The 950,391-nt window shown below is 42.1% G+C and overlaps 8 protein-coding genes, 3 long non-coding RNA genes and 3 pseudogenes across 42 annotated transcripts in view, besides 2 other annotated features; 8 read left to right on the top strand and 6 right to left on the bottom strand.

Annotated features, from left to right (window-relative positions):
• Samd8 (sterile alpha motif domain containing 8) overlaps positions 1 to 4,174 on the bottom strand; it is a 48,196-nt gene extending 44,022 nt beyond the window's left edge. The window contains exon 1 of one of the 3 annotated variants that reach the window (NM_001359954.1): positions 3,869 to 4,174. In NM_001359954.1, the coding sequence (NP_001346883.1) occupies positions 3,869 to 3,904 (36 nt within the window). In that variant the 5' untranslated portion in view covers positions 3,905 to 4,174. Of the gene's footprint in view, positions 1 to 3,100; positions 3,154 to 3,868 lie in introns of those variants that run through there. The other 2 variants (NM_026283.3, NM_001359953.1) reach the window with 2 other exon arrangements.
• Positions 4,175 to 6,053: 1,879 nt separating this feature from the next.
• Dusp13 (dual specificity phosphatase 13) lies at positions 6,054 to 21,310 on the top strand. Of its 7 annotated transcripts, NM_001007268.1 has the most exons (8): positions 6,083 to 6,259; positions 7,067 to 7,284; positions 8,188 to 8,395; positions 9,763 to 9,957; positions 11,176 to 11,270; positions 14,428 to 14,601; positions 19,589 to 19,809; positions 20,854 to 21,310. In NM_001007268.1, exons 1-3 carry the CDS (start codon positions 6,111 to 6,113, stop codon positions 8,385 to 8,387), a joined length of 567 nt encoding a protein of 188 aa, NP_001007269.1. In that variant the 5' UTR covers positions 6,083 to 6,110; the 3' UTR covers positions 8,388 to 8,395; positions 9,763 to 9,957; positions 11,176 to 11,270; positions 14,428 to 14,601; positions 19,589 to 19,809; positions 20,854 to 21,310. The 7 variants fall into 7 exon arrangements, with proteins under 7 accessions (XP_017171528.1, NP_001007269.1, NP_038877.2 ...); XM_017316039.2 differs by lacking the exons at positions 9,763 to 9,957; positions 11,176 to 11,270; positions 19,589 to 19,809; positions 20,854 to 21,310 and having other exon boundaries at positions 6,054 to 6,259; positions 14,428 to 14,509; NM_013849.3 differs by lacking the exons at positions 6,083 to 6,259; positions 7,067 to 7,284; positions 8,188 to 8,395; positions 9,763 to 9,957; positions 11,176 to 11,270 and adding an exon at positions 11,826 to 12,043.
• Positions 21,311 to 40,128: 18,818 nt separating this feature from the next.
• Dupd1 (dual specificity phosphatase and pro isomerase domain containing 1) lies at positions 40,129 to 78,140 on the top strand. Of its 2 annotated transcripts, none has more exons than NM_001013826.2 (4): positions 40,129 to 40,196; positions 51,601 to 51,825; positions 67,870 to 68,090; positions 77,545 to 78,133. In NM_001013826.2, exons 2-4 carry the CDS (start codon positions 51,629 to 51,631, stop codon positions 77,772 to 77,774), a joined length of 648 nt encoding a protein of 215 aa, NP_001013848.1. In that variant the 5' UTR covers positions 40,129 to 40,196; positions 51,601 to 51,628; the 3' UTR covers positions 77,775 to 78,133. The 2 variants fall into 2 exon arrangements, with proteins under 2 accessions (NP_001013848.1, XP_006519280.1); XM_006519217.4 differs by lacking the exon at positions 40,129 to 40,196 and adding an exon at positions 51,348 to 51,480 and having other exon boundaries at positions 77,545 to 78,140.
• Positions 79,005 to 81,265: an enhancer, noted in NCBI's record as "VISTA enhancer mm1600". NCBI's record gives its function as "enhancer in: tail[3/6]" and the evidence as "EXISTENCE:transgenic organism evidence [ECO:0001131][PMID:17130149]".
• Positions 82,227 to 255,489, bottom strand: Kat6b (K(lysine) acetyltransferase 6B). Of its 12 annotated transcripts, none has more exons than XM_006519265.4 (17): positions 255,059 to 255,489; positions 237,207 to 238,079; positions 144,843 to 144,951; positions 135,699 to 135,814; positions 135,406 to 135,487; positions 132,618 to 132,750; positions 128,944 to 129,872; positions 127,865 to 127,986; positions 125,777 to 125,892; positions 123,242 to 123,383; positions 120,068 to 120,229; positions 117,065 to 117,158; positions 93,731 to 93,962; positions 93,118 to 93,277; positions 92,239 to 92,547; positions 89,957 to 90,248; positions 82,227 to 86,374 (listed from the first exon to the last, which is right to left on the bottom strand). In XM_006519265.4, exons 2-17 carry the CDS (start codon positions 237,828 to 237,830, stop codon positions 83,832 to 83,834), a joined length of 6,165 nt encoding a protein of 2,054 aa, XP_006519328.1. In that variant the 5' UTR covers positions 237,831 to 238,079; positions 255,059 to 255,489; the 3' UTR covers positions 82,227 to 83,831. The 12 variants fall into 12 exon arrangements, with proteins under 12 accessions (XP_006519328.1, XP_006519327.1, NP_001192170.1 ...); XM_006519264.4 differs by lacking the exon at positions 255,059 to 255,489 and adding an exon at positions 254,745 to 254,978; NM_001205241.1 differs by lacking the exon at positions 255,059 to 255,489 and adding an exon at positions 254,884 to 254,935 and having other exon boundaries at positions 129,817 to 129,872.
• A 15,595-nt stretch (positions 255,490 to 271,084) lies between these two features.
• On the top strand, positions 271,085 to 304,756 carry Gm30363. The gene is made up of 3 exons (XR_874393.3): positions 271,085 to 271,173; positions 300,714 to 301,264; positions 304,495 to 304,756. It is a non-coding gene; the product is annotated as a predicted gene, 30363 (long non-coding RNA).
• A 1,379-nt stretch (positions 304,757 to 306,135) lies between these two features.
• Adk (adenosine kinase) lies at positions 306,136 to 702,131 on the bottom strand. 6 transcript variants are annotated; one of them, NM_134079.4, is made up of 11 exons: positions 702,005 to 702,131; positions 662,264 to 662,338; positions 650,832 to 650,885; positions 584,827 to 584,905; positions 519,700 to 519,872; positions 514,134 to 514,242; positions 436,522 to 436,692; positions 385,599 to 385,634; positions 373,088 to 373,202; positions 331,116 to 331,202; positions 306,136 to 306,891 (listed from the first exon to the last, which is right to left on the bottom strand). In NM_134079.4, the coding sequence occupies exons 1-11, from the start codon at positions 702,064 to 702,066 to the stop codon at positions 306,767 to 306,769; spliced, it is 1,086 nt and encodes a 361-aa protein (NP_598840.1). In that variant the 5' UTR covers positions 702,067 to 702,131; the 3' UTR covers positions 306,136 to 306,766. The 6 variants fall into 6 exon arrangements, with proteins under 6 accessions (NP_598840.1, NP_001229970.1, XP_006518503.1 ...); NM_001243041.1 differs by lacking the exon at positions 702,005 to 702,131 and adding an exon at positions 678,384 to 678,553; XM_006518440.4 differs by lacking the exons at positions 306,136 to 306,891; positions 331,116 to 331,202; positions 373,088 to 373,202; positions 385,599 to 385,634 and adding an exon at positions 427,912 to 428,113 and having other exon boundaries at positions 702,005 to 702,129.
• On the top strand, positions 336,023 to 344,495 carry Gm52152. Its single transcript, XR_003951242.1, has 3 exons — positions 336,023 to 336,198; positions 338,208 to 338,273; positions 344,235 to 344,495. It is a non-coding gene; the product is annotated as a predicted gene, 52152 (long non-coding RNA).
• Positions 394,322 to 395,846: an enhancer, noted in NCBI's record as "VISTA enhancer mm1738". NCBI's record gives its function as "enhancer in: forebrain[3/7]" and the evidence as "EXISTENCE:transgenic organism evidence [ECO:0001131][PMID:17130149]".
• A 20-nt stretch (positions 702,132 to 702,151) lies between the features above and the next one.
• Positions 702,152 to 721,599, top strand: Ap3m1 (adaptor-related protein complex 3, mu 1 subunit). 4 transcript variants are annotated; one of them, XM_006519292.2, is made up of 9 exons: positions 702,152 to 702,250; positions 708,942 to 709,217; positions 709,881 to 710,052; positions 713,615 to 713,752; positions 714,568 to 714,653; positions 715,444 to 715,577; positions 716,520 to 716,727; positions 717,448 to 717,592; positions 718,002 to 721,599. In XM_006519292.2, exons 2-9 carry the CDS (start codon positions 708,945 to 708,947, stop codon positions 718,100 to 718,102), a joined length of 1,257 nt encoding a protein of 418 aa, XP_006519355.1. In that variant the 5' UTR covers positions 702,152 to 702,250; positions 708,942 to 708,944; the 3' UTR covers positions 718,103 to 721,599. The 4 variants fall into 4 exon arrangements, 3 of the variants coding, with proteins under 3 accessions (XP_006519355.1, XP_006519356.1, NP_061299.3); XM_006519293.2 differs by lacking the exon at positions 702,152 to 702,250 and adding an exon at positions 702,257 to 702,809; NM_018829.4 differs by lacking the exon at positions 702,152 to 702,250 and adding an exon at positions 702,263 to 702,565 and having other exon boundaries at positions 718,002 to 720,963.
• Positions 721,029 to 825,322, bottom strand: Vcl (vinculin). Of its 2 annotated transcripts, XM_006518922.2 has the most exons (22): positions 825,017 to 825,322; positions 787,097 to 787,167; positions 771,981 to 772,131; positions 771,229 to 771,337; positions 768,956 to 769,078; positions 767,587 to 767,747; positions 759,603 to 759,693; positions 758,713 to 758,860; positions 753,421 to 753,574; positions 751,435 to 751,610; positions 747,401 to 747,591; positions 745,645 to 745,844; positions 744,539 to 744,667; positions 739,645 to 739,794; positions 735,317 to 735,425; positions 733,924 to 734,226; positions 732,578 to 732,702; positions 730,414 to 730,599; positions 727,419 to 727,622; positions 725,326 to 725,529; positions 724,819 to 724,923; positions 721,029 to 723,118 (listed from the first exon to the last, which is right to left on the bottom strand). In XM_006518922.2, the coding sequence occupies exons 1-22, from the start codon at positions 825,182 to 825,184 to the stop codon at positions 722,972 to 722,974; spliced, it is 3,405 nt and encodes a 1,134-aa protein (XP_006518985.1). In that variant the 5' UTR covers positions 825,185 to 825,322; the 3' UTR covers positions 721,029 to 722,971. The 2 variants fall into 2 exon arrangements, with proteins under 2 accessions (XP_006518985.1, NP_033528.3); NM_009502.5 differs by lacking the exon at positions 727,419 to 727,622 and having other exon boundaries at positions 825,017 to 825,307.
• On the top strand, positions 743,361 to 743,757 carry Gm30274 (predicted gene, 30274; annotated as a pseudogene).
• Gm52168 lies at positions 773,987 to 774,094 on the top strand (annotated as a pseudogene).
• Positions 825,323 to 836,732: 11,410 nt separating the features above from the next.
• Gm30212 lies at positions 836,733 to 866,262 on the bottom strand. 2 transcript variants are annotated; one of them, XR_874392.1, is made up of 3 exons: positions 866,194 to 866,262; positions 861,539 to 861,680; positions 836,733 to 836,912 (listed from the first exon to the last, which is right to left on the bottom strand). It is a non-coding gene; the product is annotated as a predicted gene, 30212 (long non-coding RNA). The 2 variants fall into 2 exon arrangements; XR_383236.3 differs by lacking the exon at positions 866,194 to 866,262 and adding an exon at positions 862,872 to 863,018.
• Positions 898,211 to 899,198, top strand: Gm6128 (predicted pseudogene 6128; annotated as a pseudogene).
• Plau (plasminogen activator, urokinase) lies at positions 911,317 to 918,043 on the bottom strand. 2 transcript variants are annotated; one of them, NM_008873.3, is made up of 11 exons: positions 917,971 to 918,043; positions 917,570 to 917,656; positions 917,065 to 917,095; positions 916,820 to 916,927; positions 916,018 to 916,192; positions 915,518 to 915,609; positions 915,151 to 915,373; positions 914,782 to 914,930; positions 914,067 to 914,207; positions 913,611 to 913,759; positions 911,317 to 912,431 (listed from the first exon to the last, which is right to left on the bottom strand). In NM_008873.3, exons 2-11 carry the CDS (start codon positions 917,624 to 917,626, stop codon positions 912,255 to 912,257), a joined length of 1,302 nt encoding a protein of 433 aa, NP_032899.1. In that variant the 5' UTR covers positions 917,627 to 917,656; positions 917,971 to 918,043; the 3' UTR covers positions 911,317 to 912,254. The 2 variants fall into 2 exon arrangements, with proteins under 2 accessions (NP_032899.1, XP_017171408.1); XM_017315919.2 differs by lacking the exon at positions 917,971 to 918,043 and adding an exon at positions 917,773 to 917,948 and having other exon boundaries at positions 911,535 to 912,431.
• Positions 918,044 to 950,391: the final 32,348 nt, after the last annotated feature.

Raw genomic sequence — 950,391 nt, 5'->3', positions numbered from 1 at the left:
AGGTTCAATGGGCAAAGGTGGCAAATCTGACAACCGTGTTTAGGACCCACACAGTGGACGGAGAGAACGGATCATTCAAATTGCCTTTTGACCTCCACACCCGGGCCATGGCTCGCCTGGCACTCCCTCCCAAAATAAATCAATAAGTAAGTAAATATAAGGAAATAAATAGTATTTTTAAAAACCACACTCAGGACAAACTAAGCCCAACTCCAATTTAACCTAATATAGCCTATGTAATATGCACACAACAAACACAAATTATAACAATTATTAGATTCATAAACAAAAGCAAAAACCATAAACCATACCACACTTTGGGCATTTCTATCTAAATTTCATGATTAACAACTCTGTAACAGTAATTTGGTTCTCCAGCTTTTCTCTATTCCATTTGAAATATGTAAAACTCTAAATAATAACATTTTCGGTGAGCAAATAAAAACTTTCTAAATTTATCCAAAGAAATCTTACTTTTCTTAGCGAGCCGAGGATGTCTTTTTCTGAACTACTTCATAGGAAGGAACTCAGCAGTGTAAAACAGCTGCAGAGAGTCCGAAGCAATTCCTACCTCCAGCACTCCGGCCTTAGCGTACCTGAATACCACCTCCGACCAGGCGACAGCGGGGACCTGCACCTGCTCCCTGCCTTTCGTCAGCACCCTCTTGGCTGAACCTCAATTCTGAGACTGTTGTTTGCTGTCCTAAGCATGCACTAGCATACTCAAGAGTTCTCGTGTATATTAAAGAAACATAAGTCTTGTCTGGCTTCATCAGACCTTTAAATCAGAGCTACTACTACTGAGTTGTACCTAGTTCTATCCACATAGAGAAGGAGAAAATGTGACAGACAACAGTGGCAAATTTAGAGCCTTGGCTACACGAAAAGTTTGATAGCAATCAAAAGCTCGTGGGAAACTTAGTGCAATATTCCTGACCTAAAACACACTGGTAACAGCACACAGGTAAGTAAGCTGAATCTACAAAACCTTGATTCTTAGTCGGGCTGGTAGTTTGACATATTGACACGTCTTTTATTTTTATTTTTTACTGTCAATTGAACTCAGAGTTCGAGCACACTAGAAAAAAACTATCAACTGACTTCCCTCCCCCTCTTTTTGAGATAGGGATGAGTTTGGCTGGCCTTGACTCCTGATCCTCTCAGTTTGTCCTGAGTGCCAGGATTAAGTGTAATAAACCATAGTGCCCAGATTAAAATCTTTATTTTTGTAAGCTCTCTCCCCAAAGCTAGTCAATGTAACAGAATATTCTGAACCAAAACTTCATAATCTAGTACATACCATGAAAACGTAATAGTTAACCTTTAAAATTAAATTAGAAGACAGAAAAGACATCTTTTAAGTAAACAGCCACGCTAGTCACAACTACTAATAAATGGCAAATATTACATCAGGCTTCTAAGAAGATTTTTTAACAAGCTAATGAATATGGTTCTCCTCCTCCAACTACTTGGGATTGAACCCAGAACCTCCTGAATGCTATGTAAACACTCTACACTTAGTTACAGCCTAATACGGCATTTTTTCTAAGACAAAATAATAACAACATCCATTAAAACATCTAGATTTAACAAGTTTCCCAAAAACTGTTCAACCTTAGATCTGAGAAGAGTCAGGACAATGTCTAGGTCAGCTAGCAAAGTTTTAAAATACTGAAGACTTGACACCAAAACCAAGGCATTTACAGGCAGCAGTGTAGCAGGACCAGCAGCCCTGCAGAATGAGGAGCATGCTACTGAAGTGTTTCTCTAATTGCACCTGCCAATTCTGCAGCTGCAGCTGGGAAGGCACTTTCTGCCTTACAGTATCTGCTTTACAGTAAAACTCATTTTCTTTACAGTTAGGTGGCTGTGAGAACTGACAAACGGAAATGAAAACACAGCCATCATTAGGTATAATTTTATTACCATTACCCATTAATTTTGTAACTCCAACAGTTTCTCTCCTTAATCTCATAATATTAGGCAGAATTTTTGTATTCCAGTTCAGTAAACTTTCATCCATCAAAATTTTTACTCAGCTAAATTTGGCTGGGTGAGGTAGGTCATGTCTGTAGTCCAAACTCTCAGGAAGCTAACTCAGGAAAACCCTGAGTTAAAGGTTAGCCTGTGTTACACATCAAGACTGCTTCAAAAAAAAAAAAAAATGAGCGCTAATACAAAAACAAGTTCTTTTGAAGGTTCCCAGTATGTCAGGGAAAACAAACAGCAACGCTACATAAAAATTCTTCATCGAAAGATCATCTTTACTAAAGAACCCTACCTTCTGACAGCCTCAGAAGAGCAAAAGAATTTCCTATTCTTTGAGGAAATTATTATCCACTGAGCTTTTGCCAGTCTGATATTAAGGTCCCATTCACAGAAAGCAATTTAAAAGCTTGTTGCAGCCACAGTAGATGGTCATCTTGTGAGGATGGAGCAGTAGAGGCTTGTTGAAAGTAGAAAATAATTAAAAGTTGGTTTTGAAATGCCCAACAACATAGCCAAACCTATCTGATAAGCTGCAAGGAGCCTTAATGAGCCTCAGTTAGAAGTCAAAGGAGTCACGATACCATTTCTTATTTATATGAACTCAAAAAGTTTTGGGATCAATATTTTTCTGGCAGAGTTACAGCTTTGGTACTACATCTTCCAGAAAAAGCACCTGTGTGCTTACACATTTCTTTTGTCAGCTGCCAACTATAACCTCCCTTTGCTACCTTTAGGTTTCTTGATCACGATAGAAAAAAAATTCCATTCATGTGGAAAAAATCTGCTAAATAGCAAGAGAATACTGATCCTGAAAAAGCTGTTAAAATCACCTTTCAAATTTTGTACGAGGTAACTCCAATCCTCGAGTTACCAATGGGGACGATCTTGTAGGATTCTGGACTATGGGTGGCTTCACTTCTTGTCGTAAATGACCTCTTAAACCCAAGAATTTCCACGGACCATATTTCCACCCTGTGGCCAATATGCGGGCCAACTCAAGCTGTATTCAAGTGTTAACAATTCGCACTGAATTATCTGTAAAATCCAAACGTCCAAATTCCCCTTGCAGATTTAATTTTTTTAATTTAAAGGTAATGTACTAAAGACTTACACTTGCCTGACATCTGAACCTTCTTAAAAACGAAGCACAGAGGAGAAGAAACCACTCGCGTCAGAAGAAATCTGAGTGACATCTTTATTTTCACAAATCACTACCCTCTACGAACATCACTTCCTCTCTCCGATCGCCTCCCCCAGTCCCTGTACGAGAATCAGCGATGCATACCCGCCCCTCGCAATCTAGCTTCTTAAAGGGATCACAAACAGGCAAGCCCCAAAGCCGTCATCCACTACCCAGAGATTTTTGACACCTTGAAAGACACTTACCTGTAAAAAAGCCAAGGCCCTAAATTAGATCCCCAAGGGCTCCTTTTTTTCCCCTGGACTTTTCCTCTCTAACCTTTAGGCCAAGCTCCTTCCCACCCGACAGCACCTCCCTCTTTCCAGGCAACCCTAACTCCCGCCCTGCGAAACCAGCCACCATTCCCACCGAGTCAGGTGGCTGTCAGTCCCCACCCGGCTGCCTCGCCCTCATGCGGGTTACGGGTTACAGGAGGCCCGGGGCCAGCTCTCCCTATCCCTCATCTCTATGGCTACAACCCAGGGCACCTCCTCCTCCAGGTCTGGATTCCGGGGACCCCTCTTGCACGTTCCTTCTCCCCTAGCCGGGTAGCAAGGACCCAGCCCCTGCGCCTCGTCCCTTGTTGCCCGCGGGTCAGCTCAACCCCCTGATTTTCTCCGGATTCCATTCCAGAGCGGCCTCCCCTGGCTTCCCCAACCGTCTCCCCGCGGCCCTTGGCGCCCCCGACTCTCCACTCACCCTTGGTTGCAGGCGCCCCCCAATCTCCCCTCTCATCAGCCTCGGCGCCCGCTCACCTCCGCGGTGGGAGCCGGGCTGCCGGGACCCAGCTCGGAGCCGGTGTCTAAGTCGCCGTTGGAGTCGGGGGTCCTCGGCGCGTAGGCGGGGCGCAGCGCCTTGAGAGTCAGACGCGAAGGCCGGGGGAGGGAGCCGGAGCGCAGGCGGGAGCCGGCTCGGCTACCAGCGGGCATCGCTCCGGCCCCTTTGGAGCCGTGCCGCCAGCAGCGGCCAGCCGAACCGGAACTGCTTCGGGAGGCGGGGCGCTACGGGGAGGGGGCGGGTCCAAAACCGGAAGAGGAGGGGAAACCCAAGGGGGAGGGGGAGAGCGCTTGCGTCATGCCCAAGCATAATTCATCAAAGGGTTTTAATGAAGATAGGAGAAGGCTTGTGGGTTGTTGACTGGGGTTGGAGCCTAGGAAGAGGCTATTATCCTGAGCCCTTTGAAGGGGCAAACCCCTTCTCAGTCAGTCCTCAAGTTGCATCATTTATTTGTTTTTCCACCTTTGGTGTTTTCGAGACAAGGTTCCTCTGTGTGTAGCTTCAGCTGTCCTGGACATCACTCTGTAGACCAGGCTGGCCTCAAACTCACAGAGATCCACCTGCCTCTTCCTCCCAAGTGCTGAGATTAAAGGCGAGTGCCACCACTGCCCAGCCCCGTTTATTGCCCCTTGATTTTGTACTGTGCTAGAGACTATACTTCAAATCATTGTTTCAACTCTGTAGATCTCATAGAAAGGTCAAGAAACATTGTAGCCTGACGTAGCACAGTTAATCCAAGCTGGTACCCAAGCCCAAGCTAACCTCAGACAGAACCTGGGTTCTTTCCTGCTACTACCATACCCCACCTTAACGGAATATCCCCTTCTAAAGCAAGCCTAACATTGGCAGAATCCACGTCTGAAGCCATCTGCAGCTTGAAATCTCAGCCCTCTTTGACTCTACTTTCTTGAACAATGCAGGACCGGCTTTGGTAGTTCTGAGGGAGAAGGGGGCAGATTCTAAGATGGACAGGAGGAGAACAGGGGCAGCCAGGAATCTGCCTAGTATGCTCAGAACCTTCAAGGGCTCCATGACACTGCAAAACATCTCATCTCCTGCAGCCCTTGTAGGCAGAGAACTCTCTTGTCCCCGTGCTTCTATAGGGGTAGAGGTGTTGCTCAGTGGTTAGAGCACTTGCTGCTCTTGCTGGAGACTCAGGTTTAATACCCTTTCACCTCAATGCCTCAAGTTCAATGCCACATGCCACCTCACAACCATCTAGAACTCTAATTCCAGGAGACCCACCCCCCACCCCCACTTTCTGGATACAGCAGGCATGGGATGCATGTGGCCCACATACATATTTGTAGGCACTCAAACATAATTTTAAAACTTATTTTATATGTATAAATGTTTGCCTGCATGTATTATCTGTGTTCTTAACCACTGAGCCATCTCTCCAGTACCAATAAAATATTTTTAATTATAAAAATAATGTTTAAAAAGTGGTTCTAGTGTCCAAAGATTCTCAGAGCCTTATTCTCAGAGCCTTGGGCAATGATCACCTCTCTGACATAAAAGGATCCATCAGCTTTCTCTTAAAAAAAAAAAAAATCTGCTATCTTCATTATAGAACCACCGTTCTGTGTGAACCCTACAGCACACGTCAGATGCTTTCCTCCCTGTGTGCCTAAGTTTCTGTGACTCCACAACTCTGACAAGGTCCCCTGTGTTCCACAATCCAAAGGCTCCAATGCAGCCGATATCGGTGTCCCCCCCTGTTTGTGGCCCACTTAGACCTGCAAGAGTCTTTTCTGACATTCAAGCCTCAGTGCTTTTCTCTGCTTTAACTCTTGTCATTGGAACCCGTCTATGCAGGCTCTAAACCTACGAATGAACCTATTTCAAAGCACTTGCCCTATGTTAGACGCAGTGAACCTTTAGTTTAACCCTTGCAACAACTCCCCAGGACAGGCAAACCCTTAACTTTACAGAAGGAACTGACAGAGGTGGAGAGAGATCGTGACTTGTAGGAGTCCAACTCCATGTTCTCGGAGACTTTAGGGATGGGAGTCAGCTCAAGGGAAATAGGTCTTGCAGCGTTCAGAGGCCCTTGGGACTTGCTGAGTCACTTTGTCCCACCTGTCAATGCCAATCTCTGGCAAGGAGAAATAGCACAGGAGAGCAGACCTGACCGCAGGCAGAGGGGTAGGCAGGCTGGCCCATGGCTGATGCCTCCATCCCAAAACCTGGGGAAGAAAAAGAAGCCACACCTTGCCCCAGTATCCTGCAGCTAGAGGAGCTCCTGAGGGCCGGGAGAGCCTCTTGTAGTAGAGTGGATGAAGTCTGGCCCAACCTTTTCATCGGAGATGCGTGAGTGGCTGCTGACAGGGTTGTAGGAGTCGGGCAAGACGTGGCAATCCTTGAAATCTTTACCTGAGGAGGTGGCTAGAGCAACAGAACTAGTTGCTTCTAACCTGCCCCAGGCCAGGAATTTTCTCCTGACTCCTAAGTTCCAGGAGCGATTTGGTGACGAGTTTCTAACACTAGGGGGAGCCCGAGCGTTTTTGGTTTTTGGTTTTTGGTTTTTTTTTTTTTTGGAGGGGTGTCGGGGGCGGGTCTGAGAGACTTCCTGGCTGGGGTCTTCAGGCACATCTTAAGACAACTAACCAGACAGTCTGTAAACCAACAACGTTTGGAATATAAAATGGTGTAGACATAGATCATACTTTCTGGTCCCAGCTTGCCACCAGTGGACACTGAATGGGTGGTGAAGCCTGACTTAGGATGACTCAGAAAAGGTGTCACTGCTAAATATTTGTAGATTGGTAGACGTGGTGACTAAGTGATCTAGATGATATTTATGAGTAGTAGGACACGAGGCACGAAGGGAGGGGCAGCTAGTTCTCAGGACTGAAGCAATCTCTTCCTTCTTTCCTTTGCTGGGGGCAGGCTGCCTGAGACAACAAAAGAGGTCAAAAATGTCCCTTGCAGCACCAACTATACCAACAGAACTCCCTGAGGCTGGGACGGAGAGCTTTGCAGACTCCGCTCAGTAATGATGGTTTCTAGCTCCGCCTTTACCCTTATGGTTTCACCCTTCCCAAAGCAGAGTCAAACAAGCCTCCTTCAGGACCCAGAGACTCAGCCCAAATCCAGCCCCCTTTCTGCCCTTCTCAGGGCCACGGCAAATAACCGATTTGAGCTGTGGAAGTTGGGGATCACCCATGTGCTGAATGCCGCCCACGGAGGACTCTACTGTCAGGGGGGTCCTGACTTCTACGGCAGCAGTGTGTGCTACCTGGGGATCCCAGCCCACGACCTCCCTGATTTCAATATCAGCCCCTACTTCTCCTCAGCAGCTGACTTCATCCACCGAGCCCTCACCGTACCTGGAGGTAGGACCCAAGATGCAATAGGTCTGGAGAGGCTGGAGCCCTTGTCTTGGGAAACAGCCGTGCCCCTTGGCTCTGTGACCCTGGACAAGCCAGTGTGTCTTTCTCTGGGTTTCTGTTTCCTCTGATGTTTTTATGATGAGGAATTTGGTAAGGCTCACGTTGCTTTGTAATAGCCAAAGCACTTTGACAGTTTTTTTTTTTCCTTCATCCATTCATCTGTCACCTGGTCATTATTCACCCCATGTCAAGGAAAGAACTCAGTTCTAAGAAGCCAGCCTTGACTAAGCCAGGGCATCTACTCTTGTAGGGCTTGCTAATCAAACAGTGATGTATTCTGAATGTTACTGCTATGAGAGAGCAGACATGAAGAGCTCCACAAACACTCAAGCCAGAGGACCGTGGTGTTGGGGATTTCCCTCCACAACAATTTCCTTGGGACACACGCAGAAAGGGCCAATGGCTTTGTGATTCCAGTGACACCCTCAGTAGTGGGGAGAGCTGGTAGAGGAAGCCATGTCTGAGATGAGACTGGCTGGATGAGTAAAGGCTAGTCAGGCCAAGATCAGGGGGAAGGGTCAGAGGTCATGGCAATGCCAAGGAACTGCAAGTCAGCCTGTGTTCCTAGGGCTGAGGGCTGAGGTAGGCTCTGGCTGAGGTAAGGTGCAGGACGATGAATGGCTAGGTCTCAAAGGGTTCTGTAAGTCATGCTGAGGGTTTGGACTGAAGACTTTAGCAAAACAGATGTGAGTACCCATTTGAAAGATCAGGACACTGAGGCCCATAAGAGATTGAGGAACTTGCCCCAGGCATGATACACCATGATACACCCAACACAGGTTCGGGAATGGACCTTGGGTGGGCTGGCTAGTAGAGAGGAGTCCTTCATCTGAGTGTCTTCCTCAGCTAAGGTGCTGGTGCACTGCGTGGTGGGTGTGAGCCGATCTGCCACACTGGTCCTGGCTTACCTCATGCTCCACCAGCAGCTGTCCTTGCAGCAGGCCATAATCACTGTGAGGGAGCGCCGATGGATCTTCCCCAATCGTGGCTTCCTCCGACAGCTCTGCCAGCTGGACCAGCAACTTCGGGGTGCAGGTCAGAGCTAAGGAGCCAGGTAAGGCAGGTCAAGGAAGCAAAGCTGAGTGTGGTTGGGAGCAAGATGTCAGTTGAGGGCCTGGACAGGGGACCTGAGATGAAACTGATTAGCAGGGCTGTGTGTGCCTGAAGTAGCAAGGTGCTGGTCTCCCCTTGTCCATCCAAGATTTCACCCGAGCCAGGCAGGCAAGCTTCCCACCTGGATTCATTAGATCTCCAGAGAATCGAGAGAGATAGAAGAGCTCAGCAGATACGGCGCTTGCCACACAAGTATGGGAGCCTGAGTCTGAATCTCCAAGCTCGAATACAGCTGGACCTGTAGTGGGATGAGAGGGAGACACAGAAGAGTCCCTGGGAGTTAGTGGACCTGACATATGAAATGGAAGACAAAAAAACAAGATAACCTATTTCAAACATGGTATAAGGCAAAGACATACACACACACAGATGTGGGGGTAGGGTGGATAAAAGAGAAAGACGAGGAAGGAAAAGTTAGTGGAAGTCTTATGTGATATATGCACATTTTATATATATATATATATATGTATGTATATGATATACTATATATGATATCTAATATATCATGTATACCATATACTAGATAGATAGATAGATGGTATGTATATGTTGATATATATATTATATGTGATATATGATATATAATTATATATATAGTGTGTATATGTATATGTATATGTATATGTATATGTATATGTATACTTGCTTTTGAGTGCTGCCCAGTATCTCCTGAGAGCCTATAGGACTTACCAAATTCCCAGAGAGCACAGAACCAGGCTGCATTGTCGCACACTTCCTATGAAATGTGCTGGTGTTAGTGACCAAGGATGTGTTCCCCATGTAGATGGCACATTCACAGCCTGCTCTCCCCCGCCCCCAGACAGGAATGAGACACGTGACAGAGCAGCAGATTTTACAGCATGCCCTGTCATGCTGCTCCCTTAGCCTGGGATATCAGACACCCTGACTTCTGACCTCAGTGTCTTGCCCATCAGACAGCTGCTTTGGGGGAAGTGGGTTGAGCAGGGCTGCAACATTGCACAATTTGTCATGATATCCACAGAATCGTCCGTGTCATGAGGGCCCTCAGAGATTTGCAGTACACAGGCTGTGCAACTGTACCCAGCAACCCCATGGCTGAGGCCCTGAAGTGAGGGGGCTGTGAAGTGGGGTTATCTCTCTCCATAAGCCAGGGATAGCAAGCCAACCCTCACAGTTTCTCCTTGTACGTGTACCCATTCAGCCTGGCAGAGAACGGAGAGGTGACAGATACAGGGTTAGGTAACAGCCCTTGCTCCTGTCCTAAAGTGCCAGCCAGCCTAGGCCTTCATTTACCTGCCTGTAGTGTGAAGGTTCTCTCTCCTCCAGAGCCAGTCCTTCCGCTCTGCCGCCAGGCTCTGCCAGTTTGCTACTCTTGCCCTGGCCCTGATGGCAGCCTTAGCCCAAGTGGACGCCCAGAAGATGAAAAGGGCCCAGCGTGGCGCTCACCGTCGAACCCGCCACTCCAACAGCCTCCTCCAGCATTCCACGTGCCCTCTCAGCCACTGTCTTCAGTTTCCACAGGTGGGAGTGGGCTGTCTGTCAACTAGTCTTTGAGGCTCTTGTGACAGGGTCCCCAAGTCCTCTGATAGGGTCAGGGAGAATGGTTCTCAGTGTTCTCCCCGGCTCTCCCTGAGGCTCAAGGAGTTCAGTGGACATAAGGCTGAGGGTGTGTGTGTGTGTGTATCTGGTAGTGCTAGAGAGCATTATTGTATGGGTATATGATTAGAGCATCTGGATTAAAAAGGATACTTTTTAATCTCAAATCCAGTGGCCTCTCACTAGGCAGACCCCTGGGGCACCTGTCTTTGAGGGAGAGACAGAGGGCAGTGGAGGGAGAGCTGCTCCTGGATAAAAGCCACTGAGTGCACAGACCTGCTCCATAGTCCCTTGACAGCTGTGTCTGTCTATGCTCTGTCTGTCTGTCTGTCTGTCTGTGCCTGACCGGAACCTGCCAGATGGTGAGCTTGCACTTCTCACCCTGAAATAGAGGCTCCTAGACCTATGCTCTGATGTCCTTCTAGTATGTGCTTTGACATAGTCTCATCTGTGTCTTCCAGCATAGATCCCATCAGCTCTTTATCTCTGCCCTAGTTTTGAGTAACCTCTGAAAGCCAAGGGATTTGGGGGTTGGGAGGTATTTGGGGCAAGCTGGAATGGTACTCAGGGTCTCAACCACACTAGATAAGTGCACTACCATTGAACACCACCACCCAGTCCTAGAGAGGTGGTTTTCTGTTTTGTTGTATTGTGTTTTAGACAAAGTCTTACTGTGACTGTCTAAAACATCTGGCTGGCCTAGAACTCACTATGTAGACCAGGCTGGCCTTGAACTCAGAGGTCTGCCTGTCTCTGCCCCTGCCTCTGCCTCCTGAGTGATGAGATTAAAGGTGTACGCCACCATTCAGGCTCTAAGGGGAATTTTTAAGGTGGTTTGCTTGCTTTTCCTTTTCCCCACCCAGCTACCCAAATACACTCATCCCACACACCGCAGGCAACCCTCTGAGCTTCCTGTATCCTGAACATTAAGGATACATGTACAAGGAGAAAGGGTGAGGATAGGTTTGGGCCTCAGCCATGGGGTTGCTGGGTACAGTTGCACAGCCTGGGTTTAAGGAGGAAGTACCTGGCTGAGCCTAGGGCTGACCAGGCCATGGGACCAATGGACAAGTTGGGAGTGGCAAGGAAAGGCAAAAGGGAGACGACAGCATGCTTTATAATTAAACTCAAATAAAAAAATAGAAACAGCATCAGGTGTGCGGAGCCAGGCGGCTAGAATCCAGCGGCACAAGCTGTGGGTCGGAGAAGACTACAGCCCGGTCAGGATCTCCCCACAGGTGGGTGAACGACCCTAAGCAGAGACCCCTGAGAATACTGGGTACTGGGGCCCAGGGCATCTATGCCTGCTTGTGTGGGCAACTGTGAGGACTGGGTTGGGGGACTCCAAATGGGTCAGAGGTAGAGGCACAGAACCCTGCCTCTCGCCACCGTGTGACCTTGGGCAAACTGCTTTTATCTCTCTGAGGCTTGATTTTTCTCATCTGGAAAGTGGGGATGTTGATACTGCCTGCTTCGTGAGAGAACAGGGTGGACTCAGCGTGAAGACACGAGTCCTGGGCTCTGTCTGGTCTGTAACGTACTTCCTCAAGCTGGGAATATAATTACGAAACACAGAGATCCAGGTGAAAACTCCACAGGCCATAGCAATCTACCCTCTATAGGTCTTGGCTGAGCCCCGAAAGGATGAGACTGATTGGAGCAATGTCCATAACGTGATGCCTCATTTATGTGGCACCTGCCCTGATGCAGGGCCTCTGGGAGGTGCATCTCACTTATGATGTCATGAGAGTCTCCCAGCAGCTCCTGGTGAAGACTCAGGCTCACAGACTCCCACACAGGTCTGTCTCCCTCCAGGGATGCAGGCTGGGCAGAGACCACTGCAGTCTGCCCTTGGCATTTACCTGCCAAAGTCTCTTTCCCAGACACCTCGATGTCCTTCTGTGAGAACGCTAGCCCCACTTGGTCTGTGCTCCCTAAGAGAAGAGGGGAGACAGAGAGGGAACAGCAGAGGAGACCAGGAGAAATGTGTTCTGAGGTTACAGCTAAAGAGGTAGGTGGCAAACAGCTGCCACGTCCCAGGCTGCTGAGCAAGGCCCGAGGTATGCAGGGTGGTATTCTAGAAGGCTATCCTGGGACAAACTGAAAGACAGACAACAGAGAGCAAGCTAGAGATGCTACTAGTGCCAACAAAAGGTAAGTATGTGTAGCTCTGTATACAGAGGCAGTGTGGGCAAGAAAGCCACTGTTGACAGAAGCAACTTCTCTGCTGAAGTTTCAGGGAAGTAGAAGCCAGGTAGCACTAGAGAGCCACGGGAGGACTATCATGAATGTGAACAGGGGCCTGATCCTACAAGACATTCAGCCATGGCTCCTTCTGACATAGCTGGGCCCTCCCTACACCAGGGGGTAGCAGAATCCCTGGGCTTTCTTTTGGGGGGGGTGCCTAAAGCTTAAGGAATGGCTCACTGAGTGAGCTGCTGGGCCTGGCTCTGATAGGTGAAAGGAACCCTCAGTGGACCAGAGCAGATAGCTGGGCTACATATAGCCCTAAGTAGGACCTGACCAGGAAACCCTAAGTCTAAGAAAAATCTTTCCTACAGGTCTGAGTTAGACCAGGGAAGTTAAGGACATCCCCTAATCCCCACCACCGAGCTCCTGGGACACAGTTGGGCTGCCTAGCAGCCACTGGCCACTAGAGGGCAGACTTACCCCATGCCAAATTGAGCAGGCCTGTGAGGGGCCTACGGTTTCCCGAAATCCCTGTCTAGTTCCACTCATAGCTGGAGGAGTCTAGCTGGTGGCCTCAGGCCAGAGTGGCTATTGGACTTCCCTGGATTCAGAGATCCTCCACCCTAATATTCCTTTCCCTGGTGTTACTTCATATAGCGTCATTCCCTTCTCTTGCAGCCAGCAGAATACCAGAGAGCAGAGAAAAGAAACTAAGGCCCAGATAGGAATGAAAACTTGCCTAGGTCCCAGGATATATCCTTGTCAAATTTTAAGGGGAGTCTGTTCCCTAGGCATCTCTTCAGGTGGTCCCCATCTTCAGGACAAGTGTTTTCAATAGCAGAGACACCAGGGAGAGATGTTAGGCCACTGCTCCTGTCCCCGCAGCTCAGGTCTGTCTTCATCTTGCCCCACATCCCCATTGGCTCACATGCATGGACCTGGAATTCTAGGCGCATAACAGCATTTGTGTTCTGGATGGAACCTGCTTTAGGACTGTTCCACTCAGCCTGCCCCTGCACCTAGTCCCCCATTCCTGGCCCCAGACCATGCCCTAGGTAGGTGGCAGGCCACTCAGCCTGCCAGAGAGGTCACAGAGGGGGATGAGGGAGAAAGGCCGGCCCTCTCTTCCACCCAGCTCATCATCCACTGGCTGGGTGAGTGTGGCCAAGCCAGTGGCCTCCTGGGTGCCCATCTCTTTTTCTGGTTTTGGCAGTGCCTGCCAGAGGGAAAAGGCATTCTACCCAGTCTGTACCTACTCGAGTTACTCTTTGAGGGGACCAGGGGTAGTTGACCAAGGTAGGTTCCCCTTCCCTCTAAGGTACCAGGCTCAGGTTCTGGTGCCTCTGACACCTCAGCTCTGCAAGGGCCCAGATGGACTAAGCCAGATGACTCCAGACATAACCCACTCCTTCCGGGTGAGGCCTGTACAGGTGTACTGGCCTGAACCACAAGGGTAAGGAGGAAAAAAGCCCGGGGCCTGTAAGTGGATGTGTAGCTCATCCCTGACAGCTCCCTAGAGGAGACACATCAGTTGGTGACCACCCTCTGGCAACTGGAAGGCTTGGGGAATGAACTGAAGGCACACACTGGATATCAAGCTCAGGGTAGTCTTTAGCCATTTGTCATTTGTCATTGGTGTCAGTGTGAAACATGGAACACAGCACAAGGGATACAGCCTGCTTATGAGCGACACCAGCTCACTTGGTGTGAACAAGCTGACTAATGCCCACTTGTGGCTGGACTGTAACCCTGGACAGTGCTTTGACCTCCTCTAGCATCAGCCTTAGAAACAGCCAGGGTGGGAGCTACAGATGAGCTGCCTGGCTTTGGAGGGACATCCTAGGTCCTCTCCAAGAGCCTCCGCCAGCTGGGGTTTCCAGTGACTAAAGGGGTACGGTCTGCACAGATTAGCCCTACAGAGATTCCCCACGGTCCCTAAGACCAACATTTCTAACATCCGTTGCCTCAGGAAAGGTACGCTTAGCGCCATGGAATTGACAAGAGAGTTCTAGTTCTCCTTGTTCCCAGGGAAAAGGTTCTAGGTTCCAGGCCAGCTGAGCCGGGTAATAGCCTCATTCAGCATAGCTGAGGCTGGCCCCCACAGCATCCCACTGGCTCCTGGTACTGCAACACAGGTCTCCCTGTCCACTGGACCCACGCTTGGGGAGCCTGTTCCAGCTACTGTCCTGTTTACTCTGTTCCCAGAATGGACTCGCTACAGAAGCAGGAACTTCGGAGGCCAAAGATTCATGGGGCAGTCCAGGTGTCCCCCTACCAGCCACCCACACTGGCCTCTCTGCAGCGATTGCTGTGGGTCCGTCGGACTGCCACACTGACCCACATCAATGAGGTCTGGCCCAACCTTTTCTTGGGAGATGCGTAAGTAAGACCCATGTAGGGGTTTAGGGTGGCTGATGGGTGGGAGTACCAGGATAAGCCTCCTCCAGATGGCCCACAGTGCTTCTCACCGCTGCCTGCATTTGCCTTTCTCATGTTTGTTTGGAAACATACAGTTTCATCTTTCAGGCCATGGAATAGAGAATTCCTTGTATCCTAGAAGTGACCTGTTTTAGTGGATAAACCACACTTCAAGAGACAAAGCTCTCTCTCTTCTCTTCTTTTCTTTTGTACCCCTGGTTGGCTCGAATTCCCTATGTAGCTGAGGATACCTTGAGTTTCTGATCCTCCAGCCTTCACCTCCAAAGAGCTGGTTTTACAAGTGTGCATTGCCACCATGCCTGTTTTATGCTGGTGATCACACCCAGGGCTTTGCACGTACTAGGCAGGCGCTCTGCAAATTGAGCTGTGAACCTAGCCTACCTGAAACCATCATCGTCCTCATTGACTCAGTCCCACTGGATGTCCTGGAACTCACTAGGTAGAATAGGCTGGCCTCAAACTCATAAAGATCCTCCTGCTTCTGCCTTCTAAGTGTATGCTACCATGCATCTCTCATTTCTATTGGTGTATATTCATTGTATATTGGGATGGGTTTAGCAGATTTTTCAAGCTTTACTGTGTATTTGATCTTATTCACCTCCCTATTCTCTCCCCCATTTTCTTTCTTTCTTTTTTTTTTAAGATTTATTTGTTTATTATATGTAAGTACACTGTAGCTGTCTTCAGACACCTCAGAAGAGGGCATCAGATCTCATTACAGATGGTTGTGAGCCACCATGTGGTTGCTGGGCTTTGAACTCAGGACCTTTGGAAGAGCAGTCAGTGCTCTTAAATGCTGAGCCATCTCTCCAGCGCCCCCCCCCCCAATTTCTTTTAAATTTGAGACTGGGTCTCACTGCAGCTAACTTGTAATTGTCTAGGAAGACTAGGTTAGCCTTGACCTTACAGAGACCCACCTTCCTCTGCCTGCAGAGCTAGAATTCAAGTCGTGTACTGCTGTGCCCACCCCCACCCCCCCACATGCCCTCCTTTTTTCTCTTTCTCACTCACTAGTTTGGTTCCTTCCACCAGATAATCTTGCTTCAGCTTTAGTGTCATATGTATGTAGTACATATGTGATTTTATGTAGCTATATAGCTATATAAAACCTAGGAGCTACTCAGATTAGCAAATGCATGCTATGTTCTGGGTCTGTGCTATTTCATTTGATATGACCACCATTTGCACCCAATTCAAAAGCAGCATTTATTTTTCTTTCTAGTTTTGCCTTAAATACTTCAGATATGCCTTTTGCCAGCCTTCTAAAGTTAGAGCAAAAAATATTTAAAATTTACCTTGTGGTTAAGGCAATGGCTCAGCAGTTAAGAGCACTGACTGCTCTCGCAAAGGGTCTGGGTTTGGGTCCCAGCACCTGCACGGCAGCTCACAACTGCCTGCAACTGCAGTTCCAGGGAATCTGATGCCTTCTGGCTTCCACAGGCTCCTGCATGCACATGGTGGACACATATACACATACATTTAAAAAAATATTTTGGACCCTGGAAAGATGGCTCAGTGGTTAAGAGCACTGGGTGCCAGCTGTCGAGATGGCTCAGCGAGTAAGGGCTCTTCCAAAGGTCCTGAGTTCAAATCCCAGCCACCACATGGTGGCTCACAACTATCTGTAATGAGATTAGATGCCCTTTTCTGGTGTGTCTGAAGACAGCTACAGTGTACTCACATTAGATATCTAGATAGATAGATAGATAGATAGATAGATGATAGATAGATAGATAGATAGATGATAGATAGATAGATAGATAGATGATAGATAGATAGATAGATAGATAGATAGATAGATAGATAGATAGATAGATAGATAGATAGATAGATTTTTTTTAAAAAATCTTTTGGGGCTGGGGATGTGGCTAAGCTTGTAAAGCATTTGCCTAGCAAGCACAGATCCACGTGTTCAGTCCCCAGCATGGCATAAGGACTGAGGATGATGGTACACAGCTGTCAAAGGCGGATCTGGGCGTGGTGTCCGCAGCTGCATTGGGAGTTCTAGGCCAGCACATGCTCCATGAGATCCTGCCTCAAAACAAAACCAAAACCAAAACTTTTTCTTTGTGTGTGTAAAATAAACGCATATGTTTTTGTGTGTGAACACAGGTGAATATGTGCCACAGGGCACGTGTGGCGGGCACGGAGCACATCCGCTGCCTCACTGTCCACAGCTGGACATGCCAGACTAGATGGCCCATCAGCTACCGGGAATGTTCCTGTCTCTGCCACCAATCTCATTGCAGGAGCAGTGGCAGATTACAGGTGCTCACTACTGCATCTGGTGTTTATGTGGATGCTAAGAATCTGAGCTCAGGTCTCCACACTTGTGTGGCAAATAGCCTATCTGTGTGTACTTCGTGGACAGCATCAGTTGCTTAAAATTGTGCAACACAATGTACTATGTAGCTGCAGCTCAATTTTAGTATTGTATAATCTACTGTGTGATGGTATCATGAATAGTCCATTAGCACGGATCCCATTTTTAACTACTATCACGATCCTAGGAGTGGTTAGTACAGGTATGCTGGGAAAATATATAAAGTTTCCAAGGTTTCTCTGATAGGGGCAGGAGAGATGGCTCGGAGATTTAGAGCACTGGCTGTTCTTTCAGAGGACCTGGATTCCATTCCCAGCACCCACACAGCAGCTCACAACTGTCTGTAACTCCAATTCTAGAGGATCCTGTACACTTACACAGACATACATGCAAACAAAATACCACTGAACATAAACATATTCTAATTTTTTAAAGAAAATATAGACTAAATATATAGAAAAAACTAATTTTTTTCTTTGTATTTAAAATTCATTGGGCTAGGGAGATGGCTCAACAACTGAGAGCCCTGGCTGCTCCTCCAGAGGTCCAAAGTTCAATTCCCAGCACTCACATAGCCACTCACAACCATCTATAACTGCTCCCATGGGGTCCAAAGCCATCTTCTGGTGTGCAGATATACACGCAGACAAAACACCCATCTATATACATGAATGAACTTAATCAGAATTAAATTAAAGCATAGATTAATATCTAGCTAACAGTAGTTCTCTTTTTTCACAGAGATAAAAATCCTTGTAGACTTTTAAAAAGTGCACGTGTGCTTTTTCACAATGCTATTTTTGGTAAAACTGCCATCGCTTTGCAATACTGCTTTTGAGACGTGCTTTATATAGAAAGCTTTTAAAATTAATCACACTACATATTTAAAAAGTCCTATAACATTCTGTTTTATATCCTGTATCTTCACAGGTTCTCGATAAAACATAAACATCCTCCCCTGTTTACCTGCATTTACCACATTGTAGTGATTTGTGGCATTTCATAATTTAGATGCACAGGAACTTGTTTTGCCTGAGGGGTTTGTTCCGTGTTCCCCTGTGGATATCAAACTGAAACCGGTGCCAAAAGCTCATAATATATGCTGCGGCTTCCCCTACTAATGTATACCTTTGAAAAGTTTAATTTGTAAGTTAGATTAAGTAACACTAATAATAACAAAATGGAGTAATTACTATATTAAGTGAGGGCTAATTGAACACAGGCCTTCCCGTGATACCATGTTAGTCTCATAACTGCGATAGCCAGTAATTAACAGGTAAAGTAGCATATGGTGTGTGTATCCACTGGCCAAAAGGCTTGTCCTTGTTCTAGTGTGCTTTCTGTCACTGTGAAAAACATCGACAACAAAACCAACTTGGGTGGAAGATTTTATTGGATTACAGTTAGAGTTGATCATCAGGAGAAGCCAAGGCAGGAGCTTGAAGCAGGAACCATGAGGGAATGCACCCTCCTAACTTGCCTCCGCCGGCTTGCGTAGCTACTGTTCTCATACAGTGCAGGCCCACCTGCTAGGAATGACACTAACCACCCTGGGCTGCATCCTCCTACGTCAACTAAAAAATACCCCGGAAACATGTCCATAGCCAGCCCAGTGGTAGCAACTTCTCAGTTAAGGTTTCATCTACATAGACCTGTAAAGTTGATTATTACTGCTAGCTAAGACAGCCTTGGGTACATCATAGCAGGACAGTACAAAATTTAAATTCTATTAGTTTACCTATAGAACTTAGATTTTTTTTTTTAATTGAAGTCATAGTTGGGAGTAAATGAAACTGTAAAAAGTAAAACCATAGATAAAAAAGGATTACTGTACTATACTTAAGGGTTTTTTTCTGTCAAAAAATGTTTTTTTCTGCCAGGCAGTGGTGGTGCATGCCTTTATTCCCAGCACTTGGGAGGCAGAAGCAGGTAGATTTCTGAGTTCAAGGCCAGCCTGGTCTACAGAGTGAGCTCCAGGACAGCCAGAGCTACACAGAGAAACCCTGTCTCAAAAACAAACAACCAAACAAACCAAAAAAGAAAAAAAGAAAAATGTTTCTTTCTCTAATATTTTGGTTTTCAATATTATTAAATTTGGCTTATATAATGTCTGTCAGCACATTTAAAATTCTTCCCTTTAATCTGTTCCTAGAAAAAAGTGTTTATATAAAGCATAGACGCTTTTCTAAGGTTTTTGATGCATGTAGCTAAACTTCTATCCAGGAAGTCCCCCCCCCCACCAGGGGGGGGGAGGTTCAGAGCAGTGGCTCTCCAACTGTGGATCACGACCCGTTTGACAAACCTCAATCTCCAAAAACATTCACATTGCAGTTCACAGCAGTAGAAAAATTACAGTTATGAAGTCGCAGTGAAAATAATTCTATGGTTGGGGAGGGTCACCATAATATGAGGAACTGTATTAAAGGGTCGTGGTGTCTGGAAGGCTGAGAAGCACTGCTCTGGAGGATCGCTTTTATCACCAGGGCAGTTCACTGTTTCGTCTTGACACTTGCAGGAGAACAGAGGGTGAGGGGTAAGTTCCAATGCAGTGAGATCCACCCCCCCACACACACTACCCTAACTTGCCACGTGCCCTTCCCTCAGGTATGCTGCCAGAGACAAGGGTCGTCTAATCCAGCTGGGCATTACCCATGTTGTGAATGTGGCTGCGGGCAAGTTCCAGGTGGACACAGGTGCCAAGTTCTACCGTGGAACACCTCTGGAGTACTATGGCATTGAGGCTGATGACAACCCCTTCTTTGACCTCAGCGTCCACTTTCTGCCTGTTGCTCGTTACATCAGAGATGCCCTCAATATTCCCCGAAGTAAGCTGCTGCGGAAGGGGTTGGGTTGGGGTCAGGGCGGGATGAGGAACTATTTCTCCAGGAGTCTTGATGGGTAGGGAGCCCACGGCACCAACTCCATCAGAGGCCCTCCCACTTTAAGGACCAGATGGCTATTACCAGTCAATGATTGGTACATTATGGAAACCAGTGATTTCAGATATAACTAAGATTCAGCATGGGGGTTGGCGAGATGGCTCAGTTAGGCATGAGGATGGCATGTGCAGGCATGAGGATCTGGGTTCAATCCCTGGAACCCACATGGAAAAGGCAGGCATAGTAATGAGTGACTGAAACTGATGCAAATAGGGAATCTGAGGCTCACTGTCAGGGCAGTGACTCACAGTATGTCCAGGCCAGTGAGAGACCCCAGCTCAAAAAATGAAAAGTGGACAGAGCCTGAGGAGAAACACCCAGAGCTGACTTCTGGCCTTCATATATGCATGTGCACACACGCATGCACACCTGTACTCTCATGTGTACCACCACACCACCACCACCACCACCACCACACACACACACACACACACACACACACACACACACACACCACATGCTCACACCATCCACTGTGATCACTGGGATAACCATACCCTTTAGAAAGAAGCCAGACACTATGCAGAAATCACAAGACCTTGCAAAGACTCTTGGGTAAGCACCCCGGAGAGGAGACATAAGTGAAAGGCTTTATGGGCAAGAGGGAGCAAGCAGGACCCAGGGGAAAGAAAGAGGATATTCCCTGTGATGTAAATCCAAGGGGTTTCAGAAGTTTGGTGACCCTCACCTAGAGTTGCAATGGCTATCAGAGAAAGCCCCTCTGGAGCAGAGAAGGGGTCCAGCTGCTCACTTTACCCTTATACTAAGTTGTCGTGTGACCTTGAGCTTCCATTGCCCTATCTGACAGTGAAGACAGTATCAGTTTTCCAGTGTTGAGATAGGTGGATGGAAGGGATGACCAGAGATGTCCCTTCTTCCCAAAGGTGAGATGGGTACAAGTGGCCAACGCTAGCTTGGGTCTTCCTACAGGCCGAGTGCTGGTCCACTGCGCTATGGGGGTGAGTCGCTCTGCCACAATTGTCTTGGCCTTCCTCATGATCTTCGAGAACATGACACTGGTAGATGCCATCCAGACGGTGCAGGCCCACCGAGATATCTGTCCCAACTCAGGCTTCCTCCGACAGCTCCAGGTTCTGGACAACAGGCTGAGGCGGGAAACAGGAAGACTCTGAATTAGGGAGCACCTGAGGCCCTGACCCCTCCATCCAGCGTGGCCTAACCTGACCTACCTGGCCCTGGGAATGGTAGCCTCTGCTGTTTCCAGAGATCCTGAGATGGCACCAGCAAGTCAGGGCTCCGCTGAGGCAGAGGCAGGGTGGGCTGGGTGGCACCCCTCAGCAAGTGGAGTCCCCTGACACAGTACAGAAACTCTTTATACAGAAGAAATTTCAGACTGTCTCTATAATAAAAGGTTCATCATAATAAAGCTGGTTTGTATGACAGTGACTTTATTCTCACGAAGGCCACAAGCCTCAGGATGGCTTGCCAGCTCTGACTCAGTAGCCTGGAGGAGGAGGGAGCCTGCCGACAGAGCGAGGCCAACTGAGGACAGTGAGTAGGTGGGGATCAGTTAGAAATAATGTTCTGGGTTCAAAAGAAGGTTTGGTGCAGGGCTGCGGACCAGGCAACTAATTCCTCATCTTGTGTTTGTCACACCCTCACCCAAGGCTGAGGTTGTCTGTTTTTGTTTGTTTGTTTTGTTTTTTTAAAGTTCCAAGTGTCATATCCTCTCTGGACCACAATCAAAACTCAAAATTAGAGTGCAAGCCCTGGCAACCTGAGCTCATCTTTTGCCTTCTAAAGATGAAGAGAAAGAATGGAGGCCAGGAGTGCGGAATGACTTCCACACTCGTGCCAGGGCACATACACACACGCTAATTCATCATGCCTGTGCACAGTAGTAATAAATAAAATCAAGCTTATTTTTAAAAGTAAATTGATGCCAAGTGAGAGATAGCTGGACAGGTTAAAGGTATATGCTGCCAAACCCAGTGACCTGAGTTCAATCCCTGAGACCCATCCAAATTCCACAAATTATCCTCTCACCCCCGTACGCTTACTGTGACATGAATGCATCACCCCAAAGAATCCATAAATGAGTAATAGCAAAAAAGAACAGTCTCAAACAGTAATTTAAAAACTGAGTGTTGGTGCTGGGGGTATAGGGCAGGGATGGAGCACTGGGATGGAGCACTGGCCTAGTGTATGTAAACCTCCGGGTGTGATCCATGGCACTGTAAACAACACAACAGCAAGGCACAGCAGCTTATACCTGTAAACCTAGCATTGGGGCTGGAGAGCTGAGCAGATTCAAGGCAAGCCTAGACATAGTAAATTCCAGGCCAGGGGCTGGGGAAGTCCTCAGTTGGTAGAGTGTTTCCCTAGTGCACATAGGGCTCTAGGCTTGATCCCCAGTGTCTTAGGGTTTCTCTTGCCGTGAAGAGACACCATGACCATGGCCACTCTTACACAGAAAAACATTCATTTGGGGCTGGCTTTCGGATTAAGCAGTTATATCCACTACCATCATGGTGAAAAGCACGGTGGCAGGCAGCTAGACATGATGCTGGAGAAGAAACTGAGTGTTCTACATCTGGATCACCAGGCAGCAGGGAGAGAGAATGACACAGGGCTTGGTTTGAGCAACTGAAATCTCAAAGCCCGCCTTCACAGTGACACACTTCCTGCAACAAAGCCACACCCATTCCAACAAGGCCACACCTCCTAATAATGCCACTTCCTATGAGCATATAAATTTTCATTCCAATTACCTCGCCCAGCATGATATAAACCTGTGTGCCCGTGTATCACAGCCCTTGGGAGGTAGAGGCAGGGTTAGAAAGTTCGAAGTCATCCGCAGGACATAGTGAGTGTGACGCTGGCCTGGGCTACATGAGAAAAGGAAGAAAAAAAACAGTATAGAAGGGCTGGAGAGATGGCTCAGTGGTTAAGAGTACTAACTGCTCTACCAGAGGTCCTGAGTTCAATTCCCAGCAACGACATGGTGGCTCACAACCATCTGTAATGGGTTCTGATGCCCTCTTCTGGTGTTTCTGAAGAGAGCTACAGTGTACTCACATAAACAAAATAAATAAATGTTAAAAAGAGAAAGAAAGAAAGGAAGGAAGAAAGAAAGAAAGAAAGAAAGAAGAAAGAAAGAGAGAGAGAGAGAGAGAGAGAGAGAGAGAGAAAGAAAGAAAGAAAGGAAGGAAGGAAGGAAGGAAAGAAGGAAGGAAGGAAGAAGAAAGAAAGAAGAAAGAAAGAAAGAAAGAAAGAAAGAAAGAAGAAAGGAAGAAGAAAGAAAGGAAGAAAGAAAGAAGAAAGAAAGAAGAAAGGAAGAAAGAAGAAAGGAAGAAAGGAAGAAAAGAAAGGAAAGGAAAGGAAAGAAAAGAAAAGAAAAGAAAAGAAAAAAGAAAAGAAAAGAAAAGAAGAAAGAGAAGAAAGAAAAAACAGTACAGAAGTCCCCCTGGGGTTCCTCACTGCAAACAGCACAACCCAGTCATGGTTTTTAGGGTGAAATGATTGGCTTTCCCCCTTCTTCTCTGGATGGCCCCATTTATCTTCTGCCTCCTCTGACTGACTCTAGAATATGAAGGTTTTTCTGGGTTCTGTCTTCTTGCATCTTATCTCCCTGGTGCTCCTACTTTTCTGGATGAGCCTTGGCTCTCACCGCCTCAGAGAATATGGCTTAGCTCTCCCTCCTGCGCTCCTAACCTGGGCATCCCACTAGCCACCTTCATTTGCATAGTTACTAGCCTCAGCTGAACTTTTCATAATCCTCTGCCCCACCCCTAGACCCTCTCTTCTAGCGTGTTCCCTACTTTTCAGAAGAGTTTCCCGGCCACTGTTCCTATACCAACAACAGGTATTTTATTTGATTTTTCTTACCACTGTTACAAGGTATCTGAGAGAAGCCACTTAAAGGAAGACATCACTATTTTGGCTCTCAGTTTCTGAGGAAATTCAAAGTTGCTCCATTTGTGGCAGCAGGAATGTAAAGCCACTCACACCGTAGGAACCAGAGACCTCAGTGTGGTGGATTGAATGAGAATGGCCCACATAGACTCCTATGTTTGAATGCTTAGTTCCCATTCAGTGGAACTGTTTGGGAAGGATTAGAAGGTGTGGTCTTGTTGGAGGAGGTGTGTTACTGGAGGTGGGCTTTGAGGTTTCAAAAGCCTACACTAGGTGCAGTCTCCCTGTCTATCTGTCTCTGTCTGTCTGTCCATCCATCTGTCTCTGTCTGTCTGTCTCTCTGTGTGTCTCTCTCTCTGTCTGCTGCCTTAGATCAGGATGTAAAGCTGTCAGTTACTGCACCGGCACTGTGCATGTCTGTTTCCTGCCATGATGATGATGGGCTAACCTTCCAAAACCAAACCCCCAGTTAAATGCTTTTTTTTTTTAATTTTTTTTTATAAGAGCTGCCTTAGCCATGGTATCTTTCCATGGCAACAGAGTAGTGACTAAGGCATCAGGCCAGATGCAGAGATCTCAGGCTGGGATCAGAAAAAAGTAGAGCTTTCAGAATGTCTATCTATTTCCACATCCCAAAGGCTCCAAAACCACCTAGACGTCACCACCAGCTGGGAACCAAGCATTCAAACCTAAAGGGAGCAGTTGAGACTCAAACCAGAAGAGCTGTCAGCCTTGACATAGCCCCAGCAAGCCCTCCAGGTACAGCTCTGAGGGTCTACGGGCCATCAGCCATGGAGTCACATCACTACTACTTGGCCCTGTTACAAAGGCCATGAAGGAGACCAGATTCTGGCATGTCCTGGGACTGGGTGGTCTCTCTGCTCCTGCTGCGCCGCATGCAACATCTCTCATCCAGTCACCTAACACCCTCTCCCAACATACATCACTCATAAGCCTCTTAAACTCTCCAGAGTTCTCACCAAGACTGTAGAGCCATCTCTGGCTTCTCGAGGCCGGGGAGTAGGGGTTGGGAGGAGAACATCCCCTTTCTCTTCTATTCCTGGAGGGTGATGCTTTTCCTCGGTGCAAATTGGAAAAGGTTATCCCATCCAAGCAAATCACATTTATGGGCAGAAGCCCTCTTGAGCACCGAGCTGCATGTCCCTTCCTCCCAGTAGACAGTGTCCTGACTCAGGGTACATGGCTGGATCTTAGCTTCTCTTTATTCTATTCACAATTCATAATCTACTTGAAAGTACTCTGGCTTGGTAGGTTCACACCCCCATTTTATATACAAGCCAACTGAGGCTCCGAGGAAGAAAATAGAACAGAATGTGGGTTCAGGCTGTAGGACAAGTGCTGCCAGCTGGCTCTGTCACATCTCTGTGGAACAATTCTGAAAGCTGTGCTGCTAGGCCCAGTTTCATCCCATAATCTAGGCCCTACCTTGTACGGCTGCTCCACCTCTAGGGAGATAGCTTTTCTGAGTTCAACCTGGAGCTGATGGGGACTGGAATTATCCAGATTCCACATAGTCTTAGTTAACAGCCCAACCTACTTACCCCCAACCCCCAAAGGTTTTTCTGCTCCTGATAACTCAGACCTTGTTGCTATTTCCTGCTCAGCCACTGTCAGCAGCACCCAAAATAGTGGCCCCCAGAGGCCAGTGTCTAAGTCATCATCCTGGCCTGGGCATGTAGGCAGCCTGCCCCTGTCGCCTGGGCCGGGGTGCCTACAGGCTGGGACAGAACCTTCCCTTTGGCCTGGAGCTCAGGTTTCAGCAGGTCACATCCTGGGACTCCGTGGATGGAGTTCAGAATCTGGGGCTGCCGTGGGAAAAGGTAGAGAAGCTCTAAGCACCCAGGGGGTAGAGATGCCAGACTTTCCCCAGCCCACAGGCCGGCCTGGGAAAGGTAGAGCAAGCTGACTCGTGTTTCACCACAACTGCACCTCAGCTGGTAAGACATAAGTGGAGTTATTGCAAGAACTTCACAGAAGTCTCTTTCAAAGGAAAAGATGTGCTAGCCAGACATGACTCCACTTATCTCTAAACCCAGAACTTGGGAGGCAGAGGCAGGCAGATAGCTATAAATTTAAGACCAGCCTGGTCTACAGAGTGAGCTCCAGCCCAGCCAGGCACATGTAGCAAGACTCTATTTAAAAAAGGATGGGGTTGGGGAAGATGGCTCAGTGGGTAGAGTATTTGTTGCACCGTGAAGACTTGAGTTCATATCCCCAGCACCCACAGAAAAGCCAGGCCTGAGGAAGGCATCTGCACACCCATCATTGGAGTCTAGAGACAGGCAGGTCCTCGAACTCACTGACCACCCAGTGGTTATCACTATCTAACATCGAGCTCCAGGTTCAGAGAGAGAGAGAGACCCTGAGTTGGAGAGCGAAGGAGAATGGCCCTGGCATGCGTGGACTCCTGGTGCTCTGGGGAGGGAGAGTGGGATTCTGGGGCTCCATCTCAGTTCTGGGCACCCCCTGCCTCCACATTTCCTTTACATGAAACAGAAACTTTTTTTTAAAAAAAAAACATTGTTTAAAATTAGATATTTTCTTTATATACATTTCAAATGCTATCCCAAAAGTCCCCTATACCCTCCCGCAGCCCTGCTCCCCTACCCACCCACTCCCACTTTTTGGCCCTGGCGTTCCCCTGTACTGGGGCATATAAAGTTTGTGTGTCCAATGGGCCTCTCTTCCCAGTGATGGCCGACTGGGCCATCTTCTGCTACATATGCAGCTAGAGACATGAGCTCTGGGGTTACTGGTTAGTTCATAATGTTGTTCCACCTATAGGGTTTCAGCTCCTTGGGTGCTTTCTCTAGCTTCTCCACTGGTGGCCCTGTATTCCATCTTATAGATGACTGTGAGCATCCACTTCTGTATTTGCCAGGCACTGGCATAGCCTCGAAGATATGGGCACAGGGGGGAAAATTCCTAAACAGAACAGCAATGGCTTGTGCTGTAAGATCACGAATTGACAAATGTGGGGTTGGAGAGATGGCTCAGCGGTTAAGAGCACTGACTGCTTTTCTAAAGGTCCTGAGTTCAAATCCCAGCAACCACATGGTGGCTCACAACCATCCGTAATGAGATCTGATGCCCTCTTCTGGTGTATGTGAAGAAAGCTACACTGTACATATCATAAAATAAATCTTAAAAAAAAAAAAAAAAGAATTGACAAATGGGACCTCATAAAATTGCAAAGCTTCTGTAAGGCAAAAGACACTGTCAATAAGACAAAAAGGCCACCAACAGATTGGGAAAGGATTTTTACCAATCCTAAATCTGATAGGGGACAATATATACAAAGAACTCAAGAAGCTGGACTCCAGAAATTCAAATAACCCCATTAAAAATGGGGTACAGAGCTAAACAAAGAATTCTCAACTGAGGAATACCAAATGGCTGAGAAGCACCTGAAAAAGTGTTCAACATCCTAAATCATTAGGGAAATGCAAATCAAAACAACCTTGAGATTCCACACCAGTCAGAATGGCTAAGATCAAAAATTCAGGTGACAGCAGATGCTGAAGAGGATGTGGAGAAAGAGGAACACTCCTCCATTGCTGGTGGGATTGCAAGCTGATACAACCACTCTGGAAGTCAGTCTGGAGGTTCCTCAGAAAATTGGACATAATACTACCGGAAGATCTAGCAATTCCTCTCCTGGGCATATACCCAGAAGAAGTTCCAACTGGTAATAAGAACATATGCTACACTATGTTCATAGCAACCTTATTTATAATAGCCAGAAGCTGGAAAGAACCCAGATGTTCCTCAACAGAAGAATGGATACAGAAAATGTGACACATTTACACAATGGAGTACTACTCAGCTATTAAAAACAATGAATTTATGAAATTCTTGGACAAATGGATGTATGTGGAGGATATCATCCTTAGTGAGGTAACCCAGTCACAATAGAAGTCATTAGATATGCACTCATTGATAAGTGGATATTAGCCCAGAAACATAGAACAACCAAGATACAATTTGCAAAACACAAGACAATCAAGAAGAGGGAAGACCAACAGGTGGATAGTTCATTCCTCCTTAGAACAGGGAACAAAATACATATGAAAGGAGTTACAGAGACAAAGTTTGGAGCTAAGACTAAAGGATGGACCATCCAGAGACTACCCCACCTGGGGATCCATCTCATAATCAGCCACCAAACCCAGACACTATTGCATATGCCAGCAAGATTTTGCTGAAGGGACCCTGGTATAGCTGTCTCATATGAACAGAAACTTTTATTTTAAAGATTTATTTTATGTATATGAGTACACACTGTAGCTGCACAGATAGTTGTGAGCCTTCATCTGGTTGTTGGGAATTGAATTTGGGACCTCTGCTTGCACCAGTCAGCCCCACTTGCTTGGGTCAACCTGCTCACTCTGGCTCAAAGATTTATTTATTATTATAAATAAGTACACTGTAGCTGTCTTCAGATGCACTAGAAGAGGGCATCAGATCTCATTACAGGTGGTTGTGAGCCACCATGTGGTTGCTGGGATTTGAACTCAGGACCTCTGAGAGAGCAGTCAGTGCTCTTAACCACTGAGTCATCTCTCCAGCCCCAAAGATTTATTTATTTATTTTATTTATATTAGTACACGGTAGCTGTCTTTAGACACACCAGAAGAGGGCATCAGATCCCATTATAGATGGTTGTAAGCCACCATGTGGTTGCTGGGAATTGAATTCAGGACCTCTGGGAGAGCAGTCAGTGTTCTTACCCGCTGAGCCATCTCACCAGCCAGAAACTTTTTTTTAAATGTGATTTTTGCCTGCATGTATATCTAGTCAACACAAGGGTCATCAGAGCCTCTGGAACTGGAGTTACAGACTCAGTCGCTGTCATGTGATTGCTGGGAACCAAGCAACACTGAGCCTTCTCTCCAGCCCCAGAAATCTCTCTCTTGTTTACATCACCAGTTTTGAAGTCTTTGCTACTTCTTATCATCTTTGGCCTTATCTACTGTAAGTTCTGATCTACAAGTTGCCCAGGGCAGGTTGGAGTCACTCTAATACAAGAGATGTCATTCATTGGTGGAGGCTCATTGCTGAGTGGGGAATGCCAGCTTGATAGACTCTCTCTGGGATGTGGGTTCTGGGAATGAACCAGAGTCAAAGATCATAGGTCATAGAGGTCTATGTGGAGAGAGAGGTGCAAAGCAGGAACCATGAGGCAGCAGGAGTCAGGAGTGGAGGAGCCAGAAGGGTCAGCTGGTGACGACACCATCACAGGCAAAGCATGAAGGAGTTGAGTCCGTGTTCAGCCAGATCCCAGGAAAATGCTCTAGCCTATACCCAACGATTGTCAACATTAGAGCTGCCATTTAAGTCATGGATGCTTCCTAAGACACAGTTCTGTTTTCCACAACAATCTTGGCTTTCTTCTTCGGCTTATTTTTGTTGGCTTATTTCCAAACGGGATCTCAGGGGCTGCCTTTGACATTGCTTACGTAGCCCTTGAACTTCTGCTCCTCCTGCCTCTTCCTCCTGACTGCTGGGATTACAGGTATGTGAGGCCTGTATGCCTGCTTTACAGTTTTGGGGACCAAGCGCAGGGCTTCCAGAATGCCCGGCAAGCACTCTACCAACTGAGCTACAATCTCTGCTAGAGTATTGGATTTCCCAAAGAGATTCTCACAATGCATCCCCCGAGGTCACCTGAATGCACCTCATCCATTCACACACTTGAGTGAGATGGCAGACAGCGCCTGACCAGGCTGATTACCGACCTTTGAGAGACAGTGGGTCAGCACATTCAGACTGGAGCCAAGCTCCCCTTTCTTCTCTTTCCTGTGATAGGATCTTACTCTGGAGCCCTGGCTGCCCTGAACTTCAAGCTCTTCGTCCAGCCTCTTCAGAACCCTGAGTGGAAGGATCACAGGCACGACCTACTGTGCTCAGACCTACTGTGCCCAGCTCCCCTCTTAGCGTATGCTTTTGTTGTTGCTTCATTTATTGTTATTTGTGTGCATGCCACAGTGACCTGGAGGTCACATGTCACCTGTGAGAGTGGCTTCTGCTCTTCCATCATGAAGAGTCCCAGGGTCCCAGGGCTTGAACTAGGACTGGGGCTTAGTGGTCTCTTCACCTGTTGAGTCACCTCTCTGGTCCTGATCTGTTTCCTTAAGATAGCTTTTCAAATAGGTGAATCTGACCTCGAACTTGCTATGTGGCTGAGGATAATCTTGAATTCTTTTAGTTTTGCTTTTCTAGAAGGGGTTTCTTTTCGTAGCTCTGGCTGTCCTCAAACGCAGAGATCTGATGTCCACCTCTGTCTCCGAGTGCTGGGGTTAAAAGCACCACCACCACCTTGCTAACCTTGAACTGTTGATCCTATCACAGCCTCCTCCCAAGTGCTTTAGCTGCAGGTGTGCACATGCACACTATTGTCCTTGCTCCACTTCTGTTCCTCCAGAGAAGCACCAATACTCTGGACAAAGATGCTTATTATAGACCTGACTATCCACATGGCCAGCTGACTACCCACGTCACCACCAGCTCTCCAACTGAGCTAAGAGGCTGCCTGAGGTGATAAAATAATCATATTTACATCGCTGTGATAAAGCACTCTGACAAGAAGCAGGTTAAGGAAGGAAAACTGTATTTTGGCTTATGTAGCCAGAGGGGCTACAGTCCATCACAGTGGGAAGGCTTAACAGGGGTGTGAGGCCAGCCTGGAAATCATTTTCATGCACACCCAGGAAGCAGAGAGGGAGGGTGGGGAGTAAGGGCGGGCCTTAAACCTCAAGGTCTGCCCTGATGATGTCCTTCCTCCTTCACCTCCTAAAGTTTCCATAGTTTCCCAAACGGTACCACCAAATAGAGATCAAGGGTTCAGATAAGAGACCCCAGGGGGGATTGTGGTTTGAATAAGAAATGTCCCCATAGGGTCTATTATTTGAACACTTGGTCCCCGGTTGGTGTTGTTTGGGGAGATTTAGGTGGCACAGGCTTGGAAGGAAGGAAGTCCCTGGCAAAGGGCTTTCAAAGTGAAAATCCTTCCACTACGTCCAGTCCAGTCTCTGCTTCTCTACTGAGGATGCGAGCTCTTGGCTTCCTGTTCCTTCAGCCATGCCCGCGGCTTACTGCCATGGTTCTCCACCTTGATGGACTCATCCTTTTGGAACTCAAAACAAGCTCAAACTCTTTTTTTCTATAAGTTGCCTTGGTTATAGTATTTATTCACAGCAACAGAAAAGTGACTAAAGGTGGGAGACATTTGCCACTCAAGCCACCACAGGCTGGAATGGTGCAGCAGGAGCTGGATATGCAGGGACTGAGGTTTCTGTTCCGGTGTCATCCTTGGAGCAGTTGCAGGAGCCAGCAGATGTGCGCGCCTATGAACCCCAAGTTCCTCAAGCATTAACTGCACTATAGGTCTGCTGTGAATGTGCCAATCAACAAGCAGATCCAAGCGTAGCACATCCTGCTGGCAGCACAGAGCTGAGGAACTGTGCCCCTCGTGGCTGACTGGACTAGAAAATGGAAGGGACCAGAGTGCTGGTGTTTTCCCCCAAAGACAGCCTCTCCATAACCTAACTTCCTCCCCATCTTAAAGGTTTAACCACCTGCCAACAGTATCACAGGCTGTGCCCACAAATAGTGCCCCAGGCTATGCCCACCAAAAGTACCATACCAAGATTCTAACACATGGCCCTTTAGTAGACATTCTAGTTCTCAGCTTCAACAGTCAATGGTTGAAGGCAGCTGGACTAGGAGAGAAGGTGGCCAGCCAAGAGGATCACTGGTAGTGTCCACTCTTCCCTAAGACAGTGCTCCGGGTGTAGGTAGGGGTGTCATGGAGACTGGGGGGAATGGGGAGGTTTTTTTCTTTAGCTGGTTATGTTTCCAGAGGAGGCAATTTGGCAGCCAACACAGGTAAATCCAGGGCCTCACATGGTCAAGGCTCCTCCCACCTTACCAATTACAATCAGCACTGAAGTATATTCAACAGTCTATCCTGGTGAAGAATGGGGGATCCTGGGAGCTTAATCTTTTAACCAAGAAGAGGCTGCAGGATTACCATTTGTTAGTTAAGTGTCCTCAATTCCAGTAGGGTGATTGATGCACGGCTAGCTTTCTGCTACCCCTCAGTGCAGACAACAGCAGAGTGCGTGCTCAGTGTCGTGCTATTTCTTTCACCCCCCCCTCCATTTCTACAATACTCTGTAACTTGTTTGAGGTACTCTGCCATTATTTGCTGTGCGCAGGGAGATGGGCAGAACACACTCACCTGTTGGACAGCAGCAGTGAGGGGCTCTCCAGGTCCTGGGCCAGGCTTGCTGCCATCCCTCCCTCCTGAGACTAGCCTCAGGGACAGTTTGAGAGGCATGGTAAAAGCCACCAAAGTAGTGAGCTGTTTCCTTAATCCAATTCACAGGCATTTTATGGCAGATTAGACACAGCGTCAGCGTCGGGCATCCTTTAGAACAGAACAGTGATAGCCTCAGGCCTCTTGAGCGCTTTGTATTTTTCATTGATTCCAGAACCCCGCAGAGCCAAATTAAGCAAGCAGTCCTTTATAAACTACCAACAAAATGATGTCTAGACTTTGACCGGTTTCTCCTCTCTGATCCTTGCTGCTGCCATGCACCCTTGACTAAGGTTGAAGGCCTATAATAGGCCTGAGCATGCCAAACAGCATGCCAGTAGGTTACATTCCTAAAGCCCCCAAGGTCAACTCCCTAGCTTGGCTACTGACTCATTCATTCCTGAGACAAAACACCAAGGTCCAAAAATCAAAATGCATTATCAGGATTTACCAACTCACCCACCCTAGCATGGGCGCTCCTTTTTTCTTCTTAAGAACTCCTGCAAAAAGTACCTGCTTGCTGCTTGCTGCTTGCTGCTGCTGTCTGCCTTTGCAGCTCACCCCTCTGCCATGCTTGCCCCTCCTGGGAAATATCCTTGGTGCTGAGAATTTGGTGTTTGCACAAGGGGACCCTCCCTCCCTTACAAAGGTGACAGTGCCTCTCACCTGGACATCCTCCTCGCTGGTCTCCCAGACCCTAACTGTAATTTTGCTATATTCCACTCTCGACCCATAAGCTGTTCTTTTAAGAATGCAAATCAGCCAGGTGTGGGGCCATGCTCATGAGGTAAGGCAGGTGGATCTCAGTTAGAGGCCAGGTTAGTCCACATAGTGAGTTCCAGACCAGCTAGGGCTACATAGTGAGAGCCTGTCTCAAACAAACAAGGCCACAACATACTCTTCCATACCATACCATTCCAATCATGCAACCAAACTCTCTAGAATAAAATCTCAACTCTTTCCCATGACCTACAAAGCCCTCTGAGTTTCAACCCTCACCTGCTACTTTGCCCATCAACTACTCTATTGTCAGTTGAGTTGGCCTGTGAGCACATTAGGGTATGGTAGGCTCCTGCCACAGAAACTCTAGAACACAGTCTAAGCAGTTGCTGATTCTCTCTCTCTCTCTCTCTCTCTCTCTCTCTCTCTCTCTCTCTCTCTCTCTCTCTCTCTCTCTCTCCCTCTCTCTCTTTCTCCATGAAACAGAAGCAGACTGGCAGTCCAGACACGTGAGGAGACAAGGCTCCCTGAGCTCATTCAGGGACCCAGGTTCCTTCCATGTTTTTGCTCTGCCCTGCCTGAGAAGGCAACCTTCATTTGCTATGACAACAGTCTCGTTCATATCACATGACTTTTCACAGTTGCTGGTTCCTGGGCATTTCAGCATCCTGTTTGTCCCTGGAAGATGGTCACCCTGCTATATTCCAGCATTCTGCTTAATGGTTCAGTTCAAACCTTCCCTGATGAACTTCTGACCCAAACAAGTTTTGCTACATACTGCACATTCCTTCCTAAAACCAGCCTCAGAACATCCCGTGACCATTTCCCCACCCCCACCCCAGGCCAAATATTTAAGTTAATTATTGTGGTATTGCAGATAGAACTCAGACCTTACAACATGCCAGGCAAAGGCTCTACTGCTGAGCTGCATTTCCAGGCCAAAGCCCCTGAGATTTGACGGGGATTGACTCGAGGCCCTGGGCATAACTCAACTATTGTGGGTTGGCTAATTCTTATCCCAGAACCAAAATATCTGTGGTGACTTGGAAGAGTACCACTGTCTGTGTGACAAGTGTTTGCTTTGTCCTACAGGGCTCAAGGGCAATCAGCCTATCAGATGACAGTTTCAATTAGTCCTCCCTTGGTCTCAGTGTCGGCCTCTTTCAAAAACTCTCCTTTGAGTGTATTGGCTCTTCTGGGCAGCCCTTTCTCATAGAGGGGCCATTTCTCCACTGGATAGTGAGCTCACCAGAGACATCCTATCTCACTGCATGCCTGAGCAGGGACTGGACACAGGTCTCATGTGTGGGAATGCTGGCTGTGTTCCCAGGCAGAGTCCAGCCCCAACAGACTTCATTTTCCATAGATATTTCTTAATCTGTCCAATAAGCTAAGATAGTTAACTGGAATCTAAAGAGGATCGGGAAAGAATAGCAGTGGCTACCATGTCTTCAAGCTAAGAGCTCCGGATGTGTTATCTTATTTAAGCCACAACAAGTGCCTCCCATTACTATGTCCAGTCTACAGAGGAGAAGATTGCTTGAAGTCAGGGCACCAGGACCAGCTCAGAGCTAAGTGGCAAGGGCAAGAACTGAACCCATTTCCTTATGTTTGGAGAGCACGTGCCCGTGCCCTTTACTCCCGTACTCTCCAGGCTGTGCTCCGCAAACAAGCTGTCCTGTCAAGCCTCATCAATGTCACTGTGGTGCACTAACGGGCTGTGAAGACAAACAGCCATCTATGTGTAAAATAAACAAGCCCCGACATGAGGACGAAGGTGCTAATGGAGACACAAGTGACCGATTTGCTTGCGGTAACTGACAGGCTGGAGAGGGAGCTCAAAGGGCTTTGGTCCTTTGGGAGATGGCGTAGTTAAGAAGGGCTCCTGTGCATAGCCCAGGACCTAGACCCCAAGGGCTCAACAGGAAGCGCCCAGCAGGCAGTCCCAGTGTTTTGACAGTCAGGTGATAAACAGAAGTATCGATTTCAGAGAAACATCCCCGGTCTTTAGGCCTTCTTTCCAAACACATGTCCTCACATAGCTCAGCCATCAAAGTCAAAAGTGACAGCTCCTGAGCAGATGAGTGCTGGCCAGCCGCCAGCCAACTCCCAGGCAGGCCACAGAAACTCCAAAGGCACTGGCACAGTGGGCTTGAGGGGCTGGGATCTGCAGGCGTTGGGGAGAAGGGAAGGGCCGGTCCACGAGAAGTGTGCTTCTCGGGGAGGGGGATGCAGGCTGAGGGGCTTGAGCAGAGGAACAAATAGACGCTCCAAGCCTATGTTCCAGTCACCGCGCTGAGGTGTCTGTCCTGTTCTCAGAAATCTAGACCAGCCCCACGGGGCTATTGAGCTCTTGAAACATACTGTTCTAAATTGAGATGGGCTGTAACACTCAGACTTTTATAATATACTTCAAAGGCTTACTGTGGGGAAAAAAAATCAGTGGTGCCAAATAATTGCTCTAATAAATTTTCAGTTCTGATTACATGTTGAAACGATAATATCTAGGATGTATTTTGTTAAATAAAATATCCCCATTAATTCCACCTGTTTCTTTTTACTGGTTTTAAAAATGTGGCTCCTAAAAAATCAAAAATGAGAAGCATGGCTTGCGTTATGTTTCTGTTGGACAATGCTGCTCTAATGGATCCAAAGTAAAATGATCCACTGGATCCCAAGTGGAAAACACGTGCACACAGCTCTTAACAAAATACAAATGAATAAAATCAACAAAGGGTGGGTTTATTTCACCCTGTGTTTTCTTGCGTTTCTTCTTTCTTCTCCCCTCTTCCTCCTCCTCTTTGTTCTTTCTTTCCCTCCCTCCCTCCCTCCCTCCCTCCCTCCCTCCCTCCCTCCCTCCCTCCCTCCCTCCCTCCTTCCCTCTCTCCCTTCCTCCCTTCCTTCCTTTCTTTGAGGTGGTTTCTTTGTATACTCTTGTCCAGGAACTCACTCTGTAGACCAGGCTGGCTGAAAACTCAGAGCTCTGCCTGCCTTTGCCTCCCAAGTGTTAGAATGAGAGATGTGCTCCTTCATGTCCTGCTTGCTATGTATTTTCGAAAGAGTTCTTTTTAAAATTGTCTATTTTATTATTGTGTGTGTGCATGGTGGTATGTATGGGGGGCATGGATGCCAGATGTGGGTGTGGCAGTCAGGGACAACCTTTTGGCATCTGTTCTCTCTTTTCACCTTTATGTAGGTTCTGGGGATCAAACTCAGGCCACCAGGCCAGCACTTGGGTGAGTACCTTTGCTCACTGAGCCCTTTCACTGGCCCTCAAGCAAACTCTTTCTCTTTAAAATAGTTTCCATGACCAAAAAGGAAGAATCATTGGATAATAAATGACTTAAATTAACCTAAAAATTTTAACTCGTATTATAGAAAAAAATGTTAATGCATGAGATATTGTTATAAAAATAAAATGATTTAACAGGGCATGCCTTTAATCCCAGTACTTGGAGGCAGAGACAGGTGGATATCTGTGAGTTTGAGGCCAGACTCATCTATGTAGTGAGATCCTAGACAGTTGGGACTATGGAGAGAGAGAGAGAGAGAGAGAGAGAGAGAGAGAGAGAGAATCTTGACTCAAAAAACAAACCAACAAATCAACCAACCAACCAAATAAATAGTTTACAAATCTAGTAGCCAATGAAAAGAAAGATCATGATTGGAATATAATTATTACACACAGACGTCTGTGTGTAGTATTTTTAAAAGTGAAGATGAGGCAGGAGAATAACTCAGTCAATAAAGTTCTTGCTTCAAAATAGCGAGGGTCTGAGTATCATCCACAGAATCCACGTAAGAACGCCAGGCACTGAGCAACACTGAGTCTATAGCCCAGCACCGAGGAGGCAAAGCATGCGGACCCCCGGGCTCACCAGACAGGTGCTCCATCCTAATTTCTGAGCTCTAGGCCAATAACAGACCTGGTTGCAATGGAAACAAGGTGCCCTGGTGTGCACCTATAATCCCAGCACTTAGGAGGCGATGCAGGATGACTGAGAGCTCAAGGCTACTCTAGGGCATATGGAGAAACTCTGTCTCAAAGGAAAAATGGTGGAGGGCTGGCTGTTCAGGGGTTAGTGCATGTACTGCTTTCCAGAGGACCGGAGTTTGGCTAACAATCACCTGTAATTCCAGCTCCGTGCATCTGACACCTTCTTCTGACCTCTGCAGGCACCCATACACCAGTGGCATACACACACACACACACACACACACACACACACACACACACACACACACAGAGAGAGAGAGAGAGAGAGAGAGAGAGAGAGAGAGAGAGAGAGAATGAGAGAGAAAACAGGGAGGAGAGAGAGAAACACATATTCACACAAAATAAAAATAAATAAAACCACACCAAAAAAATGAGACTATTTTGAGGCCAGGCACTGCATTCAACAGCAGCATGTAGGAAGCTGAGGTAAGAGGATCAGAAGTTCAAGGTTAGGCTGGGATACATCACGAAGTTTTATCTCAAAAAAATTAACGATATGTGTATATATGTGTATGTATGTACACGCACACATGTAATCCTGTTTTCTGGAATTCCAGGCTCATTCTAGAACACTCCAGAACTGTTAGGCAGAACCAATAAAACAGCCACCCAGTACTGTCATGCTCTGTAAACCATCTTGGTATCCAGACATGACAGATAGAATCAGTCATGTCTTCCACTGAGGCACCTCCACATACTCTCATACTCCAGGGCCGTGTCTGCTTCCAACCCCACTCCCCAGAATTCAGACTCTGCCCTCCCATCCCCCACCACCTTTGTTCTGAGGACACTGAACTAAAGAGCAAAAGCTGCCTGGCCTGGAAGATGTATGTCCGAAAACTAGGGTTACAGGTCCTGCTTGACCAGCACTGACAGCCTGGTCCCAAGCAACCACAGCACCAACAAGTCCCAGTGAGGGGAAAACCAAGATGTCAGCCGGAGGCTGCCTCCTCCTCAGCTGTCCTAGGGGAGAACCCACTTCCTGTCTTACTAAGCTTCCAGAGGCTGTCTCCCAGTTTGGGATCCTTCTAGTCTTCAAAGCCAGCAGTAAGTGGTTAGTTCTACCCTTTCACATCATCTCATACTCTCTTCCTCCTCTTCCTCCCTCCCCCACTTTAAGAAGTTTGTGGAGATGGTGGGTCCACTCGGAAGATGAGGTCGACCACCCTACTTTAAGGCCAGATATGAATGGTCTTGATCCCTGGGCCCTTAATTCATTGTTTGCCATGTTACAATGCACTACTCCCAGGCCTCAGGGATTAGGAAGTGGATATCATTAGAATCATTAGACAATTCTGCCCCTCACGCTTTGATTTGAGCCAAATTGAGAGAAAGTGGGAGAGGGCAGTGTCAACCAGTCTCCGCATTCGGAGAAAGAAAACTGGTTAAAATGGGGGGTAGGGGGCTGGAGAGATGGCTCAGCCATTAAAGGCTAGGCTCACAACCAAAAAGAAAAGGGGGGGTGGTTAGGGGGAGGACCCGGGGGAGAAAGGGTTTGCTAATGAAAACCACATGGGTTGGGGATGAAGTGTTTGTACCCATGTCAAAGACGACCACAGTATTACAAGTTCACAGCATTACAACTCCTCGAGAAGCTACATGAACACAACAGTGCTTGCAGAAGCAAGCTGCGGGTACATCTCCATACCCTGGGGGAACCTTCCAAGGGTTGGGACTGGCTGGATCCTTCTAGGTCAGGCTGATGGGTTGCCTGACCTGTGCCCAGCTAGACAACGTGGAGTTTGTTTCACCCACACGAGGAGGTACAGGGGCGTCCTCCCCCTGCATGGTGTTAGTCCTGTATCAGAGTTATGCAGAGAATGGTCTATGCATCGCAGACTAGCCTTTTTTTTTTTTGACTTCTAGAAGACAGACCAGGTGTCCCTAAAAATGCTACCATTCTTCTCTAACACAGTCTCCCCACGGATTCCTAGGGCCCTTGATGGAAAAGGTTAGGATGCTCCCCTATCCTGTTGTTCTACCCAGAGAGATTCTCCTGCCTCTGCCTCTTGAGTGCTGGGATTAAAGATGTGAGCCACTATGTCTAGCAAAATATAATGTATGAAGGACTGAGAGAGTGGAGAAGCCCGCCATTTGTCTAGTTCACCGCTTAGGGTCTTGCTCACGGAGGTGATAATCAACAGTCCCTCTATATCCGATGCTTTTCTCATCCTGACACCTTAAACGGTTTGCTTTTGCTCACAGTTGGGGGGATATGGTCTACCAAGGTGGGGACGGGATGGTTTGCTGGCAGCTCATGATAGATGGGAAACAGAGTGCTCCATCTGAGTTAGATATGGCATACCCGTCAGACCATCACCACACCCTACCCCTCCTTGCCCAGTGACTCTCACTTTCTCCAGCCTCGGCCCTACCTCTTAAAGATTCCACAATTTCTCAAAACAGTTCCACCAGCCTATGAAAAACATTTCATACTCAAATCATAACAGTCCTCAAATTCTTCTCTTGGCTCCATTTGACTTTACTACATCTTTCGTCTTAGATGCTAAGAAATGTTTCTCTCATTGGTCTATCGTCAATCCATCTACATAGTATCTGGCTATCTTAAACAACTCTCTCTCTCTCTCTCTCTCTCTCTCTGTGTGTGTGTGTGTGTGTGTGTGTGTGTGTGTGTGTGTGTGTGTGGTGCACAGGCTCATAATTACATAAGAGGGTAGAATTGTGAGCACTGTCCTCACTGAACTCCAGAAAAGCTGGGGACTTGGGGGTTGTTTTGCAGGAAGTGCTACCTGCACAGTGTTTGCCCACAGGGACTCTTTCTCAGGGATTCATCGATCATTCTTCGTGATGCGATGTCCATTCCATCCATCCCCAAGAGATAGCTCTCCAAACTCTCAGAGAGAGCTGCGGTAGAGGGCAGAGATCTTCATGCTGTGAACCCTGAGGCCTCCTATGGCTCTGTGTCAGCAGGCAACCCTCCCATCCCCGGCCCCCAGCCCGGTCATCATTCTGAGACAGAGCCCTTAGAGGGCCTGCAGACACCTCGCTTCATCCAGTGTAAGAAAACAAAGCTGGGGAATTACCCATCTGTCGCCATCCTGGCGGCCACATGTCCTGTATCTGTGGCTGAGCCAGAGACAAACATGTGGCCTCCAGGTACAGGACTGCTTGAGTCAAGGGTTTCAGGTCACACTGGGGAATCATTTTGCAAACAAATGCCACGGGTCTCCTCTCACACTGGACAGCATGCAAGGTCAGTGTCAGCAGATCTGACCCTAAAAATAGGCCCTCTGAGCTGCTCTGGAGGGTTAGTGTAAGGCTGCCACACACCCTTCGGACTGGTACCTCTTAGCCCAGCCAGGCACTTGGGGCACACAGGTAAGGCCCTTGAATGGGAAGACTATTGCCTACGGGGTGTAGCCAAGCGTTCTTTAAGAAAATGGCTGTGGGGATTGGAAATCTTACTTCCACAGTTTCTGAAGCTGTAGAGAACATCCTTTTAGTACGAAAGGCTCCTTGCTATCCCAGCATTCAATAGAGGCAACACTGAATTGCTTTCTCGTTTCTTGTCTCTAAATTATGAGTTCCTGTGATGATTTCTAAGGGATAACCTAATGGGTTAAAGCTCTTGGGTCCCGTCTGAGCCTTTGGATGCTCTGTATGGTATTCATATCATGGAGCAGGGGAAATAGAGGCATCAGATTCCCTCGGATCATGTGTAGGGCAGCACAAATTACAAACGCTACTCAAGGCTCCAGTGTCCTGGCAATCTTAAGCCTCATTCAAAGTAAGATACTCTTTAAAGAATTTTCCAATCCTGAGGGGAACATGGGCTGGGGATGGAAGCACCCCAGTGGAGATGAGGAGGCTGGGTGATGGAGAGATGGAGCTATTCGCCTATGACAGCACCATATGAGGTAGGAAGGGAGAGGATAACCCGTACCTCAGACCAGGCTCTCCCATTAGATCCAGTGCTCTTGTCCCGTGGCCCCAGTAGTCACTGGTAGGCTTGGAATTCAATAGCTGTTGGGACTACAAGGCACTGACAGTTCAGAAGCTGAAAGTACCCTGAGAAGGGGACATGAGGGTCGAGTGTGAAGAGGCCACCAGCCCCTGGGGGACCCTCACGTGTCACATTCTTTGTGCTGCTTTGCTATTTCCCCGGTGGCCCCTCCTTGTTCTCACTGTATGGGTCCTATGGACAATTTGGAAGACTCTGACATTTAGTGGCAGCAGGACTGGAGGGGCTTCTGAGGGAGTACTCTGGGCATGGAGAAGGTAGGAGGTCAGAGGAGAATTAGGGAAGGCCAGGCAGCACGGAAGCTACCTCAGGAGCTAAGGCAGGTCTGCTAAGGAACAGAGGAGAGGCAATGGTCTCTCACCATCAGTGGGCCAGATGTCTTGGCTGAGGGTGTTTCAGGCCTGGGGTAACAGCTGGACTGGAGATAGCACTGGGGTCCGTGTGAAGGTAGACTTCGTGTGCCTGACTACTTTCTATCCCATGATAAAGAGCAGAGGGCTGTGCTAAGGCCCAAGGCTGGACTTTGGGCTTCGATTTGTTTGCTTTCTTCCTAAACTACGAGACTTAGCAGCTTGCACTTGGGGACAGGACGGGGCTCCTTTCAGCAGCCACAGGACTTTTGCAAGTGTTTCCTTGTGCCCAGTACCCTACTGTTGTTGTTGTCTGTTTTTGATTTGAGGTTTTTGAGACAGTGTCTCTCACGCTGTAGCCCAAGCTGACCTGGAACTCACTATGTAGTCCAGGCTAGCCTCAAACCCATGACAGTCATCTTGCCTCAGCCTCCCTAGTGCTGGGATTATAGGCAGATACCACCATACCTGCCTCCCAGAACAGTTTCGTGAGCTTTCCTTTTAAGGATTAATACACTTCCTTCCCCCTTTTCAGATGGGGAAACTGAGGCATAGGTGAATTAGGTCACAGGGCTTAGGCAGTGGTGGAGACTGGAACCCAGTGTGCCTCAGAGCCTGACGGTAACAACTTTGGGGCCTGGTACCCTGAAGGCTTAGGCAGCAGCTGGGGCCTCTCACTTGGCTGTTCTGTTCTGAGCCCTACCCAGGGATGTGTGGGCCACACCCAGGGATGTGTGGGCCTGGAAAGAGCAGGAGCTAGGCTAGGGGATGCTACCACATTTGTCTCCTACTTGACTCCAGAGCAGATGATGTTTAATTTCTGTTCGAGTGACTCTTGATGGTCCCGTGCCTTCCGTGTCCACAGTAAAGAGCTGGTGAGGGCTTCTGGAAGCCTGGTAAGTCTGGCAAAAATAAACTGTCTCAGAAAACCTCACTTGCACTTCACGTAGGAACCGATGAATCCTGCCACCCACAGGCAGATGCGGAGACCTGTCGGTGCCTGTATCTTCTTCTGTAACTGCCCCATATCAACTTCTGCCCAGGCCACACCTCCCTACTCTGTCTCTCCTTGGCTTAGAACACCACTCACCTCCCTTCTTCACCCAAGTCCCTGCTCTGTGGAATGTTCTTCACGTTGATATGGTAGGAGCTAAGATGACCTCATTTAAATCCCCGTCCTGATACATTGTCCCCATTTACATGTGAGGATGCCAGGTACTAGGTGCATAAGACTCCCAGGCCCGAGAGCACGTGGCAAACTTTTTACAATACCAGGAGAGGAGCACAGAGAATGGAAAGGCAGGTTTGAGGAGATGACTCAGTGGATAAAGTTCTCGCTGCACAACATGAAGACCAGGGTTCAAATCCCAGCTGCCTGTAATCCCAGCACTAGGGAGGCAGAGACAGGGGATCCTGAGAGCAGGCTGGCTGGCTAGACTAGCTGCAATTCATGAGCTCTGGCTTGGCAAGAGACCCTGACTCAGAAAATAAATAGAAAGTGATCAGAGATGGCCAGTGTGATTTTGGGCTGCCACACTGATGCACGTGTACATGTACCTGAACACATGTGTGCCCACGTGCACACATATGTTTAAAAAAAAACAAAACAAAATAAGATGCTCAGGCTTAGCCACATGAGCTCATGCTCTGACCAGGAACATGGCATCCTCTCTGCTTGCTGAACCAAGTCCCCGTTGTACCCTACTTGGTAACCTGCCGGCATCTTTCTTTCTTTTCCTTCTTTTCTTTCCTTCTTTTTTCTTTTCTTTTGTGTGTGTGTGTTTTTTTTTGTTTTTTTTTGTTTTTTTGTTTTTTTGAGATAGGGTTTCTCTGGGTAGCCCTGGCTGTCCTCACAGAGATCTGCCTGCTTCTGCCTCCAAGTGCTGGGATTTAAAGGCATGGGACACCAGACCTAGCTAGTATCATTTTTCCTAACTTCACTGTCCCTCATTTTTCTTCGTGTGTAATGTGGTGCACTTGTGTCTCATGCAGGAGGTTTTAAGAGCAGACATTCCCTGAGAATACAATAAATGAAACCCTCTGTATATTTATTCCTTGGAGTCTGGCCAGGTCTGTTATTTCTCTGAGGACTTAAGTGGTGGTTTTAGGAGACATCAGCCTTGGCCCTGAGCCTTGCTAAGGTCCTTAGCCTTCCCAGTGTGGCATTTGAAAAGCAGACCTAGTGAGAAAAAAAAGTCTGGATGGGAAATAGAGGGAGCTCACATTGTAGGCTACAACCTCCCCCCCAGCACAAACCGCCCTTTACCCTTTTCCACATAAGGCTTGTTCTAGGGTGACACTCTGTGGGAAATGATTCTTGAAACAGTTTGCCATGCTGGGAAACTGCCTGCAGCATTCCCACACATCTCAAGAGGAGGCAGAGGCCCAGCTACTCAGGAGTTAGGAACCACAACTGGTCTGGTGAGGTGTCTGTGAGCGTCATGGACCCTGTCTCCCTCGACAGAGCTCCCCCTCTGTCATTGGGCAATGTCCTTCCAGGCTGTCTCTCTTGTCTGAGAGGGAAGCTGAGCGTGGGCCTTCAGCCCTCTCACAACTCCAGGAGGTCTACCTCTGCCAGGCCAAGATTGGGAAAATCAATTAGGAGCCCCTAAATTCCCACCCAAAGCACTTGGAACCATTCGAAGAGTTAATCAAATGAGTTCATGACATTAACACCATCGGAGAAGTAATATTAAATTTCCTCTTAAACGAAGGCTTCTCTGTTTTTTTTTAATAAAAGGATTTTATATTATTTCACATAATTACCTCCTGTTAACATACTTGCCAGAATCCAAAAGGAAAAAAGAGTCTGTTAAATTTGGATTACCTCTGGTACATTATGAAGTAAATTATAGGCAACAACAACAACAATTCCTGGGTTGTCTTGTCCAAGTTTTAATTTAAAAAAAAAAAAAACCCACAGATTTTATGTTGTGGTTGGGCTCATTTTGGTAGATTTAACATGCATAAAGACAAGCAATGACTTGAGGCAAATTGAAAATATGTATATACTTATGTATGGACACTCGTGCCAAGTCCCAAATCCAGCAGTAGGCATTGTTCAGCTAACAGAGTCATTATGTGACAGTGTTCCCACTCCCTCCACTCAGAGAACATTCTAGACCCAACTTGGATAGGGCTGAGGAAGAACTGTGCTGTACATTGCATTTAACTTTCCCCCTGAACACAAATATCCGCAGGTTTCTCTGAAAAGAGGGCAGAAGGTTTTCAAAAAAGTGTGTGCATATATATGTGTGTGTGTGTGTGTGTGTGTGTGTGTGTGTGCATGAGCACACATGCGTGCATGCTGGCTCTCCTGCGCTATCACTCTTCCCCTCGGTCCTCTGAGACATGGTCTCTTATTGACCTGGAGCTGGGCCTGTAGCCAGCCAGCTCCAGCAATCCTCCTGTCTCTGCCCTCCCACAGCGCTGGGGTGACAAGCTCACCCATACAGTCATACGGTCATACTCAGCTTTGTACATGGGGCCTGAAAAAACTCACGGTTTTTTCAGCAGAACTAATTTTCTCCCATCCCAAGAGCAGGTTAAAAAAAAAATCATAAGCCAAATTAGGTCAAAGATTTCTAAGATGCCAGAGATGTTTGTGTCCTGGCCTGTCCAGCCCATGCCCAGTCCTCTCTCACGCTGGCCTGGCAGGCCTTGCCCTGTCTTTGATATATGACACATATGTAACTTGAAAGGTTAAGTCACAGAGAAAATGGTGCTGCTTTCCCTCACTGATGACCCCAGAGTGTCCTTGAGGTCACTGGCTCAGCCTGAGCCAAGTCCAGGTTGAAGGGAAGTGCAGGGCCCTTGCTCTGCCACTAGGGGTGGGTGTGGGAGGGGGCTGCCCTCTGCCCCTGCAGACAGAGGAGGAAGGAAATTCCCTCAGGATGCTTTTACCCTAAGCATCAGAGCTACACCCCTGCACAGCCTCTTACAAGGTCTTGTGCTTGCTCACCGGACTTCCTTTGTCCTAAAGACACTATGCCAGCTTTGGGGCTCCTACAGACCGGAACCCCATGGCTTCCCAGCAAGCACAGGGATTAGAATGATTCCACAGAAGCTAGGCCTGACTGCTGCCCTGGAGGCCTGTAGGGTAGATAACACACAGCTGCTCCAGGGCCCCCAGGAAGGCAGTCCTCGGTTTCGGGGTGAGCAGCTTCTACATACATGATGGCCCTAAAGCAGACTTGGGGGGATGTCCCCCTCTGTGTGCTGATGTCACGCACACATATCAGAGACACCGAGAAGATGGTTGTTTACAAAGAAAACAGAACCAGACATAATTTCATTGTGCTACAACAAGCACACAGCCAGTGTCAATCATATATCTTTCTAGAAACACAGAATCACCATGTACATATTGCTTTATAACCTTCTGCTCTCTTCTCTTCAACGACCTCCCCCATGCCCACCACCATCACCTCCTCCTCCTCCTCCCTCCTGAGGTGGGGTCCCACCCTAGACACCGAGGTAGCCTGAAGCTTGCTATGTAGACCAGGCTGGTCTCAAACTCTCAGAGATCCTCCTGCTTCTGCCTCCCATGTGCTGGGATTAAGTGAACCATGATGTGTTCTTTTCTCTTTAATTTCCTCAAGCCAGCACAAACATGTCTGTAAGGCTGGGTCATGAAAGAGCTAACATAACTAGCTACAGGGTTCTCCAAGGTGACATCGGGAACCCTCGATCTCAGTGGTACATGGATGTCTCTAGCTTGGAAAATCTTTACATGTTAGCTTGAGGCCCCAGGCCTTTCCCTACCTATCCACCAGTGGGCCACAACTCTGCTTAAGAGCACATTGGCTCTTGTTGCTCCGCACCGCCATTTTCAGGGTGGGGTACCTGCATTTGGTTTCTTGTGCTGCAGGAGAAAACTGCAGCAAAAGAACTTCAGGTTTTGATCTGATTTCAAAACTGTAACTTTAACCCTGTCATAGCGTCTTATACCGGCAATCCCAGCACTTGGGAGGCTGAGGCAGGGGGACTGCTCAAAGTTTAAAGCTTGTCTAGTCTATATAGTGACTTCTAGGCCAATCAGGTCTATATATTGATGTCCTGTCTCAAAAACAAAACAAAGCCAATAGTTTCCAAGCATGTGCTGGCTCTCTGGCTAGATGACCTAGCAGGTAAAAGCACTCGCTGGCAAACCCAGGGACCTGAACCTCATCCCCCAGGACCCACATGCTGTCCTCTGACAACACAAGCACACATCCATGCAATCTTGCACGTACACATATGCACACACACACATGTACACATACACACACATATCCATGCAGGTGTGTGCATGCAGGATGCAGGTGTGCTCATACACATGCACACACATACACACTCAAGTGCACACATGTACATATCCATGCAGATATACACATACATACACCAGTACATGCACTCATGCATGTAATAAAAACATTTTCTGATATATTAAGAAACAGCAAGATGGCTCAGTAGGCAAAAATACTTGCTGCCAAGTTCGAGTTCAGTCACCAGAACCCAAATGGTGCAAGGGAACCAACTTCTACTATTTGTCCTCTGACCTTTACACGTGTGCTGTGCGTACTAAGGACACATGTACTATGAAATGCACCCCCCAAAGTAAATAAAATTTGAAAACATATATATCTCTAAACAATATTTTAAAAATCTGGATTGCATTTGCACACGGAATGACAGTTTGCTGCCCAAATCAGAGGGGGCACTGGCTCTATTTAATGTGCCACAGTCCCCACTACTCCCTAATGTTTCTTCCTTACCACTAGTAGTCAAGCTATTGTTTGTTCTTTAGTATCCAACTACTTCCTTCCACTATGCTAGTTATGTCATCAGCCTGTCCCCTTTGTGAAGGAGCCGGAGTTGGCTTCTGTTTCTCTGAGAAGGATGCTCTCCCAGGCCAAGAGCCTTCAGAGCTGGTGTTTGATTCCTCGGGTCCAAATCTTTAAGGATGAAGCTGTAACAGGATTCTGGAAGCCTGTCTTGACAGCCTGCCCAGATCTCATTATGACATTTAGCCTGTGATTGATATGGTGTGTCATGGAGACCTTGGCAGTTAATCTCTGGGTTGAATCTATGGAAACCAAACAGAGCAGATCTGTCTTCCCCTTTTGGCTGTGATCTGGGACACAGATTCTCCCTGCCTCTGGGAGAACAAGAGATTTGGGAGCTGTGTGGGTGGGGTTTGGGGGTGCACAGGCCGTCTTCAGCATTTGGAAAGATTACAGGCCTGTGGTTTCTGGACAGCCCTGTGCTTTGTTCTCTTTCCTGCATCGCGCTGGAAGATAATAGATCCCAGAGCCCCTTCTAAATGCCAAGTCGCTCTGGGTACACAACACCACTTCCTCTTCTGTCTGGAAACTCAGCCAAAGCTATAATGCAGGGCCAGGCCAGGGTTGGTTCCCTCCACAGCTTAACGAGGGGAAAGAGGCCCCACCAAGGGCGCAGTCAGCTTCAGTGGTCAGAGAAGGCAGACTGGAGGATCCACAGCGGAACAGACTCCAGCATCTCCCTAAAATCGCATCTCTCCAAGTCCCCTTAGCAACAAGCAGGACTCAAAGGGATTTAAGCCATAGTATTTAGGAATATGATGCCAGACTTAGAAATAAGATGAGTGGGTGCCATGGGGGTGCACTGAACAGCACGTCTTTGTAATTGAGGCTGCTGTGGTCCTAAAGGGAAGTTGTAACTACGGTCTTAGGAGACGGAGGAGTCGGGGCTGGTTCCTACAAGGGAAGCTCCAGCCAAGCCTTGCAATATGGCTACCCCGCCTCCCCGAAACCCCAGCAGGCAGGCCCTGGAGTCAAGTGCAGGTCTCACCAACCACCCTAGGGAGGAGACAGCGTCCACCCTGAGTCCCCTCTGCACTTTCTTCCCCTGTTCCGAGTCAGGTCAGCAGAGCCTCAACCCTGCTTCCAAAGCCCTAGTTGAGTTCCCAGCCAGGCCGCACAGGCCTTTGCCATTCATTTCTCTCATTCATCCGTTCATCCATTCACCCCTCAATCCATCCATTTACTTTAGAGATCAAGGAGACCTAGGAAGCCTGCATCCAAGTGGTCCAAGCCCTTCCTCTCCCAGGCCTGGATCTGCATCAGGAACCAATACCCTGTTCCTATATCAGCGAGAAGACAGAAGGTGTTTGTGGTATCCTTACAACCCTTCTCTTGACTCTTCAGTCACATGGCAGTCAATCATGATTATCAGCAAGCATAGACTCTCCTGGGATCTTGTTAAAATGTTGGCTTTCAGGCCCTGCCTTGGCCCAGTGTATAATCCCAGAATCTGTATTTTCAGCTGCTACTCTAGGAGAGCTGGCCTTTACAAACAGACTGGCAGGTTCCAAAGCAGGGTCCCTCTGCCTGACGAGGTTCTCACTCCAGGAATCAGTCTATCACAAGGAAGAAATCCCAGAGCCTGGCCTCCCCCATCCCCATGGCAGACACTGTTAGCTACTGATCTTTTCATGCACCTCTTGTGAACTTGGGAGAACTGAATCCCTGACACCATGGGTTTGGTCTTTTCATTGCCCTTAAAATTTATTAAATTTTTCTTAAGAGATTGGGGTCTCATTCTGAACTCCTAGATTCCTGGTCTGAAACATCCTCCCAGAATATATTGGACCATAGGCATGTACCCGTGAGCCCAGAACTTTTGGAAACTGAATCACAGTTAATGCCAAACGCACAGAAAGAGAAACAGTAGCTATGTTGTATCCATCGTCCAGACTCAGTCACCCCCCAGCCAATCCTGCTTCACACACACCCCCATCAGCACCCCTAGCCTCCAGTACTGCATTTTTTTTGCATTTATCCAACTATATTTTGAAATTTTTACTTTATATGTGCACATACCACAGTGAATGTATGCAAGCCAGAGACAACCCTTTACAGTCTGTTTCCTTCCTCTTTCATGTGGCTCTGGGGATTGAACTCAGGTCTCTGGGTTTATACAGCAAGGACTTTATTATCTGCTGAGGCATCTTGCTGGCCTTCCAACTATGTTTATGATGCAAATTCTATCTGTTAGTATGTTAGTATTTTAGTGTTTTACCTTTTTTTTTTTTTTTTTTTTTTTTGAGACGGGGTTTCTCTGTGTAGCCCTTGCTGTCCTAGAACACACTTTGTAGACCAGGTTGGCCTCAAACTCAGAGATCTGCCTGCCTCTGCCTCCCGAGTGCTGGGATTATCTGTCAGTATATCCAGCTTAAAGATTTATTTATTTATTTATTTTGGTTTTTTTCGAGACAGGGTTTCTCTGTATCACCCTGGCTGTCCTGGAACTCACTCTGTAGAACAGGCTGGCCTCGAACTCAGACACACAGAACACCACAGCCGCACGTGGTGGCACATGCCTTTAATCCCAGCACTTGGGAGGGAGAGGCAAGCGGATTTCTGAGTTCAAGGCCAGCCTGGTCTACAAAGTGAGTTCCAGGACAGCCAGGGCTATACAGAGAAACCCTGTCTCGAAAACAAAACAAAACAAAACAAAACAAAAAACCAACCCCCCCAAAAGATTTATTTTTAATCGTGTGTGTGTGTGCATTTGTGTATGTGTGTGTGTTGTATGTGTGTAGAATGCACATAAGAGCAGGTGCTAACAACATCTAGGAGAGAGGGTAATAGATACCTTTGGAACTCAAGTCATAGCCACTTGTGCACCACCTGACATGTGGGTACCTGGAACTAAACTTAGGTTCTCTGAAGGAGCCGCACAGGCTCTGAACTGCTGAGCCACCTTTCTAGACTGTGAGCTTGTTTCAAGTATAATCACCATGTAAGCATTTAATTGTTCGAGTCCACTGGAGCTAGTTTTAGTACCTATGTCCAGAATGTCCTTTCCTGAGGCGCTCGAGCCTCCCAAATTGTATTCCGAGTAGTGCTTGAGCCTGGTGTTCTCCGAGGCTCCCAGACTTTCTGATTTTTTTTTTTTCATTTCTCCCATCACAATGTCATCTCCACCACCTTCCCTCTCAGCAGGCGGGTGCTGCATGTGCCAAACATCTTTATCATTTCTCTCATATGTAACAGGGCAACTTTCAGAGAGTTAAGACTGAGTTAGTGACTTTAAGGACATTGGAAGAATGGCACCTGTCTCAAAACAAGTGTTATGTAAATATGATCGATCCTCCTTCAGGACCCACGGAGCAGAGGTTCCAGGCCCTCAGGGTACCAAAGTCCATGGATGGTCAAGCCCCTCCTATAAGGTGGCACAGCTGGGGTGGAGAAGCAGCTAGGTTGGGTGAGAGCTTGCCTACCATGCACAGAGCCCTGGGTTTGATCCTCATCACCCTATAAACTGGGCATGGTGGTGCAGGCCTTAAACGTCAGCACTGTGGATGGAGGTGGAGGCAAAAGATGAGAACTCAGAACCATCTTTCCATAATGATCTCAAGGTTGGGGAGAGTGTGAGCTACAAGACACCCTATCGCAAAAGGGGGTGGGGCACACACAATATTTACATATGAACTCCACACATCCTCCTGGGGACTTTAAATCATCTCCGGGTTACTTGTAATACCAGATATAGTATTTGTAGTGTGTGAACAATAGTTAATTAGGGAGTAATGTCAAGAGAGAAAGATCTGTGCAGGTTCAGCTAAGGCACTCATTTGAGTATTTTGATCCTTGGTTGGTTGAATCTTTGGACCTGGAGCTGTGCGGATGAGCAGCTACCAAGGTCTGATTTACTTGTCAAATCAACAAGATTCCCCAGGGACAGTGGAAACATATTTTTCCATATCCCACCAGTACTGTCTGTAAAGTTTTCAATCTGCAGACACAGCTGTCTAGCAGGGACATCCCTTTTGACCCCCTGAGAGGATAAGGTAGCCACAGCCAGACTTCAAGCATGAGAGCTATGACTATGACCCCAAGTCTCCTAGTATGGCTTACCCTCACACAGACAACTTCCTTTCCACGCCAAGGCTTCAGAAGTCCTGCTTCTGTGTGAAGCTGTCAGAACCAAACAACACCCACTCTAGACTCAGCCATGTGCCCTTTCTGCAGGACAGCTGCTTCCTGCAGACTTCGAGAGAGCCAGAGCCCTATTCAAGCTCAAAATGTTCCAAGATAGCAAGTTCCTGTCAGATAAAGAAAAAAGCAGGCAGCAGAGAAATCGGACCTAATAAAAATAAAACAACAAGGAGTGTGGGTGGACTGACTGCCTAGACTCAAGCTGCTCTTGGCTTTGCTGTATATCTGCTTACGCTTCCTGAGGGTTTGCTGTGTGAACACTGGAATGTTGGGGAGTGTCGATTAACTGTCATCCTGGCCTTTCTCACTTACCCGTGTGTCTTGAGGTGAGCAAGAAGGGGGCATAGCAGGCAAGGGCACACTCACCAAATTAAGCTTCGCTTATCATCTCCTCTATAATGCCCACCATTCTCCCCCTCACCCCATTCTGCCCCTCTCTCATGCAGAAAGGAAAGAACCTCCCTTGGCTCCAAAATGGCATCAGGAGATACAAAGACAAGCGTCAAACATGCCCACCTCTGTGCTGAGAGGCTGTCCGTGCGGGAGGAGGAGGGAGATGCTGAGGACTACTGTACCCCTGGAGCCTTCGAGCTGGAGCGTCTCTTCTGGAAGGGCAGTCCCCAGTATACACACGTCAATGAGGTCTGGCCTCGGCTCCACATTGGTGATGAGTAAGTTCCAGGCTCAGCCTTCCATTGCTGTTGCCCCAGGGAATTCAGTGTCTCTCCATCACTCTCTACGAATGCCTAATGACAGGCCTGGTCAGCTGTTCTAGTGTTCATCTCCACTTTACAGAAAACCCAGAAAAAAGCCTTAAGCAAGGCAGGCTGATTTTTCTCTTGTGCATAAGTCCAAAGGAGGCTAGCATGGTGACTGCGAGGATCCAGAGACAAGGGCTTCTGTGTGGTGTTTCGCCATCATGAGGGTCTAGCATCTTCTTCAAGGTTGTTCAGGACCCAGAATGTTCACAGAGCTCTGCTATGACCAATAGGACCCAGACAATAGGGGGTTAGGGGAAAGGAAGTAAAAAAAAAAAAAAACAGCTTTCCAAGGGGAAGCCTAGCCTAAGACTTCCCCTGCACCTAGCTGCAAGAGAAGCTGGAAAATGTAATCTTATGTTTTACCCATTAACAACAGTAGGAATTAGAGCTTGCCGTGTAAGTACCCTAGAATATGTGTCTGAAAAACAGTAAGTCAAAAACTCAACTCACCACCCCTTTTATAGGACTTACAGTCTCTTTCCCCACTTCACACAGAGGTGAGAAATGTCTGTGGTAGGTGATGATTATGGCCACCATTTAGGGAACACTGTATGGTAGGCACAATGTTAAGCAACCTGCAAACATGACCTCATGTTTGGTTTTCATGATAACCCAATGAAAGAGAATATCTCAAGGTAAGGAAACTGAGTCACAAAGCTATTTAGTAAGCACCTTATATCCTAAACCTTGGTGAGAGAGAGCTGAGGTTCATGACTTCTACTTCAATCCACCCCCATCCCTCTGAAGTAGAACCTGCTCTCTGCCTGTTCTCGGAGCAGATGGGCAGGATCCCTGTGCACGTGATCTTACCCAAATGGATGCTCAGAAAAACAAAGGTAAACTATTTAGCATGGGCAGCAGCCCTTGTCTTATTTTTTCCCCTTAATCTTTTATTTCTAAGGTAAAGGAAGTTGGAAAAATTTGCATGCTGTTTCCTACTAAAGTAAACTAAGTAGAGGGTCAGAAAAACAAACTGCAAGCCAAACATGGCACTGTATGCCTAGAATCCTAGCACTTCAGAGGTAGAGTCGGGAAGATTAGGAGTTCAAGGTCAATCTGGGCTATCCAGTGAATTCAAGGCTACTCTGGGCCTTACGAGATGCTGTCTCAAACAAAACAAACATACAGTCTCTCTTTTTCCACTCTTAATTCTGCCAATAACAAGTACTAAGTTTGGGTTGTTTTAAAAAGCATTTTCACTGTGTATGTATGTATGTATGTATGTATGTATGTATGTGCATACATGTGTAAACCACAATGTATGCATGGAGGTCAGAGGACAATTAGCTGGCGTTGGTTCTGTCTCCACCATGTGGGAACCAGAGATTCTGAACTCAGGCCATCTGTCTTTGCAGCAAGCACCTTTACCCACTGAACCATCTTGCTAGCCCACCTATGTTAAGTTCATGTGCTATGTTTCCTTTCTTGTGCTATTTCAAAGGTTAAAAAACCATCATACATGCATACACACATATACAAGGCACTTGCATTTCCTTTAATAGATTGATTTTTCTAAAGAAGTTATTTCATTATGTATACACATGTATGCCTTCAGGGAGGGGTGTATCTAAGCGCAAGTGCTCTGCCTCCCAGCCTCTGCTGGGCCAGGGCATCAGAGATCTCAGACCCCCTGGAGCTGTCGTTGTGGGCAGTCGTAAGCGGTCTAAGATGGGTGCTGTGAACTATAGAGGTCCTCCGAAAGAGCAGTATGAACACAACACTGAGGCATCTCTTTAGCTCAGAACACAAATGGGTGTTTTGTTGTGTTTGTTGAGACAGGATCTCAGGAGCTCAGGCTTAAATGGTTTCTTCTTTAAAAAACAATTTCTACCATGGATGCTGTTCTGCATTTTTAATGCTCCACAGTACAGCTATGGTACAATTTGTCCTGTCGTTCCCCATCGAGGACATTAGGGAAACTTAGGCGAGGGGTGCCCAGAACTGGATGTTCCGCTTTCTCTTAGAATCCAGCTCTACTGGGATATAATTTATGTGCCATAAACCCCATCCTCTTAAACTGTACAATCCAATGATTTTATGAGATTCTCCAAGTCGTGCAACCACGGCTGCACATCTAACTGCAGAACATTTTTATCACCTCAGGAGAAAACTAGGATCCATTAAGCCACCACTTCTTCCTCCCATCTTCCTCAGGCCCCCTGCAGCCACCAGGCCACCTTCTGTTCTTATACATTTGCCTAATCTGGACATTGCACATCAATGGAGTCCTTCGATCTGGTGGGCTTTCGTGCTTGTTTTCCCTCCGCATACTCTTCATGGTTCATCCACACTGTAGCATGTGTCATCGCTCTATTCTCTCTCTCTCTCTCTCTCTCTCTCTCTCTCTCTCTCTCTCTCTCTCTTGGTTTTTCGAGACAGGGTTTTTCTGTATAGCTCTGGTTGTCCTGGAACTCACTTTGTAGAATTCACTGGCCTCGAACTCAGAAATCCTCCTACCTCTGTCTCCCGAGCTCTGGGATTAAAGGTGTGTGCACCACGCCCGGCTGCTCTATTCTCTTTTATTGCCAAACAACCTCTGTGTTTTATTTGTGAATCTTCCCTCAGTCAAATTTATCTGTCATCAAGGAGTGCATACATTCTGACCTCAAATATCACTTTAGGAAAGGTGACTCGCAGGTCCAGGTATCAATACATAAGGATGTGAGCTCAGTAATACTTATTCAGAAGACTGACAGAAAACAATGAGACCCTTGGGAACATGGGTGGTAGAAAGCACACCTTCAGAGGTCTGGGATTAATCCAAATTCTACCACTATGCAGTCATCTTAGACTTAGTGAAACAGGCCACTCCCGCATCTCAGCTGCCTTCAACACAGCAGCGTATTTCTCAGTGTTACAATCCATGGTGGGCCTACCTCTCACTCATGTGTTTCATGTTCCATGGTGACTGGGGTACTGCTGCGATACTTTCTTTCTTTTTTTTCTCTTTTTGGTTTTTTGAGACAGGGTTTCTGTGTATAGCCCTGGTTGTCCTGGAACTCACTTCGTAGACCAGGCTGGCCCCGAACTCAGAAATCCGCCTGCCTCTGCCTCCCCAGTGCTGGGATTAAAGGCATGCGCCACCACGCCCGGCTGATCCTTTTCTCTTGCAGCAGAAAGAAAAGAGAGGAATGGTTAAACCGTGACCTGACCTGGACGTGGTGCATGTCACATTTTGTTTTATTTTTGTTTACAAGAGAGGCTCAGTCTGGCTTCCCAATTCCTAATCTTCCTTGACTTTCCATCCCAAGTGCTGAGGTCACAGGCATGTGCCCCCAGTTCCCATCTGACGCGTGACATTTTTATCCATATTTCATTGGGCCAAGTAAGCCTACATCGAAACATCCTGTCCCAGTTAGATGCCTTAGTGGGTGAAAGTGCTTGTCCTACTCAGTGGTGGTACACACCTTTAATCCTAGCACTTAGGAGGCAGAGGCAGGCAGATTTCTGAGTTCAAGGCCATCTTGGTCTACAAAGTGAGTTCTAGGACAGCCAGGGCTACACAGAGAAACCTTGTCTCAAAAAAACAAAAACCCCATTCTGTTGACAGGAAAACAGGAGGGGAGGGATGACAACATTCTAAAAAACAGTACAGCCTAACGCTGCCTCCTGGAATGATGTGGTGGCTTTGGAACAGGGTCTTCTGCCTTTCTGGACCTACATCCTCACTTCTAAAACAGTTGCTGAAAAGCTTCAAAGCTTAGAAGAAAGCATTTTAGGTATAATAAATTGACAGACAAACTCAAACATCATTGTTACTGCTGTTAGTGAAACATCCAAAACTGTAGGTAGAGGAGGCCAGCCTGGAGGAGGCTGACTGCCAGGGAAGGAGGGAGTGCTTTCAGGGAAGCACTGTGAGGGACTGAGAAGAGACGCAGTCTGCTGTGCCAGACAATGGCAGATGCTTGTTTCCTTGACCTCTGAATAGAATCTTGCTGCTTTCAACCAAGACAATGTCACCGCCCTTTCAATACAATCCAACTATGTTTAATCAAGCCCCAACACACACACACACATACACACATATACACACATGCACACGTACACACACATATACACATGTGCACACGTGCACACACTCACACACATATACACATATGCACACACATATACACACATGTGCACACGTGCACACACTCACACACATATACACACATGTGCACACATGCACACACTCACACACATATACACACATGTACACACATATGCACAAACATATACACGTATACTCACACATGCACTATATATAGTCACTTACTAACCAGGCAGCTTCAAGTCAGTTGTATGTGATCTGACCACAGCACAGAATAGAATAGAAGTCAGCTCAGCCTCATGCTGGACCCTGATCCTGGACTCAGTATGATGCCCACCTCTCAAGCTTCACAGACTCCAAAGGGTCATGGATTTCATGCCCAAGCAGCCAGGTGAGGCTCTAACCCCAGCTGCAGGAGGCCAGGAAAGCCTGAGTTTCTTGGTCTCCCTGGAGGTATTGTCCAAAGCCCAAAGCTGGCTCCACAGGCATAAAGCCTCAGCTTCATTTAACATGAGTCCCCGCGCACCCATAAATCACCTGAGATTTTGAAAGCCAGGTGCCAGACTCTGGAGGACAGTGTGGGAGGCAATCCCGACTCAGGAGTAAGAATAGATGGGTATTCTTGGACACCGAAGGCATCCACTAGCTATTGCTGGAGCCTAGGCCAGTGGCTCCTGGGCCAGGTTATTCCCAAGCAGTTGTTCGTTCTTTCCTTTATGGGGACCTGTGGATGGCTGAGTTTCCAGTGTGAGCTCTTGGTGTCAGGTCTCTGTAGGGCTTCAGCCTGGCTGTCAAGCTCTCTGAGCTTCCGTTTCTTCATCTATTAGATTTAGGATTTAAGACGTTAAGACATACAAGAGCTTATTGCAATGCCTAGCGCACTCAAGTATGAACCACTACCAACAAGATGGGGTCTAGAAATTGAACAGAATGTGGAGAAAATACAGGTTAAGCACAAGATTTTGTTGCAAGAGGAGAGTCCTCCTAGCCCAAGCGAGGACAGCCTGGAGATAGAAACCAACTCACACCAGCCACCTCCCAGGACATCCTATGTGAGCCCAGCAGGATGTGGAAAGAAGGCCCCACCAGCACTGCCCCAGGCACTCTCCCGGCTTTCCAGCCTAAGGTTTGCCTTCTGAGGAATGCCTAAGAACCTGTGGGTTTCAGGATTTCTAGCAGATGCTCAGTTCCAGGTTGTCTTAAGGGTTTCAGCCCCATTGGGATGCCTAAACCCCTCAAATCCCCGACTGGTGCATGGGCCAGAAGCCAACTAGCAGATGTCCCCGTGTGGAATTCATTCTCACTCACCACCCACTTCCCATGTCTTCGTGGGGGACTGAGAGTGTCCCCGTGGGAAGCACAGGCTCCCAGAGTGTGGAGAAAAGGCCCCCCTTCCATACACAGGGTACAGAGTTCAAGTTCCCATTGTGTGTGGCCACTGTCTGGCCTTTGGCAAAACATTTTATTGTTCCAGGACTCGGTTTCTTAATTATTAAATAAAGGATGATTTCAAAAGTCCCTGTCTGGCTGTAATATACAGTTCTTTTAAAATCATCCTATTTAATAAATTAGGCTTTATTAGGTTCAAGCACATACTTGTGTTATTACTCTTAAGTCATTTAAATTAGATTCAAATTAGGTTAACCAAGTGTTGCCCTCCAGAGAGCTGGGGACTAGAAGATAAGAATAATCCATAGCCTCTTATCAATCAGCAGCCCCTAAATGGGGCTTCAAGAACCGCTTGAGCACGCTTGAAAAGCACTGCACTTCTGTAATTTAAATACTCTCACTTTACTCTCCTCCACATCTTTCATTTGCTTAGCAAAACCTTTCTTTCCTTTTTCTCTCCACATAGTCAGCAAGAAAGGCAGTGTCTTACCACCATGAAGGGACCTCACAAATCCTGGGCAGGGCAGCAGCTGATAACCATGAGCTGACATGGAGTAATTGAGAAATTTCTTTCCTCACAGTGGTGTCCCTTCGCTCTTAAACTATGCTGGATGTAGAATTGCTGGGGCCCAAGACAACTCCACTAAAGCCTCGTTTCAGGGAACCATCAACAACCCAAAACCCTTCTCTAAGAGTCAGGTCCCTCACAGGCAAATGCTGGCCCAGCTGATTCCTTTGCTCCCCAACATCTAGTAATCTCAAAAGCCAGAGGCACCTATCTCCTGGGCCTGCCACTGGGGAAACTGGGAAAGGCGGAGGGGGCCTTCCTTAGATGTGTCTGGAAGGCTGAGAACCTCTTCCCACACATAGACACAAAATTGTTATGGCCTCAAAGTACCAAGCAAAGCTGACCCTTGCCCTGCTACTCCAAGGAGAAGCGAGGCCAGGGTAGGATGCAGCAAAATATGCCAGCGTTAACAATTCTGCAAGCTGCACTTTTCCCAAAAGAACCAGAAAACCTGAACTTTGAACCTTCCAACTATTGCAAGTGGACACCAGTCACAGATAGCCTGAGAAAGAGGCCTGAAGCCTTGGTCAGGGCGTCTCAAGCTAGATTAAGCTTTCTCTGGCAAGGTTTGAACAATGTGAAAGACTTTCATTGTATGGTGAGGCGACAGCCTACTTTAATGACCAATACATTAAATTTCAAACATGGGCTTCCAGCCTTTACTCTCGTTCCTTTCTTGGAGTAAAGCAGCCTGGGAAAAGGTTTCAAGGTTTTTTTTTTTTTTGAGACAAAGTTTCTCTGTGTAGTCCTGGCTGTCCTGGAACTCACTCTGTAGACCAGGCTGGCCTTGAATTTAGAGTTCTACCTCTGTCTCCTGAGTGCTGGGATTAAAGGTGGTCACCACCACACCTGGCTCAAGTTTCTGTTTTCTAACAAAAGGTATTGTTGTATAACCTTTCCTCTTGCCTCAGTATTCCCAGGGGTAGGGAATGACAGGCCAGCCTCACCATGGCCAGTGGGAAGAGATTTCTAACAGGAATTAAATAAAAATCCAAAGGAATTAAAAATCTACCCCACAACTCTGTAATAGCTTGTCTCTCTGGAGTACTAAGGAAATAATATCAATAAAATCATAGTACACAATTATATAGTAAATGAATGTAGGATGCTCATTACTGAATTAAAAAAAAAATAGACTAAAAGAAAAAAATCAGAATTCCCTATAATGCCATTCAACAAAGATAAACATTCTGATGTAAAATTTCCCATTTCTCCCCCATGGAATTTCTTTAATCTGGCGAAGAAGTTTGAGCAGAGCACAGCTCAACTTCACAAGCCCTGTAAAGAAATCACTATCTGTGTAATTGGGCCGATTTGGCCAGCAAAGAAACTGGAGGTCCTAGAGGCTTTAGTTTAGAGGTTTTCGTTCAAGCAGCAGTTTAAGCTGTTGCCCTGAATGGCCTCAACGTGTCCAAGACCAGCAGGTCAGTGAGCCGGTGAGCTGGTGAGCAGGTGAGCTGGTGACTTAATGAGACCAGGAGCTAGGAATACCTACTGCTCCAAAATCCATCTGGGAAGAATGCACTCAGCCCAGACTCCATGGGAGGACAATGACATCAAGGCCACACCCAGGAAATGACACACGATCACTACAGTGTTACAGACAGTAGATTTAAAAGGATGCATGACATAGACCATAAGCAAACATGCACTTGAGACCAGATGCTCAGACCAGACGCAGGCTGACGATGACCTATGGAGTTTGAAACAAGCTTTCAGGGGGCGACTCTAGAGGAACTGGCAAGATGTTGGGACAAGGATGAGAAGGAGGAAAGGAAGGAAGGTCTCTGACTGACTGAGAAAACCAGACCATGTGAGAAGGAGTTTTGCTGCAGTTAGAAGCCAGATCTTGGCCAGGGGTTTGCAGGGAAGGAACAAAGAAGACTAGTCAAACAAAGGATCCACGAGGTTCTCAGAATAAACTGCATGGGCCAGGGACAGTGGCACTTGCCAGGGAGCCCAGCACTTGGAAGGCTAAGGCAGGATGAACACAGGTCCAAGCGCAAACTGAGCTACGTACAGAGACTCCCTCAATAACAACCAAATAGAGCAAACCACAGGAGCCTACCAGGCTCATGTGCAAAAGAAAGAGCCTACCAGGCTCACATACAACCAAAGGAGCCTTCCAGGCTCATGTGTGAAAGAATGTCCCACCTCGTTCCTAAGGCAAATTAATGAAAATGAGACACCTTTTCTTTGCCTATGAGATTCACAAATAATAAAAATTGGAGGGGGCTAGAAAGATTGCTCAGTGGTTAAGAGCACTGACTGCTCTTCCAGAAGACCTGGGTTCAAATCCCAGCACCCACATGGCAGCTCACAACTGTCTGTAACTCCAAGATCTGGCACCTTCCCACAGACATGCATGCAGGCAAAACACCAATGCACGTAAAATGGAAATAAATTATTAAAAAGATAAATAAATAAAAATTGTATTGTAGGGGACGGACGAGGTGGTTCAGTGGTTCAGAATACTTGTTGCTCTTACAGAGGACCTGGGTTTGAGTCTCAGCACCCACCCACCCAGCATCTCACAACCATCCTTATCGCCATTTATTTGGAACACTGACATACACAAAACACCCATACACAATACATAGAAAGTTTAAAACATTTTCCTGTTAATTGGAATGTAAATCTGAGCCAAGTTTTCTTAAGGGCCGCTTCCCACTCAAGAATGAATATCAGATACAGCTTACCTAATTATGATGCATGTGTATGCCGTGTGTGTGGGAGGGGCATGCGGTACATGTACAGCCCTACGTACAGGGAACAACTCTGTAGACTCAGCTCTCCCCTTCCCCCTCTATGTGGGTCCCAGGGATCTGCATCAGCCTGCCAAGTCTATGCAGCACGTGACCTTACCACTGAGCCATCTCACCAACTCTCAGGTAGATTTCAAATTGCCCGTCCCCCTGGACAGGATCATTCTGCTTTAAAAGGCTCTTGTGCATGTGGTGGCACATGCCTTTGATGCCAGCACTTGGGAGGCAAAGGCAAGTGGATCTTTGAGGTCTGAGGCCAGCCTGGTCTACTGAGAGAGTTCCAGGTTAGCTGGGGCTACAGGGAGAAACCTTGTCTCAAAACAAAACAAAACAAAACAAAACAAAACAAAACAAAACAAAATAAAACAAAACAAAAAAAAAAACAAATAAACTGAAGTCTCTCACAGTGACAGAATCAGGTGTGCCCATAAGTCCAGGCTGAGGAGGCAGTGGCAGTGTGTGCCTGCTGAAGGCCATGAGTTGACATCAGCTGCTCACAGTACACTGCCATGAGGTGACTTCATCTGATGGCCACAGCACTCTGCCATGTCAAGGTGTTTGAATGGTGTGTACAGATGTCCCTTGGTGGCACCTCTAGCTCCAACTACCACAATAAATATCAATATTAAGCAATTTCTTTGAATTCTTTGGTCTCTAGCACATCTATTTACACTCTGCCATATCTGGTGTGCTCATGATCCACCCCCCCTTTGAGAATATTTCAATTTTATTTTTATTTATTGTATATGGTGTTTTGCCTGCATGCATATGTGTGTGCTACATGTGTGTAGTGCCCTCACAGACCAGAAGAGGGAGCCAGATCCTCTGGAACTGAAGTTACAGGCAGGTGTGAGCTGCCATATGGGTGCTGGGAACCGAACCCAGGTCCTCTAGAGGAGCAGCTAATGCTCTTAACCACTGAGCCACCCCATCAGTCCCACTGCTCAGCCTTCTGACACTCAACAATGTCATCTTGAGAACTGTGCAATCAAGTTATAAACAAACAAAAGCATGTTTTAAGTAAATCTATAGTTCTGTGTTGGATATTCATGGTTGTCCCTGGTGATATACAGCTATAGGTCAGGCACACCCACTAGTCTAATCAGCGTTAGCATTATATAGGACAATGTATATCTTTCAGTTCATTTTTGCTTAAAAAATGCTACCTGCCATCTGAGCTGCTGGGAAAATGGATTTAGCTTACTGTGGTGTTGCGAGGTGCCTCAAACTATAAAATAAAATAAAATAAAATAATAAAATGTAGCATCAGAGAATAGCTCAGTGGTAGATAGGACATTTGCTTGGCTTCTTGTTGGGGGACTTGGGTTCAATACACACACACACACACACACACACATATGCACACACACACATGTACAAGCACACACATGTATAAACACACACATACATGCATACACATGCACACAAGCATACATACATACACACAGGCACAAGCACACACACATGCATATGTACATACATACATACATACATACATACAAACATGAGTGTACAGGCATACATATGTACATGCATAGGCTCACACACATAAACATAGACACATGTGTGCACACAAACAGGCACACACACATATAATCTTTGAAGGACAATAAGACAGGCACAATAAAACAAGGTATAGATCAGGCCTGAATGGTTCAGGTCTGTAATCCCAGGTCCTCAGGAGGCTGAGGCAGGAGGATCACAAGTTCAATAACTTCCTGGGCTACAGAGTTTATAAGACCCCGTCTCTAAATCAGAACTAAAAAGAGGGTCAAGGAGATCCCTTAGAGGCGGAGCACACATGTAGCATGAATGAGACCTTAGGTTTCATCTCTAATATTGAAAATAAAAATAAGAAGTATGCCTGTATGGTATTATATAAAAAAAACGTGCCTCTATAAAAAACACCCCTATGCATAGAAAACAGCTGGAAGATCCTACTTTGAAAGACTAATCATATAATCTTTATCTTTAGTGGGGTAGAAAGACTGGTGAATTTTTGTGTGGGTTTTACTTTCCACATCCTTGCTGAGCATGCTATTTCTGGAAACAGATGACATGTGACTTAAACACACACACACACACACACACACACACACACACATTGCTTAGAACTAGGATTTTTCAGAAAATACCCAGACAGTAGGCTGCTTTATCATCTAAGTTATTTTGTGTGTGAACATGTTCATGCCTGTGCATGAACGTGTTCACGTATATGTACGTGTGCACATGTCGGAGGGTGAAAGTAATACTCTTGTGTGCACACGTGGAGGCCACACAGATAGCACATGTCTTGCTCTATCTCGTCCACTTTGGTCTTGAGCCTGGGTCTCTCCCTGACCCAGCAGCTGCACTAGCTGGTCAGCATGACCCAGCGGTCCTCCTCCTGACTTACCTTCTCAGTGTTGGGTCTGCACACCACTGAGCTGGGCTTTCATGCGGGCGCTGACTTGGTCCTCCTGTGTCCCGGGCAAGCACTTTCCTGACTGAGACTCAGTCCCTCCTCGTCCAGTGTCTAGACGTAAATTCCTGAATCCATTTGTTGTTGGTTCCCTGAAATCTTTCCCCATGATCAGAGGAGGCCCAGAAGAGAGACACTAGGCCTTTCCTCTGTTCCCATCACTTCAAAACATCCCTGGATTTCTCTGTTCCTTTCTCATATAACTTATCTGAGCCAATTATTTATCTGGCTCTCAAACAACAACAAAACACAATACAGTGCCAGACATAACCCTCCACCCACACTCCAATTTCAGTAACCGCTGAGCTGGGCATCCCGCCCAATGGGGACCTGGACACAGGATGTTTAATGTCTAGGAAGCATTAGTTTTTATTTGTAAATTTCCCATTCTGCTGTAAGTGTTCTTTCAAAAATCTCAACCTGACTCCCAGCTAAGGGAACCTGCCCCTGTAGTGGTCTATGAGGACACCGTGCTCACACACCCACACACCCACACACACCCCACACCACCCCACCCCCTACCCAGCTCAGGGGACATAGAGCCTTGAGAACTAATGGATCTTAGATACACTATCAGCTCTAAAGCTCTGTTGGGCCCTTTCTTCCTAGACACAAAGGCAGTTGGGTGGGGTGAGTGGAGTGGTGTCATATGCTAGTGTGCTACCCACTCTTGATCCTTGACCCCCCAGACATCAAAGTGCAAACTGCAATTCATTCAGACCGCCATGGGATTCTGTGGAGACTGTTGGCAACCACAGAAGGAGCAGTGTTTCTGGTGGGTTAGAGCCTCCTGTCAAGGACAGTTAATTTTAATTCTTCCACTGAGCTCAGCCTCAAAGTGAAGCTGACTGCCACTCAGCAAGACAGGCCAACTTATTGGAGGCTTTAATTGAGTGCAGATCTGTGTCCCCAAAGCGTAACCTTTGTTGTATATATATTTGGGGACAAGAAGAAAGATGAAAACAACAAGCCTTTCAAAGGAAAATGATGGAAGTTGAATGTGCTCTACAGCCAGGATGCCAGCACCAAGGGCCATCTTGGGGAGGGGGATTATGGGATCTCAACTCCCCATGTGGCCTTCTATTTTGGGAACAGGATCCCACTATGCAGTCCTAGCTGATCTGGAACTCACTATTTTAGACCAGGCTGGCTGGTTTCAAAATCACAAAGATCCACCCACCTCTGCCTCCTAAACACTGGTATTAAAGATGCGCGCCACCAAACTGCCCCCATCCATTTTTGTGGTTTGTTTCAGACAGGGCCTCACTCTGGTCCAGGCTGGCCTGGAACTTGTAACAGTCCCCCGTCTCAGTCTCCCAAGAGCTGGGATTAAAGGCATGAGCTACCACCTCTGGTTGTACACACAGACAGCTCCTATAGGCTCTGAAAAATCTTTCTACCAGTCCAGTGCCTGTGCTTAACTCTTTTCAAGCTCTAGACTCCATTGCTGCTCCTCTCTGGGGAATAAGGACACTAAGGAGGGATGGAGGCTTGTTGGCAGAGGACTTGGTGTAAGTTGCTGATGTGAGGCTCCTTCTGGCCCAGAGTGCTGGTCCTTACTCCTGTCCAATATGATTACATCGTTTACCAGTGGCCTTATCATGTGTAATGGCTAATCTTGGTTGTGAACTTGACACAGGAAAAAGGACTCCCAATTGAGGTTTCACCTCCATTAGCCTGGCCTGTGGGAATGTCTGTGGTAGCATTTTCCTGATGGCTAACTGATGGGGGTGGGAGGACCATTGTGGGTGGTGCCATCACTAGGCTGAAAGGCATCCCAGACTTGTGAGCTGGGATTCCTCCTTGGTCTCTGCTTTAGTTCCTGCCTCAGATTCCTGTTTTAAGGTCTTGCTCTGGCTTCCCTTGATGACAGACTCTAACCTGTAAACTCGATTCAACCCTTTCCTCACCGAGTTGCTCTTGATAATTGTACTTATCACAGCCACGGATCAATGCAGAATAGTGTGGATCCTCAAAGGGAGCATACTGTGTTCTGGTGTTACGATCTGACACCTTGTTAGCCTTCCTTGAGCAGTAGGCTGGCCTTTTCTTGACTTTTCTTTTAAAGATTTATTTATTTTATTTTTGAGTTCACTGTAGCTGTCAGACACACTAGAAGAGGGCATGAGATCCCATCACAGATGGTTGTGAGCCACCATGTGGTTGCTGGGAATTGAACTCAGGACCTCTGGAAGAGCAGTCGGTGCTCTTAACCACTAAGCCATGTCTCCAGCCCAAACATGGCTTCTTCAAGCCAAACCCTACACACTCTTAAAACACTGACTATAGTTCTCTTTGACCCCCCCATACTGATCCTGACATCCAAGTTGTTCTAAGACCAAAATTATATTCCCTTCAAATCTCCCTCTCCTTTCCTCCTCTCTCCTCCCCATCACACAGCCGGTCCCCTCCTCCTCTCCCCATTCCCAGGCATTATCCCATGCCATGCTTCCCTCTCTTGCTTATATAGACCAACAGCCACAAACAGACTCTTCTTGCTTCTGTTTCTCATCCTCTCACATCCATCGCCACAGGTCAACCAGACTGGCCCCTCCCCCTTTTATTGGATATTTTCTTTATTTACATTTCAAATGTTATCCCCTTTCCAGGTCTCCCCTCTGGGAAAATCCTATCCCATCCCCCCCCCCTGCTTCTATGAGGGTGCTTTCCCACCCACACATACTCTCCTGTCTTCCTGCCCTGGCATTCCCCTACACTGGGGCATTGAACCCCCACAGGACTAAGGTCCACTCCTCCCACTGATGGCCATCCTCTGCCACCTATTTGGCTAGAGCCATAGGTCCCTCCATGTGTATTCTTTGGTTGGTGGTCTAGTCTCTGGGAGCTCGTGGGAGTCTGGTTGGTTGATACTGTTGCTCCCCCCACAGGGCTGCAGACCCCATCAGCTCCTTCAGTCCCTTCTCCAACTCTTCCATCTGGAACCCCAAGCTCAGTCCAATGGTTTGTCTGTGAGCTTCTTCCTCTGTATTTGTCAGGCTCTGGCAGAGCCACCAGGAGACAGCCATATCAGGCTCCTGTCAGCAAGAACTTTCTGGCATCCTCAATACCGTCCAGGTTTTGTGACTGTATATGGGATGGCTCCCCAGGTGGGGCAGTCTCTACATGGCATTTCCTTCAGTCTCTGCTCCACACTTTTGTCTCCATATTTCTTCCTGTGAGTATTTTGTCCCCGCTTCTAAGAAGCACTGAAGCATCCACACTTTGGTCTTCCTTCCTTTTGAGCTTCATGTGCTCTGTGAATTGTATCTTGGGTGTTCTGAGCTTTTTGCTAATATCCACTTATCATTGAATGCATGCCGTGTGTGTTCTTTTGTGACTGGGTTACTTCACTCAGGATGATATTTTCAAGTTTCATCCATTTGCCTGCGACAGACTGATCAAATGAAATGCTCACCCCTTTCTTAGACTAACTCTGGCCTGCAGGACCCCACCTGCCCCTCATCCCTTCAGCTGCACTGGTAGCCTACCCATTCTTAACACGTGTCGTTCCTTCAGCCTGGATGAAACACTCTTGCTTCAGTTTGCTTCTTTCCTTACTCCAATACCGCCTCCTCAAAGAGCCCTCTGCTACACACCTTCAAAACTGTCTGTCCCATGGCTTTGCTGTGTCGTGCCCACAGTGTGGCCTTAGTTTCCTCACAGCTCTCATTTGTTCATTTGTTATTTCTAGGCCCATTAGAACTGAAGTCCACCCCCCCCCCCACACACACACACCTTGGCTTGATCAACCTGTTCCCTTCTGTTACCATCAGAACATCATAGAATCGATATCATTATGGGGATAAATGATCGACTACAGACCGTGAGGTTTCCTCCATCACCTCACACCTTCATTTGTGGTATTTCCTTGACACGGCCTGCCTCACCCGCCATCTTCTCCTCATTAAATGTTGACCCTTGTAGTGAACAAATGCTCACCCTTGTAGCAGGGCAGATTTAAAGGTGTCTATCCACCAAGAACCCCCAACACTTCCTCCAGGAATAACTGCTCCATCTGATACTCTAGCCAATGGCCTCTTACGCTGGGAAGAGGACTCAGGACCTCCGCAGGAAGAGCAGTCATTGCTCTTAGACTCTGAACCATCTCTCCATCCCCAGCAACCTTATTTTTGTTCCTAGAAATCCTGTTGAAAACTAAGACTCTCACCTGGCTTAGAAGTAGCTCCTTAGAACAATGAAAGCACAGCTAGGCACAGGGTTCAACAAAGCAATCAGACCCCATTCATAGTGTGTCCTCCAATCCTGTCAGCATCAATTCAAGAATTCTATCTAATCCCAACAAAATCCTCTGAAACACCGATTTGAAGCATTTTCCCCAGCTATGACCTCCAAACCCATTAATGTTTGGAAGCTACAGAACAGGGGCCTCTTTTAAAGGTTCTCCCAGGGGCTCTGTGAAGCAGGCTCAGAGGAACAGATTGTGTTTCAGTTGCCTTTGGGGAGATCTGACAGGTCCACCTCCAGGACCTGCAGCGTAAGGTGAATGATCCAAAGGGAAAGGGCAAATGCCCAGACTGCGCCTACCCAGGGCTGGGCAGATGGTAGCTTTCTTATAGTCATGAAACCAAACGGTGCCCAGTGGCCTGGGGCTCGGGAAGAGCGCTGCTTTGGGTCTTTGCCTGTAATCTCCCTGCGATTACTGGGTCCAGCGTTGAAAGCCGTGCACCACCCAAAGCGCGGCGTCCACCAACCGACCGACCCTTCTCCCTGCGCCCAGGGCCACGGCGCTGGACCGCTATGGGCTGCAGAAGGCGGGTTTCACGCACGTGCTGAACGCGGCGCACGGCCGCTGGAATGTGGACACCGGGCCGGACTACTACCGAGACATGGCCATCGAGTACCACGGCGTCGAGGCCGACGACGTGCCCACCTTCGACCTCAGCATCTTTTTCTACTCCGCTGCGGCCTTCATCGACTCGGCACTCCGAGATGACCACAGTAAGTGACCCTCTCCAACTCTGCCCTGACAAGGCCCCGCCCCCAGGCTGAAAACCCACCCATCAGGTCCCGCTCCCAGACATAAAACACGCCCCCCCTCCCCGCCAGCCGAGGCACCACCCCTCCCGCCCACAGTGTGCTTTCCCCCTGCTAGGTCATGCCCCAAGGCATGCTATCCTCTCCCCTCTGGGGAGAGGTCCTGCCCTCATATTCCCTCCCCAGGATCTTCCAACCCGGCCCTGCCCCAGTGGATCAGAAGCAGGATCTACAAGAAAGTGATTCTCAAACCTGGTGTACCGGGGCTGAGGATTGAAGGCAGGGATTGGCTGAGCTAACTGCCTGGCCATGTGTGTTGCTGGTGGGGTTCGGGCTTGATATACAGTGTTGAGATAGGAAAGGGGGAGGCTTAGAGGAGGCTTGTGGCTGAGTCTCCATCTCATGAGGAACAAGCACCCCTAAAAAGACCAGGGTGAGCCGGGGTGGATCATGGGGAAGCCCTCAAAACTGAACTGTAGCCAAAACGCTAATTGCACTTGGACTCAAACTTGATAGAGCCAAAGGCTTCAATGCTGGAAAGTGTTTAAGGAACCGGCTGTGTGAGAATCCATGTACAGACTTAAGATACTTCTGCTAACCAAACACACCCACAGACTACTCTCTAAGATACCCACCTTGTAAAAGTCAAGGGCCCAATATAAACTTTACTAGAGAGTGTGGGCTTTGCACCCACAGAGTCCCAGCCTCCCCATGCCACTGATCCATCTGTTAAGTCAAGGCCCTCATCCTGCCCACTAAATGCAGTTTTGACTGCTCTCATGCCGAGACAGCTACAAGGCTATTTTGGAGAAAAGGGCACAGCTTTGGCATGCACCATGGGGAAGAGCAAGTCATTGCTGTTTGCTGGGTATACTTCAGCACATCCCACGGAGGCCAAAGGGACTTCACCTCCCCAATCTGTGCTCTGACCTCAGCCTCTTGTCATGCCCCTTTCTGAATCACCACTTGGCTTGGGGGATCCAGTTACCAGAAGCCTTTCTTGCCACAAGAGGTTGGGATTACAAGGCTCACTGACCGACTGACCTGCTTCAAGAACTTGTAACCTGGGGCTAGGCCTACGCCAAGTCAGCCAGACGTAGACCTTGACGGCTGCGGTGGCTCCTTGGCTCCTTGACCAGCCATAGCCACCCACAAACCTTGGCATCATTCTGGTTCAGAGGACACTAGGGCAATGGAAGCCACCCATAGAGCTGAATGCTTGAGAGAGGATGTATCATTTTTGACCTGTCCTTTAATGATTCTATTGATGGACCATCTTTTGTATCCTGTACATTCTGAGTTTCCATACAGGATCAAAAGAAAAAAAAAAAAAAAAAAAAAAAAAAGCAACCAGACTCTGATTCATCTCCATGAGGTAAAATTCACCTCATTGTATTTGAAGTTAACTGAAAGCATATTGTGTGTGTGTGTGTGTGTGTGTGTGTGTGTGTGTGTGTGTGTGATGTTGTGCAGCAGTACAGTCCTTCAGTATCTGTTTCATGTGCTCGGTTGCCATTTTTATGTCTTAGAACTCCCTCTTAATGGAAGGGGCCTGGCAGGCCTTGAGGAAGACAAGGCCGGGTTTAGCCTCTCATCACAAAGCTCAGTAATGATGTGATTCCTCCAGCGATGAAAATATTTACCGTGTGCAGCTGTAATGAGGATCAGCGGCCGAAAACACAAAGCACTTGGCATGGGACCTGCAGTGCAGGAGGCCCACGGATGCACTTGACAGAGAGGCTGCGCACTGCGGAGCGTGTAACTATGCCAGCATGTGCACCTCATCACCGTAAAGTTTCCGATCCTAAAAGAAAAAAGAGAGGAAGAAAAAAGACATTCCGACTTTGAACTTGTACGATATACTCACATGAAAGCTTGTCTTAGGATCCTGGCCAAGTCGGCAAAGATTCGGGCTCTGGAGTCGGGTGTTCAAGGCCTGCTGGGCAGGATCACAATATCAGTAAGAAAGTATCAGGCTGGTGGGAGACCGGGTGCGAGAAAGCTCGAGGTAAAGGGTGGGCCAAGAGGGAAGAAGTCAGTGAGTGCGCAGGAAACAGGACAGATGGGTCAAGTGTGCAGCCAGCAGGGATTAGGACACTGACAACCACACTGGCTGATGGGGTGGGAGAGCAGGGATTGGGCTCCATTCTCAGTGACCTTTGAATCTGGCATGTCTAAAGACTTCCCCAAGCTAGGGCCTGAAATGCCAGCCCTTAAGAGCCCAGCATCCTATGAATGAATGGCGCCGGTTGCTTGTGAGGCAGTGGGATTCAGGTTTGGGGGGAAGACAGCCTGGTATCTCCTTTGGGGGCAGCCACTGCTTGTTCATTCCCGCCAGCGTTTCTGGTGAGAATCGATGCCAGTGTGGCAGTATGTCTGATTTTTCAGGGAAAATCTCCAATCTGAATTGTACTGTCAGACTGCTCATGTTTTTAGTGCTGTCAGAGGGCGGACAAGAGTGGCAGGGTCATCTGCTTGTCATTGGTGCCCTGAGTGGGCAGAGGAACAAAAGAGAATGCTGGTTAGCTCAGCTCCAGCATTGCCACAGACTCCAGGAGACATGGGTGACAGGTGTTTGGCCTGCCGGCCACATGCAGGGGGTGGCCTGATCCTTGTCTAGTCATGCACTGGGGAACCAAGGGACACTGCTGTGGAATTTCTGAGCCAGACATGATCGCATGTTTCCTATCATACTCCTGACATAAGAGGTGTTGATAGACAGTCTGGCCCAAAGGCAGGCCTTCCATTCTTCCCTCTTGCCTTCTTTCTTGCCCTATGTTGGCAAGTTCTAACTAAAAATAACCATCTATTCCCTGTCCCTCACTGCCAGCTCCTTTTGAATTTAATTTTTATCTTATTTTTTTATTTTTGGTAACACTGGGAATTGAACTCGGGGCCCTACATCTCCTGTGTGGTTTTCTTTCTTTCTTTCTTCCTTCCTTTCTTTCTTTCTTTCTTTCTTTCTTTCTTTCTTTCTTTCTTTCTTTCTTTCTCCCTTTCTTTCTCCCTTTCTTTCTTTCTTTCTTTCTTTCTTTCTTTCTTTCTTTCTCCCTTTCTTTCTTTCTTTCTTTCTTTTTTCTTTCTTTCTTTCTTTTTTCTTTCTTTCCTTCCTTCCTTCCTTCCTTCCTTCCTTCCTTCCTTCCTTCCTTTTTCGTTTGTTATTTTGTTTGTTTGACATAGGGTCTCTTTAAGTAGCTCCGGCTATTCTAGAGTTCAGGGTTCTGCTGCCTCTGCCCGGGGGGGGGGGGCGGCTGGGGTTGGGATTAAAGGTTTATTATACCACTACACTCAGTTTCTTGCTGCTGCAGTGCTGTGGAGTTAAACTCGCAGCTTGTCATCAGCCTCTGGGATCCACTCCTATCCCCACTCTGTGCCAATTTGACCTTTCCAAAGAACTAGGAAACCTCCATCATGATGGAGAGATTGGTTCCGTAACTCAGCCTGTTATCTTGCCTGGTAGCTGAGAAAACAGGCTGTGCAAAGCCAGGTGGTGTGCCCAGGGTCACAGAACTAACCACGGGCAACACTCACAAGCCCCGCCCTTCCCTGGCCTCACAGGAGCGTCTTAGCCCCGCCCTCCCCTGGCCTCACAGGAGCGTCTTAGCCCCGCCCTCCCCCTGGCCTCACAGGAGCGTCTTTTGTCCTTAATGTCAGTGTCTCTTTGGTGACTGTACTATTTAAGAGGTCACCGAATATCATGGAAGGGGAGAGAAAGCCAGCTGGCTCTAGGATCTGACACAAGTGAACTCATCCTTCTTCACTGGGGAGAGAACTGACAGAATGTTGTCCCAGAGGGGGCATGGATCTCACAGGAGCTTGGGAACATCCAGTTTAATGAAATCTCCTAGGAAACGCCAGGCACCAGGGGCTTGGAAGATCAGGTTTCAGTATCACAGCCTGCCTGTCAGTCATTCTTTGTCCTCTTTTTTTCCTCTCTCTCTCTCTCTCTCTCTCTCTCTCTCTCTCTCTCTCTCTCTCTCTCTCTCTCTCCCTCCCTCCCTCCCGCTCTCTCTCTCTCTCTCTCTCTCTCTCTCTCTCTGTAGTTTTTGGAGACAGGATTTCTCTGTGACACAGCCCTGGCTATCCTGGAATTGGGTCTATAGACCAGGCTGGCCTCGAACTCAGAGATTCATTTGTCTCTGCCTCCCAAGTACCGGGATTAAAGGCGTGCGCCACCCCCCACCCCCCAGAGTCCATTCTTTATCTTAAACAGGACCCAGCCTGCTTCTGAAGCCATCATAAAATCTCTTACAGAGACCGCAGATGTTGCTCAATGGTATGACATTTTCTTAGCACTGGTTTGGATTCTCAGCACTCTCGGGAACAAAGAAGGAAGAGGCAGAAGCTCTGAGTTTGGGGCCAGCCTGGTATACACAGCAAGGTCCAGGCCAGCCACAGCTACATAGTGAGACCCGATCCCAGGATAAATAAATAGTCATTTTATACAATAAATTTTAGGCTGTGAAGATAGCTCAGCTGGAATAGTGCTTGCAGCAAAAGCATGAGGATGTCAGATCATGTGAGACCCCACGTGAACAAACAAACAACAACCAGATGAGGGAATGAATGTGCCCTGTGATGTCAGGGCTGGGAGTGGGAAGACAGGCTAATCCCCAGTGTTTGCAGCCAGCCTAGCCTACTAGCAGGGTCCAAGCCAATGAGAGACCTTGTTACAAAAAACAAGGTGAACAGTACCTGAGGTTATCCTCTGGCCTACACACACATGTGCGTGCACACACAGACACACACACATACACAGACACACACACACAGACACACACTCACAGACACACACACACAGACACACACACACACACACACACACACACACACACACACACATGCCAGACCAAGTGGGTATGATTATATAGATGAAATCATCTTTCTGGCAGGTATTTGGTTCTCTGGGGCATCTAAGCTTCAGCCAGGCCAGGTTGTCCCCAAGTGTTTGTTTTAAGGTCCCCTTCCTTTCTGTTGGACTCACACCTTGTCCTCATTCTCTGAGGACCTCTACATGCCCGCATCTGTCTAGGATGGAGCAGGACCTCACCCTCCCTGTATGCATTGCTGAGAAAAGCAACTTCCAAGGCAGTGAGTGCAAAGTCGGCAAGGGCAGTGCCTAAAACCAGGGAAAGACAATGGCACTTCTAAAGGCACACATTAGGCCTGGACAGCAGGTAGGTCTGTGGGTCACAGGCTTGGGCAAGTATGTCTTTCTGATGATGATGATGATGAAGAGGAGGAAGAAGAGAAGGAGGAGGAGGAAGAAGAGGATGTTGCTGTGTGATGTGTGCATAGAAGTGCGTGCACACCTGTAGAAGTCAGAGGACAGCTCTCGGGAGTTGATTCTCTCCTTCTTCCAAGTGGGTTCTGGGGATGGGACTCAGGTCATTAGCTTGCCCAGTAAGCAGTTTTCCCCAGGGAACCATCCCACAGGCTCCTGATATATCTGATTTGAGTGATAGAAGCTCACCTTTTGGTCACCGCTGAAAACAAGTAGTTGGATGAGGTAGAGTTTTTGAAAGTTTATTTTGAGATAAGGTTTTATTTTGTAAACCAAGCTGGCCTCAAACCTTGAATTCATGATAGCCCTGATACCTCTGCCTTATAGTTATGAACTACCATGCTCAGGTAGGTACATTAGAAATCTTGAATTTAAACTTTTTTTTCATACAATTATGGCATCTTTCCTTCTGGTAAATATTTTTCTGAAGCCAGCATTTTTCAGACATAGACTGCAACCTTATCAGTGGGTCATAAAAGCAAAATGGTGGATGTGCCCACTGTTCCTTTTCTGCTTTTTTAATTGAATAGAAAGAATAGAAAATAATAGCACAAATTGCGTGTAGCAGAGGTACATATTATGTGTAAAACCTTTATCTGGCTCACACAAGGGCAGCAAGCACAGGGAAGTTCCGGGCTTCGATGTCACACTGCCTGGGCTTGGATCGAGGTCTGCCATTCACTGGCCGTGCAACTGGGACGAGCCACTTCTCCGTATCTCCTTCCACGACCTCATCTGTAGAATGGTGATGACAGTTTGACTGAAGCCACTGGGTAGTTTCAAGAATTGACTACAATAAAATGTATGAAGTAAGTGCATGGGCACTAGGTACCCTGGTGCAAACCCGAGACTCCAGCCATCCAGGGAGGCAGAAGCAGGACGATTAAGAGTTCAAGGCCAGGCCTCAGAGATGCTGCAGGACCCTGTCTCAAAAGCACACAAACAAACAACCCATAAATTACCCAGAAGATTGCCCAGGGTAACTGAGGTTACCCAGGAGTCAGCTGTGAACTGAACCAGAAAACAGTCCCAACAGCTCTCCCTTACCTCAGGACCCTGCAGAGAGGCTGGTGTCAGGGTCACAGGCCTCTGGGTTTCTTGAAGTTCAGACAAGGACTGAGAACAGGCCTCCCTCACTACCCCTGTTTTCTGCCACCAACACTGGGCCTCAACAGTGGGACTTGGCAGAGCCCCAGAGCCAAGAGGGAACAGGACTCCGAGGTTCTGGTGACAGGAAATTGGTGGGGCCCAGGGGCACCTGAGACCTCCAGAGAACAACCCACTCTTGCCCTGGGGTAGTGGGCCTCTTTCTCCAGGCTGACAGCATTAATGAGAACCACATTTGGCTCTAAGAGTTCCGTCAGAGCTGAGAGCCCCCTTCTCTCCTTCCCCCCCCCATCTTCCTTCCCCGTCTTCTTCCTCTCTGCTTTCTCTCCACAGACTTTAGGTTCCCCAAAGCTTAATAGGTTACAGCTTTCATCTGTTACAAGTGCTTAGCTGTGACAGGAGAGGAAGGAGCACATCGGTTGTCAGCAGAGCTGGCCAGGGGCCAGGCAGCATCTGTCTGGAACACTCTATTGGGATTAGAACGCCAGAGGTAGATGCTCATCTGCGTGGATGGTCACGCTGGATGAAAATGTGGACCAGCGCCCCCTTAATGACACAGGGGGTTGCGGCCTGCCCTCCTTGCTGGCTGGGGTAGACAGAGAAAGGCACTAATTGTGAGGAGGTGGAGAGCACCTCTGTGCCAGCCCCCAGCACATCAGTGGTCCTTGCAGCTGGTCATGGTGCCTAGGACTTCCCATCCCACTTGGAGTGAGAAAAGTAGAACTAACTGTGTGTGGATTCTTTCTTCCTTCCTTCCTTCCTTTCTTTCTTTCTTTCTTTTTTTTTAAGATTTGTTTATTTATTATATGTAAGTATACTGTAGCTGTCTTCAGACACACCAGAAGAGGGCATCAGATTTCATCATGGATGGTAGTGAGGTATCATGTGGTTACTGGGATTTGAACTCAGGACCTTCAGAAGAGTAGTCAGTGCTCTTAACCGCTGAGCCATCTCTCCAGCCCCTGATTCTTTCATTTCTTATGTTGTCTTGGCTTCTTTCCCTTGTCTGGGCTTGGTCCCACGAAGAAGGGAGAGCTAAAAAGGTCAGAGAGCCATGCCCATGAAGAAACTGTCCACAGGCAACTTCCTGTTTATCTCTCCAGCTATCAGGCTGAGAAGCAGAAAGTCAGGGCATCACTTTGGTCACACAGCCACAGATAGCCCAGCCAGCTAGATGAATATCAGTAGAGAGTCACTCAGCCATGGGAAACAGTGGGGGTGGGGAGAGAGAGAGAGAGAGAGAGAGAGAGAGAGAGAGAGAGAGAGAGAGAGAGAGCGCCGAGAGCCAAACCTCAGAGCACAGTGGCACAGAAAGGGCCTCCAACACAGTTTTGCATTAAGATACTTCTGGCATTAGTATTGTGGGTGACCTCTGGCAAGAAATTGAAATTGCACCTCCTGAACCTGTCTCTCCATCTGCAAGGCAGGGACAATGATAACAAGGTTTAAGTCAAAGCTGAAATGAGACAGGGCCAACGGGTGTCCTGGGTGGGCTCTAGAGCGCCACCAAGTGGAGGCCTGAGGGACCTGGTTGCTTGTACATCATTTTTAAGGGAATCAATCGCCTGCCCCCTCCCCAGTGTAAGCAATGATTATTTGTATATTTGATGCATGTGACATTGTTCATACTAAGGCACCATTGTCTTTGTGTATGTGACAAGGACTAAGTCAGATTGTATCCTAACACTGTCAAAAGAGTCAATTGCTTACAGGTTCTACTAGCAGGGTGTGGTGATGCATTCTGTTTAAATTGTTTAATCCTGGCACTTGAGGGACTAAGGCAGGAGGATGTTGAGATGAGTTTGAGAACATCCTGGGTTACACAGGGAAACTCTGTCCATGTACACACACACACACACACACACACACACACACACACACACACCAGTAGTTTCAAAATATATACTTTCAAGGGCCAGGGGTCTAGGTCAGTGAAATAATGGGTATTGAGCACATACAAGGCCTTGGATTTGGTTCCCCAGCATCAAAAAGAAATAAAAGGAAGGCATATGCTTTGAAAATAATTTCTTGCTGGGGATGTATCTTGAGGATGTGTTTGCCATCCATGTGTAAGGTCTTGGGTTTTATTCCCAGCATGGGGTGGGAGGATGCTTAAGAAAGAAAGAAAAGAGAACTATTTATATTCTGAGGTGTAGAGACCTCAAATGTAAACTGTTAATGAAATAAACAAGATATAGAAATGGGTTTTGAAAGGCTGCGAGTGTAGTTCAGTGCCTGTCTGGCAGGGGTGAGACCCTGGTTTCTATCCACAGTAGAAGCAAAAGGGAGGGAGGGGGAGAGAGGGAGGACAGGGGAGGGTAGGAGGCCGGCATGAAGTACAGTAAATGGGAGACTCTTCTAGGCAGAGTCTTCTCTGGAAGAGGAGATGAAGGGTTGGGGACACCTGTTGCTCTTGAGGGTCAAGGAACCCGGTGGGAGGGATGTGTGTGTGTCACCCAGTCAGTCTCCTGGGGTATGCTTTGACATTTGAACCCTGCTAAACATGACTGAATAAACATTAAAACCATCAGTCAATCGCTTCCAGGAGGCCACTCTCTGAGGCATGGAGTTGGGCCATCTCACAGATGTTTTAATGCCTTCTCTTACCAAGCAAGAGTTGTAGCGTCTGCCTGCTACCAATCCTATCACGTGATCATCAGCAAACAAGTGCGGTGTACAGAAACTGCCTTCCCAACACGCCTATGAAAGAGCCAAGAGAGCTGGCGTGGTGGCACAAGCCTTTAATCCCAGCACTCGGGAGGCAGGCGGATTTCTGAGTTGGAGGCCAGCCTGGTCTACAAAGTGAGTTCCAGGACAGCCAGGGCTATACAGAGAAACCCTGTCTCAAAAACAAAAACAAACAAACAAAAGAAAAAGAAAAAGAAAGAAAGAGCCAAGAAACTGTGTCCCCATTTTGCTGATGGGGAGCTGTGGCCCAAGTCATACTGTGGGTGACAGAGTAAATGTGGGTTGAGGAACCCCATCCCGTTCAGCACTGGCTTTCTTTCCTGTCTCCTCCACCTGCAGGTAAGATCCTGGTTCACTGTGCCATGGGCCGAAGTCGGTCAGCAACTCTGGTCCTGGCCTACCTGATGATCCACAAGAACATGACTTTGGTGGACGCCATTCAACAAGTGGCTAAGAACCGCTGTGTCCTGCCCAACCGGGGCTTCTTGAAGCAACTCCGAGAGCTGGACAAGCAGCTGGTGAAGCAGCGGCGACAGGCCGGGCCAGGGGACAGTGACCTAGGGCTGTAGGGGGCCTCCTCAGAGAGGATCAGAGACCCTGGCACCCAGAGCAGAAGGCTGAAGCACGTCTGCAAGGAGGCTTTGGTGGGCAGGGAGATGAGACAGTGAAACCAAAGGCTGGGCGCAGCAGGGAGGATGCCCGCTGTCTCCTCCAGTCTAGTTCTTTGCCTCATGGTAGGCCAAGTCAGCTGCAGGGGGATCTGGGTAAGGAAAAGGTACCGCTCTCCACAATCTCCTGTCTTTAAGTTGGAAGCAAAAAAAGGTTTCCTTTGTTTGGGCTGTTTTTTGTTTTGTTTTAATGTGTGGGTACTGTGTTGTGATTAAATGCTTGGCTCTGAAAGGGAAAAATCATGTTATTATAAAAAGATAAAAAAATAGAGCTTGATTTTTTTTTTCAACCACAGAAATTTGCCTGGTAAGCTGTGTTACAGGACAGGCCTTAGGACTTGGGAGGAAGCCTGGACAGAATCACATTTCTTATTCAGTGCAGTCCATGTACATGTGCGCAGGCACCTGGCAGGGGTAGGCATGGTGTCCTGAGCCTCTGAACAGAAATGCCTTTCCTTGCATCGCCATAGCCAGAGCTGCCAGCATCCAAGTGGGTTGTGGTAAATTTAGACAGGGAAGAGTGTAACCTCACAATTTGGGAGAAAAGGAGAGGCAGGGCACTTAGTTTTAGGGGACCAGAATACTCCTTTGCCTTCAGTAAGGGTAGCAGGGAGGTTTGTTTTTTTTTACTCACACCGCAGATGTGTGGTTTGCATGGAACGGGGGGGGGGGGGGGGGGGAGGGGGGAAGCAGCCAGATGAGCTGAGTTAAGCTGGCACCTGATGGTCATTCTTCACTCTTGAGAAAGCAGCAGCAGCAGCAGCAGCAGCACAACCCCGCATGTGGGCTTCCAGAACCAGCAGCCCTGAGAAGATGGAACCTAGAGAGAGGCTGCTGAGAGAGGACACCAGCAGTGGAGCATCATGAACGACAGCGTCCTGGAGAAAGTGTGTGTGTGTGTGTGTCTAATGCCTGCTGGAGAAGGATAGGAAGGGCCCATGTCTTCAGTGTGAACTAAAAAATCCAAGACATGTTCTTACTGTAGGGTGCTGGAGTCCAGGGCAGCTGGGTAAAGTCATCCAGGTCACTGTGACTCCTGGGGAAGCTGTTTTACTTTCATGCCACCTGTAGCTTGGGACCTTGTGGACAGGTTGGTTTCCAGGAATTCTGAGGATGCTCTGGGTGCCCTTAGTTCAGGAGAAGGCTGGGTCCTCTCTTAACATAGGTAAGGGAGATTACCAGAGACTCACTTAACAGTTACAATATTGGTTTCCTAATAAGTTTAAAAAACCAAAACATTGCCACAACGTTGCGAAGGCAACAGGCAAAGCTGTACCGCCAACACACCGAGTCACCTGCTCTTGTCAGGCAGCAAGACTGGAGACAGTGCTCATTGGGCCAGGTGCTTGGCTGGACAAAGCAGGGCTCTCATGGTTCTGAGGGAGAGAACACTGGAGTGGTAGAGGCCAGCAGATGGACTCCATGATGACCCACACTTGGTGTCCTATGAGCCAAGGGCTCCTGGGGTAGGAACCCAGGGTCAAAGTCGTTCCTACTTAGGCGTTTCATCAGAGCATCCTGCTGGCTCCTTTTGACCTCAGCTCTGTTGGTCTCATCTATTCAGTATCCAGACAAGTCAGCATTTCTATTTTCATGACATACTCGCTGAAGGTGAACGCACATGTAGGATAGAACATACATAGTCCCACTCAGGATTTTCTGGAGCCACTGTCCCCGTACCTCATACCACATCCCCCCTTTCCCTGGAGTGGAGTCCTTTTGAAGCAGAGAACCTAGTGTTAGCTGTCTGGTCCTGCTGACTCCTGGAATTTAGAAGTAGGAGAATGGAGGAACAGAAAGTTTAGTGTTTAAAGACTTCATAAGCAACGTTTTCGTTTGGTTAAAAAGCATTATTGAGATTTATAGTACATTCTAAAACCGATTAAGCAAATTACAAAGTGCAGATGGTAATAAAATGCAGTGTGGGATACGGGAGATGAAATGGTGGGGAGAGGCCACCTCAGACAAGTTAGTGGGGTGTTGGGAAGGAACCTGCTTTCTCTTGTGCTCTCAAATAAACTCGAAGTTAACCGGGGAAGGCCACTTCTTACTGTAAAATAAGGCGTGCTCAAGCCAAATGGGGCTGGTAAGCACACAGAGGGCCAAGCTGGCCTGCCTTTTATCCTTAACGCAAGGGGGAGCTTGGCTGCTCCACTGGCTGAGGTTCAAAATCTCACAGTCTACCCTAGCCTGGCTAATTTGGAAAGCATAGAGAAGGAAATGAAGGAAAGAGGAAACCGGCAAGAGCCAAGGCCTTTACTTCAAAGTTTTACAGAGCAGGGGAGATGAAAAGATTTGAAAAAAAGTTTTACAAGGTGGGGGTGACCTAGGGAATATTGGCTCTTGGTGGGTTAGCCACCTTTGATAGAAAAAAAATCCCAAGCAGCTCATTTCTCACTGAGAAACCTTTATTGCTAGGAGGGTCTGAGAAAGCCTCTCACTGCCTGAGCAGCCCAGGCTGGTTTTGAATTCCTGACCTATGCTGGAGAGTTGACTCAGTGGTGAAGAACACCCAGGTTTGGTTCCCAGCACACACACGGTGGCTCACAACTGCCTGCAACTCCAGTTCCAGGGGACCCAAAGTCTCTTCTGGCTTCCATGGGTACCAGGGACACACATACAGTGCAGGCAAAACACTCCTATACTTAATATAAAAACAAAACCTTTAAGAAATAATCCATAGCTCTCTTCCTCAGTAGGAAAGAGGGAACCTGAGAACACACGGGGGAGCTGGCACTTGGTGCACACAGCCTTGAGGGGGCAGAAGATTCTAGAAATTTGACTTGGAATCTTGAGGCGGAAGAAATGCTCAAGACCAGAGGGAAATAACGTTCTGGGTATCAGTGGGTAAAGGAGGAAGACACAGGAAAGCCACCCCAGAAAGATGGCAGGAGGCTGCATCTGGGTTCGAGTCCTCCAACAAAGGATCCCGCATTCACTGAGCAGTACAGATTTTATGGCAGAGACGTGACAAGTTCGGGCCATTTCAGACTCGTGTTTAGGAGAGCTGATTCCGGTCATCTGGATAGATTGCAGCTTTACAATTTGTAGCTGGGTGAGTTGGGGGCAATTAACTTTGTTGTGTTCCTCCCACTCCTGGGCAGTGTGTGTAGTTTATGGGGGCGGAGTGCTGACAAAGGCAGTCTGGGTCACTATTTCTAACAGTATGTTGGCAAGCAAGGCCTGCATACCTGGGTAGGCACCATGTGAGCTATTTAAGTGCCGTTGGCATCAGATGATCACTCTTACAAAGGAGAGAACATATTGCTGGTTTTAAAGATGAGGGCTATCAGAGGATTCCAGTCTAAAAGCAGTCATGTCCAGTTATGACAGATCTAAGCCATCTCCCAGTGTCACAAGGAACCACTGTGCTGATCTGGCAGGTGTGGAACAGCTACTAGCACTTGATCCATAAGCTCCCTTGGACTGTGAAACAAGCAAGAGGGCAAAGGTCTGATTGATTGACAGGCTACTGTCAAAGGGAAATGGGAGTGCCTATACCCCCAAAGACACAAGATACTAAATTAGCACATAAAAAGTGGAGGAGGGGGTTTCAGTAGGGTTCCTAGACACACAACAGCTTCCTGCCAGATGTGCAGCGCTGGGACCCTCAGCCACTCCCATCTGCTCTAGCAATCAATCCAGACAAACGGCACAGCATCATCTGCTGCTCAGAAGACGGACAGCATGCTTTCTTTCTCTCAAAATTACATTTTGCTCTCGCTTTGCCTTCTTTGAAGCCTCCCTCATCCATTTGAGAGATTACTCCACTGGCTTGTTGGGAGCAGATGGCTCAAAGGTAAAATGTGGATGTTAACCCCACCGTACACTCATAGAAAGCAAGCAAGGGCAAGAGCACCGGGGTGGCCTTTTGCGCTGGTGTGGATGCACTGCTCTGCCTGCTTGAGGCCAAGTTATGGACGGTTTGACCTGCAGAGTTTCAAGCGCCTGCTTAGATGCCTTGCAAACTTAGTGAGCCAAACGCATACAGGTAACAAGCCAAGAATTTACTTCTAAATTTGTTGCTCAAGTAAGCAAATATTTTAACTCACAGTCAAAACTTTCTCTGAATGCCATGGAATGTGTATAAGCATTCATGTTGTGTGTGTTACTATAAACACTAAAGAAAACATACAATCATTCACAACAGAGTAAAACCTCCACACTTTGGAAAAGACTTGAATCTTGAGACATACCACCATGAGTCAGAAGCTTGTGACTTGTCTTTAAAAAAAAAAAAGCAAGCAGCTTGCTAGTGTGGTACCAGGCCTCTGGGGCTTTACACGTGCTTGGCACAAAGGAAGCAAATGGATTATCTATGTGGGAGCTCTGGGCAAAATGAAGATCAAAGTCAAAAAGAAAAAACCAAACTCACTTTATTTAAAGACAATGATTGGCATACAGAAGGTATGCACCAGCATAAAGTCAACTTTCATGGAAAAGCATTAAAATCCATTATAAATTAATTTATTAAATAGGTATTTGGTATAGGTGATGGTTTTATTAGATAGTACTCATTCATACTTATTGCCAACCCCTCCCCCAAAGTCAAAACAAATCAGAAAAAAAAAATCTCATAACTTCAATTTACACTAAATAATTTATTTCCCCCATCGTGTATGTGTTCTGAAATGTGACACATGACACAGCTCAGCTGGTCATTCTCCATCAATCATAACATGACAGGACACGAGAGGCTAGAAATGGCTCATCATAATTTATTTTATGTTAAAATGTACAGCTTTTGTTTTTTTGTTTTTGCTTTTTCTTTTTTTTGAAGTAACTGACTAAAAAGAGAACAGGTAGATACAAGAGTCCCGCTGGCTCCTATTTTATACAAGGCCGCGCCCGCCTCTCCTGCTTGGCCCTTACTGTCACCTGTCCAGGTACAAAGGCTAAAAAAGGACGCAATAGAAACAGACACAAATAACTTTTCTGCTTTTTTACATGCGATTTGTAAGCTTAGTTTGAGCTATTCACAAGCTACTTTTCTATTTTTCCTTAAAAAATAACTCCAATATTTTATAAAGATAGAAAAATCTACAGATGGAATGAAAATGTAAAGTTAGAGGCATTTCCATAAAATAGCAACTTTACACCAAATTCACTATTTTTTTTTAAATCCTGCCAAGTATTTGGACATATATGAAATGCTTCAAAACCTGACAGATAAACACTGAGATATGCTTCATTCAATAAACAGAAGTGTGCATTTATAAAACAGAAAGCTGCCTCCCCCCAAAGGAGCCTGCCACCAAAATGGAAAAAGGTCTTCTCAACTTTACACCAAACATTTAGCGATAAACCCCCTTCACTAACCAGACGGGGATAGCTCTGTAGCTCTTTACAGTTTTATAATTAACAAAAATAGAGCTTTGTTTTGTTTTGTTTTTTTTAACCCTCAAATTAGGGTACCCTAATCAAGGCAAAAAACTTAAGAAATGGCTTACCGTTAGCACAACACTTGTACAGTACTACAAAATGCACTGTCACTAACAAAGACATTAGCGGCATGCTGAAGGGTCACCTTAAACAAAATATACAGTAATTGAAATGCTAAAGGCATTTCCATGGAGTAGACAGGAAGGAGAAAAGCTGGAGGTTCAGTATTAAAACAGGTGATTTGGGGAGGGGCTTGTATCCACACTGTTTAATGGAAGCAGGCACGACGTGTGGCCGCTGCCAACTAGAGTCCTAAGAGAGGCCTTCCTTTGCAGAGAATTTTATATAAAAGTAACAGAAATAAAGGTACCAAAAAAGAAAAAAAGGAAAAAAGAAAAACAACTTGTATAAGGCTTTCTTTCTGCTGCATACAGCTTTTTTTTTTTTAAATAAATGGTGCCAACAAATGTTTTTGCATTCACACCAATGCTGGTTTTGAAATCGTACTCTTCAAAGGTATTTGTGCAGATCAATCCAATAGTGGGGCCCAGTGGGCTGGGTGGGCTGCCAGGCTGTCTACCTTCTCATGTAGGACCCATTGAGAGACTGTTTGGACATGCCTGTGTTCATGTAGCCGTGGTGTCCGGGGGCCGTGTACATCATGTTAGCGTGGGGTGGGGTCTGCATTGGCTGCTGGGCGTATGGCTGGCTTCCCATCATGCCCATCTGCATCTGCATAGGGTACTGGGGGGTTTGATTCATATAGCCGTGGTTGCTGTGGTAACCACTGTTCATCATCGGCTGGGACATGCTATACCCATTCATGGCATTCAGAGTGTTCATGTTCATGTTCACCGAGTTGACATTGTAGGCTGGCGCTGGCATCAAGTTCACACTCATGTTCATGCCTCTTTGCATCGTTAAAGTCCGTGCAGGACCCTGCATGGCTACAGTCTGGGAACGCCCATAGATTTGTGACTGATGGGTGGCGGCAGCTGGTGACAGAGATGCCGCCTTGGTTCTCATGGAGACGTGGCCCTTGCTGGCAATCTGAGTTTGCAGTCTTTGGCTGTGGGAGATGCCAATATTTGATGCAGCCATGTTCCGCTGCAGGAGAGGTGGTGGCAGATTCATGGGAGGAGGAGTCAGGTTAGGGGGTGGGGTCATGGTAGCTTGTGCTTGGGGCCCTCCAGGGACAGAGTGTGGAGACTGCGAAAGCTGAACAAGCCCTGTGTTACTTAATGGTGTGGACAAAGAGGCACTGTTTGCATAGGAGGTCACAGCAGCGGAATGGCTGTAAGGCAATGAATGATCAATAAGTGTATTAGTTAACTGCTGCAGTTTGGCAAGGCTGAAGGTGGCAGATGGCTGTGGGTAGTGCCCAGCCCCAAAATCACTTTGACCCATTCGCTCATATAAGCCAATGTTGGCATTGCTGGTCTCGGGGATGTCAGCCAGCTGCATGGGTGGGGTGAAATTGGCGGCCATGCTGCACTGAGCCAGCTGCTGGCTGCTACTGGGAGGCCTCTCCACCACACAGCCTTGGGGAGACTTGACGCTGCAGGTTGGAGGGGAGCTGATGCTGGTCTGCTGCAGCATGCTGCAGCTCCCACTGATGTTGGACATCTGCTGGGTGACAGCACAGCTGTTCTGTGTCAGATTGCTAGAGGTGAGACTGCTGTAGGAGCAGCTGTTCTGGGAAGAGCCGTTTCCACAGATACTGCCTCCCATGGTTGAGTCATAGCTGCTTGGGTTCTCATAGTTCTCTGTTGTGCTCTCAATACTGCCCAGGTCACTGAATCCGCTGTCAACGACCTGCTGTGAGTGATCTGACACTGACGGGACGTCCATCATTGGACTGGTCTCCATGTTCTGCAGAGGTGGCACTGTGATGGCAGTCTGATCGGGGCTGATTTGGGCATAGCTATTCTCTAGGGCAGGGACACTGGGGCTATTGACAGAACGAACTGACTGGCCAGGATGGGAATGGACAGATGAAACTGGGCTACTGTGGTCTGACTGTTGGCACTCGTCCAGCGTGGTGGCAATTTGAGGACTTTGGTCTGTGTGTGTATAGTTCTGCAGGCTTCTACAGGCCTCTTGAGTCTCAGCACAATCTGGAAAGGTGTCATCGTGCTCCCTGTTTTCTTGGGTCAAAGACTGAACAGCCTGGGCGGTCTCGGAGTCAATTTCCACAGCGGCTGGGCCTCCCTCTTCGAGCTCAGCATCCACACCATCGCTGTTCTTTTGGTCCTGCTTCTGTGTCTGTTCTTCCGGGGGCTCCGCGTCAGACTCAGGTGCAGTTCCAGTGTCCCCAGCAAGCTCCTTTGGCTCACTGTTACAGGACATTGTGAGATCAACACCGCAGTTCATCAAGACTTCAGGGTTCGAGTGACTCGGCTGAATGCTCAGGTCTAAAAAAGCCTCCTGGCCCTCTAGTGCGTCTTTGAAGGTTTCTCTTGGGAGGTCTCCCCTCTCCATGTTGGCAGCCTCCATGTGGCCATCATCTTCATCATCTGCATCATGGTCCTCATTGTGAGATGGCTCTTCCTCCTCATCCTCGTCCTCTTCATGGTCACCCAGATGCACAGGGTCTTCCTTTTCCATGGAGATCTCAGGCTCCGGGTTCTCTTTACTTTTAGCACCATCTAGGTCTTTTTCTGTAGTTACTTCTTCTTCCTCTTCCTGTTCTTCTCGTTCTCCCTCCTCCTCTCCCTCTTCCTCTCCCTCCTCCTCACCTCTGATGAGGTCCTCCTCATCTACCTTTCCACCTGGTGATTTATGTGGACTCACGGGTATGCCTGTCTCTTCCCTTCTGCTCCCCTCCTGAGGCAGCAAGGCATCCACGGTCTCTGTCACCTCCCGTTCCATCCCCACGGGGCTGCCCTTGTCCTCTGAAAGCTCCTTCTGCTCTTCGATCGTCACCTGGTCCTCTGGCTCCATGGGTGTCTCTGGTGGGGTGTACAGGTTCAGCTTGAAGCCCGTCTTCCTCTCCTTGCTTTGCTTCCACTTGGAGAGCCCTCGCTTCGCTCCTTTTGGCCACACTTGTCTGCACTTTAGAGGCTCAGGATTGTCTTTGCTGCCTTCTTTCAAGTGTTCTGCATCATCATCTACATCTTCTTAATGAGGAGACAAAAAGACAGAAAAACACACATTTTAGGAAGGAAAACCAGAGACAACTTAACACACCCTTTTAAATAAGCAAGCACTGCTTTACTTTAGCACTTTAAGAGTTGATGAGAGAGGTAACTAGGAATATTGTGGAATAAGCCAACCCGAGTAACCTAGGCCTAGGAAGTCAAAGACATTCTAAGATGCAAAAACTGGGAGCTCCACAATACTAAAAAAGTAAAACAATCAATTTCAACATCAACAAATCTGAAAATACCACAGGACAGGATTAATGTTAGGTCATACCCAAACCATCACTGCACTCAAAGGGTTAATCTGGTACCATCCGGAGGAAAGGACCTCCTCTCTGTGAACATTTGCTAGATTTAGATGATCCCAGCTGACATAACTTTGTTCTTATTATTTATTGTTCATTTTATTTTATGTGTGTGGGTGTTTTGCTTGCATGTATGCATGTCTATGTACCATACACATGCCTGATATGAAGGCCAGAAGAGGGCATCAGATCCCCTGGAACTGGAGTTATAGATGGCTGTCTACCACTATGTGCGTGCTGGGGATGGAGCTTGGGTCCTCTGGAAGAGCAGCCACTGCTCTTACCACCAAAGCATCTCTCCAGCCCAGACATTACTTACTGTGTACCTCTGAACTGCATGAGTGACTACACAGAACAGCGCAGTTGTAATCACTGTCATTGTTAGCATCACAATTTATCAATGACACAAGCTAAAATACAATTACCATAATATTACTGAATATTTAAAACACAGGGGTTTTTGTTGTTGTTGTTTTTAAATATTTATTTGATGCATGTGAGTATACCATCGCTGTCTTCAGACACACCAGAAAAGGGCATCAGAACCCATTACAGATGGTTGTGAGCCACCATGTGGTTGCCAGGACATGAACTCAGGACCTCTGGAAGAGCAGTCAGTACTCTTACCCGCTGAGCTAGCTCTCCAGCCCCCATTGTTGTTTTAAATCAGGGATTCTGTTCATGGTATATTAGGGATCAGTCTGCTGTTCAAATATAAGATCTGATTTAGAATGACAATCAGCAACCAGATGGAAGTGAACATTTTCTTACAAGTCTAAAACCTATTCTTCTGGACCTCTATGTACACAGAAATAAGAATGTTTGTTTCAAAGGCTCTCTATACCAGTTGCCCTGTACAGGCAGACAACTGCTTCAGGGTTTTCTCTCACCCAAACTCCACCTTATAAAATTCTGAGAGGAATAAACAAAACAAAACAAAACAAAACAAAACGAATGTTTGCTACTAAAAATACAGCAAACAAATAGACATATTCATGAATAAGTATGTAGACATAAAACACTGGGGCCTTAAGACATTTCTTATTAAAACACTATTTTTGCTGGGTGGTGGTGCCTGGTCTATACAGTGAGTTCTAGGACAGCTTCTGTCTGCAAGCAAGCAAGCAAGCAAGCAAGCAAGCAAGCAAGCAAGCAAGCAAGCAAGCAAACAAACAAACAAACAAACAAACAAACAGTATTTTAGAGGATAATAAAAGCAAAGTCACAAAGTTGATGCCAGAATGGCTGGAGTCCAGCAAGATCAGCTCATTTATATAATAAAGTGAGGGCACATAAACTTCCCTACAGACATCGAGCTCACCACTAGCTGACAGCATGTACTTGATTTAGAGAGGACTCTGTACAAGCTCCAGAGCTTGGCCACTTCCCCAAGGATACTCACACCACTTCCTTTCATTCACAATGGCAGGAATCAGCCATCTCAATGTCTCTTAGCGCCCCTCCTCACCCCTTTTGGTGACAGTTTCTTTGTGTAGCTGTGGCTGTCCTAGAAACAGCACTGTAGACCAGGCTGGCCTTGAACTCAGAGATCTGCTTGCCTCTGTCTCTGCCTGAGTATTGGGATTGAAGACGAGCATCACCAACTTGAAGGAACTGGTTTCCTCTTGCTACCATGTGAGTTTTTGGGATCAAAATCAGGCTGTCAGGCTTGGTAGCAAGTGCCTTTACCCACGTTTATTCTATGAGTCACTGGCCATACAGTTTCTATAGGAATACATCCCTAGATGAGAAGATGAGTTTTCTAATAATCTCCTTTAAGGAGAGGATCGTGAAAGAAATATGGTGGAATGTGACCATCAAAGGTAAAGAGAACAAAGCCAAGGTGAGAGGCAGCAGCAGCAGCTCATCTGCAGGCTTCCGAGCCGACACCTCCAAGTGAGAGTCAGGCTCAGCGTCCACATCTGCAGAGGGAGCTCTCCATGAGCCTCACATGTACACAGGAGTCTGGGGAGAAGGCGCAGTGGGTGCAGTGTAAGAGCTTGCCACACAGTGCTGAAGGCTTGCATTCAGATTCCTCATACACACATACGGGCAATGTGGGCTGTCTTATGCCCGGAACCAGTACTGAGGGGGCAGAGGAAAACTGACAGGTCTTGGGGGCTCACCAGGTACAAGACCGGCACAAACAGGTTGAATTCTAAGTAAAACTGGAGAGGGAGGGAGGGAGGGGGAGGGGGAGAGGGAGAGAGAGAGAGAGAGAGAGAGAGAGAGATAGAGACAGAGAGAGACACACAGAGACAGAGAGAGACAGAGACAGAGAGAGACAGAGACAGAGACAGACAAGAAGAGAGGGATAGAGAGTGAGATGAAAAGAGGAGAGAAGGAGAGGGAGAATGGGTCAGGTATGCTGGTCAATCCCAGCACCTGAAGGGCAGGGAAAGGCTGACCTCAGAGCTTGAGGCCAGTGTGTCTATATAGTGAGTTCCAGGCCAGCTGGGGCTACATAGTGAGAGCCTGTCTTTAAAAAAGGAAAGGATAAAATTTTAAAAAATGAAACAGGAGATAGCAAATATTCACTAAGGAGTCAGGGAAGTGCTGGCTTATGCTTTGAAAAAGAGACATAGACAGCAATTCCTGTGGTTCCCAGAGAAAGGAGGCGAGTTGTTCCCTAGGCTGCAGCAAGTTTTAGACAGAGTCATTTCAGCCTTCCAGCTACCAGGAGCTGTCCTACAGCTCCTCACCGTCCATCTTGGAGTACCTGTGCTAGCAGAGTAAGGGATACGTGCTTTAAAACAGGGCATCAGAGACAATTCACTTGAGTCTGGTATGTTTGTAGAAGAGGGTATCCCTGTCAACTTCAAAAGAAAGTCTGTCTTTGGGATTTCTGTATCATCCCATATTACCAACGCTGATATTGAGGGTGTTTGAAGTTCAGGTGCTTCTGGATCACACAGAGGAATATTAGGATACACCCTGATGCACTGAGAAGTTGTTTTCAAGGAAAACAGAAGTGCACACTGGTAACAAATACCCTGATGTCCAAAAATGCTAACTAGGTAGATCACAGAGCAGTATCAGGGAACGTGTGCTGTGTTTCTTACTAGCCTTCAGAGTTTAGGGTGAGGCAATTTCTACAGAGTAAGAAGAAACCACCTACAGGATTATTCTGATTTAGAAACAAAGTACCCCATTGCAAGGAAAAAGGGGCGAGACGCTGGGAATGAGAAAGGATGGGCTGGCATGTGTCTCAGGTGCACTGGCACACCCTGCGGCGAACTAACCCTCCACTTACTTCTACAAAGGGCAGCGGTCTTGAAGAAATGATTGTCTTCCCCTTCCTCTTCCTCTGTCTGCCTTTTCTTCCCTGGCTGATGTGGGAATGCTTTCCTCAGAACTGGCTTCCTGCCGCCCTCCTCCACTGGGATCTCACAGGTAGGCTCCAGCTGCGGCATTGGCCTCTCCTCATCCGAGTTGTCGAAGGGCTCATTGAGCACTTCTGTCGTCTCGGAAATGGTCTCGGTGGTGACACTGCTGTTGATCCTCCTGCGTTTACGACCCCTTTTCTTCTTTACTACAAAAGGCCTCTGAAATTAATTCAAAACATAATACATAAGTGCTCCTGAGGAATTAAACAGCTGAGGTGATACGCAGTAAACGTGTACTGACGTGCGCCCGAGACTCTTACATGTCAGGACTTCTTCAATGCCTTTGTACTTAACCTTCCATTTGATGTTGAACATCCCTCTTGGGTGCCAAGAACACAGGCATATGTTTTCCAAATAAAACACTTGTTTACTCAAGCAGATGCTTTGAGAGAGAACATCCTAGCAACTCAACTGCAGATTTTAAAAGCTGAGCATTGCTTTTCCAGCACCTATTTTTTAAGTGGCACTCACCAGCTTCAGTATCTGGCATATCACAGATGATTCTAGAAACGCTTTTATAAATGTTGCAACAATCGGCTATCAGGTCAGTCATTTATTACCTTGTAACTGCTCTGGAGATGCCCACGGCATGATAGGCACTATGAGAAACATGGTGGGGCTGAAGGTGAACTTCCTTGTCCCCAAAATGAAAAGGTGCTTGAATAATTACTGGCTAGAAAACTGCAGAGTTAGAGAGTCTTGGCTACTGGGATGTGGGCAGTTAAAAATTTTATAGACTATTTTGATATGGAAGATACCTTAAAAAGTAACGCAGTCTCTGAATAAGATAATGGCACAAATGACTTCCCGTGGTTGCAACAATAAGCTATTTTCCCAAGGGGGGGGGACACCCATCTAATATACAAAATTTAAATAAAGGAACAGGTAGATTCAATGTTAAGATATGTGTCAATGAACCATGAAATTGGCAGAATGCTGCTCTGTGAGGGCTCAGTATGTCTACGTGAATGTCAGCTTCGGGCCAGGGCCAGGGTGTAGCTCACTAGCAGAGCACTTACCTCTCATGCAAAAGGCACTGGGCTCCCCTCCCAGCATGGTGGGGGTGGGGGGGGCACTATTTCCAGATAAACAGTACTGAAGAATTCCTGCATCTTACACTTTTAATGCTTTCAATGTTCTTAAAGAGCACATACAGGCCTATTAACATTCTAAAATCTAACCGTATTAGTCATTTAACACTTGCTGTTATCTGCTCCCTAAGCCCCCACACCTTTCCCCCAAACGCAAGTGCAGCCAATATAAAGAGCTGGTTTCCTTCAGGTGAATCCATACGGAGAGCTGTGGCCCACACCATGACTGGAATGACTCTGTTTATAGATCTCCTTCCTCTCATTCTACCCATAACACAAGACTGACTTCTCTGTATAAGAAGTTAAAATGCTGAGTAGCCACAAGTGCACTTCACGGGGTGCTCCCTCTGCTAACTCCAACTGTGAGGTCAGAAGAAAGAACCTAGTTGGGAGTTAGACTAGCAAACTGCCTGGAAAATACTTCTTAGGACAGCCCCTGGGAAGAGCTTTCATTTCTACCGTGTTATCCCTCCTTGTCAAGGCTGTATTAATAATATCTGCCCTGCTGTATGTCACAGATAGAAACTGCAGACAAAGATAGCAGATGTGGAAGAACATTTACCCCCACCCCCACACAAACCAATGTTGCGCTTTCTATCCCACTGGGCAGGAACTGGCGCTGTCTGAGGAGACTACCTGGTACCCAGGATATGAAGAGTTTTACTTCCGTGTCACTGGCCACACAAGCAGAACACCAGCAGCAAACTAAAGGGTGCGGAATACCTAAGAACCCTATGTGAGAATAAGGGACACTAATGCAGGAACGCTGGACTTGGAGCTCTGAGGTGTGGCTGGCCCTCTAGTGAGTCATGTGACCTGGTCTGGTCTGACCCCCCCAGGCCTCTGAGGTGTCCTGCAGACCAGCAGGTGGCAGTGAACACCAGACTAGGGTGGTTAGCATGCTGCACACGTTAGCAGTAAGCAGAACCACAAGTGTAAGATAAACGATTGTGACACTGGACCACTGAGATGTAAACTACAGGGAAACTACAGAGAGTGAAACAAAAACTGTGAAGAGAAGCCAGACAGACCAGAAAACAGCTTATCTGCATACACACCTTTCTTTTAATGGAAACTGACTGTGGCTTAGTCAACCGAGGGGGAGATGTCTGAATGCTCTCCTCCTCTTCCTCCTCCTCCTCTTCCTCATCATCTTCCTCCTCCTCCTCCTCCTCTTCCTCACTGCTCTCTTTGGACAGCTCTAACAACTGTCCTCGCTCCCCGGCCACTGGCCGCCTCTCTGGGGAGTGCAGGTACTTATTCTTTGATTGTACTTTTGCAGACGATTGCCTACTGCTAACTCTGGACGACAGGATCTCTTGCTCCTCCTTCTCCCAGCAGCTGGCTTGTTCCATTAGTCGTTCAGCCTGGGGTGGGGAGCAAAATGGTCATCGGTGAGGTCAGTTACACGGCTGGAGCCTCCAGGATCAATGAAAAAGGATCTCTCTCTAAGTGAGTTCTGACCAGCTGGTCAAGCACATTCCAGCTGTATCAGTTAGGAGAGCAGACCTAAGACGGCTGGGTTTCATGGGATAGTAAGTGGTGTTACGGCTGGGTTTCATGGGATAGTAAGTGGTGTTAACGATGCAGTGAATTGATTCAAGCTCTTTATCACTACATTACATGCTCACTGGCATGGAGCACTCTACGCAAGTTTATAAACACAAAGAATCGATTAACATGGCAGCACTGCAGCCCAGCACCAAGTCTGATCTGATTACATACTGTCAGTGCTGAGTGCCTCGGTGTGATCAATGATAAATGTCTCATTTTTCATACTTAATTCAATAAAATTATCATGTCTTAATCGGTTAGGATAAATTAGCGCTGTATCGTTTCATAAGCGTTATAACTGAGCTTTCACAATGACGCAAATGACTCTCTTAGCTTAAGCAACTACAAGACAAAAGTCACCACTCAGGATGACTCGTCATCACCTCCTTCTCAGCTTCTCGCTCTTCCTCAGAAACCACAGCATTAGAAATTAACATTGGGGTCCATCTTAGACTCTCCGGATCAAGTTCATTGGGTCGGGAACAGTTCTTCAGCTTTTCCATGTGGCCCAATATCAACTTTTCCCTTCTAATGATGACAAACCTGTAATATAGGGAGACAAGACAAAGTGAGATTAAAAAAACTGAGAGCTAGTGGGGTGTGGTTGCATACACCTTTAACCTTAGCACTTGGGGGAGGCAGAGGCAGGAGACTCTCTGTGAGTTCAAGGCCAGCCTGGTCTAACAAACTGAGATGGAGGGATGCCAGGGCTATACAGTGAGGCCCTGTCTAGAAAACCAAACCAAACCAAACCAAACCAAACCAAACCAACTCAAGATTAAATGGTGGACATGCTGGTGCATACCTGTAATCCAGAACTGAGGCAGGAGGATCGCATGAGTTTGAAGGTTACCTGGGCTACTGTTTTAAAAGAACAAAGTCCCTGGCCAATCCAGATTCCTTTGACCCAGGTTATGAAAATGGAAAACCAGCAAAAGCAACAACAACAGGCTTGATCCTGCTGTGGATCAAGAAAGCAGAAAGCAGGGCACTCACCTGCCATCCCTCCTGTCAATCATGTGGAGGTGCTGCAGAGTGGTGGCGATGTCATGTGGGCACATGCCTGTGGCTCTGCTAATGGCCTTGATGCTGATGTGCCTCTCGTGGTGGCGGTAGAGGTATTCCAAGATGACACTTTTCCAGTAGGCCAGGTAGGAGAGCCGGCCCAGGTCAGAGAGCGGCTTTTCGGGAGACCCTGCTTGGCCTTCTCTTCGAGAAAGCAAATAGCCTAGGCAGGAAAAGCAAAACTGCACTCAGCTTGGTTGTCAGAGCTAGGGCCAGGACTAGGAACAATGTCATCAGCCACAAGGTAAAAGCATCACACAGGTCAAGTGTGTCCTGTCAAGCTCGTCACCTCTCTCAATTACAGTGATGTCACCTCGTCAAATTTCTGCTTGTCAACTTTTGTGGTGACACTGTAAGCGAATTCACACAGCTGGTGGCAGCTAACATACATGGTGTTGTGTGTCACGGAGGTTGAAAGCTAAGACTAAAGAGACTTCTGGGGAATCTCCACACATAAATCCCCTGCAAGCCTGAAATTCTCTCGGATACTCAATGTCAGGATCTCTCGGATCCTGGGGAGGGACCACCCCGACATTAATGGGCAGGTTGTTTTCCACAGAGGACCCGATGACCCTTTGACAGCTGGGGCTTAGTGAAGGGGCTTCGGCTGACACAGCCTGCACTGCCTGTTCCGTTTAACCAGCGGCTGATTTGAAGCTGTTTTAGTATTAATAAAACACTGGCTTTCACGCCTATGGTGGCAAACGCAAATCTACGATGCTAGCTCTATTTTTACCCTTCTCATAAAAACTAAGCCAACCTGAGAATGTGGCTCCTACAATTACAAATAAAATACACGAGCACATGAAGCTCGAACCGCACAGCTTTTCTGGCAAAGAAACTCTGAAATGAGAAGACTTTAAGCCCACTTAGAGGAAATGAACGGAAGCTGGTGGCTGTCTCGGTAATTAAGAGGCAGTAATGGAGGAGAGAAGAATTGACTGTCAAGTAGTGATGGCTTCTTTGCTCTAATTGTTTCAACAGCCTCACCTCCCTGAGGTTCACCTCCGTGAACCTCCTGCGTGTAAACAAACATCAGCACAGACAGTAGGTGGCAGCACTCACCAAACCAGGCCACTCTACACCAACCCAGACATCAGCGTTCCTCCCCTTCATCTACAGTTCCAAAATGGCTGCACTTGCAAGAATTTTCTGTTTTAGTTTTTCTGTTGTTGTTACAAAGAGAAATCAATGCCTTGGATCCATTTTCTTCCTGTTTCTCAAAACCACTTGCAAATAATGCAGAAATCTAGAAAAAGACACTCTACCTCAACAGCATGCTGCATCTTGACAGCTTTTATTTGAATGTCATCATACAGAATAGAAATAAAATAAGCATCGTGTTTTGCCTAAGATTTTTGGTTTAACTCCTCTCGTCCTGTTTAAGTATTGAATGCAAACAAACACCAGACTTTAACAGCCAAGCCACTGTCGGCGCGTGCCGCTCTGCCACACTGAGGTTTTCAACAGCGGTGTCAGGAATGCTAACGTGGACAGCTGCTGTGCTGCAGCCAGCCCATATCGTGTCCTGTCAACATGGAGAGTGCTGCGTTGCCAGAGCAGTGGAGGAAGCCCAAACCTCAGCACAGAAAACTGGCGTATCCCGTCACCTGCTCCCTAAGTGCTTGGCATAGCCTGAGAAATTTACTTAGTCAGCTGGGAGCCCCAGCTCTGTACTTCTGCCGGGGGTGGGGGGGTGAGGCGCAGGTATAGAACCATGGATGATAACTGTTCCCTTTGTCCACAAGATCCCACAATTAAAAGTTCCCTGCAGTGACTAACTATGGAAGTCCCCAGGCCCTCACTGATTCATGTGAATCCCACTGTTGAAGGCAGAAATTTGGCCTACAAGCAGTTCCCCCTCCCACCTACGCTCACCACTACACAGAACTACCTTACCCTGGAGGCACGGTTTTTATTATGTCTCTATGTTCCCACACTTTGACCTAAGAGGGAAGCATTCCCACCCTCCCTTTCAATTTTACCTAGCTGTTCTTGTACCCCGAGTCTAAAAAGCATGCGGTAATTTAGGCGAGCCAGCAAGCTGAGCCCCTGGGGAGCACTGGAGTACAAACCTTTCAGTACCCTCCACTCCTGCAGTGTCAAAAGGCTGACTCCTGACAATTCCTTGGCCTTTTGACTGCAGCGCAGGACTGCTGCCCCATAGGTGGAAGGTAACACGCTCTATGTGTCATGGACATTGAGCCCACTGGTCTCTCCCAGCAAAGCACCCTCCTGTTGTGTGTGCACTCAGAGGCTGTGAAGAGGCAGGGACTCTGCAAGCACTTGTTGGGAGGGATACTTTTCAGGGTGCCGAGAATATGACTGGAAACCCAATGTTTAGTCAGAACCTCCTGCACACATCCCAGGGATGATGAGCACCAAACACCACCCAAAGCCAATGCCCTGAGGTGCCTGGCCCTGCTTGTAGTGTGTCTCCTCCTCCTCTGGGAATCCAGAGACCCTCAAAGAAGTTGCAGCCAGGAAGAAAATGGCACTTTTGCCGAGAACTATTTGGAATCTCCCCATGACGGAGGATGCTCTGATGTTAAACAGAATCCACCAGGAACAGTAAAAATGACCATGAACACATGTCTTATTTCTTACTAGTTGACTGAAATGGCATGCAGAATGACAATCTGTGCTGTTTGGAAAGGTGCTGTGCCTCCTGGTTGTGCACTGACGACAGAAGAGCGGCTGGCTATAAATGTCATCTGCGGCAGGCGCTTGCCTGGAAGGAGCTGAGCTGCTGATGCTGACCTATGCTGTCCTTCGCGACATGGGTGTTAAGTGAGGGGCTTCTTGCCACCTTCTGTCCCTTCCTACTTTCTCTCAGCTCCTCAAAGCACAGTTACAATATAAAGCAGACACAGTAAATTTTGGTAAGAACATTTGACTTATTAATTACAGAGATGTGATGGTTTAAGCTCTTAAGTTTAACTTACCAAAAAGATTCCAAATAATTGATCTAAGATGCAGGGAAATAAAAAGCACTTATCTTGGAAGCCGGTGTATTGTCCTGAAGCATCTGAAACAAGTACAATACACCCCTGGTGAATAGATCCCCACGGCGTGCTCACACCTCTCCTTAACGCAGGACACTTTCAATCAGAAAACTTCAACTACCCCTGGGGAAACCTACTGTTTCAGACGAAAAGTGACGTGTGGAAGACAAGTCCCAGGAGCTTCAGGATAATTAACTGCTGGTGCGAATATTCCCTTGAACTTGTCGGTGAGCCAAAGATTCAGGCAACGAGCACTCAGTCATGAGTGAGAACCTCGTAATGGAAACGGAGTAGCCCACACACCATCCCCTGCATTAACCACCCCAAACTAGCATGATCCACTTCCTCCTCTGCGTCACTGGAACTGCATACCAGGGGAAAGGTGAGGTCGAAGGGGCAGCGGAAGTCTCTCATGCTTGACTCAGAGATGATCCTCTTGCAGGGAAAAAAGCATTTCCAAGCAGAGCATACAGGCCACCTGGCCTCCATTGAGGACGGCCTAAAGTATCAGTTCTCGCTGCCTGGTCCTGACCAGAGACTGAATGGCTAACTGCCTCTAGGAAAGCAGGGTAGACCCACTTTATGGAGGTAACTATTTGATGAGGTCAAAGTTTGTTTTGGCAGTCATGAATAAATCAAAATCAATTTGATCCCAACTCTCATTTATTTGGAACTTCCCTCGTTTTGAACAAGTGCTATGCAGGATGATATAGTGGAGCAAGAGTAAAAAGAGGCAAGGGTGTGACAGAGATCTTCACAAGTGTCCCCCCTCATCCGTGTACACTTCCATCTGTCATTGTCTGCTTCCAAACCATCTGAACCTCCTCAGACACACAGCATAAACTTTGGCTTGCTACTCAGTTCCAGCTCCCATCTGTCTGGATTATGTGAATTCAAAGCTTTCAGTTGCTTTAGGGGAGATAATCTCCAAGGATTATATACCTTTCACCAACACCTGCTGAGCTCAGCAGACGCCAATGGAAGACCCACAACAGAACACAGCCTGGGCTTTGCAGGCCTGGGGATTGACACCAGCCATGGGCTCATGTTAACTTAGGAGGTAAGCCAATGCCTTTAGCCATGGAGTTCCTTGGAGGTGGCAGTTCACTGGGCCATGTGGTCTGTTATTCGTTTCCTGGGCTAGCAGCACTGTGACCATGTAGACGGTTAGCAGTTTCATTACCAGAGTGGATTTGAGGGGCCGTCTTTTGTTTAAATTCAGTGCTGATCCTGAAGTTAGTATCTTTAAGAGAGCCCTGTTCCAAATGACCTGTGATGTGTCTGAAAGATGACCTTACCAAAAGATTGAGAATGTCTCTCAAAGTAGACATTTTGAAACAGACTGGATTTGAAACTGGAAGTTTGAGACACTCTTTACCATAATTCTTTGGGCCCAGTGTAATTACATAGCAACTAGACTAATCGCCGAGCAACCTGCACTCTCACAGACCCTAAAGGTGACTCAAGGTCAGGGCCCTTGAGGACCTGCTCTGGAGCTGCTAGGCAAACAGGCTTGTGTGGGAGAGACACTGAATGTACAATGGGATAAGTCAGGTCCCATCAGTTCCTTACTGGGAGAGAATAGAATAGATGGATTTCCTAAAGCCCTATCAGGCTATGTGGGTTAGCTAGAGTCAATGAGTGGCTGATTGCTCTGTTCTATGCCTGGATGTCACTACAAAAGAATTCTGGCTACAACATGAATTACAACTTAGAAGGTAGAGAGAGGCCTGAGAGCATGCATCTCTAACCAGGGCTCATGTCACTATACCTGCTGAGATACACTGGTGGGGTTCTAAGACATCTTGGCTTCAGAACTTTGTAGTTTAAACACTTATTTAAGACTCCAAAGAGCTTTTGTTTATAAAGGCTGTATCTGTTGATTTTTACAGAGAAGTGACATTGATTAATTTTAAAACAGCAACGAACCTAGTGTTACTCTAATTTTCGATAATTTAAAAAAAGCCTTCCCTGCATTTTTAAAAATATAAACAAACTAGAGAGGAGAAAGCTTGCTTTACATTTTACACTCCAGTCAATATCTACTTTGGTCCCTCATCTGTTGTGTCATGACATTTCTGGAAAATTCCACTTTACTGTCACGAATGAAAAAGAGTTAAAGAGGAAAGTAGCATTACTTTGGAATACTTATGGAATACCTCAGACTGCCTGAACTGTACTCAGACTATCTGTATATATGAATAATACAAACGTTGAGAAGCAGGGCAATGAGACCATAAGAACCTCAGAACTGTCATATATTGCGACAGCTCACAGGAGGCTAGGAGCACAGGCTGTGGAGCCACAAGCTGTGTGGCAGAATTCAGGACCTACCATGTAACAGCTATGTAACCCAAGGCACTTCTTTAATCTCTGTGTATGTCTGAATCCTCATTTAGACCACACAGTTAATAATCACACTTATCTTTTCAAGTTACTGGAAGCATTACATGGGTTAATAAAAACACAGAATAATGCTTGGCTTAAAGATTAGCTATTAAGGGTTATATCTATAGGCGTTCATTTAGATGACTAAAAACTCCTAATGTAGGGGAAATTAAGAGAATGTGGAGAGGAAGAAGTCAAAGAGCTCTTTGGCGTCGGACTGAGATGAGCCTCCTTCCTATTCCTACGTTTGCTTGAGCTACCTCAAGACCATTCTACTGCCTCAGAAGTTTCCTACCACCCAAATATAAATTTAATTAAAGGAAAAGCCCCTTCTCCTTTGGCCTCAGGAATAGTCAAGAAATTAACTACTGAAAATTCCCAGCAAACATAATTGGCTCCCAAATTCCTTTTGGCTGTCAAGTATTTATTTCAATGACTACCCTGAATGAACAACTAGCCCATCAACCCACAAACACAGTGGCTGCCCGAGGCTTCAGCAGACCCACAAGCTCCCAGAGAAATATAACAAAGACTCGCAGATTCTAGAAGACTCAAGTGTGTCCTGGGAAAACCGGCCTGAAAACCCAGGGACATGCTGTCTTTGGGAAAGTTCTGTTGGCTGAGTCACATCTCAGCCGTAGACATCTTGAAGATGCACTAGCTTCCTGAAGAGCACTCCACTGCTAAGCTCTCCCTCAGTTATGTGGAACAAAGTCACTAGTGTTCCTTACTGAATATCCCCACTACCCGACGCCTACTCCAGAGAAGAATGGTCTGCATGTTCCTCCCAAAGGGAGGCCTGCACTAGAGACATGGCCCTGTACTGGCACATGTGCCCAAGCCTACAGAGCACGTGGGGGTTTGCCAAACAATTTTGATGGCTCCCTGGTGGCTGTGGATGCTCTAGTAGTTGATCTGCATCAGATACCAAGGGGAGATGAGATGTAGGGTGTTGAGATGTAGACTCGAAGTTAGGACTTTCCTCCTCCTCCTGCTATGCCTGTCACAGAGGGTGCTGCACATCTGTGACATGCTGCTGAGCTTGGTGACCGGGGCAGCATCTGCTCCATGGGAGCAGTCTGAGGGCCAGACACACATCCCCAAGACACTACTGAGTCCATGGTGTCTTTATAACCGACCACCCGCTTTAGTGGGAGCTCTCCCCAGCTTCCTTCCCTGTGCTTGGGTCTAGCTACGGTTCTCATCCATAGCTGCACGTTAGAATCACTTCCTGACCTTCATGTCCGTCTCATTAAATCTCAACTCTTTCCCCCACGAGAGTTTGGTTTCAGATACAGTATTAAGCAAAAGTCTTGAGGAGTGCCTTTAACCCAGAACTTTAAAGGGTGGGCCTGACGTGTAGGAAGAGCCTGGGCAGAAGGTAAAGTTTTAGTAAAGAGGGTGTGGCATGCACTGCACAGAGGTTTCTCTCAGTCAAACAGAACCGGGGACTGAGTGTGCTCCAGTTTCCTCTTCTGTGGCTGGGAAGAAACCACTCTGATCAAAAGCTGCTTGGGGGAGGAGCTTATTTGGCTTACAGACTAAGAAGAGGTTCATTTGAGGTAAGTCAGGACAGGACCTGAAGCTGAAATCACTGCTGAAGTACTGTTTGCTGATTCCTGTTCAGCTAGCCTTCCTTTCTATGTAGTCTCCCAATGTAGTCCTGGCTGCCATAGAGGTCACTATGTAGACCAGGCTGGTTTTGAACTCACAGAGAGATCCTCCTGCCTGTCTCTCTAGTGCTGGGCTTAAAGGTATGTGCCACCATGCCAGGCTGTTAGTTTAGCTTTCTTAGAAAGCCTGCAGAGGGGCAGCCCTGCCCACACTGGGCCCTCCCACATGGATAATTAAGACAATCTCTCAGAGACCTAGCCATAGGCCAATCGGATCTGAGTAATCCCTCAATGAAGACTTCCTGGGATGGCTTTAGCTATGTCAAGTGATGGCTGAAGCCAACAGGTGCAGTCTGCTAGGGTAAGGTATGTCAATGCAAACTACACTCAGCCTTTTTGTTTTGGTTTTTCAAGACAGTTTTTCTGTGTAATAGTCCTGGCTGGCCTCAAACTCACAGAGATCTGCCTGCCTCTGCCTCCTGAGTGCTGAATTCTTTTCCTGAGTAGATGATCAACTGTTGAATTCAATCCATAACTTCCTTGTTAGGGAAATAAGGTCCTGGGGTATAGGAGAAGATGTTGTAGAATGAGAGAGGAATACTCTACCAATGACACATATAACCAAGCTAAAAGCATTTAAAAATTTTTTAAATTAAATGATTTTTTAAAAATGTTTTCATAAATATATTTCAGAAGGAATCACATTGTTCACAAAGCCAACTACTATTCCCAAATATCAGTCAAGCCGGTTTGTTCCCAGAGGCAACTTCACTGGGAGATGGTAGAGTACTAGGAGCCACTGTTTTTGATGAGACAGAAATGGAGACAGGATGCTGTTAACTTCTGATAGCCTTAGCAGGTAAAGGCTGTTGCTGATGAGCTGAATCCCTGAGCACCACACAGCAGGCGAACTCACTTCCACAAGTTGTCCTCTGGTCCCCACATGTGCACTGTGGCACACACACACACATTTAAATGCAATAGCAGTATTTTAAATTCTAGGATATTTTAGGAAGAGCACAGGTTTACAAAAGAGAAAACTTAAGAAGTAATTTGGTATTTAAAACTAATTTCTTCTTTTAGAAAAAATTTTCTTCACACTAAAGACTGCTTGAAAAAATATTCTAAAAAATAACACCTATCAGCAAAAAGGCACCCTAAATTGCTATCCAAGTTGAAACCTTGAATAAAATTCTACATACAAGTACAAAATCCTCACAAGACTTTCCTATTGAAAAGCTACATGATTTCAAAATTCTCACAAAACTCATAGACCAAGCACACTTTCATCAAATGGCATGAAACTGCCCTGGCGCCAAGATCCCACAACCGAGTGAACTGGAAGGGCTTCACTTCTAGCCACTGGAGGGGCAGCCCAGTTAGCTGAGCCCAGTAAATGCACAGCTCAGCTAGCCCAACAAAGCTGTGTGTGTGTGTGCGTGCGTGTGAGAGAGAGTCTGCGTGTGCGAGCGAGTATGAGTGTGTGTGTGTGTGTGTGTGTGTGTGTGTGTGTGTGTGTGTATGTATGTGTTTGTGTTTATCGGGGAGGGCAGTTGTTTATACTACTGTGGATGCTGCCACTGCTCCTGAATCAGGCTCAGAAGCCATCTTGGTAGCACAGTATCTATATTCTAGCTACTCAGGAAGTTATGGGAGGATTAATTGTTCGAGGCCAGCCTGGGCAACTCATTGCTATCAACAGTTAAAAGGGATGTGATGTGGTTCGTGGTAAAGTGTGTACCTAGCACGTGTGAGGTAGGTTCAAAGCCGAATACTACTAAGACAAGACTCAGGCTCTAGAAGACAGGGCGGTTACAAGTTACACGTGTAAGTCCATTGTAAGTCCATTTCTGTTTCCCTCTCCCCATCCCAGGCCATTCTCTTACCTTTTACAGCTCTACAAATATTGTCTGCCTGCCCGTCTCTCTGTCTGGTGTACACACACACACACACACACACACACACACACACACACACACACACACCAGCACCCAGGGCTAGAAACTGAGCGCTCACCTAGCAGACACAGACTGTGTAAAGCATGGCATCAGGAAAAGTGGAAGAACAAATCTCTTTCCATTTTCCCTTTGTTTTCAAACAAAGTACATCTCAAGCGGGAGTTGTCAGTCTTTGAGACAACTTTCTAAAATCAAAGCCCAGCCCGTCCTCTGATCTGCTCAAGGCTCAGAAGCATCTTTAGTATCCCCAAGTTAGCGAGACAAATGCTCGCACCCCTCCCGCATGCACATGCTACATGCTTTTGAACACACTCTGAGGCACAAAGCTTCTGGAAATAGATAGCTGTGTCAGGGCAGTGGCTCAGCCACTGCCAATAGGACAGTGTGTGCTGGGTGTGGGAACTAGGGGTGGGTGGGACACGTACTTCAGTGGTTGGCTGACTTGCCAGTAGCTTTGGTCATAGAACTCAAACATTTAGTCTGGCTATGTTAGATGTTTCTGTGAGAGAAACAAGAATATATGCTGTATCATACAAGCAGGGTTTTCAGAAGCAATAACAAGGGTTTATTATAATTATCATTGCTTTTGAGACAAGGTATCACTTTGTAGTCCTGGCTGGCCTGGAACTTGTGCTGTAGACCAGGCTGGCCTCCAGCTCACAATTCTCCTGACTCGATCTCCTTACGGGCAAGCACCACCACACACATCTTGGATTTTTTTTTAAAAGATTTAATTTATTTATGTATATGAGTTCACCATTGCTCTCTTCAGAAACACTAGAAGAGGGCATCAGATTCTATTACAGATGGTTGTGAGCCACCATGTGGTTGCTGGGAATTGAACTCAGGACCTCTGGAAGAGCAGTCAGTGCTCTTAACCACTGAGCCATCTCTCCAGCCCCTTGGAATTATTTTTTAAAGACAGAATCTTGCTATGGCGTGGCCTTGAACTAATGATCTACCAGCCTTAGCCTCCAGTGCACTGGCATTACAGATGTGTGCCTTTGTGCCCAACTTATTACAAACAGTATTAAAAGACATCATTGCCTTTTGAGCTTGCAGACAGTACATTTCTCTGAGTTCCTTGCACAAGGTACAATTCTGCTGCTGTTCAGACTGACTCTAACACTGGATGCAGCTAGAGTTGAGCCATCAGTAACAATATATTAATATGAGCACGGCATTATCCATAATATCACAGTTATCATTCCCACGAGTCTTTCTATTGTGTGGACATTGTTAATCACCAAATCACCAACTTTGAAGGTTCTTGAATGTACAGGGAAGGAAGGTTTCAGTGGTTGAATCTCTACTGCGGGCACACTAGTCACTATTCTGGTTAGGGTGCCCAGGACTATTTAGCTAGAGACAAATCGCAGGGAGTTTAATTTGTTCATTACCAGGCAACTTAAATCTAAGAGCCACTAATCACATAAATAACAGGAATTCACACATACACAGTAATAGCTGAAGTTCATTACTGATAACTCAATTCAATGCTGCACTGCAAGAGATCATATGGTAATCATTTACAAATAAAAGGACAGGGCACACACAGGAGGGTCTGCACGCCAAGGTGGAGGTGTGTGATTATGGACAAGTACACTCAACTGTAAATTATGGAACCATCTCTTGTAATTACCCTGCTGCAGACAGGAACAAACTTCCTGTGCAATCTGCAGAGAAAGAGGCTGAGACACACAATTACTTTTTCCTTGGTTTTAACCCTTTAGCATTATGTGTGATGAGGTCAAAGAAAGTTAATTTATGGAGATGTGGCAGGAAGGTATTTCAGAGAAAATTCTCTGAAAAGTTCCCAGTAGTGATGAAAGCTAGTGACTTTTCTTCAGGGAAGAGTTTTCTAAACTGTATTCTAAATGGTGTTTAAAACAGTTCACAAGCACCATTCATTTTATCTCTTCTCTAAAAGTACTTGCTATGGTCTGTAAGTTTTTAACTGGAAGCAAATGAAAATCTGCAGGGTGCAAGGCAGGCTGGCACAGAGTCCTCTGATGTACCTTCTACTGTGGTACAGAAAATAAAATTAACTTCCTTGAATTCAAGAGGAAAGATCCTGTATTGGACAAAGCAAAGGGCAGGAAGAACAGAAAGCCATCTTGTGGTTGGCACACACACCCCCCCACCCCCCACTGTGGTGTGTATGTATGTGTGTGTTAGAGAGAGGAAGAGGGAGAAAGTGGGGGGGGGAGAGAGAAGAGAGGGAGGAGGGGGAGAGATGGGGGGGGAGAGGGGGAGAGAGGGAGGGGGAGAGAGAAGAGAGGGAGGAGGGGGAGAGATGGGGAGAGAGAGGGGACAGAGAGGGAGAAGCCACAGATAACTCTAGGTGTCTTCCTTAATCTCACCTAGCACAGCTTCATTCTGGCAACCTAAGCCTTTTCGTTCCCATTTTCTCTTCTGTAAGCACTGTTTTTTAAATATCCAAATTTCACAAGTGCATTAGCCCTGGAAGGAGAGGGCATCCCACTCCCACTTGCAGTGTCTGACAGAACTATATTCGTTCACTCTGGAGTGTAATCAACAGTAGGAGAACAAAGCATGAGTGCCCAGGCTGGAATGTCTCGTCTCGGCTTCACCTCTGACTTTCCACCTCACGGCAGAAACATTTCTTTCTTAGTATTTAAAAATTTTAAGGCTATTTTATATTTCTTATGAGTATGAATATTTTGCCCACATGCAATGTCTGTGCACCTCGTGGGGGTGCCTGGTGTCTATCTATGGAGGCCAAAAGAGAAAACTGGATCCCCGGAAACTGGAGTCAGACTGTCGCGAGATGCATGTGGGTTCTGGGAATTAAACCTGGGTCCTGTGAGAGAAGCCAGTACTTTTAACTGCTAAGCCACCTCTCAAGTCCCAGACAAGTATTTCTTACCTGAATCTTCCATTTCATCACCCTTCAGTCTTCAATCATGTTTAACAGTGGAAGCAGAAGTTACAGGAAGGCCGTTCTCTAAGAGATTCAACACTTGAGGGCCTCAGTCTCAGTGATGTTTGGTGCAATTGCTTCACATAAAAACAGCTTTGCAAAGGCTGACAGGAAGCTGGTGCCAAGCACCAAGCACTTATGCACTTAATGTTTCTTATGTAGAGCAGTAAAGGTGAAGAACTCTCTCTCTCTTTACAACACCACTGATGTAATACCACCAATAAATAAAAAAAGGCTGTTTTGAGAGTTTTAAGGGTTACAGCCATAAAACAAATGCCATAGGGTATATGACCTCCCACTTTAAAACAAAACACGCCTCCAACGAACACAGACAACCACATACAATGTATAGCTTAGTGGATTACCAAAAGGCAACTGCCCTTGGGACTATCACTTAGGATTTTGCTGATCACCACCAAGCAATCTTCTGTTTGGCCCAGGCAATACCTCCTTCCCCTTCTCTCATCAATAACTACTGAAAGCCTTTTCCTAGCAATCAGGGATAGGTTTTTATTATTCTTACTATTTTTAGATTTATTGCTTTTGTTTTCTCTGTGTAGCTCTGGCTGTCCTGGAGCTGGATCTGTAGACCAGATGGGCTCCAAATTTACAGAGATCAGCCTGCCTCTGCCTCCCAAACACTGGGATTAAAGGTGTGTGCCACCACCTCCTGGGTTAGCTTTGTTTATTTTATGAATGGTTGCCTGCAAGTATTGGTGTATTATGTGCATGCCTGGTGCTCAGAGGCTAAGGAGGGCACTGGATCCTTTGGAACTGGAGTTACAAATGTTTGTAGGCTATCATGCAGATGCTGGGAATTGAACCTGTGTCCTCTGGAAGAGTGGTCAGTGCTATTAACCACTGACTGACACATCTCTCAGGCTCTATTGCTATTGTTATGCCTTTACCACCACAATATCAAGGTGCCAATGCAGTTGTGTCCATTTAAGACAAAGACTTAACTTTCTTTTAATGTGTGGATTTCTCCTTCTACCCCATATTCTTTCTTTCCTATCGGTTCCTGATCTTGGGGCTTTCTCGTGGTGTGCTTGTATTATCGTTCACCATGTTCTTCTATGTCTTTTCCAGCAAGACAGAATAGAAGTTTGATCATGTCTGTTTGCTCCTCTTTGTGCAATTTGCAGCTATTTGATGTTCAATGTACGGATCCATTAATTCATGGGAAGAGATTGCTTTTCTCAAGCACCACTTGGTCACCTAGTGGTACAGCTCAGACAGGGGAAACAGGATAAATGCTTCATTCACCAGCTTTAAGACAATGAACTGGTTCTTTTCATTGTTCAGATTAGTTTTTAGTATCATTCCCCCTATTCCAGAACAATCCATTTTCACATAAGGAACCCTACTTAGTTCCCAGGTACATGGGCATCACAATTTTAGCAACCTTATCTTTGGTTCCTGCTACAGTATAACTATGTTGCGCATTTGTTTCAATATGGACAACATATTGCTATATAAATAATAAAATTATTTAATTCACTCAATTACTTTTATGTACTTTAAAAATATTAATTAAAACAATTTTGTTGAAGAAAAGGTCTTCTTTAATGTTAATCCAAAGCAAGATGCAACATAAATAATTATAAAACTTAAGTTTTTATGTTATTAAACACAACAGTGTAGTATGATATAGTGTAAAACTGTATTTCTCTAATATAACTCTAAGCAAATAAAGAAAAACATATTTTCTCCCAAAGCAAAATTAAAGGAGCAAACAAGAAAATGTAACCATTTTCTGACCCAGTCATCTGCATTATCAAAATTATCCTGAAGAGGTAAGCAAACTGGAGACAGGGTTTCTCTGTGTAGCTCTGGCTGTCCTGAAACTCACACTGTAGACCAGGCTGGCTTCGAACTCAGAAATCCACCTGCCTCTGCCTCCCAAGTGCTGGGATTAAAGGCGTGCGCCACCATTGCCCTGCAAGCAAACTTTTATAGTAGATTGTTTTTCACTTAAAACATTAAGCCCATTGCTTCTTTTATCAGCTGGAAAACAGATTTAAAGGTAATAGTCTCCTTGGAACCAAAATCAGGAAAGCACTAGTTTCAAGCACTAAGAACAAAGCTTGTGTGATCTTGCTCTGCCTTACAAATACCATAACGGGGCCAGTGAAAGCGAGTTGGAAGCACTTCCCACTGCGAAGCCTCAGTATACCCTCACACCTAAGACCGCAGAGATGAGTTATGAACCCTGTGTCTGACACCCCACAACAAGGCCTGGATCATGTACCCTCTTGGCTGCGTCACCGAGGCCACGCTGGCCAAAGTCCGTCCAAAGCATGTCTGCAGAAGGAAGAATAAAGGTGTACATGTGACAAGACAGAAGGCCATGAGAAAATCTCAGATCAAGAGCTAATTCTGTCAGAAGCTGGCTGTGTGTACTTGGAGGTACTCCCAGTAGTACAAAGAGCAGAGTCAGACACTCATTTCTTCCCTTAACGGTTGTTTATTGCATGCCCATTATGTGACAAGCACTGCATGCCCATTATGTGACTGACAAGCACTGTGCTTATGGCTGGGCATTCAACCCGGCAAAAGTCCCTGTCTTCAGGATGCCACTGCCAACTGATGCTTATTGGTTATCGGAATGGAATTTGCCCAGTAGTGGGTTCCAACACTACTCGCTGCATATGCCCACTGGGTAGCAATCTGAACAAAGGTTACACGGCAACAACATCCACCTGTGTGCCAAACCCTGGAAAAGCCTGAGGTATGTAAAGCAAGTAAGTGGTGTTCAGAAAAGAATGAGATGGCAGACCCCATGTTTCATAGTCATGTTTTCACTGAAGCAATGATACACACTAGTCTATACAAACTATTTATTTGTTCTTATTTATGATAAACCTAGTTTATTTGAAAAAAAAGATACATAAAAACATTGGCTGCACTGCCTCATGCAATGCATGTCTATGTATTCAGTAGCAGTCAACCTCTGAATAAATCACCACAGACTCAATTTTCCACCTCCATATTATCTTTAGCATATTAAAATGTATCACAGATCAGCTCCGTGTACTAAAACAGTAGTGGCAAAGGCTTTTGGAGAAACTTATTACAATGAGGAAATAAGGAAAGATGTTCACTTTCCTTATTCTATTATAGACTAGACTCTATTAAAATATGTCATCATCAAACTTAATTGCACAGATCAAAACAAGCCTTCCAGTGACAGTGGCTGGCCCGAGCTCTTCCAAGTGTCAAGGGAGAGGTCTCTATCCGAGAGCTGGAAGGACCTCAACGCCACTTCACAAGGACATCTTGTTTCTCTTTAATGATTGCCTTGGTTGCACTGACTGGGAGAAGAGTGGCAGAGAAAGGGAGCGGACAGAGCTGACTGTTTCTGAGGTCTAACACTGGAACCTTCCTTCTAAAATAAATGTGCCAAGAAATGAACTACCTGTCAAGAGGAAGGGAAAGAGAAACATCTCTTCAACCAACTTAGTCTCTTCTCTCTGCCCAAGATTGGCAGTTGAGAACAACGATCCTTCCTGTTGCAACTTAAGTAAGTGAACTCAAGAAACAGCCTTCATTCCAATGACAACCTCAGACGGGAGGAAGACCAGCAACACTGGGTGCCACACACAGCTAGGGGCTGGGACAGTGGCTTTGTTTGTTTGTTCTTTTTTTTTTAATGGTCAGGACCACTTTAAAAAGGTAAGAAAGAAAAACTGCAGTGAGTAGGTAGCATAGGTGAACTGTGCAATACCACCACTCAACCCCTCAACGACCTTACTGCTTCTGCCTTCTGAGTACTGGGATTAAAGACCGGTTATCACCAGACTCAGCAAGCAGACTCTTCTTTTTCTTTCCCCTCCTGTATTATTATTTTATATGTATGAGTGTTTGGCCTGCATGCATGACTATTCACCATGTAGATGCCTAGTGCCACAGCGGCCAGAAGAGGGGGTTGGTGTCCTGGAACTGGAGTTACAGAAGGTTGTTAAGAGGCCATGTGGACGCTGAGAACTGAGCCTGGGGCCTCTGGAAGAGAAGAATATGGTTATAACCACAGGTCTATCTCAGCAGCCCTGAAGCAGCCCATGTGTAAACAAAATATTTTTAATTAAAAATGTTCTCTATCACCATCTTCATGTAGATGCCAGACTATATATAGAGGTCAGAAGGTAACTTTCAGGACTTGGTTCCCCTCTTTACCCTCTGGGTTCCTGGGACTGAACTCAGGTCACCAGAGTCACACAGCAAGCACGTATACCCACTGAGCTGGTTATCTTGCTGACTCTAGAATCTATAGTTCTAGTTAGTGAGTTTTTAGTCTTTTAGCTAGGAAAGTGCAACTAATTTCACTAAATGCCTTTCGTTTATGACTTTGTAATGAAAACTGCACCTGGGCATTACTTTTGTTTTTACTTCAATCTTTCTCATCAGTGTTCCCTAACACATTTGTACATACGCGCGCGCGTGCACGCACACACATACACACACACACACACACACACACACACAGACACACAGACACCCACACACTCTCGAATCCAGTGTCCTAGTCTTTACAGTATAAAAACAACCCCACCATGTTGCCCCCAGCTCTGGAAAGTCAAGCTTTCTGAACCACCCTTCTCCCTGCTCTGTGTTTTGTTGAGACAGGGTCTCATTTTGTAGTCCAAGCAGGCCTAGAACCCATGGCAATCCTCTGCCATAACCGAGAATAACAGACGTGGGCCATCATTCTTGGGTAAATCCACTTCTTTATAACATTCCCCTTGTTGTGTGTGGGCTGTGTTTGTACATGAAAGTTAGTGGAAACCCTTCTGGACTCAGATCTTCACTCCCCCCATGGACTGCATTCCAGAAATCAAACTCATGTTGTCAGGCTCATACAGCAAGTGCTTTTAATCCCAGCCCCAGATTCATGTTTTTAAAATTCCACTTAGGCCACAGTCCTCCAGGTATACTGCTTACACCTTTTCCTTTGGGACACTGAGGATCTATGACTGTTTTTTTGTGTCACTTTCCCCATAGTTATCTGTGAGAATTGGGCTCACATGTGCAATTCAGGTGACACACAGAAAGAATTTCACAAATCCCAGCTGTGCTAGGATCAGTCAGTGCTGAAACACTCATCTCCTTTGTTTTCTGGAATCTCAAAGCCACGTTCCCCAGCCTCATGGACCCCTTGGCTGTTCTTACTCCAGCTGTTATCTAGCATGCCCACTAACTTCTACTAGCTTTTTTTAATGCAGACCCTTTGCTGAGCACAAGACTCCTTGAGTCTTTAATCTGCCTGTAGTATGTGAAACATCTAACATGCATGCTCATGAAGGCATGTTCTGGGGCATGTCAGTTCCCTGAGCTTGGAGTTCAACCTTCAGCCTGGCTTGTTAGCTCTGAATACACGCTACACAGATATGCTGCATACGCTACACAGATAATGCTGCTGCATACAGCCACTGTTGGCTGACAAGTCAACAGAGACATCAGCAAGAGCATTTAACCTAGTCACTGGTATTCAAGTATTCACTGGAGTGTACCTCAGGCATCCCAATCACTAAGGCTTGAGACAGTGAGCCAAGCATGGCCCAGGTTTTTTTTTTTTTTTTTTTTTTTTTTTTTTTAAAGATTTATTTATTGATTATATGTAAGTACACTGTAGCTGTCTTCAGACACTCCAGAAGAGGGAGTCAGATCTCATTACGGATGGTTGTGAGCCACCATGTGGTTGCTGGGATTTGAACTCTGGACCTTCGGAAGAGCAGTCGGGTGCTCTTACCCACTGAGCCATCTCACCAGCCCCTGGCCCAGGTTTTAAGAATGCATATTTTACTTCCCAAGGACCGTCCAGCACCTATGTGGGGCATCTCACAATCTCCTGTAACTCCAGCTGGGGGTGGTGGTGGTGAAATATCTCTGAGGGAACCCATACTTACTTACATACACACACACACACACACACACACACACACACACACGTAATTAAAAATAAAATAAAATAAATCTTAAGGTCTCTGGCCTCCATGTGTTCTGGGTATGTGATACTTATGCACCTATGGGCACACACACACACACTCACGTGTGTGCAGAGAGCAGAATACTAGAGATAACTCATATGTACATAGGGATGGGTGAAATCAACTGTGTATATAGCCACAGGATGTGCATCAAGAGAATCTTTTCTTTACATTAAGTGATTTCTGGTACAGACTAAAAAATGCAAAAGAACAGAATCCAAAAGGCTATAGTGTAATATGTTTTATGCAAAGAGGAGGAGGAGGAAGAAGAAGAGGAAGAGGAGGAGGAGGAAGGAGAAGAAGAAGAAGAAGTAGTAGTAGTAGTAGTAGTAGTAGTAGAAGTAGAAGTAGTAGAAGTAGTAGTAGTAGTAGAAGTAGTAGTAGTAGTAGTAGTAGTAGTAGTAAGAAAGGGCACACCTACATGCTCATCAGTACAAAACGGAGAGGAGGGAGCACCTAGAGATGAGTGTAGCCGGTGACCTACGGAAAAGGGAGGAGCACAGCTCTGCTATCTATCTATCTATCTATCTATCTATCTATCTATCTATCTATCTATCTATCTATCTATCTATCTATCTATCCATCCATCCATCCATCCATCCATCCATCCATCATTTTTATGTGGATGGCTCTTGTGCCTGCAGGAACATTTGTCTGTGTACCATGGAAGCACTGGTGCCCACAGAAGCCAGAAGAGAGCCCAGATCCCCGTGGAACTAGAGTCACACACAGATGTGAGGTACTACGTGAGTTCTGGGAACTGAACGGATCTTTGGTCAACAGCAGCCAGTGCTTTTAACTGCTAACCCATCTCTCCAGCCCTCGTGAAAATCATTCTTTAGGTTGGGCAGATACACACCTGTCATCCTAAACTCAGGAGGTGAGGGAAGGAGTGTCAGAAGTCAAAGGACAGCCTAGGTTATGTGAGGCTCTGCCTCCAAACACCAAATTAAAAAAAAAAAATCCCATCAATGAAACTAGGAGGAAAAGATGGGAGAAATGGTATTTACATAACCTCAAGGTATCTTCTTACCAGACACTATTACAATGACTTGGCAGGTACCACCGCATAACATGGTCAGCACATTTTGTATGCCAAGGAGGAGGAACCTTAGTTTCTCTAGTACTTCTCCCCAAAGCTTACCACCCAAATCTAATATCAGAGAAGCCCCAATGGGAAGGCAGGTACTGTACAGAATAGGTCCCCGCACACTTTACAATGTCCAAGGAACTAAAATCAAGACAAACCCACCAATACCCCTGATCTTGGGAAATTTAAGAGACCCAGTGACTGAATGTGGTGAGAAATAAACCCACACTGAGAGGTATTTCCCCCAAAAGGACAGCAGGAAGCACTGGCAAGACGAAACCTGAATCTAGCACACTCACTCATACAGAGTGCCTGCTGATAGGGATATTTTGGTTCTGAGAGTTTGTGGGATACACAGCAGAGGATCTTTAAAGATGGACTAACACACGCGGTTCATCCTCATCACAATTCAGGAAAGAGACGTATGAGAGAGAAGAAGGAGAATAAAAGAACAGACACTATACATGCCAACGCCCAGGGGATCCAGGTAAAGAATTCATGGAAATTCTAGGCACAATATTGTAACTTTTCTCTCAAGTCTGAATTTTCTTTCAAAATAAAGAAACAGTGAAATATATAAGGCATTGCTGGGCAGCTCTAACAGCAGGAGCAGGCCAGGGCTCAGGAAGGAACATTCTAGCTCCCCAGTGCCTAGCTGTTCCCCGTGGGAAGAGCAGCTATTTTCCTTGTCCGTGGGAGGCAAAAAGTAGCAGAAGTTTTGTGGGAAGTGGGCTTCTTTGAAGTCTTGACATGTCTAGTGAGGGTGGAGAGTTGTCTGTGTGTGTGTAGGAGGGCTTTAAAGTTTTTGACTAAGGGAGAGGAAATCTCAGAATCCAGGAGAAGAGACCCCTGCAGCCTGTGTCCATCGCTTCTTGAGCAGTCATGAACCCTGAGTCTGTCTATGAGCAGGCTGTCTCTGAGATGCTGGCACCTTTTACTCACTCTGGCCAAGATGTGCAAACAGCCTCCTGAGAGACCTCACTCTGACAAGTGCCAGATAAGCTGTCCCAGAAGCAAGAGACAGCTTCTTGGAAGGGTAGCATTTGGGCCTGTGGACAACCCCATCAGTTCTCTTACTGTACCGGACAACAGTGCCAAAATCTTGTGCATGCATTTTTCAGACAGACAGACAAACAGACACACGCACTCAAGAGCGTATACACACACACACACACACACACACACACACACACACACACACACACACACTCTATTGGAACATATATAAAAGTCCAGGTGCAGTATGCTGTTTTCCTTTGCTAAATTACAATCATTATTGACAAGGACTTCCCTACTTTACAGTTGCTCTGACTAACTGAAAATACAACCTTAATCAACAGGTCCCAGCCTTACACAACAGAACCCAAACCATTATTAAGAGGTCCTTTTAATGGAACAGAACATATTTTAGAAATCTTACAAGTCCTGCTCATCTTTCTTACCCAGAGCACTGACCTGTGAGGAAAAACTGATGAGAGGTTATGTGCTCCCCCCCCACCCCCCTCTGTGAATGCCTGGATCCAAATGGTTCTGGAAAGATATTTACCTACTAATATTTTAAGTGACTACCAAGGAGATGCTATTAATTTTTCAACAGCATACCCTGTCTTCTTTACAATGGTTGGTCAAGGAATAATTCTGTTTTTAAAGTGAATTTTTATTGGGCTTACACTCGGTCCCGTTTTCTTGTGAGTACTGTAAAACAATACCAATTCCCTTCAAACTATTCCCCACCCCACCTTTCAACTATACTAAAATCTTTCATCATGGTGCTTAAGCACTCTAGTGGAGAGACAAGGCCAAGGGTTCTACAAGACTGTCAGGACTACTAAACCCAGTCACATCCGGAGGATGGCATTCATAATGACCGCAAATGTCCCCAAAAGTATTCCAGTGTGTCCTGTATTTCATGTCTGAAATTACAGGGTGGTGGTTAGGAATGGTGCTGCACACCTCAGATCTTAGTACATGGGAGGCAGAGACAGGCAGATCTCTGGAAGATGAAGACCAGCCTGGTCTGCAAAGTGAATTCCAAGTCAGCCAGAAGTATAAAATGAGACCTGGTCTCAAAGGAAAGAAAAGTTCAAGTCCACCTTGTTTTTTCATGTCTGAAGTTTTAAAATAGTTTTAGCACTTAAAGGGAACCCTGGGTTATCCATACATGTACATTCATGTATGTCCCCTGTAATTATATCACTGTATTTAGAGCTTGACTTTTTTACCTGGTGGTACCAGTTCCTTTATAATCTAGGCATCACTTTAGATAGCTTCATTATCACTTCATATCAGCAAAACGACATCTAATACAAATTGTTATAGGAACTATGCTGATCCAAAAAAGTTTCCAAGGAGATCACGGTAACTCAGAAGCACGATATACTGATGTTTAGCACAAAAGGACAAACACGGTCTAAGCATGCTCGTATAGAACATAGCTGGGACGGTATAAGATAGAACTTACAAAGACAGCATTAGAGATAAGAGGTTCTTGAGTTGTTACCAAATGAGCATGGTTTTGAACAGGCAAGAGGAAGGGGCCATGTCAGGAAAGGCCATGCACAGAAAAAGAACTCAGAGAAGCAAACTGTTGAGTCAAAAAGCTTAAAAGGTAGCCTGGAGCTGTCTCCTGGAACGTCCTTTTAGTCTAGAGACACGAGAACACTGTCAGCAAGCTTAGACCTGCATGGTTGTGATGTATCCCAGAAAGTGTAGTTATAGATGAGCGCCTCATACATGATGACTGTAAAATATTCCATAAAGAGTCAGCTAATTCTGCCTTTCCAAATAGCTGTAGCAGGGATTTAACTCGAATGTAACTGTACATTTACTTATCCAATATAAACAAGAAGAACCCCCCCCCCTTAAAAAAAACCTCATGTAATGATGGTCTTCACATGTGTACCCACTCCTACACCACCAGGAACTAAAGCCACATACATGGACTTGGTCAAACCCAGAGGGACATAGATAAAAAGACATGAATACAAGAAAGAGATTAAGTAGCAAACAAGGGGGTGAGGGATGAGGGAGGGAAGAGGGAGGGCAGGAGAGGAGCAATCAGTGCATTAGGTACAAGTATGGAAGGCTCAGGGAACAGTGATTTAAAACATGGAAAACTAAAGAAGAAAAAGAGTCTGATTACAGCGAGGATGTGGAAAGGAACGACAGTGAGCTAGTATATAGCCCTCCTTGGACAATTAGTCTCCTGGATAACTAGGCCAAAACAGTAAGACTAGGAAAACAAATTAATAATTGGAAATACTATCTGAAGGTATAAAAATAATCAACCCAAAATCCTTTTTAATTTTATATTTTTTTGGTCAGGAAATTATACAAAATCAGTCTAAAATTTATCTGCAGACTTCAACATTTCAGAATCTAATGATAGAGACTTATAGAGTCAACATACTTCCTTATGGACCCTCACAGCATACCTACATGCAAGGCCTTGCATTTCCTGCACATATATTCAAATTTCCTTTATCCAGCTAACAACCTACGAATTCACGTGCACTAAGTGACAGACTGTCATATAGCTAGAGAGTCCTATCATCACAGGGTAAGGGGCTCACAGGCTACTATCTCTCTAAATGCAGCTTGAGCCTTAGTATGAAATAAGCAAGAAGAGAGACAGCGGCTAAGAAAGAAGCACAGCCGCTGCATTGTTGCAAGCATCCAGCCGCTGCATTGTTGCAAGCATCCAGCCGCTGCATTGTTGCAAGCATCCAGCCGCTGCACTGTTGCAAGCATCCAGCTTTAACCAGAGAGGCTCAGGGCTACAAGTGCATATGAAGCCAGCAGCTCCTGAGAAACCTCGTTACCAACAGCTTCTGCAACAGTGAGAGGGAAGTAACTAGAGCCTCCTCAGGTGAACAGGCTCTCTTTACCCCTGCTCTCCTCTGCTCCACAAAGACTACTGGGCAAAATCTGAGAAAGCGAAAACTCCTTGTAACTAACAATCGCTTGTGCTTATTCCCAATAATTACCTAATGGTATAGTGAGCACAGTGCCACAGAACTCTACCAGCTCATTGCAGGTAATGGCTTTCTGAGGCAAGGGCACTGTGGTGAGATCTAGTCTCATTTTCCCTGAGTGTAAGTGGGTGTCAGGGAAACTGTCACGTGAGGAAGATCTTCTAACTCAGGTGGTTATAAACAGAAGACCCACTATGTACGATTACAAAAAGAAAACAGCACAGCAGGTTAAATAAAGCTTTATGCGGTACAGTTTCCTGAAACAGCCGGCAGCTACTCTGGAAGGAAGTAATGTATTTCACTTACTGAAATCAATGAGAAAGCGTCCAAATCCTTGCCTTTGGTGCTGGGGCATGATCATTATGCAGGACACATTATACTTCTGCTGGCAGAGCTTTTCCTATGGGAAAAAGAAGCATAGTAAGTATGTCAGAGCTCTGCTGCAGTGGGCAAGTCCCAGTACCTGCCACCGTCCTTGTAAAGCTATCCGCTAAGGTCAAACAGTGGCTTGGGTCAGGACCAATCAGAGTAATCCTACCATGCTGATCAAGTAAGTAACAACAAAGCACCCTCTCTGGCTATGCTTCTCAGATGTATCTGCATTCTACAAAGTTAGGAGCATAAAATCCGTATAGGGAATCTAGGAAATGTGTGCAGGGTGAAAGAACCGCCACAGGAGGGAACGACGCTCTCCTTGCTCACACAACTGCAGAAACGGAGAAAACACCACCTAGTCCACCCAGTGGAGTAAACTGGGCTTTGGCGGGCAGCCCTACTGCGTGATAATCTACAACTCGACAATGGCAAGCTGGCCTCTGCCTCTGAGTAAATCCCCCAGTGGCACTGGAATGGCAGACACGTGAGTGGACACACAAACAAATGTGTCTCCTGTGAGTCAGAAGGCCAAGTAGAAATAATTAAAGTCGGCACCTCAAACCAGGAAAATCAAACAACAACAAAGACACCAAGAAACCCCAAAGCCTCTGAACAACAGTGAGACGGAAATCCTATCAACAGGCTAAAGCCAGGAGGGGGTCTGAGTAGAGCTCTGGACAGCTCTAAGAACTAAGGGTTCACAATCGCAATATCGAATTCACAGTACACAGACACCACCAAAACCTACACAGAGAAGATCTGGAAAAGGCTTCTGAGGCCGTGAGTGCTGTGGCCAAATATAAACCACAAATGAGGCTGCTCACAAATAGAACCACATCACAAGATCACTTCAGAACACTCAGATCTTTAACGAACCAGTTTCAAAGACCACAGGAAACAACTGTGGAAAAAAGTCTAAAGGGCAAAAATGAAAGAAGATGAGCCCCACTTTTGTGTACTTGTAGCTGTCTGTGGCATCTCTAAGCCTTGAGAAGTAACAACGAGACTCTAGGAGATAAATTGCCCATCCCTGGATGTGCATGCCAATAGTAAAGGCTCAAATAATTAATTTTACTGTGCAAAGTAAGATAAATGGGTCACTCTATCTAAAAAGAGATGTACTCTGGGCAAAGAGGATTTATATCCTTGATGCCAGCCCTTTCTCTGTCCAGAACTGTTCTCAGCCATGAGAGTTCACTGAAATATAATCCAACAGCAATCCACTTCCTTTTCTTAATAGATGGACCTAGCCCAGTAAGTAAGTAAAAAGCCTGCTGTGCCGGTGTGAGCCTCCAGGAGCACGAGGCTTAAATCCACATTGAACAGAAGGGCTGCCAGACTTGGTGGTGTACCTTCTAATCCCAGCACTCGGGACGCAGAGGCAGAGGCAGGTATTTCTTGGTAAGTTCCAGGACAGCCTGGTCTACAGAGAGAGTTCCAGTAAAGCCAGGGCTGTTGCACAGAGAAACACTGTCTGGAGTGGGTGGGGAGTGGATGTTCAGGAGGCAGAAGACAGGCAGATCTCTGAATTCTAGCATAGCCAGAGCTAAATAGTGTGATTCTGTTCAAAAAACAAAAACAAATAAACAATGAAGAAAGAAAGAAAGAAAGAGAGAGAGAGAGGGAGAGAGAGAGAGAGAGAGAGAGAGAGAGAGAGAGAGAAAGAAAGAAAGAAAGAAAGAAAGAAGGAAAGAGAGTCAGTCAAAATAGCTGCACACAGGGATGAGACAGGAGGACCTCTGGATGGTTCATGTGTCTGGAGGGAGAGAACACTGAGGGACATGGACAGTCTTGCCATGCCGTCTTGGCTGACCACAAACTGGTGATCCCTTGTCTTAGCCCTCTGAGTATTTATATTAGCAGCATATGCCAACACACCGGGAAGATAGTCTAGCTTCTTATTTCCTGTGAAAACAGCACTTCTATGGAGTGTTTCATCATGAACATTAAAGAAAAGCAGATCCAATAAAGTCACTCATCTGCTGAGCGTCTGGATAATTACCATCTCTGTTTCTGTAACCATTCTTGGGTGCATACCCAGGGAAAGTTCAACACCTGGCAAACACATTCCAAACCAGCTCTCTTTCAAGGTGCATGACTTAGCAACAGCAGTTTCTGAGCAGTTTCTTCTGGAGAAGAGCTCTGAACCAGTGAAAAGACGAGCCACTGTGCCTTAGTATGCAAGTTCTTCCCCATGTTGACTGCTAGAGACAGGTAGGTTTCCTACAGGCAAGACTCCCTTAGAACTTAAAAACCACAGCACAGATCATGAGAGGCAGCGGTGGAAAACCAGCCACCTATCAACTAGGCCATCAATTGCCAGTGGTGTTTTTGTTTTTGTTTTAATTACATGTATTCCTTGGTGTGTGTGGGGTGGGAGGCAGGGCAGGGTAGGGTGCATGCGGACAACTTCTGGGAGTCAGTTCTCTCCTACCAAGCAGGTCCTGGACGTTTCTCAGGAGCCATCTCAGCAGCCCACACCAATGCTCTAACACTGGATACTGCTGACCACGAGGTAGGAAATGAGCCAGAGAGGCTGAGGTCTTAAGTGCTCCATCACAGAAAGCTTCATGTGCACACCACTTAAAAGAAGAAAGAAGCTCAACATTTGGAAATCAAAGCTGCGAGGCAGTCTACAAGGTGGTAATGAAATGTCGCATGGTCACTGTCAGCACAGCACAGGGTTCTGGGGTCCTTTACACACTTCCTAGGCACCTTTTGTTGTTATTTGTTTTGTTTCTTGTTTGTGTCCTTTCAAATGAGCTTTAAACAAAAAGCTGAGGTTTTCAGAAACATGAGCCACTTACTCAAATTATTGTCATAAAAATACAAAAACAAGAGAAAACAAAACAAAAAAACCCTGTTCAAAGACCTGAGCTCCACTAAAAACATTTGCAAGCAAGCGAGAGAAGGCCATGCTGGCTCGTGGTTTACCTTGGAGAAGTATCCAACCAGATGACAGCCTTTTTCATCATTTTTTGTAAGGACATAAAAAAGGAATGGCTCAACATCATAATACAATGTTTTGTGGTCCAGGAAGAGCTTGGCTAACAAGCAAAGGTTTTGGCAATAAATTTTACTCATATTCCCATCAACCTAGAAAAAGAGAAACAGACAACATTATTTAACATAAAAGTATCATCAGAATATAAACTTGCTTCTTCTGTATATCATTTTAAAAAGTATATAATTTTATTTCTAAATCCTACACTCTAAGATTAAAATACTCCATTAAACAAAGACAGTGTTAACCAGGGAACAGCTGTTACTTGCAGAGCCAGAATCCCATCTTTCCTCTTGTTAAGGTAAATTCAAGACAGCTAACGTCTCCTCCTTAAGCTCGTTCAAGAAACAGCAACGTTAGCAAAGTCACTTTCACTTGCAATTTATTATGAGTTAAAATTTATCAGGCATGCCCTCTTACTTTTAAATTGGAGCCAAGTAAATCTGAAAATTAAAAAAACAAATAAAAATTTCATCATGCATGCCAAACTTTTGTTATTTTCAAAAGGACTTCAAATAAAAATAATATAAATGAACCGCCTGAGTTATTCTGATTCTTCAAAAGTGTGGATTAAACAGCAGAGGCATCCATTTTAGTTTTATCCCAAGTATCATTTTAATATAACTGGAGAATATACAATCTCTGTGTTGGGAATAATTACAGAGAGAGTCAGGTGAATTTAAACCTACAGTAAGTGTAATGATTATAGTCTACTTCTCTTCAAAATAAAAGACTCAAGCTGGGACACCGAGGCCTCCACAGGAGCTAAGGCACAGAAACCAATGTCTTTGATCAAATGTAGTGACTTGCTGAAACAGAGAGCCAAACAGACCCCACACTCTTCTTAGGGGAGTCAGGTTTTGCTAACCCGAGCTCTTTGACAATGAACTTGACCATTCCCAGGTCTCCTGTGGACCATACTGGTTCTTATACTGCACAAATTATTTTTAGATTTCATATAACTATTTCCCTTGGACAGAACCTTAGTCCCACACATAGCAACATAATCAAATACAGGCAACTGGCACTGAGGATACAATTCTCTCTTTAATTAAAGGACGTTTTGATGTATTTGGGAGTATGGTCCTTTTGGAAACAGTGCCGTACACAAGAACTAATGGCGATGTACATCTGTGCATCAGAAACAGAAATGAAAACACTGAAACAATCTCCGATCAATCAGAAGTCTAGGAAAAGAGACAGGTACAGAAGAGACTCACAAAACCAAAATCACAGATACGGTTTACTTCTTTCTAAATCACAGAAAAGATCCGAAAGTTTCCTTTCCAAAGCTGATACCTTCAATCAAGATGCTAGAATAGGGCCTTAGGGTTTCCTCCACACCCTCAGTGTAGGAATGAACTACACTCCTGGGCGACTTTCATCTCTGTGCTTTCAAACACATGTCTAACAAGACTGATTATCCTGCCCAGATGACTTCCTGATAGATTAGAGCGTCCACACACAGCCTTACTCATGATGATTTATTCAATAATTACTTAAGGCAAACAATGTGTTTTGCTGTCTGGGAAAAGATGAACAGTCGTTTCAATTTTCTTTCGGTTGGAGGAAAAGCATCCAGGGCACGAGGAAAGGACCAAACAGTAAAGCTGGCACAACGCAAAGGCTCCCTGAGACCAACTCTCTCCCCTGCCTTCTTGGGGCTGCCTGAGTGGCAGCCCGACAGTACATCAAGTGGGGTAACCTGTACTTGGTATCCTTCACCTCCCACCCTCTTTCTGCTCAGATATGTGGCTGCTGAGGCATTTTTGGTTGTCACGAATGGACAGGAGGCACCAGCAGCAGCAGCCAGGAGGTAGACGGCAGGATGCTGCTAAACACCTTAAAAAGTATACTACAGTTCCTATGCAATATATTATTCAGCTTGAAATGCCAGTAGTACTCAGGCTGAGCAGCCTGTGCTTGGCCTTTAATAAGAAGTAATAGCGCAGCCTCACAAAGAATTCCACTTGCCCTTCAAGCTCACTAGAAAGAGCAGGAAGGTGCTTAAAAAACACCACAGCAGTAGGTACCTGACCAGTCTAGAGAGGGAAAGCCCTGCCTGAGAAGCCTCTTAGACACATGGGAAACTGATGACCCTCCCTTATTATAATGGAGGGACACTGGAGGCCAGAGCAAACGGCAGCTGTGCAGCAGAATGATACACAGCAACATGAGCACTGGAAAGAGAAAGGACACTGGTTTTCAGAAAAAGAAGACATCATGTCTGCCGTAGGAGGAAGGCTTGATCTGAGACCCTGAAGAGTAAACAACACACCAGGATGGTAACAAAGAGGCCAATACAGCAAAGCACAGAAATGTGCAGCTACAGTGAGGAGGATTAATGCCGAGAACGGACAGTGACCCTCTGAACAGACAGGACCACCAAAGGAGAGCCTGGAGTCCTCAGTATACAGCTGATCAGCTAAGCTAGATCCCCGAGCCTGGCAGCAGAAGCCTGGCTAAACAATGAAAATAAAGCAGAGACTTTCTGCTACTACGTCTGCTCTGAAAACACAAAATATCTTCAAGAAACCTACAATGAGACCCAGGAACACAGGGCTTCCTGGGAACGGCAAGGTTCTCTAGGGTAGCTGTCCACAGAGACTGGGGAAGAGTCCCAACATCTGCTGGGATCTCGCCCAGAGGATTTATCCACCCTGGCAAGAACTGGACAGAAGCACAGGTGTTTGTGTGCTAAGCAGATACGTACAGCTGCTCAATTCCCTGGAAGAGGGAGTACCTGCCAGACACTGGCTGGAGCTGCTAAACAAAGCTAATTCCTCCTGCCAAAGAATGTGGAATTTACAAAGAGCCAAGGAGACCACTAATTCACTGGTGCATACTGTGCTGTAGAAAGGGATTTTAAAAAGCCCCAAAAAAGTTGATGTGATGAAGTAAGAATTCTTCATCAGTCTAAATGGTTGCTTAATGTAGTCAGATAAATATGCTAAACCATGGCGCTATCTTAAAGAGCAGTGTGAATTCCGATGCTAAGATTGAATACACACTGTGCTATCTATACACAAACCATCCAAGCACACAGTCAACAGTTAGGAATATTAGGGTTCAAAAAGACCATGTTTTTGTTTATACTTGCTTACCTCGAATACTGAAAGGTCTTTCCTTCGGTAAATCTCATTGGCCGGAGGATGAAACCATCCACACTTCTTTGAGTGTCTTAGCAAAATATTTTTACTCTTCATATATTTAAGACAGAATTCACACAGGTAAAGCTTTGGTAATCTGTCAAAGTTTAAAAATCAGAAAGTCTATTAGAGTGACTATACTGTTCAAGAGAGAAAAGCTAAACATTGTTCAATGTTTTCTAGACATAAAATGGCTATAAAATCTTTTGAAAACATTTTCAAAAAGGGAAAAAGAAGCCAGGTATAGTGGCATATAGCCTCAACCCCAACAGTCGGTCTCAGAGGCAGGAGGGAAGGGTCTCTGTGAGCTTTAGGCCAGCTTGGTCTACACAGCTAATTCCTGACCAGCCAGAGCTACACAGTAAGAGCCTGTCTCAACACAACACAATACAACACAACAAAACAAAACAAAACGGCAGGGGGCGGGGTGTGGAGAATCCAGTAATAAAGAAATATAAAGACCTTAAAATATTTTAAATAAAGCTTATAATAATGTGTTCTTATTTTACTCTATGACCTACCATCAGGTTTTTCAGGCCTGAAAAATCAACAATTCAGAATGCTATTCTTTAGTGTGACCAAGTATATTTTTAAAAATTCAGATTTAATGCTGTATTTTTAAATATTCTTAATGCAGACTGCTGTACCTAGAGTAATATTTTATTTATAAGTGAATTTATTATCTTTAAAATGATATGGATATCTATGAGGCAGAGGTCCTAAAAGGTGGCTTTTATTTCTGCCTCTGGATGAGGAAGCTATATAATGTAATAGTCTAAAGTAGTGGACGCAAGTCCGACAGTCAAAAGCTCACATTTGTTTCCTACCAATTCCACTGCTGCTTTAATTCTTAAATTAAGAAGTGTTTTGGGTTTTTGTCTGCAGTGTTATATTCTTAACTCAGTTATCTGCACTCAGTGCTACAGAATCACTAAGCACACGCTCTTTAATCTTCAGAAAGTAACAGAACTGTTTACATAGCACCAACAAAGGGCTGAGGCATGCTAACACCCATTTTATAGACATCCACTTCAGTGATCCGGCCATTAAATCTTTCCAGACACTTTAAGCTATATGCACATATTACACAGATATGTAAACTATGCACACACACATACGTTTATGTACATACGTGGTATCAAGTGTTAGGTAATAGGTATATTTGTGAGGTAGACACAGTCCTTACTCTCCTATCGACCTCATTTTTATTCATGAAATCTCAGCTAAGCTGGTCTTCCACTGAGACTTAGAATAATCATCTTCTTCTTCTTCTTCTTCTTCTTCTTCTTCTTCTTCTTCTTCTTCTTCTTCTTCTTCTTCTTCTTCTTCTTCTTCCTTCGCCTTCTCCTTCTCCTTCTCCTTCTCCTTCTCCTTCTTCTTTAACAAAACCATTTTTGAGATGTAATCTCACTTTGTAGTTTTGGTTGGGAGGGTAAAGCCCCAAGATTCTACTAATACCATGTGACTTGATGTGGGCATCAGAAGAAAAGAAATGTTGGGTGATATAGTTGGTTGCTAAGACACTCTAATCTTAGTTCAAGAAAAGCAGGAAACTGACAACAATTTCTGTTATTTTTAGAATGTTGGCTGTAAATGGCTTTGAGTGACTTGGGAAGGGTCTCTGAAAGTTACCTGCCACCTACTACTTCCTCCTACTTTTTCTATTTTGCTTAATTTCTGGGAGAAGAACCACGAAAAAAACAAGGGATGAGAAATTATTGATAAAACCTATATCCTTAACTAAAAGACAGCCAGTGTAGTGAATATATCAAGCACCTCTAACCGACCGTTGTTTTCTCTGATTTGTTCTATATAAAACCAGCAATTGTCCTACTAACCGAACAAAAACAGGATGGCCTCAAAAGTCAAAGAAAAGTTTATTTATCTCTGTTTTTTGTTTGTTTTTTCTGGAGACAAGCGTTTTTTTGTGTAGTCCTGGCTGTTCTGGAACTAGATCTGTAGACCTGGCTAGCCTTGAACTCAGAGATCTGCCTGCCTCTGCCTCTGCCTCCTTGAGTGCTGGGATTAAAGGTGAGTGCCACTACCTCCTGGCTCAAAGAGAAATTTACAGTACCCGTGGTTCTTACGAGTTAAGGAATATACACAAACAGTACAAACACACTACAAAAGTACGCTAATGGCAAAGACTTCTGCCTGACTACCAAAATTTATGTTTGTTTATTCACTCACTCACTCACTACTTTTTGGAGACAAGTTCATGGCTATCAACAGAATATATACTGACAAAATGGCCTTCAACCTCTGACCTTCCGCCTTAACTCCAAGGCGCTCACGAATAGGTGCTCACACCATGACCTGTTTTCCGTGGGGCATGGTGATGGAAGCCAGGCATACTCAGCAAGCACTCTCCCAGCTGAGCAGCATCCCTGTACCCAAGTGTACTTCTCCTCTCTCCTCAAAGCATTTCACTTCTGCTGTAGAACAGAGCTCCCCAGGCCTTCCCACACAGCCGCCAGGCTCCGCCCCTACCTTGCATATTCCTGTGGGTAAGGCGAGGAGTACCAGGTTTGGATCTCGTATTTCCCGAACTCTATTACTGAGGGGTACCGACCACAGTCTTCCACTCCACTTTCACACTCTATTTTCTGATAAACAACAACAACAACAACAACAACAAATCATGATAAAATACAAATTCCAAGAAAAGAGAGTATTTCATTTACATGGTTTCTTCTTTTTCATTTGAAGCTACCCAAACATGCCATTGATCTTAATTAGTTAATTTTTATATTGTTAAGACAGATAACATTAAGCACCTTTGTACAAAATCTGTATGCACGAAAATAATATCCAACAAATATGACAAATGGGTTATAAGTGTGTGATGCAAGTAAATTCCAAAGTCTATAGACCTGGGTATAACAACAAACTGCAATGCATCCGACTGCAAGTAGGAGATGGCGCAGCTGCTGCTCCATCCCTTGCCGGTCCCTGCTCCGACAGGAAGCTGTATGTCAGCTCCTGCGAGTGATCACGAGTGGAGAAGCCCTGTTACTTCTCCTTCTGCCATGAAGCAAGCTACATGAGATGAGGCTGTGCAGTCACGGTGGCAGCCTCAGTGTCTACCATACTGTCTGGCAGATATAAAAGGACATACATCTTGAATACAACCCCTAGCTTTGGAGCTGGCAAGATGGCTTAGGTGAGGTGTTTGCTGCCAAGATGGATAACCTGCTCTCTAGAACCCAGATGAAAGAAAGAGAATTCATTCCTGTAAACTGTCCTCTGACCTCCATGCCTGTACCAAGGCACTGGTAATGCAGGCCCCATCTCCCCTGACAAAGAGATTAATGCAATTTTTAAAAATAAGCTTTGTTATGTTATAAAGGGCTTTAGGGTTGCATTATCATCCAGATAGTGACTATTGTCCCTTACTTTTCTATATGAATATCCTCACTCCATACACAAAGAAAAATGTTAAAGAGAGAAATCTGACATTTGCTATAGCTGCAGGAGAACAAACACAAAGTGTCTGTCAAGGGCAGAATAAGGAATGACAATCCATAATCCATACTATTTCTTCAGATCAATGGTACCACAAGTCTTCAGCATGACTGGGTGCTGCTAAAAACAAAGCTAGAAACCCAGGCAGACAGGGTGACTGAAAGGGACGGAGGGGGACCGCTGGCCACACACCACTTACTGTCTACTGATGGTAAGACAGTGTGATTACTGTATGCCTTTGAGACGCCTATAGCCTTACTTCTTCACGTCTGCTGAGAGTAACCCAAGTGGACCTGACATGGTAAGCGGAACCATTTAGAGAAATTACTAGACAGTAAAAATGAAGATGACTTCAATTGATTATAAAAGACGACAGTGCGCTCATCAATGCCAGAAAGCTAAAAATGGACACATTTTCATATGGCAAGCCATCTGCGTCAGGACCACTGGTAAACTGAGAAGGGATGTGCTTTTTGGTTACAATTTGAAATTGCTATTTTCCAAATGTGGACAAAAATTATTAGAAACCGTTTTAGAAGCTTTATCTTATTCTTTATTCTGTGTTTGAGAGAATGCATGCTTGTGTGGACCTCTGCGCTGTGCTGAGCTTCAGAGAACAACTTTTGGGAGCTGGCTCTTTCCACCATACCTGTGTTTTGAACTCGGCTGTCAGGTTTGCAAAGCAAATGCCTTTACCCACAAAGCCATCTTTCTGCCATTACTATTAATTTTTTGGTTTTTCTCTATGTAGCCCCTGCTGTCCTGAAATTCGATCTGTAGACCAGGCTGGCCTTGAATTCAGAGCTAGGCCTGCACCCGTCTCTGGAATGTTGGGATTGAAGACGTGTGCCACCACAGCCAGTTAATTATTATTCTATAATTCTTGTTCTATCTGTATAACTAGTACTGCTTTGGTCTGCTTTGTGAGATCAGTCAAGTCTTCTTCTATTTTGAGAAGAATAGATAATCTACATTTATTGCCATAGCTAAAAAATAAAGAAAGAAACAAAAACCCGCATAAGCATTAAAGAGCCACAAAGGACTCTACAGCCTCACTGCAAAGGTTAGAAGTCCCACAGATCTCATTACTGCTGTGTTGGGTCTGGGCCTTACCTCCCAAGACAGTTCCTGGGCCTGCTTAAAAACGTCCAGATCCTCTTCAGTCACGAGCTCCTTGTTTCCCACCAGACTCACATCTGCACTTTCTTGTTTGATGCTTATTTTAATATCAGTATCTGTCATTTGAAACCAGAAGAAAGGGTGTTCAGTGATTTGAAGCATGGGTGACCAGTGCACATTACCAACAACAGTACCGAATCCGCACAGTGGGCAATGGGATCTCTTTCTGCATTGAGCGGTATAAGCTTATATAGCTAACCCTGCTCACAGATCCAGCAGTAACTCTTTCCCTACTACATACATCACTGTCATCTTTCTATAACAAATACGAGGGAACGTAAGAACAATACAAAGCAAAACATATTCTTCAACCAAGATAAGAAGTGATGTCTAGTTACAACATTACCATCATTAGTTTTGAGCTCACAAAATCTACCTATTCCTCCACATGACATATTTTGGCTTTTTGTTGGATAAAGGGTAACAAATGTAATGGGCCAACTTGTTCACTGAACTTTTGAAATCGGTCTCCTTCCTAAGGTGAATGGGTAAACATGCAAACACACTCAAATCCAATGCACACTCCACAGAAGCACAGATCAGGCTCTGCTGAGACGGACGCAGGATGAACTTTGCCATGAGAAAGCAATGGAGCGGAGGGAGAGGCAGAGCTGAAACCTGGCTGGAAGCATTGCCAGCACACAACAAGGCAGCACTGGCTACTTGAGGCGGCACAGGAGAGAGCACGGCAGAAGCATGGTGGTGGCTACTCATGCGGACTACAAAGCTGGGAGCAACGCTATGAAGGTATCTGGAGGGGGAAGTGCCTAGTGCCACTACGAATGGAAATAAATAATAGGAGGCTGGAGATATTAGTTGAAAAAACACTTTTTTGGAGGTTTAGACAGAATTAGAAAAAGGTCAAAGTCTCACTGCATGTGTGTCAAAGTGAGGAGCAGAGAGAGAGAGCGAGCGAGCCAGAGCCTATGTCCCGGGCAGAGCTGATTTCCTGGCTCTTTGGGGTGGGAGAGGGGCGGGCAGAGGTTGGGCTGGAGCTTTCACCTTTTGCTTACCATTATCCTGATCAGGGTTAATCCTTCCGTCTGCCAAGCTCCCCTTCCCTGATGACGGGGTCCCCATCTGAGGGGTCACTTTATATTTTAATCTGCCTAGCATCCTGTGCTTTTTAAGAAAAGTTGTTCGCTTGAAGTGAGCAATGGCTTTAAAAATATGTCCTCTAGTCATCCCCCAGCTACAGGAGGAGTGAGAGAGAAGCCTGCTCCTAAAATCTCGTTTTCCAAAGAAACGGGCTTTAGCCTTTGCCGTGGAAGAGAATTCAGTTTTACGACGCATGCGTTTGGGTGGTGCATAGCTTGGGTGTCCCTTTTTTCGAGACTGTCCCTGAGTGGTATAGATATGAGAAAGTCCATCAAAGAGAGCCTTCAGCTGGCTGTTGTTAGTAAGACTGCTAAAGGAGGGCTCACCGGACTGGCTGGAAGAGCTCTGGGTAGAGGTAGAGGAGGTGGAAGAGCTGGACTTTTGTGAACTGGGGCTCTGACCAGAGATGGGGGCAGGGGGCAGAAGTGCAGAAGGTGCAGGTTTTAGCTTTTGTGTGGTACCTGTAGCCAACACATGAGAAGTGCATGACTGTTTCTGAGAGACCTTTTTCCTTGGACGATAGTGCTTTGAAAAGTCTATTATTTCACCTCGGGATCTGCGACCATCAGGTGATGGTGTAAAAAACTTAGTAAGGCCATCAATGAGCCCTTTGGTTTTCTTGTTAACTTTAAGTGTAGAGGCAGAAATGTAGGTGGAGGAGGTGGTGGTTTTGGTGGTGGCACCAGGCCGGGTGGGGTCTGTAACAGCCAATCTGCTGCTTGAGTGCTTCCCAGACGCAGCATGACCAGATGAAGGTGTGGTACTGACTTTAGTCTTTTGACCCCTACCAGGTGACCCCCTTCCTGTGAATGCACTCATGGATCCTTCATCACTGGTTACAGACCTAGGCAAGAATTTAGAGAATAGTATCAGCATTAAATAACAGAACTATAAAGGCATCTAATAACAAATCTATAGAAACTAGATGCATAGTCAATGTACTTGAACTTGAGACGATTCACTGCAACTTTAAGACTGGGTTTCTGTGGGTGCCACCACCTATGTGTTTCTTGGCTGGAAAACAGATTCTATTTGTGTGTCAGGCTCCTACCAGGGCCTGTCAACAGGTACTAAGAGAATCCACATGGACTCGAGGACAGTACAAGGAAGAAGAATTTTGCAGATACTAAAAACACCCAATGCTTTCGGTATAATTAGACAAAAAATAAGTAATCCCCAGTGTTGTTACAAGTAATTATGATTTCCTGAAATGTCCTTTAAGAACCCTTAGAGGAAGTAGGCCGTATGTCTGATCCAAAGTAGAAGAATATACTCATTTCTAGGTAGAAGTAATTTTTCACTTAGTTTGAAAAACTACAGCAGTACAATTTGGGTATGTCTATAAATTTGTACTGAAAAATAAAATAAAGGTTTACTCTTCTAGTTTATGCTTAGCATGATAAACAGCCAATAATACTAGGAGAAAAGACAATTACAGCATAAAATATTGCTGAAAAAAGGACAATTGCAAAAAAAAAAAAACAGAAAAACAAAAACAAAAAAACTGAAGAAATGATTAAAGAGAAGCTGCAGCAGGTCGGACATGGAGTGGGAAGTCTGGCGGAGAAGCAGCACATTTACCATGGTCATTACCAGACACTTGGCCCAAGGACCCCTGCCTCCTACTGGGACTGACATCGCACTTTGTGGGATGTTGGGTTCTGGCCATACTGCTGTAGGAGGTCACTCCACAAACACAGCTGCCCACAGGAACAGGACTGGCCACCTGCACCCGCCCTTGGGCAGGCTTGGGAAGCTACCCACATTGCAGGAGGAATTTAGGCAACAGAACCATTTGCATATGATCATGACAATGCTGAGGCTCAAAGTTACTCATTTAGCTGAAAGCTAATGGAGAAATGGAAGCCTGAGAATGGTATGATAACAAATTACCAGAACACCTTAAATAATTACAAATCGACCACGTTTTAGTGCCTATCTTGTACACAAAGATTTAATGAACCAATTTCTGTAAGGTTCATCTGAGGTGGCTCAACTGCCAGGAACTTCACCTGGCACCACTATTTCAGCCACATCAGGTGAACACTGGAGATCTCTGGGGTCACTAGAAGACACAGTGAGGGTTAGCGACAAACAACTCATCCAGGCTAAAATGTCTGCGTTATAAAGCTGCATCTGGACTGGATCTGGAGTAGATTGGCCAGAAAGGATAATAGGCTTATAAAACATGTGAAAGAAAATCTCCCCAGACTGTCTTAAAAATTCCTGAGCTCAAAGGACAATTCTGGACAAATGAGAAGTTAGGATCCGTGCCAGGTACAATTTTCAGCTGTGTCCTTTGTTTAGAAAGTTTATATTCTAATTTAGATTTTATAAACAGACCTTGAGGATATGGTCCCTTTTCAAGAACAATGCCTACATGGGAAAAATGAGAGAGAAAAAACCATAATTTCTACTTCAAATGACACTAAAATAAAAAATTTTATTCATAAATGTTTTATATTTGTTTCTAGAAATTAACAACTAAAAATCCATTTTAAAATGTCTACCATTTCAGTTAAAGGGCTTTCATTAAATTTCACTAAAAAAACACCCAACAACAATAACAACAAAAAAACCCTCTGGGAAGGGGTTTGTACTTTCTACTTCTCCTTTGGAAGATGAAGCGCAGACGAGCTTCCGTACAGTGAAAGAAGGGGGAAAAGAGATACAAGGAAAATTCACAGTGGGTTTTCAAGGCAGGTAGAATATCTTTTTGTATATAAAACACAGGGCCTCTGTCCTTAAGCCCCCAAGACAGCCTGAGCTGTCCAGTAAACTCACTCTGTAGTCCAAGATGGCCTAAAACTCTTTTCCTCTCACGTGCTTGGGTTAAAGGCCTACACTACCATGCTCAGCCCTGTGTATGTGTTTCTTAATACTGACAGCTGAATCTATATTCTATAGAGGTTAAAAAATGCATTCTCTTCATCTTTTTTTCAACTAACCTTTAATGACAATTAGACAACAGAAAGAAGTTGGAAATGGGACTATCATAGCAGACTTGGGGGTTACTGCAAAATATTTTATCTGCACTTGCCGAATGGACCCATCTAACTTTTTACAGGACAATCATTTATAGGTTTCTCAGAAGCTACTATTTTGGAGAAGAAATCTAAAAAAAAAAAAAAAAAAAAAAAAAGTGGTAATATTACATTAGCATCAGAAGGGAGATTTATTTTTTTTAATGCTATCTAGAATGATAATGAAACTCTCTAAAGACATGAACAAAATACTTTTTGGTTTAAAAAAAATTCCTGTGAAAATATTTATAAAATTAAGCTGTTTTAATGCTCAGCCAATAAAAAAGGCTGAGGAAGTTTGCAGTTCTTACAACACTTCCATCTTTGCTGCTTGAAACATGTCACTCGGTATCAAAGCTACTGCCAAGAGAAGACCCCAAAATACCAAGTGTAGCTACAAATGCTATTTTTGAGGGGAAAATCCCACAGCTTATGCAAAAGGAAAATACTTATTGAATTTAGAAAAATTATGCTAAAAAAATCTGACAAAATTCGAGGGGATTACAATTACCTACATTTTTTAAAGCACAACATAAAAGATTTCTTTTAATAAGATCTCAACCTACAACAATCGTTGCTTTAATTTATTTTTCGGTCGTCCAATGGGTTTTGCATATCGCCGTTTTATTTGTGCAGCTTTCTCATGAAGTAGTTTTCTTCCCTTTTTCTTTGGTCTGCAGACTTGGCAAATCCACATCCCTGAATTAATATATATATGAAAAAAAAATTTAATGTTTCACTTAAGTTGAAGATATTAAATATAAACCTGTAGTTGTAATCTGACCAAGGATGTCTGTATGCAGCTCTTTCTCTAGGAAAGTGGGTCACTCCCTGTTGCTCTCTTTAGAAAAGACACTGCTGAAGGTCAAAGACCCCAGGTCAAGGTGTTGAGAGCAGAAGCTGGACCTGGCTTACCACTCTTCCCTAAAGCTGTTCCCCATTAAGCCACCCAACACCCCATACTCACCCAGGGAAACCTGTGTGTGTGTGTGTGTGTGTGTGTGTGTGTGTGTGTGCGCGCGCGTGCGTGCGTATGTGTGTCTGTGAATGTCCGTCTGCCTGTCTGTCTGTGTGTGAATGAATGCCATGTGTACATGCCCACGGAGGTCAGAGAAGGCACTGGATCCCCTGGAACTGTTATATGCAGTTGCGCACTGCCTGGTCCTCTGGGAAAACAGCACATGTCCCTAACCACGGAGCCATCTCTCCAGCCCAAGCCATAAGCTATTTATCTTTTATTTCTTTCTTATCACTTGGGAGAAAGTTTTTAAGTCAATCAATCAGACTTTTGAACTTTCATAGGAGAAAAAAAAATTGTTTGTTTTATCAATCGCTTTGGGAAATTTCCAACACTAAAATGGTTATGAGTTTAAGTATTTTAAAATTAAAACTTAACAATTTTAGGTCTCTGGCACTATAATAATTGAAGTTACATGTCTAGAATATTAAAAAAACAAACGATGTGACTATTATAGACAAGTTTAGTAGATCAAAAAGCTCCAATTCAAATCAGTGGGGAAATGAGGAAACAATTCGCTGAACTCCCTGGAAGGAGAAGAGCTACTTCCTATTCTTCACGAGGACGATTCAGTCCTCTCCCTTCCCCTCCCCTCTGCATTAGAGAAGGTCTCAAGTAGCCCAGGCTGGACTTGAACTCTAGACCCTCCTGCCTCAGTCTCCCAAGTGCTGGGATCATAGGTGTGAGTTACCACAACCTGTTACAAAAAGTTTATACACTAACTAGAAAAGAAATTAAAAATGATAACTCATTGCACAAACATCTCTCTACTAAAATGTAATTTCCACGGGGTGGGGACAGAAATCACATAAACTGAGGCAAAGAATCCTACATGAAAAATAAAATGTGGCAAACACCAGGAATCTAAACTGATTAATATTTCTGTAAAGCTGAAGGTGTAAGTACTTGAACCTCAATGGAAAAATGATTATAGTATAAAACAGGTATTCACAATGATGCGAATAAATAATCAAATACAGAAGTTCGGTGTCCTCAACTAAAAAAAGGGAAAAGAAGTCATGATTTTTTTCCTTACTATCAAACTGATTTAAAATATTAAGACTATAGTTTTATCAAATCTAAGATATTACTCATATGATAAAAATTATTTTAAAGATGTTAAAAGGTAAAAAAGGAAGTATGTCTTTGGCTCAGTGGTTCTATTAGCTTTGTCATGAGGATAATTCCTCATACACTGGTGGTCGGTATAAAAACTGACAGCCTTTCAAGTAAGTGGCCTCTAGTTAGAGAATTCCTCTCTACGAATTTATCTTCAGGTGTAAGGGAAACACTTGAAGTATCTACTGTAGAGAATTGGTTAATTAAATCAATTATGGTTCATTTATACCTGAGGCTGCAAAATCAAATACCTTCAGGAAGCACCTCGACTGCATGTGACTAAAGCAAATTAGAACACGTGACAATAGGGAGCAGTGACAGGGTGACAAATCAAAGCATGCATGCCCCATTGAGACAACTCAAGGTAAAATTGAAAAGGATCGTGCCAACAAAGCTTATTCATGGCCCACAAGCAGGTCTGGAAGCCCTGCTCCGTGTTATGGTGCTCAACATGACTTGTGTAAAATCATGTTTAGGAGGGCGAGCAATGGCATGAGGATGCTTACCATCTATTATTGGGAAGAGGAAAACTCAAGGTTACGCACACATTTGCAGAACGCTCCCTTGAAAAGGGCGAGTAGAAGCAAGAACCTCTTGGTAACTAACTGTTTGTCCCCCAGCCTTTATATTTCTTTTATGTTTGTATTCTCTATACCTTCTACAATGTCAATATATACATACTATTAATAAAAGGGCAAGCTCATTCTTAAATGTTTACCATATTATAAACATGAGGGCAGGTACATGGCTGACTCACACAAACAGAGAAGAGAACTCCATATTACACCAGATACAGAGAATTCCCATGTTCGTGCATTTAAACATCAACCAACAGCCAGACCCTGGTGCTGGCTTCCTGTTTTAGTACTCTGAAGTCATCACTGTCATCGTGAATTTTATAAATACAAAATTCACTGCCTTTACTGGCTAATACAGACAGGGTCATGACTCCTGACAAGAGAGTCCTCTTCCTCCCAAGGTCTGAATTCTTGTGTTGTTCCCCTGACCAAATGACTTTACAATACTCTTCTATTGAAGCCTGCAACAACATGGGGTGGGGAGCGGTATCTCCACACTTCACAAGCAGGTTAGCAGGTAAGGACTTTGCCTGTTTGCTTCACAGTGCTGGGAATTCCACCAGGCCTCACACAGCTAGGCACGTGCTCTACCACGCACCTGCACTCCCAGCTCATTTTTAATATGGTTGGAAAGTTCACCTTTTGGCATTCTGGAAAGTGGTGGGTCACAGCACTCCATATGGAATCCTCTATCACAGGAATCACAAAAAAGCATGTTATCCTGTAATACAACAGATTAGAGACTAGTTGAGACTAAGACCAGCTGAAGAACATCAACACCCAAGTTACCAGGTTAACTAAGATGTAATAAAGGAGCCACAGTTTCCCAGTGTGGTGCGCCATTACCAATGTTTAAACACTGCAACATTGTGTTGGAGGAAGAGCCCCCCTCCATCACCGCCCTGGCGCTGGGATGTGAGGCGCGTACTCACTGCATTTTTGCCCTGGACTCGACATGCGCTGCACGTCTTGCACTCGATGCACTGCCACCTCAAGGCCTTCACATTTGCGGTTAACTCAGGACAAAACTTCAGACAGGATGGGTGTCCTGCAATACAAAGCAATTGCTCTGTCAATAAATAGTGCCTTAGTTTATAAAACCCTCATTGCCTTCATTCAATGGATGCCACTGAGGCCGACCAGTGAGCCTTAGGAACTCGAGAACAAAACCAGCTGTAGCTGCACGGGCTTACTTTCTCTTCTTTGTCTCTGACTTCTTTCCCTGCGTATATGAAGTGACTGTATGAGACTTTCCCTGAGGTAACCCTGAACCTTATCTCAGTTTCAGCTATCAGTCTCATAGGACTTGAAGGGAGTGAGAGGGAGTGAGAGATAGATAGATAGATAGATAGATAGATAGATAGATAGATAGATAGATAGATAGATAGATAGATAGAAAGAAAAAGAGAGAAAGAAAGAGAAAGAGAGAAAGAAAGAGAGAGAGGAAGAGAGGAAGAAAGGAAGAAAGGAAGAAAGGAAGAAAGGAAGAGAGAAAGAGAGAAAGAGAGAAAGAGAGAAAGAGAGAAAGAGAGAAAGAGAGAAAGAGAGAAAGAAAGAGAGAGGGATGGGGGAAGAAGAAGAAGGATAGGAGGAGGAGGAGAACGAGAAAAAGAAGAAGAAGAAGAAGAAGAAGTAGTAGTAGCAGCAGCAGCAGCAGCAGCAGCAGCAGCAGTAGCCTGGCCTGTCATCGTCACTAACCTCCACGTGCCCACAGCCATTGAGGATGCTGTGCTGTATAGTGGTAACCATGTCCAAACAACTGATCTCTGTGTGGTGAAATCATATAAAATTAAAAAAGATGGCTAAACAAAAAACTGGTTGAGCTTAGTATGGTGGATGCACACCTGTAATAACATGATTCAGGGGTCGGTCTGTACAAAGCAAGATCCTGCCTTAACAAAGAGCTGAGACTGTTTGGAATGCTACAACTCCAAGTGGCTTGATGAATTCACTCATTACATAGCACACAAAGAACATTTACTACTAGGACAGATGAAGAACATCCACTGCCATCCAGTTCCTGGGTCACTGAGTTTCAATTCTAAAAGCAGGGGAACAAGCATGGAGTTTGGGAGCTGAAGGAGAGACTCAGGCAGGACGTTAGGAAGCCACCCTGGGCAGGTTCCCTCGGCTTGCTTGAACAATGTGTTGCTCCACACAACCCTGGGCACTTTTTTTTTTTTTTACCCAGCAACATTCTGCACGTCCAGTTTGCAGAAAGCCCCAGAGGAACAAGACCAGGATTCCATGAGTGAGGGGACAGTGTGAGCTGAGGCTCTGGAAAGCAGCTCCATTTCAAAACTAATGGCCCTTTTTCACACAACCCCAAGGAGATCTCCAAACTTGATTATTATTTCTTTTTTTAAAATCTGGTCTTTAAATAGCAAGAACATTAGAAAATCCCATGTGAGAGAACTTATAACCAAGCTGCAAAGGGAAGCCCGAGGGGTAATAAAGAAAGCAGATTCTGTAATTTCAAAACTGTTTTATAATTTCCTGACTTTGGCAGCTTCATTGTTTAAATATGTATTTTGGGTTCCTGCCAAAAAGGTTCTCCTCCCTAAAGCTTAACAGGTGCTTCATAAAATTCCACTCACCAGGAGAGTTGCCTTTTTGAAGTAAGAACATTCAATATCAATCATCAATACCATTAATAAAAGTACACAATTCCTACTCTTTAAAGAAAAAAAAAAATCAAAACATCTGTATTGAAGATGTTGAAAAAAATCAAATGCTGCCAACTGGCTCCAGCTTCAGGCTTGGAGAGACACCCAGGCACGTGCGGTTGACCTCCAGTCTCTTCTAAGGGAGAAGAAGGGTCTCTATCCAAAAAGAGCATCAATACCCCACCCCTCAGAAACCGCAAACAAGCACTGGTCACTTGTTAGCTAGAAGAGTATGGTTGGAAGGGAGAGGTTAGAAGCTACTTTGATCATCTCACCCCCTCCCCATGTTGAGTGGACTAAAAACTCAACTTTTAAAGAAGAGCAATTTAAATTCCTCCCTTAAAATGGATCCTATCAGCTTAAAAATACACCATTTACTCCTCCCCCTTTATTACTCCCTGTAAGTCATACATCACCAGCACAGACGACCTCAATTTCATGCACTGAGTATTTCTCTACCTTAGACTCTCTTTTTGTGCTTTGTAGCTTAGTCTTCAGTAACTAAGGTAATTCATATCATATTAGAGCTTACTATTTATTCCTGCAGATATCCTACAATAGAGACTTTTAAAAATAATTTTGCATTTTCAAAAGTAATAGACTCCGGCCATTTTCAATCAAAAGCAAGGAACATTTTTCCTCTTAATGCTTTCCTCCACCTTAAGCAATAGCAGCTGAGATTACTACTATGTAAGCTGCCCTACCGAATTCCAAACTCTTTAGCCCATCTTTTTTAGGAAGCAATCTTCCCTTTATTTAGCTTTAAGGAAACGATTATAGATTCTTCCAGCTTGACAATTCTATGGTTCTGTAAAAGATGCCAAGCAGTGGAAAGACATTTCCATTTGCTTTCCTCACATTAACTTTAAAAAATAAAACAAAAGATTGTAACTCAGTCTTGGTGTATTGCTGTACAATAGATAGTAATGAGCTACTAGAAATCAATGGTATTGATAATATAACCCCTAACCTCCTACTGAGCCACCCCATAAACTTAAGTCATTTCTCTAAAATCCTCGCTCTCTCTGCTGAGAGAATTCATGAGGATTTGTCTTTCTGGAGATGGTTTTATAACTGTGGATTTTGAGAACCACATTAAATCTTCTTTCACTTATTCATTAAGCACATAAGTAGTTATAATTTACAATAGTTTTATCTAGTAAAACCAAAGAAGAGTGGCTTAAAATTAGGGAAGTACCAAAGGAGCCACAAACCAGGAAGTCCTTGAGAAGAAAACCCATGTATAGTAAATACAGTGATGGTCCAACACCCCAATTCTCATGCCATGTAGACAAAGCAACTCTACAAGCATGGGTCTGACTGAGGGCCTGACGTCCGTCATGAGGAGAAAGGCAGAGACACTGGGAGCATGCAACAGTCTGCACTTGTCACAGCAGATTCTGAAGATGGAGGAAGGAAAGCTGGAAGCCAAACACTGACACTCATTCCCCCTGGGAAGGGGATTCACCTGACAGCAAGGCAAGGGCTCGGCAAACAATCGAGCAAATCCTACTACAACCAATGGACAAGGATGTGGATCCAGACAGCACCCCAACCTGCTGACACCTTGACTGTAATTTGCTGAGTCCTACACTGCACTTCTGTCCTACAGCTGTAAAATAAAAAGTATGGTGTCTTAACCTACTAAATCTGTGGCATCAATAGAAAAATAACCCAGGGCCAGGGATGTAGTTCCCACCTAGCATGCTCTGAATTCCAATGAAGGTGGGAGAGACGGCAGAGAAAAGAATCAGGTGTCCGGCTCCTCAGGCTGGTTATTTAGCTTTCAGTATATGTAAGTACTCCTTCTCCAAATGACATTTAATTAGCATTAGAAATAGTAGAAAGAGAGATGATTCCTAACCTTTCAGGTCACGTGATGTAGCAGAAAGACAAGTACTAATGCACTCTAGAAGCAGAGACAGAAGAAACTGAATGTTCAAGAAGACCAGCCTGGGATACACAGCAAAACCTTACCTGCGACAATGCTTGTCCACCATGCACAAAGCCTTGAGCTCAATCCTCAGTACCACAAATTAAAAGGCTATGGAAAACACCAGTCATACATCGTAACAAAGGGATCCCTTCCTGCCCTTGGAGCAAGTGCTATATACTGTGGCACTCAGTTACAGAAAGAGAAGGCAGGCATCCCCCGCCCTAGTCTCCCAATAAGTAGCATGTCTAACCCAAGCCTGCACACTAACAGATCTATGTATCTCCATTCTGCATACACAGATTTGCTGTTATAACAAACTAAAGTTCATCTTCACCAAAGTTCACATCAATTAATCCATGGCAGCCTAAGTTACCTTTCTAAATTTAAAAATCTGATCATGGAATTTTTCTGTGGCTACCAAATTGACATAGGAAAAAATGTAAATTCTCCCATACTGGTTGCAAAACCCATCTAAATTGGACCCCTGTTAACTCTGCCCCAAACCATAATCTTTTGATTCTGCACTGATACCGACTGGTTCCTCTCTCCAAGTCCATGGAGTTCTTCTCCACCTCTGTGTACTCCACCTTCCTCAGCCTGCTCTCCTGGATCCATTCCATGGACCCACTTTGATTAAGGAGGCCCTTCTCAGCCAGGTGGTGGTGGCACACACTTTTAATTCCAGTCCACAGGAGGCAGAGACAAGTGGACTTCTGAGTTCAAGGCCAACCTGATCCACAGAGAGAAAGCCTGTAATGAACAAACAAATGGAGACCATTCTCTGTTCTCCAAGTCCAGGGGCCACACTGTGCATTGTTCTTGATCTTGACACTATCACCAGGTAAACAGGCTTCTGATGTTGTGATGTTCAGCCTTACTTCAGGGCCAATGGAGCAATGGAGCTAGCTGACCACTGACTAAAACCTTCCAAACTATGGTCCAAAATAGACTTGCCTTTCACTGTGATGACTCAGTGACACTGTGGCTTCTTGAGGGCCGGGGCTCCCCTTCCTCTTCTGAGGTGAGGCTTTCATTCCTTGTCTTTCTATGTATTCCTCTTGGAATTCCTTCTGGTCACGGCCTCCGCTTTCCAACCCAATGATCCAATGTGTTTCTAGTCACTGTGAAACTAGATGACTAACCAACTGCTCCCTGAGGCATTCATACATAGCAACTCTAAGAAACCAGTGCTAACTGCCGCCCCCCACCCCCAAAACCATACATACGGCCAAAGGCTGCACCTTTCCCTCCCAGCTCCCCCAGCACGGGTAGGTTCCCCAGGCTCGCGAGGGAGGCTGACCTTCTACCTACAGATCCTGCTCATGTTCTGCAGAGAGGTTCTGTCCCTCTCCCAGCTGCGCCTCACAGCCTCTCTGCTGCCTCCTGTTTCAATGAGCTTCCACTTAGTGCGATGCTGTAATTTTGAACTGTACACTTATCTTAGATTTGCTAATTTGAAAACACACATGCACACAACTCATCTGTAAGTAAGATTTAACCACCCAGCAATCTGAGCAGCAGACACAAAATTTCATTTGGCATAATATCTAATACTTATGTGAAGCTAATTAAAGATAATTTGGCCTTAATGAGGCAAGGAGAATAGAACAGTGTTAATTTCAAAGTAGGCCGACCCATGAAAGTCAAGTAAAATCACTCCCCAGTCTCAGCATTTCCTCAGACCTGACTGAGGACTGTCTCAGTTTTATGAGTGGCTAGGACAATCTCCGGATGTGTCACGTGGCTGATCATGCAAGCCCCGTGGATCTAGAGGACAGACTTACTATTTTCCATTGTACAGAATAAGCAAATGTCTGTTGCAGCCAGCAGGAAGGGGAGTGGGGCATGGGGTTGGAGACACTACATTCGGGGCGGCTTTCTGTACCTCACTTCACATGTTTACTGCCCTTGACTTGAGCAGTTTTTTTTTTAAAATGGGACTTTTAGCAAGGAAAAAATGGAGTTCTGATCATTTGTTATACAGTCATCTTTAAAGCAGAGGAAGTCCAGTGATCTCACTTCATGTGGAAGCAGAAGGAAACAGTTACACTCATGTCTGTGGAAGCTCAGCGCAGTACAATCGTCATCACAGCAATGGGGCTTCAGAGAGAGGTGACTAAGAGCGTCGAGCACATATGGGAAGCACATTGAATAATCATCATCCTCCTGATGGCTGCATCTGGACTTCCTTCTTCTGGTTGTCTATTACTCATGGACATTTTTCTTTTTTAACAAAAATATCTTATGTTCAGAATTCCTTTGATCCTTACAAACAGTCCCGATTCCATCCTGCAGTCGGTGGGTCCTTCTGTGGATGGGAAGGCAGCAGGCTCTACAAGGCCACCTGGAGGACCAACCTTTAGTTCCCCTGGAGCTGCAGGACTGGACTGTGCCAGCATGGCTCCCATCCTGACAAGGCACTGCAGAAGCATGTGGCCCATCATGGTCTTCCTCATGAAAACCATGGTGTTAGAAACCACATGTACTCCAACGCCTCCTAAGATTAACCACATTTTACTTTGATGCTTCATTAAAAAAAAAAAAAAAAAAAAAAGATTTATTTTTATTTTGTGTGCATTGGTGTTTTGCCTGAAGTGACTGTATCAGATATCCTGAAACTGGAGTTACAGACACTTACAAACTGCCATGTGGGTCCTAGGAATTGAACCCAGGTCCTCTGGAAGAGTAGCCAATGCCCTTAACCCCTGAGCCATCTCTTCAGCCCCTGATGCTTCTTTTTTCTTAAGTTTTTCGAGACAGGGTTTCTCTGTGTAGTCTTGGCTGTCCTGGAACTCACTCTGTAGACCAGGCTGGCCTCGAACTCAGAAATCCGCCTGCCTCTGCCTCCGGAGTGCTGGGATTAAAGGTGTGCGCCACCACGCCCAGCGATGCTTAATTTTAGGAGGAAAAAGGAATATAGTTTTTTTCCTAATTGACCAGAGGGCGTACATGTCTACACAGTATTCCATAATTGGGATCTTCTCCCAGCCCCTGAAGTAGTCAAATCCAAGCTGATACACTCACAGATGGTTAAGGAACTGCCAGAGCACTGCTCTACTTTAGAGCCCAGAGAGGCACCTTCAGGCATCCTCTGTGCTCTACAGAATACACTATGCCCCAAGGTTTGCATTTCTGCCAGTAACAGGTAGATGTATGTGATCCAGGGACAGAGAACCTGACCCTTCTCTACTTGCTAGAAAAGAAGGGTACTTTTGAGGGCAGAAAGGACAAGCCTGGGAAGCAAGGATGGAGAAGTGGGAAGCTTCAGAGAAAAGACATTTCAGCCACTTTTGTGCAGAGGGGGCCAGACCTCCCTCTGCTGGGTCTTCAATCTGGGAAGACTAGGGGAGCTTGATGGTATTATAAAGTCTAAGATCAACCTGGGTAGAATTACACCTTGATACCCTATAAGGAAGGCCTTGAAGTTATGATAAAATCCCAGATTCGCAACAACTCAGCAGGGCCGGGTGTGTCATCAGCAATGAGGAATATATGAAGAGAATCTTTCTTCCCACTTGCGAAATCTGTCTGCGTGCCCCATGAATAGATATTAAAACAAGATGATAGAGGGCATTTTAACATACAGCTTAAAATTCACAGATAAACACCAGATGTCTGGACACCACAGAACTCATCAGGCAGTGACACAAAAAAATAATTCATTTGAAATGAGCCTTGTGAAAAGACCTACAAGGTAAGTAGAGGCAGACTGATGAGTGAGGCACTGCCTGCCCAGGGGAGCAGGGGACTCATAGGTTGAAATAAATTAACCTGAACACACAGACAATGTTTCTGTGCTCTTCTGTCACTAACCCAGGATACCATGGCCAAGTGAGAGAATGCTAATGCATCCATAAAGCCCATCACCGAGACAGCAGAAGACATCTTTTAGGCAGTGCTTGACATGTCATATCGTGAAGGCTCTTTCCAGCTAGTCAGGTCCTGGAGGCTGCTGACCACAAATGGCCTATCAAGTTGAACTTCTGAATAACCAACTAAGAACCATTCCACAACATAATCATTCCTCAGTATGACATATTTCCTCTATCCAACCATTAAGCAGCTGTCCTACGTGGTGACAAATTTTAAGTTACTCACAGCAATCAAGTGGGACAGCACGAGAGTGTGGAAAACCATAAGAATGGGTGCCACTTCCAGTTCTCAGGAGAGCCCACGCAGACTCTGGACTGGGCTGTTTAGTCCCTCTAAGTGTAGAGGTAAGCACCAGCATTACTAATGAGGACAGCACCTTGTGGAATGATTAGGTGTCTGGCTGGAAGGAAAGGCAGTGGTGTATGAGAGCATGCTATAGGTTCTGCAGAGCTGTTTTGCTTCCTTCCTTCTGCTTGCTGGGATTGAACCTAGGGTCTTAGACAAGTGCTTTACCACAGAAATAAAACTCCAGCTGTTAGCCAGGAGTTTTAAACTAACATTGAGGGAAAAAATATCTCAGTATCTGAGAGAAAAAGAGAAGACCAACACAGAAAGATTAACATTTAAAAGCCTTACAGCTGGGGCTGCAACTCAGCAGCAGGGTTTGCTTAGCATGGGTAAGGCCTTCAGGTTGGTACTCAATGGGAAAATAACAAAACAACAACAACAACAGAAGTACTCATAGGGGGGCCCAGTATTACCATTTCATATGCAGGAAACTATGTGTATGTGCATGTAACCTGAGTGGCTTTTATGTGCCGAATCAAAAAGAACAGCCAGTAAAAGAAAACCTTTAAAAACATAAACACAATTTGCATTTATATCTCTGAATAAAATTGGAGGCATAATCTTAAAATCAAATGGTAAGAGCAGAGAAGACACACTCCTCGAATCTCATGGTCTGTCCCTTTTCTTCAGTTAACATGGAGCTGGATTGAATTACTACATTTCACCAGTAGGTGTCGTAACCTGAAACAATACAGACTTCACTGGAGTCTCTCTGAGACTGGGGAGAACAGAAGGGGTATACTGTGTTTAGCTTAAATCCTTTGCTATGAGCTAGGCGTGGCAATGATTGGATTTGGGAAGGTGAGGCAGGAGACTGACTGACTGAGGTCAGGATTTAAGAGTTTGGTCCAGGCAATATACTGAGCATCTCAAAAGGCTCAGGGACAAGTAAAAGGAGTTTGATGCCAGCCTGGGCTACATGGAGAGACAGTTCAAGAAACAGTCAAACAAACAAAATCTCTACTGTGACTTTACTTACTGCATGCACTGCAGTCTAACACTGAATTAGCCACATAGATCTGAAACTGGAGCTTGGTTACAAATACTACTGAACAGAATCATATAAACATGTAACATAGGCTGGTATTGGTACATTCATATTTCACCCTTGACCTGTATAATGTTCTTATATTTCAAACCTATTCTATCACCAAACGATGTCTTTGAACATGTTCTGGGAGGTTTCGCTACAGATCGAGAGCATGAAGCTCTGACAGTGGACACCATGTAGAACGCACACAAACCAAACTCACCACTACTGCCACAATCTGCACAAGACAGGAGTTCTTCTGGTTTCTTTTCACGATTTGACTCTTTAGTCCCCAAACAGAAGCTACATATTGGAATGGGATCGGCACGGGGCTATGAGAAAGAGAAACAAAAACAAAAACCAAAACATAGTGTTAGCCTTCCTTTCAAAATTTAAAACAAATTATTAAATTCAAAGCGTCTTACATATTTCTTAAGGAAACCCTGATAAATTAAACAATCAAAAAGAAAATCAACATTTTCTAATAAAAATCATCATAAGTTATGTGGTAGCAAAGCCGTATCTGAATACATTTAAATGTAGTCATTAGATCCAGAAGTAACTTTTATGAATTCAGTGAATCCTAAGACCTTCAACTATCACAGAGCCTTCAGCAGGAACATTAAGGATTCATCTGTGTTCCCAAGTGTTCCCATAATCTGTATGTACAATAAACTGTTCATCTACTCAGCAACAAAGACTATGGACCTCATCTAGTTAATTAGTGAGATTATTTAACTCAGCTTTATCAAGTGTTGTGATTATTCACCTATTAAATACCGGACATGAAATGCGTGCTTCAGAGAGCCCATGAACAGAGAACGAGCAGGAGCTAAAATTCTGTCGGACTTGAGAAGATCAAAAGACTATTAACAAGACCTCTCTGGCACCAAGGGCTTCAAAGGGAAACCAGGGCACACAGAAGAGATAAACCCTCCATCTCTGACATTCACACTTTATAAAAGAAACAACAAAACATTTGTCTACCCCCTGGCACCCTTTAACTCTCTATGGCAATTGCTTTTAACAATGTGTAAATCTACATACATTCTGCGTCTCCTCGGTTGATTATTACTGCCAGCAGGGCAGACATTTCCAACCATATGAATGCAGTTCACTGTGCCTACAGAGCTACATTATCTTGAACAGCCAAAACTGTATAAAAACTAAAATTTTATTGCACATTCCAAGCCTTCTCACATGTTGTCTGCTAGTTCTTCTCTGAAGCCTTTATATGGAATGTCATGAATCAAAAATTCAGGGCAAGAAAACTCAACATAATCACAAATGTTTTTATATGTAAATCACAAACAAGATTGTGTTAGATCTAATTCTCTAAGTCGACAGCAGCACAGAATAAACCTCGTTTGGGCAACCATTCAATCCCAAATGCCTAATACGTAGCCTGGTTCACAGTAGGCTCTCAAAATATGTTTACTGGTTGAATAAATAAAGAAGCAACTGCCAGTTAAAAAGAAAAATCAGCCACTTCTTTAAGATAATATTTTGGATGGTTATAATGATTCCACAAATGTCTTGGTTCCCTCTAACAACATGCCATGAAAGTCAAGAATTCATCTTATGACCTAGCATTCACAAACAACAATTAATATGACTGTGACTTTCATCTTACAATATGAGTGTTCATTATCCTGCCCTTATTTTCAGCCGAATTTGTTCTATTAATATATGCACAGGCTTCACTTTCTGAGGGAGCTTTACAAATGGATTGTTGTAGCTCTGTTAAAAAGGCTCAGTGTGGAATATTCTGCACCAGAGAAACCAAGAGGACAAGCTACAACAAATTGGTCAGTGACTCCAGCCACAGTTTCTGAAAGGCCAGATAATCAGCACTGCGTAATTATGGATCCATAGTTATTACTTGCAACTGCTCGGCTGCAGTACCTTGGGAACACTTTTGTTCCTTTAAATAGCAATTAAAAGAACAATCTGGTTTTAAAGTGACAACGTTCCCCTGATAGATTCTGGCTAAAGCACAGTCTTTGTACTAATGGGATCCTTGCTTTCATTTGATAGAACAATGTTCAAGCCACTGCCACCACCCTAACAGTGATAAATAATTTACAAAATGTCACATATCATTCACGAAACGAAATAAATCCAAATCTGTAGCTCCATGTTTCTTTCCAGATGGATTTTTAGCTGAAAGAGAGCCATGGCCATCAGCCAGCATTCACGCTCATTTTCCATTTGTAACTAAAGGTAACACAAAGGACAAAGGTTGCTAGTAGTTCATGGCCAGAAAGACTGATGTCCCGCACACTGCCCAATAATAGAAGCAGAGATGCTATCACATTCAAGTGAACCCCACCATGCTGATGTATGCTCACAACCATTTATTTTAAGGATAACTATCTCACAATACTCTATAAAACCACTGCATTATACAGAAACGTCTGCCCTGCTGAATTATTGATAATTCAAAGCACTTTTTGCTAACCTCAGTGTAGCCGAGTCTAATTAACTTTAAAAAATTGTCACTTGTATGAAATGAAACTTGTACAGTAATGCATGTAAATGGGTCACAGAATTATTTTGATTCACTATCTTCAGATGACATATAAACTGGTTTTGTTTGTTTGTTTGTCTGTCTTGGCTTTTAAAAAATAATCCCTTAAAGTAAAATGGATTCTAGTCAGAATGAGGTCTGGTTAAATAGCAATTTGATTCCGCACAAATCTATTAACGACAAGTGATATTTAAGAACTTTGAAAACAGAAGCCCAAGGTGATCATGGCGGCACACACCTGTAATCCTACAATTTAAGAATTACAGGCAGAGAGCTGGGCGTGGTGGCGCACGCCTTTAATCCCAGCACTCGGGAGGCAGAGGCAGGCGGATTTCTGAGTTCGAGGCTAGCCTGGTCTACAAAGTGAGTTTCAGGACAGCCAGGGCTATACCTGTCTCAAAAAACAAAACAAAACAAACAAACAAAAAGAATCAGAGGTAGAAAGACTGAAATGACTTCAAAGTTAGCTTTAGTTTCAAGGCTAGCCTGTGCTACACAGTAAAGCACACGCAATAGTTCCCTTAAAAGAAAACCAAAACCAAATCCAAACCACCTAACTTTTTTTGGAAATTCTTTTTCGAGACAGGGTTTCTCTGTGTAGTCTTGGCTGTCCTGGGACTCACTCTGTAGACCAGGCTGGCCTCGAACTCAGAAATCCGCCTGCCTCTGCCTCCTGAGTGCTGGGATTAAAGGCGTGCGCCACCACTCCCGGCTTTAATTCCTTTCTTTGCTCTCTGGGGCGGGGTGGAGGGTTGCTGGCAGCAACATAGCCATCTTGGTGGGTAAAGTGGCTACACAAGCAGAACAACTCTAGTTCCGTCCTGGGAGCCCACACAAATAGACAGAAAGGGAAAGTGACTCGAGTATTATTTTCTGACCTCTAGGGTGCATAAACAATAGAGTAATAAATATTTGAAAGAAAAAAGCAAAAGGAATCTCATAATGGCATCTAACTTGTTGGTCAAATTTTCTATGATGTTTGGTTCTGCTGAACTCATGTTAAGCCTAAAACAACATTCAGGGAGTGGTGATGGTAAGTAATGAGCTGGCTCTGTTCTGTAAGCCCCTTTCCTGCCTCGGCCAAGCAGTGGCACTTAGGCAGCAGGGAAGCCCCTCCTCCCACCACCTCAGTTACTCACCAAGCGGGTATGCCACATTATCCCTACTTTACCTAGGAACCTGAGGGTGTGAGTGGTTAGGGAAATTCTGTAAACTTGCACGGGTCCCAGTGCAGTTCTGAATCACTCCAAGTCTGTGTCCCTAGGGCCAAGTGCTCAACCTCACATTTCCCTCCATGACTCTCTCAGAAAAACAGAGGACTGAAATTTATCTTTCTATCAGGAGCAACACATTTATTGATGTGTTTAGCACCTCTTCAATCCACTTTCTTCCACCACCAATAGGATGTTCTGAAAGTACTTAAAAGGAAATCTATAATGCTATATTGTTACTAGTCACAATGGGATTACTTCTGTAACCAATATGGGACTAAGACCATGTGCCTCCAAGTGGTTCCATAAAGCGCTTAGGACAGCCATGCCATTCTTGGTGAATCTACTAGTAAGAGAACAATTAACGCAACTTTAAATTGAAGAATTCTTTATTAAACAATGTCCCTGGTCTCTTCAAAAGATATACATGGAGACTAAATATAACCCATGATCCTTGGTTGGATTAGTGGTTTTAAAAAGAGATTGATTTATTTATGTGTATGAGGGTTTGTCTGCATGTATGTATGTGTAACGTGTGTGTTTGGTGTTTTAAGGCTGGAAGAGGGTGCTGGGTGCCCTGCAACTACAGCTACAGGAAGCCGTGAGGCAGCACATTACTGCTGAGTACCAGACCTGAGCCCTCAGCAAGTACTCTTAACTGTGAGGCATTTATCTAGCACCCTAATTCTTGAGTCACAATAAAGGATTTTTCTGGGATAATTAGGTAACGTGCACTAAATACAGAGTAATACATAAGCCAGATGTCAACTTAAGTGAACATATTATGATCATGTTGAGCCATGGCCAACAAGCACCGTTTTAGAGATATGAGCAAATACTTAAAAAGTGTCATGGTATGTCCGTAACTCTCAAATGACTCTGAAAACACCACTACACCTAAATCCAGTAAGGTGTCTGGCTATGCAGCAAAGTGCCCGGCTGGCCATCAACATGAAAGGCACACACACACATTCCACATCACTCTGTCCATTTCCTGCCATTTCCAACATTTTCAAGTCTAGAATCATCAACATCTTCACGTATGGGGGTGGGGAGTATTCCACTCTCAAAAGAAGTCCATTGCAAAGTATTAACCACATGGGTTATAAGCATCAGAGAATAGAGTACTATAACAATCCAGTCACTGATTCACAGGAAGTGTTGAGGACAGACAACCGTACTCATTTAAAGAGAGAGAAGATAGTACCAAAATCACAGTGGATAAATGATCCACTTTCTTCAAAATTAAATTAACAGGGGGCAGAGGAAGCAGGTGAGCAAGACTTGGAACTTAGAAGACTGAAAGAAAAACCAGGCAACTGTAATGTGTAAGCTCCATATGTCAGACTGTCCTTAAACTCTGTATATAGCTCAGGTTGGCACCAAACTAACTATCCTCCTGCCTTGACCTCCAGAGTGCTAAATATGTACCACCCTTTGACCTTATGCCTTGCTCTTGATCATGACTTTAACTGTAAATATTGTTTTTAAAAGTTAGCTGGGTATGGTGGGGCCTGATTTAATCCTGGCCCTAAGGAAGCATAGACAGTTGGATCTCTGTGAGTTCCAGGCCAGCCTGTTCAACATAAGAAGTTTCAGGACAGCCAGGGAAGGAACTGAGGTGTATACTCTAACTTTGGGAGGTGGCAAGCTGGGTATTTTCTTGCAGGTAGAAGGTTAGACTCAGTGGCTCCTGGGCACAAAGCACAGACCCCAAAGCAGAATAGAAAAATGTTACAGCTGTGCTCTCTAGCAAAAAGACTCACAATTGCTCTCCCTGTCGTTAACACACTTCTTGAGATTATGGTGCAAAAAAAGTAACCTAAGGTTTAGGGAGATGGCTCAGTGGGTAAGCTGCTTGCTATGCACTTTTGAACACCCCAGTTTAAATCCCTAGAAGCCATGTAAAACCGAGATGCTGACAGTCCTTGCTAAGATGGGAGGCGGAATGAAGAGAATCCTTAAAAGCTTGCAGGCCACTCACAGTTCATACATCAGAGAGAACCTAGGGCTAGTGAACTAGCCCAGCGTGTCAAAGCACTCATTGCCAAGCTTGCTAACCTGAATGCAGTCCCAGAAAGCCACATGGTGGACAGAGAAAACTGACTGTTACAAGTTGGTCTCTGACTTTCACACACCCATCATGGCACACAACTGCACGCACACACAAACACACAGACACACACACACCACAGAATGATAATGAATGACTAACATCCAAGGCTGTCCTCTGACTACCACATGCAGCCTGTGGCATGTGCTCACTGCATGCACATGCATATATACACACAAAGATAAATACATACACAACCATATGCATAACATAAATTTTATCAGTTTAACCAATTTTAAGGTGCCTTCATTGGCAACAGTCATAATTTTGTAGAAACATCACTACATCTATTTGTATAGTATTTTCTATCTATCAAACTGATATTCTACACATATCAAACTCTGTTATATTCCTCTTTTTCTTTTCACTACTGTATTTGTCTTTATTTCTAACTTTATTAATGCTTTACCCAATTTTCCTACATTCACTTTATATCCTTATCTCTGCCACCCTCCCAACCCCCTCCTCCACTCCCCAGGAGTCTCCCCTCCCTAGCACATCAAGTCCCTATAGGACTAGGCACATCCTTTCCCACTAATGTCAGACAAGGCAGCCCAGGTAGAGGAACAGATTTCACAGACAGGCAACAGTTTTAGGGACAGCCCCTGTTCCAGTTGTTGGGGGACCCACATGAAGACCGAGCTGCCAGCCACAAGTGTCCAAGCTAACTGACTCTGCTGGTCGTCCTGTGGAGTTCCCGTCCCCTTCAGTCGGGCCCTATGGATGACCACGGAGGCCTTTCTCCACTGCAATTTTTTTTTTTTTTTGAAACTATCATACTCAAGGCATTTGAGCATCTTTGGGACCTCTGAGCTAAAAAAATAAAATAGCTCTCTTCCTAGGAAACGCTCTTAAAACCCAGGACCATGATGTAAGAAGTGTCATTACTCTTGTTAGTTTAAGATACTGTACAAAAAGAAATCCAAGACTGTACACTAGAGCAGAATCAGAGGTACCCGTGCTCACATCCTCTTCCTGACAATGTCAAATTAGGGTGTGTGTGTGAGAGAGAGATAAGCTATTTCTATAGCCTATGTACACAATCAGGATATATGTCAAGGGCTCTCTTTCTGTAAGCCGTGTGGATCTGAGCCTTCTCTGATGTCCTTTAAACTACTAGAAAACACTCTCGGTGATCCGAATCTTACAGATGAAAGGTCCCATACTCTGTGTGTATTTACTCAGACTTGCATGACTGGAAAGACTGGAAAGAGATTTCAGTATGTTCCTTGAAGCTCTGAGTTTGTAAAAGCATACAATGTGTGCAGGTTGTCCAGTTCTAGGATGGCTCAGAGGTAAACGGCGATTGAGTATGGAAAGTACTATAAGGCTGACTTAAATATTGCCTTATTTATTACCCAATTCACTCTGGTTATAAAGACTTAACAGCTTCAAGCCTTTTATCAATATTAGCACAAATCAATTGCTATGAAATTTTAATAATTATTTTAAATTATTCTAGAAAAGAATTTGATTCTCTCAGTCCCTGTGATGAGTATTAATTTTACAGGACTTCTTTTAAAAGAATCGCCTTAACCAGTGATCATATGAACAAGGTAGGAAGCACCTCAACCAAAAACGCAAGTTTTTAAAAGCTATTTAATAAAGGAAAACTCAGAAGAAAAAAAAATACTAGCAGAAGGGAACAAATATACGGAATATATGAACCAACTTAAAAAATCTTAAATGAAAAACACTTAGCCCAAGCACCTTTTCCCGGCCACTAACTGGAGAACAGTTTGTAATTGGAGAGTGTCTGTACTTAAGCCAGGTGATTCAACCGGTTCTCTAAATCTCCCCGTTCATCCAAGATCCCTCCACAATGCTTTCTCTGGCCCTGCTCCAGCCGCGCTGATCTCTGGAGTTGGGTCCTGCTTTACTGCTTACCATAAAGTTCTGCGCATGTGCGCCTCTGGCCTCAACCATGCTCAGTCTGTTTCCCGGGGAAAGTCAATGCCACGAAAACTATCATCCAAGAATTCTGGTCAGACAGCTCCGAGCCCTCCCTGACATGGTCAGTCCTGTGTGGCATATGGAGTTGGATTTAGGTGTCACGGTACCAGACGACCTGCACTGACTGCCCACTGTCTCTAAAGCTATTCACTGGCCTGGCGTAGAACCTTCCTCACCTTGCTTTGCTGCACTGTTGAGCACGCATCTCTAGGCAGTGCCTGACTGGTTCTGCTTCTATCCCTAAAGCTAAAGCTTAAGCTTCTTCACGCGGAAGGCCCACTTGATGACAGCGCGGCCACGGGGTGTTTGGTGAACCACTGAGCGAGCACAGCTGCGACTGGGAACTGTTCCTCCTTCTCAGGTTCCTGACCACCAGTGCCTGCTTTCAAATATCTTTAATGACTACAAGCACTTTGAGTAAGGCAAGCAGCAGTGGTGAGGTGTGTTCATCATTTATTGAAGGTGTTTATTTACCATCACACATATAATAAATGATACTTATGTTTACCTGGGCATATACTTCCCTAGGCATAATCTGACAAGACAAGGTTTAAAGTTTTAAAGCCACCCGAAGAAAATTTACCCTCCTATCATCATGAATATTAACTTTTAGGAATCACCCAATTAAAACCCTGTGCTGTTTTTATATTATGCCAATTTGGACATGGGGGAGTACTGGGGAGACCCAGAGAGAATGGGTTAAATATGATCAACATACATTGCATTCATGCAATGAAAAACATACAAAATAAGTACATATATAGTGCACACACGCTATGGAGCCAGGTCTGATGGCCAGTCTACAGTGGTGAAGCATCCCTCTCCAACATGAGGGCCAGGAAGGAGAAAAGCTGAGCCGCTGAGAGAGATGGAAGCAGCAGTGTCAGCAGCAGGCAGACCCTAGAGTACAATCCCTCCATCTTTTCTTGTTTTTGTGGCCACATGGTATATCTTAGGCTGGCCTTCATCTCCTGATCCTCCTGCCTCTAACTGCTAGAATCATATCAATCATCAATCAATCAATCAATCAAATCAATCAATTTATTTATTTAGCGAGACAGGGTCTCACTGTGTAGACCAGGTTACTCAGAGATAGGTCTGCCTCTACCTCCCAAGTACTTGGATTAAAGATGTACTCACTGGCTCAATCTATTTTAAAAGTACTTTATATACATATTTTAAACCCACATCGGTTTAAATACATACATCGGTGCTTTGTGACTGATAATGTGTTACTGTCAAAACTTTATACCTGTCAGTGCAGTGACAACACAGGTTGACAATGCTCCTCTTGTCAACTTAACATTTTTCTGCCACTTCAGTACTGGGTGTGACATTTATCTAATAAAGAACTAAGCTTCATTTCTTATCACTTAGCCACTTACTCAACTGATGTCTGTTGTAATAGATTGAGCTCAGCCCTGCACACTTGGGACTTCCCTCTGAAGTAATATGCCTAACACAGTCTTTGGGAACACACAAACTCTGAAAGACTTCTTGTGATGACCTGAAGCGTCTTCTTTCTTCTGAGCTGCTCACACTGCCATGGGTCAGCAGCTGTGGTCAGTGCAGCCATGGGTCAGCAAGCAGGTTTGGAGGCCAGCACCCATTAAAGCAGCAGGGGCTACTTCAAACCCTTCTGGGCAGAACAGAACTGTTCATAACATGCATGTTGTATTTTCTCCCTGTTCATATACCCTTTGTTAAAGTGGAAGTCTTTCCTCGAGATTCATGAATTTGAACCTGAATAGATGCTAAGTAATTTTTCCCGGGAGGTAATTGGAGACACACTCACTACAAGATGTTCCACGGGAAACAGTTTCATCTTAATTTTACTCTCGCTCTATGGATTTCCACTGTCTCACCTCTCCTGCTCATTATGCTTCTCGGTGGGTAATTGGTTCTGTGAGAGAGCAGTGTATCATCCCCCCAGCTCTGTGGATTGGCCTTCTTCATCACTCTGAGCACAAGGATTTATGGTTGGTAATGTACAGAGATCTTGAATGTGATGGTTGTATTTTAGCTCCTTGTCACAGTGATGAGCATTCTCAGTATTTAAAAGCAGCAGCAACAACAACAAACCCTAAGCCTAGTAAAACAAGCATTTGAAGTATTTCTGCATATATGCATAAAATATTATCCCTTTCCCCCTTCATTTAGAAGCAAACTCGTATCAATGACCACATACTACGGGGGATGCCTTGGATCAAGGGAGCTTCAGAAGCAAGACACAATAGGAGCTCAGCCACAAAGGAGCGAGAAGTGAGGGGCAGTCTAAGAACATCAGCCCGCTCACCAACTGTGTGCAGCTAATTGAAATGCTCACACTGTATCCTGGAGTCTAGAACTTGTTCTAATTAGGCAGGTGTACCATTTATAAGCATGCTGATTAAGGAGAGTGATTCTACTGGAAGAAAACAAATCTAATCCTGCACACTGAGCTTAACAAAAACCTCTCACTGTAAGATGAAGCCGACACATTTTGAAAAAATGACAACGAAATAATTAGTTTCCCCGGGGCCTTCAATTTCTTATCTGGACAGGGCCTTGGCTTTTAAGATTGCATCTGAACAGCTCTCTTCCACCCCTGCCATTAGAAACTGCAGATATTGCATTTATCTTCCTAAGAGGGATCAAAGTCTGATTCAACACAGCTGGAAATTCAACATACGGTTACAGGAAGACTGTTGAAGATTTACAAACTGTTCTCGTTGGCAGGCACATCACAACATTAGAACTATAAACTCCACATTTATATTATATTAGCACTATAATTTGAGATTTAGAAAAACAGAAAGTTCAAATAAACTTACAATGAAGTATCACAAGTCCTTAGTTTTTGCTAAAAAAAAAAAATTAATTAATTAATTAAACACGTCTCCCAAGTGACTGCCAGTCTCAGTGGTTAAAGAGATTGGCAAAAGCAAAATCTAGACTTTGAAACCATTGTTTCTTTAAAAATAAGAAAACTGACAGGAGGTGGGGCCTGGTGACTCCTGCCTGCCACCCCCACTTTAAGAGCACTGCCAAAAGTCTGAGTCTAGACTGGGCTAAAGAGTGAGGGTCAATCTCAAGGCAAACCAAAACAGGCAACAAAGAAGAAGAAATCCTGTCCTAAAGAGGAACTAGGGGCGTCAGCAAAGCACTGTGCAAGAACACGTTTGATTTGCAGCCCCTCATAAAAATGAAGTGGGTTCTGGTGGCCTCAGCTTGTAATCTTAGGGCTAGGGAGGTGGAGACAGTTGTTGGAGTGTGCTGGTCAGCCAGTCTAGCCTAATTTGTAAGCACCAAACAGTCAAAGACTGTCTCAAAGGAAGTGGACGACATTTCTGAGGATGACACCTGAGGTTATCCTCTAGTACATATGCGTGTGCGAGAACACACGCGTGTGCGCGCGCACACACACACCCATACCCACACAGGGGACACAAAAAAGTAAAAACACTGCTACTGGGGCAGGGGAGATAAAAAAGTACTAACTTTTGAAAACTTTTCCTAAGCAAGGCCAGTGCACAGTAGCAGTGGAGAAATGAAAAGACAGCCATACTGCACATCAGAAAAGTATGCGATGGCTACCATGTTGTCGATGGAGTTGCCTATCTGCCAGAGAAAAGGATGGCTTCTGCAATTCCCACTTCGATATAAGTATGGCCCTCAACCTTGCATAGATGTACTCTGCTGCAAAGAAAAACGTGAACCAACTGCTAGAGGTTGGCACAGGCAATATTATTTATACCCAATAAATAATACCCAAAGCTGGAAACAGAATCCAGAGGTGACATACCGAACATTCTCCTATAGCAACACCACCCTCAACAGTTCTTCACATTCGGAGACCCGGAGGCAGGGAGACACAGTGCGGTTTACTGCGGATCCACAGTCACCTGGCACAGTGGAACTAACTGACGCTCTAAGGGTTTGCCCTCCCAGAAGAACTAAGAGTAGCATAATTCTATCACCACACTTATATCTCAGCCACCCTCTGCGCACACAAACCATCCAGCAGTCTGCGTTTCTAAGTCTCTGCCTATTTTGCTTTTGTTTTCCTTGTTTCCTCTGCCCTTTCAATTCCAGTATTCATCATAAGCAGGGAGACTAGAGTTGCTTGGATAATTACTACCCAAATGTCAGAGCTCAGACCTTGTTTGTGTGTGCAGCAGCTTCACCCCTAGATCATTGTTGTGGTGTCAAAGTTCCAGATCCACTAATGCTTTGGGCCACACATTGTTCTGGGACCAAAGCATCACTGCCAGGAGTCAGAAGAGCCACACAAGCCCATCACCCTTCTCTACGAAGCTACAGCATAGCTAGCGGTCATCCTCAGAAATGTGTCCACTTCCCTTGAAACAGACTTTCATTGGTTTGGCGCTCACCAGTTAGACTAGACTGGCTGAGGAATAGATGGGTCACACAGGACAAGCTTCCCTGCCAGGTCAGGGATTTTCCAAGCTCAACTTCCTGGAGCATATACAAGGCCACCAAAACAATAGGAAGAAGAAATAAGTAAAATTTCTGATATTCTGTAGTAAGACCAATACTTACTACACTCCGCCTCCCCCAGGATTACAGCAGGACTACACTGCCCACCAGGGCACATAATTACTTCTAAGTTCATATGTCACTGGAACTTGGGATGTTCATACTGCTGCACACACAAAGGTGCATTTTATATATGACAATAACATGTAGAACAAAGTTTTGCTTCAATGAAGGTTCATCACCCATCTCCCCTCAGGCTTCCTGCTTCTCACCCACGTTCGTGCCCCTCCTCACTATCAGCCTCTACTTTCATCTCTATTATCATCTGTTAATTTGGTACATTTTATATAATGGAGCCTGAGAATTGCTGTGTATAGGGTTCCTTCCCACTTCTATGCTTTTGAGATTGAGATTCTCATAGACTATTGTTATTAGCATCCACAATTATTCCACCTCTGAGTAGTCTTTATTGGTAAAGGCTACTGGAATCTTCCTTAATATAAAGGCTGTGTTGTCAGTCTCACAGAGGTGACTTAGTCTCTCTAAAGTAGATTGGCATTTCTTTCTAGTTAACAGTTAAAACAAAACTGTTAAAATTCCTCTTCCCCCTCCTTTTCCATTTTGTTATTTTTTTTTGAGACAGGGTTTCTCTGTGTAACCCTGGCTGTCGTGGAACTCACTTTGTAGACCACGCTGGCCTCAAACTGACAGAGTTCCACCCGCCTCTGCCTCCTAAATGCTAGGGAAAGGTGTGTGCTACCACAGCCTTGCCATCTTTCTGAGATTATTTTTTATTATCAGCAGACAAGGTGACATTACGTAGTTGAGACTGGCCTACAAGCCATAATCCCCCTGCCTCGGTCTCCTGAGTGCTGGGATTACAGGCATGTGTGGGGAGCGGGTGTGGCGGCAGTCCCAAAGGCGCCAGGGACTGCAGCTAAGTCATATGACTTGCACCTGACTTCCTCATATAAGCCACAAACATCTTGAGAGCTGCGCAGGTGTACCAGGATACTGGTGAATCCATTTTGATGGAGATATGCCCCTGCTGCCCTGATTAGCTGAAGCTGCGTGCCTGGTGAAGTGGCGTGGCCTGCTGTGTGTGGATGGGAACTGAGAGTATAAAAGAGTGAGAGGCCCAGGGTTCAGGGGAGATATAAAAACAAGGGAGATATAAAAACAAGGGAGATATAAACAAGGGAGAGATATAAACAAGGGAGATATAAACAAGGGAAATATAGAGAAAGAAGAAACAGGACTGAATAAACGTGTGCAGAAGGATCCTGTAGCAGCGTCGTTCTTCCTGGCCAGTTGAGCGCGTGCAACAGTTGGTGCCGAAACCCGGGAAAAGAAACATCTTCAGGCAAGAGCGAAGACCCCCTGCTACAGGGAGGATTCAGAACTGCATCACTGGGAAGGAGCGGTTAATAAAGTGTTCCCGTAAAACAGACTGTTGAGAAGGATCCGGCGTGGATTCAGAACTCTTCAGCTGGGGAACGGTACTGATGAAGAGAAAGAAGAAAGATGAGGACGGAATAAACTGCTGTTAGAAGGACTGGTGGTCGCGTCGTTCTTGCTGGTCGAGAGCAGGCGCGACAATTGGTGGCCCGTACGGGGAACCGACTCCCCCACCGAGTTCAGAACTTTCAGCAGTCAGTGGTTGCCGGCAGGGTAAGTTCACGGTGAGTGAAACTTGTGACCCCAGGAGTTTGGGAAGGACCTCGATAAAATAGAGGTGAGCATAAAGTTGCCAGGAAGTAGGCACAAAGTAACCCAGGAGTTTGGGAAGGACCTCGGATAAAATAGAGGCAAGCATAAAGTTGCCAGGAAGCAGGCACAAGGTAACGAAAGGTTCCCGGCTTTGGGACAAGTTAAGGTTCCCGGCTTTGGGACAAGTTAAGGTTCCCTGTTTGGGGACAAGTTAAGGAACTATGATAACCTCAGTGTAGTGATCAATAGATCCTCGCTGAGTAGTTATGCTTTTTTCTCCCGTTGACCCTTTGTGGGTAGGTCTGATAGTTTTGGTCTTGTTTGTTCTGATATATGGACTCTGTTACTGTTTGAAACTGTGTGTAGAGGCAGTCAAGACAGGTCAGAAAATCCTTATAGAGCAACAAGAAAGTATGTTGGAAGAGAAGGGCTTAAAAAGAAAAAGGAAAAAGAAAGGAGACGCAGTGTTATCAGGTGGACAGAAAGGACAAAATAAAAGAGCTGAGGCGGAGGAGGAAGGCGAATTAGCTTCTGCGTCCTCTCCCTATGCCTCCTCAGCAGCCACCTATAGGTGGACCTTCTGTCCAGAGATTTGGCGTATTGACTCCCCAGATGGACACACAGGTGATTGAGGTTATGGTCTCATTACCACGAGGTATTGTGTCCATCTCCCCTGGGGATCGACCAGATCAGGTGTTGATGTGGGCGAGAGGGTCTGTTTGTGTGTTTCCACAGGACCAGACAGAACCTCTTTGGGTACTGGAGAGATTGGTGAGACGCTGCAAGAATGAGGCTCCTGATCCAGTTGCCCCTGTGGATGTGGTGGATGATCCCACAAGCACAAACGATGGAGCCGAGATGAGAGATCCTTTCGGTGTTCCAGAAGCCGATACCAGCTCGACATGACATTCAAATTTTTCCATGCCTTTTTGATCCCTGAATTCCCCTTAAAGAGATAGCCCCTCTGGCTATCTATCCCTTGCTTCAGGGAAGATGAGCGGGGATGAGAGCCCTGGGATGTATGCTTGTTATAGTGTGTGTGTGTTTTGTGTTTGGCACATGTGTTAGGTGCAGAGTGTGCGGCCCGCACTTTCGCCATGGTAGCGTAGGCTTTTGCTGCAGTGGAGGCGGGACAATCTCCTCAGATTCGGTTTGCCGCTCTAAAAGAAATTATGCTGCGTTATGCCATGGGGTGCAAGGCTAAGCACTGCACAGAGGATAGCTTGCTGTTGGCATCCTGTGGAAGGCACGTCTGATTGCATGAAGGTTCAGTGTCCTAGTTCCCTTCCCCCAGGAAAAACGACACGGGAGCTGGCCAAGACCTCTCTGGGTGATGAGCCTAAGGGATGGTTTTGTGTAGGGCCCCTATGCTTGCACACTGGGGATCAGACCTCTACCTTCACCCATGAGGCTTGCTTGCAGCAATTAAGATCTGGCCATAGATTAATCAACATCCTGGCCTTTTGATGCACCTGCCACAAGCAAAACACAATCTCCCCAGGAGTGGCTTGGCATGATTGAGAGGTAGTCAGTGATAAGACTCCCTGGGCATGTCACCAACCTAAGACAGGGATCAAACCAATGCTGTTTGTCACCCAAGAACGGGTAAGGGGCATGACTACGGGGGGCTATCTACAGACATTCTCTCTGCCAAAAAAGAAAAAAGGGGGAATTGTGGGGAGCGGGTGTGGCGGCAGTCCCAAAGGCGCCAGGGACTGCAGCTAAGTCATATGACTTGCACCTGACTTCCTCATATAAGCCACAAACATCTTGAGAGCTGCGCAGGTGTACCAGGATACTGGTGAATCCATTTTGATGGAGATATGCCCCTGCTGCCCTGATTAGCTGAAGCTGCGTGCCTGGTGAAGTGGCGTGGCCTGCTGTGTGTGGATGGGAACTGAGAGTATAAAAGAGTGAGAGGCCCAGGGTTCAGGGGAGATATAAAAACAAGGGAGATATAAAAACAAGGGAGATATAAACAAGGGAGAGATATAAACAAGGGAGATATAAACAAGGGAAATATAGAGAAAGAAGAAACAGGACTGAATAAACGTGTGCAGAAGGATCCTGTAGCAGCGTCGTTCTTCCTGGCCAGTTGAGCGCGCAACAGGCATGTGCATTTTTATACTAGTATTTTTACAGTCATACAAAAATGCATTTTTATTTTTACAGATTATTTAATCTGCATAATGTAGAACTGCTAACTTAACAGGATAAAGGTTTAACATACCAGAATTGCCTTACTAGATTGGTTGATAAAGGGGAGGAAATGGCCAATACACAGTGGGCGGAGATAGTTTGTACTAGGAAGCACAGTATGTTATCTCAGAAACCTAACAGTAGAGATGCCACGAGATTAGGAATAATGAAGGGGGCGTGGGTTCTCTGCACACTCAGTTCAGAACCAATGTAGGTGGTTGACTAGAGGTATGGACACAAAGACCCAACTGCACTGTTGAATGCCCTGGTTTTTGAGGTTGACACCCTAGGAGACATCTTTAAAGGCTTTCTTGGATGGCTGTTGGAAAGTCCAGTAAAGCAAACAAATAGAGCAGTGTAGCCGTTCAGTTAAGGTCAAGGTCGGGACTAGGACATGACAGTTCTGACAATCCACCCTTGCAAGACCTAGAAAGGACATAGTCTCTGAAGCTATTAGGATGATCGTCAGGATGCTTCTAGCCTCTTGGCTTTATTTGTTAACTAAGGTGTGACAGAGTGGAACTGATTGCTTTTGAAGTTATGCTAAGTCTGACCTTGGTTACAATATGAATTCCAGCACACTTGGCTTGGAAGCAACATTTTCTGCTTTTTCAGAGACCAAGCTAAACATACATTTCTCAGTCAAAAGGCCCGGTAGGTAATCCGATCTGAGCAGGGATACTTTAACCCACGGTCAAATAAAAAGCATGATTGCCTTTTTCCACACACAGCCTAGGCTAGGCCAATTACTCATGAATATAACTTTTCAGACATTACATAATTTCACACAGACTTGCTTCTGGTGCCTGCCAAAGAAAACAGCCATTTGCATCACTAGGAATAAATCTACACTTGATGAGAGATGAAAGTTACAAACATGAGACAGCAAAACTCTGCCCTCCTCTTTCATGCCACCCTCCTGTATGATGTTACTAATAATTTTAATTTTTAAAAATCAACATTAGTGAGACAGAATGACATGAGCTGTAAAATCACATGAGCCAAGGGAAAATGAGGTAAATTCAAATGTGTATGCCCCAAGAAGGGTGGCAGCCTCGAAGACATGACCAATGACACAAGGAAGCAGAAAAACCAAGCCTTACTTAACCACAGGACATAGGCGCTCGCGCTCAAGTGCCGCCCCCCCCCCCCATCTCTAGGCACTGGTGTGCTACACCATAGTCCTATTTTTTAAAGTATCTTTTTAACTTGGGAGATTTTTCATATAGCTCAGGCTGGTCTCAAACTTGCTACACAGCCAGAACTGTTTTGAAGTCTAGATCCTCCTGTCTCCATCTCCTCCCATCTCCACCCTACAAGGGCTAGATAGAATTAGGGTATGCACCTTCATCCCCAGGTTATTAGTACTGTTTTTAAAAGATTCTGTCCTCCTAATCTAAAACTCTAAAACTTATTGAGGCCAAAAACTGACTTGACAGCTAAGAGCACACATTCCCCTTACAACAGACCTGCACTTGGTTCCCAGCACTCCGGTTTCTTGGCTTACAACCACTTCAGCTCCAGGAAGGATCTGCTGCCCTCTTCTGGGCACTGTGGGTACTGGGAAGCATATGTGGGCATGTATTCTCACACACATTTATATACATAAATAAACAAAAATAAATCTTAATTTAAAAAATGCTTAGCTGATATATCCCTGGTAAATGAGAATTAATTTATTTGAAATTAATTCATGAATATCCACATTTAATATTTTTAAATACAAGTAACAACACTAGCCTGTTATACTATTTTAACAATGAACTAGTTGGCTTAGATTGTCATCAGCAAGAACAAGCAATAGAATACTTATATGTCATAAAAATAAGAAAACATGCAATAAGCCATTCCAACTAATAACTGAAGCTATGGGATTCCACAGGCATATGTATAAACTCACATCTTGTTTGCAGGCCCATTCCACAGTCATTTTTAGGATGTCCTTTTAATAATAGATTTTTCTTCAACTTACTTGAAACTGGCTGTATGAATGGCTGCTTTTGAAATTTCCCCAAGGAAAATATATTACCACCACCACCACCCAAAAGCATGCAAGTGCCTGTGCACTTGCATACAGCATTCTTGTGCTTTTCAAAAGATCAGACCACGGATACTAGACTGGAATAGTGGGCAAAAACAAGTGCCTCACTACTTTTGGGCAAACACTAGTCTTGATGCTAAGTGTTCAAATTTATTTCGTGTTTCATATTTGATATAGGTTTTTTTTTTCATTTTCTAAAAAGAGGTATATTTTATAATTCTGGATGATAACCACAGAAGGTTGTGTATGCATTTATATGTAACTTATATACATGTATATTAAGAATAATGTGGGGGGGGCTTGCTTTGCTCTCTTTCTCAATAATAAAAATAATATCTAATGTTTATTGCATGTCCATCCTGTGGCATTAGAGGTTAAATTATTTTAAAACTACAACAGTGATAGATGTTCCTATAGCCTTAGTCTTTCTGAAGAGAGCCTGAGCACAGGAGGGCCCTCGGGCATGGAGGAGCCAGAAGAGGTAAGGTCTAGGGGATGTGTAGCATCTAGGTGACCAACAACAATCATCCTGAAGTGGAAAGATGCTTATCAGGGGAAGAAACTAAAGGTGTGGAGGACGTCGTCAATGCAGTAGACAGGGCTTAAGAAAATGATGTTGTGTTGTTGGGGAGGCTCAGAATCTAGCTACAGAGAAAAGGTGGAGCCTGCACAGGTGTTGGAGATGAGAGGAGCCAGGGGTGGCTGCTGACAACCTCACACAAGGTGAAGCTCCTGGGAGAGCAAGAAAGGGCGTAAGGCTTAGAGTTCATGCAGGCATTCTAGGAGCTTAAAGAAGGCAAGCAGCAGGCAAAGCAGGGAGGCCTGCTCCCTGAAGCTACAGAGCTTGGGAACTTCTAGGAATCCTAGAGAGTGATATTATCCAGAGGAAGTCAGCCTGCTCACTTGGAGAGGTACTCTACAGTGTTCAGAAAAAGTACCCTGGTAGGAAGCTTGCTTGCTTCTCACTCAGTGCAGAGAATTGCTCAGTAATTGCTGCTCATGATCACCACAGAGACTGTAGACATTTTAACACTGTGGGGATCTATGTCTTGAAATTTTTATTAGTATTTAGATAGGCTCTAAGCAAAGTTCTCTACCCATGTCATCAGAATAAAGATGATAATTTTCCAAAGAAATCCTGTTATTATCTCCACTAAGCCAGTTTTCTTCTATTAGGATGTACATGTAAATAATTGATAGTTATCTAGAATGGTTAACACATGAATTGTCCTAAAGACATAGCTAGTTTTCTTAACAGTGCAGATCATAATATTCCTAACAGCTTTTCTCATGTAGAAAAAGGAATAAAATACCAAGATTTATAGATAAGTCCGACTTTAGCCGTTTATTGATTTAGCTTTAGGAGCCTTTCACAACAGAGTCCTTTTAACTGCATACAGCCAGGGCATGTGTCTAATCAATACTGAACATCTACCTTGCAGTTGGGGTTCATGAATTAATCAACAACTGCTCAAACTCAAAACCATCAGGCAAAACCCAGCAGTGACCTACATCTCTGAACACACTGAAACCAATGAAACAATGTTATCACCTGTAACAACAAGTCCGATCGCTCTCAAGGGCTAAAACTGAAACTAACTGGAAGTCTCTCCACAGGAGTTATTTATGTCATGCTATCTCTTTCTAGAAAGGACCATAAGCTAGCACTAGGGTCCTTCCAAATGGTCTATCCTGTGTGGCTGAATATAGCCTTATCCTGTAATGCTATAAACTAAGGGATTACAGCAAACGTGGTGTGCGAGGATAACATGGCTTTCCAACCTCTATTCCACACTCAAATGACTGGGTCCACTAAGCATTCCCACTTCCTCAAGAAAAAAAAATGGTGGGTAAACAGAAATCTGTCCAGGAGAGCTGCAGACTGTATAAGAAGGCTGTGGTTCTAGTAATGGTCATTTGATGGTGATTACAGACACTTTGAGAAGAGCCTCCTTGTTCTCCATGGTGTGAGCAACTCACTGACTCAGGCCATGAAGCCAGCAGCCAAGTGGCAGTGGCGTGGATCCAACGGTTCCTAGAGGAGAACAGATGGACAGCCATCCTTAAAAAAGAGTTCCCTGATGTCACCCAGCAATGAGATGTGAGGGCTCAAAACATGCACCCCCTCCCTCAGGAGGCACGTGCGAGAAGATGTCCCTGTGTTCTTCTTTCTCTCTCTCCAGCAAGGCCTGCCGGCCGGAGGCTCCCCAGCCACTCTATCGAAAGACTCTGTTGAAAATACACTTGTGTTTGGTTAAAGGAAAGTTCATATTTCTTCTTTGTATGAGAACTTATTGAAAGACTCTAGAAGATCACTGACCCACACACAGCCTGGTGAAGGAATGAAAAGGCACAAAATCTGGAACCAGACTCACTGGCGGGATTCAAGCATCTGAGTACTTTAACTTTTTGCTTCTATATCTATAAAATGTGAGTTAACAATCACCGGAATGAGAAAAGTGTGTGTATGTGTGTCCCCCCCACAAACCATGCGCTTAATACAACCCTACACACTATACATATACTTAATTTAAGATATGCATAGCTTTTGGTAACTACTCAAAAACATGCATAATAAGAAAAAGAGTGGCTTTTCTATCTGCTATGGTACAAAAGAGTCAAAGAGTAAGAACATGTGACCCATGCTTTGCAGAATTCACAAATGATACAGAGAGATCAGACACATATAAAGAACTTAAGACAATATAATCCCCATATCATATTTCTTGCATTTTTTAACACAATATTTTGTGAAAAGTTGGCAAGTTACGCAGGCTCTGGTCAACTGCTAGAGTGCTTGCCTAGCATGCACGAGGTCCCAAGTTCTACTCTGTCAGTCTCAGAACCTCCTACAAAATTGGGCATAATCCATGTTGGGACCAAGCTGGCTCAGATTCACCTGCCTACCTAAGGCAGGGATGAAAGCATGGACCATGTCAGTCTGCACCGCAGGTTATTAATCACAATTGCAAACAATTTCCTCCACTGAGAGTCCCCTGGTTTTGTTTTGACATGACCACATCACAGGTAATCAGACAGTGGCACCAACTGAGACCCTGTTAAGAGTGTATCCTATACATTATGATACATACCCTGGCAGCATCAGGACCATGTTAGAATGTATCCTACACATGATCATATATACCCCGGCAGCATTCAGTCAATAATACTGCCACTCATGTATTTGTAAGTACTTTATATTAACTGAAAATGTTTATCATAACATTTCACTGTATAGAAAAGCATATGCAAGCTAATGTGGAAACAGAATGTTTTCAAAACAGTGTGTGCCTGGAAACATTAGCCAGATAACAGGCAGACCAGATATATAAACCATACACACATACGCACATACACACACACACACACACACACACACACACACACACACACACACGCCAGAACACAGGCAGACCAGATATATAAATATGTTCTTTGCAGATACATAAAGTAGATCAGATATTTTGGTTAGAAAACTAAAGCCCCAGCATAAGTAGAAGAAACTAATTTCATTCAAGATAAATGACTACTTTCTTACTCTGAATAGGAAAATAATCTCTGGTAAATCGAGGCATACTGGCATGAAAGATATAAGTGCTGAGGCCCAAGCCACTCCCTCTGAGTATCTGCAACATTTCCTAGGCTAGAGCCCAGAAAGCTCTGCAAATCTTTATGTGACTAATGATCCACTAAACAACTCCAGACAAGAGAGACTCAGCTCTAAGTTCTACCTCTTACAGCAGTGAGAAATACTCAACTCAGGAAAACAAAAGTTCCTGGCTACAAGCTCACTCACCATCTTGTACTTATCAAAGTCATCCCACAGACATTAATCCGGGGTTATTTTACTATTGTCTAAAGGCTGAAGAATGCACATGTCATAAATATTTACTGGCTTGATATCTTAATTTTGCAGGAAACAGTTATAAAACTTTTAATGTTTTACCAGCCGTGTAAAACAAAATCCCTTTTCTCAAAAAGTTACAGACATACAGCAAATGATTTAAGTGAGCAAAGAATTTTAAGGTGCAGAACTGGGCAGGTAGCACATACCTTTAATTCTGCAAGTTGGAAGACAGAGACAGTAGGATATATGTGAGTTCCAGACCAGCCTGGTCTACAGCTAGTGATCTAGTGAGCTCCAGGGACAGCCAGGGATACATAGAGATACTATCTCTAAAAACAACAAAACAAAACAAAACAAAACAGCTGTAAAAATAATTTTTAGGGACAACAACAACAAATAAACAAACAATCAGAGCCAGGTGTGACCCACCACACCATACCTGTAATTCCAATATTTGGGAGGCTACAGCAAGGTTGCCCTGGGCTCCATGTTATGTTTTAGGACAGCCTAAACTACAGGGAAGAACACATATTTGGAGATCAACCGACCAAAGCCTTCCATTACCATCTAAAATAACCCTGGGCAGCAAGATGCACTTGACTGCCACACCTGGTGACTGCAGGTTGATTCCTGGGACCCATATGGTAGAAGGAAAAAACACACTACCCCAAGTTCTATTCTAGACTTTACACTCAGGGCCGGCAAACACACACACACACACACACACACACACACACACACACACACACACACACACCAAATCAACATAAGAAAGAAACTATACAAAGGTAAAGTGCTTGGCCAACAGCCTGAGGCTTCTCTCCCTGCCCCCATCAACAGCTCACCCACTGCTGGTTTGCTACTTGCTGAGACATAGTCAGAAAAGATTTTATAAATTATTTGAGGTTTTCTCCTATCTTCTCCACCACCCCCCACTCCTCCTTCTCCCCAACTCCTCTCTTTTCCTTAGAAATTTCTGATTTTCCCGGTCTGTGAGGGGTGGGTTTTATAGAGAGGCCTCCAGCTGAGTTGTGGCATTCCCTAGCTGGGTTGTCTGAATTGCTCTTCCCGGGAGAGGTTTCCTACAGCCACACAGAAAGGCCAGTTTACTCCACAGGGATCTGCTTGAGCTGGTCCTCCACCAGTTGACAGCTAAGAGTCCTAATTTATTGGCAGCCTTTACTATGGAGTGGGAGAGTAAGTTTGTCAAGCACCTGTTCTTGGGTCAACAAGTTAATTACCAGAGAACTTCCATTTGGGGGAAGGTATTCACAACAGTAGCATAGAGCTGCCTGTCACGACACTGCTGCCTTGCACTGAATGAATATACTTCAGTCTTACCTTAGCTGATCCTGAGATAAGTATTGCAAAATAAAGAAACTGGACACAGAACTAACTTGACTAAAAGTCACTGGCTCCTAGGAATGCCCCTGGTGTCTACTGAGCAAGAAGCTAAACAATGATTCATTCCGTGAAGAAAGAGTGTCCCATTCCACAAGCTCTATGTATGTAGCCTGTTCTGTGCCCCACTGAGAATAGTAATAATACAATGGCACACTGGGCGGGTCTTAAAAGGTGGACACACATTACTCAGAAAGCATATGAATAGTGAAACAGAACTAAGAAAGAGTTTAGGTAAGTTATTAAAATCAGCCATGGGCTGGAGAGATAGCTCAGCAGTTAAAAGCATTTGTTGCTCTTGGAGAGGACTTGGGTTCAGTTCCCATTACCAACATGGTGGATAATAACAATCTGAAACCCTAGTTCCAGGGAGTCTGAGCAGCTCTTCTGGACTCCATGGACACTGCATGCACATATATGCACACACACACACATATGCAGAAAGAACAGTGATACACATAAAATGAAAAGAAATAAATCTTTAAGAGCCAGTCAGTCCAACAGGCGTGTTTACACATGCCAGTAATTCCGGCACTTGAGAGGTAGAGGAAAGATTGCTTTCCTGGCACGTGTAAGGCTGCAGGTCTGCTCCCTACACTGACAGGATAGGATAATTAAAATAAGCATCTTGCATTTTCTGCTGTAGGCAATGTAAGTACAATAGTTGGTTTTTACTAGTCTAAACCTAATGCCTACCTGGTTTCAAAGCTCAATTCAACAATTATTCATTGACTATTCTAACATACACATTAATACAAACAGTGTAGATCCTTATTTGTGTCTACCCAGGATGCACTCAGAATGCCCCCACTTGTCTACAGTGTGAATGTGATTATTTGCTTATATTTGCTTCCTGGTTCCCTTACCCTCCACTAGCTCTGAGTACAGCCACACAGACGGAACCTGTTTGCCTGCTGCTCTGGCTCCTGCCCCCTCTACCTGCCAGATACAGAGCCTCTGATTAATCCTTCCACGGCGCTGTGCCCAGCAGAATGACGCCTAAAGTTAACATTCGGACCTCAGAAAGAGTCTGATTTCTTTAAAAAGCTTAGAAAATACAGGAAAAGGAAATAATCTTGTCCACATATCTTCTAACACATCAGCCTGTAGTAGACAGTTTCTATCTCTTACTAGCTTGCTTTTAAAATAAACACCCCTCCAAACAGAACCTCTATCTGTGAGGAAAACCCAAACAGAAGTGACTCCATTTCCAGGTCTGTCCACCACGTGTCCTTTAGTGACTCTGGATGGAAATGTTACTATAAAGAAAGGTTAGAAGACCAGACTTCTTGAATCAAGCTGGGCAGAGATTGGGGGGTACAGCAGAGGGAGGAGAAAGCTGCTCCTACAGTAAAAAAGCCTTCATTTTAGTTTGGCCATGAAATCTCTTCAACCATTCCATAAATTCCAATATTAGACCTTTGAGCTTTCAGATGTTAAGAAATAGTTTATTCTCTAAAGGGCAATTAGAATGAAGTTGGAAAAAAGAAAAAAATCCAATAGAGCAAACTGGCTGGTTCCACCATCTGAGCTCATCACAGAGCCCCAGGCAGCCTTTAACTGGCCCATGGGGAGATAAAAGGGCTTTTCTTGGCTAGAAGTCACAAAACCAAGCTTTCCTTTTGTTGAACAGAAGAATGCCCAGTCAACAATCAGGAAGCAAGCCACAAACTTTCAAGTCTTAAAAGCTTAAGAAATGCTGTTTTAGGAGCTGAGATCCATCTCATTTGGCAGAGGGCTTGCCTAGCATGCACAAGGCACCCCCAACACTGCACTGCCCATCCGTCAAAACGTCGGAGAGACTCAGAAGTTAAAGGTCATTGTTGAATATACAGCATCCCCAAGGCCAGCCAGGGCTACCTAAGACTCTGTCCAAAACACCATACACAGGGTGAGAAAGCTGGTTCATCAGGTAAAGGCGCTTGGCCCCAAGCCTGACAAGCTGCGTTTAATCTCCAGAGCGCCCCCTACAGGAGAGAACTAACTTTCATTAGTGTCTACAACCTCCACTTGCAAATGCTCCCACACTCTCCCCCCATATATAAGCACAACAGAAACAATAAAATAATTCTCAAAGAATAAAAATACTTGTTAAGTAGTTCACTATGAAAAGAGATAAACTATTTTTTTTTCAAATGAATAATGTTTTGAGCTGTGCCTAATGATAAAGGCCTAAAATTCAAACATTTATGAGGCTGAAGCCAGACTGCAGAATAAGGCCAGTCTGGGAAGTTTAGTAGTCCCTGTTTGAAAGTAAAAAGTTAAACTGGTAGCTCAGTGGTGAAACACTCACCTAGCAGCATATCCACGCCTACACAATAGCCTGAGGATGACAAAACAACAACATGCTTTGGTGACAAAGTTTATACTTTAAACCCAACAGTGAATATGAAAGAAGCACTCAACCAAAACAGTTCTTTGCGAGGGTGGCAATGTCCCCTCCTCCCAGGTCAGGCTCTTTAGTAGCCACGTGTCTTGTAATATCATGGCTTTTAGCTATCTCATTCTTTGAATCTTTGCCTAATACAGCTCTTATCTGGGTATACCACTCGCACGGGTGTTTATAAGTTTGCTTTGCTTATAACCCAACTATAAACTTATAACCCAACTAGTCAAACTGGCAGCCAGCCTCTACTGCTATCTCGAAGCCAATGGTTCATGAAAGAAGTTAAAAACAAAGCAAAATAGACAAACAAAAAAACCTGAACCAAATGAGCTATATTATGACCATTTTATTTAAAAACATATCTACAGTAAAAATTCAAAGTAAATTCAGGTACCAGGTCTTGGGTACATGGAGCCTGAGTGGAATTTATTCTTACTAACAAGGTTGCAGTTTTAGGAAGCAGTATCTTTCCTATCACGTGTTCCACCCTCTTTACTCACATACTAATTTTTGTCCATTTCAATAAATAACTGCACTCTCCTAGTTATCAAAGCCAACAACCCTGAAAGCTTTAGGCTTCCTAACACTTTCACCAAGTCTGTATAATTACTGCTCATCTCAACTTCCAAAACCTTATGTCTTTGTATCGCCTGTCTGATTTGCAGCAATACCTCCCTGGCTGCTTCCTAGCTGCCACCTTGTAGCTTGTAGCATGGCAGCTGAAACATGTTATTAAAATGTCTAAGTGTTTCTCCCTAAGATGAATGAGGCACTCAATCCCCAGAACAGGGGTAGGGGGTGTAAGACTCAACCAGACTCTGCTCAGAAGGTTCCCACCCAGAGTCAGCAGGGGCCTTATGATGGCTGGAAACCACAATGCTTGTGCCAGGGTCTCTGCGATCCTATCTTCCTCCCTGTTCTCACTCCAAGCCAGATGCCCAGCCTCCTACGTCCTACGTCCAGACTCAGCGCACATGACGTCAGGGCCTTGCATGTGCTATTCCTAGCATCCAGAATGACACACTCATGTCCTTTACAAGTTGGAGTAATTGTCATTTAATCAAACTACTTAAAATAGAAATGCTGCATTCCTGCCCTTGCCACTCCATACCTCTCTTCCACTGCTTTTTTCCCACCGCAGTTATTGCCAGCTGATATATGATATAATTACTTGTTATTATCTGTCTCGTCTCATTTGAATGTAAATGAATTTCATGAGGGCACAGATTTGTGTGTTCTGCTCTTTGATCAATCCCCCAGTGTCTGAGACTGCCTGACATTGAAGACAGAGACCCTGTCTCCAACCCCCCCCCCCCGCAGCCCCCCAAAAAGACCATGCTTCAACTGGAGGATGGCTCAGCACTTCTTCCTGAGGACTGGGTTCGATTCCTACAACCCACCTGGTAGGTAACTCACAAGAACCATCCTTAACTCCTGTTCCGAGGGAATGACAGGCTTTTCTGGCCTCCATGGGCACTTCACACATGTAGTGCACAAAAACGCACACAGACAAAATACTCATACATATAAAATGAAGTAAGTCTTTTTAAAATAGTAAATAGTAAAAAAAAAAAAAAAACCCAAAAAACAAAACCTATTATAGTTGAAATCAAAAGCTTAAGACAGTAATATTTCTCTTCTAGCACACATGAAGTGAAAGCAGAACTATGTAAAGAACGGGTCCACCCCCAGCACATACAGCATCCTGGGCTTCACTATTGGTCTAGAAAGATTCCCCAGAGGACACAAGGACATGTCTTTAAGAGTGCTCGCTCTCGCTCCCTTCCTCCCTCCCACCCCCTCTTTTTTAGCCATGTAAATTAACAATGCAAGTCACATCAGATGAGAGCTCATACCTGTACTCTCAACATTTGAGAAGCAGGACTGCTATGAGTCCTACCTAGAATGTCTGGGTAAAGACTAAGACTCATACCCTCTCCCCCCCCCCCCGCCATGTCCCCCTAAAATCCCTGCAAGTGACAATAGAACCAGAATATTTACTAGCTTGAAAGTCATCATAAGAGATCATTTGATCAACACTGAAATGGGAAATAATTCAAATCTGTTGAATTGTTTGTAAATTATTACAAATAATGCTTTCATAAATAACTGCCTAGAAAATCACGTACACACCCTTCTTAAAAGGAGGTTCGCTTGGACTGGTTGGAAAAGAGGGGCTGGAAGGGATTTCCTAAACTTGGCAGGCTTCTTCATAGTATGCACTCTGCAGGAGTCCCACCCTCCACTTAGGCTTTCTCAATTTTAACTTCTAAGAGCTAGGAGATGGCTCTGGAGTGGCTAAGGTACTTCTCCTTCAGATGACATGAGTTTGCTTCCCAGCACACATATGGGGAAGCACAGAACTGTCAGTCCAGATCCATGTCCGGCATGCACATACATACATACATACATACATACATACATACATACATAAAATAAGAAACAAATTAATATAAAAATATGGACTGATATGAAACAATGTTTTAGTTACAAACTAAAAGCCATCTTTACATTGAAACATGCTTTAAGACGTGAGCTGTATTCTAAACTTCCCTCAGACAACCCATGCAATCATGAGTCAAGGAAGACTCAGTCCAACACAGCTATATACACTTATGTTCTGTTCTTCCAATGAAGAGGTTACTGACCTACAGTAGGAGTAGTCTTTGTTGTTCTTATCTTTGCTTGCCTGCTCAGACCCCATAATGAGCCACAGCACACGTGCAGGACAGCTGGCAGGGGAAATCAGGCTCTGTGGCCATGGGCCAGAGGAAAGCTTAAGCAGAGGTCCGACCTATGACCCACACCTCATTAGCACCTCACTCTAAGGAACAGAGCTGCCACAAAAATCAACACTGGCTTAAGCATTTTGTTTATAAGTGAAACAAATCCGGTCAGTTGGACAACCAACTGTTCAAAGCACTCCTAGAAAATTGCCAAAGCACCAATAGTGTGCAAGAGTTCTGAGGAACTAGCTGGACAGGTTGCTGGCTTGTCCACTCGAACAAAGCAGAGCTCAGTTGAACAGATGAGAATGTAGGAGACACACCCACCTCTAGCACATCAGGGATTCAATGCATATTCACTGAAGGAAAAAGAAATGTTAGGGGGGCACAGCCAGCCACTTGAGTGACAGCATTGTTACTCCAGGATTAGACTTGCCTCCAAAGTGCAAAAAAGGAGGAAGGGACAATTTTTCTTAGAAATCGTAAGGCTAGAAACCCTATACTCCAAAAATATTTATTCCAGCAATCTATGTATATTAGAAATCCATTTGGTACCAAGGCATAATGAAGGGAATTAAAAATCTAAGGGAAATTAAGCCACAAATTTTTTATATCAATCTTTCTCTCAGCAAATAGGAGGTCTGAGCCCCCTCCCCCCCCCCAGAATGCACCAGAGATCGGGGAAGTGAGAGACTCTCAGGACTCAAAGTGAGGGACCTTAAGTGAAAAGCCCAACAGTAGGGAGAGGGAACTTACAGAGCACACCTCCAGCAGGAAGACAGGACATCAAGTGAGGGGTGGGGTTACCATGCCACAGTCATACCTCTAACCCCATAATTGTTCCTGTCTGAAAGAATTACAGGGATGGAAGTGGAGATGAGCCTGAGAAAAAGAAGGTCCAGTGACAGGCCCAAAGTGGGATCCAGCTCAAGGGGAGGTCCCATTGCCTGAGACTATTGCTGAGGCTATGGGGTGCTCACAAAAAGGGACCTAGCATGACTGCCTTCCAAAAGACCCAACAAGCAACTGAAAGAGTCAGATGCAGATATTTGCACCCAACCAATGGACAGAAGCAGCTGACCCCTGTTGTTGAGTTGAGGAGAAGGGCGATCCTGTAGGAACAGCAGTCTCAATTACTCTGGACCCCCAAGATTTATCAAACACTAGACCACCAAACAGACAGCATATCACTGGACCAGCTGGTATGAAGCCCCCCAACAGACACAGTAGATAGAGGAGTTCTGGGTCTGTGTTCATTCAGAGATGATGCACCTAACCCTCAAGAGACTGGAGGCTTCAGGGAGTTTAGAGGTGGGGGTTGGGGGTGCGGGCATCCATAAAGAGACGGGGTGGGGTAAGGAAGAGGTGTGGGACGTGGAGCAGTCAGATGGTGGATGGGGGTTGGAGAATGGAATATGGTGTGTAAAAAAATGAATTAAAAATTAAAAAAAAAAACATTTCGGCTGGGCAGTGGTGGCACACGCCTTTAATCCCAGCACTTGGGAGGTAGAGGCAGGCAGATTTCTGAGTTTGAGGCAATTCAAAGCACACTCAGCAACAAAGTCTTCCATATTCCTACTATGATGGACCAGTAAGCCCCACTTAAAGCATTCCACTGCCTTCAAAATCCAAAGTCCCAAAATACACATTCTTCCAGGCAAAACCATGGTCAAGCCCTATTACAGCAATACAGTTGGTCCCTGGTACCAACTTCTGTCTTACTTAGGGTTCTACTGCTGTTAACAGACACTATAGCCAGGCATATAATCCCACATTTGGGAGGCAGAGGCAGGCGGATTTCTGAGTTTGAGGCCAGCCTGGTCTACAGAGTGAGTTCCAGGACAGCCAGGGCTACACAGAGAAACCCTGTCTTGAAAAACAAACAAACAAAAAGCAGACACTATGACTAATGTAAGTCTTATAAAGGACAACGTTTCATTGGGGCTGGCTTACAGGTTCAGTTCATTATCATCAAGGCAGGAGCATGGAGCATGGCAGTGTCTAGGCAGGCACAGTACCGAAGGATCTGAGAGTTCTACATCTTCATCTGAAGGCTGCTAGCAGAATACTCACTTCCAGGCAGCTAGAACTAGGGTCTTAAAGCCACGCCTAGTGACATACCTACTCCAACAATAGTGTCCTTCTCTACCTTCTAATAGTGTCCACTCCCTAGCCGAAGCATATACAATCCATCACACTCACTAGAGAGTTAACAGAAAACAGGTACTGCAGCAGGCAAACAGAAATAACACTACATTCAAAAAGATAAAACTGAGTGTGACCACGTGCTCTGTGCTGAGGATGCAGCTCAGTTATTGACGAGCATGCTCAAGTCCTTGGGTGTGATGCCAAGCAACACCAAAGGAAACAAAGCAGCAGCAAGCTGACAAAGCTGAAAATCCCACATTCTGATCAAATACACAACAGATTAAGTCAGGAACCCCTTACTGAGTTGAATGGAAGATAACAAAGCTGCAGAGAGGATTAATAAAGTACAACTGAGAACTTATCTGAAGGACTGTTTGGAGAAGAGCTGCTACAAGGCATACCAAATTTTATTTATTTATTTATTTGAGACAGGGTATCTTTGTAAAGCCCTGGCTATCCTCCACTGCCTTGTAGACCAGCCTGGCCTTTCTGTGTAGACTAGGCTGAAAGGGAACTTGGGAGGCCTGCCTCTGCCTCCCAAGGACTGGGTTAAAGACATGCGCCACCATACCTAGCTCTCTACTAACTTTTTAACTAGATACCCCTCCCCCAAAAAAAGTTAAGCAAAGAGTAATAAAGGAAAAAATAGCTGAAGAAACAAATCAGTCCCCCTCCCCCAGATCCCTAGCAGAATAAACTAAAACCTATATTAAGGGCATATTGTAGAAAATTTTCCCCCCAAAAAAGGGAAGGGTGCTGGGAGGTTTAAAGTATTTAGAAAACAGGCAGTTCCCTTTGTCCCCATTGTTTCTCCAAGAGGACAATAAAGATCTAAATGTACATCCTAAAACTAGAGGCAGTGATTACAAATAAATGCTTATATGTACAGCTAACTGGGATATGAAAACTTTCCCAAAATATACTCCACAGGAATGAAGACACATTTATTGTTATACTAATGGGGGTAAAGAGGGTAGCTTGTATCTTTGTATCTCTGGAAGACTCCTATACGCTCTGCTCTGCTGCCAGCAAACACTGCAGTTTACAAATGCACCAGTCTTCATGCTCATAACATGCAGTCACTTCTACCCTAATGCCCTCTCTTCCAGGCGGAGAGGGGCTCGGTGGTTAAGAGCACTCCCTGCTCTTCTGGGGACCTGGGTTCGATTCCCAGCTCAGAACTGCCTGTTAACTCCAGTTCCAGGAAATCCGACACTCTTGCACAGATCCACAGGCAGGCAAAACATTAATGCATATAAAAATAAATAAATCTTTTTTTAAAAATTTTAAAGCCCTTCTCATTTTTCCCAGTTCCCCACAGCAGTCCTTCCCTGCTCTTTAAGGCCCAGATCACCCCATGCTATCTCTTCTGAAAGCTCTCAACACTATTACCCGATCCAAAATTGTTTGCTAAGATTGGGAAAAATAAATAAATAAAGAGGAACTATACCAAATAGGAGGAGACAGAAAAGAAATCGAACTAAAGAGATGGTAAGGATCCTGGATTGGACCTTGAAGTGACAGATGCAAAGACAAATAGGAGGGCCTTGAGACATTGTTCAGCAGTAAAGGGGTTTGCTGTCTGATGTCTAGATCACTCTCTGAAACCCACATGGGGAGAAGAGAACTAACTCCCACAAGGTACACTCTGAATACCACGTGTGTGTGTGTGTGTGTGTGTGTGTGTGTGTGTGTGTGTTCATATATAAACAAAAATCGCTAAATAACAAAACAAACAAACAACCCAAGAGTTGTAGTTTAGTTAATAGTATCGCATCAAAAACTTTCCCAGTAATGTTTTGGAATTTCTACTGCAGTTTATATGTAAGAGTTAACTTCAGAGGAAAGCTCTAAAAGGACATCATAAACACAACGCTCAATGTGGAGGCAGGTGATCAGGAGGCTCAAACCCATCCTTAGATACAGACAGTTCAGGTCTGCCTGTGCCAAAAACCAAAAGAACAAAAATCACAATGCTATTTTTGCAACTTTCCAATAATTTAAAATTATTTCAAAATGCTTTCTTTTACAAGATTTATTTGAAGGCTTAAGTTAAATCCTTACAGACATCACAACAAATGTCCATTTTCAATACTAAGTTTCCAAGTAACATGACAAGTCGGCTCAGAAGAGGTTTAGTGAATCACCGCCACATCTATACTTTGAGATTTGACCAGGGCTAAATTCATGTACACACATGTCAAGTATAATTAAGAAAAAGCCAAGTAACGAACTGTGAGAAATAGAAAGCAAATGGACTAAGCCTGCAAACAGTTCTGTAGCGGGTACAGTCAATAAAATGAGCTGACGTCTGCCAGCACTGGAAGTGTTCTCTGGGTATCACGGACTCAGTGAAACCACACTCTATAAAGTCCTGCAGAATACCACAGACCAAGAAAAACAAACGAGGGGAGTCAGCATCAACTAGAAACACTGTGGCAAGAAAGATGGTTCAACAGCTACGAGCATTTGCTGCTCTTGCACAGGATCTGGGTGCCATGCCCAGCGCTCTCAAGTCAGATCCCAACTATCTGTAATCCAGGCAAGGGGATTCAAAGCCCTCGGCTGGCCTCTGCTGGCGTTAGGTATACACATGAAACATATACGTACTTACAGGCAAAATACACACACACACACACACACACACACACACACACACACACACCAAACAAAAGGTGAATCATCACAAGACATCACTTCAAACATTTGGACTATGATATACTCGAAAGCACCAAGGTTGTGTGCATGTTATCAGTAAATAAGGCACCACAGTATCTCAGGGTCACATCAGTGGTAACATTCATGAAAAAATATAGGCTCTAATTACTTCACAGGCAGGGTGACTTTTATAGCACTTTCAGGACAGTGACAGTGAGCAGCAATATTAGATCAATAATCCAAATAGATCCACCAGTGTAGGTAACCTTTCGAAAATGTTTCAATTTAAGACAAAGCAGAAAATTACTTATCTAAATACTAATTTTGAAGGAAGGACATAGGCTTTAATCTACAGATATTCCTGTCTTGCTGGGGATTACAAAGACAGACAGACAGACAGACAGACAGACAGACACTGAAGCTGATCTGAGTTACACTCACACAAATGGAAGAGTGGCTTTGCTGGCTGTGGCTGGGGGAGTAATCTTCACAATGCCACACCTTCAAGAACACATTCAAGGCAGTAAAGAACTCAGCGCCAGACTGTGCAGTACAGGAGGAAGCACAATGCCTCCAAGCACTCCTCAGAGGCCAGCATGGTGGGGAAATACAGGCCCATGGATGCGTGGAACCACTACTTCTCTTGAGCTACATACATTGATACTTTGTCATTAGGATGACTGTGGAAATAAACTTACATGTTCACCAAAGAGCATGTGGTAATAAGAACCGGAGTTCTTAAAAAGTTGGGGATTTGTTTGTTTGTTTGTTTGTTTTAAGAAAGCATAAAAGTCATCTTTGAGCCGAGTGGTGATGGCACGTTACCTTTAATCCCAGTGCTCAGGAGGCAGAGGCAGAGGCAGGTGGATCTCTAGGAGTTCAGGGCCAGCCTGGTCTACAGAGCAAGTTCCAGGACAGCCAGGGCTACACAGAGAAACAAAGCAGAGTGTGCCAAAACAAAACCCCATCTGTATAGCAGGTATTCTAGAACCACATCCCAACTACACAGTTTCAAAACTGTGAATTAAGAGGAAGTGAAGATGCTCATTAATACAAAAGCCCCTAAATTCTTCAACTGCTTCAGAAAGTCACCAATTTTGGCTTAAGTCTCCAATCCATAAGTCCCTAAAATTTTCCAAGAGAAATAAATTGCTTTTAACCCCTACAATAAATAATCTAACGTGATAAATACTGAGCTAACTAAACTTAAATTAGTTCTAAGCATCTCATATTGAAAAATTATGTTGAAAACTACCCACATAATTTTTCAATTTAAAAACAATTCATTTATATAATAAATAAGGTTAATCTTTATTTTTCATTCCATTAGAATAGCATCTGCTTATGTCATAGGACTTTTAATTTCAGGATTAACTAACTTCATTTTGAAACAGCAATAAAACACTATCACGCTGTGTGGACAAATAACCATGGTTCTAGGCTTAAGCACAGACAAGTACAGTGCTGTGTTACAAATGGGCTACACAGTTGATGCGACACTCTGCAGAGAGCTATCTAGCACTAGTTTCTTGTACGTCAGCTTGCTTCCTATTTCTAGAGGCCCAGTGTAATTTGGATGTGGTTTTAAAGAATGTCCCTCAAGCTCCTGTGTTATAAGATTGCCCACCCCCACCCCCAGCTTAGCGATGTTACAAAGTCACAGGCTTTAGGAGGTAGGTCATCCTGGAGGTGCTGGCTTTGGAATAGACTTGTGTTGGTCTACCATACCCTAGTTTCTCTCTGGCGCTCCTCCTCACGTGTGGCAGCTCCCTCTTGCACAAGCTCCGGTTGTGATATCATCCACTATTAGAGAGAGGCTCTTACCAGAGACTAAACAAATCACTGTGTGATCCAAGCTGTGAGCTAGCTAACTTTTCTTTACAAGCTTCTATGTAATAGCATTTCATTACTCAACACAAAACACCCTCAGACATGGGCCTCAAACTTACAAGCTTTCTCCAAGTCGTGTGCACTCTCTTCACAGAAAGCAGCAACACTTGTTGCTGGAGAGTCAAATCAAGGTGCTTCTACCACAAGAGCCAAGCTTAACTCCATGCTTATAAAAAAACAATTAACACAGAATAGATTTTTAACTCATTCCAAAGTTTACCAGGAAAATTTGTAACTCCAAATATCTCTAAGGAAAGACATATACAACTACCTAACTACACATTAGCTATATTGAATATCTGGCTATATATTAAACCTCTCCCACTTTTTAATTCCCAAATTCAATACTTGACACTTATTTGTCTATAGGATTTTCATAGCTCTCACTTAATGTTAGATTCACTTTTTATCCACAAGTGACTGCACAATCTAATCTATAGCAGCAAGGACACTCTACTTTCAGATATCAACAAATTTTCTAAGCTCCTGGCTTCCCTGGGGCTGCTGCTGGGCGAACTGGGTCAGAGAATGCTTACCAGGCCAGTGCCATCAGTTCGCTCCATCACAGGGGCAGTGAATATAAGACAAAATCTACATGGGCCATTAGCTGAGCTTGTAATGAAATAGTTCCACAGAATAAGAAATGGACAGCCGGGCATGGTGGCGCACGCCTTTAATCCCAGCACTCGGGAGGCAGAGGCAGGTGGATTTCTGAGTTCGAGGCCAGCCTGGTCTACAGAGTGAGTTCCAGGACAGCCAGGGCTATACAGAGAAACCCTGTCTCGAAAAACCAAAATTAAAAAAGAAAAAGAAATGGAGGAAAGTGTCAGTAAAGAACACCAGTCCACGTACCATCTCAAAACAGATGTGGTGCCTCTATTACTGACTGCATTCTCCACTGTTCCAAGTGATGTTAACGGAAAAGGGGAAACAAGAAACAAAATACTCACATAATAAAGAACTCTTTCGACACAAACTAAAGAAATAGCACTAAACCATAGACTCTGCTTTATAATTCAGCCACAGTCACTGCACTCTCTCTGATCTGAACTATGAGCAATGCCCAGTCATTCTAGAAAAATATTTCAAAACATTACTTTAAAAGAAGTAAGCAGAAATGGAGACATGAATTGAAACCTTACAACATTTTCAAGTAATAATTCAAAATTATGATGAGAGGAGAGGCAGTGAAGGTGTAGGAGAACTTTCCAGCATCATGCCTGCTAGCAAGGAGCTGGAAAAACAACATTGTGATAAGAGCAGGAGCCCTTGTAGACTTAGAACTGTGTTGGCGATATGATTCAATGATAGATGAAGCCCACCAAAGCCCTGGGTTTGATGTCCACAGTCACAAGAAATGATAAATTAGTAAGTTGGTTAATTTAAAAGTTGGGCATGGTGGTGCATGCCTATATGCGCAGTACTCAGGTGGCTGAGATAGGATGGGCCAAAGTTCTAGGTCTACTTGGGCTACAGAGTAAGACCCTGTCTTAATACACAACAAGCAATAATGTTTGTTAGAGGTGTCAGCTCAGTGGTGGCATGGCTACCTTACACATATGAAACCTGGGGTTTGATTCCCCAGCATAGGAGCCATAAACACACACACACACACAGATTTTAGGAGGAAAATCCCATGTGACATCCTCATGAGTCAATGAGAGGGATCTTGAAATGGCACCAGTGCCCTAGATGAGACAAACATGTCCAGCTCGGGATCAAGGAGGGAGCATGAGAGCACACAGCTCCTGCGTGTGCGCCCCACGACGTCACAGGGGCAGTGGTCCTAGTTCTGTGGCTGCTCAAGTTTGCAAGCCTAGACCTCCTCCCAATCCCGAGCAGACTCAAGGGAGGCCAGTGAGAAGGGAAGAGAGGCCAGGGAGGGAATATAGGTAAGACCCTCTATTAAAACAAAAGGAGGCAAAGAACTAGCAAGATGGCTCAGTGGGTTAAAAAAAGGAAGAAAAAAAAAAGTAAAGCAAAAAAAAATCTTAAAAATTAATATTAAAAAAATACTATGCTTGTTTCAGCAGAACTTTAAATAGCTCCTATTACTTGAGTACACAGAGGTGGTAAGAGAACTTCAAAAACCAGAATGCTGTTACTAAGCCCCCCCAAATTAAGCTCATTTCTTCTGATAAAATCATCTGCATGGACAGGCTGGAGGGGGCAGAGGTAACAAAGTCCTCATGTCGTGCCATACACTTGATATCTCAGCATTCAGCAGGCACTTAACATGACCACAGGTTAAAGGTCAGCCAGGCCTACACAGGGAGAACCTGTGTCAAAACACCAATGATGACCGATGGCAGGGACAGACAGATGGTCTGACAGATGATGGACAGACAGGGTTAATTGACTGACTGATTGACTGATTGCCTACCTCTTTTCATGCTATAATTACAGAAACAAATAACTTAGTTTAAAGATAGCTGGGTGCGGCCTATCAGAGCAGACTAGTAACAGCAATGACAGCAAGATCCTTCCTGTGCCACATCCTATCCAGTGCATGCTTGGCCTCAATGCAATGGAAGAGACTGCAAATGCTTGGAGAGAGCCCTTCGAGAGCTCTAGGAGCTAAAAAAGGAGAGCTCAGAAGCTGGGCACTGAAGGCCCTAGAAACACTACAACTCTACGAAATGTCCTCTGAGACAAAGGTTCAAAATCAGAGTGTGCTATTTATTCACAAGATGCCTAGGGCAGGAAAGGAAGGCTTGCTGTAGAAAGCATTAGTCACCATGTCACCGGATTCTAATCCAGAAGGCCAATACCCAGACAGAAGGAGGAGTGAAGGGAAAGCCCTGCACAGATTGGGGCAGAGGAGATAGGTAGGGAGCACCAACCAGGAAGACTATCCAAGTTCCCACAGAGCTACCCAAATCTGAGTCCTCCCACTGTCCTCTCACTGTGCGTGAGAAGCTGGGTCGGGAGCAGTTCTGTGTGACTGAGGAGTGTGGACGAGAACTCGTGTCTACAAAGACTGACTGATAAGAACTGCAGGACTGTGGAGTGGTTCAGAGACTATTACTTTATCTTAGGCTAGGTCTTCAGAACAGGCAGCCAGGGCTGGAGAGATGGCTCAGTGGTTAAGAGCACTGACTGCTCTTCTGAAGGTCACAAGTTCAAATCCCAGCAACAACATGGTGGCTCACAACCATCTGTAATGGGATCTGATGCCCTCTTCTGCTGTGTCTGAAGACAGCTACAATGTACTTACATATAATAATAAATAAATCTTTAAAAAAAAAAAGAAAGAAAAGAAAATCAGCTTTAAAAAAAAAATTAAAAAACAGGCAGCCATACCTTGTTCACCCCTGCGTCTGAACTAACATCTTGTGATTAATATATAAAGGCCTTTTAGAATCTATTAACTTAACAAACGACAAGATTCCACCAACACATAAACTAAGAATGCCATCAGATAGCCTCTTAGCCCCCCATCCTGTATAACTGCTTCTCTGATGTACCCACCAGTTTATTCTAAACTTGTTTTGATTTATGCCTTCTTTGTTCTGTAGAACTATGGAACTCCGTGAAACTGCTTCCATGTTGAAATATAGAATCTGGGGTACCTAACTCCTGTTCCCAGGCTATGTCACTCAAAATTGTTCCAGAAAAATCTATCTCTTCTTCCCTTTGAGATGAAAGCTGCTAATAAGGCCAGGGTGCCACCTCCTGCCTCTGTTTCTCAGATATCCTGTCTCCATTACTCTCCTTTCAGACTCTTCACATAAAGACATATATGTTGTGATTAAGCAACTTTTAGAGCCTGGCAATTGTGGTGCACACCTTTAATCCCAGCACTGGGTAGGCAGAGGCAGGTGGATCTTTGAGTTCTGGGCCAGCCTGATCTACATAATGACTTCCATCACAGCCAGGGCTACACAGAGAAACCCTGTCTACACAGAGAAACCCTGTCTTGCTTTGGAGTTGGGGATGATTCACAGTACTTATATACTTATGTATAGGATAAAAAAAACCTCAGATAAACCACAAGAGTATTTAGGCTAGAAAAGGAGAGGATCAGGAAAGATATATGAGGTCTGTCTGCATGAAGCTGCCATTTTTATGGTCAAAAATAGTCAAATATCAATAAGTTTACAAAGTGCAAATGAGTGACTAAGGGAGCATATTTTATATTTGGAAAGCCGTCCTGAAGCAGATGACTCTGCGGCTGCACTGGAAAGCGCCAGAAGAAACAAGGTTCAGAATCAAGGCAAGGATGCCCTGTGCCAAGCAGGGCAGTCACAGTGGGAGGCAGAGATGTGCAAATGCCTCGCCCCTCCAAAGACGGTCCCTTTCCAGAATGTTCTATAAGCTCTTGTCCACTGAATCAAAGCACGTACTGGTGAGGTGGGTTGGTTTTGTCTGTCACAATAGAAAAGACAGGGTAGATGTGAATGGGGTCTGTTCTGAAAGAGGACAGGGCCAGACAAATTCTGGATGGCAAAGAAATATCTCCAGCCCACCCTCTGTAGAACCCAGATGTGCCTTGGCCATAGCCAAAGCCAACAAACATCTGCAAGCAGGAATCGGGAGCTCTGCAAGCAACTGTTCAGTCCCATGTGCTGCAGGATGGAAGCACTTACTGCACCACTGACAGGCTGCACGGGTGACCATGGGTAGGCAGTTTAGGGCAGCAGTGAGTGAGGAATAGGGGGCTCTGAAGACGGAAGCACCATGGCCACTGAGCTTGGCTCATCTGGGATTGTTCACAGGAGAGTTAAGGGATAGAGGAAGGTGGAAGGAGACTGAATGATAATCGAGGGGTGGCAGGAAGGCAGGGCGCTCACTTTCCTGACTCTCAATTTCTCCTCTCTTCCTTCTTCCTACCTTGCTGCCTGTCTTCTCCGCTCTCCACTGAGGCGGTACCAACCAGAACTACCATTTGGCTTAGACTAAATGGGAAGGCATTGTGAACATGTCTGAAATACCATACCCAGACCCCCTCAAAAACATATACATATATTGTCACTTCTTCTTTTTTACTTCTTAGACAAGGTAATGGATTATAACCCACATTAAAAAAAATGTCTCGTTAGTTTTATTAAAACTCAGCTTTCACCATGGTCCTCTCCCTCAACACTGTTAGAAAACATCAATGTGGCTTTGTTCTCTCTATAAAGAAAACCCCCTTGGCTCCTATGTGCGCAGGGCAACAGGAGGGTGTGTGTAAAAAGAGCTGAGGTGTGGGACTGTGGCATTTCAATGAGTGGGGAGGAATGATCCACCCAGGGTGCCAGCAATGCGATGTGATGGCGCGATGTGATACAGCAAGGACCGGCCGGAGAGGATTTTAAAATAGTGACAATGAAGTGTCTGCTTTTTCTTATTACCCTACACCTGCAGTTCTAAACAATTATGACTCCTGCTACTGAGGCTGACGGCTGGAACATGAGATAGGGTCCGTGGCCCACCACTAATGCTTAGCTGCCATATTAAACACTTTTAACCCTCACTACAACCAAAAGCAGAAGCTTGGGGAGATTAAGTTGAACGAGGAAATGGGGGTCTATTCTGGGTACCTGATTCCCAAGTCTGTATGTTTACCCCGCAAGTAACACCCTCTCAAGGAAAGTAAGCAGAAGGCAGGAGAGGCCCTGGGATGCTGAGCTGGGATGTCATCTTCCATTAGCCTACTTTCTTCCCTTCTCCATCAGTCAATCAGCACCTGACTGACTACAGCTCTGAGAACATTCTTTTACATTACTAATTTAAGGCCTATTTCTTGACAGTTTCCCTAGAGCGCAGGCAGGTTAACTCTGTCACACAGACAGTCACTGTGGCCTGAGGCGATCATCTCTCACCGTAGACAGGAACTGTGAAAACGCAGCTCGGGAAAACAGTTTGGAGTCCTGGGTGTTCATTTTAATGGGCAAGGACATCTTTGTCTTCATGTACCGTCAAAATTCCCACGATGGAACATTTATTTTTCTTAATTGCTTTAATTTTAGGCTAGCTATGCTTTTTACTGGAAGCCACCATACTGAGAAAATGCAGAATGTAGCTGAGAAAGAATACATTCCTTCATTTGCTAATATTTTACAACTGTGTAAATCTTATTTCCTCTCCCCAGTGTCTCCATGTAGGAAGTAGAATTTTAAGTCAGAACCTTCAAACTCTGGTGAGGACTGAATTCCTCTAATAATATACAATTCTCAGACTACAAAAGTCTCAACAGAAAGCTTGGCTATGAGGCACTTGGGGACTAGAATAAAGTCTCTGCCTACCTCTGAAAAGAGAAGAGATTAGCACAATAAAATTAACTTCGCAGAGTTACCATCTGAAGCAAACATGCCATGGAGGAGGAGGACAGGTGCAGAGGTGCACAGCTCTGTTCCCTTCCACATGTGAAACTTGTCTAGGCCTGAGCTTTCCAAAACTGGACATCCTGGCAGATACACTGGCGAAACGCAAGAATCAGACAGCGAGGTAGGCAGGCAGTAAGCAAGGGATTCCCAGAGGAAGCCCGGAAGCCAGGAGTCTTGTCCGTGGCAGGGAGACCTTGGTCAACCCCTGTCCCCTCCAGCAAGAGCAGGGTCAGGCTTTTGAAGTCAGAAGGCTGTGGCTGGGGCAGTAAAGGTATCCTGCCAACAAACCTGATGACCTGAGACCTCAGGAATCCACACGGAAGACGGAGAGAGAACCTGGGCAGGTGTGGTGGAAGGCGACAAGGGCAGGTGGATCTCCGTGAGTACTAGGCCAGCCTTAGCTACATCGGAAGACTCTGTCTTTAAAGAGAGGGTGAAAGAATGTTGACAAGCTGTTCCCTGAACTATGAATTGTCACATACAAAATAATGAAATGTAATTTCAAAAAATATTTTAAGGGGAAGGTGGTTAGAAACTGATGCCTTTATTACAACTCATAAAGGTTATAAGTTCTTGAAAGTTACAGTTCTTGAGGAGGCGAAATGACCTCATAAGAGGCCCCCTAGGAGCAAAGACCCACAGTTCTTTAGTAATACGCCAGAGAATTGTGCCAATTGTCAATGAGCTTGGACCTTGAACTTCCAATGAGACTGCAGTGCTAGCTTATATTCTGACTTACAAAAGGAACACAGTAAACCAGTGCTTAGACTCACATAAATAACCACATTTTGCATCGTGGTTATTTCCTATGCACCAACTGAAAGCTAACACTGTGAACTCTAGATGAGCTGGTAGCGGGGCACTTTCACTCTCTAGTACTGCAGCGTACTGAATATGCTTGGCCCATCAGAAGTGGAATTATTAGGAAATGTGGCCATGTTGGAATAGGTGTGGCTTTGTTGGAGGAAGTATGCCACTGTATAGGCAGGCTCTGAGTGCTCCTTGTCCTTAAGCTCCAGTGTGGAAATGAGTCTCTTCTGGCTGCCTGCAGGAAGACAGTCCCCATCTGCTGCCAGTGGATCAAGATATAGGACTCTTGGCTCCTGTAGTATCATGTCTGCCTGCACGCTGCCCTACTTCCCACCATGACGATAATGGACTAAACCTCTGTAACTGTAAGCCAGACCCAATTACAACTGTCTTGGTGATGGTGTCTCTTCACAGCAATGGAAACTCTAAGACACGGTGCAAGATTAAAAGCTGTTCTTCTCACTCCTTTTGGATGCCAGGATCACTAATAGGCCTGACTTCCACACAGTTCTGCCGTGTCTGGGTACATGCTAACTGAGTATCCCAGTGCCGAGAACAAAGATGTCCCCGGTATTAAACCAAAATGCACTTAACTCCTGACCCAAACGCCAGGTTCTCTAGCTCAGCTAGCATGAGCCTGTGGCTTAGCAAGAACTCTGCCCTTCACATCCAGACAATATTAGACTGAGATTGGACAAAGCTACAAATTAGCCAGTCCTTATTCTTTTTTTTTTTTTTTTTTTTTTTTTTTTTTTTTTTTTTTTTTTGGTTTTTTTCAAGACAGGGTTTCTCTGTGTAGACTAGGCTGTCCTGGCACTCACTTCGTAGACCAGGCTGGCCTTGAACTCAGAAATCCACCTGCCTCTGCCTCCCAAGTGCTGGGATTAAAGGCGTGCTCCACCACTGCCTGGCTCTTTCTTTTTTTGGGGTTTTTGGTTTTTTTTTTTTTTTTTTTTTTTTGGTTTTTCGAGACAGGGTTTTCTCTGTGGAACCCTGGCTATCCTGGAACTCACTTTGTAGATCAGGCTGGCCTTGAACTCAGAAATCCACCTGCCTCTGCCTGGGATTAAAGGCGTGCGCCACCACACCCAGCGCCAGTCCTTATTCTGTGTTGCTTTTCTACTGACACTGTCAGTAAGGAAAACAAACAAACACACAAACAATAAAACAACAACAAAAAATTTACTTGGGGCTGAAGAGATGGTTCAGCTGTTAAGAATCCTAGGGCTCGTCAGGAGGACCCAGGTTCAATCCCTAGCCCCCACATGGTGACTCAACCACCTGTAACTCCAGTACCAGGGATTCGGATGCTCTCTTCAGTCCCCTGTAAGCACTGCATGTATGAAGCATATGATACGCATACATGCATGCAAGCAACACACTAGTACACATAAAATTAAGAAGTTACAAAAATAAAAACTCCATTCATCAGCTTGCAGTTCCACATATCAAAAATCTAGGCAGCTCCTTGGGTCTCTGCCTGATGTGTCAGCCACCACAGTGAATGTCTGGAAGCTCCTGAGAAGAATGCACGCTTTTGGGTTCATTAAGTTGCTAGCGGTTTCAGTTCCTAGCAGTTGCAGGACTGGGGGCTTCACTTCTTCACTGGCTGTCAGTTGGAGGCCATGTGCAGTTTTTGGAAGCTCCATCTGCTCCATCTTCAGACACTAACCCTTTACTGAGCTGCACTGTATGTGTGCAGTTCTACTGCTTCCAGTTCAAAGCCAGTCTGGGCTCCAGACCATGTCATAAAAGCAAAATGGACTGGGGGCCTGGGGAGGGACTACAATGTACCCCTAGAAAAATCTCCCATTTGCCAAATGGGATAATATAATCACGGGGTGGTGACACGTCTGTAGCTCACCCACACTCAAGAAAGAGATATTACACAAACAGAAGAGCTTTAGGACTCAGTCGGAATTCTGCCAAGTACACTGAACCACGGGAAATTCAACACTGGCATGACTGGAGAACTCCGGAAGCCTTCACACGCCACATGCACATCGCTGTAGCTGCTTTGCAGCAAGTGAGGTTTGCAGCAAGTGAGGTAGTCTCTTAGCTCCTTTTCCTTCAACTGAACTTGAACCTTATCAATGCATTCCTCACAGTTCCAAAAACTGAGTTTCTTCAAAGCCAGTAAAATTACATTTAAAATTTTAACTAGCCGGGCATGGTGGCACACACCTTTAATCCTAGCATTTGGGAGGCAGAAGCAGGTGAATTTCTGAGTTTGAGGCCAGCCTGGTCTACAGAATGAGTTCCAGGACAGCCAGGGCTACACAGAGAAACCCTGTTTGGGTGAGTGGGTAAGCAAAGAAAATATAAAATTACAGAGAAGAAAGAAAGAAAGAAAGAAAGAAAGAAAGAAAGAAAGAAAGAAAGAAAGAAAGAAAGAAAGAAAGAAAGAAAGAAAGAAAGAAAGAGAGAGAGAGAGGGGGAGGGGAAGGAAGGGTTTATTTCATCTTACACCACTAGGAAACTTCTGAGGGAAGTCAGGGCAGGAACCTGGAGGCAGGAACTGAAGCGGAGGCCATGGAGGAGCAGTGCTTTCTGGCTTGCTCAGCCTGCTGTCTTTATTCAACCCAAGAATGACAGCCCTGGGAAGGTACTATGCAAAATAGCTTGCCCCCCCCCTCCCCCCGCCCCAATCAACATTAATCAAGACAGTACCCTACAGACTAGCTAGCCTAAGGCTTATCGCACAGAGGCTTTTTTTCAACTAAGAGTCCCTCTTCCCAGACAGGTCTTCACCTGTGTCAAACTGATGACAACAACAACAAAACAAACAAACAACAACAACAACCAGTATATCATTTTTACCAAATAAATTTGGGCAACTCACGATACCTGACCCAACCAATTTTCCTTTTAAGTTCAAACTTCCTGTTAGGTTTCATACTCTAGAAAACACAAATTGTTTTAAAGCACAGAGGGTTTGGATATGATAGGAGGAGGGAAAGAGGAAGAGGAGGAGAGGAGGGGGGAGGGGGAAGGACAGGGGGAGGGGGAGGGGAGGGGAGGGGGAGGGAGAGAGGGAGAGGGAGAAGGAATGGGGGAGAGGAGAGGAGAGGAGAGGGAAGAGAGAAGGGGGGGAGGGAGAGAGGGAGAGGGAGAGCCCCTTTCGAAGAATCTGAACAAAGAGGCAAACTTGCTAATAGCAGTGACTACAGCTGGAAGATACCAGAATTCAAACTAATAAAGGCGTGTGGGAGAGATGGCAGGGCAAGCTGTTCACAGAGGTGGCAAAAGCAGAGACCAGAGGGAAGGAGGTGGGCAGGCAGGTGGAAGGACAGACAGAAGGACATGGTAACCAAAGCAATTGACCCTCCACCTCTTCCTTTGGTATTTTGATATCCAAGAACATTCCATTCTCCTTTTAAAAACCAGTAATTTTCTACTCTTTTCAACCAAAATGAGCCCAACTGAGGTTTCATTTAAAGATTAAACATTAAACTTCCAACAAAATAAAAACAAGTTTTTAAAAGATCTTCTAAAATACAATTTCTTACTATATATAGTCACACACACACACACACAACTTCTACAAACCCTAGTGCCCAGCTAAAGCTGTGCGCTTCCCCACCCCAGCGCCCACATAGAACAATCCCAGGCAGAAAGGATTTGCCCATTAGCTACACTATCTCCACCAAGACAGCAGCCTTATTAAATTACAACTGTTTGAACAAGGTCAAGCCCTCAGAGTTTAATTCAAAGTGTTTCCAGGTATAATGCTGTCAGGTCAACTTAAACAAGCCAACAGAGGCTTTGAGCCTGATTAAATATTAAAACAGAATCTTTCACATCTGTTTTTACCCAAGGATGAAATTACTGTACATCACTTCAGCCAGCTCATTAATACACCACACACACACATCTTGCTCAAAGGTTACAGGAATATCAACACTTCAGAGGCCTGCCGTGAGACTGCCCACACAGCCAGAGTGAGGTCACTGAATACTTTATTGGACATCAATATTTCTTTACAAAATGTGAGATAATCAGTTAGACAGACACATTTTAAATTAAAGGATGAAAAAACGGCCATGAAGATAAGCCAGTTGCTTTTGATCTGAACCTTCTAATCACCCAGTCAGTTGGCATCGGTAGGTAACTTGATAGCTCGCATTGAGTAAACATTTTGATTCAACAGTAATTACTTTATAAAATGGAGGGTTGTTGCATTCAGAAATCTCATTCTTCAATTTGGAAAAGAGCAAATTAGGCATGATGGAGGGTAGGGAATACATGCCTTTAATCTGGCACCCAGGGGGCAGACAGGCAGAACTCTTGTGAGTTCAAGACCAGCCTACTCCACGCCGAGTGAGTCCTAGAGCTACAAAGTGAAGCTCTGTCTTTAAAAAAGAAAAAAGCCAAACAAGGAGAAAAGTATAAATATAAAATACAAGAGGTCCATATAAACATTTCAAACCATTTGAAAGTACTTACAACACTGAACATATATCCTGCAATTAGACTAGGGGAAAACAGGTCAGGATCCGGTGCCGTCTAGACGGCCTATCAGAACCTTGCCTAACAAACATTCCAAGACTCCTCCCATTTCATGTTCAACACTCACTACCAGCCCTTCCACTGCAGGGGTGATGGTGTGCCCATGACTAGGATAACAGCCAGTCGGGGCTCCTCTGCATGTCTCCTATCCCTTCCCGCTTCTGGTACATGGAGCCCACTTTCAGCTGGGGAACCCAAGGGTTGTTGACAGCTGTCAAGCCTTTGCACCCTAGTCACCTGGGTGAACGCATCCTTCAAACCACAGTCCCCCTGCCTCTGCTGATGGTGGACAGTGCCAGAGGCAGGACCTGCCTGAGCAAGCTGTTTTCCTCCAGGCCTGGTGCTCCCTTGGAAGGACAAATGGCAGTCATCTTCCCATTCTCAAGGGCAAAACTAAAATGCAAACGATGCTGCTGTGCTGTGCAGAGGAAGCAAAGCACGAGAGGGAGGCAGAGCCGCAGCCAGCGCGGCTAACACCTCCACAGTGGTAGGAATGTTATCTGTCTTTAGATATCTGCCATTAGGTGGTGTGCAAATTGTCTATGTTTAAATATTAGCAATAAAGCAATTAAAAGAACACTTACTCTATCAAAGTAGAACATTATTCACATTTTTCTCTAGAGAATTCTATTGGCTCCTGTGCCATGGTGGGGCACGCCTTTAATCCTAGCACTTAGGGAGGCAGAGGCAGGTGGATCTCTATGTTCGAGGCCAGCCTGGTCTACAGAGTGAGTTCCAGAACAGCCAGGCTGCATGGAGAAACCCTGTCTTGAAAAACCAAGCCAGGCATGGTGGCGCAGGCCTTTAATCCCAGCACTTGGGAGGCAGAGACAGGCGGATTTCTGAGTTCGAGGCCAGCCTGGTCTACAGAGTGAGCTGAGGACAGCCAAGGCTATACAGAGAAACCTTGTCTCGAAAAACCAGAAAGGAAAGGAAAGGAAAGGAAAGGAAAGGAAAGGAAAGGAAAGGAAAGGAAAGGAAAGGAAAGGAAAGGAAAGGAAAGGAAAGGAAAGGAAAGGAAAACCAAAGAATACTACCAGTCTCTCTCTTTTCCTAAGTTCTTCAAAACTTGAATGCTACACACCGCAACTCAGAGATTTACATCCACACTGTTTTCTTACTGTTTCATATGCCTGAATCTCATAATCTGTTTGCTACATATTAAGGAAAAACAAGCTACGGAAGGGTAAAACATTTTAATTACTTCAATATTGACTAAGATGACAAATCCTAGCTCTGACATGCAACTGAAGACAGCAATGCTAGTACTGATACTCACTGAGACTCACTCACTCACTGAGACTCACTCACTCACTGAGACTCACTCACTCACTCACTGAGACTCACTCACTGAGACTTTTACTTACTGATACTTGCTTCCCTGTAATACTGCTTTTTTATTAATTTTTTTAAGGCGTTCACTATGTAGTTGTGGCTAGCCTTGAACTTCCATGTTGACCAGGCTGGCTTCAAACTCACAAAGATTTGCCTCTCAAGTGCTAGGTTTAAAGAACTCTGTGGCCGTCATGACTAGATGTTTTCCTTTATCTTATCTGTGTGTGTGCACAGCTGTATGCAGCATGTCCTGAAGCTGGAGTCACAGGCAGTTCTAAGCAGTCGGCCACGAGGACTGAGAACTGAACTGGGGTTCTCTGCAAGAACAGTGCGTGCTCTCAACTACGAGATGGTCACGAGATGGTCACTTATTTAGAATTGTAGGTCAAACACCCAAAAAAAAAAGGGTGATTACTGTCCCCAAACCAAAAGTGGTAAATCTTCACACTTCAACTTAAGCTCTCACAGACTAAGGAAAAAACATCCAAGACTCATTTGTTATAGAAAGAACAATTCTTTCTTCAGATTTACCAACTACATATTGGACTTGGGAGGTGAAAAACCAAAGGTTCAACTTGTTTCAAACTTTGAGAAGCAACTATACTTGAAAATCTGACTAGGAGCAGAGAACCAACTGCTTTATGATTTCTTTTTCTCTTCCTGCCTCAACACAGCACTCAACGACATTGCTGTGGGGACATGGATCCAGGAGAGCCAGGCTGGCGTTCTTACGCTATCTGACCCTGTGACGACAAGAGAGACAAAGCGCCTGCTTTCTCGGTTGCCCACTGGAACACTGCATACCACTCCACCACAGAAGAGGGCTGTAAGGCTCACTGAGGTGATGTTAAAGGGAGAGAGGCCATGTTTACAAAAAAAAAAAAAAAAAAAAAACCCAGGCGTGGTGACTCATGACTTTAACCCTGGCAAATCTCTGAGTTCCATACTAGTCTGGTTTACAAAGGTAATTCCAGGCCAGCCAAGGCTACATAGTAAGAACTTATCTCCAGAAATTAATAGAGGTTGGGAAGCCTGGAGAGATGGCTCAGCAGATAAGAGCTTCACTTCTCTTTTGGAGGATCTGAGTTTATGCCCAAGCACCCTTGTCAGGCGAGGCATAGCCACCTGCATTTCTGGCTCCGGAGGACCTAAGAGCCTCCTTCAGAACTCTGTTGGCACCTGCACTCACGCATGCACAGACCCATACACAGAAACATAAGTGCTCCAAGAGGTTAGATCTAACGTGTACAAAATCAGCCCAGAGAGGCAGACCAGACATTTCTGATCTGTTAATAAGACAAAATTTCAGGGGTTGGGAAGATAACTTAGCTAGCAAAGTGTCTGTCCTCCGGTCCCACACACACATAAAAAGCTGGGCAGTAGTTTGATGTCTGTAATGCCAACACTTACAGGGAGAGGGGAAGGAAGGGAAGAAGAACAGCATAGTCAAAGAGCATGCTAGCCACCGAGGTGGCAAGATGGCTCAGGGGATAGTGGCACTTCTTATAGTGGCACTTGTTACCAGGCCTGAAGGCAAGAGGACTCTCCGATACCCACATGCTGGTGGAGAGAACCCACTCCTGAATACTTACTATTCTCCAAACTCCACACACGCACACACACATACACAACCTCCACACACAGACACATGCGCACACACACATACACGCACACACACATACACAACCTCCACACACACGCACACATACACATACACACTGTTTTTTAAAAGTGAAGAACAAGACCATGGCTGGCATAAACCTCTAACCCCAGCAACTCCCCCAATCTATAGGTACTTTGTTATTCTTTATTTACTAAACATAGACTCAGTGCCCACAAAGAAAAGGCACAGCCTATAGAGTTTTGTTGTCTGCTATCTCTGCTATGTTTTTTTTTTAAATCTCTAAATTAACATGTAAGAAACAAGTAAAAATGAATTTCTGTTAATTTCTAGGTGGGAAATTAATTAAATGAATTTTCATGTTCTCAGAAACAAAACTGTCTCTATACTTTGAATTGTTAGAGCAAAAATCAACAGGTCTGTATGTACAGGTTCCCAGGACCTATGTTCTGATGGCTGGCTACACTTTTACTAACTAGAAACTGAAATCAAGTCCAGGTTGGATGAAGTCCACTGATTACTTAAGATACAACTTAGAAGCCGGGCCGTGGTCCAGGCGCACACCTTTAATCCCAGCGCCCGGGAGGTGGGGCAAGTGGACCTCTGAGCTCAGACGCTGACTTGAGTTTCTGTGGTTTGTAGAACACAGCCACATGAGTGTTTCTAGGAGGCAGAGGAAGGAATGGGGGAGGGTCTAGGCCCTGGACCACTGTCCTAGATACATGGGTGAGTCTTCCGCAGTCAGTGAACAGCACTTCCCTGGGTTCTGCCTACGCTTGTCTGGGCAGAAAACAATTTGGGGAAGCTGGTTTAGGCTCAAGATTATAAGAATCGCTTTTAAGTACACTTAAAAATGAGACACTACAAAATTTTTAAGCATTACATCTAAACACCAATAGTTAATAAAACAGCAGTGTTTTTAACAGAAAACAGAATTCCAACATAGCAGTCCTCTACCGCACACACAAACGCACAGTTGAATGATATAATCAAGTAGAGTAAACCATGCTAAATGTAAAGTCAATAAATCCCTTTTAGATGTTGACCCACACGCACCAAAGCAAAGACTGAAAGGGGAAACAGAGGAGATTAATCATCGTGATGCTCTGGTTCAATACTGAGCCACAGTGAGACAGTGTGCAGCAGCACAGTTTACTTGAAGTAAGAGTGGACGCGGCACGGTCAGAAGTGGCATTCATTAAACAGCCTCTCAAAAGATCATTTCCTCTAATTATTGCTTTTGTAACACAAGACAAAGACAGCCCAATGTAAGTCTGGAAAATCTACAGTTAGCTGCCAAGGTCTTGCCAGATAAGATTAGATGAGATGCAATTTTAGAAACACAACTGGGGGAAAAAAAAAAACCACAGCCCTGTTACCTCTTCCAAAATGGCACCGCTCTGTCTCTGCCCACAGTCACTGGAAGTGACAGGCGGGTAACATGGGCTGGATCTTAGGGCATGGCGGTGAGCTGGGAAAAGAAAGAGGAGACACTGAGCTGGGGATTCCAGGAGCTCACAGTGCTGGGGTGTGGTGAGGGAGGGTTATAAAACGCCTTGCAATACTTCCAGACAAGGGTTCTGGCCAGGCTGTACATACGACACTGCAGAAGAAAGCAGCTGGCTGGTCGACTGGAAAATCTTCATGTCTGAGCTGTCTCTGGAGGAAGAGAAGTATTTTAAAAAAATAAAAAGGCAAGAGGGAAAGGATAGCATTCCATCTTTCAAGCACAGCCTCATGAAAGGGACAACTGGCTCAGCAGGTACACTTTCACAAAGCAAAGCCTTCCACAGGAGAGGGAGGAAGGACCACGAGGGAAATGATATTGGAGGACATCAAAGCTAGCAGGTTGGTGAGTTCAAGTCTATGGAAGGAAAGGAAAGAGGCTTAGAAGAATGACTGCACTGTTGCAAGTTTTCTGCGTTCTGCAGATGCTGGGAGGACAGCTACAGCCTGTAGAACTCAGCATTCAAAACTGAATTAATATTTCAACTACAAAAATATAATTACAGCGAAAAGGTAACCTACAGAGCTACATGTGACACTAACCTGCAATCCTGGTGGTGGGGAGGAAGAAGTAAGAAAAGAGTGAACCTGAGCCATCCAAGCTACAGACAGAACCTGTGCGTGAGCAACACACACACACACACACACGAGCAACACACACACACACACACACACACACACACACACACACACACACACACACACACACACACACAGAGGGTGGGCAGGGAAGAAGAGAAAATTACTATCCAGGATACAGAACTACAATGTAATGTCAAAACAATCCAATTTAGATGTAAAAAGCAAACAGGGAGATAGAGGCTGTTCTAGAGAAGACTTGGACTGAGTTCCCAGCACCCATGTGGCAGCTCACAACCAACTACATGGTTCCTATGCCCTCTAACGGCCTCCACAGGCACTGAATGTGTGTAGTGTACTTACATACAGGCAAAACACTCACACACATAAAATAAGAATGAATACAACTGGGCACAGCGATACACCCCTGGAATCCAAGTGCTAGAGAAGCCAAGGCAAGAGGGCTAAGAGTTCAAGGCCAGCCTGGACTAAAGTCCTATCTCTACATGTGTGTGTGTGTGTGTGGTGTGTGAAAAGAAAAAAAAAAAAAAAAATATATATATATATATAAAATCAGAAAGTAGTACAAGGGGACAACTGTGCACAGAAATTGCAAAGCCTGTGCAGTACTGGTAGACTGAAACGTGTAGGACTATGAAATGTAGCTATAGTGCTAGAGACTAAAACCCAGGACTCTCACAAGCATTCTACCAGTAGGTTATGTTTCCAACACAGTAGATTTTATTTTACAATTCTATCATGATAAACAAACCAATAAACCCAAAACTAACAATGTCAAAAGAAATACAATTAAAGACAGTGAGTTTTCAGCTAATCCCTAAGGGGTCCCCTAATGCCTACATGAGGTCACAAAGTTTATTATTAGTTGTCTACTAAGTTAGTATACTTACAGTGCTCGGGTTATTATGAAATTCAAAATTTTACTAACACAGAAATTGCTAGTAAGCTAGAAGCTTGAAACTGCAGGGTACAAAGCAGGTGGGAGTGCAGTAAATTACGAAAGCCAGCTCCCATGTGCAGCGCTGAGACTGACTGCCTTCATTTCAGGGTTCAGTAACGTAGCAGATCTACCAACTTCTAGTCATCCTTTTAAAAAGAAAATAGTCTTCTCTGTAAATAAAGCCAAACTTCGGGTATTAAAAAGTCCAATCTAGTCTATAATGAAACTAATTTTGATGTTATCCAATGTAGAGTTCCTTCTCTCAAACTAGCAGTGAGGAAAAGGACATCGGTCCACTGCCTTATGGCCCAGCCCCCTAAAGATCTTGCTAAATAAACCTACATGCTAATGCTAGCTCTTCTATCTAGTGGGAGCACGTTGGCTGGACCTCCAGGCTGTCTGGTACAGGCAACTATATTCTTCTAGCTCAGCTCTCAGCCTCCATTCTACTTCTATACCCATAATCTTCTTCCTTGGGGAGAGGGGGAGTCCTACCTCTGGCAGACAGCCAACTGCCCTCTGGGCAGACCACCTGGTCTGTCAGGCATTACCGCTGCCCTCTTTACACTTGGTCCCAGTCACACTGCCACTTTCAGATGGGAGGAAGACACCAGCCTTGGTATTCACATCCCCAGGCCAACCTCCCTCTCCTAAAAACACTCTGGAAATTCCATTCTAAGCTCAGAGCATCAACTACCTGATACTTAACCCTACAGCTGGTAAAACTTATCTACCCTAGTGTCTAAACTCTAAAGGCCCTCTGAATGGAGGGAGGGCAGAGAGAGTGGAAAGTTCCAAAGAATAATAATAACACCCTACTCCTAGAGTTAAATGCACAGACTCCACCTCTAGGGTTCTCTTACAAGGGCTGGGTTATGGGTGATGGAGGTATAGCTTGAATGTGGTACTGCAAACAAGTGCTTTAGGATGTCTTTTCAGATGGTGTGGCTATTTACCTCCTACTATCTGCAGCTTTAGAACCTGGGTCCTAAATTTGAGACAGTGGGAAAATGCACTTTAACATCCTGCCACATATAAAAAACATTTAGTGACAAGGCAGACAAATAAAATAATTAGACAGTAGCCTGCTAAAGCCCAAGCTGAGATAGTGGACTACAGACACCAAAGGAACCTCCAGCAAGTCGAAGACTCCACAGAGGCTCAGTCTGAAAGAAACGCAATGCCATTAAATGTTCAAGTCCCCGTGCAATCCAGCATTGCTGCACAGGGTGGGATGGCGCTCAGAGTTCTCATTAGAAGCACGCATGGTAGCTCAGGCTATCAGTATTCTCAAACTCATAAATGAAAACCGCCTGTACCTGCGGTCACACTTGTGTGTGCTATCAGAAAAGAAACCTTGAGTATGTCAGTAACCTATTGACACTGTCCTGAGACTGTCCAGGTTCAAGCTCCAGGCTAGCCCTCACCAGCACTCAGGAGGCCAGAACAGCAAATGCTGCCACAGCTCACCAGTGAGCACTTAGGTAAACTATCCATAGGCAGTCCTTAGGTTCCCTCTTAAAGAACTCAATGCACATGCATGCACGCACACGCACGTACACACGCACGTGCACACACACACACACACACACACACACACACCCAAATGCCACTGGTGATGATAAACAAGGCTGTTTCTGTCAGTTCACATTATATGCCAATAACAGTGTGGACTTTCAGTCACAGTCAGCAGAAATTAAAGCCCCAGAGGCTGGAATCTTCCATGCAAGGCTGATGGCAAAGATGGCAGGAAATTCTCTAATTTTTTAATGTCAAATCATGTTGTCTATGTTTGAATTTGCAAATTGCTGCCTATTAAAATATCCATTTACTAAAATGACAAATACATGCTGTGACACTTATGAAAGTGTTATTTTTAAAACATCGCAGACATAAATGAGTAACCCCTTGTACTACTTAGGGTGGAAAAACAACAAACCAAGATCTAAGAACTTACAGTAATGGCAAAACAAGCACAAGATTGCCACATTTCTGTCTGACTCCCCAAGGTTCAGATGCCTAAGGTCAGCTCAGCTTAGCACGGCACCTGCAGAGCCCAAACCCAAATGCAGGAAGGAGCTAGAGGCTTCTTACCACGGTAGCACTAAACAGTAAGACCAGCAAGAACCAGGGACAAGAGGACCAGGGAATGCTATTAAATGTTCAAGTCACCATACAATCCAGCCCCACTGCACAAGAACAGCATCGATCCTGTTCCAAACTGCACTACATGGGGTGTATGTGTGTGTGTGTGTGGCTCATGGCTCAGAGCTCGCCTATGTTCGTGTCAACATTCAATTTCACCTCCTCATAAAACGTTCAGTTCTGCCGGGTGGTGGCGCACGCCTTTAATCCCAGCACTCGGGAGGCAGAGGGAGGCGGATTTCTGAGTTCGAGACCAGCCTGGTCTACAGAGTGAGTTCCAGGACAGCCAAAGTACACAGAGAAACCCTGTCTCGAAAAAACAAAAAACAAAACAAAAAAAAAAAACAAACCACACACAAACAAACAAACAAACAATGTTCAGTTCTGTGCTTTTTTAGTGAATGGAATAACAAAGATGGCCTCTGAAAGTGAGGTGGCTGTTTGCAGGGACTGTTAGACAGAGAGACTGAAAACAAAGTTTGTGTCACACACATAATTTTGAAATCCAACCATTTATACATGGAAGTACAAAACAAGCACGCCTCGTACTTTTAACACTGGGCTTAGCCACATATTCTAAAGCTCTTATAAGGTGAGCTAGAGTGACATTTTTAACTGGTGGTACCAAAATCTATATTAGCCTAGAGATTAGAGGGAACAAATGAGCCAGCACCTCCATCCTCAGCTCTTGGCCATCTGGCCCGGCCGGTCTAACCTCCCTGTCAGCTGCCAGCCCTGCTTCCTTGCTTGTACACTTCTTCTCTACATCAGCCAGTCTCCTCACCGCTCCCCATCGCCTCCTTCGTGCCTATGAGCAGCACTGAGTCCTTGCTCCTCTGAGTCCTTCCTTGGAAATCAGTCTCTGCCTTCCACCAGTGACGGCACAAATAACCTCTTGTCAGGTTTCCCCGGATCCCCCTGGCAGACAAAGTCCTTCCTCCGCCTCCCAAGCCCTGGGTGTCTCACCAGAGCCTTTCTAAGTAGTCATCTCTGACTCAAGACCTCTGGGAGTTACAACGCCACTAAGTCAGATGGCTCTCTCCCATTAGGGCTGTGCTCTAGCTAGAAAATGGCACTGGATAACTAAGGATCCTTGATTCCACCTGTCTCCTGCCTCACCATACAATTCCCTATCCCAACAATGGAAGCCCACATGACTAGTTACGCCTGCATGCAGTCAGCGGCCCTGGCTCTAGAGTCTACTCCTCCGGAGTCTTGGAAGTCAGTGTTCAGTTCTCTTACCACCTGAATCTTCAGTTACTTAACTTAATGGAGCTGAAAATTCTCTTGGCTAAGAGCAGCATCTAGGCATGAAAAGTTCTCCAGGGTAGCTAAGTATCAGGTCTAACTGTCACAGCACACAACTGGCTCGGAAGACACAGGCATCCAGGCAAGAGTTATCTTCTAACAGACATATACTCTCACATTTTTCATTATGTAATTATTGAATATATTTGCACTGTAAGAAGAATTTAAATATAGATAAAATGCAAATGACGCCAAGCCTCTGTGGACACCTCCTCAGCCTCATCCTGTCCCTTCCTTCGCCAGTTATCAGTGTATTTCCATATAACCTTTCATCAAGCCAAGCTCTTCATTTCTCATGTGCATTATGCTCCACTCACTACATGCCAGCAATTGTCAGGGATGTGCTGGGATTTCACTCATTCTAAAAAGCCTGTATTAGAATCCATGAAATCTGATCGTGAGAAACGATCTCTTTTTTCAGCAATGGCTAAGGCAGCAATTCCATAAATCTCTTCCTCCTTGTGAAACTCTCGCATCTGCTGTTTACCCAACTCTCCCTACTTCCCTACCAGACATTCCTGAGACGTCTGTCACATGACTGGAGAGCTCCTGCCAATGAGGTGAGGCACAGTCTCCACCTGCATCGGCACTTGTGGCCCACTGCGCTTGCTCAGCAGGCTCCTCCTGCTCCCTCTGCAGAATATTGCTGTGCCCGGGGTCCTTTCCCTTCATGCACGTCTCTGTGCAGCATTGAGAAAATTCTTTCCTAACATAACAGAATCTGAATGAATTTATCTTATATATACATTTACAATGCCATCCATGATACATTTATAACTAGATCTAGTTTTAAGAAATTTACTTTGCATAAATGTGACCCTTTTAGAATTTTGCCCCACTAAAAATTTATGAGTTTCCACAAAAAGTTCTCTCACAAAGATCTACACTACAGTTTTTAGGAGCTACGTAAGGTTCCATGTGATGGCTGTACCATTGTATGGTGACCATTCCAGGACTTAACCATTCATTTATGCTAAAATGAGCAAAATTACCAGATCGAGGTATGTGACGTTATTGATACAGCTGCTCCAGCACTGTCTAAAAGGTCTGAACAATTTACATGCTCACACTATACAAGTGTATTCATTTCTCAATCACTGTTGCCAATAAAGAATTAATATTCCTTTTAACGTTTGTCAACCTCATGGCAAAAAAACATCTGATTGCTTTAATGTATGATCCCCATCACTAATAAGTGATTACTAATAATGATAAACATCTCTTGGTAATTACTGGCTGCTCTTATTTTTTTCTACAAAATGCATTTTTATCGGTTTTACCAATTTAAATAGTTACTCCTATTTGCAAAAGGTTCTTTACATCTTTCATATTTACCCTGTCTCCTATACATAACCAACTGCTCTTCTAGGTTATTGTTGGTCTTTATCTGGGGATGTCCTTGGTGACAGACACTTCAAACCTTCAAGCAGATGTACTCAATTCTTATCTATGCCGAGATTGCTTCCACAGAGGTAGGATTATTCTTCTAATATAAAGCCTATTCTTTACAAACTTGTGATTTCTGGCCAGGCAATGCTTTGTGCCAACTATCCTGATCCCATCTCTCAAAAGAACAAGTACTGGACAGCACTGTGCCAGCCAGGCTTGTGTGTCATTTCAGGAGGGTGTAGCCAGGTTCAGTTCCCTTCTAAATATCTTGGGCAGAAGCAACTTACTTAAATGTGCCAACCTAGTCAGCCTGACACTAGTTCAGACCAAAGACTAAAAGATGGGACTTTACCAACCATGGCTAAATTCCCGAACCAGCATCACCCCATTCTCTGTTGGAAGCCTGCTAACTCTGCCTCTATTCCCTCACATTCAGATGTGATGTGTGCCCTTCAGAACTGCATACCGGACTGGGGGAGGGGGGGTGCGCGTGCTCATGATCATGTGCGGGAGGGAGGGGCTAGCTATCAGTCTCAGATGCCATGTTTTGTTGAAATAGTCTCTTAACTGTATTTCAACTTAACATTATGGAACTCCTAACTGTGGAACATTGGCTGTGCTGGCATCAGACGGCCCGGGGATCAGCCTCTCCAGTGTTGGGGTTACACGTGTGTACACCAGACTGAGCTTTTTAAATGGGTTTTGGAGATCAAACTCAAGTCCTCATGCTTGCCAGGCAAGCACTTTACCAACAGAACTATCTCCCCAGCTCAACCTGCATCATCTTTTTAAAAAGTTTTTGTATCTCACAATACTGTTCATTGTTTACTCTTAACCAGCCCAAACTTTCAACACGCCCCCTCAAAAACAAAACAAAAAACAAAACCTGAGAGCCTCAGGATGTCATTATTCTTTATTTGTTCTGTCTGTTGACCATGAGACTAATAGATATTTTAACAAAAACTAAAACATTAGTCTCTTGGTTTCACAAGTCGTTACACTTGGTGGCTACTAAATTGAGGGATGCAAAAACTCAGAGAGAACAATTGCTTTGTCAGAATTCCTTTGAATAGCACCGTTCTGGATGCATCATAAATCCTGAGAAAATATCCTTACTCCCAGCCAGTATCAGATCATCAAAATGTCATAATTAATTTTTAAACCGTTCGTTTAATTAAAACAACAGAAAGAAACACTCTTGCAGATGAGAAGAGCTTTTATAATAATGTATGTCTCCTCGCAATGAAAAATTGGAGCACAGCTCAAGTTCATTTATCTCTGAGCTGCCAAAATTAATATAGTATGCAGAGGGCAATGCATTCTTGGAGTTGCATGAATCCTCTCTCCTGACAGATAAAATGTCTAGCTAATGGTCATTTAGAAAACTAATCTTTATTTAATTCTTAATGTCTTGGATTAAGCATAATATGCAAACTCCTAGGGAAAAAAGTCTATTTCTGGGTTTTAGTGTGCATAAAAGCCAAAATATGCAGCTCTTCAAAGATTAGAGAATTTGATGCTAAGCAAAAAGTAGCCAAGAAAATGTTATGTAAGAATGCAGGGGCGGGAAAGACGGATGGCTCGGTGGTTAGGAGTGCATGCTGCTCTTCCAAACGGCCCGCATTTGATTCCCAGTGCCTAAACAGCGGTTCACAACTATCTGTTAACTCTAACTGTACGGGTTCTGGTGCCTTCTTCTGACTTCATCTTAAGGATATGACACCAGGCATACATATGGTACACAGACATATATTTAGGCAAAACACTCACAGATAAAATAAAAATATAGTAACTTTTAAAAAGAGAAAGAATGTAAAATAGAACAGAGCAAACCCAAAATCTCTGTAGGATGTTGTCTCTGTCTCTTCTATCCACTAACAACATTCTTTAACATATAAAATACATAAGTAAGAACTGAAGAGAGTAGTGCTGGCAAGGCGGCTCAGCAGGTAAAGGTGCCTGCCAAGCCTGATACCATCTGAGTCCCACACCTGAACTAACATGGTAGAAGGGAAGAACTGCTCCTTGAGTGATTCTCCAGCCTGTGTCTATCCACACACATACACACAAAATAAACAAATGGATTCAAAATTTTTGTTAAAAGAAAAAAGATCGGCCGGGTGTGATAGTATACGCCTTTAATTCCAGCACTCAGCAGGCAGATGGAGGCCACCCCAGACTCTGTGTGTGTGTGTGTGTGTGTGTGTGTGTGTGTGTTTTCATTCCAGGCCAGCCAGGAGTAGAGTCAATAAAAACCTGGGATCTCAGAGATGTCCACTTTACTTATCACTTTGCCTTTCCCCCTTCAAACCAAACAAACACACAAGAGAAACCATGTACTCTTTGTATGGACATGTAGAAACACCATGACTCATTCAACAAGGGCAAAAAAGTTCCGGACGGTGACACCTCAACACCTCAATGTAAGAACTTTCCTATTTACAGTGACGCAATGAGAGAAACAGTAAACAGTGGACAACTGTAGCAATGAATTAGTTAAGCCTTTGGCTCCTGGCAGGTCTTATGCATGCTACGCATGCGCCCAAGAGCTCTCTAGATTCTCGAATGAAAGATACCACACTCACACACACACACACACACACACACACACACACACCAGCTAATTTTGATATGCCTTGAGTAGCTCATTGGCTGGGCACTTCTAAATTTCCCTGTGGCTAGCAAACAACCCCCACCTCTGAAATTCCTGTGGTAACATCTTTTAAAATCTGTATTTCATCTCTGCTACCCCAGACCCAACAGGGGAAGCAGCATCTTTCTCCTTCCCTGTCAAGGAAATTCTTCCTCTTTTCTGGCCCCTCGCCCTTGAAATCTGAAAGTCTTATCTCTGTCCTTCTGCCCAGCCATTGGCTGTATGGCAATTCTTTATTATCAGTCAAATCCAGCTGGGGCCAGGGACCTCAGGTCTGGAAACTTGGCTTTTTTGGAATCGAAATAAGATAAAACATTAGAACCAATCCTCAACATGCAGACAATTTTTAACAAAACAGCATTGGATGACAGGCATATGAGTAGTAGAAGAAACAATAAATAATTGAATAGTCTCAAGATATAAAATACAGTCTCATTCTACAGTTCTCTGAGGTGTTTGTGATGGTCCCACTGGGCTGGCCACAGCATCACACCATAACAGAGTTGAAATCTGAGATCATGCCCAGCTTCTTAATGGGGTATGCTCTATCTGAAGGATTCACGAGGGCCTACCCCGTCTGTCCTTCTGCAAGATTCTTAGACTGCTGACTTGCGTTAAGAAGCGGTCAAAGGAAATACATCCCTAAAATACTGCCAGGAGGGCAGGGAGATCTTGGGCAGCCAAGACTTGGCATCATTTTGCCCTTTCCCCCTCCTTCAAATCTCTCAGTCCTAAGGCTGATAATCCTTTGTACTTGACACTATTTGTCTTTGAACATCCTAAAAACAAACTACTTTTTCCTTTGGGAGGATCTATGCTCTATGACAAAGCAAAAAATAATATAAGGGGGCTTAGGGCTGGCTACTTTGCCCCTCAACCTCAGGGTCCTGGGGTCCTAAACCCTGAGGACATGGCACAAGCCGTTCCAGGGAGTTCAGGTGTTGACCTTGGTCTGAGGAGAACAAATGGAGGAGCAGCAAGCACTAGCTTCATCTCACACATGCATCCTTATCCCACTGCCTTCATCTCGCACATGCATCCTTATCCCACTGCAATTTCTCTGTAAACTCTCAGGAGCTCAAGAGGAAAAAAAAAAAAAAAAGCACTATCTCACATGTGTGCTATCATTCATGTACATATTCTTTAGCTGGTCTTAATAAAGAAAACCCATATGGTCACCAAGAGTGTACTATAGGCACATTACTAAATCTGATCTGAATTTCTTAAAATTTAGAAAAATTATGTGAACCAAGCAAGCCCTTAGAAAAGATGCCTAGAAGGCAAAACAAAATGTTTTAGTTAGTATTTTCAGGTCTCTTAAATACTAAAGAATTTTTTTACTCTGGCATTAGGGACAAAATTAACTTTTAAACAAAGATAATTTTTTTAAAAGTAAGCAATCTCACATGTTTATTTATTTAACAGGATCTGGGTGTGCTGGCTGGAGCATCTCCACTGACATACCTCAAAAACCACAAATGACTAACTATGAAATAGGCCTGGAAATATGCGGCCTGTGGAGGAAAAGTCTTTAACAAAGAAAGGCTTCTTCTAAGTTGCATTAGTATTCAGAGAGTAACAACTCATTACAGATGCACAGTTCTAGTCGAATACCGAGTAATACCTTTGCTAATAAGAGAATATATCTGAATGTCACACTTCTTTTTCACAAAACTTAATTACAAGAGGTGAGAATTGAGAAGCACAGACCTGAGTTCCAGAGTTATCGGATAAGAGAAGAATGAAATTAATGTCAAACATTAGCCAAAAAGGCAAATACGTATCAGACACTTAGGATGGTGTTAAGGAAGAGGCGGTGGGACAGACTAAAAAGAGAAAAAAGAAATTTAAAAAGGGGGACTCTGGGCAGAAAGGGTGGGAGGCAGGGGTCATCCTGAAGAAGGGCAAAGGGGTTAAAAAGATGGAATCCCTGCAGCCTGGGCAGACACAGCCCCTATAGGCCTCAGCTTCAGGTAAAGACTAGGAGGGAGACATTTCCTCTGAGACCCTATCTCTCCATCCTGTGTCACCCACCAGAGACTTGGTGTATGGCTGTTCTCAAGCCCAATCAGAAGTCAGCCGGATGTGAAAGAAAAGCCCTGGAGTCTGAAATGCCACAGACGCACGTGTGTTGCCTTGCAACAGAGTTTAACGTGTCATGTTACAATACACAACTGTTTTCAGTGTAATGAAAACTTGAGTGAAATGAGCCCATAGCGGTGGCTCTAGCACTCAGAAGCAAAGACAGGAAGATCTGGTCTGAAGCCAGTGGACTACGTAGCGAAACCACCTTTAAAAAGTCCAAACAAAGGAGAAAGTATCTGTGAGTAAGAGATTAGATCCTTGTATTTTGACAGGGTGAGGATTAAATGGTGGTGCAGAGGAGGCATGGGGTGTTGACAGCAGGCAAAAGCAAGAGGCTTGAGGCCATAGCATCAACTCACTACATAATCATCTCAGTTGGGTCCCACAGAATCCCAGCAGCAGAGGATCAACTAGAGACAGCTCTGATGTTTATAAGCCTCACATCTTGGAGAAATGATTCACTCAAGTGAGATTCAAACTTTAAAGCTAATAGGGACTATCAAAGCTACCCCTCCAGGTTAGGGATATCCCTAGACTCCCCAACCTAGAAAAGGGAGGCACAGTGTGATGTGACCGAAGATCCAGCTATTTCACTCGTGGTTCACATGCAGGGGAAAGAAAAGTGTGCGCTCACAGAGAAGCTTGCAGAAGATGAGGAACAGTGGGACACATCTGCAATCCTAACGTTCAGGCATCTAAGCTGGAAGGGTCACAAGTTTTGAGACTCACTGGGCTACAGTGAGTCCCTAGTTGTGCACAATGATTACAGCAGCACTGTTCATAAATAGCTAAAACCTTTCAAGCAGCGAATGGATAAACAAAATGTGGGATTGATGTACAGTAAAGAGGAATGAAGTACTGATCTGTGCTATGATCCAGATGAACTTGAAAACGGTATGCTTAGTGAAAGATGCCAGCCACAAAAGGCCAGTCACTACATGACTCTTTATGTTAAATGTCTATAATAAGCAAATCCATAGAGACACAAAGTAGATTAGTGGTTGCCAGGGGCTGAGGGAAGCAGGGAATGGGCAGTGACTGCTAATGAGTGTGAGGTTTCACTCTGGGGTAATCAAAGTGTTCTGGAATTAGAAAACGGTGATGGTTACATGACTCTGTGGGTATACGAAACCACTGAGTTGAACACTAAAGGCATAAATTCATGATGTGAATTATACCTCAGTAACAACAATAAAAACATATGGTACAAATCCACAAGAGTGTAGACAGCATGGGGGGGGGGGGTGAGGGGGAGGCAAAGAATGTCCAGAGGACATTACTTCTTTGTTGGCAAAAGACTAGGAAAGCAAGTTTGATCCCATTAGAAAGGCTCCTGTGAGCAAGCATGAAACTCAGGCTGCTGCCAGAAAGAGTCCCTGAATTTGGGGACAAGATAGCCCTCAGATCTCTTATGAGTATCTCCTAAGCACTAAGCAATTCCCACAGAGTCCTGCCTCGGGCTTTCTCCCTTTCCACTTACTTCTCACAGCAAATGATTTACCTACTCTTCAGTCTCTCTTGGTTGTTCCTGCCTTAAAAGATAACTCCCTTCCATATTTTAAGGACATGGAGGATCAAGGGACAGACCAAACACCAAACCATGCTGGTTTCCTTACAACTAACTAACTGTTCAGCTACAGAAATACCGTGGCCCTAGGCAAACAGGGTGCCCCTGGATACGACTATGAACTTGTAACTACATCATAATGCTGTAGTTTCAACTAAGGTGCATTTTGAATGACACAAACCATCCCCAGCACCTGTGCCCTTTAGTTTTTAACCAGAGACTGAGAAGCCAGATCCCTGACACAGAGATACTGGCCAAGCCCCACCTCATGCCAGGGATGCCACATGATGCAGCTCTAGCCAACGAAACACAGACGAGGCAGCCTCTGGGGACAGCATCAGTTCTGGAGAACACAGCTCATGCTGTTGCCCTTGGACCTTTCCCCTTTCTCCTATGGGACAGAAAGGCAGAGCCTGTGCATGAAGAAGCTACCCTGGGCGAAGTGTGGTATGAGGGAAACTTCTCTGCAAAAGACAGTGAAGCAGGAAGCTGCAGAGATGCTGGGTCTCGAAGGCATAAAGCCACTGTGGGCAGCTGGCTCTAACAGCAGTGGGCCACTGCCTACAACTGCTGCCTCCAAGGGACAAAGAAGCCCTACTTGTCTAATATCCCACTTAAAAAGCTGAGTTGAACACATGCCTAACTAAAGCATCTGAGATGCTTCCTAAGAAAGAGCCAGCAGTCACTCAGGCTTAAAAGTCGTCACGGAAAACAGCTGGAATGGTACATTAGTCTCATACTTTTAACCATAGCAGGTTCAGCTTGGTTCAGGCTTTTTTTTTTTTTTTTTTTTAATAAATGAAAAAATTCAAAGGCCTCATTAAAATGCCACATACCTTTCTGAGAGATATTGTATTTTAAAACAACAAAAAGTTTTTCCTCAACGTTCCCATGAACATTAGAGTTTGCACAACAGGTCTGAGGAAACTGAGGCACAGGGATGATGTGGAAGAACCAGATACACAGAGTTGGAAACAAAGCACCAGAATCCAAACCACGGCCAAGCCCACGGGCACACTCTGCCTCTACCTCAGGGATGTGAAGAAGCCACAAGCAGTTTAACACAATTGTCCCTCTCCAGAACTAGGTAAGAGCAAGGGCACGGATATGACATAGAGAAACACAAGCCAGGCATGATGACACACATGCAGTCTCAGCACCGGGGTAAAGGTCCCTACTGCCAAGCCTGATGATCAGAGTTGCTGTTTGACTCCACACCTGTACTGTGGTACTCAGAATGTACACACATATGTACATGATGATAAATAAATACATGTGAAGAAAATTAAGCCAAACCAAACAAACAAACCAACAAAAAACCAAAGATTTCTTTTTAAGTTCGAGATAGCAAGGTAGTATATACATTTGTATATAAAAATATTTTTAAGTTATTTGCTAAGAATCTCCTCTCCTTTGCAGCCATCATCCTTCAACCCACACAACTTAGTGCTTATACTTTAGTATATCATCAATTTATCCACTGTACTCTTCCCTCAATCAGCAGACTGCCTCTCTCTCTCCCCCAAGGTCAACACCCCAGTGATGAAACTCACACTCAGACCTTCGCTTTCCTGCCTCAAGCCTGCACAAACTCTTTACACTTTTTACTTTTGAAACACACAGTTCAGTACAACACAGACTAATCTCAAGTTCTCCATTCCCCTGCCTCAGGCTCCTGAGGACTGAGACCATGTACCATCCCTGGGTAACCACTCAATATGGCTCACAGCTTCATTCCCTAGCACACAGAATCACACACGCGCTGGTCAAGTACTGCTTACCATCGCCCAAACCTATATCCACGGCAGGACTCCCAGTCTTTCATCTTCCTATTTCCTCTACCTAGAACCTTATCCATAAGTTACCTTTCTCTGTAAAGCTTTCCATAGACAACAAATTCGCCTCGTTCCTTTGCACTCCAAGGTGTTCTGTACAGCACCAACATCAGTTGTGTACACTGGCTGAGTGTAAGCTGAGTCTTCCTGGCTGACCACTGTGTACGACAGTGTATCAGTAAATCGTTACATGTGATCAAGCCCTAGCCTCACACGTGAGACAAATATTCCACCTCTCCTCTGAGCTACATCTTTATCCTAATCCCAACTGAATACACATTCGCTTCTTGAAGGGGTACAGAGTGAATCGGATAACCCCATTACTCTCTGAGGTTCTTAAACAGGGATGCCTGCCGTATATACCTACTACAGACAATCTGAGGCGCCCAGTGCTCGCTAAGCTCAGTAGCACTACAGCTCCTGACAGAAATGTTTCTACTGAGCTGTGGTTTGAAAGGGATGAAGCATGAGAGGCATCTACTCGGGGGTTATATTATATATATTAGCATTCAAGACTTGATTTCAATACATGCTTCCCTACCTTGTTTACAGTTTTCCTTTTTCAGTAGCACCATATTTTATTATATATTTATATATAATTATTATATATGATTGGTGTGTCCCTTTAATTGGAAGCAGAAAGCAGCATGGGAGAAAAAAAAGGCTGCAACGCTACCACTCAGTGTTGCCTATACAGGATCAGAATCCAAAATAGACCCTATATTCAGAGAGAAAAAGAAAAAGGAAACAATTTTCTCTGCTTCACCTTCTCTGCGTCCTGACCTAACAACAGGAATTGTATAAGCCACCATCTTCCTTCCTCCTCAGCATCTAGAATGTTTACAAATTAATTATTCATTCTAGACATTGGGCTTATCTGTTCTTGCATCTTAATTATTTTTGAGGTTTTGAAAAAGCTTAGCTTATTAAACATATTTTAATAACCCAAGCAACCCAGCCTTAAAGTCCTTGTGGAGCTGCATACAGGGCACAATCACCATTCACGGTAAATGAATGAAAACAAACAAAAGTGCCTCCCGCAGCCCCAGCAAGTACAGGAAGCTGCACAATCACACAGCTTCCCTCTCCCCCCCACCCTCACCACACCCCCGCCCCCCACCCCCGCTTCAGTTATCCCAATATATTTAAGCAAACTTTTTCTGGAACCAGTTGGGACTTTTCGTTCACCATTTTTCCCCCTTGGTAAGTAAGGAAGGGTATTAAAACGACGCTTCACACAAGTCAGGCAGCCTCAAGCTCTTTACATAGATGAAATGAGGCTGTCAACGCCTGATCCTCTTGACTCCAATCTTCTAAGTCTCACGATGACAGCCATGTACCACCACACCCAGATTTGTGTTTTGTTTTACTAGGACAGGGTTTAGTTTTGAATATTCACAGGTGGCCTGGAACTGGCTATGTAGACCAGGTTGGCCTTAAACTCACAGAAATCCTTTTATGTGTCTCATGTATATGAATACAGTATGAGTGCTGTGTCCATATGGGTGTACACACGTCTTCATACATACACATACACATACACATACACACATACACACACACACACACACTGTATACCTGTAGGTGTACATACATTTTCATACACACTCTGTCCACGAGGGTGTGTGTTCACGTGGGTGTGTGCACCTCTTCACACACACAGAAGCCAGAGAAGGATGTGAGATGACCTCTTCTTTCACTCTGCCTCATTTCTTTGAGGCAGGGTCTCTCCCAGATCACATTTTTCCTGCCAGGCTGGCAGTCAGCAAGATCCCCACCTCTGAGGTTATAGGCACACTTACAGGCCCAGGGCAGCTTGTTACAAAGGGGCTAGAATCCAAAGACAAATGCTCACACACATTCCAAGTGTTCTTACCCACTGAGCCACTTCATAGCTCCCAAGCTCACACATTTTGTCTTTAAAGTCATCTTTTGTCACATTGTCCTCACAGACACAAAAATTTCATCACTTAATCAAAATTAAGTGCTTGACTTAATTTTGCCTTGGAACAAAAGATCTGTCAGAACAAAAAAATTATTCTTTATGATAACTACTATAGCAGCTAACCCCTAAAAACAAACATGTTCTAGAGCTTAAGAAACAGATCAGTGAGCCGGGCATGGTGGCACACACCTTTAATCCCAGCACTCGGGAAGCAGAGGCAGGTGGATTTCTGAGTTCGAGGACAGCCTGGTCTACAAAGTGAGTTCGAAGACAGCCAGGTCTATACAGAGAAACCCTGTCTCGAAAAACCAAAAAAAAAAAAAAAAAAGAGAGAGAGATCAGTGATTAAGACCATATACTGTTATTGTTCAGATCCCAACCTAACTAATGGTTGCTAGGAGAAGAGAAATATTTTTTCAGAAGTATAACAACTAGTACGTTCCTGTAACTACTAACTCTAATCAAAACCACTGGTTCACAAAAAATACATACATACATCATATATACATACATCAAAGTAGAAGAATGTTTAGGAGTGGAGAGAGAGGGAATCAATGGGAATGGGAAGAGTATAAGAAAGGACTTGGTGTGGGGGTGAGGGGACATACACACACACACGCACATACATACTCGCATGTGTACACACATACACTCTTCCAGAGGTCCCAGGGTTGGTTCCCAGCACCCACATGGTGATCTATAGTTCCAGTTTCAGGGAATCCAGCACCATCTTCTGGCCTCTACAGGCACCAACCATGCACAGGGTGCACAGACAATACACCCATACACACACACATTTAAAAAACAAATTTTAATTAATAAGAAAAGGAAACTTAGTAGTTTGGAAACAAGTCTATGTGACAAGTGTATCCACCCACAGAGAAAGAAGCTGCATGTCCCTTCCCATTCCCTATGGGAATCTCACAAGAGAGATGACCCAAGGACTAGGAGGTTGGAGCCTGATTAACTCCTACCAGATTTAAGGAGGGAGGTGGGTTCATTGACAGTTTCTCAGCGTTTCTAATAGTGGGTAATGCTGACATGAAACTACCAGGGTAAATATTTGTTCCATTTTTGGCTTATAAATTTCATGATGATAAAATTCTGTATATAGAGCCGTTAATTAAAAAGGAGTCTATTTGCCTTGTAAGAAGTTTGAGGCTGTGTGTTTATTCTACATGAATAAAACGGTACACACTAGGAAGGAATAGGAATTAGAGATCTGAACGTGGTTGCTTTGGTATGACAAGTTCCTCTTGGGAATGAAAAGGTTTCATTTGTTAAGTCTAAGTGTGGCCTTTCCGGGAAGCATCTGCATGAAGATGCAGCAGTACAGTACAGTACAGTACAGTACAGTACAGTACGAGTTGCCATGACCCCACCTCAAAAGGAAAGGCCAAGAAACAGCAAGTCAAATGTCCAAGGAGATTTATTTTAGAGTCACTTTGCAATGCCATGGTAAATTACTTAAGAGGTGGTCTCACTGGCCCAGGCTATTTTGATAAGTCCTCCCAGGACTAGCCAAACAAAGCTGACGAGCAGCCAGCTGTGCTATCTACTTCTGTATGACTGGGAATCCACAGCCTGGGGCTGACTGGTGCCTTGCCTCGGCACCACCAAACTCTTGCTGTGCATAAGGGATGTTCACAAAGCAGAGGTCTCCTTGGTGGTGCTGTATTGTATACAAGGTCACATTGTGTAGGCCTCGATGACCTCAACCTCTCAGTCTTACTACCTCAGCCCCTTGAGAGATCAGATTACAGATGTGTGTCACCATATCCAGCTTGTGTTATATTTGCTTATCCAACATTTATCTCTGTGAAATACATACTGGCATTTACAATTTAACATACAAAATTTTAAGTAACTGAAACAATTTTAACTCCTATCTACAGAACATACAGCACCAAACTGAAGACTAAGGGCAACTCTGAACTTCAGGTGTTACTGATGTCTCCAGTTTGGCTCCCCAGTAACAAACCAATCACTCTGGTACAAGTGCTGTAATAGGGGAGGCAGTACACTCGACAGGTAGGAGGTATGTGTGGGAAAAATCTGTCCTTTCTAATAAATTCTAATGAGCCTGAATACTATTCTAAACAAGACTGATGTAAAATAATGCACAAACAATATATATTTTGCACAGAGAAGTGACCTCTCCATTCGCTATTTGCTGATTACAAAACCGACACAGAGTAATTGAGAAAAATCACTGAAAGACAACACAGTCAACAGCAGTCACCCACCCCAGCTATCTTGTCATTTACTTCCTTAGGGCTGCAGGATATGACAACAGAGATTTCTTCTATGATAAACCTGTATGTGGCTTTCCAATTTTAGAAGGCAACTTAAAGAGGACGTAACTCACTTGGGAGAGTGCTTACTTAGCACACATGATGTCTTGGGTTTGTTTGATACCTAGTATCCCACAAACAAGGTTTGGTAGTACATGGCTGTAATTCATGATTATGGAAGCTAAGAAAGACCAAAACAGAGGACCCTAAGTTTGCAGTCAAGCCCTACCTCAAAAATAGCAAAAAGCTTTATTTAGGAAAAAGTTGAAACGTAAAAAGTTGCAAGTCTACTGTGATAATTATCTATGCTCCTGGCTTGTCCCCTCTACCTCTCTCCCATCCTGCCCTACCTTCCATTTGAGATTAAGTTGCAGATACTCTTTTTTTTTTCCTGTTTTTTTTGTTTTGTTTTGTTTTTTTTGTTTTTTTTTTGAGACAGGGTTTCTCTGTATAGCTCTGGCTGTCCTGGAACTCACTTTGTAGACCAGGCTGGCCTCAGAAATCCGCCTGCCTCTGCCATCCGAGTGCTGGGATTAAAGGCAAGCACTACCACGCCCGGCAAGTTGCAAATACTCTTGTCTTAATTAACACCTCTTAAAAATAAGATCAGATACCACTTAGTTGTCCAGTGCTAAATAACCCTGGAAATATACATACAAGTAACATTATATGGATTTAACAGGTTATATTTGGGAATATATGTATACACAAATACATATATCCATGCAATATCAACCAATGAAAAGAGGCCATGAATTTAAAAAAGAGAGGGAAAAGGGTGTGGGAAGGTTCAGAGGAAGGAAAAGGATAAATGTTGTAATTAAAATATAATCTCAAAAAAACAAAAAAAAGACAAAACAAACAAACAAACAAAAAACCAAATAAGTTTTTAAAAAAATGGGTCATCAAGCTTGGGGCATCAAATATCCATTCCATAAATGGAATACATTATGAATCTTCCAAAAATTCACAATTTCCCCCACTACAGAGTGAATACTTGCTGCAGAGGAAATGCATGGTCCCAGGAGTTTTCAAACTTACTAGCTGTTGTTTGTTTTCTTGTTTGGGGAAAGGGTTGGAATATTTGTATAAATCCTACCAGTTTACTTTTAGATTTTGAAGCATTTCCAATTTTGAGTCTTCAGATTAGGGAAACTCAACCTGTACTACTGTTTATACACAGCCTACCCGACCCCATCACCAATTCTATTTAGCTGCCATGCCTCTCTGTGATTTTAAAAATACAAAGCCACTCATCTTGTGCCTGATCTTAATCAACTTGCCACTGTACTGCTCTGGTCCACTCTGGCATGGCCACATCAGCTCAAACGCTAACCAGGCCCTTTCCACCTCGACCCTGCAAACCTCTCAAGTCTTCCTCCAGAAGGGTTCCCCTGGGTGGGACTTTCCAGCACATACAACAAAGCCTCATTCTTGCCACCATTGATTTCCTTCATGCTACCACCTATCATATCCTGAATGTGAATTCTGTGAAATCACATGGTTCAGAGTAGAAGCTCATCATGCCTAAATGAGGAAGGATAAAATGAAGGGGCAGGGAGTGGGGAGGGCCACTGAAGGACTTCGTTCTAGAGATTCCACACTGGCAGATGTAGTCGGTGATCTCCCTTTTCCACAGGACAGGACAGTATGGGCACACATCAAGTCTCACACTCACTCTCAAGTAAGTGCTATGGGAGATGCCAAGATTAATAAGAGCATTTCTTAGCATGCTGTAATAAAGAACTTCAGAATGCTGGGAACCCCAAAGAGAAAGCCTAGAGTTAAACAGAAAGGCTAGATCTGGTGTCAGACACAATTTGACTCTGACCTGTATGTGTGTATGGCCTTGACTGCCTCCAGGACTCAATTTCCCCTTAGCTCAGTGGGGATAATGCCAACCCACCCAGTACCTTGGCTCATTTGAGAGGACAGGATGTCTTAACAGTCAGTGGGTGGCAGTTCTTTTAGCAAGAAAGGACAACAAATTCTTGAATCGATGTGGCTGTAAGGAGGAGGTAAAGCAGGTGCTCAGATAAGCATTAGGAAATAGTCCTCTGTAACACCAACCACGTGACAAGTGCAGATGGTGCCCCTCGCCATTCTCCATCAGCTAGTGTGGACTCAAACCAACACCCCAGTCATCTCTAAACACAGCATGTGCTGCTTTGGGGGCACAGGAGCTCCACCCTGGCTCTTGGACACAGGCTACATGGCCAGTTGTGGGAATTCCTCACAAAGCACAGATAGACATCACATGACCTTGGGGGCCTTTCTTTTCAACCCTGCAAGTTACTTTTAAAAACCCGAATGCGTTCCAGGACAGCCAGGGCTACACAGAGAAACCCTGTCTCAAAAAAGAAAAAAGAAAGAAAGAAAGAAAGAAAGAAAGAAAGAAAGAAAGGAAGGAAGGAAGGAAGGAAGGAAGGAAGAAAGAAAGAAAGCAAGCTGGAGAGATGACTCAGCAGTTAAGAGCACTTACTGCTCTTTATTCAAGAAGGCCAGCGTTCGGGTTACCAGCACCTATCTTAAAGGTTAAGGACTGCCTATAACAGCAGCTTCAAGACATCAGATGCTTGGATACCTTCTTCTGACATCCTTGGGCACCAGGCACATATGTGGTGTGTGTATATGTGTGTATATATTTATATGTATATGCATATATGTATGTGGGCAAAACACTCATACAGAAGATAAAATGAAACTTTTTTTTAAAAATTGAATTAAATATGTTTCATGTACCCACAGAACATATTGGTAGGCAATTCGGATAACAGTTTTTCTAGTGCCATGGAAAAACCATGCCTAGAAAGCCAAGGCCCACTAAACTGGACTAATGAGCAAGTATAGACCAATAAAGAACACGATGCTCAGAGAAGCTGGAATTCTGGGAGGCTTGGAGACTTCCAAAAATAACATCCAAAGTTTTGCTAGGACATGAAGGTCATGTGCTGCATGGCCTGAGGACTGCAGCCCTCGCTAACTTTAGTGTCAGCTTCTCTACAACAGTGTGCTTGGTGCAGACCATTTATTGGCAACTGCAGCATGGCTTGCTTACTTGCAGCACAGGTTCCAGAACATGGAGTTACTTGCAAACACTTTGCTGTATGGAGCATTACATGGGTTAGTACACGCGAGGGAAGAATAAAGAGGCTCTATGGGAGAAGAGAACGGTGGGGCCCTGAGAAGGAACAACGAGAGGACTGCGCACAGAGCAAGTCTGAACAAGCAAACAGGAGCAGGAGTGGGAGACGATCAAAATGATCTCCATAAGAAAAGGACAAATAAACCTGGTGGTGGTGGCGCACACCTTTAATCCCAGCACTGGGAGGCGGATTTCTGAGTTTGAAGCCAGCCTAATCTACAAAGTGAGTTCCAAGACATCCAGGGCTACACAGAGAAACCCTGTCTTGAAAAAAACCAAGGGGAAAAAAAAAAAAAAAGAAAGAAAAGAAATAGCAGCTGAAATGATCTCTTTCAACAAACAATTGATCTTCAACAAAACTATCAAATGGATCAATTTACAAGTGGCTGTTATCAGATGGGGAGACAGCACTGAGCATCCAAAGACTCTGCCACTCACCCTAATTAAGACGTGGAGAAGACAAATTGAAACATCACCAATTCTAACACGCAAACCAAATTCTGCCCTTGGGAATTTCAATTTCAGGCCTGTGCTTAAAATCTATGTGCATTAACTCTGACAGCATATCAGAAAACATGACACATGTCTCCTGATCACCCTAAATACAACCTCCAAAAACCATTCAAGTTTGAAAAATATGTGTCAAGCTGTTTCTAAATAAACCAGCAACTAACACAACAACTTGCATTCATGCAAGTTCTTTTCTTCATGGGGGAAGGGGTTTGAGTGGCAAAATAATCAGAGACATGGTATGTAAGGGCAGACTATATATAGTATGTTGCTAGCCTTATTAACAGAACCTGATGCCTTTTGGAGAGCTCCTCCTTATTCTCAGATGCGGCTAAAAGAACTAAGAGTTTCAAAAATTCAAGGTCAGAATGGGCTACACGAGAACCTACATCCAAAGACAAGAAAAAGACTTTAAAAATTTTTTTATTGTATGTGAATAGATGGTTTGCCAGCATGTATATCTGTGCACCACATGTATGTTTGGTGCCAGTGGGGGCTACAAGAGGGCATCAGAGACCCTGGAACTATAATTATAGGTGCTTATGAGCCTCCGCATGGGTGCTTGGAATTGGACTCAGGTCCCCTGGAAAAGCATCCAGTACTCTTAACCACGGAGTCATTTCTCCAGCCCAAAAAATAATTAAAATAGAAAATAATTATAAAGTGCCATAGTAACTTATTTATTTTATTTACATGAGTATACTGTAGCTGTCTTCAGACACACTGGAAGAGGGCATCAGATCCCATTACAGATAGCTGTGAGCCACCATGTGGTTGCTGGAATTGAACTCAGGACCTCTGGAAGAGGAGTAAGTGCTCTTAACCTCTAAGCCATCTCTCCAGTTCACCATGGTAATTTCTGCACAAAACACATAATGCTCATTAGCTCATGTATTCTTTGACTATAAGTAGTTATGCAAAGAACATGTGTGTAGAAAAATATGTAAAAGGATAGGTAACAATAAAAATATTTGCGCTATAAAAAAATTCATCAGGGCTTTGGAGATGGCTCAGTAGATAAAAGATTTGTGGTACAAGCAAGAAGATTTGCATTTGGATCCCCCAAAACCCACGGAAAGCGGGCATGGTAATGCTTACTTAGCATGTGGCTAGCACCTCCAGGCTCCTACAATGAAGTGAGATGGAAGGAAGAGATTCAAGACTACCCAGGGCTTGTCAGCTAGGGATCCTGGCATACAAAGCAATTAACACAAGAGAGTGTCTCCAACAAATCAGAAGGTATAGACCAACACCTGAGACCGCCTCTGACCTCCGTATGCCCACCATGCATGCATGCACACACATTCATGTGCATACGTATATGCTATATTGTTTTCACCATCATCAATAAGATTAGCATGGACACAGATTCTGAAGCCCTGAAGGAGAGCTTAGTTTGATTCCAAGAGTATGGTCTGGTAACGGGGCTGATGCTAACACAGCAGCAGGGCAGTGCGACATATAAGCCTTGCACTCTGAGAGCCCGGAACTCCATATGCCCAGCCCTAATTAGCATGTGATACCCGGCAGCTTCTGAACCACCCTAGGGAGATGTTTTCTTGTCTTTAACACAGAGCTAATAAGACCTACCTCATATGCAAATGAGGCCAAGTCCACGGCCCAGAAGAGTGTATGCTTAGTAACTATGTGCAGACAGGATCATTAGTAGCACATACATCTGAAGGAAAAAGTACACTTACAAGTCAAAGGACGATCCTAAGGCACAAGAAATGGCCACACTGTAATAGATGGATGTTCGTCTTCCACCACCACAGAATGATTCCTCTCTGACAACAAGCAGGCCATCCCATTCTCTGTGTGGTCACCTATACTGTGCTATAAAGAACCAAAAGGATCCATCCCAAAAACATTCTCCTAGAAGGGGAAAAAGCCATACAGTTTCAGCAACAGCAAGACCTTGTTTCAAAAAGGAAGAGGAGGAACGGCAGCGGCAGCAATAGCAGGCTCCTGCAGTGGTTTCAGACTGAGCAGACTCCAGATAGAAGTGACAGACTAAAACCAAAACAAGCCAAGCCCAGAGTTATACAGCTAGGATCTGCAGACAGATGGCAACAGTAAGGCAAGCTTTGAGTTTCTAGAATGGTTGATAATAAACTCAAAATAAAAACAATCCTGTTATTCCACCATGATCTTCAGACACAGACTGCCATAAAATCAGGATGCTTCTGGCATCAAATATTATGAAAGCATATTGTTTTCAGCTTCCTATGTTAGGTAAAAAGTAGTTTTCTACGAGTTGTCAAAATAATAAATCAGTTTTAATCATTCTGTATAATTGAGCAAAAGTTTAAAAAAAATGTTGTTCACTCCCTTCTATGGGAACATAAACAGTGTCAGAAGAAGAAAACTCTCGGCGCTGCTTTCTTAGATACCTGGATTAGAATGATCACCCTTTGAGATGTCTTTGTGTTCCTCAAATCCCCAAACCAAGCCACCCCGAGCAGCTGCTCACTGGCCAACTGGTCTGCAGATTTCAGTGGACAACAAAAGGTTACCTTAATTCAATAAGATAATCAGCACACAGTTCCCCACCACCCAGAGTCTTACCATCTGCAAGGCGGCAGAGCCAAATGCCTATAAAACAACTGGCAGCATGCAGACAGGTCCTTGTGTCTCTTGTGTCAGTGAAACTTCTCTTAGCAACAGCTAAAAAGAAACTGAACTTAAGAGAGAAAGAGGGGGAAAAAGAAAGAGGGGGAGAGGGAGAGAGAGAGAGAGAGAGAGAACGGACGGAAAACCTTAAGCCATCACGATCCAAAAAGTTGTTATTCTAAGGCCACTAAGGTTCACCAGCCAGATGGGTAATATGTTTTATTCAATTACATCTTGTATGAGGATAACAAAGCTCAAGGCAGACATGATCTGGATCTTGTCTTTGTTCAAGAACCTTCCAAGTTACAACAGGCATTCAGTGTGTACATATAAGTTTGTATGTGTGACTGTTTGTGAGTGTGTGTCTGTATGTAAGTATATGTGTGTGTATGTTAGAAAGATAATCGAAGACCTAATCACAAGAGCAACTTCAAAGCCAGAGACTAGTATCAATTTAGGCTGCAACATGACATCTCTACACCAACCAGGTACTAAACTCCTCTCCAAGCTTGGTAACAAGTGCCTTTTTACCTGCAGCCACGTATTCTAGTTACATCTGCTTCCCAGTGTGCAGGAAAACTGTCAACCCTACAGAACTTAGCTGTAGTATACATAGGAAACACTATTATACCCCTCACTATGATCACTGGTTTTTCACATTTCTGCCTCTTTTCTATCTTATGCTCACACCCATCACTTATTCGTGTTGTGATGTTTGCTGAACCACCCGACAGTGCGCTCAGACACCCTGGCACGTCAGCATGAAACCCTTTAGGAGGACTCTCCTAACTCACAGGGATAAAGACTCACATGACAAACATCATTACCACACTGAAGAGCACACACCATTGATGCCATTAACCTCTGGCCCAACCTCCCATACACACATTTATCACCTAAACGTTGTTTATACGTTGTATATACATGGCTCAGTGGTTAAGGGTACATGTGTAAGGTACCCCAGCTCAGCCACCAGTGCCCAAGTAACAATGCCTGGAACCCTAGCTCTATGAGATCCTGTGCTTCTGTTCTTTGCAGGCACTGTTACTCAAAATATGCGCACACTATACACACTCACATACACTTAATTAAAACCAAATAAATTTAGCCATGCACGCTACACGTGCCTTTAATCCCAGCATTTGGAAGGCAGGCAGGAGGCTCTCTGTGAGCAAGGCCAGTCTGGTCTACATTAAGAGTTCCAGGTCTTCCAGGGCTACATAGTAAGACCTTATCTAAAAACTTAAATAATTAAAATAAAATAAACATTTTAAAGCCCCTAGGAAAATGAGAGTGGGGTGGAAAGGAAATAGAAGATCTGACTTATCTAAGATCTTTTGGAACAATGGGGAAAATAAACAAGTATAATTATTCATGAAGACTGAAAAACCTAATAAAGGAGCCTGGCCTACTTAGCAGGTAATAAAACACATTCTGAAGCTACAGTAGCTAAAACCCTGTGGTGAAGGTGCATGCACTGACAGTTCAGGGCGCTAAACCACAGAGCCTCAAAAGAAACTCAAACACACAGGTTTAGTTTAGGAGAAAGATGGAATTTCATATACAGAAGAATAAAGAGATTACTCAACGAATGGTAACGGGACAGCTGGGCTGCCATCTGAAAAGATAATAAAGTAAAATTGGATTCCTACCTCATTCCTTAGAGTAAAATAAACTCCAGATGGATCAAAAGCTCAATAATAAAAAGTGAAAACAGAAAAACATTGGAAGAAAACACATGGATTTTGTTTTTCTCGTCATCTTGCGGAAGAACAGGCCTATGCACAAAATGAACCTCAGAGGCCATAAAAGAGATGGGATTGCTTTTCAGCCGATAAACAAGACTACAGTTAAACTGTGTACGCCCTCTAACCTGGCTACTGACATCAGGGTATGTGAAGGATTCATCAATATTCACAAAAGGACAGAAGGAGGCTTCAGATCTCCAGAGTCTATCACTGACTAAAAAGAACATACATTGCTTTATGATCTAGTCTGGCCTCTAATAGCACATGCTCCATTACGCACACATGAAAAGCTATCTTTTATTTTTTTAAAGAAAAAAGCCACAGGTGTATGGAGTATCTTTGGAAAATGATGACAGGCTGTCTATGAGGCTAAGGTGCTTGCTTCTCAGTATCCATCTATCCATCAGTCACTAACAGTTAGTGGAGGTTTTGTTTCCACCAGACTCTCTCTGTGTAACCCTGCTTGTCCTGCAATGTGTTCTTTAGACCAGGCTGGCCTCAAACTCAGAGATTTTGCCTGCCTCAGCTTCCTGAGTGCTGGGATTAGAGACACCACCATCTGGCTTCCATTGATGGTTCTTAAAATGCACCCAGTGATGGGAAGGTATATGCCATGCAGGGAAGGAATAAATCCTAAGGTGACATGATAAGGAGGCTCTCTAAGCTATTTATACTCAGGTGCCTCAGAAGAAAAACTGGAAGCATCAATTTATTTTAAAGAATGAAAAAAAGAGCTGGGTATGGTGTTTTACACCTGTTATCCCAGAACTTAGGAGGTAGACAGGACCGGGAATTCAAGGTCAGCCTCAGCTATATGAAGTCAGCCTGGGCAACATTAGACCCTTTCTCAAAATAACTGAAAAACTACTAAAAATAACAATAGAAAGAAAAAAACTAATGAAAGTATTAAACTTTGCTAAACTTTCCAATTGTAACATTTTTTTTGAATTATGAGCAAGTAATTATTAACTTTCTAAACTCATATTCCTTTCCTTTGTCTAGGGTGTGGGGGGCAATAGCACACCATGATTGAGGTGTGGGTGGGTGGGTAAGGGTGAGAGAGGGTGAGAGAGGGTGAGAGGGAGAGAAAGAGAAACCCCAAATCTTGACAAAAATCTCAGGCTAGAGAAATGGTTTACTGTCTAAAAGCACTTCCTGCTCTTTCAAAGTTCAATTCTCAGGCTTCCCAGGCACTGGCTCATAATCACCTCCATTATATACCTCCATAAGGATCCAACTCCTCTAGCTCCTGTGGGTAGCTACACACACACACACACACACACACACAAATAATTAAAATAAATATTTTGGAGAAAGGGTTCTCAATAAGTTTCCCAGGCTGGACTTGAATTTGATATCCCCTGCCTCAGCCCCCTTAAGTAGCTAAGACTTCAGGCCTATAACACATAGCACAACTATAACTCAGATTTTTGTTTACAAATTCATTTTTATGTATGAATATTTTGCCTGCATATGTATATGTGTGTATATGTATATATATACATATACACACATACACACATATACATACATACATACACCACACCCCATGCACTTGCCTGGTGCCGGCAGAAGTCAGAAGAGAGTGTCGGATCCCCGGGAACTGGAATTACTGATGTCTGTCAGCCATCTGTAGCCAAATAGGTGCTAGGAGCCAAACCCAGGTTATCTACAAGAGCAATACTGTAACTCAGATTTTTTTGTTTGTTTGTTTGTTTGTTTGTCTGTTTTTTTGGTTTTGGTTTTTTCGAGACAGGGTTTCTCTGTATAACCCTGGCTGTCCTGGAACTCACTTTGTAAACTAGGCTGGCCTCGAACTCAGAAATCCGCCTGCCTCTGCCTCCTGAGTGCTGGGATTAAAGGCATGTGCCACTAAGCCCAGCTTGTAACTCAGATTTTTAAAACAGGATTTTGAAGCAAATAAGGCCCAGTTTATTGGGTCTTTTATTTTTATTTTAACAAGGTTTCATTTAGCCCATGCTAGTATAAACCTACTGTATAAGAGATACTGGCCTTATCACCCTTATCATCCTGCCTCTACCTCCCTCTACATGGTATTAAAGCCACAAAAATTTAGAACCAGCAGACAGACAGTCTTATCCATCACCTCCTTAAAATACAGTGAGAGTGGCATTTAGCCTCCATCATCCTGGGCCTCAGCTCTCTTCACTGTTGTTTACAGTGTGCCCACCAATCCACAGATGCCCTGTTGCAGGACGCCTATATTGATTTTAAACAACACCTAACCCTAATTAATAACAGCCTAAACATGGACTAGAGAGAAGACCCAGCTTGCTGCTCTTTCAGAAAACCCAAATTCAACTCCCAGCAGCCTGCTATCAGGAGGTTCACAACTGCTTGTAGCTCCAGCTCAAGAGCTCCAATAGGGGGACAGCTCAAGCGTTAAGAACACACGCTGCCCTTGTAGAGGTCCTGGAATCAGTTCCTAGCACAAGGCAGATTACAAACATCTGTAATTCGAGTTCCATGGATCTGATGCTCTCTTTCAGCCTCTATGGGCACGCAGGCGGTACACTTACATATGCAAGCAAAACATTAATAAACTTAAAATAAAAATAAAATAAATGTAAAAAAAAGTAAGGCTAATGAGATTGCCCAGCAGATAAGAAGTATTTGCCATGCAAGCCTAATGACCTGAGTTTGAGCCCCAGAACCTACAGGAGAGCACTAACCCCTAAAAGTTATACTCTGACCTCTATGTATGCACTGTAGCATGCATGTACCAGCACATACGTCATCTTCACACATAACACTAATAGATAAAAATTGAAAATAAAAAAATTTCAATCACTCTGAAAATGAAGGGGTCCCAGCTGTGATCTTGACAGGTTTCTACTAGCTGTTTAAATTACCATTCCAACATGGCTTCTCTTTGAAATTCCCACAGGGCCCGGCACAGGTTTTGCACATTATGAGAACAGACTTGTGTTGATTTGACCCAAATGAAGAGATTGGGGCAGAATGTGGGCAAACGCACCCCAGGCAGCCTGAATCCCAAGAGTCCTGTGCCCGCTCCAGCACCGCCCATGGAGGTCCCCCTCTTCTTTGGCCCATGTGTTTTCCTGTAAGATTTACCTGCTTAGCAGCTCTCACAGACACTCAGGATTCATGTAAAATTATTTTGTAAGCTAGCTAGCTTGCTTCCTTCCTTCCTTGTTTGTTTGTTTTTCATGACAGGGTATTTTCTGTGTAGCCCTGGCTGTCCCAGGTACTAGCATGCACTACCACAGCCAGCTCTACTTTCAATCATAAGAACATTACAATGTGTTTAAATGAGTATCCTCGTATATAGTTTTCTATGATCTTCAAACACAACGTAAACTACCAAGCATATACATGTTATAGGCACAAACACATTTGTTTTCAATCATGCCTGTTTGCTTTCATTGAATGCCACAGACTTGATAGGAAAATTAAAAATGGTCCCCAAAACAAACTATGAACTTCGGGAGGACTGAGAATTTTCTCACAGGATATACACAAGAGTACTTTAAAAAAAAAAAAAAAGTGGTGCTCTCAGTCATAACTATTTATTTCATTTTGCTCTGAATTTCTGAAATGCTTGCAAAATACATACAATTTGCACCTGATCAGTGTTCTCCAAGCTGCCTGCAGGCTTGTGTTCATACATTAGCAAGATTTATTGCTAACCAACATACCATGCTAAATTGAAATCAAGATACTACACAATTTTCCAATACAGAGGTGATTTTATAAGTTGGCACAAACGCTTTGGGGGGGATGTAATTGTTGGTATCGTGTTATACTCAGTAGCTGTGGAAAATGAGATAAACTGGAAGGTTTCAGAAGGTCAGAGCTCATCAGATGGAAAGATCGCAGCTTTTATCAGCTCTGGAAAGCACACTGATGATAGGCTAATAACTAAATAGTTGTTATTCTTCACCAACTGGCAACATTCGGTATTTCCAAAGCACTTCAGTTAAGGGCAACACCCGGGGAGATGCAGCCTCACTGTGAAGGGGAAGGAATCTATAGCCCCCTCCCCAAGGCCAGCCTGTGATTGCTGCTTGCTTCTCTGAATTTTTCTCAAAACAACAACATCATCAAAAGACACCTGTGTGATTTCTCTTCCAACTGTCCAGGGTCCTTAACTGAGGCTTGAGGTTGAAGCAGACATAAAATGCTTCCAAGATTGCTGAGTCTCTGAAGCACCGAACAGGACCGGTGACACACACACCTTTGATCCCAGCACTCTGAAGACAGTGGCAGGTGGATCTCTGGGAGTTCCAGGCCAGCCTGATGAACATACCTGGTCTACACAGGGAGTTCCAGGCCAGTCAGAGCCAACAGTGAGACACTACCTCAAAAATGAAGCTCTGGGACTCTGAGACTGCTCATGTGAAAACCTGAGTTTGATCCCTGGATTTCACCATGCAGAGAACCAAGCTATTCTTCGATTTATGTGCATGCCACACTTACACGTGCACAATAATTAAAATCTTTTGTTTCTAAAATTCATTTTTTATATGTAAGTGTTTACTGTGGAATGTGAGGGTCACACTGGGGCGTGTGTGGAGGTGAGAGGACAGCAGGCAGCAATCAGCCCCTTCCTACCCTGTGAGCTCCCGGGATTGAACTCCAGTCATGAGGCTCGGAGGCAAGTGCCTTCACATACTGAGACACGTCACTGGACTGTGATCTGTTTTTTTTTTTAATGTACTCTGTGGGCATTTAGCTTAAAAAAAATCTTTCTCTACAACTTTAAACGTGTTTCTCAAAAAATATTTTTTAAAGATTTATTTTATGTATATGGGTACACTGTAGCTGTCTTCAGACACACCAGAAGAAGCCTTTAGATTCCATTACAGGTGGTTGTGAGCCACCATGTGCTTGCTGGGAATTGAACTCAGGATCTCTGAAAGAGCAGTCAGTGCTCTTAACCCGCTGAGCCATTTCTCCAGCCCTCAGAAAATATTGTAAATCACAATCTAAGTCATGCCTTTAACATGAATACAACCTATCTCAAAAAAAAAAAAAAAAAAAAAATCTAAACATGAGGACCTGAGTTTCCAGAACCAGAGGTAAAAACCCAGAAGCAGGATCTAGCACAAGTGTACTCTCCGGATGCCAAAAGCTAAGATAGGAAAGAGTGTGAGTTCGAGGCCAGCCTAGGCTGCTACAGGTTCCTGGCCAGCCTAAATTTGCAGAGTAAGACACTGTCTCAAACCCTACTCCAGCCCCACAAACTTTCTAAACTATCCTGGTAAATTCATTTGTTAGTAAAGGGACACCGTCAAGCAGAGACAAAAGGCAGGCCCTGCTCCCCACCCTTAGAAATAATCAGGTCCTAGAACTCAGACAAGCAGACTCTAACCTGTGGCCAGCATCACATCCACAGAATGACCCATTCTCCCATAAGCATACACTGACTTATTATAAAATCTGAGTTGGGTAAAGCACTGTGCACCAAGGCAACACACGATGGCCACTCCCCCCCCAACCCCCCCAGCATCCTTACTTAAGGCCCAGGGCCTGTTTCATCTTTGTCCATGTAGTAACCTGGCAAATAGGAAAAAGGACTTACGTACTTTGTTTTGGTTTTTAATTTTTAAAGGAGTAGGTTTTATCTCTTCATTGTTTTGCTTTGCTTTTTGAGACAGGGTCTCAAGTATAGAGCCCAAGCTGGCCCTGAATTTGAATAAATCAGGCTTTGGCCTCCTGACAGCTGGGATTATAGTTATGCCCCGCCACTCCCAGGTAAGGAGGCTGGTTTGAAAAGTTAACTAATATTGACCATCTACACCAAAAGTAATCTATGCATCCTTTGAAGCCAGGCACCTATAGAGGAATGATCAGAGATGCCGCATTGCTGGTATTAAAGACAGGACAGGAACCAAGGGCAAACCAAGCAAACAGCCTAGGAGCTGGGAACAGAAGCGAGGAAACGAGGCTCAGCTAGAAAGTCATGCTGCTGTCATCCTCTACCGTGGTAAGAACTGTGTTAGACTTCCTAACCACAGAACCAAAGAATGACTGCAAGGCTTTAAATGCTAAGTGGATGTGAACAAAGCAGCAATGGAAAATTCAAACACACTGAACCAAAGGTTAGTCACATGGCCTCAAGCCTGCACTGAGCACTTACTAGTCACAAAGGGGAGAAGGGCTTCGTCTACAAAGGAAGATCTGGAAGCTGAAAATGTACCTCTGTGGTGTAAGGCTTGTATAGCATTCAGGAAGCCCTGTGTCCAAATCTCCAGGGAAAGTATCAGCTCCAGATATCCTACAGGACAACTCTTCAAAACTGGCAATGTCTCCAGAAATAGCAAAAAGGTTGTTCTCTGCTAAGAGTCATTATGACCAAATGCCACTTGTGAACTTTGCTGAGTCCTAAATCAAGTTATAAATAACATTAAGACTCGTTTGAGAAAATACAACTCTTGGTAAACCCTCTGGCTTCACTTTTGAAGTGTTTACGTGAGTGATGGTGCTGATCTATACAGGAGGTCGTTTTCTTTTTCTTTTTTTTTTAAAGATTTATTTATTTAATATATATAAGTACACTGTAGCTGTCTTCAGACACTCCAGAAGAGGGAGTCAGATCTTGTTACAGATGGTTGTGAGCCACCATGTGGTTGCTGGGATTTGAACTCAGGACCTCTGGAAGAGCAGTCGGTGCTCTTAACCACTGAGCCATCTCTCCAGCCCAGGAGGTCGTTTTCATTCCTCGCTAAATATTTAAGAATGTAACATAATGATGTCTGCCATTTATATTCCAATAATTCATCCAAACTTATCTTCTGTTTGACTTCTTTGTTATTGTTTTGTCTTAAAACAGAGTCTTTCTCTATAAAACTCTGCAGTCCTGAACTCATGTCTGTAAATCAGGCTGGCCTTGAAGGCAGATCCACCCTCCTCTGCCTCCCAAGTACCAGAAATTAAGGGTTTGAGCTACCAAACTAAGCTCAAAAATTATACATATACACATTCATTTATTCATTTTCTCTTTCTTTCTAGAAGAGAAAGAAAAGGTATAGTACTAACAGTTGTTGAAAGAATGTGGCATGTATCATTCAGACAGTACAACTTTTTAAATTACAAAGGTAAGGAAGAAGGCGTGCCCTGGATCCCTCCACTACCCACCTTTCTTCCCAGGTCCCTTACATACTGCCCAGGGTGCAATGAACAGCTGGTGTTCTTCAGCTGGCCTCCACACTTCCACAAGCACATACTATTTGCTGCGGGTTTACTCACAATTCAAGCTCAATAGCTAAAATCTGATTTTGTTATAAGAGAGAAACACATGACTAAAATTCCAGAAAAACAGGTCAACCATGAGGACAGAGTCATCTTTGACGACCTTATTACAGGGATTAGTTTGTGCCTTCTTCTCTTCTGCCATTTCTCTTGTTCCATATAATCTTTACATTCTTATTTTGAGCTTCATCCTTTCTATTTATGCCTGGAGAGAGAGTCACAAGCACGGCAGGAAACTGGACAAAAAACAGGACTGGTGGCATCAGGAGCTACTACAGAAACCACACCGCCTTTGGCTCCCAGCCCTAGTACTGGGAAGATCACAGGCAGCCTGGACCCAGGCTCTCCTCCTTCTCCCTGCACTCCATATGGCAGCTGTCTGACATCAAAGAAGGTGGGAGAGATTCTCTACATTCTCCAGACTGTTCCCACTCCTTCCCTTGAATTGTGGAAGAATCCATGATGTCTCAATCAGCCCTTCCGCAATCCCTCCTTTCCTGAATGCTAAGAATGCTTAACCCCAAGTGAAGGGCTGCAGAGCAGAGGAGCAGCAGCAAGGAGGACTAACAGCAGGCCTCCCCGAGGAGGGAGAACACCAGCTAAATGTCACATGCCTTCCAGAATAGCACCAAGGAATAAAAACTGAACTTGTAAATGAAATTAGGTTGCTCTTTTGAACTGCCAGTCTAGCTAGACAGGAAAAGGCCCAGCATGGTTTCTATGAGTGCCTATGCTGTTCTTAATAGGGAGGACACAATCAAGCCAAAGCAAACATCTGTTAACCAGTCAAGTCTGTTAATGAAACAATACTGCAGCTGGTTTATCAAAGATCAAAAGTGGAGCAAATTAGGAAAGGGATGTTTGAACAAAGATGGTTTCTGAAGAATAGCAGCTCAAGAATTTTAAACCCACTTGTCAAATTAACACAGTTCCCTCCTGGATCCCCTCGGAGCACTGATCAGGGTTTGCCCTGACCTCTGTAGAGACCAGCTTCGGTTTAATCCAACGTTGTTTCATCTAATACTTCTTTCTGTCTCATTCCACACTCTCAAAAACATAACCTTTCATAAACAAAATACAATGTACGCTGTGCACTACATCACAGCCTACTAATTACGATGTTTACTTTTATAAAGATCAACAACAATAGGCAGTTTCCCAGTCCTGGCAACTTCGCAGCAAAGTGTTTCCTACCCACGCAGAAGCATCAGTGCACGGCAAGGCCACCCCTTCCTCTGAGGCACATGGACCAACTTCCTGCCACTGCCTGGAAGCAGCAAGAGCACCCACATGCAAACACGCACGCACTTTCCTCCCGGTCTTGCAGACAGAGTGCCATCAGCAGATTACATGGCTGGCTCATTTGCTAACTCTTATCTGGTAAGCTAATTGCTGTTTATGTGAAATATTAATGGATAGGAGAGATGAAAGGCCCGAGAAGATTTCAGATTCCTATTTTAAATCTTGGTGTGACTGGAAAACAATTTTACCAAATCTACTCTAGTTTAATGTTCAAGACTTAAAAAATGAAGCATAGAAACACAACAAAATCATGGATTTTTACAAGCAAAATTGTCATCTCAATGATAAAAACAATTATATCTCCCATGTGTTAGTGATAACATACAAAGATAAAATAGATTTAAAAAAAAAACACAACAACTCAGACTTCCATTTTGAGAACATTTAAAGTGTATCATCTGCTGAAGTCTGGAGGAAAAAAATAAAAATAAAATCTTTGCCATTCAAGATAAAATCAGAATAAATCAGCAAACAACACATAACTGTTAAAATAACCTCAAAGCTAAAAATACTGACTTTCTTGGTACTAAAAGTATCACAGCGTAGGAACAAGGCTCCGTAGGAGTTTTTGCCTAATGAGCATAAGGTCTTCTATTCTATTCCCAGCAACACACACGCGCGCAGTTATAAAGTCATGTAGGTACAGAGAGTACAAGTATCAATTCCTCAAAGTTGGTGCTCCTCAGGACAGGATTAGTGTTGTGGGAAAGGCATCAAAAACATCAAGCACACCTAAGATCTAAAGAGTTACAGGAATGTCCACCACGCCCTCTACAATCAAACCTTCCGACACGACGCTGTTGCTCTCCAGAAGCTACTTCAAGAAGCCTAGACAAGTTCTATCTTGATAACAGTTCAAAAGTAGAACAAGCTGCCATGCTTCAAGTGCAATAGAAAGACCCAGTCACTCACTTCATCTTCCGCTTGACCTGGCTGCCTAGCTGGAGAAGTCCAAGAGCTCCGCGGTGACTGGACCGGTACTGCCCAACGGCAAAGGCTGCCCTGGCGCACTGCACCCTTCTAAAGAACTTCTCGAGCTTAATTACAGGAACAACAGGATCCACAAGCTTGCTTCCCTGACCTTGGAACTGTGAGCATTGATCCACCTGATCTTTTACACTGTAATAGGTTTCACCATTCTAAAACCGACTTTTTATCCATGTCAATGCCAAAATTCAGAGAATTTTGAAAAGCATATTTCATAATATTTAAGGCTGTATATTCAACTTCCAGTTGGATACATATAGCTAAATATTCTTTGAGAACAACGAGTCTTTGATACAAAGCACATGAACTGAAGTCAACATAAAAAGACACTGACTGGGACTCTAATTGAGACCCTTCACAAAGTACCAACTAAAAAATTCCCAGAGGCAAGATGAGGGATAAGGGGTTAGAGAAAAGAAAGCAGCAAAAACAATGTAAAATGTAAAATCTGTGGTCTGGTGACTGAATCTGACATAGGATGGGACTGTGTCTCTTTTCTTTTCTCTTTCTTTCTTTCTTTCTTTCTTTCTTTCTTTCTTTCTTTCTTTCTTTCTTTCTTTTTTTGAGACAAGTTTTCTCTGTGTAGCCCTGGCTGTCCTGGAACTCACTCTGTAGACCAGGCTGGCCTCAAATTCAGAAATCCACCTGCCTCTGCCTTCCCAGTGCTGGGATTAAAGGCGTGGCCACCATGCCCGGTGGGACTGTCTCTCTGCACAGGAATCCTTCACAAGGTCACACCGCCCTGCCCACAGTGCCCAAACACATTTCGGGGGGGGGGGGGGGGGGGGCATGACAGTGTCACATGATCTTAGCACTTGGGAGGCTGAGGCAGAAGAATTAGGCCAGCCTGGGCTACATAATATATCTGGAGTTCCCCTACTTTACAGTGCACTGGAAATACACAAAGATTTGACCTTCAATAAATTTTAGGATGATACTCTCAACAAAGTGAAATACTAAGGAATCTGCTTAAAATTGAACTAAACTGACTTTATAAAAATGCTAAAGCCCAGATGTGCAAATGGAATCTTACTGCTACAAAGTGTGATAACTGAAGTCTCTCAGAATATTTGACTTTCCAAAGTCCTCATAATCTGACCTAATTGAGCTTTACCACTTTTAATGAGAAACATTAATACTATCCTTTAGGAGTTCCCGTGCCCAGTCAAAGATAAAGTTTTATCTTCAGTGGTTTAATTCATTTTCCTATCATCTCAGCAGAGAAAGGTTTCTTAAATAAATATCAAGACTTTCATGCTAAGAAGGGAGAATAGTGATCCCTGATTAGAATTCCAGAGTCTCAGAAGAGCTGACGTACATGCCAGGAAGCCGAGGCCTCCTATGTTAGCTTCCACTGTGCCCCTCCTGCACAGGAGTGAGGATGCTGTTAAATCTAATGAGGCACAGACTTCCCTGCTGCATTTCCAGTTTGATGATATTATAAACCGCACTTGCTTGGGGAAAAAAAAAAAAAGTAAGAAGCCCATCCCAACTACCAGATTTCAAATGCTGGCAGTCTATTTGCTGGAGGAAAACTGTTTCTGACCTACTGAAGAACTGCAAGAGAGACCTCCACCATTCATGAATAGCCCCGGGGCTGACTAAGATACCGCCCAGAACAAATGAGCCCTGGACTCAGGACTATCTGGGTGGACTCTCAGCCTGACTGTTCACCAGTTCTACTGACCTTGAACAAAAAGCGTCCGCTTTGCTCTGCAGTTTTTCCATCTGCAAAAAGTAGGGCACCGATCTACCTCTCTTCCAGTAACTATGAGTCAGGAGCTAAGTGCGAACTACTTGGAAGACACCAGCATTTACGCTTACAATACATTAGCTGCTATTTTTATTTTCTCTTTTACAATGACATTCAACTTCTCAAAGGTAATCACAATAACAGCTTCTTTAAAAGACTATTTTATCAAACTATAGTTAAGACTGCACCATCCTGGAACAGTCTCCATTCACATCCTAAATTCTGCCAAGCACGCAGACATACCTGAAATTCCAGCTCTATTGAGGCTAAGGTAAAAGGACCAAAATTCAAAGCCAGCCTGGGAAACTAAGTGAAACCTTGTCCCAATATTTTTTTTTTTTTAAATGAAATCGGGGATGGAGCGATGGTGCAGTGGGTATAGTACTCACCTCACAAGCACGAGAATCTGAGTTCAGATCCCCAGCACTCAAGAAAACAAGGCTGGCTACAGTGGGTGCCCGTCTGGAATCCTATCTCTGAGAAGGTGGGTATATTACTTGGCAGCCCATATAGCCAGTGACAAATCCTATCTCAAAAATTACAGTGGAGAGCAATAGAGGAAGACATCCAACATTTAAAAAGAAAGCCAGGGATGGTGGTGCACACCTTTAATGCCAGCACTCAGGAGGCAGAAGCAGGAAGATTTCTGTAAGTTGAGGCCAGCATGATCTGCATAAAGCATTCAGGGCCAGCCATCACTACTGTAGAGTGAGATCCTGTCTCAAAAAGGGGGAGGGGGCTCTCTGCTAACTACAGAGTTCCAAGACAGTCTGCGCTACACACATAATGAGATTTTATCTAAAAAATAACATGTTTGTATGTATGTGTGCATGCATATTAATATTAGGTTGAGGCTAGATTGCTCACTAATAAAATACCATCAAAATCTTATTATGATTACTTGATACAATTAATCCCCAAATTTTATCAACTAAATATTCTGGAGCATGTTTTCTCAATTTTCCTTGTTAAATAACGATGCTAACTGGACAGCTAAAAGATCTACATCCTAGAAAAAGCAACTGCAATTGCATGCTAAGCAATAAATGTCTCAGTTCTCTCTCCTAGACTCTTTCAAACATGAATTTTGCCTTTAGACTAAAAATAGTTCTGTACAGATGCTGCCTGAAGAGAAAAGATAAGGCTAGCAAGAAATGATGAGCAAGGTTGCAGAGAAGGAGGGGAGCTTTGGAGAACCTGTCCTGCCCGCTCCAGACCCAGAAAATGCCTCCCTCCAGAGTCTACAATTATTCATAAAGACACAAAACTGGCCACAGTGCCTGAATGGAGACCATGTCCCTGATAATTATGCAACTTTGCCATGGCCGAGGATAAAAAATAAAGATAATCAAGCTTATGAAGGAATGGCTCTGGATTCCCTTAAAGAATTCCACCTCAGCACTCAGAAGCAAAAGCAGGAGAGTCTGTGTTTGAGGCCAGCCTGGGCTAAATTCAGAGCTCCAGAACAGCCAGGTATCTCTAAAGAATTCAGTAAAGATTTAAACTGTTTTTAATTTTAAAAAAAAGATTCAAGGAGAAACAGGTATCTAAATGGCTGTGTTCAGGAATTCAAATAAGTCATTTTCTGTAATTTTTTAAAAGTATAGAATAGTTTATCTAGGGCATGGGGACGGGAGTTAAGAGGGTAGCAGAGGCAGAGAAAGGCAGAGAGAAGGAGAGAGGGGGAGGGGAATGGGGAGCAAGGGGGGGGGGCAAGAGTAAGAGAGAGGCAAGAGCTAAGAGCCTGTCGTTTTTTAAAGGACAGTTATGAAGAAAATTTCATAGTTTACTTCATTTTTGATACATCCACAATCAATGAATAAATAAATGTTGTGGGAGACCAAGAAGGTATGAACACAGCTAAGAAATCCATTCTAGACTTCAGATACCTGTGTGAAGGGTCTTCCTTAGTTCAGAGGTAGGCCCCTACTAGGTAAGCAAAAAAGGGAAACGGCCCATTTCATGAGTTCTTTGTACCAGAAGAACAGAAGCAAACCAGTTTTGCTAATACTTGGGTCTCATAGGAGCTGAGACAAAATGAAGGCCTCGTCATGGGAACAGGCAGACACCCTTCCCACAGAGCCTGACACCTGGCTTTCAATACTTCTCAGCAAGCAGCTTACAGGCACAGTCGCTTCCTATTCACGATGCTCAATGTCATCCTATCGATGAGTGCACTTGACCAAAAGTTGGGAAAGGAATACAAAACCTGGAGGACCTGACTTGCAATCTGCTGTTCTACTTCAGCATGACTTTGGGAAATTAATTCAGTAAGTTTAAAATAAAACAAAGAAAATCACACCCAACTGAAGACTTAAAAATCTCAGCAGAAACAAAACTCTGTCACACACTTACAATGCTATAAAACTAACATAAAGCCTTGGGCCATCAATCAACACAGCTCAGTGGTAAAGTTGCTGCCTATCAACCTGAGTTTGATCTCCAGGACCTACCGAGTGGAAGGAAAGAACACCTGCAACTGTCCCCAGACCTCCTCATGTGCACTAGGGCTCGCAGGTATGTGTGCACACAAACACAAAAATAGACAAATACACCAAACACACACTGACCACTGACAATAAATGGCTTTAAACAGAAGGGATTTAGGTCACACATTATGCAAAGATTCTCAGTATTAAAATAAGTATGGAGGTTTTTCTCTCTACAATTAAGGGAAGAAAAACTCCCACACTTTCCTTTCTTGGGCTTGAAGAAGGTAGATTCAAGTTTACCTGGTAGTTACAACATAAAGCAAGTCAGGTGAGTATTATGTTAACTATTAGCCACTGAAGAAACCCTCAATGTGTCATAAAATGATGTTTAAACAATCATGCTATGAAACATCCTAATATAAATTATAAAAACCAGCTTCAAGGCACAAACAACTGATCTTTTCAAACTCCATTCAGATCTTCCGTCCACATCGGTAGTTCTCAGCCTCCTAATGCTGGGACCGTTTAATACAGCCAACTATAAAATTATTCTTTATATACTATAATTTTGCTACTGTTATGAATTGTAATGTAACTATTTGGGGAGATAGATGTTTGCCGAAAGGGTTGGGACCCACAGGCTGAGCACGCCTAAGTGGAAGCGAAAGGTAAAACAGTAATATCTCCAGGGCGTCGATACCGCCGGGCTCACTCACCTGGTCTTTCTCATGGGGTAGAAGGCTGACGGGCGGGAGTGAGGACGGAAAAGCACTGGGGTACTGGGGCGCCCCTTTGCCATCTGAGCTCCCACTATTGACCCTGTACTGTGGTCCTTCCTTCAGTAACCTCCCATTGTTCACAGCACGCTTGGCCCCTAGCCGCAACCTCTGCTGAAAGGCTGGATGGTTGGTGGTGCCTGTAAGATCACTCTGGCTTCTCAGATACTTCTCAATGTTCTTCAAGGAGGAGCCGTTTGGCTCCTCAAGGCCTTCGATTGCTCTCTTTAAAAGTTTATTCCAATCCACATTGCGTAGATCATTACACGGCGGTCCTTTGGACCCCTTGGTTGGCTTGGGGAAAGTGCCCGGTTTAACCGATGAAAAACGCCCAGGATTGTCTGGGTCCTTATATGAAGCAAGGCCTTTGTTGGTGACTTTGAGAACGGAGCCATCCTGAACACTAAGTTCCAGCTGTTCCGAGACTGTTTTCTTGTCCAACCCATGGGACGTGCTGACCGCATGGCAGATCCTCTCTTCTGAGGGCCGCTGCTTCTGCTTCTTGATTTTCTGCACTGCTTCAAGAATCCACTCTGTGTAAAGTGGGTTTGCAAGTTTTACCATGGTTGACAAATGGCTTCTCCAACACAGACGTTACCCATAGAGATTCGCCTTGTACTTAACACAACCTGCACATTCCAAAGTCACAATTCAACACAAGGGCAGAGGATCCCAGCCCATGTGAAGCAACAGCATAGGGACAACCATCCTTAAAGAGAGGACTGACTGCCAGGCAACGTGGAGAGTTGTCTTAGTTCACCAATGGGAAGGACTGCACTCTTCAAGTGAAAGACATCTTTAGGAAACCAAGACCTTAAAGGATAAAAAGAGAGAGAGAGAGAAAAGACTCTTAATAATGAAACTTGTAAAAATAAAGATTTCTCAGCATTATTCTTTATCAGGTACAAAACTAACACACTGAAAGGCAGGTACTGTGCAATCCAGCCACAGGACAACTCTGTGCAACCAGGCACTAGGTGCACTCTGTGCACGACTTTGTTTTTAGGATTTTATTTACACATAATAACTTAAGAGACCACATCTGTCAAACAGGCTTGAGATGACTCAGTGGTAAAGGCACCTGCTCCACCTGAGTTCAACCCCTAGAACCCACACAGTGAAAGGAAAGACCTCTCCCCCCAAACTCGTCTGCCCTCTATGCACACACTGTGGGATATGCTGCCCCAAACCTCTCAAAGTACAAAACAAGTTAAAACATGGAAAATCTGAGTCCTGTTATCAAAATTATAATCATGTGAAAGCAGTCTAAGGTACATGTCTACCAGAGATATAAAATAAATATAAAAAAGGAACAATAGTGCACGCCTTTAATTCCAGCACCCAGAAGGCTGAGACAGGAACATCTTTGTTTGAAGAAGACCGTGGTCTACAAGGGAGTCTAAAGCCAGTGGAGAGCTACACAGTGAAACTGTATCCAAACAAAAAGAACTTAAGACAAGACACAGTAAAGCTGAGCTGAGCTAGGTCACAGAGGGAAATTTCCAACCTCGCCATCTGTATGGGATCAGGGCACTCTGGTGCTCTGCTCTGCGTAGCATCTGTGTATGGCACAGGCTGGCAAACTGAAATGAATACAAGTAAATACCCCTTCACCTTTTAATAACGCAGTATTCTACTTATCTTAACACCTGTTCCAGCTCATCCCACAGCTCAACAGAAAGACAATCCCTACAAACCTGACTCCAGCTGGCCAGGGCAGCAGTGCGCTCAGACTTCTGCTCTCCAATCTGGTACTGATACAATACCGGCCCAGGAACTGGGCCAGACCTACTGCTCTCCAGTAATGTCTCCATCTCAGCCCACTCTATCCAGATGACAGCGTGTTCATACATAGCACCATTTTGCTAGGTGTAATATAATAGCATAAGCATGGGATCTTAGCATTTAAGAGGTTGCAGGAAGACTGAGAGTTTGAGGCCAGTCTCAGCTACATAAAACTGTCTTTTTATCCAAATAAACAACCACCACCCAAAAACATCATGTAATCGCCAGCATAACTATAAATGTAAGTGGCTTGAGAGGATGTAGCAATGAACAGCTCAAGGGACATCATTTTGGAATCTGAGCCCAATCCAGTTCTCACCTGTGCCTTAGCCGCCTGCTTCAGCTAGTTCTGCCTCTGCAGAGACACTGATAAGGCTCTGGTCCCCAGCCCTATTACTACCTCGTGGAGAAGTACAAGACCTAAGCTTGAGTCGCTTTCCCTACAGGCAGCATACAGACAGTATTCCTACTTACCAATGGGGAAAGTTCCAAGACCACCAGCAGAGGCCTAGATCAGAGATACTGTACCTGATACATATTGTACTACCTTGCTTTAGTTTTTTCTTGTACACACACAATAACGATACTTTAATTTACAAATCAGGTACAACAGAAATGAACAACAATAAAATAAAAAATGCTAACAATATACCATAATAAAGGTAATTTAAAAATTACAAAGAAAAAAATATTGTTCACTTCCCAAGTTTTGTGGGGTCAGCTGATGGTAACTAAAAGCATAGTTAAGAATGGCACTTACTATTTAAAACACAGTTCCAACTATTATCATAGATGTCTACTAAGTTCAGTGTCTACAGATCTTGAAGGGGGTCTCACAAAACACAAAACCAAAGTCTTATGGTTGCTAATTTAGGGATTTACCCAAAGATAGAAATTTCAAATTCTGCCAGGCGTGGTGGCGCACACCTTTACTCCCAGCACTCAGGAGGCAGAGGCAGGCGGATTTCTGAGTTCGAGGCCAGTCTGGTCTACAGAGTGAGTTCCAGGACAGCCAGGGCTACATAGAAAAACCCTGTAAAAAACAAACAAACAAAAAAAACAAACAAAAAAGAAAAGAAATTTCAAATTCTTTAGATAGACACTAAAGAACAACATTAGTACTCAGAGCCCGGAGCTCCTGCAAGAGTGGCCCACGCAGCTCCTGAGCACGGCCTGAAAGGGCCTTCTCAGCACATCACCAGTCAGCTCGCCACGTTTCCCTGAGATTCAGAAATGGGAAGCTGATGAGACTTAGCAGTCATCCAGTCCACTTCTCAGCTGCCCAGTACAAGATCTTTGGCCAATCTCCCTAACAGCCCACCAAATCTTTGGAGGCAGCTCAATGCACCACTGAAAGGAAGCTGGAGACATAATTAATTTGCTCACAGAAGCAAGCCTCCACCTTCCTATGATTCTGACACACAAGTTGAGTTCCCCAGGAATAATCCCAAGATTTCTTCAATATGACAGGCCCTCAAATACTTGAAAATAATTATCTTTTAAAAACCACTATCAATCTCCCCCACCTCTACCCCTCCCTAAATAAACACTGCTATCCTAGCTCCTTCAACCTTTTACATCCTAGATCTCTAACCACAGCCATCTGTCTGCTGCACATTACTGCTAACATCCACTTTAACCACACACCCCCAGGAGTTACTCAGGTCAAAGTGTAACTCAAAGTCACAGGAACCCCACACACACAGACAGACACACACACACACACACACACACACACACATAGCCATGCTGACCATGCTGAGCACATGCCCAGATCTTTCTCCAAAAATGTTGTCCAACTAAACCTTTCCAGCCCTTCCTTAAAAAATTAAAATGCTGGATTTTTGTTGTTATTCTTGTGGCTTATTTCCTTTTGCTGTTTGTTTTTTAACACAAGGTCTTGCTAGCCTGGTACTCATTACATAGCTCATGCTAACCTTGAACTCAGGGCAAACCTTCTGGCTCAGCTTCCCAAATGCTGAGTTCACAGGCAAGTACCACCACCCTTGGCTTTTTAAATCGTGGTATTCAAAGCTGATTTGGACTATCTTCTAACCTGCCAAAGACTGTCTGAATCTTGACTGTCATCTGCAGATCTATTAAGTTCTCCATCTTGTGCCATGACATAAATCACTGACAGACCTTAGAGCTGGAGCACCGTGCTTGGGATAAAACTGCTGAAGCATCTCCCCCTGTCAGAGCGTGCACAACAGCAAACGTATCTTTTCAAAGTGAAATCACTTACAGCAAAATTTCATTAGGAGCTATTTCATTGGAGCCAAGTATTATCTCATCCTTCATCATTTATTCAGGAGGACCCACAACTACCTTGATCTGACTGTACAAAGCATACCTGAGGGAAGCAGGTGAGAAGATGTCACAACAAAGTGCCCATAATAAATACCAAGTTGCTTTTAGGCATCTTAGATACATAAGCAAAAGAGCATCAGGAAGAAAACTGTGTAAGTCTGTGATTGCATAAAGACGGCCCAGAGGCCACACTCATCTCCAAGTCTCTCTAGCTCTGGTAGATATGAGCTATGCAATTGAGCACAATCTCTAAATTTAAAACTAGGTTTGTGACAGCCTCTTAAAAAGAATCCCCTCACAGGGTGTGGTGGCGCACACCTTTAATCCCAGCACTCAGGAGGCAGAGGCAGGCGGATTTCTGAGTTCGAGGCCAGCCTGGTCTACAAAGTGAGTTCCAGGACAGCCAGGGCTACACAGAGAAACCCTGTCTCGGAAAAAAAAAAAAAAAAAAGAATTCCTCTCATGAAAACACCACCAACTGACTAGTCCTGAACACTAACTTTCCCAGGCAGCAATCACTATTTGTTCCCAAATCCGTCTAGCATTGATTGACATACTGGTAAGGAAGAGAAAGGCACAATATCAACACAAGCCTCAATTTAGGGCACGGTGATCATTTTCACTTCAAAGACCAAAAAAAAAAAAAAAAAAAAAAAAGAAAGAAGTCATAAATACCCGTATCTTAAATCCTTCTTCTCCACCCGCCACCAGCCCCCAGCACAAGCCCCTCTCCTCAATTTAATCTCAAAATGAGATCCCATCCAACAAACCATCCAACAAGAGTTAATTAGGCAGAAGCCGATGTAATTTCAGCAGCTCTCTGCTACAAGCTGAATCGAATGTTTAAAAAACATATACAGTTAGGAAAGGAGGGAAATCAGAAGTCTCTTACCTGTAAGCCAATCCTCGGATAAATACATGCACAGTATCTACTTTGTACATTATCCACTGCAATTTTGTTTTTAATCTGGGGCTGATTTGTCTGACACCCCACGGTCCCACCTTAAATTGGTACAAGCTAAGAGAATACACTGAAAAGCAGTTTCATTTCAGTCCAAGCAGTATCTAGACAGACAGATCTACAGGGGGAAAAATGCATAATTCATTCGAAAGTCACATAAAAATGATTTTCCCCCTGACTCAAAATTACCTGCCCCCCACCACTTCTCTTTTGCAGAGTCCACTTGCTGTGTTTGTGGACAGGGCCACTAGTCACGACTAAAACTCAAATCATTATTCTCTTGCCTTTTTTTCCCTTTTAAAAACTTAACAGCTAGCCGGGTGTGGTGGCACACTCCTTTAATCCCAGCACTTGGGAGGCAGAGGCAGGCGGATTTCTGAGTTTGAGGCCAGCCTGGTCTACAGAGTGAGTTCCAGGACAGCCAGGGGTATTCAGAGAAACCCTGTCTCAGAAAAACCAAAAAAAAAACAAAAAAAACAAAAAACCTTAACAGTTAAAGGCTACCAAAAGGAGTAAGTCAACCCAAATTAATTCAGAAGATTCATGCTGCATCAAATGATCCCTTTCTATTGCCTATGGTTGTGAAACGTTTTAACTTTGGCTAAAAAAACATGGGCAAATTACATTGTTGTACCTTGCAGCCTTAGAACCCCATTTGCAGCACTCGTTACAAGCTATTCTACACATCCAGGAAAACGCTTGGTCCAACGCTGAGCTTTAAGCCTCACTGGCATTACATAAATATCAACACTCCAGAAATATTCAGGGCAGCATAAGGAGAATCGAAATATCCCACTCAGAAGAGGCCTCCTTACGCTTGCAGGAAAGCCTGTGTCATCTCAAAATTAGTGTCACAACATTGGAGCCATGAGATTACAGATGTGCCAAAAACACTGGTAGAAAAACAAAAGGTTAATAATAGAGTATATTATCTTACCATCCTAGGTTTGGCTTGCTATTTTCAGCTCTCTTACTTTTATAAGCTCCAGGACTTTTGTTTTCAAAGATGGTTGTATAAACTGAGTGGGCATCAACAAATGCTAACAAGATCTTCCACAATACAGCATACACTGACAATATCTTCCACAATACAGCACACACTGGAAGAAACCATGACTTCTTTCCTCCATTACTGCCCACCACACCCAAATGGCACAATGGCTTAAAATAGCATCCTTGGTTCACAACCATCTACTGTCTGACATCAAATATCACTTACTTGGTGATGCTTGGTACCATACAAGCCCTAAATCCATCTACTTCCCTGAAAAACATGCTTGCACCCAATATGTGTAAACTGGGAGTTGAGGTTCTGAATACTAGTCAAAGAAAATGAATACTCAGTGGCACTAAGTCCCTGCCCTACACACGGTCTTATGGCACATGGCATGGGAAAGGCAAAGCAGAGCCAGAGCCAGAGCCAGGACACGCAGGAATCAACTAAGAAGTGACAAAGGACTGCTTGGTGAGATTACCATGATCCCACAGGCCTATTTCACACCATACACTTGAAAACACTGAGCATAGCTTCTCCAACAGATACAGACAAAACATGGTCACAACAGCAGTGTTCACAATACTCAAAGGTACAAACAGCCCAAATATCCACTTACAGTAGAACAGATAAAATGTGGTAAAACAGCTGGGCGTGGTGGCGCACGCCTGTAATCCCAGCACTTGGGAGGCAGAGGCAGGGGGATTTCTGAGTTCGAGGCCAGCCTGGTCTACAGAGTGACTTCCAGGACAGCCAGGGATACACAGAGAAACCCTGTCTCGAGAAAACAAAAAACAAAAAAAGTGATAAAATAGATCAGACACACACACACACACACACACACAGAGAGAGAGAGAGAGAGAGAGAGGGAGAGAGAGAGAGAGAGAGAGAGGATGAGAATAAAGGACTAATATATACTATTACAGTATGGATGAACACTGAAACATATTATACTGTAAAAGAAACTAGACACAAAGGTCAGATATCCTATAACTGCATTTCTATAAAACATCCATATATAACTTATAAACAAAGCATGCATTGCTAGGACCTCAGTGTGGAGAGAAACTGTTTTATAAGTATGAGACTTTATTTGAAAACAATGAGAGGTGAGAAAGAGGTGAGGTCAAACAACAATGTGAATGTACTGAAATGCAACTGAGTTAACCACTTTAAAATAATTCATCAGCAGGGTAGTGGTTCACACCCAAAAGCCTAACATTTGGTCAAGAGTTCAAGACCAGCCTGGACTATACAGTGCATTTCAGGGTAGCCTGAGCTACACAGATCTTACCTCAAAAACAATATGAATTACATGGATTTTAAATCCGTAAATTATTAAACAATATTTTTAGAAACTAAAACAAAGCCAGGCATAGTGACACACACCTTTAATTTCAGTACTCCAAGTTTGAGGCCAACGTGGTCTACACACTGAGTTCCAGGGCAGCTAGAGCTATATAATGGGACCCTGTCACTAAATACAACAAAGCACAACACCACAGCCAAAGAAACTAAAAAGAACTAGGGACTAGAGAATGTAGCATCGTTGGTAGAGCATTTGCTTGGCATGCACAAAGCCCCAAGTTAAATCCCCAAACACTGCATAAAGCCAAGCTTGCTAACACAAACCTGTAATCCTAGCACTCAAGAGACAGAAGAGCCAAAAGTTCAAGGTCATCCTTGGATACACAGGAAGTTTAAAGTCAACCTCGGTTACATGAGATCTTGCCTCAGATCAAACAAACCAGGCATGATGGCACATGCCTTAATAATTTCAGTGGCGTGAAGACTCCAGCAACCCTGGAGTCCCCACAAAGGCTTCTTCAAGCAATATGTTCCTCTGATTAGAGACCAGTCTGCAGCAACTGAGCCTTGCTGAAACCCAGGGTAGGACACCCATTGTGCAGGGTACTTCATTTGAACCTGGGAAAACAGTGTTGATCTTCTGACATCCCCTATAATCACACCTAGATCCCAGGCAGCCAGAAAGATTGAAAGTTCCAAGCCAGTATGGGCTACATAGCAAGAGTCTGTCTTGAAAGAAAAATAAGTAAGTAGAAACCTAGATAGCTGCCAAGTCAAATTTTCCATGGGTCAGTGCAGCCAACACCCACCCATCTGACAAATGCTACACACCTCTGCTTAGCTGGACATGTCTAGCTTTCTTACTGCTTTCCAACCATTTTGAAATTCATGTCCTTTTTATATTTTGCTCATTTGGAACTGACCAATTATATAATTCTTAGGAACTGTCTTAATTACTTTTTAATTGTTGTGACTAAAACACCATGACCTAAGCAATTTATAAAAGAAGGCATTTATGTTGGGTATTGTGGCACACACCTTTAATCACTGCACATGGGAGACAGAGCAGACAGATCTCTGTAAGTTTGAGGCCAGCCTCAACAAATAGTTACAGGATAGCCAGAAATACACACTGAGAACCTATCTCGGAATGAATGAATGAAAAAAAGCTGGGTGGCAGAAAAGTACGCCTTTAATCCCAACACTCAAGAGGCAGAGGCAGGCAAATTTCTAATTATGAGGCTAGCCTGGTCTACAGAATAAGTACCAGGACAACCAGTGCTACACAGAGAAACCCTGTCTCAAAACCCACTCCTATAACCCCACCCCGTAAAAAAAGGAAAGAAAGAAAATAGGAACAAAAAAAAAAAAAAAAAGAAAGAAAGAAAGCATTTAATGTGGGGCTCGTGGTTCATCGTGTTAAGGAGTATGGCACTGGAGCAGTAGCTGAGCGCTTACATCCTTACCAGCAAGCAGGAGGCAGAGAGAAATGCCTGGTAATGAGGTGGGTTTCAGAAACTGAAAGACTGCCCCCAGTGACACACCTCCTCCAACAAGACCATGCCTCCTAGTCCTTCCCAACTGGTTCCACCAACCATACCGCTCATTCAAACACAGGAGCCTATGGGGGCCATTCTTACAACCACAGGACCAGATCTCACATTTGATTCATTTCTATGTGCTCCACTTTCTGGGGCTACAACTGGATCAAAAGAGGGAAACAATGCCTGTTTGGGGGTTTCTTTATTTGGTTTGGGTTGGGGTTTTTTTTTTTGTTTTTTGTTTGTTTGTTTGTTTGTTTTTTACAGTATCCGACACTAAAGTCTAGAGTGTAGAGGAACTCACTATATAGGCTGGTCTTGAACTCATGGTGTAGTGGCTGACACCTATAAGCATTCAGTGGGCTAAGACAAGAGGAGCATCTCAACTTCAACTCAAGCCTAGACTACACAAGGAACTGGGAGGCAGAGACAGGAAGATCTCAGGTTGAGTCCTGTTGAGTTACACAGCAAAGACAACACAAATCAAAGGGTGGAGGGGGGATGAGAGTGAGAAAAAGAGAAAGAAGATGAGAAGAGGAAAAGCTGTGACTAACTATGGGAGTGGCATGTAAATGTGACATATCAAATAAGTAAGTCAAGAACACATGACACCAAAAGCAAAGTACACATATACAGTGCTGGCGTGCACTCACACACTCACACACAATCATGTTAAATATTTGAAGCATTTTGGCAACATCTAGTCACTACAATGGAGGAGCAACAAAGGAACCAGAGCAAGCAGTATTTCATCCTTCCAAACATCAATCTAGTTTAGATTAAATTTATGAGGGTAACGCAGTCGATGCATGCTAGCTGGACTGAATGTCTAATTTCCAGTCTTTTTAGAGGAATACTAAATTCTTTCCCACTACTCATTAACATAGAGTTTTCAATTCATAAGCTAATAATGTTTTCTAAGGGTTTCTAAGAGGCTAAATCACCATGAAAATGATCATTTCAACTAATACATATTATATGAATTGTAAGTTTAAGTTTTCATGTCATGCTCTCCTAGTTGACAATACCCTTGTTATGTCATTAAACTATAATTGTGTAAATCTGCTTCAACAAACAATAACTGAACCATCAATAAACTATTACGGCTTCCATAATCCCTAGCAAAGATTAGTTTCAACATCATCATCATAAATTAGTAGGGACAGGTCCCAAGCCTCCTGGTTGAAGCCATGAATTAGGTTTGCACAGTCATTCCTGCATCTGAGTGCTCAATAGTTTCCGTCTCTAAAGTTTAATCACACTGTTAGAAACATCACAGGAAATCTGATCCCTTGTAATAGGGAGGATGTGACGAAACATGAAGAAGTCAGCTCGGGTCGGTGGGCCTTTGAAGCCAGCACTGATTAGTAATTACAACCACTAAGCATTTCCACTTAAAAAATAATCAACTACATTTAGAGTGTTTCTAGCATTAACATTTTTCTATTCAAACCTAAGTTTCTCTCTAATTGCAAGTTAGCTTTATTTGGCTTTTGTTTTGGGGTTTTTGGGGGGTTTTTGTTTTTGTTTTTTTTCAAGACAGGGTTTCTCCGTATAGCCCTGGCTGTCCTGGAACTCACTCTGTAGACCAGGCTGGCCTCGAACTCAGAAATCGGCCTGTCTCTGCCTCCCACGTGTTGAGATTAAAGGCGTGCACCACCACCGCCCAGCCTTATTTGGTTTTTAATGACAGAGAACGATGTATTAAGAAATAATTTGCTGGGCGTTTTGCAAGCCTGTAATCCCAGCATTTGAGAAGTGGAAGGCACAAGCATCACTTCAAGGCCAAGTTACATGACAGCCTGTCTCTAAAAATTAAGCCATCTGAATTTTAAAGATGATTCTGAAGGCTGAGATCAGATAGAGCACTTGTCCCATGCCCCAGAGTCCACACAAAAAGCATGTGGGCATAGCGGCCCATAGCCTTATCAAGTGAGCTCTCTTTGTTCAGTTAAGAGACCCTACCTCAATATATAAGGTAGAGAGTGATGCAGGAGACCACCACACCGTCAACACCAAGCCTCCCGCAATGATAAACACATGTGCACACACACACATGCACACACTCTCCAAGAGAAAGAGGTTCTTCTTATCAGCCAGGCAGTGGTGATGTACTTGGGAGGCAGAGGCAGGTGGATCTCTGAAATTCATGGCCAGCCTGATCTACAGAGTGATTTTCAGGACAGCCAGGACTACAATGAAACCCTGTCTCGAAAACAAACAAACAGGGCTGGAGAGATGGCTCAGCAGGTAAGAGCACCCGACTGCTCTTCCAAAGGTCCTGAGTTCAAATCCCAGCAACCACATGGTGGCTCACAACCATCCACAACAAGATCTGACGCCCTCTTCTGGTGTGTCTGAAGACAGCTACAGTGTACTCACACATAATCAATAAGTAAATCTTTAAAAAACAAACAAACAAGTCTCCTTTTGAAAAGGAACACATGTCACGGTGGTACAGAAACAACTGAACCATGCCTGGCCCTCCTGCCTCAGGCTCTCAAGCTGGAATCAGTGTGCCAGCCTCTAACTCATCCTTAAGCCACATGAAGCTGGAATCAGTGTGCCAGCCTCTAACTCATCCTTAAGCCACATGAAGCCTGCTGGTCTACTGACATAAAGATGCACTCTATCCACGCTCACAATATACAGCTCTATGTACCTTAGCTAGACAGGTTACAATAAGAATACAGAAGTTAGGGGACAGGCATGATGGTCACTCCTGTAAGCTGGTTAGGAATGAGGGTGTAACTCTGTAATCAAATATTTACCTGGCATGTAAAAGAAAGGCCCTGAGACACTCACCACCACCAAAAACAAAATTAAAAGTACATAAAAAGGTAAAGAAGGAAGTCTCTCTGGTTATAAAGTTTTTAAAATAGGCTTCAGAAATCTTATTCAACAAGTTGGGCATAGTGTCTTTAACTCTCAGCACGTGGGAGCAGAAGCAGGTGGATCTGTGAACTCAAAACCAGCCTGGTCTACAGAGTGAGCTCCAGGACAGCCAGGGCTACACAGAGAAACCCTGTCTCAAAACAAAACAAAAAAGTTTTTTTAAAAAGAAAGTTTATAGGAAGTTGGGTCCGGTTTCCACTTTGCTACCTACCTAAACTGTGGGACACTGGGCATATTAGTAAATCAATTTAAGTCTCAAGTTCTCGTGTGTAAAAATGAGAATACAAGCTTGTTTTACAGAACTATTAAGAGGAATGACTGAGATAAGAGAGAGAGATGAAGGAAGCAAGGACAGTGGCAGGCGCACAATAAAATGCTAGCTCGTAAAAGTGAGAGGGTAATAGAGTCAGCTGGAGGCCTGTAAAGTCTAATCTGGCTGAGCTTCCGTCTACATGACCACTTCTCCTCAGAGACTAGGGAAGCAGCACCTGGCCTTAGCTGTAGCTTTAGACAAGTATAAATTCAAGACAGAGAACAGAAAAAAACCTGAAGGTTTGCAGTGGCAAGGCTGGGGGCTGGGGGGGGAGGTGGGGGAGGGGGCAGGAAGAGTGTGGGGTACTCAGTTACACAACTTACAAAGTCAGGAAAGCTTTCAGGAGATAATACTCCATACTCAACTTTTTGACCACAGGGTAGGGAAATAGTCTTTAAAATAAAACACACAAAAGGCACTGCCCATAAAGAAAAGACCAATAAATCAGACTCCATTAAAATTAAGAACTTCAGTTCACTGAAAGACATCATAAAGAGAATGAAAAGGAAAGCCGGAGGGTAGAAAATGTATTTGTAACATACACACAGGACAGAGAGCTTGTAGTCACAGTAGCTTCCAGGTCAACATGGTGGCAAAGCATTAAAGGTACTTGCCATCAAACCTGCTAAACTTGAGTTCCATCCCAGGGACCTATACTGTGGAGGGAAAAGTTGTCCTCTGACTTTCACCCAAGTCTTGGTGCATGAGCCCACACACATGCATACACACACACACACACACACACACACACACACGGTGTAAACAAATGGTTAAAGAACAGCATTTTTAAAAAAAGAACTTCTAGCCGGACGTGGTGGCGCACGCCTTTAATCCCAGCGCTTGGGAAGCAGAGGCAGTTGGATTTCTGAGTTCGAGGCCAGCCTGATCTACAAAATAAGTTCCAGGACAGCCAGGGCTACACAGAGAAACCCTGTCTCGAAAACAAACAAACAAACAAACTTCTAAGTAGTAATAAAAGACTCAGTTCCAAATGAAAAGATGGGACAGAGGGGGAACTTTACCATCGAGAAAAGCTGAATGACAAATACATGAAGAGCTTCTCAACCTGCTTACTACTCAAAATTTAGACAGGCTAAAATTTTAAGTTAACAAGTCTGAGAGTTGGAAAGGAAAGAGAAGCAATAGGAGCGAGTGTTCTTGGGAAAGTTTAACCAGTGAGCAGTACGACAAATACACACTCTAGTGCTCTAGCAAGGGTAACCACACAGCTCTTCATTCAAAGCCAAAAAGGTTGATTATGCTGAGACAACAGATATAGAGCAGAGCATGAGGCGGCCCTGCCTATAAACCAACAATGCAACTCTACGTTCAAGAAATGTGTACACATGTGCATCACGATATGTATGTTGAGATGCTTCAAGCAAACCAAAAACAACTAAAATACTCAGCAACAACAGAAGAGACCATGAAAATTATGTCCCTCTGCCCTAAATCTTCTATCGAAAGTTTACTATTCTTACTACAACCCACCTTCCTACGTCTCCCCAAACCAACTGACTTTTCTAGATACAAATGTAGCTATTGCTCTGTATGTGGAAATCAAAGGCCAATTACTCACAAAACTAGCTTAGAAACTACAAGCCAGACACTTGGTTAAAACTTTTCTAACAGGGAAATGAAATGTCTAAGAAAGGTGCAGTGACAGGGCTCACATAAGTAAATGCACTTAGTGATAAATCTGAGTTTGATACCTTGGAACCCACGTGGTGAAGAAATCAGAACTCCAAAGTTGCACCAGTGCACATGTGTGTGGGCATTCATACAAGCACACACATGAACATATACACACACGAGCATATGCACGCACACACACTCAATAACTGTTAAAAAAGAAAAAAGTAATGTTATAATCATTTGTTAGAGCCCAGCGGTGGTGGCACACACCTTTAATCCCAGCATTGAGGAGGAAGAGGCAATCAATCTCTGTGAGTTGGTCAGACTGTTCAGGACTGTAAAGCTACTGAGAAAGAAGCCCTGTCTATAAATAAATAGATAAATAAGTGTCATATCTGCTTCACCCATCCTGTTTACTTTCTATTCACAGGTCTTACCTCTGATAGCGTCCACCTGTTTCCACAAGTAGTTCATTAGTCCTTAACACAACACAATCATCAGCATCCACCCAGAGGCCCAGGTACAGCCGAAAGGTCAAAGTTCAGCTGACCCTGTCACCTAAATTCTTCCTTTAAGTTAAAACTTTCCTTCCTCAGTTTTTCTTCGCTTACTTAAACACAGGGTTTTAACTACTACCTAGGCTGACCTCAAAAGCCAAAGATGACCAAGGATTACAGGCTCCTTACCCATTACTCCTTAAAAACAACAGCTCACATTCACTCTGCTACATGTATAATAAATTTCTAATAAGCAAGCAGTCAAGTGTATTTTAGAGTTGCATCAGGAAATGAAGGGTATACTAGTATGAGGAAGAATGTACTTTCTACAAACACCCACTTCGCTGGGGCTGGAGAGATAGAGGGCTTGGCGGGCACAGCATGGAAAGCAGGAGGTCCTGCGTTTGGATCTCCAGCACCCAGGTGAACGCTGAGCGTGGTTTAGACTGCCTGGAGTCCCAGCAAGAGCAGGTGAAGACAGGCAGCCTCCAGGAGCTCGACAGCAGACCGGCCAGCCTAGCAAAAATGGCCAACTACCACTTCGTAAGAGACTTTATGTCAAGGCAATATGGCAGGGAGAGATAGAGGAAGACATTCTATGTCGTGCCCTGGCCTCTGGATGTGCACACTTGTATGCATCAAATGCACAAAATGTGTTTGCATACATCTGCATGTATGTGTGTGCACAAGCACACACTACTGGAGTACAAAGAACTAACACAACTAAAGTCCCATGCGCTACTTCTACCTCTTGCCCATACAAATCTGTGCATACTCTTTCCCTTGAATTTCCTGGTATCTCCACCCCAAGTTCACTGGGTCTCTAGCTATTGCTGACAACTGTAATTCCTTATCACTGCTCCTTCATAACTTCCACTACTCTCACATGAACATTCTTTCTCCCAACTGCAATTGTTCAAACTCCTCCATGGTGCAGGTCACTAATTTGCCCTTCTTCTGCCTTTACCCTGCCAGGTCCCATTACTCCCTGCACTGTGCCCAAACCAAAGTCCTACCAAACTCAAAAATACCAAATGTTCTTGCCCAAGGTAGCAAGCATCCATGTCTCTTCCTAGGGACACTCTATGCTCTCCCTGTTCCTGCCACACCTTCAAGACTAGGCTTGAAGTTTACTCCAAACAACCCCAGCCATCAAAATTAAAGTCTCCATAACCTTTCTTGGCTCAATGAAGACTGGGGGCACAGTCCATCAAATTATAGCACCCAGACCTATTGCTCAGTGCTGCCCTCGTTCACAGCCACAGCCTTCCCCTAACTTTGAATCACCTGTCCTGATGAGATGTTCTAATATACTGCTGCAAATTACAAGCAGCCTCTCTCCATTCCCTGCTCATTAAAGTCTCTTCTGCTACCTTAGAAAATCTCCCAAACTTAACTAATCCATCCTTCCTTCTGTTTTCTTAATGTTTCATTTACCATGGGCCAGCAAACCACTATCCTATGCCAACATGAGGATTCAGCCTGATTCTTCCACCAAAGAAACTGTACCCGCCTCATGAACCCATCCCCAAGACGAACCAACACCAACTCAGCAATACTCTCTCATTTACCACACCCAAATTCATCCTTAGTGTGTCCCCAGTTAACGGCAATCTCGCCAGTCTGCAGCACTTCACCAGCCCTCACACAGTCCTAGGTACCCTTCCCACTTCCACCAAAATTTCGCCCCTCCCTACACCCCCTTCTACACCTGTTTCTACACCTCCCGTTTCCCATCTCATCTCCCGTTCTTTTAATCTTGCCCACGCCCTCGTCCGACCCCTCCATCCATCCTACCAGTTCACTCTTGCACAGAAATCCCCTCCCAGCCCAAGCCTTAGAATCCCTCTGCCCCGCCCCTCCCGACTTTGCCCCGCCCTTCCATTCCTGAGCCCCGCCCCTTGCCCCGTAGGCTCGGCCAGGGGCGGAGCTTATTCCTCCTCCCTCCTCTCCCCCGCCCCCTACCGTCACGCTCAGGGGCAGCCTGACCCCGAGCGGCCCCGCGGTGACCCTCGCGCAGGGGCCTGTGGGAGGGGCGTCGAGGGTCCCAGGCCACCCCCCCGTCGGTCCCCCGCCCGCCTAGTCTCCTCCCCCTGGGAACGCGCGGGGTGGGTGACAGACCTGGCCGCGCGCCACCACCACCGCGCCTGCCGGGGGCGCTGAATCTGCCTGAGAAAGAAGCTACGGCTGCCGCCTGGAGGAGGTGCCGTAGCGCCCGCCACCGCTGCCGCCGCCGCCAGGGGTAGGAGCTAAGCCGCCGCCATTTTGTGTCCCCCTGTTGTTGTCGTTGACATGAATCCGACATGACACTGATTACAGCCCAATGGAGTCTCATTAAACCCAAGACGCGGCCCCGCCCCGGCGCCGTTCCATTGGACGAGAGCACGAACACTTAGGGCCAACCGTTGGCCTACGGGTCTGTCCGTCACCCGCTCGCTAAACACTCTGCCCCCCATTGGGGCAAGTTCCTGCCGGTCATCTCGCCTCCACATAGACACACCTCTCGACCCATCATTTCCCCCCCCCCACCTCCGGCACCACCCCGAGGGAGGGTCGACTGCCAGTACCAATCAACAGACCGCGGGGCCCGCCTTTTCCGGGCACCTATTGGTCCAGCCCTTTTTCTCTCTCACAGACACCGCGCCACCTCTACTTCCACCTACCCGCCCCCTCTACCTCTAGAAATGGATTGGATCTAGGCGCAGGAGAGGCGCTTGGCCTTATTGGCTGTACACGACGCCAATCAGAAGCCTTTTTTCCTCTCCCCTCCCCCACTCAACCCCAAAGCCCCTAGCCCGCAGCTAAAGTTTGTGTGAGAGCTGATCGCTGGCGGCGGCCGCAGGATTTAGGGGTGGGCGCAGGCGGGCGCGCGCGGGCGGGCACGCGAAGTTAAAATTCGAGGTTCTCAGTCGCCTGCTCCCGCCGAGGAGCGCGCGGACGGGCGCGCCGCCCGGAGCGTTCCATCCAGCCCCCTCCTCCACCCTCTCTCCTGTCCTGTCCCGGGCGACTACTCGCCCGCCCCCTGGCTTGCACCCTACCCCCTTCACATACCCCCTACCCTGCCAGCCTCAGGCCGGGTGCAGGCGGAACGATCTCACTGCAGCCTCTTCGCCATCCCATACGGAGGGGGAGCAAGCCCCCTACCCACCGGGTGTGCACCCCCGGCTCCGCACTCGCCCGTGTCTGCAAGCACGTGCACTATTCGCCGCTGCCTCCGGCCACCCCGGTCCCCGGCTAACCTCGCCTCCAGCCCGGCCAATCGCTTGCTGCCCTTTGTTGCTGCAGACCGGGTCTCCCCGCTGCCTTCCTCAGCCTCCGCCTCGTCCTTTGCCAGCCGCCCGGGTCCGCAGCGCCGCGCTCCCCCCGCCCGGGACCCACCGCCGCCGCCTCCTTCTCCTCCTCCGCCTCCTCCTCCTCGGCTCCGGGCTGCAGCGCACAGAGCCCGAGGCAGCGCCGCCCAGCCCCGCTCCCCCCGCGCCGCCCGCTAGCCCGCCTGGCCCGGCCGGGGGCGCAGCCCGGACCCCGCCCGCCCCAGTCTCCGCCCCGGGGGTACCTGCCTCCGCCCCGGGGGGCTCCGCTCACCGCCCTCAGGGGAGGGCGGGGATGCCGGTGTCCGAAAGGATGGGGACGCCTGGGCTGTTTTGGGGTGGGGAGTGTGTCCGCCAGGTCTGGGACTGAGGTGCGGTCTTCTTAAACGCGCCCCCCCTCCCGCCGCCGTGGGCCCCAAACTTCGTCCTTCTCCCGGGTCTTGTACCCTCGGGCGACCGCGGCAGTTTTGGGGTGGGGGATGCCTCAGGAGCTGTCTCTACCCTGATCAGGAGGAAGAGGGAGCAGTGACATTCAGCGACTGCGGACAGGCATCCTCGGGTGGGAGTGGGGATGTCAGACGCAGGCTGGAGAGGGAAGCTGCCCCTCAGGATGCCCTCTCCCGGCCTGCGGGAGAGGCTGGCGAGCTCGGAGCTGCGTTCTGGGTGCTTCCTGGACTGTGCAGCTGGATAACATTGGGGTTGGGCGGGGGGCGACCGCTGGGGGGCCCTTCCCTCGTCTCCAACCAGCGCTGTAAGGAAAGCTGATGGCGAAGTTCGGTTTTCCAGGCTTCCCCTGGGCCCCCGGAGTTCCTGAGGCCCATACGAGGGAGGCTGGGGGATCCTCTGGCCGCCCAGGCAAGGCTACTCTAAAGGTGCCCACATGCCTTGCAGCGCCCTCCGGACTCTGGAGAAAACGTCCTGCTCTTCCCAGAGTTGGGTGGGATGCTGGTAAGAGATACTTGAGAGTATGAGAAAGGTAGACTTGAGAAAAGGCTCCTCCTAACAGAGTTTGAACAGTTTCTCTTCCCAGACCTTTGGGAAGAAGGGAAACAAACCTATGTCCCTGGGAAAGCCAAGTTTCCCCGTGTGGTGGCCGGGGTGAAAAACCACCTGTTGCCTGAAGTTCTGTCCTTGAATCAGGACGTTCTTGGGGCCCCTGATGAGGAGATGTAGGATGTCAAAGAGCAGGAATTTCAGTCTCCCTGCCCTGAATGACTCATTTTCATGCCACTGCCACTCCTGCAGCAGAGTTCAACTCCCCGTTAGAAACTACTGTTCAACTATGTAGGTACTTTGTTAGACCCAATAATCTCAGTTCTTATCTTAGCAGCAGCAGCAGCCCTGTCACATGCAGACAGAAATGCACAAAGGCTACTCTGGTGTGCGAGCTTCCTCTGCTTCTGAGCTTGGCAGCAAGGTGAGGAAGAAGCCAGGACAAAAGGCAGAGGTGAATGAAAGATTAAAAAAAAAAGAGGGGAGAGCAGATTAAAAAAAAAAAAAGAGGGGAGAGCAGAAGACTTGTAACACTACACTCAGAACTGTCACCAGTTCCATTATAAACCTCTTTTATAGGTGTTTTATTACTTGGTTGTTAGTTTTTAAAACACAAACCTCTTTAGGTTAAATCCGGACACTCTCAGACTCAGCCCAAGGAAACGAAACAAGGTAAACTCAGCCACTGATCGGCTTGGCAACTTTTGAATTACATTACTGATGAAGCAAATGCCGCCCCCAACCCCACCCTCGTTGGGTTTTCTAAGTCTCTTCCTGTCTGTTTCAGTTAGGATCTTCAATAACTTGCTCAAGGAGAGTTTTCACAAGCCATTAGTCCATAACTCAGTCCTGTTCATTTAGATTGTTTCCAAGAAGGGCATTTATAAGGTGTGCTTTTCCCCCCATAATACACATGCTAGGTAGGAATTTTCTCCAAGAAGTTACAAAGTAAATTTAAGGATACTGGCTGACTCATTAGCCCTTCTGTTTTGCTTTGTTGCATTTCTGATAGTCTGCCCAGATGCACTTTATTTTTTAAGTTACATTTTGGTCCCTTGGGGTGACATTTATTTTCTTGAGACAAGGTCTTGCTCTGTAGACCATTTGGCCTCAAACTCACAGCAGTCCTCCTACCCAGTCTCCCAATTGATAGAATTTCAGATAGTAAACCACCACGCCCAACCCTCAGACTGCATTTTATCTGGAGCAATAAAATAAACCATGTCTTAAAAACAAGGTTTAAAACTCTAGATCTCTATATTCGAACCAAGTATGTTAAAGATGCAACTAAAACCAGTAAGTCAAGTCTACGATGGCCAGCCTTCACTCATCCCTTTTGCCACTAAAAGGAAGGCCTGACACTTAGAGCTGTCACAGTGCTAAGGATGAAACCCAGGCCCTTGGGCTCACTGTGCACAAGAATTTCCAGAGCATCACAGTAATCAGACTCTTTAAAGAACTTGCTTAATGCTCATGGTTCAAGCCCCAGCCACCCTGAGAGCAAGGGAGACAGCAAAAAAATAGATTGACATTTGTCTAAATCTTTGTTGATGTAGAAAACTCGGAAAGCAGAAATATAGTGTAATGTCTTTTCCTAACAAAATTATCCAACGGGTGTGGCAAGAAAGGGGAACAGTTTTCCCACTGCTATTCCCCTGGAGGGTTACTTGTCCTTTGATAAATCTGCCTCTTCAGATAAGTAGGACTGAGAGGATAACAGAGACGCAGCCAGATAGATACTCACTGCTCCCTCTTAAACCTCTTTCTTATCTGTGGTATCTCAAGTCTCTGCTGAGTGAAATAGCTCAATTAAGTTAACCTAGGAATAGCGAGAATTGAAAACCAAGCATAGCACACATTCTGCACCATCATAAACCAGCATCTTATCTCACCTGTTCACCACCACCGGAAAACAGCTAGCCTCTGCCAGAACTATTGACAGCTATTTGTGCTGTTTAGTGCAGTCCACAGATCACTGGAATCGGAATGATCTGGGATGCTTCCCAGATAGCATCCTTGGCCCAACCCACCTTCTGATTCAGTAGCTCTGGAATGGGTTGCCAGATCTACAACTGTTAGCTCAAGACTTGTATTGAAATTCTCAGTTTTTTGAATTTGAGAACTGTTAGCCTAGGCTGAATTCTTCCCCCTCAACAGAAATAATTCCATGATTTTCTTAGCCAGAATTAGGACTGGAATGATTCCGAGGTGTGACCCATGTGTCCTTGAGCTTTAACAACAACAAAACAAAAAAAGGGCAGAGTAGGTGGGGAAGGAGCCAAAGGGAACTACAGGAGTTTTGATCTTTGGGGCTTGTTTACTTGCTCTAAGACAAGTCAGATAAGAAGAGGCCAGCCTGGTCTACAAAGTGAGTTCCATGACAGCCAGGGCTACACAGAGAAACCCTGTCTCAAAAAACAAAAAAAAAGTTCCAGGTACACTCACACTGATTTGGGGGAAAGTGGGTAAGGAAGCAGCAGACATAAAGACCTTGAACTTTCTTATCCAGGACCGAGGCTGTGAGGAATTCTATGTACCTTTAGTTATTAGGCCCTTAGAAAGCATTAGCTCAGGACTACAGAGAGTACTATCTGCTCTTTAGAGGACCCAAGTTCAGTCCCTAGCACACACATAGCAGCTTACAACTATCTAACAACAGTTCCAGGGGAGCCAACACCCTCACATGAGCATAAGAGCATGCAAATGACCAATGCACAAGAAAAACAATCATTTAAAAAAAAAAAGTATTAGCCTATGCAAACCTTCAAACTGCCAAGGCTAATTAGGAATGGGTAGCCACAGAGTTCTAACATCTGATTTCAATAGTCATGAACAGACAAGGTTATCGGTCAATCGTTAAATGATTTAATAACCTCAAGCTCTGTAAAGGAACACCCCAAGTTAACCTCAGATGGTATCACCCCACACCTCATATGTGCCTTCCTGCTTTGTGATTGATTGGTTGCTTGCTTCTGTTTTGTTGAAGCGGGCTAGCATGGAACTCATTGCATCTCTCTCTGGCTGACCTCCAATTCTGAAAGCTTCCTGCCTCAGCCTCCAGAAGCTGAGCTGTAAGCTTCACCTCTATAACTTCAAATCCTTTAAATGCATTCTGGATCAAATCTGAAACCAGTGAGCCAATGCAGGACTACACCCAACACTATTCTTTCTCTCCGACTTGTGGCCAGCTCCCTCGTTCTCTCTGTGCAGTGCCCTCCCTCCCTACTGTATCTGACAGAGACCTTGAAGGGCTCTTGGACTTCTAGGCTCTGCTGCTGCTTCCTGTCAAGTTTTCCTGGCCTGTGCAGGGGCCCACAGCATTCTGGTCCCTACTGTAGCCCTGGTCTGTATAAAGTTTAGAGTTTGTTGAAGGACCAAATAAATAAAAGCATTTATCCAATCCTATGATCACAGGCTTTCCTAATTAATCTTTCTATTGTACAGACCACCAGCCTGCTCATTGGAATAACTGCCCTTTATCTATGAAGCAATTCATATGTGACTCTTGCTTTAGCCATATTTAGAATCATCTGTGTTAGCCTAACCTTTCTTTGCCCTAGGTCTCACATGAGACTAATTAAATTAGAATATTTGGAGGTAGGGTCTGCTATTATTTGTTTGGGGTTTTTCATTTTCTCTTGTTTTGTTTTGTTTTTTAGTATAGAATGGAGTTTATTCAGGGCATGGGGAAGAGAGTTAAGAGGCAGAGAAAGGCGGAGAGAGAGAAAGAGAGAGAGAAAAGAGAGAGAAGTAGAGACCAGCCATGAGTACATGGAAGGGGGCTGGGAGAAAGGAATGGGGAGAGGGCGGGAGCAAGAAGGGAAGAGCAAGAGCAAGAGAGGAGCAAGCTCTCTTGTTTTTAATAAGGGAGAACTGGAGCTGGAAAGATGGCTCAGAAGTTAAAAGAATTTGTTCTTGCAGAACCCAGGTTCAGTTCCTAGCATCCACATTGGGCACAGCCACCTTTAACTCCAGTCCCAGACAATCCAGCTCTCTCTTCTGGCCTTTGTGGGTACCTGTGGGCATGTGATATACTTACATATACATACATTCACACTAGAAACTTTAATTTTTGTGTAAATAAGACTGAGCCTTACATAACCCAGGCTGGCCTAAAACTTGCTGCCCTTCAGTCTAATTTGTGAGCCTTCTGCTCTCACCTCCTAAGTGCAGAAGACAGGTGCATCCCCAGCCCAAGTTTATTTACTTAGTGCTGGAGGAAGAAACCCGGGTTTCAGACTTGCTAGGTAAGTACTCTACCATATTATACTAAGTCCCCAGTCCTCATCAGCATCTTTTCAAAACACCCTGTGCAAACTTACATACTTACATAAGACTCTGTATAGGAAATCTTCAGGCTTATGAAGTTTGCTGTCTAATATGTATTTAAGAGATAGCATTTAGATTAATAGATCTATATTTAACCAACCAAGCTGACCAGTTGTAGTGGCTCTCCTATAATTCCAGCACTCACAAGTCTGGGATTCTATCAGGCAAAACTGAGGACAGTTGTAGGCAGTCTAGGTGAATCCAGGCCCGCTGCACTAAAGAAGAGCCTTGAAGGCATTTGTAATTCTTTTACCCTTATTTTTTGGTGTGGTGTTGGGGATTGAAGCTAGAAGCTAGGACCTGTTGTATGCTAGGTGAATACTCTATCGGCTGAGCCATACCTCCACTCCCTGTGGAATTCTGTATCTGAGCTTGTTATATGAAAGCTTAAGTATGTCTTTCACAAGAGAGTTTCTGAGTTAGCAGGATGGCTCAACAGTCTCATCCATTGGCCTTCCTTGGGATGGGACTGAAAAGATGAACTTGCAACATGAAGTTCGGTGTAGAAGTTGTCAGTTTAAATTATGTGATGCTTGGCTACACGAGTATCATATGGCTGAGAAGGAAAACTTAGAGCCTGTGTCATCAACTCTGTTGAGAAAATGGGACATTTCCAGATATAGAGTGCTTAGGATACATGAGCACTGTCTGAGAAGATTGGCCTCTAATGCAACAGTTGTATAGACAACAGAATATTAGTATCTAGATTATATGTGAAAAGAACTTATAAAAGTCAACTTTGTGTTGTTTCTTGGTTTTTTAGATTGGTGTTTATACTATAGCCCAGACTGATCTCCAACACAAGGCACTCTTCTTGCCTTAAATTTGAGAATTATAAACATGAACTACCAATACCAATTTTAAAAACTCTTGCCAGGCATGGTGGTGTACACCTTTAATCCCAGCACTCGGGAGGCAGAGGCAGGTGGATTTCTCAGTTCGAGGCCAGCCTGGTCTACAAAGTGAGTTCCAGGACAGCCAGGGCTATACAGAGAAACCCTGTCTCGAACCCCCCCCCTCCCAAAATATAAACAAACAAACAAAAAACCTCTCTTGGTTAAATGCATTCATTTATTTAGCAAATACTTATCAAGCATCTATCATATGCTAGGACCTGTGCCAATCTGAGAGTATGTTGCTGCCCACATAAGACTTACTGCCTCACAGAAAACAAGGGTTGATTGTCTTATTTCTAAGATTTATTTTTATTTTATATGTATGAGTGTTTTGTCTAAATTTATGTCATGTACTGAATTCATGCCTGGTGTCTGAAAAGCCAGAAGAGGGCACTGAACTCCCTGAAACTGGAGCTACAGATAGTTGTGAGCCTCCATATGGGTGCCAGGAACTAAACTCAGACCTCTGCGAAAAGCTGCAAGTGCATTTAACCACGGTTCCTCTTTCTAGCCCTCAGTTATTGCCATTGTTTTTTAAACATGTGTTTTCCCTTTACGTTGTCTGTGGTATTGAGTACTGCATAAGAGTACAGGCGCTTGGAGGCCAGAAGGCATCTGATCCTCTGGAGCTGGATGTGAGGTGCTGTGAGCCACTCACTTTGATGCTGGGAATTCTGCTCCTCCATAAGAGCAATACACAACACACACTTAACCCCTGAGCCATTTCTCCAACCCATAGGGGTTTTAATTTTCATTTTTACTGGTACTGAAAATTGAAAGTATGCCCTCATCTATGCTAGCAAATGTGGCACTGCTCCAAGCGCTTTGTTTTCATTATCAGTGTCCTTTTTGAGACAAGGTCTAGGTTGGCCTTAGAATTGTGGTTCTTCTGCTTCAGTGCCCCATGTGACTGGGATTACAGCCTTGTCCCAGCAGTGTTAGCTGAGACTCATGCCTGTCATCTCAGCACTTGGTAGGCTACAGATCTCTGTAAATGTGAGACTAGTCTGCTGTACATATTGAATTCCTGGCCAGCCAGAGCTACTCAGCAAGACCTTGTCTCAAGTAAAAAAAAAAAAAAAAAAAATTACACACAGGCACACACACACACATAACCAAAAGGGCACTAATATCTAAACATTATATACAGTGTATATATGATTATTGCTATTTTTCTTCTATGGTATGAGTGAGTATATACAGCAGCCATCTCAGCTTTTCCCTTTGAAAGATACAAGGGATACGTCTTGAGTAGCTCCTGTCCACTACAGTTATTCCAGCTGCCCCTTTTGGAGTTTGCTGCCTATTAGTCTGCTTCACGTGCCTGGCCTTGGTGGTTGATAGGACTTGGTGAACGAGTAACTGGGACTAGTAACTGGGACTAGTAACTGGGACTAGTAACTGGGACTGAGCTCTTGTTCCTTCCCATTCTTGTGCTATATCCAGTGATTGCCCTAGTAAAGAGTCCATAATAAGCCCTAGAGCTTGCTTCCTGAACTAACAACATCAAACCTAGATTACCTGGAGTCCACAGTATCCATCCTTGTGACAACTAGACTACTGTTCCCCAGTTCTTCTCCATGTTCCCTCATGGATCAATGCTTTCCTTTCCATTAGGGCAGGCCATGGGTTCAATCCTCACTGGGGATGAAAATGAGAAGCAATGCATCTTATTTTTGGAGTCTTGTTTGTATGTTTGTTTTATTACATATAAGTACACTGTAGCTGTCTTCAGACACACCAGAAGAGGGCATTAGATCCCATTACAGATGGTTGTGAGCCACCATGTGGTTGCAGGGAATTGAACTCAGGACCTCTGGAAGAGCAATCAGTGCTCTTAATCACTGGGCCATCTCTCCAGCCCTGGTCAAGAGTTTAAAAACAAGGGCACGGTAACACATATCTATAATCCCAGCACTTAAAGGCTGAAACAGGAGGGTTGTAAATTGGAGGCCAGGCTGGTTACATAGTAAGAAAATGTGGAACTGGGGAGATGGCTCAGTGGATAAGAGTGCGTCCTGTACAAGAAAGAGAATCCACCTTTTCACCCCTGTGAAAATAAAGCAGCATGACATGGCATTAGGCACCCGAGCCACAGCACTGCTTGGGGGGACACAGGGGGATACCTGGGACTTGCTGGCCACCAGCCTAGCTCCCAGTCCAGTGAGAGACCTTGTTTCCAAGGATTAAGGTTGAAAGTAGTGATAGAGCAAGACATTCAGTGTCCTCCCCTGGCCTCCGAGGGTACACACTGCACACACATATACTCCACATTGATTGATCGATCACAGAGGCTCACACAGAAGAGAAAGAATTAGAGTGACCCATTCTCCATCTCTTCTCTTCCTTATCGTCAGTAACATCTCAGAAGACATGGGCTCCACAGGATGAGCAACAGGTTGGCCTAACTCTGTTTAGATTAGACTCCCGAGTAACTTAATACAGGTGATTCCTTCCACGGTTCTAACTTGTTACAAGGAGAACAAACTTCGCTGTGTTAAGCTGCACAGAAAATGAAGTTTATCTAATACAGCAAGCAGGTGGTGTTGTTCACACAAACTCCTGAATGCAACCCCTCACAAGTACATCTCTAGCCCTGACCTTAACCAAAACACTGAGAAGCAATACACATACTTTTTTGCTTGTTTGTTTTTGGTAGTTTTTGAGACAAGATTTCTCTGTATAGCCCTGGATGTCCTGGAACTGGCTCTATAAACCAGGCTGGCCTCAAACTAGAGATTTGCCTGCCTCTCCCTCCCAAATGCTGAAATTAAAGGTGTGTGCCACCAACTTGAGGTTTCCAAACCATTTTTAAAGAAACCTTTGTGCCCTTCAGTACCTAAAATGTTTGGTCCTTACAGATCACAGTTTCTATTTTTGTTTTGACACGTAGAACATGTGTCCCAGGCTAGTCTCAAAACAGCCTCTGCCTCTTAGGTATACCACTCAGCTTAGTCCCAGATATCTGCCACAGCACTGCAAAATGAACTATCACAGAAACTGGCTTCCTGACTTCAAAGTAACTGTTTTCTCATTGCTGTGAATGGAGCTTTTGGAGATACGGATGTTGCTTGGGGATAGGCCTGCATCTCAAGGGAGAGAGAAATAAATTCTGCCTTGAATCTGTTCAAAACTCTCTTGGCAGCGTCTAGGTCTAGTCTTAGAGCTCTAAGACATGGCTAATGACCTAGGAGCTGCTTTACACGACAGCTAAGAGAAGCACGATTTATTCTCATCAATTAAAGGAGTTGGGGAATGACGCTGACATGGTGTTGTGCAATTCTGTGGCTCCACTCAAAACCTTGGAGGATAAACAGTGTGAGAACTTGGGCTGCTGAAGTGGACTCCAGGAGCACATTTGCTGAACATGGCTTTAAAAGTGTCTGGTGTAACAATGTTGTTAATAATAGCTAACACTCATGGAGTACTTACAAAGCTAAGTGATTTCCCTGAATTGGCTCATTTGGTCCTCACAACAATCTAGTTTAAATACTGCTATTATCCCCTGTTCTACAGACAAGGAAACTGTGACCCTGAGGTGCAGAGTACTTGGTGGGAGGTCAGTATTCCTAGCCAGGCTTTTTACCATTACATTCTGCTTGCCCCTCCGGGAGGCTGAACTACAGAACCTGGCTGGCTGAAGCCATTCCTCCAGAAGAGTGGCCTTCTCTAGGTATTCAGGAGTTCAGGACTGCACTTTTTTTTTTCTTTTTTTGGTTTTTTGAGACAGGGTTTCTATGTGTAGCCCTGGCTGTCCTGGAACTCACTTCGTAGACCAGGCTGGCCTTGAACTCAGAAATCTGCCTGCCTCTGCCTCCCGAGTGCTGGGATTAAAGGCATGTACAACCACGCCCAGCTTAGGACTGCACTTTTGAGAGCAGCAGATTATTGACAGATGCAGATCTGAGGAGCCCATGATCTTACTACACTATAGGCCATCAGTGGGAGAGGAAACTGGCACCAGGAAATCAGATATCAGAGCCCAGGGAGGGTGAACTGATACTAGGGATAGAAGGAAGGAGTCCTGAAACACAATGCATAAAAAAGAAGGTGTTACTGGTAGTCACCAAGACAACAGTCATAGGTCAGGTATGGATAGGTCTGGAGACATGGACAGACAGGCAGACAGGCACACAACCAACTGAAAGGATATGGGAATTACCACTTTCTTTGGACGACAAAAGCCTTACACTTAATTGATGCGAGGATTGTTTTACAAAGAGGGTGGAGTGAACGGCCAGAACTGCTGTGCCTTGGGCAGCAGCAGCTGCCTAAGTAGGGGCTCATAGGAGGCCTAGGCAAAACCAGCCATGTACCCGCCCCCACCATCCAGTGCCATCCCCAACTACCAAGCTGCCTGTTCTTTGTACCTTTATCATTCTCCAGCCCACAGTGCCAGCTAAGTCACTCAGCTGTCACAATGAGGCCTTGAGCTGCAGGATACAATATAACTCCTGGGAGACCTCCCTCAGGCTGAGGCCTGAAGGCTGAGGCCAGCCTTTCTGGTGCCCAGGGAGCAGCAGCTGCATCTCCCAAGTTGCTAAATTAGCAGGACTCTTGTTTTGCTTTTAATTTTTTTGTGTGAACTCAAGAATAGGTGGCGGATGTCTTGGCAGAATGTGAATGAGAGCCTTACTGAAAGAATTCACCTTGCTAAAGGGTGGCTGTCAGGCACACAAAACCCAAGTGAAGCAGGCTTTTGCTCCAGCCTCTTGCTCACCCTCCCAGGCAGTAATCAGCCTCCCTTCCCAGGATCCCTCGACAAGCCTGCCTCCTGGCCAGGCAGACCCCAGAGCAAAGGCCTGCAGGAAGAGGCAGACAAGGCCAAAGTTTCTACAAACTAATAGACTTGCTTCTGACAAGGATCCTAGCTGGCAGGCCAGCATTATTGCCATACTGGCTTAAGAATGGCCCGTGTAGCTGAAGCATCACTCCAAGAATGGTGACCCTAGACCATCGGTGCTCGTGCAGAAATTGCAGAAGTGCTGCTTTTGTCTAAGCATCCCTTTCAGCCCTCTTTGATGCAGTGCACAGTGCCCCCAGAGCTCTCTACTGCAGAGTGCCAGATGACGCTGAGGCCCTGGGAGCCCAGCACCCTTCAGTGCTGCACCCACCGACGCCTTGGTTCACAGCAATCTGTATCTTTGTGAGACAAACGATAAACAGAAGAACTGACTTTTTGTTTGTTTGTTTGTGAGACAGGGTTTCATATAGCCCAGGTAAGCCTTGAACTTGGTATGTTGCTTATGTTAACCCTGAACTACTGATTCTCCTGCCTCAATCAGATTATAGGCATATGCCACTTTAAAATATACATTTGTGTCTTATTTGATATTTGTCTGTATGCAGGCAGACCCCAGAGCAAAGGCCTGCAGGAAGAGGCAGACAAGGCCAAAGTTTCTACAAACTAATAGACTTGCTTCTGACAAGGATCCTAGCTGGCAGGCCAGCATTATTGCCATACTGGCTTAAGAATGGCCCGTGTAGCTGAAGCATCACTCCAAGAATGGTGACCCTAGACCATCGGTGCTCGTGCAGAAATTGCAGAAGTGCTGCTTTTGTCTAAGCATCCCTTTCAGCCCTCTTTGATGCATACTTGGCCATGGATGCCACAGTGGCAAGTGTAGGTCAGGGGACAATTCAGGGTTTGATTTTTGCCTACCATGTAGGTCCCAAGGACCCAACAGGGATCATCAGGCTTGGGGGAGTGGTAAGCACCCTTACTCCCTGAGCCGTCTGGCTAGGCATATGTTACATTTTAACAGTATTTTAGTTTTTGATTTTTCATATGTAGTTCAGGTATGGTTGAGCCCTTGAAAGACCCACAACGTGAGGACTCCCCCACATTCTGACTCAGGAGAGGCGACATCCCAAAATCACCAACAAGAAACAGTCTTGCTGCAAATTGCAAGAGGATTTTTATTCAAGAGCGCTCTCTGGCCCACGGTCATACACCACGCAGGGGTAGAGGACTGTGGCATGCCGAGTAGCTGAGTAAGGGGGTATTTAAAGGAAGGAACCACAACTCAAGGAGGTGGGAAGGGCGTTGTTGGAAAATACCAAAAATACCAGTTAAGAGTCACAAGGAAGTACAAAGTTACAAGTGTCAGGTTATCTCTCAAGACAGTTTCTAAGAGCCCCTAACAATCTAAGAGCCCCTAGCAATAGCACCTTTGCATAGTGGGTTCCAGCAATGGTCAGGGTGGGTCAGGGTGACTTTCTTTGAATGAACACTCTTTGAACCCAGGAAGCGGGTGGGTGGAGGAAGGAATCTGGTTTATGATGAGCATACCTTGGAGCACTGAGTTTACTACTCTTTCACCCTCATAGTCCCAGCAGCTGGAAGGCCAAGGAGGAAGATCACTTGAGTCACAAGTTCAAGCCCAGCCTGGGTAACATATAACATAGTGAGGCCCTGCCCCTCTCAAAATAAATATTTAAATGCAGCTGAACACACAATTCAACATGAGCAACTCACAAAAGTAGTACTAGCCAATACACATACAGAGTGTTTGGAATGACTAGGCACTAAGTCCACGGTGGTCATGAGACTTCTTCCTTTCTAGATTAATAAACATTAAAAATATTGTCAATGCTTTTTTTAGAAATACATTTATCTTCAGCGATGAGTATCATTCATTGAATTACAAACACCCTACTATCAGAATGTCTTTTTAAAATGTATTTTGGGGCTGGAGAGATGGTCCAGCAGTTAAGAGCACTGACTGCTTTGCCAGAGGTCCTGAGTTCAAATCCCAGCAACCATACAGTGCCTCACAACCATCTGTAATGAGATCTGATGCCCTCTTCTGGGGTGTCTGAAAACAGCAACAGTATATATATATATATATATATATATATATATATATATATATATATATATAAACACACAAATATAATAAATAATGTATTTTGATGGCTAAAGTGATGATTCCGCAGTTGAGATGCCCCGAGTACAATCCCCAGCACCCACACGGCAGTTCACACCTTTCTGTGACTCACTTCCAGGGCTTCTGACACCCTCACATGCACACGTGCAGCAAAACACCAATGAAATAAAAATAAATGACACGTTTTTAAAAATGTAGGGGCCAGCTATAAAAGCCCATATGTACTTGAACTCTCGACCCATCTGCCTCAACCCGCTGAAGGCTGATACCAGAAATCTGTAGCACCCACTCAGCTTACAGTTTTGAATTTTAAAGTAAAAGTCAGCAGGTGGGTCTAGACTTGCCTCAGAGGGAGTTTTGAGAACAGCACCAGCTATCAGCCAAAGGTTCTGTACCACCCAACAGGAGATATCCCATCAAAATTCAATTTGCATTTCTTTGACTAGAACTTGGGTGTTCCTTTTCATGCGTTTAAAAGGCATTTGTATTTCCTTTTCTTTGAACCCCCATACTGGGTTCCTGGCAGCCATTAGAGTTTTTTTAATAAAAAAAAAATGTTAGGTCAGGTATAGTGGCTCATGTCTATAACTGCATTTAGGAAGCAGGAAAGTCAAGATGACAAGGTCAAGGAACCAGACAGATGGCTTAGTAAAGATCAGTATTGCTTGCTCCCGCAGAGGACCAACAGTACAGTTCCCAGCACCCATCGCAGGGGGCTCAGAACCACCTGGAACTCCAGCTCCAGGCTATCTGAAACCACTGACCTCCTCAGGAGCTACCTACACCTGTGCACCTACACACACACACACACACACACACACACACACACACACACACACGTAATTAATTTTAAAATAAAAATATGCCGGGCGGCGGCGGCACACGCCTTTAATCCCAGCACTTGGGAGGCAGAGGCAGGCGGATTTCTGAGTTCGAGGCTAGCATGGTCTACAAAGTGAGCTCCAGGACAGCCAGGGCTATACAGAGAAACCCTGTCTCGAAAAAACCAAATAAATAAATAAATTCAAGGTCAGATTAAGGTTAGCTAGCAAGTTTGAAACCAGCCTGGGCAACACAATGTCTTGCCTCAAAAAAAAAAAAAAACAAAAAAACAAAAAACAAAAAAAACCCTACAATCTGCCTAGGTGCTCTGCAATTGCTTTTTCTGTTGCTATGAGACACTGCACTGTTGAAATCCACTAATTCATATTTTCCTGGGCTTCTGGAAGGCCAGGGCCATGGCTGTCCAGTTCACCATCTGAAGCCCACGTGGGCAGCCAAGAGACAGATACCTTTCAGGGCTGTGACTCTGCTTAAGTGGCAAGTAGACAGGTGACTCCTTCTAAGGAGTCTAAAAGGAGAAAGCTAGCTGGAGCTCTACCAGCCTTCTTCAATTGTGACAAAATGAGATTTCTAAAACATTACCCCAGCTCAGACAGCAGCCTCCACAGTCTAGAACAGATAAATACAGACAGGTTCATCCCAGCCTCTGCCCATAAGTCCCCATGCCAGCCCCAGCCAGGGTCCCTGCAGAGTTCCACACTCACTGACTCCCAGCATCCCCTGGGCCAGAGCAGCTCCAGAAGCCTGTAGTCTTCCAAGACCAAGGGTGGCCTAGACTGGGTTATGAAAGTGATTAACTCTAATCCAAGGACCCTTGAAGAGACCCTGTCTATACCTGGAAGAACCAAGTAATGAGAAGGTGGAGAAGAACCAACACTGGAGCGGGCCCTCTTGGCACCTGTGCTCTCTCCCAGAACTGACACCCAGCACCTATGCTACCCCCAGGTTGCCCGCTCCCATGCCCTCTGCCCTGAATACTGTTGCCCCACCTCCTATGCTATCCGACCTTACCCAACCCCACCCAGCTGTACAGTGCCTATCCCCACCCTCCCGCACATGCTGTCCCGGGTGCGCGCGCGTGTGTGTGTGTGTGTGTGTGTGTGTGTGGCTCATTGTCCATGGGCAGAAGTACAAAGTGAACTTTGTTACCTCAGACTGATTTCATTTTGGCTCTTAGCCATCGGTGCCATAATGCAAGAGACACATTCTATAAGCTAAGAACATCAATGTCACTCAGGACTTCCAAGAGCAAGGGGACACGATACATGGCAAGGAGGACTGTAGTTGCTTTCCTTGCATGACTGACCCTCTCCCCAGAGCCTGAGGCACCCACTCTAACCATCACTCACTCCATCAAGATCATCTTCAGCCATATCATGAGTTTTTGACTGCATGAGACCCTGACTCAAAAACATCATAAAACAAAAGACCTTTTCAATCTTGCATCAGAAGAACTCATGTGATATGATGGTCAAAGAGCAGCTGCAAAATCACTTAAACAAACTCCTATGCGCTCAACCAGACTCCGTGGACAGAGGTTTGCCCATTCTCTTTATAACCCCCTACTGTGTATACTATTATCTCTGCAATGCTCTGTGATTGAGAGTAGACTTAAGACTTTTACCCCTTAAATAGGTCCAGCTTTCACTAACATCAAGGACACCCTTTTAAATGATCACATAATTATCAAATTCAGAAAATGTGGCTTTGTTAAATTGCTGTTATCAAACCTGGAATTCATATTCAAATATCACTAAGTGTCCCAATAAAGGCTTTTATAGCTTTTTCTTTCTTAGACCAGGAGCCAAACCTAGATCTGATGTTTCATTTAACTGTCTCTCCGGTGCAGATCAGTGCCTCCACTTTTGTAACAATTTTAGTGGCCCGGTTCCTTTGGATCTGCCCAGTGTTGCCTGAGTTAAAGTTTAGGGTGTTAGCTAAGTTTTGTTTCTGTGACCTCAGGAGCACCCCTCCTTCTGCTCCCTCCCAGGGCCCCTACACTCCAGTTGCCCTCACTTGCTTTGGTTCTGTCTCCTTTTAATAACTTACATTTGTTGCTGGTTTTGGGGTTGGTTTGAATGGGGTTGATTTGGGTATAACAGACAGGGTTTGTGTACCCTGACCTAGAACTCACCCTGTAGACCAGGCTAGCCTCCAATTCAGAGATCTATCTGCCTCTGCCTCCTGAGTACTGGGATTTAAATATGGGATTTTAATGTGCCCAGCAGTTTTGTTGATGTTAATTAGGAAAAAAATACATGTTTCTTAAAATTTACCATTTTCATTTTTGTTTGTTTCAAGAAAGGGTCTCATTACATTATTCTGACTGGCTGGGACTCACTGTGTAGACCAGATCTGAGAGATCTCCAAGTGCTGGATGAATGGTGTGCGCCACTTCACATGGCATGGGTGAGTTTTAATATGTAACATTCTTTTTGGTTTTTCAAGACAGGGTTTCTCTGTATAGCCCTGGCTGTCCTGGAACTCACTCTGTAGACCAAGCTGGCCTCGAACTCAGAAATCTGCCTGCCTCTGCCTCCCAAGTGCTGGGAATAAATGTGTGCGCCACCAGACCCCCACAATACATAACATTATTTACTGCTTTTATTTACAACTGGTATTGCTTAAGGATATATAATTTCTAATTCAAAAATATGTGTGTCTGTATTTCTGTGTGTGTTTTGAGACAAGGTCTCAAGAAGCTTAGCCTAGGTTCATACAATATGCAGCTGAGGATAGCCTTAAACTCTTCTTTCAAGTGCTTGAGATTACAAGTATGTCCCACCATTCCAGTGTGGTTTAGAGATTGAAGCCATGGCTTCCTACATGCTAGGGCAAGAATTTTACTAGCTTCGTTACATCCCTATAGCCTTACAGTGTTAATGGTGGAGTGTGGGGGTGTACATGTTTATGTGTGTGGGTGCGCTTGTGGAATCCAGAGGTCAACCTCCAGTGTCCTTCCTCAGGTGCCATCCACCTGGATTTTGTTTGAGACAGGGCCCCTCATTAGAGTGCACCCAATAGATTCTGCTGGGTCCTCCTATGTCCTGGGCACGCTCTTGTTACAAGCTTAAGTCACTAAGTCAGGTTGAGTTCTAGGCACCAAACCCAGGCCGTTATGCTCACAAAGCAAGTACCTTGCAGACTAAGCTCTTGTCTCAGCCCCCATAACATTAATTACTTAGAACAGAAAAGGTGCTTGCCTCAAAAGACTGGTGACCCATGCTCAATTCCCCAAACATACTTAAAGGTGGAAGAAGAGAGCCAACTCCATAAAACTGTCCTCTGACCTCCACATGTGCACTCTGGCATATGTGTCACCAATCATCATCATCATCATCATAACAGAAAGAGGAGGCAGAGAAGGGAAGGAAGGTTTGCCTACTGAGAGTTCGTTGGAAGTATTCACAGCACAGGAGAAACAGCTTATAGAAGCTTCGCTGAAAGCCTGGCTCACTTTAGGGAGGGGACTTAGGAGGTGGCCCGGGCTGCCCCTGGGGCTAAGGCTCCCTAGGGAAAACTTTCGAATAACAAGTTTCCTTCTTCAGAACTGAGAAAGTACAGCAGCTTCTCTGATACAGGCCCTGCAGCCACCTCACCTGAGCACTGGGCAGCTCTTTCCCCCACTTGCCCCCACACAGGGTTTCTCTGTGTAGCCCTAGCTATCCTTAAACTCACTCTGTGGACCAGGCTGGCCTCGAACTCCCAAGTGCTGGGATTAAAGGTGTGTACCATCACTGCCCGGTGCACTGGGCATTTCTATGGGGAAAATATGGTGGGGAAAATGGTCAGAGAAAAATACAGCCTTTGCAAGTCAACGAAAATCCACCATTTACTCCCAAGGGCCGAGATTAAAGTGTATCGGCACTGCCCCACTGTGCTCTGTTAATTTAGAGTTGGGATAGACCCAGGTCGCTAAACATGCTAAGCACATGTTTTATGATTTGGTCACACCAGGTCACATTGGCATAGGTGATTGTTCAATTTTCAGTACTGGTGCTTGAGCCTAGAGCCTTGAGCATAAGCAAGCAGGCAAGGGTTCTCTCACTGAGCTATGCGCTGTATTGTATCTCCAGCCCCTTTTATTTTTGTTGATTTTGTTTGTTTGTTTTTTGAAAATGGTCTCACACTGCCCTGTAACTCATTAAGTACCCATGGCTGGACTCTATTCTTGTTTACCTGGGTTTTAAAAAAAAGCGGGGCGTTATGGAGTATGCTTAAGACAGTCCCAAAGTCCACATTCTTCCCAACAAAAGCATGGTCAGGCCTAGCAATACCTCAGTCCCTGCTATCAATTTCTGTCTCAGTTTGGGTTTCTTTTGCGGTGAAGAGACACCATGACCATGCCAACTCTTAAAAAGGAAACATTTAATTGGGGCTAGCTTACAGTTTCAGAGGCTTAGTCCATGATCCTCATAGTGGGAAGCACGTCGGCATGCAGGCAGACATGGTGCTGGAGAAAGAGCTGAGAGTCACATCTGGATCCGCAGGCGGCCGGAAGTGAACTGACTGACTTCCTCCAAGAAGACCATACCTATTCCAACAAAGCCACACCTCCTTTGCCCACAGGCTTATGGGAGACATTTTATTCAAACTGCCACAGCCCTATTGCTAGCTCAGGTTCTCCTCTCTTTAGGATCTTTTGCAGTTCTTATGTTCTCTGCCTCGCCCTCTCTTTCCTTCCATTCCTCCCTCTTGCTCCCTCTCACCAAGCCGTTGAGGCTAGTCTTGAACACATGATCCTCCTGCGAAGCCTTTCAGTACTGAAATTACCTTGCCCAGTTTTTTGGTTAATCTTGTTCATAAATGTATCCATTTGCCTATTTTCTGCTTTACATGGTCTTTTGGTATGATTTTAAACTGATTTTTTTGCAAGGCACACTACTATTGATGTAGATCTAGCCCTTTCAGGTTTGGTTTGTTTGGTTTTCTAGTACCTTTGAGAATTGAATTTAGGGCCTCACACAAGCTAAGCAAATACTCTCCCACTAAGCTAAGTCCCAGTTTTTTGGTTTTTGGCTTTTGTTTGTTTGTTTGTTTGTGTTGGGTTTGGTTTTTTGGTTTTGGTTTTGGTTTTTTCGAGACAGGGTTTCCGCCTGCTTCTGCCTCCCAATTACTGGGATTAAAGGCGTGTGCCACCACCTCCTGGCTTGTTTTTGTTTTTTTAGTCTAGCCTGATACTCACAGCCCTTCTCCTGCCTCAGCTCCTGAGTTCTGAGGGATTACAGGTATTAACTACCACACCAGGTTTTTGGGAGGTCCTCTGTCCTTTTTGATACTGCTTTGTGCACTTCTTTTCTGTGAACAATGTGCACCACATACACACATTGCCCTCAGAGGTGGAAGAAGGCATTGGATCACCCAGAGCTGGAGTTACAGGCTGCTGGGAGCCAAATCTGGGCCTCCCAGAAGTGCAGCAAGTGCTCCTAATGCTGAGTTGCTCTTGGGAAGCCCTGAGGGCTGAGTTACTCTCTGGTTACAGGTTTGCTCAGATTGTTGTAGGTATTTTTTTGTTTTGATTTGATTTGTTCTGTTGAGAGAGACGCTCAGGCTTGCCTCGAACTCCTCACTTAGCAGACACTGACCTTGAACTCCTGACACCCTACTCCACCTTCCAAGGACCAGGCTTACACCCAGAAGCTGCCATCGTTTGGTTTTTACTGGGGTCTGTCTTTTGTTTTTAAGAATTATTTTTACACCGGGCAGTGATGGCGCATGCCTTTAATCCCAGCACTTGGAAGGCAGAGGCAGGCGAATTTCTGAGTTCGAGGCCAGCCTGGTCTACAGAGGGAGTTCCAGGACAGCCAAGGCCATACAGAGAAACCCTGTCTCAAAAAACAAACAAAAAAAAAAAGAAGAATTTGTGCTTGTGGGGCTCAGTGTGCATGCACTTGTGAGTGAGGCCAGAAAACAGTGCCCTCTCCGTGGAGCTCCAGCTGGAGGCAGAAGAAAGCTGGGCCATGCTGGCTCTGGGAGCCAACCCTGAGTCCTGTGGAAGCAGGATGCGCTCTTAACTTCTGAGCTGTCTTTCGGACCCTAAAGATCGGTGTATTTATTTTCATGTGTCCTAGTGTTTTGCCCATCTGTGTGCACGGGTACTACTTATGTGCTTGGCACCCACAGAGGCCAGAAGAGGGCACCAGATGCCCTCGACCTGGAGTTAAACAGGTGATTGAGTATGAGTGTGAGTGCTGGAAACTGAACCTCAGTCCTCTGCTTTCCTGAGGCAAGTTCAAGGGCTCTGCCAGAGCAGGGAGTGCGCTTCACCCCCGAGCAGCTCTCTTGCTAACTCCTGGTTACTAAAATCTTTTTTATGCAGGCTCTTACAGGGTACATTCTCCCTCAGGCACCGCTCTTTCTGTGTTCCAAGGGGGGGGGGCTTGTTGGATTTTTCACTTTATTCATCTGAAAATGTTTTCCAATTTCCCTGCTGTTATCTTTGACCCTCTGGCTGTATAATTTCCACATATTTCTGATTTGCTTCTGCTATAGAACACAACATTCATTTCATTGTGATCAGAGGCAGATTACATGATTTTAATCCTTTTAAATGTATTGAAAACCCTTTGTATGGCCCAGTGTAAGATGTATCCTGTAGCATGTCCCACCTACACGAGAGAGGTAAGGGTGTCCTGCTTTTGTGAGGGTGCCCAGTAGGTGCCTCTTATTTGCTTTATAGTGGTGTTGTTTGAGAGAGTAAGAGATGGAAAGAGATAGGACTCACCAGCCCAATTTCCCAATCCTCCTGTCTCAGTGTCCTGCATGTCCAGGTGTCTGTAGTGCTGTTGACTTCCAGCCACTGTGGATTGGATCCTGCACCATCATTCTTGCCATCAGAAGGCAGAGGGCCTGGACCTCTGTGGCTGGGAGGAGGGGTCCTCTAGTTTTCCTTTCGCTCTGCTTGTTTCATGCACTGTGCCACTCTGTGTTCATGTGACTATAGCTGGCCCTGGGTAGCCACAGGTCTGGAACCCTTCTCATTCTCACACCTGAGATGCTCAAGTCCCTTATATAAAATGGTATTGTGTGTGTGTGTGTGTGTGTGTGTGTAAAGCATGCGCAGCCTCCTGCGTGCATTCTTCCTTTCTTTCTTCTCTCCCTTATTTTTCTTCTTCCTTTCTTTTTCAAAACAGGGCATCACTATGTAGCTGTAGTTGGTTTCAAACTCAGGGATCCACCTGCCTCATGAGTGCTGGGATTAAAGGTGCCATCCATCCAGCTTTTGTCTCCACACCACCTCCTTGCCTCTTCTCTTGACCCAGAGTCTCATGCAGTCCAGACTGTTCTCAAGCTCACTATAACATCTAGGATGGGGCTAGAGAGATGGCTCAGCGGTTAATAGCACTGACCGCTCTACTGAAGGTCCTGAGTTCAAATCCTAGCAACCACATGGTGGCTCACAACCATCCATAATGAGATCTGATGCCCTCTTCTGGGGTGTCTGAAGACAGCTACAATGAACTTATGTATAATAATAAATAAATCCTTAAAAAAATCTAGGATGACTGTGATCTGTATATCCTTGGACCAGGGAGTGGCACCATCTGGAGGTGTGGCCTTGTTGGAATAGGTGTGACCTGGTTGGAATGGGTGTGTCACTGTGGGTGTGGGTATAAGATCCTCACCCTAGTTGCGTGGAAGTCAGTCTTCCAGTAGCAGCCTTTGGATGAAGCATAGAACTCTCAGCTCTGCCTGCGCCATTCCTGCCTGAATGCTGCCAGCACCTTAATGATAATGGACTGAACCTCTAAAACTGTAAGCCAGCCCCAATTAAATGTTGTTTTTTATAAGACTTGCCTTGGTCATGGTGTCTGTTCACAGCATTAAAACCCTAACTAATACAATAACCTTGAACTTCTGATCCTCTGCCTCTACCTTCTGAGTGTTCCGGTTACAGGCACACTGAGGGAATGAGCCCAGGGCTTTCATGTATGTGTAGTCTTATAAACTAAGCTTCACCCCAGCCCCTCTTCCTTCCTTCCTTCCTTCCTTCCTTCCTTCCTTCCTTCCTTTCCTTTCCTTCCTTCTCTCTCTCTCAATCTCTCTCTCTCTCTCTCTCTCTCTCTCTCTCCTTGCTTTAATTATCTATTTAGAAACTCTAGGACAATCTTATTCGAGTTTAAAAGAAAAAGGAAACAAAGCTGGGTGGTAGTGGTGCACGTCTTTAATCCCAGCACTTGGGAGGCAGAGGCAGGCGGATTTCTGAGTTCAAGGCCAGCCTGTTCTACAAAGTGAGTTCCAGGATAGCCAGGGCTATACAGGGAAACCCTGTCTCGAAAAAACCAAAAACCAAAAACCAAAAAAAAAAAAAAAAAAAAAAAGAAAAGAAAAAGTAAAAATAAACAAAAGAAAAGAACAGGATAAACAATCTGTAAGTCTGAGCATCTGCCTGGAGGAGGAGAGTAGAAGAAAGAAGGGAAACCATGCATGGTATTGAGTTATTACTTTGGAAGTCAACTACAAGCTGGGCAGCCATGGGGCAGCAGGCAACTAGCTAGTCAGAGGGCAGCAGGCAGCTAGCCAGAGGGCAGCAGGCAGCTAGTCAGAGGGCAGCAGGCAGCTAGCCAGAGGGCAGCAGGCAGCTAGTCAGAAGGCAGCAGGCAGCTAGCCAGAGGGCAGCAGGCAGCTAGTCACAGAGCAGCAGAGTGGAGTGGATTGTCTTTGTTTGGATGTGGTTCCACTCTATCCCAGGCTAGTCTTACACTTGTGGTCATTTTCCTGCCTCAGCCTAGTACTCAGCATGAACCATCGTCCCCGGGCTCTCCTGCATCCCACAGGCACTTGCACATCATTTCTAACACAGCAGAAGTGAAGCTCCATGCTGATTGCAGCTCTTTTGCATTATTTAGAGGGTAATAAGTGATTTAACCTCTGTGTTGTGTCTAGGTAACTGCACATGCCCAGGTGCCATGGAGGCCAGGAGAAGGCATTGAATCCCTTGGAGCTGAGAGTCAGTCATCTGATTCGAGTGCTAGAACAGAATCCATGCTCCACAGAACAGTACACATCTGAACCACTGGACCATCTCCCCATGCCCCAGAGTGTACTCTTAGCCACTGAGCATCTCTCTTCGTCCTAGAAACAATGATTTTTAAAAGTCTGCAGTACAGAGGAAATTTCCCTAAGATATTTCAGTCCATGTTAGTTGATTCCATAGGCACAGAGTCCACAGATATGAAGGGTTGACAGCATTCATGATTATAAGCCTTCCTGATACACTGAACATTTTACAGCTATGAAATCTTCATTCCTTCTCTGCCTGGTGCTTAGGTAGGCATTTCTGTTCTCTTTTGGTTACTGTTTACATGGTATGTTTTTTTTTCTTTGTTTCTTTTTGGGGGTTAGGGGTGGGTTTTGGTATTTGGTTTTTTGAGACAGGATTTCTCTGTGTAGCCCTGGCTGTCCTGGACTCACTCTGCAGTCCATGCTGGCCTCAAATTCATAGAGACCTACCTGCCTCTGTCTTCCTAGTGCTGGGGTTAAAGGCATGTGCTAGTACTACCTGGCACATGGCATGTCTTTTTATCTCTTTTTGCCTATTTGTGTCTTTGGTTCTTGGATAGATGTCATATAGTTCCATTTATTTACTTACTACATTATGGTATGCATATGTGTGTTTGTTTGTTTATGGGTGGTAAGACAGACTCTCTCAGGCTGGCCTTGAACTCCTGTGTACCTAAGGCTGGACTTATTTATACACCTCATTCCTCTGCTTCAGCCTCCCAAGTGCTGGAATTACAGGCATGCAGCACCATGTCCAGCTCTACAATGCCTTCATTGTTGAAAATAAACCCACACCAATAAAGTGGCAGTTCCTCTCTAGTTACAGAAGCTCTGGAGCAGCGAGAGACCACAGTTCTTTTCTCTTTATATTTTCCTGCGATGAACAATTCCATGTTTCCAGTGTGTGGGTGTGTACCAGCCCACATGCACTTAAACAGAGCAGGTTATTTTTCAACAGGGCCCATCTCAGGAGCACTGGCACCTTCTCACCTGCTGTCCACTTCCCCATTCTTCCTCTCTCTCCATCCCCTGATTTGTCCTCCTCTCTCTTTCTCTTCCTACATCTGCTCTAGTAGGTAACATGACCTAGTGGATAGGCAAATGCTAAGGTTTTGGCACCAAGAACACCTGAGTTTAAATCTCAAATGGCAGCTTGTTTACCTGTAAAATAGATAATTGTTTTGAGGTGGGGGTCATATGTAGTCCAGGCTGGTCACAAACTTATTGTGTGGCTAAAGATGATCTTAGTCTCCTGATCTGCTTGCCTCCACCTCACACTTGATATTACAAGTATGTGTTCCCACACCTGTCAGCCACACATCAAAAATAAATCTTTTCTTCTTTTTTTGTTTTATATTTATTTACACTCCAAATTTTATTCCCTGCCCCAACTCCACCTTCTGACTTTTCCAAAACTCATACCTCCTCCCCACCCCTCTATCTTGACAAAGATGTCCCCACCCCCACCCTCTATCCAACCAGACCTCTTAACTCCCTGGGGCTCCCACTCTCTTGAGGGTTAGGTGCATCATCTCTGATTGATCCCAGACCTGGCAGTCCTCTGCTGTATATGTGTTGGGGGCCTCACATCAGCTGGTGTATGCTGCCTGGTTGGTGATCCAGTGTTTGAGAGATCTTGGGGGTCCAGGTTAATTGAGACTGCTGGTCCTCCTCAGCTTCTTCCAGCTTTTCCCTAATTCAACCACGGGGTCAGCAGCTTCTGTCCATTGGTTGGGTGCAAATATCCACACCTGACTCTTCCATCTGCTTATTGGGTGTTCTGGAAGGCAGTCATAATAGGTCTCTTTTTGTGAGTGCTCCATAGCCTCAGTAATAGTGTCAGGCCTTGGGACCTCCCCTTGAGCTGGATCCCACTTTGGGCCTGTTGCTGGACCTTCTTTTCCTCAGGCTCCCCTCCATTCCATCCTTGAGGTTCTTTCAGACAGGAACAATTATAGATCAGTGTGGAGAGCCTTTGGGGGTTATGCTTGGCAGGAATCTGACATTGGCCAAGGACAAGGAAATGGGCTTCTGGCGGGAATCTGACTTTGGCCATGACAAGGAAGTAAGCTCAGGCAGGAATCTGACATTGGCCAAGGACAAGGCAGTAAGAATCTGGTTTTAGGGTAGAACAAAGAAGTAGGCTCAGATATCTTGATCATCCTTAGAAACAGCAATCACCGGAGTGACCCTGGGGCTTTGTGTTTATTGCTTGATCCCTCATTGTACTACTTGCCCTGAATACTTGCATGTAATTAAAATGGTATAAAAAGTGGATTGGGGGTGGGGGTGGCGCACGCCTTTAATCCCAGCACTCAGGAGGCAGAGGCTGGTGGATTTCTGAGTTCAAGGCCAGCCTGGTCTACAAAGTGAGTTCCAGGACAGCCAGGGCTACACAGAGAAACCCTGTCTCGAAAAACAGAACAAACAAACAAACAAACAAACAAAAAAGTGGATTGAGAAAATTAAATTTGCTTTCAGTCTCAGAATTAACTGGGGTCATGCTACAATGTTGTCTAACTGTCTTTTTTTTTTTTAACCCTCACTCCTGAGCTTGAGAACCTGATGACTGACTGGGCCGGCTTGGTCAGGTCAGAGTTGTGACTGTGGGATGGCAACCCCCTCCCTCACTTCCCTGTCTCCCTACTGGAGGTGGCCTCTATAAGTTGGTGAAACTGTTTGGTTTGGAGATATGGCCTTGTTTTGGAAGAGGTTTGTCACTGTGATGGGCTTTGAAGTTTCAAAAACCTACATCATTGCCAGTTAGCTCTTTCTGCCTCCAACTTTTGGATCAGAATTTAAGCTCTTAGCTGCTGCTCCAACACCATGCCTGCCTACCTGCCGCCTTGCTCTCTGCCATGATGACCATGGACGTTAACCTTCTGGAGCTCCCAAGCTAAATAGTTTCTTTCATAAATTGCTTTGACCATGGTGTCTTGTTATAGCAATAGAAAAACAATTGAGGCAACACCCATACACATAAAATTAATGAATACATAAATAAACCATTTTAAAGAATTTACAGTCTCAAGAACCTGTGTGTGAATTTTTATTCTTTCTAGAGACATGGTTTCTCTGTGCAGCCTGGGCTGCCCTGGAACTCACTCTGTAGACCAGGCTGGCTTTGAACTCACAGAGATCCATCTGCCGCTGGCTTCTGAGTACTGGGATTAAAGGCATTCACAACTATCTCCTGGCTTTAACACACACACACACACACACACACACACACACACACACAAGGCTCAGGATTATAACCTGGTTGTTAGAATGATTGCCTAACATGCATGAACTCCCAGATTTGATTCCCAGGACTATATAAACCAGATGTGGTGGTATATATCTGCAATCCCATCATTCTGAAGTTGAAGGGCTAAAAACCAGAAATTGAAAGTCATTCTTGGCTACATAGTGAGTTCCAGATCATCCTGGGATATAAAAGACCCTGCTAAAGCCGTTCCAGTCTCTAGGGGTTTAATTTTTTCATTTAGTTTATATTTATGTGTACCTGCTTGTCTGTATATGTGCCATATATGTGCACTGCTCTTAGAGGCCAGAAGAGTTGGACCCCCTTGAATTGGAGGTTGCTGCGGGCCACCTGATGAGGGTGTTTGAAACCAAACTCAGGTCCTCTGAAGAGCAGTACAGGCTCTTAACTACTGAGCTGTCTCCAGCTCTGCAGTCGCTATTTTTACTTTGGTGTTTGTTTGTTTGTTTGTAGAACAGGCTGGCCTCTAACTCGATCCTCCTGCTTCTTCTTCTCCAGTCCTGGGATTAAAGGCAAGTACTACCAGAGCCTGGCTTGCCAGTCACTGTTTTGAAGGCTAAATATTGAAAATTCCTCCAGACTCTGAAAGAATACTAGTCAAAAGTGTCTCTCTAGGTCCAGGGAAGTCAGGGATAAGGTGGTTTTCTGCCTCCACCCTTTGACGTCTTTTGCTTACATTTATCCTATAGAAAATTTCTGTTGCTTGGTGACAGCAGGTCTGTCTATGCCAGGGGTGGCAGTGACTCTGCCCTGTGTCTGAGTCATTTCCACAGTTTCACACAGTTAGGATTATGATGGAGAAGGAAGGATCACACTGCTGTCCACACAGGGCTCTCTCTCTGCCTTCCTCACACCCCAGACTTCAAGTTCTGGGTGCTAGGTGGTTGCAACTTCCTGTGGGGGGTGGACCCTCTCCTCGTTCTATCTCACCATTAGGATAGCGTTCCTGTTTCCTCTGGCAGGTCCCCAAAGCCACTCATTCACACTACCTTGCCTTCTTTCTCAGCTTTAGATATCATGGCACTTTTTATGCCTTTCTCCAAGACCTCTTTTGGTGACAGAAGGGACCTGGGTGGCTTAGCACATCTATTCCTAGGCTTCCGGAACCCTGAATAAAGGACTGGTGCTATCTTCTACCCTCTATGCCTCCAGAGTACTAAGTGTGGGTTTGGTTTCAGAGAAATTTTATCCATCTTTGCTTGGCTTCCTTTTTCTCCCACTCTCCTTCTCTCTTCCTCCTCCTCCTCCTCACTTCCTCCTCCTTTCTTTCTTTTCTTTCTTCTTGACAGCTTTTTTTTTTTTTAAATATAGATGACCTGGAGCTCTATGCAGACCAGCGTAGCTTCTAACTCATAGAAATTCTCCTGCCTATGCCTTCCTAGAGATGGAAGGTAAAGAGTATACCACCACACCCAACTATCTTTGCCTGGAATTTGCTATATAGATGAGGCTGACCTTGAACTTCTGACCCTCTTGATTTCTTCCCCCCCTCCTCCACCTACCCTGCCCAGGCTGTCCTGTGCTAAGGATGAAACCCAGGGCCTCATGCTTGCTAAGCACAAATCCTACCAGCTGGGCTGCATTTCTAACCTCTCTCCCTCTTTGAATCAGTGAACAATTATGGAGTGCTGCTCAAGTCTGAGGTCCTGGACTGGGCACCAGGGAGGGCCTGGTGGACAAAACAGCCCGACATGCCAAGAAGGCCACAGTTCTTACTGACTGAGACGGGTCAGCTATGTCCAGATTAACTACAGGGCTGGTGAGTCTTAGCTTTGAGTTCTAGGTGCACCCTCTGCTTGGACACACAAATCTACCAGGTACCCTCCAGGTCTGTGCCCCCGCTTAGAGTTATTACCTCTCAGCTTTCAGGATTCCTGCCCTCCTGCCCATCCTGGCAGTGGGAAGTCTCAGGTTGCGTGCCAGAGACTCTCTCCTGAATAAGCCAGGAGACAGCTGCTATGCTTTTGTCTCTTTACAACCGGATAGTCTGCCTTTGTCATCTTCTCTCCCACTTAGAGGTGTCTTTGTGACAGGCTCAAGCATACTGCTTTATTGTGTTCCCCCATTTGTAGGTAGCTGTGTCTACCATGCTGTACCAGAAAGTACATTACTTCTCAGGGACAGTGTGACAATGGCATGGACATGCTGTGTGCTGAGTTCTGATTGGCTGGTTTGTTTGCTGTTGTCTTCAGCCAGTGAGCTCTGGAGGGTTAGGATATTGTCAGAAGTGGTTTTCCTACTAAGATTCAACTAGCTTTGAGAGAAAAAAAAATTGAAACCAAAATGCATGTCTATTAGCCCAATGCAGTTCAACTATTGACAAAGAAGTAATCTAAAAAATGACATAGGGCTGGAGAGATGCCTCAGCAAGAAAAGGCAGTGGTCCTTAAGCCAACAACCTGAGCTTGATCCTGGGACCACATAGAGAGAACTGACTCCTGCAAGTTGTGCTCTGGCTTCCATACTTGTGTGCACGTAAGTAAATACTAAAGGTAATGAAATGTTTTTAATGCTCTGAAGCATACAGGAGGAGGCTCATGGGTTCTCTGCAGTGACTATCCACGGGAGTCCTGGCATCAGACCCCCACTGTCACTTGAGGACAACTGTAGTGTCTGTGTCCATGCTGAAGCATTTCAGTGTGCTAGCAAGAAGCTCCCAAGGTCTCCTTCCCTTTGTCAGGACAACTGGCTGTGTTTTTGATGGCAGCTGCTTCCCCAGCCCGGGTCCTATAATGATGAGCAGTGTCACTGCAGTCTTAGCCAATTCTGATACACAGAATGAGAAACCCAGCCTGAGCCCCTCCTGCTGGGAAGCTCACCCCAGAGCATTTTACATTTCAAGTTCCAGTGGGGAAAGTGTGCTCAATGGCTTTTTCCAGAACTTTGGAAACAAAGTGCCTAGAAGCAGTGGACTTCTCTTTTAACAGTGGTTGAAAATAGATGCTAGCCATTGCTCCTTCCCTCGCCTGCTAGCCTGTGTGGTCCATACTGACTGAGTTGGAAAGCTAGGCTTGTTTAAGAAGCCATAGTTCCTGTCTGTTTGCTTTCCCTGCCAGCTGCATGTGTCTGCACCTGGTCATGCGTCAGTTGCCTCTAGAATTGGTGGCCTCTCAGGCTCTTTGTCTTTGTGGCTGGTGATTTGTTGAAGTTACCCCTCTGATTGATCTTTGGTTTTCATCTCTATACCAACCTGTCACCTGGGTTTCAAGTGAGAAGAGCCTCCAGTGGACTCTGTGGGAGTCGGGTCTCTCCTTTTACCCTTTGGTTCCCGGGGACCGCCCTCAGGACATTAGGTTTGCCTGCCAGCACCTTTACCTGCTCAGGCACCTTGCTGGCCTGTGCACAGATGTGGGCTTGGGCCCGTGCATGCATGGTCAGTTGACTACCTTGTCCCATTAAAGCCAAATATCACTGTGCCTCCTATATTTCCCTCTTTTTTTTTAAAGATATATTTATTTATTTAATGTATATGAGTACACTATAGCTATCTTCTCACACACCAGAAGAGGGCGTCAGATCTCATTACAGATGGTTGTGAGCCACCATGTGGTTGCTGGGATTTGAACTCAGGACCTCTGGAAGAGCAGTCGGTGCTCTTAACCACTGAGCCATCTCTCCAGCCCCCTATATTTCCCTCTTGACGGGAACTGTGCCTCAGACTACACGCACACAGAGTGTGCAGAGCAGTCCCCATGACGGGCATCGGGCCTGTTTTGATATTGATTCCTGTATGTTTTGTTCTGGCATTGATAACCTAGTCAGAGATTGTGTTTTATATTTCAATTTTGTTCTCTCTAAGCTCAAAATTCATGCTCCAGCAATGCTAGTCACTTGTTGAATCTGTTACACAGCAAAAGAAAACAATTTTCCTCTGGTATTAAAATGTCAGCAGTCAGTAGACTTTTAAATTAGACTGAAACTATGCCGTTTCTAAGTCTAAATAATTTTTGCACTTAGTTGTAAGTTAAAAAATAATTTAGTCTCATTTATAGTTGGGTAAACACTTTTAACCTGTCAGTTGGATCATAACTATGTCAGAGTCTGTTGCCTTTTAAATGACTCCAGTCATGTGTCAGACTCTCTCAACATATAAGCACCTTTTGTAAATCTAACAAATTAAACATGTAAACGTGGTAAACCTAATTACTCTTACATGTTTCAAGTGTTTATAAACTTAGAAAGATTTTTACTGAAAAATCACAAATCTAAATAGGTTACTTGGCTGGTTTTTTTTTTTTCATTAATTCATTTATTGATTCACTTTACATTCCAATTGAAGCCCCCTTCCTCCTCTCCTCTCAGTCCCACCCTCCTATTCCCCTTCTCCTATTTCTCCATCCCCTTAGAGAAGGGGAGGCACCCCATTCCTGGGTACCAACCTGCCCTGTCACATAAAGTCTCACCAGGACTAAACACATCCTCTCTCACTGAGGCCAGACAGGTCAGCCCTGCTAGAGGAAAGGGATTCAAAGACAGGTAACAGAGTCAGGGATTGTCCCCATCCAATTTTGGGGGGATCCACATGAAGACCAAACTGCATATCTGCTACATATGTGTAGCAGGGACTCTGGATTTTGATACATACATTTACAGAAAAATTGGTATTATATACATGGACTGATCATGACTCAGTGTTTGCTTAGCATGTGGGAAGCCTTAGATTTGGTACCCAGCACCAAATAAACTGGGCATAGTGTCACATGCCCTTAATCCTACTGAGATTTAGAAGCAGGAAGCTCATAATTTAAAGGTTGTCCTTGGATACATAGAGTATTTGAGGCTAGCCTTGCCTATATAAGATCCTGTCCCCCCAAAAGAAAACAAATACAATACAAAGCTGTTTTTAGCTGACAGTAGATTGCTGCCCGATGCTCACTTGCCTCTGGATGTTTCTCTGTGTGTTGCCTACACCCAGGGACATCGTGCACAACCACAGCACAGCCTCTCAGCCCAGGAGACACACTGATGTGCTGGCACATACCACCATGGCCTTGCCTGTGTCCCTTACAGCACACAGGTCCAGTTCAGAATTGCTGGCTGCCTCCATTGCCGAGTCTCTTTTACTCTCTCTATAGAATAGTTCTTCAGCCTTGATATTTTTTAAAATATTAACTAAAGCAATTAATATTTCACAGCCTATTATTTTGGAGCATATTCCTTTATGATTAGACTCGAGTAATGCATCTTGGCAGATTACAGAATTGGTGCTGTCATTTCTCCTTCTCAAGTTCTTGGTTTTGTTTTGATTTTTCTCCCCTTGATAGCGAGGGGTATGAAGCAACCTAAAGAGGAAAGGTGTTTTTGTCTCGTGGTTTTAGTCGATGGTCACTTGGTCCTGTTGCTTTGGGCATGTGGTGGTCCAGCACATCATGGCTGGAGCATAAGACAGAGAATGCATGGCCAGCTGGTAACCAAGCAGTATCTCCTCTAAGGACACATCCACCAGAGAGAGAACTTCCTTCCACTAGGCTCACCCCTTAAAGGCATCCACTCTCAGGAGCACTGAGTCTTCCATTCATGGGCCTTTGGAGGACACTCCTGAGCCACAGCAATCACCTAATAACTTTCAGGATGGCAGGCAAGAAAAGAGAAAGGGAAAGATGGAGGACAAGTATCACTTCATATTTGGGAGATGTCACAGGGCTGAGATGCTGTACAGATTCTTTGAAGCATCATACATACTTAATGCCCCAGTTACTCAGCAACAACAATGAAAATGCATCTATGCTTTAGGCTTTCTTTCTCCTTTTTATTTCTTCCTTTGAGACAAGGTTTCTTTATGTAGTGCAGGCTGACTTTAAACTTATAGACATCCTCCTGCCAATGCCTCCCAATTGCTGGGATCTAAGGTTGTGTCACCAAGCCCAACTTGGACCTTCTTTTAAGTATTTCTGTGCTTCAGGCTAAAGAGATGGCTCAGCTGTTAAGAGCAATTGCTGCTCTTTCAGAAGACCCATGTTCAGTTCTTGTCAGGCAGCTCACAATTGTCCACAATAACTATAGCTCCAGGAAATCTGATACCCTCTTCTGGCCTCCACAGAGGTACACACACACACACACACACACACACACAAATAAAAATAAATCTTAAATGTTAACTTCAAGTGTTTTGTGTTCTGTTTTGTTTGTTTTGGTTTTTTTGGTGCGCGTGTATGGTGTTGGGAGTTGTAGTGATTAGTTTTGTTAACTTGACAGGATCTGGAATGACCTTAGAGGCAAGCCTCCAGACACACCTGTGAGGGATTATCTTGAGTACATTAACTGAGATTGGAAGGCTAACATCCACAGTGGGCAGTACCATTCCCTAGACTCTGCTCCTACACTAGATAAAAGGAGACAGTGAGCTGAGCAAAGGTACTCACTGCTTTCTTCTTGACTGTCTTGTAATGTAACCAGCTGCCTCAAGATCCTGCTTTCCCACCATGACAGATTGTACCCTGAAACAAACCCTTGCCCTCTTTTCTTTTTCTTTTTTTTTTTCTGAGACTGGGTTTCTCTGTGTAGTCCTGGCTGTCCTGGAACTCACTCAGTAGACCAGGCTGGCCTTGAACTTAGATCTGTTTGCCTCTGCCTCCTGAGTGCTGGGAATAAAGTCATGTGCCACTACCACCTGAAAAACCTTAGCCTCTTCAGTTGTTTTTGTCAGGGTCATCAAAGCAATGGGAAAGGATCAAACTGAGAGCCTTATACTGGAGCTGTAAGTATTTCAAGCTAGATACTCAGTGCCAAGCATGCTGGGCTGGCTGGAGATCTTTTCCACTAGTAGAGCACTGGGCTAGCATGAGTGGGGCTCTGGGTCTGATTTTCAGCACTGAAGAAGAGATGAAACTCAAGAATAGTGTTTATGGTGGTTTAAACGAGAATGGCTTATGGGCTCATAGGTTTGAATGCTTGGATCTCATTTGGTGGAACTGTTTGTGAAGGATTAGGTAGTGTGGCCTTGTTGGAGGAGATGTGTATGGGTAAGCTTTGAGGTTTCAAAAGTCTATGCTATTCCTAGTTATCCTTCTCTCTGGTGGTTTGAATGAAACCACCTATAGCCTCCATAGACTTATATTGAATGACATTATTGGAGGTGTGGCATTATTGGAGGAAGTGTGTGACTGGGGGATGAGCTTTGGGGTTTCAGAAGCTCAAGCCAGCTGGGCAGTGGTGGCGCATGCCTTTAATCCCAGCACTTGGGAAGCAGAGGCAGGTGGATTTCTGAGTTTGAGGCCAGCCTGGTCTACAGAGTGAGTTCCAGGACAGCCAGGGCTACACAGAGAAACCCTGTCTCAAAAAACAGAAGAAGAAGAAGAAAGAGGAAGAGGAGGAGGAGGAGGAGAAGGAGGAGGAGGAGGAGGAGGAGGAGAAGGAGAAGGAGAAGGAGAAGGAGAAGGAGAAGGAGAAGGAGAAGGAGAAGGAGAAGAAGAAGAAGAAGAAGAAGAAGAAGAAGAAGAAGAAGAAGAAGAAGAAAGAAAGAAAGAAAGAAAGAAAGAAAGAAAGAAAGAAAGAAAAAGGAAGGAAGGAAGGAAGAAAGAAAGAAGAAAAGAAGCTCAAGTCAGGCCTAGTGTCTCTTCCTGTTACTTGCCAATCCAGCTATAGAATTCTTCTCAGGGAACTCTCCAGTACCATTGCTGCCTGCACACTGCCGTGATGATAATGGACTAAATCTCTGAACTGTAAGGCAGCCCCAATTAATTGTTTTCCTTTATTAGACATGCCATGGTCATAGAGTCTCTTTACAGCAATAGAAACCCTAACTAAGACACTATCTCTGCCTCCTTCAGACTCATGCTTGTGGATTAGAAGGGTCATCCATCTCTCTCTCTGCTGCCATGCTCCTTGCCATAGTGGTCTTGGACTCACCCTCTGAAACTGTAAGTCTCCATTAAACACTTCCTTCTGTAAATTGCACAGCAATAGAAAAGTGACTGAGACAGAAGTTGGTACCGGGCACTGGGCACCAGGTCATTGTTGTGACAGGGCTGGCCATGTTGGTTTTTGAAGGATTGTGGGAGGTGTTGGGACTATGGACTAGGAAAGTAGTTGAATGCTGTAAGTGGGGCCATTATGGCAGGAGTTTGGAAGACAGAAGGGCTGAGAGCAGTGTGGACTATGGAGACTCAGCTGAACAGGGAAACAATACTAGCAACTTGGATACAGGCCATTCTTGTAACATTTTGGCAAATAATGTGGCTGCTTTTTGCCCTTGTCCTAAGAATCTGTCTGAGGCTAAATTTTGGATAATTTTGTGGGCAGAGGAGATTTGAAGACGGTCTCATGTTGACTCTGTCATGTGTAATTAGCGATCACTCAGGCTGGTCTACAAAGAAAAAGAGCAAGTGGGGCAAAAAGAAAAGTAAACTGTAGTTGGAGAGCCAAAGGAGACCAGGAAATGCAGTGTTGGTACCAAAGCCTGTGTTAAAAGAGATCAGGGAAATGGGATAAAAGGGCTGCTGCCCTCAGATCAGACCTCACCCAGCTAATACTGTGACTGTAAAGAAAGGGGCGAAGGAATTATCTGTCCATAAAGAGTAGTGACAAAGCAAAACTTATGTAGATGTCACTTAAGGAGAATTCCAGAATCCATGCCAAGCAGGCAGCAGAACTTGAAAGCACTAGCCACATGGTTCTGGTTTTAAAGTCCTGAAGGACACAGGCATAACGGGGTTGGGAAGTCTTCCTCTGTGGTAAAGGTGAAGGGAAGCCACTGAGGCCAGGCATGTGGCAGGGGACCTCCTGCCTGGAGGCCCCAGAGAGGCCAATGCACGAAACGGTGAAAGTGAGACCTGGATTGCATTGGAGACCCCCGTCTGCCAGGGAGAGCTAAATATAGAGAGTGGAGCTGCCTGAGAAAGAGACAGACAGGGAGAGAGACACACGCAGAGACACAGACAGAGACAGAGAGACAGAGAGACTTGCTACAGTCAGCACAGCTAGAAGGGCAGAGTCCTGTAAGCTCTTTGGCTTTGGAACAGAGCTACATAAAGGGCTAGCTCAGTCTTGCTTTTGGTCCAGGATTTCCTTACTGGGCCCCATTGCTCCCTTTTGGAATGGTAATGTATATTCTGTGCCATTAATGGAAGTATGCAATTTGATTTCTGAGATTCAGAAGAGATGTTGGACCTTGAAACTGTTTGGAGAATGTGAAAGACTATGGGGACTTTTGAAGCTGAACTAAGTGAATTTTGCATTATGCTATGACCAGCAGTCTATGGGAGCCAGGGTGTAGAATGTGGTAGGTAGAATAAAAATGGCCTCCATAGACTCATAGGTTTGAATACTTGGTTCCCGGTTGGTGGAACTACTTGGGAAGGACTAGGAGATGTGGCCTTGTTGGAGGAGGCGTGTCACTGGGGACATGGGATTTGAGGTTTCAAAAGCCAACATAACCATTCACAGTTGGCTCTCTGTTTCCTACTTGAGATCAGATGACAGCTCTCAGTTACTGCTCCAGGGTGCAGCTGCCTTCCATCGAATCACGGTCCTGGATGCAGTTTCACCCTCTGAAACTGCAAGCCCTGATAGTCTTTATTCTTTAAGTTGCCTTGGTCATTTGTGAGAAGACTCAGTGGGTAAAAGTGCTTGCTGTGAAGACCTAAGGGTCCCCAGGTCCTGCATGGTAGGATGGGAGATCATGGAAGATGTCTTCTGATGTCCACTGCATGTTATGGCATGCATGTGAGCACAAGGGGATAAAGACAGATGCACAAGATTAATAAACCAAAAAAAGTAAACGACAGAAAAATAGGTGGAGAGTACAGAAGATGCCTGGTGTTGACTGCTGGTCACATGCACGTAGACAGCACATAAGCAAACATCAGCATAGACAATATAACAGACAAAAAAAATGGAAAGCTTAGGGCTAGCCATGTAGCTCAGCTGGTACAGTGCTCACCCAGCATGTATAAGCCTAGGCTCCATCACCAGCTGCAAAACAAGCACAGAAAACCCAGAGTGCAGAGCAGAGCAGAGCACGCGGACCGACCACACCGGCTGTTGGACAGGGTTTTCCCAGGGTTGCATTCAGCCTACATTCTGGGTAGTTTGAAACCAGCCATCCCTGGTATATTTACAACACTGAAATCTACAGATACGACTAGCAGTGAACTCCCCACTAGAATGGTCCTGTAAGTCATAGCCAATACCACTGCCATGAGCTCTATTTATAGTTGCTGCACCAATGACTTCATAACCCAAAAAAGGGAATGAACACCCAGGGATCCTGCTAACCCCACACAGAAGCCTCTTAATGTCGGTCACTTGTTTGGATACTACATTTCTTAGGCTTTGAAGTTATGTAACCCCGACGCAAGCCTTAAATTTGATGGATTCCTGCATGCTTCCTAGGACCACACAGCACTTAGAGCTGTGCAAATCAAGTCTAGGTCCTCCCTCCCAGCTTTGTAGAGCTCAGTCACAACCATAGTGGTCACTCTACGATCCCATTTCCAGCCTCAGCCTCCATTCTGGCACATCTTCCTGTTATAGCTAGCAGTGGGGCTTTATACAACTAAGTAAACTAAGTTAACTAACTAATTTTTTTCTACAGTGTCAGGAATTCACTCTGTAGCCAAAGATGACCTTGAACCTCTGATCTTCCTGCCACCTTTCCCAAGTGTCAGATTGCAAAACCAAGCATGGTTGCATTGTACTGGGGACCAAGCTCAAGGCTTCATGCATAAACACTGCCCAACAACTCTTTCTATGTTTTATTTTATATGCATATCCATGTATATGAAATCTTTATCTGTATTTCCTATGTGCACTTTAAGATATAGCCTTGCTGAGTTCCCATCCTGGCTTCCAGCTCTAGGGTCAAGGGAATCCCTGCCTCAGCCTTCCAGGTAGCTGAGACTACAGGCGTGCACCACCGTGCCTGGGCACTTCTATCTCTTTGTTCAGGGTCTAGACAGGACTCCTTCTGCAGACAAGTTCCCTGGCCTCACAGTCTGGGGTGCAGACACCCCTCCCTGTTTGCAAGGCTCCCAGAGCTGTGTGAGCCCTCACAGCCAATTCTCTCAACACCTGGCAGTGCTGTGTGGACAAAGAACTCACACTGTTGTGCTGAGCCTGGTGATTCGGGCTATAAAACCGCAGGCCAAGTTGTTAAACCCAGATCCAGGTAGACAGCCAGAGGGCCAAGGTTGCCCTGTATCTGCACTGCGGCAGTCCCCATCTGTGGGGGCCTTGGTGTGGCCTATTCCTCCAGGAGGCAAGGCCAGTATAATTTATTAGGCCATAACTGTTGAAAGGAACAGCCCTTTAGACTCTCTGTCCATGCCAAAATGCTTCTTTATTGGGTATTTTCAGTGTTCTCAGCCTAGTGCTAGGAGCTGGTGGTGGGTTGTGTCTTCGCATGTGTGTGTTTAGAAGAGAGAAGTAAAAAAGAATACCCAGGCCTGGGTCTTCTATAGTTTGCCAGCTAAGTGACAGCAGAAAGCACAATGTGCGAAACACTGGAGAACTAGCAGATACAATCCAGGTGTGAGCACCCTGATAATCCCAGCTCTTAGAGGTAGAGGAAGGAGGTTAGCCTTGGCTAGGAGAGTGACCTTGAAACCACTTTGGGCTCCATGACACCTTGTTTCAAATGTCCCAAAATAATTGTTATAATAAAAAACCAGAACCGGCCAGGCGGTGGTGGCACAAGCCTTTAATCCCAGCATTTGGGAGGCAGAGGCAGGCAGATTTCTGAGTTCGAGGCCAGCCTGGTCTTCAAAGTGAGTGCCAGGACAGCCAGGGCTACACAGAGAAACCCTGTCTCGAAAAACCAAAACCAAAACAAAACAAAAAACCCAAAAAACAGACAAACAAACAAAACCCCAAAAAACAAAAAACAAAAAAAACCCAGAACCGATGTTAAAAAATTTGGCAGCCGGGCGTGGTGGTGGTGGTGCACGCCTTTAATCCCAGCACTTGGGAGGCAGAGGCAGGCAGATGTCTGAGATTGAGGCCAGCCTGGTCTACAGAGTGAGTTCCAGGACAACCAGAGCTATACAGAGAAACCCTGTCTCGAAAAACCAAAAAAAAAAAAAAAAAAAAAAAAATTGGCTGTTTTATTTAAAATCCAGAATTAGCTGGCTTACTGGTGGATGCCTGACATCCCAGCACTTGGAAGGCTGAGGCAGGAGAATTGTTATGAGTTTGAGGCTATTACATAGCAAGATCCTGTCCTGCAGACAGAGACAGACAGAGACAGAGAGAAACAGAGAGACAGAGAGACACACACACACAGAGAGAATCTGTCTGTCTGAGCCTGTGTGTATCTGTGTATTCATATGTGTGAATGTGTAAATGTGTCTGAAGGCAGAAACAACCTTGGTAAATGAAAACCATAAATAAAGACAAGATGCTCCTGAGTCTGGTGGAAGTGAACGCTTATTGTAGATAAAAGGAGAACAGAGTTAAAGGCAGAGGCAGAGCCATCTGAGAGAGTCCACAGTGTCTTCTAGAGGACACTGGTTCAATTCCCAGCACTTACATGATGGCACACAACCATTTGTAGTTCCAAAGGATCCAATGCCCTCTTCTGGCCTCTGTGGGTGCCAGGAATACACATGGTGAACAGGTATACATGCAAGAAGCTGTTCCTAAAACAAATAAATCTAAAGCCAGGTAGTGGTTGTTGTGTTAGAATCGTGGCTTATCAGACAGATCACACCAGGCCCGCACAGTTCCATAGGAGGGAGGTTTATTGTGGGGGAAGGACAAAAGGGGGAGATGAAGATGAAGAGGGAAAGAGGGCAAAGGTCCGGAGGGGTCTGCCTTTTAGTTGAGCTGTGATGTAACAATGCACACCACTGGCACAGGTAAAGGTGGGCATGTGGACTAGGTGGACGCTGGGAATGTATGGCGATTGCCATGTCAACAGATGTCTGGGTCCCTGTCACCTATGGGTGATGTCACCATCATCACTGGATTTGGAGGTGACCTGCAACCATAAAGCCGGTTCCTGATGCTAATTAATAGTGGTGGCACATGCCTGGAATCCATTGCTGAGGAGGCAGAGGCAGGCAGATTTCTGAGTTTGAGGCCAGCCTGGTCTGCAGAGGGAGTTCCAGGACAGCCAGGACTACACAGAGAAACAAAAGAAAACAAAACCAGAATATCCATGTAGAGATTTTTTAGCATCAACCTTTTGCTACAAGGATTTTATAGTATTTTTTTTAACCATAATCAATGAACTTACAAGTCATGAGATAAAGTTTATAGCACAGTCTTGTGAGAGTTTTTTTGATAGTGGAGTATAGAAAAGTCATGCAGAGAAAAGATTTTTTTGTTTTGTTTGGTTTTGTTTGGTTTGGTTTTTCGAGACAGGGTTTCTCTGTATAGCCCTGGCTGTCATTGAACTCACTTTATAGACCAGGCTGGCCTCAAACTCAGAAATCCATCCGCCTGCCTCTGCCTCCCGAGTGCTGGGATTGAGAAAAGATTTTTAGGAGTAAGAGGCAGAGCATCCTTAGAGATGAGAGACTTGGAAATGTGGAGCAGAGCAAGTTTAGATGGAAGGGATTCGGGATCATTTGTGCAGCAGCAGGGGCTGTTACCATCGAAGAGAATCTGAAAATCCAGCATGCCAGTCTTTAACCATGGATCTGTACTGAAGCCAAGTGGTTTGTAGTCCAAGGAGAGAGAGGGAATTCCTTTAAGCTCCAAGGGAGAGGAGGAGAGAGGGAACACACAGTGGCCTATAGGGACTAGGGCTTAGAGAAACTTCAGGAGGAGCTGTGACTGAGGGCAAGCAGGGGACAAGGAAACTTTCGGAGAGATCTGTGGGCAGGAGCCAGAGAGATGATAGCAGTGGGGCCGCAAGTTCCTAGCAAGAGGAGAGGGAAGAAAGTAGATGAGGTGGATAAAGTGTCATTAGGACAAGAATGTCCATCTGGGGCATCCCTAGTGGAATGGGAAACTCGTCAGAAATATGTTCCAAATCATGGAGAAGAGACTTCCCTTGTCCTTGTGACTGGGGCCTAATTGGGGCATGAGGAGCTTCCTGGCACACCAGTGTGGCTTTGTAGTCACAGTAGGAGCAGCTGGGGTGACATGTAGAGATGAGGGGAGGAGCAGGGAAAAGGGAGATGGTTAGGGTCTTTAGTGGAGATACCCAGGTGGGTGTAACATGCCAGAGCCAGGAGATGCAGGTGCCTTGGGAAGATGTAGGAGACCCTGGAAGCACAGACAGGATGAGGAATGGTTAGAGCACATGGAGAGGGTGAGGAGCTGAGAGGATGGAGTCAGGAATCTGCGGTCAAATTTGACAGAGGGCAGAAGCCAGAGAAACAGAGGATCTGTACATAGTACCTGTGGATAGCTGGGTCAGCAGCTTGGAGAGAAGCCCGGTCCCTTGGACGGGAACTCAGCCATGCTGAGCTTGAGGTTTTAGCACCAGATGAATGAAAGAGAGGAATAAAACAGGAGGATGTGACTACTTCTGGTGGAGGAGAAAGTTTATTGTAGATACAAGGGAGAACATAGCCATTGGCGGAGACAGATGCATCTGGAGGAATGAGAGTGGACCACACTGAGCTGGGCCATGTTTGAAGACTGGGGAGGGGAGACAGAGACCAAGAAGCCAAAAGGGAAAAGGAAGATAAAAGGACCAGTATAGCCAAAATGTCTGGGTCACATAGCAAAGAGCTGCAGGGAAAGAGCAGCCTCTGGACGGAGCGTTCAGTGGAGCGGGCAGGGTGTGCCAGATATGCCCTGTAACAGGAAGGAGCTGAGGGTGCTGGAAGAACCTGGTGGCCAGATTCGCTTTGATATGTTAATAGGCATCTCAGCCTTTTTATTGGGGGGGGGGGGAGTGAGACCTAATGCTTGGGTGTGGTGTGTGTTCCTCCCCCTCCCCGTGACCCCCACCTCCACCCCAGTTCTCCAATTTGTTTTGTGAGATGGATCTCTTACTGGTCTGGGGAATCAATCCCGTTAGCTAGGCTGCCTGGCTAATGAGCACTAGGAATTCTGTGCCTTTCTCCGCATTGCTAGGATCACAAGAGCCTGCTCCACCATGCCAGACTTTTGTTTGCTTGTGTGTTTGCTTTTTGAGACAGGGATTCTCTGTGTAGCCCCGGCTATTCTGGTACTCATTTTGTAGACTAGGCTGGTCTTGAACTCACAGAGATCTGCGTGCCTCTGCCTGGGATTAAAGTGCTGGAATTAAAGGTTCCTGCCACCATGCCTTGTGCATGCCAGATGTTTTCTGTGGCTGCTGGAGGTAAAGCTCAAGCCCTTGTGTTTGTATGGCTAGCATCTGAATAGCCATCTTGTCAACCCCAACAGACCCACAAATAAGAAAAGATAAGAAATTGCAGATCTCCTCAGAGAGGCTAGTCATTCGGAGATCTAGCTGTAACTGTGTTATCCCTCTAAGAACCACATAGGAGGAACACTGGATCCCTTGGCTGATGGTCCCTGAAAGCTGGAGTCCCAGACGGACATCTGGTGAGCATCCAACAGGAACCTCTCAATGTCTGCTCTATACACAGCCCCTGCATTTTGTTCACGTGGACAATGGGGTTTACTCCTTTGGCCCAGTCCTGATGAAGCAATTGCTTGTCAGCAGTTTGCAAAGCTGTGCCCGGCGTTAGGAATGAACCCCACCAGAGTGGAGGGTTTCTCTGCATTGGCATTGATTCAGCCTTAGTGGGCAGTGGGGCTTTTGAGCTGACCACCTCACTATAAGGTTTTGTAATTGCTCATTAATGCACACAGATACAACTTGACAGCTGTATACTGGAGAGGAAACGGGGAGGGGGGAATGGAAGGGAAAGAAGGAGAAAAGGAAGACATACTGAGTATGAACTCAGCCTCCTATTTGGAAAGACAACATCTCAAAAAGCAAAAGCAAACACTGACATTTCAACCAATAAAACCTTGATATGTATCTACAGTGTTATAGGTATTAATTTATATATATAGGTTTTTTTTTGTTGTTGTTTTTTTGTTTTGTTTTGGTTTTTGGTTTTTTGAGACAGGGTTTCTCTGTGTAGCCCTGGCTATCCTGGAACTCACTCTGTAGACCAGGCTGGCCTCAAACTCAAAAATCTGTCTGCCTCCCAAGTGCTGGGATCAAAGGCATGTGCCACCACTGCCCGATTTTTTTTTGTTTTTTTGAGGTAGAGTCCTGCTTCCCCACAAACTAGTAGCAGTCCCCCTGAGTCAGCCTCCCGAGTGCTGGCTGGTAGGTATACATCACCTCCAGTAATGTGTCAAAACAAGGAAAACCCCTAACAAACCTGTGGCAGGCTGAGGTTGGGGCTCAGTGGTAGAGAGCCTGCTTGGCAAGGCCCTGTGTGCTGGGTTCTCTAGCGCTGGAGAAGAACCAACAAGGTGCATGACAGAACATGCCTCTCATTCGAGCACTGAGGAGGCTGAGGTGGGCGTTAGCCTGAGTTTGAGGCTAATCTGGGCTACACAGTGAGTTCAAGTCCAGCCTGGGCTACTTCATAGGGCTCACAAGACAAACCAACCGACAAATTCTAAACCAATCTGCTACAGTTGTAGGCTACACTAGTTGAAGTCTCAGTGGCCCCCATGTTGAGGACTGCAGGTGTACTGTGTAGCCTTCCAGGAAGCAGAGTGCTTAATTCCTCAGGCAAGAGACTGAGAGGAAAGAGACTGCAACAGTGGGAGGAAGTTACCCAGAGTTGTCCCTAAAAGACCAGCTGCCGAGGAGGTAAAGGATGAATCTGCGACTCCGGGGTGAACAAGCCTGGACAGGATGACTTGGCAAAGAGGCAGAGAATGCGTGAGCACAAAAGGGACTTCAGGTCTCTTTGGAGCCTTCCATCCCCTGTCTCCATTTCTAGAAGCCTTAGAGGAAGCACTTTGTGAGAGAGCATGAGGCACCATCTCCAAACACAGGCTCTCCTGTCTCATCAGGGCCATTATGACATTCTGAAATGACATTCTGTTCAGACTCCAAGGTCATGGTGTGGTTGGCCCTGACAGTCAGCATATACAGTCTATCAGCTACAGGGAGTCACAGCAGGCCAGGAATTCTGTGCCCTGAAGGGATCTGTCACTGCTGGGTTAGCAAGGCTTCCCTAGTCTTGGAGGCTGTAATCAAGGTACCCAGGAGGTGACATTCCCTAGTAGAATAGGAAAGACAGCTAGGGCTCTCTTTCCTGACCCCCACTTCCTGGAACTGTGTGGATTAAAGCAATTTGCTCAATGTTCCTGCGCTCACGTGAAGCTTGTGTCAAATGAGGACAATCACGCTGTGTAGAAGAGAATGTTTATGAAGTGTGAGGCAAACTTGATAGCTTTACCATCAAGACTCAACTTCACCATCTAGACTCACTCAGGAGAGAGCCTCAGTGAGGGATTGTCTAGATTGGGTTGGCCAATCTTTCTGGGACTTTTTTGATGATCTTATTTGAAGGGGAAAGCTCTGCCCACCGTGGGGGGCACTATTCCCTAGCTTTGCGTAAGAGCAGAGCACAGGCCTGTGGGCATTCATTTCTCTTTGCTTGACTGTGGGAAATCATGTGATCGCTGCTTTAAGTTCCTGCCTCCTTGCCTTCCTAACCATAATGGACTTTGACCTGGAACTGTAAACTAAAAGTAACCTGTTTCTTCCCTGGGCTGCCTGGTCAGGGTGTTCTGTCACAGCAAACAGAAAGGAAATAAGACTGATGGTGATCAACAGAGATCTACCAAACACCATTTCTTTCCAAATCCCTTTTCCCCGAGGAAAGCTCATATGTGCCTTAGGCTGGCCTCGAACTCACTGTGCATCCAAGGAGAGTTTTGAATTTCTGACCCTCTGCTTCTATCTCCTGCAAGGACTGCAATTAACAGGCATGTGCCAGCCTTGTGTGGTGCTGAAGGTCAACAGGAAGTGGTGCTTTGTGTGTGCTGGGCAAACACTACCAACTGAGTTATATCCCCAGCCCTAGAGTCTTGTTTCAGATGGATCCATTGCTTTCCAGAGAAACTGTAGCCTCAACTACCCCGAGTTCATTGTGAGTGAGGGTCTTGGGACCAAATAGCACGTTCTAGAGAGAGACATACCCTCCTGGATGGTGCCCATCTGTAGCCAGTCCCCTCTGCCTTGGTTTCCCAACTGCTGATAGGGCTAAGCAGCGAGAGGCTGAGGGCAGGAGCTTGGACTCCTGGAAGAAAAGGTATTCACTTACATAGAGGGGAGCTGGACAAAACACCCTACTTCTTTTTTTGTTTGTTTTTTGGTTTTGTTTTGTTTTTTTTTTTGTTTTTTTTTTGTTTGTTTTGTTTTTGTTTTTTGTTTTTTTTGAGACAGGGTTTCTCTGTGTAGTCCTGGCTGTCCTGGAACTCACTGTGTAGACCAGGCTGGCTTCGAACTCAGAAATCCGCCTGCCTCTGCCTCCCAAGTGCTGGGATTAAAGGCATGCGCCACCACTGCCTAGCAGTACCCTACTCCTAAAACTTAGAATAATCCCTGGGAATCTGCAGCACTCACAGCCTTGTCTTTCAATGGTGTGATTGTCTGGCACTGCATAGCTGTGAGCACTGTTGTTCAGATGGGTTTTCACAGCGTTCACACTCAGGGGGAACGTCTCCAGCCCGTGCTGCCCACAGGAAACTCTTACTGTCTCAGCTGTACACGGCCTTTGTGTTCTGTTCACAACAATTGTGTTTACTCCTTTGGCTCTTAAAGCCTGGTCCTAATGCAACAGTTACTTACCAGGAGTTTGCATGTTGTTGAAACTTGCGCTGCAAACCTGTGGTTGGCATCAGGAACAAATCCCACCAGATTGGAGGGTTTCTCTGTATTGGTATTGACTTGGCCTTGGTGGGCAGGGGAGCTTTTGAGCTGGGAACCCTAACAGCATCATCTATGTGTGTGGGTGTCTGTGTGCTGAGGCAGAGGAGGACAGTGTGCATCCTGCTCCATCACTCTCCACTTTATGCCTTGATGCTGGGCTCTCACTGTATCTGGAGCTAGACTGATGGCAGAAAGCACTGACAGTCTCCTGTCTCCATCCATGACCCAGTGAGGAGGTTATAGGTATGTGTAGTGGACCTGGCCTTTTCATTTTTGTTGTTGTTGTTGTTGGTTTTTTTTGTTTGTTTGTTTTTTCCAGGCAGGGTTTCTCTGTGTAGCCTTGGCTGTCCTGGACTCACTCTGTAGACCAGGCTGGCCTCGAACTCAGAAATCCGCCTGAGTGCTGGGATTAAAGGCGTTGGCCTTGTTTCTACTTTTAATTATGTATATGTGTGTTGGGGTGGTGCATGTAAGTACTGGTGTCTGCATAGGACAGGGGTATCAACAACCCCCTGATGTGAGAACTGAGACTAGAACTTGGATTCTCTGTAAGAGCAATATATACTCTTGACTGCTGGGCCAGCTCTCCATTCTCTACCCTGGACTTTTACCCAGATGGTGGGGGATTGAACTCAGGTCTTCCTGCTTGTATAGCAAGCAGTTGCTCTTTCCCACAGAACCCCTCCAGGACCTCTGCTCCCAACAGCATCTTCTCATGACAGGTCATCAGGTAGACACGGCAACAGTTTGGATAGCACTGGGTTCTCCATGACACTGATTTAGCTGGCTCTTAGCCAATGAGAGCAAACAATTCACACAGTGGATAAACAAGGCCTGGGAGACAATAATACTTAGTCATAATATCTCTAAGTCATGTGAGGAACTTGGCAACTGGGTAGACTTTCTGCATTTGTCTTTCATAACATGTAGCCTTTGTTCTTACAGCAAGATGCCCCCTCTCTGGAGCAACCCAGCCCTTATGGGACAAGAAATGTGGCGACTCTGTCAGGTGACTTACTCAGCATCCTTTTACTGGGTTAGAACAATGGTGGAGCCCAGAGCCCTGGGCGAGGATATGGCTGTGTGCTGAGGACCTTCACACAGGCACACAGTGCTCCACCTGTCTTCTTACGGCTGGCAATGAGATGGTGCTCCTTACACCGTGGACCCCCCGAGGGGTCTTCCTCACCACCTTCAGCCGGAAAGTGCCTGACCGTAGAACTTCATGTGTATTAGTTGCTCCTGAGAAGAGGAAGAGCTGTTTTGATGCCCGTATCTTTCGAGGTGTCAGTCCATGGTCTTTGGCTCCACTGAGTCCAGGGTCACAGCAAGCCTAAACAGGACGGTGGGCTAGACCTGCCGAGGGGCAGACCTCGAAGCTCACAGCAGATAGGAAGCTCAGAGATAAGACTGAAGAACATGGCATCACTCTGACCTACCTTCTCTGGGTAGGCTTTACTTCCCATCTCCAGAACCTTCCAAAATAGGAACATTAGGTAAGGACACATGAGCCTGTGTGTGAGGCATTTCATATTCAAACTATAACATTATTTTTTAAAGGTTTTTTATTATTATACATAAGTATACTGTGTAGCTGTCTTCAGATACACCAGAAGAGGGTGTCAAATCTCATTATGGGTGGTTGTGAACCACCATGTGGTTGTTGGGATTTGAACTCAGGACCTTTGGAAGAGCAGTCAGTGTTCTTACTTGCTGACCCATCTCGCCAGCCCCCATTGAATGGAATCGACTGATCACAAGCTAGAAGTCCAGAGACAGAGAAACACTGTGGGTTAAAATTGGTGTCCTGCATCGAGCTCGGGCCACTGGACGTGGGAAGTCTGACTGCACCCCACGCAGCTGCGGGGCAGGTGTCAGGCTGTGAGAAGCTGCAGGACCCTGCTCCAGGGGTGGGGAGGCACAGTCTGAGGTCCCCGAGGAACTGCTGGAATTGGCTCTGGGTCCCCTGGCCTACATGGAGGCTGAGAATGACAGGTTCTCAGGTTCTTGGGGACCACAGATGCCGCTGAATGCTGCAGAAGAGCTGGGAATGGAGGGGGTCCCCAAGGCTAAAGGGAAAGGGCAGGAGGAGAGCGCTCCTGCTGGTTCTCAGGGGAGTCCTTGGCTTGGTCAGGCGGGTGGCTTGCTTGGCTGGCAGCCATGGCTGAGAACACGGGGAGGCCTCCTGTGGGAGATTAGATGCAGTTCTTTAGAGGGAGACCTGGTCCATTGCTCCAGCACAGCAGATCCTCATGAGAAGAGACAGCCCATGTTTTTAAGGCATTTATTGTCATAGAGTAGAGGCAGAGAAAGGCAAAGAGAGGGAGAGAGAGAAGTAGAGGCTGCCATAACCATATGGAGATAGGGGGAAGCAAGGGAGAGGCAAGAATAAGAGAGTAAGAGGGAGGAGGAGGAGGCAAGCAGCCCCTTTTATACTGGGTTGGGCCTACCTGGCTGTTGCCAAGTAACTGTGGGGAGAAGCCTACCTGGCTATTGCCAGGTAACTGTGGGGGTGGAGTCCAGACAATACCAGGAGCTTGGGGCGTTGCTCTATGTGATTGATGCCCACATACCTCTCTGCAGGGGGTGGGGGGCTTGGGAGGCTGTAGCTGCTACAGGAGGGGGACGACGACTAAGGAGCGTGGCCAATCACCTGTCGGGTGTCTGGGGTTCAAAGCCTGTGCTCAACCGGAGACCAGGCTGCCTGTGCACAGCTCAGTGCTCCGCAGAACACTAGCATTCCTTGAAGTCAGGAGCTTCTTTTTTTAAAATTTAATTTAATTTAATTTTTTCGAGACAGGGTTTCTCTGTGTAGCCCTGGCTGTCCTGGAACTCACTCTGTAGAGCAGGCTGGCCTTGAACTTAGAAATCCGCCTGCCTCTGCCTCCCAAGGGCTGGGATTAAAGGCGTGTACTACCACTGCCTGGCCATTTTATTTTATTTTATTTTATTTTATTCTGTTTTATTAATAGGGACAGGAGAGATGGCATAGAAATTTAAAACACTTTCTGGGACCTGAGCTCAGAGCACACACTGACTGCTGAGCTGTGTCTCCTAAGCTCCTTTCCACTTTATGTTATGTGAATGGATGTCTGTGTACCACATTCACGGCTGGTGCACGCAGAGGGCAGAAGAGGCCTCCCACAGGTTGTCCTCTGACTTCCGTGTGCATGTGGGGGCACACTTGCACCCCACATATCACAAAACGTCAAAACAGACCAGACTTGGTAGCATGCCTCCTTAATCCTAGCACTTGGGAGACAGGCAAATCTCTGAGTTCAAAACTACCCTGGTATACACTGAGTCCCAAGCTAGCCAGGTAAGACAGAATAAATAAATATAAAATTCTCTTTCTTCCTCCTTCTCATGCCTCCCTCCTTTCCTCCCTCCCTCCATACTCTGTAGGTGTAACCCAAACCTTGAATTTGAGAGCCTCCTGCTGGGATCACAGGTGTGTGCTATCATAAGGGGTCTCTGGTCTTTATTAAGAGATCGATCACCTGTTGGCTTTTCTGTTGCTGGTGGCAGAAGGCCACCTGTATACTGTATAGGGATTTCAGAAAGCTGCCCCCAGCTCTCAGTGTGGCTCTGCTCCCTAAGAGGCTCTGGGGAAAGACTTCCAAACAAACTGTTTCACAGTAAGAGCTCTGCAGTGGGAGGGCTGTAGGTTTGACTGTGGCCCCACCCTCTCATTAGTGGTATCTTGGGTCCTTCTTGAGCTTCGACTGCTCGGATCTCTCCTGCCCTTCTCTGCTGCTTCCAGTCACAGAAAGCTCTCTGCTTTCATAGGCTCCCATGACTAGCCCAAGGCTCCCTAGATATTCCAGTAGAGTATTATATTATGATTGAACCTTCAGTACATCTGCAGTATGCCTGAAGCTATGCCACACATACAGGCTGCAGGGATTGGGGCCCAGGCATCCCTGTGGAACTAGAAAGCCTTCAGAGCTACAGGACAGTCCAGTGTCATCCTTCCCTGTGAAGCAGAGTGGGAGACAGATTTGTCTTTTTGAAGAAAATAAACTGCAGACATCATTACACCCTAAACTTCGATGGACAACCATAAACTATGATCAGGGTCAGTTACAGTCATCTGCTGGATTTAAGACTTGAGACGGGTATGTTCTGACACACCAGTAAGTGGCACTTGCTTAGAAGCTGGCTTTGTGTGTATGGTCCCGATCAGACAGGATGGAAACTGGGATGCACATGGACAGAGCAGGGAATAGCAGCCTGGCGGTCACAGGAAGGCCCTCAAGGTGAAGACACTGAGGTTTGAAAGTCCTTGGGATATGGGAGCAGCTTTACAGAATCGCAATGTTGCCTAGCAAAGGAAATTATATGCATGCATTTACATTTAATAATATATTTATTCATATGGAATCCTTTATGAATGTGCATCATCCTTGTACAGGGATCATGTGATTCTTCTCAGTATCTTGGTATGTGTGCTGCCGAAGCACAGGTAAAAGTGTGATGGTTTTAAAAACCACAGCCTCAAAAACCTCTCACACATATATAATGTCCACATATACATAATATCTACACATAAGATCTCATATAGTCCTGGCTGGCTTAGAACTCGCTATGTAGACTAGGCTCGTTTCTTGCACCAAGCCAGGGTCTCTGAAGAGAAATGATAACCATATACCTAAGCTCTCACAAACTCTTCCTTAAAAAATGTATTCTATCATTTTATGTGTATGTGTGTTTTGCCTGCACATAGGTCTGTGCACCAAACGTGGGCAGGATTGATCCATGGAGAGAAGACGACGACACTGGATCCCTGGGACTGGAGTTACAGACAGTGTGAGATGCCGTGTGAATGCTGGGAACTGAAACGGGAGTCCTCTGGAAGAGCAGCCCTTAGCCCTTTGGATAAAAGGCAGAAGTAAATATTCTGACTTGGGTTCAGCACTGGCTTCTTAGACATGATACCAGGGCCACAAGTAACAATAAAAAACAAACAAACAAAACAACAACAACATAAAAAAAAAAAACAACAAAATCCCAAAACTGGGTAGAACACCTCTAGAAACAGAAAAGATAATCTATGTGGTGGGAGAAAATACTAGTACATCACATGGTGGAATTTCATACAAAATATATTGAAAGTACAACTTATTAAGAGAAATTGTTCACTTGCAAATCAGAAAAGATCTGAAAGCACAACAAATAGGATGAGTAGCGCCCAGAGCTGACAGCAGATGGAGAGAGAGAGATGCACAGCACTGATGGACAATGAGGGAAGTCAAGTCAGAACTATCCATCCCCACTGTCACAGGGGCAAACAATGCAGAGTGACAAGTGTCGGCAGGTGAGGATGTGGGGTCACTGCAAACCTTGTGTGCTGCCAGGAGGAATCCCAAGGGTACAGCGATTACAGAAACACAAGTCAGACAGCCCTACCAGATGCCCTGCGACCACACCATGGCCTCTCTGACCTGTTCACCTGCTGGAAGCTTGGTCCGCAGAGAGGCAGCGTAGATGAGGAGTCCCTTATAAAAGCCGGAATAGTGGTGTATGCTTGGAACCCCAGTGTCGCGGAGGCGCAAACAGAGACAGGTAGATCCTGGGACTTGCTGCCCAGCCCAGTCTAATCAAGTTCCAGGCTGAGAAGAAATCCTGCCTCGACAAACAAAGGAGACGCCCACGAAGGGCATCTGAGGTTGGCGTCTGGCCCCCACATACGTATGCTTGCACCTGAATTTATTTATAGGCACACTCACACTGACACCTGCACCCCTACACAAGCAAACCCATGAACCCCCTTCAGTAGTCTGTCTGTGACCTCGGAGACAGGCAAGTGCTGGACTAAGGATGTGAAGCTGGAACTGTAACACATTCTGAAGGTAGTGCAAAAACATGCTTTGTTTTGTGAGGTAGCCCAGGCTAGCCCTGAGATCACCTGGACGGCCTGGTGCTTATCTGCTTCAGTGTTCTAAATGCTAGGATTACACCACAGCCAGCTATTTTGGATTTTTTTTTAAGTTCCTTGTAAAGGTTACACATGATCAAGGATGGGGCAAAGGCAAGTGGATCTCTGGGAGTGGGAGGCCACCCTGATCTACACAGAGAATTCCAGGCCAGACAGAGCTACACAGTGGGATCTTATCCCAAACAAACAAAGTTTACATATGATCTAGTAATTCCACTCTTACTGTCTACCTGGAAGAAATGAAAACACACACACAAAAAGAGTGCTAACTGGTTGCTTATAATGTTATTGTATGTGTATGTATATATTATGTATATTTATGTATAATGTTCTATATTTTTACCTCACCCCATCAATAAAATCACATAGGGCCCAGTACTAAATAACACTCTTTCTTCCTTATTGAGCACAAGCAAGACAGAAAAAAAATCCCTATATGGCAATTTTTTTATTTGTATCAAATTATAGAGTACCATCAGTAAGCAGGTTACAGTCTGAACATAATGCAAATGTTGCGGGTTAGGCAGCTGCCCCAAGTCCATCAGATGTCTGAAGCACATGGAAGAGCTTATAAGGAATAATTGGTGTGATGAACATTTCTGTGCCTTATCTGACAATTATCAGGTATATATATATGACATGTGCACACACACGCTTCCAAATTAAATATATTTATATAAAAAGCTCAAGAATGATGTTAGCATTAATTTCTTTAAAAAGTCTATTATATTAAATTGCACCTGCATTGGAAGCAGAAATATAAAAAAAAGATCAATTTACTAAATACTGATGAATTTACAAACAATTGAAAATGAAATTAAAGTTTCTACTGAAATGTATTCCTGTTTGACATTTAAGAGGCACTAACAAACTATGCAAATAAACATTTTTCCCAGATTTCAGAGACTAAAGGTCCTAGAAGTAGCACTGAGCCCTCTAAGTTACTAATGAGAACCATGGTGGGCAAAGACAGAGGATAACTCTATTCTTTCTTATGGAGGAACGCTCAGGATGTGGTCACTGCAGTCTCCACTCCACAGCCTGAGTTTTCTTTCTTCCATCAGTGGAAGTCTGGCTTCTCGGGAAAGGTACAGCCAGTTCGTCTAATGATGACGCTTGCTGCGTAGTGGCCAGCGCGGATGCACTCAGTCAGAGGCTTGTCAGAGACCAGTTGAGACAGAAAGCCTGGAACAGACAGAAGAAAGAGTGTGAGTGCTGGGTAAAAGCTTAGCAGTGCCAAGCGCTCAGCTGTGGCCCAGTGACTCTGATCTCTAAGTGTCACCACCATGGTCAATCTTGACTGTCAACTTGATGGATGGAGATGCTCCTAGGGCACCGGCAGAATTCGTCTCTGAGTTGGCATAAGCATGTTGTAACTGTGGGAGCAACGCTTGCCTGCCTGTGGGCGGCACCACCTAGGAGGCAGCTTTGGTCTACTGCCACCTCTGCAAGTGTGAGAAACAAACCTGTCCTCATTGAAACTCTGTGTTAGAGTAATGAAGTTTGAGATACACAACACACACACTCACAGGGAGGGTCTAAAGCGCCACTGAAACGGATCACAGGGAGACTGGTTTAATTCTCCCCATCCGTCCTTGTGGACTGCTTCTGTGTTGATATTCCTACTACAATGCTATTTCAAGACAACCCTACCATCTCATCAGAGAGACGCAGTGTGCTGTCGGTGTGCCAGTGGGCACCTGCAACCCCAGCATTGGGAGGCAAAGACGGGAGAGTCAGGATCGCAGGCATCCTAAGTTCCACAAAGAATGCAGGCCTGCCTGAGCTATGGGAGAGTCTGTTAAAAAAAAACCAACAAAATCTGGGAGAGAGAGAGAGAGACAGACAGACAGACAGAGAAACACACAGAGAGAGAGAGATACACGAAGGTGTTCTTTCCAGAGGTAGCACTGGAGTGCAGCTAGTCTCTGCAAATCAGTGTGACAGTAACAGAAAGCCAATGCAGAAACTGCACTGCAGACAGTGAAGGATGGGATAAAAGGAGTCAGGTTTGTTTTCCTTCTACAAACCGTTGAAATAAAGGCAAATGATATGAAACCAAACTAGTCAAATATACATCAGCCACAAAGAGAAGAACAAATGAGGAGAAATAGAATTGACTCCACTTGGCAATGCATGGTCATCAAGTCACACACAAGGTGGACAACCCAGGCCTGTCTGCCGTCACGGGGCTGAGAAGACAGACAGCGAATAAGAGGAGGCTGAAACAAATACGTTTCTAGCTAGACTGACAAGGCAGATGGAGAGAGAAGAGGACAGTATAAATCAGGAGGAGTGACCATGTCGCCATGGATGGTGCACATGTGAGGGGATAATTAGGAAGCACTATAAACAATGTAAGCCACAGATCTCAGACCTGCCACATCGGGTGAACCAGGCACTTTTTGAGTACGCAGGTTGTCAAAGCTCACTTAACTCGATTGCAGCCACTGTAAATAAAAATTACGGCTGGGGTGAGGCACCTGTGACCCCAGGCAGAGACAGGCAGGTCTCTGATGTCCAGGGCAGCAGAACTATATAACAAGACCCTGTCTCAGAAAGAGCTTCTTACAGAGAATATCTCAGAGCATTTTTCGTGCAGAAACCCAGGCCCACCTCAGGTGTGCCTCGGTCCCAAACTTCCTTCTGTTCTTAGTGTCAGTGCTTAGAACTACACTGAACTGTTTCTTACCAAAGGCCACGGGCAGGCAGATGGTGTCACTGGTGAATGCCACTGAATGGTTAAGAAGAACAATACTGCCAGGCGTGGTGGTGCATGCCTTTAATCCCAGCACTTGGGAGGCAGAGGCAGGTGGATTTCTGAGTTCGAGGCCAGCCTGGTCTACAGAGTGAGTCCCAGGACAGCCAGGGCTATACAGAGAAACCCTGTCTCGAAAAACAAACAAACAAACAAACAAACAAAACAACACAACAACAACAACAAAGAAGAAGAAGGAGGAGGAGGAGGAAGAAGAGGAGGAAGAAGAGGAGGATACCAATGCTGGAGAGATTCTCCAGAAAACTAAAAGAAGGAAATGCTTTGTACTTTAATCCTGACACCAGGCTTTCTCTGACAAGCAATGCTCCTTACCAATACAGGGACAATATTCAGAAAAGATGGAAATGTTCTGAAGGAAATCTGAGCAAATCAAACCAAACAGAGCATTACAAAAGACAACAGGGTGCTGGGGAGGTAGCTCTGAGGTTAAGAGCACTTGCTGGCCTTACAAAGTCCAGAGTTTAGTTCCCAGCACCTACACAGTGGCTCACAAACCCTGCAGTCCAGAAGATCTAGCGCCCTCTTTTGGCCTCTGTGTGATGCACTTGTATATAGGCAGGCAAAACATACGCATAAAAACAAAACAAACAAACAAACAAAGCTAGTGAAAATAAAAAGCAGAAGCCTGGTGTGCTGAGAAACACCTCATCCCAGCACTCAGGGAGAGACAGATGGAATCTGTGAGTCTGAGGACAGCATAGTGAGCTCCAGGCTAGCCATGGCCGCATAGTGAGAACCCGTCCCAATCCCTGGTCTCCTAACAAGATAGTACAGCCAATCAGATGGCTTCTCTAATAAAAGTGCTTTGCCATGAACTCCTGATAACCTGCATTCAAGTCCCTGACCCCATTATGGAAGGTAGAATTGACTCCTGAAAGTTGTTCTCTAACCTCCATACAGACGCTATGGCATATAATAAAACCTATGATAAAGTAGTGTTATCTCAAGCTCTCAAGGTTGGATTAGTATTTTTGGATATTGACATAATATGTTACACCAAGTATGAAGACCTTAGAGCATTCTAATACATACAGAAAAAACATTTGGCAACATCTATTCCGAATTTTAATAGGGAACAGAAGGGAATTTTTCCACATGAAAAAGAAATTTATAAAAATTCACTGCTAATACTGTAAGGTGAATGATGAATTTCATTTTTTCCTTGAGACTAGACATGAAGCAAGAATGTTTGTCCGCACCCCCTTTCTGGCAGGCTTCAAGATGTAGCTCAGGGTGGCCTTCCTCCCCCGACTCTACCTCTTCCTACCCCCCCCCCCACTAGACTCACAGGTTGGCACCACCTGCCGAGCCCAAGCCCACGTGCTCTGCAGAGCTCTCATGGAGACTTTGCTGGAGCAGAGTGAGCTGCTGGGAAAGGAAGTCCCTGTCAGTCTCTGAAGGAGGCAAGACCTTCCATGCCTGTGACTCAAAACAGGCAAGGCCAAGAGTGGTGCTGCATACCGTTAAGCCCAGCAGTCAGGAAGAAGAGGCAGGTCGGTGGTCCTCTGTGAGTCTGAGGTCAGCCTGGTCTACATAGGGAGTTCTAGACAACAGGGCTACACGGTGAGAGCTTATCTCACCACACCACTCAAAAAGAGTTAGAAAATGTCATGTCCATCTGGTGGGTTGAAGCAGAGACGCAGAGAAGCACTCTACAGCATCAACACTGCTGTCAGCCGGATTCCTAGCACATCAGGGCAGCACATCCTTTAATCCCAGCACTTGGGAGCCACTCTGAAGTTTGAGGCCTGCTTGGGGGACAGAAAACTGCCTCAAAAACTGAAACAATAACACTAACAACCCCACATGCACATATGCAACTGAGTCTAAGAGTCCTATGGGATTAGGAAGCTGTGACTCGTACAACTTTAGCAAAGCGGGAGGATCTCAACTGATAGCTCATGTGAAGGGCTCCACTAGCACACACGCAGCAATTATATCTACTAGTGAGCAATTCAAAAGTAATATTCGAGATGCTACTTACTCATAGTATCAAGCACGTGAAATACGGAATATATCTGAGAAAGCCCTGTAGGACCAGCCACTGGAAATGCCAAGACAGCATGAAGGAAAAGCAGAGAAACCTGGATACCCGGGAGAGTGTGTGCCAGCCGGTCGAGGCCTCACAGTGACTTGGTGAAGTACCAACCAACAGCTGACAAGACGCCTTTAAAACTTGGATGTATGTAAGCCCAGCTACTAGGGAGGCTGAGACAGGGGGCCTGTGTAAATTCAAGGTCTGTCTGGGTATTATCAGAAGACTCTTCCTCAAAAAACCAAAATAGAATAAAAACAAACAAACAAAAAACAACAACCCAGGGGGTGGAGGGCTGGGCACACAGCTCAGCGGCAGCACGGGGCCATCCTGTGAGAGGCCCCATGTTCATTTCCCCAGCACTGCAAACAAAAGCCAACCAATCAACCCCAAAGCTAAACAAAACTAAGACTATGGCATCTGAGAAATCTTTGACTTTGGTCTACTGACACCAACTTCAGAAGTCCTCTGCCGCTGTGATGACCCCCTAGCCCCTAAGTAAAGTCTTTCACAGAAGACAGAATAATTTGGACTTCATTAAAATTGCTTTGTTTAAGAAGTAACTCAATAACAAACAAAACAAAAACAAACAAAACCTGCAAAGGGAAACATGCCAAATTCACATAGGGTGTAGTAGCACCATAATCCATTAAAGGCATGCAGCTGGGAATCGCAGTAATGTGGCTGCCACTCGCTAAGGCAACATCAGCAAGACGATCTGCACGGAGCCAGGGCAAGGGTGTGCATCCTCCAGACCTTGAGCACTCTGGCTTAGGGAATGTTAAGGAGGCTTCAGTTATTATCATTGCTTGAGTGTATGACCTGTGCGGGCACACGGGGGCCTCTGAGGACAACCTGTGGAGTTGGTTCTTTCCTTCCATCTTTGAGTTTAGGGACTGAGTGCAAGTTGTCAGGCTTGCTAAGCAAGTGCCTTGACCCAGTGAACCATCTTACCAGCCCTCGGAATGTAAAATGATAAGACCACTTTGGAAATTCATCAGTGCCTGAAAAAGTTAACTTTGGGGCTGGAGAGATGGATGGCGTAGTGGTTAAAAATGCAAGTTTTCTGTTCTTCCAGAAGACCATGGTTCCATTCCCAGCACCCACATGGCAACTTGTAACTGTTTGTTAACTCTAGCTCCAAGGGCTCCAATGCCCTCTTCTGGCCTTCTAGGGCACTAAGCACATGTGTGGTGCACAGACATAGGTGCCGGCAAGCACTCATACATACAAAATAGAAACAAATATTGTCTGAAAACGTTAAATTTACCTACTCTATGCCTCAGTCATCCTATCTCCAGATGTTTGCTCAGGGTAAATGAATGCAGATGCGCCTGGACTTGTAAATGAGTGCTCACAGCAGCCTTGCTGTGTCTGACAGTTTCCAGGGGAGGAAATCCGAATGTCTGAGTGGGGGCAGGAAAGAGTTCTGGACAGGCATGGGATGGTGGGTGTGCCCACAGTGAAGGGCACACTGCATGTCAAAGTTTATAAAACAGAACTTTAACACAGAAGAAAGGAGAGAAAGGACAGGACGGGAAGGAAGGACAGGAAAGAAGGGAAGGGATGGGAAGGGGTGGGGAGGGGAGGGGAGAGGAGGGGAGGAAAGGGGAGGGAAGGGGGGAGGGAGGGAAGGAAGGAAGGAAGGAAGGAAGGAAGGAAGGAAGGAAGGAAGGAAGGAAGGAAGGAAAAAGGTGTAGTCACTAATAAGATAGATCAAAACCAGAAAAACCTGTGCTACTGCCTCTGGGGAACCTGAGCTGTCTCTGAGCTCAAATATTCAGGACAGGATAATGAGAAACTGTTGTGCTAGTGGACTTCCGGCCTTCCCTGAGGCCCAGGCAGCCTAGGGTGCAGGGTGGAGCTGGAGGTTAATGTGAAGCTGGGCTACCACGGCCTGCAGAGAGCACACCAGATTGATGCCCTTCCTCTTTTCCCTGGCCAGGCCTGGGAAATGCTCCGTAGGTGATAAAATGTTTGCCCAATTACAGAAGAGAATTAATTTGGCTAATAGAATGATGCCTTTGGAAGAATGTGAACTCATTCTCTCAAGAGTATTTTTTTTCACGGTTTACAGGTAACAGGCAAAGGTCAGTATAAACTTTCTGCCAAACTCTGAGACTGAAATGTTCAGCCCACACAGCGAATGGGGCAGACGCCAGGTTCAGAGTGCGATCAGCTTACAATGGAAACACATCTATTAGAACCCTTATGAGCAACATCTGTTTTCCTCATTCTTCCTGCCATGATCTTTGTGAGAAAAGCTCATGTTGTGGAACATTCTGTGAGGCTAAGTGCTGGCACCCTCCTTCTGAGAGGAGAGCCAGCTGACGGATGCGTGGCTGTGCACTGAAGTCCCATTTACTCTGACAAGGAAAACCTGGATGCCAACAAAAGCGAAGACCTTTGGACCCTGCAGAGTCTCAGCTTTTCAATAATCTATTCTTAAAACCTAGCAAAGATGAACTACAGATAGTGCATAATCAATTAGAGGTGGGGCCTTCACGAAGTAGTCTTTATTAATCATAAAGAATGTATAAATTTACCTAATGTTCATATTTATATTTAAAAATGAGAGGGAATTCCTTTATAATGTGAATGAATTAACAGCCTAAGCGCCCCCCTCCCAGCCCTCAGATTGGGCCTTACTGTGTAGCTCTGGCTGGTTTGGAACAACCTATGTAGAGCAGGCTGGCCTCCAACTCAGTGTGATCCACTTACTTCTGCCTCCCTAGCGCTGGGATTGAAGGCATGTGCACCATACCAAGCTTCTAAGATGCCTGCACCTTGAAAAATATATGTAACATAAAACTGACTACTTTACAAATATATTTTTTTACATTAAGTGTGTTGTGCCATGGCGAGTATGTGGAGGTTAGAGGACAATTTGCTGGAGTCAGTTCTCCCCTTGGACCATATGGATCTGGGTATTGAACTCAGAGGCCCCACGGCAGGCACCTTTACACAGTGAGCCACTTTGTCAGCCCCATTCACTTATTTCTTCTTTTGGAAAATTTATTTTTATGTGTACCGTGTTATTGCCCGTGTGTATAGTTATTTGCCATGTGCCTGGTGCCCTTGGAGGCCGGAAGAGGGAATCAGATCCCCTGGTCCAGGAATCATGGAGGGTTGTGAAGTGCCATCAAACTTGGGTCCTATGCAAGAGTGTCCAGTGCTCTTAACCAGTGACTTATCACTGCAGCCCCATTTACCACCTCTTACTGGCTTGGTCATATTGAGTAGCATAGACCATGGCTTGCGTACTCATTTACCTACAGGCTGAAGAGCATGCTGGTTGCTTCTTAGTCTTGTCATTTATGGGTAAAACTGCTATACACATTTGTGTACAGGTTTTTGTGCAGACATAAGTTTTCAGCTCATTTGGGCAGCCAAGGAACACAATTGCTGGATCATATGGTAAGCATATGTGTAGTGTGTAAGGAACTGCCAGACTGTATTCCCAAGTGGCCATCCTAGTTTTCATTTTCACCAGCAGTGAATCAGAGTTTCTGGGGCTGCACATCTTTGCCATGTATGACACACACACAAACTCAAGATGCTGGTGAAACGAGATGAGAAATGTCTTCCTCTCTGTTTTAGACAGTATCTCACATGGCCCTAGTTGGTCCTAGGTATGTTCTGTCTCTGTCTCTCTCTGTATCTCTGTCTCTCTGTCTGTCTCTGTCTGTGTGACTCTGACTCTCCCTCTCTCTGTCTCTCTCTGTCTGTCTATCTGTCTGTGTGTCTCTGCCTCTCTCTGTCTCTTTCTGTCTCTGTCTGTCTGTCTGTGTGACTCTGTCTGTCTGTCTCTGGCTGAGATAGCTTTGGATCCCTGGTCTTCCCAAGGGCTTACAGGTGCCTGCCTCCTCATCTGGCTGATTTTCCCTTTATTATTGTTTTTAATGTTGATTCAGGCCTAGTGGTGCTGGCTTGTGATCCTAGTCACCAGAAGACTGAGGCAGGGACAAGTCTACCTTAGAAGACATAGTAAGATCCTGTCTCAACTACCACAACCAAACAAGCCCTCTCCCCCATGTTTACTTAAAGAGAAACTCTTCCAAACAGCAGAGAGTGCAGGGCCTCTGCACTGTACCCAACCCCAGCGGCTCCTCAACCTTCTCAGCATCCTCTCAGCTGCAGGCTCGGTAGCTTCAGAAGGTCACATGACTCAACCCCAGCTCTGCAGCTGTTGGCTGTGGCTTTGGTTTCAGTCCTCTGGACAGGTCCAACGATCTAATTAATCCTTTGCTTTCCTGACTGCTCTGATGTGGTGATTTCCTCACTGCCTCTGTCCCTGGCCTCACTCCAGCTTGTTCACTGAAGTTATCGATGCTCTTTATATGTAAGTAATATCAAACTTCACATTGTACAGTAGTGACAAGTTAATTACATAGTTATTAAGAGATAATGTGGGAGCAGTAACACAAGTTATCATGTAATTACCTTTGTTCTTAAAGGCATCACCATGCAATTAAAGCAAACCCGATACGATATTTTAGCAAGCAATAGCCTGTCTACATGTGCGCACACACACATTGCTCTCTGTCATTTCCAGGTCAATTTAGTCTTTTGCTTTTAAAAAAAGACACCTGCCCTTTAGAAGCTGGGTGTGGTAGCTGAGTGTTACATAGTGAACTCCAGGCTGGTCTGGGCTACTGAGTTTCCCTGATTTTCCTTTGTATCTGGTTGTGGGTGTCCCTGATCACAGAGTTCTGGTGTTAGAATTAAAGGTACACAATACTATGCCTGGGGAACTTGCTTTAAAACAAACAAACAAACAAACAAACACAAAGATGCCTGCCATTTAGTGTCAACTTTGGTGCATACTCCCGCCTGCTTAACCTTCTCATCTCCTGCACCAGTAGACACCAGACCCAAGATGCCATATAGCAGGAGAGACTGTAACTCAAAGGCTCTAGTTTTGCAAAGGTTGTATATCTGGATATCTAGGTACTGGGCTACATACCAAAGAATTCAAAGATAGATAATATAGAGTGTCTTAGATTATTCTGCTTCAGGAGAAAAAAAAATCTGTATCCGAAGAAATCAAGAAATGATTCCTGGAGGAGGTGTCATGAACAGAGCCTTGGTGGGTGCTGTGAGAGATGGACATTATATACAGAAGAAAATAGGGAAGCATTAGAGCAAAGTCCATGTTGGAGAACAATATAAGATCAGTGGTATTGAAGGCACGGCAAGCCAAGCAACAAGGAGAGCATTTGAAGGTTTGTGCTGTGATATGGTCTCATACTGCTGCGCTCTGATTATAGGACCTCCAGTTAGGCGATTTTGGCAGAAGTAAAGAGAAAATGTTACCAGAGAGATTCAGCAGAGGCCCCTGGAGCATCCTAGGATGCTTCTTAGAGCGCTGTGCTTGGAACAGTGGCTTCTGTATCACACATGCCCACCACAGACCTACTCTGAGTTCCCGTTTATAGTTCAATTGTGCAAAGTATTTAAGGCCAGAAAGAAGAGCGGTATACACAGAGCTTGCAGCTAAGATTAGGGGAAGAGACAGGGAAGAAGGTCACAGAGTTCTATTAGACCATTGTGTCAAACCAATATGGAGCCACTGTCCATAGAACCATGAGAGAAACAACTGAATTTCTCTCTAAACTTATTATTTTGGCTATAAGAAAATGGAGTGGAGTATAGGACAGAGTGAATGTGGATCAGTTAGGAAGCAGCAGTCAGGGAAAACACGGATCATCTTGTAGGGAATACTTGAAAGCCATCTAGAAGAGAAAGCATGATAAAGTATGCAAATAGATCTATTTATAGAGCCTTCCTTCGCAGCACCACTACTGGAGGTCAGTGAAAAGTTCTCTGCAGGCCAATCAACTTCATCACCTGTTAGACCAAGCAAGGACAAAGAACTTATGGTCCGTGCAGACCTTGTGACAGCAGTCCTAAGAACCCGGTGGATAACCCAGTGCTCTTCTAGAATCCAGGATGGATGCAAAGTCATCCAGGAGGCTGGTGGGAAAGAGACTGTTAGCAGATATGCAAGCTGCCCACCCAATAGCTTCATCTAATGAGGATGTGCTCATAGCAGCCTGATGCTGGCCCAGGTCTACAGTTTCCATCTGGTTCCATTCAGTGAAGACCTCCAGCTCTGGCTCTGGCTGGAGATTCCTCTTATAACAGGTTAACAGGTTAACAGGTTAACAGGTAATCCTCTCTGGGGCTCAGGCACTAGGCTTTGTAAACATCATTTCATTTGACTTTCAGAAAAACACAAACAAGGTAGATACTCATCTTTATTTCTATAGTTGCAAAAAAAATGGGGCTTAGTGATGTTAAATTACCACTCAAAAATTATTTGTCCATAGACTCTTGTTTTTTGCCTGTTTGTATTATAAATGAATACCTGAGATGAGATTGTCGATAAATAATAGTCATTTTGTTTAATAGAAGAAATGGGGAGTCCCAGATCAAGCTGTTGCTAGTTGGTTAGGTAAGGGTTGTCTCCTACTTCACACAGAGGAAGGAGGGGGGAGGGGGAGAGCCACAGCTTTGTGGGAGCCTCTTTTTAATCTATTATTATTATGATAATGCCGCTTTGGGGATTGAACCCAGAACCTCACACATGCTTGGGAGACACTGTATTACTGAGCTACAACTATAGCCCCTAACCCTCTTTAGTTCTATTAATGATCTATCGATTCAGCCATTAAGGCCCAACCTCTTAATATTATTGTACTAGCAACACTTGAATTTTGGAGGGAAAATTTCAAATGAAAATGTTTTACAAGGTGGTTATTAAGTGGGGCTGAAAAAAAAAATCAAACATCTATTTAGTTATTGCTTTTTAAAACTATATTAATTCATCTGACTTTTTTAAATGGACGGGTGTTTTGCCTGCATGTATGTATGTCCTCCGCACCACATACATAATGGATGCTCTTGGAGCCAAAAGAGGTCATAGTAGCTTCTGAATCTTGGGTTACAGAAAGTTATGAGCACTGTGTGGGTGCTGAGGTTGAATCTGGGTTCTCAGAAAGAGTGGCACATGCTCCTAACCACTGAGCCAACGCTCTCCAGCTGCTGTTTTAACCTCTAAGTTACAGAGTCTTTTTTTTTTTTTTCCCCAGACAGGGTTTCTCTGTATAGCCCTGGTTGTCCTCGAACTCAGAAATCCGCCTGCCTCTGCCTCCCGAGTGCTGGGATTACAGAGTCTTTGTGCTCATGGGCTCGCTTCCTTACCTTCCTCAACATTTCTTTTTTTTTTTCCATTTTTTATTAGGTATTTAGCTCATTTACATTTCCAATGCTATACCAAAAGTCCCCCATACCCACCCACCCCCACTCAACATTTCTTGACATGAAATGGGCTGCTGTTACTTTTGACAAAGCTGGACAGGAAGAGTAAGTGCCCTGAAGCTAACGTGTGACGGCCCCGCACTGCTGCACCTCACAGCGCTCAGCGCTTCATCCTGCGGTCATTCTCTCGAAAGCAGAATAAGCTACTGTATTGCAGGGATTCTGAAATGCACATATAAAAAAATTACATCTTCTGAAAAATAAATTCATGTCTTCCTTTTTCCTCTGTCATCAAACACTTTAACATAGACTAGAGGACGAGATATAAACATAACTGTCAGAAGCCAATCTCCTTCTCTACCTCCTGACATATAAAGAGTGTGAGCCCTCGTGGCCCCCTTTAATGTAACAAAAACTTACAACATGCTACTTGATGGCTTAAAGACTTAACTTAGGGCAGCCTGGTGTGGAACACTACATGCATAAATAAACGCAGTACCAGTTCAACCTATTCTTGCTGCCTTTCGACAATCTGCTACTGCAGACCTTAGAGCTGGTCCTCCACTAGATCTCCTCACCTACACTGGTCACTGAGGCAGGAGCTGCAAGGAGGCATGGGAGCTTCCCTGTAAAACAGCGGACGAAGTAGAGGAGCTGTGGGAGGACACACTGAGCAGTCAAGCTTATCATGAATACATGTTCATTTTCTGTTCACTGTTGACGTGCTCGGGCCCCTCTCAGCTAAGGCTTTTCTAGCTATTTGCAAGATGGCAGGTGCTGTGTTCATGCCTTTCCTGAGGTTTGATGCTAATGCTTTACTATGGCTCGGCTTCGGTTTGCTGTGCATTAACCTTAATCATTAAGATTACAATGAGAAGGCCTCAGAGATGGCTCACAGGGTAAAAGCCACCAAAGCCTGCTGACCTGATTCAATACTGGGACCCCACATAAAAGTGGAAGGAGGGGCCCGACTGTCCAAGACTGTCTTATGACCTGTACACGGACCCTGTGGCTTACATGCACATACTCTTGTACACACGCACACGACTTGAAAAGCAAACAGAAATATCTTAGAATCTATTTTAATGAAAGTATTTAGGTAAGTGTGGTAGTTCCAGATCAGCCTAGGCCATAAAATGAGACCATCTAAAAAAACCCCAAAAACCTCACACAAAAAAACAAAAAACAAGTTCCCCCAACCCCAAACAAAGAAGAAACACATTTAGAAATAGAACATGAGAGGGCTGGAGAGAGGGCTTAGCAGTTAAGAGCACTGACTGCTCTTCCAGAGGTCCTGAGTTCAAATCCCAGCAACCACATGGTGGCTCACAACCATCCGTAATGGGATCCAATGCCTTCTTCTGGTGTGTCTGAAGACAGCTACAGTGTACTCATATACATAAATAAATAAATCTTTTAAAAAAAAGAAAGAAACAGAACACGGTATGGGTGCTTTCATGCGCGTGGTCACGGTGCAGGACAAAACACTTGAGAGCCCTCCAGAAGTTGGCGCGTGCATTTTGTCTTCCTTAGAGCTATGTCTTAATTATATCTGAATGCCTTACCAATTCCATAAGGCTGACTTTCCAGGAAAATCATGTACAGCTCTCTGTCCTCGACTGGCTTTGGCTCTGATGGGTCTAATTACCATAATGAGAGAAGTCAAAGGTATCTGTAGCCATTACATTCATGCATTTAACCTTGGGATCCTGTTCTACCTGAAAACACCATTCAAAGTTCTGAGTTATTACTACTAGGGGAAACTTTTAATAAAAGCTAATTAGCTACAGACCCCACCCCCAACGGTTAACTGATTTTTAGGGGTTAAATTTCTGCTACCTCTAATTATCCTCTGATGGCTTTCCTTGGTGTCTCAGAACCCTGACAGATGACAACGAAACACTGCAGTGAAATCCACCCACCCTGACGCTGCGCTAAGCATCAGCCTCTCCAAGTAAAATCAATACTCTGTTTGAGTAAACACGTTTACAGCTTCATTAGGGTGTCTTGCTTGTTCTGTAACAGCTACTTGAAGCCGTGGTAACAAATCGACTCAACTCGGTTAAACCTAGAGAGCTGGGTAAGAGGCCCATCGATAAGGTTGTTATAAAAATAAACTGCAGGAGATCAGAAAGCTGGAGCAAACAGCCTGGTAAATGTCAATATTTCCCCTTGCAGAGGAGGACAGCAGTGGCAGCGAGATCACATGCAGTCTTTTTCCTCCCTCAACAATGCTTCTTGTTTCAGCTGGATAAAGTGTTTCTACTTTTTGTGTGCAGCTTCTCTGAAGGATATTCTACTTTCTAAGTCCCCTGTTAACCGTGAACAGGAAATTGACATAAATACAATTTTTCATAACTTTTCAGATTGCTTCTTTAGAGAAATATTTCTGTCTTAAACTGACTTTATTAAATGACCTTAATCAAGTTATTTGGAATACTTGTGGCAATACAGTCTCACCTTCCTTTTATTAATGAAACTGTCATCATTTACATTTTGCAATTTCAATAGAATGTTCACTTTTGAAATAGTTTCCATGAGACTGATGTTGTGCCTTGAAAATTAGGCCTTGGATGTTCCTGCGCTTCATAATAGCAAACACTCTTGGCTTTAGTGGCAACATATATGCAATGTCTGCTACCCATTAGGAGCGAGCTTGCATCATGGGTAAGCTTTAGCAAAGCGGGACTTAGATCCCCTCATTGCGATGTCCACAGGTTGCTCAAAGAACTAACATCTGGCAGGAAATTCCTACTTCTTCTATTTGGCTAGCTCAGACTATCCAGATGTGAAAATAATGGTCTCCCTGGCACGAGGAATACTCACTCATATGTAACCCTTCCTCTCTTACTTCCTTTGCAGTCTAGTCAGTAGAATTTTATTCTACAACACAGCTACCAACTAAGGATAAATTCATGTAACTTGTCTGTATATTAGAAGACAAACTTTTCAGGGAAAAAGAAATCAACAAACACTGAGTGTTCAATTAACATAAAAAGCTACGGTGGGGGGCTGGTGAGATGGCTCAGTGGGTAAGAGCACCCGACTGCTCTTCCAAAGGTCCGGAGTTCAAATCCCAGCAACCACATGGTGGCTGACAACCATCCGTAAGGAGATCTGACTCCCTCTTCTGGAGTGTCTGAAGACAGCTACAATGTACTTACATATAATAAATAAATAAATCTTAAAAAAAAAAAAAAAGAAGCTACAGTGTCTACCAAGGTTAGGTCTGGCACGGCAGGTACTTACACAATGAAAACCGAAGTTTAACTCGTGTGTATTGGTGCAAGGGCTGACCTGTACAGGAAGTGGACTGAAAGCAGGCATCCTGTTGTGACAGCTCAGCACAACACACGTGCTGATCATAAAGCATTTACAGAGAGGTAAGGGTATACTATACACATGGTCTTTACCTTAGCTATGAAGCTTCAACATTCAGTGCCTATACTGAATATCAGTGCCTCCATGGGGCTCATTTCCTCTTCACTATGGCTATAAATGGATACCTGTTTAGTTCTATCACCTGCTGTGTGGGATGTCTGAAATAAAAACAAATCCCTGGCCCTAGGGATGTGAGAGCTCGCCAGAATGAACAAGGCCCAGGGTTTGACCCCATAAGCCGAGTATGTTGGTGCTCCTGTAATTCAAGCACTGGACAAGCGGAGGCAGGAAGATCAGGAGTACAAGCTACTTCTGGGCTGCCCAGTGAATTTAGAACAGTCTGGACTTCACAAAATCGTCACTCAAAGAGATGAAGAGGCCTGGTCTACAGAGTGAGTTCAAGGACAGCCAGGACTACACAGAGAAACCCTGTCTTGAAAAACCAAAAAAGAGATGATGAGGAGGAAGAAGAGGAGAAATAGCCACAGCAGCCACCCACTGTGGCTGAGGTATAGATCAGCTATAGAAGCAAAGTCATGGATGCTGGTATAACACAGTAGATGTGTCTACATTCAGATGCTCTAATTCATAAGCACGGAAACTCATTATAGCACTTTATACATTGTAGTAGCTTATGGCTGATGATTCCTCCTAGCAAGATGATCCTAAATACTTAAATGTACTAAATGACAAATTATTAATTTGCCAAGTGATGAGCCAGAAATAAAAACACATCATTCTGAACTTTAAAAAATGTTAATGTTGGTGAGGCATGATGGAGCTGACCTTAAACCCCAGCATTTGGGAAGCAGAGTAGATATTTGTAAGTTTCAGGCAGACAGAATATATAGAAAGACTGTCTCAAAAGAAAAAAAAAAAAGAAGAAAAGAAAAAGAAGGGAAAAGACTAACTGCCTAATTAGGTTGGGGTAATATATATCTCATATACCTGAACTGAGAAAAGCTTCTTATATGCTATGTTGGGAATGAGGTTGATTTAGGCCTCTGCTGAGTGAGTGTGTGTGTGTGTGTGTGTGTGTGTGTGTGTGTGTGTGAGACTGCACATCCATATAGGTTTCTGAAGAGACCAGAAGAGGGCATCAGAGTCCTTGGAGTTGGAATTTCAGGTACCTGTGAGCATCCTGAGATGGATGCTGCAACTCCAACTCTAGTTCTCTCTGAGAACAGGCCATGCCTTTACTGCTAAGATACCTATTAGGCCCATACAACTACTAACACACCCAATGAGCAAAAGGTAACTTAACTCCTCCACAGCAGAAAGGACAAGACTTGAAATTGAATGTAGGCAGCTGGAGACGACCACCACATGATAACCCATCAAATAAAACTGAATACATTTATCTTTACATACTTATTAATTTGTCCCTGTCTACATGGATAGTGACCGATTTAAAACCTATTACAAAGCTGGGAAGATGGCTTAGTGGTTAAAGTGCTTGCTGTATAAGCAAGAGTTCATATCCCCAGAGGCCCCGCCTCCCAATTCCAGGAGTGTATGGCAGCCTACCTGTAACTTCAGCCTCAGAAGGCAGAGATGAGAGAAGCCTGGAGCAATGTGGCTAGCAACACCTGTCTCATCAGTGAGCTCTGGTTTTGATGGGGGGAAGGAAAGACAAAACCTCAAACCAACCAAAACAATGACAGCAATAAATCCCCTCCATTGTGGGCTGGGGATTTGGAAAGCCCTGGGCTTGATCCCTAGCAACATGAACTGGGTGCGCTGGCACAGGCGAGTAATCTCAGCATCTGAGTGGTCGAAGGAAGAGGACCAGGAGCTCAGTCAATCCCATCAGACTCTAAGGCTGGAGGAACTGTCCAACAGAGGTCAGGGCCAGTTTCTAACTAAGGTTTATCTAAATCAGTGGATTTTTTCATTTCAGCTCACTAAGTTGTGGAGAACCTATTACAGATGCAAGGATGAGGCAGACTATGGTAAATTTGATAGATTCATGTGATAGCAGCTGCAGTGTTCATTTTAAGATTCAAACCAGTTCCAGTTCACGGGTACTACAATAACAGGTGAACATTATGCCATGCCGTATTGTAAGACATGTTAGTCATTTTAATTAGGAGGTTACCTCTGCTCATCTACCACTAAATAAAGCCTATTCATAACATCATCACTTTTCTTGGAATAAACATCTCTTGACTGTCTTCAAATCTAGGAAGACCAAGGCTCACAGAATTGGAGCTGTGGTATATGTGGTGGTTTGAATGGGAATAACTCCCATAGGTTCACAGAGTTTGTTTTGGTTTGTTGTTTTTTTTTTGAGACAGGATTTCTTTGTGGCTGTCCTGGAATTGGCTCTGTAGACCAGGCTGGCCTTGAACTCACAGAGATCTATCTGCTTTTGCCTCCTGAGTCCTGGGATTAAAGGTGTGTGTCACCACTACCTGGCATGCATGGCCTGTTTTCAGAGAGAACTAGAGTTGGAGTCGCACCATCCATCTCAGGGTGCTCACAACTGCCAGCTTCAAGGACTCTGATGCCCTCTTCTGGTCTCTTCAGAAACCTATATGGATGTGCAGTCACACACACACACACACACACACACTCACTCTCTCTCTCTCTCTCTCTCTCTCTCTCTCTCTCTCTCTCTCTCTCTCTCTCTCTCAGCAGAGGTCTAAATCAACCCCATTATCAAAATAGCATATAAGAAGCTTTTCTTATATGAAACAAAAAATCCACTAATTTAGATAAACCTTAGTTAGAAACTGGCCCTGACCTCTGTTGGACAGTTCCTCCAGCCTTAGAGTCTGATGAGGTTGACTGAGCTCCTGGTCCTCTTCCTTTGACCACTCGGATGCTGAGATTACTCGCCTGTATTTGAGTGTTTGCTCATCAGAGTGGCGATACCTGAGAGGGATTAGGAGGTATGGCATGGTTGGAGCAAGAATGTCACTGGGAATGGCTTTGGGGTTTCAAAAGCTCAAGTTAGACACAGTTGCTCTGTCTTTCTGCTGCCTGGAGATCTTGATGTAGAACTCTCAGCTACTTTTACAACACCATGTCTGTCTGCATGCCACCATGCTCCCCACCATGATGATAATGATCTGGGAATTTGTTTAAAATGGTATGAGCCATCATGATACAAGAGTGGCATACACTGTGTGACTCAGTGTACTATTGCTGTAAAGAGACACCAAGACCACGGCAACTCTCTTCAAGGAAAGCCTTTAATCGGGGCTTGCTTACAGATTCAGAGGAAACAATATACTGAATGCCTGTCACACTGCTTTTTAGTTGTCTAAATATAAAACAAAGGAATGTGGTGGCATACAAAAGATAACTGTAGGCACTTAATTTTATCCCTCTTGTGAATTGTTTTTGACAATTCCATACAGCATCCTGATCATATTCACCCTTCCACCCACTCCTGCTGATCCCCTGCCTCTTCCCAAACAGCCTCCCTTCTACTTCCATGGTTTCTTTTTATTTTTCTTAGGGCGGGGGTGTCCCACAAAGCTTAGTTAGGGCTGCTACATGACTAATGGTCAACATAGATCTAGAGAAGGAGCAACTTAGCAGTGGCTACATAACAAAACAAAACTAAAGTAAACCAAACCACAAGAACTGTGTATCAAAGCCAGGCAGTGGTGGCTCACGCCTTTAATCCCAGCACTTGGGAGGCAGAGGCAGGTGGATTTCTGAGTTCGAGGCCAGCCCGGTCTACAGAGTAAGTTTCAGGATAGCCAGGGCTAATAATACAGAGAAACCCTGTCTAGAAACAAACAAACAAGAACTGTGTATCATTTCTTTGCATGACACTATGAAGTAGTAATTAAGGACAGAGGATGAAGATGGTGCCACAGGTAAATGTGCTTGGCAGCTAAGCCTAGTGACCAGAGTACAGTGCCCAGGGCAGGTGACTGCCTGCATTGAACCATCTCATTGGGTCTGGAAATAATTAAAACAAAACAAAATGATTTTTTAAATACAAATTAGACAGTAGAATTTTATTAGATGAAAAACAGAATAGTTATTTATACTGTGGCCACTAAATGGCCCTTTTATATATTAATTAGGCACCCTTTAAGACAATACATTCTCAGGCTGGTGAGATGGCTCAGTGGGTAAAAGCACCCGACTGCTCTTCCGAAGGTCCAGAGTTCAAATCCCAGCAACCACATGGTGGCTCACAACCATCCGTAACGAGATCTGACTCCCTCTTCTGGAGTGTCTGAAGACAGCTACAATGTACTTACAGTGTACTTATTTATAACCAATAAATAAATCTTAAAAAAAAAAAGACAATACATTCTCTCAGTCAAAGCTATGATGAGAATTTTAAGCATCAAAAGTACTCACAGAGGTACCACAGGTTTTTAGCTCTCAAAATACAATGTTCTAAACTATAAATGGCTCTTGGCCATTCCCTGTGTCAACCTAAGAGTGCTAGTTCTTGGGAGATGCCCCTAGTCTTTCATCAGAGGGGACCAGAGGTCATCTGTCACAGGTGTACCCCTTTCAGTCTAGTGATGATGTGTAGGTTTGGGCCACACATGGTTCCTGCAAAACCTGTGACTAAATCCTATGACAGTGACACAGGCTGGCACTGATGCCCTGTGGGAGCATGGTGGTTAGCTCCCCTTTCATAACAGTTTCTTAGGATTATCCTTCTCAGTTTCATTTATTGGGAAGAGACTTTCACTGGGAACAATGACAGTGCCTGTCACAAAATGTTCTCAATGTTTCCGTTTGTTACTATGGCAGTGACAAAGAGGGTTCCAAATGAAAAGGCAGACCTGCTGTGACAAAGCACAGCAGGACAACAAGACATTTTCTCCTGACCTGGGAAATTAGGAAATCATGGTTAGAGACTATACAATTTCTCTGTTTCAAAAGGTGCAATCCTGACCCTGGGGCTTTTAAGGAAGAGTGTGAAAGGAATAGTTTCATCATGGAGAAATAAAAGAGCAGAGGTTACAAAGCGTTTAAGATCTCCAAATAGAACAAGGAGGTGTGCTTGTCAAGGCCAGAGGGATCTCACACACTCACTAAGCCCCTGAGATGGAACTAGTAATTTAATTCATGTACAACTGAGGGTACTTGCTTACAAATTACACATGAGGATCCATGATGTAAGCTTGCTTGCATCTTTTAACTGGCTAAATGGAACCCACGGCCGGTTGGTACTGAGCTATCTAATTAGCACAAGGTAGCTAGAGTGATGATACTTTAGCAAAAACCTTGAAATTTATGAGAAGAAAATGATTGTGCTTCGGAGAGTTAAATCACCATAACACTGTAGACTGGAATAGAGATATGCAAAGCCACACAAGACAGAAATACTCTTAGGCCAGCAAAACTTGAAAGTAACAGGGTGAATATATTATCTGTCTAAAGATAGAATATGTCAATCAAAAAGGAGATATGTTAATCAGGCAATGAAGCAAAGAAAAAGAATCTACTTAGTAATGTGAAAGTTCGCCACTGTCTCTCCATTTATGTCAAAGCTAGGGGCTTAGCAGCTGGTTCTTTCTAATCCCAGGAAGAAGGCTCTTGCTGATCCCGAGATGGGAACCTGGGGTTTCAGCCAAAGGGGTTATTTATTTATTTTCAAGATGTAAAACCATTCTGTTTTAATATAGATTTGTCAGGTAGCTTATCTTGGTGCAATTAAACAGCTGCTTCATACAGCTCCTATTTGGACTTCATAATTTCCAAGTAGGTTTATGATCTGGCTTTGCCTATCTCCTGCTACAATCAACTACTTGCTTAAGTAAGTCAGGAAGAAGCTCTTGGCTCAGACTCCCCATGCAGCCCTTCCACCCTACACAAACTTACCCGGGAGTCCTCTGCATCCATCCTATCAGACAACAAAAGGCCCTCTTCAGTAAATGAAGTCATTTTATTCAGATTCTCTTTAGCAAACCGGTGCTTGTTAGAAAGGCTGGCCTGTGGCTCTCAGCTTTAATAAGATCCCTCTCTCAAATGCTGTTTCTAGAACTGTGCAGTGAAACGACGTCATCGTCAGAGCACTGACTGTAGCAGGGCTGGAGCCTGAGCCTGCACTGTGCAGCCACCAGGCTATGGGCATGCTCGCCACCTTCTCTCTGCCTCACTTCTCTCATTAGGAAAACAGGTTAAATAAAATAACCAGTCTTGGAGGACTGCAAGTTTGAAGCTAGCTTGAGCCGCACAGTGAGTTCAAGTGAGTTACAGATCAGGACCCTGTTTCAAAAACCACAAAGGTCTAGGGGCCAGTGAGATGGATCAGTAGGTAACAAGGGCTTGGGGCCAAGCCCAATAACCTCAGTTTGATCCTGGAGCCCACAGGGTGGAAACAAACCCCATCTCCTTTCAGCTGCCATCCATCAATATACATACAAACTGAAACTAAGTAAATGTAAAACCAAAACAAAAATAAAGGCGTGTGTCACAGCGCCCGGCGCAGGCACACGTCTTTAATCCCGGTACTTGGGAGGCAGAGGCAGAGGCAGGAGGATTTCTGAGTTCGAGGCCAGCCTGGTCTACAGAGTGAGTTTCAGGACTGACAGGGCTACACAGAGAAACCCTGTCTCGAAAAACCAATAAATAAATAAATAAATAAATAAATAAATAAATAAATAGCACATTGTATCAAGCTGCCCTGTTGGCCCTGAGCTCATTATGAGAGCCTCATGCTGGCTCCCCGCGCCATGTGTTGGTGTTCTGGGCATGCATAGTCACTATTTTATGTGGTGTTAAGGATAAAACCAAGGGTTTCATGCATACAAGTTGAGTGCTCTACCACTTGGGCCATATCCCAAGCCCCAGAGTAGGTTTATAGTATGATAAACAGTTACCAATTCAGGGATTACCAGTGGCATATCGTTAACTTCAGCCTGCCTTCCTGTCCTCCTGCACTCTATTGATGTTATTTGGATGGCTGTGCACTGTGAAGATGTGCGAAGATGCACTTGGAGCTAAGAGGAAGTTGGATCCCCTGGAGTTGTGAGCAGTGCAACATGGGTGTTGGGAAGTGAACTCAGACGCTCTGCTCTGGAGGAGCAGCAAGTAGCATTCATTCTTTGGCTAGCTCTTCAACCTCTTTCCTTGGTTTCTTTTATATAGGACTCTTCTATGTAGCCCAGGTTGGCCCTGGGCTTGCAAAGCTCCTGCCTCGGCATCCTGAGTGCAGAACTTACATGGGTGTGGCTCTGTACCCACCTTACTTCCTCTGCTTTTATTTTAGTGGTGTCTTTTGAAAGCCAGTGCTAGGAGCCAGAAATAAAATAAGGTGAGAAAGTTGTTCTTGTTCACAGGGGTGAACAGAATGTAGCCTCTGGGGCAAACTGGGCAGCAGATGTTTTCTTTTTAGCTGGAGAACTTCGGAATAGTTATTATTACTATTATCATTTTACAGTCTTAGTGTTGTTACTTTTTTTTTTAATGTATAGCCGGTATATAATTTATAAAACCTAGCCTACCCACTTTCCGGCCTGTCATTACAGAGTCTCTGTGTGAAGGTGGTATACCACTTGCCCAGAGCTCTGTGCTTGACTCCGGGCAACCCATAGCGCAGGTATGGTGGTATACGCCTGTAATCTCCGTACTCAGGAGGGAGACACAGGGGGATCAGTACTTCAAACTACATAATGAGTTCAAGGCCAGTATGGCATACTTGATACTGTCTCAAAATAAAACAAAAAAAAAAACCAAACCAGAAGCCCTAAAAATTTCTTTGCTTTATATTTACCTAACAATAGCCCCAGAATAAATATGAGCAAGGCTATGAAAAGAGGCTTAAGGTCTACTGAGACAATGCAGTAGGTAAAGGTGCTTGCTCCTAAGCCTGAGGAGCTGAGGGCAATAGAACCAATTCCCACAAGCTGTCTTCTGATTTCTCCACGTAGTCTGTGGCACAGGTATGCCCACTTCCTATCATAAACAAATGTTTAAAATAAAACAACAGCAACAATGCCAGCCTTCGCATCTTCTTTCTTTCTTTCTTTCTTTCTTTATTTTTTTTTTTTCGAGACAGGGTTTCTCTGTATAGTCTTGGCTGTCCTGGAACTCACTTTGTAGACCAGCCTGGCCTCAAACTCAGAAATCCGCCTGCCTCTACCTCCCAAGTGCTGGGATTAAAGGCGTGCGCCACCACCGCCCGGCGCTTCGCATCTTCTAACAGAGGTGCTGACCTTTCTGGGATGGTTTGTCCATCACTCTCACCACAGTCTGAACAGCTGGTTCTAGCTTGGTTCCTAAGTAAAGCTCCTTTATCACACAGTCTCCATTCTCACCAAGGATTGATGGCTGTACTGGCTGGTTTTGTGTCAACTTGACACAAGCTGGAGTTACCACAGAGAAAGGAGCTTCAGTTGAGGAAATGCCTCCATGAGATCCAGCTGTAAGGCATTTTTCTCAATTAGTGATCAGGGGGGGAGGGCCCCTTGTGGGTGGTACCATCTCTGGGCTGGTAGTCTTGGATTCTATAAGAGAGCAGGCTGAGCAAGCCAGGGGAAGCAAGCCAGTAAGTAACATCTCTCCATGGCCTCTGCATCAGCTCCTGCTTCCTGACCTGTTTGAGTTCCAGTCCTGACTTCCTTTGGTGATGAACAGCAACATGGAAGTGTAAGCTGAATAAACCCTTTCCTCCCCAACTTGATGTTTGTGCAGGAATAGAAACCCTGACTAAGACAGTAGCCCTGTAGTTGGTGCAGGGCCAGCTGTAGTAATTAGGTCACCCTCGTACCTATGACAGCCTCATTATACGTTCTACTCAATGTCAGATAAATGGAACACATCTTGCTCTGAAGAGTTAAACTGTTCATAGGATACAAGTATACAGGCTTATGGACTAAGATTCCTGGTTTAACTAATTTCCAGTCAGAAAATCACTACTGTTTCCATAATGCATTATGCAGTATGGCTTACTTCTGAATAAAATATTTTTAGCTTACAAAGATTTACAGCTCTGAAGAGGATGGAATGGGAAAATTAGCTAGAGATTACTCTAATATCATCACTGATGAAGTCTTTCTGTGCAAGGACACCAAAACCAAGCACGAAATGGATCCTGCCTATTGTACAAGCTTTCCTAAAGAACACAGAGCCAGTGAGATGTGGCGTCCTGCCGTGTCTGAGAATCCCAGCTGGATCACTGCCACCTAAACCCAGGAAGCAGAAATGACTTCTAAAGGTTGCCCTCTGACCTTCACATGCAAACAGTGGCATGCGTGAGTGCAACATATGCACACATAATAAGTAAATAAATGTAGGAAGAAAGAACCATAAAAGCTCACTGGGTAAAAGAAAGAGAAAATGAGGTGTGGGGTCCCTGTTTTATACCCTTGAGCCTGGGTCTAAGAAATTCAGAGAAAGAAAAAGGAAACAACTCTGTGGATGAAAAGATGCCTACAATGAAATAAAACCTTCAAAGCAATGCTATGCTCCAATCATCGCACACATGTAAGCATTTCCCATGATTTAAGTCACCCTTCAGGAGAACGTGGCAAGAGTCATCCCCACTGCTGCTTAAAACTTCTCAGCCTTGTCTTGTTTAAAGCTTTCTGGAGACATAGCCTGGTTTAACTACACTGAACTTGGAGTAATTTGACTTTAAAACTTAATTGTCCCAATATTGTTTTTGAATATTTACTCCCCAGGTCACTTTATCCTAACCAAATTTGCTCCTTCTTACTGAGCCTTCATTAGTAAAAGTCCTAACCCTTTGTACGTATCACACCTGTCCACTCTCAGGCACAGACACTGTGACACTTAGGCCTGAATCAAATATCTATTACACTTGCTGTGGCTTGCTTATGCAATATTCTGACACAATTACTTTTATGGAAATGACAGAGGCAGAACTTAGTAGCAAGTGATGTTTGCCAAACACATACCATTCCTGTAGTAAAATCTTGGATATGACAGTAGTGGATGGAGAGAACACTGGGGGTTAATTACGTAAAACTCAGAAGTAAACGTGAAGGAAGCGAGCCATACCTCCAACAAATGCATCTCCAGCTCCATTGGTGTCAATGATCTCTTCCTGGTTTTGATCCAAGACAGGAAAAGCAGTGACATCATTCTCTGTAAGGAAAGCAAAGAAAGGCAGAGTAACTTCTCTTCGTAATGTTCAATACCTAAGATCACTCAGCAAAATACGACACTCCTTGTTTACCTGCTGCTCGGGGGAATTAAGGTGGTGTGTGTGTGTGTGTGTGTGTTTGTGTGTGTGTGTGTGACTTATGAAAGCCATACCCCTGTAGTTCATGTTCCTGGGGAGTGACTATAAATCGCTCTTTTGTGGACAGCTCATGTGATTGAACAGAAACTATAGGGTAAAGGAAGTGCTTCTGTGGACTGGATCATGAGCCCTAATAAATCTTCAAGCCTACTTGGGTGAAATTTTGGATCCACCAAAAAAGCTTCAAAATTTAAATGTAAATAAGTGTTGAGTGCCTTTCTACAGAAAAATCACAATGGCAAAATAGAAATTTTACAATTATTCTGTGACAACACTTAAGGTCAATGTCAAGGATTATTGATTTTAGTTGGTTTATTACAGATGATCTGGTTACCTTTGGCCAACTGCCCATCAGCTAACAAAAGGCTCAGATACCACAGAATGCAGGGGCAGAACAACAGCAGGGGCAGTGTGGCCTGTCTGAAGCAGGGTTTGCCTTTGTCCCTATAGAATACCCCGGACAGTACTCCAAGCTTGGCATATGACAGCTCTGGACACTGATGAACTCTGGCCCAGGAGACATGTGTGAATGATTACACAGTGTTTTCTGATTGGAGCTGGACCCTCGGAAGTGACGAATTTGCATCCTATGGAGACAGACTTGGCTAATGACTTGCAAACTTCAATCTCACCTCAGTGTAAAGAGGAAGTAGAAGATCTTAGGAATGTTAAGGCACATCTTAGAGAGTAAAGGTCTTAAGAGCTGAGGTGTGTGCCTACTTTGCACATGTGTGCAGGTGTGTAGCACATGGCTACAATCCCAGCACTTGGGAGGCAAAGGCAGAAGTTAGCATTAGGAGTTTGGGGCCAGTCTTTCCTATAACGAGACTCCTTCTAGAAACACACACACACACTAGAAACTTCAGTTTTACCAGGACAGGGCTGTACTCTAAACCCCAGGCTTGTCCATTTTCTATAGCCTGACCAATGACAAAGAGTAGTGTTTCTTTCCTGGGTATCCCATCCTCTAGGCTCTGGGATTACAGGTGTTCATTCCCAGCGCTAGGAGAGATTCACCACCATAACAGACACAAACACGTTAAAGAAAACAATGATCCTACTTTGCTGAGTGTGATAAAACCTGCCTGTAACCCCAGCACTGCAGCGATTAAAGGCAGGAGGATCTTGGGTTGGAGGCCAGCCTAGGCTACAAATTGAGACTCCTATCTCATAAAACCAAACAAAACCCAACAAAATCAATCTTCTCAGCAACGCTGGTATTCAGGAAGACAAATGGTCTACTTAGCAAGTACGCTGTCAGGCAGCACTGGCTGTGGCCTCATGTGCTTCATGTGTCATGTGTCTCGGGTGGCTGGGAAGGTGGCCCAGCAGATTTGCAGATGACAAAGTCGAATTGCAGTGTCAAAAGGTTGGATAACCCTGGATGTTAAAAACCCAGAATCATCTATTCAATTCTAGTTGACAATGGTTAGGTGACTCATGAATGTCATCTCAACCCTTGGAATGCTGAATCAGGAGGAAAACAGAGGCCAACCTGGGCTATGTAGTGAGTTTAAGACCAGCCTGGGCTACAAAATCTTGTTTCAAAAACCAAAAACTTTGAAGCAATTAAACTTTCCACACTTTGTGACTCTAGAGCCGACATGGCAATAAACAGTGTTGTAATTAACTGGATTCTATGGTACAAATCTAGAGGATTGGAGTTTCTAGGAGCAAGCAGTACATATGCTTATACAGGCAGAAAAAAGAAAGAGATGCAAGCGGACTTTATTAGAAAAAACTGGTAAAGAGCTGCAGCCTGATTTAGGGAAAGGTCTACACCATAAATATTTATAGAGAAATCTAGTTTTATTACTTTCAAGTATAAGTCACACAATATAGGGAATGAACGTCTATAAACCTAGAACAAATGGGCCTGAAGAGAATGAATGAAGTTAATGAGTCACTGTTAACAATGGGCTTACATTATACAATAATTGGACATGTCCATAAAATACTTTGGGTAACAATTGTAGAAAATGGGGGCTGGTGAGATGGCTCAGCTGGTAAACTGCTTGTCTGGCAAACATGAGGCTTGCATTTGATCTTGGAAACCCATAAAAAGCCAGCACCCCTGGGAAATGGAAGATAGAAGCTTATGGGCCAGGGGGCAAAAATAAGAGACACACTGTGTACATAAGAGAAACAATTCCTGAAAGTTGTCTTCTGACTTCAACATGTGTACCTGTGTGCATGTGTGCACCTGCACACAAGAACACACACACACACACACACACACACACACACACACACACACACACACCTGAAAGACATACAAAACTCATAAAAATAAAAAAACAATACAAAGCTGGGTGTGGTGGAGCATGCCTTTAGTCTCAGCATTTGGGAGGCAGGGGCAGGAGAATGTCTTTAAGTTGCAGCCCAAACAAGGCTACAAGGTAAGATTCAGCCTCAAACCCTCCCCATACAAACAAACAAACAAACAAACAAACCCCCACAAAAACAAAGTAGGGAAGAAGGAAGGGATAGAGGTCCCACCCTCCTCTCTGAAAAGCTATTGGTGCTAGTGGTTACAGTGGGGAGAGACACATCTTCTTCTGTGGGACAGTTGCTGGTACATTACCCACTCTTTAGTAAATAATGCTATACTTATGCTCATGCAAGCAATCCGAATTAAATTCAGCCAGAAATAAAACACACACACACAAAAAATACAACAAAACAAAACAGAAAGTGTGTGTGTGAGTGTGTGTGTGTATGTATATATGTATTTGAGACAGGATCTCTCTGGGTAGACCACTATGCAGACCCGGCTGGTCTTGAACTCAGTGATCCTCCTGCCTTTGCTTCCTAAATCCTGAGATTAAAGATGTGCAGCAGAATAGGAGGTAAGGAATACTTTTTGATATTTTAACATAGGCTGGCACCAGGCTGAAATATAAGTTACTTTAAGTGGTCAAGACCAAAATAAATATCTGACATACACACAAAGAGTAGATGGTTCCTGAGGAAGACTGCCTAAGGTGGACTCCTGGGCTCCATATGCACAAAAATGTACATATATATACACATATGCGCACACCCACACCCACACACACACACACACACACACTTTCCAAATCAGAATGGGCCAGCAAGAGGTTCAGATGGTGAAGGCGCTAGTTGCCAAGTCTGGTGACCTGAATCCACTGTGACTTGCAGCTTGCAGGACTTGCAGCTTGCAGGACTTGCAGCTTGCAGGACTTGCAGCTTGCAGGACTTGCAGGACTTGCAGGACTGAAGAAGGCTGACTCCTGCAAGTTGCTTTCAGACTTCCAATAAGAGCCATGCTTGATGTTCTGATCAAATACTTATGCTTAAGAGCTTACAAGGCTAGGCACGGTGGCACATGCTTTTGAGCACAGCACTTGGGAGGCAGAGGCAGGTAGATATCTATGTGTTCAAGGCCAGCCTAGCATACATAGCTAACCAGGCAAGGTTACATAGTGAGAATGTCACAAATGCGAGCAAGCAAGCAAGCAAGCAAGCAAGCAAGCAGAGATATAAGGATTGGGTGGAGAGGGTAGGTAGTGTGTGATATGAGGCTGGAAAGTTGGGAATGATTGCAAATGTCCATGGAGTGTCTCTTTTTGAGATAATAAAAATGTTCACAACGGGTTAATGTAATGATTGCACACTGTCAACGTAAGAGCAACTCTTAGAATGAATACTTGAAATAAGTGAGTTGTGGGGTATGTGTTATCACATTGGAGGTATTAAAGAAGATATTGAAATACCAGGCTGCTCTACACACACGACGCTCTTCATGCCTTTGTGCTTTGCTGAGCCCTATAGTCACTGTATGCACAGACTCTCATTTACTTCCCAGACCGTCATTGATAGCCTGCAGGCTGCCTTCAGTCTCCCTCATCACACGCAATGCTGCAAAGCATTCAAACCTTTATCTTTCATACCATTTGAATTTAATTATTATATTTAATAGCCAAATCAACGATATCATTCCTACTTGACCCAGGGAACCGACACAAACAAACCACGTTGTTATACTAATAGCATGAAATGCGCCTTAATGGATGGGGAGAAATGAGAACGGCGGAAATGTTTCTTCTCACTAGGACACACGCATCAGGATATGAGCAAAGACACCCTGCTCAGACTGCCCTAATAAACAGGCTAATGAAACAGATGACAAACTCTCCTAATAATAGAGATTTATAGAACACTCCTAATTAACAAAGACTTTAGGGAATGAGGAGCTCTGAGTTAATTTAATTTTCTGGTTAACTAAAGAAAAAGCAGAAAGTCTTTTTAGTTGGAAAATTTTCTAAATGTATTAACATAATATATTAATATACCATGACATCCCTGCTTTAATTAATTTATAGAACTCAATGAATTTTTTTCTGAGAATAGAGAATCTTACAGCACATCTGAATATCATTATCTTGAGCATTAATTCTTACTGTAGTTCTCAAGGTATGTCTTTCATGAGAAGCAGGCTCAGTGGAATGGCGGGAATGTTTGCATTAAAATCTAAAACCAACCATGGTTTAAGTTTGGTTTGGGCTCAGCTTCTTTACTTAATACATGTTTATTAAAAATCTCGTCTCATGTTAGGGACTGTATTGGAGACTGAACATGAACATGTCAGTGGTGCAGACAAAACTGGCTTTTACAGGGCCTACACTAGCTACTCAAGCAACAAAGGAAGGAACAGACCGAGTTATCAGCAGATGACATTGAGAGAGTGAAACGGTACACCAGGACCAGTAGCAAAGCGGAGAGCTAGTTTAGGACGTGAAGCTTGAGTCTGGCTGAGGAGGTGAGATCTGAGTGACAAGGAGGAGCAAGCCATGTGACAATCCCAGGCTAAAGCACGTAAGTATGGAGGCTGCAGGCCGGCCAGCACCAGCTTGGATGGGCTAGCTGTGCTACACCTAAAATAGGCTCTGTAACTGGAGTACGGAGTGTAACACTCTGTTTTCATTGTTGCTTTGTTTGTTTTTGAAGCTCAAGGACAATTTTACTAGAATTTGAAAGGAAAACCTCATGACAGGCAACCTGTAGGACTTCAATCTGCCTGGAGAACAGAGAGGGGGAGAAAGAGTGATGCCATGTGACACTGGCGTGGGGGTCAGATGCGTGGTTAAGAATCAGCCCATGGCAAGCAGAAAGAACACAGAAGCCCTAAACCCTGGGAACGCCAGCTAGGTGTGGTGGTGCACACTTTTAATCCCAGCACTTGGCAGGCAGAGGCAGGAGGATCTTTGAGTTCAAGGCCAGCTTGGCCTACTGAATGAGTTTTAGGACAGCTACAGCTACACAGAAAATATTAGGGAAACCCAGGCTAGCCTTGAACTTGCAGGGATTAGCTACCATCCCCAGCTTGAATTGTACAAGTTTGAAAGAAGACATCTAGTTTCTATAGTCATTATACACACACACATTTATTATTATAGATAATATATATTTATACACATACATATATAACATATCTGTTTGATGAAACACTGTACTGAAGGGAAACAATCTAATATATAATTTTATAAGGTAGGGGTTCACTTTCTTCAGGCAACAAATACCGATCAACAGCTATAAGCTCTTTATACTCTGCTAAGTTCTTTGGAGGAGATGAGACACAGGAGAAGTACTCAGATACAATCTGTCTTTGCAGAGTGCTTAGAAGCATGCGGGAGACCTGGCCTGTGTGGAATCTCTGAACTACAGACAGCATATCACCCACTGTAACTGCAGTGGGAGCTGGGAGGGATGGAGGGACAAGATGAACTTAGCCAACTCAGATGGCTTTGTGCAGAAGAGACTTCAGCTAGTTCTGAGGATGTGGATAATAGAGAGAGGAAAAGAAAGCTGCAGATGCTGAGAGGAATACACAGAGAACAGGGTTTGCGTCTGTAAGATAGGGTCTAGCCATTTCTAGAGACTCTGAATGTCCAAGGTTTGGGCTTGATGCATCAGAAGATGGAGGCAGCAATGGTATCTTGGTGAAATCCTGCTGCGCTAAGTGCTGTACACGACACCTCGGGCCAGTTTCAGGCCCACACTTTGGGTGCTGTCAACTGATTTTATAAACAAGTACACTGAGGCTCACAGGGTGTCAAGTGCCTAGGGGCTCATGGGCACAGCAGGTCTTTGGGACAAGATGAATGAGAAAGAAGCAGGTAGCTTCCCATGCATTAATGCTGCTGTTTGTGTTCATTAAGCAGTATATAGCAGTTAATGGAAATTGAAATTCCTTTAAGCCTGGTGCTGAGAACTAAGTTTGACTAAATTAACTGATAAAATCCCATAGATAAGGAGGGCAGTATGACATTATGATTACGAGGACGAGCCAGGCTCTGTAAGATTATAATCCATACAGCTTTGTCGTCGTTCTCTGGCAAACCAAACTAAGCTCTCTCTGATTTCTTGAGGTTTAAAAACAAGACAACTGAGACTGATGAGATGGCTCAGTGGATAGAGGGGCTTGCTGCCAAACCTGACGGCCTGAATTCCATCCTCTAAACCCATATAGTAGAAGCAGAGAACAAGCCCACAGTTGTTCTCATTGGCCCTCTGAGCGCCACACACACTGTGTGCACACAAGAAAAACAGTAAATACAAATGTCTTTATTTTTTAAGAGAGAGGCATTACTGCTATTTCAAGGGTTTGTGTGTACGTGCACACGTGTGTGTGTGTGTGTATGTGTGCGCGCACTCGTGACATCAGAATGTATAAAGCTTAAAGCAGCCAGAGGAAAAGCTAGTCCACAGTAAACACTCACAGCTCCTATGAATACCTGAAAAAAATGCATTACTTATCTTAAATTGAGACGTAGTAGAGACATAGGGGATCCAGGTCTCATTTAACGTGGTGGTTTCTCACTTAGACATACAGGTGCACAGCTGCAATTCCATCACTCAGAAGACTACAGCAAGAGGAGTTCAAACTTAAGGTACCATCTTAAGGTTCTTTCTCAAAGAGTGGATGAAGCAAATTGCTGTTTCTGATGGCACGGGCTCACAGATCAACTAACTATATACTATTGTTTGTAGGAGGCTCTCTGTTCACATTTTCTTCTAGTTAATGTGAATTTTCAGTGCTGGATATAGGTAGGTAAGAGAATAGATGGATTACTTTGAATATGAAACAGTTTTGAAAGGGCTAGGGATGTAGTTCAGTGGTTGGGCATGTGGGAGGCCCTGGGTCTCATCCGTATTTATTACTGCTAAAAAAAGAAGTTTGCAGTAGAAATGATAAAACCAGCATAACAAGAGTTGGAACCAGTGCTCTAAAAACTTATTCTACTCTGTGCTTGGTGTGCATTTTTAAAAAGATGTATGGATGCATGTGTGTGTGAGTATGTGCATGTATATATGCTGGTAAGTTTACGGATACCACATGCATGTACATGTCTATAGAGTGTAGAACTTGTGGATCCTGGGACTGGAGTGAAGGCTGTTGTGAGCCTCTTGATATGGCTGCCCAAACCAAGCTTGGGTCCTCTGAAGAGGGGTCAGTGAACACTCTTATCTGCTGAACCATCTCTCCAGCCATGTGTAAAAAGGGGTTTTTCCTTTTAAGGAAGTTTTTGATACTTTTTTTTTTTTTTTTTGGTTTTTCGAGACAGAGTTTCTCTGTGTAGCCCTGGCTGTCCTGGAACTCACTCTGTAGACCAGGCTGGCCTCGAACTCAGAAATTCACCTGCCTCTGCCTCCTGAGAGCTAGGATTAAAGGCGTGCGCCACCACACCCGGCTCCATTGCTCTTCTTAAACCACAATTATTTCTTCAAGAAAACAGGAGCTCTTAAGTACCAATCCTTTAGTTTGCTAGTTATATCAAACTATTAATTTTGCATCAAGTGATAAAAAAGTCAGTACCTTTGCTTCTAAAGATGGGAGATAATGCAGTCTAAGAACACTGTCTTCTGCTGGGCGTGGTGGCGCACACCTTTAATCCCAGCACCCAGGAGGCAGAGGCAGGTGGATTTCTGAGTTCGAGGCCAGCCTGGTCTACAAAGTGAGTTCCAGGACAGCCAGGACTACACAGAGAAACCCTGTCTCAAAAAACCAAAAAAAAAAAAAGAAAAAAGAAAAAAGAAAAAAAAGAACACTGCACCAGAGGCCACTATGCAAATGGCATTGCTAGACATGGCCTGTTCACAAATCATAACACTCTCTCTTTCTTTCTTTCTTTCTTTCTTTCTTTCTTTCTTTCTTTCTTTCTTTCTTTCTTTCTTTCTTTCTTTCTTTCTTTCTTTCTTTCTTCCTTCCTTCCTTCCTTCCTTCCTTCCTTCCTTCCTTCCTTCCTTCCTTCTTTCTTTCTTTCTTTCTTTCTTTCTTTCTTCCTCTCTCTCTCTCTCTCTCTCTCTCTTTCTTTCTTTCTTTCTTTCTTTCGAGACAGGGTTTCTCTGTATAATTCTGGCTGTCCTGGAACTCACTCTGTAGACCAGGCTGGCCTCGAACTCAGAAATCCGCCTGCCTCTGCCTCCCAAGTGCTGGGATTAAAGGCGTGTGCCACCACGCCCTGCTGTTCTTTTGTTTTATTCTCTCTCTTTTGGGGGACAGGCCTCACCATTTAGCCCATGCTGCCCATGAACTTGAGACCTCTGTTGCCTTGGCCTCCTGAATATGTACATACAGGCCTATGCTTCCTGGCCTACTTTGTTCATCAGTTTTTTGAGCTGTAAGTCACAATGTAAGTGTCAGCCATTACTATCCACTAACCTATAGTGGCTGCTGACCAGGAAGCTGGCTAGTTCAATCTGAGTGTCGTAAGGGGGAGGTCCATATTTCCTGACAACAGTGCCACCCCTGCGTACCGTGGGAAAGAGTAGGGCGCACACTGTAGACTGGGAGGTTTCTACTCCTCAAAGGTAAGACAGAGACACTGTGAGAACTTCAGGATAGTCACAGGCACAAGCCTTTTCACCTTTTAAAGCATATGTCGAACTTGGAAAGTGGAATATGTGAACTTTAATCTAGCACATTCCAAGTTTATTAAAGACGTCCCTATAGGTAACAGATAACTCTTCTTTGGTTATAGACTTAAAAATAGCAGAACAAAATGGGAATAATCGTCCAAACACAGCAAGAAGCCTAGGATTCTAGGTACCTAATAAATGTTGGTTGACAGAATTTAAGAGATTTTAAAAATAGGAATCAACTTTATTTTCTTGATAGCTTAATATTCATATCCTTAAAAAGTTTTGATGTAGGGGTAGAGAGAAGAGGGCATAGGATGTCTTGAAGCTGGAGTTACAAATGGTTGTAAGCACCAACATGGGTGCTTGGAACAAAACCAGAGTCCTCTGCAAGCTGTGCGTGTTTATAACTGCTGAGTCATCACTCCAGACCCAATTTCTACAATTTCTACATTTTCTTTTTTTATTCTCTTGGCAGCAGGGAAGTGTGTGTGGGGGGGGGTGGGGGGGTGGGGGGGGTGGGGAAAGGACGGACACAAGATCTCACTCTGTAGTCTCGGCTAGCCTCATAGGCAGAGATCTGCTTGCCTCTGCCTCTCCAATGAATGCTAGGATTAAAGGTATATGTCAATATGGCTGGCTAATTTCTCTATTCTTAAGGCCATTCTTGCAGTCGGCAAACCACAAGTAGGTTCTCTACAGTGTGTGATGCGTTAGTGATGATGGTCTATGAGGAGAAAACAGTAGTGTAGGTAGAGATCAGTGTTGAGCTCAAGATGAGAGAGCTTTGCAGAAATCAGTTGCTAATTGTAATTTGGTAATTAAATACACAAACCTATGATCCTTTTAGGCTCACCTAATTAGTATTAAATGAGTTTACTTAATTACAGCTGTAAATTAAATGCATAGGGTTTGCCTCATCTCAGAATAATTACATGCGCATTGTAATGTGAATTATGGAACATTAATTTGAACTTTATCGATTATTCCCTAAACAGAGCCTGGGGCTCATTAGGACAAAGCTGTTATCATAGCATTTTTGATAAATACCTCCAAAAAACACCCCTAAATAATGTCTGTACAGTTCTTCTTCAAAGGAAAGGTATATACTTGAGTCTCAATTGGTTGAGTACATCCTTTCATTGCAAAGTCCAGTTTAGAGAATGTTCTTGCTAGGGTATTCAGTTAAAGGCTTCTCAGCAGAAGCTGACGCAGTATCTGAAAAAGGTTCTGTAGCGTAATGTTAAGTAACTACAGGTCAAACGACCCTACCAAGCTCATTCTTAGCTTCCTTTGCAAGGAGGAAATGATAGATTAGCACATCAGGAAAATAGGAGAGGGAACAGATTTCTATTCTGTGGATATTTTACAATGATAATTTTGTCCTTTCATCTAAAAAAGGAAATTAAGGAAGGGAGGGAGGGAGGGAGGGAGGTAGGGAGGAAGGAAGCAAAGAAGGAAACCCTGAGTCGTCAGTATAGTTTGGTTGGTATGTTTGCTTTGCTTCTGCTTTAATCTCCAGCACTCGGTTGTGTCTGAGGTAGTACACACTTGTTTTTGTTTTTCTTTAAGATTTATTTATTATTGTCTCTAAGTACACTGTAGCTGTCTTCAGATGCACCAGAAGAGGGTGTCAGATCTCATTACAGATGGTTGTGAGCCACCATGTGGTTGCTGGGATTTGAACTCAGGACCTTCAGAAGAGCAGCCGGTGCTCTTAATCACTGAGTCATCTCTCCAGCCCGATAGTACACACTTGTAATCAACCCCAGCACTCAGGAGGTAAAGGCAGGAAGAGCAGAAGTTCAAGGTCATTTTCAGTTACATAGAGAGTTTGAGGCCATCTTAGGATACATGAGATCCTGTTTCAAAATAAATATATTAAAATAAAAATCAGACTGTTGATTGGTTGAGAATAGCCTAGGACAAACAAGACCCATCCAATATATAAGTTAATACATTTTTATTTGGAGGAGGGAGAGAGTGGAACTATAACCACAAATGAAAACATTTTAAAAAATGACTTTATGAGGAAGCCTTAGACCTTTTTCCTTGGGTATAAAATAGATTTAAGGAAAAATTATTTTCCTCTTCTTTTTTTATAAATTAATTTGATTTCATGTGCATTGGTGTTTTGTCTGCATGTGTATCTATGTGAGGGTGTTGGATAAAGGTAAAGGCAGGAAGAGCAGAAGTTCAAGGTCATTTTCAGTTACATAGAGAGTTTGAGGCCATCTTAGGATACATGAGATCCTGTTTCAAAATAAATACATTAAAATAAAAATCAAGACTGTTGATTGGTTGAGAATAGCCTCTGGAAGAGCCAGAGCTCTTACTCACTGAGCCATTTCTCCAGCCCCTGAATAATGAGATTTTCATACTTAAAATATAAAAAGTTCAGACAAGATTCTTGCCTTAGATGATTTCAATGCACCCACTGTTTCTCAGGCTTCCCTTCCTTTAAATATTTATTTATTTATTTACTATATGTAAGTACACTGTAGCTGTCTTCAGACACTCCAGAAGAGAGCATCAGATTTCATTACGGGTGGTTGTGAGCCACCATGTGGTTGCTGGGATTTGAACTCAGGACCTTTGGAAGAGCAGTCGGTGATCTTAACCACTGAGCCATCTCACAAGCCCCAGGCTTCTCTTTCTTACAGGGCAACGCCACTAGCTACTCTATTAACTAAGCTTATATTGCTTCTCTGCATCTGCTTGGCTCGTCCACGGAGGTAGTATTTGGCGGAGGAATGTACACACTAGACACACTAGTATTGCTGCTTTGAAGCAACAACAGGAACCTGAGTAGACAGAGAAAGGCTTTCTTCTGCATTTGGCATTTCTAACTGACCACCATACCTTTTTTCCCTATGTATATTTGTAATTTTCACTGTTTTCTCCCTTTAAATAATGCCTGAAGGGAAGACCACAGCATAATAAACCTATTTTAATTCAGCACAATTTTGGCTTAAAGCAAACATCTAATTACTTGTGATTAATTCTAAAGAGCACAACCTATGCTCGTGTTTAGAAGGTCTATGTTTGATCTAACTAGTGGCTTCCCTCAGCTTTCTCTGCCTTTCAGCCTTCCTTTTCCCCTGTGTTAGCTTAATCCTCACAGCAGCTGAAGAATTATAAACACCATTCTCCCACTACACAAGATATCTGTATTGTGCAACTCGCATTTGAAGGGGTTTATATTATTAGCCTTGAATAATGTGCTCAAATTCAGATTAAACTCAGACTACTCCGTAATAAATGACAAGATGCACGAGAGCACTGTAATCCAGGCAACTGTAATTATACAATTATTGATGAAGTTCCTGTTGATAAACAATGCAAACATTAGGAAATACTATTTTGCAATTAAATGGTGAAGAAAGCTGTTTATTGCCTTCCATTCCATCCTCTTAATAAGGCTGGAGTTGCAGATGTTCGTGTATGTTGCATTGATGTTAAATGGTGCATGATACTCTAGGTGGTTCCCATAACCTTGCTTTGTCTACTATGAACTGACTCAATTGATATGATAATAGAGAAAAGAGAGGGGGCTGAACTGGCACAATTTGCATAGCCTTGAAATTTGCCATTATTGGATAGCCAAGTGTTCCTAAAAGTTCTTGTTCGGTTGTCACCGACAACAATGCCTTAGGCAAACAATATTTTGAAATGAACCACACAGGTGGGAACATCACTTACCCAGGCTTTTATCCTACCAAACAAGGTACTCATCAGTACATTTATAAAGCTAACAATTGGGAATCTTGTGATTTCTTTGGGGTTCAATTGCTGTTAGAGCAAGTATAGAGACAGCAGCAATTATTCAGAAGTTACGGAGGTACAGCCCTGACAGCTTTGACACAGATCTAAGAGAGAACACAGCTCTCTTTCAAAACACCCTCATTCCCATCTCTTAGTAAATACTATCAGATTTTAGGTTAAAAATACTAAAGTTGCCAATGTTATTCAATATTGTATTTTATCCATAGGTGGAAAAGAAGACGGTGCCTGAGAAGCACAACATGAGGCTGGGCAGCTGCGCACCTAGTAACAATGCTCGCCGCGCAAGCATGAGGGCCTACCTGAGTTCGGATCCCCATTACCCATGTGAAGTGCTGGGCCTGGGATGGGAAAGAGATGGACAGATTGCCAGAGCTCTGGTCAGCTAGGCCAGACAACTGGTGAGCTCTGGGTTTACTGAGAGATCCAAGAAGATATCCAACTTCCTTTACCATGCACATATAGCACACCTCCACCCTCATCTATACACAAAGTCCATAATAAAATTAAATAAAATGATAAAAGCTCATTTAAGAGTGGTGGGGACTGCTCTGATGTGTGTCCCAGTGGGGTATGACCAACACTGAAGAAAACTGTAAAAGTTCCCTTAGCAGTAACAGGAGACCTGCTAGAAAGATACAAAAAAATACAAAGGAGACCCAGAAACCTCAGAGGCATGGGTGATGGAATGAAGAGGAAGCACATGGACCTAGAGAGATGGCGAATTAGAATGGTAAGGAGAACAATGAAAACAGATTAGCAAATTTGAGTAAAGAGGCCTAGAAAAGCTAATAGAGAAACTTTCAACCTAATGAAGACACAAAACAAAGAGGAAGCACAGTGGCATGACCGGTATTACCCCCCTGGAGACCAATGTGTAAATCTTTAACTCCTTGAAGAGCAGAGTTCCATATGACAAGTTGGGTAAGATATATGATCTGGTGACTGTGGTAGTGCCTTCTATAATCCCATTACTCAGGAAAGTAAGGCAGGAGGATACTTGTGAGTTCATGGTTAGTCTTGGCTAAAGAGACTTTGAGGCTAACCTGAGCTATAAATTGTAATATCCCATCTCAGAGAGGTGGATGAGGGGCTGTTCAATGAGAATATAATTTAGCAAAATGTCAAGTGAAAGAAACGGCAAACATGGAATTAATGCGCTCAAAGGCACCACAGTCTTTTTGTTGTTGTTATTGTTGTTTTGACAGGCTATCTCTATGTTGCTGGCCTGGAATTTGCTATGTAGACCAGACTGGCCTTGAAATCACGTAGATTCACCAGCCTCTGCCTCCCATATACCGGGATTAAAGATGTGAGCTGTTACGTCAGGTTTATGATTGGTTTTTAAAAAGACATTTCTTTTCAGCTCCTTGGCCTTTTGGTTTTAGTTGGTTTAAATAGCATATAAAATTAAGACCTCTCATGCTAAAGATCAGTTTTATGATAGGAAGAGTAGAATTATATATGAAGGGAAATGGGACTATTGTAAGTTACATTCACTGTCCCTCTCGGCCAGGCCCATTCCTGTGGGAGAACTGCAATCTGCTCATAAAGACTGTATTTTCTACCCAATTACTCTCAAGCTGGGCCTCATGACTTGCTTCCACTAATGAAATGTGAATGGCAGGGATACAGGAACTTCACTAACAGCTGTTTAACTAAGATCCATCTAGCAAGTTCCTAATAAGAGCTGCCCCGCCATGTCAGTCTCAGAAGGAACAGACGATGCAGCTAAGCTGTGGCAGCAGACAAGCATGGAAGAGAAGGGCGTCTATTGTGAAAGCTTTCAAGGGATTGTAAAATCTGAGGATATGAAAGCTTCCAAAACCAGTAAGGATCTAAGAAAGTGTTTAAATGTGGAGGAAGATGTTCCGAGATGGGTAAATGCAAGTTATGAAGGATTTAAATTCACCTCTCGCAGGTCAAATGGACTCAATATAAGTACTGTTAATTAACAGCCTGTTTCCACGCCCACCTGCCCATTTCTGGGGGTGGGATCTTTTTCTCTTTCCCTGGGGCTCCCCCACCCCTTCTCCAACTACCAAGACCATGGGCCTAAGAATTTCAAATGTACACCCAAGAAAAGGGTTTTCTCCCTAAACTTTTATCTTCTGCCCCTAACATCCAGGTGTTCTCTCAGAATCTGCATCCAGGACAGCTCCAAAACAGTTACTAACAGGTCTGGCCCAGCCTCACAGACTGCTTCAGCTGAGCCTACATATGCCTACCCAGAGATGGGCCCACAACCTGGACAGCAATCAAACAACCAGCTGTTCCTGGATTTGGCCAATGGTCCAGTTTTTGCCCATGCCCTAAGGTCAGCAGGAAGTAGTCATGAATTATTAGGGCTCCCCTTATTCATTTATAATCAACAAAAGGCAACAAAAAATATATACATGAAAAATGTAAGCTAGGGATGATGCTCAGTAGTAGAACACTTCCCTAGCATGTGCAAGACCCCAGGTACCATCCTCGGTATCACACAACAAACAGACAGACAGAAAGACAGACAGACAAATCTGCTTGAATGCATAACAAAAGAATGAAAAATGGCCAGACTAGGATACACAGGCAGTAACTAGGGAGGGGAGCTTGGTGTTTCATACTTGGAGAGGAGTTTAGAATTAAGGGTGGCGAACAAGACACAGGAAGACCTCGGCAAGGGACTGTTCTGGACGTTCCAACCATCAGAATTGCTAGTCTCAAATTAAGATGTCTCCAGTGGGCCGCTGCTCCTGTGCTCCCATGCATACATGTATTGTACTAGGTCTCAAGTCATTTCTCCAACAACCGCAAATAAAACATCTCAGTGAGATTAACAAGACAAATTAGCCTAAAGCAGATGACCAGTCCACAAAACAAACTTTGAAAGAACACACTTACTGTCCAAGAGTTATAAACAAAGCAACAACAGCCAGAGAGATGGCTCAGTGGGCAAGAGCACATGACACTCCATGCAGAGGACTCAGAGATGGGTCCCAGCACTCACAAGGTGACTCTCACCTGTCTTCACTTCCAAGGGATCTGATGCCCTCTTCTGGCCCCAGTGGGCATTGGGTTCACATGATGCACAGACATTCATGCAGACACACACACACACACACACACACACACACACACACACACACACACACCACAGACACAGAGAGCTGGGACAGATTCTGCATGGCTTTCAGAAGCTGAGATCAGCTACTCGATACATCTTAATAGGGACAATTTCTGCCCATCAGAAAGAGCTTCTAACTAGGGTTTAAAAACATAGGCAAACAGATCACTAGGTTTTAGAGAAGATTCCTGAACTGAGCTAGGGAGACACAGATAGACGGTCCCTAAAACCTTTCCAACATCAAAGCGTGAGGATTTTATATGGATTCAGAGAGTGAACAGGGAGAAAAATTAAACTGAAATGTCTCAGGAGAAAAAGTTTGGAAGAACACAGAGTGATCTTAGACTTATGAAATTATGCAGTAAGTATGCATATAAGAAAGATGTCTGGAAGGATAACCACTAAATTGTTAACATTTGTTCTCTCTGGGGGATGTGAGCTATTTCACGTAAGGAACTGTGCTGAGGAGTTCAGTAAGCGTGAGATCAGCGCCCTGCAATGACAGCTATTACATTAGGGTAGGGCTGCTCAAACTTTTTGGCTTCAGTTTCTGTAATACTTTACAAAAATTATTTAGGCCCTTAGAAACACTGTTTGTATGTGCTACACACGAGCTATTATTAATACTTATTATATTATAATTTAGCTGGGTGTGGTGGCTCGTGACTGTAACTCCAGCATTTGAGAGGTCGAAGAGAGAAGTGCAGGGAATTAATTGACAGTCAGTCTGAGCTACAGGGAAGACCTTGTCTCAAACACCAAAATACCACCACTACCACCACCACCACCACCACACCACCACCACCACCCCCCTTATAAAATCTTATTGTATCAGAAATTCAAATGGTTAACTTAAAACCATCACTTTACCTATTTTAATGTTTTTCTAAAAAAGAACTATATATTTCCAACAAAATATTATTTGTAATTTACATTTTATGTGTATACATCCATATGTGTTAATTTGTGAGGGTGTATATATACACATGTGCATACAGAGGTGAAAGGTCGACATCCGGTATTTTCCTCAAGTGCTTCCCATTTTATTATTTTAAGACTGGGTCCCTTGGGGCTGGTGAGATGGCTCAGTGGGTAAGAGCACCCGACTGCTCTTCCGAAGGTCCAAAGTTCAAATCCCAGCAACCACATGGTGGCTCACAACCACCCATAATGAGATCTGATGCCCTCTACTGGTGTGTCTGAAGTCAGCTACAGTACTTACATATAATAAATAAATAAATAAATAAATAAATAAATAAATAAATAAAGACTGGGTCCCTCACAAAAACTTGCCAATTTGGTGAGACTAGCTGGCCAGCAAGCCCAGGGGCCCTCAGGTCCACTTGTGCTGCTAAGGTTATGGAGGCTTAACACTGCACCCACCTTTTTATATAGGTGCTGAGCATCTAACTTGGATAGTCATACTTTCATGGAAAATGCTTTACTGAGTCATCTTCTGGCCCGTGATTTAGAGTTTTGCTAATCTCTTTAATGTCTGGTTTAAGAGAAGACATTAAAGATAGATTCTCTTACCTTTATTATACAATTTGTTACCATATCATGTACTCTCTGGAAAACACTACTGCAATTGAGAGTTACAAAAGGCTATTTATTTATTTATAAATACTTTTTTTTCCAAGAAAGGGTTCATCTGCATAGCAAAAGGCAATCTATTTATTTATTTTTATAATTGGTCCCCCCTCCCCCCAAATAAAGGGCTTATCTGTATAGCCCTGGCTGTTCTGGAACTCACTCTGTACACCAGGCTGGTAGGCTGGTTTCAAAGATCCCCTTGTCTTTGCCTTCTGATCCTGGGACTAAAGGTGTGTGCCATTACATCCAGCTCTAATAATATATTTTAAATTATTGTGAAATACACCCACAAACACACCCTTGTTCATTTACATTTTTTAAAAGATAAGGTCTTATATGTCCCAGGCTGGCCTACAACTTGCTATGAGTGTCAGGTATGCGTGGTCTCTCTGGGATAACAGACATAACATGCAACACTATGATAGACTTGCTTTTGTTCATTAGAGATGGGGTTTTGTTATGCAATCTAGGCTTGTCTCAGACTCTTAACCCTTCTGTCTCAGGTTCTCAGGAGGGTGTACGGGGCTATAGTTTTGACTTTACAGAAGAGACTCTTTGAGAGGTGTGGAGCCTATTCTCATATGCTAGGATATTGATCCTGCTTATCTAGACAAGCTGTGATTCCTAGGAAACGGTTAGATCTGATGTGCTTATACCTGCTGCTGGTGGAATAGGCCAGGAGGAAACTCATGCTCCAATGACTTAGTGAAGGAAGAGCCCAAAGAGTGCCGAGATGAAAACAACCCAGATATGAAGAACATGTGCATGTGTGTGCACAAGTGCATGTGCGTGATATAAATGGATGCATGGGTGTGTGCGTGTGTTCAAACCAGAGTGATTTTGGGTATCTTCCTTGGCAGCTCCCCATTCTATTTATTGAGGCAGGGTCTCTTTCTAAACACAGAGTGCTCCAATTCCAGTTAGCCTAGCTAGCCAGCTTGTTTTAGAGACACCCCTGTCCTGCCCCTGTCTCCTGAGTGTCGGGATCACAGGCCTCGTGTGCCAGGTTTTTATGCTGATTCTGGGTATCTGAACTCCAGCTCCAAGTTACCCAAGTTGGACTGAACTTGTGAGCCTTCTGTCTCATCTCAAAATGGTGGTATGAGTTTGTGTTACAAGCTCAGTTTTTTTTTAACTGTTTCCCCTCCCCTTCCATATTCCTGACTCTCTCACAAGACATCTATAATAAAGAGATTCCCAGCCACGAAACAAAAGCAAAATAGTCCTAATTCCTCAACAGAGTCAGATGAAAACTGCTGTTTTAGTTAGGGATTTACTGCTGTGAACAGAAACCATGACCAGGGCAACTCTTATAAGGATAACATTTTTTTTTCCATTTTTTATTAGGTATTTAGCTCATTTACATTTCCAATGCTATACCAAAAGTCCCCCATATCCACCCACCCCCACTCCCCTGCCCACCCACTCCCCCTTTTTGGCCCTGGTGTTCCCCTGTACTGGGGCATATAAAGTTTGCAAGTCCAATGGGCCTCTCTTTCCAGTGATGGCCGACTAGGCCATCTTTTGATATATATGCAGCTAGAGTCAAGAGCTCCGGGGTACTGGTTAGTTCATAATGTTGTTCCACCTATAGGGTTGCAGATCCCTTTAGCTCCTTGGCTACTTTCTCTAGCTCCTCCATTGGGAGCCCTATGATCCATCCATTAGCTGACTGTGAGCATCCACTTCTGTGTTTGCTAGGCCCCGGCATAGTCTCACAAGAGACAGCTACATCTGGGTCCTTTCAATAAAATCTTGCTAGTGTATGCAATGGTGTCAGCGTTTGGATGCTGATTATTGGGTGGATCCCTGGATATGGCAGTCTCTACATGGTCCATCCTTTCATCTCAGCTCCAAACTTTGTCTCTGTAACTCCTTCCATGGGTGTTTTGTTCCCAAATCTAAGGAGGGGCATAGTGTCCACACTTCAGTCTTCATTCTTCTTGAGTTTCATGTGTTTAGCAAATTGTATCTTATATCTTGGGTATCCTAGGTTTGGGGCTAATATCCACTTATCAGTGAGTACATATTGTGTGAGTTTCTTTGTGAATGTGTTACCTCACTTAAGGATAACATTTAATTGAGGCTGGCATACAGGTTCAGAGGTTCAGTCCATTATCATCAAGGCAGGAGCATAGCAGCATCAAGGCAGATGTGGGGCTGGAGGAGCTGAGAGTTCCACCTTTTGTTCTGAAGGCAGCTAGGAAGAGGGTCTTAAAGCCCACAATGACAAAATTCCTCCAAAAAGGCCACACCTCCTAACAGTGCCATTCCCTGAGCCAAGCATACAAAACATCACAACTAGATTAGATACAACTCCAAGAGGAGACACTGGAGGAGACACTGGAGGAGAATGACGCCGAGTCTGCAAGGAGTCACACAATGGTGAAACCGAGATTTTATACAGAACCGCAGTAATAGATTCTACTAGATGGAGTTCAACATTTTTAACTTTGAGACTTGGTCATGGTCATGTTTAAATTGGGGGGGTGTACGGTTTGTCCAGTAATATAATGCAGAACCTTAAAAAAAGATTCTTTCAATCTTCTTGTCTCTGCCTGCCAAGTGCTAGGATTATAGGCAGAAACAAAGTTATCACTGGCTTAACTGTGGTGAGAATAATTGGCCTGGGTTAATTATTCCAATCACTAACTGCTTTTTCACTTTGTTGGAAACAGAAGTAAAGTTGTTGATACAAGGGGACTTGACAAAGCAGACAAGAACCTCCCGACAGGCAGAGAAACTACCGAGCCCTGGAAAGAGAAGACACACTCATCTTCACATGAAAAGCTGGATAGGTGGAGACTTGAGAATTCTTGTGCTAAGCTTGGCAGTTTTTATTTTTAAAGACCCCCAACCATCAAGGACAAAGGTTCAGAGCCCACACTATTCTATGAAAAGCACAATTTAACCAGAAAGATAATTAACATAACCTTGTTCTCCCTCGAGGCAGAGAAAATCTGAAGACTTAACAGAACAGAGTGTTGAAGAGAACCAGGCATTATGCCACACTGATATGCTTGGCATTCTAGAGACCTTAAGATTTATACCCTGTACTCAAATACTTTTAATACGATGGTCTCATTAAACTAATGCTTACAACAGGGGGTTGGTAAGTTATAGTCTGTGGGCCAAACATGACTAGCTGCCAATTTTGTGAAGTTTTACTGGAATACAGCCACATCTATTTGTTTACACATTGTTAAATATGGTTATTTCTACACCACAGAGGCATAGATAAACCTTTGTGATAGAGATCGTGAGTCCTACAAAACAGAAAATATTTACTACTTGGCCCTTTACAGAGTTTGCCTTCTTAACGCAGACATAACATCCAGTAGACGCGAAAGATACATTAGAGGCTCTCCTGGCAGTTTGTTCATTTTATAGTTGAGTAAAACGAGCCTCAGAAAATTGAAAAAGCAATACATGGAGTGCAGAGAGGACGAGAGCAAGCCTGCGAGCGCATGGGACTCCCTCTGCTGCTTCTGAGCACACGCATCACAGACAAGGAACACTCTGCCGAAAGCAAGAGTCCTGCCGAGTCTCTCAAAAGTCACATATGGTCTTGGCACAGAAATTGTTTTTTCAACACCTGGGTAACCAGGCTGTGGCAGTCCCAGGAGGGCAGCCGTGCCCTCAGCATCAGCTCTAGCCAACCCCTGAGGAGTTAGATCTGAGAAAGAGCCACTTTCAAGGCCCTGCCTCATTAGTCCCTGCTGCCACCAATCTAGCTCAGAGAAAATTGATCCTTCCCCCATGCCTGCTGCACCAAGGCCAGCCTTGGGTAAAAAGGTTTTGTTCATAGAGGATTTGTTAATTGAGTCATCACTGTATAATGAAAACCCAGAGCTTTAGCCAGTACCAGGTCATGTGACTTTGGGGTAGCTAAATTTGTACATTTGCATTAAAAGAAGGTTCTTTTTAGAAGCAATGGGCAAGTGTTTTAAGACAAAGAAAATAAGAAATGGAAAATACATCATATTTTTATCATCTCACCCCCACACAACCATTCTTGTTACTCTGATTGTAATGGTAGGCAGTTTTGATTTGTTTATGCTTAATGAAAAGTCCTCAGATCCTAAGTGAAGCAGTTTTACAAAGCAATGAAGCCACTATGTTGGTTTAGCTTGTCATTTAAAACACTACATAAAGAAGTATCAAATTGCTGCATCAACCTCTAGCCCTACAATGGAACCCAGGGCCCTCAGCCTACTAGCAAAAGTTCTACTAATGAGCTCCATCTCTAGGTGCTGTAGCACACGGACTGCAATGACGGTATCAGACACACACACACACACACACACACACACACACACACACACACACACACACACACACACATAGAGTCATTTTGCCCATTACACAAAAATGACACAAATGCCTCCATGTGTAGATGTTTTTACACTGTTTAATTGTGCTAGACATAAACATCTTTAACTACTTGAGACTCTAGCAATGCTATTGGAACAACTGACTGACTGGTTGCACTTGGAGCATCAAATTGTGATTCATTTAAGAAAGTCTTAGCTCACACATTCCAGTTTCTGTTTCCTCAGGATCTCCTACATTTTCTAATATATTTATGTTCAGCCTATAGGATAAATCTTCAATAACAAGAGTTCATGTTGGTCTCAATCACAACCAGGACAACATTGCCAGAAAGTCATTAATAGTCTCTGATGGGAAAGCTCATTAATAAAAGTAAAAATGTACAAAGGCTGAGAATGTTTTATTAAAGGTATCTATTATGATACTGGGCACCTGAGACATTGATCTTTCTGTATCTCTCAGAAACAAAAACATCTAATTATTGTTACTGATACATTACAAAGCCTGCCTAACATCCAGGTTCATATCCAGCCTGCAGTAATCAACAAGAAAAATAATCATGCCGAATTAGCACAAACTTTGAAACATACCTCTTATCTTAACAAAGGATGCTTCAATGCTCTAGTTAAAAATTATAGCACCCAATTCCTCATAATTCAGGCTGCCTGGATTGCCTCAAGTTGTAAACATCTATTTAAAGATAGGCCCACCCGCACCCCTCCTATTTTTGAGAAGAAATGCTGATATGCTGCCTACTGTGGCCACAAATTCCCAGGCTCAAGTGGTTTTCTTTCCTCTGCCTCCTGAATAGCTGGGTCTGTAGGTGTCTGTCACTAGACTTGACTGCCGACTCTTTCTTTTTTGTGGATAATGGTAGAAGATACAAAATACATCTGACTGTTTTAAGATAAAATTTATTTCTTCTATTAATATTTACACCAAGGCATGACTGCTTTACACTAAGCTGCACATAGCTAACATGTGCAGTCTGGCAAATTTGAACATGTATATATTCAGGAAGCCATCACTTCTAGACACTTCCATGGGTTTCTTTATTTTTGAGTCAAGGTCTCATGTAGCACATACTGGCCTTAAACGCAGTATGTACCCCAGGATAACCTTGACCTCATGATCCTGCAGTCCCTGCCTCCGAAGTATGGAGATCACAGTGGGACTACTATACACGTACTTCTTACTAAGTTAATGTTCTGTACTAAGCAGGGTCTTTTCCAGGACACCCATAGACAGACTTGCAGCATCTACAGTTGTCTCCGTTCTGTAATCACTCATTCTCCAATGGTGTGGGCAGAACTGCTGGAGGCAGGGGCTATGTCCCCAGAAGTGGACTTCACCTTGACAGGCTTCTTTGTAGGGTACCCTCTGAGCTATAGAACCACTGGGCGGGCGGGCAGACAACAGTAGGGTTTTTTTTTTTTTTAAAGATTTATTTATTTATTTATTTTATGTATGTGAGTACACTGTAACTATACAGATGGTTGTGAGTCTTCATGTAATTGTTGAGAATTGAATTTTTAGGACCTCTGCTTGCTCTGGTCAACCCCGCTCACTCCAGTTGATACCGCTTGCTTTGGTCATCTTCGCTTGCTAAGTCCCTGCTCAATCCGGCCCAAAGATTTATTTATTATTATACATAAGTACACTGTAGCTGTCTTCAAATGTATCAGAAGAGGGGGTCAGATCTCATTAGGGGTGGTTGTGAGCTACCATGTGGTAACTGGGATTTGCACTCAGGAACCCTTGGAAGAGTAGTCAGTGCTCTTAACCGCTAAGCCATCTTGCCAGCCCCAACAGTAGCTTCCCCCACCCCCCGCCCCGTTTTTTTTTTTTAATTAGGTATTTTCTTCATTTACATTTCAAGTCCTCCATACCCCACCTCCCCTCCCCACCCACTCTCACTTCTTGGCCCTGGCGTTCCCCAGTACTGAGGCCCAACAGTAGCTTTTAAGTGTTCTGGTTAGTACCAGTCTTCTGGGAAGGCTGATAGGCCTGTCTTATACGAATGCAGAATTACAGACTAAACGCACTTCTCAAAAGTGGTCATTCTTTAAACAAGCAGCATTTTAAAACAAACGAAAGAAGAATTAATTCAATTATTTAGATCCAGGCCTTTGGGACATTTACAACAATTTAGTTTCTTTTTGTAATGCTATGAGTGTTTGAAGGCCTTTCTTTTCTTCTGAGATAGAAAAGAACACTCAGGTGATTGTCTTCTTTTAAGACTTATATTTACGGGCTGGAGAGATGGCTCAGTGGTTAAGAGCACTGACTCCTCTTCTGGAAGTCCTGAGTTCAAATCCCAGCAGCCACACGGTGGCTCACAACCATCTGTAATGAGATCTGATGCCCTCTTCTGGTGTGTCTGAAGACAGCTACAGTGTACTTAGATATAATAATAAATAAATCTTTGGACAGGAACAATATAGCTTCACCCGATTCCCACTTATGCTCCCTACCTCTGCTTTCTGAGAGTAGATAAAAACGTTATCAGGCAGCTTCCTGGCCCTGCTGCTAGGCCGTGTCACCCAGTCCCTGACTTGTTGGACTCTATCCCTCAGAACCGTAAGCCAAAATAAATCTTAAAAAAAAAAGACTTATATTTACTACCATTATGTGTGTGCACAACGTATGTGAGAGCAATGTGTGTGTATGTGTGTGTGTGTGCGCGCGTGTGAATGTGCCACAGTACAGAAATGGAAGTTGGAGTTGGTTCTCTATCTTTATCTGGGTCCCAGGTATTAAATCAGGCCACCAGGTTTCCACAACAAGGGCCTTTACCAACTGAATCATCTCACTGACCAACTTCCATTTTTGTTTTATCAAGCGAGACAGGGTTTCTCTGCATAGCTCCGGCCTCTCTGGAACTCTCTCTGTAGACCAGGCTGGCCTCAAACTCAGAGATCCACCTGCCTCTGTCTCCTGAGTGCTAGGATTAAAGGCGTGTAGTATCTGTTCTTATAAGTTTAATGGCTGATGTGTCTTCTATCTGATTTCCTTTTTTAACAGTTTACAATTTTGAAAATCTGGTGCCAATGGTCAAAGATCAATTCTAGGTTGTTGGTTGGTTTTAAGAACATATGGTAAGCACCTCCCACTCAGGATTCCATTCTTTTATTCTGTTTTGTTTTGTTTTTTCCAGACAGGGTTTCTCTGTGTAACCCTGGCTGTCCTGGAACTCACTCTGTAGACCAGGCTGGCCTCGAACTCAGAAATCCACCTGTCTCTGCCTCCAAGTGCTGGGATTAAAGGGGTGCGCCACCACTGTCTGGCTAGTGAATTACACTGAGAGCCACTGTTCAGAACATATCTACTAGGTATTTAATGTCACTAATTCGTGATCCCTACATTAAGTCTTATACAAAGCATTTCTTCAGATCCTTCATCCTGTTAGCTGCTCTCTCTTTGGGGGTACTTAACCCTTACATAGTCACCTGTAACAAACTCTTTCCTTTCACTTTTATCTATTTCATGCATTCTAAGTTTCCACCTAAGTGCGCACTGTGTACATAACAGCTTACCCAGATCCTGGAACACAGTAGGCCCTCAGTCACTGTAGAGGAAACAAATATGTCTCACTACTCTTTTCCCCATTAGCTTAGCACTGTTCAAATGCTCATTCCTATTACTGCATGTCTATATTTCTATTTCCAAATCAGTGTCCTGGCCACATCCTTGGGCTGCTCCAGTCTGATCTAACACTAGCATGGACTCACGTCTCCCAACGTTCCATTCTGAACACCTTTAGCTCTGGACCCTTGCCACGTCTTTTCATCTAAGAACTAGCTCTTTAGCTAAGTGCTTAAATCTCACTGTAACATTACTTTCTTGCATTATTTTCCATTAATTTTCCCTTTAAGACCCCGTAGTAGGGCTGGAGAGAGAGAGCTCAGCAGTTAAGACCTGCTCTTCCACAGGTCCTGAGTTCAATTCCCAGCAACCACATGGTGGCTCATAGCCATCTGTAATGGGAATCCAATGCCCTCTTCTGGTGTGTCTAAGGACAGCGATAGTGTACTCATATACATAATAAATAAATCTAAAAAAAAAAAAAGAACCCTGTAGTAGTCATATAGAAGTACTTCTGTCTTCAGAGTTCATAATTCTAGATTATTGAGATGTAGTAGTGCAGGCAGCTACAAAACTGCAGCTAGCTGTCAAGTAGTGGGGTGCAGCCATGCCAGTGTGCATTGACTATGGATGGCTCTATAGTACTGTAGCATCATTAAGTGGTTACAAAAGGGGACAAGCTTACAAATCTACAATAAGTACTTGTGGGCCTTTAAGAAAGAAGAGTTACTTTTTATTGATGAGGCACACTGAGTGTTTCCACGAAGAAGACTGATTGCTGTTTTTCAAATAGGTAACTAAATACCTAGACACTAATTCCAAACTATCCCAGCAAGGACAACAGTCTAGTTCTTCCAGCCTCATCTGGGCAGCTAGAAATCTACTGAGACACATGTAATTGAGAGGTCACCCAGGGATTCAGGCAGGGTCTGTGTTCTGACTTTCATTTTCTACTTTATACAGACAAATTCTTCTAGCTCTTTTAGCCAGATTAGAGTGAGCTGGAGAGACATGAGTGCAGATCCAAGGGATCTGCCACTCTTTCGGGGACCTGTAGGCACCTGCATACATATGGCATTTATACACACACAAATAAAAGTAATAAAGACATCCAGGTAGGGATTTAATCCACGACTTTAATCCTAGTCATCCGGAAGAAGAGGGAGGCAAATCTCAGAGGTCAAGGCCAGTTTCATCTACAGAGTGAGTTCCAGGACAGCCAGATATACAGAGAAACTTAGTCTTGAAACACCTCTTAAATAATAATGATGATGATGATGATGATGATGATGATGATGATGTTATTATTATTATTAAAAACATCTTAAAAGGAAAAAAAGAGAGTACATTTTATATCAAATTTTGGGAAGCCACTTGGTACTCAACTTGTGTGTGCCCCAAAGAAAGAAGACATGAGAAAGGGCATTTTCTCCTACAATTGTAGACTCTGCTTCAGTCGCTGCTTGATTTTGACTATTCTCCACTGTCTCCAGGAGGCCAGTTAGATATTTTATTTCCAGTTAAACTGCTATCTGAGGAATGATTGATCTGGTAGGAGTTATTTCTATCCTATCAACGTTGGAAGTCAGTTTGTTATTCTTCTGGGTCTGATTTTGCTTAACACCAGGTTTTGCTATATTGTTTCATATTATTGGACAGTAATTCATTTATTCTCCACTAACTATGCATCCCATTCTACAAACAAGCAAGCAAGCAAACAAACAATTTATTCATCCTACTATTTATGGACATTTGGTTTGTTTCTGATTATTTTCGTTATTACAAATAATGTCATTCAATTTTCTATAGCAAAAATTAGAAAAACAGATGGGCAAGGTGGGATGCATGCCCATCCCAGTTGTCAGAAGGCAGAGGCAAGCAGATCTCGATGAGTTTAGCTGCGCTGATCTACAAAGTGAGACCCTAGCTCAAAACAAAAACAAAAATTAGACATACAAAGGTATACATGAAACAAACCATTAAACGTATGAGACAATCTCCATAATGGACTCAGCAGTAAGGCATTTGTAGGATAAAAGCTGACTTCAGTGAAGCACTGGCTGACTGGGACAGGAACTGAATAGATGCGAACAGGAACAAAAGAGAGAATTTCATGTATGTGAATATGTGACGCCACAAAATCCAATTTACTAAAACTTACAAAACCTTATCAATATAATAGATACATTTTTCCATGATAAAGAAAATATTTTTATGACTAAACTAATTCCTACCTTATGGCTACATCAACAAATTCTCTAGGGCTGAATATTTAGACTAAAACAAATACAAATTCCCCATGAAGCAATATGTTGTTATTTCTAGAACAACCAACGAAGTGAAAAGTACAAAAAGAGAAAGGCTATCAAGAGTTTGCAAATTTTCAAAGAAAAAAAATCAGAAAATAGTTATGTATGTGATTATTTGAACATGAGGAAATATAGGGCTAACATCCCATCCATTGATAACACTAGCTTATTGTGGCATTGCATTGGCGATTGTGCCCTCCAAACTGATGTCCACCTGATGTCTCAGGATGAAAGGTTACTTGGAAGTCTTCTTTATGACCAGTCAAGCTGAAGTCATATTGGGTTAGACTAGCCAACTACTGGAGTTGTCTTAGTAAGAAAGGACATATGGCCACAGGAAAACAAGAGACAACGATGGGGTGACATAGAACACAGGTGGCAGTGTTGCAGCCATAAACTAGGGTGTGAAGACATGACTTCCAGGAGCCTCAGACGGCTGGGAGGGCAGGGAGAGATTCCCTACGTTATTTGGAGAGATGTGACCTAGATGGCTTAGTTTGCATTTGTGGCCTTAGAACTGGGATAGAGTAAATTCTATGACGTTACAGAGTCCATGTTTATCTACTATGGGAAAGTAACAGACTGAGGAATGGAATATTATATAACAATGTAAAGAAATGAAATAGCCAAACGTCCTGTAACACGGATAAACCTTATAAACAATATGGTAGATATTAGAAGCAGACCACATTTACTGTAAAGCAGTTTTAGGGAAGGAAATTTCTAGAATAAGCAAATGTATAGGGACAGAAAATAGATTAGTGGCTGCTCAACAAGGGTAGAATTGGGAGGGGGTTCTTTTGGAGATGATAAACATGTTCTAAAATTAATTGTGATGACTAGCTATTCTGTGAATGTGTCAAAAATCCACAGGTTCATGCAATTCAATTTTAATTTATTTTTGTTTTTTTAAGACAGGGTCGGGTTATATAGCCCAAGCTAGCCTTGAACACATTAGCAGGCTTCTGCCCATTTCCCAAGTCTAGGATTACAGATGTGCAAACATGTCTAGATTTAAATTGTATAACTTCAATGGTAAGTTCTACAGCATATGAATTGTATATCATATATAGTATGAAAATGCAAAAAAGTAAAAACAAATAGAAGAAAGGAAACACAGGAAATAGAGATAAGTTATGTACAAAAGGTTGCTTTTCTTGTAGATGATTATTTTGTTTATTTTTGTGGATACTGTATTGACAAGTGGAAGAATAGGAAAATGGGAGGTGAAACCCAACATGACTCTCTGTCTCTCTCTGTCTCTCTCTACCCTTTCTCTCCCCCACTTTGTTCCCTGCTCCGCCCTACACACCCTAATCTTTGTGAATGGTTCCCGAGAGGTTGGAGGTTTAACTAGAGGACATGCTTACTATGTGTAAAAGAAGTTGGGTTCAATCCAAACACCAAACTCAAACCAAACAGCCAAAATCAGAGAAAGCTCTTCCCCATAGGAGAGCAAACTCAAGGCTTTGTGCTAGGAAGGTACTGTCTATCACGCCCATTTGTCTTTCTGATTACTAGTGTGACATGACTCACAGTTGCATTATTTTTACAGCTCAGTTTTGGGTAAAATACACATGATATTTTAAAAATTCCATTGTATATTTTATTAGTCATATATAAATAAATGCTCTTTGGGAAAAAGACATAGAGTTTTGCATGTATATTATTTCTTCTTCTCTTCTATTTAACTGAACCACTACACCTTCTTCTTGTATCTCTAATCTATCTTAACTTTTAATTTTTTTAACCACTAAACCAAGAAGTAACACTCAAAACCACAATTAGTACAATTTACCTAAAGAAAAAAACCCACTACCCCAACAGGAAACAGGTATTTCTATCTTTCTATTACCTAAATACAGAGTAACAGTATGAGGAAAAGTTGCAATGTTTAAATCTGAATTGAGATTTCTTTTTTTTAATAATAAAAAAAAGCAACACTGTATTGAAAGTAGATTTTTAAAGTGCATTTTATATTTTGCATTCCTTTGGCTTTGTGTGTTGATGGATGTGAGTGGATTGAACAGTGGATCTTCCATAAGGAAGAGGTGCAGAGTCAAAGGTCTTTGAAGATGCTCAAGGATTGTTCTGCTGTATAAGTGCGGCTCACACTCATCCCCCTGTGTCTGAAAAGCAGTTCTCCAGGTGCTCTGGCCAGGCACTGTGTAGCACAGTGAGCCGTGCCCTGACACCAGCTCCCATAGGTGATCACCATCTTCACACTTGGTTTATTTTAACTTCAGGACATTTGTTTAACCCAAAATGCATTAGTTTAGCACTTATGTCATGATTTTTCATAAAGTTTCCCCCTTATTGTCAATTCTTTTTTTTAATACAAAAATGCTTCTTTTTTTCTTTCTTTTTTTTTTTTTTGATTTAAGTTTTGTTGCATTATGATGAGAAAAGATACATAATTTCAATTTATCTGAATTTGTTAACACTTAAAAACATTTTTCTTTTTTTTCGATACAGGGTTTCTCTGTATAGTCCTGGCTGTCCTAGAACTCACTTTGTAGACCAGGCTGGCCTTGAACTCAGAAATCCGCCTGCCTCTGCCTCCTGAGTGCTGGGATAAAAGGCGTGCACCACCACGCCTGGCTTAAAAACATATTTTTAGTAAATAGACTTACATCACATTCTTCTTTCCCTTTTGTTCCCCAGCTTCTCCCGGAGAGATCCCCCGGGATATAAATAATTTTGAATTATGTAAGCTCTTCTGAAAACCATAGTATAGTATAAAAACATCAAATAAACACTCCTACTAATAAAGAGGCTAAGATAGAAGAAGCATGATTTCAAGACCATTATGTGGCACACAGCAAGATCCTGTCATGTACAAATAAGCAGAAAGTATATATGGGTTGTACAATATTGGACCTATTTCTCCCATTACCAAATTAGAGAGACCATGGGATGACAGTCGACAAATTTCTAATTTCTCATATTTTTGAATTTCAATTGATTAGGATATGTTGGTAATATTAATTTTTATATTAAGAGATTAAGAAAAAGTGATTGTTACTTCCTGTTAATTTTCTTGTTAGAGGTGGAATTATGTTTGTGTGGGTTTGTTAAAAGATTACTTGCTTGCTTCTTCTAGGGTGTAGTTTCCCTCCTTGTGTTGGTGTTTTCCATCTATTATCCTTTGTAGTGCTGGATTTGTGGAAAGATATTGTGTGAATTTCGTTCTGTCATGGAATATCTTGTTTTCTCTGTCTATGGTGATTGAGAGTTTTGCTGGGTATAGTAGCCTAGGCTGGCATTTGTGTTCTCTTAGGGTCTGTATGACATCTGCCCAGGATCTTCTAGCTTTCATAGTCTGGTGAGAAGTCTGGTGTAATTCGGATAGGTCTATCTTTATATGTTACTTGACCTTTTTCCCTTATTGTTTTAAAAATTCTTTCTTTGTTTAGTGCATTTGGTATTTTGATTATTATGTGATAGGAGGAATTTCTTTTCTGGTCGAATCTATTTGGAGTTCTGTAGGCTTCTTGTATGTTCACAGGCATCTCTTTCTTTAGGTTAGGGAAGTTTTCTTCTATAATTTTGTTGAAGATGTTTACTGGTCCTTTAAGTTGAGAATCTTCACTCTCTTCTATACCTATTATCCTTAGATTTGGTCTTCTCATTGTGTCCTGGATTTCCTGGATGATTTGGGTTAGGAGCTTTTTGCTTTTTGCATTTTCTTTTACTGTTGTGTCAATGTTTTCTATGGTATCTTCTGCACCTGAGATTCTCTCTTCTATCTCTTGTAGTCTGTTGGTGATGCTTGCTCTATGACTGCTGATCTCCTTCCTAGGTTTTCAAAATCCAGGGTTTTTGGGGACCTCCCTTTGTGATTCTTTATTGTTTCTAGTTCCACTTTTAGATCCTAGATGGTTTTGTTCTTTTCCTTCGATTATTTGATTGTTTTCCTGTAACTCTTAAAGAGGAAACAACAAAAATCTCTTAAAGGGCTTCTAGCTGCTAACCTGTGTTCTTCTGTATTTCTTTAAGGGAGTTATTTATGCCCTCCTTAATGTCCTCTATCATCATCATCATGAGAAGTGATTTTATTTCTGAATCTTGCCTTTCCAGTGTGTTGGGGTATCCAGGACTTGTTATGGTGGAAGAATTGGGTTCTGATGATGCCAAATAACCTTGGTTTCTGTTGCTTATGTTCTTACACTTGCCTCCCGCCATCTGGTTATCTCTAGTGCTACCTGCCCTAGTTATGTCTGAATGGAGCCTGTTCTTCCTGTGATCCTGGTTGTGTCTGAATTCCTCCAAGTCAAGATGTCTCTGTGATCCTGTGATTTTGGGATCCTGCAATCCTGAGATCCTGGGTGTGTCTGAGCTCCTGGGAGTCAAGCTGCCTTTGGGACCTTGAGATCCTGGTGTGACCAAGCTCCTGTGATCCTGTGATCCTTTGATCCTGGGCACCTTGGAGCACCTGGGAGTGGAGCTGCCTCTGGTTGTTGTGGGGCTGGCTGTAGAGTTTCCACCCAAGGTCTGCTCAGGGCGCTGGCCCAGACAGACCGGAAGGAACCCGTGCTATTGGTCTCTTGAGATTTCTTAATACATAGTACTACACATAAACAGCAGACAGAACCCAGACCAATTGTCATGATTGTCAATAATGACAAATGTGACCATGCTTTATAGATAAATTAACAAGTAGCAAGCTGAATTGGACTCTTATTGCCACCTGTCAAAGAAATCTAATGACTCCTTGATTATGATCTGCTTCATATGCTCAAATACCAACAAAGAGACAGCTAAAGGCTTACTCTAGCCAACTGTACTTAAAAAATATGATTTAGGGCTGGAGAGATGACTAGCTATTAAGAACCCTGGTGGCTCTTCCGGAGGAGCCAGGTTTGGTTCACAGTACCTACATGGAGCCTTCCAGTATTTGCACTCCGTCCCAGGGACCTGATTTTATCTTTTGGCCTCTGCAGGCATTACAAGCACCTATTGCACAGACATTATAAGCACATTCAAGCAGACACTTACGCACACAAAATAAAAGTAAATATGATCTCAAAATGAAATGAAATGAAAACACATGATATTCTCCTTTTCTTCCAACAGATCTTTGTATTAAAAAAAATCTAACAAGATTAATTTGAATATACAAATGTTATGATAGAAACCAAGAAACACCAGTCTATTTCCAAACCTGCCCTGACTTCTCCATGATCCAAGTTCCAAAAGTTCCTAGAGTTAAGGCTGAAGATCGTTAATATTTACGGATTTGTTATGAAGGCTTAAGGTTTAAATGCTTAACAGACCCCAGACGGGCTATCTGCAAACACAGTGTTGATGTGATCATAACAAACAGCAAAGCTGATCCTTCACAGCAACCTTGCAATGATCTCTAATTTATGATAGATATAAAATGGCAAATCCAATCTCATAGCGCAGAAAGTCAAGGTCATGGTTTGTCTCAGAAGTTCCTGGGTACCGAGATACAACAGCAGCTCAGGCAGATAAAGGAACCCTGGGAAGGTTCCACAGACCTTCCAGGGCCTTTGTTCTCTGGGTCTCCAGCCACCGTTCCTCCTGCAACCTTCTAAGCACTACAGGTTTAAACCATATGCAGAGGAAATAACATGGTGAAATAATTCCTTCATGAAAACATGAGTCACAGAGGGCAAGTGTGTCATACAGAATTCAATGGAGAGGATTTGCCCTGGGAAGTGGGACTCACTCTTTCTCTGATGTTGATTCCAGCTATGCAGATCAGGGGTGGGAGGCCCAGGGTGAGGCGGGACATTTACTCCAGGTAACACTGAGTAAGAAGAGTCAGGGTAACAGAGACTACTTCTGAGGATAGAAACAGGAAGTCCATGGGTGATCAAGCTGGTGACAGGAGAGTTAAAAGCAGGGAGAAAAGAAAGCCAACGAAGAGGGAAACAGCCTCCATCTGCAACCCTGGCAGAGTGGGTGACCAGAGTGGCAATCATATACCTCTTCCCCCATAGTTGACTGACACACAGGGCCTGAAAACTGTCAGCAGCAGGCAGAGTGCCCATTACCCTTTGTTCCCCTTCCAGGCCTTTTGCTATCTCGTCTTTATGTACTGAGAACTATCTATCCCTTGCCCAGGAACCCTGATGCCCCTGAATGTTCCAGGCAGGATGGGGTGGGGGTGGTTTACTCTGGAAAGAAGAGTAACCTGCCTGATCTACAGAATATAACATTTGTGGGCTAGCAGTCTCCAGGTACACAAAGAAAGAAGTAAGTCTGTAAAGTGAACAGAGTTTAACACTGACATCATATCTACCTGTGGCTGGACCAGTCCTCAGCCAGCATAGGACAGTAGCAGAAACCATTGCAACACAAAGGAGCTACAATACAATCCAGCAAACCAGCCTCACCCCAGACTGATTCCAATACTGGGAGACTCAGAGAAAAGCCTCTTTAATGCTTTGTCTTCTTAAAAACAAAACAAAACAAAACAAAACAAAACACAAAGCCCATCAGTAGGGTTTTTTGGATCAACTCAGGTTGTTGAGTTGATGGCAAGTGTTCTTCTCCAGTGACTACCTCATGCTCCTTCTTTGCCTTATTTTACAAAACAGACTCTCTTTATTCCTTCTTTTCATTTAAAAAGTACTGTTGGATGTCTTTGCTTTTAAAACTTTTATGCTTTTCATTTCTATTCCCATTTACCTAGTGTTATTCACATATCATAAAATCTATTTCACAACTGGACTTGTTCTATCTTCCCCCACTCACATTCTCTTCCCTTTATTCTGCTTCACTTTCCTTGCCCCCTCCTTCATTTATTAACACTGGTGTGAGAGAGCAAGGCACCACGACATTGAGAAGCTCCCAAGATACGGAAAGATGGAGTGGTTGACATGAAACCATCCAAAAAGAAATAAAACCCAACAAAATACTCTGGGGCACCGTTAAGAGAAAGAGATCAAAGCTATGACTGTGGTCTAGAAGAGTGCCCAAGTCAGCTGTAAGTGTCAACCTGACACAGCCTAGGGCTATCTGAGAAGGAGTCTCAATTGGGGCATTACCCAAAACGAACTGGCTTATGGGCATGTCTGTGGGGAATTTTCTAAATTGTTAATTGATGTCATAAGGACCAACCCACCTGGGCAGATGGTCCTGGGCTGTATTAGCAAGTTAGCTAAGTATGAACCTTATGGCAAGCCAACAAGCAACTACTTCTGGTTCTTGTCCTGCCTTCCTTCAGTGACAAACTATGACCTGTAGGTGGACATATACTCTTCCCTCCCCTAAGCTGGTTTTGGTTGTTTTATCACAAAAAAAAAATTAATAAAAGAAATCAAGTATTAGTTATGATCAGAGATAAATAAGATACAGAATAAAGGCACAGAAAACTATTCAATGAAATACAGAAAAATGCCTAAGTTGAGAAGGGGGAACAGGGCCAACATATCCAAGTAGACTTAAGGAAGCATTAATGACTATACTCTTAGTACTTGGTTGTGGGTGAAGCAAGAGGATTGCAAGTTTGAGGCCAGCCTGGGCTACATAATAAAATCTTGTCACACAAAAATGATATCAAATGCAAGGTACAAAAAAAGAATTTTAAGTTGAAAAGACCCCCCAGTATGGAAGAGAGACTTCAAAAGAAATATCCTACAAGTTACTTAGGTGCAAACATGCACACTTACTATATACCAGGAAAATTCCAGCCAAAGCATATTGAAATACCATTATGCCCTCACCAGAATGGCTATGATTAAAAAGATACACAGTAACAAATGCTAGCGGAGCACTGGAATCATTAGAGTGCCATATACTGGTTAGAGTGGAGACTGGTACAATCCTTTGGAAATTTGGGACTGAAAGATCAAAATCTTTACTATCTGTAGGATTTGACATTACAAAGGATAAATTTCATTCATTGAAAAAAAATTAACCAGGATATAAACGGAAACCAAGATAGAATATACATACCAGCCAAAGAAAATACCTGTATCACAAATGAATATTGTAACCCTGCGCATGTGGATGGAAGAAAGCAGCAGCTCAAGTGACTCCAGATGACAGACGCTTACTGTAAGTACAACAGGCGCTCACAAGGGTGTGGGTAAACAATCCAAAACGACTTTATGATGGGACAAGCAACAATGCATTTAGAACCCAAGGCGGGAGGGAAAGTTATAAACAAGGAAAGGGCACAGGCTGGAGCGACCGTCACATGCATGCACAGCTTATTATAATGCATAATACGCATCTTGCCACGCTCTGCTCCAAAGGCCTAGAAGCAATGAGGAGCTCAAGGAGTCCAGATTCGTGTTTCTGAATACCGTGCTCCGAGGAAGGGAAACTGAGTTCCTTGGCAAAGATTCAGGAAGCAACAGAAAAAATACATCACATTCCTGGGGTCATCTTTGTTGTTAAAAAGATAGGAAGTGTGCAAGTTAAGGATAGAAACAGTGCCATACAAAAATTCTGCACACTAGTGAATCCATTCCAAACCAGGACTAACAGCTACCAAGAGAAGGTGAGAAAACGGTTTCTAGGAGTGGGGCAGACTTGGTGGGGAGCATGAGAGGGGTTTCTGAAGGGCTGTGGTACTGTGTCTCTCTCCTCTTCCCCATCCCTCCCTCCTTTGGAGAGGGTCCGGCTAAGTGATCTTATCATCAAACTAACTCACGATCCTCCTGTTACAGTCATGGGGCTGTGTTTCTTTATGTGGTTGCAGTTACATGAACGTAAGTTAATAATTAAAACGTTGTACCAAGTCTGCATATTAGAGCTCAGTACACTTTTTTGGCATTTTAAAGGAAAGTATATGTAAGTTTGACTGTATAAGTTTTTAGTATATATTGCATTAATATGTAAGTTTTAATATGTGTAGTCTGCATTGCATTAATCTGCCTTAACAGATCCTTGTAGAAACCAACACTACTTTCTCAGTATGGGCTCTTTTGCATTGCAGCAGGATCCTGTTTGAGAGAAACATGGCAGCTGGGGGAAGTTGTATTTTTTTCAGGACTGAGAACAATACACTATACAAATCACGCACAATATAATTTTGTCAGGATATTCTAAATTATCCCACATGATATTCTAAATTACTTTTGTTTTATTTTGCTTTTTAAAAGACAGGGTCTCACTTTGTAGCCCAGGCTGACCTTAAGACACCCTGTAGCCCAGGCTAGTCTGAATGAGAATTCTTGCCTCAGTATCCTGAGTGCTAGCATCATAGGCATGAGCTACCATGCCCAGGTCCAACAATATTTTGACTTCTTGGTTAATAACAAAGCTCTGCAGGAACAACTCACTTGTTCACAAGGTAAGGACTATTTATTAAAATCTCACCAGAGGAAGGGAGAGGGTCTGGCAAGGTGGCTTAGAGGGTAAAGGCATTACCAAACCTGCTGACCTGAGTTCAATCCCTGGGACCTAAATGATGGGAGAAAAGAGCCAACTCCTGTAAGCTGTCTCCCTGTTTCTATACTTATGCCATGGTGGGCGGGCATTACTATACCCCTACCTTACCCCAGACACCAGTTTTTACCAGTGGGTCTGGAGAGATAGTCAGAGATTTAAGAACACTGGCCACTTTCCCAGAGTACCTGGGTTTGATTCACAGCATCTCTGGTGGCTCACAACTGACTGTAACTCCAGTTATAAGGGATCTAATGCCCTCTTGTGGACTCCTTGGGCACCAGGCACCCATGCGGTGCATAGACATGCATGTAGGCAAAATCCCCCACACCACATACAGACATTCTAAATGGATGTCATTTAAATTGTTCGTACTATCACCAACCTATGTCAACAAGATCAACCTTTAAAGCTGGTTGCTGCAAAGATGACATTTTCTTTTCTAATAGTATTTATTCTAAGTGTGTATATGCATGCATGTCTCAGTGTGGGCATGAGCACGTGAGTGCACGTGCCTGGGCAGGCCAGAGGTGCTGGATCCCTTGGAGCTCAAGTGACAGACAGCTCTTAGCTGTCTGACCTGGGCACAGGGAATTGAACTTGAGTCTCCTACAAGAGCAGTATGGACTCTTAACCATTGAACCAGCTTTCCAGCTAGACTTTTCAAGGTGATGTACATGAATACTTGGTAGCAGGAGTAGCTGGAATTGTAGCTGGCATTATTCTCTTAACCACTCCAGGGAAGACTTTATATAGAACTTTTCTATGTGTGTGAGTGGAGTGCACACAAATGCGGAGGCCAGGAGAAGGAGTTAAGTATCTCCCTTTATCCTCCTCCATCTGTTCCTTCAAAGCAGAGGCTCTCTCTAAGCCTGCGGCTTGTGTTTTCTTGACTAGGGTGGAAGGCAGCAAGCCCCAGTCATCCTTCTGTTTCCAACTGCTTTGGAACCGGGCTACTGGTGAACATGGGGAGTGTCCTTCTTAGATGAGTGTTGGGATCCAAACTCAGACCTAATGGCCTGACAGCAGGTGCTTGTAACTGCTGAACCATCTTTCTAACCCCTAGAATCTGCATCATTTTGTATCGTGTGCTTTCTGAGTTTTACACAAACTCTTTTTATTTTTTTATTATCCAGTGCTAGAGAGCACTTTGTGTGTCTGGAGAGCAGGAGAGCTAAGATGAAGTTGATTTAAGGACTTGGGAAGATGAGAGGTTACTTTAGTACCTCCATTTACCAATAATAAAAGAACTTAGGACATTGTTAGATGTAGCTAGTGTTTTTAAGGGCTGAGCCATCTCTCCAGTCCCCTTGACACTTTGTTTTCTTTAAAATCATTTTTATTTATGTATCTGTGTGAATGTGTGTCACATGCAGGTAGGTACTCACAGAGGGCCAGAAGAGGGCATTGGGGTCCTTGGAGCTGGAGTTACATGTCCAACATGGATGCTAGGAATTGGACTAGGGCCTTCTGGAAGAGCAGCATATACTCTTAAGCACTGAGCCATTTGTCCAGCCCCTAGTGCTTGGTATTTTTGGATGGAGTAAAGAAAAAGCGGCATCTATCAAGTTCCGACTTACTGAAGACGGTGTTTGGTTATTTATTCTGCTTCCACCATTCCACAGAATCATAAAACGTGGCCCTTGAGTCAAACTACTTAACTGGATGATTCTCAAGGTGAGAGATGAGAACAGATAGAATAGCTCTATCACCTGAGGGGAAACTTCCTCGAAATATACAGCTTTCCTCCAGACCCTTTCACTGGCATCCTCACACACTTCCCCGAGGATGCCCATCCTAATGGTGCTCAGAGTGGGATTGTTACAGCGGGGAAGATACTTTAAAAAGGAAGGTTTACATTTACTCAAAACTCACTCGATGATTTATTTGCATATGATAGCACCGGCCTTTCAGTTACGAGCCTCTATGAGAAAAAGTGGTTTATAAAGATCATATCTCAAAAGGAGATGGTTTCTAGGAAAAAAAATGGCAAGGGAATTGATTTTTGTTAACATTATTGCTAAATGCCTTAACAGTGTGATCATTTGAAAATACTCCACAGTGTGAGGTTTAAGGCACAATGAGTCCTAATTAGTGCTTTAATAAGTGTGTTAGCACTGCCTTGTACCATTCTGGAATGTCACTTATGGTAAATTAAGGGACACTTTCCCTCCCTATCTTCCATTAGTATTTTAATGCTAGGAGGTGGGAAAAGGCTGATCCATATTCAGTAGGAAAGGAGGGAAAACAATAACAAATTGGCATCTCTTCTGTGAATTGCCCCACAGGCCAAGCATCTTTATGTCCTTAATCATTATTAAATGACTTAACATGACACCCAGAGCCTGGCGAATGATTGCATCCTGACATGAGAACGAATTACAAATGAAATGAAAGATCAAGCTGTATTAGAGGACTGCCTCTGGGAAATGAAAATCTTTAATTCTCTTTTATTATTGACATTTATTTGGCTGCCATGAATAACAACACAGCAAAGAGACTCAGCTACGCGTGTACACTGAATAGCTTATCCCAGGGCTCAGAACTGCATTAACATTTATCATGTTTGCTTTTGTAGCTGACACCAGTGAACAGATTCTCTATCCATCTTGTATTTATCATGCGTTGCAATATACCACATCCTCTAAGTTCATTTTCATATGTAGGAATGGCAAGATTAGCTATGTCTTGCATCAAATAAATTTCCGACTAGAAGCATTCATAGGAGTGGCTTAATAGAGTTAATAAAGCATAAAGCAAGTTCACACACACAAAAAAATCAGTTATAAGATAGGGAGGCCAAATTTCATTCTGGAGAAAATTACGCAAATTGAGAGTGAGGAAGAGGCTTGTATGCGACATGATCTTGGATACAGAAAGACTTAAAAACGTATGTCTCCACAAAGACCATCCCAGTAGCATCTTATGGACCTGGAGGTAGGGTTACATCTCCTATAAGAAGCCTACCTGGTTCCAGTCAGAACTGGTCTACATACTAGCAGAAGAGTGACCTGTGTGTGTCATGTAGAAATACCCTCTCATGGGTGACTTCTTTCTTACAAAACTTCACCACATGCCTTTGCCTGCCACCTCAGTGAAGGGCTGCCCAGCACCTGGAGCCTTTGCTTACGCGCATCTCCTAAACTGCACTGCCCCTTATTTTAAGCCCCTTCAAGAATTCAAGGCTTAGCAAGGATATTTATCTTTTTGGGAAAGTCACTTAACATGCTAGAATGTGTTTGAAATTTTGCTTTAGTTTTTCAATAGCTCTCAGCACTAAAAAATTCAAATATAAATGTGTTTGAAATTTTGCTTTAGTTTTTCAATAGCTCTCAGCACTAAAAATTCAAATATATATCTAAGCAGGTATAATGGCACCATGATTCCCCTTGTATCCAATGCCCAACGTTGGCAATCAACACCTGACCAGTCTTAGTTCATGGGATTTCACTTAACTGCCATCCACTGACTGCTTTTGAAGGAAATCTTGATTTTGTCTTTTGGTAAGTCTGTAAACAAGGAGGATGAGTAAATCATTTCTCATGTGTCTCTCCATACCCCATTTTGTTAAACAGTTACTTCAGTGGGCACTTACTATCCCAGCCGGCACATGGAAAGCTGAAGCAAGAGAACTGCTCCAAGTTTGAGGCCAGGCTGGGTACACAGAGATTACAAGGGGAGCCTGGGCTACGGAATGAGAACCCAGACTAAAATTTAAGAAAAAAAATATTTAGACTATATTTAACATTTTATGTAAATTAATTTTATTTTGCAGATCTTTAAAGATTATGCTACATTCAATGTACATTCAGCTGAGTACTGAACAAATAAATTGGCTTAATTATATTACCATTTATAAAAGTCATTAACTAACTGATTGGATTTAAGATGAACCATTCAGAAAGAATTAACACTTAAATTTAGCTTGAATAGTAGCTAAAATATATTATAAAGTAGCCTCAGATTGAAAATATTAATTAACTAATAATATGTTTGATTGCTAGATGAAATTTCTATTGAATTTCTATGAATGGTATAAAAACATACATGAGATTTGTCTTCTTGAAAGAAAATCCGAGGTTATAATTAGCAACCCAGCTCTTTGGGGATCTGAGGCAGGGGGATTACAAATTCAAGGTCAGTCAAGGTCAGTCTGGGTTACACAAGGAATTCAAGGTCAGTATGGGGTATTCACTGAGACATTCTCTTAAAATATACTGTTAGATAAAATAAAGTATAAGAAATAGGCCAAGGATAGAGCTCACCAACACACAGCACTTGTTTAGCATGCAAAAGGCCCTAAATAGGAGTTCTAGTATTGGGTTGGGCATGAGTCAGAGGCAGGTGAGTTCCAGAGACAGCCAGGAATACACAGACTGTCAAAAATAAAATTCCTAGTATTGCAAAAACAAATCAAAAGTGACAGAAAAAATTCAGAAGAAACACTTCTGGATTTGACTTGTTCATAATCGAATAAATGTATTTTATTCTGATGCAAGGGTTTTATATGTAAAAGGTATTGTTTTGAAAAGAAAGAGATTTCTGGACTGAGACCCCCCCAATTTAAAAAGTAAACAAGCTTTATCAATTGGCTTTTCATAAATTATAACCTTGAAAGGAAAATCACGTCCCCAGGGTGCAAGGGAGGAGTATGGGAGTCACACTGTCGAAGGCACATGACTGGGGATGGCTCGCTGTAGAAGAAAAATACAACTTTGTTGCCATTAATCTCTTTAACCCTGGATTTATCACAGAGTCCTCACAGTACCTGCAGCCACTATGGTGTCATCTCGCCCTTGTGTGAAGATCACGGTCCTCTGCCTCTTCGAGTTCACCTTTGGAAGAGCCTGCGCCTTTTTGGCTATTTCTTTAATGTCTTTAGTCTATTAACAAGAAGGGAAAAAATTCATGATCAGTAGGGCAAGGGAAAATTTTCTTAGTATGTTAACAATTCTGCTGCTGCTGGGACCTCAGTATTTAATATGGCACATTTGAAAAGATTTTTAACCATACAAAGATAAAGAGGACAGCTTTATTTATTTATCCCCAAGAGCTTCTTGGATCAGTCTGCCCAAAACTTCACATTTGTGACAGGGTCTTATCTCATCTCCTCCTTCAATACCTGCCATTCATTGTATTTCAAAGCAAACCTCAGGTACTTTATAATTTAGTCTATAAATGTGTTAACATGTTATCTCTGAAAGGTAATGACTAAAACGGCATATAATTGGGATATACTTTTAAACATTTTTCCTGTCTTATGAAAGGACCTAGGCTCAGTTCCCAGTACAAAAACAAACCCAAACTACTTTAAATCTCCTGAAGCTTAGCAGAGTTTTTGGGTGAAGACCTTGTCTGTTGGTAGAATGACTGCCTAGCCAGTACCAAGCCCAAGCACTAGCCCCCACCACCAGAAAAGATCCTTACCATCAGCAAATAAATATCAAGTCAAGTTTTAAATTAGAATAGTGTTTTAAAGAAGAATTCCTCATCTGTTGTTGAGATGGAGTCTCCTTGTGTAGTCTACGCTGGCCCGAAGTTTGTGATTCTCCTGTATCTACCTCCACAGGAATTACAACTGTGTGCCCTTCTGCCCAAATGAAGAGAGCTTTTCTTTTTCAAAAATTTTTTACTTATTATTTTAGATGCTTACAGATTATGATTATGCTGACTTGGAAATAAAATGAAGATAATGCCAATTTTTCAGAGATCTGGCAGAGAAAAAGAAATGCTAACCTTTATTCTGTAAAGACTTAATTTTCTATAGGAAAGGGCATGAAAGTTAAAAAAAAAAAAACAGTGAAAAATCACGAGCTTACATTCTTCTTCATGACTTAGTGCCAGTAACCTGGACTTCATCGTTTTTCCTCACCTAGTAATACTCTTTTGTGTTCTCTCGATTAAATGCTCTACTATAACCACATATACATTTGTTTACATATATATGCACTTAACATTAAGACATTCATGTTTTTCTTTCTAGATTGTGTGACTTTGTTTAATATTATACATTCTAAGTCCATCCATTTTTCCTGCAAAGTTTATGATTTTATTCCATTTAGAGATGAAAAATATTTTAAATATATACCAGATTTTCACTATCCATCAATCTGGTGATAGGTATGAAACCTGGCTGCATTTCCTTGCAATTCAAGCAGCAATAAATATGGAGTTGGAAATATCTCTGTGGTAAGGTATGGAGTTCTATGAGTACACACATACCCAGGAGTGAAACAGCAGTGTTAAATTGTAGTTCTATTTTTATTTTTTACTTTTTGAGGAACTTCCAAATTGAAACGTATAATTGATGTACTAATTTGCACCCGTCACCAGCAGTGGCTAATAGTTTTTTCTCTACATCATTGTCAACATGTATAATCAGATTTCTTTCTTATTTTTCCCCCCCAGATTTGAGGACCTGACCCATGGCCTTGCTCTTGCTAGGCAAGTGCTCTACCAGTGAGGATTAAAGGTGTGTGCCACCATGCCCAGCTCTGACCCTGTTTTCCATATCACACAGACCATGAAGCTTTGTATCAGTGGTTCTCAACCTGTGGGTTGCTACCCTCTTGGGGGATCAAATGACTCTTTCACAGAGGTAACTATCAGATATCCTACATATCAGATAATTAACAGAGGTCACTATCAGATATCCTACATATCAGATAATTATATCACGATTCATAACAGTAGCAAAATTAGTTATGAAGTAGCCACAAAATGACTTTATGGTTAGGGAGGTCAGTACAACATGAGGAGTTACAGTACAGTCATAGCATTAGGAAGGTTGACAACCACTGCTTTGTATGATGAACATTTTAACTTGAAAGACAAATTACAGAGCTGGGTGTAGAGCCCACAACTGTAATTCTAGCACTCTGGATAGTGAGTCAGGATAACAAACAACAAGTTCAAAGCCAGCTTGGACTATGAGAGATGGGGAGAGGGAGAGGGAGAGGGAGAGCAAGGGAGGTAGAGAGGGAGGGAGGAAGGAAAGAAAGACAAAGAAGAAATAAAAAAAAAGGAGGCATTAGTTTTAAAAGTCATGTTTTCAACTATTTTATTATTAATTATATATTTTTTCTGCATATGTGTATGTGCATATATATATGCAGAAAAAAACACATACAAAGAAAAAGATTTAGGTTAGCAAAGCAGGAGTCTCAATAGTGTATAACCATTACAGAGAACACAAAATCTTTGATATTTAAGAAAGTATGACAGCCAGGCATACTGGCATAAGCCTGTGATCTTAGCACGTGGGTTAGAAGTGAAGGCAGGAGAATGGTGAGTGTGAAACTACCATGGACTATCTCACTTTTCTGTACTTATCTTAAAGGAGTACAAGTCTGCTCCTTGATAAGAAAATCAATACTGATGGTATTAATGGGCGGCACTGGGAAAGTGATGCAGAGGCGGCGCCCTTGGCACCTTCATGGCCAACAGAATGAGCACACGATGCTAATTAATCAGAGCAGTGGCAGCTTGCTTCATCTATACTTTTCCATCCATTGGACCTTGTGCTATAATAAAGCTTTTCTTCTCATTCTCAGCCAAAAAGAAAGGCAGAAGAATGAATGGATGAATACATAAATAAATCAATTAATTCATTAAAGAATTAGAATCTGAGTTACCTCACTTAGGATGATATTTTCTAGTTCCATCCATTTGCACCAATTGCATGCAAAACGGGATGTCCTTGTTCTTAATAGCTGAGGGTAGTAGATCCAAAAGGACATGCATGGTATGAACTCATTAATAAGTGGATATTAGCAAAAAAAAAAAAATACAGAATACCCAAGATACAGTCCACAGAACTCAAGAGGGTCAATAAGCTGAAGAGCCCTAGTGAGGATGCCTCAGTCCCACTTGGGAGGGAGGGAAGGGCCTGGAAGCAGAAAGAATGGAAACAGGCAACCTTGGGGGCGGGGGGGTAGGAGGACCAGCAGTCTCAATTAACCTGGACCCCTGAGATCTCTCAGACACTGGATCACTAACCAGGCAGCATACACCATCTGATACGAGGCCCCCCAAACAGCAGAGGACTGCTGGGTCTATCTATGTTCAGTCAGAGAAGATGCACCTAACTCTCAAGAGACTGGAGGCCCCAGGGAGTTTAGAGGTCTGGTGGGATAGGGGGGGGTGATGGGGTGGGGACATCTTCATGGAGACAGAGGGGCAATGAGGAGGTATGGGATATGGAACAGTCAGAGGGTACACAGGGTGGGGGTGGGTGGGAATAAAATCTGGAGTGTAAATAAATAAATTAAATAAATAAAAGATTAAAAAATTGGGGATAGGCTATTAGAAACAATTTTAGTATAAATATGTTTTACTACTAGAAGATTTGTATGATCACAGATGGCTCATATTTAATAAAAGATTTACTATCTTGAGAGCATAGTCTTATGCAGTATATGTAGTTTTTTAAAGTTTAAAAATATTTTTAAATTTTATTTTTGTGTGGGGACTGGAGAGATGGCTCTGTGGTTAAGAGCTGGGTGCTCTTCCAGAGGTCCTGAGTTCAGGCCCCAGCCTCCACATGGTGGCTCACAACCATCTGTAATGGGACCTGATGCTCTCCTGTGGCAGGCAGGCATACATGCAAGTAGAGCACTCCTAGACATATGAAATAAAATACAATTTGATCTGTGTGTATATGTGAATGTATTTCCTGCGGCATGACACGGAGGTCAGAGGACAACTTGTTCTACCGTGCGGATTCTGGGCAGCATGCTTGGGCTATTGGGCCTGGCAGGAAGTGCCCACTGATTCGCTCTGCCTCGGTTTTCAGTTTATGAATTAGTTCTTGCAACACTGCCTAAGCAGGTCTCAACCTCCTCGATTTTAATCGTCACCTTGTTTCAACCTCCAGAGAAGCCAAGACTCCAGGTACATGCCACTGGACACAAGTAAAAGAAAAAATTTGTGAAGTTTTCGTAATGGTGTAAAGAATAAATGAATGCTAAGATTCCATAATTTCTTTTTACCAACTCTTTGGAAAGACATAGCTTACTGTCAGAGTTTGGTAATTTAATAAAATAAACTTGTCTTAAATTTAATCTCACAAAAGTGGTAATTTAAGATTGATATAAAATTTTCATATACAAGCCAAAAACTTTTCTAGGTTTACCCACCCTTTTTTCTGGTTGTATCCACAGACACAGTTGATGTCAAATCTTTTCATTGCTTGCTCTAGGATCCCTGTGAGTATACACCTAATCCAAATATCTCAGTGTGCATTCAGGATCAACTGCTTACAAGAGATGGCTTCATGCAGCGTAAATCCTTTCTCAAAACCTCAGTTTTATCTTCACAATACTATAGATTTCTAAGTCCACAGTATCTCCCTCATCTTCTGTCCTTCTCTCGCACACGGAAGAGCTTTACAACACAGCAAACCTAGACTTACTGGTATGACCTCGAACAAGTTAGTAAATGCCCTTAAGGCTCCATTTACTGACAAAATTAAGAAAATACTCAATTAAAAGGTATTGGGGCTGCAGGTGTAACTCAGTGGTGGAGTGCATGTTTGGCATGTGCTAAGTCCTTTGTTTAATCCCTAGGATCAAATCTCCCCTATGACAGTTTCTGGAAAAGGAAAAATCAATAATTGTAATGTGGAGAAAATTGATAAATATTACTTTAAATAATAATCAACTGATATTAAAATTTCTGAACAAAAGAAGATATTTTTATATTGTCAAAGAATCTCCTCCAAACTATTTATCCAATAGAAAGGGGTAAGCAATAGAGGGTAAACCAATTGCTAACACCTTAGCCCAGTGATCAAGGTTAGCAACACCAGCAATAAGAATCTCCTCCAAACTATTTATCCACTCCAAAAGAGAGGAGTAAGCTGCAGAGGGTAAACCAATTGCTAACACCTTAGCCCAGTGATCAAGGTAGCATCACCAGCAATAAGACTTTGTGACATCATTTAACTTCCCTGATAGGATGTTTTCAGGAGGGCACATCACTCTATGGTTTTCCTGTTCAAAATGTACAACTTCAGTCCACTCACAAGAAAACACCAGACATACTCAAATAGAGAGGGTCATTCTATAAAATGAATAGCCATGACTTCCTAAGTGTCAAGGTCACAGACAATGAGGAGAGACCAAAAAACTGCCAAGGACCAGAAGCTGCTAACAACCCATGAGACAAATGTCACATGGGAGCTCCTCTGCTAGACTCTACAACAGAAAAGAGAAAACTGAGGAGAACACACTCGGGGGGTAAGGACGCTTGCTGTCAAACTAATGAGTTTAGTCCTCAGAACATACATGGTTGGAAGGAAAGAAATGACTCCCCAAAGTTGTTCTCTGACCTCCATATGCATGCGTGAATACTTCCACACAAAATAAAACAAGACTGGAATATATCCTCTTTACATCTTGCATTGGATATATGTTAATTTTCTGATTTTAGTATTAAACTTCTGGAGGTGTAACTTATTTAAGATGTTAACAGTAGGGGAAGGTATATAAAATATAAGTGGGAATTCCATTCTCTTCTTGTAATTTTCTAAAGCTAAAGTTATTTTACTGTAAAAAGGTGAAGCTAGATGGCAGACATCTCTGCAATTCTAGCAGTAGGGAAAAAAACCAAGCAGAAGGAGCCTGAGTTTGAGGACAATCAGTGCCACATAGCAAGACCTTATCTTAAAAAAAATTCCTGTTCCATGACCACTCCTATACCCTCGGGATATAGCAGGGTGAGCAAGGAGGATCAACCCTGAGTTCTAGGTCACGGGGATCCATAGTGAATTTAAGTCTAGCCTGGGCTATGGGGAATGAGATCTTGTTTCAAAAAGGAAAGAAGGCAGAGCTGGAAAGTTGGCTCAGGGGTGAAGACCACTTGCTGGTCTTGCAGAGGACTCAGGTTCGATTCCCAGCAGCAGCTTGGGGCTGCTCACAACTGCCTGTACCTCCAGTTCTAGGGGATCCAAAGCCCTCTGGCCTCTGCAGGCGGTAGCACCCATATAGTGCACAGATACACAGGGGCCAAGCACCACACACATAAAATAAAAATAAACAAAACCAAAGCAGGAAGAGTTGTGGAGACGAAAGACCTTAATGTAATTACTGTATGCTAATACAATCCTAATTTTGTTCCTTTTAAAGATTCTTATTTTAATTCTCCCTAAAACTTTCAATTCTGTAAGATATCCCTCTAATCCCTAGAAAGGGACTAAAATTATTGAGTACTTAAAACTCAACTACAGTATCTAATAAGGAGGAAAAAGATTCCCAGGAGGTGGGGCAAGAGATGAACGTTCAGAGTTGAGCCATGAGCCATTCATTACAGGGCTCTAAAGGGGTCCTTAATGTTAATCTCTCTATGTAGTAGATACTACAATTTCCTCTAACTTACTCAAAAATATTCACAGGCCTTTCCTACCCTAGGCAGTAGGTCTCTTAGTACATCTCCTCTTGCAGATGAAGAGACTGACTTGCAGGCAAGAAGTATGCAGAGTAAGGTTATAAACAGGAGCAGTACAGCCAGGATTGCTGATCCCAAGTCTGCCCGTAGGATTCTCAGTGTTTGGAATCACCACTTCCAGGCTACCCGCAGACTTTGCTGCTCTGTGAACTCTGTGATGTGCCTTGTGCTATTATCACAAAAGTATAGACTGTTCTTCCCCCAGTCATCTTTTCTGCACATTCACAAGTTAGTCCTGATCTTTATATATCTTTATTTAAAGGTGCTTTCCCCTAGTTGTTTTATATAAATTCCAATGCTTAGGTGTTTAGATACTCGACATTCATCATGACCATTCTGAAGCCCAACTTCTACTGCCAGTATGCTAGAGCGAGGTGGAGGGGAACATGAGGGCTGTAAGGAAGAGCACCAGGCTTGGAGAGTGGAGCTCAGCTTATCCAGGCAGTATCTGTGAGCTGTGTGGTCTGAAAAGGGTCAAATAGCCTGGCTTTCACCTGTTGACCTGTCTATCTTCCTCTCAAGGGTTCTGGAAGTATTAAATATTCTGGTGACACACTGGAAAGATTTTTATAAACTGTAGCATTTTATAACATGTATAATTGTGCTTTTATCAACTCTGGCTTAGTGCAACATCATCTTCTGTTATTTTAAAGACTACCTTCTTGGGTCAGCAAGATGTTTTGGTGGGTAAAGATGCTTGCTGCCAAGGGCAATGACCAGGATTTGATCCCTGGGGTCTAAATGACTGAGTTCTGCAAGTTGCCCTCTGACCTTCATGCCCACACTGCGATACATGCCACTTAATAAATGAGTGAACGATTTCTTTTCAAAAAGTACACATCTCCTTCCTTTCACTCTCTTGTTTTCATTTCACTGTCACCAAGCAGGTGATACAAAAGTTTGAGCACTGTCCCGATCTGTCCCAGCTGTGGCGCTCCCACGCACTGCCCACTCAGCTATACCATCCTGGGTGATCTGCCAATTGCCAGTCAAGTCTCAGGCTGCCTTCCTCACTTGACTCAACCCAGAGAGGCTGGCCTTGTGGAGCACACAGTTCACTGTGTTCTTTCTTGTTTGGTGGCCTCTGTCCTCTTGTTTGCTCTGTTTGAAGTGTGTTTTCTTGGCTGGTTGTTTAACTGTGTTTTGTTTTGTTTTGTTTTGTTTTGTTTTTCTTCTGTCATTGCTAGATAGCTCTATTTGTCAGATTTTAACTTTCTTTTCCTTCTTTAAAAAAATTACTACTGTGGGGGCTGGGGGACACACGTCTTCTCCAGCACATGCCCGGTGGCTCTGAGGACAGCTTCGCAGAGCTGGTTCCTTCCTTCTATCTTTTTACTGGGTTCTGGGGAACAGCATCAGAAAATGATCTCATCTGTTTCTCCCAGTCCCTTTTAAACATTGTCTTCCTTTGGGACCCAGACACCCTGGAAAGCACCAGTAGGGCCTGACGTAGGACTTATTTTCTGAGACCGTGACAGTTCACTGCAACCCTAAAATCTGTGCAGAACACAAGAACCTAAGTGTCACGTGTGAGAGGTCCCAGGGAACGAACCATTACTTCCTGATGATGCCATGTAGATTTTCTCCTCCCTGCTGATCAACAGAACTTTTTAAGATGATGTATATGTTTGCTACCTGCACTGTCTAATAAAGTAGCCATCATGCCCACAGGCTATGGGGTCCTAGGAATGTGTATAGGACGAGCAGAGTGAGAATGCATTTTGTTTTATTTTTAAAGACAGTTTCACTGTGCTTTACACTGGTCTCAAACCCATGGGTTCAAGCCACCCTCCTGAGTTAGCATTCAGGGTAGTTGGTACTACAGAGCTGCAGGTACTCCTCGCCTTGAATTTTACATTTTCTGCAATGCTAAATAATCTTAACTTGAGCAGCCAAGTGTGATCATTGGACTGTGCAATTCTATACTTTGTCGTTCAGTGTTACAAGGTGATTGCGTCTCCCTGGCCAGAGAAAGGCTGCGACGCTTGGATGTTCTGGGTAGCCAGAGGCTGGGGGAAGAAGGGAAAGGGAATAAGATCACTTTGTTCCCCATGTGGAGAGAGCATTATGCCTTAGACACCTACAAGAGAAGGAAAATCTTTGCTTGGAGTCATGCTGAAAAAAAAAATGACTCAATGGTTTGAATTCCTTTCAAAAATTGGCACACATTTCTGTTGCGGAGACAATGAAAATATGGAGAATAACTAAATTTAGGTTTTGGAGGTATTTTCTTCATTTTATTTAATTCCCATCAATTTATGACAGTTTTCAAAGGCTTTATAAATGAAGCCTACTTTTAACTACCTTGTTTTTATTTAGATTTTTAACAATGTAAACCTTTAATCAGTTCAGCCCAAGAAAAGGAAGACTTAACAGCACACTGCAGTCTGAGCTGTTTTTCCAGAATAATAAAAGGCCGCGCGAAACTCTTTACCAAGAATTGTCATTTTAAATTCTTAGCAGGTCTGTCATTTAAATCGGGCACTATGCAATTTTCCATCACCTATGTAGAAAAACCCACTCTCCTGCCTTGTGCTCTGCCTACCTCCAGCTTTTATCCCCTTCTCCAGTGCTCTCCTAAGCTGCTGCTTCTCACTAAAAAAAAAATGCCCAGTTCATCTTAAAGATTAAAGCTTTTTTTTTTTTTTGAAAAGATTATCTAGAATTTGCAGAGAAGCCCACCAGGGCATCATAAACAACGCAACTGAGGGTCTTTCCTTATGAGTAGACACAGGTTATTTTAGAGGTGTCAGGCTGGCCTGTCAGATCACAGATGGCAACACTGTGGTTCTGGGAAAGGATGGGGATTAGTAACAGAAACTAAGGGAGTGCAGGGGTGCTGGCAGGAAGGAAGGATGCTCGCCTCTCTGGTCTTTCAATCATTCCATTTGCCTTGCTCTTTCTTTCTTTTCAAGGTGCACCAAATTCAGAGCCAACATTAAGGCATGAGAGAGAAAATACAAATTGCTAAGATAAAGTGACTTAGTCTTGTTTTATTCAAGAGTACTACCCTTTAGACCTATGTTTTTGTATTTTCTCTAATGAAGTGAGAAAACTTTAATGACATTATAAAAATCATTGGATTTCTCAGACAGCATTCCACACGTGGGTTGTATTTTTATTAACAATCCTGGCTTGAGGCTACTCTAATCATGGCCTGTATGTATTCTGCACTGCTAACTAATGCTTTTGGGGAACCGTAGAGGGACATATCAAGACACCGTGTACTTTAATGAATCTAACACAGCACTATCAACATCACTGGTGGAGCTGGGTCTGTGGGTCAGAGGTAACGTGGTAGGTGACTATGATAATTATCATTTTGCTTACATGCCCTAATCCATTATGGAAGACTATGACAAAGGGAAACAATTTTCAAATCAGTACATAGGAACTACTGAAAGGTTAATATAGTGCTGGTCAGCAGGAAATAGAGAATGCAGTTTGTTGCTGAGACTGAGTGTAGACCAGGTACACTTCGAGCAAAGAGCTCAAGAAGAAATAAAGCCTTTAGTAGGCTTACTATCCTCAGAAAACATCACATGAGCACTAAGGAACTGCTATTTTACTATATGCATGTGATATGCCTATCTGCAAACCAATCACGGAACCCAAATACTTTTGTTTAATGATAACACAGCTAACTGACAGGTACAAATTTATATTCTAAAACCTCTTATTTATGAAGTATTTGAGTTTATAATATTTGAAAATATTTGTTTTTTGTAAAACAAAACTTAGCATAGTTAAAACTTTATGATTTAAGATAGCCAACCATGTATCCCTGGCTGGCTTTGAACTCACAGAGATCTGCCTGCCTCTAGAGAACAGGTATTACAGGAATGTACACAATCATGCCTGGGGGTAAAACCTTTAAAATGACTGAAAGCATTAACATATGTTCTCACAATCAAAACACTTGTTTTAGATGTCTCTCTGTGTGTATACATGAGTGCTAACTCCCTAGCCTCACATTAAAAATTATATTTATTTAGTGTATGTGTTCACACATGTTTCAAAGTTCTAGTGTGGAGGTCAGAGGTCACGGCACCTCTATCCAATAAGGCATTTGGAGGCCCCATATTGCATTTGTGAACATTCTCCTGACTCCATCCGGTCTTATACAGCAGTTGTCAGTTTGGGAAATTAATAAGACAAACAACGTTGGAAATCCCTTTCTACACTACTTAATTCCACAGTGACTCAAATGTGGTAAAACAATGAAAGAAAACTTCTTTTGTTGTTGTTGTTGTTGTTTTGTTTTTTTGTTTTTTTGAGACAGGGTTTTTCTGTGTAGCCCTGGCTGTCCTGGAACTTACTCTGTAGACCAGGCTGGCCTCGAACTCAGAAATCCGCCTGCCTCTGCCTCCCAAGTGCTGGGATTAAAGGCTCGAGCCACCACCACCACCTGGCAAAAGCAAACTTCTAAGAAGTCAATGACTATGTCATTTTTCTGTGTTTCAAACGATTGAGGGAATTCTTAGAGACAAGCTCACTGTCTTCCTTTATGATGTAGAGGAACTGTTTCTGGCTTACACAGTCACCACACATGTATATTATTTTGTTTCTCGATGACGAATCTGCTTCTAATTCATTTTATTAATAGGTGTAAATATCACAAATTCACATTTCTTTAAGGAGCTTAAAGCTTACATAGTATTGTTCAATCAACATTCAACTCACAGTTTCTATGTGTGGTACACAATATTGAGTATGCAAATAAGGGTGGAGTTACTAAATCTCAATTACATTTATTTCTATAGTTACATGAGTGGGGTGGCTCAGCCGATAAAGGTGCTTGCTGCCAAACCAGACGACCTGAGTTCAATACCCACACCCACATGGAGGAAGGGATAGAACTGATTTCAGCAAGTTCTCCTCTGAGCGTCACACATATACTGTGTCAGGCAAGTGCCCTCCTAACAAATAAATAATATAATTTTAAAAAGTTTCTCTAGTCAATATTACAAGTTGATGTATAAAACAGAACAGTTGACATTGTTCTGGCTCAGTACCACAGCCATCAAAGATTCATAAACCCAGTTAATTATCTGTCACTTAACCTGGGTTCATACTGAAGTTAGTGTTTTCTAACAGTCAATTAGAAGATAGTATTATGCAGACAGAAACACGGTCTTGACTGTATCTTGATTTTGCCAACAACGACCACATGGAGTTTTGAATCTTGACAAGATTGTCCTTCTAGTAGGTAAACAGAACGGAGACCAGAAAATTAAGGCTAATTATCAATATTTTCCTTACAAAAAATTATCTGATGTTATTTTTTAAAAGATGAAAGGGAGACAGGACTCAAATAAGAAGCTCATAAGCAGGATAGAAATTAATCAGCCCTAACAACTGGTAAGTACAACCTTTGGAGATTTATTTGCATAACGATAATTTACGGGCGATAGGGTTGAACTTATTTAAGTGACATTATAGCTCACTATTCTGTCTTGCCCTAACACTGCTGCAGCACGGAATTCTTATGAAATGTAATGCAGCTAATGAGGTAGCTTTTTAACTGAACAAACTGACAGGCCCCATATCTGCAGAGGCAGCTTGAAACTGTGCCCAACCTCTTGGCTTCCCAAGAGGCTTTTCAAAATTCAATAAATAACATCTGTAGGCGATGTTGGGTGCAGACCTAGCAGAGTGCGTCATAACACTGTGCTGGCAGAACAAAGAAACCATGACGACTGCCAAGTTTCCATGGCAACTGCAGCGAGGCTCTGAGAGTATAATAGCACATCAATCACTGTCCAAAAGAACTTCATTATCAGCTAGAAAAAACCTTTAGGATCTGTTTAGTGTGCAATTGTGGGTTAACTCACCTCAAAGCCTTGCTCTCTAGCAAAAGTGGCAGCTTCCTGAAAAAAAAAAAAAAAAGGACAGTTAATTATAAAGTGCCAGATAATGAAGAAATAATTCATTCTGAAACTCATTCAGTCTTCTTTTTACACAATTATCTCAAGATACTCACATAGATTAATTTTTATTTTTACCCCAAAATATTTCCTTTTTGTCTTGGCATGAAAAACAATGGGCCACATGGTGTCAACACACTTCACACGCCAGGACAGGGAAGATGCTATGTGTTTTTACAGTGGCTGCCAATGAGTTCAGGTGTTCTGACCTCACTCAGAAAGGAAAGGCATTCACTTGAAACCCAAGGACCAGGCTGGTGGTTACACGTGTAATTAAAAGAGTACTTTTCAGGAAGCTCTTCTGGAGATGAGAATGCCTACTAATAGATATATAGATGCTGGAAACAATTATTTCCCAACCCCATGATGAAATTTATAGAGACAGGGGTCACCAGTGGGTTGTTAGAGTCATTGAGTGATAGGATGACAGGGAACCGGTTCTTCCCATGGAATCAAAGCAGCACAGATTACATGCTGGCCACGGGGAGCAAAGTGAAACTTTATAATGGAAGGGACCAAGCTGTCATCATTGTAAGCCTGTGGTCAGTCCTATCCACTAGCATCCCTCATAGTGGGATTGCCAAATATCCTGTGCCCCAGATATGGAGAATGGAGTTCACGGTATCAACCAGGATGTAGTCTAGCCAAAATATCTTCGCACCAATTAACCAAAAGTTTAGTTCAATAACTTGTATTTATGAGAAAAAGAGAGGAACAATTAAAGGAGAAAGTGAACGAATCTGTAAGGCGGGCACATTTACAAAGCAACTAGTAATGTTTCTTTAACTAATGGCAGCCTCAAAGATAAACTGGGAAGGGAAATGAACAAAACCAGCATATGACTGCATCTTATTTTAAACCAAACCAGCTGTGAAAGATGTTTCAACAGAGGTAATCTGAAAATCAGAGGATAGAAGGAATCGTCAGTTTGATATTAGGAATGATCAGTGTGACAAGGAAATTGTCTTTAACTTTTAGGGCTGTGTCCAGGAGTATTTAAGGGTAAAAAGCCACATACAAAATCTGTAACTTGGAATACTCTGCGAGAACAAAAGGAAGCGAACTTGACAAAACACTGGAACCTAGGTCTAAGATATACGGGGCGAATGCTTCCACTCTCTATACCCCTCAACCCCACCCTCCTGGGGTCTTGCTATATAGCCCTGGCTGGCCAGGAAATGCTATGCAGGCAAGACTAGCCACAAACTTGTATAGATCCACCTGCTTCTGTCTTCCAAGTGCTGAGATTAAAGGTTTGGGTCACCGTGCCTGGCTTTTGTCTAAGAGGAAAAGGTTAGAAAAGTTAACACCTAAAAGAATGTTTAAAAATTTTAATACACAAAGTTCTTCTAGCCTTTATACATATACATGTATGAGCACAATTTAATGAACATTATGCCATATGCTAATGCTTTTCTAACAGGCTACTGAAAGACAAAACAAAACAAACCACCCCAAACCAAAAAAACCCACCCATATCTATGTAACTAAGTCCTTACGCTTTCACTGTTTAGCTCGTGCATACATTTTAATTTTAGGAATCATAGAAAATGGAGGCAATATTACTTTTCATTTCTACTTCCCTCTTGAAAGTGAAAAAAATTGCAGACAACTGTCAAGAGTCTCTACATCTTAACTCACATTCCTCCAAAATTATCTTTGCCAAGAGATATTAATAGAAGAATGGGATTTGAGCCCAAGTGGTGAGCAGATCCAACTCAACTAGAACGACTGCTGCACCAAACCATGTAAGGCAGAAAGTACAGCCAGTGCCTTTAAAATAAATGTGGACAGTTCCTCCATGTTGAGGGAAATACTAATTAGGAAATACATGCATGTACTTATGGTCCACTATACTAATAACAGATTTAGAGAACCTATACTTTTGGGGTGTGGAAAAGTCAAAATGCGTGATTATAGATCAACAGTGGAGTTAACAGCAAGTCTTAAGCTGAGGGTTGATCCCCTCATTCACTAGAGAAAGAGCAGGCTGACTAGTGAGCCACAGTTGACAATGACACGCACACGCGTACCACACACACACACACACACACACACACACACACACACACACCACAAACCCTTGATGAATGGCTCAAGTAAGCAAGGTTACTCTCATTTCAATTTCCTTACAAAACAATGTTTATAGTTCACAAATAATATTTGCTGGCTGAGATATCAAGTCAAGTGAAAGGTTGAAAAGATATCAATGTGTTGTTTTCTAAGCCATCATAAATTTAAGTAAATGAATTCTTAGACGAATAATGCAACTGAATAGCTCTGGTGAAAACTACTACTACACTTACTATTATTTTAGATTTATTTGTTTTATGTATGAGTGTTTGGCCTGCATATATATTTGTGTACCATGTGCATAGTTGGTAGCTGTACTTATCAAGAGAGGGCATCAGATCCCCTGGAACTGGAGTTACCAATGGTTGTGAGCTACTGTGTAGGTGCTGGGAACCAAGCCTGAATCCTTTACAAGAGCAGCAAGTACTTTTAACAAGTAAGCCATCTCCCCAGCCCCTAAGAACTACTTTTCATGCCCAGCCTGGGCAACAGTGAATTGTAGGACACAGGGTGGGGGTGAGGGGGCTTCAGGGTCATTAAAAGAAAAGGAATCTGAGGAATTAAAATTGCTCTATGACAGAAAGACTGCAAGTCCATGCAGTAGTTAAACTGAGGCAAGGAGCAGTACTAGGAACCGAACTCAGGCCCTCAAGGTGCTAGAAGTGCCACATTACCAAGTTAAATCCCACATCTGGAACACTATTTGTATGAAAAAGGTTTTTAGATAACACAGGTTGGAGTGTGGGGAATCATAGAAGTGTGTCACCATGCATGGCTATGTTGTTTTAATTTTTAATGCCAGCTTTTTTGATCATATACTAATAAATTAACTGTAACTTGGTAAATTACAGAATAATGGCAAGAATATACTTATATATGTATTTTTTCTTTTAGACAAGAGCTCACATTATACAACCTAAGTTGATCTGAATCTTGGTATGTTGTCTGAGCTGGCTTTGAACTATCTCTGTTCCTGCCTCCATCTCTCAAGTGCTGGGATTTTAGGCTGTGTCACCGTGCTTTGTTATTAGACGCGTTCTCACGACCGGCCAGGAAAGACGCAACAAACCAGAATCTTCTGCGGCAAAGCTTTATTGCTTACATCTTCAGGAGCCAGAGTGCAAGAAGCAAGAGCGCAAGAAGCAAGAGAGAGAGAAAACGAAACCCCGTCCCTATTAAGGAGAATTCTCCTTCGCCTAGGACGTGTCACTCCCTGATTGGCTGCAGCCCATCGGCCGAGTTGACGTCACGAGGAAGGCAGAGCACATGGAGTGAAGAACCACCCTCGGCACATGCGCAGATTATTTGTTTACCACTTAGAACACAGCTGTCAGCGCCATCTTGTAACGGCGAATGTGGGCGCGGCTCCCCACATCTCCCCCTTTCCTTTTAATAAGAGCAAATAGGCCACCCATATTAATGAGAGTGGAGATAGAGGTCAAATCCCCAGTGTGTAGGTAAAGGAGCCATGTACAGGATTAGCTCTTAGGCTCACAGGCTTTTACCCAGAGCAACCCTGACCTGCTCCCGTGTCGTTTTGCCTGGGGGAAGGGAACTAGGACACTGAACCTTCATGAAAGATGACATGTCTCCCTAGAATAGGCTCATATATGCCGCAGAGCCTTTCCATTGCAGTGCTTAGCCGTGCAACTCTCTCGGGCTGCTGAAGCACACTCACTCTATCCCGTGCAATGAGACTAGCCTCATGGGATATAAGAGCTGAGTGGCCAGCGACCTATTGCCTAAGCATAGATATATCAGGGGAAGCTCCATGTTCTAGTCCTGCAAGCGCCTGGGCAATAACCACCTTGTCTCTCCTAGTTTGGGCCTTAAGCTTACAGACCAATCAAAGAAGCAACACTAATCCACAGCAAAGTGTATCTCCAAATAATATTAATCCCACCCATTTTTTAAAGAAGGAAAATGCTGAGGAGATCCAATTGGGTAATCCTTTGGTCAGGGACAGGTCCAAGCGCGTGGAGTTGACCTGAAGTCTCAATTCCCGAAGGATCTGTTCAAATTCAGCCATCCAATTCTGTAACATATACTGAAAAAGACTTTTTGACAATTTAGCTGCCCTAGTAAATTTAACATACTGAATGGAAATAACACACAATCCCGGAAACTTTTGTTCACAACCCTGCTGAGTTATTTGTCATAATACATCTAGTTGTATCTGGACAAGATCTATGAGTTGATTAACCAGCATGAGACCTCTCTGTATCTTGACATTAGCTGAGGCCTGTTCATCTATGACTGTAGTCACTGAGGCTGACAAAGTGTTAATGGTGTCAGTCATCTGGACCTGTCCAGACAGAGCCAAGGCTGTCTGAATCAAGGCTAAACCCAGTTCCTAGTTAGTGGTAAAAAAGCAGGAGAATACTTGAGCATTATACATCACCGTCATCTACCTTTTGTAAGGCCTGGTTAGCAGCTAGAGTAAGAGCCCTAGGGGAGGAGATATGAGGATCTCCTTCTAAAATACCAAACAAAGGCCTTAGCTCAGCGGAAGGAATCTTTAAAAAAGGTCTGAGCCAATTAATATCTCCCAACAGCTTTTGAAAATCATTTAAGGTATGGAGGTGATCTCTTCTTATCTCTACCTTTTGGGGCACAATCTTATCTGGGGACACCACAGAGCCCAAGAATTGTCCTGTATCAGAAATTTGGACCTTTTCTGTGGCTATCTGTAAACCCCACTGACTTAAAGTTTTAAGTAGAAAAGGATATGCCTTTTGTAGCATGGTAAGGTCTTTATGGCACAGGAGGATGTCATCCATGTAAAGGAGCAAAATTAAAGAGGGGAATTGTTCCCTCACTGGCAAAAGAGCTTCTTGTACATAAAGTTGACACATAGTAGGACTATTGGACATTCCCTGTGGTAAGACCTTCCATTGATACCTCTTATCAGGTTCCATGTGATTAATAGAGGGGATGGTAAAGGCAAATCTGGGCCTATCTCTTGGACACAAAGGTATAGAAAAGAAACAATCTTTAATATCTATAATAATTAAATTCCAGCCACGTGGTAAGGCGGAAAGTACAGGGAGACCCCTCTGTACTGGGCCAAATAAGTTCATTTGCTCATTAATGGCTCTGAGGTCATGGAGCAGTCTCCACTTTCCTGACTTTTTCTTAATTACAAAAATTGGAGTATTCCAAGGTGAGGTAGATGGCTCAATATGGCCTAGTTTTAATTGTTCCTCTACCAGTTGAATCACAGCTTCCAGTTTTTCAGAGGATAGGTGCCATTGAGGAACCCACACTGGGTCCCCTGTTTTCCATGGTATGGGTCGTGCTGCCCCAATGGCCACTAAGGAAAACCCAGACCCTGTCTGTCTTGGTTTCCATTAGGTGAGATGGGCTCTATCCTTCCCTGTTCTTGATGTCCTAACCCTTTTCCTTCTTTATAACCCATCTTTGCCATGATATTTTTTGCTTTAGTTGAATACCCTCCCGATGGGGCGTTTTCATTGGACAAAATAAGGCCCAAATGCTGCATAATATCCCTTCCCCAGAGGTTAACCGGGAGTGGGAGCACATAAGGTATGAATTTCCCTTGCTGCCCTTCAGAGGATTCCCACGTCAAGGCAATGGAGCTTATAGTGGGACATGATTGATATCCTAGGCCCTGTAATGAATGAGATGACTCTGTGGTGGGCCATGCTTTGGGCCACCAATGTGTAGAAATTATACTTTTATCTGCTCCGGTATCAAGGATGCCTTCAAACTCTTTTCCGTTGATCTTAAGGCGGAGCTTAGGTCTATCATTTAAAGATACAACCAAATAGGCAGAATCATTTCCTGAGGAGCCCATTTTCTTTATCTCAGGTCCTGCAGATTTTTCCCTGGTATTATCAGGGAGGAGCAGCAGCTGAGCTATCCTATCTCCTTTACTAATAGAAAAAACGCCTTTAGGGCTTGAGCACAGGACCTGTATTTCAGGGGAATGTTGACAATCCATAACTCCAGGGTGGACTACTAAGCCCTGCAAGGTGAGTGAACCCCGGCCGAGAATAAGGCCCATGGTTCCCGGGGGCAAGGATGGTATAGGCTCCACTGGCACCGGCTGAATACTCATTTGAGGCATTAATAGGAAGTCGGAGGCGGCACGCAGGTCCACCCTTGTGGGTCTTCCTGGGTCGCCTCTCTGACTGCTTCCTGGGTCCTGACAAACCGGTTCCCATATCTTTGAGGGCCCTGGGACCGAGGGCCCGATGACCCGTTTTTTGGCACATAAGCTGATTGACTATCAGGTGGGGGAAGGACTCTGCCCTTTATATCCCTCACAGAGCGACACTGGTCAGCTCTATGATAACCCTTGCCACACTTAGAGCAAAGAGTGAGAGTCCCTCCCTGTTTACCTGGAGCTCTGCAATCTTTCTTAAGATGCCCAGGCTTCCTGCAGTTAAAACATGTCCTCCGATCATTTCTGCCCATGGAGCGGTTCTGAGATTGAAGGATGGCGGCCGCTAAGCCTGCATTGGTGAGAGGTCCCCCAAGCTCTCGACAAACCCTGAGCCAGTCTTGTAAGCCTTTGTTCTTTCTTGGGGCTATGGCTGCTCGGCACTCCTTTGTGGCTTGCTCATAGATTAGCTGTTCTATCAGAGGCGCAGCTTGCTCTGACTCTCCAAAAATACGCTCTGCTGCCTCTGTCATTCTGGCCACAAAATCTGAGAAGGATTCCTGAGGTCCCTGGATTATCTTTGTTAACTGACCAGTGGTTTCACCTGCTCGAGAGAGCGCCTTCCAGGCCCTAATAGCCGTGGAAGAAATCTGGGCATAAGCTCCCCAATGGTAGTTTGTTTGATCAGCAGAATAAGCTCCCTGACCCGTTAACAAGTCAAAAGTCCAATCTCTCTGCTCTGGAGTCAAAGCAGCTGCGTTTGCTCGGGCCTGCGCTTGTGCAGCTTCGTGCCAAAGCGCTCTCCATTCCATATATTTGCCCATACTAGGGAGAGCGGCTTTTACAACCGTTTGCCAATCAGCAGGAGTCATAGCGTGATTCGCAAGCCTTTCCACTTGTGCTATAGTGAAATTAGCACTGACTCCATAGTTACGGACCGACTCGGCAAGCTCTTTAATCTGTATATACGCTACCGGAGCGTGGACACGCCCACCCTCGGCTCCTTCAAAGACCGGAAATGCCTGTTGTATTTTCCTTTGTTCCTCCTTTGGAATGAACGAGTCTGTGCATTGCCTCTCTGTCCATTGCCTCTCTGCGCAGGGCTGATGCACTACGCAGGGCTGATGCACTACACAGGGCGAGGGCTCTGCATAGGGCACAGGTGCACTATGACCTTGAAACCGACTGCCAAGAGGCCAAGCAGCAAGCTGACCTTTGCCAGCCGCTTTTGGCTTTTTCCTTAACTGATTAGCTAGCACTTTACCTGGCTGGTACCCTTTTTTCTCATAATGAGCTGCTTCTTCCTCCCAGTCTGTTTCCTCAGAGGAGAATTCTTCATCTGCTTCAGAGCTACTAAGAACTAGCTCCTTAAACTCATCTAGTGATGAGCACAGGCTCCTTTTCCTAGAGACCTCCGCTAATTGATCTTTCTTCTTTTCCCTTTTTCCTCTTTTTCTTCTAATCTCTCTCCAGGTATTCCTACCTGACCTTAACTTTTCCTCGGGTTCAAGACCCTTGGAAAGGCCTGTATACTTATTTTGTGCACCATGTTTTCTCTTTGCTCCTACTCTCTCTCCCCGCTTTACTTCTGATAGCTTGTCCTGAATTTCCTCTAGAATCCGCCCTGCCTTAACCACTTGTTGACATGTGAAAAGGAACAAAAGGGCTTTTAACACTAGAAAAAGTTCAAGGCCAAACATACCTTATAAAGCTATTTTCCACTTTACTTCTGATAGACTGTCTTGAATTTCCTTAGAAAGTTCAAGGCCAGGCTTACCTCGTAAAGCTATACTCACTGGTACTCTCGTTCTCCAGCTGAAAAGTTCTGAATTCATACAGTTGAATCCTTCTTAACAGTCTGCTTTACGGGAACCTTTATTACCGCGACCCGCAGTTCTGGTTCTGGAATGAGGGATCTTCCTTGCGCCGGTGAAACTCCCGTCCCGAGTTTCCTCCCGGGTTTTTTCTTCCCGGATTTTTTCTCGTCCCGGAATTTCTCGTCCCGGAATTTCTCGTCCCGGAATTTCTCGTCCCGGAATTTCTCGTCCCAGGTCTTCTCGTCCCGTCCCGGGTCTCAGCACCAATTGTTATTAGACGCGTTCTCACGACCGGCCAGGAAAGACGCAACAAACCAGAATCTTCTGCGGCAAAGCTTTATTGCTTACATCTTCAGGAGCCAGAGTGCAAGAAGCAAGAGCGCAAGAAGCAAGAGAGAGAGAAAACGAAACCCCGTCCCTATTAAGGAGAATTCTCCTTCGCCTAGGACGTGTCACTCCCTGATTGGCTGCAGCCCATCGGCCGAGTTGACGTCACGAGGAAGGCAGAGCACATGGAGTGAAGAACCACCCTCGGCACATGCGCAGATTATTTGTTTACCACTTAGAACACAGCTGTCAGCGCCATCTTGTAACGGCGAATGTGGGCGCGGCTCCCAACAGTGCTTGGCTTCAAATCATTATCTTGTAAGGAAGGGGTGCCTCAGGACATTTCCACATATGTAAACAGTTGCAAGCACCAGCACATTTCTGGCTTAGGATGGACATTCTTAGGAAAAGCCAACTCAATTTTCTATCTTGGTGCCTCTTCACACAGGCTTGCTGAGCTGTGCCCTATCATCAGAACAGCTAAGTCCTCGTTCTGTGTCTTAAAATGATCTTATCATCTGGCTTCCTCTCACCTTCCTTTGATCTTGGACTGGAGCCCCAAGTCACACCATTAGAGCTGGCAGCTGTCTCACATCACTGTGGACTCTGTCACACTAACCTCTGATCTGAAGGTGTTTGTAGATACAATGATGGAAAGGCATTTATTTTTCCCCTCTTAGCAAAACAAACAAAACAACAGAGGGGAACAGGTTGACCCAGCAAGAATTTTAAGCAGGATTTTTGCTCTCAGATTCACCACATGAAAGAGCAGAGAGAAAAGGTATTAGGTCAGAAAACAGGGAAGGAGTGAGCACGGGTGGTGGGCAGAAGTTAGGCAGGTTCCAAGCATCAGGAGTGATTCCAAGTGAACTGATCACACTAAATTGAAAAGGACTTGTTAGTGTGCCATTGCCGTGAAAGTGAGAAAAGAAAACAAGCAAGTCCCCATCTGTGCTGCCCCAGGGCGCCTCCTCGTACTGCGTTTCACAAATCTAATGAAGCAGTCAGGTTAAAATCCAGCCACCAAGGGGCTGTGACATGTGGGGAGCAGCTAGGGCTAGGAGAGAGGCAGGGCGGTTCCTGATGCAGGTGATTATCCACGTGATAATCACTGTATTTACAAAAGGCTCCCCATTTTAGATCTGACATAAAAAAAAAAAATCACAAAGGAGGAGGGATTAAGGAGATAGAATACTGACATGGAGGTTTGCCTGCTCCAGAGTACAGCACGTCCATTCATGCATGGCAAGCAGCAACATGAGCAAAACCAAACAGGCCTGGGAGTGGGAAGAGTCTCTGATCAGCCCGCACCTCACACTGACCCTTCCCTCTGTCTCCATCACTTCCACCATTATGCTGTTTCAGAGACAGGTCAAGTTTTCAGAATCCTTTATCTTTTGCAATGAAGGAAATGCGTATACTATGTCTTTTGTAACAACAGAGCCTTTTCCCCTTCCTGGGATGAGTGTTGTCAATGAAATGAGGCATAATTAGCATCTTCCTGTTGTCCACACCAAGCAGCTTAGGACTGACAGAGGCTCATGGGTTCACCACCCAGACTAGAAGCATGGTGATCAAAAAGCACCAGATAAAGATTGTGAAGTGAGGTTTAAAAAACATCAGCAAGCTATTATTAAAAAAGTACAATCCTAAGCCAGGTGTAGTAACACACACGCCTTTAATTCCAGCGCTCAGGAGCAGAGGCAGGCAGATCTCCATGAGTTTGAAGCCAGTCTGGTCTACATAGCAAGTTCAAGGACAGCCAGGGCAGAGAAACTGTGTTTCTAAAAACCAAAGCAAAGCAAGCAAGCAACCAAACCCCCAACCCCCACACTCCCAAAGGACAATCCTCAGACTGAGAGAAAAGCAAGTATATGTTTGTGTGCACAAAAGACAATAGTTTCTTTTATCATCAACTGATGAGAAAACTCCTTTTATTTTATCTAATGCACACAAGTTCTTACTTAAATAAAGCAGAATTAATGGAATTGATATTTAACTAAAACTACAATCTGTTCATGCTCATTTCAATCATTTGTAACCAGTTATTATAGAAATACAATTTCTGCATATTGATCTGAAATCATTAGAATTTTCCAAACTCAGGTGTTATAAGAACGGTTTTCCCTTTTGCTTTTGTGGTTACCTAGGATTTTCTAGGCAGATGGGGATGACCTAACCTACATTACTGTCATAGCTTACGACCTTGACCCTTCTACATCCTGTGCCGCACTTCAAGACAATGGGCCCAAGTTAGAGCTACCATCTGCGTGTTACGTCCTGCACCTGCACCTCAGACATGAGGAGTCCTGGGTATAAGCTGAAATGGAAAGGGGAAGGAAGGCTCAGGTTAGACCCTCAGACAGCAGCCCACTCATCTGAAACACTAGTCCAATAACACCGCTTTGTTGTTACAGACAGCAGAAGACTCAAGGGTTTGGCCGTGTGGCTTCACTGGGAACAATCTCCATGATCCTTACCCCAGACCTGGCAGTTGAGAGGAAGACACCTAGGGAGAATAGGGCACCAGATCAATGCCTCTTTTTCACATCATTCTCCTTTATCAGAAAAATATTTACTCCTAAATATGGATTTAGACAAAGAGCATCTGTTAGGATAAAGGGCTCCAGCTGTTGCAGATCTTAAAATGATGAGATGAAAAAAATACCACTCTAAGTCCTAACTAGGGTCAAATAGATGACTCTAAGGTATGATGACAACAACCTCTTGTCCTTTTTTCTAACCAGAACCTACGTATAACACTTTCTTTATACAAATAGAAAATTCAGACCTCTTATTCTGAGGCATGATGCTGTTTTGAATGGCTTTCTCTGCAGTGACAGGCAACATGGTAAGAGTGTAGGTAGGGCTTAGAGGAAAAGATACCAAGATTCAGTTTTACAGCCATTTTGCTGTGTAGCAAGCTTTCAGCTCATCTATTGATTAATTAAATTTTGCTCACTTTGGGCTAATACTAATTTTATTGGATTATACTAAAAAAGTGGAAACATTTAACATAATACTGCAAAGACATTTTGCCTACTGAATGTAAGTTCTTGGACAGTTCTTAAAAACTAGAAGACCTAGAATACATTCAGTGGCCTAGCTTATCTGAAAGATGTGGGCTACAGCAGAGGGCTTCAGGAATCTCTGACTCTGGTACCCAGAATCCTTGGACAACCTTTCCTAGAGTATGGGCTTCAGCTAGTAACTTGCTTCTAATAAACGACCAAAGAGATGCAGTGTTTTGTTCATCCTCTTTAGCCCATTTCTTCTCTCTTTATCTTACTCCATCTAAGAAGTTCTATACTGTACGGAGCTCATGGAGAGGAAAATGACCATTGTGCAGTGAGCATCAGAGTCTTTACAACAGACATTTCAGCAAGGTGACCAAAACCTGGGGTTACACTCTAGTTAGTCCTATGACAGACTCTTAATCACAGGTACCGAAACTCCAAGCAACATCACAGTGTGGTAGAAGATCAATCACAGGGTAAGCAAATAATGGAAAGAAGCTTTGGATCCGTGTTTTTAGAACACTTCTGGATAGCTCAGTGAGGTTAACCATGTCTTTCTAACTGGGAAATGGCCTGTACAAAGAATTCCTTTTTCTGGCATCAGGTTTTTCAATTTCCATGTCATATGTTATTCTAGGCTATGGCACGCTCACCGAGACTGCAGTAAGATTTTTAAGTAGTGCTGGAATACTCAGGTGAGAAAGACACTGAGTTAAATAAGTCTAATGTCACTGTGAGGTCTGTGACAGCTGTGGCCACGATGAACCTCCAAGTTATACTGGAATTTCGTGATAAATATCTGTTGTTTCTTTTACACATCCCGCACGGCAGAATATAAAGACAGATTGTTTAAGACTCTGAATGTTATCTTGAGCTTTTCTTCAGATGATGAACTGCATTTTCTTTGTGCTATCTATAAAATCACTTATACATTTTCATATGCAACTGCATTAGTGCTAACACTTCAAAATTTTATTATTACCAACGAGGAAAAGCTTTAGTTTATAAGAAAGTGAAGGCTGGAAAGCTGTTAAGAAACATCTGAGCCTGGGAACTACTCTTAAAAAGAAATTTCATTCACAAAAATGTCTGAACTGGCTTTTCTGAAGAATATAATGTATAACTTTTTGGAGATTTCCAACCTGTGCTCTGACATTTATTACCATATGCTTCCTGTCTGCAGAATGCTGAATAGAAATATTATTTAACATTTATTGAGTGCCAGAAACTCTGTGGGCCAATGTGTAACTATAAAGACAGACATGGCCTCTGTCCAATAGTATATAATAAAAACTAGATAGTCAGTATATAAATTATGACTCTACTAATGAAACCAAAAAAAAAAAAAAAAAAACATTTAAGAGACAAAACACAAGCCAAAAAAATGGGCCTTAGTTCATGAGCCTTAACCCTTTCACAAAGTGAAACTCATTTTCACAAAGCCAACTAATTTCACTGTTTTAAAAGAAAAAAGTATTTCATTTTTACCTTTAAACACATTTAAATTGAAGTTAATAGGAATTTCACCACAATTTAAAGAAAAAAATAGTTTTAAAAGAAAAAAAAATTCATTTTTACCTTGAAGCACATTTAAATTGAAGTTAATAGGAATCTCACCACAATTTAAGCCTGATTATCTAGCAATGGTAACTTTTAGAACAATGTAAGTGCTTGGGTGTGTATAGATGTGCGTGAGTGAGTGTAGGGGCCAGAGTTTGATGTTGGGTGCCTTTCCATGATGACTCCCTCCACTAACTTTTTGAGACATAAGCAGACTCTCACTGAACTTAAAACTTATCAATTTGACTAAAATGGCTGTCTAGGGAATCTGGGTTCCGTTTCCATCGCCTACAGCGTGGCTCACAAGAACTTGCAACTCCAGGCCTGGGGGCTTTCTCTTTTCTGGACACTTCAGGAGTCAGGCTCACACATGGTGCATATACATACATGCAGATAAATAAACACTCATACATACAAGATAAAAATAAACAAATCTTTAAAGAGACAGAGGAGGGGACGGCCCGAGAAAAGGCTCTTGGAAGTATAGGTATTTCATCTCATCTAAAAGGACAGCGTGGGATTCACCATAAAGGCTTAAGTAATCTGATTCCTCACTAAATGCCAATATTTTCCTTTGTCTCAAGTCCTAAGAACAAGTTACTTTCATTTTACAGGCAGGAGTGTAAAGATGTGAAGAGATGAGAGTATGCCTGAGACTACAGAGGTAATGAGTATGAAGGATGGCACTAGATTTGGGGCTGACAAGATGCATTATTACTCTGCGTGCAGGAGGACACCCATGTGCGTGTGTATGGATGTGAGGGGCGGGGCATGCCATGGTGCATGTCAGAAGGGGCGGGGCATGCCATGGCGTATGTCAGAGGTAGTTTCTGGGATAATAAATAGGTGAAAATGAGACTTTGCTGATGTCTGAGAGTTCCGTACTGTTCACCCTTTCCAAGGAAACTTTCTTAGACTTGATTGCATATCTTCCTCCACTCCCTGTATTCTGTTTCTTCTCCTTGCCTGCATTTGCTAAGTGTCCTCAAGAAAAGTAACTCAGCTTTTCATGGGTTCCCCCTTTCCATCCAGTGGGATGGGCATTGGTGGGAGGTGGATTTCTCATCCTCTCTTTGTCTGATATCTTCACCAGATATCCTTCTGTGCTTTCTGAGTCCTTTTGACAAGTCCCAAATTCTGCCACATCCAATCTAAACTTCCAAGACCCAGGTTTCCAATCTCCTGCTTCACAACTAGGCCATGCTTGTACTTATTCTTGCAAGTATGAGTGCTGCAGTCTACCGTCTAGGTACTGGTATGAGTTTCATCAGGTTAGAATGTATCCTTGTACACAAGCGTAAAGTTTGTCTTTGCATACAGATTTTTTATTATTCCCTTACATATGCACTATGTGCCAGTCAAACTAGAATGCTTGCTGCTCTCTACCATGCCCCAGGCTTTTTTCCTCCTCCATGCTACCTTGCACATGTAGGCACTAAATGAATTAGAATACCTTCAACCACTCTTGTCAAACTCCTACCCATCCCTACAGGGTTAGTTCAGCCATCTTTCTCTTACTGGAAAGCATTTCTGCATTGTTCATGAGTGGCTTCTTGCAGTAAGGATTCTGCTCAAGTTATAAAAGCTGCTCAGACTGGCAATCATGAAAACATGGTTATTTGTACAGATAGTTTATCTTTCTTACTGGACTAAGTCCCTAGTGCAGAAACTCTTTTTTCCATTTGCATTAAATAGACAATAAACCCCTGTTGACTTCCCAAATGATATGGAAAGCAAAGACAAGTCCCCAAACTGCCACATTACATTGCTATGAGCTCTTGTTCTTTTCTTTTTTAATGTCTTTTTATTTCATGATTCTTATATATATATATTTTAAGACAGGATATCAATGTAGCTCAGGCTAGCCTAAATTTGATCATAATCCTGTCTTTGCCTTTCAAATCACAGGCTTACAGTTTTATTTCTGTCTAAATGAATAAACAAATCAGCTTCTTGAGAACACACAGTACAAAACAGAAAAATGTGCATTAGAATGGGTTTAGCTGGCAAACGCAATGTCTCTGCTAAAAAAGTAAAAGGCCATTTGACTTTTTTATAGCTGTGACTTAGAAGCTTGGAGAGTCGCTGGGTTGCTGTGTTTTGTGAGGGTATTTCTATAACCAGCATTTCCTGCTATACCTAGAGCTGTCCTGCTCTTGAAAGCCACTCTGTGGAATTAAGGTATATGGTTTGCTTCCAAGTACAAAATCAGGAGAATAGATTTTTCCATAAGAATATTAAACTCTGAATTTGCATTATTATAATTACATTTTCAAGGTTGCATGCAGGCTAGACATTTTGGGTAGACAGTGAACACCAAAGAGAATAAGGATAACATAGCAAAACATAACAACACGCTGAGCTTGGCGTGGTGGTTTGAACAGAAATGGCTTCATAGGTTCACATATTTGAATGCTTACTTCCTATTTGGTAGAGCTGTTCTGGAAGAATCGACGGCTTCGTTGGAGAGAGAGTGACTGAGGGTGGGTAGTAAGGCTTGAAAAGCTCAAGCCAGGCCGCCCAGTCTCATTCACCTGCCTCTCGCTTGTAGATCAGATGGAAGCTCTCAACCACTGCTCCAGTGTCATGCCTGCCGCCATACTGACACAAAGTAAGCGAGCCCCTATTTAAATGCTTTCTCATTTAATTTGCCTTGGTCATTGTGTCTCTTCAGAGCAATAGAAGAGTGACTAGGACACAACGGCTTTGTAAAGCCATTTTAATTGTGTGTGTGTATGTGCATGTGTGGAGCCCAGAGGGCAACACTGCATTTCTTTTCCTTTTGCCCCACACCTTATGCCTGTCTTTCAGTGGCCGGGACCCTCAGATTCAGTTATACTAGCTGGCCAGCCAGCTCCGGGATCCTCCTACTCTCCCTCCCCAGTACCAGCATGATAAGAACTTGCTGATTTGCTCGGCTTTGTAAATAGGAATCTGAACTCAGTTCCACTTGCTTCCACAGGAAAGAGTTTACAGACGGAGGCCCCTTCTGAGCACTGCTGTGGAGACTGAGTTACCAGTACATTCTCTTTCACAGTGGTGGCCTTGACATTCCCACTGCTGGCAGAGGATAGTGATCTACATTTATTTTAAAAAGATGGTAAGGTCAAAAAAAAGAAAGCACAACAAAACAAAGGTATTATTGAAGTAAACATGATAAGCCAAGGCTGGTAGTGCAGCTAACCAGTGAGACACTAGTCTAGAAAATGATAGTTCAGGTAGCGAACACTAAGCCTCAAGGTCTGTTCTATCTCAGATTTTCAAAAGCATTCCAAATCACTGAGTGTTACCAAAGAAAACTTTCTGAACGGTTGTGGAATGAAATATGAACTCCCAGTAATATCCTCAAAGTCAAATACATCACACTCATACTATTCAGTGGATGTTGGACGACGTTTGATGAGTGCCCCCGCTATGCTATCACCGGGACAGTGTTAGCCCTCATGTGATGCTCCACAGGCACGGACAGTGTTATGTAGACTCTCTTGGCTATGATGACTGGGTGCTTTATTTTTTATTTTCTTGCAGTATCTGTGGTAAGAATAAAGGAAGGTAGCAGTCATCATTTTCCACCTCTTTATGAATTTTAGTAATGGACAAACATATAAGATACCATTTATTTCTAGTTATATGACAGTCTTACGGGTTCCTTCGATTAAATAAAATGAGACAAAGAAAATAAAGAAGAAAAGTAAAAGTAGGGGTATCGAATTTTTAACTTAAAGGGAAACGACACAGGAAGAGGCTGAACTGGACTAAGCCTAGAGGTGTGACTGAGGGTACACGTGCACTGTAGGGTCCATGTGGAGGGAAGAGTGAAAATTCTTCAACGACACATGAGAAAACATAAACACAAACCATTTTAAGCAATGATACATAAACCCACCAATTTTCATAATATAAATAACGACTTTCAGGTGAAAATCTTTTCTAACTGAAATTCAGTGACCATAAAATGGACGTTTTTAGGGGGTGGGCTTTAACAGTCATAGATAATTAAGGAGGGTCCCCTAAGGAAAAGTCTACAGATTAAGAAATAACTGGCCTATAATATTAATGAACAGATTTAAACCCTGCTATCTATAAAAGGTAAAATAATATCTTAAAAGATGGCAGGAAAAGACTCATTACTTCTTTCTAGAAATCAAAACACAAGAAACCTTTCTCTTCATTCATGGATACTTGAAACAAACTCTTGCCAAGAAAAACAAACTGCAAAGTATGGATGCTGGGAAATATGAATCATCACCAGTCTTCAAACTTACATTTAATAATTAGGTTGCAGTTTGAAACAATGTGCTGACACTCGTGAGGTTTAAACACAAGCTCCGTAAGAATCTCTAACTTTACAGATGGCATTTAGATGTAGTCAGAAGTAGAAACAAGAGCCATGTGCTGGAGGGATGCCTTAGGTGACATGAATAGGAAGAAAAAAATAAAGACCCAGGAGGCCAGAGGACAACAGGGGAGAGGGACACAGGAAAAGGCTGAGGGTAGACGCTGTGGTAGTGTTTCCGTGGCTCAAGTCAGGAGGCAAGTCCTCATAAATTCTACATTGTGCCTTTCTCACTTGATGGGAATTTCAACGCTACAATAAAAGATGGGGCACCTGTCATTTAAGAGGCAGAAATTATTATAGGAGAACTTTGTGCCAGTTCTCGAGGAATTTTAAAACATAGAACTTGGAGCCACATGACTACGAGTTACAATTTGCCCTTTATTCCACAATCAATTTGGATTTTATTTAACTGTCGTTTAAAAGTTTTATTCCATTTTAATTTTAATCATATCCACGAATCTGAGAAATAGAACTGCAAGTGAGGTCTTAATACGTGTTACGTCCTGAGAGCCAGGCTTATGCATTTGTCCTGTTAGGAACTCTTTAAAAGTCACAAGGACCACAGGCAGCAATCTTAAACTGCTGGAATCCAGTGTGTCGCTTACTTAGCTGTTAAGGAACAGTCATGCCAATGCTGTTTGCAGGCAAATGCTACAGGCAAATGCTAGGGATATGACACTACTCCAGGAGAATGCAGACACGCTAGCATGCCACGGTACCAGGCAGGCTGTACTCTACGACGGTGATCTCACTCCTGTGTCTCACCTTTTCTGAATGTGCTTTCCTTTCACCCAGCAGCCTTGCACCTGAGGTTTCTAGAACGATCCTTTAAATAATTTAGAGTCTCACAGATTAATGTCCATTTTTTCTCCATGTTACTAATACTTAGCATTTATTTTTTCAGGGCTCCTGGGTACAGACAGGGAAGAACAAAAGAGTGAGGAGCCTGTTCAGAGGAGCTGACAGAAAATATCTAGAACAGGAAACTACTTCAGTGTCCAGCTGTGACCAAGATGGCTCTTGTCTTAGAAGTAGCTGAGCCCCTGATTTTAAGAGCTGACATGGTTTAACAGTGGAAGTCTTAGTACAGCCAGTATGGGTAAAACACAGGGGATAGTAGACAATAATTCTTGCAACGCTTTGTGTGAGATCTTTGATGGGGAGAGAACGAAAGTGCCCCCAAATAGGGAGGTTTCTTAATTAATTTAGCAGGAATGAAATTTAAAATCATGTTTCATTTGAAGAAAATATGTTTAAAGTAACTTTTTAGACATATGTGAAATTAAGAACAGAATTAAAAACAGAAAAAGGCTCCATACAATTAAAAATGATACACAAGTAACCAAGAGTTTGATCTGGCACACTGTATGAATATTGGGAGATGATACCAACATGGTGAGAAAATTTGAGGAATACTACATCTATGGAGGGGGTGAGGGAGGAAAGTCAGTCGGAAATAGCTTGTTGAAAACAAAGATTTCCATGTTGGGAAGAAAAAGAGTAAAAGCACAAAGCAAAATATATGAGGATGTAAAGAGAACTGGAGACCAGGGCTCATGGGCCATCAACGAGAATACATGAAGCACTGTTGGTTTTCCTTGGCTTGAAGACATACATAGGCAGCACACAGTACCATCTTTTTTTTTTTTTTTTTTTTTTTTTTTTTTTTTTTTTTTTTTCTTTTTGAGACAGGGTTTCTCTGTATAGCCCTGGCTGTCCTGGAACTCACTCTGTAGACCAGGCTGCCTGGAACTCAGAAATCTGCCTGCCTCTGCCTCCCAAGTGCTGGGATTAAAGGCGTGCGCCACCACACCCTGCAGCCATGCTATCTTCTTAAAGATGGCACTTTTCTGAGAGATTTCCGAGATTCTAGGTTTGACTCTAAGAAGGCCTGTTAGAAGGCATGGATGCAGGCAGAGATTGGGGGAATTGGTAAGTAAACAGCTAATTTCTAGATGCTTCTCGGGAAATGATTATACAACAGTACTAAGAGTGTGTGTGTGTGTATTCGTGCGCGCGTGCATGCATACATCCATATCCATTATAATATTTATTTTCATCAAAATACCTTTTCTACAGAAATAACACTAAGAATATTTACAAAATAGCAATTTGGAACTCAGACTCAAGAAAGTGTTTGAGGACAATTTGCACAGTCTTCATGGCAGAGTTGCTATCCTTTCACCATGCTCGCACTGACCATGTACCAGGAGGGGACCAAAGAGCAGAGTGATTCGGTAGACATGAAGGAGAACTGAGCAGGTTAGTGATGCAGAGAAACAAGGAATATCTGAGAATGATGTTTACATGGAAGCCTAAAGAATAAGTTAGCTAGGTTACTAACACTGGATTAACAGGGCAAAAAAGAGTCCGAAGAGAAGTGAGAACATGTACAAAGGTCTCTTGGAGAGAAGAGAAAAAAGACACAGTGGCTGGAGAGAGCCAGTGGGAAGATGGTAGTGCAGTCACTGAATTTTGGTCCATAAGAAAAACAAGACAAAAATCAGAAAAACTAAACTAAATACCTCTAATACAACACATGCAAAGAAAAAAACTACTCAATGAGTGTAAAGTAAACACAGAACCCACGTTCTCTTTGCCCTTGACCTAGTTTACAAGCACCATTTTAACATTATGGAGTAGAAAATAGAATGCAAGTGTACTTGACACAAAAGACACCCATTTGATTTCTTGCCAAAACAGACATTTATTGAAAGCATATGCACTATATTAAAAAGGATCCTAAAGTTTTATGCGCCAGATTTGATAAGAGATGTAATTTATATTCTGGCATTTAGCTGGAAGACTAGACTTGTGATGCAGCAACACAATAAGAACTTGATTTTCCCTGTTCTTTAGAAGTATGTGACATCTACATGGACATTAACAATCCGGGCTGGCTAGCACAAGCTGGGCCACTAATGCAAAACAAAAAGGTTAGAGGTCAAGGGCAAGGGCAACTAAAGAAAACCAGACTTGCTGCTAATCAGTGGGAGTGTGTTTGCAAGCACTGCGTTGTATTCAAGCCCTTGAGCCCACTCCTAAACCAGAACCACCGACTTTTCAACTAGCCGTCATTAAAGTCCTACTTCTGTATTAAGTGCTCTATGTAAATATCAGAGAAGGGGATAACAGGAGGCTCTTAGTCTTCTCAACATTTCCTGGGCCTTATTTATTTGAATAGCACTCACTACGCATCACGGTATCGGTGAACCAGAAGGTAAAGGACAGGCAGCCTTCCCTTAGACATCCCTGGAACAATACTTTAAACCACCAGGATTGGTGTTCACCTATCTCACTTTTTATCATTGCAGAGACGTGCCAGGCTCACAGCAAGATTTAAACATTCATTTAACTAAGACATGTTTTGAGGAAAACCTAAGGAAGGTGGAGTTATTGTAATGGGCTCAAAAACACCAGGCAGAAATAGGCAAGCACACTACAACCTCATATGTAAGTTCTTCTTAGACTACAAAACCAGCAAAGGTAAAGTTCCAAGGGAATTCATCAAGAACAACAAGGCAGATTCAGGGGAGCCAGGCAACAGTTTGCCACCCATCCATAGATGACCTCTTTTTTTATTTAGATTAAAAAAATTATGTGGATTACAGGAAACAAAAATATAAAAGGCAAAGAGCAAGGTCATCAGCTTACAAGAAATTCAGTGAGACGTGTCATAGGTCCATGTGCACACACTCTCCATTCTAGGCAACCGAGATGGTATAGTGTGTATCGGGCTTTCCTGAACACTGTGACTATTCACCAACATCCCGAGTGATCTGAGGATGCTGATAGTCAGGAATGCACTCCACTACCTGAATCAAAGTCATTCCCCACCCCAGCCCCTTTTCTCATTTATCTCATCCTGACCTGAAACTAAAAACAAAACAAAACAAAAACCAAAAGACCCACACCTTTATGCGCATTGGGGTTTTATCTGCATGTATGTCTGTGAGGGTATTAGACCTTCTAGAGTCTAGTCATGAACTAGAGTAACATGGAACTAGACCTTCCATGTGGGCCCTGGGAATTGGACCTGGGTCCACTCGCAGAATAGCAGTGCTCTTAACTGGTGAGCCGTGTCGTCCCCAGCCCTGACCTGAACCCTATCATATAGTTCAAGTCAACCTCAAATTCACAGCATGGCAGTCCTGTTTCAGGCTCCCAGGTACTAGGATGATAGGCCTGGGGCATCAAATCTGTCTCAATCTACTTGTTCTAAATGATTTATTTATTTTCTGCGTATGTATTTCATGTGTATTTTGTCTGTATGTATGCTGTACACAACATGTGTGTGTGGCTATTCAGTACCTGTGGAGGGCAGGAGAGGGTGCTGATGCCCCGGGACTAACATTACAGGTGGTTGTGACCCATGGTGTGAGTGCTGGTTATTAAACCTGAATCCTCTGGAGAGCAGTCAGGGCTCCTAACCACTGTGCCATCTCTCCAGCCCCTCAATCAGTTATTATTGAATGCCTTCCAACATATTTTGAATCTTCTAAAGAGAGTCAAACTTAGTCTCCTAAAGCCATCTTAGAAGTTAATTCAATATTCATATTTTTAGCTTTATGTCCTACGTATCCTTGGGGTATTAAGGAAAGAAGCGCCTTTTGGTAGACCTGAATTGGCAAACTTACAGATAACTACTTATTCTACTTATAAATCTGGGCATGTACAGAATGTTTCATGATTTTTTTTTCTTTTTACATTCTAGAAATGACTTCAGCTGAGGCTTTCCAAACAGTAAGACTTTCCCTTAACAAACAGCACTGCTACTAAATACATAAATACATGGATTCTTTTTATATTCTGCTGCTTTTTTACTTTAGGGAAAGAGTCTTTATACACTTTTGTGTAATAACAATTTGTTTTACTATTTAACATAGAATGTGATTATAACTTGGAATGTAAATATTCTGAACAGGATCAAGGGTTCTTTTAAGATAGTATAGTTCATACTTTAAACATGCCCTGGTGCGTTATTTTTGTAAGCATCTAGCAATAAAGCAAGCATGTCAATAGACAGTTTTAATTTGGTGACCTGCAGAACAGTATGGAGAACTGTAGCGTGGCATCTATCTAAGGGAAGTTTTCCACTCTGTGGGAAATACTTGTTGCTATGCTTTTTGTGCTAATACACTGACTTGGAAAGGCTTACACATTCTAGCCACAATGCTAAAAGGTAGACAGATAAATGCATATGTAAGTCACTATCAAATAAAGAGCAAAATGCTTGCTAGCGCTGTCAGCTTTTACTGTGGCTCCCCAGGTTACTTTACTTTAGAGCAACATTCAGAAATGGCTGCTGACCACTGCTACTTTGCTATGCTGAAACATAGTTGCCAGTATGATTATATCCTTTGTAAGTAGGAATAGGAAAGCCAGGCAGTGGTGGTGCATGCCTTTGATCTCAGCTCTAGTTCGAGGCCAGCCTGGTCTACAGAGTGAGTTCCAGGACAGCCAGGGCTACATGGGATGCATCATCGCATCATCTAGGATATCTACCAAACTAGGACTTAAATGACTAACTTTTGCAATGAAACAAGCAAATGACTACATTAGAAGGCCCATGAAAGGCACAATTAGTAACTAATCAATAAGATGGTGGCCATAACCTATAACTTGCAAAACTGCCACAGCGAAACAAATATTATAAGATCCATTTACAAGTATGGCGGTTTGGGTGAGACTATCCCCACAGACCCTGACATTGGCATACCGCTTCCCCAGGTGGTGGCACTGTGTGGGAATGCTAATGTGGTCTTGTTAACTGGCTCAGGCTTGCAGGTCCCAAAGCCACAGACCCTTGCTGTTTTGTTCTCTGCTTCCTGCTTTTGGTTCTAGATGTGAGCTCCCAGCTGTTCTACCTGTCACTCTTCCCTGTAGTGATGTTGATAGACTCTTATTCTTCTGAAACCATAAGCCTGAAGAAACCCTTCACCTTATAAGTTTCCTTGGTCACAGTACTTTATCTGGAGAACAGAATACTAAATAATGATACAAGAAAGTATCAAAAATAAAGAAAGTCAAAAGACAAATAAATGTTTATAAATCAACTTGGGCTTAATCTTTTAAATGAGGTAAAATAATGAAATAGAAAAAAAACTTTGAACAAAAAGAAATATGGGCAAACAAGAAATTGATAGAAGAGAAAAACATAAATGCCCTAACTAAAAACACCAAAAAAAAAAAAAGAAAAAGAAAAACAAAACCCAGTAACAAAAAGACCTTTAAGAAATTCAACAGTATAGCTAGAAATGCAAAATTTAAAAACAAAATGTTATTTTAAAATTTGCAAAACCTTAGCAGATGCTTAGCTGAGAGCATGACTGTGTGTGCGGTGCACGTGCACATGGCCATGTGCGCAGACTGTTGCAGATGCCGAAGGGCAGTCCCGGCCAGGTGACTTCCTCATTGCTCTCTACTCTTTACATTTACTGATTTATGTGTGGGCATGTGAATGTGTATGTGAGGAAGCCACGGTGTAAATGTGGAGGTCAGAGAACAACTTATACGAGTTGGCTCTTCTATATACCATGTAGGTCTTCAGGGATCTCAATTCAAAATCAGGTCCTTAGGTTTGGAGCCAAGTATGTCTACCAGCTGAGGATGCTACCACCTTTTCTGTTTGAGCAAGGCTCTTGTCACTGAATTTAGAGCACACCGACTTGGCAAGTGAGCCGCAAGCCCCAGAGCTCTTCCGCCTCTGCCTCCTCATTTCTGGGAGCAAGCTGCCATCACCATGACAAAATATTTGTGCTGGGGAGCCGAACTCAGGTCTTCATCTGCATGGCCCCAGAAGGATTTTCCAGTGCCCTAGGGATGTGTTTTGTTTGAAGTTTCTGGGAGGCACTTTTGTAACACTCCACAAGTTAAAAAACAAGCAGTTCAGGCCTAGAGATTGAAAGCATATGGAAATATTTATATAAAGTCCATAGGATATACTATGGTAATATTCATGATAAGGAAAACTACCCAAAAGCCCTAAGCAGGAAAGCCATAGTGGATCCCTATAGTACTTTTGTACTGAGGTTGCAGGTGATTGTTGATGCATTTCACTAATAATACAACTCTCGTGAATTTTCTGTACAAGACCAGTAACATCAATAGTTTGTTCTGTTTTAGTGCTGTGTGGATATAAGTAATACAGTTATGTGGTTTTCAATTACAACTGAAATGAGAGGATAGCAACAAGTATTATCCAGACAACCTATGTTCTGTCAGTTGTAGCCAAACAGAAAACCCATTTAGCTTCATAAATTTACTAATCTGTGTGTTAGGACCCAATTTTCCTATTCCAAGTTTCAGTAAAGAGTGCAACAAAATGGGCTGATGAGATGGCTCAGTGGGTAAGAGCACCCGACTGCTCTACCGAAGGTCCAAAGTTCAAATCCTAGCAACCACATGGTGGCTCACAACCATCTATAATGAGATCTGACTCCCTCTTCTGGAGTGTCTGAAGACAGCTACAGTGTACTTACATATAATAAAAATAAATAAATCTTTAAAAAAAAAGGAGTGCAACAAAATAAAATAATAAATTATGGCATAATTTTTCGTAGTACTTTTAATAAAGAATTAAAAAAACAACAACTTTTTTGGGGAGGGCAGTGGGGGTTAAATGTTGTAGGATGTGCCTATAAACTCAGTGGGCTGAGGCAGGAGGCTGGACAGAAGAAATTCAAGGCTGTTTCCTACCAAAAATGACATTTAAGAATTTTAATTAGTAGTTATAGAGACAGCAGGGTAGTATGGCCAGCAGCTGGAATTCAAATAGATTTTGCTTTATACATCGTCAGAAAAGTCACATAGTAACACATCTCATAATATGCTACGGCATTTGCACTGCTGCACCACTCCAGACAAGAGCCACGAAACGGCCCAGTAAGTGGGGTATGCTGCTAAGTATCCTTGCGATCTGACATCCTACCCAGACACATGCTCAGAGAATTCAAGACTGGGACTTAGTGGGGAGCTGACAGCAATAAGCATACAGACCTGAAGTCCCTTTGATAGTCACAGAGTACAACCTATGCTGACACTGTGTAAAGAAATAACGGTCCCACAAGGAAACTACAAGCTTTCAGCTGAACTTAGCACCTGCTAATTCTAAACCAAGCTCTGGTGTACTTTAGGATCACTTTATCTGTAGAGACAGTATTATATTAATGAACTCTTTCTTTAGAGAAAAATAGGAAAAACAAAACAAAACAACCCCAAATGAAGATGGGTTAAGAATTGAACAGTGAGACTGAGAAAATGTTTCCATAAATATTATATATGCTCCTCCTATCTAATCTTGAATTAGCACTGATTTTTCCCAGAAAATATTTAGTTAAATATACAACAGCAGAGTCCTGGCCAGTCAGCTCTACTGGAGTTACTCTTTTAGCTCAGTTGCAAGGAGCTAACCATAGTCTAGTGCAGGAGAGGCTGGAAATACACTCCCACCAACTGTCTTTCAAATCAATGATAAGCTATCTGAAGGGTATGGAATGGCCTCAAGTTGTATATGCAGTCCTTGTAGAAAGTAAATGGAGCTCATATGGCATATCGCTGTTCTCTATTTTAGAACTAGCAAGGGAACCACGTGATGTGTTCATTGCTATGGTAACTACATTTCAGTAGGGAGCAGAGAGCAAACAGGCATGTAAAACATGTATAAGTTGTCAATATGTAAGTAATTGCTGCCCCGGAGCTGCAGTAACTTAAATTTCATTGATGCATGACTTCTTAGAATAAAAATACCTATTATTTTTTTCAATGATGTTAATAAGCCTCTACTCTCTTTAATGCTTTCCCCATTCAAAAAAACCAAATGATTAGACTTTTATCCGGCTACTTCAGTGGCTTCTTACAAAGACAATAACTGATCCATAGACAAGTTATGCCACACCCTATATCATAAGGATAAATGGGGCCTCAGCCATGGACAGTAGAAAACATACCCTGTGTACTTTTCTGTAGGGCTTGAGACCACTGTTCAGACCACCTGAGTCTAATTTAGAGATTGATACAAGAAGGGAAATCCGTGATTCCACACTACCGTTATCTCAATAGCCAGGCTAGAGGAGCAAAACAAAGAAACAAGGTCCTCCTAAGATTTCACTGTGCTGGATCCCCGTTCACTATTAAGCTCTGGCTGTCCACGGTCTTACTGACTAGCTCTACCAATGCTGGCTTCATTTTAAATCTTTCATATGATGCTGTCTATAACAGAAACCTTAACAAATTTCTCTGACAATTCTTGCATTCTCTCTCCTTTTTTATTCCCAGTTTTGGCCTATGGATGGTTATCTACATCTGATATCAAAAGCAAACACATAGGGAATGACGGACTATCACCTTCCTGCCTTTCGCTATAGGGTCTTGCCACATAGCCCAGGCTGGTCTGGAACTTACATTTTGGAGTTCTGACTGCCCTTGAGAGGATCCGTGACAGTGTTCTGAATGCTGGCATTACATGTGTGCACCCTATTGTGTGGCTAACATAAATTATTTTTATAAGTTAAAACTCAGGGGGCGGGAGAGATGGCTCAGTGGTTAGGAACACAAAGTGCTCTTCAGGGAGACCTGAATTTGGTTCCCAGCATCCACGTGAGGTGTTCTGCAAGGGCACCACACTCATGTGCACTTTCAGACACATATATACACAGTTAAAAATAATAAAAACTAAATCTTAAAGAATTTAAATTTTATACCAAATCTCATACTGTCTTAAACCTATGGTCACATATAATTAAAAAGTGGTTATATTTGAAATAAGTTAAATTGGTATATACACACACTATGTTTTGTACTATAAATACATTTATTTATTTATTTATTTATTTATAAAGCAGGATTTCTCTGTGTAGTTCTAGCTATGCTTGAACTTTCTAGATCAGTCTGGCTTTGAAATCACATAGGTGCATCTGCCTCTGCCTTCAAAGTGCTGTTACTAAAGGCATGCACCACCATGCCTGCTACTCCAAGATTCTTTTATAAGATTATATTCTGTAGGAGACAAATACCATTCTAGTAAACTAAACATTATTACCAGAGTGGATTACTGGGGGAATCCACTATTCTTATTAGTAGGCATTATTAACTGACTTGAAAAGTCTTTCAATGTAGTAACTTCCTGGTTTAGAAATTTTGCTATCATTTTAAAATTACACATCAAACAATGGAGGCTATACTAAAAATCATGGAGAAGTCAGATGAAAAGACTATAAATTTGTATACTTAAAAAGAAACTTATACTCTTAGATGTTCCAGCAACAGGAATATTTCCTTCAGATTTACTGGCTCAGTGGCACCATATGGAGCCTGCTGATCTTCAGATACCAAGACTGTATCCAAGATACATTTCACTCTAGTGTGTTAAAACTTTCTATCCTGCAGCTGCCATTATAGCTATATAACTCATGCCCTGCTATAAAAATGCAAATCATATAGCTTACTCTGCTTATAGAAACAGAAGCAAAATCTAATGGTATCTATATTTCCGAGTCACTTCAAGGCTTTGTTCAAAGCATCCCATGCAGGGAAGCCTCTGCTCTCCCTCCCAGGGCTCATCACATAGCCCAGACTGGGCTCCAACTCAGGGATTCTCTTCCCAAGGGCCGGGTAAAGGTGGGCATCACCACTCCAGCCCATTAATCTCTTTTCACACTTAACTCTTGCTGAGGGTTAAGGAGAGGACTGGAGAGAGGATAAGAACAAAATACATGAAGGTGCTAAAGACAGAACTTTATACAGTGATAGGGATAAATAAACAATATGGATTAATCATGGAGATGCAGTCATGAAAGACAAGATTTAAGAGACTCTATACTGTACTTTAGCATGTCAGTAAAGTTAAAAAAAAGCATAACTTAGCAATATATAAGGACATATACATATATATATATATATATATATATATATATATATATATATATACACATGCATATATGTGTATCTGTATCTTAGGGAACTGTATGTGTGTGTCAGAGAGAGAGAGAGAGAGAGACTGTGTCTGTGAGTATGTGTGTATCTCAAGAGAATGAAAACACAGAAGTCAGAATAGGCATCAGCTCAGGAGAGGGCTGGCAAGAGCTTTACATAACAGAGGCAGAAACATGTGCTTTGTAATGTACATATGTTACACGTATTCTTTGAAAGATATTAAATATTTCATAATAAAAGAAAAATGACAGAAAAAAGAAGAGAGGACATCAGTGCATAATTACCCTTTCACAGGTAGAACATCAAAGACCCCATTTTACCATAAGAAACAGTTAAGAACACAGTACAAGCAGCTATCACAGGATCTCCTTTGTTTTCGATACAAAAGCTTATGCAGGATGCGGAGGTAGCTCAGCTAGCAAGCATGAAGCCCTGGGCTCCATCTTCATCAACGTATAAACCAGGACTGACGGCACAACCCTGTGTTCTAGGCCATCCTTGGCTATACAGTCAAGCTTGAGGCCAGCCTGAAATACTTGGGACCTATTCTGAAACAACAAAGAAAAGACAAGAAAAACCATATGCAAGAAAGCAAAAGACCCACTATTTTCTCCCTGAGGTTCTCTAGACAATTTGTGTAGATAATCTTTTTAGCTTGTATGCCATATATATGTGTATGTTAAATAGCATTAGCTGCAATTCTTCAACTTCTTATTCTAGAAACAAAGGCAGGATTTGCTTTGCTAGGAAAAAAAATGGTGAGGCTAGAGGCAGGGGGATGTCTGTGAGTTCTAGGCTAGCCAGAGTCACATGCTGAGAACTTGTCTCAAGAAAAGAAAATAAAAAATGAAAAATGGTGTGAGTGAGGTTGGGTAGTACTTGCCTGCCTAGCCAGCCCTCAGGAGGCATGGGTGATAATGAGTTGGGGGCTAGCCTGTGCTATACAGTGAGACCTGGGACAAACAAAAAAACTCTCAAATCAATCAATCAAATTAAATTTAAGAGAAAAAAAAAAGAGGAAGAAAAAGACAATTAGGAATGCTCAGTTGGCTTGGAACTGACAGCATTATGTATTTTTAAAAACTATATCTAACATCTCCCAAAAGTTCTCATATTTTCTTTTAGAATCAATTCTTAAACTCAGAAAGAGAGTCTTTATTTTCTGCCTTCTGTTCGAATATTGTCTTTCTTTTTAGTTAGGGCATGCATGGTGGCTCACACCTGTAATCCCAGCACCAGAGAGACTGATGGGGGAGGACTGCTCTGAGGAGGGAAACTGACTCAGTGCCCCTCCCCCAAAGCAGCATACAAACAGTTGCTTATGTCTGACTCTTCTTGCTCAAGCCAGAACTCCTGAGTTTAACCTATATAGCTGGGGTAATAGGAGTTCTTTTAAAGCATGTTTAAAATTTTTATTTTAAAATTATGAATATATGTGTCTAGGTGTGTAGGTATGTACATATGAGTACAGGTGCCCAAAGAGGCCAGAAGAGGGTGCTGAGCCTCCTGAAACTGGAGTTATAGGTGGCTGTAATCCTGGCATGGTCCTCTATACGAACAGTACACACTCTTAACTGTTAAGCCATCTCTCCAGTCCCAGGAGCTGATCTTTTATTGTTTAGTAATGGACTTTTTGTTTTGTTTAGTACTTTGGATATAAGGTCTTACCATGCAGCTCTGGCTGGCCTGGACCTCACTATGTAGCACAGGATAACTTGAAATTCACAATACCATGACTCAGTTTTCCCAGTGCTTGGACCACAGGCATGTATCACTATTCCTACCTAGTAGTATTAATGTACACCCCAAAATATCCAGAAAAACTATCTTGGTCATGGACACTGTTTCCAGTTGTAAATCTAGCTGGAGTCTTTTTGTGAATGCATGTTTTTGTTTACATATATTATTTATTTATTTACTTATTTATTTGAAAAGGTTTCTCTGTGTAGCTCTGCCTGTCCTGGGACTTACTCTGTAGACCAGGCTGGCCTTGAACTCACAAAGATCCACCTGCCTCTGCCTTCCAGGTGCTGGGATTAAAGGCTTGGACCACCACTGCCCAGCCAGGTTTTTATTGTTTTGTGGCTGGCTGATCATTACCTTAGTAGTGTCTTTAGCAAACAAAACAACTGTACTTTTATATAAAAGATTCACCTTCCAGTGTACCGTTTTTGTGTGAGCACTGTCCAAACGTCACCACAATATTAGCAGACGTCCATGACCCCCTAAAGGTACCTGGTACCTGTTTACAGTCAAGTCCCTTTTGCTCTTAGTGTACTATTTTAACTGTGACAAGTATGTGAAGTCTTGGGATTTAATGGACTCCTTTCTAAACGCAAAATCACAAGGTAAAAATCAAAGAAAGAAGAAGTTTTCAACTAACAGTGATTATGGGGGCTAAGAAAATGATTGTGGTTAGGTTTGTCCACCACTGTTACCTAACTTTCAAATCTTTACTTCCCTGGGGAGCCAGGTGGTGAAGTGCCCGCTGTGACCCTATGACCTCAGTTCCATTTCCAGCACCCATGTAACGGGTTGGCTGTGGCCATGATGGACTCCCAGGTACAAGTGAGAGCACCTGTTCATGATTTACTTAACAGGTATGTGATGTATTTCACAGCTAAGTGAGATTTAAGAGGATCAGCTGGGGGAAAAACAAGGCCTCCTATCCAGTAAGTGAATGTGGAAATATGTGCATGTTTTATGCATGAATCAGTTACTCTGAAGTATGTACGTTTACAGAGTAAATGGCATTACATCAGAATGAATATGATCTGAAAGTGTTTCTGCCTGTAGTTTAAACGTAGGGATCTCTGTTTAGTATTGGTTATGGTGTAGGACAAAAATTATGTATAACCATATTTCTTTACACAGCCTAGAATGCCACATAACCCTTCATCCCAACTTTTTAACTTTCATAAAGATGCCTGCTGATGAAAAGAAGGCTTTAATTTTAGGGGCTGATGAGCTGGCTATGTAAGCCTGGCGACCTGAGCTTCATCTCTGGAGCTCACATGGTAGGGAGAACGCACTCTCAGTAGCTGTCCTCTGACCTCTACACACATGCCAGGATGGGCACGTGTGTTTGCGCATGCACACAAACATATAATAACAATAAAATTAAAAAAGTAAATCAAGTTTTCTTGATTGTTAACAAGCACACTAAAACTAAGGACTTTTTTTTTTTGTTAATATTTCCTGTTAATAGCCTTTTTTTGGCTCCTAACAACCATATTGATATTTTCCCATAATTTTGTAAGAATTCATATTAATATATAATTCATACAGAAGCAGCTTCTGTACACTGTGTAAGGTAAGGGTGAAGCTTTCCCATATGAATGTCCAATTAACGTGGGCAGTGCTCCTTCCTCTGTATAACGCTCCGCCTGCTATAAAGTGAGTCCATGTGTGGTCTATGTGAGATGCTATTATCTACACTTTGCTCTTTGGTCTGTGGCTCTGAACCCCTTCCTCAAGGTAGGCTAATACTGTCTGCTTCTGTCAGGCCTAGCCATAAAAAAAAATTGACAGATTACAGCACCCCAGCTTCATAGAGGATCCTGATCTCTGCATGCAGACACCAGGAGAACCTGATCAGACAGCCTTATTGAATTCCTCCACTTCGTTCCTTACCATCAAAGTCTGCCCCTTTATATCCAGTCACATTTCTACATAAATACACTTCCTATATAAGGAAGTCTACATAAAAAATAAAATAGGTGGTGGTGGTGTGCAGCTTTAATCCTAACACTCTGTGAGCTCGAGGCCAGCCTGGTCTGCAGAGTGAGTTCCAGGACAGCCAGGGCTACACAGAGAAACCCTGTCTGAACCCCCACCTCCTAAGACAATGAAAAAGGCAGACATCAAGAAGCTGCTGCATTAACTTCATATGCCCCAGTACAGGGGACGCCAGGGCCAGGGAGTGGGAGTAGGGGGAGGGGGAGTGCGGGGGAGGGCATGGGGGACTTTTGGGATAGCATTGGAAATGTAAATGAAGAAAATATTTAATAAAAAAAAAAGAAAAAAAAAAAAAAGAAGCTACTGCATTAAAACAGCCAGGGACAATGACATGACAACTACAGGGGGACATTCGGGATGGTGTGGCTGGGACTGTCGGAACTGCATCATGCATGCATCATGCTCACTGATGGTATGGTCTGAGAGATGCATCCTGGGGTGATGCTGGCATGGTGTGGACATCACAGAGTGTACTTACACAAACCTGAAGGTACAGGCCAATCACTCGATGCAATCAACAGACAGTAAGAAGCTGAGGATGCAGCTCAGAGGGAAAGAGCTTGGCTAGCATGCAAAAGGCCCTGGGTTTAATCCCCAGCACCACAAAAGAAGAAAAAAAAAAAAGAGAGATGCAGTAAATAAAAGATACATAAAACTGCTGCTGCATAACACATTCAGGTATTAGAATAAACGTTTAAATAAGCAGATGCACAGTTTGAAAGTCATTGTTAAAGTACAGTACAGCAAATTCATAAGCCGGCGGTGACGCAATCATCAAGTTATGGGCTAGTCACAGGAGAACTGCTGTACTTTTGAATGCCTGGTCGGTTTATTTACACAAGCATCTCCATAAACAAGTGAACAATGTGTTTCACTATGATGCCTGTGCAGTCACCAGATGATAAGGACTGTCACTTTCCCTCTAGTCTCAGAGGACCACTACTGAACAAAACATAGCTAAGCAGTGCCTGCCTATTTATAGAAGAAGTGTCCTCTGGGAACAGCATGACAATTGCTGTCTTAAATCAGAGCAGCTGTGATCACCCATAGGAGATCCCACCAAGGAGCTGGGTCTATTAACATCGCCTTGAAGCAGGAGGGGACAAGGGTCCTTAAAGGCTCGACACACTCTCCTGCTTCGTTCAGCTGCAGGCTAGCACTGCAGGTGATAGTGTGCACTGGAGGGGAAGGCCGACTAGCGTGGGGACTGAGAGATGCACTCGTGCTGAGGTGGAGTTCTTCACACCACAGCTGCCTCAGTGCCGAGTACTCCCCATACCCACGTTGGCTCACCAACCTGCACATGTATGGAATCACTGCTTTGACCTGTCAGTGCCCTGTCTGCGGTGTCTCTCTACACCTTCCCGGGCAGAGTAAAGCAAGGACACTGTGGGAGAGTCAGAAGTGATTGCTCTGACATCAGTTACTCTAAGACAATGATTATCAGAGTCTCCTGGCTGCAGAATGCCGTGTGTCTATCTTCACCATAAAATTGTCATACATCTGGAAATGCAACGAGGCATTGTAACTTCAAGATGCTCAAAGGCTACTTACTCCAGCACAGAAAGTATTATACATGGATCAAAGACCCAATACAAGAGCTGAAATTCTGAAACTGGTAGAGGTAAAATACTAGAACATATAGGTGTAGACAGGGAATGTCTGGAAAAGATTCCAAAGCAGGGAAAATAACTCTAGGAACCTACAAATGTGATTACACGAAATGAAAATGCTTCTGGGAGAGTGAGAAGGATCAGTGGGTAAAGGCACTTGATGCCAAGCCTGATGACCTAAGCTCACACTCTGGGACCTACATGGTTCAAGAAAAGAACTGAGTTCAACAAATTGTCCTCTGGCCTCCAAACACACGGCATGGTGTACACACAACACAAACACACACACAGAAACACACACTCTCTCTCTCACTAAATAAATGTGATTAAAAAAAAAACTTTTAAAATTCTTCCACATAGCAAAATAAGTAATTACCAGAGTGAGGAGACAGCCTATAGAACAGGAAAAAGCCAAAACCAAAACCAAAACCAAAACCAAAAAAAAAAAAAAAAACCCCAAAACCCCAAAAAACCAAAAACCAACAACAAAACATCTTTCAACTATACATCAAGGAATTCATATCTAGATACTAAAAATATAAAGAACTGGGGGAAAAAAAGCCCTAAATATTCCACACCCCCCCCCCCCCCCCCCCCCAGTCATTGAGTCAGTAGACAGGCTGATGAATTAAGGTGTGGTAGCATGGGCTTGTAATCTTAGTGTCTGGGCAGCAGCAGGGAAATTAGGAGTTCAAAGTCATCCTTCATACATAACAAGTTTAAAGCCAATCTAGGGCACATGAGTCCCTGTGTCAGAACAACAACAAAAAATACAAACAGCCAATAAAACTCTGAGAAAGTATCCAACATCCTTAGCCATCAGGGAAGTGAGGATTGAAACTGCTGAAACTGCCATGAGAGTCCATCTCATTGCTGCTACAATGCCCACTTAAGATAACAGAGGAGAAATGTGGTGGGAAGGTGCTATGGAAGCCAGTGTGGGGTTCCTCATAATCAAACTAGCACTACCAGATGCCACTGCTATAGAACCCTTGGTCCATACCCACAGGGTTCAAAGTTATATCACAGAGATACACACATGAATCTTGCTGTACAATTCACAGCAGCTAAGAAACGGATCAAAACATGTCTACTAACATATGAATTGACAAATAGACCAGACTCAGTATATGAAATACTGAATACTTTCTCTTATATGAGGAATCTAGATTTAAATATACTTGTGCTTGTCTGTGTGTGCATGTGTGTACGGGTCAGGAACTGGAATGAGAGGAGGACTATGGGAGGGAGACAGAAGGAAGAGATCTTAAGTCAGAGGACAACTCTGGATTCCAGGGGTTGCCTCAGGTTGTAAGGCTTCCACAGTAAATGGCTTTTATCTGAAGGCCGGAGACAGACTGATTCTGCAGTGTGTGTTTCACATAGGTCCCCCTTCTTGCATCCGCGGGAATGCTCCAGCCATTCTGTGCGAGCATGGGCCTTCTTTACTCTTGCCACCACCTCTACCGTAACATTCCCAGCACACCCATTCAGCACATAAGATGGGAAGTTAAGCCTGAATTTCAGATAGGAAACAATGTTTTTGTACAAGTATATCGCAAATATTTTGTGTCCTATCTGGAATTCAAATTTAAAGGGATGCCTGTACTTCTGTTTACTAAATCTGGTAACCTCATTATCCAGCAATTTCCCACTTTTCCAAATTTCCATTTTAATTATATTTAGAATCATAGAGATTAACATTTAATTATCCTCTTCTGTAGGATTTTTGTTTTGTTGCTGTTTTAAGCATTTAAATACTTGGTAGAAGGATTCAAATATTAGAATTACAATGAAGATCTATTTACAAAGATTTTCTTACCCAGCTGTTATGTGTAAAACTGAAACACAGAAACAGTAAACTGTTCAGCAACAGAAGACTTGAAAAGACTGAAACATTAAAAACATTGCCACACATAACCATGGACTCATTGATTGATGCATCTGAACTAGGACCCACACAGGTGTCCACACACCCACAGCCAACAATGCACACTGGAGAAAAGACAACAGCTTCAACAGCTGGTGCTGGTCAAGTCAGAGATTTGCACATAGAAGAATGAAGGACTACAACATAAGCTACGATGCCCATAAGCTGACAGAAGAGAATACACTTGAACTAACTCCCTGGAGCAGGAAAGAACTTTTTGACCAGGACCCTTATAGAGTTGGCATTAAGACCAAGAAATTGATGAAAGGGATGCTGTGAAATGATGAAGCTCCTGAACAGCAAAGAACACCATCATCTGAGTGAGGAGGCAGCCCACAGAACACACAAAACTCTTTGCTATCCACACATCCATCAGAGGTACCAAAAATATACAAAGAACAAGAACAAAACAACATCCGCAAAAAACAGTAAAAAGGCAACCAATTAAAAAACAAGGCATGGAACTGACCAGAGCATTCTCAACAGATGAAATACAAATGGCCGAGAAACACTGTTTTAAAAGTTTAATATCCTCAACCATCAAAAATGCAAATTAAAACTACTTTGAGATTTCACTTTACTTGAGTTGGAATGGCCTAGATAAACCAAACCAAACCAAACCAAACCAAACCAAACCAAACCAAACCAAACCATGAAACATGCCGGTGTGGATGTAGGAAAAAGGGGCAGTTACTGATGGTGGGAGAACACTAGAAGTCCTTAAAGAGCTAGAAATAGATCTATCCATGATTCAGCTAGACCACTCTGGAGTGTATATACCTAGAGGACTCTAGGTCCTACTTTGTATCCCACCTGCTCATCAGTGTTCATTGCTGCTCTATTCACAAATGCTGGAAAGTGGAAACAGCTTAGATGTGCATCAGTTAATGAGTAGATCCTGAAAATGTGGCAACGGACACGATGGAATGTTACTCAGCCATTCTCGGATAGATGGACGTAGCCAGAAACAAGCATTCTGAGTGGTGTGACTCAGACCAGAAAGACAAACATGTTTCCTTTCTCTTGTAGAAGTTAGCTGTGAATCTTCAGATAGCATGTTTGTTTCACTTAGAATATCCAGGGAGGCCAGAAAATTAGCAAGGGCTCCAGGGGTTCAGGGAGAATGGACTTCCAAGGGAGGGGAGATCAGGGAAGAGAAAGGAATACAGAGAGATAAATAGCAGGAAGACTTTCCAAAACAAGTCAAATGGATAGCTACTGCTATAGAAGCTTCCTAACTTACACATATGTACACATATATACTTAGAAGAGTTAAAATGGAGATGGGCAATGACAATGTGACAGTACCCCTGCCACACATTACAGGCTAAGAAATAAAAAGCACAGTGCCAGGAATGGGTTACCCCTTTGGGAGCTGTTGGCCACACACACTACTAGAGGTTACTGTCAGTGTTATTTGCTATCCTACAGAACCTGATGAAAGACCCTATTGCTGAAGATGCTATGTATTTGAGTCACATAACATGGAAATATCTGGCTTGGAGCTGATCTGGAAGCTTCATCCCCACTGAGTAGGTTTCAAAGTGCTGAAAGGTGCTATGCTTGCTACTAGAGGGAAATCATCTATTTTACCAGATGGGTACCCTGCAACTACAATAACGGCTGGCCTGGCACCACAATGACGCAAAACATCATGGAGTACCCTACCAATATGGATTGAAGTCCTGCTCCACAAAAGGAAACTCATATCCAGTGAGATTATTGGGTCAAGGATCTATGGCTAGACAAACCATAGGCCTAGTGGGGAACCTACGAGCATTATGCTGCTAAATACACACAGTATTAAACCTACTCCGAATGATGTACCAGTATCTTTCAACTTTATTCTGGGAAGTTTTTATTTGCAGCAGACAAGGACTAGCACAGACCCACAACAGGCCAAGGTGCAGAGAATAAGAGACTGAAATGCTCAGCCTTAAGTGAGACAACCATATCACATTCCCTCCTCCCAAGGCTCAGATATCAGTGCAGAAGAGGCTGTGGAAAAAGCGTAAGAACCCGAAGCAGTGGATGACTACAGGGTAAAAGCGCCTTTTACACAGCGGGGCAGCTGCACATATAAACTCAGGGCATAAATGAGACTTGTGTGAGCTCAAGCCAGATTAACTCCCACAATGGGCAAGGCAGGTGGACATGAAGTCCCACCTCTAGACCATGACTTATTGGTGACTGGTAGCTAGTGGAAGAGGGGCTTCAGTTTTCTCTAAGGTGGTCTCTGGTAAGCCTGCCATGCTCCAGTGGAAGGCTACAAGTCCAAGGTCATGTTGGCTCCTCCCTGAGCATCAGCTCGCATGGTACCAGAAGATGCTATGAAAGCTCTGAGGGAAGGAAGCAACCAACAGTCTTACCCGGCTACGGCACCTATGGTCAACAACAATGACAAGTGTGGCACAACAAGACAACAGTGCAACTGGATCAGGCATACCTTGTTGGTAACCAACAGTTCTAATTGTTCTAGTCAATAAGAAAGAAAGCATGCCTGATTCTAGAAACACAGCCAGCACCCAGGGCTGCATATGGGCATCTTGAAGTTTCACGTAACAAAAGAAGATGCTCGAGACATAGCTTAGGGGCTAAGTGCACTGGCTGCTCTTCCCGAGGACCTGGGTTAGATCCCCACAGCCACATGGCAGCTCACAGACCACCTGCAACTCTAGTGGCTAAGGGTTCTGAAACCCTCCTCTGGCCTCCATGGGTACCAGGAACACAAGTGTCACAAAGATAGGTGACACACAGGCAAAACACTTACACATATTTAAGGAGAAAAATGAAAACCGAGTTAATACAAGTCTGATAGCAAGAGCAGAAAGAGATGAGACTATTTCTAGCAAGGGCTTGGCTCTACCTAGGCATCCCCACTCCTAACGTCAATGGCACAGTTTTTATAAACCTCCATTCTTCCATTTGCTGTTAAGAAATAACACTATCGGCTCCTCAGCTGGGATAATGTTGTTTAGTAACTGTATCTTTTTTTGACTATTATTGGTCACCGGGATGTTCTCTGCAACAAGCATAAGTTATCCTAGTTTATTCTGCAGTACTACTTGTGGCCCAATTCCAAGTTCTACATAACATGAGGGATAAACTCTGACTCCAGCTTAGCAGATGTAAAGTCTGATTACCAGGGAGTAAATTCAATTCACTCACTCCTGACAGCATTTCCCTCCTGGAAGGTGGCAGGGAACAGAGGGGTCAGTTTTTGTATTAATGCCATGCTCAAGAGAAAGGAAGCCTGTTGTACCTCATGCAGGGAATTCTTTTTCTACAAACTATCACTCTAAGCTGGATTTATCTATTAAATTAAGAATACCCTTCTTACTTATTACAAATGAGAACTGATACCTACAAATAAGCCACTGCAAATTAAATATTAATTTTTATTCAGGTTAATGATGGAAACCGAATGTTGTTTCTCAAAACGAATTATACCTAGAAAGGAAGAGTGATAGAACAGAAGTGCTACTCGGGGCTTCAGTAGGAGGATCATGCGTTCTAGACCAGCCTGGGCTACCTAGCAGGACCGACAGTGGAGAGATGGTATCTATGAGGCCTTGAAAGTAGCCAATAAAAACCCTAAAGGAAGTTGCATTTCTGAATGAAAATTTCAACATCCTCCTATGGAAAACATGGAAAGAATCCATTGTGCCAGAGCCCTTGAGCTAATACTCAGCATTGCAAAACAAAGAAATAAAACAACAGAAAACTAACCACTGAATATAGGGACAACTGGTAAGCTTGGATATCTTGTATTTCTTACATTCACGCTATAGGGGTAGAGTATGCTAGTTATTGAAACCAGAGATGGTAAGAGCTGGTTAAATGTTTTTGATAAAAACCAGACTACCAAGCCTGAGCTGAGCTCTGTATTGTGAATTATAGTGAAGACTTCTATTTAAAAAGTATTGTGATGAGTAAGTGACTGTCTTCTAGAGGGCATCAGAGCCCTGGAGTGTGGGTTCCAGGAAGTTTGTGAGCCACCTAACATAGGCCCTTAGAAAAAGCAGCAAGCACTGACTGCTCAGACACATCTGCGTTCTCTGCAATGTTAATATTCTCAAGTACGTCTGAGTGCCTTGTGCACAGCACAGACTATGATCTTAGTAAACTGTGGTCAAAATCATTAAGCACATTTAGTAAATAAATGTAACAAACGTGAGCATGTAATCCCCAAATAAATTCTTCCTTCTATAAATGGCACTGGTCCTGTTGCACAGTTACACCTAGGTGATGAGATCCCATCCTGTAAGAACCCCGAGCAGTGCAGCTTGGTGAGACTCCCTTGGCTGGGGATCGCATGGTTCTGCTGGGAAGCTGAGGTGCTCTATTCCACAGAGAGAAGACACCGCAGCTGTATGTACGTTCAGGACCCTCCCTGAACTAGTCTTATTCATCTCTCCACTTAGCGATTCCTGAGTTGGGTCCACCACAATAAACCTATAACTGTAAGAAAAGTGCTTTCCTGACTCTGTGAGACATTCTAGCACATTGATGGCTTGCACAAACCTGGAACCCCAGTTTACAAGATCCTTACTGAAAGAAGAGGATCATGCGAGTCCCTGAACTTGTATTTAGTTGAAATGTAGGTGGTGGACTGGAGGCTTCCAAAGTTTGGTTGGAGTCTTAAGTAGAGGCAGACCTATAGAGGATTGAGCTTTTAAACCTGTCGTCTATTGCCAGGATAAAACACCATGACCACGGCAACTTATAAAGGGAAGCATTTACTTTGCTGCCTCAGCCCCATTGAGCCTCACTGGGAAGGAGCACAGTGGCTGGGAGGCACGGCTCTGGAGCAGTAGCTGAGAGTTGCAGTTGGTTCAACAAACACCAGAGAGAAATTCAGAGCTAACTGGGAACGGTGTGTGCTTTTTGAAATTTCACTCCCTACCTGGTGTGACACACCTCCTCCAGCAAGATCACACACACATCCCAATCCTTCCCAAACAGTTCCACCAACTTGGGAACAAGTATTCTAATATATGAGCCTATGGGGCCCCTTCAAATTCAATCCACCATACCCGTAGAGTTTTATGTCACTTCTACTAGTGATTGTCAGAAATGAACTACAGTCTACACAGCTAGGATGAAAACAAAATTCAAAAACAGTGATGAGTAATGAACAAGAAAAAGCAAGGTGCTGAGATGTGTCTTAGTCATTGAGCACCTGTCTAGCATGTGCAAGCAAGGCCCCAAGGAGGAAAAAGCCCACAAGTCTACTTTGCACACATTATTAACACCTAATGATACAGTGTAGAGGTCTGGAGAGTATTGTGTTCATTTTTTTTTTAAATCTTCAAAAATGGCAGAGATGCATATGTTCCTATCTTATCTTTACCTACAGAAGGTCTCACTTTACTTTAGGGTTGTCTCAAATTCAAGAATCCACCCAAAGGCTTACCTAATGTATATCTATTTTATGAAAGGAAAGAGGCATAAATTCATAAATAAATAAATATTCAAAGCCCATGTAACTTAATTTTGTTACATTGAATGTATAAAGCAGTCAAAATGAGAATTGGTATTTTAGTATCTAAATTATTTTCAGGATTTTTATTACAGTCTAAAGCAGAGATACATTTAGAGAAACTGAGTTCCACCTTTGGAACCAACAGGGAAAGAAAAGAACAAATTCCCCAAACTTTAACCTCCACATACATGCCTTGGTGTACACACACACACACACACCACTTTAAAAGGAAAACACAAAACACAAAATCATTGGTATAAAAAGGTAATCTTAAGATTGTAAATACTTTTAAGATCAGGCAGAGGCAGATGGATCTCTGAGTTTGCGGCCAACCTGGTCTACAGAGTTCAGTTCCAGGATAGCCAGGGCTACACAAACAAATCTTGAAAATAAATAAACAAACAAAGTAGTAACTAAATGATATCATATTTGTAAAAAACTAATGTTTTCTAAAATGTGCAAAGGACTAAAATCTTTTGAAAAAGGAAAAGCAAATTCCTCCACTCCTTAGATGTTCTGTAATCCTTACTACTTTTCAGCTGGTGGGAATATAGTGAAGTATGAAAGTCAGTGTATGGACGAACATAGTCTTTGCAACAGAAAACAGATGACCAAGTAATTATAATTATAAAAGTAATTATAAAACAGCATAAACGTTATAACGACACACAAAGCAATCACATTCCAAACTGATCTAAAGCAGGGGAAGGAGAGCTTCTGCCAGGTAGAGCTGAGGGGGTGAGCGCAGGACAGGGGTATTTACTGCACATGAACTGTGGGGTGAGAATGTTAAACAAGCACAGAATAAGGACTTTTTTCATAATTACGCAATGTTTTAAAAAATAAGCAAAAAGAGATGAATGCCCTAAGATGATCACTTTTAATCTCTGGTATAGTAGTAGTAGTAGTAGTAATAATAATAATATATTATATGAAATTATTATAATTATATATTATTTTAGTAATATAAAATTTAATAAAGAGATGTAATAATATGCTAATTATAACATGTCATATTACAAGTAATGTGTGATATTATTATAATAAATAATAAAAATTATTGCTTCTTCCAAGACAAGGTTTCTCTGTATAGCCTTGGCTGTTCTGGAACTTGCTCTATAGACCAGGCTGGCCTTGAACTCAGAAATCCGCCTGCCTCTGCTTCCTGATTGCTGGGATTAAAGGCATGCCGCACGGCTGCCTGGCATCTGGCATTATTTTTTTTAATCATATAGAAACAAATTAGTTGGGAAGAACAGAAAATTCATCTTAATTCAGTTTAATTTTCATAAAAGCAATGAATATTTGGAAATAAAGTGACATTTTTACTGTTCTAATGAATGTAATTTGACGGCAATGTTTTAGAAGCAATTTATAATCAAATACTCAAACATAAGCGCTAGGAGCATAGCTTTGACAGGCCTCTTGCATAGCATTCGAAAGGGTTTGGCTTTGATCTCCAGCACTGCAAAAACAAAAAACAAAAAAATCAGAAACAGGCATTGCTGTTGAAGTATGAAAATATATATGAATCATTTGGAGAGGAATTTGGAACTATCTATAAAACTGTGTAAGTACTGTTCCTTTGAGTCACTATTCCCACTTCTAGGAATTCACCCTGAAATAGTACCTCTAGTAATAAAAAAACACAGGTAAGCAGTTGTTTAGGAAAGACTTGTTTTTACTGTGAGATTCTGGGACTGCCTTAAGAGCTCACACAGTGTGTTCATACAATGGGGAACCATTTGGCTTTAAGAAGCAAGAGATGCTGTGGAAGGATAAAGACATAGTTGTTAAAAAAAAAAAGCCAAGTACAAAGCAGACCTATATATACTGTGCAGCTTTCTATGAAGCAAAGAACTGTGTTTAAAGAAACACATGAATTACTGAGATTTAGAAACATGCTTAGAGCTGTGGCCTAGCTGATAGAGACCCTGCCCAGGAGTATGAAGTCCTGGGGTCGGTCCCCAGCATCGTATAAAATGGTGGGTATAGGCAGAAGGATCAAGGTGGTCTTCAGTTACATGGTGAAGTTTGGGTTACGGGAGAACCAACACAAAGCGGGCTTGCACTTAGAGAGGATGAGGAAAGAGGGAGGTGAGGGATGATGGGTGTGATGCTCCTGTTGGCCCTCCCGCATTCATACAGTACCACAGCAGTGGTTTGTGCACTAAGAACTACAGTAGTTAGGAATAAGAAATAATTTAAGTAGCCAAACACTAATTTGACAATATATCCCTAGGCAATGACAACAAAACCAAAGGAACAAAGCCAAAGAAAAACTACACAGAAACTCTGATCTGGACTTAGGTTGGGAAGTGCGGTGTCTCTGACTCAAGGGTTCTCACAAGGCTGCCACGAGTCTCTAGTCCTCATCTACAGACTGAAGACATTAATCCTTTGTCCTATGTGTCTCCCCACATACTACTCTGAGCAAGGGGCCCAGGAGGAACAGTAAGAGGGAGTGAATGGGGAGAACATGTTAGAAAGATACTACGTTCTGTGCTGACATTTCATTTTCATTCACTGTAAGTTTCTAGCACTAAGGGGTCCCATTTTCTTGGCTGCACTTAGAGTAACCTTAGGTTTGGCTGCATCACAGGCTCCCATCAGGAGTGGAGAGCTTTCTATGAACAGGCTTGGAAAGGTGACTTCCATCCATCATTAACTATGCACAGCTCCATTCCTCATATTCAGGTTGAAAGTGGTTTGGTAGAAGGAGAAACCATTTATTTCACAGTTTATTCTGAGTATAAAATATATACTGGTTTGATGGAGTTTCTAAAACTTAATAATTATATCTTTACAAAGAAGCAGAAAATCCTGACCAAAAGACAGTCTGTGAATGAAAATGTGTGTAGGCAAAGCATCGACAAACGTGTGCGGGTGATTGCATATATGTCTGCCTAGAAGCAGGCAACAAGCTGCCTGCTGCTCTTTAGGAAACCTTTTCTTTTTGAGACAGGATGTCTCGTTAGACGGAGAACTGACCAGCTAGCAAGGTTCTGGGGATAAAACTCAGTCCTTGTGCTAACAAGGCTTCACCGACTGAGTTCTTTTCCCTTTCTACTTAAACAGATTAGTGAGGATTGAAGAAACTGCTTAAAAATTTTAAAGATTAGCAGTGTAAACAAACAAAAATTAATGAACTCTCTGACCATTCCCAGCATCACACAATAAAAAACCGGAGGAAAGGCTCACAAATTCCCACTTGGTCTCATAAAGGATGACTGGAGGCTGGGGCAGAATGACTGCTGTGAGCCCAAGGCTAGCCTGGGCTACTGTGATACCCTGTCTTAAAGCTACCATTTAGGTTCAGAAGATATGGATCAAACACCTAAAGCCAAGTTTACTTTTTTCAAAATGTTCTGATGTCTCAAGTAACACGTGTCAGCTTCATCACCAAAAACGACTCAGCAACTTCTCAGTAACTGAACAACCACACCAGCAAACAGCAGACTTCTCTCCACTGATTTGTGATTCATTTATTACTAAACCACTCAGAGAGTGACAAGAGGGAGGGAGGGAGACATCTGAGAGAAAGAGAGGGAGGGAAGGAGGCTTGGGAGGAAGGGAGAAAGGAACACTGGAACCTGTAATACTAGCACTGTGGATGCTGAGGCTGGCCAACTGGGATGGAGTGAAACCCTGTCTTACCACCGAAAGCAGCACGTGTGAAATGACTGCATCGGAGAGAAAGCAACCTCAGCTTCCCTGCTCTACACTCTGAAGTCAGAAGCTTTAGCCCAGGACTCCCTGTAAAGACAAGGGAGTGCGGCAAATTCACCAGAGAAGGATCTGATGAGACAGAGCTATAGAATATCTTTATAAAGTTAAGTCATTTGTCAGACTCAAAATAGTACGCCCAGAAGGGGGAGGCTAATAAGCAATATATTATTCTCAGTACGTATGAAATAATTCAACAGAGCTCTTCTGGCCAATTTCAAGCTGTATTTCACCACCTTAAATATCTTAAAGTGCACTGTCTGGGTGATGTGCTGCTTCACTGTGGAATTAAGTGGTAACTCTTGACAAAGTAGTCATTACAGGAGATAATTGACCTTATTTGAGAACTGAGCATCCTGAGGCAAAGTTGAGTGTACTTAATCCTGGCAGGTTAATTATCTAGTGATTAGGAAACCTTAAAAGGTATTACTCTTAAGAACCATTTTCAAAATGACTCTATTCAAAAACTTCTTAATTTAATAATAATGAAAAACAAGAATAATCAAGTTCTTTAGTCATGTACAGGTAGACAATGACTACAAAGCAGCTGGTATGAGCTGGCATCAATAGATATAATTTATAATTACCTGCACGTAGAATGGCCTTTATTAAGCCGATTGCAGGTGAGTTTAGTTGAAAAATGATGCTGCTAAAGAAGATGTTTAAACTTTGAAGATGTTAAAAAATTAATCCAAAACATAACAGCTAAAGAGTTTACATCCTAGAGAAGAAGCAAAGCTTCTTCAGTCGATAGAACCTATGAACTCAGGCCTTTCATTTAAAAGTGGGAAATATAATACAATAATAGGGTTAAGTAAAGGTTTTGTTTTATTTAATTATTCATTCATTTATTTTTCTTACTTTTTTAAAAGGCAGGGTCTGGATCTATAGTCTAAGCTGGCCTTGAACTCTTGGCAATCCTCCTGCCTTTGCCTCATCAGCCATCACACTGGCTTACTAATCAACCATAATTGAGAAAAGAACATTAAGTCTCAATGCATGCTGAATTCCAGGGAAGGCTGTGGGACAGACAAGTGGTGGACTCTTGTGTCTGAACCCTGGAGTAAGTGGGTGGGAAGTATTTTGGGGGAGAAAGAAAGATTATTCAACTTTAGGAGACAATATACTTCTAAGACATGCTATAACATGGACAAACTTTGAAAACATTATGGGAAATAAGCTGAGGATGTTAGATAATTATCAAATGAAGCTAATTGTATGAGGTACTTAGTATGTGCAAGCTCTTGATGACACACAAAACAAGTGGCCACCAAGGCTGGGAAGACAGAATATGGGTGGAGCTATTATTTAATATGAATGGAGCTTCTGCTTGCGGGGAAGGGAAAACTGCAAATGGACCATGGGAAGGGGTGTGCAGCACTGCCAACACACTAACAGTGAACTGTACGCTGCAAAGTGGACGGGATGCTCAGCTCTGCTCCTTCCTGCCTTCCATGCTGTCTGCCTTTCCAGACAGGAGTGTGTAGTATAGTCCAGGCTGACCAAGAACGGCTGATTTTGTTTCTACCTGCCAAATACCCGGAGTACAGGCCTCTGGGGCTGTAGCCAGGCCAGCATGGCACTAACCGAGCTGCATTTGGAGTTCCTGTTAAGTACTTCTTACTACAAAACAATAAAGAGAGTAAGTCACATCAGAATACTGGATCAATGGTGGCCCTATTTTTCTTAGGATGTATCTAATTATTTCCAAACATTCATTTTTCTTGCCTTTGAAACAGGAACTCATGTTCCCTGGGTTGGCTTCAAACTTTTGATCCTTCTACCTCTGCCTTCCAATTGCTAGATGCACAAGCACACATCCTTCCTTCACTAGCTTATGAATTCAACTGTCAGTCAGAATTGAAGAGTGACTGCTAGAAGGTTGGAAACTCTGTCAAATGCAGGGACTTACTCTACTTTATCGTTTGTTTATAATTTTTTTGAGACAAGAGTTGTAGTAAGTAACCCAGGCTGGCTGGAACCTTCTGTGTAACCCTGGTGTGTCTGAAACAAGTCTGTCTTCCTTGTAAGTGCAGGACTGCAGGCCTGAGCCGCCACACACGGCTTCCTTTTCTGCTCCTCTTCACTCACAAACACCAGCTTTTCAGGACCCCTAAAATTCCAACTCAGTTCCCCCAGATCAAATATTCTGTATGGATATTCGGCTTAATTCTTAATGCTACAGCCTCAGTGGTTCTCAATCTGTGGGTCATGACCCCTCGGGAGGTCAAAAGACTCTTTCACAGGGTCACGAAAGACCATCGGAAAACACAGATACTTACATTACAGTGCTTAACAACAGCAAAATTACAGTTATTAAGTAGCAACGAAAATAATTTTCTGGTTATGGGTGACAACATGAGGAACTGTATGAAAGGGTCAGAGCGTTGGGAAGGCAGAGACCCAGTGTGCAAGCATGCCTTTTACTTGTGTCAGGGGGATCACTGATTACTGTCTGTGGAGGAATAAGGCTGCTGGGCAAGTTGTTTTTATTTCCTTACTACTTTTAAATCTTTATTTATTTATTTATTTATTTACTTTATGTGTATGTCTAGGAGAGTATCTTACCCTTTGAAACAGGAGTTAGGGACAGTTTGTGGGTGCAGGCTGAGCCATAGTTCCAGCCCCTGGTTTTTATTTACTCATCTTGAGATAGTTTTGCCTGCAAGCTCCAGGCTAGCCTACAGCATGCAGTATCCTTGCTTCTGCCTCAGAAATGCTTCAGTCTGTAGTCAGGCACTGCTAGGCCTGTCTTGCTAAAGCACTTAGTTTTTAACTAAGACGACTGGAAAATCATCAAGGCTAGTGTCCAAACCTTTCCAGAAAAAGGAAAGGGACAACCACGTATAAATAAAAGCCAAGTGTGCTTGATATCAGATGATTACCATCATTCTTGGAAATGGAATGTTAAGTAGATTGGGGGGCACTAGGAAGGGAAAAGGGGAAATATAAATTTACCATGTAAGTATACACACACACACACACACACACACACATTTCTTGTTAACTACATTTTACATTGCAGTGCATTTTTACAACAAAAATGGTTTCTTTAAGAACCAGAGATAATTTATTCTTATTACTAAAGTATTCAAGGAGAACAATGGTAATATGTTCAAAAGGTAAAACATTAATCTACTTGCACTTTGTAATCGAATACAATATCATCTTTATTATCCCTATTAAACTGCATCATCTTAGCCGATATTTCTAGCTGATTACCACTTAAACCATCTGACTCTGACATCCAGCTTACTTGGTATCATTAAGGCGCTGCACTGTTTGACTTTGTATTATATGCAAATGCAGCTGCATCCAACCGCACCACTAAAGCGCAGAGCACACATTGAGTAGCACACTCCGTAGCTGTGCACTCATCAGAAGTCCTTTAAAGACTGCTTCATAAAATACCAACACATTGGATCGCTCTGAAGCCACCTTTAGTCTATAGTTCATATAATGACAGACCTTACAAGGGACTTGGCTTCTATTAGTTACTGATTTGCCATAATAGGCTTTACTACATGAATATTTGTTGAAATAAATGCAAATGAACAGGATTCACAAACAAAAGACAAGAAAAAGTTGTTCAACATGACATGTAGTCATATAGCAGCTTACAGTTTTGTCTCCTAGGTGTGAAAATATTGCTAAATAATCAATACTAAGACATAATATAATGTTACTAGCTTGTAGAATCAATCTTTATAAAATTGTTAACCATGTGTAAGATAAACCTTATCATTATAAGTGCTGAATTCAGTGTTAAGCACATTCACAGCTGTGTGTAGCCATCACCACTGTCCACCCCTGCCCTGTACCACTAGGATCCACTGTTCCATTGTTTATTTTGAATTTACTTAAACCTCCCACCATGGTGCTAGGTTTGAATGTCTGGAACTTCCTGTAGTAAGCAGTCACTCTACCCTCAGCTGCACTCCCAGGCCTGTACAGAAATCCAATGGTTGTTTGCTACATCTGCCTTTTTAAGCTTTACAGAATTTTTAAAGACATTCATAAAGCATGTATATGAAGGTTTATTTTCTTTGATGTTTAATAATAATAATAATAAATATATACATATATATGTATATACATATAAAAGAAATTTTCCTCATTAAAAATTTGATTTGCAGCTGAGCGTGGTGGCCTATACCTTTAATCCCAGTACTTAGGAAACAGAGGCAGGCAGATATCTGTGAGTTCAAATCCAGCTTGGTCTACAGAGTAAGTTCTAGAACAAGGACACAAAGAAACCCTGTCTCAAAAACTAAACCAAGCCAAACAAAACTAACAAACCAACCAACGACATCAATATAATCGCTTTCCCGAGACCACTGGCTATTGTGAATAATGTTGAAACACACTGGTGTGTAAGCCCTTGAGTTTTTGCTTTTAGTTTTGGGACAGACTAAGAAGTTGAATTGCTGAGTTATGTTAATAATTCTATGTTCAATTTTTTTTGTCAATTTACTAAACTATTTTCCATGAGTGTTTTATAAGCTCACATTCTAACCTGCAACACACAGGCTTCAGTTTCTCCATCAGGTTTACCCAATGAAGCAGTGTCTAATTTTAGGCTCATTTATGTTTCTCTAATGATCAGAGATATTGACTGTCTTTTCATGTGTTTACTGACCATCTGTAAAGTGGGTATTTTTTTTTTTTGAGAACTGTTTACTTAAGTCCTTTGACCAATGTATGTATGCAAATGTATAAATATATGTGTGGCTGTTTTAAGACCGTCTCCCTGTACACAGCCCAGGGTGGCCTCAGCATTTGATCCTCTGCTTCAACCTCCAGAGTAACAGGACGCATCCCAATGACCAGATTCTTTGGCCATTTTTTAAATGTGCTTTAGTTGGTTTCCTTGCCATGGGGTTATATATTTGGACATTGATAACTACTCTCCAACTGTACGGGTGTTTGTGGTTCTGTATTCTGGAGCTTGTTCTTTGAAGCAAGAAACCATTCTTTTGGTTTTGTTATTTAAGGTCTCTCTTTGTACCAACCTGGCCTTAGACACGCTATCCTCCTGTATCTGTATCCTCAGTGATGTGTTTCAGGTGTGTTCGGATATTCTTGGCCATAAAAGTATTTAATTTTTGATTAATTCTAATTAACCTTTTATTTTTTGACTGTTGCTTTGGCTAACACACTTGTTTTTTTAAAGTGAAGACCATTTTGATATCATCGACATTTTCTGTAAAGATAAAAGTCACTTTGGGGGGATTATTCTTTTTTGCTTCCCTAAGTCTCTTCTCTTTAGCATCAGTCAATGATTAGTGCCTTTGTACATAATTTGCATTTATTTATTTGACTATTTATTTATTGCATGTGCACACCAGGCTGCACATGTGCAGATTCTAGGGTGATCAATGTAACAGAAACTCCGAACATTCATAAAAGTTCATCGATGTGGCTAACATCACTTGAAGGTCAGTCACAGCTTCCGCTATTCTACGTCGTGGGTTTTTAAAGTTTCCCCTGATTTATGGGAGAAAATACATCACTGTTTAAAAGAAGAAGCTGTAACACTTCAAGTGAAATTCTACTGTAACATTTTCAACTATGATATACAAATAGTTCCAAAATTACCTCAGTAAAATAGATTATAATATCAACATCTACTCATAATTTATTAACTTTACATAGATTCAGACAGAAGATTTTAAAAGGGAGAAAAGGGTTTTTTTTTTTGTTTTTGTTCCTTTAAGTCTAGGTGTGGTCACAGTTGTAAGTCACAGATGCATCTGCAGAGGTGAGAAAATACAGAGTAAGAGATGACTCTTACTATGTGTAACTTAATACCCAATGATTTCATCTTTAAATAATCATTTTAATAAGAAGTTATTCTTTAGGAAATACAGAAAATACAGTGTTAGAGAAATGTACACTGAGTGAATCTTATTCAGTTACCAAAATTTATTTATTTATTTATATTATACCTAAATTTATATTTATGCATTCCTAAACATACACACAGTCCTAAACAGAGAAGCTATTTTTTTTTGTTTTGTGTTGTTTTTTGGAGACAGGATCTCAACTCATAGAGGTCTGCCTGCCTTTACCTCCTGAATGCTGGGGTTAAAGGACTGTACTACAACACCTTAGATTAGTTTGTTTTGTCTTTCTAAAGCAACTCACCGTCTCATTTCCAAAGAGGATATCAACATAAGGCATGACGTCCATCAAGGCTTCCTTGAAGAACTGGCTAATGAACGGTGCAGACAGGTTCAAAGTGAAGACCCTGTTGTTCTCGGCAGCATAGCGAGCCACTTTCAATACCGACTCTGGGGAGACTGTGAGAAAAAAGCCCTGGACCAAGACAAAAGGAGATGAAATTAGAACGGTCACCTCCATACAGCTTAAGTGAGAAAAAGAAGAACTGGGTGTCTGTTTATGAATGCCTAAATAAAACCTTAAATTGGGGGTAAGTATTCTAGATGATTATACAAGATTCACTCAAATACCAATGCTTGTACAAACTTAATATAAAGTCCACAGAGAAATGGCAGTATTTAACTAGAAAAACGTTTATCATGTGAGCACTATATGTTTGATACATGCCATTACTATGAAGAAACATATATTTCATATTAGATTTTATATATGCACTACCAAGAATACTTGGAACCTATAAAACAAAAATACTCAAGAAAATACTAAGTACATTTAAATTTCAGAAATACAAATGGAGGTAGATGAAATCCTAGCTTTTTAATAAACATTCATCATCTTTTCATTGGTTTAGACATAATGTTTATGAAGAGAATAGTTTATTTATTATCTTAAAAATATAGAAGTGGGAACAAAACACCCATGGAAAGAGTTTCAGAGACAAAGTTTGGAGCTGAGACGAAAGGATGGACCATCTAGAGACTGTCACACCCGGGGATCCATCTCATAATCAGCCTCCAAACGCAGACACCATCGCATACGCCAGCAAGATTTTGCTGACAGAACCCTGATATAGCTATCTCTTGTGAGACTATGCCAGTGCCTGGCAAACACAGAAGTGAATGCTCACAGTCAGCTATTGGATGGAACACAGGGCTCCCAATGGAGGAGCTAGAGAAAGTATCCAAGGAGCTGAAGGGGTCTCAACCCTATAGGTGGAAAAACAATATGAACTAACCAGTAACCCCAGAGCTCGTGTCTCTAGCTGCATATGTAGCAGAAGATGGCCTAGTCGGCCATCATTGGGAAGAGAGGCCCCTTGGTATTGTAAACTTTATATGCCCCAGTACAGGGGAACGCCAGGTCCAAGAATTAGGAGTGGGTGGGTAGGGGAGCGGGGGGGGGGGGGGCTTTTGGGATAGCATTTGAAATGTAAATGAAGAAAATACCTAATAAAAATATAATAAAAAAAGAGTTTTAAAAAATATATATCTTAACTAAATTTATTTGATCTTATTTTCTAGTCCCCTACGTTAACCAATGATGGCTGGAGAGTTCTAGAAGTCTGGAAATTACAGGTGTGTGCCACAATGCCTGGATGTTTTATAATTTTTAAATAGTAAGAAAATAATCTAGGGCTATAACATAAAATTAGTTTCATGCCAGGAAAGCCATATTTTAAAATACTGTTTATTTACATTTCTCAGGATAAAATCTTCTTAGCATATACATTAATGTTTTCTGGATGGAGATACAGGCAGATATGGACAGATGTGAAAGAAGGTGATTAGGGAGGTATAGATAGGAGACGAATCCAGGCACAGTGACAGACTGTGAGGCTGTGCTAATGCAGGGGTTTGTGGGGCAGTCAGGAGGCATAGAACAGTCACATGGGGGTACGGGAAGAAGGAGTGTGACTAGAGAAATAGGCAAGAAAGCCAAACGGGACAGCAACAATTTACCAACAACTAATAACACCCTGCCTTTGGCTGTGTAAGAGAAAGCCATGCTGGAGTTCTAAGTATGAAACCCATAGACTATTTAAGATGTAAAAGGCAAGAAGTAGAATTCAAAGATGATGTTTAAATAAATATATATATTTTTTAAAAATCTGGTTTTATTGTTGAATAGAAAAGTCCAGAATAAGACTAGAGTCACAACATCTATTCAGAGTGTCCATGAAAATGAGTCATGAGAAATATGTTAGAAGAAGGTTGTGGTTCTGACTACCAAGGGAGGGGATGTGGACCAATAAGAGAACACATAAAAGCAAGGCAGAAAAGGAGAGAATGATGGAGGGCAAACAAGGAGAATGGTAATGCATTCAGGGTTATGGTGAGGCAGAGATGAAGGCACTGGCCATACAGGATGTGATGACAGATAAAGGCATTTGCTGTGAGAGTAAACTACAGAGGGGTAGAAGGACTGGGGAGAGAACAATGGTAAGGAATATCAATCAAGCCCAGAGATAATCAGTGAATGTTGATACAACCATCTGAAATCTACTGATTAGTTCTGGTGTACCAGGCACCACTGGACCAACACCTTCCAATTTAGCAATTACTATGAAATATATGACATGCATACTGTTCATCACTCTCATTTAGTAAACAATTCTGAAATCAAAACAGAGGATCTGGATTTTGATGAAAGAGGGAATGAGAGGTCGGTTCTTTTCCAGGGGTTGGTTTGTTTGATACAGGGTCTGCCACGCAGCTCAGGCTGGCTTTGGATTCCAAATCCTATGGTCTCCTCCCCCAAGTGCTGGATAACAAGCTCAAAGCACCAGGCCTAGCTTCAGAGGACAGTAATTAAGCATGTATTTTGACCATTCCTTCTTTTCAAAGAAGGCAAGCCAGTGAAGAAACAGAAGGAAAAACCAAGGGAGGGTAATCAGAGCAAAGAACCTGGTGTGTCTGTCTCTGTCTCTGTCTCTGTCTCTGTCTCTGTATGTGTGTGGCTTGTTTTAAACTAGGCAAAAAGAAGAGAAAATAATGACAACATGCAAGAAATGGCTTTAAATGGCTGTGAAAATCCCAGGCACGATCTTTTACATCTGTACTTTCAGCACTTGGTAGGCTGAGCCTGAAAGATTGCAGAAGCCAAAGTCAGTCTAGGGAATATAAATGAGACCCAGTCTTCCACAAGAAACAAACTAAAGTTAACTGTCCACCTAAATAAACAAGCTAAAGTTACAAAGTTTTATAAAGTATCAACTTGTAATTGAAAGGCTAGTCACTTACATCATAGGAGGATACAGAACTTTGAAGAGAGAAAAATAGAATCTTTTCCCAATTACTTTCATATGTCAGGTTGATCATAATTCTGAAAGAATAAATTTTGTGGTGGCGGTCACTTGTATTAGAATCCAATTGTGAGCACAGTTTGTTGCCCTTATGCATTCAGAAAAACCAAGAGACTTTTAAAGCTGCAATTGTGTTGGGGCTTAGAACACTGTACACTAAGATATGGTACCTTGGAAAGAGGAGAAAAGAGCAGAGGTATGGTACTTCTGTGTGAAGTTCCCATTTTACAAGAAAGTAGGCCACAAGAACCTCACTCTAGAGTCCTGTCCCATTCCTGGAGGACAAAAAGAATCCAGAAAGACAAGGTCTGTTCAATGCTATTTCCTTACATGTCACTTGATACCAATAGATATTACATCATATCCTCTTTGCCTAATCTTCATTCTGTAAAAGATTATTTCTTCAGAATTTTACATAAAATAGTTTTCCCAAGGCTGTGAGACTTCACTTCTAAATGTTCCTGTGTCCCCTGAAAGCCTGCCAAATAGATTTGCAGTGTCATATGAACACCAGCCACGATCCTTGCAATGGCTACCACAAATGATGTTTCTTACCATAATAACATAATGTTTTCACATTTAGAAACTCCATGCCGCTATTCCTAACCACGATTCAATTATTCTAAAAGGTAATGTTTGAAACACTATTAAAAAATATTCCCAACGTTTTTTCTTTAGACACATGCCACTTGAAAACTATCAGCACCCCAGCTGCGTTCCTTGCTATTTCAGTCACTAAGAGAATTAAATGAAGCGGTTTCTACAGCAAGTCTCTGTAGTAGTATGTATATATTTGCTTTTTTAGTCCTTCATTTAATGAGAAGAGTTTTAAAGCTTCCCTCTCTTATTTTTCTTCAAACTGTTACAGCATGAAATAGAAGCCTCCCCGAGCTAGCGTTCTGCCAGCTGTGGATTAACCACAGCCGGCCACAGAATGGGCTATATAAATAGTAACCTGGTCAAATAATTAGGCTTCTCCCCAGCCTCAGACTGAAAATTTGATCTCTGCTCAAATACATATGATTGTAATTTAAGTCACAGAACAGTATGCCTCCAGAGTCTAAATTTGGCCTGATTCCAAATCTATGTGTTTTACTTTAGAATATATAACATAATAGTATTGTAATATGGATAGTATATATTTGATTTTTGTGAATTTTATAAATAGGCAAAAAACATTAGCTTCTAAATAAGTAGTACACGGACAACTTAATTACATTTTAAAACAATCTCTTACTTTGTAAAGTAAATATTCACAATTTAAACAAGTTGGGATTTGTGCTGTAAGATGGCAAAGATTGTTAAAATGTATGCCAACCATAACTTTTCTTCCCAGATTTATAACCTTTGCTGAGGCGCGTACTCCAGCCTACCGCACGACCAAGAGTCAAAACAGTACTGCTACAAAACGAATCGTTCTGTTCATGTTAGGTTTGTAATACAAGTAAGTCAGGAGTCTATATGTGTGTGCTTTAGAAAAACACTCTATATATCCAGCAAAGTCTTGGGATTTTGTAGTTACGGATGTCTGTTTATCCAGTTAGCTCTGTGTGTCTCTCCCTGTAAACAACTCAAAAGTCAGTTTACATATTTACAGATGGAAAAAATGCTTATCAGAATTAAAAACACAGGGGGATACCTTCATTCATTACAAACAAAAAAAAAAAAAAACAAAAAAAAAAAAAAAGGGAAGATTGGGGTAGAAGACCATTTTAGCAAAGCTTGGTTTACTGCCTAGAAATCTTAACCACTCTAAGGGATTTCTCAGGGTATTTTAAATATAGTTTAAAAAAATGAAATATACAAAGACAAAGGGAAACAATTTTTTTCTTCACCAGTATTTACTTCACTTCAGAGTCATTATTTGGGATTCTTTTAAAATGTCTTTACCTAAGAATGTAAGCTTCAGAATGATATCCATTAACGGTTATTTGAGGTATGAAACATATATGTGTGTGTACACAGACACTTATATAAGTTTTTATTGATTCAAAGAAAATAGAATAATAGGGGTGTTGGTGAATGCCTGCAATCCCAGCATTCAATAGGCTGAAGCAGGGGGTTCAAGAACACAAATATGGTACCATGTTCACAGAAGTTTCAAGGCCAGCCTGGGCTAAACAAGACCTTGCCAGAAATAAAACATAGAAGTATACAGAGTGACAGTGACTCTGACTAAATGGACATACTAAGACAAACTGGGATGGGAAGGGAGACCTTTGCCTGTGCTATCATGAAATACTGATCAGGGTATCCTAGGAGGGCAGAAGCAAACGATGTCATTTTATAATACTGAGTCTCATCTGTGCCTACCTAGTCCTAAAGCAAATACATGCCGGCATTAAGACGTATGCAGTGGTAGCTGAGTGGTTCAGCATCCTTCTGCACTTCACATAAAGAACAAGCAAACACTCAGCTTGGCTGATTGCTAGGGACTTGTAGTTTATCCCCACCTCCAGACACATAGCCATATGAATTCTCGTTTGATCACAAGTTTTTTGTTTTTGTTTAAATATAGACTCTATAACAAAAGAAAAGTAAATACCATACTTCTCAAGTATGAAATTATTTCCAAGGACAGAACTAAAGAAATACTGTCTTAAACATATTAAGATCCTCGCTCACTCAAACAGAAGACTGGGAAAGGTGGCAAAGGAAAAATAAAATAAATAAATACATCAACTCTGTAAAGAACCTGAGAAATAGCTGGGCAGGATGTTCTGTTTTGAGTCTGAGGTCTTCCTAGGCTATGTCCTGGCCCTCTTTGGCCAGTCTGACTCATCTCCCCAGATTGAACTTCCTAGTAAAGTCCAATGTAGATAGACAAAGGCTCTTTTCTAACAATCAACAATGTTTAAGGCGTTGAAAGGTGGAGCTGGGATGGATCTCAAGGCCAACCACATCTAGGCCAGAGTCCTCTCGGTGAGCAGCAGTCCTAGCCTGAAGCAGCATACAGAATGCTGCTGAAGAGTAACCGGCAGACTTAGGAAGGATCTGAAAATACACACAGGGAGTAGTCAACAAACTCTAGTCCTGACAACTTGCTTCTGTGCTGGATCTGAAATATCTCCCCACATGCTCATGACTTTGAACATGTCACTTCCTCCTGGAAGTGCTGTTACATGTCAGACACAGGCCTGCCTAGGAGAGAGGTCAATAAGATCAGGCACTTGAAATACACCCACTGCAGCCGGGCGTGGTGGTGCACGCCTTTAATCCCAGCACTCTGGAGGCAGAGTCTGAGTTCGAAGCCAGCCTGGTCTACAAAGTGAGTTCCAGGACAGCCAGGGCTACACAGAGAAACCCTGTCTGGAGAGAGAAAAAAAAAAAAAAGAAAAAAGAAAAGAGAAGAGAAGAGAAGAGAAGAGAAGAGGAAAGAAATACACCCACTGCATTTTGACCTGTGCTTTCAGCTTGTGGGTTTCTGAGTAGTCAAACCAAAGCAGGTCAAAACAAACAAACAAAACCCAAAGCAAAACTAAAGCAAAACCCTAAGAAACAGACTACCCTTAGCTGGGACATTTTATGTTACAATGAAATACATTATTACCCTGCCTTTTAAAAATGTTTGAATGTTGCTATTATATTTAAACTACAAATGTAGTTTATAGCATCTCCAGAGGAAAAAGGCTGTTGTAGGGAATATTTTGCAGACATTACAAAGGATGAGAGTTAAGCAGTAAAGGTAACATTTCATGGTCCATATGTGTTTAATCAAACATGACAAAGGTAGTATATGTACTGTTAGTGTGATTACAAACTGTATAATATCAATGTAAAATAAATGGCAATGATGGCACATGCCATTAACCTCAGCACATGGGAGGCAGAGGCAGGTGGATCTCTGTGAGTTCGAGGCCAGCTTGGCCTACAGAGGGAGTTCCAGGACAGCCAGGACTACACACTAAAATAAAACCCTGTCTTGAAAAACATAAACAAAACAAAACAAAAGAAACGATGAGAAGGGATTCATGAAGAGAGCTGGATGCTGCTGCTAATTTATTTTAAAAATTAGTGATATGGTTACTTATGCTGGAGATGAACCAGAGTTAGTTTGTTCGATTGAAATGAATATCTACACAGTCAGAAGACATTTATAAATACCGAGAATATTAATTCAATAAACAAGAGTAAGTACAGATAAACGGCTGAGGATAATTCTACATTTCTTCTTGCACAAGGCTCAAAAAGGAACAAGCTAAATGTGCAATTAGTGACTTTAGTAAATATAAACCACTATTTACAGAAACAGAAGGGAACGAAAAAAATGTATACTTAAAAAAAGAAAAGAAAAAAGAACAACAGAGTCCCAGGAAGCCTAGACTAGCGCTACAGCGGGAAGAAGGCGGAGTGCCAGATGCCTGTCTCAAGATGTACCACTGTTGTCTGTTTTAAAGAATATAATTAGCCTGTTTTCAGTGCTGTAACTAAGGTGCCATAGTAACATCAGTTGGAGAACAGGGTTGTGAGAGTGAATAAATTAGAAGTCAAAAATAACCAACCCAACACCCAGATAACATGTTTTTCTCCTCTTAGTGGCTGCTACATGTTCTGTGAATCTCCCAGAGAGTAAAATACGTTTCCTTGTAGGAGTGGGAGAGATCAAACACAAATTATGACAAGCCATAGTTCATTGCTGCTGCAAGGACAACACTGGCTTTGACAACCATTAAGATAATGCATAAACCATTTGCAGTTATGATACTATGATATGCAGTCCTTCACATGAATGACAGCAACTGAGCCGCCAGAAGAAATAACTACAATGAAGACACCAGTGATGGCTGTGAGGTCTGCCACAGCGGTCAGAACATGTTGTGTCACGGGAACAGAAGGGAACCAGCTCCCTCCGTCTTTCTGCCTCTGCAGAGCGTAGAAAGCACGAACACAACCATCCATTTCTCAAATATCTAAATCTTTACAAGGACTAAAATACCAGCAACTTTAAGTAGACCATTCTTACCATCAATGAAGAAGCCAGTTTTCTTTGATCACATGTAAGTTCCTCAAATATAAACACATGAACACCCAAACAACCAAAGCAAAGACAAAGCAAGAGGCAGAAAAGTGTTGTCAAAGAAACATGGATTTTAGGAGGGCAACATATGTGGATATTTAAGCTCATTTTGCTGGAAAAGAGAATACAAGCTATCTTAGAATCCGTTTGAGGGGGAAATATATGTACACCAAACTGAAACACACCTTGAAATAATATGTATACACACACACACACACACACACACACACACACACGGCCACAGAGTCTGGGGAGACAACTCAGCACCGCAGAGCTGTGCCGTTCTTGCAGTGGACACTAGTTTAGTTCCAGCAACCACACTGAGCTTACAACCACTTGTCTGTAAGTGTAGCTCCAGGGGATTGAACTACTGGCCTCTGCAGGCGCTGGAACTTAGGTGTGCACATCAAGCATACAAATACTCTTTAAATGTTTTATATAGGGCTGGAGAGATGGCTCAGCAGTTAAGAGCACTGACTGCTCTTCCAGAGGTCCTGAGTTCAATTCCTAGCAACCACATGGTGGCTTACAATCATGTGTAATGAGCATCCGATGCCATTTCCTGGTGTGTCTGAAGACAGCAGTGTGCCCACATACATGAAATAAATAAATAAATAAATCTTAAAAAGAGTTTTATATAAAAAATCTACAACAGTTTTCAAAAGTTAGTGTTAGGGATCAGGAATGGTATGAAGAAATAACATAAATGGCACTGTAACCAGGTGGAGCGACTGCAGCTCGGTGAGACCTAAGGGGACGGATGAGTGAGGCCTCAGGGATGGATGAGTGAGACCTCAGGGACGGATGAGTGAGAACTCAGGGGACGGATGAGTGAGACCTCAGGGGACGGATGAGTGAGAACTCAGGGGACAGATGAGTGAGACCTCGGGAGATGGATGAGTGAGACCTCAGGGGACGGATGAGTGAGACCTCAGGGGATGGATGAGTGAGGCCTTAGGAGATGGATGAGTGAGGCATCAGGGGACAGATGAGTGAGACCTCAGGGACGGATGAGTGAGACCTCAGGTGGACTCCACCTTCCGTGATTGAAACTGAGGATTCCTGCTTTCCTTCTCTCTCTTCCTTCTCCTTTACTGCTCTTGAACTTGTGGGTGGAAGTAACTCCCAGACCTCCTAGTATGCTTAATTTTAGGTTTTGCCAATCTGTCCCTTACTAACTGTGTACTTTGGGCAGTCTAACATCTCCAGACCTTACTCTTCTCATCTTTAGGTTGGGAATAATAAAACTTCAAGGCTGAAAGAATTAAATCAGAACACAACACAATGCAAGATATCAAGAGTATGAATTTAAGCATGTTTACACTGTATTAATATATTACCACAGAAATATAAACAGTGCCCCTCCCTTAGGAATGACAAGTTCTTTTTACAGCCCTCAGTTAAAATGCTAAACAAAAATGTGCTCTTTAGCTGAGCCCCTTTGAAATATAAATACATAAAACAAACCCCATCATTCCCGTTCCAAAAGCTCGCCACGCCTCTTCTCTCTCCTTGATTTAATCATCCCATGTTCTGCTGACAGATTAATCACCCCAATCATTCTTCTTTTCCTAGTAAATTAAATCCAAATGCCTCACACCCAGCACTCAACTCTCCACAGCAGCGCTCCAACTTACATAGCCAGCCAGCTGTGGCCTCCATGTTTCCACACATCTGTCCATACTTCAATCACACACAGTGATCTGTCTCTCCCAAACAAATCTTCAGTCTTTATACTGTTCCATGAAATGTCCATTACTTGACCTCTTAGAATTGGACTGCTACCTCCAGGTCTTCAGCCTTCCTTCACCCCACAAACAGATCTACTCATTGCTCTCTGAACTTCCAAAACAGGCAACATGAGTTGAATAACTGATCTTATGTCCTTAATAACATAAGGGTCGCACATTCCTCACCACCTTTAAAGGGGGAGCACATCCATTAGTCTCCTGGAGCACAGAGCACAGCACCACTGAGGGTTTTCTTTTTTTAAGACTTTAAATGCATTCCTCTGTCACTGAAGTGCTATTTTGAAAATAATGAAAATTAAAGACTGATGTATTTTTATGTATTTATGGAAGTGTGTATCCATTTTAGAGTTAGGCAATTCCTTTGCGTTCATAGGATCTGAAACTTCCTTAGTTCACAGAACCTTTACAGTCTGTTATTTTTCACGGTATCCTAGCAAATGCCTAACAGTTCTGTTTTGTAGCAAGTAGGTCCAAACAACTTAATGAGTAACATCTTAACAATTTGATGCAAGTTTGAGAACAAAATTACATATAAATTGAAGGAAAGAAAGTCATTGAAGTCACCACATTATACACAACTGGGAAATGTGACCTTGCGGGGCCTTGCATAACCCTTCCAGCCTTTCATTCCAACCAAACACTGCAGTTCTCCTTCCTGCTGCAGTGACTTTCAGAAAGTGCTACCTTCTAAGTACCAACCATTCTCTAGTTATAACATCATCCCCGAGGAATTTAGGCCAATCTGATGTTGAAACTGATGCAAAAAAAAAAAAAAAAAAAAAAAAAAATCCTAGAGCAATCTTGGGGGGTTTTCTCTGGGATGTCTTGGGTACAGTTTGGGCAATTAAAAGTTATTTGAAGAAAATACCTTAATGTAAACTATTTTTACTTGAGAAAGCTGAAGCCATTCATGGCCATAGTTCAAGCACTGAGGAAAAAGAAATAATTTTCTCTGTATGAAGCTGCACAAGTAAACTTGTACATTTGGTGGCATTCTGGAGAGCAGCGTGAGGGCATTCTATGAAGAGATGGCCCCGAGAAGCAGATAGCAGGCAGGTACCACACCTGCCTGTGCTGGATGATGTAAGCCTTCAGCAAAGCGGACACTCGACAAGTCTTGATCATGTACCTTATAGATTACTGCAGTCTTTCTCTACTAACTAAAATACTCCACACAAAAAAGCTTTTACTTTCCTAAAATATGAAAATGATAACCAGACATTAGGCATCCTCTTACTTTCTGATATAATCTACAGTGGTCCACACTGATGAATGCTTAGAATCAGCCCCGTGGGCTCCTAGCTAACCCACAAACAAAGCCTGTGCCGTTGATACTCTCTCAGAGTATGCTCTTCATTTGACAATAAAAAGAGATGCTTTGTGCAAAGTGCTCAATAAACTTGTAGCTTTTCAGGCTTCAGGACTCCTGTTGAAACTACTTGCCTGTTAGTAAAAGGTAACAACGTACAATACTGAAAATAACGAGTATGCTTGAGTCACAATAGAACTTTATTCACAAAAACAGAGTCACTCTTGCTGAAAACAATGTAGATAACAATTATGTTGAGAAATGTCTACAGGAAATTCACTAGGCTAAGGAAGTAAGAGAGTGTACCTTTCTCTTTATAGTAAAGAACATTAAAACATTGGAAATTAAGGGCTGCAGTGACGTCTCAGGTGATAAGAGGCCTTGTTTCCCTTGCCGAGCTCGCAGGGGTTCACGTCTTAGGGGTTCACGTCTTAGCACTCACACCGCACGCACGCAGTAAATAAACACCTGGCACTCAGTTCCAGAGGACCTGAGACATGTTTCTGGACTCTGTAGTCACTGCATGTATGTGGAACAAAGACATGCACAGGAAAAATGCTCACATATAAAATAAAAAGAGACAATTTATAAAACTCATAGTTTTTGAATGATTTATTTGTTTTGTATGCGTGTGTGTATGTGTGTGTGTGTGTGTGTGTGTGTGTGGTGTCAAACGCTGGGACTGGAGTTACAGACAGCTGTGAACTGCCATGTAGGTTCTGGGAATTGAACCCAGGTCCTCTGGAAGTATAGCCACTGCTCTTAACCATTGAGCCATCTTTCCGCCTGAAATAAACAGATTTTAAAAAATGACATTGGTGGGGGAAGGGTGGGGGGGAGGGGAGGGAGAGGTTTACATTTCCCAACATCTTATTTTGAAGTGAGAACAATTATTTTCTAAAGCTAGCACTAAATCCTCATAGGTCCTTACAACTGAGTATAACACTTTCCTTCCAAGGGTAACTTGTCTTTGTTCCTCTCTTCAGTCTGTGATGCTGGTAGACACTGGACCCTTTGCCTACCGAATGACACCTCTGTACTTACTCTGATTGTGCTGCTGCTGAACAACACCTCAGTCTTCTTCTCTGATTCAATGCTTAACTTTATTGAAAACAGACCTTTTGAATGGGCGTGACAGTACAAGTCTATAATCCAGGTACGTATGTGGGAGGCGGAAGCAGGAGGATCAGAAGGTCAAGCCTATCCTCAGCTTACACAGCTAGTCTGAGGGCAGCCTGGCCAGCCTGAGACCTGGTCTCAAACAAAAGAAAAAGCAAAACAACTTTAAAGCAGACCCTCCAATGCTTCACACAAAGGGCAGGGCCCTTTACTCTCTACTTATTCACTCTGAGTGGCCTTTTCTATACGGGGTAAGAAAAACTGTCAAGAAACTCTTAACAAACAGAGGCTGGCATGTCACTTATGTAATCTAAATATTCAGGAGGCTGAGACAGAAGGATTAGGACAAATTTGAAGCTAGCCTGGGCTATAGGATAAGACCCTGTTTGAGGGAAACAAAAAACCCAACATAGTGGTCAAAGCTTTTGTAACCCCAGCACTCAGCAGGCTGGAGTAGAAAACCATAAGCCTGAGAGTGACATGAGCTGAAGTGTGTGACACTATGTCATGAGAGTGATGTGAGCTGAAGTGTGAGATACTACGTCATGAGAGTGATGTGAGCTAAAGTGTGAGATGCTATGTCATAAGAGTGACGTGAGCTGAAGTGTATGACACTTTGTCATGAGAGTGTCCTGAGCTGAAGTGGGTGACATTGTCATGAGAGTGACGTGAGCTGAAGTGTGGGACACTAGGCCAAATGAAATATTAGGCCAGATGAAAGGTATAAACTTGGTTTCACAAACCTTGTCTGAGTGGACTAGAATTAAATATAGGGCGCACCTGTAGAGTGACTGCTGACACATACAAGGCCCTAGCTTCAGGCTGTGTCCCCAGTGCTCCTTCTCCACAGCCTTTGGTTGCCAAGGTGTCACACTTCTAGTTCCAGCTCTGGCTTATTTTATGGCAGATTACTGCACTAAACACCTTTTATGCTTGCCAAGCAGGCTGTGCTGGTGCCCAGCCCCAGAGCCCCAGGGAACCTCCTGTCTCTCCCTCCCCAGGGCTGGCCTAATGAGGTTGTTGTCACCACTTTCAACTCTGTTTTGTGGGTTCTGGGGCTTACACTCAGGTTCTCAGGCTTGGACAGTAAGAACTTTACTGAAGAAGCTGTCTCTATATTCTACTCTTTGTCTTTATTTTTATTTAAAAGTAAATCTTGCAGCAGTGTAGTCCCCTAAATTTTGTCTTTAGTTTTTAAAAACATATAATATTTGGGCAAGGTGGTTCAATTCTGTAATTCTAGTACCCTGGAGGCAGAGACAGAGGACTAATGCAAATTCAAGATAATCCTGCTCTAAATAGCAGCTTGTAGGCCAGCTGAGTTCTACAGCAATACCCTGTCTCAAACAAAACAAGCAAATAAAAAAGACTATATAATAAAAGAGTATGTGACTTAGTCCCTATCTCTCAAAGCTTACATGTTAGAGATATTAATACTGGTCTGCTAGCTACTGTATAATCAGATTCTGGTCTGCTAGCTACTGTATAATCAGAAATTTATTCAATCTTCATAAAAACCAGTCCCCTCCCCACCCCCATTTTTAAAAGACAGCCAGGAGACTGGATTAGAGGACTCCCAAAGCTTCCATTCCAAGTTTTCCTAAAGTTTAGTTCAGTTTTAAATGCAATGTCTTTACAAAATACAGGTAAATGTTGTGTAAGTGATTCATATGATATAACCTTATTTCCACAATTTTATGCAATCATTATTCATTTCCTCATTCAGAAAATGCTACCCTTAAGGGGCTGAGAGTGCTCAGTGGTGGAGTACTTGTCTAGCACGTACAGCTGAGAGTGCTCTATGGTGGAACACTTGTCTAGTATGGACAGCTGAGAGTGCCCAATGGTGGAGCACTTGTCTAGCATATACAACTTAGCACAGTAAAAACAAAGAAAAACATAATAAAATAACAAGAAACACCCTCTCTTCTCTGCTTCAATAGATGTAGCTATTCTGGATATTTCAATAAATGGCCTGAAATAGTATGCTCTGTGTTTGGCTTCTTTTACTTACACAATAAGTCGGAGGTTCATTCACAAGATAACATGTATCAGGACCTTCTCTGGCCTCCCCACACAAACAATGTGCTATTGTATGACTGTATCACAATGGGTTCCTGCTTATGAACATTTAGACTGTGTCCATAGCTGATTTAAAAAAAATCTCACTTTTAGAACTAATAAATAATATAAAAGTTGCATTTTTGAAAAAAGTTTGGGATTCTGAAGAGGGAATCCACAAAGGGAAAAATCTCAATGAGCCAGAAGTGAAACTAGTTCTAAGTTCATAGAACATTAATTAATTTGATATTTCAGTAAAAATTAGGAAGTTTTACACCTGATGAGAAAGCATAAGAAACTCTGTGAGAAACTGAGGCTGTCAAGGTCACTTAAACTGTAATCCAAACACTCAGGAAGCTGAGGCAGGAGGATTAGGGCAAATCTGAAGCTAGCCTGGGCTACAGGGTAAGACCCAGTGCTAGAAAAACAAAGATATAAATGGAGAACACCAGTGTCCTTACCCACAGTGAAATGACTATTTCATTGAGGTGGAAACACAAACTAGTGACTTATCCCCAGTTACGACTCTACAGGTTTTAAAAAATATTTAGTGTGTATGTGCCAACTTGACACAAGCTAGAATCACTTGACGAAATGTCCCTGTGAGATCCAGCTGTAAGGCATTTTCTCAATTAGTGATCAATGGGGGAGGGCCCAGCCCATTTACAGACGGCAGGCTGAGCAAGCCATGCTGAGCAAGCCAGCGAGCAACACCTCCATGGCCTCTGCATCATCTCCTGTTTCAGCCCTGCTTGAGCTCCTATCCTGACTCTTTCCAATGATGGACTATGATCAGGACGTATAAGCTGAAAACACCCTTCCCTCCCCAACTTCCTTTTTGGTCATGGTGTTTTTGTCGCAGCAACAGAAGGCCTGACTAAGACAGTGTGCATGTGTGTGAGGTCATGTATGTCACAGCAGGCTTATGGAGGTCAGAGGACAGCCTGTGGTAGTTAGTCCTCAACTTCTATAGGGTCTGGCTGAGCTCAGGTTGCTAGGCTTGATGGCAAATGCCCTTTATCAGTGAGTGCTCTTGCTTTTGGGGCCTATGGTAGTTTAAAATTCTGAGCTTAAAAATGACATAAATTCTGGATAACTGCCTTGGCTCTTTGAGGTTTGTCTTTTTTTTTTTTTTAATGAAAGTATCGCTTTATAAATGGAAAACGACTAAGCCAAAAGCTATTGTTTATCACTGTGAGTGACCAGTGTTTTTACTTTTGGTAAAAGGCAGATTTTATATCACTTTCAGGAACATAGGAAAGAACAAGACTGTCAGTAAACGTACTTACTTTGCCTCTGACATTTTCCTCTTAGGTGCTGCCAGAATGTCATAGAGAGAAGGTGTTCTTAGACATGAATAATTTCTTTATTGCTGACTGTGGCTGTGTTAGTCTCAACCTACTCAAAACAGTAGCACAGAAAGCCAGCACACACTCTTGACATTTGACAGAAAACCTAGCAAACCAGCTTTTCACTTCATGACACTCAAAGTTTTGGAGGCCAATTAAATATTTTTCAGAAAACGTATTACCTAGATATTGCCTTATAGACATTGCTAAATTATATGATTTGAAGTTATTTTTAAAATGAGATTATGTAGCCGAATGAAATTTAAACTTTTGTGATAGGAAACAGCATCCTGCATTTCCAAAGTCCTCTAGGTGATTTTTTTTTTTTTTTTTTTTTTACAGAAAACAAATGGCTAAAAAAAAAAAAAAAAAAAACCAGCTTCAACCAAATCCATCCATTGTTCATTGCCAAGATATGATAATCTTCATAAGATGGCAGGAAAAGTCCTCCTGGAACTATCAACACGGCAGGGCTGTGGTGGCTGCCTAAGAGCCGCCGATGGTGCTGCTTGCTCTATGGGAATCTCTAGGCTTATCTGGATCAAATATGAGACTATGTTTTCTTGCAATAGTGGCCTCAGCCCAACCATAGCAGTTCTACTGTTATTTGGGCATGCCTTAGGTTTCCAAATTACTTCCCATTGAAACAGTGATCCGTAGCTAAAAATACTGTGATATATCAGCCTTGTCATCTGCAAGTCAAATTAAAACTCAGAAAAAGTTACTCAACTCTTGTAAGGTCATATAACTAATGGTTTAAGGAGGGACTGGGGTGTCAGTCCACTGACTGTTCGCTTGTTCACAAAGACCCCTGCCATTATTCTACAATCAATGAGACAGCTAGGGAAAAAATGATCATGGAAGACATAAATTAGCAACTCTGAGAGCAATACAGCACGGTAAGATGACATAGATAGTGCCTCATGGTTCATTAAATATAGAATTTATAAAGGAACTCAAATGATCCTGTTTCAACAGCCATCACCGGTAGATAATCGGAGGCTGTCCTTCCGAGAGACTTTGGATTCGCCATGGTTTCTACACTGCTCACCGGACTTTAGGCTTTTAAATGGATCTGTACAGTTCTCAAGGATTCTTCATTAGTCATACACTCTTATGATTTATAATTCTAATATAAGGAGTTGTCCTTAAAGAATTGTGGACAACACTAAAAATTGCCCAACTTTATTTTTATTGGACTTCACAGCATTTCTTTTCCTCATTTATTTGCATACGTGTTCCTGTGCACGTGAGTGCAGTGCCCTCCAAGTCCAGGAGGATACTCACGGAACACTATTTCTCCTCCTCTCCCTTCTCCCCCTCCTCCTCACATTTATTTCTATTTCATGTGCATCGGTGTTTTGCCTGCACATCTGCCTGTGTGGGCATCAGATTCCCTGTGACTGTGAGCTGCCACGTGACTGCTGGGACTCACACCTGGGACCTCTGGAAGAGCAGCCAGTGCTTTTTACCTCTGAGCCATCTCTCCTGCCACACTTTTTCTTTTTAAACGTAGGATCTCTCTTAACTACGTAGCTATGGCTGAACTGGGACTCTGTATGAAGACCAGGGTGGCCTTGAACTGCATGCCTCTGCATCTTACGTCCTGACTAAAGGCAGTGCCACTATGGACAGTAATCACTGAACACTTTCTAAAATTAAGTCTTTTCAGAATAAAATGGGGGAAAACAGTCAGTGCATAGTTTAAAAAAATACGGTAAGGTTGAGGGAATCCAGATAATTAGCACAATGGCTACCACCTAATTCATTTCCTACTGAAAAAAACAAAAACAAAAAACCAAAAGGAGGACAAGGACCATTAATTCTATGTACAAAAACATCTCTTAAAAACAACCTCAACAACAGAACCCCCAAAGCAAACAAGTAGAAACCTCCAGTGAATCCCAGAGTGAGAGATTCATAGCTCTTACACTCACACAGCACTAAGCCTTCTGGTACCAAAAGGCCCTGCTGTATTTCGCGACAGAGCAGAAATCATGGAAGTAAACAGGGAGGAGGATGCAAGGGGAGGGCCTGTGTCCACTCACTGTGAGAGAGGGGAAAGAAGGAGAAAGAGAGTGGGAGACTGCTCTTATGTCTGTCCATCCACCCACCCACCCTTCCAGCAACCGATGAAAGTTAGACTACTAACCAAAAGGTGCAGAGAGTAAAAGCACCATCCTCATTGACCTTCCTGTCTTGCTACCTAACAGATGTGTGTGTGTGTGTGTGTGTGTGTGGGGGGGGGGGTGGTGGTGGAGAGAATAACCGCAAAGGAAAAAAATGGGACAGAGATTAACCCAAGGAAGTTAAATTTCATGAAAAGCACTTTCCAGAATAGCAATAAATTTATAGGAATTGATAAACTAAAAAGCATAATGAGGAAAACAACCCCTACGCTGTTGTCAGTTATGATGAATTCTTTAGAAACACACAGACGCTAGGGGAAAGGCAGAGGAACTACAAAGGCTGAAGGAGGGGGAGAAAGAAGTTAGACTTCCCAAAAGAAGTTACTGTTAAAATATGACAGAGCAACGATCTCAAGACTCCAGAAGAGATGTATTTCTTCCTAGAATGCCACATGAATGAGGAAGTGAAATGTTAGACATGTAGGTTTCAGAGACTCTTTCTTCCTGTATTCTTTCTCAGAAAGAAGAGTGAGGGGGAAATGCAAGCTATCAAAAACCAAAACAAACCAATACCCAAACCAACACATTTAAATGAGGAGAGTATGTACGTAGGAGTCCTGCAATGGAACACTTAGCACAGATCTGACACGAAGGGGATTTAGAGCTGTGAGGATGCTTAGAGCAGAAGAATGAAGGGTCTCAAAAGCAAGGTCCTCAAGACGAACAGGGCAAGCAGACACGGCATGAAACACTAGTGGAAGAGTTAATGGGTGGCTGACCAGTTACTCTGTACAAAGTAATTAGCGCTACGAGGAGACACATGTATATAAGTCACCCTGATCACAGAGAGGCGACAGAAACAGGAAGATGAGAGACTTCAAAACTCCAAAAGAAAAATCACAAGAGTATAAAAGAACTTAGCTCCCAAAGGATGAATCAATGATCTATCTCTCTATCCATCTATCCACCCACCCACCCACCCATAACGTAGATGAATAAATTTGATTTAACCAAGTGTTTTATTGCAGAGTTAGTGAGGGGCAGGCATAGTCCAGGATGTATGTGTACAGGAGAGTCAAATGTCCAGCACTAAGTAAGCAGTAAGGATAGTGTCACACTATCAGCTATAATCTTGACAGTTATCGTGGGCTAGGTAGACTCTTCCCCAAGTCTTCCACATATATTTACCCACTTAGCTAAAACTAAAACCCTGGGGGGAAAGGCACCACTTTAATCTCATTAGATACTAAGGACACCGACACATGACACATAAGACAAATGGCTTCTCAAAGACCACAGCTAGGAAGAGATGGCACCAGGGATTTAGCCTGGACATTCTCATTCGAGAACATTTAAGAAGGGCTGTTCTAGATCCGCTCCTGTGCTGGGTGATGAGCAAAGCTACAAACAGAACCCCAGGCAGACAGCTAAACATCCTCCTGCAGCCCCGTTCCACCCTGTCCTTTTTCTTTCCTTCCTGGCTTTTATTTGCTTAAAGCTTGGTCTGACTTTGTTACCCACAGTGGCCTCAAACTTGCAGCAATTTTCCTACTTCAGTCTCCAGAGCGCTGAGATTACAGGTAAGAGCCACTCTGCCTGGCTCAATCAACTGTCTGTAATGCATTAAAAGTTGAGTTTTGCTTTAAGAAATGAGGCCAGGTGTGGAAGTGCACAACATAATGCCAGCACTCAGGAGGCAGAGGCAGGCAGATCTTTGTGAGTTTAAGGTCAGCCTACGTACAGGACAGCCAAAGCTCCGTTACATACAGAAACCTAGTCTGAACAAACTAAAACTAAGTAAATAAATAGAAAGAGAAAAATCCCACTTAGATACCTCTTTTTCCTGCATTTGAAATTTAGTAAATTAATCTTAAGAGCAGGAGAAAAATGCCTGCTGGCTACGTGAGTAAGAGTCTATGAAAATCCACAGAAGGTATGAAAAGCACACTTAATGTCATTAAGTCACTACTGCTATATTTAAAAACGTGTTTCTCTCTGTAATTTTGTATTTTGGAAAATACTAAACCTACAGAAAATAAAATATTTGAACACTCTTGGGCAATTTACCTCCATTTGCCAATTAACTGTAACATGTTTTATACAACATGCATGCACCTGCATACATGGACCTTTTACCCTGAGACATTAGAAAATTAGCTGCAGACATTTAGCCGATGCATTTCTCCGAATACTGAATGAATTTCCCTAAATAAATACAAATTACTACAGTAGTGCTACATACAGTTCTATTGAAATTCTTTCCAATCATCTAAGAAAGTCCTCTGCAGCTTGTCTCTTCCGTTTAAGATCTTTGGATGTAGTTCAAATCAAAGACCGAGTATTCTCCTTGCCTGTATGCCTTCTGTTGACAACGTCTTCCACAGAGTGGCACATCCAAGGTTCTAGGCCATTTTCTCATGGAAATACTCGTCAGTGCACATTGTCTGAGGCTTTCCTTATGATCAGATCCATGCTAAGTATTCTTGGGATAGAATGCAGATGGACAACACTTGATACTTCTCATTGCAAGTAATCTGGAGTCATACTGTCTTTATTAGAACATTATACTAAGTCAGTGACTGTAGATCAATCACATTTCCTTTGTAAAAAAAATTGCAGTTAGTCATTATCAGCACTGTTTAGCTGAAATGATTTTTTTTGAACAAAATATTTATTTCATTTTTAATCATATGTATGCTTGTTTGTGGGTATGTGTACATGCCTGCCAGTGCCCAAAGATGCTGGAAAAGGATGTTGGATCTTCAGAGCCTGTGTTACAAGCAGTTGTGAGCTATGCATGTGGGTGCTAGGAACTGAATCTGGCCATTCACAACCACCTGTAAGTCCAGTACCAAGAGATCGATGCCCTCTTCTGGCCTTGGTGATGCCAGCACCTATGTGATACACAGACATGTGCAGGCCACACACTCAGACACATCAGATTAAAAACAATAACAATAGAAAACTCAAACAAGCGCTATATAAAGAGCAGTTACACTATGTTTGGAGAATGATACAAAATGATGTATGTGCTCATTATAAACAAAGTTTAAAAATTACTTTTGATTCTCAGATGGTTGAATCCCTGGATGGAGACAGCCCATGCGATTTGTATTTGACTATTTTTGTCAAGCATTTGTTTTGAAGTGAAAAAATCAATCAGCTCAAGAGCAGAATCTTCTAATCACTTCCTGTAATTAATTATAACAGGGCTTATTAGAATATCAATGACACAAAGGCTTTCGTTTTTAGAATGCTATGGTGTTCCGGAGAACTTTTAAGGGACACAGGGATTCTACAAAATCCCCCAAAACAAATCATCATTGAAGAGGTTCTTTGAATAAGTGGAACTTAAAAATTCAATGGCAATGGTGCTAAGAAATGCTTAAATGATAAGCATAATAATCCATAATGCACACAGATCTGTGAATCATGAAATGTTCAAGAATAAAAATACCTTTTGTAGCCAGGCAGTGGTGGCACACGCCTTTAATCCCAGCACTTTGGAGGCAGAAGGCAGGTGGATTTCTGAGTTCGAGGACAGTCTGGTCTACAAAGTGAGTTCCAGGACAGCCAGGGCTACACAGAGAAACCCTGTCTCAAAAAACAAACAAACAAAAAATACCTTTTGTGTTTCCAAGAAACGTACATGAGATTCCCACTATCAAGGGCACAACACGTACATGCAGGATTACACCTGGTATTTCTAACCCTTACCATGATCCTGGGAAGTAGTTTTACAGATACTTAAGAGCCTGGATGATTGAAGAATCCTTGTGAGACAAACATTTGAGGACTCTGAACTGACATCTGACCTTACAACTGTAATACTCTGACTTCTACGTAAATAACTTGATTGAAAGAATAGAATACATTTTCATTTATAGTTTAAATATTTATTGAAGTGGCACATTTAATACATTATTCAAAACTGAAGTTGCCTGTTACATTTCTAAGTTCTTTATTTGGTTCCACTATTTTCATGGTCCTGATATTATGATGTCATTATTACAACTTTAGGAAACAACCAATGTCTAGTAAATGAATTCCTTATATCATGTATGTCTTTAAGAGGGTCTTGGCTACTGTCATCCCTCTAAATTTCCAAGAGCATCTAAGAATATATCACTTATTAGGTTTTTAATTAGAATCGCACTGAGTCTACAGATTAATTTGAAAGCTGACAAATTTGAGTCATTATAATATTGAGGCTTCTAATCAAGAGCGATCTTAAAAATTCATCTCTATTTCAGTTTCCACTTATCTCAATTATGTTTATGATTTCCTGTGCAGAAGTCTTGTTCATAGTTTATTAGATTAAGTTCTAGATATTAAATATAAAGCCTGAAAGCAACAAAATTTTCTAGACAGTGGGAAATAAAAAATTTAGTTTTAATAAATAATATCAAAGTGTTTTCTAAAGTATGTAAGAGTTATTACTTCTAATATTGGACAACATTAACAATTTTTATGAACTAATTGTTATAAATGGCACCTCACTGCTGATTTCATTTGCATTTTTCTGATAGAGCAGAGCAGCTCTTCATTAGTTTAATAGATATTATCTTCTAATGAATAATTTCTGGTGCTGTCCTGGGACTAATTATATTCTGAGTTCTCCTTTTTCCTACTGACTTCTGGAACTTCGTTGCATCTTATGGACACTAAGTCTCTCCTGGTTAGTTCTGTTACACTCATTTTCTACTCACTGGCATGGCTTCTGATCTCTGAAGGGCATCTTCTGTCTTACAATTAATTAGTCTTTGCCATTACACTTTTTGTATTCAGCTCAAGAAGTAATATCCGAAGTCACATGTACTTATTCTTAGCCAAAAGGTTGAGAAACAACTCCAATGTCATAATTGAAAACCTGTATTATTCTGATTTTCAATTAGTTCTATGATGTTCTTAAAAGTGACTTTTGTATAAATAGTGTGCTACAATTTGAAGATTATTTGTCCCCTTAGGTTTATGTTTTAGTTAGGTTTATGTTTTAGGAGTTGGGAGTTTAACTTGGTGACCTTGGGAGGCAGTGTATATATTTTAGGGTTGAGGCAGGCCTAGGGGGAAGACTGTTAGGTATTTGAACAACTGAAGGGATTCTGGCAGTTGCTTTGGCAAATGGAAGGCTGTACGTGAAAGGGTCTCAGGCCCTGCTTCCCTAGTAGATGTTTCTAATGAATACTGCACTGAAAAGGGAACTTTACAGTGCTCCCTGTAAACTGACAGATCCCATCTTCAAGAGACAATCAAATCAGCTTAACATCAATAATGACAAGCCTGGAGTCCATATTCCAAGAAGACAGCATCACTCCATGGAATTCTACTATCAGATCCACACGGTCAGTCTAACCACAAGAGACAAGAAACTCAAACTGATGGATGGCCTACAAACTATTTTCCATACATGTCAAGGTTGTTAAAGAGGAAAGCCACAGCAGCATGTCAACCACATGCCAAGGGGCATCCTTGAATGGATCCTGGAACAGAAAAGGGACGTTCCTTGAAACACTGACGATGAGAGTTAGTTATGGAAGATGTGAGCATTAGGAAAGCTGGATGAAGGACCCAGATGACTTCTTTGTAGAACATTTACAAGTGGCATTGGCTGACTCAGGATTCCGATGATAAAACAGAACACAGAAAAAGATAGTCATGAATTTTTCCTTCTGACATCAGACTACTTTTGACAATGACAGAAATGCTTCTTATATTGTCCAATATAGTAGCTATTAGGCATAAGTAGCTACTGAACACGTGATATATGGCTACTATGAAGGAATCATTTAATTTTTAAATGAGTTTCTTTAAGGTACATAGGCAAGATGGTCCACAATTGTAATCCCAGAGCTTGGGGGAGGGGTATAGGCAAAATGAATGTGAGCTCCAGCCTGGGCTAAATAAAAATTCTTTATTTCAAGCCCTTAAGAATGCAGTCCTTAAAAATGTTGACATCATAGCAAATTTGTTCATCATCACAAAAGCCCACAGTTAACTCACTCAATGATGAAGCCTGAACGCCTTTCTCTCTAAGATCTGGAACAAGAAAGGCAAGGATTCCCATGGATACTCACCACACTGCCTAGAAGACAGTGCAAGAGAAACTACACAAACAAGAGAAAGGGAGAGAAGAAACGAAGGAATGCATCAGAAAAAAGCTGAGAAGTGATAGCATCGTTTGTGGAAAATACACACAAAAGAGCTTGTGAAGTTGCAGTATGTACACTGAACCCTAAATACATTCAAAGAGGCATAGTGTTGTATGCTTGCAGTCCCAGCTCCAGGAGGCTGAAATGACCAATTTCCAGCCTGAACAAAAATAGTGAGACTTTTTAAAAAATTAATTAATAATTTATTTATTTACTTATTTTACACTCCATATTTTATTTCCCCACCTTGTCCACCCTCCTACTGCTCCACATCCCATACCTCTTCCCCATTCCCCCTGTCTCCACATGGATGTCCCCATCCACCATGCCACATGACTTCTAAACTCCCTGGGTCCTCCAGTCTCTTGAGGGTTAGGTGCATCATCTCTGAATGAACACAGACCCGGCAGTCCTCTACTGTGTGTGTGTGTTGGGGGCCTCATATAGCTGGCATCTGTTGTCTGTTTGGTGGTCTAGTGTTTGAGAGATCTCAGGGGTCAGGGTTAATTGAGACTGCTGGTCCTCCTTCCAGCTTTTCCCTAATTCAACAACAGGGGTCAGCTGCTTCTGTCCATTGGTTGGGTGCAAATATCTGCCTCTGACTCTTTCAGCTGCTTGTTGGTTCTTCTGGAGAGTGGTCATGCTAGGTCCCTTTTTGTGAGTGTACCATAGCCTCAGTAATAGTGTCAGGCCTTGGGATCTCCCCTTGAGCTGGATCCTTCTTTGGGCCTGTCACTGGACCTTCGTTTCCTCAGGATCCTCTCAATAACGGGACTTCTAAAATGCCAGAGAAAGAACAAGAAAAAGAAACAAAGAAGAAATAAGGGGGTGGGGGGAACTGCACTCATAAGAGCATCGAAAGGAATGGAATAAGGGCTGAGGAACTGGCTCAGAGAATATGCATCACCCTTGCAGAAGACCTGAGTTTGGTTATCAACTAGCTGATGGTTTCTGGTCACAAGAGCTAAAACACTCTCTTTCTGACCTCCACAGGAGTGTGTATACAAAATTAAAAACCAAATACATAGTTATAAAAATGAATAAAATACTTGGGATAAATGTAATCCAGGAGCAGAATGAAATGTATACTAAAAAATAGTGTTGAGAGCAACAAGAAGTAGCTGAGAAACAAAAGAGCCGGGCGAGGTGGCGCACGCCTTTAATCCCAGCACTTGCAGAGGCAGGCAGATTTCTGAGTTCGAGGCCAGCCTGGTCTACAAAGCGAGTTCCAGGACAGCCAGGGCTATGCAGAGAAACCCTGTCTCGAAAAAACAAACAAACAAAAAGACAAATGGAAGGCCATCAGACTTTGGTTTACCACTACACATGATCAACAGAAGGAAAAGGTAACTCATAAAACAAACTAAATACTTGATACAAAAACCAGACAGTCCAAACGCTAAGAACAATGACACTCAAACAAATAAGATGGGGGGCACAAAAGACTTGGTTAAACATTTCCCCATGTGATCTGGTGATCTCATATATTCAAAACAAAGTAATATGTTAAAGAGCTATCTGCATGTGGGTACTCACTGCAAGATTATTCAAAATGGCTAAGATGGGGATAGAAATCTAAATGTTGAACCAACAAAGAAGGGATAAAGAAAGTGTGCTATGTAGAAACAGTGAAGTAATGTTCATAAAAAAAGTAAGAAGTGAGGCCCTGTGGTTTCAGGCTATAAGTCAGCTGTTCTAGAAAATGAAGCAGCAGCAGGATCCCACATGCAAAGGTGGGTATGCGTTACAGAGGAACTTCAAGGGCAGCAACTTAGTGAGACCCTTTCTCAACGTGAAAAGCAGGCTGGGAACATATCTCAGCAGCAGGGTACTTGTCTGGTGTATGCTAAGCAGCAGACCCATTCCTGCATCCCTCAAAGAAGACTCATCGTACATCACAACATAGGTAATCCTGAAGACATTATAAGGGGAGTAAACCAGACCCTAAAATATAAATTTGATACTTCCCACATGAGATGTCTAAATAGTCAAATTCATAGAATGAACAGTGGTTGTAAGAAGCTGTGTTACAGAGACAAGAGGAAGATAATTAACTAATTAATTAATTAACATCCCAAACACTGCTCCCCTTTAGGTTCACCATCACAGAGTCTTCCCTTCCCCTTCTCCCAAGGGGCCTAAGAGGGAGATATTAAAACAGACACAGAATAACTTGAATCGCAAGAGATTTGTTATACTGTATTTTCTATTTTAAGTGACCAGGATAATAACTTGATTATGTATTTTTTACTATTTTTCAAAACAAAAATATATTACATGTATATGATGCTATACCTAGTATAAATTATGAAATGATAAGCAATTACAATATTAACACTGATAATACATTAAGAGAATAATAGGCTCATGAGTTTACTCTGCAATCTTATTGAATTTTTATGTATTATTAAAATCTTTCTATACTAAAATATTAAAAATGATAGTCATACAATTTCAGAGATACAGTAGACATTAGTGACAATATTATTAATGTTTTCCTATTTGTGTCTCTGTGTATATACCATGTATATGCCCATGGAGGGGGAAGAGGGTGTCCAGTCCCACAGAGTTCAAGTTACAGATGTCTGTGAGCTGTTCAATGTGGGTACTGCAAACTGAATTCAATTCTTCTACAACTGCTCTGCTCTTAACTGCTGAGACATCTCTCCAGCCTCTTAACTTTCATTTTTATAAGAGGAAAACTGTTATATAACCCTTGTTCTAGCACCAAAACATAAGAAAAGTATTCCTTCCAAGACCATTTTTACTGAGCTGGGCATGGTACCTCATACAAACAATCCAAGCCCATGAGAGCCTGAAGCAGTAGGGTCTCTGTGAGGCTGAGACCAGCCTGTACTACAGTAGAAGTTCCAGACCACCCTAGAGTGACTGTAACATGAGACCCCATGTCAAAAAAACTAACTAACTAACTAACTAAATAAATAAATAAATAAAAATAACCAATCTATTCAAGAAAAATGGCTCAGCCTCAAAAGTGCTTGCTGCATAAGCACGAGGAGCTGACTTCAATCCCCAGCACCCATGTAAAAACTCTTGGGTGTGGCCGTGCAGACCTGTAACCCCAATGTTGTGGGTCTCAGGAGAGACCAAAGTTTCCTTGGGGCATGCTAGCCATTTAGTCTAGCCAAATTGATGAGCTTAAAAATCATTGTGGACAGCAGTTGGGGAAGATATCTGATGCCAACATGTGGTCTTTGCATGTATGAATACATACCTTCACAAATGTACACATATAAATGTATGTATGTATGTATGTATGTATGTAATACACACACACACACACACACACACACACACACACACACACACTTGAAGCTACATCAGAACCAAGGGAAAAAGCCCCCAATCAATGGACAAAGAAGAGAGATAGTACATTTTAATAGCTATCTAAGAATTTTGCAATAATTCCATTAAGATTTAAGAGATGTGTAGAGGTGACAAGCTTGTTAAAACTATAAAGGGGTTTTGGGGTTATGCTCTCAAATTACAAAAGCACAAAAGCAACCCAAAGCAAAAGCAGGAATCTACTGGGCCATGAGTCAGGGGCTACCCTGGGCTACAAAATGTGTGCCTACCTAAAAAACAAAACCAGAAATCGAAACCTCGAGACAAAAGTGAAAAATAGCAATAGACTGAGGGTAGAACACCTTTTCCTGAGGAAGGCAAGAGGGAGGAAGATCCTGCAGGAGACCCAAGGTTCGTTCATCCCTGTCCCTTCCTACGCCTCTGTTAATAGCACTAGCTACCATACATCTATCTTCTCCCTCCTCCCCAATCAGGATCACTGCCCTCAGGAGACTATTGATTAGAAACAGGACTGAATTGGAAAGGACACTTTAAAGGAAAGGTACAGTTGTACTTAGCAGTGTAATAAAAGAAATAAAATAAATATGCCAAGAGGAGGAAACTGTCCATAAGTCAGAGTTCTCAACCTGGGAGAGGTGACCTCTATAGGGGAGGGGGGGGTCACATATCAGATAGCATGTATATCTCTGTATCTTATATTTATATTATCATCCATAACAGTACCAAAATTACAGTTATGAAGTAGCAACAAAATACTTTTATGGTTAGTGGTCACCACAGCACAAGGAACTATATTAAGGGGTCACAACATTAGGAAGGTTGAGAACCACTGCAATAAATTGTAGTGAGAATAAGGCATTGTGGAATATGGGTGAAATTCGGGACAACCTGGTGTGCTCATAGGCTATCATTAAAGAGATAAAAGATTTCTTTACCGTGTGTGCACACATGTGTGTTTATGTGAGCGGGTGAGTGTATATATGTGCTGGGGATTGAACCCACAGACTGCATGTTAGGCAAGCTCTCCATCATTTACCCACATCCCCAGAACTCACTCTACAGATTTTTGTAAACATGATGGTTGCCAGAATTAATAGAAATGGACCTAAAATATCAACTACAACAAAAATTAACATGTTTATTGTGATTATACAATTCAAAGGTCAATGGTCATTTAATGTTTTATATTAATATGTGTTAATATATAGTAATTAATATATATGTATAATAATATATTAAACATCAAATACATACACATACACACCCGCACACACACACATACACACACACATATACACACTGGTTTTGGAAGATAGGGATTCTCTGTGTCACAGGCCTGACTGTCCTGGAATTTGCTTTGTAGAGCAGCCTGGCCTCAAACTCAGAGATCTGCTTCCTTTGCCTCCTGAGTGCTGGTTTAAAGATGTGTGCCACCATGCCTAGCTTAATCAATCATTTTAAGTACAAAAGAATATTGAAAATTAATATTTTATTCATGGATTTTTTCTAAAAAATTTAGGGTAAAAACCATGAATTACAGATGAGTTACTCATAACATCATTTTCCTAGGGAGAAAAATGAATAGATTTAATGTTAATTATTCACCATCATAAATGGACAATATTCTACACATCCTCACTTTACTATAAAACCATCTATTTAATTTCCAAGAAAATATTGTATTAGCAGCGAACATGGAAGTCGTAGTTTCAGCTTATGTTTTGGGTATTCTAGGTATTAAATTCATGATCCAATCTGTACTATGAAATCAAAGTAAGGAAAAACCATTCCGAAGATAGACGTGTAGCATAGATTTGGATGGATACAATGTTGGCCCTCTGTTACTATCAATTCATGACAGATGCTTAGAAATGAAAGCTAATGTTTCCCACCACTAGCAAGTGGTCTGGTAACTCATGATAATTATAGTATGGTCAAAGATTATTCAGAAGGAAAGAATCCTGCAAGAGCATTCATGAGCCATGTTTCATTGACACAGAATGCCACCATTCTTTATGGTTACTCACCTTTGGTGTCAAAGTGTAATAATAGACAAGATAATTGGAGAAAAGGTTACAATTATATTGCTGAATCAAGAACTTATGCTTGTAAAAGAGACATTTTTAGCTTTATTTCATTCTATATAAGCTCTAAGTTCTAAAATGATTAATTTAAAATTCATAGATTATATCAATACAAATATGTATATTTATTCATTCATCAAATTTCTGTTATTGGGAAGATGAATTATTTCATAAATATATCTACAGTTGTTAAAAAGGACTGAGGATTTTATTTACTGTATGTAAATACTATGAAATCACCAAATGTCCCAGGTAACAGATATTAAATGAAGACATGACACTTCAGCTAATGAAGTAAAGCCATTTATCTTTAAACATTCATGCTACAGAAAGAGAAACCTTTAAAATGTGGCCTCAAGTTTGCAAAAATCAGCAACTTTAATCTATCCACTTTCTTCTGACCTTTACACTCAACCTCAAAAAAATTCTCAGCAACATAAATTCGATCTCCAAAGGCTGCTGCAGATCTCATTTTCTGCTGTTTTTCCATTAGGTATTTATGGGACTTGCCAGTGTTACAGGGGACTAGTAAAACACCACAGTATCCTGCAGTTCCTGTGTATGAATTCAGCTTTTCCCTCTGAGATGCTAACTTCCCCCCATTGCCAGGGCCTTTTCAGACCCTAGTAGAAAACTAAGACCAAAGGTGTCATGTTCTTTTGCTAGAGGTATGCTGGGGAGTTAGGGACTGTGAGCAGGGAGAAAGAAAATGAACTGTACTTGGCTGTTTAAGAATTGAAACAAAATAATTTTTTAAGCCATTAAGGTAGCTTGTTACACGTTTGCACTAATTGAAACCACAGAATGCGTTTATATGAGGTAGAAAAGGAACCCGGAGAGTTTTAAAGTTTGAGGGTCTCAGCTGTGTGCATACCTCCTCTCAACGGCACAGGAAACCAGCTGCTTCCATTTAGGACTGTATTGAACACATGTGCTCCCGTATACCCATGACATAACGCGGAACACTACACTTTCAGACAGGCTTGCCAAGTGGGGGGAGGAGACACAAATATGTTAGTGGGACAGAAAACATTATAGATGTTTTTGTAAAACGCTAAGAAAAGAACCTTGTTTCCACTGGTGTGCTCCATAATCCATTATTTAGTAGATGAATAAGAAAATGAGTGAACTTGAAACCAACTTATTCATTATAAGTGCGGCTTAATTTTAAATCTAAATTAAGTCTGGGACAAAAAACCCACATCTTTAAATTAGTCAATAATGCCTATATCTTATCCATTACAAGGAAAATGGGAAAAAGACTAGCTCCGGGACACTAGACTATGAGAACAAATTTTCCCACAATTTATGTAAAACCAGGCCAAATTATTCCCATTCGCCCCTTCTCTAAGTTAATGGAGGCTTCATCCTTCACTCTGCTCCCTTCTCTCATGAGCTACTTCCAATCCAGTAGTCAGCTTACTGCACGTATCTGTAAGAGATCCCCAGAACCTGGCTGCTCCTCCCTGCAACCACTGCCATCTCTCAGTCCATCAGACCCTCTTTTGGGCCATCGTAATAGCCTCCAAGTTCATTCCCTACTACTAACCTGTGCTGTACTCAGTTGGCTGTCCACATACAAAGGGAAAACCCCTCTTAATGGTTCTTAAATGTCGCTGGGAGACACACCTACAAACAGAGCCTTTCAATGGTCTATAAAGTATCAACATTTCCCCTAACCTTTTGTGTCTCTGATTACACTTACACCTTCCCACTGCTCATTCTGCACGAGCCACATTAACTAACCTCCATGTTGTTTTTGAACATGTTCCCAAGCTCATGGCACATTGGCTGCATGCTATTTCTTCATGTCTAGATAGTTGTTCTTCCTAATATGTACATGACTTATTCCTTTAAATTTCAATTTAGGCACCACCTTCTTGAAATATATTTTTCTATCTGAAACTGAAACATTCTTTCTCTAGGCCTGAGAATGTTTTAACCCCACGTTTCTGCTTAATTTGTCTCTATAGTTCCTACAACTATCTAGTACAGTATGTACTTTTAAGGCAATATTTCTGAAAAAAAAAAAAACCTTGAAGATGATGTTTTCTATTTGTTTTTGTTAGGAGAATATTTTTAGTAGCTAATGAAGCTACAACATATAGTAACTCAATTACCTATATGACATATTTAACTTCAAGCACACTTTAAAGGTAAGGAGATGGATGACACCTTACCTGTGTAGTGAGTGAAGATACGACTAAATCTTTGTGCTGTGGTCTTTTATGGCATGAGAACAACAAGCATACAGTAAGCTAATCCACTGTCTTCTTATCCAACATTAATTATAGACTCTTAATAAACCACACAGAGCCCCGAGTCCGGCCCAACCGTATGGAAGAAAACAAAGCAAACTGGATGCCTGCCAACAAACACCACACAGATTTGTGTTTGGTCCTCACAACTTCTAGGAAAAAGGGAGCAGCAGTAGAGACACTCAGCCCTAACAGACTGGTCAATGGCAGGAAGAGTTCAGCATTAAAAAAACAAAACCGAAAACATACTCAAAGATAAAATAACCGCTTAGAAATTTCTCTAGACTTTTACTTTTCGGTGTCAACCGAATAAACTTGGCATCACTCGTTCAGAATTCCAGAAGAGGATACTGAGATCTGCACAAATCCACAAATCCCTGACTCACAGTGAAGTTCTAAGCATTATCCAAGAGCCACCTTTCTCCTATATGTATACTTAATCAATATCCTGTCTTTCCTATAGCTGATTCTCCTCATTCACAGAAATTCATGTCTGCAGGGGGAGCTGAATGTGTGATAAGCTACAGACCCCAACGAAACCACGGTCACATCTGATACCAGACAGCTACCTGAACCTACAGCCCGAGACCAGGGCAATCTGAGCTGAAATGTGAATGCTGATTGTGTGATTGACACAGGCTGGCTCATTCCGTTCTTCCTCAAATTGAACGAGTTCACTGTGACTAAACTGTTAGACTCTGATGCAAAAATATCTAGATTAAAAAAATTAAATAGGAAATGTTAATTACGTATTCAATCATTTCCAGAAACATCAGTATTAAGTTTTATAAGAAAATCTGATCATGAATGAAACTGGTTTCCTTTCTTTCCCTCTTCCTCTATAGACTGATTTATAGGAGTTTAAAGGAGTAGTTAGGAAACACTGTCAAGGCCAGTTTTAGCTCTCCTGGGAGGATGGGGATAAAATAATTTTTTTCCTATACCATTTCTTAATTTCTTCCGACTACTAAGTGTTTCTATATTCTGTACACTAGGTCAACAGCTTACAGGCTCTTGTACTTAAAACACTCTACTAATGACATTGATCCACAGCAGTGCACTGTATTTGCTGTTGCTGAGGACTTTATGCTCTGGTATAAAAAACAAAACAACAAACAAAAAAGGAAATACAAAAAAGGGATTAGACCATTCACAAAACCTGCAAGGAATTTGTGTAAGATTTAAAACAGACATACGCTTTTAAAGTCAAGAACTTTCAAATGCAACAGATAATCCACATAATAATTCAACAACCAACACAGACTCCAAGTCCTAACAGAGACCATATGTAACCTGTAATAAAACCTGAGTTAAGATATTTCAGGCAACAGTGTAATTTCATTTTCCATTTTAAATACCCATTTATTTTTAGTTAACAGGCTATAATACAGCACATGAAAAAGCTGTCATTGTATAATAAAACTCTAGTATAGATAAGATATTTTACTATTTGTTAGATTTGGGGAGTAGCATTGCGAAATGGTCTTTCGAAGTTTTCAGTGTTTTTATATATTGCATATGCACGCTGAGGTCACTATTAATTGTATGGTCTGGTATCCATTAAAAGAAATCCACTTCAGGAAGCAGATGGAACAGCAGGAGAGATATCCTTAGCCCATGAAACATAAAAATTCTGAACAATCGGTTATACCGAATACCTACTATGGGTAAAGCTACCATAAAGGGAATACATGTAAGCTGTTCATGGGAAATAAAAACTGAGCTAGTGTCACAAAAGGGAAAGGACAGATATCTAAAATATCCCACATTCGAGCCACAGTGAGTGAATTAACTGAAATGTAATTAATACTGTCAGAGCTTTCTCCTGACAAGAATAATCAAAGGCTTTGTTCTGACCATTCACCCATGGGCTATGGAAGCCATATGACCAGGAAGGGAAGAGGGTTAAACAGTATCTATGAGTAGATAAAAACAGATACTAAATGGTACAGAAAGAAATATGCTCATTAAAAAAAATTTTTTTTTGGCTATTATTTTTGAGACAAAGGAACAAGCATCAAGCAGCTGAACCTGGAGAAACTGGGGACTTAAATGGTACCATGAAAGGAAATGTCATTTTCTATTTCCGGTTTCTCAAGTGTCTAGTTGTTTTACTCTAAGGAGTTACTCTTAAGTACGCCTTAAACACAGAACTGTCCTATAAATTTAAAGACAGAAAATTGGCACGCCTCGGCAATAGTATTTCAGTATTACAATAGTGTCTTTTATTAGAAACCCAGTACTTCACATTCATTCATCTGCTAGACAGAACTTCCTGGCTAACAGTCCATTGTGATGACATAATTTCTGACAAAGACATTCTCAGTAAGAAGGAGATTACCAGGACGAATCATTACAGTTCTCCTTTAAATATTTTCTCAAGCTGTTTGTAATTCATGGAAAGGAACATTTTATTAGCATGTCCATGTCGGGTCCTGTCATCTCAGAGTATCGAAAAGGAAAAGGAGAAATAAGAACTTTAGAAATTCCATATTTGTTAGGGACAATTCTCCTTTGTCTCTGTACAGTACTTAAATGGTACCCAGTAAGCGGCAAGGTAAAATCTGGCAGAGACATTAAACCACTTGTCCTGAACATAAGACTTAACTACATTTTCAGAACTCAGTGCCCTCAATCAGAATCTCCCCACAAGCAGCACTCTAAAACTAGCCAATACCCGAAACACTCTAAGTATTCTGTATGTTCTAGCCTTTTAAAGCAACTATATTATTTATATGTCTGGATAGGAAAAAAAGTAAAAGCACATAGCCGGTTGACCTATCAATGTGTGAAATTTCACAAATGGAGAATAGCAAACTTTTAAGCACAACCAATAAAACAATTTCCACCCAGCACACGAGAGTACAGGGAAGGGTCTGTGGGTCTCTGTGTGCACATAGCTTGCACATAGTGCACATAGCTTATCCAGAGATCTTTTGGTATACAAAAGATTTGTATATTTTCTTATAGAAAACTTGGACATGCTGGTTGGAACGAGCTCCAGGGCAGGTGCTCTTGCAGGTTTTCCTTTGGCGCAGAGGAGCAGTTAAAGAGAGACAGAAAAAAAACCTGCAAGTCTGAGTCCCTAATGGCAAATTTGAAAATAAAATAGAGTGGCATCAGGTTAAGAAAGGGGTTTAACATGTCAAAAATATTCTTAGTGGAAGTTTTAAAAGGTGATGGTACAGGAGTAGGAGCAAGAAGGTGGCTGTGAAAGGACCTTTTCTCTTCAAGTCACCAGAGGTAAATAACAGCAAAGGTGGGTGAGGCAATTCACAAGGAGGGAAAAAAGGCTCAGCTCACCTGAAAATGGTCGTCCCTCACATGAGAGAGTTGATTCTTCTAATATTTCCCAAACTGTGCCTACTTCAATAATGGTTTTGTCTCAGGGTGAAGAAAAGAGACATGTTCAATTTGGTCTCTCCTTGTATTTCCCAACTGTCTGGAAATAAAACTTTTTGACATAGAATATAACTTAGGGCAAAACAAAAAAAATCACTTCTCACTATATGTTAAGGAGGGAAAGGAAGAGGGAGTATTCCAACACAACTATTTTGATTATTATTTCCTGTCTGCTTGTTTCTGAAGACAGAGCCTCATTTATCACATGGCAGACCAGAGCCTACTAAGTGGTTGTGGATGACCCCACATTTCAGAACCTAAGACATAGATCAGATTTCTTGCCTCAGTTTCCCTTTGGCATAAGCCCTTCTTTACAGACTGTTTCCACGAGGGCCCTGCCCTGCACCTTCTGACTCTTAACTGCTGAGCCATCTCTCCAGCCTCCGGGCCTTTCCTTACTCCTCCTTAAGTGTCTCAGCTGTTCCCAGTTTGTCAGTGCCATAGATTCAGTTATACTGCTTGATTCAAGTTGCTCTGGGTTTCCTCCATGAGTATGCTTGCATACTTACTGTTAATCTAAATTGAGTAACTTATGTTTGCCCACTCCTTGTTCAGAAACACCGTAGAGAGAATGTTTATCTACGAAGTGATCCTATGTGTTTTATTGACTGCTCAACCAGAGGACCTGGGTTCAATTCCCAGCATCCACCTGGAGGCTCATTATCGTCCTGTTACTCCAGGTCCCGGGGTCTCTTGAAGGTCCGTGTGCGTGTGCTGTACTTGTCGACATGTAGGCAAAACACGGTAAAAGTAAAATAAAATAAATGGTATCAATGATTTCCAATAAACACACACAAGTAAAGGCTTTTATTTTATTAATTTGGAAGCACTGCTTTTAAGACGTGGCTGATCTTTATTTATTAGACATTTTTTCTTCTCATGTGCTATAGAAAAGTCCATTCACTATCACAGGACCCCAAAATATAACGTGCTAGCTGTGAGAAAATAATGAGAATACTACAGAAATAAAAACTATCTTTTAAAGGTTTATTTTAAAAAATTAATAATGTTTAAATTCAAGTCTCCAAATTGTTGTTACTCCCCAAATTCAGCAGGGCTTTCATTTGGAAGAAGACACGCTTAAGACAAAAACTCTTAACACATAAAACCAAAAACTAATGAGCTTTTAAAAACTGTGCTAATTAAAACATGAACAGCTCATTAATTACAAGTTTATAAATTGTATTTATAAAACTGACCAATGAAATGGTCGTGTCCAACTGTTGTTTTTTTTTTAAATAAAAATTTAAAGGTTAGAAGAAGCAAGAAAACGGGGAAGGAAATAATCCTAAAACGATGAAGGAATTTATAAAAGCAAAAATCACTCAAAGACTACTAATAACTCCAAGTGAAATGTCATATAAAAGATTTAATTGCCTTAAATTTGTGAAAATCTACCCAAGAGATCAACAAATTCACATCAATGAACTTCATTATACTAATAAGAGACCCCTGGCTTCAAGCCAAAGAGAACAAACAAAACGAACCATTCTCACATGGTTGTAGAGTCAAAGCAGCATGTTTGAATGATGGGAAAAAGATCAACAATTGATCAGTCCAAGCTACGGTAATTGCAGATATTGTCAAGAGATGGAACATGAGGCCTTAGTCTTTCTCATGTCAATTTTTGTCATAAATGTGAGCAAATTGACACTTGCTAGCTGGATTTCCTCTAAAAAAAACTTCAATAAAATATCTGGATGGAAGCAGGTGTTTCTTGGCTTTTTAAGAAATGATATTTTATTGTAAATCTGTGTATTAAATGATGGTTTGCTCAAATAAACAGAACACGAAATTACTACTGAATAGGAACAATTTAAAACATCTTACTGAGTGACTATAAGGTCTGAAGTTTCCAGAAATTATTCCATTCTTTTTATAACAAAAGTCTTTCATTTTCTTTTTTTCATAATTATAACCAATAATAATAGTTTATAATTTTAGAGATTAAAGTAACACTAGTCAAAAAGTCTAATGACCTATGACAAGAAGCAAGTCAGAAATCTGTCTATAATTCACTTAATCAGCTTTAAAATATTGTTTTATTTATTATTACTGGTAATTGGATTAGAGAGTCAAATGTGCCACAGTGCACAAATGGAGGTCAGAGGACAACTCTGTGGTGTCACTTTCCCTCTACCTACCTATATGTGGATTTGGGATTGAGCTCAGGTTGTCAGGCATGCCACAATAAATCACAGTATTTCATTTACAACACTAAATTCCCAGGAGCAGAATATGTAAGCATCTACCTACAACTTTCTATCCAACATTATTTCTGAAAACAAATTATTTTTTATTGTAACTATTTAGGTACCTAAATGAGGTTTCTTGTTTATGAATTTCCTGACATACATCTCAAGGATTGTTTTTATATCTATTTATAACTCATGATTTTATATTGTCAAAATAAAAAACAGAGCTTGCATAGCTCGAGTCATTTCTTCTTTTTATAGTCCTGTGTGTTGATTAACCACTGAGTCTAAAGTTCCGTGACGAAGAGGAAATGACTGACAACTCTGAGGGCAGCAAAGCTTGTGACCAGCACCAACATGGCCAACAGAAGCAGTGGGTCTACAGAAACAGTGAGCACTTGAGTTCATGTTTAATGACAGAATCCAAATTCTGATAAATTCTGATGTCACCCTGAAAAGTCAAAACTCATTCATCTAAAATATACCACTCTTGGTTTCTTGCTAACAGAGTCAGTTTCTTTTATTGCAAATTTACTGAAACTATTATTTTCTCAAGGGAAACTATATTATTTTTCTTATTTTTTTTAACACAGCACATGTATACTGTTGTCTAATATGGGCAACCATAATAGGAAAATAAAATTTTTAATCAATGCAATGGGTCGTCTTCTTTTGAATTCTCTTTATATGCAGATTTTAAAAATAGATTTATTTTTATTTATGGGTATGCATGTCTGTGTGAGTGGCCCTGTTTTCCCTGGAGTCAGAATGACAGTAACAACAGTAAGCAGATAAATGAGCCTGATAAATGTTCTGGGAACCAAACTTGCATCCTCTACAAGAGCACCAAGGGCTCTTAAAGTTTGAGCTATCTCTCCAATCCCCTGAGTTTTAAACTGTCTATAGCAAAATAAATAAATAAATAAATAAATAAATAAATAAATAAATGAGTGAATGAAAGAAAGAAAGACAGGGAAAAGAAAGAAAGGCAGAAAGGCAGAAAGGCAGAAAGGCAGAAAGAAAGAAAGAAAGAAAGAAAGAAAGAAAGAAAGAAAGAAAGAAAGAAAGACAGACAGGAAGAAAGAAAGAAAGAGAAAGAAAGAAAGAAAGAAAGAAAGAAAGAAAGAAAGGCAGAAAGAGAGAAAGAGAGAGAGAGAGAGAGAGAGAGAGAGAGAGAGAGAGAGAGAGAGAGAGAGAGAGAATGGTCGTGTAGGGAGCAGGATGTCTCATTAGGTAATGATATCTATAACTAAGTGTGATGAGTGTAAAGAATCACATCCTACAAACTGTCTTATGACTTCTGGAACTGTTCCATGGCATATGCATATTCCCCGCAAATAATTAATAAAAAATTTAGGAATGTAAAAAAGTCATTACTGTAATCATTATTTCTGATACTGAGTTAACTATTCTGACATTTACTTCTTTACAAAGAATTAATTACATCCATTTATATGAATTCTGTCCCTACCTAATTTAGGAGTATTAATTTACGCCCAGTACTACTAAATTTTAATTTCTGACAAATGGAAGGAAATACCTATGTAGTAAGTCATTCCAGTAGGCTGGCCACATAGTCGTCTCTCCGCCCACCTCTCTTCCTGATTTGTTGACCAAAATGGATCAGGTCATCAGATAAAAATGAATGTCAAAGCTGGATGTCAACTCAGGAAAGGGCTTCATTTATATCTTCTTACTCATATTTCAGAGAACAGAAATGACACTCATCTTTCATTGTTAGCAATTGTCATTGTACCCACAACCATTCAATAGACGCTGTCAGTGCTCCCCAGGAAAGAACAGTTAGCAAATGACACACTGGTGCTCTGCTTTTTAGTCTCCATGGGGAATAGCAGAAAGCAAACAAACTACTTTGCACGTAGTTATGGGGTTTGCAGATAATTTTACCGGCTAAAACAAACAATAAGGTAATGTTTAGCTTTCTAGTAATGAAATCACTATAAAGCTACTGGGATGGAATATGTTTTGCTCTCTCTCTTTAAACAAAGAAATCTGTGCTTATACCACTGACTGGTTAAGTGCTACACAATCAGGATACACTGAAGAAGAAAATCATTAGAAAGATATCAATTAACCTTTTTCAGCAATGCAAGTAAAAATTCATTTAACCCTGTAAAAGATAAAAAGTAGAGTCATGATTCTTACAAATTTTAGAGGTGTAACAACAGATAGGAAGTCCAGTTATTCCTCTGACATTTTTCTAACATTTAAGTAGAAGTAAAAGAGAATTTAAAAATAGAGTGATTTCTATATATCAGTGGAGAACACTGACTTAACAGATATGTCAAAGTGTTATATGTGTATGTAATATATACCTACACACACACACACACACACACACACACATACCATAAACCGGCACAATTGAGAGGTGGCCACTTCAGACTCCATATTCCCCTGTGCTAGGAGTCTGAGATAGAGTCACAGTGGAGGGTAAAGGACACCAACACAACCACAAAACCTTTGACCCAAAATTTGTCCTGCCAACAAGAAGTGCAGGGACAAAGATGGGGCAGGGACTGGGAGTGTCCAACTAGTGACCAGCACAACTTGAGACATATCGCATGTGCAAGAACCAATTCCAGACACTATTAATGATACTCTGTTATGCTTGCAGACAGGAGCCTAGTATAACTGTCCTCTGAGCAGTTCCACCCAGCAGCTGACCAAAACAGATGCAGAGACCCATAACCAAACAGTGGACAGAGCTTGAGAACTCTTAGGGAAGATTAGGAAGAAGGAATGAGGGACCCTGAGCAGATAGGAACTCAACAAGAAGACCAATAGAGTCAACTAACCTGGATCCTTGGGGGCTCTCAGAGACCAAACCACCAACTGAAGAGGAAGTACAGGCTGGATCTAGGTCCCCACACCTATGTAGCAGATCTATAGCTTGGTCTTCATACAACTTCCCAACAACTGGAGCAGGAGCTGTCCCTGAATCTGTTGTCTGTCTGTTGATCCTGTTCCCCTAACTGGGCTGCCTTGTCTGTCCACAGTGGGAGAGGATATGCATAGTTCTGCAGTGACTTGATGTACCAGGGTGGGTTGGTACCCAGAGGGGGTCTCTTCATTGGAGGAAAAGGGGAGGGGCTACAACCGGGGTAGGGATGTAAAGTGAATAAATAAATTAATGGAAAAAACAGCACAAATATGTACTTTAATTGCTTGGTGGGATAAAACTGCAACTGTTCCTTTTCATTTAACTGTTCTTGCCATGTTCCACAGAACAGACATTAAGAAGTCTTGCTAGTTGACAGATACCCATGCAGAGAAACTTTACAAAGTTTCAACAGGAAACAAACTTTAACTTCAATACACAAATCAAGGCCACTGAGAGAGTAGTTCACGTTCTTTATCCAATTACATAAAACACTTCAAATAGAGTGGTTGCGCCTCTCAGCACACATGCATTGTAAGATGAGGTTTGGATGGATTTTTTTCTGTGTATTCCTTTATATTAGTACAACAAGCAATACTTATTAACTACCTTATCAATGCAACACTATAAAGCTCTGAAGCATCAAAAAGGGCCAAACTCTTACTCTTAAAGGGTTTCCTACAGGGGAAGAAGGGTGTGGTACACAAGGCCCTTCTCCCACTGAGGAAAGCAGACTGTGCTGAGCATTAGACATGGTCCTTCAGACTGCGAGTACAGTCATGTCAAATGAATATAAGGGATTGATTTCAGGTTATGTTTTTGAGCATTATTGAACAATTGTTAGATACTTAGAGGTACTGTGTAAGGCCGTGGGAAACAGGTGTGCAGAAGCCATACGGTGCTGTCATTGCCACCACCTTTCAGTCACACAGGCATTCTGGATTTCACCCTTGTTTGATCTCCTACAGCAGAGCACTCTGTTTCCAGGCTGGTCTGGAAGGTCACCAGATTTCTGCCTCAGGAACCCAAGTACTATGAGACCAGGGGCGTGGCCTCACCTTCACAGGAGGTCTGAAGTTAGCCTGGGATACATAAGACTTTGTCTCAAAACAACAAAAACCACCCAAACCCCAAACTGAAAGACACGCTCCAGATTCCTTTGTGATATCGTTTCTCTGGAGAAGTGCATGTTCACTCATTGCAGGAATACTTCCACACTTCAACAAAACTTTCTCCTCATCTCTGAATTCTTTCCAAAGGTGGCAAGTGCCTAGAAACCCTGAGTAGAAGACCCACTCAGTTCTCTCTATGGGTAAGATCTCAGCCTTTACCACCGTCAAAATCATGATGGCATTTTTTCAGATGCAATTACCGCTCCTAATCAGCTGATGTCTAGCAAGCGAGTAATCTGGATAATTGGAAGCACCCTTTCCTTGAGAAAGAGAAATGCAATGTCTGGAAGACAGTTCTGCCTAGACATAGAGTATGCCAGTGCCACAACCCTGACATCTTCTGGGGTACCTATGGTTCTTGGACTGCTTAGCCAGTATCCCTATGGAGACCATAGGGATACAGGAGAGTTCCTTGAAATGAATCTGTCTTTCCCCCAGCTTTTCCCATCCTTCCCAAGGCTAGTCCGGCAAATGGGCCCCAGGAATCCAGTAGTCTCTGCCTCCCCCCAAGGGGGTGGCCTCTGGGGTCACAAGTGTGCCTGGCTTTTTTATGTGGATTTCAAGGATCAGATTAAGGTCCTCCTGCTTTCTCGGTAAGTACTTTATTAAGTTATCTTTCTACTCTATAACATGTATTCTTAGGGGAATGGCTCTCTAAGGGTGTATAAATTATTCATTAAACATTTACTATTTGCCACATCACTTAATTAAGAACTATTGCATATTTTTTATTGATTTGTTAATTGTCTTTTGAAGTAAGTACTCTCCTGATTTCTACTTTACAGAGGTAAAATCTAAGGTGGGAAAGACACAGCATAGACTATCAACCACAGTTTTAGAATCATCTCAGTTTATCACGCTGGTTATCAAGGGGAAATGCATAAGCAAGGAGACTAGAGCCAGCCACTTTGACACTGGTTATCTCTGAGTTGAAGAGACTGAGTGAAGGAACAGCAAACAGAAGAACTTCCCATTTCCCTTTCTGTAAAAAGCAGGACATAAACTTCTCTTTCAGAGAGAACTTTTGTACTTGCAAGGAAGGCTAATGCTCTTGGGATAGTTGTGGTAGAACATAGCATCCTCAAGGCTCAAGGCTCTGTAATGCTGCCTCAGCAGAGAATGGGCTTCACTTTCAGTACCAGGAAGAGAGCTTCTCTGCTTAAATCCGTGGTTAAACCTTATCAGTTAGCCTTACATCCCCAGGCATTCATTTCCTAGGAAACCACCCACAGTCCTGTTATTTACCCCTCACCAAAAGCCCAAAACTTTCTTGTTCAGTCTTTCCCCAATATTTATCTCCGACAGTCTCTTCTCAAAACTTAACAACTTACTCAAAGTCAGTTAAGGAGAAGGTTTTATTCCTTTATGACAGCAGCTTTATCCCTCCTATGGCAGATGACGTTATGGTGGGATATTCAAGTAAATATGGCAAACAGCACAGTTACAAATTTAACCATCAGCATGAGCAGACAGTGGTGCACACCTTTACTCCCAGCAGAGGCGGGGAGGGGGGTGGAGCTTTGAGTTTGAGGCCAACCTGTTCTACAGAGTGAGTTCCAGGACAGGCAGGGGTACACAGAGAAACCCTGTCTCAAAAAACCAAAACAAAACTCACCATGTATAGAGTATGTAGAATTTGTGTGTGTGTGTGTGTGTGTGTGTGTGTGTGTGTGTGAGAGAGAGAGAGAGAGAGAGAGAGAGAGAGAGAGAGAGAGAGAGAGAGAGGGAGAGAGAGAGAGAGAGAGAGAGAGACTGGGGATTGAACCTAGGGCTTTGCACATACTAAACACACACTACTAGTGAGACACACAATCAGTAATATATGCTTTATAGAAATCATTGTTATTTTTGGTGCAAGCAACCTAACTCATACCCAAAATTTATGTGCTTTAATACCAAACTACAACCCAGACTTTGGCAGGAATTATTAGCAAAGTGTAAAGTGAGAGCAAATCTGAGTTGTTGTTTGGCACAGGGTTGGGGTGGGCTGGGTGGGAAGGGAGAACTCGAAAGCTGCTTCTGTGAAAACCAATAAGGAACACATGATGCTATAAATACTAACTACATCTGCCTAGCAGTTTTAGTTCCTTGGGAGGCTGTGGCAAATGGTAGCAAGGTTGAGGCCAGTCTTTCTGCCTCAGAAGTATATAACTAAAATAAACAATAAATAAAAACAAAATAAAGACACCAAGAAAAACTGAATTGCAGAATAAATAGCAATGAGGAAGTCACTAATTTACATGTCTTTCAATATATTTCCAAACTAAATGTAGTAAGAAACTAAAGACTAGCTGGAGATATTTGTGTACTAATTATCCTTCAATATGGAGCTGAATTCATTAGCATAAGGGAATAAGAACTCTCAAACACAGCCTTATATTCCTCTACTTCTTAAAAGGTTTTTTATGGCTCCCAACCATTTGGAATTCCAAGGCATGGGATATAAAGTCCTTCTGACCCTACACATTTTACCACCCTCGTCTCCCGGCATTTTCCCACACACAGCTGAGCTGCCCTTAGTATATCACAATCTGATCTACTGGCAAGCTTGATCAGTTCTCTTTGAAAAATGGATTGACTTACACATAGAGTTTTCAAAGCTGTGCCTTATACCTCCCTCTTGGAAAGTCAAAATGTATAATTAAAAGTGAGACTGCCTGGACGGGCTCCTGAGAAAGAGCCACAGGATGGTTCTCCCTCTCCTGCAAAGAAGGCCGAGCCGTTTGAATGAACACTAGACAAGTGATTGGTCTTAAATCCGTAATAAAAGAGAATCATTCATTTCCACAGTCACCTGGTCGAATTTATTGAGAATTTGTGTATTAGGTTTGGATTAACAAGCTGCTTTTTTTCTATTTAAATGGAATAAAAATGTTTAAGCTATAAACTTACTTCTAATCACTTTATCTAATTCACTATTGAAATCAGCCTTATCAAAAGTCTTATAGACAGATTAATCTGTGTATTTAAATAGCCCCTATTTGAGAGGCAGATTCCTGATAGAGGTTCAGTGTGAACTGGAATTCCTGAGGGAGGAGAGCAGTTATAACTCTTTCATTTATACTTGACGGTTTCCATTAGCCTTTCCTAGAAATCTCAGTAAACAATTACTGGCAGTCACTTTATGATTTAGGTAAGGTTCAACAGGCACTTCCTCTAAATAAGGAAACCAAGGTTAAGAGAGGTTAAATGGCTCAGAGCAGAACAGAGATGGAACTGACTGCATAGCTATGGGGCGTTGTGGGGCGCTCAGGAACTAACTCACCCTTTCCTCTGAACAGGTGCAAACACACTATAATGTGATACTATGGAATGCCAACTTGCTTCTTCTCCACTGCAGCCACTTTCAGCCTCGTAAGGTACTTTATAAACAAAGGGAGTAATTACTGCTATTATACCTCAAAATTAATTTCATTAATTGTGTAATAATTGCTATGTAGCTTATACTAGAGAATCAGTTTAGAAACAAACAAGAAAGACAGGTATTGATATTCAAATTTAGAGATATACTTAAATTATAAAAAAATTATTTTTTTTATTTAGTGTGTGTATTTCTGTGGGAGTGAGTGCCACAGAGCACATGTGGAGGTCACAGAGCAACTTAAGGGAATCAGTTCTTTCTTTTCACCTTTACATAGGTTGGCAGGCCAAATTCAGGTGGTCTAGCACACACCCTTACCGGCTGAGCAGAATCCCGATTTAGATATATTAATGGCATTTAAATTGTTATCAATAAGTCATTTACTAAAATCTCAAAATGTATCAGGTTAGGAGCCGCTGATTTTAGGAATTTGTTTGCTCTGTTTTGTTTAGCAGAGAATACATGTAACATCCATCCTTGCTATTTCTGAACCAGAAGAGGAAAAAAAAAAGAGTTAAACCATATAGGTGAATAGGTAAACAGTCTATGTAATCAAACTGTAACTGTATGTTTTACAAGCATGTGAGTATGCAAATGTGAGCATTGCATGGGCATCCAGAGGTCAGTGCAGGAAAAGGGGTGTCTCCTCTTGTTCTCTTCCTTACTGAGTAAGCACAGTCTCTTACCACACTGGAGCTACACTGTTCTAGCCAACAGGCTTGTGGGGCTTCATTTCTCTACCCCCTACCGCTGAGGTTACAGGCTCTGCTACTCCCCAAGCTATTTCTGCAGTCCCTGTAAGGAATGTTTTAGGAAAATATTCAAGAGCCTTTTGTAATCCAGTACTTATATTTGTTCTTCTAACTTAGTCATTATGACTATAAAAATAGTTTCCATCACAGTGTTTATTCTTAGTGTCTTCCTTTTCCTTCTTTTCTAACCCGCATGTATGTGCCACTATAATCAGATGTTGAGAAAATTATTATATTGTCACAGGAAATGGATTTTGTGACTCCTGGTGGGAAATAAAGCAAGCAGACAAATGAACCATTACGGGAAAAAAGCCTTATCTTTTCTGAAAAGCGATGGATCAAGATATTAATGATCATCACCTCTGAACTCACTGCTGGATGCTGAAGAAGAAGAATTTAAATCCCTTATCACTGGAATAAAAAGGAATGGCTTCTTTAAAAGGCCAAGCCCACGTTTCCACAATATAAATTATGTATTTATCTAGTCAATGGAAAGAGATGTAAGCAGAAGGAAAGGCTGCCTTAGAGCACACTCCCCAACCTGTGCTACAGAGTAGTGGATAACTTTCTCAGTTCTTTGAATGAACACTTCAAAATACTCAAGTAAATAAAAACACTTCACCCACAAAAGGAAAGTCTAGGAAACAACTTAAAAGACATCTACTCTTCAATGGAGTTCAAATTAGTTAAAAGAGCAGGACCAAACAGGGGCTGTGCAGGGGCTATGTGAGTCTCCGAAGTCAGACTCATCCACAAAACAGACAATGCTGCCCCATTCAAAACAGAAAACCTAGGACCCTTAGGAAATGAGACAACGGCTTTCACATTCACTATTGGCATTAAACTTTTTACCTAATGACTGCTTCCACTTAGCTTCATTAAGTGTTAAGCATTTGTGGAATAACATGGGAAATTAAGTAGTATCTGTACAAGGAATTAATTTCTGTGGCAAAATGCATTTTCAGCCAAATGACTAAATTACAAATAGATGAAGCATTTTGTTCCTTTAGGGACACATTGCACGGTGTGGGAGAGGGCTCATGAAGTCCCATAGACTTAATCATCTTACAAGCAGGTCATGCAGCATAGCCGGGGAATGAAGGGGCAGGGCACAGAACTGGCGACCTATAAAGTTCTGGTATTGATCCTTCCTCACTGGCTTATCAGCATGTAAGTTCCACTGCAAATAGTATAATGTGTTTACCCAACAGGGACTACAATTCAGTGAGAAGGCTAATTCTAACACAGAGCTGGATGAAAATAGAAAAAAAAAAAAAAAAAACCCGTATGTGTAGACCAGAGTCTGGATACCCAGTGCATTACAAATGGTGCGGGGTATGGGGGGCTGTCTGTGATTCCAATGCTTGGGAAGGGGTGTGTTTACAGGAGGTGGGGATCCTGGAGCCAGCTGGTAATGAAAAAAATAAAAGGGAAGAAATAAAATATCAAGAAGGCCATTTTTACATGATATACTTCTTCAGTGTGTTAAGACACCTCACATTGTCTACATTTATGTCTTTAATATTATGAATAAATATGCACACAAATATTAATCTCTTTGCATGGTTTGTTCTTAGACGTATCAACTGTTCTAAGTAATGTAAGCGTTCTGAAGGACTAGAGGCTTAGCTTACTCAGACAGTGCTTGCCCAGCACAAGTAACGCACTGGGTTTGAGAGCAAAGCTCAGGTAAAAAAGAAAATCACATAATTAAAAGAAAACCAAATACCTTTTGGATTAGGGATACAGCTTAGTAGAGAAATGTTTGCCTAGCACATAAGAGGCTATGTACTGGGTAGAAAAAAAAAGCCCCATCAACACTAATAGGTCCACATATTATACAATAAGATGTACAACTATATGTTTATAAAATATAATTTAATAAAAAGAATTTCAGACAGGCTCTCATTGTGTAGCCCTAGCTGTCCAGGAACTCAAGTAATCAGCTTGCCTTTGACTCTCGCGTTCAGTCAGTTTCAGTATGTTGACAGTCATGGAGCCATCTCTACAATTTTATACTATCTTTCTAATCCCTGGAGAAACCATTTATCAATGAGTACTCTAACCATTTCCTTACAAAGCTTCTAGCCTAAGATAATCACTAAACGTATCTCCTGTCATTATTGATTGACCTATCCTGGACCTTCATTATGACTGTCACCATAAATATATGCCCCCTATCAATGGCTTCTTTCACTTAGCAACATAGTTTCAAGATTTCTATATGCCAAAGCATGTGTGAACTTAATGTTTCCCTTTTCAATACTAAACAATATCCCAGCATGGATTTTTTTTTTAAACCTCTGGTTTTTCTGAGACAGGGTTTCTCTGTGTAGCCCTGGCTGTCCTGGAACTCACTCTGTAGACCAGCCTGGCCTTGAACTCAGAAATCCGCCTGCCTCTGCCTCCCAAGTGCTGGGATTAAAGGCGTGCACCACTACCTCCAGGCTTATTTTTTCTTTTCTATATTTTATTCTTTAATTGTTTTTTGTTTCTAAATATTTTAAAATTATTTTTTAAAATTTAAATATTTAGCATTTAATTAATTATATAGTCTAATTATGTGTTTATTACAGATAGAAATTATACAAGAAGCACAAAATGAAGCTTCTTGATACATGTACCATGTGAACTGATTACCATGACCAAAATTATTAACACAGCCATGGTCTCACAAGCTATTTGTACAGTAAGAATAGTTGAGTTTCTCAGCAAATTTCAAGTTTACAATGTATAATTGCAAAGATGATTACTATAGCTTATGTTAGACCTCACGAACACACTCATCATATAAGGACAAGTTTGCACCTCAGACTAGCACCTTCTCTTCTTCCCAACTTTTGTCCATACGCACCATCCTGGCTCTAGGGTACTGTAGAGCAACCACCTTTCTGGGCTTAGCTTGTTTCCTCAAGAGTTACTGCAAATGCCAGGATGTCCTTGTTTTCATTAATTTTTTTTTTTTTTTTTTTTTTTTTTTTTTTTTTTTTTTTTTTTTACATACTGTTTAATGTAGCTACTTAAGTACAGGTTGCCCCAAGCTTGTGATCCCGAGCCCTAGGATGGCAAGTAAGCATGTGCCACCATGCCTGGCTAGCATAACATTGCTTATTTTAAAATATCAAATAACACTGCATTCTGTGTATCTAACATATAGCAGATCTTCTCTCTGTTCATTTGTTGATGTAAACGTAAGATGTTCTTGCACACTTGTCTACTATGAATGACGCTGGAATGGAACCAAAGGAGATATTCCTTAGATATACTGATATCACCCTTTCTCCCATACAAATTCAAATATGGAATTGTTGGATCATCTGTTTTTGAGAAACTTGCAGTTTACCATGGTAACTCCACTAAGTTACATTCTTATGAATGAAGAGTGTACAGGTTTTCCTTCTGACTTTGCCTTTGTGTGTGTGAGTACGTAGTCACGTGAAGTGTACATAAATGTTTCTGGGAGATATGTATATGCCATAGCTTGATGTCTGTTGTCAGTCTCAGTTGTTCCCTAACACAATTGTTATTATTTTTTCTGTCAGTAACCTTTTATTTTCACTGTGCTATAAAATATAGTAATTAAAATATAGCATGTTGGTGCTTGAGAGATGGCTCAGAGGTTAAGAGCACTGGCTGCTCTTCCAGAGGTCTTGAGTTCAAGTCCCACACATGGTGGTTCATAGCCATCTATAATGAGATCTGGTGCCCTTATTGTTGTAAATAACCTTATTATTGTATATCCATACATATTAAGAATATACAATATATATGTGCATACAATAATTGCATATTCTTGGCAATTCTACATCTTCTTTAGAAAAATGTCTATTTATGCTTTGGCTCACTTTGAAATTGATTATGATTATCATGTGTACTGAGTTCTTTACAAGTTTGGATACTTAACTACTTGTCATTTCACAAAAGTACCCTTCCATCTTTGGATGGCTTTGCATTTTGCTGTTTCTTTTAGATGACAACAGGTTTCATTGGATGCCCTGTGAAATGGAAACTTACTGTTTCTTTGGAAAGTCAGTTGTGTCTAATGGTGTTTTGCTGTGAAGGAGTGTTTTCCTAAAGCAGACATGGGTGAAAGGATGTTTTGCTAAAGTAAGAATGTGAAAGGACGTGTGATGAAGGATTCTTTGCTAACAACACACATGTATTGGTTCACCTGACATCGTGTAGCTGAGCTCTGTTTGTCGCACTCCATAGAAACACACCATAAAACTTCTGGTGGTGTTTTGGTGGCTCCTTGCTGCTTCCACACACTCATGCTGACTAGCAGTGTGATGTCAGCTGATACAGAGTCATGTGGAGTTTTGCTAAGACAGACTGACGTCATGGAGGACACGTGACATTTGGAGGGAGTATAAACACGACTCATAGACTGTGAAAGAGGCTTGGTCTTGTGCCTTCGCTGATCTTCAAGTTGTTGAGAAAGACACTGCAGAGAACTCCTGGCAGCCCTGATAGTCTTGGTAGTCTCGTGCTGACTCGTGGCAAGTCAGGTGAGACCTGCTAGTTTCTGCTAGGTAGTCCCACCACTGCTGATTTGTGCTTGCTATCCTGACACTACTGAACTGGACTGCTGGTATACTCATTAAGTATTTTTGAGAGGATCAAACTGATACTGCTGACTCCTGTAAACTGAACTGCGGATTTCCTGACAATGCAGATGGGATTTTTTTCCATAGAACAGTCCTACACAGGTCCACTTCCCCTATATCCTAATAACCTTTCCTTCCCTCTACCTCTGGTGGTTATGGGCTAGAAGGAAAGTTAAAGTATTTAAGAACCCATATTAATGTAGGTTTTGAAAAAAAATATAAGCTTACAGTCTTGATTGTTTAATTTCCCTCCAGTTGCCTATCCTTTAGGTGACATTAAAAAAAAAAATCACTGCTAAGATCAATTTGATTGATTGCTTGCTATGACTTCTTATAGTTTTATGATTTCTAGCTATGTGTTTAAACCTGTAATCCATTTTGGGGGGGGGGAGAGAGACAGAGAGAGAGAGAGAGAGAAAGAGAGAGAGAAAGTATTAAGAGACATATACTAATATCTAAAGGAAGAACGCCTTCCTTCATTTTTCTCCTCTGCATGCTAACATCCATTTTTGATACCATACAATTTATTTAGGAATTTATCACCTGATAGACAGGTGATTATTTAGACTATTGTGCTATTTTCAATAATGGTGTTACAAATATTTGGGTATAAATGTTTGTGTAAACATAGGTGTTTATTTCTCTTTGGTATCTGGGTCAAAGAGTAAGGATCTGTAGTCAGCCAAATAAGGAAGGGCCAATATCCTACCAACAGTATATGGGTTTCAGTCCACTCATGTCCTCACTAACGCCTTGTCACTACCCAAGTCTTAGTTATAGCCATTCTAGTGTCTAGTGGGTATGGTGTTAAACCTTTATGGCTTTAACCTGTATGACTTTCATGCAAACGTTTAGCACCTCTCCATGTGTGTATTTTGAGGGGTGCTGGAGATGGAACCTACTTCCTTATATACTTGCTTACACATGTATCCCCTCTTCCTAAATGCTTTTTATGTGTATTTTTCATGAAGTGGGGGTAAAATAAGTTTCAAAGCCAAAATTATTACAGCTAACCTATTAGTTATGAGGACATACATGCACTAAGTCCTCTTCTCGTTAATTTACAGTGCAATAAATCTTAGTCTTCCTAGTAAATTAGTAGTTCTATAAAGAGAATGCTTTTTACATCTTTGAATCTATAACAGTGCTTCACAAGACACACATGGTAAGGAGATTCAATGAATGATGGTTGAATATATGTAACATCCAGGCTCATATCTCCCAAAATACACTAACTAATTTTATTCGATTCTGTTTTGTTTTTTAGACAAGGTGTCATCATGCATGCATCCTTGGCAAGTTTGGAACTCTCTACATGGATGAGGCTAGCATCAAACTCACAGGAACCCATCAGCCTCTGTCTCTGGAGTGCTGGTATTAAAGGCGTGCACCACCACACCAAACACAATTCTCTTGTGAAAACGGAATTAATGGGGCCATTACAAAATTCATTATTCCCTAAATGTATATTTACTTTTTAGAATCATTTTTCATATCTAGCTAATTCGATTTCTTATTAAAAACAAAAAGGTGTGTGTGTGTGTGTGTGTGTGTGTGTGTGTGTGTGTGTGTGTGTACGTGTACAGAGAAAGGAGGTTTCAATGAAACATAGCCTAGCCTTAAACTTGCTATGCACCTGAGGAAGTTCTTTTTTTCTTTTTTTGGTAATTTTTTTTTTCCGAGACAGGGTTTCTCTGTATAGCCCTGGCTGTCCTAGAACTCAGAAATCCACCTGCCTCTGCCTCCCGAGTGCTGGGATTAAAGGTGTATGGCACCACGCCTGGCCTAAGGAAGTTCTTGAATTCCTGTCTCTGCTTCTTAAGTGCTGGGTTACAGTTATGTGCCACCACAATTGACTAGATGATTTAAGTTTCAAAAGGTAAATATCCATAATAAAAAGGATCTATGACTGTGCATGGTTTTTGCATACTTTCATACAAATAATTAGATCTTATTAAAATCAAAACAACTGATTGATTGATGCTGAAACAAGCATTCAATGACAGTGAAGTCCATGTTGCTGTCAAGTATAAGGAGTAGAAACAGGATATAGCCTTTTTCCTATGAGCATACAGTGTAGGCCACAAGTAAGGAGCTCTGGCACTAGAGGACCCGAGGTCTAGTTCAAATAGCTTATTTTATAAGGTAGATAAAGTTGAACCACTGATTTAACCTTTCTGAGGTTTGGTTTCTAACTTTTTCAAATGGATAGGAACCCTCAAAAGTGTACTGAGAGGACTAAATATGCAATAGGCAAGGATATAGTAGGCATATATCTAAACCATCTACTATTGTTCAAGAAAAACACTATAAATATGTCCAATGTAGATTCAGCTTTCAAATAAAATAATGGTTTAAATAACGTTAAGCCCTGGAGTTGATCTAAGAGCCTTAGTGGGGTGGGGAACTAAGAAAAGGAAGACAAATGGGAAAACTAGGAAAAAGAGTAGTAAATCTGCATTATGTGTTTACTATAAATCCACAAAATAGGACCCACAAGTTTACTCACTGAATATTAAGATATCTTATTATATGAAAATTAGTTCTATGAATTAACAGAAATTCTATGACCTGTTAACATGAATTGGTAATACACATGCTCGCAGGAAACTACCCATATCTCTCTTAGATATTTACACCAGACTGGTTAGTGAGGCAAATCTGTTATTATTTCAAATTGGGAAAATTATTTGAACATTAAAACAAACATGAAATTGTATAATGCTACAGATTTAATTTCATGTGATACCCCAGTATTGCTTTGGCTTACTGTACATACTCTATAAATATGAACACAGACTTGCTGATTAAAGAAGGCATTTTCAATATGAAGGTGAACTTTTTTTTTGAAAGCCAAGACAGATTATAATCCATTAATATATCTTTCAACAAAAAAAGATGAAATCTTCTACTGGTTGGTCTGATAAACTCTTTCGTGTCAAAACTAAGCTTCTTTATCGTGATAACCCTGGAATAATGGCCAGCTGCTCCAGGCACTTTATCTACTTTACAGATGAAAAATCAGTTCTACTTTCATGGAATTAGATTAATGCTATAACAGGAAATATTTCTGGGGCTGAACTTGCTTCATGTCTTCAAAGCTGCCTGTAAATTTAAAGTACTTCCTGAACTCGAAAGATAAGACAGGAGAAGGAAAAAGAAAAACACTACAGTGACCTCTTCACTGAAGGGAAATATTGCTTTCTGAAAACGCTGCTGAAAGCTACTTGCTGAGGGCATTACGCTCTAGAAAGCCCAGGGCAAGTCTGTTTTAGCCGAACACTGGGATTCTGGGCATGTATCAGACAGCTGCTATAAATCTGTTCTTTCTAAAATCCCTTTTGATAAACTTCTTTAGGTCTTCTTGGTGAAAGCTCAAGTAATAACTTTCTCAGTTTTCTCAGTACATACAAAGTTGCCATTATTTTATAGAGAACATTTTATAACATATTATAACATTTGGAAACATTTTGATCATACACTCCAGAATTAAAACTTGGTTCAAAATGTGATCAAAGGAAGCAAATCCAATCATCACCTTATTAGGCTGAGCAGTATAATCTAACATGAAGAAAAGAGGGATTACCCAGAATATATGGATTTCTGAGCTCGAGGCCAGCCTGGTCTACAGAGTGAGTTCCAGGACAGCCAGGGCTACACAGAGAAACCCTGTCTCGAAAAACCAAAAAAAAAAAAAAAAACAAAAAACAAAAACAAAACAAAACAGTGTTCATGATACTATATTAAAGATTGTATGTAAGAGAAACATTTAGTAGGAGAATAACACTAGCTCTATGTATGCACTTGAACATGATCATATTCAATTGAAAGCAAATACAATAAAACACGTCCCAAATAGGATACCACAGGAAAGGGGCCCACTATGAAAATAAGAACGAAAAAACAAGGGGAAACACAATAGTTTTAATACATGCAACACATGTGCTCTTCAGTATAGGCTGGAAATAACAGATTCAGTATGTGCACACCGAGTAGACACTGACCGCTAGATACTACGCTATCTGCCAGCCATAATGTGTTTAAGATAGGCAAAGTGTTTACTCATGCCCCCTCGTTAGCATTCTAGGAGAGAACCTGAGGGGAGTGCAGTATATACACCTACAGGGCTTAGGCTTGGAGGGGAACAGAGACAACAGCTCATGGAGAAGCAGGACAGGAAGCTTTAGATATCTGGTCAGAAAAAAGATCACCAAGAGGATACATAAGTAGAAAGCTGATAGTTATGAATTAAGTAGTTCTTAGAAAGCCTGTTCAAAGGGATTTAGGAAGAGTGAGAGAAGAAACAGGAAGAAGATACCGGACTAGTAGGAGAAAGCCACAGAAAGCATTAAGAAATTTGTATTCTTTGCGAGCTTATTTGCAGGTTCTAGCAGGGGAGCGCAGCTACTCCTATACCCTTGACTGAAGATGGTCCTCCTTTAGTCAGGCGCACAGCTTTGGGAGGGATGCACAGGGAGCAGTAAGGGAGGAAGGGCACCTGCCTAATCAGCCAGGTCAGCCTAATCAACCCTGGCACAGCCAGATTACCCTCACATCAATACCACCACCACCACCACCACCACCACCACCACCACCAAAATCTTAAAAAAAAAAAAAGAAGAAGAAGAAGAATTCTGGAGTGGGCTCCATGGCAATCATGAAGGGAATTTAAATATAAAAGCATATTTTGCTAAGTTATATGTTGTAAAGGTTACTCCAGGACTAAGGGGATAGCTCAGTGATAAAACAAGCACCTAAGCAAACAACAAACATGGGCATGATTCCCAGCACCACAAAACAAAGGGACCAACGACCAAAACGATGATTCTAGCTGCTCCAAAGAAAATGGTGCAAGGAGGGTAAAAAGTGAAACTAAGGAGAACAGTTAATAGTGAGGAAACAGATGAATGCAACAGAGTAACTGCTGGCAAAGAAAAACAAGTAAGGTGCATGTGTAGCAGAGGATGGCATAGTCAGCCATTGATGGGAGGAGAGGCCCTTGGTCTTGCGAAGAGCATATACCCCAGTACAGGAAGCGGGAGTGGGTGGGTTGGGGAGAAGGGCTAGGGGAGGATATAGGGGGCTTTCAGGATAGCATTTAAAATGTAAATGAAGAAAATATCTAATAAAAATGAAATAAAAAAGAGAAAAACAAATAAGATTACCAAACATACTTTTAAAATACAGTCTTCTGCAAAGAGGGCAGTTTAGCTAGAGAGTGTCAGCTCAAAGCCATGGTGGTTTCACAGAGACATATCGCTGGAGATACAAGGGTGAAGAACGGTGGACTCTCTATAGCAAGGTTTCTATCTGCATAGAACCCAGTTATCACTATTAGCTTCACAGACAAGAAAAGATGCAGATAGTGCAGTGCTATGTGTCTGTCATCATAGGAATGACGCCAACAGCCACAGATCTGGCTGGGACAACTGGGCCATGAGAAAAATGTGTGAATGCAAAATGAACACAAGAAGAAATCAGAGAAAAATTTCAAACTGTATTAAAATTTAAATTTATTGGACCAACACTTTCCTAGAATAATTACTAGACTGTCTCAACCTACGTGTTGGCCGTTTGGTCCGTCACTGGTCACCTCGCTAACCTCACCTGTGCTGTGCTGAGCTTATTCAATCAGGCTTTAGATCTTAATGCTTTCTTTCCATTTTGCAGGGTTTTTTTTTTTCTTAAACTTACCATAGCTTTTAAAACAATTTAATGTGTTCCTTAGTGTAAAATTATATTATGTACAAAACAATAGTCCTACTGATTGTTTCCTAACTAACGTGCCCTTAGCGTCGTTGATTATTTAGCTGATGTAATTTTAAATAGAGACTTGATAAGCTCCAATTCCAGACAATTTCCTCCATGTTTTTTTCTTGACAGTTTTCTTTTTTATAGTTTTATATTTAAGGAAAGATTCATTTGACTTTCAAGTATGAAGTTTAGGACAAGGTTCATTTTTCTTTCTTTAACCTGATAGAGGAACTGTTGCAGTAAAAAAAAAAAAAAAAGAAAACTATCCCTCATTTGAAACCCTAATTTTTTAATCAACTTTTGTGACCTTAAACTTTATGATATACAACTTGTTTCTACTTCAGAGTAATGCAAACTTAATTCCACTGACATGGAACTATTCCTACACAACTGATTTATTCCCCTATGTGATATACGCACCAAAGTATATGTACATGTTATAACATCAGCAGTATATTTATACTTATTACTACATAGACAGGCATGTATATATTTACATAAATTGCTACATAAACTTTTGATTTATTACTCTAGCTCTTTCATTTCTTCTTAATACATTTAGGCTATCCTGTGGTATATCATGTGCTGTATCGTGTGGTATATCATGTGGCATATCCTCCCTCACCTCCCCCCCCTCTTCCCTTATTCTGTGGATCTCTACCTGGCCGTGCCCCCTCACTGGCTGTGGCACTGGAGGGCCACATCTAAGCTCATTAGCCATCTTAATCAGTGAGGGACCATCCTTCAGAATGATGCCTCTGGATCTCTTCAGTTGTTCTCAATTTCTTCCATTGAAAACATCACATAGATGCTGTTAGCATTCATCTTCCTGCAGTCAAACACATCACACACACAGATGATCACTTCTGGCTCTGGACTGACTACAGGAGCTATGATCTCTAAGTCAGTAACTTCTAATTTGTTTTACACAGCTACACACATACACCTTTTCCACTCATGTTTATCTTAGTAAAGATTAAAGTAATAACTAATTCCTATCAATGCCCCTAAAGTTAACCATCTGTCTTACCGTTAGTTGAAGACACCCAGGCTAGATTAATGTATACGGCACAGGTTGCATCATATTCTCTGTCTACTCAGAAACCTTTTGGAGTACTTCATTACTTTAGAGATCGATACCAATTTTAATTTTACCACCATCTGGTACTCTTGCATCAATCAATTTGACAAGTCAACAATTCCTTTAAAGTACCTAGCAACAGTAAGCACCAGTAAACACTTATTAGGTGAACTACTTAAGTGATTAAAACATCACAATTACAAATTGAAGAAAAGCATCTATACTGTCTAGATTATGATTCCACTCACATTATTATCCTCACACAACTGTACAACCAATGTTACCTTCCCAGGCCTCATGTCATGGATGTTGCTGGTTTTCCTCCTGGATGAGCTACATTCTAGCCTCCTGCTGTTACTGAGAAAGGCATTAAAGCAGGCCACATGCTTTTCCTCACGTCAACAAACGATGGCTCAATTAGGCAGATAAGTATCTAAAGCCCTCAGCAGAATCTTCAGTCCATTCTTAGCAGTTTAGAAAAGCACTTGGTTAGCATTAGAGCTAGGGAAAGGAACACTTGTAATTCTTTAAGCATTCAATTAAAATTTTAAATTCAAGACTGGCTATTGAATGTTTCCAAACACAAACAGTGTGGAAGTAGATGTTCATCATGAGCGAGCACTCTAAAATCTGGTGTGTATGTAAATTCCTTAATGAAATGAGATTATGACATTCTGATGCACTGTTTGCAGTATAAACACTTATGGATGATCCGTTTTGGTAATTTTATCATCAACAGATGATTCTATGCTGGGTTGCTAATTAATGGGCAGTGTTTGCTTGCACATAGCCAAAAGAATTTCAAACTAAAAGATACCCAGAGCTATTGCTGAGCTACCTTATGGAGTAACACACTGCATGAGGTGACAGAAACCCCACAAATGCAAATCCAAAAGAGGAATAAAGGGAACAAAAATGTCCCAGAGCTGTCATATACTCACACACCCAACCCAGGTGTATTTACCCGTGAAGCACCTTTGCTTTCACATCCTATGAAACTGGGAGCAAAAAGAGAGGCAGAGAACTAGGCTTAGTAGAAGAGGGCTGGCCTATAATACATGAAAGCTCGGGTTCAATCCTTAATATTTTTCTGGGGAAAGGAGCAGAAGGATGATATTGTACCAGCTTCAATAAGAGGCAACGCTATTCTGAAGCATATGTAGGCACGCAGGGTGTAGCTCGCTGGTAGATCACGTCCTTGGCACAGATGAGACCACAACACTCAAGAAAGTATATAATCACACAAATATACAGTACTTTGAAATAACAAAATAAATGCAAATACACAAAGAGGTCCATAGAATGTTCCAATTAATTACAGGCACTCTACACAACCCCAAGTTATGAAAACAACAGAATTAAACACTTTAACAGAACTCATGAAGACACATCATGATTTCAAAATACTTCTGTAGAGATAAAATAGTAACTTATGGATTAAGATTTAAGGGGTCTACTTCTCCCCCTTCCCCGCCCAAAAACAAATGACAAATCAATAACCCTAGTTTCTTTTAGTAATCGTAATAGCAGTGCTGTTATCCAAAGGGGAAATGGCTGTAACCATTTAACAATGTTGTCAACCCCACTCACCCAACTACATGTTCTTTCTTAAAAAACAAAAACCAAACCAAACCAAAGCAACCAACCAACCAACCAAACAAAAAAACCCACCAACCCAAGTGCATACACAGAGAACTCAGAGTCCAGTTGTGTTGGCAAACTTCTCCTAAGTATGGAGGTTTGTCCTGGAGTGTAGTTGATATACCCATTGTCACACCATTGATGGAAATATATTTTCTAGCTTCTAAGCTGGGGTGGGACACTCTGTCCACTTCCCCTTCTCCTGTGCATGGAGGTCACAGTCTCTGTGAGTTCATGTGTGCCTTACCCCAGTCGAATCTGGAAATTGTTATTTGACCATCTCTGGGTTTTAGAACATTTCTAATTCTTCTGCATAGATTCCCAAGACTTGAGGGGAGGGGTATGGCAAAAACATGCCATTAAGGGCCAAATGCTCCAAAGTCTTTGACCATCTACACACTATTAAATAGTTCTTAATTTTTGTTAACTCTTTTTGGCTCAAAATTCAATAATTATCCCAACTTGATTAAAAGACCCAATGAATAAATTTTACTGTCCTCCTTCACTACTCCAATTACACACATGAAAGATGGTGAAAAGACAACCTCAGTAAAGTGGCAGAAAATGTATTTGTCTGAAGAGAATTTTAACAATCTCTTCCACTCATGGAGGTGCTCAGAATTAGAAAACTGGGGTAGTTTGTTGAAAGTTATAAGATCATGGCATGAAATTGCCACGGTGTGTTGATTGTAATTCATGCAAATGTGGTGTTTCCAGGACTGTTCCCTTAGAGGCTAGAACTACTGATGACGTCTCCTGAATCTCATCATGGTGACTTGAGCATCATGTGAGCTCATGTCCCAACCCTACAACACCCTCCATATTTGCCAGCCAGCTTCGGACGTTTATGGTGAGCAAATATCTTTCTTTTCCATCTATCTACAGATGGTTAGAATGACCTCATTATTTCCGTATTTCTGCTAGGCCTAGTATTCTGCACCTGAAATCCCAACATCAGAGAAGCGGGAGGCAGGAAGACTGATTTTGATGCCAGCTGAAAGTCAAGCCTTGCCTGGGTTATAGTAACTCAAAGAACAAAGCAAAATCAAAACAAAACCAAAAGCAAACATTTGTACAGATAATTCAGATCTAACCTCTTCACATAGCGGTCATCTATTTTCGTTTGCTTACAATCTCAGGTCTCCCATCCATCCACTATTATTGTTTCCTTAATCTGTTGGAGATCTGAGGCATTCAGAAATGAGAACTGTACCCCATGCTCCACGCCCATGTCATTAACAGCCTCTGGCTTTCCCGCCCTTCTGCTTACGTTAGTTTCCTGGGCTTTGTGCTTTCTCTTGCCTACACAAGAGGAAGCACCCTGTATTATTCTTTCAGCTTAAAGAATCTTTTCTGGGATCACTACTGGTAAAAAGATTTCATAAATACAGTGCAGCATGGTGTAAAAGCTCTATCATATACTCTTCTATGACTGATCTTTTAAGAAGTTCCCAATGTTTTGCATTTCCTGCTAATGCTACAATGAATATATGAGGTAGGATTACATTTAAATGTCATAAGGATAGGATTTTTTGGCTATGTGATATTACCCATGTTAAGAGAGTTTTACATTAATACTCATAAATACTTGGGTAGAGATATTGTACAAGGACACAGTAAACATTCATTAGTAGAAATAACACCATATGGGATACTAGTAGAATGGGATCAATTACATGAAAATACCTATTATAAAATAAAGATGTGTGGTGAAGATTCTGGTTAACTAACATTTCACGCATTTTCTGTTACTCAAAAACAAAATCAAAACCAAAACAAAATCCCAGTATATTAGTGAACAAGAAGAACTTCTATTTCCAGCAATACAGTTGACTTGGTGCTCTGACACAGTCTTGTTGATCAAAACAAGAAAAGATGACGTTCAGCAATAGGGAGACAGAGTCTTTCTTCAGAATATATTGCTGGGTAATAGATTATATTCAGAAGGTAAACAAAGTAAAAATAGAAAGGTATGCAGTAAGGAAACACACGCAAGCGTCTCTCACTGGGGGAAGCCGAACCTTGTCAGCTCACCTGTAGCCCTCACAGACGTGCACAAACTGTCAGCGGAGAGCCAGACACAGAAGGGAGCTGCAACTGTACTCACTCAACTCTTCCAAGGTGAAACTCCGTGACTTCAAATAGTCTGACATCAGCCACAATGGTAAGCTGAACACTTGTGAGGTTAAGGCTTGACACCCACTGGCCGATTGAAAGTGTTCACCACCATATCATTGAGCCCAAGGCAAAGGAGATAAACTCCAGGTGAACTAAAGATGAGGATTCCTCCACTGAAGATATCCCCATTTCATGTCCCACATAAACATGGGACAGAGCAGGTTACATGCTTAGTGCAAGAATAAAACAGAATTAGGCCCACCCCACAGAAAGAGTGACCAAAGATGATTAGCCAGTTTTAACCTCCATGTTGGGAAGAGGGATATTTTTCTCTGAAATGTTAACTACAAATCTACTCTCATGGAATTTATGAATCTGGAACTTATGTTACACATGAAACCCACAAATCTTTATGCCCAGAATATATTAGCATATGTCTCCAAGTTGATGGTACCCCAGGTTTTTTTGGTTTTTTTTTGCAAGATTCAAATACAAAAACCTTCTCTTTAGAAATACATCTTCATTGAAGCATGAGAAGTTACCACAAATAATGAATACTAGTCAACACCTTGGAAAATAAGGCAGCTCAAATAAATGGAAGCAGAAAATTAGCAAAATAAGAAACGGAAGTTCTAAATATTAAGCTAGTTGGAAATAAGCTTAATTAAGGAAGCAAAAGAGAGGACTTTAAAATAAGAAATGAGAGTTTAGCATAAAGAACAAGAAACCATTGTGATAGTAAGAAATGAAAGCAACAGATATAAAAACTGAATAGATAGTTTAAGAACAGAAATTACTAAAGACAAAATTGCAACAATAAAAAGTAGATAAAAAGAAACTATTCAGAACATAACAAAAATGGCCAAGAGTGGTAGAACAATTAGGGACACACAAGCAGGTAAGGTTACACATATATAAAATAAAGCCCAGGGTAATAACCACAACATTCAGGATAATGTTTACCTTTGGCCTGGAGGGATACATAGTATGACGAAGGGTACAGAGAGATTAAAATATACTGACTAATACTTCATTTGAGTGATGATGCTGTGTGATTCAGGACAGCACTGTGTACAATCAGACCCAGTTGAGTATCGCTGTACATGTCCCCTGTTACAGGTACCAATGTTGCTGCATTGCTACTATTTAATGTCAAGAATTTACATATCTCAAATGTCCACCAGTCTGAACTTGTCTGAGATTTTGCTCAAACAGGAGGCTGGAAGAAGAACATCAAAGAAGCCAAGTTTCTGCCTCCTCCTCACGTCAAAAGCCCATAACCGGCAACTTTGACCTCACCAATGGCAGGCTGGCTTCTTCTACTTTTACCAATCATTCCCTCTGGTTGGCAAATACAAGACCCTCATGCATCTCTTGTATTTTCCTTAGCAGAACCCCAAACCAGCTATTTTTCCAAGTAGTTCTAGACCCTTTCATTGGATACTGAGGTTTATAAAAGTAGATCTGAGTATTGGATTGGTTGTTGGCACCAGAGAACCGCTGTTTCCAGGGCCTCCCAAAGGGACATGAATAGGAAACATACGTATGCTCACTAACCCACGTGCAGGCACATTTCTAAGTTTTTCTGTTTACCCATCTTCACACATTAAAGGAAGCATGGGTTCATATCCTATGGATCATCCTAGTTATCCCATGCACATATTTATCTGTGATTTACAGTCCTTTTATAACAGCAAGAAATTTGGCTTTCACCTTCCAACATCCATTTACTTCACCCCAGCACACACCCAGAGTAGGTTAAGAATTATGAATTTCCAACTCAAAAGGAAACAAGTTTACTAACTAGAACACAGTGTTTATAGATTATTCTTTTTTAAAATTTAGCTTTTTTCTAGTGCAAACACTTTCTTTTCTTTTCTTTTCTTTTCTCTTTTCTTCTCTTTTTAAAAATTACTTAGGCTAGCTCCTTTTCTGCCACTCTTGAATGAGACTATGTCACACATGTGCAATGTAATTAGATATGTTCAATATCATCTGTAGGCTACCCCGAGATGCACACATCAGATTTCAGGTCCCTGTGTGCAGCTCTAGCAACTCCAGTAAATCATGTGCCTACTTACACAGCACCACCCAGAACAGTGTCCTCCCGTTAATGGCTGCCTGCCACAGTCAAACCATTTCTATTATTTGTCACTTACAAAAATACCAAGGGGCCTCTCTTCCCACTGGGTATTGCAAACTTTATATGCCCCAGTACAGGGGAATGCCAGGGTCAACAAGTGGGATTGGGGTTAGGGAAGCAGGGCAGGGGGAGGGTATAGGGAACCTTCGGGATAGCATTTGAAATGTATATAAAGAAAATATCTAATTAAAAAAAGAAAGAAAAGCAAAGCAAACAATGAAATGGATAAGCATTGTTTTTCTTTTAAGATTTAAATTAGAGTAGTTTATTTACCAAACCAATAAGACCACATGGTACTGTGTTGTAGTTCATCACAGTTCTGACTTTCAATCATATAAAGGTAAATGGGGGTCCGTCATTTACTAAAGAGTAGAAATTTCTTTTTAGTTTAGGCTAATGAAAATGTGTATCCCTTACTATTGTGTGAGAAATAAATGGGATTTATAAATTAAAAAAAAAGTAAAAGAAAATAAAGTTCTGCTATACATGCTCAAAAAACAAACAAACAAAATACAAAAAGACTCTCTGCTGAGTAAAACTTAAAATTCTAAGATAGATATTCCTTATGTGGTAGACAGAGGAAAATTACTGTTTAAAAAGCTAATTAGCATTTAGGGTTTATAAAAATAAGTGTGTAGTCTCAGGTGCAAGGACAGGCACAGAAAACCCGGAGTTAGCCGCTGCTCTTCAGTGATCTTCCATTCCCCGCAGCAGGACAACAATTTCGACATTGTTGAGCAGCAGTAGAGTTGGATCCCAACACCAGCAACTAGGTTTTTGCAACTACTTTTTCCAGGGCAAAAACCACAAACTTTGCTTTAAAAAAAAATCAGGGATTAGATTATTTTTTTTGTTTTTTAGAGGGAATACTAAAAATGAAACCATACTATGGTGACAAAAAATAGACAACCACCTTAGACACTACTCAACTCGGCTCCAGTGATTTTGTGGACATTAGTTCCTAACAGATGAGTCCCAATAGCAGCAGCTCATTTTCACACATCTTGTGTACTCAGTGTCTGAAGGACAGTTCCTCAACTAGACTGACAGATACAAGGCACAGCATTCATGCTGCCGGCTTGCACTACCGCCCGCACCCTTTCCATACATGACCAGTGCACACAGTTGTCGTTTTATTTACATTTAGTAGTGTGTTAAGTTTATGTGCTTCACAGAAAATCTCAGAGTCATGTCCCAAAGGCAGAATCATTTGGGTGATGTGATTAATTATGTGCCTCTAAGAGGTATAATCCTCTATCATAATCAGCCAGTATCATAATCAGCTGAGGACTTTCAGGTTTTTAGCTTCTCCCCCTGGTGGTAGTATCTAGGTTCGTATCTATTTAAAAAACAAAAACAACAAACCATGCTGCAAGGTTTACAGCCACTACATTCAAATATTGGGAGGCAATTTGGGGATAAAGTAGATTTAAATGAAATAGAAGCAAATCTCAGAACTCTTCTAATGTTAGCACTCACCTCCTATGCCTAGCTAGTGATCTCTCTTCCCCCCTCTCCTCTCCTCTCCTCTCCTCTCCTCTCCTCTCCTCTCCTCTCCTCTCCTCTCCTCTCCTCTCCTCTCTTCTCTCCTCTTTTTCCCACAATGCAATTACAGCCATTACATCATTGTAAATTACATGCTGGGGTTATCTCAGTAGGTATCTGCCAAATGTAAAACTTACAGAAGGTCTTCAATGTAATAATGATGTTTTATCATTTTAATTACAAACTCTTTAAAAAACTCCCTAAAGTGTACCAATTGGGGTGGTCTAAATTAACAATATCTTGGTAGCCCAAGGGTAGCAAAAATAGATTGAACTACCAAATTTCATCATCCTTATAGCAGCTGTCTTCCTGCCTCTAGGAAGCTGAGTATTTAACAAAGCAGACAGCTTGGCACTGGCGTCTGATTAGCAGCGTGTGCATTGTCAGACAGAATGTGCTTGGCTCTTCTGTTCCAGGGTTGGATTAGAAGCCTGCAGAGCACTGGGACTTTATTCTTCAGGCTTCTCAGAAGTAAATAAGTTCTGCGTCGTCTTCCTCTGTTGCTACACCTGGCAAACTGATTAGGTGCCTTCTTAGTAATGTGCGCTATCAAATGCTAGACAATTTAAATAAAGGCTTTCAAGGATAGTATCACAAAGGATGAAATTTGTCAATTTAAAAATTACTATGGTTAAGCATAATATGTATAAAAATTATTTCTCGAAATAAAGTGCTTTGAATTATGTTGAACCTAAATATTAAAATATTGCTTGTGGGGGAGGAAGGGTGGTCATTTTAGAGTATATAAAAATAAAATTATATTCTTAAAATATTAAATATAAAAGATTTTTTTCCCTGAACTCACATGAAGCATGCTAGAAATAAAACACTGCTTTACAAGAATAATATTATTTTGCTGCAGGGTACAAAACATTAAATTATAAAAGGGTGACTCTCATTACCTTTTCACCAGAAATTTCTTTGAAAATTTATTACAAATGATTGTGCTTATTGGCAGAGTTCAAAATCAGCAGAGTCCACGCAAACAATCTACTTCAGTGCGAGGTACATTCTTTTACTCTATCGGATCCGTCGGAGGTAATCAGACTGGATGTTTTATTCAACAGGGCTGAAGAAAATTGTTCTACAATAGGTTAATTCAAAATGGCAGCATAGAAAATGCATCTGTCAGTGGGGATCAAATTACAGGGCAAGCTCCTCTCAATGCTTAGAAAAACAAGTCTGCAGTTCTACAGATTATGTGCCTGTGTGTGTTTAAAGGGGTGGGAAAGGAGCTAAATATCCGAGCTAACCTCCAATTAAAGTCAATCATAAAAACAGCCAATTTAATGAGTGCAGATTTCTTTGGGTAATTATAACACCAACCACTTTTTTCTCTTTTAGATCTGTAATTCTGCCTTCTTGTTATTGCTTGCTTTGTCACTAATCGCCTCAGGACCTTGATTTCCTAGCAACAGACTGCCACCAAACACTTGGCTCCTGTTCAACATTTTCTTTGTGAAAAATGGCACTGCTGTTGCCGCCTGGGCTGCTGCAGCTAGACTGGCTGTGTAAGTGCTCTAATAATGTATTCCACTGGAAAAAAAAATCACATGATACAGGGTGCGAGGACTGAGCTCAGTTAATTACTGAGCTGGGAAGTTTATCTACAATCTAAAAGCTGTGCTGGGGGAGGGGGCTACAGGATTAAAAAAATGCATTCCTTCCATTATTAATAATTTGAAGGTAAGAATTTGCAAAGAAATATTCTATTTTGAGGTATATAAGTTTATTAAGGATTAGATACAAAAGGCCAATGTCCTTAAAATGTTGCTTGATGATTTCTTTCTCTACAACATGGCCCCAAACACACAAAAGAATCACAGAACAGTTTGCTGCAATTTAAGAGAGCAAATTAACCTATGTATCTGTCAGCTGTGTCTTTCCTACTTAAGGCAAAATCATTTGTATATGTAAATATGCTGTATGGGATGGTAAGAGGTTTTCATTCACAGCGTGAACAGTACATACTGAGAAAACTGAACATTCAAAATATTGTGTTTTGGTATATTGTACACTTAAGTAAATATTTAATAACCCATGATAAGAGTAAAGATGCTTATCATTACTTGTGAAACGATTCAATTGGGACTGAAGAAAATCAGACCTTGTGATTAGAAACCCTGTGATAAGGTAACATAATGTGATTTTTTTTTTTAACTGGGTAGATTTATTAAGATTTTTCATGTCTTCGAAATACTGCCACCCCTGGTAATGATAGTTATGGAAATTAACATGGCATGTCAGCTATGGTTCACTGAAGCCTGGCTCTAACTCTCAGAAATGCGGCTTTATAAGACTGGCATGTTTCAGGACTGCTGTCACGATATGATAATTTAATATACCCAAGAGTGCACTAAGTATTATGGAAGCATCTGTGAAACTAATAAGCCAGTGGCCATACTGATTCTCACCAGTGTCTACAGACTGTGTAACAAACTTACTACAAAGTAGTCGCAATTCAGCTCAGCTGAGGGAGGGAAAAGGCTAGAGGGTACCTTAAAACCATCACGATCACTAACCTTGACAGATGAAATAAAATGAAATTACAGAAGCTCTTTAGCAGAGCACTAAGCATTAAAAAGCCACTGATTATATCCAAGAGTAAAAATATGTACATGCCTTTAAAAAGTGAATAAATAAGGCATTTGACTTTAAAGAATCTGCTTATTGTTGATAATAAGCCACATTGTTTCAACTGAGTCTGAGCCAATAGTATATTTTTACAAAATATAATTCTTGGTTGACTTAACAAAGGAAACACAATCGCCCATCAGTTTTAGAAAATATTGATAATTACTATACAACCATATCAAAATATCTGCGGACTGCAGTAAAGCTGGTTGATGTTTACAGGTAAAACATTTAAAAGTCTATATTTAGCTTATTACGTATTCCAAATTAAAGACACACTAAACCTAGAAGCCACACAAAATGTGAAAAACATATCTGAGGCCTTAAAGAGGGCTATATGGTGTTTGCTACCTTGAATATATATATATCAGTCTGAAAAATATAACTAAAATCATTGGAGGATTATTCTCCTTGATATTTAACTGCAAATTCTGACTTATCATTTAAAAATGGGCTGGATTCTTCACAGAGTTAATTAAAACAGAAGTTAATACTTTAAAAGATGAAGTCATTTAAAGGCTGACGAGGAGGCTGGGTGGAGTGTAATGTGGGAATCAGGTGGTATAGGAGAAGTGGAGTCATAGAGAAAAGCAGTCAAGGGTGGTTGTCAGAAGCACTGGTACAAGACAAGAAGAGCAGAAGTTGGAAGAGAAGCCTCCTGTCTTTCAGAAATCTTCAATGATTTAGAATTGTCGATAACTTTAGTGACAGTAGAGCAATATTAGTGAAAAGGAGATTATGAGTAAGTTAAACTCTAGAGCTTTAAGGATCTGTAAGCAAGGAGGCCAAACAATGAAACACAATGGTGCAGTCAAGCTCCTGGGCTCAGAGGATAACTCTCTACACAGACGAGATACCCAAGTTGTTCTGAGAATAATTGATGGGATATATAAATACATGTGAAAACAGGTCTCCCAGGGTAAAGACTGGAAGGAAAAGGGGGGGGGGTCACTTTGCACCATCCTACCCCCCAAATACAAAAACCACCCCCTGAAATCCCATTTATTGCATTTTTACACAAATCAGAAAAAAACTGGCATTTTAAGAACCAACTCTAAAACATGCATACACTGAAGAAATAAATTAGAATGGAAGCCAAAAGATCTTCTCTTGAAGACCTGCAGTAGAAAAATAGGCAAGAACAAAGGACAAAAATATACATACCACTCCCATTATATTTGCCAACAAACAAAGAAAAGCATCCTAGCTGTCTGACTAGAAACATTGAAAGTTCTTGTAGTATGACACTCGAATGCTATACTGAGAGAAGCAAGTGAGCAGAAGATGAACTCCAGGGGCAGTGCTAATGGACACAAGATGTCTCTTAGTGATGATATAAATGTTCTACAATTAGATTATGATGACGGCTGCAGAATTCTATAAATGCACAAACATCCACTGAACTGTGTATATTAAATGGTGGACACAACAGCATGGATATACTGCAATAAAGCTGTTAAAATTGATTCAATCCCACTTGTCTGGTGGACAGATACAACACAAGTTATTGATTAAATCATACTGAACTATAAAAATTTTATAATATGATCAGTAAATATGGTGGGATAAAGTCTGTCAATATTCAGGGCTATTTTTTTTTGTTCAATTTCTATACCTTTCCAAAGACAAACAAATACTTCAGCAAATATACACTATTGTCATAATGTTTATATATTTTCTCTCTTGTTCATATTTATTATATTCTGTAAAGTTAATATTCTCAAGCTATTTATTGCTTGCTGCTCTATAATACTGAAAGTAAATAGAAGCAAATATACTTGAGTCGATGATTTACTAATTAATTTAGTGTGTTATGTGTACACATATGCTTATTTTCTTACAAATGTGACCAGGATACAGCATGATATCCAATTTCACAAGAAATTCTAAACTCTCAATGTATTGCAGTAAGTCCACAAATCCAAAGCTTCCAGCCTATTTTTACACTTGATCTTAGCCAAAAGGCCGAGAAGCGATTCCAGCCTATTTTTAGAGTCTATGCTTTTACAACCAAGACTACCTTATTTCTTTTAAATAGGTAAAAAGATTATTCTGTTAGTTGAATATTGACATTGATACTAGCAGAGATTTCTTTTTCTTTGTGGTAGCATGAAAATTTTATCTAACTAGAAAATCTATATCTATTAAAGAGATCACCAGGTATTTCTCTAAAAAAATTATATGGATGGGATTTAGATGGCTGAGAGGTTGTGGCTCTCGCTCAATTGGTAGAGAGATTTGCATTGTACTCATTAAGTCATTGATTTGGTTCCCAACCTGTCATAAACTGGTCATGGTGGTATAAGCTTACAAGCCCAGCAGATGGGAGGTAGAGGCAGGAGGATTCAAAGTTCAAGGTCATCCTCAGGGGAGGGGTGGGGGATTTAACTTGCTGAAAATATTCCCAAGAAACTATGACAATTAAAGAATGACTGCTGACTCTGGTGGTATATGCCTAGAATCCCAGCACTGGAGAGGCCGAGACAGGAGAATGGCTTCAAGTCTGAGATGAACCTGGGCTACAAGTAAGACCTTGTCTCTAAGTGTGTTTGTGTGAACGCGCGCGTATGTGTGTGTGTGTGTGTGTGTATGACTGAGAAGAGAAATAACTGAGTTTTTCACACTATCTACTATGCTACACTTCACTGTTTGGGCCATTACTTAAAGAGAGACCAATTTGGCACATACAATTGTACACACCTGTATGGCAGAGATGCATTTGTATTGTTAAGATATACACTAACATGAAAAGCTCTAGTCAAACAAACAACCCATTCTTTTTCATTTCAGTGTTTTACTCATATACTCACTTTTTATTTGGGATACAAGAACCTGTGTTGCTCAGGTTGGCCTCTTGGCAACCTGAGTTCATGTGATTTTTTGTCTTAGTTTGGTTTCTATTTTTGTGATAAAGAGCATGAGCAAAAGCAGCTTGGGGAGGAGGAAAAGGTGTATTTGGCTTACAAGTCCACACCACCATCCATTATAGAGGGAAGTCACGATAGGAACCCAAGTAGAAGCCCAGAGGCAGGAGCTAAAGCAGAGACGAATGGGGAAGGTTGCTTGTCCACCTTGTTATCTACTGCTCACCTGGCCTCTCTCTCTCTCTCTCTCTCTCTCTCTCTCTCTCTCTCTCTCTCTCTCTCTCCTCAAGGCTGGTGTTGCCCACAGTAGGCTGGACCCTCGTATATCAAACAATCAAAACTATTCTACAGACTTGCCCTCAGGCAAATCTACTGGAGAAAGTCCCCTCTTACTAGATTATTCTACCTGTGTCAAGTTGATAAAACAATAGACCAACACAGCTCAGACTCCAGAGGCCAAGGATTATAGGTGTACACCTTTATGCCTGACTTACTAGTCTAATTTTTTAAATGCAGTGCACCTTAAGGTTACATGTAAGGCCATTGTCAGATAAAGGCTCAATATGATCAGGTAAGCCCTAAAAAGGCAAAAAGCAGTCCAGACTAGGGCACTTGGGAAAAAAAAAATAGAGTTAAAAAAATAAATAACAAAAACCAGGAATGAATCTATAGAGTAAACACCTATTTGACCAAGACAATGGAATTTTAACACAAAAACTGACATTTTGGATAAAAGGTCAAGTGTAGTTCAACTGTCCCAACTTTTTAATAATCTCAGAAGAATATTGCAAAGATTAATTACTAAATTTCAAGAAGCACTTTGAATTCTATTTAAGCATTTTATAGAGAAGTATGACCTATTACTTAATCAATTATCTTCCACAGGATATCTTAAGTTTTAAGAAAAGATCCATTAGTTCACCTTTTCTGCTAACATATATTATCATGAGTATAGTTTTTAAAAGGTAGTATTAAAACTTTTTTATGGTCTAACAAGGCTAAAGCAATAAATTGAAATAAGTCTATAAATTAGTAAAGCTTTGCTAGATTTTGAAGAGAAGGAAGCAAATCTCAATAAATATTAGCTACTATTTATGTTAAATTTATCTCTTTACACTTCTCAGTTTCTCTTAATTATGACAGGACAGATCCAATTGCTTACTGCAATAAAAAGAGTACCAGGTAACATACTTTAAGCTGGAACATAATCAAAAGGATGGCTGCTTTTATAATCATGCATCAGCTTAAATACATCTCAGAACACACTGCAAAACGTTAAGTCCTTAAAAACAGCAACTATCCATTTCATTACATATATATTCTCTTTATCCAATGTTGGCAGACCAAATTATGGACCCTGTCTTCTGTATTCCAGAATGGCCTCAAACTCACTACGTAGTCACAGATGACTGTGAACTTCTGACATATCTGTAAGTGAGCACAGCTACATTTGTGCTGGTAGACAAGCATTCTACCAATTATGGTATCTCCAGCTACTGTAAATATCTTTTTAATATCAAAGACTTTCTTTAAAGACAAGCCAAACAAAAATCAACCTACTTACTTACAGACAGAATGTCACCATGTTGCCCACTCTAGTCTTGAACTTGTGAATCTCCTGCCTCAAAATTTGATTGGCTGACTTATAAATATCCACCACTGCACTGGTTGTCCCTTAAGTATAAAACTCTCTATGAGTGTTTTGTCTGAAAGTACAAGTGGGCACCACAGGGGTGCAATGCCTTTGGAGACACCAGAGGCCAGGGAACTAGAATGAAGATAGTCATGAGCAGCCTTGTAGGAGCTGGAAACTAAACTTGAGTCCCGCACATGAGGAAGTGTTTCTAAGAGTGAGCCGTCTATCCAGTCCTCTGATTAGTTCTTTACAGTATATTTTAAACTTGAAAACTTCTCCAGAAAGACAGTTTAATAGAAATAATGCACAGATTTCTCAATAAAATCATACTGTACTGTCAGTGGAATTAAAGCAATAAAAGTATTACAAAAGCATGACATTAGTAATTATGTGTATATGCACAATAATCTCAGTGAAGAGATTTCAGATTTATTTTAAAATTATAAAGGAGTTTAAAAAGGATCTAGAATATTGTGGCAGGAGTATAGAGACTGAAACCACCTCAGCATAAACCAAAGGCTATTTTCTAATCACATATTTTCAGTTCTGTCTCCAACAGAAGACTGTGTCTGATATATTGGTGGTGGTTTTATCCTTTTCTGGGACCTTTCACAGGTGAAAGAAAAAGAAAAACAGTCTAGAGATAATGAAAAGGAAAGAACCAACAGAATATAAATCTGCATCTGAAGACAAATACCGCATTCCAGAAAAAGTCAGTACAGAGTGAATATGGAGATGATGCATGCTTCAGTTATTAACAGGTCAAAGTCAGAGGAAAAATATCTAGGTAATCTTGCAGGAAAATCAAATCATAAAAAGAGAAAGAAAAAACAAACAAACCCAGAACCAATGTAGGGCTCTCTGCAGAAAAATAACAAAACAATGAGACAGCTGAAGTAGTAGAGAAGGCATGTAAACAAGCATAATAACTTCAAGTTCAAAGCCCACCTTGCTTTGTAGGATTCTGTGTCTCCCCCCCTCCCCCCTCCTGCCACTATTACTACCAACATCGGCACTATTGAAACAAAGCAAAAAACAGGGAACAACTAAACACCTTCAACCCCAATCTCAATCAACAAAACTAGAGAAAAAAAAAACAGCTGGTAGTCTGAGAACCCATAAATTATAGATGACTGTCTTAGTCAGGGTTTCTGTTCCTGCACAAACATCATGACCAAGAAGCAAGGTGGGGAGGAAAGGGTTTATTCAGCTTACACGTCCATGTTGTTGTTCATCACCAAAGGAAGTCAGGACTGGTACTCAAGCAGGTCGGGAAGCAGGAGCTGATGCAGAGGCCATGGAGGGATGTTACTTACTGGATTGCTTCCCCTGGCTTGCTCAGCTTGCTTTTTTGTAGAGACCAAGACTACCAGCCCAGAAATGGTACCACTTACAAGGGGCCCTCTCCCCTTGACCACTAATTGAGAAAATGCCTTACAGCTGGATTTCATGGAGGCATTTACTCACCTGAAGCTCCTTTCTCTGTGATAACTCCATTTTGTATCAAGTTGACACAAAACCAAACAGTAAAATGACAAACCAGAGTATCAGAAAGGCAGAGATGCTCCATAGAAAAATCTAGAACTAGACAGAGTAGCTTTTTGGACAATTGTTTTTGTGTTCTAGGGACTGAACTTATATCTTTCTGTATGTGTAGCAATGTGCTCTAACAATCAGCTAAATAGTGCTACAAGTTTCTTTTAAAAATTATTTATATATTTGGGTGTTCTGTCTCCTTGTATGTATGCACACAAGAAGAGGGTATCTGATACCCTGGGACTATAAATATAGATGGTTGTGAGCAATGTGGTGGCTGGGAATTGAACTCAGGACCTCTGGCGTTGCAGCCAGTGATCTTAATTGCCAAGCCATCTCCCCAGCCCCAAAAAGTTTTCTAAACACTGAAATCATTGTTTTTTGTTTTTAAATGGAACATATTGTGGCATGCTATCTCATGATTATAAGATGGTAAGTAAACTCCCCTATTCTGTAGGAACCACCTGGTCATCATAATACAAAAAGGTTGCTTCAGCTGTTATCAAACGTCTCCAAGTGAGAAAAATTGCCACTGGTGAAGAACCAATGTCATGAATAGGTACTACTTTGGATAGACCTAAAAAAAAAATCATAAGAACAAGATTCCAAAGCACAATACCTATTACAAATAACTGTATCCCAGAATAACTGTTGAGATTTACAATAAAAGTACAGATAGGTAACAGTTAGTACACAGATGTGACACAGACAAATACAACTATTCATAAGGAGTGGTAAAGCACCAAAACTGCCCGAGAGATGATGTATGTGCTGAAGTTAACAGAGAATGTCATAAAAGTTACTTTAACTATATATCTGTGGTCTTCAACTTTCCTATTGCTGTGCCCCTTTAATACAGTTCATGTTGTTTTAACCCCCCCCCCCCCTTTGAGGTATAAAATTACCTTTGTTACTACTTTGTAACTATAATTTTGCTACTGTTATAAATTATAGAGATAATATCTGATTAGCAACCATCAAAGGGTTCCTGACCTACTGTCTATATATTCTAAAAGTTAGGCAGAGACAAGCTATAGTTGTAAGTCTCAACTCAGTTTTCTGATATGAAAACAACATTGAGATTTAAAATGCTTAGATAAATTAATGAGAGTTTAGATACTCCAAAAGAAAATGCTAGTGAACAGGGAGGTACCACACAAAGTAGCTAAAGTAAAAGACAAAGAGAAAAAGAAATTCAAAGAAACAAGGAACAGGAGTGAACTATATGTAACAATGGTATGAAGGCAGAAAAGAAAATCCGAAGAGCCGACGGCTGAAACCCCCAGATGATACAGATTCCAATGTTGGAGCTCAAGGACCTTAAGCAAACTTCAAGCCAAGACACACGAGGGATACTAAGATATCATAATAAAACCAGCCAGACGAGTAGCAGACGAAAAAGCATCAGAGAAAGGGGTAGAGGGGAGGTGGGCGATGCTTCACATGGAGCAACCAAAGCAAGGACAGCCCCTGTCTCATCAAGAATAATTCTAGAAGAAGAGAGTGGGCAGCAGCATTCATAGAATGACAGAAAAATGAAATTGGCAGGGCAAAAACAAGTGTGGCAAAAATGCTACTCACATCTAAATATAAAACAAAGATGTTTTCAAACCTGAAAACTAAAAGCATTTATGACTAGTACATCTGAGTACAAGGACTGTTCAGGAATGAGCTCGCAGGAAGAAGGGAATGATGTTGGATGGGAACCTGATCCTAAGGAAAAGAAACAAAGAACACTGGAATGGCAGCTATATTTAAAAAAAAAAAGTATGGTTTATTTCTCATTATTTGATTATTTTTAAAAATAACATAATTATACTATTATAATTATACAAGATAGGATAGTGTTTGTAAATATGTAAGTAAAATGTGTATTGTATGTTTTATGGATTACATACTTCAAAACCTATATAAAAAACAAAACAATTAAAATTACCCCAAATTTAAATAATCAGTGGCTACATACATAGAGACTAGATGAGACAAATGGGAAATATAGTATCAAGGCTCTCACACTGTAGGAAGTCCTATCATGTCATGTAAAAACAAAACCTGCCGAGTGAGTGAGGTGTGCAATTACACTCCAAAACAACAGGGAGAGGAAGAAACAGAGTAAGACCCAGACAGAACACAATGGAGATAAAAGTACTAAATTATCATAAAAGGATAGGAGAAGTAAAAAAATAATAAAGGATAACAAGAATAAATAAAAAGACAAATTTAAACTGAATCATATCAATATTCACATACAATAGAAATGGCATATAGGTTCCAATTCAAAGGTAGATAATGTCAAGTTGGACCAAAATAAGACCCGAGTCTGTTTTCCACAAGATACGTGCTTTAAATGTAAGTAAGTCAAGAGTGAAAGAGAAGAAAAAGTAGACTATGACAGCAATAACAGAAACAAAGCCAGGGACCTGAAGAAGAGCTGGCGCAGGAGGTAAGAATGGTTGCTCTTCTCAGCACCACATCCGGTGGCTTGTGGAATCTAGCTCTGCCAGAACCCAAGATCTCTTCTGGTCTCCATGGAAGGACAGGCACATGTAACTCATGTTTAAATGGGTCATCAACTCCACATTTTAAGTATCTACTGAATGACCACTAAAAAGTACAGCATCCTGGGTATATAAAAAGTTTTCAAACTGGGCATGGTGTACACACATATAATCCCCACTACAGAAGCAGGAGTGAAACACCAGCTCTCAGCTATACAGAAAGTTAGAGGGCTACTTAACCAAACAGGAAAAAAAGAAAAGAAAAGAAAAGAAGAGCAGAGCAGAGCAGAGCAGAGCAGAGCAGAGCAGAGCAGAGCAGAGCAGAGCAGAGAAAAAGAAAAAGAGCTGGGTGTGGTGGCGTATGTCTTTGATCCCAGCACTTGGGAGGCAGAGGCAGGAAGATTTCTGAGTTCGAGGCCAGCCTGGTCTACAGAGTGAGTTCCAGGACAGCCAGGGCTATACAGAGAAACCCTGTCTCAAACAAAACAAAACAAAACAAAACAAAACAAAACAAAACAAAACAAAAACCAAACAGATAGCGGGCACCTTGGCTCTCAGCTGTAATGCCACTGTTTAGGAGACTGAAGCAAGAGGATCACATTGAGTTCAAGGAGAAGTCTGGCTATCTTCTGAATTTCAGCCCACCTTGGGTCACAAAGTCATACTGCATCAAAAGCAAGTGAGTAAAAGGGAAGGGAGGGAAGAAAGGAGGATGGATTGACAGACAAAAAGACAGACAGACAGACAGACAGACAGATGAATACATATCCTCCTTTCTGAAATAAATCAATATAAGAGCAAAAGATCTATCTGGAAATGAAAAGGACTTTCAAACATAAAAGCAACACTAAGAGCCACAGATTGATTAAAACCAAGTAAATCAAAGCAGTAATGAGCTGTTTGCAAGCTGGGTCTTCAGTCTTTCTGCAACAGTCCCAGCATTCACTGAGACTGTAGGTGCAGTCCACTGTATAAGCCTTACACTCCACTCACAAGCTCATCAAGTCATTATGCGTCCAAGCAGGTGAAGTTTCTACTTGACACTAGTAGATACTGTGAAATACAGAGTAATTTGCAGCCAGCTTGGGCTACATACTGAGATTCTGTCTCAAACAAATAACCACACTAGAAAAACATACAATAACAGGACCTAAAGACAAATTAAATCATTTAAAGAAACAGAATAAAGTGAAATAATAATGAAAGAAAGTCTTGAATTCTAGCAATGGTTTTCTCACATATTGGCTGAAGATGTAGTATGACTTTCTACTATATAATCCCATTTAAGAATTTAAATAGCACACTGTAAAACCTACAGCAATGCACATAAACGTGCCGTGGGGGACACTGACACTAGACTGAAATAAATAATTATATCTTCAATAAACACATATTTACAAGATAACGGATTTCAAACACGCCTTCCCAGCTGTTTCAGACAGCTCAGAGAGTAGAAGGCTAGCAGCTGTTCTTCCAAGCTGTGCATGACATGAGATCCCACTACCAAGTAACAGGTTATACTCTTGCGTGAGCAGCCATGTTTAACTCAGATTACAACTAGGTAAGCATGGGTTGATTAATTCAAGAGAAATTTTAGTGTACTTCCAACATTAGAAAATTAATTCTTAACCAATTATTTTTATGTCAGAGAACTTAATTCAAATTATATGCTGCCCTATTTTACATTTAAGAGATTTGTCACAATCAATGTTTCTGAAATATTAAACTAAAAGGTGTCATGCTAATTACTATGGAATAAATAGCAATCATGATTCTTTTTAAGAAAATAAGCTCAAACTGTTAGCAATACATACTTCCATTACTATGGCTTTATACAGTGCTCATATCATTTATAATAAATTGCCAAAAAATGTTTGTAAAACTATTTCAAAAGACCTTATGAACAGGACTTAACAGCAGAAAATTCTGTGAGACTGAGAAGTTATTTATAATATTTCTAAAAGCAGTAGACCCGAAGGTGGTAACACAAATTCATACCCATAATGATTATATTTCTATTGCATAATTATATTAATGAATCAATCACGTGCTCAAGAAAGGCACATTGGGTTACGTACAGGGCTTTAAAAAATGAACACATATCAGCAACAGCTATAGTCTATCATGTTAACATGGACTCTACACATGAGCGGCACTTACAGCTATGTAGTAAACTCTGGCTTTCTCTACCAACACCCAGTTCCGCTCCAGGTCAAGGTGCTTCTCTTTCTTGTAACAATTGGCGGCAGCAAGGTTAGCAACGAGGGACCTAAAAACCCAAGAAAAGGAAATGTATGGTACTTATAAAGGATGAAAGACCTCAGGTATTTTATACAGAAAGGAACAAATTCTTCAAAAGCTGATATTGCTGATGGTGAAGAAGGGGACATGTTTGATGCCCTTAAGACAAAAGACATAGTAACCAGCAATACCTCAAATTACAAGGCCAGTATAGGAGTTTTTAAACTCCAAAATAAGGTTTTAATATATAAATACAGTTCAAAATGCAGCTAATAAATAGGGGGCTAGGTCATTCTGAAATAGGAAATCTACATAAACCAAAATTTCATTTTTATGGTAAAAAATTTCTATTAAAATATGACCAATGAACTATAATTGACTAATTAAATGTCTTTAAGAGCCCAATATGGGATTAATTTCATAAAATATACATATAAACGTAGATCATATTGCTGTGAGAAATAAATTTGCAACTATTACATGTTAAGGACTGGAATCAATTAGGACAAGTTTCTATAGTTGAAAACTCCTGGGTGGGGTGATTTTATAGCTGGAAAATTTAACCAGCATACTAGATTTAAAATCTGGCTATTAAGTGCCACTGAAATTGCTTAATTTTAACCCAACAATTCAACTTAATGAAGTAAAATATTTACATTTCACGTAAATATAAATCTTCCTTCATTCTGACTAGATTTATAAAATTATTTAGCATTTTTCACTATTACTAAAAATTAAAATAGTAAGAATTATGTGCTACAGGAAATGATGTCATCATTTGAGACCTGGGGTATTTAGTTCCTCCAGCTAAGAGAAAAGTTTCTCTTCCAAAACAATTTTCCACTCATCCTTATCTTAATTTATTTCTGAATTTGGAATTTGTTTATATTGAAATAAAAATAAGCCGGGTGTGGTGGCGCACGCCTTTAATCCCAGCACTCGGGAGGCAGAGGCAGGCAGATTTCTGAGTTCCCAGGCTGAATCTGCATGCACCAAGGATGGAATTAAACCTCACATCCTTCTGTTCTACTTCCTGGGTAGGGTGCTAGGACAATGGATATGGGTTACCACATCATGTTACGCAGTGCTAGGAGCAGAAGCCATGATAGTGTACACCAGGGTGGTGCTCCACCAACTGTCCTAAATCCCCAGTCCCAATACCATCTGAACATCACAGGCTATCAAAGCCATAATACTCGTGGGCAAATTGAGTCTTTGACATCTGTAGAACCTAATAATAGTTCAAGCACCAATTTAGTATATAATGACAATTTAACAATTTTATTCTAGTCTTTGTGATGTCAGAAAGAAAACTTGACCCATTTATTATTAATGGGAAAAAAAATCACACTTGAAAATTAAAATTTCTTTTAGGAAAGTTGCAAGAGGCAAAGCTCTAAACACGTACATCTGAGTAGTGGATAGTGAATATAGAGAGACCTTGGTTTGTATGATGAATAATTAATTGAGAAATGAAAACTATCCCCTAATCAATCTCTCTCTCTTTCACACACACACAAACAAACACACACAACCACGAACACCACCACCACCACAACCAAACCACATTAAAGCAAAGATTTAAAATTTACTTTGTTCCCCTACGTATTTTCGAACGCTATTTTTAACTATTGTCCACAATGGTCCTCAGCACCCAGAATCATGTCAGGTCTTACTATGATTCTGCTAGAAGCCAAAATAAAGAAGGTGAGAGAGGGAATTGTCCTAACTTTCTATTTGCTGTGATAAACATCAAAACCAAGAAAAACTTGGAGGGGAAAGGGCTTATGTGGCTTACACTTCCAGGTGACCTTCCACCACTGAGGGAAGATAGGCCAGAAACACAAGCAGGAACCTGGAGGCAGGAACTGAAGCAGAGGCTGTGGAGGAACCCTGCTTACTAGACTGCTTCTGAAAGCTAGATTTCTATACAACTCAGGGCCACTACTCACTGTTGGCTGGGTCCACTCACATGAATCATTAATCAAGAAAATGTCCCATGAACAGGTCTATAGGGTAGTCTGAAGGAGGCAGTTTCTCAATTGAGGTTCCCTTCATACCAACTGACTCTATCTTATGCTAAACTGAACAAACTTACAACAGGGGGATGGGTCAGGATAGAAAAACAGCACGAAGGATGAAGCACAAATTACATATGTATAAGTATAGGGGACCCAGCCATGCATGGTCCACCTATAACCGTGACACTGGGAAGCAGAAGTATAAGGACAGGCACAAGTTTGATGTTGGTTTGATCCATGTAGCAAATTCAAGGCTAACCAGGATTGAATCTGCAGGCCCTGTCTTAAAAAAAAAAAAATCAAACAAACTAAAGCAAGTACAAAGAATGCAAATATGGTAGTGAACTAAAATTTAAAGTAAATAATTTCTGAGGATTCTAATAAAATAGTAAAAAAAAAAAAATGGTGATTTTCTTTTTCCCATTCAAAGAAGAAGGAAGGCTTCATCAGTACGGTGCTAATAATGTTAGAAATGTACATCTACACTGCAGAAATGAGGCACAGCTACCAAATGGTAAGCAAACCAATACATGGAAGGCCCTGAGAGAGATAAGAGATTGATATGAAGAACTTTCTACTGAGTACACTGGGTAGACAGGAGGGCTGGGACTAACAGCACCAGCTGCCAGCTCTATAGATTTTTCTGCTTAGTGACCCATGCTGGGTAACTTTCCCACTAGGGGCCATGCTACAGTGTTTCTGTTTCATGTCCAAGATTCAGGCAACAGAAAGGGTTTGAAAGAATCTCATGGCAAGATGAAGATCTAGTCATTTCAGCTCTTTCTATGTCTGCCTGGCACGTAGCATCGGGGCTTCTCTGATTCATTTTAATATAGCGAATTTGACTGTGAAAATGACGAGGTTAGTCACTCTGCAGCTCTGTGACCTCCTCTGGTTGTTTGTCTCTTTTTCTGAATGTCTTTTGTTTTCTCTCGATTTCAGGAATAGTAGCACCAGTGATCTTCTTTGTACAGTAACCCAGGGGGTACTATTACAGCAGCGTGATATCACTTTGCCATTTGAACAATAAAAGGACTTTTGGGAAAAAAAAAAAGAAGGTGTGTGTGTGTGTGTGTGTGTGTGTCTGTGTGTCTTCACCTCTACTCCCATCTCCATATGCAGGTTTTGAAGCTCACCCTGGGTATCAAGCTTGTGATTCTCCTGTCTCTGCCTCTTAAATGCTGCAACTCAAGAGGTGTGAGCTGAGACACTTGGCCTGGTTGCTGCCTGTGTGGTGCAATACAAGACTGGTGTTGTTTAACAGTGGTGGAAGCCTTGTGTCACACACGCTTCTATAAGCAGATACTCATACTCTGTTATCAGGTTATGCCGGCAAGATCATTCTTTCTCTTCTGATGGAGTTCAGCAAATTACATGATGTAAAATCCCAAACACAACATTTTCTTTTCCTAAGTCTAATTATTCAAGGTAGAGACTAGATAGATGATCTCAAGCTTTAGCTTCGACATACCTCATGAACTCAAAAGCAGGTTTAACTAAACACAAACTTAAAAACACAAAAGGTGCTCCTGGGAGGTAGAGCAGTAGTTACAGGAGCCCCCCTGATGATGGAAACCTGACCACCTGACTTCAATCCTAGGAAGCCATCATAAAGGCAGTGGGAGAGAGACAGCTTCTTCACAAAGCTGTCCACTGGCCTCCACACTTGTGCGACAGCATGCACACATACCATACAAACACATCATCGAGAATCATAAATAAATAAACAAAAACAACAAAAAAGGAAGCTGGCCCAAAGGCTCACTCACTCCTGTAGTTCCAATACAAGGAAGGTGATGGTGGAAAGACTGCCAAGAGTCAGGACAGTCTGGCCTGCAGGGTAAGACACTGTTGCAAATAAACTAAAAACTAAAAGTAGACAAAATAATTCCATCCCACCCCAATGAAAACTCAAAGATTAAAACAAAACAACAAAAAACCAAAGCAAACAAAATAACAAGGCCACAAATGCTGGTGTGGATGTGGGGAAAAGGAAATTCTTATTCACTGTTGGCGCAGCTATTATGGAAATCAGTGTGGAAGGTCTTCAAAGAGCTGGAAGTAGATCTACCACATGCTCCACCTATAACACAGATCCAGACACAGACACAGACACACACACATTCCTAAAGGACTCCATATCCTACTACATAGATACTTGCTCATCCATGTTCACTACTGATCTACTGACAAGATGCAGTGAGTAGAAATGGCTTAGTATCCATCAACTGGTTAGTGGAAAATGAAAATGTGCTATATTTTTCAGCTGTAAAGAAAGAGAAAAAATATGAAATTCATGGGTAAAAGGGCGGAGCTGGAAATAATCATTCTGAGTGAGATTAATGAAACAGTAAGGGTTAAACAGGATGGAGGATGGTAGAGCTTAGTAGAAGAGGGAGAATAGGGATGGATAACTAATAGTGAAGACCTTTGAAAAAGCCATATGGGAACCTACTAGTGTAGAAGTTCCCAAAATATATGTACATATATAAATGAGTTTAAATAGATTCATCTCACCTTGCCAAAGGCTCAGGAACCATCAAGAAAGAGGAGGTAGAAAGATTTTAAGAGCCAGAGGCAGCAGATGTCTATGGAAAAATAGTATTTGTTGTATATGACAGAGTTGTTACACACACATTTGAACTCACAGAGGGTATAACTGTATGCATGTGACCTGCACAAGATCAACTGAGCCACAGTTCAAGAATGGGCTGGCGGGGGGCGGGGGGGGGGGCTCATAAAGTCCCAGCCTTAGCTCAGAAGCCACTGCTAACTGACGGCTGCTGGGGAAGGCAGAGTCAGTCTTCTTCAGGAATGTGATAAGCCTCTCGAAGTCGCTACTCCCATTCGGTGTACATGCAGGTGGCACTGAGTGGTTTTCATGGGCTTACAAAACAACGTGTAGGCTGGAGAAAAGGCTCAACAGATACGAGCAGTTGTCGCTCTTACACAGGACTAGGATTTCAGTTCCTAGCACATACACAATACTTTACAACAAATTACAATTCTGGCTCCAAGGGATCTGACATCCTCTTTTGACCATTATGGGTATCAGGTACATATGTGGTGCACATATACACAAACAGGCAAAATCCTCATACACATACTTTTCAAAAATCTAAATTTCAGAAACTGCATGTAAGCTTTCTCCTGCATCAGTAGCAATAACAGAGCGGAGCATGCAAACTTGCAAGGGAGATACTGCTCACTGCAAAAGGGGAGGGGAGGGGAGGGGCTGGAGAGGAATCGGGGAGTGGCCTGTATAAAACACATTACATACATGCATGGAATTCCTAAATAGTACAAAAGTTAATCAAACACAAGGTTAAAATGACTCAGGGTTTGCTGAACATTAAAAATGCTTATTAAAGTGAAGTTACAAACAGTCCAAACTGTTTGTAATTCAGATTTCGCTGGTGTCTACACAGCTGTGGGGAGGGTGTTCCAGGTTGGTAGTGACTTACCTGTTGCCACCAGTGATACACGCAGCACAAGTTCCTGTTGGCTGCTCGTTCTGCTCATAGTAATGAGCATCCACATGTGCGTCAGCAGCCTTACGCTTCAGGATCTCCCCAAACTTATCTATCCCAATGCATCCAAAGAATGTTGCTGCTTTGTGTGGCTCCTGAATCAACCACTGAAAAACATAAATGAATGGATGGGTCAGAAGCGGAATGGAGAACTCAGGACTCTGCCACGGGTGCTGGCATGAAAGATGTGCTTTGTAGTGACGATGAATAGAACCTCAACAGGTGCACTACCGCTTAGAGTAAAAACCTTGACAAAACAGCCGTTCACATTCTTCTATTACATGAGCGATAGATACAGAGTGGACCACTTCAGTGGGTAGTCATAGATAACAGGTCTTTAGAACTCAGAACATAAGTTATATGGACTTTAAATCAAATGCTGGCTACTTATACGTATATCAAAGCTAAGTATCAATGTACTTTAGAACACAGGCTAAACTAAAGCTCACAGCTGTGCTCCTGTCTCGGCCTCTTAAATTCTGGGATTACAAATACAAGCCACCATCTTGGCATCACTTAACCTTTCTACAGCTTCCTTTTCTAATCTGTAAAATGGGGAAATGATTAAAAACATGCTTCATAGGGAGGGTGAAGATTAACTGAAATAAAATAAGTCAGTGTATATTCAAACTGAACATAGTATCCAAGATACAATAAGCAACACTTTTAAGCTGTAGTAATCAAAATTTTTATACTTCTTAAAATAATTTATACATAAATTATGCTAAAACATACTCATACTTAATTACTATTTAAAATGGTGCCTGAAGAGGCAGGCAGGTTTCTGAGTTTGAGGCCAGCCTGGTCTACAGAGTGAGTTCCAGGACAGCTAGGCCTACACGGAGAAACCCTGTCTTGAAAAACAAAAACAAACAAACAAAAAATGATGCCTGAGTATGGTGGTGCATGCCTAAAATTCTTAACCCCTGGGAGGTGGAGGCAGGAGAACCAGGAGTTAAATGTTCAAACTTGCAAACGGCTTAGGTTCTAGGAGACTATTTTAAAAAGAACCCCCCTCTCCTACTCCAAAAAAGAAAGAAAAGTCTTCAGAGCTGGACAGAGGGTGGATTTCTAAGCCCTGACTATAGGAAGTATTTCCATAGGACAGGGCTGCTGCACACACTCAGTATGGCTATTGCTGAGTGAGGAAGACCCACAGGAGCTCAACAGTGACAAAATCACAGTGCTGGTGAGTGAGGGGCTTAAGAAGCTCCACCATCTGAAGAGCCACGGGCAGTTGATCACTGCTGGGGTGGAGAAGTCAGCTTTCTTTGGGGATGCTCTCTGGGAGGCTGCCCGTGCTGTAGTAGATAGATGGCCCTACACCTACGCATGTACAGACAAATGAGAAAGAGGGCACATGAAGTAAGAGCAAAAAGTGGTGGTGGGGCTATGGAAAGAATTGGGGGATATTTGCTGCAAAAAATATTATATGCATACATGAATATTAAAATTTTGTAAAGATAGACGTGTTAAAATTCTAACTACAAATATCTCATCATGTCATTAAAGTGATTCATATAAACTTTAGTATTTTTCTTGTAAATGATTCATAATGGATTTCTTTTAATATGCATGGGTTTCGTTGATTTGAACTCTTTAATGTAGCTCATGTCCCTGAGGCTTCTCATACTTTATTAGTGATTCTAAAGAGACCATCTTTTTATTTCAAATAAAGAGGTTAAAAAATTCTATGTATATAAACTAAAAAACAGTTCCAACACAGGAGGCTGGGGAGATAGCTTAGTGGTGAAGACCAATCGCTGCAGACCCAGGTTCAATTCTCAACACCCACATTGCAGCTCACAACTCTATAATTTAAGTTCCAATGTATCCAATGCCTTTTGATCTCAATGGGTATTACATGGTTGTGGTGCACAAACACACACGAAGGTAAAACACTCACACATGTAAATATCAATAATAATAAATAAAAAACATATTTTGAAATACTGAGTATATGTTATGGAAACAAATAAGTATACAAACACTGAGTATGTATGAATACACACACACACACACACACACACACACACACACACACACACACACACACATAATGTATCAGAATACATTTAGAGATAAAGGAATGGAGATAACCAAAATAGTAACAGAAGACCGCAGAAGTGACCGCCTGACGACAAGGAGTACTCTCTCTAGAGATTTATTCTCAAGATGAACATACAACAGAACAGATGTAATTATTTATTCATACTTTATTTACAATGAAATAATGTTATGAATAACAAAGTCTGTGCACAGAAGCCTTACTCAGTACTGGATGAACCTGTTTGCAGAAACCCAGATCCACACACAAAGCAAGGGAAGGGAAAGAGACCAATCTAGCCTTCGGAGGGAGAGCAGGAGAGTGGAGAGCTGGATTACGTCTGGGGAAACAGGATGAGTTCAAGGCCAGCCTAGATTCCACAAGGAAACCAAAACGAAGGGATACAGCTTAGGGGTAAAGCTTAGGCATCTATATGGACAAAGGTTTCAAACCCCACCTCAGAAACAAGCTCCCCAACAATAGCAACAATAACAAAACGAAAAGGATTCGTGTGTGTAGACAATTCTCTAGGATATCTTGTGAAGACAGAAAAGTTATAAAAGAGGAAACTCAAGAATAAAAATATCACAGGAAAGCCTCCAGACATGGGATTTTTCAATATTTTCTAAGGAATTCAAACAAACAAAAAAGTCAAATAAAGCAAAAAACTATGACAACAACAAGTGAGACCTATTGAACAACAAAAGGAGTGATCAATAAGGCAAAAGGGCAGTTATGTATCTGATGAGAGGTTAATATCCAGAATACTAACTAACAAACTTCTAAAACACCACAATGAAACAAATAACCTGAATGAAATATGGCCAAAAGTGTTGAACAGGTGTGTTTCTAATTATCCAAATGGCCAATGTGCACATGAAGATGCTCAATAATACTAACCATCTGGAAAATGAAACAAAACGAAACAAACAAAAAAAAAGCATAATCAGATGTTACTTAATACTAGTCATGACACTAAGAAAAGAGGAGAAAATAGGAAGTATTGGTGAGGATGTGGAGAAAGTACCCATACACTGTGGACAGCTGAAAACAAAACCATAAAGATATACACACAGGGGTCTCAGATAATAAGCAGGGCCTCTGACAGAAGGAACCTTGATGGGACCTTGACATCATATGTACTACCAGGATGCGAGTGTCTGACTGCTTCTCCCACTGAAATTAGCATTCACCAGTAAGCACTGAAAGGAATACAGGAGAATAAGTTGTGAAAAATTATTTCAAAGTTAAAATTATAGTTACCCTTAAAATTCTAGCTACATAGAACCCATGCATACTTCAGTAATGCAAGGACTCATAAGGAATCTACGTAAATACTCTTGAATAAAAAAATATGAAAGTAAGCATGGTGGCACATGTTTGTAATTCCAGCAGTTGAAGTAGAGGAACATCTGCAGTTTAAGATCTTCTTTGGCTGCATATAGTTTCTGGAGGTGCTAGAGCAGCATTTCTCAATATGTGGGTCGTGACCCTTTCACTGGGGGTCACATATCAGATATCCTTTATATAAGATATTTACATACTGTTCATAACTAGCAAAATTACAGTTATGATGTAGTGACAAAAAATAATTTTATGATGGGGGTCGCCACAAAATGAGGAGCTGTATTAAAGGGTTGAGAACCACTGTTATAGAGGACAGAGTATGTGGAAGATTAATTTCTCCAAATACGTAGCTTTCCCCAAAAGCACTCCCACCTGTCATCTACCCAAATGGGACATTTTAGTGACACTTCCAGAAGTAACCCTCCCCCATGCTCCTATAAGTGAGCCCTAGAAACTCTTGGTTTGTCTAGCTGTACTCTGATAGAATTGTTATTTTTGATCTGCTGTTTGTCCTCGGTATCCTATCTGACATGAATAAATGTTTGCTTATGACTCCCAAGGATGGTAGCATGATAATGATACATAGCTTCAATGCAATCCTAACCAAGCCTCAATAGGATACCTAAGGGGATGAAGAAGCTGATTCCATAATTTAATGAAATATGGAAAAGGAGCTAGATGTGCAAAAGATACGATGTGTATCACTTTGAGAGATATCAATGCTGTTAAAGTCTAAATTCTTTAATTATAAAATATATGATAATCTTGTGGATACTGCAACAATTAGAAAGGCATAGCTGCAACAGAAAATGTAGTCATTATTGGTATAAATACCTGAATTAGTTTAATTGAACTTAAATAATGATAGAAACACCAAGATATTACCACAAACAGCTAGGAGAGATATTAATTGCAATGAGGGGCTAACAAAAGGTTTCCAAAGATACATGATCTCATCAATTATCTTTAAAAGTTATGTCTGTGTCATTGGAACTGGCGATGAACTTCAAAGAGAGGCATATAGCATAGCATACAGTATATTTTATGAATCTTATTATGGTGTTCCTAATTCCAACCAAAAATTCAATTTTTCTAACAGGTATCTCGTGGGCACTGCAAACCCACACAACCTGAGGCCTAGACTGCTCACCAGCACGTTTACTCATCACTTCACCTTGACTGTTAAGTACCGCCTTTTAATTATAGAAACAAATACATTTGTTTTTGCAAAGTTCTTCTGAAGGAATTGAAAGCAATGCACTGGTTTAACACTAAAGGGGAAAGTTCTGAAGGAATGGTTCTTGCTGTGTCATTGTGCTCCCCTTGAAAAACTAAGCTATCCTGTGGAAGGAGCCTTGTTAGTTCAGTAGGTCGCACATCAGTCTCACAAACATTCAGGGGATGTTGTGTAAGTTTGCTATAAGATCATAGTGGGCCTACAAGGGCACAGCTTGGGAAGCGAGGACGCATGTTAACAAAAACTAATCAAAAAGATAGCTAAAGGAATATGAGAAGTGTAATGATGGAGCAACTGTTTAGGAAGGAAAAATCTAGTGCAAAATCTAGGTGTCGGCAGACGATTAACTATGACTATGCAGAGGGTAGGCATTATCCTGTAGGTGTAATACAGAACATGGCAGTTTCTCAGCAAATGAGTGTGATTATAAAGCCCATGCCTGAGTAAGGAGAGGAACCAGACATAGTAAATTCACAAAAAAACCTTAGGTAGGTGCCTGAATAAATGACATATTGAGCTTCACATTAAGAGTCTTTAACAACACATTCAAAGGTTTCTATTAATATTAACTGCACCTTTCAGATGAATTCTGTCTTCACCCAACTGCAATATTTAGAGAACTATAACTGCCGACGATGCCGGAGAGCCCGTCACTTTTAAGATAATGCCATATGCTTTAATTTAATTCATAATTAAATGATGAAGAATGACTCATAGAAACTAGAATAGTTGAAAGATGAGCCAGACTCAGGAAATTTTACGACAGAAAAACCAGGAGGCACTTCAGGAAAATTGAAAAGCATAGCTGAAAGGAATGGAATGTCAAAACTGGGGAATAATAGTAAGTATCCTTCAGATGACGAACAGCAGCTAAGGCTGAGAGCAAGGTTGGCAGGGAGGCTCAGTGGGTAGACATGCTCCACCCAACAGTGCACAGGGTTCTTTCATGTAGAATGGAAACATATTTATATATACTATAACGTTTCCCCTGTATATGAGAAGGTTATGTGACCATTTTGACTGTCAAACTCCAGGACATTTCCAGCTCCTCAAAATCATGTCCTGTAAATGCAACCATTAACAGCCCCTCAACTCTCATCCTCTAGAAGAAACACAACCACATACTTTTTAGGCATTCCCTTGGATTCAGCTTTGATATCCCTCAATCTACTATACATTGAGGGAGCGTCCTAAAATGTTCTCTCCTCAACAGAGCAGGTCTCTAACACAAGCAGCCTCATTAAAGAACCACCAGTTAACGAGCACATAGGCCAGCTTCAGCACTCCATTCTGATCCTTTCCCTGTTCTATGTTCCAATTTAGAATTCCCTCTACTCCCCTCCTATCCTCTCTCTTGCCTTTCCCTCCTACTTTCCTTCTCTTCCCACACTCATGTATCTCTGTATCCCAAGCTGGCCTAGAACTCCCTATGCAACCAAGGATGACATTGGCCAGGTAGATTCTCCACCTTCCAAGTGCTGGGATTACAGAGTACACACCTCCTCAGTGTGTGCAGCACTGAGCTGCATTCCCAGCCTTTAGATCTCATTCTTTTTTTTTAAATTAGGTATTTTCTTTATATACATTTCAAATGCTATCCTGAAAGCTCCCTATACCCTCCCACCAACCTGCTCCCTTACCCACCCACTCCTGCTTCTTGGCCCTGGCATTCCCTGGGACTGGGGCATATAAAGTTTGCAATACCAAGGGGCCTCTCTTACCAATGATGGCCGACTAGGCCATCTTCTGCTACACATGCAGCTAGACATACGAGCTCTGGGGGTACTGGTTAGTTCATATTGTTGTTCCACCTATAGGGTTGCAGACCCCTTCAGTTCCTTGGGTGCTTTCTCTACCTTCTCCATTGGGGGAGCCCTGTATTCTATCTCATAGATGACTGAGCACCCAGAAGATGTTCCAACTGGTAAGAAGAACACATGCTCCACTATGTTCACAGCAGCCTTATTTATAATAGCCAGAAGCTGGAAAGAACCCAGATGTCCCTCAAAAGAATGGATACAGAAAATGTGGTTCATTTACACAATGGAGTACTACTCAGCTATTAAAAACAATGAATTTATGAAATTCTTGGACAAATGGATGTATCTGGAGGATATCATCCTTAGTGAGGTAACCCAATCACAAAAGAAGTCATTAGATATGCACTTATCTCACTGATAAGTGGATATTAGCTCAGAAACATAGAACACCCAAGATACAATTTGCAAAACACAAGAAAATCAAGAAGAGGGAAGACCAATGGGTGGATACTTCATTCCTACTTAGAAAAGGGAACAAAATACCCATGAAAGGAGTTACAGAGACAAAGTTTGGAGCTAAGATGAAAGGATGGATTATCCAGAGACTACCCGACCCGGGGATCCATCCCATAATCAGCCACCAAACCCAGACACTATTGCATATGCCAGCAAGATTTTGTTGAAGGGACCCTGGTATAGATCTCATTCTTTTAAGTAAACCTTTTCCAAGGTCTACTCTGGATGCTGATATCGAGTAATGCCACAGCAGATTCCTTGTTATAATAAATTAGTTTTTCTTAATGAATTTTCCTGTTCAACACACTTTCTTGGCTCAGCTGAAAGACCTGTGGTTTGCGTTTCCAAATCCAAATGTCTATCTGCTACTTTCAGTCTCTGAAGAGGAGGGAGACTGAGATGAACAGAGAAGTCTTGTCAAGTTTTTTTATTTATTAATTTGTTTTCAAACTCCTTTTTCCTTTATTGTTTTCTGACAACCTCTTACGTCTCATCAAAGCTCATGTAAAAACAGTCACATCTGTTAGTAACTGCTGCATTGGTTCTCATTTCTACTCTGCCATACAATACTCACATTGATTTAATCCCTCTGTTACTGTTTTGTTGCAAAGGCCTCAAGTAGAACTTAGAAAGCAGGAAGGACAAGCTCCCCTAAGCTTCAATGGTAAGTGGGAATCAGGGCATACACGTCTTTTAAAGGAAAAAAGAAAGAGTTAAAAGAGTGTGAATGTGGGAGGCAGAGGATGGTAGACCAAGAAAGCTAAAACCCAGTATTCTGAGAGGATTTTCATACTTCTTAATATAAAACTATAAAGAGGAGGTCTTATAATAAAAATATTTAATTTCATCTAAACAAACAGTGCTGGGGATGATTAAATGGCTCACTGTGTGAAGTTAATTTAGCAGGTTAACGTGACTGTTCCAGTTTGATGATGTGCACTTAATTTTCAAAAACCCCATTAGAAGCCCACTGAAAGTTATTCTCTGACTTTTCTATTATATCATGGCTTGTGCTCACTCAAGGAGCCACACCCAAATAATCACATGCATGCACACACACACACACACACACGCACAAATATTTCTGTCTTTTTAAAGACCAGTTTTGGTTTACTTTTTTAGTATGCTACAGAACACAAGAGAAGACATTGAAAATATAACTACGTATGTTGATTCAGGGTTCAGTATAGAATCTGGCAATCAAAGTTGACAGAACAAATTTTAATTATTATAATTACTACAGTTGCAATTACACTATCAGCATCATTAACAGCACCGTTCTTTCTTTTTTACTTCAAAGGTTACTATTTTGGATGTGCATGGTATTTGTACATGCATGTATGCAGAGGTCAGAGCACAACATTAGGCATCCAGTTATCTCCGATCTTTAAACAGGTTCTGAAACTGAATTCATGTCATTAGCTTTGCATGGTGAACACTGTTAGCGACTCAGTTACTTCTTACCCAGACACTTGGCATTTAACTTTGGGTTCAGAGACTGCATGCTATTACTACAGGGAACAGCTATTGATGGGGGAGCACTGACAGAGGGAACAGAGACTGACTACAGAAACACCAGGAAGGACCATGTCTTCTGTTCAAACAAAACAAACAAGGCCACAGGATTGCAAAAACTATCAAGGAAAATAATTTTTTTTACTGAAAGAAATTTAATCTCATTTAAAAACACTGTGTAAATAATATATTTTCAATATGTGCATACTTGTGTGTCTGTCTGAGGTTATGTGAGAGAGTGCAGGTTGCTCTTGAGGTCCAGTGAGGGCATCTGATCACCTGGAGCAGGAGTCACAAGTGCTTATGAGCAGCTCCATCTGTGTGCTGGGAACTCTGAATGAGCAGCACTCTTAACCAATAAGCCCCTAAATTATGATTGTCAACAATAGCTTATATCATCTGGAATTTTCACTGAATTAATAAAAGATGAATGAACAGAAATAGGCAGCCAGGATTTATCTTCAAAATATAATGATGAAAAAAGAAAAACAAAAACCAAAACAACCCAATCCAAACCAATAACAACAAAAGTACATTGTATGGTATGGCTGTGTGGGAAAACTGTGCTAAAGTCCCAGTCTACCATGTCCAGATAGATCCTCTAATCTTGGCACAAAATGGAAGACGCCCTTTCCCAGCAGGGCTTCCTCTTTTCTGACCCTGCCTGGAGAGCCTGAACCCCTCACACCCTCTACCTGGGAACATCAGGTAGCCTTGGTGAGATTACAGCTTCAACTTTCTTTCTCCAAAAAAACCTGTTCAGCAAGCACCTAGAATTCCTGGCAAGCCTCTCCAGGCAAAGGAGGCATTCTTAGGTACCCTTGCTATAGACAATGCTACATACCCACCCTGGAAATCCCTACCCCTTTCCCAAAAGTGATATAGCCCTCCCTTGATCCACCCCACAGCTGAGCTGCCTCTGAAGCTCATGCCGGGTTTCTGTCATTTCTGTCAGACTCGGGCCACCGGAACCATGTTCCTCAACTATATTCCCTTTGTCCTTGTGGGCTGGTAGCCAATAGCCTCTGGGGCGGTGGGGAGGACCACACAGCTGTAAGTTTTAATAAATCCCACTTTCACCAGAATCCTTCAAGTGTCAAGATTTCTACCAAGAGGGCAATATAGCTTTCTATATCTATCCTACCAAGATTTACAAAATGATTCTTACCACTATTTTTTGACATTGCTTTCTTGCTTGCTACATAATGAAGTTCTCTTTTGTTAAGATGAATCAAATAGATTGCCTAAGGCATGTATTGTTTTCTTTAGAATCAGAATTCAGAACAGTATTTTCCACAGGCTAGCTGAAAGTGTTAAGTCCCTTTACACTGCTAAATCTTATACTATAGAAAAAAATTGGCTTTTTTGTTCATTTTATAGGGTGTCCCTATGTGTAGCACAATCTAGCCCTAAACTGATTATATAGCCCCGGATGGCCTCAAACTTGTAGAATGCCTCCTCCCTTAGCCTTAGGAGAACTGGGATGATAAGCGTGTGTCCTGGCTAGACGGGACCTCTTACGGAAGGGACACACAAGCAGTTTCACATGAAAGCAGATGCTGGGTAACATTTAATACTTTAAATCCTAAAGGAATTTTAATTTTACTACATACTTTTCCTAATTTAAATGCAATTATTAATACCCATAATTTTTTCATTTATATATTTAAAATATTTTCTTCAGATGAAAAATTGAGCCAAATTAAATATTAAAGGCATTCCTAAAAATGCTATGTTTTGCCAATAATTGCATGCAACAACAATAATTGTGAGTTTAATTACTGAGTATTTGGAAGGGGCTGTGCCTTTGTGGGAGACCATTTCTTAGCCTGTATCAGGCCCTCAGGTCAATGGCTGGGTCCACAAAATTTGAAGTTTGAATACTTCATATGTGTTGTGTGTCATGATGGTGTTTCATGTATTCTCTTAGCTCACTGAACCCGAACACTAAACATAAGGTCCCCAGTGCTAGTAAGTGAATACTTAGAGAGGGGGAGATAGCAGCAAGCATGACTGACTTTAGAAAGAGTCCAGATAATCTTCACCCTTCATGAGGAAAAACATCGTGGGGCTGGAGATAAGGTGCTTAGGAGCACACACTGCTTGTACAGAGGACACAAGTTAGGTGTCCAGCACCCACGTCACCAAGCTCACAACTACCTGTCATTGCAGGTGCAGGTGATCTGACACCACTGGCCTCTGTAGGCACCTGTGCTCATATGTGCATACCCCTCTAGACAACTAAAAAGAATAGAAGTTTAACAAATTTCAAGAGAAGAAAAGCACCCTGGAAGGAATGCTATCAGACCCAGAGTGCACAACAGGCCTAGGAGGGAGTCACCTATGACTTTGTGCAAGTCACTCACTCCTTAGCCATCACAGGCCTTAACCATATGCTCTAGGAAATCAAAATGCTGTTCTAGGGATCTATCACTTCCAGCTACACAGAATACAGAAAGCTAGCCTTGATGTAAGGTAAATCACCATAAAAACTGATGATGGCAAGTGGAAACTATGTCAGCTAGGACAGGAAATGAAGAGATGGTTAAGAGGGCAGTAAGTGGTCCTTTGAAGTGAGTATTTCTCTAAGAGGGATCTGCCCAGAAGCCCTGCAACATCCAAGGACGCAGGTAACCAAGGAGAAAGGGGGGAAAGAGGGACCTTCTCCTTTACCAATCCTAGCACACATTTTGTACAAAGCAAAAACCCCAAGGCAGTAAACATCTGCTCATCAACACTGATCAGCAGAAACATCAAAAACAGAAGGCAAAGGTCAAGCCAAAGTTTATTGACGACGATGAACTATGACAGTCTCTATTAAATTACCCCTTCCTTCAAGGTGTATGTGATCAAAGCAGCAAAAGATATTTTCACTCAGTCACATAACAAGCTATTTGTCGAGATTGAAACATCTGGTCAATATCTCCTAACACTGCAATTTCATGCACAGTTAGCATTAGGGCACATTTCTCCTCTTCTTACAGGGTCCACGAGAGTGGCACATATGGCTGATCATTTCATTCAGAAAGGATTCAATTCGAGGCATTAAACACAATCGCCTGTGCTTTATGGTGTTTTAAGTCTACCTGCCATCGTTTTCCCTCATCATTGCCGACTGCTGTTCTCTTCTACTATAAAAGGCTGTAAATATGACAGAGCACTTAAAGCTTAACAGCTTTCCTGAGCTGGGGTGGGAAAGCATTTACGACAAGAGAATCTATAGAGTGCCAAGTCGTTTTCTATGACCAAGAAGACCAAAGACATTAAAGCATTGATCATCATATTTAGCAAGTGTCTAGTATAGATTAGTGAAGTAATCTTTATTTATTTTTGAAATTGTGTCTGTGTAGTATGCATGTGAGAGCATGTGTGTGTGGATAGACTGTCTATGCATGTATGTACACGTGGAGGCTAGAATTGACAAGCATCCTGCTCTATTGGCTGTCACCTTCCTCCTTTGAGACAGGGTCTCTCACCAGTCCTGGAGCTTTACATTTCAGCTAAAATGGGAAGTGAGCCATTGGGAGTCACTTGCTCCGAGTGCCCCAGGCTCCACAGGGTTACAGATGCATGCTGCCTGCTTTCATGCAGGTTCTGGGCAGTCAAACTCAGGTCCTTACACTTCCACAGCAATCACGTTATCACTGAGCCATCTCCCCTGCCATAGATAGCCATCCAAATATTTGACTTTAGACACAGTATATTCATGAGGGTATTCTTGAATATAATTCTTAAGTATAAAAAAATCACATAAAACAGTGTCATAGAAATTTACATTAATTTTAGGGACGATGCAATGGCTCAGAATGTAAAGTACCTTTGTACCAACCCTGATGATCTGGGTTTGATATCTGGAATCCGCATCATGGAGGTCAGGATGTCCTCTCACCTCCACACATAAATGGCACAAATGTGAAGACACACAGAAATGTGAAAAAAGGATTTAAATTTAATTTCATTAGGGGTATTCAGAATACTTTCAGCAGATAAGGAACAACCCTATACTAGAAAGAATCAGGATGCCACAATTTTATCAGTCACATATGCTGAAAATTTTCCACTTGAAATTCATGCATTTGTTGCCATGGTAACTGTCCTTTCTTGAACACTTATAGTAGCAAACCTGAACTTGCACCGTAGATTTCTCTCTTTGCTTCCCTTCCTTTGGGATTATAGCTTCAAGAGGCAACTGTGCTGGGGATGGGGCACATCCAAAGCTTCGGTTTCACATTTCCTTTGACATGATTCTTCACAGCAGGACCGTGTAAGGACAGTTATTTTCTAAAACTTAGGGATTTGTCTCTCTAGCCATTAACAATGGAGGGGATTTGAATGAACAAATATTCTTGTGGTAAATGTCACTCATGACCATCTGACAATACTAATATGAAGTGACTAATTAGGAAAAGAAAATAACAAAATGACAAAGTTGAACTGACATCCAAGTTAGAGAGTCCTGGACTGCAATTCAGCATGTAATGTAAATATTGTTTGTTCATTTGTTCACTAATTGAGTCAGCCAATTCAATCTGAGGACATTTATAGAATGTGTTCTATGCTTAGGCACAGTGTTGTCATAGGAACACACACTATGAAGCCTTTTCCTATGTCATAGAGATTCTAAATACCAGACAAAGCAAAGAAACAAGCAAGCAAGCAAAAGCCAAGCACGGTGATGCATGCCTGATAGCCAAACCTATTAGGAGGCTGAGGCACCATGATTGCTGCCAATTCAAGGCCGGCCTGGCTAACTTAGCCTTATCTTATCTCACAGTATAACCAAAGGACGTGAGAAATGTCTCAATAGGTAAAGCACCAGTCAGCTAACTCTGAGACCCGAGACCCAGATGGACGGAGGAAATTCATTCCTGCAAGTTGTCCTCTGACTTCCACACATGTACTGTGACATGCAAGTAAATATACACACAGATGCTTGCAAAACAAACGAAATAAAACTCAAACGTTATCAATCACAAAAATGTGTAAGGATACCAAGTATGAAAACCCTACGAAAGCTTATGCAAGAGACAGGCCCAGGAAAGTACGGTAGACATAAACTATGTAAATATGTGAAAGAGAGCATCAGGCAAAAAATGAGTCTAAGGAACTTCCTGAACCAAGAAAAGGGACAGTGTTCTTTTTCTTCAAAGTTAAACAATGATATCCCATTAAAATAACTGAAAACCAGTAGAGCTAATGAAATACGAAAAAAAGCTAGAAAAAAAAACCCCAGAAGGTTCTAAGTATGTGGGCTTTGCTGGTATGGTAAGAATATAAATTTTATCAGACTGTAATAGGATGCCAGGGAATTATTTTAAAGAATATTAACTTATCAAACATAAGAAAGGATTTGTTTTGCTATTTCATGAAATAGGATTACAGAGGAAGGGAGAGTGTTAGTCACATTTCACATCTAGTCCAACGGAAAAGCCCCCGAGCTTTATCCTTAAACTGTTTCTAGATCTTGACTGCTCTTCCTTAACTCCACTGTTACTCTCCATCTATGCTACCCTACCTCGTCAACTCCATTATAACAGTTTCCAAATCCCGTTGCTTCCAATTCCATTCATTTGCTCTAAGCTCTGCAGTGCTGCCGCTTGGCAAGAGGCAAGAACCGCAGAAGTCTAGGAGGCTCTTCCAGAGCTCTACGCCACCAGGACTGCCTCAGCCTCAAGCCCTCTTACTGTTGATAGTAATAATAACTGTATGATGATGAAGACAACGATGATATTGGTTCCAAATGAACTGAACTGCAAGGGATCTGAAGCTAGGCAAGCCAGCTCTTCTTTAGCAAGCACCGGCCCTTGATTGGGTAGTCACTAAGTACTGTGTATGACTTAGACTTTGCTAAACTCTTTATCAGATCACACCATCTGAATATTTATGCTATAAAATGTTCCTTTTCATTTAATACTCCCATGGTTTCTTTCTGCTGTTTGTGCCCAGTCCTTATCATCTTTAATTTACACCCCTGAGAAACGGCTCATCAGTTACGTGCAACTGCTGAGGTCAGGAGCTCAGCACCCAAGGCTGTCTTGAAAATGGCTGCAACTCCAGCTCTGAAGGAGCCAAGACCGCCTGGCTTCATACTTAACTACAAACACACACACACACACACACACACACACACACACACACACACACACACACGCTCTCAGACAGAAACAGAAATAAATGAATAAATGAATAATTTTTTGAATGTAATTGGTGTGCGCTTGTGTGTTTGACTTAGTATCACTGCAACGGTGTGGAAGTCAGAGAGCATCTTATAAAGTTTGTGGCCTCCTTCCATCTCACTGGCCCTCAGGATCAACCTTCTAATCTATATATGTCTCTAACCACTACATCATCTTCTCCCCTAAAAGAATTTGAGGTTCAGGAAATTAAAAATTTGTTTTTATTTACTAATGTATCTTAGCTTTCAGCACACAGAAAATGATTGTTATGTGATGAATAATATTGCTTGAAACACAAAAAATGAGAAAGTATAAATATTTTAACAGGCAATAGAAGCTTACTTGGATAATATCTATCACTGCTGCTAAAATGGGATTTTATTACACAAGATTAAAATATTATGCTAATTATCAGATGTTTACATTACTGCACATTGCATGGTGTCACTCCCACTGTCGAACAGCATTGAGATCTATGCAATTCTCTATTCTAAGGCTAGAGAAGGATTAAACTATTAAAAGAGTAAATGCAGAATGTCACAGTCACTGAGAAACAAAGGGATCCTAAAGATATGAAGAATGTGGACAATGCAAGGAATAACTCAATCACCATTAGGCCCTGTGAACTTGTCTATTTTTTTTATTGTGACTTCTTTTTTGTTGTTGTTTTGTTTTGTTTTTTCAAGACAGGGTTTCTCTGTGTAGCCCTGGCTGTCCTGGAATTCACGCTGTAGACCAGGCTGGCCTTGAACCCAGAAATCCACCTGCCTCTGTCTCCCAAGTGCTGGGATTAAAGGTGTGCGCCACCACCGCCCGGCTGAACTTGTCTATTTTTATTGAAAAATATAGTTTTTAAAATGTATGTGCATGTGTGCATCATAGGCATGCAGTACCTGTAAAGGCCAGAGGAGGAAGAACAGTCAAGGCTAGTTGGTACTATAGGGAGGAAAGGGATCCCACCCACCATGGACTCCATGAAGGCAGCAAACAGAGGAAAGAAAATGGTTTATGGAGGAAGAATCCACAAGTTCTGGGGCTGAGTCTTTAAGGTAGAGAAAGTCTGAGTGTAGCTTTAACGTCGGTTCTATGTGTGAGGTAAAGATTCTGTAAGAACAGAAGAGCAGGATGCTGTGAACATCCAGAGAATGGTGAGATGGTTTCAAATGTATGGAACTATAAGGGTACTTATACAGATACAACTGCAAGAGACCTGGAGAGTTTGTAGAGACAGACAAAAGTCAGAGGGAACAAAAGCAACCCACAGGGTAATAGTACATCTCAAAGGGGGGGTCTGTAGATCAGGCAGACAACTTGTCAGGAGAATCCACCTGCAACTCAATGTGCACACTACTGAGATGGTGCCTACGTTTTGTCAATGTAGATGCATGGGCTTTCTTTCATAGCCCAAATTCACGCTGGTGCTTAGGAAAGTGATGGCGATGGGATGGAGTCCCACTACAACTCCAGGGATTCTGTACAACTGTGTATTCACATGAAGACATTAATTCTGCAAGAGGCAGTAAAAATCATGGAGGTTTACTAAATACTGATCCTCAAATGCACCTTCAGAGTGGGAAACAGGAACGGAGAATGAAGCCCAGCAGCGTCCCGAGCAAAACCACCCATGGGGATGAGGTTGGAGGTGAGGAGCTGCTCTAACGTGGAAAATCACTTCTACTAGAAATCATGACTGGCAGGCAAGTGATCGTTACTCAGACTCAGACATTTTCTTGGAAAAAGAAAAAAGTAAGCCTTTCACTTAAAAAAAAATACTGTCAAGGATTATTGCTAATAATAAAACTGGAGCTTTCATTTAAAAATGATAACCATGTAAAAGCCACATCTACCACAACGAGATTCTCACTACTTCAAGATTTTTCACTTGAGATGGTGGTGGCACTGTAAAAGGAAATATTTTGCAATATCATCAAGATATACATAATGAAATGAATAAAAAATTACAAAGGAACAATGTATTATGGTAAGAAAAAGAATCACACAAATATAAAATCTAACTATATACATTAGATCATATAAATATATAGGTTAGACAGCTTTTCTGCAATAGTTTACATGCTCATTTAAAGTGAACAATTCAATAGTATTTCAAATAGCCAGAATTGTGCAAAAATCATATAAAATTTAGACATTATAAAATGCTGTGAATGGCTATCTTGCCAAAAGCAATCTACAGATTCAATGCAATCCCCATCAAAATTCAAACTCAATTCTTCAATGAATTAGAAAGAGCAATCTGCAAATTCATCTGGAATAACAAAAAACCTAGGATAGCAAAAACTCTACTCAAGGATAAAAGAACCTCTGGTGGAATCACCATGCCTGACCTAAAGCTGTACTACAGAGCAATTGTGATAAAAACTGCATGGTACTGGTATAGCGACAGACAAGTAGACCAATGGAATAGAATTGAAGACCCAGAGATGAACCCACACACCTATGGTCACTTGATCTTTGACAAGGGAGGTAAAACCATCCAGTGGAAAAAAGACAACATTTTCAACAAATGGTGCTGGCACAACTGGTGGTTATCATGTAGAATGGGAATTGATCCATTCCTATCTCCTTGTACTAAGGTCAAATCTAAGTGGATCAAGGAACTCCACATAAAACCAGAGACACTGAAACTTATAGAGGAGAAAGTAGGGAAAGACCTTGAAGATATCAGTACAGGGGAAAAATTCCTGAATAGAACAGCAATGGCTTGTGCTATAAGATCGAGAATCGATAAATGGGACCTCATAAAGTTGCAAAGCTTCTGCAAGGCAAAAGACACCGTCAATAAGACAAAAAGACCACCAACAGATTGGGAAAGGATCTTTACCTATCCTAAATCAGACAGGGGACTAATATCCAATATATCTAAAGAACTCAAGAAGGTGGACTCCAGAGAATCAAATAACCCCATTAAAAAATGGGGCTCAGAGTTGAACAAAGAATTCTCACCTGAGGAATACCGAATGGCAGAGAAGCAACTGAAAAAATGTTCAACATCCTTAATCATCAGGGAAATGCAAATCAAAACAACCCTGAGATTCCACCTCACACCTGTCAGAATGGCTAAGATCAAAAATTCAGGTGACAGCAGATGTAGAGAAAGAGGATCACTCCTCCATTGTTGGTGGGATTGCAAGCTTGTACAACCACTCTGGAAACCAGTCTGGTGGTTCCTCAGAAAATTGGATATAGTACTACCAGAGGATCCCGCAATACCCCTCCTGGGCATATATCCAGAAGATGTTCCAATAGGTAAGAAGGACACATGCTCCACTATGTTCATAGCAGCTTTATTTATAATAGTCAGAAGCTGGAAAGAACCCAGATGCCCCTCAACAGAGGAATGGATACAGAAAATGTGGTACATTTACACAACAGAGTACTACTCAGCTATTAAAAAGAATGAATTTATGAAATTCCTAGGTAAATGGATGGACCTGGAGGGCATCATTCTGAGTGAGGTAACCCAATCACAAAAGAACTCACACAATATGTACTCACTGATAAGTGGATATTAGCCCAGAAACTTAGGATACCCAAGATATAAGATACAATTTGCTAAACACATGAAACTCAAGAAGAACAAAGACCAAAGTGTGGAAACTTTGCCCCTTCTTAGAATTGGGAACAAAACACCCATGGAAAGAGTTACAGAGACACAGTTTGAAGCTGAGACGAAAGGATGGACCATCTAGAGACTGCCATATCTAGGGATCCATCCCATAATCAGCTTTCAAACGCTGACACCATTGCATACACTAGCAAGATTTTGCTGAAAGGACCCAGATATAGCTGTCTCTTGTGAGACTATGCCGGGGCCTAGCAAACACAGAAGCGGATGCTCACAGTCAGCTATTGGATGGATCACAGGGCCCCCAATGGAGGAGCTAGAGAAAGTACCCAAGGAGCTAAAGGGATCTGCAACCCTATAGGTGGAACAACATTATGAACTAACCAGTACCCCGGAGCTCTTGACTCTAGCTGCATATGTATCAAAAGATGGTCTAATCGGCCATCACTGGAAAGAGAGGCCCACTGGACTTGCAAACTTTATATGCCCCAGTATAGGGGAATACCAGGGCCAAAAGGTGGGAGTGGTTTGGTAGGGGAGTGGGGGGGGGTATGGGGGACTTTTGGGATAGCATTGGAAATGTAAATGAGGAAAATACCTAATAAAAAATATATTAAAAAAAAACCTGAAAAAAAAAACCACTAAAAAAGTCCAAAAAAAGAACCCCAAGCCCTCAGATCTTAATGTCGACACTCCAAGCAATTTACCAGACTTAGTAAAACACCTATTTTCTGTCCTTGAAAACATGACTCTTCTAGATATCTCAACAATAAAGTAGAATAAAATAAAATAGAATACCTTAATTGGCTTCTTTGATTTAGTATAATTTCAAAGTTCACTGACCCAGCATGTATAAGTCCTTTTGTTAGGGATATGAAAATGACAGGTTTTGTTTATTCATTTAATAACTGATGGACACATGACTTAGTTCTGTCATCAACCTATTACAAATAGTGCTGCTATAAAAATGTGTGTAGGCAGAGAAGGAGAAATAGGCACAAAGTCCCACCCCAACCAAGTAGCTATACATGCAAAGAAGGCAAAATAAGTTTTCTCCAATGAAGTGTCGCTGAATTATATCAACCACACTCCAAAACATGAGTGTTCTACATCGTGTGTCTCTGTGTGTGTGTATGTGTGTGTGTATGTGTGTGTGTGTGTGTGTGTGTGTGTGTATAGTGTTTAGGTTTGGTGGGTTTTTGTTTTGTTTTGAGAGGAACAAAAACTAGAAATTGTGGTGATTAGAGAAAGAGGGGAAAATTTTCACCTGGGAGAGAAATTATGTTCAAAATATACAATGTAAAATTTTTTTAAAATTTTAAGTTCTGCTTTTTAACTTTTCATTTTTAAGTGTATACATAGTAGGATGCTAGAGAAGTTGGCAACTTTATATTCAAACACTTAAGCACGACCTAAGTGGTTTCCAGAGAATCTATACCTTGTAACAAACATTCTCACAAGCAGCGTATATGCGTGCATCTGTTTCTGCATAAGCTTTTCAAAATCGCTGTCATTCTGATTGCAGATACACAAATCTATCTTATCGCAGCTCATATCAGGTCCCTTGATAGCCTGTGGTGCTACCGGTCCTTCTAGGAGCTAACTGCTATAACTTCTTAACAAGAAAAACCTAGTCAGGATCTTTGCCTGTTTTAGAATTGGGTTGTCTTTTTACCGGGTTCTAATAATTATATATTCAATTAAAAACATAAAACATTTAAATTTTAAGGTTGTCTCTTTATGTGTGTGGGTGGGGAGGCTCCTGGTGATGGAACTCAGAGCTTCCTGTCTCTTAGTCGAATTCCCTACCACAAAGCTGACTCCAGGCACAGGCGGTGATTGATGAGCCTTTCACGCGTAAAACTTTTTTTGTTTGCTGTTTTCTTTTTCTTTTCTTTTTTTATCATTATATTAAGTGTCTTTTTTTTTTTTTTGCCAAACTAAAGCTGTTCTAAATATCTTTGGAGAGTTAGGTCTTTCGTCTATTTTGAGTTAATTGCACAGGTGACTTAAGGCTCCAGCTTCACAGACAGCTGTCCCAGGAACAGTAGCTGAAACTATTTTCCTATCTCATGGTACCTGTAATGGTTTAACAGGTCTCCTAAGGACTCAGGAGCTTGAAAACTATGTCCCCAGCTAGTGGCATTGCTTTGGGAGACGGGATCCTTTCTTACATAGAACTGGACTAGAAAATGCAGGCTATACCAAGGCTTTGAGGGAGAGGCTACCCTGGCACCGCCGCCTGCTCACCCAAATCTGGGAAGTGTTAGCCGTAAGTTCCTCCTACAGAGACAAAGCTGCTTCACAGCACCTGCTCTGCTAGCATGCATGGTTGCCACAGAAAAGTCGCACAAACTCTTAGTCCTTTGTTTCTGGCATGTATCTTGTCAAAGTGAAAAGAACAGTAAATAATATAAAACTTTTGTCAAAACTAAGTTTGCCGTAAGTAGGACAACTTATTTCTGGACTTGCAAATTAAGCCACTTGTCAGAGCTTCTATCATGATGCCAATATCATAATGTATTCATTAGTAGTGGTTGGTAAATCAGGAAGTGGGAGTCTATTTCAAGATTTGGGGGGGGGGGCTGTATCACACACAACTCTTGGTATAGGTATAAATTTTAGGAACAGCATGTCAAACTCTTCTAAGAAATTACTTGGGATTTTGACAGAAGATGGTTTGAGAGAATTGCCATCATAAAAAAATTTAATATTTTAAAATACGAACAAGTGATGAGTTGACCTAATATCTTTCAGTAATGTTCAGTTCCACAGCACATAAAATTTACAGTTCTTTTGGTAAATTTATTAGTAAGTACTTTCTTCCTTTTGAGACTATTTTAATGGGAGTTTACTTACAATTTCATAAGTTTTCTTTTTATTAATACTACCATAGAGCCAATTGATTTTTATGTTCTTGGTGTTAAACCTGAAAATTAGATTAATTCACCTGTTCATTCTAGTAACTTGTAACAGCATATAAGCTTTTGTAGCACACAGATGTTCCCCAATCTGAATATTTTTGACTATTCAGTTAAAGTTAGAAGATTTTAGGTAGACTCCTAACTGTACAGTAATCAATACTATAACAGGAAAGCCAGTGTGCAGTACCAGCCCCTCCCCAGTCTCCCTATCACTCCTGATGCCATGCTGATGTTTCCAACACAGGAACATAACACATAATACATGCTCATCGGCATACTCCGAAGTCAGAATAATACATATTTATAAGATATACCATTTGCATGCACTTTTAAACAATTCATCATGTATAAGTTAAAAACAACATAATCAAAAACTATTAATAACTTTTACTATTTACTAGTATTGATACATTAGTCTGAGGCTAACAATTTAATATAACACCTTAATATAAATTACAATAGACTATCTTGAAGTCAATCTATTCTCAATCACGCATATTCCAAATTCACCCCCAATCATAATCAATTGGCACAATGGTGTTTCAAAGATATTATAGGAAGACTCCCTCATTAAAAGGTTCAAAAGTGTCATTTATTAAAATTTTGAAAGACTGACTCTTAATGTTAAATTGTGAAAACCCAGTTATACCACTCTTGGGCATATACCCAAAAGATGCCCAACCATACCACAGGGACATGTACTCCACTATGTTCATAGCGGCCTTATCTGTGATAGCTAGAAGCGGGAAACAACCTACATGTCCCATAACAAAAGAATGAATACAGAAAAGTGGTTCATTTACACAATGGAATACTACTCAGCTATTAAGAAGGAGGACATCATGAGTTTTGCAGGCAAATGGGTGGAAATGGAAAATATCATCCTGAGCAAGGTAACTCATGGTATGTACTCACTAATAAGTGGATGTTAGCCAAAAAATTAAGAATATCTAGGATAAAATCCACAGAACCCAAGGTTAACCATTTCTTACCGTAGTTCAAACAGGCAGGCAGAGTACACAGAAATAAAACAACTAAATTTTTCTGTTGCTCTGAAGGTTTGTAAATCATTGCAAAAGCCACGCTTGAGTACTGGATTTAAAACACTGTTAATGAGCAAGTCAACTTACAAAAAGAACACACATGCATGCACGCATGCATGCATGCACGCACGCAGGCCCGCACGCAAATATGTCCTTTGACAAAAACCTATGTGAAGGTTCAAAGGCATTTCAGTGGAGGAAAAGGAAACAACCCTACTCTTTTAGTGGATTTATGGACATCTTAAGTCCTTTCCTATTAAATCCACAAATGACAGAGTTTAAACTTGCCAGTTTGGGCTGGGAGTATATCTCAGTGGCATTGAGAGGTAGTTAACACATTTGAAGCTCTGAATTAATATAACTCCATCCACAATAACCAAATACCCAGAAAGAGAAAACTGAGTATGGATGTCAAGGCTGAAGGGAGAAGAGAATGGGGAAAGAACATTTTCAGGGTCATGTGGGTTTCCACTAGAAAGTTCAGAGTGTGGTAGAGCAACATAGGAGTGCTGTTTAAGCAGCACTGTAAATGTAGTGACTGTCACAAAGCATTTCACGTATAATGAATTTTATATAAATTAAACAATATATAAAAGACAGCCGAGGTTGCTTTTAGTCTAAATAGCATATCCTTCATACTATCTGATGAGAGTAGTATAACAAAATTTGTCTGAGATTTTCAGCACTGACTGTAGGACTGTCAGAGTAGTTATTGGAAATACAAAGGAAAAGTGTCCAGCAACAACATAAGTGGATAAACTGCAGCAAGGGACAAAGGACTGTCAAGAAGGGTTGTTAGAAATGGTGATCCCAGGGTAGATTTTTACAAGACTGCTGGGGAAGCAGAAGCTATCACAAATCCCACCTGTGGCATTCCACCTATGCAACAGAATTCAGCTGAAAAACTTGGGTATCTTTTAGTAAGACCTCAAAATGCAATGACCTTGGGAGAGGATGTAAAGAGAAAGAAAAGAAAAGCTGGCAGAGAAGGAACAGCAGGGATGGGCAGCCATGAAAAGGGATAGAGATGAGCCAGGAAAGAGGAAAGCCCAGAGGGAGAGGTAGCACAGAGGAGATCAAGAGAAGAGACTTCAATATGGCAGTGGGCTCCACACTTACTGATGTTGCAGGTAAGTCAGATGGGGCAAGACTGGAAACAACGGATCAGTAGTCTTGGCATCTGAATAGTCAAGGTGGATCCAGCCAGGTGGTTTCAGAGAAGAGATGAGAGCAGCAGGGTAGAGAGGAAACGTGGATCACATTTTCAAGAAATTCCGCAAGAATGGAAAGAAGGATGAGGAGATGCAGGAGAGGTGCCTTCTTGTTTAAGGAGATTTGGGAACATATTTATAGCAAGGCAGGGGCTGCTGGGGAGAGAACAAAGCTGAGAGGAGTTATACCATGAGAAGAAATTTCAGATGAAGGTTCACATAGCAAGGAAGCTATCTACTTCTAAAATACTGGACAGGAGCAAGAAAGTCCAAGTGTGAATGGAACAAAGTGTGAAGACATACTATATATCATTTGTCTCAATAACTCAGTGCTTACAAAGAGAAATCGAAAAGTTGTCTCCAATGAGAGGAATAGGAATCTGAGCAGTAATAAATTATCATAGTAAATTCTGAAGAAAATAAGGAAAGAGGCTGAGGACAAGGCTTTTATGACACGAGCACATGTGTCAAAGTCTTGGTCATCAGCTTTGGCACTATTGTGAGGTGGCTGGAGCTAACAGAATGGTGGCCCACATTGTTCTCTAAGCTTTCCAGCCTTTCCTCTTTGCTTTTCCTTCCTAAGTTCAAACCATGAGCCACCGTGTGACCAGCTCTTGGACAGAAACCTGAAAGTCCAGGATACTAATTTATTCTTCTTTTGACTATCTCAGGTGTTTCATGACCTGAAAGGAAGGTTGAGAGTTGTTTTAGTATGAAAAAGCTGCAGAATGGAAAACATTTTGCTCCTGTAATGAACAGTATGACACTAAGCAAGGCAGTTAGAGAAGTTAAAACAGTTTTCCATCTCCTATCACAAGCAAATATTGACTATATGTGTATGAAAAGGTTTCTATTACACAAGTCTATTCTTGACAAAGGAATCTGTGGTTTTGTATAAAGTATATCTATATTTTCAAAACATTTAGCTCTAGCTTTCTGAGCACAAACCTCATCATACAATCTCTCTATGTCCAACAGCATCCCTTGGAATGAATGAACTGTAGTTTTGAACTAGGTACAGATAACTATAAATAAACTGTTTCCAAATTGCAGCATTAAAAGCCTATATTAATGCACAAATAAGGACTTCCCATAAATGTTCCACAATCACACAAGGAGTAAGTTCAAATAAGTACTTATGGGTATTAAGCAACGACATAGAAGTAATAAAGAGATCCTTTAATATTCTATCCATTGTGAAATAAATATAGAATGCATTTTTGAAATTATGATGAAACACATTATAAATTAAGTCTAATATTTTACTTGCATTACAATTTTAAATATTGAGAAAATGTCCTACAACAATTTCTTTTGAACATTTCTGTATATTACATAATGGAATATTACACCTATTACTATGATGGGTATTTAAATGTCAACTTGACCAAACCTAGAATAGCATTGGCAACATGTATGTGTGTGTGCCTGTGGTGGATCATCCTGATTTTCCTTAAGTGCTGTGAGAATGAATACCACTCAGCGTGGCCAGTTCTACTCCCTGGTCTTTAGAGTCCAGAAAGTGCGCAGAGGAGCACACGTCCATCACTGCTGTTTGCTGCAGTGGATGCAGTGTGTGCAGCAGATTCAGGCTCTTGCTGCTTTTCTCCCTTGCCACGGTGGACACACCCTGAACTGTGACGTAAACCTCTCCCCTTAAGATGTTTTCAGAGTATTTTACTACAGCAACAGGTAAGACAACTAGGACAACTAAATGGATGCTTTTGCACTAATTATTAGTTTATCAATTACACATAAGTATACATGTGCATACACCCAAAACTTGAATTCAAGAGTTTTACTGTGAGTCTTCCTCTGCCTATCAGTTTTTGAGTCTAACATGCCAGGATAGGAAAAACATTCATTAGTCAAAATCAGAAACATACAAATGTGATAGCAAATATTTATCTTACCCTCTATGCCAAATGATAGTCATTATCATACTGTTTAGTTATTTTATCTATGTATGGTACAAAGCATAGAAAGAAATGCAGATTTACAAACAGAAGTTACAAATTGCAGGGCCAAGTCAGAATCCATGGGGGTCTACTACTTACTTTATCTATAAGCGAGGCTATGAGGTTAAAGCACTCACACATCTATCCCCACCCCAATGGGGCAATGCAGCAAGAGATGGATGTTACCAGTATACACCATGAATCACATCAAGGAAGGCTATCTTGTTCTGCTGCTCTGTTTTACTCCAAAGAAAGAAATGATTTATTTCTCTAACATGTAAGCAAATCTTAAGATGGTGGTGGTGGTGTTTAGATATATTATATATCTGCATGTCTCCAGGTATGAATAGGCCAATAGCATTAATGTCCTGGGATTTCTTCTTATATAAACCCAAGCATTGTAAATGACATGATTTTTTTTTGTTGTTTATTTTTTTTAAGACTATGCTGGCCTTGAACTTACTATGAAGAATAGTATGGCCTTCAACTCAGACTACCTGCCTCTGCCCCGCAAGTGCTGAGATTAAAGGCCTGTGACATACTCACTGTTAACAAAAGTATAAGCTATACTGATTTCAAATTTATCCTCCTTCTACAGCTAGCTACCACTTCTGCACATTGTACCTCCATGTGCCACCACAACCAGCTGTAAATGGCTTTGTTTAGAAAATCCAGACTTTAGGGGAATAGGAGAAATCTATTAACTAATTACCCACAGTCAATTTCCCACTGGTAAATGGGAATAAGAGACATATAGAAGAAATGTAAGGTTAGGTGTAATGAGCCTGAGAGTTCTCTAGCATAGAGAACAACTACTGAGACTTAATCAGTGAAACAAGATTATTTGAGATGTATTGATCAGAAGTGATTCTGGTTCCCCTGATGCAAAATGACATCCTAGTAAATAGGTGTCTTATAGAAGAACCCATTCATGCCTACTGTACAGTGTGAAGACCCTTCCTATGATTCTAGTTAGCCTCTTTTATACTTACTTTCAAACTCTACCGTGTTACCTAATAGTAAAAGAAGTTATCTGAGATTAGAGAGATGGTTCAGCAGTTAAAAGTACTTGCTGCTCCAGGACATAAATTAGGTTATTAGCACCAAGGTGGGGCATATCACAAATGCCTGTAATTCCTGCTTAACAATAAATACAATTTATTGTTTATCTGATATGTATGCATATCTTCCCTGTATGTATGTCTGTTCACGGCATCCATGTTTGATGTTCAAGAAGCCCATTAGAGCCCATTGGCATTGACTATCTGTATGCTGGGAACTGAATCTGTGTCCTTTTACTCTTAAGCACCAAACCATCACTCTAGCATTTAAGAACAAATACTTAAGAAAATAAAAGAGAGAGAAAATCTGAGTCTTAAGTATAGTTAAAATTAAAAAGGAATAGTGGTACAACTAAGTGGTAGGGCACTGCCTAGCATACAAGAGATCCTACCATTACTAAATATATAAACAAGAAATGAAAGATGCCAAGAAGGTAAGAACCAATTACTCAACTGCCAAGTGAACTCAGAGAATGGGGATATACTAAAGGAAACGTGTGATGTTGCCAAGTGAGGAATGATACCAAAGCCGGGTAACTGTTAATGCCTGCGCTGCCATACATGCGCTGCCATACCCGAGCCACTGCCCCACCCCACTATGTGTTTCCGTACGATTTCTCTAAACTATGTCAGTAAATGTTCCCAGCTCATGGGAGCCACAGTCAACATTTCCAGAAATCTGCCAACCATTAAAGCAGGAAGAGGATGTGATGCAAACACAATGCCAAAGGAGCTCTTAAGAAAACAAAATTAAATCTTAGCCTATGAATATTATGTCAATCCGTGATTGCATGGTTAGGTACGCACTTTCTATATTACCTAATATGGCTTACTTCTGTCCATTTAGATAACTTCATTATTATTCCGGTATTGGAGAAGCTTTAAAAACACAGAACATTCCCTGTTAACAATTCTGAGAAGTGATTTAAGGAGAAAGCAAATGCTTTTTACTAAGGTGGTTTACAAAATAAGAGTTCAGCAGGGCATGGTTATGATCGCAGCAATAACAAGGCTGAGGCTACTGGCTCTTGAGATGGAGGCTAGCATGGGCTCCACAGATATCCTGCTTCAAAACAAGAGCAGCAACAATGACAATCAAGAAGCTAAGTTTTGAACTCTTAGGTTTATCACAAGACGTGACCCATCCAAGCTAGGTTAAATACCAAGCGCTGATAGGTAGATAAAAAGTTAAAACACTACATCAACCAACCAAATCTATTACTTGGTTGTAATACACATAATGCATATGGCTCCAGGAATAATTACAAGAACCAAGTGCAAGGGACACTATGAGACATCTATCCAGTATAACTGCATTTGAGAGCTTTTTGGAGTCAATAGTTTCCTAACATTGACATTAAAAAAGGCAATTACAATGGAGATGCAATGAGATTTTAGAACTATGGAAACATTCGGGAACCAAACAAAAACAGCCATGAGACAGGTACAAAGGTCAAATCACTTCTGCAGATCATTTAGTTGCTACTTCCATTTCCATAATACTGGATCACCCACACAATGCTCAGGCTAAATCTGGGTTTTGGACTCGGTCCGCCTATGCACCTGAGTTTGACATCAAAGTTTTAATCTTCCTCTCTCTACAGCCTCCTGTGTGGTAGGATTACAGGCATGTAGTACCATGCTTGGTTTTTCATGAATAGACAGAACCCAGGCTGTTTAGTTTGTTAGAAATTACTAGTCAACTGGTAATTACTAGACCAAAACCCATCCCAGTTCCTATCATTTATGGTGAAATTAACAGAGATAACGTACAATGTTTATGATAAGACATTTACAGACCTCCAGGAATGTGTCTGGGCCTGCCAATGAGGCTATGCAGATGATTCTTATTAGAACCACAAAGGAGTCCTGTGCTGCTAGGAAGATACTTTCACGCATCTGGCAAGAACTTCCTTCTTCCACATGCCAAGTTTTCATCTGTCCTTATAGGCAGCTTCTGTTCAACCGCAGGCTTCATTCATTTTTTTGGTTTGTTTCTTTGTCTCTGCTTCATTGGTTGACAGGGGCTCACTATGTAGCACTGGATGGCCTGGTACTTGCAATGAATACCAGGCTGCCCTACACGCACAGAGATTCACCTGCCTTTGGCCACCACACTCAGCATGAAACTTTTTTTTTAATTAATTAAGGATTTAGAAAAATTTAAACTTAATTTCTACTTTGGGACTTTTTGTAGCTCAAGAAAAAAAAAAATCATGTCATCACTAAAGAACTCTACACATTATCATATAACCCAAACATTTGAAAATGAAAATTGTTTTCTCTACATTAACAAAACCCTAACATTGCATTTAAATAGCTTTAGTGTTATCGTTCTATTTTTAAGAGATTTTTCTTCATAGAAACATAACAAAATGTAAGAATTTTATTCAATATCGATGAGTAAAATTTAGAATGCAATGCATTCTTTTTACCAGCTTTCAGGTCTAACCTTCCATTCCTTTGAAAAAAACTTCTGCATGCCATTAATTAATTACATATAGTGATGATTTTGGTTTTGTTAGTATTTTATTAAAAAGTGTTCTGTTCTTTTTTTTTTTTTTTTTTAGGATAAATTGGCCTGTAATTTCTTCTTTTCCTAAAGACATATTTTGTTTAATTTGGGTAAGATTGTGATACCCAGTATCATAAAATGTTTTATGAAATAATATTTGAAACACTTTCAAACTGATTATAAATTGAAAGCTATCTGTGCTGTAATTTTTTAAATTGAAAAATGTAAGATCACAAGTGGGGCAAACTTTTAAGTGGCAATAAAACAACAAAACAGAAATACTGGTTAGGGCCTGAATCAGTGGCTGCTCCTCCAGAGGAGCGAAGTTGGTTTCTAGCAGCCATGCAGTGGCTCACAACTATCTGTAACTCTAGTCCCCGAGAACCTTAACCATACATAGGTGACTGTAAACACTGCACAAGGTGGTACAAAGACCACACGTTCAGACAAACACCTACATACACACAAAAGGTACGGGAAATAAATACAGTAACTGGATCCTTATGCTACTCTACACATAGTTCAGCAAGTTAGATAAGTCCATAAAAATAATCAGTCATAATACCAATAAGAAGCATTTGAGGTTTGAAGCTATAGAAAGATTTAAATGAAGATGGAGAAAATGACACATTATAGAAAGAACCAGATGAAAGATGAGAAGGCTTAATAAATACTATAAAAATATTGAAATAAGCTAGTTTCCACTGAAACTAAATCAGGAAAAAATAGGTAATAAAGCATTAGGAAAGAGCCTGAATCTATAATAATAATAATAATAATAATAATAATAATAAAACTATCAACAAAGAAAATCCTGGACCAAATATCTTTGATCGTTATATTTCAAAAATGTTTAAAGAAAAATTGAAAAATGCTCAGAAGCTGCTCCAAATATTAGAAATGGGGATACATCAACACATTTTATGAAGCTAATATCACTGTGCTATCAGAGTCAAACCAAAAAAAAAGTCATTAAGAAAAAGAAACGATAGAACAATTTAACCTATATGCAACATAGAAAAATTACCACCAAAAAATTAACAAAACAAATTCATCAACACATGAAGATAATTAAGGCATGTTGAAATGGAATTTATTAGAGGAATGCAAAGCTAGTTTAAGAGCTGAATCTAGGGTGGGGAAATGCTGGGGCACTGAGGTAGGAGTGGGTGGGTAGGTGTGGGAGCACCCTCAAAGAGGTAGGGCGGGTGTGGAGGGAGGTTTTTAGAGGGGAAACTTGGAAGGGGGATAACATTTGAAATTAAAATAAATAAAATAGCCAATAAAAATAAATAATAATTAAAAACAAACCTAAAAATCAAGGGCTGGAGAGGTGGTTCAGCTGCTTTTCCAGAAGACCTCATTTAAACCCTAAGCTCAGGATGGCGGTTCACAGCCTTCTGCAATTCTAGTGTGAGGGACCTGACTACTTCTTTTGGCCTCCTCAGGGACCAGTAACACAGGTGGTGCACAGACATACATGCATGCAAAATATTCATTCACATAAAATAACAAATAAATAAAATAACTGAAAAATCAATCAATGCAATAAGCCATATCAATAAAAAAGAAAACACATGCACACACATATACAAGTGAGAGAGAGAGAGAGAGAGAGAGAGAGAGAGAGAGAGGGAGAGGGAGAGACAGACAGACAGACAGACAGACAGACAGACATGGGCATGAATGCATACACAAAATCAGGTTTTAAAAAAGCCTCTGGTAAAATTCAAAACTGCTTCACAATAAAAACACTCTAAATCCTAGGAACAGAAGGCAATTTCTTTAATCTGACTAACACATTTGTAAAAACCAGAATCATCACCATACTTAATAGTAAGCTCAATGCTTTTATGAAGAACAAGATAAGAGTAAATATTTACCCAACCTTAGTCAGCATTATACTAAATGTGAATGTCAGGGCAATAAAGAAAAAAGCCACTCTGACTGGTATGAGGTGGAATCTCAGGGTTGTTTTAATTTGCATTTCCTTGATGACTAAGGATGTTGAACACTTCTTTAGGTGCTTCTTGGCCATTCAATATTCCTCAGTTGAAAATTCTTTGTTTAGCTCTTTACCCCATTTTTTAATAGGGTTATTTGATTCTCTGGAGTCTAACTTCTTGAGTTCTTTGTATATACTGGATATTAGCCCTCTATTGGATGTAGGATTGGTAAAGATCTTTTCCCAGTCTGTTGGTTGCCGTTTTGCCCTATTGACAGTGTCCTTTGCCTTAAAGAAGTTTTGCAATTTTCTGAGGTCCCATTTGTCGATTCTGGATCTTAGAGAATAAGCCATTGGTGTTCTGTTGAGGAAATTTTGCCCGTGCCCATGTGTTCAAGGTTCTTCCCCATTTTCTCCTCTATAAGTTGCAGTGTATCTGGGTTTATGTGGAGGTCCTTGATCTACTCGGACTTGAGCTTTGTACCAGGAGATAAGAATGGGTTGATTTGCACTTTCTCCATGTTGGCTGCCAGTTGAACCAGCAACATTTGTTAAAATGCTGTCTTTTTTTCCACTGGATGGTTTGAGCTCCTTTGTCAAAAATCAAGTGACCATAGGTGTGTAGGTTCATTTCTGAGTCTTCAATTCTAAGCCATTAATGTTAGGAGATGTTCTTGGTCCAATGAAGGCTCGATAGATGCCCCAGTGTAGTGGAATCAAGGGCAGGGAGGTGGGAGTGGGTGTGTGAGTGGAGGAACACTGTCATAGAAGCAGTTGTGGGGGGGTGGATGGGTAAGGAGGTTTCTGGGAAGGGGGTAAATGGGAAAGGGGATAACATTTAAAATGTAAATAAAGAAAAAAGAAGACATTAAAAGATTTCCACACTGGAAAGTGAAAAAGAATGTTGTGTAACAGGTAACATGGTTATGTATATAGGGAAACATTAAAGACTACCCTAAAAGAAATTCAGAAAAGCAGCAAAATACAGGCCAATCATTTTAAACATACTACAATATCTCACTTCAATAAAAATGAACACTCTGAACATTAAGACACAAACCTAGGTACTACAGAAATCCCAGAACTTGGGAAGCTGAGGTAGGATATGGAGTTCAAATTCAGTATTGATTATATAGTCAATTAAAGGCCAACCTCAGGTATACGAGAAAGAGCCTGTCTAAACAGCTGCAGCAGCAGCAACCCACAAAGGAGCTGGGGTGTGTGTGTGCAAAAATAGGCAAAAAAAACCCAACACCAACAACAACAACAACCACCAAAACAAAACAAAAAAAGAAAATAACAAAAGAGTAAAGAAAGCATTCTATTTATCACAGCTCCAATATGAAAATATTTAAAAATAAATCCTCTTTAAAGTACAACAGTTAAATTCTATAAAGTTAAAAATATTGTTGATATAAATTGAAGCTTATCTAAAAATGGAAAAATAGCACATATACACAGTTAGGAAGACTGTTACAATAACATTATGTGAAGCTGGGAGCTATGTGCATTTACTTGTAATCCCTAGGATTACAGACACAGAATTAGCCTAAGAGTAAGAGATACCTTCTCACAAAACAAACAACCAACAACTAACAAACCCCAAACATATAGCAACAATACAAAAAGGTAGCAGTCCTATCCCCAGTAATCTATAGACCCAACACAGTTAAAAAAGAAGCTCAGATATATTCTTTGTATAAGTTGGTGAGGGGACTCTAAAACACAGGTAGCAGACTTTCGAAGAAGAACAAGGCAGGTGGTCAGTGACAGCTAAAGTGTACGGGACTTCATGTTTTTGTACATACATGTACCTATTCATATGTATCTATACCCGTGTGCAAGTTGTGTGCACGTGTGTGAAAGCGGGAAGTCAGCATTAATCACGCTTTAAGTTATCTTTGGAGACAGGTTATCTCATAGAACCTGGAGCTGGGAGGGATCCATCCTATCCAACCCTCATCATAGTTGGGATTATAGCACCTGGTTTCCTGTCAGTGTTAGGGAATGAACTCAGGTCTCTAAGCTTCCACAGTAAAGATTTTACTGACTAACCCATCTCTTAAGCCTTGGGATTTCTTTTGGAGGGGATAAAAATACTACAAATTTACAATGGTCATGGTTGTTTATATCTATAATAGAAAATGACATGGAATTACAACTTTTGAATAGATTATGGAGTGTCTGCCATGTCTATATTAAGTCAAGTTCTTAAAATTTAGGATGTACACAAAATTAAAGACTATTTCCTTTCATTCAGGTGAGGAAGAAGCACCAAAAGATACCAGGGAGTAATACCACTTGGTGCTAAGTCTATGTTTTGTTATTCTTCATGTTTAAAACATGAAAATATACATTCAGTAGCAACTGAGTCAAACGTGCCAGTCATGAATTTCAGAGCTTTGAATGATGGGGAGAGATAAAGAATTCTCAAAGCAACTTTTAAGAAAATGCAGCAAAACAAATACAAATAGAAGCACAGAACTGTTATTTATGAGGAGGAGCTTATGAGTGGCAATGCACAATGAATGGGATACCCACACCTATTAGAACACTTGAACAGTACACTACCAAGTACATCATCATTGGGAACAGAAATGTAAAACTAAAATCTAAATGTGTAGGAAACCTAAGTCATTACGTCACCCATACATCCATCACAGTGCATCAAGGAAAATAACTTCAATTCTGCATAATGCCATAGCGACATACGATAAGTATGAGTCACACTGTATTTACATATTTACTCTGAATATGTGACATTGTGTTGGCTAATTTTTATGTCAGCATTACCAGGTTAGAGGCATTTGGGAAGAGGGAATCTCAACTGAGAAAATGCACCCCCTCTCCCTGGTCTGTAGGCAAGCCTGTGGTACATTTTCTAGACTGGAGACTTATGTAGGAGGGCACTGCCACCTCTGGGATGTTGGCCCTAGGTGCGATCTGAAGCAGATTAAGCAGGTCAGAAAAACAAGACAGTGAGCAGAAGCACTCCTTCATGGCCTCTTCAGTTCCCTCTTGGACATCCTGCCGCAGCTTCCTTCAATGAAAGACTGAAATCTGAGTTGTGCTGCAATAAACCATTTCCTCCAAAGTTGTCTGTGGTTGTGGTCTGTAACATAGCAGTAGAACCTCTAATCTATACAGAAATAAAGATAATTAGATATAGAATGAACTGAATACTACAGTCACTAAGAAGTTGTTTATGGAAGTGCTTCCTGAAATTGATGTTTGCTGTACATGCGTCTTTGTTTGAGATAATGCAGCTCTGCCTGGCCTGGACCTCAATTTGGGGCCCTCAGATTTTTTTTTTAAACTATTTCTGAGCCAATATTTAAATGTTGTGCATAATTGTACTATTCAATATCTAGGGGAACAAGCAATAGTATTGGTTAAGTAAGCCTACTCTGCATGACTCTGACAGCCGTTTTAAGCATTCAAATATTAGATTAGCAATGAACATGCTATATAAATATTTATGACAGTGTAAAAGTAGACGAACTGAAAGCAAGTCTCTGAGAAGCAGCAACGAGCCCTCTGTTCGCCTGCATGGCCTACAGTCTCACATGTGTTCCTACCAAGTCCTCCACTCGCCTGCACGGCCTACAGTCTCACATGTGTTCCTACCAAGTCCTCCACTCGCCTGCACGGCCTACAGTCTCACATGTGTTCCTACCGAGTCCTCCACTCGCCTGCACGGCCTGACAGTCTCACATGTGTTCCTACCGAGTCCTCCACTCGCCTGCATGGCCTACAGTCTCACATGTGTTCCTACCGAGTCCTCCACTCGCCTGCACGGCCTACAGTCTCACATGTGTTCCTACCGAGTCCTCCACTCGCCTGCACGGCCTGACAGTCTCACATGTGCTCCTACCGAGTCCTCCACTCGCCTGCATGGCCTACAGTCTCACATGTGCTCCTACCGAGTCCTCCACTCGCCTGCATGGCCTACAGTCTCACATGTGCTCCTACCGAGTCCTCCACTCGCCTGGACGGCCTACAGTCTCACATGTGTTCCTACCACATTTCCATTTCTACTTTCATGCTCTTCTTGACTACACCCTGATTCCCTAGTAGGTCAACTATTTACACACAGATAATAGATACACACTAAGAGGCATGTACCTTAGAACTTCCAGAATTATTCACATTCTCGTTATCAGAGTAAATAAATGTTACATGTGCCTTATGATGATTTTCTAACAGTTTAAAATTAGTAACATTCAAAGTAACTAAAAAGTAGAATTTCTCAAATCAAACCTAGTTTGGGGTGTGTGTGTGTTCATGTTTGAGGATGCTCCAGGATACATGTGCAAAAGGCAAACAACAATTTCCAAAAGACCACTGCCGCGTGGGTCCTGGGGAAGACGCAGGACACCGAGCTTCGAAACAAACAATTTTTGACACTGAGCAACCTGGCTCAACTGAATCTTGAAATTCTCGTCTCCTTGTCTCCACCTCCCCGGTGCTGGGATTACACGTGTGTATGATGCAGCCATTATTTATTTGAGGCTAGGGATCAAACTCAGGGCTTCACATGTTAGGAAAGCATCTCCCGAATAAGCGTCATTGCCAGCAACATGAAAAGTATGCAGAAACTGGAGTGCCATAGCACTTAATCTATCCAAGGTTATATAAAAATACAAGGAAATTGCTGAGTTTCCCCTCAGAAACAATGGAAAGTACAGACACAGGGACATGACTCCTTGGACTTTTAGATTACTACTGCTCTTTTCAGTTACGGCTGACCCTGAATCCCTCTGTAGCTGAGCCTTCAAAGTCTCAGCCTCTGCTTCTACCACCCAAGCGCTAGGGTCGCAGGCGTGTGCCACATGCTCAGTGATTTGTGTAGCTGGTACTGCCCACCTTTTTCTCTCTTCGCCTCATACAACCACATAAAAGGCTATTTTTCTTATTAACAGAGCTGAAAACTATAATTATGTTAAATGAACATACTCTCCTTTTTAATCAAGATAAAAAACAATTTGTAAATTCAACACATTACTATCAATTCAAATACTTGAAGTTGTCTGATATCTAGGTGAGAAATGGCCCTTCAAAATTGAAGAGAATTTCATCAACTGATTTAAAACTAACAATGAAATTGCAGACAAGACTCCTATCCCGTGGCCTTCTTCAGTGCAGAAGTATTCCAGAGGGAAGAGACAGTAAAGAAGTCCCTTCTTTAATAAATCACTTTTTCAGGAAAAGAAGTCGCCCGCAAAACCCGTGAAAGTGACTGATTTCTAGGTGAAGAAAATGAACAGCCATTGATCTTGAGCCCAGGGAATGTTTCTTCCTTAGGTGGGATATCGTGGAATAGGTTGGGTGGTCTCACGTGCTGAGTTAATTTATTTGTACATTTAGAATTTAGGGTTTACCTTTAAATTTCACACTCAGGGTTACAATTTCAGTAGGCAGTTAGATTGTCCTTTATTGGGTCACCTTGTTTATCTATGAAGTGAGTCCAGCTTGTTACAGGGTCATTACACAAGCGGCATCCAGGATTTTTGACACCTCAGTGAGAAGGCAATGCTCAAAATGAGATTAGGAAAATTCATAGAAATCAGTTAGGGAAGAGATGGAACAGCACAGGCTGATGAGACTAAAGTTTGATAATGAATTTGGTGATAACAAAGGTTTCAATTGGTAGTGAAGAATGCTGAAGGAATTAGCAGCTGCAATTCATCACATAAATGAGCTACTGTGGGGACAAAGTCAAGTTTACTTCTCTTCGAAGTCCTAGAATGCTGGCTAGGGACGAATTCAGTGGGAAAATGCTTCCCAAGTACACACGAAGTCCTGGGATCAATCCACAGGACCACTGGGTTTGTTGTTCATGAGCATAGATGTCTATAAAGAGGTTGAAAATGTAGGAAAAAAGGAAAAGAATTCACAGACTATACTTTCATCCAAATAATTTTGTCGTTTTTAAAGCTCTTATCAAAAAACACTTCTTAAAAATTATGTACCGTGGAATTATCCAGCCAAAAGTAGATAATTAAATGATATAAAATATACAATTAGATTGACTTAGTTAATTGCCAAATAATATTTTCATATCCACAAGTTCCATACATAGTGCAGAGGTTCCAGAAATGCCTTTACTCAACTTGTGCTGGTGATTATATATTCCATGTCTACAGTCCATTATTAAAGCCCAGGACGTCAGAATCATCTCAGTACTAACTACACATGTACACAAAACTCATTGCATTTCACACACATTCTTATTTGTGTACGAGTTCAGTCCCACGATATTTTGACCTCTGTAGAGTCAGCCATTCCATTTCCCAATTTCCCCCAGCTCTGCAGTATTTGGAAGACACTATTTTAAAAGCCACTCTAGAACTCTTCAATTCCATGCTCTGCGTGGAGATTCATGGGATATGTAGTCTGTACCGGGCTGTCTTCTCTATAAAGCTCCACAGGATCGCACTGTATAGATCTAGCACAGTCTGTTTATTCACCTGTTGAAGTTTTTCTGGATTGTTTCCAGTGTGTGGGAGAATAAAAATAAAAATGTCATAAATATTTGTATAACAGGTTTTTTACATGAACATAAATTTCATTTCTATGGTAAATGAATATCCAGGGACATAATTGGTGAATTGCATTGAAAATGTCTGGCTGTACAATAAACAAACTGTTTTGCAGAGGGGTTCTGTTATTTTATATTCCCACCATCAATTTATGAGAGAGATTCTACATCCTCTCCAGCACTTACTGTAATAAATAATAAAGATTCTTACGCTTGATTTATTTTTCAGACAAGATGTCACACTGAAGCCCAGGCTGGCCCAGAACTTACTGTATGATCCAAGTCACTCAAACCCATGGTAATCTTTCTGCCTCACATGTCTGATTACTAGAATTAAAGGCGTGACCGACCTGAGAGGGATCTAGTTGGAAGTAAGTTTTTATTTTAGAGATATTTAATATTCATGTAGTAATACCTGACTGCAGTTTTAATTTGTACATTTGTAACTATTAATAGGAGAAATGTCTTCAGTGGTATAAGCCATCTTATATAGCTCTTATCAATGAACACCTTTAAAACCATTATCGGGGCTGGAGAGATGGCTCAGCAGTCAAGAGCACCAACTGCTTTTCCAGAGGGTCCTAAGTTCAATTCCCAGAAAACACATGGTGGCTCATAACCAACTGAAATGGGATACAATGCCCTCTTCTGGTGTGTCTGAAGACAGCCACAGTGTTCTCTCATATGTCACATAAATATAAATAAATAAATAAATAAATAAATAAATAAATAAATCTTAAAAGCATTACCTGAAAATGGAATATACAGACAAGGGAATGGAGAAAGCTAGCCTTGGAAGATAGGGTATACACCCTGAAAATACCTAGGCTAGAGCTTACCTGCCTCACCTCCAATACACCCATTTCTGTGACTGTCCTCAGCCACTAATATGAGAAAGTCTAGAAGAGGCCACCAAGACCATGCAATGTTTCTGATCAAACTGAATCCCACATCACTGGGGACCTATCTCCAAGAACACAGTAAGTTTTTCTTTTCCCAAAAATTACATAGTATACCAACAGGAATAAATATGTAAGAAGTTACTTAAGTAAAAAGGTAGAGACAAGTTTTAAGCACTGAAACTTTAATTAAGAAGAAGATGAAGGGCTGGAGAGATGACTTGGGTTAAGAGCACCAACTGCTCTTCCGAAGGTCCTGAGTTCAAATCCTAGCAACCACATGGTGGCTCACAACCATCCATAATGAGATCTGAAGGCCTCTTCTGGTGCGTCTGAAGACAGCTACAGTGTATTTGGATATAATAATAAATAAATCTTTTAAAAAGAGAAGAAGAAGAAGAAGATGCCATTATATGGGATGATTTGATTTAAGCAATTTATTATGGGGACCTGACAGGTAAAAAAGTTGAAGGCACAAATAACATTGTCAGGACCTCTTCCATATCCTGTGAACCTGTGGATCTGCCCGTAGTCAGAGGAACTACCCTCTCTAAGTTGATACAGCTACTATATGTATCATAACACCAGGGGAGCAAACAGGACCCTGGAGGAAATAAATAAATAGAGAAAATAAACTGAATTCTCCCACATTTAAAGCAAAGTACTCCTGAAACCATCCTGCTGGACGAGCATGAGCACCGGAGAGGGGACTCCCTGTGTGTGCATGTGTGTGTGTGACCATGCAGATATGACAGTGATATGCTAACACTTGGGGGGGGGGGAGACAGGAGGTTGCCTGCACTTCAGTCAACTTCAAGGTTCAGCAAAAGACTATCCAGATATAGAAACACTCCAACGTTGTCCTCTGACCTCCACATGAGTTCAATAACACACACGGTGTGTGTGTCTGTCTGTCTGTCTGTCTGTCTGTGTCTCTCTCACTCTCTCACACACACACATTCATGAGTGAGTGCACACACAGTCATACACATACACACAATCACATACGTAAACATACAGAGTCACAATACACACGTACACAGTCACACACATTAACACACATGCACAAACACAGAGTCACACAGAGACACATGCACACACACAATACAAACAACAAATTGGAGAAACATTTAACTGGGGACGTGATAGGCCCTAAGGGTAAATTACTATGACTGATTAGCTAAACTGACAGAGTGTCCAACCACCTTCTAAATGCCTGTTTACAGCCAGAGAACTAATGAGAGAAGCATTTCTTTCTTGAAAATAGCCGAGAAGGCAGAAGCTTAATATTTCCAAAGTGAGTGTTGATAATAAAGGACGGGTGAGAGCAAAGCTATAAATAAGAAATGTAGCCGGGCAGTGGTGGTGCACGCCTTTAATCCCAGCACTTGGGAGGCAGAGGCAGGCGGATTTCTGAGTTCAAGGCCAGCCTGGTCTACAAAATGAGTTCCAGGACAGCCAGGGCTATACAGAGAAACCCTGTCTCAAAAAAACCAAAAGAAATGTATACCAGTCCCAATAAGGCTCAGGGAACATGACATACAGCTTCACTGAAAGAACAAAACTATGAGAGCAATGACCATGCTCTGAAATGATGAACTGAAATAAATCTTCCTCCTTTCAAGGTGTTTATCTCAGATATATAAACATGGCAACCAAAATCTGACTGAAACAAACCCTTATACCACTTTTGAAAAAAATAAGGTGGTTTGATTTTAATGAAATCAACCATACATTCCGAGGTTGATTCAGAAATCACACTCCCAGTGAAATGGAACTTTATGTTAACACAAAGATGCATAAACAAATGTTTATAGCAGTTTTTTCCATAATTGCTCCAAATTGGAAACAATCCAAATACTACTCTAGAGTGAATGGAGACACAGTATACTATACATCACGATAATGGAAAACCACTCAGCTGTAAAACCAAACAAAGCAAAGCTCTGTCTACTTACATACGACAAAAATGCATGACTGTAAGGTACCTTTCTGTCACAGGCAGGAAGCCATATTCAAAGACCATGCACGCACGATCCCGAGTTAGTGAGGGCTGGGAACTCAGGCTGGAGAGAACTGAGCCGGGTTGCTTTGGAGGAGGAAGTAATATCAGAAAGCCAAAATGAAAGGAAGAGCTTGCTTTCTGTTCCTCTCGTGCCAACCCTTCATGGAGTGACATCCTGCTCAAGGGTCAGGTGCACATATAAAGGGGTAGGGAGGGGTTGTGGTCTACCAAGAGGCTGGGCAACAAAACCCTCCTGTTATTTTTGGGACCTGGGAGTCTGGTAAAGACTGGAAAGGTTAGAATTTTGAGAAGAATAAAACGAAGCCAGAAATGAAGCAAAGTGTCTTCCAGCTTCCTTTCCCTCTGCCCATGGGTAAAGCCTTGAGGGAGGTGTGTGAGGAATGTACTGACAAAACCTGCCAGTGCCTGGAACTGAGCTATGTGTAAAGAGCATGTGTGAGGCCTTGACTGTCACTCACTTCTTTAGCAACTGCTAGGGAACATACATGCACCAAATGTGACACACATAGGGTGATTTGTCCCTGAATCCTCTCTGGTGAAACTTTGGTTCAGTGTATGATGGGGTTTGAAGAAAAAAGAAAATCACACACAGGGGTTTGGTGATGTCTCGGTTGGCAAAGTGTTTGCTGTGTGTCTTGGTTAGGGTTTCTATTGTGGTAATAACACACCATGACCAAAAAAACAAAAAACAAGTCTAAACTCTAAACAAAAGGGTTTATTACAGCTTACAACTCTAGTATAACAAAAGATCAGGGCAGAAACCTGGGGGCAGGAATGAAACAAAGGTTAGGTAGGACAGTGCCTATTCCCTTCTTGACCATGGGCTTGCTCAGGTGGCTTTCTTGTATATCCCATGACCCCAGGGTGGCACCACCCACAATGGGCTGGTTCCTCTCATGTCAATCACTAATTAAGAAAATGTCCACAGGCAAATCTTACTGAGGCTTTTCTTTTTAAATTGGTTCCCTCTTCTCAGATAACTCCAGCTTTTGTCATGTTGACATACAAACAAACAAACAAACAAACAAACAAAAACAAACCATCAACTGGAGACTGTGTAAGTGCCAGGTCCTGCACTTTCCTAAAAGCATTGAACATCATGGTGTGGGAAGGCAGAAATGAGCAGATGCCTGGAGCCTTCCATCCAGCTAACCATCCTAGCTGAGTTAAGGAGCCCAAATCAATGAGAAATCCAGTTTGGAAAAACAAGGGCCAGCTCTTGATGAATGATACACAAGGTTGTCCTCAGATCTCCATACACACTTGCACACATGATCACGTAGACAAACACAGAAACACACATTCTACGAAACGCTAGAAATGGCAAAATCATATGAATAAAAAATTAGGAAGGAACAGACTGCATTTCACCCAGAAGGTAACTTAAAAAAAAGGCCTACTACTAATTCTAGAAAGTCTGTGTCAAAGAAAAAAATAATGAATTAGGGAAAAGTATAAAAACATATTTGCACCAGTTCACAACCCCTACAGTCCTACGTGGTGACATGATATGTTTTAGATGCATGGTGCATATTGTGGGTCTAGTTTGCAGGTGAGGAACACAGAGCTTAGGGATGTCTTCTGTTTGATAGCAACTAGGCTTGCTCCTTTTCTAGGGAGAGACATTTACCACTTGCTTACTTAACCCAAGAAATGTCCCAGAAAGGGAAGCAGAACCTTACACCACAGGCAACCCGAGCAAGAGCTGTCAAAAGCAGAGCTGAGCATGAGGCAACGTAGGACATCTTCTACAATGAAGTGATTATTTTATATCTAATTGTCATTGTGGTTTGTATGAAGTACAAACCCAGAATAAACCTGTATAACAAAATAGTTTTTAGATATTATTTAAAAACTTGGAAACTAAAAACATGACATACCAGCCCCAGCACTCAGGAGGCAGAGGGAGGTGGATCTCTGTAAATTCCAAGCCAACTCGGTCTATAGAACGAGTTCCAGGACAGGCAGGACTATACACAGAGAAATACTGTTTAAGAAAAGAAATAAAACAAAACACCACCACCACAATAAAACCACACACTCAAACTAACCAGACGCAAGTCTGGACATCTCAGTGACCTTCTCCACGTTAGACTAGGCATCGTGAAGCTGTAGAACTTCACCCCGGCTTCTGCACTCAAGTGTCAAATATATTTCCATGTAGTATCCAAACAGGAAGTCAGACCACCAATCTCTAAATCTTTGGTTGTGGACAACAGCTTTTTTTTTTTTTTGCTTTTTTTTAAAAGAAAATAGATCAAATTTACAAAACACAACAGATAAAAACAGAGTGATGAGATTTAGTCGTATTTGGCAGGAAACCTTCTAGTCTCCTGACTGCCAACATTATCTCACAACAGGACAAACTGGCAAAAGTACTAGATTGCTATTACTCATTTTTTTCCTAGTGACCAGTGATCTAAATATCCGCATTAGTAAGGAGTTTTAATAGAATGGAACATCTGGTTTATGTTACATGGGAGACAGGAAAATTCTTCCGCTGACTGGATTATTAATGCGCAAGCCGGTGATGGCACTTGCTTTTCTCTCATGGCCCTACATGAGGTCTCTGAAGCACATCCTATTCCCTGATGTAATACGTTTTTCTGTTAACTGTACAGAACTGTAGATGCCATAATTTTAATGTGACATGCTGGTATTTCTTTTTCAAAACCACAGAAACATTTCTTACTCTCAATCACAAATTTAAACTTCCTTTATTTTCCCAGATCACTAGGCATTTTTCTTTTAGAACAGCTGACTGAAATGGAAGACTTCAATTTTTTCAATTTGTCATCTCATTTTTAATAGACTCTTTACCAGCTAACTCAGAATGTAAATCTGGAGGAAAATGAACCTTGCTTTTATAATATTCTTATTATAAAAACATCTGAGCTTGAGAAACATTATAAACGACTTCAACTTTTTAGGAGTGAAAGAAAAGACTCCATCTTGCACTTAAAATTATTTAAAATCACTGATTCGCATTACACCATCATCTGGCTCTACAATTAACTTAAACAGGTCTATCATCACTTTTAAGCCTTCGAAATATGACATATATTCTTTCTTTTGTTTCTGAGATTTATTCTTAAATGTATTTGATGTCACTGTACACCGCACAGCTATGAAGACAAACAGTACATCCCATGAAGACAGTGAATTTTCTCCACCTTTGGCTTTCATGGCTAAGCAATGTTCTACTCAATATGAATGGACGCTGACAAGAGAGAGACAAATCACACCACGACTCAGGAGTCTCTTCAATACGGCCTTCTGTTCCTTTCCGTTGACTGACTGACTCCAAGAAAACTACATATGGTTCAGCTATTGGGAACTTTTAGTTTCTACCATACATAAACCATGCTTTTTAAAAAATGCTTAAAATACTTCCATTAATAATTATAATGGCCTCAGAAGGGACCAGGTGGCAATAAATTTATGAGGTCAGAAAACTGCTCATAAATTTACCTTTTTAGAGTCTACCCATCACAATGCAATTCTCTGTATTGTGCTGTTAAAATACTGGTGATAAAAACTGTCTGACTGAAGCCTGAACTAAAAGACAAGCGATGTTAGTATCCTCATAGCTGTATGCATCTCTTAGCCAATGCTTACCATTAGTAAAAGTAAAGAAAGCGTTTGCCCAATTCTAAATTTCACTTAGAACGTTCTTCTACATTATGTGTAAAGCATGGTAATGGCAGCTGAGACGTACTTATAGGTAAAGCAAGTATACAGCTTATTATAAATGAACATTTCTTTCAGGAGCAGGAAATTAAATGTACGGATTCACACCTGACAAGCTAGTACTCCATCTTTGAACTGTATACCAGGCCTCAAGAGGGTTTTTTTCTTTTTATTTATTTTTTTTACATTTTATTTATTTATTTATCTATCTATTTATTTAATGTGCATACACTATAGCTGTACAGATGGTTGTGAGCCTTCATGTGGTTGTTGGGAATTGAATTTTTTTTTAGGACCTCTGCTTGCTCGGGTTGGCCCTGCTCACTCCACTTATCTCTCTCTGTTCACTGAGTCCCTGCTTGCCCCCACCCAAAGATTTACTTATTATTATAAATAAGTACACTGTAGCTGTCTTCATATGCACCAGAAGAGGGCGTCAGATCTCATTATGGGTGGTTGTGAGCCACCATCTGGTTGCTGGGATATGAACTCAGGATCTTTGGAAGAGCAGTCAGCTTACCCACTAAGCCATCTCTCCAGCCCCCTTTTTTTACATTTAAAAAAACCAATATTGAACCCCTTTGCACTTTCACAATGAATCCAACTAAGTCACTATCCAGAATTAATGACAAAAATAACTATTAATTCAAAGTTTTCTTTATTTAAAATCTACTTTTTCTAGACATTTTTCTAAAGACTTATTTATTTTATGCATGTGAGTGCACTGTAGCTGTGTCTTCAGACACATCAGAAGAGGACATCAAATCCCATTACTGATGGTTATGAGCCACCATGTGATTGCTGGGCATTGAACTCAGGACCTTTAGAAGAACAGTTAGTGCTTTTAGTTGTTGTTGTTGTTTTTCGAGACAGGTTTTTCTGTGTAGCCCTGACTGTCCTCAAACTCAGAAATCCTCCTGCCTCTGCCTTCCAAGTGCTGGGATTAAAGGCGTGTACCACCACTGCCCAGCAATCAGTGCTTTTAAACATTGAGCCATCTCTCCAGCCCACAGTTTACATTCAACTTCATATTTTGTTTTCTGTCTGGGTCATGATATCAATGAGAACAGTTTCACACACACACACACACACAGACAAAAATAAACAAGTAAATAAGCAAACAAACAAAAAAACCTAGATATGTTGTCTTAAACTTCCAATGTAGTTTATATAGTAGTTTGGACACACGTTGGAATTATCCATTCAACAATATGGACCGTTTTCCCAGTGCAGCGTCAGGACTAACAGTCCTGTAGTAGAGAGGACACACTTTTATGACCGGCGGGGATTCTCGTAGAGGCATCATGCCGTTAAGATTCCAATCTGTTATTAGAGTGATGTTTCGTAATTTATTGCTCCTACAAAATAGCCAGCTCTATCTAATCATTTCATTTCACACAGAAAAATGCAAATATAAATGTTTCATAGAATATTACTTTTTATGGATCACACTGATAAAGAGCACAGTGAATATTCTTTGAATTGCTAAGTACTCACTGGAACACATGATTAGTTAATTCTAAAGAAATGAAACTACAAGATTATAAAGATAGACTTTCACAGATAAAAAAATGACATACATATTACGACACTTGAGGAACCATCTATATAAACCATTTAAGTGCATGACAATATGACAAATAATAAGCAAATTAAATTATCATCTGGTTACAGAATAGGCTAAGTCACTGAAAAGAATAAGATCTGTTTTGATATGAAATAATATGCAAACACATTATTCAGTTAGAAAAAAGTAAACAAACTGAAAATAAAGAATGCCAATAAATATAAAAATAATAGATAACCCATTTTGGAAGGATAAATAAGAAACTTATTAAAGGGAAGTTTAAGTGGGAATGAACCCCATGGGTTCCAAAATCAAATATTCTAACCCTTGGGAACTGTAAGCCCAAATACGTTTTTCTCTAAGTTGTCAGGGTGTTTAATCACAGGGATCACATCTAATGAAAGGTGAATAAAGTTATAGAAGGGGGATGAAAAATCAGTACTTTTGCACATAACTCTTTTATATAGTCGGCATATCTTTACACACATGATTAGCCTCTGTAAACACACTGATTGACAACAATGCACAGCATTCTACATAGTTTTTGTGGGATAAATACCCGAGGTGACTTAGCAGAGCAGGTATGGCTTAACTTATTTCTCTAGGTCAGTAAGATGGCACGGACTCCAATGCCCTACAAGTTTGACTGGAGCTGGCTCATCCATGTACCCTGACATCCTGTTGTTGATCACTACTGGACAGCTCTGCTCTACTAGCTGAGGACCTCTTCACAGGGTGGATAAAAGCTCCTGTTACTTCCTTACTACCTATATTCCGAAATAATAATGTGGGAACAACAGCCGTTTCCGGCAACAGCACACCATTCTTGATACACATTCTCCATCCTAGGACGGAGTCATCAAGCCTATCGAGGATTCATGAATAACTTCTCTCCTTTTTACAAAGAAGCACGTCAGAGAACTTGTTTGAAATGTTCACACTACATTTTAGAACACATAAATAAAAGTTTTATAAAATAAAGTTGAAAGATTATGTGTAATTTTAGTATATTTTTACTTGTTTTAAAGACAAACACTTGTACAAAGCATGTTAGAGAATAGCAGATCTTTACTTACAAACTGACAACATACACCTCAATCTAAAATCAACCTTCACTCAAGTTTAAGATTAAACCATGGTATGTGATTCTGAAAACCTGAACAAATAACACTATGTTACTAGAAGACACCTGCACACTTTCAAAGGAGTGGCAACATGAGTAACTTAATTTATTTTGTTAACAGTTTTGGTTTTGTTTTTTTAAACAGAGTTTCACTCTGAGACCAGGCAGGCCTGGGATTCACTGTATGGTTGAGGCCAGTCTAAAACACAAAGTGATTTCCCTGCATCAGTCCTGACATATTGAGATTACATGAGTGAGCCACCATTCCTGGATAAAATAAGTATGGGAAGACCTGGAGTTATCAATGTAAAGCTACTTTAAAACTAGCTCTCTCCTGGATAATTCATAGTATATAACCAATACACTAAGTATTTTTAAATATATACCTATTATATTTTATATATTTATTATATTATATATAATCATATATTTATAAATATATATTTATGAAAATATAAATATATGTCTATAAGTGTATATACATGTGTGTATATACTTACATATACTTACATATACACACACATAGAGCGTAACTACAAATTAATTGTGATGGAGGTGATGAAATCCAACATCATTCATAACAATGTGTCCATGGGCCATACTTAAGCTACAATTACAAAGAATGGATATCTTTATGTCATTTTACAATTAAAAAACAAGAGCAACTAATATACAAGAAAAGCAAACACATGGCACATGTGCAGGGAGTGAGGTCTTTCCTAACACCTCAAAGGAGATGGCTACAGAATATGGTATAAAACCCAGCAAGACTACTGTGCTCTGTCATGCTCCATAATTTGAAACATTCATCTTTATTGTCCAAAGGTTGGATTTAATAAACTACATGACAATTAATTATAACAATGCAGAAAACTTCCTTAAAACATATTTAAAATACAAGGATCTATGTAATCACAAACTCACATATAACAGAAACTCAAAAATAGATAATTGTAATTTATGATTTTATAGCAAGCTTGCTATAACTATTAAAATTGTCTAAAAATCTTTTAAGGAATGCCACACAAATACTGGTATGTGGGAGTGAAGTTTATGCTATCTTCAACTTCTTAGGTGTCATTATAAATAAACTGTAGAAGAGCCCAACAGCAAAAGCAGCTTATTTATTAAGAGGGCTGGCTGTTCCTTCAAATGCAGGAGGGTCTTTGTATGGAGGCCATCCTGGACTGTGTGGTGAATGACCAGCCAAGACAACATAACTCACAATAACTACAGGAACTCAGATCAGTCAGGATCCTGTAGCCAGGAGCTGATGTAGAGGCCACAGGGAAGGACTACTTACTGACTTGCTCAGCCTGGTTTCTCATAGAATCCAGGACCATCAGTCCAGGGGTAGCGTCACCCACAAAGGGCTAGACCCTCCCACATCAATCATGAAGTAAGAAAAAAAGATCTACAGGTTTGCCTACATAGCCTGATCTCATGAAGGCACTTCCTCAAAAAAAAAAAATTTTTTTTTTCCACTCTAACCTAACTCTGACTATACTTTGTATCAAGTTAACATAAAACTAGCCAGCACAAAGCTTATCAAGACTTTTACATTTTAGGCATGTGTCAACTATTAGTGGAACTGTTTGGGAAGAATTAGGAGGTGTGACCTAGTTCGAGGTGTTTTGCCAGGCACCTTTGAGGTTTCAAAAGCCTCCCATCACCTTAAGAGGCTATCTGTTACTTCTCTGGGACAGGACATGAGAGCTCAGCAGCCTGACAGCTGCCATGCTGCCTGCCATGATGGTGATGGATTCTGTCCCACTGGACTAGGAAGAGAAAATTAAAGCTTCCTTCTGGATGTTTCCTTGGTCAGGGTGTTCTATCGCTGCCTTTAAAAAGTAACTAAGATGCCAGGACATCCGGCAAGACTGTGTATAAACAAACAACAACACAACCAAAATCATTACACTAAATTTATTGAAATCCTCTCTCTTGATCATGCAGGTTTTGTTGTTCCTGGTGTTTGAAACTTAAGAGTCTTGCTACACAGTAAGGCAATCCTTGAAAGGCAAGCTTCCTGTTTTTGACAACATGCCCAGGGCTTTCTACGATGCTTGCTTAGCTTAATTGCTGATTAGAAAATATGAGAAATGTAACAAAAACTACGGAACACATACTCTGGAATTAAAACTCTGTTACAGCAGATAAACACTAAACTGCTTGCCATGTAATTACTAGGGATTCGCATTACCTCCTTACAAAATTATGGGTTTTGTTTTCAAAAAGAAATTTTATATAACTTGTCATTAATCAAAACTAATTTGAAGGATATTGGATTTAAAAACAATTTGTACATAAGCACTACAAGCAGTGTGGAACATGTACAACCTACAGCTTTGGATGAAAAATACCCAACACACCCAGGAAAAATAATGGGAGTAACTCTCGGTAACAATCAACAAATATCCCAACAGTAACAGCGTATCCCATGCCACTGTCTACAACAGGTAATAATTCTTTAAAAAATCAAATATCCCAGAATTCAAAAAAGGATTACACTTTTTAAACTTTGTAATGCTCATATAATTGTGATACAACATTTTAGGGATGAGTTTCCCATTTTACGTTTTGAGAGAATTTGAGATGAATAGTTGTTTAAAAAAAAAAAGGTCTGGAGAAAACAGACGTCATCATTGTATTAAACCTCTTAGCTAAGATCAAATGTGGTGTCATGTTTGTTCTTACCACTTTAATATACAAATCATCACCAAACTGCCAGACTTACAATTCAAGTAAGGTCCCGCAACTGTCAGGTGCCTTTTTCTATGCAATGATACCACCTACAATTTGCTGAACTCTTATATCTGAGCACTGGACTAGGTGTACTGTTCATAATTATGTCATTCAATTGTAACAACACACCATGTGAAGTCAGAAACTATGTAAAACAATTGAAAGATTTTGAAATTGACCAAAAAAAGCTGGGGTGCCAATTACAGACCCATAGTCATTGTTTGGAGTAGTCTTCTCTAGGTGATCTGATTTTATGAGGTTCACATCTTTGGCTATTATTGAACTACATTACAATTTGTATGCTTCTCAGTACTAAGAACAATCATTTGGTCTCCAGATCAGCATTTAAATTTTGATGAACTAGAAAGACATCTGAAACAAATCTCTTTCTGTCTCTCATTAGAAAATAGGCTTCTAAGGAAAAATAATGAAATAAAATTTAGTAAGGTGAAACACATTGGAATTGGACAAAACAAACAAACGGAAGGAAAAGAGCACAAGAGAAGTCACAGTATCAGAAACTCCGCTGTTCACACACTAAGGAAGCCATAATATGTACACAGATGACCTGGTGCAGACGAGTATAGGCACTGCCCATGTTTCCTCAGTCTCTGTGAGTTCATATGTGCTTTGATTGTTTTAATTTAGACAGCTGTCTTCTTGCTGTCCTCCAGCCCCTCCAGCTCTTACACGCTTCAACCTCCTTTTTTGCAGGATTCCTGGGGTCTTTATAGAGAGGGACGGATGTGTTAGACATATCCTCCTTAGGGCTAAGTGTTCCAGCTTCTCTCACTTTCTGCATAATGTCCGACTATGTTTCTGTGTGTGTTCCTATCTGCTGCAGGAGAAAGCTTTTGTGATGATGGTTGAGCGTGATGTTGCTCTCTCAGTATAGCAGAATGAGATTAGGAGGCATTTTATTGCTATGTTGTATCCTTTTACTTTTTTTTTTTTTTTTTTTTTTTTTTTTTTTAAACAGTAGTATTTGGTTTTACCCTAGATCCCCGGGTTATCTACTCTCAGGTTCCTGAACACCCAATCAGTATAGGTTATGGATTCGATTTCCTGGAGGGGGCCCTAAGTCAAATCAACCAACCAGAGCCTGGTGGATACTCCCACAGGCTTTGTGTCAATATTGCCCTCGTATATCTTGCAGACTGGATATTAATGTAGATCCAAAGGGTTGTGCTGAGCTTGGTGTTTGTTTCTCTTTTGGTGGCATTCAGAGCACTTCCTGTAGCAGACATAGGGGTGAAGGCTCTATGTAGGTACCGGCCCAACTTCTCCATGCTCAATAAGTAATGTGTTATCTTCAGCAATGGGCCCTGTCTCAATTTGTGAAAAGCAATGCACAATCTTGAGAAGACCTTGGGTTATTTGGGGACTGCCATGATACCCCTTTGGCTGACAACTCAATTAGATGTAACGTAACCCTGGTATTGCAAGCTTCATTTGCAATACCAGGGTTTGACAAGAGATGGCCAGTTAAGCCTGTCTTGCCGTTATCTGGCAATTTCCTTTAGATCTCCTTTATGTATTCACTGTAGGAAGCTTTTATTGCATTAGGTCTCAATACTGCCTGCCAAGGTTTGATGTGTTGTCTATTTAATTTCATTCAATTCTTAAAAACTCTTTTCTGGGGCAGTGGTGGCGCATGCCTTTAATCCCAGCACTTGGGAGGCAGAGGCAGGCGAACTTCTGAGTTCGAGTCCAGCCTGGTCTACAAAGTGAATTCCAGGACAGCCAGGGCTATACAGAGACACCCTGTCTCAAAAAACAAAAAAACAAAAAACAAAACAAAAACCAAAACAAACAAACAAACAAAAAGTCCTTTCTGTTGTTGATATCTAGATTTATATTGTGATTGTTAGATAAAAGGAGTTATTTCTTGTATCTATCAAAAGATGCACTTTGTCCGAGTATGTGGGCAGTTTTGGAAAAAGTTCAAAGAGATGCTGAGGAGATATAATATTTTCTGTTTGGGTGAAATGTTCTGTAAATATCTGTAAGGTCTATTTGGTTTCTATCATCAGTTAGTTCCAACAATTCTCTGTTTAGCTCTTGACTAGATGGCCAGTCTATTTTAGTCTCCCACTATCAGTGTGTGAGAGTTAATATGGGGTTTAAGCTGTGGTAATGTTTCTTTTCTGGATTTTGGTGCTCCTGTGTTTGATACCAAGTTATTACAAATTACAAAGTACTCTTCTTGGGTATTCTTTTCTTGGATGACTGATATCCTTCCCTGTCTCCTTTGATTAGTTTTGGTTTCAAGTCTATTTTGTAAGATATTGAAATGGCTACCGCAGCTTGCTTCTCAGGTCCACTTGTTTATAATATCTTCTTCCATCCTTTAGCTGTCAGGAAATGCCTATCTTTAATGATTAGAGGTGATTCTTAGATGCAGCAGAGGGATGAATACTGCTTTTGAATCCATTCTCTTTGTGTCTTTTTAGTGAGGAAATGAGACCACTGTTGTTGAGAGATGAGTGAGTAGTGTTTATTGATTCCTGTTGCTTTGTTGTGAAAGGTGTGTGTGTGTGTGTGTGTGTGCGTGTGCGTGTGTGATTTATTCCCTGTGTTTTCATGGGTGTGGTTAACCTCTTTAGGTTGGAGTTTTCCTTCGAGCACCTTCTGTAGGATTGGATTTCTAGACAGATAATGCTAAAATTTTATTTTTTCATTGCATGTCTTATTTTCTCCGTCTACTGTGACTGATAGGTCTGCCTGGTATAGTAGTCTCTACTGGTAAACATCTGTCCAAGCTCTTCCTGACCTTTAGAGTATCCACGGAGAAGTCAGGCGTTATTCCAATCAGTCTGCCTTTATAGATTACGGGGTTTCCCCCCCTTGCAGCTTTTAGTATTCTTTCTCCATTCTGCACATTCAGTGTCTTGATTATTATGTGGCAAGGGAACTGTCTTGCCTGCCCAGTCTACTTGGTGTTCTGTACCTTCTTGTACCTTAATAGGCATCTTCTTTATGGTTAGGGGAATTTTCTTCTGTGATTTGATTGAAAATATATTCTGTGCTTGACCTTCTCCTTCATCTTTTCCTATTCTTCCTCTTTTTGATATTTTCATAGTGTCCCCGATTTCCTGGATTCTTAGTGCAGTTAGCCTTCCTGACTCACTGGCTGCAGTAGCCTGTGTATTCCCAGGGGCTGCCTGCTGGAGTTTGAGGGGAAAGAGGATAGGAGGGGAAGATCTCTGTGATCCACTGGAGACGGGTTGAGGGGGAAGGGGAGATGCATGAGCTAGTCTGCTGCAGAGCTAGGGATGAGACAGGGGAATTGCAGTTGGAGAATTGGAACAGTAGGTGAAGATCTTCAGTTAGCCTGCCTGCTTCCTGACTTGAGACATTTTATTTTATTATTTTTTTTATAAAGAAAAGTTCTTCATTATAAACAGTGCAGGTAACAACTACACTTCACAACTGAATTGGCAAAGACTATCCTTGTTTTACCAACTGATAAATGAGACTTGTCAGGAAAAAAATGAGTTTAATTTTATTTTTAAATAAATGAAATTACAACCCAAAGTCTGGTTTTCTTGTTTGTTTGCTTCCTTTAACGCACCCGAATTACAATTGCAAAACAGAATGACAAAATGTAAGACCCACCGGTGACAAACAGAAGGTCACTTCCATTACTCCTTTCTAAAGCTCTCCTCTTTGAACTGAGGTAGCAGGGATACACATTGAAATGGTATTCATATGTAATGTCACATATTGGGGTGCTATGACTTCAAGGCCCAGAAAAGGTAGATGTGTGCCATTCTGTATGGATGGACTGTGACATGCTGTTCTACACCAGAAAACTTCATAGTACAAACCCAGTTGCTGAGACATGTTCTAAAATGTGTCTTCTGTGAAGGTTTCTCAAAGTCAGGTCTAGGGGTTAAGCAGGGGGAAAGGAGGAGATGAAATACTAGAGTTATTTTAGATTAAATCTGACACAAAGTAAAAAGCATGTTTCCAAACAAAAATTTGAGAAAGGACAACTGCTTTCATGATTTTAACTACTAAAATTTAATAATCCACTTCAACAAGGAAAAGGGTCATTGAATGGATTGTTAATTCATTCTGAGAAATGTATGACTACAAGAACTCACAATTGGAAAAGTCAGTTATATACTTAGTAGGATTCATGCTTCTTAAGACTCATTACTCCTTGACTTGGCATTGCCAGGCATCTCATCCTCCCGGACAGGATCTGACAGGACCTCTGTTGCATCACCATCTGCCACATCCTGCTCTGATATGTCTAAATACAGCTGTGCTGCTGACGGTGCTAACAACTGCTCCAGGTGTAAGGCGTTAGAACAGAGCATTCCCTTTGATCACTCCAGAGCCATTTCTTCTTCTAAAATATAAGTAGTCTAGACTGATCAAAAATTCCAGAGATGTATCATAAAACACTCTTAGACTAGGTGAAATAGGTCAAAAAAAAAAAGTAGACAATCAGAATATTTTAACTTCTAAATGCAGTTACTCAAAGGGAAAGGCTAAATAATGAGATAACGCTATGAATTTTAGGTCAATGTTTCTATTGTATTCAAACATAACTTTGAAAACATGTTTTAGACACCCAGTACATATATGGTTTAAAATTTTTTTAAATTCTGAAACTGGAACATTAGATGATATTCTGTATTAAACAAAAATAGGCAGTTCTTTCAGGATTTAATTAAAGATAAAACAGAAAAGTGATAAAAATTTACTACAGGGGTTGGGGAGATGGCTCAGTGGGTAAGAGCACTGACTGCTCTTCCAGAAGTCCTGAGCAATTCCCAGCAACCACATGGTGGCTCACAGCCATCTGTAATGGGATTCAGTGCCCTCCTCTGGTGTGTCTGAAGGGAGGAATAGTGTAATCATACAAATACAATATAAAAAAAATTACTTCAGATTAAATGTAAATATGGAGGCTTATCTGAGAGATCAGAAACTGGAAGATCAAAAAGTTTGTAATTATACAAGCAAGTCACATCACTCCTCCACTTCTAGGCTAAGGTGTGTAAGAGTAAACCAGAAATCCTGAGACAGGCTTCAGAGACAGGCAATCTAGGTGCCTAATCTGATGAAGAGAACTCAGACCAGCACTGTGAGTTGTGAGTATGTGCTTATGAACGGCAAGCTGTGCTTAGGGACACACTGCTCATGTCTACTCCTAAAGCAAAGTTGGGATGTGGGGGCCATCTGGCAGGAGCTGACACATATCTAGTTAGTAGTTTGGATGAAATGATTTGCATTATAGCAAAAATAGAAGTATAAATTTACCCAAAGACCATTGCTCAATTGAGAAAGAAAATTTTACTACATTAAGAAAGGTGGTAGTTAACTGAAGTAACATGAAAATTTACTCTTCATTACCAAATAAACATAAAATTCATAGAGCCTCAACATTGAAAGTTAACAGAGAGAAAACCAATTTCAGTGATTATACGCAGATTATATTGAACTTTACAAAGAATAAGAAGGTAAAGGAACCAAAGCATAAAGGAAAATCATCTTCCCTTAAAACATAGAAGATGAGCTAGCCAGGCAGGATAATTCAGGTTTGGGATCCCAGCATTACGGAGGCAGAGGCTAGGGTATACAAGTTCAAGGCCCCAAGCCATTCAGGGTACCAGATAAAACCCTGTCTTGAAAGGAATGAGGAAGGGGCAGCAGTGAAAGCAGCATTAATCTAGTGGGAGAATATGGGTCAAGCCTAGGGTATTAGTTGGTCTACAGTGCTACAGAACCAAAATAAGATGCATCCTCATTAGAAGTCATGGTTGCCAGATGGAATGTACTGACATGTAACAAAGAAACTAGAAATACAAGAATTGCTACATCTTAGTTAAGAGAGAAAAAAGAGAAAAAAAAAAAAAAACCTGGGTATGGTGGCGCATGCCTTTAATGCCAGCACTCAGGAGGCAAAGGCAGGCGGATTTCTGAGTTCGAGGCCAGTCTGGTCTACAGAGTGAGTTCCAGGACAGCCAGAGATACACAGAGAAACCCTGTCTTGAAACCCCCCTCCCAAAACAAACAAAAAATCCTAAAGTATATAGTATATAGTATAAAGTATATAGTATACAGGTATTTGTTGAGACTAAGCCTAAAGATTTTTATTTCACCTTTTCATGTTCATAAGCATATCAAGACACAAAATATTATTACCAGTTAATTTTATTTTGAATTCTTATGTCATTTATATTTCATCTTAATTATTAACTATAGGAGAAAGTATAGCCCTTCAAAAAGCAGACACTGAAAAAGTTTGTTACTAAGAGTCCACAAGCCAGGTGTGGCACACTCCTTTAGTCCTACCATATAGGATTCAGAGGCTGGCAGATCTGTGAGTTCAAGGCCAGCCTTGTCTACCAAGTGAGTTCTTGGACATCCAGGATTATGAGGCCTTGTCACAAAAAGCAAACAACACACAAACAAAAATATAAATATCTATTTATGTAGATAGCCCTACATAAATTATTAAGTGGTCCTTCAGGCTACAATGAAAGGAAAGTAGACAATAATCACAACCCATATTAATAAATACAGGGCTTTGGAAAAGGCAACTACATAAGTAAATATGAATGCTAGTACTATTGAATTTTCACAGATGTATTTTCCTATAGTGAGAAGGAAGAGTGCTAAGGTAGGGTCTTGATACATATAAAGCACAGGCTGACCTTGAACCTGTGACCCATCTGCCTCAACCTCCTCAGTGCTAACATTACATTTCAAAATACATCATAGACTGTTCTAAGCCTACTGTGATAAAGGAGATCCTGGAACAATTACTACACTGTTTTCAGCATCCCATAATGGACTTCAGTCCGTCCTCCCCACAACCCCACTCAGGCTCTGGGGATCACTTCATTCCTGTCCAATCTTCTGTAAAGCTGATGTCTTGGTTCCACAAATGAATGAGGACATGCGGTATCTGTCTTTGTGTCTGGTTTGTCTCACTTAACACAACGCTACTTCAGAAGGACAGGTTTCATTCTGCTTTAGAGACGAATAGTGCTCCACTGTGCAGATATATCCACTCATCCCTGAAGGACATTTGGGTTTATTCAACATTCTGGCTCTGGCGCTGTGATAAACACAAGTGTGTAAAGTACTTCCTAGTACAACTTCATTTCACTATAATTACGTTTATATTTATAAATGGCTGAGAGGGAAATGTAGGAGATAATCATTACAAAGCTATATTAATGTGAACACAGTATATAAAGATGGGATCAGCAGCAGTAACTAAGAGAATAAGTTGGAGATGTAAAAGTGTTTCTATACTACATATTCAAATTAGCTTGCCATCAGTTTAGAAGGTTAATTCTAATTAAATGACACAGGAAAAGAAAAGAAAGAAGGGAGCCAAAATAATATACTAGCACTACTCATTCACACATAAGGACTGTTACTTTAAGGTAAAAGTAAAAGGTGGTGACTGTTAATGACTAATTTTAGTCTCTCCTCTACCCCTGCCAATTTACATGTATTACAAACAGTCATCCAGCTTGTCCTGACTGCAGCCATCAAGAGACGTGACTACCATGTACCCTTCAGTAAGTAACTCTGGTATGTTTCCCCATCATAGTATAAATAAACTAAAGAATTTGAATGGTATGCAGAGTTTTATGACTGAACTCTGGTACCATCAAAGCCAAGAATAGACCGACATCTTTGAAATTATCTTGATACAAACCAGATACTTCCCACTCAGATGAAGTGATTTTTGCCCTGCCTGCTACATAAGCCCCCTTCCTTTAACCTAACTCACAGGGGCCTGTAAATAAGTCCCCTCAATGGCCTGATGGCACTCATCGTCTAACATGTCTATCTTTCCTTCCAAAGCACTGTGTGTCTGGTTGTCTGTCATATGCTGGGACTGGAAGCGTACTGAAGCACCAATCTCCAACAATACAGAAATTGGCTGTATATGAAGACAAGCTTTTAACAAGAGAGTTAAGTTAGTGAGGCTAGTATGATGGGTCATGATCCCATCTGACATTAATATATAAGAGACATAGAACATATAATATATATAATATAAGAGACATAGAACATATAATATATATAATATAAGAGACATAGAACATGAACATGCACAGAAACTATGAACTATTTGATAATTAAATTTTATATACCATGTTATATATACTTAAAAGTATATCACTGAAAATGTTTTAAGAGTGTTAAGTACAACTGACGAGATTTTAGTATAGATCTAATTATGATAATTAACAAAAAAAGGTGGTGATGGGTGAGTGAACAGGCATACTAGAGAGATTAGTTTGCATTTCTGTGGAAAAACTACTTGCTAGAAAACAAAATCCTATTAGGCGATTCTATACATTTTGAACTCAGGGAACAACTCATACACTTTGAGTCTAAATGCATTAGTGTTTAACAATCATGTTCTTCGCAGTTACAGATCTACCATATGGAGTTGGTTCCACCTATGTGTGGCAGTCACTGTAAAGACTCCGATCTGCATAAAGCGCTGAGCATAAGCGGCCGATGAATGCTCACACGCTGGGCATCTACTCTGTCCAGCTCCAAAAGTTCTCTTCAGAGGACACGATGGTTACTCTATAGGATTGAAGCACTTTTATCAAAAAAAAAAGAAGCAATATTTTATTGTATGAGTTTCTGCCAGCTTTGTTATAGCATGCTCAAATATCATTAAACCTTTCAGGAAAAAATGCATCCGAATTTCTGCTACAACATAATACTTTTCTTTCTAATGCTTAGTATATTATCAATGGACACTTGTATTTTATTTTATTATTTTGTCCCAAATAATTACCTCTTTAGAAATGGGGGTCTTGATGTGTAGTCCATGCTGGCTGACCTGAAACTTATAATCCTTCTGCCTCAGCCTTCAAGTTTGTATTGTATTAAACAACTGGTATTTCTGTTTTTCTGTCTGTTTATAGACAATGATATTATCTTTTTGTTATCTTTTAGGAGCTGGGGATTGAGCCCAGGGCCTTGCACATGTTAGACAAATACTCTTCTGTTTAAGCCACTGAGCCATAAACTAACACCAAAGGCATCTTTTAGGTTCGCATGCATGATGGCCTTCTATTGTGTCTTTCAAGTTTAAAGTTGCATTAGATATCATTTGAAAAAGTTGAACGGTGAATGGAAATACATATTTTTTAATGTTTAAATTAACCTCATTTTATAAAAAAAAAAAAAAAAAAAACCTAGCAAAGAAAACCACACACTGAAATTGGGTGATCTGTTAATTTTGGTATGTGAAAATATGTTGTATGAAACCATTAATATCACAGGTGAGGAAAATCATACTTCCTTTTCATGTTCTCTGCAGGACAGACACAAAATACTGCTTTTTGACAAATAAGAGGTGTGAAGAGGAGCAGGAAGATGGCTCAGCAGATATGAGCACTCACTATTCAGAGGACCTGAATTTGGTTCCCAGAACACAAACTGGGGGTGGGGGGTGAGGGAAGGGGGTGGGCTCACAAACAGAAACCCATGAAAAGAAATAAATCTTTGACAGTTGGTGGTATACCCCTTTAATGCAGTACTTAGACAGTAGAAGCATGTGGGCAGAACTGAGTTCAGTTACACAGTGAGCTGCACAGTGAGACCCTGTCTTCAAAAACACACAAAAGTACAGTCACAAAGAAGTGTGTGGAAATTGCCAAAGTTTGTACTTTTACTGACTGTCAAATATGGATGAGACTAGATTTATACTGACAAATATATGTTCATATGTAGTTATGGCACCATTAAAATCTTTAGTGTTTTTAAGTAAACCAAAATACACAGGGCCTTTAGGAACATTTTTGTTTTGACATGATCTGTTATATCACTTAAAGTAAATATATATACATGCATACATACATACATACATACATACACACAGATATATATATATGAATGAATGATTACTGATAATATCAAACAGAATGAAAACTACATTGTAACCAAGTCAACACATTCACTATCAAAAAACGTTCCCAACACCCTGGAGTCTGATCAAGAAGACTCACCAATGAGAAGCTTTACAGAGGAAGAGCTTACCTGAAGAAATGTTCCTTGGTTGTCTCAGGAGCTATTAGAGTAAAACCTTCTGGTCCATTAATGTGACTTTAAGTTGTTGGTGCCTAAGTGATAACTGAGCTAATGCATTATGTCAGGTAAGTGCCACTTCAGACAGATAGAAGCCATCAAATAGTTACTGGGACTTGAACTTGGGACCATTGGAAGGGCACTTGATCTTCCCAACCACTGAGCCATCACTCCAGCAGGCAGGGTAGGGCGGAATAGGGGGTTTTTTGGAGGGGAAACCAGGAAAGAGGACTTCATTTGAAATGCCAATAAAGAAAATATCTAATTAAAAAAAGAAAAGGGGCCAGTTCATTTTTAACAAATTGCTGACTGAGAAAACAGTTGTCTCGTATTCTACATGTTTGCTTTCACAATCTTTCTGGTCCAACCCACAACTCTTTCTGTTATACTACAATGCTGCTTCACTGGCTTCTGTCCCAAATCCAGTTATCTGTGTGCCACCGTGACAACACCATAGTCAAGTAAGCTGCATTTTTGTTAACATTTGAAAGTTGGTTTTGTTGAGACTGTTATGTTTATTTTTATAACTTAAACTTATACACAGTATTAAAAATGTTAAAAAGACAATCAACTATCAATACAAAATCCATAATTTAATGACAAGCACTACTTTTCTATTTTACTTGGCTTGACTTCCAGAAAGATTTAAGACCAACTTCAATTTTCTTATTTATTCAAGTCAAGGGTTATAACAATACTGCATCAGGACTAAAGACTCCAAGACTCTAAATATATTTTCCAGACTATATTTTATGAGGAGACAGGTATCTTAGGTCACTGTTTCCTCACTAAGATGATGACTAACACAGATATCAGATAATCTACCAACAGCTACTTAACAGTGAAAACACTTCCTGCTATCAGTAAAACCTGACCAACTTCTCATAACAAACCACATGAGTACAGTTTTTGAAGCTATACACTTATCCTATCTTCATTGTAAATTACAATTTGATAATGTACTTAGCTCACTAATCAGAAGGAAAAAAATAGCCAGAAATACTAGAAAAGTAAAAATCAAAAGAAGATATTCAACTCAACTGAAAGTTCGAATCATGGAAGAAGATGGCAGTTCTAACCTGTAGCACTCTTCAGGAACAAGTAAATTTAAATTTTAAAATACAAATCAAGTTCTTTGTCTTTATCTTTTTATGAGTATTAAAAGGCTGTCTGCATGTATGTCTGTGCACAACATGTATACCAGAAAAGGGGGGTCAGATACCCAGGAAGTGGTTGTGAGCCACATTTAGATACTGGAAACTGAGTTGAGATCCTCTTGAAGAGTAGCCAGTGCTCTTCACTGCTGAGCCATCTCCCCATCCACTAGATTAAGAAAATTCTTAAAGAAGTAGGTTAATGTGTTTAGCCCTAGTACTTTTTAAACTATCATAGAAAATAGTATAATTCTAAAATTCAGTATCTAGTTTAACTCTTAAAATTTCCATCCAATGCAGGACTTCATCTCACCTAAAGATAAAGATGTCTATTTCCCCTCAAAGATGGATAAATTCCTTACAGCTTCAAAGCCATCCAAATAGTAAACAAAATAAAACGAAAACCTTCAACTTAAACCTATTTCTAATATATTCCCAAGCTCCCAAGAACAAGTGCCTTCTCTAACTCCATGCTTTTCCAGGCAGGGTTTCTCGTTTTGCCCTGGCTGTCTTGGAACTCACTATATACACCAGACTGGCCTCAACTCAGAAATCTAACTAGAATTGCATCCTACGTCTTAAGATTTAAGGCATGTGCCATTACCACCAAAGTCCATATTCTCAACTTCACTATTAAACCAATGACTAAAATCTTTTATAAATTATCAGTTATGATAAATATTCCATAAAACAAAATTTACTCTTCTAATAACTTTACAGATGTGCTTTTACTGAGCAACAGTTGTCTTCTGAGACTTTTTATGAGGTGTTTCACCGTTACAAGAATATCACAGGCTATGTCTATACAATCCAATCACTGAGGTACATGAGACTCCTACCCTAAACACTGCTATGAAGCACATGATGGCATACAAGTCATTAGCATTAAGTATAAGTACAGTTTCTGTGCAAATGACACTGCCATCCAGCTCCAGAATACTTCTCATCTTACAAAAAAAGAAACTCTGTACGAAGTAAACAATAACTCCCCAATTGTCTTCCTCCCAGTCTTTGAGAATGACCACTTAACATTCTCTATGAAGCAGACTACAACAGAACCACATATGAATAGAAACATAAATTATGTGATAGGCTTACTTTACTTAATGCAGTATCCCTAGGGACCTTTTATAAGACCACTGGCCCACTCTTTCAAATCCACCTGCAGGACATTATCTAACTCTAGTTACTACACCAAAGGGCTCGTTTCCACACATGATTACATAGGAGAATTTATACTTCGAAGGCAGAGGCAGGCGAATTTCTGAGTTTGAAGCCAACTGGTCTACAGAATGAGTTCCAGGACAGCCAGGGCTACACAGAGAAACCCTGTCTCGAAAAAACAAAAACAAAACACAAAAAACAAACAAAAGAAAAAAAAAAACACTTAAGCCGGGCATGGTGGCACACCCCTTTAATCCCAGCACTCAGGAGGCAGAAGCAGGCAGATTTCTGAATTCGAGGCCAGCCTGGTCTACAAAGTGAGTTCCAGGACAGCCAGGGCTATACAGAGAATTCCTGTCTTGGAAAAAAGAGAGAGAGAGAGAGAGACAGAGAGAGAGACTGAGAGAGAGAGAGAGACAGAGAAAGAGAGAGACAGAGAGAGAGAGAGAGAGAGACAGAGAGAGAGAGAATTTACACTTCAAACCATGTGTATTAGAACATAAACAAATCATTGTATGCAGAAACAAAACTCTTGGGTCATGAGGTTAACACCAGCTTTAATTCACTGAAGAACTAGCAACCCGTTCTCCACAGCAGTGATACCATAAATCCTCTCATCCCAGGGCACAAGGTCTCCAACTGCCCGTATCTCTGCTGGTGACCTTTAAATGTCCGTACTTCATTTGTTTGTTTTGATAGCCGACATCTTAATGCGTATAGATTAGGCAATATAAATGTTAAAAGAACGACAACAAAACTATACTAATAGTTTAACATGAAATATTAAAGAACCCCAAGAAATAAGAGAATTTGTCAGTCAGCATTGAGCTAAGAGCTTCCAAACTCTAGGAAGAGAAAACAGTGAAGAGGAGCAGAGAGGCGAGGAAAGACAGCAGCCCTCCGTACTCTCTGCTTCAGCTCACGTGGAGCTCTACTCCTTAGACTTTATAAAGAAATCCATGAAAGGAGGTCATGAGGATGTGGGCATAAGAAACACAAGTTGCATTAAAGAGCAAATTCCAGACATCTCTTGTTCCAAGCATACAGAGAAAAAGATAATTAGAGGACATCAAAAGGGGCAGTGATCTATGAGAGGAAGAAAGTCCATGGACTTCTAGCCTCCAGAAATCTGAGAAATAAATTCTGTTATTTAATCCATTCAATCAGTATATTCTGACATGGTTGCCACAACAAATTAATATAATATCCAAAATCAAACATGTAAGTCATTCTTTTGTGGATGCAGTTCTTGGGACAGAAGACAGGGCCTTGTGCATGCTAAGCAAGCATTCTACCACTGAGCTCAAGGCTTTTTCTATGTACTTGACTTTTAAAAACAAACTACAGTTTATTTTCTGGGTTGTGTGTACTGTGTAGGTACGGAAACCAATAGAAACTTTCAGGAAGAGATTGTCTCATTCCATCATGTGAACTCAAGGGACAAGACTCAGGCTGTGCCTTCACCCTCTCAAGCACCTTGTCAGCCATTAAAGAAAAGGGAAGAAGAATCTTGCATTATGGCCCTCGCTGACTGAACTTCAGCTTTGCCTGCTTCTGCCCCCGGGTGCTGACATCACAAGAATGAGCCACCCATCCTACAAGTTGCAACAGTGTTTTTAGAATCTTAATTTTAAGATAAGATTTTTGCCAAGTTTCTGGAGCTAGCCTCAAATTCACCATGTAACCCAGGCACGCAGGTATTCAGCTTGTGCTTGGGTCTAAGCAGCTGGTGTTACTAGCCTGGGCCACTAACACTGGATTTTGCTTCTTTTGCTCTTTTTGTTTTATCTCCAATTGATCTGAGCTCACAATAGAAATAAATTGACAAAGACAGTCTTAAATAATAAAAACATAATAAAACATAATAAAAACAATATTTACAGTTAATATTTACAGCTTTGGTAGGCAGAGTAATTAAAATGTACATTTAAATCAACTAATAAAAATGGAAGAAGGGAGGGAGGAGAGAGACAACTCTCTAAATTTTATTTCTCAGCTTTACATTTCTCCAGTCCTTAAAGTTAATTAGAATTCAAGGAGAAAACATTATCAACAAACAAGAATGACCCTAGTCATTGAAAACTGAACTATGACTACAAAGAGTAAGGTACTAAGTTAACTTTCAAATTGTAGCAATTAGCTTTTTTCATACCAACTGGAGCTTGAAAATTAACATTAAATCTTAACATCAGATTAGTGGTTTATTCAGACTATATTTAAAAATGTGTTTATTTCAGTGTTACTAAATGCTTTGGCTATTTTAAAAATATATAGATTCACTTACAAATAAATATATAAGTGTATTTATTAATACATAAAACACACACTTAGATGTTAACATATAAACAGATTGGCCAGTTTTGATGGTCCATGCTTTTAATCTCAGCAAGCACTCACGAGGCTGAAGCAGACAGATCAATAAATTTGACATGGCAAGTTCCAGTCAGAGCTACACAGTGAGACCCTATCGTCTATAAAAACAAAGCAAACAATAAGATACATATTCTATCCATGTATTTATATAATAAGGAATGTTAATATGCTATAGCAATATCCTTTCTCAACATCATATAGATACAAAATTCATAGAGTTTTGTTATGTTTGGAAATGGGGTCATGTTGTGTTTCCCAGGCTAGCCTCATATCTCTGATTCTCCTTACGTGCATGAGCCTGGAAAATGCCTCAAATTACAAGTGGATGTAATCACATCTATAAAATGAACAGATTTTTATTACATTAACTAACTTAGTGCCTGTCATTCTAGTGCTCCAGAACTCTGAGGCCCAACTAGTTCACACAGTAAGCTCTAGGCCATCCAAGTCTACAGAGCAAGACTCTACTTTCAAGTAACAGAAGGCAGCACTGAGCCACCCAAGGATGAAGGATGAATTTCGCAACGTAGTTGACATTGTATGTAAACAAAAAAGACATTTCACTTATAAAAGAAAAATTAGGGTTGTCCATTAAATATCAAGTTCTACTAAATTATAACATGTAAAAATAACAGTAATAAATAAACATACTGAATTATTTCCAAGCTTACCAATAAAGGCAAGTTAAAATAATTCTTATTAGATGTTCTGTTAAAGACTCAAATGAAAACAAACAAGTGTTTTGTGAAAATAAAATTGGAAAGTATTATTTAAAATAACCAAAAGTTTAGAATTATTTTGATACACTGCTACTTAAAATTTTTAAATTTAAAATAATTAACTAACCTGAGCCACTTTCATTGAATTCTGCGTAGAGCCACCAGCATGATATTCAACTTTGAATTTTTTCACAAGTTCATCAAACCTACAATAAAACCACAGTAGAAGGTAAATTAGCATGTCAGTTTTTCACAACCTGCAAATTCTTCTAAATAAATATAATTAGTGGGATCTTAAAATTATATATTTTCATTCAAGAAATTAATTTCTTCAGTAAATATATAATTTTAAGAATCTAAAATATATACTGTCTGAACTTAGCCGTTATACTAAATAGACAGTAAATTCGCCAGATGAAAGTCACATATGTTGGCTTTTCAAAGCCAGAATCCTGTGGATTGGATGGTGTGTGCCTGCAATCCCAGGGGATAAAAACATGATATCAAAAGCTGAAGGTCATTCAGGTCACATAGCAAGATCAAGGGCAGCCAGAGCTATAGGACACCCTGTCTCAAAAGCAAAACAAAACAAGAACAAAAACTTCATCTGAGAATTATGTGAAATTTAAAAATGAGCATTTTTTCTTATTCACACAAGAGTTTTCTACAGGAAATGAAATGCCCTTGCAGTCATTATGAAAGACCTAGAAATTGTACCTTTACATTTCAAAATAGATGAGGACACACGCCTTCAATCTAATTCCACATCTTACTGAATTTTAAAACTTACGTTTTATATAACATGAAAAAATTTGAAAATTAGAACAGAATTTCAAGGGTACAACAAAATAACATATTCTAACAAAAATCAACTATAAGAAACAGGTAGTAATGGAAAACAGTAAAATTATGGGTTTTAAGCATTGTATTTGTAAAACTATTCCCACCTTAAGCTCAGAGATGAATTTAAGAGTTTGCTCTGCCATACGAAAGCTCTTGTAGGAGCAGGGTAAAGATCCTCAGACTACACAGAAATGAGAATTAGCTTTTCTACTTCTTTTATTTCCTCAATCTTCCTATTTCCCCTACTTCCTTCCTTCCCACCTTCCTTGTTTTCTCCTAACAGTTTTAAGTTATAATGTGTTAGGCAGAGAGCACATGAGAGACCCTAAGGTCAACAAACAACATACACACACAGAGTGAGTGCACTTCATACAAACATATTCATTCACTTAAAATACACCACAGTTATGTTCATGTTTGTGTAGGAATTGTTCGTTCCATGTCTGTGAAAAACCTGTTGGAATTTTGATGGGAATTTCATTGATTCTGTAGATTGCTTTTGGTAGGATGGGTATTAAGATTCTTTCACGCAAAATACTTTCAGGCTCCTGTACTTTAACGTCTGGGAAGTGGAACTCTTGAAAGGATTAGTAGGACAAAGTGTGAAAGCCGGGGTAGAATTTGGAGTTGCAAAAGCTCAAGCCAGGCCCAGCTGCTCTCGCTCGCCTTCTGCTACACGAATATCTAGATGTAGAACTCTGTTTCTCCATTACCATAACTGCCTGCAGGCCGCCATGCTCCCCACCATGACGATTATGGACTAAACCTCTGAAACTGGAAGCAAGCCCCAATTAAATGCTTCCCTTTACAAGAGTTGCAGTGGTTAGGCATCTCTTCACAGCAACAGAACACTGCCTAAGAGAAGAATTTTATCTGTAGTAGGGTTTATTTTACCACATTTATTGATGAATGTATCTGTCCATTTTTTTCCCTATGAATGCACGCACAAGTTGTGTAGACACATCCTCATTGTTATTTGGTGTGTGTATTCCTCTTGATTCAAATGTTTTACTTTCTGAGGAACAACCTACTTAGGAAAACTTGATTGTCTAACTATGTGTAAAGAGCCCAAACAGGACAGTACTTTCCCAAGAAGACAAGTTGGGCAGGCAGTAAAGGAATATTATTAAATAAGGAAACTATGGCAGAGCAGATCACAAATATGACATAAACTATGAAAGACAAAGAAAAAGATCTACTTAGGAGATCTAACATTCACTGTTAGATCAGGAAAAAAGACCAGCAATACCTTTCTCCCCCACCTATTTATTATACATTTCTTTTTCAGGGGTTCTTTCCCAGAGAAAACAGCTATAAAAAGCTGCTTATCTTACCAAAAAATAGAAAAAAAGACCCTAAGTTTTAAACTAAGAAGAAAAACACAATCTAGACTTCTCTAAACCTTCTCTAAACACATACAGAATAAAAATGGAAGAGCTCAAAAAAGTCGATGATCTAGAAATGAAAAAGAATTAAACTAACACCAATTTTTTTTAAATAAAATAAGGGACGTTAGAAGACAATGCAAAGTTTATTTTATGCTATAGTGAGGGTGGGGAACATTTTGAAATGAAATTCAGTATCTATCTAAGTAACTATTTACTAGCTTCCAGAAGACAGAGACACATAGAAGAAATAATTTTGATTATATAAAAAAATGAAGCTTTCCTACATAAAATGTAAGAAATGTAAAGTCTAACATTAATAAAAAGAAAACTTTGATATTTATCTAGTCTATCTCTTATGAAGATCCAGAGAAATGTACAATGAACAGAAGAAAAAAACTTATAAAAGCTGAAAAGCAATGAGCCCCTCGCTAGTAACCAAATGCATCCCTGCTTAGTAACCAAATACTTATATAGTTTCCTTCACAAAGCACGTGGTTAAGTGTAAAACCTATACTCAGGATTAACAGAAGTCTGAAAATGTTGACAAATGACAGTATTAGTGACAGAAACCTTCAAAAAGTAATTTGACAATATACACCCCAAACCAACCAACCAATTGAGCAATTAATCAACCAGTTTATCCTTCTTCTTCTACCTCCCTCCCCAACATAATTATTATAAAAATCTATTTCTGGGGCACTTTCCCAGAGAAAACTGTAAAACATAAAGTTCTATGTAAAAAGCTGCTTATCCTCCCATGATATGCAGTAAAAAATATAAAGCATAAATATCCAAAATCCGCTAAGTGACTCACAAAAACGGCAGACATTCTGTGCAACTATTATTATCTACAGACTGCACTACGGGACACATAGAAGCCAATTACAATACATAAATATAAAGATGGCATTAAAAGTAGGTGTGGTATGTGACGCATCAGATCTCTGAAATCCAGGCTAGCCAAAGATACAGTGAGACTTTGTATCAGAAGTAGGAAACCAATAAATAAAAAGTCAAAAAAAAAAAAAAAACCACTAAAAACATGCAAGGCATGAACATTTATTGTTACAAAACACCAAGATAATTTGGGATAGTTTATGTTTATCTTTCAACATAATGACCAGAATGCTCCACTCTACATTAAAATTTCTTATTTACAAGTAATAAATTAAATAAAATAAATAAATAACCAGGAAGAAAAATATTAACACTCATAGTGCATCCTTTATACAAAGCTTTTCTGTGTTCCACAACTTCATCATGAATACATTTAAATACTTTTATATGAGAACACTTTGATCCATATCACTGAAATTTAGTTCAGAATTTCAGAAGTGCATTATATGAAAAAGGAAGGACATCTAATCTTTCTACAGTTGCTTTTGTAGTTTGTTGATGTTTGAGACACAGCCTCCCCATATAGGCCTGGATAGTCTTGAACTCACTTTGTAGACCAGGCTGGCCTAGAACTCATAGAGATCCAATTGGCTCTGTCTTTCGAGCCTGAGTTGAAGGCCGGTCAGACCTACAGCCGTGCTTCTACCAAAAGTAGTTTTAATCCTTGTTTTATAGTATATGTAGGAGAGGTGCTCTAAGTAATGCTTTCAGCTTTCACATCACAAGCTCCTTCATGAATAACAATTGCTGGACAATTAACATAGTTGTTTTACATCTGCTTCACTTTTGAGGAAAGCAAGTGGGGTACAAGGGAGAAGAGAAGCCTCAAAGACCAATGAGCAACACGTGAAGCCGCAGTTAACACACTGGCTGCTTACTAATAAATATCTTGAGATTGTGCACCACATAAAACACGGGAGGCTATCAAGTGCATTCTAAAACGATGACTTTTGGAAAGACTAAAACCGATGGATTGCCAGCATCCGGCCATAATCAGCAAAGGGACAGCGGGACCGTTGGGCAGCTGCTAAATGACCAAGTGAATGCAGACTAACAATGTCATTCACAATACAAGCCCTTCGCCATTGAAATCGAGGCACAAGTACTGACAGAAATAAATGCAGGAAAGTATACTACAGAGAAACTCCCCTCTTCAAAAGCATTATATTTATTGTAACTAGTCAAGGCAGGTTATGTGAAGGTCAGCGATTCAACAATTTAACAGACAAGAACTGATGCTAGAGCAAGACACAGTAACCAGTTTTTACTTGTTCTCATTAAAAATTAAAACAAACAAGCAAAAAAGCATAAAAAATAAAACCAAACTGGTCACTTCATAAGATTCCCAGTTTCTATTTCAGAATGAAATAGAATGAAGAATAGTAAACAATTTTGGAGAAGTTTTATTTGACAATAGAAATCTGCAGGATTAAATAATATATGCTTTGTGATATACCAGCTTAAGTTAAAAAAGCAGTCAAGAATAAAGAATAGCACTCAAAGCATAAAGAAAACCACATGCACTGAAACAAGAATGGGTTGAAGAGGTGGCTTTGTACTCTCTAGTTTTCCAGATGACCCAGGTTTGGTTTCCAATACCTGCATGGCCTGCTCATACCATGTGCAATTCCAGTTCTACAGAAGCTGACAGACTCGCTTCTGGCTTTAGGGGGGATAGGTGTGCACAGCACACTTCCGTGCGCACAAATAAAACAGTCTTATACACAAAATTAAAAAAGAAGACCAACAGCCACATCTAATTGCCCATACCACTAAGACACTCTGGAGAGGTAGAGGCAGTTCTTCGAGGCTAGTCTGGGTGTCACATTTGGGCTCAGCTGTAAGAACTGGTCATTCCTGGAACCTAACATGGAAGGAGTGAACCAAAAGTCATCATCTGAACTCTACATGTTGTTTGCATGTGCACACACAATAAGGTAGTAAAATGAAATCTAGAAGGGAAGAGTGCTTGAGGGGAGTCTCCTATAAATATTCACTATAACTTAGAAAGCCATCATGGGACTCTTACTCTACGGATTTTGATGATTAACAGAAAAAGTTTTGTTCCTCTAATCGGAATGTGAACATGCTGTGATATCATTTCTTTTTATCTTTTCTTTTCTGTTTTGTTTTGGTTTTTTTTCAAGACAAGTTTGTTTTTTTGGTTTTGTTTTGTGTGGTGTGTGTGTGTGTGTGTGTGTGTGTGTATGTGTGTAGCCCTGGCTGTCCTGAAACTCATTCTGTAGACCAAACTGTCTTTAAAAAGTCAAGAGCTCCAACTGCCTCTGGCTCCCAAGCTCTGGGATTAAAGATGTGCACCAACCTACTCTTTAGTCACTTGTAAGGTATGGTTTCCAAAACAAGTTAATGAACTTGCAAATCACATGGGAAAGTTAGTAAGAAACTTTAGGAACACCGACTTTCCTTTCTGGTATTCCTGAGTAACGACACTAACAAACCCATAACTGACTATGGGAGTATATTTCACATCACACAAAATGAATCCCTGAGCAACACCCTCCCTTCTCTCTAACACTCCCACTTCCCATTCCCACTTCTGTGCTGACATGAAACTCTGGTCAGCCAATCAGTCGGTAAGTGTAACTATCAACAGTATTAGTTATAGGAAAACTCACACTGAAACTACAATGTGAGGCATTTTCTTTTCAGTAAAGACCTGAAAAAAAACCGAAAATATTAAGCAGTGAAAATATCAACATCTGACAGGTTGGGGAGCGTGTAACGGGGCACGCTGCTGGCGGAAAACCCAGAAAGACAAGTGCCTGCTGTTCCACAGGAAAATGTAAACACATGATTAAATCATAATTCAGGCATCTCAGCAGTCACTGTGCTCTTACTATTTCAAAAATAAATTTGTGAATAAACTAATTGATATGCCCATAGAAAGGAAACTGTTGTATAAGGAAAATGAACAACCAGTGTTATGGATTACTCTAAGAAAACACGGTAAGCCATGTGAAGAAGCCAGATGCAGTAGCGGGCACACAAGACCATTCTTTTTTTTTTTTCTCCTAGATTTCTGGATATGACAAAACAAAGGGGTTAAGGTCAGCTGCCACAGATGAGGGGTTCTGAAGAGAAGCTAATTACAAATATATATGTCTTAGAAAATAATGCATTTTCAATGATTTTGCTGATGGTAGCAACATTTTAAAATTTAAAATGTACATGAGGAGTTAATTTGTTACGTACACTATACTTCAGTGTATGTTAATGAACCTGACTTTAGAAGACACATAAAATCTCTATCACTCTCCTATTTTTTTTCTATTATCAACTAATAAACCAAAGGTTTCCTGGCTTGTCCTTTATTGTGGACTTCTGAAATCATCTGAGTGAACAGAAAAACTGAAAACCTTAAAACCAACAGTGAGAAACTCGCCAGTGCTTGGCATTTCTCATCTTACCTCTCTCAACAGAGAATTGAATGAGTAGCTTTCCTGAACCCTACGCTGCAGACATTTTGGACTTCTGTCACTTATAATACAGGAGACTGGAAACTTCCTAAGAAGATGAAGTGTGTGTCTCTGAGATCACTGGAATACTTTGGTTTGAAGGAATATGTCCACTCCAACCCAGTACACTGACAGGGAGAAGGAGAAATGCACCAGTAAGAAGCCAAGCCTGGCTCTGAGGCCCAGGGCAAAACGTCATTTCCCATACTTGACAAGTTCCTATGCAGGATGGATCAGTGATGGTGCACTGGAAAGGGGACCTGCCTCATGCTGCCCCCCCCCGGCCCCCATGACTCTGGGGCCAGGAGCAGAGTAACTCATTTAACAGGTGAGCATGTCAATTTTTGACAGACATCTTTTATTACCTTCATTATTAGTCTCTAAAACACTCCCAATGTTTACATTAAAAAGCAGTTAAGAATACTAGAATGAGATCGTTCTCGAGCAGGCCTTATAAGCACTATGCAGCTTCCATGCCCTACTGTATTCAACTGAATGTCAAGTTATCCATTAAAACAGCAAATGAGATGGGGTTTCTACGGACTGGAGTCACAAAACAGAAGAAAGCTGCAGAGAAAATCGTCACTCTAGTATACTGGCTCAAGGAAACTAACATTTTGGAGTTTTCCAGTAAATTTTAATTTAAATTCAGTAAAAAAAAAATTTTTTTTTAAATTTTTGTTTGGTTGTTTTGTGTTTTTTGAGACAGAAGCCATCTATATAGTTCCAGTTGGCCTGTAACTCACAGAGATCCACCTGCCTCTGCCTCATGAATGCTAGGATTAAAGGCATGGGCCACAATGCCTGGCTTTAGTTGATTCTTAATTAGTAAATTTCTTACTGGTGTGACATGAAGCAACTTCTACTTAAAATGAAGGATACCATGATTATAACCTATAATACATCTCCAATTATTCTCTATGGGGAAATAAGAATTATGAACAGGAAAGCACAGAGAGCCAGGCCATACAAGTTTACTTCCATCTGAGGGCAAGTGCTTTCCATTGTCAATGAAACTAAAGTCGCTGTACTATACGGAAGCAGGGAAGAAAAGTTCTGGTGTGCAAAGAAGGGAGATGTGGGCACACTCAACATCCGTCTGAAGAGAGACGACCTCACGTTGTATAAACTATCTCAGTATAGGAGCAGATATCAGTAATTTGAAAACAATTCAGGAAGTTTAAGCCTCTGAGGAGGGGTAAGACAATTAAAATCTTCACGGGGAACTCAAAGACATTAGTTTCCATGAGAAAGCACTCTTAACTGCCAAGCAGAATTTTCAATTTTCTTTCCTCTTTCTCATCTAAACAAATAATAAATGTAAAACAGCAGTAATTCCGAACAGGTTATACTTATTAAGACCAAATGTTAATAGAATAACACGGGGGAGGGAATCCATAAGCAAATTTTAAGATTCAAAGCTTTGAAATCTTTTACCACAAATGTTCAAGTGAGGTTAAAAAAAAAAAAATCACTGCAATGTCAGTCTGATAAAAGCCAAAGAGCATTCCCACATGTGCTTATATTTAAGGATATTTGAAAAAGATGGAAAAAGTAACAGTCGTTCAAAGTTAAAGTTAGGCTGTTAGTTCATGCGGACTGTAATTAGAGGCATTTCTCTACCTTCTCATGTTATTTTCTTTGATAAAAAGTTGGTTTTAAGCACGTGCTGCTTAGATAAGCCGTTACTCTACTCAAGTGTAAAGTTTTTTAAGGTTTAATTACTCCCATTTATAACTCTGGAGATGGAGGGATTTTTAGCATGTTAGATAATCAAATATACTGTGGAAAAGTACTAAGTATAGATGATTAAAATGATTACTCCTAAATTTACATAAATGACACGTGCATTAGGTTTGAACCTATCATAAAAACATATAACTAAATTCCACTAAACACATTTACAATTTTCGTTAAACAATAAATTGTTTGACATTTACTTTTTAAGCCATGCAAGTAAAAGGAAAAGACTGTAGGAAAGTGATCCTCAGAATGACATGTGGCGACTCCGGGTAAGCACACACGACATCCTATCCATGGGCACCCCCAAAACACAAATTACACGCTCTTCTTGGCTTGCTTTATTGGTTTCCTTTCTCCTCTTGTCTTTATCAAAGCCTGTGATTTAAGTGGGCCAGGGTTTCTCCGATCAGAGACGAGTTCTAGAAATACATGCACTGGATATGGAAAACGGTTGAGGAGCTAATCCTGTTTCTCTGTCAAACTCTAAAAACAAATCACTCATCAGAAACACTCAGGCAGACATCTAAATCCCCATCAAAACACATCATACTGAACTTCCGATTCCAAGTAACTAATAATGTGTCACAGCCAACATTCCTGCTGACAACAACTAGAGAAGCCACATAAATATGAAGTCATATAAATAATAGCACCAAAGAGGTATTAGTATAGCTCTACAGAAGTTAGTACGACTGCAGGAACAGGCAGCGCTCTTTCACACCTGCACTCATCAGTAGCTGGTAACTGGAAGCTGGAAAGAAGTGACCTGACATTTACCAAACCTCACATAGCCGTGTCCAGCAACACATCTCTTGAATTCCGAAAATGAATGGCAAGCTAAGGAGGCTAAAAAAATTAACCTCAAAAACAAATGGTTGTCTTGGGTGGTACCTCACAAAAAAACAAAACAAGCAAACAAACAAGCAAGCAAGCAAGCAAGCATGCAAACAAGCAAGGAAAGGGGATGCAAACCACAATGGGCAAGAAGAGGAAAGCAGCCAGAGAGGACGCCCGAACCATAAGTGACTGTGGACCCTTCAGTCTGCGCCTCCTGCAATACTGTTCTCCCTTTTCTCTATGAGGTTGGTGGAAGGGGGCAGGGTTGAAGATTTGACCATCTCAATAAATCAAAGATTAAACTAGGTCACCATTTCTCTCTGGGGGAAGGGGACAACATATATCAACATGGGTTACATCTAGACAATGAAAATACATCTGAGACTTAGTAGAGGTCAAGGATGGGATGGCAGGCAACGGGTGAGCAATAACAATCATACAAGACGAAAGCGAGGACTACAACAAAAAGTTAGGCTTGCATTTTGAGATATGCCCAATTCCTGGGGGGTGGGGGCAGAAGGATAAATTGTTCCACTGAATCTCTTAGAACAATTTGGCGGTAGACTATTTCACTGTTAGTGAGGCAAAAAGTTACTGAACTCATTTGAAAGCTCCAGAAGTTTAAGGCCGGAGGAAAAGAGGTAGACTGAACTATAACTGAACATCAGTGTGACCCAGGCTTTGTCCTGGATTTTATTACTGTGTTCAGTTTGCCTTCCTGCTCCACATTAGCAGCGTAGAGAAGAGAAGACATCTGATAGAAGCTAGAGGTGGAAGACTATACAAAGGGCAGCTAACCCACAATCGCAAGTTATGACAAAAGGAAATTAGAAAGGAACTGGACCAGCACTCGGGAGGCAGAGGCAGGCAGATTTCTGAGTTCGAGGCCAGCCTGGTCTACAAAGTGAGTTCCAGGACAGCCGGGGCTACACAGAGAAACCCTGTCTCGAAAAACCAAAAAGAAAAAAAGAAAAAAAAAAAAAAAAGAAAAGAAAGGAACTGAAAGAAATGCACGCAGAGTATTTTAAGAAACCTAATGAGATTCTAATAAAATTACTAAAATTATGTTCTCTGAATAGGTGAAGAGAGTAAGTTGGGAGTAGAAAACACTATTGAAGACTATGCGGTCCAGCACCAAGAGAAAGACAGAGGGAGACGGGAGCAGGAGAGGACCACGTCAGCCCCTGTGGCGACAAGTCAAATGCTTTGAAGTGACACAGATCAAATCAAGCTCTTCAGCATCCTTCCCCTCAGCGAGCAATGTCCAGTCCAGCACCGTGTGTTCAGACACTCGACTTCATTCTTCCCTTTCATTACCTTGAACATGTTAAACATGCAACAGATTTTATCAACTACCTTCATAATTGTGGAGGAGAAACCCAGTTGGTGATTTCACTGAGAATTTTCAATCAGAGAAAAATCTGAAAAGGACCAATTGTCATCTTTAATATTTTAAGTTTGAACTTCTGGTTGTTTGAAAAGGTACTGGATGCGAAGCATTCTCAATCCTTACGGTATGAATCATGGAGAGTCAAAGCTATTAAGCAATTAAGTAAATGTTAACAGACATGAATAGCATAGCAATGTAAACTCAAAACCCACATAGAAAAGACACCGTTTTTACATTACTGTTAACAGAATTACAGCTCTGAATTACCTTTTAAAAGCAAAGATTATGAAAATTTATCAGTGTAAGAATTATCCCAGTCATGCCCTGGCAGCAAAAGACACTCAAGACCCAATGTGAAACATGTTTAGATGCTCAGACGATATTTTCTTTCATCTTCCAAATACTACAAACAAAGATGCCAATAAAGAAAACCACAAGTTTGCTGAAGTTAAAACATCTGGGAAGCAGCTTAAGATATTCTTTCTAAAGAGCTCTATATTAAAGAACAGCCTGAAGGGTGATGATAAATCTGCACTAAAACGAGAAGTGTGTTTTGAATCCCACTGAATATAAACAGGTTTTTCCCCTTAAAGGGGAGGGCACTATAATTAAGACACAAAGTGCCTGAGAAGAAAGTATTCCATGAAAGGAAACTTTAAAAACAAAGCCTAGAGCTCAGTATGAGGAAAGAATGAGAGTGCGCCATCTTTACAGCACTATCTGGCACCAGAAGGTGAGCAGTCAAAGGCCCTTCAGGAACTACTTGGGTGCTGGGGGTGGGTCCCGCAGGGGCCCATTTCTATTCCTGTGCTTTACGTGTGATTGTGTTCATCGAAATTAATGACAAAGACGAGTGAAATGGCTCAGCAGGTTAAGGTGCTTGCCACCAAACTGTAAAACTTGAGTCGATTTCCTAGAATCCGCACGATCGGGGAAGGAGAAAATGGGGCTCCTGACTGAGGGCTGTTCTCTGACCTCCACTGTCAGATACAGACAGACAGACCCCCACCCCCCACCCCCACGTGCACATACACACACAAACAAGGTAGACAGATATAAACAAAATTGATGGCAACTTTTGGTCTGTCAACACAATCTATAATAAACTCTGTATTTCAGCTTTCAAAACGTCGTTTCAAATAACAATTGCCAAATGCTAGCATAAATCAAAAAGGATATTATTTAAACTAACATTTTTACATGATTCCATTAGAATGAATTTTTTAATTTAATTTTTTTTAATTAGGTATTTTCTTCATTTACATTTCCAATGCTATCCCAAAAGTCCCCCATCCCCCCCCCCCAAATTCCCTACCCATCCACTCCCACTTCTTGGCCCTGGCGTTCCCCTGTACTGAGGCATATAAAGTTTGCATGACCGATAAGCCTCTCTTTCCAATGATGGCCGACTAGGCCATCATCTGCTACATATGCAGCTTGAGACATGAGCTCCGGGGGGTACTGGTTAGTTCATAATGTTCTTCCACCTCTAGGGTTGAAGACCCCTTTAGCTCCTTGGGTACTTTCTCTAGCTCCTCGACTGGGAGCCCTGTGATCCATCCAATAGCTGACTGCGAGCATCCACTTAAAACACCCATGGAAGGAGTTACAGAGACAAAGTTTGGAGCTGACAAAAGGATGGACCATCTAGAGACTCCCATACCCGGGGATACATCCCATAATCAGCCTCCAAACGCTGACACCATTGCATACACTAGCAAGATTTTGCTGAAAGGACCCAGATATAGCTGTCTCTTGTGAGGCTATGCCAGGGCCTAGAATGAATTTTTGATATTTGCATTTTAGCATGTTACTACAGTTTAAGCAGAACTTCCAATCCAACAGCAGAAAGAAAGTCACTACAGCCCAAAGTAGACTTTGAAATAAGAAGGGTAACTGTGTCACTATATGAAGGTCTAAAGAAAAACTACAATCTAATCCTAACTATCTGCTACCAGTTCCAGAGTGCACGAGAGAACGAGAATACCATTTTTAGTGTGAACTTTTGAAAAAGAACTGAAATGTGAACTAAGGTGTTTTGCTGGCACACAGAACTTTTTGCTTGCAATTTAGAACAAACTGCAGATTAACAGTTTGGGACGGAGAAATGGGTGGTGGTTCGGAGAACTTGCTCCTGCAGAACACATGGGTTTAATTCCTAGAACCCACGTGGCGGCTTGACACTCTAACCCCAGGCTCAAGGCATCTGAAGCCCCTATCTGATCACGGGCAACAGGCCATCATGGTGCACACGCATACACGCAGACAAAGCACTAAAACACATAAAATAACAAAATAAATAAATCCTGAGATATTTTAAGAAATGATATAAAAATCTGCAGCAAAAGCTAATTTTCAAGTCATCTAATGTTCAATAACAGGAGCTAAAAAAAAAAAAAACCCTGTAGTTCTTAGAAAAATCTGAGCTCTGTCCAGGAGATCAGGATATTTCAGTAAACAAACTAGTATATATATGAAATAAATTAAAGGTCTGACACCACAAGAACAAATTAAAAAACCAACTGTAGGACTGTTTCTTGATGAGGGCAAGTGCAGTTAAAAGTAAATGATTGACTCAAATACATCACACAAGATAGCTAATAACACAGTGAACACAAATAGGCTTTAAGAAAAACTTTATATTTTCATATTCTTTTAAAATTCCTTCATTTGGACCCCTTCTCTACCCTCACTCCAAACACCTGTGTGTGTGTGTGTGTGTGTGTGTGTCTCCCAATGCACCAGGAACGATGCTGTCTCCTCCATGCTCGTCCCACAGCCCTGAAGCTATGGGTGTTCACGACCTACATTGAGCTTTTTACGCTCCACTACCAGCTGTAGCTTACTTCAATAAACTTCATCTCAGAATATAATTAATGTTTTTCTCAAACCTTTTTAAAAATAGTGCTGTCTACAGATGTTCCACACAGACGTTTAGTGGAAACTACTGAATTCTTCAGTCATTTCAAATCCAATAATGTTCCCTGAATAAGTGACCAATGTTTGTTGGTTCATAAACACATTTAGAAATTTATATGTGATGGTACATGCCCTGTGGAGGGAGCACCGAGGAAGGAGAGTTAGAAGGATCACCTTGGGCGATTAGTTAGAAGTTTAAGAATACCTTGGGTGATTCAGAAATCAGATAAGCACAGGAGAGGGAAGAGGAGGGAGGGGAGGGGAGGGGAGAAGAAAAAAAGAGGGGAAGGAAGAAGAGAGGGAGGGAGGGAGGGGAGGATAAACTAAACAAAGGGCAGCCAAAGAAATCCACATGAAATTCCCTTCTTTGGTTGACTCCTGAATTGAGCTCAGTGTCCTCGATTCTTAAAGGAACTACTGCCATCAAAGGCTAGAATCCTTGAACAAATTTAGTTTTCTAAATGAATTTCTTTGTTGAGACAATAAAGTAGAATTTGATTAATTCGTCATTAGTAAATGGCTGTTGCTTGGCTAATGAGCCATTTACAAACATACTTTGTGTGTGGTCTCATTTTCACTTTGTGTATCTATGTGCAAGCTTGTATGCCTGTAATCGTGAATTTAGAGACACTGTGTTTAAAAACAATTGAAAAAGCAAAGCCTTCCATGATTTTGGTATACTTCAGGTTCTTAGTCTGAATACGGCAGTATGTATAGTAATCCTCTAGTAGAATGAAGCAAAACCTTCCATGGTCCACTGTCCCTTAAAACCACGAGTACCCTTTCTTGTTTTGGCATGCAAGCCATGGAGTAGTAAGGTTCAGCTGCAGTGGTAGCACAGGAGTAAAGAGCACCAGCTGCTCTTCCAGAGGTGATGGTTGGATCACCAGCACCCATGGGTAGGCCATGATTGGCTGTAACTCCAGTCCTAGGGCATCCAATACCATCTCTGGCTTCTAGAGATAATGCATACATGTGGTGCAAAGACATCACCCAGGTAAAAATACTCATACACACGAATAGAAAAAATGAAATAAAAGCAGAAACAGCACAACCATGCATACGAAGCACAATACTGTGTAATTAGAACTGCATCACTGAGATCTGCATTGTGCCAAGCTGCAGCATGAGGTAGCAAGGAGGTTTCATAGTGTGTGCTGTGCCTACTCAGCTCTGCCACAGTGACGACAGCGTAGTCATGAAGCACTGAAAGGCTGTCTGTCGCTCAAAGTACTGCAGGTTGACTTTCAAATATCATTCACATAAGACTATTAAAAACTAGAAGAAACAGAAAAACTTTTCTTTACTTCCAGGTCATAAAGGTCAAGTGGAATGACAGATTTGGTCAAATGTCTTAGTTTGACAACCTCTAGTTTATATAAATTGCTTTTTGATTTCAACACAGATCATTTTTATACAGTGAACAAGTAAAATGTTTGTTTTACCAATTGGATAAAGAGAGCAATGACTGAACCCACTGAAAGAAATTATTTGTTTTGAATCATTCTTAATTGTTCCTGTAAACAATTCTGCTTTGGCCTGGGAGATGGTTCACCATATAAGGGTGCTGACAGCCAAGACTAAAGACTTCAGCTCAATTGCAGGGAGGGATGGACAATCAGACAGAGAGACAGGCAGGCAAGCAAACTTTTTCTGAAGAAAAAAAAAAGCTCTCAAAAAAAAATGGATTAGGATTAGAGAGTGGCGTCAGCAGTTAAAACCAACGGCTGTTGTAGATTCTGTTCCCAGCATTCACATGGTGGTTCACAACTCCAGTTCTAGGGATTAAAGGTCCTGTCCTGACATACTCAGGCACCAGGAGCACCTGCAGTGCGCAAACATACACTCTGGCAAAAAGGATGCATAAAATGAAATTTAAAAGTAAATAAAAATTTAAGAAGTTCTGTTTTGCACTCAGAAAATTATTATATTCATGCAATGTACTATCCTAAGCAGTGTGCAACAGGTAAGAAAATATAAAACATAATGTATACCTTTTACTATCTATTAGCTTAAAAGTCATATACTAAAAATAAAAGTAATTCTGGCTGGTTTCTTCTGAATTAGTAACCTTGGATAATGGCAGTTCAGTTACATAAACATAATACAGAAAGTATGAAACTTTAACAAAATGAAACACTTCAAAAATTTACTATGTATGCTTAACTCAAACACTTCCCCCACAAATATAATAAAATTTATATTTCTGCAAGCAACAATTCCGGAGGTTTGTATCCATTACTTTTCTATTGATGTGATAAAACGCCATGTGATCAAGGGAACTTATAAAAGAATGTGTTAAGTTGGCCAGCAGGAACAGTTGAGAGCTAATGTCTCAAATCTTAAGTAGGAGGCAGAGAATGCTCTTTATAGTAAAGGCTGGTTAGACTTTGAACCAGCTGACACGACTCCTCCAACAAGGCCAAACCTCCTAATCCTTCCCAACAATTCCAGTAGCTTATTGACCATTCAACTACCAGAGACGAATAAGGAACATTCCACTCAAACCAACACAAGTTTGATTCATTTTGTCCCATTCTTTTTAAGTGGATTCTTAATTTTCCAATGTACAGCTAAAACTAATCTTTAATAAGACCTGTTTACACCTTAGCAAGAATTGATTTGGAGAGGGATCCATCTATGCTATGTTTCTCTTATAATAACAAACTTCTTTATACATAAAAACAATTTGAAAACCAAAAGGGACTTACATTTTTGATAATATAAATCTAAACTTCAAAGAGGCTTATATATCCTCTTTACAACCTCAAAGATGATTTATAATCTCATTACGGCTTATGAAGATGCCCATATTCTGTGCCCTTCCCAATTTTATGTGTTATTGAAATTTAAGGAATATGCCAATAAAATGTCTAAGACAAGGATGAACACTCTTACATCCTTTCATACATCTTAATGTTATCAATATTAACTTTTCTATCCATCACCTATCCACCTATGTGTCATAGGTAAATGTTCAATCCACACCACCATGTAAAGTGGAAATGGTGGTGTATGGCTGCACTCCCAGCACTCAGGAGATCAAAGTGAAAGGTCATTGTAGGTCATATAGTGAGTTCAAGTTCATTCTGGGCTATCTCAAAAAATAAAGTAGGGTCTAAAGAGATGGCTAAGGAGTTGAGAGTTCTTGCTGCTTCTGCAAAGGATCAGGGTTTGAGTCCATCACCTATGTAGCAGTTCACAATCATCTGTAACTCCAGTTACAGAGGATCTAATGTCTCCAAAGACACAGACTTACACACAAGCAACATACTCAAACATATAAAATAAAATTTAAAAATTGATCCGGGCACCGGGCGGTGGTGGCACATGCCTTTCATCCCAGCACTTGGGAGGCAGAGGTAGGAGAATTTCTGAGTTTGAGGTCAGCCTGGTCTACAGAGTGAGTTCCAGGACAGCCAGGGCTACACAGAGAAACCCTGTCTTGAAAAACAACCACACCAGCAAAAAACAAAAATTAAAAAATTAAAACCAACAACAAAGCCTAATCAAACTACAGTGAGATCCCCTTGATCTACCAGTATGACTCAGGCTTTCCTGTGTTCTGTGATAATGGGTACTGACCTCAGGATCTTGTGAATGCAAGCTAAGTGCTTTGTCTAGGATCCACAGCTACTCAGAAGAGCAAAGTGAAAGGTCATTGTCTGAAAACAGTGGAACGAGTGGAAAGCTCCTGGGAATTTAACATTTTGGAAAACTAAAATTGTAAGTATCTTTAAAATGTAAGATTGAGCCAGTGTATGCAATCCTACAACTCCAAGGGAGATAAGTGCACGTGGGGCATAGACGAAGGCTCAGATATCAACATTATTGCCAATACAGCCAAACTAGAAACAACCTGGATATGCATCAGGAAAACTGAAGAAGAACTGAGATGGATTCAAGGAACATGGACCAAAAGAAAATGAAGACAGCATGGCTCTCTGCATGCCGTGAGCAGCCATTGTCACAGTGACAAGTCAAAGAAGCCAGAGATCCAAAAATATGCACTTCATGGTCCTAGTTATTAAACCGCTAAAACAGCAAAACTAAGTAAGTAAGCTCCAGTGTTAAAAGAGAGAAGACATCATTGGGGAAAAGAAGGGGACCAGGTGCTTTTGGTCTGCTTGCCAAGTTCTATTTCCAGGGCTGGATGGCTGTGAAACAGGTATGTTTACTCTGAGGTAATCCATTCAGCTGCACACGTGTGATTTGTATACTCTTCTACGCGTTGTATGTAGTTCATAAAAAGTTAACAAGAATAGTGCATATTAAATTGTGCCGAGTGCTTTTCTAGCGCCTATGAAAACAATCGTAAAAATTCCCCAGAAGTCTGTTAATACAGGGCACAGTCTAGGACCAACAGAAAAGGATAAACTATAAAATAAAGAGGAACTTAACCAAAAGCATCAATAACTACTTTATGAAATTAACCATTATCTACAAGTATGCTCCATATGCTGTCCTAGAAATGACAGGAGTCCACATTGGAATAACAGCTTTTAAAAAGTTAGGTTTCACTGGATAAGCTCTGCTGTTGAAAGCAGCAGAGAAGCCCACAGGCTCACCTAATCTGGACTTCCTGAGCAAACAGACACCCTTAGGAGACATGTAAAGAAAGCACAATAAATTATATCAGCAGAAGTCAAGTTGTGGCCCACTCTTTTAGTCCCAGCACTTGGGAACAGGCAGACAGAGCAGGGTTCGAGGCCAGCCTGGTCTACAGAGCTAGTTCCAAGACAGCCAAGGCTACACAGAGAAACCCTATCTCAAAAAACCAAACCAAACCAACCAAACAAGTTATATTAGCAGATAACCTAATTAGAACAATTCTTTCATTCTGAAATAAATCTACTATAGTATCAATATATGTTTATATTTCGTTTATACTGTGGTTAGTCCTTAAATTATGGCTTGGTATAGAGAAAAGTATTAAAATATTTGGGTTATTAACTCTATGATCATCAACCACTAATATATTTGTTTTTAATTATTTTTCAGTTGATTCTTGGTGTTTGTAAATGATGTGTGGTGTTCATTCCTAGCCTACACATTGAGGCCAGATGAAAACTTTGTGGAGATGTTTTTCTCCTTGTACGATTTCATGGGTTCTAGGGATTAAACCTGGTCATCGGGTTTGCTTAGAAATCACCTTCACCTGCCTCTCTCTGCTGAGAAATCTCGCTGACCTCTTAGGTTGACACTGGTTTTACAAAACTGTAGTCAATTTAATAACATTGTAAATAATATTCCTTTTATTAGTATTTGCCGATCTCAGTCATCTTTATCTGAATCTCATTATCTAACTTAGAACTCTAAAAATCCAACCTGCTCACTGAGCTAAGAATATAAAAGCAGAAAAGGTAGTTCAGATTTAAAAATTGGGATTGCAGGACCTTAAGATTTCTAAATCTCCAGTATTACATATGTTGCTTTGTTCCAGATGGGAAAGATGAAATATGCAATCAGTGTGACATATGCGATACAAAGGTATATAAAATTAGACCCCACATCTCCCACATCCCTTGCTCCCTACACCTTAAAGAATCTTGACTAATAGAAAGCTCCTAAAATAAAAATGAAGTGATATAGGCATTTTTTTAACAAATGTTATTTGAAAACATTTCAATAACCACAATATGGACAACTACCATGAAGCTTTAGCCACTGCTGTTTACTGTATAAATAAAATAATTCCATAGAGCTTATGCTGGCTTTCGACTTGTCTACAACTAAAAAAACAGTCCACACAATGCTTTGTAGAAAATGCCTGACATCAGGGCTACTTTTTTTTTTTAATCAGCTGAAGACAATAATGAGCCAAATGCTTCTATATCCTTTAGTATATATTTTGCATATGGGCAATAAAATGTTACAAAACATTTTCCATTTTAAGCTTGTTATTTGGCATAAAATCTCCCACAGAGCTTAACTTATTATTATTATTTGCTACAGACTCTTCCTAAAAGCAAGAGCAGCCCATTTTCTCCAGATGACTCATTGACTAAAGGTACAGCCGAATGAAGTGTTCCAACTTGAAATACCAACAGCTAAATATAACCTTCCACACAACATTAGAAAACTCGATCTCTTTAGTCTAAAAGAGATCGTGAAGGGTCACTCTCCCCAAACCCAGGAAGCTCCTGAGGTGATCAGCAACAACAAGAAAAAACCAAACACCCGGGCCTTTAGGAAAAGAACTCAGAAAACTAAAATGCAAAATCTTCACAAGTCATAAAAACAAACAAAACAGTTGGCGTTTTCTTTTCATTCTTTAGGCAAATTGCTAATGCCATACGTAACCTTGTCAAAAAAATGCCAAATTTACAAAGCCATCCAAAGTGTAAACTTGAAAAGGTTTTGGCCATTACACAAGTGAAACCCAGTTATAGGTGCGTCACTTGAAGTTACCCTTCAGAAGAATAGGGAAATACTTAGTCTTATAAAAGGGTTATTTTTTTCTAGATGCCTATCTTGAATATAAATGTAGCATCTAACACTGACTATCGGAAGTACTGATAGTGTTTCAAGTGAGAAGAAAGCAAGCTAGCATGAGCCCATTACAGCAGGTGACACCTGAGCAGGGCATTCCAGCAGGTGACACCTGAGCAGGGCATTACAGCAGGTGACACCTGAGCATGGCAGGAACTGAGGAATGATGTTAATTTGCAACCGACATGGGGAAGCTGAGAAACAACTTCTGGCCACCTGAGTCCTTGGGTTTAGGACCATTAAGGCCCAGCCAAGCTCCTGTTCTTACATGAGTCCAGTTTGGAAACATCACTGAATTCCATTTGTAGTCAAGATTACTCTAGTTACACTTCCCGTCTCTTGGGTCTATGAATCCTAAACGCATGCAAAATATTATGCTAAGAAAGAACGAGGTGATTTTCCAGATGGTTACAGGAAGACATGGATTTTCAGGTATATTATGACATCATGTACTTCATCTTCCCCATCTCCAAATGAGAATTCTTTATGCCCCACCATGGGTACACTGTGCCTGCTTCTTTTGGAGAAGACATAGGCAGCTCATCCCCTCCCGAGCCTAGCTCCAGAAGATTGAAACACTCTTCTGGCTCTAGGACACACTGGACACATAACCACACAAAGAGACACACACACTAATGTTTAAATTAAAAAATAAAATCTAAGAAAGAAAAAAAAAATAGGAGGGGAGGCAGTCATCCAGAAAATATCAATGTCTGACATAATGTATTTCTAAATCAGATAAATTTTAAATGCAAACTGTTTTTATTTAAATTTTATAAAAAATAGATTCATATAACACATGAATTTACTTTTATAGTTTTGTTTTCCACTGAGTCAGTAATTCATTTGTCATTTACATACATAACTTAGTTAATAAGACATAGTGCCCACCTGGTTCTCCTATTTCTCGTTTCTTTATTTCTTGTTCTTCTGGCCTAACCTTTAAATGTAGATTTCCTTGACCCCTAGCTTGTCTCTTCTCACCTAGATCTATTTTGAATGACTGTATCCACACACTCCCATGTACAACTCCAGCAGTACTTACACTGAGGTTTAGGATAAAGGGTGACCTACACTGAAACCTCACCTCTTTGATACCCAGACAAGTGACTGTGAACAAATGCAGCGCCTCTTGTTTCTCATCTGAGAAGCTTACAAGAATCATAGCAGCAGCATTTGAAATGTATATAAAGAAAATATCTAAAAATAAATAAATAAATAAAAAGAAAAGATAAAAAAAAAAAGAATCATAGCAGCTACTTCATGTGGCTATGTTGGTAGCTATTAGATGTATAATTCTGGCAAATCACTTTGCCTCCAGTAATTCAGTGGGAGATCTGAGGCCTGCAGCTGACTTGCCACTATCTACACTGACCCATGCTCTTACTGTAAGGCAAGTTAACTTAGCCATCACTACCAGAATGAATAATTCCTTTCTTGAGACCCTGCTGAGGCCAGCAATATTATGACTTTCTTTTGACACTAAGAAAATAGAAACAGGAAGATGAGAAACTGTTAGTCAACAACCAGGGCAAGACCTATCATCCGCATTTTGGTTCCTCCTTGGAACTGGAAAGTGCCAGGGGCATTCAGTGAAGCCCTGTCAATAGAAATAGTTACAATGGCCACAATTGGCCAAATTGTTTAAAGAACACACTAAGAAAGAAAGAAAGAAAGAAAGAAAGAGAGAGAGAGAGAGAGAGAGAGAGAGAGAGAGAGAGGGAAAAAGGAGACAATCTAGGAAGCGGTTTACATACGGATGCATGTGAAGAATATTGAATTCTTAAATGTCTTACACTATGTTCTACACATCATCATTAATACAATTTATTTGTGATTGACACAATCGCCTACCACCCAGTAACTTAAAAATCATTTTCATCATTGCCTTTGTCCATAGTATTTTTAGAACAGGTACCAAAGTGTTCCGAGAACACAAGGAGTCCAAAGCTCCTGCACATCTTACAGTAACCTGGGCTACTGCTCGCTCGCCCCGCTAAGCAGGCTAACTGACTCAAGCTTCAGACCCTGAAACAGACCCGATAACTTCTCTCTGGTATTTTTTTCCCAATAAATAATTAACAGTCTGTCATGGACAAAAGAACAGATATCCACTAGATGATTTTCAGACACTGTAAATAAAAAATGGCGCCAACGAATATCTGATTTTATACCCAAAAAGTCACTTAGTAATACTATACTAGAAGATAGCAATGAACAATTTTTATCATAAAGGTTCTGTAAAAAGAATGAATGGAATAAAATGGAGATGTAACATTTACGTGAAGGTCCATGCACATTTCCTGGGGAGTCTCACCTGTTCCGATCACCCTGCTATGTCAGATCTTCTTAATACCAGGCCTAGCTCTAAAGCAGCAAGACAACTTCTTTATTAAGGTGGTTAAATTCAACAAAGGAATAAAAACTAACTCTTATAACTCTTAAAAGCTTAAGGGAATTATTACATTTTACGGCTATTCATAAGATTTTAGTACATTCTAAATGATCCAACTACAGTGTCTTTCCATAAGTACTCTGGTATCATGGTACAATTTTAATCCTTATGCTTAAGCCCCTTTCACAGTTTATAGAAACAAAGCAGGTCTGATTCACAAGCAATGCCCTGCAGTCAAACATGCTCATGAGGTATTAATTTACAACTTCATCTGTGATCAGTTAAACTGCATGTGAAATCTTAAACATCCTTAAAAAGCTCACCACAAATAGTTCAATAAGAGATTTTTTGGGTAACATTACTTTAACAAAAAACATATAAGATTAAATTCTATTGTAAAATAAAACCAAATGCCACTTACTTCTAAGGATCACTCACTAACAAAACAATCTTTCACACTGCCACCTTTGGCATCTAAAATATTAATTAAAAATGTTGACACCAGTATCAAAAACATGTGCTTTAGGAGATTTGGAACAGCATAAGTCATGAAGAAAGGAGAAAAGCAACTTTGTGAAGAATACATATCGTTCGCCAAATAAAATGCGTTTTTAATCAGTCCAAGGAGTTCCATTTGTTAAAATGTCAGGTCAAAACAAATTAAACCAAAACAAAAGGCAAAAAGGACCAACTTTATCAAACAACAACAACAACAAAAGAAATCAGGTTCACAAAGTTATGGACAAAATCAGAAATAATGGAAGGATATGATATAAGTTTCTAAGTTAGCTTGCTTTATTAAAACCAATAGTTACTAATGTTTCAAAACTTGATTTTTGATTTTTACAGTTATGTAAATTGAACCTTATAACATTTATTTATTCAGGGCTTCTTTTGGATAACAGTACCAATAATTATTTTGATCGTTGTCCTAAGTCAGTGGGAGGCATCAGTTAGCGCTGCAGGGTGGGGGGCTCCAGGGCTACCTTGATGTTCAATGCTATCCTCACAGACCTAAGCTTCTCCCTTCTGTGGTGCCTCTGGTCTAACAGTTTCAGAATAGTTACACTAGTTAAAAGTATGTCTTTACACCCTGTCCAAAGATTACAGGAAAAAAATGTCTTTTACTTTCTTGTGCTTTTTTACCCCAATACACACTCAAAATGTTCTCAATGAATTTCATCAAGTTTTATTGGTGAGTCATTATTTAATAGCATATAAAGGGAATAAAATGGTCATGATTGGTATGTATTCGTTCAGATTTAGTACCTGAAGAAAAAGAGCCATTACAGCAGTTCCTAAAGGACAAGGCTATCTGATGCACACAAGCTCGGGCAGCCAGTCAACGCCACCCTCACGCACTACACAGCCATTCACCAGCTATGATTTTCTTTACCTGCTACAAATGACATCCACACATACTTTTTACAACCCTTGGTATGTCAATTAGATTACCTGACTCTATAAAAGCCCAATTTGCAAATGTTCAAGGAAAAAATTAAAACTGTTTGGATATGGGCAGTTATACCAAAGAATTCGACTCGTATAGTTTTTGATTGCGCCTAAATCATCAGTAGAACTACTCTCAAGGTTAAACTTAACAGCAAAGAAAGTAATAGCGACACCGGACAGGGGAAAACAGAACAGCAGTGATTAATTCATGAGAATCAAGAATCCTGAGCTCTAAGTCTGACGAGAGAAGCCCAGAAGAAATCCAGAATGCAAACAAACTTACATTGTTATCCCACCCAAAGGAGGCACATAGGTGGGTGGCACTGGGATCTTTAACAACAGAGTGGTTAAATGCCAGACATGGTGGAGCACGCCTTGAGTCCCAGCACTCAGGAGGCAAAGCCAGGTACAGTATGGATGAGGTCCAGAACGACCAAGGCTGCATAGAAAGACCGAGCCAAAACCAAACCAAACAAAGAGAGTGAAAGCAGACCATCAACGTTTAAAAAGCAGCTAAACTCTGAGGCTCCCTTCTAACATTTGTATGCAATACGGTGGCTGTCCATCCTACAGTACAGACTACAGTGCCTCTATCTACAAAAGATAAACTGACAACAGAAAAATGTTTCAGTAGCAGAAAGGCTAACACAGACTTGGCAAGCTAAACTAGAACTTTCCATTTTATTCTCCTTCTTGGATCTTAGACGGCAAGGAACAATACCATCCTAGATCCAAGGTGATCAAAGAAACAACCAAACATCAACATAAAGAAACATCACTACAAAACTTTTTAACAGTGACTGAGTTGACAAGGCCTACCCCATGCAATTAATGTCATTTAATGTCCCTCTATTAAACAAAAAGGCTAAGATCACCATACATTTGAATGCAACTGCTGAGAAAGAGAAAATCAAATCTAAAAAGTAATGGAAAATTGGAGAAAAATAAGACACCATGGAACAAAAGAGAAAGAAAAAAAAAAACCACTTAGCATTCTCAGAGAAATGCAGGTAAGTACTGCACCCATGAAACAAGAACCAAGTCTATTTTAAATTTAAGGGAGAAAATAAAGTATTTGTTTTTTAAATGTTAAGTCTTTCTCACTCTCTGAATCTTTTAAAATACTACTATTCAATTACTGCATGCATGCATGCTTGTATGCACGAATGTACCATGGCTTACATGTAAAGGTTGAATTCTCTCCTTCCACTGTGTGAGACCTGAAGAATCAACTCAGGTCTCAGGCTTGCAAGCATGAAACTTTACTTGCTGAGACATTTTACCAGGCTACATACTTTGAATATTAATAATACAAAGAAGTATTTAAAAAATTCTCAAAAGTTAAAAAAATATAACATAGATTACTTTGGGATTACATTTATAAAAAATAATCCAAGATGCCCAAATTTTGAAAATATGTTTCTAAAGCACCAAGAGTTAAGAGTAGGGAGATGGCTCCGGGCTAGGAGTGCTTGCTGCTCTTCCAGAGGGCCAGAGTACAGTTCCCACCACCCACAACTCCCACTCTATGGGAGCCAACAGAGGTGCATGCTACTACTTAATATCACACTAGAATATTAGCAGCACCATTAAACGAAAGGAGGAGAATGACAACTGTAAGTACTGGAAATCTAAGAGAGATTAATTAGTACTTACACTTCATATTGTTGAGTTGCTGAAAAAAGATACAAAGAAAACAAGTCAGGCATGTGGGAATATTCTTGCTGTACTCCCACTGCTCAAAAGGCCAAGGTGGGAGGATTGCCAGTTTGAGATCAAGTTTAAGTCAGCCAGGGTTACATAGCAGGTATCCTATCTCCAAACCAACACATAGACACAGACAGACAGACAGGCAGACAGACAGGCAGACAGACAAACAGACACACACACAGACTCTCTCTCTCTCTCTCTCTCTCTCTCTCTCACACACACACACACACACAGACTCTCTCTCTCTCTCTCTCACACACACACACACACATACACACACACAAAGAAGACAAGGAGGAGGAAGCTGATGCCTTAAGAGAGAGTCTGAGAGAAGGAAAAGCATATATGTAATAGAGTGGGCTGAAGGTCAGATTAAGTTATCTAAAAAGAGAATGTTAAAACAAAAATAAGAAAGAGAAGATTAATTCAAAGTAAACAAATTCAGCCATCATCGTGAACAAGCCTCGAAGCAGCCGTCCCTGGAGTGCCAAGAGAGGACCACAGTTCTAACATCACTACTGCAGCCAATGAACCGTGGAGCACAGCTGGGAGGATGGGAAGTTTGGGGCAAGCTTGGGCAACTGAGTTTCCTTTGCCAAGGTGTGGGGTTGGGAGGGAAAAAAACAACCTAGAGCAGAAACCGGCTCAGTGAGGGACTGTATTACACTTCTGAACTAAGGAACTGTGGGTTCATGAGAAGACAGAGCTTTTTATAAAGGGTTCATAAGATAGAGCGTTAAGTCCTGGGGGTTTGTTACAGCTGCAACAGGAAACTAACATACTCTCCCTTGCCAGAGTAGTCAAGTGCTGCCCCCTAGCATTTACACTTCGAGCTACACTATGGAGACCAGATTGATACAGATCCTATGTCATCAAATCCAACCTGCAGAACAAGAAAGCCTTCACACAACTTCTCTGTGATGCAGGGTCCTCATTTCTAACCCTTTGATGGCTTGCTCCATTGAATGCCATGCAGCTGCCATCTCTACAGTTAAAATGGGCAACAGTTTTGCTCAAGTCTCCAAGAGCCAATGCAGTGATGTATCTGAACTCGTTTGAGAGCCTTTGCCAGGGTGTTAATTGCTGTGGTACTGAAGATTGTTCCCCTGTTAACGACGCTTTGGCTTTGATGTTGACCAAAAATTAGAGGTTCAGAGGACTCATGTGCGGCTTAATGATGGGATGTATTCAGAAAAACATATAAGGAGATTTTTGTCACTGTGCAACACTAGAGTTATCTAATCAGAAGGAACAGCCTGCTACAAATCTAGGTGCATGAATTGGCTATCTGCTCCCAGACTATAATCATGCGTAACATATTATACTATTGAATACTGCAGGCAGCTACAATGCAACTGGAGGTATTTATAGAAAAGATACCATAAAAATACAATACGAAAGACAAAATATGGTGCTGTCCTCACCAATGGAGCATGCAACATTGGAAGTTACTGTGAGAGAGACAGTGGGTGAGTTTTGAGTGCTGAGTCAGACACACTGTGTTTTAGAACTGCTTAACACAGCCCACTATGTTACAAAAGCCTTTATTTTCATCTTTAGGTGTGTGTGTGTGTGTGTGTGTGTGTGTGTGTGTGTGTGTTTGCTCATGTGTGGGCATGCAGATATTGCAACATAAGGATGGAGATCAGAAGTCAGCTTGTGGAATATGGTTCTCTGCTTCTGTCATGTGAGTCCCTGTAACTGAACAGGTCACGAGGCTTTGTGGCAAGGGCCTTACCACCTGATGAGCCACCTTTCCAGCCCAATTTATTCTTTTAATAACATTCAGATTACTATCAACTTTTATATTTAATTTTCTTCTTTGTACTAACTTAAGACACAAAATATATTGTACTGCTGTATACAAAATGTTTAATTTCCTTCTGACCTTATTTCATGAGCATTTTCCTACTTTGAATTTCTTGTGAGATGGGGGGGAATAGTCTTTTGCAGTATCTCACACATACGAGGGGAGCCTTCTGCAGCAGAGCCACATCCACAGCTACCTTTTCTTCTATTTTTTTTTTCCCAGTGTACCAAGTGCTTGTTTAGAGGAGACACCCCAGCACTCTCTGCAGAGGGAGTAAGCATGGTAAAAACCCTGCAAGAGGTTCACTGTAGCCCACTACTACTGTAGCCCACTACTACTGTAGACAACTACTGGGCTGAAGCACACATACTCCAAACACCAAGCCAACTGACCAAAGGTTTTTTTGTAAACTGAGAACCGCACTGTATGTGAATAAGCAAGTGCTTGCGTGACAACTGGCAAGATAATCAAACAGCAAAGTGACGTAAGGAGACTTACATCAAACCAACAGAAACGAAATACATACGACTTTTAACTATTTCAAAAGGAGCAGTAAAATGTCAGCACTAGAGAGACCATAAAATGAGACATTTATAATGCAACAGAAATGAGTGGAAACAGCCTCGTATCTCCTACGAGGAAAATTAACTTTATATGTAACATTCAGCAAAGCAAAAATTATTAGCAACATCTCCCCTTTATGCAAATAACTACTTATATTTTGACTTAGTCACATTAAAGACAGTAAACAAATCATCTGCACATCATAACATAAGTACATTCAGAATAATTAAGGTTTCTCAGCATGTTAAACCCCTGCAAACGGTTTCCTATCAGAGTTTAGGATGCAGTCGGTTTTCATTCAGACAACAAGGACTTACTTGCTTCATATCAATGGAAAGTTCAAGCTAATAGGAAAACGAAGAGTGCTTTCTCATACCAAATAATTGTCATTCTGATAAACTCTACTAGGAAAAAATTATGTGTCCAAAAACAAAATTTAGCCGGGCGTGGTGGCGCACGCCTTTAATCCCAGCACTTGGGAGGCAGAGACAGGCGGATTTCTAAGTTCAAGGCCAGCCTGGTGTACAGACTGAGTTTCAGGACAGTCAGGGCTACACTGTCTCGAAAACAAACAAACAAACAAAAACACAAAAACAAAACCTGTCTTTAAATGTATAGAAATAAAAATGTGGAATAGATATGCTTCGAATTTCAAAGCATGAAAACATAAATGGGTTAAGTGCTTAATCAATAGTGTTAGAAATAAAATTTCCAACACTTATTTCCTGCCAAATACTAACCGGGGTCTGTTCTGTTTCCAGGCCTCCTTAAACAACTGCCAATTTGGAGGTATCAAACCCCTACAAGTTGATATTAAGATAAATAAATGACCCACGAATGGAAATACTCTTCATATTTCCAGAAGCCTCTACTCCTAAGGAGGTTCAGTCCGTCCGTGTTCCGTCCGTGGTACATCACTGCCAAACAGAAGACTGTACTGTTATCCCTGCTCCTGCCTCACACATGCCATGGGCTTTGTCTTCTAAAATACTTGTTTCTCTACACTTAAAAATTGATCTTGAGAAATAACTGTCCTGTAGAGATCTCTGCACAGGTGCCTTTAGAAACCTTTAACTGGGGAGTTATATTCTATGTCACTGTTTCATGCCCACTTTATGGACATAATCTTACTTAAAGGGACTTAAGCCTCAAGTACTACCCTCCTCCTTAACAAGCTTGATCCTCGGGTTCTCCACGTTGATAGAACCCTTAAACACTCAGACCCATGCTCGTTTCCGTGTGCCCCTCCAACCCTTTCTTTTAGGTTTAGGATCTTACTACCCGGCCCAGGAAGCTCTGTATCCATGATCCTCCTCAGTCTCCAGAAACCTGGGGTTACAGACATGCATCGTTACAGCCAGACCCAGGCTGCACTTCATCAGCTTCCCGAAGAACTCTTTCAGGAAACCAAAGTTAAAGTGATTTGCTTTTTACAATTTTTAATTTTTTTTAAATTTTATTTCTTTTACTTCATGTATATGAGTGTTTTGCCTGCATTTACATCTGTGCAACGCATGTGTGCCTGGTGCTCAAGGGCCTAGAGTTATAGATGGTTGTGAGCAGGAATGTGGGTGCTGAAAATTGAAGCCGGGTCCTCTGAAAGAACAAGGGCTCTTAACTGATGAACCATCTCTGCAGCCTATTATTTAATTAAATAATTAATTAATTTTTTCAAGACAGGATTTCTCTGTGCAGCCCTGGCCGTCCTGGAACTGGCTCTGTGAACTAGACTCACCTTGAACTCCGAGTTCTGCCTGCATCTGCTCCCCCAGAGCTGGGTGGTGTGTCACCACCACCTGGCCCAATTTTATTTTTAACAGGTATATAGTAAAAGGTTTTCAGAGGCTAGATAACATGTATGTAATGACATCACTCCAGTGGTAAATGGGAATGTATGCTATGTCTGAAGGGGGTTTTGTTTTCTTTCACAGTGTTTAAGATAATAGACTAAGAGTATAGTTATGTGTGTCTTCATGTATGAATTCTGGTTGTTCTCAGTCCATCTACTCCATCTGCTCTGGTTAGCTTTGATTCATTGAGACATATCTCACTGAAGCTCTACTTCATTCATACACTTCAACAAAAAAATGAAGGAGTCACAGATTGAAGTCAGAAGCAGATGAAAATCCAGCTGAACTCTACTGTCAGACATTAAAGAAATTTGCACTCGTATTAAAACAATAATACAGTATATAATTATGCTAACAGTGAGTTTACTACACCTATCTTCAAGTGCACGGACTATATTGACTACCTCCTTTTAATTTCTGATATAAGGGTCAATAGCTATAACTCACTAAGCAACACCTTATTTAAAACCAGGTGTACTACTTTTCATGTGTTTAACATTTTTGTATTAAAAATGGTCCCTACTGATGAAATCAATTTTCACTTTTAATATTTAACACATCTTCTTACTTTTAATTACTAGGGAATGATATATCTCCTTATTAGTATTTCATATAGCACAGTTTCTTACCTGTGTTAACAAAGCAATCAAAAATAAACTGCAACTAGAATATATACCACACAGAATAACAAACACTAAAAATGAGCAGCCATGTCTGTTTATACTATTTGGTCTTACGTGGTACTATTTATGTCTAGAAAATGGTATATGGCAAAAATTAGTGAAATAATGTTTTCTACTGACACTTCTGGGTTTTAAATGAACAATAAAAGTATAACAGCTTATAACTAATTAAACTATGTCGTGAGGTAAACAACAATGTTCTAGTAACACAGTTTTAAAGAAAACATTTTCCATCACTGTCAAGATTTTCACTGACTTGTTAGATATTGAAACAGTGTGTTACTAAATCTATAATGTTGAAACACTTTAAAAGCTATCATGGAAGCTCTTAATACTACATACCAGTTAACCTAAATGAATCACAAAAGTCTTGCAGTTGGTGGGAAAAATTATGATAAATATAAGCAATATATTATAATAAAGATGAATGGTAAGTGAAAAATTAATGTTACATTTAAAATGCATTTCTGAATACTGTACAGAGCAATGAAACTTTAATTAAAAAACAACTTTAAGCAATACTTAATCACTCATTTCTCTCCCTTGCTGCCAACTCGTATTCTTCAAACACATAAAACAGTTTATATTATTTCCCCAAACAATAAAATCATTTATCATAATTTTACTATATTTATTGCTAGTCTTTAAAGATAATTTATATTTTCCAACATAGATTAATTACAAAACCCTTGCAGAAACTTATGCATCTCAGCATACAAATGAAAGTGAGCCCTGAAAAGGCCAGGATGTATCAACTGTCTTCTTAGGCAGTGAACACAGTCATCAGTAAGTTAAATCCAATTAAGATTGGCCATTATAAATTTACATTTATGATATTCAGGACACAGAAACTAATCTGAAATGTATTACAAGGGCTGATAAAATCCTAACGTATCCTTACTTATGAAACATCTGAAATGCTAGGCCTGGGTCACCTGGCTTTCTGCATTGTTTTATCTTTACAGTAACTGTATCAACAGTGTTGCAGCCCTAATCCTGTCGACGAGAGCATGGCCTGAGAGATGTCATAACTAGGTGTAACAGAGATGAGGCTGAGATAAGTAATTCTAGTGAAGGAGAACTGACAAAATGAATATAGTCCTAAGGTCTTAGAAATGAATGGAATTTTCCAACCATTCTCCTCACCCCCCTCTAATGTGTTTGGTATTTTACCTGCATGGATGTCTGGGTACCACTTGCTTCCCTGCTTTCCTCTACGGTCAGAAGTGGGTGTCAGCTATCCTGGAACTAGAGTTACAGGTTGCTATGGGCCACCATTTGGGTGCTGGGAATCAAACCTAGGTGCTATGGAAGAATAGCCAGTTGCTCTTAACTGCTGAGCCATCTCTCCAACTCCATAAACAGTCTTCTTTTTCCTAACAATATCCAACTTTGCCTGGCAGACTCCACCACTCTAACACTCTATTTTATTATTATTTAAAAGGTTTTACACTGGAGGCAGGTTGAACATGAGACTCCTGATCCTCCGCCTCAAATAAGCCAGTGCTAGGGTTACAATCATATGCCACTTGCCCACAGAGTTCACCTAAACACTTTTGATCAGTAACTTTCAGACACAAGCTCCGTCTTTGACTTTGGGGATAGGTCTGGGACCAAGGCCAGTCAGAGCAGGCCCACTAGGATATAATCACCACACTGAATTTGGAGCCACTAGGAGGAATACAGAAAAACAAGAATGTGAACTATCAGCTGACGGTAGCCATCCTCTCTTGCAAACAGAACCGACACCGAGGAAAAGAGCTGAAATGACTCTAATACTATTTACCCCACTGAGTTACACTTTACCTGATGCCATACCAGGATCTTTTTACTAAATGCCCACTTGTTTAACAGCTTTGAGATGTGGCTTTTGTCACTTGTACACTACACCATCCATAAAAATTTAATGGTACAAATCAACTTCAGAAATTAAAACATTTAATCATTCCAAATCTGGAATCTTAAAATAAAAGACAGATCCAGGGGATTATTCTTAGTATTTCAAAAGGATGAATGAAATTATATACTGACCTGGCATTAGAAAAAAAGTGGACTTCTACACTACCCCGGGATAAGGTGACATGTGGATAACCTAGTGTTGGGATTACAGGCATGTGCCAGTTTGTCTGCATAGTAGTTTATTCTACATGACTGAACCTCTTTAAAATCTGCTTGAAATGAGTCTAAATAGAAATATAGTTTAGTCTTTCATTTAAAAATTACAAAAGAACTGATTGTGACTTTTATAATATAGTTTATTTGGGAGACAAACTGTTTTAAAACAAAAATATCACTGAAAATTTTCAAAATCATCACTGAAGGAGAAAAAACCCAAGAACTACAATATTATCTTGAAATACACTCAATAAAAGACAAATCACTTGAGATACTGAAACTACTCAGCATCCTTCAGTAGAGGAGTGTAAGCTAATGGTGCCACCTAGTGTCCTGCACTAGACACTACAACTCCATCTTCAAATTCCTTTTGCTGAAGAATACAGGCTAGTCTCCTCCCATTGTTGCTTTGTCTTCAGTAATTCTTCCAAAAGGCATTTGATTCTAATTCAGTTCTAGTTATGTGTAGCATTCCAGGGTGCCTTCATTCATACCTTTATCAACAATTGCTCCGTGAGGTTAGGGCTACTTTATTTCATTTTTAAGATTTCTCCATTAAAAATTTTGTTTAGATTTATTTATTTTATTTTTCTATGTGCATGTCTGTCATCATGGGTCTCTTGGAGGTCAGAAGAGGGCGTGAAGTCCCAGGTGCAAGAGTTACAGACAGTTTTGAGGTGCCTGACTTGGGTGCAGGGGACTAAACACAGGCAGTACACGTACATATACTCAGTGAAAAATACTCCAAGGGAAAATAGATCAATCTTTTAAAAAAAGGTCTGGTGCTCAGAGGATCAGGAGATGGCTCAGCTGGTAAAGTGGGTGCTGTGTAAGCACAACGACCTGAATTCAGATCCCCAGGCCTGTGAGGGGGAGACAGGAGACGTCGGTTACCTAAATCAGTGAGCTCTAGTGAGCTCTCAGAAACCACAGGTGTCTGGTACTGCTGCGGTAAGGAGGCAGTTGGATTCTACATGCTTGCAGGCCAGTCAATCTACATAAAACAGTGAGCTCTGTTTCTGTGAGGGAGGCTGTTTGAAGATGCAATGTGGAGGGCCAGAAAGGTGGCTGAGTGACAGAGGAGTCTGATGACCTGACCTGAGATCCATCCCTGGAAGTCCATGAAAAGCTGGATGCCATAGATGTCTGTAGTCTCGGCACTCCTACACTAAATGAAACTTTACAATATCAACCTCTGGGGGCTAGAAAGATATTCCAGGCATTATGAGCGCTTGCTGCTCTTCTAGCAAAGATGCCACATCAGTTGTGAGCACCCTCATCAAGTGAGGCTGAACAGTTTGTAACTCAAGCTCCAAGTCAGACACCAGTGTCCTCCAAAGCCACTGCACTCAAGTGGGCATACCCATAGGTACACATAATTAAAAAACAATAAAAACAAAGCTCTAAAAATATGAATTTCTGGCCTCCAGATGTACATATGTGGGCAAGCATGAGTCAGTGCAAGTGTGCGTGTATACATGTATGCACACACACACAATTACTATAGCTATCTATAACAAGTAGTGAATACAACTTTTACAACACAGCTTACAACTAAAATTTTAAATTCTAGGTCATTGAGTTATATGTTATTGAAAAGGTGGCAAAATTGTGTAAAAAATACATTAAAAATTATAAATGTATTTTTTATACTGGAAAAATCAGAAAACCTCTAAGTGCCAGGAAACTATAAAGTAATTCATAGCTCTAGAGAACATGATAGAAAGAAATTACCAAAGACTGTATAACAAAAAATGTCAGAAAGGACATTTTAAATCTGTCATTACATGCTCAGCCCAATGAAAAGAAATTCATGGTGGGAAAAAAAATGTCACGTTAAGAAATACATAATGCTTTAGGCTGGAGAGATGATGCAGAGGTTACAAGCACTGGCTATGCTTCCAGAGGACCCAGGTTTGTCTCACAGGACCCAGGTGGCAGCTCAGAACCAGCTGTAACTGCAGTTCCAAGGGATGTGACTCACTAGGCATGCATGTGGTAACACAGCCATACACGGAGGAAAAATATTCATACATATAAAAAAATTAATTTAAAAGAAATTACAGAATAGTGGGCAAAAAGAGGAGATTTTAAGAGTTCAAACAAAAATAATTCTCCACGAAAGAATAGAAATCATGGCACCCCATTTCCCACAAGCAGCACCAGTTGCCAAAATAAGACAGCCTTCAGATTGCTGAGGAAACTATTTCAACCTCAAATTCCAAACCCAAGTGAAATACGAAGCTACGGTGAAGGCAATATAGAGAAAGGCTGAAACAGGATCTTGAGCAGCCCAGTCTAGCCTTGACATCTGTAGTGAGCCAAGGGTGACCCTGCCTTCTAGATCCTCCCACCTCTACCTCTGATGCTGGGACTAACTAAAAAGTATGAATAAGGGGCTGGAGAGATGGCTCAGTGGTTAAAAGCACTGACAGATCTTCCGGAGGTCCTGAGTTCAAATCCCAGCAACCACACAGTGGCTCACAACCATGTGTAATGAGATCAGATGCCCTCTTCTGGTGTGTCTGAAAACAGCTACAGTGTACCTACATATAATAAATAAATAAATCTTTAAAGAAAAGAAAGAAGGAAAGAAAGAAAAGTATGAATAAATAAGAAAAATAATGAATAAGCAAAATATTCACAAAAACAGACCAAAGAAGAGTTTTAAAGTTAGCTATAAACAAATGAAGTCTGGTTAAAGCGAACAAAGGAGTAAGAGATGCAAAAAAAAACCATTACTAAGGTTCTAGACTTCAGGATAGCTGAAAAAATGCATTGTAAACCTTTTGTACTATGAACTAAGTTTTATTCAATTGCAAAAAATGCTTCATGTAAAAAGAGCTCTTAGCATTATAGAGCTTGATGATACTAAAATTAATAGAAAATGAGAAACACAAGGCAAGGAACACAACTAATAAAGCATGAAATGTGTTTCTTTGTACTACTTGAAATCAAACAGTAATGAATTTAGGAACAAAAATAGTGATTAAAGCTAGGGAAAGTATAAGGGAAAGGGGAGATAAGAGAGTGGTGTGAGCCAGGCTCATTTAACCACAGACCATGGAAAGGCAGGAATAGCAAGAAGTAACACCTCATTTCATAGACAAGACGGCCGTGAGTACTCAGGACAGAATTGCTCATGAGTGGCTGCTCTGTGGGGGCAGACAGCTACGGACAGGACTGCTCCTTCCAGGGGAAAGTCGTCACGGGTCCTTAGGTTTCTAACTACAAGCACACATTCCCACCACACTTCGAAGGGATGCCCTGAGATATAGTGGATCATGGGTTTCCCAGAAACCTCTTACCCAAACTGATTTCCTCAAAAAAGTATAATAAACCTAACAGTCTCCAAAGCCAAAACGTTCCCCCTTATAATATTCTCACACAAACATCAAACCAGGTGAACTGAGAGGCACTAATGTATCAGGAAAGAGGCTAGGTAAGAGAATTACTAACAATATGAAGTAATGAAGTTCAAGTTGAAGTACTGAGTTCAATGAGCAGAGGAATAGTAAAACCACTGATCAAGTTTGTAACGTGCTGCTCATATAGCTTAAAGCCCCTACATACAAAAGAAGGAGAAAAAAAGAAAAGAACTAAGATCAATAAACTAAAGACGATCAAATTAATTATGTCCAAATACCACTTCTTCAGCCCAAGTCTTAAATAAAATAAATCTGTACAGCTGTTCAAAAATGTGTAATATTCAAATTCAAACTCTAGACTTTGAATTCAGTTCAAAACTACTAATATTCCATACATGGTATGGTAAGAAAAATATTTTTATAACAAAGGATTATATATTGAAAACCTTCATAACTGCCATAAAAATGATTTCAGATACATCCATGTGATAGTATGCATGATAAACAACTACGTAATAGAAAATCATGTAGTAATGGAAGAACTTAATGTTGAGGCTGTGTGTGGTGGTGTGGCCAGTTAATCCCAGCACTCAGAAGGCAGAGGCAGGTGGATCTCTGTGAGTTTGTAGCCAGTCTGATCTATAAAGCAAACCCAGTATAGCCATGGCTATTACATAGGGAAAATCTGTCTCATAAAGGAAAGGAAAAAAAAAAAGGAATGGAAAGCAGAGAAAAGGAAATGAAAGGAAAATTTAAAAAATGAATGTTGAAATTTAAGGGAATGAGATGGCCACAGATATAGCTCAAGTAGTAGAGTATGTATATAGACTGAACTAGAAATGGTGGTATATACAGAAGTAGAAGGATCAAGTTCAAGTTCATGACCCTACATCGTGAATTTAGGGTCAACAGTGCCTGTATGAAACATTTATCAAACTTATATTTACTTATGTAAAAGACTGAGAGGGAAAAAAAGCCTCACTACATACCACTAGCTAGTCTGCAACTCAGCCCCAAATGAGACTCATTTCTGTCTACCTCTGCATGTGAGGATTAAAAGTATGCACTACCTGACACAGCTAAGATCTGTATATTTTTATTTATGTGAATGTATATGTGCCTGCATGAGTTTACATGCACCACCTGAGTACCACAGGAGGCCACAGGGCATCTCCTGGAACTGAAGTTACAGGTGTTGTGAGCCATGGAATGTTGTTGCTGGGAACCAAACCCAGTCCTCTGTAAGAGCAGTAAATATTCTTTAATACTGAGCCATCTCTCCAGTCACTCCAAAAAAAATTTTTTTAAAGATTTAACTAAAGAAGAGAAGAAGCAACAGAGAAGAAGAGGAAAATGAAGAAGGAGGAGGACAAGAACAAGAAGAAGAAAAACAAAAAGAGGAAGAAGAGATAGAACAATGACACGAAGAAGAAAAGGAGGAGCAGGTGGTCATGGTGGTGGTGGTGTTGGTGTTGGAAGAAACAAGGAAGCAAGGATAAGATGTAGCCTACACTTCTGTACTTTTGGGAATGGTGGCACAAGCCTGAGTACAAGCCTTCCGAAGGTGAAGCAGAAGGATGATGAATTTGAGGCCAACCTGAGCTACAGTGAACTGAAAGCCAGCCTGTACTACACACAAAGACTCGCTCTTTAAAACACCAAGAGGGCTGCATGGACATGATCCAGCTCACACCTGCTGTCACTCCAGCTCGATGCTCTTAAGAGGTCACCTTCCCCCATGTGCACATACGCACACATGCACCTGACTAAATCTAGAGACAAATGCTGGGGCGGGACAGCTGGAGTTGCTGAAGTCACTTGGAGCTGCTTACAGAAGAAGACCCAGGTTCAATTCCCAGCACCCACATGACAGCTCACAAGCATGCCTAACTCTAGTGCTGGGTAATGTAACTGACACTCTCTTCAGACTTCAGTGAGCACCAGGCACACACATGGTACATACACATGTATGCAGGCAAAGTACTCATACAGGCAAAATCATGAAATCACTCTTCTTTAAAAAGACAAGAGAGGCCCCTTGGTATTGCAAACTTTATATGCCCCAGTACAGGGGAATGCCAGGGCCAACAAGCAGGAGTGGGTGGGTACGGGAGCAGAGCGGGGGCGGGGGGAGGGTATAGGGAACTTTTGGGATAGTATTTGAAATGTATATAAAGAAAATATCTAATAAAAAATAAATTAATTAAAACAAAACAAAACAGTTGGGCAGTGGTGGGGAGCAGAATTCCCAGCAGTTGGGAGGCAGAAACAGGCAGATTTCTGAGTTCGAGGCCAGCATGGTCTATAGAGTCAGTTCCAGGACAGCAAAGTCTATACAGAGAAACCTTGTATCAAAAAAGCTATAAATAAATAAATAAATAAATAAATAGTCAAGTGAACTCTTTTCCCCATAAAGCTTATAATATATTATTATTGCTTAGATTGAATAATCTTCATTTTTACCCTTGGCACTGAACAATAAGATAAACAGCAGCAATATATTTTCACCTTTTAAATAAGTAATCTTAGTTTATAAGGACCAACAAGCGAATTACTAGACATTATAACTATTCATTTTTCCCTGCTAATAGCATGCTTCAAATTTTGATTACTTCTAAATCTGTTGTATTAAGTCTGAAACCGATTAATGACATACTGTATCCTGCTAAGTAGAATTAAATTAGTGTATAATTGATTAGTGCATAATTGAGGCAGTTGTAGACTTATCAACTTGAATTAGAAGAGCTTATTACAGATAATTTATACTATAACATAGAGAAAATAGACACAAGGAGTCCATCACCGCCTCGCAGTAAGATCAGAGACATAAGACTAAAGCTTGGAAAGGACTAAGTGCTAATACCAAGTCCTATGAAAGTAAATCATTGTAGTCTAAATTCTTTTAGAGGAGACAATTGATTATTAACCTTTTAGCCTGGAGGTTTCAAGTAATTAGACTATTTATGGAAATATAGGTAATGCTACCTTGTGTGAAAGAAGTTATATATACACCTTAATACCTTGTTTATCTACAACACTAAATAAGCCCAAAAGGCATGAACAATTTACTTTTAATATTTCTCATAACGCCTTTAAGAAGGTATTCACCTGTGGGAAAGATGGCTCAGACAGTAAAGGCACTTAAAATAGAAGTCTCTCAAATTAAGGTCAGTCCCAGAATTATTAAATTCAGTGCAACTGTGCTGCAAATAAATTATTAAATAAAGGAGAAAGATCTCATCAAAGTCATCTTCTGACCTGTGCACATGTGCCCCTAACACGCATGTGCACACGGGCACACATGGACACACACACACAAACAATTATTATTGTTATTATTATTATTATTATTAGTATTAGTATTATTTCAAAGGCCAGAGAAACATACTACTAACTCTAATCCTGTGAAAAATCAACTAATAAGCAAGTGAGAAGCAGATGATTTGTCTGCGGTTCTCTGAAAATTCTTGTAGATGCAGCCACAGCCCCGAAAGTTCTACACATAAATTGCCAGCTCCCCTGAGTTTAAAGCCATGGTAATTAGGTTCATTATCTTACATGCTAATGACACAGAGATAATAAGTTTGCAGTGAATAATTCATATAAGCAGCTCTCACAGTTATGCTTGTTGCTAATAGTTTATTTACAGTATAAGTTGCACTGAATTTAATAGTTTAATTTTATTGCCTAGATAAACAGAAGTCATTTAGTGACGAAATCAAATTTACTGTCAGTAAGCAGTAATCTTAATAATATACTGGTCTTTTTATTCATTTATGTAATAAATTTTGCGCATTCATTATCAGTTATAATATCAAACTATCATACAAAAGTCTGTAGAAAAATAAATATTTCTGAATTAAATTTTAAAAAATATGCTGGATTAATGTCAAATTAAAAGATGGTTTAGTAACTGATTTCTTTTTTTAAGTAATAGCATTCTGTCAATTTCAAAATGTACATAAGGGCAACTTGGAATTCTGAATATTAAAATACAAAGAAATCACTAAGATTCCTCACATGATTACTAAACTGAAATTCTTACACAGTTTTGTAATGAATTTTAATGTCAAAATTGCTGCAATTACATTAACAAACAAAAGACATGGTTGTTTTTATGTCTTTGAAAATGAGTTTAAGAGTTGCAATAACGCATTTCAGAGTTTACATAAATTATGAAAATTCTTAGGCTAATGTTTTCCTGAATTGGACTGACTCTAAATTCAATAGCAAAAAACAAAGTTGTAAAATCTTTGGTGCTCTCACAGAGATCTCTGATGAATTAACTTTGTTTACAAATTAAAACTGTTCCTCACTAGGGAGGAGTCACATAGGCTTCAAGTCACATTTAGCCAATCAGATCCTCAAACTCTCAGCAGCTTCCAATAACAGGGCAGCCGAGGACTCAAGTCTATGTCTTTTCAGCTCAGGACCCAAGATGATGGAGCAATCACCATCGTGGAGTCTGCCAGTCCTCTCAGCAGATGGAAAGAATGTTCCAGATGATCTGGTACTAGTAATGAAATGCCATGGCATTCAGTGGATAGGGGACTGATCTTTGAGATAAGATTTCAAAAACCTAACCATCAAAAACCCCAAATCATAAAGGTAAGGAAATAGTCCAACAAATTGAACAGAGTTCTCAAAAGAAGTAAACATAGCCAATCCATGTAAAAAAAGATTGTTCACCATCCTTAGGCACCAGGGAAATACAAATCAAAACTACATCGGGATTCCAACCCACTTCAGAATGGCTATCATCAACATAGTAAGGAAAGGGCTTATGCATTGCTGGTATGCATAATGATATTATAGTACAGTCATTGATAAAATCGGTATGGTGGTTCCTCAAAAAAAACTTTGGTTATTCTAATCTTGGGTATATGCTAAAAAGAATCTAAGTCAACATATCCTAGAGATAGCTATGCATCACTGTTTATTGCAGTGCTACTCACGCAAAGACAATGCAGGGAATCAGCCTAGATGATTATCAGCCAGAGTGTTCAAAGTCAATATAGAGTATATACGCACAGTGGAGTGTAAGTCAGCCATGAAAAAGAAGTCTTGTCATTTACAGGAAAATGGATAGATCGAGTGAAGTAAGACAAGTACCACATTGTCTCTTATACATAGATTTTAAATTTTTTCTAAGTATTTATATTATGTGATACATAAGTAGAAAGGAAAACTATTAACGCTGGGACTGTGGCACAAGCCTGTCATCGTCGTCATCATCACCAAAAGTAACTGAGGCAAGAGGATTGCAAGTTTTACTACCTGCCTAAGCTAGAGAGTTTGTTAGTCTTGGTAACTTAGTGAGACACTGTCTCAAACAGGAAGCAAAAGAGGGGTGGGTATGTGGGTCAGTAGTTAAGTATTTACCTAGCCTGTCTAAGGCTCTAGGTTCCTTCCCCAATACTGCTCAATAGGTAAATATATAAATGCATATATTTATTAATTAAAATAACTATTGAAGGAACGAGGAAGAGAACTCTTGGAAAGGAAAGAAAAAGAAAGGATATGCACTTACGCAAATGTCATGGTAAAACCTAGGATTTTGAAAAGTCAAGAAACATTTACAGATTAACATTTCAAAATTAGAATGTTATCCAAACAAAGAGCAGCTTAGAACACTGCTTTCTCTTTTTTTTTTGGGGGGGGGGGGAGTTCGAGACAGGGTTTCTCTGTAGCCCTGGCTGTCTTGGAACTCACTCTGTAGACCAGGCTGGCCTCGAACTCAGAAATCCGCCTGCCTCTGCCTCCCAAGTGCTGGGATTAAAGGCGTGCGCCACCACACCCGGCTAGAACACTGCTTTTTACAATAAAGCCTAATGGCCAATTCTACAAAACCTCCCTGATAAAATGTAATAAAATAAAAGGAGATTTGATAGTAACTTTTAAAATATTATGATCAGAGATTATAACTACATCTATTCTTTTGTTCAAACCTGTCTTTTATGTGTGTTTTTATGTGTTTTTTTTCTTCTATTAGCTTTTAAATGTCACTGGTAAGCTTATACTAAGTATTTTATCTACTCAGTCTCACTTTATAAATGTGGTTTCCAAGCATTCAAATACACAAATGCTTACATTGTACATGCATTTTTGGTGAATTCTTATGTTACTAGTAGTTTTGATCCTGTCAAGTTTTCAAATACATGATTATATCATCTGCAGTTTCATTTCTATTTATTTCACCAAATCTCACTGCGTCTAACCTCTAGCAATGTGACATACTGTGTAAACTGTACAACTTCTTTATTACTGACTGTAGGAAGACGGTATCAGTGGTTCCTCACAACTGAGGTGCTGGCTTTAGGTGTGAGGCAGGTAAACAAGTAAGCAAACAGAATCATGTGGTGTCTGCTGTATGCACCTTGATGGAACATGTGGAGACCAGAGTAAAGTGTGTTCAGCCAGGACAGAAAATGAGGGTTTTTCCTCTACATTTTGTCCTATTGCCTTGAGACAGTCTCTCGCTGAACAGGAAAGCTTGCAGTGTGGGCCAGTTCACTTGGCCATGAACTCTCGGAATCCGCCCATCGCCCAATGTTGGGTTACAGGGACATGGAGCCATGTTTGGCTTATGTGGGTACTGGGAATTCTCTCTCAGGTCCTCAGGTTTGCAAAGCAAGTGCTCACCCACTGGGTTCTATTTACCCAGTCATATATCGATTACTGGTGAGATAAGAGTCCATGTGTAAACATGGCTAGAAAGGAAAATGGGTAATTATGATTAGTCTAGACTAATGAGAATTTACTCAAGTCACGTGATAGTGAGGTAAGGATTCACACACACACACACACACACACACACACACACACACACACACACACACACAAACACTTACTTTAAAACAGACTCTACCACAAGGACACAGTAATGAACGGTTCTTTTGGTTAAGGTTTTTATTAAGGAAATTAGATAGCTAATCTTGACATTAATTATATATTTTTAGCTATGGCATATATTTGATTACAGAGCAAGACTAGATGTGGTATTTAGATCCATTACAGCTCTTTCATTCCACAAGACAGGCAAACAGCATAATGGCTAAAAGCCTAGGTTTTAAACTTAGGTGGACTGAAGGTCAACTATCCATCCCTTACTTGTATGATCCTGGTCAATATATCCTCTCCTGAGACTCTAGGCAGTAGTATTGTTTTAACTCGTGCTACTATGAGAAATAAGTGAGATAATGAAAGTAAATGTCTGGCATTTAACATAACCGATGTAGGAAGTTGTAAATAGTAGTAGTATTAGCCTCTATTAATATTTAAATTCTAAGGATTGAAACTTTGTGATAACTGTAACATTTAGGTTTTCAAATGAAAATTTTAAAAAAGGACTAACTCCGCCTCCCAGCTTTCTTTTCTTCCACAGGTTATTTTCTTCCACGTACAACTTCATCTTTCCAATACTCCATGAGCTTTGTAACTGCAAACCCAACACTGCAAACCCAATGTTTTCCCTTGAAACCTGCTGCTTTTCCTTTGGAAGCTTCAGCTCCACCCTACAGAAATGTCAGAACCTTGCCTCGCCTTGCCTCGTTAGTAATTACATCCTGTCAATCCATGGCTGAACTTAGCTGTGGTGGTGTTTCTAGTTGGTTTGTGTGAATGGTTGGTTCTTTTTAGAGACAACTTTCACTTTGAAGCCTAAAATGGCCTAGAATTATCCTTAACCCATGTTAGCCTCAAGCTTTTGACAGACCTCTTGCCTCACTAGGATTACACGTGTACACTGCCCCACTAAATTGAATGCATTTCAATCCTGGTCTGGAGTTCCTACTGCTTCTACCTTATGATGCACACTATATTAGTACAGTTATGGGACTTATGCAAATCTTTCAAACTAGTTCATTGGCCTCTACCCTCAATTCTGTTTCACTGTATCCTACTGATTGAGTGCATAAAATACAGACTGAGTATGTTTGCAGCTTTAAAATGTTCCATAGGTCCCAATTACCTATTGTAAAAACACAGCTCATTTAGCTTCTGTGTAAAACTCTGCCACGCTAAGACCCCAAGCTATTTCTTTAGTTTCTCATTCCTCATTCCGTAGCATATAATGTATTTTGTCAAACTATACGTGCTCAGTCTTCTGCAAGACCCTGACATACAGAAGCCTATCCCTCTTCTCAGGCTACTAGAATAACTCCTTTATGGTTCATATTGGTCCCTTACAAATGGTGTGACCATTGCATGATCAAATGAGTAGACAGTGGCACAACAAAATTCATAGGATGTGATGGGAGGCAAGGAATAGGGAAGAGAACAAGAGAGGAAAGATACATGAGCAAACATACTGACACACAAATACTCAGATGAAATTAAGGCTCATGATGTTAGAAGCCATGCATGTCTAGTTTGGGCATACCCCCTCCACAGTCTTTATTAAAATGAGTAAAGTAAGAGTAAGACCATGCATTTCCTGCTAGTATGCTAAAATACATTAAAGATAGTAAGAAAAGCCAAATCATTACCTTGCCCCCACAAATTAAGATGTAAATGCTTTAATAAGGTCACCGTTTTGGTTATTATATGGCAAAGGACGCTTCTAATAAAAGAAACAAGAATGAAGAATAATTCACACAAATGTTGCCTATGGCATGGTTTGCTTTATTAGAAGACATGGAAATGGTTCTTATCTGATTGCTGCTCTCACAGAGGGCCTGGGTTCCTTTCCCACCACCATATGATGGCTCACAACTATCCATAACTCCAATGCCAGTGGAGCTGATGTCCTCTACAGGCACCAGGCACATGAGTGGCATACAGATATACATGCAAGTAAAGAAGCACTCATATACATAACAAAAATAAACCCTTAAAAAGCACTAAATACATGTGATTCTGTTTATCCTCCTCTCCCAATTATCTACTAGTATTGTTTTATTTTTTAACATATATATAAGAAATAAATATAATAAGCCAGATACATGGACAAAAAATACAAGAATCATATGATCATCTCAATGGAAGCAAAAAAACAAAACAAAAAAAAGGACTGTAGGAAGCATATTCCAACATAATAAAGGTTGTGTATGGCTTTATCATGGAATATATTGTTTTCTCTGTCTATTGTAATTGAGAGTTTTGCTGGGTATAGTAGAATGGGCTGGCATTTGTGTTCTCTTAGGGTCTGTATAACATCTGTCCAGGATCTTCTAGCTTTCATAGTCTCTGGTGAGAAGTCTGGTGTAATTCTGATAGGTCTGCTTTTATATGTGACTTGACCTTCTTCCCTTACTGATTTTAATATTCTTTGACTGGTGGGTGTTTTGATTATTATGTGACAGGAGGAATTTCTTTTCTGGTCCAGTCTACTTGGAGTTCTATAGGCTTCTTGTATGTTCCTGGTTATCTCTTTCTTTAGGTTAAGGAAGTTTTCTTCTATAATTTTGTTGAAGATATTTACTGGCCCTTTAAGTTGGGAATCTTCACTCTCTTCTATACCTATTATCCTTAGATTTGATCTTTTCATTGTGTCTTGGATTTCCTGGATGTTTTGGGTTAGGAGCTTTTTGCTTTTTGCATTTTCTTTCACTGTTGTGTCAATGATTTCTATGGTACCTTCTGCACCTGAGATTCTCTCTTCTACCTCTTGTATTCTGTTGGTGATGCTTGCAATTATGACTCCTGATCTCTCTCCTACGTTTTCTAACTCCAGGGCTTCCTCCCTTTGTGATTTCTTTATTGTTTCTATTTCCATTTTTAGATCTTATCTTAGATGGTTTTGTTCATTTCCTTCGCCTGTTTGATTGTGTTTTCCTGTAATTCTTTAAGGGATTTTTGTGTTTCCTCTTTAAGGGTTTCTAGCTGTTTACTTGTGTTCTCCTGTATTTCTTTAAGGAAGTTATTTATATCTTTCTTAAAGTCCTCTATCACCGTCAGAAGAAGTGATTTTAGGTCCAAAACTTTTCTGGTGTGATGGTGTATCCAGGACTTGCTATGGTGGGAGAATTGGGTTCTGATGATGCCAAGTAACCTTGGTTTCTGTTGCTTATGTTCTTATGCTGGCCTCCAGACATCTGGTTATCACTAGTGCTACCTGCCCTTGATATCTGACTGGAGCCTGTCCTTCCTGTGATCCTGGTTGTGTCAAAGCTCCTGGGAGTAAAGCTGCCTCTGGGATCCTGAGATCCTGGGGTGACCAAGCCCCTGGGAATCCTGTGTTGTGTTAGAGCTCCTGGGAGTGGAGCTTCCTCTGGGTGTTGTAGGACTGGCTTCAGAGTTCCGGCCCAAGATCTATTCAGGGCTCTGGCCCAGACCAGATGGAACCCATGCCACTGGTCAGGTGGAGTTCCTGTGTCCCTGGATACCGCAGGGCCCAGTTACTCCTGGTGGTGTTGGGATAGATGTTGTGTCCTTCTCACCTCTGATCCTATGATTCTGGGTGAATTTGAGTGCCTGGGAGTGGAACTTCCTCTGGGTGTTGTGGGACTGGCTGCAAAGTTCGGGTCCAAGGTCTGATCAGGGCTCCGGCCCAGACCAGAAGGAACCCATGTCACTGGTCAGGCAGGGTTCCTCTAAAAGTCTTTATCTCTTCAAATAGCCACCAATAGCAGCTAGGTCATGGTGGAACATGCCTTTAATCATCATTTGGGAGGCAGAGATAAGTGGATCTCTGCAAATTCCAGGCCAGCCTGGTCTACAGAGTGAGTTACAGGGCAGCCAGGGCTATACAGAGAAACTCTGTCTCAAAACAACAACAACAACAACAACAAAAAAGCCCAAAACAAACAAAAAAAATCAATGCAAAAACAAACAAAAGCCAGTAATAACAGAAACAAAAACTAACTTTCTTCCAGGATAATTAAAACAATAATTAAAACGAGAAAACAGAAAAATTCTCAGCTTTACTGTCCTACAAAAAAATAAAATAGAAGCAATGACTCAAACCAGATTACTTTTTAAAATCATAGTAAAAATTTATTTTCAACAATTTAGCCAAACATATACCAAGAGAATTTTGAAGGACATACACCAACTAGCCACAAATCCTCGATTCATTCATCCATTTACCAACATTTCTAACAGGAATCAATAGCCTGGTCAATACTTAAAACCTGAGAACATGAATTTATTAGCATTACTTTGATTCCAAAAGTTTCAGTGACGTAATCCTTCTAAGGTATCTATATGAAGCAATTCTGGAAGTGGGGAATACAACTCTGAGGTAGAGTGCTTAGCTGGCACACACGAGCCCAGCTTCCACCCCAAGCACTAGAGATAATAATATTAACAGATTTCGAAAAGGCAGAGGACTTAAAAGTATAGGCTACATGTCACTGCATAACTCTCAACTGTCTTAGTTAGGATTTTACTATTGTGAACAGACACTTTGACCAAGGCAACTCTTACAAGGACAACATTCAGTTGGGGCTGGCTTATTGGTTCATAAGTTCAGTCCATTATCATCATGAGATAGCATGGCAGCCTCCAGGCGGGCATGATGCAGGAGGAGGTGAGAGTTCTACATCTTCATCTGAAGGACACTAGAAGATTGGCTCTCAAGTGGTTAGAACGGGGGTCTCAAAGCCCTCTGCCAGTGATGCACCTACTCCAACAAGGCCACACCTACTAATAGTACCACTTCCTGGACCAAGCATATTCAGACCACCACATCAACCAAAGGGAAAAGTTTAATAATTCCCCTTTTACCATAATACTTAACATAAGTATTGTTACTAGAATGAGAAATATCTGTAAGTCCTCTACTGAATGTGCAGCATGGTCTATGAGGACTGTAAAACTATGACAAAAGGCTTTAAAAAACAGCAATACATTAAAACAAGTTCAAATCAAGCATTACAGTAGTATTACCATAGTACCTCACCTCATTGGTAGAGATAAAAATTCAGTCATAGCATTGCTATTCAAAGACAAAGTTAAAGACTATAAGAAAATTTTCTAACTTCAACTGAAAGGTAAGAAAGCCTGATCTCATACAACAGTGATTCTGTAAGTGCTTCCAATGGCATCTGCATTTATGTTTCGCTCTCATGGCCAGGCACAAATATAGATTGATAGGGGCTGGGAAGACGGTTCAGTGAGTAAGCATGCCCACTGCACAAGCGGGAGAACGCTGAGTTTGAATCCTCAGCAGCCATGTAGACAGTCAGGTGTGACTGTCTAGGACTGCAATCCTAGAGCTTGGGGGAAGGGAAGATGGAAACAGAAGGAGCTCTGAGGCTTTCTGCATGCACACACACAATGTGAGATGTTAGAAACACATTTTCATTCTCTCTGTCACCTTCCCGTCCCCTCTTTTCCCTGGGAACCATCCTCCTGCTTTACCCTCCCAAGCACAAGGCTGACAGACATGTCCCACCATATACAGGTTAATCTTTTTCTTTTCCTTTTCTTTTCTTTTCTTTTCTTTTTTTTTTTTTTTTTTTTGGTTTTTCGAGACAGGGTTTCTCTGTGTAGCCCTGGCTGTCCTGGAACTCAGAAATCCGCCTGCCTCTGCCTCCCAAGTGCTAGGATTAAAGGCGTGCGCCACCACCTCTCAGCCACAGTTTAAATCTTACCACCACCTCTCGGCCACAGTTTAAATCTTAAAACCATCTCCTGTGACAGGGTGATCTAAGTTCAAGGAGAAGTGAATTTCATCAACTAGGTATTGTGACTACAACGGTCATTCAACTGGTTAAGTCGACATAATTATTGCACCACATAGTTATTTTGTTCCAAACATATAAGAACATGTGCAAAAGTTGTCTTTCAACTTTATAAAACTAAAGAACTTACTGGCAACCAAGTGTAATTTTCTAATCAGACATAATGGCCCACACTTGGAATAAAGAAAGGAGGGCTATTTTTCTAGTCTCCACAGACACCAGACTCAAATGTGGTGCAAATATATATGCAGGCAAAACACACATACACGTTTTAAAAAAAAATCAGAATTTCTTTTAGGAAAAGAGAAAAGGGGGGAGTTGTTTCTCAGGACTATGGGTAGAGCTCAGAGTCTGGCAACCTGTGGTTTAACCTTCAGCTCCTCAAAACAAAAGCGTCTCTGGGCAGCACGCACATGAGGTAAGCACTGGAGAACAGGAGACAAGAAGAGAAGAGAGTCTAAGGCCAACCTGGGCTACACACTGAGACCTTGTATGTCTCTGTGTGTGTGCGCACACACACACACACAAACACACACACACACAGCTTAAGCTTTGTTTGTACAGCCGAAACAAAGTATCAAACAAGTAGATTCTCTAACAGGCTAATTACAGCACTACTGCTTAACATGAAAAATGAACTCAAGTTTATGATATTTGAATACTTCCTTCTTAAAAAATTCATCCATGTCCCCAAAATAGTATGTCCAAATGATTCTAGATCTTCTATGCTTATTATATACTTATTAATCACAATGTCATAAAGAGGTGAAACAGCGCCATCTGGTGGCTATCACCTTCGTCTTAACATAATTTTCCACATTGACCTTATAAATATTTCTTAAAACTGCAACAGGAGGAAATAATAAAATATTACTACAAAAGAATAATGAAATGTAATCAAGTTAGCAAGCAAAAGTACTCTTGGAAATTGAATCAAGATCGTGGCACTGTTTTAGCTGCTGAGAAGCTAAATAGCACTATTAGACTGCCATTAGGACTAAAAATCACCTCGGAACTTAGCCTGTGGTCTTCAATAGTTTTCAAGTACCAACTTTACTATAAAAATTAAATTTATACAATCTAATAAAGAGAAAGAAATATGAGCAATCCTTTTCACAAAAGGCAGCAGCACTGATTACTTGTTTAAGTTTCATATGCATATTTATATATTATATACATTATATTTCTGAATATATTTATAAACCACTATATGTATTACATATTATATTTACATATAAAGTATGACTAAATAAGTGACTGAATGTTTTAAGGCTGATCCCAAGCGTCACTAACAGGGAAAGCTTTCTGAATACTCAGAGTGTGCTGGTTATTGTCCAGAACACAAATCAGGTCATGAACTAAAATAGACATGAACCGCCTACAGAAAGGAATATGAAGGAATTGGAAACAAAAGAAAAAGCAGATACTTAAGTTGGTAAATTTTATATCTACCTTTTACAGGTAATCAAAGCAGGATCAAAGCCCAAAACAAAGTGTACCATACTCCCTGACCTAACTTTATTTTCTTGTATAACTGTGTGAATGCAGTATGTGGGTGCTCACAGTGTGTACTTCCTCCTGTCTCCACCCGACTTGCACCAGTGCTGGGGTTAGCCACGCATGCGTCCTGGCTTTGACATAGGTGTTAGGGATAACCCGAGGGCCCCACGCTTGCACCATGCCCACTGAGCCATCTCTCCGAGCACTAGCTAGACGTATTTCCAACAACTATTGGTTTAATCATATATCATAGTGGTCTTATTTTCTACTGAGAACCTTCCAGTCAGTGCAATTTTCTTTTTAATTTTTCCCTTCTCCTAATGGGAAAGAAATAAACACCTCAGTTTGTATACGTTTTTTGAAATTGTGATCACTGACTTTGCCTTAACACAAAAGATTAAAATAAACTTGATCTCTCCTCCTTGTATTAAAATGTGAATAAATTCAAGAGAATATTTTTTGCAAAAAAAGAAAAGAAAAGAAAGAAAATGTCATTAGTAAGTTAAAACTTTAAAGCAAAAGAAACGATAATTAACAAGCACATTAGAGCAAATTTAAAACCAAAGCTAACAGGGCAAGAAAAAAGGTATCTGTCCCACGTCCCTGAGAGGAGACACAAGTACAAAGCAACAAGCCTGACTGATTGGAAGATTGGGGGGGGGGGGTAGGGGGAGGACACAGGGAACTCTTACTTCTACTTTTAAAAAATGTAAGTAAAATCCTAGCTCATTAACATTTCTTCCTGAAGTAGCTGAACCCCTGGCACGCTGGTAGCCAAGTCTTAGCCTCTGCTGGTATAGTACTGGAAAATTCTACCTAAGAAAACAAAAACCCATGGATGCTGCCTCCTGGGGCCATAGCAAGGAAGACTCACTAGAATTAAAGCACTCTCCACAGGCTTTCCAGTGGTACCCTCTGCCCATACACAAGAGACGCTATCAGTCCGTTTCTCTTACCACAGGATCTGAATGACTCTCCAGAAACTACAGTATACATACATGCATATATAAAGACATGGATGAACTCAGAGGGACCAGAACCAAGAAAAGAACATGAGGAAAGTTTGTTTTAAGCAAAATTAAAAGGTGGCAATGGAGCAAGTTAGAAATGAGGTAGAGACGGAGACCAAGTACACCATGGCACAATCAATCACAGGAAACCCTATCTACACACACAGATGGAAAGGGCACATATGTTAAAAAAAAAAATACCCACTCAAACGCCTGGATAGGATGCCATTTCTATTGTCCTTAAAGCCGGACCTGGTGGCACACACCTTTAATCCCAGCACTCTTTGCATTTGAAACTAGCCTGGTCCATAGAGCAAGTTTCAAGCATCCAGAACTATACAGTGAGACCCTGCTCAGAAAACATCGCCACCCACAAAAAAGGTTATAAAGCAATACGCTACACTACTGAGAGTCATAATTTCTTTTTGAAGATTGGTGGGCAAAATTGGATTTTATTCTCTATATTTTTTCAAAAGTCAGTTAGTTCTGAATAAAAATAAGCATTTTAGAGAAGATGTTGTTACGTCTTTCATATAGTCTCTTTATGTTCTGGCCAAACGGGCCTTGCTGAGACTCACTAACAAGATAAATAAGCTATATTTAGATCAAGCACAACCTTTGGCAGAAAGAACACGCCAGCCTATGAAAAGAGACCTAGATCCTTCTAGCCCAATGTACTGTCATACCCAGCAGGGTGAGCCTCAGTAACCACCAGACTCAATTTTTCACCAATTAAGTAATTTAATTACACATCGTTTAGGTGCAAGTAGCAGAGTCCACAGTCTAAAATGCAGTTTCTATCTTTAATCCAGTATCTAATCTTCTGTAAATATTCCAAGTTATATAAAATACAAAACAATACTTAAGTTCTAGTCTCAAAGAGGTCACACTGCTAAAGCAGGCAAAGTCTTACACACAGGGTATCGACAGTATTTTGTAGAGAAAGCTGACTAACATACAGAATTCTGTTTCAGTTTTTCAGATTTGTCTTTGGAATGTATGGTGGGATTACCCAGGTTTCATCTTAATGTTCTATTTCTTGTGCCTAGGTTCTCACATCTTAGCACGCACCACAATCATCTGCAGGGAGGGCTCTGCTTTAGAAAATATTAGCTACTCAGTCAAATTATTCCTTGAGAAAACTCTAATCTAGGTAATATCTGATGAGCCCTTTCTGAACTAACCCTTGGGCTATGTCCTCAAAAGCCCAGCAGTGGGAGAACTCTACCCTCATTAACACATATGTTTCCTCACTCCCAGCCATCATTTGAGGCTACCTTCCATAAGAAGCCGTCAGATCAGTGTGGTGTGGATCAGTCCAGTGTCATCGCCTCTTCCCTACCCTGATGCTGTCTCTTCACAATTCCCTTCTTCTAAGCCCGTTCCTCAGCTACAGCCCATTTGTCCTTTCTTGTAATCAGACCTAAGCCAGCTCTACATCAAGTTTATTTATCTCTTGTTGCAATGGCCCCGGAATAATGCCAGGTTTTATTGCTTCTTTTAAAAAGATTTATTTTTATTTCATATGTACATTTTGTCTACATATAAGCATGTGGGCCTGATGCCAGAAGAAGGTGCAGCATCCCCTGGAATGGAAATGACAGACATTCTGAAGTCACCAGTCGGGTTCTAGAAATTGAGAAGCAAATGATGGTCCATCCTTTCGTCTCAGCTCCAAACTTTATCTCTGTAACTCCTTCCATGGGTGTTTGGTTCCAGCCCGGGGATCCATCCCATAATCAGCCTCCAAATGCTGACACCATTGCATAGACTAGCAAGATTTTGCTGAAAGGACCCTGATATAGCTGTCTCTTGTGAGGCTATGCCAGGGCCTAGCAAACACAGAAGTGGATGCTCACAGTCAGCTATTGGATGGATCACAGGGCCCCCAATGGAGGAGCTAGAGATAGCACCCAAGGAGCTGAAGGGGTCTGCAACCCTATAGGTGGAACAACAATATGAACTAACCAGTACCCCCCCACCGCCCCCCAGAGCTCGTGCCTCTAGCTGCATATGTATCAGAAGATGGCCTAGTCAGACAGCAGTGGAAAGAGAGGCCCATTGGACTTTATATGCCTCAGTACAGGGGAACGCCAGGGCCAAGAAGTGGGAGTGGGTGGGTAGGGGAGTGGGGGGAGGGAGGGTATGGGGGACTTTTGGGATAGCATTGGAAATGTAAATGAAGAAAATACCTAATAAAAATTAAAAAAAAAAAAAAGAGGAGCAAATGCTCTTAACCACTAAGGCACCGCTCCAGCCCCAGTCTTACTGGTTTAACCAATGTCCAGCTCTGGTTTTCTCTGCACCGCATACCAGTAAGAAAGAAATACATCATAAACATAGCTGCGATGTTATAAAGAACCATGATTTTATACAGTACCTTTCAAAATAGAAGGATAAGGAGAAACAGGAAGGGAAAAGATAAATAAAAGCAACTTCCAGAATAGGGGGTGACCTTAGCTGTGACTCACAGCATTGAGAATATAGAACCTGAAGAGGCTACCTCCTGTAGGCAGGCAGGAACCTCAGTGGACCAACAGGGACATCAACCCACCCACAAACCTTTTGACCCAAAATTTATCCCGTCTACAAGAAATGCAGGATGGGGGGAGGGGGAGCAGAGACTGAGGGAATGGCCAGCCAATAACCCGCTTGAGAACCATCCCATGGGCAAGCACCAATCCCTGACACTATTAATGATACTCTGTTATGCTCACAGACAGGAGTCTAGCATGGCTGTCCTCTGAGAGGCTCCACCCAGCAGCTGTCTCAGAAAGATGTTGATACCCACAGCAAACAGTAGATGGAGCTTGGGGACTTTTATAGAAGAATAGGGGGAAGGATTTCAGGCCCCCAAAGGGGATAAGAACTCCTCAGGAAGACCAACAGTGTCAACTAACCTGGACCCCGTGACAGCCCAGGGGGTTCAGTACTCCCTAGTATGGTGATACATTTTTCTGAAAGTATTTCTTGACCCCAAACTTGCAGTTAACCTAATAAAATGCCTTGAGATTACTTAGAACTTGAGACTACTTAACCTGCTGTCCTGCTGTTTAACCTCCAAAAGCAGTGTTACAAACCTTGCAATGTCTTAGATTTCCCAAACAACATTTACAACCTATCCTTTAGTCGTGAGTTACAAACTCTTCCACACTCCCAGAATAATGTGTGTATGTAACTATGTCACGGTAATTGCCTACTGAAAGCAGCCACCTTGAAAGTTGAAAACAACCTTAAATGACAAATACCCTATAACTGTTGCAGGCAGCATGCAGATATAGGCTGATAGCGTGTGTGGTTCTAAGTGCTGTTCTAGGTCTCCTGGGAAGTGAAGTCTTCCCTGGTGAAACTCCCTTAAAAGTTTCTGTGATAAATCAATCCCTCCCCCATCTCTTTCCCACCCACCTCGTGCTTTCTGTGCTGTTCAATAAACAGAGAACAAAGTCCTTCTTCAGGGTCGGAGGGAAGACGCCAGCAGAGAATACCAATTTGAGCTTGCTCTTTGTCAAACTGGACCAACAGAAAGTTTCTTTACTTTCATTTCTTAATCTCTTATCAATATACCTTAGAGCTACAAATAAATACATGCACATGTACACACATGTGTACATATGTGGGTATATGATTATGTAAAGAATAAAATTATGCTGTAAAGATGTTGTATCTTCTCCTCAACCGTCAACCTCACTCCCAACAAGTGTTATGCCACTGAGCAGCACCCCAGCTCCTAATTACTCTAGTTTTAGGATTGGATTGTGCATCAAAATCATTATTTTCTACAGTCTTTACTATAAAAACATCAGAATTATATTGAATTGCCTGACAAATCCACCTATAGATGTAGACAATCTATACATATCTATATAGATAGATCGTAGAAATACACACATACACACACATTAAACCTTTAGATATACCTTTAGATAATACCTTAAGCTTTAGGAAAAATTTTTCTAAAATTCTCATAAATGATAGAACATAATTTTGTTAATTTAACTTTCATTTCAAGGAATACTTATTCCATAATCCATAAGCATTTAGGAATTTAAGCAACAAAATGCAGTACACAAAACTATGTAGAGTAGCCAGCATAATGGGATGTAATTAGTCATTAAGAAACTCAGTCTAATATTAGAGACTCTCAGAAAAATTACAGTATAGTAGGAACAAATTCATTAGGGCTGAATTGGGGAGGTAGAAGTGGCTAAATTTTTCTGAAAAGGGTGGGGGGTGACAGAAGAAAGCTGACTCCAGAGGCTATCACTGAAGGAGAAGGCAAGGTCCCAGTTAGCAACAACTTACAAGCCATGCTTGACACTGGACAATTACAGAACCACTAAAGCAATTTTGTTTGGTGGTGTTTGTCTGTCTTTGGCTGACATCAAACTCAAGACAGTCCTCCTGTTGGCATCAGGACCTCTGAAACCTGTGACATCACATAGGTGGGACCTGCAGACCCATTACCAAGGCAACAGCCACCATATCCCCAGAATCCACTTAGCTCACCTCCTACCTTTACTTGTGTTACATCATTACCCATATATATAAAGAAAGCCATACCCCATCTCTCTCTCTCTCTCTCTCTCTCTCTCTCTCTCTCTCTCTCTCTCTCTCTCTCTCTCTTCCCCCCTTCTCTTTTCTGCTGCCACCTTGCCCCTCTTACACGTGGAACTGTTTTGGCCTGGTGTGCTATGTTCCAACTCGAGCCACTATTCTAACATATCACCTCCTGCCTTGGTCTCACAAGTGAACTAGGCATGCTGAGCCACACCCATCTCTTCAAGTCTGTTAACATTATAGTCAACTGTGGGATGAATTCACCTTTCATAGAGGTGGACCATTAGGAGGGGACAGGACAAAGTGAACGGAAGGTTACTTAATAAGCAGAATGACAGAAGGGGCAGGACTGGAGGCAGGCAACCTTGGGTCCTACTGTTAACACCTCAGGAGGGAATCATCAAGGAATAAAGAACGAGTAGAGTCAGAGTTGGAGACATTCTGGATATTCAAGACATTTTATTCACTAAAAAGCATACTGAGTCAGGTATGCTAGTGAACACCTTTAACCTCAGCTCAGGGAGGGTGGTTGAGTTTAAGGAGAATCGGGCCTATTTACCAAGTTCCAGTCCTGCCAGGGACATACCCTGAGACCCAATCACCAAACATAAGTAAGAAAGCCTAAAAACAAAAGTATACTGAGCGCGTAAAGGTACAAAGACAGAGGGAACTTTACCTTTGGCTGGCTCCTGAGATGAGATGGAAGGAAACAAAATTACAGGACAACCTAGCTCTTCTAATGTAAAATCTGGCCAGAAACCAGATCAGGGAGGTCAAGAAACCTTCTGGGCTGGCTGTGGGGCAGCGTGCCTTTATCAGACTGTGGAGGCACACGTTTGTGGGTTCCAGGTCAGCCAGGGGCACACTGTGAGACCCTATCTCAAAACACAAAATTTTCAGGAACATCTCTGAATCTTTCTGTTTACTTTGTTTTGAAGACACAAGCTCCACTGTGTAGCTCTAGCCATCCTCGAATTCATTTGTAGATCAAGCTGGCCTTGAACTCACAGATCCACCTGCCTCTCTGCTTCCTGAGTGCAGGGATCAATGGGGTGTGCCACTATCACCAGCTTAAGAATCTTAAAACTAAAAAAAAAAAAAAAAAAAGGAAAGAAAGAAAGAAAGAAAAGAAAAAGAAGAAAAAAGAAATTACAAACCCTAAAGGAATTGGAATCACTAAGACACCCTAACAGGCCAAATATCAATAATGAAACTAGTTAGACAACTGACACATTTCCTTAGAGATGATGAGAGAGCAAAGCAGGAGAGGTTTACAATTGCTCTCAAGGCAGGAATGACTCACAGTGCCCTTGAGAAGCCATGCCTGGGAGGCTTCTATGGAAGGAGAAAACACCACTTCAAAGTGGTCGCCACAGACAGGAACATAAAGCTATATACCACTAGGTATTCTATTTCACAAGTGTTTTGCCAACCTGTATTCAAACTGAAAGCTCGTGATCAGAAAATAAAGATCAAAGTTCCTTCACCAAAAGAGCAACCCCCGGGTTCAGATGTTTTCACAGCACACATATTGAGCAATGACTAGCGTTAGGTAAAATGGCAAAGGCAGAGGGCACAGTGAGGTAGGTAGGGGTGGGGAGGTGCTTCCCTCGCATGTGGGAGGCACCGGATGGGATCCCTGGCACCAAGGCAGAAACGTTCTTGTTAATTATGATTGTCATACCTCAGGAGAGTCGTTAGTAAAATTAAAAGTATGGTACTTAACACTGTTTTTATCTGAAAATAGGCAGAAATGTGAGGAATATTTTCATTATAATAATGAAAATGGGAAGGTTTAAATTAGGCATTAAACAGTGCCTGATGCATAACTTAATTAATAGTTTTTACACCATTAAATATATGCAGGCCAGGGAGAAGGCTCGGGGGATAATGCACATGGTGCTGAAACTTGAGGACATGAGTAGATGTACACAACCCGCCCAAGGGTCAAGTGCATGCGGTGACCCATCTGCAACCCAACATGCACCACGCCCTGATTTATAAAGTTCTGAGAACCAGGCGTAGGGCCTCAAACACACTACACAAGTACTCTACCCACTGAGGCAAATCCCCAACCCATTTGTTTGCTCTGCAACTGACTCAGAAAGAACATGTGATACAGAGGACAATCACATTAGAAAGTTTGTCTGAGTAGTTTTTTAAAAGAAACACTCTCTTATTGTCACTAAATTCTCAACTATAATTACCTCTAGAGCTGCACTAGCCATTCGTCACCATGAAGGGTCCCAGCCTATAACAGAACACCAGGGATGAGAAACTCCAAACCATCCACACCGAAGACTGTGAGGCACTTGCAAGCAAAAGCTTCGTAAGAGTACTATATAACTCAAGACTTTTTAAACCTGAAAGATATGTTTTCACAGTATATTTTCATGATGGTTCCCCTCCCCCAATCTCTCCCAGATCCTCCTCCCCACCTCGACCTCCCAACACAAAAACAGAAAAATAAAAAGCAAAAGAATAATAGGACAAAAAAAAAAAAAGTACCAAAATAAAACAAAAGTCTACAAAAATACTACAGAGTTTATTTTGTGTTGGCTAAACACTCCTGGGCATAGGGCCTGCTGTGTAATGCAGTTGACACACCCAGTGACACTCCATAGGAGAGCTGCTTTCCCCTTTGTATCAAGTGTAAACAGCTTCTTGGTTATGGGTGAGAGCCTCTGTCCACACCCCTCATTGCCAGGACCCCATCTGTGTAGGCCTTGTGTATGTTGCACGGTCTCTTCAGTTTGTATGCACATCAGTACTGCTGTGTGTGTTCTCACTGCCTTTCTGCCTCCTCTTCAGCAGAGATGCCTGATCCTTGATGGAAGGAGTTTGGTGAAGACCTCTCATTTACCACTGAGTGTTGCAAAAGTCTCTCCTCCTCTGTTACTATCTAGTTGTGGATCTCCGTGTTAACTCCCATTTAATGCAGGAGGAAGTTCTCTGACAGGAGTTGAGCAAATCTCATGACTTTTGATAAAATAAGTATCTAAAAGGTTAATGCTCTCTTTTGCTACACACACACACAGAGAGAGAAAGAGAGGGGGAGAGAGAGAGAGAGAGAGAGAGCGAGCAAGCACTCAATCACTAAGCTATACTCAAAGTCCAGAGCAACATATTTAAAAAAAAAAAAAAACAAAAAAACAAAAATACCTGATTAGAGAAACCTAAAACTGTCTTTTAAAAGCTCAAACCAAAAGAGCAGTTACAGTAACTATATAAACTTAACTACCAACATGAAATACTTGCTAAAATTAGGAGCACTTAAAAACGAATTTGATTCAAATGTTGGAGAAAAATCAAGTCTTTTGCACTCTGCTAAGAAAGTATAAGGGAGCACATTTAGGTAGGCCTAAGTGCAACACGCATTTCATTCACTCAGGCGATACCTTAAATTTCTCACTAACACAAAGCAATTTCAAGAATAATACAAATTCATACATTATTGGGGGAACTTTGCTATGAGGAATGTTTTCACACATACTAACATTTTTTAAAAAAAGAACTGGGGTCCCATGGTCAAAATGTCACCCAGAGTGATTGGATATAAAAGAAAACTTCAAAAGAAGGTCCTGATCTCTTCTACATAAAACCTTGACGGCTTTGTTAAATTACTAGAAAGTCATGCTGCAGTCTTAACGGAGTTCCACAGAGGGAGCCAGAAGCAAAGAATAAAGCGATGATAAAGCAAACTTCCAATCACAGTCTGCTGGAAGTTATGGGTTTCCAGTCCATGATATGAGCTCAGAGTATCTTCTGACGGTCCATCTCAGTGATCAACCAACTCAAAATAGCACAGACAGTATGCTTGTGGTAGCACTCCACTTCCAAGAAGACACAAACTACAAACTCACTAACTACACTTACAACTAGTAGTGGTTTTGTTCAGTTTTGTCTCAATTACTTAAAAAGATGGCCCTCTGGAAGACATCATCTCTTCATTTTTTTGGAGAACAAGTCCACATAACCTAGCTTCAGTCTCAAAAATAATACATCCAAGCCGCAGTATACCCAAAGGTCCCTAGGAGATGCAGAAGGTGTACTTCACGCTTTAATATGGAGCCAGTACCCACTGATCACAATGGAGAGTTGGGGTAAGATGCCTATCACACAGATATTTTGAATTTTATCAGAAGCTTAGTTTGTTGTTTTGTGATAAATGATAATTTTTGTGTAAAAAAAGACTGTATGATCATCAGTTCAGTAATAATATTGATGATGACAATGGTAATGGCCGCAATTCTCCCTGCAAGAAGGGACGCACTTCATTTCTTATTCTAGATAGCATGCTACTTGAAGAAAAATCAAAGTTATTTCTCATACACAGTTAATTACATGGGGCTGCAGAAATGGTTCAGCAGTTTAGAGCACCGGCTGCTTCCCAATAGATCTGGGTTCAGTTCCCAACACCCACTTCACAACCAGTTCACCAGCTTCCAGGGGGTCTGATACACTCTTCTGGCCTCTACAAGCACTAGGCACATATGTGGTATACAGACATACATGCAGGCAAAACAGCAACACACATGAAATAAGTACCAATTTTGTTCAAATAAAAGAATAATTTTATGCTACTGGTACTAACACATGTTCCTTCTACTTGAGATAAAATAGAAGACTTTGTATGCATTTTCTGTATTCTGCATAGAGTACTAGTGTACACCCTAAGGAGCTTTTCAAAGACTAATTCAAACAACATAGAAAAGTTACTTTGTAAAGATTAAGACTACATAGAAAAACAGTTTGAAAAGTAATGATTCTGGGCCCTGCTGGGATGTAGTTCAGTATTTAGAGTGCTCGCCTGTATCCCTGAGGCTAGGATTGGTTCCCTCCACTGGAAACAAACACAGTGTATAAATAAATGTTTCCTACATGAAAGAGACTGGAACCTTAGCTTGAATTTCCCAATGGAAGTAACATGCATCAAATCAAAGAAGTAAGATGGAAGAAGTTGGACATGTTCTCGGGAAAGGAGACCCAAGGCAAGCAAGGACTTCAGTGATGAGGATTCTGATTAAAACTCTCAAGGAAATGAAAAATACACAATAGGCTTAATATACCATATAACACACAAAATTCAGAATATAACTCAATTAAACTATAAGTCTGACATTTCCTAAGCACAAAAGCTTTCTGTATTAATCTGACATAAACCTTTGAATTTTTGCCTCACCTTGGAAGAATTTTAAATATCTTCAAATTGAAAAAAGTCAGATATACACAATACCTAATCAGTTTTCGGCAACCCATTTGGTTGTAGGTCTAAGGTGATTTCTAAAATCACAAATTGGTCCTGTGATATTAATTTAGGCGGCAAGATACTGTGTGTGTTGTTCTCAGTCACTAAACCGAACACTAACCTTCTTTTAAAATGACTGTGCATGGAGAGTTGACTGTGGATAAGAACACTTGCTGCTCTTGCAGAGGATTGGGGTTTTGTTCCCAGTACCCACGTGGCAGCTCACAACCATCTGTAACTGCAGGGCCATCGAACCCAACATCTAGCCTCCACCGGAACCATGCACACGTGTGGTGAACATGCTAGCAAAACATTTATAAATACAAAGTAAAATCATCTTTAAAAATAAATAAATACAATAAAATTACTGTATGCTTTAGGAGCATTTTGGTGGAGCCAAAAAGAAGAAGGGGGTGGGGAGCTTAAGAGGGAAGCAGAAGAGCAGCCTCTGGCCCAGCACTGTGATGAATGCTGGTTTACCTGTGACAGGTCCCTTTACTCCTGTGTCTCCCACCCGATGTGTGACAAAATAGGTACTGGGCTTTGCCTTAGCATCTGTCTTTCAAAGTCAAACAAATAAACCTAAGCCCCTTGAAGAGAGATTGATTTTTCTCCCCCTGCTTTGTGGAGTATAGCAAAGTGGGAGGAAAATCAACTATCCAGTTTAGGCTATCTCTATAAAGTGGTATGAATAAGTTTTTGTTAATAACTTTAGCAATTATTAACTTTTCTTTCATGAATTTTCCTGATCACATCTCAACACTATTCACATTCCAAGCAATGTAAAATTTATATGTTTATAAATGAATATGTATATAAAAGTGGTTCTATCTTTTACCATTGCAGGTATGCTCAAATATAAGAAATCAAACTATTCTTAAGTCTCTATTTACAAATAAAGTTAGTATCTTTCACTTTTTTGATTCCTTTATTGAGATATGATAAGTATACAAAACTATACAGAATCTTTGAGCAGTACCTAGTATGAAGATATGACTTGGATATAAAATGCAGGTCCTCGGCCCCTGGCTTTTGTTAAAGGCTTTGTCCATAATGCAATGTTCACAAGGGACATTTCTGGATAAGGAAGGGATCATGGGAGCTCTGTCTTAATCTGTGGACTATCCTGCTAATGGATTAAGAATTTAACCGTGTTATTGAGAGGTGACACAAAGTAGGAAGATGGGAGGCCTCCCTGGTGGTGGTGTGTTCTTAAAAGGAATTACCTCATAGCTGCCTCTCTCCTTCCCTCTCTCTCACCTCTCTCCCTTTAAATCTCTCTGTTTGTGCTTGTTGGTCTCCCAGAACAGCACCCTGCCACCACACTGTTTTGCCACAGTCTCACAGTGATGAAGCCAGCCACCCCAGACTGACTGAAGTCTCTGAGTCCAAAATAAACCCTTTAAATGGGCTCCCAGGCCACGTTTTCACAGACGTGTTAATGTTCAAACACAGTAACTACCACAAGGGGAAAAAAACACTGAATCAAAGGGGCATTTTTCTTATTTTAAGCTATTCCATTTATAAAACTATGATTGTAATGGGGTAAAAACAAATCCATAGAAAACTAATAACCGGTTTCATTACGGGATTATTCACAGAGCCAAGCAGGAGCCCCACAGTTCTGGACTAATCACATCACAACTGTAATTGTTCCACTTGACTAACTTGAAACCATTCCCTAGAGCAGAGTATTCCGTGTATAGAAACAAGCAAAATCCTGCTCAGAAAAACAAATGTCACTGCTGACCGAATTTTTCCCTGTATGGCAAGCGGGTTTTCCAGGGTGTGGCTGGGGAGAATGCCCAAGAAGCATGATGACTGCTTATGGAATAGGATTCAGAGTCTAGAGACTAAGATGGTTTTTAATAAAAACATAATCATTTCACATAAAGCAATACCAACCATCAGTATATTAGAAGCTCTTGTATGCACTGAATCAGGTAAGTTGTATGTAAGTTAGCTAATGATAGTATTCAGTTTTTTTTATAATATCATGATATGTCAAGGTTATTTTGAATGTAAGAAATCAATAATAGTGTTTTATGAGAATGCATGCCTTATTAATTAGATAATTACATTTTAGGGATTTTTTTTGTTTTAGTGTATATGTATAGGTGTATGTGTGTGTCGGTAAGTACTTTACATGTGTCTGAGTGTTTGGTGTATATGTATTGGTGTGTGTGTGTCTGTAAGTACTTTACGTGTGTCTGAGTGCAAGTGCACGAGTACCACAGCACTTGTGGAGGTCAGAGGTCAAGCTCAGGTGCTGTCCATCTTGTATTGAGCAAGGTCTCTTTTGTGGTACACCACGTCCTGTCCCGCAGGCCTCGGGGAACTCTGCTATCTCTCTATCTTCCATCTCACTGCCAAAGCTCTGGGCTCCAGGCAGGCACTGACCTTGTGTTCCACGTGTTCCGGATTCACAGTCAGGTGCTCTTGCTCGCTTGGCAAGCTCTGTACTCACTAAGCTGTCTTCTCAGTCAAAATGTTGTTTTATATCTATATTTCAAAATTTTTAAATCCTTGGTCTTGAGCACAAAGAGATTTGGGTCATTCTTTTTAGTAGATATAAAATATTTGTTCGTATTTATAGGGCATAGTAAGATATAACAACTCAATCCATGCATACAATGTGTACCAATCAAACCAAGGTGAATAGCATTTTTACTTTCTCTGTGAGAATTGTAGATATTTAAATGTCAAAGACACAAATGACATTATTTGTAAACATTTCATGAAGAGCTGTTGATGAGTTTTTAATTTAAGATTCTATTCAAACTTAATTCAGATTTTTCATTAGTGTAGAGGTAAAAAAAAACAAAACAAAACAAAACCCTACATGACAAAAAACAGTAAAAGTAAGTCAGCCAACTGCCAATACTCACCAATACAGAACAGATAGACTACTCAGATAGACACGCCAGACTAAGGCTGGGCACGGTGGTGCATACCTTTCATCCCAGAACTTGGTAGAGGCAGGCGGATCTGTCAGTTTGGGGCCAGCCTGGTCTACAAAGCTAGTGCTAGTTCCTAGTCACCCAAGGCTATTACACGAAGAAACCCTGCCTCAAAAGCAAAACAAAACAAAAAAGGCCAAACTAATCAGCAATAAAAAAGGAATTAAATGGTACATGCCCCAGTAATGATCCATGTCAAACCAAACGGAATAGCCAGCACAGTAGCACGTGGCTATCATGCCAGCACTCCAGAGGCAGAAGCAGAGCTCTGTGGGTTCAAGACCAGTATGGTATGCAAAGGAAGTTCCAAGCCAGCCAGGGCTACATGGTAAAAGTCTATGCCAAAATAGGGGGACAGGGGAGAAAAGAGGAGGAGGAGGAAGAAGAGGGGGGAGAAATAGGAGAGCTTATTTTAAAAACTAAATCACACATATGATTTCCTTTACTCAAAATTCTAGCATAAGCACATTAAAACAGCAACAACAACAAAACCCTCTTAACTACTAAACCCTAGTAATTTGGGGGAAAGTATTCTGACATCTGAAACTTACTTTGAAACGAATCCAAAAATAAATAAATAAACAAATTAATGAATGGATTGGAGACAAAACCTGAAAGTGATAAATAAGTACAGTAAAATATAAATGATAAAGTCCCGATGGTGAGTGTGTGGGTGAATGTGTAGTATGTTTAATTTTTCCATAGTTATATTTTTATGTGTCAGGTAAGATTGTTAGAAACATTTTTCCATAATAAATTACAAAAAAATAAATCATTAGTCAAACTCTATACAAGGAGGTGAACTGTATCTTCTACAGCTAATAGACTTTTAAATAAACATTAAAACAAACTAAAATAGCAAATGATTAAACTGTAACATAGCAGGCAGTACATAGTGTGCATGTACTTGCATGTGCAAATAAAGTCTAGGTTAAGTAAATCAAGACAGATCTGAGTTAGATATGAAAATAAAATGGCTCCAGGGTGTGTGGGTCTCTTCTGTAACCCATCACCCCATAGCTCCAGGATATGTGGGTCTCTTCTGTAACCCATCATCCCATGGCTCCAGGGTGTGTGGGTCTCTTCTGTAAGCCATCATCCCAGCACTTGCAACCAGACCATTACTTTGAGCTCTAACTCTGCCTAGGCACATAGTTATACTTTGCCAGCTTGAACTACAAAGTAACAACTTTTCTCTACATAATTAAATAAAATATGTACACTAATAAAATTAGTATATCTAGTACGCTAAGAAACTTTTGAAGGAACTTTGGAAAATCAGTGTACTTATAAAGGTGATAGAAACCTAATTAATAGGCAAAGTACATAAAAAAATAGAAGCATATAAAAATTTTAAAGTTTCCCTCTTTAGATGATCCTAAAATACAAGTTTCAAACTTCCCAAGCCTATCATTTGTAACTAAAACACTGACAGTCCTTGTCAGATGGCAATCGTTTAATTACTACCTTCCACAAGAAAAATGTCAAAGATGTTCCAGCATTCTGTAAGTATTTCACAAAAGTAAAAAGATAGAACTCTAAAAGAAGTACATTAAAAAATTCAAAAGCATTCATATTTCAAGCTTCATGTTTGAAGTATTTTATTTTATACTAAACAATAGGTAGGTATTTGCTTTTGTATAAAGCTATATAAGACAGGAAACCATGTTTCTTCACCTTTAGCAAGTGCTAGAAAAAGCACCTGAATAAACTACAAATTTAATCATGAATCTCATGTTTATACCAGAGGGGCAAAAAAAAAAAAAAAAAAATGAAATGATGTGTTTCCAAACATACATCTTAATCTGGAAAATCAAATACAATGGGACATGTTTCAGTGGGTATCACAGACAATTACCCCTGGGGTTTACTTGATATAGCACAAACTATATAGTGCAAATTATCCTAATCCCACTATGATTACAGCCATAGTGTTACATATATATTAATTATATATAAATAAGATGCATATGATTTATATATATATGATATGTATAAAAATGATATATACAATTTTTACTTCAAGTGACTTGAACAACATCTGCTTCGAAGAGTGAAGTGTGTACAAGAAAAGGCTAAGCTGGGCATGGTGGCGCACGCCTTTAATCCCAGCACTCGGGAGACAGAGGCAGGCGGATTTCTGAGTTGGAGGCTAGCCTGGTCTACAGAATGAGTTCCAGGACAGCCAGGGCTACACAGAGAAACCCTGTCTCGAAACACCAAAAAAAAAAAAAAAAAAAGAAGAAGAAGAAGAAGAAGAAGAAAAAGAAGAAGAAGAAGAAAAGGCTAATTAACTTACAGTTCCTTGTGCTTGTCTTCAGCCAAGATCTGGTCATTTGGTTTCAGAGAATACCTGCAACACATTAAGAACACACTGGTCAGATAAACATGCAAACATACTTGCCTTAATTAGACATTTGATTATAGGTTCTCCAATCAAATTGAAGTGCACAGCCTGCTGAGTTCTTTCAAATGAGCACTTACAACACTGTTACACGTCTCTGACTTAATCGACAAAGCACCACCAACTTTGCCAGGTAGGGAAGAAACCAGACAATGTCATTAAAATGAGTATTCTGGAATAAATATTTATTCATAGCTGCTTATAAAAATGTATCGAGAAAAACCGTTTGACACAGTCATGCTGAAATTAAGTGTCGACTGTTCCCCAACACTTTGTTAAATACTCAGGTAAACACGATGCCTCTGAGAAAAAGACCCACAATGAGTGTAGTAATCTCACTACTTAATAAGCCCTTCTCACATGTGATACTTTCCTCATTGCTATGGCAAAAATACCTGTCCAGAACAACTTAAGGAAGGGTTTACTTTGGCCCATGATGTGAGGAAGTTCATCGTGTTGAGGATAGCATGGCACAGGAGTGTGAGGCTGCTAGTAACATTGCATCCACAGACAGGACACAGGGTGACACATGCTTATGCTCAGACAACTCCCTCCTTTTTATGTGGTACAGGTCCTCAAACCATAGGATGCTTCCCACCACATTCAGGTTGGGACATCTCACTCAATTCTCTCATGACCCAGATGACTAGAAGTGAGCCCACCTAACTGCACGAAGCCCTAGGTTTGATGCCCAGCACTGGAGGTTAGGGGAGGTGGGAAGCAAGAGCCTTAAGTAGCTTTTCAAAGTATATCTCCCAGAATTTCCTGTCTCTGATATCTGTAGTCAGCTAGCCTGGTGGCTTCTCAGTTTTGCTTTCAGTACTACCCAAGAGCTTAATCAAATAATCTGCTGACATGCAACTGTTGATGACAGTGTTCAAATAACTGGCACTGCTGAAAATTCTCTCTCAATCCAACAAGCAATGGGGACACGCTGGTCAGGTAGCACAATTAACTGTACTGGGAAAGACGTAAAGTCTTGTGAACACTTGTAATCTTAGCAGTAAGGAGGCAGAAGCAGGTCTACGTGTGCAAAGTTAGCAAGATGCTGTCTTTTGTAAGTTTGAGGAGAAAAGTTAGGCTTGGACACTTGGCCAGATACTCAACCCCTGGTACCGCATATACACACAGCAAAGCAGAACACTACCTCAGTGAAGCAATGAATATTATTTATCCACAAGAGTAAGCCAGTTGAACAAAAGCTTTAGAAACAGTTTCCTCATCTCATGTAAAAGCTGTGTTTCTGATCACCATATTTCTTTTATTTAATTATTCACAATCTAATGCATTTGTGTGCTTTACTGTGTGTGGAACAGAATCTAATGATAGAGAAGCTTCAGAATTAGATTTACATATAGATTTTTACTGCAGAAACATAGGGTGATCAATATTCATGAAATATGTTAATATGCAGAATGAACTACACAAGGATAAAAGTACACAGGATTTAAAAGCAAAAGGAACACAAAGCTTTAACAAGGAAAAGAGGCTGGCGCTTCTGGATTTTTGTAGATTGTTATATAGATTCACCATAATTAGGATTCACAAAAAAAGTGATTCATTAGTTTTATTCAGTTACAAAGATCAAAATATTAATGTGTGTGAGAGCATCTGTTTATCAATTCATGTTTATGGACTATAAACATCTAAAAGTCTGAAGTAGCTGTGTGGGACATTCACAAAGTACAAGACACATCATACAAAAGGTTTTTAGTCAGTGCCTCTTTCCTTCTGTGCTAAGAGAGAAACTTTCTTGTCTCTTAGGCCTCACAATTCAGCAAGCAAAAAAGGAAGATGAAGTTATATGATGTATAACATTGGCAGTGGCATGAAAGGAAATACTGTTTCCTCTTTATATGATGAGGAAAAAAAGCAGTTTTTATCTGTTCCTCTACTGTCGTGGCCCCTTCTCATCTCGCCTCATGACTTTCCTCATAAACAACATTATCTTCTAAGCCGTCAAAGTAAGAACTTGAAAAGAACCAAAGGGGACCGGAAGAAAGGACCCACACTGGACAAGCAGCAGGCAGAAAGTCGCCTGTTTTGATCAAACTGCTAAGTGAGGCTCAGCCTGCTGAGTCGCCCTGGTCCTCACCACTGAGTGGGAAACACCAAGGGAATGTGCTCTTGGCAGAGGTTAGCCAAAGCTTTGCAGCAGTCTCTCTGCTGTGTTCCCTTCTCTGGCCTGACGCCTACCAGTTTTCTAGCTGATCTGAAAACTTTCTCCATCCTCATCTTGCCTGATTTTATCTTTCTTCTACAACTTGACAATTCACGATGCTTCCTAGGAGACTGTCTGATAATGTATTCTGTCTGTAGTTTACATAAAACAAAAGAGAGAGAGAGAGAGAGAGAGAGAGAAAGAGAGAGAGAGAGAGAAAGAGAGAGAGAGAGAGAGAGAGAGAAAGAGAGAGAGGTTGATTGACTGACTAGAAACGGAGGAAGGGCAAAAGTATTAACCATTATAACAATTTGCAGACAGCTGCTCAGCCAACATTCAGGAGGCTTATAAAGAAACAGAGCAAGAGTGAATCACACAGCTAAGATGAAAACATCAGCCAAAAGTTACAGGATTTATGAAGTAGTGTTTTAGCTTCTCGTCAGCAAAGCAGATATGAAATAAAATTAGAGAATCTGAAAGAACAGAGTTCAACTAGATTTTAAGCCTGAATATATAAAGCCTGTAGTGTTCTATTCTTCAGGATCTTTCAGAATGTGTCACTGCTGGGCTCTTGGCCACATCTACAAACTGGCCCGTTACACTTCCCATTGCTTTTCTATCAATGGTTTGTTCTGGCTTCTCTTCCCACCACTCCACTGTGATCTACCTAGCTGGGGTCACCAGTGGTATTCTACTGTCAAGTAAAATGAACTCTGTTAAGGCTTATTTCACTATGTTTCTAGTGCGTCTGGTATAAATAACAAGCTCTTGTCATAAACTCATATATCCCTTGGGTTTGCATGACTATCTCCTGCTAATAAGCTCAGTATTTCTCCTTCCTTAGCCTCCTTCCATAACTACTTTTGGTGAGCATTTTTAGAAGACATTTATTTAAATTTTTGAAGGTAGATCTGAGAAACAAAACTATGACAGAGCTCTTCACAGGGCAATTTATAAATAAAATACCAATAGCGGCATGGGTGTCTCTGCAGCAAAAGCATCCCAAGTATCCCCACAACAACAGTAAAGTCACAGCAGTGAGCAATAACCCACATTCATAAGTAAGGAGGTCAAAAGCACCTATCGGTAAGGTTAATAATTGTATAGACTAGGCTATTGTGACTTTAGTGAGTTGAAGTACTAGTACTATGAAAGACAATCTGAGACTCTGATGGCATTTATCAAAATCTCCATGGGATAGGAGGGTAGAGTAGACTCAAGATGGCTCAGCAGGTTCAGTCACTTGTCACCAAGCCTGTGAATAGGAGCCCACATGGCAAACAGAAAGAATCAACACCTGATACAGCTTTCTCCTTCTCCATCCATTCCCCACCCCAACCCCTTTCTCTCTCTCTCTCTCTCTCTCTCTCTCTCTCTCTCTCTCTCTCTCTCTCTCTCTCCCACCCCCCCTCTCTCTCACACACACACAATCCATGAGCTAGGCATGGTGGCACATACCTGTAATCTCAGCACTCTGAAAGCTGAGGCAGGAGGATCACTAATTAAAGCCAGCCTGGACAATTTAATGAGTCCTAGTCTCAACCACAACATCATCTTTATGTGTTACTACTTCATGTACAACAACCCAAAGAACTGAGATCTGGAAAAATGCTATGTCGTACAAACAAGCCATCTCTCTCCCCCTTCCCTGAGGACGGCCAGTGGTTTTACACACCTGCACATGCTTAGATGTAAGGTGAATGCTGTAACATGACACTTCTGGAGCAAATAACAAACTACAAATCTCTAAAGTTCCTTTGTAACTTAATCCCAGTGCTGGAAACGATATGAAGATGAATGCACTGAACGCTGCATTTAAGAAAAATAATGCTAACAATTTACACTAGTGGACAACAGTTCTGTAGCCACACTGAGCCAGCGCCTGCCTGGTCCTGCTCAGCCTTCTCTCCATCTCTGGATAATGGACCAAATCCATATTCCTACATTCCCTACAAGAGAATGTGCTCCAGGCCATCAGCAAGACATGTCTCAGATCCACCCGTGCATTGTGCGCACCACAGAGAGGCACTTCCTGAGGGAGTGGGTGGACAGCACAGGGACGAAAACACCGCCTGCCACTCGTAAAGCTAAACCAGAAGGAAATGCCAAGGAAGGAAAGCAGCTCATTAGGAGGCGGAGAAAAACAGAGATGAGCTGTCCAGTGGGGAGGGAAAGAACCAACTGAAAGGCACTTTCTCTTTTTTCCCTGTATTTTCCCTTTTATTGAAAATGGACTCTTTTCTCATACTAGAGTCCATTTCAAGCTTCCACTAAGTGTACTAAATCTTCCAATGAAAATTCACCAAGTGCTCTGACTTTTCCTGAAAGTCATGAACACATAAACATACAAATACTGTCTACAATTTTCAGATCCACCTGGAGCAAGAATGTCCACGTTTTTTAAAACAAACAGCAGAGACTAGTTTTGAGGTTGACAATGACTAGACAAAGTGAAACACCTAGTTTTTCTGACAGAAGCAGAAGGAATATAAGAGTCTATACGGAGAGGGCAGCACATGGCTCTGTGATCAGGTCACTTGCCAACAAGCCAGATGACCTGAGTTCAATCCCAAAGACGTACAGGTAGAAAGAGAACCTACTCCGCAAGTTGTCCTCTGATCTCCATGTGCACTCTATGACATGCACACAAGCAAGCACAGAGGCACACACACAGTAAGTAAATAACAAATAAATAAAATGCCTTTGCTTCTTTTTTTTGAGGCAGGGTGTTGTTATGTAGCCCTGACTGTCTTGGAACTTGCTCTGTAGGCCAGAGTGGCCTTGAACTCAGAGATGCCTCTGCCTCCAGAGCCTTTTGTGTGTGTTGTCTCAGCAGAAGAGCACTTGCCTGGCATGTGAAGGCTCTTGGTTCAACACTCACTCCTGCAAAACTAAGGCTATCATCTCTAATACTCCAATGTCTAATAATTTTACCATTTAATGATTTGTAACCCTGGAGACATCTCTGTATTAGCAAGTATCTTTCACAAGTTCTTCAGAATGCAGCTCTTGTTGTTCAATTTTTTTTTAAAGATTTATGTATGTGAGTACACTGTAGCTGTCTTCAGACACACAAGAAGAGGGCATCAAATCCAATTACAGATGGTTGTGAGCCACCATGTGGTTGCTGGGAATTGAACTCAGGACCTCTGCAAGAGCAGTCAGTGCTCTTAACCTCTGAGCCACCTCTCCAGCCTTGTTCAATTCTTATTTTGTGAAGAATGTTTGTACCACACTATGAGTTAAGGCACAGATAGATGTAGGACATGAGTAAGTAATTTGTAAGGAGAGATGTATTGGGTGTTATTTGGGAAGGGAGGGGTGTTTGTTTGGCTGGCTTGTTCTAGTTTGTCCCAATGTAGACGAGGCTGGCCTTAAATTATGACTTTTAGTATTCCTGACCTACTGAAATTAGAAACATACCCCACCAAATCTTCTTGTATTTTTCACATTTTCACTTGTGATCTTTAAATCTCAGTACTTGTACTTGAGGGGTAGCTATGCTCTCCAAATTTTGTAAGTACCTCATCCATTTGAAAGGGTAGCTAGCGTTCGGCTTGCCATTACAGTTGAGATTTTACTTTTCAAGTAATAACAAGCTTTTTCCTCCCTACCACATTAAGCAGCTTCATAACTTTCATAACCTATCACAGACGTTTTTCTGCATTTGAGAGGGGACCTTGCATACTGTAACTCATGGTCCTTCTGCCGTGGTAACAGTTTGTTACTCTGCTTTAAGGATTCACTCAGCCTCATGGAGGGGCTGTAATTACAGGCGTATGCCTATTACATTATCACAGCTTTTTCACAAGATAACAATAAGCATCTCCAATATAGTCTTAAGTAACACAGTAAGGAATTATATTTGCTTCTCTGAAACCTAATGTGTACCAGTAATGGGTTTCCAGAAAAATTGAGCCAACAGGGCATATATGCATGTTCATATACAGATATATGAGAGAGGATTTACTGCAAGAATAGATTGCTGTGACTATGGAGATAAAGAAGTTCCACTGTCTAAGAGACCAGTAGTCTTTCTTTGTTATCCGCAAGCTCGGGCTGATCTGGGGTGATGGGTCACAATGACAGACAGATCTTCCCATCCAGTCCACTCACAGATTCACACCCTATCTCTGGAAACACTGTATACATCACATCAAATGAAGATTTTTCTGGAGAGATTTCAAGTTTGTTCCACCTGCCCGGATTGAAAAGTCTACAAAAGGCTGAAAAAATACTTCTGCTGCTCACACAGCTTGTCAGAACCCAAACCAACCTCCCCGTGAGAATCACACTTTGGACATTCTGTCTCTCCAGAATAAAAACTGAGATTTTAATCTTTTAGGACTGTCCTCTGGGGAATTTTTAGACTTCAGGAATTTTAGACTGAGAGCTTTGATCACTGGATACGCCCTTAGGAGGCAAAGGCAGACAAATAGGTCTCTATGAGTTTGAGGCCAGCCTCAGAGAGGCCGTGTTGAAAAAAAAAAAAAAACCAACTTTTCTCTTTTAGGATTTCAGAGTTGTCCTTTATGAGTACCGTAAGTACCAGTAGAATAAATCCCACAGAAAGTGTGCATCCATGAGGGAAAGCACACAATTTTGTAACAGCACCTAAGCTGCCATCTGGGGTGTGGTGTGGTTGATAGCAGGGACAATCACCTCAGTTTGACCCAAAGCCCTGAACAAATCAAGCACAGTGGTATGTTTGTAACCCCGGCACTCGGGAGGCTGACGTAGGAAGATGGCAAGAGTTTGAGGTGAGCCTGGGCTATAGAGCAATTTCCAGTTCTGCCTGGGGCAGAGATAAGACTGGCCTTGGAAAAGAAAATAATTAACTAACCCAAGGAGAGTGACATAGTAACAATAAAAAAATCTAAACCCTACAGAAGTTAGAGTCTCAAAAGCTCAAGGCCAACCAACCTTTAGACTAGCTAAGCATGTATACCAAGACTTAGCAGAAGAGACAGACAGACAAACAGCCTCTTTTTGTTGTTTTGTTGTTGTTGGTTGGGTTTGTTTGTTTGTTTGTTTGTTTGTTTTTTCAAAACAGAGCTTCTTTGAGCAGCCCTAGCTGTCCTGGAACTATCTATGTAGACCAAACTGTCCCTCCTTGAACTCACAGATATCCACCTGCCTCTGTCTCCCTAGTGCTGGGATTAAAGGTATGTGCCTCCACTACCTGACTGGAGATAGAACTTAATGGTTAAGCATTTGTCTAGTGTGTGAGACCTTAGATTAGCAGTCTTAAAACTAAAATTCTCACTTGACATTCAAATTTTTTTCACCCTCAAACCTACTATATACCCATTTATAATATTTTTTATTTATACAAATGATTCATTTATAAATTAATTATATTGATTTTGTAGTGAACTTTGCAATCAACTTTAAATAAACACTAAACAGCATATTTCATGCATGCTTTTTCTACCCACCAACTTCCCAGACAAAATGACTTACATCTATGAGAACATACACAATTCTTCAACTAGTCTAACTAACAAGGTATTTTTACTTCTAATTATGTTGCTTTTTCCCAATGGCCATTCCGTTAGTTCCCTCCTTCCTCTGTTGTGACTTTTATCTACTATGGATACCTTACATGATCCTTCCCTCCCACCCATTAATACCTGCCCTCCTTCACCCTCCATGAGACCAAGGCTCATCTGATGGTGTGCACACATTGCACGGCTCTCCACATGAGCACGCTGTCTCTGCTGTATGGCACAGAAATCTTTCCAGGAGCCTGCTTTTTTTTTTTTTAAGTCGGAAAAAAGCCTATTAATCTTCAGCTCTGATATTTTGACAAATTGGATATATCAAAGCTGATTAACTTAACTCTGTTCTTACTTTCAGTTAAGAATCCTTATTTTGTTCTTATTTCAGAGAAAAACTACCTTTGTAATAATAAATAATGAGGATATTTCAAAAACTTTAATGCAAGCAGATAACTACTCCACTTATTTTTTTAATTATATTTTTTAACTACAACAATGTTTGTTGTATTCTGAAAACATGTCAATTCTAGGCAAACTAGCAACTTTCCAGTTCAAGAGCTGAGGTGTTGGGGGCTGGGAAGATAGCACAGTGGTTAGACACTTGCTCTGCGAACCTAAATTCAGATCCCCAGCACCCCCATAAAAGACAAGCACAGAAGTGCACATCAATAGGAACAGCACAGGGAGGTGAGAGAGGTGGACTCTAGGGACTTGTTAGCTGACCCAGCTACCTAAAATGGAAGTGCCGGATTCTGTGAGACTGAGCAGAGTAAGTAGAGAGCAAAGAGAAAGACGCCCACTGTGAACCTCGGCCGTCCACATATACATACACACTAAATAGTTTTTGACACCTGAAAAATTGAAAACCTAATCAAGAAGAAAATCATTAAGCTTGTCTTTTTAAAAGTCAATCAATACAATTTAATACAATAATTAAAATGAACAAGTTCTGAAGCAAATACACATATTTCTCTAACCTACTAATTAGTATTCTACTAATACTTGGATGAAAAGGAACAGAGCAATCTGCTGGCTAGTTTTTGTCAGCTTTATACAAACTACCATTGTGTGGGAAGAGGAAGCATCTACTGAGAAAGTGCCTCCATCGGGGATAAGCCAGATAGAGACAGAGACAAAGACAGGCACAGAGACAAGTGGAGAGACAGATAGAGATCAGAAGACGGCATGGAAGAGTGAGCTTTCTCCTTTGATCATGTAAAGGGCAGGGACTGAACGCACAAAGTCAAGCTTGGTGACTTCGTGACAAATGTATTTACCTGAGGAGCCATCTCCCTGACCCTAGTTTTGCTTTTTAGCTATAAAAACTTTTTTTTATTAAATATTTTCTTTATTTACTTTTCAAATGTTATCCCCTTTTCTGGTTTCCCCTCTGAAACTCCCCTCCCCCTGCTCCCCAACCCACCCACTCTCACTTCCTGGCTCTTGCATTCTCCTATACTGGTGCATAGAGCCTTCACGGACCAAGGGACTCTCCTCCCATTGATGACCCACAAGGCCATCCTCTGCTGCATATGCAGCTGGAGCCATGAGTCCCTCTATGTGTTTTCTTTGGTTGGTGGTTTAGTCCCAGGGAGCTCTGAGGGTACTGGTTAGTTCATATTGTTGTTCCTCCTATGGGGCTGCAAACCCCTTCAGCTCTTTGGATCCTTTCTCTAGCTCCTCAATTGGGGACCCTGTACTCTGTCCAAAGGCTGGCTGACAGCATCCACTTCTGTATTTGTCAGGCACTGGCAAAGCCTCTCAGGAGACAGCTATATCAGGCTCCTGTCAGCAAGCACTTGTTGGCATCCACAATAGTGTCTGGGTTTGGTGGTTGTATAAGGGATGGATCCCCAGATGGGGCAGTCTCTAGATGGTCATTCCTTCAGTCTCTGCTCCACACTTTGTCTCTGTAACTCCTTCCATGGGTATTTTGTCCCCCCTTCTAAGAAGGATTGAAGTATCCACACTTTGGTCTTCCTTCATGTGTTTTGTGAATTGTATCTTGGGTATTTTGATCTTCTGGGCTAATATCCACTTATCAGAGAGTGCATATCATGTGTGTTCTTTTGTGATTGCGTTACCTTACTCAGGATGATGGAAATCAGTTTGGCGGTTCCTCAGAAAATTGGACATAGTACTACCTGAGGACCCAGCAATACCACTCCTGGGCATATACTCAGAAGATGCTCCAACATGTAATAAAGACACATGCTCCACTATGTTCACAGCAGCCTTATTTATAATAGCCAGAATCTGGAAAGAACCCAGATGTCCCTCAACAGAGGAATGGATACAGAAAATGTGGTACATTTACACAATGGAGTACTACTCAGCTATTAAAAACAATGAATTTACGTAAAAACTTCTTAAAGCTTCAAAATCAGCAGTTCTCAACCTATAGATCTCAACCCCTTCAGTGCTACATAACAATTATCCTGCATATCAGATATTTACATTATAATTCATAACAGTGGCAAACGTATAAATGAGGGTCCTCGTAACATGAAGAACTGTATTAAAGGGTCCCAGCATAGGAAGGGTGAGAACCACTGTTCTAAATACTAGATGTCAAATCATTACGTGACTTGTTTCCATCCTGACGGTTGGCTTGATTTTGTGCGTGTGTGTATGTGCGCGCGTGCACGCACTCACACACATGCGTTGTGTATCCTCATTTATGTGTGCTGGTACTGAACCCAGAAACTTACACATGCTAAGCAGGCACCCTACTATACAGCTACATCCCTAGACCTCAATCTCTACACAGTGTAGAAGAAAGTTTCATATTTTTGATAAGGCCCATCTTCTTTTCTCTTATTGCTTGTGCTTTTACTAATATTGAATTTAATAATCGTAAAACCTAGACAACAATTTACACCTGGTTTTTCTAAGGTTTTTACAGTTTGAGTTCTTGAGTCAGGGCTTTGCTCCATTTTGAGTTAATTTGTTTATACGGTATAAAGTAAGAACTCCGCATCACTGTCTTGCCTATGGAAATGCAGTTATCTGAGCACTATTTTTGTTTTGTGTTGCTTCTTCTTGTTTGTCTGTTTCCAGACATTTTCTCATGTAACTCAGGGGGCCTCAAACCTATTTTGTAGAAGGCTTGCCTCAAACTTGCAATGATCCTCCTGACCCTGTCTTCTGAGGGCCTGGATTACAGGCATGTAATCCCATACCTATTATATAATAAATTTTAACTGAAAAAAATATTAGGAATAAACAAAATATATTTTCAAAAAGATACTGTGGTAATTAATTACTCAATAAATAACAGGCAACTAAAAAAATTTCAATTGCTTGATTTTCCCTCCAACTGAGGGTGATATATGGTTTTATTTTCAGAGATTTTATTTTCAGAGATTTTATTATCAGATGTTTTGTTATTGATAAGGTTTTTTTGCATTAGGTACCCATTTATTGTATGTGTATGAGTATGTGCATATGTACATGTCATACACGTGTGTGTGGAAGTCAGAGGATAATTTGCAAGAATTACTTTTCTCCTTCTACCATGGAGCTCTCAGAGATCAAGCTTCGGTTGTCAGCCTGGGTGGGGAGTGCCCTTACCCACTGAGCAATCCTACCAGCACAATCCCACAGTTTAATCACTTCACTTCAGAGATGTTTGATGTTGTATATATGAAGCGTTTAATACTTACTTATCAAGGAAATCTTTGTCTACTACAGCAGAGATGTCAAGAAGAGGATTCCCCATTCCAAATAGCACATTTTCACTAAAAAAGAAAAAGAAAAAGAGAGGGTTAGTTAGAAAATGCAAATATGAAAATAAATATATCTTTACTTGAACATAAGCCTAACATGCTAGTTTGATTAAACCTTTGATTTGCCAGTTGCACATCAGACAGTATTTTAGAGATAACACAAAGATGTTACTGGGCTGGCAGTGGCTAAGAGCACAGGTTGCTCATACAAAGGCCCTGGGTTTGGTTCCCAGCACACACACAGTGGATCACAACCACAGATAGCTCCAGTCCCTGGGGTCCAACATCTTCAACTGGCCACAGGCACTGAATGCATATGGTGGACATATTATCCATACAGGCAAAACATCATACACATAGAAAAAGAGATTCTTAAGACAAATGAAATAAACCTGAAACATAATAAGAGAGGGAAATGATCTTGTTATTCTTGACATAATATTAAATTACCAATGCTTTTTATGTCAAGTTGATAGAAGCTGGAATCATTTGGGAAGGACGCGTATCTAAAATGGTCTAAGTGACTGATTGTGTGGGAGTGCCCAGCTCACTGTGGGCAGTGCCACCAGGGCTGGTAGCCCTGGGTGCTATAAGAAAGCACCTGAGCAAGCCACGAGGAGCAAGTCAGTAAGCTGTACCCCTCCATAGCATCTCATTAGTTCCTACACCAAGTTCCTTCAATGAGGGACTGTGATCAGGACATGTAAGACGAAATAAACCCTTTCCTCCCCAAGTTATTTGTGGTTGTAGTATTTTATCACAGTGACAGAAACCCCAAGACAAACATTAATCCAAATAACATCTTAAGGAATAAAAACGCTATTCTAGTTACAAAAAAGAATGGTAAATGCCAAGGTTGAGTTTAGGGGACAGCATGGACAAAAAAGGACAGCACAGTAATGATTCTTTGTAGTGAACTGAGTATAGTACCAACTGTGGGGACAGACAAACCTGGACATGAGAAAACTTTATGTTATCACTACCAGCTAAATGTAAAAGAAAAAAAGCAAAGACAAAAGGTGGTAAAAATCCTATAGTCAAATTTGGAGTACTCTACTAACATTGATTTCCTGGATTTGCAAAACAGCATGGTTATGCAAAATGCATCATTGGCAACAACCGAGTGACTCATGTTCTGGGTCACTCTTTTCTTTTGCAATTTCTTAAAAGCCATAAAACATTTAAAAAGATAAAATTCCATTGCATAGGAGAGATAGCTTAGCAGTTACAACTCTTCTGCCAGTGCACCAGGGTTCAACTCCCAGCTCCACATGGCGGCTCACAACCATGAGTAACTCATAAATGTGGTGCACAGATATACATGCAAGCAAAACATCGATACATATAAAATAAATAAAAAAATTTAAAGTTTTACTATGTATATCATAACATTTACAGGAAGATGAATATAGCTGGAAACTATATTATGCAAAGTAACTGAGATTCAAAAAGAAAATACTGCATGTTTTCCCCTCTCATAGAGACTGTAGAATTTCATTTTTATATGTGTATGTATTGTAGTGGCATAAGTCATAAAACTAAAAGAGGGACCATAAAAGAGGAAAGAGGTTGAAAGGGCAGTGTAAGGGGAAATGAAGAGAACAGGACTCTTGAGACATGAAAATGTCCTGGATAGAGACGGTGGTCAACAGGAGGCAGGGATGGGGCCAGGTAGACATGGTGGAGAAAAACTGTGGTGGTTTGAAATGTCCCACCTAGGCTCCAGTATTTGAAGCTGTGGTTTCTAATCAATAGTGCTGTTTGAGGAAGTTATGCAATCTTCAAGAGGCAGCAGCTTGAGGAAGAAGTCCACCACTGGGGCAGGCAGTGCGGATTTATAGCCTTACCCTACTTCAGTTCCCTAGAGGGAATTGCTGAATTGAGAATCCCTGATGTGATTTCTCAGCTTCCTGCTCTGGCAGCCTGCAGCCATGCCTCCCCAACAGTATGTACGCTCCCTCTGGAGTTGTAAGCCAGAATAAACTCTTTGTCCCATAAGTTGTTTGTGGCCATGATGTTTTAGATGAGCAACAGAAAAATAACTAATGTAATCACCAACAAAAGCAAAGTATGTAGGGAGATGCCATTTTCATAAAAACCAAGTCTCAGCTCAAGGAGGAGAAGAGATGGTGTTAATCAGATAGGATGAGAAAGACCACTGACTCGAATTGTCATGGCCAAATTAATTACAGCACACTTTTTTATTTGTGTACATGAGCTGCCTCCCCCTAAGGTGGGGTGCAAGAGAGCAGCATTGGATGTGAGGAAGACAAGGTTTTTATACAGCTCAGGGTTAGGGGGTTTTATTAGGGGTTTGGTGGGCAAAATAGGCAGAGTTACAGGAGCAGAACATAAGTTAGTTCTTCCTGAAGCAAAGACTTGGTTGCAAGGTGAACATAACAAGGTAGTCATTGGTGGCCACATAACCCTATGAAACAAAGTTAAGTTTCAAAAGCAAGATGTGTAAACAACTTTTTAAAATAAAGGCATGGGGGCTGGTGAGATGGCTCAGCAGTTAAGAGCACTGACTGCTCTTCCAAAGGTCCCAGAGTTCAAACCCAGCAACCACATGGTGGCTCACAACCATCCATAACAAGATCTGACGCCCTCTTCTGGTGTGTCCGAAGACAACTACAGTGTACTTACATATAAAAAATAAATAAATCTTAAAATAAATAAATAAAAATAAAATAAAATAAAGGCAGGATTGCAATTCCTGGAACAGGCAGTTCAGAACATTTTGTAGTTAAGGCTACAGGGTGGGACATAACACAGTTCTCGAGAAACAGAGATTCAATCATAAACAGAAATGAACCTAGTTTGGCTTTACTATAAGATCATTTTTAAGCCTAAAATTGAGGTAGACTGGTTCTTCAAAAGTTTATTCTGGAGCCAAATTGGAGAGAGCATATCGGGAACATGGATTTAGGCTCCACCAAGTTCCATGTTCCAACATGGAAGCGAATGTCCGGACGTTTTTATAGTAATGGAACAAAGGCCACAAATCAAAAAAATCACTTTTGGGGGAGAGAGAGAGAGACTGTAGATAGGAGAAGATTAAGACAGGGTTTCTCTGTAGCTCTGGCTGACCTAGAACTCACTATGTAAACCAGACTGGGCTCAAACACAGAGATGTTCTCTGCCTCTACCTCTGGAGTGCTGGGATTAAAGGTGTATACCACCATGCCTAGCAATGATAGTTATTTTTAGAAATGGATAAACGACTACCCACACCTATAAGCCTACTGCTACTCTTGAGAGACAGAGGCAGGGGGATAAGGAGTGATAGGCCTTCTTCAGCTGCACAAGACTGGCAGAGATAAAGGTATTCTAAAGGGACACTAATGTCTCTCAATCTGACTCACACTATTGAAACAATGAACTCCAAAGAAATGGGAATTTCTCCAGGAATCTCATGCTGGGAGAAGGGAAGGAGCTAGATAAAGAAAGGATTTGTCTCCAGGAAAGATTTCACACAGCTCCACCAGCTTGTCAGACCACCTTCCAGGGTGAGAGCGGAAGAGCAGACACCTTGATTGTTACCACAGATGTGTACATTCCTGGCCGGCTATTTAAACTTTAATCTCTCTCCAGGATCCTGAAGACAGATTGAGGGCAGGGGCCCGAATCTCTGCCCCTCTTTCCAAGTAGCCACACTGAATAAATCTCCTCTTTCCTGCCTTCCATTTTAAGTCTGGCTATTTTTACAGGTTTTGAGACTGGGTGGCCAGACCAGTCAGTCCCCTTCCAGACTGTCTTTGACAACAGACTCTTCTGGGGAATAAATAGCAGAGTTTGTGGTTTTATGTATCAAACTGTTTCATCCAAATGTAGAAGAACATATGGAAGCTCATCTCACTAGATGCGATGGTGGAAGATGGTCAGGAAACCCTCCCACAGAAGGGCGGGCTCAATCACCTAGATGGCCTGAGTAATTCTAAAACACCTGGTGTATGAGGAAGGTAAAAGTTGGTCCCAAGAAGTTGGAATCTGAACATACATATTTCTTTAACATTTCGTTTTCTTCTTATTTACAGTGAGAGAGGGTGTGTGCACGGCCACATATGTTCAAGTGCCCTCCAAAGCCAGACAAGGGCTCCAGATCTCCCGGAGCTGGAGTCACAGAGCTTGGGTCAAGGAACTGCTCATCTGGGGATCAGTAAGGGCTCTTAACCTTTGCACCATCATCTCTCCAGCCCCGAAACATACATGTTTAGCGCAAAAAGAAATTACCAAAGGAGTAGAAGGTTGAAGATGCTAGACAGAAGAAAAGTGACGTGTGTCTAAAGCATTGCACTATTTCCTCACGAATGAATGGGGCCATTCGAGCAATTTCCTGACAGGGTCTGGCCTGACTGACAAAGCAACTACATAAGTGACCGTTTGTCTCAGTATCTTTTTTATACCTAACACTGAAATATTGACATGTTTGCCACATTTGTCTGCTTGAGACAGGGTCTTGTTGTGTAGTCTAGGCTGCTCTGTGATTCATGTCCAGGCATGGGCCACCCCACCCAGCTTATAAATGAATAATAATTTTCAGACTGCAAAACTGACTCATCCTTTTACAATTATAAGAGCTCCAAAGGAGAAGAAAATACATAACCAGCTATGGGAGAGTGGCTGAATGCAGGTAGGGCAGCTAGCTTCCTAGTGGTTTTACTTAAGGTCTTAGTAGATTTGTATCAACCTGACACTAGTTAGAATTATCTAGGAAGAAGAAACTCAATTGAGAAAACACCTGCAGGCAATTTGGTAGGCCATTTTCTTGATTAATGATTGATGTGAAAGGCCAGGGGGGTTGGAGTGCACCCTGAGCAAGCAGGCAGATCTAGGTTGTATATGAAAGCAAACTAAACAAGGCAGGAGGAGAGGGCCACTAAGCAGCATCGCTTCAGAGCCATGCTTGGGTTCCCCAGCGGCCTGCCCTGCCTGTGTTCTTGTGCTGCCTTCCTTTGACAATGGACTGGGATCTGGGCTGTACACAGAAATAAACCCTATCCTCTCCGAGTTGCTTTTACAGTTTTATCACAGGAATAGAGATCCCTCTCTGCCTCTCCCCAGTTTCATAGTGATTCTGAGAAGAAACAACCCTCACAGACTGAAGCCAGATGCCAGGCAGCCCCTGAGAGGTGAGAAATGTGCTGGTACACTATCAAAGCTCTATTTCGGAGAACTGCAATCATTTCAGCTAACTGACAGGTCCTTCAGAAGCTCAAGCCTTCCCGTGTTTGAGCTGATCCTGAGCTTGCCCTGTGCTCAGAGTTTCCCAAAGAGCATCTCAAATACAACCAGCTGCAACTGTTTAACATTCCAGCTGCTTGAAGCAGTTGGAACAAACAAGTTAACCAAAAACATAAAAGGGAAAGTGTAAGGAAAAAACATCCACAGAGGGAACCTCCAGAATGTTCCTAAAATTGCAGTGGCCAAGCTTAAGGAAGACAAGGGAAGGCCCGAAGCACCCATATCTGCCTGGGCAGAAGACCGCACAAGCACAAACGACAGCTTTACTGCTGTAAGCTCTGGCTGCGTGTTTAGGATGTGCCTCGACAGGCACAGTATCTCTAAGCAGACTGGGAAACAGTAGCAAGTATAACAGGAATGTGAAAAACTGGATCCTCAGACATTGTTGGAAATGTAAAATGATGCAGCCACATTGGTAAACAGGGATGAAGTTTCTAAAGAAGGAAGAAGAGACAGAGAAGGAAGGAGACAGAAAAATGGGGGCTTTTACCTCAAAGGAACAAAAAACATGGTTTGTTCTGAAGCCAAATGTGAGTGATTATACCCAGAAATAGTTTACCAAATGCCATGTTCCAATAATGTAACAGTTTAATAAAGTTTTATAGTAACACAAGAAAATCATAAATCAAGACCCTTTCTGAATACATTGGTAGAAATATTAGAAAAGCTGGGAAATCAAACTATGGACTTCAGATGTTATCTGCAGGGGTCTGTCTGTACATTCCAAAAGATTTACCTAACGGTCACAAAGATATTAGGTCACACGGAGAGGAAGGTAATAAATGGTTATTAAGTGTGTTAAAGATAGCCCAAGATAATTTGGCTTGGCAACATTCCATCATTTCCACATCATTAAAGTTCTAATGAGTCAGTCAGCCTTTGTTGTCAGCTTCTATCCAGGAATTTTTGTTCACAAAATAACATAAAATTATCCTATGAAGCTGCATCCTTCCCTAAGAGAAACAAACATATGGCAACACAAAACTTACACATGGGTGCTCACAGTACTACTATTCACAACAGCCAGACTGAAAATAACCCATAGAGCTGGCTTAACAAAATAACCTACACATCAAAACGTATTCAACCATGAGAAGAAATGAGATACTGATAAGCTGATATGACATGGATGAACTTTAAAAACATTTTACTCGGGGGCTGGAGAGATGGCTCAGCAGCTAAAAGCACTGACTGCTCTTCTGAAGTTCAAATCCCAGCAACCACATGGTGGCTCACAACCAACTGTGATGAGATCTGGCGCCCTGCCCTCTTCTGGTGTGTCTGAAGACAGCTACAGTGTACTTATGTATAATAATAAATAAATCTTTTTTAAAAATTACATGATTGTGCTCATGACACAACAGAATAAAAATTCACAGAGGTGTCAGGCTGTGGCAGCACACACATTTAATCCCAGGCTTCAGGAGACAGAGGCAGGGTGATCTCCGAGTTCGAGGCCACCCTGGTCTACAGAGCTAGTACCAGGACAGTCAGTGCTACACAAAGAAGCTCTGTCCTGAAAACAAGACAAAAACAAAAATTTTTTAAAAATAATAATTCAGAGGCAAAAAAGTAGATTTTACAGTTTCCAAAGGATGGTTGGTACTATACAATAGGTAGAAAATGAGTGACCGCTAACAGCTATAATGTTTCATTTTTAAACTGATAAAAATGTTTCAAAACTATTCTGCAGTGATAGCTGTTGGACTCTAAGTATAAACTGATCTGTCTGCTTTAAAATTAGTTTATACTATATGACTCATATCTTTAAAATTAATTCAAACAAATGGACATAATTGGTGTTTACAAAATGCTAAATTCAACAACTGGAGCATGAGGTTTCCACTCAAAATATTATTGACTGAGCTGGGGAGAGGAACTCGTAGGTGAAGTGCTTCCATGCTACACAAGCAGGAGGACCCGAGTTCTCAGAACCAAAAGGGCTGGCAAGATGGATGGCTCAGCTGGTTAAGGCCCTCGCTTCTAAGCCTGATGACCTAAGTTCAAATCCAGAATCCCTATGGTTAGAGGACAGAACCAATTGCCACATTCTAACCATGGCACACGTGTTTACAGACAGACAGACACACACTAGTACATAGGCTGTAAGCAGAGGAGGGAAACCACATACAAGCTGGGTGTTGTGGCCCACCTCTGGATTCCTCCCTACACTGGGAGTCGGAGACATGAGGGTCCTAGGGCTTGGGGACCAGTCTAGTCAAAACAAGCTGCAGGTTCAGTGAGGGGCCCTGTTTCACACATGCACTGTCTCAAACAAATGAGACGATGAGAGAGACAGAAGGGTGGGGACAGAGAGAGGGAGACTGAAAATAATGAGGGGGCTGTGAGATGGGTCAGAAGTTAGGAGTACATAATTCCAGAGGACCTAAGTTCGATTCCCAGCACCCAAATAGCAGCTGACAACCATCTGTAATTCCACTTCAAAGGGATCTGACACCCTTTTCTGGCCTCAAGCACACACTCTGTCTACAGACATACATGCAAGCAAAACATAAATACAGAAAAGATAAAACTTTAACAGAAATTAAATTCTTTAAAGTTTGTTGAAAAATAACAGAAAATAAAAAATTAACTAGAAAGTTCTCAAATATTAAGACTTAAAAGGCAGAGACAGGAAGATAACTCCAAGTTTAAAACTAGTCTACATAGAAAGCTTTATTAGGTCAGTAGAGATTACTCTGTCTGAGACTCTGTCTCAGAAACCATACATAGGAGTTGACACTGGAGACACAACTCAGTGAGAGATAGTCCTGGAGGGCCCAAGGTTTGATTCCTTATATCATAAGAAAAATAGGGGGGAGGGGGGTGCCATGTCATGTCAGATGTGGCAACACAGGCCCATAATCTCACCTAGGAAACTAAAGCAGTAGAATAGCAAGTTCAAGGCTTGTATGGGCTACAGAGTGAGTTCGTGGCCAACATGGGAAACTTAGTGACACTTTATCTCAAAATAAAAAAGACTGGGATATAGTTCAGTGATAAAGCACTTGTCTACTACCATGCACATGGCTCAAAGTTCAATCCCCAATACAGCAAGAAAAGAGAGAAAGAGAGAGAGGGGGGGAGGGAGGGAGGAAGGAAGGAATGAACGAACGAACGAACTGATATAATGAGCAGAAAAATCAGTATAAATTGTACAGTTATTTGAATGAATACAGTATATCAAAGTTTTTTATGATACAAAAGAAAAAAACCGAGGAAGTCAGCTGCTGAGTGGCAGATCTGAGGCCCCTACTTCACACACTTTCCCAGGGTGACCAGCCACTTGGACCACTTCCTTCATGAAAAGGACACACTTAGTCCTTATTGAGATAGATATTTACTCTCTCTATGGATTTGCTTTTCTTTCATCTAATGCTTCTCCAAAGCCTACCTACCATCCATGGACTTACAGAATGCCTTCCCCACAGTCGTGGTATTTCACACATTGCTTCTGACCTAGGAACTCACATTTTAGCCAGAGAAGTGTGACAATGCACCCGTACTCATGGAATCCATTGGTTTGGCCATGTTCCGTCCATCCTGAAGCATCTGACCAGACAGAACGGTGGAATGGCTGATGACACAGTTACAGTGCAATTGGGTAACAGCACCCTGGAAGGATGGTGCAGGATTCTCCATAAGGCAGTATATACTTTGAATCAATGTCCAGTATACAGTATGGTTTCCTCGCACAGCCAGGACTCACAGGGCCAGTTATCAAGGGGTAAGAAGTGAACGATTCCATTTACTAGGGCCCCTAATGGCTCACTAGCAACCTTAAATTCTGGCGGCCTAGAAATTTTGGTTCCAGAATGGGAATTGATTCTCACTAAACACACACACACACACACACACACACACACACAAAACATTCCATGTAACTGGAAGCTCAGACTTCTGGCCACTTTGGGCTTCTGATGCCCTTAAGCCAAAAGGCAAAAAAAAGGAAAAACAGTGTCAGGAGGGGGCGACTGATCCAGATTACAAAGGGAAAACAGGATTGCTGCTCCACAATGAGATAAGGAGTGGACAGCAGGAGATCCTTTAGGGTGTATGTCACTTGGCACTACAGTGTCTGTCTAGGCAGGATGACAAAGCACACAGACCCTTCAGGAATGAAGGTATGGGTCACTCCTCCAGGAAAAGAACCAAGACCTGCTGAGTGCTTTCAGAGGGTGGAGAAAATACAGAATGGTTAGTAAAGGAATGAAGTTATAAATACCAACTAAGGTCATGTGACCAGCTGCAGAACCATGGAATGTAAGTGACATGAATATGTCCATCCTAAGAATGTACCTGCATATGTATGTAGACACACGTTACGCAATATTTATATTTTATTTCTTTATAATGTAATGTAACATCAATTGAGATATTAGTGGTTATCACATTTATGGTATTCCTCAAAGAATATTGCCACCAGTTCTAAAATATATAATGCATTTTCAGTTGTTTGTAGAACTGTTATATCATGCTAGGTAGAAATATAACCAGGCTATTGTTTTCATTTGAAAATGAAGCATTATATAATGAGATGTGGTTGTTTGTCAAGTTGACAAGAGGGTGGACTTGGTTGTCAACTATATCTGGAGTCACCTAAAACCTTAGTATCTGAGCACACCTATAAAGATTTTCTTGATTGGCTATAAACCTGAACCACACCTTCAGGTGCCAGTCCTCCTAAAAGGACATGAAAGAAGGACTCTTTGCCTGTTTGCCCTCACTTTCCCCGGCAAGTTCACCCATCGTACTCCTGAGGATTCCTTCCCTGGTATTTGTGCCTACTTCAAGAGTCCAACAGAGACCAAAGAGCAGCTGAGACTCCCAGCCTTGTATACTGAATTAGCAGACTCTAGGGCTGGCTTTCCATAGGCTTGGATGCTATTGTTGGACTATCCACACAGACCACAACCTGAAAGCAAGCCTGTCACAGTAAATCCTCTTGAATTTTCAATCATCGGTTTTATTCCCTAGAGAGCCCTGACTTATACACTGCCACATTTACACAAAGACAGAACAGTGTCCTCAACTAAGGAATAGAGAAAGGTGGTAGAACACTGTCAAACTGTGCAGGACAAAAAGGAAGACAGGAGAAAAACAGGATGTTCATGGGAGTTTTGTTCATCATAGCCAAAAATTGTAAAGTACACAAAGAGCAGCACAGTAACACTGTAGCTACCTACAAATGATGGGACAGTACTCGGGAACGGAAAGGATAAGCTACTGACACACCAAAACGGATGAACCTCAAAATTGTCATGATAAACAAAACTCGAGTAGCCCTTAGTGTACAAGACTCTTTATACGAAGTTACAAAATAGGCAAATTAGTTACTGTTAATAGAAGAACGAAAGCAGCTGCCTGGGTGGTGAGGGGAACAGGATTAATTGAAAAGGAGCTGAAAGAGAACTTCTCAAAAACTGTCCTGTATCTAAGGCTGAGTGCTGTTTGTGCAAGTAACTATACTGTCAACATTCAGCTACAAGGGAATGTAGCCCAATGGTGTAGCATATGTGATAAAAGAGGTTCAGTCTCCAGCAATGAGAAAAAATGTTAAATGCAGGCTCTATGATTTTACAGCATATATACTGTTGGCATAAAAAATATAAACTAACAGGGGTAATGTGTGGCCTTTAGCTATATAACCCTTACATTTGTATACTAATTCTTATCTTTGTTGCACATTCTAGAATATTTCATCTCTGACCAGCATTATCTGCTTTTTTAATCTTCCTATTGGGAAACTCTTTTCAACATTCTAACTTGTTGAAATTTCAATCCCTAGCTCCCAAAATCTTCATTCCAGAGTGTATTCCTGACTTCTCTATTAGTTCCCTGCTCTCCTCACAGTAAAACAGTTTTAAAAAGAAGTAAAGGCAGCCGGGTGTGGTGGCGCACGCCTTTGATCCCAGCACTCGGGAGGCAGAGGCAGGCGGATTTCTGAGTTCGAGGCCAGCCTGGTCTACAGAGTGAGTTCCAGGACAGCCAGGGCTACAGATAAACCCTGTAAAGGCTCCACTAAACAGCCAGTTCCTCTGTGCTATAGAAAAGTGTTTTTATATATTTATTATTTGTTCTGTGTGTGTGTGTGTGTGTGTGTGTGTGTGTGTGCGCGCACGTGCGTGCACACATGTGCTACTTGGTGGGTGTCAGAGGACAATGTGCAGGAATAGGCTCTCTCCTTTTTAAATTTTCACAAAGTACCAATAATAGGGGAGGCATTATTATTTATTATTATCTTTGTTGAGCAAACTAGTAAAGAATTCCTAGGGGGAAAAAAAATCAGCAAGATTACATAACCTCCCAAAAATCAGACAGCAAATAAATGATTCTAAACTTCATATAATGTGCTTTTTTGTTCAATATAACACACTGAGACACTCAGGACTCTTTTAATATAAAAATGTTTGGTCAAAGAGAAGCATCCAGATATAGACAAAATAGGGGTACAGTCATTATCTATGGCTTTATTTCAAATAACATTTCAACAACTAAAACTCCTATGACAATATGATTACATGAGGTGACCAGATAATTCACGATCCAAATGGATAAATAAAAAACCTAACAGTAATCATGTCAAGCTAACAGGCACCATTCAGCACCTGCTCTGGGCAAACTGGGGTACGTGGTCGCCTGGTTTATAAGACAGCTTTATTTATGTTTTATTGCAGCAATTTTTAAAAGCAACAACCAGAAGTAAAGAAAGCCATGGATGCTAGACAAATGAGCAGGAAAGAGTTAACCTCTGGCCAGTCACCATCATTTGGTTCCAGTTTTATCTTTGACAGTTCTGCTTAATGTAGCAATTCACTGACTGAAATGATTTGGAGTTAGAAAACCTTGTGTGTTTTCTCAAACAAAGATGACCTATTTATAAATACGAGCATTAACAGCTGAAACACTGCACATAGGAAAAAGGTCCTATTTCAGTTTTCTAAGACAGTTCATAGATCAAATAGTTTCAGTGTATCTTCAAATCTTATTTAGCTCACCAAGAAATCTCACAACATAAAAATTTATATAGCAATCTGAATTTTTAAATTCTTAAAAAGAAAGAAAGAGGAAGAGAAGAGAAGAGAAGAGAAGAGAAGAGAAGAGAAGAGAAGAGAAGAGCAGAGCAGAGCTCAGCTCCCAGGTCCTAAAATGAGTTTGAAAATTCTGCTTAAATGCTGCAAAGAACCCAGCTCAACAAAATTCCATCTTAGCCCTACTTTTGTCTCCATATAATGTTTTCCATCTGAGTAGTTTGGAGGATTCTATTGGATGTACCTCAAAAGTCCTGAGCCTTAAAAAGAAAAATACCCCAGGACCTCACCCACAGCCCACATAAACTTTCCAGTGTGGGCTTAACCCACACTAGCAGTTCCAGCATGATGATGATGGAGGACACAGACAGACTCAAGAGTCCCAAAATAGTCTCAGCCAAACCTGGCCATACAGACTGCACAGCAAATACCCTCACTACTCCCAACGGGGTTCCCAGTGGTCCCTGGCACAACTTGGGAGTTGTAAACAACCCCAAAGCAGACTGCACACAGGGTTATGAAGACAAGGCAATGTTTAACAGAGAAACTTTTAAAGTGTTACTCAGTAAAAAAGTACACAAAGTAGTAGTGAATGACCTACATTGTCTCAGACTCTACTCCTGGCAAACTAGAATGTATCGCTTCCATTCCGGAAAACAATTTCCACACAGAGAAAGAAAAAAAATTCCAATATTTTCTAGATCTCCTACATTTAAGGCTTTACCTTTCCTATTGGAACAATTTAGACTGACAAAAGAATTAGTTTATCAACTATGTTCTAACATGGCCCAAATGAAGACCTGATATACATAACAAGGGATAAAAGTTCTCCAAGGATAACCAATTTTGTAAGCCAAAAATTTAGCTTCTTAATCACTAAAAATTAGTAGAATAAAATACAAATTATGATAGTCAGAATACCTCTAGCCAAATCATTCAAGACCTTAAGCTTAAAAGGATAGTCTAATTAAAATAATTAGAAATTAAGAGTTGACTGCTACCCTAAAAATGACATAACTAGGCTGTTTGTTTCGAGACAGGGTTTCTCTGTGTAGCCCTGGCTGTCCTGAAACTCACTTTGTAGACCAGGCTGGCCTCAAACTCAGAAATCCGCCTGCCTCTGCCTCCCAAGCACTGGGATTAAAGGCGTGGGTCTTACTTAGCTAGGCTTAAATAAGGTATCTCAAAATCTAGGATCTGGTTCAAGATTTGTAACAATTTAAGTGAACTTAAACAAATTATACTATTTCTGATTTTCAGTGTCTTCAACTGCAAAATGAGGCAATTACATAGGTAAGTGTGTTTCCTGTTTATAAAGTGAAGCTTTACACATATCTTTTCAATTGACATCATTTCCTAGGTGGGGAAAGGCTTTTAAGATTAAAAAAAAATATTCCACTCATAAACTGTCTTGAAAGTTAAAAGCATTGTACAGATAGTGGGACACACCTATCATCTCAGCACTCAAGAGATCAAAGCAAAAGGATACCAATTGAGGACAGCCAGAGAGGGCTACTGTAGCAAGTTCTAAGTTAGCCCAGGAAAACAGTGAGACCCTGTCTCAAAATGTCAAATTCAAAACAAAGTTTTAAAGTACAATTACCCTGTAGTACTGTAGGATGGAGGTTGGTATCACAGTAGTGAGAGATTTCATTAAACAATGCCCATGGTAAAAATAAAAAAAGAATTAGAAAAGAGCCTCAATTAGATTGTAGGTATGTCTGGTTTCTAATCCTATATTCTTTGATAGCCATTGCAAAGTCACACGCTGCTATATTTAGCAACAATTATTTTAAGTGTGGGGTAAAGGCAAGAACACAGGACATGAGGTCAGATTTTGATAATTTGGGATCACCAGAAGAGGGTATTAAGACTGCACTTTTGCATTACTGGTAGGCTGGGCAGTGAAGGGGAACTGATAACTGATAAAGACATGACCTAACTGCAGTAGCTGCCGTCCTCACTGGGCACCTTCAAAACTGTCATACCCAGTGTCACGTGGCCTTGCTCATCCTTCCCTGCTACAAGAAATCAGGAAGCAAAACGGGTCCTACAGATAACTCACATCTGTACATTTTGTAATTTCTGAACACCAAAATAAATTTTCTTCAGAAAATTTAGTGTACTGTTTCTACAAAGGTATCAAGATCTAGACTCACTTCCTAACTTTGCTAGTAACAGGTTTTGTGCTAGGCACTAACTTTTCTTCAATTTAGTTCCTACAGCAAAGTGTGATTTTTTTTTTCAAGCCACGTCTCAGTAGCTCAAGATTTTAACCAGACCCTGAAAAAGCAGACCAAAGAAAGTCATTTATCTGCCTTTTCAAAATATATATATATATCCAAGGTTGGTGTTAACTCCAACTTTTGAAAACAACTCCTACATTCCTACACTACAAACACATCTCAAAGCTACCCATTTGGACATTTGGCCAGTGAGGAGTGGCCTGGAGTGAAATGGGCAATTAAAACCACAGGGAGGGTGAGCTTGCTGGGAACAAGGCCCTGAGTTCAATTCCCAGAACATTAAAAAAGAGAGTCTTTAGAAAGCATTTTTGGCCAGCACACCTAATCCTGTAGGGATGGGAAGGGACACAGGAATGAAAAGAAGGGAAATTAACTGCTGCCATACAGCACTACCCTAATTTATGGTAAAATGCCATTAGCTTTAAAAGATAGATTTGCTGCAACGTCATTTACCAAAAAGGCCATGTGGGTCTCCATATTCCCACACCTGGCTTTCTCCTGCATAATGAATGATCAGTACTCTTTGTCCACCTTACTACATAACTATAAATTTAAGAGAAAAGGCAGCACCACTGTGTCCTACCTGAGGAAAAGGTTCTAAATGAGTAACAGAATTACCTCCAAAAAGCCATTAAATTACTAGGACTTAGGCCCTTTAAAGCTCATGGCCCCAAATTACTTCTTCAAATTTGTGCTGGGGCCTCCCTGCCTTTTGGAAAATAAAGGCCAAGAGCTACTTTTTAAAAAGGCATTCCAAAACACTGGGTAAATGAGGAAACTTACTTTTTTTTTTTTTTATAAACAGTCACATTTACATAAGCATTCAGTAGAAGCCAAAAAAAAAAAAAAAAAAAAAGTGGGCAAGCCCACTTAGGTATAACCATTTGCTCCCCACCACCAACACAACCAAAAACAGAGGACCATTCAAAACCCTGGACCTGTGATTGGGTGAGTCTGCTTTCATTATATCAAAACCCATTCCACTTGTGACGCTAATATAAAAGTAGGCAAACATATGGTACCTTCGAGAACCAAAGTACTAATTCCAGTCATAGGCAAATATTTTAGGGACACACAATTTCACAACTTGGGAACAATCTGCGTGAGAGGTGCCAACTCTACAGATCTGCTCATGGCTAACCATGAAGTTCTGTCAGAAGGCATGACACAGAGGAATGGGCATACACTGTACAGGGCACATTCCCTTGGGGCCCGGGTCACCCCACAGTGGGTCGATGGGGGCGGGAGGCAGTTTTTCATGAGAAATTCATTACACACACACAAGTAAGCCACAGACCCTGGAATCTGAGCAAGGGTCACCTCATGTAAGTGACAACAAATAGGGCAGCGCCTTCTGCTACTAATGCAAAAACTTCGGAAGAAACAAGAAATGAACCAGTGAGAAGTGTGAGGGGAACAGAAGAGGAGCCAGCGGCAAAGGGAGGCTCTAGACCTAGGGAAGGGGCAATAGTTCTCTCAGAATCTGCAAGCTCACGCCCAGCCGGGGCATAGCTGAAGCGGCCGCCCTCTGCTTACCTGGTGGACGTCATGACTGCACCTACCCGTCCCGCACCGCAGCGCCCCGCGCCTGATGTCCGATGCTCAGCGTCTGCCCAGGTAGCAGTAGGTACCACAGCAACTGCTCCCTAGCTCTGGCACTCAGCGTCGGAGAGCTCGTCCTTACACACCCCGCGCGCGGGCGGCCCGGGGCGAGCTGGCCCCACCCGCTGATTGGCTGCGGCCAAAGGAGGGCGGACGCCCCGCCCCCGTCGGTCCGCTGTAGCGCCGCCCCCAGGGCTGAGCGCCGAGGCTCGCTGCCCGCGGGGCTCGCTGGGGCTCGGTCAGGCTCGCTGCCACGCGGGCTAGCTGACCAGCCAGAGGGCTGGCTAGCGGGCACGGTGGCCATCTTGAGTCCTGGTAACCACCTCCCCTTGCCCTCCCGGCCCCCCAGGGCAATAAGGTTGAGTGCCCGCCTCAAAAATGGCCGCGCCGCTGGCAACCCGGTTCGCAGTCACATGGGCACGCTCTACCTCGGCGAGCTCAGGTCCCTTTAACAGTCTGGGGAAAGGGACGCTGTCAGGACAAATCTTGGACGTGGTTTAACAGTCCGCAAAACCTCATCTGCAGACGAAAAGCAGCCACCTGGGAAACCTCAGGCCGTGGAAAACTAAAAGCAAGGCAACAGCTGCAAAGGAGCGCTGAATTCCAAGCTGCAACCTCAGGGAGTCAATATGATCCCAAACGTTCTTGAACTTCAGAAACACTTAAACAGTTATCTAATATAAATGTATTTAGGGTTCATTAAACTGTGAATCAGAATCTAAGTGAGGTGAGGTCCGGACAACCGGAATTTTTAGTGTATACCCAGGTGATCCACGTATGCACTAAATAAAGTTTATATCCTCCTAACCAAACTACCCAATGCCCTATTTGCCACACATGTCAGATTACCTCGCTTTCCCCAATACCTGAGCTGTGAAACAAGCATTTAAAGCTACAGGAAAAAGATTGATGTTAAAGTTTATAGTGAGCTACAGTGAGTTAAGAATCCGATAATGAATCACTAATAAAAGCTGCGGGAAAACACGGGATGGAATCGGTAAATGCTTTATGCTCCAAATAGCTTTTGTTTATTCTTTCTTTATTCTCTGTGTAATAATATTTATGTTAGCTGAGGACAACATCCAGCAGCACTCATTTACTGGGCACATACAGCCGTGATCAATCTCCTTGGTCTGACATATCAGAAACAAGTCCAACACTATCAAGGCATAGATTGGGAGAGGGACTGAAGGCATGGCTCTGCAGTAAAGTGTTTGTCTTGGGAGTATGAGGATCTCAGTTCAATCTTCAGCTAAGGAGAGGAGGGGAAGGGAGGAGGATAGCTCACCAGTTAGACTGCTACCAAGGCTAGGACCTGCGCTCTAGTCCCAGAACCCACGGATGGAGGCGAGTATTGTTGCCCATCCTCTGACCTCCAGATACATATGAACCATGAAAATGTCTCCACTCCAACAAATACTTTTTAATTTTTAAATGGGCGCCTGCTGCGAGGTGATTGGCCTTCATATCCCCTTATCTCTGGCAGCAAGGCTTTCTGCTCCTCCCTTCCAGACAGCTTAAAGATTTACAGCTTGTCTACAGTGAGGTTTTCCTCTTAAACTCTAATAAACTATCCTTGAGCTTCAAAACAGGAGGATGGGTGGAGTGCCTTAGTGTCTACTTGGGAGCTGAAGAGATGTGTCTGTCTCAGTGAAAAGAGCACTTGCCACTCTCCCCGGACCTAGGTCCAGCTCCCAGCACCCACATTAGGTGGCTCACAAACATCTATAACTCCAGCTCCAGGGAATCTGAACTCCCTGGAACCTGCACACATGTGGCACACATTCACACACACAAATAAACAAAAAATTTGAAGGGACCAAGTAAACATAGTGGACCTAACTTTAATGTTAAAAGTGAAGCAATGGGATTTCTCTTGAGGCTCAGAAAAATATAGATACCAGTCACTTGAGAAACTTGAACACAAAAATATTACTTCAACAACCTGGACTTAGATGTGACTGTTCCTCCAGAGTCAGCTGGGTAAAGACAAACTGAAGAGGCTGAGGAACAAGCTAGAGGGCAGAGCGCACGTGCACTGATCCTCTCAACTGCTCTTCTGTCCACTTTATCTAATCTTGGTTTGGGAGGCTGCTATAAAGCAGACAGACAGTGAGCCCCAAGTAGCTGACTGACTCTAGATAGCAGAACAAAGGAGTGGAACCACCTACGAGTCTTTTCAGCAGATACTCTGGGCCCAGAAATAACAGTAATGCTCTTAAAAGGCACTGTCTTCAGAAGTACAATAAGATGAAAAAGCACTCCAGAACATTTCCAGTGGGAAGATAAATGACCACATTTCGGGAAAGCCTTTGCCAATACGTATCAGAAATTCCATTTTTTTGAAGCAATTATGAAAAAGTAGACCAACATGAACAAATATTCTATATCCAGTCACAAACTTGATCATTAACAATACCAAAAGTGTACTGTAAACCAGTAGCAAGGTTCAGTAAGAGAATACTATATATAGGGCAATTATGAAATGTTTCCATATTTTTTCAAAGAAACCGGAAAATGCTTAAAGACATACTATAAAATTAAAAAAGGAAAATTCAGAATATAATCTGTGTAGTTTTTAAAAATGCATACCATGCATTCATTTAAAAAAAAAAAAAAAACTGGGAAAAACACACCTAACAATCATCATTGGGTTTCTTTCCATGGAAAGAAAGTTTACATAAAATTTTCAATATTGATATAGCCTTTAAATTTTCTAACACCCACTGTTTTTGTTTATTATCATATTATTTATGTGTTGTCCCACACATTCCATGGTGTGCCCATGGAGATCAGAGGACATCTAGCAAGAGTTAGTTCCCTCCTACCATGTGTCCTGGGATTGGTTGCAGGTTTCTCAGGCTTGGTAGCAAGCACTGTTACCTACTGAACCGTCTCCCTGGCCCAAGAGGGTTTTTTGTTCTCTGACATGGACTTTCTATTCTGTACCTCCAGCTGTCCTAGAACTCACTACTGTAGCCCAGACAGACTGGCTTTAAGCTCAGAAGCCTCTGGCATGGCTTCCCAAACCCTGAGATTACAAGTGTGCACCACCAGGCCCTCCCACACACTGGCTTTATAGTCATTAGCACTTTTATAATATTAATTATTTTTGTTTTTGGAAGCTTTAATTTTATGTGTTTGCTACACATAACGTATGTGCACTGGAAGGGTGCAGATACTTTTTAACTGAGATAGAACCTCCCTATATAACCCTATAAATAGCTGGCCTTACATTCACAATCCTCTTGCCTCAGCATCCCAAGTGCTGGGATTATAGGCTTATAGCACAATGCTAGCTCCATGATGGTAATTTTATTTAATAACATTGTTGTTATGTATGTATCTGCACATCTGTGTATGTATGTAGTAATGGGAGTTAGACCTAAGACAAATACTCTACCACCTACCTAGATGCCCAGTATCTTGTCATCTTAAAATGGCTGAAAAAGTTAAAACATTTTTGCTCTTTTAAAATTTCTATAATTTTAAGAACACAACTAACAAAACTATCCTTATTTTTAGAAGTTCTGGATATTATTGTAAATGTCTCATTTTTCATGTACATGAACTCTTTTAAGATTATTTATTTATTTGATTTATATGAGTACATTGTCACTGTCTCTGAAGAGGGCATCAAATCCCATTGCAGATGGTTGTGAGCCACCATGTAGTTGCTGGGAATTGAACTTAGGACCTCTGGAAAAGCAGTTAGTGCTCTTAAGCTTTAAGCCATCTCTCCAGCCCATACATGAACTTTTAAACACAGGAATAATAATAAAATATCTATGATTTTCTTCATTAATTACTTTGTCACATTTCACAATAATTAAAAGTAAAAATACCACTTTGGAGTTTTCCTTGAATAGCCCAGTTATGAACACAGGGACTATTTCCCACATGATACTTAAAAATGCAGCAGACCAACCCCCTACATACATCCCCTTACTAAATACTAAAAAGACTGTATTTTTAAAGCAATTTTTATCTTACTCTCAAAAGAAAACATCTTACAACTTGTGTCCCTGAATAAAATGATTTACCACAAGAGGCAGAGGCCAGCCAGTTACAGTGAGACCCTGTCTCAAAATAAATGAAGGCATACCACAGTATAAGGTACCAAAAATAAAGGAGGAGGGGGGCTAGGGATGTGGGGGCGGGAGTTCTTTTTCTTCTAATGATTTATTATTACTGTGCTTTAATGAGGTGTATGTGTTTTGGGGGAGGGGCATGTGCATGAGGAGGCCAGAACAGGACACAGATGCCTTGGCGTTGGAGCTACAGGCAGTTGTGAGTAACCTGACTCAGAGCTGAATCTAGGGTCCTCTACAGAGTAGAATAGGGTCTTAACCACTGAGCCACCCTTCCAGCACCAAGGAGATGGGAATTTTAATTGTGGGCCTGCCAAAAACTTTCTAACCTTCAACAAATCGTTTGATCATCAGCTTCCTTACCTGAAACACAAAGGGGTTCACTCTATGTGACAGATCAGATTCACTTCAGTTCTTATTAATGAAAGAACTATGGACTGCTGTCCCAGTACAAACTGAGTTGTCTGTAACAGTCCTGGCTGTCCCAGAACTCCCTTTGTAGACTAGACTGGTCTCAAACTCACAGAGATCCACTTGCCTCTGTCTCCTGAGTGGTAAGACTGAAGGCATGCGCCCACATCTGGCTCCTGAGTTGTAGTTTTAAAGAACCACTTATGGGGCTGGCAGGATGGCTCAGTGGTTAAGAGCGCCGACTGCTCTTCTGAGTTCAAATCCCAGCAACCACATTGATACCCTCTTCTGGAGTGTCTGAAGACAGCTAAAGTGTACTTACATATAATAAATAAATCTTTAAAAAAAAAAAAAGAACCACTTAACATTAGTTTTAGTTAGAGAGGATCATTCAAATAAATGCTGGAATGTACAACTATCTCAAGACATGTTACAAGAAGTTAACTATTTCTGATTATCTGCATAGTCTTAGGTTATATTTCATTTTAATGTTCCATTTTAAAATAATCTTTAAATGGAACCTGACAATTCATTGGAGATTTTAAAGTCACTAATACTTCAGTGACTGAACTTTAATAAAAAGTGTTTAACAAAGTTCTCTCAGGCATACCCACACAAGTGTTTAATTTTCAGTGAACTGGTGCTCAGTGTAAACTATTTAAAAGTACACACTACTTCCCAAGCACTCATTAATTCATCAAATATTTACTGTGTGTGGTACACACCTTTGATCCCAGCACTAGGGTGGCAGAGGCATGTGGATCTCTGAGTTCAGGGCCAGCCTGGTCTATGTAGCAAGTTTCAGGCCAGTCAGGACTACACAGTGAGATCTTGTCTAATACACGTATATACTATACATATATACCTCAGTACACACACATACATAATAATGTATGTATGCATGTGTGTATGTATGTACCATCTCCTCCTCTGTGCTAGACACTAGATATCCAGCAAAGATAAGCAATTTTCCTCTTGCAGAATTTAAATTCATCGAAAGTGTTACAGATGAATAACCAAATAATAAACAAGAACCATCAAATGATCAAAAAGTACTATATGGGAGGCATATAGGACCTTGTGCTCACAGATACACATTAGGGGAACTAGATATGTTAGACACATGGGGCTGTTCTTTCAAAGGAAGGGATGCATAACTTGTTATCCACACAGAGACCGAGAGTGGATGTGGTTAACAGCCTGGTGACCATTGCACTATCTATGTGGCCAAGACCACATTGGACCCTCCCCCAGACACTTATATCATGAGTTTGTCAATCTATAGAACTATCTTTATGGAAGGTGTCACATGTAGTCAATCTACATAAACCATCTTTATGGAAACTGTCACATGTAGTCAATCTACAAGTTTACATCAAATTGTGCTGTGCTTAAATATGCCTAAAATAAACCACTCCGGGTCAGATTACCTGATATTTGAACCAACACAGGTCACTTAGTTGTGCTGAACTGAACTGCATTCCTGCCTCTCATAGACTGTCACTCTGCTAGCCATGGTGGTATTCAGAGAATTACAACCAAGACATCAATGCAGGGAATGCCTTTGCATTGGATCGTCAAGGAAGCTCTCTCTCTACCAAGGGAGAACTCAGTGACAAGAGCTAGGTGGGGAAGCCCATTCCACACAGGGCAAACCTAAGAGATCTCGACCACACTGTAAAGAAAACCAAACAAAGAGGACATCATCTGGCCTAGAAACATGACAGGAAGCCACTGTCATTTAAACACTGGGAAACTGATTTTACAATGGCTACCCGGACTCTATATGTGCTGAGTGGAGAAGAGAAGGGGGGGGGGGGCGGCGCATGCAAGTGCTCTGCAGCACAAAATGCTTTCTGTCGTTGTTTTAAGATTTTTAAAATAGTTTAAAGATTTTAAGTATTTTGTCCACATGTATGTAAGCACACTACATGTCTGCAGTGCCTGTGAAGGCCAGAAGAGGGCCTAAGAATCCCTGGGACTGTAGCTACAGCCTGTCATAAGCCACCCTGCAGGTGCTGGGAACTTAAAGTCAGGTTCCAACCCTGTTTTCTGTTTTCTACCAATTAAATGAAAACGCATAACTTGACCTGTGTATGCAGTTTCACCAGAACAAGAGCCTAAAGGGGAACAGTTCTACTTGAGCATCTTCTAGCAGCTTGGGGGTGTAAAATTTGCTGCCTTGATTAATTAGTTAATTAATTAATTTATACTACACACAATGCTGTGTATGCTGCAAGTTCCTTCCCACTGGAGTTACAGCAGCCCTGGCAGGAAATGCCTCACTATCACATTTTACAGAAGAAAATTTTCAGAAGCTCAAAGAAGCCAAATTATTTATTTGCCTCTTGTCATACATCACAGACCAGAAATGCAAGCCATGGCAGCTTGACTTCTGAACTGGGGCTAATTACATACAGGATGGAAAACAGTCTTGTCACTGGTGTAAGCTCAAGGTGTTCTGACAAGTCTGAGACTTTTATAAATACCCAAGTCTCACACAATTTTACCAAGGAGGCAGAAATCCAGTCTCACAGCTTTCTAAGTAGGTACAGCTTCGTACAAAATACGTTCACTGCTTTTCTTAGATCTCAGGTTTTGTATTTTCTACCACAGTCTCATTTCTGTATCCACAGGTGGATACACAAACCTAGAACAAAACTCTCTAAGACCTTGATATCCTGGTTCCTAACCCAAAGCTCTTTTCCTTGTACCAGGCTAATAGCCCAAATGTATTACAATTTATATCCAGAAGTTTTTCATAAGCTCACACATCTCAGAATATGTTAAAAAAAAAAAAAGCTACAAAGAGGTCATGAAGGAATCAGGAATAGCTCAGAGGAGCTAAGAATGTTTCTCATTTTCAACTGTATCTTGTTTTCTCTTTCCCTTCCTCATTCACAAATCTATTTCCCCCTTCTATTTCTTTTTTCCTAAGTTTATGACGCAGGGTAAAAATGAAATTTTAGGGGCTGGAGAGATGGCTCAACGGTTAAGCACACTGACCACTCTTCCGAAGGTCCTGAGTTCAAACCCCAGCAACCATATGGTGGCTCACAATCATCTGTAATGAGATCTGATGCCCTCTTCTGGGGTGTCTGAAGACAGCTACAGTGTGCTTACATATAATAAATAAATCTTTTAAAAAATGAAAAAAATGAAATTTTAGGATATTTTAAATACTATTTAAAGAAATTTTACAATCATACTTTAAAAAATAAGCTACCTGGGAAAAGTTGAAGAGATGGCTGAGCATTTAAGAACACTGCATGTTCTTCCAGAGGACCCAGGTTCAGTTCCCAGCACCCACACTATGGCTCACAGCCATCTGTAACTCCAGTTCTAGGGTACCCAATGCTTTCTTCTGGCCTCTGTGAGCACCAATACCCTCAACAGGCATGTAGAAATGCATACAGGCAAAACACTCATATATATACAAAAAAAAGTTAAATAAGCTACCTGAAATTTTAACAATACTTCATACAGGTTACTTTTTAATTGTTTTCTGTTGTTGTTGATGTTGTTTGCTTTGTGATATTTTGAAACAGTGTCTCACTATGTAGCCTTAACTGCCCTGGCACTTACCATATAATCAGCTCATAAAGATCTTCTTACCTCTGCATCCTGACTGCTGGGTTAAAAGTATGGCACTATTTTTTATTTATTTTCCATTTTGGGTGTTTATTATGTGTATGAACTCTCTGGTGCTCTCTGTCCACCATGGGGGTCACAGAGAATGGACTCGGGTCATAAGCTTAGTGGCAAGCACTTATACCTGCTAAGCCATTACACCAGTCCCGTTTGGTAGTTTGGTTTTTTTTTTTTTTTTTTTTTTTTTTTTTTTTTTTTTTAAAGACAGGTGTTGCTAATGTAGCCCAGGTTGATTTAAAACTTCAATCCTCCTGCCTCAGCTTGCTGTGTGCTAGGGATTCACCAATAATGAAGCGGAAAGCTTGGGCTTTTCTTGTTGTTGTTTTTTTTCTTTTAACAGCTCATGGCTCAAGGATATTTTTACAGTGGGTTATTTCTAAAGCAAAGATTTTTCATCTCTGCTGTTTTGATAGGATTTTAAATTATTAACAGTATTAACAGATTATCAGCTTCTTAGAAGATTACTAGTAATTGTTCCCTGTATAAGACAGGAATACTGGCTAAAGCAAAAGCCTGTTCAATGTTTTAATCCTAAACACCACTGTTGACTGTTGTTTTAGATCTCAAAATTGTGGATAACTGATAAAATATTATAATAAGACATAGTGCTGGTTAAGTCCTAGTACAGAAATTTAATGTATGATTATAGGCACAGTGTTCTGCATTTTTATCCTGTAAAGGTTTTATTTGATGTTTTATGTGTGCTTTTGCACTAGCATGCCCACATGTGTAGATAAGTATTTGCTGATGCCCACGGAGACCACAAGAAGCACCTTTCCGATGCAGGTGCTAGCAACCAAACTAGAGTCCTCTGAAAGAACAGTAAGCACTCGTAACTGCTGAGCCATCTCTCCAGCCTCCATCTCACATTATTCTGACAGCTAATAATACTAAAAAGATAACACTCAAATTATTAGAATCAAGGAAAAGTACAAAATATCTGAAACAAACTTAAACTCATCAAAATTTATTCTCTTACCTGGGACATTTTAACGAGAAAGCACAAGCAACATTGGCTTTTCCAAGTTATCAATTAGAATATACAAGCTGCTCAAAACTCAAACTCAGTGAGTTAAGCCATTGGTGAAACATACCATTAAGTGTATGCCACAGAGAATATTTATCTGAGATGATTCAGCAGATAAAGGCATGTGCAGAGCATCATAACTGGGTTCAATCCCCAGGACCCAGAAGGCAGGAGAACCAATTTCTAGCAAGTTGTCCTTTGGCCTCAGCAAACATGAAATGTGGCACAGAGCGGTACACATATTTAAATGTAAAACAAAAACAAACCAGTAAAATAGTTTAAGCTTCATGTGTAAAAGAAAACTGGAAAGTCAAAAGTTTAAAGCTGATTACAAATCACACTCTTTAAATAGTGTGTGTACCTACTGCATATAGAAGTCACTTTAAGAGCTTCTAATTTGTAGCTTTGTACTGTAATATACATAGCAAAGAAGGATGAGTCAGAGGCCCTGAGTGTGAGATGGGCTCTATGAACTTTTTTTGTTTGTTTGGTTGGTTGGTTGGTTTTGGGGTTTTTTTTTGGGGGGGGGGTGCTCCAGACAGTTTCTCTGTGTAGCCTTGGCTGTCCTGGAACTCACTCTGTAGACCAGGCTTGCATGGAGGAATGCCTGACGTTTGGATTTATTCCTCAACTAAGAGCAGCTTAGATGATGTCAGAAGCAACAATAAGAAAATGTAAACAGAAAGTCATTATCATTTTCTTTAAACATGTTATTTTCATCTATAACAAAATCCAAAGAAAACCAATGCCTCATTTGTTTCAGAGTATATTACAATGGGAAGTTAAAAGTTGTGGGACCAAATCTCACCTCTGATATTTAGTAACTATTAAACTGCCATTTTCCCTAGAGAAATAAATTAACCTCTTTGGACTTCAATTCTCACAACAGTGTGAAACAAATACCAGACTCCATCTTTGTAAGTACCTCACCAAGCACTGACAATCTGGAGTCTAAAACATGTCTGGTGAGTTTCCAATAAACCTATAAGCAACTCTGAATCACCATTTCCAAGCTTATCTGGCTCATCCTAAGGACTGTGATTGCTTTCACAACCAACGCCAAGGTTTGCAGGAAATACCAGCTGTAGGCGGGAACACTTACAACTGCTCTAGGAATCTGCACTCAGCCCTCTCCCTACCCTACCCTTCTCCAAATCCCATGCCCTCCAGTCTTTCCAAGCAGTCCTAGAGGAATAAGTGTGAAAGAATCTGTATTAATCTAATTTAAAGAAGCAACATAATGCCCAAAGAGAGGCATGTAACTTCTTCCCAGCACTTGGGAGGCAGTGTTAAAAAGGCTCTAAATTCAAGGCCAGCCTGGTCTCCTAAGAACTTACAGGCAAGCCAGAGAAACACAGTAAGGACTCTTATCTGAAGGAGAATGTTTAAAAAGGCAAGATAACGGCAAACAAGGAAACAGTTAAACACGCCCACATCCGACTTGATATTTATAAGATGCCGTCAAGTCTTCTCCAGAATGCAGGCAAGCTTCACAAAGAACTATAGTCAAAGGGGTCAGATGTGTGTGAAGGGACGTGGCACCGTCAGGGAAAGGAATGATGGTGCACAGCTCCTTGTCTGTGAGCACAGAAATCTACTTCTCTACAAAGCATCCTTCAGCTAGGGTGGGTGGTGGTATACCCCAACATGCAGCACCTGAGAGGCTGAGCAAGGAGTATCCATGCAAATTCAAAGCCAACCTGGGCCACACTAGGAGCTCAAAACTACCCTCAGCCACCTGGAAAGACCCTGTCTCAAGTAAACAAACAAACAAAAAACAGATGGAGCCCAATCCCAGGACCCATACAATAGGAGAGAACTGATTCCCACAAGTTATCCTTGGACCTCCACAGGCATGCTATGGTGTGCGTACACACACATACAATATCAATCTCTCTCTCCCATTCTCTCTCTCTCTCTCTCGCTCTCGCTCTCTCATTTAATTGGAAAGAGAAAAGAAATCCTTAGGATATTCAAGCATAGGAATGAACTCATCCAAAGTCAATTCATTGTATCATCTAGAAAACCTATTCCCCTATCCACCCATTAAAAAAAAAAAGACAAATCCTTTCCTTTGTGTTACTTAAAATACTATTTAATTCTAAACATTTAGTACTTACTGGATGTAATAACAAACCTGTGCTTTAATAGCAGCTCAAATCTAAACAGTCCAATTATTTTATTTATATATATATACATATACATATATATATATATATATATATATATATATATATATATATATTTACAAGAGGGTTAAGTAACAGACAAGTCCAAGTGGAGTTTGTTAATGTATGCTTTAATGGGCCTTCACATGCTATCCCAAACCTAAAATACACTAACCAGTTCATTGTGAGTGTGTCAAAACAGAGACTTAGTCACAAGTAGAAGGCTGCCTTACCTTTATGACATAACAGCTTAAACTTCAACTATACTAAGAACTAAAATTGGTAAGATCTCAGCTGTGCTGAGGAAAAACAATCTTGAAAACTGTTTTAAAAGGACTTAAGACTTCTTTAATCATGGCTCTAGGCCAAGAATGTGTTCAAATCTCTAATGTGGTTAACTTCAAAGACAGCACACGAGCACTGTTTATTTGTCAAAGAGATAACTTTCTTGTATTTCAATGCAATGGTTGTTTAGCCCAGCTCTGGAGCTCAGGGAATGAAATGTTTATTTTGCTATATATATCAAGCTTAAAGAAATTTGAGAAAACTTTAGACATCTGTATTAATCCCTCTACAATATTCTATTGGCAAGTGACACCTTCTGGGTGAGTTATTAGACTCAAATGTTTTTTTAAAACTAAAATACTAATAAACTTCCTTAGAAGACCAACCATGTCATTAACTCACAAGTTGCCAGCATACTGCATTACGCAGCACCCTGGAAACCTGGGCTGAGTCACTGGCCTTCCCTGCTTTCAGACTCTCATTACACTGCAAACAAACCCAGGGGAAGAGATTCACCATCTCAACAGGTAACTAAAATATTGTATGCAGAGTCACTCGTTCAGAAAACCCACTCCTCTACCAAACAAGCAACTCTAATATATTTAAGAGAAAGAAAGAAAGAAAGAAAGAAAGAAAGAAGGAAAGAAAGAAGGAAAGGAAGGAAGAAACAAAGAAACAAAGAAAACAATAACCACTGGGCCTTAATAAAGTTACTGTCTATATAAGGGATGCAGGTATATGTGGAGGGAATTTCTCTATGGACAAATGCAGTCAACAGCTCATTAGTTTCAAAACAAACCAGGAATTCCTAGAATCTAGAAATGAATTTCTTAGCTATAATGCCTTCTACTATCAGACTAATTTTGTACATCAGCTTATTCCATGTAGCAAAGAAGGTAAAAGGTCATGGAACCATGAAGTATTTTAAGGTTCTATCTACTGCCAAAGAGGTATGAATTTGAAACTTATACAAAAATCCATTCTCTGTCACCAAATGCTACAAAAAAAAGCTTAAATGTTGTTTTTATTTAATTATTATTTAATTATTTGTTTGTTTATCGGATGTAAGTATGTAGCCTTGGCTAACTCTGAGATCAGTACCTGCAACCAACATAACAGAACCAATTCCTAAAACTTGTCGTTGCCATCTACACACACTCGTGGAGGAGGGATTAAAAACGTTTTAAGAATTCATTAATTCAACAAAACCCACATCTAGTTAAACTGCAGCACAAGGAGCAATTAGAAGGGCTCAGGGCTGCTCCTCTAGTCTGCTGACTTCAATAAAACACAAAGATACTGCACACAGCAATAAAGCTCAGGACAATGTGCAGACACCAGAGGAGCACTGTGCAAGCTGAGTAGGAAAGTCATAGATACTGGGCCTTAAAGAATGAGGCTTCTTGTTTAAATTGACTGATCTGCAGGGCTGTCTTAAGTATCTTCTTTAAGTGCTATACTATATAAAGTTTTTCTCTTGCTCTGAGGATCACACACCACCTCACTCTATTCTCTACAAGGTCCTGGTAGCAGTGGCTATACTGTTATACTGGCTCACTCAAGACTAACTCCTGCTTCCCCCGCATATATGACCACCACCCCCACTGACAGGCTCCCCACAAACACTAGCACAGTAACTCCCACCCCCACCCAGATGGTCTGTGGGAGGAAGTTAGAGTGTATCCAAAGATAACCAAATATTTACAAGTGTTACATCTTCTTGATAAAGTGTTGCCTTTATTAATATGCAGTGTCCCCCTTTATCTCTCTAATTAGTTTGCTTAAAGTTTACGTTAGCAATGTAAGGGCAGCTATGCCTGCTCTTTTACAGCTTCCATTTGCTTGGCAGTTTGTTTGTTTTCCATTCTTTGATATTTAGTTTTTTGAGATCTTTGCTAGCTTTCTTTTCCCTTGAAGACAACATATACTTGGTTCCTTCTTTTTAATCCAATCCATTAGTCTACATCTCTTTTAATGGTAAGATGAGGCCATTTCCATTACACTTAAAATGATTACAGAAAGGGTGTTTGCTTTTCCCTATAAATTGCTAATGCTGTTCTGGTTTGCTACTTGGTGGTGTTTCTTTTTGTTCCTTCCACACTACTTTGGAGATTTTCCCAGGTCTAGTTTCCTTTCCTGAAGTGTCCACTTCTATGTACTCAGGTGGAGGAGGCCATCTTGCCATGACACAAGTCAAATTTTAAAGAGCTCATCCTTGGCTACATAGTAAGTTCAAGGCTAGCCTTGGCTACAGGAAACAAAATAGCAACTAACTTATAAAAAAATATCATTGAACCTGCAGAAATTCAAACACTCCACAAGTGACTACTCACTTTTCCTTTCTCAAATACAGGAAACCATGTGTGTTTAGAATTCAGAATGTTACCAATCTTAGGAAGGCTGACAGTACAAGTTTTATAAAGTGCCCTAGAGGGATTCATGTAGTATGCCATTTAACAGATACTTTTTACAGTTACAAAGCAAAAAGTATACACTTGCCTCCGATAGCTACTACAGAGAGCTTCATATTAGTTTGTCTCACTGCTAAAACGATTCATTTCTGATGCGCTGGTTATTTTAATGTCAACTTAACGAAAGCTGAAGTCATCAGGAAGGAGAGAGGCTCACTTAAGATAATGACCCCATAAAATGAAGCTGTGGGCAAGCCTGTGGGCATTTTCCTAATTATCAAATGATGATGAGGTAGGGCCTGGACCATTGTGGGTGGTGCCATCCCTGGGCTAGTGGCCCTGGGTTCTATAAGAAAGCAGGCTGAGCAAGCCAGGAGAGCAAGCCAGTAAACAGCACCCCTCCATGGCCTCTGTATCAGTGCCAGTCTTTAGGTTCCCACCAGGTTTGAATTCCTGCCCTGACTTCCTTGAATAATGTACAGTGATGTAGAAGCATAACACAAATAACCTCCTTCCTTCTCAAGACGTTTCATTACAGCAATGGTAACCCTAACTACGACACCCAACTTTACATTTTTCTGCTAGTTTCCAGAGCTTTGGGATTTCAGAAACACGAATCAAAAGATTACAGCCTACAATCAAGTCACAATTACTTTGTTTCAGATATATTTGGTGTTGCCACTATGGTACACCATACTGTAATGGTGATATTTAGCCATTCAGCACCTTGCCAAATATGTATTTAGTGAACATCAAATTCTCCAGGTTAAACTCCAGAGCCCTAATCGGTATGTTTGATGGCTGATCTAGGCTATAAAGCTGACTGCATCTGGAATCAACTAAAACCCAAGCAGCTGGGCAATCTGTGGGCGAATTTTCTTATTGGATCATTTGAGGTGGAAAGACCTATGAGAAAGCCACGCCTCTGCTAGCAGGCTATATAAAAGACGAAAGAAGCCTTTGTTTTTTGCCTGTTTACCCTCACTCTTGTTGGCAAGTTCAACTGTCTTGTTCCAGAGCCAATCTCACACATGTGTTAAAATCTAGTTATTACAGATTGTGACAGGGATTAAAGACTGTCCCAGGATTTCTTTGGGACGCCAACACCAGATTAGGACTTGTGAGACATCATCCGGCCTTGTGGAGTGAACAACTCCCAGAACCTTGGCCTCTCCTTCAGGAAAGATCCTCTGCTGAACTGCTTGGCCTTTACATTTTATGTATTTACTGTTTGCACTCTATCATTTCTGTTCCTTTAGAGAAATTAACACACATGCATACACACATACACAATCCAACAACCTCACAATTCTTTTACTTAAATATAACTATTATTGTTGGGGATTGGTTCTAATGCTTTGAATTAATCTGGCCCCCAAAATCAAGAATCTGTCCATCTAAACATTGAAGCTCCTTGTCTCCAATTGGCTTTTGATCAATCAATAAGAGCCAACAGCCAATGGCTGGACAGGTAGATTGAGGCGGGACTTTGAGACTGGCCTGGGCTAAGAACCAGGAGAGGAAGGAGGCACAGATCACCATGATGGGAAAGAAGACAGACTAGACCTAAAGGCCCGCTGACATGTGAGAATCAGAGAAAATGTCCACACGGACCACTTCCCCAATTGTGTTTGGGGTAGCAGAGATGAAAAATAGATTTTAAATGATGCTAACTCAGAAGTACCAAAGGGGAGTGTTTACTAGCAATGGGAAGGATTAGAAATGCCCAGCAATTAAGCCAGTCACAACATATCAAAATTAAGCTAATCTGTGTGTGTGTGTGTGTCTTTCCCAAATCCAGAGAGCCCCTGGGCAGGTGAGAGAGGCTCATTATGTTGCCCAGGCTAACCCCCAACTCCTGTACTCAAGTGATTCTTATGCCTAACCCCTTCAAGTAAGGGTTAGAGTAGAGAGCCACAGCACTATCCAGGTACCACAATTAATTACTAATATTCCACTTTTTTATACAAGTTAGTATAATTGGAATAGAACATATCTATATTCTTAGTATTTTTTTTGGTTTTGAGGTTTGGGGATTTTTGCTTGTTTGGTTTTGTCTTTGCCATACTAGCAAATAAATACCCTCCCAACCAGAGGAATTTGGCTTTTCTTAAAAGTCAATACATTCCACACACTTTACCACACTTCATATCACTTTTTTGAACTTCCAATACATATAAATTGGTACCTTTCCTATTTATATTCCTATTCTAATATTTCTTTTTTTTATCTTGTTTGAGACAGTATTTTTATTTAGCCTAGGATAGACCATACTATATAGCTGAGGATCACCTTGAATTCTTTTTGTTTGGTTATTCTTTAAAAAAAAAAAAAAAAAAGACAGGGTCTCACTAAGTATCATTAGCTGGCCCAGACATCTCTATGTAAACCAGGCTGGCCTCAAAATCATAGAGATCCACCTGGCTTGGTATGGTTCCACCCCGTGCTAGGGTTAAAGGTGTGCACTATCATATTCAGTGTCTTCATACTCTTCCTTCCACTCCCAAGTCTCCTCTGACACCGCTCTTCATCAAGCTGGAGATAAACAGACCCGTCCTGAACCCCGTGCCCCAGGCACAGTTCTTTATCCCTGAGCTACACCGCCACTCCAAGGCTGTGCTCCAGGTCACTCACGTTCCTCTCAAATACCATCTCTTCTGAATCTCGTTTTCATGTGTGGGTTTAATTCTAAGAACTCCATCTCTAAACCCATCTCTTTCATGTTTACATATTTCTTATTCATAATATCTTGTTTGGTTCTTAATGACCACTTCTGTTTCGAGAGATCTTTAAAATAGTCATTTTGAAATCACTGTAATATTTCCATTAGATTCTCAGTGGATTTATCTCCCAGTGGCTGTGCCTATTTTCCAAGGGTCTTCCTTCTTCACATGACTTTAGACTTTCTCCTTCTTCTTCCAGCAATTTTGAGACAGGTGACCATAGTTACAGAGCCCATGACCTCCAAGCTCAGTACTCTTGTACTAGGTGACACTAAGGGAATTTACAATTCCTGATGATGAGCCATCTGGCAGTGGGGCCAGGTTCACAGCTTTTTAAAGCAACAGTAGAGAGCAGATGAGCTCAGCTTTCTCTCAGACAACCACAATCTGGGTCCTTGTTTCACCCAGGGCATTTGGCTCCAGCTCCCCGGCCATGTTATTTGCACCAGTTCCTAAAACCCACAGTATAAATCTACATTTCACCCCTGTCATTATTCGTTGGAGATGTTTATCTTTTTTAATTTTAGGGGGCCTGTTTGTTTTTAAGGGTTCTATGTGTAGGCCCCTCTGACCAAATTTACTAAATTGCCTAGGCTGGCCCAGACTTATAATCCTCCTGCCTCAGACTCTCTTGTGCTGTTAGGACTTCTATATACCACCAAGCCTACCTCTTGCTATTTCTGTTTCTTTTTACTGATAAAGAATTTGGAATTGAGTACGTCATCATCACAAGATAAGCATGAGGATGATGCTAGCAGCTGTTCAACATTTGTTTTAGATTTATTCAACATTTACAATGTTTAATATTTATTTTCTTAGTACTTAACAATCTTATGAAGTAGATACTTTTTTTTAAAAGATTTATTATTATACATAAATTCACTGTAGCTGACTTCAGACACACCAGAAGAGGGTGTCAGATCTCATTACGGGTAGTTGTGAGCCACCATGTGGTTGCTGGGATTTGAACTCAGGACGTTTGGAAGAGCAGTCAGTGCCCCTACCCGCTGAGCCATCTCACCAGCCCTGAAGTAGATACTCTTACTAAATCCATTTATAAGTGAAAGAAGAGATGCACAAAGCAAGTAACTATCTTCACAAGATGATCATCTATTAGGAGCAGGAATCTCACCAAATGACTTGATTCCAGAACACACACACACACACACACACACACACACACACCGATTATGAGCATTCTGCACACAGACAGGATTTTAATCAAAAAAGGCAAATGGAGCCTGTTCCAGGATGGCTCCAGCTTACCAGCTTGAATGCCAGTCTTTTGCTAGAGCCCTTTCCATGTTCCTTAAGTTCAAGCATTTCCAGGCCTATGCCTGGATACCTAGGACTAGTCACACAACTTAGTTTACCTACCTCCCCCCCCCACCCTCCCCCTTCTCTCTCCCTCCTTCCCTCACTCCTACAACATTTACTGCACCCTGGTACATAAAGCCCAGAAAAGGACCTTATGCAAACTGTCTCTGGAAGAATTTGTTTTCTATTCCTTCATAGCCTAAAGCCTAAAGGATTAAATTGTAAATATAAGGGAAACGTTTATAGCTAGAACTGGCCAACTTGGCTTTAGGCCACATTAAAAGGTATAGGGTTTGGTAGGGTTTAAAAGGGTGAGGGTACCTATCAGTCCTACTCCATGCAACAACAAACTTTAATTGACGAGTTATAATGAGAAGACATTGCAAAGAACACTAGTGACTTTTCTGATTATCTTTTAGAAAGTTTTCCAAAGGGGGAAATGTGTCTTATAGGACAATCACTAAAGTTATTCTCTGATTACCTGTGACTTGTTTTGGGTTATGATGCAATTTTAAGACACAGGATGTACTGTGACATAAGGGACTGAGGAAAAGAAAAATAGAGTATGTAAGTGAAATGCTTAGAACCCAGTGTGTGTGGAAGCTCAGTGTTTGCTGACTAGAAATGGCTGGCCGCTTCCTTGCAAGTAATACCAAAAGACATGACCCCACGTGATGCACACACGTGTGTTCACTGAACCTATAGAGTACAGAAGACAACCTTAGGTATCATTCTTGGGAATGTAGCCAGCCCCCTTTGACAGTTTCTCATTGGCCTACAGCTTGCCAATCAGCCTACAAACTGTGTCCTCACCTTCCCTGTGCTGCTTTCCAGTAGACTGCACCACTATACTTGGCATCTATATGTGCTCTGGTATCAAACCCAGATGCCCCTGCTTACAAGATAAATGTTTTACCAACTGAACCATCCTTCCCCATACCCTCTGAACAATCTTTAATCATTTAGATCAGAAGGAATCACGATAACTGGCTCTTGGGACTCAATCTTTCCTAATACCAAATTCATAGCTTACAAGTATTTACTCTAATGATCAAGTAGAGCTGTGTCTACAGTAGGTAAGGCAGAACTTGAAATTGGAGACATAGAATCTACTTAGAAAGCTAAGAAGAAATCTAAGCCAGGGTAAAGTCTAAACTTCAGACAACAGGAGATTAGTAGTGCTACTAACTAATGTGGGGACAACTGCTGAAGGCCAGGATTTAGGACAAGAGATGGACTCACTTGCATATATGTGATCTTAAAGATCAGCAAGTCACTTAGAGAAACTCAACAGTTAAACCTGGCTTCTGAAGACTGTGTGATGGCAGCCTGGAAATCCCAGCACTGGCGAGGTGAAAGCAAAAAGACTAGAAGTTCAAGGTCATCCTTGGTTCCAAATCAAGGTCAAAGTCAGCCTGGGAGACCTGAGATTGTGAGACCTGAGAATACAAAGATCTCACACGTGAAAATGCCCAAAATTGCCGGCCGTGGTGGCACACACCTTTAATCCCAGCTCTCTGGAGGCAGAGGCAGGCGGATTTCTGAGTTCGAGGCCAGCCTGGTCTACAGAGTGAGTTCCAGGACAGCCAGGGCTATACAGAGAAACCCTGTCTCAAAAAACCAAAAATAATAATAATAATAATAATAATAAAATAAAATAAAAAATGCCCCAAATGAAGCCTAGACACTTATTACCTTCTACTCCAGTCAGGCTGAGTTATATCTCCCATCCTAAGAGGCCCCGCCTTCAGAATAATTTCCCTGTAAAGGCAAACTCCTTACTTCCCACCTAGTTAGCTTCTAGTCAGGTTAATAATGATCACCTTGTATTTTTCACAAGTTCCGCTTAGTTCACAGGAGTAGACTAGCACCTGGATCTTACCTTTTTCTTTCTCCATACTCAGTTCCTAGCACAGTGCCTGAAATAGCACACACTTGAAAGACAGACCGAAAGAACAGACTGGGCATGTGTTCAACACTACTTGGAAGATGCTGTGTCTTCTTAGAGGTGACCCCTGAGGCAGTGAGCTTGGCTAAGATTTCCAAAGCAGAGAAAAGAAAATTGAGTAGTCCTTGTGTAAATGTCTGATACTCAGTTTCTTTCTCCTCAAATGAAAACATGTTACAATCTGATTCTTTGAAATCTTAGCAACTTCCAGGCCCTGAAAAGCAAGCAGCTTAACAAATGGTAAAGAATAAGAAAGGAAAAACTCTTGTCAGATGGGCCTCCCAAAGCAGTTTCTCACTCTCAACAATCCTGACAGTTTTAGCCTGACAATCTCGATCACAGAGGGATTTCTTCTGTACTGATAAGATGCCCAGAAACACCATTATGCATTGGTCGGAGCATCATGATGGGAGACCAAACAAGGAAATCTCTACAGCTGTCAGATGTTGTGGTTTACAAAGGGACTCACTATATAACCTTGGTTGACCCGAGCCTGCCTCTGCCTCTGCGTCCAAACTGCAGGGATTAAAGACATGGGCCACCATGCCAGCTTTTCGCTTGTTTTAAATCACATTTAGTTGTTTGTTTATTGTCTGTGTGCGTGTATAAGTGCATACCAAACGGGCTGTCTTAGTAAGGGTTCATTGCTGTGAAGAGACAGCATGAGGACGGCAACTTTTTTTTTTTTTTTTGGTTTTTCGAGACAGGGTTTCTCTGTATAGCTCTGGCTGTCCTGAAACTCACTTTGTAGAAATCCGCCTGCCTCTGCCTCCCAAGTGCTGGGATTAAAGGCATGCGCCACCATGTCCGGCTGAGGACAGCAACTCTTATAAAGGAAACATTTAATTGGGGCTGGGTTTCGGAGATTTAGTCCATTATCCTCATGGTGGGAAGCATGATGGTGTACAGGTGGGCACAGTGCTGAAGGAGCTGAGAGTCCGATTCTTGATCCATAGATGACAGAAGAATCCTTATTGCACTATGCCTAGCTTGAGCATAGTGAGACCTGAAAGCCATAGTGACACACTTCCTCCAATAAAGCCACACCTACTCCAACAAGGCCATACCTCCTAACAGCACTACTTATTATGGGCCTAGCATTCAAACAGGTAAGTCCATGAGGACCATTCCTATTGAAAGCACCACATGGGTCCTGGATCTGGATTAACACAGGTCATTAGGCTTGGCAGCAAGCACTTTTCCTCTCTGAGCCATCTCACCAGCATCTTTAAACTTTACTCCACTCCCCTACTCCACCAAAATTATCACCAAGTTTTGCTAAATGTTTCGTCTAAGATAAAATTCCCCAAGTTAAAAATCACTTCCTAGGCTGGAAGGATGGCTCAATGGTTAAGAGCAAACTGCTCTTTCAGAAGAGCTGATTGGGCTCCCAGCACCCACGTCAGATGGCTCATAACTGATTCTCTTCAACTCTAGATCCAGGGCATACAAAGCCCTCTTCTGGCATACATGTGACACACATTCACACAAACACACACACATACACATAAATAAAAATAAGAACTATTTTCCTAAAGATAACTGACAACTCACAAATTCCTAAATTCTTTTCCTAATATCTATAAATGCTTTTTACTAATTTATATGTTCTCCACTGACGAATTCTATACATTAAACTGTGCCTACAATTTATGCTGTTTTCTCTCACAGTTAAACAAAATTGGTAGAAATCTCTTAACTGCCAGGAAAATCATAGAGCAATTCAGCCGAAATGCATTATCATTCAGCAATCCTAACTAACAAAGGGAGGAACAGTCTACTCAAAGGTCTCTGCATAAAATTAAAGAATCCATACAGTCAAAATCTTTTAACTTCACCTGTGCAGAAAGCAATAGGTTAGCATTATGGAAAGTGAATTTTATTCCTCTAAATTATCTACAATTTTAAATAGACAGATATGTATATGGCTCTTCATTTTTGGTAAAATTGAGATAATTATAGAAATGGTCTTATCAGGTTGGTTTGGATTTGAGTTAAAATACGTAGAATGCAGAAACAGCACCTGGCATATACATATCTAAGTATTAATCATTACCATGGATCATTTTTAAAAATGCATACTCGAATAGAAGCATGTCTTGGATGTTGTGTAAACACACTAGAACCAAATAATAAACTTGAATCCTGATGCCCAGGGTTCGAATTTTCCTTTCTTAAATGTTTTCTTTGAGCTTCAATATCCTCACCTGTAAAATAAGGTTAATCCCTGCATTTCTTTCATGGAGGCTTCTTTATACCGTTACTTCAGATGGTAAGCACTGTTAAAATGGATCATCATAATATATAAAGTATCATTTTTATTAAAAGAAAATCTAAGGAGACAGTATGCGTTTATTCAGTGGGCGGGGCCAGAGGACAACAGAAGAACAGAATAGGTTCACTCCGTCCACCACGTGTGTCCTGGAGTCTGACTGAACTCAGGTCATCCGACTTGGCAGCAAATGCCCTTATCTGCTGAGCCATCTCACTGACCCAGATAATCTAAAATTTAAAATAAAACATCCTCAGTTTTTTGGTTGTTTTTTTTTTAATGTTTTACGTTTGTGGTATTAGACATGCACAATAACCTTCTAAGAATAATAGGCACTAAATAAACCCACTAAAAGGGACCTGCTCAGACCCATTCCACCAAGAACATGATTTGGGACCCCCCAACTTTCCTTTTCAGTTGTGAATCAATTCTCCTTTTGAACATGGAAAAAATATGTTGAAATAAATGGAATTTGCCTTGTATAATCAGTAACAGGCCCACGGTTTTAAATCAGTTTGATGCGTCTATTTTTAGGTAGCAAAATCACTGCCTTCCAATGAGCACTTCAAAGTCATCAGACACTGAGCGCGCTGGACTTTATACTTATTAGGAAGAAATTTTTTTTAAAAAAACGAACGGCTTTTTGTAAATGAAAGTTGCAACATCAATTGTGCGTCAGGTGTTGGGAGAGAGAGCTCTCCGCTCCTGCCAAATATGCAAAGGGGAAAAAAAGAAAAACAAACAAAAACTTTCCTAACCTAAGCCTGAGGTTGCTTGGGGGTCCCATGAAGGGGGTCTCCAAAGATGATTTCAGAAAGCTGACGGAAAACTCAAAACGCTCTTCTGCAACGCCTTCTGAAGAATTCCAAGAATGTTATCTTTTACCAGGGTCCAGGAGGCGCCGGGCGCCTTCCCGCTAAATACCCTAGGAAAGGATGCAGCTCCAGATAGGTCCTTTGGGGTCGCGCTAGCGCGGCCCGCGAAGACAAGCACGTGGCGCCAGAGGAAGGCTCGGCCCCCGGGCCAGCAGCTCTGATTGGTCAGTGGCTGCCAGGGCCGAGAATGCACCTGAGCAGAGTCCAGAACAAGAGGGCACTGAGGGGAACAGCAGCTACGCGGGCAACTCCCCGAGCTGCAGGTCCAGCGCGTTGGCCCCACGAACGCAGCCACCAACCAGCTGCGCCAGCCCACGTGGGCCTTGGCTCACTGCGAGTGCCATCTCCCTCCTCCCCCACGTAGGGCAGCTCTCACCTCAGCGCTTGTGGCGCTTCCACCTTGAGCTTTTTGGGCTTGGGCTCGTCCGCAGCTGCCATCTTCACACTCTCACCGTAGTTTGGCTCTGCCGCGCGTCCCGCCCCTCAGTCCGGTGGCCCCGCCCCTCAGCTCGTCACCGCCCCCTTTCCACTAAGCCCCGCCTCTCCAAGCTCCGCCCAATCCGTGACTCTAGTCCATAACCATTGGCTCTACGCGCTTCCCTACAGGACCTCGATTACTACGGTAAGGGACCCCAAACGGAGTTAGGCTGCGGGTGAGCGCCTGCGCTCAGGGAGTGCCAACCTCCCCGTTCCTTCAGCCCCTGAGTAATGTGGAAGAGTCAGATCTTCAACCTCTGTAGACACCGAGCCTCTCACTGAACGCCGTTCCGCTCGTTGTGTCTATCTAGTCCAGCCGACCTCCTTGGTGCCTCTGCGGCTGCTAGTCAGGCAATCTGCTGGGCACTCCGAGCGCGGGGTCCTCGCGGCATTCTCTGCTGCTTCAGCTGCGGTGCAGAGAGGACCCGGCACCGAATCACTGAGTCGCCCAGGTGTCGGGGTGAGTGTGAGGGCGGGGAGTCTCCGGGCTGGAGACCTCTCCAAAGCCGGGGAGTAGACCGCATAGCTCCGGCTCGGGACTCTAGCCTGGGCTCCAGGAGCGTCCCCGCTGCTGTGCACCGGGGCCGCGCCTGCCCGGCACGTCCGGGCTTTCTAGCCAGCTGGGCCGGAAGGGAGCGGTGCACCTGCCACGTAGGGTTCTCGGACCCTGGACCCCAGGCACGGGAAATGTCATCTATAGTGAGGTGCAGTACCGACGACTTGAATTTGTAGGACCCCAGGTTTGGCCTTGGAGGGCAAGTCCCCTGAAGAAGCTAAGAACGCTCTCTTTATAGGGTGGCGCCTGCGTGAGCTGGCCTGGGATGGGGAAACAGTGAGTAGGGTGTTGCAGCTTCTCAGGAGACAGGTGACAGGGCTGTAAACTAAGAAGGTGGCCTGGAGAATGGAAACATAATGAGGGGTGGGCTGATTGGATGCAGTGGATTTGTTTGATATTGAAGCTTTAACTTCCTAGTTGAGAAGTTGAGTCACTGTAAAAATCCGGCGTTCTCGCGGGGAAAGAATTTTTTTTTTTTTTTTTTGGTGGCATTTGGGATTTTGACTTGAAAACACATTACACAGAAGAAAAGGAATTTTCTGCAGGCAAATATATAAATCCTTCCTCTGTATTGAAAGAAGAAAACGTGCCCCCCTTTTGAGAGAGTCCCACTGCTATTATCGTCTGTTTCTCAGTGTCTTCCTGGTTTTTAAACATTTTTTTTTTACATTTATTTGTTTGTTGTATGTGTGTTGCATGCCACAATATACATGTAGAATTCAGAGACCAACTTCTGGGCCACAATTCTCTCCTTCCACCATGAGGGTCTTAGTGCTCAAACTCAGGTCCTTAGGCTTGCTAGCAGACACCTTTTTTGATGAGCCATCTCAGTCTCCTTATCTTTGTTTTACCTACTTGCTGCTTTTAGCTAAGAACCACACTGCTATGCCGTTGCCAACATCCTACTGAGTTATCACTAAAATTACTTTAACCAACATCACCCATCACATCAAATATGACAATCATATATTCTCGGTATAGATTTAAAAAAAAAAGTCTTGGAGCTGGAGAGATGGCTTGTCAGTTAAGAGCACTAGATGCACTTTTGATGAACCAGGTTCAATTCCTGGCCCTCACACAGTGGCTGACAACTGTCTGTAACTCCAGTCCCACGGGGATCCTACTCCCCCTACTGGCCTTCTTGGGCACTGCACACTCAGTGTACAGATACATATGCAGACAGAGCACCCATACAAATACAATAAAAACTTAAAGAAAAAAAACAAAACTACTTGCGAATCAGAAAAGTTAACCCCCTTTTAATGCATAAGACATAGATATATTTTAAGTAGGCATGTGTTTTGGGGTTTTTTTTTTTTTTCTAATTTGTGTGGGAGATGCTGCAGAGAACCCAAGTTCAGGTCTTAACAACCAATAACTCCAGGGAATCTGATGTACTTTTCTGGCCTCTGCAAGTACCTGCACTCACATGACATATACAAACAGAAATACATACAAAATTAAAGTTTAAAAAACTTGGGTTGTGAGCTGCCTGAGATGGGTGCTAGGAACTGAACTCTGGTCCTCGGCCGAAGCAGTAGATGGTTTTAATCCCACCCCCTGTATCTCCAGCTTTAAGGGATCCACTGTCCGCTCCTGGTCCTCATGGACCTGCATTTACATGCACAAACCCACACTCAAATACACATAATACACATCTAAATTATTGAAAAAAAAAGTCTTATCAAACAGTCTGTAGGGAACAGTATGATTTGCTGAGGGTAAAAGACTGGAAATGTTAGATCATTGGTGGCCAGCAGTCATGGCATATGCCTTTAATCCCAGCACTTGGGTGGTAGAGGCAAGCAGACTCTTGTGTTAGAGGCCAGCCTGGTCTACAGAGTGAATTCCAGGACAGCCGAGGTTACACAGAGAAACCCTATCTTGAGAATAAAAAGGAAAATTTTAAAAAGGAAAATTGTAAAACATTTTTTGATATTTATTTTTATTACTTGTTTATTATTTGGGGTTTATTTTTATTATTTGCATTATTGTATGTGTTTGTATGTGGGTATGTGCACATGAGTGCCATGCCCATAGAAACAAAAGGCAATAGATCCCCTGGAGCTGGAGTTATGATCTGCCTGACATAGGTGCTAAGATTGAATCTGAGTGCTTTGTTTGTTGAGTTAGGGGTTCAGTTTTGTTTTGTTGTTGTTGTTGTTGGGGGTATGTTTTGTTTGGTATTTTGTTGTTGTTGTTGTTGGTTTTTCAAGACAAGATTTCTGTGTGTAACCACCCTGGCTGTCCTGGAATTCCCTTTGTAGACCAGGCTGGGCTGGAACTCACAGATGTCCCCCTGCCTCTTCCCTTGAAGAGCAAGGTATTTGGCACCAAGCCCAGCATAATCTGGGTCTTCCGTAGGAGCATGTACATGCTCTTAATCACTGAGTCATCTCCAATCTGAGAAAACCACTTCTACTCATCCTTTTAAATCTTCACAGCTTCACTTCTGTGTGGCATTCCCCTAGAAATGCATAAATATGCTTCAGATACTAAAATTCTCCAATACACTTCAGATACTAAAACCCTTCCCCATTTTTAAAATTCTGCTTCAGCTCCATCTTAGGCTTTTTTTTTTTTTTTTCCTTTTTTAGTTCCGCTTCCTTGCTATTCAAATACTGGCTTTTTCTTTCATATATGTTCCTTGCTATGTTCATAATTTATTTGGATATAACTCCTTATAATACCCATTAACAACATATCAGTCTCTTTGAAGGACTAGACTCAATCAAATACAGTGATTGAATGTACTCAGTTGAGTCAAATATATTAGGAATTGGGTCAAATTATGTATGACCAGGACTAACTATTTCAGCTGTCTTCTTATTTCTGTACAACATACCCAGACTTAAATACATTTTTTCTTAAAGCTTGTCCAAATCTCATTGTATATTTTACTCCATTCTCTTGTTAACCTTCTAGTACAGGCTCCTACTAGGGCAGTGCCTGAGAAGGCCAGAAGAGGGCACTGGACCCCCTTGGACTAGAGTTAAAGACAGTTGTAAGGGTGTCAAGCCTTGTCCTCTAACCTGCCAAGCATCCATCTCTCCAGCTCTGATCCATCACTCATCTCTTAACTGGTGTCACATAATTTGGTGACTTCTTATCCAATTTCCATAGTATAATTAGTATAATCTCTCCAGAAATGTAAATCAGATTTGCATATTTTCTCTCAAAATAAAAAATTAAATAAAATGTGGGAAATTAGTTCACTGAGAACAATAAACAAGGCAAGCCTTGCCCCATGACCAGTGGCTGTTTTCATATTCTTACCTTTTTTCCAGCATTTCTTCAACCTTAAGAGTTGCACATTTTGTTTTGGATTTCTTTCATGTATTCTCTTTGTACGTGTAACCCTTGAAGATTCCAATAGTTCACTCTATTTATCCTATCATATGAGTTGCTTCTTACTATATTTGTATTTGCAACTGACGAAAAGTATAGAAATTTTCAGTTTAGCATATCCCCAAATGCCTAATATATAAATATAGAACAGTTTGTTGAATAGGGGAAAATGGTTAAGATTCTGGTTGAGAATCAGAGGAACTAAATTCTTCTCGTTTCATATTTGTGTATGTGTACATGCATATGTGGGGGGGGGGCGGTGCATGCAACTTCAGGGATCCCCATGTGTGTGTGGATCAGAGGTTTAAGTTGGGTGACTTTGTGGTTCTCCACCTTGTTTCCTGAGGCAGTCTCACTGAACCTGGGCCTCACTGACTGGCTAGAATAGCTAGCCTGAAAGCCTGTCTCCACTCTACAGTCCCCAACCCCTTATTCCACTGTTAGAGTTACAGAAAGGAACCACCCACCACCTCCTGTTTTGATATGGCAGTGGGGATCCAAATTCAGGTTCTCGTGCTTAAATGGCAGGCTCTTTACTGACCTAAACATCTTTCCATCCCCCATTCTCTCACTGTGTATAAAGGCCATTCTGTGCCTCCATTAAGCTCTGAAAGAAACCTTGGGTGTGGTGGATGACTGTAGTTCCTGTTGCTTAAGATGCTGTGGCAAGGGATAGCTTAAGGCCATGAGTTTGGCAACATACGACTATCTAAAAAGCAAAAGACACACTTACCTTCCAAGAATATTTTGACTGTAATTGTCAGGAAGAATGCACACATAAAGAGGATTCATGAAGTAGTTACACTACAATCAAATCTCTGATGGGTGTGTTTGCAGTTCAAAAGTCACATCCACATACAGTTTGTGGTGGTGGTCAATCAAGTAAGGAACAACATAACTGCAGCTACTAAAAGCATAAGTGGCTAAAGAAATAGGCTAATTTTTTTCTGTTTCATGAGGTGTTGCTTCTTATATACATTAGGCAATTGATCATAATATGGATAGAAAAATTAAGATCTTTTCTTATTATAGGAGGTTAAAATAGGTTTTAAAGCCAAGTGCTGTTGAGTGCTGGAAGTGTTAAGCTCTCAGCACAAAGGATAACAACAGTAAATCCAGTGGCTGGGTTGACAACCAGTGTTCTGAAACCTGAACTGCTACCGATAAAAACAACTCTGGTGGAAACTTTCCTGGAAAGAATTTTTCACCAGATTAAGAAAGTGAGTGGAAATCTAACCCTAAAATAACCAGTCAAAACAAGCACCTGTCTTAGAGAGTGTTGTGATAATGGAGTGCCACTGTGTTCCAGGGGGCTAGTGCTTTGACATAACCTGTGTCACCTCTTTTGTTTCTACTCTAATCAGTTAAACTTTCTCAGCATAAAATCAAGAGCATGTTTTGGTTTCTATATGGAACATATCCTTCAACTCTTCCTTTTAAATGAAGCCAGAAGAGCACATTGACTATAGCATCTGTCTATAATGATATCACCAACAGATGTCAGTATGATAAATACCGTGACCAAAAGCAATTTGTGGAAGAAATTTATTTGGCTTATACATCCTGATCACAGATGCTCGTTGAAGGAAGTCAGGTCAGGAAATGAAGAAAGTGCAGAGGCAGGAAACATGGAGGAACGCTGCTTAGTGGCTTGCTTAGCTTCTCACATCACCCAGGAGCCTAGGCATTACACCACCCATGGTGGGCTGGGTCCTACATTAATGACCAACAGATATGCCCAAAGAACAGTCTAATGGAGGCAATTCCTCAATTAGACTTTCTCTTCCAGATTTACCTAGGTTGTGTCAAGTTAACAGAACTAACAATATATTGTATATTGCACTAATTAACTATCCTGTGTTAAATAAACTTGCATTCTTGGAATAAATCATATTTTTTATGATTTAATTTGTTGCTGAATTTTGTTTTCTAGAATTAAGAACTTTTCCATCTGTGTTCTTAAGTGATCTTAATCTGCTATTATTTCCATTGCCTTTGTCTGGTTTTTATGTCAAGGCAATATGACAAGGAATTTTTTTTTTTTTAAACCAGCTCAGCAGACTCCAAACTCTGCATCTCCACTGATTTATTTATTTATTATATGTAAGTAGCTGTCTTCAGACACACCAGGAGAGAGCATCAGATTTTGTTACGGATGGTTATGAGCCACCATGTGGTTGCTGGGATTTGAACTCAGGACCTTTGGAAGAGCAGTCGGCACTCTTAACTGCTGAGCCATCTCACCAGCCCCAAGGAATTTTTTTTAATACAATATATTTTGATTATATTCTTTCTCCTTCCCCTACCTAGGTCCTTCCCTTCCCCATACCTACCCAGCTTTGTGTTCTCTCTTTCCAAAAAGAAAAGGAAGAAAAATCAGACAAATAGAAAACACAGACAAAAAAATAACAAAACAAACATCCACACACGCGAGCGTGCAGAGTCATCCTCGTGTTGTCAACCACTGTGGATGGTGCCTGCCCTGCCCAGTGATACACCAGTGGAGAAAAACAATTTTCCCTCTCCTAACATGTATCAGTTGCAAGCAGTTTGGTCAGGGGTAGGACTTAGTGTCTGCGTCCCTTTCTTTACCCTGGGATTTTGTCTGGTGTGAATCTGTGGAGGTCTTTGTGTGGTGTCAGAGTCTCTACAAGTTCATATGCATATCATCTCTGTTGTGCCTGGAAGATGCTGTTTCTTTCCTTGGAGTTGTCCACTACTGGTTCTTGGACTCTTTTCTGTCTCTTCTACATAGTTCCCTGAGTCTTGAGAGGAGGGATATGATAAAGACCTCCTGTTTAGGGCTGAGTGCTCCAAAGTCTTTTACTCGCTGTACATCGTCCAGATGTGAGTCTCTGCATTAGTTACAATCTACTGCAACTGTGCATTTTCAGTGTACAGTAAGCATAACCCCTTTTTTTTTCCTCCACAGAAAATGATCCACAGTCTATTTCTCATAAACTGCTCTGGCGACATTTTTCTAGAAAAACACTGGAAGAGCGTTGTAAGCCAGTCAGTGTGTGACTATTTCTTTGAAGCTCAGGAGAAAGCTGCTGATGTTGAAAATGTCCCACCTGTCATTTCAACACCTCACCACTACCTCATTAGTATCTACCGGGATAAGCTCTTCTTTGTGTCTGTGATACAGACCGAAGTGCCACCTCTCTTTGTAATTGAATTTCTGCATCGAGTTGCTGACACTTTTCAGGTTTGTATCCGTCAAACTGTTGTTACTAAATCACCCAAGATAGTTCAAGGACACATACACACACACACACACACATACACACGTGCGCATGCTTTCATTTGTTACTTAAATTTCTGATGTGTACTGGCTGACTTCTCTTTGTAACTAAACAATCTCATAAACACTTGCAGAGAGTATACAGTAGCGCACGTTGCTGTTCTGCTCATTGCTTTTTATGTGTGGCAAATTATATCATGAGGAAACAGGAGTACCCTCCACTAAGCACTCTCTGGATCATCACAAGGTCTTTATTGTCATGAGCGCCTTTATATTTCTGTTTTCTATTTTCTATTTGATGAATAAACCAAATAGCTTAAAGCTTTGTATGTGTTTGAGTGTGGGTTAGTGAGGGCAAATGAAGTTTATAGCTCACATTGCAGATTGATGTCTCAGTACTTTCTGTCATGATATATAATAGGAATCAGCTCAGTATAAATACAATAAGAAAATATTGAAGAGAAATGTTAGGATTTCCATAGAGAACTTTTTCAAGTCTATATATTTCTAGCATCTTAAACCATGAGTTAAGCTACTATTAGTTTACTCTTCAGAACGAAGGGTATTATATAAAAGCAAGCCTTCCTTCCTGCTTTCTCTTGTTCAATATCATGAATATTTTGTTAGGACTACTTTGGTGAGTGTTCAGAGGCTGCAATTAAGGATAATGTGGTCATAGTATATGAGCTCTTGGAAGAAATGTTAGACAATGGATTCCCACTGGCTACTGAATCTAACATTTTGAAAGAACTGATTAAACCACCAACAATTCTACGTTCTGTCGTCAATTCTATTACAGGTATGAAAAATGAAAACACTGCTAGGAACTGATCCATTGAAATTGTATAAACAGCTCATTTTGCTCATATGACAGACTATTAGGGTAGTCTACTTTGGCCAAAATTAAGTTACCAATAATGCTTAAATGAATGTATATTTCCGTTCTTTTTCTTTGTCCCTCTCTTTCTCTCTCTTGGTGTGTGGGTGCACATGAACGCATGCCTGCACACATGCCATAGCATGTGTGTGCAGGTCAGAAGACAGTGGTTCTCCCTGTCTGCCGTGTGGAATCCAGAGATTGAATCAGGCCCTCAGGCATGGCAGCCAATGCCTTTACCCAACAACTCATCTGACCGGGCCCCTTTTCTTTTTGGGGATGGAGAACAATAACAAAAACAGATCCTATGAGGTCAGGTGTAGTTCACATGTGTACTCATATCACTTGTTAGGAAGCTAACCAGGGAATTGTTAATTAAGTTCAAGGCCAACTTGGTATATAGAATGAGAAATATGTTTTGTTTCATTTATTGAAAGAGGCTCAGTCTTGAAGGACAAAGGACTTTTAGGGTTAGGGTATAGCTCATTTTCCTATTACTGGGTTCAATAAACAGTACTTCGAATAAAGAAAAACTAATAAAATAGGTAGAAAATTATTAGTAGACTTCATGCATATTGGGCTTTATGCTTTTTTAAAAAAATAAGCTTAATTGGGTTTAATTGTAGGCCATACCATATTCAGATCATCTTTTGATTAAAAGTCTTCCACAAAAAGTGGGCTTCCTGGCACAAGCCTTTAATCCCAGCATTCAGGAGAATTTGAGGCCAACCTGGCCTAAAGAGTGAGCTCCAGGCCAGATGGGATGATATCCAAAAGGAAAAAACATCTTCTAAAGGAAGATTCTTATGGAATGCTATGTACCACTCCAGCCACATCTGTACTTGTCCTTTTAACATCAAGGAGTTACACTCTAGGAAAAGTAGTTTAAATATCTAAACATTTTAAAGAGTACTTTGATATTTCATGGACATTGTTGTGAGGCACTGCAAATCTCTCACAATACTGTGTTTGGTGGGGGAAAGCACAAACTGTTAGATATAGATATATATATAAATATTTGCAAAGAGAAACATGCTAAAATGTTTACATTGACTATCTTTTTAGCTAAGAAGCCATCCTAATTTTTGCCTTATACATCTTAAAATATGTGTATGAATGTGTGTGCGTGTACATGGAGATGTCATGCTCTATGCGCTCACCAAGTCCTTTTTGAGACAAGGTCTCTGACCCTGGATCTAGGTCGGTGGCCAGCAAGCCCTAGCCATCCTGTCTCGACCCCCACAGTGCTAGGATCACAGGTGTGTACAAAGTCACACCCATCTTTTTATGTGGGTGCTGGGATCTAGCAGGTCCTCATGTTTGCATAAGCAAGCACTTTTATCCACTGAGCCATCTCTCCAACCCATTTCATACTTTTTAACTTTTAAGAAAAAAATGTATTTGATAGGAAAAACGTACTAATTTGTCATGTAAAACTATAACATGAGTTGATGACATAAAGAGAATGGGTTCAGACTGAATGTGGTGCTGTCACCTGTAATCCCAGCTACAGTTGTGAGGTCACAGGTACAGAGGAGCCTTGCTTATTAAACTAAGGCCCTGATTCTGTTTCCTAGTACCACACCTATATGCACATACCAAAGAGTGGTTCAATAGTTGAAGTAGTCTTTCTTGAACTACCAGGCCCTAGCACAGGACCCATCAGAATCGGTAGATTGTGGAATAAGATAGAGAAATAAGAGCATTAATGAGAAAATAACGCATACAATGGGAGATTGAGCTGTATTAGCCCCTCTAGCAGAAGTAGAGCTGTTGATAACTGAGCACTGAGGGGCACACGGAACAGCTGAAGCTGGGCTGATGGGATGGCCAAGCCTCCAGTCCACGACAGGGAGCTGAGATGGGAGAACACTTCTGCCAGGGCTGAGCAAAACATTTAGCTTTTATCAGAATGCAGGCGGGGGAGCACTGAAGGCTGCTGAACAGGGAAATAATATGATTAAAGCAGTGTTTTTCTAAAACTCTTACAAAGGAACAGGCTGGAGATAGGAACACCAGCAATAAATAGACTATAAAATTAATGTTAGCTTTGTTAGCTACACTCAGTGACACACATCTGTAATCCTAGCATTTGGGAGGCTAATATGGGAGGATCCCCAGTTCTAAGCCATCCTGGACTGCATATATTCCTTGTCATTAAAAATTAATCTAGATTGGAATATATTGTGTGACTGTGTAGTCAAGAATGACTGAATTTGCAATCCTCCTGCCTCCATTTCCTCACAGTTGATAGGTTTAAAGTGTACACTCAACCGTTGAATGCTGGACATTGAACAAAAAGCTTCATGCACACTAGGCAAGCACTCTGCCTGTTACATCCCCAGCCCTGAAACCAGTTTCTGTTTGGGGTGCTTTTGTGTGTGTCTTGTTTTGTTTATGGAGACAGTCCTCATAAGAGCTCAGGCTGGCTTTAAACTAGCAACCTTCCTGCTTTAGCCTCCTGAGTGCTGGTATTATAGGCTTGTGCTACCTGTCTTGCATCCTGTTTTAGTTTCTTATTTATTGCTTTATGAAGACAGGGTCTTACTATGTAGCCCTGACTGGCCTGCATCTCACTCTGACCAGGCTGGCCTCAGACATGCTCTTGTCCTCTGTACCCTGTCTCTCAAATGCTGGGATTACAAATTCGAGCCCTACACCTGGCTTTGCAAGTGTAAAGAAAGCAGAATTACCAAAATAGAAACATTGGTAAATGCTACTTATGGGGAAGTATTTAAAGAAACTTGCATAAATGTTAGTGGTAGTTGATGTTAGTAATAGTAAACAGACCTGTTGTTGTTGTTGTTGTTTTATAAGCTGCCTTTTACTGCTGTTCAGCATGTGTTATTTTTCCATTAAAATGTAAACTGAACAAAATGTTTAATAAATCACAGTGGAAGGGGTTCTGTTTGGGTAACCATACATACATACATAGTTTGCCAGGAAGCTAGTCAGATATTGAACGTTAATGATATTTCAGCAAAAAAAAAAAATGGTATACTGACCTTAAGAAGGGTATTGGGTTTTGTTTGTCTGTTTTGCTTTATTTTGTTTTTGCTATGCTGGGAATTGAATAAGGCCTTGCATGTTAGAACTACATTCTCAATAGTCTACGGAACTTCACAGATTGGGGCAGTCCCTCACATAGAATTCCCCTGCATACCCAAAAGCCAGGTTCTGAAGTCTTCTCAGTAGAGACTTCTTGCCAACAGGGGTCTTCCTTTCATTACTACCAATAAACAGGAAGCAAAAGATAAATGAGTGCATTTATCTTGGTCTAACAGGTAGACAGAAAGGCCCATGGCCTATCTCTGGTCTCTTGTGTGGAATATATCTCCATTAATTCCAGAGCCCATCACAACAGCTATGAAGGAAAATCCAAACATTAAAGTAGAAGCTAAAGCATTATTTTTTCCTTTTCATAATAACTTTTCTAATAACCATTGCACGCACCCACTTTGCCTTCTTCTTTTCTAATTTCTAGGCAGTAGTAATGTTGGGGATACACTCCCCACTGGGCAGCTATCCAACATCCCATGGCGTCGAGCAGGAGTGAAGTACACAAACAATGAAGCCTATTTTGATGTAGTTGAAGAGATAGATGCAATTATAGATAAATCAGGTAATTATGTACACGTGGTCTCATGGGGGAAAGAACTTCAATTAATACAAGTTGAATTGAAAACTGAAATCCCTTGGCAGGAAGTTTTCAGCAGAGAAACATTCATTTTCTAATGATGTATAAATCTTTTTGTTCTCCCCAAAAGCTACATATAATTATCACAGCCACTAGTTGAGATATTGCCAGATGTTTTAAGTCCCTCTTGCAGTCACTCATCTGACAGGTGTTACATACCCATGGTACCCATGCTTCTCCACTCTGTACTCCTTCTGCTAAAGGCCTCTTCTAGTGGTTTCAACCAGAGAAGACATTGGTGGTAAATACTAGAATAATAAATTTTTATTTTTAAAAAATCTCATTGTATCTTCACAATTTATACATAAAGCAGCCGAGACTCAGAACCGTGTAACCTGCTCAGCATCATATAACTAGTTGGTATAGGGGAATGGATGACACGATGAATTACAGGTATAATTTTGTCTTCTTTCCAATATAACCTAAGCCTATAGCTTAGTCCATATTATGTGAAACCTGCTTCATCTTTAAATTCTAAACTTCTGTCCAAATAATCCTTACAAGATTGATTCACTAAAGGTTTCATCTTTCTTATACTCTAGCTAGTTAGGTGTGGCCAGTGAGAAACACTGTTGAAACTAGTATAATAGATCCAAATAGATCCTCTGTCCTCTCACCTGTCAGTGAGGTGCAAAGCCTGTGGTTCTCACAACCAGTGTTTCTACTACTCAGGATATAGTGATAGCTCTAGAGAAGACCCAAAGCCATGCAGGTAATCAGCTTTTTCTTTCTTTCTTTAGGATCTACAGTCTTTGCAGAAATTCAAGGGGTCATTGATGCTTGCATTAAGCTGTCTGGAATGCCTGATCTCTCCCTCTCTTTCATGGTAAGTTTTGATCTGTTCTATAGTTCCTTGTATGCATGAAACATTTGAAATGCTAAATGATATAATTGCTGAAATAAAATTTTACTCATGTTGTATTTGTGTGTGTGTGACTTGGCAGAGGACAGCTTCCAGGATGTGGATCCTAGATCAAACTCAGATCCTCAGGCTTGGTAGCAAACACACTCTACCTACTAAGTCATCTCGCCAGCCCTGGAGTGTGTCTATTAGGTTACAAACGACTATCTCAGAATATCCCAACCAGCTTAACAGACAGTAACTGACATGTTGAACATGGCCTTGATGAAAAGGTCAAAGAGAGGTCTTTACCTAGAGTGTGCTAGAAGTAGCTCAAGATCTGCTGTCTGGCTTTTGTCTCTCCATGGTCGTTTTTACCGACTGTATGCTTATGTAAAGGGGCACTGATCATTTTACATTCAGCATGATACACTGCTACAGACAGCAAAGAGAAATGTGTTCTGCTTCTGTCTCTGTTCCCAGTGTCTCTCGCCTCTCTTGAAGCTCAGTCTTCATCTCTAGGATACAGAGTGCCGCTTACTTTCCCATTGTTTATAACCGCAAGTAAAGTGATATATATGAAAGGTTTGCAAACTGTAAAAGGCTACAGAGCTATAAGGTGATTCTGATGTTGTTATAATCAATTCTTACACGGCTTTTACAGTGGCTTAGGGAGTATATTAATTCATAATATTCATAACATGTAATTCATTAATGTAAATATTTATGTCATACGACTTATACTCTGTGCATACGGCTTATCTTTTCCTGACAGAACCCAAGGCTACTAGATGACGTCAGCTTCCACCCATGCATCCGATTCAAACGCTGGGAGTCTGAAAGAGTTTTGTCATTCATTCCTCCAGATGGAAATTTCCGACTCATATCGTATCGTGTCAGCTCACAAAAGTAAATTGACGCATCAGCCAGAATTTGCAAACACCGACAATCTGAATCGAACTCCCAGTTGTTGTTTCATCTTTACAGTTTAATTCTTGAGTTTACCAATGTTTCCTTTAGCTGTGGCTCACCTGGAGACCTAATGAGAATTTTGTACCCAAAACAATTAGTGTTTCTGAACATGGAAGTGTAGAGAAGTAGTAAGAGAGAGTAAGTTAAAAATCTATGATTAAGACCAAGCCTTTGGACTGTGCGTGACCTGGGCAAACCATGAACTCAGTGCCTTAGTCTGCTATGTCTGTAAACAAACAAGACAGGATACCCTAAAACATCCCCTAAACTACCTGCTTCAAGTCACTGTTCTCTACATTGAGTTTGGGAGGTTGAAGTGGTTCTTGTTTTTAAAACAGTGTCTTATTTGTTACCTCAAACTGTGGATCCTCCTGCCTCAGCTTTCTGGGTGCTAGGATCATTGATATGTGCCACCATATTCATCTTGCATTGAGCTTTAAACAGTTTACTGTTGTCAGCTGGGGCTGACGTGTCCCTTAAAATTCCAGAAAGCATTTGGGTGATTAGACAAAACTGAAACATTTTTCTGAGAAAATATTTCTTAGTGCTTTAAATTCTTTTAATGGGCTCTTCTCTTTCTTTCTTTCTTTCTTCCTTTTTTTTTTTTTTTTTTTTTTTAGCTGTATCCCTTTATCCGAGTTGTTTATGTGATATTTGGAGGAGATTTCTGTTTGGGCTTATGTATTTGTTACTAACCCATACATTTCTAGCACATTGGTACCAGAACATTGCTGTCCTCAACCCTAGTGCATAGGCCTAATCTGCTAGGGCATATGGTCCTGTGGCACAGTTACAGACCTCGTAGGACATACACTACATCTGGAGTTGTCCCATACCTTTCATAATGTACTTTTGTACCTTTTTGTGTCTTTTTTTTAGTCTAGTGGCAATACCAGTGTATGTGAAACACAGTATCAGCTTTAAGGAAAACAGCTCTTGTGGCCGGTTTGATATAACAATTGGACCGAAACAGAATATGGGAAAAACAATTGAAGGAATCACAGTGACTGTTCACATGCCCAAAGTTGTGCTGAATATGAACCTGACACCAACGCAAGGCAGCTATACATTTGATCCCGTGACCAAGGTACAGGCACTTCGAAACAAGAATGAGCAAGTGTTCTGCAATCTATTTTGTGGTTGTGGGTGGAGGTCACAGTACTTAGGAAGCAGGGTCCTTGCCTTGCTTAAACAAGACTCTAGCCAAGGGTTTTCAGAGTCCTAGAAAAGATGATTTTCTCTTCGCTCCCTTGCTTCCTTATGTAGGAAATGTAAGTTTTCAGCAGAATAGAGTACTTGATAAATGAGAAGGTGTTTTGGTTTGGTTTGGATTGTGTTTGAAATGGAGGAGCCGGGCGTGGTGGCGCACGCCTTTAATCCCAGCACTTGGGAGGCAGAGGCAGGTGGATTTCTGAGTTCGAGGCCACCCTGGTCTACAGAGTGAGTTCCAGGACAGCCAGGGCTACACAGAGAAACCCTGTCTTAAACGAAAAAACAAAAACAAAAAAACAAACAAAAAAAAAGCCTTTCTGGGACCCTTTAAGTGTGAGGTGTGAGCAGGCGAGTCCACATCCTCACCTTCCAGCTGAGCTGGAGTCATCCTTCTGTCTGTCTGTTACTCAGCCCCACACACATGATTCTGCTGTGGATTCTGTAACTGAACATTTAGTGATTAGAACATAAGCCAGTTGTGTAGTCCTGGCTTCTGTTTTCTAAGACACTGCTTCATTTTGTGTAGTGTATAGCATCTGTTGACCTCTGAGCATGTCTTTAACACAGCTCAGGTATTTTCTCTTGTGTTTTTAAGGTACTAGCATGGGATGTGGGCAAAATTACTCCACAAAAGCTCCCAAGTCTTAAAGGACTAGTAAATTTACAGTCAGGAGCACCCAAGCCAGAAGAGAACCCAAACCTCAACATACAGTTCAAGATCCAGCAGCTTGCTATTTCAGGTAACACGTGTTTGCTGGGCATTGAGGGGAGATTGGGGCTAGGAGTCTGGAAGAGTACTAACAGCTCTACCCTAGAAGGAACAGCAGCTCCAGACAGCAGCCATTTGAGAACACAACTTAACCTCATGCTCTTCTGTCACACATACCTCACCTCACCTTCATTTAAGAGCCAGAGAAGCCCTCATTTGTGTTCAAAGAAAGTGGAACTAGCTAGTTTTGTGAGCAGAGGCATCTTAACCAAGGCCATGCTCCTTAGAGTACAGCATGTGGGGGATAGAAAAGGGATGTTGTTTCCACATGATGAATGGAGCACTGTGCAGTGTCACATCTAAGGCACAGTGTTCATTGTTACACAAGTACTGCATTATTACTCTGGTAGTAATGATTCGTTTCATTCTTTTTGACACAGGCTTAAAAGTGAACCGCTTGGACATGTATGGTGAGAAGTATAAGCCATTTAAAGGAGTCAAATATGTCACAAAGGCTGGGAAGTTCCAAGTGAGGACATGAGAAGAGGCCAAACTTGCTCAAGATCAGTTTGTTTTTTCAAGTGTCATTGCAATTTATTACTATTAGGTACCAAGTGGGTGGGAATAATATACAGCATTTGTGTCAAGCTACCCTGCTAACAAAGTTGCTTAGTAATTGATGTAGGGTTCTTACGGAGCTTTAAGCTAAGGAAAGTTTTCTAAAGACTTAGCTTATTTTGTATCTTTTCACTTAGGAAAAGGTTTAGATGATTTCTTCCATGGGGGCTACCAGCTGAATGCTGCACATTCTAACAGTCAAAGCAGAAGGCTACAGTGATATCCTCTCTCCTAAAGCAAGCCAACTGGTCTCATCTACCAGCAGGAACTGTCTCAGTCTGTGATGTGTCAGGTGCAGCCAAGTGTCACACCTTCTGATCTTAGCCATCTCAGTGTCTGTCCCAAGAGAGGAGATTGCCCCACCCCAAGAAGTTTACAGAAAACTGCCTCTTCAAGTGTTTGCCTTACTCAGCTTTTCACTTGTGCCATTAAGCAAGCACTGTAGCAAAAGCCACTTCCACATGGCCCTGGCAGGGAGCACTACAGCTCCGTGCTCCATTCTCACTGTACTTGGTATTATATTTTTTATAAATAAGATTTTTATGTAAAGCTCAGATTTTGATTTACAAGGACCTTGCTGCAGTAAATATTCCATCAATCTTGTGCCACTAGTTCAGCTGTTAAGATAGCACAGTCAAATCATTTGCATCAAAAGGGCAAATACTTTATTAAGACAACGAAAGGGAACACTACTTCTGTTGTTAGCGAGTTACTGCAGGCACAGCTGTTTGTGCTTTTAAACAAATTAAAGTAGTAAAAGAGAAAATCAAGCAAAACCTTTGCCATTCTCATGTTTTATTAAAGCTTTATTTAATGCCACTAACCTAATTAGCTTGAAACCCTAGTTTAGCTAAAGAAGGAAATCATGAGTTTCACTATGTTGCTCTTTTCAATCTTTGTGTGTTTAAATAGTTGAATTTGCTTGTGTGCCCTTCATTTGGGGGAGCGCCTTTCCATACTACATATATCTCCAGGCCATTGTGATGACACCTTCTCCAAACTCCTATCAAATTCGAGTGAAGCACTTAAGTGTCTTTGCCGTACTGCGTACGTGGAAGAACCATTCACGGAAGGACAGAGTCCTCAGTAACCATTTATACTAATTGGTCTTTACTCCTGAAAAGCCAGTCTGTGACTCAGGCCATTCTGCATCTTTCACTTGGAAATCCTTGTTCAATGACAAAAGAAAATGGAGGAAGACAAAAGTGCTTGCCCTTCCTAGCTGCCTTGTCATCCTTTGTCCCTCCTTACCATGCTAGGTCATGTCCTAGGCTCACTCCACGTTGGCGTGCCAACGATGCAGCAGCAGTGCCGCCGTGGCCCCCATCTAATAGGGAGGCCAACTGTTGCAAAACTTCAAGTAGACTTTTCTTGAGTAACGAATCTCAGATTGACAATTATATTTTAAGTAAAAACATAAAATATTCCCTTTGACTAAGATCTAGTTCTAGTTTTAGTATCTTGTTCTTTTACCTCAAAAGCAAGCACATAAGTTTTAGTTCTTCACCATCCTTTATCTCACGACCATACCTAGACCGCACAGCTTCCTTCCTGTGCATCTTCTTGTCTAAGTTTCTTGTCTCCAGGGATTTCTGCTAAAGTAGCTAAGCAGACTGAATTCTTTTACTGTTAAATTGTTGTATTTATTAATTTGACAGACCCTAATAAGCCCTTTCTCTAGTTCTGGCTATCATGTCAATAAATATATGAGCAACCAAATGATTTTTAAAGTTTGATTGTTGATGGAATATTCTCATATTCAGGCTGTATTAATGCAGGCTGCACTGGATCAGTTTCTTCTGTATCATAAAATGTTACAGTTGCTTGAAGAACATTGAAGAGGCCTCTTCCTGAATAGAGCATATTTACAACCATTCATCTTCTGGTAACAGACCACGTGATAAAAATGATCAAAGCTATCTTCCTTACCACTTCAATATAGACCCAGGAAAACCCAGTATCAAAAGATTTTTTAAACAGAGTTCTGGGTAAGCCACCATATTCTCCTTTTTTCTGTTGTTCTTAAGAAATCATAATCTAAGAGTAAATAAAACAGATACTTATTGTCTGGGTGAGGTAGCCCCACCCCCACCCCCCAGTGGAATTCGGCTGGTAGCCTCATTTCCTAAAGGTGCTACAGAAGAACACTGGAAAGATGCTGGTAATGTTGTCCTTAAAAGCAACTGCTTAAAAATACAACTAACTGCAGAGTCTGCGGCACACAGTTCCGGTGAACAAGGTGAACAGCAAATAGAGGCTGCAGGGATTTCCAAGTCTATTCAGCAGCCGTGAACACAGGCTGCCATCCATTCTGTAAGTCAATGCAATGGAAAGTTTACCCTGTGGTATTATTTAACCTTTTCTTTTTCTTCTTCAGTTCTAGAAAATTAGGCAAAAAAGCATGTTTGTTTGTTTTTTTATTTTAGTCAGTGTTTCCTCAAACAAGAGGAGGACTATGTCCTCAAAGCTAGTTCTGCCTCACACCCATAGCTATGTACTGGGGTTGGGAACAAACAAAAGTGTCCCTCACATTTCACAACTTCAGCTTTTTAAGGGACACTGGTGGTCTCTACTAAAATTAGGGTGTCTCTAGCCAGGAGGTGACCTACATTTGGCTGCTTTGCCCACTGGTAACTTGTGATTTCTTCTCCTTCTAATGTATAAGAATACATTAGCTAGAATTGTTGCCAAGATTGTTCTTGATCACGCAGACCCTCTTACGTAACTACACTATTATATAACTCCTTTATGGATTGAATAAAGCTGTTGGTTTCCAGACCTTGAGAATTAGCTTCAATACAAAATAAGTCTGACCTAAAGTTGTTAGTAAAATAACCTCAATTAGAGCATTATTCATATAAATGTACTTTATTGTTTTAAACAGAACAAAAGAAGAGGCAGAAACATTTACATATAAGTCCTAGCTTATAAACATAGTTTTTAGTGGTGGCATCTCTAACACGTCATTCAGGGACTGTTTCCTTTTGCCTCCTTGTACTGTAAGCACTGACACTAGAAAGCACATCTGGTGGACATGTGTCTCCAGAACTGAAGGAACTTGGAGAATAAACATGATTCTTCTTAGTTCCTCTAAGAAATCTTTAGTAAGACAAAAAATGATCTTTGGCATAGATTCATACTTTAAAGGCATTGATATGCATTTATATCAGGTAAGCAACTATACAGATCTGCTGAGAGCTTTGAAAAGAATCTTTTATCAGCAAAAAGAAATAGGGGGAGCCTGAGTATTCAGGGTCAACTTAAGATTTACAAGTTCAGTGTTGGGATTGGACATACTAGATGTGGGAAGAACATCCAGGAAGAAGGCCTCACTCCTGTATTCGTCTGGTTCCTGATTTCTGAAAGAAGCATTTGTATACTGGGAAATGCTTATACAGCCAGGATAAATGCAAAAAAAAAGGAAAGTCACTTTTACACTAACTTTGCCCAATAGGAAACATGCCTTTCTGATAAATAGATACCATACTCATTATTCTTGAATACTTCGTATTTATGGAAGGATGAAAAATGCTTGGTTGTAGTTGATTAAAAGCAACTGGGAACTATAATAGTTCCTACTGATTTTTCCCTAGAAGCACCAGAAGTATAATCTGCAAATGCTAGTCTCCCAGACAAGATTGCCTTTCCATTCAAGTCTCTTAAGGAGCAAGCCCTAATTCTTAAGTCTCAATTTTGAATGAACCTTTCAAAGTTACAAGCAAAGTCAAGTGTGGTGGTAGGAGCTAACAGGCTGACACAGGTAGATCACTTGAATCCATAAGTTCAAGACTAGCCTGGACAACATAAAGAGACCCAGTCTCAAAATTTAAAAAAAAGAAAAAAGTGGGGGATGGAGGGATTACAGACAAACACATACCTATGTATCTTTAAAGTCTTGTTTAAAGAAGCATACAGAAGAAGACTGCCAAAGCCTAGGATGATTTGGTTAAAAGTAAATGCAGCACTTCAGCTCAGAAATTAAAGAAAATAAGGGCGAAGAATGAATGCCAAGGCCTCAGCACAGACATCTACTGGCAGTGACAAAGCATAGAAAATCTGGGAGTGGCCCCACTGGGAGGATGGGCAGGATAACACCCCAGTGACTCTGTTCCTCTAGTGACAGAGCACCAGTGTGTTTACAGGATGGTTACCTTGGCAACCAAACAAGGCAGGATGTGAGACAGGAAGTTTCCATAACACATACTAGTTAGTGGCATGGTAAAAACAGAAATAATGATTTCCTCACAACAGTGAAAGTTGGTTTCCCATTGTGAGGAACTAGGGTTACACTGGGAGAAAGCAGGAAATGAATCCAGGCCGCACAAGCTAGAACTCTCCAGAGACCACTTTTTCCTGCAGCAATGATGCACAGCCCAGAGAAGGTAGGCAGGGTCAGCAGCAGGGGGGGAAACCCAAAATAACTTTGGAAGCACAGTTATTTAGACTTGCCTCAGCTCTAGGTCTTGAGAGCCTATAGTGGGGAAAGGGAGTTGGTGAACCGTAAACACAGAAATGACCCCCGGGGCAGAGCAGGGCTTCCGGCTAGTGTTCACGCTTATTCTGAGCTGCTGTAAAATCCATGGGAGAGAGTGCGCATAGTAACTGAAAGTACAGGGTTTATAGAGAGACACATTTCAAAGTGCCCATGACAAGAGTATAAATGTTCCTTTCTGGTGTGTGAAGCCAGGGATTGATGTTTCCATTCCTGACAACTCTGAATGGCTTCTGGAACTCAAGATGGTTCTCTTCTCTTTAGCAGAGGTGTATGTACCAGCCAGATTTGACGAGGTGCCTACTGGTACCAGGGAGTCTTTCTGACCCAGCGCAGAGTAAAGCCAGCATCTGTTCGGATTTTGATTGAAGCAGCTTCAGCCTCTCGCACAGTCTCCTTCACAGACTGCATGAGGTTCTGGGCATTATGAACCAGCATCTCTGTGGCCTGCAATAGGAGAGCCCTGTTACTATAGCCCCTAACGCAGCACTCGCTGCCAGGAGTGGGCTGCAGTTAAGCCCTATACCCGATCCCCCTGCTCCACCAGTAGTTTAACTACATAAACAGCAATGTTTATACAATTTGGCTTGTATATCAATGACTGCACTGTGTCTTTGTATGGCTGACAGCATGCACTGGTTTTGAAAGGTGGTGTTCTTTTAGGACTCCTGCTATGTCCTCTACCTGTAACACTTTTCTTCCAAGTATGCCAGACTCCCCCTCCAGTGTCCAAGCATTCTTTACTTGAAGATATTTTTCTTCATAAAATCCATCATAAATTTATGCTATATATTATACCTAGATTGCTTGGGGGTGGGAGTTTTTTTCTTAGTTGGCATTTGCTTTTGGTGTTTGGGGGAGGGGGTAGTTTAGTTTAATTTATCTGTCTGTATTCTTTAAGCTCCATAGGGCAGAGATTTTTGTTAGTTTTTTCACTGCTCTCCACTATTTAGTACAGGATGCATTTCAAAAGCAATGAATGAAAATAATCAAGCTAATCGACCCTTAAAAATGGTACATTATTTTTCAAAACACCAAACTAGAAGATGGGGATCTAGTTGGCTGTCTACTCACACCCAGACAACTCAAGTATTTTTTTAAGATGTATTTATTATGTATACAGTGTTCTGCCTGCATGTATGCCTACAGGCTAGAAGAGGTCATCAGATCTCATTACAGATGGTTGTGAGCCATCATGTGGTTGCTGGGAATTGCACTCAGGACCTATGGAAGAACAGCCAGTGCTCTTACCCGCTGAGCCATCTCTACAGCCCAACTACTTCATTCTTTAAGACAGCAAACTAGCTGTAAGTCATAGATCTTTTGAGGATTTAAGGAAGACCATAGAGTTTCCCTAAGCGGGGAAATGTATCCCATGAGTGAAATGTATGCATAAAATACAGAGGGCTCTGGGAGAAGTACCTACAGTCTAAATTCCAAACATTGGTCCGCTTCCTTCTTAGGAAAGGTCTCAGGCCCGGAAAGGCTTATATCCTTGCCAGGCAAACTCATACAACAAAGTCAGGGTCCAGCTCAAGACTTTTCACTTATATCCTCAGTTTGTTCCAGTCTACACAGGCTTTTTTTTTTAATTTCATTAAACACATAGTCCCAACATACATGATGTGATTAATTAGCTTGATGTGATTTAGCATTAATCCTAGTCCTGCCTTTCATTTCCCAACTTCTCCTATCTTTAGGAACAAGACACCCTACCAAGGAAAGCAATCCAGGACCCAATTCTGCTTACAATATATGGAAGGTAGGGATTTTGATGAAGCTCCCATGGTAATGAAGATGAGAGCTACTGGACTGAAGTAATGGCAGTGTCAGCAGCAGGAAGCATATCCTCCCTGTTTCGAGGGTACCCGTAGCCTCTGTAGCGCTCAGAGCGGCTGGTCTACCTAGTGGGGATTGACTATCTCTCTCATTTTAACTTTTAAAATAATGATGGGTCCTCTGTACGCAGTGCTACCAAGATGTGCTCTCTACCATACAATCAGGCGTGTGACTCAGTAAGGCCCACCCAAGGGGAGGTAAGGCAAGAGAGGGTTGCTGAATTCTCAATTTAGAGGTAAGTTTGTCCTAAAGCTGAAATTAAGCAGCAAAGAAGCTTGAGACAGAGACTCCAGAGCAGCAGCACATACCTGCTCAGACTCCTCATCACTGATGTTGGTCCGGCCCAGCATAGTGGCCTTCACTGTGGATAGGATTTTGAGCTGGGTGCTTATAGTTGGGATTCGCTCGCATACCTAAAGAGAAAGTTTCATTTGACGTTTGTTGGCTCTCTTGCCCACAAGTTCATAGCCAACTCCATTTCCAGTTGATAACATGCAGAAAGTACTCAATAAAAGAGCAGCACAAATGCAGTAGTTCTAATCCCTACCATCAGTCCTGACCATATGGTTGAAATTCTACTGGGTTAAGAAATAAAACTTTGTATCCCCACACTGCCCTTAATGCTGTTGCTTTCCCTTCTTGAGTGCCTCTTCCTAGTAACCCACTTCCCTCTACTGTTTCCCTCACAGTCATCATCCGAGCTTCCCACGTAGGTGCTGTCTCTCTTGTTCCCTCCCTCCCCACTCGTTCTCTCTCTCCTCTCATCCCATCCCCCACCACCATGGACACACACACACAGCCTATTTCCCAAGTACCTGTAAGAGATTGGTTCTAATCCGCTTATCTGTGCACTGCTTGGCAACCTCCTTGGCCAACCTCGTCACCTCATCAGAGGCCTTGGCGATATCCTTGGCACACTGAATAAGTGCCCGCTTGGTACCACTGCCCCCTCTTACCAGCCGAGACATCTCTGCCATCAGCAGAGCCATGCGCTTGGCTGCTGCAATGATGTCATTGCCCTAGAGAGAAGCATAGATACAGCATGAGCTCTGCCTACACACCAGCCAAGTTAAGGAAAGTAGAAAACCGGGAGGAAGCCTGCTGCTCTAGCAGCCCTCTGGAAGGACAGGAAACGGGGAGAGTACTGTTTGGGGTACTAGAAAGCACTGGAGAAGCAGAAGAGAGAGACAGGGCTCTTGCCCCAGCACTCATGAGAGAATATCCTGGCTGAAAACAAGACCCAGATATTAGTCTGAAAGGGCAACATGGGTGTCCCAGGCACAGCACTGGACAAGCACTTGAGCATCTCCAGGTTAATTGTGTCAATAACATAGGGCCAGAGCCAAGGAGCCGCTCATACAGGCGTCTTCACTTCTATAATAGGGGAGAAAGCAGGGGAGGCGGCCAGAGAGGGAGAACGCAGAGGAGGCTTTCCAGGTGCTGAAAGCATCCTCTTCATCTTTCCAGATGCTGAAAGCATCCTCTTCATCTTTGCTCTTGTAAAAAGCAGCCAAGGACTTGTGCAACTTCACTAGATCTTAAAACCCCAGGTAATGATTCTCAGCCTAAGTGAGAAACACAAGAGAACTGGAATAGTTTTTCATCTAGACTACTTTGCCCTCTACTGCCTCTTGACCTGTCATACTATTTTAATCATCCCACATTTTAAAAGGTAACAAATCAATTGTTCTGTCCCATCAGCTTCATGAAGCCTCCAATTAAGGAATGTTCACCTAGGATGCTGAGGGAGGAATCAAATAAATAAGCCTGAGTCAGGCTGTAAATGGAACCTCCTCTTATTAATGGCAGTTTATCTGAAATTTGGCAATTGGTTCACTTAAAACTCTCGTGGATTATAAGTAAGGAAATATTTGAGTAATTTATATCCTTATAGCAACTACACTATTTAAAACTACCTGAATGGCCAGGCCCCACTCATTTTTCCCCTCATGCTTTTCGATTTCTATATAATGCAGTGAGGCACACACAAACCATGCCACTCAGGGTACTCTTGCAAGAGCTCGAAAGGCACCATGAACTGGCTCATCATTAGTGCTTTGAAAGTATAAAATGTCTCGGGAATTAAACTGAGGCAAGAGAACACAGGTTTGGGAGGAAGTCATGGGGAGAGGCTTGTGTTAGATGAAGCCCTCTGGACAAACTTCCAGCATAGACCTGATGTAATTTAGGATTACATGACATTGGTTAGAAGACAGCACAATGCCAGAGTTAGTTATTAACCCACCATCTTCAGGCTCTTTCTTGCAACATGCCATCTTTAAAGAGGAAATAAACATGATCACTTCTATGCCTCAGCTCTCCAAATGAACCCAAGGCTCTGTCACCTAACTTGAGCTGTCCCTGTGGCCACTTCCAATGCCTCTGAGACACCTGTGGGCTCCCATGAGGGCCAGCATCTGTCACACAGCCAGGTGCAGGGCAGCAAGCAGTCCTCCTGAGTCTGCCAGATAAAGCTGCTGCTTGCTCTGATCAACTCTGCTGAGCCATCAGTGAGAGGTCAGTGGGAGCCAAGCAAAGCTCAGTGGTCAAGCTAGGGGAACTCAAGAGTGTCCCCAATGGCTCCTGACCTAGAAGTCACCAAGAGATGCAGCTACAGCTTCCCAAGGAGTTTATAGCTCCAGTATTGGCCACAAAAGGGGGGGGGATGAATTCTTTGGAAAGTGACCCCCATATCCTTGTATTCCACAAACATAAATGCAATTCAGTTGGGCATTAGCAAACCTATTAAACTTGTGAAGCCAGTCCTAACAACAAGGTGCAGACAGACAATTGCCCGCCCGGCTCAGACTCACAGGACCCGCACAGATAATGAGTGATGCAAGGTGTCAAGGCTGCACATGGCCGGATGCATTTGGAGCAGCCCCCAACTGGGGGTACCGATCAGTACCTTACTAGACCACTTGGTAGCTTCCCGGTGCAAGGACTGAGCCGCGGCCAGAATGGGCTGGTTGACCGGCTGATTAGATGGCATTAACAGCAGCTCAGGTTCGTAATCGTCTTCCATGTCAGAGGGGAAAGGGAACCCAACAGCATCAGCCGCATTTGCCTCAGCTACAACTCCTATACCCACCTGAGCGGCTGGGATACCCGGCTTTGTCGATGGCGGGAAGGGTGAGAAACAGGGATAGTGTTAGTAAGAACAACAGGACTCGGGAACGAAGCTTCAGCTGGTTTAGTTACCAAAGCTTGCCTGGGATGGGAAAGAAAATGGCATGCTCTCCAGGAGCCATGGGAACCAAGATTCAAAGACAGGAACTCAGCCTCCAACCTAAGTCTCCTTGAGATAAGTGGAGAAATTTGATCCAGCAAAATGTTTCCACAGAGGGCAGGGGCTATATACTTGCTGCTGAAGTTAAATTTGACCACAATCACATGTTTGGGGAGCCAAACAACCCAGTAGCCATTACCTTTACAGAGACTCTAGAGGAGAAAAGTGAGCACAGTCATGTAAGCTGTTTGGAAGGAAAAACTGAGCATCCTCCTAAATCACTATTCCATCATCCAGGAGCACACAGCTCTGCAGCTCCCAGACTCTCCTTATTTCCTTCAGGGATCAGAAGTTCTACGTTAGAAATGGTATGTCAAAGGTAGCAAACCAGGAGACAAAAGTGAAGAGGTTTACCAAATACCCTACAACCACCCAGCTAGCTCTAAGGGGCCCAAGAAGACACTCATCTAGTTCCTAGAGCAGTGAAAACCCTACACCTCGGACTGTCTTCCTCCTTAAAAATGTCTTCAGAGACAACTCTTCCAAAGTATCTCACTGCAGCAACTGAAAGTGCCACCGTGTAAGTACAGCCTAACTCTCTCCTTTGTTGAAAACAGCTTCTCACCCCAAACTCAGCTTACTGGTACACAGATCAGGTAACACATGGACTTGGCAACTAAATGAGGCTAAGCTCAGAGGAGCCTCATATGAACCCAAGTGGTTGCTTATGAAAGACAGGAACCAAGAAGGAAAGAAAGTGAGTTTTGTACCAAAAACAGGGATTCTAAGAGGCTAGGAAGATAAAACAGATGCTAAAAACAAGCTGGAGTGGAAAGAAAAGGAATTGCTCTAATGAAGCCGAGCCATTTATAAAAAAGACTGGTGAAAAAAGGTTTACACCAAGAATCTGTGACCAGGAGGAAATGAATGTTTATACAGAATGTTATTTAAGGTTCCCAAAAGTGTTATCCTAACAGTACTCCAGAGGCAGAGGCAAAAAGACCAGGTTGGAGAGCAATGAGTCATGAGACTGTCTCAAGAAACAGAAAAACTTTTAAAGTAACAACAGAAATTCTGGGGGCTAGAAAGATAGCACAGTGGTTAAGAGCATGGACTACTGTCCTCAGGGACCTGGATTTAGTTCCCACCTCCCCCATGATGGTTCACAACCATCTCTAACTCCAATTCCAGGGGATCTGACACCTTCTGGCTTCCATGGGCATTGCACACATGTGGTGCACAGACATACACGCAGGCAAAATCAAACAAACAAACAAACAAATTTTATCCTAAACACAAAATCCACCTCAAAGTAGCAATCAAATTGGAAGACACAGGGCCAACAAGGGGTTAGGTAACCACCAATCCTTTCACCTAAACTGCCACAACCAAGGCTCCTCCCCATTCCTTGAAGGAAAGACCAGTTGACTGCTGCTAACATTCAGAGTAACAAGCTGCCCAAAGTCAGAGCGACAGATACAAACACATATACCTTCCCAAAGCATATATAGTTCATATAGTTCCTAGCTTTGTACAAGTCAAAAGTCGGGGAACTCATGAAATCAGACCTTCTGGCCAGGACTTATGAACACACTGAGCATAGTGGGGCAACTATATGGGCCAGTGCTGTCTGACCCTTTATATTCCACATACATTTTCACAATATGTGCAGGCTCATTATAACTACATTTGCATTTTCTTTGGGGGAAATCAACCCTATTGTCACCCATTGTCCATTCACAGTAGGATTATGCTACATGATCCTGGGAGTGTTGGAGAGACACCATTATAAATAATTCCACTGGTCAGATCCAACACCAGACTGGGCTCCAAGGTAACATTGGCAGTGGTGGCACTTGCCTTTAATCTCAGCACTCAGGAAAAGAGGCAGGCGGGATCTCTTGAGTTCCAGGCCAGCCTGGTGTACAGGTTGAGTTCTAGGGTAGCCAGAGCTACACAGAAAAACCATGTCTTGAAAAACAAAACAAGAAACAAACAAAATAGAACAAACCAAGGTCAATTTCTCAGCCTGAAGAAAAAATCCAACAACAACACAAGATTAACTTCCTCTGGGAAGTATATTCTGTTAAGATGAATATAAAGGAATATAGTGGGAATGAAGAGCTAGATTTCTGATTCCTTACAGTCTCGAGCTAAGAACCATATCCTCATTGGCAGATGAGCAGCAGGATTTTGCTCTAAGCAAAAAAAACCAACTACTCATTTCCAGTGATGGGAAAAGGTGAGCATGCAGTAGAACTGGATTGCACCCAGATCTCAGCCACAGGAATAGTTAGAATTTTAAATAATCAGAGCTGAACATAACCTGGAGCATTCCTAAGTAGAGAAAAAGCACAAGATGATTCTGAGAAAGGATAAACAGTTTCTAAAAAAGACCCCAGATGTCAGGATCAGTACAGCTGACACTCTACTGGACAAAGGGGCCAGACTCTCTTCTTTAGCCACTGACATCTCAGCTTTTACCTCTGCCCAGGCAAAGGCAAGCCATCAAACACTAGAGACTTCTCACTAAATCGCTGGTAAAAACCCACTGCCTGAAATGAAGGAACTGAGCAAGAAGCAAAGTGATCACATGGACTTCTTCCTGGGGTGTTCTCCGTCCTTTCTGAAAAGGCACGCATCCCCAGCAAGGAAAGAAAGTCCCGGGGCTTACCTTGCTAGACCATTTCCGAGCTTCATCGTGGAGCTGCCTGGCGGCCATCATCATTGGCTGGTTAATCACCTCACCAGCTTTCTGCTCAGGGAACTCTTCATCCTTCTCTTCTGGTGGTGGGGGCCTGGGTGGAGGGACTTCACCCTCAGGCAGAGGTGGCTTAGGAGGAGCCAGCTCATCAGTTAGCTACAAATGTGAATAAAGCAGGTTGTCAGTAAAGCCCAGGAAGCTACTACCAAAACCAGCCTAGGAAATGGGCCCACGTAGACACCATGTAAGACCACCAACACTGAACCATGACGACATCTGTGCAATATCAATAAAAACACCATGTAAGACCATCAACACTGAACCATGAGGACATCTGTGCAATATCAATAAAAACTTTTTTCTCTATAAGAAACCAGCAGCTATGTGTTGCTCATATCCCATAGGAGGCATACATAACATTACCAGATCAGCGATTCCCAAAGCCAATCCCCATAGAAGATTTAAGACCTGGTTCTGGTTCTGGTTGTCAAAGGGCAAATGAGAGTCAGTAACTTCCCACTGGAGCCTCAAGTTCTACATCTGCCATGTGATCTCAATGTCCCTAATTCTAAATGTCATGACTCAAAGAAGCCACTTACCAGGAATCTCATCATCAAAAGCCTCATTGGAAAGTGTAAAGAAATGTTGAAAACTGGAACCACCAATCCTACTTATGTATAGTGACCCAATTTAGTCATTAACCAACCTGACTTCTTTTACTGACATTAAATAAGAAAACATACCAAAGGAAGTAAATATAATTCTTGTCTTAACGTGTTTCTAGACTTATTACTTGGAGTAAATACTTGTGTACATGATCATTACACAATGTTTTTGTTTCTAGGATCTATAACTAAAAGATACTCCCCAAGTACATCATGGGAAAGATGATACATGATAAATGTATTCATGCTACTTGATGGGAAAGAATTACGAAAAGATTTGAGGGCCTAGAGAGATGGCTGAGCAGTTAAGAGCACTTGTTGCTCCGCCAGAAACTATGGGTTCAAATTCCCAGCATCCACATGGCTGCTCACAACCATCTACAACTGCGGTTCCAGGGCATCCAATACCCTCTTCTGGGTTCTGAGGGCACTAGGCATACGAGCAGTGCGACGCATCCATACGCATAAATTTTTTTTTAAGTTTTAAAAATTTGAAATTCGAATCAGATTTAAAAACACAGAACCATTTCTTGGTCTAAGGAGACAGGAGAGTACTTGCCATGCCAGCATGAAGACCCTAGTTGATCCTGAGCACCCAAGTAAAACACTCATCATGGGCCAGCAATGGTGGCGCATGCCTTTAATTCCAGCACTCAGGAGGTAGAGACAGGTGGATCTCTGTGAACTCAAGGCCAGCCTGGTCTACAGTTAAGTTCCAGGACAACCAAGACGATGTAGAGAAACTCTGACTCAAAAAAAAACAAAAACAAAAAAAAAAACAAAAGCAGCAACCCAGCATGGCAGTATGTGCTTATAATTGAGGAGGCAGAGACAAGCAAATCTCTTGGGCTCACTGGCCAGCTAACCTACCCAAAAAATGGCAAGCCCTGCATCCCAGTGAGACATCCTGGCTCCAAAACTAATGTGGATGGCTCCTGAGGGACAATACCCAAGTTGACCTCTGTCTTCCTCAAGAAAATGTACTTCTGTGTGTGTGTGTGTGTGTGTGTGTGTGTGTGTGTGTGTGAGAGAGAGAGAGAGAGAGAGAGAGAGTGCACACATACACAATTTTTAAATAATTTTTAGGAGTAAATACTACTTTTGTTACTAAGAGAGAGAAAGGCAAGAACCTAACAAGGTTCTAATTCTGCAATTTTCTCCTTAGCAAGTCTCACCACGCATGTACAAACTATTTACTACAAGTCACATCTCATCAATTCATCCCAACTGCACTTACCTCTCCTCCATTCTCAGCCTGTCTGTCACACAGGCTAATTTCATGGAATTTCATGCACAAGTGCTGGCTTATGATTCCACTCAACTTAGGAATGAAAATCAAGACCTGCCTCTAGTTAATCACATAAAAGCTACAGAAGCCACCTGGAAATGGAGACTGTAAAAGCAGACCTGCCTCTCACACATGCTGCCACTTGCTGCTCAATTCTCCCCATCTCTCTGCGCTTACTTACTCGTAGCTGTTCAAGGTCTGGTGGAGGAGGCGGGAAGTCAGGCTCCTGAGGTTGGAAGGCTTCTCTGACCTTGGCCACAGCTCCCAGGATCCGATATCCTGAGTCCAGGAAGCTCTTTTGCAGGCCTAAACACAAGACACTCATTTTCAGCTGGGTAGGTCAGTGCCCAGAGCACTGCCTGTCCAGCAGAAGAACTGGTTCCCACTAACAAGGTTGGATGTGGAGCTGCCGGGGGGAATCATGGGCATGGAAAAAGGAAGGAGGACAAGTCAGAGGCCCTGAGGAAGTGTCACAGGATGGCTGCTCTTACAGTGGTGAGGATGCCTTTGGACTGTAAAAGTAACGAGTTCTTGGAGAACGCTGGGTGTGAATGCTTGGCTTGGGCAGTACCCATCACTTCTCTTATGATGAGGCGGTCATGAGATAGGTCTGAGGAGTGCAGAGCATGGGAGATGGCAGTTTCAGATTAGGTTCCTAACTCCCCAGAGTCCATCTCACCTTTCTGTCTACATCTGTGCTCTAGTTGGCGTTCAGCGTGTTAACCCTTATCTTGAACTGCTAAGCTATGAGAAACTCCAAGGAGGAGACAAAATCCATCCACAGAGATGGAGGACTGGGAATTTGAGGAAGAGTCTGCTGAGGCCAGAAGTGAGTCTAGCAGCCTAGATTCTCACTGATGAGATGGAAAATGTTGCTTTCCAAAAAGAAAGGAATATACATGATTTGCAACCCAAAGAAGTGGCTGCAACTATTAACTCCTTTGGTGGTACTAAAACTATGGTCAAAATGTAGCTGAAGAAAATTCAAATTCTCTCATGTAGGGCCTAAGAGGCCAAAGTTGCTTGAAGCTCTCTAGATCTGACAAAAACAAAATTCTCTACAGAGAAAAGAGAAAGATCATTATATGCAAGAAAAGTAAAAGAGACGTGGTAGCAACTTCATGAACTAAATGGTTGGCAGATAACTAGCATTTATTTTAAAGTTTCCAAAATTAGGACTATCAGCAGGGATAGCAAGTCAGACAATATCAGGAAATGGTAGAGAACCTGATTCAGAAACTGAAAGGCCTGACAAGACCGTAAAAATATTGAACAGAAGAAAACCTAAATGTCTGCATTCTGTAACTCATTTTGTAACTCTGCCCTGACTGACCTCAAACTGACAGCTATTCTTCTGCTTCAGCCTCCTGGGTGTTGAGATGACAAGAGAGAGAGCACCAAACCACGCACTGTCCATATGTTCCCTCCCCGATTTTATATACCCTGGTTGTGGATAGCTACTCTTTTCCTATTTCCACCGAGTTAGCCTAGCAATTGGAATGAAAGGCACCATGCACTGTTCCTTACCAGGGTCAGAGATGTTTCCAGCCACAGCCTTGGCATCCATCACCATGGGGGAGATTGTTTTGCTCAGTTCATCAGAGGCAGCTTTCACAGCCTCTCGGAACTTCGGGTCCTCAGAGTTCTCTACCTCCCTCTTAGCAACCAGCAGAATCCGGTTGGCCCGACGAGCAATACTGGTTGCTCCAGCGACCAGCATCTGAGGCTGAATATTGGCCATGGCTACCTTACACTTGTCCAGGTCTTTTTTAATTGCTTCTTCAGAAGCATCCAACAGAGACTTGGTATCAATAGCCTCGTCCACCAGCCCTGTCAGGAGAACAGAAATGGAGCTGAATTTGCTTTTAGAAGAACAAAGATTTGAAAACACTGTTGTCTGTTTGCATCTCATGAGAAAGTACAACACTCAGAATTCTCTTCTCAGTTCAAAGCTCTTACTACAAAATTGAGAGCTTTCAAGAGAACAAAATAACTTTAAAAAACAGAAGTGCAAGCAGTACAGCCCAGAAGGTCATTTGGCCTCAGGAGTTATACTGACCGTGGTCACTGGCCCTCTTAAATCCACCACAGACAAGCAGACACGCAAAGACATCAGGAGGAACCGGACTGAGTCTAAAACCTTCACCGCATCCCCAGCACAGTATCTGCTAATAACACTCTCTCCCTTCCGGGCTCACTCTCCACCACCTGTTGATTGTTGGCAGCTTGAAGTGCCCAAGACGAGCCACACGGAGGACTCCAGTAACCTAACAGCCTGTTTCTTACTTCTGTTACCTAGCTTTCGACACTTTGGGAGCTCCGCTTTCATCACTGACTGCTGTAGACCCCTGACAGCAGGTTCTACAGGGACAGCGAAGAGCCTACACTCCTCATTTCTGCCTTTCTGTCCTGTCCCTCTACAGAGAACTCAGAGGCACTTCTGCAGTCGTACAGGCACAGATGTCTCCTCTTTTTTTTTTTTTTTAGAACTATGTAGTTGATAAGTTGGAGGAAACTCTGAGACAAGCTGGGTTAAATGGTAGCTATTGTGGTTCCTTGAAATGTGAACCCTCTGAAAATGACAGGGACACTTACTGTATCCACAAACACCGCCTCCCAGCCTCTGAAACCAAACTCTAGCTGGGACTGAGCAAAGACACTATTCAAAGAGAAGATAGGGGCTATAACAATGAACATCACACCGGAGGGCGGTTCTCAAATAAAGACGCTCACACAGCCTCTCATCCAACAAAGTAGCAGAGCTTGAATGAGAAGCCGCCACTGCTCAACAGCCTAATCAGAGCCCAGCACACTGTCAAGCTCTGACTGTCCCTTTATCCAATTACAGCTGATATAACCGGTCCTGCTTGAGGTCCTCAGAACTCATGCATCAGCCCAAAGGCATTCTGCAGAACTCTACCTGTCATTTTTTCAACATTATCAATCCACTGGTTCTTCATGGTCTCAAAATGTTCATAAGCAGCCTGGTTACCAGGGTTCCTCAGTAAGATCCGAGCAGCGGAGATGACCTGTCAATAACAAAGCAATTTTCAAATTCCAGGGTGCCAGCACAGTCCAAATACAAACCCAGAGTAAAGCTTTTCTCCATTTCACCTATAGATGGCACCAGAAAACCAAAATTGGCAAGCCTCGTCAGGCTAAATGCATTAAGTCTGATGCCATGAGCATACCCCAGAGTGGGCCCTTCCCTAGTTCTAAGAAAAAAATAAGGTGTCAAAGTAAATGAGCATTCATTTAATATTTCAGAAGAACAACAAAACTGGCATATACTTAATAGTTGATGTCTTGATATCAACTCTTTCATCTTAAAAAATATAAATGTGGTTAGACAAGGTACTTCAATCCTGTAATTTCCAGCTTGAGGCAGGGGATTTTCAAGTTCAAAATGCAGCCTAGGCAAAATTTGTGTTAAAAAACTGAATGTGGGGGCTGGAGAGATGACTCAGCAGTTAAGAGCACTGACTGCTCTTCCAAAGGTCCTGAGTTCAATTCCCAGCAACCACATGGTAGCTCACAACCATCCATAATGAGATCTGACACCCTCTTCTGGAGTGTCTGAAGACAGCTATAGTGTACTCACATATAATAAATAAATAAATCTTAAAAAAAAAAAAAAAAAAACTGAATGTGGTGGTATAATCCCCTAAATGTCAGCACTTGGAAGTGAAAGCAGGCTGAAGGACTCCAAACTGAAATGGTAGCCTGGACAATCTACATACCAAGGCCAGAGGGAAGAAGGGGAGGGGAGAGAGAGGGGAGAGGGAAGAGGGAAAAAGAGAGAGAGAGAGAGAGAGATATTAATTGGTTGATTGATTAATTGATTGATTGATTGCTGGGGGCTGTACACATGCTTTTAATCCTTGCACTGGGGAGACAGGCAGGCAGAACTCTGAGTTCACGACCAATCCATTCTACACAGTGAAATTCCAGGCCATTGGGGCTTCATAGTAAAACCTTGTCTATAAAATAGAATATCAGCGTGCAACAAAACATTATTCAAATTGATTAATGAATAATAGTGATTAAAATACACAATTAACCAATTACTCAAAATTCTTTTAGAATAACATTAACTAAAATATCTGCTTTCACAAACTGCTTTCACATTCATACATACGGAATCTTTACTACAACCCCATGAGAGGTGAGGTAGGTTAACATCTTCTCTTCCAAACTACAAAAATCAAGACACCCAAGAGGTTCCCAGGCAGTCAGTGTCGGTGTTGGGGGAAGAAATCCTGAGTGCCTGGCAGTGCATAGTGCATACACGTGTGTGTTTATTCCTCAAACTTTGCACTGTGAAGGAGTAAGCATCACAGAAGGAGAAGCTAGGAGACATCTGAGCCCAGATCTGTCTCTGAAGTCCTCGATCTTTCCAAAGCGGGAGTTTTAGGTCTAGTTTTCTGCATTGGTTTTTGTTTTTGGAAGCACAAAGACAACTGTATTATAGTTTAAAACAAAAAGCACAGCACAGGCAAGCTGTAAAACCAGCAGCTACCTGGAGGAGTCGAACGAAGGAGAAGACAGAAGCCATCTAAGCTGGCAGAGAGGTCAAACACATGGGAGACAAGCAGCACATGGGAAGGAGAGGTGCTTTAGAAAAAAAGCAAAACCAAAATATTGGCAGGAAAGCCCAAAGTGTTAAAGAAAACATGTTGGAATAGAGGTAGAAAAAAGTAAAGGAAAAGTTGATTTTTCTGAATAATTCAGAAAAGGAGGAGACTTATTGTGCCCAAATGACTGTAGCCCTTAAACTTCTGTCTTTCTGGGGGTGTTGTTGTTGTTGTTGTTTGTTTTTCTGGTTTTTGTTGTTGTTGTTGTTGTTTTTAATCTCACTTTTGTTCTGAGAGATGGCTCAGCAGTTAAGAGAACTGACTGTTCTTACAGAGGTCCAGAGTTCAATTCCCAGCAACCACATGGCAGCTCACAACCATCTGCAATGGCATCCGATGCCCTCTTCTGGTATGTCTGAAGACAGCTACAGTGTACTCATACACATAAAAAAAAATGAAGATTTGTTTTAGAGAAAATCTCTTTAATAAAAAAAAGAAAGAACATTTGAACAATATAATAAATAAATCAGCTTTTACAACCTGAACTGATGACATTCTCTTCTGTGCCCTCAGCCAGAGGGCGCTGCATATGGGTTTGCATGTGTGTTATGCTAATAGATGGTAAAAACAGGAAAAAAAGTTCGTATTTTATGAAATTTTCTGAAAAGGCTAGATAAAGCCAGCATAGTGGCACATGCCTCCATCCCAACACTAGAGGAAATGGTGTGAGTTCAAGACCAGCCTGGGCTTCATAACAAGATCCACTCTTAACAACGTTTTTGTTTTTTATTAAACGAGTGTGACTTTTCCACATGGACTGAGGCATGTAACTCCATGGTGGTGGAAGGTATTTTTGCCTTGAGTTCCATTCCTAATGATGGGAAAGAGAAAGGGAAGGAAACCAGAGAAACAGGCAACATGGGCACACACACAGACCATTTCCCTCCCCTCCCCAGAGAAGTTCAACAAAAGCTAGAATCAGGGGGCTGGAGAGATGGCTCAGCAGTTAAGAGCACCGACTGCTCTTCTAGAGTTCCTGAGTTCAATTCTCAGCAACCACATGGTGGCTCACAACCATCTGTAATGGGGTCTGATGCCCTTTTCTGATGTGTCTGAAGAGAGCAATGGTGTACTCATATACACAAAATAAATAAATAAAATCTTTAAAAAAAAAAAAAAAAAGCTAGAATCACAGACTTATACAGCCCAGCAGAACTCCCAGTAAGATTTCTCTGTATTAATAGATGGGGGAAAAGCAAGTCTGCAAAACCTCACACTGAATGCTGAGCTAATGTGTCTAAGGAAGCTAGCCAGGTGTGGTTTAGTACACCTGTAGTCCTCGCATTAGATCATTTTAGTCCAGTGTGACTACAAATCAGAAGCCTGCTTCAGAAAAGAGGGGTTTGAGAGGGAAGGGGAAGCTGGCTGATTTATCAGAACTCTCATTTCCAGCCTTTTGTTTCCCAACTTCCTGGCTATAGTTTGGTTCCATAATGATGGATACCAAACTATACCTGAGTTAGCTATGCAGTTAAATAGAAACTATACCTGAGTTAGCTATGCAGTTAGATAGAAACTATACCTGAGTTAGCTATGCAGTTAGATACAAAAGAAAAATAAGCAATGGAAACACCTATTTTTTTTTAATCTCTTCAAAGAGATGCTGTGAAAAGATAGAAACTAAATAAACTTTCTCTTAATATTATCCAAATATTTTCTTATTATACATGTGTGATAGGGAAGAAGGCTGCTTTACCTCTTGTCTTTTGCTTTTGAAAGAATACTGACCATTACTTAAAAATTCAAACACTGCAAAAATGTATAAAGTTCAAAGTTTTGTTAAAAATCCTAGCGGTCACCAAGTTTGACCCAATGAATATTATATAAATATGCATGTGGGGTATGTGTGTGTAGTGTGTGTGTGTGTGTGTGTGTGTGTGTGTGTGTGTGTTTGTGTGTGTGTGTGTGTGTGTTGTGCAATGTGTGTGTATATATGATGTGGATGTGCATACAAGCATTTATATGTGTGAGTGGGTACATGTGTAGCACAAATGTGTATGGAGGTCAAAGTATGTGTATGGAGGACTTTAGTGTTGGTCCTCACCTTGCAACTTGTTGGAGACGTTGGTCTCTTTGTTGTTCCTGAATCAATATGCCAGCCTCGCTGGCCTGAGAATCCCAGGGCTTCTCCTGCCTCCACCCACCATCTCCTCTGAGGAGCACCATATGACAGACATATCCTACCATGACTGGCTTTTACATGAGTTCTGGGGATTCAGGCTCCAGTGCACAAAATTATGTGGCAAGTACTTTCTCTGCTGAGCTATTTCCCTAGATCCACATGCATGTTTTTAAGATTTATTTTTATTATTTGTAATTATGTGTGGGTATGTGTATTGTATATGGGTATGTGCACATGAGTGCAGGTGCCCATGAAGATCAGAAGAATTGGAGACAGAATCACAGGCACTTGTGAGCCGCATGACATGGAGGCTGGGAACCAAAGTGTGGTCCTCTGGAAGAGCCTTTACGATAACTCAGCAGTCATCCTATGTCCCATCCCCCAACATACTCTTTTTTTTTTAATATGTGATCTTAACAAAGCATCTATAATTGATTTCATTTCCTGAATATTACACTATGATGCTGAAAGGAAAAGTGAGCAAAAGCTAACCTGGGGAGTGAGTTCTCGGGCTGTCTTCACAGATGCCTGAATGCCTTCCACTGTCGATTTATTGGCAGTACCAACAGCAGCCGCCTTCTCTGCTGTGGCTCCAAGCCTTCCTGAATGGTTTTCAAAATTGGCTGCCCTTTCATCAAATACCTTGAGAAAAAAATAAAATAAAGACATTAAGGAAATGTATTTCCATATAATGCATCAGGAAACCTGAAGAAAGGTCTTTTTAATCTGATTCTGCAACTGCTCAAAGATCTTATTACTAAAACAATAATCAAATGGCAAATCTTGACCTTTATGTATTTCCTCAGAGGTTCAGTCTTAAGCATCATACACAAAGAGGCACATCCCCAAATCTTCGTTTAAACCTACTTACCAAGAGCACACACAGGACTATATACTTTACAACAAGTTCACAAATGCAAAGACTAAATAATTTCATTCCCCAAAGGCCTTCTTACTTTGAAGAGAACGATAAACCCCTCCAGGCTCTACCATAGACAACCGGGTGCATTACAATCCCCAAGTATCCACAAAGAGTCCTTACCTGACTCCAGCCTCCTCTAATGTATCCCATTACCATTAATGTTGTAAAAACTCTGCCCTTGACCTCAATGGGAAAAACGATAGCTTGTGCTCATACCAGACAGAACACAGAGGCAAGGATAGGTGATTTTTATTAGTTCTAAATGCAAAATGGTTCTCTCGTTTAAAAAGTTAACTTTTCTTTCCCTCAGGGATATCATTAGAGACTCTAATTTTAAAAAAAAAAAAAACTAACTTACAAATGACAAAAAAGTTTCTATTTGTTTGAGTGACATTAGGATCAGTATCTGGAAAACAACGTCTACCAGACAGCACTGGGTCAGTTTTATGCTACATATAGAGCCTGCCAGGAGCCTAGCAGAATACTTCCTTTTTTTTTTAAATGTCCTACTGACGATAATTGAGAGTGCCACTTCCATACTTGGTGTCTAACTCTGACTCAAGTCAGACAATCTGTAAAGGTTTTGTAGTTTGATAGCAAGCTCCACTCTCGTTCCAATGTTCTACATCCACCACCTGAGGTCCCTTGACTCATTCTGATCTTTTGTTTTGATTCAGCTTCCTAGCCAAGCAGTGTTGGTTGACACATGCCATTAATCCCAGCTCTTGGGAGGCAGAAGCAGGCAGATCTCGGAGTTCGAGGTCAGCCTAGTCTACAAAGTGAATTCTAGAACAGCCAAGGCTGTTACACAGAGAAACCCTGTCTTGATAAAAACAAAAACAAAACAAAGGAAAGGAAAGGACAGGGTATTTGTAATAATGGTGCCACTGTGTGAATTAGCAAAGCTACACATCAATCTTATGGGTGTAAAAGAAGAGGCACTTAACCTATCCAGAAAGCAAAGAAAACAATAAAGAAGGGAGAGGAACCACGCAGAAAAGAAGCTGGAAGAAATTAGGGGGAGGAAGCAAGGACACAGAAGGGCCAAGTATACAGGCATTATTCCAGACACGTAGTTACTGCAGCAGCATGGAGTAAGAGCCTGCAGCCTAGATGAAACCAACATACAAAGAACAGCAAGAGCCAGACCACAGGGGCTCCGGGACATAGCACATTGGTAGAGTGCTTGCCTAGCGTGCATGAAGTCCTGGATCTGATCCACAACTCCCACAAGCCAGCTATTATGGCACAATCTATGAGGCCAGCCCTGAGGATGACCAGGAGGCTCAAGGCTATCCTCAGACTCCAAGGTTAGCCTGGGGTACATGATAACAAACAAACATTTAAAAAAAAAAAAAAGGCCCTATCACAAAGCTCCATCTTTATCCTGGTGCCACTGAGAGATCAGGAGATCAGGGCTTCATGAACTCTCCTCTCTCCCAATTGGTGGCTTAGTAAATGATTCAAAGGCAACAGAGCTAAGCAACCAGTTAGGGAGTGGAGAACAAGAATAGGATTTAAACTGTGGCAATATGATAGGATTCAAAATGATTGTGATATAAAATTAATATGCCTGAGTTACCTGTTGGTATTAAAGGACTAGGAAAAGACACTAGAAACAAACAATCTCAAAGAAAAATTCACCATATGCTAAGGAACCTATAAATCTAGATCCTAAATAGACAAGACAAGCAGATAGCTGAAATTTAGGAGTCTGAAATTCAGAAGCCTGGGATGAGAAGGTAGCAAATCACCCTAGTGTAAGGAGACCCGGAACTGAACACCTTCTAACCTCAGCCAGAAAGAGAAAGGAGAGTCACTAAGAAGCAAGAACACAACATTTACCCAAAATAATACACACTGGATGGCCCTCCAAATTTTTCTCCTCTGCTACTAAATAAAGGCTACAAAAGCACACGCTTCTTGTCCTTGGTCCTTTCACATGCTGTGTGACAGTCTAGACATCGAGATACTGTGACGTTCTCTCCAAGAGTTCCATTCGGCACCAATCCTGGCTTGACTGACACTGCTTAGAGAACTGGGCCTCAATTACTGACAAAGCAAAGCCCTATCCACATGGAACTTTCATGATGACATGAGTCAAATAGACCAACAAAGAGACAATGCTCTGTGTGTGTGTGTGTGTGTGTGTGTGTGTGTGTGTGTGTGTGTGTGTGTGTGTGTGTCAAGGATGACCTTCAACTTCTAATCCTTCTGTCCCCACCTCCTGAGCACTAGGATTCCCCCTCACCAGCTTCTGCAGCGCTGGAGTCTTTGTGCTAAGCAAGCACTCGGCAAAGCGAGCTATAGCCCCAGCCCATCAAACATTAGTAACTTCTAAGAAGAAAAGTAGGATATGAATATCACGAACTCCCAGGGATGAGGGGTGGGTCCGTTTGTTTGTTTGTTTGTTTGTTTGTTTGTTTGTTTTTATGTATAGTCACACAACAGTGAGATTTCAACAGAAAGGTGAAAAGAGTGAATAAATATAATTTGTGAAAAGGAAAGCAAGTGTCAAGGGCTTGCGTAGAACATACACACATTCAAGGAACACTACAGGTATTTAAGGTCCATGTGAATAGAGGAATTGAAGAGGGTGAATAGTGTCACCATGAGGTTGAAGAGGTAGTTAGGGACCAGACTTCAGTAGTTAAGCCACTTGTACAGCTCTACACTAATTTACAGGTGTCAAATACGTCCCATCTCTTTACAGCTTTGCTTTCAACAGTTTTACATTAAAACAGCTATAGTAGCTGGGGATAGTGGTACACATCTACAATCTCAATATTTGGGAGATGGAGATGGGAGGAGTCACAAATTCAAGGCCAGCCTAGGATATGTAAACAAGATCTTGTCTCAAAAATACAATACAACATATGAGAGTATCTACATAATAAAAATCCAAGCAACATTTAATTTACAAATCAGGCCTTTTGGATTCTATTCTGAAGAATTAGCTTACCAGCACATCACTGGTCTGCTATCTACTGTAACAATTCTGGCTTCACTCAGGGACAAAGAGGAGTCAACAGAAGGGTTTGCACAGAATAATTACATCAAATGAGTTTAAAAAATTGTCCTAGCTGGGCAGTGGTGGTGCACGCCTTTGATCCCAGCACTTGGGAGGCAGAGGCAGACAGATTTCTGAGTTCCAGGCAGCCGGGACTACAGAGTGAGTTCCAGGACAGCCAGGGCTACACAGAGAAACCTTGTCTCAAAAAAAAAAAAAAAAAAATTGTCCTGACTTGTGTTGAGTCTAAAGTGTAGTTCAGAAAGCTGTGGCCTGGGAAGAGCTCAGAGCAGAAAACTTATAGCTCAGCTTTGATTAAAGATGGCTTCCTTGTTTACTCAAGAAATTCACCTTTCTAAAAGACATGAAGAAATAGTATCACAAAGATTAATGTTACTTCAGAAAATGAAAAACAAATTTGGAGATGAAAACACAGAAAGGGCATCTCTCCTCCAAGCCACTGAGACTGCTTCTAGAAGAAACCTCCGACTCTTGCAGGACATAGATGCTGCAGAGGAGGCTTTTCAGACCAAGCTTATCCCACACCCACAGCCTTCGATGCTTTCTCTTGAGACTCGTTACTGGGCATCAGTAGAAGAACATATCCCCAAGTGGGAACTGTTTCTTTTAGGAAGAGCACCATATCCAATTGGTGCTGAAAATCAAAATGAGGACTCCATACCACGCTGTCCTTGAACATGTGATCAACCTCTTGTCTCTGCCTCTCAAGTGCTAGGAAAACAGATTTGGAATCCTACTCATAAAACTCTTGCTGGTCACTTGAATGCACATTCAAAATGCAAAGCCTGGGCTTCCGACTTCCAAAAATGCAATGCTTCCTGACATTTCCTCGGTTGCCTCTTGAAGTTCAATGTGAATAGCTGCTGCTACTTCAAGAGTGCCTGATAATGTCTATCACTGTGCAAGGATGTATGTCTCTCTGGTGACATCTAAATGTTGATCGTGTAAATTCTGTGGCAACACATAATGTATTTCAAAGGCATTGCCAAGTAGCATCAAAATCATTTTCCCCCAAATCTGGGTTTAACCTAACTGTCAAATCAAACTCAAAGGAAAACAAATTACAAAGTTTATTTAGGAAAAAAAAAAAAAAGAAAAAAAAAGAAAGCTGTGGCCTAAGTAACCCTCATCCCTCACTTCTTCCTGACTGCAGTGATTGATGCCTCCCCATGAGAACAGCCACCAAGAAAACCACAGAGGAGCCAATTGTTTGTTTTGTTTTGTTTTTTAACAGACGCCAAAAACATTTACTTCTGTCGTGCTTCTTGGTATGTGATGAAAAGCAACCCCACTTGCTTTAACCTAATGACCACATACGCTACAACATTCACTTAAAGACAGATATAGCTAACACACTTGGTGAACTAGAACACTCCCCTCTTTTTTACTTCCATCTTTTGTCCACAAGCATCCTCTGTACTTCAGATACCTACCTCTTCCCTATTGGGTGCATCAGGAGGAGCAGTGGCGGCTACTGCCAACAGCTTGATAGGAGTTGTAGTATCGCTGAAAACATCGGATACCTCTTGAGTCATAGCTTCCTGCATCTGGGCTTTAAGATCCTTAAAAATATAGTTTATAAGTGAAAATGTATAGCAATGCCCTGAAGCCACATCTGTTATGCCCTGACTCCACTGACCTATTTGTTCTTTCTTTCACTCATTTACCTTCAGAACTATTTCTTGAATATCAAATGTGTACAAAGCTCAGATATGATTCCTTTCTCGATGGACACTATGAAACGACAAAACCTCAGGTCTGAGCACAGAGCAGGCTCTAGGATGAAAAAGAGGTCCTCACCATTTCCAGATTTAGCCAGGCCTGGTGATAGCTATATTAACTACTTAGAAGACTCAGTACAAAATTTCTAAATAGTTCATTATCTTGAAAGAAATTAAAATAAAAAAATTAAAAATGGGAATAATGTTTATAGAGAAATTCAATGACCTCTAGCTACATGGGTATAATTGCTGCAATCAGAAAGTCCTGCCATGAAGATTGCCAAGAGCTCAAGGCCAGTCTGGGCCACAGAGTGAGATACCCTATCTAAATAAACACTGACTAAATAACAGTAAAATGATATCAGCATAGAGCAAAATCATGACAGATCTCTTAATTAAATGTGAGTTAGAAAAATGTTAATTGTTGCCACTTGGCTTTCTCCTAATAAACTCTGATTTTCTATTATTCTTGTCTCGTTTTAATTTTCCCTAAACCCAAAAATCTCAAGCCTCAGGCCAAGATGGGGCAGCTCAGTCAGTAAAGTGCTTGCCTTACCACATGAGAACCTGTATGTGAGCTCCAAAGCTCCCATTAACAATGCTGGCACTGGAGAAGTGCTGACAGGCAGGTCCCCAGGGGCTCACTGGCCTACCCTACTCTGCAAGTCCCAGAACAATGAGATGCCCTGTCTCAAAACCTAAGGGTAGATGGTGCCTGACATCTGAGTTATCCTCTGACCTCCACATGCATGCACACCCACTGCACAGAAATCTCTTCTGTCTGTTGTTTCTCAACACTAAGGCATCAGAAAGTATACCTTTAAGGAGTCCTGAAGCTGGGATGCAAGTGCTCTCGCCTGAGGACTCTCCCCCTCCCCTCGGGCAGCCAGGTCAGCCAGCTGAGCTGTTAGCTGGTCTACACGGTCACATTTGGCAAGAAGATCTTGGCGATAAGGTCCCATCATGACATTGGCCAGCCGATGCCCCTCAGCCACAAGTCCACGGATGGCAGCCTGACCTAAACCAAAAGGAAAACACTGAGCTTTACACAGAGCCAGGGAGACAACTATGCTGCCACTCCAGATTTTTTAGATAGCATTTAATAGGGGTATGGGGTTCCCTAGTAAACATAACTCTTTGGAATACACTATGCACTAACTTTTGGGGGGGGGGTACCTCACACATATCTAACACTGACCTATAACCAAGCCTAACCTTTATTCCTTGACTCCCATTCTTCCCAATGAGCAGCTTCCATTTACTAAATATCTTTTTTTGAAAGCATGGTCTATGGATGGGGAGTGTGACATAATGGCAGACTACTTTCCTAGCATTATAAAAGTAACAAAAACAAAAATATAACCTAAAAATGTTATATATTTTTAAATCATTTCTTTATTTTTAGTTTATGTACATTAGTATTTTGCCTGATGTACACAGATAGCTGTGAGCTGCCATGGAGGTGCTGCACATTGAACCTGGCTCCTGGAAGAGCAGCCAGTGCTCTTAACCACTGAGCCATCTCTCCAGGCACGAGGTTACATGTTATTATATTAACCATAACTATCTGACTGCTTACTACATATTACTGAATATTCATAGTTTACATACATTCTGATAGTAACTTAGAAATGAATTAATAGAAAAAAAAATCACTCCTAAAATCAAACTACAGACGCAGTAGGTATGAAGAGTTTAACAGCACTGTGCATAGAACTCGAGACTCAGTGTTTATGTTATTTCAGTCCTATACCCAGTTACACATCTGCCCATTCTCTAGCCCCTCACTGACACTAGGCATCATTAACTTAAACACTCATCTTACCCAGTGAATGTAGGAAAGGTGAGCGTTATCTTTCAGGCTCAGCAAACGTGCCAAGCAATCATAAAACAAACTATACACACCTATTCTTGGGTCTTCTTAAAATCAAACTTTTAGGTTATAAAATTTTCAACTTTCAACTAGGCATTGTGGTACACGCCTTTAATGCCTGTACTCAAGAGCCAGATGAATCTCTGTGAGTTCAAGGCTAATCTGGCCTAGGTAGTAAGTTCCAGGATAGCCAGAGCTACACAGAGACCATGTCTAAAAAAATTTAAAAAAATAAAATTAAAAAAAAACCAAACCAACAACAACAAAAATATTTAAATTTTTACAGGATGCTTTGAGGACATTATATACCTTTTATTGTCATTCCCCCACCCCACTCCCTCACCAAAAAAAATATATATATATATATATAGATATAGATATAGATATATATATATATGTTTAATTGGGTACTTGGTAAGGACTATAAAAACAGAAATACTACAGAATGAAAATATGTATAGGATTGATAGTAATTAGTTCAAAGTTTCAATTATGAAGCTCTTTCTGTTTGTCCACAGCACATTTTTTTACTCTCTAATACTTCTCAATTAAATCATAGAAATCTTACTGGCCACATTTGGAAATGGAGCCACACTGAAAAGTGACTTCCTGGTAGCTAGAGAACCCTTTCAGCACCTTATCACCAATAATCAAGTAAATGTGGCAGTGACCTGCACATCTGCACTGAGACCTGCCCTTACCGACTCCACGGTCATCTACTGTGGGGTTATCAATCCACCGCTGCGCCTGTTCAATCTTGCCCTCGAGGTGGACAGCTGCTTTGGCAGGTCTGCTGTTGGCCACGGCCCTGTTGGTTTTGGTCTGCAGGTTCTGTAGTGCCGTCGCCACTTGTTTAGCCAAGGCTCGAGCCTCTGGCGAGTCTCCTTTCCCCCTAAAGAAGTACAGATGACCGTCCCGCTATAATTTACATTGTAGACATGATTTATGTTGAGATCATTTAACTGTTAATGAATGTTAATGAGAATGGAAATTGCTAATGATTACCAAACTGATTTGAAATGATTTATTTAGCCCATAAATATGAAAATAGTTTAAATTCACATTATTTTCTCCTAGCTTGAGTCAGTCTTCACAGTTATACCAGGTCATATTAACTGAGTTCACTCACTTACCTCTAGATTGCCTGCACTCTCACTCTGCCATGTGTAAAATCACAAGCACAATGAGGAACTAGGTGTGCCTAGATAACCATGTCAGTAGTAGAAGCAGTATCAGTAATAACACAACTAGTCATGAAGCTGTATTTGAGTCCTAATTTTCCCAGGTATGCTACAAGCTCTCCCCTTTCATCATTTAATCCTCACATCAACCCTATAAAGAACAGTATAAGCCAAAATACAAAACCAATGTGCAAGGTGAATAAGATCCCATCACTTAATTCAATAGAGTCAGGGTTCAAATCCAGCCCTATGAGTTTAGAGGGCACACTTTTCTATTTGGTTTTGATTTTGTATTTTACCTGAGACAGGGTTTCTCTGTGAAGCCCTGGCCAACCTGGAACTCCCTCTGTAAACCAAGCTGGCCCCCAACTCACAGAATCCTGCCTGTCTCTGCTTCCCAAGAGCTAAGATTAAAGGTGTGTACTGCCACCCGGCTTAGAATGCTCAATCTTAAGCTACCACCTATATTACCATATTGTAGTATCATATAACCCCCATTCTCTGCCATAATTGATTGAACTGGGTGGTCTCTACTCAAAAAAAAAAAAAAAACAAAAAAAACAAAAAAAACAAAAAAAAACCCTGCAGTCACAAATTACACTTAACTAGATTCTAGTGTTTCTCAAAGTATAGTATGAAAGATATCTGGGACTTATAGATTCAGATAGTTAAGTCCACTATCAAAAAGAGACCCTGATAAGTTATGTCTAGGATGAGATAAAGGTCCACATTTTAAACAAAATTTGCAGGTAATCCTTGGTCCATACTTAAGAAAGATTTTTCAGTCAACTAGCAGAGCCTCTGGAGCTAGAAAATCATGTTAGACCTGGGGCCTAAGTCAAACCTAAGGAAGCGCCCCCAGCAAAGTAAACAGAAAGAGTGCACAGACACACAGGATCCATTTGTCGTCTAAGACACTGAAAGAGAATGAGAGCTCCTAGTGACTTCTAGACTTGGCCACAGTTCAGGCTGGCCTTCTAGTAGCTTCCTTATATATTTTCAATAACCCTTCACTTAGTACTTGATCTAGCAGCCAGAGAACTTGAACTAGTGAATTGACACAGAAATAAAACAAACAAAAAAACCACATTAGTCTCAAGAATAAAAACTGTCCCAAAAGAACTAATTCCAAAAATGTGACTCTGACCATTAAGAAAAGGAAAAGATGGGGCTGAGATGGCTCAGCAGTTACGATCACTGGTTGCTCTTTCAGAGGGCTCAGGTTCAATTCCCAGCATCCACATGGTGGCTCACAACTATTTGCAACTCCAGTGGCAGGGTCTTCTGACCTCTGTAAGCACCAGACATGCATGTGATGTCCAGACAAACACCCATACAACATAAAGTAAGTAACAATTTGAGAAAGAAAAGAAAACACAAAGAATCCAGTCAACTTTATACCTTGAAATTATTGTCACAAAAAAGTACCTTCATCTGGCTCATCTATAAATATGAAAATACAATGCAGGTGGTGGTGGCACATGCCTTTAATGCTAGCTAGCACTTTGGAGCAGAGGCAGCAGATCTCTAAGTTTGAGGTCAGCCTGGTCTGTAGAGGGTTCCAGGACAGCCAGGGATGTTACAGAGAAGTTTTATCTCACGGGGAGGAAAAAAAAAAAAAAATCAACCCATCTGACAAAATGACTTATTTTAAAAATTTCTTTATTATTTAAAGGTTCTCTAATCTCCCCTCTTAACACCATGTTTACCATGGTTTTCCCATGGCTAGTACCGCTGCTGGGTAGTTGTGTGCATGTCTGTTTATGTTACAATGATAAGCATGATGACTGCATTCGTGGTCTACATGAAGGTCTACTGTTATCACCATTACCAGTAGTTATCTCTTAGTCACCTAAAATCATTCCAGATGTCTATGTGATAAACTGTGTTAGGTCCTAGGAATTCACAGTCTCTGTCTTTTTGCTTTCTGAGCCAGCAATGCCCTCGTCAGAAGATTCTAATGAATCTCTTACTTTGGGAGGATAAAAATAGGCATTTTTCTCACAGACAAACAGAAATAGAACATATAAGTTAAGTGGAAGAAATGGAATATTCCCAGATGTTTGACTTTGGTTATCCTTGGAAAATAGTGCTGCAGGACTGTGGTAGAAAAGAGCCACTTCTTTCCCATCAATCCCTCTGTAACTTTGCTGAGGGCAGGTTGAGAAGTTCTGGCAAGGGGAGTGCAGCCACTATACTACACCCCTGACCAACATTGGCCCTCCTCTAGCTCTCAGAAGGCTATCCTCATGAACAAAGGAACTATTCTGGAGAGATAAACATGGAGCAGTGAAGGATGGCAAGGGCACCAACCTCAGACACCAGATGGGCCAGCCAGACCACCCTCCTCACATCCTACTGTAGCCTCCTCACATCCTACTGTAGCCTCCTCACATCCTACTGTAGCCTCCTCACATCCTACTGTAGCCTCCTCACATCCTACTGTAGCCTCCTCACATCCTACTGTAGCCTCCTCACATCCTACTGTAGCCTCCTCACATCCTACTGTAGCCTCCTCACATCCTATTGTAGCCTCCTCAATTCCTACTGTAGAACGTTCTAGGAAATGGTGCTTTGGTTTGCTTTGGTTTGCTTTGGCTTGGTTTCTTCAAACAGGGTCTCATATCAAATTCATGATGGAACCAGAGGAGAACTTGAATTTCTGATCTTGTCTCTACTTCCCAGTTTCCGGGATTATAGATATCTTCCTCCATGCCTTATTTTAGGAAATGCTGGTGACCAAACCCAGCCCTACACAAGAACTCTACCGATTAAGCTGTATCCCCAGCCCATGGTGCTGTTGTTGATGTGATTTTTAAAGAGAGCAATATATTTGTCAGAACAAAGGAATAACTCTTTTCTATATAATCAAAGTAGGTGCGATGAAAGCCTTTAAGAGAGGAAGCTGTGGCAAGGATGTTATTACAGGAACAATCATCCAGGAAATGTAATTTAAGAATCCTTTATGTAATTGCTACTCAAGAAATAGCACTGCTGGGAAGGAGAAAGTGCCTTCTTATGCCTCCTGACTCTCTCTCTCTCTCTCTCTCTCTCTCTCTCTCTCTCTCTCTCACACACACACACACACACATATACAGAGGAGTCTTTTCACAGCTAACTAAACACTCATTTTCCTTGTGTCGAGGACAGCCATGTAACAAACAGAATACAGCAAGGAACGTCGTAGTATATAAAAATAGAGCTTAAACATGAGTTCTCAGAAGAATATATCTAGATATATTCGTTTAAAGCCATTTGATCAGCAACAAATCAGTAAAGTTCAATTACATCACTGTACATTGTAAATCTGTACATCAGATGTTACAGAGGTAACATCTGACCTAGCCCTGTCACAAACCTATGTAGCCTATGCATTTAACATGCATCATGTCTGAGGTAGGGTCCAAAGATCTGCATTTTGAGGATTAAATATGCATTTAACCTATGGGGAGTCAACTCTTTCTGCTCCTAGAGTAAAATAAGAGAGGGAGAGAGAGTGGGCCGTGAAATGAAGAGACACTAACTAGCGTGAGACTAAGAAGTCAGGTACGTACTGTCTTCGCAAGTCTCCTAGTTTAGAGGTCAGAGCAGCTATCTCTCCAAGGGAGCGGAGGATGTCATCTCTCTCCTTAGGATCATCACATAATTCTGCAATCTTCCGAGCTTCAGCCAAAGCCCCTCGAATCTGTTCTTCTCCCTCAGGTCCACCATTTGGATCCGCCAGCCAATTCTATATACCAAAACAGACAATGTAATCTACCCAGGAAACACATTTAAACTTAGCCATCAGAAATGTCTCTAATGTAGTCACACCACATACTGGCACTTTGTTTGTTTGTTGGTTGGTTGGTTGGTTGGTTGGTTGGTTTTGGTTTTTCGAGACAGGGTTTATCTGTATAGCCCTGGCTGTCCTGGAACTCATTCTGTAGACCCGGCTGGCCTCGAACTCAGAAATCCGCCTGCCTCTGCCTCCAGAGTGCTGGGATTAAAGGCGTGCACCACCATGCCCGGCTCCTAGCACTTGTTTTTTAGAGTGCTAATTCTGATCATTTTATGAAGGTTCTTAGCTCAGGTAAGATCAAATCACTCCATCTTTTCTTTTCTAGATACCATCATGTTATATCCCCCATACATTCTTACCACTGAGCTATACTTCCAGATGTGTTAAAATTAAAATAAAGTTCCCAGGCTGGGGTTTTAGCTTAATAGTACAATGCTTGACTAACAAGCACAAGGCAAGCAAAGGCAAGCGATCTCTGAGTTCGAGGCCAGCCTGGTCTACAGAGTGAGTTCCAGGACAGCCAGGGCTACACAGAGAAACCCTGTCTCGTAAAACCAAAAAAATAAAAGCACAATGCCCTGAGTTTGATATCCAAACTGAAAGAAAAAAGGTAAATAACGACAAAAAGGAATAAAATATCTTTGTAAGTTTTATCCCACTCTTTTAATTAATGACTTTTTTTTTCAAGTTTTTCAAGCATTTGTATTTATTAAATGCTTGAAAAATATTTTGTACAGAAAGAATCTGAAATTTGAATACCACTATGGCCTAATATAGTCATTGAGGTTTTGTCTTTTACTGTCTATTATAATGCTAAGTGCAGACCCCCAAGACCTGGAGTCTGTACACAGATACTAGTGATCCTTCCCCCAGTTAACTATGAGTGGTAAATAAAGATGCTGACAGCCAATAGCTGGGCAGAAGAGATATAGGTTGAGGTTTCATGAACTTGAGGAAAGAGGACCACAAAGAAAAGAAGAAAGGAGAAGCCAGCTGCCATGAAGCAGAAGAAAAATGTACTGGAGAGGAGAAAGGAAGCCACCATGGGATAAGGGTCAAGAGAGTGTGAACTTAGGGCTTCCCAATTAGCGTTAAGAGCAGCCCAGATGGAACATAGTAAATAATAAGTAATAACTTGGGGTTATCAATAGAAAAGTTGAGTCTAACAGTATGGAGGCTAGGCAGCTACCCAGCTAATGTGCTGCATCAGGCTTATTAAAAACATAATGGGGTTGCTGGGCACACGCCTTTAATCCCAGCACTCAGGAGGCAGAGGCAGGCGGATTTCTGAGTTCGAGGCCAGTCTGGTCTACAAAGTGAGTTCCAAGACAGCCAGGGCTACACAGAGAAACCCTGTCTCAAAAAAACAAAAAAAATACCATAATGGCTGTGTGTGTTTTTATCCAGGAACTCAATAACCAAAGGTGGGGTTGAAACACCAGGCTAGGATTTTTAATATTTCTTACTACATACAGTAGTGAATTCTAAGCCAGGAACCTGTTTCAAAATCTAGGATTTTGTCGTACTCAGACCTTTTAACTACTTGAAGTACCGAAAATGAAGATCTTTAATTCAAAATATAGACATGAGTCTGCACCTAGGATGGTATGGGAGACTGCTGGAAACTGATCATCACTAAGGAGCATCCATTATCTACCCACAGGAGAGGGTGACAAAGGACAGTGCAGAAGAGATGCAGGATACATAGGAGCCCTTCTCTTCCTCTCTCTGTCCTGGCCCTCCTGAGAACCACCCTTACCTGGGCAGCATCAATCTTCTTTGCAATGCTCTGCTTTGAGTTCGTCATGGCTTCCAGCTTCCGAGCTGCATTCTCCACTTTGGCGGTAAGCACGTCGAGCCCCTGAGACACTTGCTGGGCCTTCTGCATGGCCACTGGGGAAGCTCCTTGTCCTCTATTCAGCACGACAGATATGGTCATTACATCCTCTCAAATACTTAACACAAATATTCATTTACCTAGTATGTGTAATTTTCATTAGCATGTGTGCCTCTGTCTATTTCCCCAATAAGTTCAGACAGCACAAGAAAACAGAAAAAAGAAAAACATCCAAACCACCTACTTTCTCTTTTGTTTTAAAAAACACGCTTTTGTTTGATTTTGTTTTGTTTTGTTTTGTTTTGTTTTGTTTTGTTTTGTTTTGTTTTGTTTTGTTTTGTTTTTAGAGACCAGGACTTATCTAACTGTAGCTGGCTCTGAACGAACACCTCATCTTCCAGCTTCTTTCTCAAGTAATAGAATTATAAACCCGCACTGCTATGTCCAACTCATATTAGCTTCTGGGGACTATTTAACCACTGAGAAGCCAGGCCAGCAAATTTTAATGATGAATTTTTTTTTTTTTGAACAGAGCTTATTTTTTTTAAGGTTTATTTATTTTTACTTATATGAGTACACTGTAACTGTCTTCAGACACAGCAGAAGAGGACATCAGATCCCATTACAGATGGCTGTGAGCCACCATGTGGTTGCTGGGAATTGTACTCAGCACTTCTGGAAGAGCAGTCAGTGCTCTTAATCACTGGGCCATCTCTCCAGCCCCAATAATAATTATTCTTGATTATATAACAAACATAAGCTTCCGTAGGAAGTTTTGATGGAGATCTTACTGTTACAGAGGGCTTTGCTACTATAGTACTGTGTGCTTTAGAAATGAGTAGCCCATTAGCTTGTCTTATTTATGGGGAATCATATACTTAAATTATTTGAGAACATAGCATATACAGTATAAGAAAGTATACCACATTGAAATCAATTAAATCTATGTTTCTAACTCCTGACTTTTGGCCCCGTTGGAATGTTTGTTCTCATGTTTAACATTTTGGGGCTTCAGAGTTTATTTGGTTTAGGGGATCTTGTTGTTTTGTTTTGGAGACAAAGCCTCCTATGTGGCACTGGCTGGCCTGGAACTCATTATTAGGGCTAGGCTGGTTTCAAACTCTCAAATATCCACCTGTCTTTGCCTCCCAAGTATAGAAATTAAAGGACTGTGTCACCACAGCTCACAGCTTCTCTTTCTCACTTATAAAATTAAAGTGACATAAAGTGAAGGCTGATAGCAAGGCAGCGTTTGCCCTGTATTAGTTATTTATTAAACAGAGTGGCTAAAAGGGTCAGGACAATATACTCGGAAACACACTCTTAGCTCAGTATTAGACTGCTTGCCTAGACTGCATAAGAGTTGGATCACCAACACTGGGAAGGGAAAGGGACTGTGACGGTAATATACAGGGCTGAAGTATGGCTCTCAGTTGTAGACAGCTTGCCTCAATTTGTGAGGTCCAGAGTTCAATCCCCAGCCCAAAGCGGGTTGAGGGTGGGGAACAGAAAGGAAAGGGAAATATGGGAAAGAAAGAAAGAGAAAATATACTTGAAAATACATTGAGAATACAAGTTTATAAATTACTAATCTAACTAAACTATCACCACTGCTATGATGAACCTAGGGAATCCTGACATGTATCTTCCATTACCATGCAACCTACAAACAACACAGCAGGTTAGTACTGAGGGATGAAAAGAGCTCACTGCTCCCCATGAAGTCTTAAAGACTCATGCATTTCCCTCGCTCAGAAACGTAGTCTGCTTCTGTGAAAAATGATAGGACTTAGTAGAGACCTGATTCCTTAAAATAACGTTCCAGGCCAGAAAGTAAGACTTGCCATCTTTTTACAAACTCGGATTATTTTTAGCCACCTAGACTAATAAATTCAATCACAGGTGTGACAATTTCATCATTTTATAGAATGGCATGATTGAATCTGAGCTTCTAAGTTTAGGATAAACTCCAAAACATCCTTGTTTCCCTTAAGAGTAAAACGAGTCTATTATTAACTATTTAAAATTTTATGCTCTTGCCTCTCTTGCTTTCTCTCTAGCCCTCTTGCTCCCTCTCTCCCCTCCCCTTCTCCCCTCTCTCCACATGACCATGGCCTCCCTCTGCTTCTTTACTCCTCTCTCTCTCTCTCTCTGCTTTTCTACAATAAAGCTCTAAAACCATGAAAACAACATTTTTATCTTGAGATAGCATTTATCCTTATTTGATCTGTATGGGTGTTTTGCCCACATGTATGTCTGTGCACCATGTGCTTGCAGTGCCTGCAGAGGACATCAAAGCTTCTAGAACTAGAGCTACCGATAGTTGGAAGCTACCATATGGATGCTAGGAACCGAACCCAGGTCCTCTGGAAGAGCAGCCAGTGCTCTTACCTCACTGAGCCCCACGTGTATTTTTTTTTTTTCTGTGTGTATGTGTTCATGTGCATGTTTGCATCCATGTGTAGATGCCAGTGTGTGAGTGTTGTTTCTCAGCTGTCATCCACCTTGTTTAATCAGACAGGGTCTCTTGGGAGTCTAGAACTTGCTGATTAGACTAAGGCTAGCTGGACAATGAACCCCAGGAATACGGCTGTCTCTACCTCACTGGACTGGAATTATAGACCCCAGAGTGTCATGAGGTCTGACTTTTTAACAGATTCTAGAGACCTTCGCACTTATTGGCAAGTACTTTACTGGCTGAACAATGTACCCAACCCTTCTGCCCTCTTTTAAAAATCCACCTATACCAACACCATATGGAATGAGCTCTGTAAACATACTGCCAGGTGTCTCACACTTGAGGCCTTCCTACAACCTAAGAAAATGGAAGGAAGACTGAGGAAACACTGTCCATGGTTTCTTTCAATGGTTCTGATATATGAATCTAACTGTGAAAGGTAAAAATATATATGAGCCAAACTCAAACTAAAAAGTTTATTAAGGTCAGCGAGGCAGTGGTGGTGCACAACTTTGATCCTGCCACTCAGGAGGCAGAAGCGAGTGGACCTCTGGGAGTTTGAGGCTAGTCTGATCTACAAAGCCAGTTCCAGGACATCCAAGGCTACACAAAGAAACCCTATCTCAAAAGACCAAACCAAACCAAATAAAACCAAACCAAACAAAACAAAACAAATTTGTATTGAGACTTATAGAGTTAAAAATGTATTCATGAAACCCAGAAGCTTGAAGTATTACTGTGCTTCAGCCATCAAAATGATAAAATAGCTGCTGGGCACATTTTAAAAACAAACAAACAATGGGAAGATAGCTTTCTAATCTTTTATCATGAAAGGATAATGCAGGCTCCAGTGTGAGGCAGGACCAGTTACTCATCCCTGTTCTAGCCTTTTCTCTTAACAGATTAACGGTCTTTCCCAGACAACTACTTCATTCTTTTGCTTATATTCACAGCTGTGTTTTTCAGAATTCCAAGTGAAAATTGCCTGCCACACTGTGAAAGGGATGCAGAACCAAAGAGCCAACAATGAAAAATTAGAAGAGCCAAGAATCTTGTCAAACTGCATTGGCATTTTTCCAAATGGGAACAAAACTTATTTTGTCCCTTCTGCAAAGTTCTTGCCATGCTCCCGACAAGGAGGGCTGTTCTCACTGGGAAACGGGCTCAGTGAGACCCATGAGACTGCACAGAGCTGTGCCCTCTCCCAAGGAGACACACACTCCAAAAGCCATGGGGCGCCTATGGGTACAACACATCTAAAACTCCACAAAAGACTCCCTAATACTATATAGATATCTGCATTGCTTTAGGTAAAGATGAATGGTTTCATAAGAATAAAAATTTCATGTGGTCCAAAAGAAGTACTTTTATAAGCTATAGTTAGCTTGGATACACTTTGGATCACATAGCATGCTGAGGTTTGTTTCTGTGCCCTAAAGAAACGGTATGCTATGGACAACAGTGATCAAGGAATTTCAGGACATTCTCAAAGCAAAAGCAATCTCATCTCCTTTAGGAACTTCAGCTCAATTCAATCCTCTCAATGTCTATAAATATATTCATTAACCCCATAGGAGTATTTTTTAATCTACATTCTACTGCATTATTTCAATAGCAAACTAAGTGTACTTATTTAGGGGTAGGTGCTCTGAAAACAAAGATTTGAGGAGGATAAAGGGAAGGTTAAACAAATTATAAGGGGCTCTGTGAGATGGCTCTGAGTACAGGTGTACACACAAGAATAGTGTTAAAATATTAACAATTTTTAAAATAAATGTACACAGTAATAAACACAAAATGAAAAAAAAAAACCTAGTATCTCATGTTGTAGTGGGTGTGGCCTAACGCTACTTGTATTATAATGTTAATTTTGGTCCCCAAAATTGGTTACAGGAGTGCCTTACAGAAAACACTGAGGGGCCCTGTCCCCAATTGGTTTTGATTGGTAAATAAAGATGCCGGCAGCCAATGACTCCGCAGGACAGAGGCAGGATGTGAGAATTTCCTGGGCTTGGCATGGAGAGAGAGGAGGAAGGAAGAGATCCACCATGCCAGGAGAAGGTGAGGAAAGACGCCATGCCTGAGGAGTGGGGGACAGGGAGGCATGGGCAGCCGTGAAGAGGCTGGGAGAGTGCGGCCCTCTGGCTCCAGGGCAGCCAAGGCAGAATGTAGAATCTTGTAAGTAATGACTCGGGCTTATCAACAGGAGGCAGATTAACGACATGGAGGTTAGAAGGTAGCCCAACTCTCACACTATTTAAGGCATATCAAAATGCAAAGGCTGAGTGTATGTCTTTCATTTAGGAATGTATAAACATTGGGGTGGATGGCAGGATTTATATTTAAAAAAGTATTGTTACACATGTAGCTCAGGCTGGCCTTCAGTACAGCAGATAGCTGAGGATGACACTGAAATCGGGTCCTCCTGCCTCCACCTCCAGAGTTCTAGGGATTCGAGGCACCTGCTCCTTGCTGGCTAATGGGTTCTAGGAACTAAGCCCAGAGTTACACACATACTAAGCAAGCAATCTCTCAACTGGGGTATATCTCCAGCCCTACTGGAATTTTCTATCTACCCATCCATAAAAAAACCTAATAATTATATAATGAGCTCTAACTTTATTAGACTTTGAATATTTTAAAGCTCTGTTATTAGCAAAGGACAGTTCAATACAATCGGCGTGGACCTGTGCTCTGAATCACCTCCTCAGGAGTGAGCTGTTCAGCACGGGTTAAGAAAAGGAGAGGACCCTTACCTGGCTCGGAGGTCAGCCACTTGGTCAGTCATCTGCCCTAGCATTTTGCAGGTTCCTAGGATCTCCCTGCGTTCCTTGCCTGCACAAAGTTCACCAACTTTTCCAGCTTCATCTAAGATCTGCCTGATGGCCTGCTCTCCAGCATCCCCTAAAATAGTGAGATAGTCAATATCTACACCATGAACACATCAATTATCCAGAGAGATCCCATCACAAGTCATTCCGTTCATGAAGGAATACAAGACCTGACAGCCACACACTGCCCCATAGACATAAGGCGAGGCTTAACCACAGGCCCTGTGAAGGAAGATATGTTGTACCATATCTGCTTGGAGATATGCAGTGGCCATAAGTATGTGGCTGATGAAAAGTAGTCTCATAATTCAACAGGACTTAGGACCTCCAACTTCCATTAGGCTTTTCACATTTGCTCAAACAATCTGAAGTGGAATAAATATTAAATTAGAAAAGCCAAAAGCCTTGTTGGGTCTTATCTTTATATATTCAACTTTTATATATCTTACATTAAGATCACTGTACAATCTACTTAACTAAGTACTTTGCTGACATAAATGGCACCAGCTTCCAAACAGAACTAGCAAAAAAGGGTGTTTATTCAAAATAATAACCTTTCTGCTTCAGGGGATGGGCGAAGCAGTAACTTTTCAAAGACACCGGCTTAACTTGGTTTATTTATTCATGGTGAGAAATGAGAGATTTTATGCCTTCATCCTTTAAGGCCAGGGATGTTTCAATTTCTCAGAACTATGGCAGGATGCCACAGTTACCTCAGGATGGTGAGATTATGGAAGGATTCCTCCCATTCCTTCATTTGATTTGATTTTAACTGTTTATTGTTCAGAAAACAGAGTTTTTTACTGCAGAGTTACCTGGGGAGGCATTGGGGTCACGGAGCCAACCTTTGGCCTGGTTCAATTTGGAGTCTATGGACGCCAGCGCTCTCTTCATGGCTTCAGTGTCCTTTGGAAGAGAAATGCCACAGTTCTTGTGTGTTTTGTAACATGGTCTCTTAATTTTTACAGAGCAGTAGTTACAGCACTAACACACAACAGCTCAGGTAGTCCTACAACAGCCTTAAATAATCTCACCACACCACAAGTCTTGTGTCTGTCAAAATGCAACATCTTGCATGCAAATCTTCAGTTAATTCTATTCTGCCTCCTGGTGTCTTCAATGCTAAAATTGCAAAAAGCTTAAAAAACTGCTCAAGCCAAAAAAATGCCTAATGTCTCCAGCAGGAAGGAGCCCTGCTGCTCATACTTCATTATCAGCTTTCCTAATGGTCGCCATCCGGTAGGAAACTTGTGGAGCCTCAACATCAAGTGGAAGCCTTGCCAGAGCCCTCCCTGCTCTAGGCAAGCCTTATTAGTATGTGGTGCCACAAAGCACAGTCCTTTTATCTCTTATTTTAAAATGCACACGCACAAACACCAGATGGTATTTCACTATATTAAATAAATCAAAAAACTTAAAGAGTTACTCATTGGAAAAAATAAATAGTATTAATGTAACCATTTTGTTTTAGTTCTCAAAATAAACCACAAAAAGTTTTACAAGAAGGAAGCGCACTGCTGGCCTTCCCTGCTGTTCTTCACTCCTCGTCCTTAGATTTCCCCCCCCCCACCCTAACAAATGGATCTCAATGTATTGCTTATAACCAGGACTCAGGATGATAAGCATAAAACTAACACAGAATCTGCTAGGATGTCACTAGAAAACAACCAAATAAGAGAAAAAAAAATTTTTTTGAGACAGGGTCTCTTTATGTAGCTCTGGCTAGACAAAATTTGCTATGTCAACCAGGCTGGTCTGTTAACATAAAATTGTCTGATTAAAAAAGGTATGTGCCATGACTCCCAGCTTAATTTATAATACATAAAAAATAACAGTGAAACAAATATCCATGTGCCAATCTTTAGAACTGGGAGATTATACAGTCTCTCTCTCCCTCTCTTCCTCTTTCTCTTCTTCCTCCTCCTCTTCCTCCTCCTCCTTCTTCTTCTCCCCTCCCCTCCCCTCTCCTCCCCTCCTCTTCTCTCTCTCTCTCTCTCTCTCTCTCTCTCTCTCTCTCTCTCTGTCTCTCTCTCTGTCTCTGTCTCTGTCTCTACACCTCTGCCCCCATTCTCCCACCTCCAAGGGTATAACTGTGTAGCCCTAGTTCCCTGGAACTCATCACACAGACCAGGCTGGCTTTCCAGTGATCTGCTTCTGCCTCAACTTCTAGGATTAAAGGTATGTGCTACATCTGGCCCTAGTCTGGCCATCTCTACTTAACATCTTAAAAAACATTCTGTCTCCTTTTTTTGCACTAGAGAACTGACTCCCAGAGAGTCAATCCATCAAAGCATAATGTTAACTTCTAAAATTCTTCGCATGCCCTTATTCCTAAACTTTCTTATTTCCAGTCCTACCAGGGTTGTACCATCAAGCTTCCACAAGGGGGCACTGAGCACATCCCTACTTCCAAGTCAGAGTCATCACTATAACACAAAAAGAACAGGCTGAAAACTCAGCAGCAGCTGAACCCTGATGCTTCTGAAATGTCTACTCAAATGATGGACGCTGCTTTAGGACCCCCCTTTTCTTTCATCTAAAAAGATAGAGAGTGTGCTCTCATCCTAACTTTATTCTCAGCCACAGCAACAAAAAAAGTGCACTCCCGCTGGGTGGTAGGGTAGGGTGAAAAGTTACTAAGTTACATGAATTATGACAGCTACCAATGTTAGGCAACATCAGGAAAATCTAGTCCAAAGTCCACTCATAAGTACACTTAATAATATTGCTTAAATCTGTTTCTTTCTTCTACTTTGTTGCTTTGTTGTACAATAATTTATACAACAAGATTTGCTCCCAGAGCTGAATTTCAAATGAGAAAGGCCTAAATGGATAGACTCTCAGGTAACTCCTAACCTCAAAAAACTGGATAGCTTTCAGTATTTACCTACCATAACTTATAAGATTTTACAATTTGCCTACATATATATTTGTTTATAATAACATAAGCTTTTTCTTGAAAAAATATGTGCCTACCTTGGAAAAAAGAAATTGTGTCAATGTAAAATTTAAAATTCTGTTAATAAACACCTCTGTGATACTTTTAATTTTGGTGAGAAAACTAATAGACACCTACATTTCAAAATCTAAATTCCAAAGAATAGAACATATTTTCAGAAAGTCAGACAGATTTTAGCACTAATCTAGCAGTAATGGCTACTAGTTAGGAAGGTAACTTCAGTCCAGTTTCCTACAGGGTAGATGCTATCTTAGCCAGTTTCCCTTCAGTTACTTCAGTGAATCTCAAGGTGCAATGTAACTTTATCTTACAACTTAAGAAACAACGACTTGGGACCATCTGACCTTAAGCTTGCTGAATCCAACCTCTTATTTTATATCACATGAAACTCAATTTCTTTTTCTTTTCTTCCAAAGAAAGTTGGCAAATATGGCACAAACTTTCGGCACCAGTCAGCACATCTTCACCTCGTCAGTATGGGTTCCGCCTAATGCTTCTCAGAAGAGAAGCTCCAGAGCTCAGACTTACAATCTGCGCTAGCAGAAATGGCTGCTTTGATTCTCCAACGTGTCCCAAAACGGTTTGAAACACAATGCAAAAACAAGCTTTGCGCTAATCAGCATCCTCAAAAATCATTTCTTTTTTCTCTAGTAAACTCAACAGCCCCTTCACCATGAAGAGAAACTGTGATTCTCAGGAAGAGGGTAATTTTCTTCTGAGCAGCTCTGACAACACCAGGAAATTAAAATTAGCAGATGCTTGTTTCCCCAACTCTGAACCAAGGGCAAATATGAAATGAAGCTGCAATTTTTTTAAATGTTATTTGGATGTTTTCCTTGCACGTATGTTTGTGCACTGTGTGCATGTCTGGTGCTTATGGAGGCCAGAAGAGGGCATCAGATCCCCTGGCACTGGAGTTACAGGCGGTGCTGAACTGCCACGTGGGTGCTAGGAACTGAACAGGGGTCTTCAGAAAGAGTAGACAATGTTCTGACCCACTGAGCCACTCCAGTCCTGAAGCTGCATTTTTAAACCTGGGAATTGCAGTTAGTTTCAAGGTTGGTTTTGTTGTTGTTGTTGTTGTTGTTGTTGTTGTTGTTAGTTTCTAGGTTGGTTTTTGTTGTTGTTGTTGCTGCTGCTGCTGCTGTTATATTCTTCTATATTATATTTGTGTATGTGAGTGGGTGACAATGTATCACAGCACACCTGTGAAGGTCAAAGGACAGTTTACTGGAGTCAATGCTCTGTGACAATGTGAGTTCCAGGGATCAAACTTAGATCATCAGACCAGCAGACACGTGCATTCACCCTCTGAGTCATCTTTCTATCACTCTGATTTTTAAAGCCTGTGATTTAGACAGTTATAAAAATTTATAAGTTACTTAATAGACCTTAAGTTCTTTTTTTGACCAGAGCTGCTAGTGATCACAGTTTAGTCATTGTTGTTAAAAACAAATGTGTTCATAGACACATGTATAGATACTTTTTGTCTCCAAAAAAATCTCACGTATATTTTTAAAGGGCATCATGTCTTGAGCAATGAAAATGTACTAGCAGCAGATATAATATAAATAGATTCCATAAGCACTAAGCCTAGAAGTCAGTTTGGAGAAATGTGTGTGTGTGTGTGTGTGTGTGTGTGTGTGTGTGTGTGTGTGTGTGTTGCTCAGGATCAAAACTTCAGTGTCCTAGCAGTCACTACTGTATACTAGGGGTGGAGGAAGGACATCCAAAACAAAAACAAGGAACATTTTGGGAAAGAACTAACAGACTCTTAAGCTTTAATACACATTCAGGCTTCAAGAACACCTGTGAATGGTACTGAGATTCTCCCGGGAGGCCATCAAGAATAACCACAGTTAGAAAAGTGGAGTTCAGAACTCTGGAGGCTGAAGCAGGAGGATTTCTGTAAGTTCTAAGCCCACCTGTTCTATATAGAAAGTTCCAGTACAGTCAGGACTACATAGAGAGACCCTGTCTCAAATAATAATAAATAAATTTAGGAAGAAAAGCAGAGTCCTACAATGCTAGTACTTTTAAGTTACGAATTCTAAATATGGAAACTCCTGCCCAGCCCTCTTTCCTTTCTTCTACTAATACTTGTCACCCCATCCCTCCTCACTTCTGACTCCATTTCTACAAGCACCAATGCTCTGAACACAGATGTTTCAGGGAAGAACAAATTGACCGATGACAAAGTTGCCTTCTCTACCCTTGGTTTCTCCTCCCTGATAAAAGCTTCACAATTCTAAATACCTACACCATTTATGAGCAGAACTGACAGGTGGACCAGCTAAAGATAACCTAGATCAGATGGGAAACACCAATTCCTTTAGCATTTGCGGATTCCCTCCTTGAGAGGTAAACAAAACATCACAAATGCCTGAGTTAACTACTTAGCCAAACTCCTATAGATAAATGTCTTATTTATTGAGGGCTAAAACAAAACCTGAGAATACTCAAAAACATGTTCTAAGCTTACATACAACCTGATCTTTTTTAAAGTAATCAAAATTAAATTCAACCCTTAAATCCTAATGGTCTGCAGTGAGGATGTCACAGGACAGCAAAATCTAACAGTATTTCCTTCTTGTTGAAAAGAGCAATAATCTCATGTGGAAGGCATCCTAGTCAGTCACTGCCCATCACCAGCCTAGACCCCAGCAGGAGACTCACCACAAGAACCAATCATGAGTCACAGTATCTGATGGCTCAGCATGAAAAGCTACCTCTGTAAGGCTCAAAAAAACCGTGAGCGATAAAATGCTTTTATTTGTCTCTCATCTCCCAACATGTATCAAAATATACGTAATATAAATAATTTTTTAAAAGACTAAGTACAGAGTTCTAAATTTGCAGAGTAAAGTAAGAGTTGTATTGATTCATAACATTGTCCCAGGAAAAAATGCTGGCTTCACTTTAATGATCACTCTAAATGACTCTTGATTTAAGGGATAGTTTTTCCTTTCAACAGAAATGAAGTACGTAAAATTAATATTAAATGTGTGAACCTGAGAGTTGAATGTAGGTTTAACAGGTACACTATGCAGCTATGCATTGCCTCGTCGAAATCTGAACTTATTCAGAAGACGTATTTTTATCAAGAATTTGTTCCACTTACTTTCTTCCCCCACTTTTCTAGAGGAACCTTCACTTTCCAGAAGAGTACTGCACCAATGGGGAAGCATGAAACAAGTACGGGAAGACAAAGTTAATTACTTATGGGTAGGGACGGAGGTACTGAAAACTGCATTGAACAGGATGGGAATCTGGTGGCAACAGACAGACCCCAGATCTGACTACTTTACTGTTTACACTTCAGAAAAGAAAGATTTGGAATTCTACGAAAAATAAAATACAGTGTTTTTAATTTTAAAAAAAAAGCACTTCCCTAGTTAACACAGTCCATTTTCAGGGTAAAATTTCTTTTTCTAAATATTCTTATAACCACTAAAGAGTTTACACATAGGGTTAAATGGAGGTGAACTGGGAAGGCAGCAGGGCTGGGAGTGGCTCGTCATGTGTATCTTTTTATACTATTTTGATTTTTGAGTCAAGTAAATGTACAAAACAAAACAACACAACAAAAGCAGGCAGATTAATAAGTTCCTCTCGTTCACTCAAATGCTATCTATGTATTTGAGCTTCTTTTGGCCGAGCAGACTTAATTTATTCTCACTCTTGAAGAAGTTAATTTTGCTTTATCCTGATTAACCAGCTTCATCCAGGGCAAATGAATATGGGACAGATTCAAGGCAGCTGGTAAGGAGCAGGTCTATTTCCCTCGTCTATCCTGCCCAAGTCTATGATCCTATTACTGAAACCAACTAAACTTATCTGGGTTTTGCTTGTTTGTTCTTTAAGAAGCATTTCTTGATGGTGGTTGCAGAAAATAAACTCAGTAACGTATGTTTACTTTAAACTGAGAGATCACTTTTCCCCCCAAAACAGAGAAACGTTACAATTAAATGCCTGTTCTTCCTTACTAGTTTCTCATCCACTGGAAGCAAAGGAAAGAGATTTGGTTAGGGGAACATGAAATCACTGAATTATGGCTGACTCACAGCTTAGGCAACAGAACATGCAGAAAGTCACCAACTCAAGGTAAGGGGAAAAAAAAAACCACTATTCTTTACTTCCTGTCCTCTTTTGCTTTGGTAGTAGAAGCAGGACAGCTCTCTAGCCTACCCATTTTTGTTGTCAGCAAAACCTTCAAAAAGCAAAATGTGAAGGCCCACAGAGATGGCTGATAGGAGAGGCACAGAGATGCATCACTTCAAGTCTTCTTTCCCAAGAGCTGGGTCCCACATAACTGGCCCAGCTACGTAGGAAAATGTGCCTTTCCAATGAGGCCACTGGGATGAATGGGTAAAAAATGTTCTTAGAGGCCCTGCTCAAAGAAACAAAAGCACCTACCAAATATAGAAAGCCTGATATCCATAGCAGTCTTTTCTATCTTGTCCCATCCACCCCAAAACACCAACTCAATAAGACACAAAGTCAATCTGCCCAGCACAGCCCAGATTTCCACATTAAGTCAGATTCTGGCACATATCCGAGCACAGTGTTACACACCGGCACACGAAATAAGGCATGGCACACGGCACGAGAAAGCCTCACAGACATGCTTTTTCTCTTTTTAAGCAAAAAGGGAACTAAAGGGCAAGAGAAAGCTTACCTTCTAAGCTCGAGAAAAAGAATAAAACAAACAAGAGAACAACAACAAAAAGAAGATGCACAAAGAAGTCATTGGGAAGTAAAGTTATCACGCAAAAGCAAAATCAAATATCAAGAACTTAAGATGATTTTATCATAAAAACTTAAAATATAGTTTTACAGCCCGTTAGAGAACATACTATTAATGAGGGAACACCTCTGTGAATGAATCTATACTATACTTAAAAGTAAACTGATTATATCCTGTTAAATTAGCTTTCTGAACAGCAGGAGGACTGGCGATGTTAGGCCCCAGATTTGACCTTACCTTCTCTGAGGTCCTGAAGGAAGGGAAAAGCAGCCCTAATGAGCACCCAACAAAGTCAAATTATAAAGTCATTGTTAACAACCAGCTGGGTGACCTTGGTGACAGCATTTTGGTCATACGTGGGAAAGCTAGACCCTGGAGTCGAGGCATTTACCACGACTGCCTACATCCTGCACTTCTCTAAGGCAAGTATAAAGCAAAATGCCTTGGCTTCACCAGACCTGGAAGCTTTACCCTTGCATAGGAATAGTAGACCAGAGCGGCAACCACTCCAAACCACTACCCATAGGCTCTAAAAGGAAGCACATAATGGGCTCCCTTTGCAGTCTGAGTACCTAGAGAAGGCAAAGGAATTGGTAAACTAACTGACAAATACCAAGACCAATATTTTAATTACACTTTCCTTAGGAAAAAACAGTGATCAAGAACACATCTAAAAATTCTAGAGTTTCCTCTGTCCACTCTCTTAATCAAAGGTTGGCTAAGGCTAGGCCTTGCATGAAATACATAATTATAGGCATGTTCGCTGGCTTTCTTAAGTTCCCTGGCAACAATCACCCATGTAAAAAGCAAGGAGCTCACCCAAGGAAGTATGATACCAATTCCCCCACCAGCCCAACCAATGAGAATTAAGCCTGAAGGAAGGCTACACACTTCAGCTTTCTACCAGTATTTATCCTACATGCCTATTCTGTCCACCTTGGAACAAAGGAAATGTATAATGGTGACAGGCAATTGATAAAATAATTATGTCCATAATATCTGTGTATTTCTACAAAATAATAGTCAATAATCAAAGTCTCCCAGGAGATGAGAATTTGACATTTCTCATGATTTCTCCTCCAGTAAGACTTACCTTGCTGGCCCAGGCATCTTCATCCCAGGAAGTGAGTTGTAACACACGAATGATCTCGTTAATTTCAGCACTCATCTTTTCTACAGTAAAATTTCGATTTTTCAAAGCTTCTTCTATTCCTTGGTTTTTTGAGTTTTTGGTTGTAACAAAAATCTTCATAGCTATAAAAATAAACAAGTGATCATAATTTGATCTTTTAAAAATTGATGTGGAGATCAGAGGCAGGAAGGTGGGGGTTATTTCTCTTTGACCATTTGAGTGGGCCTAGGCAGTCTCTGATACATTGAATCTTGTTGCTTAATACTACTCACAGGTGATCTTCTATACTTTCAACATATATTTTGATCTTCTGATGTCTTTAAAAGAATATATAAAACAATCACTGCAAACCTGATGATAAAGTTCCAATATCAGCAGCTTTCATTGTATAGCAAATTGAAAATACAAAGGGAGCACCACACATCATTGGGGAACTAATTTAACACAGAGAGATGATCTACAATCACAAAGTGCTTAATATCCTTCTCAATCAGCAGCATCGTGAGTATAGCATGGCCTCCAGACCCGGCAAACCTAATGGGACAGAATAACAAACACCAATAGAACTGTTGGGTAACCTGCTCCCCTGACACTATGGTAGGCCCCAAAGACATCGGTATGTCTTCCAGGAGTTCTCAGTGGACACCAGTGACTTCTCTATCTTCCTCCTTCCTTTCTTCCTTTCCTTCCATTCCATTTTGTTTTTAGGATTTATTGGGTTTTTTTATATCAGAGAATTGTGGCACACACCTTTAATCTCAGCACTATTCCTGTGAGTTTGAGGCCACCCTGGTCTACATAGTGAATTCCAGGACACCTAGGGCTACATAAGAAACCATGTATCAAAAAACAATCCTTCCCACTCCCCAAAAAAAGAAAAAGGTTTTTAATTAAATTTTTTAATAAAAATATTTTTCTTATTTATGTGTATGTATGTGTGATTGTGCGTCAAATATGTACAGGTGTCCCTAGAGACCAGAAGAGGGTATTGGGGCCTGGAACTGAAGGCACTGAAGCGTGACAATAACATACTTCATAGAAATTTAAATACGGCCATCTTCTAAGAATTAAACTAAGTAACCCACAACCAGACTAATATACACATAATCAGGGAAGTACTGGCACATACGGACACTCCGTAAGCACAAATTTCTTTTGTCAGTTAAAGCAGAAAGAGAGAAAGAACATTCAAGATGGTGACTATAGGGTTAACATTTAACACTCAAATCTTCACCCAGTCTAAAGGACATGTACCAGGGAGGCAAAGGAGAACGGCCTTCTGAGCCAGAACTCATAACTCCCCCTGCCCTATAAATAAAGCAGGAAGTACCTGAAATGAGAACAGGAAGCAGCTCTTTGACAGTGTTCATTGAGTTCACCAACATCACACGGTGTTCCTGGTGAGTCAACTCCTGCTGTCTCTCATCAATCATTTTGGCCATCTTAGTCATTCCTGGGGCACAAAGAAGCAATTATGCAGGGTGAGCAAGGAAACAAACCAGAATCTGGCCTTTTCGGCCTAAATCCATTGAGAATTACTACAAAACTCCTAACCTACTATCTACCTACTTAAAGACAGACATTGCTAACTAACTAGCATTTATGTAATGTTACAGTTTGCAGTGAAGGTAATTTACTAAAAAGCAATCCTAAATGTAATCGTTTTCATATTGTATACATACAGACTTCATATTGCACAAGAATCTCAGGGAAAGCATTCTAAGAACAGTGGGTTGGACTGGGTTAGATGTTTTTGGTTTTGTTTGTATGTTTGTTTGTTTGGCATTCATTTATTTGTGTATTGGGAGAACACATGTGTGGCAAGGTGCATCTCTGGACAGAGGTCAGAGGATAGCTTGAAGGAACTGCTTCTCTCCTTTTACCATGTTGGTTCTGAGAATGGAGCTCGGGCAGACTTGGCAAGAATCTTTACCTAATGAGCCTTTACCTTGGTAATATGTTTCTGAATTTTCAAGTTGATTCAAAATAATATTAAAATTAGAATCAAAATAGAAATATTATAAAAAGTACAGCTTTTTAACCATCTGGTGTTTTGGAATCAATCTGTTAGTACTTTGTTTACTTTGGTCATTATTCAAAAGTGCTCTGTAATTTTTGAATTGCATTCATTTATTGACGGATATGTGTTATGTGAGGACACACACTCGTGTCACAGTGTACGTGTAGAGGTCAGTGGACAACTTAGGGGTCAGTTCTCTTCTACTATGTGGCTCCTGGGATAGACCTCAGGTTGGCAGGCTTGGCTCCAAGTGCTTTTATAATCTCACTGGCTAGCTATATGATTTTTGTTTTCAGCTTTGGTGTTTCAAATCACCCCTAGGATTTCATAAGGTTTTACAGACCATCAAGACCAAGGAGAGGCAGAAAGATGGACTGCTTCTGCTTCACCCTGAGCACCTTTAACTCTGTTAGATTCGCATAAAGGCACCTGAGGAAAGCAGAATACAGGTCTTGGCTAGGGGTGTCCCACTCGCCTACCATGCACTTAGCCTGTGTTCATCTCCAACACTCCCAAACATATCCCAGCCATTCCCCAGCACACCTCTAAGCCATGAAAAAAGGCCATTCCCAGGTGATCCTCAACTCAGAAAAGGAGTAAGTTCAAGGAACAACTACACTGGACCTCAGAAAGACATTGTTAAATAAACACCAACATTTCAATTTAAAAATAATTCACAGGGCTATAAACATCAAGCTAAAACCTATTAAGCCTCTTCATTAACCTTATCCATACTTTATGGACTCTCGAGGATACGTTATATCTATAAGACCAAATGCTGGCATCTGTGTATTTTGAATATTCAATACTCAGATCCCTAAATAATCATTTCAAAATGATTAGCTACAACCACTCCTCTCTCCTTTGAGGCCTGATCAGATCTCTGCAGCCTTGAGCTATGGCATAAGTCCACAATAGTAGGCAGCTAATTAGCAAACTAAGAAGTCATAAAGGGCGACCGGCCAGCTGGCAGACAGTGAAGGAATGCTGTGTACTGCAGAATGGGAGGTCAGGATTAAGGGTGGCCTTCAGCATTACAGTAGTAGAAAAGTATTTCCTTCATCTCCCTCATCAGCATTCACAAATCTGGTTCAATGATTTTGACAGGGCTGAGACTTGCAGGAAGTAGATAACAGACTTCAGAGACAGCAACATATCCTCAGCAGAAACCCATCATCAACTCCACCCCATTTTCTGCAAGGAAAGAGTATTCTTTCCTCTTGAATTAACACAGTAAATTCATAGAACTTTTAATATAAAATTTGGGTTTTGTGGGGCTGGAGAGATGGCTCAGCAGTTAAGAGCACTGACTGCTCTTCCCAAGGTCCTGAGTTCAAATCCTAGCAAACACACGGTGGCTCACAACCATCTATAATGAGATCAGAGGCCCTCTTCTGGTGTGTCTGAAAACAGCTACAGTTTACTTACATATAATAAATAAATGAATCTTTAAAAATATATATATGCATGTGCACATACGCACAACTAAAAAAATGTAATAAAATAAAATAATTTTCAAAAGGAATAGAGGTGATAAGATGGTTATCGTTGTCTATTTAAAAAAAAAAATGGGTTTTGCTCACCTGGCCCAAGATTCTTTGTGTAAGTGACCAAGTCTTCCATAGTTTCCACTACCTCTGCCACTGTAAGATATTCCAAAATTCCTTTGCAAACCCTAATAATTTTACGAACCTGAAAAATATATTTAAGGACTTAGATTAGTGAATAACACATAGAAAATGGCACTAGAGATATAAAGCTTTTTAATATGTTAGCATTCTAAAACAACCATCCAGTATTGGTTTGCATGATCTTGTTTTGTTTTGTTTTGTTTTGTTTGTTTGTTTGAGGATGTTTGTTTGTTTGTTTGTTTGTTTACCCTTTCTTTTTAATTTTGGTTTTTGGAGACAGGGTTTCACTGTGTAGCCTTGGCTGTCCTGGGAACTCACTCTGTAGACCAGGCTGGCCTCAAACTCACAGAGACCCTCCTGCCTCCACCTCCTGAGTACTGGGATTAAAGGTGTGTGCCACTATGTCTGGCTTCCATTATTACCGTTAAAATTGCACTTTAGAGGCTGGAGAGATGACTCCAGGTCAAGAACTCATGATGTTCTTCCAAAGGACCCCCGTTTGGTTCTTGGCACCCACAACAGGTGGCTCACAACTGCCTATAACTCTGGCCTTAGGAATATGATACCTTCTTCTGATTTCCATGGGCACCCATAAACAAGCATATATGAGCACATACACACGTGTGCACATACACACACATACAAATAAATCTAAAACTAGGCTTCTGTCTAAGGGAGGTCTTTATGAGCCTCATATTGCCTACCTCAGCCTCATCGAAGGTAAGCAGTAGGTCAGATGTGCCAGAAAGGATTCCCCTAGAGCCGTCAATGAGGTAATCCCGCGCAGGAACCGAGTATGGGTCTGACTGAAGCATCTGGGCTGCCTGAACAAGCTTGGTGCAAGCATTTTCAACCCTAGGGGGAAGAATATGGGTTAACTCCTTAGTGAAAGCAAATAGAAGACCATGATACGAAAACACAAAAAATGAATACATGTGAATCTATTTATTTTTCTATATGGTAGATAGCCAAGGCCAATTTATAACAGGACTTGGCCTTTGAAATCTCAAAATTTGCTGCTAGTGGCAGTTCATTCACTCTGTGCACTAGGCTTGTGAATAACTTGTTCTTTGTTATTTCTTGGCTCTAAAAAGTAAGAGCACATTTGACACCTTTACTTTACATGGCTGTATCTTTGTAACTCTTTTGCTGGAATTTTTGCTTCTTTACTTCTCCCTATCCCACACCCGATATTTACATAAAAGACTGAAAAACACCTGTAGTACTGTCAGACTTCACATAAGCCCTAAAGTATTATGTAGTGATTTTTATTCTTTTCTTTTGAGACAAGAGTCCTACTATGTGGCCCCAGGTAGTGTAGAAATCATTATGTAGACCAGATTCACCTTGAAGTCAAAGCTCCATCTGTCTCTGCCTTCAAGTGCTAGGCGTTATATAATCAGACAAAACAAAGGAATAGGGGTAAAAGGAGAAAGAATAAAATAAGATGCATATTTTATACTCATCTTGCTCAGTGGATTTGAGTTAAGCAATTCTATAAAACTATGTTGTTAGTTAAAAGATCAATGGCATTAATAACTGAACCAGTAACTAGCAGTTTACTACTAGTTCAGTTTATTATAGACCACTAAGTCAGCCATGAATTTGGTGGGGGAGGGGGAAACTCATTTGACAGAGGAACTCAAAATGCATAAATCAAGTATATTCCTTGACCCTACTTACTAAAATATATTCATTCATTCATTCATTCATTCATTCAATTATTCATTCATAAAAAGAGTGAGTGGGTTATCTCCTCTAATCTCAGTTCAATAGACCCATTGTTTTCATTGAGTAACTTAAAGAGAAAAGAAACAAATTACTTAAAAACATTCTCACTTAAATTAAAAAAAAAAAAAAGGCCCTACTCATAGCATTCTTTTGTGGATCAAATGAAACAATACAAAAATTTCCACAAGTATAAAGAAGCATTACTGAGGGCTGGAGAGATGGCTCATCACTTAAGAACACTGACTGCTCTTCCAGAGGTTATAGTTCAATTCCCAGCAACCACATGGTGGCTCACAACCATCTGTGATGGGATCTGACGCCCCCTTCTGGTGTGTCTGAGGAGAGTGTTGGTGTACTCGCATACATAAACTAAATAAATCTTTAAAAAAAAAAGAAGTGTTACTGCTAACAGGAAGAACTAAACCAATATGAAAATTTCAACATAATAAAAAAAAACTAGGCTATGAAAGATGTAAAAAGTATTGTTATAATTCAAAAAACACACTTTATTAAACTGAGCCATAAACACTGGTACCACAAAGCAGTACCTAATAAGTCTAGTGAGAAACAAAGACCTACTATGCCTGCCTGCCCTACCTTAATCCCTCTACCCCTATCCCCAGCTCTTCTACTCTTACTATGTACTTCAGGCTAGCCTTGAACCCATTGTGTAGCCCTGCCTGGTTTTGAACTTGTGCTCCTCCAGCCTCCATCTTCCATGCAGTGTTAGGATTACAGGCACACACCACCAATAATGTGATGTGGCTGTTGATAAGTCTTAATAACCTCAGGCCTGGACCTGGAGAGGTGGCTCAGCAGTTAAGAGAACTTGTTACTATTGAAAAAGATGGAGATTCAGTTCCCAGAACCCACATCAGGTAGTTCACAACCGGCTATAATTTTCCTCCAAGAAACTACAAACCCTCTTCTGACCTCCAAGAGCACCAGAAACACATACATGCAAGTAAAACATACACACATCGCTTCTCGGCCTTTTGGCTAAGATCAAGTGTAGTAAAACATACACACACATAAAATTAAAATAGATCTAAACAAAATTTTAAAGATACATAAAGAGCCACTTCATTCTTTTATACAGCTATATAATAACTCATGATTTATTAGCCTACTACAATGAACTGCCCCGAAAGCTCATTATGAGTGTGTATCCACTAGCTGCTCAATCAAAGGAGCGAGTGCTGTAATTTTAATATGCAGGTATACAGCCATCCACAAAAGTCATATGAACTCACATTTCCACCACAATGGATGAGAGGGCAGAAACAATATTTACATCATCAACAACAAACAAACATATGTAAAGAATAAAATTAAAAATAAATAAATAAAAACTTTAGAATTTAAGGAGAAAGAAGCAAAAAAAAAAAAAAAAAAAAACTACACTAAGGAAATAACAGTGGAATTACTTAAAACCTGTAACACTTTTGTTTGTTTCGAGGCAGGGGAAGGAGAAAGGGTTTCTCTGTGTAGCCTTGGCTGTCCTCTAACAAATAATGATTCTCCTGCCTCTGTCTCCTGAGTGCTGGTATTAAAGGCATACGCCACCACTGGGGGATTGGGGAGATGATTCAGTAGAGTGCTTGCCATTAAAGCACACTTGAGGACCTGAGTTCAGTCCCCTATAGCCATAAAAGGGCCAGGCACAGTAGTGGATATCTTTAACCCCAGCACTTTGGAAGCAGACATTAGGACCCCTGGATCCCACTGGCCAACCAACCTAACAGAATCAGTAAACTCCAGGCTGAGGAAAAGATCATTTCCAAAAAGAAACAAACAAAAAAACCAAAAACCAACAAAAACCAAAAAACTTGCTGGATATGGTAGTGCACACCTTTAATCCTAGCCCAGTCTACTTGGCGAGTCCCAGACCAGCCAAAGCTATATACTAAGGCCCTGTCTCAAAATTAAGTAATTAATTAACTAGTTAGTTTAGGTCATGAGCTGATGAAATGACTTAATAAGGCCCTTAATACCAAACTAGGACCCACTTGGTGGAAGGAGAAAACCAACTCTCCAAAGCTGTCCTCTGATCTCCACGTTCCCACCCACAAAAAGTAAGTAAGCTGTTTGAAATAAAGTATTTAAAAGAAAACTCAACTAGACTAAAAGGAATAATTTCAAAAGCAGCGTAGGAATAGCCAATTGTTCATTGAAGACCACAAGTCAAAGACTCCTTACATGATCCTTTCTGCTACCTCAGGTGCTATCTATCTCCCACCTTTCTTTACTTGATTGGCCTCCCCTTCCAGTGCTCAGTTTTAAGTCTTTTCCTTTAGGGAACTGTTACTTGTCTCTCAAATCTACAGGTGTCTTGTGTTCCCACAGAACTTCTCAACTTTCTCTCATAACTTTGTAAATTCAGCACAGCAACATAAACATCTCATTCACCTTAACAATTACCTTAACAATTCACCTTAAAAACTCACAGACATAACACTGTACAAATAAAAACTGCTCAGTAAGTCTTTGATGAATACATTTTTACCAAGAAAAGAAACTTAAAATCATCTGAGCCAAGGAAATCATTATATTTATTTGTTTAGCATTTTTTGAGACAGAATTTTCCCATATAGTCCACACTAGTTTTGGACTTGTAGCCTAGGCTGGCCTGGAGCTCATGATTCACTTATTTCCATCTCCCCTGCAAAGGGATTGCAGGCATGTATCACCATGTCTAGCAGAAAATTGTTAAATAGTCCCAAACTTGGTTTTACTTCAAAGGAACTTGATCCTGGATGAAAATATAGAAAATAAACATGCATCACAGAATGCAATTCCTGAGCTAGATCTACTCACAAAAATCCAGTTACTGTATACAATCTTCAAACTTGAAAAAAGAATTTTAAATGCCAGGAATAACTTATGGAGAGAAAACCTGGCAGGATGGGAAAATAAAATGGAAAAGGCTTGCCAAGAATCAAATTGATTCCACACTAATGGTTCTCTTGTGTGATAAAATGATAGGCAGAATAGACACTGTGCCATTTTTTACTACAATAAGATTATCTGGTCAGTACATTAAAATTTAATCGCATTCATAAAAGACAAACAAATCCCACTATGATTAACCAGCAATCAGAAACAGGAGGAGTGAATCATGTCGGTGGCAATGTTACTTTTATTTAAGCATTCTGTCTGCCTGCCTGCCTGCCTCTTAAAGTGATCTTCCACTTTGAAATAGAAACCTAAATTGTAGGGAATGACTTGGAATAAGATCACTTTCCTAAACAATCTCATAACCTGACTATGCCCTAATAATATTCATTTAGAGAACTTAAAGCAATCAACTAGTGCAAGCTGAGGCTTCTCTGCCTTTAAGTCTTCAACCAGTGCTTGTGGGTTAGATCAAACAGACCGATGATAGTTTTGTGGAATTCTTAACACACTCACTCGTGACTAAATCCCTCCTTCGCACAGAATACCGCCCCGTGTAAAATATGATAAAAGAAGGGTCTAAGTTCCTTAGTCCTCAGAGACTTTAATTATCTCTAATCAAGCTGTTTTGAGCTTCACTTTTTTTTCCTAATGCATGCTGGGTATCAGACATTCATGTTATCTATCACTCACGCTACCACTCAGCACAAGTCACAAAGGCCAGTCTCCAGTGTCTCTTTGAGATCCTTTTCAAGTAGCTCTCTCTTGAACGTTCTTCTTCCTGAGCCTCCAGAGGCCTGGGGTTACAGATGTGTGGCACAGGCTTGATGTCCAACTTTATTTTAAAACAACAGAAATTAAGACTCACTCTTGTGTAGCATCTCAACAACAGCTAATATGCATTGCATCCTGGGGTTGCCATTTTGAAAGGTCAAGGATCCTCAGCCATTAGTCATCTAGAAACCTGAGTGAAGGCCACAGGCACAGTAGCAGTTTTTAGAAAGGAGTAGGGAACACAGAGTACAAAAAGAGACATACTATCTAGTTCAAGTAGCAAGTGCACAGCCCCAACCCACCCTATCTTATGCTGCATGATAATGGTAAAAACACATTCCAACCCCCTGTGTTTTTATTGTTCTCATCCGTGAAATCCATAAACTCCCCCTTTCCCTGTACCAATTTCCCAAGTACAACACAATACAAAGCAGCTTTCTCACTCTAAGGTTTATTTTAGTTACGTGTGTATGGGGGTGGGGGGACGGAGTCAAATCCACTGGAACTGGAGCTGCAGGTGGTTGTGAACTGCCTGACATGGTACTGGAAACCAACTAGAGCAATACATACTCCTAACCTCTAACTGCACGTATACACTCAAAATGAAAACTCTGACCACAATAAAGCTAAGGGATAAGGTGGGTTTGGTTTTGTTTTGTTTTGTTTTAGTTCATTTATGAGTATGTATCTACATCTATGGAAGTGAATGCCACACATATACACAACTTGTGGAGACCAGAGCAAGTGTCAAAGCCTTTAGATTCAGACAGCCCCTGACAATGGTGCTGAGAACTGAATGTGGGTCCTCTGGAAGAGTAGTAAGCATATTAAAAATTATCAAAACTGTTTTTTAAAAGCAATAGTAAATGAACCCTTCTCTAAATAGAGTATGTACAAACAAAGCTAAATCACCCCCCTACACACACACACACACACAGAGAGAGAGAGAGAGAGAGAGAGAGAGAGCTGTTCCCTAATTTCCTTTATTTCCGATGAGATCAGCTAACCCTGCAGACAGTTTTGGCTTCCCCCAAGAGATAACACAAGAGGAAGCAGTATTCTGGGAATGGGACTATTATAAACATCCCAGCCATCCAGGCTGTGTGTCCAAGTGTTGATAAACAGCAAACTTGAAATCCTGTGAGTCATACCTTTGAATCCTTAGCATGTCAAGTTCTCTCTCCCACTCCATCTCTCTCCTTCCTCCACCCCTTTTCAAATCTGGCACCAGTGCACAGAAAAGGGATTCTAAACTTTGCAAGGTTCCATGAAAAACTCCATGACCCATAAGTCATGGACTCTACTGTCCTTTTCTCTCTCAAGTCAGGGTTAGCGTAGAGACAGAATGAACATACAAGCAAATGTATTTTATAAGCACCCAGAGTTTTCAAATGTATGCTGATACTATGTAATGTAAAAATTATTTTTAAACATTATTAAACCCTTTTTACCTTCTTGTTCTAATATATTCTTTTAATTGACTAATAGTTAAAGTCTCACTGTTATTATTACTTGAAGGTCCTGTGGAAAAAAGTTGATAGTCACTATTCTACATCATAATGTAATCAATGATGTAGAAGCTTAAATTGCCTAAACACAAAGTAAAATGGGGCAAATACAGTGAGGGAATACTTTCCCTTTAAAAAAATAAAGCAGCTACCATTAACTGTCATGTGGACTTTAAAAAAAGAACAAAGTCTGGAGCTACATGGCTGACATCATAGCATTAACTAAAAAACAGGTACTAAAGAGCACATCACCAACAGAATTTAGAATCTAGGAGAACCACAAACTTTAAAACCAGCTTAACAGTATCATTTAGAAATATATAAAGCTTATACCTAAAACTAAGTAGAAAATTAGCATAGAAAATTTTAACATATTTCAATCATAAACCAACAGTTCCTACACACAAGCAGTAAGAACAGCTATGAGTTGGACCCTGGTACCACAAAAAGAAAAGGTAATAGTAATAAGTAACCATGAGTAATCAAGACTGCTGCAGCCAGTGGACACAGAGAGCTTTAGACATTTTGTCAAACTTTCAACAGTAAATAATCTTTACCTTAGGTAACCATTTTAAAGACCAGGAAAAGAACCTATTTTATGAAAATTAAATAACCTTGATATAAACTTGTTCAAGAACAGAACAAGAAAATTATTCAACAAGGTTCTTCATGAACAAAGAAGCAAAAACCTTTTAATATTTTAGCTACTTAGGGACAGAGATGGCTCAATTGATAGGTGCTTGCCACCAATCTTAGAACCCACTTGGTGGAAAGGGAAGAAATGATTCTTGCAGGGTCTATCTAACTTCTGACCTCCATAAACATACACACACAATGAAATACATATAACAAAAACATTAAATGTCAGATAATTAAATCTGGTATGACGGCTTACAGCTGTAACCCCAGCACTCAGACAACTGTAGCAGGAGGAAGGGGAGAGGGAATCTGAGGTCAGTCAGGACCATACGGTGAGATTCAGTCTTAAAAATGGGGTGGGGCACACCATCCTAACCCAACTCAGCACTGCTGTTTGGTTGGGCAAGAAGATCTTGCTATGCAGCCCACGCAGCCTTTGTAGCTCAGGATGGCCTCAAACTAGCAATCGTCCAGCTTTCAACCCCCTAAGTGTGTCCCAACTCCCTGTTAATGCTTTTTAAAATCATAACCAAATACAATTTATCCACCAAAAAAAAATGCAAGCATGGTTCATTATCAGAAAATGTACATTCATGTAGTGGACTACTGGTTACCATAATACAATAAAGGAAAAAACTGTGTGATTGTCTCAATGGATACTGAAAAAAAACATTAAACAAATACAAGCTATTTGTGTGTGTGTGTGTGTGTGTGTGTGTGTGTGTGTGTGTGTATAATTCAGCTGAAGATAACTGTCTAAAACCTTAAGACCCTGGGTCTGATCTCCAGCACAACAAGTAAGTCTTACCATGAGCAGAAATATAAATAAATATAAATATAAATAAAATCTTACCATGAGCAGAAATATAGACTGGAGGAAAGAAACGACTATCATAATGTTTTTAAAGTAGCTGAGTTTATTTAAGAAAGTAATTTTAAAAAAAAAGAGAGAGAGAGTCTGTGGCAGGAGTGGACCATCAGCAAACCTCCTCCCCTCTAGATAGTTTTACCTCTATTATCATTCATGGATGCCTTGAAGAAACTAGCCTACTATCAGCCAGCATTCTCACAAAGGAGAGGGAGAGTGTGACTTAGCACAGGCCTTGCAGTCAGACAGTCTTGGGTTAGGATCTTCTGCCATCCCTGGGCTCAGTTACTTTCAACAAGTTACTGAGCTTCTGAGCCTCTGCTGCCTCGTGAACAAAATGAAGTGGATTAAATAACAAGCAGTCCACACATGGAATTTAAGAAATAGAGCTGTTTCATGGGTTCCTTGGCTCTACTCTGGGAAGAACAATAAAAATCTGAAACAATTTAAGGAAAAGCAACATATAATCTTTACACTTTAATAATGCATTTATTCATTTGAGATTTGAACTATATTGGAAAAGTCAGGGTAATAAAGGAATAGTGTTTCTATCTGCCTTTCGTCCTGTTTAACTTATTCGTATGTGTGTGCATGTGTGTGTGCGAGAGTGAGTAAGCGCATGTGTAAGTGTATGTTTGTATGGGGGGATGAGAGAGAGAGAGAGAGAGAGTGTGTGTGTGTGTGTGTGTGTGTGTGTGTGTGTGTGTGTATTCATGTGCACATAGTAAAGTCTTAACTCATTGAGTGTCTTCCTCAATCAAATTCAACTAGACTGGCTACCCAGTGGGTAAACCACCAGGACTCTCCAGACTCCACCCTACCCCCTGGCCCCCAATGTTGGGGTTACAGGTACATATCACTGGGTATAGTGATATACCCAACCTTTTCTGCAGGTGCTAGGGATCCAAACTCACACCCTCATGCTTACACAGCAGGTACTTTCTGCAGTGAGTCATCTTCCCAGGCCTGTTTGTCCAGGAAAAACCTGTGGCAGTCAACAGTCTCTATATACCTATGGGATGAGTCACTTAGTCAATAGTATGTGTGATCCCTGAATCTGTAAAAGCTTAGTACTTTCATTCTTTACAGTTGGCACATTTTAAGACAAAGGAGCCAAGGGGATGGCTTAGTGTAGTACAGGACTTGCTGTGCAAGTCTGGCAGCCTGAGTTAATATCCTTGGAACCCACAAGAGCTAGATGAGGTGCAGCTTACATCTATCAGAAGAATCACCAAAGCTCACAAGAACAGCAACAGGACAGAAACAAAAGGTAACCCAGCCTCAATAGCAGAGAAAACCAAGTCCTGGAAGTTATCCTCCGACCTCACAGCCACATTAGGGCAAGCACATGCCTGCACCCTCACATAGACCATAAACCACATACATAGAAACATAACAAATAAACAAGAATTATTAAGACAGTGAAATATATCACAGATTACATCTGTACTTTTCTCCTTTTTGAAACACTTAGGAAAAGAATAAACTGTTATCTTCTAAAAATAGTACACAACTTTAATCCCTCATCTCAGGAGCCAGAGACAGGTGAATTTAAATTTAAAGAAGTCAGCTTGGTCTACATAGTGAAACTGTCTCTCAAAGCAAAACAAGTCATTACTGTCCGAGAGTCACACTTCTTTCTGGAGAACCTGACTATAAAATGAACATACCTTCAGAAACCATGAAATCTGCAATAAGAAAGTAACAGGGTGATCTTGGGTGAGTTGGTTTGTCAAGGATTGGTCTTTTTATCTATATAATGAGTTTATTACTGATGGTGTACACCTGCAATCTTGGGATCAGGATTTTAGGCCAGCTTTGGCTATATATGCAGCTCAAAGTTAACTTAGGCCGCATGAGACTCTGCCTCAAATGTGAGAGCTTATTTTAAATGAGCAGAATCTTTACATTGGCATTCTCAGAATTACATGGTGTCTTAGTCAGGGTTTTATTGCTGCGACAAAAACCATGACCAGTAGTAAGTTTTGGAGGAAAGGATTTATTTGGCTCACAAGTCCACATTGTTTCTCATTACTGAAGGAAATCAGGACAGGAACAGGCAAGAGTTGATGAAGAAGACATGGAGGGGTGCCTCCTTTTTGGCTTGCTCTCATGACTTGCTCAGCCTGCTTTCTTATAGAACCCAGTATCACCAGACCAGGGAGGTACTACCCACAATAGACTAGAACCTCCCCCATCAATTACTAACTAAGAAAATGCCTTACAGCCAGATCTTATGGAGGCACTTTCTCAGTTAATGTCCCTCCTTTTAGGTAACTAGTTTTTGTGTCAAGTTGACATAAGACTAGCCAGCAAACATGGTAATATTATGTATATACATGCTAGTAATGTATATGTGATCTCCCTGGGCCCTCTGAGCTCTTTTCAACCTTGTGATTACTCTGTAGACAATGGAACACAAGTGACACAAGCCTAATGTTTTATTTGCTCATTTCTAATTGAAGGGTACATAAAGTAAACAAGATTTAATCCATCAACCTATTTAGACCTTGTCTGCAAATTAATAAACTGAGTCTGCTTATTACTGAGAAGATTCAAGTTATTTTTAATTAGATATTTTCTTTATACACATTTCAAATGCTATCCTGAAAGTTCCCTATACCCTCCCCCCCGCCCTGCTCCCCTACCCACCCACTCACACTTCTTGGCCCTGGCATCCCCCTGTACTGGGGCATATAAAGTTTGCAATACCAAGGAGCCTCTCTTCCCAGTGATGGCTGACAAGGCCATCTTCTGCTATATATGCAGCTAGAGACACGAGCTCTGAGGGTACTGGTTAGTTCATATGGTTGTTCCACCTATATGGCTGCAGACCCCTTCAGCTCCTTGGGTGCTTTCTCTAGCTTCTCCATTGGGAACCCTGTGTTCCATCTTATAGATGACTGTGAGCATCCACTTCTGTATTTGCCAGGCACTTGCATAGCCTCATACAAGACAGCTATAACAGGGTCCCTTCAGCAAAATCTTGCTGGCATATGCAATAGTGTCTGGGTTTGGTGGCTGATTATTGGATAGATCCCTGGGTGGGGTCAAGTTATTTTTAAGGAAGTAAATCCAAAATGGCAGTATGCAGCCATGTTTGGTACAGCAAGTCCAAAGGGGAGCTATTTAAAATCAAGAGTGCTTGCTCTGTGTCAAAAATGCAGTCAGGCAGCATTATCTCATGAAATTTGGCCATTCAGTTGAAGAGACAAAAGTCTTCTTAAAATAGCAATGGAAAGGATCACAAAAATCTCAAGTTAAAAACCAGACAAAACAACAACAATGAAAGAATAAAACAAACCACCCTAAAACATCAGAAGCATACATTAGCCCCAGGCAAACAAATGGCATTGAATGATATGATTTTTCAAAAAATTCTAAAAATCAAAAATCCTATGCACTTTAACCAACCAGTGGGTTTAAAAATACAAATCCCAAGACAATTGTTTGCGTGCTTAAGATCAAAAGAAAACAAAAGCTATTTATAAGTACTAATAATATAAAACAAAACACTATTTACCTTAGGCCAAAAAAGACCTAAATTAGATCTAGTTATGTTTTAATACCTTTAAAATGTATTTGTTATACATAAATATAAACTGTGTTAAAATTGTACAGGTATGTGCCAAAATGATGCTGAACTAAGAGTGTTCAATAAGGATGAGGGCAAGGTGCTTCCCGGGGAAACACAGCGAATGGATGGCGCACCGAGCTCTCTTTCACACAGCACTCTCAGAACATTGTTTTATTCTGCAGGCCTAGAGAGCCCAATATGCTTCAGAAACAATCCAAGCTGGCAAATCAACCAGAGCTTTGACAGTTCCCAGCAAGCTGTTGAGAGCAGCAGCGAGGCAGAAGGTAACACGTTCCAGTCCCTGTGCAAGAGCATTTGCCAGCCTGCAGCAGAACGTGCGCACTCTGCTCCTTACAGGGACTTCATGCACAGGACCGCAAGTGATTGCCTGAGAACACTGCCGGGCACTGAGCAGCCTTAGATGGGGCCAAGAAATAAGAATGAGGCAGGTGAACCTCTGTGTGAGGTCTATATAAGTAGTTCAGGATAGCCAGGGCTACACAGTGAAACTCTGTCTCAAAAAAAAAAAAAAAATCTGTTTAAAGAATAAGATTCTACTATATACTACAAAGGTAATTTTTTGCCAAGAAAAATTCAAACAATTCATCAGAAACATGTCTCACCTGCAAGGAATCAATGTGGATCAAAGGAATCAAAGTCCATACTGACAGAAAATGAAGCTAGCCAGTTGGACACACAACTTATTCTTCATTTTAGCACTGCCACCTACTATCCACTGTGAATCTGGTTATGAACCTTGCTAAAAAACCACGTTCGTGCTGTCATCCTGTGGCTCTAAAACTACAAAGCTTCTTTCCTGCCAGCTGGAAATTCCCCAGCCAGGCTTTCAAGGACTTTCATCCCTGGGCCCAGCCTACTGCACGAGGCTCAGTTCCTGCCACCTCTGCCATCACCAGCCCTTTCCTCGTACACCTCCATGACTTACATCCACGTCTTACTGCATCCACACTAGCTTGCCTTCTCTGTTCTCCCAAGTCACACACTGAACATGACACCACCTCCTTCTACTAGTCACGCCTACTCTGACAGTTCTATTAAAGTCCATTGTATCCTGAATTTTGAAAGTTCTCAGAATATCTCCACCTTTTGTTTCTCTTTGATACATAGAAAAAGAAACCTGTAATCCATCTAGCTCAGGGAGCTCAGGCAGAAGGATCTTGAATTTGATGCCAGATGAGCTAAGTGTGAGACTTTTTCTTTTTTTCTTTGAAAAAGAAAAACAAAAGACAGTTCATATATATGACACGCCCCAGCATGCCCCCATGTGTGTGACTAGAACTACGTGCAATTCCCAGACATAAGAGCTGTAACTCCACTCATTCCTTTTCCAATAAGAACAACAACAACAACAAAAAACATAGTAAAAAGCAAAGCAGTCTACTACACTTCAGTGAAAGTGTAAGAAAACAACAGAAAGCAGAGATGAGGGACGTGTGATTGAATAGTCTTCATTTTCTTTTCTTTCCAACAACACCTACTCCGACCTCTTGGCCAGTTTCAATGGACTTATTTTAATTTTTTCTCTTAATCTTATATATGTGGGTGTTTGGTCGGCATGTCTGTGTAGTATATGCATACGCTGCCTGGTGCCTGTGGGAGCCAGAAGAGGTTCTAACGCCCTGCAGTGGAGGTATAGGTGGCTGTGTGCTACAGCGTGAGTACTGGGAACCAAATCCAGTTCCTTTAGAAGAGCAGCCATCCTCTAACCTGCTAAGCCATCTTGTCATCCTTCAATTTCTTTAAAGTATCAGTAAATATTGTAGTTTATTACTATTAATAAACTACTTATAATACCTTTCACAGGGGATTTTTCACTGTATACTGCTATGAACTGCTATTCTATGTAGCAATGAGCATGCTAGACAAATAGAGTGCAATAAATAATTAGCCAATGAGTATGTCTAGGCTATTAATCAATCAATTATATATAAATATTAATTAGTGCTCAGCTGACTGATGATGATTGATGAAAATTAAAAATATAAACATGGGATGAAAGAGCCGCAATGCCTGCTGACAGTTTCTAAAGGACAAAACCACTTCTCAGGAGGCAAGTCTAACATTTCAATAGCCCATCATGGCTACTGCTCTCCTAAAGTTTATGAGGATCAAAACAGTTTCTATGGCAACTATTAAGCAGTGTGGCTATGATTCAAATCTTGGGTAAACTTAGTGAACTGTGAACTCATTTTCCAGTGCAGTCAGAGACCAAATAACTTGTTCCACCCACACAAAGAAAGCCTTGCTGGGTCCTGCAAATTTTTTTCTGTATTAAAATGTCATTGTTTTGGTTTGCTCTGGTTTTGTTTGTTTGTTTTTGGTTTTGTTTATGTTTTTTCTTTTTCAAAACAGGAGTCTTACTATGTAACCCTGGCTGTTTAGGAACTCAATTTGTAGGCCAGACCGGCCCGGAACTCACAAAAATCTGCCTGTCTGCCTGTCTTTGCCTCCTGAGTGTTGAGGTTAAAGATGTCTGTCACTGTACCCAGCCTTTAACAGGTCTTTGAGAAGAAGGAACATCCTGAGCACTGCAAGTCCTTCCATGGCAATTACAACATAAACTCAGTTTGAATAGTCCATATCAAAACTAAAATGCTTGAGATCAGAAATAATTCTGATTTTAAGGGTTTGGGGGCCGGGGGGATCAGGGTTTGTTTGTTTGTTTGTTTTACTAGAATGTTCAACCTGTGTGTCACTTTTAATTAATATTAAACCCACTTTTCAATATTCCCTGAATTGTTTACAAGTAAACCTATAATTTGATTTTGAGACTACCTCAAACCCTGAAATGGCATATCCTTCCCTGAAACCCTTTTAAATATATACAGGATGATCTGAATATGAACCTAGCCATGCCCAAGAGCCTTCTGCTTCCTGTAGTCTTAGCATCCTCACAGTCTAGAAAGGAAACCTAAGAGTAAGTTCCTAAAACTTATTTCCTTCCTTGTGCTGCCTAAAGAGCAGTCACTACTGAGATCCATGTAACACAGACTTCAGAGGCAGCAAAGGTCAGTAATGCCCTGGAAACATCCAAACATCCACCAAATAGCCCCAAAGAATGTCCTACTCCACAATTCCAGGGATGGAATTAACTGCTTCCATTTGTTTCCCTCTGTCCCTTTCCCGCACAGCCAAGACATCTATTTTCTGCTTCCTTACAACCTAAAGAAAAGCAAGAAAAGCATAACCATTGTGTTTCAAATGTAGAGAATTTACTTGCCTCCAGAGCAGACAACCACATACATCTTGTTTGGGCTTTAAGCTACAGTAAGATTTTGGTGGAGCTAATTAAGTGATACACTTTTTAAATAAACGGCTCAGTAATTTTCAGTTCATCCTAACACACTGGTTTTCCCATGTTCACTGAAATATATACAATGATGACCTTCTATCATTTCTTCCATATTTACAGTTCACATTCTCCTCATCAAATAGGGCTACAAAGTAACTCTGAAATAAACTTTATACAAGAATAGCAGGAGAAAAGTTTATTTTTTTTATTTCCAGTTGCTAAAGGATTGCTACCCTAGTTACCACCAAGGGTAATCTACAGGGGGCGGGGCAGGGCGGTGCGGGGTGTTGTTTGTTATAGGATTTATTTTATTTTTGACCTCCACATACACATGAACACACACACACACACAGAGGGAGGGAGGGAGGGAGGGAGGGAGGGAGGGAGAGAGAGAGAGAGAGAGAGAGAGAGAGAGAGAGAGAGAGAGAGAGAGGGGAAGTAACTCTTGGGATTAATTACTTTTTCTTTCTATCAAGAATACTATTCTATTTAGTAACAAATTGTTAGTTACTCACTTAATAAAGGCTGGTGGCATATCTCTCTTCAGAATCTGATCCTCAGTGGTCTGAACAGTCTCTTTTCCAACCTACAAGAGGAAGGCATGAGTCAAACATCAATTCTCAGACTGTTACCTTCACTTACGCATGTCTGAAACACAGGCATGGTAGCACATACCCACAATCTGATCACTCTAGAGGCTGAGTCAACATTGTTACCAGTTTGAGGCCAGCATTTAGTACCTATCAAAAGAACAACAAACAAAATACCTCCACAATCTAGTTTCAAAAGTGAGGGATTTTTCAATTATTAAGATCACTCAAACCAGGCATAGTGGCACCCAGCTGTAAGCAATACTTCGGAGAAGGAAGCAGGAGGATGAGCAGCTCAGCACCATCTTCATTTACATACATTTACATAGTGAGGTCATTTACATACATTTACATAGTGAGGTCATTTACATACATTTACATAGTGAGGTCATTTACATACATTTACATAGTGAGGTCAAAGCCAGCAGAGGCAGGAGAACTTGTCTCAAAAGGAAAAAAAAAAAAAAAAAGGATCATTCCCATATCATGTTTTCACAAAATAATTAGAGAACAACATGAAGTCAAAACAGTGCTGTTACCATTCTTTAAAGAAACTCGGAGGCATCACTGAGAAAAGTGAGAAAATAGAGAAACCTGTTAAAAATACACATGCATATGCTACACTGAAAAACATCTCTCAACAACTTAAACAGTAAAATGAATATATAAAATATCATGCACACAAATATATGTGTGGGGATGAGAGTAGGAGAAAGATGGGAAAAAATCTAATGAAATTCTGACTCTGATACTAGAAATCAAACATTAAAACATGAAACCTTAGTATGATATATGCATATATATGTGTGAGTATATATAGATAGATAGATATAGATATAGATATAGATAGATATATATATACACACACACATATGTGTGTGTGTGAAAATAACATTCTTTTCCAGATCTTAGAAGCAATATCACCAAAAGTAATAGTTACAATATCACAAAAGTGTTCACTACCATGTTAATCATAACAACCAAAGTACTTTTAAAATAATTCACCAACAGAAACAGTTAAGCAAATTAAAGCACATCTTAATTCAAGGGAAGGTCAATATGGTTATAAAGACTCAATGCTGTGGGAAACTACTTCTGACCTTACATTTCCCGTTGAAGAACGACAGCTACATGTGGTAGCTCATACCTACAACCTCAGCAGCAGGGTGACAAGTGTATAAAACCTGGGTACAGAGTGAACTCCAGGCCAGTTTAAAATCACAAAACCGGTCTGGAACAACAGCTCACTGTTACACTGGCCTGGTACATACATGTCTTGGGATCAATTCCCAGCTCCCCTCCAAAAATAAATTAAAAATAATTTATAAAATATAATCTTTAGATTGTTAACACTAAGCCATGTGTGCTGGTTCACACATATTATTTTTGTTGTTGTTGTTTTTTGTTTTGTTTTTTTTGAGACAGGGTTTCTCTGTGTAGCCCTGGCTGTCCTGGAGCTCACTTTGTAGACCAGGCTAACCTCAAACTCAGAAAGCTGCCTGCCTCTGCCTCCCAAGTGCTGGGATTAAAGGCGAGCGCCACCACCGCCCGCCCTGCCAGGCTGGTTCACACATGTTGTTTTGGCACCTAGGAGGCTGAGAGAAAATCACCATGGGTTTGAAGTTACCCTGGGTTATACACTGAGCTCGAGGAAAGCCTGAGCTACAGAGTGAAACTTTATCTAAAAAACAAAAAATACATGATGCATTAAAAACAAAATTATGACTGGGGAGCTAGCTTAGTTGGTACTTGCCTGGAACACACGAGAACCAGACCCTAAGTTCTAGAACTCGTGTGAAAAAGCCAGGTGTGGTAGCACATGCTTATAATCGTTTTGCTGGGAATAGGGAGACAGGCTGCTAGTCTAGACTAACTGGCAAACTTCCAATTCCAATGAGACCGTGTATCAAAAAATAAGATAAGACAGCTTCTTGAGAACACCGCCTGCCATGACCTCTGGCCTCCACATGCAAATGCTCATGTACCTGTAGGCACATGTACCTACATATGTGTATGCATACACACATATCACAACTAGTAACTAATAATAAGATTTGAATTAGCAAATAAAACTTATCATCCTCAGCACCACAAAAATTGTCAAAATATTAAGTCACTGAACAACCAACCAAAGAGCATTCATAAGCTGGACCCAGTTACCCACCCTCCCCCTCCCTCCACACACATACACATAGCAGATGTGCAGCTTGGTATTCATGTTGGTCCCTCAACTGGGATGGCTAGGCGGGAGGGGGGGGGTGCACATATCCCTAACTCTGTTGCCTACCTGTGGATCCTGTTCTCCTAACTGGGTTGCCTAGTCTGGCTTCAGTGGGAGATGTCCCCAATGCTGCAGTGATTTGAATGTGCCAGGGTGGATTGGTACCCAAGGGGACTTCCCTCTTCTCAGAAGAGGGAAGCAGGGATGATGTAAGGGGCTGTGTGAGAGGGGCTCTGGGAGGAGAGGGTAGCTGTGATCAAGATGTAAAGTGAATAAATAAGTAAATGGAAAAAATATTAAGTCATACTAACTAGACTGTATAAGTACTTGTCTAAGTATTATACCACAAATTATAATCTTCCTTATTCTTTTCAAAAATCATTCCTGTGCAAAGGTTAGATGTCCAATATTATCCCCTTGTATCCTCACTATCTAATCTGCCAAGGAGGTGAACTATACATCTGACATTACCAAAAGCTTGAGAAACCACTTCGAGAGGCAACACTGTAAGCAGTGAAACTCACCCACTCTATCAGCATCAATCTCCTTAGGTATGCTCAGTCATGAGGTTAAACTACTTCACAGTGCAGAAATGTAAAATTTCTTAAGCCCGGGTTAGGGAACATCTTAATCCTACTTGGCCATTTAACTTGTGATTTAGGCTTAAAGAAAAAAAGTGAGTAAGAAAATCCCTAAATGCACAATAAATCAGCTAAAGAAAAGGCTACAATATACTATTCTTAGAGAATACAAGCCACACATAAATTACTGAAGACGAGTTTTTTTTTCTATCAAGTTAATAGCTCAGAAAGAGCAACACACAGTGCTGTGTAAGAGCCAGCACTCCCACAGACAATAGACTGACTGTAGCATAATAAAAGCCTTTCAAATCAGCAGCTGCTTTAAGAGTTTCTCAGATAAAATATGACAGAATATTTCCAGATGTATTGTTCACTATGTTTGCAGGCTGAAACCAACCATTCAAAAAGCTGTGGGTCATGATTTCATGAAGTAAAGGACGAAGTTCAGGCGTGAAGTCACCAGTTCATACTAAGAATGGACTTAAAAGAACAATCACAGTTAAGAAACATGGAGAGCCCTTTTAAAGTATACATAGGGAGCAGGAGATGGAGAAACAGGAAACAGAGGAGGAAGAAGAAAGGAAGTGAGAAAGAATGTCAGACAGGGCTCTAGGTAGTAAAGATGAAGCAGATAGTAAGTTTCCTGCCGATATGGAAATTACATTCTAGTAAGGTTGCACAGAAAGTCACAAATAAATAGAGCTGAGGTTGAGGCTCAGTTGCTAGACTGCTGCCTAGCATGCAGGAAGGTAGAGCGCTGGCCAAGCATGTGGGAAGTCCCAGGTTTGATCCTCAGCACTGCATAACCCAGGAGTGGTGCAACACTCAGAAGGCAGAGGCGCGGTACACTGATGTACACACACAGGGAAACACTCACACACATAAAGTGAAATTTTAAAATAAACATAAAAGCAGACAAAACCGTTTGTTCTAAAGAAATAATACTAGAGCCAAGACTTCTAAGCCAAGGAGGAAACTCTCATCCTAAAGATCTGGACCCAGTGACCATGCTACTCAGAAGACCAGAGAAGGAAGATTGCAAGTTCTAGGCCACCCTGAATAACCCAGTGAGATGCTGGGTCAAAAGCATAAACCTATTCTACCTATAACCATTGCAGGTTCCCATCAGTTAACACAGTATCTAGGGAACTAGTCTCCTTGTTTGTTTTGTTGTATTTTCTTTTTTTTTTTAATTCTTTTAAAGATTTATTTATTATTATATCTAAGTACACTGTAGCTGTTTTCAGATGCACCAGAAGAGGGCGTCAGATCTCATTACGGATGGTTGTGAGCCACCATGTGGTTGCTGGGATTTGAACTCAAGACCTTCGAAAGAGCAGTCAGTGCTCTTAACCACTGAGCCATCTCTCCAGCCCCTGAATTTACATTTATAAAACATGAGTACTATAAAAACTCTCTACATGGACATGGGAAGGCTGGAGAAAACATTACTTGTCATCTCTTGCTTGGTGGCTTCAAAACCCAAAGTTTTGTCTTTGGTTTGTCTGGACTTTTTATCAGTTGTTTACAAACCAGTAGATGATATCATTCTGGTCCATTATACCCTTAGAAACTGGCTTCTCTGAATGCCCTGGATGCTAGAAACTTATGCAATAACATGGAACTGTCCAGAAGTTCAACAGAGATGACAGCTCTTCAACAGACCTGCAGGTCAAGATAGCCTAACTGTCCTTTCTAAACCATTTCCTTAGCTGAAGCCCCTCCAGCCTGTGCTTCCGATTCAGCAAACCATGTATTCAAACCCATCATACTAAGCCCTTCCTGTGCTAATTTTTCTGGCTGATCCTTTGCTTCACCACCTACAAGTTCCAGGTCTAGCTATTTCTTTTGTGAAGAAGTCATTTGGTAAAGGCAAAAAAAAAAAAAAAAAAACAAACAAAGTTGATGAGTAACAGAAGAATGAGTTATTAGGGTCAGGAGACAAGTAGTTTTAGAAGATTAATGTTCAGGGTTAGAAGTTCAGTGTTAGGTTTATTATTCCCAATAGGTCAGTAATGTGTCTCACACCTGTGCAGCACCACATCACAAAACACCTGGCCTGTTAAGCCAAAGGCTGATACAGGATAGAGTCTGGTACCTCATTTATTGTTCCAGATTAGTCAATAAACAGCTGTGACCTCAGATACTTTTCCTTTTAATTACTCTTTCCAACGCTGTGACCTAAGTGCCTTAGGGGATGAGGTGATAGCTCAGTGATTAAGAGCACTGTCTCCTCATCCAAAGGACCCAAGTCCACATTCCAGTATCTTTGTCAACAATTTCAGAGCCACTAATGACTCCAGCTCCAGAGGCTCCAATTCCCTCTTCTGGCCTCTAGCTCACACACACAAACACACATAATAATAATAATAATAATAATAATAATAATAATAATAATAATAATAGGACTTTTAATTAAAGGGATAAAATGTAGCAATAAGTTGGTAAACTTTTGATGGACTCTAATAACTTATTAATAACAAAGAAAGAATTAAAGTGAATGAATTATTTTTGGACTGCAATGTAATGAACCAAATATTTTTCAATAAATTACAGCAATACTACTGTAATTCTTATAAATGAAAGCAAATAAACAGAAATTTTCTACTGAAAAACAAATTTGGGATCTTGAAAGATAGCACAGCAGTTAAGTATAAGTTTGTTGTTCTTTCAGAGATCCTAAGTTCAGCTCTCATTAGCCGCATCCAGTTGCTCACAACCACTTGTATCTCCAGCTCCAGGTCTCTGACACCTCTGGTCTCTGTGCACACCTGCCCTTGTGTGCATTTATCCACACACAGATACATACACATGATTAAAAATAATTTTTAAAATTTAAAAGCAAAGAAATATTAACAAATGGTTCTTAATTACATGAGGTTCTGAGCAAGTTGTCTGGTCACTGTTTTAAATCAGTTATAACTGCAAAATGTCAATTCTATTGCTCTGTAGTACCCAGATTCATTCACTGCTAGCCAGTGCTCTTAAGACCTGATTTATATTCAATCCAAAATCAAGTGCTCCCTGCCAACTATGTGTCGCCTAGGTGGTAGGAAAAGAAAAAGAAAGAACACATCCTTGGTCACATACACTGAAATAGTGGTAGTGAATGAGAAACAGGCCTGGGAGCAGCTTCAGGGGACTTGGAAGGAAGCCTTGTTTCTTCTGAAGGCTCTTACTTTGCTCTGTAGTTAATTTAAATATCCTTTGTTCAATATGTGACTTTCAAATCAAAAATTCTATATAAGAAGGCTTTTGTCTTCCACTATTGTTATTATTAATCTTTTCATCACGACCTACTCAAGTTCTAAAATGTAGAATGATTGCTTTCTTCCAGGGGAAAAGGAGAGTGGGGAGGTGCTAGCCAGGTTCCTACCTAGACTGAAAACTATGTTAATAGATGTCTCCCTTAGCTTCACTAAGGGTAAGAAAATGGTTAGGACAAAACACAGCAGAGAGGATTTGTATCAGCAGTTTGTGTAGTATAAGTGGTGACTACAGGGCTTTACAAAAGGTGGCAGGGTGGCAGACATGGCGCTGCGTGCTGTTACCCTCATAGTCTTAAATGAGCAGGACTGTGAAGGAAGAATCCAGGCCAGGCTGTAAAGTAAGACCATGTTTAAACATTAGGTTTTCTTTCTTTTTCTTTTCTTCCTTCCTTCCTTTCTTTTACATACAAGCTCTCACTATGTAGTTCTGGCTGGTCTAGACCTCACTAAATAGATTTGCGTAGCCTTGCGACCACCATGATCTTGATATCACAGAGATCCCCCTGCCCTCTACCTTTGGAGTGGTGGGATTAAGGGTGTGTGCCATCATACTCAGCTAGACAATAGGATCTTACTCTAAGCCTTTACACTGCCACAGTCCACAAGGGCAATCATTTATGAGCAACCAATCAAGATCAGACTCGGGCATGAAATAGTACTCTAGCTCAAATCAGTCTTTAATGACACTGTTAGCCTGAGCAACCCATTATACAGAAAAGTCATTGTGACATATAAACGTACCCAATGCCAGGTTCAGGCCATCTGATAATAATGTTTGTGACCTGCCATCAGCACTGTCTTCTATAATGAAGATAGATTTGCATTTCACCCAACCTCTTCACTGAAAACCTTTGACAATCACTCCTAACTGGACAGCCCATCGGGTGTTTAAAAGTCATACATCCAGAAAAACTAGGACAGGAATCCACTCTGCTTTCCAATTTAGTCATTCATTGAATCAAGCATGCACTAAGCACTTCCTATATGGTAAGCACTGTGTACATCACCATGGGATACAAGTTAAGTGAATCTACCCCATAACCTTCTTAGACAAGACAAATGCTTAAGCAAATCTTGTGTGCTCGACCAGGGTTACATCCACGTTTCCATGACTTATAAAACACTAGAGAGAAAAAGGCGTTCAGGCCAACTGACGATTCTCCAGGAGAAACGGAAAAGAGGGCTTTCTAATCACTGGGTATCATACATGAGAGCATAGCCAGTTTAGAAAGCACAGATCTACAGGGAAGAAACATGGGGTACTGAGCAGAGAAGAAATGTGAAAAGGTTAGGAAATTACAGAACCATAAAGAAGTCACGCCATGAAAAGTCCTGTATGTAATACTATGGGCTGAAATAGCCTCTAAACAATGGGAAATTTTTCATATTAACAAGTAATTCAGACCTGCGGGCTTCCTTGAAAATTGGGGAAATCTGATTATCATTAAGTCCTAGTTCCACATGACAATAAACTGGAGATTGTAATAACTTGTTAGGGACTACACTGTTTTAAATACCCCAGTCCTCATATCTCCTTAGAGTCCTGTAGCTGTCCTGATTCACTCACTAACCACTAGGCTGCAGCAGGCAGCAGTTGTGTTTCCTAATGCTACCAAACAAGATTTAATTTTGATCAGTACAGTGAATTAGACTAGCTCCCTAATAGCATGGACTTTACTCAAAACGCCTATTTCCCTAATGATGAAACGGTCTATTGTCCCCCAATTATTTATCTAAACAGAAAAAAAAAAGAAAACTGGATAGAGAAAGACACATCATGGAAAATATAATTTCAGATGATTTATTTTCTTATTAATTATTTTTGGTACCTTCCAGATAGGAAGAAGGGCAGATGAATATGCATTGCCTTCATAATTAGGAAATTCCAAAGTGCTGGCCAAGCATGATGGCACATGCCTATAATCTCAGTACAAAGGAGGTTAAGACAAAAGGACTGTAGGTCTAAGGCCAACCTGGAATACAAAGCAAGCTCAAGGTTACAGAGTTTGAAGCCAACATGACACACATAGTAATACTTTGACTTAGAAGAAAAAGAAAGGAAAGGAAAACCCATACTTTATCAACAATATCCTTTGGCACATAACAATTTATAGAATGTAAGAAACTGTTAGTACTGAAAGTTTCAACTTGTAACAAATTTCAATAAACTAATATATATGTGCACAAATAAGAACACAATCATGTGAGCCAAATGGCAGGTGAACCATGTTAATGGCAACTTGTAACATCAACAAGCTCATCCAACACCATAGTTTCCTGGAACTCAAGTTAAGCTGCCTTGGCAGCAGCTGTTTATGCTACCCAACAACTGAGATTGCATGCATTCATTAAGGCTGGATAAATGTTAGCAGAGCAGCTTGGTTCACTAGACCCTATTTAAGAAGGCACTGTGATTAGGCTTCCAACGTGCAAAGACTTCCTTCCACGTGCAAATACTTCATCCTCTCTCAACTCAAAATTCTTCCATAGGCTTTACAACCACTTACAGCTGTCTTCTAGAGAGCCACCAAGTTAACAGGAAAACAGACCACAATACATGCTTAGATATTCCTCACCACCCACTTTCCTACCAATTCCCTCAAAGAAACTCAAACTAGGCCTCTTCCACTTCATGAATTGGGTATTGTGGGGTGAGAAAGAATATAGCAGTTTTATTCCAGATATCTCATTTCAAGAATGAAGCTCTAGGTCTGGAGATGTAGCTTGGTGGTGGAGTACCTGCCTAGCACGTGCCAGGCCATGCATTCAATTCCCAGGAGAAAGAAAAAGAGGGGAAAGGAGAAGAGGGAGAGAGAGAGAGGGAGAGAGAGAGAGAGAGAGAGAGAGAGAAAGGGAGGGAAGTGGAGGAGAACAATGAGATTTGCAAAAGTTATTTCTCTTAAGAAACTTAAAGGCCCACCAAATACTACAAACACATGTACCTACTAGGTGAATTCTAGATCCCCCAAGTCCCAAGCTTAGTCCTACCTCTAATATTAAATCAAGCACTAACTATAGGAAAACAAAAAAGGATTTTTTGGTTTGCTTTGGTTTCTGGTATTAAAAAGACTACTTAGAGGAGAACTCAGTAGCATTCCCCAATGATTACAATTAAGTAATTATTGCATACTCATAAATACTGATGAGGAAGGAAAGATCTTTGGATGACCTGATGCTATTTTTAATAAGTGTTTCAAGCATAGTGCAAATTCCTTAGGGAAATTGTGACTTCAGGTCTAAGAATGGTTTTTCCCTCACAGCCATGACACAGTGACTGGCACAGAGTAAGAACTCAGAAAAGAACTGCTCACTGAAACAGGAAAAAAATTAAAGTGAGGAGCCGGGCCTGTTGGTATTTAATTCTACTAACATCTTATCTGCCCACACTTACTCTCTAATTCCTCTACTCCTCCTAATTTGTGTACAACTAAGAAAACCTTTCTTTTATTTTCATTTCTTCTTCAATAGATCTAGAAACTCTAACATTCTATAACTGTATTAAGATGACCAGCTAGGATCCCCTATGCCACTAAAATACAATATGAATATGAAATTAGAGTAGAAAAGCTAAATACTGGAAGAAGTTCAGTTGACATTACCATCTGTCGTGTCATAAGCCTGATCAAGGAAAGGGAAGTAATCCGTGAGAATGTACCATTCATGCCTAATGCCTTAAACCGGCCCCCAGAAACTCCACCACCAAAATCCAAGCTCCGCCTTTCTCACTGCTGCCTTCTAATCAAACCCACTTTTTCTAAAGTCTTCCACAAAAACTTACACGTGTGGGGTTTTTTTCTGTTTTATTAGCTAGAATTACAAACACATTTTTTCCTTAACAGTTTTAAGTTCACAAATATGCAGAATTTAAAAAACACTGTAGCCAAACAGTGTAACTACCACCAAAACATTTTCAGGGGGGCGGTGGGGGTGGGTGGTTGTATTTTGCCTTTATTTTTATTTGCTTGTATTTGGGAGGGGGAGGATTTGAGACAGGGTCTTGCAATGTAGCCCTGGCTGACCTAGAACTGGCTATGTTGGCCAACACATTTGTGGCTATTTTTCTGCCTCAACTTCTTTACTCCTAGGGTTACAAGGCATGCACAAAAATATAAATAAATAAATTTTTCCAGGCAGTGTGGTACATTCCTTTAATCCCAGCACTTGGGAGGAAGAGGCAGGTAGATCCCTGAATTCAAGGCCAGCATGGTCTACAAATCGAGTTCAAGAACAGCCAGAACTACACAGAGAAACTCTGTCTTGAAAATCTTGAAAATAAATTAATGAATGAATAAAAATTTAATATAGCACATGCTTCATGTCAGGACTTATTATTTTAAATCTTTATAACAGCTACAGAAGGTGGATACAACATATTTTCTCATTTTTCAAGGAGTTAATTGATTTGCCTAAAAAGTCCCTCAGATTGTGACGTTCATCTACACAGATCCATGCTCTAATCCTAACTAATCCCAGCAGAATAGAAGCTGCTATTAGTGCCTCTTTACATGACAAAGTGGGTTTCAATGATGTCTGATGCTTCCTGAAGTTATCTTTCATGATCCTATAATCTTATAAAAATGTATGGCATGGCAAGAACAGGAAAACTTGAGGTTGACAATGAGTCAATAGGATGTAGGACCAGGATGCAGTCTAACTGATAGACAACTGTCCTGGTTTCTTCCCATAGGCTAGGTCAGTCAGGTTCATTTGGGCTCCGTGTCCTTAATCTTAACTGTTATTCACTTAGGAACTATCAACTGAGTAGAGGCTAAGAGCCCCTGGCATCTACATAAAAGCTGGTAGCAGCAGCGTGTGTCTTACAGAGACAGAAGGTATCCCACAGGTACTCTGGCCAACCATCTAGCCAGTCAGAGAGCTCCAAATTTAGCAAAAAGATCCTACACCAAAAATTAAGGTGTCAACTACTAAGGAAAATATCCAACATCAGCCTCTGGCTTCCACCTACAGATCAGGTGTACAACACAGGAATACGTGTGTGCGTGCGCGCACAAAAGTGTACACACACAGATAACCTGGCTTCAACTAGCTTTTAAAGTTGAACCAAGACTAACCTACAATATAGGCCTTTTTCTTTTTAATTAATAACTGGTGCCAAAATCTGAAATAGTAACCCAGTGGCAAGTCTTTAAATGTTTTTATTAATGCTAAGAGTCATTCCACTTGCTAATTGGAGATTATTCAGAGTCCTTTTACAATACAATAATTGAATTTGGCTCCAGGCCACAATAAACACTCTGACCCATTAAATCAGGGCCAAAGCAACATTTCACTATTTCTTTGTTAGTGGACAAGCAGTACTCAAGCCTCAATTTCTCATAAGCAGCCAGAGCTCAAAATTCTTTTCTGTAAAATACAGGAATCAAATGACAAGCTGCCAATTAAAATGCCCCCCCAAAAAAGAGACTCTCAGGATTATCTACACTAAATAAATGCCCAAAGTTGTATCTTTAAGGCTTTTTCTTCTTCTTCTGTGTTGTTCTGTTTAGCTAGGGGAAGGGGGGTCAGAAGAAGCTTACAGAATAGACTTGCTTCTCTCCTCCCACCTTAATGTGGGTTCTGGGGATCGAACTCAGATCATCAGGCTCGTACAACAAGTACTTTTACCCACTGAGATCTCTTCTAGATAGTTTTATTTTTTCAACAAATGCAAACACAATCCAGTGTGAAACAATATAGGCAGAGCACAGACTCAGTTGCAAACATGCTGAAATGTGAAATAGGAGAACAGTGCTGTACCTCAGGACCAAACTAGCCAAGATGTACTGACAGAAGAAAGCCACAGCCATCCCCAGCGGTGCTGCCTGAGTTTGTGCCTTCTGCAGATGTACATCTTATCCTTGCTCCTCATGTAACATTAACATAGCACTGGACTAGCCAAGAGAAAGACTTGTAGGAATATTAAGCTTGTTTTCTTTGCTTACAGTACAAAATATCAATACCGCAATCTAAATATTGAACATTTGTCAGAGATAACTGAACCATTAGGATACTCCAACCCTACTATCTCAAATGACTATTCCCAGAGGGCAAAGTGAGGACTGAATTAGAAAGAATTGAGAGAATAAACAGTCCATTACTTTGTTGTTTAAAAAAAAAAAAGGCTTCAGAGGGCTGGAGAGATGACTCAGCCATTAAGAGCTCTGGTTGCTCTTTCAAAGGACTCAGGTTCAAATACCCAGCACCTACAGGGAGACTCACAACCATCTATAACTCCATGCAATTCCAGGGATGTGACACCTCCTCTAGCCTCCTCAGGCATATAGTTCAGGATGCATATAATAAGCACCCAAGAAGCTGAGGCAGGTGGACAGCCTGGAGTTCAAGGTTAGCCAGAAATGTAAATATTATTGTTAGCCCCTGGACAATAAAAATTTGGCAGAGTTTACAGTTAGCTGAACCTTGTTCTCAATAAGAAATAAGAGCAGAGCCAGGCAGTGGTGGCGCACGCCTTTAATCCCAGCACTTGTGAGGCAGAGGCAGGCGGATTTCTAAGTTCGAGGCCAGCCTGGTCTACAGAGTGAGTTCCAGGAAAGCCAGGGAGCTACAGACAAAAAAAAGAAAAAAAAAAAAAAAAAAAAGAAGAAGAGAAGAAAGCGATTGCAGTAATCTCAAGAGCTAGAAGAGGGCCTGAGAGATGGATGGTTCAGTGGTCAACAATCCATGGTCTCTGGGCTTCAATTCTCAGCATCAACACAGTAGCTCAGCCTGTAACTCCAGTTCTAGATGACTGGACACCATCTTCTGACTTGTCTGGGTACCAGACATGCATATGCTGTACATTCATCATGGAAAACATTCATAAACATAAAATTTAAGAAACTAAAAGAAGGCCCCGGCCCGAGAGGGCTTTGCCTGAGCATCTGCGGGAGACATCTTGGATCCCAGACTCCACCGAGGCTACTCTGCACAGGTGAGAGTGTAGACTACAGAAGCTAACAGCTTCGGGGACAGGCGGGAGCCACAGAGCTTCTGAGGCAGCCCCCTTTTCGGGCTCCAGACATCCGGGCACCTTCCCTGCCAGAGGATAGGTGTCCGCCTGGCCTGGGAGAGCTTTACCTGAGCATCTGCGGGAGACATCTTGGTTCCTGGACTCCACCAAGACTAGTCTACACAGGTGAGAGTGTGTACTCCAGAAGCTAACAGCTTCTGGGACAGGTCCTGTTTCGGGCCTTCATCTTCTGCCAGGAGGCAAGCCTGAATGCCAGATATCTGTGAACCTTTCCTGAAAGAGGAGAGCCTGCCTGCAGAGAGTGCTCTGACCACTGAAACTCAGGAAAGAGCTAGTCTCCCTGATCTGCTGGTAGAGCATAACAGAATCATGAGAGGAACAAGCTCTAACCAGAGACAACTATAACAACTGACTCCAGAGTTTACCAGATGGTGAAAGGCAGACCTAAGAATCTTACTAACAAAAACCAAGACCACTCACCATCATCAGAACCCAGTACTCCCACATCAGCCAGTCGAGGGCACCCCAACACCCCCGAAAACCTAGACCTGGATTTAAAGGCATATCTCATGATGATGGTAGAAGACATCAAGAAGGTCTTTAATAACTCACTTAAAGAAATACAGGAAAACACTGCTAAAGAGTTGCAAGTCCTTATAGAAAAACAGGAAAACACATCCAAACAGATGATTCGAATGAACAAAACCATACTAGACCTAAAAAGGGAAGTTGACACAATAAAGAAAACCCAAAGTGAGGCAACGCTGGAGATAGAAACCCTAGGAAAGAAATCTGGAACCATAGAGCATCAGCAACAGAATACAAGAGATGGAAGAGAGAATCTCAGGTGCAGAAGATTCCATAGAGAACATTGGCACAACAATCAAAGAAAATACAAAATGCAGAAAGATCCTATCTCAAAACATCCAGGAAATCCAGGACACAATGAGAAGACCAAACCTACAGATAATAGGAGTAGATGAGAATGAAGATTTTCAACTCAAAGGGCCAGCAAATATCTTCAACAAAATTATAGAAGAAAACTTCCCAAACCTAAAGAAAGAGATGCCCATGAACATACAAGAAGCCTGCAGAATTTCAAATAGACTCGACCAGAAAAAAATTTCCTCCCAACACATAATAATCAGAACAACAAATGTACTAAATAAAGATAGACTATTAAAAGCAGTAAGGGAAAAAGGTCAAGTAACATATAAAGGCAAGCCTATCAGAATTACACCAGATTTTTCACCAGTGACTATGAAAGCCAGAAGAGCCTGGACAGATGTTATACAGACACTAAGAGAACAAAAATGCCAGCCCAGGCTATTATACCCAGCCAAACTTTCAATTACCGTAGATGGAGAAACCAAAGTATTCCACGACCGAACCAAATTCACACATTATCTTTCCACGAATCCAGCCCTTCAAAGGATAATAACAGAAAGAAAAGAAAATACAAGGACAGAAACCACATCCTAGAAAAAGCAAGAAAGTAATCCTTCAACTAACCTAAAAGAAGACAGCCACAAGAACAGAATGCCAATGTTAACAACAAAAATAATAGAAAGCAATAATTACTTTTCTTTAATATCTCTTAATATCAATGGACTCAACTCCCCATTAAAAAGACGTAGACTAACAAACTGGCTACACAAACAGGACCCAACATTTTGCTGCTTACAGGAAACCCATCTCAGGGAAAAAGACAGACACTACCTCAGAATGAAAGGCTGGAAAACAATTTTCCAAGCAAATGGTCTGAAGAAACAAGCTGGAGTAGCCATTCTAATATCTAATAAAATTGACTTCCAACCCAAAGTCATCAAAAAAGACAAGGAGGGGCACTTCATACTCATCAAAGGTAAAATCTTCCAAGAGGAACTCTCAATTCTGAATATCTATGCTAAAAATATAAGGGCAGCCACACTCATTAAAGAAACTTTAGTAAAGCTCAAAGCACACATTGCACCTCACACAATAATAGTGGGAGACTTCAGCACACCACTTTCACCAATGGACAGATCATGGAAACAGAAACTAAACAGGGACACAGTGAAACAGAAGTTATGAAACAAATAGATCTAACAGATATCTACAGAACATTTTATCCTAAAACAAAAGGATATACCTTCTTCTCAGCACTTCATGGTACCTTCTCCAAAATTGACCACATAATTGGTCACAAAACAAGCCTCAACAGATACAAAAATATTGAAATTGTCCCATGCATCCTATCAGATCACCATGGATTAAGGCTGATCTTCAATAACAAAATAAATAATAGAAAGTCAACATTCACATAGAAACTGAACAACACTCTTCTCAATGATACCTTGGTCAAGGAAGGAATAAAGAAAGAAATTAAGGACTTTTTTTAGAGTTTAATGAAAATGAAGCCACAACATACCCAAACTTATGGGACACAATGAAAGCATTTCTAAGAGGTAAACTCATAGCTCTGAGTGCCTCCAAAAAGAAACTAGAGACAGCACACACTAGCAGCTTGACAACACACCTAAAAGCTCTAGAACAAAAGGAAGAAAATTCACCCACGAGAAGTAGACGGCAGGAAATAATCAAATTCAGGGGCGAAATCAACCAAGTGGAAACAAGAACTTTTCAAAGAATCAAACAAATGAGGAGCTGGTTCTTTGAGAAAATCAACAAGATAGATAAACCCTTAGCCAGACTCACTAGAGGGCACAGGGAAAGCATCCTAATTAACAAAATCAGAAATGAAAAGGGAGACATAACAACAGATCCTGAAGAAATCCAAAATACCATCAGATCCTTCTACAAAAGGCTATACTCAACAAAACTAGAGAACCTGGATGAAATGGACAAGTTTCTAGACTTGGTACCAAAGTTAAATCAAGATCAGGTTAATGATCTAAACAGTCCTATATCCCCTAAAGAAATAGAAGCAGTCATCAATAGTCTCCCAACCAAAAAAAGCCCAGGACCAGATGGGTTTAGTGCAGAGTTCTATCAGACCTTCAAAGAAGATCTAATCCCAGTTCTTCACAAACTATTCCACAAAATAGAAGCAGAAGGTACTCTACCCAACTCATTCTATGAAGCCACAATTACTCTGATACCTAAACCACAGAAAGGCCCAACAAAGATAGAGAACTTCAGACCAATTTCCCTTATGAATATCGATGCAAAAATCCTCAATAAAGTTCTCGCTAACCGAATCCAAGAACACATCAAAACAATCCTGACCAAGTAGGTTTCATCCCAGGGATGCAGGGATGGTTCAATATATGGAAATCCATCAACGTAATCCATTATATAAACAAACTCAAAGACAAAAACCACATGATCATCTCATTAGATGCGGAGAAAGCATTTGACAAAATGCAACACCCATTCCTGATAAAAATCTTGGAAAGATCAGGAATTCAAGGCCCATACCTAAACATGATAAAAGCAATCTACAGCAAACCAGTAGCCAACATCAAAGTAAATGGTGAGAAGCTGGAAGCAATCCCACTAAAATCAGGGACTAGACAAGGCTGCCCACTTTCTTCCTACCTATTCAACATTGTACTCGAAGTCCTAGCCAGAGCAATTAGACAACAAAAGGAGATCAAGGGGATACAAATTGGAAAGGAAGAAGTCAAAATATCACTTTTTACATATGATATATTAGTATATATAAGTGACCCTAAAAATTCCACCAGAGAACTCCTAAACCTGATAAACAGCTTCAATGAAGTAGCTGGATATAAAATTAACTCAAACAAGTCAATGGCCTTTCTCTACATAAAGGATAAACAGGCTGAGAAAGAAATTAGGGAAACAACACCCTTCTCAATAGTCACAAATAATATAAAATACCTTGGCATGACACTAACTAAGGAAGTGAAAGATCTGTATGATAAGAACTTATCTGTATGATAAGTCTCTGAAGAAAGAAATTAAAGATGATCTCAGAAGACGGAAAGATCTCCCATGCTCATGGATTGGCAGGATCAATATAGTAAAAATGGCTATCTTGCCAAAAGCAATCTACAGATGAAATGCAATTCCCATCAAAATTCCAACTCAATTCTTCAACGAATTAGAAAGGGCAATCTGCAAATTCATCTGGAATCACAAAAAACCTAGGATAGCAAAAACTCTTCTCAAGGATAAAAGAACCTCTGGTGGAATCACCATGCCTGACCTAAAGCTGTACTACAGAGCAATTGTGATAAAAACTGCATGGTACTGGTATAGCAACAGACAAGTAGACCAATGGAATAGAATTGAAGAACCCACACACCTATGGTCACTTGATATTTGACAAGGGAGCAAAACCCATCCAGTGGAAAAAAGACAGCATTTTCAACAAATGGTGCTGGCACAACTGGCGGTTATCATGTAGAAGAATGGGAATTGATCCATTCCTATCTCCTTGTACTAAGGTCAAATCTAGGTGAATTAAGGAACTTCACATAAAACCAGAGACATTGAAACTTATAGAGGAGAAAATAGGGAAAATCCTCAAAGATATGGATATAGGGGAAAAAAATTCCTGAATAGAACAGCAATGGCTTGTGCTGTAAGATTGAGAATCGACAAATGGGACCTCATAAAATTGCAAAGCTTCTGCAAGGCAAAAGACACCGTCAATAAGACAAAAAGGCCTAATATCCAATATAAATATAAATATATGTATATATATATATATATGTATATATATATATATATATATATATATATATATAACTCAAGAAGGTGGACTCCAGAAAATCAAATAACCCCATTAAAAAATGGGCCTCAGAGCTGAACAAAGAATTCTCACCCGAGGAATACCAAATGGCTGCGAAGCACCTGAAGCGTCCTTAATCGTCAGGGAAATGCAAATCAAAACAACACTGAGATTCCACCTCACACCAGTCAGAATGGCTAAGATCAAAAATTCAGGTGACAACAGATGCTGGTGAGGATGTGGAGAAAAAGGAATACTCCTCCATTGTTGGTGGGATTGCAAGCTTGTACAACCACTCTGGAAATCAGTCTTGCGGTTCCTCAGAAAATTGGACATAGTACTACTGGAGGATCCTGCAATACCTCCCCTGGACATATATCCAGAAGATATTCCAACCGGAAGAAGGACACATACTCCACTATGTTCATAGCAGCCTTATTTATAATAGCCAGAAGCTGGAAAGAATCCAGATGCCCCTCAACAGAGGAATGAATACAGAAAATGTAGTACATTTACACAATGAAGTACTACTCAGCTATTAAAAAGAATGAATTTATGACATTCCTAGGCAAATGGATGGACCTGGAGGGCATCATTCTGAGTGAGGTAACCCAATCACAAAAGAACTCACACAATATGTACTCACTGATAAGTGGATATTAGCCCAGAAACTTAGGATACCCAAGATGTAAGATACAATTTGCTAAACACATGAAACTCAAGAAGAACAAAGACCAAAGTATGGGCACTTTGCCCCTTCTTAGAATTGGGAACAAAACACCCATGGAAGGAGTTACAGAGACACAGTTTGGAGCTGAGACGAAAGGATGGACCATCTAGAGACTGCCATATCTAGGGATCCATCCCATAATCAGCTTCCAAACGCTGACACCATTGCATACACTGGCAAGATTTTGCTGAAAGGACCCAGATATAGCTGTCTCTTGTGAGACTATGCCGGGGCCTAGCAAACACAGAAGTGGATGCTCACAGTCAGCTATTGGATGGATCAGAGAAAGTATCCAAGGAGCTAAAGGGATCTGCAACCCTATAGGTGGAACAACAATATGAACTACCCAGTACCCCCCAGAGCTCATGTCTCTAGCTGCATATGTATCAGAAGATGGCCTAATCGGCCATCAGTGAAAAGAGAGGCCCATTGGTCCTGCAAACTTCATCTGCCTCAGTACAGGGGAACGCCAGGGCCAAAAAATGGGAGTGGGTGTGGGTGGAGGAGTGGGTGTGGGAGTGTGGGGGGGGACTTTTGGGATAGCATTGGAAATGTAAATGAAATAAATACCTAATTAAAAAAAACTGTGCCCGTTCAACAGTCATTATCACAATTCATAAGTAACAACAGTGAAGCTTGTGAAAAGGTTATAATGTGCCTAAGAACACGTGAGACGTAATTGGTTAGGGGAGAATCTGCACAGAAGTAGTCTGTTGCTCCACATGCCATTTTGTGCTTGAGTATATGTAGCTGACTTGCATTCTGGAACTGTTCAGTACCTTTTTTTCTTTCTTTTCTTTCTTTCTTTCTTTCTTTCTTTCTTTCTTTCTTTTTAATTCTCAGGCCATATTATTTTCAAAGTGCCAGAGTCATGAAAGTATACACCTTCAATTTTCAGAAATATTCTTTTCTATAAAATTACCATTGCAGTTAGCAAACTAACTTTTCAGATATTTAGTCTCCTTTATGCTATCTATAAGGGCTTTAACATATACTCACATGTCAATATTTATTCATTTTCAAACCCCTTGATTGTGTGTGTGGATTAAAAGTTCTTATAGATCAAACTCCTAAGATAGTGATACAGGAATGCCATGAAGGTTAATGGATTGCAAATACAAGAAAAAAAGGAAAAAAAAAGAAACTAAAAGAAAAATATTTATATTACACTAGAAGACACTGTGGAGGAAGCTTAGCAGATTTCTCAGCAGAAAGATGTTGAGATCAGAATTACACTTAAAAAGATTTACTTGAGGGAGAAATAAAGACCAAATTAACTTAATACGAACTAGTAGCTTTGAAGATAGAAAAGAAAAATCTGAAAGAACGATTGGTCAAATGTTATTGAGAAAAATGCAAACTTTATTTCATTGCTAAACCTAAGTTTAAAGGCTCCATTTCCAGGCAAGAAGTGTGAGAAAAGAGCTATTTCTCTTTTTCCTTCCTGGAGTAGCATGACTCAGGAATCAAAGGAATCCGCCTGTCCTAGTCAGGGTTTCTATTCCTGTACAAACATCATGACCAAGAAGCAAGCTGGGGAGGAAAGGGTTTATTCGGCTTACACTTCCATACTGCTGTTCATCACCAAGGAAGTCAGGACTGGAACTCAAGCAGATCAGGAAGCAGGAGCTGATTCAGAGGCCATGGAGGGATGTTCTTTACTGGCTTGCTTCCCCTGGCTTGCTCAGCCTGCTCTCTTATAGAACCAAGACTACCAGCCCAGAGATGGTCCCACCCACAGGGGGGCCTTTCCCCCCTGATCACTAATTAAGAAAATGCCTTACAGTTGGATCTCATGGAGGCATTTTCTCAACTGAAGCTCCTTTCTCTGTGATAACTCCAGCTGTGTCAAGTTGACACAAAACTAGCCAGTACACCGCCTTTTGATAGAAGCTGAAGTTCCAGACCAGGCTGGAACTTCCATTCAGTCTTCTGTATGCATCAAGTAAAATGTAACATTAAAATGTTGGTTTTGGAGATGCAACAGAGATGATGTTCAGTGACTTATAGCTTCTTCACTCAGGAGACATCTCAAATTAGGAAATAACATTTAGCACATATACAACAACACATCATTGCCCTCGGAAGTATTAAATCACTCTGCTAGTATGGGTCAGAATTTATTTTTATTTGTGTACATGTACATGTGATGTATAAGTATGTGTGTGTATATATGTGTGTATATAGGTATATATATGTATATATACTTATGTACACACACAATATATAAGAAGATATATGGGCTGGAGAGATGGCTCAGCAGTTAAGAGCACTGACTGCTCTTCCAAAAGTCCTGAGTTCAAATCCCAGAAACCACATGATGGCTCACAACCATCCATAATGAGATCTATGCCCTCTTATGGTGTGTTGGAAGACAGCTACAGTGTACTTAAATATAATAAATAATTTTTAAAAAGATATATATGTATATATGTATACACATGTATATGTACATATGTGTGTATATATACATATATATATTATATATATCTTCTTGCTCTGATGATGAGCAGGGGGAAAGAACAAAGGAAGGAAGGAAAGAGAGAACAAACAAACTAATTCAATAGTGCTGCAAATACAACAGCTGAATTAAAGTATCAACACCCCACTCACTCAATGAGGAGTACTAGACTCCTTCTAGAGCTCAAAGCCGGATGCCAGACGTCAGAAGGAAAGACAGATACACAGGAACACAAGGAGTTCTAACTTGTAAGATGGTTTAATAAGAACCAGAGCCAAGTCTTGCAGACACACCAAGCAGATGAATAACTTCATAGAGCAGTATGTATGCTGAGCTCATCCTAACAAGACAGGAAGTGTAATCCAGGCAGTGGGAGTACTAAAAGGTGGGGAAAACACTGGACTATCTTTTCTTTTTCTTTTTTTTTTTTTTTTTTGTAAGACAAGTATCTTTTTATACGGCCGGCCCTCCTTGTCCTGGAACTTGACCTAGACTAGGCTGGCCTCAAACTCATAGAGTTCTAAGTACTAATAAGTATTCTATAAAATATGACGGTGGAAAAGTTGGACTAAGACAGTATGACAAGGAGACTATATTTCTGACATGTACCTAAACTCTCTCCAAGCACTCCTAAAACACTGTTTCCTATGGTCTTGCTTTCCTAAGAGGACAGAGGGAACCCAGGATGAGAAGGTCCTTTCGACCCTAATCCTTTCACCTTTTACGTTTTAAATTAAATGACTGTTTGATGTATTCATAAATCAGCTTTTCTTTTCTTTCTTTATGACTAGTGTATATGGCAAAAAAGTTCCTTCCCTAGCAGACCTGATCTGCCTTAGTAGTCTCATTGTTAACCCTTCCCTACTCCTAACTATACATTTACACTCTTCTCTATGTTCTCTTGCAATAGATTTCCCCATTTTCTCAGGCTAATTCCCTCATATTTCAAAAATAGCCTCCATAAAGTTAAACAAACTTCCCTTCTTGTCTTCCCACCACATTCCCCAAAACAGCCTTTGGCCTACTTTTGATTGCATGTGTACTCTCTAGCCTCTGAGACCAGTTCACAGTCCCAGCCCGAGTCCACCAGAACTTTATACCCATCAGGAACAGAGTCCAAATTTCTTAAGGCACTAAAACTATGATGAAACAGCAGCATTACTTTTTAATATCCATAGACATATGCAACCCAAAATCTATCAAGAGATGAGCAATGAAGCTAAATATGGTAGCCCAATCAGATAGTTCCGTGGGGTAAAGGTGCATGCCACCAAGCTTGATGGCCTGAGAATCACATGGTAGAGAGAGATTTGACATTACAAAAATGTCCTCTGATCTCCACATGCATGAAGGCATACATGCTTGTGTGCACACACACCCACACAATGTAGTTTAAATTATTTAAATATAAGTATTATATATTAACAACAAAATATAATTCAGTCTTCAAAATGAAAAAATTCTAACACTTGCCAAAAAGAGCCCTGAAGACAACAGTCACTAAAGCATAAACATTGTGGGGCTCAGGATGCAGTCCTGTAGGTAGAATGCTTGCCTAGGATGCATATAAAGCTTTGGATTCAATCTACAGCACTGCAAAAATTAAAAAGACGATACTGCATAATTCCAAAGGTAGCAAAAGTCAAATTCACTAAGACAAAAAATAATGGTATATGCCAATAGCTAGGAAAAAGATATGTGGTTTCTCAACAATATAATGTATATTATATACATTATAACATACAATATAAATATTATAACATACAATATAAATGTATGATATAATATACATTTATATTAATATAATTAATATAATATATATAATGTAACATATGATATAAATATTATAACATACAATATAAATGTATAATATAATATACATTTATATTAATATAATTAATATAATATATAATGTAACATATGATATAAATATTATAACATACAATATAAATGTATGTTATACCACAAAACTGTATATGTAAAAATTGTAAAATATTTAGCACATTTTACCACAACTGAATAAAAAAATTAAGAACCAAATACAGGGCTGAGATGATGACTCAGAAAGCTCACTCAGCAAAGGAGTTGCCACAGAAGCATGAAAACCTGAGTTAGGATCTCAGGACCCACATTTTTTAAAAAAAGCTGGGTATGGCAGCCCACACCTGTAACCCCAGAGTTGGGGAAGTGCATACCAGAGGATCTCTGGAAGTTGCTGGCCAGCCATTTTAACTGAATCCAAAAGTTCCATATCCAAGGAAAGATCATGTCTCCAAAAATAAAGTGGAGGATGGTTGAAGAAATCATATGAACCATTGGCTATCATAAGAACACACACACAGAGAGAGGGGGGGAGGGAGGGAGAGAGAGGGAGAGAGAGAAAGAGAGAGAGAGAGAGAGAGAGAGAGAGAGAGAGAGAGAGAGAGAGAGAGAGAGAGAGGCAGGCCGTGGAGAGAACCAAAGACTTCTACACTCTCAAGATAAAATATAATTCTGACATTGCAGATTTTACAAATATAGTAGTAAACCCTAGAGGTCTCCGTACTTCGAAATGCTTCTGATTAAAACAATGTTATCAGTATTGGTATTTAAAGTATGATTAAGGAATAAGAGTCAAAAATGAAGCATTTAATTACTCTTGCAAAGGTCCTAGGTTTGGCTCCCAGAACTCACATGGCAGCTCACCATGGGGATTCCACACCCTCTTCAGGCCTTCACAGGCACCAGACACACAGGTGGTACACCATCATATGGCAAAACACTCATATACATAAAATAATATAAATATTTTTAAAAGACTTTGAAGTTACTGCTATGACTTTTAAGTCTAGAAAAACCATAAAAGAGACTAGAAATAATGTATATAACTTCCAAACAGGCAGTTGCTGTCTCCTGAGTCACATTTGAAGTCTGTTACTCTTTCAATTGATAGGGCCTTTGAAGAAGATTGTCCCTTTTTAAATAAGAACTATGAAGCTACTTCAGTCTGTAGGTAATCACAGTATCCACCATACTAAACTGATGTGTTCTACTGTTCATAGATGCAATACCTCAGCTCTGCCCACAGCGCTGACCCCAGGTTACTTCACTGGGTGGCCTGGCTACCCTTCAGTTGTTTCTTAATCAGATTGTATTTTTTATTCTTACTTATGTATGTCTGTGTATATGTATGCATTGTGTTCGGGTACCACTGAGGCATGAAGGGGCAGTAGGTATCCTGGAGCTGGAGTCAACGGTACTTCATTGTAAGCCACCTGAAGAAGGTGCTAGGGACTGAACTTAGGGGCTCTGGAAAAGCAAGAAGTGCTCTTACATGCTAAACTACTTCTCCAGACAGTTTGTTTGCTTCTTTGTTAATGAAATAAGGCAATAACGCAGAATATGGTGGCACCCACCTATAATCATAGTACTTGAGACACAGGGGCAAGAGGATCAGGTGTGCAAAGCCATCCTAGGCTACATAAGTTCAAAATCAGCTTGAACCACAAATAAATAAGAAAGGGACTAGGAAGATGGCTTAGAGGTTAAAAGTTTATATTATTCTGGCAGAGGACCCAAGTTTGATTCCTAGCCCTATCTAGTAGCACACAACCAGATCCAGGGCACCAGCAGCACCTAACTCACACAGAGAGAGAGAGGGGAGGGGGAGGGAGAGGGAGAGGGAGAGAGAGAGAGAGAGAGAGAGAGAGAGAGAGAGAGAGAGAGAGGGAGAGGGAGAGGGAGAGGGAGAGAGAGAAACATAATTGAGGGAAAAGTGGGACAGAAGAAAGGTAAGACAAGAATACTTTAGCTAACTGATCAAATCCTAAACCTCAACTCTTGCTTTCAATCAGGAGTAGACTGGAACACTTTTTCCTTGCTGTCATTCCAATCAGAAGACAGCAATTAAAAATTCAAACCAGAGCCAGGCGCAGGCCTTTGATCCCAGGTGAGTTTGAGACCAGCCTGGTCTACAAAAGCAAGTCCAGGATTGCTAGGGCTCTGTTACACCGAGAAACCCTGTCTCAAAAAGCCAAATATATAAACAAAGAAATATTTAAACCAGGGCTGGGTGGTGATGGCACACACCTTTAATCCCAGCACTTGGGAGGCAAAAACAGGCAGATCCCTGAGTCCAGCCTGGTCTACAGAGTGAGTTCCAGGACAGCCAGGGCTACACAGAGAAATCCAGTCTTGAACCCACCCCCATCTCCCAACTCACTGGAAAAAAAAAAAAAAAAAAAAAAAAACTAAGCCAGGTCCATTCTTGAAATCTTGCTACTTGGGAAGCTAAAAAGATTATTTGAATTTAGGAATTTTAGACCAGCTTGGGCAACATAGCAAAACCCTATCTTAAAAACAGAAGGAAAGAAGAACGAAGGGAGGGGGGAAATAAGTGGTTAGAATAAACGAGTGTAGTTCAGTGGTATAGCTTTTGCCTAGCAGATATAAAGCCCTGGGTTTAATCAATTTAATCCCCCACTCCAACCTCCAAAAAAAAAAGGAAAATATGAGACTGCCTTTAATCATGGGAATCTGGAAATCAAAGGTTCAACTACCTAAGCTGTAATATTTTTCCCACAGTTGGTAAAACTGTATATTCCACAACATATGGAATTCTACTGAAAGCTTTCATTGGCATTTTGCCTTGTTGAATAAAAGTTAAGAGCTATGCTTAGGCATTTTTTAAAAAAATCAACAGTCTTTTCACCAGATTAACATTTGAAATGTTACTTAAAATCACAGGGAAGAATATTAGTGATAAAATCTAATACAGACTAAGCTCTTAACTATGTGTCAATAATAGCTCTAAATAGTTTTGTAAACTCATTTTAATACAAACAACACTAAAGAGGCACACCTTATTTTTACCTCTGTTTTACAGAGGAGGAATTAGGAACTAAATAATTTCTCCAATGGTACCTATCACCAAATAGCCAATGGTCAGGAGGATTAAGGCTTAGTTTACTTTTCATTGTGGGGGGAGGTACACAACAGTGCAGGTGCCTACAGCGTCCAGGAGACAGTGACAGGATTGTCTCCATATGCACACTGGGATTGTGCCTAGAATTTATTCAACATGAACTGGATGGTTGTATTTGCATGCCATGATTTCTATATCTTAAATATCCTAGCATTGATCGCAATACCCAATAATGCACACAGTTACCGTTTAGTATATAACATCAATATTTGGAAAGCATTATAGAATGGGTATATAATTCACTTGCCCACTTATCCAACTTATTTTATTCATTTTATTGAGATGGGGTATTAATACATAGCACTGGCTGGCCTGGAACTCCCTACATAGACTAGGCTATCCTCAACCTTAGAGATAATTCTGTCTCTGCCTCCAGAGAACTGGAATGAAAGATGTACACTGCCATGCCCAACTTCTCCCAACCCCTTACCTTAACTATATGAATAAAAATGTACTTTCCACCTGGTAAACAGTGAGTATTCCAGGGTGGGAAGTCAAAGAAGACTAAAAACGTTGGGAAGGTAGATAATACAAGACCATCAACTTTCAACTCTAAGAACAGGCATGCCATTTTTCTTTCTTTACAGAAAGCTTACTTGTGGAAATAATTTAAGCTACATTCAAAAGAAGGAATGACTTTAACCTGGATGGTGGCCAACTGTGCTAAGAACTGCAGCAAACACAACCACTTTCCTCTTAAAAGTCACTCAACTGGAGATTTTCTCAGTGGGAAGTTCTCTAAGGGCCAATGACTCTATTATCTGCACCCCAATGAGTCTCAAAATACTGTTAGTTCTAATTTTCAGCTCTCCCTCCTTATGCACATACATATGCAGCCCACGCTCACACCAACCCAAGGAAAGCCTGACTTCTCATAGAAGAGAGAACAAATTTTTTGGAATCAAATGTCCAATATCCGTATCCAGTATAATATGCTATCCTTTACTAATCCTTCTCTCTTTGTGTTTGTACAGGCATTTAAACTAGAGTGACACTTGGGGACAGGACAAGAGAACCACCAAGCCTTCCAAAAGAAAGCTATCCTCCTCATCATGAAATAGCCTAACATGACACCAGAAACACCAAATATCAAAGAACAACACACTTAAGGAGGGAACTACAGAGCCCTGGTCCTGAAGAGACACACCCAGGAGAAGTAGGGAAGCAGGAGACGAACTTCAGTCAAATCATCCAGGCCTGATGGCCCAGCATAGGAAGTACAAACTTGACAGTCTTACTAAGGGAAAGAAGCCAATGCACCCTCCATTTCCTATGTCTAATTGTGAAAGTCCCCTTTCACTCAGTACCCTATCATCAACATATCATCTCTGCATGTAATACACACATTTAAACAAATTTAATCAATGAGACTTTGACAGCATGTCTTGAAAAACATGTCAGTATACAAGGTCTCAGAGGATCTAGCTGCTTACTCTGAAGTTTTTCCTTTCTGCACTTGCTGGAAGTGCAGCCAGGTAACTACAGCCTAGCTTCCTAGACAGCGTATGGAAGAGAAAGTCTCAAAGGGGTACAAAGTGATTGGGTCTCCTCCCTTTTTTATCTTTTTTTTTTTTTAATAAACACATATTCTCACTACATAGCTCTGGCTGACTTGGAATCTTCTGTGTTATCAGGCCTGCCTTTGCCTCCCATATGCTAGAATTAAAGGTCTATATCCTAGAGCCAGCTTTCATTGCAAATTTATAAACAGAATAGTGCATTAGGGGTGGTTCTTGGTTTTGTTTGCACTTTTCATTAATAGTAAAAAAAAAAGAGAGAGAAAGATAAAAATGGTGTGTGTGTGTGTATGTGTGTGTGTATATACACATATATACATATATACATGAAACACTGAGAAATATAAAAATCTGCTAACTTTTCAATAATGAAAATACAATTTATACCAGGCATGATAGTGCATTCCTGTAATTCCAGCATGTAAGGTGGCAGAGTCAGGAGTATTTTGAGTCCAGACACCCTGGGCTACATAGTAAAACCCTGTCTCCAAATATATATACATATACACATACACACACACACACACACATATAATCTGCAACAAGAAAAGTTTTAGCTAAGTGTTTTAGCAGAACTAAGGAGGTGGTAACTGGATTCAGTTCAAGGTCATCAAGTTTGAAACTAGGCCAAGCTATAGGAGTCTGAGGCAGGAGAAAAGATCTTGAGTTCAAGGCCAGCCTGGGCTACACAGCCAGTCCAAGAAAGCCTAAACCACAGCAAAACAATGTTTTGAAGAACAGTGTTGGGAAGGATAGAGGTCAAGGAGAAACCCGTTTTCTTCTTCTAGTCCTATATATAACACCTATAGGAAGGCCTAAAGTGCGAAAAAGGTTAGAGTTAGCTGAGAGGAACAGTTATCTGACAGAATACTCTTCTCATCAGGAGTCCTCAACACAGAGCTTTATTCCAAAGACACCTATAAAATCAGCTTCTCTCTGATACTTCCTAAAGACTGCTACTCTTTTTGGTAGCACCAAGTGCTGGTTCTAATTTCTAAAACACAAGAGAAATTGGTGTATTAGAGGAAGGACTTCTCTTTAAAAGCTTTCATTTATCTTTCTACTTCCTCTGTCTGGCAGGCTTGTTGAAATCTTGAAGTATAAAATATGGAGCTGTATGAGATAAAGTGTGTGTGTGTGTGTGTGTGTGGTGTGTGTGTGTGTGTGTGTGTGTGTGTGTAGAAAGAGAAAGACAGACAGACAGACAGACACACACACACACAGATTCACTTTCATGACGACCTGAATAAAAGAGGTTGGATTTGAATCAGCCAGAAAGCAAAACAGCAGATCAACTTGAAATCTTTGTCTCCTGCCATATGGTTCAAAGAAATACAGCTCTTTAATGTGGAATCCATGACTCATAGTATGAGGCTGCACTGTAACCAGCAGGGCTCCAAATAATAGAGGAACACCTGGTCTAAATCGTTAAATTTTTTAAAGGCACTCCCAAAAAGAGAATGCAAAATCCCATGCCTCTTCCAGATAGGAGGCAGAGTCTTGAGCTATGAATTTAGTAAGTGGCCTGCATAGCTGAAATGACTCCTAAACAGAGAAACCACAACTCAAAATAGCCTGAACACTTTTGTTATCTCAAACAACAGGCAATCAGCCATCCACTCCTCCCTTAGTACATATTTGACCTGTATTAGCCAAAGAACATTATAAATTTGGTGAAGCTTTAAACGTGGCTATACAGGATGTTTGAAAGCTAGAGACTAGAAGTACTAACTATACATTGATTCCTAATGTTGTATACATTAAAATGAATACTATGCAGATTCATTTAAATTTAAAAATTTGTACTTTAAGTCTATGACAAGAGCAGACATAGCCCTAAAAGTTACCAGAAAAGAGAAACGCCTTAACTAAGGTGAGTATTTCACCAGAGCATATACATGACCTGTTAGACTGCAGTATATAGATAGTGTGCGAATTCCCATTTACCCTTCCCAAAAGGTGTACATTACTAAGAACCTGTCGGAAGGCTTTTATTTTGTTTAACATATGTACTTTCCTTTTTTATTTTTCATACAGTTGGGGGGGGGTAGTACATGTGTCAGGCAGAAAACAGCTTGTAAGAGTCAGTTCTCTCCTTCCATAATGTATGTTCCAGGGACCAAACTTGTCAGGTTTGGCAACAAGCACCTTTACTTGCTAAGCAATCTTGCTGGCCCTCAGCTTTTAAATGATTGCCCTCTCAGTATACAGGTACAGTATACAGTGTACGCACGCATACATATACACATATACACACATACACACACACACACACACACACACACACACACACACATATCGTATACATGGATAAATGAGCAGTGGTTAAATAAATACATAAAAAACAGGCTGCTCTATGTTTACTTGTATTATATGAGTGTTTTACTTATATGACTACATGTATGTATGTGTACCAAAGTGTGCCTGGTACTCATGGAGGTCAGAAGAAGGTGTCAGATCCCTGGAACTGGAATTATGAATGACCACCACGTGGGTGCTGGAAACCAAACCCAAGTCCTTTATGAGCGCAACAAGTGCACGTAGCCACTGAGCCATTTCTCCAGCTCCTAGCCTGCTTTATCTTTAAGCAAACAGACAAGAAGTATTGTATTAATACCCAAGTGAGTCCTAGCTCCATAAAGGTATTTTCCCTAATGCCATCTTTCTTCATAACAATAATGGGGGTGGGGAGGGGTCAAACCAAAGTTACTACTGTTGACTCTTGCTGTGCCTATTTAGAATTAGCTCAATGCTATTTATATAACAGCTAACTTCCTACTTTGTAGATATAAACAAACATTTAAGTTAGGCTCCATTAAAATTACAAATATAGTTACAGAAATATACACAATTTCCAGAAACCTTCTGTAATCTCAGATACAGGAGTGCTAATTATCAGAATAAGGTTCACATCAGTCCCATTAAATACCCTTTGATCTGGGACAAAGTTTTTTAAAGGAAATTTCATGATCTCCCAAAGAATACATATAATTTTATTTCAAATATTACTTAGTTTTAATAGGGTTCAAGCTAAGCAATTACATATACATATACATATATGACTTTCCTAAAGCCTTAATCTGTTTTAAATACTTTAATAAAGTATCTTTATAAATACTTTATATACTTACTTAATAAAGTATTTAGAGGCTGATCTGCACCTACTCTTTAATTCCTGAGATAGAAAAGGGAGGGAAGAAGGAACGGGGAGTATGCTGAGGCTGGGGGTGAAGCTCCAATCCACATCACATCACCCCCCATGATGGTCATGCCAAAGCCAGACTCTGCAGACACTGCTGCCAGGCCCAGGACAAATGGAAATGTGTGACTAACACCATTCTTGCTGCTTCTAGTTCCAGGTGGAACTTTTCCACTGATACTTAACAACCATGATCTAAGCAGATGAGGAACAATGGAGGTATAAGACCAGAGCATCTGGAGTCAGAGAGCAAGAATCTAAGTCCAAGCTAACTATCTATAGGGAAACAGTGTTTCTCTAAAACACAGTTAATCTATAAAATAAGGACCTCACAACATCTACCCACAGGATTGTTGCAGGCTCACCAACATGAAAGTATTTCATAGGCACTTTGTGTTTTCTGAGCAAGCATCAGCTCTCCACTATTCATGTACAAAGCTGTCCTCGGAACTGTCCATCAGTAGCCCTAGGGTGAAGACAGATCTCCAGGGCTCACTGACAAGCCAGTCTAGCTGAACCTGTAAGCTCTGGCTCAATGAGAAACTCTGTCAAAAATTAAAGTGGAAAAGCAGCTGAGAAGGGCATGCCAGCCTCAACCTCTGGCCTCCAAAATAAAATACACACAGGCCAAGAACACACACACATGTGCAAATGCAGGCTTATACAAATGCACACACACACAAACACACACATATACCACGCACATACAGAAAAAAAAAATTTTATGAGGTATAAATGGCTATACAAATGTCCTTATTTACTTTATTAATGGTTCTGTTTGTTTTTTAAATTAAAAAATACAAAAACATTTTTTAAAAGATATTACCCACAGACCTATCACTCAGACGTTGTTACTGCCTGAACTGAGTGAGATAAACCTAACACAAACCAAAGGAAACTACAGCAAAACTAAGTTCAGATGTTAATACAGTAACTACAAGTGACAAAATTAATTACTGGTCTCTTTTAAAGAGCAAAGCAGACTTTCCCATCTATCCACCTAATGAGAAGACAATGCTATTGTCCCAAGAACTTATGATATGTGAGTGAGGCACATAAAAGTCAAGGCCACAGAAATAAATAAATATTTCATGAGTCCAAGTAATAGTTTCAACACATGACCTCAGATGCGAGGGGAGATGAAGCATCTGAATGAAGCCCCATCAATAAAACTGACATGGCTGTACTGGTCACATCAAAGACTCACTATAGGTCACTTCAATGAGAAAAGAAAAAGAAAAATTTGCATATGGTGCTATGAGATGGCCTAGGCCTCTGACTTTTCTACACTGATTGCTAAGCCCCACCCTTCTGAGAACTTGTGTCCCTCCTCTTTATTCCTGTTTCCCATCCATCCCTTTTCTACCTCCTCCTTTGCTTTACTAATGCACTGAATTTGCTTTTTGTGTTTGAAATGATTTCCATACAATGAACTATTATTTAGCAGCAACAGAGAGAGAGAGAGAGAAAGAAAGAGTGAGAGAATAAAGTTCTGAGACATACTACACTACTACACTATGGATAAACCCTGAAAAATAATATGCAAAGTGAAGAGAAGCCGGGGAGAGAAGCCACACACTGTCTGATTCCATTTATATGAAATGTCCAGAAGAGGCAAATCCAGGAGCTAGGAAAGGAAAAGAAAGGAAAGGAAAAGAAAGGAAAGGAAAGGAAAGGAAAGGAAAGGAAAGGAAAGGAAAGGAAAGGAAAGGAAAGGAAAGGGGTCATGCAGGTAAAAGGATACAGGAAACAATACAAGAGGAATGTAAATGGGCATCTGAGTTCTTTCTGAGTAGTCAAAACTGCTCTAAAAGAGGATAAATGTGTGGTGGACAAGAAAAGATTATAACAGAGGTTATAAATCATGTACACATAGAAATTATAAAGCCCATTATTATGTAAAATACATGCTAATAGAAATCTTAAATAAACTGTTCTAAAATTTGGTTGTAGTAATAGTACAACAATAATATTACAAAAAAGCAACTAACAGTATACATTAAATGAATGAACTGTATCATGTGGGAATTATATCAATAAAACTGTTCAAAAACATGGTCTTATTCAGGATCCTGGTCAGAAAACAAGACATAACCAGGCATGGTAGTGTATACCAGTAAGCACTTGGGAGGCAAAGGCAGGAAAATCACAAGTTCAAGTCTAACAAGAGATACAGAGAAACTTCTAAATCATCTAGAGAGCCACAATGAATCTCTGACTCAAAAAAAATCAAGCAAAAAAAAAATTGTTTTAAGTGGACCATGGGAGATAACTTCACAGTTAAACCTGTACAAGTGAGAGGCTCAGTAATTCAGACCCACTGAACCCACATAAATGCTAGATGGGTGTGGCAGCCTGCCTGTAATTCCAGCATTAGAAAGCAGGAGACAGGTGGTCCTCCAAGAAGCAATCTGGATTGCTTTGATTGAGAGACCCTAACTCAATAAATGAACAAGGTGGAAGAACAATTGAGGATGATTCTCAACGTCAATCTTGGACTACCGCATGAAAAGTCATATATACCCACACAGTATGAATACACACACACACACACACACACACACACACACACGAAATGGGGAAAGAGAAAACATCTTTTTAAATTTTCCAGCTGATCTCAAGTGTGGAACAAAAATGACAATTCAGGGACTGAAGAGATGGCTCAGCAGTTAAGAGCACTTACTGTCTACTTTCCTAGAGAGGACCCAGGTTCAAGTCCCAGCACCCATACAGCAGGTCAAAACTGTAATTCTGATGCCAGAAGATCTGACACCCTCATACATACATGTAAATAAACCATTGAGAGAGAGAGAAACAGACCTATGAACAGGTAGTAAAGCTACACTTTAGCCAGGTGGTGGTGGCACACACCTTTAATCCCAGAACACAGGAGGCAGTAGCAAGTGGATCTTTTAAGTTTAAGTCCAGTCTGGTCTACAGAGTGAGTACCAGAAAAGCCAGAGCTACAAACAAACCCTGTCTCAAAAAACAAAAACCAGATGCTAGATACAGTGACCAAACTACTATGTTTCGGATTACTATGGCTGGACATAGTGGCATACACCTTTAATTCCAGTTTGCATTGAGGAGAGAGAGGTAGGAAGAGCTCTGTGAGTTCCAAGTCAGGTAGATCTACATACACAGTAAGACCTTGTCCAAAAAAAAGATACCAGAACTCCAAATCCAAATGAGTCCTGCTCCCCCAAAAGCAGTTCAAATTGAAACTTGTTTTTTGAATGCTTAAAAATTCTGCACTTTTGCCTAAGTAGTTTCTTCCATTTGTAAGGCATTTATTCTCACAACTTTAGATGTTCCTATCCTCTGTCTTAAACGACCAGCTCACATGTTATATCTTCCATGAAGCCTCCAATTCTCCCATCAAGTCATCTCTCCTTCCTCTGAACTTGCAGTGATTTGCCACCTCTAACTTTCAATCTAATAGAACAACCACTCTATTCAGGATCATTCTTACTGTCTTAACATTCAAGGAGGATTTCAATAAATTTCTGTTTTATAAATGAATAACCATGTTCAACAAGTCAGAGTTTCATCTTCCTCCAATAAATTTAACTTCGGAAATATGCAGATGTCATTTAGACACCAGCTTCTTAAATGGTAGGTCATGATCTCATAGGGTCACAACCTGGAATGTGGGAAGGATAAATTATGTGACACTAGTAAAAGGCTCCTAAACTATGGCCATAAATCAAAATTGTTTCTGGCCACCTTCGCACATGCTGCATGGAACAACTTCATCATAACTATGAACCTGAACATATAACATGCATTTGCACTATGCATGGCCTTATCAGAAACACCTCCACTCAGATTCACAACTACCATCAGTGATAAACTGCAGTGTTTTTGCTGTGCACACACAGTTTTTTACACTTCTAGAAGTATAAATGTTTAATTACAGAAAAGCAAAGACGTCTAATATTTTCTTACCATCATTCCCAAGCATGTAAGTATCAAGTTAGAATGACCTTAGATTGTATTATATTCAGATGATTGATTTTTTTTAAAGATGCTGTCTAAGTTGCTGACAAGTTGCATAAAAAAAGAAAATCATTACATGGAATTCTGGCTTGGGAGAAGGACAAGATTTCCAACAATTTCTGAAATGGCCCTTATATGCAGTTTGTGCCACATATTTATGTGAAGCTAAGCCCTCAAAATTGCAGATTATAAAATCAAAATACTCATCAACGCTGAAAAACACTAAAGATGCTCTGTATCACTGAAGTGCCAAATATTCAGCCAAGAGTTAATTCTTGACACGCAAACAAACTAGCACAACTACCCCATTATACTAGGCAAATTTACTTGCATCTTTTATTAATGGTAAAGTTCTGTCCATACCAAAGAAATGTTTTAAAATAAACTTATAATTTATTGATAACTGTTTGTTTTATATGCCTATTTTATGTATCTATATAGCTAAGGATGAGTAAAAATTTCTCAAGCCAAAAGGAATCACAAGTAGAAATAGCTTAAGAAGCCGTGTCTTAGACCACAGATGCTATGCCAAGTAGATGGGCTTAATTTCACTCAAAATATACATTTTCTGGACCAAAGTAAGACTAATTTGGCATACATATATAAATCATCTGAGAGAAATTCCAGAAGAGAAGCACTGGAGCAAGGATATAGCCTCCTAAAGTAACCTGCAAGAAACATTCTGATTAGATGGATTCCAATATTTGCTCAAAACTTAGTTCCATTATTTTATAGACACGACATGAGTTTTGCAACCCTAGAGTTTTATTATCCAGTTACTATTATTTCTCTACTGTGTTTATAGTTAATTCCTTTTCTAGTCTTCGTGCAGCCTTATGAGCCTCCTAGCCTAACTTCACATGGTTCCTCTTCCTTTAACCCTCTATTTATTATTAACCAATCTGTGTGTCAACGCTGAAGACTGGAACTAGGGAAGAGGAAAAAAAGTTCCACTTACATTGTGTTTTCCTGACAGGAGTTAGGAACTTGAGATGTGTAGAGGATCCATACATTTATGAAAACAGTTGATGGGTCCTCAGGCCTCCCTAGAGCCCATGTTCTTCCTCACACACCATTCTTCCCTCCCACTCCCAACCAACTTGTGCATCTTATTAAATAAGACCTTCTGCTAAACTACCCATATACCATTCACTGGCTTCGAGTCTGATTTCTTTAACCTGCAATCAAGACAATCTACTTAGTGAAACCTGGTAGCACCTTTGTTTATGACTATTTATCAGCCCAATCCCCTCCACGGATTCAACTTTAAATACCTTTTATAGTTAGGAAGTATGCAACTACATGTATTTTTTTTCCATCTTATATCTGCCCTTGTTTCTTTTGTATGTCTCCTAACTATGACCATCATAACCACCTATGGAGCTACTTTAAAAAACAGAAAACCTTTACTCCTGGAGATCCTTCAGTAAGTCTGGGATGGGAACTGGAAACAGTCCTATCTACAAAGCCCCATTGGTGATTCTCATGCACACCCTGAGGGCCACTAATTCATTCCAATGCTCTTTATACAGCACACATTCAGTGCTTACTAATTCATGGCCTGGGAGCTCATAAATGACTTCTCTCTAAATAGCCTAACCAGATATCAACCAAGCCCTTGACTACACCAGCTGTGTTCCAAGTGCAACATGTGGGTTTAAGATTTCCTATCCTCAAGTGCTACATGGAGGGACACCATTACCTTGTCTCTTTACATTGTTTCCCATTTGTTGAAAAACCAGAGGCCTGGAATGCAGCCATGTCAGACAACACTACATAAGAATGTACTCTGGGGTCTAAGATTAAAATTAGCTACAAAGAGAACAAGAACAAGATAGACAGTCTGAATGAGTACACTGCTCCTACTCAATAGTTTCTTACTTAATCAGTACAGAAGAACAGAAATTTCAGTCCCTAGTTCCGCCCTCCCTTCTCTCCCTCCCTCCTCTCCCCTCCCCCTCCCCCTCCTACTTGCTGCCACAGGTCTCCTAAAATGCCTGAGACAGTCCCAGGCCCCTGAAGACCCAGGAAGTCATTTCATGCGTTAAAGTCCTATAATCCGATAAATAACACAAGCCCCACCCGACAGACAGTTACCTATCAACTACCCTGACACACCATTTACACAGCTTGGTTCGGAAAGCAGTATGAACTTTTTCCTGAGTTGTTCTTCACAGGGAACAGCAGTCTGAGTCACACCCAGCCTGGAGCAAGTGTGACATTAGCCAGGGTACAGTTACGAGACTAGTCTCTCTATCTCTTTTCCCATTTCAGAAGTGGGCTACAAAGATCGATAAATAGCTAGGGGCAGGCAGAAAAGTGTGGACTGGCAAAGAACGCCCTAGCCTTCCCCTCAGGCAGGGGCTGCAGATCCCAGATTCCACAGGCCTCTCACAGCAGCTCCATCTTGCTTCCTGCCAGAAGGAGGGGCAGAGGAGGAGGCCCCCCAAATCTGGAAAGGCCCCAGTGAAAGAAAGCCATTTGACAGCAGTAAAGATGGATAGACAGCTTCATGGAAGGAATAAAATGACGGCCATGGGGTCAGGCAGAGGGCAAGCAGGGCTCCTGGTTATGAATTACTGTCTAAAGGTGCTAAGAGTCCCCGGAGGTGTGAGCAAAATGCCCCGAAGGAAAGGAGGCGGCGACAGAGAGAGGAAGAAGCCAAGCAGTTGGGTAGAAGCGACAGACACCAGGATCCCAGGGGAGGGTTGGGCAGGTGGGTCTCAGGGGACAGAAGTATTAGAAAGGCGAGCAGCCCGGTGCAAATAAGAATCCTTGGAAGTTAGGGCAGGGAGACCATAAGAGAAACCACCCACAGGTTGGAGAGGAGAGGCCTAAAAAGGAGCTAAGAGCAAGGTACTCAACGCAAGTGACGCGAGCCTGCCCAGGGGAGGGACCGTGAGACAACCTAACGACCATTTCTTGGGCGCCTACTACGGGCACACACACCCTAGGCACTTCACAACTAAAAGCTCGCTGACTCTTCACAGCACAGCCCCAAGGCAGGATTTCTCACACAAGTGTCCCATTTTATAGATGAGGAAACTGAGGTCCCCGACAGGCTCAGTGGCTTGCTCAAGGTCACAGCCCAGAGAAATCGGCATTCGAAACCACGGCACCTGCCCTGGAGTCCACCCGACGCTCCAAGCGCCTGCGAATGCAAGCAGCGAGGCGGACCGGGACCCTGGGGACTTCTCCCGCCCGCGCTCCCGTCCCAGGCCCGGCGCGCTCACCCGGACGAGGTTGCTGACGGCCGCCTGCACGGCGGCTACGGGCGCGGTGAGGTCAGGAATGGCTTTGCCGTCCACCTCGCCCTCCTCGTGCATAATCACCAGGTGCGAGATCTGCTGCGCCACCGGCTCCAGGATGCTCTCGATCGTACGCGTGTGAAACACCGGCATCGCGGCGGCTAGCGGGGCGGCGTACCGCGGGCAACAGAAAACTGGGATCCGTAGGGCCGGGAGCCGGCGGCGAGTGACTGACTCGGAGCGGCGACTAGAGTCCGGGCTTCCCTCGGCGTAACTAGCCCCACAGGCGCCCCGCCCTCTCACGTCGCCGCGCCCAATGGTAACGCAACTCAGAGCCGGACTGTGGCTCCTATTGGTCTTACTTCGATAAGCTCCGCCCCCAAGGCAGAGCCGCTAAGGTCCCGCCCCGCCCCCATTCCCAAGGGAGGGGCCTGGGATTGGGGCTGCGCCGCAGGGATTGCGACCGGATTCCCGAACCCTCTCGCGGGGCGCTCCTTATAAGGGCATAGTGGGAGCGGAGCGAGCGACTGCACTGGACTGGCCCCGCCCCCAGGAGCCGCCTCCCGCCTCAGAGTGGCGGAGCTCCGCCCCTCCGCAGGATCACCTCAGTAGGGCGGGATATCCTCACCTCAGGCAGCGCCAGAGAGAGGGGACCTCGGCTTCCCCCGGTCTCCCCGCAGGGTGCTCCCCTTTACCGTCACCGGACGCAGTCAGAACACTGTTCCGTCACCTCCCAGTAATTCACGAGGAAGTAAAAAGATCCAGACAACAAAAACACACCGAGAAACATGAGTACCCATTGATTTGTACTATCTGCCCTCGGATAGTCACAGTTAAGTTTGGTGTGGCACTTTCTAGACCTCCGTGTACACGTTCACTTGCAAATACGTGTTTTCTAAATAAATAGGAACGTTTCCGTAGAACTAGAGACTTAATGAAATTTACCTGCTAATCTTTCGCTTTTGGTGAGTAGAAGTCTGTCTGCCACCTTCTGTTTTAGCGACTGGTATCCCATTTTTGCAAATCTACTTAGGTCTGGTTCCGTTGCTAAAATGTTTGCCTAGAATGTAAGAAGCCCTAGGTTTGATTCCCAGCACTACGCAAAATCAGCCTTGATAGAGTGGGCCCGTATACCAGCAGCACTAGGGAAGTGGATCAGGGGTTCAAGGTCATACTCCACTACAAAGAAAGTTTGAGGCCATCCTGGAGGGGTAGTCCTTTTGTGGTTGTGATGAGCATCTATTTGTAGTTACAACAGCACTCCAGAGGCAGGGTTAGGAGGATCATTTGAGGAAGGAGTTCCAAGCCAGTCTGAGCAACATGACAAGACCCCCATCTCAAAAAAAAAAAAAAAGTGAAATGAAAATTCAAAAGTGGATACTTTTTAACAAGTCTGTAAGTAGGGCCAAATTGCCCAATCCCCTCACCACATTTAAGACATCTGCATGTTTTCCTAACCTCAAGTTCTCTTGCCCAAGCTTCCTCATTCTGAGAGGAAACACATTCATTAATGCCTTCAAATGAAAGATCCTCAAGTCAAAGAAAAATGTTTCTCAGGATGTCACATTTTGCAGAAGGCCAAGCCACATGTTGTCTTACCCAGCTCTAAAGTTCTGTGTGTCTAGCAGTACATACCCCCGTTTCTGCTCTGTGGTTACCAAGTCTTGAACTTTCTCTTGAGGTGGGGATGAGCTCAGTTGGTAAAGAGCACTCGCCTACCATGCACAAAGCTTTAGTACTTGCCTACCATACACAAAGCTTTAGGTCAGCCTCTAGCATCACAAAACAAGGACATGGTGTTCATACACACCTATAATTTTGTCTGTCACCCAGGAGTTGGAGGCAAGAGGATTAGAAGAAGTTCAAGGTCCTCCTCGGCTACCTAGCAAGTTTGATGACAGCCTGGGCTGCTTGAGACACTGACTCAAAAACAAAACAAACAAAACCACCTTAATAAATAACCATGAATGCAGAGGCTCTGCCTCCAACTGAAACAAAGCTGTACAGGAGGGAGCTCATTTCTGTCTGCCTTTGATAAGAGCTTCCTGGGCCATTCAACGTCAGACTTCTTTCTCTGGAGTCTCTCAGTTCATCATTGTGTTTTGCTTATTACTTAATGACCTATCTCCTGGACAGAGGGATTTTGGGGTTAACTACAAACCTTCCCAGAACTTGGGAACCCCTCCACTCCACTAACTTGTAATTCTTCTCTTAGTTGCTAGGAAGAAAGAATCCAAGGCAGGTATTTCCCATAGGCCTCCTTCCTTAAGCCCATAGCAAACGAGTGATCTTCAAAAATAATTTACCCTCATTGACTCCATCCTTAAACATGCTGTGGCATTGCTACCGTTTTGGAATGGCTATCACCGTGCTTCATCCCTAGACACTGGAGGAAATATACCCTGAGGTTAGACCAAGGTAGGAAAGATGGCAATGATGACTGGGCCAAAGCAGGGAAATGGAGACTCAGCAGGGCCAAAAGAACAGGAGAACCAGCAGCTGAAAACCTATCCAAGACTCATGACCGAAGGCTCAAATGAATTATTTTTCTACATAACAGACTAGGAGACAATATTTGAAGGCAACAAGCACCAGCATGAAGTGCTTCTGAATGCAGGAACCTGTGCAACTGCACTGTTTGCATACCAAATGGGCAGGCTGGGTTGCATAGGCAATAATAGTCTGACCATTACTGACTCTTTAATAAGTCAATAGTGAGCCTGGTGGTGATGGTGCACATCTTTGATCTCAGCACTTCAGAGACAGAAGCAGGTAGATCTCTGTGAGTTCAAGGCCAGCCTAGTCTACAGATCAAGTTCCATGACAGCCAAAGCTACACAGAGAAACCCTGTCTCAAAAAAAAAAAAAAAAAAAAAAAAAAATCAAACAAACAAACGAACAAAAAAGTCAATAGCTCCCAAGAAACACACCTCGTTATGGAAATTCATCAAAATTAATATAAAGGGGCTAGACAAATGACTAAGTGATTAAAGGCACTAACTGCTCTTCCCAAGGACCCAGCCCCCACCTAGCAGCTCATTGTCATGCATAACTCCAGTTCCAGAGACTCCAATGGCCACTTCTGGTTTTTGTAGGCACTGAATGCAAGTAGTACATTGCATGCAAGTGGTATACATGCAGGCAAAACACTCATATACATAAAACAATAAAATAAGCTAAAAAACACTAATGTAAAAAAAAAACATTGTCCAGTTCTACAACATGGTGTAGTGGTTTAAATGTAGTGGTTTATATTTGAATAATGAGTCCCCAGTTGATGGAACTGTTTGGGAAGGATTAGGAGATACGGCCTTGTTGGAAAAGGTGTGTAACTGGCTTTAAGGTTTCAAAGGTCTGTGCCATTCCCAGTTAGTGTTCTTTCAGCCCCCAAGCCCTGTCAGCTTCTCCCTCTAGGTAGCCAGGCCCATTGTCCACTGGGCTGGAAGGAGGGAAGCTTAACCAGGCACAGATGGGTGCTGTGCAGGATCTTGTTCAGTGATAAGTTGAGTTCAATAAACACAGCTTCAGAGAACTGATTCTTTTGTTGGGGGGAGAACGGGGTATTTATGGCTCTGAGGAGGTGGTTAGGGTCTCAGGGACAACATATGGCCAGGACAGGGGTGTTGGAAAATGCTTCATCTACAAGGTGCAGGGTGAGGAGACCTTATAAGGTCAAACAAGCAGTGAAGCCTGATAACTGTCAGGGTAATAACTTCTTAAAGAGTTGATGGTGGGAGAGCCAACTTTATAGCATCGGGTTGGAAGTGGGGAGGTAGCCAGCTCCTGCCATCCCCATCCGAGGTATCTCTCCATCTTCACATGCATCCTCTAACATCTTCCTTGATACTTGTTAATACGTGTTAACACTGACACCTTCCAGAGTCTGGGCCCAGACCAATCTTACTACTTTCTACTTCCTAACCTCCACATACATGACATACAGATGGGTTAAATAACACAAAAAGCAAAGAACTCAGAAGCATTGCTATTCAAAGTAATCCTAGCTTTACAGTTTGACCAAGAGACAGATCTCATAAGTGGCTTTTCTTCTCTCTGAACTATAAATAAAATAATGCCACAACCTTCATAGGCTTTGTGTAAAAATCAGTGAAAGAATGTGTATAAAGAGTTCAGGAGGGCAGAAGATGTGTCTCAGTTGGCAGAGTGCTTGCCTAGCATACATGAGATCCTGAGTTGGACCTAGAATACCAAGTATGATGGTCCATGCCTGTAATCCCAGAAAGCTGGAGATGGCAGTAGGAGGATCAGAAAGTCAAAGTCGTCTTCTACAATATAGTGAGTTCAAGGCCAGCCTGGAAACATAAGATACAGTCTAAAAACAAACAACAAAAAGTCCAGGGAAAGAGAGCAATGACAAATATGTATAATATTCAGAGCCTCCAAAACTTCCTGGTAGTGTCTGTCTTTGAGAGTTTTGTCCCAACATTTCCACCTAGAGCTTTCTATTTTGATATAAATCTTGTGAATTATGGTAAGCAAAATTCTAAAATACCTTCCATTCCCAAGAATAAAGCTGGTCCTAAAGACTGTACGCTGCTCAAATTCCAGGTAGGAGATGCCCATCGGCCTATGGATACGAAAGGATCTGAGGGGCAGTGGGATGAATCATGTTTGCTTAGGCAGGCCATGGAGCAGACATTCCAGAATGAGAAAGTCTGAAGGAGGGCCATATTCCAGGTCAGTGCTTAAGTTAGTCAGACTGAAGAAAGTGTTCATGCAACTCAAAGATAAAGATGCAAAAGTAAATTTCCACAAGATTATAACCTTCAGACATTAAAGCCTGTGCGGCATCTGCTCTTGATTGTGGCGAGCTCAACTGACTCTCTACTCTATGATTAGTCTGAAGGCCACTAATGACGGGGAACAGTGTCAGATATGCTAGATTTTATCAATTGTAAGTTATAAATAATAGGAAAGCTCTTGATAGCAGCAATTATTTATTCTATACCTCTCTGTGGCATAAGAAACGTTCTGTCCTTTGAAGGCCATAACAATTGTGAGGACGGTGGAAAAAGGAAGTGTAACTTTCATGTACAGGTTGAAAAGTTGAGACACAGCAGCGATCAGCTGTGAATACAGTTTGTGGAAGTTTTGGTCAAGGCTAGATTCTATATTTAGTCAAGACATTCAGTTTCTAAGTTCTTGTACTTAGCTCGAGATTAGATTTTGGGCTGTTCTATGTCAACTATGTGTCTAAGGCTTATACTTAGATGCTTCCAGTAGAATAATATAGTTTGTGCACAAATGAGTCAATGTACAATTTAACACATAAACACTCATACATACTGATTAATACTCCCACCTTACCTCAGATGAGCCTCCTTTCTCCATCTAGACCACCCCACATTACCAAACCCTTTCCCCCCAAAACCACTAGTGGCTTGGTTAGTAACTTTTCTTTCCCCTCATAACTGTTGACTCATACAGTATGCCCCACCCTCCATCCCCACCCAAACCACAAATGTCCGCTATGAAAATAATGTGGCCTTTTCTTTTCTTGACCATTTCTTTTTAAATTAGTCATACATTTAAGTCATTTTCAATGTTATGTTTTACAATTTTCACACCTTTTAATTGGACTTCAGTCTTATTTTTTAGGATTTATTTTCATTGTTACATGTGTGCATGTATGTGTACCTGTGTGTGGGTATGTGCATGAGTGTAAATGACTATGTCATTCAGAAGAGATGATTAGATGCCCTGGAGCTGAAGTTACAGGAGGTTATAAGCTGCCAGACTTGAGTGTTGGGAATCAAACAGTTATCTTCTGAAAGAGCAGTACACGCTCTTAAACTCCGAGTCATCTCCCCAACCTCTACACTTAAATAATATGTATCAAATGAAGAAACTATAAAGTCGTTGATTAACATAATGTAAAAATCCAGTTCCTAGAACCAACTAGTATTGACATTTAAGTTTATTCTCTTTTAGTCGTTCTTCTCTTCATATGTTTTGTTTATGCTCAAATTTTTATATTTACATATTTTCTCACTGAAATGATCTATATACCATAAAATCTAGTCCTTAAAATTATAATATTCGAGGAAGAGGCAGGTGGATTTCTGAGTTCGAAGCTAGCCTGGTCTACAAAGTGAGTTCCAGGACAGCCAGGGCTAAAGAGAGAAACCCTGTCTTGAAAAAAACAAAACAAAAACAAAAAGCAAAAAATAGTATAATATTCAATTTTCATTTCTGCTGTCTTCATCTTAACATTATGATATCAAGAACAATCCACAAGATTGAATAGTTTTCAGATCTCCATATTGTCATTTTATTTCATTATTTATTTACTTATTTACTTTACATTCCAATATCAACCCCCATCCTCCCAGTCCCTCTCCCCCAGCTTCTTCCCCTAGTCACTCTTCCCCTTCTCCTCTGAGAAGGGGGAGGACCCTTGGGTATCACTCCACCCTGGTACATCAAGTCACTGCAGGGCTAGACACATCTTCTCCCACTGAGGCCAGACAAGTTGGCCCAGTTAGGGAAATGGGATCCACAGGCAGGCAACAGATTCAGGGACAGCCTCCGCTCCAGTTGTTGGGGAACCCACATGAAGACCCACATCTGCTACATATGTGAGGTGGGGAGGTCCAGCCCATACTTGCTCTCCAGTCTCTGGGAGCCCTCAAGGGTTCAGGTTAGTTGACTCTGTTAGTCTTTTTGTTGAGTGCCTGTCCTCTTCAGGTCTCTCAACCCTTCCCCCGAAGTCTTCCATAAGACCTCCCAAGCTCCATCTAATGTTTGGCTGTGTGTCTCTGCATCTGTTTTGGTCAGCCATTGGGTAGAGCCTCTCAGAGGACAGTTATGCTAGGATCCTGCCTGTAAGCATAACAGAGTATCATTAATAGTGTCGGGGATTGGTTCTTGCCCGTGGGATGGGTCTCAAGTTTTGCCAGTCATTTGGTTGGCCATTCCCTCACAAATGGAGTCTCTGCTCCATTTGTCCCTGCACATCTTGTAGGCAGGACACAGATTGGGTCAAAGGTTTTTGGGTGGGTTGTTGTCCTTATCCCTTCACTGGGAGTCCTGTCTGGCTACAGGCAGTGGCCACTTCCAGATCCCTATCCCCCACTACTAGGAGTCTCAGCTACAGTCACCCTCACAGACTCCCTGGGGCCTTCCCCTGTCCCAGGTCTCTGGGATGTCCTAGAGATGTTCCCACCTGGCCACCACGGATTTCTGTTCTCTCTTCTCTGCTCTCCTTATGCCTGATTTGTTACCACATATCCCCATACATTTTTTTGAGACAGGGTCTCATATAAAGCAGGATGACCACAGCATCAATACATAGTTGGGGATGACCTTGAATTTCTTTTTCTTTTTTTAAAAAAAGTATTTATTTAATGTATATGAGTACACTGTGGCTGTACAGATGGTTGTGAGCCGTGGTTGTTAGGAATTGAAATTTTTTAGGACCTCTGCTCGCTCTGATCAACCCCACTCTCTCAGTTCCTGCTTGCTCTGGCCCAAAGATTTATTTATTATTATACATAAGTACACTGTAGCTGTCTTCAAATGCCCTAGAAGAGGGAATCAGATCTCATTATGGGTGGTTGTGAACCACCATGTGGTTGCTGGGAATTGAACTTGGGACCTTTAAGAGCAGTCAGTGCTCTTACCTGCTGAGCCATATCACCAGCTCCAACCTTGGATTTCTTAATTTCTCCATCTACCTCTCGAGTGCTGGAATTACAGGAAATCACTACCACATTTAACTTAAAATTTTGATTTTTTTTATAACCAATAACATTCAAAGTATGTAAAATTTAATTATTTAACTAGTTATCTATTGTTGGACTTTTTATTTTCTCTAGCCTTCTACTATTCTAAATAATATTCTTAAAAATATTTAAAGTTTGGACTGGAGAGATGACTCAATGGTTATGAGCATTGGCTGCTCTTGCAGACCCAGGTTCAATACCCAGCACCCACCTGGTGACTCACAACCTTCTATAACTCCATTTCTAGGATCTCATGCCTTTTTCTGGCATCCACAAGAATCAGACACACATTTGATACATAGATATATATGCAGGCAAAACACCCTTACACATTTTGAAATGTAAATTTTTTATTTTTTAAAGGCTTAGAAGTGTTAATTAACACATTTATTGCTATTGTGAGAGGGACAAACTGTGTTGGCTGTCTTCTCAGAGGAAATTCTCTGTTTGATCTTATGGTACCTAGTATTGTTTAGAGGTGTACTAGTTGTTTGCTTTTGTATATAAAAATCAGCCCTAAACAAGATTTCTCTGTAATTCCTGTACTTCAGGAATTTGCAAATGGATTGATTGGGTTGTCCTTAGAACCTGTCATGATATTGGACATAAACAGTATTTGTCCAATGACAGTATGTGTTCCAGTGCCAGGAACACAGCTCCACACCACATCCACAATTGCCTGTATTCCTTTCAAAGCCTTCCACCTAGGCAAAAGTGAGATTTGTGGCTTTGACAGAGAAATTAATTTCAGAGCAAGGCAGATACAAAGCATAAATTGAGTTTAACTAAAAATGGAAATGAAGGCTCTTTAAGAGAGTGCAAAGCACACCTAATAGAACAATATGAATTTCTCTATGAGAGTCTACCAATAAGGTTTCCTTACAGTGGGTATATATGTGATATTAGAAGACCCTCGAGTTACATCTCTAACAGCTGATAATAAACCACTTTTAGAACTTTTAAAAGATTATTTTTTAAAAATTATGTGTATATGTGTTTGTATTTCTGTGGGTATGTGTACCACATATTCTTGAAGGCTGGAGAGTTTCAGATCCCCTGTAACTGAAGTTATATGTGGTTGTGAGCCTCCTGGTGTGGGTGGGTGTTGGCAACTTAACCCAGCCCCTCTGCAAGAGTAACGAGCTATTGAGCCATTTCACCAGCATCCCCACCACCACCTTTACTTTAGAGACAAGGTATCACTATGACCTAGTTACCCTGGAACTTGCTGTGTAGAGCAGGCTGGCCTTGAAAACACAGAGATCTTATGCCTTCTGCCTCATAACTGCTTCGACTAAAGTCATGCATCACTACATCTGGACCAAAATATTTATTCCTGTCCTACATATATACGTATTTATCTGAATTTATGTATGTTCAGCATGTATGCCTGGTGCCTTTAGAAGCCAGAAGGATCCCCTGAAACTGAAGTGATTGATGGTTGTGAGCTGCTGTGTAAGTGCTGAGAACTGAACCCATATCATCTGCAAGAACAGCAAGCACTCTTAACCCCTAACCCATCTCTCTAGCCCCTCTTCTTAACATTGCCACATACATATTTTAAGACTTTTTCTTAGTAAACAAAGTTGTAAGATGGATTTATGAGGAACATCTCATAAATCTAGGGAAGACTGAAGTCTGAAGGGGTTAGGAATATAAAGATATATATCATTTTAACTATAGGAAAGCACAGCCTAATTACTGTCCTTGGTATCCTTAATTAAAGATGTCTTTGGAAAGACATTGTTTGGCCCTATGTAAGCACAATTTGTTTATTGCCTTGGACAAGATGTTTTTTGAAAAATATGTCTTCATTCTGTGGGCTAGTAGGTCCTTATCAGTAATCTGAAGTGTTCTGCCTTTCTCAACAGTAAAGTGGATCAAGACCCTCACCCAGCCTTTTCTTACCTTACTGCCATAGTTCCCCCTCTTCCTACCCTGCCTCAGAGAAATCTCCAATGCCTTTCCACGTATATGTCTTATACCTGGCTTGGGGAAGCTAGAAGAACTGAAAGCCTGAACAAATGGAAACTTTCTTTAATTATGTAAATATGTTAAAGATGCATTTATTATACCTAATTATGTGTATCTGAGTCCAGGTACCCACAAAGGCTGTGGTCTGGAGATAGAGATACAAGCAGTTATGAACCACCTGATACAATAGCTGGAAACAGAACTCAGGTCCTCTGAAGGGGCAGTGTCTTAGTTAGGGTTTTACTGCTGTGAACAGACACCATGACCAAGGCAAGTCTTATAAAAAACAACATTTAATTGGGGCTGGCTTACAGGTTCAGAGGTTCAGTCCATTATCATCAAGGTGAGAGCATGGCAGTATCCAGGCAGGCATGGCACAGGAGGAGCTGAGAGTTTTATGTCTTCATCCAAAGGCTGCTAGTGGAAGACTGACTTCCAGGCAACTAGGGTGAGGATCTTATACCCACACCCACAGTGACACACCCATTCCAACCAGGTCACACCTATTCCAACAAGGCCACACCTTCAGATGGTGTCACTCCCTGGTCCAAGGATATACAAACCATCACAGGCAGTATGTGCTCATAACCATTGATCCACCTCCTCAGCCCGTGCTTTCCCCATTTCTTTTTTTTTTTTTTTTAAAGATTTATTTATTGATTATATGTAAGTACACTGTAGCTGTCTTCAGACACTCCAGAAGATGGAGTCAAATCTCGTTACAGATGGTTGTGAACCACCATGTGGTTGCTGGGATTTGAACTCCGGACCTTCGGAAGAGCAGTCGGGTGCTCTTACCCACTGAGCCATCTCACCAGCCCTCCCCATTTCTTTATGGTCCCTCCACATAGCCTGAAGCACAGGCACTTGTAGCAAGCCAGATTTATTACATGGGACTCAAAATTCCAAAACCACATCTCCATATAGATCAGAGCTAGGCAAATGCTACATCACCTTTTCTAGAAAAATGTTGCAAGCCCTAGTCATGCTTATGTCTGCTCCGAATTCCAGGAGAGGAGACATACACCCCCACTCCTTGATGAGAAAGTATTAATTCCACAGCATAAGAAGTGTATTTTGAAAGGACAACCTGTAGCAGAAAACAAATATGCTTTTAAAAAGGGGGGGAAGCAGACCCCAACCCAACTCTAATGAATTAATTAATGTGTCTATATACACTACTAGATATGCACTCAACATTTTTCTTCCTTTTCAAAACCTGGCAAAGTATACTAAATTACTCAGGTTCCTCTGCATGCAAGGTAGCCAAGTGACAAATTCTACCCAATTAAGCTAAGACCAAAGCTAAGCAAAGCTTTAGCTCTCCTAGGATAGTTACGTGCGGATTCCTGGTGCACAGGGACAGAACTCCACGTGCTTTCTTTCCCTTCAGTGGATGGTGTTAGAATGGAGAGCGTCTGGATCATTGACTCCAAGGCCAGCTTGGTCTGCAGAGCGACTTCCAGGACAGCCAGGGCTGTAGAGAAACTCCGCCAAAGAAGAAAAAAAGTGGATTGAGAGCATCTGCATTTGATGTTTGGGATGGAATGCCTGGGGTTTAGTGAAACACCATAAGGAACTTAAACGTGAAGGCAGGGAAAGAGGGAAGGAGAGATTTTTCAAATGCTGGGGCAGGAGACATGGGGGCAGGCAGTGGAAAGGGAGTAATGAAAACAAAATATAGTCACATGTACCCTGACAAATAAATTAACAAACAAAATAAAAATGTCAACCAACTCTTGACAAAAAATGATCCTTCATGTCTTGTAGTATCAAATATTTTGGCCAAAATTTATTTTTTATGTAAAATTAACAAGTATATCCATCTCATTAGCATACAAATTTGCTTTCAACTTTAATAAATGGTCAAATTTTATAAAAGAGCATTGTCTTTGAGATGGCCAATTTTATGTAAACTTAACACAAACTAGAGTCATTTTGGGTATGGAAACCTCAATTGAAAAAAGATATCCCCACCAACATCACCTGTAGACAAGCCTGTGGAGCATTTTCTTGACTGGTGATTGGCTGCCACCTCTGGGACGGTGGACCTGGGTGCCACCTCTGGGACGGTGGTCCTGGGTGCCACCTCTGGGACGGTGGTCCTGGGTGCCACCTCTGGGACAGTGGTTGGCTGCCACCTCTGGCGGTGATCCTGGGTGCTGTTAGAAAGCAGCCTGAGCAAATCTTGAAGACCAAGCCAGGAAGCAGTGTTCCTCCATGTCTTCTGCTTCAGTTCCTGCCTTGAGTTCCTGCCCTGATTTCCTTCAATGATGGACTGCTGTGATATGGAAGTGTGAGCAAAAGAAACCCTTTCCTCCCCAAGTTACTAATGGTCATGGTGTTTTATCACAGCAACAGAAGCTCCAACGGAGACAATTTTAAAGTACACTTATTTATTATCAGCAAATGTTTGTATCTGTGCACCTATTTTAATAAATCTGTGTACTGGGTGAAAGGGGGGTCTTGAATAGAAAAATTTACAATGTCTTGGATATATGCATAGTTATATAGATTAGAGATGAGAGACGGGGAGGCATGTGAGTCTACTCTTATCTGTGGTTATGCTATCAGCTGTTTTAATTACTCAAAGGCAATTATAGTCCACCGGTATTATGTAGAAAATTTCAGAAATAATGTACAAGTTTGAAGCTGTGTGTTCTTCTGAGTAGTATGATAAAATCTTGTATCTTCCTACTCTGCTTACAACATGTCCACTGGATTCACACTATAGATGATATCCATCCATTAGTCACTTACTCATTTCAGTTATCAAATCAACCCACATGGCTTCTGTGAACAGATAACCTTTATTTTGTTTAACACACAAAAGTAGTCATTCTGGTAATGCAGCTATGCAAAGATAACTGTAATGTTCCGCCGATGGAAAAGTAAAAGGTTCTGACTCAGTAAGAAAAGAAAAAAAGGACGATATACCGAGATTGCTAAATTATAACAGTAAGAACTAATTTTGAGCAGTGAAATTATGAAGAAGGAAAAACAAATTTATCCTAGCCAATTATTAAACTGCTGCCATATTTCTAGAAGTTGAAGAAGTTGGTTAAAAGAAGAGATAACACCCTAAGCATGACTTATGCTGTGATAAGATAGCCCCTCTGAAGATGCCCAATGGTGCCTGCATTTAGATGCAGAGGAAGGAACTGGTCACAAAACATGGAAAGTCAGACAATTTCTGGTACTTTGTGGCAGTGTTGCACCACAAATGATTAAATGCAGAGTAATCTGTGCAAGTGATGAACCAACACACTCAAATACAGACAAGCCAAAATTACACCAGAGAGAATGTGTTCACATGGCTTTGATTTTAGTATATGGATCATCCCATTTGATTAGTAGTAATTATTGACCTCTTCACTGTGCCTAGTTTGCAGGTTATGTATACAGTTTATAGAAAAGAACACAGTATGAATAAGACTGAGTGGTGTGAAGCTTCCGCTGTGGCTCTGAAAACATCCCCTATAGATAAAAATACTTGTAAAAATATTTGCTTATATGATTATGGAGACAGCTTAGTCTCAACATCTGTAGGGGAAATCGTCAAGCTGGTGAGTCGGGAAGTCACTAGTTAATTCCAGTCTCAAGGCCGGCAGGCCAAAGGCAAGGAACAATTGATATTGTAGTAGACTTCTACTCAAGTCTGAAGCGACCCTGAAAGCTGGCTGGAGGAAATACTTCATTACTCAGGGGAGGACCACCCTTTTTGTTGCAGTCAGGTCTCTAACTGATTGGCAGAAACTCACTGAAAATTAGGGAGGACAATCTTTACAGAATCTATCAATTTATATGTTAATCTAATCCAAGATTTTCTTCAAAGAAATAACCAGAATGTTTGATCCAATGTCTGGGGTACTCCATAGCCCAGCCTAACTGGCACAAAATTAACCAGCTAACCAAACAAATAAATCCCTCCTATGGTTTCAGTCTATTTGACTTGGTTCTTTTTCCATGACAAACTGAAAGAAAAAGATCACATGATTATATCATTAGATGCTGAAAAAAGCCTTTGATAAAATCCAATATCTTTTCATATTAAAAGTCTTAGAGAGGTTGGGAGTTACAAGGCACATATCTATACATAGTAAAAGCAATATACAAGCCAATAGCCAAATTAAATGGAGAGAAATTTAAAGCAATCCCACTAAAATCAGGGAAAAGACAAAGCTGCCCACCCTCTCCTTATCTGTTCAATGTAGGACTTGAAGTTCTAGCCAGAGCAATAAGACAACTGAAGGAGGTCAAGGGAATACTAACTGGAAAGGAAGAAGTCAACATATCTCTATTAGTAGATGATATTATAATATATATAAGTGACCCAAAATTCTACCAGAGAACTCCTACAGCTGATAAACACCTCCAGCAAAGTGATTAGATACAAAATTAACTCAAAGAAATCAGTAGCCCTCCTTTATAAAAACCAGAATATGGGTGAGAAAGAAATTAGGGAAATAATACCCTTCACAATAGCCACAAATAATATCAAATCTCTTGGTGTAACTCTAACCAAGCAAATGAAAGACCTATATGACAAGAACTTCAAGTCACTGAAGAAAGAAATTGAGGAAGATGGAAAGATCTCCCATGGTCATGGATCAGTAGGATTAACATAGTGAAAATGGCCATCTTACCAAAAGCAATTTACTGATTCAATGCAATTCCCATTAAATTTGAATACAATTCTTTACAGAACTTACAGAGCAATTGTCAACTTCATGTTAGTTATGCTAATACAGGATGAGTTTATAATTTTCAAATTCTCTAATGAGTAAATATGTAAAAAGACATGTTATCTTATAGAAAAACAAAAACCCAGACTAGCTAAAACAATCCTGAACAATAAAAGAACTTCTGGAAGTATTGCCATCTGTAGCTGTTTGTATTAAGAATGCTAATTATCCCAGCACTCGGGAGGCAGAGGCAGGCGGATTTCTGAGTTCGAGGCCAGCCTGGTTTACAGAGTGAGTTCCAGGACAGCCAGGGCTACACAGAGAAACCCCATCTCAAAATAACAAAAAAAAAAAAAAAAAAAATGCTAATTATATTCCCCACAAAACTGCATGAGAGGATTTGCACTTAGCTTCTGGGAACCTGCTCCCAGTTGGTTCTGATTGATAAAGATGCCAGCAGCCAGTAGCTGAGGAGGAGAGACCTAGGTAGGACTTTAGGATTGCCCAGGCTTGGAACCAGGAGGAAGAGAAAGGAGATTTGCCATGCTTCAGGAGAGCATGGAGAGAGGAAAAACACAGAGGCTGCCATTGGGTAGAGAAGCAAAAAGAGTGCCCCAGGCTCTGGGCCAAGAAAACGTGGACCAGACAGATGACTAATTGGAGTTAAGAGCAGCCAAGATGGAACATAGAAATTAGTAAGCAGTAACTGGGAGTTATCCGTGGGAGGGAGAGCCTAGCAGCATGGAGGCTAGGCAGTGGCCCAGCTATTGTGCTGCTTAGGGCATGTTAAAATATAAAGACTGTGTGTGTGTGTGTGTGTGTGTGTGTGTGTGTGTCTTTAATTCAAGAACATAAACCATTGAAGCGGGTAACAACCCTGCATCAGGATTTATTAGTAAATATTAATTCTACAGCCATCCCGACCTCAAGCTGAACTTCAGAGCAAAAGTAATAAAAACTGCATGATATCGGTATAGGAGCAGACAGGTCGATCAGTGGAATTTAATCGAAGACGTGAAATCCACCCACACACCTATGGACACTTGACAAGGCAAACCCATACAATGGAATAAAAAGACAGCATCTTCAACAAATGGCGCTGGTCTAACTGGATGTCTGCAAATAGAAGAATGCAAAGAGATCCAAATCTATCACCTGCCTAATACTCAAGCCCAAGTGGATCAAAGCCCTCCAGGTAGTCAGCTGTCTCTGCCATTTCTGTAATTTTGGAAGCTGCATCCCTGCGCTTCCTTCATACTCAGGTAATATTTATTCCCTCTCAGGGTCTGATAGAGTTGAAGACCAGATAATCATAGTTTTACAATAAGCTTAAGTTGTTTAGGATTTAAGAAGATGTTCTAGGTCTGAAGAGATGTTTTTAGGATGGTATAAGTTAAGATAGAGAGTAATTTAGATACAAAGACTGAATTCAGCAAGATAGGATAGATCTTAGAATACTTTATCTAAGTTGTCAAAACCAAATAGACTGAACATTGTGAGTGTAAATCTCCTTTCTCTTCCTCCTGGTTCCAAGCCTGGGCAATTCTAAAGTCCTACCTAGGTCATTCCCCCTATATTCCCATACTCACAGTTAAAAACCCCCATGGAACCTACCACTTGGTTCAGATCTCTGACTTATTAAACCACCCCATCATACCCAAGGCTTATGCTCTCCTCTCTACCATTCCCTCAAGACCTCTCATTGTTCTCTTAGACCTCAAGCATGCATTCTTTCAACTCCTCTTGAACCCAGTCAAAAACGTCTTTACTAGGACTGACCAAGTCACCAGACTTTCTGCCCAGCTCACCTGGACTAGCCTACCCCAGGGGTTCTAGGACAGCCCTTGCCGATTTGGCTTTGTGACCTTGCCTCTTCTGTTCTTCAGCTCCCTCCTGGAAGTCTCACAACTTCCCTATGCCTTTCTGGGCTTCTCTCTTGTCTCCCAGCTTATCAAACTCCCTTTGGTGGAGTTCATTTTGTGACCCTTCCTCCACAGATTCATATTTTATTAAAGCCTTGTTCTGTTACTACAGCAGCTTGGCCTCAGTACAGTTCAACTGCCAAAACTGGCATGCTCAGTTTTCAATGATGGCAACTTCTGCCACTGCACAAACACTTCTAATAAATTTTATAAGTGTGTGTGTGTGTGTGTGTGTGTGTGTGTGTGTGTGTGTTCTTCCAGGAACCCAGTACATTGGGGGTGAGTATTGAGGAACTCACACCACTGCTGCCGGGGAGATTTGAATAGAACCAATTGGCAACTGCAACACTCCTTAACTACTTCAGGCCAAACATCATTACCATCTCTTATGTCTCCCATATCCTTCTCTTTGGTCTCACAGACTGCTCTAACTCCTTGGGAACACGCTCTATGAGCACACTGGATTCCTCAGACTGTAATAATACCCTGACCTGGAGCACTACCACCCAGGCCTTATATCTAAATATTCACAACGCCTCAGTCCTCTGCAGGCTTGCTGCTGCCTACCCACTGGATGGTCTGGGGCTTGTGCCTTGGCTTTCCTTTTTCCAAAACTAAGGCGGTTCCTGAAGGAACTGGGATTTGACATAAGACACTCCGAGACCAAGTTCTCAGCACAAAGGACATTTATTTGCCCCAGAGAGACAGAGGGCAGGGCATAAGAGCCAAAGACGGGAGATAGAAGACAAGAGAGAAGTGGAAAGGAACAAGAGATGGGGGAAAAGGATATTTGTCCAGGAGGGACAAAGGGCTGCCTCTGAATAGAGAGGAGAGAGATATGGCCCATAGGCAAATGGCAGTTTATAAAAGTAAAAGGGGACAACGCTATGTTAGGGTTACTTGGGTTGTTTTGATTGGGCATGATAATTGGGGTAGCCAGGAAGGGCTTTTGATTTTGTGCAGTGGGAGTTTGTGGTGTTCCTTGGCTCCAGGCTGACAGGATAGCTTTCCCTTCAGATCTATAACACTTGCTTTGGGGAACCCGTTCCCCTCAGAGTTGTAAAACTTGTTGTAAAGAATGTCCATATGTTTACCATGTACACAGAGATATTCATAGGCACATACACACACATAGATTTTTTTTAAAAATAGCAGTGCTTTTAGCTGTAAACAGCACAAAATAGTAATTTTACTTTCAATCTTGACAAAGCAGGTCAGAATAACAGATTAAATTCATAGAGTTATCTAGATAGTAACATCTGTTGTGGGGAGATTCAACACACATCTTCTTACCCTAGATAGGGAACACACAACAGACCGAAGTACACATACCACCAAAGTCCTACTTAATGAACCAATGGGGTTACTTGCAGAAATATAGATAAGGGGTTACTTAACAGGCAGAAATGATGCAAAAACAGTTGCATCACCAAGGCCCACCTCAGCATGAGTGACAGCTCACAAAGCTGGAGCACACTGCACAGCCTGTAGGCAGCTCAACAGGTTCGAGAGTGTCCTTTCTAAGTGCACCTTCTAACTGGTATAAACTTCTTCCCTGCAGCTCTGCTGGTTTCTGCTTCTTCCAGGGTGCTGGTCTGCTCTCAGAGTTTTCTTTTCGTCCAACTTGTCTGGGTCCTTTTGGCACACAGCTTTCTAACTTCTGAGACGAACTTAGCTTTTATTGTTCACTCTGGCAGGGAAGAGCCTGTTGAATCTGGTTAGTTTGGGGGACTTCCTAAAGCTGTCTCGATTTGTTTACTGCTCAAGGAGTTTCCCTGTAGGATGGAAGGTTCAGTCTCCTAGGAAACTGTTATACAGCAATATAGTAGGGGAGAATTCTAGTGGTAGAGAGCTTAATTAACTAGGTTGTGTGAGACACTGGATATTTTTTAATGTAAAAATTCAAACAAAGATATGAAACAATCATTTTTAAACATTAGCAGCAATAGTAGTGCACGACAGAGATACCTCAGGGAAGAGGATAAATGAAGTAGGCTTCATTATTGTATTGGCTGAAAGACAGTTCAAGGAGAAAGAACCCAGAGTTCAAGTCTTTGATGTGAGATGCTATTAGCAGTAGCAGGAGGTTAGGAAGACAAAACTTCACAGAAAAGAGTCTCAGAAAGGACAAAGCTTTATAGGAAGAAAACTCTGGAGACTATCGGAGGGTCGGCTTGAGGTCTTTAGTTCAGCTACACTCCCAGGGAGAGAAAGAACCTAACATGAGCTTAGTTGGGCGGTGGCAGCACACACCTCAAATCCCAGCACTCAGGAGGCAGAGGCAGGCAGATCTCTGAGTTCGTAGGCCAACTTGGTCTAGAGAGCAAGTTCCAGAACAGCAAAGACTGGCACCCTGCTTCAAAATAACCACATAATAATCATAATATTAATTAATTAATTTTAGAAAAGAAGAAGTCTGGTATGGAGGCATACATCTTCAATCCCAGCACTCAGGAGGCAGAGACAGTCTGTTCTCTGTGAGTTTGAAGCCATCCTGGTTTTCATACCGAGTTCCAAACTACTCAGGGTTACACATTGAGTCTCTCTCTCTAAAAAGAAAGGCAAGCTAGGTGTATTGCTGTAACCTCAGTGCTCAGGAGCCAGAGGCAACAGCATCTCTGTTACTAATTCAAGACCAACCTGGCCCACAAATGTGTTCCAAGATAGTAAGGCTGAATATCAAAATCTTGCCTTTAAAAGGAAAGGCAAAATTAAAACTTTAAAACATAGAAAATTAAAAAGTCTTGTCAGTAATAGAGATACATCATAAGAAAGGTAAAATTTTCCAGAAAGAAGGAAAATTACAAAGGAATTAAAAATACTACAAATAGTCTGGAGAGATCGCTTAGCAATGAACAGCGTTGCCTGCTGTTCAGAGGACTTGGGTTTGATTCTCAGCACCCATATGGCAGCTTACAACACTCTATAATTCCAGTTCCATGAGATTAGGTGCCCTTTTTGGGCCTCTGAAGGCACACATGTGTTGCACAAATATACATGCAGACAAAATTTAAAAATAGAAAGTAAACACAGTAAAACCAGGCTGGGACACTTGTTGCTCTTCCAAATGACCTGAGTTTGGTTCCCAGTACCCATGTAGTGACTCAGAACCATCTGTAACTCCAGCTCCAGGCTATCTGAACACTTCTCTGACCTCCATGAAAGTTGCATGTTTGTGGAACACTCATACATATAAATGACATGAAGTAAAATAAATACTGTAAACAGGGTGAGGTGGCTAAGTGGGTAAGAACAGCCAAGCACAATGACCTGAGTTTGTCGCTGCAACTCACACAGTGGAAGGAGAGTCAATTACCAAAGGTTGACCTCTGACCTCCACACAAACACCTCATCATACTGCATGTATCCACAGAGACAGAGAAGTAATTAACAAAAAAAAAAATTAAAGACAGGCTGGCGAGATGGCTCAGCGGGTAAGAGCACTGACTGCTCTTCCTAAGGTCCTGAGTTCAAATCCCAGCAATCACATGGTGCCTCACAACTGCCCGTAATGAGATCTGACGCCCTCTTCTGGTGTATCTGAAGTCAGGTACAGCTACAATGTACTTATGTATAATAATAAATAAATCTTTGGGTCGGAGCAAGCAGGGACTAAGTGAGAGGAGTTGACCAGAGCGAGATCCTAAAAAATTCAATTCCCAACAACCACATGAAGGCTCACAACAATCTGTACAACTACAGTGTACTCACATAAATAAAATAACTAAATAAATATTTTTTAAAATTAAAGAACACTATAAACAACTCCAACAAAAGAGTTGGAGGCGAGCAGTGGATGACCTTAAGCCAACTGCTCAGTCATCAAAGATCCTAGTTCTTACCCTGCCCAACTGGGGCTTTGTCCTCGTGTTTATTGCTTCATGGAGTCTACTGTGATGTCTGGCATAGTGGGATACAACTTTAGTCCTCTCACAAGGCAGAGGCCCACAGATCTCTGTCAGTTCAAGGCCAACCTAGTCTACATAAAGTTTCAGGACAACCAGGGCTACATAGAGAGACCTGTCTCCAAAAATAAAAAATAAACTAAAAAAGGAAAAGGGTTATTTTGTCTTATGTGCTTTGTCTCCAGAAAAACTGATATTGAAGATTGTATTGATATTAAGAGATCTCAGAGCCTTTGAGAAGTGAGACATCGTGAAGGGGGTTGACCCTAGCTTCCCTTGTGAAGACACTGATGCTAATTGTAAGGAATGTGCTTGATGTCTTAGGAGTACATTTGTGCCCATGTGAACAGGATTGTTATAAAGAGTAGCTTTCTCTGCGCTCTGGTTATCCTTCTTGTGTGATCTCACTGTCATTGCTATCTGCCCTGTTAAGATGGAAACAAAGCCCTCACAAGAGTAACCTTGTGATATCTTTAGTGACAGGGCCACTCAATGTGGATATTTAGCCTTCAGAGCTTTGAGCTAAGTAAACTCCTTTATTAAATTACTCAATTTTGAGAATTTGTTCTGGCAACAGACAATGGACTAAGATATAAACCTTATATTTAAACATTTCTATTCCGGTACCAGGGAGGGCCATGCATAAATATAATATTGGTGTAATTACTACTGAGCAAATGATTTAGAAAGAGAGTGATACATTTGAATGCCATTAGAAGGAGAAAGAAATATACTATCATGTGATTTGAGGCTCACAAAAAGTCTCATTAGCTTAAACAAATTGTAGTTATTAGGTTAAGAAACTAAGGGAAAGAAATCAAAGGTAGAAGATTCTATGTTGAGCTCTGCATTACCTCATTAGCAATCAATTCTCACCATGTTTCTATGTCTCTTCTATTGCTTCTGTCAACACATATACCCATTTGGGGATATATTTGCAGAAATTCATCTCACTGGGTGTCTCTTAATTATAGCAATCTGTTCTCTGTAACCACCTTCCCCCTTCATTACCAAATAGCAAGGAATATGACCCAGAACTAGCCAATGGAACTAGCCAATCATCATCATATCCTACCTCCTTGGAAACAGCCATTCAAGAGGACATGTGTAACATTCAAATGTAGGAGTGCTAATAGATGAATTTTCTGTTGGAAGTGGTAAGCTTGAAAGATATGAAATTGGAATCATTAGAGCCATTTCCTCCAGAAGAAAGCCAAACCACTAAGAGAAGTAGGGCAGAGAGACAGAGAGACAGAGAGAGAGGAGAGACAGAGAGACAGAGAGACAGAGAGAGACAGAGACAGAGAGAGTATTTTAGAATCTCCAATCCAGTAGTTTCCAAATAAACTTGATGAAAGAATATGAAACATGTAGCAAAATTCTAAAATGCAACTTTGGATTTTGATTTTTTGTTTGTTTGTTTTGTTTTTCAAGACAGGGTTTCCCTGTGTAACCCTGACTGTCCTAGAACTGGCTCTATAGACGTGGCTGGCCTTGAACTCAGAGAACTACCTGCCTCTACCTCCCAAGTCCAAAAATTAAAGGTGTGCAACACTACCACCTGCCTAATTTTTACTTTCAATGTGTGTCTGTATTGGGGCACACACATGAACACATTTGCCCCTGGAGGTCAGAAGAAGGGATAGGATCCTCTGGAGCTGAAGTTACAAGGTGGGTAAACTATCTGATGTAGGTGCTGGGACCTAAATGACAATCCTACCAGACCAGCAAGAGCTCTTAACCACCAGGCCATCTCTCTTCCCTCTGCAAGTTACTTTTCTAAGCAAACTCCTTTTTGCATACTGTATATGTGCTCAAAAGTGAAGTAACCCTGGAAAGTGAGTGAAAGATAATATCAACCTCAGGCCTGTTGTGAAATAATAATTTCACCCAGGTAACACAAATGCCTAAAACTTACTAGCCTAGAACTACAATTTTTTGCATATTTCCACAAATACTGAAACAAATTCTCAGTGCTAGTTGTTGGCATTCCTTCTATGTTCTGCCCAACAGATATCTGGCAAGAGGCAGGTAGGCCTGGCTTCCTATAAAAGGAGCTGTTTGGCCCCTTCTTCTTCTTCTTCTTCTTCTTCTTCTTCTTCTTCTTCTTCTTCTTCTTCTTCTTCTTCTCCTTCTCCTTCTCCTTCTCCTTCTCCTTCTCCTTCTCCTTCTCCTTCTCCTTCTCCTTGTCCTCCTCCTCCTCCTCCTCCTCCTCCTCCTCCTCCCCCTCCCCCCTCCCCCTCTCTCTCCCTCTCCTCCTCCTCCTCCTCCTCCTCCTCCTTCTCCACCTCCTACTCCTCCTTCTTCTCTCTCTCTCTCTTACTCTGTTGCTCTCTCTGCCTGTTTCTTCTCTCTCCCCTTCCCTCTCCCCACTCTCTCTCCAAGTGTTCCTAGCCAGCCTCTTCTCTTCTCTTTCTCTCTCCCTCTCTCTCTGTCTTTCTCTGTCTCTACTCTCTTCTCACTTCCCTTCCCATGTCCCTAAATAAACTCTATTCTGTACTATATCTGTTGTATGGCTGGTGCCTCAGGAGGAAGGGATGCCTCAGAATGGGCCCGCCGAGGCACCCCTCTCACCTCACCATACCTGGCTCTATCAAACATATCCAGGCTCTCTTTTTTATAAAACATATTAGTTCCCTTGATTGCCAAAAGCTGCCTCTCAGTGCAGCCTGATGGGAAGGCTGTCTTTCCATGGTCAGAAACAAATATGTAATAATACTTCTGCTCTAGCCTCCTCAGAGACCCTCCCGGTCGCTGCAGGGGACACCAGGGCCTTCCCCCAATTCTTTACACTTTGATTCAATGATCTAATATCAAGAAGTATGTTCTTTTTCCCCGTAGCTTTTCTGCCCTACATGCTGTGGTCTTAGGAGTGAAGTCAACTTATAACCGAATGCCAAGTATGGTACAAAGATTATCTCACAAATTCCAAAGACAGGAATTTGTAGCTCCAATTACAGGAGATCTGATACCTTCTTCAACCTTCTGTGGCACCAGACACTCACATGGTACACATACGTACATGTAGGCAAAACACTCATACACATAAAAATAAATAAACCAAAATTAATTAGGAATGGTCACGCACTGAGGTAGATAAATTCTGCGTTGACGTTTTCTTCTGAGGGCTCTTGGCCTTGGGGACACCTGTTCCATTCTCCCTCACTGATTTGGCTTTCTTCACCTTTTCACCTACCGCAGTTCTGTGGGCTGAGACCCATTTGAGACCACATATCAGATCTTCTACATCTCAGATATTTATACTACAACTCATAGCAATAGCAAAATTACAGTAAAGTAGCAATGAAATAATTTTATGGTTGGGGGGTCACCACAACATAAGGAACTATAATAAAGTGTCAGAACATCAGGAAGGCTGAGGACCATTGATCTACAGCCTTGAACATGATACGCCCAGGTAGCAAGGTGTCTCCCTCATCTTATTAGTGTGTTGACTAATACATTTCTTATTCACTTGGCACTATCTTTTTCCTTCCCTTTCTTAAAAGAAAGGAGCAATCTCACTGCGCAGCCCACACTGAAATCAGCTTTGAAATCCTCAGCCTCAGCCTCTTTTCCAGCTAGAATTACAGGCAGGCGTCACACCAAGCACGAAACGATCCTTTGTTTTGTTGTTTTTGATAAAGGGTCTCTTTTGAAGACCTGACTTGTCTCCAACTAGCTATCTAACTGAGTCTGTCCTTGGACTCCTGGTACGTCTGTCCCATTTCCCAAGTGCTGAAGTTAGAGGTGCGGTCTATCTACCACATACAACTGGCTTCTAATTTCAGAGAACCCAGACTAACATACCTGGCATCAATAGATTCTAAATACTTAATCTTGAAAAATGAAGGAACCAGATGAGGTGGCACATAACTTCTATCCCAGCATTTGCAGGTAGGAACAGATGGAACCCTTTGAATTAGGAGCCAAGACTGTGTAAAGAAACATGTCTTAGAAAGAAAGAAAGAAAGAAAGAGAGAGAGAGAGAGAGAGAGAGAGAGAGAGAGGAAGAAGGGAGGAAGGGAGGAAGGGATGGAGAGAGAGAGAGAGAGAGAGAGAGAGAGAGAAAGTAAGTTGAGCCAGATGTAGACATGGTTGTTTATGCGTACAATGCTAGGAGCTGGGAGGTTTAGGTAGGATTGCTGTGAGTTCAAGGCCAGCCTAGACTACAAAGTGAGTTCAAGCCCAGCCTGAGCTACAGATACCATTTCTCAAAAAAGAAAAAAACACATATTTAAAAGGAAGCAGCCCAAAGTGATGGCTGTGTAGTCCCCCCCCAAATTAGATGAAGCTAACACCTTAACTCTTCTTACAGACTTCAGAGTTCTTTTGTTTTGTTGTTTTGTTTTTGTTTTTGTTGTTTTGTTTTTGTTTTTGTTTTTTTTTAGACAGGGTTTCTCTGTGTAGCCCTAGCTGTCCTGGAACTCACTCTGTAGACCAGGCTGGCCTCGAACTCAGAAATCCGCCTGCCTCTGCCTTCCAAGTGCTGGGATTAAAGGCATGCGCCACCACGACTGGCTGAGTTCTTTTATAAATGACAAATGTAAATAGAACAAAATTAACCTCTACAACAGCAGACAATAATTATCCACATACCATAGCTTAAATCCAAAGGTAAAAACAAGTTTCATTCCAAGGTGGCTAGAAATTATACCCGACTTACATTAACACATTTTAAAATGCAAGACAACTGTATTTGATTTTGTTTACTGTGTTTAATTTTTTCCCCAAGAACAAAGGGTCAGTACTTAAGCAAATATTTGCATGATTTAAAACTGATTGCTCTTCCACTGTAGAGAGCAGTCCATCTTCAACATGTATCAAAACCTACACTTTTTTTTAAGTTTGATTTTTTAATTTTTAATTATATATTGAGGTGGTTTGAATATATTTGGCCCAGGGAGTGGCACTATTAGGAGGTGTAGTCTTGTTGGAGTACCTGTGGCCTTGTTGGAATAGGTGTACCACTGTGGGTATGGTCTTTAAGATCTTCATCCTAGCTGCCTGGAAGCCAGTCTTCTATTTGCCTTTGGAACAAGATGTAGAGTTCTCAGCTCCTCCTACACATGCCTGCTTGGATGCTGCGATGCTCCTGCCTTGATGATAATGGTCTGAACCTCGAAACCTGTAAGCTAGCCCCAATTAATGTTGTCATTGTAAGAGCTGCCATGGTCATGGTGTCTGCTCACAGCAGTAAAGCCCTAACTAAGGCATGTATATATGTGTTAGTTTGGGGGTACATGCATAAGAGTGCAGTCTAGGCAATTGTGAGCTAACCTGAGCTCTGGGAAAAGAACTCAGGTCCTCTGCAAGTATAGTATCCCTTAACCTCTGAGTTCTCTCTCCCTTGCCAAAAGCTTCGATTCTTAGCAGGCAGGAAGTACTTGTAACTTTTTAATGACAATTTATTCTACTTTAACAATCTCAAGATCCCAACAATCCATTGCTCTGACATTGTTTCAACCCCGAGAACAACAATGCCTGTTATTAATTCATACTTTACTGAATAGGAAACTATATGTTAGAGAATTAGCAAATTTATCCAAAGTTACTACACTACATTTAAAATGAAATTAGCTCACAACCTTGAATCTTCCCAAAACTTTCAGAAATCCTACCAAATTCCAGTTTGCTTAGATTTTAATGATGACGTAGGAAAGATACGTCACCCTGTGAGGATGGCTGAAGGCCTTGCTGGGCAGGGATGCTATGGGGGATGAGCTTCGTTCTCCACAAAGCCACAGGACATCTCCATTCTACTTGGCTTCTCCACATCCTTGCTCTGTATGATCTCGTAAGCATAGTGGCCAAATGTCTGAAGTGTTGAAAAGTGCAAAAGCCAAAATTGTCAGCTCAGTTATAGAAATGGAACAGCGTCCTTTCTTTTTTTTTTTTCTGTTGGTAAAACACAACAAAGCAAAAACATGGACATGCTTAAGCATGGGGAAATATATGTAAGATCTTGGGCACCCGGTCATCTAGCTTTCATAGCTGGTTATAAAGCAGTGGCATGCTCAGGGTGCTGACTTGGTACCAGACACTTCAAGGAAACAGAAAGAACAATGACCTGTCATGTTAAAAATGAGTCACAGGATCAGTCTGTGTGGGAGAGGATTACACAAAAGCATGAATAACGTGAGAAATATCAGTGCCGAAAGCCATTTTTGGAAGTTAGCTACCACACTTTACAACTTAGTTACCTGTCTCTTGCCAGAAATATGTGTTAAATGACATGTCTATTCACTCTTTCTCCGTTCCTGTGATTTCAGTACTAGAGATCGACCCCAGGGCCTTGTACACGCCAGGCAGGTACTCTATCCACTGTACCCCAGGGCCTTGTACACGCCAGGCACGTACTCTATCCACTGTAGCCCAGGGCCTTGTACATGCCAGGCAGGTACTCTATCCACTGTAGCCCCAAACCCAGGAAACAGTCTTGAAAGCTAAATGTCCATCAAACAAGATAATCCAAAGCTTTTAAATGTTGTTTTAATTTTTTGTTTTTATTTTATATGTTGTTTAAGACAGATCTAAGCTAGCCCTCAACACTCCCTTTCCTAAACCCCTAGGCGCTGGAGTTCCTTGCTTCCTAATACACCACCCCGCCCCCTTAGACAGGGCTTCTCTATGTGTAGCCCTGGCTATCCTGGAACTCGCTCTGTAGACCAGGCTAGCCTCAGCTCACAGAGATACACCTGACTCTGTAAAGGCATGTGCCACCAATGTCCAGCCCTAAGACAGGGTCTGGTTGTCTTAGAAATGGCTGTGGGTCACTGAACTCTCAATAATCCTCTTCCTTCTGGTCCCCAAGTGCTGGGATTCCAGGTGTAAACCACCTCACCCAGCCTAAAGGTGTTTTTAGAGATGCGCTGCTTACAGCCAGACATTGTAGCACGCACCTGTAATCTTAGTGCTTTCCACATGTAGGAAGAAAGATCAAAAGTTTAAGAACAGCTCAGCTACATAGTAAGTTCCATTCCAGCCTGGGCTATGTGTGACCCTGCCTCAAAACAAACAAAAAGAGAGAGATGTGTCTTTAAAACCAGCATTCAGGTGCCGGGCATGGTGGCGCACGCCTTTAATCCCAGCACTCAGGAGGCAGAGGCAGGCGGATTTCTAAGTTCGAGGCCAGCTCTTGGATTCCAGATTGTAATTTAATTCCTGGTGTCTAGCCATTCCTGGCCTGAGCAAAAGGGACCTTACTCTAGGCACACACCACACTGCACCTGGTTTGTTGAGGTTTTTAAAAATTCTGTTTCTTCATTATAACCTTTTTTCATTATAACCTTGTCACATCTGATTACCTACCCTCATCTATGAAAGCCTTGTTGATGATGTTTTTAAGATTTAAATAGCTGGGTGTGGTGGCGCATGACTTTTATCCCAGAACTCAGGAGGCAGAGGTAGGTGGATTTCTGAGTTCAAGGCCAGCCTGGTCTACAGAGTGAGTTCCAGGACAGCCAGGGCTGCACAGAGAAACCCTGTCTCAAAAAAAACAAAACAAAACAAACAAACAAACAAAAATATTTATATAATTGACAAAAATAGCCAGGCAGTGTTGGCACATGCTTTTAATCCCAGCACTTGGGAGGCAGAGGCAGGTGGATTTCTGAGTTCGAGGCCAGCCTGGTCTACTGAGTGAGTTCCAGGACAGCCAGGGCTACACAGTAAGACCCTGTCTGGAAAAAACAAAACAAAAAACTTGACAAGAATAATCAAAGGGACTTTGAGTATGCCCCTTCACTGTCATGAACTATAAAATCTTAGCAGCTCATCCAGATATAATTTACATGGCATGAAATCACATGTGTGAAGTATGAGCATTTCCTTTATTTCATGGTCAGTGACTTATGTTTACAGAAGTCTTGCGACTATTACCCCATTCATACTTAGAATATTCCATAACCCAAAAGAGAGGACTCCTCTGCATCTGCCATCTTCCCAGTCTATCCCTCCACACCCGTCCTAGACACCGCCTACTCCTCCTTTCCCCAGAGATCCATCTGTTTTAGTTTCTGTCTTCTTTCTGATTTCAGCTACCTCATGCTGGATAACAGGCATTCATCACCAGGCCCAAGTTATGTGAACCTTGGGTTCCAACCACAGCTCTGTGCATGCTGGGACTCTATTAGCTAGCTGTATCCCCAGCCCTATAATGTTTGTCTGTATGTACTTGCCTATTCTGGATAATCTTTATAAATAAAATCAGATATTTATGTTTTTTTACTTAGCAGATGTTTTCAAGGTTTATCCATGTTACAGGTATACCTGTACCATGTTTGTTTCATGGCCAAATAACAGCCTATTGTTACTATACCACATTTTCTCTATCAATCCCCAGGTAGTGCTCTAGGGGCTTATGAATAATTTTGCAATGAACACACATGTACATGGTTTTTACATAGATATGTGTTTTCAATTCATGGGTCCATGAACTGATGAAAAGTCACTGATTATTTTCCAAGGGTGGATTTTATCTTTCATAGAAAATTACAAAATAACTATTAAATGCAGATGAGAACTAGAGAAGCAAGGGCTACACTAGGATGTAAATGCAAGGGATTTCAGAGTGTGTCTGCGTGGTTTCTATACTTCAAGATGGGGCCGGGCGATAGTGGCACCCGCCTTTGATCCCAGCACTTGGGAGGCAGAGGCAGGCGGGTTTCTGAGTTCGAGGCCAGCCTGTTCTACAAAGTGAGTTCCAAGACAGCCAGGGCTACACAGAGAAACCTTGTCTCAGGGGAAAAAAAAAGATGGGTTTGCCTAAGGCAATTAATTTAACTTCGAGTGTTCATTTCCTCAACTATATAGTGGAAAAATATATATATTAAAAAATAAGGTTCTTGTAAGGATCGAAACAAATAGCTCTAAACTCAGTGTCAACTACATTGTAAATGTCCGTTATTAGTAGCAATTATTTTAAATAACTTCTATGCTGTTGTGTTTTTTTTTTTTAATAAACCTGCATTGCTTTTCAAAATTCTACAGCTTCAGCTTTCTAAGTGTTAGAATTTTAGGCTTGGATCCCAAGTTCACCTAAATGCATTCTTCCATTACCAATATTGCCTAAACCTGAAAGATGCCATTTGAACCTGCTTCCTGGTTGTCTGCTTTAGATTAATTGAGAACATAAAGATTGCAGACTGAAAGCTTGAATTGTGCTTTGGTAATTTTTCTCAACTTTACTAAAGAAGAGGGAGTGTGTATTGAGAATACAGATTCATGAGATAGGAACTGTGCAGACAGCACGTGGGTAATGTACTGGCTGCACCATCATGAAGACCTGAATTCGAATTCTAAGCACCCAAATAAAAGACTGATGTGCCTGTAACCACACTGGGGAGGCAAAGACAGCAAGTCGCTGGGACTCACACTGGCCACTCAGTCTAGCCCAAAAAGCAGCTCTATGTTCAGTAAGAGATGCTGTCTCAAAATATAAGATGGAGAGCGGGTGAGGTGGTGCACACCTTTAATCCCAGCACTCGAGAGGCAGAGGCAGCTGGATCTCTGACTTCAAGACCAGACTGGTCTACAAAGTGAGACCAGGACAGCCAGGGCTTTGTTACACAGGGAAACCCTGTCTTGGAAAGCAATGCAAAGCAAACAACAGAAAGATGGAGGGCCAGTGGGGATGGTTCAGCAGGCAACGATGCTTGCCACCAGCCTGATGACCTAAATTCTATCCCCAGCAGCTACATGGTAGGAGAGAGTAGACTCCTGCAAGTTGTCCTCTGACCTCCACAGGTGTACAAATTCACACCCAGACACGTTCATTCACACAGTAAATAAATAAGTTGATGATTGAGATAGAGGAAGATACCTCCACATGCCCACACCTGTGCACACACATGCATAAAACACACACACACACACACACACACACACACACACACACATCATGAAATAGTGCTACTATTCTTATTGAATTTGATCCTGGTGTATAGAGTTTCGATTTGTAATCATTTGATTCATGTTTCATTTTGTTTTTACTTTAGACTGGTGTGACAGTAGTAAGTGCTCAGTAAAAACCACCTTTTGCATTCTGATCTTCTCCTGGACTAAGGATATAAGATATGATACTGCTTTGTGTTGTTAGGCCACAGGTATCAATAAGCTACACCCCATGAGGGAAACGTCTATAATGAACCTTTTGTTTATTGATAATGTTTGTTCAGTTAAGTGTACTAAATGTATCCTTGGCTTTTTTATTCTCAATTTATGATCTTTAAAAAGAGAATCTATAGTAATATTGAAATTTACAATCCAGAAACTGTGATCTCTCCCACTCTTCATTCCACGTAGGGACCCAATTCAGGAGCTTATAAATGCTAGGCAAATCTTCTGCCACTGAGCTATACTCAACACCCCAAGAATCGCTTGTACTTTCCCACTGGTGTTTGAAGCAAAACAATTCTTTGTTGCTTTTTTTTTTATGTTTACTTCTTCTTGTTTTAGTGCTAAAACCAATCTGTTAATCTCACATTTTATCAAAGATTTTGTCTTCTTTCTCCCTATAGCTGATTTGGCAATGCATTTTAATTCTTTGTCTATGTAATTTATTATTACATCTTTTATCTGATGACTCTCATCTTAAATATTCATCTAGTAAGGCTTGTTCTATTTATAGGCCTTCAAGAGAAAGTTTGTTTTTAAGAAGAAACAGCAGAAATGCTGGAATTAACTGTTAATATGCACCCTAAGCATTTTCTGGTCTGTTTTTTATTGGTGAACACAGATTTCTGGCCAGATGGGGAGGGATGCAGTGATGAGCTTGTGAGGCCCTTGCTCCGGCTTCTCCCATCTATTCTTTTTGGTTTTTTGGTTTTTTTTTTTGTATTTGTTTTGTTTTTTGTTTTGTTTTTCGAGACAGGGTTTCTCTGTATAGCTCTGGATGTCCTGGAACTCACTCTGTAGACCAGGCTGGCCTCAAACTCAGAAATCCTCCTGCCTCTGCCTCCTGAGTGCTGGGATTAAAGACGTGTGTGCCACCACGCCCAGCTGTCTCCCATCTATTCTTTTGTTGTTTTGCTTTGTCTTAATAAAAGATTTATTTATTTATTTTAAATATGTGAATACACAGTAGCTGTTCTCAGACACACCACATGAGGGCATAGAATTCCATTACAGATGGTTGTGAGCCACCATGTGGTTGCTGGGAATTGAACTCAGGACCTCGGAAGAGCATCAGTGCTCTTAAGCACTGAGCCATCTCTCCAGCCCCAAGTTGTTTTGTTTTTCAAGACAGCTCTCCTACTTATCCTCATGTTTATTAGGTAACCACTAACTAGGACACTGGGGCCATTTGCCAGACCTCAAGAAATCTATAGCCTATTATCCAATCAGTTTGTAAACATCTTCAAGGTAACAAGTATTGAGTTCAAGACTATCTTTGTGTCTAGAAATGCAGCTCAGTTGTAGCACCTGCCTTGCATGGTAACAGCCCTGGGTTCAATCGAGTATTGAAGAAAAAACAAATCAATCTTTCTCTTTCTCTCTCTCTCTCTTCCACCATCCCTCTTTTCCTTCCCCCTCCCCAGTGTGTGTGTGTGTGTGTGTGTGTGTGTGTGTGTGTGTGTGTATGCATGTGAAACCATGTTATTGATACCACACAATTTATCCACTTCAGACATGTTTTCTGTCTTACCTTTGTTCTACATAGGCTGCTACCACTGTGATGCCATCTGCTGTGAGCCCTTAGCCATAGCTCAAGCAATGTCATTGCACTACCTGATTTTCCTGATTTTGGACTTTCATCATCCCAAACTGTGAGTATAAACTTTCTTATACAAACATGCAACTCCCTGTTTTTTAGTCCATTTACATTTAGTGCACTGTTAATAACAATTTCAAATTATTTTCATCACCTCAAATAGAAGTCCTGTTTTTTTTTTTTTTTTTTTTTTTTTTGGCTGAGTGGGGTGGTCTTTAAGACACAGTTTCTCTGTGTAACAGCCCTAGCTATCTTGAAACTTGTGTCATAGACCAGGTTGGTCACAAACTCATAAAGTTCCTTCCAAATGACCCCTCCCCCTTTTAAAATAGTTTTTTGAAACAGGATTTCTCTGTGTAGCCCTGGCTGTCCTGTAACTCATTATGAGACCAGGCTGACCTCGAACTCAGAGATTGACCTGCCTCTGCCCTCCCAGTACTGGGATTAAAGACCTGATCTGCCACCACCCAGGCCCTATTCTTTTTTTTTTTTTTTTTTTTTAAAGATTTATTTATTATTATATGTAAGTACACTGTAGCTGTCTTCAGATACACCAGAAGAGGGAGTCAGATCTTGTTACGGATGGTTGTGAGCCACCATGTGGTTGCTGGGATTGACCTGCCTCTGCCCTCCCAGTACTGGGATTAAAGACCTGATCTGCCACCACCCAGGCCCTATTCTTTTTTTTTTTTTTTTTTTTTTTTTAAAGATTTATTTATTATTATATGTAAGTACACTGTAGCTGTCTTCAGATACACCAGAAGAGGGAGTCAGATCTTGTTACGGATGGTTGTGAGCCACCATGTGGTTGCTGGGATTTGAACTCTGGACCTTCGGAAGAGCAGTCGGGTGCTCTTACCCACTGAGCCATCTCACCAGCCCTTTTTTTTTTTTTTTTTTTTTTTTTTTTTTTTTTTTTTTTAAAGATTTATTTATTTATTATATGTAAGTACATTGTAGCTGTCTTCAGACACTCCAGAAGAGGGCGCCAGATCTCGTTACGGATGGTTGTGAGCCACCATGTGGTTGCTGGGATTTGAACTCTGGACCTTCGGAAGAGCAGTCGGGTGCTCTTACCCACTGAGCCATCTCACCAGCCCCCCAGGCCCTATTCTTATTAGCAGTTAATCCCCTTTTGTTCACCAACCCTTGAGAACCACTTATCTACTTTCTACCTCTATGAATTTGTTTGTTCTGGACATTTCCTATTAAAAAGGCATCATATAATGCATGGTATTTTGTGTCAAGTGTCTTTCCCTTAGCATAATATTTTCAACATTTATTCATCTTATAGCATGTAACCAATAGCTCATTTCTTTATATGGCCATATAATAGTCTATGTGTGGGTATTTGGATATTCGATAGGCATTCATCACTGGTGATTCTCAGCCAGCGGTTCTCAACCTTCCTAATGCTGCGACCCTTTAACACTGTTCCTCATGTTTGGTGACCCCCCCAACCATAAAATTATTTTGTTGCTACTTTATAACTGTAACTTTGCTACTGTTATGAATTGTAATATAAGTATCTGATAGACTGAATATCTGGTGTGTGACCCTTGTCGGTTCAAGGGGGTCGGGACCCACAGTTTAAGAAGCTCTATACTAAGCATTTGCTTGTTTTCTGCATATTGTGAATAATTCTGGAAGGAACCTTCTTGTGCGTGTTTTTTAAGGACATGTTTTAATTTCTCTTGGGTATATAAATAGGAGTAGAATTGCCCCATTATAGCTAGGCAATGGTAGCACAAGCCTTTAATCCTAGCACTGGGAGGCAGAGACAGGTGGATCTCTGAGTTCGAGGCCTTGCTCTACAGAGCAAGTTCTAGGACAGCTAGGGCTACTCAGAGAAACCCTGTCTCAAACAAAAATAAAATAAATAAATAAGTAGCTGCATTATAGTAACCCTGAGTTTATGTTTTCTTCTTAGCTGTGTTACAGTAATCCTGAGCTTATGTTTTCTTGTTTCTTGGTGGTGCTGGGGGTTGACTCCTGGACCTTGTCCTTGCTAGGCAAGTTCTCTGCGTGGTGTATTTAATCTTTAGGAGAACTACCAGGCTGTTTCCTACGGTGGCGATACCACTTTACATTAATGCTATTTGTAAGATCTATTTCATTCAGATCTAGCTGATATCTAATTTAGTTGTAGTCTTGGGAACAGACTTTTGTTGTTCAAGTAAGAAATTTTCTGTTAAACATTCTGTTTGTACCATGATCTGGATTGGGCTCTTTCAAAGAGTCTGTGTTTTTAAGGGGATTTATTTCATCAACCTGGCTGCCATGACAAAACACCATCTATTGGGCATCTTAAACAGTAGAGACTGGAGCTGAAGAGGCTGCTCAGTAGTTTAAGGTCCTTGCTGCTGCTCTTCCAACATGGTGGCTCATAACTATTTATAACTACAGTTTTGGGGGAATCCAAAATCCTCTTCTGACCTCTTTGAGCACCAGGCAAAGCATTCATACACATATAATAAATAAATGTAAAAAAAAATCCTTAAGAAATAGGAATTACTTTCCAATTTTTATTTTTAATCTTGAAAGTCCAATGGAAAGGTGCTGATAAGTTTTGCTCCTTCCTTTTGCCTTCCTTCTCAGGCATATGTCTCTCTTTCCCCTAACACCTTCAATGGAAACACCTTCTGCTTTCCCAGAACTGGGCTGAGATTGCATGTGTGTACCACAATGTCTTCTTTGGTTGGTTTTGTTTTTGTTTTTAATTTTGTGGTTTTATTTTACCCTATATGTATTCTGGGGACTCAAACTCAGGTCCAGTGCTTGCAAGCCAAATCCTTTACTGACATAGATCTATCTGCCCTCTGCCTCCTGTACTATCCTCCTCCTCATTCTCTCTTCCTCCTCTTCTGACACAAATCTCCTCTGGAGAGCCCTGCCCTTATGATCTCACCACAATCACCACCCATAACTCAAAATGTTATTTTAAGGGCTAGGGTTCCCTAGGATTCAGTGTTTAGTGTAGATCATCTCCATACCAAAAAGGGAATCCTCCTTGCACTTACACCAGCATCCCCAGTCATCAAGGCCATTAGAAGTTCATGTGGGCCAATCTTTTGTTTTTCTTAAAGTTACTCACACCTTAACACAAACTACTTTAACAGTCATGTTTTCTTTCTAGCTCCTGGTATAAAGATGGTTGGCTTAAACTAAGGTGTTCTGATAAAACTGGAGGATCTAAAAAAAAAAAAAAAAAAAAAAAAAGGGATGGAAAATGATTTTAGAATCTTAGAAAGATGATGTAGAACACATGACATGCAATGCACTCATTAGGTCATTTGCTTTCATAGCAGCTCTGTGAGATAGACACTATTTCTTCACTTTAAGAAATAGGAAAAGAAAAGGGTTTTAAAAGTCCATTAGCTTGCAAAAGGTTACTCAACAGATTATGTGTGGGGTTGGTATTTTAACCCAAATTTAACTGTCTTTTGTTGGATACAGTCATTTTTTTTTTTTTTTTTTTTTTTTTTTTTTTTTTTTGAGACATGGTCTCTCACTGGTCTGGAATTTACCAAGAAAAGAAACAGTACTACAGCTCTGGGATTACGGGAGGGAATGGAGTGAGCTGACTGGTGTCAAAAACAAAACCAGACTGTCTTCCCCAGAGTAGTCTTTCATAGGACCGGTTGTCATAAGCGCTTGGCTAGCCAGCACCTAGTGATTGTCTGTGTAGAGTGCAGCTGCCTCCCTAGTGCTGCTGGCTTAGCAGAAAGACTACTGTACTTGACTAAGTTAGGACTCCAGCAACTGCTGCTGGCAGGGCCACACACTCCAACAAAACTTCCTTATTTGGAAAATTCTTTCCTATCGTATTTGGGCAGGAAGACTATCTCTCATTAAAGAGAAACAAGATGTCTTGACCTACATTTGGCACTGGCAATAACCAAAACAGAGAAACATTCAAAACAAAACAAAACAAAACAAAACAAAACAAAACAAAACAAAACAAAACACCAACAAAATCTCTTTCCAACTACTTTGCTTCAAAGAGGAAGGTGGCGTGGGAAGAGGACGTGAAAGGATGTTCCTGAATCCCCATCTCCTTTAACTACAGAGCGTGTTCTAATGAGCAGGAAACTCCGACTCTCAGGCATAGCGAAGTTTAATACCTGTGTCGGAGTTAAAGAAATCTAGAAGCCAGGTATGATGTACAGAACAGATTTGCGATCCCAGCATGCCTGAGGCAGAGGCAGTGAGACTGGGAACTCCAAGTGTTTGCTTCCAGAAATTATATTTTGGGAGCTTAGCTCAGAAGTAGGAGATCAGACCCTAGCAACTCAGAAAAAAATTATATACGATTTGCTTATTGATTGTTTAGATTTTTCTTTATCTCTCTTTCTTTCCTTTCTTCCTTTTCTTTTCTTTTTTTTCCTCCCTCCCTCCTTCCCTCCTTCCTTCCTTCCTTGCTTTCTTGCTTTCTTTTTTAGTTTGGATTTTCAGACCCACTCTGTAGACCAGGCAGGCCTCCAACTCAGAGAGATTCCCCCTGCCTCTGCCTCAGGAGTGCCTGATTAAAGAGGTGTGCCAAAACGGGCTGGCTATACTTACTTCTAAAAGATGGGACACAGAAAGCATTTGCAGAGTGGACTGAAGAGGTCAACCTGTGTGTCCACGCCTACAAAGGTGTCCGGGAGCAGCATGGTATAGTGATGTGAGTGGGGCTTGGAACACATGCCTGTGACCCCTGCAACTGCAAGGTAGAAGCAGAAGGCTTATGAGCTATGGACCAGCTGTGGAGACACAGTAAGTCTCAGTCACCCTGGGCTATACATGCCTTCCGGAAGCTACTTCCTAAAGGTCACATTGGTATGCAGAGCATAGAAAAGCCCAACACTTTCTGAGGTGCTCTTAAAATCTTATCCAAGCCTTGCTTTATCCTCAATCTTGCCTCACCCCAGGAATAGTGTATTAAATCAGATAAACAGCTCATGTAAACATCCTCACAAAGAATGCCTTTTTGTTTGCTTTTGAGTCAGGGTCTGTCTCCTGAAGACAGACCTATGCTGTCTTCAAATTCTCTGTGTTCCTGAGAATAACCTTCAATTTCTGGTGCTCCTGCCTACGCCTTTTGAATGCTGTGGTTATGGGTGTGCACCATCATGACCCATTTTAGGCAGTGATAGGGATTGAACCCGGAGCTATGCGCAAGCTAGACAAGTACTTTATCAACTAGGCTACAAAAACACTTAAGTCTGAGTATACCTGAGTCTCAAAAGTACTTAAAAATAATCAAAACATATGCTTCCCCTTTAAAGGTCCCAATATAAATTTGGGAGAAGGACAGGGTTGATGGACAGGTTGTCCATGTTCCCCAGCTTGTATAAAGGTCAGACGCCTTCTCGGGTCTGGGGGAAGCTGCATCATCTTGGCCAGAATAGTGTAAACTCAAGATGGAGTTCTGCTTGCGTCTACATTAATTCGCAGCTAATGCCAGGCACCGTTCTCCCTGTTTAATTACATTTCCTAACCATCTGACACAACTTCCCCTGGGAAGAAGTTTATCCCACTGACTCTGACTCATGCTTTACAGCACGTTGGATTTGAGGAAATGGATAATGTACGCCCCGCTGACTTTGGAATTTTAAACAGAAACCCACATGCTGTTGAGTCTCCGGCTTACTCCCAAATATGGGAGAATGTGTGCCCCAGCCACAGTTGCAGGAGGCATGCTCAGTATGACAAAAGGCAAAACCCACAGTGTGTAGAGAGTGCCAGGCAAGGAGGGGCAGAGCCATCAACCACTTAAAGGAGAAGAAACAACCACAAGAAAGAGGATGGAGGCTGACACTCCAAGTGACCATATCATTTTTCTAGAGCTATCCAGATGACGTCACAGAAGTGATAATACTGGAAGTGAAGAATCAGAAACTACAGGACTAACCTGTAAAAACCCTCATCCAGCAATGCATCCAGCACTCAGCCAGCAGGTTGGAACCAGAGACGGGATGATATGAGCCTTGTCCTGCGCTCTTTGGGTCACCCCTATCCCAGGTCATGGAAGAAACCATTTATGCCCTAGCATTCTCTGGAAAAGAGAGCTGTCCTGAAGTAACAGCCCTGGATTCCAGAGCTCTCAGCTAAAAGACAAAGAAGACTCACAGCCCACTTGCACCCAACCCCTAGTGCTGAATCGCTCTCCTGCCCACCAGCAGGAGAATGTTGTGAATGTTAGAGCGTCTACCTTGCAAAAGCTTCCTTAAGAATATTTAGTTTTAACGTATGTTCATTGAAAGAGCAAACTGGGCTGGTGAGATGGCTCAGTGGGTAAGAGCACCTGACTGCTCTTCCAAAGGTCCAGAGTTCAAATCCCAGCAACCACATGGTGGCTCACAACCATCCGTAACAAGATCTGACTCCCTCTTCTGGTGTGTCTGAAGACAGCTACAGTGTACTTACATATAATAAATAAATAAATAAATAAATAAAAAAGAGCAAACTATATAGATAGGACTGTAACAACAGCTAGCTTTTGAGGCGTTTCTTTGCATATGACACTGTTCTAAAGTACTTAATACACATCCGCTCGTTCAAACTTTACAGCATCCCTGTGATGAAGTAGGTATGCTATCACACAACCTCATTTATAGGTGAGGAAAGCAAAGTCCATAAAAAGGTGCGGTCACTGCCCAGGCACATAGGGAGAGCAGAGCAAAGCTGAGATTTGAAGGGAACTCACACTTCGTTACATTTGCTACCTGGAAGAGTACAAGACAGACATGACAATCCCACCCACAACTCCAAGCTGACCACTAGTATTGTGTTTCTCATGTTAACGATGACTGCTTTTCTAGTTATAGTTCCGTTGCGGATTTTTTTTGGTGTTGGCAGTGGACAACTGCATAAAATATATTAAATACAGAAAATATAAATTTTAATGTGAAGCTACAGACCTTCCATTTTGAATGTCAGTTCTCTCTCTTTTTCTACTTCATTATTTTATTCTGTGTTATTTGGAGACAGACATGGTCTTACTATGGTAGCCCTGGCTGTGTACCAGGCTAGTCTTTAACTCCTCTGCCTCCGGAGTGCTGGGATTAAAGGCATACCCCCTCCGGCAGCTCAAATGTCAGCTCTGAGTGTAGGTCCATTACGTTGTTTTGACTTTGGGTCTGGTTAATTTTTGTATGTGATGCTTTATTTATTTGCAAGTTTTTTATATGGTAAACTTTATATCTGAGGGAACTGCACTTAGTTGAGACCGGCTCAGCTGGCCTTACAAGTGTCTTAAGTGTCTTGCTGGATGTGTCTTTCAAGCACAGTAGGCACTCGGTAAATCCTCTCCAGGAATATTGTCGGGGGCAAGTTCTTGTGTGCTTCATAGGCTCAGCTCTCATGTCAATACTGATTACTGTGAGTTCTTTCCCCATTCCAGACAGTATCGACACAAAATAACCACCTGCTTCAATGCAGTGTGGCGCTTCACAATGGAGAACAAAAAGGATGCTTCTATTGCTATCCCAAGATGGCCACTTAAAAACCTCACTGTATTTAGAATTTTTCCTTTCTCTTGGATGCTGATGATGGGAGAAATTTTGAAGATACAGGCCATTACAATTTGCAAGAATTCTGGGAGTCTGGCAAGTGAAGTAACTGCAGTAGGACCCCCGACTGAGTAGCACTTCTGAAGTTCCCAGGGTCTTCTGCCATCTGAGCTAGTCTAGCTTCAGAGGTTGGAGTATCACTAACAACTGATAAGGGGACCTTGGGAGCAGTGGTATTTCCCTGCTTGGTCGTGAGACATAGTTAAGCAAGCAGAGCAAATGTAGCACATGAAGGAAGGCCAGGCCAGGCGCTAGTCTGGGACCAGAAAACCTGTCTCTCCTGCTCCTCGGTACACAAACACACAGCTACACACACACTTCCTCTTCTTACAAAAAATTACTAAATAATAAATGTATATATATATATATATATATTTGAAGAAAGGATACTAAGATAAGTTAAATATGCCAGGCAGTGATGGTGCATGCCTTTAATCCCAGCACTTGGTAGGCAGAGGCAGGCAGATTTCTGAGTTCAAGGCCAGCCTGGTTTACAGAGTGAGTTCCAGGACAGCCAGGGCTACACAGAGAAACCCTTTCTCAAAAAACAAACAAAAAACAAAAAACAAAAAAAAGATGAGTTAAATATTCTATTTTCTATCCTTACTTCTACATCTATATATTCTTTTGCATTTTCTCAACCATATAATATACATTATTCCATCTGATCCCCTCAACTTGCATATGTGGCTATTATTAGTTTTCTTCAGCATGATAATTATTTCTTTTTCTAACTTTTTGTTGAAGTATAATATATGACCAGGAAATTGTTCTAATTAAGAGTGTTTAAAAATATCTATAAAATTTTGAGGGTAAACTGGTTGTATTGGCATATGCCTTTAATCCAGTGGTTCTCAACCTGTGGATAGAGGCCCCATTGGAGGTCAAACAACCCTTTTACAGGGGTAGCCTAAGACCATCTGCATATCAAATATTTATATTAGAATTCATAACAGTAGCAAAATTACAGTTATGAAGTAGCAGTAAACATAACTTTATGGTTGAGGGCAATTACAACATGAGGAATTGTATTAGAGAGTCAACACATTAGGAAAGTTGAGAACCACTGTTTTAATCCCAGCACCTAGGAGGAAGACAAAGGCCAGCCTGGTCTACTGTAGAGGAATTTTGAAACATGGCTGCTCTGGCAAGGGATCACATCCAGAGATCTTCTAGGTCTGTGTGATCCTGCTGGAATGACACACATTGTTAATCTCTCCAGCTGGAATATGGACACACCTTTAGTACATACCTTTAAGGTAAAGTTGGTTTGTAGCAGGAAGCAGCCATGTTTGAAAATGAAATCTAATTGAGGGGCAGACAAAGTGACGAATCAGCATTTGAGAGGGAGGCAAAAGTATCAGGAGTTCAAGGACAGCCTCAGACAGAGTTTTGAGGCCAGCCTTGCCTACATAAGCCCTGTCCAATACCTCTACCATCACCATCTCCCCTCCAAAATACATACTAAGCTAGGCATGGTGATATACGCCTGTAGCCCCAGTGACTTAGGAGCCTGAAGTAGGAGAATGGCCTTAGCCCAGGAGTTTAAGACCAACCTATATAATGTAGTGAGATCCCATCTTTAAAAATATATAGTGACACAGACCCTGCCCACAGCCACGCCACATGGCACAGGTGGTCAGAGGACATCTAGAGGCCTACCTGCTACCACACAACAGCTTGGGAAGGGGAAGACATCCAGAGAGACTTGTCTACCTCCACACCACACAGGCTGGCTAGGGAGGAACCAAAAGCAGGTGTTCTGTCAGAGGCCTGCCTGCCTCCATGCCACAGCGCCAGCCCTCCTCGTGGCCCATCCACAGCAGGAGCTACTGCATGCAGTGTGCGAGTGTGTGGTAGACAGAAGGGGGAGAAGGACAAGCAGAAGAGTCTGAGCATCCTGAAGGAAGGTGGAGCTAGAGATGTGAGGGTGGAGAGGAATAGCCTGTGGAGAGAGAGTGGCCAGCCCCACCCCCTGAGGCCATGATGAAGTCCCAGCCTGTCCTACTGCTGAAGGCCATGTCTGGGTCTATGGCCCTGCAGCAACAGGGGGCTGTATCAATTTCTGTGGCTCATATTACCACTAAAGATCATGCGAATGCCCTGGTCTGGCCAGTCTCCTGGGACCACATAGATGTCCAAGGGCTGTGCAGAGCTGGTTCCACCCCTCAGTGGCTGTGGCATGTTGGAGAGTTGGCCCTGCCTCTCACTGGCTGCAGCACTCTGGAGAGTCAACCCTGCACCTCTCCCGGGCAGCATAGTGGAGCTGACCCTGGTGGTAGAGGCAAAGGTGAGCCAGCCCCGAGGGCATGAGCGCTGGAGAGCTGGCCCCACTACTGTTCCCAGCAGTTCTGATTTCCTGATTAAAGCCAACTAGGGTCAAGCACTAAGAGGAAAACCGGATAGGTAAGGAGGCTTATACCAGTAAACCTCGCACTGGGAGACTGAGACAGGAGGTTGCCAAGAGCTAGAGGCCAGACTGGGTCACATGTAAATACTACACTACCTGGCCTACAAAATGAAAGAAAGAAAATAAAAGAAAGAAAGACAGGGCGGGAAAGATGGCTCAGTGCCTAAAAGTATATACTGCTCTTCCAGAGACCAGAGTTCAGTTCCCAGCACCCAATTTAAGTGGCTCACAATCGACTATACTTCAAGCTCCATGGGTTCTGATGTTTCTAGCTTCTATGGGCACATACACTCATGTGCATATATTCACACACAGAGTTACATACATATACATAATTTTAAAAACAACAAAATAAATGTATTTTAAAGAAAGAAAGGAGGAGGAAGGGTGGAAGAAGAAAGAAAGAGGACAAAATGCGTTTTAGAAATAATCTCACCTCTAGCAAGGACCATTGTCAACTTAGCATGTATTCATTTTTTAAACTTCTTAAGACTATTATTATTATTATTATATTTTATGTGTGTGGATATTTTGCCTGTGCACCACATTTGTGCCCACCCGGTGCCTGTAGAGGCCAGAAGAGGGCATTGGAACTGAAATTCAAGACAATTGGGAGCCACCAGGTGAGCATTGGGAATCAAACCCAGGTAAGCCAGTGCTCTACGCCTAAGCCATCTCCTGCTTCTCGTGTATGCTTCCTGATCAGCCGAAGCAGTCTAATGACTACTGAAGGCCAGCCTGGCTGTTTGCAGAGCCCGGTCTTCGGAAGTCTGGTGCCATCCCTGCCGGCTGCGTATTATTTACTGTCAGCCTCCGAATCCCTGAGCGATCGATCCTTTACTGCTCTGACCTTCCTGGTGGATCTTCTTGCTTTCAGCTCTGCAGCATGTAAAAACAGCTTTTCTGATTTGGTGTGGTGTGGCGTTGTGTTTTGTTGTTTTGTTCCGCTTTGCTTTTTTTCCTCCTGTTTTTTCTTTCATTTTTAAAAAAAAAATACAGAGTCTTATGTGTCCTGGGCTAGCCCATAGAAGCGAGTCCTGGGCTAGCCCATAGAGGAAAGGGTGTTTTCACCTCCCAGCTGCTGAGATTACAGGCAGCTCAAACCAGCTTTTCAATATTTAATTTCCTGGCCCTTCAAGTCAACTACTGTTACAAGTTCCCTAGTTTTATCTACACTAATTTACAGATTATACCTCTTCAGAAAAACAAAAAACAAAAAACCCTTTTAAGCCAGACTCTACGCTTAGAGCATTAACTGCAAACGTGGTAACCAGCAGGGGGTCCCAGTGAGCCCAGAGGCCCTGCTGTTCAGAGAACAGTCTCCCACATGTGATGAGAACTGGGGTCCTTTGTTTCAGAATTACTATCTTGAGACTTCCTTTTCAAAAGTAGGGGTGTGTTCCACAGACCGAGTGACTCCCAGATACAGAGGTAAAGGGGTGCACTGCCACAAATGCTTTGGTAGAACCAGATGCGATGATCTCACCAGTAAGCCAGCGCAGGAGAGGCTCCGGGAGAAGATCAAACATTTGAAGCCAGCCTGAGCTCCATAGCAAGACCCCATCTTGAAATAAAACCAAAAAGCTTTGATGGAGGGTGGGGTAGAGTATGTCCTGGAAGAAGAGAAGCCAGAGACAAACTTTGCCTGCCTTGTAGTTTAGCCGAGTCTCCTGAACACCGAGGGTGGGTTATTTCTTTGTTTATACATTTATTTTGCAAGAGTCTCACTGTATAGCCCTCACTGGCCTCGAACTCACTATGCAAATCAGGCTGGCCTCAAACTCATTATCTGGCAGGATAATGATCTGAATGCCTCTGCCTCTCAAGTGCTAGGATTAAAGGCTTGTACCACCATGCCCATGTTGGACTATTGGGCTTCGTAAGAACTTGAGTTAACGGGACAATTCTGTTTATCCTGAGTCTTGAGCTTGTCTCTGCTCCTCATTTGGAAACTGAACATACCCCAGGAGAGCAGATCTGCCTCTTTTAAGGGAAGAGAATCACAGAAGAGTAAACTCAGGGTGGCGTGTGACTCAGGAACTAGTTGTGATGAGAAGCCAGTGGTACACACCCTCCTCACATGGCAGCTCTGCCTGCTGCCTTCCTCAAGAGGAACAAGAAGTGGATGCTCTATGTCTGAGGGGTTTTTTGCTTTGGTTTTTTTTTTTTTGTTTTGTTTTGTTTTGTTTTTTTGTTTTTTTCTTCCAATAGCTGCAGATACTGATGGCCTATTTTTGATCTGTTCCTGTCACTGTCTCCTCCGTGGAGGGGACAGTTGGCCCCACAGGTTGACCGCTGAGCTTGAGCCTCAGGCTGGCAGGGAGGCTGCAGCTCAAAACACCGGGGCACCCAGGGGAAACATTATCCTGCCAGAGCCGAACAAGGAACTGAGTGTTTAGAATAACTTCAAGAAAGTCGTGGGCGTTTCCTCTGTCAGGGAAACAAGAAACCACAGTGAGATAATGGATAGCTATATTCAGGTCACAGATTATCAGCTGCCACTGCTGCTTCCTGTTCAGAATTCGATGAAACTTTCTAGTCACTGAGCCTTGTGGGTACTGTGAGGGTGAGTGCTATAGGGCTTCAGAGTTCTGCCTGGGGCTCTGGCTTAGCCCAGAGGTGGGAACTGGGTCTTTTTGGGGGCTGGGTGGGGGGTGGACAAAGCTTCACATGTCAGTCCTTATTTGTTTGCTGTCTGTTTTGTTTTGTTTCTGAGGCATGGTCTTATGTAGGCTAAGCTGGATTCAGACTCTATGCACCAAGGATGGCCTTGAACTTCTGCTCCTTGTATATCTACCTCTTGAGTGCTGGAATTGCCTGTGTGCACCACCACAGCCAGTGTGTGCTGTGCTAGGGATAGAACTGACGACTTCCTACAAGTTAACCAAACCTCCTACCAGCTGAGCCACACCCCAAGCCCTGGGATCCAGTTCTTAAAAGAGAAGATGGTGGATAAGGGACCAAGAGCAAGGGTTATTTTTTTTTTTTTTTACTACGTTTACAGTATTTGTCAGGCTCTTGAGCTACGAGATTTCCGTGCATTCGCCTGGTTGATTCCAAAAACCACCTATGAGAAAGTAATGTCCATACGTGACAGTGCCACACCTGGGAACCAGACCGGGACTTTTCTATTTTCTCCCTCCTCTGTCCCCCCTTTTCTTCCTTCCTCTCCTCTTTCTTTCCTTCTTCCCTCTTCTTCTTCAACTTCTCTCTCTTTCTCTTTCTAATTTACATACATTTCTATCATTCCTTGGAGTTCTGTCATTCATACCTCTTTCCAGAAAATAGTTGCTGCTGCTCTGACTCCCAGACACACTAATTTTTAATATTTGTTTGTTTGTTTATTGGTTTTAGGAGACAGGATTTCTCACATAGTTCTGGCTGTCCTGGAACTCACCAAGTAAAGCAGTAGGGGTTCAAACTCAAAGATCCAGTGCCCCCCCCTCCTGAGTGGGATTAAAGGTGTGTGCCGCCACCACCACCTGGCAATAACCAAAGGTTTTGGCTTCTGTCCTCCAGTGTTGGTTTTTACTCATTCCTGAACTTCAGACCAGTATTCTTGTATCCAGCTTGATTTTCTTCACAAAGTCTATCTGAGATGTATATATAGTGTATGTACCACCATGTTGCTCCAATTTTACTACCAAGTAGCATTCCATTTTGTGAATTTACACTTCAGTTTATTTATCTAGTGGATTTGGATCCCCTGCCCCAGTTTTAGGTTATTTTGAATAACACTGCCATGAACAGTCTCCTTAGTTGGGGATATTTAACATTTTATTAAACACTGTAGTGTCAGAGATATGGGGGCCATCCCATACTCCCAGAAACCCTAGACCAGTGTTCTAGTTCTTTCACACTCTTGACAACACACAAAATTATTGTTCTGTTCATCTCAGCCGTTACAGTGAGTGCAAGAATTGGGTCTTTCTGATTCCAAAGCCTATGCAGCATTATAAAATCCTGGGGTGGAGCTCCTGCTGTATGTGTGGCTCTCTGTGGTGGAGGGGAATGAGAGAACAGAGAGATGCACTCCTGGCAGAAGGAATGGAAAGGGACTGCTTAAGACAGCTGGGTGCCAAGAAGCCAGCCTCCTCTATCATTTCTTGATTGGGTGCAACATGCCATTTTCTAGGAACAGCACTGCTGGAGAAAGCTCTCTTGTGGCTTCTGGTACAAAGGCATGCCAAGTGTGTGGCCAGTATGGTTAGAGCCTACTGTAGAGTCAGCCCTGTTCTTCCCTAAGAGCTTGAAGTGGTTCAGGCCAGAACATCAAAGGACCATCAAGGATGGGCCAGCCCCAAGAGGCACTGTGGTGCAAAGAGTAAAAACCTGACTGTCCTCCACTCTGGCCTTCTCTGTAAGTCTTACTATTGAGTGGAGGCAAAGACACCTGCCTGTATTCAATGCCACATAGGTCTCTTCAGGCTCAGTTCTGTTTCTAGGTGCCTACTCCCTCAGTAGACCCTCTCCCCATGCTCCATGTTCACCATGCTGACCTATTCGGTATTAACGACATCTCATGCTATAATAAGTGTCCCCATGGAAAGTACGTGCCCCATCGATGCCCTTTTTGTCAGTTGATCTGGTAGACTCCTCATCCCTCAAAACTCAGCTCAGGAAATATGTTTGTTGTGAAACCTTTTCTAGTCACTCAGTTGTTCTGCTGAAAGATGGATGAACCTATACATTGTATTATACACCTCCTGACTCTACACTGCTTTCTCACCAGACTGTGAATTTACAGAGGATGTGTCAGGTGCATAGCAGGTTCTCAGTAAACATCTATTGACTGGGTGAGTAAATTTATGATTGAATGAATAAAGGAAGGAATCTTAAATGAAAATTAGACATGGAAACACTAAAAACATAAAAATTAAAACACTATCATCCCTCAAGGTAAAATATATATGCAGGTATATATTCTATGAGTTAGCCAAGTAGTATTTTACTTTCCTTTTTTGTTTGTTTGCTTGTTTATTTCTTGAAACAATGTTTCATTATGTGGCCTTTAACGCACAGCTGTGCTCCTGCTCCTGTCTGAGTGCTGGTAGTAGATATGTCTTTTATATGTTACCATTCATATGTAAGTCAAGGGGAAGGAGTACAGCTGTTCAGTGGTAGTGGATTTCATAAAGGACATGCAAAGTCCTGGGCTTAACCTCCAGCACCGAGTAAAAGAATGTGTACGATATAAGGACCACTGGGAGCTGGATATGCTGGCTCTCACCTGTCACCCAACACTCAGGAAGCCAAGACAGAAAGATCGTAAGTTCAAAGCCATACTGCTCTACATAGCGAGATCCTTGCTTCAAAAAAATATTAGAAGAAAGAAAATATCAAAAACAAATGCAAGTTGAAGGAACAGATCAGAGAAAAGAAGTAAGGGCTGGGTTTTCCTTTCTATTTACCCTCCTGAGAACTCTTAAAGAATTCGCTATTCATTCACTCACAAAAAAATTAAGTTAGATTTATTATTAGTGTGAGTACATTTGTGCATGTATAGAAATCATAGGACAAGTTTGTGAGTTGGTTCTTTCCTACCAACTTCACGTGGCTTCCAGGCATCAAAACCTTGCCAGGCTTGCACAGAGCACTTTACCTGCTGAGCCATCTTGCTGGCCCAAAAAAGGGTGGTTGTTGTTGTTGTTGTTGTTGTTGTTGAGACAGGTTCTTACACTATAGCTCAAACTGGCCCGGAAGTTACTGTAACTCAGACCTGAAGCTCTCTGAGGCTCTTACTTCAGGCTCCTAAACAGCATTCATTCATCTTAATTACAAAAGTTTAATAATGTGCACTCTAACCAATTATACTGTACAGGAATACATAAATACAAAGATTTCTATATGAGTATTAAATATGTGTATAATTATTTAAAAGATAAATAATACTGTGCTGTGTGATTGTGTTCTGAACACTGCTTTTTAATTTAGCTCATGAACATTTAGCTCATATGCATATATAGCCCCTTCCTTTTAATGGCCACATGGTATTGCATTGAATAGTGCCCAATAACTTAGATGCTTCCTAAGCCTGTACTAATATAGCATAGTCTTTCATAAACACAGAGCCCCCAAAAGAAAAGTTAAGTGACAGTGTGGGACTTAAGATGACATGTTCATCACAGGAAGGACGCTATGAATCCCAGAAAAGACACAAACTAGAAAGTCTTTTGACAGCACATGTACCTATAGGGACAAAATTGGAAGGCATGAATGCCCCCTCGAGAAAGCCATCACTCCCGCCCACCAGGGCTCGCATTTCATTGGCTGGGACACAGAGGGATCCTGGATCCCCAGAAGAAGAATCCAGAAACATAAACTGAATGTAGGAAGCAGTTTGCTTTACACGAACAAATTGGTTTTGCAGAAACAGGAAATTTCTCTCATATTTTAAGTCTGAAAATAGAAGAAATATGCTGGATGCAGAGGGATTTGAGGAATTTGGCTAGCGTTGTGAAGTAACTTTTATGTGCATTTTGAATCTGATAATTATGCACTTCCCAGAAAGCCTTTTAGTGAGAATCAAGAATGCTCACACAGTAATAGTCCAGGGAAGGAAATACTTGTAAATATGGCTGTTGAGTGTAGAGGTGCAGGGAGCGAGTCCCTCTGCATGCTGAGGGAGAGTATAGAGGTGATGGCTTGACCCCTCTTGAAGCTGGCTTTCTGGTTTCTGCCTGCTGGCCCTGGGGGCTTCCTGCCTAGCTCATTTGGTTACACTCAGAGCTTACACACACACTTGCTTTTGTCTGGAAGGTGCTTTCTCCCTCTCTAACTTCCCAGCTTTCTACGCTTCAACTATTCCTTCCATACTTTTATACTTAGCATAATGGAAGCTGTCCCCAAACACGCAGTGTAAGCTTCCTCTGTCTATATTCTGTGACAACCTGTCTTGTTTGGTTTTGGATATATTTTTTTTGTCTTTAGAGCAGTTACCCTAATAACAATAACACATTAATTTGTGTGATTACTGATTGAAGTGACGACACCCTCCCCGAGAAAGCATGTTTATTTCTTCATGGCTGAGTTCCTAAAGCCTTATAAAGGTCTGACATGAAATAGATATCCATTAAATATTCACTAAGTGAATGTTTCTAAAGGGTGATCTCTGTCAAAGTTGTAAATGCATTATGGCATAGCTCAATCATCCAAATTAAACAATCTGTCCTGTAGAAAAGTACACATTGTACTAAGATGCCAGGGAAAGTATGGTGGCTAATGTAGTAGCTCTATTAGCAAAGGCTTAGAATAAGTCCACAGTGTGGTACATCCTCAATGGAATACTATGTAACCACTAAAAATAATGAGATAATAGAGTGGCATAAAAATGTGGAAGGAGAGATTAAAATACAGAGCTTGCAGGACTTTTTTAGACCAGTGAGATGACTGTAAGATTGTAATAGCAAACATGTCATGCTTGATTTGGTTTTTAGGCTGGTAATCCCAGCATTCAGGAGGCTGAGGCTTTGAAAATCAAGGATTCAAGGTCACTAACAGTGACTCCTGACACAGACTGTGCATTTGAGGTGATAACGCTGTGTGAATGAAGGTTCATCAATATAACAAATGTATCACTCTAGTTAGGGACACTGATGATGAAGGAGGCCATGACTATGGAAGTACACGGGGGAAAGACAGGTTTGAAGTACAGAAGAATTGAGAGTCTGGCACATGCCAGGTAACTGCTTAACTAAAGCATTATAGACTCAATCTTAGTTTTACTTAAAATATATTTATTTAACACTTGGGAGGTAGAGGCAGGCAGGGTCTCCGAATTTGAGGCCAACCTGGTCTACAGAGTGAGTTTCAGGACAGCCAAGACCACTCAGAGAAACCTTGTCTCAAAAAAAAAACCAAAAACAAAAACAAAATTATTATAAATGAGAGGTCACGAATGCCACGGCACATGCGTACAGGTCAGGACGGCTTTGTCAGTTGGTTTTTCTGCCTCCATTGTGACCTGAGATCCTGGAATTGATCAACTTAGGTCCTCGGGCTTGAACACTGAGCCCTTTACCCACTGAGCCATCTCTGCAGTCCTTTTGTTTTGAACAGTCTATTTTGTCTATTTTGTTTTGGAAAAGTGTCTCACTAAGTTGCCCAGACTTTCTTTGACTGTGTAATCCTCCTGTTCACCTTCCAAGTGCCAGGAACTACAGGATTGCGCCACCAGGCCTGAGCTGAGACTCTTGAACTTGCAACTCAGTTGTATTCTGAACTTAAAGCGTCTTTAAAATTTGAAGTCTGTTTCTAAAAAGCCTACAAGCCATATGTAGTATTCTAATTATTTATTTTACGTCCATGTGCTTTCGGAATTTCTTACAGTGTGCGTTACTTTTATAATTAAAAAGTACTAAAGGAACTGGGGTTGTTTCTCAGGGGTAGTACAGTTGCCAAGCATACATGATACCCTGGGTTTAATCCCCAGGACCAAGGGAGAAAGAAAAGGGGTGCCAGACATGATGGCTGTCTTAGTTACTTGTCGGTTGATATGATAAAATACTCTGACAATGGGAACTTAAGGAAGAAAGGTTTGTTCAGCTCACAGATCTAGGGTACTGTTCATCATGGTGGGGGAGTCACACCTCAGGAGCTTGAGGGAGCTGCTCATATTGCATCCATGTCGGGAAGCAGAGAATAATAAATGGATATGTTCATTTCACTTTCTCCCCTTCATACAATCTGGGATTCCAGCCCAGAAAAGAGCTCCACCTGCCTTGGGTAGATCTTCCTCCCGCAGTTCTGATGATTCCACACAAGTGCGGCCAGAAATCCCTCACTCGGGTGAGTCTTGGTCTCACCAAGCTGACAGTTGAGATTAACCATCACAGTGGCACATGCCTATTTCCTGAAAGGCCATGGCAAGAGGATTGTGAGTTTAAGAGCAGCCTGAGATACACAAAAAGAGCCAGTCTCAACTACTCCCCCCCCCAAAAAAAACCCCAAAGCAAACAAATAAAACAAACAAATAAAAATCAAAACAAACAAAACAAGAAATACTAAAGATCAAGAAAAAAAGGAAAAAGCCAGGCATAGTGCTACATGCCTTTAGTCCAGCACTTGAGAGGTTGAAGCAGAAAGGCAATTCTAAGTTTAAGGCTAGCCTGGTCAACATTATTTTAAGATAGCCAGGGCTATAGAGTGAGATCCTGTAGAAGAAGAAAAGGAGGAAGGGGGAGGAAGAGGAGGAAGAAGAGGAAGAGGGGGAAGAAGAGGAGGAAGAGGAGGAGGAAAATCAAGACACTTTTTATAGTCCATTTTGAATATTCAAATATATACATAGAAACAGGCTAATAATGCTTGCCAGCCAACAATTGCACATGCCTTCCCCTGAACACTTGGAAGTTGACTTTTTCACCCACACAGTCTTTGTGCTACCTTAAAATGCCCTAAAGAGGCACGGAGAATTTGTGATGGTGTTTGTGGTGCTTTGAAATATGGATCCAAATGTTTCATAGCCACCGCTTACTCTAATCGCTAAGAGGCACTTCAGAAGACCTGCCAGTAACTGTCTGTGTGAGATTTTTTTGTTTGGTTGGTTTTTGTTTTTTGAGACAGGGTTTCTCTGTGTAGCCCTGGCTGTCCTGGAACTCACTTTGTAGACCAGGCTGGCCTTGAACTCAGAAATGTGAGATTTTTAATACTTGTATTTATTTATTCGAGAGGTGGCATGCTATGGAACATGTTTTGGGGTCAGAGAAAAACTTAGAGGAGTTGTTTCTTTCTTTGGCCCTTGTGTCCTGGGGATCCAAGTCACATCATCAGGCCTGGCAGCAAGGACCTTTACCCGCTGAGCCATTTTGCCATCTCCAATGTGAAACTTTTGTGTGCTAATTTTGTTTCTTGTTGTGTTTTTTGGTTTTTTTTTTTTTTTTTGAGGGGGTGGGGTTTTTTTTGGTTTTTTGTTTTGTTTTGTTTTTTGGTTTTTTTTGACACAGGGTTTCTCTGTATAGTTCTGGCTGTCCTGGAACTCACTTTGTAGATCAAGCTGGACTCGAACTCAGAAATCCACCTGCCTCTGCCTCTGCCTCTGCCTCTGCCTCTGCCTCTGCCTCTGCCTCTGCCTCTGCCTCTGCCTCTGCCTCTGCCTCTGCCTCTGCCTCTGCCTCTGCCTCTGCCTCTGCCTCTGCCTCTGCCTCTGCCTCTGCCTCCCATTGGGTTCTTTTTTTGTGGGGAGGGTGTTGTGGTTTATGTAGCCCTGGCTGTCATGAACCTTACTCTGTAGATCAAGTTGGTCTTGAATTTACAGAGGTTACCTGCTCCTGCCTCTCAAGTGGCGGGATCAAAGGTGTACACCACCATACCCACCTTCTGTGAGATTTTTGAGGGCAGTTTTTCTCCTGTGCTACAGAGACGCAAAGTTTCCTTCCTTCTTCCTTTCTTTCCTTCGTTTTGTTTTGTTTTGTTTTGTTTTGTTTTGTCTTCTTTCTTAAAATAAAGTCTCTCTATGTAGCCCATGCTGGCCGGAAAGACAGAGATTCACGTCTCTGCCTCTCAAGTACTGGGATTAAAGCACAAAGATAAATTTCTTTAGCTCATGGTAACATCATGCCCATCGTTAGTAGGTATCACTCCTGGTTTCCTGGTTTGTGACCTTGCTTATCCTTCTCCCTAACCCATAAGATATGTACATATATAATGTGTAAATCCTTTGGGTATATAGGCACTCCAAAAAAAAAAAAGCCATAGTACAGTTTAATGAATAGATATGACTTTAGCCTCTGTAACTAGTATTATACCATAGCTGACTGCTATATGAAACTGCTGTGTGTGTGTGTGTGTGTGTGTGTGTGTGTGTGTGTGTGTATTCAGACACTTTACTTTTCTGCTTCTCCGGTGAACACCAACCTGTTTCCATATCTACCCCTCTGATGAATACGCTTGCTCATGTGCCGTGTATGAGATTGCTGGCTCGTTAGGCATATGTATGTTTAAATTCATGAAATATAGTCAGATGGCATCCAGAATAGCTTTACAAGCCTTCACTGACACTCCTGGTTCCTTTTCCCTCACATCCTTGCCACACTCGGTGGATTACCTGTCACGTCTTACTTTGCTGTGACCCTATCGGTACAAAGTGATAATAACTTGTTTTCATTATTATTGTCGTTGCTTTGTGCTGGGAATTAAGCCCTTGGACTCACATACAGTAATCATGTATTCTTCTATTGTGTAAGACCTCATAACTTAATTTACATTGCTTAAAGTGCTCTAAGATTGAGCATCCATTGAAGTGGAAATTTCTGGTTTCTTTAACAACTCAGTTGTGGCATGTGATGTTCTTCAGGAAGCTGTCTTGTGAGAGGGCATGCACGCGCCACAACTGAGTTATTAAAGAAACCAGAGATCTCCATTTCAGTCCATCTTTCCATGTTTGTCAGCTACTCTCATCACTTAAGTTTTTAATCCTTTCTTTTCTGCTTGAGGTAGAGTCTCTTGTACCCTAGGGTGGACTCGGTTTACTGGTAGATGAAGATGATCTTGGCTTTCTAATCCTTTTGCCTCGACTTCCCCATTCTGGGATTACAGAGGCGTGGGAGTCAGACTCAGGGCTTCCCGAACACTAGGCAAGCACTCTGTTAACTGAGCTCCATCTCTCGTCCCGTTGTCAGCCGTTTGGATTTCTAATTTTAATTTACTACTATATTTGTTGCTCAATTTTAATCAGATTTCTGGTCCTTTTCTTCAATGTGCAGGAATTCGTTGAACATTCAAGATATTAATCCTAAGATAATGCAAGGTATACTATAATATATTGCATATAATAATATATTAATTCTAAGAAAATATAATAAGATAAGATATTGCAAATATCTTATCCCAAATGCACGTCATGTGATTGTTACAAAACTCCAGAGAGTAAGTGTATGTGGTGGCACACACCTTAGTCCCAGGACTCAGGAATCAGAGGTAGGTGATCTATGTGAGTTCAAGACCATCCTGGTCTACAAAGCAAGTTCCTGGACAGACAGAGCAACACAGAGAAACCCTGTCTCAAAAAAACAAACAAAAACAAAAACAAAAACAAAAACCATCCAGAGAGGGGTACTTCGTGGGAGGAGTGGTGCTCATGGTGTGGCACAGATATCTGATGGGATTTTTGGAGATGCTGCAAAGATTTTTTTTTAAGATTTATTTATTTACTATATATAAGTACACTGTAGCTGTCTTCAGACACACCAGAAGAAGGCGCCAGATCTCATTACAGATGGTTGTGAGCCACCATGTGGTTGCTGGGATTTGAACTCAGGACCTCTGGAAAAGCAGTCAGTGTTCTTAACCGCTGAGCCATCTCTCCAGCCCAAGATTTATTTTTTTTAAAGATGTGTGGTTTTGTCCTATAATGAATTAAGCTATATATTTGATTTAAGTCCTCTTCTGCATATTGGGAGATAGTTCAGTCATTGGCATGCCTGTTGTACAAGCAGGAGGACCTGCTCTCCAGTTAGACAAAAGACCAGGCCTAGTGATGAGCATTTGGAATCCCAATGCTGAGTAGACAGAGACAGGAAGATCCTGGAAACTCACTGGGTAGCCAGTCTACCTCAGTCAGGAAGTCTCAGGCTCCAATGGGAGACTGTCTCAGAGGTGATGCTGAGGAGTGATACTGAAGTTGGACTGTGGCCTCTGCACACACCTTCACATACCTTCACACACCTGCACACACACACACACACACACACACACACACACACACACACACACACATACACCAGTATTCAGGATCTATAGCATGTATTAACCAATTCACCCTATATTGATAGAATGCTTGCCCAGAATTCATTCGGTCTTAAGTTTGTTCCCTAGTGCCTCAGGAACAATTTTCTACTACTTATCTGATAATGAGTCCGAATTTATTTTTCAAATAAATCCACTTTGTTCATCAGTCAAAGCGGACCTAATTCTTAGACATACACTGCTTCCTAAAGATACTTTTGTTTGCTTATTTATTTATTTGTTTGTTCGTTTGTTTATTTATTTATTGCCGCTCTGCCTTTTCTCTTTCTTATCCATCAATAAAGTGGCCACACTCCTATTGGATCCAAAACCAAGCAAGGGCTTGTGGCATCAATCCTCTAGGGATAATTTAGGCACATGGGCAGAGGAAGGTATGCTTTCAGGAGCTTTGCAATTTGTTTCATGGACCTTAGAGGTTAGTTCTGCCACCATTGCTGACAGGCTCAGAGCAACACTAAGGAAGAAGGAATGAAAGAAGGGAGGGAGGGAAGGAGAGAGGGAGGGAGGAAGGGAGGCAGAGTAGGCAAACAAGACTAGCAAGTTGGTATCCACGTTATTCCCAAACTGGGTAACCTTAAGGTCCCAGAGCTTCACACACTAGTGCTCTTTGACTGTATAAAACTAAACCGTGTTTAGGACTCTGCAAGCTCTAGACTAGAAAAAGAACTGCTTGTTGCGCAGTTTAGAGCTTCCATTTTCAATAATGAAAGGAATTGTAATGTTGGAGGAGGTTGGGGTGAAGGGCAAAGCAAGCTGTGCCAGTACAAACTGTTTTGCTTGTAATGACTAAAACTTCTGCCTTGGTGATATCAGCCTTCAAAGACCTATCTCTTTCCCCAATAACTTGATACCAGCTTCGGTCAAAGCACCCGCCACAGCAGCTGCACTAAGCCACGGGCTCCCTGTGTTATTTTTATCTCAGAAGCTCACTGGGACTCACTTGCTCACCAATATGTTGAGGAGAAGGACTGGGAGGCCTAAATCCTATTGTGTACCCCACAGAGATAACCCCCACATTCGCAGTGAAGACGTACTTTTACTAAACGGCTAAGACCCCTGCACCCTCCAAACAATGTTGTTTATTTACTAAAAGGCAAGAGAGCTCAGCCTTGGCCAGGTGGCCTCAGCAAGAATTCCTCCTCCCCTCCTCCTGAGAATTCACAACCCATCTCACTGCACGGAGGAGGATGGCTGTTCTGCTCCTGGATGCCAGGTACTTCACAGTCATCAGAAGGAGTCAGGAAGCAGAAGGGAAAGAAATGAATCTTGAATTTCTAACAGTAAAGCATTTCTCTCAATAGTCTGGACCCTCATTGCCGATCTCAGAACAACTTCCTAAACCCCAAGCGTGGCATACATAGCTTTGAATTAAATAGGTCCCTTCTCCAAGTCTCTTTCCACCCAGGGTCCCATCACAGTGCCCAAAAGCCATTCCACGAAGTTTCTCCTTTTCCAGCCAGCAGCGTGAGCACTTTCCTATCCACTGTCATATTTCACCCAGGAGAGGGCGCCAGCGTGACGTAGATGAAGCCAGCGTTGGGAGAAACTGAAAAACAGGGCCCAGCAGCAGGCAGAACATACCAAACTTTAGGTGATCTTGACCCAAGTGTCCAGCTAGGCCAGACACTCTGGTCTCCTCCTTGAAGCTCCCCTTACCCTTATCAGAGAAGAAAACAAGGCCAGACTAATTGTATTACATTAATCTATATTAATATAATTTATACTATAATTTAAATAAAGTATATATTATACAATGTGTAATTTATAATATATAGTATTGTAGTATTTAGTATATAGTACACATCACATACACACACACACACACACATATATATATATATACACACACACACATATATATATATACACACACATATATATACACACACACATATATATCTTAATATTTAAGGCTCAGGATACATTTGTTAAGTACCAAAAAAGATTACTAAAATTAGGTGAGCGAAGATGACTGGGGGATCGTCTTTCCACCATACCTGATGGCCTGAGATTGATCTCCAGAGATCCACACAGTAGAGAGAACTGAGTCTTGCGAATTGTCCTGTAACCTCTATGCATGTACCTATACAACCTCTCCCCCACATAAATAAATAAATGCAAAAATATTAAAGTTGTAGTATATTTTAATTGTTATGACTTAGCAAATTAAAGTTGTAACACAAACACATACTACACCTACATAGTTACATGTATATTTGAGTGTCTCTCCACATATGTTGTTTTATAACATAGTAGGGCAACTTATATAAGTTGTATGAAAATATTATAAAATTGTAGCACAATATAGTGCTGATAATGGGGCCAGGGTTAGGATGTGTAGTATCTTCTGTTGACCCCTCTGAGTACAGCTTAGTGGAGCTCTGTGATCCAGGCTCGACCTCACACATATATGGTCTAATTATCCTCTATTTAAAGGCCAATTGTCAAATGGCCCTACTAATGAATTTCTCATTCTTCACTACCATATCTTATGGCCTAGGCCACTATGACACGGTATATCAACTGTGCAATGAGGGAGAGGAAAGAAGAGGATTCGAAATTACCTGTCATCGTAAGAAAATAACTCTGTTTTGTTGGCTTGGGTTGGATTTTGCTTCTTAAGACTCTTCCTATATTGTACAGGTTGGTCTCAAACTCTTAGACCTCAGTGACTCTCTCACCCCAGTCTCCAGAGTAGCTGGGACTAAAGGCATCCATTATGACAGACTTGGAAAATCATCTTAGCTGCTTAAAAGAACAGATTGAGAGCTGGAGAGATGGCTCAGCAATTACTAGTTCTTGCTATTCTTCCAGAGGACCCTACTTCAGGTCCCAGCAGCTCACAACCTCCTGCTGTAACTCCATCTCCAGAGGCTCCCGCATTGACGTGCACATATCCCCAAATACACACACACACACATACACACACACACACACACACACACAATAACAATAAAAACAGGCGGTGGTGCCTCATGTCTTTAATAGCAGCACTTGGGAGGCAGAGGAAGGTAGATCTCTGAGTTCTACAGAGTGAGTTCCAGGACAGCCACAGGTACACAGAAAAACCCTGTCTTGAAAAGCCCAAAATAAATAACTAATAAATAATAACAATAACAATATTTTTTCTTTAAGCATCAGGACACACAGAGAGAGGACACCCTGACCTGGGGCTGCTCTCTGTACAAACCTCCATCACAGAGGTATCTCCTCTCACAGAGGTATCTCCTCTTAGGCTCCAGAGTTTTCCCTGTGTTTGTATTGTTTTTGTTAAATCAGGAAGTCTTCTTGGAAATCCTCCAGGGAGACACTGGCCTCAAGCCTGCATTCCACCCACCCTACCTCAGTTCTGGGCCAAAACAACAGGAAGTTATCTTCCCAGGAACCCAAGGTCTTGCCCTTAGGATGAGCATCAGCCCTGGTCCTGTCTCCTCTGAAGAGCAATAACTTCTTAGAGTAGAAAACAACAGTAAGATAGAAAGAGAGGGGCATTTTTCTTGGTTGTTTGTTTTTTAAATACGGTCTCAACTACATAGTTGTGGATGACCTGGAACTCAGAGATCCAACTCCCTCTACCTCCCAAGGGCTGGTATTAGAGGACATGCCACCCTGGCCCAGCCAAGTTTGTAGTTTTTAAAGGGCATCTGAAAAACTAAAGGAGTACAAAAAGGAAATCAGCCATAAAGGGCAGGAGATGGGCCAGTGGCTAAGAGCACTTGCTGTTACTGCAGAAGACCTGGGTTTCTTTGCCATCATCCACGTGGTAACTCAAAACCATCTCTAACTTTAGTTTCAGGCAGTCTAATACCCTCTTCTGAATTCCATGAACACTAGGCACACACATATTGCACATACATATAGGCGCTAAACACCCATACCTATAAAATAAGTAAATCTACATTTTTAAAACATTTGTAAGAAAACAACAATAACATATTTATTTCCAAAACATTGTTATTTATGTCCTTCCTTTTCACCTAGTGCCTGCCTGCCATAACTCCCCAGCCAGATATACAGGCTCCATTTAACAATCTTAGGTACTCAGCTTCTCCCTACTTCTTCAGCCACCAGGATATTCACCTCATCTAATCAACACAGGAGAGGGCAAAGGGTAGTGTTTGACTGTGTAGATGCAGATATACTCAAAGGTCTGTGAAATTTGGGCTAGACATAACTCCATGGTAGATCACTTGTCTAGCATGCATAAGACCCTGGATTCTATCCCTGGTACCCCAAGAGAATAAAACAAAAGAGGCCCATTAGTCTTTCTAGATGTTTAGGGAAAAACACCCAGTGCAAGTTCACCATCATATCCAGTGTCACGCTCCAGAAAGGCCTAAAAATTAAAATAATTATAATGCAGAATAAAGTTGATATCTTCTGTCCGGTGTATTCAGATAAATATCCATGTATTTGCTGTAGAAGAATGTGTTTGATCACGGGGCCTTACCTCGCTCTGCAGAACACTATGGAATAAATAGTGCATTCTCATTATTACCATATTAAGATCTGGAAAAGCCTTAAATTCCAAATATATCTGGCCACAGGGACTTTTAGTACTAAGTTGTGAATTCTGGACATTTAACCTGTCCACAGCACACTTAAAGAATCTGAGCAGTTTTGTCATAGTCAAGAAATCAACCTCACACAACATCCCCCGGAGTACCTGGCACAAATCCCTTTGTTCCATGTGCTATTTGTTAATATATAACAGAAGCCCTGGGTAGGGTTTGTTGTATGTGAGCAGGAATCTAAGCAAAACAACTTGAGAGAGAGCATGCTTCCTTGGCCTCAGAGTTTCCAGCTCATCACAGGAGCATCGTAGGGCACAAAGACTCACTTCACGATAATCAGAAGCAGCATACAGAGAGCTTCCTTGTCACCCCTTCTATTCCATTTATGTCTCCAATGTATAGGATGGTGGCACCCATATGCAGAGCAGGTCTTCCCTGTTTAGTGAATCCTCTGGAAACACCTTCACGACTTTCCTTATTTCCTAGTAGTTTTTTAATCCAATAAAATTGACGATCAAAACTGACCACCACAAGTCCACTCATTGTCAGCTTCACATGTAAACATGTCTCCCTAAACCATAGTATTATCCCTTCTGCCCCCTCCCCAAAATTTACCCTTTATCTGACAAAAAAAAATGTATTTAGTCTCTTTTTAAGATTCCCACATAGGGCTGGGCAGTGGTGGCACACGCCTTTAATCCCAGCACTTGGGAGGCAGAGGCAGGCGGATTTCTGAGTTCAAGGCCAGCCTGGTCTACAGAGTGAGTTCCAGGACAGCCAGGGCTACACAGAGAAACCCTGTCTCGGAAAAAAAAAAAAAAAAAAAAAAAAAAAAAAAAAAAAAAAAAACAACAAAAGAAAGAAAAGAAAAAGAAAAAAGAAAAAGAAAAAGAAAAAAGATTTCCACATAGTCTCAACAGTTCCAACATTGCTCAAAGTTCCAGCCCAGATCTTCTCTGAGACTCAGGGCACACTCTTAGCTGTGAGCTTACATAAAACATAAAGTACCCCACTCCCATGGCACTGTGGCACAGAGTAAGCATCGCTGCCTCACAAAGGAAGGATGGGAGCAGAGAAAAGAAGGACGGGGTGAAAATAAGGATGAAGCAGGGCAAGCACTACATGCCGCAGCTCCAGAGCCTGGGTGAGGTGTTTTGCGTTCATCAGGACTTGGACAACCCTACCCACCCCTCTGGTCTTGGTTGCAACCCACACAGCTTCTCTCTTGATCCGTCTCTTCTCTCTGCTTGCAGCTTAAAACCAGGGTGGATGCCTGGATGATCCTGTGACTCTTCCATTCTTTGTATCTTTGTACATGTGGGTGATAGGTCTCTTGATATCTTGATTGCCTGGATGGTTGAACATGAGGGAGATTTCTCTAGATAGTCTTTTGAAGGAGAATTCTCCAGAGTTTGTTCTCAAAAAAAGCAAAGCTTTTCAAATAAGTTAAAAACCCTTTACAGCCTTGGGCTGAGAGTATAGCTCACTTGATAGAATACCTATCTAGCCATCAGGAAACCCTGGATATGATCTTTAGGACTGCCACGAAGCAAGGTGTGGCATGTATATGAAGTACATATACATGCAATCCCAGCACTTGGAAGGCAGCAGCGAAAAGACCAGAAGCGTAGGGGCAACTTGAGTATAGAGTGAGTTCAAGGCCAACTTGGGCTACACAAGATGTACCCTTGAACCAGGAATGGGTGAAGTCTAGCCAATTCCAGAAATACCTGGGGCTTCCTTCCTGTTGTCCCAATGCAAAGCACTCGTGTCTTTCCAATGGTGCTAATGTCTTCAGCAGCACACTCTTCTTGTTCACTGCATTCAGAGTGCTCCTTTGCTGGTCAGACTACACAGGTTCACAATCCTGCTCTGTTTCTTGCTCATGGTTATTGCTGCAAGCTTAGCTGGACATATCCTGCAGTGTCCACGATCCAGGCTATGCTGTGCTGCCTTGAAATTATCTTCCCCAGATGAATTAGCTCATTGCTTTTTAATTCAGCCTTACTCAAAGTCGTATGTCAGCCGGGCGTGGTGGCGCACGCCTTTAATCCCAGCACTCGGGAGGCAGAGGCAGGCAGATTTCTGAGTTCGAGGCCAGCCTGGTCTACAAAGTGAGCTCCAGGACAGCCAGAGCTATAAAGAGAAACCCTGTCTCAAAAAAAAAAAAAAAAAAAAGTCGTATGTCATGGATAAAATGAAAATAAAATACAAAATATGTATTTTGTATATATTTCTATTATATATACATAAAACAATATATTATATAGTATAATATATTGTACACTATATTATTATGCAATATAATTTATTGCATTATATTGCAATATAATATACAATATAATATATTATCATGTTATATGATAGAATATGATGTATTATATTGTATAAATATTATGCAATATAATTAATTGTATTATGTTGCATATTATAATATAGCATAATAGAATAGAATAGAATTATACACAATGGAATACAAATGTCCTCTAATCCAATTTCAATAAAGTCCTTCATCCTATTTGAAGTCCCAGGAGTCTTTACTATCTAGTATAAGAAACCTGATCCTCTGAGTTTCTATACAGAATCAATCACCCATTAAAGCCAGGCTACTGACCCCTGCTTATACTCCAAATACTCAGGAGGTGGAGGCAAGATGATCTCTGAGGATTGGGCCGGCTGGGCTACAGGTGAGTTTAGCATCAGCCTGGGCTACAGAGTGAGACACAGTCACAAAACAAGACAACACATAGAATTGTCCACTGAGCCCTGATACAGCAGGCTAAGGTTTCTTTAGCCTGCATCTCAAAACCACTGAAAATACTTCCCAGTAACCACCAGAGGCTTAGAGGCCACGCAGTTAGGTAGTCCCAGCAATGACCACGCAGTTAGGTAGTCCCAGCAATGACCACGCAGTTAGGTAGTCCCAGCAATGACCCTACTTCTCTGATACTGTTTCTGTTAGTTAGACTTTTTGTTACAGTGGCATATCTCCTGAGAGAAATCACTTAGAAGGAGAACTATATTTATTTTCTCTCGCACCTTCTCCACCATAGTCTTCAGAGCAGAGCAGAGCCATTCACCCAAGACATCCAGGAAACAGAGAGAGAATTCCTGTGCTCCAGGCTTTCTCTCTCCTCACCTGCCTGTGTCCAAGCCCTCAGCCTACGGGATAGGATAACGCTCCTTGTATCAGGGTGAGTCTCACCTCCCTTAGCAATCCTTTCAGAAAATACATCCTGGAGAAACCCAGAGCAGATTTACCACCTCTGAAGTGTTTCTCATTCCAATCAAGTTGGCAATGAAAATTAGCCATCACAATGTACACAGGGAGCATTATCCCGTAGGCTGAGGGCTTGGACACAAGGCAGGTGAGGAGAGAGAAAGCCTGGAGCACAGGAATTCTCTTCTGTTTCCGGGATGTCTTGGGCGAATGGTTCTGCTCTGCTCTGCTCTGCTCTGCTCTGCTCTGCTCTGCTCTGCTCTGCTCTGCTCTGCATTCTAACATGGACACTTAGGAAACAGGCTCTTTAGAAGAATTTAGCTCTCTAACAGTGCAGTTTTGGATGTAGGGAGAAGGGTGGATCCTTCTAAGAGTGCTAAGATTTTAGGTACAAGGGTCATCTTGTCTCTGTTCTCAGAGTTAAGACTGTGGGCAAGATGGGAAACTCCAGTGGGGATGACTGAGTCTAGATCTTCATAGCTTTCATGGTCTGGGATAAGATCACAGCTTGTTGAAATACCCAATTAAAATAAAATAGCAACTAGAAGTTAAATCAGAGACACAGACAGCAACCAGTTAAAAATTGACCCTAAGACTCAAAACCAAAGGTCTACAGGATTTGAATCTCTCAGGAATTCAAGTGCTCAGTAACAAAGAATTCCTGAGATGAAGGCGGCCCTTTGCCCCATCCTGTGGGCAAAGGCCTGCAACCACCCAGGGGTTACAGGTAAGGTTTTGGCATTCCAGAGTTCCTGGAATGCCAGAGCAGTGAACTAGGTGTGGGGTGACCGAGTGTTCGCGCTTGACCGAGGCAAAGGTAATATGTTACAGTATAATTCGAAGAGACTTGTGAGAACAACAGATTGAGGCATTGAGCTCTTGGACATCTCTCTCATGTCTCTGATCTCCACACTTCCGCAAGTTACAATTCTTGGAAATTATCCATTGATCAAAAATGTCAAGCATGGGTGTCATGGCTCAGATTTCAGGACATGTGTGTGAAGAGGTGGCTTACTTGACTTCATAGGCATGGGCCCGTTACATGGCAAGGGGCCCTTCAGAGTTCACTCTGGATAATTCTGGGTTTCTTTGTTGTTTTCTTTGAACTCCAATGATACTTGGAGCGTATGGAGCACACTGGCAAGGAAGAGTGCAGTCCATCCCAGACTTAGCTGTATCTGGCTACCGTGTGTGTCTGCCCTTTGTAACTCACTCTGTCTCATGGTTTCTCACCCTTGACACCTTAGTTTTGAGACCAGTCATCCTTCTCTATGTCGTGATGTGATGCGTTATAATAGGGTGCTAGTTACCCACTAGATGCCAGTAGCTTACTCACAGTTCTGACAACGCCAATTCACCACCCTTATTGGAAACCACCAGTGGAGGCCACACAGTAAGCAGAGCGTGTGAGAGCCCTGGTCTGCCGTGGGCTGGCTCTGTTCAGACACTTGTACTATTTTTTAATATGACCCTGAACTATTTCCTGCTGAATGTTATTAACTTCCCTGAGGCCCAGTTTCCCCACTCATAGAGAAAAAGAAAATAAGAATCTCAGAGTCCCAGGAAAAATCAGAGTGCTTGGCACTTGAACATTCCGATGCCGGTGGGTCATTCTTGTCTCTACACTTGCCGTGAAGGTGACTACTAACTGCCCTTAGAGCAGCTTATAAAACGCTTTGTGATCTGACCTTACCTAGCTTTATTTCTCCACTCCAGACTTGACAGACACTCCAGCACTGTTGACCGCTTACAATTTCGGGGGAGCAGCCAAGGTTTTTATGGCTCCTGCGGTCTCTGAATACGTTATGTGGTTCCCTTCATCAGGAACTTTCTTTCCGTCCCTTGAGTGACTCCTCCACACCCTCTGGGACTCAGATTGGGCATCATCAGGTCCAGAAAGGTCCCCCCCCCCCCAGGTCTGGACCAAAGGAACACTTCTGCAGTTCCCCAGGGTCTGCACTTCCCATCATCACGCATCTGACACAGTGTGGTCATTGCCCGGTATGTCTGAATCACTTTGCGAATTTTGATCTGTGAGGCAAAGGATGCAATCTTGCACAATATTGAGTCTCCATCACTAAACCAAGTGTCGGACATCCAACAGAGACCCATAATATTTGTCTGATCCATGATGGAATTTTCAAACTATTTTAGCACTCATATGAAGAGAGACTTTTTCTTTTCCCTCCCAGATAACCATATATTAACATCTCCATAGTACTTGCAAATTCACTGACATTTCAAAGTTATCAAACAGTATGTAGAGAAAAATAGGTTTTTCCCTACTCTTGCAGGTACCTAGTTTCCTTTCTGAAAGCAACTGTTTTCACTCATATAATTTTCTAGAGGTGATCCAACTGCCCATTTTTTAACTCTTTTAAAAATTGCACTTCTTGGCACTATCATACTTGGCCAACTATACCTTTTATTAATATTGATTTATTTTGGAGATGAGTTCTCATGTATCCCAGGCTGGCCTCTGGCTCACTACTTAACCCATGATGTTTTTGAACTTATCCTGCTGCCTCCAGCTTCCCAAGTGCTGCCCGTGTGCCAAGCACACTTGGTTTATGCTGTGCTAAGGATCGAACCTGGACTTCCTGTATGCTATGTAAATACTCTACCAACTGAGCTATGCATTTTAAAGGAACCTCTGTAACTGGGTTCCTGGGTTTTCTTAAGTGCCACCCCACTATCAGAATTCCAGTTTAGACAGTCAGCAAGAGTCTTCCCTGTTTTCCAAATCAACTCTTCCCTAGTCATGAACAGAGACTCATTGGAACATAAAACAAACTCTTATCCTCCTTAATGGAGACCTCAAAGGTTGGAAGTGGCAGAAAACAGGGACGAAAACAGCAAGGGAAGAGCTGGGTAGCTTCCAGCATGGTTACCTCCAAGTCTCGTAGCCTGTCTGCGTCTAGGTAATCAATCACTAAGTCCGTGGAGACAAGAGTAGCCAGAGCAGTGGTTCTCACCCTTCCTAATGCTGCAGTCCTTTAATACAGTTCTTCATGTTGTGGTGACCCCTAACTATAAAAATCATTTTCATTGCTACTTCATCATAGTGATTTTGCTACTGGTATGAATGATAATGTAAATATTTGTGTTCTCGAATGATCTTAGGCGACCCCTGAGGAAGGGCCATCCGACCCCAAACACGCAGGCTGAGAACTGATGCCCTAGGGAATCTGGGATCTGCAAATTCTTTCCCTATCCTTAGCTACCTTGAGAAATCGAAGAGAAAGGCAGACCAAGTTTAAGAGGAAGGAAACTTCAGTGCTTAGTCATTTCCCACTGGGTTGGGCTCTACCTGGGAGTCTTAGTCACTGTGCAGGTGCCTAAGAGAGAGAGGTGCTGCCTAAAATGACACATTGCTTGTCCAGGAAGGAGATTATGCCCTAGGGGTAAGATGTTGGGGGCTCCAGGGACCATTCCAAGGCATGCCAAGATCCTCTGATCCCAGGCAGGTTTTGGAGTCCCAGGTCAACAGTGAAGTCCTTCCCCCTCCCTTCCCTTCCCAGAGAACCAGACATCCCTCAGTTTGTGTCTCCCAGTACCAAGATGGACTAAATTACTCAGTTATCCTGAGAGGATTTGAGTAAACTCCCTAACAGTTCTAGATCATTAGGTATATAAATAACAACAGTGTTATTCCCCATCTTCTCCTTCTCGGATGAGAGTAAAGTCTAGGGCCTGCGAAGCACCAGTGAGAGAACAGAATCTCAGGGGAGTCTCAACTGCTGACCAAACCTTTTAGCTATGCCAGGGCCTTCCTGGAGCTGGCCAGAAAAGCCCAACCCTGGATGAGCTGGACTTTAAGCTGGGGATTCCCTGTCTGCTGGATTTTCACAGTCCCTCCGGCAGCAATGTGCACTTCTGTTGCTCTGCACTAACTGTGGTAGGCTGAATAATGTCCCCTCAAAGGCGTCTTTGTCTTAAGCCCTGAGACCTATGAACACATTGCCTTGCGCAGCAAATGGGATGTTGAAGTATTACAAGGACTGAGATGGGTGCATTATTCTAGATTAAGTGACCTGACTCCAATGTAGTTACCAGCGTCCTTCTAAGAGGAAAATAGAGGACTGGAATGAATAAGGGGATGTCATAATAAAGTCAGAGATCAGAGCAATGTGAGCCAGGGACTAGAGACAGCGAGGAAGCTACAGACAGCAAGGGAGCAGATTCTTCCTAACGTTTTTCTTTAACCCTTTTGACAATTTTGGATTTTGACCTTAGAAATATAAAGTAATACATGTGTGGGCTTTTTAAACCAGGGAGCTAAGGGTATGGATTTCTTTGAGAGAGAGTCATTCAGCCTACCACAGCAAAAATGTGAAATTAATGTGGATGTTGGTATCAAGAGTAGGGTGTTTGTGTAACAAATAACTTTTAAAAAGCAAATAGTGGGGCCAGGCAGTGGTGGTGCACACCTTTAATTCCAACACTCTGGAGGCAGAGGCAGGTGAATCTCTTAAGATTGAGGCCAGCCTGATCTACAGAGGGAGTTTTAGGACAGCCAGGGCTACACAGAAAAAGCTTGTCTTGAAAAAAACAAAACAAACAAAAAAACAAAAAACAAAGCAAATAGTGGGATTAAAGAGATGGTTCAGCTAGTAAAAGAACTTATTCTTGCAAAGGACCACATTGGACAGCTCATAACAGCTCATAACACTGGTTCTAGGGGATTCAATGCCCAGCTTCTAGCCTCTGAGGACACTTGCATGCACATGGTATACATACTTAGGCTCTCCCTCTGCCCTCTCCTCAATCTCTCTCTCTCTCTCTCTCTCTCTCTCTCTCTCTCTCTCTCTCTCTCTCTCTCTCTCTCTCTCACACACACACACACACACACAGAGAGAGAGAGAGAGAGAGAGAGAGAGACTTAATTAAATTAATCTCCTTTTAAAATTAAATAGCAGTATATACAGTAAATAGGAAGGTTTTAAACTTATAGATGTTAAAAAAAATCTGCTGGTGAGCCAGACAGTGATGTGATGTGTGTATACCTTTAATCCTAGCACTCAGGAGGCAGAGACAGGTGGATCTCTGAGTTCAAAGCCAGCCTTGTCTACAGAGAGTTCTAGGACATCCAGAGTTACACAGGGAAACCCTGTCTCAAAAAACAAAGCAATCTGCTGGTGAGAGATGGAGAAATGACTACAGAAGACAAACCTGTATCATTCAGGATTGTTAATATTATTACTATAACTGTTGTCTCTGTGTGTATGAGAGGAGGAGTGTGGAGGTTAGAGAAGGCAACGTTTGGAGTGTAGTCTTTCTTTCCAGCTTGTTTGAGCCAGGGTCTCTCTTGTTTCTGCTACTTTGCTGCTTATACTAGCTTCCACGAGATTATTATATCTCGGCTGCCCATCTCAGCCTCACTGTAAGAGGACTGAGATTAGAGAAGTCTCTCAGCATCGTACCCAGCTTTTTATGTGGCTTCCAGGGATCACTCTCAGATTGCTCAAGTTTTGTGGCAAGTACTTTTGCCATTGAGCCAGCTCACTCCACCCACTTTGGTTTGTTGTTGTTTGAAACAGTCTCAACGTAGCCCAAGCTGACCTCAAACTGGATATGCAGCCAAGGATGACCTTGAATTTATGATCCTCCGGCCTTTCCCTCTACTGGGATCAGAGGCATGTACCACCAGAGACAGCTTATGCAGTGCTGGGATCAAACTTCATTCCAGCTAGGCAAGCACTCTGCCAACTTAGATATACCCTTATCCCTAGAAACGTATACTGTTGTGGACATTATCTAAATCATCCCAAACAAAATGTGGGTACAGATAGGGTCATTGAAGATGGTTCTGGCTAGGGCTTATAAGGAAGTGAGAAATATTTTATTAGAAGCTGCAACAAAGGGATGGAGAGTCTGTTAAAGAGCTAAATAGCTGCATTGTGTCTTACAGTTATATGGAAAGGAGAAGTTATAATCAATGAGGAAGAGAAGGCAGGGGCGGGGTCAGGGAGCTGGGATGTGTTGGAGAGCCTTTTGTTAGTACCTTAGAAGAATCCTAAGGTCAGTGTGTTTAATCACATAAAGGGATCTTTGAAAAGACGATGCCATGTCTAATGGATCTCTGCAGCTGTCTCAGCAATGATGTTTATCCCATCATGATGTCTCTTGGCTAATGAAATGAATGAATTTTGTTACCGGACTGATCCATAGTCTTTGCTTGAAAGAGTCTCCATTTACTATTATTCTGTCTTTAGATTCAGGAGTCTCCTATATAAACCCTTAAGTGATGCATTACAGACATGCTCAACTGCACCCAGTCTCATGAGAGTCTTAAATTTTTAATGTGTACATAATAAGTTCCAGAACAACCAGAGCCATATAGTGAGACTCATGTCTATGTTTAAAGTCAGTAGAAACACCAACAGCTTGGGCTGAAAGAAACAAAATCAGAAGAAAGCAAAATAAGGCTATTTTCCAGCATTTGAGAAGAGATAGGACCATTGGAGGCAAGCCTGGGAAAGATGTTGAGGCCCATCTCAAAAAGAAAGAAAGAATAAAAGAAAGAAAAGAAGTCTGGGGGGGCTGGCAAGATGGCTCAGTGGTTAAGAGCACCGATTGCTCTTCCGAAGGTCCCGAGTTCAAATCCCAGCAACCATATGGTGGCTCACAACCATCCGTAACGAAATCTGATGCCTTCTTCTGGAAGATCTGAGGACAGCTACAGGGTACTTACATATAGTAAATAAATAAATCTTAAAAAAAAGAAAAACAAAACAAATAAACAAAAAAAGATTGTATTTAAAAAGGAAAGAAAAGAAAAGAAGAGAAAAGAAAAGAAAAGAAAAGAAAAGAAAAGAAAAGAAGTCTGTCATATTTCTGTTGGTAACGGAAAACAGTCTGTCTTAGTTAGCATTTTAGTGCTGTGATCAGACACCATGACCAAAGCATCTCTTATAAAGACAACATTTAATTGGGACTGGCTTACAGGTTCTGAGGTTCAGTTCCTTATCATCAAGGCAGGAACATAGCAGCATCCAGGCAGGCATAGGGTAGGAGGAGCTGAGAGTTCTACACCCTGTTCCAAAGGCAAACCAGAAGAAGACTGGCTTCCAGGCAGTTAGGATGAAGGTCTTAAAGCCCATGCTCACAGTGGCACACTTCCTTCAACAAGGCCACACCTACTCCAACAAGGTCACTCCTCCTAATAGTGCCAGTCCCTGGGCCAGGCATATTCAAACCACCACACAGTCTTATAACTTACTGTGCACAGTGGGTGCAATGCTGTTCATCTGTGGCCCCAGATACTCCAAAGCTCTACCTTGAACCCAAGAGCTTGAGGCTAGTCTCATTCCCAGCCATGAGAACTAACGGAGCTTTCACAGATGGATTTGTAAGTTGCTTAGAACTGGTGGCTTCCTTTCACCCGCCCCCTTTTTTAATTCTCTTTTTTTTTGAATGGGAATGTCTGTAATATTATCCTATGTCTCTGTTCCTGAGAGAAGATATTTGTTCTTGAGTTTCACTAACTCTCAGGTAGAAAGGAAGTATGCCTTAGAATGGGCTATGCCAAAACATCTCACCCATATCTTACTTAGATTATTTGTATCATGAAATTGTGAGATTTAAACCATGCAGTGGAGCCCCACACTCTTAATCCCAGAACTTGGGAGGCAGAGGCAGGTGGATCTCTGAGACAAAAACAAAACAAAACTGTGAGATTTAAGTGAAGTTTTTGGACTTGGATTGATGCAATGGGTGAACTTTTAGAGGATGCTGGGATGAGGTAAACATTCTAAGAGACAAATGAGAAGGTCCTGAAGGTAAAGGGCGAGTGTGGGAAGCCGCTCCACACTCTGTCCCCAACTCCCTGAAATCTGCGAGTACGTCAGTTTATATGCTCAAAGGAACTTGGAGATGTGATTAAGGTTTTTCTTCTTTTTTTCTCTTTCATGTATATTTATATGTTGTGTGTGTGTGTGTGTGTGTGTGTGTGTGTGTGAGAGAGAGAGAGAGAGAGATTATATATTTGTGGGTGTAAATGTGTTTGGGAGCGTATGCACATGTATTCATGCATGTAGAGGCCCCAAGTCTTGCTCAATTGCTTTCCACCTTATTCATTAAGACAGGGTCTCTCAGTTATACTAAGAACTCCCTATATGTCTAATCTGGCTAGCCATTTTGGTCTGGTGAATCCATTTCTCAGCTCTGAGCTCTGGAATTATGCACAGGCAGGTTCCTATGCCCACCTGGCATTGACCTGGATTCTAGAAATATGAACTCTGATCCTCCCACTTAAATGGCAAGCATTTGAACCACAAATCTATCTTCCCAAGGACTTAAGGATAAAGATCGTATTTTAGATCACTTGAGTGGAGCCAAGATAGTCACGATGCATAAGTTTAAGAGAGAACAAAGAGTGGGTATGGTGGCAAGTGTCCAAAACCTTGGGATGGGAAAGAGAGATACAGAAGTCTACATTGCTCTGGTTGCACCAGAGCTACAAGCTGAGACATTGTCTCAAGGGTGGGGGGGATGGAAGGCATAAGACTAGAGAGAGAGAGAAAGGGAGAGAGAGACTGAGAGAGGTAACAACAGAGGAAAGATCAGTGACTTTGGGTCTCGAGTTGCTTCTAGAGCTGGAAAAGGGGATGAAGTTGATTCTCCCCCAAGAGCTCCGGAAGAGAGCCCAACACTGTTATCCTGTTAACCTTTTTGACCTTGATAATTTTAAAATAAGACATTTGTGTTCTTTGAGGTCACTAAGTTTATAGTGATATGTTACAGTAGCAATAGAAAACTAATATACTAACCTTTTCCCTTACCATTCATACCATGAGCCAGCCTGCTTACACTAGAGAGCCTTTCCACTTTTCTTTTATTTAATGTTTAGGGTTTTTTATTTAAGATTTATTTTTATTTTTTTAATTAGGTGTTTGTCTGTGTGTGGGTTTGCACGCATGTGAGTGCAGGTGCCTGTGGAATCCGGAAGAGGTGTCAGATTGGGGGGGGGGGGGCGGGGCTGGAGTTACAGGTAGTTGAGAGCTTCACCATGTGGGTTCTGGGAACTGAACTTGGGTCTTCTGAAGGAGCAGTACAAGTTCTTAACTGCTGATTCGTCTCTCCAGCCCCAGTGTTTAGGTTTTCAAGTGTGTATTTGTAGTTCTGGGGTAGGCAGCATGCATGAGTGGAGGTTAAAGCCAGCTTGTGGGAGTCGGCTCTCTGCTTCCACTGTGTGGGTCCTAGGGATTACACTCAGGTTACTGAACCTCAAAGCAAGCACCAGTTACCACTGAGACATCTCACTGACCCCTCCACCTTTCTGTCTCCCCAGGCTTCCAAAAGAAAAATCTATAGCTACCCTCTCCCATTGTTTCCTTTTTTACCGCCTGCTTCCCAGTCCTACCTGTCTCTCCCTTTACTTGATGATTTGAAACTCTCTGTGCATCAAAATCACATGAGGGGACTTCTGAAAAAACATTCAATCTCCAGCTCAGACCTAATGAAGTTAGATTTTATTGAGGTGTAGCTTACTTTAGGTAATGTTTAAAAGCTCCCGAAGTGAATACTTTTTCTTTTGTTTTTGGTTTGGTTTGGTTTTTGATGAGATGTAGTTTTGCCATGTAGTTGAAACTGGCTTCAAATTCATGATCTTCTGGTCTTAGCTCACCTGAGTGCTGGAATCAAAGATGTATACCTTCATACCCAGCTTCTTCTTCCTCTGGTAATTATTACTTTTCTCCTCCTCTTTCTCTTTCTCCTCATCCTCTTCCTTCCTTTACCTCTTTCTTCTCTTCTTCTTCTTCTTCTTCTTCTTCTTCTTCTTCTTCTTCTTCTTCTTCTTCTTCTTCTTCTTCCTCTTCCTCTTCCTCTTCCTCTTCCTCTTCCTCTTCCTCTTCTTCTTCTTCTTCTTCTCCTTCTTCTTCTTCTTCTTCTTCTTCAGATTTGTTTATTTTGTATGTATGATTACTTGAATTTTTGTTTATATGACATGCATACCCTGTGGAGGTCAAGAGGGGACATTGGATTACCTAGAAATGGAGTTATATAGCCATTTGTGAGTTCCCATGTGGGTGCTGGGAATCAAACCTGGGTCCTTTGCCAGAGCAACAAGAGCTTTTTTTTTTTTAATGTGTAGCCCAGGCTGGCCTCGAACTCCTGATCCTCCTGCCTCTGCCTCCTTCAGCAAATTCTACCGGCATATGCCACCACTACTGGCACAACAAGAGCTCTTAACCACGGAGGCATTTCTTTTTTGTTTTGTTTTGGTTTTTTTTGGGGGGGGGTTGTTTTGTTTTGTTTTGTTTTGTTTTTGAGACAGGGTTTCTCTGTGTAGCCTTGGCTGTCCTGGAACTCACTCTGTAAACCAGCCTGGCCTCGAACTCAGAAATCTGCCTGCCTCTGCCTCCCAAGTGCTGGGATTAAAGGCGTGCGCCACCACCGCCCCGCCTAAGCCATTTCTAAAGCCCTCCTCTGGTAATACTGATCTGCAGCCAATATTGAAAACACACATCAACCTGTTGCTCTGTGAGTGTCTGACATTAACATGACATATCATCTGGAATACTCTGGATAGAGACGCCTAGGATTCAGGTCCAAGAGTCTTACTCACTACTGATGCAGGCTCAGGCTCTTGCTCTCTTAACAAGCACCTCAGAAATTCAGATCATCTGACATGTGAAACACTGAGAGACATTACCACAGCCCTTCTGTCTGGTCCCCGACTCCACCACCTTGAGGTTCAGGTAATAAGAGTTAATATATTAACCATTCTCAGCTCTATAAGAATATCTGAATTACCTAAAGAAGTTAGTCAAGGTGTTCGCAGCGTTCGCCACGCCACCACTGCCTCTCGCTTGCCGAACTCCAGCCAAAGGAGAAGGGGGCTAAGTAAGGAGGTGTCCATACCATGGCTCGTACAAAGCAGACTGCCTGCAAATCCACCGGTGGTAAAGCACCCAGGAAACAACTGGCTACAAAAGCCGCTCGCAAGAGTGCGCCCACTACTGGAGGGGTGAAGAAACCTCATCTTTACAGGCCTGGTACTGTGGCACTCCATGAAATCAGACGCTATCAGAAATCCACTGAATTTCTGATCCGCAAGCTCCCCTTTCAGCGTCTGGTGCGAGACATTGCTCAGGACTTCAAAACAGATCTGCGCTTCCAGAGTGCAGCTATTGGTGCTTTGCAGGAGGCAAGTGAGGCCTACCAGGTTGGCCTTTTTGAAGATACCAATCTGTGTGCTATCCATGCCAAACATGTAACAATTATGCCAAAAGATATCCAGCTAGCAAGCCACATACATGGAGAACGTGCTTAAGAGTCCACTATGAGGGGAAACATTTCATTCTCAAAAAAATTTTTTCCACTTCTTCTTGTTATCAGTAGTTCTGAATGTTAGATATTTTTTCCATGGGGGTCAAAGGTACCTAAGTATATGATTGCGAGTGGAGACATAGGGGACAGAATCAGGTATTGGCATTTTTCCACGTTCATTTGTGTGTGAATTTTTAATATAAATGCAAGATGTAAAGCATTAATGCAAGCAAAATGTTTCAGTGAACACATTTCAACAGTTCAACTTTATAACAATTATAAATAAACCTGTTAAATTTTTCTGGACAATGCCAGCATTTGGATTTTTTAAAAACAAGTAAATTTCTTATTGACAGCAACTAAATGGTGTTTGTAGCATTTTTATCACACAGTAGATTCCATCCATTCACTATACTTTTCTAGCTGAGTTGTCCTACATACAAGTACATGTTTTTAATGTTGTCTGTCTTTTGTGCTGTTCCTATAAGTTAAAAAACATTACACTATAAAAAAGGAAGTTAATCAAAATACAATTTCCCAGATACCAATTCAGTTTTTTAAATAAAAATATTTCATGTATGAGTGTTCTGCTTGCATATATTTCTTCTTACCATATGTATACAATGCCCAAAAAAGGCCAGGAAAGGGGTTAGATCCCTTGGAACTAGAGTTATTATGGCTGTTAGCGATGTAGATGCTAGGAATTGAACTTTGGTCCTCTGGAAAGGCAGTCAGTATTCTTAAACACTGAGCCACCTCTATAGCCTACCAGGTTATTATTCTTGTTTTGTTTTGTTTTGTTTTGCTTTGCTTTGCTTTGCTTTGCTTTGCTTTGCTTTGCTTTGCTTTGCTTTGCTTTGCTTCGCTTCGCTTCATTTTGTTTTGTTTAGACAAGGTTTCTCTGTGTGGCCTTGGCTATCCTGTAACTCACTCTGTAGACCAGGCTGGCCTTGATGCCTGCCTCTACCTCCCAAGTGCTGGAATTAAAGGCATGAGTCACCACTGCCTGGCTCCATTCCGGTTTTGGTGTTTGTTTGTTTGTTTGTTTGAAACCAAGTTATGTTTAATGAGCTTCCCAGGTGGTACGCTGACGCTCAACCTTTTGACTAAGATCAGATGAAGCGCTTTAAGTGGCTGGGCTGCATGCTACCAATGTCTGAGAACTGAAGTCTAGAACAATGGTTCTCAAACTTGACAGTTGACAAAGTTTCCTTCAGGGTTGTTAAACTATACAGATTGCTGGACCCCATCTCTAGAGTTTTTAACTTATCTCTGATAGAATATCATAATTTGTACTACAGACGTTACCAATTTGAGAATCATATTTGAAGAATTGATGGCTTTTTTGTTAATTTATTTAGTGTATGTGGGGTGTCTGAATATGACCCTTTAGGAGCCTGAGAACCTGAATTTAATTTCACCTTACAAGCAAAATAGAGACTGAATACAAAATGGCTACAGTTATGTTAAAAGGAGCAGGCCTCAACAGTACATGCCTCCACTTCCCAGAAGTAATTATCCATAGCTGACACTGAAAATTTCTCCTAAAGGGTCGTAATGGGATGGCTGTAATTCTCAGTCCCTGTTATCTCAGTGTCTGAAACTCCCCTATTCACTCGCCCACCACCCCTCTTACCTCACTTATAACCAGTCAGCTTAAAGGTTAGCTGGTAATACTTTGTCTAGGATTCAAAATGTAGTACTGCCTCCACCCTTGCCTTCTGAACTTTTGAATCTTATTTTTCATATAAAAAGCCTGCTCTGAGAACAGACTTGTACCACATTTAGGTTCTTGAGTCCTGAACTCAAACATTCTATAAAGTATTATTGCATTCTATAAAGTATTATTGCTTAACTGAGATGGGTGTTCATATGGTTTGTGTGGCGATTCCTGAACCTCATAGTACCACCATGCCTGGCTAAAACTACTGCTTTAGATAAATGCTTGTCAAAATGTCTCCATTCTGTTGTTTCTCCTGGTTTCCTCAGCCATGAGAGATATCAGTGAAAGAGAGAGAAAAGGCTCAGAGAGGTACGGAGGAAGGTCTTGACTTAGGAGACTTGGAGAGAACTTTTGATGCCTTCTACCTTGGAGCATTCTGGGACACTTTTGATAATATTCTGGGGCCAGGAATGGCAAGAGTGACCACATTGCAATGGAGAGTGAGAATGGTGTGATTACCTTTCCCTATTGACAGTGGTCTTTGCTTTACAGACGGTTTTCAGTTTCATGAGATCCTACGAATTAATTGTTGATCTTAGTGACTGCTATCGGTTGTTCCGGAAGCTGTCTTCTGTGCCAATGCATTCAAAATTCCCCCACTTTCTCCTTTATTGGGTTCATGTCTCTGGTTTTATATTGAGGTCTTTGATCCACTTGGACTTGAGTTTTGTGCAGGGTGACACGTATGGGCCTATTTGTGTTCGTCTCCATGCCGACATCCAGTTGCACCGGCACCATTTGTTGAAGCTGCTTCTTTTTTTCCATTGTCTATGTATGGCTTCTTCATTAAAAAAAAAAAATCAGGCATCCACAGGTGTGTGGATGTAGGTCTGGGTTTTCCGTTCAATTCCACTGATCAACCTGTCTGTTTTTAATGCCAGTATCATGTTGTTTTTATTACTACAGCTCTGTAGTACAGAATGGGAAAAAGATCTTCACAAATTCTACATCGACAGAGGGCTAATATCTAAAATATATAAAGAACTTAAAAAGCAGACATCAACAAACTAAGCAATTCAGTTAAAAATGGAGTACAGATCTAAACACAGAATTCTCAGCAGAGGAATCTCAAATGGCCAAGAAACACTTAAAGAAGTGTTCAACTTCCTTAGCCAGCAGAGAAATAAAAATCAAAATGACTTTGAGATTCTATCTCACACCTGTCAGAAGCACAAGTGACAACTCATGCTGGTGAGGATGTAGAACAAAGAGAACGCTCCTCACTGCTGATGGGAGTATAAGCTTGTGCGTTCACTTTGTAAATCAACATAGCAGTTTCTCAGAAAATTGGAACTCAATCTACCTCAAGACTCAGCTATACCACTCCTTGACATATAACCAAAGGACACTCCATCCTATCACAGGGATACTTGCTCGAATATGTTCATAGCAGCTTTATTCATAATCATAACAGCCAGAAGCTGGAAACAACCTAGATACCCCTCAGCTAAAGAATGGGTAAAGGAAATGTGGTAAATTTATGCAATGGAGTATTATTCAGCTGTTAAAAACAATGACATCACTGGGGTGGGGTTGGGGCTGCACACCTTTAGTTCGTTCCAGCACTTAGGAAACAGAGGCAAGTGGATCTCTGTGAGTTCAAGGCCAGCCTGGTCTAGAGAGGGAATTCTACGACAGCCAAGGCTATCCAGAGAAATCCTGTTTCAAAACAACAACAAAACTGACATCTTGAAAATTGCAGGCAAATGGATGGAACTAGAAAAAAAATCATTCTGAGTGAGGTAAGCCAGACCCAGTCAGACAAACAATGCTATGTACTCATTTATAAGTGGATATTGCCTGTAAAGTAAAAAGAAATGTCATGCTACAATCCACAGACCCAGAGAGGCTAAGTAACAAGGAGGGATTGAGGGGGGATGCAAAGATCTCCCAGGGAAGGGGAAACAGAATAAATTTTGAAGGTGGACTGGGGGCATGTGAAGTTGGGAACAGGAGGAACAAGATGGAGGGGAGAGAGGAAGAAAATAACTGGGAGAAATGACTGGATTTGGGGGCAGGTGGGAACCTAGTACATGGATTCCATGGAATCTCTGAGAGTAACCCTAGCAAAGGTTCCTAGTAACGTGGGATACAGACCCTAAACTAGCCATCTTCTGCAACCTGGCAAGACCACAAGCAGAGAGACTGGGACACAACCCAGCCACAAAGCCTGCAACCTACATTTTGTCCTACCTGCAGAATGTGCTGGGACCAGATCCTAGCAGAATTGTCATCAAAGAAACCAGGGAGACTTCATCCAGCAACTAATGGGATCATATGTAGAGTACCACAGCCAAGCATTAGGCAGAGCTCAGGGAGTCCTGCAGAGGAGGGAAGGAAAGATTGCAGGAGCCAGAGAGGTCAAGGACACAGAAGAAAAGCCACAGAATCAACTAACCTAGTTTCACAGGGGCCCACAGAGACTGAACCAACAATCAGGGAGCCTGTATGGGTCTGGGCTAGCTCCTTTGCATATATGTTATGGTCTTGTAGCTTGGTCATCTTTTGAGACTCCTAAAAGTGGGAACCAGTACTGTCTCTGACTCTTTTGCTGGCTTTTGGGACCCTTTTCCTCATACTGGACTGCCTTGTCCAGCCTTAATATGAGGGAGGCACCTAGTCTTATTGCAACTTGATAAGTCATATTTGGTTGATATCCCTGGGAGATCTGCCCTTTTCTGAAGGGTAACAGAGGAGAAATGGATTGGAGGATGAGGGTGGGGGTCTAGGAGGAAAAAAGGAGGAGGGAAAAACATGGTTGGAATGTAACATATGAGAGAAGAATGAAGGTAGATAGATAGATAGATAGATAGATAGATAGATAGATAGATAGATAGATAGATAGATGAGCCTGCTGATATGTGAAAAGTTTGGGCAACTGGGAGACCACAGAAAGGAAGGATTTGGAGGATGGGATGAGAAGACACTAGCTACAGTTCTCCTCAAAGCTGCATTTCTGCAACCTGCTTGCTAGAATCTGCTTATCTAATAAGTGCATGTGATCCGCTGAAACACTCTTAACGTCTCAGTTTTAGGAAATCACAAGGCAACTAGAGCCAACATCTGTTGATCTCAGTATACATACCAGAATCTCATCCACTAATTTCCTGACAGTGAATCTCATGACAGGAGGCTTTGAAGAACTCCTAGAGTCAGAGCCATAGTCACAAGGCTGAAATGACCCCAGATATTTTAGAGACAAGCATAGGCTATGCAAGCTTAGGTAGCAGCAAGGCTTTGTGATCATGGTGTTGGAGAAGTTCTCCAATTAGGTGGGCAGGTAGAGGTCATTAACCATGTCAGCTTTCCTGAGAGACTGGTCCTCCCAACTCCACCAGTCATAACTCTTCTTGGACCAACCACCTACTTAGATATGACTTCCAGGAGTCCACCTACAGTGGAGCCTAAATATCTCACCTGTAAAATAATATAATGTCTTTATTTGTCTAAAGTAAGGATTCTAAACGAAAAGCTAGAGCCCCTCCTCCCACTCTGAGTCAGTATCAAGTCTGCTATATCTCCACAAATCTCCTTTATCTGTACTGTACCAGCCTCCCCTCATACCCCACAGGGATGATTCACCTCCTTAGCAGTTCCCTTGAGGCTAATTGAAATAGTCCCCAAACTGGTTTTGCCTGCCCATAGACTCATCTAGGCCCAACAATCAGACTGCTTCAAGCTCTTAGATGGACTCCCTGCCATAAATCCCTTCATGTAGCAGAGTCCTCTAGGCCCTCACGATCCTAATAGCTCATCCCTTCAACCAAACCTCCTGTGCAGTGCTGGACCATGTCCTAGCCCCCTGGGCTGCAGTCCCTGGATCTTCTATGCTCCCTTCTTCACCTTTGTACACAATGCTCCATCAGTTCAGAATGCCATTTCTCCTCCCTGTGTTTGTCCCTCAGTGCTCCATTCCAGGTGACGTCCTCCAATCTGTTCTCTCAGCCCTCCGTGCCCATCTTGCATGTCTTCCTCATGCTGAGGTGCTCAACGTCTTCCATTTATTGGTTTGTCTGTTCTCTTGCTTGACTTTTAGCTCAGCAAGGTTGTTCATTGCTCTACCCAGTATACAGCAGTGCCCAGCCCTTGACCAATTCCATAAATGTTGAGTGAGTAGGTAAAAGAGAAATCAATGAATCAAAAAATTTTGAGTTCCCTTTAAGATCCCAAACCATCATGCCTGGCTTTTTATTTTTTCAGCAACACACACACACACACACACACACACACACACACGAAAAGAGAGAGAGAGAGAGAGAGAGAGGTACTTGCATTAGTAAGACTTTAAAGTTAATGAGTTTTTAAGCCTTCCCGGATCATCAAGCAGAACAAGGGCACAAGAAACACAAACAAAAACAAGAGAGAGGAAAGCAAGTAGAAAGGCAGAGGCGGGGTAACACCAGAAAGAAGCACAGCCCACACCATTACTGGGCTGAGGATGCCCGCCTTTTAGCAGAATTTTATGTAGTTTTGAGAAGAGGTTGTTTTGGTTTTAGCTAGAGTCTTGGTGGAGTCCAGGATGGCCTAGAACTCTTGATTTTCTTCTTGGCTTTGCCTCAGGAATGCTGAGGTTATAGGTGTGTGTGCCATCGTGTCGGAACTTTTTTTCAGCAACACACACACAAGAAGAGAGATGGATCCTTGGATAGTAAGATATTAAAGTTACTGAGTTATTTTAGACTTACCGGGTCATCAAGCAGAGTAGCAGAGTAAGGGCACACAAAAAAAAAGCAGGAGAAAGGTGGGGTGGGGGGAAAGCAAGGAGAAAGGTGGGGTGGGGGGGAAAGCAAGGAGAAAGGTGGGGGAGGGGGAAAGCAAGGAGAAAGGCGGGGAGGGGATGGCCTGAGAAAGGAAAGAAGCCCATTTCCTTTGAAATGCAAATGATACTGTCTCATACATAGATATTTACAAAGAACTGTCACGTGCTTTACCTAGGATGCCTCAGAAAGGCTGCTATATCTCCACAAATCAGTGGAATTGAATGAGTGTTATAATCAACTATGCTGTGTGTACGCGGCTTGGACAAATCTTTCTTTTTTGTTCGTTTTGTTTTGTGTTTTGAGACAAGGTCTCTCTACATAGCCCTGGCTGTCTTGAGACTCACTATGTAGACCAGGCTGCCCTGAAGCTCACATATACTGCCTGCTTCTGCCTTCCAAGTACTGGAACTAGAAGTGTGTGCCACTAAGCCTGGCATAGAGAGATTTCTTATGCTAAAGGAAAAAGCTAGTGATAAAATAACTAAGAAAAAGGATAGAAAATTATGTGTAGAAAATGGATACAATTATTTTTTAAAGTATCATCTACATCAGAATGCATTTATTCAATAGATATTAGCTGTCTGCCATATTCAGTGTACTTGACCTCATGAAGTATAATTTGATGGGAGAAAAGCACACACATTAATCAGCTGATGATATAGCAACTAAAACATTAAAACAGTGACTAGTGCATTAGAGAGGGGGACATGGCTCAGTAAAACTATGGACACAATGAAAGAGGGTTTTGTGTAGGTACAAGTAGCCTAGAAAAATTAATCTTGGATGTAGGATAGTGGTGGTGCACACCTTTAATCCCAGCACTCAAGAAACAGAGGCAGGTGGATCTCTGTGAGTTTGAGGCTAGCCTGGTCTACAGATTTAGTTCCAGAATAGCCAGGGCTACACAGAGAAACCCTGTCTTGAACTCTGCCCCCCCCCCCAAAAAGGGGGAGAGGAAAACTAATAATCTTGGAAGTATGAATAGAAACCTCGGAATATCACGAAGAATGTCCCAGAAAGAGGAAGCATCGAACGCAAGAACCATGGTAGCTGGGGGTTGATACTAAGACAGCAGTGGAGGAAGAAAGAGGGGGTTAGGAAGAAGGGCAGGTACTGAGTCAGAAGTAGGGAGCTGGGAAGAGCAAAAGCAGTCATTAGGAGAATTCACATTCAGGTTCTTCTGCTGTTTTAGTGAGCAGTGGAGGGAAGAGCATGGGAGGCTGTGCCATCCAGCAGACTAGAGCTGACTGAGAGCAGCTTGGCCTCAGCTAATGGTGGGGTGCAGATGGAGAGAAGCCAGGCATGGTGGCACATGCCTGTAATTCCAGCCCTTGGGAGGCAGAAACAGGAGACTGTTCAGCTGTACAGTGAATTCAGGACTAGCCTAGACTACATAAGACCCTGTTCAAAACAAAGGAATGGAAGACTTCAAGAGCTATTGGGCCAATCCCTAGGATTTTGTAATAGATAAGATTAGGAGATAGGAGAAGAGAGCTGACGGCAAGATTTCTGGCTTGCATAATTGTGTGGCTTTATTTTCTTCTTTATGTGGACTGTTGTGCCAGAGACCAATGGAAGAAGTCTCCATTGGAACTGAAAACAACAAAAGCTGGATTTGAGGTGGCTCTGTATGCCGATCAACCAGGGTGCCAAGTAGACAACAGAAAACGAGGGACTGCCTTTTGGAAGTCTGGCAAGGACTGTGAGTCATCTGTTGGTGGTGATTTTAGCCTGAGCATGAGTAAGATGTCTTTAGAGAAAGTTTAGGTTAGAAACAAGAAAGGATAGTTTAATACCTGGCTTTGGGGAGCCAAATATTCAAAATCAAGTAGAGATGGTTAAATGAAAAGGAACCCCCCTCCCAAGCCAGAGATGCTAACAATGACTGACTACTATGAGATTATTTTACTTGTATAGTTCTTTTTACAACCGAATAGGAACTCTGAGTTAATAAAAATTAAAAGCCAGCAGAATGGCTCAGTGGGTAAAGGGCCTTCTTGCCAAGACTTGAGTTCAGTCCCTGGTATCCACATTGGGAGAGAAGAGAACTGACTGTCATGAGTTGTCTTATGACTCCCCATGAATTCTGTGACAAGCACAAGCATGCATGTGCAAGGAGGAGGAGGGGCAGGAGGAAGAGAATACACTGGAAAGGTAGGTAGCCCCCACTTAGGAGACACTTTTGCAAGGGACCCAGGTTTGGTTTCCAAACAGCTCACAGCCATCTGTTTCCGTTTCAGAGCTGACACTCTCTTCCAGGCTCCATGGATACATCATGCACATGTTAGGAACACTTACATGCATGTAGGCAAAAGATTCACACATGTATTTCACATGTGTACAATAAAAGTATATATATATATATGAATGAAAGACCCAGTACTTGGGAGGCAGGAGCAGAAGGATCCCGAATTGAAAGCCGACCTAAGCTACAATGTGAGTTCCTAGTCAGCCTCAACCACATAGCCAGACTATGTCTCAAAAAGGAACGGAACCTGGTGGAGAAGAAGGAAGGAGGAGAAGAGAAGAAAAGAAGGAAGGAGGGAGGGAAGAAGGGAGGAAAGAGATATCTGCTGGATCTCAGTGTGACTGCAAGATCACAAAGGACCCTAAACCATCTTCTCTTCCAATTCGTTGTTTAAAACTAAGCAACACTGACACATGCTACAGGATGGGTGAAACTTGATAGCATGGTGCTCACAGAAAGAGGCAAGGCTGTGTTTTCTATAGTTCTGTGAAGTGGCCGGGATTGGCAAACCCACAGGGACAGAAAGTAGGTAAGAGGCTACCTAGGGCTGTGGACCTAGGAAGGGAAAAGAAAGCAGTTGACTCATTGGTTCGGGTTTTCTCTGTGAAGTGATGAAAATGCACTAAATTGGTTGTTATGTTGCCCAACTCTGTAAATATGCTAAGAACCACCAAGTTGTGTGCTTTAAATGGATGAATTGTAGAGGGTGTGAACTGCATCTCAGCAGAGCTAGTCACTCAAACACTCCTCAGCAGCTTCACGCCATGTCTGTTGAAGGGAGAGCTCAGATGTTTCCTGCTAGGAAGGAAAGTGCACTCAATGGGAATGAGTGTGCAGGGGTGTGGCTGCTGTAGGGTGCTGGCTTGGGAAAGACACGGCTGTATGGAAATCAAGTTGAGTTCTGATCATTGAATTGGCCACGGAAGATTTCAAAAGGAAGGATTCTGGTGAAAACGGAAACCACCTCGGTGAAACTAGATTTCGGCAAAAATGGCTGAGGTTGCTTTATCAGGGTGAAGTTGTTCTTTTAGCCGGTGACTGGGTGTGCTCTCCTTACATTTGGCTCACAGACTCTGGAGCCAGCTGCCTGCCGGGAGTTCGAGCCTGACTCTGCACTTGCAGTTATATTTGCTCCCCGCAGGATCGGCAGGGTCTCTGTGCCTCTGCTTTTAATACTGTAAAATAGGGCTACAAATAGTTCCGTACGTTCTTCGCAGAATGAGGGAAAGGATTAAATCAGGATCGAGAGCCCTAAAACAGTTGTTGGGGAGGTAGTTAGAGCTTCAGGGTGAGACAGCTGAGGGTAGAGGTGGCTCTGAGAAAGAATCTGCAGACTGTTAGCAGCCTCATTGCTCAACCGGCCAGTGGGGCTCTTACTTCCTGTTTGCAGTGTCTGGGAGTCCTGATGCTGCTGGAGCTACTCAAGTTTGAACAAGATCTTCCTTGGCCCCTAGGGAAGAAATGAAGCTGACTAGCAGCTCAGCCAGGGCTGGGTCCCTAAATTCTAATCATGTCCTTTCTTTCCCAGGAAATCTCTGCTCCCACAAACACTCGTACAATTCTGGGGTGGGAGACAGGAAGGGATTCTATTAAACCCTGAGAGCTTTCTCGCAGCCTCTCTCTCTTTATGGTGGAGGAAACATGGGCAGGACGCACCGAGGCTAATGCTCTTTTCCAAGCCACATAGCTAATGTTAAAAGCCAGGGTTCTATCTAGTTCAGGCCACCTGATTGCAAAACCCATACTGAAACACAGCTGCACTGTGTGGGGGAAAAAGTGCTAGGTCATGGGATAGAAGCTCAGGGATTCACAGAAACCCCAGGAGACTCCGTATGCTCAAACTCCACTCAGAAAACTGGCTGTTCATGCAGAGAACTCATGATGATCATCAGGTCTTGAATTTTCTGGGCCCTTCACGGATTCTGACTGATTGCGCTGCCGCCTGAGGTTCTCAGTCAGTGGTGCATGTCAAAAACACCCAGTGAGCCTTTCCCTAGAGTCACAAGCATTAGCATTTAGCCCTGACCTGAATCATAATCTAACAGGTGGGGCGTAGGTGTGTAGATAATTTTTAAAGTTTCTCAGGTGACTGTTAAGAAACACTGCCAAAACTCATAAACGTGACTTGGAAATTCCAATATTTTAGCATCTAATTATATCTTCCGGCCTGCCTTCTGTGTATGCCTCAGTTCTTTAGAACCTGATGTTTGATTCAAATTATGTGGTTACCCCATTAGGATATCATCCACCTTTAATTTTGAGTTCCTTGCTCTTACAGATAGCAATGAGTGACATCAATACCCAAGAGAATGCAGTACAAGCCAGACATGCAGAAATTATATTTTGTGTCCCCTGGATGTCACATATGTAGGGTGGTGTTGGGGATCAGCGGTTTTCACTGCTGCAATGTTCTTGACTGAGGTCAGCCCAAGGATTTGTGGGGAGAAGAGCAAAGAGAATGTGGTACAGCTAAGCCTCAAGAAACTCACTATGAGTGGGGTCTAGTATAACAGGCCTGGGTCTCAGCGCTACTATTCAGGAGACTGGAGCAGAAGAATCACAAATTTAAAGTCTGCCTGAGCTACGGAGTGAGTTGAAGGGCTGCCTTGTAATTTAGTAAGACCTTATCTCAAAATTAAAAAATAAAAGAAAAAGGTGAATGTAGCCTAAAATATAGGATTCTGTTCTCAGTACCAAAATTAATCAAAAAAAAAAAGTTGTATACAGCTATAAAAGAAACACACTGCCTTGAATTTCTGGTCTCAGGAGGCAGGGATAGCCTAGTCTACATATTGAGTTCCAAGACATCTGGGGCTATATAGTGAGTCCCCCTCTAGAAAATTAATTAATTAATTAATTAATAATAAACGAGGTACTCTGCCCAATAGCACCAGGCTGAGGAAGCACCTGTGAGCTGCAGCTCAACCCGAACACCGCTTACCAAGCCGCAGGTCTGTGGCCTGTTTTGTAACTTAGGTGCTATGAAGGCCGACCCTGGAACTCTCCTTCTGTACCTTCCCAAGGCCACATTAAGTGCAGATAAGCTCCATTAGCACAGCGGAAATTTAGCATCAGCCTACACACAGATGATGGAAAAGTATGTTTGCTTTCTGGAATCCCAGATTCACAATGGTTTAGTTTTATTGGTTTTGTTGTTATTATTATTTTATTGTTATTTTGAGACAAGGTTTCTATGTGTAGCTCCTGGCTGTCCTGAACTCACTCTGTAGACAAGTCAGGCCTCGAACCTCTGCCTCTGCTGAGATTAAAGGCATACCACTACCACCCCACTTTTTGTTTTATTTTGTCTGTTTTAAGACTAAAGCTTTGTAGCAAAATTGGCTTCAAACTCACAGGAGTCTTCTTGCCTCAGCCTCTCACTTGCTGGGATGACAGGTGTGAGACACTGATTTTTTTCATGTTTTCTTCTGTAAGACTTATTTGTAATCATCTGTGTGTGTGCATGGGTGTTGGTGCCTACAGAGGCCAGAAGCGTTACAAGTAGTTTCAGCGGGGGACCAAGAGCTGCAAACACAAGTACTTCATTACCTGACCCCGTCGACAGCACCGACTCGGCTGCTTTGTTTGAATCAGATTTTTTTCTTTTCTTTCTTTGTGTATTTTTTTTAAGACAATGTCTTGCTATGTAGCCTAGCTGGCCTTGAAATAACCACATCGTCCAGGCTGACCTTGAATTTGCACCAATCTTCATTTAGCCTTCAGGTGGACTAGGACCGTGCCTGGCTTGGATCAGCAGCCTCATCCATGCATTCTCATCCAAAAAAAAATCCAAGCAAACCCCAAATGAAACTAAGATGCACGTAGCCCTCATTATTTTCTTCCTTTTAATGTCCCCCTCTTCCCTGTCACACAAGAATCATGGAGAAACCAGAATCTTCAGAAAAATCACATTTATTGATCACCTTTACTCAGAATTATAAAAATAGATATAAATAAAAATAGCAGAACATAATTATTAAATATTAAGTATGTAGAAGTGGTCCTTACCCCACCCAGTGAGGATTGGATGAACTAGGCTAATTAGTAAAAAAAAAAAAAAAAAAAAAAAAAAAAAAAAAAAAAAGATAACTGGCCAAGAAGTGGACATCTATATAAAAAGTGAAACCGACATTTAGTGCTAGTCACGGGTCACGCCCGGGAATGATACATTCACGTGGAGCATCACATGGAAGACCAAATGGCCCCGCATCACAGTCTGGAGTTAGGGAAATACCTAGACTTGCAGTTAGATACAGAAATACACCAGCTTTTGCTCAGGCTTATACTCACAGCCTGTGCAGAGTGAACAAACATACACACAAATATAACATTTCCTGATCCATTCATGGGATGCTAGAGCTGTTCCCTCAAGCCGTTAGTGTCTCTACTCCTCAAGCTACCGTTCTCATATTGGACAAGCACCCTCACAATACCTCAGCTGTTGCACTTCCTAATTGGGAAATCATTTATTTCCCAACAGCAGATCTCATGAATGACCCATTAAGGGAAACAGCTCTCCTCCTACACTTGCCCAGGAGATGTTTTCTAAACTGCAGATGGCTTTAGTCCATAAAAAGGCAACTCCTGGTCTATAGCATCCTGAGTCAGGACCAACTTTCCATCCTGGTCGGGAGGGTCTGGATGGCCAGCACCCAGGCCTGTGTCTGAGGGTAATGCTATTGGCGCTCACCCTGGTGGGCAGCACAGCAGAGGATCAATGCAAAACCTGTCTTTTCAGCTTCTTCCCTCCATTTGACGACTCTGTTGCAGAGAGGACGGTCAGCATGGGAACAAGTGACCCATCTGTTTCTTCCCTCAGCTACCTGAGGGCCATCAGAAGGCCAGACCTTTCTCTTCTCCAATGTGGGATTGAATCCAGTCCAGGAAGTGTGAGACCCTCGTGTAGACACCGGGCTTGTTTTTCTCTGCACATCCTCGGCCCCAGCTCACAATCCCACTCAGAGTTGGGCGGCCTTCGATGTTACAGATAAGCGGTCCTCCAGAATCGCCCTGGGAAGCCAAAGATAAAGAGGTGAAGCCCTGGAAGAACTGAGGGAAGGGCCACTACCCAGCCACGGGAGAGAACGGGGAGAGGCTCCCAGAGTCAGAGACATTCGCAACTCCCCATTTTCTACCGAATCAAGAGTAAAAAGTCTTAGCTTTCCTCTCCCACTCTCCAGTGCTTTCCCAGACCCTGCTATTCCTCGCCTTGGCACACAGCATGCTCAGTCTTAGTTTTGTTTTTTCCAACTGACACATGCTTCCTTTTTCCTTCCGTCTCTTTATTTACCAGTTCATAGTCTCTTTAAGACTTCTCCTTCCTTTCCTACCTGATCTTTGGTAATTCACTGCGATCCTGAACAATAGAATTATGTTGATTTCACTTGTCTTAGCCAAAGGCCCAGAAGTGATTTGAATAGTATCTATATTTTGCTGTTGGTGGTGGTGGTTGGTTGGTTGGTTGTGTTCTTTCAGATTGGGACAGAGTCTCATAAGCCCATGTCTTTCAGGCTGGCTTTGAACTCACTCTGTAACTGAAGAACTTATAAACTGATTCTGACTCCCTCAAGGGCTGATACTGCAGGCCTGGGTCATTACATACAGTGCCGAGGACTGGATCCAGGGCTTCTTTCATGCTGGGTAAGTACTCTACCAACTAAGCCACGTCCCCAGACTCTTAGTTTTTCTTATGATCTCCAGTCCCTGAGTTGAGACTTGAACTCAGGACTTTGAGCATAGTAAGCAAGCACTAAACCACTGAGCTAGGCACCCATCCCTTTGTTGCTATTGTCTTGGTTTTTATGGTTTGTGCTTTCCTTGTTTTATTTGAGAAAGGATCTTGCTATGTGGCACAGGCCTTGAATTCTCACTCTGTAGTTTGGGCTGGCCTTAAACTCATGATCCTCCTGTCTCAGCTTTCAAAATGCTAAGAGTGCTAGGTTATAGGTATGCTCTACCATGTCTGGGTTATTTTTTTTTAGCAGTCTTGGTCCCTTTTAGTCTAAAACGCATATAGCACAGGGACTCATGCCCAACGTTTGAACCTATAAGTATTGGGACAAGCTCCCAAAGACCTAAGTCCTTGATTCTTAGATTGTTGGCTGGAAAGAGACTCCCCAGGGTTGTTAGATCAAATCCAAGAGCTCTGGGGAGTTGGGGGTGATAAAGAGGGGTGCTTGAGAGTCTTACCTTGCAGGAATCTGTTTTCCACTCTGGGTCCGCAGCACACAGCATTTTATAATTAATTTCAGAGCCATAGTAGTGGGGCTGCATACACTGTTCATGAGAAACAAGCTTTACGACGGACATTTTCAGGTTCTTTGGATAGAGATAGTCACCTAGATGGAAGAAACAGATGTTTGCATTAAGATGTGTCTATAAATGAGACTCTCTGCAGGGGTGAAGATAAAAAACATATCCCAGCTATGAAAAGCTCTTGTTCTTGTTTCTCCAATCTGAGTCTTTTACTTCACTCACAATTGTTCACACCCTGTTTGACTTGCTTGCCCATCTCCCCCTACTCTATCCCTGGCCCTCCATAATGTTTCCAGTCCTGTTTCCACAGTCTTCCTTTGATAGTCTGCTCTTTACTCTGGACCGTAACACTCCCCCAGACTCTCTCAGTGAGCTTCATCTGTCACTTACTTTCAGACTCTTTTCCAAAGCCAGTGATCTCACAGTCTGAACCAAACGGAGCATCAGTAAACCTTGGGGGCAGGCAGATGGTCTGTATGGACCTGGATGGCTGTGCACATTGGCCCGTGCTGGTACGTATCTTCAGCAAGGCTGGGTGGGGAAGGGAAAGGTCAAAGGGGAAAGGTTATCACTGTGTCAGATGGTCATCATCTCTCCCCTACCAATGCTGAGCATTGATCTATACTCGTGGCATGGGAGTCACAGAGATCCAAAAGGTCTGCTGGTATCTTGTTACCCTGAAGCCTCCCCTGCCACATTCTCCAAATGCTTTATTTCATCAGATGACAGATGTTCAGGCAACAAAATCCACCATATACAGCTGAACAGGTTGTTTCCTGCTGAGGGAGCTGAGCTGAAATCCAGCCAAGGCTTTGCTTTATACATTCTATATTCTGGTATACAGAGAAGAAGCATCCATCCTACTTTGTACAAACAGGGCATTCTCAGCCTAAGCCGTATGCCTGTAAGATTGTTTCTACTTAGAAGAATCTATCTTTTTGGGAAATTCAAGGTCTCCACAGAGGATCCCTACACCCCTCAGCTTCTCATGTATCTCATTCTGCACTCTTCCTCATCCATCTCGTTATATAAATCCCGGGCTTCAAGTCCCCCCACATTTCCCACCACTACTTTAGCCTTTCTGGTAACTAAGCTTTCTGCTCACCAATATCATTATGGTAGGCCAGGCTGTCTTCCCTGTAGTATTCGTGCAAGATGAGCTGCTCCACCTCAAACTTCATCTCTCCAGGATTATAGGAGCTCTCCTTCGACTGACCCAGGTAGACAACGTAGTTTTCCTTCTTTGGGAGTTGACTGTGAGAAATGAAACATGTCAGCCTGGTCTCACAAAGTCCGGTCACTCTCTCCACTCCACCCCAGAGGCCTCAAAGTATTACTTGTACCCAAGACCACAAGCTGCATGGTTAGAGGGTTAGCAGGAGAATGACATTGTAACCGTCCATAGGGAAGGAGGAAGGACAGTCTTGGGGTTGGGTGGAAGAGTCAGAGAGAAGGGACAAAGGGATGGACGTACATGAAGCAGTGTGCGGCACTGGCCACCCAGCAAGGACTGATGAGACTCCCACCACATTTAAAGGAGGGAGGACTTCCTCCCTTGTTCTTCTGGTAGATGGCTGCGAACCAGGGCTGGTTCTCCACCTCAGTGAATTCTCCCCCAACAATCTTAAAGCGGGGCCTTAGAGCCTTCTGGCCACACTGGAAGCCTTGTTGGTCTACAGACGAAGAAGGCTTTTTGCCTAGAAAAGAAAGAGACACATGTTTGGGGGAGACAGCAATGATGAAGAAGTCTCTGAGGCACACCTCACTTCTCATCCCTCCTGCAGTGACAATAGAGTTTGTCTCTTCCCACCCCGTTGTCATAAGCAGTCAGCGACACTCACTAAGAGAGCAGTCATGCACCATGCATTCTTGGACAAACTGCCTTAGGCCAATCTGCACATAGCACCAGGGTCGCTTCTGGTTGTCAGGGTTCCTGGTAACACAAAGAGATAGGGAATGTCATGCCAAGCCCGAATGTCTTCTCTGTATTCTCCCTTCCAACAAAGGCTCAGCCAGAGACCTGGATTCTTGTGCCAGGATTCCCATCCCAGGTATACCATGGTGATAACAAAGGTTTCTAAGAGGCCACGATGGGGGAAGGGATGTTGTTGTTTTTAATGTGTATAAGTGTTTTCCTATATTCATGACAGTGCATGCCTGCCCAGTGAGGCCAGAAGAGGGTATCGGATCCTCTAGAACAGGTGTTAAAGACTGTCACGAGCTGCCCTGTAGATGCTGGGAATCAAACTAGGTGCTCTGGAAAGGCAGTCTGTGCTCTTAACTGCTGAGCCACCTCCCTATCCCCCTTGGGAAGGATTCTTGGTACTCAGTCACCACCTACCTGCAGTAATTGTGTTTCCCCAGGCCTAGGCTAATAGCATCAGGTCTGTGGGCATTGTAGGGTTTCTGAAGGACAGCAGGCGCATTCCAGGCCAGGCAGGGCCGACCTTTGGTATCAGTGTTGGCCTTTCCTCGGTAAGAGTCACCATTTCCATGATAGCAGGTTTTTGATGCATCTAGAAATGATTTGAGGAGTGCAGAGTATTAGAAAAGGGAGGCGGTTTGGACAGGCATTTCAGAGGTGACACGGTTTCAGACCTGTCAGGTGATATGAGGGAGATTCACCCTTTTTTTTCACACTTGTATAGCCACTACTTCATGAGTGTGTGTGTGTGTGTGTGTGTGTGTGTGTGTGTGTGTGTGTGACTCCCAACTTCTGCTGCCTGTTTTGTTTGTTTGTTTGCTTATTTTATGTGTATGAGTGTTTTTCCTCCATGTATATCTGTACACCATGTATGTCACTTGGGCTGGAAGAGGTCAGAAGAGGGCATCAGATTCTCTGGGACTGGGGGTACAGATGGCTGTAACCCACCTCTATGGGTGCTGAAACTCAAACTATAGGATGTCTAGAAGAGCAGCCAGTGTTCTTAATCACTAAGCTGTCTCTCTAGCTGCGCCTCGCCCGCCTTTTGAGACAAGGACTTACTATGGAGGCCAGGCTTCAGTCTCCTCCTAAGTGCTGGGGTAACAGACCCACACCTCCAAGGCCAGCTTCTGCCTGCTTCTGCATCCCACCCATCTGTCCCTGTTCTAAGATCTCTGGTCCTCCCCCACTCCCACATTCCAAGTCCAAATCCCCATACCTATCTCACAGTGCTCCCCCTGGAATTTCCTTGGGCAGCTGCATCGGCGAATTCTGGAGAAGTACTTGTAGGACACGCATACACCTCCGTTCTGACAGCCACAGTTTGCTAGCAAATGCAAAGGAGGGGTAAGCAAGGATCAAGTGGGGAGCCAGCCTTTCAGCAGGGACAGGGAGGGTATGTCTCCTAAGGTTTTTCAAGGGTCTCTGTGCAGCCAACTATTGTGCAAGGAAGCAGATACTCACATTCATCAGGAGCTCCAAGTACACTGCCACCCTGCAAGAGATGAAGGTGACATGCTCTAGGGAATTCATGTTCAGGATAAACAGGTCCCCACCTCAAAATCCCTTCCAGTGATATTCATTCACTCATAATATTCTCTCTCTCTCTCTCTCTCTCTCTCTCTCTCTCTCTCTCTCTCTCTCTTTCTCCCACCCCACCCCTGTCTGTCTCTCCCCTTTCTGTTTATTACTAGCCAGCACCCAGACATGGACTGACTCAAGCAAACTTCACACAAACCAGGTGCCCTTGGGCTAAGGCACTCCCCGTGGCTTCTTCCTCCCTTGCCAGATAGTGCAAACCTCTTTGGGTGCACAAGCCCTCCGCTGATACATTGTCCTATTTCCTGGGAAAGCCTGGACCTGCCTTTGATGCCTAAGTTCCCCGTGCAGCCCCCATTTTTCCCCTGATGCTGCTTAAGGGATCCTGCAAGCCCCTTCCTGATGGTGCTAAAGCAGCGAGACCACTCACTTCAGAGTTTTTCACCACCAAGGCGCAGAGGAACAGGCTCGCCAGCCAGACTTTCATGGTAGTGCCGCTGGGCTCTAGACAGCAGTTCTGCAAAGGAAGGAGAAGTCAGGACAAGAAGCGGAGCAGCTTGAAGGTGGCAGAGTTACTACAGACCAAGGGAAGCCACTCCAGGTGTCCTGCGGGGCAAGCCATCAGTGACCAACCTCCCCAAGCCGGGCAGTCTCTCCCCTCTGCGGGCTCTGAATCCGCACAACACCATGGAACCTCTCTGTAGAGGGGCGCGAAGGGCTGGAGTGGTGACCTTGCCCACAGTTCCGCCAGCCAAGGTAGTGGGAAGGGAGGCATGCGGGAGCCCTGGCTGCCTCATCCCGCTAGGCTTGCTTCAGACCAACAGCACTCACCGGTGACTGCAGCGGAAGGGCGCTGGCAGACACGCAAGGACTGGATGGATGACAGACAGAGCTCTGGGGCTACAGGCTCTGCTCGGCGCTGCTCGCCCTTTATTAGGGCCCGCCAGAGCCCTGGCCCCGCCCAGGTTTGCTGGAGGGCGGCTCTCTCTCTCTCTCTCTCTCTCTCTCTCTCTCTCTCTCTCTCTCTCTCTCTCTCTCTCTCTCTCTCTCTCTCCTTTTCCTTTTCCTGCATCCCACCGCAACTGGACCGCGCTTGCTTCCCAACTTTGACGAAGTCACGGAATTTCCAGCTGAGCAAACTTAACGCAGTCTGTCTGGATCGAGCGATGATCCGGCGGCTTGAACATTCTTCCTTTCTTTCATTCACCTAGTGCGGCCCCAGTGTAGCGTGGTGAGGGCGCTCCAGCCATTGGCTCGCTGATCTCAAGCCTCTTCCTTAGTGGTTTAATCAGTTCTTCTCCAACCTGTCCCCCTACCTGCCTACGACACTGATTCAGATGTCTGATAGAGGGGTATAAGTCGCAGTTCCTTTACAACAAAAAATACCTACTAACAAAGGCTCCCACATGTCAAATGCTGAGTTCTCCAAATGCCACTAATGCAAGCAGTGAATCAGAAGACAAGAGTGAAGTTTGTCGTCAGGGAGTGTAATACTGTCATCAGAAGGTGAAAGGCAAGGTCAGATTTTATTCAGATTTGCTGTTTGGTTTAAGGTCAATCTTTGAAAGACAATTTTAAAATTTATGGCAAGGGCCAGACTTAATGGTGCACGTCTTTTATCTAAACACTAGGGAGGAAGAGGCAGGTGGATCTCTGCGAGTTCAAGCCCAGACTAATTTACATAGTGAAATCCTCAAAAATAATTATGATTTTTAAAAAAGCAGTAATGGTTACTATGTTAGGATTGTGGGAGCAAAGTCTTGGCACAGCAGCTGCTATGGAAGTGTCAATGGGTCTTTTGAAAAATGCCTATAATGAACAATCCATTTATTTGTCTGGAAAAGAATACAACCAATACAGAGGATCATAGATCAGGACTGAGTGCATACCTCACTGGTATTGTGGTTGCACACAGACACAAATAAGCAATCAAGGGGGGGTGTCTTTTTTTTAAAGATTTATTTATTTTATGTATGCGAGTGCACAGTCCTCTCTTCAGACACACCAGAAAAGAGTACCAGATCCCATTGTAGGTGGTCATGAGCCACCATGTGGCTGCTGGGAATTGAACTCAGGACCTCTGGAAGAGCAGTCAGTGATGTGAACAGTAACATGAACAGTACATTGTAACAGGATAGAAAAAAAAAGCAAGGAATACTCAAACCTCGTTAGTGTGGGCTATCAACATGCAACAACAGTGGGGGTGTCTGCTCTTCCCTTGTAGTAGAGAGGCTGTGGGTCTGAAGGAAAAGATAAAAGGAATGTTTATTTTTCACTGAATACTATTTCACACTGTTTTAAAAACTTTAAACACGTCCTCGTATCAGCCATTCTAAAAAAATAATTACACATTTTATTTTTGGGTGTGAGCCTAGCCATCTCTTCTGTTGCCAATTCCACACTGTAAATGCACTTGTGTTCAGCATTTTACATCATCACGTTAAGACGAAAACAATTATTTATCTAATAATTTATCTAATAAAATAGGCTTATATAAAGACAGGTCATGTATAAATGAGCCCTGAACATCTTGAAGACAAAGCACCCTCCCTCATGCACACACTTGCACACATGCACACATGCACACATGCACACACCCCTCAGGCAAAGTAGGGAGTGCTCAGAAAAGATTCCAAGGGTCAGTCACTGCAACATGTGCCTCAGAGCCAAGGACCAGTGGTCATTTTGATGCTCCTTCCACAGAAGAGGTGCCTGAGCCCGCACCATTCATTAGTGCCCCAGCTTTGCTTTATTTCCATAAGCCTGAGCCTACAACATTTTACTGTCAACCTGGACCTTGGAAAAGAATGCCAGGAGGTAGGAAGGAGGAGGCTGCTTGACTTTACCCCAGCCAGTGGCCCAGAATGCCAACCTCTGGATAGGAAAGTACACATTGAATACCCAGCTTTGGGTAGGCAGGTGACCATCGTTCTTCAGAATACGTTTTCCTTGCGCAGCTGAGCTGCTAGCAACCCACAGGACCACTGAATCAGAGATTCCATAGATCTCAGAGGCAACTTGCTACTTCCTTTAGAAGACTGTGGCCAGTTATGTTTATGTTTAAGAAGCCACTAATTGTAAACAAACGTGATCAAAATGTAAACAGAGGTGTTACAGCCTGAGGATTTACCCCGAAACTCTAGTTTAGTTATTAGGAAATTCCCAGCAGGCTGTCGTGATTCACATGGCCCCCCCAACAGCTCTCATGACTCCGGATTACTTGGCTGGAGGCTGTCATGCTGATTCTTTGAGAGCAAGATGACCTCATTTCCTCCTGGCCAGAGACCGCTATGCAGTGTGATAGCCCTCTTCCTCCTTCTACCGCCACTTCTTCACCTGGATGAACAATCCTCGTGCCTCCAACTCATCACAGAACTGCCTTTCTCCTGGTTAGTCTTTAGACTCTCTGAAATCTCTATTTTTGGTGCAGTCTGTGTTAGACTTTCAACTCTTTGGAGGCAAAGAACAGGTCTTAGATATCTGCCCCTCCCTCATCATTTGCTACATGTCTTAACCACAGAGGTGCTTAATTGTGAGTGAATCAGTGAATGCAGAACAGAGAAAAGTAACAGGGAGCTTTGAAGCTCTCTCTCTCTTTGTGTGTGTGTGTGTGTGTGTGTGTGTGTGTTATACACATTAGTGACTAACTCCAAGTTACCTATAATGAATAGGTGTTGCATTAAGGAAATATATAAATATAAAAGACATAAAGATATAAAAGCACTTCTTCCCTTTGCAGTCTTCTAACCACGAGCAAGTCTAAATTTGAATTCTCTACTTCATGATCACTATGTCTTATGACCATCTGTTGTTGCATGAATCTGCATTTGTGCCTGTCTGAAGGCGGTCTTGTGAACTTGTTTGTCCCTGTGTCTATCCCTATGTGTGTCTGTCTGTTGTGTGAGCTGTGTGTATGAGTGGTGTCTGTCTGTTCTGTCTATGTGTGTTGTATATGTCTCTATGTGTGAATGGTGTTTGTATGTCTTTACTATGTACGTATTTAACAGTACAGAAAGCACCACACGGGGAAGGAATGGATACTTGGCAAAATCTTTAACAGAGTTCAACAAGGAATTAAGTCTCTGCTTCCAACTGACTCCAAATACCAGATAACAAATATTATTGCTTATCAATCAATATCCATAAATAGTTTCGCTCAACCTTTATGGTAGCTTTTAGGAAGTTACTTAACTTCTATTTGCTGTTTTCAACAAATGATTGATATGTGTTATCGGAGTTTGGGCATGAGAAGAGTACATAGCTTAAGGTCACGCTCTGCATTAGCTTAGATTGTAAAAGGTGATTATGTGGGAAGTCCAAGGCAGGTAAGTTTGATTGTTCTCTCTCTCTCTCTCTCTCTCTCTCTCTCTCTCTCTCTCTCTCTCTCTCTCTCTAGTATAGGCTTATATCCTTTTTGTCTGTTATTTCTATCTTATAGATACGTCTTAAAGACATTTTCAGATACATCTTCAATTTCTCTTCCAGTTCAGAGCTGCCCTATGATGTAGACTGGAATTATATTCTCATTCCACAGCCTGCAAGGAAAACATGGTTCATGTGTGCCCATGGCGGCACTTGCATCTAGGTACTCTCTCCTGGGCTCTGGGTCCCACAGTCTCCATAAAGCAGCAGAATGCTGTAAAGAGAGAGGCCCGTTAACTAAGATACTCAGGCAGGTGGTATAAAATATTCCAGCCCAGTGTTTGCCTCAAGTCTTTCTATCTATTCTGGAGACTTCCTTCCAGAAACACATTTTTTTCTTCTTCTTTTTTCTTAGGATGCCCACGCTGTGCATGTTACTGGCTTGCCTGAATTCCAGGAACTTCCCTTGTGGTCTAAACTGGCTGAAGTTTCTGTTGAGAGTGATAAATAAGAAAGCAAATGCATATGATTTCATTATTTTCCTGACTCCAAGTGGCTTTTGTATCTCAGGAGAGCAGACCTCCTGAGTCAGGTGTGCTGACATAGACTAGTGGAGGGGCTCTTTTGTCGGCTCTGTTTATAAAAGGGTAGAGGATACAGGAGTGCAGATGCACACTGAGCAGTGCCTAAACCTAGCCTGGCTTCTTTATCCAGGGAAATGAGCCCCGAAAGCTTTTGTTTTGGTTTAGTTTCTTGTTTGTTTGTTCTGAGTTTTTTGTCTGGCTGGCTGTTTTGTTTGAAATGGGGGTCTCTTTATGTAGCCCTTGATGTCCTGGAACTCTTTACATAGACCAGGCTGGCCTTGGATTCAGAGATCCAGTTAAAGGCATGTGCTACCATGCCCAAAGCAGCTAACCATTGCTTTGAGTTTTTAAGATAGGGTCTTATGTAGCCCAGGCTGACCTTAAACTCACTGTAGTCTGCACTTCCTAAGTGCTAGGATTACAAGCCTGTGCTATCATGCCTATCCTTTAAAGGCTATTTTCTGACTAGCTGGGTCCAAAAGGAATTTCGTGTTGAGTCATGGGATATATTCTTGGGTTGCTATACTAAGAACATTCAGTATGGTATTGTAGTAGAATGACTTTAAACAAGGCACTTAACTCTTTTGACTTTGGTTCTCCCATCTGCAAAATGAAACAGCCCTGGTCCCATTTTGGAGATTGGATGAAGTCATGCCTATGTGGGAAAAGTGTTCATTCATTCATTCATTCATTCATTAGCTATATACATTAAGTAGTGAAAGGACTACTATGTGCCGGTATAGTTCCAGGTGCTAAAAACAGAAAGATGGATTTTGTAAACTGCAATTCCTATCTAAAGTGCTTCCCTCCTTTGCTTGTCCATTTTGGTCCAAAAAACCAGGTCATGCTGGAATATGCTGCAGGATTCCAGTTAAGTGGGGATGCTGTGTCCTTGGCCCACAGTTCCTACCAACTGGGCAGCTGGGAAAGACAGCTGCATGTGTTGCTCGCCCCCGCACTCCTGACTCCCACTCACCCCCCCCCCCTTATCTGTGACTCTTTGCAGTATGAAACTCTTTTTAAACCTCCTTCCTAACATATTGGCAAACAGACTCCAGCAGTTTGGGAAACAGACCATGGAATTGATCATCTTACATCCTTGAGTCTAAGGCCCCCTCCCCTGTCCTACTGTGTGCTTAGTGGTCAAGGTGAAGCTGACTGTGTCTGGGCCTGCAACATGATAGGGGAGGTGGTGGAGCTAGTGGGTCCCTAATGGCCTGTGGACGGGGTGGAGGGAAGCCACATATTTGTGCCCTTACTCATGGAAAGCAAAGCACTCAAGGGCTGAACCCTGAGGTTACATGATGTCGTCAATAACACAGAAACGCACAGGTCAACTTGGCTCGTTTATGTTCGGTCTATGACTCCCTAAACGTCCTTGTTATTTCATGACTCTGATCTGATTTGTAGTTATACTCAAACCAATTATCTCAGACTTCTGCATGAAATTCTTGAGCCTTGGCCAAATTTCTTTTGTCCCTAATTCAAACACAGTAAGGCAGAAATGTATTACCCTACACGAATACTGGGGGGCCAGAGTGGTGGTTCAGTAGTTAAGAACACTTGTTGCTCTTGAAGAGAACCTGGCTTCAATTTTCCAGCATCCGTGTGGTAGTTCACAACTAGCCATAGTTCCACTGCCAAGAGATCCAAAGCCCTCTTCTGACCTCCAGGAACACCAGGAACACTATGCACATACATACATGCATATGCACATACATACATATGCACATACATACATATGCACATACATACATATGCACATACATACATTTGAATGAAATTCTCACACATAAAATAAAATGAATAAATCTAATAAAATTTTTAAATTTTATTTTTATTTTATGTACATTAGTATCTTGACTGCATATATCTCTGTGTAAGGATGTCAGATTCCCTGGAACAGGAGTTACAGACAGTTGTGAGCTGCCATGTGGGTGCTGGGAATTGAACCTGGCTTCTCTGGAAGAACACCCAATGCTCATAACTGCGGAGCCATCTCTCCAGCGCCCTAGTTATAACTTTCCAAACCTCCTGGAATCTGCATCTCTCTCCAGGAAAAGACTCTCCAGTCTCCTGTCCTACAACTACTCACTACTCAGGTCAGCATAACTTAGTGGCAACGGATGCTTAAGAGGAACTAAGGGGGCTGGAGAGATGGCTCAGCAGGTAAGAGCACCCAACTGCTCTTCCGAAGGTCCTGAGTTCAAATCCCAGCAACCACATGGTGGCTCACAACCATCCCTAACGAGATCTGACTCCCTCTTCTGGTGTGTCTGAAGACAGCTACAGTGTACTTACATATAATAAATAAATAAATCTTTAAAAAAAATAGAACTTAAAAAAAAAAAAGAGGAAACTAAGGACGTACTCTAGAGAAAAGGCTCAAAGAGGAAATGAGAAACTGCTGGGTTGGCTGAAAACTGTCAAGAAGTCAGTCTTACTTAGGGAAATGTGTTCAGCTATGAGCTGAACTGCTAGGCAGTCTTGTTCTGAAGAAAATCAGGATAACATCTGTAGCCTATATGATGTATGTTTTCATGGCTCTCTCAAACTAGATTCTGTATGTGGTCATTTACTTAAGGAAAATGAAAGCATCCCCCTTCATGACACCGATGGAGGAGCAGCTAATAAAAGGAAGTGAATCACCAGAGGTCATTCACTGACAATGAGATTCATAACTTGCAGATTTTGAGGAACCTCATGACACATTTCCACCCTCTCTCCTATTCCGGCTCCTCACCTCCTTCCTTCCTTCCTTCCTTTCTCCCTGTCCACCCTCAATGCCTTTGTCTGCCCTGTCCACCTGCAGAAAATGCTCCGTTTCCCCATGCAGTTATGGACATCAATCAGACAAACCTCTGAGGAAGGTTTGGGAGAATGCATGGACACCTGTGCAAACAGAAAGAGTGTGTGTATGTGTGCACACGCGCGCGCGCACACACACACACAGAGCAGGGACCCGGGGAAACAGGGGCACAGTTGAGAGGAACAGGATGTGGATAATTGCATGGGCAGACTGTTCCTTCCTTACTCTGGGGGCAGTGATTATGGCAGTGTGGCAGAAACAAGAAAAAAGAAGGCGAAGGCCCGTGTTTTTCAAGGGGATTTTATAATCTGTCCCGGTTAAAGGGATAACAAAGCCAGGTACAGTGACCCAAAAATCCAACACCAGCCTGGATAACATTACAAAAAAATTAAAATGTAAAAGATAGCTAATAAATAAAGTTAATTGTATGATATTTGCTTTTAAAGCCTTAACAGTATAACTGGACTGTGACGGCTCACATCTTTAATCTAAGCACTCAGGAGGCAGAGGCAGGCAGAACTCTGAGTTTGAGGTCAGTCTGATGTACAGAGTAAGTTCCAAGACAGCCAGAACTACACAGAAAATCCTATCTTGAAAAGAGAAAAAGATAAACAACAGCAATAAAACAACAAAATCCTTAACAGTGTTCTTTAAAGAAAGAACTATCAATGTGATCATCTTATAGTTAAAACTGAGAAACACAAGTTCGAACAAGTTCCCAAGGCCACACTGTAGATAAACAATAGAGCCGGTGCCCCCATTCAGACTTGGCTAATTATAGGGCTTGGGAAACACTAAGACAGTGTCCTAGTCAGTCTGTAGTAAGTCTGACTCGTTAGGGCAGGTATTTGTCCTTATATGGGGGGAACATCCTGCTTTTTGTGGTTGTTTGGTTTTGTTCGGCTCATGTAGCCCAGTTGTGACCCAGAACTTGTTATGTAGCTGAGGATGGTTTTGAACTCCTGATTCTGCATCTACCTCCACAGATGCTAGGATTACAGGTGTTCAGCAGCAGGCCCAGTCCATGCAATTTTTACTTCAAACCCATGATGGCACCCAGGAAAGTCCCAGATGTCAGCGTCCCGTCTGCTTTGGTTCCTGCTGTTCAGTAGAGACAGGCTTTGATGAACATGTTCTTCCTTTTGTTTAATATAAGCAGCCACAGATGTGTCTTCTGGGTCTAGGCAGAAACAGGTCACTGGATCCTGTGGCTGTACTTTCATACATGTGTAGATTTCTGAACCATCTTTCCTAATCTCCCTCTCTCATGAGGTCTTCTTAACCATGTTTACATCTGAGGATGCACACGGTTGGACTTGTGTGTGTGTGTGGAAATATCAGCAGCCCCTATTTACAGAGCACTTTTGTTGCTGTTGTTGTTGTTTATAGGCACTGGACTAAGTTCTATATGCATGACTCAATCCTCAGTGAGGAAGATACAGTATCGTCTCCACTTCTCAGTTAAAGAAAAAGAGGTTCTGAGAGGCTGAATAACTTGCTCAAAATCCTACAGTCGTTTCCAGGCAGGTCAGACCCAGGTTTCTTGCCAGAAAGCCTGGGAGTTTGTTGGTGCTTTGTTTTGGCAGTGCTAAGGAGCCCAGGAGCTTGATTACAGTAGGCAAGAGAGCTGTGCCACTGAGCAGTATACAGCTCTAGTCCCCAAAGCCTGACTTGATAATTGCTATGATAGTCTTTTTAGCCCCTCCTCCCAAGCCAAAATTAAAAAAAAAAAAAAAAAGGCTTGTTGGATAAGTGCCTGGTAACCAAAATAATGAATACCCCTCAATACTATGCTCACACATCAGGTCTGTACATGAAAACAACCTGGCTTGAAAGTCTAAAAACTATAGATTTTCAGTTTAACCTTGAAAATTCGAACTCATTAGATAGACACCTATGTATCTTCGTTTTAGTAGGCTTATTGGGGGATTCTCAAGACCAAACAAGCCCTGGAAAAATGGTATTTTCCTAATATGCCAATGCATGTCTAGGGAATTTTACTTTATTTGTATTGGTATGTCCACCCCACCCTACCTCTGGGAGTTTGTATCTAGTGCTACTTCCACTGAAGCCACACCCTTTGGCTTGGAGGCCACTTAAATGGGGGAAGGCCAGAGCTGCCCAGCAGACCTATGAGCAGCGCTTTCCGTACGGATGAATCAGGGAAGGGTTGGACACCCCAGTGCCAACCAAGCCACCCTGAGGCGACTTTTCTAAAAATCAGGAAGTTCATTGCTTCAGCACTTTTGAACTTGGGCCCTTTAAAAGATTCCCAGTGATCACTTTACGAGTGTGCCAAGTGGATGGCTAAATGGACTTTTCCACAGACAGACCAAAAGAGAGAAAAAAAAATGCTTGAGGGATCGATCAGTTATAACCATTGGGCAGGCAAGTAACGGCACTTGCTTCCAATCCTAACAACCTTCAATTGACCCCTAGGACCCGTGTCTTCTGATCATGACATTCACACGCCCCTCACCATCAAGCTAATTAATTAAAATGAAGGGGGAAAGCACAGATGTAGATGAGAAGTTGACTCCCCCGCCACACCCCCGTGGCCTCAGGAGAACTGGAGAGATGACATGTAAGTAAGTCAGAACAGAGCAGAGCTGGAGAGCCCTATAGTTCTCAGGACTGTTCTGTGTCCAGTTTCCTCCCCGCTCCTATACTGCGTCTCTACTGCATCTCTTTTTGCTCCTTAAGGTCATATTTTATTTATTTTGTTTTAATTTCTAGGATTGACATTTGATATTGTTGTTGGCTGGTTGATTAGTTGGTTAAGATAGGCTCTCTAACCCAGGCTGGCCTCAAACTCACTGTGTAATGAAGGAAGACCTTCAGTTACAGGTTCCTCTGCCTTATCCACCAAGTTCTGGGATTATATGCTGTGCCGTAATGCCAAGTTTTGTTTCCCTTTTCCTTCCTTCCTTCCTCCCTTTCTTCCCTCCCTCCCTCCCTCCCTTCTTGCCTCCCTCCCTCCCTCCCACCCTTCTTCCCTCCCTCCCTCCCTTCCTTCCTTTCTTCCTTTTCTTTTTCTTTTCTTTCCTTATTTTTCTGAGACAGGGTTTCCCTGTGTAGCTGTGTTCCCTAGCTGACCTGGAACTTGCTATACATACCAGACTGGCCTTAAAGTCATAGAGACATCTGCCTCTGCCTCCCAAGTGCTGGGACTAAAGACATGTGCCACCACTCCTGGCCCTTAATACTTATTTTTATTATTTTTAAGTGTGTGTGTGTGTTTGCGTGTGTGAGCACAGGTGCAGCAATAAAATCAGAGGTGTTGGATCCCCCCGGAGTCAGTGTTACAGCTGGCTTTGAGTCGCCGGATGTGGGTGCTGGGAACTGACCTTAAGTCCTCTTGAAGAGCAATATATGCTCTTAACTACTAAGCCGTCTCTCCCGATTATTAAAACTTTTAAAATAACTTTTATATTGTTATAATTGTTAGAAATACCACTTATAAAGTGTGCGTGTCACCTTGTACATGTGGAGGTCAAAGGGTAATTGGGGGAATCACTCCTCTCCTTCCACCGTGTGGATTCCAGTGATTGAACTCAGGTCATCCGGCTTGACAGCAAGCATGCTGTCACTCGTCCTTGTTATTTTTTGCTTGCTTACTTGCTTGTTCTGAGAACAGGATCTCTTTACCGAACCTGGAGTTCATTAGTTGGCTAGACTGGCTAGCCAGTTAGCTCCATCTGACTCCCCACTAACTCTAACTCTGCGGTTACAGACCAGCATGATGATACCAGGCCTTTTTATATGAGAGCTGGGATATAGACGCAGGCTTGTTCTCAGAAGTCTGTCCATTGAGCCATCTGTCCCTCGACATACAGGAGCTGCTCCATTTCGGGGGGCGGGGAGGGGGGGTTGTTCGTTTTTCTGTTCTTGTTTTTTTGTACTGGGCCAACCTTCATCACCTTAAATATCCCCCAGGCCCAGGGTCTAGGGTCTTTGGATTGCACCTGAATTGCATTGTACCTTTGCATTGCAGAAATAAACCTAACCGCTTATGGGGTGAGCATACTATCTCTTTAGTCAAACAGAAGGCAACAGTGACATTATCCTTATGCAGATCATCTGTTCCATGATACAGCATGCTGGCGGTTTGCACATGAGCATGGTCTATTTGTAAAGAAAATTCTACACCCCAACTTCTAAAAATAAAGTAACCAAACTCAACTCAAATTTTCCATTTTGCTTACTGAACCAAAAGATACTTTAAAGTATATAGAGGGTGCTGGCACAGATTATACTCTGAGGGTCCACAGAAGAGCAAGACAAGGTCACTCTGCAGAAAAATGTTGAGATCTGCAGCTGAGGATGGATGTAGCTCGTTTGGTAGAGGACTTGCCTAATATACTCGAAGTCCTAAGTTCTATCCAAAATACAACCGAAACCAAATATCAAACTCAAGGTCACTTCTAAGTATGAGACCAGCCTGGGGTACATAAAAGCCTGTTTCAATTAAAGAAACAAAAATGCCGAAATCTATTTAAGACAACAAACTTAGAGGAAATAGTTTAAAACGGTTGAAGAAGGTGAGGACTATTTTAAAAAGGTCAGTTTGCTGACGATGTGGAGAGTTTGGAACTCTCGTGCATTCTTATGAGGATTCAGAGAATTAGAAAAATCATGTGATCCAAAAAAATCCTACTTCCAACAAGACTGAAAACAGTCTTGAGGAGATAACTGAACACTGATATTCATAGTAGCATTAGTCATGATAACCATGAGGTGGAAGCAACTGTGGATGGAACATCCATGACACACACACACACACACACACACACACACATCAGGGCTAATAAAATAGGACGCTTATTACATTTCAAAATAGAAAGAAATCCTGTCATCCCGTCCCACATACTACAAAGTAGGCAAATCTTGAAGATTTTATAAGTGAAACAAGACAGACACAAAAAGGCAAATACCTTAGATTCCAGTTATAAATGATACCTAGAATAGTCAAGTTCAGAGACTGAAAGTAGATCAATGGTTGCCAGAGGCTAAGGGAAGTGGAAATGCGGAATTACTATGTATAGAGTTTCAGTTTTGCAAAATGAAAAAGGGTTGGATAACCCCCCCCAACCCCCACAAATGTGAATATACTTCTGGTTCAATTCCCAGTGGCCACATGGCAGCTCACAACTGTCTGTAACCCCAAGATCTCACATAGACATACACAGACATACATGCAGGCATAACCCCAATGCACATAAAAATAAAAATAAATTATATTTTAAAAAATCTAGGGGCTGGAGAGATGGCTCAGCAGGTAAGAGTATCTGACTGCTCTTCCGAAGGTTCTGAGTTCAAATCCCAGCAACCACATGGTAGCTCACAACCATTTGTAATGTGACCTGATACCCTCTCCTGGGGGGTCTGAAGACAGCTATAGTGTACTTACATACAGTAAATAAATAAATAAATCTTTTTAAAAAATCTAGGCATGAGCCAGGTGTGGTGATACATGCCTTTAATCTCAGCACTTGGAAAACAGAGGCAGGCAGATCTCTCTCCGAATTTGAGACCAGCCTGGTCTACAGAGCAAGTTCCAGGACAGCCAGGGCTACATAGAGAAACCCTGTCGCAGAAAAAAAGAAGAAAACTTTAGGCATGATGATGAAGTTGAGGCAGAAATATTATAAGAATGGATGAATGAATGAATGACAAAATGGCTGATAGCAAATCTTATGCTTTGTGTGTTTATTTGTTTATTTGTTTTGAAATAGGGGCCTTCTTGTATAGTTCAGGCTGACCTTGAATTCATGGTCCTCTTGTTCCTACTTCTACCAAGTTGGAATTACAGAATATGAACCACCACACCTAGCACTATGTATATTTTTTAGCCATAATTTTTATAAGCTGTTAATCATTAACAATCATTAATCATTGTCTGACTATCAGCTATAAACATAGTAAAACTTAAAGAACTGAGTCACTAAAGGTAGTGATTTCTTGGACATGAACAAATCTTAAAAGCTACAGTGTTGGATGGAGAGATGGCTTAGAGGTTAAGAGCACTGGCTGCTTTTCCAGAGAACCTAGATTCAATTCCCAACACCTACATGACAGGTCACAACTGTGTAACTCCAAGATCTGATATGTTCTCATACAGACATACATGCAGGCAAAGCACCAATGCATATAAAATAAACATAAATAGTTTTTTATTTAAAAAACTACCTCCTGGGCATATATCCAGAAGATGTTCCAACTGGTAAGAAGGACACATGCTCCACTATGTCCATAGCAGCCTTATTTATCATAACCAGAAGCTCGAAAGAACCCAGATGTCCCTCAACAGAGGAATGGATAGAAAATGTGGTACATTTACACAATGGAGTACTACTCAGCTATTAAAAAGAATGAATTTATGAAATTCCTAGGCAAATGGATGGACCTGGAGGGCATCATCCTGAGTGAGGTAACCCAATCACAAAAGAACTCACATGATATGTACTCACTGATAAGTGGATATTAGCCCAGAAACTTAGAATACCCAAGATACAAGATACAATTTGCAAAACACATAAAACTCAAGAAGAACGAAGACCAAAGTGTGGACACTTTGCCCCTTCTTAGAATTGGGAACAAAACACCCATGGAAGGAGTTACAGAGACACAGTTTGGAGCTGAGATGAAAGGATGGACCATCTAGAGACTGCCATACCCAGGGATCCATCCCGTAATCAGCCTCCAAACGCTGACACCATTGCATACACTAGCAAGATTTTGCTGAAATGACCCAGATATAGCTGTCTCTTGTGAGACTATGCCGGGGCCTAGCAAACACAGAAGTGGATGCTTACAGTCAACTATTGGATGGATCACAGGGCCCCCAGTGGAGGAGCTAGAGAAAGTATCCAAGGAGCTAAAGGGGTCTGCAACCCTATAGGTGGAACAACAATATGAACTAACCAGTAACCCCCAGAGCTCGTGTCTCTAGCTGCATATGTATCAGAAGATGGCCTAGTCGGCCATCATTGGAAAGAGAGGCCCACTGGTCTTGCAAACTTTATATGCCTCAGTACAGGGGAATGCCAGGGCCAAGAAGTGGGAGTGGTGGGTAGGGGAGTGGGGGGGAGGGTATGGGGGACTTTTGGGATAGCATTGGAAATGTAAATGAAGAAAATACCTAATTAAAAAAAACTACATCAGGGTCACTTAAGTATATAATCATATCATCTGCAAATAGTGATATTTTGACTTCTTCCTTTCCAATTTGTATCCCTTTGATCTCCTTTTGTTGTCTAATTGCTCTGGCTAGGACTTCAAATACTATATTGAATAGGTAGGGAGAGAGTGGGTAGCCTTGTCTAGTCCCTGATTTTAGTGGACTTGCATCAAGTGTCTCTCCATTTAGTTTGATGTTGGCTACTGGTTTGCTGTATATTGCTTTTACTATGTTTAGGTATGGGCCTTGATTCCTGATCTTTCCAAGACTTTTATCATGAATGGGTGTTGGATTTAGTCAAATGATTTCTCAGCATCTAATAAGATGATCATATTGTTTCTTTTCCTTGAGTTTGTTTATATAGTGGATTATGTTGCTGGATTTCTGTATATTGAACCATTCCTACATCCCTGGGATGAAGCCTACTTGATCATGATGGATGATCGTTTTAATGTGTTCTTGGACTTGGTTTGCGAGAATTTTATTGAGTATTTTTGCATTGATATTCATAAGGGAAATTGGTCTGAAGTTCTCTTTCTTTGTTGGAACTTTGTGTGGTTTAGGTATCAGAGTAATTGTGGCTTCATAGAATGAATTGGGTAGAGTACCTTCTGTTTCTATTTTGTGGAATAGTTTGAGAAGAACTGGAATTAGGTCTTCTTTGAAGGTCTGATAGAACTCTGCACTAAACCCATCTGGTCCTGGGCTTTTTTGGTTGGGAGACTATTATTGACTGTTTCTATTTCTTTAGGGGACATTGGACTCTTTAGATTGGATCCAGCAATACCACTGCTGGGCATATACCCAGAAGATGCTCCAACATGTAATAAGGACACATGCTCCATTATGTTCATAACAGCCTTATTTATAATAGCCAGAAGCTGGAAAGAACCCAGATGTCCATCAACAGAGGAATAGATACAGAAAATGTGATATATTTACACAATGGCATACTACTCAGCTATTAAAAACAATGAATTTATGAAATTCTCAGGCAAATGGATGTATATGGAGGCTATAATCCTGAGTGAAGTAACCCAATCACAAAAGAACACACATAATATGCACTCACTGATAAGTGGATATTAGCCCAGAAGCTCGAAATACCCAAGATACAACTCACAAACCACATGAAGCTCAAGAAGAAGAAAGACCAAAGTATGGATGCTTCGATCCTTCTTAGAAGGGGGAACAAAATACCTGTGGAAGGAGTTACAGAGACAAAGTGTGGAGCAGAGACTAAAGGCATGACCATCCAGAGACTGCCCCACCTGGGGATCCATCCTATAAACAACCACCAAAACCAGACACTATTGCAGATGCCAACAAGTGCTTGCTGACAGGGGCCTGATATAGCTGTCTCCTGAGAGGCTCTGCCAGTGCCTGACAAATAAAGAAGTGGATGCTCACAGCCATCCATTGGAAGGAACACAGAGTCCCCAATGAAGGAGCCACAGAAAGGACCCAAGAAGTTGAAGGGGTTTGCGGCTCTACAGGAGGAACAACAATATTAACTAACAGTACCCCCAGAGCTCCCTAGGACTAAACCACCAACCAAAGAATACACCCATGGCTCCAGCTGCATATGTAGCACAGGATGGCTTAGTTGGTCAACAACGGGAGGAGAGGCCCTTGGTCCTGTGAAGGCTCAATGCTCCAGTGTAGAGGAATGCCAGGGCCAGGAAGTGAGAGTGGGTGGGTTGATGAGCAGGGGGAGGGTGGAAAGGATGGGGGAGGAGGGTTTTGGAGGGGAAACAAGGAAAGGGAATAACATTTGAAATGTAAATAAAGAAAATATCTAATAAAAAAGGAAAGGAAAGGAAAGAAGAGAGGAGAGGAGAGGAGAGGAGAGGAGAGGAGAGGAGAGGAGAGGAGAGGAGAGGAGAGGAGAGGAGAGGAGAGGAGAGGAGAGGAGAGGAGAGGAGAGGAGAGGAGAGGAGAAGAGAAGAGAAGAGAAGAGAAGAGAAGAGAAGAGAAGAGAAGAGAAGAGAAGAGAAGAGAAGAGAAGAGAACCACTAGAGGAAATTGAGCAATGACAAGATTTAAAGTAATCAAAGCATGTTTAAAAAACAAACAACAAACAAACAAAAACATTGGGTTGGTATTGGTGGTAGACAGGGAAAAAGAAATCCCAGGTGGCTACTGTAAGAATGATGGCAGGCATAATCAACCATTTACGTGTAATGGAGAAGAAACCTTGGACGTGTTTAACTGTGGAGTGTGTGTGTGTATGTTTGTGTGTGTGTGTGTGTGTGTGTGTGTGTGTGTGTGTCCAGTTGAAAGCTTAGCCTGATTAAGGACAGTTTACACTGGGGAGTAATGAGGAATAAATATTAGTAGGTGAGATGGGGTCAGATTAGAAACAGTCTTAAAAATAAAACAAAACAGATAACGGTTTGACGTGCAGTTCTGGTGGAGCATTCGCCTAGTGCGTGTAAGACCCTAGGCTTTTCTTTTGCTCAACAAAAACAAAACCTTATAAGGAAAACCGAGTAAAAGTTGGACTTTTAGGGAGGCATATAGGTTTCTGAACAAAGATGTATACATCTCTTAGTAATACTAAAAGTCCACACTTGTCTCAGCTGGCACGTTAGGAAGAAGCTGGCCCGTTAGGAAGAAAAAGAATGACTTGATTGTTGGCCGGCGTGGAAAGAAATGGGGGACACTGAAGCTGCAGGGCTGGGTCTAGCACTGAGTGAGAACTGAAGTGATCACACATCCATGCTGATGTATGGGAGGAAGGGCTTGCTTGCTGACATCCTTTCTACAGTTAGGAGCTCTTGCTTCTTCCAGACTTGGGAGGTCAGGTTTAAAGTCTTAAGTATTTCCTTTAAACGGCTGTATCCTGGAGTCTATGTCCTGTGGGCTAGAATGAGGGTAGCTTGGGATAAAGAGCCTTACTACCCACTTCATACTACTACACTCAAGCCTAGAGTATAAACTGAAATTTCTCTAAGGAAAGGTAGCTCTCCTGCCTGGTGAAAGCTGTGGTTCCAAAGGAAGAGAATGCCATTCTGTGACTCTTCTAGTGAAAGCTGTGGTTCCAGAAGAAGAGAATGCCATTCTATGGTGGATGGTTCTATTTGTGGACCTAGCTGAGTCACTTCCCTTCATTTTCCTTTTTGTGCAGTGCAGAAAGAACTTTTTCCCCACCTGCTTCTGTAGAAAACAGAGGTGGATTCAAGGAAGAGTAATGTATATCATGTCCCTTTTCTTTTTTGGAGGTGAGCCTCAGGTGATATAAGGCAAGTTCTCTACAGTGTGCTGCACTGTGTACTATTAAGCAAAGAAATAAGGCCCGAGCTGGCACAACGACCCGGATGTATGAAGCCCCTGGGGTCCCAGGTTCCATGTGTATATGAGAGACAGGTTTAACATACCCTACTCTTGACATCAGAAACCCACAGAGAAGATGTAAGCATTAAACAATATAAACAAAGATTGCCCCAGAGAGTCTAGGTTCTGGGAATATGAATGGAGAATTCTGACCAAAATTCCAGATCTCCAAGTTCCCCTTGAGGAGTCATGATGCTCACGCAGGAGGTGAATCACCACACCCAGCGTCCGTCCATCCTGAAGACCTAAGTCACCAACTATGAGTCTTAGCAAAGGAAGGGGCTGGAGAGAAGGCTGATTCAAATAGCTCAGGGGCAGTAGCAAAGGAATATAACATGTTCCCCCGGGTTCTGATGGGACTCAAAAATAATTTTCCCCAAGGCTCTGGATGCCACTCTAGTTCTGAGGTCAGAGGTAGGTCAGAGGCAGAAACAGTCCCAATGGGATTAACACAGTTGCTTCTAGCCTGGAAAAAATACATGGAAAAAGAAACTCAGAGAATTGTTGACCTAAAAAACCTGACTGTATCCTTCCCAAAGTCCTACTCTATATAACTAAAACAAGTTCATTCCTTCACTGGCATGAGAGCCTGCTTCTTCAGGAATTCCATCATCTACTGAAGACAAACTGAGACATCCAACCTCATGGACTAAACCCCTTCTGGATTCTTGGACTTTCTGTTCATAGCCAGCCATTGACTAGGTGGACCACAGCCTGCAAGCCAGTCTAATAAATCTCCTATATACATATTTATATTTCTTTTTTTATTTGTTAAATAAGGTTTATTGTTATCTTTATTGCCTATAATCTAGAAGATGCAGCTTTATTGTGCCTTTGCAAACAGGATACATCTCTTTAAAAAACTGATCAAAAATTTCCATACATATAGCTCTATATGATAGATTACAGTGCAACACTATTCATAATTATAGAAACACCATAGAACCCAGGAGCACGAGATAAGCCAAAGGAATACATCCTGAGCATCTGAGCAGGATGATCTGGTGAGTCCTTAGTGAAGGTGAGAAGACACAGCGAAGAGATACATGCACGCTGCAGTCCTGAGTGAAGCACGGCCAACAGCGGTCGCTTGGTAGTGTCGAGGGTTATGATGAATTCCCACACATGCACACTCACTCACAGTCCTGTTACATATTTATATTTCTATTACTTATATTATATATTAGGTAAATATATAATAACATATAATGTATATATATATTACAATATGTATTCATTCTATAAGTTCTGCTACTCTAGAGAACCCTAACTAACACAGGCTGCTCTTCAAAGCCTGGAAAACAAACCAAAAGATGCAGGAGAAAAGCATGGTGGCTGCTTGTGTGTCATGGTGGTTTCAATGCCACAGGGCATTCTCAAGCTGAGAGAGCCCAGTGGGGCCTGAAGCAGATCCCAGGGGTCTATAAAACACTCAGACGTCTGGTGCACTATGTTCCAAAAGCTCCTGCACAAATTACAAGGGCAATGGTTTTTTTTGAGATGTACCTGGTTCAAACTCATTCTGTGGTTGAAGAAGACCTTGAACTTCTGACTTTACTGCTTCAGACCTCCCCAGTGAAAGGATCGAATGCCTGTACCACCATATCCTGTGCCTTAGTCACTACTGTTCTGTTACTGTGAAGAGACACCATGAAAGCCTTTTTTTTTTTTTTTTTTTTTTTTTTTTGAGACAGGGTTTCTCTGTGTAGCCCTGGCTGTCCTGGAACTCACTCTGTAGACCAGGCTGGCCTTAAGCTCAGAAATCCACCTGCCTCTGCCTCCCGAGTGCTGGGATTAAAGGCGTGCGCCACCACGCCCAGCTTGAAAGCTTTTGATTGAGGGTTTGCTTACAGTTTCAGAGGCTTAGTCCATTATCAATATGGTGGGGAGCTTGGCTGTTGTGCCTTCTCTTGGGGCTCTTTTCCTTCTGTTGGTTTGCCTTGTCTAACTCTGATGTGGTTTTTGTTTGTTTGCTTGTTTGTTTGTTTGCAGACATGGTGTCAGAGAAGTAGCTGAGATCTGTATCCTGATCTGAAGACAGAGAGAAAGACACTGGGCTTGACTTGGGCTTTTGAAACCTCAAAGCCCACCTGCAGTGATGCGCTTTCTCCAGTAAGGCTTCACCTCCTAATCCTTCTAATCTCTTCAAATCCCGGTGGCTAAGCAGTCAAATGTATGAGTCTTTAACCCCAGTTTTGCCTGCTGGCATTTTTCCCTTTTATTGAAAATTCTTTTCTCATACAATATATCCTGATTACAGTTTCCTATCTGTCTACTCTTCCCAGTTCCTCCCTGCCTCCTATCCCATCCAGATCTGTCTCTCATTAGAAAAGAGCAGGCTCCTAAGAAATAACAACAAAACATAAAATAAAATATAAGTTAAAAAACAAAACAAGCAAACAAACAAAAACCACATCAGAGTTAGACAAGGCAAACCAACAGAAGGAAAAGAGCCCCAAGAGAAGGCACAAGAATCAGAGACTCACTCATCCACACATTCAGGAGTTCCATAAAAATACTAAACTGAAAGTTCTAACATACACAGAGGACCTGGTGCTAACCCGTACAGTCCCCGTGCTTGCTGCTTCAGTCTCTGTGAGTTCATGGGCGTCTTGCTCAGCTGACTGAGAGGGCCTTGTTCTCCTGGTGTCCTCCACCCATTCTGGCTCTTGGTCTCTTTCTGACTCCTCTTCTGTGGGGTTCCCTGAGCTCTGACAGGAGAGATTTGATGGAGACATCTCATTTAGATCTGTATGTTCCAAGGCCTCTCTGTGTGTTTCATGCGTGGCTATGGGTCTCTGAATTTGTTCTCTTCTGATGCAGGAGGGAGCCTCTCTGGTGATGGCTGAGCAAGGCACTGATCTATGAGTACAGTAGAATATCGCTAGTAGTCATTTTACTATTACTTTTTTTTCTGATCAGTTGTATTTGACTTTACCTTAGGTCTCTGAGTTATCTAGTCCCTGTTTCTTGGTCACCAAGCATTATAGATAAAGGTTTTGTGGCCAGTTTGGTGTTTACATTTCCCTTTTGGTGGCCTACAGTGTATCTTCCCATACCAAGGATACTAGGATGTAGATGTGACAGTTCTAAGTAGGCACCAGCTTACCCCTTCATGGTCACTGAGTTGTATGGGTGCTGTCTTCAGCAATGGGTTCTTGCTGTCAGTTTCTGGAGAGTAAGCTATTGTCTTGGCAACAGCCTGGGTTGTTTGGGGATTTCCACAGCACCCACTTTGTCCAACAACTTAATTGGATATAACCAAGCCCCAGTACTGGAAGTTTCATTTGATGACAAGAGATGGCCAGTTGGGACTCCACCTCCCCAGTATTTGGAGACTTCATGAGGATTGCCTTCATGTATTTTAGAAAGTTTCTACTGCACTGGGTTTCCATACCACCCCTCAAATGTGTCTCAATTCTAGCTTTCTCTCCCCACATTCCCTCTCTCAGCCCGGCTTCCCCCACTCCACTCCCCACCTGATTGGCCCATTCCTATCCCCCCTCTGCCTCAAGTCTTCCAATAAAATCTATTCTACTTTATGAGGGCTATTCTTATTCCAGCTACTTGTTACACAGTGTTAAGAATGACACCCAGGGCCCACGCACAGTAGCTGAGCTTCCACTAACTGAGGTCTGTCCCTAGAAGAGCCATTGTTTTCTAAGAAAGTGATGGGGAGGGAGAAGATGGCTTAGTCAGTGTAGAACCTGCAAGCATGAAAATCTGAGTTTGGATCCTTAGCCCACATAAAAAGCAGATCTTTTTCCTGTGACAACCTGACCATGTTTTGGGAAGAACTGTGGAAGGACTTTGGAAATTTGGGCCAGAAGATCCATTCGCTGTTAAGAACTCTGTGAGATGTTGTGTAGGAGCTTGGAAGATAATGTTGAGAAAAGTGCAGAAAAATGGAGGCCTGGCTTGTGAAATTTCAGAGGGGAAAATTAAAGACTCTTTTCAGGGCCATTGCTATTTTGGATTGTGAAGATTCTGTGGTTCTGGTTAGCTGGGGCTGAAGAATCAGCTGTGATTAACAAGATACCAGAACTACTAAAGCAAAACCTTTGCATTACTGGGACTATTGATGCTGGTTAGCTGGAGCTAAGAAATTAGCGGTGATTAAGAAGAGACCAGCATCATTGAGGTGACATCTTCTGGGAAGTGTTTTCTGAGAGTACAGAGGCTGTGTTCCAGAGATAGCCAAGGTTGTACCTTGTGCTGTGGCTGGACTTGGTAATGTGTAAGAGTTACCCAGGTGGTACTGGTTTTGAAGGCATGAGGGGGTCACGCTGAGGCTCAGCACTGTGAGGGGCCATGGAAGGTCATTGGTGAAGGTGCAGCCTCAGTTGCAATTGACGGCCCAGGACTGAAGGGGTCATGCAGTGTTTTGGAGATGCCAGTACCATGAGATGACCACCAAGAGCAGCAGCAGTGGAGTACTGGCATCTGGAGCCTAGAGGATGACACATGTGCTACAAAGGGCATGGCTGGAGAAGTGACCCAAGCCCTTGGAGGAGCCCAGAAGATTGTGAGTTGGATCCCAGACATTGGACGGTTGAAGATTGATTTTTGCTTTTGATTGTGATTGTGCCCTAATATTTTGCCTTCTTGAAGGAAGAAAATATTTTAGTGGATTCCACAGTTAAGAGACTTTTAATTGTAAAAAGACTTTGGATTTTAAAAAATATTGGACATTTTAATGGGGTTGGCTTTTAATATGTAAAGACTGTGGGACTTTTAAAGTTGTTTAGATCTTGGGGATGAATAAGAAATTAAGGGTTGAGGCTTACTAGTGATGTGTTTGTGTGTCAAGTTGACAAGGGGTCAATTGTACTGTCTAGTTTTGTGTCAACTTGACACAGCTGGAGTTATCACAGAGAAAGGAGCTTCAGTTGAGGAAATGCCTCCATGAGATCCAACTGTAAGGCATTTTCTCAATTAGTGATCAAGAGGGGAAAGGCCCCTTGTGGGTGGGACCATCTCTGGGCTAGTAATCTTGGTTCTATAAGAGAGCAGGCTGAGCAAGCCAGGGGAAGCAAGCAAGCCAGTAAAGAACATCCCTCCATGGCCTCTGCATCAGCTCCTGCTTCCTGACCTGCTTGAGTTCCAGTCCTGACTTCCTTGGTGATGAACAGCAGTATGGAGGTGTAAGACGAATAAACCCTTTCCTCCCCCCACCCAAAAAAGCAGATCTTTAACCCCAGCACAGAGAAAGAGTGTGAGACCAGCATATTCATCAACCGGTCTAGCTGGAGCTCCTGGTTCAGTGAGAGACCTGCCTCAAAGCCTACAGTGGAGAGCAGAAAAGGAAGACCTCTAAGTAGAACTCTGGCCTCCATATGCACCCCACACATGTGCACCCCAACATGCTTGTGCACACACCTATCTATGCAGTCACATAAACATCTGCACAACACATACACATATGTGAAAGGAAAATACGTGTTAGTGAAGACAGTGAGACACTGGAATCCTGTGCATTGTTGGTGGGATGGAAAGTGGTGTAGTCACTATGGAAAACAGCTTTATGGACCCTCAGAAAGCTAACCCTAGAATTACCATGTGATAGAATGTACTCACCCAAAAGAGCTGAAATCAGGGGCTCAGACAGACATGCTCACAACATTATAATTCCCAGTAGCCAAAAAGCAGAAGCAATCAAGATGTCTAAGGACAGGCGGCTAGGCAAAATGCAACATATGCATGCATGGAATATCATGTCAGCTGATATAGGAAATTTGTACATATACTACAATATAGACGGCTTTTGAAGGCATTATCTTAAGTGAAATAAACCAGACCCATGATGCTGTTCATTATGAGATACCTTGAGTAAACAAATGTGTAGTCAGTGGATGGTGCCGCACAGGGGTGGGGTGGGGAGAGGATTGATATTTATGAGTGCAGACCTTCTATTTTCTATGATGAAAATGTTCTAGAGCTACAGAATGGGGTGATTGCTTGCATTTAATGCTAATGAAGTGTGCATTGACTTTCATATACTTATTTATTTACTTCGTGTGTGAGTGGCACTTTTATAGCACAGTATGCACTCACAATATCAAACATAGATGGCCAGGCTTGGCAACAAAGGCATTAACCACTGAGCCATCTCACTGTGTACCTTTAAAATAGTTTAAAGGGGGCCAGTGAAATGGCTCAGCAGGTAGAGGCACTTGCTACCATGCCTGAGTATAATGCCCGGGACCCACAGGCTAGAAAGAGAGAGCTGACTCCCAAAAGTTATTCTCTGACCTCCACACATGCAGTGCCATGTTGCCCCATAGCCCTCAAAGGATTATATTTTAAAATGGGATAACATTTTTAAAATGGTTTAAAGGTTAATAAAGTAGTTTCAGATGATCTCATAGAGCACTCCAGGCTGGCCTCTAATTCACCATACCTCCTGGCTCAGTCTCCTAAGTGTTGAGCCACACCATCTGGAGAAAAAGAAACTTTTTGTTGTTTTTATGTCCTACTACAGTATAAACAAACAAACAAGATTCAAGTTACATATTATTCTACCATCAAAAAAGCCACAAATAAATAAAAGTCCACAACAGGAGAATCCACTGGGCTCTGAGAATGAGATGTAAGGATTCGGGACACGAGAAACCATCAGCAAAGACACAGAAACATAACTTAGGATGAAGACCAAGAAACCTGTCCCGAATACAAAGGGATAAAGTATGAGGTCAGGTATAAAAGACAAAGAAGTTGACCCAAATGAAGGTCTGTAAAGAGATAAGGCTGAGGGGCTGGCAAGATGGTAAGGGTACCAAGTATAATGACCTGAGTTTGATCCCCTGGCCCCACAGGGTGGAAGGAGAGAACTGACTATTGCAATGGGTCCTCTGACCTCCAAATAGAGGGTGTGTGTGTGCTTCTTGGTGGCAGAGTGCTTGCCTCATGAGTTTGAGCCCCTAAGTTCAGATGGAAGCATGGCAAAATGAAATAAAATAACTTTAATTTTCAGACTTTTTCTTGGGCATCCATACTGCTAAGTTCTTCTTGTGTTACTAAATCGCACACAGTGCTGGGAGTTTGTAGCTCTGATTTATAGATAGGGAACCACACAGTGATAGAGGCCAGGGGGCGTGACCAAGGTTGCACAGCAAGAGAGAGGTGACTCAGAGGTTAAATCCAAGTGTTTCTGACAATTAGTTGATTGATTGGTTAATTTAGAGGCAGGATCTCAAGAATGCTAGGCTAGCCTGGAGCGTGCTGTGTGGTTGAGGCTGTTCTGACACTCTTCTTTCTTGTTTCTACCTTCAAAGTGCTGGGATTACAAACCGACACCCCGTTTACAAGATATTGGGATATTTGGTGTTGAGCAACTCTACTGAGCGAGTTACACTCCAGTTCTCTTGCTAACTTAAATGGCAATGTCGTTCTTGTCAACTTTTGCAAGGAAAGAGAATGAGGTGACAGGAAGCAGCTAGGGGTCTGGATCCTTTTCCAGCTATGTTCCCAGACAAGCATGGTGGCACACACCTGTATTTTCATCACTCAGGTAAGAAAGGCAGGTGGATTGCTTCAAGTTTGAGACAAATCTGGTAGCCTGGTTATATAGTGAAATCCTGTCTCAACTTCCGCCATCCTCACCCCTAATGTGTGAATATCAAACACACACACACACACACACACACTCTCTCTCTCTCTCTCTCTTTCTCTCTCTCTCTCTCTCTAACTCTCTCTCTCTCTCCAACCATGTTCCCACCATACTTTTAAGCCACAATGCCAAATTCTGGAGTATTGTGTTTGATCACCAAATTTAGGTCAAAAATGAGTCAAGCGTTGGTAGGACTGACTCACTGTGGTGTCTGCCGGCTTTAAAGGCAGACAGGAAGGCAACCGTGGGCTGACCACTGCGCAGTGGCTTAAGGTCCTACAAGTGTCCCATCACATGTCCTCTGAGTGCTAAGAATGGAAATTCTCGTGCCTGTGAAAGAAAATATCCATCTTAAGTCTCACCTGCAAGTCAGACTGCAAGCCCCGCCTCTTCTCCTTTCTCTACACTCTGCCGCATTTCCTTTTTATTTTTAAGACAGCGTCTTTGACCAGACTGGCCCCAAACTCTACACATAGCTGAGGTGGCTCTTTCATTTCTATCCTCCTGCCTCCATTTTCCAAGTGCTGGGTTGTAAGCACGTGTCACAGTACCCCATATCTGAGAAGATGGTGGCTGAACTATGGATTTCCTGATTGCTGAGCATGAACTCTGCCAACTGAGCTATGTCCTCAGCCTTATCACTTAACTTTTTTCACATATTTATTTACTTCAGTGTGTGTGTGTGTGTGTATGCATGTGCGTGAGAGTGTATGTGTGTGTGTGTGTGGGGGGGGAGAGACAGGATTTCACTATGTAACCAGGCTACCAAATTACTCTCAAACTTGCAGCAATCTCCCTGCCTTTGTTACCTGAGTGATGGAATTATAAGTGTGTGTGACCATGCTTGGCGGAGAACATAGCTGGATAAAGATCCAGACCCTTAGCTGCTTCCTGTCACCTCATTCTGTTTCCCTGCAAAAGTTGAAGAGAGCCAGGCAGTGGTGGTGCATGGCTTTAATCCCCGCACTCCAGAAACAAGGCAGAGGCGGAGGCAGAGGCAGAGGCAGAGGCAGGCAGATCTCTGTGAGTTGATCGCCAGCCTAGTCTACAGGGTGAGTTCAAGGACTCTGGAATTGAATAACATATTTTACAATAAGTTTTATTATCTCACATGTAGAATGGGGGTGATTATATAGTTTTAAGTGGTAAGTGAGATTACACATGGAAATGCTCTATAGCTGGACTAGGGATATACTTAGCAGAGAGCTCAGCAGGCATGCATGAATCACTCTGGTTCAATGGCATTCACAACATAAAAATAAACATGAGGATATAAGCCTGTAATCCCGGCACTTAGGAGGTAGGAGCAGGAGGATCAGAAGTTTGGGGGCATCCTTGGCTACACTGTAAGTGAGTTTGAGGCCAGCCTGGAATATGTACATGTGCTCCTGTCTCTACACAAATGAAGGAAGGAAACAAACACAAATTAATCAAAGTTTTTAAGTTTGGAGTTCAAAGTAGCCATTGAGGCAGATTTTTCTTTTGGGTTAAGAGTTCTATTAGAAGAGTTATTGCAGCCACAGATAGACAGGCAGACAGTAACATGACAGGTTCTCTGAGGAGAGGCTAGACCCACATGACAGAGTGGCAGTCTCTTATTACATCTTTCACAGGAAAGGAAGGGTGAGAAAGAGGTTAAAATCTTTCTGGTTTAGCCCTCAGTTGGTTTTTTTCTTTAACAGGAAGTGGTAAATTCCACACTGCCAGATGGTGGATAACCTCTCTCTTGGATGGCCAGTACTGGGTCTCAAAGAATCTAGAGAAACAAGTTACTTAAATTCTGGAAATCAAATGGTCTTAGCTTCCATAACTCTCACTGTCCACCTTTACAAAATGGTGTCACCCTGGCTAACACTTAGTTGAGATTCTTCAGCATCAGAAACAAAGATGTACCTGGGTTAGGTAAGACAAGGCTAAGTCAAGATGGGACCCAAGCCGTACATGGTGCGCACACCTTTAATCCCATCATGCAAGAGGGAGAGGCAAGCAAATCTCTGAGTTCCCTATAGAGCGAGTTCCAGCCGTGGTGGTCAAACTCAAGGTTGGGAGTTGAGTTGAAGTTTTGGGTGAGAACAGAGGGTTATCAGCAGCAAGGTCATGTAGGGGTTGGGTTAGGCTTTGTTCTGGGATAGAAACTCAAGCTGAGATGCAGCACTGTCTGAGGCCTGAGGCAAAAGAGCAGTTTCCTGAAGTGACTCAGAAACAGCTGTCCTTCTCCAGGGAAGGCTCCAATCCAGTGATCTTGGTTAGAAGAAAAAGAGAACGTGGGGTTTAACACATTTTAAGAGATCTTTACAAGAATAGGGCCTTCAAAGAACAGTTTCATTGCCTCTTCTCCTTCATTTGCCTCCCCCACTCTGGGAGATAACTAAGTTAGGATGGCTGTCAGCATCTTGCACAAATCTGGTCCTTATAGCTTTGATCATGCCCACTATATTCATCACCATCCTTCATCCATCATCATCCATCTTCCCATCCAAGTACTTAGTAGTCATTAAGTACTTACTATGCACTCCGTTATGTCTGGTACTTTGCTAGGTTTGGGGAATTGCTTTAGTTTCTGTAACTGTCAAAGTTCAACCAAAATGGAAGTGCTTTGCAAAATGGTGTCACCCCAGCTAAGAAAGAAGTGTGTTGCTTGCCCTGTTGGACAGACAATAAGATGAGTTCCCAGCTGTGTTTATATGTATTTGTGGGAGTGATGGTAAATTTTAAAATCAGTTCAAGAGAAATGTTGTAAAATTAAGCCATGTATGGTGACACAAGCCTGTAGTCCCTGCCCAGGGAAGATGGAAACAGGAAATTCAGGGGTTCAAGGTCATCTTTGGCCACAGAAAGACTTCAAACAGGGGACCTTGACTCAAAAAGCAAAGCAAAAGAAAAACTAATAACAAAAATATTAGAAAACTATTTCCTTTTTCTTTCCAGAATTATTTTTAAATATTTTAACATACTTGGACAGCTGAACATGTAATATGCATACCGACGGTCCTTACACTATCCTTACACAATCCTTACACAATCCTCACACTTCTGGCTGAGCCAGAAGGATAGAGAGTTTCTTTTTTTCTTTTGGTTTTTTTTTTTTTTTTGTTATTGTTGTTTGGGGGTTTTTTTGTTTTTGTTTTTTGTTTTTTTGTTTTTTGTTTTTTGAGACAGGGTTTCTCTGTATAGCCCTGGCTGTCCTGGGACATGAGTCCCTGAAGACACAAAGGAGAAAATGTATTTTTCTTTATACTTTGGGTATGATTCTGGAGCCATAAATGTCAAAATCTGAATTTAATGTAACAGCATGATGATAAAGCAATCTGAGTGTCAAGAGTTCAGGGTATCGGGCTAGAGAAGCAGGAAGGGTCAATCTGTTCTATTTGGAATATGCAGAACAAAAACAAATTGTTTGAAAGTGGGGCTCATTTGTCTTATAAAGTACCAAGCGTATATGTGAGCCAGCAGTCACATCTGCAAGAACCACAGTGCTGATGCAGACAATGCAGGGAGGGAAGTGCGGAAGAGCGAAATGGAGGGCAACTTGTCTCACGAGGCAACTTCTACTCAACTCCTACTTATAGCCAAGTGGAATTGAGCCCTGGGTCTCACAGGTACCAGGCAAATTCACTAACTTTGAGCTAATATCCCTGATCTTTTTTTACTGTATTGTTGTTGTTGTTGTTTTGTTTTAGTCATCAGATTTGCTAAATTGCCCAGGCTAGACTTAATCATGCAATCCTCCTGCTTCAGCTTCCTAAGTGCTGGCATATCCACGCACCACCATGCCTAGGTCCTCTGGGAATCAAACTTAGATGTTTGGTGGGAATGCCTTAGCCCACTGAGCCATCTCAGCAGCCTGAAATCTGGGTTTGCTTGTTTGTTTGGCTTTTAAGTTAAACTCCCGAGTTAAAAAGTGTTCATGTGATTGCCAGGCATGGTGGTGCATGCCTTTCATCCCAGTGTTTGGGAGGCAGTCACAGCCAGATCTCTGTGAGTTTGAGGCCAACCTGGCCTACAAAGAAAGCTCCAGGACAGGCAGGGCCATTGCACAAAGAAACCCTATCTTGAAAAACAAAAACAAAAGCAGACAAAGAGAGGAGGAGAGGGAGAAGGAGAAGGAGAAAAAGAAGGAGAAGGAGAAGGAGAAGGAGAAGGAGAAAAAGGGAGGGAAGGGGAGGGAGGGAGGGAGGAAGGAAGGAAGGAAGGAAGGAAGGAAGGAAGGAAGGAAGGAAGGAAGGAAGGAAGGGGCCATCAGTCAGGATTCTGATCTAAACTAAATCAGTCTTTCTTACAGCACTGCCCCTACTCCCAGGAAGGAACATGCGCACCATGTGCACCACATGTACCATGTATATCACGTGTACCATGTATATCATGTGTACCATGTATATCATATGTATCATGTGCACCATGTATATCATGTGCACCATGTGCACCATGTGTACCATGTATATCATGTGTACCATGTGCACCATATGTACCATGTATATCATGTGTACCATGTATATCATGTGCACCATGTATACCACATGTACCATGTATATCATGTGCACCATATGTATCATGTGTACCATGCGCACCATGTGCACCATATGTACCATGTATATCATGTGTACCATGTATATCATGTGCACCATATGTATCATGTGTACCATGTGCACCATGTGTACCGGGGGTAATTTTTGGGTGAGAATGTCCTGAGGATAAGACTCACGCTGCCTGGAAATGCCTGCTGGAATAAGGGGACTGAGAGCAGAACTCAAAGTGAAGTCATCTGCCACCAGAATGGTGGTTCCTTCCTATAGCCCCAGCTGCAGACTTTTTTCTATCAATCTAGCCACAGCAGACACCATTCCTCCCTAAGTAAGTCATACGAAGTCCCTTGGGAAATCTCAGGCACAATGACCCACAGGGAGGCACCCAAATAGCTACATGCCAAACTGGTTCTGTAGCCACCGTGACATGCCAGGACCAGCTGGCTGCTGGGTCCTCAGAATTACACTTTCCTGGTACGCGTGCCAGCGCTTCCAACAAGGCCACGGCAGCAGCTCCCCATGCTCTTAGCAAGGCTAACTTGGCCTCTTGGCACAAAGAGGGGGCCCAAGGGAGCAAGGGGACCAGGCTGGTAGAAGGGACAGTAATCTCCCTTCAGTGGTGCTTTTAGCCAAACAGCTTTCTAGGTAGTCATCCAGTTCGCCACCCATAGTGCTGACAGGAGATATTGTCATCCTAGAACTGCAAAAGGCAAGGCAGACAAGACCCTGAGGGTGCAGGGCTGCACCTGCCTGGGGTGCCCAGACAGGCCTATGGGTGACAGGCAGGCCTATGGGTAACAGGCCACGCACTCTGCCCAAGCCCGCAGTGTTTGCAGAGCGTGCGCTATTTAGGTTCCTTTGTCATCACTGCAGGCACACTGGCTGCCGGAGTCTGACTAAAGAGAAAGAACCAGTTTAGCAAAGCTGGAGTTGGGGATAGCAGCTCGGAGCGGCCCTTGGGCATGGCAGCACCAAGAAGCTGCCTTGGCCAAGGCTTCTGAACCCAGGACTGAACTGGGATTTCAACACTTGCTTCAGAGCATCTTGAAAAAGAAAAAAAAAAAAAAAATCAAAGAGGACTCCATGGTTCAGGGTTCAGAGGCTACAATCCCTGTGTCAGGGTCAATCATGTCAATAACGATACCTTATTGGAAATGTGCTTTATAACGACACAGGGTGCTTTTGTAGACATTATCTCATGGGATCCTTGCTGCAGCCCTATGAGGCAGGCAGTTATTGTTCATCCATCTGAAAAATGAAGAATCTTAGTCTCATCAGAGTAAGTGACTTGCCCAAGGTTACAGTCTTTTAAAAGTGGTACGAACAGGCCTGAATCACTGAGTGGCCTAGAGCAGTGCCATCTTTGCAGGAAAATGGGAACTTAGAGAATAGGGCCAGGCTCTTGCTGTCTGCTGGTGACCTCAAGCAATATGGAGTTTCATGAGACTTTGTTCTTAAGAGTGGACCCAACAAAGAGCTTGTCGGTGGTCTGGTCTGGCAGGACAGGGCTCTCACAGTGTGCCTTGCCTCTTCTCGTGGCTGATGGATAGGAAGGGTTTTTCTGTTCCCCTCCATGCCTTTCCCCCTCTGAGTCAGCTCTCTGGTATTGCCCTGGCATGTCCCGGGCCCCACGCCCAGGCAGTGAGGAGACGCTGGCAGATTTCCCAGGGAATGATGCTGTCTTAACTCAAGCCAAATCTTAATTATGACCCCCTTCCCAGAGGCAGCCCAACAATAGCTACTTTGGGAGTTAGGACCTGTGGGCACTGGGTTGGTTTCCACCTACCCCTTGGACTTCCCACTACAGATGTCCCTGGATGCAGGCATGCCTTTACCATACAGCTGCACTCTAGAGGGGATGCAGAGACCCAATCCATTTTATAGACTTTGGCTGAGCCACGCTTCTACCTCAGGTCTTTGCTTGGGCTTCTGGTCACATCCAAATAGCTAGTGAGAGAGTTGCTTTTGGACAGAAAGAGAGGACAGAGAGCCAAGACTCCAGCCCGAAGCTGCCTCAGCTGTTTCTGGAGCTCTGACTCAGAGGTACTTCTCAGGAATGTTGAGCACGTGGTCCTCAGAGTCCCTTGTCCATGCTCAGAAGAGTGACCACTAAGCAGGGGGAGATTTTTACCCTCCTTTACCTCCTTGAGAATACCCGTTTCAGAGAAACCACGGCAGGTTAAGTTCATCTTGGAAGGTTCATCTTGGAAGACTCCGCAAGGAAGGAAGGAAAAAGAAAGGGTGGGAGGGAGGGAGGGAGGGAGGGAGGGAGGGAGGGAGGAAGGAAGGAAGGAAGGAAAGAAAGAAGGAAGGAAGTACCTTTCAGCCCCCAGACATCTGTCCTTATCAGTAACTGTAGCAATCGGCTTTTGAGTTCGTGTTCACCTCATCTCCCCAGCTCTGCCCTGATTTCCTTGACCTCCGGCTTCTGGGTGAAAGAGCATGCATGCCTCAGAGTTCCATAGGTTGACAGATAATCTGAGAGAAGGAGCAAGAAAGGCCGGAGGGAGCAGAGGTTAGGAGCATATCTCTGTGGTAGGATGCTTGCCTTGCATGTATGTGGCCCTGGGCTCAAACACCAGTACTGCAGTACAAAATAATAATGAATAAAAAATAAAGAGAAAAAAAGTAAAGAAACCAGTCAGACTGGACTACACCCCAACATCTCGAAAATGTCCTTCCTTTCCAAGAAAATCACCCAACCCATTTGAAGAAAAGAGAACAGGGAAGCTACACGGAGACGGCCTGGTGCCTCTCATCTCCGATGTTCATTACAATCCCTCCGACTGCAGGGAGACCTGGGAATCCTTTTACCTCCAGAACTGCAGATACTCGACACTGATTTTTCC

The sequence above is a fragment of the Mus musculus genome, chromosome 14, assembly GCF_000001635.26.
Source record: "Mus musculus strain C57BL/6J chromosome 14, GRCm38.p6 C57BL/6J".
NCBI classification, from domain to species: domain Eukaryota; kingdom Metazoa; phylum Chordata; class Mammalia; order Rodentia; family Muridae; genus Mus; species Mus musculus.
Note: the sequence above shows the minus strand (reverse complement) of the source record. Positions and strands in the feature narration are given on the sequence as shown.

Excerpts from the sequence above, each read along its gene's own strand:
- Dusp13 (NM_001374075.1), top strand. The coding sequence starts at position 13,323 with ATGAGGGAGAAAGGCCGGCCCTCTCTTCCACCCAGCTCATCATCCACT. Across the intron at positions 13,676-14,427 it reads TACTGGCCTGAACCACAAGG|AATGGACTCGCTACAGAAGC; the intron begins GTAAGGAGGAAA and ends CTCTGTTCCCAG. Across the intron at positions 14,602-19,588 it reads AACCTTTTCTTGGGAGATGC|GTATGCTGCCAGAGACAAGG; the intron begins GTAAGTAAGACC and ends CCCTTCCCTCAG.
- Dupd1 (XM_006519217.4), top strand. The coding sequence starts at position 51,629 with ATGGCATCAGGAGATACAAAGACAAGCGTCAAACATGCCCACCTCTGT. Across the intron at positions 51,826-67,869 it reads CGGCTCCACATTGGTGATGA|GGCCACGGCGCTGGACCGCT; the intron begins GTAAGTTCCAGG and ends CCCTGCGCCCAG. Across the intron at positions 68,091-77,544 it reads GGCACTCCGAGATGACCACA|GTAAGATCCTGGTTCACTGT; the intron begins GTAAGTGACCCT and ends CTCCACCTGCAG.
- Kat6b (XM_006519265.4), bottom strand. The coding sequence starts at position 237,830 with ATGGTAAAACTTGCAAACCCACTTTACACAGAGTGGATTCTTGAAGCA. Across the intron at positions 132,751-135,405 it reads ACTTTCCAGAATGCCAAAAG|GGATGTGGATTTGCCAAGTC; the intron begins GTGAACTTTCCA and ends ATATTAATTCAG. Across the intron at positions 93,963-117,064 it reads ACGCTTTCTCATTGATTTCA|GCTATTTGCTTTCTCGAAGA; the intron begins GTAAGTGAAATA and ends TTTCCTGCCTAG.
- Adk (NM_134079.4), bottom strand. The coding sequence starts at position 702,066 with ATGGCAGCTGCGGACGAGCCCAAGCCCAAAAAGCTCAAGGTGGAAGCG. Across the intron at positions 650,886-662,263 it reads GACAAAGATTTCCTTGATAA|GTATTCTCTGAAACCAAATG; the intron begins GTAAGTATTAAA and ends AATGTGTTGCAG. Across the intron at positions 306,892-331,115 it reads TGGAGATGCATTTGTTGGAG|GCTTTCTGTCTCAACTGGTC; the intron begins GTATGGCTCGCT and ends TGTCTGTTCCAG.
- Ap3m1 (XM_006519292.2), top strand. The coding sequence starts at position 708,945 with ATGATCCACAGTCTATTTCTCATAAACTGCTCTGGCGACATTTTTCTA. Across the intron at positions 709,218-709,880 it reads GAGTTGCTGACACTTTTCAG|GACTACTTTGGTGAGTGTTC; the intron begins GTTTGTATCCGT and ends ATATTTTGTTAG. Across the intron at positions 717,593-718,001 it reads CCAGCAGCTTGCTATTTCAG|GCTTAAAAGTGAACCGCTTG; the intron begins GTAACACGTGTT and ends TTTTTGACACAG.
- Vcl (XM_006518922.2), bottom strand. The coding sequence starts at position 825,184 with ATGCCGGTGTTTCACACGCGTACGATCGAGAGCATCCTGGAGCCGGTG. Across the intron at positions 759,694-767,586 it reads AAGATGCCTGGGCCAGCAAG|GACACTGAAGCCATGAAGAG; the intron begins GTAAGTCTTACT and ends TCTCTTCCAAAG. Across the intron at positions 723,119-724,818 it reads GTGATGAGGAGTCTGAGCAG|GCCACAGAGATGCTGGTTCA; the intron begins GTATGTGCTGCT and ends CTCCTATTGCAG.
- Plau (NM_008873.3), bottom strand. The coding sequence starts at position 917,626 with ATGAAAGTCTGGCTGGCGAGCCTGTTCCTCTGCGCCTTGGTGGTGAAA. Across the intron at positions 916,928-917,064 it reads ACTTGGAGCTCCTGATGAAT|CAAACTGTGGCTGTCAGAAC; the intron begins GTGAGTATCTGC and ends TGCATTTGCTAG. Across the intron at positions 916,193-916,819 it reads GGGGGAGCACTGTGAGATAG|ATGCATCAAAAACCTGCTAT; the intron begins GTATGGGGATTT and ends AATCATTTCTAG.